The sequence below is a fragment of the Antedon bifida genome, chromosome 11 (assembly GCF_963402885.1).
Source record: "Antedon bifida chromosome 11, ecAntBifi1.1, whole genome shotgun sequence".
In the NCBI taxonomy this organism is placed as follows: Eukaryota; Metazoa; Echinodermata; class Crinoidea; order Comatulida; family Antedonidae; genus Antedon; species Antedon bifida.
The window spans coordinates 11,849,213-12,841,765 of record NC_136236.1 but is presented as its reverse complement, the minus strand read 5'-3'; the positions used below and the strand labels follow the sequence as shown (position 1 = coordinate 12,841,765).

General features: G+C 34.6%; 93 protein-coding genes, 3 long non-coding RNA genes, 19 other non-coding genes and 1 pseudogene across 165 annotated transcripts; 87 read left to right on the top strand and 29 right to left on the bottom strand.

Annotated features, from left to right (window-relative positions):
* Window positions 1-22,162: 22,162 nt before the first annotated feature.
* Window positions 22,163-29,674, bottom strand: LOC144855900 (uncharacterized). Of its 2 annotated transcripts, none has more exons than XM_078713851.1 (13): window positions 29,541-29,674; window positions 28,960-29,174; window positions 28,302-28,712; window positions 27,348-28,023; window positions 27,050-27,193; window positions 26,735-26,885; window positions 26,455-26,631; window positions 25,922-26,219; window positions 25,474-25,664; window positions 24,687-24,821; window positions 23,540-23,656; window positions 23,277-23,396; window positions 22,163-22,775 (listed from the first exon to the last, which is right to left on the bottom strand). In XM_078713851.1, the coding sequence occupies exons 2-13, from the start codon at window positions 29,150-29,152 to the stop codon at window positions 22,638-22,640; spliced, it is 2,751 nt and encodes a 916-aa protein (XP_078569977.1). In that variant the 5' UTR covers window positions 29,153-29,174; window positions 29,541-29,674; the 3' UTR covers window positions 22,163-22,637. The 2 variants fall into 2 exon arrangements, with proteins under 2 accessions (XP_078569977.1, XP_078569978.1); XM_078713852.1 differs by having other exon boundaries at window positions 22,164-22,775; window positions 27,050-27,187.
* Window positions 29,675-31,467: 1,793 nt separating this feature from the next.
* On the top strand, window positions 31,468-36,441 carry LOC144855568 (uncharacterized). Its single transcript, XM_078713466.1, has 7 exons — window positions 31,468-31,791; window positions 32,049-32,291; window positions 32,453-34,122; window positions 34,216-34,295; window positions 34,380-35,355; window positions 35,470-35,570; window positions 35,660-36,441. Exons 1-7 carry the CDS (start codon window positions 31,626-31,628, stop codon window positions 35,751-35,753), a joined length of 3,330 nt encoding a protein of 1,109 aa, XP_078569592.1. The 5' UTR covers window positions 31,468-31,625; the 3' UTR covers window positions 35,754-36,441.
* On the bottom strand, window positions 36,175-41,392 carry LOC144855573 (dolichyl-diphosphooligosaccharide--protein glycosyltransferase subunit 1-like). Its single transcript, XM_078713471.1, has 11 exons — window positions 41,059-41,392; window positions 40,653-40,714; window positions 40,022-40,331; window positions 39,338-39,541; window positions 39,006-39,198; window positions 38,536-38,635; window positions 38,055-38,193; window positions 37,715-37,834; window positions 37,357-37,492; window positions 37,117-37,223; window positions 36,175-36,813 (listed from the first exon to the last, which is right to left on the bottom strand). The coding sequence occupies exons 1-11, from the start codon at window positions 41,305-41,307 to the stop codon at window positions 36,631-36,633; spliced, it is 1,803 nt and encodes a 600-aa protein (XP_078569597.1). The 5' UTR covers window positions 41,308-41,392; the 3' UTR covers window positions 36,175-36,630.
* A 190-nt stretch (window positions 41,393-41,582) lies between these two features.
* Window positions 41,583-51,376, top strand: LOC144855569 (importin-9-like). Its single transcript, XM_078713467.1, has 23 exons — window positions 41,583-41,846; window positions 42,225-42,286; window positions 42,422-42,508; window positions 42,604-42,805; window positions 42,926-43,101; window positions 43,208-43,327; window positions 43,418-43,577; window positions 43,668-43,819; window positions 44,082-44,180; window positions 44,300-44,406; window positions 44,521-44,660; window positions 45,032-45,110; window positions 45,369-45,597; window positions 46,689-46,767; window positions 46,856-47,004; window positions 47,363-47,491; window positions 47,717-47,992; window positions 48,173-48,339; window positions 48,525-48,655; window positions 49,133-49,260; window positions 49,556-49,664; window positions 49,756-49,844; window positions 50,056-51,376. Exons 1-23 carry the CDS (start codon window positions 41,714-41,716, stop codon window positions 50,173-50,175), a joined length of 3,123 nt encoding a protein of 1,040 aa, XP_078569593.1. The 5' UTR covers window positions 41,583-41,713; the 3' UTR covers window positions 50,176-51,376.
* Window positions 51,260-65,978, bottom strand: LOC144855566 (uncharacterized). The gene is made up of 7 exons (XM_078713464.1): window positions 65,810-65,978; window positions 62,095-62,246; window positions 59,611-59,822; window positions 58,358-58,563; window positions 57,679-57,963; window positions 55,283-57,361; window positions 51,260-54,817 (listed from the first exon to the last, which is right to left on the bottom strand). Exons 1-7 carry the CDS (start codon window positions 65,903-65,905, stop codon window positions 53,363-53,365), a joined length of 4,485 nt encoding a protein of 1,494 aa, XP_078569590.1. The 5' UTR covers window positions 65,906-65,978; the 3' UTR covers window positions 51,260-53,362.
* A 562-nt stretch (window positions 65,979-66,540) lies between these two features.
* LOC144855272 (pre-rRNA-processing protein TSR2 homolog) lies at window positions 66,541-68,861 on the top strand. Its single transcript, XM_078713077.1, has 6 exons — window positions 66,541-66,654; window positions 67,121-67,211; window positions 67,310-67,401; window positions 67,836-67,979; window positions 68,304-68,388; window positions 68,597-68,861. The coding sequence occupies exons 1-6, from the start codon at window positions 66,553-66,555 to the stop codon at window positions 68,668-68,670; spliced, it is 588 nt and encodes a 195-aa protein (XP_078569203.1). The 5' UTR covers window positions 66,541-66,552; the 3' UTR covers window positions 68,671-68,861.
* LOC144855271 (NEDD8-activating enzyme E1 catalytic subunit-like) lies at window positions 68,745-73,045 on the bottom strand. The gene is made up of 15 exons (XM_078713076.1): window positions 72,912-73,045; window positions 72,485-72,608; window positions 72,315-72,395; window positions 72,131-72,213; window positions 71,963-72,043; window positions 71,576-71,619; window positions 71,420-71,484; window positions 71,165-71,320; window positions 70,884-70,986; window positions 70,646-70,756; window positions 70,462-70,552; window positions 70,063-70,144; window positions 69,616-69,716; window positions 69,370-69,488; window positions 68,745-69,159 (listed from the first exon to the last, which is right to left on the bottom strand). The coding sequence occupies exons 1-15, from the start codon at window positions 72,926-72,928 to the stop codon at window positions 69,065-69,067; spliced, it is 1,353 nt and encodes a 450-aa protein (XP_078569202.1). The 5' UTR covers window positions 72,929-73,045; the 3' UTR covers window positions 68,745-69,064.
* Window positions 73,046-73,489: 444 nt separating this feature from the next.
* On the bottom strand, window positions 73,490-76,798 carry LOC144855205 (uncharacterized). The gene has a single exon (XM_078713016.1). It carries the CDS (start codon window positions 76,796-76,798, stop codon window positions 73,490-73,492), a length of 3,309 nt encoding a protein of 1,102 aa, XP_078569142.1.
* A 530-nt stretch (window positions 76,799-77,328) lies between these two features.
* Window positions 77,329-82,105, top strand: LOC144855897 (uncharacterized). Its single transcript, XM_078713849.1, has 12 exons — window positions 77,329-77,447; window positions 77,791-77,956; window positions 78,121-78,223; window positions 78,419-78,805; window positions 78,921-78,972; window positions 79,182-79,311; window positions 79,454-79,589; window positions 79,694-80,116; window positions 80,577-80,675; window positions 81,087-81,108; window positions 81,463-81,579; window positions 81,759-82,105. The coding sequence occupies exons 1-12, from the start codon at window positions 77,392-77,394 to the stop codon at window positions 81,826-81,828; spliced, it is 1,761 nt and encodes a 586-aa protein (XP_078569975.1). The 5' UTR covers window positions 77,329-77,391; the 3' UTR covers window positions 81,829-82,105.
* Window positions 82,106-83,140: 1,035 nt separating this feature from the next.
* Window positions 83,141-93,407, top strand: LOC144855582 (uncharacterized). The gene is made up of 13 exons (XM_078713480.1): window positions 83,141-83,322; window positions 84,439-84,496; window positions 84,794-84,928; window positions 88,103-88,239; window positions 88,537-88,657; window positions 89,230-89,477; window positions 89,792-89,860; window positions 89,997-90,092; window positions 90,186-90,264; window positions 90,951-91,073; window positions 91,505-91,618; window positions 92,138-92,263; window positions 92,767-93,407. The coding sequence occupies exons 1-13, from the start codon at window positions 83,227-83,229 to the stop codon at window positions 93,036-93,038; spliced, it is 1,674 nt and encodes a 557-aa protein (XP_078569606.1). The 5' UTR covers window positions 83,141-83,226; the 3' UTR covers window positions 93,039-93,407.
* On the top strand, window positions 84,941-85,013 carry Trnak-cuu (transfer RNA lysine (anticodon CUU)). Its single transcript has one exon. It is a non-coding gene; the product is annotated as a tRNA-Lys (tRNA).
* Trnak-cuu (transfer RNA lysine (anticodon CUU)) lies at window positions 85,091-85,163 on the top strand. Its single transcript has one exon. It is a non-coding gene; the product is annotated as a tRNA-Lys (tRNA).
* Trnak-cuu (transfer RNA lysine (anticodon CUU)) lies at window positions 85,242-85,314 on the top strand. Its single transcript has one exon. It is a non-coding gene; the product is annotated as a tRNA-Lys (tRNA).
* On the top strand, window positions 85,394-85,466 carry Trnak-cuu (transfer RNA lysine (anticodon CUU)). The gene has a single exon. It is a non-coding gene; the product is annotated as a tRNA-Lys (tRNA).
* Window positions 85,545-85,617, top strand: Trnak-cuu (transfer RNA lysine (anticodon CUU)). The gene has a single exon. It is a non-coding gene; the product is annotated as a tRNA-Lys (tRNA).
* Window positions 85,696-85,768, top strand: Trnak-cuu (transfer RNA lysine (anticodon CUU)). Its single transcript has one exon. It is a non-coding gene; the product is annotated as a tRNA-Lys (tRNA).
* Window positions 85,848-85,919, top strand: Trnak-cuu (transfer RNA lysine (anticodon CUU)). Its single transcript has one exon. It is a non-coding gene; the product is annotated as a tRNA-Lys (tRNA).
* On the top strand, window positions 85,998-86,070 carry Trnak-cuu (transfer RNA lysine (anticodon CUU)). Its single transcript has one exon. It is a non-coding gene; the product is annotated as a tRNA-Lys (tRNA).
* On the top strand, window positions 86,149-86,221 carry Trnak-cuu (transfer RNA lysine (anticodon CUU)). The gene has a single exon. It is a non-coding gene; the product is annotated as a tRNA-Lys (tRNA).
* Trnak-cuu (transfer RNA lysine (anticodon CUU)) lies at window positions 86,300-86,372 on the top strand. Its single transcript has one exon. It is a non-coding gene; the product is annotated as a tRNA-Lys (tRNA).
* Window positions 86,451-86,523, top strand: Trnak-cuu (transfer RNA lysine (anticodon CUU)). Its single transcript has one exon. It is a non-coding gene; the product is annotated as a tRNA-Lys (tRNA).
* Trnak-cuu (transfer RNA lysine (anticodon CUU)) lies at window positions 86,603-86,675 on the top strand. The gene has a single exon. It is a non-coding gene; the product is annotated as a tRNA-Lys (tRNA).
* Window positions 86,754-86,826, top strand: Trnak-cuu (transfer RNA lysine (anticodon CUU)). The gene has a single exon. It is a non-coding gene; the product is annotated as a tRNA-Lys (tRNA).
* Trnak-cuu (transfer RNA lysine (anticodon CUU)) lies at window positions 86,905-86,977 on the top strand. The gene has a single exon. It is a non-coding gene; the product is annotated as a tRNA-Lys (tRNA).
* Trnak-cuu (transfer RNA lysine (anticodon CUU)) lies at window positions 87,056-87,128 on the top strand. The gene has a single exon. It is a non-coding gene; the product is annotated as a tRNA-Lys (tRNA).
* Trnak-cuu (transfer RNA lysine (anticodon CUU)) lies at window positions 87,207-87,279 on the top strand. The gene has a single exon. It is a non-coding gene; the product is annotated as a tRNA-Lys (tRNA).
* Window positions 87,359-87,431, top strand: Trnak-cuu (transfer RNA lysine (anticodon CUU)). Its single transcript has one exon. It is a non-coding gene; the product is annotated as a tRNA-Lys (tRNA).
* On the top strand, window positions 87,509-87,581 carry Trnak-cuu (transfer RNA lysine (anticodon CUU)). The gene has a single exon. It is a non-coding gene; the product is annotated as a tRNA-Lys (tRNA).
* On the top strand, window positions 87,660-87,732 carry Trnak-cuu (transfer RNA lysine (anticodon CUU)). Its single transcript has one exon. It is a non-coding gene; the product is annotated as a tRNA-Lys (tRNA).
* A 3,476-nt stretch (window positions 93,408-96,883) lies between the features above and the next one.
* Window positions 96,884-107,971, top strand: LOC144855578 (uncharacterized). Its single transcript, XM_078713477.1, has 5 exons — window positions 96,884-97,077; window positions 105,403-105,442; window positions 106,036-106,194; window positions 107,242-107,369; window positions 107,808-107,971. The coding sequence occupies exons 1-5, from the start codon at window positions 96,946-96,948 to the stop codon at window positions 107,949-107,951; spliced, it is 603 nt and encodes a 200-aa protein (XP_078569603.1). The 5' UTR covers window positions 96,884-96,945; the 3' UTR covers window positions 107,952-107,971.
* A 512-nt stretch (window positions 107,972-108,483) lies between these two features.
* Window positions 108,484-182,625, top strand: LOC144855576 (interleukin cytokine receptor-related protein 1-like). The gene is made up of 9 exons (XM_078713475.1): window positions 108,484-108,533; window positions 108,698-108,858; window positions 113,394-113,495; window positions 140,667-140,721; window positions 142,923-143,042; window positions 146,996-147,241; window positions 147,697-147,861; window positions 148,215-150,052; window positions 182,304-182,625. Exons 6-8 carry the CDS (start codon window positions 147,043-147,045, stop codon window positions 149,033-149,035), a joined length of 1,185 nt encoding a protein of 394 aa, XP_078569601.1. The 5' UTR covers window positions 108,484-108,533; window positions 108,698-108,858; window positions 113,394-113,495; window positions 140,667-140,721; window positions 142,923-143,042; window positions 146,996-147,042; the 3' UTR covers window positions 149,036-150,052; window positions 182,304-182,625.
* Window positions 150,434-156,689, top strand: LOC144855715 (uncharacterized). Its single transcript, XM_078713631.1, has 8 exons — window positions 150,434-150,688; window positions 151,007-151,254; window positions 152,145-152,240; window positions 152,335-152,413; window positions 152,629-152,751; window positions 153,186-153,299; window positions 155,469-155,594; window positions 156,069-156,689. The coding sequence occupies exons 1-8, from the start codon at window positions 150,673-150,675 to the stop codon at window positions 156,371-156,373; spliced, it is 1,107 nt and encodes a 368-aa protein (XP_078569757.1). The 5' UTR covers window positions 150,434-150,672; the 3' UTR covers window positions 156,374-156,689.
* LOC144855572 (uncharacterized) lies at window positions 160,520-182,324 on the top strand. 2 transcript variants are annotated; one of them, XM_078713469.1, is made up of 13 exons: window positions 160,520-160,708; window positions 168,535-168,574; window positions 169,129-169,287; window positions 170,337-170,464; window positions 170,903-171,032; window positions 171,596-171,631; window positions 171,796-171,953; window positions 175,495-175,596; window positions 178,203-178,269; window positions 178,952-179,068; window positions 179,269-179,517; window positions 179,976-180,137; window positions 180,494-182,324. In XM_078713469.1, exons 1-13 carry the CDS (start codon window positions 160,577-160,579, stop codon window positions 181,312-181,314), a joined length of 2,301 nt encoding a protein of 766 aa, XP_078569595.1. In that variant the 5' UTR covers window positions 160,520-160,576; the 3' UTR covers window positions 181,315-182,324. The 2 variants fall into 2 exon arrangements, with proteins under 2 accessions (XP_078569595.1, XP_078569596.1); XM_078713470.1 differs by having other exon boundaries at window positions 160,521-160,708; window positions 175,495-175,600; window positions 178,210-178,269.
* LOC144855570 (IQ motif and ubiquitin-like domain-containing protein) lies at window positions 182,533-187,772 on the bottom strand. Its single transcript, XM_078713468.1, has 10 exons — window positions 187,633-187,772; window positions 186,792-187,268; window positions 186,348-186,650; window positions 185,645-185,976; window positions 185,217-185,427; window positions 184,896-185,071; window positions 184,173-184,520; window positions 183,743-183,991; window positions 183,217-183,402; window positions 182,533-183,085 (listed from the first exon to the last, which is right to left on the bottom strand). Exons 2-10 carry the CDS (start codon window positions 187,258-187,260, stop codon window positions 182,921-182,923), a joined length of 2,439 nt encoding a protein of 812 aa, XP_078569594.1. The 5' UTR covers window positions 187,261-187,268; window positions 187,633-187,772; the 3' UTR covers window positions 182,533-182,920.
* A 158-nt stretch (window positions 187,773-187,930) lies between these two features.
* Window positions 187,931-221,838, top strand: LOC144855565 (dynein axonemal heavy chain 12-like). 3 transcript variants are annotated; one of them, XM_078713461.1, is made up of 61 exons: window positions 187,931-188,055; window positions 188,368-188,675; window positions 189,003-189,029; window positions 189,648-189,837; window positions 190,142-190,217; window positions 190,396-190,750; window positions 191,257-191,602; window positions 191,874-191,965; window positions 192,251-192,429; window positions 192,784-193,045; window positions 193,489-193,695; window positions 194,199-194,320; window positions 194,473-194,728; window positions 195,178-195,363; window positions 196,313-196,513; window positions 196,823-197,139; window positions 197,551-197,833; window positions 198,180-198,586; window positions 198,678-198,966; window positions 199,110-199,256; window positions 199,730-199,975; window positions 200,269-200,498; window positions 200,671-200,854; window positions 201,167-201,391; window positions 201,768-201,950; window positions 202,380-202,499; window positions 202,923-203,114; window positions 203,335-203,483; window positions 203,869-204,007; window positions 204,316-204,482; window positions 204,710-204,902; window positions 205,333-205,613; window positions 205,922-206,182; window positions 206,498-206,690; window positions 207,020-207,181; window positions 207,584-207,778; window positions 208,020-208,153; window positions 208,383-208,803; window positions 209,115-209,336; window positions 209,731-209,944; window positions 210,462-210,630; window positions 211,031-211,178; window positions 211,537-211,682; window positions 212,005-212,219; window positions 212,331-212,523; window positions 212,864-213,229; window positions 213,486-213,626; window positions 214,075-214,095; window positions 214,821-214,979; window positions 215,118-215,262; window positions 215,385-215,609; window positions 216,006-216,185; window positions 216,504-216,782; window positions 217,111-217,344; window positions 217,600-217,788; window positions 218,017-218,120; window positions 218,373-218,484; window positions 218,835-219,065; window positions 219,513-219,604; window positions 220,424-220,491; window positions 220,713-221,838. In XM_078713461.1, exons 2-61 carry the CDS (start codon window positions 188,382-188,384, stop codon window positions 220,901-220,903), a joined length of 11,955 nt encoding a protein of 3,984 aa, XP_078569587.1. In that variant the 5' UTR covers window positions 187,931-188,055; window positions 188,368-188,381; the 3' UTR covers window positions 220,904-221,838. The 3 variants fall into 3 exon arrangements, with proteins under 3 accessions (XP_078569587.1, XP_078569589.1, XP_078569588.1); XM_078713463.1 differs by lacking the exon at window positions 189,003-189,029; XM_078713462.1 differs by lacking the exon at window positions 214,075-214,095.
* Window positions 221,839-228,229: 6,391 nt separating this feature from the next.
* On the top strand, window positions 228,230-230,759 carry LOC144855541 (uncharacterized). Its single transcript, XR_013614833.1, has 4 exons — window positions 228,230-229,461; window positions 229,662-229,719; window positions 229,869-230,393; window positions 230,576-230,759. It is a non-coding gene; the product is annotated as an uncharacterized LOC144855541 (long non-coding RNA).
* Window positions 230,760-232,877: 2,118 nt separating this feature from the next.
* On the bottom strand, window positions 232,878-240,128 carry LOC144855928 (uncharacterized). Its single transcript, XR_013614882.1, has 3 exons — window positions 240,106-240,128; window positions 239,594-239,741; window positions 232,878-234,058 (listed from the first exon to the last, which is right to left on the bottom strand). It is a non-coding gene; the product is annotated as an uncharacterized LOC144855928 (long non-coding RNA).
* A 655-nt stretch (window positions 240,129-240,783) lies between these two features.
* Window positions 240,784-244,063, bottom strand: LOC144855475 (V-type proton ATPase subunit S1-like). Of its 2 annotated transcripts, none has more exons than XM_078713351.1 (9): window positions 243,889-244,063; window positions 243,518-243,653; window positions 243,325-243,402; window positions 243,038-243,228; window positions 242,588-242,708; window positions 242,254-242,477; window positions 242,012-242,056; window positions 241,643-241,853; window positions 240,784-241,451 (listed from the first exon to the last, which is right to left on the bottom strand). In XM_078713351.1, the coding sequence occupies exons 1-9, from the start codon at window positions 243,981-243,983 to the stop codon at window positions 241,239-241,241; spliced, it is 1,314 nt and encodes a 437-aa protein (XP_078569477.1). In that variant the 5' UTR covers window positions 243,984-244,063; the 3' UTR covers window positions 240,784-241,238. The 2 variants fall into 2 exon arrangements, with proteins under 2 accessions (XP_078569477.1, XP_078569478.1); XM_078713352.1 differs by having other exon boundaries at window positions 243,518-243,647.
* Window positions 244,064-244,700: 637 nt separating this feature from the next.
* On the top strand, window positions 244,701-251,709 carry LOC144855574 (cilia- and flagella-associated protein 100-like). Of its 3 annotated transcripts, none has more exons than XM_078713472.1 (17): window positions 244,701-244,825; window positions 245,391-245,475; window positions 245,613-245,693; window positions 246,159-246,256; window positions 246,473-246,665; window positions 246,856-247,087; window positions 247,477-247,557; window positions 247,662-247,828; window positions 248,137-248,203; window positions 248,435-248,507; window positions 248,838-248,989; window positions 249,377-249,475; window positions 249,579-249,615; window positions 249,932-250,011; window positions 250,300-250,396; window positions 250,535-250,654; window positions 251,092-251,707. In XM_078713472.1, exons 2-17 carry the CDS (start codon window positions 245,406-245,408, stop codon window positions 251,203-251,205), a joined length of 1,761 nt encoding a protein of 586 aa, XP_078569598.1. In that variant the 5' UTR covers window positions 244,701-244,825; window positions 245,391-245,405; the 3' UTR covers window positions 251,206-251,707. The 3 variants fall into 3 exon arrangements, with proteins under 3 accessions (XP_078569598.1, XP_078569600.1, XP_078569599.1); XM_078713474.1 differs by having other exon boundaries at window positions 244,751-244,767; window positions 251,092-251,709; XM_078713473.1 differs by having other exon boundaries at window positions 244,754-244,813; window positions 251,092-251,709.
* Window positions 251,710-252,310: 601 nt separating this feature from the next.
* LOC144855577 (uncharacterized) lies at window positions 252,311-254,034 on the top strand. Its single transcript, XM_078713476.1, has one exon. It carries the CDS (start codon window positions 252,826-252,828, stop codon window positions 253,903-253,905), a length of 1,080 nt encoding a protein of 359 aa, XP_078569602.1. The 5' UTR covers window positions 252,311-252,825; the 3' UTR covers window positions 253,906-254,034.
* Window positions 254,035-262,550: 8,516 nt separating this feature from the next.
* Window positions 262,551-265,209, top strand: LOC144855784 (CMP-N-acetylneuraminate-poly-alpha-2,8-sialyltransferase-like). Its single transcript, XM_078713709.1, has 5 exons — window positions 262,551-262,707; window positions 263,233-263,382; window positions 263,709-263,804; window positions 263,945-264,544; window positions 264,802-265,209. The coding sequence occupies exons 1-5, from the start codon at window positions 262,694-262,696 to the stop codon at window positions 265,079-265,081; spliced, it is 1,140 nt and encodes a 379-aa protein (XP_078569835.1). The 5' UTR covers window positions 262,551-262,693; the 3' UTR covers window positions 265,082-265,209.
* A 149-nt stretch (window positions 265,210-265,358) lies between these two features.
* On the top strand, window positions 265,359-268,841 carry LOC144855697 (CMP-N-acetylneuraminate-poly-alpha-2,8-sialyltransferase-like). 2 transcript variants are annotated; one of them, XM_078713615.1, is made up of 5 exons: window positions 265,359-265,457; window positions 265,733-265,942; window positions 266,098-266,181; window positions 266,638-267,258; window positions 268,043-268,841. In XM_078713615.1, the coding sequence occupies exons 1-5, from the start codon at window positions 265,369-265,371 to the stop codon at window positions 268,299-268,301; spliced, it is 1,263 nt and encodes a 420-aa protein (XP_078569741.1). In that variant the 5' UTR covers window positions 265,359-265,368; the 3' UTR covers window positions 268,302-268,841. The 2 variants fall into 2 exon arrangements, with proteins under 2 accessions (XP_078569741.1, XP_078569742.1); XM_078713616.1 differs by having other exon boundaries at window positions 265,441-265,474.
* A 393-nt stretch (window positions 268,842-269,234) lies between these two features.
* On the top strand, window positions 269,235-271,922 carry LOC144855508 (cytochrome P450 2U1-like). The gene is made up of 4 exons (XM_078713394.1): window positions 269,235-269,597; window positions 270,191-270,825; window positions 271,068-271,404; window positions 271,532-271,922. Exons 1-4 carry the CDS (start codon window positions 269,240-269,242, stop codon window positions 271,708-271,710), a joined length of 1,509 nt encoding a protein of 502 aa, XP_078569520.1. The 5' UTR covers window positions 269,235-269,239; the 3' UTR covers window positions 271,711-271,922.
* A 302-nt stretch (window positions 271,923-272,224) lies between these two features.
* LOC144855717 (uncharacterized) lies at window positions 272,225-273,471 on the top strand. The gene is made up of 4 exons (XM_078713632.1): window positions 272,225-272,356; window positions 272,644-272,844; window positions 273,004-273,096; window positions 273,200-273,471. The coding sequence occupies exons 1-4, from the start codon at window positions 272,331-272,333 to the stop codon at window positions 273,333-273,335; spliced, it is 456 nt and encodes a 151-aa protein (XP_078569758.1). The 5' UTR covers window positions 272,225-272,330; the 3' UTR covers window positions 273,336-273,471.
* Window positions 273,472-275,546: 2,075 nt separating this feature from the next.
* LOC144855665 (cytochrome P450 2J5-like) lies at window positions 275,547-279,036 on the top strand. Its single transcript, XM_078713578.1, has 4 exons — window positions 275,547-275,989; window positions 277,004-277,659; window positions 277,807-278,134; window positions 278,495-279,036. The coding sequence occupies exons 1-4, from the start codon at window positions 275,617-275,619 to the stop codon at window positions 278,671-278,673; spliced, it is 1,536 nt and encodes a 511-aa protein (XP_078569704.1). The 5' UTR covers window positions 275,547-275,616; the 3' UTR covers window positions 278,674-279,036.
* A 375-nt stretch (window positions 279,037-279,411) lies between these two features.
* LOC144856569 (cytochrome P450 2J5-like) lies at window positions 279,412-282,167 on the top strand. Of its 2 annotated transcripts, XM_078714589.1 has the most exons (5): window positions 279,413-279,849; window positions 280,142-280,297; window positions 280,616-280,863; window positions 281,055-281,382; window positions 281,668-282,167. In XM_078714589.1, exons 1-5 carry the CDS (start codon window positions 279,468-279,470, stop codon window positions 281,859-281,861), a joined length of 1,308 nt encoding a protein of 435 aa, XP_078570715.1. In that variant the 5' UTR covers window positions 279,413-279,467; the 3' UTR covers window positions 281,862-282,167. The 2 variants fall into 2 exon arrangements, with proteins under 2 accessions (XP_078570714.1, XP_078570715.1); XM_078714588.1 differs by having other exon boundaries at window positions 279,412-279,849; window positions 280,142-280,863.
* Window positions 282,168-283,747: 1,580 nt separating this feature from the next.
* Window positions 283,748-290,066, bottom strand: LOC144856568 (uncharacterized). The gene is made up of 13 exons (XM_078714587.1): window positions 290,027-290,066; window positions 289,519-289,774; window positions 288,689-289,120; window positions 287,874-288,561; window positions 287,621-287,758; window positions 287,372-287,513; window positions 287,103-287,285; window positions 286,634-286,934; window positions 286,142-286,329; window positions 285,694-285,831; window positions 285,293-285,460; window positions 284,857-284,976; window positions 283,748-284,514 (listed from the first exon to the last, which is right to left on the bottom strand). The coding sequence occupies exons 2-13, from the start codon at window positions 289,745-289,747 to the stop codon at window positions 284,368-284,370; spliced, it is 2,874 nt and encodes a 957-aa protein (XP_078570713.1). The 5' UTR covers window positions 289,748-289,774; window positions 290,027-290,066; the 3' UTR covers window positions 283,748-284,367.
* Window positions 290,067-290,718: 652 nt separating this feature from the next.
* Window positions 290,719-294,462, bottom strand: LOC144855749 (uncharacterized). Its single transcript, XM_078713669.1, has 4 exons — window positions 294,095-294,462; window positions 293,525-293,659; window positions 293,170-293,244; window positions 290,719-291,748 (listed from the first exon to the last, which is right to left on the bottom strand). The coding sequence occupies exons 1-4, from the start codon at window positions 294,186-294,188 to the stop codon at window positions 291,438-291,440; spliced, it is 615 nt and encodes a 204-aa protein (XP_078569795.1). The 5' UTR covers window positions 294,189-294,462; the 3' UTR covers window positions 290,719-291,437.
* Window positions 294,463-299,447: 4,985 nt separating this feature from the next.
* LOC144856232 (uncharacterized) lies at window positions 299,448-311,865 on the bottom strand. Of its 2 annotated transcripts, none has more exons than XM_078714181.1 (5): window positions 311,694-311,865; window positions 304,419-304,573; window positions 302,425-302,538; window positions 302,068-302,151; window positions 299,448-299,844 (listed from the first exon to the last, which is right to left on the bottom strand). In XM_078714181.1, exons 2-5 carry the CDS (start codon window positions 304,546-304,548, stop codon window positions 299,507-299,509), a joined length of 666 nt encoding a protein of 221 aa, XP_078570307.1. In that variant the 5' UTR covers window positions 304,549-304,573; window positions 311,694-311,865; the 3' UTR covers window positions 299,448-299,506. The 2 variants fall into 2 exon arrangements, with proteins under 2 accessions (XP_078570307.1, XP_078570308.1); XM_078714182.1 differs by lacking the exon at window positions 311,694-311,865 and adding an exon at window positions 309,036-309,077.
* Window positions 311,866-311,960: 95 nt separating this feature from the next.
* LOC144855165 (helicase ARIP4-like) lies at window positions 311,961-327,560 on the top strand. The gene is made up of 19 exons (XM_078712980.1): window positions 311,961-312,074; window positions 313,630-313,804; window positions 314,162-314,378; window positions 314,579-314,718; window positions 315,207-315,329; window positions 315,794-316,014; window positions 316,460-316,844; window positions 317,034-317,219; window positions 317,605-317,719; window positions 318,200-318,362; window positions 318,615-318,857; window positions 319,190-319,405; window positions 320,101-320,338; window positions 320,807-320,906; window positions 321,139-321,344; window positions 322,352-322,527; window positions 322,785-322,996; window positions 323,444-323,607; window positions 324,965-327,560. Exons 2-19 carry the CDS (start codon window positions 313,636-313,638, stop codon window positions 325,831-325,833), a joined length of 4,143 nt encoding a protein of 1,380 aa, XP_078569106.1. The 5' UTR covers window positions 311,961-312,074; window positions 313,630-313,635; the 3' UTR covers window positions 325,834-327,560.
* A 3,969-nt stretch (window positions 327,561-331,529) lies between these two features.
* LOC144855172 (scavenger receptor cysteine-rich domain superfamily protein-like) lies at window positions 331,530-345,462 on the top strand. 2 transcript variants are annotated; one of them, XM_078712989.1, is made up of 20 exons: window positions 331,534-331,742; window positions 334,946-335,266; window positions 335,863-336,168; window positions 336,397-336,720; window positions 337,385-337,684; window positions 337,836-338,156; window positions 338,332-338,409; window positions 338,574-338,893; window positions 339,306-339,444; window positions 339,747-340,001; window positions 340,336-340,656; window positions 340,939-341,259; window positions 341,570-341,890; window positions 342,064-342,360; window positions 342,543-342,845; window positions 343,018-343,194; window positions 343,467-343,652; window positions 344,319-344,456; window positions 344,710-344,818; window positions 345,228-345,462. In XM_078712989.1, the coding sequence occupies exons 1-20, from the start codon at window positions 331,640-331,642 to the stop codon at window positions 345,370-345,372; spliced, it is 4,785 nt and encodes a 1,594-aa protein (XP_078569115.1). In that variant the 5' UTR covers window positions 331,534-331,639; the 3' UTR covers window positions 345,373-345,462. The 2 variants fall into 2 exon arrangements, with proteins under 2 accessions (XP_078569116.1, XP_078569115.1); XM_078712990.1 differs by lacking the exons at window positions 344,710-344,818; window positions 345,228-345,462 and having other exon boundaries at window positions 331,530-331,742; window positions 343,467-343,646; window positions 344,319-344,404.
* Window positions 345,463-346,522: 1,060 nt separating this feature from the next.
* On the top strand, window positions 346,523-350,444 carry LOC144855747 (uncharacterized). The gene is made up of 7 exons (XM_078713667.1): window positions 346,523-346,639; window positions 346,864-346,993; window positions 347,245-347,426; window positions 348,316-348,509; window positions 348,872-349,121; window positions 349,640-349,797; window positions 350,054-350,444. The coding sequence occupies exons 1-7, from the start codon at window positions 346,573-346,575 to the stop codon at window positions 350,375-350,377; spliced, it is 1,305 nt and encodes a 434-aa protein (XP_078569793.1). The 5' UTR covers window positions 346,523-346,572; the 3' UTR covers window positions 350,378-350,444.
* Window positions 350,445-350,886: 442 nt separating this feature from the next.
* On the top strand, window positions 350,887-358,368 carry LOC144855744 (uncharacterized). Its single transcript, XM_078713664.1, has 11 exons — window positions 350,887-351,254; window positions 352,793-352,951; window positions 353,133-353,349; window positions 353,753-353,890; window positions 354,425-354,565; window positions 354,834-354,998; window positions 355,153-355,224; window positions 355,518-355,619; window positions 355,825-356,016; window positions 357,025-357,115; window positions 357,244-358,368. The coding sequence occupies exons 2-11, from the start codon at window positions 352,886-352,888 to the stop codon at window positions 357,974-357,976; spliced, it is 1,917 nt and encodes a 638-aa protein (XP_078569790.1). The 5' UTR covers window positions 350,887-351,254; window positions 352,793-352,885; the 3' UTR covers window positions 357,977-358,368.
* Window positions 358,369-360,237: 1,869 nt separating this feature from the next.
* LOC144855746 (proline-rich transmembrane protein 3-like) lies at window positions 360,238-366,869 on the top strand. 2 transcript variants are annotated; one of them, XM_078713666.1, is made up of 2 exons: window positions 360,238-360,361; window positions 361,531-366,869. In XM_078713666.1, the coding sequence occupies exon 2, from the start codon at window positions 361,641-361,643 to the stop codon at window positions 363,099-363,101; it is 1,461 nt and encodes a 486-aa protein (XP_078569792.1). In that variant the 5' UTR covers window positions 360,238-360,361; window positions 361,531-361,640; the 3' UTR covers window positions 363,102-366,869. The 2 variants fall into 2 exon arrangements, with proteins under 2 accessions (XP_078569792.1, XP_078569791.1); XM_078713665.1 differs by having other exon boundaries at window positions 360,238-360,365; window positions 361,537-366,869.
* Window positions 366,870-393,982: 27,113 nt separating this feature from the next.
* LOC144855751 (protein RD3-like) lies at window positions 393,983-401,163 on the bottom strand. Its single transcript, XM_078713671.1, has 2 exons — window positions 401,014-401,163; window positions 393,983-395,345 (listed from the first exon to the last, which is right to left on the bottom strand). The coding sequence occupies exon 2, from the start codon at window positions 395,318-395,320 to the stop codon at window positions 394,748-394,750; it is 573 nt and encodes a 190-aa protein (XP_078569797.1). The 5' UTR covers window positions 395,321-395,345; window positions 401,014-401,163; the 3' UTR covers window positions 393,983-394,747.
* Window positions 401,164-402,014: 851 nt separating this feature from the next.
* On the top strand, window positions 402,015-403,728 carry LOC144855677 (protein BRICK1-like). Its single transcript, XM_078713590.1, has 3 exons — window positions 402,015-402,165; window positions 402,527-402,609; window positions 402,724-403,728. The coding sequence occupies exons 1-3, from the start codon at window positions 402,039-402,041 to the stop codon at window positions 402,748-402,750; spliced, it is 237 nt and encodes a 78-aa protein (XP_078569716.1). The 5' UTR covers window positions 402,015-402,038; the 3' UTR covers window positions 402,751-403,728.
* Window positions 403,729-403,901: 173 nt separating this feature from the next.
* LOC144855204 (cilia- and flagella-associated protein 54-like) lies at window positions 403,902-439,544 on the top strand. The gene is made up of 59 exons (XM_078713015.1): window positions 403,902-404,108; window positions 404,708-404,813; window positions 405,332-405,475; window positions 405,924-406,095; window positions 406,442-406,500; window positions 406,828-406,971; window positions 407,374-407,487; window positions 407,933-408,034; window positions 408,608-408,712; window positions 409,361-409,562; window positions 410,080-410,294; window positions 410,448-410,598; window positions 411,015-411,097; window positions 411,259-411,393; window positions 411,782-411,971; window positions 412,382-412,794; window positions 413,017-413,184; window positions 413,325-413,495; window positions 413,750-413,842; window positions 414,234-414,416; window positions 414,578-414,720; window positions 415,005-415,152; window positions 415,617-415,772; window positions 416,115-416,315; window positions 416,580-416,769; window positions 417,032-417,124; window positions 417,321-417,447; window positions 417,818-417,932; window positions 418,407-418,547; window positions 418,887-419,089; window positions 419,591-419,808; window positions 420,311-420,504; window positions 420,799-421,020; window positions 421,410-421,633; window positions 421,947-422,197; window positions 422,698-422,853; window positions 423,588-423,764; window positions 424,014-424,101; window positions 424,475-424,654; window positions 424,837-425,104; window positions 425,423-425,509; window positions 425,912-426,034; window positions 426,304-426,357; window positions 426,450-426,601; window positions 426,871-427,019; window positions 427,381-427,484; window positions 427,704-427,767; window positions 427,897-428,083; window positions 428,778-428,986; window positions 429,328-429,500; window positions 429,834-430,019; window positions 430,504-430,661; window positions 430,862-430,986; window positions 431,689-431,797; window positions 432,643-432,757; window positions 435,044-435,302; window positions 435,851-436,725; window positions 437,078-437,152; window positions 437,340-439,544. The coding sequence occupies exons 1-59, from the start codon at window positions 403,912-403,914 to the stop codon at window positions 437,478-437,480; spliced, it is 9,987 nt and encodes a 3,328-aa protein (XP_078569141.1). The 5' UTR covers window positions 403,902-403,911; the 3' UTR covers window positions 437,481-439,544.
* A 399-nt stretch (window positions 439,545-439,943) lies between these two features.
* LOC144855670 (monocarboxylate transporter 12-like) lies at window positions 439,944-442,528 on the top strand. Its single transcript, XM_078713583.1, has 4 exons — window positions 439,944-440,055; window positions 440,827-440,970; window positions 441,269-442,093; window positions 442,197-442,528. The coding sequence occupies exons 2-4, from the start codon at window positions 440,877-440,879 to the stop codon at window positions 442,304-442,306; spliced, it is 1,029 nt and encodes a 342-aa protein (XP_078569709.1). The 5' UTR covers window positions 439,944-440,055; window positions 440,827-440,876; the 3' UTR covers window positions 442,307-442,528.
* Window positions 442,529-443,306: 778 nt separating this feature from the next.
* LOC144855612 (monocarboxylate transporter 12-like) lies at window positions 443,307-448,206 on the top strand (annotated as a pseudogene). The gene is made up of 4 exons (XR_013614844.1): window positions 443,307-443,617; window positions 446,495-446,638; window positions 446,951-447,776; window positions 447,880-448,206. The product of XR_013614844.1 is annotated as a monocarboxylate transporter 12-like (transcript).
* Window positions 448,102-455,268, top strand: LOC144855203 (monocarboxylate transporter 6-like). Its single transcript, XM_078713014.1, has 4 exons — window positions 448,102-448,134; window positions 448,777-448,921; window positions 453,123-453,266; window positions 454,806-455,268. The coding sequence occupies exons 1-4, from the start codon at window positions 448,102-448,104 to the stop codon at window positions 454,853-454,855; spliced, it is 372 nt and encodes a 123-aa protein (XP_078569140.1). The 3' UTR covers window positions 454,856-455,268.
* A 785-nt stretch (window positions 455,269-456,053) lies between these two features.
* Window positions 456,054-458,630, top strand: LOC144855201 (monocarboxylate transporter 12-B-like). The gene is made up of 4 exons (XM_078713013.1): window positions 456,054-456,260; window positions 456,964-457,107; window positions 457,436-458,254; window positions 458,452-458,630. Exons 1-4 carry the CDS (start codon window positions 456,056-456,058, stop codon window positions 458,628-458,630), a joined length of 1,347 nt encoding a protein of 448 aa, XP_078569139.1. The 5' UTR covers window positions 456,054-456,055.
* A 1,015-nt stretch (window positions 458,631-459,645) lies between these two features.
* LOC144855446 (monocarboxylate transporter 12-like) lies at window positions 459,646-462,642 on the top strand. Its single transcript, XM_078713307.1, has 4 exons — window positions 459,646-459,853; window positions 460,773-460,916; window positions 461,381-462,211; window positions 462,329-462,642. Exons 1-4 carry the CDS (start codon window positions 459,649-459,651, stop codon window positions 462,499-462,501), a joined length of 1,353 nt encoding a protein of 450 aa, XP_078569433.1. The 5' UTR covers window positions 459,646-459,648; the 3' UTR covers window positions 462,502-462,642.
* Window positions 462,643-463,458: 816 nt separating this feature from the next.
* Window positions 463,459-467,378, top strand: LOC144855259 (monocarboxylate transporter 2-like). The gene is made up of 4 exons (XM_078713063.1): window positions 463,459-463,717; window positions 464,548-464,691; window positions 465,504-466,337; window positions 466,920-467,378. The coding sequence occupies exons 1-4, from the start codon at window positions 463,501-463,503 to the stop codon at window positions 467,117-467,119; spliced, it is 1,395 nt and encodes a 464-aa protein (XP_078569189.1). The 5' UTR covers window positions 463,459-463,500; the 3' UTR covers window positions 467,120-467,378.
* A 3,944-nt stretch (window positions 467,379-471,322) lies between these two features.
* LOC144855260 (monocarboxylate transporter 12-like) lies at window positions 471,323-476,164 on the top strand. Its single transcript, XM_078713064.1, has 4 exons — window positions 471,323-471,624; window positions 473,167-473,310; window positions 474,406-475,230; window positions 475,799-476,164. The coding sequence occupies exons 1-4, from the start codon at window positions 471,408-471,410 to the stop codon at window positions 475,954-475,956; spliced, it is 1,344 nt and encodes a 447-aa protein (XP_078569190.1). The 5' UTR covers window positions 471,323-471,407; the 3' UTR covers window positions 475,957-476,164.
* A 2,830-nt stretch (window positions 476,165-478,994) lies between these two features.
* On the bottom strand, window positions 478,995-483,882 carry LOC144855748 (mannose-1-phosphate guanyltransferase beta-A-like). The gene is made up of 10 exons (XM_078713668.1): window positions 483,801-483,882; window positions 483,237-483,388; window positions 483,058-483,138; window positions 482,857-482,905; window positions 482,337-482,479; window positions 482,078-482,236; window positions 481,857-481,935; window positions 481,576-481,703; window positions 481,210-481,392; window positions 478,995-480,694 (listed from the first exon to the last, which is right to left on the bottom strand). Exons 2-10 carry the CDS (start codon window positions 483,363-483,365, stop codon window positions 480,563-480,565), a joined length of 1,083 nt encoding a protein of 360 aa, XP_078569794.1. The 5' UTR covers window positions 483,366-483,388; window positions 483,801-483,882; the 3' UTR covers window positions 478,995-480,562.
* A 1,555-nt stretch (window positions 483,883-485,437) lies between these two features.
* LOC144855743 (laminin subunit beta-1-like) lies at window positions 485,438-522,117 on the top strand. Its single transcript, XM_078713663.1, has 29 exons — window positions 485,438-485,633; window positions 486,440-486,535; window positions 488,887-489,434; window positions 490,037-490,318; window positions 500,950-501,076; window positions 503,523-503,711; window positions 505,756-505,935; window positions 506,252-506,583; window positions 507,106-507,261; window positions 508,401-508,531; window positions 508,936-509,059; window positions 509,402-509,588; window positions 509,938-510,081; window positions 510,610-510,838; window positions 510,959-511,122; window positions 511,479-511,703; window positions 512,041-512,261; window positions 513,812-513,917; window positions 514,128-514,316; window positions 514,593-514,776; window positions 515,271-515,455; window positions 515,796-516,031; window positions 516,619-517,030; window positions 517,430-517,550; window positions 517,872-518,013; window positions 518,137-518,313; window positions 518,882-519,038; window positions 519,208-519,384; window positions 519,534-522,117. The coding sequence occupies exons 2-28, from the start codon at window positions 486,502-486,504 to the stop codon at window positions 519,363-519,365; spliced, it is 5,340 nt and encodes a 1,779-aa protein (XP_078569789.1). The 5' UTR covers window positions 485,438-485,633; window positions 486,440-486,501; the 3' UTR covers window positions 519,366-519,384; window positions 519,534-522,117.
* Window positions 522,118-522,580: 463 nt separating this feature from the next.
* LOC144855750 (uncharacterized) lies at window positions 522,581-529,418 on the top strand. Its single transcript, XM_078713670.1, has 4 exons — window positions 522,581-522,662; window positions 523,118-523,268; window positions 526,588-526,736; window positions 527,021-529,418. The coding sequence occupies exons 1-4, from the start codon at window positions 522,611-522,613 to the stop codon at window positions 527,254-527,256; spliced, it is 588 nt and encodes a 195-aa protein (XP_078569796.1). The 5' UTR covers window positions 522,581-522,610; the 3' UTR covers window positions 527,257-529,418.
* A 2,192-nt stretch (window positions 529,419-531,610) lies between these two features.
* Window positions 531,611-539,381, bottom strand: LOC144855273 (kinetochore protein NDC80 homolog). Of its 2 annotated transcripts, none has more exons than XM_078713078.1 (17): window positions 539,286-539,381; window positions 538,754-538,863; window positions 538,509-538,647; window positions 538,256-538,367; window positions 537,985-538,154; window positions 537,490-537,592; window positions 537,173-537,259; window positions 536,676-536,769; window positions 536,203-536,297; window positions 535,616-535,760; window positions 535,043-535,248; window positions 534,414-534,575; window positions 534,039-534,128; window positions 533,800-533,892; window positions 533,123-533,253; window positions 532,490-532,592; window positions 531,611-532,245 (listed from the first exon to the last, which is right to left on the bottom strand). In XM_078713078.1, exons 2-17 carry the CDS (start codon window positions 538,851-538,853, stop codon window positions 532,189-532,191), a joined length of 1,887 nt encoding a protein of 628 aa, XP_078569204.1. In that variant the 5' UTR covers window positions 538,854-538,863; window positions 539,286-539,381; the 3' UTR covers window positions 531,611-532,188. The 2 variants fall into 2 exon arrangements, with proteins under 2 accessions (XP_078569204.1, XP_078569205.1); XM_078713079.1 differs by lacking the exon at window positions 539,286-539,381 and adding an exon at window positions 539,254-539,276 and having other exon boundaries at window positions 538,754-538,856.
* A 1,726-nt stretch (window positions 539,382-541,107) lies between these two features.
* LOC144855149 (histidine ammonia-lyase-like) lies at window positions 541,108-550,405 on the bottom strand. The gene is made up of 19 exons (XM_078712965.1): window positions 550,070-550,405; window positions 549,192-549,249; window positions 548,928-548,967; window positions 548,103-548,177; window positions 547,800-547,872; window positions 547,625-547,691; window positions 547,361-547,524; window positions 546,663-546,802; window positions 545,968-546,015; window positions 545,666-545,717; window positions 545,355-545,450; window positions 544,879-545,033; window positions 544,515-544,595; window positions 544,100-544,244; window positions 543,679-543,765; window positions 543,283-543,417; window positions 542,765-542,873; window positions 542,472-542,541; window positions 541,108-542,204 (listed from the first exon to the last, which is right to left on the bottom strand). The coding sequence occupies exons 1-19, from the start codon at window positions 550,320-550,322 to the stop codon at window positions 542,055-542,057; spliced, it is 1,998 nt and encodes a 665-aa protein (XP_078569091.1). The 5' UTR covers window positions 550,323-550,405; the 3' UTR covers window positions 541,108-542,054.
* A 159-nt stretch (window positions 550,406-550,564) lies between these two features.
* Window positions 550,565-597,206, top strand: LOC144855147 (urocanate hydratase-like). Of its 3 annotated transcripts, XR_013614754.1 has the most exons (19): window positions 550,565-550,742; window positions 551,156-551,286; window positions 551,570-551,663; window positions 552,024-552,083; window positions 552,379-552,507; window positions 552,714-552,775; window positions 553,179-553,245; window positions 553,462-553,643; window positions 553,759-553,809; window positions 554,197-554,259; window positions 554,360-554,539; window positions 555,031-555,128; window positions 555,410-555,485; window positions 555,872-555,993; window positions 556,775-556,845; window positions 557,291-557,489; window positions 558,056-558,237; window positions 558,625-558,844; window positions 597,195-597,206. XR_013614754.1 is itself a non-coding variant. In XM_078712963.1 (18 exons), the coding sequence occupies exons 1-18, from the start codon at window positions 550,614-550,616 to the stop codon at window positions 558,784-558,786; spliced, it is 2,058 nt and encodes a 685-aa protein (XP_078569089.1). In that variant the 5' UTR covers window positions 550,565-550,613; the 3' UTR covers window positions 558,787-559,938. The 3 variants fall into 3 exon arrangements, 2 of the variants coding, with proteins under 2 accessions (XP_078569089.1, XP_078569090.1); XM_078712963.1 differs by lacking the exon at window positions 597,195-597,206 and having other exon boundaries at window positions 558,625-559,938; XM_078712964.1 differs by lacking the exons at window positions 554,197-554,259; window positions 554,360-554,539; window positions 555,031-555,128; ... (5 more) ...; window positions 558,625-558,844; window positions 597,195-597,206 and adding exons at window positions 587,208-587,257; window positions 587,749-587,905; window positions 588,947-589,139; ... (3 more) ...; window positions 590,530-590,644; window positions 591,081-591,529 and having other exon boundaries at window positions 550,568-550,742; window positions 553,759-553,808.
* On the top strand, window positions 561,310-568,688 carry LOC144855150 (solute carrier family 23 member 2-like). Its single transcript, XM_078712966.1, has 12 exons — window positions 561,310-561,478; window positions 562,096-562,253; window positions 562,683-562,774; window positions 563,142-563,203; window positions 563,592-563,773; window positions 563,969-564,083; window positions 564,299-564,455; window positions 565,391-565,644; window positions 566,239-566,368; window positions 566,826-566,969; window positions 567,414-567,509; window positions 567,892-568,688. Exons 1-12 carry the CDS (start codon window positions 561,332-561,334, stop codon window positions 568,083-568,085), a joined length of 1,731 nt encoding a protein of 576 aa, XP_078569092.1. The 5' UTR covers window positions 561,310-561,331; the 3' UTR covers window positions 568,086-568,688.
* On the top strand, window positions 572,905-574,753 carry LOC144856126 (cornifelin-like). Its single transcript, XM_078714093.1, has 4 exons — window positions 572,905-573,215; window positions 573,796-573,862; window positions 574,010-574,149; window positions 574,622-574,753. Exons 1-4 carry the CDS (start codon window positions 573,072-573,074, stop codon window positions 574,751-574,753), a joined length of 483 nt encoding a protein of 160 aa, XP_078570219.1. The 5' UTR covers window positions 572,905-573,071.
* On the top strand, window positions 576,742-578,229 carry LOC144856394 (placenta-specific gene 8 protein-like). Its single transcript, XM_078714396.1, has 4 exons — window positions 576,742-576,875; window positions 577,130-577,208; window positions 577,586-577,731; window positions 578,080-578,229. The coding sequence occupies exons 1-4, from the start codon at window positions 576,753-576,755 to the stop codon at window positions 578,188-578,190; spliced, it is 459 nt and encodes a 152-aa protein (XP_078570522.1). The 5' UTR covers window positions 576,742-576,752; the 3' UTR covers window positions 578,191-578,229.
* On the top strand, window positions 579,398-580,436 carry LOC144856125 (cornifelin-like). Its single transcript, XM_078714092.1, has 4 exons — window positions 579,398-579,568; window positions 579,817-579,895; window positions 579,978-580,117; window positions 580,291-580,436. The coding sequence occupies exons 1-4, from the start codon at window positions 579,398-579,400 to the stop codon at window positions 580,387-580,389; spliced, it is 489 nt and encodes a 162-aa protein (XP_078570218.1). The 3' UTR covers window positions 580,390-580,436.
* LOC144855758 (uncharacterized) lies at window positions 580,739-586,970 on the top strand. 4 transcript variants are annotated; one of them, XM_078713677.1, is made up of 3 exons: window positions 580,739-580,845; window positions 583,580-583,809; window positions 584,153-586,970. In XM_078713677.1, exons 2-3 carry the CDS (start codon window positions 583,658-583,660, stop codon window positions 585,339-585,341), a joined length of 1,341 nt encoding a protein of 446 aa, XP_078569803.1. In that variant the 5' UTR covers window positions 580,739-580,845; window positions 583,580-583,657; the 3' UTR covers window positions 585,342-586,970. The 4 variants fall into 4 exon arrangements, with proteins under 4 accessions (XP_078569803.1, XP_078569805.1, XP_078569806.1 ...); XM_078713679.1 differs by lacking the exon at window positions 580,739-580,845 and adding an exon at window positions 581,800-581,949; XM_078713680.1 differs by lacking the exon at window positions 580,739-580,845 and adding an exon at window positions 582,854-582,924.
* Window positions 591,532-596,888, bottom strand: LOC144855153 (ADP-ribosyl-[dinitrogen reductase] glycohydrolase-like). Its single transcript, XM_078712970.1, has 8 exons — window positions 596,712-596,888; window positions 596,083-596,278; window positions 595,634-595,780; window positions 595,020-595,163; window positions 593,460-593,614; window positions 593,137-593,302; window positions 592,508-592,666; window positions 591,532-592,198 (listed from the first exon to the last, which is right to left on the bottom strand). The coding sequence occupies exons 2-8, from the start codon at window positions 596,233-596,235 to the stop codon at window positions 592,028-592,030; spliced, it is 1,095 nt and encodes a 364-aa protein (XP_078569096.1). The 5' UTR covers window positions 596,236-596,278; window positions 596,712-596,888; the 3' UTR covers window positions 591,532-592,027.
* Window positions 597,207-597,235: 29 nt separating the features above from the next.
* On the bottom strand, window positions 597,236-605,636 carry LOC144855298 (F-box DNA helicase 1-like). Of its 2 annotated transcripts, XM_078713114.1 has the most exons (18): window positions 605,527-605,636; window positions 605,183-605,364; window positions 604,003-604,104; window positions 603,589-603,692; window positions 603,354-603,432; window positions 602,782-602,874; window positions 602,144-602,390; window positions 601,937-602,015; window positions 601,693-601,776; window positions 601,167-601,303; window positions 600,669-600,771; window positions 600,443-600,564; window positions 600,226-600,301; window positions 599,928-600,116; window positions 599,350-599,454; window positions 598,994-599,124; window positions 598,446-598,580; window positions 597,236-598,208 (listed from the first exon to the last, which is right to left on the bottom strand). In XM_078713114.1, the coding sequence occupies exons 1-18, from the start codon at window positions 605,599-605,601 to the stop codon at window positions 598,110-598,112; spliced, it is 2,142 nt and encodes a 713-aa protein (XP_078569240.1). In that variant the 5' UTR covers window positions 605,602-605,636; the 3' UTR covers window positions 597,236-598,109. The 2 variants fall into 2 exon arrangements, with proteins under 2 accessions (XP_078569240.1, XP_078569241.1); XM_078713115.1 differs by lacking the exon at window positions 604,003-604,104.
* A 5,544-nt stretch (window positions 605,637-611,180) lies between these two features.
* On the bottom strand, window positions 611,181-616,756 carry LOC144855200 (uncharacterized). Its single transcript, XM_078713012.1, has 4 exons — window positions 616,700-616,756; window positions 615,462-616,253; window positions 611,638-611,837; window positions 611,181-611,336 (listed from the first exon to the last, which is right to left on the bottom strand). Exons 2-4 carry the CDS (start codon window positions 616,231-616,233, stop codon window positions 611,181-611,183), a joined length of 1,128 nt encoding a protein of 375 aa, XP_078569138.1. The 5' UTR covers window positions 616,234-616,253; window positions 616,700-616,756.
* A 67-nt stretch (window positions 616,757-616,823) lies between these two features.
* LOC144855199 (ankyrin repeat domain-containing protein 16-like) lies at window positions 616,824-621,224 on the top strand. The gene is made up of 7 exons (XM_078713011.1): window positions 616,824-617,170; window positions 617,364-617,486; window positions 617,794-617,891; window positions 618,546-618,688; window positions 618,829-618,993; window positions 619,375-619,453; window positions 619,825-621,224. Exons 1-7 carry the CDS (start codon window positions 616,824-616,826, stop codon window positions 619,974-619,976), a joined length of 1,107 nt encoding a protein of 368 aa, XP_078569137.1. The 3' UTR covers window positions 619,977-621,224.
* Window positions 620,808-621,860, top strand: LOC144855198 (beta-2 adrenergic receptor-like). Its single transcript, XM_078713010.1, has one exon. It carries the CDS (start codon window positions 620,808-620,810, stop codon window positions 621,858-621,860), a length of 1,053 nt encoding a protein of 350 aa, XP_078569136.1.
* Window positions 621,861-625,823: 3,963 nt separating this feature from the next.
* On the bottom strand, window positions 625,824-813,669 carry LOC144856120 (NACHT domain- and WD repeat-containing protein 1-like). Its single transcript, XM_078714088.1, has 18 exons — window positions 813,567-813,669; window positions 812,914-813,116; window positions 812,529-812,832; window positions 811,361-812,434; window positions 810,862-811,060; window positions 810,532-810,735; window positions 810,305-810,419; window positions 809,969-810,121; window positions 809,680-809,828; window positions 809,315-809,550; window positions 809,086-809,211; window positions 808,768-808,973; window positions 808,392-808,640; window positions 808,092-808,281; window positions 806,856-807,730; window positions 806,592-806,660; window positions 805,777-806,495; window positions 625,824-625,837 (listed from the first exon to the last, which is right to left on the bottom strand). Exons 1-17 carry the CDS (start codon window positions 813,667-813,669, stop codon window positions 806,088-806,090), a joined length of 4,863 nt encoding a protein of 1,620 aa, XP_078570214.1. The 3' UTR covers window positions 625,824-625,837; window positions 805,777-806,087.
* LOC144855151 (testin-like) lies at window positions 639,314-666,102 on the top strand. 2 transcript variants are annotated; one of them, XM_078712968.1, is made up of 8 exons: window positions 639,314-639,460; window positions 645,477-645,562; window positions 645,907-646,162; window positions 652,138-652,632; window positions 661,571-661,786; window positions 662,460-662,618; window positions 663,225-663,423; window positions 663,471-666,102. In XM_078712968.1, exons 1-7 carry the CDS (start codon window positions 639,431-639,433, stop codon window positions 663,414-663,416), a joined length of 1,434 nt encoding a protein of 477 aa, XP_078569094.1. In that variant the 5' UTR covers window positions 639,314-639,430; the 3' UTR covers window positions 663,417-663,423; window positions 663,471-666,102. The 2 variants fall into 2 exon arrangements, with proteins under 2 accessions (XP_078569094.1, XP_078569093.1); XM_078712967.1 differs by lacking the exon at window positions 639,314-639,460 and adding an exon at window positions 643,649-643,915.
* LOC144855142 (uncharacterized) lies at window positions 668,160-686,382 on the top strand. The gene is made up of 6 exons (XM_078712948.1): window positions 668,160-668,376; window positions 669,477-669,562; window positions 676,194-676,371; window positions 680,413-680,664; window positions 682,326-682,529; window positions 683,015-686,382. The coding sequence occupies exons 1-6, from the start codon at window positions 668,326-668,328 to the stop codon at window positions 684,539-684,541; spliced, it is 2,298 nt and encodes a 765-aa protein (XP_078569074.1). The 5' UTR covers window positions 668,160-668,325; the 3' UTR covers window positions 684,542-686,382.
* LOC144855399 (aminomethyltransferase, mitochondrial-like) lies at window positions 686,861-689,488 on the bottom strand. Its single transcript, XM_078713247.1, has 8 exons — window positions 689,272-689,488; window positions 688,834-689,050; window positions 688,575-688,735; window positions 688,377-688,458; window positions 688,121-688,266; window positions 687,842-688,028; window positions 687,632-687,748; window positions 686,861-687,507 (listed from the first exon to the last, which is right to left on the bottom strand). Exons 1-8 carry the CDS (start codon window positions 689,404-689,406, stop codon window positions 687,290-687,292), a joined length of 1,263 nt encoding a protein of 420 aa, XP_078569373.1. The 5' UTR covers window positions 689,407-689,488; the 3' UTR covers window positions 686,861-687,289.
* Window positions 689,717-699,739, top strand: LOC144855506 (protein DENND6A-like). Its single transcript, XM_078713393.1, has 16 exons — window positions 689,717-690,045; window positions 690,313-690,351; window positions 690,530-690,572; window positions 691,205-691,314; window positions 691,693-691,773; window positions 692,062-692,167; window positions 692,321-692,460; window positions 693,654-693,770; window positions 693,981-694,138; window positions 694,570-694,664; window positions 695,432-695,500; window positions 695,877-695,941; window positions 696,272-696,415; window positions 696,928-697,037; window positions 697,124-697,301; window positions 697,661-699,739. Exons 1-16 carry the CDS (start codon window positions 689,893-689,895, stop codon window positions 697,781-697,783), a joined length of 1,731 nt encoding a protein of 576 aa, XP_078569519.1. The 5' UTR covers window positions 689,717-689,892; the 3' UTR covers window positions 697,784-699,739.
* Window positions 699,858-709,788, top strand: LOC144855774 (protein NEDD1-like). 2 transcript variants are annotated; one of them, XR_013614864.1, is made up of 15 exons: window positions 699,858-699,954; window positions 700,921-701,097; window positions 701,318-701,410; window positions 701,766-701,882; window positions 703,423-703,563; window positions 703,911-704,140; window positions 704,484-704,682; window positions 704,996-705,215; window positions 705,401-705,499; window positions 705,792-705,937; window positions 706,027-706,354; window positions 706,671-706,887; window positions 707,957-708,023; window positions 708,503-708,777; window positions 708,826-709,788. XR_013614864.1 is itself a non-coding variant. In XM_078713700.1 (14 exons), the coding sequence occupies exons 2-14, from the start codon at window positions 700,966-700,968 to the stop codon at window positions 708,605-708,607; spliced, it is 2,094 nt and encodes a 697-aa protein (XP_078569826.1). In that variant the 5' UTR covers window positions 699,858-699,954; window positions 700,921-700,965; the 3' UTR covers window positions 708,608-709,788. The 2 variants fall into 2 exon arrangements, 1 of the variants encoding a protein (XP_078569826.1); XM_078713700.1 differs by having other exon boundaries at window positions 708,503-709,788.
* Window positions 710,163-724,797, top strand: LOC144855139 (glutamate receptor-interacting protein 2-like). The gene is made up of 18 exons (XM_078712945.1): window positions 710,163-710,315; window positions 715,153-715,239; window positions 715,496-715,567; window positions 715,677-715,886; window positions 716,149-716,311; window positions 716,562-716,707; window positions 717,516-717,663; window positions 718,188-718,369; window positions 718,537-718,695; window positions 719,016-719,205; window positions 719,449-719,588; window positions 719,769-719,846; window positions 720,147-720,216; window positions 720,538-720,683; window positions 721,030-721,168; window positions 721,464-721,638; window positions 722,240-722,995; window positions 723,392-724,797. Exons 1-18 carry the CDS (start codon window positions 710,276-710,278, stop codon window positions 723,587-723,589), a joined length of 3,099 nt encoding a protein of 1,032 aa, XP_078569071.1. The 5' UTR covers window positions 710,163-710,275; the 3' UTR covers window positions 723,590-724,797.
* Window positions 724,950-731,196, top strand: LOC144856504 (pre-mRNA-splicing factor 18-like). The gene is made up of 11 exons (XM_078714509.1): window positions 724,950-725,064; window positions 725,304-725,378; window positions 725,703-725,795; window positions 726,043-726,156; window positions 726,549-726,659; window positions 727,033-727,137; window positions 727,369-727,509; window positions 727,682-727,753; window positions 728,083-728,200; window positions 728,623-728,660; window positions 729,778-731,196. Exons 1-11 carry the CDS (start codon window positions 725,002-725,004, stop codon window positions 729,853-729,855), a joined length of 1,008 nt encoding a protein of 335 aa, XP_078570635.1. The 5' UTR covers window positions 724,950-725,001; the 3' UTR covers window positions 729,856-731,196.
* LOC144856395 (uncharacterized) lies at window positions 733,001-745,108 on the top strand. Its single transcript, XR_013614919.1, has 9 exons — window positions 733,001-733,336; window positions 733,657-733,742; window positions 733,840-733,900; window positions 734,047-734,275; window positions 734,361-734,509; window positions 734,894-735,389; window positions 742,891-743,967; window positions 744,091-744,193; window positions 744,357-745,108. It is a non-coding gene; the product is annotated as an uncharacterized LOC144856395 (long non-coding RNA).
* Window positions 736,706-741,436, bottom strand: LOC144856123 (uncharacterized). The gene has a single exon (XM_078714091.1). The coding sequence runs from the start codon at window positions 741,404-741,406 to the stop codon at window positions 736,706-736,708; it is 4,701 nt and encodes a 1,566-aa protein (XP_078570217.1). The 5' UTR covers window positions 741,407-741,436.
* LOC144855140 (RNA-binding protein 5-A-like) lies at window positions 750,491-768,628 on the top strand. 2 transcript variants are annotated; one of them, XM_078712946.1, is made up of 21 exons: window positions 750,698-750,833; window positions 752,579-753,431; window positions 753,816-753,947; window positions 758,507-758,576; window positions 759,399-759,472; window positions 760,193-760,276; window positions 760,401-760,461; window positions 761,884-761,925; window positions 762,053-762,277; window positions 762,702-762,754; window positions 762,908-763,025; window positions 763,458-763,513; window positions 764,078-764,176; window positions 764,342-764,485; window positions 764,919-765,113; window positions 765,659-765,799; window positions 766,364-766,423; window positions 766,605-766,868; window positions 767,247-767,356; window positions 767,722-767,851; window positions 768,249-768,628. In XM_078712946.1, exons 1-21 carry the CDS (start codon window positions 750,826-750,828, stop codon window positions 768,378-768,380), a joined length of 3,051 nt encoding a protein of 1,016 aa, XP_078569072.1. In that variant the 5' UTR covers window positions 750,698-750,825; the 3' UTR covers window positions 768,381-768,628. The 2 variants fall into 2 exon arrangements, with proteins under 2 accessions (XP_078569073.1, XP_078569072.1); XM_078712947.1 differs by lacking the exons at window positions 758,507-758,576; window positions 759,399-759,472; window positions 760,193-760,276; ... (13 more) ...; window positions 767,722-767,851; window positions 768,249-768,628 and adding an exon at window positions 755,141-757,025 and having other exon boundaries at window positions 750,491-750,833.
* LOC144855156 (large ribosomal subunit protein mL46-like) lies at window positions 768,618-770,613 on the bottom strand. Its single transcript, XM_078712972.1, has 6 exons — window positions 770,481-770,613; window positions 769,924-770,173; window positions 769,658-769,788; window positions 769,417-769,559; window positions 769,167-769,298; window positions 768,618-768,888 (listed from the first exon to the last, which is right to left on the bottom strand). The coding sequence occupies exons 1-6, from the start codon at window positions 770,581-770,583 to the stop codon at window positions 768,742-768,744; spliced, it is 906 nt and encodes a 301-aa protein (XP_078569098.1). The 5' UTR covers window positions 770,584-770,613; the 3' UTR covers window positions 768,618-768,741.
* LOC144855145 (CXXC-type zinc finger protein 1-like) lies at window positions 770,865-787,454 on the top strand. 4 transcript variants are annotated; one of them, XM_078712960.1, is made up of 16 exons: window positions 770,878-770,992; window positions 771,603-771,632; window positions 773,057-773,238; window positions 774,743-774,843; window positions 775,132-775,445; window positions 776,058-776,132; window positions 776,370-776,444; window positions 777,068-777,214; window positions 781,607-781,720; window positions 781,826-781,989; window positions 782,475-782,682; window positions 783,273-783,377; window positions 783,752-783,801; window positions 784,181-784,274; window positions 784,694-784,849; window positions 786,598-787,454. In XM_078712960.1, exons 1-16 carry the CDS (start codon window positions 770,963-770,965, stop codon window positions 786,955-786,957), a joined length of 2,205 nt encoding a protein of 734 aa, XP_078569086.1. In that variant the 5' UTR covers window positions 770,878-770,962; the 3' UTR covers window positions 786,958-787,454. The 4 variants fall into 4 exon arrangements, with proteins under 4 accessions (XP_078569087.1, XP_078569086.1, XP_078569084.1 ...); XM_078712958.1 differs by having other exon boundaries at window positions 775,132-775,460; XM_078712959.1 differs by having other exon boundaries at window positions 770,885-770,992; window positions 773,060-773,238; window positions 775,132-775,460.
* On the top strand, window positions 787,491-790,974 carry LOC144855154 (uncharacterized). The gene is made up of 6 exons (XM_078712971.1): window positions 787,491-788,084; window positions 788,363-788,988; window positions 789,490-789,564; window positions 789,731-789,805; window positions 790,030-790,176; window positions 790,321-790,974. The coding sequence occupies exons 1-6, from the start codon at window positions 788,036-788,038 to the stop codon at window positions 790,390-790,392; spliced, it is 1,044 nt and encodes a 347-aa protein (XP_078569097.1). The 5' UTR covers window positions 787,491-788,035; the 3' UTR covers window positions 790,393-790,974.
* Window positions 791,713-793,746, top strand: LOC144855152 (uncharacterized). The gene is made up of 3 exons (XM_078712969.1): window positions 791,713-791,752; window positions 792,032-792,115; window positions 792,230-793,746. Exons 2-3 carry the CDS (start codon window positions 792,067-792,069, stop codon window positions 793,582-793,584), a joined length of 1,404 nt encoding a protein of 467 aa, XP_078569095.1. The 5' UTR covers window positions 791,713-791,752; window positions 792,032-792,066; the 3' UTR covers window positions 793,585-793,746.
* LOC144856122 (uncharacterized) lies at window positions 793,890-799,216 on the top strand. The gene is made up of 5 exons (XM_078714090.1): window positions 793,890-793,967; window positions 794,215-796,477; window positions 797,212-797,227; window positions 797,529-797,612; window positions 797,771-799,216. The coding sequence occupies exons 2-5, from the start codon at window positions 794,234-794,236 to the stop codon at window positions 799,042-799,044; spliced, it is 3,618 nt and encodes a 1,205-aa protein (XP_078570216.1). The 5' UTR covers window positions 793,890-793,967; window positions 794,215-794,233; the 3' UTR covers window positions 799,045-799,216.
* LOC144856121 (uncharacterized) lies at window positions 799,399-805,559 on the top strand. Its single transcript, XM_078714089.1, has 5 exons — window positions 799,399-799,663; window positions 799,851-799,949; window positions 800,169-801,963; window positions 802,628-802,764; window positions 803,080-805,559. Exons 2-5 carry the CDS (start codon window positions 799,874-799,876, stop codon window positions 804,636-804,638), a joined length of 3,567 nt encoding a protein of 1,188 aa, XP_078570215.1. The 5' UTR covers window positions 799,399-799,663; window positions 799,851-799,873; the 3' UTR covers window positions 804,639-805,559.
* Window positions 813,670-816,008: 2,339 nt separating the features above from the next.
* Window positions 816,009-823,353, top strand: LOC144855146 (dynamin-1-like protein). The gene is made up of 16 exons (XM_078712962.1): window positions 816,009-816,218; window positions 816,848-816,905; window positions 817,038-817,124; window positions 817,421-817,542; window positions 817,725-817,811; window positions 818,036-818,198; window positions 818,378-818,458; window positions 818,781-818,848; window positions 819,022-819,126; window positions 819,214-819,419; window positions 819,716-819,836; window positions 820,484-820,720; window positions 820,937-821,260; window positions 821,476-821,536; window positions 821,654-821,865; window positions 822,255-823,353. Exons 1-16 carry the CDS (start codon window positions 816,117-816,119, stop codon window positions 822,309-822,311), a joined length of 2,091 nt encoding a protein of 696 aa, XP_078569088.1. The 5' UTR covers window positions 816,009-816,116; the 3' UTR covers window positions 822,312-823,353.
* Window positions 823,354-823,530: 177 nt separating this feature from the next.
* LOC144855554 (uncharacterized) lies at window positions 823,531-829,668 on the bottom strand. Its single transcript, XM_078713448.1, has 15 exons — window positions 829,564-829,668; window positions 828,605-829,223; window positions 828,340-828,486; window positions 828,179-828,241; window positions 827,189-827,298; window positions 826,947-827,054; window positions 826,634-826,858; window positions 826,448-826,534; window positions 826,025-826,140; window positions 825,743-825,821; window positions 825,484-825,573; window positions 825,166-825,273; window positions 824,745-824,903; window positions 824,548-824,609; window positions 823,531-824,444 (listed from the first exon to the last, which is right to left on the bottom strand). The coding sequence occupies exons 2-15, from the start codon at window positions 829,206-829,208 to the stop codon at window positions 824,384-824,386; spliced, it is 2,019 nt and encodes a 672-aa protein (XP_078569574.1). The 5' UTR covers window positions 829,209-829,223; window positions 829,564-829,668; the 3' UTR covers window positions 823,531-824,383.
* Window positions 829,669-830,191: 523 nt separating this feature from the next.
* LOC144855138 (dedicator of cytokinesis protein 3-like) lies at window positions 830,192-867,483 on the top strand. 4 transcript variants are annotated; one of them, XM_078712942.1, is made up of 48 exons: window positions 830,192-830,293; window positions 837,150-837,242; window positions 837,636-837,676; window positions 838,604-838,659; window positions 839,363-839,459; window positions 839,775-840,008; window positions 840,349-840,387; window positions 842,856-842,995; window positions 843,541-843,622; window positions 843,799-843,934; window positions 844,259-844,331; window positions 845,219-845,322; window positions 845,731-845,856; window positions 846,732-846,838; window positions 848,205-848,367; window positions 849,119-849,228; window positions 849,541-849,561; window positions 850,456-850,630; window positions 850,939-851,036; window positions 851,201-851,284; window positions 851,616-851,716; window positions 851,847-851,975; window positions 852,210-852,318; window positions 852,456-852,636; window positions 852,784-852,911; window positions 853,010-853,138; window positions 853,491-853,687; window positions 853,882-853,951; window positions 854,064-854,141; window positions 854,329-854,497; window positions 854,762-854,907; window positions 855,647-855,735; window positions 856,289-856,451; window positions 856,571-856,819; window positions 856,969-857,058; window positions 857,401-857,505; window positions 857,802-857,937; window positions 858,095-858,351; window positions 858,707-858,877; window positions 859,084-859,167; window positions 859,334-859,450; window positions 859,667-859,722; window positions 860,457-860,520; window positions 863,559-863,615; window positions 864,007-864,091; window positions 864,306-864,533; window positions 864,643-864,716; window positions 865,783-867,483. In XM_078712942.1, the coding sequence occupies exons 1-48, from the start codon at window positions 830,257-830,259 to the stop codon at window positions 866,119-866,121; spliced, it is 5,817 nt and encodes a 1,938-aa protein (XP_078569068.1). In that variant the 5' UTR covers window positions 830,192-830,256; the 3' UTR covers window positions 866,122-867,483. The 4 variants fall into 4 exon arrangements, with proteins under 4 accessions (XP_078569068.1, XP_078569067.1, XP_078569069.1 ...); XM_078712941.1 differs by lacking the exon at window positions 846,732-846,838 and adding an exon at window positions 846,534-846,658; XM_078712943.1 differs by lacking the exons at window positions 846,732-846,838; window positions 849,541-849,561 and adding an exon at window positions 846,534-846,658.
* A 565-nt stretch (window positions 867,484-868,048) lies between these two features.
* Window positions 868,049-872,925, bottom strand: LOC144855143 (RNA-binding protein 15-like). Of its 9 annotated transcripts, none has more exons than XM_078712954.1 (3): window positions 869,634-872,925; window positions 869,017-869,570; window positions 868,049-868,929 (listed from the first exon to the last, which is right to left on the bottom strand). In XM_078712954.1, exon 1 carries the CDS (start codon window positions 872,805-872,807, stop codon window positions 870,573-870,575), a length of 2,235 nt encoding a protein of 744 aa, XP_078569080.1. In that variant the 5' UTR covers window positions 872,808-872,925; the 3' UTR covers window positions 868,049-868,929; window positions 869,017-869,570; window positions 869,634-870,572. The 9 variants fall into 9 exon arrangements, with proteins under 9 accessions (XP_078569080.1, XP_078569079.1, XP_078569081.1 ...); XM_078712953.1 differs by having other exon boundaries at window positions 869,017-869,591; window positions 869,656-872,925; XM_078712955.1 differs by lacking the exon at window positions 869,017-869,570 and adding an exon at window positions 869,571-869,591 and having other exon boundaries at window positions 869,656-872,925.
* A 247-nt stretch (window positions 872,926-873,172) lies between these two features.
* Window positions 873,173-880,512, top strand: LOC144856582 (MAP kinase-activated protein kinase 2-like). Of its 2 annotated transcripts, XM_078714606.1 has the most exons (10): window positions 873,181-873,271; window positions 873,877-873,896; window positions 874,719-874,913; window positions 875,092-875,231; window positions 876,814-876,878; window positions 877,424-877,630; window positions 878,647-878,722; window positions 878,848-879,058; window positions 879,222-879,302; window positions 879,520-880,512. In XM_078714606.1, exons 3-10 carry the CDS (start codon window positions 874,719-874,721, stop codon window positions 879,649-879,651), a joined length of 1,107 nt encoding a protein of 368 aa, XP_078570732.1. In that variant the 5' UTR covers window positions 873,181-873,271; window positions 873,877-873,896; the 3' UTR covers window positions 879,652-880,512. The 2 variants fall into 2 exon arrangements, with proteins under 2 accessions (XP_078570731.1, XP_078570732.1); XM_078714605.1 differs by lacking the exon at window positions 873,877-873,896 and having other exon boundaries at window positions 873,173-873,271.
* Window positions 880,513-880,765: 253 nt separating this feature from the next.
* Window positions 880,766-881,946, bottom strand: LOC144856583 (protein kish-B-like). Its single transcript, XM_078714607.1, has 3 exons — window positions 881,789-881,946; window positions 881,476-881,607; window positions 880,766-881,347 (listed from the first exon to the last, which is right to left on the bottom strand). Exons 1-3 carry the CDS (start codon window positions 881,796-881,798, stop codon window positions 881,265-881,267), a joined length of 225 nt encoding a protein of 74 aa, XP_078570733.1. The 5' UTR covers window positions 881,799-881,946; the 3' UTR covers window positions 880,766-881,264.
* A 292-nt stretch (window positions 881,947-882,238) lies between these two features.
* On the top strand, window positions 882,239-892,751 carry LOC144856588 (protein bicaudal D homolog 2-like). 3 transcript variants are annotated; one of them, XM_078714614.1, is made up of 5 exons: window positions 882,239-882,566; window positions 882,936-883,277; window positions 883,376-885,058; window positions 889,060-889,084; window positions 890,723-892,751. In XM_078714614.1, exons 1-4 carry the CDS (start codon window positions 882,351-882,353, stop codon window positions 889,066-889,068), a joined length of 2,250 nt encoding a protein of 749 aa, XP_078570740.1. In that variant the 5' UTR covers window positions 882,239-882,350; the 3' UTR covers window positions 889,069-889,084; window positions 890,723-892,751. The 3 variants fall into 3 exon arrangements, with proteins under 3 accessions (XP_078570740.1, XP_078570741.1, XP_078570739.1); XM_078714615.1 differs by lacking the exon at window positions 889,060-889,084; XM_078714613.1 differs by lacking the exons at window positions 889,060-889,084; window positions 890,723-892,751 and having other exon boundaries at window positions 883,376-885,413.
* Window positions 892,752-893,530: 779 nt separating this feature from the next.
* On the top strand, window positions 893,531-902,512 carry LOC144855265 (striatin-interacting protein 1 homolog). Of its 2 annotated transcripts, none has more exons than XM_078713068.1 (21): window positions 893,531-893,715; window positions 894,504-894,573; window positions 894,808-894,882; window positions 895,046-895,177; window positions 895,397-895,517; window positions 895,606-895,674; window positions 895,769-895,875; window positions 896,205-896,332; window positions 896,450-896,641; window positions 898,095-898,273; window positions 898,742-898,807; window positions 898,898-898,961; window positions 899,249-899,320; window positions 899,527-899,601; window positions 899,849-899,946; window positions 900,168-900,294; window positions 900,592-900,692; window positions 900,784-900,850; window positions 901,037-901,141; window positions 901,261-901,465; window positions 901,553-902,512. In XM_078713068.1, the coding sequence occupies exons 1-21, from the start codon at window positions 893,623-893,625 to the stop codon at window positions 901,816-901,818; spliced, it is 2,412 nt and encodes an 803-aa protein (XP_078569194.1). In that variant the 5' UTR covers window positions 893,531-893,622; the 3' UTR covers window positions 901,819-902,512. The 2 variants fall into 2 exon arrangements, with proteins under 2 accessions (XP_078569194.1, XP_078569195.1); XM_078713069.1 differs by having other exon boundaries at window positions 893,532-893,715; window positions 898,110-898,273.
* A 2,202-nt stretch (window positions 902,513-904,714) lies between these two features.
* On the top strand, window positions 904,715-909,241 carry LOC144856298 (DNA-binding protein P3A2-like). Of its 4 annotated transcripts, none has more exons than XM_078714252.1 (8): window positions 904,715-904,871; window positions 906,304-906,433; window positions 906,680-906,794; window positions 906,914-907,040; window positions 907,148-907,456; window positions 907,560-907,787; window positions 908,109-908,412; window positions 908,518-909,241. In XM_078714252.1, exons 2-8 carry the CDS (start codon window positions 906,322-906,324, stop codon window positions 908,763-908,765), a joined length of 1,443 nt encoding a protein of 480 aa, XP_078570378.1. In that variant the 5' UTR covers window positions 904,715-904,871; window positions 906,304-906,321; the 3' UTR covers window positions 908,766-909,241. The 4 variants fall into 4 exon arrangements, with proteins under 4 accessions (XP_078570378.1, XP_078570379.1, XP_078570380.1 ...); XM_078714253.1 differs by having other exon boundaries at window positions 904,729-904,807; XM_078714254.1 differs by having other exon boundaries at window positions 904,739-904,871; window positions 906,309-906,433.
* A 161-nt stretch (window positions 909,242-909,402) lies between these two features.
* Window positions 909,403-912,959, bottom strand: LOC144856297 (dnaJ homolog subfamily B member 9-like). Of its 2 annotated transcripts, XM_078714250.1 has the most exons (6): window positions 912,736-912,959; window positions 912,076-912,310; window positions 911,569-911,930; window positions 911,410-911,446; window positions 910,046-911,192; window positions 909,554-909,653 (listed from the first exon to the last, which is right to left on the bottom strand). In XM_078714250.1, the coding sequence occupies exons 2-6, from the start codon at window positions 912,308-912,310 to the stop codon at window positions 909,650-909,652; spliced, it is 1,785 nt and encodes a 594-aa protein (XP_078570376.1). In that variant the 5' UTR covers window positions 912,736-912,959; the 3' UTR covers window positions 909,554-909,649. The 2 variants fall into 2 exon arrangements, with proteins under 2 accessions (XP_078570377.1, XP_078570376.1); XM_078714251.1 differs by lacking the exon at window positions 910,046-911,192 and having other exon boundaries at window positions 909,403-909,653; window positions 912,736-912,943.
* A 5-nt stretch (window positions 912,960-912,964) lies between these two features.
* On the top strand, window positions 912,965-916,478 carry LOC144856300 (protein cereblon-like). Its single transcript, XM_078714256.1, has 10 exons — window positions 912,965-913,014; window positions 913,421-913,557; window positions 913,710-913,912; window positions 914,023-914,175; window positions 914,281-914,482; window positions 914,975-915,062; window positions 915,148-915,263; window positions 915,413-915,474; window positions 915,564-915,695; window positions 915,872-916,478. The coding sequence occupies exons 1-10, from the start codon at window positions 912,969-912,971 to the stop codon at window positions 916,044-916,046; spliced, it is 1,314 nt and encodes a 437-aa protein (XP_078570382.1). The 5' UTR covers window positions 912,965-912,968; the 3' UTR covers window positions 916,047-916,478.
* A 1,964-nt stretch (window positions 916,479-918,442) lies between these two features.
* On the top strand, window positions 918,443-920,443 carry LOC144855300 (tRNA methyltransferase 10 homolog C-like). Its single transcript, XM_078713117.1, has 2 exons — window positions 918,443-918,554; window positions 919,177-920,443. The coding sequence occupies exon 2, from the start codon at window positions 919,183-919,185 to the stop codon at window positions 920,356-920,358; it is 1,176 nt and encodes a 391-aa protein (XP_078569243.1). The 5' UTR covers window positions 918,443-918,554; window positions 919,177-919,182; the 3' UTR covers window positions 920,359-920,443.
* Window positions 920,444-924,214: 3,771 nt separating this feature from the next.
* LOC144855130 (gamma-secretase-activating protein-like) lies at window positions 924,215-931,909 on the top strand. 2 transcript variants are annotated; one of them, XM_078712930.1, is made up of 22 exons: window positions 924,215-924,345; window positions 924,727-924,878; window positions 925,059-925,158; window positions 925,975-926,127; window positions 926,304-926,353; window positions 926,446-926,628; window positions 926,768-926,811; window positions 926,930-926,970; window positions 927,050-927,367; window positions 927,493-927,678; window positions 927,883-928,043; window positions 928,178-928,345; window positions 928,457-928,531; window positions 928,635-928,805; window positions 929,037-929,222; window positions 929,371-929,555; window positions 930,235-930,329; window positions 930,416-930,597; window positions 930,678-930,771; window positions 931,357-931,431; window positions 931,514-931,594; window positions 931,680-931,909. In XM_078712930.1, the coding sequence occupies exons 1-22, from the start codon at window positions 924,258-924,260 to the stop codon at window positions 931,817-931,819; spliced, it is 2,928 nt and encodes a 975-aa protein (XP_078569056.1). In that variant the 5' UTR covers window positions 924,215-924,257; the 3' UTR covers window positions 931,820-931,909. The 2 variants fall into 2 exon arrangements, with proteins under 2 accessions (XP_078569056.1, XP_078569055.1); XM_078712929.1 differs by having other exon boundaries at window positions 925,059-925,200.
* Window positions 931,902-938,726, bottom strand: LOC144855132 (coiled-coil domain-containing protein 146-like). Of its 4 annotated transcripts, none has more exons than XM_078712931.1 (15): window positions 938,625-938,726; window positions 937,719-937,849; window positions 937,405-937,487; window positions 937,072-937,281; window positions 936,624-936,932; window positions 936,145-936,532; window positions 935,710-935,832; window positions 935,318-935,577; window positions 934,821-934,985; window positions 933,919-934,143; window positions 933,602-933,830; window positions 933,384-933,512; window positions 933,137-933,274; window positions 932,805-933,053; window positions 931,902-932,709 (listed from the first exon to the last, which is right to left on the bottom strand). In XM_078712931.1, exons 2-15 carry the CDS (start codon window positions 937,836-937,838, stop codon window positions 932,506-932,508), a joined length of 2,832 nt encoding a protein of 943 aa, XP_078569057.1. In that variant the 5' UTR covers window positions 937,839-937,849; window positions 938,625-938,726; the 3' UTR covers window positions 931,902-932,505. The 4 variants fall into 4 exon arrangements, with proteins under 4 accessions (XP_078569057.1, XP_078569059.1, XP_078569060.1 ...); XM_078712933.1 differs by having other exon boundaries at window positions 937,719-937,846; window positions 938,625-938,650; XM_078712934.1 differs by having other exon boundaries at window positions 937,719-937,846; window positions 938,621-938,647.
* A 259-nt stretch (window positions 938,727-938,985) lies between these two features.
* On the top strand, window positions 938,986-944,587 carry LOC144855916 (ruvB-like 1). Of its 2 annotated transcripts, none has more exons than XM_078713869.1 (9): window positions 938,986-939,203; window positions 941,764-941,983; window positions 942,077-942,160; window positions 942,451-942,608; window positions 942,709-942,858; window positions 942,967-943,229; window positions 943,337-943,439; window positions 943,608-943,699; window positions 944,234-944,587. In XM_078713869.1, exons 1-9 carry the CDS (start codon window positions 939,063-939,065, stop codon window positions 944,391-944,393), a joined length of 1,371 nt encoding a protein of 456 aa, XP_078569995.1. In that variant the 5' UTR covers window positions 938,986-939,062; the 3' UTR covers window positions 944,394-944,587. The 2 variants fall into 2 exon arrangements, with proteins under 2 accessions (XP_078569995.1, XP_078569996.1); XM_078713870.1 differs by lacking the exon at window positions 944,234-944,587 and adding an exon at window positions 943,835-944,143.
* A 76-nt stretch (window positions 944,588-944,663) lies between these two features.
* On the bottom strand, window positions 944,664-947,096 carry LOC144855917 (synaptotagmin-1-like). The gene is made up of 7 exons (XM_078713871.1): window positions 946,733-947,096; window positions 946,385-946,582; window positions 946,040-946,294; window positions 945,752-945,925; window positions 945,567-945,643; window positions 945,161-945,290; window positions 944,664-945,000 (listed from the first exon to the last, which is right to left on the bottom strand). The coding sequence occupies exons 1-7, from the start codon at window positions 946,925-946,927 to the stop codon at window positions 944,800-944,802; spliced, it is 1,230 nt and encodes a 409-aa protein (XP_078569997.1). The 5' UTR covers window positions 946,928-947,096; the 3' UTR covers window positions 944,664-944,799.
* A 1,591-nt stretch (window positions 947,097-948,687) lies between these two features.
* On the top strand, window positions 948,688-960,057 carry LOC144855197 (uncharacterized). The gene is made up of 34 exons (XM_078713009.1): window positions 948,688-948,783; window positions 948,935-948,966; window positions 949,145-949,202; window positions 949,381-949,443; window positions 949,536-949,578; window positions 949,721-949,827; window positions 949,920-950,006; window positions 950,185-950,243; window positions 950,351-950,491; window positions 950,586-950,654; window positions 950,896-951,139; window positions 951,266-951,403; window positions 951,635-951,804; window positions 951,979-952,072; window positions 952,197-952,250; window positions 952,422-952,523; window positions 952,677-952,805; window positions 952,918-953,052; window positions 953,142-953,270; window positions 953,358-953,492; window positions 953,574-953,762; window positions 953,868-953,966; window positions 954,053-954,172; window positions 954,282-954,368; window positions 954,489-954,653; window positions 954,843-955,004; window positions 955,712-955,849; window positions 955,932-956,021; window positions 956,140-956,271; window positions 956,778-956,963; window positions 957,090-957,273; window positions 957,509-957,563; window positions 957,675-957,894; window positions 959,000-960,057. The coding sequence occupies exons 1-34, from the start codon at window positions 948,688-948,690 to the stop codon at window positions 959,120-959,122; spliced, it is 4,035 nt and encodes a 1,344-aa protein (XP_078569135.1). The 3' UTR covers window positions 959,123-960,057.
* A 646-nt stretch (window positions 960,058-960,703) lies between these two features.
* LOC144856119 (uncharacterized) lies at window positions 960,704-967,381 on the bottom strand. The gene is made up of 13 exons (XM_078714087.1): window positions 967,198-967,381; window positions 966,450-966,529; window positions 966,121-966,243; window positions 965,873-966,024; window positions 965,639-965,762; window positions 965,268-965,504; window positions 964,904-965,179; window positions 964,622-964,816; window positions 963,682-963,861; window positions 962,589-962,777; window positions 962,270-962,441; window positions 961,427-961,662; window positions 960,704-961,202 (listed from the first exon to the last, which is right to left on the bottom strand). Exons 1-13 carry the CDS (start codon window positions 967,379-967,381, stop codon window positions 961,005-961,007), a joined length of 2,346 nt encoding a protein of 781 aa, XP_078570213.1. The 3' UTR covers window positions 960,704-961,004.
* A 1,773-nt stretch (window positions 967,382-969,154) lies between these two features.
* Window positions 969,155-986,110, top strand: LOC144855912 (ATP-binding cassette sub-family C member 8-like). The gene is made up of 31 exons (XM_078713868.1): window positions 969,155-969,245; window positions 969,745-970,382; window positions 970,574-970,801; window positions 971,436-971,612; window positions 971,763-971,918; window positions 972,000-972,155; window positions 972,477-972,611; window positions 972,702-972,864; window positions 973,018-973,058; window positions 974,162-974,419; window positions 974,960-975,127; window positions 976,210-976,288; window positions 976,508-976,613; window positions 976,772-976,870; window positions 977,019-977,184; window positions 977,295-977,432; window positions 977,596-977,845; window positions 977,998-978,209; window positions 978,300-978,466; window positions 978,757-978,826; window positions 978,930-979,087; window positions 979,282-979,374; window positions 980,462-980,564; window positions 981,604-981,705; window positions 982,165-982,276; window positions 982,360-982,490; window positions 982,962-983,149; window positions 983,978-984,081; window positions 984,447-984,580; window positions 985,597-985,659; window positions 985,817-986,110. Exons 2-31 carry the CDS (start codon window positions 969,771-969,773, stop codon window positions 985,949-985,951), a joined length of 4,704 nt encoding a protein of 1,567 aa, XP_078569994.1. The 5' UTR covers window positions 969,155-969,245; window positions 969,745-969,770; the 3' UTR covers window positions 985,952-986,110.
* The last annotated feature ends 6,443 nt before the right edge of the window (window positions 986,111-992,553 follow it).

Here is a 992,553-nt window from a genome sequence, read left to right as displayed (position 1 = left end):
ATTGACTGGTAAAAGTTGTCCATTTGTTGAGAACCCAAATGATTTCATATTATAAATAAAGAACCAATTTTAAAAAGTTTCCTTGCTTATTATAGAATTGAACATTCATTGATCATTCAGACAAAATGATATAAGTAGGCCTACATAATTATTGTAAGGCCGGTTTGTTTTATTGTATGTACCTCAATTTACCTCTATGTAATATCACATTACATTTATTACTACAGGTAGTAGAGTAATTCCAGAAACTGAAAAGAGCGTAAATTAAAATATAAATTAAAATAATCCATAAAATATCCCAAAATAACGACAAAAAAGGAAGTAAAGCAGAGCACTTTGAAGCTCGCCGAAACAAGTATTCAAATTCAAAAAGAAGGAAGGAGATGTTGCGTAACCACTAAAAAATCGATTGATGTTGCCTCTTTAATTATTATTCCAAAGACGAGCAGATGAAAAGATCTGTTGCCATAGAAGATTAAACTACAATATAAAGGAAAATAATAATACATTCTAATAACTCGTTCATCCATAAACACTTGCTAATCTTTTATTGAAATCTCCATTCTCCATTTATGTGTTTTAAATGCTATATATAGTAAGTCTGTAAGAATTGAATATATTTTCTTTCATCATCAAAATCATTTAAATCAATGTATCAATGCATACAAAGAAGACAATAACATTGAACAATTTGCAATCCAAAATATTATTTTAATTATTTAAAGAAAAAAATTACAGACAATCATCGACATTATTCACGTATAAATGCATACACTTATTTTCATTTCTTCAAATGAACTTATTTGATTGATTATTTTAAAATGTAAACATCAATTAAGTTTAAAATTAATTAATATGAAGATAAAATAATCATAAATTAAAAGTTCAGAAGCTTGTTTTGTCTTCACAATGAGGCATTCATTCTATTTAAAATGATTAATTGAACGTTTATTTACAGATTATTTTTTCGACGTAGTTAAAAGTAACTAATTTAACGTATATTTATGTCTAAATGATGAAAGCGATGTTTAACTATAATTTAATATCGTTATTGTCGTTATATTACTTTAGTAGTTAATACAAATTAATAATAATAATCCGTTTGTCTGTAGCCTAATGATATTATGATCACTCTAAATCAAACGCTACAGGCAACCGCTTGTACATAATTCTATTCGTATTAAGTAAGTTTTAAGGATCACTTTAAAATCACTGGTTACGATGCTTTATTATTATGTTAAATTCAATCTATTACAAATTAATTAATTAATTTTTCACTCCCGTGCTTTCTGTGTATAGGCCTAGTCAAGTAAAATTAAATTCTGAATGTATATTTTATTTATACAAGTCTACTAAATGATGTTGATGAAAATGATAAAAACATTAAATTATTCACAATTTGAGTTTATATTTGTCCATGTTTTGCCATTTACATGGCGATTTAAATCCATGTACGTTTCGACGCCTGTCCGATTAAAATCGCGCGCTTCCGTCATCACCAAGTCCATCTCGTCAGGTACCAGCACAGCTCTCGAACCACCAACCACTACAGCAAACCTACGTACGTCTGACTCTCCGAGCCACATAACAACTTACTGGAAGTCTAAGTTAATTTGTACCGATAAACATAAGCATCAATCGTTACTGAAACTTTGTTTGACGAATTTTGCCTTCCATAATACTGAATCAATACTTTATTTGACGAATTTTGCCTTCCATAATACTGAATCAATACTTATTGACGAATTGTGCCTTCCATAATACTGAATCAAAACTATTTTAACCATCTCAAGTTTGTAAAAAAAAACAAATTAATTGAGTAAAATAATCTTTTAAAAATGTTTCAAAGAATATACTGTTAGAATTAAGTATAAATTAAATAAAATATTTTCCGTTTTTCAGTGATATTGTACAAAAAATGAATCTTGCATCTTGAAGTGAAATCCAAGAAACATCATTTCTTTTATTTGTCTCCCGATACAAAATGAAAAAAAAACCAATACATATTTTGTTATTTATAAGTTACAAATAACATCGAAATCGAGTCAAAAACAAAATAATGTTTTGCTAAGATAAGAAAATGATTCCGTTTCAGACGTTTTTTATTTTACCTCTCAATTACTGTTTTTACCGAATGTTAATTTTGTAATGATAAAATAAGATCTTTTGTTTGTTTTGCATTTGTGTGTTTATTTTCTATTATTGAAAGAGTTAATTGTAATGTCAGCAGTTCGATCGACCGGCCGACAAGGGACACAAGGCTGGAATTGAAGCGATATCACATTAATATTACACCGGTAATGATGATCGTAATGGTATAGTATTTTCTGCAGCAGCACATGCATATTCAAGATTACCGCGTCACGTCTGGAAATAGCTCATTTAAATATCAATGCATCACTGCACACAATAACAACAAACATGGAATAATATTGGCTCTGCACGTCGTCGACAACAGAAACAGAAACGTTTGCTAGCGTAAAATCTCAGGACGTGAAACAATGATGTTTTAAAGGTAAGCAATAGTTTTAAACAATATAGATTTAGATGTTATTAATAAAAGCCCGGTAGTTGGCTAGGCCTAGCATCGAGCAAACTAGCCTCAACTCCTCCCAATAGGAAGCACGTGGTTGATATATTGGGGTAACATAGGTATAGTCAAACAAATTGGTCTTAATACGGATTTATTTGGAGATTAAACATTGTTTAATTAGACATCTTCTTTAGCAATCTGTCTTTATTTAAGAAGTTTTTTGAGTAGATTTAATTTGTGGATTTAAATTAAATCGATAATAGTTTATTTACTCAAAATCAAATAGCCTTGTATATAAATGTCATCAATCAATCAATTTTTAAAGTTTCATATTTCCATAATGCAAAATGGTTTTTAATTGATACAGTTCGTACCTTCGTTTAGTACAAGCAACGTTTTTAGTACAGCTTAATTGGTGGTAGTAGTACTGCAGGTTTCATCCGTAATTCGTACACGTAGTGATCATAAGATGAATTTGTACAGGGGCTTCATTGGTATAGGTACTCATTGGGTACACTCAACTTTATTGGTACATGAGCTTTAGTACAGGCACCTTCATTGGGTACAAGCAACTTTATTAGTACAGGAGCTTTGGTACAGGTACCTTTGTTGGGTACAAGCAACTTTATTAGTACAGGAGCTTTGGTACAGGCACCTTCATTGGGTAAACGCAACTTTATTAGTACAGGAGCTTTGGTACAGGTACCTTCATTGGGTACAAGCAACTTTATTAGTACAGGATCTTAATTGAGTACAGGCAACTTTATTAGTACAGGAGCTTTGGTACAGGTACCTTCATTGTGTACAAGCAACTTTGTTAGTACAGGAGCTTTATTGAGTACAAGCAACTTTATTAGTACAGGAGCTTTATTGAGTACAGGCAACTTTGTTAGTACAGGAGCTTTGGTACAGGTACCTTCATTGGGTACAACCAACTTTATTAGTACAGGAGCTTTGGTACAAGCAACTAATTACGATATTATCATTAACGTTTGGTCTCATTGTGGCTAGTTTTGCCTTTGAATTACATACAGGACCTTATTAATAATTCGCACACGCATCCTTTTCTACAGGTTTATAGGGTACAGGCAACTTTATTAGTACGGTACAGGTGCTTACTTTAGTTGGGCAACCTAACTATTATTAATATCATTATTGTTTTGTGACATTGTGGCTATGTCTTAGAATGTAAATAGGGCCCTATTAATAATTCGTTCACGCATTTATACAGGTTTACAGGTTTATATGGTACAGATAACTAGCTTACTTGTTGAAAGGGCAACTTAAATATTATTATTAATCATTTTTATTTTGTGACATTGTGGCCCTAGCTGTGTCTTAGAATGTTAAATAGGGCACTATTATTAATTCGTACACGTATACGTGACTTTATAGCAACTTTATTAATACAGACATTATTCAGCTTAATTTGTAGGTCAGGAAACTGATTGACATCTTCTTTAGCAATCTGTCTTTATTTAAGAAGTTTTTTGAGTAGATTTAATTTGTGGATTTAAATTAAATCGATAATAGTTTACTTACTCAAAATCAAATAGCCTTGTATATAAATTTCATCAATCAATCAATTTTTAAAGTTTCATATTTCCATAATGCAAAATGGTTTTTAATTGGTACAGTTAACTTATTGGTACAGGTACAGGTAAATTCGTGCAGGCAACTTAATTACATTGTAGGGTAGAGGGAACTGAATTGGTACGGGTCACCTAAGCCACTTTATTTGTACTGCACAGGCAATTAACTATTATTATTATTATAATTATTGTTGGTCACATTGAGGCTAGCATTGTGAATTTCATGTCAACAGGGCCACATTATTAATTCGTACACGTAGTGTTACGGGTATTAGTACAGCTTAATTGGTAAACGTTGTCTTTATTAGTACAGGAGCTAACTTGGTACAATCAACTTTATTAGTACAAGCTTTATTAGTACAGCTTATTTGATATAGGAGCTTAATTGGTACGAGCAATTTTATTAGTAGAGGAGCTTTGGTACAGGTACCTTCATTGGGTACAAGCAACTTTATTAGTACAGGATCTTAATTGAGTTCAGGCAACTGTATTAGTACAGGAGCTTTATTGGTACAGGTACCTTCATTGGGTACACGCAACTTTATTAGTACAGGAGCTTTGGTACAGGTACCTTCATTGGGTACACGCAACTAATTACGATATTATCATTAACGTTTGGTCTCAGGTACCTTCGTTGAGTACAAGCAACGTTTTTAGTACAGCTTAATTGGTGGTAGTAGTACTGCAGGTTTCATCCGTAATTCTTACACGTAGTGATCATACAGATGAATTTGTACAGGGGCTTCATTGGTATAGGTACTCATTGGGTACACTCAACTTATTGGTACATGAGCTTTGGTACAGGCACCTTCATTGGGTACAAGCAACTTTATTGGTACAGGAGCTTTGGTACAGGTACCTTCATTGGGTACACTCAACTTTATTAGTACAGAATCTTAATGAGTTCAGGCAACTTTATTAGTACAGGAGCTTTGGTACAGGTACCTTCATTAGGTACACGCAACTTTATTAGTAGGCTACATGATCTTAATTGAAGTACAGGCAACTTTATTAGTACAGGAGCTTTGGTACAGGTACCTTCATTGGGTACAAGCAACTTTATTAGTACAGGAGCTTTGGTACAAGCACCTTCATTGGGTACACGCAACTTTATTAGTACAGGATCTTAATTGAGTTCAGGCAACTTTGTTAGTACAGGAGCTTTATTGGTACAGGTACATTCATTGGGTACACGCAACTTTATTAGTACAGAATCTTAATTGAGTTCAGGCAACTTTATTAGTACAGGAGCTTTGGTACAGGTACCTTCATTAGGTACACGCAACTTTATTAGTACATGATCTTAATTGAAGTACAGGCAACTTTATTAGTACAGGAGCTTTGGTACAGGTACCTTCATTGGGTACAAGCAACTTTATTAGTACAGGAGCTTTGGTACAAGCACCTTCATTGGGTACACGCAACTTTATTAGTACAGGATCTTAATTGAGTTCAGGCAACTTTATTAGTACAGGAGCTTTTGTACAGGTACCTTCATTAGGTACACGCAACTTTATTAGTACAGGAGCTTTGGTACATGTACCTTCATTGGGTACACGCAACTTTATTAGTAAATGATCTTAATTGAAGTACAGGCAACTTTATTGGTACAGGAGCTTTGGGACAGGCACCTTCATTGGGTACACGCAACTTTATTAGTACAGGATCTTAATTGAGTTCAGGCAACTTTGTTAGTACAGGATCTTAATTAAGTTCAGGCAACTTTATTAGTACAGGAGCTTTATTGGTACAGGTACCTTCATTGGGTACACGCAACTGATTACGATATTATCATTAACGTTTAGTCTCAGGTACCTTCGTTTAGTACAAGCAACGTTTTTAGTACAGCTTAATTGGTGGTATTAGTACTGCAGGTTTCATCCGTAATTCGTACACGTAGTGATCATACAGATGAATTTGTACAGGGGCTTCATTGGTATAGGTACTCATTGGGTACACTCAACTTTATTGGTACATGAGCTTTGGTACAGGCACCTTCATTGGGTACAAGCAACTTTATTAGTACAGGAGCTTTGGTACAGGTACCTTTGTTGGGTACAAGCAACTTTATTAGTACAGGAGCTTTGGTACAGGCACCTTCATTGGGTAAACGCAACTTTATTAGTACAGGAGCTTTGGTACAGGTACCTTCATTGGGTACAAGCAACTTTATTAGTACAGGATCTTAATTGAGTTCAGGCAACTTTATTAGTACAGGAGCTTTGGTACAGGTACCTTCATTGGGTACAAGCAACTTTATTAGTACAGGCGCTTTATTGGTACAGGATCTTAATTGAGTACAGGCAACTTTATTAGTACAGGATCTTAATTGAGTACAGGCATCTTTGTTAGTACAGGAGCTTTGGTACAGGTACCTTCATTGGGTACAACCAACTTTATTAGTACAGGAGCTTTGGTACAGGTACCTTCGTTGAGTACAAGCAATTTATTAGTACAGGAGCTTTGGTACAAGCAACTAATTACGATATTATCATTAACGTTTAGTCTCATTGTGGCTAGTTTTGCCTTTGAATTACATACAGGACCCTATTAATAATTCGCACACGCATCCTTTTCTACAGGTTTATAGGGTACAGGCAACTTTATTAGTACGGTACAGGTGCTTACTTTAGTTGGGCAACTTAACTATTATTAATATCATTATTGTTTTGTGACAGTGTGGCTCTAGCTGTGTCTTAGAATGTAAATAAGATCCTATTAATAATTCGTTCACGCATTTATACAGGTTTATATGGTACAGGCAACTTTATTAGCTTACTTAGTTGTAAGGGCAACTTAAATATTATTATTAATCATTTTTATTTTGTGACATTGTGTCCCTAGCTGTGTCTTAGAATATTAAATAGGGCACTATTATTAATTCGTACACGTATACGTGACTTTATAGCAACTTTATTAATACAGACATTATTCAGCTTAATTTTAGGTCAGGAAACTGATTTATTATCTCTGTTTGGTCTCGACATTGTGCTCCCATTGTGCCTATTTTTAATTCGTTCACGTATTATAACTTTGTATAGGGTACAGGCAACTTTACTGGTAGGCTACAGGGGCTTAATTGGTACCTTCATTGGGTACAAGCACTAGTAATTACAAAAACTTATTATTATCATTATTGTTTGGTCATTGTGGCTTGCTTTTCCTATGATTGCATGTAAATTTATTTATTCGCACTTTATTTTGTAGGACTTTATTAACTACTGACAAATTGTTAAAGAAGATAGGCCACGATATATTTTAAATACACATTTTCAAATATATTTAGATTTCAAACGTAGAATATTAAACTAGTAACTAATTTAACAGGCTACATATAATAATGTTTCTCCTCCCCCATTACTCTGGCCCTACTCCGTCCCATTTGAAATTGAAAATTAAATACAAATTAATGTCCAAATGGTAGTCTAAATCGTTGTCTTTGCCTGATTAATCAAAACTTTTGAAAATATGTCAGTCTAAACCGCCGTTTTCCTGTGTTTTACCATTTATATGTCGTTCCAAACCGTTTGTATTCCGTGTTTTACCATTTTCTCATTTTAAAAACATGTCAGTCCAAACCGCCTATTTTCCGTGTTTTACCATTTACATGTCGGTCCAAACCGCAAATTTTCCATGTTTTACCAAAAAGAGATGGTAAAACATGAAAATTTGCGGTTTGGACCGACATTTTTAAAAATTTCTGATTTTTGACCGAAGGTTTAACACTTCGAAAAATTTTTTTTTTTCTTTCAGGTTGATTTTTGGCTTAACGTGCTATGCTACCGGCTATGGATCTAGAGATCGCGGGATCGATTCCCGCTATGGGCAAAAAAAAAAATAAAAAATAAAAAAAAAATAAAAAATTTGAATAAAATTATTTTATCATCTTCTTCTCATCTCTCCTCCGCTTCTCCTCCGCTTCTCCTCCACCACTATCCGTTTCCCTGTCCGTTTCCGATGTGTATCCGATGCCTGTCCGTATCCGATTCCCTGTCCGTATCCGTTTCCCTGTCCGTTTTCGATGCCTGTCCGTATCCGATGCCTGTCCGATTGCCTATCCGTATCCGTTGCCTGTCCGATTGCCTGTCCGTATCCGATGCCTGTCCGTATCGATTGCCTGTCCGTATCCGATTGCCTGTCCGTATCGATTGCCTGTCCGAATCAATTCCAACCATCTCCAAGTGCATCTTCAGGTCCACCTCCAGTCCAGCTCTCAAACCACCGACCACGTCAGCCATACGTCTGTCCCTCTGAGCTACCTAGGAACTTACTGAAAGTGTAAGGTAATTTGTACGCCATAAACTTATATAAGCATCAATCGAAACACGAAGGTTCTTATTTTTTTTTTTTTTAAGTTAAATATGTTCACTTGTGTAGCGCAGCGGTTAGTGCTAATGTATAGTGATCAGAGGTTCACGAGTTCGAGTCCCAGTGATACCACACTATTTACTTTTATTGTTGTAAATTGAATTCAATTTATATAAAAAAAATGTACTTTGTCGGGTTTGAACCCTCGCCAAAGCACACATGTTCAGATCCAATTACATTAGTACTCACCAACGAGCTACTTGAGGATTTGATGACCAACCTAAGATTCTAAAATACTTTATATTTTATACATTTAAATTAATACAAAGGTTCTTAATTTTTTTTTTTATAGTTTATATGTTAACTTGTGTGGCGCAACGGGTAGTGCCATAGTCTAACGACTAAAGGGTTGCTGGTTCGAACGCCAGTATTTTTATATTTTTAATTGAATTCAATTCAATATAATAAAAATGTACTTGGTTGGATTCGAACCCCTTCTAAACGGGTAAAGGTTTAGATCCAAGTGCAGTGGTCTTAACCACCTGAGCCACTTGGGATTTCGATGAATCGCCGCAAATTCTAAGATACTTTATACATTGTAATTGACACAATTTATATATAAATTTAAATGCACCTAGTAGGATTCGAACCCCTTCTAAACGGACAAAGGTTTAGGTCCAAGTGCAGTGGTCTTAACCACCTGAGCCACTTGGGATTTCGATGGATCGCCGCAAATTCTAAGATACTTTATACATTGTAATTGACACAATTTATATATAAATTTAAATGCACCTAGTAGGATTCGAACCCCTTCTAAACGGACAAAGGTTTAGGTCCAACTGCAGTGGTCTTAACCACCTGAGCCACTTGGGATTTCGATGGATCGCCGCAAATTCTAAGATACTTTATACATTGTAATTAACACAATTTATATATAAATTTAAATGTACCTGGTTGGATTCGAACCCCTTCTAAACGGGCAAAGGTTTAGATCCAAGTGCAGTGGTCTTAACCACCTGAGCCACTTGGGATTTCGATGGATCGCCGCAAATTCTAAGATACTCTATACATTGTAATTGACACAATTTATATATAAATTTAAATGTACCTAGTAGGATTCGAACCACTTCTAAACGGACAAAGGTTTAGGTCCAAGTGCAGTGGTCTTAACCACCTGAGCCATTTGGGATTTCGATGGATCGCCGCAAATTCTAAGATACTTTATACATTGTAATTGACACAATTTTTATATAAATTTAAATGTACCTTGTTGGATTCGAAACCCTTCTAAACGGACAAAGGTTTAGATCCAAGTGCAGTGGTCTTAACTACCTGAGCCACTTGGAATTTCGATGGATCGCCGCAAATTCCAAGATACTTTATACATTGTAATTGACACAATTGATATATACATTTAAATGTACCTGGTTGAATTCGAACCCCTTCTAAACGGGCAAAGGTTTAGATCCAAGTGCAGTGGTCTTAACCACCTGAGCCACTTGAGATTTCGATTAATCGCCGCAAATTCTAAGATACTTTATACATTGGAATTCACACAATTTTTATATAAATTTAAATGTACCTGGTTGGATTCGAACCCATTCTAAACGGACAAAGTTTTAGATCCAAGTGCAGTGGTCTTAACCACCTGAGCCACTAGGGATTTCGATGGATCGGTGCAAATTCTAAGATACTTTATACCTTGTAATTGACTCAATTTATATATAATTAAACAACTGTATCTGTTTGGATTCGAACCCCTTCTAAACTGGAAAAGGTTTAGATCCAAGTGCAGTGGTCTTAACCACCTGAGCCACTTGGGATTTCGATGGATCCCGCAAATTCTAAGATACTCTATACCTTGTAATTGACTCAATTTATATACATATAAGCGCACGTCCAACGTCAGGTAGCAAGCGGCCAGTTTGAGGTAGCACACATCCAACATCAGGTAGCAAGCGGCCAATTTGAGGTAGCCCACATCCAACATCAGGTAGCAAGCGGCCAGTTTGAGGTAGCCCACATCCAACATCAGGTAGCAAGCGGCCAATTTGAGGTAGCCCACATCCAACATCAGGTAGCAAGCGGCCAGTTTGAGGTAGCCCACATCCAACATCAGGTAGCAAGCGGCCAATTTGAGGTAGCCCACATCCAACATCAGGTAGCAAGCGGCCAATTTGAGGTAGCCCACATCCAACATCAGGTAGCAAGCGGCCAGTTTGAGGTAGCCCACATCCAACATCAGGTAGCAAGCGGCCAATTTGAGGTAGCCCACATCCAACATCAGGTAGCAAGCGGCCAATTTGAGGTAGCCCACATCCAACATCAGGTAGCAAGCGGCCAGTTTGAGGTAGCCCACATCCAACATCAGGTAGCAAGCGGCCAGTTTGAGGTAGCCCACATCCAACATCAGGTAGCAAGCGGCCAGTTTGAGGTAGCCCACATCCAACATCAGGTAGCAAGCGGCCAATTTGAGGTAGCCCACATCCAACATCAGGTAGCAAGCGGCCAATTTGAGGTAGCCCACATCCAACATCAGGTAGCAAGCGGCCAGTTTGAGGTAGCCCACATCCAACATCAGGTAGCAAGCGGCCAGTTTGAGGTAGCCCACATCCAACATCAGGTAGCAAGCGGCCAGTTTGAGGTAGCCCACATCCAACATCAGGTAGCAAGCGGCCAGTTTGACGTAGCACACGTCCAACATCAGATATCAAGCGGCAAATTTGAGGTAGCACACGTCCAACATCAGGTAGCAAGCGGCCAGTTTGACGTAGCACACGTCCAACATCAGGTAGCAAGCGGCCAATTTGAGGTAGCCCACATCCAACATCAGGTAGCAAGCCAATTAGAGGTAGCCCACATCCAACATCGGTAGCAAGCAGCCAATTTGAGGTAGCCCACATCCAACATCAGGTAGCAAGCGGCCAATTTGACGTAGCACACGTCCAACATCGGTAGCAAGCGGCCAATTTGAGGTAGCACACGTCCAACATCAGGTAGCAAGCAGCCAATTTGAGGTAGCCCACATCCAAGATACTTTATACATTGTAATTGACACAATTTATATATAAATTTAAATGTTCCTAGTTGGATTCGAACACATTCTAAACGGACAAAGGTTTAGGTCCAAGTGCAGTGGTCTTAACCACCTGAGCCACTTGGGATTTCGATGGATCGCCGCAAATTCTAAGATACTTTATACATTGTAATTGACACAATGTATATATAAATTTAAATGTACTTAGTAGGATTTGAACCCCTTCTAAACGGACAAAGGTTTAGGTCCAAGTGCAGTGGTCTTAACCACCTAAGCCACTTGGGATTTCAATGGATGGCCGCAAATTTTAAGATACTTTATACATTGTAATTGACTCAATTTATATATAAATTTGAACACCTGTACCTGGTTGGATTCGAACCCCTTCTAAACGAGCAAAGGTTTCACGGGCATTAGCCAAATATTGTGAATTTAGTGACACCAAAATAGAAATTAAATACCATTTAAAAATGGGAAAACCTCATGCCCAGCATTTGGAAGCACAGTGTGTGAAAAGAATAACCACTTTTCCAGTGCGTGTCGACAAACGAAACAAATAAAAAAAGAGTTGACATGAATGATACAGATGGTCTACCAACAATTGGCATCACTTTGCATGTAGATGGAAGAAATATCAACCTAATGAGACTGCTAGACACGGAAGCATCAGTAAATTTAATAGATGAAACCACATACAAGGCAATGAAATACCAACCGAAGCTCCAGAAAAGCTCAGCTAAAATCCATCCATATGGTACAAAGGCGACTATTCCTATACTGGGAGAATTCACAGGACACACTAAAAGCAACAAGAAGATAGGAGTTGCTAAATTCTATGTTGTCAAAGGCGATACAGGATGACTACTCAGTTACAAAACGGCAAGAGAACTTTACCTAATTAAAACATAATAATCAATGACCAACACACTCCAAATAAAGGAAGAAAATACAAGGATCGTTGATGAATACCCAGAAGTGTTTGGTGGCATTGGCAAACTAAAGAACTACCAAGTTAAGCTACACATTGATGAAAAGTATCCAACCACAGAAACAAGCACACAGACTGATTCAATTTAAGAAAGAAAGTTGAAAAGAAATTAAAGATGCTAGAAGAACAAGATATAATGAGAAAGTACCAGAAGAACCAACACCATGGGTGTCACAACTCGTAATTATCCCAAAGGTGAGTGCGGTTATGTATCGACATGAGACAGGTTAACGAAGCCATTCAGAGGGAAAGACATGTGACCCCAACAATTGATGACATCATGAATTGAACGGTGCAAAGATATTCTCGAAGCTTGATTTAAAATCAGGATACCACCAATTGGAACTACATCCAGACAGCAGGCAAATCACAACATTTGCAACACATGCTGTTCTAAGAAAAAAATAAAAGACTAAAATGTTCAGCTGCGGAGATCTTCCAAAATGTGATTGAACATGTCCTACAATGCATACCACGAGGACGAAACATGAGTGATGATATAATAGTGTTTGGTGCAACATGATGAAAGCCTACGAGATGTACTCAAAATATTTTTTAAAAAGGCTTGAAACTCAATACTGATAAATTCATCTTCAATAAAACCAACCTATCCTTCTATGGTCACAGATAGTTGCATATGGGAGTAGGGCACCATACTGTATGACACGGAAAGCCGATATTCTCAAACTGAACGAGAAGCTACGACCAAAGAAGAAATCCAAAGAGAAACAGAAACTGATCCAACACTACAGTGGGTCAGTAAACGAATACAAGATGGGAAATGGTTTCAAGATACCAACGAGAACATCACTGCATCAACAAAGAAAGCTTATTATCAAGTTCGTGAAGAACTAACTCTAAGCCCAGAAAATAAAATCATACTTTGTGGAACAAGAATAGTAATACCAGAATCGCTACAAAAGAAATCAATTTCTATAGCACAAGAAGGACACCAAAGCGTAGTGAAAACCAAGAGCTTAGTGAGAGAGAAGATATGGTTTCCAAGAATAGATAAACAAGTGGAAGAGATGATTAAAGAGTGTACAGGATGCACAAAAAGTTGCCGTTAAAGAAGTCCAAATTACAAAGTGATGGACCGTGGTCAGTTCTGAGCATAGACTTTTGTGGTCATTTCCCAAATGGATACTACATCATGGTCGTAACAGATGATTATACCAGATATCCAGTGATTGAAATATTAACATCTTTCAAAGCAGTAATTCCCAAACTAGCTACTATCATATCAATGTTCGGTATATGTCATAAGGAGTGATAATGGCACACCATTCAATGGGGAAGAATTCAAACAGTTCTCACAATACATGGTTTAAACACCGGAAGATAACACCTGAATGGCCAAGAGCCAATTGGAAGTGGAGCGTTTCATGCGTACATTAAAAAAGGCCATAGCAACAGCCAGAGAAGACGGACTACCATGGGAGCAAGGACTGTGCATATTTCTGATGAACTACAGAGCGACAAAGCACACCAGTACAAGACAACAGCCAGCAGAAATACTATTTGGTAGACAATTATAAAATAAAAATAAATATAATACAGTAATAACAAATAAACACAAAGTTACCAAGCAAAATACTTGTAGATCCACAAGAACACCAACAAGAAGAATCAATAAGCGATAAAGATGACAAATTAAAAGAAAAGATGAAAATGTATTCAGACAAAAACCTACAGATGGAAGATGTTGTACTAGTCTACAACTCCATATGAGAACCAACCTTACACAATATTAAAACCAAAGGATTCAGCAAGAAGAGGAGATGGTAAAGAAAGCCAGAAATTCACCACAATTCAAACAACCAACAGTGAAGAAGATAATTAAGATATGTTAGATGGTGACATCAATAACCCACCCACTCATGTAGAGTTGAATAAACAGGTTATATACGGACGTGAGTCTTGTACTTGGCAGGTTACTTGTTTATTTATGCTATATATTTTGTGTTAGTATCCAGTCATGTCGACAAATAAAAGGGTCGAAAGTTAGCCATTTTACTCTTTTTTTAATAAACATATATATATATACACTTAAAAATACTAGTTTTTGGCCGTCCAATATGGACGAGGACCATCTTTTACAGTACAATGCAGTATATACGCAAATGTGATTGATTAATAATGGTTTATATGTCATTATTATTGTTATTTTGAGTTTCTTGACGTTTAGATCAATATGCTTTGATTGTCCTCATAACCAAAATTAAAATCAATTTCGCCATGCAAACCTTCAAATAATGTATTTCATATAGTCATATGGTAAAGTTGTCATCTTTTGTAAAAGCATCCAAAGTATATTAATATCAGCTCTGATCGGAGAACAGCGACTTAGTTGAAAGTCTTTGTCTTTAAGATGAAAAACAATGTATGCTTTCTGGTGGCGTAAGAAAGTAAATATGATTGCAGCTTCATCCTCCTTGTTTGTACCTCCTTGTAGGTCTACACCCCTGAAAAGAAATGACACAAAACGAACAATTAAAAATCCACAAAATAGCATCATGTACTTCACAATATTTCATATAAAAAATCAGAATTAGAAGCCACTTAGTCTTAGTCAGACATACAGCGGCCTAATAATGGGTCCTGTCGCACCTGGGCCAAATAATCCCGCATTTAGCTATTGCCTATATGTAGCCGCTTGAAGAAGAAACATAACCTAGCCTAGTGTTATCGGAGGGGAGGGAGGTGGAGACATTTTAGTGCAAAATGTATGTCCATATGACTGTCCGTTAACAAGTTATGAATTTACTTGGCCTCTGAAAGTAATATGGTCACCGCACTGTGTTATTTGGTTACGCTAACCCACTTATGTGAATGTTCTGAAAACATCAGCAGTGTGTTCGGACAGAAGTTAAATTATGGTCACCAATTATGGTGTTTAAATGTTTACGCTTTTGTGCTGAATAATAAATAAAATTACTGACACCACCGAGCATTGTAATTGAAATTAATTATGGAAAAGACACGATTATATGTGGCGTGCACGAATGTAATAATGAAAAGAACCAAAGCTACTTTTTGAAAAAATTAGGAAACTTGGGGTAGATTCCTACTTTCTATCTTCGATTAGAGCTTTCCTTTGCCATCGCCAACAACGAGTAAAGATACAGTAGGTAACGCCTTTTCTTTATGGAAAGGTGTAAATGGTGGTATCCCCCAATTTAATTTTATTTCTTATTTATAAATCAAAGACTTGGATAACAAAAGAAACGAAAGCAATAAAAACAAAGGAAAGATTTTAACATATGAACAAAAGTATAAAACAATGGCAAAGAAAGTTCTTTGTTTTCGTAGGGCATTGGTTGTTTCAATTTATTACCTTTTAAAGTCGAAATTTAAGCACATTAAATACAGGTTAAATAAAACATTTTAACATAGTTGGAATTTAAACACTTTTATTACAAGTTAAATTAAACAATTTAATACACATTACACATTAAATAAACATTTAAAAAAACATTTTAAAATAGTTAAAATTTACACACATTACAGTATTATCTGAACAATAGTCAAATCTACTCTTGTTGATGTCGTTGCTTAATTTTAATTTGCCTGCGTGCGGAATCGATCGACTTAAGACATTCCTTCCATCGGAGATTGATTTCTCCAACAGGAACAGGAGCTAAATTAAATACTTCAGTTTTTTAAGTTCATTCTGGTTGCGTCGAATCGACCAGCGCTGTTTCATCCTGACGTGTTGCAATTTCATCTTTCTTCCTTGGTGAAGTAGTACTCTGTCAATAGTCGTGCCATCTTCAGTCGGTCATCGGTAAAGCTGAGTGGTCGTTGCTGTGGAATTTGATTGGGGTCGTTGTTCAATGGTGGTTGTTTTGTGCTGCTTGTGGCTGCTGTTGTCTGATGGTAGTTTGTTGGTGCAGTGTTGCCATAATGTCCGATACCTGTTGGTGCAGTGTTGCCATAATGTCCGATACCTGTTGGTGAAGTGTTGCTATAATGTGCGATACCTGTTGGTGCAGTGTTGCCATAATGTCCGATACCTGTTGGTGCAGTGTTGCCATAATGTGCGATACCTGTTGGTGAAGTGTTGCCATAATGTGCGATACCTGTTGGTGCAGTGTTGCCATAATGTCTGATACCTGTTGGTGCAGTGTTGCCATAATGTCCGATACCTGTTGGTGCAGTGTTGCCATAATGTGCGATACCTGTTGGTGCAGTGTTGCCATAATGTGCGATACCTGTTGGTGAAGTGTTGCCATAATGTGCGATACCTGTTGGTGAAGTGTTGCCATAATGTCCGATACCTGTTGGTGCAGTGTTGCCATAATGTCCGATACCTGTTGGTGAAGTGTTGCCATAATGTCCGATACCTGTTGGTGCAGTGTTGCCATAATGTGCGATACCTGTTGGTGCAGTGTTGCCATAATGTGCGATACCTGTTGGTGAAGTGTTGCCATAATGTCCGATACCTGTTGGTGAAGTGTTGCCATAATGTCCGATACCTGTTGGTGCAGTGTTGCCATAATGTCCGATACCTGTTGGTGAAGTGTTGCCATAATGTCCGATACCTGTTGGTGCAGTGTTGCCATAATGTCCGATACCTGTTGGTGCAGTGTTGCCATAATGTCCGATACCTGTTGGTGCAGTGTTGCCATAATGTCCGATACCTGTTGGTGAAGTGTTGCCATAATGTCCGATACCTGTTGGTGAAGTGTTGCCATAATGTCCGATACCTGTTGGTGCAGTGTTGCCATAATGTCCGATACCTGTTGGTGCAGTGTTGCCATAATGTCCGATACCTGTTGGTGCAGTGTTGCCATAATGTCCGATACCTGTTGGTGAAGTGTTGCCATAATGTCCGATACCTGTTGGTGCAGTGTTGCCATAATGTCCGATACCTGTTGGTGCAGTGTTGCCATAATGTCCGATACCTGTTGGTGAAGTGTTGCCATAATGTCCGATACCTGTTGGTGCAGTGTTGCCATAATGTCCGATACCTGTTGGTGCAGTGTTGCCATAATGTCCGATACCTGTTGGTGCAGTGTTGCCATAATGTGCGATACCTGTTGGTGAAGTGTTGCCATAATGTGCGATACCTGTTGGTGAAGTGTTGCCATAATGTCCGATACCTGTTGGTGCAGTGTTGCCATAATGTCCGATACCTGTTGGTGCAGTGTTGCCATAATGTCCGATACCTGTTGGTGAAGTGTTGCCATAATGTCCGATACCTGTTGGTGCAGTGTTGCCATAATGTCCGATACCTGTTGGTGCAGTGTTGCCATAATGTCCGATACCTGTTGGTGAAGTGTTGCTATAATGTCCGATGCCTGTTGGTGAAGTGTTGCCATAATGTCCGATACCTGTTGGTGCAGTGTTGCCATAATGTCCGATACCTGTTGGTGCAGTGTTGCCATAATGTCCGATACCTGTTGGTGAAGTGTTGCCATAATGTCCGATACCTGTTGGTGCAGTGTTGCCATAATGTCCGATACCTGTTGGTGAAGTGTTGCCATAATGTCCGATACCTGTTGGTGCAGTGTTGCCATAATGTCCGATACCTGTTGGTGCAGTGTTGCCATATTGTCCGATACCTGTTGGTGCAGTGTTGCCATAATGTCCGATACCTGTTGGTGCAGTGTTGCCATAATGTCCGATACCTGTTGGTGAAGTGTTGCCATAATGTCCGATACCTGTTGGTGCAGTGTTGCCATAATGTCCGATACCTGTTGGTGCAGTGTTGCCATAATGTGCGATACCTGTTGCTGAAGTGTTGCCATAATGTCCGATAAACGCCCTTAACAGTTCCTCGTAACCAAATACCAAAATCTGGGTCAATAGCTTGTATAGCTTTTCCTCGTTTAAACATTTTGTAACAGTAATATAATTTGATGATCAGCAGCAAGCAACTAAGATTTGAATGGTGGTAACACTGGGTATTGCTAAGGTTTTTGCGGAAGAAACCTCTAAGCGCTGTACATTTCTAATATGAAAAAAGGGAATTCCAACCATGGCAAAAAAAAAACCCAAACTGAAGTAAGGGGATACGCATTCGTTGCTAACCAGGGATCGGTCTAATTGAACCCCGGTCAGCACCAGTTGTGTCTCGGTCATCCCGGACTCAGGCGCGTCTTGCCCTACTAAATTAGATCTAAAACAATCTAGGTGGCATGGTAAAGGAGAAAAAAGGGGATTAATATGCTTTATTAAACAACACTTTAGACCCAGTCCTAACCTAATTCTAAATAGTCACAGGTTTTTCTAACAATGTTTTCAAGATTACATATATTTAATTGTTGTACATGCTGAAATAATCTGTTTTGAAAAAAAAAACCCACAGTCATGTCCGGGGATACAGGAGGACTGACACGTGGTCGCTGCTTGCTGGAGATGGTAACTTCCATACCATTGAAATTGAAGTCCCTTATAGTTGTCCTCTTATTTTAAACGAAATTCAGTATTATAGTAGCGTAAGCGGAGTTATTCGTGGCAATAACAACAATGACAATGGTGTCAACTCTCGTTAACCCTAAGATACTTCACTACTAGCCTAGGCCTAACTAATATTAATAACATTTGCATAATTTTTCAGTTAAAGGCTACTTTCTTCTAGGCTAGGCTTAGTTTAGGCTAGCTATCAAAGCCTATCTAGGATAGGCAATCTCTCTCCAAATTTAATTTAGGCTAGCCTTCTAGTAGAAGGAAGGCCTAGGCTAGCCCTACCCTGGTCCTCCGCTAGCTAGCCTGGCTGCCTTATTTAAATAAATAAATTGGGGGCCTAGTAGGGGCCTACCCTAGCTAGGCCCTAGGTCTACCCTATCTATCTAGACTAGGCTAGGCCTAGCTAGCCTATCAAGGGCCAGGCCTAGGCTAGGCTATAGCCTACCAGGATCAGGTTTATCAATTATTATCAATAAACTAGGCTATACAACAATTCTTACTTGGACCACTCTCTAATTCTAACCACCGTTCGTTCATAATTAATAAACACATTGTTGATATGATTACACTGAATTTTAAATAATTAACAACGAGAATTCCTAGGCCAGGCTGCAGAGTTTACAGTATATAAGATTGGTATGGAAGGCAAATGTCGTCAAACAAGGTATTGAATCAGTATGGAAGGCAACTTTCGTCAAATAAAGTAGTGATTCAGCATTATGGAAGGCAAATTTCGTCAAACAAGGTACTGATTCAATATTATGGAAGGCAAATTTCGTCAAACAAGGTACTGATTCAATATTATGGAAGGCAAAATTCGTCAAACAAGAGGTACTGATTCAATATTATGGAAGGCAAATTTCGTTAAACAAGGTATTGATTGAGTATTATGAAAGGCAAATTTCGTCAAACAAGGTACTGATTCAATATTATGGAAGGCAAAATTCGTCAAACAAAAGGTACTGATTCAATATTATGGAAGGCAAAATTCGTCAAACAAGGTACAGATTCAATATTATGGAAGGCAAAATTCGTCAAACAAAAGGTACTGATTCAATATTATGGAAGGCAAATTTCGTCAAACAAGGTACTGATTCAATATTATCGAAGGCAAAATTCGTCAAACAAAAGGGACTGATTCAATATTATGGAAGGCAAATTTCGTCAAACAAGGTACTGATTCAATATTATGGAAGGCAAAATTCGTCAAACAAGGTACTGATTCAATATTATGGAAGGCAAAATTCGTCAAACAAAAGGTACTGATTCAATATTATGGAAGGCAAATTTCGTCAAACAAGATATTAATTCAATATTATGGAAGGCAAAATTCGTCAATAAGAAGGTATTGATTCAATATTATGGAAGGCAAATTTCGTCAAACAAGGTATTGATTGAGTATTATGAAAGGCAAATTTAATTCGTCAAACAAAAGGTTCTGATTCAATATTATGGAAGGCAAAATTCGTCAAACAAGGTACAGATTCAATATTATGGAAGGCAAAATTCGTCAAACAGAAGGTACTGATTCAATATTATGGAAGGCAAATTTCGTCAAACAAGGTACTGATTCAATATTATGGAAGGCAAAATTCGTCAAACAAGAGGTACCGATTCAATATTATGGAAGGCAAATTTCGTCAAACAAGGTATTGATTCAATATTATGGAAGGCAAAATTCGTCAAACAAGGTATTGATTCAGTATTATGAAAGGCAAAATTCGTCAATAAGAAGGTATTGATTCAATATTATGGAAGGCAAATTTCGTCAAACAAGGTATTGATTGAGTATTATGAAAGGCAAATTTCGTCAAACAAGGTACTGATTCAATATTATGGAAGGCAAAATTCGTCAAACAAGAAGTACTGAATCAATATTATGGAAGGCAAATTTCGTCAAACAAGGTACTGATTCAATGTTATGGAAGGCAAAATTCGTCAAACAAGGTACTGATTCAATATTATGGAAGGCAAAATTCGTCAAACAAAAGGTACTGATTTAATATTATGGAAGGCAAATTTCGTCAAACAAGGTACTGATGCAATATTATGGAAGGCAAAATTCGTCAAATAAAAGGTACTGATTCAATATTATGGAAGGCAAATTTCGTCAAACAAGGTACTGATTCAATATTATGGAAGGCAAAATTCGTCAAACAAAAGGTACTGATTCAATATTATGGAAGGCAAATTTCGTCAAACAAGGTACTGATTCAATATTATGGAAGGCAAAATTCGTCAAACAAGGTATTATTCAGTATTATGGAAGGCAAATTTCGTCAATAAGAAGGTATTGATTCAATATTATGGAAGGCAAATTTCGTCAAACAAGGTACTGATTCAATATTATGGAAGGCAAATTTCGTCAAACAAAAGGTACTGATTCAATATTATGGAAGGCAAAATTCGTCAAAGTATTGATTCAGTTTTATGGAAGGCAAATTTCGTCAAACAAGGTATTGCTTCAATATTATGGAAGGCAACATTCGTCAAAAAAAAATTTATTATGAATATTATGGAGGGCAAGTTTCGTCAAAACAAGATATTGATTCATTATTATGGAAGGCAAATTCCGTCAAATAAAGTATTGATTCAGTATTATGGAGGCAACATTCGTCAAAAAATAATTGATTATGAACATTATGGAAGACAAATTTCGTCAAAACAAGGTATTGATGCAGTATTATGGAAGGCAAATTCCGTCAAATAAAGTATTGATTCAGTATTATGGAAGGCAAATTTCTTCAAACAAGGTATTGATTCAATATTATGGAAGGCAAAATTCGTCAAACAAGGTATTGATTCAGTATTATGGAAGGCAAAAATCGTCAAACAAGGTATTGATTCAATATTATGGATGGCAACATTCGTCAAAAAATAATTGATTATGTACATTATGGAAGACAAATTTCGTCAAAACAAGGTATTGATTCAGTATTATGGAAGGCAACATCCTTAAAAAAATGTATTGATTCAGTATTACGGGAGGCAACATTCGTTAAACAAGGTATTGACTTATGAATATTATGGAAGGCAACATTCGTCAAAAAATAATTGATTTATAAATATTATGGAAAGCAAATTTCGTCAAAACAAAATATATTTCCTTTTAAAATATGCAGTAACTACACTAGAATATTGTTGAGGTTTCTGTGATTTTATTAAAATGCATCTTAGCATCAAAATTTAAGAGGAGCGAATTCAGCACCTCCATTTAAACAAATTCCAATGGGAAAAAAACATGAGGCTATTTAAAATAACAAAATTTCAAGACACTTTTATAATATAAGGTTATGTTATTGTATCATAACTAAAATACTGTACAACTATTAAAGTTTCCAATTAATAATAAAGTAAAGTACACATTGTATCAAATATTTTGTTGTAAATAATCAGATTTCACATTATTCTTTATATAAACAATTCAACAAACACACATATTATGCCCATGTTTTAATAAAGTAACATTGGTTCAACTGCAGACTAAGAGGTGTAGGGTATAAAGTGTTTGTTCACATAGAATACACAACTTTGAACAACTTTCAACTATGTGGCAGACAAAATGAGTTATTATTATTGTTATTTATTCAGCAAAAGATACATTTTACTAAAATATAATACAAATTATACAAACACGACGCAAGAAGAAAATATAAAATCATACTAGCTGCCAGGAAAGCACAAAAGCAGCCTAAGCCACTGTCATCAATTAGGTGTGTACCTCCAAAGTAACATTAGTAATGTAATGTACTTGTAGTAATAGGTTTAATGGACAGGTTGCCGCAGGTTAGACTTTAATGTGTGTGCCATGAGTTTGAGGTAATTATTTCCAGAGGTCAACAAACTTCTAAGGATTGTTTCTGTTTCATCAAGTGAGTAGTGTCTGCAATTACCTTGCAAGATCTGAAACAAAACAAATATATATTATAGTTATATTATTATTATTATATATAGTTATATTCTATGGAAGGCAATCAGCCAAAAATACAATTACAAACATACAATGTATTTGCGGAAATTTACAACAAGGTTTATGGAATGAAGTAGAAGAGAAGAAGACACTAGATCAGGATTGAACTCGGGACCTTAGGATTGGAAGGCCAGCGTGTTAACCACCAAGCTACAGCTTCACTACACATATATCAATGATACATCTGGCAAGTTATTCTATTATGATTAGAGAGTATACTCAACACAATGACAGCTCCAAACGTGAGCCGCCATAGAGAGAGACTACCAAATATGGTTGCATCCCATCAGATATGCCAGGACTTTTGATGTTATGCACACTACTCAGCCACATACTACCATTTTGAGGAGTCCCTACCCTGTCACCTAGTTGACCCTCTAGTTGTAATATAATACCTCTATCTTGATAGGATTAGGAGAGTACAGTATATTTACCTCTTCCATTCTTTGAACGATGTGTTCCAGCCTCAAAACTTGGTAAAACATTTCTCGGCAATGATCACGTCTAGAATAGTAGCTAATTACAACAAACCCATATTCAAGAATCCTTTTGGCCTGTTGACAGAGATTATAAATTTATATTAAATATAGAATAATAAAACAAACATTTATACTTATTTACCATATCACCAAATTAAGCAATCAAAATAATAACAATGTGTACAATATACTGTAAAGTAAAGGATATAAAATTTTACCTCAAAAAAGAACTGTAAAACATCTTGAGTGAGAGCAAGAATATCTTGAAGTCTACTTGTATCATACGATGAGGGCGCTGTTTGGTTTTGTATGCCAAGTCTTTTGTATTTTACAAACTACAAAAATCAAAATGTATTTAATGATTAAAATACGAACACTGTTTGGTGACAGCATTCGACACAAAGGGACCCTTAGGGGAGTAGAAAGTTGTGGCATGTGTCGTCCAGACTAAGACTTGGTATCGATTTGCAGACCTTAAACATCCGATAAGAATGACGTAGGTTATCATATGGTATTTGGCTATATGGGCGGGATTGAAATAACAACTGTTGAAATATATTGTGACATTATAGGCTTAGAGTGTTTTTGTTAGTTAGGCCTACATATCTAGTCTAAGCCTAGGCCTAGTACTCGTATGATCTGCCAAATAAACACCAATAAATAGGTACATACCACCGGCACGACACAGGGCAGGGTGGGTGGGAATGAATCAAATTATCTCTGCATAATGATCCATTCAATGTTTGATTTGCGGAGAAGCTAGCCCATCATATCACAACGAGTTTTCATGTTCTTGGGAAAAATCCCATCAAATGGTAACCAGACTACTAGGCATATAAAATCATTTTTAGCCTTCAGAACTTTCATCATCAGTTTGTTTCGCGAAGAACGAGTTGGAGAAAGTTCGAGTACCCTATTAGTACACATCTCTCTACGTCGTCTACAATAAACGTAACATAGCGCATGCGCATCATCTTAGTTGTTGAGTCTTTGAAATTTCCAAAAATGCATATTAATATATTTTCGAGTGAGTAGCCAATCGCATCGAGCTAAAACTAGTCAACCGGATAATCGTATGCACCATGAATTTCTGTTGTCAAACTATGTGAACTTGTACGTGTTTTCCCAGACAGAGTATCCAAGCTCAAGTAGTATACATATTAAACGCCATTTGTGCAAAAACATTTATCTTTCTATTAATATTAAGTCTGGGCTGTGCGTAATTCAGCCCAGTAGGCTGCAAGTCGCAGGTTTTTCCCCCATTTACATTACATTTCCTTATATTAAGCCATTACTTTCTCCTAAAATTAGATACTGTCACAAAAAGCTAAAATACACAATACAATATACAAGCACTGCACATACCATTTTGACAACAACAGAATTTGCTGTTTTTCTCAATTGTCTCCTTTTCTGGCCTCCAAATGACATATGATGGTGTAATGCCTTGTCAAACAAACTCATCTTGGCAACCACTTTAACTGATTCCAATTTGATAAACTATAAAGGAAATGTCTTTAATTAGTTATTTTTATTTGGATACTTTAAAGATGTATTGTCCCTTGAAACACACAATAATGAAGGTCAAAATATTCTAAATTTAAATTGGCCATATCAAAGTAATATTACAGTTCTTCACTTTAAGTCGAAAATTCGAGCCAAAAACAACAAGTTTACGTAATTAACAGGTAAATTAGTTTGATTACATTTCGTCTGGAAAATCGTCGCGAGCGAAAGTAAACAAAGATTTTAAACCACAAGTACGCATTATGCATATGCTAATTAGGATTGTTTACAACTCGTCACGGTTGAGAAGGTATTTTCACACAGATCGTGAGGAAGTTTTATGATTATGCATACAGAGTAGCCAAACAAGCGCGTTTCATTATGGGATATGTTTTGATCGAAAACTTTGACTGGAAGTCAAAGTAATTTTTTTAACAAAAAAACGTCTGTATTTCAGTTAAATGATTTTTTTTCCGAAAAATTTTTGGTGATAGTTAATGACTCACCTTTTTTCGAAATCTGTTATTTTTTATTTTTTTGGAATTAGTCAAAGGGACAATACATCTTTAACATCCGTCATTTTTTTAAATGAAAGTTTGGAGACAAGTCTCACAGAGAGGCCATAAAAATTGGTGTAAAATATTACCTCAAATTTCTTTTTAAAATTACCAATTGAATGGCATTTGCAGAAATCAACAATATATAGACACTGCCAACAAAACATATGGCGGCATCGACACGTCACCATGTTACAACCTCCATTCTTTTGCATCGGCTGGTGACATGCAGGACATCGCTTCACTTGCACCTTGGTAATTAAGGGCACATCAAGAACACCTAGAAAAATAACAAGTTTGACATTTTAATTGGTTCTTTGTACAGCACATACAGTATCACATATGTATCACATATGGCATGCCCGTCTTATTTTAAGGTTAGAATAGGCTTATGGCTTGATACACGCATCAGTTGTGATACATATATGATTCTGTATCACAGAAATTGCCTATGATACTATCCAATTTACAGATACAGTTCCAAGAAACTACTGAAACTGTTACAAGCATTATGCAAAAATAAGACAAAATTCTTACGTTTTAGATTCATTTTTTCTCGATATTCTTTAAACTGCTGACAAGTAGCCGGCCAATGGACTTCCTCTTTGCACTCCAGACACGACTCAAGACCGCAAGCACAGGTCAAGAAGCCATGACCAGTGGCATAACCGTGGATCCTTGCCACACGACCACATTGTGGTCTAGGACACCAGTACCACTCTGGGTTGCTTTCAACGTATCGGTTCAAAGCATGTACTTTGTGTCTTAAGAACTGATCACCAGAAATCAGAGACATCAACGACAGGTCATCCACTTGTGACTTGCAATTATGACCCTTAAAGCAAGAAGGACAATTAAAACATTAATATTTAACTTAAAACTAACAAATATTTTGTTTTTTTCCAATAAACTGGAAAATTTGATGTAAATATAAGCAAATAAAAAGTTCAATATTGTGATTATATTGTAGTATTCATATTTGTGAACTTTTAATTGTGTTCACACTAACTCTTGAACTTTGACATTCGGCTGTAGTGTGAACAGGGTGTAAAGATTATTGAAATACTCACTGGACAAAGGATTAAAGGGTCTCCTCTCTGTATTCTACTCTCAATGTGTAGACGCCAACATTCACCACAAAACCAATGTTGACAAGAGTTGAGGGCCAATGATGGTATGATAGAGGGCGATAGGTATTCGTCACAGATCCCACAAGTATCTGAGTGTGTTGCAGTAGTACCTACAAGCTGAAACAAACAAAATAAATAACTTAGGATTATAACAGTTTTTTTAAACTGACTTGGTTATTTTCACATATTTGTACATAATAGGTATGGGGTAGATACTTACTTGAGTGTTAGCAGCTGTTGTGTTCAAGTCCTGCATACATCTAAGGGCAAGATGAGGAGGCATGACCTCAACATTCAGGTTTAGGACAGACCTCAGATTTGTGAATGGCATTTCTGGCTTCAATTCAAATGACAATGAATCAAAGTCATACCTGAAAAGGAAATAGTGACATATTATAACAGTGACATAAAGTGACATAACAGTGAAATATTATTATAGTGACATTACTATAAGTGGCACATTAAACAACATTATGAACTACATCATAAAAAAAACTCTTAAAAATCAAAATTTAGCATTAACAATCAAACTTACAATTTAGGTGGGTTAATTGCAATAAGCCGTTTAATCGTGTCAATGACCTCTGACACGGTGTACACTCTGCTGTTGTCAAGACTTGGCTGAAACGCATCCAGGTAGATGGTGGTATTTGATTGTTTTAACCCAAATAAGCTTAACCTAAAATAAAGTATAAACATGTTAAAAAATATCAGACGTAGGACAAAGGTTCACTTTTACGGTTCAATATAAACAGAATATGTTCCTTCAAAGCTACAGTAGATCTGTGAAATAATTGAGGATTTTGAGATGAATGCTTGCTTTTTATACTCACCTCATTTTAATATAATTCAAATTATTGCAAGAGTCTTCCGTAGTAAATATGACACAGCACTCGTAACCCCAGAATTTCATCTTCCTCACCACGTTAAGCTGGTCACTGTCTGTTAATTGTTTGTGTACACTTTCTGTTACATTAATAATAAACTTTCTTGGTAGACAACTACCATCCACATACACCTGGCCAAACCGCTCCAGCAGGTTTTCTGAAGCGCAAGAATCTCTGCAAATATTTATGCAAATATTTGGAATATTCTGGCAATTGTTGTCTTCTACATCATCATCTTCTTCGCTTATTTTCTTAGATTTTTTGGCAACTGTTATTTTCTTCTTTGGTAGTTCTCTTTGTTTCTTCTGAATTATAACTTTGTTGTCTTTTCCAAAGTATAACCAAGATTGTTTAGCTGCCTGATTCGGACATATTCTGTTCTCGTTTAACTTGTTCTCCAAATTTCTGTCTTCAAGTTCTTTCTTTGCTTGCTGTTTTGCTGGTAAGCTAATTCCACTTTGAGATGTAATGAAGTCCCCTAAATTTGTAGAATGCAGTCTAAATTCATTTTCCCATTTCACTTTCTCCTCACTATCGTCGTTCTCTTCCCAGAATTCCTCTTCCATGTCTAGAAAATCATCCATCAGATAGTCTAGTCTGTTTCGTTTTGTTTTAATTTTTGCTGCAATAAAACAAAACAATATATAAGTTTATTTAACCTGTTTTCTGTAAATAATTAAGACATTAAAAAAACCCTATTTACATTTCTGCATAGAAATAAATTATAAAATTAGTAATACTGTATTATCATATTATTAAAATAGCATTTTCATGTCTATTGCGAGTTGTATACCAAGCCCTTTGTGAGAAAATTCTGGTACTACAGAAGAGGTCACCCATATAAAAAAAATAAACAAAACATATTATGTAAAATTAACATATACAATAAATTTGACTTACATTTACTGATTTTTGAAGGATTAAAATGAGGAAAAGAATCCAGAGATCGTGGGTAAGCAACCTCATATCGTATTTCTGGCATTGTAGGAATATCATCTTCTGGCATGCTTTCTTCATCTGTAAATCTCTTCTTCTTTCTTGACTTTCGTTTCTGTGATGGGGCATCTTTGATGAGATCCTCTGCAAGTGAGAATGTCTTGCGCGGTTTACGGGTGCGCTTTTCTTCCTTGCTCGAGTGCACAGCGATACAGTCCGCCCGTTTTGATGAATCCCCTACAATCTGACGCTCCACGAGTCGAACTTGAAAAGAATATTCAAGGTTCATTGGATTGGTCACAATGTTTTCTTTAAGAAATCCAGGAATGGTCCATCTTTTGCGCTTGTTAAGGGAATATTCAACTCCATTGTTATCTGAAATATAAAGATAAAGAATCATAATCAATTAATCCCTGAAATAAACTTATCAATTTCAGTTCTATCAAGAACTATTTGAGAATGTGTACATGTTGTCAGTGTATATTCAAACATGAAAACAGTATTACAAAAGACATAAAGCTCAGTCTACACTATCACACTTTCTTTTGCCCAACTAGTCTGACAGTGTAGACAATCTGAGCTTAAGCCTGTGTTCACACAATAAAGTAAAAGTATTGTATACCAAGTTGACTGCACAAGTCCCCATCATCAAACTGCTCAGCAAACGTATCAGAAATCAATCCTTCGTTTTGTGGTTCAACATACTTTTCAGTTTTACGTATGCTGTAATGAGCCGACACATTTCGTCTTCCGCCTCGCGGACGTTTCAGTGTAGCGCCTGTCTTTCGTCCAAATCGTATGCCTTGGCCTCCCATTATTTTCACCTTTTAAAACAATCTGGAAAAAAATATTGAAAATTATAGTTAAAACTATGTAGTGTTATTTAGGCCTAGGCCTATTATAAAAATATAAATTAATATATGAATTAAAATAAAATACCGATTTATAAAACCATATGAACTGTACTAGGCCTATATGAATATATATCGCCTTAGAGTTTCAAACAGGGACTCGAGATAAAGAGAGTTGACAGCCTGTCTCTCATACTGAGCTCCCGGGGCCTGACTGAGCAGTGCGGTGCCTTGCCTGACTACACTCTAGCCTAGTACTTAGTAGCCTATATAATAGCCCACCCAGTTCCCCTCTCTCATCAGCAGGCTAGGCCTAGCTAGGCTAACTTTGTCCTTCAATTAAACTAGTTACCTGAGCGTTTAGGAAAAAACAGTGATGTTGCTTAGTTGTTGGTGCTCTGGTGCACAGGGCAATGTATTCATACAATGAATATTTCATTTTAACAGCTAGTTTTATATTGTTTTTGTTGATGTTGGGGCTGTGTGGTGCAATCACTAGCAATTCGTTCATTCTCTATAAATAAATGGCCACTTCCATTTCTATCGAAGGGGTGTAGTTCCGCTTCAGCAATTCCAAAACGGAAGCGCATTAAATTACATAATTCGTCGGAACGGAAATGATTCTTATGACGTCATATTCGGTGTTTAAATGCGTTTTGCGTTTTAAAAATCGTAGAAATATCTATCTATCTATGTAAGTTTTTATACGGCGTCCTACAAACAATAAAGCGCCTAACATTTAACAATACAAGCATTCTTAATAAAAAAAGAAAAGTTTTAAGTTCACGTTTAAACAAATCAATAATGATGTACTGTATACTTGGATCTTAAGAACAACCTCATAGACAATAATTTAAGTATGTATTGGGATAATTTTAATTGTGGATCTCAAGAAAAATTTAGTGACTTTATTTCTATTTGATACCACTGTGCTTCACTGCCGCCAAATTGGGTCCAATTGAACACAGTGTATTAATATACGAAAATATTTTAAAATTTGTGACTTTATTTCTATGTTATATCACTCTGTGCGTCACTGGTGCCAAATTGGGTCCACGTGAGCACAGTGTATTAACATACGAAAATATATTAAAATTTAGTTACTTTTTTTCTATGTTATATCATTGTGCTCCACTGGCGCCAAATTGGGTCCACTTGAGCACAGTGTATTAACATACGAAAAGATATTAAAATTTAGTTACTTAATTATTTCTATGTTATATCACTGTGCTCCACTGGCGCCCAAATTGGGTCCTCTACCCACGAATGAGAAACAGTATAACAGTGCCTTTATTTCTATTTTATATCACTGTGCTCCGCTCGTGCCAAATTGGGTATTAGTTGAGCACAGTGTAGTAGATACGAATGAGATATTAAAATTTAGTGAACTTATTTCTATATTATATCATTATAAACGTATTAACATACGAAAATATATTAAAATTAGTGACTTATTTCTATTCTATATCGCTGTGCTCCACCGGTGACACATTTGGACCAGTTATTGTAGTACTATTTCTATTTCGGAAGTTAATAAATGCATAAATGGCGCTCCGTAGAGAAGTAGAGAATGCTCCATCGTCAGAATGACGCTCTGAATATACCTCGCCTAGGCTAGGCCATTAACTTGTTTGATAATAATAATAACAATAATATTTCAAAATTGTTTAAACACAAAAAATAGCTACGAAAATTATATCAAAATTAGTGACTTATTTCTATTCTATATCGCTGTGCTCCACCGGTGCCAAATTTGGTCCACTGGACCAGTTACCCTAGTACTATTTTTATTTCGGAAGTTAATAAACGCATAAATGGCGCTCCGTAGAGTAGAGAATGCTCCATCGTCAGAATGACGCTCTGAACATACCTCGCCTAGGCTAGGCCATTAACTTGTTTGATAATAATAATAATAATAATAATAATAATAATAATAATAATAATAATAATAATAATAATAATAATAATAATAATAATAATAATAATAATAATAATAATAATAATAATAATAATAATAATAATAATAATAATAATAATAATAATAATAATAATAATAATAATAATAATAATAAAAATGGTTTAAACACAAAAAATAGCTATAAAGGTTTTACATTATAAATTATAGTAAAGAAAAAAGTATTGATGATACTTATGATACAAATACTATTAATGTCTATTATTGAAATATATATTATCATAATATATTTGTTGTTGATGAAAGAGGCTCATGTTTAAGTGGAGTATAGAAACGAGTAAGTCACAACAAACACAAGGTGAAAGTTCAAAAGTTAGTGTTTATGTTTTTCGTGCTAGGCCTAGCTAACCTTTTAAATAATTCTCAAGTTTACAGAAATCTGAGAAGTAAATCATGCGAAACAAGTAAACACCGCATTTAATATATTATTTTGATAATGTAGGCGTAAGTACAACATTTATAATGTCTGAGGTTTTTAGCAGAGGCTTGCTGAAAATAGCAGTAGCTCAGATCTGTCAAGGCTTGGGATGGCACGCCGTTCAAACCACTCCGTGTGAGGTGTTGACGGACGTAGTCGAGAGGTACATTAGGCAGCTAGCCGAGTACACGCATCGTTGTTCAGAACAGTGTAAGTATGGAACCTACCAACCTTTTGGATAATATAATGTTTTGATCTAACTTTTAACTTTCTTATGGAATTATTCATTAATAAATAATAAATATTTTAATTGTTGATATTAATTAATTAATAGGCCTACTAGCTAGCTAGAGTGAGGAGCCTACTAGTATTACTAATAACAGTAACAACAGTGTTGAAACCTGTAGGCCTAAAATAGGTAATTAATTTTCAAACTTTTTATAACTTTATGAACTTTTCTTTTCCAGATGGAAAGACTGATCCAACATTGGAAGATCTTGGTCTTGCTCTTCACGATATGGGATTCTCAATCAGTGAACTAAACACGTACATCAAAGAAGTTGAACCAATCCCATTTGCTAAAACAGTGCCATGTTTCCCTGTACCTAGGTCCAGCAGTTTTCAGCACCCTTTGCCTGGTTCCAAGCATTGTAGAGAGAGGTTACATTATATACCCGATTACCTTCCACCTTTAGTGTCTATCAAGGGTGGTAAGTGTTCAGAATTGTTAAAGTTTAACCATTTTATTCACAGATGCCTTTTTTAAGACAAGAATAATAGACAAATGTAACGCACTACCACAACATTTTATCGACTTTAAACCAAATTATAGTTACTTATTAATATAAAACAAATGTTGTTTTTTTTTCAGAAACCGATACATCTGATTTAGCAGATGTGTCCGATGTTAGTCATTCGACATCAGCCAATGGTGTTCTTCATGATGGAACAGATTCAAATCTTAAATCTCCTAAGGGTACAGGGCCAAACTTTGATACGCCGTTCACACCACCGAGACCAGAGAAACGATCGTTACAAAGCCCTTATGACGGACATGATAGTAAGCGGATGAGACTAGTGGAGGAAGGCACCCCTCAAGAGCTTAAAACAGTGACTATGGAAGCAAACGGTATCCTTACGCCAAAACGGGAAGGGAAACTGCCAGATGCATGTACCCCTCCGCCAAAGTTTACAGACAAACCCAAACAAAAATCATCTACGAGTCCGTTAGCAGAGCCAAGCAAACAGAAAGCAACTTTGGATATTACAAAATTAGGCAGTAAAGAACCGTACTTAAAGAAACCAGTAAAAGAAATTGAGTCAAAGAAAACACCGGTCAAATCTGACACAAAGAAACAAAACAAAGACAATGTTGCTGACATTAAAAAATTAAGTGAAAATATTGATACTTCTAAAAACATCAAAATATCGAAAACTAATAATGTAAAAAAATCACCAAAACAATTACAAGTCTCATCTCCTACAGTTACCAAACAAAAAACATCCCAGAAATCGCCAAAACCATCTTTCAATTTATTTTCAAGTGAGTCTTCTTTTAAGTATCCTACTAAACAGAAGTCTTTAGACAAACCTGACGTAGTTAGATCAAAGAGTCCGGCGGCAAAACCAGCATCACCTAAAGTGCAGGTAACAAAGAAATCAGACTTGAAGGCTCCACCCACAAAGACAACATCAAAGAAATCCGATATTTATGATTTTGATGATGATGAATTTGCTAGTTCTCCAAAGGACAAAACTGATTCTAAATTACAGTCACCGCCGCCAGCAGCAGAATCAAAATTCAGTGCAATGCAAGAAGCATTCAGGTCTGCTGTTGCAAAAGGACGACAAGAAATGGAATCGGTAAAAGCAAAACAATCAAGTACGCAGTCATCAAGCGACAGTGATGAAGTCCCAAGTTTAAAGTTAGACACATCTCCAGTAAACAATCCAACAGATGCTGCGATATCTGCTGTTATAAAGAAAAAGCAAAAGAATAAGTCACTAGAAAAAAACAAAGAGGCTTATTTACCTCCAAAGTTTGCGTTCAAACAAGCTTTACGAGAACAGGAAGCTGCTCTAAAAAATAAAACAACAAAATCTAGTAGCAGCATCAAGAAAAAAAAGATTAAAAAAGACAATGCTAAGGATATGCTACACTCTGTTAAGAACACAGTTATTAAGAAACAAAAGAAAATACATAAAGATAAAGAAAAGAAACTTAAAATTGCAAGTAATATTCTAGTTGATGCTCAAGAATTGAAAAAGAAACCCGATTTGACCTTTAAGGTCAAGATGTTAGGCGGTGAAACAAAGATTGTGAAAGATGGCAAAGAAGAAAGTAAATTGGCACCAATTCCTAAATTGAATATCAAACGCAAGAATTCAACTTCCTTACAAGTTGTTCAGGTTAAACCAGAAGAAAAGAAAAAAGAAGAAAAGAAAAAAGAAGAAAAGAAAAAAGATAAGAAATCAAAAGACAAGTTTAAGAAGAAGAAACTAAAGATAAGAACACAACAAGATCAAAGTGATACAAAGAAGGTATGTTGCTTTATGTTAGTGTACATCTGTATGATGCCTATTATTTATATAAACAACACCACCTCTAACCTATACTGTACTTTTAAATTCAAGGGCAAAACAGATGAACCACTTGTGCCTAAAATAACATTGACCTTTGGATCAAGTTCGACAGGAGAGGGCAGCAAACGATTGTAAGTAAATAATAATGTTAAAGAGAATGCTGGGAGTTGATCATATAGATCTCTGTACTAAACATTGATATTCCTTATTTACAGTGTAATAAAACCAATCAAGCCTCCTTCACCAGACGTGAGGTCGCCATCACCTGCTAAGAGGTCACTATCACCTGCTGAGAGGTCACCATCACCTATCCCACAACCTCCATCACCAGGTCCTCCTGTTCTCACACCAATTGTTACATCATCCCCCGTCAAGACTACCAAGAAAAAGAAACCTGTAAAACCTGCTTCCCCACTTCCAACTCCAAGACCAATTACTCCGACAACAACACCCTCACCGACTTCAAAATCACCCCCGATTGAAATAAAATTGGATAGTAAAATATTTTCGCCATATAACTTTGATTCCGATTCTTCTAACCAAAGCTTAGAGACCCCCAGAACACCGACAACCAGTCCCACTCCTTTGTTTCCAAAACCAGATATATCGCCCTCAGCTTCTCCAACGTACAAATATTCACCACCGTATAAAGCCCCAGTGTCTCCGACCTATAACCCAGATTCACCGATAGAAGTAAAACAATTTGACTTACAACCAGTCAAAACAAAAGAACCAAAGGCTACAAAGAAGTCCTTTAATCAAAATAAAAAAACAGAGAAGATTAAGAAGTCTGGATCACCAGCGAGTAGCAGTGCATCAAAGAGCACACCGGAACGCAAGGCTCCTAGCACAAAAGCAAAATCTTCACCGAAAACAATATCTCCAACTCCTGCTCGTGAAAAACCTGAGCCATTGCAAACCTCTGCCGGTTCACCCTCCGTGTGGACGGAAACAATTAGCACACCAAAAGCGAACAAAACAAAGACAACTAAATTAGCCACACCATCAACAAAAGGCAAAGCTAAAGCTGTCAAAGGAAACAATAAGACGTCTGGAGTTACAAAGACTAAGAAAACGGAAGAGACTAAAGCACAAAAGTTTGAAGAGGTTAAAAGTCAGAAGTTCGAAGAAGTTAAAGCTAAAAAGGCAGAAGAGAGATCAGTAGTTACTGAAACAATTGGAACAGTAGTTGTACGTTTTCTGTTAATATAATTACTTAATGAATGCATTCAAATTTTACACGTCATTTGTACAAAACATACATATTCATTATAATGACCTTTTTGCAAAATTTCACTTTTGTAGGCCGAAACCGAAGAGAAAATATGGATATGTCCGACTTGTCAATTTCCCGATGACGGAAGTCCTATGATTGGCTGCGATAACTGCGATGATTGGTATCATTGGTAGGTGGAAACAACAATTGCTTGTGTACTTGCAATTACCCAATCTCTACCGAGGAATATCAATTAATTTGTTGTGGTTTTTTTTGTAGGCCATGTGTGAAAATTGTCAAGGAGCCGCCCGAAGACCAAGATTGGTATTGTCCAAAATGCAGAAAGAAGAAGAAAAAAAAGAAAAAATTCTGATAACCTCATAAATTAAGAAATGAAATAAAGTATTAATTAATTGATCAATTTTGTTATACAGTAATTTTAAAATGAAGGATATTGGTGGAGTTGTATATACCGTACTTTTAAGTGATAATTATGAAGTTACATTTTCAACCATTTCTGTGTATAGATGCTAAGAAATAGTAATTTGGATAGTACAATAGCATAGCACGTTTAACTTCCTATTACATTTTTTTTTCAATGCTGTGCGACAAACCTGTTCACAATTACAACAAAATGTTTAGTTTTTTAATCTCAATTTTCTATAATTTTCAACATATTTATACCGAGGATCACGCAAGAACAACATGTATTTCAAAACCATTATTGTATGTACAAAACAACTGCGAAAGACGGTACTATGTATATAAAATAAATGACAAAATAACGTACAAAATATTTGTAAACAAGTTGTGTTTATTGTGAAAACACCAGAATAGAGGACATTGATTGCATCGTAACGGGCCAAAGCAACTGAAATCAGCAATTTACTTAGATCAGCAACTTGATACTAAGTTAAGTACTAACTAAGTACTGTACCTACAGTTGCATCCACAATATTTGTCGATTTGGGACAAACAATTTCGTCCATACATAAATATTTAAATTCATTAAAGAAAAATGTTCAAAAAAATTAAAGACTAAATCAATTCTAAGAGAAAAAATGCTAAAAAAAAATGTTTGGATTGAATATTTTTTGGGTAATTAAAAACATGGAGTGTTCTTTTGTCAGGAAGCCAAAATTAATGCTTGGGTTAGAGGCAATTATTAAATTTAAATACATAAAGACTACATCAAATGGTGAAAATTCATGAAGAGTTTGAAAACATGTTTTGTTTCAAATATGAGTATTTTATAGAGTACTAAGAACACCTTGAATTCTGTTATCAACATCTTCACGTTTAGCTTTGTTCACCTTGTCTTGGTCTAGGTACTGTTGTTTGCTGTATTTACCAGACACCAACTTCTCAGCGTTGGTTACGCTCTGCTGAGCAAGCTCCTTAGCTTGGGCGCTTAGCTTTTGTAGCTCAGAGATCTGAAAATAGTTTGATCATTATTTACGATTAAAATGATTAAACAATACTGTTATGCTAAACAATGTTGTCTTTCAAGTATACTGTCTAATATCCCTTTCACTTCACCTAGCAAAATTCTGGAGTTTTAACATACCGGGGCACATGCCATACAAAACACCAGTGTTGACGCCCCAGAATGTGTGTAAACTACAGAGCTTACACACACCAGGGCACACACCATACAAAACACTGGCATTGACGCCCCGGAATGTGTGTAAACGGTCGACTTTTGCTAGGCAGTGTGAGAATTGTAAAATACAAACCTTTTCTGCAACTTCACTCTGTTGTTTGACCGATGTCTGAATTGCGGCCACTGTCTGGGTCACTTCTTTCAACTGTGAGTTGATTTTCTTGACTGCAGATTGGAAAGCTATAAAGAAACAAACTAGAATGTGAATAATCTGTTGACCACCAATTCATTTACTCATGTGTAGCATTGTAAAATGGAAACGGATACCAAATCAATGATGCTTGGGCTAAGTCCATACTTTAGAACAACATACCAGAGAGAGACTTGCTAGACTTGTAGTCTGCAATTGCTTTCTCGTAACGCTTAAATAGGTCATTTCTTGTGTCTTGTGCTTTAAGTACTTGCTCAACTAAACTTGCTACTTTCATACGTGTTTCATTAGCTTCATCCTACAATAACAATAAGAAGAGATAAATAATAATAAGTAGAAGTGTAGCACCAACCATTTTAACTCAAAATGAACAAAGAAAAAAACCACATGAGCAGGATTGCAAAAGCAATAACTCGTACTATTATATTGCTGACATACTATCATATACTGTATTATACATTAGCGCTTCTATTGTTGACGTACTATTATATATTATACGTTAGCGCCTTCAATGACTTACCTTGGTAATGGAAAAGTCCAATCTGACAAGGATGATAACAGTTAGAAATAGCAGATAGAATGCACCAACCACCAGCAGTGGTTCCTGTAGTAGAAGCATTCTTTGCTGACTGTAGTGAAGCTAGGGAAATAAAAGATATGATTAGCTTCAACTAAATGGGAATTAATGTGAGTGAGTGAGAATGTTTCACGAGTTGAGAAATTGACAGTTCTATTTTTAACGAGGTAGAGCTGAGTCGTCATTAGATAGGGCTAATTCCAAATGAAACATCATGCATAATTGACCAATCAAATTAACAATCAAGAGTACATAGTTTCAGGTTTGTTATGTTATGTCTTACTTCAAAGTCTTGGATGTGTTGTTCAACAAGGTTGGATTTGCGGGCGATGATTACTGGTCGTCCAATCGTGTCCAAGTACGTGAAATGTACGTCATTCTTGTCCTGGGAAACGGAATATGGCGTTTCCAACTTCATATTCCTATACGACAATGAAAAATAAAAAAGGGAAAAAATTAACTTCAAATTCAACAAACATTTATTTCATCAATGCCATTCAAATAATACAGAGCATAAAATTAAGACCAACCTAGAAGTAAACTTGTCTCAGTTGGCCCTTTAACATGGTTACAAAAAACTTAATAATATTAATAAACATTAAGTCTTATTCCAAATTCAACATTTATTTCTATCAATCATAAGAATTAATAAAAAAGAAAAAACAGCATGAAAAATCATTCCATTCAACAGAATTGTAAAATTCAATCAGTTCTTAAGCATGGTTGGTTAAGTACATGGTTGTTAAATTAAAGTAATAACTTACTTGCTGCCCTCTGGCAGTATAATCTTGACAGTGAGTTCATCAACAACCATAGCATCAAACACATGATCCAAGAAACGCATCTTGAGAATGTAGTCATCACCTAACACACAAGAAAAATTGTTCAAATTGTCATTTATTGTAGATGTGTTGTAGATGTGTTGACCCAATGACACACACAGACAAAGAAGGCTTATTAAGTTGACAACAATATTAAATATGGTAGTGATATGACATCATGTCCATATATGGGCACATCATATTTTTTTGTCACATAAAGTTTGATAGTGTAGACAGAGTGTAGACAGAACATAAGGAACTTTTGTTTTCACAACAGATCACTTCTATGCAGTTATAGATTTTAAAAAGCCATTCAGTACGCGCTCAGAGTTTTTTAACTAGTGTTGCAAAAGCTGCGTATTACCAAGTTGTGAAAAACAAAAGCCCCTATCCATGAAAGAAAATCACTTTACCTGAGCTGTACAGGTATTCATAGCTAGGCAGGTTGTAACCCATGTAATAATGTGTCTTCCATCCACCAAAGAGAGGGAACCTAGGTCTCAGCTCCAGCTCAATGTACTCATCATGCTCAACAAGATGGCTAGTGGAGATGTTACCGATCTCATCACGATAGTAGACATCTGTGGCAGAGGCTGGAAGAATGGTCTGTGTAAAAGAGAATAAGATTACTGCAGTAAAAACTTCTGAAGAAACCCTATATTGTTAGTAAATACTGCAGTAATGTATTGCTGTAATACTTCTGTAAATTCAATGTTTGCATCCTTTATTCAAAATCATTACATACCTTGTAAGATTTAACCGATGCTCCTTCTTGCGATCGCTGATAATCATAGCGAGAGAATGACCCTTTCAACTTCGCGCCAACGTGTCGGATGTCAAAGGTCTCCTCGACAGCAATGTTTCCCCAATGTGAGACTTCGACAAGACGTGTCATGCTAGTTATTGTAAGGAAAGCGTTGTTGTTCTCATAATGTATACGGACTTCGCCCTGAAATTAGAATGAAATTTCCATACACGTTACTATACTACTATTGCAAAAACTAGGTACAGTATAACATAAAATGGGGGTTCGTTTTTCCACAAAACACTTCTCCCACAAAAGGGTAAAAAACGTCATGGGATAGGCAACAGTAGTTAGGCATATTTATCATCACTTTTGCTGTTAGGTTCTAGTTGAAACTTCACTTTAGAAAAAATGGGGGTTCGTTGGAATGCTCGAACCTCTAGCTACGAGCTGGACAACTTGCAATTGGAATTTTATGAAGCAATCTGCTCATTAGACCTTTTTCAGTGATTGAAACTAATAAAATGAATGGTGTTAGAAGATACAAATAATGATGGCAACAGTGCTTATAGTTTTTTTTTTTCAACAATATTTTACGAGGGTGGTCCATCCAGCTTAAGGTGATCATTAGGGACCCTTGCAAAAGTTCAATATGACAAAATATAAACATGCAACAATACTCACTATTGTAAATGGTGCAATGTCCTCATAAGGTCCATATGTAATGATCTCCTCACTAGCAGCAGCTGGACTAAGCTTAGTAAAGAACTCAATGGTACTGGATGCTAGCTTTACTTCAGTGGTTTGTGACTTGGTTTTGTACGGTGAATAAAAATAACCATTGCCTAAGAATTCTACATATTGCTTTTCTTTCTGCTTGATCTGTGTTGGGAACGGGCGAAGCGTGTTGGTGTAGACGGTCTCTATCACAAGTTGCTTTTCTCCTCCAGCAGGTAAATTGCTATCTAGGGTTACTCGGTACAATACTTTTCCACTAGAGAAAAATTAAAGAAATTCATTAGTTGTTATTTTGACAAACTTCATCATGGCCCTGGGGGACTATTAACAATTTACTAATACTTAATTTGCCTATTCGATTAGAAAATTTAATGTCAAGTTAACAGTAAATGTAATGTTTTTATTTGTGTTAAAAAGCTGGAAAATAAATGAATTAAAATAAGTAAATACTAAACAAAAATTATGTAGTGTACCATTGACATTGGAATAAAAACAATTACATTTTTTTGTTGTTGAGAACAAAGGTTACTTATTGAACACGTCGAATATAGATGTGTATGGTGTAAAAAATACTTACGATTGTCCTTTTATAGTGGTTTTTGCAACAGCTAAATTGATGGTTTCATCATCAGCTTTTGACTGAAAGAAATGTAATAAGCAAAAAATGAATAGTGTTTTATTGTTGGGCAATTGTGGGCGGGGACGCCACCTGTTGCAGGGTCCTACCTACTACTGCATTGTACCCAATACAGTACAATTAGGCCTATCAAAGAATAATATCTAGGCTGTATATTTAGTATTCATGTAGCCTATATAATTAATAATAGCCTCTGTCTGTACGGGACCGTCTGTACTATATAATATTATATATAGCTAGCTAGGCCTAGGCCTAGCTCTTCTAGTTACATAGCTTTAATATTCTAAACTTGAAGATGTTATATTTATGCCAAAATAATAAAATGATAATATTTAATAATACTTACAGATGCGGAAACTGAGGCCAGATTTTCGCTCAGTTCTGCATCAATTGCAAGAACATACAATTTAGTTGGAGTTGAGCCGGAGTTCGCTACGGTTACTTCGGTAGTAATTTTTACCAGCTGGGACTCCAAATCAATCTTTCTAGAAACTAATTTATTTTCTAAATTTGCACTTATACCATCTTGATTCGCAGCAATACCAGTAAATAAAATACTAAATAATAATAGGGCACAGTAAGAAAAGTTTTCCATAATGAGATGCAGCTGATTTTAAAGGATAAATAACCACCTCTCTATCCACGAATCGCTCTTCTACCTACCCTAGATTAGAAGGACCGGTAAACATCAGCCACGTCGCGATCACCTTGTGAGTTTCTCTTCCGGGTCATCGATAAAATCAAAACAAAAGACCGCCATGTTTCGCTAAGTCAACTTAGCAGAAATGTTAAAACTTTAAATTTCATCAATGTTCGGTGGTTACGTCAGTTTAAACGTCGGTATATTGCTATAACATAAATATTGTAAACAAGGGGAATTGTTTGCGCAGAATAAAACACCTTGAGTAAAAGGAAATCATTGAATAACCGTGGTGAGACGAAGTTTTAAATATTTCGCGCCATATTCGACGACTGAGTTCATTCGATCACCAGAATCCATCATGGCATCAAATGTTGATGTAACACGCTCTATTCGCGACCACATTGTAGAAAGTTTGCATGCTATATTATCTCCAGAACAGATTGTACGCATACAAGGTGAAGAACAGATAAAACTGCTGGAAGTAACTGAGGGTTAGTAGTGATTTTGTTTATTTGTTGACCCTGCCAACCAACTCGACACAGGACTCGTCCCATCGTAAACAAGTAGAGACGGGGCATGAGTGAGGTTGGTGGGGGTATCAACAAGGTGTACCTTACTGAACAGCAGGGCCTAGCAAACTCAGAGGAGAGTGGCCGATTTTTAGTTTTATGTCTCATTGAACCAGCAAATATGATTCACTGTATCAACATCATGTTTTCAGCAGCCAGCTGTTGATGAACCAACAGCTTACAGTCCCATCTGAAGGATGTGGAATAAAGTTACTATGAGGCCCTATCCTATATATAGTCTATGACTTGCCAACACGTAACCCATTTTAAATATTTTTCTGCTGATGATTTTCTTTTCAGAATTTGGAGTACACCTTGCGGAATTAACCGTCGATCCGAAGGGGGCGCTTGCCATCAGACAGGTACTCATTTGCATTCAACAATTGTTTTTACTTTTTACAAACAATTTCATTTGTTTTCAGTGCTTTCTACTACTAATTCATTTAGCCAATTTACCAACAGAAAATAAAAAACAAATCTGTATTTGCGTTTTTCAGTTAGCATCTGTAATATTGAAGCAATATGTGGAAAGTCATTGGTCGCAGCATGCCGACAAGTTTAGACCGCCAGAACCGACAGAACCTGTAAGTATTAACTTGTTTTAAAAAAGACATCAAATAAAATAACATAAAAGATTGATTATGAACATTTTACTAACAAATTTCTGTTTTTTTTTTAGGCAAAAACTGAAATACGACGAATGCTTCTCCCAGGACTTCAGGAGTCAATAAGCAAAGTGCGCTCAAGCATAGCATATGCCATTTCTGCAATCGCTCATTGGGATTGGCCAGAAGCATGGCCGCACCTCTTTGAACAGCTGATGCATTTGATTACAAGCGGTGATGCGAATGCGGTACACGGTGCCATGCGCGTTCTGACGGGTGAGATTATTGGAAATATATATGAAGTCAAAGTTAACATTTACAGTATTAATATGCCTATTGTAAATTATGAATATATTGTAGTGAATACATAAATATCCTTTATTTTATTTATCTTAGAATTTTCCCGCGAGGTTACCGATATGCAGATGCCGAACGTAGCACCAGTTATCCTGCCCGAAATGTACCGAATATTCACCAATGCAGAACTATACAGCATCAGAACTAGAGGGCGGGCTGTTGAGATATTTAACACTTGCGCATTACTTATATTCAGCGTGAACGAAGTTGTAAAGGTATATAAAGCTCTGTCTATATATGGACATGATGTTGTCATATCAATACCATATTTAATACTATAATAAGATTAGTAAGAATAATGTATAATGTATTTTATTTCAGGGTTTAGCAGCAAAGCTTGTATATCCATTGCTACCTGGTTTTGTAGAAGCGTTTATTCAAGCTCTCAACACCCCAGATGGTCCAATATCCGATAGCGGACTTAAAATGGAGGTTATTAAGGTAAGCTATATTTGGGTAAAAGCGCACCTTATTTGGTCATACATATTTGTACAGATATATGTATTAACTCTGTTTATGTTTTTTTCATAGGCTTTAACAACACTAATTAAAAACTACCCAAAACAAATGAACCAATTCATGCCGCAAATTTTACCGCCAATTTGGAAGACGCTGACAGAGAGTGCTGAAGTATACATTACAACTGTTGTCAACGGAACGGAAGAGGCTGACAATCCAATCGACTCTGATGGTAGGTTCTATTATTTTGGTTATAATATTTCTACCAAAGATTAAGACCCCTTTCGGAATAAATTATTCTATATTTTAATTGTTCTTTCAGGTGAAGTATTAGGATTTGAAAACCTTGTATTTAGCGTATTTGATTTTATCAATGGGATGATAGAGACGCCAAAGTTTCGAAGCACTATCAAGAAAAGTGTCGATCAGCTGTTTTATTACATCGTATTATATATGCAAATTACAGAGGAACAGGTAAAATTTGCATAAAACCTCTGTCCTTTAAATTGGATACAGTGTGTGTATGTAACTAATAGACTTTCTTAAGCTCTGTCTACACTATTAAACTTTATGTGAATGAGAATGTGATGTGCCTACCATATATGGACATGATGATGTCATATCACTACCATATTTAAGCATATCACTACCATAATTGGGCACAGCAAACTTTTTTTGTCAAACTAGTTTGATAGTGTAGACCTAGCTTAAATGATATATTGGGTTTTTTTTTCAGGCAACAACCTGGACAAATAACCCAAATCAATTTGTTGAAGACGAGGATGATGAAACATTCTCGTACAGCGTTCGAATATCTGCCCAAGACCTCTTACTGGTAAGATAACTAGCATTCATTAATTAGCATAATTATGTAGTTATAAGTTATATGCAAGAAAATTACAAAGTTAATATTACAAGTGTAGATATACAGTATATTCATTTTATTTTTTGCAGCAACTTGCAGCAGAGTTCCAGAGTGACAGCAGTCTTGGGCTAGTTTCAGCGGTAACTAGGCATTTTCAAGAAGCACAGGTTGCTAAGGACAACGGAAACTGTTACTGGTAAACGAAATATATAAATATAGGATGATCGAAAATCGTTTTGTTTATATATGTATATAACTTCCCAAACACTGTAATAACACAATAATATTATTTGCTTGTTTGTTATTTCAGGTGGAAAATTCATGAGTCGTGCCTGTTGGCTCTTGGTAGTGTAAAAAGTTTAATCTGCGACAAGGTTGCGAGTGGTAAACTGCAGTTTGATATGGAGTCATTTCTTACAACAGTGGTACTAGCAGACCTCAATTATCCTGGTAACTATTCACGTACATTTCCAAGCTGTGATGTTTAAACACGAATCAATATTAACATTGTGTAATGCTTTGTCTACACTATCAAACTTTTCTTTATCTTTTTTTTTGTTTATTTATTTGACTAGCCTATTAAAATACAATATTAGACAATGTAAAACTTGATCTACACTATCAGACTAGTTTGACCAAAAAGTGTGATGTACCCAAACATGGTAGTGATATGACATCATCATGTCCATATTTGGGCGCATCACATTTTTGTGTCACGTACAGTTTGATAGTGTAGACAGAGCCTAAAACATTGTGTGATATCACAAATAACAAAATGTATGATCCTCATAGCAATAATTTCAAACTTTCTTTCTTGACAGTTTCACCGTTTTTATTAGGACGAGCGTTGTGGGCTGCCAGTAGGTTTACATTAGCTATGACACCAAAGTTAGTACAAAAGTAAGCAAAATCTCATGCATTTTTTTGTTTTGAATGTTAATAATTATATTACTTGTTTACTTGTTTCCGGAGCTCAGCTGTGCTGGGTCCTGAGTCGAGGCTAGGCTATGCCTATAAGCTCCTCTTGAAAATAACATCAAAGGGTGGTTGGACCAAGCCTGTTTGAGACCTGACTTGAATTGATTAGTTGATCTTGAAGATACTACATCCTCCGGTTCTTCTGAAAAGTATTTTCATAATTTTTTAATGACTCTTCAGTTTTTTAGAAGCAACAACGTTAGGACTTGGTGCGTCACAACCTGCTTCCGTTCGTGTGTCAGCTGTGCGAGCCATCCACGGTTACTGCGATCATCTAAAAACGTCCAATAATAGTCAGGTTTTAGTGCCATTTTTACCGACAATAATGGGCGAGTTGATTGAATTAGCCAAACAGAGTTCATCCGATGTTCTGTCTCTCGTCATGGAAACAATAAGTATTGCATTAACAGTAAGTATACAGTGTTGATAAAACTGGCAACTTACCTGGATAAAATGATTATTGCCATAGTAGTGTGAGACATCCCTAGGAGAAAAGCAACACAAGATTAATGATAAACCTGCTTTAATTAAATAGAAAATAACTGAAAGTAACTTGATTCCAATCCATTTAAACAGATACAAACAACTCTTGCAAAGTGCTAAGGCCAACTCAGACAGCATCGTACAACGAGGCCCGACTAAACGTCTTGACTCGATGGTGAATTCCAGTCGTCTTGAGATAGCAATAGGCGTAGATTTTAGGTCGTCGCAAGAACTTTAAATATGTTTAATTTTCTCTCGACGAGACGTCTTGTACAGCGTTGTCTGAGTTGGCCTTTAGACGCTTAGTCATCATTTATGGTTCAGGGACGATTCGGCCCTGAGACGATTCGGCCCGGGACTATTCGGCCCACTTTTGGTGGGACGATTCGGCCCACTTTTGGGCCGAAACATCCCACTTTGTGGGCCGAAACGTCTCACTTTAGACCAAATTCATATTCATTTTTTTTTTATATTATCAAGTTTTTAAACAATCCGTATTTTATTGATATTGACAAAGTTGATATAATATATATAATAAATTACTAAAAAAACGTAATTTTATATTCAATTTATTACTTCGAAAACCTTGTTTATTTCGTGCATTCGCCAAGCGGCCAACAGAGGGCGTAACTTGTTTACATCGTTCGCGTGACTAAAAAATGATTATTTTCGACAATGTTTTCAAAATGTTTGCTTTATTGCATCTTTATCCCTAGTAGTGCTACCCCATAGTCTCTCTGAAAATAAAGTTTGGGGAAAAAAGCTTATTTTATGCTTATAAATGCTTATCAAAGCCGATAAATGTAAGTGTGCCGAATCGTCTCAGGGCCGAATCGTCCCGGGCCGAATAGTCCCGGGCCGAATCGTCCCAGGGCCGAATCGTCCCGGGCCGAATCGTCTCAGGGCCGAATCGTCCCGTTACCATCATTTATATACTGTGTATGTACAATGTATAATGATGATAAACTGAATTGAAAACAACAAATGCAGTTGTAAACATGTTATGTTGTTTTACAGATTGATAAACCGTTTACAGCCACTTGTGAGAAGCAGATAGCACCATTAGCAATTGCTTTGTTCCTCAAATTTAGTCAAGGTAAAATATGTTAAATATAAATCTACAAAACACTAAGGAAAAGAAAGAATTTGAGATCATATTAAAAAAAATTGTTTTTTCTTAATAGACCCAATTATGGCTTCATATGTTGAAGACATCTTCAAAGAGCTAGCCTCAAATCCAGACTGTAAAGATGCACTTGAGAAACGATTAATTCCAACAATTGTTAGTATTCTAAACAGCGACCCAGAGAAGCTACCAATGGGTATACAGTCGGTGAGTATTTGAAATGTTGCTCACAAATTTTATTCATCTCATACTTATTTGAAAACTGAGGAAATTTGGATTAGGCCCTCCACGGACCCACGGCAACCAGCAATGAAGAGCCTACCAAGGAGACAATCCCCTCTTGTGTATCAAGTGTACATGTTCAGTGTACATGGCTTTACATCCCATCTGAAGAACAAGTCACTGAGAGTAAAGCACCTTGCCTAAAGATACAATCAATGTTGCTGAGACAGACTTGAACCCATGCCTCTCACATGCTAGCCTAGTCGTTTACCATTGCACCATATCAATCTCACAGCATATATTACAATGATTACTATGGATTTTAATGCATTTTTTGTTTCAGCCAGCACTTGATATTTTATGTACTGTTGTAAGAAGCACGGGTGCACCGCTGTCCAGTGATCATGTGACTATAGCCTTCCCCGCAGTCGCTCAGTGTACACTAAGATCAGACGACAATGCTGTCATGCAGGTTAGAAAACAACTTGTAGGATGGGGGTTGGTTTGGTGGTGGGGGTTGAGAGTTGAAGATGACAATGCTGCCATGCGGGCTATGTAAACAATTTGAGCTTTTAAGATGGGGGAAGGGGTGTTTCAAACTAGCAGTGGAAGTGATGGTCAATATCCTACATGCTTGCTCATTGGTTGTTGAAATAAAAGAATTTGTTTTTAAAATAAAAGAATTTGTTTCTTACAGAGTGGCGGTGAATGCTTACGAGCGTATGTATCCGTAGGACTTGATCAGATAAAAACGTGGCACGATGGCGCTGGCAATAATGGAATCTCGTACATTACAAAATCAATTTCAAAGTTACTGAACCCGCAGACTTCAGAGTTTACAGCTGCGTTCATTGGCCGACTTGTTGCTATTTTAATCTCAAAGGTTGGGATCGGACTTGGTGATGATCTGTCGGCCATTTTGAAAGCGGTCCTAAGCAAGATGCAACAAGCTGAAACATTAAGCGTAGTACAAGTGAGTTTGTTTTCCACACACAGAGACCAAAATAAGTTTGACAACAAACTTTGTCACCAGTTAAAATAAACATGCTCAAATTTGTTCACATACTGTACAATGTTTTGCATAGATTAATATTACATATTACTTAAGTAAGAGTATAAACATAATAGCATGACATATTTATTTTTTGATTAGTCTTTAGTTATGGTGTTCGCTCACCTTATGCATTCTCAACTTGACGCAGTCTTAGACTTTCTCTACCAAGTACCAGGACCGACTGGTAACACAGCTCTTGAGTTCGTACTTACTGAGTGGGCTGCCCGTCAACACAATTTCTATGGTGCTTATGAGTGTAAAGTTAGGTAAGTTGAAACCTGTGAATGAAATATGCGACTATATAAAGCTCTGTCTCACTATCAAACTTTATGTGACAAAAAAATGTGATGTGCCCATATATGGACATGATGATGTCATATCCCTACCATATTTGAGCATATCACTACCATATTTGGGTATATCAAGATATTACTTGATTTTTTCCCCCCAGTATTACAGCCCTTAGTGAGCTTTTGAAGCATTTCATTAACACCAACGACAGCCGACTGGATGGCATCGTAGTGAAAGGAGATGAAATATTTAAGCATGAAGGAATCCGAACACGCTCTAAGGCAGCAATTTGTAAGAACAAATTATACAAGAACATTAGTAAATATCGTATATAAAAATACAACAATGTAGAGTAGTCAAAGTGTGTCTATTCCATGAACACTTGTGAAATATACTGTATTATATAACACCTAAATAAATTCCTGTCAATTGATTGGATGATTGTGGGTCACATGGCGTGAAATAAACTGTATTATATAACACCTAAATAAATTCCTGTCAATTGATTGGATGATTGTGGGTCACATGGCGTGAAATAAACTGTATAATTGTTGCAAATCTTTCTTCTGCTGTGTTTATAACAAATCTTGTACCCCTTCCACATTCTCCAACAAAACTCCAGAATTTATACACACAAGGGCACACACCATACAAAACACTGATGTTGAAGCCCCAGAATGTGTGTAAGCTCTGGATATTTTCTAGGCGATGTATAAGAGGTATTAGAAAGACAGATTAATTTTATAGTAATTTTATTTCAATTCACAGCTCCGGTAGAATGGACTTTAATTCCAATTCAGGTGAAAATTTACAAAATATTAGTGAATGAATTGTCAAACGTGATGGAGGCAAATATATCAAGGCAGGCATCAGCCGGCGGAGAAGACATAGAAGAGGTAATGTCATCAGCAAACTGAGGTCATGTCAGTAGCTGAGGCCGTGTCATTAGTGGAGGTCATGTCATTAGTGGAGGTCATGTCATTAGCTGAGTTGTGTCTTTAGCAAACTGAGGTCATGTCATTAGCAAACTGAGGTCATGTCATTAGCAAACTGAGGTCATGTCATTAGCAAACTAAGGTCATGTCATTAGCTTGGGCTGTGTCATCAGTAAACCGAGGTCATGTCAGTAGCTGAGGTCATGTATATTTTAAAATGAGTAATAACACAACTTGATTTTTTTTGTGTTCACAGGAGGACGGTTGGGATGAAGATGAAGACGATGATGATGACGATGATAACATCAATGATAATGATTTAGCAAATCAGTTGGCAGGTTTTGTACCTACGTCATCATTCTTAGGTAATAATATTCAGATATTGCTCTGTTATGATGTAGTACTGGTGCAGTAAGTATGGTAATTTAGTCATGTTTTTCTATTCTATTGTTTTAGGTTATGATTTTGGTGATGCGGATGTTGATGACGACGATGAGGATGATCCAGATGCGTTGCAGGATCCGGTCTTTCAAATTGACATTCAGGTAGTTAATTTACTACTGCTGTCAAGGTTACGACCTTCTCTTAAATTATCATGATTCTCTGTTATTGTTATCATGAAAGTGATTAGTCAAAGTGAAACTAAATGAAGTGTAACTTGTGCAAAAACAATAATGTTATGTTAAAAACGTGTAACCATGTTTTTTTTTATTCGGTGCAGAAAAGGTTATTTAAGACAATTTTATTTTTTTCCAGGCTCATCTTACGGAATTTCTACAGCAGCTATCCCATCATCCTTCACATGTGCTGTTTGCCTCGCACCTCAACAATATTGAGAAACACATTCTGTCGACAATTGGCATCTCTGTACAATAACGGGGAAATAATAAAATGAAATAAAATAGCCTATGGCATTACCGTAATATGAAACTGAAGCCTTGTCTTCACTATCAAACTTTATGCGACAACAAAAATGTGATGTGCACATATAGACATGTGATATCACTACCATATTTTGTTTGTCAAACTAATAATGTGATAGAGTAGACCGAGCTTTAATACATGTTATTTGTATGTCATTAGTAGTTAATGTGGAACATGCATTAGTTTGTAATGTTCATTAAAGAACGCATTATAGAATAAATGCAGTAGTGATACCGACTAATGACGTATTGTGGAGGCGTGGCGCTTGCGCAGGTTATACACAAGTATTGAGTTCTGTTGTGCATTGTTTGCCGAGCAATGTCGGTAAAGAAGAAGTTGGTGATTAAATGGGTTTGAGTATTAAAGTTGTGTTTTGATTTAAAATGACTTATTTCAGGAATAACATTCAAATGTTGAATTAACTTCACTGACCTGTATGTTGAAGCAACCTGTAATCAAAAAAAAGTATTTAAAAATTATACAAAAATAAATTGTTTAAAAATATATATGTTTGTTTGATGTTTCATTTATTATTTTATTTGTATATTCTTTCAAAAGAAGTGATGCATAATTGTGTTTATTTAATATTGTACATTTTTTTTTATAGTAGAGTACAATTAATTTTATACTTTTGGCAAAAATGATACTGCTAATTCATGGTCGTTAAAATAATATTAATATTATATCTAGAACATAATAAATATAAACAAGTTAAACATAATTATTGAATAACTATTCCAAAGAAAATATTTGATTTTTTTTGTCTTCCAAGACTTTAATAATGTGTTTGTGGTGAAATTGTTAATTTGGTGTAAAACAGAGAGTTTCTACTAGTCATAATGTCAATTAATGTGAAAAAACTTAGGCTTAAAATGATGGTAGTGTTAGGACTTAACAGTATAACATGTGATGCATTTAACCCTTTGACACGCACACCGGTGTGCACATAATTTGGAGTTTCATTATTCACGAAAAAGGGTATTACATTGCAGGAGTATTCAAATGGTTTAAGATATTAGTAAAATAGAAAAGTTATATTGTTGGCATTATTTTGATGGTTTAACAGTGATGTCATTTGATGGTGATGTCATTTAGCGATGATGTCATTCAAAGTGTTCTCATGCTTTTTCAATAAATATTTCCATGACAAATGTTTGACAAAGTCTTGATTAAATGTATTTACGAAGGTTTCACAAAAACAAATAAACGATTCTTTTTATTCCTACGGGGTGGGTCCAGAAGAGTGTCTACAGTAGGACCTACATGTTACGTAGGCGACCAAGAAGCGTGCAAAGTATCCAGTTTGAACGACCCTCCCCCAACCCATAGATGATATGTATTATATTACAAAACAAAATGATGGCAACGGTCATTTTATGATGTGTACGTAAAACGTACGCCCTACTGTAAATTGAAATAAGGCGTGTAGGCCTAAGTACGAAAGAGCCAGCCAGCCATACTATTAACATTTAGTTTAACAAATTCTAACTTTAACAAAAAATAAAAATATAAAAAAACACAAATATAATATATACCTATAGGCTATAGAATTACAAGATAGATACAATTATAAAGAAAAACACTATAAAATTAACTATTAATGATTATTAAGATTTTACAAATTACATATTTGAATACTATATATAATATAACTAACATTCACATGTATGCTATGTACAGAACACTACCAAATTGCTCTTTAACTGAAGTTACGTTAATAACAATCAAGTTTATTTAAAGAACAGTGACAAAGATGTTATTTTTTTAGTCAATCAAAAATCATTAACAAAACTAACTTATGAAGAAGGAGAGATTTCAATTTACAATGACCTAGGACGCATATTGTGCTAGAGAACGGTTTCACGTGGACTCTGCATGCAAACAATGAATTGACGTGATATGCAAACTGTGCAACCTGAACACTAAGCAAGGCCGTAACGGGAGGTTAAAAACAGACGAGGCAAAGATGCTTTAAATATAAAATATGATGATCTCTGCTGGGGAATTGAGGTGGGTAGTGAAAATGTCAGCTTCTGCCTCGTGCTAGCTACGGCCCTGCAAAGAGATTATAATGGAAAAATTAAGTAAAATTCATCCCTTAAGCATGAAAAGTTTAAATTTGGTTGACAAATAAAAACACATGTTTACCTATAATAAAATGTAAATGTTATTTAACATTACTATGTACATCTTGATAACTTGGCATGACATAGTCAGCATGCTCACTTATGACCGAGGCTGGTGAAAATACCAGATATATACTGTATTATATGTACAACACAAAATGATGACTATTCAAATTCAATTTTATGAATGTCCATTTTGGTTGATACATGTTCCGGCATTCTGAGGATGGTGATGCGGAGACTATCATATACTCGATTATAGCCTCCAGATCACCATTGCCCTTCAACACAGTCAATATTTGTTTGTTATAACACCACATGAGTTGGATTTATCAAAACATGCTTAGCAAAAGAATTATCTTAACTTTGATTTAAGTCAACACAAACAATATTTTTGAAATAAAAGATAATAATAATAAGAAAAAAATCTTATGGATTAAAAAGTTAGCTCTGGTCTATAAACATTCACAATGTTGGGACGACTTGAATGGATATAACCATAGTGATGGCTATAAAACACTGAGGAAGCCAAAGCAGTGTAATTACAAAAAGAACTGTATTATTTATCAACATTTGTGATAGTATTTAAATCTAGGATTTTACCTACGGTATTAGGACTATAAAGCCCTCGTAATAAAATTACAAAAGTTAACTAAAGCTCTGTCTACACTATCAAACTTTATGTGCCCATATATAGACATGATGATGTCATATCACTACCATATTTGGGTATATCACTACCATATTTGGGCACATTACACATTTTTTTGTGAAACTAGTTTGATAGTGTAGACAGAGTTTTTGCATTCTCTATTTCAACGTTATGTACAAGTTTCTCTCTAGTCTTCATCAAATAGCACCCTGGTCCAAACTTTCCACTGGCCTTATAACAACAAGTTGTTTAACACTGAAAATGCGGACATTGTCATATATATTTAAAAAATCTTACTACAGATTTACAAATTTTGTTATAAAAAATCGATTGAAGGAAGATGAGTTATTCGTGGCAAATGTTACAATGTTTTGCGTTCTCTAGTATAACGCTTTATATCTTTAAAAAGTGGTTTATCTTCTGCAATTTGTTCGTCTTGTTTCTTTGTTTCACAAGTAATTGTTTCAACCGCTTTTAACTCCATTTTCGCTTCCTGTACCAAACTTACTAACGAATTACTCTTCAAGTTTCCGCCAGAACTCTGCCGCGTACATATTCGTCTAGGCTGTTGCGGTTTACCGACACCAAACGTAGCGGTGGGTTCATTTGTGTTTTTAATCACAGATTCTAGTCTAATTGGAATCAATTCTTCCAAACAGTCATTAACAATGTTTGGTTGTTTTATTGGAGATTTAACTTTGTCACTTAAACGTCTTCCACTCGTACGGTGGACACGCTCACCGCTAGCGTATCGCACACGCTCACCGCTAGCGTATCGCACACGCTCACCGCTAGCGTATCGCACACGCTCAACACTACCTTGATTAGTTTGACAAGAATCACCAATTTCTAAAACATCGTTTGATAAATTTGTATGCATTGATTTAACGGACTCACTAACCAATTGCGTACTTGTTATTGAATCAACAGCTTGTACAACATTCTGAGTACGTACATTCTTCTGCCTAAGTCTAGTCTTATGCACTTCCATTCCCGAACCACTTTTGGCATTAGTTCGTTTACTAGGTGATTTGTCTGTATTTTTATTGCTTACAGACGCATTTTTGTCTGGTTCAGGAGACGATTCCTGTTTTTGATTTAAACTTCGAGTTTCGTAAACTGTTCTCTTAGAAGAGAGAGTACAAGTTCTCTTTTTCTTAACATCATTTTCCTCCGAGTTACTTTTAGTTAATAAATTACACGTTTTATTACTGGAAACAACACGCTTCGTTTCAAGATCTTCAGAGCTATCGTCATCTTTTTTTAGCTCATTTACTTGTCTCTTTCCTTTCCGTCGAACTTTCTTTATGTCATTTTTCAAGCCATTCATTTCAGTTGATTTATTAGGGGACATGTCCACACTTGTTTGTAATTCTGTACAGTTTACAGTTTTTGGAATTTCATTGTCAAGTTTATCTGAGCTAAACTCACTTTCCTGAGAAGTTATTTCAAAATCATTATTTTCTACACAACCAGTTGTATGGCATTCCAAGACGCAGTGTTTTGGGAGCGGTTTCATAGTTACTTTATCTCTGAAAAAACCTGATACTTCGTCTAGCTCAACAGTTGGTTCTTCAGAACATTGCTTTTTCTTCATTGACTTCTTCATTGATAATTCTAAAACTCTTGAGTGTGTTCTTCTCATTGCGGCACTTGCTTTAAGCATACCGGTACAAACTGGTTTATTATCGCTTAAGTTTGTTCCTTCACTTTGTACCTCATCCTGGTTTTTCTTAATTGAGATTTGGTTGATGTCAGTACCAACGTTTTTCTCGCATGGTTTAATTTCTTTCATTTCGTCTTTGTCTTCCATCCCCTGAAAAAATTAATACAATTATTATGTTTACTGTCATATTGCCAAGGATATTCACATAATCCTGGTTCTAAAGATCTGTCTACACTATCAAACTAGTTTGACAAAAAAAAGTTTGATGTGCCCAAATATAGTAGTGATATGACATCATCATGTCCATATATGGGCACATCACATTAAGTTTGATAGTGTAGACAGAGCTTAATCTTTGGGACATGATTTGAACTCAGACTCTGGTATTGGTAGTCAAGCATCTTAGCTGCAAAACTGCTGTTAAAGGTTAAAGGTCAACTTGGTAATATAGTATAGTATTTGAAATGGAAAAGGAAACTTTAAACATGTTATCTACATTAAACTATCTACATTACTATACATTTCAATTAGTGTATATAATTCATTAAAATTAGACAATTAAACACAGGTATGGTTATTGTTAATACAAAAGATAGAAATAAGTACGAAGCTTACCGTATTGCCAAGTACTTTATCATTAACAGTGCTAACCAAATAATGATTGAACTCTTGGACGTTTGACTCCTTAGAGGTATCAGACCGAAGTTTGATGACTGTTTCTACGTTGTTATTCTTAACTGGAGTTCTTCGTGCTTTTGTCTTTACAGTCTTGTCAGGCGAATTTCTTGCTCCTCCTTTTGGAGAAATTGTTACTAACGGGCAATTCTTGATTACGCAATCCTTAAATGCCTCTTGACCCGACCCGTTCTTTAACTTGTTTTTTGGTGAATTATTTCTCGATTCTGGATTCTTTTTCTCATTAATTGAAGAGTATTTTGAATTCCTACCCAGAGAAACAACATCTTTCACTGGAAATAAGTCTGATGGTACAACAATTTTAGTTTCATTTACTGAATGAGTATCATTTGACTCTTTTAGGAAAGTCTGATTCTTGTCTGCATTGAATAACGAAGGAGCCTTTACTTGTTTGGCTGATTCTACCGTTGGAGAACGACTATTAACATTGTTAACCGACAAAATGAGATCTTGAGACGTCTTCTTGGCTGATAAACTTTCAGAATTATTACCCTCTGTCAACTTATTAACGTCTAATTTATGATTCATTTGAGATTTGTTTGTTTTCTTCTTTACTTTCTTCTTTGGCGATACATTTAGAGTTTCTCCACTATCCTTTTTCTCACCCTTAATCAAAGTAATTTCTCCATTTTCTAGCACTGGGTTGTTGTGGACACTATTCATTTCTGGGATTTTATATGGATCAGGCTTAGAAGGCAGACAAGAATTAGTATCTGGTGGGGGTGTCTCCAATTGAGTCAAACAACATCTATTTATTGGCGTCTCTTGCAAGTTTAATGACATCATCTCAGCCGTTGAATTACTTGTTTTAACATCTGACATTGGTTCCTCGTCTGTCTCACTATCATCCAGTTCATCTTCATCTCCTTTTAATTTACCTTTCTCGTCGGATGTCTTTCTGTTTGGTTTTCTTCTCCTACGTCCAATTCCGAAGTCATCTCTTTGACGTCTGCGTTTCTTTCCACCTTTCTGATTCTTTTTGACAGTGTCACAAGCGGAGGGATCATCAGCACTGCCATTGTCCAGAGTTGTAGTAGATTTAGCTAAATCTTTCCCATTTAATTCATTATTTATCTCTTTTACATCTTTATCATCTAACTTGACATTGTTTTCAATGTTGTCTTTCAACTTATCAGCCTTACGCTTTCTTCCAGGTTTTTTCCGTGGTTTTGGCGATTCCTTACATCCATCATTCTTGTCTGCCTCCTTTTTGCTTCCTTTATTTTCATCACTATCCCTTTTAAATCGTCTTTTAATATTGCCATCTACTAATCCATCTTTCAGTGACTTTCTTCCTCGTTTCTTTTTAACTTTGTTCTCCACATTATTTAACAAGTCATTTGTTTCTATTTCGTTCGTTTTTAAATCGTTAGAAGCTGTGTTTACTGCGTCTAAATCCTGAGAGTTAGCAGGCTCTAAATTCGCCGGTTCATCAGCGACAATTTCATCATCGTTACACACCACTTCCTCAGCCTCGTTGCGCTTTCCTTTTGCGTAACAAGCCCAATCATCTTCCAACATATCAAGAAACCATTTTGGTTTTTTATACGTAACAATTTCATTTAAAATACCATTTCCTTTGTTTGTTTTAACTTGTTTAGATGTTCGTTGCAATTTGTTGCACACTTGTTCTAAGCTGTCCCAACCATTCCATGGGTTGAACGCCTTGGGTAGAAGCCCAAGAATAACTTTAGTAAGGATGAGGTCAAGCCTAGATGATAAAAGTGGCACGATAGGTTGTTTATAATTCTCCTTTGCTGCTTCAAATACCTCCTTCAGTTTTAGACAGTTTTGCTTTGACGGACATGACACAAAATTAGCCATTCTGCATAGGCACTCTAACCCAGTATTTTCACACAATGCATCAGCCAACCTTTCGCCAATAACAGCATTGTTCTGATTGGCTAATTGACACTCAATTTCGTCCAATCGGTGAAAAGGAACTTGAATGTTATCAACAAGTAAGTTAACAAATAAGGGTAATGCTTCTTGGCCAATCTGTTGAAAAAAAATATGAAAACAGAAATATCTCATAAAATTGTTATTATTTGAAAATTTGTATCAAATGGTAACATTGCACAAAAAGGCTACCAGGAACGGATCGAGTATTTTGAAAATGAGGGATTGATAATAATATTAAATAGTATATCAAAAAGTAATCTCATTTTAGCTGTGAATGAGGAGAGGGAAGTAAAAGTAATTGCATAAATTTGACATGGATGATCACAATAGAATACATACAACATACACATGTACACACATACATGACATGTATAACCACAATATTTGCTATGAACAAGCAAACCAATAATTACCTGCTTGACAATTGTATCTGCAAAATGAATGACACTCTTGGTGTCATCATTATACATGGCCAGATTGACAGCAGCTCCGTAGAGTTCATCAAAAGATCCATGTTTGTAGTGGACATCAATCCACATGTGCAAGAGATCTTTCATTTGCTCCTCTTTCAAACCAGAGTGCTCTTGGTTCCATTCCTTAAGGAGCAGAGTGTCAACCAGCTTGATGACTGGTGCTGGGTAGTACGTTAGCATGTTCTTAAGTGATTCTAACACTCTCTCACTGTCTTGAATCCAAACCTAAAAGTAACAATTCAACAAATTTGATTTAAAATGTAATAAATTACAGAAAATACTAATTTATATTTGTTTTATAATATTGATACAACAACACACTCTTTTAACTTGTGTTTTATAAAAAGTTAACCAACAACTTTATTTCATTGTTACGTATTGTATAGTTTTATTTGCATTACAATTGTTAATTTTTGTTGTATATATGGTTTTATTTTAACTGTTTGTTTACTGTGCTGTAATATGGAGTGAGTGCAGAATCTGTTAAATTCTTACTCCTAATTAAATTTGTGGTTTTTTACTTTGCTTTATTCAAATGAAAACTCCAAAAATAATAGACAATCATAGGAAATATAAGATAAACTTTAGTACAAAAGTTTTAAAAACATAAAACTCTAACCTGCATGGAAAATTCAGGAGGCATTCCCTGATTAAACAACACTACAAGACAGGTCTCCAAGAACACAGTGTCTTTGCCTATTTCTTGATGTTCGGCACACGCCTGACACAACCGGATGGCCTTGTTCGGATCTTTTTCAAGTAGAATCTCAACTCTAGAGGACAGCAGATCAATTCCTTCATAGCTTATGTAGTTCTGTGTCCTCTCTAAAACCAAAAAAATTTAAATATTAATAATAATATTTTTTTCAGTGACAATGTACCTCAATTTCAATGGAGATACAAATTAATATATAATTGAATGTACCTCAATCTCAATGGAGATACAAATTAATATATAAATTATAATTTTTAAAATACTACTCTTATACAGTAATATTTTAAATCCTAATGTTATTTTAATGTATACTTATAAATCATTAATTTTGAATACTTACTCAATGATTCTGTGAAATCGCGATTTTGTTTTTAACTTGCAAAATGAGACTAAAAAGCTATATACCTTTTTGATTGAATTCACACTGAACTGGGTCTTATTACAAATGATTATTATTATATCCTATTCACAATTAGAGTACTTTTTACAATTTCTTCTTTAATTATTTCCTCTTTTTTTATCTACATATTATATAGAATATCAGTATTAAGTCATTAATTTATTTATTACACTTTACACATAAATAAAAAAATAACAATTTTTACAACAATTTTACTACAATATTTGTTAATTATTTTAAAAAATATTTATAACAATGGAAATTGAATTTTCTTAAATTAGCATCTATTAGTAATACACAATAATTAGTTTAATTTGTCATATTTGAAGGAAGCAAAATAACAAAGTGACTCAATTGTCTGTAGATGTGATTTGCAAAATGAGTCACATTATCACACCCATGGGATATGACACTGATCAATTTATGAACAAGATTTGAAAAAAAGAAAAAAAAATTACAAAAAGTTGATGCAAAGAGACGAAGCTGTTTTTTTAAATGGCAACATAGAATAAACTCAGCATATTGATTTCATTTATAAACTGTATGTCAATAACGATTTAGTAGTCAAACTTAAATTTCTGTTGGACTTGAAAATGGGCTACACATTCCTGTACAATCAAATTAATTTTTTTTTAAATGCCTAAATAAGAACTAGAAATTACAAATTTAGAACTTAAATATTACAGAAGGGAAACTCTTTAATACTAATATACTGAAGAGGATTGTGTCAATTGAGAATAATCTTGATAAAGCTTACCTGATCCTTGTGAGCCAGATGTGCCTTCCATAATGCCCACTAGGAATGGGTGAGACCAAGGAGCAACACACAGCCCAGCCAGCCTAAAGAACCTATCACCACTTAAGCAGCCTAGTTCTTCTTGCGCAGCTTGCAAGGCGTCGCTCAGGTTCAGACGAAATGACTCGGGCACTGACGAGAAATCGTCACTTATGATATACTGGGCACAGGAGCTGTTTAAAAATTACACAATTTAAATAAATATAGCCAACATATATAATTGTAACACCTAATTATAAGATATATTCTCTTATATAAAAGAGCTTGTTGGCTACTTCAGATAATAATGAAATGATCTAAAAATTAGATCAGAAAAAACCCCCAATAATTTACCTAATAAACTATAATTTAGGGAAAAGGACAACCAGAAGGGGTTTTTTTTTATCATCATTTATTTAGCGAAACTATTATTTTTTTGGGATTTAACTTTATTAAAACATTAGAAATAGTATGCCAATTGTTTTAATTATTTTATTTTCATGTTTTTGGAGACAATCTATACATTTAATACTTTTTATTTTATTTTATTTCAACAATATTTTATGAGGGTGGTCCATCCAGCATCAGCTAATCATTAGGGACCCTCAAACAATACAAACAGTAAATACAAAATAAACTATAAAAACACAAAATCAACAAAGATAAAAAGACAAAAGACAAAAATAAATATATAATAAATATACAGTAGGCCTACAATGAAAGAAGGATTTAAAAGAAAGAATACAAATTTTAAATACATTTTTTTTCAAGAAAAAATCGCATTTACAATCCTACAATAAAAAGAAAAGATGGCATGGCAACTAAATCTGAGATTTGCTTAATTTTCTAAAATTGGAAATATTTAATGATTCCTAAATGTCAACCGTTTATGAATTCAAATCAAATATAAAAAAAAGGATGTTGCCTGCCAAGTGGAAGTGGATGTCTTCTAAATGATAATATTTTTTCTGTCGTTAATGTGATAACACTTTAGATGAGTGAGTGGGCATTATACACATTCTGTTTATATTAAAGTAGTAATTTTATTAGTGCAAAAAGCATCATTAGGCTGTTACAGTAGGTACTACTGTATGTAGTGTAGCAGATTACCCTCACTGGCCTCATAAACTGAGCTCAATAGTGACTGCTGAACGCCGCCGACAGGAAGTGTTCAACTTTAGTTTGTATATGATTTATCTATCAACATTTGCAAGATCATAACATTATTAAATGCAGTTATTCTGCATCAGTGTAAAGTGTTTTATTATTTTAATGTCGCAGTAAATAGTATCTATTTTAGGGTGCCTTTTTATTTAACTCATTGAAATCTCAAAACCAATTAGACTAGATTTTACTAGGCTAGTACAGTACACTGGACAATTTTTGTCAACTAGTGTATGGTATAGATAAATGCTGAAATGTCATATTCAACAAAAACGTTTTTTTTTAAAATTATTTCCTCAAGGGACAATATCTTTAAAGAAATGATTGATACTTTTTAATTCAATCAATTATAATAAAAACACATTGTATAGTTACAAGGTGATCAATCAATCAAAAATAAAATCTAATATTATTATTAAATTCATGTACAGTTGAATAAACATTGACAATAAATAACATAAACATTGGTAACATTATCTGTCTACATGCTACTGTACGTCATTATTAACCTGTTAAACTCACTTCCATATTTTTAGCAGGAAACCTAACTTCACTGGGTATTGCTGAACTAATGTGCGCACAGTGCAAAACCCGCAAAATTTTAAGAACTAAGTGAACAAAGTAAGCGCATACCCCATAAAGTAAACGCAAAGTAAAATCAACTAACAATATTTACATAGAAAGAATAGGAGGGCATCCAAATTAAAATTAATTTATAAATCAATAAATTACAATACAATATGATTTTTGTCTTTAAACGATTTACCAAGTAAATTTTAAGATTTTATAACACATAAAAAAACACAAGTACTGTAATTCATCATGTGAAGGAAAGCGATACCGAAATTTATTGTCCGAATATGTTTGGTAAAAATGGGTCCTTTTGGACCGCAAGAGGAGTCTGATTTTGGTTTTCTCGGTACTGCATAATTCTAATAATGTAACATGCCATAAGCCTACATACAGATGCCACATGTTACATACAGATGTGATACTGTATTACAGAACTTGCCTATGATACTGAAGAGATAATGCCAAATGTGGAGGTACAATACAGGGAATCAGATGTAAAGTTTTCAGAAGAGTCTGGTATTGGGAGAGTTGAAGACTAAAGGTACCATAAAAAATTCTATAATACAGAGATAGAGAGTTTAAACATATGCCAAACCGTAACATACCGATATCACATGTGACACTGTATTACAGAATTGCCTGATGATACTGGGAGGTAATTGCATATGTAGAGATACAGTACAGAGAATCTGGTATTGGAGTTGAAGACTGTGTAAAGGTACTACCAACCTGCAGAGATGATTAATGACCCGTTTGAGTTCAACAAGACACCTGTCACATCTACAAAGTCCATGAACTCGTGTCACCAACTCATACACTACTTTGCAATAAAGACGAAATAATGTATCACGTTGACATTTTCGCATCAACTCATTAAAACTCTGCAATATTAAACAATTGTACAATAATCAGCGATGTTAGAGCTAACATTTAAAGGGTGGGGTAAGAAAAGTTAAGGGTGGGTGGTGGTGGTAATAATACACTATAAACATGCTGGGTGCTAAGTATGGTGTATATGGAGGCCTACTGTAAGTCCTTACTTAATAATAATAATAATAATAATAATAATAATAAAAACTTTATTTAATCACGGTAACACTTGTTCACGGGGCATTCCACAGTATTTGGTCCGTGGGTTTAAAAATTTCAATTACTGATTTTGATGTAACTCCATTTCTCGAAGTAGACATGTTGAAGTTTATTAAATAACATTTTTTTTATTTTTCTGATATTGATTTTTTAAGTTATTGAATATTAAATATGAAAAAGTCATATTTGGCGTTACGGACGGGACATTTTTAATCCTATTTATTTCATAAACTATGCATCTTATTACTGTTTTTTCAACAGATATAGTTACTTTGTGTCTCAATAATACATAATCAAGTATTTAATTAAAATTTTGTTTTTTATTAATTTCATACATCCATTTCAAATTCATAAATGTCCCGTCCGCGACGTTTTGGGCGGTTTTTTTACATTTATTTTAAGAGTAATGATGCAAAAATCTTGATATTTCATTTTCTCCTCCTGAGGACTATATCTCATTATATTATGAACAAATTTTTGGAAAATTTTAGATTTTGATGAAAATATCATATTTCAAAAATATATTGTTACGGACGGGACATTTTTGTTACGGACGGAACGCATCATTTAAATCCTAATTATTTCACAAACCATGCATCTTTTGAACATTTTTTTGCCAGATATAGTTACTCTATGTCCCTATTATACATATTCAAGCATTTTATAACACATATTTTGCTTATTAAATTTCATATACCTTTCAAAATTCATAATTGTCCCATCCGCGACATTTTAATAGTAGTTTTGTGGTGTTTTTTTAACATTTCAGTTAAAAGTATTGATACCACAATTTAATATTTTGTTTTCTCCTTTTAAAACTATATATGCAATACATTATAAACAAATATTTTGAAACTTTTGGTGAAAATATCATATTCAAAAATATATTGATGACATTTTTCGTAGGCACGGGACAGACATTTTTGTTAAGGACGGGACATATCATTTAAATCCTTTTTATTTCATAATAAAACCATTCATCTTGTTAACATTTTTGCCCATAAATATACTGCAGTTACTTTTTTTTCAAAGTAATCTCCAATTATTCATAATAAAGTATTTTATTAAAATTGTTTATTAATTTCATACTTGCATTTCAAAATTCATAATTGTTACTTCTGAGACATTTCGATTGGGAGTTTTTCCTCACTTGTGTTTATTGAAGTAATGGCTTTAAAATTGTTATTTAATTCCTAATTTTAAATCTTAATTTTCAACTCCTAAGGATATTAAATTGCAAAAGATTTAAACAAGTTTTGAAAAATTTTTTTTATTAAAAAAACATTACTATCAAAATTTATTGAATGTTACGATGGGACATTTTTTTTATGGATGTGATGACAATATTGTAAGAATGAAAAAGTGTTTTTGTACTGTAGACTGAGAAGTACTATACAAAGGTGTTAACTGTTGTTTATTAATCACAAAACATTGTGGTCTGTATTTAAAATAACAATCCACAAAAGAACAATACTGTACCTAAATCCAAAACAACATGACCAGTATAAATGGGAGTATTGGGTGTGGTCATCGCTTTGTAGATTTCATTCTTTGGTGAATTTGCAACCAAAAACCTTTTATAAATCAGATACTAAATAATTAAGATTGACTTTTAATAGAAGTAGGCCTACAGTTATTAAATCCGTCCTGTCCGCAACGCATACAATTTTCATAATAAAATTTTTTTTGTACAGTCTTTTTTCTTTTTTTGACTTTCATAATAAACATTGGCCATATATGTATACATTTATTCTACTTAGAATCTTGTTTTCTTTTTTATTTCTAAGATATGTTTAGTTATATTCTCAAAAATGTCCTGTCCGTAACAAAAAAATACTGTGGAATGCTCCTCACCGCAATGGTGTTTTTCAACAAGGCCGTAAGACATTATACACAAGACAAATTTAACAATTAACAACAAGAGTTTATCTTAACTTACACTTAAATTACAATGAATTAGAATTTTACAATAGATTGTAAAAACCAAATTTACAAAAGAATAAACATCAAAATGAACAGAGCATAAGTCTATTTTTACTTAAATAATTAAACTTAATACTAAAGATATTAAATAAATTATTAATAAGAATTTAACTAAAAACTGAAAATGAAAATCTTTATTGGATAGAGTGTAAAAACTTCAGAAATCTGTTGTTACACAATTTTAAAGTTAGTAAATCTGAAAAATTGTAATGTTTTAGTACTGATCATTCATGTATGTAAACATTTCATTCAGTTATATTATAAATTCATATCTATAGTTGTGTATGATGCCACCAGAATATAATTATTTTTATACATGTTTAAATTACATATCATATAATCATATCACACAAAAAAAAAAACTCAAAACAAATTATTAATATTAATTTGCCTCAAATAACAATTAAAGCAATTTGCCTCAAATAACAATGAAGATAGAGATTTGACTGAAGTTTATGGATAATTGGATACATTTTGTCCAAAATGAATAATTATATGTTAAAAATCATAATAATGGTCAATTAAAAAAATAATAGTTTTTTGAAAATTTAAAAATTTTAATTTGATGGGTAAGGAATTGTTTATCAATTATGTAGTCTCACTTTCACAAATAAATGTACATATTGTATAATATTCATTCATTCATTCATCTTTTTATTTCAGAATATCATGGTGACATAATAATTAATGTATCCATAGCAAAAGAGAGAAAACAAAATCTTATATTTTATATTATTTTTTTTTTATAAATTAATTAACAAAATATTATTAAACTGTCAATAAATTTATTCAATGCCAGTGATTTATCATCATTATTATCATCACCAGTTTCACATATCAAAAGCAAGATATTGGTTTTATTTTAATCATATGCCTAGTCTATACAGTAGGGCTATAAATGCAGGTTATTCTCATTTTACTAGTAACAGCAAGCATACCACTACCTCCCTAGACCAGCCTTGCTTTTTGCAAAACATAAACAGATCTCGACCTCTCACGTACAGTACAGACCACACAGTCCGTAGTTGTATTTAATAATAATTTTATAATAAGCTAAAAATACTCTTAAAATTAATACTGAAATAAAGCATTGCATGCAATTAATCAAGCTAAAATACATTAAATTCAATTGCTAAATATTACAATAGTTAAATTATCAAAGTGTAAAGCTAGTAATAGAGAAAAATAATTGAGCATGAAAACTTCTCTAGGCCTACACGTCGGTCTAACCAAAACACGGATCGTTCACTTTGTAACTATCTCTGCCGATTAGACTGACATCATCGTGCAGTCCGAGAGAGAGAGAGAGAGGGAGGAGCATGCATGGCTAGCCTCCGATGTCAACACAAAAAATAAAGAAAAGTAAACCAACCTGAATAAAATCTTCACAATATAATTTGGTCTGTCTACACTTATCTTGTGTCTTATTAGGTTCTATACAAGCCTTAGAACTCACTGAAGGTTCCATTACATCGTTTAATTAGGCTAAATGTGCAAAATAATTTCCATCTTTCTCTCGTTGGACGTGTGGCCAGCTGTAATTGCCGTGCGCCATTATTATTCTTTTCCGAAACACCGCCCTCTAAACTATTGTTTGGTATTTTAATTTTAATAAACAATTTGTTGAAATGTTGGTGTTTACCAGGTCATGCATTTGTTACATATTCATTATTAATTTAAACACAAACATTACAATTCTGAAAATAATAAATAAAATACTATGATAATAGTAGGCCTATAAGGCTATAGGCTAGTATATATACAATATTTTTCCTATTATCGGTGTGAGTTATACGGGAACCATTGAACTATGGCTAAGATTTCAATAGAGGGGGTAGTTAAACAGTAACTTTTGAACTTTCACCATGTGTTTGTTGTGACTTACTCGTTTCTATACTCCACTTAAACATGAGCCTCTTTCAACAAAACATGTATTATGATAATATATATTTCAATAATAAACATTAATAGTATATGTATCATCAATACTTTTTTTTAATTATACATTTATAAATTTGAAACCTTTTTAGCTACTTTTTGTGTTTAAATAATGTTGAAATATTATTATTATTATTATTATCTAAGTTAATGGCCTAGCCTAGTATAAAAAACAAAATGGCAGCCTCCTCTGGAAAGCATGACACTAGTTTTACGGAGGAAAAAGATGTATTTTATCGTGGAATAGAAGCATTATTACAAGGATGGACTGTGTTACAGGTTAGTTGTTAATGTATTTTGCTGGTGCATTATTATTTACAACAATTATTAAATATTTAGGCCTAGCCTAGATTGGCGCTACTATAAGATGCGTGATGAGCGGATTGGGCCTGGTGGGTGAGGCTGATGTGGCTTGCCTAGGGTTCATACATCCAGGCCTAGAAAGTTAATCCCCACTCCCCTCCCCTACTTACTAAGCCTAGCATTAGGTTTCTATCAATTATATTGGATGACCATGTTATTAACAGTAATTTAATATTATTTTGTAAAATAATTAAAAATTTCAGTCAAAAAAGATTCAACAATTCATCATAATTTAATTTAATCAGCATGACATTATTAAACAGTGTTTTATTCTAGTTCTCTATCTTGTATGCAAAGATGCATGGTCGACCTAAATATTGAATAAGCTATTTATACAACGTATTATATATAATATACAGTGAACAATTTTGTCTTTTGTTAGCTTGCTGTTCAGCACGGTTTTGGTGGGCCATATGGACGAGAGAAGGCTGAATGGTTTGGTGGCGCTATATGGCAATGGTTTCAGGAAAATGGTATGCATTGTAATAAAATTAAATCCATATGTGATACCAGGTTATATTGTTTTTAACACTACAGTAATTTAAATTTCAGTCTGTTTTTTTTTTATCAGATGGGATTGAGCCAGATGAACTTGATGAGTTTTTATCTGAAATCCTAAATACAGAATTTGACACAATTGCTGAAGATGGCAGTTCATATCAAGTAAGAACATTATGGACGACGATGAAATGACCTAGTTTAATAATATGATGACATGGCCTAGTTTAACAATGATGACATGGCCTAGTTTAACAATGATGACATGACCTAGTTTAACAATGATGGATGACACTTTATCCCACATCATTTATTTTTACTATTGTATAACTTTACAGTGTTAGAGGCATCTTTGATTTGTATAGGAGGACATAATTGTCTGCAAGCAACTACAGTACAACCCCTCCTTTGGGACACCCCTATTAAGTGAAAACTTTCTTTAGAAACAAAGGGGAAATACTGTATGTTTTTCATCACTACGGCCATTGTATAAGATATAACAAAGAACATCGAAGATCAAAAGGACCAATATTCAATTCCAATCTCTTTGAATTGTTGTCTCGGTATATAACAAATTTATGTACATCTTTTTTTTTCAGATATGTAAAAAGATTTGTGATTTTTTTAACTTATACAAATCCGGAAATCACAGTTCAATTTTAAAAGAAATAAAAGAAGTACCAAAAGCAAGATTAGATGGGTGTACATCAGCGGCTGGACAGGAAGAAGATGATGAAGATCAGGTAACACTATTTCACTTTATATTTTATCTTTGTTTATTTATTTGACAAGCCTATTAAAATACATTATTAGACAATGTAACACTCTGTCTACGCTATCTAACTTTATGTGACAAAAAAATGTGATGTGCCCATATATAGACATCATATCACTACCATATTTGGGCACATCACACTTTTTTAGTCAACTAGTTTGATAGTGTAGACAGAGCTTAAGACATAAAAATGCAGGATATGGGAACCTTAAGCAAAATTGCTGTAACTCAAATGAGTCATTGATAAATGTAATTCAGTATTAAAACCATTATTGCTGTTTAAATTTATTAGGAAGGTGATGTAAGCCAACATAATTGTGAAGCAATGATGTCAAATGTATCATTAGTGAATGGAAATGATTCTGCTACCCAGTCAGGTACGTGTAACAATGTTCATTGTGTATGTTTTTAGAGTTTACCCTTTTGTACATGTTTTGTACGTTTTGGCTCTGGCTCTTCACCTGAACCTACTGTAATCCCAGTATTATCACTTTGTTTGAGCTGCAAAGCACCATGCACTTTCTTGTGTTAAAATTAAAATGGTTTTCCTTACTGGTGTTGATTTCTTTTGTTTTATTATTTCAGAATCGACTACTGAAAAAAATAGTCCGGATGAAGATGATGGTTGGACAGTAATAAAAAGAGGGAAGAAAAAATGATACCAACCAATAATTTAGGTTTTAATTTTAAACTACATTTGAAAAACATTCAAAAAATGACAATACAATATTCATTGCTTCTTGTTCTTTAATAAGTACAAAACAAATATATATTTTAATGCAGTGTATGTATTTTAACACAGATATTTTAATACTTAATAACAAAAAATAAACATTTTATTTGTGCCTAAGTTTTACTATTATTCTTCAGTAATGCGTATACACTGCAAAAAAAATACATGAAATAATATGAAGAAATATTAGAATATAAAGCACATTGTGTTCATTTTAGTTAATTTAATATAAAGAGTATTTTAACTGTAGATTGTTATTGGGTGTATTAAAACCCAAAAAGGACCTTAGCCGTTTGTATTCATGTTTTAATGATATATTTTCATGAGTTTACTTTAAATTTGATGACGAATATCAAAGATGTTGGTGAGGTTTGGTCGGATACCACAATCTCTTGTCCCTCGGTTAAGCCTAAATCTGCAACACAAATATACTAATATTAGCCTATGTGCTGGTGACCATAAACATATCATATTTTGAAGACTGGGGATGTTATGCAATTTGCTTTTTTTTTAATTTATAAAACACTTTCATGCAATTTTTTAATTACACAATCGTGTTGCAGATGGTCGCAAGACAATCATAAAGAAATGTACAAATTTGGAGACAATAATAATTAGTATTTACCTGTTAGTTTCTTGGCCAGGTTCTCCTTAGTGCGTTTTTTGATTGACTCTATAGTTGGCATGTATAGTGTTTTATTCTTTCCATCCATTGTTGTTGTTATATTTGGAGATTTCATTTGCCTAAAACACAAACAATATTAAACACTAATATCTTGTAATTAATCAAGTGGTGCAAATCTTGCTAAAGTCTAAGCCATCGGATTTTCTGAACAAATCTTTTTACATTGAAATGGTGCACATGACTCACATTTGTGGATTCTCACATAGATAGTCGTAAACCGTTTGTAACGTGTCGTCGGTTGAAACTTGAATTGTTTGTGGGATTTGGCTGCATGCCAAACAGTCTTCCTGTAAGATATCACACATTCGTAATATTTAATTTATGTATTGTTTGCATTGGATTCAACAAAAAAACTGATTATCTTTGATGATTCTCGTACTGTATCTATAATGTTTCCTTGAGTATCATAGGCAAATTATGTAATACGCGTCACATACACACTTGTATCATAGGCTATACGTATAATACTAGTGTCACATGTGATATATATGTGGCATTGTATTACAGCATTTGGCTAAGAGAGTGTACACATAATGCCATATATTTATTTAACGTTTTAAAGAGGGTAGGTCTAACAGCTGTAGCTCTTAGAGGAGGTACAGTCAAAAATATTTATAACCTCTGTATTCTTACTTTCTTTTCAGCTTCAAATGTGTATGTATATAATCCATCAGTGTCGTTAAATACCATGTAGTTATTCAAAGGGTTACAGCAACTGAAAAATAAATAAGAATTTTAATAGAAACACAATTGTTAAATGCTATTTCTTTATACAAGTGTAGCCAGCCTATATGGGTGTATGTGGTGTGTTACCTACCTACTGGCCACCTATATGGGTGTATGTGGTGTGTTACCTACCTACTGGCCACCTATATGGGTGTATGTGGTGTGTTACCTACCTACTGGCCACCTATATGAGTGTATGTGGTTTGAATGGTTACATACCTACTGGCCACCTATATGGGTGTATGTGGTGTGTTACATACCTACTGGCCACCTATATGGGTGTAGGTGGTTTGAATGGTTACATACCTACTGGCCACTTTGAATACTTCAGTCACACACTGGGCAGCAATTACAGCATTTGTTGACGCTACTGCTGGAATAATTCTTTTCACAACACCTACATATAATTTAGTGTATAATGTTCAATTATTTTTAACACCTGTTCATTCATATATAGTATAATATATTTTCAAATAGTGTAACATCCTACCTTGAGTAAGTCGATAAGTCACCCCTTGTATGTTGTACTCATCAGCTCGTTGCTGAGATTTCTCAAAAATCCATTGTATGTGGTCAGGATCATCGCCATCAATGGCAACACCTAATGAAAGAAATAAAAATCATTCATTTTAAAATTTAGCCATACTAAGAAAGCCTGAGCTGCCACTAATTGCATTGTGGGCCACCCCTCCTGTAACATTCTAGCATTCACTTAATGTTCTTCTTACCATCAAATGGTTTTTCTTGAGGCCATAACAAAACTTTAACATATTCAATGCAATGTGCTGGCAACCTGGGTGTATGTGCTATTGTACACATTGGGAAGTTGACCTAAAAAAAACCAAAGTGAATGGGTTGATAATTAATTTACTGTAATATTACACAAATGTATTTAATCAATATATACGTTTAAAGGGTTTAAAGTTTGAATCAGATGTTGTGCACTTAGTTTGTGTGCTAAGTTGATCATATAATATACCAATACATACACTTGATTATCTGCCATTACCTGTGGAGGATACAGATCCAGTGTGCACTCAATACAGGGCGTCATTCCCGGTAGAATTACACGCGCATTTCCTTTGAAGCCTTCTGTTCCGCCGTCTATCATCGGAATAAGTGATGCTTGATCTAACACACCGTCTTCATATCTTAACAGGCTTAACTACAATTTTAAACAAATTTATGTTCATATTGTAAAAGCACAAAAATAATTACTTAATTGAAATTTATTTTAGCTCTTCGATAGTTTGATTTAACTTACAAGCATTCCGTTGATCCATCTCCTAGCGATGATCGAATCCAAGCCGCAAACAACTATGTGAAATTCTAGCAATGTAAAAAAAAAATGTTTTCAACTACCGAAATTTTACATTTTTTTTTAAATTGAACAAATTAAAACCAAAAACTATATACATACGTCTATAGAATGATTCATCAAAATCTTGTATTTTGTTGAAATGTCTATTGTGTGTGTTAAGGTGATTTAATTTCAATTCATGTAATATGTCACATATTGCCTTCCATACTTATTCAATTTATGTTATATGTCACATATTGCCTTCCATACTTTATTCAATTAATGTTACTGAGTGTCTCAATTTCCTTTATGTCTATGAATTTGGTGCTACTTTTGTCTGGTTCAGTTGTGCTCCTACCCACTCCCCATCCTCTTAAAAATATACCACTTTGTAATACAGTATTATTACAATCAATTTGAAACATTATAATAATGGCATTTGATTATTTTATAAAGTAAATAAATAAACATTTCATTGCATATCTAAGAAAATAGACTGAAGGATACGGTTTGACTTCACATCCTGGGATTCTTTTGTTAATGAACTCTGCGGCCACTGTAGCTTTTGGTTGCCCAATGTCTTTAAGTCTGAATAAAACAAAAACATTATCATTGATAATAGGTAAAGATTGCATCAGCACCATTAATATGTTGACAGCGAGAATAACAACTTACCTAAATAAAAACTGTCTGTTAAGGTTTGAAAGGTCAATGGTATCCATATCGATGACCTCAATCTGTCTAAATCCAGATAATGCCTAAAAACAAACAAAAAACATGTATTTAACATCTGAACCCAGGCCCTATTTATTCATGTATACTCTGTCAATGTCGGTATTATTACTGGTTTAGTACAAACCAAGTCTTTCAGGATTTCGCAACCGAGTCCTCCAGCTCCGATTACTAGAACCTTGCACATGCTCAGTAGAAAGCCCAAAATCTGCAAATAGGAAATACAGTAATATTAATTTAAATGAGACTAAAATATGTTTTGTGTAATAATTTCTTGTAAACTTGTTTGTTGTTTACCTCCGGGCTTGCTTCAAAGTCACTGTGTGCAAATGGTCCGGTTCTTTCTAGAAGTTTCTTAACATGGTTCCATCTCCCTGGCCAGTTTTGCTTCTCAGCGTCGCCACCGTCATCAACCACCATACTGAAAAATGACCAAAAAATGAATTCTATTTCTGTGACTGATAAAAAACTAAAAGTGCTATAAATAAATGTGCTATGGGCATTGATTAGATATTATAGCCGATATAATATATAAAGAGAGATGTTTTCTGCACCTAGGCCCCACCCTTGCAACGCCTATGCAATATAGGCTTATTCTCGCTCGGGTGGTTTCGGGTCGTCTGTTACCTCGACTTGCAAAAGGCAAGTGACTCACAGGGCCTAGCTCAATAGTCTTACAAACAACACAAATGTGTACCGAACGGTTTTATTTTTTACCACTTACGGTTCATCATTACTCATATTATATTGTGTATGTGTCGAATTGATTAATTCAAAGGAGATAACGTTAAAATGTGTACAATTATTCCGCGACACTTTGTTGTTTTGTAAACTGATCACAATGTGATTTATGTTACGCTTCACTGAGTATTATAAATAAATAATAATAATAATTTATTGGAAACTTCACTTTTACAACAGTGGCACACTTTGATGATAAAGGTGCGTCCAAATAATAACATACAAGAATAAGTAAAATTATTAACTTAAAAATAAATCAAAATGAATGAATGAAACACAAAACATAACTCTTACAAAAACAAAAACAAATAAATACTTTAAATCAAAATAAATAAATAAAACAAACTTAAGAGGAATCAAAATAAATAAAAATGTTTAGATACACACAAAATAAATAATAAATTTAATTTCATGGTATGAATCAAAATAAAGAGTATAACGGTGTACGTAATACTCAACACTAAAGCATAATGAATAAAATAAAAAGACAAAGATTACTAAACAGAAATCAAAATGACACACAAAAGTTGAAAAGTAATTCAAAACACAACAGCATTGACATTACAAGTTTAAAAGAGCACAACGTTTCTTCCATAAAGATTTAGCCAATGATTTACAGAATTTGTCTATTAAAGACTTAATAAAATTATCAAATAAATCATGGTCATTGCCTAGAATAAGAAGGGTTTTGTTAAATAAATCTAAATTTTGAAAATAGTCAAAGAGATAAAGAAGATTACATTCCAAAAGTTCTTGTTGGAATTTATCAATTTGGTTTTTTCTCTCTTCTTCTAGAGTGGTACATGTTAGGAGAAAGTGCATAATGGTTTCTTCTTCATTTCTGTTGCACAATTTACAACAACCATTAGCATTAGGGTCATTTGACCATTTGGATGTTTTTCTTTCAAGGGGAAGGGTGTTTGATCGCAGCTTAAATTTTAAAGATGCTCCTTCAAAGTCAATTTTATCAAGTAGATACTGTTCAAGTTTTGGTTCATTTTTTATATACATATAATGTTCAATTGACGTTTTACATTTACCGTCTTCAACCCAATGCGAGAGAGCTAGATTTTTCATAATTATTTTTGTATTGGAAGCCCAGTTGGCATCAAAGTTATCATTACAATTTCGAATATCAGAAAAAATATCAATTGTACCACAATTATCAATGATATTTCGAACACACAATGGGATTTTAAATGATAGATCATTAAAGTTCTCTGTCAATTTAACTAGTGTTTTCAGTAATATACTAGGCCAACGTTCATCTTCCATCTTTAAAATTCTTTCCATATAATTAATTCTATTTACATTTTGAATATATGAGATTTTTGACCACCCAAGTTCCCCATAAAGAGTAGCACAAGGGGTATTCCGAGAGGCCTTAAGGATAAACCTTGCCATTTGTAATTGTAGTCTTTCAATTCTTTCACAATCACTTTTGCTACCAACCCAAATAGCACTACCATAATTTATTGATGGGAGTGCAATTGTTCGCCAGAGGATATCACCATAATATACTCTATTAAAATTGTTTAAATTACCAATTATGGCTTTTATATAGCCTATGAGTCGGTTACATTTTTGTATAATATATTCTACATGGCTATGGTCATTTGCACCTCTTGATATCATTACACCTAGATATTTATACGTTTCACACTCAGTTATCGACTGGTCTCCTAATTTCCATAACTTTTGTTTATCTATTTTCTTACCTACAACAAGTACATTTGATTTAGTTGGGTTAAATTGCATTTTCCAATCAATGGCAAATTTTGCAGTTAGCTGTAACATGTGAGTCATTTGTTGCTCATTTTCAGCTAATAGCACAATATCATCTGCCCAGAAAAGGGCTCCTTGCCATATGTTATTCATATGAACTCCTATATCATTTAATTTTAGAATTTTTGTGAGCTCATTGATAAATATACAAAACAGAATAGGAGATAGCACACATCCCTGTCTAACTCCTTGTTCAATTGAAAATTCATTAGTTACTGTATCCCCAAATTTTACTTTCCCTTTGACATTTGCATACATGTTATCAATAATTCTCCACAAACGCCCTCTTATTCCTATATTCCATATGGCTTTCAGAAGTCCATCTCTCCAAACGGAATCAAATGCCTTTCGGAAGTCCAGGAAAGCTAGATAGGTGTTTTTTCCCTCTTTTTTTCTTAAAGAAGTTATACTTTTGATTACAAAAATATGGTCCTCACACCTATGATCTTTCCTGAAACCACCCTGGACTTCCGTCAGTGCATTATCACTTTCCAAATAGTTTGATACATTCATAGCAATTACTCTATTAAATAATTTTGATACACAAGATGTAAGAGAGATTCCACGATAATTGTTCAAATCTCTCTTATCACCATGTTTAAAGATTGGAATAATTAAACTTAAATTCCAGTCTTCTGGTGGGTGTTCAAAAAGGATGATTCTACTAAATAAATCTAACAGAGATTTTACCATAATATGACCACCATTTTTTAAAAGTTCATTAGTAATGTTATCTTCACCTGGAGATTTACAATTTTTTGCAATACCTAATACATATTTTATACTTTCAATATCAATAGAAATATCACATAGAGGATCTGTAGCCTCATCATCATCTCTGAACAAGTTGTTTCTAATGTTTTGTATACAGTTCTCAGTCATGTATACATTATTATTGAATGTATTATTTTTAGAATTACTTAGTGATTCCCAATAGTTTCTTAATGTTTCGGCTTTTTCTTCAACGCTAGTAACAACTTTTTCAGACCCTGGAACCTTAAAACAATCAGTACTTTGTTTGTTAAACTTTGACCCTCTAATTGTTTGCCAGAATTCCTTACAATTTTTACCTCCTTTGTTTGCAATAACAATTGATTTATCTACCCTCATTTCTAAAATCTTTTGTTTTATCAAATTCTTAGCAAACAATCGCTTTTGTTGGTAATTCTGCCAAAGGAAGTCACATGTTGCAGCATCTTTGTCTTTTCTTTTAACATAATTTCTATGAATTTGTGTTGCTTTCTTTCTATTCTCAATTGCATTTGCAACTTCCTTATCAAACCATGGTTTATAGGCATAATAGGCATTATATTCACTAAAATCTTCACCAAACTTAATGTTCCATATATATTTCTTACTACACCTATTATCTTTGTTTTTCGAGTTATTTATATTTAATTTAAGTAGTAACATATTATGGTCACTACCCAAGCTAAGTTGTCCTAATTCGTCTATCTTCATTTCGGAAATAGTATTATCATTAAACATGTTTTTTGAGGACAAAATATAATCAATGGTACTTTGTTGTTTGCCTCTACACCATGTGATTTCGCCTTCACAGAAAATAGTTTTGTTGAGAATTGATAAGTTTGAATTACTACTAAACTCAATTAATCTATTACCATTTGTGTTGACTACTGGGTCGCCACCCATTACAGAACTACCTATTCTAGCATTAAAATCGCCTAAGATTAAAATATTAGGCTCTTCTTTTCCTTCATGCATGTTTTCAATTTGAATGACTTCTGATAGTAATTGATTATATAATTCTTCCGTTTTCTCAATATTACAACCTTCAACAGGGAAGTAGGCTACTGATATAAACAAAGCAGTACCATTATTGGTGTTAATTTGAATCCATAATCTTTCAAATTCATCAGAATTAGAATTAAATAAATTATCATTATAAATAACAACATTATTGGACACAAACATACCAATCCCCCCTCCTCCTTTTCCTTTTCTGTTTTTACCTATCCATCTATAACCTTTTACAGAAATACCAAGCTCATTTTTTAAACATGTTTCAACTACTCCGAGAATATCAATATTATTATCAGTAAGGAACTGAGATACCTCATACATTTTTGGACGCAGCCAATTCACATTATTAAAAGCGATATTAACTTGATTTATTTTGTTAGCATTATATTTCCATTTACCGCCTCTCCTATGGCGACGTTTAACAGTGTTTTTGGCGAGTGGTTTCATCAAGAATATGAATATTCATAGGAGATCAAAGCGGTGCTGATTAATTATGAACATGTTGAGGCAATATTATAATTTCATTATTTTCATGGTATTTGACAATAAATGTATACCTGTCGAGGTACAATATTCGAATTTTACCTTCACCATAGAGATTGTGATGATGATTCATTGCTGATTCACAAGTAAGAAATGTTACCAGAATATTTAAAATCCCTCTTAAAGTGCGACAATCAGACCGGAAGGATCATTAGGTTCTTTTGTTTGTTTTGACACCTATTGCGAACCTTTTCTTTATTATGATAAAACACATCAATAAAGTATTGTTAGTGTGAAAGCATGGCTTCTTTTAATTACAAACTAAACGCATTCAAGTTCATAGGATCCCAATCTTGTTATAAGCCAGACACACATTTCTGGTCGAAGCTGAAATAATCAGAGGGTCAGTAAGCGTATCACCCGAAAACAACATGAATGTTAATATTGGTCTGTTAGAATTATATGTTATTTGGCATTTGTTGTTATGGTAAGTAAAGTTGAAAGTAAAGATAAGTAAGAATGTACCATGTCCTTCCTGAAAAAGGAATAAAGTGAAATTGAAAATGTCTTGTAGATGTAAATATTTATAAGGTAGATTATATTCATAGATGTATAGTGAACCATATCTCTATGTTTAAGTGGAATCAGGAGGCAAATGAGTTAATACTCGTAGTTGAGTATAATATCAATTGTCAAGAAAAATGCTAAGATTAAACTATTTTATTAATTTGTTTTTGATTCAATTCCAGACAGATTTGATCAATTCTACAATAATATTGTATTCATTTGATATTTATCTAATGAACATTTTTTTTTTACATTCTTTACAGTGTGAACAGCAGTGGATACTACCCATCATGCCCGTGTATTAACCAAGATGGTAAAGTAGTTGATTTTGAAGAAGCAGCAGAAAGAGCAATGACACAGCATTCCTGTCCACACGGGAGCAACCTGGTTAATGATGAATGCCGCTGTGGAGTTCTTGTTTGCTCTAAGGTAGGATCTCGTGTGACTAGAGCTTAAGATGACTTTTATTTGAAGAATCATTCCCTACGTTTTGTATACTATTAGTTGTATTGGGCGATGTATTTCTTCGTGTTTGTCGTTTATAGGCTAATTATATAGACCTATACTAATGAAACTTTACTGTTTACGTTTAGTTGGAAGGCGAGAAGTGTGGTGAACGATACGGAACCTGTAAGCACGGACTTGAATGTGTCTCGATTGATGACGTCAAGTTATGTAGGCCTACACAAAAACGAGGTAAACATTAATTTTAACATTTAATTAATTCATAACCACTCCCAGCCCAATTATTGTAGGCCTCCAACACATTCAATCAATAGTGTTTTAACTTTAAATCCTCATAAAGTTAAAGTGATCCGATAATAAAGAAAATAATTTTGTATTGAAACATTAATACTTAAATTGCTTAAATTTGTTTTTTCTTTACTAAAGGCTGTGACGTCACAACGTCCTACAAATCAGACGTGTTTAACGGAGTCATCCCAGTTGATATTGATGGGAGTGACCGATGTATTTACAGATTTGTGTCCAGGCCTGACCAGAGAGTCATGGTCACTATAACATATAACCCTTTGGAAATACTTGAAGGTGACCACTGCACGCCACAACTTAAAGTTCGCAATATAAGACCTGATAGATATGTCTTAAGATCGATATGCCATGGCAACCAACTCGAAGAGTTCCCCAAGAAAATAGTTTCTGATAGTAACCGCATTCAAATTGTCTATCAAACCAAACATGCACACCTCAGAGGGAGTGTGGAAATGAAATATGAATTTGTCTACCACGAGAAAGTTGATTTCAACGTTCAACAAACAGGTATGTAGTCCATCTTTATTTCGCCTTTGAAGAATTTTACTTAGTATAATTCAAACAATTAATGATGAGTTTTAGCAGATTACGTGTTGATGTTAAACTTTAATTTACTTTTCAGAAAGCAGAAACGTTGCGTATTTAGAAATTCCAGGAATCGATGACAAGTTAGGGTGAGTCTAATTGAGTCTTTTTTTCACAATACAACAAGCCAATTCATTTTCGCACGAATATGCGGCGGTGCGTACAAATCCGCAACAACCAATCAGAGCTCAAGCATTCTCTAGTCTATATTCGCCTATTGTAAACAGACTGGTCTAGTTTTGCTTACTACACCGTATTTGTTCACATACTAAACTCCCAATGCTTATTATTCTGATAGAACTAGTGATTGTCCCTGTATTGGTCATGATGGTCAGTTGGCCGCATTCACGTGTGAACCAAAGCAATGTCCAGCAGGTTCAAGGTCCATTCTTGACCCGTGTAACTGTGGCTGCCACGTGTGCTCTAAGGTAAGATTTTTAAATTGCTGTTGAGTTGCTTTAAAATAGTTCGAACGTGCTATTATATAACTCGTAATTCTGGTATCCTTTAAGTGTATACTTACATACCAATAACATGTACCGCTAACAGAATATTTGCATAATTTTGTAGGTTGTAGGCGAATCCTGCGGTGGTCCATTAGGTATTTTCGGTACATGTTCTGACACATTGCTGTGCGTCGGTCCAAAGGGAGTCATTCACAATGGTGGATACGATTCCCCGAAAGGAGTTTGCAAGTTACCACGTGGTAAGTAATACAACGGTCTATTACAGATCATTTAATTCATCGTTATAGCCTTTTTTATGATGATGATCCACTTTTGACCAATCACAACTTCTCTTTCACCGTAGATTGTGGAGCAACAATTTCTAAAGGTGGTCTGTCACGTGGAATAATAATGGATAGCTTTGATGGTAGTGAAACATACTGTATCTATCGTTTTAATGCGCCTCCTGGTTACCGAGTCTTTCTAAGAATTCTTTCCATCGATATGTTTCCACGTATGGACCAGCAGAGACTATGTCAACCACGACTAAACGTACGCGACATAGATGACGATGGCAGTCGGCTATTCTTACGCTCTTACTGCAGCCAATCAGAATTGCACGTTGCTGAGACAATTATTTCAGTTTCAAGTCGCATTCAAGTTGTGTATCGTGGACCAAGTAGTAGAAGTGGCAAATTTGAAGTGAGATATGAATTTGTACCTGACGATAATTATGAGACGGAACAGACAAGAGATTTAAAAGGTCTTCCTTCGCCATCTTTTTCAGGTAACAAGGCCAACAGCCATGTCGCGTGCTCTCAGAAAAAAATGAACTTTCAAAAAGTAATGTACTTTAAAACTTTTCTGTACATCAAAACAGTTCAAAAAGTACAGAAAAGCGATAAAACGCATAGTGATACCGGACCGACAGAAAGACCGACAGACAGACCGACAGACCGACCGACATAGTGAACTATTGAGTCGCGTCCACGCGACTAAAAACGACAGATTAGCATGCATCCCTTTTGAATTGAATTGAGATGACATCCTATTAATACACTGGCGCGCGTTATTATGACCATTGAGATAACAATAGAACCAACCTAATACCAATTTGATACATCCTGTCTTAAAATGTCTTCTTGAAATAAGTACATCACCAGACACTTTGCAAGTGCTAAAGTTCAACCACCTTTCGATAATTGTTGTGTTTGTAATCCGTTTGATTTACCTTTGTGTTTGTTTAGAACCGTGTGAAACCATTCCGTGTTTTAAGTTATGCCAAGATGGTGAACTACTAAAGGATGAAAGGGATTGCACTATTTGTGAATGTAGAGCGGAACAAGGTAAACCACTTATCACAACAAGATACACTTGCAATTTTAATCAAATTTACAACAATAACAACAATGTCTTTCACAGTATACATCCCATATGAAGTTTCTTCTACCCGAACAAAGTTTCAAATGTAATTTTGTTCGTGTCTATTATAAATGTTTATATATGTTTTACCTTATATAAAAAACAAGACAATTTACACTATTTATGCCTATTTTTATGACATTTTGTCGTTATTCTGAAGTGTCGTCGTCGTCGTATATCCTGTAACCCAATGCGGTATCAATGGCTCTACCTGTGTTAAGCAAATAGTTGTTGTTATGAAAGACCCGACATCAAGTTAGTTACATTGTGCCTCAAAATATATAAATATTTATATAACAACTTGACTCATTCTTTATGTTTCATTTATTTCATAGATTATAAATTCTGGATGCCAAGGTATGTGTGTGCTTTGATACAATCTGATACACTAATACAATACATAGCAATATTGCAGTAGCCTATGTTCTCTCTCCACGTTTAAAGCTTGGTTCCCACTAGGGCGCAACGCAAGAACGTAGCGCAACGCAAAGTGATTTGACCAATCACAAGCGATGGATTATTCGAACAGTCGCGTGTGATTGGTCAACTCTCTTGCGTTGCGTCTACGTCATAGTGGAAACGAAGCTTTAGTAGACATTGAAGCCATTTTTTTTGGTGATTTTCATGATACTGATAATATGAAAAAGAGTGTGTGAGATGAAAAGAGACAAATATAAGAATTATTAATTTATAAGTTTTTGTTTTCTTTAGGTGTCGAATTGTAGAGAACGATATTCTTGAAAAGATTCAACAAAGTGAACATCATTTACGACCACCAACGTGCGACCAAGATGGTCATTTTGCGTCGGTACAATGCATTGACGAAAAGTAAGCTTTCTTTTATTTTCCCGTATACTGTTCAGGTTATGTGCTATAAAAACTTCAGATTATTTACAGTTATGTAACCTTCTTTGATATAATGCGGATTGCATTTATAAGCAATTACTATAGTTACCATAATATTTGAATACATTTAATAACATAACGTTGTTTATCCCTTATGTCAGGTGTTTTCGTGTCGACAAATATACTGGTGACGTCATCGATGAAATCTCAGCAATAGACCCACGGTATTAGGCTGCTGCACCAATTGGATGTTGTCGTCGCAGTTTACGAACGATTATAATATCCTTGATAATGGAATGACAGACGTTCGGACACACAGACAAACTGACTGACACAATTAGTGAAATTCGTCATCATGCATCCTTGTGGATTCTACTTTTGTCGATATTTCATTCCCGGATTCTAAACTCACCTCTTAAAATGTAAATTTATGTACATGTAATAAATAACAATTAGAGAATGAATAACTCATTTCCATAGTTCTTGATTTCAACATTAAAAATGATCTATAGGCTGAATTTTGGCGCCAAAATGACGTGTAATGTAGGCCTAATAATAATTAGAATACTATTTAATGAAAATACTTCTTCTCGAGTAAGGAAACAGCTCACAAACTTAGAATCAAATCTCGACCACCGAGCTGGCATTGTATGTATAAACGGTAAATTTTAGCTAAACTTGTATCTGGTAAAATTCACTCTAAAGTTATGTCTACACTATCAAACTATTTTGACAAAAACATGTGATGTGCCCATATATGGACACGATTATATTACTACCATATTTGGGAAAATCACACTTTTCTTGTCAAACTAGACAGATCTTTAAACGTGATTTTGCTTATAATATATTACGCAAACTTACAACTGCTTACATAATCGACAGATTCCATAATATGCAATATACATGCAAATAGCTGTTTGGATGACAGTTGTACATCAGTCTCTAAAGAGTTGGAATAATTAACATCTAAACCGGAAAAGACTTAATCTTGGTTCCCACTAGGGCACAACGCAATGGGGTACACGCAACGCGATTAAATCGACCAATCACAAGCGATAATTAGGATGATCCTTTGCATCGTGATTGGTCAAATTACTTGCGTTGCGCTTGCGTTGCGTCCTAGTGGGAACTGAGCTTTAGGAACCAATTAATACAGTAGTGTAGGGTTCGTGGCACAGATAGCAGGTAAGGTTGTATCAATATTTGTAGGGGATCAGTAACTTCCTCTCTTTATAAAAAAAATGTCTGACGTTATACATAATATTCTGGAAACATAATTTTGAGTCAGTAACCTCTATATTTTCATCATTGTTTACATTTTGATATCATTTTCTTATTTATAGACCTACTATGTGCCAATTGATCCTGAATAAAAGTGAATTAAGTTGAATCGAATCGAAATCTTTTGTTAATTTTCCAGTCATCTAATTTCTATAATCGCTTTTATTTACACACCATAATAGCGTAAAATTCAATAGCATTCATGGTACAGTCTCGTGTTAACGCAGTCTTGTACGGCATGCCTTTGGCTAAACATCAACGGACATTCCAAGCCTCATATCATTCTGATTCTATGTAAGTTTATTTGACAATGTACCTAAGGTATAGCACCTGAGTAGAGTCAAAATGACAACTGCAGCCCTGTATCTTCTTCTCACGCTTTGGTGTTTGCATTTGGACATAACTTGGTCGTCGACCTGCGTCACAGACTGCTCATGGAAGGTAAGAAACGTACACTTGATTACGTATTACTATTCTAGGCTTAATTAACATGTTATCGACGTGTTCTATTGTTATTAAAATAATACGATCGGAATTATTAACACATTAGCAAGTCCAGTGTTTATTATAGTAGTAGGTCGGTAGTATTCGTTAAAATAAAACGTGGTTACAAGAGATAACGGATGACAGAGCAACACAATGTTGGTTAGGGCTGGGCCTATGATATAAAAATACTGGTAGTAGTAGTAGTAATAACAACACTAAAGCTTAGTTCCCACTATAGCGTGGTTCTCATTAGCGACGCAACGTAACGCAATCTACGCAACGTAAGCAAATGCCCTTCTAATAATAGTGTTTGCCCCCTCCTGCGTGAAATCAAACCTACGATGTTTGCAGCACTATTGCGTCGTCGGTTCCCACTTGTGATTACGCAAAACAACACTTTGCGTCAATACGTCGCTGCGTTGCGTTCTAGTGGGAACCACGCTTAAAGGACGCAGCACAAGGACGTAAGCGCGCAACGCAAGAAATTTGTCCACACGACGCAATTGATTATCGAAGCTTGTCAATCGGTCAACTGGCTTGCATTGCGCTTATGTCGTCCTTGCGTGGGAACCAAGCTTTAATTTAATAACTGATTTATGTTCGTGTACAATTTAACAGCAAAACATTCTATACCAAGCACCCGCCCTTGCTTGATCAATTCCAATAAATTTACATCCGTTTCGAGAATTCTAGGTCTGTCGTATCAATGATCAGCTTACACCCAATATAAAATAGAAATAGTTATAAATACTGTTGTTATTGTGAGTGGTGACGTGATATCATTGGATGGTGATTGCTTCTTTGTATTTGTTCATGTCATTGAGTAACATTGCTTACTTTGCAATGTACTTACACTTGAAGTCATTTCAAATGTCGGCTTATTTATTCTGACTTCAAATAGTCTTGTTTGAAATGAAAGCTATGCCTCTTGAAAAAGAAAACGAAACCGCAATCACATTCCCTTTCTCAAATTTACAATTTGTAATCCGTCAATATTAAAGAATCGTACAAAGAAAGGTATTGCAAAACGCAATTTGACCTTTTAACAATTTGGTGAGTTTTTATCCACAGAATGAACACAATGAAAAGAAAACATGTATATATGAAAAAAACAAATCTGGTAAAAGAGGTAGGATAACTTTCTATTTCTGTGTTCAGTACGTCATCGTCTACTTGCAAGCGAATTGACCAATCACAAGCAACAGTTCGGATGATCGATCGCGTCGTGATTGGTCACATAACTTGCGTTGCGCTTACGTCATTGCGTAAAGTCCCAAAGTGAACCAATCCACACAATTTCTTGGATTTAGATGTGTAAACTTCATTTTCATACAAAATAAATAAAAAATATATAGGTCTAATAAACCAGGTTTTGTTTTTATCTTAATTCTTTCGGAATTATAATTGTTTTATTTTTTTCACATAGTGGTTTGTGCTAATATATTCGGTGGAGGGAATTACAAACCAATCGATACTGGAGTAAACCTTCAGCGTGTTACTCCGTATCTTACTACGCAAGAAGAAGTATGGCTAAACGTGTCTTTCCAATTCCCAATTGACGGTGAGTATATCAGCCCGGTTAGCTCAGTCGGTAGAGCATGAGACTCTTAATCTCAGGGTCGTGGGTTCGAGCCCCACATTGGGCGAATTTCTTTTATAAATTTAGTCTATAATTTCTTTCTATTCGACACAGGTTACGCCGAACATAGCAACCTTTAACAAAGCCCGGTTAGCTCAGTCGGTAGAGCATGAGACTCTTAATCTCAGGGTCGTGGGTTCGAGCCCCACATTGGGCGAACTTTCTTTTATAAATTTAGTCTATAATTTCTTTCTATTCGACACAAGTTACGCCGAACATAGCAACCTTTAACAAAGCCCGGTTAGCTCAGTCGGTAGTGCATGAGACTCTTAATCTCAGGGTCGTGGGTTCGAGCCCCACATTGGGCGCATTTTCTTTTATAAATTTAATCTATAATTTCTTTATATTTCACACAAGTTACGCCGAACATAAGGAGCCTTTAACATAGCCCGGTTAGCTCAGTCGGTAGAGCATGAGACTCTTAATCTCAGGGTCGTGGGTCCGAGCCCCACATTGGGCGCACTTTCTTTTATAAATTTAGTCTATAATTTCTTTCTATTCGACACAAGTTACGCCGAACATAGCAACCTTTAACAAAGCCCGGTTAGCTCAGTCGGTAGAGCATGAGACTCTTAATCTCAGGGTCGTGGGTTCGAGCCCCACATTGGGCGAACTTTCTTTTATAAATTTAGTCTATAATTTCTTTCTATTAGACACAAGTTACGCCCAACATAGCAACCTTTATCAAAGCCCGGTTAGCTCAGTCGGTAGAGCATGAGACTCTTAATCTCAGGGTCGTGGGTTCGAGCCCCACATTGGGCGCACTTTCTTTTATAAATTTAATCTATAATTTCTTTATATTTCACACCAGTTACGCCGAACATAAGGAACCTTTAACAAAGCCCGGTTAGCTCAGTCGGTAGAGCATGAGACTCTTAATCTCAGTGTCGTGGGTTCGAGTCCACATTGGGCGCACTTTCTTTTATAAATTTAGTCTATAATTTCTTTCTATTCGACACAAGTTACGCCGAACATAGCAACCTTTAACAAAGCCCGGTTAGCTCAGTCGGTAGAGCATGAGACTCTTAATCTCAGGGTCGTGGGTTCGAGCCCCACATTGGGCGAACTTTCTTTTATAAATTTAGTCTATAATTTCTTTCTATTCAACACAAGTTACGCCCAACATAGCAACCTTTAACAAAGCCCGGTTAGCTCAGTCGGTAGAGCATGAGACTCTTAATCTCAGGGTCGTGGGTTCGAGCCCCACAATGGACGAACTTTCTTTTATAAATTTAATCTATAATTTCTTTATATTCGACACAAGTTACGCCGAACATAGCACCCTTTCACAAAGCCCGGTTAGCTCAGTCGGTAGAGCATGAGACTCTTAATCTCAGGGTCGTGGGTTCGAGCCCCACATTGGGCGAACTTTCTTTTATAAATTTAGTCTATAATTTCTTTCTATTCGACACAAGTTACGCCAAACATAGCAACCTTTATCAAAGCCCGGTTAGCTCAGTCGGTAGAGCATGAGACTCTTAATCTCAGGGTCGTGGGTTCGAGCCCCACATTGGGCGAACTTTATTTTATAAATTTAGTCTATAATTTCTTTCTATTCGACACAAGTTACGCCGAACATAAGGAACCTTTAACAAAGCCCGGTTAGCTCAGTCGGTAGAGCATGAGACTCTTAATCTCAGGGTCGTGGGTTCGAGCCCCACATTGGGCGCACTTTCTTTTATAAATTTAGTCTATAATTTCTTTCTATTCGACACAAGTTACGCCGAACATAGCAACCTTTAACAAAGCCCGGTTAGCTCAGTCGGTAGAGCATGAGACTCTTAATCTCAGGGTCGTGGGTTCGAGCCCCACATTGGGCGAACTTTCTTTTATAAATTTAGTCTATAATTTCTTTCTATTCAACACAACTTACGCCCAACATAGCAACCTTTAACAAAGCCCGGTTAGCTCAGTCGGTAGAGCATGAGACTCTTAATCTCAGGGTCGTGGGTTCGAGCCCCACAATGGACGAACTTTCTTTTATAAATTTAATCTATAATTTCTTTATATTCGACACAAGTTACGCCGAACATAGCACCCTTTCACAAAGCCCGGTTAGCTCAGTCGGTAGAGCATGAGACTCTTAATCTCAGGGTCGTGGGTTCGAGCCCCACATTGGGCGAACTTTCTTTTATAAATTTAGTCTATAATTTCTTTCTATTCGACACAAGTTACGCCAAACATAGCAACCTTTATCAAAGCCCGGTTAGCTCAGTCGGTAGAGCATGAGACTCTTAATCTCAGGGTCGTGGGTTCGAGCCCCACATTGGGCGAACTTTATTTTATAAATTTAGTCTATAATTTCTTTCTATTCGACACAAGTTACGCCGAACATAAGGAACCTTTAACAAAGCCCGGTTAGCTCAGTCGGTAGAGCATGAGACTCTTAATCTCAGGGTCGTGGGTTCGAGCCCCACATTGGGCGCACTTTCTTTTATAAATTTAGTCTATAATTTCTTTCTATTCGACACAAGTTATGCCGAACATAGCGACTTTAACAAAGCCCGGTTAGCTCAGTCGGTAGAGCATGAGACTCTTAATCTCAGGGTCGTGGGTTCGAGCCCCACATTGGGCGAACTTTCTTTTATAAATTTAGTCTATAATTTCTTTCTATTTGACACAAGTTACGCCCAACATAGCACCCTTTCACAAAGCCCGGTTAGCTCAGTCGGTAGAGCATGAGACTCTTAATCTCAGGGTCGTGGGTTCGAGCCCCACATTGGGCAAACTTTCTTTTATAAATTTAGTCTATAATTTCTTTATATTCGACACAAGTTACGCCCAACATAGCAACCTTGAACAAAGCCCGGTTAGCTTAAGGTCGTGGGTTCGAGCCCACATTAGGCGCACTGTTTTTTTGTCTTATTTTAAAACAAAGCATATTTAGCACAAAGGAGTTTATATATAAATATCTATGTCAGTTTGAATTGTTGTATCTTTTAATGTTTGGTCTTTAAAGTACTGGTGTAGCTACTGTATGTTGTACCGTGCACTCCTGTGTGTACGTAGGACTCTATTAAGTTCTAACACTCATATCAGATTATCTATATCATAATAACGTGATAGTAAACTGCATTTTATTGTTATCTTTTAAAGTTGAAAAGTATGAGTATCGTGGCGTGTTAATCCAACTAACATCGAAAGATGCTGGCGTTGATTGTTTCTATCTCAACTTTACTCAACCTCTTAAATTCTGGGATGTGTCGGTTTCAAACGGGTTTACAGCAGTGGGGGTAAGTGTACATCTTTTAATGTATATTATACATTGTCATTCTTTTCACACAGCCTCACTCTAAGGGACACGTTAAAACGCACGGCGGGGGACACGTAACTATCCTTCGCTTGTGATTTGTCAAATGTGCGTTTCGCGTATATCCTGCGTTGTGCGTCTTGCGCCAGTGACTACCAAGATTAAAGCTTGGTGCGTGATTTGATGCTTAATGTGCTTGGTCAACTCGCTTGTGTTACAACTGGGGAACCTTTAAGTTTGAACTAGCGCACCATTTAATAATACGTTCTGTTATTGATAGATGTCTTTCCATTTTGGTTGTGTTGGACCTGTGCTTCCAGGAAAAAAATATGTAGTTGCAGTATTCATGTTATCACGTGATTTCATAAGCACTTTAGCTGAAAAAGACGTCATTATTCCAGGTAAGTCCGTACATCCGTTGGATCATTGTATGCATGGATTGTTGCGTTATTCTGTTTACCAGGTGTACTCATTAGCATTCATGTAAAAAAAAAACCACACACGCATACGCATTAGCTATATGTAAGAGTACATAGGTTCTGTTTCCACGGTTGAGCTCACTAATTAACGAGACTGTTAGACAATGTTTGATTGCTACCCGGGTTCAACGGCGCAACCAGCTATACGTCAGAGTATGGATGTTCATCAAAAAAGGTATGTGGTTCAATTCTTTCACTAACCATTGTATATTAAGTTCTTATTTCAGCAAAAACAAAATCGAAAATACGCGAAAAATCTCGAACTAGAGAAACCGTGAAAAATAAAACAGCGAACAAAAAAAACCCTCAAAATTGAAAAAACAACAATAATTTTTTTATTTATTACATCATTACATTGTTTCTGTTACGAATATTACGCTATTGCTGCCTAAAGTAAAAAACGTAATTAGAAACACAACTCACAATTCGTCATCGGGTACGTCTATACTCCTCACTAGGTTATATCACCAATATTTATTATTTATATCTCTCAGAAGATGTTGTAGCCTCCTTGTCACCAAGAACAACTAGGTCCAGCAGCAGTAGTTCGTTAGCCATAGACAAATGGAAGCCTAGCATTCAAGAACTCATTTTTTTCTTTACTAACGCAACAATACGTTTCAATCTTGGACTGTATACTTATTCATCATACTTTGTTATATTACGTGAGGTGAAAAAAGAGTGCCAAGATGGACGCGAGTTATGTCCTACAGGTTACGAGCTGTCTGTGGAATTCTCTGTCGTGAGTAACTTATACTCATACTGTACTTACTTTTACTTACTTACTTATATTATCAATCAATACAAAATGTAGTAACGTGTGCACACCCCTCCGTACCCCTCCACACCCCTCCACACCCCTCCACACCCCTCCACACCCTCCACCAACCAAACCGTTTGAGCCCTCCCCTCCCTCCCTTCAAACGTTGGAGCCATCTTCCACCGTCCAAAATGCACCATTACGCACCCACAAGTTTTGTCACATGATATTTATTCTAATGTTTCTGCTGTGAACTTGAAATTAATATTTTTTGTGTCCATTTTTGTTACTTACAGACCCAAAACAATTCTATCAATGTAAGTCGATACAGATCAGCAACAAATGAACATCCGTTAACTGAATGGGTTAGTATCATTAACATGCAAGCTAGACTGGTAGTAATCTAAAGATTTTTAACTTAATCAAAATGTATGGTGCTTAATAAGCCAGTATGTATTTAATGTTATTAATTGTATGATTTTATTTTTCATTTTTTAACAGAGCGTATTTTTACAGAGGGGAAGTGGTGCTTACCAAGATGTTGTTTTCGCTATTGTTGAATTTTATTTCGTAAAACCTGGATCATATAAGTTTATAGTAAGTAGTGTTCATGTCATTATTTCCATTCACCATTTTACTATTGACAGTGACGTATACCTTTCTTCACACCTTTCCTTTTATTGTGTATAGTTGACGCCATTTTCGCCTGAATGTCGCCCTCATACAAATGAATGCACTAAATCTATCACAGCAACCCAATACAACACAGGTAAGCCATAGTTACCGTTTATAATCTTACCTTGATTTACCTTGACCTTTAGACTATAAACCTGTTATACGGCTCAAACTTTAGGTTGTGGGTTTTCCAGTGTGTTTCAAGATGGGTTTTTAAAATTATTGATAGAGCTGGATGCATTTACTATATGATATGGCAAACTATTCCAATCATTTACTGCAGATATTGAAAAGAATTTCTGTCTGTGTTTCGATTTACTATGAACTTTTTAATTTTAAAATTGTGGCCTCTAGTTACAGTAGATGATGCTAATTCAAAAAAGACACCCGGATAACATTATCATACTTTTGTATCATTCTAAAAATCTGTAAGCAGCAAGACCTCTTTCTTCGAAATGCTAATGATGGCAGTTTCATAAATTTCATTCGGTCACTATAGTTGAGTTTTAATTTCAACAGCAAGTTTTGTGGCTCTTTGCTGAACTTTTTCTAAGAGAATAGAATCACCAACAAACTGAGGAAGACAAGCCGTACTAGAAGTAGTAGATAAGTAGATATTTCAACGCCAAGCCAAGTGACAGCGATGTAGAGCGGAGAACGAATTACAGTGTAGTTTCTACAGTTTTCAAGATGACACAAATTTGACCCGGATACGCGCACGTGATTATGTTTGTATGACATTTTATTATATCCGACTAATTTGTATCTATTAATATTTAGATGACCCCTGCTTCTATCAACCATGTGTGAATGCGAATTGTACCAAGATCAACAATTTGGATTACCAATGCCATTGCTATCATGCAGGGTTTGAATACAATAGCACTGTGAATGCGTGTATAGGTACGTATGTGTATAAATTATTATTATTATGTATAAAAATACGTAATTTTAATTATTATTACACTATTTCATGCTTAGTTATTTGACTAGGTAAGTTGTTTTCATGGACACTTAAACGTAGTCCCCAATAGATACGCAACGTAACGCAACCTACGCAACGTAAGAAAATGGTCCGGCCAATCATTGTGTTTTCCCCTACCTGCGTGAAATCAAACCTGCGATGTTTGCAGCACTATTGCGTCGCCGGTTCCCATTTGTGATTACACAACACATCACTTTTCGTCAATACGTCGCTGCGTTGCGTTCTAGTGAGAACCACTCTTTAATGGGTAGGAAACAATTTACTCTCGGGTAAAACTAAGCTTGCATTTCTATCTGTCAGATGATTCATGTTAACCTGAGTTCTTCTATATTATCTATGACTACTGTAGATAGATGTGAAAGTGTCCAGTGTCGTAATAGTCAATGTGAATTAAGCACCAAGTATGAACCCGTATGTAAATGTTGGCCTGGATATACTCGTGACACAACTAACCAATGTATCGGTAAGTCACAATTATTATTTATCCAAATATATCCTTTATGTACATTAATCATTTATGGCACAAAAACACTATAAAAAATGTAATATATGCTACACTTATTTGTAATAGTATACTACTGTAAGTGAACTAGATTGTATGATAAATACGTCAAAAGTTATATGGTATTTAAAAAATAAATATAGCAAAATAAATTGCCCAATTACAGTATTTTTATATATATTATTACAATACTGCAAGTATAAATTGTCCTGATACATCATAATTGTTGATGTGCACCCTCTATTTTACCTGTAGAATCTTTTGAGACATCAAAATGTATGATGTGCGCCCTCTAGTTTTAATCTTAAGTTTCTGATTGATTGACCGTATACACACGTTAACTTCTAATGGAGATTTAAACAATAAATATGGCAAAATAAAAAACCTATTATTAAATGTCATGTTCGCAAAAGAATACCTTAATTAAGGTGTCTTAAAACATTATATTCATTACATTATCGTTATTATTATCAAATTTAGATACATGTAACATTGGTTGGTGCACAAAAAAGACCGTTGCTGTTCTGGCTAGTCTCACTGCCTTATTGTTTATTTTGCCAATTCTATTCTACATTCGACGAAGAAAAAAACAGATTGAAGACAAAAGTGAGATATATTTTGTTACGTTTTATAATTTCGTAGTGACGGTAACGCCATTGAATTGATGCGTGTAAAGCTCTGTCTACACTATCAAACTTTATGTGACAACAAAATGTGATGGACATGACTACCATATTTAAGCATATCACTACCATATTTGGGCACATCACATTTTTTTTTACAACATATTCCTTCATACACCAGCGTACATCATTTTCTTTTGACGTCAGAGATAATATTGCCATCATCACTACATGATCATTATCAATACAGATAGGTACAATTTATCATCATTATTAAACTAGCACGTCACTGTTCATCTAGATATATATACAATCTTTAATGCAGGTCATGCTATTTAAATCAAACGTAGTATTATATGCAATAATCTTTAGAATATAACACCTAAATAAATTCCTGTCATTTGATTGGACGAGTGTGGGTCACATGGCGTGCAATAGTACTATTATATCCAATAATCTTTACCAATCATTTTAATTATTCCACAGAATTTTACAAATATTCGAATGATAAAGAAATTGAAGAAGAGAAAGACGATGTCGAGAATCTAGAGAGACTTAAAAGTCTTAAGGAATTCGCTGATAGTTGTGACAGAAAACAGTCACAAATGTCCAGTGTGCCGTCGTCAGGAGGTCACGTGACGGGGTCAAGCTCATCGAGTGGATATATGCTAGTGTCCATGTCATCAGATACCTCGAGTGCGTCGGTGTCTCACTGCCATCCATTGCGTGCCCTCTTTCAACACCACCACCAGTTATAGGCCTAACTATTTGCCTGTTACTGACACAGAACATTAAGCAAGAGGCCTGAGGATTTAATAATCATAATAATATCCTGGATTTATATAGCGCCTAATGTTGTGAAACCTCTAAGTGCTGAACATTATTACTCCAGTCATTTTTTTTGGATCAAACACAGATGGAAACATACTCCTATCAGCTAGTAATCAGCGCAAAGTTGTGTCTTGATCTAACCAGGTTCCCATTTATACACCTATTATTCAGAAGCTAAATTCTGTCTTCTTATATTGTGCCACCGTTTATAGTGTGTGATAACAGACGTTACATTTGTCTCAAAAGCAAGAGAGACTTTTATGTGTCCCACCTTATGATGTAAATAAGACAATATATAGGCTTATTAATATACTATTAAACTTTAGTAAAGTTATAATAAAAAGTTTAAGAGTATACTGTATTGAATTGTGCGTCCTACTGCTTCCGTGACGTCATGAAGTTCTATTATCTATACAATACTACACATACATAGCTAGCGCTGTTCCTCCTCCTATATTGGACGTGAACATGTCTTTTTCAATCGATTAATAGCGTTTGTCATTGGTCAACTCACTTGCGCGCGTTGCGTCCTAGTGGAAACCAAGCTTTACGAAGCGCAAGCGCATGTGTTTTTTGTATATCCCATACGTTTTCATTTTCTATAAAGAAAAGACCCTTTGTTGGGACACCTCAAATCCGTAACGCTTTTGCTTAAAAACGTCTCTCTATAACCATGGAGAAATAAATGTCTCCATGCTATAACTAATTGTTTTGGTTGGAGCGTAATATAGCATACAACAAAGCAAATTAGTTTCCGGATGAATGCTGTGATACCTTCAAATATTTAGATTTAATTTATTGATACAATTTAATAGACGCAATAAATAGTGTTGAAATTATAGTTTTGTTTATATCGCAAATGATACTGTGAGGAATAAGAATAACAATCGGTAATTATCTTATACGACTTCATCTTTTAAGTGTTTCTTGTACAGGAAATCCTGAAACAGTATTGAGTTTATTTGGACACTACAGTAGTGCTTATAGTGCTATGCACTCTGTATTTTAACACACTAAACAATGTTCCCGATTATCGGTACGGTACTAACACACTAAACATTTTCTTGCACAGCTCCATCATTATTATGGAATACTCTTCCACAATCAATCAAGAATGCCAACTCTATTGACATCTTCAAACAATTTCTGAAAATCTCTTTCGCATAGCATATGAAATGACGTCATTTCCACCTTGTTTCGAGCTTTGTGGTCGTAGCGCTTTAGAGAAAAATTTATTTTGGTTAAGCGCTATAATACAAAAGACAATTATTATTATTATTAGTAGTATTATTATGTAACAATGTACCCGATTCTCTGTATCTGATTCACTCGTCACACGCGAGTTTATTAGTAGTAGTATTATTAACCAATGTACCCGATTCTCTGTATCTGATTCACTCGTCACACGCGAGGAAATTTAGTAAAAAATGTTTGCAAATTAAAGAAATTATATACACGCCATTTTATTTGAAACGATTCAATATTTTTTATATAAATTATATAATTTTTCCCCATACAATATTTAAAGTTATTATTAGTGGACCTTTCGGTTGGTGGTTTTGTTATGATATCAATCTTGTGTTTTAAGCTACAGATTTATAACCGATTCTGACCTTTTATCCCCGAACTTTTGAAAGTACACAGGCAGAATATAATATTTTATCAACAAAGCATTTGCTGATATGAGAGTGGGGCTAAGTACAACGCTAACAATTTGTTAAGTACACATAATTTGTTTACAATAATTCAGGTTTAATCCAAACAAAGATACAGTTTCGATGCATTATGTGTTTTTCGGTTCGGTCAGTTTGGCAAGTTACTGGCAATGTAATCAACTTTCAACGTGTTGTACTTATTATACGTCGTGAGGTAATTTCCCGATTGATCGTAATCAAAACGGTACTGGGTTTGGTCTACTAGCGTTCCTGCTCCCAACCAGTACATCCATTCATAGAAGCCTTAATGAAGTAAGCCTACCTGGTGGTGGCCATAGAACGGTCCCGAGATAACGACTATACTTCGGCTTTAGTCGATAGAAGATTGAAAAAATGGTTAGAGATAGAGTATACGATGTTTGATTATGTGTAGATGTGTGATTTGTTCTTTTATTCAAATGATGTTCTGCATAAGAAACGGAGATAGTAGTTGGTAACCATGGTTAAATTGATTGCTAACTTGTTTCGTCAACCCAGTCCCTCATTGACAAACGTGAATATCTAAACCCAATCAATATACCACTTAAACGTAAGATATGTTCTTAAGATAAGTTGGGTTGACTCTCTGGCACATATAAGCGAGTCCATGGTTAAATTAAATATACCACTTATACTCCATGAGAATACATAAGACAGTTCTTAAGATAAGCCGGGTTGGCTCTCTGGCACAGGTGCTGCAGTTTCTTTATCATTTGATCCCACTGTGCACTCTTGATCATTATTCAAATTGAAATTTAAAAAAAATCAAAATTGCAACATCATCAACAAATCGTGTCATCAATAGACCAGTGATCGCATAGTGTTGGGAAGGAGGAGAGGGGAGATTTTAATGCTCCGTTAAAACTTAGTTCCTACAAGCGACGCAACGGAAGGACGTAACGCAACGTAAATGATTTGACCAATCACAAGCGATGGATTATTCGAATAGTGGTTTGTTATTGGTAAACTCGCTTGCGTTGCGCGTACGTCCTTGCGTTGCGTCCTAGTGAGAACCACGCTTTAGCTGTGGTTAAATAATAATTATGTATCTTAAGGTTGAACACAACGCGACCATAATCTCAGTGGGCATAAGAGAAACATAAACACCACCTACAATATAACCTTCTGTATAGCTAGTGCCGTATGATTAATTAGTACTTTTTATCGGTATTTTCTACGAAAATTCTACAGAAATGCATGCAATATGATTAATAAAGATTGTAAAGAGAGTTTCATTTGTATGCTTCAGTAGTATCAACGGAACCTTTTAGTAGTTGAATAGTTTTATCGGCTGCGAGGCATGCTTCAACGATTGTACATCAATATTGCTGAGGTGATAGGCCAATACGCCTTTATATTAATTGGGCTAGGTACGATCAGAAGGTATCATCGTTGGTAAAGAAAAAAACAGAAACCAACATTCAAGGTTACAATATAGACAATTGCGGAGTCTTTTTCAAAACGCATCCTGCGGAAAGGTCTTTTATTTACCTTTCTGTTTAAATTATCAATTCGTAGACTTACTGATTCCACTAGAGATTACTTTGTAGCATTTATGCTTTGGGTTGGGTCGACCTGCGTTGCGTTACGTCGCTGCGTTACGTCGCTGCGTTGCGTCCTAATGGCAACCGAGATAAGAGGATTGGTTCCCACTGGACGCACCGATTTGACCAATCACACAATTATAGATTACCCGAACTGTCGCTTGTTATTGACCAACTCACTTGCGTTGCGCGCCATGCGTCGTTGCGTTGCGTCCTAGTGGAAATCAAACTTTATATATTATTGTTTTTTGTGTGTCGATATCAATATTGACTGCGTTATGTACCAGCATAAACATTTGAGGCCGGCTAGACACTTCATTAATGTTGTCACACCCATGATAAGCATGTAATAGGCGTACTAAGAGAAAGGAAACACATAATTCACAATATTTCGATATATTCATAAGGATTGTACTTCTTTTGTCCATAAAAAGAGTACCGTACCTGGATTAAATCACCACGTGACTTCACAGTGTTCTGATTGGTGGGTTAAATGATATAAGGGTAATGATGTAGATACTGCGACGGCGGCGGTTTAAATGATCAGTACCTATTATTATCAGTAGCAGTACTACGTACGTCCTAGCGCCGCTATCATGTTTCTTAATAGTTTTGTAAAACTTGTGGTATTTTGTTTGTCTTTATTTTGGATAGGATGTGTTCATTCAACTTCCGTATCGCTTGGCTGTTCCAATAATTGCTCCTGGCCTTATACGACAAATGGTGAAGTAAGTAGCCTGTACACTTAACATTGTTCAGACTATTAGGCATAATTATGGAAGATCTCTTCATTTATAATTAGGCACTACTATTACTATAATAACAATTAAACACACTTCTTCTAAAAGGAAACACGTTTATCCGAAATGTAGGGTCCTATATCTACTTCTGAATGTTTAATTGAAAAGTGAGTGTGACTTCAAATCGGGATCGCAAACACGGGGGTGGACAAGTGCCAGAAGTTGAACAAATGATTTTTCCGACATACTGTTGTTCCCCCATTCAGGATCTTTTAGCGGATTATTATAAGAGCCGCATTGAACATGACATTAATAAATAATAAATAATATTGTCATATCAATTTGCAGTTTCTCGGTGCGGCTCTTCTCAATTCTGTCTTTAGGTAATGCATAGGCAAATAGAGGGAAATTACATATATTCATATTATAATCAATAAAACAAAATATATATTACTATTTATATTATATTAGTATTACTGTATTTAGTCGGCCTTTGTATTAAACATATACAGTGCTTATCTGAATTGTCGCTTGTGATTGGTCAAAAAAGTATTGCGTCAGCGCGTCTTACGCTAAGCTCCCGTTGTCCGCGACACCGTGCGCGTATGACCTTCAAATTCCACATCCGGTTTTCTCACTCGCATCATCCTCCTGCTGCTGAAAAAAGGGTGGTATTTTTGAAATATTTAAATAGTTTTTTTGTATGTTTATGTACATCTGAGATATGAATAAATAAATGATTTGGAAAAAATAATGATTTCACAAAAAGGACAATGCAAACAAGATTCCGTTGGAATTATCCATAAAGTATTACAAGGTAAAAGGTTAGGCTTGTATTAGCCCCATCATCATGCCGTGTTGTGGTACCACACGGCATGGGATGGGGGTGAGAGGGTCGAGATCTTGTTCAATTGAGTTTCTGTCATCTAGGCCTAGGCTTAACTTTATCCAACTATTTTTTTGTAAACGTGAAAGAGAGGAAATGTAGATTAGTTTTTAATAAATGATGATTAAGTTTAACAATTAAAACGATTGATTTATTATATTTAAATTTGATTTTATATTATTTTTTTATTAAATCATTATTAATATTAATAGTAGCCTATAGGCCTGTATAATTATAATGCTTTTTGTAATATATTCTTCTTTTATTTTATTAATTATAATTTGTTATTAGGTCTAGGCAAGGCCTATTTGTGTAAGTAGACAATCATGGGTATCTTGTGTGTTTTAGTTTTATTTGTATAACAATCTTTTAGTAGATCTACCACCAATATGCAATTTCACAATTTTCAGAGAATTAATTGACGTTTTATGTTATAGAATTTTTGTTTTTAAAAAGGCCTACATAGCCTATGGGCATGGGTAGTTTAAATGACTTTCTATGATAATAAAATGAAATTAAATATTTGAACTAATATTACTACAGTATTACTTTAGACAGACATATCCGGAACATTTGCAATTACACTTCAGAAAATAAATTGATTTATTACATAACCAAGAAATCTGAAGAGTCGTGTATAAACAAAAACATTAAAATATCTGAAGATGATGTTACTAAGTACTTATAGCTTGTTACTAAGTACTTATAGCTACCTTACTTAATACGTCCTGATTTCTTAAATGAACACATCCTGTGCTTTGTTACAGTGACGTGTGCAGCTAAAGGGGTGGTGGTAATATGTAAACATTTTCATTTCATTTGAAAAGTTGAATTGAGGAAATAATTAATAAATGAATTTGTCATCTCATTAGTTTAAAGGCTCTGTCTACACTATCAAACTAGTTTGACAAAAAAAGTGTGATGGCCCCAAATATGGTAGTGATATACCCAATTATTGTAGTGATATACCCAATTATGGTAGTGATATACCCAATTATGGCTGTGATATACCCAATTATGGCTGTGATATACCCAATTATGGTAGTGATATACCCAATTATGGTAGCATCATCATGTTGTCCGTATGGGCACATCATATTTTTTTGTCACACAAAGTTTGATAGTTTAGACAGAGCTTTAAACTGTTACTACATTTTTTGCAGCACCATGTTCCCTGTAATAATGGTTGAGATGGTCTTTTTTAAAACTAACTGGAATTCAGTAAAGATTTAGAGTTTAATAAGAGTAAGCTTGTCACTAGAATGTTACAAATTGTTACTGGCAACATTAATTTGTTTTCATACGGCATTCTTTACCATTCAAAGCGCTAATAGCCTATTATTGCAAAGCAGACAACAAAAAACTAACAATTTTTGTTGAACTTAATAACATATAATATACAGTATAATAACAAAGATATCAAATCTTTGTTCACAATATGGTTATTATTCGTTCCATTAGGGCAGGAAGCTATCAGATAGCTGAATAAACATGTTAAAAATAGATAGATTTAAGCATTTTTAATGACTATTATCTGTATTGATCTGCTGTCTTAACTTGTGTATTAACTAGCCTATGTGTGATATATCATTGTTTCTATTCTATTCTAAGAATCACATCAGCATCATGTTGTAAATTATCTCAACGTGACTCTATAAATATTCCATCGATGGCCACGGCATTTTCATTTCCTTTGGTTCTTATAATTAATTCTTCATTTAAACAGCGTGAGAGTGAGTACGATAGATCAAGTGTCCAATATCAAAGTAAAATCATTTATTACTCGTTGTTTGCGACTTAGGAGTCTCTATGGTAACAAGCGATGAGAGAAGGATTATGGGTAATTAACAACAAACAAACTTAATTCATTTTAGGAATTTACAACTTGAATTGCTTCACATGGCCTGTTATGATCTATGGGTATTTAGTTTGTCGGCTTGCTTAATCATCATTATCATTATCATCATCATCCTCATCACTATCATCATATCATCATCATTATTATCATGATGATGATGATGATGATCATCATCATGATTTGTAAATTCAATGGTTATTGTATATTTTTGGTTCTGCATTACTTGTGAAGTTAAGAACCTGTACCTAGTTTTTTTTTTCTACATCACCTCGTTACATTACATCATGTAACAGTTAGATAAATGAGTAGATTGTATCAAAGTAAGCAAGTGGGGTTAGAAAGGAAGTGGAAAACAGGAGATAAACTATGATAACAGTGGCTTTGTCTTGAGTTATGAATACTGTGTATAGTAGTGACTCCTGGCATTGAGTAGTCACCTAGCCTCTATCATACTATGAAGTCTTTTTGACATACATCTAATCTATCCAAAACTGAAGAATCTTGGGTATATTATTAATAATTACTACGGGAGATGGTATCGATGGTTTCTGCAAACCCACAATAATTGGGCCGATGAGTACATTAGTTCTGTATGATGTCACTTACCAATAATTTACTTTGGTCATATCTTACATAAATAAATATAGCCTATGTAGGTAAATAAAGTAAAATTTATAATATTAATATTTTTAGAACACCCTTTTCTAGATTTTTATTTTGTTGGAATATGCAAGATTTTGCAATGTGAACTCTCCTTAATCATGATTATGTTAAAACATTAAGTCTATAAATAGATGACATACTTAAAGTAATGTAATCAGAATTATTTGAAAATTATACAGCTGTTAAAAATATTCACATAATGTAATTCTGAATTCAATCACTTATTTTCTCGTTTCGTTTTAAGGTTTGTGTGGATTTAATTAATTTCTTTGTTATTTAATAAAAAAAAAGAAGTACCAGTATTTACTGAATGATGATAGATACTACGGTACGTACTTGTTAACATAATCATAGTTTCAGTGCAAAAAAATGTCTAAAAGTGTTACATAAAGCTTTACATTTTTAAAATTTGTTTTCATTATTGTCAAAAATATTTTAGAGTAAATACAGTAGGTTAGCAAGAAGACCTTGATAATTATTGAGAATATAAAACGCATTGTTGGAACACAACAGGTTATTAGGTTGCAAATATTTTGATCTTTAAACCTTTTATGTTGAATGCAACAAGCCTTTTAGCAGGATGTTTTAGGATCAAATCATCACAAAACATTTTGTACAACTTTTGTATGCTTAAGATATGATAACCAGATTTTGTCTTTTGAAGTTTATTGTGAACAAATTGTAAAGGTGTTTTGTGATTTAATAATGTAATCGTTGGTGTATTAAGTGTTACACAACAGGTTGTTGGCAGCAAGCTGTACTTAAAACTATTCAACGTTGTTCAAAAACAGGATGCAATGCTATATTATTAATAAAAGATCTAAATTTTCTAATTATGGCCATTTTAGGACCAATTTGTTTGCCATTTTTAAAGAGTTTTATGACTATAAATAATAAAAAAATGAGAAGAATGTGTAATTCGTTATTTTCCTTTGACAGTAGCAATAATGGTTTCACATTAGGTAGGGCACGGCATACATTTGACAGAATAAACCAGGATTTTTTAGGGTGCAGTTTGTTTACAGTTATGATTTGATGATGCGAATTAATTTAGCGTATGGGGATAAATGTACAATATATAATCATCATTCATTTTTTCCATGAATTTGATATTGTAAAATTTATAATTTCAGTAAAACTCCTTCATTGGGACGTCTTAATTCAGGGGACACCCCTGTTATGGGTACTCTGTACAATGGACGAGTGGAAATATGTACACTACGGCCAACCCAAATTAAGGGGGCACTATTTTGGTCCTGAATGTGCCTCCTTAATAGGGGTTCTCTACTGTTAAATTGTATTTTTCTTATGTTTTGTATATTAATTATTATTATTGTATACTACTTCAGTTTGTTTTTCACTATTTAAATACTGCATGAGGAATAACATGAGAGATGCACTTAAACTATTTGTGCGTAGGATGTGGCTGTAAAAATAATCATCAATTTATTGTGTTATAAAGTATAGGATTAGAATGTCTAGAAAGGTTAGAGCAAAATCATCATTTTTCAATGTGTTTACTAAAGCTCTTTAATTATAGAAGCTGTTTTGTCTTTATAATGATTTATTTCGTATAGTGCAGCTTTACCACTATCCTAGTTGCAGTTCAGATGTGGAGATATTCACATTCAATTTCATGTTAAAAATATATTCACCTAGTGAAAAACATCTTCTTATCCATTACTCTTTCTGAGGCTAGAATTAAGAACTGGTTTCAACAATTACAGCAGAACCCCTAAAAGGAACACCTTCAGGAAGTGTTCCCTTAATAGAGGTGGTGTCCCCTTAATAGAGGTGGTGTCCCCTTAATAGAGGTGGTGTCCCTTAATAGAGGTGGTGTTCCCTTAATAGAGGTGGTGTTCCCTTAAAGATGTATTGTTCACCCAAAATCATGAAAAATGAAGATTAATTAAATCAGATTTTGAATATTTTATTTTGTAGTTTTAATATAGGTAATCACTTCCATAGAAAAAAAAAATGAAAAAAAATAATGTTTTCACTTATAAAATGACAAAATAAATGGTTGAATTCAACCAAAAATCCATTGGCTGGCAGCCAATTTGACCATTTTTTGCTTTAAATCACATTTTTTTCAGGTAAATACATTTTCTTTAGATCCAATTTTTGGTCAAAGTGGATAACTATTATGTTACATTAAAATGAAATATTAAAAAAAAAATGTTTTAAGAATTATTTGTTCAGGGAGACAATACATCTTTAATAGAGGTGGTGTCCCCTTAATAGAGGTGGTGTTCCTTTAATAGAGGTGGTGTTCCCTTAATAGAGGTGATGTCCCCTTAATAGAGGTGGTGTTCCTTTAATAGAGGTGGTGTCCCCTAAATAGGGGTTGTATCTGTACCTCATTTTAGATCGTACTTATCTCTCAAGTTCAAGTATATTTTTTACATTAAGATTCAAACTGATCACCTTTCCATTTTTAACATAGACAAAAAATAGAAAAGACTTTATTAAACGTTGTCCATTCACACGATTGCCAGACTACAATTAATAATATCGTAGACTATGTCTCAATTATATCTACCTACAACTAAATATAGCACAAAACTTATCATTTTAGGCCTAAAATATCATCTGGCTTCACAAGATTGGTGCCTTAAGCACTCATTAGATTACAACATAGTATTATCATCATTTATGTGTAACATTAATATTGAACTTGTTTCTAAATTCAGAAAAATGCAAAATGATGAATTTCAACATTAATAATAGTTACGTTTTTTATTATTCAAACGCTGTATTTATTACAATATTTCTTGTAAAAGATTATTCTTGCAGACAAAGTTGCTAAGTCTGTAGCCAGGGAAGGGGAGTGATACAATGATTCCAACCCCTATCCAGAGGCATTGATAGTAAATAGGCCTGTAGCCAGGGAAGAGGGTGATACAATGATTTTGTACCCATTTTTTTATTTAAAAGAAAAAAAACCCTTCTATAAAAATCCTGGCTATAGGGTAGGTTTTAGTTGAATGATTATATTAAGTACTTGAAAAATTGAAGCTTGAAATGGCAGTTGACCTGAAAGTGACCTTAAACTTAACATAGCAGCAGTTTCAAAGAATGGCGCAAAGTACAGTAATTAGAGATTTGAAATTAGAAGTGAAAATGTGTTTGTTTTTATAAGCAATGAATTTTTATTGGGTTTTTTTCCCTTGAAATTTGATTAAGGACTGAACTTACCTGGACAGCAGATTGTTCAGTCATTGTAATATTCAGAGAAACAAAAGTAAATTTACAGTATGGTGAATATAAAAACAATAAAAAATTAGTTTATGAGAACGCGTAATTTTTCATTACCGTCTGAAGAAAACCACAGCCATCATAAAAACTCAACCATGTTGAACATTTTAACATGGTTTTTTGTCTATGTATGTACAGACATTTATGATCTTAAAATATAAATTTGTTACCAAGGGCATAATTAATAATACTGTAACGCGGGTATAAAAGGTTGTCTGACCAACACACCCCATAGTATAATTATAAATCTACACCTTTGATGTGCCACTTGCGTTGTATGTACATCATTGTGCTGTGCATAGGCCCTTGCAATGTGCGTACATCCTTGCGCTGCACTTACTTCCTTGCGCTGTACGTACAGTCTTATGTTGCGCGTATGTCCTTGTCCTTGTGCTGTGCTTACATCCCTGGGTTGCGCGTACATCATTGTATTTTGCGTATATTTTGTGCATGGGTGTAGTGTACTGTACATCCTTGGGTTGCGTCTAGGGGGAACTAAGCTTAACCACTGTTTTTATAGTCTTGTTTTACATCCATAATTAAAACAAAAATGAAACCAATTGTAATTGTTCTCAATTAAAAATTTGACAGAGTATGGGTTAAGAGGACTATGCTAAAGAGTAAGCTGCTGGGAAATAAAATTAATAATGTAATTCCTAGTAACTCAGGCAACTTCCTGTCAAAGAAAACTCTAATTGTTAATGAACATAAATCAATTTGTAACTACATCTTTATCCCTATTAAAGAAAAACCATGCACGCGATCTATTCTCATTCATTCCAATAGATAGATTATAATTATTCTTGTTTTAGCTTTGTTTATAAAGAAGAATTGATTATATTAGAAACGTTGTATAACAGTTTTGTTTTTAAAATTGAATTGATTTCGTATGAGGCCTGTATTGCAATTATTTGTACTATAAATTAGTTGAAATAGTTATGTAACGTCGTAAGGTGGTTTCCCGATTAATCGTACGATCAAAATTGTTATAGTTCTTCTAATTTCAATACCCCGTTTTACACGGGGTAAACTGCTGACATTTTAAATAATAGACAAATTTATAAAGATTACATTTGATTGTATTACAGATCTCTCCCCCTCCCCAATAAATGCTGCTTCCCATTACTATTATTTTTAATTAAAATATTTTGTATGTTTTTTATATCAAATTGACGGATTAAAACTTCTAGGAATTCATAACTACTGTATGATAATTTTGTTGAGCTACAGTATTTTATCAAAATTCTAGATTTTGATATAAATGTCAAATGTATTTTTAATTGTGTGGAAATTGTGTAGGTGTGCCGACATCGTTCACAAATTACACCACAAAAAATTGTCAAATACACATTGATGTTATTAGGCTTGACAGGCAGTTCACCAGACGGGCAGTTGAGTGAGTGGTTGACCAATCCAATTGGCCCAAATTTCTTGGACACCAGACGTAGTCACTGTATGCCTGTGTAGAAATCATGCCATATAAACTTGTTAGTTCTACTAGCCTGGTGCTACAGTATCCCTATTATGTTGGAAGTTTATTCCAAAACATGCCTATAGTTTTGCCCAGCACTTATCCAAGAAGAAGCCCTCTAACTGTTTATATTGGATGACGCTTTTTCTTGAAAGACATTTTTCTTTTTTATTCTAGACAAAATATGAAGAATGCACAGCAACAAAGTATAATGGTTGTAAGTTATAAATCTTGGTCTTTGTCATAGATAAATTAAAGTTTAAAGTATGCCATGTGTTTCTAAAAAAGGAAATAAGGTAAAGTAGAGGATGTCTGGAATCTGACCAATGACCTTAATAATGCTTGGACGCAAGGTAAGTGATTTGATCAACCACAAGAAATGGATTATTTGACATCTTCATTGGTCAAATCGCTTGTGTAATTGCACGTCCAACTGTCATTTGTCATGGTATTTTGAACAACACTACTCTGTTCCAATAGCAATGGCAGCCCCTGCATCTGCCTCAGACGTATTGGCCCATGTCTTTCCTCTGGTTGGTGGACACTGGCCGAGGAAAGCCTTTGATCAATGTTAGGATCGACCAAAGTGCTTTAACCAGTCCTGGCTTAGTTTCATCCATCATTCAGATGAATATAAAACTAATTGCGACAGACGTCAGTCATAAACAAAAACTAAATTGAAACGAGTAGTGTTAAATTATTTGTTGAATGTATCTTAGTACTCCTTTACAGGTTTCATTCATTTTATTGAATGTGTTGTGATATCAGGATACAGTATGTATTAATTTCTTTTTGTTTTGTTTTTATTAGTTAATTGTTATGGGAATATTCCATATGGAGATTGTACTGAATCTGAGAATGATTGCTACGCAAAAGCCTTATCGGATTCAAATATTGAACTTGAATGGATAAAGAACCTGACGAATAGAAAATACAATCTGAAGATTAAAATAAAGATTTTACGTGATGGTAAGGCAAGCAAGAGCACCTTCAGGACCCAGTAAATTACCCTTAATAGGAGTGTCCTCTGAATAGGGGTCCAGAAAATTGTCCCCTTAATAAGAGTGTCCTCTGAATAGGGGTCCAGAAAGTTGTCCCCTAATACTGTAAAAGTGTCCTCTGAATAGGGGTTGTCTGTAGTGCTTAAACATATATTCTTTCTTCTTTTTGTTTCACAGGCAAGTGTCCCCTTGATAAGTTGCATAAATAGGGAGGTGCGTTGCATAAATAGGGAGGGATGTTGCATAAATGGCGAGGTGCGTTGCATAAATAGGGAGGGACGTTGCATAAATAGGGAGGGACGTTGCATAAATAGGGAGGGACGTTGCATAAATAGGGAGGGATGTTGCATAAATGGCGAGGTGCGTTGCATAAATAGGGAGGGACCTTGCATAAATAGGGAGGGACCTTGCATAAATAGGGAGGGACCTTGCATAAATAGGGAGGGGCGTTGCATAAATAGGGAGGGATGTTGCATAAATAGGGAGGGGCGTTGCATAAATAGGGAGGGACGTTGCATAAATAGGGAGGTGCGTTGCATAAAATAGGGAGGTGCGTTGCATAAATAGGGAGCTGCGTTGCATAAAATAGGGAGATGCGTTGCATAAATAGGGAGCTGCGTTGCATATATAGGGAGGTGCGTTGCATTAATAGGGAGGGACCTTGCATAAATAGGGAGGGACCTTGCATAAATAGGGAGGTGCGTTGCATATATAGGGAAGGACGTTGCATAAATAGGGAGGGACGTTGCATAAATAGGGAGGTACGTTGCATAAATAGGGAGGTGCGTTGCATTAATAGGGAGGGACCTTGCATAAATAGGGAGGGACCTTGCATAAATAGGGAGGTGCGTTGCATAAATAGGGAGGGACGTTTCATAAATAGGGAGGGACGTTGCATAAATAGGGAGAGGCATCGCAAATGAGGGGTTCTACTGTTAATACATTACTTTATGAATATTCATGTTCCTTTTTATCCAACCTTTTTTAATTTTATGAAAATACTCTTTTTTTTCAGACTACCATTGGAAGTTAAAAGGAATAATTATATTCTTGTTTAACTATGATAATAATAGGGGGGAATGCCATCATTTAAGCTTCTCTGAAAAAGGCATTAGTCACCTATCATTCGAGGGAAACAGACAGGTAGGGCCAGCACCCATTTATCAAAACTGTAAATTTCATTCATACCTGCCAATTCTTTAATTTTTAGAGAGACATTGAAACGAATAATGAATACAGTGTCTACTCAAGCGTGACAGATGACGATGATGACAACAGCGACGATGACAACGACAATGATGACAACATCGACGAGGACAACAGCGACGATGACAACTACGACGATGACATCATCGACGACGATGCCACAGCGACGATGACAACGATGATGATGACAACAGTGAAGATGACAACGACGATGATGACGACGATGATGACAACAGTGACGATGACAATGACAATGATGACAGCAGTGACGATAAGTGACGATGATGATAACTTTTCTTTCACTTGCTTTCTCTTTGAAACTTTTTTTTTTGGACAATTATAAATTCAAAATATTGATATTGATTGATTCGGTAGATAGTATTTGAGTACGATTGTTTTTATGACTTAAAACCGAAGAGATCTTTATACATGGAAGCGTATGCCACCCCACTAAAACAAAATCTGAATACTAAACAGTGGAATGCAACCGTTAGAGTACCTGGTAAGTTAACAGTTTGATTAATGGTGGGCAGCTTTTAATTTTTGACGACTGGCGGCCTAAATACATCATCAGAGAATTGTTTTATTTTGTTTAGTTTCGTTTCGTAAAATTTATTTAACCAAGAAGAAAAAACAAGTATAATACATGTAACATAAATATTCAACATGTTAACATTTTCCCCCCTTTTTTGGTTAGGATCTAGTTTAGAAGTAAAAAACTTGTCTGAATAAAACCCCTCAAAAAGTTTGGATATATATTCAGTTTTATCGACATTGTTAATTCAAAGATCAAAATAAAATATAAACAATACGTATAATATGATGCTTTCACTTTTTTCACCTCAACACAGTTTTAGTGATTTCTAGGTCCAACAATTAAATGACCTAAACTAACTGGTTCTTAGCTCCCTAATGCCTACCAAGCTCAACTCATGTTAAGCAAAAACAATTAAGATTTGTGCCTATGGTATTATACATAACATGTACATAATGTTGGTGCAGCATGTAGCCAATAGAAAAATCCTTTATTTTACAACTGTTTTACTTACTTTACTTTTTTTACAGGCATCCCAGTAGCGGATCTGATAACATGTGAAAGAGGTATGTTAAATGAAAATCAATTTGGAGTACCAGATGGAAGTGGGTTGTTTACGTAATGTGTTACAACATATACCATTTGTGTACACTTTAACTGCTTAAAATTTCCCACAATTCAGGAATGAACATTTTGCATATGTTGGATTTACTTTTTGTACTTTTTCTAGATGATGATTACGTGTATTGGAAAGCCGAGTATGTTGATGTAACACCTCTGTATGCTGGATTCATTGTACAGTTTTCAGTTGCGCCGTCGTCTTGCAGATTTAATAAATATTTGTTATTTGTTTGTAAAGAATATGGTGATGAATGTTCAAGTCAAGAGTATGTAAGTATTAATAAACATAAAATGTTAATAATGTACTGATGAAACAGGTATAAGCCCTTCCTTAGGTATCAGTCTACCCCTTGGTATAAATAAATATAAATAACTTTATTGAACAGACGCTTTTAGAACAGCGGCACACATTTTATGACGGTGCGTTCATAAGTTTAAAGACAAAAAAAGAAAAGGAAATGAATTATACAATAGTGAAAAAGTACAACACTTAACTTTTGATGGAGTATAGGCCTATAAGTATATTTATTTATTATTATTACCAAAGTTATTAATTATTGTTTAAAGAAATTTTATTAGGCTATTATTGAGGATATTATTTAATTTATAATCTTTTATATTATTTATTATTATTTTATTATTTATGTTCTTGTTAATACTGTATTATTATTATGAACGTTAATCGTGGTTTGTAATTTATTTACAGTGGTACTATTTTTATTATTATTTATGTTTTCCTAATTATTTTTATACCTTAGTCTTATTTTTAGTATTTTATTAACATTTTTATCTTAGAACAATCATGATTTATGTTTTGAGAGTTATAATGAATATAAATTTTTAAGAAGAAACCTCCATGTAACAGTTAAGTGTTGTTTACAGTGATAAAATAATTAATAATATGAAAGGCCTAAAATAAACCTAAACTTAGCATTTGTAAAAATTAACAAATTAAAGTATTAAGTTGAACATAAGAAAATAAACATTTAAAATCAACGAATACAGTAAACACAAATAGTAATCTTTCTCTGCAACATTAAATACAATAATAGCGAAAATTAATAAACAAAATTATAAAGCAACGATGCAAATTAGCTCTTTTTTAACTTGTATCTTTTTTTCCAGGCAACTTTAAGAAAATTCTTACAGTACTTGTCAAATGCTGTCAAGACAGCTTTACTATAGGATCCAAGTTAATATCCCCTCTAAAACTATAGTAGTTTTTTCATTAACATCAGCATTTATAAAATGTTCCCATGTTGCAGACTCATCCAAATTTTCAAGGTCATTATTTAGCTTCACTAATTGGATCTCCCTTATAGCATTAAAAGCTTGGCAATTAAATAAAAAATGTTGTACATTTTCTATTTCACCACTCTGACATAAAGTGCAGTGGCCAGATATTTTTGGTATAAGCCCTTCCTTAGGTATCAGTCCACCCCTTGGTATAATTACTTCCTTAGGTATCAATCCACCCCTTGGTATAAGCCCTTCTTTAGGTATCAGTCCACCCCTTGGTATAAGCCCTTCCTTAGGTATCAATCCACCCCTTGGTATAAGCCCTTCTTTAGGTATCAGTCCACCCCTTGGTATAAGCCCTTCCTTATAGTATCAGTCCACCCCTTGGTATAAGCCCTTCTTTAGGTATCAGTCCACCCCTTGGTATAAGCCCTTCCTTAGGTATCAATCCACCCCTTGGTATAAGCCCTTCTTTAGGTATCAGTCCACCCCTTGGTATAAGCCCTTCCTTAAGTATCAGTCCACCCCTTGGTATAAGCCATTCCTTAGGTATCAATCCACCCCTTGGTATAAGCCCTTCTTTAGGTATCATTCCACCCCTTGGATAAGCCCAATTCCTTAAGTATCAGTCCACCCCTTGGTATAAGCTCTTCCTTAGGTATCAGTCCACCCCTTGGTATAAGCCCTTCCTTAGGTATCAGTCCACCCCTTGGTATAAGCCCTTCCTTAGGTATCAGTCCACCCCTTGGTATAAGCCCTTCCTAAGGTATCAGTCCACCCCTTGGTATAAGCCCTTCCTTAGGTATCAATCCACCCCTTGGTATAAGCCCTTCTTTAGGTATCATTCCACCCCTTGGATAAGCCCAATTCCTTAAGTATCAGTCCACCCCTTGGTATAAGCTCTTCCTTAGGTATCAGTCCACCCCTTGGTATAAGCCCTTCTTTAGGTATCAGTCCACCCCTTGGTATAAGCCCTTCCTTAGGTATCAGTCCACTCCTTGGTATAAGCCCCTTCTTTAGGTATCAGTCAACCCCTTGGTATAAGCCCTTCCTTAGGTAGCAGTCCACCCCTTGGTATAAGCCCTTCCTTTATAGGTATCAGTCCACTCCTTGGTATAAGCCCTTCTTAAGGTATCAGTCCACTCCTTGGTATAAGCCCTTCCTAAGGTATCAGTCCATTCCTTGGTATAAGCCCTTCCTTAGGTAGCAGTCCACCCCTTGGTATAAGCCCTTTCTTAGGTATCAGTCCACCCCTTGGATAAGCCCTTCCTTAAGTATCAGTCCACCCCTTGGTATAAGCCCTTCCTTAGGTATCAGTCCACCCCTTGGTATAAGCCCTTCTTAAGGTATCAGTCCACTCCTTGGTATAAGCCCTTCCTTAGGTATCAGTCCACCCCTTGGTATAAGCCCTTCCTTAGGTAGCAGTCCACCCCTTGGTATAAGCCCTTTCTTAGGTATCAGTCCACCCCTTGGTATAAACCCTTCCTTTATAGGTATCAGTCCACCCCTTGGTATAAGCCCTTCTTTAGGTATCCGTCCACTCCTTGGTATAAGCCCTTTCTTAGGTATCAGTCAACCCCTTGGTATAAACCCTTCCTTTATAGGTATCAGTCCACCCCTTGGTATAAGCCCTTCTTTAGGTATCAGTCCACCCCTTGGTATAAGCCCTTCTTTAGGTATCAATCCACCCCTTGGTATAAGCCCTTCCTTAGGTAGCAGTCCACCCCTTGGTATAAGCCCTTCCTTAGGTAGCAGTCCACCCCTTGGTATAAGCCCTTTCTTAGGTATCAGTCCACCCCTTGGTATAAGCCCTTCCTTAGGTATAAATCCACCACTTGGTATAAGCCCTTCTTTAGGTATCAGTCCACCCCTTGGTATAAGCCCTTCCTTAGGTATCAGTCCACCCCTTGGATAAGCCCTTCCTTAAGTATCAGTCCACCCCTTGGTATAAGCCCTTCCTTAGGTATCAGTCCACCCCTTGGTATAAGCCCTTCTTTAGGTATCAGTCCACCCCTTGGTATAAGCCCTTCCTAAGGTATCAGTCCACTCCTTAGTATAAGCCCTTCCTAAGGTATCAGTCCACCCCTTGGTATAAGCCCTTCCTTAGGTAGCAGTCCATCCCTTGGTATAAGCCCTTCCTTTATAGGTATCAGTCCACTCCTTGGTATAAGCCCTTCCTTAGGTATCAGTCCACCCCTTGGTATAAGCCCTTCCTTAGGTATCAATCCACCCCTTGGTATAAGCCCTTCCTTTATAGGTATCAGTCCACGCCTTGGTATAAGCCCTTCCTAAGGTATCAGTCCACCCCTTGGTATAAGCCCTTCCTAAGGTATCAGTCCACTCCTTGGTATAAGCCCTTCCTAAGGTATCAGTCCACCCCTTGGTATAAGCCCTTCCTTAGGTAGCAGTCCACCCCTTGGTATAAGCCCTTTCTTAGGTATCAGTCCACTCCTTGGTATAAGCCCTTCCTTTATAGGTATCAGTCCACTCCTTGGTATAAGCCCTTCCTGAGGTATCAGTCCACTCCTTGGTATAAGCTCTTTCTTAGGTATCAGTCAACCCCTTGGTATCAGCCCTTCCTCAGGTATCAGTCCACCCCTTGGTATAAGCCCTTCCTTAGGTATCAGTCCACTCCTTGGTATAAGTCCTTTCTTAGGTATCAGTCCACTCCTTGGTATAATTAGCCCTTTCTTAGGTATCAGTCCACTCCTTGGTATAATTAGCCCTTTCTTAGGTATCAGTCCACTCCTTGATATAAGCCCTTTCTTAGGTATCAGTCAACCCCTTGGTATAAGCCCTTCCTCAGGTATCAGTCCACCCCTTGGTATAAGTCCTTCCTTAGGTATCAGTCCACTCCTTGGTATAAGTCCTTTCTTAGGTATCAGTCCACTCCTTGGTATAATTAGCCCTTTCTTAGGTATCAGTCCACTCCTTGATATAAGCCCTTTCTTAGGTATCAGTCAACCCCCAGCTACTTTTGATAATTTGCTGAGTAAATTGAGGCACTTTTGTTCATCTGAGTTCCAAGATATGCAGCTGACTGCTCCAAATATGTTGTAGATCCTTTTGGAGCTGTTTTCTAGCTAGTATAGAGCACAATGTTTTATTCCAGATTTTTCCAAATACCTAATTTACTTAAATACAATTAGGCTTCTCCAATAAAGACTTGGATGGCTTTGTGCACACTTTATTAAACCCTGTTTTGGAAGAATATGGAGGTTACCCTGGTAGTCTTGACCTCTGTCTGGAACAGACGAATGAGCACTGGGTTGCGACGCAAAATTACTCATTATGAAATGTGCACAGTGCCATAACGGCTATGAATGAGCGCCCACTGGCTAAACCTAGAGGCCCCGAAGCTTATGGGGGCCCCTGAAAAGAAAAAAACAGGCATTAAAATATGGTGAAAATGGCTGGAAACGCACATGGTCTCCAGCATTGAAGGCCACTTTAGGTTTATAATTGCAAGGGGCCTCAGGCCTCTGTGTTACTGAATGCGCGTTGTCCATACCTGTGTCCAATTCAGTAGGTTGTGAGACATCACAGAATATTCTATTTATTTATAGAGAAGCAGTCTTGCAAAAGAAGTTGTTGTCAATAATAAAACGTTAACGGTAATCACAGCAAACTATACTCACAATAAGTACATTGGCACGTATCGGATAAAGGTCAGTAATCAATTTTCAATCAAATTTTTAAATATATTTTCATAAAAACTACTCATTTTAAGAATAAATACAGTCAACTCTCACAATACCATACACCTTTCTGGTATTCAGAATGTATTTTAATCGGGATCTTTTTAACATCAAGGAGAGCGTGGTTTTGGGAGAGTTTCATTGGGAGTATTACATTCCAAAAATGTTAAAAAATTATTAACACAATATTTATATATATTTATTACAATACCATAAACATAATCAACATTTTACCTCACATATTAATTGACTGTTTTTATAGTTTTCTCATTACTTCCTATAAAATATCTAATTTACAAAATGTTGTTGTGAGGATATCGTTTTTCCCACTTGAGCTCAATTTTATGTGAATCTGTTAATAAATATATCAATGTCTTTGTACATTGTAAAAAGCTAGGCCTCCTGGGACCTTGTGGGAGGTTCAGGTAGACCGAGATTGAGGCAACCTCACAGACGCTGTGTATCTCACCATACTGCACTAACAATTCCTTCTCTTTCCGTTGGATATTTTAATAATTAATTAATCTTATCTATATACATATTAGGAACAATAATACCATTAAATAAATAGTTTTAAAAATGTAAAAGCACAATGCTATATAGATGGAATTCATTTAGTATCAAGTAACATAATAACAATGTTTAGAACATGAATAACCGGACTTAATAATAATAATTTTATTGTTTCTCGACTTTTGCAGCAGAGGCACAATTCTTTACTGATGTGCAAACAAATAAAAGTACATACAAGTGGTTAAAAAAACTTGTTACATTACAATGAAAAATAAATGAATTATCAATAAAACATATATTCACAAAATATTAAAACAAACAAACAAAGTTATTTAAATGCGTTTAATGACTTACTTGAAAACACTGATTTATTTAACAATTTTTCTGAAATACAGATGCAACCCTGGTCTGCTTTAGGTGTTTGCAATGGTGCATGTCGCAGCACACCATTTCCCCTGGTTCAGGTCCTAGGTATACACACTTTTTTTAATGTAATGCCTGAACATACCATTATGTTGTGTGCATGACTTGGCTATACCGTATTATTAGATATTAGACTATTTTAAATCTTGGTTTAATCTCATTACGATGCTCATTAATAAATAGCCACTAATAGGCTGCCCATGACCTATGTAATAAATGTACCTACATACTGTAACAAACATTTCATTAATCATGTTGCATTAAACATATCCATAGTATATATTTAGACTATCCATAGTATATATATATCCATAGTAAGTGGTGTAGTATACCAGGCCACTGTCACAAGAAATGACACTAACAAAGTTGAAACATATGCTGGAGTGACAGACAATACTTGTGTGTACAATGGGCATACAAGCTCATTCCGTAATGAAAAGTAACAAAATAGTACAGCGCTTAGCCAACATGTTTGGAAACTTAAAGATGACAACATTAAATATAATATTAAATGGCGAGTATTAGCCAAATGTAAGTCTTATTCCAATATAAGTAAACGCTGCAACCTATGTCTGCAAGAGAAATATTTCATTATATATAAGCCTGATATTTGCTCTCTTAATCAAAGAAACAAATTATTTAGCACATGCAGACATAGAAGAAAATTCTTATTAAGATATAAAGATTAATAATTAAAGACACCTATAGATAAATAGAACAGTCGAATATACAACTATTGTTCTGTCGCTTGCATATACAGTATTAACTATAAACAGTCTCTTCCTGATCATTGTACTTCTAATTACTTTACTCAGAGCCTAACACCTGAAGATTGAGGAGGTATTTTATCTCTCTCATGAAACAGTCTGTAGTGTTAACTAGATTTGAACTCGTCACTTTGACGAGTTCGGGTTATCCACGCAAACGCAACATGCACATACTTAACTATATGAACCTCGACAATTAATATGCCATCCTATGACATGAAATAAATATGTTTACAGTGCTGAATTGTACCTATTATGTAGCATACACCATATTACAGTATTTTACAGAATAAACTGTATATGTTATATACAGTGTAGCATAGACAAAATTACGAGACCCATCTTTTAAATCCAATTTTTAACACGATGACGTCATCAAATTGACATATAAAGATAACAATTTTAGAAGATAATTATCTAAAAATTTACATTAAAACAAATTTGAAGAATTTTGGGCACGTAAAAGTGAGATGCGCTCTCGTTTAAACGCAATGAACTTTTACGCAAGAGATGAAAATATGACTTTTTGAATTCAACTGGCCATATGATGACGCCACAACATCTGATTGGCAAAATATTCACATCAATTCGTATCTACAATCCAATAGCTTTCAGAAAACGTTTTAATCATGATTATCACTTTTTATTCTGACGAGCTATAACAGATTGAAATTTACTGTAAAGATGAAAATAAGTGACCCACGTTATTTACGTTTTTAGACATGATGACGTCATAAAAATTAAAATATTTTTAATTCATGCGAAAGATAGTTGATTAACGTAGACAATATTAAAATTTCGGAGGAAATGGAATACGTATAACCTAGAAGCGCTTTGTTGAATTTGATGTGCAATAACGAAAGAGTAAAAATCCTATATTTTACATTCGTGTGGCCATACGATGACGTCATAACATCCGAGTGGTAAAGGTTCTGCATGAATTCATATCTACAACATATCTGCTTACATATTAAATTTAAAAAATTGGGGGTCGTGGATGATCCTGAGGAGCTATAATAGATTAAAAATAGGCTTAATTTTGACAATTTGTTGTCACTTTTGCAACTAAAACGCGCGCAAATGGTCTAAATCAACGTGTTCGTATGACGTCATTTTAATTTGAAATGATGTAAATCTTTTTTAAAATGACTAAGAAAGGCTGTAAAATCATAATTCAAGAAAAAAACACATGATTTTCATGCTCCGTGCGCACCTTACGCGTAATTTTTTTCGCGCGCGTGGGAATTTTTGACATGTTTAAAATGTCATGATCAGCGTAGAAAGTTGATTAGAAATTAATTTTGCGCATTTTTAAATTTTAAATGCGCGTGCGCGCGTAACTTCTTGTGAAACATGTCATTTTTAATCCATAGAAAGTTTGCCCTTGATATGACTTAAATTTTCACCAAGTGTCAATACAAAATGACTTTTGGTTTATAATCTATGACCAAACATTGAAATTCATAAAATCGCGCGTAACTTACGCTACGCGACTCTAACGTCTTATAACGAAGTTTCCTGCACATCTACAGCTACAGATCAATCTTATGACAAAGTTATACAATCTTATGTTGACAAGGGTGAGAGATATGCGTGCAACAAAATTCCGGGAAAGAAAGAAGAACAAAGATGATGAAAAACTAGATTTGAATTCGTCACTTTGACGAGTTCGGGTTATCCGCGCAAACGCAACATGCACATACTTTAAACTATGAACCTCGACAATTATTATGCCATCCTATGACATGAAATAAATATGTTTAAAGTGCTGAATTGTACCTAATATGTAGCAAACAGCATATTACAGTATTTACAGAATACACTGTATATGTTATATACAGTGTAGCATAGACGAAATTACGAGACCCATCTTTTAAATCCAATTATTAACACGATGACGTCATCAAATTGACATATAAAATAACAATTTTAGAAGATAATTATCTAATTAATTACATTGATACAAATTTGAAAAATGTTGGGCACGTAAAAGTGAGATCCGCTCTCGTTTAAACGCAATGAACTTTTACGCAAGAGATGTAAATGTGACTTTTTGAATTCAACTGGCCATATGATGACGTCACAACATCTAATTGGCAAAATATTCACATGAATTTGTATCTACAATCCAATAGCTTCCATAAAACGTTTTAATCATGATTATCACTTTTTATTCTGACGAGCTATAACAGATTGAAATTTACTGTAAAGATGAAAATAAGTGACCCACGTTATTTACGTTTTTAGACATGATGACGTTATAAAAATTAAAATATTTTTAATTCATGCGAAAGATAGTTGATTGACATAGACAATATTAAAATTTTGGGGGAAATTGAATACGTATAAGCGAGATGCGCTTTGTTGAATGTGATGAGCAATAACGAAAGAGTAAAAAATCCTATATTTTACATTCGTGTGGCCATACGATGACGTCATAACATCCGAGTGGTGAAGGTTCTGCATGAATTCATATCTACAACATATCTCCTTACATATTAAATTTAAAAAATTGGGGGTCGTGGATGATCCTGAGGAGCTATAATAGATTAAAAATAGGCATAATTTTGACAATATTTTGTCACTTTTGCAACCAAAACGCGCGCAAATGGTCTAAATCAACGTGTTGGTATGACGTCATTTTAATTTGAAATGATGTCAATCTTTTTTAAAATGAATAGAAAAAACTGTAAAATCATAATTCAAGAAAAAAACACATGATTTTCATGCTCCGTGCGCACCTTACGCGTAATTTTTTTCGCGCGCGTGGGAATTTTTGACATGCTCAAAATGTCATGATCAGCGTAGAAAGTTGATTAGAAATTAATTTTGCGCATTTTGAAATTTTAAATGCGCGTGCGCGCGTAACTTCTTGTGAAACATTCCATTTTTAATCCATAGAAAGTTCGTTCTTGATATGACTTAAATTTTCACCAAGTGTCAATACAAAATGACTTTTGGTTTATAATCTATGATCAATCATTGAAATTCATAAAATCGCGCGTAACTTACGCTGCGCGACTCTAACGTCATATAACGAAGTTTCTTGCACATCTACAGCTACAGGTCAATCTTTTGACAAAGTTATACAATCTTATGTTGACAAGGATGAGAGATATGCATGCAACAAAATTCCGGGAAAGAAAGAAGAACAAAGAAGATGAAACTAGACATGAAACTCGTCACTTTGACGAGTTAGTTATCCGCACGACAAACGCCACGTGCACGTCATACGTTGGAATTTTGCACACAGAAAAAGATTATGGCATTATGACCTGATCTGAAGAATATGATATGTTGTTAGTGCTGAATTCTGTCAATTTTGTGTCATATAGTATATACAGTATAAACAGTATAATCTGTATACATATTACATACAGTGTAGAATAGGTGAAATTACGGGACCCGCCATTTATTCCATTTTTTAACATGGCGACGGTATCAAAATGAAACACTAAAATAACAATTTCGGAAGGATATTATCTCAGCAACAACATATTAGCGTGTAGAAGAAATTTGGATACGTAAAATATAGATGCGCGCTCTTTTAAATGTGATGAACTATGACGCAAAATATGAAAATACGACTTTTTTTATTCAACTGGCCATATGATGACGTCACTACATCTGATTGGCAAAATGTTCACATGAATTCGTATCTACAATCCAATAGCTTCCAGAAAACGTTTTAATCGTGATTATCACATTTTATTCTTACGAGCTATAACAGATTAAAATTTACTGTAAAGATAAAATTAATGACCCACGTAATTTAAATTTTTAGGCATGATGACGTTATAAAAATCAAAATATTTTTAACTCATGCGAAAGATAGTTGATTGACCTAGATAATATTAAAATCTCGGAGAAAATGGAAGACGGATAAGCGTGATGCGCTCCATTGAATGTGATGAGCAATAACGAAAGAGACAAAAATCCTATTTTTTACATTTGTGTGGCCATACGATGACGTCACAACATCCGTAAGGAAAAAATTCTGCATGAATTCATATCTACAACATATCTGCTTACATATTAAGTTAAAAAACTCGGGGGTAACGGTTGATCCTGAGGAGCTATAATAGATTCAAAATAGGCATAATTTTGACAATATTTTGTCACTTTTGCAACTAAAACGCATGCAAATGGTCTAAATCAACGTGTACGTACGACGTCATTTTAATTTGAAATGATGTCAATCTTTTTAAAAATGACTAGGAAAGGCTGGAAAATCACAATTTAATAGAAAAAAACATGATTTTCATGTTGCGTGCGCACTGCACGCGTAAAATTGTTTGCGCGCGCGGGAAATTTTGACATGCGCAAAATGTCATGAACGGCGTAAAAAGTTGATTAGAAATTAATTTTGCGCATTTTAAAATTTTAAAATTTAAAAACACGCAATTTTTAGTTTACTAAAAGTTTGCCCTTGATATGACTTAAATTTTCATAAAGGGTAAAAAAAAAATTACTCTTGGTTTTTAAGCTATGATCAATCATTAAAAATCATAAAATCGCGCGTAAGTCACGTTGCGCAACTCTGACGTCATTCAAAATAGGAGGTGCACAACTTCACGTAAATGCCCACATGTTGTCAAAGTTATGAAATATTATGTTTACACATTTTAGAGATACGTGAGCCACAAAAAAACGGGAAAGAAATAAGAATAATACAGAAAAACTAGATTTGAACTCGTCACTTTGACGAGTTCGGGTTATCCGCGCAAACGCAACATGCACATACTTAACCATATGAACCTCGACAATTATTATGCCATCCTATGACATGAAATAAATATGTTTACAGTGCTAAATTGTACCTATTATGTAGCATACATCATATTACAGTATTTTACAGAATAAACTGTATATGTTATATACAGTGTAGCATAGACAAAATTATGAGACCCATCTTTTAAATCCAATTATTAACACGATGACGTCATCAAATTGACATATAAAGATAACAATTTTAGAAGATAATTATCTAAATAATTACATTAAATCAAATTTGAAGAATTTTGGGCACGTAAAAGTGAGATGCGCTCTATTTAATGTGATGAGCAATAACGAAAAAGTAAAAAATCCTATATTTTACATTCGTGTGGCCATACGATGACGTCATAACATCCGAGGGGTAAAGATTCTGCATGAATTCATATCTACAACATATCTGCTTACATATTAAATTAAAAAAATTGGGGGTCGTGGATGATCCTGAGGAGCTATAATAGATTAAAAATAGGCATAATTTTGACAATATTTTGTCACTTTTGCAACTAAAACGCGCGTAAATGGTCTAAATCAACGTGTTCGTATGACGTCATTTTAATTTGAAATGATGTCAATCTTTTTAAAAATGACTAAGAAAGGCTGTAAAATCATAATTCAAGAGAAAAACACATGATTTTTATGCTCCGTGCGCACCTTACGCATAATTTTTTTCGCGCGCGTGGGAATTTTTGACATGCTCAAAATGTCATGATCAGCGTAGAAAGTTGATTAGAAATTAATTTTGCGCATTTTGAAATTTTAAATGCGCGTGCGCGCGTAACTTCTTGTGAAACATGCCATTTTTAATCCATAGAAAGTTTGCCCTTAATGTGACTTAAATTTTCACCAAGTGTCAATACAAAATGACTTTTGGTTTATAATCTATGATCAATAATTAAAATTCATAAAACGTAACTTACGCTGCGCGACTCTAACGTCATATAACGAAATTTCTTGCACATCTACAGCTACAGGTCAATCTTATGACAAAGTTATGCAATCTTATGTTGACCATAATTAGAGATACGCTGCGAACAAAATTCCGGGAAAGAAAGAAGAATAACAAAGAAGATGATGATGAAGATGAAAAAAAAGATATTTACAATCACAAGGGTTATCCGCAACTAAGTTGCGGATAACCAACTAGACATGAAACTCGTCACTTTGACGAGTTAGTTATCCGCACCACGACAAACGCCACGTTCACATCATACGTTGGAATATTGCACACAGATAAAGATTATGGCATTATGACAAGAACTGAAGAATATGATATGCTGTTAGTGCTGAATTCTGTCAATTTTGTGTCATATAGCATATACATGCAAACAGTATAATCTGTATACATATTACATACAGTGTAGAATAGGTGAAATTACGGGACCCGCCATTTATTCCAATTTTTAACATGGCGACGGTATCAAAATGAAACACTTGGATAGCAATTTCAGAAGGAAATTATCTCAGGAACAACATATTAACGTGTAGAAGAAATTTGAATACATAAAATATAGATGCGCACCCTTTTAAATGTGATGAACTATTACGCAAAATATGAAAATTTGACCTTTTTAATTAAACTTGTCATATGATGACGTCACAACATCTGATTGACAAAATGTTCACATGAATTCGTATCTACAATCCAATAGCTTCCAGAAAACGTTTTAATCGTGATTATCACATTTTATTCTTACGAGCTATAACAGATTAAAATTTACTGTAAAGATAAAATTAAAGACACACGTAATTTAAATTTTTAGGCATGATGACGTTATAAAAATTAAAATATTTTTAACTCATGCGAAAGAAAATTGATTGACCTAAATAATATTGAAATCTCGGAGAAAATGGAAGACGGATAAGCGTGATGCGCTCCATTGAATGTGATGAGCAATAACGAAAGAGACAAAAATCCTATTTTTTACATTTGTGTGGCCATACGATGACGTCACAACATCCGTAAAGAAAAAATTCTACATGAATTCATATCTACAACATATCTGCTTATTACATATTAAGTTAAAAAACTCGGGGGTAACGGTTGATCCTGAGGAGCTATAATAGATTCAAAATAGGCATAATTTTGACAATATTTTGTAACTTTTGCAACTAAAACGCATGCAAATGGTCTAAATCAACGTGTACGTATGACGTCATTTTAATTTGAAATGATGTCAATCTTTTTAAAAATGACTAGGAAAGGCTGGAAAATCACAATTTAATAGAAAAAAACATGATTTTCATGCTGCGTGCGCACTGCACGCGTAAAATTGTTAGCGCGCGCGGTAAATTTTGACATGCGCAAAATGTCATGAATGGCGTAAAAAGTTGATTAGAAATTAATTTTGCGCATTTTAAAATTTTAAATGCGCGTGCGCGCGTAACTTCTTGTAAAACACGCCATTTTTAGTTAACTAAAAGTTTGCCCTTGATATGACTTAAATTTTCATAAAGGGTAAAAAAAAAATTACGCTTGGTTTTTAAGCTATGATCAATCATAAAAAATCATAAAATCGCGCGTAAGTCACGTTGCGCAACTCTGACGTCATTCAAAATAGGAGGTGCACAACTTCACGTAAATGCCCATGTGTTGACAAAGTTATGAAATGTTATGTTTACCCATTTTAGAGAAACGCTCCTCACAAAAAGGAAGGAAAGAAAGAAGAATAATACAGAACTAGATTTGAACTCGTCACTTTGACGAGTTCGGGTTATCCGCGCAAACGCAACATGCACATACTTAACTATATGAACCTCGACAATTATTATGCCATTCCATGACATGAAATAAATATGTTTACAGTGCTGAATTGTACCTATTATGTAGCACTAGCATACACCATATTACAGTATTTTACAGAATAAACTGTATATGTTATATACAGTGTAGCATAGACAAAATTACGAGGCCCATCTTTTAAATCCAATTATTAACACGATGACATCATCAAATTGACAAATAAAGATAACAATTTTAGAAGATAATTATCTAAATAATTACATTAAAACAAATTTGAAGAATTTTGGGCACGTAAAAGTGAGATGCGCTCTCGTTTAAACGCAATGAACTTTTATGCAAGAGATGAAAATATGACTTTTTGAATTCAACTGGCCATATGATGACGTCACAACATCTGATTGGCAAAATATTCACATCAATTTGTATCTACAATTCAATAGCTTCCAGAAAACATTTTAATCATGATTATCACTTTTTATTCTGACGAGCTATAACAGATTAAAATTTACTGTAAAAATGAAAATAAGTGAACCACGTTATTTACATTTTTAGACATGATGACGTCATAAAAATTAAAATATTTTTAACTCATGCGAAAAACAGTTGATTGACGTAGACAATATTAAAATCTCGGGGGAAATGGAATACGTATAAGCGAGATGCGCTCTGTTGAATGTAATGAGCAATAACGAAAGAGAAAAAAATCCTATATTTTACATTCGTGTGGCCATACGATGACGTCATAATATCCGAGAGGTAAAAATTCTGCATGAATTCATATCTACAGTATATCTTCTAACATAATAAGTTAAAGAAATTGGGGGTCACCTTCGATCCTGAAGAGCTATAATAGATTCAAAATTGGCATCATTTTGACAATATTTTATAACTTTTTCAACTAAAACGCACGCAAATTGTCTAAATCAACGTGTTCGTATGACGTCATTTTAACTTTAAATGATGTCAATCTTTTTTAAAATGACTAGAAAAGGCTGTAAAATCATGATTCAAGAGAAAAAAACATGATTTACATGCTCCGCGCGCACCTTACGCGTAAATCTTTTCGCGCGCGTGGGAATTTTTGACATGCTTAAAATGTCATGATCAGCGTAAAAAGTTGATTAGAAATTAATTTTGCGCAATTTGAAATTTTAAATGCGCGTGCGCGCGTAACTTCTTGTGAAACGTGCCATTTTTAATCCATAGAAAGTTTGCCCTTGATATGACTTAAATTTTCACCAAGTGTCAATAAAAAATGACTTTCGGTTTATAATCTATAACCAATCATTGAAATTCATAAAATCGCGCGTAACTTGCGCTGTGCGACTCTAAATTCATATAACGAAGTTTCTTGCACATCTACAGCTACAGGTCAATCTTTTGACAAAGTTATACTATCTTATGTTGACAAGGATGAGAGATATGCGACGCACAAAAATCCGGGAAAGAAATAAGAACTAGACATGAAACTCGTCACTTTGACGAGTTAGTTATCCGCACCACGACAAACGCCACGTGCACAGCATACGTTGGAATATTGCACCCAGAAAAAGATTATGGCATTATGACCTGATCTGAAGAATATGATATGTTGTTAGTGCTGAATTCTGTCAATGTTGTGTCATATAGTATATACAGTATAAACAGTATAATCTGTATACATATTACATACAGTGTAGAATAGGTGAAATTACGGGACCCGCCATTTATTTCATTTTTTAACATGGCGACACTAAAATACCAATTTCGGAAGGATATTATCTCAGCAACAACATATTAGCGTGTAGAAGAAATTTGGATACGTAAAATATAGATGCGCGCTCTTTTAAATGTGATGAACTATGACGCAAAATATTAAAATACGACTTTTTTTATTCAACTGGCCATATGATGACGTCACTACATCTGATTGACAAAATGTTCACATGAATTCATATCTACAATCCAATAGCTTCCAGAAAACGTTTTAATCGTGATTATCACATTTTATTCTTACGAGCTATAACAGATTAAAATTTACTGTAAAGATAAAATTAATGACCCATGTAATTTAAATTTTTAGACATGATGACGTTATAAAAATTAAAATATTTTTAACTCATGCGAAAGATAGTTGATTGACCTAGATAATATTAAAATCTCAGAGAAAAAGGATGACTGATAAGCGTGATGCGCTCCATTGAATGTGATGAGCAATAACGAAAGAGACAAAAATCCTATTTTTTACATTTGTGTGGCCATACGATGACGTCACAACATCCGTAAGGAAAAAATTCTGCATGAATTCATATCTACATCATATCTGCTTACATATTAAGTTAAAAAACTCGGGGGTAACGGTTGATCCTGAGGAGCTATAATAGATTCAAAATAGGCATAATTTTGACAATATTTTGTAACTTTTGCAACTAAAACGCATGCAAATGGTCTAAATCAACGTGTACGTATGACGTCATTTTAATTTGAAATGATGTCAATCTTTTTAAAAATGACTAGGAAAGGCTGGAAAATCACAATTTAATAGAAAAAAACATGATTTTCATGCTGCGTGCGCACTGCACGCGTAAAATTGTTCGCGCGCGCGGGAAATTTTGACATGCGCAAAATGTCATGAATGGCGTAAAAAGTTGATTAGAAATTAATTTTACGCATTTTGAAATTTTAAATGTGCGTGCGCGCGTAACTTCTTGTAAAACATGCCATTTTTAGTTAACTAAAAGATTGCCCTTGATATGACTTAAATTTTCACAAAGTGTCAAAACAAAATTATGCTTGGTTTTTAGTCTATGAGCAATCATAAAAAATCATAAAATCGCGCGTAAGTCACGTTGCGCAACTCTGACGTCATTCAAAAATAGGAGGTGCACAACTTCACGTAAATGCCCATATGTTGACAAAGTTATGAAATGTTATGTTTACCCATTTTAGAGATACGCTCTGCACAAAAAGTGAGGGAGAAAGACAGAAGAATAATACTAGACATGAAACTCGTCACTTTGACGAGTTAGTTATCCGCACCACGACAAACGCCATGTGCACGTAATACGTTGGAATATTGCACACAGATAAAGATTATGGCATTATGACAAGAACTGAAAAATATGATATGCTGTTAGTGCTGAATTCTGTCAATTTTGTGTCATATAGTATATACATGCAAACAGTATAATCTGTATACATATTACATACAGTGTAGAATAGGTGAAATTACGGGACCCGCCATTTATTCCAATTTTTAACATGGCGACGGTATCAAAATGAAACACTTAGATAGCAATTTCAGAAGAAAATTATCTCAGGAACAACATATTAACGTGTAGAAGAAATTTGAATACGTAAAATATAGATGCGCACCCTTTTAAATGTGATGAACTATTACGCAAAATATGAAAATACGTCTTTTTTTATTCAACTGGCCATATGATGACGTCACAACGTCCGATTGGCAAAATGTTTACATGAATTCGTATCTACAATCCAATAGCTTCCAGAAAACGTTTTGATCATGATTATCACGTTTTATTCTGACGAGCTATAACAGATTGAAATTTCCTGTAAAGATAAAATTAATGACCCACGTAATTAAAATTTTTAGGCATGATGACGTCATAAAAATGAAAATATTTTTAACTCATGCGGAAGATAGTTGATTGACCTAGATAATATAAAAATCGGGGTAAAAATGGAAAACAGATAATTGGAGATGCGCTCTATTAAATGTCATCCGCTATGATGAAAGATACAAAAATCCTATATTTTATATTCGCGTGGCAATACGGTGACGTCACAATGTCCGGTTAGCCATATTAATGCATGATCCAAAATCTACAACTCATCAACTTCCAGAATGTGTAATAAAAATAACTTTCACCGTTTAGTTTAGGAACTATGAATGTTTAAAAAAGGGCATAATTTTGACAAATTTTGACGATTTTTTGAACTTTTTCATCAAAAATGCACGTAAATTATCCAATTCGAAGTGCCCGTATGACGTAATTTTAAGTCGAAATTGTTCAAAAGTTGGTAAAATTACTAGAAAAGGATGGAAAAACATAAATCACGTGAAAAAAATTGTTTTCAACGCTACGTGCGCACCACGCGCGTAAAAAAATGCGCGCACCTGGGAATTTTTTACATGCTCAAAATGACATGAAACGCGTAGAAAGTTGATTAGAAATTAATTTTTCGCATTATAAAATTTTAAACCCGCGTGCGCGCGTAACTTCGTTTGAAACATGCCATTTTTTTTTCACAGTCAGTTAGCGCAAGATATAACTTAAACTTTTGTTAAGTTTCAATTTAAATTGTTATATGGTTTTTGATCTACGTTAAATACGCGAAATTCGTAAAAACGCGCGTAAGTCATGTTACGCAACTCTGACGTCATTTACAATAGCAGGTGCACAACTTCACGTGAACGCTCATATGTTGACAAAGTTATGAAATGTTATGTTAACACGTTTTAGAGATACGCTCTGCACAAAAATGACAGAAAGAAAGAAGAATACAGAAAAAAAAAAAAAAAGATGATGAAACAGGACAGTTACAAGGAGTTATCCGCTGAATGCGGATAACTAACTAGACATGAAACTCGTCACTTTGACGAGTTAGTTATCCGCACGACAAACGCCACATGCACGTCATACGTTGGAATATTGCACACAGAAAAAGATTATGGCATTATTACCTGAACTGAAGAATATGATGTGTTGTTAGTGCTGAATGCTGTATATTTTGTGTCATATAGTATACACAGTATAATCTGTATACATATCACATACAGTGTAGAATAGGTGAAATTACGGGACCCGCTATTTATTTCAATTTTTAACATGGCGACGGTATCAAAATGAAACACTAAGATAGCAAATTCGGAAGGAATTATATCAGCAACCACATATTAATGTGTAGAAGAAATTTAAATACGTAAAATATTGATGCGCGCTCTTTTAAATGTGATGAACTATTACGCAAAATATGAAAATACGACTTTTTTTATTCAGCTGGCCATATGATGACGTCACAACATCCGATTGGCAAAATGTTTACATGAATTCGTATCTACAATCCAATAGCTTCCAGAAAACGTTGTAATCATGATTATCACTTTTTATTCTGACGAGCTATAACAGATTAAAATTTACTGTAAAGATGAAAATATGTGACCAAGGTTATTTACATTTTTAGACATGATGACGTCATAAAAATTAAAATATTTTTAACTCATGCGAAAGATAGTTGATTGACCTAGACAGTATCAAAATCGGGGTGAAAATGGAAAACGGATAAGTAGAGATGCGCTCTATTAAATGTGATGAGCTATGAAGAAAGATACAAAAATCCTAAATTTTATATTCGCGTGGCCATACGATGACGTCACAATGTCCGGTTAACCATATTAATACATGATCCGATATCTACAACTCATCAACTTCAAGAATATGTCATCCACAAAAAGTTGACCGTCCAGTATAGAAATTACGACTGTTTAAAAAAAGGCATAATTTTGACAAATTTTGACGAATTTTTTAACTTTTTCATCAAAAACTCGCGAAAATTATCCAATTCTACGTGCCCGTATGACGTGATTTTAAGTCGAAATTGTTTACAAGTTTGTAAAATTACTAGAAAAAGGCTGGAAAAACATAAATCACGCGAAAAAAAAAGTTTTTTTGCGCTACGTGCGCACGCATGTGTAAAAAAATTGCGCGCGCCTGGGAATTTTTGACATGCTTAAAATGACATGAAACGCGTAGAAAGTTGATTAGTAATTGATTTTTCGCAATTTGAAATTTTAAACGCGCGTGCGCGCGTAATTCCGTGTGAAACATGTCATTTTGTGTCCACAGAAAGTTAGCGCATGATATAAATTAAACTTTTGCTAAGTTTCATTTGAAATTGTTATATGGTTTTCGATCTATGTTAAATACGCGAAAAACGTAAAAACGCGCGTAAGTCACGTTGCGCAACTCTGACGTCATTCACAATAAAAGGTGCACAACTTCACGTGAATGTCCATATGTTGACAAAGTTATGGAATGTTAACTGTACACGTTTTAGAGATACGCTCTGCACAAAAATGACGGAAAGAAAGAAGAATACAGAAAAAAAAAAGATGAAACAGGACAGTTCCAAGGAGTTATCCGCTGAATGCGGATAACTAATAAAATTGAAACAGGACGATTACAAGGAGTTATCCGCTACTAAGCGGATAACTAATAAAGATGAAACTAGACATGAAACTCGTCACTTTGACGAGTTAGTTATCCGCACGACAAACGCCACGTGCACGTCATACGTTAGAATTTTGCACCCAGAAAAAGATTATGGCATTATGACCTGATCTGAAGAATATGATATGTTGTTAGTGCTGAATTCTGTCAATTTTGTGTCATATAGTATATACAGTATAAACAGTATAATCTGTATACATATTACATACAGTGTAGAATAGGTGAAATTACGGGACCCGCCATTTATTCCATTTTTTAACATGGCGACGGTATCAAAATGAAACACTAAAATACCAATTTCGGAAGGATATTATCTCAGCAACAACATATTAACATGTAGAAGAAATTTGAATACGTAAAATATAGATGCGCGCTCTTTTAAATGTGATGAACTATGACGCAAAAGATGAAAATACAATTTTTTTTGTTCAACTGGCCATATGATGACGTCACAACGTCGGATTGGAAAAATTTTGATATGAATTCGTATTTACAATACAATAGCTTCCAGAAAACGTTTTAATCATGATTACCGCTTTTTATTCTGACGAGCTATAACAGATTGAAAGTTACTGTAAAGATGAAAATAAGTGACCCACGTTATTTACATTTTTAGACATGATGACGTCAAAAAAATTAAAATATTTTTAACCCATGCGAAAGGTAGTTGATTGACCTAAAAAATATCAAAATCTGGGTTAAAATGAAAAACGGATAAGCGAAGATGCGCTCTATTAAATGTGATGCTCTATGACAAAAGATACAAAAATCCTATATTTTATATTCGCATGGCCATACGATGACGTCACAATGTCCTGTTAGCAATATTGATGCATGATACGATATCTACAACTCATCATCTTCCAGAATACGTAATAAAAATAACTTTTACCGTTTAGTTTAGAAACTACGACTGTTTTAAAAAAGGTATAATTTTGACAAATTTTAAGGAATTTTTGAACTTTTTCATCAAAAACGTACGTAAATTATCCAATTCGACGTGCTGGTATGACGTTAATTTTAAGTCGAAATTGTTTAAAAGTTGGTAAAATTACTTGAAAAGGCTGGAAAAACATAAATCACACGGAAAAAATTGTTTTTAACGCTACGTGCGCACCGCGCGCATAAAAATATGCGCGCGTGTGGGAATTTTTGACATGCTCAAAATGACATAAAACGCGTAGAAAGTTGATTAGAAATTGATTTTTCGCATTTTGAAATTTTAAACGCGCGTGCGCGCGTAACTTCGTGTAAAACATGCCATTTTTTTCTCACAGTCAGTTAGCGCAAGATATAACTTAAACTTTTTCTAAGTTTCAAATTAAAATGTTATATGGTTTTCGATCTATGTTAAATACGCGAAATTCATAAAAACGCGCGTAAGTCACGTTGCGCAACTATGACGTCATTCACAATAGCGGGTGCACAACTTCACGTGAACGCCCACATGTTGACAAAGTTATAAAATGTTATGTTTACACGTTTTTGAGTTACGCGTGACACAAAAATGACAGAAAGAAAGAAGAATACAGAAAAAAAAACTAGACATGAAACTCGTCACTTTGACGAGTTAGTTATCCGCACGACAAACGCCACGTGCACGTCATACGTTAGAATTTTGCACCCAGAAAAAGAGTATGGCATTATGACCTGATCTGAAGAATATGATATGTTGTTAGTGCTGAATTCTGTCAATTTTGTGTCATATAGTATATACAGTATAAACAGTATAATCTGTATACATATTACATACAGTGTAGAATAGGTGAAATTACGGGACCCGCCATTTATTGCATTTTTTAACATGGCGACGGTATCAAAATGAAACACTAAAATACCAATTTCGGAAGGATATTATCTCAGCAACAACATATTAGCGTGTAGAAGAAATTTGGATACGTAAAATATAGATGCGCGCTCTTTTAAATGTGATGAACTATGACGCAAAATATGAAAATACGACTTTTTTTATTCAACTGGCCATATGATGACGTCACTACATCTGATTGACAAAATGTTCACATAAGTTCGTATCTACAATCCAATAGCTTCCAGAAAACGTTTTAATCGTGATTATCACATTTTATTCTTACGAGCCATAACAGATTAAAATTTACTGTAAAGATAAAATTAATGACCCACGTAATTTAAATTTTTAGGCATGATGACGTCATAAAAATCAAAATATTTTTAACTCATGCGAAAGATAGTTGATTGACCTAGATAATATTAAAATCTCGGAGAAAATGGAAGACGGATAAGCGTGATGCGCTCCATTGAATGTGATGAGCAATAACGAAAGAGACAAAAAACCTATTTTTTACATTTGTGTGGCCATACGATGACGTCACAACATCCGTAAGGAAAAAATTCTGCATGAATTCATATCTACAACATATCTGCTTACATATTAAGTTAAAAAACTAGGGGGTAACGGTTGATCCTGAGGAGCTATAATAGATTCAAAATAGGCATAATTTTGACAATATTTTGTAACTTTTGCAACTAAAACGCATGCAAATGGTCTAAATCAACGTGTACGTACGACGTCATTTTAATTTGAAATGATGTCAATCTTTTTAAAAATGACTAGGAAAGGCTGGAAAATCACAATTTAATAGGAAAAAACATGATTTTCATGTTGCGTGCGCACTGCACGCGTAAAATTGTTCGTGCGCGCAGGAAATTTTGACATGCGCAAAATGTCATGAACGGCGTAAAAAGTTGATTAGAAATTAATTTTGCGCATTTTAAAATTTTAAATGCGCGTGCGCGCGTAACTTCTTGTAAAACACGCCATTTTTAGTTAACTAAAAGTTTGCCCTTGATATGACTTAAATTTTCATAAAGGGTAAAAAAAAAATTACGCTTGGTTTTTAAGCTATGATCAATCATTAAAAATCATAAAATCGCGCGTAAGTCACGTTGCGCAACTCTGACGTCATTCAAAATAGGAGGTGCACAACTTCACGTAAATGCCCACATGTTGTCAAAGTTATGAAATATTATGTTTACACATTTTAGAGATACGTGAGCCACAAAAAAACGGGAAAGAAATAAGAATAATACAGAAAAAAAATAATGATCCACTACAATAACAAGGAGTTATCCGCTACTAAGCGGATAACTAACTAGACATGAAACTCGTCACTTTGACGAGTTAGTTATCCGCACGACAAACGCCACGTGCACGTCATACGTTGGAATTTTGCACACAGAAAAAGATTATGGCATTATGACCTGATCTGAAGAATATGATATGTTGTTAGTGCTGAATTCTGTCAATTTTGTGTCATATAGTATATACAGTATAAACAGTATAATCTGTATACATATTACATACAGTGTAGAATAGGTGAAATTACGGGACCCGCCATTTATTCCATTTTTTAACATGGCGACGGTATCAAAATGAAACACTAAAATAACAATTTCGGAAGGATATTATCTCAGCAACAACATATTAGCGTGTAGAAGAAATTTGGATACGTAAAATATAGATGCGCGCTCTTTTAAATGTGATGAACTATGACGCAAAATATGAAAATACGACTTTTTTTATTCAACTGGCCATATGATGACGTCACTACATCTGATTGGCAAAATGTTCACATGAATTCGTATCTACAATCCAATAGCTTCCAGAAAACGTTTTAATCGTGATTATCACATTTTATTCTTATGAGCTATAACAGATTAAAATTTACTGTAAAGATAAAATTAATGACCCACGTAATTTAAATTTTTAGGCATGATGACGTTATAAAAATCAAAATATTTTTAACTCATGCGAAAGATAGTTGATTGACCTAGATAATATTAAAATCTCGGAGAAAATGGAAGACGGATAAGCGTAATGCGCTCCATTGAATGTGATGAGCAATAACGAAAGAGACAAAAATCCTATTTTTTGCATTTGTGTGGCCATACGATGACGTCACAACATCCGTAAGGAAAAAATTCTGCATGAATTCATATCTACAACATATCTGCTTACATATTAAGTTAAAAAACTCGGGGGTAACGGTTGATCCTGAGGAGCTATAATAGATTCAAAATAGGCATAATTTTGACAATATTTTGTAACTTTTGCAACTAAAACGCATGCAAATGGTCTAAATCAACGTGTACGTATGACGTCATTTTAATTTGAAATGATGTCAATCTTTTTAAAAATGACTAGGAAAGGCTGGAAAATCACAATTTAATAGAAAAAAACATGATTTTCATGCTGCGTGCGCACTGCACGCGTAAAATTGTTCGCGCGCGTGGGAAATTTTGACATGCGCAAAATGTCATGAATGGCGTAAAAAGTTGATTAGAAATTAATTTTGCGCATTTTAAAATTTTAAATGCGCGTGCGCGCGTAACTTCTTGTAAAACACGCCATTTTTAGTTAACTAAAAGTTTGCCCTTGATATGACTTAAATTTTCATAAAGGGTAAAAAAAAAATTACGCTTGGTTTTTAAGCTATGATCAATCATTAAAAATCATAAAATCGCGCGTAAGTCACGTTGCGCAACTCTGACGTCACTCAAAATAGGAGGTGCACAACTTCACGTAAATGCCCACATGTTGTAAAAGTTATGAAATGTTATGTTTACACATTTTAGAGATACGTGAGCCACAAAAAAACGGGAAAGAAATAAGAACTAGACATGAAACTCGTCACTTTGACGAGTTAGTTATCCGCACGACAAACGCCACGTGCACGTCATACGTTAGAATTTTGCACACAGAAAAAAATTATGGCATATGACCTGATCTGAAGAATATGATATGTTGTTAGTGCTGAATTCTGTCAATTTTGTGTCATATAGTACAGTACAGTATAAACAGTATAATCTGTATACATATTACATACAGTGTGGAATAGGTGAAATTACGGGACCCGCCATTTATTCCATTTTTTAACATGGCGACGGTATCAAAATGAAACACTAAAATACCAATTTCGGAAGGATATTATCTCAGCAACAACATATTAGCGTGTAGAAGAAATTTGGATACGTAAAATATAGATGTGCGCTCTTTTAAATGTGATGAACTATGACGCAAAATATGAAAATACAACTTTTTTTATTCAACTGGCCATATGATGATGTCACTACATCTGATTGACAAAATGTTCACATGAATTCGTATCTACAATCCAATAGCTTCCAGAAAACGTTTTAATTGTGATTATCACATTTTATTCTTACGAGCTATAACAGAATAAAATTTACTGTAAAGATAAAATTAATGACCCACGTAATTTAAATTTTTAGGCATGATGACGTTATAAAAATTAAAATATTTTTAACTCATGCGAAAGATAGTTGATTGACCTAGATAATATTAAAATCTCGGAGAAAATGGAAGACGGATAAGCGTGATGTGCTCCATTGAATGTGATGAGCAATAACGAAAGAGACAAAAATCCTATTTTTTACATTTGTGTGGCCATACGATGACGTCACAACATCCGTAAGGAAAAAATTCTGCATGAATTCATATCTACAACATATCTGCTTACATATTAAGTTAAAAAACTCGGGGGTAACGGTTGATCCTGAGGAGCTATAATAGATTCAAAATAGGCATAATTTTGACAATATTTTGTAACTTTTGCAACTAAAACGCATGCAAATGGTCTAAATCAACGTGTACGTATGACGTCATTTTAATTTGAAATGATGTCAATCTTTTTAAAAATGACTAGGAAAGGCTGGAAAATCACAATTTAATAGAAAAAAACATGATTTTCATGCTGCGTGCGCACTGCACGCGTAAAATTGTTCGCGCGCGTGGGAAATTTTGACATGCGCAAAATGTCATGAATGGCGTAAAAAGTTGATTAGCAATTAATTTTGCGCATTTTAAAATTTTAAATGCGCGTGCGCGCGTAACTTCTTGTAAAACACGCCATTTTTAGTTAACTAAAAGTTTGCCCTTGATATGACTTAAATTTTCATAAAGGGTAAAAAAAAAATTACGCTTGGTTTTTAAGCTATGATCAATCATTAAAAATCATAAAATCGCGCGTAAGTCACGTTGCGCAACTCTGACGTCACTCAAAATAGGAGGTGCACAACTTCACATAAATGCCCACATGTTGTAAAAGTTATGAAATGTTATGTTTACACATTTTAGAGATACGTGAGCCACAAAAAAACGGGAAAGAAATAAGAATAATACAGAAAACTAGATTTGAACTCGTCACTTTGACGAGTTCGGGTTATCCGCGCAAACGCAACATGCACATACTTAACCATATGAACCTCGACAATTATTATGCCATCCTATGACATGAAATAAATATGTTTACAGTGCTGAATTGTACCTATTATGTAGCATACATCATATTACAGTATTTTACAGAATAAACTGTATATGTTATATACAGTGTAGCATAGACAAAATTATGAGACCCATCTTTTAAATCCAATTATTAACACGATGACGTCATCAAATTGACATATAAAGATAACAATTTTAGAAGATAATTATCTAAATAATTACATTAAATCAAATTTGAAGAATTTTGGGCACGTAAAAGTGAGATGCGCTCTATTTAATATGATGAGCAATAACGAAAGAGTAAAACATCCTATATTTTACATTCGTGTGGCCATACGATGACGTCATAACATCCGAGTGGTAAAGGTTCTGCATGAATTCATATCTACAACATATCTGCTTACATATTAAATTAAAAAAATTGGGGGTCGTGGATGATCCTGAGGAGCTATAATAGATTAAAAATAGGCTTAATTTTGACTAAATTTTGTCACTTTTGCAACTAAAACGCGCGCAAATGGTCTAAATCAACGTGTTCGTATGACGTCATTTTAATTTGAAATGATGTAAATCTTTTTTAAAATGACTAAGAAAGGCTGTAAAATCATAATTCAAGAAAAAAACACATGATTTTCATGCTCCGTGCGCACCTTACGCGTAAATTTTTTTCGCGCGCGTGGGAATTTTTGACATGTTTAAATTGTCATGATCAGCGTAGAAAGTTGATTAGAAATTAATTTTGCGCATTTTCAAATTTTAAATGCGCGTGCGCGCGTAACTTCTTGTGAAACATGTCATTTTTAATCCATAGAAAGTTTGCCCTTGATATGACTTAAATTTTCACTAAGTGTCAAAACAAAATGACTTTTGGTTTATAATCTATGATCAATCATTGAAATTCATAAAATCGCGCGTAACTTACGCTGCGCGACTCTAACGTCATTAAAAATATGGAGGTGCACAACTTCAGGTAAATGTCCATATAATGACAAAGTTATACAAAGATATATTCACAAGCAATAGGGGATATGCGACGCACAAAAATCCGGGAAAGAAAGAAGAATAACAAAGAAGAAGATGAAAAAAAAGATATTTACAATCACATGGGTTATCCGCAACTAAGTTGCGGATAACCAAAAAAAAATATTGATCCACTACAATAACAAGGAGTTATCCGCTACTAAGCGGATAACTAACTAGACATGAAACTCGTCACTTTGACGAGTTAGTTATCCGCACCACGACAAACGCCACGTTCACATCATACGTTGGAATATTGCACACAGATAAAGATTATGGCATTATGACAAGAACTGAAGAATATGATAGGCTGTTAGTGCTGAATTCTGTCAATTTTGTGTCATATAGCATATACATGCAAACAGTATAATCTGTATACATATTACATACAGTGTAGAATAGGTGAAATTACGGGACCCTCCCGTTTATTCCTATTTTTAACATGGCGACGGTATCAAAATGAAACACTAAGATAGCAATTTCGGAAGGATATTATCTCAGTAACAACATATTAACATGTAGAAGAAATTTGAATACGTAAAATATAGATGCGCGCTCTTTTAAATGTGATGAACTATGACGCAAAAGATGAAAATACAATTTTTTTTGTTCAACTGGCCATATGATGACGTCACAACGTCGGATTGGAAAAATTTTGATATGAATTCGTATTTACAATACAATAGCTTCCAGAAAACGTTTTAATTATGATTACTGCTTTTTATTCTGACGAGCTATAACAGATTGAAAGTTACTGTAAAGATGAAAATAAGTGACCCACATTATTTACATTTTTAGACATGATGACGTCAAAAAAATTAAAATATTTTTAACCCATGCGAAAGGTAGTTGATTGACCTAAAAAATATCAAAATCTGGGTTAAAATGAAAAACGGATAAGCGAAGATGCGCTCTATTAAATGTGATGCTCTATGACAAAAGATACAAAAATCCTATATTTTATATTCGCATGGCCATACGATGACGTCACAATGTCCTGTTAGCAATATTGATGCATGATACGATATCTACAACTCATCATCTTCCAGAATACGTAATAAAAATAACTTTTACCGTTTAGTTTAGAAAGTACGACTGTTTTAAAAAAGGTATAATTTTGACAAATTTTAAGGAATTTTTGAACTTTTTCATCAAAAACGTACGTAAATTATCCAATTCGACGTGCTGGTATGACGTTAATTTTAAGTCGAAATTGTTTAAAAGTTGGTAAAATTACTTGAAAAGGCTGGAAAAACATAAATCACGCGGAAAAAATTGTTTTTAACGCTATGTGCGCACCGCGCGCATAAAAATATGCGCGCGCGTGGGAATTTTTGACATGCTCAAAATGACATAAAACGCGTAGAAAGTTAATTAGAAATTGATTTTTCGCATTTTGAAATTTTAAACGCGCGTGCGCGCGTAACTTCGTGTAAAACATGCCATTTTTTTCTCACAGTCAGTTAGCGCAAGATATAACTTAAACTTTTTCTAAGTTTCAAATTAAAATGTTATATGGTTTTCGATCTATGTTAAATACGCGAAATTCATAAAAACGCGCGTAAGTCACGTTGCGCAACTATGACGTCATTCACAATAGCGGGTGCACAACTTCACGTGAACGCCCACATGTTGACAAAGTTATAAAATGTTATGTTTACACGTTTTTGAGTTACGCGTGACACAAAAATGACAGAAAGAAAGAAGAATACAGAAAAAAAAACTAGACATGAAACTCGTCACTACGGACGAGTTAGTTATCCGCACGACAAACGCCACGTGCACGTCATACGTTAGAATTTTGCACCCAGAAAAAGAGTATGGCATTATGACCTGATCTGAAAAATATGATATGTTGTTAGTGCTGAATTCTTTCAATTTTGTGTCATATAGTATATACAGTATAAACAGTATAATCTGTATACATATTACATACAGTGTAGAATAGGTGAAATTACGGGACCCGCCATTTATTCCATTTTTTAACATGGCGACGGTATCAAAATGAAACACTAAAATACCAATTTTGGAAGGATATTATCTCAGCAACAACATATTAGCGTGTAGAAGAAATTTGGATACGTAAAATATAGATGCGCGCTCTTTTAAATGTGATGAACTATGACGCAAAATATGAAAATACGACTTTTTTTATTCAACTGGCCATATGATGACGTCACTACATCTGATTGACAAAATGTTCACATAAGTTCGCATCTACAATCCAATAGCTTCCAGAAAACGTTTTAATCGTGATTATCACATTTTATTCTTACGAGCTATAACAGATTAAAATTTACTGTAAAGATAAAATTAATGACCCACGTAATTTAAATTTTTAGGCATGATGACGTTCTAAAAATTAAAATATGTTTAACTCATGCGAAAGATAGTTGATTGACCTAGATAATATTAAAATCTCGGAGAAAATGGAAGACGGATAAGCGTGATGCGCTCCATTGAATGTGATGAGCAATAACGAAAGAGACAAAAATCCTATTTTTTAAATTTGTGTGGCCATACGATGACGTCACAACATCCGTAAGGAAAAAATTCTGCATGAATTCATATCTACAACATATCTGCTTACATATTAAGTTAAAAAACTCGGGGGTAACGGTTGATCCTGAGGAGCTATAATAGATTCAAAATAGGCATAATTTTGACAATATTTTGTAACTTTTGCAACTAAAACGCATGCAAATGGTCTAAATCAACGTGTACGTATGACGTCATTTTAATTTGAAATGATGTCAATCTTTTTAAAAATGACTAGGAAAGGCTGGAAAATCACAATTTAATAGAAAAAAACATGATTTTCATGCTGCGTGCGCACTGCACGCGTAAAATTGTTCGCGCGCGCGGGAAATTTTGACATGCGCAAAATGTCATGAATGGCGTAAAAAGTTGATTAGAAATTAATTTTGCGCATTTTAAAATTTTAAATGCGCGTGCGCGCGTAACTTCTTGTAAAACACGCCATTTTTAGTTAACTAAAAGTTTGCCCTTGATATGACTTAAATTTTCATAAAGGGTAAAAAAAAAATTACGCTTGGTTTTTAAGCTATGATCAATCATTAAAAATCATAAAATCGCGCGTAAGTCACGTTGCGCAACTCTGACGTCATTCAAAATAGGAGGTGCACAACTTCACGTAAATGCCCACATGTTGTCAAAGTTATGAAATATTATGTTTACACATTTTAGAGATACGTGAGCCACAAAAAAACGGGAAAGAAATAAGAATAATACAGAAAAAAAATAATGATCCACTACAATAACAAGGAGTTATCCGCTACTAAGCGGATAACTAAAAAAAGATGATGAAACAGGACAGTTACAAGGAGTTATCCGCTAAATGCGGATAACTAATAATACAGAAAAAAAAAAATATTGATCCACTACAATAACAAGGAGTTATCCGCTACTAAGCGGATAACTAAAAAAAAAAAGATGATGAAACAGGACAGTTACAAGGAGTTATCCGCTACTAAGCGGATAACTAAAAAAAAGATATTTACAATCACATGGGTTATCCGCAACTAAGTTGCGGATAACCAAAAAAAAAAAAAAAAAAAAAAAGATCCTGACAATAACAAGGGGTTATCCGCCAAGTGCGGATAACCAAAAAGATATTTACAATCACATGGGTTATCCTGCAACTAAGTTGCGGATAACCAATAAATATGTTGAATTATTAACCTGAGTCTTGATTTTTCATTTATATCTGTATTGAGCACTCTTATTCATGATCTGGATCAAGTCTACCACGCAGATTATATCCATAGTATATATTTAGATTATCAATTTCATTTTCATCAATTTCATTCTGAAGATTTCAGTTTACATTACATCCGAATCACATTATTGCAGATGTTTTGTTCATGTTGTAATCATTTTTTTGAAGGAACTAAATAGTATACTCTCATTCAGCACTCTGTCACAGGGGCGCATCCAGGGCGCATCCAGATATTCACTTTTGACAGCTAAAATAAAAATATTGAACTGCCAGACTATTACCATATATCCTCCGGTATAATCCTGCTGTAGTCTAATTTCACAAACAGGCATATCCCCGGGTATATTCCCAGTATTGACTTTTAATCTGGATGTAGGCCTCCTAGCCAGTTCAGATGAGTTTTTACAAGAAATGCTTACCAATCATTTTTTCTCCCATCCCCCAAAGTCGGCCCAGTTTCGTGTTCTAAGGGGGTGGGATTATACAAGAAGATATAATAATATTAATAATGTTATTATGTTAACGCTCCACCGCTCGTTTGAAAATCCTGGATATGACCCTGTCTCAACCTGAGTGTTATGTAATGTTCATTACTCATTAATATGCATGAACCTTCATGATTATTCATAGATCATTTTCTTTGATAGTTACAAGGTAATCGTGATCGTAGCAGGGTTACACAAGTAAACGTACAAGTATATGGTAATGCTATTCCATTTCTGGATCATTATATCTTTATCTACAATTTGCATGAATTGTGTTTTTTTGTGTTTCATTAGATATCAGGTCACGACGAAAGTATTAATTATGGTTTTGGATGTGACGAACTAAGTTTTAATGTGACAGGCAGTGGCGTATCCAGTGGGGGGGCCGGGGGGGCCCGGGCCCCCCCCCTGATTTGGCGTCCGTCGGCACATCATCGCGTCCGTCGGCAAACAAAGGTGCCGGGGAAAAATAAAGTTAAGCAAATAAGAATAAACTATTATTCTGACAATAATTGTACTGTAAACATAATTCTTTTGAGTGTTTGTTTATTTACATATCATATTATTCCCTTCAGATCAACTATTTTTTATTTTCATTACATCTAACCAAGCACGTGAAAAATTAGGTTAAAATATCTTCTCATCTTGCACGTCGTACGGCCGTACGCGCTAGATTGTTTACTCTCAAAAAGTCTTTGAACGGTCCAGTGACCTTATCCTATTCAACCTTGTTTTTGCAGTTGACCTGGGATTTGTATGTTTTCCTACGCTAAGATTATATAGTTCCACATGCCATGTGCTTTTTTCTCTAAGATATATTTAAGTGCCAAAAACCCGTTTTTTTCTCGATATGAGGCCTTTATTATTCAAATTTTTTAAAGAAAAAGCACACATACCATAAAAAATATCCATGTATTTAATTTTTGGAACATAATATTCCGTGAGGCTCAACTAGAAAAACCACCATTGTGTGATATGATGTCATCGTTAGCCAATCAAAGCTAAGCTTTTCCGTGATTATCGGCATTGGTCACGGTTGAATGATTTTGGATTCTGGCTGATTTGATTGGTGGATGCGAATCACCCGCAGCGGAATGTTTTCTCTCGCGCGTGTACAGTACCATGAACTCACATGGTCTCTCGTTATACACAAAGTTAGAGAAATGAACAACTTTTTATATTTTATAAGCATTTAATAGTGTTTTATTGATATTTCCAATGGGTGATATATAAAATAAATTACTAAAAAACGTAATCATATGTAATTATTTAAACCAAAAATGGCGTAGTTAATAGAATTGTCGACTGAGGCCGGCCGCAAATGGTTTTACTTCTTTCGTGGCTTTTTCGGCGATGTTTTAGACCCTATATTTCGAAAACTACAAGTCAGATTTTCGTAATTCTTTTTTTATTGTAATATTAATACAACATACTAACAGATAATGTTTAATTTGGTTTTAATTTTGCATCGTTATCCCTATAAGACAACATATGACTATGCAATCCTAGAACATATATTGATCAGGTGTATATCGGGGTGTAGGCCCTATGTACAGGTAATGACACTAATTTTGTCGGCAAATTGGCAATTCCGGGCCCCCCCAACTTCAAAATCCTGGATACGCCACTGGTGACAGGTATTGTAAGAATGTGTTTTATATGATGGTGGTGGTGGTAAGACTAATCAATGGACTTTAATTGATGTATGTGTTGTGTACGGTGGTGGTAAGACTAATCAATGGACTTGAATTGATGTATGTGTTGTGTACGGTGGTGGTAAGACTAATCAATGGACTTGAATTGATGTATGTGTTGTGTACGGTGGTGGTAAGACTAATCAATGGATCAATCTACCAGTATGTCTGCTGTGTATATGAAACCTTTACCTTTATGTTTTTACTGTGTGTCTGCTCTTGCTTAATTGCACAGTCTATATCCCAATACTACTAAGTGCTTGTAGTCTTCTGTTTTGTGCTAAGTAAACAGACTTATTATTTGCCTGACAAAGCTTGTACAAAAGGAAAAAGATTTTGAGGATGATACATATTCAAGATAAAGCTTGGTTCCCACTAGAGACACGCAAGGAAGTAAATGCAATGTAAGTCACAAGCGATGCATTATTTGAACAGTGGCTTGTCATTGCTCAACTCGCTTGTGTTGCACGTGCGTCCTAGCGGTGCATCTCTAGTGGGAACCACGCTTTCATAATAATTAATACAAGCAAGTACTTGGCGTCCATGCACTGCAGATCTTTGGATATGCTGGACTGTAAATAATCTTTTGCACGTTGCACCTTCCATATTCATTCAAAGTTTGTTTTCACACTAACTAACTACTGTAACTACTGTACGTACATTAAACAGTATTGAGATGATTTCTTAAGAAATCCAATGAATTAATAAATGATTTTGCTGTTAGATTCACCATGTGCTTCAAACCCATGTGGAATTAGTGAAGTATGCAATGCAGTGAATTACACACAAATATATAATTGTACGTGTGATGATAATTATGAAGAAGTTGATGGAACCTGCCTTGGTAAGTTCATCAAGATATATTTACTATAAATAATTAAAATAAAATAATGCTAAGGACTCATTTTAGTGTAGGCTGGTATGTCGTTTATATGAATGTCGTGTATATTTTTTGTTAAAAGCAAACTTTAACTTTATTTCATATCTTGATAATATAAGGAATGAAAAAAAATATGTTGCCATTTTTTCAAAAGACATTTAAAGGACCAAATTCAAGATGGCCGCCAGCATTCAAATAACCCTATTAAAAATCAGAATATCACCAATAATACAAATTATGAATGTGGAACAAGTCCGTTTTGATGGTATTACTGTACCCATTATACAGTCTTAACTATGTAAAGCGATAATCTGTCGGCCATCTTAGATTTCAAAATGGCCGCCACTAAAAATTAAATTCTTTAAATAATTTTTTTTAAATATGTGTGCATAAATTGTTGTTGGTACACAATGTTCTAAAATTGTCACTTCTCACAGGATTGTCTAAATATAAGGCTGTCTAAAGTTGTCAATGTTCTCTATATAACAGATATATAATACCCACTATGACTCTTAAATTAACTAATCGTTCAAATTTGGAGTTGCAAAAGTATGGAACAACTTACCAATTTATATCAAATATTCATCAACAATTACGTCTAACTAGAGGGTGGGCTAGGAGTGTAAACGATGGTTCTCGGAACGATAATGACTCGGGTAAAAAGGTTTTAGAAGGACGTTCTCTTTGTACGTTTTCTGTGGGTTACCATTATTGAAAATGCTTGACATTCGAAAAACTAAACCTACTCTGTATCACAGTGTCTTAGATGATTAATAACATTTTAAAGTATAGTGTTTATTGTTTTGTAGGGCCCTTATAGGGCGGAGGCAGAGTTCATTTGAGGGAGATGCTTATTCGAGGGATTTTTTAGTTTTAATAATATCGTAACATTTATAATCAAATGCAATCTTCTAATATATATGAAAAGTGGTAAAAAATAATAACAAATTCTTGGTAAATTGTAGTTAACAGTGTGATGAATTCTATTACAAATAGTATAATTGTGTAGTTGCAAGGTGAACCTGTGAACTCATCGTGAACCCGGAAATTACTTTGACCGCGTACAATTGAAATTGAGTTGAAAATCTACCGATGAAATCAGAAATTTTGTTTTAAAACTCTTTATAATATATTCCTAAGATAGAAATATGGAACAATATCGTAATATTAAAAACTGTTATTAAATTTACATTTCGCGGTACATCTGAGATAGTTCAGGTAGGTATCCAAGGCAAAGATTTGTTCCAAAGTTTTTCCATTGTGCTCGCCTATGTCAGAATTAACCATAATTTATATATAGAGTCTAAATTACAGATCTCATTTCTTTTCATGAAACTGAAACTTGACAGGAGACAGGACCACAATATAAAACAAGTGCATTTATACCTTATTGTGAAATCCTGTATAAATAGGATGTTAAATAATAAATGCGTTATTGCTATGTAATTCAATGTCCTTCAGGGCCATAGTCACCAGTATGGCTGGTAAGTTTTCAACCTGTCAACTTTTGGCAGAAGCTTGAAGGAAATAAAGATACAGCTCATTCACAAGGTTATTCATAGGCAGCATTAACTCCTACTTCTCATCTTCTACAATCTCAACCGATTTCATTAGATATATACCCCTACAGATAGACCACCATTATACACTGGTTTGATGAGTGCACATGGTTGTGGTATAAAAACTGATGTACTAGGGAAAGACAAAAATGCCTGGTGATGACTCTTGCCTGAGATGAGTGGAGGTGGACAGAGATGACATCAAGAAGCCGGCCCGGTAAACTACATGACTTTTGGACTGTAGCATTGTGAAAATAGTGTTGAGGCCAGTGCTTTTGTTGAAACTGAACTTGTATTACCTATACAACCAGTGACACAAATATCTTAGATGGAAAACATCTTAGAGATGATATCCCGATTAATGAAGAATGCTGCAATTCGCACAAAGGTGTTTGTTGGCCATGGCATGATGAAATTGGACAGAAAATGTTTGAGGCATTAGTAAAAGTCTTGTAGAAGGCAAACTGTCTATATGGGATACCAAGAAAAAGATGAATATTGGCAAAAAATATATATGACGGTGAATACAGGTGACAAACTTATCAAAGTAAAAGAGGACTCCTATAGAGATTATTTGGCGGTGAAATGAGGTATTGCAGTACTTTTGCCAATTTGTTTCTGAACAAGCTTGTTGGGATCGCAGATCAGTCTGTGGAAGTTTGATGGATACAGTAGTAGAAAACGAAGGAAGGACAGAAGCACACTAATTCTGCTTTCTCTCTACAACTTGCTTCTACAAATGCAGACAGAGAAAGAGATTCTAAGTGAAGTATCATTTTGTTTGAAAGAGGCTGATCATAAAGATATTAACTTGAATACAGAGAGTCGACGAAATCTAAATGATGTGGTTAAACTATATTCCTATATATGTCCGAGACACAAGAAAACGATATCTGCACACATGAAAAGTACACATGCTTTTATCAAATATTTCTTCGCTCATGGCCACCTGAACTACGACTGGTTACTTCCGCTGTATCAATTTCAACAGATTACTGAAACAAATTACAGATATTGGAGTTTATGAGAGGACATGTATGTGTGGGACTTGCTGGGTTTACATCAATTGATCAGGGTCATTGAGCGTGGTATCATTGGAATAACACAAATTAATGATTTCATCAGAGCTGGCAAATCTAGTTGATGAGTTTGAAAGCCAACATTTAAAGAGAGATGATATCCCGATTAATGAAGAATGCTGCAATTTGCACAAAGGTGTTTGTTGGCCATGGCATGATGAAATTGGACAGAAAATGTTTGAGGGATTAGTAAAAGTCTTGTAGAAGGCAAACTGTCTATATGGGATCCTAAGAAAAAGATGAATATTGGCAAAAAATATATATGACGGTGAATACAGGTGACAAACTTATTAAAGTGGACTCCTATAGAGATTATTTGGCGGTGAAATGATGTATTTCAGTACTTTTGCCAATTTGTTTCTGAACAAGCTTGTTGGGATCGCAGATCAGTCTGTGGAAGTTTGATGGATACAGTAGTAGAAAACGAAGGAAGGTCAATTTACTGTATCGCATTCAAGATTAGAAATATTTCATTGAAGGACTTTGGCAGAGTTAGTTGTCATTTAACTGAAGAAGTTTATGAGATGTTTTAATATGAAGAAGTGTACTGTTCAGACCTCCTGATGGTCAACATTTTGTGTTAATCACCATGTTGTTGTCATAAGCATATCATTTTGTGTATTTCAATCTAATTTTATTTAACTTACACATGTTTTAATAAGAAATTTAACCCATTTTTTAAAAAATGGCAGCCATTTTGAAATTCAAAATGGCCGCCATTTTGTGTTAATCACCAATGTTGTTGTCATAGGCCTGTCATTTTATGTGATTTCAATCAACGTCATAACTTGCACATGTTTTAATAAGAAATTTAATCCATTTAAAAAAAATGGCGGCCATTTTGAAATTCAAAATGTCAGAATACTAATGAATATAGGTTTATAATAATTCTTATATAGCAGAGAACCCATATGAACTTAAAATATTATTCATAAAGGGTGTTACTTTGTCCAATATGGTACATTTATTGGGTATTTTACGTATTGGCGGCCATCTTGGATTTGACACCCTTAAGCTTTTTTAAAAAAATGGCAACATATTTTTTTCATTACTTTACATCCTAAAGATACTAAATCAGCTGGAATTTTGCTTTTAACAAAAAAATGACACGAAATTACATAGTGGCCTACATTATTTTGGGTCATATCTCATCTCAAACGTTCTAATAACTATTGAAGTGTGGAAGAAAAAATTAAATCTTTTACTAAAAAAATATTAATTTTATTATTAAAGATTCCAAATAAGTTGTGTTTTCATTTACTCTAATTTTATTTTCAAGATACTGTCACTCCGATATTTCATGGATGTAAAGAACGTGTCACTGAGATGATACCTGCTAATAAACAACAAACTGTGGTGAGCTGGATAGCACCAACTGCCACTGACAATGTTGGCATAGAAAACATTACTACAACTCACTATCCTGGCAGTAACTTCAGTGTAGGCATCAGTCTAGTAACTTATACTGCAGTGGATGTCAATGGAAATGAAGCGGAGTGTTCATTTTTTGTTGATGTTACTCAAGGTTAGTATTTTCAAGCCACAACGTAACCACATCCACCAATTGAGCTATCTAACATTGCTGTATCAAATTCAAAGCTTTGCAATACGATGACATATAGTAATTGGTTGTATTTTGTTTAAAAATAAACTTGCAGTGTGTTGATATATTGTATATTATATAACACCTAAATAAATTTGAGTGGAGGATTGAGGTTCACATGGTGTACAATAATACGCACTATTGAATGGTCGTTCAATAGTACTTTTTTTTTCGTAATTTAGTAATTGGTTGTATTTTGTGTAAAAATAAACCAGTGTTGATATATTGCTCTTATGTTTATTAATATCATTAATAAGTTTAATTGCCTTCCACAAAGGCCGTGCTTATTGAAATCGTCCATCCTATTTTCTTTATACTTTTATTCTGGATGTGTCTAGAATCCACCTGTCATTTATTTTATTATTCTTGTACTGTAGAAGTTGAACCTAAACATGAATACACGATAGCAATCCGAGGTGGAGTGTCTTTTGGTATTGTGCTTCTTATCCTCATTGGTTGCCTGTATCGACGAATAAACCAATCAACATCATCTAAAAAATATGCATACAAATCCTGGCCAAGGATTTCTTCTTCAAATACAGGTAACACACTTTCATTACAACACACACATTATTTAGCCTAATTAATAATAGATCGTTCTTGTGTAGCGCGTGTAAAGCTTGGTTCCCACTAGCGACGCAAAGTAAGAAAATTCCCTTCCAATAATTATGTTTGCCCCCACCTTTGTGAAATCAAACCTGCTGGTTGCACGTCAATGTTAGTTACCATAGACTTACCCGTGTATGTATAATTTCAATATAATTCTACTGGGAAGGTTTTAAACTAAATTTGAGTATCTTTGATAGTGCAAATACTTGTAGTTTAATGTAAGGGTAGCATGTAAAAGCAGATTAAATGGAGATAAAAAAATAAACCAAATTATTTTATATTTAAGTTGCAGAGGAAAGTGTAGATATGCAACGAGTTAAACTGCTTATCCTCTATTTTGAAGATGCGCCCCAGCACAAAAACGTTGTGCTGTCATTTGCAACGTTTCTGCAAGCGCACTGCGGAGTCGACGTGACCATTCACAATTGGAAAACGCCAAACATCATTTCCTTAATGTCTTGGATTTCGAAGGAGATGAAAGATGCGAAAAAGATTCTATTTATTTCGTCGTACGGCGCCTCCACTGCATGGGACGATCACGTGCATGAAGGAGATACTTTTTCGGTACAGCATTCAGCGTACAGCGATATATTCATTCACGCGTTACAGATACTTTCTGGCGATAAAGAAATGCACGCAAAGTGTTTGCTTTCTCTCTTTGAATATACAAATAAAAAATGTATTCCTGATCCATTAAAGCATCTGGTTGTTTTCCACCTTAACAACGACCTCACCAATTTGTTTTTCCGCCTTCATGACACGGCCAGGGATGAGAACGGTTGGTTCCATGATTTTAATCCCATTGACCAACTGGAAACAGCAGAGGGACAAACATTTTTGAATGACATTGAAAAAATGAAACAACTAATTGAAACCGATAAAAATTGGTTTTGGAAAAATAATGCTAACAACGTGGCAGTTGTTAGCAGTGGTTGTCAACTTGATATCGTCGAACAGACGGAAGAAGAATACCAACAACAACAGTTCAGTCAACTTTCTCATTTGTACATGCCATTGGACAAACTAGAAAAGGAGAGTATGAGGACGGACTCATCCGGTTTTAACTCCATGAGTACGACTAGTTTTTGTAATTCCATGGGTGTTTGAGAAGCACACACTCTTAAAAGGAATCTATTCCCTCAGAATTCAGCGTAATTAAATCCTCCTCCGATAGTGATGGAAAAGGGGCTAACTCTCTACCAAATGATTAACCCATTTTCAATAGTACCTTCTAAAATGCGGACTAGAAATATGTATCTGTATTTTCTGATGTGTAGCGTTGAGCGGTATGGTTTTGATAATCATTCCTTGATGTAAAGTGATCCGCGAAAACCACAAAGACGAGGGTACCAATCTACCTGATCTATACCAAGGCAATCTGACAACAGGACACAGAGCTCGCCTTGCCAAGATAGGAACTCGTAACAGTCCTTTGATCTTATGTCTGGCTGTGACAAATAACCACTACAGCTGTATCTCTGCGGCGCACAATGTCTGTTAAGGGGTGCGTAACTGATTGTGTTGCAGCCATAGATCTCCAGAGCTCAGCATCCTGTTGTTAGATTGCCTTGTCTTATGACTGTACAAACAATATTAATATTAATTGTTTGATGCAGAGTCTATTTTCATATCGGAAATCATAATCCAAAAGGGTAGTTTGCAATTTATATGTAAAAAAAACACACACTGGTAACATTTTAAAACTATGTTTATTATAACACCATTTTAGCTTTTGTAACTAACTAATGTACACTATAAATAAACACTTATACTTTACTGCTTTTAAAGTAATATAAACTTATTTACTGATTAAATTGGACATTTACTCCCAAAACCAAGTATTATTACTATTTAAAAATCAGCGTTTCCAGCCAGCGATTTTTTTTTCGTACATAAGTTGGGGACTTCTTATGTGAAAGATAGCCGAATTACTTCCTAAATATAACTAAATAATCTCTCGCTATAAAGAAAAAAGAAGTTGCTCATGGGATTCGAACCATAGTCTAATCCACTCCGGCTTGACAGAAAGCGTTTGTGAATTGTAGTTAGCTCAATTCTTTATTTTGTGACGTTTCATGAGAGGTCCCCAACTTATGTATGAAAAGAAATATCGCATCCAGCCAGGTAGTGCCTGCCTGTATATAGCCATATTGGCTTTGAAAAAGATATTTATCTGACAGACAGGTACTAGTGGCGGATCCAAGGTTTTAAAATAGTAGTAACAACTTCTATCCTTTGTATTATAATTGTAGAAAATTTAGGGGTGGTGGGCGGGTTCCTGTAAATTCGCTGTAAATAATGAAAGTTGGGATCACAACAATGTTAATATTAAAATTGAGTAACAACTTCTATCCTTTGTATTGTAATTGTAGAAAATTTAGGGGCGGTGGGCGGGTTCCTGTAAATAATGAAAGTTGGGATCACAACAATGTTAATATTAAAATAGAGTAACAACTTCTATCCTTTGTATTGTAATTGTAGAAAATTTAGGGGCGGTGGGCGGGTTCCTGTAAATCTGCTGTAAATAATGAAAGTTGGGATCACAACAATGTTAATATTAAATTACCAGGTGTACTCATTAGCATTCATGTAAAAAAAAAACCACACACGCATACGCATTAGCTATATGTAAGTTTACATAGGTTCTGTTTCCACGGTTGAGCTCACTAATTAACGAGCCTGTTAGACAATGTTTGATTGCTACCCGGGTTCAACGGCGCAACCAGCTAAACGTCAGAGTATGGATGTTCATCAAAAAAGGTATGTGGTTCAATTCTTTCACTAACCATTGTATATTAAGTTCTTATTTCAGCGAAAACAAAATCGAAAATACGCGAAAAATCTCGAACTAGCGAAACCGTGAAAAATAAAACAGCGAACAAAAAAAACCCTCAAAATTAAAAAACAACAATAATTTTTTTATTTATTACATCATTACATTGTTTCTGTTACGAATATTACGCTATTGCTGCCTAAAGTAAAAAACGTAATTAGAAACACAACTCACAATTCGTCATCGGGTACATCTATACTCCTCACTAGGTTATATCACCAATATTTATTATTTATATCTCTCAGAAGATGTTGTAGCCTCCTTGTCACCAAGAACAACTAGGTCCAGCAGCAGTAGTTCGTTAGCCATAGACAAATGGAAGCCTAGCATTCAAGAACTCACTTTTTTCTTCACTAACGCAACAATACGTTTCAATCTTGGACAGTATACTTATTCATCATACTTTGTTATATTACGTGAGGTGAAAAAAGAGTGCCAAGATGGACGCGAGTTATGTCCTACGGGTCACGACGTGTCTGTGGAATTCTCTGTCGTGAGTAACTTTTACTCATACTTACTTTCTTACTTACTTAATTATATTATCAATCAATACAAAATGTAGTAACGTGTGCACACCCCTCCGCACCCCTCCGTACCCCTCCGTACCCCTCCACACCCCTCCGTACCCCTCCACACCCTCCACCAACCAAACCGTTTGACCCCCCCCCCCTCCCCTAAAATGCACCATTACATACCCACAAGATTTGTTACACGATGTTTTATTGATTGTTTATATGTTTCTGTGAACTTGAAATTATTATTTTTGTGTCGATTTTGTTACCGATCCAAAACAATTCTATCAATGTAAGTCGATACAGATCAGCATATAAAGGTCAGTCAGACAACATGCCGTCAACTGAAGGGGTTAGTATCATTAACATTCAAAGAGAGTTCCCACTAGCTACGCATAACGCAACACAGCGACGTAAAAGCTTGGTTCCCACTAGCGACGCAACTTACGCAACGTAAGAAAATGCCTTTCCAATAATTGTGTTTGCCCCGCCTGTGCGTGAAATCAAACCTGCAATTTTTGCAGCACTGTTGCGTCGTCGGTTCTCACTTGTGATTACGCAATACAACGGTTTTGCGCCGATATGTCGCTGCGTTGCGTTCTAGTGGGAACCACGCTTCTTGACGCAAAGTGTTTTAACACAAGTGGGAACCGACGACGAAACAGTGCTGCAAAGTTCACAGATTGATTTCACGCAGGCGGGGGCAAACACAATTATCGGAAGGACATTTTCTTACGTTGCGAAGGTTGCGTTACGTTGCGTCGCTAGTGGGAACCAAGCTTTAATAAAATATGTGGTACTGGATACTATCATAAGTCAGTATTTATTTAATGTTATTATTTGTATGATTTTTATTTTTCATTTTCAACAGAGTGTATTTTTACAGAGGGGAAGTGGTGCTTACCAAGATGTTGTTTTCGCTATTGTTGAATTTTTTTCCGTAAAACCTGGATTATATAAGTTTGTAGTAAGTAGTCTTCATGTCATTATTTCCCTTCACCATGTTACTATTGACAGTGACGTATCCCTTTCTTCACACCTTTACCTTTTATTGTGTATAGTTGACGCCATTTTCGCCTGAATGTCGCCCTTATACAAATGAATGCACTAAATCTATCACAGCAACCAAATACAACACAGGTAAGCCATAGTTACCGTTTAATCTTAGTTTTTAAGATAGGCCTACAGTAGATATTTCAACGCCAAGCCAAGTGACAGCGATGTAGAGCGGAGAACGAATTACAGTGTAGTTTCTACAGTTTTCAAGATGACACAAATTTGACCCGGATACGCGCGCGTGAATATGTTTGTATGACATTATTATATCCGACTAATTTGTATCTATTAATATTTAGATGACCCCTGCTTCTATCAACCATGTGTGAATGCGAATTGTACCAAGATCAACAATTTGGATTACCAATGCCATTGCTATCATGCAGGGTTTGAATACAATAGCACTGTGAATGCGTGTATAGGTACGTATGTGTATAAATTATTATTATTATTATGTATAAAAATACGTATTTTTAATTATTATTACACTATTTCATGCTTAGTTATTTGACTAGGTAAGTTGTTTTCATGGACACTTAAACGTAGTCTCCAATGGATACGCAACGTAACGCAACCTACGCAACGTAAGAAAATGGCCTTCCAATCATTGTGTTTTCCCCCACCTGCGTGAAATCAAACCTGCGATGTTTTGCAGCACTGTTGCGTCGCCGGTTCCCATTTGTGATTACGCAACACATCACTTTTCGTCAATACGTCGCTGCGTTGCGTTCTAGTGAGAACCACTCTTTAATGGGTAGGAAACAATTTACTCTCGGGTAAAACTAAGCTTGCATTTCTATCTGTCAGATGATTCATGTTAACCTGAGTTCTTCTATATTATCTATGACTACTGTAGATAGATGTGAAAGTGTCCAGTGTCGTAATAGTCAATGTGAATTAAGCACCAAGTATGAACCCGTATGTAAATGTTGGCCTGGATATACTCGTGACACAACTAACCAATGTATCGGTAAGTCACAATTATTATTTATCCAAATATATCCTTTATGTACATTAATCATTTATGGCACAAAAACACTATAAAAAATGTAATATATGCTACTCTTATTTGTAATAGTATACTACTGTAAGTGAACTAGATTGTATGATAAATACGTCAAAAGTTATATGGTATTTAAAAAATAAATATAGCAAAATAAATTGCCCAATTACAGTATTTTTATATATATTATTACAATACTGCAAGTATAAATTGTCCTGATACATCATAATCAGAGCCATATATATAAAGAGTTACGACATTGAAAATTAGAAGCCATGTTTGTGTCAAAGAATTCGCACGCTGAGGGCGCGCGCATCTATTTTGTATAGCGTTTTCCTGTAGTTCATGCATTATTTTTAGATTTTTTTGTCTATGAAATAACGCTTATATTCCGTTTTTATTTTAGTAATTAATTTTATTAATGGTATTAATTTGGTAACATATATATATTGTGTCTATAATAACAAAAGAATAAATGCTAGGTCCTACATGCAAGTCGGGATACATCAAAGCATGAACCAATACAAAAAACACACAAATTCACCCCTCTTTTTATACAGTACATGTCTCTCTGTGTGTTTTTGACACAAACTTTCAGAGACTCGTTCATCATTTCATTTGTAATAAATTGCCTTTATTATTTTAATATTGTTCATACCCTATTCAATATATTAACAAATATATCCACGACACTTCATTATTTTATTTAGTCATCAAAGCATGCATTATGGATTGAAAATATTACATAATTGTTATTAATAGGACGTAGTTATGGGATGTTTCGTTCCAAAATCAATCAATCGAACTTTATAATGTACTAGCGCACGCGCGCGCAATATTCTTTGTCGCAAGTACTTCTGTACGCTGTGCACATCGATATTTCACCGTAAAATGTGCAATTACATTTTTTTAAATATAAGAAAAAGTTTAAAGTATTTTCTTGCTCCTATACTTTACATGCATTAACGGAGACAAGTTTGACACAAATTGATCTGCATATCACGTGACTATAATCCAATGTCGTAACTCTTTATATATATGGCTCTGATCATAATTGTTGATGTGCGCCCTCTATTTTACCTGTAGAATCTTTTGAGACATCAAAATCAGAGCCATATATATAAAGAGTTACGACATTGAAAATTAGAAGCCATTTTTGTGTCAAAGAATTCGCACGCTGACGGCGCGCGCGTCTATTTTGTATAGTGTTTTCCTGTAGTTCATGCATTATTTTTAGATTTTTTTGTCTATGAAATAACGCTTATATTCCGTTTTTATTTTAGTAATTAATTTTATTAATGGTATTAATTTGGTAACATATATATATTGTGTCTATAATAACAAAAGAATAAATGCTAGGGCCTACATGCAAGTCAGGATACATCAAAGCATGAACCAATACAAAAAACACACAAATTCACCCCTCTTTTTATACAGTATATGGCTCTCTGTGTGTTTTTGACACAAGCTTTCAGAGACTCGTTCATCATTTCATTTGTAATAATTTGCCTTTATTATTCTAATATTGTTCATACCCTATTCAATATATTAACAAATATATCCACGACACTCTATTATTTTATTTAGTCATCAGAGCATGCATTATGAATTGAAAATATTACATAATTGTTATTAATAGGACGTAGTTATGGGATGTTTCGTTCCAAAATCAATCAATCGAACTTTATAATGTACTAGCGCACGCGCGCGCAATATTCTTTGCCGCAAGTACTTCTGTACGCAGTGCACATCGATATTTCACTGTAAAATGTGCAATTACATTTTTTTAAATATAAGAAAAAGTTTAAAGTATTTTCTTGCTCCTATACTTTACATGCATTAACGGAGACAAGTTTGACACAAATTGATCTGCATATCACGTGACTATAATCCAATGTCGTAACTCTTTATATATATGGCTCTGATCAAAATGTATGATGTGCGCCCTCTAGTTTTAATCTTAAGTTTCTGATTGATTGACCGTATACACACGTTAACTTCTAATGGAGATTTAAACAATAAATATGGCAAAATAAAAAACCTATTATTAAATGTGATGTTCGCAAAAGAATACCTTAATTAAGGTGTCTTAAAACATTATATTCATTACATTATCGTTATTATTATCAAATTTAGATACATGTAACATTGGTTGGTGCACAAAAAAGACCGTTGCTGTTCTGGCTAGTCTCACTGCCTTATTGTTTATTTTGCCAATTCTATTCTACATTCGACGAAGAAAAAAACAGATTGAAGACAAAAGTGAGATATATTTTGTTACGTTTTATAATTTCGTAGTGACGGTAACGCCATTGAATCAAACTTTATGTGACAACAAAATGTGATGGACATGACTACCATATTTAAGCATATCACTACCATATTTGGGCACATCACATTTTTTTTTACAACATATTCCTTCATACACCAGCGTACATCATTTTCTTTTGACGTCAGAGATAATATTGCCATCATCACTACATGATCATTATCAATACAGATAGGTACAATTTATCATCATTATTAAACTAGCACGTCACTGTTCATCTAAATATATATACAATCTTTAATGCAGGTCATGCTATTTAAATCAAACGTAGTATTATATGCAATAATCTTTAGAATATAACACCTAAATAAATTCCTGTCATTTGATTGGACGAGTGTGGGTCACATGGCGTGCAATAGTACTATTATATCCAATAATCTTTACCAATCATTTTAATTATTCCACAGAATTTTACAAATATTCGAATGATAAAGAAATTGAAGAAGAGAAAGACGATGTCGAGAATCTAGAGAGACTTCAAAGTCTTAAGGAATTCGCTGATAGTTGTGACAGAAAACAGTCACAAATGTCCAGTGTGCCGTCGTCAGGAGGTCACGTGACGGGGTCAAGCTCATCGAGTGGATATATGCTAGTGTCCATGTCATCAGATACCTCGAGTGCGTCGGTGTCTCACTGCCATTGCGTGCCCTCTTTCAACACCACCACCAGTTATAGGCCTAACTATTTGCCTGTTACTGACACAGAACATTAAGCAAGAGGCCTGAGGATTTAATAATCATAATAATATCCTGGATTTATATAGCGCCTAATGTTGTGAAACCTCTAAGTGCTGAACATTATTACTCCAGTCATTTTTTTTGGATCAAACACAGATGGAAACATACTCCTATCAGCTAGTAATCAGCGCAAAGTTGTGTCTTGATCTAACCAGGTTCCCATTTATACACCTATTATTCAGAAGCTAAATTCTGTCTTCTTATATTGTGCCACCGTTTATAGTGTGTGATAACAGACGTTACATTTGTTTCAAAAGCAAGAGAGACCAGAGAGACCCACCTTATGATGTAAATAAGACAATATATAGGCTTATTAATATACTATTTCAAAAATAAACTTTAGTAAAGTTATAATAAAAAGTTTAAGAGTATACTGTAGGCTATTGAATTGTGTTTCCTACTGCTTCCGTGACGTCATGAAGTTTTCAAACTATTATCTATATACAATACTACTGCATAGCTAGCGCTGTTCCCTCCTATATTGGACATGAACGTGTCTTTTTCAATCGATTAATAGCGTTTGTCATTGGTCAACTCACTTGCGCGCATTGCGTCCTAGTGGAAACCAAGCTTTACAAAGCGCGAGCGCATGTGTTTTTTGTATATCCCATACGTTTTCATTTTCTATAAAGAAAAGACCCTTTGTTGGGACACCTCAAATCCGTAACGCTTTTGCTTAAAAACGTCTCTCTATAACCATGGAGAAATAAATGTCTCCATGCTATAACTAATTGTTTTGGTTGGAGCGTAATCAAAGAACTTATAACACAAGAATCTTCTGTTCGTCCGAAGCGCGTAACAATTTCGAAAGGCATTGTGGGATAGAATAGAGCTATGGGTGGCGCCATTGTGAGCCATGGAGTAGGGCGCCCGCATCAAATTAGAAAGTCAAAATCATAGAGGGGATCTGCTAATACTCTAGGGGGGTCGAGTAATTGACTGAGGAGTAGGGCGCCCGCATCAAATTAGAAAGTCAAAACCATAGAGGGGATCTGCTAATACTCTATGGGGGTAGAGTAATTGACTTCCTAGTTTGGAGGAGGCGCTTCTCCATGCTGTGAAATGGCGTCGCCCAGTTTGACCTTTTAACCCTGTACTTCCGATACTGTGTTTTGAATGCAAATTGAAGAACAGGAGATTCTTGTGTTATAAGTTCTTTGGCGTAATATAGCATACAACAAAGCAAATTAGTTTCCGGATGAATGCTGTGATACCTTCAAATATTTAGATTTAATTTATTGATACAATTTAATAGACGCAATAAATAGTGTTGAAATTATAGTTTTGTTTATATCGCAAATGATACTGTGAGGAATAAGAATAACAATCGGTAATTATACGACTTCATCTTTTAAGTGTTTCTTGTACAGGAAATCCTGAAACAGTATTGAGTTTATTTGGACACTACAGTAGTGCTTATAGTGCTATGCACTCTGTATTTTAACACACAAACAATGTTCCCGATTATCGGTACGGTATTACCACACTAAACATTCTCTTGCACAGCTCCATCATTATTATGGAATACTCTTTCACAATCAATCAAGAATGCCAACTCTATTGTCATCTTCAAACAATTGCTGAAAATCCATCTCTTTCGCATAGCATATGAAATGACGTCATTTCCACCTTGTTTCGAGCCTTGTGGTCGTAACGCTTTAGAGAAAATTTATTTTGGTTAAGCGCTATAATACAAAATACAATTATTAGTAGTAGTATTATTAAACAATGTACCCGATTCTCTGTATCTGATTCACTCGTCACACGCGAGAAAATTTAGTAAAAAATGTTTGCAAATTAAAGAAATTATATACACGCCATTTTATTTGAAACGATTCAATATTTTTTATATAAATTATATCATTTTTCCCCATACAATATTTAAAGTTATTATTAGTGGACCTTTCGGTTAGTGGTTTTGTTATGATATCAATCTTGTGTTTTAAGCTACAGATTTATAACCGATTCTGACCTTTTATCCCCGAACTTTTGAATATAATATTTTATCAACAAAGCATTTGCTGATATGAGAGTGGGGCTAAGTACAACGCTAACAATTTATTAAGTACACATAATTTGTTTACAATAATTCAGGTTTAATCCAAACAAAGATACAGTTTCGATGCATTATGTGTTTTTCGGTTCGGTCAGTTTGGCAAGTTACTGGCAATGTAATCAACTTTCAACGTGTTGTACTTATTATACGTCGTGAGGTAATTTCCCGATTGATCGTAATCAAAACGGTACTGGGTTTGGTCTACTAGCGTTCCTGCTCCCAACCAGTACATCCATTCATAGAAGCCTTAATGAAGTAAGCCTACCTGGTGGTGGCCATAGAACGGTCCCGAGATAACGACTATACTTCGGCTTTAGTCGATAGAAGATTGAAAAAATGGTTAGAGATAGAGTATACGATGTTTGATTATGTGTAGATGTGTGATTTGTTCTTTTATTCAAATGATGTTCTGCATAAGAAACGGAGATAGTAGTTGGTAACCATGGTTAAATTGATTGCTAACTTGTTTCGTCAACCCAGTCCCTCATTGACAAACGTGAATATCTAAACCCAATCAATATACCACTTAAACGTAAGATATGTTCTTAAGATAAGTTGGGTTGACTCTCTGGCACATATAAGCGAGTCCATGGTTAAATTAAATATACCACTTATACTCCATGAGAATACATAAGACAGTTCTTAAGATAAGCCGGGTTGGCTCTCTGGCACAGGTGCTGCAGTTTCTTTATCATTTGATCCCACTGTGCACTCTTGATCATTATTCAAATTGAAATTAAAAAAAAATCAAAATTGCAACATCATCAACAAATCGTGTCATCAATAGACCAGTGATCGCATAGTGTTGGGAAGGAGGAGAGGGGAGATTTTAATGCTCCGTTAAAACTTAGTTCCTACAAGCGACGCAACGGAAGGACGTAACGCAACGTAAATGATTTGACCAATCACAAGCGATGGATTATTCGAATAGTGGTTTGTTATTGGTAAACTCGCTTGCGTTGCGCGTACGTCCTTGCGTTGCGTCCTAGTGAGAACCACGCTTTAGCTGTGGTTAAATAATAATTATGTATCTTAAGGTTGAACACAACGCGACCATAATCTCAGTGGGCATAAGAGAAACATAAACACCGCCTACAATATAACCTTCTGTATAGCTAGTGCCGTATGATTAATTAGTATTTTTTATCGGTATTTTCTACGAAAATTCTACAGAAATGCATGCAATATGATTAATAAAGATTGTAAAGAGAGTTTCATTTGTATGCTTCAGTAGTATCAACGGAACCTTTTAGTAGTTGAATAGTTTTATCGGCTGCGAGGCATGCTTCAACGATTGTACATCAATATTGCTGAGGTGATAGGCCAATACGCCTTTATATTAATTGGGCTAGGTACGATCAGAAGGTATCATCGTTGGTAAAGAAAAAAACAGAAACCAACATTCAAGGTTACAATATAGACAATTGCGGAGTCTTTTTCAAAACGCATCCTGCGGAAAGGTCTTTTATTTACCTTTCTGTTTAAATTATCAATTCGTAGACTTACTGATTCCACTAGAGATTACTTTGTAGCATTTATGCTTTGGGTTGGGTCGACCTGCGTTGCGTTACGTCGCTGCGTTACGTCGCTGCGTTGCGTCCTAATGGCAACCGAGATAAGAGGATTGGTTCCCACTGGACGCACCGATTTGACCAATCACACAATTATAGATTACCCGAACTGTCGCTTGTTATTGACCAACTCACTTGCGTTGCGCGCCATGCGTCGTTGCGTTGCGTCCTAGTGGAAATCAAACTTTATATATTATTGTTTTTTGTGTGTCGATATCAATATTGACTGCGTTATGTACCAGCATAAACATTTGAGGCCGGCTAGACACTTCATTAATGTTGTCACACCCATGATAAGCATGTAATAGGCGTACTAAGAGAAAGGAAACACATAATTCACAATATTTCGATATATTCATAAGGATTGTACTTCTTTTGTCCATAAAAAGAGTACCGTACCTGGATTAAATCACCACGTGACTTCACAGTGTTCTGATTGGTGGGTTAAATGATATAAGGGTAATGATGTAGATACTGCGACGGCGGCGGTTTAAATGATCAGTACCTATTATTATCAGTAGCAGTACTACGTACGTCCTAGCGCCGCTATCATGTTTCTTAATAGTTTTGTAAAACTTGTGGTATTTTGTTTGTCTTTATTTTGGATAGGATGTGTTCATTCAACTTCCGTATCGCTTGGCTGTTCCAATAATTGCTCCTGGCCTTATACGACAAATGGTGAAGTAAGTAGCCTATACACTTAACATTGTTCAGACTATTAGGCATAATTATGGAAGATCTCTTCATTTATAATTAGGCACTACTATTACTATAATAACAATTAAACACACTTCTCCTAAAAGGAAACACGTTTATCCGAAATGTAGGGTCCTATATCTACTTCTGAATGTTTAATAGAAAAGTGAGGGTGACTTCAAATCGGGATCGCAAACACGGGGGTGGACAAGTGCCAGAAGTTGAACAAATGTTTTTTCCGACATACTGTTGTTCCCCCATTCAGGATCTTTTTGCGGATTATTATAAGAGCCGCATTGAACATGACATTAATAAATAATAAATAATATTGTCATATCAATTTGCAGTTTCTCGGTGCGGCTCTTCTCAATTCTGTCTTTAGGTAATGCATAGGCAAATAGAGGGAAATTACATATATTCATATTATAATCAATAAAACAAAATATATATTACTATTTATATTATATTAGTATTACTGTATTTAGTCGGCCTTTGTATTAAACATATACAGTGCTTATCTGAATTGTCGCTTGTGATTGGTCAAAAAAGTATTGCGTCAGCGCGTCTTACGCTAAGCTCCTCCCGTTGTCCGCGACACCGTGCGCGTGTATGACCTTCAAATTCCACATCCGGTTTTCTCACTCGCATCCTCCTGCTGCTGAAAAAAGGGTGGTATTTTTGAAATATTTAAATAGTTTTTTTGTATGTTTATGTACATCTGAGATATGAATAAATAAATGATTTGGAAAAAATAATGATTTCACAAAAAGGACAATGCAAACAAGATTCCGTTGGAATTATCCATAAAGTATTACAAGGTAAAAGGTTAGGCTTGTATTAGCCCCATCATCATGCCGTGTTGTGGTACCACACGGCATGGGATGGGGGTGAGAGGGTCGAGATCTTGTTCAATTGAGTTTCTGTCATCTAGGCCTAGGCTTAACTTTATCCAACTATTTTTTTGTAAACGTGAAAGAGAGGAAATGTAGATTAGTTTTCAATAAATGATGATTAAGTTTAACAATTAAAACGATTGATTTATTATATTTAAATTTGATTTTATATTATTTTTTTATTAAATCATTATTAATATTAATAGTAGCCTATAGGCCTGTATAATTATAATGCTTTTTGTAATATATTCTTCTTTTATTTTATTAATTATAATTTGTTATTAGGTCTAGGCAAGGCCTATTTGTGTAAGTAGACAATCATGGGTATCTTGTGTGTTTTAGTTTTATTTGTATAACAATCTTTTAGTAGATCTACCACCAATATGCAATTTCACAATTTTCAGAGAATTAATTGACGTTTTATGTTATAGAATTTTTGTGTTTAAAAAGGCCTACATAGCCTATGGGCATGGGTAGTTTAAATGACTTTCTATGATAATAAAATGAAATTAAATATTTGAACTAATATTACTACAGTATTACTTTAGACAGACATATCCGGAACATTTGCAATTACACTTCAGAAAATAAATTGATTTATTACATAACCAAGAAATCTGAAGAGTCGTGTATAAACAAAAACATTAAAATATCTGAAGATGATGTTACTAAGTACTTAGCTTGTTACTAAGTACTTATAGCTACCTTACTTAATACGTCCTGATTTCTTAAATGAACACATCCTGTGCTTTGTTTACAGTGATGTGCGCAGCTAAAGGGGTGGTGGTAATATGTAAACATTTTCATTTCATTTGAAAAGTTGAATTGAGGAAATAATTAATGAATTTGTCATCTCATTAGTTTAAAGGCTCTGTCTACACTATCAAACTAGTTTGACAAAAAAAGTGTGATGGCCCCAAATATGGTAGTGATATACCAAATTATGGTAGTGATATACCAAATTATGGTAGTGATATACCCAATTATGGCTGTGATATACCCAATTATGGTAGTGATATACCCAATTATGGTAGCATCATCATGTTGTCCGTATGGGCACATCATATTTTTTTGTCACACAAAGTTTGATAGTTTAGACAGAGCTTTAAACTGTTACTACATTTTTTGCAGCACCATGTTCCCTGTAATAATGGTTGAGATGGTCTTTTTTAAAACTAACTGGAATTCAGTAAAGATTTAGAGTTTAATAAGAGTAAGCTTGTCACTAGAATGTTACAAATTGTTACTGGCAACATTAATTTGTTTTCATACGGCATTCTTTACCATTCAAAGCGCTAATAGCCTATTATTGCAAAGCAGACAACAAAAAACTAACAATTTTTGTTGAACTTAATAACATATAATATACAGTATAATAACAAAGATATCAAATCTTTGTTCACAATATGGTTATTATTCGTTCCATTAGGGCAGGAAGCTATCAGATAGCTGAATAAACATGTTAAAAATAGATAGATTTAAGCATTTTTAATGACTATTATCTGTATTGATCTGCTGTCTTAACTTGTGTATTAACTAGCCTATGTGTGATATATCATTGTTTCTATTCTATTCTAAGAATCACATCAGCATCATGTTGTAAATTATCTCAACGTGACTCTATAAATATTCCATCGATGGCCACGGCATTTTCATTTCCTTTGGTTCTTATAATTAATTCTTCATTTAAACAGCGTGAGAGTGAGTACGATAGATCAAGTGTCCAATATCAAAGTAAAATCATTTATTACTCGTTGTTTGCGACTTAGAAGTCTCTATGGTAACAAGCGATGAGAGAAGGATTATGGGTAATTAACAACAAACAAACTTAATTCATTTTAGGAATTTACAACTTGAATTGCTTCACATGGCCTGTTATGATCTATGGGTATTTAGTTTGTCGGCTTGCTTAATCATCATTATCATTATCATCATCATCCTCATCACTATCATCATATCATCATCATTATTATCATGATGATGATGATGATGATCATCATCATGATTTGTAAATTCAATGGTTATTGTATATTTTTGGTTCTGCATTACTTGTGAAGTTAAGAACCTGTACCTAGTTTTTTTTTTCTACATCACCTCGTTACATTACATCATGTAACAGTTAGATAAATGAGTAGATTGTATCAAAGTAAGCAAGTGGGGTTAGAAAGGAAGTGGAAAACAGGAGATAAACTATGATAACAGTGGCTTTGTCTTGAGTTATGAATACTGTGTATAGTAGTGACTCCTGGCATTGAGTAGTCACCTAGCCTCTATCATACTATGAAGTCTTTTTGACATACATCTAATCTATCCAAAACTGAAGAATCTTGGGTATATTATTAATAATTACTACGGGAGATGGTATCGATGGTTTCTGCAAACCCACAATAATTGGGCCGATGAGTACATTAGTTCTGTATGATGTCACTTACCAATAATTTACTTTGGTCATATCTTACATAAATAAATATAGCCTATGTAGGTAAATAAAGTAAAATTTATAATATTAATATTTTTCTAGATTTTTATTTTGTTGGAATATGCAAGATTTTGCAATGTGAACTCTCCTTAATCATGATTATGTTAAAACATTAAGTCTATAAATAGATGACATACTTAAAGTAATGTAATCAGAATTATTTGAAAATTATACAGCTGTTAAAAATATTCACATAATGTACTTCTGAATTCAATCACTTATTTTCTCGTTTCGTTTTAAGGTTTGTGTGGATTTAATTAATTTCTTTGTTATTTAATAAAAAAAAAGAAGTACCAGTATTTACTGAATGATGATAGATACTACGGTACGTACTTGTTAACATAATCATAGTTTCAGTGCAAAAAAATGTCTAAAAGTGTTACATAAAGCTTTACATTTTTAAAATTTGTTTTCATTATTGTCAAAAATATTTTAGAGTAAATACTAGGTTAGCAAGAAGACCTTGATAATTATTGAGAATATAAAACGCATTGTTGGAACACAACAGGTTATTAGGTTGCAAATATTTTGATCTTTAAACCTTTTATGTTGAATGCAACAAGCCTTTTAGCAGGATGTTTTAGGATCAAATCATCACAAAACATTTTGTACAACTTTTGTATGCTTAAGATATGATAACCAGATTTTGTCTTTTGAAGTTTATTGTGAACAAATTGTAAAGGTGTTTTGTGATTTAATAATGTAATCGTTGGTGTATTAAGTGTTACACAACAGGTTGTTGGCAGCAAGCTGTACTTTAAACTATTCAACGTTGTTCAAAAACAGGATGCAATGCTATATTATTAATAAAAGATCTAAATTTTCTAATTATGGCCATTTTAGGACCAATTTGTTTGCCATTTTTAAAGAGTTTTATGACTATATAAATAATAAAAAAATGAGAAGAATGTGTAATTCGTTATTTTCCTTTGACAGTAACAATAATGGTTTCACATTAGGTAGGGCACGGCATACATTTGACAGAATAAACCGGGATTTTTTAGGGTGCGTGCAGTTTGTTTACAGTTATGATTTGATGATGCGAATTAATTTAGCGTATGGGGATAAATGTACAATATATAATCATCATTCATTTTTTCCATGAATTTGATATTGTACAATTTATAATTTCAGTAAAACTCCTTCATTGGGACGTCTTAACTCAGGGGACACCCCTGTTATGGGTACTCTGTACAATGGACGAGGGAAAATATGTACATTACGGCCAACCCAAATTAAGGGGCACTATTTTGGTCCTGAATGTGCCTCCTCAATAGGGGTTCTACTGTTAAATTGTATTTTTCTTATGTTTTGTATGATATTAATTATTATTATTGTATACTACTTCAGTTTGTTTTTCACTATTTAAATACTGCATGAGGAATAACATGAGAGATGCACTTAAACTATTTGTGCGTAGGATGTGGCTGTAAAAATAATCATCAATTTATTGTGTTATAAAGTATAGGATTAGAATGTCTAGAAAGGTTAGAGCAAAATCATCATTTTTCAATGTGTTTACTAAAGCTCTTTAATTATAGAAGCTGTTTTGTCTTTATAATGATTTATTTCGTATAGTGCAGCTTTACCATGCTAGTTGCTTCAGATGTGGAGATATTCACATTAAATTTCATGTTAAAAATACATTTACCTAGTGAAAAATATCTTATCCATATTTACTCTTTCTGAGGCTAGAATTAAGAACTGGAGTTCCAACAATTACGGCAGAACCCCTAAAAGGAACACCTTCAGGACAAAAGAAGTGTTCCTTTAATAGAGGTGGTGTTCCTTTAATAGAGGTGGTGTCCCCTTAATAGAGGTGGTGTCCCCTTAATAGAGGTGGTGTCCCCTTAATAGAAGTGGTGTTCCTTTAATAGAGGTGGTGTCCCCTTAATAGGAGTTGGCTGTATCTGTGCCTCATTTTAGATCGTACGTACTTTTTTACATTAAGATTCAAACTGATCACCTTTCCATTTTAAACATAGACAAAAAATAGAAAAGACTTTATTAAATGTTGTCCATTCACACGATTGCCAGACTACAATTAATAATATCGTAGACTATGTCTCAATTATATCTACCTACAACTAAATATAGCACAAAACTTATCATTTTAGGCCTAAAATATCATCTGGCTTCACAAGATTGGTGCCTTAAGCACTCATTAGATTACAACATAGTATTATCATCATTTATGTGTAACATTAATATTGAACTTGTTTCTAAATTCAGAAAAATGCAAAATGATGAATTTCAACATTAATAATAGTTACGTTTTTTATTATTCAAACGCTGTATTTATTACAATATTTCTTTTAAAAGATTGTTCTTGCAGACAAAGTTGCTAAGTCTGTAGCCAGGGAAGGGGAGTGATACAATGATTCCAACCCCTATCCAGAGGCATTGATAGTAAATAGGCATGTAGCCAGGGAAGAGGGTGATACAATGATTTTTTACCCATTTTTTTATTTAAAAGAAAAAAAACCCTTCTATAAAAATCCTGGCTATAGGGTAGGTTTTAGTTGAATGATTATATTAAGTACTTGAAAAATTGAAGCTTGAAATGGCAGTTGACCTGAAAGTGACCTTAAACTTAACATAGCAGCAGTTTCAAAGAATGGCGCAAAGTACAGTAATTAGAGATTTGAAATTAGAAGTGAAAATGTGTTTTTATAAGCAATGAATTTTTATTGGGTTTTTTTCCCTTGAAATTTGATTAAGGACTGAACTTACCTGGACAGCAGATTGTTCAGTCATTGTAATATTCAGAGAAACAAAAGTAAATTTACAGTATGGTGAATATAAAAACAATAAAAAATTAGTTTATGAGAACGCGTAATTTTTCATTACCGTCTGAAGAAAACCACAGCCATCATAAAAACTCAACCATGTTGAACATTTTAACATGGTTTTTTGTCTATGTATGTACAGACATTTATGATCTTAAAATATAAATTTGTTACCAAGGGCATAATTAATAATACTGTAACGCGGGTATAAAAGGTTGTCTGACCAACACACCCCATAGTATAATTATAAATCTACACCTTTGATGTGCCACTTGCGTTGTATGTACAGTACATCATTGTGCTGTGCATAGGCCCTTGCAATGTGCGTACATCCTTGCGCTGCACTTACTTCCTTGCGCTGTACGTACAGTCTTATGTTGCGCGTATGTCCTTGTCCTTGTGCTGTGCTTACATCCCTGGGTTGCGCGTACATCATTGTGTTTTGCGTATATTTTGTGCATGGGTGTAGTGTACTGTACATCCTTGGGTTGCGTCTAGGGGGAACTAAGCTTAACCACTGTTTTTATAGTCTTGTTTTACATCCATAATTAAAACAAAAATGAAACCAATTGTAATTGTTCTCAATTAAAAATTTGACAGAGTATGGGTTAAGAGGACTATGCTAAAGAGTAAGCTGCTGGGAAATTAATGATGTAATTCCTAGTAACTCAGACAACTTCCTGTCAAAGAAAACTCTAATTGTTAATGAACATAAATCAATTTGTAACTACATCTTTATCCCTTTTAAAGAAAATCCATGCACGCGATCTATTCTCATTCATTCCAATAGATAGATTATAATTATTCTTGTTTTAGCTTTGTTTATAAAGAAGAATTGATTATATTAGAAACGTTGTATAACAGTTTTGTTTTTAAAATTGAATTGATTTCGTATGAGGCCTGTATTGCAATTATTTGTACTATAAATTAGCTGAAATAGTTATGTAACGTCGTAAGGTGGTTTCCCGATTAATCGTACGATCAAAATTGTTATAGTTCTTCTAATTTCAATACCCCGTTTTACACGGGGTAAACTGCTGACATTTTAAATAATAGACAAATTTATAAATATTACATTTTATTGTATTACAGATCCCTCCCCCTCCCCAATAAATGCTGCTTCCCATTACTATTATTTTTAATTAAAATATTTTGTATGTTTTTTATATCAAATTGACGGATTAAAACTTCTAGGAATTCATAACTACTGTATGATAATTTTGTTGAGCTACAGTATTTTATCAAAATTCTAGATTTTGATATAAATGTCAAATGTATTTTTAATTGTGTGGAAATTGTGTAGGTGTGCCGACATCGTTCACAAATTACACCACAAAAAATTGTCAAATACAAATTGATGTTATTAGGCTTGACAGGCAGTTCACCAGACGGGCAGTTGAGTGAGTGGTTGACCAATCCAATTGGCCCAAATTTCTTGGACACCAGACGTAGTCACTGTATGCCTGTGTAGAGATCATGCCATATAAACTTGTTAGTTCTACTAGCCTGGTGCTACAGTATCCCTATTATGTTGGAAGTTTATTCCAAAACATGCCTATAGTTTTGCCCAGCACTTATCCAAGAAGAAGCCCTTTAACTGTTTATATTGGATGACGCTTTTTCTTGAAAGACATTTTTCTTTTTTATTCTAGACAAAATATGAAGAATGCACAGCAACAAAGTATAATGAATGTAAGTTATAAATCCTGGACTTTGTCAAATTAAAGTTTAAAGTATGCCATGTGTTTCTAAAAAGGGAAATAAGGTAAAGTAGTGGATGTCTGGAATCTGACCAATGACCTTAATAATGCTTGGATTTGACCAATCACAAGAAATGGATTATTTGACATCTTCATTGGTCAAATCGCTTGTGTAATTGCACGTCCAACTGTCATTTGTCATGGTATTTTGAACAACACTACTCTGTTCCAATAGCAATGGCAGCCCCTGCATCTGCCTCAGACGTATTGGCCCATGTCTTTCCTCTGGTAGGTGGACACTGGCCGAGGGAAGCCTTTGATCAATGTTAGGATCGACCAAAGTGCTTTAACCCGTCCTGGCTTAGTTTCATCCATCATTCAGATTCAGACGTCAGTCATAAACAAAAACTAAATTGAAACGAGTAGTGTTAAATTATTTGTTGAATGTATCTTAGTACTCCTTTACAGGTTTCATTCATTTTATTGAATGTGTTGTGATATCAGGATACAGTATGTATTAATTTCTTTTTGTTTTGTTTTTATTAGTTAATTGTTATGGGAATATTCCATATGGAGATTGTACTGAATCTGAGAATGATTGCTACGCAAAAGCCTTATCGGATTCAAATATTGAACTTGAATGGATAAAGAACCTGACGAATAGAAAATACAATCTGAAGATTAAAATAAAGATTTTACGTGATGGTAAGGCAAGCAAGAGCACCTTCAGGACCCAGTAAATTATCCCCTTAATAGGAGTGTCCTCTGAATAGGGGTCCAGAAAATTGTCCCCTTAATAAGAGTGTCCTCTGAATAGGGGTCCAGAAAGTTGTCCCCTAATACTGTAAAAGTGTCCTCTGAATAGGGGTTGTCTGTAGTGCTTAAACATATATTCTTTCTTCTTTTTGTTTCACAGGCAAGTGTCCCCTTGATAAGTTGCATAAATAGGGAGGTGCGTTGCATAAATAGGGAGGGATGTTGCATAAATGGCGAGGTGCGTTGCATAAATAGGGAGGGACGTTGCATAAATAGGGAGGGACGTTGCATAAATAGGGAAGGACGTTGCATAAATAGGGAGGGATGTTGCATAAATGGCGAGGTGCGTTGCATAAATAGGGAGGGACGTTGCATAAATAGGGAGGGACCTTGCATAAATAGGGAGGGACCTTGCATAAATAGGGAGGGGCGTTGCATAAATAGGGAGGGATGTTGCATAAATAGGGAGGGGCGTTGCATAAATAGGGAGGGACGTTGCATAAATAGGGAGGTGCGTTGCATAAAATAGGGAGGTGCGTTGCATAAATAGGGAGCTGCGTTGCATAAAATAGGGAGATGCGTTGCATAAATAGGGAGCTGCGTTGCATATATAGGGAGGTGCGTTGCATTAATAGGGAGGGACCTTGCATAAATAGGGAGGGACCTTGCATAAATAGGGAGGTGCGTTGCATATATAGGGAAGGACGTTGCATAAATAGGGAGGGACGTTGCATAAATAGGGAGGTACGTTGCATAAATAGGGAGGTGCGTTGCATTAATAGGGAGGGACCTTGCATAAATAGGGAGGGACCTTGCATAAATAGGGAGGTGCGTTGCATAAATAGGGAGGGACGTTTCATAAATAGGGAGGGACGTTGCATAAATAGGGAGAGGCATCGCAAATGAGGGGTTCTACTGTTAATACATTACTTTATGAATATTCATGTTCCTTTTTATCCAACCTTTTTTAATTTTATGAAAATACTCTTTTTTTTCAGACTACCATTGGAAGTTAAAAGGAATAATTATATTATTGTTTAACTATGATAATAATAGGGGGGAATGCCATCATTTAAGCTTCTCTGAAAAAGGCATTAGTCACCTATCATTCGAGGGAAACAGACAGGTAGGGCCAGCACCCATTTATCAAAACTGTAAATTTCATTCATACCTGCCAATTCTTTAATTTTTAGAGAGACATTGAAACGAATAATGAATACAGTGTCTACTCAAGCGTGACAGATGACGATGATGACAACAGCGACGATGACAACGACAATGATGACAACATCGACGAGGACAACAGCGACGATGACAACTACGACGATGACATCATCGACGACGATGCCACAGCGACGATGACAACGATGATGATGACAACAGTGAAGATGACAACGACGATGATGACGACGATGATGACAACAGTGACGATGACAATGACAATGATGACAGCAGTGACGATAAGTGACGATGATGATAACTTTTCTTTCACTTGCTTTCTCTTTGAAACTTTTTTTTTTGGACAATTATAAATTCAAAATATTGATATTGATTGATTCGGTAGATAGTATTTGAGTACGATTGTTTTTATGACTTAAAACCGAAGAGATCTTTATACATGGAAGCGTATGCCACCCCACTAAAACAACAAAATCTGAATACTAAACAGTGGAATGCAACCGTTAGAGTACCTGGTAAGTTAACAGTTTGATTAATGGTGGGCAGCTTTTAATTTTTGACGACTGGCGGCCTAAATACATCATCAGAGAATTGTTTTATTTTGTTTAGTTTCGTTTCGTAAAATTTATTTAACCAAGAAGAAAAAACAAGTATAATACATGTAACATAAATATTCAACATGTTAACATTTTCCCCCCTTTTTTGGTTAGGATCTAGTTTAGAAGTAAAAAACTTGTCTGAATAAAACCCCTCAAAAAGTTTGGATATATATTCAGTTTTATCGACATTGTTAATTCAAAGATCAAAATAAAATATAAACAATACGTATAATATGATGCTTTCACTTTTTTCACCTCAACACAGTTTTAGTGATTTCTAGGTCCAACAATTAAATGACCTAAACTAACTGGTTCTTAGCTCCCTAATGCCTACCAAGCTCAACTCATGTTAAGCAAAAACAATTAAGATTTGTGCCTATGGTATTATACATAACATGTACATAATGTTGGTGCAGCATGTAGCCAATAGAAAAATCCTTTATTTTACAACTGTTTTACTTACTTTACTTTTTTTACAGGCTTCCCAGTAGCGGATCTGAAAACATGTGAAAGAGGTATGTTAAATGAAAATCAATTTGGAGTACCAGATGGAAGTGGGTTGTTTACGTAATGTGTTACAACATATACCATTTGTGTACACTTTAACTGCTTAAAATTTCCCACAATTCAGGAATGAACATTTTGCATATGTTGGATTTACTTTTTGTACTTTTTCTAGATGATGATTACGTGTATTGGAAAGCCGAGTATGTTGATGTAACACCTCTGTATGCTGGATTCATTGTACAGTTTTCAGTTGCGCCATCGTCTTGCAGATTTAATAAGTATTTGTTATTTGTTTGTAAAGATGGTGATGAATGTTCAAGTCAAGAGTATGTAAGTATTAATAAACATAAAATGTTAATAATGTACTGATGAAACAGGTATAAGCCCTTCCTTAGGTATCAGTCTACCCCTTGGTATAAATAAATATAAATAACTTTATTGAACAGACGCTTTTAGAACAGCGGCACACATTTTATGACGGTGCTTTCATAAGTTTAAAGACAAAAAAAGAAAAGGAAATGAATTATACAATAGTGAAAAAGTACAACACTTAACTTTTGATGGAGTATAGGCCTATAAGTATATTTATTTATTATTATTACCAAAGTTATTAATTATTGTTTAAAGAAATTTTATTAGGCTATTATTGAGGATATTATTTAATTTATAATCTTTTATATTATTTATTATTATTTTATTATTTATGTTCTTGTTAATACTGTATTATTATTATGAACGTTAATCGTGGTTTGTAATTTATTTACAGTGGTACTATTTTTATTATTATTTATGTTTTCCTAATTATTTTTATACCTTAGTCTTATTTTTAGTATTTTATTAACATTTTTATCTTAGAACAATCATGATTTATGTTTTGAGAGTTATAATGAATATAAATTTTTAAGAAGAAACCTCCATGTAACAGTTAAGTGTTGTTTACAGTGATAAAATAATTAATAATATGAAAGGCCTAAAATAAACCAAACTTAGCATTTGTAAAAATTAACAAATTAAAGTATTAAGTTGAACATAAGAAAATAAACATTTAAAATCAACGAATACAGTAAACACAAATAGTAATTTTAAAAAGATTTACAGAGATGTACACCAGTCTTTCTCTGCAACATTAAATACAATAATAGCGAAAATTAATAAACAAAATTATAAAGCAACGATGCAAATTAGCTCTTTTTTAACTCGTATCTTTTTTTCCAGGCAACTTTAAGAAAATTCTTACAGTACTTGTCAAATGCTGTCAAGACAGCTTTACTAGGATCCAAGTTAATATCCCCCCTAAAACTATAGTAGTTTTTTCATTAACATCAGCATTTATAAAATGTTCCCATGTTGCAGACTCATCCAAATTGTCAAGGTCATTATTTAGCTTCACTAATTGGATCTCCCTTATACCATTAAAAGCTTTGCAATTAAATAAAAAATGTTGTACATTTTCTATTTCACCACTCTGACATAAAGTGCAGTGGCCAGATATTTTTGGTATAAGCCCTTCCTTAGGTATCAGTCCACCCCTTGGTATAATTACTTCCTTAGGTATCAATCCACCCCTTGGTATAAGCCCTTCTTTAGGTATCAGTCCACCCCTTGGTATGAGCCCTTCCTTAGGTATCAATCCACCCCTTGGTATAAGCCCTTCTTTAGGTATCAGTCCACCCCTTGGTATAAGCCCTTCCTTATAGTATCAGTCCACCCCTTGGTATAAGCCCTTCCTTAGGTATCAGTCCACCCCTTGGTATAAGCCCTTCCTAAGGTATCAGTCCACCCCTTGGTATATAAGCCCTTCCTTAGGTATCAATCCACCCCTTGGTATAAGCCCTTCTTTAGGTATCAGTCCACCCCTTGGATAAGCCCTTCCTTAAGTATCAGTCCACCCCTTGGTATAAGCTCTTCCTTAGGTATCAGTCCACCCCTTGGTATAAGCCCTTCTTTAGGTATCAGTCCACTCCTTGGTATAAGCCCTTCCTTAGGTATCAGTCCACCCCTTGGTATAAGCCCTTCCTTAGGTATAAATCCACCCCTTGGTATAAGCCCTTCTTTAGGTATCAGTCAACCCCTTGGTATAAGCCCTTCCTTAGGTAGCAGTCCACCCCTTGGTATAAGCCCTTCCTTAGGTATCAGTCCATTCCTTGGTATAAGCCCTTCCTTAGGTAGCAGTCCACCCTTGGTATAAGCCCTTTCTTAGGTATCAGTCCACCCCTTGGATAAGCCCTTCCTTATAGTATCAGTCCACCCCTTGGTATAAGCCCTTCCTTAGGTATCAGTCCACCCCTTGGTATAAGCCCTTCCTAAGGTATCAGTCCACCCCTTGGTATAAGCCCTTCCTTAGGTATCAGTCCACCCCTTGGTATAAGCCCTTCCTTAGGTAGCAGTCCACCCCTTGGTATAAGCCCTTTCTTAGGTATCAGTCCACCCCTTGGTATAAACCCTTCCTTTATAGGTATCAGTCCACCCCTTGGTATAAGCCCTTCTTTAGGTATCAGTCCACTCCTTGGTATAAGCCCTTTCTTTATAGGTATCAGTCCACCCCTTGGTATAAGCCCTTCCTTAGGTATCAGTCCACCCCTTGGTATAAGCCCTTCCTTAGGTATAAATCCACCACTTGGTATAAGCCCTTCTTTAGGTATCAGTCAACCCCTTGGTATAAGCCCTTCCTTAGGTATCAGTCCACCCCTTGGATAAGCCCTTCCTTAGGTATCAGTCAACCCCTTGGTATAAGCCCTTCCTTAGGTATCAGTCCACCCCTTGGATAAGCCCTTCCTTAGGTAGCAGTCCACCCCTTGGTATAAGCCCTTCCTAAGGTATCAGTCCACTCCTTGGTATAAGCCCTTCCTAAGGTATCAGTCCACCCCTTGGTATAAGCCCTTCCTTAGGTAGCAGTCCACCCCTTGGTATAAGCCCTTTCTTAGGTATCAGTCCACTCCTTGGTATAAGCCCTTCCTTTATAGGTATCAGTCCACTCCTTGGTATAAGCCCTTCCTGAGGTATCAGTCCACTCCTTGGTATAAGCCCTTTCTTAGGTATCAGTCAACCCCTTGGTATAAGCCCTTCCTCAGGTATCAGTTCACCCCTTGGTATAAGCCCTTCCTTAGGTATCAGTCCACTCCTTGGTATAAGTCCTTTCTTAGGTATCAGTCCACTCCTTGGTATAATTAGCCCTTTCTTAGGTATCAGTCCACTCCTTGGTATAATTAGCCCTTTCTTAGGTATCAGTCCACTCCTTGATATAAGCCCTTTCTTAGGTATCAGTCAACCCCCAGCTACTTTTGATAATTTGCTGAGTAAATTGAGGCACTTTTGTTCATCTGAGTTCCAAGATATGCAGCTGACTGCTCCAAATATGTTGTAGATCCTTTTGGAGCTGTTTTCTAGCTAGTATAGAGCACAATGTTTTATTCCAGATTTTTCCAAATACCTGATTTACTTAAATACAATTAGGCTTCTCCAATAAAGACTTGGATGGCTTTGTGCACACTTTATTAAACCCTGTTTTGGAAGAATATGGAGGTTAACCCGGTAGTCTTGACCTCTGTCTGGAACAGACGAATGAGCACTGGGTTGCGACGCAAAATTACTCATTATGAAATGTGCACAGTGCCATAACGGCTATGAATGAGCGCCCACTGGCTAAACCCAGAGGCCCCGAAGCTTATGGGGGCCCCTGAAAAGAAAAAAAACAGGCATTAAAATATGGTGAAAATGGCTGGAAACGCACATGGTCTCCAGCATTGAAGGCCACTTTAGGTTTATAATTGCAAGGGGCCTCAGGCCTCTGTGTTACTGAATGCGCGTTGTCCATACCTGTGTCCAATTCAGTAGGTTGTGAGACATCACAGAATATTCTATTTATTTATAGAGAAGCAGTCTTGCAAAAGAAGTTGTTGTCAATAATAAAACGTTAACGGTAATCACAGCAAACTATACTCACAATAAGTACATTGGCACGTATCTGATAAAGGTCAGTAATCAATTTTCAATCAAATTTTTAAATATATTTTCATAAAAACTACTCATTTTAAGAATAAATACAGTCAACTCTCACAATACCATACACCTTTCTGGTATTCAGAATGTATTTTAATCGGGATCTTTTTAACATCAAGGAGAGCGTGGTTTTGGGAGAGTTTCATTGGGAGTATTACATTCCAAAAGTGTTAAAAAATATTTATATTTATTACAATACCATAAACATAATCAACATTTTACCTCACATATTAATTGACTGTTTTTATAGTTTTCTCATTACTTCCTATAAAATATCTAATTTACAAAAATGTTGTTGTGAGGATATCTTTTTTCCCACTTGAGCTCAATTTTATGTGAATCTGTTAATAAATATATCAATGTCTTTGTACATTGTAAAAAGCTAGGCCTCCTGGGACCTTGTGGGAGGTTCAGGTAGACCGAGATTGAGGCAACCTCACAGACGCTGTGTATCTCACCATACTGCACTAACAATTCCTTCTCTTTCTGTTAGATATTTTAATAATTAATTAATCTTATCTATATACATATTAGGAACAATAATACCATTAAATAAATAGTTTTAAAAATGTAAAAGCACAATGCTATATAGATGGAATTCATTTAGTATCAAGTAACATAATAACAATGTTTAGAACATGAATAACCGGACTTAATAATAATAATTTTATTGTTTCTCGACTTTTGCAGCAGAGGCACAATTCTTTACTGATGTGCAAACAAATAAAAGTACATACAAGTGGTTAAAAAAACTTGTTACATTACAATGAAAAATAAATGAATTATCAATAAAACATATATTCACAAAATATTAAAACAAACAAACAAAGTTATTCAAATGCGTTTAATGACTTACTTGAAAACACTAATTTATTTAACAATTTTTCTGAAATACAGATGCAACCCTGGTCTGCTTTAGGTGTTTGCAATGGTGCGTGTCGCAGCACACCATTTCCCCTGGTTCAGGTCCTAGGTATACACACTTTTTTTAATGTAATTCCTGAACATACCATTATGTTGTGTGCATGACTTGGCTATATCGTATTATTAGATATTAGACTATTTTAAATCTTGGTTTAATCTCATTACGATGCTCATTAATAAATAGCCACTAATAGGCTGCCCATGACCTATGTAATAAATGTACCTACATACTGTAACAAACATTTCATTAATCATGTTGCATTAAACATATCCATAGTATATATATATCCATAGTATATATCCATAGTAAGTGGTGTAGTATACCAGGCCACTGTCACAAGAAATGACACTAACAAAGTTGAAACATATGTTGGAGTGACAGACAATACTTGTGTGTACAATGGGCATACAAGCTCATTCCGTAATGAAAAGTAACAAAATAGTACAGCGCTTAGCCAACATGTTTGGAAACTTAAAGATGACAACATTAAATATAATATTAAATGGCAAGTATTAGCCAAAAGTAAGTCTTATTCCAATATAAGTAAACGCTGCAACCTATGTCTGCAAGAGAAATATTTCATTATATATAAGCCTGATATTTGCTCTCGTAATCAAAGAAACGAATTATTTAGCACATGCAGACACAGAAGAAAATTCTTATTAAGATATAAAGATTAATAATTAAAGACACCTATAGATAAATAGAACAGTCAAATATACAACTATTGTTCTGTCGCTTGCATATATTAACTATAAACAGTCTCTTCCTGATCATTGTACTTCTAATTACTTTACTCAGAGCCTAACAAGTGAAGATTGAGGAGGTATTTTATCTCTCTCATGAAACAGTCTGTAGTGTTAATAAATATGTTGAATTATTAACCTGAGTCTTGATTTTTCATTTATATCTGTATTGAGCACTCTTATTCATGATCTGGATCAAGTCTACCACGCAGATTATATCCATAGTATATATTTAGATTATCAATTTCATTTTCATCAATTTCATTCTGAAGATTTCAGTTTACATTACATCCGAATCACATTATTGCAGATGTTTTGTTCATGTTGTAATCATTTTTTGAAGGAACTAAATAGTATACTCTCATTCAGCACTCTGTCACAGGGGCGCATCCAGAACTGCCAGACTATTACCATATATCCTCCGGTATAATCCTGCTGTAGTCTAATTTCACAAACAGGCATATCCCCGGGTATATTCCCAGTATTGACTTTTAATCTGGATATAGGCCTCCTAGCCAGTTCAGATGAGTTTTTACAAGAAATGCTTACCAATCATTTTTTCTCCCATCCCCCAAAGTCGGCCCAGTTTCGTGTTCTAAGGGGGTGGGATTATACAAGAAGATATAATAATATTAATAATGTTATTATGTTAACGCTCCACCGCTCGTTTGAAAATCCTGGATATGACCCTGTCTCAACCTGAGTGTTATGTAATGTTCATTACTCATTAATATGCATGAACCTTCATGATTATTCATAGATCATTTTCTTTGATAGTTACAAGGTAATCGTGAACGTAGCAGGGTTACAGAAGTAAACGTACAAGTATATGGTAATGCTATTCCATTTCTGGATCATTATATCTTTATCTACAATTTGCATGAATTGTGTTTTTTTGTGTTTCATTAGATATCAGGTCACGACGAAAGTATTAATTATGGTTTTGGATGTGACGAACTAAGTTTTAATGTGACAGGTATTGTAAGAATGTGTTTTATATGATGGTGGTGGTGGTAAGACTAATCAATGGACTTGAATTGATGTATGTGTTGTGTACGGTGGTGGTAAGACTAATCAATGGATCAATCTACCAGTATGTCTGCTGTGTATATGAAACCTTTACCTTTATGTTTTTACTGTGTGTCTGCTCTTGCTTAATTGCACAGTCTATATCCCAATACTACTAAGTGCTTGTAGTCTTCTGTTTTGTGCTAAGTAAACAGACTTATTATTTGCCTGACAAAGCTTGTACAAAAGGAAAAAGATTCTGAGGATGATGATACATATTCAAGATAAAGCTTGGTTCCCACTAGAGACACGCAAGGAAGTAAATGCAATGTAAGTCACAAGCGATGCATTATTTGAACAGTGGCTTGTCATTGCTCAACTCGCTTGCGTTGCACGTGCGTCCTTGCGGTGCATCTCTAGTGGGAACTATGCTTTCATATTAATTAATACAAGCAAGTACTTGGCGTCCATGCACTGCAGATCTTTGGATATGCTGGACTGTAAATAATCTTTTGCACGTTGCACCTTTCATATTCATTCAAAGTTTGTTTTCACACTAACTAACTACTGTAACTACTGTACGTACATTAAACAGTATTGAGATGATTTCTTAAGAAATCCAATGAATTAATAAATGATTTTGCTGTTAGATTCACCATGTGCTTCAAACCCATGTGGAAGTGGAGTATGCAATGCAGTGAATTACACACAAATATATAATTGTACGTGTGATGATAATTATGAAGAAGTTGATGGAACCTGCCTTGGTAAGTTCATCAAGATATATTTACTATAAATAATTAAAATAATGCTAACGACTCATTTTGGGTCATATCTCATCTCAAACGTTCTAATAACTATTCAAAGGTGGAAGAAAAAATTAAATCTTTTACTAAAAAAATGTTAATTTTATTATTAAAGATTCCAAATAAGTTGTGTTTTCATTTACTCTAATTTTATTTTCAAGATACTGTCACCCCGATATTTCATGGATGTACAGAACGTGTCAATGAGGTGATACCTGCTAATAAACAACAAACTGTGCAGGTGAGCTGGATAGCACCAACTGCCACTGACAATGTTGGCATAGAAAACATTACTACAACTCACTATCCTGGCAGTAACTTCAGTGTAGGCATCAGTCTAGTAACTTATACTGCAGTGGATGTCAATGGAAATGAAGCGGAGTGTTCATTTTTTGTTGATGTTACTCAAGGTTAGTATTTTCAAGCCACAACGTAACCACATCCACCAATTGAGCTATCTAACATTGCTGTATCAAATTCAAAGCTTTGCAATACGATGTCATATAGTAATTGGTTGTATTTTGTTTAAAAATAAACTTGCAGTGTGTTGATATATTGTATATTATATAACACCTAAATAAATTTGAGTGGAGGATTGTGGTTCACATGCATGGTGTACAATAATACGCACTATTGAATGGTCGTTCAATAGTACTTTTTTTTCGTAATTTAGTAATTGGTTGTATTTTGTGTAAAAATAAACCAGTGTTGATATATTGCTCTTATGTTTATTAATATCATTAATAAGTTTAATTGCCTTCCACAAAGGCCGTGCTTATTGAAATCGTCCATCCTATTTTCTTTATACTTTTATTCTGGATGTGTCTAGAATCCACCTGTCATTTGTTTTATTATTCTTGTACTGTAGAAGTTGAACCTAAACATGAATACACGATAGCAATTTTAGGTGGAGTGTCTTTTGGTATTGTGCTTCTCATCCTCATTGGTTGCCTGTATCGACGAATAAACCAATCAACATCATCTACAAAATATGCATACAAATCCTGGCCAAGGATTGCTACATATACAGGTAATATGTTACTTTCATTACAACACACACATTATGTAGCCTAATTAATAATAGATTGTTCTTGTGTAGCGCATGTAAAGCTTGGTTCCCACTAGCGACGCAAAGTAAGAAAATTCCCTTCCAATAATTATGTTTGCCCCCACCTTTGTGAAATCAAACCTGCTGGTTGCACGTCAATGTTAGTTACCATAGACTTACCTGTGTATGTATAATTTCAATATAATTCTACTGGGAAGGTTTTAAACTAAATTTGAGTATCTTTGATAGTGCAAATACTTGTAGTTTAATGTAAGGGTAGCATGTAAAAGCAGATTAAATGGAGATAAAAAAATAAACCAAATTATTTTATATTTAAGTTGCAGAGGAAAGTGTAGATATGCAACGAGTTAAACTGCTTATCCTCTATTTTGAAGATGCGCCCCAGCACAAAAACGTTGTGCTGTCATTTGCAACGTTTCTGCAAGCGCACTGCGGAGTCGACGTGACCATTCACAATTGGAAAACGCCAAACATCATTTCCTTAATGTCTTGGATTTCGAAGGAGATGAAAGATGCGAAAAAGATTCTATTTATTTCGTCGTACGGCGCCTCCACTGCATGGGACGATCACGTGCACGAAGGAGATACTTTTTCGGTACAGCATTCAGCGTACAGCGACATATTCATTCACGCGTTACAGATACTTTCTGGCGATAAAGAAATGCACGCAAAGTGTTTGCTTTCTCTCTTTGAATATACAAATAAAAAATGTATTCCTGATCCATTAAAGCATCTGGTTATTTTCCACCTTAACAACGACCTCACCAATTTGTTTTTCCGCATTCACGACACGGCCAGGGATGAGAACGGTTGGTTCCATGATTTTAATCCCATTGACCAACTGGAAACAGCAGAGGGACAAACATTTTTGAATGACATTGAAAAAATGAAACAACTAATTGAAACCGATAAAAATTGGTTTTGGAAAAATAATGCTAACAACGTGGCAGTTGTTAGCAGTGGTTGTCAACTTGATATCGTCGAACAGACGGAAGAAGAATACCAACAACAACAGTTCAGTCAACTTTCTAATTTGTACATGCCATTGGACAAACTAGAAAAGGAGAGTATGAGGACGGACTCATCTGGTTTTAACTCCATGAGTACGACTAGTTTTTGTAATTCCATGGGTGTTTGAGAAGCACACACTCTTAAAAGGAATCTATTCCCTCAGAATTCAGCGTAATTAAATCCTCCTCCGATAGTGATGGTAAAGGGGCTAACTCTCTACCAATGATTAACCCATTTTCAATAGTACCTTCTAAAATGCGGACTAGAAATATGTATCTGTATTTTCTGATGTGTAGCGTTGAGCGTTATGGTTTTGATAATCATTCCTTGATGTAAAGTGATCCGCGAAAACCACAAAGACGAGGGTACCAATCTACCTGATCTATACCAAGGCAATCTGACAACAGGACACAGAGCTCGCCTTGCCAAGATAGGAACTCGTAACAGTCCCTTGATCTTATGTCTGGCTGCAACAAATACCACTACAGCTGTATCTCTGCGGCGCACAATGTCTGTTAAGAGGTGCGTAACTGATTGTGTTGCAGCCATAGATCTCCAGAGCTCAGCATCCTGTTGTTAGATTGCCTTGTCTTATGACTGTACAAACAATATTAATATTAATTGTTTGATGCAGAGTCTATTTTCATATCGGAAATCATAATCCAAAAGGGTAGTTTGCAATTTATATGTAAAAAAAACACACACTGGTAACATTTTAAAACTATGTTTATTATAACACCATTTTAGCTTTTGTAACTAACTAATGTACACTATAAATAAACACTTATATTTTACTGCTTTTAAAGTAATATAAACTTATTTACTGATTAAATTGGACATTTACTCCCAAAACCAAGTATTATTACTATTTAAAAATCAGCGTTTCCAGCCAGCGATTTTTTTTTTCGTACATAAGTTGGGGACCCCTTATGTGAAAGATAGCCGAATTACTTCCTAAATATAACTAAATAATCTCTCGCTATAAAGAAAAAAGAAGTTGCTCATGGGATTCGAACCATAGTCTAATCCACTCCGGCTTGACAGAAAGCGTTTGTGAATTGTAGTTAGCTCAATTCTTTATTTTGTGGCGTTTCAAGAAATATCGCATCCAGCCAGGTAGCTGCCTGCCTGTATATAGCCATATTGGCTTTGAAAAAGATATTTATTTGACAGCCAGGTACTAGTGGCGGATCCAGGGTTTTAAAATAGTAGTAACATTTTCTATCCTTTGTATTGTAATTGTAGAAAATTTAGGGGCGGTGGGCGGGTTCCTGTAAATTTGCTGTAAATAATGAAAGTTGGGATCACAACAATGTTAATATTAAAATAGAGTAACAATTTCTATCCTTTGTATTGTAATTGTAGAAAATTTAGGGGCGGTGGGCGGTTCCTGTAAATAATGAAAGTTGGGATCACAACAATGTTAATATTAAAATAGAGTAACAATTTCTATCCTTTGTATTGTAATTGTAGAAAATTTAGGGGCGGTGGGCGGGTTCCTGTAAATTCGCTGTAAATAATGAAAGTTGGGATCACAACAATGTTAATATTAAAATAGAGCACATATTTATGCTTAATGTAGTAAGTGGTACTTAATGCTGCAGGTTATCAAGAGTAAGAAACCCACCGGTGATGATTTTAAGTAATGTACTTAATTGAAGTAACGTAAGAAAACATACTAATCACCAAATAAGGTATTTATTACAAGAAATGAAGTATTGTTTACACTGTAATCATGCTTGCGAGATGGTTAACGGTTTTGATTGAATTGTCTGTCTGTGATTGGTCGATTTCTTTTTCATATGTATGTGTTCGGACATGCCCGGAAGTCTTGAGAAATAGTTTTTAGCGAGGGTGTGCTTCGTCTTGATCTTGTGGCAGAAAACATGTCCATACCCCTAAACAAAATATTTAATGTAAAAGTTGCTATAAAATAAACTTGTTAAAAATTGAAATCTGTAGTAATTTTTTCAAACACAACAAAAACAATTTTAATGCCATACAACTATAAAATATATTTGAAACTCACGGTCTCCAAGTCTTCAATCTTAAAATGTGCCTTTGCTTCATCTTTGGTCAGTAAAATACAATTCCACGGTGACCAGTGCTCATGTTGGTCCCACCTGACCAAAGCGAGGTCAAACAGGTCATTCCAAGCGCTGAGGGTGCTCTGACTATTCCAAATATTCTCCACCAAGTATCGCAAATCGGTTTCCTGTGAAATAAAGTCAGTGAAATGTTGGTAATATTTTTATTTTCTTCTTCTTTTCAAATCACACACGAGTCAGTTTACGTCAGTCAACTTAACGGCTATGAGCTGTCACTGGCTAAACCCCAGAACTTTTGGGGTCCCTAAGCAGTGCCCATAAGAGGAAAAAAGGCATTAAAATATGTTAAAAAGGCTGAAAACGCCTGGCCTCTTTGGATGGCCACTTAGGGTTTCTAAACCAGGGGCTTCTGCTTCACACCACTGAAATGAGTCCCAAATAACTTGTCTGAAATATTGTTAAAAATAACAGCAAACTTGCAAGTTAATTATTACTATGTATTCTAACCTGTAAGAGGAATGGTATTCTTGAGCCATCACCAATGGCCTCCTCTGCTTTGCGTAAGGACTTGAGCATAAAGTGATAGTTACTGAAATCTTGTCGTAGTCTCCCGTCGTTGTCGATCTTTTTACAGCGCCGACATTGGCCAACGATCTTGGAGTTGGAAGATAGAAGAAACTCTGTGGAAGGAAGATAGCTGTTGCAGCTTGTACAGAAGTAGATGTTCTTGCGCAATGTTGATGGATCTTGAGGAACCTAAAAAAGACAAATGAATTACCCCCTAAATTTAGCATAAAATAATAATTACACATAGTAGTCACTTCCAATGGCCTCAATTAAAGGCCCTTTCACACATGCTCCTGGTCCAGGTTTGCATGTACAGCATTAGCTGGGACTGGAGCAGGTGTGAACAGCCCTTTAACCCTTGTTGGCTTACCTTAAGAAGTCTTGCTGCTTCAGGATTGAAAGTTGGTGTTTTAATATACTGTAAGAACAGTGTTGAAATACGTTTTCTAAGTCCATCTAAATTGCCTTCTTTCACTCCCCTCATCAGTAAGTCGGCTTCTCGATCTATCAATTCTATAATTTCTTGCGTCAGTTTACAATCGTGTTCCTTTACAGTATGTTTAAGTGTTAGCAGAACATCAAGGCGCTCATCCTGTGTTAGATACCTCATGGTGAGACTGTTGTAGATGTCGCGTAATTCCTTGGCGCGAATTGTGTATGCCGTGTCCATTTCTGTATACTTCCCATCGTAAGCTTTCCATCGTTTCGGCCCTGCAGCCTATTAAATAAACGCAAATTTTAGATAATATATTGTATTATTATTTATTTATACCAGGTTACCTCTTCAGTCAAAGACTGATCTCCCAGAGGGCCCGGTTATGTTCAGTGGCTGTGATGTACTAGGTTCTTGGACATGAGCTGTGTACACTGGACCTACGGTTTATAGTCCTTATTTGAGAAGACTCGTTCTTCCACCAGAGTGAGTGAGCCTCAAACCCTTTGCCGATATGGCTATGTAATTACGGTTTCACTGTCTTAACCACTCGGCCACTCACTCAAAATAATATATATCACCAATGAATCTACTATTACAATAATGTAACTGGCTATTGACAAATGAAGTGTAAGTCGTAAGCAATTTGTCGTTACATACTGTATCTAAAAACTTTTGGATTTCCTGCTGTTTGTTATCGGCACTAGCATCCAGTTTATGTCGTCCTATGGATGCGAGCAACTGCGTCTCTTGGTCAAGTAGATGACAGAGGGCGGCCTTGCGTTTAGCACCTTCCATGGATGTATCGATAGCTGCTAATTCTTCTTTTCTCCATTCTTGAAAATGAAATAAGATTTTAAATTATTTTGCAATGTAGTTAACTGGGAGCTAAATCATACTTTTTGAAAGTCAAGGATTTGATCCCAATCTTGCGAGCAAACGTCGGTGCCATTACCACCATGCCACAAAACACATACTTACTTTCTAATGCATGGTAGAGAAGATCAAAGTCCTCTTTAGATTTTGGGTTCATCCTCCGTTCAAACTCCTTTCGAATTCTATCCTCTTTTTCTTTTATTTTTCTAATTTCTTCCATTCGTTCCCAATCAAGACGTTTAGCAAGGTCAATCTTCAAGCTGGCCACAACTCGCTTAGCCTGCCATCGTCTGAAGTACGACTGCAGTATAATCACCTAAATAGCACAGAACAAAGTTTGGTTTACAAATATACCTAGGGCAAGTTACTCCTTTCTCAACTGATCTGTTCTTTATCAATTTAAGATTCAACCTATAGTTAATGTTTTTGATTAATAAAATATCTACTAATAAACACTAACTTATAGATTATTTTTATTTTTTAAAATTTATTTTGAGAGATACATTAAAAGTATTTATAAATTAGATACTGACTTTCATCAGAATTATTTCATGATATTCATCGGCAGTCTGATACTTTCCAGGAACCAGTAACTTGTCCGTCATATTTGATATGTAACAACCGATTCCTGTCATCTGTGTTGAAGTGTCAATGTGTGTCTGTTGTCGTTGGTTCTTCTCACGAACTGTTTGCGTGTCGCGACAAAATTTCTCAATTCCATTATCGGGTTTGACCTTAGGTCGTGTTTGCGCAGCAGCATGGTGGTATTCTATGCCGTTCAAACGATGTCGATAACCTCCTATGAACGGTTTACGATGCACTGAGCGCTCAATTTCAACAACTACATCTTCAAATTCTCCATTATCTGTGTAAGAAAAGTAATATAATAATTCTAATTTTTATCATTATTGATTTAGCTATTGCTTATTTTTAACATTTGTATCTCCGTTTGTAAAGGTGTAGTTTCAATAAATTATTATAATTAGTAAGTGTATTAAACTACAAGTTTTTATTGGCCCTCACAAATGAATATGCTTGGCACTTATGCTTTACTTTATTTTGATTTAGCTTTTGCTTATTTTAAACATTTGTATCTTTGTTTGTGATGTGAGAGTGTGCCACACTGCCATTGTTGTAAAGGTGTAGTTTCAATAAATTATTATATGTAATGTATTTAACTACAAGCATTGGCATTATGACTGGTGTTGGCTAAGTTTGTTGAATGCTTTGGCTTACCTCGGAGTACCTTCACTGTTATCACATCTGGCATAATGTACTCTGGTTTGGGTTTAAGTTGTTTTAACGGATTATTGACAGGGTCAGAGGACGAGATCTCCATTTGAACAGCGCCGTTGGGCCCAACACCAAGGTCAGCTAAGGTCACATTATTATCAACACCATTCCCATCGTACATAAACACTATTGTATCACTTGTCATTCTCAGCTCCGTAGCAAAATGAACTTTAAGATCAAACATAGTCTGGTTGAGGGCGCAAGCCATTGTGTGGACTTGACCACTTGGCATCAACACAAATTTCACTGAAAGAAATAATGTTTTAAGTTTTAAATACAATTAGTTTATCGCATAACATTTTCTTACTGAAACATTTACTGCATCAAAAGTTGATTTCTTCTCTTTTCTTTCAATTGCATATTGACCAATTGAACACTTGTACTCACCAGTAGCAGTTGCATTGATGACTGGAGGTTGCGGCGATGCAGCGTGAGGGTCAGTTTCATGTTCCTCATTTGTAACTTCTGTACTCATCCCCGTCGTTTCAATCGCCACCTTTTCAGAATTAATCTGTTGACTTGTTTCATCTTTTTCTGGTACATTTTCTTCTAATGCTCCATTTTCTGCATTCTCTCCACTTGTTTCTTTGTCATTTTTTTCTTCTTCATCCCTCGTGGCATCTTTCTGATTGGCATTATTAATGTCTGTTTTTTCTTCTGCTGTGTTAGGTTTTTCGTCATCTTTTTCTGATTTATCGTCAACTTTTTCATCAGAAATATTGTCGTTTTTAGTTTCTTCCTCTTCTGGTTTGGGAATCTCTACTGCTGGTTCTTCTTTACTATCATCATTTTCTTCTGGGGAATTTTCGTTGTTTTTTTCATCAATCTCATTTACCATAGCCTCCTGATCCGACATTTCACAACCTTTTTTATACAAAATAAAAGTAAAAAAATAAAAACACAGTACAGTAGTCAATATCAATCAACACCAATATTTGCTAATAAAAATACAGTTACAGCAGACCAACTTATCATTATGCCTGTTTAGTGGTTATTCGCAAGCGTAGCCCTAACTTTGGCTGGGCCTTAAAGGTGGTGGTTCACTGCTGGTGCTGGGCGTATAATATAGGCTACACAACTTGATCATGATGCCATATGCTAGCCTAAACTCCTACCTGCTGGCCTAGCTAGAGTAGTAGGTAGGAGGCTAGCTCGTCTACCGCTTTATTTTATGTGCTATTTTAAGAAGTTAATATTCATGTTTTCATGTTTTGAGACATTAACTTACCAAAAAGATACTAAGGATATCCGATCTAACTTATATTTAGTCAGAAGAAAGCATTCGGGTGTTAAATTTGTGAAAATAGTAGGCCCTATGCACAACTTAAAATCGAGCCCTTCTTTCTCCTTTCACGATCAAAAACTCAGTGTGTGATGTTTTGTGACGTAAGTTGCTAAGCAGCGCCACTTGTGTCAATATCAGCCAATTGAAAGTTTGGATTTAATATGTAAGGTCAAATTCTATCCCATCATTCTTGTATGTTTCCGTTTTAGATTGCCATAACAACAATAACGACGAAAAGAAGCACAGAAAGTCTGTGACTTCGACAGTTAATTGTTTATGCTTTGAAGAAAAATTATCAAAGCAAATGGCAACAAAATTAATATATATATATAAATAGCATAATAATTTTTTTCTTAGAAAATTAAGGTGAGTTTTCAAAGAGTGATCTGTATTTCTCGCTATAACAAGCTAGGCTAGACCTAGGCCTAGAGAGAGAGGCTAGGCAATAATGTGATGTACGGTACGGCGGCTGATGGACTGTCTTTCACATGCACTTGTGTGTGGTGGCAGAGGCTATGATAATAGGCCTAGGCCTAGGCTAGAACTAGCTAGGCCAGTATGGCGTACCTTATCAGTCTTAGGCCTAGGCTAGGCCTTATTATTATTATAATTTTCTGTATACAATACAGTATTTGTTTTATAGTTAAGTAACATTTTAAATAACATTTATTTTTCCAGGCTAGAATAAAAAGATGTCTTCAAAAGCTAGAACTTCTTCAAGACCATCTGCAACTGCTTCTTCGCGAAATGGCGTTCCATCAGGGAAGATTCCACGACTTCCCCCAATCAACACACCAGCCAGCATGCTGTCAAGTAGCACAAAAGACTACAGCAAGAGCAAGTTAATGACGTATCGTCGCTCAAGAGAAATGCAAAGTCTCCTCACTAATATTCTTTATACAAATGCAGCGAAAGCTTATGAAGAAATTGAGGAAATTAACAAAAAAGCTCCAAAGTTGCCAGAGCATCCTTCGTACCCAATCTCGGTAAGTGTGAAGGATGGCTAGGCCTAGTCTGAAAACATCCGGGGATTAATATTGGAAATGATTCTCTATTAAAATTGAATGGCCTGTCACTTTCCTCAAAGTTTTGTTAATTTTTGGTTCGTATTCCAAAATGTATTAATTATTGCATTTGTTTTAGCATTTAATTTTTTTATTAATTTTTATTATTATTATTTTTTGAATTAAATGTTGACACTTTAAAAAACAATTGATATTTCAAAACAATTGATAAATGAAATATTCCAAACAAAAGAATGTTGTGAAATTGTAATTGTTTATTATCAATGTACCCATGTACTTTACACACAGATGATGGGTAAGGATAGGATGTCTCGGGTAAGTAATTGAATATAAAAGATTTGATGTGTGTAGTGCACTGTCTTTGTTTGTTGTATCCACAGATTCCATTGCCTTTTTGTATTCACAGATTTGATGTGTTTCTTTAAAGTATCCCAGCACTGTCATAACCTCTTTTTTTGTAGTAGTTCTGTGTAGAATACCTTAGCACTTTTCATTGCCTTTTGATGTGTGTAACACTTGTAACTACCTTACCAGGAAAAATAAAAACACTGTGTTTATTTCACCTATCCACCTTACTGTACACCTCAGTTTGTAACACCTTGTGCCACCTATTTTTTATTTTATCCTGTGAGACTTGCAGCTTAATATACTGCTTCTTTCTACATTAATAATGATCTTCATTGAGTACTATGTTCTTGTTTGCTGTGTTTAATATCATGGTAACATTTGTTGTTATATTCGTTTAATTATCAAAAATATACAGTTGTCTACTCAGTTTGATGATTATTTGGTCAATCACATAATATCTGTAGTATTACTGCAGCACAATCCATTGATATCTCTTTTTAATTTATCATTTTAAGTTTCTTGTATTTAAATTAAGTAAATGTTTTCCTATAAAAATGTAACTATTTTTTATCCATTTGTCTACAGCAAAATTACCTTTTTCTGAAAGAATGTGTTGAAAGCAGCCCGATTGTGCCGATGGAAACTCACTGGTTTGAGTCAATCTTAAGTCTGATACCAGAAGGTTTAAGAACCGGTAAAGACATACAAGACTATATACAAGAACTATTTGAAGAAGTTAAGAATGATTATGAAAATAGTATGAAGAAGGCAATGGGTAAGTAACTGGTTTATGTCAATCTTATAATCTTTAAGTTAACTTTAAGAAAGTTGGAGAGACATGCCCTTTGTCGATAGTTGTCTTTGACAGCTCTTGCCTTTCCTCAGTGTTCCCTTTTTATGTTTCACTATAAGGAATAAATAAATAAAATAAAGGCTATGCTTAAAAAGAAAGCAATAGGTGAGTGAATGTTTTGACACATCTTGTAATGGTGTTAATAATTTGTTTATAATACTGCATCACAGTACTATGATATTTAAATGGTAATAATAATAATATTTTATTTATATAATACCTGTAGTGCAACACGTACTTATAAAGCCAGACATCAAAGGACTTGAAGGAGTAACTACAGGGCCACCACCCAAAGAACCAGTGTAAGTAAAGTCAACTATTTTATTCTAGTACTGCCCATATATGGACATGATGATATCACTACCATATTTAGGCATATCACTACATATTTGGGCATATCGCTACCATATTTGGGCACATCAAAGGGTATATGTTTCCTGGATATAATATAACTATTGTGTATCAAACTTTATTTTTCAGTGACTTGGATTACTCAAGTCCATGGCATGATGATTTTGTTGAGGCGGTTGAACAGATCCAATCAAACCTACACATCACTCATCCATCTATGCAGCATGTGCTTCAGCTTGGTCAAGCTTCACTGGGCAAGCTTCTCTTGGTGGATCTATCAGGGGTTCGCGCTCAAGGTCCCATTGAGATTGAGCATCTAAAGAACGATGTCATTCTAGAATGTGAGAAGATGGAAGAGAAGTTGATGCATAGCTGGTGGCCTGATGTCCTCAATATATTTGTAAATAAAAAGGATTTTGTTGACATCAAACCAGACCAGTTGGAGTCATTTTATGCTAGTGTATCAACTCTAATATCAAATCAGGTTGGTGCACTGTAAACACATTACTTTAAAGCCTTGTCTACACTATCAACCTTTATGTGACATGTGATGTGCCCATATATGGACATGATGATGTCATATCACTAACATATTTGGGTATATCACCACCATATTTGGGCACATAACACTTTTTTTGTCCAACTAGTTTGATAGTGTAGACAGAGCTTTAGATTGTAAGAAAAACATTATAGTATTTACACTTTGTAAGCCAAATTCAACTAAAAATAAAATATGAATACAAAAATGAAATGGTTAGTTTCATTGTTTGGTCATGTTTAAGGACACACCTATTCAGGGGAAACCCTTATTAATGGGACACTTTGCTGTGAAATGAATGAGGGGCAATGTAATTAACACTATAGTCAACCTCCTTTTAAAAGGGCACTTTGTTGTTGGGTCATGAAGGGGTTCTACTGTATACTATAATACTAATAATTTATTTTCTAAAATAATGACATTCTATTTTCTTCTGTGTGTTTTTTTTTTAGCTAAAAGACCTGATAGTTCGCTCCATCGAGGCCTGGGTGAAGCTATTTGATCCATCCAACACCTTTCAGCTTCCAGTATTCAAAATAGAACTTACGTTTGACAGTGACAAGATGGAGTTTTACCCCTACTACTCTGATTTGGAAGAATGTCTTTTATTTGTCGTCGAGCAGCTGACAAAGACGATGCTGAATGTTCCGACGGTTCAGTCTTGGTTATCAGGAACCAATGAACTGTCAAACATTGACATTGCTGTAGCAGATCATGTGATCACCAGGGCTAGGAAGACATTGAAAGAAGCATGCTTGGCCAATTTTGAAGGCCCAACAGAGAAGTTAGAATTTTACAGTAAGTCTGTCAATAGTATTAATAGTAGTATTAGTAATAAGGCCATGAATTGAATGTTTTGATTTAATTGTCAAGTTGTAAGGTAAGACTAGAAGAAGAAAGGATAAATGAAAAATGGATTAATGAAAAATGAATGAAACAAAATTAATGTTTTGGTACAATCTTAAGTCAATCAAGTTGTCTATTAAGAACATTAGTATTGTCTTTACCTATTTCATATCTTTCATTTTAGTATTGTCTTTACCAATTTCATACCTTTCATTTTCAACAGTGTCCAAATTCAACTTTTTGTGCAATGGAGAGGCACTTGACAGAGTGCAGACTTTCCTTTCTGAGGAACACACATTTGAAGAGTTCTGTGAGGTAAGTTTATTTATTTTTGTTGCCATGTTTTGATTGGTGTGCACTGAAGCACACCCAGTGGATGTTGACTGAATTGAAATTCAACATGGAAGTTGTGTTACTAATACTACAGCTCTGTTTACACTATCAAACAAGTTTAACAAAAAATGTGAGATGTGCCTGAATATGGTAGTGATACGCCCAAATATAGTAGTTATATGATGTTGTCATGTCCATATATGGGCATATCACATAAAAGTTTGATAGTGTAGACAGAGCTCATCAAAGTATTTGTTTGTTTTGAAGATCATTGAAGAGTTCCAACAGATAGCTCGTAAGATTATGAACCTAGACAGCATAATAAACTTTGTAATGGTCAGACTGGACTGTGAAGATATCAAGAAAGGTCTTGCTGACAAAGCTCGTGGTTACGCTTCAATGCTTCTGGATCAAGTCGCTTGCAATCACAGGGATGAGAACGAGAGGTAGGCATACAAACAATATATGTTCATGAGGTAATTTCCCGAATGATTTTAATCAAAATGGTACTGCATTTGGTCTACTAGCGTTCCTGCTCCCAACTCGTCATTCATAGAAGCCTTGATGAAGTAAGCCTACCTGGTGGTGGCCATAGAACGGTCCCGAGATAACGACTATACTTTGGCAATAATTGATAGAAGATTGAAATGTTTGTTAGAGATAGAGTATACGATGTTTGATTATTTTGTGTAAATAGTAGTCTTCCTATGAAGAACAGGCTATAGCAATCTTCTGCCTACATAACAATGAATCTTTCAATAGTAACATCTCTTATTATCAATTTGTGTATTTTTTGTCAGTATCTGCCGTGAGTTTGAGACGATCAGAGACCGAGCCCTCAAAATTCCTGAAGACTCTGAAGAAATGATGAGCATGATTGCATACATTAAAAGAGCTCGGGTTGAAGGTATCAAAGCTCTTAACACTCGTATCATGGAATCCGTACAACGCATGAACTACTTACTTGATGTTTACTTCTTCACGGCAGATCATATGGCACTGAATGCTACCGTCTTGCTCTGGCCTCGGGAAATACAACCGATATTCGACCAGAATGATGAGGTAAAATATTCGCATCAGTGGAAACATCAATTTAATTTATATCATATAAAAATATACATAAAAGATTTTGTTCTAAGAAACAAATACTATATCACAAAAAAATGCAAACAAATTATCATACATCAAGTGCTAATAGCAGATGTTGCAGAACCTATTTATATAAATACTATATGTTCTGCTTCCATTTCTTCTTATTTATTCTTTATACTGGGTAACCTCTTCAGTAAAAAAACTGTTCTCCCAGAGGGCCCAGTACACAAATCACAGTCACACTAAAATTACAAAACAATTTAAAACGATACAAATATAAAAAAAACTATAAAACAAAGAATAAAATACCACCCCACCCACCGTCATACTATAAATGATTTACATCATTTAAAGTTTCTTTGTTATACGCATTTATTTTATCATTTAATTGTAAATTTTCTTTCTCTTCTAAGCTTGTTGACGACTCAAAGAAAAAAGGAGAAAGCACCGTACTTGAGCACCGCGAGAAGTGTATGTTGGAACTGGAAAAGATACGCAAAAGGGTTGCAGAGTTCTCAGAGTATGGCGAAATGGACATGATGGTTCAATATGTTAATGATATACGTGCCGTGCAGAAGAGAATAGCAGAGGCTCAGGAAACTATTAAATGGGTTAATAAGGTAATGATGACGACGACGCATTGGAAAACCATCTGGTTTAGAGTTATCAAACACTTCATTGTACAATTCCAGTTGATTTGATATACCATGTGTATGGAGGCATGTAATTGTAAAGGATTTTTATATTAAGAAACAAGCACTCTCTCATAAATAATATTTTTAAAAAAACCATTTTAACATTGTTTGTAAATCTATCATTTTGCGTATTCAATTTTCAAAAACAACCTAAACAAATATTTTTAAATATTGTTTAATCGTAGATGATGGTCTATTTTGTAAAGCTCTGTCTACACTATCAAACTAGTTTGACAAAACAAGTGTGATATGGCCAAATATGGTAGTGATCATGTCTATATAATTTATAGGCACATTTTTTTTTTACATAAAGTTTGATAGTGTAGACAGTGCTTTACATAACAAGAGCTAAACTAAAGCCTCAGTTTTTTCTTTAAAAAAATGAATGAATGTGACTCATTGAAAATGTTTGTGTTTTGTTTTCGTAGGAAGAAGCCTTGTTCAAATGGGACCTGACAACATACCCTGAAATTGAAGAGGTCACAGCTGCTATTGAACCTTTCCAAAAACTCTTCTCATTAGTTGTTAAGTGGCAGAGAGCAGACAAGAAGTATGTAGTTACTTAATATTACATTGTAGCGTAATCCATAATAGTTTGAAATGTTTTTGTCTTTTATTGTGGTCGAAGGTCGATGTTTGTCTCTTATTGGGGTCGAAGGTCAATGTATTATATACCGTAAATTTATTGTTTTTATTTTTTAGATGGATGGATGGTAATTTTCTTGAACTGAATTCAGAATCTATCCAAGAAGAAGCAGACGAATTTGGAAGAGACATCTACAAAATAACTAAAGTATTTGTGAATCAGAAAAAACGAGATGACGCAGAAAAAGGAAAGACAGCTCCAAAGAAAAAGAAGCAAATAGGTGAACAGAAAGAAGAACCAGAAGAGGAAGAGTCCGGCATGGCAGCTATCAAGGTCTGCAAAATTGTTCAGGATCAGATCACAGATTTTAAGGTAAGAAATTAAAATCTTTGTTTTACTGTTTATTTTGCTGTTATTGTTTTACATCTTATGTAAATTTGACCACAGTCAAATGTGTAAAGCTCTGTCTGCGCTATCAAAGTTTATGTGAAAATAAAAATGTGATGTGCCCATATGGACATGATGACATCATATTACTACCATATTTGGGCACACTTTTTTGTCAAACTAGACAGAGCTTTAGTTTGCAACCATAGGGTATCATTATGAATAACATTTTACATTCAATAAAAAACTATCCTAGTGTCTAATAACACACAACATGTGATGTTTGAATAAAATACCTTCTTTAAACTATTTCTTGTCCAATTATTGACACCCTTCGACAACAAAAATGCCATATAAATATTCTCACGCACGTGAGGTTTCGTGTGCAACTAATATCTACTTTATCTTATATTTTATTATATTTGTTTTCCCAGGAAAATATCCCTACAATTGCAATTCTGTGTAACCCTGGCATCAGACAGAGGCATTGGGACAAAATGGGCGTCATAGCCGGCATGGACCTGACGCCAGACTCTGGAACTACTCTACGTAAAGTTTTGAAGAAGAATCTAGGAGCCTACATGGAGGAGTTTGACACAATCAGTGCTGGTGCTACTAAGGTAAATGAAATTAGTAACAATTGTCAAACATTTCTTCTTCAATCCATCCATTTGTCCGTCTTTCATTGACTTGCTGTTGAGCACCTTTAAAGCTCAGGTACAGGCATGAATTTTAAATATAATATCTGGTTAATTGTACATAAATCAAATATTTGTAACAGAAATCAAGACGAAAAACATGAATTTCCCTTAATATGGTCAAATACAAAATTTGGCAAAATTCTTCCATAAAAACCAGGAAGACTTTTTTTCAGTAGTTAGGTAGTTAACCTAATGTAATAACATGTCTAGTGACTCCCTAGAAGGTGAAAAAAGATGGTGGATATACGGTGGATAATTTTTGCTATAGCATGAAAATAAAAATCTGAAGTTGAATAAAAATACCATAAATGTAATATTCAAGTTATATTACCTATATTTAGTCATCTGATAAAATTTTTTACCACACCGTTTATTTTTCATAGCTTTTTAAAATGCCTCTCTATTTACAAAATTTGTGTAAAAAAGAATAGGGATTTTACTGTGTAATTTGAACTATCCCCCCACTGATAAGAAAGTGCTTATTTTCAACAAGCTTGTGTAACACAAATAAAATCCCAAAAATTATGAAACATAGGGGAAACTATAGATCGATAATTATTGGAAGGTATGATCAATAGAAATTTTTTGCCCGCACCTGGCCTTTAAGTCACCACTCAAAACTCACATTTTCTGATATTTTTGGCAGCCCCATGAGCAATGACTGTTGGAATGCTATATAAATTGAATGATTGATTGATTGCTAACCATTTTGATTTTCTACTGACCAAGTTTACATACATACATAGTTGTTTCATCATGTTTGTAATATACAAACTTATGATTATTTTTATAAATTTGTTGTCCTTGCATCAATTTGTACGACTGTTAGTAATTTTATTTTAATTTTATTTTGCAATTTATTTCATAGGAATATTCTTTAGAGAAAGCAATGCAAAAGATGAATGAAGAATGGGAATTGATTGCGTTTAACCTGACAACGTACAGAGACACTGGTGTAAACATCCTGGCCTCTGTGGATGACATACAAACAATGCTGGATGATCAGATTGTGAAGACGCAGACCATGAGAGGATCTCCGTTCATCAAACCATTTGAAAAAGAAATTAAGGTCAGTATTAATAAATTTACTATAATATATTTTGATTTTGTATTTATTTTGTTTTGTTTTATATATTTAAGCGAATTCATTATTCATTCACTATCCTTCTAAAGTTGGCAATCCCGTTCACAATACAAACACATACACACAATGCTGTACATAAACAAAGTCTTATTACAAGTCTTTGGGAATGAAGTTGTAATTTGTCATTAGGAAAAATTCTGACTTGACCATTTAGCCAATTTTCTATACATACCTACTGATAATTAAGTGTCATTACACATGTTTGGTAAATTAAATTATATTTTAAAAATGCAGGAATGGGAAGAGAGATTACTTAGAGTACAAGAAACTATTGATGAATGGTTAAAAGTACAAGCTCAGTGGCTGTATTTAGAGCCTATCTTCAGTTCTGAAGACATCATGCAGCAAATGCCTGAAGAGGGCAGGCTTTTCCAGACGGTTGACCGCAACTGGAAGGACATAATGAAGCACACAAGTAAAGACCCCAAGGTGTTAAATGCCACGTCTTTAGGAGGAATGCTGGAGAAACTACAGGATAGTAATGGATTGCTGGACAGAATCCTGAAAGGTCTCAATGCTTACCTGGAGAAGAAGAGGTTGTTCTTCCCAAGGTAAATAGTTTTTTTAATTTAATTTTCTATTTTACTTGTACTGTTACCGGTTCTGTGAACTGGTGTGGCCGTAGAGTTGCTTTGCAATTGAACATTTTACCAGTTCCCTCCCTAAGTATTGGTTATGTGCCAACACATCTGTGTTTCTGATTTTATTTATTGAAGACAATTGCCAATAGGGAATTTAGTACTGGCTAGGAAAGGAGTACATGTACACACACAAGATGCTCTACACAAACGAGAGAGTGGAGTTTTTTTTTTTCATGAGAATATAATCCTTGCATCTGACAAGGATTTGAACCCAGAAACCGGATTGCTGGCTGAGCATCCCAGCTAAAAGATAACTAGAATAGAAACTAAAAAATCCGGAATTTTAATTATCTATCTAAACTATCCATCTTCATTGTCCAGATTCTTTTTCTTGTCGAACGACGAAATGCTGGAGATTTTATCAGAGACCAAAGATCCAACCAGAGTGCAACCACATCTTAAGAAATGTTTTGAGGGCATTGCCAAGTTAGAGTTTTCACCTTCCCTGGACATTCTAGCGATGTTCAGTAGTGAAGGTGAGAGGGTGAAGCTCAGTCAGGTTATCTCTACGTCAGAAGCAAGAGGTGCCGTGGAGAAATGGTTACTTCAAGTTCAAGATACCATGATGGCCAGTGTCAGAGATGTCATTGAATTGTCTCATGAGGTAGGCTAGTGGCTTCAAAGGGTAAAGTAAAGATTGGTTTCCATACTCGTTAAATCAATTCGTTATTAATACATCAAAACAAATTTGATAAATTGACTGAACTGAATATGTTTTTTTGAATTCAATTCAATTTAGTTTTTGTTTTCTATGGACAAGAAATATGATGCAATGTATAAGCAAAGAGTACAGATCTTAAGCTCTGTCTACCAAACTTTATGTGACATGGGGATGTCTACCATATTTGGACACATCATACTTTTTTGTCAAACTAGTTTAATAGTGTAGACAGAGCTTAAGACTAATATGCATCCTATTATTGATATATTGAATTCCTCATTTTGTTTAGGCATATGCTATAGAAGCCAGAGAAGACTGGGTGCAGGAATGGCCAGGCCAAGTTGTGCTTTGTATCTCACAGATTTACTGGACGATAGAAGTGCACGAGGCCATCCGTGGTGGTCCGCAAGGCCTACGTGAATACTACAACAAATTACAGAGTCAGCTGTCCGACATTGTAAAGCTTGTCCGAGGTAAACTCTCTAAACAAACCAGGACAACACTAGGAGCACTGGTCACTATAGATGTCCACGCCAGGGATGTTGTGGAAGAGATGGCCGAAAAAGGAGTAGCTTCGGAAAATGATTTTAACTGGTTGTCTCAGTTAAGATATTACTGGCAGAATGCTAACGTTGACGTCAGCATCATTAACGCAACAGTTAAATACGCTTACGAATATTTGGGCAACTCTGGAAGGTGAGTTACAGTTTTTTATTTAAAACATTTGTGAAAGTTTTGATGATGACGACTTTTGATAATAATTCTTGCTTTTTTATTTTGTCCACAGATTGGTTATTACCCCACTGACAGATAGGTGCTACAGAACCCTTGTGGGAGCGTACCATTTGAACTTAGGGGGTGCACCAGAGGGCCCAGCAGGTACTGGTAAAACAGAGACCACTAAGGATTTGGCAAAGGCATTAGCTGTACAGTGTGTGGTGTTTAACTGTTCTGACGGTCTGGATTACCTGGCTATGAGCAAGTTCTTCAAAGGATTGGCCAGCTCAGGTGCCTGGGCTTGTTTTGATGAATTCAACCGTATTGAGCTTGAGGTCTTGTCTGTGGTAGCTCAACAGGTAAGGTTTTGGAGACCATTTTAAGATTAAGAATTACACTGTGCCCATATATGGACATGATGATGTCATATCACTACCATATTTGGGCATATCACATTTGTCAGTGTAGACAGAGCTTGAAATGTGCACTTTTTTTGTTATAGATTCTATGCATTCAAAGAGCTGTAATGGAAAACCTAGAGACATTCATGTTTGAAGGAACTGAGCTAGTACTAAGGCCATCATGTTTTGTAGCTATCACAATGAATCCTGGCTATGCAGGTAGATCTGAACTACCTGATAATCTTAAGGTAAGCCATGCTTAAAATAAGGGGGCTAGGGGGTGCACTGGGTGCAAATACATCCTTCCCCTAAGTCATACATTCTACCTAGCCTATTGTCAAGTAAAAAGTTGTTTGTGATGTGGTATCTGTTTAAAATTTTAATGTCTACCTCCCCATCCCCTACCTAGCCTATACCATTGCAGAACATCATATCTCATTCTAAATATTTAAGCTTATTGACATTGATATCAAGTCAAAGCTAAATCACTCTTGACCTAAAAAAACAATTTTGCTAAAAGGAAGACAGAGAAAACATATCCTCCTAGGTGGAAGTAATAACAATAAATATTTTTATTTTGATGTCATTAATGGGTTGTCTATGGTTATCCTATTTAATGCTCAGAGTCTATATAATTTTAATAATCAACAAACACTCAAAGCGCTATGATCTTTACGTCATATAAATGTCGCATTATCTATCTATTTCTAATTTCTTGTAGGTGTTGTTCAGGACTGTAGCCATGATGGTACCAAACTACGCAATGATTGGTGAGATCATGCTGTATTCGTATGGCTTCATTGATGCCCGTAACTTGTCAGTAAAGATCGTCACAACGTATAGTCTGTGTTCTCAGCAGTTGTCCTCACAGTTCCATTATGATTACGGTATGAGAGCTGTGAAGGCTGTACTTGCTGCAGCCGGCAACCTGAAGTTGAAGTTCCCTGATGAAAATGAGGACATTTTGGTAAGATGGTTTGAAAACAATATGCTTTTTGACCTTGACCTTATGTCAAATTAAAAATATAAACTGTCATAATAGAACCTATTGTTTATGACGTAACTTAAATATTGCATTGGAACTCTTCCAAAACCAGACTTTTCTTGAGTTCCATTTCATTTTTACCTTTAAAAACACGTTCCGAATTCCAGACTTTCTTGAAGACATATATGGCTAACCTAAAAGTATCCAGTATTGAGAGAGTTAACTGTATTGTATTTCTAAAAATACAACTTTTTTTTCATGTTTTTTCTCCTCAGTTACTGAGATCAATTCTAGATGTAAATTTACCCAAGTTCTTATCCCACGACATTCCGCTGTTTGAAGGAATCATCTCAGATTTGTTTCCCGGCGTCGTTCTCCCGCAAGCGGATTACAATATCTTCTTAACAAATGTTCGTGAAGTTTGCCAGAAAAATAACTTGCAACCGACAGAAAACTTCTTGGAGAAGATTATTCAAACATATGAGATGATGATTGTTAGACATGGGTAAGTAAGACCGATATTACAAAGGAGGACTTAAGCTTTTTAAAGCTTAAAAGCTTTGTCTACACTATCAAACTTTATGTGACAAAAAATGTGATGAGCCATGATGATGTCATATCACTACCATATTTTACGACGCTTGTTTCACACTTGTAATATATTTTTTTCTCTTTAGTTTTATGTTGGTTGGTGGGCCATTCGCTGGTAAGACAAAGGTGCTACATACACTCGCAGAAACTCTAACTCAACTCCATGAACGTGGATTGAACTCTGAAGAAAAGGTCATCTACAGAACGGTCAACCCAAAGTCTGTGACCATGGGTCAGTTGTTTGGACAGTTTGACCCTGTATCCCATGAGGTAAAATGATTATTTTTATAGAAATGAAATTTTGGAAGGTTGTACGAGTATTTAATTCATCCTTTTAAAGCTCTGTCTACACTATCAAACTTTATGTGACACAAAAATGTGACAGAGCTTAAAAGTAAGAGTTTGTATTAAAGGCATGGGAATTATTAAAAAGACATTTGTTGAGAATGGTCTCAACTGTGTGTGATTTACAGTAGGTAGGGTCTATGATACAGTCATCACATGGTTCACATGTGATTCTGTATTACAGAGTTTTCCTATGATGCAAATGAAGTTTTATATTTTCTTTTTCTATTTCTTTAGTGGACAGATGGTAACGTAGCAAACACGTTCCGTGAGTTTGCGTCAACAGACACTCCCGATCGTAAGTGGGTGATATTTGACGGTCCAATTGACACGCTCTGGATCGAGAGCATGAACACGGTGCTTGATGACAACAAGAAGCTCTGCTTGATGAGTGGAGAGATCATCCAGATGTCAAACACAATGAGTTTAATCTTTGAAGCTATGGATCTTTCTCAAGCCTCTGTGAGTAAACAAAGTCTTAATGCTTTTATTCATTGACAACTTTATTGTAACAAGAAGTATATGACAAAAGATAACAGGAATCACAAGCCTAGCCCCTGCTCAGATTATAATACTACATACAGTGCAGTTCTTTAACTTTGATTTGATTTATTTTGATACCATATACTACATAAATATAAATTAAGAACAAACAAAAAATGCAATCATTAGCATGGTACCAGGGAGTATTTACATCTTGAGGGATCCCCTCAGGATGACCCCTCAAGTTAACCCCCTCAAAGATTTCAATAATTGTTGTATTGTAAATAGATTTTTAAGAAGATGTACCATTGATTTAAAACCAATACATATATTATGAATGTGTTACTCTCTACAGCCTGCCACTGTTAGCCGTTGTGGTATGATCTACCTTGAGCCTAGTAACCTAGGCTGGAAGCCTGTATTTGAGTCCTGGCTACATGACTTACCAGAGACACTGCAGAAGGAGGTTCCTCTCATGAGAGCTTTGTTCAACTGGCTTCTGGAGCCTTGTCTGGAATTTGTTAGGAAAAACTGCAAGGTATTGTGGTCTTAATTTTTACATTGATGACCATTTAGTAAGTTCTGACTGTAATAAACAAATATAAATCTTTTGTTTTACATCATCCATTGTTCAAAAACTAGATCGATTGGTCAACTTTACCCTAAAAGCCAATTTACACAGATGAACGTTAACTGTAAGCGGAAAACCCTGTATCTTGTCCCACATAGAGTCTGTATCTATCCCATCCAATCCACGTTGTGTGTAACTAATCATAAGGAATAACATAGATTCTATATTTTTAATAATGTTACCGCTCGTCTGTGTAAATTGGCCTTTAGCCTTCAAACTTGTCTGGAATGCATGCCTTGTCTTTATCAAACCATATTGACAGCTTTTTTTTTATTGATTACAGGAGTACGTGCCTAGCATGGTTAACATCGCAGTTTTTGTTTTATTTCATTACAGGAGTACGTGCCTAGCATGGTTAACAATCTTGCCCAGTCCTTGATGCATTGGATTCGTATTTTTCTCAAAGATAACATGAAGGAAGGTGCCGACAACAAAAACCTTAAAATCTGGATTGTTGTAAGTACATTCTACAAGAATAAAATAAATAAAATAAGCTTTAGTTGCAGCTAGGTGGGTATCATGCTTGCATTACAATCCTTTGATTTATAATCACAACGTCAAGCTGATTAACATGCTTGCTTTCCAATCTCAATGTCCAGGGTTTAATTCTGTGTCATGGTTGTACCTCACGGTTCCACTCCCTAAGCCTCAAGCGACATTACTGTGATTTATAAGTACAATAAATTATAGTTTATCAATTCTTTAATTGCCGAGTTCCTTGGATTTTAAATACCAATGTATTTATTTATTTTTATTTTATTCCATCAAAACCAACAGCGATAAATACCGCCACTAACAGGTAAAATAAACCTGTATCCTTGTCCATTCACAGCACAAACAGTATATAAAATTAATTTACATTTTTTTTTATTATTTTAGTGTACATTCTTGTTCTCATTGGTCTGGTCAGTCGGTGCAACATCTGATGTGCTTGGCCGTGAAAAGTTTGACGGATTCCTTCGGGAGTTGATGTCGGGCAAGGCAGAGGAACATCCCTTTCCGTCTGAGCTTGGTGCAAAGATTGAAGTTCCTATCCCACCAGATGGCCTTGTGTATGACTATATGTTTGAGGTAAGGGTATGCATTGTTGATGCCTTGGGAATCAATGTACAGTAATTGAAATCAGTCAGTGGCGTAGCTTAACAGTAGCAGTAACCTTAACAAATACCCCATGATATTTCAAGCAATGTATGAATTTGTTTATATATAAATCTAAAACAGCCAGACAAATTTGCAGAACTTTCGGGCAATACTAAGACTGTTATAAGATATTAATCTTTTATTTGTTCAGTATAAAGCAAGAGGTAGGTGGGTTCATTGGAATGAAACCATCAAGAACATGTCCATCCCAGAAGGCAAGAAGGTGCAAGAGATCATTGTACCAACAATGGATACTGCAAGATATACATACCTACTTGATTTGGCCATCAAATATCAGAGGTTAGTCAGCCATGGTTTAACCATGTGACAGCATTCTTTAAGCTCTGTCTGATGTCATCATGTTCATATATGGGCATATCAAATTTCCTTTTGTCGCATTTGTATACAGCGCTTAAACCAAGTGTGTTGGAATTTGGAACTACTTCCCAAATATGGTGGTGATATGCACCATGCATCCCTTTTTTTTCACATAATGTTTGATAGTGTAGACAGAGCTTGAAGCTCTGTCTACACTATCAAACTAGTTTGGTAAAAGAAGTGTGATATACCCAAATATTTTGTCACATAAAGTTTGATAGTGTAGACAGAGCTTAAGAGGAATTTCAAGATCTCCACCGAGTGTGTTTACATACAATATTAACATTTACATTATGTTCTATTACAGAGCCATTATCTTCATTGGTCCCACTGGTACAGGTAAAAGTGCCTACGTCAAGGATAAACTCATGAATAACCTTTCAAAAGAAGATTACCTCCCACTTTTTATCAATTTCTCTGCTCAGACATCTGCAGGACAGACACAGGTAAAGTCTTAGTGATTTTCTAAACAATTATAATACTATTTACACTTAAGTGTAAATACTCCATAAGGTTAGGTCAGCCCAGGGCTGGATGCAGATCTTGACCACCTCTTGACTAGTTCAATGAACTGTGACTAATAGCTTGAGAAAATGAACTAAACGGATCTTCAGGGCTGTCGTTTGGAACGCAAATGTAAACATGCTGGATCAAGCCCAAACGATTAATTTGAGCTGCCCAGGACCCAATCGTAAGTGTAAACAGGCTCTAAGTGATAAAGTAATGCGTTCATCATCTATGTGTTTTCTTTCAGGATATCATTATGTCAAAACTTGATAAGAGGCGTAAAGGCATGTACGGCCCACCTATGGGAAAGAAGTCTGTCATATTTGTTGACGACTTGAACATGCCCGCGAGAGAGAAGTATGGTGCGCAACCACCAGTTGAATTGCTTCGCCAATATTTTGACCATGGGAACTGGTAAGTATTTAATTAGTCCAGTAATATTAATTATTTGTTCGTTTTTAGTTTAACTTGTCGAAGATATGATGCTCTCGGATTTTATTTAAGACGACAATACTGCACTCCAATAACTGGCATAGATATGGATTACATTTACTATTTGTAATCCCAATCTTAGATATCACTATATTATTAATTTTTAATTATTTAATCTTTTTTTACAAACATTTTAATTTTATTTACAGGTATGATAAGAAAGACACCTCAAAGATTACTTTGGTTGATCTGCAATTTGTCTCGGCAATGGGACCGCCAGGAGGAGGGCGCAATCCAATCACGCCGCAATTCCTCCGTCATTTCAACATCGTTTCAATCACGCCTTTCAATGATGAAACCATGTCACGTATCTTCTCATCCGTTGTCAGTTATTATCTCAGAGTAAGAGGACAATTATTTTTCACATCTTTATTCATTCACAATTACAATGTTCAATAGTACCAACAGAAGTGGGTGCTAGTCAGTTTGGATACCATTTACATGTACATTACACACACACCAGACAACAGTCATGAACAAAAACAAATTGAAATAAAATAGTTACATAATAAAGAAATAAAAAAAAATCAATATGGGTCACCCATGACCGGTCAGCACCTGCTTTTTTGTAAACATTTTTTGATTTACTTTTGAAAATGAGCGACATCATAACTACAAACTCCTCATTTGCAGGTGGTCATGTTTCTAGAATGGCTGCTTTGAATGATTAATTGACATGTTCTAATTTAGTTTTGTTTCTGAAAAAGTTTCACAATGATAAAATAAAGCAAATAAAATATCAATAATGTTTTGTTTTGTTTTTTAATTTTAGGCAAATGAATTCTCACCTGAAATTTTTGCGTGTGGTTCATTGATTGTCCAAGGTACGATGGAAGTTTACAAACAAGCGATGCAAAACTTGCTACCCACACCTGCCAAGTCACATTACACGTTCAATTTGCGAGATTTTGCCCGTGTTATCAACGGAGCATTGTTGGTTAAGAAGTCGTCGATAGAAAACAAAAGAACTTTCACTCGTCTCTGGGTGCATGAAGTGTTTAGGGTGTTCTATGACAGGTTGATAGAAGATTCAGACAGACTCTGGCTCTTTAAGTAAGTATGCTTGTAACATAAGTTTATACAGTGGGTCACTTACTACTGCTGTGTATCGCTCACAACTACCTTGTTTTTGAGATGAAGAAGATGATTATCTCTTAAGCCTTGTCTACACTATCAAACTTTTTGTGAGAAAAAAAATATTGGACATGATAATGTCATATCACTACCATATTTGGGCACATCAAACTAGTTTGATAGTGTAGACAGAGCTTTATAAAGTTGAATCTTCCCTAAGATCAATACATACACTGTCTTTGTTTTTATCCAATATTATAAATTCTATGTATGCATTAATATTTCAGTATTTGCAAAAGCCTTGTTAAGGACGTCTTCAAGGATAACTTTGACACGGTATTTGAGCATCTATCAAAGCCAAACTGTCCGGTAGTTGAGGACGACATGCGAAGCTTAATGTTTGGAGATTACTTGGTAGCAGATGCTGAACCAGAAGATAGGATCTACCAGGAAGTGAAGTCTGTAGAAGAGTTCAACAACGTTGTGGAGTCTTGCTTGGTGGAGTACAACCAGATGCATAAGACTCCAATGAACCTGGTTATATTCAGGTATTTGTTTGTTTACATATTTTAGGCAAATTGCCAAGCGAATTCTTTCACTATCCTTCATGAAGGTGGCAATCCAGTTCACAAAACATATACACAACATGCTCTACATAAACAAAGTCTTTGGGGGTGGAATTTTAATTTGTCATTAGACAAAAACCTTTGGATTGAGAGCCAAGCATCATAACCACCAAGCCACAACTCCACTGTAGGGAACTATAACTTGGTTGTCAAAGTACTTGCGTACCAACCCCAGGTTCTCAAGGACTGGTAAAATGTATTTCTATGTCAATAACTCATTTACTTATTGTTTTGTAGATATGTTTTAGAACATCTTTCCCGCATTTGTCGGGTGTTGAAGCAACCAGGTGGCAATGCTCTTCTTGTTGGAGTGGGAGGCAGTGGACGACAGTCTCTGACGAGGTTGGCTACATTCATGTCTGGTTTTAACTTGTTCCAGCCTGAGATCTCAAAGAGTTACGGCAAGAATGAGTGGAGAGAAGACTTAAAAGTAAGTTACAATCTGCTCTAATATTAATAAAACTTACAGTCCAAAATCTAGCTCTAACTTTATTAGAATTATTTGTGGCGCAGTATGTTGGACGTTGGTTTACTGACCGTGAGATCGCATTGCTTGTATCCTTAGGCAAGATACTTTCCTTACGTTTGCCTATTTCCACCCAGGTGTATAAATGGGTACCCGGTTGGATCAAGACACAACTTTGCACTGATTACTAGCTGTATTATAGGAGTATGTTTCCATACCGGAGTAATAATGTAAAGCGCTTAGAAGCATTGTGCAATAAGCGCTATATAAGAACAATATTATTATTTGTTTAGGCTTTGTTGAAAAACGCTGGCGCATTAGGGAAGAAAACTGTGTTCCTGATCACCGACACTCAAATCAAAGAGGAATCTTTCCTAGAGGACATCGACAACCTTCTGAATACTGGTGAAGTTCCAAACCTTTATGCGGTAGATGAGAAGCAAGAATTAATGGAGGTAATGTTTCATTCAAAAACACTTATCATTAAACTCTTTCTACACTATCAAACTTTATGTGACAACAAAATGTGATGTGCCCATATATGGACATGATGATGTTTACTACCATATTTGGGCACATCACACTTTTTTTGTCAAACTAGTTTGGTAGTGTAGACAGAGCCATATATTAGTATATTTGATTGTGTTTTTGAAGATATCGATGTTTCTGTGAGTCTTTGCTTTCTCATGATTTGTTATTTGTAATAATTATTGTTTTATTCTCTGCACCCTCTGATGGAACTGATTGAAACATGTCAGTTAAGTCTTTCATACAACAGTCTTTGATTCTCAAATTTCTTTTTTCCTTGAACAACATTTAAAATCTGTAATATTGCAATTTTCTTTATCTTTACACAGACAGTAAGACCAGTAGCTCAAGCGGGTGACAAAAATGCAGATTTCAGTCCGCTAGCTCTTTTCAATTTCTTTGTCAACCGGTGCCGTGAGAACCTTCATATCATCATTGCATTCTCTCCAATTGGTGATGCTTTCCGTAACAGACTTCGGCAGTTCCCATCGCTCATCAATTGCTGTACAATTGATTGGTTCCAAGTAAGTAACTTAAATTAAATTGATTTGTTCCAAGTAAGTAACTTCAATTAAATTGATTGGTTCCAAGTAAGTAACTTAAATTAAATATATTTGTTCCAAGTAAGTAACTTAAATTAAAACTGGTCCTTTATATACAATAGATAGATATTAATTGAAATTAGGAGAAGTGTATTTTAATTTGTGTCCTTTTCAATTTCAGTGCATTTTTTTGATCGCCCCTCTCAATTGTTTCTTTTTCTAGGCGTGGCCTGCGGATGCGTTAGAAAGAGTTGCCATGAAGTTTCTTGAAAATGTTGAAATGGAAGACCAAGAAAGAACAGAAGTTGTTTATATTTGCCAGCATTTTCACACAAGTGCAAGAAATCTATCTGAAAAGTAAGCCAAACATTAAATGATATCACTTCAAAGTATTTATTATCTTTTATTTGTGTCAGCTTTCTCCCTCTTCCAAGGTATTACTGACTGTCACTTGTTCCAGACTGCTACACCATCTCTCTACTTCTTCCTGTCTTGCGCATCATGTTCTTTCAAACCAACTTTCCTTCTTTACCATACCATGTCACCTATTAGTATAATTATATCATTTTTTTCTTAAATTCTACAGGTTTTTGAACGAACTGAACAGACACAACTATGTGACACCAACCTCATACCTTGAACTCATATCCGCCTTTAAGACTCTTGTCACTAAGAAACGAGAAGAAATCATGAAAGCAAAACGACGCTACGTCACCGGTCTCGACAAACTAGCTTTTGCCGAAACCCAGGTCGGCTCGATGCAGACTGAGCTCAAGGAACTCCAGCCGCAGCTGGTCGTAGCTGCTGCAGAGAATGAGAAAATGATGAAAGTGATAGAGAAGGAGTCGGTAGAAGTGAGCGCAACTAGAGAGGTTGTAGAGAAAGAGGAAGCTGCAGCCAATGAGCAAGCTGCAGAAGCTCAAGCGTTGAAGGATGAATGTGAGAGTGATTTGGCAGAAGCTATACCAGCATTGGAGGCTGCGTTGGCTGCTCTTAATACTCTTAAGGTATCACAGTACAAACATATTATGATTTGATTTGTGACTTTTATCAAAAAAAACACCAACGTGCGTAACGTTTTCTAAATTGAATTACTATTTCTTATATTATACAAAAAAAATTTATTATTTTTATTTATTTAATTATTTATTTATTTATTTCACCTCACCCCAAAATTTGACAATGTTAAATTCCTAACCTATATGCACAAAATTAATGTATGGTAATTTGATTGTAATTAATGTGTTTTTGTCTCCTAAAGAAACTGTATTTTTCTTTGGTGATAAACTACAATTATTTTGTGTTCTTTTATTTACAGCCATCGGATATTGCTGTAGTGAAAACAATGAAAAGCCCGCCGTCTGGTGTGAGGCTTGTGATGGCTGCAATCTGTATCATGAAAGACATCAAACCAGAGAAGATCAATGATCCAGCAGGCACTGGTGGCAAGATCCTTGACTACTGGGGGCCATCAAAGAAGCTTCTGGGAGATATGAACTTCCTGAATATGCTGAAGACATATGATAAAGACAACATCCAGGTGAGTTGTTTGTCTGATTTTAATCTATAAACTAAGTAACCAACTAAGTTTTTACTTACTTCAGTTTTATTTTAATACTACAAACTGTACATAGTCATAAATGATCTCGTTTGTAATATGTCATCGCTTATGCGTTCAGTATAGAATTCATTCATATATTTCTTTATTTCGGATAGTACATCCATATACAAATCATACAAAAAAACAAAAAGAGAAACAATTTCTCCAGAAAAGTAACAATATAAGCAACTTCTACAAAACCAACCTATAATATCCTAAAATACCAATTTGCACCAATGATGAATAATACAATATAATAAATTATAACTGGAGAATGATAATATAAGTTTATTGGCAGTGCACTTTTCCAATTCTGTGTCTCTCTATATTTCAGCCTCATATTATGAAAAAGATCAGGTTGGAATACACATCGAATCCAGAGTTTGACCCAATGAAAGTAGCGAAGGCGTCGTCCGCAGCTGAAGGTTTGTGCAAGTGGGCTTTAGCTATGGAGGTTTACGACAGAGTGGCAAAGGTTGTTGCCCCCAAGAAAGAGAAGCTGAAAGGAGCAGAGGAAGAACTGACACAAACGATGGCTATTCTAAATGGTAAGTAGGAGCTTAGGGTCCTGCCAATCCCAGGATCCAATACTGACCAATACTAGTGTTATTAGAAGCTTTAGCTTCGGGTCCTGCCAATCCCAGGATTCAATACTGACCAATACCAGTGTTATTAGGAGCTTTAGCTTGGGGTCCTGCCAATCCCAGGGCTCAATACTGACCAATACTAGTGTTATACAGGGATGTAGCCACCAGTATAGTTAGTAAGGTTTTTTAAACCTGACCACTTTTTAACAGAGGACTTTGACAACCCAGTCGCTTGGACAGAGATTGTCCATTTCCTTGCAAATACCGCACCACTTTATTTCTTGTGGCTACATCACTGTTTCTACTCCCTAAGCCTCAAATGACATTTGGTTTAAAAGCACAATATAGTTTATCATCCTGTAATTGACAAGCTACCGTTATGTATGAAATAAATAATTTTAAAATATATATATCTCTATTAGCATTGCTGTTTTTCAACAGAATGGGAAAATTTAAAATGTAACTTTTGATTTTTTAGGTAAAAGAGCGGAGTTGAAAGATGTTGTCGACCGATTGGAAACACTAAAAGCAAACTTTAAAGAAATGACAGAAAAAAAAGAGAAGTTGGAGCAACAGGTTGACCTTTGTGCCAAGAAACTTGAAAGAGCTGAGAAGCTGATTGGAGGATTAGGAGGTGAAAAAGACCGGTAAGGAATGATATGTTAAAAATCAGAACTTGTGTGTTTGTGAAAAAGTTTGAGAGCTTTAAGATGCCTTAATTCAACTGCCTTGTTGCATCTGCGAGGGAGTGGCTGAGTGGTTAAGTCAGTGGAACCGTAATTACGTAGCCACTCACTTGCTCCATGCTTCTGCTGGTAGAACAAGTATTCTTGGATAAGGACTATAAACCGTAGGTCCGGTGTACACATATTTCTGATGTGCACTTTAAAGAACCTAGTACATCTTTCGAGATGCGTAGGGGGTTACCTCAGTGTACAAGTACATCACAGCCACTCATAACTGGGCCCTCTGTCATTCAGTATAAATAATAAATAATAAATAATAAATAAATCTTTATTAAGTATGCACTTAATTTAATTCATTCAGATGGACGGTAGCAGCTGCCACCCTTCAACATACGTATGATAACATCATGGGTGATGTGCTGATATCATCTGGTGTCATTGCTTACTTAGGAGCCTTTACATCAGCATTTAGGTTGCAGTGTACAAGTGATTGGACTAAGATTTGTAAGGTAAGCAATCGTGGCATAAATTAAGTGTTGAACTTAGCTTTTTTGTTGAACCAAAATAACATACCTCAAATATGTTTATTTAGTGACATTGTATTGACAACCTAATAGTAAACCATTTTCTACACTTCAATTACTGTGTTGAATTTCATTTTTTGTTGAACCAAAATAAGATACCTCAAATATCTTTAATATTTTACTTACAACCTTATAGTGAAGCATTTTGTATAGTACAATTGCTGTGTTGAATTTCACTTTTATATTTCAAATACATTTTTATTAGCATTGTCTTCAAACACTAATACTGCAGTTTCTACAGTACATTTACAATGCAAAACATTCTTTTCTTATGTCTTTTTAGGAAAAGAATATTCCTTGCTCAGATCAGTTCTCACTAAGTCATACACTTGGAGACCCAGTGAAGATAAGAGCTTGGAACATTGCTGGTCTGCCCACTGACAGCTTCTCCATTGATAACGGTGTCATAGTGGATAATGCTAGGAGATGGTAAGATAATCAGTTTATATTTCTTGTTTATACTGGGTGATGTCTTCAGAACAAGACTGCAAGATGCCCATGCAAGGCCCATGGTCAGCACACTATATTGCTTACCGTTAGCCTTATTGCTCTCTCTGTTAAGATTTATATATTGTAGTTGAAAACAAATATGGGAAACCATTTTTAATATAATTGAATTGGTAACTTAAGAAGCCTAACCTAATTTGCGTGCTAGTCTTTATTATTAAATCTTATTGTATTTGTTATCTAGGATACAAGAAACTTTACATTGCACTTCTCGCAATTAAATACAAGTTTTATTTCTTTGTAGGCCCTTAATGATTGACCCCCAAGGTCAGGCCAACAAGTGGGTCAAGAATTCCGAACGTGACAACAAACTATCGGTCATCAAATTGACAGACGGCGACTACATGAGGACTTTAGAAAACTGCATTCAGTTTGGGACACCACTGCTGCTGGAGAATGTTGCTGAGGAGCTAGACCCATCACTTGAACCACTTCTGTTGAAACAGACATTTAAACAAGGTCAGTTAAGGTCAACAAGGTCAATGAGGTCATTTAATGTCAAATAATTATCAAAGACATAACAGTTGATTAAAATTGACTTTACAAAAAATCTATTGTTATTTCTTTCAGGCGGTGTTGACTGTTTAAGACTCGGTGAAAGTGTCATTGAATATTCCCGTGATTTCCGATTCTACATCACAACTAAGTTGCGTAATCCACATTATCTACCGGAGTTAGCGACTAAGGTTTCGTTACTAAACTTTATGATAACACAAGATGGTCTGGAAGATCAACTGCTGGGTATCGTTGTGGCTAAGGAGAGGTGAGTAATGATTTTGCACACTATTAAATAAGAAAAACAACAAACATAAGCTCTCTCTACACTATCAAACTAGTTTGACAAAAAAATGATGTGCTCAAATATTTTTGTCACATAAAGTTTGATAGTGTAGACAGAGCTTTAGAAATAGTTGTTTATAACCTGTAACTAATATTCAGAGCCTTTGCTTTACTTACACTTGCATTGTGCTTACGTCCATGAGTTGGTGATGTGATGCGTCCTAGTTGGAATCAAGTTACCTGTCATATCACTACCATATTTGGGCATATCACTACCATATTTAAGCATATCACTACCATATTTGGAAATATATTTATTTCAGACCTGAGCTTGAGGAGGAGCGTCAAGCATTGATTGTACAGAGTGCCAGTAACAAAAGACAATTGAAAGAAATTGAAGACAAAATCCTAGAAACACTCTCATCTTCCGAGGGGAACATCCTCGAGGACGAAAGCGCAATCAAGATTCTAGATTCCTCCAAAATCCTGTCTGATGAAATCTCAAAAAAGCAGAAGATAGCAGAAGAAACGGAGAAGAAACTGAACGAGTCACGTGCTGGATATCGACCAATTGCGAAGCACTCAAGCATTCTGTTTTTCTCGATTGCTGATTTGCCAAACATTGATCCTATGTATCAGTATTCTCTGACGTGGTTTGTCAATCTCTACATCAACTCTATTCATGACAGGTACAGTGTCTCTCTTAATTCTCTCTAAACATGCTTATCTTTGTGATGCTTACCTTAAGTGCAAGTAATTCTCGAGTGGAAGTCAAACCAGTTCAGTAGCCTGGCGTTCAATTCTCAATGTACTTAGCATAATGTACAAATTACGTCAGAGTAGGGTAGAACATCTGACCAATTACTCAAAGCTACTCCACAGTAGTTACAAACAATATGTAATCTAATAAGTTAAATTAATTTTATGTTTATAATTTTTTTACAGCAACAAGTCCAAGATACTTGAAAAGCGTTTGCGATATCTATCGGATCATTTCACGTACAATCTCTACGTGAATGTTTGTCGGTCATTGTTTGAAAAGGACAAGTTACTATTTTCATTCCTACTCTGTGCAAATATATTAATGTAAGTCAGCTTTTAACTACATATCAATACACTTTGTTTTTTGTTACAATTCTATAGTTTGCCATCATACAAATAGTAATTTTATAGATATCATTTCAAATTAGAAAGTTTTTAAGTTGATAGCAAGAGTATATGCTTGATGTCTGTCTATTACTAATTTGTACAATCATTACAAGTAGTAATTTAACTTGTGCTATAAATAGCATAGAGTGTTTATCATTGTACCATTGCCATCCTAGTTGCTTTAAGTAAAAGGTAGCCTAGTGCATGCTTAAGTTTTCATTTTGCCATCCTTATTAGATTTAGAATAATAGCCTAGTGCATGGTTGCATGTTGTTACAGTAGGATATTGCATGTTGTTTAATAGTGCGATATTGCATGTTGTTTAATAGTGCGATATTGCATGTTGTTTAATAGTGCGATATTGCATGTTTCTTTTATTTTCAAGTTCTGAACCAGCAGAAAGTTTGTAAGTATTTGTAATATTGTGGTGTGAATGTACTTGATTGCAATCTTAGTTTATCTTAATTATGGTTTTGGTGGTTGGTACTTAAATGTTTATTAATTAGCGTATTCGATTTGGAAACCTTTGTGCTCAACAGATATATAATCTACATTTTTTAATCAAATAATGTTAACTAGCTTTTCGTTGAGTACTAACTCAATGTTAACACAATACTCAACTCAACAGAAAAGCTATAGTGAGTCCCAATCTAATGCGCCAATTATCAATAATATTTACTGTTGTTTTACAGCAATATTTTGTATTTAATATTTAGCAAAAAATAGTATATGATTAATTGGAAAAGAATCACAATACTTAATGATTATATTAGACTTATTACACTTACAATAATAAAAACTAACAATTTTTACACACATTTTCTTTGAAGGTTTTAACACTTAACATTTATTAATTTTCTATCTAATACCTCTATTTCTACGTATTCCTATTATGTTATTGTTGAATTTTTTTTATGTATATTTACTATGTACTGGTTTGTTCTGTATATATATTTGAGATTTTCTATATAAACAAACTATATTTTTGTATGTATTTGTTCTACGTAATTATTAACTTGGCTCTCTTGGCTATTTTATTTACACTTTATTCTTTATGGCCATTTTTAAGCTTTTGTATATGAAATATATTATTATTATTATTATTTTATTATTTTTTGTTTTAAATTGTAGAGATAAGAAGGAAATGGTTTTAGAAGAATTTATGTTCTTTCTGACTGGTGGTGTTGGACTTGAGAACAAACTTGAGAACCCAGACTCATCATGGTTGGCAGACAAGAGTTGGGATGAGCTGTGTCGTATGTGTGACCTACCAGGATACAAAGGACTAAGGTTTCACTTCTTGCTTTTAATACTTTCGGCAGATACTGAGAATGTTTGTTTTTCTAAAATACACTCACTTTGTGAGAAGCCTCATTGATTTATACAGTCAGTGTCTGTAACAATCTGCGTAATTTTATTCTATTTCAGAGATCATTTTCATGATAACATAGAAGACTGGCGTAAGTTGTATGACAGTAAAGAACCACACAGAGAGACTATTCCAGGACCCTTTGCTGAATCTCTTACAGACTTTCAGAAGTGTATTATTTTACGTTGTTTACGACCAGATAAGGTAAGTTATGATTCATTCAATTTAATATCATTTTCATATTTTTTTTGCAAACACGTCCCAGACTTTCAATCAAATACTTACCAAATAAGGTAATATTTGACCTTTTATTTTTGTGTTGTCAGGTAGCGCCAATGGTGACCGACTTTGTGATAGCTAAGCTCGGCCAGAAGTTTGTACAGCCTCCACCATTTGACTTGGCTAAGAGCTACATGGACTCCCAAGCTAGTGCTCCACTGATCTTTGTCCTGTCTCCAGGAGCAGATCCCATGGCAGCGCTCTTGAAGTTTGCTGGTGATAAAGGCTACAGCGGGGATAAGTTCAATGCTATATCACTTGGACAAGGACAGGTAAGAATAACCTTTCAAATGAAACTTAGTTTTGAGAAAGTTGCATGTATATCAAAGTGACAAAGTATGACACATTACAACTCCACTCCCAAAGACTTTTGTGTTTATATAGAGCATCTTGTGTACATGTGTGTCTTGTTAACAGGATTGTCACCTTTAAGAAGGATAGTGAATGAATTCACTTATGGTTATCCTGGGCAATATGCCTAAAAAAGAAAAATAGATTACATAACCAGAGATGAAACTCTATGTAATCTCAGCACAAAAAGGGATTTAGAAAGGGATCACAGAATATCTCAATCAGATATGTCCTGTACACTCTCTATTTGTTGTACTATCTCTATGATGTATTTTTTATATATCTAAACAAACAATGTTGTTATTTCTACTTCCTAGGGACCTGTTGCAGCGAAGCTGATAGAAGCAGCCGTCAAAGATGGAACATGGGTAGTGTTGCAGAACTGTCATCTTGCCGTGTCATGGATGCCAGCAATGGAGAAGCTCTGTGAAGAGTTCAGTCCCGATAATGTACACCCTGACTTTAGATTATGGCTTACCAGTTACCCATCAAACAAGGTAAGATAAAAGGGTCAGTCTTGCTTTTAAACAATAATGTTTATCGCAAATAGCGTGAGAGATGCATGATGGGAAGGAATTGGGAGAAATAGCGCCACCACCAGTATATAAAGTTTTTATTATAACGGTGGCGCTATTGCTCCCATACCCTTCCCATCATGCATTGTGCAATGACGTTCCTCGCGAAATCATTATTGAATAATGAAAGGAGTATCCTATGTTATTTGAATATAATCAGTGCATCTATTGCCTGAATATTATTGATAGCGATTAATTAATTGTTTGTGTTAATCAAAAAGTTTGTTTTCTTTTTCTCAGTTCCCAGTGACCGTGCTGCAAAACGGCGTGAAGATGACAAATGAACCACCGACAGGCCTGCGAATGAACATGATGCAGTCTTACCTCAACGATCCAATCAGTGATCCACAATTCTTTTCAGGTTGCCCTGGCAAAGAATTGGTGTTTGAGAAGCTCTTGTTTGGCTTGTGTTTCTTCCATGCCTTGGTTCAGGAACGAAGAAAGTTTGGACCACTGGGGTGGAATATACCTTATGGATTTAATGAGTCTGATTTGCGTATTAGTGTTCGACAAGTGCAGGTGAGAGAACCTAACAGCTGTTCTTTTGTCTGTCTGTTACTTATTTCTTTTGCTTGGTTGTGTATGCAAATTTAACAAGATTAATTCTAAAGCTCTGACTACAATATCAAATTTTATGTGACAAAAAAATGTGATGTGCCCTGATATAGACATGATGATGTCATAGCACTGCCATATTGGGCATATCACTACCATAGTTGGGCACATCACACTTTTTTTGTCAAACTAGATTGATAGTGTAGACAGAGCTTTAGCAGTAGAAGGGAATTTATAGAGATATTATTTTTTTATTCTGTATTTACAAAGAAAATATTCTTGTTCTGTTTAGATGTTTGTAAATGAATATAAAGAAGTACCTTTCGATGCAATCGCGTATTTAACCGGAGAGTGCAACTACGGAGGACGTGTCACTGATGACTGGGATCGTCGTTGCTTACTCACCATCCTATCTGATTTTTACACCCCTGAAATAGTGGACGATGCCAAGTATAAGTTCTCACCCAGTGGGTTGTATTACGCCCCTCCAAAAGGATCACATGAAGAATATATGGAGTTTATTAAGGTAAGAAGAAGATATTAAATTATTTATTGTTGCTTGCATCTTCCAGTTATTTTTGTTGTGTCTTTTGTTATATAAATTGATCTATTATTGGTGTTTAACACTGTTGGAATAGAGAATATAAGAAATATATTAATAGAAAATGTGGATTTCTTAATTATTATTTATGTTCTCATTGATTGTCAATGTTGTCAATTCTATGTCTATCTAACTTAATATTTCTTTAGTCTATAAACATGGTTTATTTTGTCTTGTTAGTCTTTGCCTCTGTCACAAAAGCCTGAGGTGTTTGGTATGCATGACAATGTTGATATTTCCAAGTCTCTGCAAGAAACCAGGATGCTCTTTGATTCCTTGTTGCTGACTCAAGGTGGAGCTGGTGGAGGAGGAGGCAGTAAGACAACTGATGATGTGCTCTTTGAAATTGCTAAAGACATCCTATCAAAGGTACAACTTAAATCTACTTAAGTTTGAACTTAAGTACCGGTGACCGGTATTCACAAATTACACTTAGGCTAAGGAAAACACCTAAAATTAAACACTTTTCTAATTATTTAAGTGAATACAATTTAAGTTCCACTTTTAAAATGAAATCAAATGAGTATAATATTAATATTTTCTTGCTTGTGACCTGATATTTGACAACTCTATCAACATCTATCATTTTTGTTTCAGCTTCCAGCAAACTTTGACTTAGAAGTAGCCCAGAAGAAGTACCCAGTGGTGTATGAAGAAAGTATGAATACTGTACTGGTGCAAGAGATGGAACGATTCAACAAGTAAGACTACTTGTCACCTTTACCCCCGGTATCCAAGAGTGTACACATACAGTGGCATAACCTTAGTTTTTAGCCTTTTCAACATATTTTAATGCCTGTTGTTTCCGTTGGGCTCTGCTTGGGGGCCACTGTAAGCTCCGGGGTCCTGGGTTTAGCCAGTGAGCGCTCATAATCGTACATAGTGCATACGTGTCCTTTTACTTACAACATGGGTAGATTCCTTTAATAAACTGTTTCTTTTCTACTTTGTAGGTTGATGTCAGTAATTCGTGTGAGTCTTCAGAACTTACAGAAAGCAATCAAGGGTTTAGTTGTGATGTCAGCTGACTTGGAGGCAGTAGCTAGTAATCTACTTATTGGCAAGGTAACTGTCATAGTTTAGTATTCAGTCTTAAGATCGATAATAAAAAGATACAGATTCGTTATCTTTTTTAAAATTTTGCATCCAGCAGCGAGTAACTTGCCAATTAGGGGTGGATAATCTATTTTATAGTTTATCTTGCTTATAAACTAAGTCTCATTTGAGGCTTAGAGAGTGGAGTTGAAAGAGTGTGAGTTAAAAACCTGAAACTAGGTCAGGATTGGACCTTGGGATTGGAAGGCAAGCACATTAACCACCAAGCTACAGCTCCACTACTTGTGATTATATAATATATTTGTTTTGCCTAGCTATTTGAAGTTTCTTTTCATGCTATCCATTACTTGTTTTTTCAGGTACCAGAAATGTGGGCCAAGAATTCATATCCAAGCTTGAAACCTCTTGGAAGTTACGTTAATGACTTCCTAGCCAGACTCAAGTTTTTACAGGATTGGTTTGATTCGGGCAAACCATGCGTCTTTTGGTTGTCAGGGTTCTACTTCACGCAGGCGTTTTTGACGGGCACGCGGCAGAACTACGCACGGAAATACACAATACCAATTGATAAAACAGCTTTTGAGTTTGAGGTAAGCTGTGTATATAATAAGAATATGACTACATATATTTTGTACAGTAGGTATATTCATTGTATATTCTGGTATTTTTATTCGCACGAATACACATAAAATATACCATCTCACAAGATTGGCCGTAGCTGTACCATCTCACAAGATTGGCCGTAGCTGTACCATCTCACAAGATTGGCCGTAGCTGTACCATCTCACAAGATTGGCCGTAGCTGTACCATCTCACAAGATTGGCCGTAGCTGTACCATCTCACAAGATTGGCCGTAGCTGTACCATCTCACAAGATTGGCCGTAGCTGTACCATAAGCAGTGAATTGCGGCACAACGTTTTAAAGATTACATTTAAAGGTGTTAAGACGAACTAAATTTACAGACATCTTAAAGACTCTGTACTCTTTTGTTCAAACTAAATAATGACGATTGATTGGTTAATTAATTGTTTACAGGTGTTGCCACGGGAGACAAGTGATGTATCGCCAGAAGATGGAGTGTACATAAACGGCCTTTTCTTAGATGGTGCTAGATGGGATAGAAAGAAGTAAGTCAGTAGATTCATAGGCATTCAAGTTGTCTTGCATGTTATTGCATGTTTACATCCAAAATAGAATGTGCTTTACTTCGTGCTTAAACAGCAGTTGCTTTAATCACCGCTTTTTAATACATTTCGTTGCTTTGCATTTAACCAATATCGATAAAATTGTCATGCCAATTTCACCATTTGGGCGGCAAATATATCTTTTAGTTTAGCTCTTCCTTAACACCAATTTTACTTGCAATCTTAGATAGGTTAATTTCCAGTTTTGTATTAGTTCTATCTTGAAGTTATTTTTCTAGTTTAGTTTTTCTTGCTTAAAACTAATTTATTTAACTTGGGACAGATGTACATCAAGTTACCTTAGATAGTTTGCGGTACACCACGTGTATTAGTTCTGAAAAGCTTTTCAGAACTAATACACGTGGTGTACCGCAAACTTTATATCAACATTCGATTTCGCCATGCAAACCTTCAAACAATATATTACCTTAGATAGGTCGTACATTTCTTCAGTTCTGTTTTATTTTTTTAGAATACATTTTTGTACAACTAGTTTATTTAACTCGGGTGAACATTAAAGTTAAGGTTTCTCTTATTAGTTTTGTGAAAACTTTTTGTACTAATTTGTTATGTATATTTTATTGGTGTTATTAAGTTGTTATTCTATTTCCACTCATTCCTATTGCTTGCTGCAACTAAAATATACTTGTCTTAATTAATTAATTCTTAAGCCGAATAATTATTATTATTAAGCTATCATAGATAGGTGTAATTTGATTTTTTTTTTTGAATTATGATCATGATTAACTTGTTTCTTTCCAGGGGTGTCTTAGCAGAACAATTACCAAAGGTTCTGTTTGATTCTATGCCTGTCATTTGGATTAAACCAGGTACTGTTGTTGTTTTTATTATTATCAATAGAATAATATGCTAAAATAAGCTAAACACTAAAGTATATTTGCTGTAATTTTCCATTCATCACAATCAATACATATTAAGCTATTAAATAAGTTCACACTCAAAGGATTTTAAAAATTATATATGTAAGTATAGTATAGTTTACTAAATAACATTTTGAATTGTCCATTAATAATATTACCTCAATTGTCAGGCATACAAGAGAATTTCAAGGCCAAGACAGACTACAAATGTCCTCTGTACAAGACAAGTGAGAGGCGTGGGACACTGTCAACAACAGGCTTATCAACCAACTTTGTATTAGGATTTGATTTACCAACTGCTATCGACAGTCGACATTGGGTTAAGAGAGGTACTGCCATGCTCTGTCAGCTCGACGACTGATAGATAAATTGGCAAATCATAATTTACCTTATAATATTACATTTAAGTGTTGTTTACATAGAATTCTATTTTATGCAATGATGTGGTTTCTCTTCCACTACAGTGATTCCATTCTATTATTCCGTCCAACAAATTGTATATGTTTATAGGTCTATACTATACTAATTCTTATATTTTTTTATACAATGTTTATATGTTGAATGATGAGAATCTTCCAACAAATAAAATATTTTCACCGTTCAACAAATACAGAACATTCCTTCATTGTTGTATAACATACCTACTGTTCTAGACTTTTATTCAATAAATCTATCTTAAATCATCATCCAAGGCTAGGTCAGGCCTAGCCTTCGGCAACTGCTCTATAGATGGCTGCTGTTCTACATGGCCTAGCCATCAACAATCTATTAAAAAATGAACTGCTGAATAAATTTAATAAATGATTACTTTATAACAGTAGGTGTGATTAAATGTTTGATCCATACAATTTGCCTATGTTTTTTGGTTAAAAGCCTGTTTATACTAAGATGACAACGTATGACCTGTAGGAAAACATCAAACAATGAAATCCTTGTATCGTATGAAATCATTCTGTACAAAAAGGTCTATAACTACCCTTATTAGAAATAATAACGGTGCCTTGGTGCGGCGGCCACCAAGTAGATCCTTATATAAGGCAAAGTATATACTGTACTGTTCTATTTTTGTGTTTATTTTTTATTCATAAATCTGTAATTAAATATATGTATATATTATTGTTGATGAAATAATTTTTCTTTTCGCATATATATTTAAAGCTTTTGCTAAAATAAACAATATTTAAATAAAATTTATATTTAATTTTTGTTTGTAAAAAATAAATAATTGAATGTATTATATATTGTAAATTTATTGAAAGAAATTGCTGTATATGTTTTACAATAAACTACATATTAGGCATAAAGTTATTGTTGCCCAAGCCTGTGTCTTTTCAATCTGTAATAATTTGTCATTCAGACAAAATCAACTGTAAAAAAATTCTCACTCCTGAGGATGATCAAAGCATATTGATCGAAACGTCGAGAAACTCAACAGTTCTTTTCAGAACTAATATATGTGGTGTACCGCAAACTGTATATCAACATTGATTTCGCCATGGAAACCTTCAAACAAGTTTGAATTAACAAAGTGACCAGCTGGAATTGTATGTACAACTATATTTTAAATATAAAGCACTTAATACAAAGTTAAATTATTGATTAGTATTTTGTTTAGTTTTCATTCATTAACAGTGCAATTAATTACTAATAAATAAAACAACAGTCCTTGATTTTATTATCAATATTATAGAGGGCGGCAGACCGATATTTGTCAGTATCAGAGAAGTCGTTAACCGAATTCAATACCAATAACTGAGGGCGGCAGACTGATAATTTTCAATATCAGAAGCAGCAATTTAATAACTGAGGGCGGCAGACTCACAAACGGTAACTTAAGCCCCGCCTTCTCTGCCCACAAACCTGTCACTGGTCACAAAATATAGCCAGAACTGCGCAATCTATTGAAAGCAGCCCCGCCCCATCTGCAAGATACGTCACTCGCACGGCCGTCACGCTGCGGTAAATTCTCAGCCAATCATATTCAATTCCACTAGTACGCATGCTCAAAAAGTTTCATTAAAATTAGCATATCCTTTTCTGCGTTTTTAGCCCCACCCTGTTCATAACCTTGCACTGCGCATGTTTCTAAAAGTTATCAGCCAATCATTATTATCATCCGGACCCACGTGACACCGCATCTCGCTTCCACGCCGCAGCGCGTCTCCTTGAAAATTTTCCTCTTCGGTCGTCTGCATCTTTTTTTGATCAGCTCTCTGCGTAAGATGATTTATAATCTTCTAAAATCTCACAATTTTGACAGATTTAAATTATCTAATACTAAATAGCATACTAATAAATGTATCTGTTACCATATTCTGGTAAGTATTTTAATTATTTTTTCGTATTTTTAGGAATAATTGATGAATTTCAGACTCTCTTAAGCCAAGACTTAGCCAAGCTCACCACCACACCACCACCAGTTACCTGCATGAGGAGGAGGAGGTGCAGCCCGCCACCACCCTGGACTTGATGGCAAGTATGCACATCGGTATGATGAGTGCCTTACAGGGTGGCTTAGTAAAAGCCAAATTCGCCTGTATAAGATGAAAAACTGCATAGAGGAGCCAATTTCTAATGAAAGAAGATATACTATCATATATTGGTAAGTTTATTTGTTTGATTTTTTCAGAAAATTACTAGACTTAGCCTAGGCTAGGCCTAACTTAACTACTACTACTAAACCTTTTGCTAAGCCACCATGGAGGAGCTGATAAAAGAACTTGATACAGGTTAGTCATACATTGGTAAGTTTAGTTGTTAGCAGTGATGATAAAGTGACATTTTATATTATGCTTTTATTTATTTATATTCCTTTCAGTGATGCATAAAAAAGTACTGAGTACTGTTTTATTTATTTATTGTTTATTTTATTTGCATATTATTTTACAATTTGAATTAACAAATGTATAGAATAACAAATATAAACAATTTGAATATATTGTTTTAAATTTCAATGCATCCAACAACATAAAGTAGCTTTTATGATTATTCCATTTTATTAAATTAAAGTGATCAAACAAAAGTCAAGGAGTTCCAAACCCTAGAAAATCTGAATCTGCAATTATCTTTAAGGATATAAAGAAAATGTTGGGAAGTTTGATTAACATTGTCAAGTTCAATTGAATTAATTCAAGACATTTCCCTGCACTTACCTGCAGTAAAAGTAATTTTTGTTTTTTTAACAAACAGTTTTATAATTTTACAGATATTGTTTTTAGCCAGCCAATGCCAGTAGGAGGAGGCACATCTTGCAGCACCAATCAGAACATAATGACAAAATACAGAATGATGACAGATTATACACCTGTAACCAAAGAAGTATTTATAATAACCAGACTAAAGAAAAGAACCCATTGGTAGGTTTAATGTCAGAATGAATACAGGCCATGCAATATATAGCCAACCTTTTGCTCAACTGATTGCAAAGAAATTTGATGTTGAGCAGAAAAAAAAATGTTTTCAAAACAGCTTGCGTTTTCTGAATGAGTGACATTTAAAAATGCCACCCTCAGTTTTAAATGTCTCTACAAATTAACAACCATAGACATGGCAACATATTCATGCTACTTTCAAACTGTTCCACTTATATTTTAATAATAAATATAATTAAATCATTTACTTTCACAGATAAGAGAATATTAAACCAATAAGAAGATCTGAAGACTGGACTACTAGAGGCCACTTGCTTTTGATCAGCTCTCACAAGGAACTCAAGGTATTTTTCATAACATTTGACATAATGTCTGAGACCTCATAGCTCTGTCTGCACTATCAAACTAGTTTGACAAAAAAGTATGATGTCCCATTTGTCACATTTTTTGTCTTAAAGTTTGATAGTGTAGACAGAGCTTTAGACAATTACTGATAATCAGTACAATTCTCATGTACTTTTTGGTGGTAAGGCAATGACAAAAATATTTAAAAGGAATTTGAATTCATGCCAGTCACATATCAGGTCTCCACAATGCCAGTCTTTAGCCCTATTCAAGAGGGTCACCCCTATTCAAGAGGGTCACCCCTATTTCAAAGACACACCTATTAAGTGTTCCTTTTTACATGAAACGAATAAGGGAAAAAATGTTTTATTTTCCAGAAATTGATGAAATATATACAATTTTTATAAATGTTTTCTTTCTTTTTTTCAGTTTCAACAAGATTGAAGACAGGCAGCTGTTTTTGATTGTTTTATTATTTTAATGTGTACTTTGCAAATCCTCATTAGCAATGAACAAATTAATTTGGAAAATTGTGCTTTTTTATCTTAAAAAACAATAAAAAATTAAAAAAAATCTTAAAATACAACTTCAAATTGACTTCAAATATCACCCATCCTGCCGGGGTGAACCCCGATGCCATGATTAATATTTGAATTTAATTATTGGTTCGTTATTTTCGTTTGACATGGTATCAAAGAATTCAAATCAAAATTGAACTAAATTAGATTAAGCAATGTCAATTGTAGACATCATTTGTTTTTGCTGATGAGGTTCTTTTCTCTTTCTTTGCAATGTTTATTTTGTGTAGCAAACCCTCATTAGCAATTAACACAATCAGTTGGTTTTCTATCTTAATATTTTAATCTCATAAAACTTCAAATTTAATCCCTCAGGGCGTGTTCCCAAAGGTAATCCATCTGATACCAATTTTCAATAATCAAATCTTTCGTTTGAATGGTATCAAAATAAACTACAGTTAACAAAAGTTAACACATTTTATTATTTAATTTTCTACACAAATTTTCGTGAATCTGATGACTTGTTTTTGCTGATGAGGTTCTTGTTTCTTCTCTTTGTATTAGTAAATCCTCACTAGCAACAAACAAATATAATGTTGAATTTAAAATACATCAAAAAACTTTTCTCTGCAATATTTTAAAACTGTTTGGAATACTTAAATTCAAATTAATTTAAAAGGGATCACCATCCATCCAGAGATTCCTGATACCATGTTTTTTAAAAATTTAAATTTACTTTGCATATTGGCTATTTTCATTTTACATGGTATACCACAAAATTAAACAATATTTGTTGTTTTTCTTTTATGGGAAAAGCAAAAATATGTTTTAAATTTCTTCACAAATCTAACTTCAAATTGGTATCCTAGTTTATTCCCATGGGATTTTCAGGATAATCCCTGATACCATGATTTCTTGCTTTTTACATTTCTATTTTCGTTTTCTGTGGTATCAGACAAAATATTTCAATGTTGAGATTTGTTTTTGCTGATGAGGTTCTTTTTCAATGGGTGCAATGTTTAGAGTTCATATTCTGTAAAACTCTCGTTAGCAAACAAAATTTAAATAATAATTGTGATATTCCATAATAATTATTTTTCTTTAATTTTCTTAAATTATAACTTTAAATTTAATTCATTCAGGATTCTGGGAAAATCGAGGGTAATCCCTGATACCATTATTATTTTCATTTATGTATTTTGGTTCCAAATGGTATCAAAATCAAATTACAATTTAAGGATGGTAACTTATACTGTATACATACTGTATAAGTATTTAAAACATTTCATTAAATTTACAAAACAAAATTTAATAAGCAAATTTGACATAATCTTGTCTACTTAAAATTAGTGATTTACATTTGCTAACAAGGTTTATTGGTTTAGATAAATATTTTAGGAAAACTATTGTAAAGGGAAAAGCCTCATTAACTGAACAAAATTAGTGTAATTTTTATTCAATTTTTTATTACTTTTATTGCTTTTCTTTCCTAATATAGATTGACTAAATTTAACCATTTATTTTTTGTATGCAAAATGGCATATTCAAATTCTGATTAGATTAATTCTAATTTGTCATGTTTTTGGGGATAATACATATTTAAAATTTCACTTTAATTTAACTAAATTCAATTCATCGGGTGATCTCCCAGGATGTAAACAAACTAAAGGTTCTTGAATTAACGATTATTGCGTTTGTCGATGTCTATGAAGTGCGCCACCAACCAGTTCTTGCATGGTGTACAATCAACTGTTATAAAGCAGAAATGTGAATGCCTGGTACAACCAATTGGTGGCGCACTCCCTACACATTGTCAACCAATAACCGCTAACTACGCAAGACATCCATTTAGTTTATAATGGGTTTAGGTTGATGAGGCTTTTTCTTGTTTTCTACAAATTGTAAAATACTTCAAATACCGTACTCACTTTGCGTAAAACCTCTAGATTTTGTTTAAAATAAGCACCTTGGTTGAAGCATCCTGATTCAAAAGGTCCAGCCCCACCAATTTTTGGTTAGGCTCTCAATTGTATAGTTTGTTTCTAAGCCTAGAATATCATCTTTTGTCGCGTTTGCCTGTCCATTTATCCCCTTCTTTGCCAACATTGCGTCTATTGTGACTGTAAATAAAAGCTGCGCTGTTGTTTGTGTAAACACTGCATGGTGAGTGAGTACGATAGCTTACATACATTTGGTTTTGCACATCTATTTTAATATGTAAAAGTGTTTGTTGATCTTTTGAAATATGAACGAATGGAACTGAAGCACACATACAGATGATGTTGAGCCGCAGAGGAAGATGATGGACGCCGTGATGTCAACATGTTGGAATGGTATGTTTGCAATATTTTGTCTTGGTTTTATTATTTATAAATAGCATAGAAATGATGTTGTTAAAGGGGTGTCATTGTGAACATAGGTCAGTGAGTTGTTAGGAGTGATAATTGTACTAAGCCTTGGCATTATCTGGTGGTAGGATGCCCACTTCCTTCCACGCCGCTGCCTTATCCTATTAAGGCTTTTTCAACTAGATACTCATTTACAGCTGAGTGGACTGGTAGTCGTTCATATCGGAGATTAAACCCAGGTCTTTCTGTATGATGGTCAACTCTGCTACTGCAACTTTTATAAAAACCATAAGGATTAAATTTGATTGTAATATTACAATCAAATTTAATCCTAGTAGTAGTTTCAACATCTCAAAACCCATTTCTGTCCAAAGTGTTTCTCTATTCCATTATGTGAGCCTCTTATTAATTACCTTTTATCAATTTCAATCTTTCAGGTACTACTCGCAGAATGAGGAGCGTTTCAATTGGAGAGACTTGCCGCATCGACCAGCAACCAATTTCAAAATCAACAAACATTTTATTTTCATTGCAATATTGTAATTGTTCGGTGAAGTGGAACACTTTAAAATTATTTAAATTTGGCAATTTATTTAAAAACTAAGTTGTTTGCTAAGTCTAAAATTGATCAATGCCGTCAAATCAAAAGCAACTCCAATTTATTTAAACAGTTTTGGAAAATATCTAAATTATTTTTTTATTCTAAATTGGAAACAAACACAAACATTTTTTGGAAAATATCCATATATTTACTATTTTATTTAAGTTACTTTATATTTGTGTTGATTATTTAACAAAATTTTAAATTATAAAATACCAACATCATCTAATCATGGTGTGGTAGCTCATTTAAGAATTATTTTTTTATTCTAAATTTTAAACAAATTTTAAACAACACAAACATTTTTTGGAAAATATCCATATATTTACTATTTTATTCAAAAGTTACTTTATATTTGTGTTGATTTTTTAAACAAAATTTTAAATTATAAAATACCAACATCATCTAATCATGGTGTGGTAACTCATTTAAACTTTCAAACTAATTTGTATTCTAAATTTGAAACAGATTTTAAACAACACAATTTATTTTGGACAACTTCATAATTATATACAAATTCCACTTCACTGTATTTGTATGTTGTAGTTTAATGAATGTATATTATATTTAGTTTCAGATATTTTTCAAACTCTAAACATTGTACAAAATGCATCTCTCTGCAACCCATCTGTGTGCTCCGCTGCACTGATGGGTGTCGGCCCGCTCGGCTGCACGGTGGATGCTTCTTCGGGTCGTGTCCGTTGCTCCTGCTAAAGTGGTGAGTTTGTTTTGAGATTTTCTATGGAGGTTTTTGAAACTTGTTTCATGTTCTATGTAATCTACATTTTGACCAAATGCTTGTGAGAGTCCTTTACAGTCCTTTGTGGTGTTGGCATTGTGGCGGTGGCACCATCATCAGTGTATGGGTTTGAAACTAGACAAATCGGGAGTTAACTAACTTTATACTGGTTTCAGTTTGTTTTATGGTTTTATTTCCAATTAAAATAATTTAATTAATAGCTCAAAAGACATTTGCGTGCATGTACAGTAAAAAATATTTTAAAAGTTTTGGTGGTTAGACAAACTCTGTGTGATACATTCCTCTTCGATCTGGCTAAGTAAGCAGGCAGGAAGTTATACGATACTATTCTCAAAGTGTGCTTGATATATTTATCCCAAAGATTTGGTACCAATTTAATTAAATACAATTACATAACTTAGCTATATTTCTGTCTTTAAATTTAAACCGCAATTCACAATTTCACACATTACACACAATACAAAAATATAACAATTTTATATTTGCAACAAAAAATTATTAATATAACTATTTTAGCTGCCTGTAAAGGGAAATTAAACCTTAGGTGACTGTAAGGGTAAATTTAAAACTTAGCTGCCTGTAAGGGGAATTTAAACCTTAGCTGCCTGTAAGAGGAATTTAAAACTTAGCTGCCTGTAAAGGGGAAATTAAACCTTAGGTGCCTGTAAGGGGAATTTAAACCTTAGCTGCCTGTAAGGGGAAATTTAAAACTTAGCCGCCTGTAAGGGGAATTTAAACCTTAGCTGCCTGTAAGGGGAAATTTAAACCTTAGGTGCCTGTAAGGGGAAATTTAAAACTTAGCTGCCTGTAAGGGGAAATTTAAAACTTAGCTGCCTGTATGGGGAAATTTAAACCTTGGCTGCCTGTAAGGGGAAATTTAAACCTTAGGTGCCTGTAAAGGGGAAATTTAAAACTTAGCTGCCTGTAACGGGAAATTTAAAACTTAGCTGCCTGTAAGGGGAAATTTAAAACTTAGGTGCCTGTATGGGGAAATTTAAAACTTAGCTGCCTTTAAAAGGCAATTTAAAACTTCGCCGTCTGTAAGGGGAAATTTAAAACTTAGCCGCTTGATGGGGAAATTTAAAACTTAGCCGCCTGTAAGGGGAAATTTAAACCATAGCTGCCTGTAAGGGGAAATTTAAAACTTAGCTGCCTGTAAGGGGAAACTTATCTTAGCTGCATGTAAGGGGAAATTTAAAACTTAGCTGCCTGTAAGGGGCAATTTAAAACTTAGGTGTCTGTAAGGGGCAATTTAAAACTTAGGTGTCTGTAAGGGGCAATTTAAAACTTAGCTGTCTGTAAGGGGCAATTTAAAACTTAGCCGTCTGTAAGTGTAAGGGGCAATTTAAAACTTAGCCGCCTGTAAGGGGAAATTTATCTTAGCTGCCTGTAAGGGGCAATTTAAAACTTAGCTGCCTGTAAGGGGCAATTTAAAACTTAGGTGTCTGTAACGGGAAATTTAAAACTTAGGTGCCTGTAAGGGGCAATTTAAAACTTTAATTTATGAAGTCAATTTGCTGACCATTTACTCTTGTTTTTTGTTGCAAATATAATAAAAACAATTTTATAAATACATGAATTAAACCCTGCATAAATGAATAATTTATTTTGGTTATTCCACACAAATTCAAGGAGAAGTTGTTAATGTAATTAAACATTAAATATAAACAATTAATTGAGTATATTGTAAAGCATCATTCATCATTCAAATGTATTTTCTACCAAAACAAAAAATAATAATAAATAAATTACTGTAGCTAGCACACTGTAAATGCACTCTTTACTGATTGATTGATACAGTATGCAATAGGTAGAGTAATAATATAACTTTAATTGGGTGATGTAAATTATTTACAGCCTTGACAATTTAATGTTTTTTTAATAAATAAATTTAGGTGTATTTTTTATGTTGCAAATTAAAACTTTGTCGTCAGTTCAATTAAAAACTTAGCTGCCCGTAAGGGGCTATTCAAACTTAGCTGCCCGTAAGGGGCTATTCAAACTTAGCTGCCCGTAAGGGGCTATTCAAACTTAGCTGCCCGTAAGGGGCTATTAAACCTTAGCTGCCTGTAGGGGCTATTGAAACTTAGCTGCCCGTAAGGGGCCATTAAAACTTAGCTGCCCGTAAGGGGCTATTAAAACTTAGCTGCCCGTAAGGGGCTATTAAAACTTAGCTGCCTGTAAGGGGCTATTCAAACTTAGCTGCCCGTAAGGGGCTATTCAAACTTAGCTGCCCGTAAGGGGCTATTCAAACTTAGCTGCCCGTAAGGGGCTTTTAAAACTTAGCTGCCCGTAAGGGGCTATTCAAACTTAGCTGCCCGTAAGGGGCTATTCAAACTTAGCTGCCCGTAAGGGGCTTTTAAAACTTAGCTGCCCGTAAGGGGCTTTTAAAACTTAGCTGCCCGTAAGGGGCTATTCAAACTTAGCTGCCCGTAAGGGGCTATTCAAACTTAGCTGCCCGTAAAGGGCTATTAAACCTTAGGTGCCCGTAAGGGGCTTTTAAAACTTAGCTCTTTGTAAGGGGCTATTCAAACTTAGTTGCCCGTAAGGGGCTATTCAAACTTAGCTGCCCGTAAGGGGCTTTTAAAACTTAGCTGCCAGTAAGAGGCTTTTAAAACTTAGCTGCCAGTAAGGGGCTATTCAAACTTAGCTGCCAGTAAGGGCTATTCAAACTTAGCTGCCTGTAAGGGGCTTTTAACACTTAGTCACCAGTGAGTGGTGAATTTAATTAATAATATAATTTAATTACATTGAATTTAAATTAATAGTTTGTTTTGGTAGAGTTTATACATACAGTAGCCTACACACAGTGAACACTAACACACACAAACATTAATAATAAAAATATAAACAAACTTACACTAAAATAAATAATGACTTCTCTTAATTTAAGATAGGAATAGTTGGTACCGTATCTGAAGGGTAATGAGTCGGGCAGTATAACAATTACACTGTGCTGTCCTGAAAACGAAGTCGTTGGGTTTGGTATTACCAGAGAGTCAACCTTATTAAATTATATAATCCAAATTATGTACTGCACAATTTGTTTTCTTGAGGTAATATAGGCATCAAAATTATTGTCTAATTTTCTGAAACCAATCAGGCTTTATTTTCCACAACAACAACCTGTTTGCATTTGTGTCGTGCGAAACTATGATAAGCTTCGTTCAACATAAATGCGTTCAGTTTGGTGTTTTGGGAATTAAGTCTTTAAGCCATTTACCTTTTTGAACTGTAAAATATTAATGTAGGCTTACAATGTAACCTTCTGGTTATGTTTAAAATAATAATAATTGATATCAAAATTCTGTTATTAGTCATACCTGTACAATTTTTAATAAAATCAAAACTTATTTTTCTTTTATAAATTCTGTTTGTAATTTTAATATAAAAAAATATTTTATCAAAAATTTTAGTATCAAATTTTAATATAGGTCTAAATTCCTATGCTAAAACAGCATATAATTCCACTCCTGAGAATGTCCGGTGTGCCCAGGGCGATTCCCTCATGTGTCAGCGTCCCTGCATTGGAGTATTGGGTTCTCACTTGTGTTTGGTCGTTCTGTAGTTTACATTGAACTTTAATCGATTGAAACTTGAATCTTTAACTTTCTGGATGTCTTGGAGCATTCTTGCCGATAGTGGTTGTGACAGCATGACTTGGGGGACATATTCACTGTGTAGTTGAGTGGGTTGATACTCATTGGTGCAGTGTGGGGCACACATGGGTTGTGGAGAGATGCATTTTTTTTTGTACAAATAAACTACAACGCCAAGTATGTTGGTCTCTCGTCTTTTATTAATTGTGGCTAACTGTTTAATCAAAGGACGCCCTCAACCGTTTGAAAGTTACACTCCAACCGCTAGAGGGTGTTATTTATTGTGAAGGGCGCCCTCATTTTAAACAAAAAAAAGGCGTAGGAGTTTCTTACAAAGCCCTCAATCCAAACAGCACCCTAACAAAAACCATTATAAAATACGCCCTCTATAGTTGGGAGTGCACCTCAAAGGGAAAAATGAGCGTAGCGGTGTTAACAGCGCCCTCACTATTTCTAAGGCTTTATAAACACCGCCCTCTATGAACAGGAGTGCATTTAATCAAACGGTAGAGGGCGTTTTTGGTAGAACAATTAATCAATCCACTTACCTCAATCTTGCATTTGTTAATGTTACTGGCTACCAGGTTAGTATATTTAAATAACTCACCTTACCAAAATTAATATAAGCCTACCGCTAAACAATATGCCTATACTGTACAACAGTAACTAAATTATAAGCAAGGTGATAATGGCTACATAATACAACAATTTGGAAAGTTGAAAAATACTACGCAAATATTAAACCACTAAAGTAAAAACTAGAATATTTCTACTACACCAAAGAATGGTTGTATTATAATATTATGCCTACCACACAAAGACGTACCGTTGCACCCTTACAAAAGCTTACCAAACTAATAAATGGCTGTATACTATACATATGCTGCCTACCTACAAACAATATTTCTATATATATATATGTTGTATAAAAGCAATAAGCCTACCACACCAATTTAATAACAGTTGAATTGTACGTAACTCTATAACAAATAGGCCTACTATAAATATTGCCTGAAAAATAATCATACATAAAAATTCCAAAGTAAAAAATAGATGCAATGCTGAAAATACTGTATATGCCTATCACTAAAGATAAATACTATATGCATGCATTGTATATTATAACTTAAATACAGAGAAAATAATTGACACAACACAAGGATTGACTTTATTTTGGTTGGGTCGCGACTCAAACGTTAGTGAATATGTGCTGCTAAATATGCATGTACGTACAGGTACAGTAAAACCCTATTAAGGGGACACCTTCAGATTCAAGAAATTTTACAACAAATTGTCGCCAGGTTTAAATTTAAAAAAAAACAAACAAACAAACAAAAAACACACCCCACAAAAGTACCAAATGAACAATAAGTTACTGGAGAAATTGAGAAGAAGATTTAGTTGACAATGTTTCACCATGAAAACTGTCAATTATTATCACAATTATTATGATATCCATTTTCGTATTAACAACGATAAATGAATATAATTTGTTGATGCTTTTAAACTAGAAAAGGTTGGCCGCATATATTTGGCCTTGTTTCGCGGAATGTGTCACCTTAATAAGGGTCTACTGTATAGCTTTACAGTGAAGACACAACAACAGACATTGACTTTATTGAGGATGGGCTTAAAGCACAATGGCAATTGGACAAAGTGGCTAGATCATCGTGGCTCAAATGTAGGTGCTGTTATCGTCAAAATATTCTCGCGAGTATTTATTTATATGTCAAACATACGGCTTAAAAAAAATACGCGGACCGAACATTCTGGTGGTTGAACGATTTTTCAAAAAACTGGAGGTTGCGTGTACACATCTGGCTTGTGTGCAAGAATGAAGGAGGACCGTCATGGTACAGGAAAGCTGTTTACTGATCCCCATCACTTATGACTACTGTAGGCTCTCAGTCACAGGTTTTTGCTGATTGTCTGCCAACAGCCATCATTCAATTCAATGGGTTTTTTTTCAGTAAGCTAAAAGATAAAAAAAAAAATCAAATTATAAATCAATTAAAAAATGTAAATATCAATAACTGCTTATCAATAAAATTTGTCGTGAACTTTTGACATGCTTTTGTTGTACAGTACAGTCGAATCCGCCTAATTTGAACTCTGCCTGTTAAACGCGAATGTCACATTTTTATGAAAGTCCCAATTCTGTCCTATACATTACTGTGTCATTTTTATTAGTTATCCGCTTGGTATACCAAGCGGATAACTCCTTGTTATTGTATGAGATCAATATTTTTGGTTATCCGCAACTTAGTTGCAGGATAACCCATGTGATTGTAAATATCTTTTTCTTCATCTTCTTTGTTATTCTTCTTTCTTTCCCGGATTTTTGTGTGTCGCATATCCCCTATTGCTTGTAAACGTAACTTTGTATAACTTTGTCAAATGATTGGCCTGCAGCTGTAGATGTGCAAGAAACTTCGTTATATGACGTTAGAGTCGCGCAGCGTAAGTTACGCGCGATTTTATGAATTTCAATGATTGATCATAGATTATAAACCAAAAGTCATTTTGTATTGACACTTGGTGAAAATTTAAGTCATATCATGGGAAAACTTTCTATGGATTAAAAATAGCATGTTTCACAAGAAGTTACGCGCGCACGCGCATTTAAAATTTCAAAGTGCGCAAAATTAATTTCTAATCAACTTTCTACGCTGATCATGACATTTTGAGCATGTCAAAAATTCCCACGCGCGCGAAAAAAATTACGCGTAAGGTGCGCACGGAGCATGAAAATCATGTGTTTTTTTCTTGAATTAAGATTTTACAGTCTTTCCTAGTTATTTTAAAAAAGATTGACATCATTTCAAATTAAAATGACGTCATACAAACACGTTGATTGAGACCATTTGCGCGCGTTTTAGTTGCAAAAGTGACAACATATTGTCAAAATTATGCCTATTTTTAATCTTCTATAGCTCCTCCGGATCATCCATGACCCCCAATTTTTTTAATTTAATATGTAAGCAGATATGTTGTAGATATGAATTCATGCAGAATCTTTACCCCTCGAATGTTATGACGTCATCGTATGGCCACACGAATGTAAAATATAGGATTTTTTACTCTTTCGTTATTGCTCATCACATTAAATAGAGCGCATCTCGCTTATACGTATTCCATTTCCACAGATATTTTAATACTCTCTAGGTCAATCAACTGTCTTTCGCATGAGTTAAAAATATTTTAATTTTTATGACGTCATCATGTTTAAAAATGTAAATAACGTGGGTCCCCTATTTTCATCTTTACAGTAAATTTCAATCTGTTATAGCTCGTCAGAATAAAAAGTGATAATCATGATTAAAACGTTTTCTGGAAGCTATTGGATTGTAGATACGAATTCATGTGAATATTTTGCCAATCAGATGTTGTGACGTCATCATATGGCCAGTTGAATTCAAAAAGTCATATTTTCATCTCTTGCGTAAAAGTTCATTGCGTTTAAACGAGAGCGCATCTTTCTTTTACGTTTTCAAAATTCTTCAAATTTGTATTAATGTAATTATTTAGATAATTATCTTCTAAAATTGTTTTCCTTATATGTCAATTTGATGACATCATCGTGTTAATAATTGGATTTAAAAGATGGGTCTCGTAATTTCGTCTATGCTACACTGTATATAACATACAGTGTATTCTGTAAATACTGTAATATGCTGTATGCTACAAAATAGGTACAATTCAGCACTGTAAACATACTTCATTCATGTCATAGGATGGTATAATAATTGACGAAGTTCATATAGTTTAAAGTATGTGCATGTTGCGTTTGCGCGGATAACCCGAACTCGTCGAAGTGACGAGTTCAAATCTAGTTTTTCTGTATTATTCTTCTTTCCTTCCTTCCTTTTTGTGAGTCGTGTTCCTCTAAAATGTGTAAACATAACATTTCATAACTTTGACAACATATGGGCATTTACGTGAAGTTGTGCACCTCCTATTTTTGAATGACGTCATAGTTGCGCAACGTGACTTACGCGCAATTTTATGAATTTCAATGATTGATCATAGATTAAAAACCAAAAGTCATTTAGTATTGACACTTTGACAAAATTTAAGTCATATCAGGGGCAAACTTTCTACGGATTAAAAATGGCATGTTTCACAAGAAGTTACGCGCGCACGCGCATTTAAAATTTCAAAATGCGCAAAATTAATTTCTAATCAACTTTTTACACGTTTCTTGTCATTTTGAGCATGTCAAAAATTCCCACGGGCGCGCAATTTTTTACGCGCGCGGTGCGCACGTAGCGTTAAAAACATATTTTTTTCTCTTGAATTATATTTTTCAAGCCTTTCCTAGTAATTTTGAAAACAATTTAGACCTTTTCCAGTTTAAATAACGCCATACGAACACGTTGAATTAGACAATTCGTGCGCGTTTTTTATGAAAAAGCTTAAAAAATCGTCAAAATTATGTCTTTTTTTAAACAGTCATAGTTTCTAAAGTAAACCGTTAACCGTTTATTTTTATTACAAAATCTAGAAGTTGATGAGTTGTAGATATCGGATCATGCATCAATAAGGCTAAAAAAACATTGTGACGTCATCGTATGGCCACACGAATGTAAAATATAGGATTTTTGTCTCTTTCGTTATTGCTCATCACATTCAATGGAGCGCATCACGCTTATCTGTATTCCTTTTTCTCCTAAATTTATATATTGTGTAGGTCAATCAACTTTCTTTAGCATGAGATAAAAATATTTTAATTTTTATGACGTCATCATGCCTAAAAATTTTAATTACGTGGGTCATTAATTTCATCTTTACAGTAAATTTTAATCTGTAATAGCTCGTAAGAATAAAATGTGATAATCACGATTAAAACGTTTTCTGGAAGCTATTGGATTGTAGATACGAATTCATGTAAACATTTTGCCAATCGGATGTTGTGACGTCATCATATGGCCAGTTGAATAAAAAAAGTCGTATTTTCATATTTTGCGTAATAGTTCATCACATTTAAAAGGGTGCGCATCTATATTTTACGTATTCAAATTTCTTCTACGCGTTAATATGTTGTTCCTGAGATAATTTCCTTCAGAAATTGCTATTTAAGTGTTTCATTTTGATACCGTCGCCATGTTAAAAATTGGAATAAATGGCGGGTCCCGTAATTTCACCTATTCTACACTGTATGTAATATGTATACAGATTATACTGTTTGCATGTATATACTATATGACACAAATTGAGAGAATTCAGCACTAACAGCATATCATATTCTTCAGTTCTTGTCATAATGCCATAATCTTTATCTGTGTGCAGTATTCCAACGTATGACGTGCACGTGGCGTTTGTCGTTGTGCGGATAACTAACTCGTCAAAGTGACGAGTTTCATGTCTAGTTTGTAAGTTAAATTGGTGGTGGAGGCACATGTTTAACACATTCTTAAATAGTTAAATACAGTAGTAGCGTGAATACAGAACACGCCATTGTCAATTTAGGGGTGTAACTAAACAAACTAAAACTGCGATAGAGGCATGTGTTTATAAGTTATTAAATAACACCACTGTAATTAATGGAGGGTCATTCCATGCCAAAGCAACCAATTTAGATTCATAATTATTGGTTAATAAGATATTTTGCAACCAAAAATAGAGGTGGGCGTGGCACATTTTTAAACAGCCTTAACTTTTGAATTAATGCAAATTTTTTTGTTTCATTAAATTAATCAAGGTACATGTGATTCATTTTTCAGCAAAATTAGAGATGGTGACCCTGGAGCAACTGGTTGATTTGACATGGAATGACCTTGACTGTACAGGTTTATTTTGATCTCTACAAAGAACGGATCTATCAAGGTCTCTCAACGCACACAAGGTTTTTTTTTTAACAACATAGAAGAAGAATTAATTACTTTAAACAGATACATTACAATGTGTAGTTAATGGTTTATTGGGAAAAGGATTCGCCAAGCAAGTATACATGTTGAATAAAATAAAATTCATCCAAGAAATTTTGCAATCTCTTTTAAACTTGTTAAAGTTCGCGACCAATCTACAGTAGCATGACACGACCATCTTCGGAATTTTCAATGGGAGACTGTGGGTGAGGCAGCAGCTATTAGGCCCTACATTTACGTAAGTAAGTATTCTTAATGTAGAGCAAACATCTGACCAATTACTGAAATATTTTGTAAATCAAAAACATTGCATATGGCATGGCACAAAAACAGTTTTATTTTGATATTATCATTTTTAAATTTGGCTTAAAAATATGAATTGGCTAAAGAAAATTTGCTAGCGTGAGGCAAGCGATGGATTTGTTTATAGTTACCCATATAGTCGGTAATATACCAAACTTGGTTTTTGTGTATATAAGTGTTGTTTTGGCCTAAATATTACAGTAAGGCCAGTAAGAGTAGAAACTTTTGCTTCATATTTATTATTATAGCTTTGGAAGTAGAATTTTATTTATGGAGGATATACTACTAAACTCAATTTAAACCTTTGTTTTTTATGTTCTTCATAATGCATTAAGGACAATTTGCATAGCTAATTTCACCCAGGTGAGCTTGTAGCTTAGAACAGTGTAGGCTACACAATTTGAATAAGGTGAGAGAAAGAAAGGACAATAGGAATTAGAAGGCTTCACTTGCAGTCCAGATATTAGTCAGTGGGGAAGGAGCTACAGCTTACAGTTAGTGTTAGGCTACAGGTAGTTTAGCCTATCAATGAAGAACCATTTTAGTTTGTGGAATACAGGCATGATTTAAGCATGGAGTCATTTAGCTCCATGATTTAAGACCTAGGCCTAGATAAGCAATTTGGTGTCCATACCTAGGCGTAGATATACAAAGGTGGTCAGACCTAGGCAGGCTTAGATATGCAGAGGTGGTCAGACCTTACCAAGGCTTTGATATGCAGAGGTTCCCAGACCTAGGCTTAGATATGCAAAGGTATATATATGATATACTGTTTTAGTTATTGCTATGACTATGTGATTAAGCTCAATAAATAAGTAATTACTGCTCTAGAAAAATATTCTGTTATTATGTTGTATATATTTGTATGTGTTTCAATTTATAGCCATTGTGTGGGCGTGGCAGTGCAGCTAAGCCGACGTTGGATGAAGCAACCAAAACACCACTGGCGGCTCTTTGGCATTATAGTGTAATATCTCTATATTGGGACCACATGCTTTATTAAATATTGAAATAGTAAGCCTGGGCTTGCCAGATGTGAAATAAAAGAGTCAAAGAAACTTTATTTTACGATTTTATTACCTTCTGAAAACATATATTATATTAATTATTATCTAGATTAGAAAATGAAATATAAAACCGTATTTATTTTTAATTTAAAATGTATTTTTTCTATCAATAATTATTATGTTTTGTAATTGTATTGTCTGTTTTTATGTGGATATTTGCCCTTCTTATAATATTTAACAAAAATAAAATTGATGGTACACAAGATATTAATAATAATTAATATTGTATGATTTTTATTAATCAAATAGGGCCTAGCTAGGCCTACACTTACATGAAGTAGCCTAGGCATGATGGCAACCAGGCACTGCCTCCCCATCCTCTATACGTGATCGTTCCATCCATCCATTCTCTGCTGATGATGTATGTGGTGCGATATTTTTTAGGCTAGAATTTTGCCACAATCCGCATCATATTTTGTGCTTAAAATTAAATTAAAAAGAAATTGGAATTTCGAAGATCAAACATATTATATCAATAGGGCTGCATCCGCGCAATGTGCTAAATAACATTAAGATAAATGTAGCCCTATAATAAGGAATTCGACGATCATGCCCGAGGGGCCATAATACATTCGGCAACGAAAGCAGACGACTACCCGGGGGCATTATCTGTTCTAGCCTAGGGCAAAAACCATATAAAAATTGCTTTCTACGTATAAAAACTTTATCAAACACAAATGAAGCTACATTAGAACCATTTTTTTACAACAATTTATAGTCATTTTTTGCAATACTGAATCATAATGAAGGATTTTAATGGATTTTAAATGAGCAATTAACTTACCATTTCATTTTGATTTTACCACCGTCAGAAAATGAAAAGTCACGTGACTGTCCAGATATTAAAAACAAAAGGGCTGTAAGAACAAAACTATAGGAATAGGCTTTACATTCTTGAATCATATCATTAGAACCGACCTAACCTTTCAATGTCTTTATTTTATGTCAATTTAATATACGAAGAACATTACTTATGATATATTTAATAAAGAACAATAACAGAGAACATTGGATAAGCACCATTACAATTAAAATAAATTCTCTATACTGTACTGTAATAATGAATAATAAATGTATGTATTATATATTATTGTTGAATAATGGTGTTTTATTTGTTTTAATTTGTCAATAAATCTAACCGGCACACAGGTTATAATCACATCAATAGTAGTGTACAGTTACAAGCCAAAGACTACATTGCTCGGAACGCGTTCAAACGCTACCTTACATGGATTACAGTATACATAGTTTTACGTACTGGACATGCAACATTTTTATTTATTACTTTGAGAACAATTTAAAAAACGTATCTGTTTTCCCCCTCTTTTCTACGGTCTATAAGTATCTGTATTTTTATTATATTCAGCAAATATAGAATGTTATTAATGACAAACAATGTTGAGAGTGTAAACATTCATTGTAAAAAGAAAAACAACAAATATCGCATAGTACTAATGTATCATTTATTTTATTACCATATCCACTACCACAATGTGTTTATTGATGATTTTTATTTCACTATTATAGATAAATTGTTGGTCTTTGATTTGATAGTGCAGTACTTGTATGTTCACACTAATCTAGTATCCTTGTATTTTAATATTGACATTTAAATGTAGGCCACTTCTTCCAAATTAAAGTGCATCTATTATAAGACATAAAATAGTAGTTGCTACCCCATCATAAGTTTTGTTTTATTAAACCTTCCCGCTTGTAACTAAATTGCACATTACTCTATCCTACTTATCTGTCTTCCTTTATTTACTATGTTTACAGTAAATAGATGTGAAAAGACAAGTCTGTATACAAAACAACAATGGCTAATCATTTTAACCGTATACACCCACAAAAAGTTATAATTGAAATGTAATATATTCATAATTTAAATTCAGTACTACTTAAATATTCTACACCATACTATTCGGATGATTGCGCAACCGTTATAGTTTTTCCCTTCGGATCGTCAAACTTATCCATGACTGAAAGACTCGCAAGCATTCCAAACCCAAATGCCAGGATTAGGATTACAATTAAGCCGGTTACTAATCCCATCCAAATCCCTTCAGAGAAGAAACCAATACAATCGTTCGGGTACGAGAATTGATTATTTTCGATTTTGAATGGTTGCATCTAAAAGAAAAACGTATTGAAAACGTGTTATTATTTATTCTATAAAATTATGAAGGTTACAAAGCAATAGCATGAATATTGTCCAATGTCGGTAATAGTATTAAATTATAATAAATATATATTAACATAATTATTACTTAAAACTTGATATTCAGCACTAAATATTAGATTTAGCATTGTTCACTACTAACCTGTAAGTCGTTGAATATAACTTTCTTTATTTTCAAGTCACCACTACCTGTGCTCTTTGCTTCTGATTGGACACAATGGTACGAGAACTGTTCTGGAGTTTCTACAAACGTCATGTCTATAGCTTGCTTTAGTTGAGTCCCATTTGTACCCATGCTAAACGTTGCTTTGTTCACGTTCCAGAATTTGTATTTATCTAGTTGAATTTCCATCCTGTATATAAAAATGTTTTAAATGATTTTCATAAACCTACAATATCACAAAGAATGCACAAAGTCTAGCAGCAATGTTTGTGCAATATTTATTTATTTATTATGTTTTTCAGTGGTGAAATTTAAGTGTTCTGAAATGTAATAATAGGTTCTACTTACTCAAACTTATAACTATTTGTACCATTGTTATTTGACATCACCAATCTAAAATTAAAATAAGATTTTATTATCATCTTGTGTACATTATGTGAAATATTATCCCTCACTCTGGACATTTGAGGCTAGTTCCTGCCATAGGTTCTATTTATATCTAAAAATTTAAGGATAAGGAATGTTTGCGGATAAAGTGCCTACTTTGTAATAGTAATATAGAGGGCGATATGTAATGTGTTGTTGCTTACAATACGCTCTCAGCAGTACAATTGGATCCAGTTGTGTCCCATGTTTCTTGAGGCAAGGAAACTTTGCCATCAGCAGTTTCTGCGATCACACTTTCACTGTAAAAAAACACCTTGCAAGCGGCCTCAGTGTAGTTGGCAAAGAAAAACTTGTCATCTTGGATGTCACTTTCTAAAATATGCCTACTGACTTTCACCGAATCTTTAGAATTAACAGTTAGCTTTTTCTGAAAAATAAGAAAACAATTTCAATTTAAAAATTGTTTATTTTTTTTTATAACTCTTGCTTTTTCCAGTTTGTTATTATTATTGTTATTATATTATATATGTCATGTACCTTTATAGGGGCTTGTTGAGCCGTAAGCAATGCTGTATATGGTGTTGACATCGAATTAAGTTCTGACATTACAACTTCTATCATTTTATCAGCTTCTCGTATTTCATTCTCACGACCATTGCTGAAAAACAAATGTTTACTGCAATATAAAGTTCAATTCAATTTCTTTATTGCTGCAAATGCCATCAAGGGCTAATATCCGCTTAAACATACTAAATCATACAAACATATACATATTTACATTTAAAATTGTTGTTATCATTACTATAGTTATTATTGTCATTACTACAATAATTATTATTTATTATAATTGTTATAGTTATAATTATTATTATTATAATAATTAATATTGTGATGAAAGTGATTTTGATTTTGCGCATTAAGTTTTATGATTTATTTTTGGTTTTTAAAAGTGGTACATTAATTGAAGTGGCAACTGCTAAAACCTACGTGTCTGGGGAGGTGGTCAGTTGAAAGATTATAACATTTGTTTTAGTTGCATCCAGTGACTTGCCCTTAAGTGATGAAGGGTCAGATAACTCAATCACTTGACCATTGACCTTTGAACTCAAGTATGATCCCAGTTCTGATGAATCAACCGATGGTAGGACTATTGAGGATACAGATGACTCCAAAGCAACCTATGAATGTCGCAGAAATATAGAATAGTTAACAGTAACTGAACTATCAAACGGATATCAATGAATATTTAGATCATGCTTATTTTCTAAATTTACCCTTAGATTAGCGAGTGCATTTCCAGTACTGTCGCTGTTGTACGCGTCACTGTATTTGGTAATATCATCGATACTCAACTGTAGGAGAAAAAAGTAGTAGCAGTTAGGCATAAATAAGTTAAATATTAATTTTTCCAATAATTACAGTACAGTCATAGTATTTATATTACGTTTGATTAATATATATTCTTACCTTGTCAATGACAAAAACACATATATTATGTGGTGCTGTTGAGGCAACAAGTCTATCCAAGTAATTCTTTTGAAGGAAGTCGGAGTTAACAAAGTGACCAGCTGGAATCGTAGGAGTTTTTTCCAACAACCTAGTCCTAGAAAAAATAAGTGAAAATGTGTTGGAATCATTATCAACTCAACAAACCTCAAAAAACCTCAAAAAACAGTTACACGGACCAAACCAAGTGGCGAAACGACCACAGCCACATCGGCTACTACACCACAAGCAACCAACCAGGTTAGAGCAGAGGGGAAAGAAGTAAACTTGGCCTGGCTGGAACTAGGCTAGCCATACCCTTATTTTTTAAGATTTATATTTTAAAATCTAACCTGGAATTCGACCATCCGATAACTGGAACATGTTTTCCAATAACTATTGTAGTTAACTGAAACAATAAAATGGTAAATATATTTCGTTTATCCATTTTCTAAAGCGATTTTATATCACCCCTCGAAATCAAAACAATTTTTTTCTCACCGATGATAATGATCACATGACAATGGCAACAAAGCGCCATCTAACGGCTGGAATATAAAGTACCGCTACTACCCCCTCTATTGTTGGTAGTTGCAGTGAGTCAAATGGTTCCCGTACGATAGCAGCAAAAAACACAACTACCCCCTCTATTGTTAATCACATTAATAGTTCAATGGTTCCCGTACTTCCCGATAGGAAAAATAATCTATTTTTCATCCAATATACTTTTATTATCCATAAAATACTTAATTTAAAACTAGTACCATAGCATCTCTTCATAATAGAGCACTACTTGCTTTTAAACAAATTAATTTAGTAAGGTATAGGTCATTAAATAACAAAAGTTGATTGTCAACAATTATTATGATAGCCGCAAAAAACACAACTACCCCCTCTATTGTTTATCACATTAATAGTTCAATGGTTCCCGTACTCCCCGATAGGAGAAATAATCTATTTTCCTATTAATACATCTTTATTAATCATAAAAAAATATTTCATTAAACTAATATCCTAGCACCTCATCATAGATAGACCACTACTTGCTTTAAACAAATTAATTTAGTAAGGTAAAATAACAAAATTTGATTTTCAACCATTCGATAGCAGCAAAAAACAGCACTACCCCCTCTATTGGTAGTTTAGTTCACTGGTTCCCGTACTCCTCATATCTGAACTGCTCTCTATAAATAATCGTTTCCAAAGCAACAAAATGCTCTGCTGCCGCTGCGGTAAACTTGTCTGTTAACAACTTTCCTTCTTTACTTTTTATTTACGGTAATAAATCCGGTAAGAGGCCTGCCAGTGGTCTGCTGGTGATATATACTTAATTACTATTTAATCTACCATGTCATTTTCAAATACATTAGGCTAGGACGGTTCGTTTGCCCGTTTTAGCTAGGCCCTAACCTCATTATCAGAAAGGGAGGCCGTACGGCTCGCTGCCTGGCCTGCCCGGCCTGCTGGCTGTGTTGGACCTGGTGGTAGGCCTAGGCTAAGTATGCTTAGAATTTTATTATTATTATTATTATTTAACACTTAGTGAAATAAAATAAACTTTTATTAATATTTATTATTTTAGTACTAGGCCTAGGCCTAGTTAGGGGCCTAGCCTCTAACTAGGCTAGGCCTAATAATAAATATTATTAATATTATTAGACCTTGACCTATCTATCTTGGGCCGCCTTTACTACTAGCCTAGTAGTAGGCCTAGTATGATGACAAATGAGACTATGGATGTAGGCCCTATGCTGTAGGCATAGCATAGCCATGGCATAGGCTATGTTATTTGTTTTATACATAAATAAATGTGCCTAGGAGGAGGGCCAGTTCATGATTTAATTTTTTTTTCTAGATAAAAAAGTGTAAAATGTCGGGAGTAGTATCAAGAGCAGAGACTGGATCTCCTCACTCAATAGTTTCAGGCGACAAAAAATCTCGTAAGTGGACCCTCAAAATCATTAAAAAAAATTCCTTTGATATTAAATCGGAAATATTATAATAAGTGATCTTATTCCGTGTGTAGAGTGTATGTACAATTTGTATTGCATTCATGATTATTGTTTGTTACTTTTAGGAGCTGAAAGTATGTCGCGCCAATCAGGTCGTGTAACATTTCCACAGTCTATACAATCTGAAACAAGCTCTGCACTCATTCGTAAGTATTAATAGCAGTATAGTAAAAGGTAAAGGTATTTATATTTGTCCTCAAGCTTAACTGGAAACTGAGAAAATTTGGATTAGGCCCTCCACGGACCCACGGCAGCCAGCAGTGCAGCGCCTACCAGATCAGCACACCGGGAGACGATCCCCTACTCTTTTCGAATAGTGTACCAAGTTCTTTAACGTGCACTGTTAAGTACACGGGACCAACAGCTTTACATCCCATCCGAAGGATGAGGCAATGAGAGTAAAGCATCTTGCCTAAGGATGCAATTAGTATGGTACAGATAACCTCGAACCCATGCCTATCACATGCTAGTCCGATATTACCATTACACCATCACTCTCCAGTATATACAGCACCCGCCGCGATTTCTAGACGGTATTTACATCACTGGGTTTTTTAATATAAATTCTTCAATTTTTAAAAATAATAATTTTATGTCAATGATGTTTACAGGTGCTGAAGATCTGCCGCCCAATCACAACCCTTTTGCAATGCCTCGTGAAAATGACATCTTCATGCTAAGAGACAAAGAAAGGCAACGGAAAAAAGCAGTGAGTGATTCTATGTTAAAATAATTAATACATTTGAAATATGATTTTTATGCATGGCTCACAATGCATTATTCTCTTAATGTGTTATAATGTGATAATTGATTGTTAATGAAACCGAAAAATTGTAGTACAGTATATATCAACATTTTCTCTAAACTATAATAGTGTACAAAATATCACATTATTAAAACAAACTCTTATACAATTTGAATATAGGAAAGGGTGCACCAGAGAGGGTTGAAAGTGCATGAGAAGACGACGTATGCCTCACGCATTAATGCTAAAACATCTTCAATGAGAAATCCTGTAGCTGAAGATGATGGACTAAGTGAGGATGAAAATGCAGAAGGTGACGATAAGGCTGTAGCAGTCAAAGATGACCCTACCTATACACTAGCTGTCACCCGAGGTAAGATGACCAGCTGTTAAGCTCTGTATTCACTATCAAACAACTAGTGTGATATACCCAAATATGGTAGTGATATGACATCATCATCTCCATATATGGGCACATCACATTATTTTGTCACATAAAAGAAAACAGAAAAAAAAATGAGTTAAAATGAAAATGTGTTGACTTTCTTTTTGATAACTTTTAGACCGCCATGTTGAGAAAGAGAGTTTGACGGACTACATTGCCAAGAAACGTGAGATGTTCCTGGTCCAGTACTCGTTGGGCGTTAAACGTGACGAGATGCGCAAATTAGAAGAGATAGCTCAAGCTGAAGAACGAAAGTTGGAATTAGCGGAACAATACCTGGAGGAGGATGCGGCCATGTTTGATGAATTCCTAAAGGAAAATGATAAAAACTCTGTTGAGGCTATCAAAGTGTGAGTATGTGGGTTTTAAAGATGTACTGCATTGTGTTTATTTATTTTGTCTTTAGGCATATGTGGCGAAAGATTACCAATAGTAAATTAATCACTGTCATATCAGATAGAGGGTAATCCCCCTGAAACAGGAGCTTTTTTGTGAACCAGCTCACCGGGGTAACCCCCTACTTGTCTTGAATGATGAACTGGGTTCTTTAAAGTACACACAGGTTATAATTGTGTACACTGGACCTACGGTTCCGTTTGTAGTCCTTATCCGAGAATTGCATGTAGTATTTTCAAACTTTGTGAATGTGAAAGGGCCATTATAAGACAGACTTGTCTGCCCTTGTTTATCCAAGACTGAATAATTTAACAAACATTTGTATCCCATGTTTTTTTTTCAGAGCTGAAGCAGAAACAAAAGCCAAACTAGAAAAGGTTAATGAAATCAAGAAAATTAATGCCCAAATCATGGCGATTAGAAGGTATGTAACCCACGCCCCCTCTCTGATTACTGAAGCATAACTACATGACTGAACTATACTAAAACATTTAAATGTTATATAATATGTTATCTTGGACATTCTAGTGAGATTTCAAAGAATGAAGATCTTCTGAAGGAGTACCAGTTGTATAAAAAATTCCTTGATTCGCTCACGCCAGAAGAATGGATAAATGAAAGGAAGACGCAAAGAAAAGAGAAGAAAAAGAAGAAACATGTGGATAGAGGTCAAACATCAGTTGTCAAAAGAAAAGGTAGATGTTATTTCAGGTTTTAGATTTAATTTACATTGAATACATTACATTCGCCCCTGCTTTTTGACATCTGAAATGGAATTATGAAATACTTTTTGACTTATCAATTCTGACAGACTATTAATTATTATTATTATTATATTATTAATTATATGTTTGCGCTTCTAGTTGATCTGCCACTGCATTAAATTTAATATCTCAAAAACACAAAACTATAAATCAGTCACTATACATCAACTGTTATACATAAATGTTTTTAAAATAATTGAATTTAATATTCTTCTCTTTTTAATTTCGTTTATATCTAGTTGAGACGGGTAGTATCAGGTCAAGTGCTTCAAGAAACTCTATCAAGAAAGGATCCGCAGGAAAAAGGTTACATTTAATTGTCAACATTTTATGTACATATAGTTTTGCTTATTTTATCAAACTATATCTGAGCCTATAAACTTTGATATCCAAGCCATGCTATGGCATTAACTTTAACAGGCAGACAACTCACAGAAATAATGACTTATATCAGCCTTTTTGTTGTAGTTTCAAAATGTTTTGTTTATATCAATATCAATTTTGTTACCCAATTAATAATAATCCTTTCTTGTTAAGGTCTGTTGGAAAGTCTTCCATTATAAATGAAACAGAAAGTGTGAACAGTGATTCTGACTATAGCTCAGATGAGGTAAGACGCCTTTAGGTTGTTATGTGCTAGCATCTTTCAATTAGTAATACTGGTTTTGGTTTTCTTTTGTCAGTCCGTAACCTTTATATCCATTCTCCATTACAAGCACATAATCTTCATCTTTATAGTGTATCATTGTTTCATTCATTTTAGTAAATATCTTGAAACAGAAATAACTATTCACTACCATTTCCTATTATAATTTTAAAATTTACAAGAGAGTAAAAATTATAATTATAAATAAAGATACCTTCTATTAGACTTGTGTCATATAATTGTTTTTTTAAACACCAATACTCGATAACTAATCGATATCAAATCTTTTTTTAGGAACCTGAGTTGTACTTCTCGGATCCTCAGCAGTTGCTGGATATATTTCAGGAGCTTGAGGAGCAAAACTTGTCTTTGATACAGAATAGCCAGGAGACTGAGGAGTCATTAGAGGAGATACGACAAACGATACAAAGCACACACACTAAGATGTATGTTTCTTACTGTTTTAGTGTTTTACATATCTGTGTATCAGGGCCGTAGCTAGTATAAGGCGGACAAGGAGCTTGCCTCATTTGAAATTTCCAATTTTCACTACCCACCTCAATTCCCCAGCAGAGATCATCATATTTTGTATTAATAATTATATTTAAAGCATCTTTGCCTCGTCTGTTTTTAACCTCCTGCTATGGCCTTGTGTATTTAACATCAAAATGCAAATTACTGAAAAAAATTACAATACTTTGGGTACTACTCAATGGAGATATAAATAAGCAAAAAGTTAAATCAAAATGATCAAAACAGCCAGAAAGAAAGTTTTCGGGCAACACTAATCCTTCCTCAGTGAAAGTACTTGATAAATATGTTTTGTTTGATAGGGATCGGGAAACTGAGATTCTGAAAGGACAAATAAACATCCTGAGATCCACGATTGAAAGGGAAGAAGAAAAAGCAAAAGAGTTGGAACATAAATCAAAGTAGGTCTCTTTGTTGTTATTGTATCATTCGAATTCTTTCATTAATTGTAGGACATTGTGATATGCTTGTTCTCCCTACTAACTAGTTTATATCTTTCTATAGGATGTTTTCGTTTGGAGAATTCAAGTCTGAAGATCAGGTTCGTATTTTGTACTATTATTCATGTTTTTTTCCAGGGTTCTCTTTGTTAATTTGCAAACTTAAAACAGAAGTTGAATCCGCTCCCATGCCATGTCACCAGGATGTCTTGGGGTGCCTCGGGCTAAATAACTCACAATTTGTTAGTAGACAGTGTTATCTTAAAATATATTATTACAATATGAACGGGTATCTCATGCTCGAGTAATTTTCCCCAAATTTCATACCAAGGCGCCATGGGACTATATTTGATCATTATGTGTATAGAAAATATTATTCCGTCAACATATGTTATAGTATGATTGTATATTTTACAGGAGGAGATGTTAGAATTGTTAAACAAGAAAGTTGAAGAAGTTTACAGGAATACAATAGGAGATAATGAAGCCAATATCAGGTGAGAAGGACGGCTGAAGGGAGACCTCTAACGGCCAAAACAGACTGTGTCGTACAGCGAGGCCCGACGAAACGACTTGATTCGTCGGTGCTGTCTGAGTTGACCTTTAGATGACTCAGAGCAAAATGATTGATAACGCCAGCCAGCAACAATTTAATTTTCAAGATATGAGCGATTTTTGAAGTCATCAATTTCTGTGTTTATTTTCAAGCAGACCTTGTATGTATGGTTTGTTATTTTTATTTATTATTAAAAACTTTTCAAACATTTTTTGTTTTGTTTTTGCAGCACTTTGCAGATGCTAACCAACATTGAAAATCGCTTGGAAGAACTTTTTGAAAGTATTGAGATGATGCCGCAAGAAAAAGTAGAGGCAGCTGAAAAGGTACCTCACATTCGATATATTTTTTCCCCTAATAGAAACCGTTTAACAGTTTAAACCTTTTTTCTTTTGGTACTTCAGATTATTTGATACTATTTTAACTTTTTTTATTTCTATGATTTTGGTTTTTTTCCTCAAAAGGCCAAAGAAAAAGAGAGACGTTTAAGATTGAGAGAGGAAAAGTTAGAAGCTCAGAGACTGCACCAAGAAGAGCGAGTCAGACGGGCATTGGAGAGAGCACAGGCTGACCCTAAGAAATCTGTAAGTTGTTATTGTACAGTGGTTGACATCCTATTCACCCAATGGTGCCATTGGATCTCAGCATCTGATTCTCTGTATTGTATCCCCAGGCTAAGTTTTAATACAGCCTTGCTTACCTGTTGGATCTAAGGATCTGTGGCCGTATTCACCAATCACACTTAAGTGAGATATTTCCCTTAAATATTAAGTATTTCACTTAACTCAATAAATATTTAAATATTTCCCTAAAATTGTATTCACTTAAACTGTAAGGGTAAGTGTTTCTCTTTGCCTAGTGTGAATGGTGAATACGGCCACTGATTCTATGTACTGTATCTTCATATATGGCATTATCTGTATATTGCATAGTATATGTCTTAATGCAGTAATGCTTACAACTTAGTTGTTGTCTGATACGGGATGTGCGATGATAATGATTTAAACTTATTTTTTGATAGACTGGTAGAAAGCTTGTATTCCGTTCTGAACCACCGCAAACGAAACGTAAAGTTGACCGATCAAAAGAAAAACAAAACAAAGAAGAGGAGGAGTTACAGTATTATTTCACTTAAGTTTCATAAGATTAAATTTTAACCATTTTTATTTGGGATATTTACTATCATAATTCCATCCAGAAAAAAATTAAATTCATTAAAACGTAATAGAATATCACTGTAGTAAATAAGATACTGGTATTTGTGACACAGCATTGTGGAGATGGGTTTACAAATTGAGTTGGCAAACACCTTTGCCCACAACTGAACAAGACCTCAAACGACGCCAAATAATCATAGCACATAGCTGGACTACCACCCCTATCAAAAACACTTCTAGAAAGTAGTCATGTCAACAGCCAACATAGATTCAGTTTTATTTTCCATGTGTAAAAAATACAGTTGAGGAGATCTGTGTTATGCAGATCTTTAGGGTAGACATAATACCGTACGAGAATCAGCTGTAAGTTTACTATAACAGATTGGTTGTTTGCCATCCTATGATCGCCGAGTTTTGATTGCTGAGTTGGAAGAGTATTGAAATAAAAACAAAATAATATGCGTTTTTACCCAGCTTCTTAAAAGTAATTTATTGATTTACATAACATGCATTTTACACGCGAACGTACAATCAATAACAGATCGCGCGATTGGAAACGTAACGTACTAACTTCAACGCTACGTACATAACGTAAACGCTACGTACATGACGTAAACGCTACGTACATAACGTAAGCTCTACGTACATAACGTAAGCGCTACGTAGATAAGTTAAATTCGGTAGGACGAATGTACAGTTGATTACAGCTTATCTTCGTAAGGCTCTGCACAACTTTCTGTGGTAGTTTTTATTTTGACCCAATATACATAAGATCATGTAATACTCGAAGTCTGTAGTGCGTACTTATAATAATACGAACTTATAATAAATGTTAAGTACGTGTTAGTCAAAGACTGGTGTGAGATATCTACAAATAACATAAATTATTAGCAAATAATATATGATGTTAAGTATGTGTTAGTCGTCGAAGAGTGATCATAGATCTCTGTAAATAACATCAACATAATACATAATGCTAAGTATGTGTTGGTCGAAGACTGATCTGAGATCTCTGTAAATAACATCAACATAATACATAATGTTAAGTATGTGTTGGTCGAAGACTGATCTGAGATCTCTGTAAATAACATCAACATAATACATAATGTTAAGTATGTGTTGGTCGAAGACTGATCTGAGATCTCTGTAAATAACATCAACATAATTAGTAAATAATAAATGAGTTGTTATACCAACATTGCTTTTGCAAGAACGTTTGATAATGGAGGTTTTCTCTATCACATCACACTTTGCGATTACACAGTTTACTGATAATGTAATAAATGACCAGATTATATATCGACACTATTGTTTGTCGGAAGCATGCTATCACTGCGATATCGGTAACGATAGTAATGTGCTAACAGATTGATTGTACCTCCTGTGCTTCTGTGAGCGCTTACCTGGGATGTGTCAATGTTTAGATGCACGGTAAACACACAACATGTTTGAACTACAAATCAGGACTGATACTATCTACCAAATAAAGGCCACAAATTCCAAAGTTTGTCATTTTATCACCGGACCTTTAACAGTCTGTAGCGTGCATGCATGTACGGCTTTACTCTCGGTCCAATTCCTGATTAAAACCGTCGAAAATGGTGGACCTTTTGCGAACAATTTCCAGCTTAGAACGAGAGCAGTTTACGCTGCAGAGATTAAATTCTTCTGGAGACGATTCTGACAGCACTAGTTCATCATCAAGAAGTATTGCAAGTTTTTCTAATGATGCTTTCAATAAAGATGATGATTTATTTATAGATTATTTGTTTTCTAACGAGTTAGCAGATTCTCTTCACAAGCAGAGTGTATCATCGAATATTGATACCACGTCATCGACGGCAGAATGTTTACCGTTGAATCAGATCTCAATCTACCAGCAGCCTGCAGGTCTGCCAACGTTCGAAGAGACGTATGGCAAAGAAAGACTGAAATATACGGCTCAGCAACATCAGCAGAAAGTAGCAGATAACCCGGTTGTACCTGTTGCAGACGATGTACATGAAGAAATTCAACAAACGGACATCAAAATCCAAAATACGTTTTCTCTAAGTGCACCACCAGTTGAAACTTTTCTGCAACAATCGCAAGAGAACAATATCACTCCCAGTAATACAATAACCAAACAACTTGAATTATTAATAAATAATAACAATGGAACTAGTCATAACTATACTTCTAGAGTGTTGCCACCGTCTGGAGTTCGAATAACTCACGTACCAATAGCATCTCAGATGCTAACTGCTCCTCATGCAACTTCTCACCAGCAACATAAGCTATACTATCCTGCACTTTTACAAGATCAATCAAAAAAAGTTCGCAAGAAAACACCAGATGAGCTGAAAATTCATAAATGTCCGTACCAAAATTGTGACAAAACTTACTCGAAGAGTTCGCACTTAAAAGCACATCTTCGACGTCACACTGGTGAGAAGCCGTTTGTGTGTACTTGGGAGGGATGTAAATGGCGGTTTTCAAGATCTGACGAATTAGCACGACACAAACGATCTCATTCTGGGATTAAACCGTACTGTTGTAGTGTTTGTGATAAACGTTTTTCTAGATCAGATCATTTGTCTAAACATATGAAGGTACACCTTCAGCAGCAGCAACGATGCAACCAGTACCACGTACCAAACAACAGGTTTAACCAGCCTACCACTACCATATTGTTTTAGACTATTCCTTACGTTGTTTACGGCAACATAAACAGAAAAACAATACTTCAATCTTGCTAGATTGGAAATTCCTTAATTTCATTGCATCAGCGAATTCTCAATTTAGAAACAAACTTTTCTGATGCCAGTTATGTCAGTAGCAGATAACCCGGTTGTACCTGTTGCAGACGATGTACATGAAGAACATTTTAATTTCTATTGACATTTATTACTCCTTTTCTTTTTTAAAGGAATTACCAATTCATTCTGCTTTTTTCCTAACGTTTAGTTTCGACATATTTTGTTAAATAAACATTAATTATATTATTTTATTGAATGTTCAAATACTCTATTTCGGGTTATAATGTCAATGATCATTAACATTTATTTATGTATAAAGTGAAAAAGAAAAAAGAATATTAAAGTGGACGACACGACTGTCAAGTATTGTAGTAACATGAAAATTCATTTTAAATAGGCTACTTGCCTTAATTTGTGTACCGATATTATAGTCCAGGAGTATTAGACTTTGAGGTAGAAATAAATATGCTAAAGCTGAATTTTTCAGGATAGGTCCCTAATGTTGTCTGAAACAACATACTAAAAGTCCCCGGGTTTCCCCGTTGTGCTTCAACCCGATTGGGCCATTTTTCAAAATGGCGGCCATCTTAAAATTATTTACCATATGTTGACAACCAGTAGGTGTAAGTAAACAATCTTGGTGTCAAAATACTCAGAAGACCAATATTTATATTCACTGTAATGGAGAATTTTTTAAAAAAATGACCGGAAATGCCTGTTTTGACCTTTGACCATAAATTTGGATTATCTCAATATCTCATCAACGACTGGCCGTAGAGAGTTCAAAATTGTCCCAAATTATTCAGAATGCCCAACTTTCTATTCACTTTAATGAAAGAAAAATACCAAATTCCCTTAGAAACCTTCTATTTTGACCTTTGAACTATTGACCTAGACATATTTTAATTTTATAGACATCTTGGTGATCGATAGGAGTACACAAGCGAAATTGGTGTCAAAATACTCAGAAGACCCACATTTATATTCACTGTAATGGAAAAGTTTAACAAAAAATGGTCGGAAATGCCTGTTTTGACCTTTGACCATAAATTTGGATTATCTTAATATCTCATCAACGACTGGCCCTAGAGACTTCAAAGTTGTCCCAAATTATTCAGAATGCCCAACTTTCTATTCACTTTAATGAAAGAAAAATACCAAATTCCTTTAGAAACCTTCTATTTTGACCTTTGAACCCTTGATCTGGTCATATTTTATACCAAAATTGTATAGAAATCTTGGTGATCGATAGGAATACATAAGGGAATTTGGTGTCAAAATACTCCAAAACACCCATGTTTTCTTATAGAAATAATGTACTAAATGCGATTGAAAGTGTTTTGACCTTTGACCTTAATCATTACATTTTAATGAGAATTAGTCTATTTCGTGCCTAGCGTCTGTATAAACCGACAATAGCCCGTGCTCTCCAGAGGGAGGGCTTAGATGCAAAAAGTTAAATTTAAGTTGACATAAATTTTAGGCTCTAGTCATACCTCCGATTCTTATCTGATATGATGCAATTTAATTTTAAAAGAATTATTGCATTTATCTTTAAGATGTGAACATTTTTCTCTGTTTTTTTTTCTAATCAAAATTCTCTAAAAATCGAAAATACTTCAGGACTATATGATGGTTAATAAAATAAGGGCATCTGTTGAAGACCATAACAACTTTACAGTGACAATTTCTTTATAATCCATCTTGATAGATTTGTAAGAGTTTCATATTGTATTTTATTATTTAGGTGATTTGTCAAATGACACATTGTGACCCTTTGATACCTGAAATTATGGCCTTATATCTATATTGATGAATATTATTATTCGTCCATCGGACATTTTTTCTGGGCTGTTTCGGATAAATTTGACATCTCATGGCATGATGAATGGTATGATATGTCCATCATGCTATTTGGGACTTAAATTATTAAATTATAATGTAGTGATTAAAGTCAAAGGTAAAAAAACATGGGTGTTTTGGAATATTTTGACAACAAATTCGCTTATGTATTCCTATCGATCACCAAGATTTCTATATAATTATGATATAAAATACTGTATTGGCCAAATCAATAGTTTAAATGGCAAAATAGGTGGTTTCTAAAGGCTTTTAGTATTTTTCTTTAACTACAGTGTTTAGAGAGTTGGGCACACTGCTTAATTTAGGACAATTTTGAAGTCTCTACGGCCAGCAGTTGATGCGGTATTGAGATAACCCAAATTTAGGGTCAAAGTTATAAATTTTGAAACAAATTTCGTATCCTATCGATCACCAAGATGTCTTGAAAAATAAATATACCTACGTCAATAGTTCAAAGGTCAAAATCGAAGGTTTCTAAAGGTTTTTGGTATTTTTCTTTCATAAAAGTAAATAGAAAGTTGGGCATTCCGAATAATTTGAAGTCTCTACGGCCAGTCGTTGATGAGATATTGAGATAATCCAAATTTAGGATCAAAGTTCAAAACATGCATTTCCGGTCATTTTTTTAAAAACTTTTCCATTATAGTGAATATAAATGTGGGTCTTCGGAGTATTTTGACACCAATTTCGCTTATGTACTCCTATCGATCACCAAGATGTCTATAAAATTAAAATATGCTTAGGTCAATAGTTCAAAGGTCAGAATAGAAGATTTCTAAAGGAATTTAGTATTTTTCTTTCATTAGAGTGAATAGAAAGTTGGGCATTCCGAATAATTTGGGACAATTTTGAACTCTCTACGGCCAGTCGTTGATGAGATATTGAGATAATCCAAATTTATGGTCAAAGGTCAAAACAGGCATTTCCGGTCATTTTTTAAAAAAATTCTCCATTACAGTGAATATAAATATTGGTCTTCTGAGTATTTTGACACCAAAATTGTTTACTTACACCTACTGGTTGTCAAAATATGGTAAATAATGTTAAGATGGCCGCCATTTTGAAAAATGGCCCAATCAGGTTGAAGCACAACGGGGAAACCCGGGGACTTTTAGTATGTTGTTCCAGACAACATTGGGGACCTATCTTGAAAAATTCAGCTAAGCGGAGGTCCAAGTGCCAAAATGATGCTTCGTTAACATGTCCCATTGCCATGTTTCTACACACTCAGCACACCAACTTTTTTTGTTAGCTAATACCCTGAGACAAAATAATCACGAGGTGTGCCGTTGCAAATTTACTGCGGTCACCTTGAAATCCAAGATGGCGTCCAAAATGGCCGCCATTTTATAGTGATGCACTTTATTGTCCATAACTTAATAAATATTTGATGTATTTTGTTGAAAATAAGGTTGATTAATAGCTATTTACATTATCTATTCAATAAAATAATTTTATTTTAACTTTACTGTAATGAAATAACCTTTTTTAAGCAAAAATATAGAATTTTAGCAAAAAAATCAGAAAAATGTGTGATATACCATATTTATTATGTTAATTAAGGCAAGAAGCCATAATTATTTTTTTTTTCAGATATGCACCAAAACTGACCCACTATATACTAGAAATAATGTGTAAACTACATGTGTTTGTGAAAGGGCAAACATAAGTTATTAACGATTAAGTTTGGTAGTAGGGATTTAATAATGTTTAGTAAAATTAAGTTGAGGGCGCTATTTAAGTAAGTGACGGGTACTCTATTTTCGGTTGTAACTCATTAAATACTTAACCGATTATGATGAAAATAGATTTATTTTATAGATAATTAAACCTTCTTCCTTATTAATTATTTAATAGTCATGTTAGATAATAAATACATGAAAAATGTATTATTTGTGTAAATCTAATTAAAACTATATCTTTTTATGAATTATGTTAATTAACTATTACATGTTTATAAAAACAATGTATGTCTTGTCATTCATTAACAAATATAAACATCTAAATAATTTAAATTGCTTAAAATCAACTCAAATCACATTTGCAATTAGTTATATTCAATCAAATATGACCTATGCAATTGGAATCATTGCCTACTTATTGCTGACGGAAATGCAGGATTTTGATTGGCTAAAAGTTGATTGCCAACAATGCTAGAGACTGGATCTGCAATGATGTAAGAATACTCCCCAAAAGTACTTGTAAGTCTTTTTTTTCAATATTACGAACAAAAAATTAGTAATATATGCTCTCAATACCAACTTTTAACAATGTTTCTTTGTTGCTAATATTATTTGTTCATTAGTTCTTTTTTTATTAGGCTTTACAATGGCCTAGGCCCTACATCGGACATACAAGTATATACTAACTGATATGTTCAAGGACTAGACAAGCCTAGACACGCCTAGACAAGCATAGCAACCGATTAGGCGCGCTGTTCAAATATTGCTATAGTTAGGGTTGATGTGTAAATACATCATCTTTTCCATCCAAAATAATGTGTTTGGTAGTTTTGAGGTCCGCATTGAAAACTTTAGGTTCAAATTAATGTTGAATGTACTATTACATATCATTATGGGATAGCGTTACGGTAGACTAATCAGGAGGCCTAGCTAACAGTAATAGGCAAAGTATACAGTTCATTCCCAATAAATGCATGCTACAGTATATGAATTATAGAATTATCCGTTGAGATAAATGTTTTTTGTTTTTTTGTTTTAGCATTTCCAAATATGATACTGATTAATATTGAAAATACCATAATGAAATAAAATTATTAAATGAGGTCGAAAATGATAAAAAAACGCTAAACATGCGTATTAGTATAAGCAACATTATAGGCATAATACGTATCTAGAATTAGTGTGATTGCAACAGATGAAATGTGTGTTTTGAGAATTTGTCTTTACAATAGGTACAATTAATATTTAACAATCAATTAGCATAATAATATGAAATTTGCACATTTTACATTTTTTCGTTTTGCCTAGCAACCATGTAAATTTACATATAGGCCTACTGTAGTATGTAGGCCCTACTAGTAGGTAGAAAACATGTAACATTATTGCTTCATACATGAAATTCCTTATGAGACTGAATCATTTCAAAAAACTAATCGGCCTCTTGAAAACAATGTTTTAACTTGAATGATTGTATAATATTATGGAATGTACAGTTGGTGCCGGTGTTATAAAAGCAATTTACACTGCACTGGAATATGTACCTGTTCTGAACTATGCATTAACATGTCCAAACTAGTCACTGAAAACAATGATGATATTGAAACTGACGAAGATTTAGACTTATTGGAAGATAGTGATATGGATTGAGATGGTATGATCTGTAACCATTCATTTGTATATATGAATGTGAAGCAATGATGTTCCAGATATAAATGTACTAAACACCTGTGTATATGAATGTGAATCAACGATGTTCCAGGTATAAATGTACTAAACACTTGTGTATATGAATGTGAATCAATGATGTTCCATATATAAATGTACTAAACACCTGTGTATATGAATGTGAAGCAATGATGTTCCAGATATAAATGTACTAAACACCTGTGTATATGAATGTGAATCAACGATGTTCCAGGTATAAATGTACTAAACACTTGTGTATATGAATGTGAATCAATGATGTTCCATATATAAATGTACTAAACACCTGTGTATATGAATGCGAATCAATGATGTTCCAGGTATAAATGTACTAAACATTTGTGTATATGAGTGTGAATCAACGATGTTCCAGGTATAAATGTACTAAACACTTGTGTATATGAATGTGAATCAATGATGTTCCAGGTATAAATGTACTAAACACTTGTGTATATGAATGTGAATCAACGATGTTCCAGATATAAATGTACTAAACACTTGTGTATATGAATGTGAATCAACGATGTTCCAGGTATAAATGTACTAAACAATTGTGTATATGAATGTGAATCAACGATGTTCCAGGTATAAATGTACTAAACACTTGTGTATATGAATGTGAATCAACAATGTTCCAGGTATAAATGTACTAAACAATTGTGTATATGAATGTGAATCAACGATGTTCCAGGTATAAATGTATTGACCATCTGTGTATATGAATGTGAAGCAATGATGTTCCAGATATAAATGTACTAAACACCTGTGTATATGAATGTGAATCAACGATGTTCCAGGTATAAATGTACTAAACACTTGTGTATATGAATGTGAATCAATGATGTTCCATATATAAATGTACTAAACACCTGTGTATATGAATGTGAAGCAATGATGTTCCAGATATAAATGTACTAAACACCTGTGTATATGAATGTGAATCAATGATGTTCCAGATATGATATAAATGTACTAAACACTTGTGTATCATGTGAATCAATGATGTTCCAGATATAAATGTACTAAACACTTGTGTAATGCGAATCAATGATGTTCCAGGTATAAATGTATTGATCATTTGTGTATCAATGATGTTCCAGATATAAATGTAAAAAAAAATCAAATCCTGCAGGTTAAACTATTTCTTTTTAGCTCATAAAAAGATATAGTTTTAATTAGATTTACACAAATAATACATTTTTCATATGTATTTATTATCTAACATGACTATTAAATAATTAATAAGGAAGAAGGTTTAATTATCTATAAAATAAATCTATTTTCATCATAATCGGTTAAAGATGTATTGTCCCTTGAAACACAAAAAAATGAAGGTCAAAATATTCTAAATTTAAATTGGCAATATCAAAGTAATATTAAAGTTATTCACTTTAAGTCGAAAATTCGAGCCAAAAGCAACAAGTTTACGTAATTAACAGGTAAATTAGTTTGTTTACATTTCGTCTGGAAAATCGTCGCGAGCGAAAGTAAACAAAGATTTCAAACCACGAGTACGCATTATGCATATGCTAATTAGGATTGTTTACAACTCGTCACGGTTGAGAAGGTATTTTCACACAGATCATGAGGAAGTTTTATGATTATGCATACAGAGTAGCCAAACAAGCGCGTTTCATTATGGGGTATGTTTTGATCAAAAACTTTGACTTTAAAAAACGTCTGTATTTCAGTTAAATGATTTTTTTTTCGACAAATTTTTGGTGATAGTTAATAACTATTATGATACTTCAAAATGACCCACCTTTTTTCGAAATCTGTTATTTTTTATTTTTTTGGAATTAGTCAAAGGGACAATACATCTTTAAGTATTTAATGAGTTACAACCGAAAATAGAGTACCTGTCACTTACTTAAATAGTGCCCTCAACTTCAAAATTTTACTAAACATTATTAAATCCCTGCTACAAGTACCCAAACTTAATCGTTAATAACTTATGTTTGCCTTTTCACAAACACATGTAGTTTACACATTATTTCTAGTATATAGTGGGTCAGTTTTTGTGCATATCTGAAAAAAAAATAATTATGGCTTCTTGCCTTAATTAACATAATAAATATGGTATATCACACATTTTTCTGATTTTTTTTGCTAAAATTCTATATTTTTGCTTAAAAAAGGTTATTTCATTACAGTAAAGTTAAAATAAAATTATTTTATTGAATAGATAATGTAAATAGCTATTAATCAACCTTATTTTCAACAAAATACATCAAATATTTATTAAGTTATGGACAATAAAGTGCATCACTATAAAATGGCGGCCATTTTGGACGCCATCTTGGATTTCAAGGTGACCGCAGTAAATTTGCAACGGCACACCTCGTGATTATTTTGTCTCAGGGTATTAGCTAACAAAAAAAGTTGGTGTGCTGAGTGTGTAGAAACATGGCAATGGGACCTCTCTATACAAGCTATTGGACCTCCGCTTCGTAACGCAACGTAAATAATTTAACCAATCACGACCCAATGACGTGGCGTAAGGCAACGTAAATAATTTTGACCAATCACGACCCAATGACGTGGCGTAACGCAACGCAAGTAATTTGACCAATCACGACCCAATGACGTGGCGTAACTCAACGCAAGTAATTTTTCGCGTGTGATTGGTCCAAATCACCTGCGTTGCGTCTTAGTGGGAAACTAGCTTTAATTGTGATGAAATACTGAATGCAGTTTATAAATAGTGTCCTAGATTAGAACCACAGAGTGTTGGTTGAGAAACAATACAAATAGTAGATTGTGATTGGACTCCGTACATATCTCTATTACTATTAACCTAGTTAGCCGATAACATTGTTGTCAAGCGGTAAAGTAAACATCAAATATATGATGCGCACACCTTATTAGTTGGGGTGCGCAGTAACAAAAAGTTGCTTGACCCTGTTTTTAGGAAAGGACCCATGCTTTTCATGACGTATTGTTTGTTTGTGGCCTTACCCTAGCCTGTTGATGCGCGCATCTTCCCCAGCCTGTTGATGCGCGCACCTTCCCCATCCCTGATCCCCCGCCGGCCTCCCATCACCTCCCATGCTATTCGAGATAATAAAATATACGAAAGAAGGAAACTGTACTGTGTATATGATCAAAATAATAATAAAGATTTGTAATGCGCACACTTCTCCACCAAAAGTGTCGCATGTGAACGCCTGTAGTTTATACAGAAAACTATCTTCAGATTAAATGCGCAGAATTGTTTAGAACTTTTTGCCACTAGGCGTATCGGATGCGGATAAATAGACGCTTTTGATTCGCGTAAAAGTTTTGTTGAAGACAGTCACAAAAGCTATTGTGATTCTGTCTAAACGATCTATGCTGAAATGTTTGTATGGGATTGACTGAAATAGCTGAACGATGTGTTCCACCTGTGTGTCCAATATGCGTAATACTTCTAACCGAAAACAACAACCATCTTCTTGAGAAAAAAGCAAAAAAGAAAAGAAAAACAAAATAACTCAACGATGCTTAATCAAAGGTAGGGTAAACATCTTAAAAATAGTTTAATTCGAATGCTATAATTAGGCCTACTAGACTAGACTAGAAATACGGAGAAAGAAGGTGTTCTATTGACTTAGCATAAACTTAGCTTAGCGATATACGCAACCCATATTAAGATCATACCTTCGGGGACCCAATGGAGGTTACCTTTTAATTGGGTGTCCCCTGACTAGGCCTAGGGGTTGGCCTTAAAATAAATTTTGTCTCACGTTCGTTTCACACGAAAGTGTTTCCTCAATAAAGCTTGATTCCCACTAGAGATGCAATGCAAGGAAGGACGTAGACGCAACGCAAGCGAGTTGACCAATGACAAGTGACAATTCGAATTATCCATCGCTTGTGATTGGTCAAATCGCTTACGTTACGCTTACGTCCTTGCATTGCGTCCAAGTGGGAAGCAAGCGTAAGGCGGGGATTCTACTATGTAGTAATTTCTTAGGAGACAGTAATAATAACAAAAACAGATGTATTAATGTATCAATGTGCCTCCTTCCCTTCGTAGGTTTACTATACCGTTGATGTTAGTATTATGTTTTTCGTTTGTGGCGCTAATGGCGCTATCATATTGGACTGATCGCTACGGCAACATGACCATGTACAGGACAAAGTTTTCTGCTGTCAAGCAAGACCGACCAACAGAAAAAATAACCGAGTAAGTGAATTTAAATTATGTTTATAATAATAAGAATACCTCTAGAGATTTATCTGTCTGAAAGGAATATTATTAATATTAATTATTAAGGATAAAACCTTAAAATTATCCATAGTTTGCCATGTTATTGATGTCTACATTATCAAAATTATTTTTGACAAAAAAACGTGATGTGCCCATATATGGATATGATGATGTAATATCACTACCATTGGGCTTATTACACTGTTTTGTCAAACTTAGTGCAGAGCTTTACAACAAGTAGCGGCCAAGTTTATTCTTTTAAATGTATTGCAATCACTCGTACAATTCTGTGTTGTTGACAGACTTGGAGAACACGCTGTCATTGTCGAAGCAATTAAACAACTACTTGATGACGACTTTAATACAACTATCAATTTAAGAAACGTTTTGAAGTTGAGGTGAGTCTAAATTCATCCCTTCTTTATCCACTGGTTTCTCTTTTAAGGTCATATTATCCAAGCTTCACCAGCCACTAGATATTAATTATCAACCTATAATGTCCGACGACACAATATATTGAGTTTTTATTTGTTTACAGATTTATGGCAACGAAGGCAGGGTTTTCGTCAAATGTGCTGATACCAGATAATCAAATGGAAAATCCCAAAACAAGGAGTAAAGTAAATCGGCTTACGGAGATTCATAGCAACAAGAGGTACAACATGACAAGGTTTGGCGGCAAAAAGAAGCCCAGTCGACAACTTAGTGTTAAGTCTCGACTTAGAAAAGGCGGCAAAACAATCCCTCCTCATCGCACATGCGCAGTAGTTGGTAACAGCGGCATTCTGCTGAACAGTGGATGTGGCGCTGAAATTGACGCACATGATTTTGTGATGAGATCAAACTTAGCTTCAATAACAGAATTTATAAAAGATGTTGGAAATAAAACAAACGTGATGAGTATTAATTACCATGAGACAAAAGAACTTCTGCATTGTATTCGGAGTGGAATTAAGTCATGTCAGCCATTTTACCAAGTAGCCAGATTTCAACAGTTCCCACATGCCGTACTCTGGTTCTCGAAACTTGCATATATATCAATTAGAGACCATTTGACATTTGTTAATTATCTGAAACAAAACAATCTAGGCATCTTAGTTGCTTACCCATTCAAGCGAATGATGACGCAGGTTAAAAGGTGAGAATTATCAATAAAAAGAAGTCTCAAAACATTTGACCAATTACAAGCGACGCTTTATACGAACTTGTGATTGGACTATTTACTTGCGTTGCTATAAAAATGTACGCACGTTTACGCCTACTACGCTCACGCATCATCTATGGAGTGTACGATAAATTAATCATTAAAACTGGTTACCATTGGTTTTTATTTTCAAAATATTGATTTTAAATTATTGATAATATGTTTTTAATTTACGGATATTGTTATTTTAGATTCTGGAAGATGAAAGGCAGTCCGTCGTCCGGGTTATACCTATACACTGTAGCGTTACCTAAATGTGATAGGATCTCTCTGTACGGATTCTATCCGTTTGATACAGCGCCTGACGGCAGACCACTCGTGTACCATTACGATGGCACGTATCCGGACAGATTCAACAACAGTCATAACATGCCACGGGAATATAAACGTCTGCTAGAAATGAGCAAAGATGGCGGCTACTTCAGGATGGTGACAGAGAAATGTGTTCTTCAAAAATCAGTGATACTATAAATAAATATCTTTTGGTTCGATTAATGTTAAAATTAAGAATTATTGTTCAAATGACAACTATTTCGTTTGAATAGTCTGATACTATATCTTTCTTATTCCGTTATTAAAAACGATTTTGTTCAATATTACTATGTGTGTCCAGTTGTATGCATATTCTCTCTAAACAATTAATAGCCTGACATGACGTGTATAAAGAGATGAACTGCGTTTTAAAGTAGTAAAAGTATGGTGTGTGCGCATGCTCGTATCAATCCCAATACATGTTGTGTCGTATACACCTAGTCTGCATGTCCACCTGTGTTTTTGACAATGCATTCTGGGAAATTCAGTTGGTGTGTGAACTTAGCGTCATGGATAAACACTTATGTAAACAGAGGTTGGTAGCATATTTATGTAGGAAACATTTGATTATAGTTATACTAGCTTTAACAATTTCAGAAACAAGATAAAATCTGTATAAAATGGTTCGTTACAAATTCTTAAAACACAAACTAAGAGGTCTAGGCCTAATCATTCATCAATGCTGTTCTGTTTGATAGATACGGTAGGCCTTCATGAGTCGTGGTTCGACTCCTCGATCTATTTGATTGGCGTCACTGATGTAGGCCTAAGTTTTGATGTTTCTTCAAATTCATTTTCTGTTTTCCCCAGGAACGCTGAGAATATCTCTAAGGCAACGTTTAGTAGAAAGACAGTTTTCCATTTGTTGTTATCGTTTGTGGTCGGCTTATCAATTGCTTTGTATACTGGCATGTGGAATTCGTACAGCAAATTTGAAATGATAGATTTCAAAGGAGGCCGGATGCCAAGATTATCGACTAAAATGTTTTCGACGAAGACTTCAACGACGGCAACATCTGAGTAAGTTATTGATCTAGAAAATAGTCTTATATTCATAAACAAAATGTCCGTCGTTTTGGACACATTGGATACTATAGATAAGCCTTGCTAACAATAACTTCATTGTACTCTTTGTCGTAAGTTTAACTTTTATTTCTAAACATTCAATTTGACAGATTTGCAAGAGAGCAAACTGTAAGAGAATTTCTTGAAGATGAATTTAATAAAACAATAGTTTTGGAAAAAGTGTTTCAATTAAGGTACGTACAATTGAATTAACTGAACATTTCTTTTGATAATGACAATTGTCAATCACTGGAGGAAGAGGTACAGCAAGGACAACGTAAACAACAAACAACGTAAACAACAAACAACGTAAACAACAAACAACGTAAACAACAAACAACGTAAACAACAAACAACGTAAACAACAAACAACAATATTTACAGTACAATCATTAGGAGTATTTAAAATGTTGCTTGCGTTGTGTACATGTTTGTATGTTGTATCCCATGAGTGTTCCCTTGAATATAGGGATTTTTATTTATTTATTTAATAACATCTTTATACAGGATTACGCAATCAGATAAAAGAAAACCTGTTTTACATTGTGGTCCTGTCTTGAATACAAAAAAAATCAGGAAAAAAAAGAAAAAAAGTTTTAGTTTTAGTCTACAGTATTTGTTATAATGCACTTGGGTATTTTTTATTTTAGGAGCAGGGCAGCGAAGCACGGGCTTTCACCGTGTATACAGATACCCAAATACCAACGAGATACTAAACCGGGTAAAAAGGTCACCTACTTTACCAGGTCAGCATCAAAACAGGTCAACGGAAGTAATACATCAAGTATAAAGAAGTTGAAAAGCAAAACGATTTCAAAGAAAACGTATAGCAGCCAGTATCATAGCAACAGACTTAAGAAAACTGGAGAGTTGATTCCTCCTCAGCGCACATGCGCAGTCATAGGTAATGGCGGGATTCTTCTGAACAGTGGATGTGGCGCTGAAATTGACGCACATGATTTTGTGATGAGATCAAACTTGGCTCCAATAAAAGAATTTGTGAATGATGTTGGCAACAAAACGAACGTAATGACTAACAACGGCTTTGGATCAAGACGTCTACTATACTGCGCTAAAAGTGACGATAAGTCGTGTGAAAGACAGTTTCGAGTTGGCAGGTTTCGTGAGTTTCCAAACGCTGTTATTTGGTTTTCTAAATTGACCAGCGTGCCCACTCTCAATCATCGCACTTACGTCAACTTTTTTCGAAAAAATAACTTGGATAATTTAGTTGCTTACCCGTTCAAGAATTTAAAGGGATTGCTTAGACGGTAAGAGTTAGAATACTTAGACGGTAAGAATTAGAATACTTAGACGGTAAGAGTTAGAATACTTAGACGGTAAGAGTTAGAATACTTAGACGGTAAGAATTAGAATACTTAGACGGTAAGAATTAGAATACTTAGACGGTAAGAATTAGAATACTTAGACGGTAAGAATTAGAATACTTAGACGGTAAGAATTAGAATACTTAGACGGTAAGAGTTAGAATACTTAGACGGTAAGAGTTAGAATACTTAGACGGTAAGAATTAGAATACTTAGACGGTAAGAATTAGAATACTTAGACGGTAAGAGTTAGAATACTTAGACAGTAAGAGTTAGAATACTTAGACGGTAAGAGTTAGAATACTTAGTACAGGTACTTTACCATTATTTAGTACAATGAAACTGGTTACCGTTAGGCATGTGCTTATTAGGCCTATAATTAGCAACTGGAAAGTACGTGTATTCAATGGGAGTCAAAATCCAAAATAGAGACATTTGTTCAAAGCGAGACGTTTATTTTGTTATTATTAGGCCTAAAAACTTGCTTGTAAGTTGTGTGCAAGTTTGTTTATGTGATGACGTCAACAATATTCAATCTATCCTCCTGAATTTCAATAATTAGCTATAACACACCATGCACATTGATTTTCATGGAAATGAGATATATTGGTGACGTCACAAGAGCTTATTTAAATCTTGAGTCATCTGCATCTTCAATTCAATATGGGCCAAAATATAGCATGCCCTCCATCGCTTTCTCATCTAAATGGTGTTATTTTTATTGTAGATTTTGGAACATGACAGATTACCCTTCATCAGGCCTGTTTTTGTACACCGCAGCCGTGCCATTTTGCGATATGATATCATTGTACGGATTTTACCCATTCAGCACTGCACCTGATGGAAGAACAATTTTATATCACTATGAAGGGAAAACAGAAGTTGAATTTAATAATAGTCACAACATGCCGAGTGAATATAGGAAGCTGATGGACATGAGTAAACAAGGCTACTTTAGAATGGTCACAGATAAATGTGCTATTTGATGAGAATTATCTTGGTTCCTACGCAAGGACGTACGCGCAACGCAAGGACGTACGCGCAACGCAAGGACGAAGCGCAATGCAAGTAATGTTACGCGATGTTGTATAATCCGAACGGTTGCTTGCGATTGGTCAATTCACTTGTTTTGTGCCTCTGAATTTCAAAGGAGCGTTTCCATAAAAATATGAATTATTCATTATTGTTCTCTACATTATTGAATATTCATGAGGCCCGACGTAAGCATTTTCCTTTCTAATCATGCAACTTGATTAGAAAGCCATGCTTAATATTATCTACTAAATTGTCATGAAATTGGTAAAAAATCATACAATAAAAGACAAATAAATAGTGCCTGCAACATTCTGGAATAACCCACTTGCACAATAAATATTGTAAACTTCATATTTTTTTTAATGATCATTTTCTATTTCGAAGTAATCCGCTGTTTGTCGGTGTGCATACTTAAACGAAGGTTGTTTCATTTATGATATTATCCATATTATGAGTCAGGAATCGTTCTGATTGGTCAGTAAAGGTTTAATCACTAATACGGGAGGTATTATCTAAGGTTAGTTTAAAAAAAACGGAATGTGAGGCCTAGGAAACAGTATTTAAACGTGCATTAACTACTATTGTTTTCAAAATCTTAATTTGCCGTTAATCCCATTTTAAAGTCTTTTGTAAGCTCCTTCATTTACCCTTTACATCTGTTCTATTTCACAGTCTATTATTTGGTATTGTTCCAGACTCCATCATGTCTATCATAAATAATAATGTAGTTCTCGGTTTAAAGAAATCATTATTTGTATAATTTGATATGCATGAATGCGCTTCTACTTTCTTTATTATATAGAGCATATCACTTTTACAATTCATAGCATTGCATCGTCGTCGACGACCTTACAACGTCAGATTCTCGGTCACATTTAATTATAATATCATGGAATTACTAGCGTCGTCTCTAGAAACTTTATGCGATTTGAGATGCATTCTACTTCTCTCTGTTGCCGTTATATCTATCATTCATTTCAGTAAAGGAAAGAGACTAAATTTACCCCCAGGACCACCCTCGATACCTCTATTAGGGTCTCTTCCTTGGTTCGACCGTAAAACCCCGTTGAAATCGCTGGTGACGTGGGCTCGCGAGTACGGACCAATCTTTACGTGCTATATAGGTAGAAAAAGGTTTATGTTGTTAAACGACGCAGACTTAGTTCGTACTTTACTTATTAAGTACGCTGATGTGTTCTCAGGAAGAGCTGACAATCCTGTGGCGCGACAACGATGGGGAGTGAAAGGTTCGTATATGAATGATTGTAGATATAGTCTAGCTTAGAAATTCATACTTAGCTTAGAAATTCATACTTAGCTTAGAAATTCATACTTAGCTTAGAAATTCATACTTAGCTTAGAAATTCATACTTAGCTTAGAAATGCAGTATTTATAAAAGGTTAGGTGATTTTCATTGAGAATGTTGAGGACTGCTGTATAGAAGATCTTATAATTTAAAACATTTCAATGTACTGCTTGAATTTAGAGAATTCGCTTGCATTGAAATTTAAATAAATAACAGTATAATTATGCACAGATAAGAATAATAACAACGAATCGAAATTTAACACTTGGGGGCTGGTGACCCGTATATACTGAATAAAATCTTTGTTGTATTAAAATGTTAAAATATAATTTGCTATAAAAAATTATTTTCATTAGCTTAAATGATTATTCAGCCTTTTCAAGATTATAAATGTCGCAAGAAAGGATATCCTTTGTAAGATCTCTGTTAATATTGACAGAATGCTGCAATAAAAATGAAACCTACTACATGTTTATTAACTTAATGCAAAATGTCCTTTATCATCACAAAATGTTAACTTTTGATATCTATAGGGGGCGTTGTTTTTGAAAATGGTGAAGAGTGGAAGACCCATCGGAAACTAATAGTGACCGGCCTTCGTCATTTTGGAATGGGCAAAAGAAGTCTGGAGGAACAAATCCGTACCGAAGCTGAACAACTCTGCAAAGAAATTGGGCAAAAAAGTGGTAAATTTGACCCACTTACGTGTATCAACAATGCGGTGTCTAACATCATTTGTTCTGTCTGTTTTGGAAAGCGTTATGAATATACAGATTCAAAATTCCAAGAACTATTAGCAAACTTGAACGCCATTTTTAATCGTTCGCATTTTGGAAAACTTGAGTTCGTTCTGCCCGTCATCTTGAAACTATTTAGAAAACATCAACAATGTGTGAATAATGTCATTCAGTTTTTTGATTCTCATATGAAGGAACACAAAGATACTTTTGATAAGAATAACATTCGGGACCTACTTGATATGATACTTCTACAAATTGAAGAGGAATCGATGATAAACGCCGAAAGTTCAAAGTTGATTTCTACAAAAGCAATTGATTCTCTTTGGCGCTCAACGTTGATGCTATTTTTGGCGGGAACTGATACTACCACTAATACAATCATGTGGTTCTTGCAGTATATGATATGCTATCCAGAGGTTCAACAAAGAGTAAGTATTCTGGTTGCAGTACCGCGCCGTTTCCATGACGCGCACGTTCATTCTAAACCGTCTTAGGTAGGCTTACACTCAGTATAACTTGCTGTTGACATCTTTCTAAACCATCTTAGGTAGGCTTACACTCAGTATAACTTGCTGTTGATATTAGTGATAAATATTTTATTTTTAGAGCAAATTTTTAGTTGATTATGAAACTTTATTACAACAATAACTAATTGTAATTAATATTACAGATTACGACTGAGATTGACAACGCTACCAACGATGGAGAGCGCTCTCTGACGGTTGGTGACAAACTGAAAGTTCCATATTTTGAAGCGACAATCTGCGAAGTGCAACGATTGTCGAATGTTGCACCAGGAGTTGTAATGCATCGCACTACATCCGATTTCGTCACTCCGAACGGCGGCTACACAATACCTGCTAATACAGATTTCAATGTCAACCTGAGAGTAATTCATACAGATCCAAAATATTGGAAAGACCCACTTCAATTTAAGCCAGAACGATTTCTAGACGCAGATCAAAAGACATTGATAAAACGGGACGCATTTATGCCTTTTGGAATCGGTAAGGAAACTGCTAATTAATAGTTTCTTTAATAGTCTTTTTAAAGTATTGTTTGTCTTGGTGTATTAATCTATAATCTCCAAGTTGAATAATGTCGTTTTAATAATTTTATTTTCTTTTTTAAAAGGTCGGAGAGCTTGTCTTGGAGAACGTTTAGCCAAAATGGAAATATATATATTTACTTCAAGTCTTCTTCAACGCTTCAAAGTGGTACTTCCAGACGGTGCTTCACGGCCTGATTTTGAACCGATTTTCGGAATCACCCTGAGCCCTCAGCCGTTCGAAATGGTGGCTAAACGTCGTTGAAATAAAGCCAGTATGGTCTTTATTGATTTTACGCGAATTATATGTATCTTGTGAAGGGCCATGCATGGTTATATACGTTTCTTAGGTATATTTTGTTATCTATTTATGTTATTAGCACCAAAACTGTTTTAAATGTCTTGAATACTCGTTTTAATATCTTTTATATTTTATGATGACCTTGTTTGTTCTTTTTATTGTAAGTTTTATTTAAATAAAATGAAGTAATTGTTTAAAGTTTGTATTGTATTGTTTGTTTCCAAGGGACCCCTTTGGAAACAAGCCTCTGGGCTTAAAGGGCCAACCCCTGCTTTCCATGCTTATTTTCTTGTTTAGTCTTGTATTTTTATATTTAATGTTTCTCTTTTTATTTCATTTACATTATACTGTTTTATAAATTTGTACTGTATTTGGAAAGCAATAAATATTACTTACTTACTTACTCCAAATCATTGGAGGCGCGCGCATCGCTAATGTCCATTTGCGCATGATCGTGTTCAAATACAATATGTTAGATTATGAAGGCTAAAGTGGGCATGCGCATGATAGTCTGTTTTGAATACTATTGGGCATGTGGGAAATTAAAAAAGCTTAATTGAACCTGACGAAGGCGGTTAAACGCCATGGATAGACATGTCCGTAAACAGAGGTTGGTAACATATAAGACACTTTATTATTAGTGACCATGCTTTACCATTTGAACTAGTTATAGACATAAGTAAAGACGATTACAATACAGAAATCAAAAGGCTTATATTCTACTCAACATAATGTCGATATTTCTAGTGATAAAATTCTTTCTTGTATAGCCTAACGACAAATTGACCTTTGACACGTGCGTTCAAACGTTGATATTGTACGTTCCATCACTTGTATGATGAATTTTCAAAGGATAACAAAAAATGTAGTTACATATAAAATGTTTTTGATAAATAGAAATGCTGAACATATTGCCAAGTCAGATTGTCGTATACACGCAATCCATTTGTTGTTAATGTGTTTGCTTGGATACTCTATCGCTTCGTACGTTGGTTTGTTAAACTCGTCAAACAGTAATTATGAAAGCACAACGTTCAAAGAACGCCGACGACAGATGACAAGATTGGAGGTAACGTCATCAACGAAAGGAAAGCCCAGGTAAGTTATCAAATTTATGCTAGAAATTTATCTTTTTCTCAAATACACATTTCTAACTAGGTGCAAAAAGGAGATTACATCTAGCGCACTCACCAATTAGTATATGTTTAGATAATTTGAAGTTAAATAATAATAATTGATAATGTGTACACTTTACAGACTTTCAAGAGAACCGAATTTAAAAAATCTAACAACACTACTTAAAGCCGAGTTTAAGAAAAGCATCAATTTAGAAAAAGTGTTAGAACTAAGGTAAATATAATGTATCTAAATCGAACATTCCTTTTTTAAAAATTAAAAATGTTATTGCGATTAGTACTTTTTTAGCTGTAATTACTTTCTTATTCAATTTCAGAAACAGAGCAAAGAAAGAAGGATTTTCTTCCAGTATACTCATACCGGATAATCAAATAGACAAACCAATCAAATATGTCACTACATATTTAAAGGCAATACAGCAACAAGAAAGAAGCGGACAAGAAAGAGGCTGACAAGAAAGAGGCCTTCAAGGCACTATAACGAAACAAAGAGTTTGAAAAGTAACGCAAAAACAATTGCACTTCAACACACATGCGCAGTCATAGGTAATGGTGGGATTCTGCTGAACAGTGGATGTGGCGCCGAAATTGACGCACATGATTTTGTGATGAGATCAAACTTGGCTCCAATAAAAGAATTTGTGAATGATGTCGGCAACAAAACGAACGTAATGACTAACAACGGCTTTGGATCAAGACGTCTACTATACTGCGCTAAAAGTGACGATAAGTCGTGTGATCCAAAATTTCGAATTGAAAGGTTTCGCGAGTTTCCAAACGCTGTTATTTGGTTTACAAAATCGCGTTTGCGCAGAGCCGATTACAAGACATTGGTAGACTTATTTCGAAAGCATCACTTGAATAATTTAATCGCGTACCCGTCCAGGGGTTTACAGCCCTTGCTGAAACGGTAAGAATATAACGTAACGTGTAGCCATAGTTACCAAACCAATTTATTGGAAGGATATGGCGACAATGAGATGGTCATGATATGTTCTGTTCTGTTTGGTTATTGATTATCTCCCCATAATAATAGCGCCTCTGTGTCCGCATTCTGCACCTTAACTTTTTCCTTTTCCAAAGGTTTTCTCCAGTTATTTGTTGCATTACACGGTGTATTTGCATATTCATTTCTGCTTTTTTTTTGTTGTAGATTTTGGAACGCTGAAGACAGTCCTTCATCGGGCCTGTATCTGTACACAGTAGCATTACCGTTTTGCGATATGATATCATTGTATGGATTTTATCCGTTCGACAGTGCACCTGATGGAAGAACAATTACATTTCACTACGATGGAAGATCTATTGACAAATTTAATAACTCTCACAACATGCCGAGTGAATATAAGAAACTTGTAGAGCTAAATAAACAGGGCTACGTCCGAATGGTTACAGACAACTGTGCTATCTGATTGATTGTTGTCCGTCTACAGCTTAGTTCATACGTAACGCAATGACGTACGCGCAACGCAAGGACGTACGCACAACGCAATGACGTACACACAACGCAAAGGGTACGCGCAACGCAAGGACGAAGCGCAACGCAAGTAATTTTACCAATGACGACGCAATGTACCATCCGAACGGTTGCTTGCGATTGGTCAATTCGCTTGCGTTGTGCCTACGCCGTTGCGTTGCGTGCAAGACGTGTGAACCGAAGCCTTTGACGCAATGACAATGTGCAGATACCAGAGCCATATATATAAAGAGTTACGACATTGAAGATTAGAAGCCATTTTTGTGTCAAAGAATTCTATTTTGTATAGCGTTTTCCTGTAGTTCATGCATTATTTTTAGATTTTGTTGTCTATGAAATAATGCTTAGATTCCGTTTTTATTTTAGTAATTAATTCTATCAATGGTATTGATTTGGTAACATATATATATATTTTATAATACCAAAAACAAAATAAATGCTAGGGCCTACATGCAAGTTAGAATACATCAAAGCATGAACCAATACAAAAAAAGACACAAATTCACCCCTCTTTTTATATACAGTATATCATCATTTCATTTGTAATAATTTGCCTTTATTATTTTAATATTGTTCATACCCTTTTCAGCATATGAATTGAAAATGTTATTATTGTTATTAATAGGACGTAGTTATAGGATGTTTTGTTCCAAAATCAATCAATCGAACTTTATAATGTGCTAGCGCATGCGCGCGCAATATTCTTTGCCGCACAAGTACTTACTTACTGTACGCTGTGCACATCGATATTTCACCGTAAAATGTGCAATTACATTTGTTTAAATATAAGAAAAAGTTTAAAGTATTTTGTTGCTCCTATACTTTACATGCATTAATTGATCTGCATATCACGTGACTTTAATCCAATGTCGTAACTCTTTATTATAATTATATGGCTCTGGCAGATACTATTTCCAAACCGTATATTGTAGTGTACATACATTTTGTTATGTGATTATGGTATTAATTAGTTCTCTACTATTGTACTGTAGGCGTACGTATTTGGTAAATAAATGAATTGTCTTCCAAGGTTGATAGTATTGTCGTCATTAAGATCTTTACGTAATTCCGGTCAATGGTCCAATCAAGCTAACAATACATCGTATTGTTAATCTGAAGAACTCGGTTAAAAACCTTAGTCCATGTTCGGATTGATTGATTGATTGATTGAGCCAACAATACACCGTATATCATTAGGCCTACAGGTGTGAAACACTCACCTAAAGTCTCGAGTTCTTTATACGTCATTCCACCATCATGGAAGAACAATATTTTTTTTCTGAGATTCCAAACTTGTACCACCTGAATCCAACCTTAATCGTTGTTTGTTTACTCGCATTCTTATCCATCATTTATTTAACAAAGCGGAAACGTAAATTGAATCTACCTCCTGGACCACCTGCTGTACCGATACTGGGTTCGATTCCATGGATAGACCGTAAAAATCCTGTGAAATCGCTAGCCAGTTGGACCAAAGACTACGGACCGATAGTGACGTATTACATGGGTTCTAGGCGATCTGTTTTGGTAAATGACGCTAAACTAGCACGAGAATTACTGATAAAACATGCCGACGTGTTTTCACAACGAGCGGATATTCTAGCGGCTCGGATGAATTGGGGAGTTGAAGGTGAGAAAACAACACTTAACCAACAATACGTAACTTAGTAAGCTAGGTAGTGACGTAATTATTTAGATCACAATTAGACTCTGTATTCTTAAAAACTGAAGCAAGACGTGGAAGAAAACAATAGATTTAATATTAAAACAATAGTCCTAAAACGAATTAATAATGATGGTGATAATAGGTAGATATAGATATGATCACATTTTGAGCAATATTTACATTATATTACATACAATGTTGCAGCGATCTTACACAGTGTTTGTGTTCGACTGTTGTTTCGATGTGTCTCTTTTGGTTTACACAGTAGTTTCAAAGTATTTTGATAACAATAATAATAATAAATTCAATATTTAAATTACTGCATGTTTCTTGCTTTCAAACTTGAAGGCCACAAACGGATTCTGAATCCGCATTCTTCTGAGATAGTGTATTAAATGATATTCGCAAAATGGATAACTTTCCTGAAACAAGAAACTTATAATATAGGCGCGCCTATTTGGAGGTTACCTAAAACATTGCAAAGTAATATTTTATCATTAACAGAGAATCCATTTCTAGTGTCAAGTTAAATATTATTTAATGAATTCGATGTTCATACTTTATTAAAGCAGTAGTAAAGCTTGGTTCCTACTAACGCAATGACGTAATCGCGACGCAAGCAATTTAACCAATCACAAGCAATGTATTCTCCGAATTTTCGGTTGTCATTGGTCAACTAGCTTGCGTTGCTTGCGCCCTTGCGTTGCTTGCGCCCTTGCGTTGCTTACGCCCTTGCGTTGCTTGCGCCCTTAACTTGCGTTGCTTGCGCCCTTGCGTTGCTTGCGCCCTTGCGTTGCTTGCGCCCTACTTGCGTTGCTTGCGCCCTTGCGTTGCTTGCGCCCTTGCGTTGCTTGCGCCCTTGCGTTGCTTCCTAGTGGGAACCAAGCTTAACGTCTGCTTAATGAAATCTTTTTAGACATTTTAGTAACCATAATGTCAACAAAATAAAAACACTTTATTGATTATTATTATTTTTAGGAAGCCTTGCTCTTGAAAACGGGATCGCTTGGAAAACTCATAGAAGATGGATCGTGACCGGTCTCCGACATTTTGGATTGGGTAAACGAAGTATTGAAGAACAGATTAGTACAGAAGCTGACAAACTGTGCCATGAAATTGATCAAGAATTCGGACAATTCTTCCCCAAAAAATACATCGAAAATGCGGTTTCCAATATAATTTGTTCAATTAGTTTTGGTAAACGCTATGAATATGACGATTCTAAATTCCAAGGACTTCTTGAAGATGTTAACGCATTTTTTAGCTATTCACATTTTGGTAGAATTGAGGAACTTTTGCCCCTAATCATGAAACTATTCGTAAAACGAAGACAACATGTTGCCAATATTATCGAGTTTTTTAATTCTCATATGAAAGAACATAACAAAAACTTCGATAAAAATAACATCCGGGATCTGATTGATATGTTGCTGTTGCAAAATGAGCAAGAATCGACCGAAGAAGAGCAGGCTTTTAGTAGGTTGGGGAAAACGTCTGCTGCGAACAAAACGGACGATGTGGATTCTCTTTGGCGCGCAATTCTGATGATATTTTTGGCGGGAACAGATACTTCAACTAGTACGATTCTATGGTTTCTTCAATACATGGTTTGCTATCCAGTGATACAACGACGGGTTAGTTAATAAAATACAAAATTAAAACATAATTTTAATTATAAATATATTAGTAGGCCTATATTGGCCTAATTCAAACAAAGCTCTTTCTTCTTTAAGATACAATAAAACCGCCTAATAATAATGATTCAAATCTTTATCTTGTAGATCCAACAAGAAATCGATACAGCTACTGGAAAGGAACGATCACTAACATCTGGAGACAAACTAAAAGCTCCATATTTTGAAGCAGCGATCTGTGAAGTCCAACGTTTATCGAATGTTGCACCTGCGCTCTTGGCTCACTGCACAAGTGCCGATTTCGTCGTCAATGGTTACGATATACCAGCGAATACTAACTTCAATCTGAATTTAACGTCTATTCACACTGATCCAAAATATTGGGAAACCCCACTGGAATTTAAACCTGAAAGATTCCTTGATGAAGATGAAACGATGTTTGTAAAGCAAGAGGCATTCATGCCTTTTGGTCTAGGTACGGTATCATTTTGGATTTTTTAAATTTTTTAACCTCATTCGTGATCGTCATTGGTAGCCTACAATTGAGCTAGACTTAAGTGTACAGTAATGTAATTTACTGAACTAAAGCTCTATCTACACTATCAAACTTTATGTGACAAACAATGTGATGTGCCCATATATAGACACGATGATGTCATATCACTACCATATTTGGTAATATCACCACCATATTTGGGCACATCACACTTTTTTTGTCAAACTAGTTTGATAGTGTAGACAGAGCTACAGTATACAGACATAGTATACAGTAATACAATTTACTGAACTTAGATTAATTGATTTAATTGAATTGATTATATTATTGTTGTCACAGGTCGACGGGCTTGTCTTGGTGAAAATCTGGCTAAAATGGAACTCTACATATTCCTTTCAAGACTTCTTCAGCGATATGATTTTAAACTGCCAGAAGGAGTCCCACAACCTAGCTTTGAACCGATTACAGGTATCACCCAATGTCCTCAATACTATGAGATCATAGCAACACCACGATAAACATAGCCACATAGAGACTGGTTGCTCACAACGCGTGTGCACGCGGACGCATCAGTATTTGGACGCATCACATTTCAAGTTTGCCGTGCATTTTTGTGTGTAACCTACGTTTTCAGTAATCATGTAAATTATTATATTTTCTTGTAGGTTAGACTTTTTATAAACTTCGCCTATTGTATTCAAATTAGACCTTTAAACTTTTAATGTCATGACCTTTTAAATTTTGTTTATAATGATGGTATTGTTGTATTGTTTAATTATATATTACGATTTTTTGCATTGTTTTACCATTGTACCATTGATAGAAATTAATAAATTTTGAATTAATATTTTATACATTAAAATATATTATTGAATAGAGGACTACTCGTTACTAACCATTCAATAAAGTGTACAAAATAACATTCGCTTATACAAGCTGTTTTGTACATATTTTTTAAATTTGCTTATTATGTATTTAGGCCTATAACATCAAAGTTGCTTTTGTTTGTATATGTAAGTTTGCTTTGCTTGCATGACAACATCCACAATTCCAAAGTCATCACCCTATTGGTGACGTCACAAAAGGTTATTAAAATCATCCCAAAATGGGTCGAAATCAAAGCTCTTTTAAAGCTTCGGCTTAATATCACCTCTCTGATAGTTGAAATATTGAATAATACGCCCTCTTTCGCTCTCTTAATTTTGCCATGTATGGCGCACCATACCACCCGGGAGAAAAGTTTTTCAGACGACGTCGTATCGCCACATGAAAAGTTTCATAGGTTTTCATGATTTTATTTTCTATCTAGATAATGGCGGAGACATTATACTTGTTTCAAGGTTATCTTCAGAATATTAACAGCTTCACACTTTGCCTTATAATTCTACTATTAACGGCTGTATTTATCATATATACCCAAAGCCAAAGCGAAGGCCTACTACTAAAGTTACCGCCTGGTCCACCGAGGCTGCCTGTGGTCGGTTCAATCCCGTGGATCGACCGTTCGAATCCTATCGATACTTTCAAGAAGTGGGCTAAACAATACGGTCCGATTGTCACTTTCTACATAGGCTCTAAAAGGAATGTCATTGTTAATGATGCCAAGCTTGCTAAGGATGTACTAATTAAACAAGGGGATGTTTTTTCGGATAGGCCTGACCTAGTAGGCGTAAGAGAGAAGTTTGGTGTAAAAGGTAAGAAAGAAGACAATATGAACAGTAGTACTATTTACACTACAGTCACGTGATGTAGATCTGTAGGAGTAGGTGGTATGAAAAGCTATTGTCGCCTTTTAATAATAGTACTATCTAGGCTGCTGCTAGAAAGTTGAAAATGATTAAAGTTAATGCTTAGTTTTTTATTGTAAAAGTGTGATTGTGTGTTAATTTCTTTAATTTAATTTAGTCTAGCTAGTAGTAGTACTGAGGCTGCAGTCTTTTTGTTTGTTCCATCATGAGCAGTAGTCATTGTTCTTGCATTTGATAGGTGGTGTTATACTTGAAAATGGAGAGGATTGGAAAAGGCATCGAAGATGGTTAGTCACAAGTCTACGATTTTTTGGAATGGGTAAAAGAAGTATTGAGGAACAGATAAGTGTAGAAGCTCATCAACTATGTCATTCAATTCAACAGGAAGACGGAGGTAAATTCTGCCCTCTAACATGTGTTTTAAACGCTGTATCTAATATTATATGTTCTATGAGTTTTGGTAAACGATACGAGTATGACGACCCTAAGTTCCAAAGCCTACTTGATGACGTAAGCGCTTACTTTAAGTACACGCACTTTGCTCGCATAGAAGAAGCAATACCATTTCTAATGCGGTTTCATTCTAAGCGTTACAAATATGTAAACAACATAATAGCATTTTTAAAATCACACGTTAAAGAACACATTGATACGTTTGATGAAAATAACATCCGGGACATTATTGACATGTTACTGCTACAATTCAAACAAGATGCTAGTGCTGAAAACGATGCTGCGAAAACAGAATCTCCTAACACGGAAAGCGGCAGTTATGACGCGAAAAAAGACGCCTCTGCAGCGGGGAAATCTGCCAATTTGGGAGGCAAAACCGATTCAGACGATATAAATGACGTATGGCGTGCCATTTTGGGACTATTTTTAGCTGGGACAGAAACTACAACAAGTACCATTATGTGGTTCTTACTTTACATGATCTGTTACCCTGATGTCCAACAACGAGTAAGTATTTTGTTTTTAAATGACTACTACTACTTCTTCTAAAGGTCTTGTATAGTGTGCATGTTATGTTTTTTTTAAGATGCATTTATTTAGCGATACAAGATCAATAAAGAAAAGAAAATTATATCCAGTAAATTTTTATGGTTAATAGTAGGTACTCAAAAATTTAAAAATGTCATTTCTTTTGTTAGATCAAGGATGAGATAGAGAGCGCAACTGGTGGAGAGCGCCCCCTAACCTTGCAAGACAAACCAAAAGTACCATATTTTGAAGCCACAATTTGTGAGGTGCAACGCCTATCCAACATTGCTGCCGTTCTTATCCCACATTACACTACTGCTGATACGGTTATAAATGGCTATGATATACCAGCCAATACTACTTTTAATATCAATCTATCTTTGATCCACATGGACCCAAAATATTGGGAAAACCCTGCTGAGTTTAAACCAGATCGGTTTCTGGATTCTGACGGAAAGACCTTCATCAAACATGACATGCTTATGCCGTTTGGTGTCGGTAAGTCTTATTTCCTCTAATCTTTTGTTTATTAAATGCTTTAGTTTAACAAATTTATCCTTAATGTTATACTGTACTATAGTATAGTTATGTTTTGTAAGTGGCCCATTGGTGTGTGTGTGTCCTACAGTATATGACCCTTGACCTAAGCAAAAGTTTAAATTTCCATGTTCGTATACATTGTTGATTAAAGTATTGTATTGTTAAACATGCACAATTCAGTTATGTGCTGTGACAGTGTTTTAAAAAAAATCAAATATAACTGTTTTCATAATTTTGTTGTAGGTAGACGCTCATGTTTGGGAGAAAGTTTAGGTAAAATGGAGATCTACATATTTGCGTCGAGACTTCTTCAGAGTTTCACCTTTGAACTTCCTGAATGCAGTCCTCGTCCCAGCTTTGAACCTGTTGTAGGTATAACCTACACTCCTCAATACTTTGAAGTTGTGGCTAGGCCTCAAAGTATTCAATCCAAATAACCTACACTCCTCAATACTTTGAAGTTGTGGCTAGGCCTCAAAGTATTCAATCAAAATAAAAACGGGTAATGTAATGCAATCTAATAACAGGACACTGAGCTCGCCTTGCCAAGATAGGAACTTGTAACAGTCCTTTGATCTTATGTCTGCCTGCAAGAAATACCAACAGTACTGTACAATGTACATTCTCCCACGGCATACAGTGTCTGTTAACGGGTTTGGAACTGATCGTGTCGCAGCCACCGATAAACCCTTTGATATCCGGAGCTCAGCATCCTGTTGTTAGATTGCCTTGGTTAAAGATGTATTGTCCCTTGAAACACAAAAAAATGAAGGTCAAAATATTCTAAATTTAAATTGGCCATATCAAAGTAATATTAAAGTTATTCACTTTAAGTTGAAAATTCGAGCCAAAAGCAACAAGATTACGTAATTAACAGGTAAATTAGTTTGATTACATTTCGTCTGGAAAATCGTCACGAGCGAAAGTAAACAAAGATTTCAAACCACGAGTACGCATTATGCATATGCTAATTATGATTGTTTACAACTCGTCACGGTTGAGAAGGTATTTTCACACAGATTGTGAGGAAGTTTTATGATTATGCATACAGAGTAGCCAAACAAGCGCGTTTCATTATGGGATATGTTTTGATTGAAAACTTTGACTGGAAGTCAAAGTTATTTTTTTAACAAAAAAACGTCTGTATTTCAGTTAAATGATTTTTTTTTCGACAAATTTTTGGTGAAAGTTAATAACTATTATGATACTTCAAAATGACCCACCTTTTTTCGAAATCTGTTATTTTTTATTTTTTTGGAATTAGTCAAAGGGACAATACATCTTTAAGGCAACTGTTGGCAAAGGTACACTCTATGCAAATGAATAGAATCATGACTTTACCATTATGTTTTATATGAACTCCCTAATATTATGTAAATATGCTATGCTATTATAGTGTATATGTATTGTTATATTGCGGCCAGAAACTTGGTAGTGACCCTTGTGGATTATCACATTCCCATATATACAGCAGACCAAAGCATATCTTATTTATTTGTTGACAGAAAGGGTATGATTTATTTAGATACAGTAATTTTTAACTGTTTGGCAATATTATTCTAAACAAATTATTATATGAATAGAATTTAAAAATATTTTAACAAAAATAAAATTTCAAAAAAAAGTAGTTACAAAAACACATTATTCCAAGGCTCTTTTTCTTAGTTATGTGTGTGTGTTGTTATACTGTATTTTCTTTCATTATATTATTCATTTGTTTTATGTTGTTCCACTACGTAGTGTGTGCTACTGATACTGCTCTATAAGAAGTAAGGTGAATTATTAAGTAAATAATAGTTCTAGCTGGTTTGTTTCTTTTTTTCTTTCTGTACATAAAGTGCATTATAATGTCTTTGCATGTTTATACAACGTTTTGGTTTCTGTTTTATTTCCTGTGCACAAAGAAGTGAATACCCGTATTCAATTATATTGCTAATATTAAAGATGTATTGTCCCCCTGAAAAATAATTTTTAACATTTTTTTGTTGAATATGCCATTTTAATGTCGCATAATAGTTATTGACTTCGACCAAAAATTGGATAAAAAAAAAATTTATTTACCTGAAAAAATGGAATTTAAAGCAAAAAATGGTCAAATTGGCTGCCAGCCAATGGATTTTTGGTTGAATTTAACCATTTGTTATGTTATTTTATAAGTGAAAACATTATTTTTTCCGTTTTTTTTTCTACGGAAGTGATTAACTTTATTAAAACTACAAAATAACCTATTCAAAGTCTGATTTAATTAATCTTCATTTTTCATGTTTTTGGGGGACAATACATCTTTAATCAAATAAATATATACTGTAGTAGAACATTTATACTGTGTGTCTTTATTGGTTTCCATTTATTTTCCAAATAATAATGAAATAATATTTTTTCTATTCGGGAATCATTTTGCCAGTGTGTAATAGAATACCATCCCTCCATCTAATCCATCCATCTCTCCCCATCCATCTAATCCATCCATCCCTCCCCATCCATCTAATCCATCCATCTAATCCATCCATCCCTCTCATCCATCTAATCCATCCATCTAATCCATCCATCCCTCCCCATCCATCTAATCCATCCATCTAATCCATCCATCCCTCTCATCCATCTAATCCCATGGAGAGTGAATTGTCTTCTACTGCCGCTTATATCCAATTCATTATAAAGTGTGTTGACATGACAAGATACACTTTTGTCTTGGTTCTCATCTCAGAAACACCTGTGACTTTTTTTAAATAATCTATTTTGTAAATAATATTACGAGACTTGGTTTATTTTCCATTGTTTAGTTTTTATCTACTGGTATCAGTCATTTTCTTTGCATGTCCTTCATTGGATGACATTCCTTGCCAAAGTTGTTTGAATTTTGTCTTTGTTCCCATCTCATAAATACCTCTTAATATTTTAATAATATTACTATACTGTTTTTTGTTTTCCATTGTTTAGTTTTTATCCAGCGCTATTTTGTAATTTGTCCTTTCGTTTACAGCTTATAGTTTCATATAACAATCTGCGACATTTCTTGCCGTTTTTCAACATTTTCTTGAATTTTGTTTTGGTTTCCATCTCAGAAGTACCTCTCTGTTTTGTGATAATCTAGAAATAATTAAATAAAAATGTATTTACTTATTTTTACTAAATAATGCATGGCTGCAGCCTGCATGAGGCAAGTGCCTCGTCTGAAATTTTCACTACCCACCCAAATTCCCCAGCAGAGGTCTTCATATTTTATATTAATAATTATATTTTAAAGCATCTTTACCTTATCTGTTTTTAACCTCTCACTACAGGCCTTTTTATGTCATGCACCCCCTTCCCTCCCCCTGTTGATCTTTATTGCCTAAAACCAAACCTGGTCGACAAGCTTTATTAGGTTTGACCCAATTTGAATTATGCCATCCTAATAACTTAACCAAATATTTAATCAAACAAACAAACCTCATTCGTCATCTCGAGAATAAAGATAAGTTGCGCAACATTGTTAGATACCGCCCTCAATAGTTTGTTGGTTGGAATAAAAGCTAGAAAAACGAATGTCCACTCCAACAAATGATATGTCTGAAAACAGGATAAGTAAAATGTAACAAAACTAGATACTGATTGCCTTTCCTTTCTTAATAAAATAAACGTACTAAGATCACTCTATAATGGTTATACTTTAGAACAGTATGAACAAATCTTAAACAAATTACAACTACTCTGAGAATCTTGTTACGTTTATAGTGCCATGTTTGCAACAACAAAAATTCCCTTAAGTATGACTGCAAATGTGTTTACAGATAAAAAAAGTTGTGAATATATTCATATTAAACTTGTGTGATGCATTGTGTACAATACTTTTTCCGTTTCTTCTTCAAATCAAATTAAGACATACCTCTGTATAGAACTCTGCCATTTCTTGTGCTATGGTCACCACCTCTTTGTGAATCTTGTCATGTTCCTCATTGCTGCACCAACTGCATGTCCTCATCTCACCAGATGTTGAAGTACTTTTGATGGCAATTGTGGGTTTGTCAGAATTCTGTCGGATTTCTTTTGTGTGCTTTAGAAAAAAAATAATTATTTCATAAAAGAAATTACAAAATTTGCCATAACTAATCTTATTCCTAATGCTTTGTTGCCACTAGAGACACAACGCAAGGATGTAATGCAACGCAAGTGGTTTGACCAATCACAAGCGATGGGTTATTCAAACTGTTGCTTGTCATTGGTCAACACGCTTGCATTGTATCTACATCCTTGTTGTGTTGGAACCACACTTCAAATAATAATTACCATTTTAGTAAGTAAACGAATGACGCCTCTCTCAATTTTAGTGAATATTGATTTAGTTGACAACTTCCTGAAATCTGTAGCTTTGTTGAGGATCTCGTCCTTAGTAACACCAATGGCTACTGGGTACAGTTCAACGACCTGCAAAATATAAACGCCAACATTTTTAATCACTTATACTCACAACTACATGAATTATTCCTTTGGCTTTTGAACAGTTTATAAGTTGCAATGTAACAAGTTGTTGCCAACTGCAATCATTTAAGGCAAGTGTACTGGACACCACGGTCAGGATATCGGCTCTGGATAAGACGTAAAACATTAGCTCCACAAACACAGGTATCTTTGGGAAGGTGTAGGGGTTGTATCTACCAGTTGAATCACTTTGTTACAGAAATCAAAGCGTCCTATATCATAATTAAATGAAACTAAATAGCTGAATAAGACTCACTTCATGAGTTTTAGCTGCTTGGTTGCAGGATGGTGAATAGTAGTGAGGCCTCAAACAAACCCAGCAGAAGCTCTGTCCACAAACACAGACCATATTAGGACATCCTCCGTTCTTCTCCATAGCTCGTTTACAGTGCGGACATCGTTTAACTTGTACAGAGGAGATTCTGTGTTCTCGCTTGTCTAACTCTGAAAAAATATGTAAAATATTTATGTATTGAGAACATCAGTATTTAGTTTGCGTTTATTCTGAAAATATTATAATTGTAGGTTGTTATTTTCTGGTGTCTGTTGGTGAGACTGGCAGAGGTTACAAACAATATGCTAGTTTTCAATTGTTTTGTCACTCATTCAGTATAACATACTGATACACTAGAATTAATTAACTATAAATAATACTGTATATCCTCGGGTATAATCCCACTCTGGGTCTAATCCCACCCCACCTCTAGTCTGATTAATTAACTAGAAATAATACTAGTTTTAAACTGACCCATTTTTTTAATTGTCCTAACATACTCGTGAGCTTGTTTGCATAGTGCTGGCCAATGTACGTCGCCTTTACATTCTAAACACCAAGATTTTCCGCACTCGCAAGGAATGAATCCTTGTTCAGTGTCTCTGCTCTGCTGCACTCGCCCTACATAACCACAATTTGGTTCTGGACACCAAATCCATGTTGGATCACTTTCCACCATTCTGGTTTCCTTGTGAGTAGTGTGGTTTTGGAATTGTTCAGTCGTTGTAAATGACATTAATGTTGGTGTGTCAACGATAATGTCACATTTGTATTCCTACAATTTGAAAGAAAAACTAATTAATAGATGATTCTAATTGTGGTCTTGTAGATTAGTGCTTATTTTTCAATCCTAGAATCATGGGTTCAAATCAGGTCATGTATGAAAACAATGTTCTCACTGTCAACATGTGTAATAAAATAGTCATTTCATTTTATGACTTACTGGACAGAGAATGGCACAATCACCTCGTCCAATTCTTGCTCGAATGTGGCATCTCCAGCATTCTTCGCAAAACCAATGCTGACACGAGTTCAAAGCACTTGCGGACACTCCACCATTAGAGGGAAGTAGATCAACATAGCAGATTCCACATGTGTCTGGTTGTTGCACAAGTTCTGTCGTAATCTAAAGAAGAAAAAACTCTTTGTAGGTTCTCAATATCAAAACACAAGTTATGCATGAGCCTAGTCTGATTTAGATTGTAAACTTACCTCTGGTGGTACTGTTGCAGCATGTCTCTGATACAGGTCATTTGGGGTTATGACCTCTGACACTTGTTGTAGATGGGTTTGAAGCGATTTGAAGGAAAGATGTGACAGAGGATTATTCAACGATTTGACGTCCGTGTAAATCCTGCAAAATCAACGTCAATTTTATTATAGTTTATAGTTATAATTATAGTTCAGAAGAACATTGTGTAAAAGTGACAACATAGGAAATGTAGTATGAAAGGTACCTACATGTTTTCTGGCAACTGCTTCATAATGTCCTTGACTACGGCAATGATGTCTGCAACAGAGAAGCTTCTGTTGTCTCTCTGCAGCAGGGCACTCGTCAGTGAATCATCGGCGACGGTGTTCAACCCAAACAAGCGAACTCTGTTAATTAACAAACATTTTGTTGTTAAACATACTTTATACTGTTGTTATATATTTGTGTCATGTAGACCTTGTCTACTGTTGATTTAGAATTTAAACAAATAAACTGACCAACCTAAATTCTTCGACTTCTTCAATAGATGACTCTTCGTTCTCGGCCCATGAATAATTAGTGAAACCCTCTGTATCTTTCTGATCGTTAGAAAAAATGACAGCGATTCTTTTCCCCATTTTCTTGATTTCCTTGGAAGATTTCTCCATTCTTCGTTCTTTAAGGATCTCAATAAGATGTGATGTCACGTCAATGATAAACTTTCGTGGTGTGCTAGCGCCCTCTATGTAGTCATTTCCAAATGTTTGTGTCAAGTTTTCAGATATAGTGTAAGGCTTCTGGATGAGTATTGCTCTTGAAGGTGGGATTGTTGGAACGCTGCTGTCTACCGGTTCATCAGGTGCAGGTGCCTCAGTATTTGTGGTAGTAGTAGGTGTATCTGGTGGACTTATGAAATATTTTCTGTCTTTTCTTGTATTTTTCCTTTCCTCACATTTCAAATCTTTTTTTAATTTACCTGATTTTTGTGATTTTGTTGGTTTTTTAAGAATATTAATAAAGTCTCCTAAAGATGGCGCTTGTGATTCTGAATCTCGCACATAGATCATGCTTTCTTCATCACCTAGGTAACCATCATCAGTGTCAAAGTGATCGCAATAGTCAGATTCGTCTGTTGCTGCCATTTTTTCTGAGTTGAAAAACGTGTTTTGAGTTTTCTTACAAGTGTCTTTAGCTTCTACTTTTCCTATATCTAAAAAGAAACGAAATGAGAAAATATGTATAAATATCAGCACTGGTTTGAATAACCTAAAATATAGTGAAACAGCAAACGAAATGATAAATTTCACTCAAAATAAATGAATAAATATTTAAATTACCTCTGCAATGTCGGTTGTAATCTCTAGTTTTAAAGTTTGGAAACTGATCTCTTGATCGTTCGTAAGATATTTCGTACTTGAGACGAGGAAGTGGTTTTGGCGTTTCAACCTCCTCCACTTGGTTAATCGTACGTTTCTTGCGATTTCCACTATTTCTTTTAGCGTTTGATACTTTTGCGTTCTCCTCCGCTTCTAGTAGGTTACGTGCGAGGGCGTACCTCTTGCGTGGTGTCTTTGAGTGAATTTCTCCTTTACTTTTATGGATCCCGATGCAGTCTGTTCGGTATTCACCAAAATAGCCCATGCTGTTTTCAACTAAAACTACCTCAAATTGATTGGTCTCATGTGAACTATCAAATTTAATATTTTCCTTTAATAGGTTTGGTAACTGCCAGCGCTTGTGTTTATTAAGAGAGTAGGGAATTGTGTGATCTGAAAAGGAAGAACAAACGTTAAAAGTAATTTGTTTTAAAGCTCTGTCTACACTATCAAACTTCCCAAATATGGTAGTGATATTCCCAAATATGCTAGTGATATTCCCAAATATGGTAGTGATATTCCCAAATATGCTAGTGATATGACATCATGTATAGATATGGGCATATCACATAAAGTTTGATAGTGTAGACAGAGTTTATAAAACAGAAAAAATGTCTGAGACTGCACAGTAAATACAATAGAAGTTTTCAAATACAGAAGTATTGTTGTTGAATTGGTGGACGAATTGTGTTTCCAAGAGTTGTAGTGTTGTGTGAAAGATCCCTGCAATTAGTGTGCTATGTAATGTGATTTTATTCTGATGTAAGTAAACAAGTTTGACTGTAAATTACCTAGGCCAGAACGACGGTTTCCAACTTCTAATCCTCCATCGTCAAACTGTTCTTCAAATTCTGTCAATATCTCTTCTTTTTCTAAGTTCTCATTTACATTGTTGCTATATTCTACTTGTTTTTGTATCAGACCAACCTCTGAATCATGGAAATTGTAGAAGAATACTCCGCGATGTCGTCTCAACGTTGCTCCAGTTGTACGGCCAAATTTTTGACGTTTTTGTCCCATGATGATAATAGTTTTTTTTTTACTTTTCTATGGAAATATAAAATATTTAGTTTTTGGTTTAATACCTACAATTGCTATCTATCTGTATAAACCGAAATTGCTGTAGTTTTCTTTCTTAATCTTATAGTTTCTAAAGCTAAAGTTGCTTTCTAGGCCTAGAGCTCGTATAGACAATATATTCCTAAAATAAACCCCTGTGCCTGGCCTGCCTACTAGCCTTATTTAAGTGGTTTCAACCACAACATTTTATAAAATTTATAGCTCAATACAAGTACTTACTTTTCTCGGTGGGTTCTTCTCTGTGTTTGGTATGTGTGTGTGTAAAATGATTTGGCTGTTGCTGAAGTTATTGCGATCATTTTTATATGGTATGTATTTCTCAACCGTTGTGCAATTCTCTGTTGATTGTATCTACCGTGATGTAAATAAACATTACATCATCGCGGAAGTTATGCATGGATGGGCACAGTTCAAAACAAACCGATAGAGGGCGGTATAATGGTTAGTGATTAATAAAACGGCAGCGTTTTATTTGTTAATATTTAATAATCTTATAGGCCTATGTAATATTTGTTCATCCGTTTCATTTATATAATTATAGTGATTATTTTAAGGACATGTAGATGGTGGCGCTTTTGTCTATTAAAGTGATGATTTATTTATTTTACGTAACTTCGAATGTGTTACTTAATTCAGATAATATGCAGAAAACAGTTAGAATTACGATACAACGAAATGTTTCTTATAGATAAAATATAAATAAATATATAATATGTAGTGTGATGTCAACAGTTTAAATTAAATTAAAATTATTTTAATAGTACGGCAGAACATTATAATTTATATTATAATATAAAGTTTTGTAGTAGGCCTACTCTTAAAATAATCATTCCTATTATAGAGCCTAATTTGCTAAAATATTTCTTCACATACCATGAGATAGAACACACAAACACAATCAATAATAGGCTATTTTCGTTTTATTATTTCCTTGCGTATATTACAACGATTAATGTATTCTGTCCGATTATGTATCTCTCTTTCTCTCCCGATATATATGAAAATAGTTTTGTTTTAGTTTTGTTTTTTCTATATATAAGAAAAATATATAAATCCAAAGGCAAATTACTGAAAAAATTACAATGCTGTGGGTATCAGTGGCTGGATCTCAATCTCTCTCTCATCAGGAGATACAAAAAAAAAGCGAAAAGCTAAATCAAAACGATAAAGTAAAACAGCCAGAAAAATTAGCAGAGCTTTCGGGCAACACTAGCCCTTCATCAGTGCAAGTGAAGGAATTTGGATAACGTCAAAAAGAAATATATATATACATAAACCCGATAAATCCACTATGAACTAGCACGTACGCACTACCCCACACAGAAACTGTACGTCACATTTAATTTTAATATTTGAATGCTTTAATGTAAAATTATATAATCCAGAAATTTTTATTGCTTTAGTTTGCGATCAATTTAACAATGGCACCACGTTCTTTGTTACTACATTTTACCATAGTCTTAAAGCTGGTTCCCACTAGCGACGCAACGCAAGGACACAACGTAAGTAATTTGACCAATTACAAGCGATGGGTTATTCGAACAGTTGCTTGTCATTGTTCAACTCGCTTGCGTTGCGCGTACGTCCTTACGTTGCGTCTCTAGTGGCAACCACGCATTGTGGCAATACACTATTTCGCCGTTTCTCCTCCTCCTCCTTCGTGTTGTTCTTTCTCTTTCAATACGTCATCATAACTTGGTAAAATAAACGTGTCTGTTTGCGTCGTCGATGACATCATAAATAATGGGTACGGGTGTTGTGATAACGTACCATCCGGGCTATTTACTGCCTCCGTGTAGTTCGGAGGATTGTCGCCGCCACCGACGGGTTGGCTGTTGCCGTCGTCGTCGTCCCTACGACGACCGTCTTCGACCGAACGTCTAGTACTTCTAGGACGTTGTCGCTTACGTATCAAACTGTTGCGGGAAATTCTATGCTTTCCTAAAATTATAATATTTAAAAATTATTAATTAGAAATTAGTAAAATAATGTCTTCTAACTCATCAAATAAAAATCTGGGACGGGATTCGATTCAAATAATTTGACAAGAAATAGTGGTAAACGGAACTGGGCGGTGTCCCGATACCCCCACCTTAGGCCTACTACCTTTAGGTGTCTATTCCACGTACAATGATATATCAAGGAGACTAGTGAAATATTACAACTACCTTATTTTGCAATGTACATATATTATTATAGCATTGATGAGATTAATAGGATAAATACAATGACTTTGTAAAATGCAGATGTTTATTATGATGGACTGAGTGAGTGAATAATTGTTATATAAAGCAATAATCTGATGATTCATCAAGTTAAGGAAACAAAGACGCTTAAAACCATACAGAAATAATAGAAACATTTACATCGCCGCCGCAAAGTTAACGACAGGTGAAATAAAACGAGCGTCGCGTATAAAACTTGTTAAAGCGTAGTTCCCACTAGCCTAGCAACCTATGCGCGCACATGCCCTTACAATAAATGTGCATGCCCCTCCCGTTTTCCGCTCCACTGCGCAACGCAGTGTCATAAGCGCAGCGCAAGTAATTTGACCAATTGTGACTTGATCAATCGCTTGTGATTGGACAATATAGTAGGCCTACAGTGCCCTTTTTGTCGTGTTAATAACAAATTCACCTAAACTTATTGGCTTTCTTTTAAAGCAAATTGTTTATATCTTTAAGGACTTGAAAATAATGTACCAATTTGACATTATTTTGACAAGTTCATATTATAATAATAAGTAATATAAGTTGAAAACCTGCAGGCATATTATCATTATAAATAAGCAATGCATTTGCACGTTTCCGCTTTGGTACTTAAACATTCATTGAAAGGTCGTAAGCTGCATGTTATCTTTTAAAATAAAGACTCTTCATTTTGTTTTGTATCATCAATACTAATTAAGACGATCACATTCTAGTTGTGACTTCGAATTAGTTAAATAGCCCTATTGTTAAAAAAGACAAACTCGTCGATACGTGCGACCATTGTTAATCGTACAACTTATTTTTAAATGCATCACAGTGACTACGTACAAAGTTGACGCCCGCGTACCATAATATTTCATCAATATTTAAACGCGCGTTTTAAATTGTTGTGTCTCTCTTTGACGACAGTTGCGCGCATGCTATTTTGAAATATTCTCATTAAAATACAGTTTTCTTAAAAAAGTGACAACCAACTTTGTCTTCAGGCGTTGTTCATATTTGCCTTTTCAGATTACATTATTTATAATCCAACCTTCTGCCAAATGCAATGCAAATATAAAAAAAACCGCCAGGGTCACTTTAAAGCCCATAGGCTACGATATAACATGTTGTTCAATGCGCGAAAGCTTAGTAAGCAAAATGGCAACTTACGATTATACACTCTTAATATAATCCATATGAGCACTGGAATCAGGATGATCAGACCAATTATAGACTCGCTCAAAACTATATCGAATAAAACATAACGTATTTTTAAAAACTGTATTATTCTCTACGTTCTAATTCCCCCTTTCACACTGCATGGCAAAACTCCCGAGTGTTTACACACACCGGGAGACACACCATATAAAACGCAAAGTGACGCCGCGCGCGGTGTGTTTAAACTCCGCGGCTTTGCTAGGAAGATGAAGTGTAAATAAACTGCATGTAGTAGGCAATAACAAACACACATAGCAATATAGAGAATAATACTCACGTAGTAAGACTATAAATGACGATAACTTACATGATTTGTCGTGTTTATCACAAGATTTTCCGTAGTAACCCGGATCACATTCGCACCTTGAGAATGCCGCTAATGGGTCACAATGACCGTTAACACATCGATATGTCACGTTACGTGCTCCATCAAAACATGTTTCTAGAACATGAAAGATATTTATAAATGTTGAGGCTGGTCAATAATAGCCAACATCACGCCCCCCTCGTTTACGTGAAACAAATTCAGCTTACCTAACAACCTTGGTGGTGGAGACATAATATAATATTTCTTAAAACAACTGATTTTATTGGGGCTGTTGACACTCTAATGCCGATCCGATGACCGGTGAGTCTAATCGTCGAATCACCTTCTCGTCGAACAGAGTCTTCGTGTCGACTGGGCCTCTCGTTTATAACTAGACCCATCATCGAACATAGTCCTTGTCGTCGTTTAACGGAACTTTCTCGTGTTTTCGTCAACTGTACCCCTTGTCAAACATTGTTTATCATGACATGACCCCTGCATATGACCCCCTTCTTGTAAAGTCTTAGTTATTATGATGACTAAAGAATACATGTTGTCGTTAATACTTACTTGACTTGGAAGAATAAGTTGCGTCAACGGTTGCAAAAAGTACAATAGCAGTAAACACTCCAATGTATAACAACAGTTGCTTATAACTATCCATTTTCTTGGTAAATACAGAAATATTGAAACACCAGTACTGTTTTATTAGTCCTAAGCCAAGAAGACCTAGTATACCCCTAGTATCTGTCTTAACAAAATGTTGGAAGTTCAACAACAATAGCTAGCTTGCCCTGTGTAGTGATATTGCATTAGAATTGTCTGTTTTGTACACTATCTATCTACTATAATAGTACGTATACAAAATAAGAGTTAGTACCACCAGTTCCTTATTGTTAAAACTATAATTCTTCCTGTTTGTAAAAAATGTAAATTACGTCAGCAGACGACAAGGAAGTTCGTCAAACGACTGGTTTTGCACAGTCACTCGACTCGACACCAAAATAGAATTGTTGATACTAAAAGTAGATGGATTGAGTAGTCTATTGTTGTAAGTTGTACTTGTAAAACTACCTTTTCATGATGACTATTCGTCCATTACAACTGGCTTTGTGTTGTTTGTTTGTTTCCTAACAATATTTAGTTCCAGTGCAGTATGTGGGTTTGAAGGACTCTGTAAACAAAACACTGCCATTTTAACGCATTTTATTTTGTCATTCGTTTATTTGTTTTGTATTCCTTGTGGAATATACGTTTTATATGAACCACTTCGGCTTGGTTGCCATTTGGACGCAACGCAAGGGCGTAAGTGATTTGACCAATCATAAGCGATGGATAGTCCGAACTGTCGCTTGTGATTGGTCAACACGCTTGCGTTGCGTCTACGTCATTACGTTGCGTCTACATCATTGCGTTGCGTCTAAGTCATTACGTTTCGTCCTCGTCCTAGTGAGAACCAAGCTAGCAGAAGGTAATTTCCCGAATGATCTTAACATCCAAACGGTTCTGGGTATGATCAACTTGTTTAAACATTAAGATTAAAATCATGTTCTCCGGGAAGGGTCATCGTCTTGTTGATGTTTGGATGACTTTAATTGCTTAAGCTTGGTTCCACTTGGTTCGCAAGGACGTAACGCAGCGTAAGTGATTTGACCAATCACAGGCAATGGATTGTTCGGACAGTGGCTGGTCATTGGTCAACTCGCCTGCGTTGGGTCTACGTCTTCGCGTTGCGTCTCTAGTGAGAACCAAGCTTTAAAGCGATGTTTGTGTGCTTCTAATTGTGTTTGAAGTATAATTTACAAAACACGATAACAGTATTAGTTATACATAATGTCATTAAACATAAAGCACCAAATTCTCGGTAAAAATTATCCAATTACGGTATTCATGAACTGTTTACATTAGCAATTTAAATGACGAGCAGCATCAGCGTTGAATTCTGCTTACAATATCCATCAACCTCGCATCTAATTAAAATGTTTATGTACGACTAATTGTCGTATCATGTTCGTTTAGTTAAGAGAAGTTAGGTGCATTACCGTCTAAGCATGTACTTAGATAATAGACGCCTACAGCGATACAATGCCGCATCTTATCAACGGATCAATAGTACAACCCGAAGATGTTATCCGTTTAAATAGCTTGACAGTACAGCTGCATCATGAAAATATTACATTAAATGGGAATATTAACCTATCAACTTATAACGATTCGTCTAGGCTGTCATGTTTATTTAACTCTGGTTCTTTTTGTATTAGTCACATTGCTCTTGTTTCCATACCATAGTTTTTAAACCGATTCACTGTATCCAGTATCATAGTCAAATGCCGTGATACAGTCCCACATGTGTTTCACATGTGACACCTGTATCGTAAACAATAAACCTTGACCTTCCATGATACAGGCATCACTTGGGATGTACATGGGACGCTTTATTTCTAAATTGCCTATTGAAAGTACTAGATAAATATTTTTCCATAAACCTTGGTTCTCACTACGATGCAACGCAAGGACGTAAGCCGCAACGCAAACGAATTGACCAATCACAAACAACAGTTGGAATAAGCCTAGCTTTTGATTGGTCAATTCGCTTGCATTGCGGCTTACGTCCTTATGCGTGGTTCCCACTAGAGACGCAACGCAAGGACGTACGCGCAACGCAAGCGAGTTAGCGACAAGCCACTGTTCGAATATCCCATCGCTTGTGTTTGATCAAATCAATTGCGTTGCGTTACGTCATTGCGTTGAGTGCTAGTGGGAATAAAGCTTTAACCTATTGGTGATGCAGATGATGGGTGTTATAGGTGACATTGTTAAAGAACATGATGAGGAGGCCGGAATAAACTCTTTATTCTGCATCCGAACAGTGTTAGTATTAGCAAATATTAGAACTCTACAACAGGAAATTTGAATGAAGTTTGAATACTAAAAGCAATGTTGATAATAAACTCGAGTGTCTTAGTTCTGTGAACATGAATGCTTTAAAGTAGCAATGATGTATTATGTACACAACATTCAATGTATTATGTACACAACATTCAATGTATTATGTACACAACATTCAATGTATTATCAAATATCACACCGTAACTCATTAGTAGATACGTAACGCTTTAATGATTCAGGTGAGTCATCTGTTGCCATGGAAATTACTTGATTTTTAATAAATGATATTCTGAATTGGTTTTTGTTCGAAAACTATGGTTTGCGTCAACGGCCAAAAATATGGAATTCCTTATGAAAAATATAATTATATGTTTTGTCGGGGCTGACGAATCTATTCGTAGTATCTTCACACCTTCTTTGTGACCCCGCGTATTCAGGGGACTGCACTCCTATTAACATTTTCCTCAGAAATGAACAAGGGGAAATGTAATGTTGTGATATACAAAAATAAAATATTTGTTTTTACGTATTTAGTGCAATATGTATTTTATGGACGGGTTTATGTCTGAGTTTTAGCCAATTATAATAAATAAAACACTAGAATGATAAAGAAAATTATAAATTTAATTTGAGTACACATAACGAAAACAATATGTACAGTATTTCTGTGTGATAGGAATACGACACAGAGCACACGTCATAAGTATGGTAACTTTAGATAATATATGTATAAGAGACATACATTGATATTACTATAGAGTGAGTTAATGTAAGGAAAGTGTAGAGTTCCCGTATTGAACTTCAAACTTACAGAATAAAAAAAACCAGAAAAACGAACAAAATAAAAAAGGGGAGGCATGAGTTTATTTCGGACAGCGCATAAGATGGGGCGCTTGTTCGCGCGTGTTAAGCGTGGTTCCCACTAGCGACGCAACGTAAGAAAATTCCCTTCCAATAATTGTTTTCCCCCGCCTGCGTGAATTAAAAACTACGATGTTTGCAGCACTGATGCGTCGTCGATTCCCACTTGTACTTACGCAATACAGCACTGCGTTGCGTTGCGTTGTTAGTGGGAACGCTTTAATACAGTTATATACTGTATAACGTTATGACTGTGTGTGCGCAAAACGCCCTTTTGAATAACTTATAACTGAACATTTCGATCGTTTAATTAGAAAAGGAAAAAGAAGTTAGAGTGTTATATTCGTAAAAATGTAAATACAAAACCTTGAACATGAATATATATGAGTAGTTTGATACTTCCAATTCATATTCAGGTTATCAAACATACTCAGGCCATCCGATATTATTTAGGCCATCCGATATTATTTACCAACTACACTAAATCCATCCTGCAGAGACGTGCGTTTTATTTTATTATATTTAATTTAATTTTGTTGATGAAAAATCCACTTATATTAAATACTCGTACATAAAAGATGATATCCCACAATTCATTATGATCATGAAAATCAGATAAGATTGTAATTTCACTCTTCTCTGACTAAAATAGAGTAGGAGGCCCAGAATGTAAAACTAAAATAGGGTAGGAGGCCTAGAATGTAAAACTAAAATAGAGTAGGAAGCCTAGAATGTAAAACTACAATAGAGTAGGAGGCCTAGAATGTAAAACTAAAATAGAGTAGGAGGCCTAGAATGTAAAACTAAAATAGAATAGGAGGCCTAGAATGTAAAACTACAATAGAGTAGGAGGCCTAGAATGTAAAACTAAAATAGAGTAGGAGGCCTAGAATGTAAAACTAAAATAGAATAGGAGGCCTAGAATGTAAAACTACAATAGAGTAGGATGCCTAGAATGTAAAACTAAAATAGAGTAGGAGGCCTAGAATGTAAAACTACAGACACATATTAACCACCAAGTTTTCGAGCTCTCCTCGACAACATTCAATAATTGCCCCATTTTCACGTACGTCAGTATATTAATAATGTTATTACTGTATGTTACGATTTTCCAAATAAATGCAAATCAAATCAACTTAAATTGAAATGCTTGCTCATAAATGATGTACCACCGTAGTTGTATTCATTACAGTAAATTAAAACAGTTTATAAATTTAAAAAATATATATTATTGGACATGGATCAATAAAATAAAGCCAGCTAAAGCCTGAGCTATAAAACATCGTTGCACGCGAATGTATATTTAATAAATGCCTTTTATTATGTATTTATATCATGGTTATAAATAGGCAGATTCGTTTTAAAATACATACTATTTCCATATATGGACTGATATTTTGAATTACTTTATAGTACTCTTTTAAATATAGAAAACCTGAATAGAATGAAAATAAATATTTGGATTTGATTAATCACATGCATCGTATGCAAATATACAAGGTGCACAACAGTTTTTTACATTTTGTTTTATAAATATACATAAAATGAGCATAAAAATGTACTAATTCGATTGAATGGCCTTCTACTAAACCCCGTCCACGATTCAAGGGGTATAGGAACGCGCCAAGAACGCAAGAGGCACGAGGACGCGTAAATATACCCCGTCCACGCACCAAGAACGCAAGAGGCACGAGGACGCGTAAATATACCCCGTCCACGCACCAAGAACGCAAGAGGCACAAAGACGCATAAATATACCCCGTCCACGCATCAAGAACGCAAGAGGCACGAGGACGCGTAAATATACCCCGTCCACTCACCAAGAACGCAAGAGGCATTTGGGGGACGCGTAAATATACCCCGTCCATGCATCAAGAACGCAAGAGGCATTAGAGGGACGCGTACATATACCCCGTCCACGCAACAAGAACGCAAGAGGCATAGGAGGACGCGTAAATATACCCCGTCCACACATCAAGAACGCAAGAGGTATAGGAGGACGCGTAAATATACCCCGTCCACGCATCAAGAACACAAGAGGCATAGGAGGACGCGTAAATATACCCCGTCCACACATCAAAAACGCAGAGGTATAGGGACGTGTAACAAACATGGTTTGCGTCCGGTCATGACGAATTCTCAGGACACAACAGGACAGGGTCTAGTAAAAAAAACACCATTCGATTCCAAGGTGCAAATATGAAGACAATTGGGATAACATGAGGTCATAGGTTAAACTTCTTCCGCCATGTCAATATCTTCTAATTCAAACGAAAATGCCGAATTTTTAGAGCCTAATGATATCCTTGATGTATTAACCTTTGACCTTTCGTTATTACTATTTTCTTGAATTTTAATATTTCTAAATACTTTCATGACCTCTTCGTAGGCCGGAGGATGGTCAGTATTCCCACAATGCTCTAGTTGTAACGACCGGAGTGAGTGTAATGGATTGGTGACGTCATGGTAGCATGGTGGTAGATCAGTGAGTCCAGCAGGTACTGACTCGTCGTCTGTGTGGAAAGACCTGCTAACGCTGTCCATGTTCCGCTGTCGTTGGCTGCTGTCGTCTGTAGGTTTGAAATGGAAAACATTATTTGTTAAAGCTTCTTGTCGAAGGGAAGTGGATCCATGGGGCGGGAAGGCGGCGCTATTTTTAATATTAATAGTCTGTCAAAAATATGTAGGACGCGATACGATATAATTTATTGTCATTTAAACAACACGGTACAATGGAAATTTGGTTGGTTAGTTAATTTGGTTAGTTGATATGTCAAAATCGGAGCGCGCTCGTCCCAATAGGGTTAGTCTCAGAAGATGTGTTCTAGTCTATACCGGTCAGTATTTTAAAGAAAACTCTTTATTTTATCTCAAATATGAAAAAAAAAAAATCCTACAAAGATTATAGACTAAAAAACTGCATTAAATGAAAATCGCATTTAATCGTTAGCATACATGTTGAATAAAATTACATGTGTTTTACAAACATAATCCTGAGGCTGTGACACATTGACATACACGAGTATCATTTATCTCATTCTGCCAACTTAAGAAGACGGTAACATGCAAAAACTATCAACAATTTAAAACTGACATACAACATAAACGTTATATGAATAATAGGGTAACGATTAGAGAAGAAGAAGGAGATACGTCGCTGAATTTGAAATTGACATCACGTCTAAAAGTAGACGGCGCTGAATGCCTATAGAGACGGCTGCTGTCGCGATTAAAAATGTCAGATTAAAGACACAACAGTAGCAGACGTATTGTGGACACAATTACTTAAAAAGCATCGAGATGACAAAAACTAAATTGCGACGACGGCGAGGATGTGCTTAAATACACATTATGTCACATTCGTGTCGTATATTCAAACATTAAAATAACATTAAAATGTTACATTTACATTACTTGATATTGGACTACTTAAATATTATATGTAACATTCCTAATATTGTAAAGTGATACCATGTTGTAGATATTGGATGATCAAAGAGGCATAGTTACGGAAGCCCGTTCAGGCCACTAGTTAATTCTATATTTAACTAGTGGCCCGAACGGGCTTCCGTACTTAGTAAATATTATATCCAAGTGAAGTAACATGATTGAATGTTATAGTATAATACCATATAATCTTATTTTGAAACGGAAGTGTACGTTTGTAGTCTTCCGTGCATTTAAGATTGTGACGTCACCCATAATATTAGCACGGTACAAAAAAAAAAGCACATATCTAAGATATAAGATAATTATATAATTAAATTATTAAAGATTACACACACCACGCCTTAGTTACGCCTACACACACCACGCCTTGGTTACGCTTACACACACCACGCCTTGGTTACGCTTACACACACCACGCCTTGGTTACGCTTACACACACCACGCCTTAGTTACGCTTACGGGGCATAGTTAAAGACATCATAATTTAGTTGTTAAAACTATTTGGGACATTATTATTTCATTAATGTACAGTATGATGCATTGAATATGTTATATTCTTCTAGGAATGTATTCTACCCAGCAGACAATGTAGTATATTTATTCCAAACGGCGCCCCGTGTAAATCTTGTGTACGTTCGTCGCGACATGAATTGACGACGACGACGTATGGGTAAAATGAAATATATCATACCATTAAAATCAGTAGTAGGCTAAATTTATAGGCAGCAACGTAAAGAACTTTAGATTTAATGTGAAAATTGAAATGCACGCTTAGGAACAGAGTCCTAGTTTTTAACCGGATAAATGCTATGATTGAATTTGTGAGAAAGCATGACGCTAAAGAAATATGCAAAACGAACGTTGGCATTTCGAAGTAAAATGGATAAATCAGATGCCATCATATAAAATTGACATAAAATTCACTACATGATATTAATAAAAGGTCAATGTATAGTGATGTAAATTTGTAGAGACAAAATAAACCTGAAATATTAAGCCTGAAAACCAAAGTAGAAATCGTCACAGCGCATTTAGTACGCTTGGTTGTTACTAGGAGGCAACGCAAGTACGTACGCGCGCCGCAATTATTTGACCAATCACGACATGGATCATCCGAAGTATCGGTTGTGATTGGTCAACTCAGTTGCGTTATTTTTAAAAGGAAAAAAAATCTTTTTATTTCCGATCTTCACTTTAAAAATAAACCATTACATAATAAATTAAGGTACAACTTATTACATTAATAAAGGTATGAGTGAAGCATAGGCCTTTAACAAACATTAATTGCTGACGTCACTACATTTGATTTCAACCATATGGATACATAATAACATGTAACTTACAATTTTTACATCCATAAATGCAGAGTACAGTCCAACAAATCGGTGGCATTACGCAAATCAAAACAACTATCACGGTTGTGACAACTAGAGGGTTAAAAGAAAGTAATTATTGAAGAAAAAATGCATTTTATTTACATATTCAATAAGTCCCGTTCCAAATTTGGTCATACGAGCAAATCCGCTAGAATTGGGTCCTGGTATACCTCGCCACCAAACTTTATGTTCAAGTGTATTATTTATATATTTTGAAATATTTTAAAATAGGCCAAAATTAAATGATACAAATTCTATGATATTTTATTTACGCAAATATATAATAGTATTAGGCAAATGAAGGGGCGGCTGCGAGCATGTTACCTTGATCCTCGCAGCTGTGTCCATAGTAACCAGCTTGGCAATGACAAGTCTTGTTAGGTCCACATAAACCACCATGTTCACAGCTATACACACTACCATCACTAAAATTACACACTGAAATATAAACAAAAATAAATCAGTTTTTCTAAGAAATATGTAGAGTAGAACCTTAAGCTAATTGGTTCCCACTTTTGGACGCGACGCGCGCAACGACGTAGGAGCAACGCCATCGAATTGACCAATCATAAGCGATAGTTAGGGTGCTCCTCGTTGTGATTGGTCAAATTATTGTTGGTGCGTTTGCGTCCTTGCGTTGCGAACAATTGGAAACCAAGGAGACAGAGACCCTACAAAGTGTTCCCGCCGTTTAAGCCCGGCGCACACTAGAGGTTTCGGCTGAGCCAACTGGCACGAGTAACACTTAGCTCACTAAAAAATTTGCCGCAAACTATGATCGCGTTCTATCGGACGCACACTAAACGCCTTCAGTACGCGATTTTCTGATTGGATAATTACTTACTACGCTATACAGCACGCGCTGAAATATCATAATAAATCAGAACATAATATGTCATGCGCAGTTTAATTTTTTAGTGAGCAGGAAGCTCACGTTCGGCGCACACTTGAGGAAAATGGCACGCGTGCCAAAAAATATTAAACACGATAGATATTTTCCTCAGCGGCACGCGTGGCCGATTCCTCACGAAATCCCCGGCGCACACTGTGAGGCAAGTGTTACTCGTGCCAGTTGGCTCAGTCGGAAGCTCTAGTGTGCGCCGGGCTTTAGGGGTGTCTCTGTAATACTGTGAACATTTGAATTTGCATTTAACAATAATGGAATGTTCCAACTTATGATGACACAAAAGTGTTATAGAAATTATATATATATTTTAATGGAAACAAATGTTAAAAGGTAGATTTAACTACATTTTATTGATTTACCTTTTAAAAGATTAGTGTAAATGTAAGCGAAAATACTTACATTGTAGAATATATGTGTTTTTATTACAAATACTAACGAAAAAGAAAGATTTTTACAAATTCAAATATCATTCTTTCTGCGTATGATTGATGATACAAAACAAAAGCAACTGAGTTATTTACACATTTTATTTTCATAAAAAATTCAATTTATTCATTTCTAGATTTCAATTTCAGTAATGCAGTTCTGATTTTAGAATTCCTTTTTTAGAGACAATTTAATTTGTAATGTAAATAGACAGATATTTCACCCACGCTGTAAAGTGTCGTTGGAAAACATCGTCATGTTTTGATAAGACGACTTTTTTTATTATTCTTAATAAATCATATACAATGTGAAAATAGGGAACTCAAAACTGAACACAAAGCAGGTATTGAAGGGACATTTTTCTGGAACGAACGAGGGGAGCACTTACGACCATCCGCTATTCATAGGAGGACGCCCACTTTAAGAAACACTTTTTTTTATCCCAGAGTACCCCTTTAAAAGTATATTTTTGTTCTAATTAATATTTAAGTTTGAAATAATCAACCACTTTACATTGCGATTACCATTCCATACAGGAACGGTAGAACGAGGACAGGTGTCAATGCACATACACACTTAAGCTTGGTTCCCACTAGAGACGAAACGCAAGGACGTAACACAACGTAATGCTTGGTTCCCACTAGAAACGCAACACAAGGACGTAACGCAACGTAAGTGAGTAGACCAATCACACGCGATGGATTATTCAAACTGTCGCTTATCATTGGTCAACACGCCTGCGTTACGTCTACGTACTTGCGTTGCGTCCTAGTGGGAACCAAGCTCAAGTGATTTGACCAATCACAACCGATAAATTATTCGAACATTGGTCCACTGGCTTGCGTTGCGCGTAGGTCCTTGCTTTGCGTCTCTAGTAGGAACCACGCAGGCTTAAGTGATAACTTTTTTGAGGCAGCATTCATCATGAAGAATATCTTTTTGAGATTTTCGTATTTGTAATATAAATATAATGAAGGCAACTCACTTGTAGTAAATCCTGACGAGTTTTGTTGCAAAGCTTCAACAATGGTCAGTTTAAAGCAGAGTATAGTGACCCCTCTTAGCAAACAGCATACATCTCCTAGGCAAACGGGTCGTTTAAACGATTTCAACATCTTTCAAATCTTCGCAGCAAGCAATCTATAGAACAGGAATTACATTGAAGTAGTACATTGAGTTTGTAAGATACATCAGTTTAGTTATTCATCAACTATCGACGACGACCAAAATAAGTTGATATAACGATCGAGGTAGATGATGTAGAAATTGAAAGCTGTAGTGTCATCTTTCATAAGATACTAAAGGGCAGATTATAAAACAATAACTAAGCAACTTGGCGGCAATTAATCAATCAATTAAGAACGGAGATATTGAAGTGATGATGATGACATCTGAAGATGGATGACAAGATAAATACAGTTTGCGATGACACGATTCAGATATAGAAAACATTCGGCAACCAATAAAGTATCCCTTTTATTTTCTTCTTTCTTTCTTTCTTTCTTTTATTTACCCACAAATATAAAGTATAAACATTGTAACATAAATAAAACAAAATATATCAAGGGAAGGGGTAAGAGGAGGTGTCAAGGGGCTGCCCGTAGTGACAAAACATAATGTTGTCTCGAGGGAAAGTGTCCCAAAAGATGGGTTCTATGTGTCCATTTTTGTTGAATGTTGTCTGGGATGTGTGTACCGTACATTTATATGCATTATTAAATGGTTACCAAACTGACAAGCACTCGCTTCTTTTTGTATACTATTAAATATTGTAAATGTAATTGGTAATTGTGAAAAATAAATGTGTAAATACAAAAATAATACATGTCTAATGTCCTCTGAATATGGGGTGTGTGTCCCAAAGGAGGGGTTCTACGTGTCCTCTGATTAGGGGTGTCCCGCCCGCCCAAAGGCTGGGTTCTATCATATATAAATTACATTTTGTAGCTAGAACACAATGCGAGATTTACTACAAAGACTTTATAATTTAGTGATTCAAAAATATTATCAAGGTGACTGAAAAAAGTAATAAAAATACTGTAAATATCACTGATAGTAGTAGCTATTGATTGCTTTGTGTGAGCTATGTGACGTCATATGTGTATATTAAAGACAGATTTCATATTAGGTCTCTCTCTATACTTCGAATTTTATGACAATAAATAATCTGTATGCATAGCTATAAAAAGGATTTTTAGAAACTAAAAGATTAACATTTACAGATAAATACTTAACACTGCAGCATATCGAAATATTCTCTGCCTATTATAACTATTGCAAGGTGTATATATGTTTCTGAGGGAATCGTCTCGTAATTGGTCAAATGACTTAATTGCGTTGCGCTTACTTCCTTGCGTTGCGCATACGTCCTTGGGTTGCGCTTACGTCCATGCGTTGCGTTGCGTCATTGTGGAAAACCAATCTTTGATTGGCGTAATAACTTCTTACAAACATCTAAGCTCATGAAGGGTTTGGATGAAGGAGGTGGCGGTAGAGGAAAAGTGGGGTAGGCCTACGTACTACTTTAGATGAAGGAGGTGGCGTTAAAGGAAGAGTGGGGTAGGCCTACGTACGTACTACTTTAGATGAAGGAGGTGGTGTTAGAGGAAAAGTGGGGTAGGCCTACGTACTACTTTAGATGAAGGAGGTGGCGTTAAAGGAAGAGTGGGGTAGGCCTACGTACTACTTTAGAAGAAGGAGGTGGTGTTAGAGGAAGAGTGGGGTAGGCCTACGTACTACTTTGGATGAAGGAGGTGGTGTTAGAGGAAGAGTGTGGTAGGCCTACGTACTACTTTGAATGAAGGAGGTGGTGTTAGAGGAAGAGTGGGATAGGCCTACGTACTACTTTAGATGAAGGAGGTGGTGTTAGAGGAAGAGTGGGGTAGGCCTACGTACTACTTTGGATGAAGGAGGTGGTGTTAGAGGAAGAGTGGGGTAGGCCTACGTACTACTTTGGATGAAGGAGGTGGTGTTAGAGGAAGAGTGTGGTAGGCATACGTACTACTTTGGATGAAGGAGGTGGTGTTAGAGGAAGAGTGGGGTAGGCCTACGTACTACTTTGGATGAAGGAGGTGGCGTTAGAGGAAGAGTGGGGTAGGCCTACGTACTACTTTGGATGAAGGAGGTGGTGTTAGAGGAAGAGTGGGGTAGGCCTACGTACTACTTTGGATGAAGGAGGTGGTGTTAGAGGAAGAGTGGGGTAGGCATACGTACTACTTTGGATGAAGGAGGTGGTGTTAGAGGAAGAGTGTGGTAGGCATACGTACTACTTTGGATGAAGGAGGTGGTGTTAGAGGAAGAGTGGGGTAGGCCTACGTACTACTTTGGATGAAGGAGGTGGTGTTAAAGGAAGAGTGGGATAGGCCTACGTACTACTTTGAATGAAGGAGGTGGTGTTAGAGGAAGAGTGGGGTAGGCCTACGTACTACTTTGGATGAAGGAGGTGGTGTTAGAGGAAGAGTGGGTAGGCCTACGTACTACTTTGAATGAAGGAGGTGGTGTTAGAGGAAGAGTGGGGTAGGCCTACGTACTACTTTGGATGAAGGAGGTGGTGTTAGAGGAAGAGTGGATAGGCCTACGTACTACTTTGGATGAAGGAGGTGGTGTTAGAGGAAGAGTGGGGTAGGCATACGTACTACTTTGAATGAAGGAGGTGGTGTTAGAGGAAGAGTGGGATAGGCCTACGTACTACTTTGGATGAAGGAGGTGGTGTTAGAGGAAGAGTGGGGTAGGCCTACGTACTACTTTGGATGAAGGAGGTGGTGTTAGAGGAAGAGTGGGTAGGCCTACGTACTACTTTGGATGAAGGAGGTGGTGTTAGAGGAAGAGTGGGGTAGGCCTACGTACTACTTTAGAAGAAGGAGGTGGCGTTAGAGGAAGAGTGGGGTAGGCCTACGTACTACTTTGAATGAAGGAGGTGGTGTTAGAGGAAGAGTGGGGTAGGCCTACGTACTACTTTAGATGAAGGAGGTGGTGTTAGAGGAAGAGTGGGGTAGGCCTACGTACTACTTTGGATGAAGGAGGTGGTGTTAGAGGAAGAGTGTGGTAGGCATACGTACTACTTTGGATGAAGGAGGTGGTGTTAGAGGAAGAGTGGGGTAGGCCTACGTACTACTTTGGATGAAGGAGGTGGTGTTAGAGGAAGAGTGTGGTAGGCATACGTACTACTTTGGATGAAGGAGGTGGTGTTAGAGGAAGAGTGGGTAGGCCTACGTACTACTTTGGATGAAGGAGGTGGTGGTAGAGGAAGAGTGGGGTAGGCCTATACGTACTACCTGCCTTAATACTGCAGCAGCTACTTCTCCACTCTCTTTTTGTTCGTTTCATTTAGTTCACATAAATTATGAAATGCAACAGATTTTTGTTTATCTTAATTGCAGATTCTTAAATCTAATCAGGTTCAATCCACTATATTAATGTAAGTTTATTTGTAACAAGTAACCTGAGAGAATATCTCTCAACAGCTTTTATATTAAATGTCAAAATACCTACTTGAAGTAATATCTGTGAAGGAAATGAAAGCCGGCAGAATTACTACACTCAACCAGGATTGAGTTTTATTAATTGCCAGATGATTTTACATTTCAAATAAACATCGCATTCAACTTTTAAAAACTCAACAATATTGATTTTTTGTTAACATTCGCTGTTCGCTTAATTCTACAAAACACGGTCTCTTAATAAATCAAGAGATATAAGAAATCATTTCAATTCTTCAGATACAATTTGGTCAACTAATTTGCAGCACATATTTTGGGTATTTAATTCATTGATTACGTCACGTGCGCACGCGTACAAAGGCATTTTAAACGTCGTGCGTGTAAAATTCGTCATAATTTGTCGATGCTAAATGAATGCATATCTAGCTGTATGTATGATATTATAGACTGTATTAAAATAAATTCCTGAGTTTTAGATTATCGAGAGATTTTATGGACAAGGACGTCATTAATTCTGAATTCAGTTTAAATAGCAATGTATGCCGATGTGCCGCGCGGCGAATACACACATGCCGATGTGCTGCGCGGCGAATACGCACATGCCGATGTGCCGCGCGGCGAATACGCACATGTCGATGTGCCGCGCGACGAACTACGCACCATTCTGGATTATAAATTGTAAAAGGTCAAAAAAGATGCTGACCACAAGAGAAAGGATGTCCATTGAATCAAGCGTACGTTTGACCACGTCCGAGAAGAAAGGAGGACAAGGGAAGGGAAATGTTAACAAGAAGAAATGATGAAGGAGGAAGAAGAATGATGATGAAGAAAAGGAAGAAGTAACTATGAGAGAGAAAGAAAAATACACGATGAAAGAAAGAAAAGGACACGATGATGATGAGGAATAAGACATTGACAGACAGAGAAACATAATTATGAGGTTCTCTGCACACGGTGATTAAATTCCTTGAACTTCATCTACTCTCCATCTAATCTTGTTTCCCTCTTTTTTTGTGTCTGTCTCACAATGTTTTATAAATTAACATGATGTACGTTATGTTGCAAACACAATTGCTTTCCTGCTAACTGGCAAATAACGGAAAATGTCAAATGTATCCCCCGAGGAGATTAGTATACTCAGTACAACAATGAACTCCACTCACCTCTCACGGAAAATCTGTTAATATTGCAATCTGCACTTGTCGTCGCGGCCATCATTATTATTATTGAATGTTGTTAGAGAATCTGTGCTGTTTTGCTGCTGCCTAATGATGATGCCCATTACATAACAATACCACCTTGGAGTGTTCTATTCATTTAAAGGGGTGTTTAATTATCTTGTCTTGATTGCATATCATTTAAAGAGACATTGTTATAATAATAATAATATCCTGGATTTATATACTGCCTAATGTTGTGAAACCTCTAAGCGCTAAACATTATTACCCCAGTCATTTTTTGGGATCAAGCACGTATGGAAACATACTCCCATAATGCAGCTAGTAATCAGCGCAAAGTTGTGTCTTGATATGATCTAACCGGGTTCCCATTTATACACCTGGGTGAATAGAGACAAACGTAAGTAAAGTATCTTGCCTATACAGCATTAAAAAAACGTGCCGGAAAATGTATTTAAGAGATTTAAAGCTCTGTCTACACTATCAAACTTTATGCCACAACAAATGTGATGTGCCCATATATGGACATGATGATGTCATATCACTACCACATTTGAGCATATTACTACCATGTTTGGCCACATCACACTAGTTTGATAGTGTAAACAGAGCTTAAGTTGTTAATGTTTCAACAGTTCATGTTACAACAATATGTAAAAAATTAACTATGTATTGACGGTCTTAAATCTCTAGTCGACATAAAAGTCTCTTTTAATTCTAAATTACTCGCATTTAATCAACTTCCGAGGAGTATTAGTCGATCAAATTTGCCTTAATGATTAATTAATTCTAAGAGAATTTTTGAACGTATCCAGTATTAATTATGTGCCCGGTCGATGAAACTATTTTAAAGGTGAAACAGACAAATAGTGGATGGATAACAGTAATAATATTGAAAGCATGTACAGAAACAAGAGATGAAATTGACGGAATAATGGAATTGAGGGGGGTTAATGGATAGATGGGTAGTTATGAATAATATGGAATACACAGAACCAAAATAAAGGTATGGAATGCATGATTGAATGGAAAAGAACGGATGAACGGATGGAATAGAAAAGATAGAAAGCGACAAACAAGTTAACGAATGAAATATGCATGAAATAGAAGACATTTGTGTACATTTCTGGTGAGCTATAAAATCTGTTGTCTGCTTGTTTCTAAACAAAGCGTCTGATTAATGATATAATAGCGCGCTTGTTGATGGAGAAACTTGCACAATCTAATTACCTTGTCGACCGTTGTCTACTGAAATCGTGTAATTTAACCATCAACATTCTTGTAATGTATGGAAACATGTAGCATTAACATCATAATTTACAAGTATGTTGATGTTAAATCCATGTAAATGTATGCTGATTACGGGAAGCACGCATATATTAATGCGCGTACAATTCGTGATGCGTTTACTAATTACAATTGATGTCTTTCCTTCACAATCATAGCAATGACAAAAGACTGATTCATACAAGCCTATTACCATCCTTTCAGGAAAATAAAATACATTGAAATATTGTAAAGAGACAATCGCTCTTCATTAAGACAGATCAAGGAAAAACATAGCAAACTCATTCTGTTCTCTCTTAATTAGAAGAAGTTCGTTCAATTACGAATGGACGTCCACTATTGTTCTTAATTGAGCTATTCTTTTGTAATCAGTCTTACCTTAAAAGAGCTATACCTCTATACATGAACCTTATCTTAAAAGAGCTATACCTCTATACATGAACCTTACCTTAAAAGAGCTATACCTCTATACATGAACCTTAACTTAAAAGAGCTATACCTCTATACGTGAACCTTCCCTTAAAGAGCTATATCTCTATACATGAACCTTCCCATAAAAGAGCTAAACCTCTATACATGAACCTTCCCATAAAAGAGCTAAACCTCTATACATGAACCTTCCCTTAAAAGAGCTAAACCTCTATACATGAACCTTCCCATAAAAGAGCTAAACCTCTATACGTGAACCTTCCCTTAAAAGAGCTATACCTCTATACATGAACCTTACCTTAAAAGAGCTAAACCTCTATACATGAACCTTCCCTTAAAAGAGCTATACCTCTATACATGAACCTTCCCTTAAAAGAGCTAAACCTCTATACATGAACCTTCCCATAAAAGAGCTAAACCTCTATACATGAACCTTCCCATAAAAGAGCTATACCTCTATACATGAACCTTCCCATAAAAGAGCTAAACCTCTATACGTGAACCTTCCGATCCCTTAAAAGAGCTATACCTCTATACATGAACCTTACCTTAAAAGAGCTAAACCTCTATAAATGAACCTTCCTTACGAAATGAAATGTACAATTTTGTACCAGTGCGAACGTAACAGACCATATAATAGAGATATTTTGATATCAAAACAAACGAACAAAAACAATGACAATATAATAACTAAGCATATTAATTATTAACCAAACAATGAAGAACATATTTGATTTTATATTTTTATTGTGTTATTGTTTTGTACAAGGATGCGACAAAAGGTTTTTTAAAGAAAAGATACCAAATCGCTTATTAGTGCTATTATGATTATAATCTTATAAACACATAAAACATGAGCTGATCCTGTATGATTTATTAAGAAAATAAAAAGAGCGATATTTATAGTGCCTTGATATCAATACTTACAGACTCTGTCTTAAGATAATATTTCCGTCTTTCAAACTATTCGCATCCTTTCTTTATATGTACACCCGGGTATCTTTCCAAATTAAATTATTGATTATATCATTCAAAGTCATCCAAATAAGAAATTATGTCCAACATTGCCAAATAGATAGAACACAACGCAAGTAGAGTAGGCGAGATTGTGAATTCAACTTATTTTGATCAATCGAGAGCCTAATAAAGTATTTTATAGATGGCGCTCTTTAATATTATTTTTTCATCAGATCATGCGCAGAAGAAACATCTCATTCATAATTTTTGTGGACAAAAGCCAAACACTTGTCCGAAGTAAAACCCTATAAATCTCTCATTTTTTGTATACAATTTTAAAATAAAGGATAGGTAAGAATCTTCATTTTTTCGTAACCAAGTTTTCATAGGTAAAATGTTATGTTAATTTAGATATGATCGTATTTAACGATTGGAAAAAGCTAGGCCATTCTCTATAATCGGCTTACCAGAACTGGGGCCACCACTCTAGTTTCTGCCCCCGTAAAAGGCTGGCACGTACTGTATGCTGATGCATTTTATGTAGGCCTAGCCTAGTTAAATGTTCTCTTTAACAACTACTGTAGGCCTAGTCAAAGCTATTTATATGCTACTAGCTATATGCTACTAGTAGGCCATCTATTTAGATTTATTAATATAAAAACAACATTAAAATTAAAAATATAGTAGGCCTATAGGCCTAGGCCTACATATGATTTACTAACCAATTAAATTAACATAAATAGTATTCACAGTATTAACAATACAGCGCTTTTTAGGGGCCTAATTTAATTTACAAAAACATTTATTTTGTATTTATTTTATTTAACCTTATTTATAATAGAGGGTGACCTTAATTTTTATCATCACAATACCGTTACCATGACGTCATGGGAAATAAATTATGTATATTTTATATTATGCCATGATATATTTCTTTTATTCATCTTTTTTTTAATTTAAAAATTAAATACTAAGATTGATGATCAAAATTAAATTTATTTTTTTTAAATTTATATTTTCAATACATAAATATCCATTTCTATAATGCAAGTGCAATATAAAGGTGTATGCCTATAGGGTAGGACTAGGTATGTTGTTTGTAATGATGAACATTTTAATGAAATACCACACTTAATTTTTGAAACGTTAGATGACAACCTTTTTCTGTATTTTCATTCACCTACTGTAATAAGTATCTTTCACATTACTTGCAACCATTCTACATAACTTAAATTATTTTGATTTAAAACATTTGTTTTGATAAGAAAGATTTACAATCATAGCTGAACACGAATTAATTTTCTGCAGAAAAGATGAAAATGATCGGTCATAACAGCAAATTATTATTTTGCAATTTTCATTTACAATTCTCTAAATCTGTTTCACATTTGTTGTATCTGTTTTTCTTAATAACCAAGTCACAATTACAATAATATATAACCCTTGATTCTCATTCCGTTAGCGCTCTTTTATTAATGGAAATATTTTTGACACCGCTAGCATTATTATTAATATTTATTTTTAGTTTGAATATTGAACAATTTTTTCCAAGACTTATTAAGATATATAAATAAGACTGACTTACATAATGAGATAATACAATTGTAGAAAATATATTAATTATCAAATACAGTGCCTTCATAATTTATGTACAAATGTTATGCATGATAAATGTTGTCTGGTGATTAGCAGCATTTAAAGTGTACAGTAATTAATATAAATAAACTAATATAATAATAACTGTTTTGATTTAAGTGTGTTACTTTGTATTTCACTGGTATCACATTGTTGTCATTTTTAAATAATATTTCTTTATTGGATCGATTTAGTAATGTGCAGTTAATGATATAGTAATGTGTATAGTTACTGTATTCAGGGATAATAATAATAACATTTATTTTTACAGTGAATAATGTCAACAGACGGCAGTGTATCTGACGAAGAATTTTTACCGGGAGGATTACAAAGCGATGCTTCTGATGATGACGAAGAGGAGGAGAATGAGGAAGATGAGCTGGAGGAAAAAGAAGTGAACAATGAAAAAGAAGATGAACCAGATCTTATAGATCCACCTCCACAAGGTTTATACTTATTTTTCATTCATTAGTTAAGTTATTATAATTTTAATTAAATTAAATCATTTTGTAAACATTAACATAATAATAATTTTTTTTGTCAGCCAGTCATGGTCAGTACATTAATGGACAATGCCCTACTCTTTCTGAATAGTCTAATGTATGCACTCATAAGGGAAAACACTTCTGCAGTTACTGCAGTAACTACAGTACTTACTGTTTATGCAATTACTTTTGCTTGACTCTCATTATTATACAAACTAAATAATACCTTACTGCAGTAAAAATATGTAGTTACTGCAGTAACTGTATTAGAATATTTGTTGACACAATTGCTAACCTATTCTCTTCATTTTTTTGCAGCTGGTAATTCCGAGTCCAAGGCAGATTATCTGACTTCACTTGTTAGCATTCCAGATGATGCACAAGAAAACAATGAAATTAAACCCAAAGTAAAAAGAAAACGAAAAAAGAAGACCGATCCATCAAGTAGTGACAAAACAAAAAAAGACAAAAATGGTGAACCTAAGAAAAAAAAGAAAAGGGCCAATAAACCAGCATCTCAGAGAAGAAACATCAGGTACTGTGTTGTGGCTGTTCAAAAAGTCTAGTTTTGCTTAATTAGACAATACTGCTTTGTTGTGGCTGGTTAATAAGTCTAGTTTTGCTTAATTAAACCAGACGTTCAGATAACATTTTGTTCTATCAGTGCTTAGTTTGTTTGACTTATATACCATATTGTCTTTATATGTTACAATCGTAACATTGTTTGTTTATCAGGAAGTTGCTAAAAGCAGATGCCTTAGATGAGGAGACTGTAGCAGCGCAGAAAGAAGAAGCTGAAAGAAAACAACGACTGGAAGAACAAAAAGCAAGAGGCTTCCTTAGTCTACCACTGCCACCTGCTGCTGCTGTCACAGGTACTGTTATATTTTGTTTTAAATATATTTAGGCAAATTGCCAAGGATAACCATAAGCGAATTCATTCACTATCCTTCTTAATGGTGGCAATCCTGTTCGCAAGACATAAATACATAAACAAAGTCGTATTACAGGTCTTAGGGAGTGGAGTTGTAAATTGTCATGAAAGTTCTTCCAGCCACCATATGAGATATCCTGTCTCAATCCAGAGGTGCTTTGTCTCCTCATACACATCCCAAGCAAGGAGTTCTGCTGCTGTATATATTAATCATATTTTAAGACTCTGTCATAATTATACATCTTTTACTTGTATTTCCCTGAAACAGCTCCTATTATTGTTACCCTTTAAATGTTATGACTGTTTCAAATAAATGTGAATGAAATATGAAAACATGCCCTTACAAGCTTGGTAAGAGAGGCAGTGAAATGGTACAGTATTTTAAATATATTCCTTCAGATATCAATATATGTATTGCTCTTGTTGTAGAAAGCACAGCGCCTGCTGTGATCAGCTCAAGCAAAACGCAACCAGAAGAGTTGATTATTTTAGACGACAGTAGCGAAGATGAAAATAAAGAAAAGCCAACAAGTTTGAAAAAACCAGTTCCAGGTATGGCACGGCAATGAACACATTTATCCTGTTTTATTTTATTCTCTGTCAAGAATGTGTACCTACCTGTTATTTCACACATGAGTATAAATACAACACACTATTCATTCATTCATATCCTTTATTTTCGATAGTACATCCATATACAAATCATACAAAACAAAATGAAAAAACAATTCACCAACAAATTAACAATAGCAACTTCCACAAAAACCTGCAATATCCTAAAAAATAAATTTGCACACGAACGTTGATGTAGGTTGGATTGTGGAAGTACACTATGAATAAACTTAAATAGACTTGCATATACTAAATTTTAGCAGCAAAATCCAGCCTCTATTAGATGCATAGAAAGGGTGTCATCTGTTACAATACTAAATATAACCTTTCATCATTCACCTCATGCCATGATTTGTACCATTACACTCATAAACATTCATTATTTGTACTATTTACTCTTACAGAAGTAATAGAGATATTAAGTTCAGATGATGATGAAGGTGTTACCGTATTAAGTGATGATAATGCGGAGGATACGAAAACACTGGTGGCTGGTATCCACACCAATGATCAGTTCAACGTACGTGATGCGCAAGGTAGAATTCTCGTCAATGTTGGTCATCCCCCGAGTGAACCTGATATATTTGTACCCACACAAATAGCAAAGATCATGAAAACACATCAGGTATGGATAAGATAATAAGATGGTACTTAAATAGACTTGAGTTTATGTAGTATATTGTAATGGAGCTAGCTGTAGCTTGGTTGTTGACATGCCTTCCAATCCAGTATGGAAGATAATAAGACGGTACTTAAAAACTTGAGTTTACCTTATAATAGTAAGAAACAATAATTATAGTAAAATTGGATTATTTCTATTAAAGATGTATATTGCAGTGGAGCTGTACAATGGTGGTTATCATGCTTGCCTTGCAATTCCAAGGTCTAGGGTTCGATCCTAACCAAGTGTCATGCATGTTACTCCTTATTAATTATAAGCATGATATAGTTTATCCATCCTGTAATTGACAAGTTAACTGCTGTTGAATGTGTATGGATTTTAATATTGTACGGGTAAATACTAAATGTTACATTTGTTATAAATTAAATCTGAATTATTTATTTTTTAGATTGGTGGTATACGATTTTTGTACGACAATTTAGTGGAATCAATTGAACGTCATCGAACAAGTACCGGGTTTGGCTGTATACTGGCTCACAGCATGGGGCTTGGCAAAACCCTTCAGTGCATCTCTTTTATCTCAGTATTTCTAACACACACATGTGCTAAGAGTGTGCTGTGTATCGTGCCTATTAACACGTTACAGAACTGGGTCGCAGAGTTTGATCTGTGGCTACCAAAAAAGGACAATAATGTGGCTAGTTCGTCGTCAAAAGATGACAACACATCTGACGAAGATCAGTCCGCAAAAAACCATATTGTTTATCGTCAATTTCCAATTTATGTTTTAAATGACACTCACAAAACAACACAGTCCAGAGGCAAGCTTATTGGTAAGCAATATTTATTTAGCATCAGAAAAATATTTGTTATCGCGATGTAAAGCTCTGTCTACAGTACACTATCAAACTTTGTGATGTGCCCATATATTGACATGATGATGTCATATCAGTACCATATTAGGGCATATCACTACCATGCATACAGAGTTTAACACCAAATAAATGATTTTATTTTTATAGAGAAGTGGCATGAAACGGGAGGAGTGTTGCTGATGGGTTATGAGATGTACAGGTTATTATCATTCAGACGGGGAGATCCCAACGGCATAGAGAGAAGAAAGAAACAAAAAAAGAAGACTACAACAAAGAAAGGACCGATGGTTATTGATCTGGAGGAAGAGGACAAAATAACAAACATTTTGTCAAGTTAGTCTTCATCTTTTTAACTTTTTGATAAAATTTTTGTATTTTATATATTTATTATATTTTTTTTGTGTCTTTTTTTTTGTGCTTGTGATTTGAAATTTTTACTCTACATTTCTATAGGATTTTACTCTACAGTTCATTTTAATAATTTTATAATGTAATGCGCGGCTTATATTAAGTTATTTGTCTGGGTATTCCACATCAACTGTTCCCCAAAGTCATTTAAAGTGTTTCTTAAAAACACGAGAACTAGGAGCCTGGCGAATTACCAAGAGGATATCATTCTATAGTTTAGTTTTCAAAGACAGAAAACTCACTGTCAACAACAACCTTTTTAGGTCTAGAAAGGCGTAGATTGTCTATGGTAAATATGTTTATGTTGCAGAGGTGTATATGGCTTTAAGTAACCCAGGACCAGATCTTGTTATTTGTGATGAAGGACATAGGATTAAGAATAGTCATGCAAGTACATCACAAACACTAAAGAACATACGCACACGGTAAGACATGCTCTAAGTTCATTTACGTTTGCTTTGTCAATGCATAATCATTGCTCCACAATTATCTTTAATCAGGTTATATTGATGTTCTCATTTTACCACTAATGAGTTTGATATATAATATTATATAACACCTAACTAAATTCCTGTCATTTGATTGGACATTTGTGGGTCACATGCAATGCTGTGCAATAATACGCACTATTGAACAGTTGTTCAATAGTAATTTTGTAAATAATAATGTTTATATTCTTGGAATGTTACAAATAATATAATTCACTTCATGCCATTATTTATACCATTCCACTATATATATAACAAAGTAAGGTAGGCTACTATGATTCTTTTACGAGTTTGTTTCATATTATCATACTTCTCTTTTGATTTTATAATGAAGTTGGCAAAATTGTTCTTTTATGTTTTATCCTAAATAAAGATTGTATGAATGATAATAATCACTTCTGCCCTTTGTTGTTGTAGGAGGCGTGTTGTGTTGACTGGCTACCCACTACAGAATAACCTGCTAGAGTATTGGTGTATGGTAGACTTTGTACGGCCTAACTTCCTTGGAACCAAACATGAATTTTCTAATTTATTTGAAAGGCCAATTCTGAATGGCCAATGTTCTGACAGTACTCCTAAGGTAGGTTGTGTAATCAGTACCAAACCCTCCTAATACCAGAAAACCAAAACTGTCTTTGGATGTCCAAAAGGTCCTAAATGCTTTTTTACGATTAAAAACAGCATTTTTGGAAAACTAGACATATTAGGCCAGCTCAAATGTGTCCCCTGTAGAGAGTCACCTGTAGAGGAGGACCAAGCATATAAGTATTCATAATCTATACTTTATTATTATACAGTAGAAACAAACGTAACATGGTTTTTTATTCTCCAGGATGTTAAGTTAATGCGTTATAGAGCGCACGTCCTGCACAGTCTTCTAGAGGGTTTTGTCCAACGACGTGGCTTCCAAGTCCTTACATCAACGTTGCCTTCTAAAGAGGAACATGTGATATTTGTGCGGCTGACTCCATTCCAGCAAGGCCTCTATCATAAGTTTATGCAGTATTTCACAGAGATGGGTGCTGGTGGGTGGTGCACATCCAACCCTATTAAAGCCTTCTCTGTCCTTTGTAAGGTAGGTTGATTTAAGATTTTAGAATTTTATGAAATGTTGTTGTTATATCATAGTGTAACCAATACTGTTCATACATAAATAAAATTGCACAAAGTACAGTAGTATACACAGACACTAAAACAATAAAAAAAGAAAAACCAGAAAATAAATATCTGATTGGTTAAAATTATATAAACCGATTATTTTGGTATGGCTGCGGAAAAACAGCCTTAGTTAAAAAGGTGTGTGGATTTACAAACAAATGATTGCCTACATCTGCTTTCCAACTTTCAAAAACTACTTTTAAATTGCAAGTTGTTCTCACTGATTAATCTTCATCTTTCTCGTTCTAGATATGGAACCATCCTGACATCCTCCACGATGTCCTCCTTCAAAAGACGGACTCAATGGCTGACCTCGACATCCCAGATATCAACACAAAAGCAAGGAAGAGCGCCAAGAAGAATTCTGTAGCTGGTAAGGATGTAGCATCCTGCAGTAAAATGGACAGCAACACAGATGACGTCTCATATGTGGATAAAGTTAATCACATTATATCATTTGAATGGGTAAGCTGCATTTATCTTGTTAATATGGGATTCGACGTGAGGTGGTTTCCCAAATGATCGTACGATCAAAACGGTACTGGGTATAATCAACTAGTGTTCGTGTTCCCAACTAATCATCCATTCATAGAAGTACTGATGAAGAAGTCAATCTGTGGCTACAATAGAATGGACCCGAGACCTGACTGTCTTCGATTTTTAAATAACAAAGTTTTGAAAAGTTTTTTAGGAGTTACTTTTGTAAGGACCCCAAGAAGAAGTATTTCATTGTGTGTATGCAGGGTCATTTGGACACTTCAATACCGTTTGACATTTGACACAATATGTCACAAATCAAAAGCTTCATGACTTTCTTCTTAAAATTATCAGAGCCATAACGAGAGGTTTTAAACAGACAAGGCAAAGATGTCTTAAAAGTATACGTGCTGTGCCAGGAATAGTGTGGGGTGGGAGGTGGTTGTGGCGAGCGCATAGTATACGTGCTGTGCCAGGAATAGTGTGGGGTGGGAGGTGGCTGTGGCGAGCGCATAGTATACGTGCTGTGCCAGGAATAGTGTGGGGTGGGAGGTGGCTGTGGCGAGCGCATAGTATACATGCTGTGCCAGGGATAGTGTGGGAGGTGGTTGTGGCGAGCGCATAGTCTGCCACATGCTTTCTACTGCTCTGATGGTCAAATTTGTTCTTTTTTGTTTGTTAAGGCGAGAGACATAATGAAAAACTACCAACCATTAAAGTTGTCTTACGGCAGTAAAATGATCCTGTTGATGAAGATTGTAGAGGATTCAATCAAGCTGGGAGACAAGTTACTTGTGTTTAGTCAAAGTCTTGGTACACTATCATTAATTGAGAAGTTCCTAGGTCAACACACTATACCAAGACCACCAAACGCAGCAGATGACATGCCTACCAAATGGCAAAGAAACCATTCCTATTTTCGTAAGTTTACTATTAAATATTGTCAACTGCTGTTAAACTAAATTAAACTTTAGTAAAACCGCTCCTTTGGGACATATTAAGAACAATTTACACAGACGAGTGGTAACCGCTCGTCTGTGTAAATTGGCCTTCAAGGGGACACTTTCCTGTGAAACTAACAAGAGGCAATATATGTGTTAACACTACAGCCTACCCTTAATCAGGAGACAGCCCTATTAAGGAGACACTTAAAATGGGTGCTTCTACTGTTTTATAGTGAAAATGTATAATAAAGCGATAATGACAAGTGAAAGCTAGCTGTCTACACTATCAAACGTTATGTGACAAAAAAAATGCGATGTGCCCATATATGGAAATATATTTGGGCGCATCACACTTTTGTCAAACTAGTTTGATAGTGTAGACAGAGCTTAAAACAGGAGATAGGTACAATATATACAAAGTATTCATCATTTAATTATTTTGCAGGTCTTGATGGTAGTACACCTCCTTCTGAACGAGAGAGATTGATTGGTCAATTTAACAAACCCAATAACAATCAACAATGGTTATTTCTACTATCAACAAGGTAATTCATTTTAATTGTTTAATTTGTGTTGTTAACCTTTCACTCTTATTCACTAAAGCTCTGTCTACACTATCAAACTTTATGTGACAAAAAATGTGATGATGTCATATCACTACTATATTTGGACATATCACTACCATATTTGGGCACATCACACTTTTTTTATCAAACTAGTTTGGTAGTGTAGACAAAGCTTAAGGCATACTTATTTATTTTTGTTATTAATTTACAGAGCTGGTTCACTTGGAATTAATTTGATTGGTGCAAATAGAGTTGTCGTTTTCGATGCGTCTTGGAATCCCTGTCATGACGCCCAAGCTGTGTGCCGGGTGTATCGCTACGGACAAACCAAAAAATGCCACGTGTATCGATTCGTTACCGACAAAACATTAGAAAAGAAGATTTATGATCGACAAATTTCTAAGCAAGGAATCTCCGGTTAGAATTCATTTTTTTATTTTAATGGTTCCCAAATAAATATGTTGTATATCAACAGAATGAACAAATTAATTTTACATAGATTCTATGTCATTGAAAATTGCGAAAATAATCCTATAGCATCACTTTTTAAAATGGGAGTTTATTTCATTCTGTTTCACTGTTATCATATCAATGTTACTGCAAGCAAAGGTTTTTTCTTTTATAATAAACAATGACATTTTAAACCTGTAATTACCCTTTACTGGTTTTAAGTTCAGGGAAATTTGGACATTTTAAACCAGGAATTACCCTTTACTGGTTTGAAATTTAAAGGAAATTTGGATTATACAATCTAAGCATTTTTTTTTAAAATGACTTCCTTGCCATTAAAATATATACATCCATTTGCATTTAATGAACAATGCATTGTTATCATTCACAATAGGATATTGTTTATAAACACAACGTCCAGTGTTTAATTGTGTTTACCTTTCTTAATGCTGGGTCAGACCACATCCTGGCTTTCATTGTGTGTGGACATGCCACCACAAAACTAGGCAAGAAATGTCTTAGCTTACAGCAAAGCAAAGTTACAATCAGGCCTTTAGCTGGCCAAGTCTCAAGTTTTTTTTGGACATTCCATAACTAAGTTCTTAGATTTCAAAGCATAAATGATACAATTAACATTCTGTGTATAAACTTGATGAAGTTTTATAAGCAAAGACAAAAGCAAACTCAGCTAATATAAGTTACTGGTATTGGTTGGCTAAGTGTCTGCTTTAACTTTCAAACTTAAAACCCTAACGTTTTAACATATATTTCTTACTACCTTGGAAAATCATTTAATTTGTTAATTTACATCATAATGGCTTGCATTGCTTTTTTCAGAGTTTGTTTTAAATTAATTTCTTTATTAATAAATCCTAAATGAATAAAACATATTTCTTACCACTTGTCAGGAAAGGTGAAAACAAAATGATACTCTTTTTAATTAGTTAATTTTGGTTTAATTTCTTCAATTATAGATCGTGTTGTCGATGAATTAAATCCAAAATTATGTCTGACCAAGAAAGAAGTTGAGAGTCTGATGGACTACGACGAAAGCGACGAACCATTTGAAGATTTTAGTCATTTGAAACATCAGTATAGTGATAACATTCTGAAAGATATCTGTGAAGAACACAGCAATATATTATCTAAGGTAATTAAAGAATATCAGCTGGCTTGTGTGCACTTACAAGAAACCAGTGCATCTTTCAGTGTACTGGTCAATATCAGCGTTTGACATTTGTGCAACAAGAGAGTGGTCTGTCCTAATTGGAGGAAAAGGGACTAGACACCAAATAGACACCAAAGCTCGTCTGTGTAAATTGGCCTTAAGAGTCAAACAAATTGATGAGAAAAATAATTTACTGTATTCTGTAAATAATATACTGTATTCTGTAATTTTATTGATAGGCTCCTCATTGTACAGATTCATTGCATGAGGATATCAGCAATAATAGTCTAACTAAAGCAGAGAAACGACAAGCAAAGAAAAGTTATGAGGAAGAAAAGATGTTGAACATATCATACTCTAGGCCGTCATATGCTGCATTTTACCCTAAAGGAGCACCGCATCCACTCCCTAAAAACATGGCAGGACCATGGAATAACTCTGTATTTAACAAGTATGTTTATTTTTGCTTGCATTTTAAAAAATTAATTATTTGATTCCATTATCTTAAAACATAAAGTGAATGTACACACATATGTATTAGTTTGTTTTATATTATTATGTATTTTATACTTTTGCTTATTTCTTTTTTTCCCAACTTGTTGTACCTTTAAAACATTTTTTTCATGTTTTTTTCTTTGTAATAATACTTGTTTTTTTCTAAAGGGTCTTATGACTACAGATGATTACTTGTCTCTGTAAGATCTCTGTAATGTAAATATTTATATTGCTGAATAAATGTGAATTGAATAAAAAAAAAATGTTATTGAATTGGCTATATTTAAATCATGGTTCTTCATAGAATTAAATCATGGTAGCTTTATTAGAATATAGTATGTCAGGAATAGTTTGTTATAAACTCCAATTTACGCCCAATAATATTGAATATTCATTCTTTCAGATACCCATCACATACATTAGCAAGGCCTGTCGCCAATGTACGTCCAATGCAATCTACTCCTATACCAATGGTACCTCTACATAAACAAATGACATCGTCTCAAGATAAGATGGAGAGTTTAAAGCAGGCTGGAGTGTCTGTACAAAGAATAGTCTGCACCACAGGTAAGTACAACCACCATCTACAATTTAAGTACAACCACCATCTACAATTTAAGTACAACCACCCTCTACAATTTAAGTACAACCACCCTCTACAATTTAAATGTTTTAGAATTGTATTTAACAGGGTTACATTTCCCTCATACTTTTTTTAAAAACTAACGTTGCGTTACGTTGTTGTGTTGCGTCTCTAGTGGGAACCACGCATTAAACCCGACACCTAACCCTCTCGGCATCTCCTCCGCACACTATCAACTGGAAATTGTATCACTAACATCATTTTTCCGCCTGTAGTTTACCCAAAGAAACCTAGTAGTCAATGTATACACTATCCGTTTTTGCAAAAAATGATCGGAAAAACTTGACAGAAAGTCAGCTAACTAGTTTGCTATGCTTTTCTATGTTAAGCATTATAGTTTTCATTGTTTTTATTTCCGCACAAAACGTGTCAAATTACGTTTTACAATAATGTACCCACGCAAGTCCTTGTATTTAATTACTATTACATAGATTGATTTTGACCTTTGAACTAGTTATCATATTTCTTTGAATGTCATTGTTAGAATGTTAGGATGTGATTACAGCCGAACCCATGGGTCAACTAATGACACCCTTTCTATATGATATATTTTCTTTGAAACCAAAAGTATATTCAACGATTCTCTGAACATAATATTTTTAATACTATATTTGGGTCTCAAATTTAATTTAAAATCTGATCTACTAGAGATAAATATTGTTCAAATAATGAATGAATATTCAAGAATATTTTTTGAATTGAAAAATTGAGTTTGACCAGCTGAGTTGAATAGAACAGTAATGATTTCAAAGAATGAATAAGATTCAATTATTATCACATTTGGCTTAAGTTCAATTGTAATCTTTGCACTTTTATAGAAACCTAAAAGTACAATAACACTAAGAAAACATTGTGACTGTGCATGTTTCTATTTGTATTTCTCTTTAGAATTGTGTTTCAGTTTGCTTGTAAACAAGTAATGCATTAGTCATACAGAATGCAGATTCTTGGAAATAAACATGCTTTTAATGAACATACATTAATGTAACATAGTTACATACATTAATGTAACATACATGCTTAAATGTAACATTCTGTATGCTTTAACATAGCAGACATGCTTAAATGTTACATACTTTAACATAGCAGACATGCATTAATGTAACATACTGTACATGCTTTAACATAGCAGACATGCATTAATGTAACATACCATTAATGTAACATACATGCTTTAATTTCAACTAAACAATTTTAAAAATTAAAAAAGAATATTAAAAAGGTTAGATTATATTCAATTTGATATATGTTTGTATTATTTTTATAATTGATGTCTTTCAGACATTGTCTTGCCAAGCACCACCACATTAACAACATCGCAACCACAGGTTATCAGAGCTGGAGAGAATGTGACGTTTATAAAGACACAGAAAGGGATGTACTTGCGCACAAATGATGGCAGAATTCTTGCAATCAGAGATAATACTGAAGTGCCGCAGTCTGCAACAGCCTCTGGCACTCAGTTGGTGGACTTGTCAGATCAGGCCACAGGCCAGAACCAGGTCACAGGTCAGAACCAGGTCACAGGTCAACGGTGGAAACCTATAATGACAGCAGCACCAATTGGGTCAACATTGGGTAATAGTAACCCAGTAGTTACACAGAGTACACCAAAATCCTCGACCTGTTTACTGCCAAGTGCTCAGGTCGTTCCACTCACTGCTAATTGTTCAAATAATTCTGCCAACCGTTTTAACATCGACAAACAGACATCTGGTGTGGTTCCACCTCAGACATCTGGTGTGGTTCCACAGACCTCAGGAGTATCTGCCAACTACTGGGCTGAAAGCAATCAGACCTCTGCATCATCATCGTCGACGTCAGGTCAAAGTTCATGGTGGCAGCCATACTCTGGCGGTGTTTCCATGCCAACATCTGTATTTTCACAACCAAATCATTCTTTTTCAAATTCAACAAACATTTTAGGTAACGCAATGCATATACATAGACAACCTAACAGCAGTGCTAGTTCTAGTTTATCGTGCCTTTCCCAAGGAGACAACACGTTTGTGTCTCCATCTCAAATTGACACGTCTGTAGGCCTAGCTGGATTGTTATCAACAACAGAAAGCACAAACGAACCAAAGGACACCAACTCAGACCTGCAAGACCTATCATCGTTCACTCACAAAAACTTTTTTCAAAATTAGCTGTCATTCTCAATTTTGATCGAAATTAAATACTGCCAATCTTTTAGTTATTGCAGAATGGAGCTATGAAATTAATTACGGTATAGCTACAGTATTATTATTCACCAAATATTAGATAATAAGACGTCTTATTCTTACCAAATATGATAGTGATATACCCAAATATGGTAGTGATATGACATCATAATGTCCATATATGGGCACATCACATTAAGTTTGATAGTGTAGACAGAGCTTAAGATTATATATTAGATTTGTTATAATATAGGTAATTCAATTGAGTTGTTTCTTTTTGGTAATAATGTGGAATTTATATTTTGTTAAAAAATGATGCATTAAAAGGAAGCAAGGTAATTTTAAAGAAACTTCTGCCATATATAGAGATACAGTACAGGTATTAGCAGGCTATGTTGATCTATGACGTCACTGATTCACGATGTTTTATGGGAAATCCCCAAAGTTTTCTGATAGTGTTGCGTTTCATCAGCTCATGGACAAATGAATTATACGAATTAATTTGTCCATGATCTGATCTATATCTTTCATATCAATAATTTATGATTTCTCTATTCACATTTGAACGATTGTGCATACATATGTTTTGGCTGTTCTCTCTCTCTCTAGCATTCTTTTTTTAAGTATTGACTGTTGACTGCAAGTTATTATAAATTAGTATTCATAAATTAATCATGGTAAATTCAAAACTTGAAATTGATAGAGTAGAGACTGAAGAAACAATAATATCTCTAGCAACATTAATGTTTAAGACTATTGTAAATAATGATGTTTTTTTTGCACACACTTCTCTTCGCATAGCTGTTCAATGTTTATAATTTGCGTTTTTTAAAACTTGTACAATTTGAAATATTCACTATTTTATTTCCCTGATGTTGGACGTTTTTATTTTACAGTTATCTATCCAGATGTCGCATTTTATACTAAAAATCTGTAATGTTCATAGATATATGATAATGTAATTATTTAATATTGTATGTAATTTAATTATTATTGAATGATTTTATACTGGCATCTTCCTAGCAAACGCTTTAACAAAATTATTAACTTTGTTTAAGTATGCCTACTATAAATGATGTTTTAGTAGACCATAAATGATTTTGCTAAATTCAGTTTTCAGAATTCTCTTCTTAATATTAGATAACGAAGTCGATTCAATATGATAAGAATTAATTGGTTTGGTAAATAAAGCCCCCGTTACTTCTATCTTTACTGAAGCAAAAAGAATGGTATATGCCAGGCCAGGTATTTACATGCTGAACCAGGTTGTCATTTTGTTAGGTGGCGGTATTAAGGCCACATGTGCATTTAAATACATCGTTCAGAGCATCACTAAGATTACAGTCAACATTAAACACGAATACTAGATAATACCTGTCATTAAGGTGAAATATAACAATTATATTGCACGTAAACATGCACTATTCATGGCAGACACGTGTAGTTGTACTGAGCCTGGGAGAATTTCGTCCAAAACGACCACGATACATGTATAAGATTATAGATGGTTACCTTGTAATAGTAGGCCTACCGTAAGTAACTCAATGGATACAATTAAACAGATACTATAAATGGTAGTAATAATATATCATTTATTCGTTCAGTAATTAGCATTGGTAATTCAAAGAGTAAAAAAAGTAATATGGTATTGTCGTTTTATTAGTACAGTAGTAGACAAAACTTGACATTGTATTAAAGTGTATAAAGGCCTATATATTTTGTATCCGCAACGAATGTAGGTAAATGGATCATGTGACCTGTAAATACGGGTTGACGAGTCATGTGACCTGTGGATTAAGGTTGTTTCACACGAGTCATGTGACCTGTGGATTAGCGTTGTTTCACACGAGTCATGTGATGTATGGATGAGGGTTGTTTCACACGAGTTATGCACATGATATTGATGTAATAATTCTTCACCGTTGATTATCTCAATGTATTCTCTATTTAAAAGAGACCTCCATATCAATTGCACAGCCCCTGGTGGTGATGACGTACGTGTAACGCGAAGACGAACAACGTGCAGCGCAAGGACGGACGTGTAACGCGAGGACATGCGTGCAACGCAAATGCGTACGTGTAACGCGAGGACGTACGTGTAATGCTTGGTTCCTACTAGCGACGCAACACAAGGACGTAACGCAACGTAAGTGAATTGACCAATCACAAGCGATGGATTATTATTAACTGTCGCTTGTTATTGGTTAACACGCTTGCGTTGCGTTTACGTCCTTGCGTTGAGTTCTAGTGAGAGCCAAGCCTAACGCAAGGGCACACGTGTAACCCAAGGGCATTCGTGTAACGCGAGAGCGTACGTGTAACGCAAATTGTTTAATTCATTAATTTAATTAATTAATCAATCATCCGAACTGTCGCTTAAGTTGAAGGACGTGAACGCAACAATTGATTTGACCAATTACTAGCGATGGATTATTCGAACAGTCGCTTGTTATTGGTCAACTTGCTTGCGTTGCGTTTCGTTGCGTCCTAGTAGATTTGTAATTAAAACAAATCTTCCCAGAATTCGTACCTCTTTGATAACCGGCCTTACGCAATGAGTACACATAGGTACCAGTAACAAGGATAAAAGTACGTCGAACCCGGCTATTATTTACCTAATCCTACAGCGTACAGTCGTCATGAGATCACTTTTGTAAATATTCTATCGGAACTTGTTTCATTTTACAATCTGATTCCTAAGTTATTAACACTTTGATAACTAAGGAAGCAAAGCACTTTTAAGCGCGCGTTCAAACCCTGATACAATTAATATTTATGTACGCGCGTCCAAAAGTGATAGAAATTATATTAATCCATTGTATAGGATATTATTATTAGTCTTGTGCTCACAGAAGACCTTGATGTTCGGAAATAAATTTCACAATTGGAAGTGCGGCAGTGAAACGACAATTTGATGACAATGATTGTCGTCGGAAATTGAACTTTCTAAGCATCCCGATAACCATCTTTTCTACCTGAGAGTTTACACCTCCGCTGTTACGCAATATTAAAGCGTGGTTCCCACTAGAGACGCAACGCAAGTAATTTAACCATTACATTTTCATTTATTCCACATTTATTTAGTCATCAATTACAGTACATCATAATTACAGTACAACTGACAACAGGGATCCTGCATAAAAAAGCTGTAGCTTCGTTTTTTTGTAGGACCCTTTTACATAAGAACAAGTATATAGAACTTAAATAAAACGTGTTGTTAATGAGCATATAGTGATAAAAAGTATTTTTTGACCTGTTTTTTTATACATTTATTTTGTTTCTTTAAAATAACTGGTTTATTACCACCATTACAAGTGAATTCTTTCCACAATTTTGGTCCAGATATGTGTATAAACTGTTGACTGCAAGTTAGTCTTGTGAAGGGAATTTCGAATTCAGTTTCTGTTCTGAGGTTATGAGTAGGCCTAATACTGTCACAGTAATTAAAAATATTTAAAATGTGATGTGGTAATTCATTGAATTTTACGTTTGCCATAAATCCTATGACGTTTACTTTGTAAATATCATAAACGTTTAATATTTTTAATTTCTTAAACAGTGGCTCTGAGGCTTGTTTGGATTTAGAGAAGGTAATGCATTTTACAGCTCTCTTTTGGAGTTTTAGTATTACCTCTAACGTGCTCTTGTATGTATTTCCCCATATTAAGTTACCATACTGAAGGCGAGGTAATACTAAGGTGTTATAAAGACTAATACGGACTTTATGAGGAAAGAATTCTCTTACTTTTAAAAGTATACCAGTTGCCCTAGACATTTTTTTCCTAATAATATGTGATGTTTCCAGTTAAGATTTTCGTTTAAAATTACACCTAGAAATGTCACATTTTCTTTTCTATGTAATAACACATTATTCATTTTTATTTTAAACTGGTTTTTGTCAAAGTACTTTTGGTTAGTTCTAAAAACAACTTAATTAGTTTTGCTGACATTCAGTAACAGCTTATTTTCTTTAAGCCATACGTTTATTTTTTCTAGTTCAATATTCATAGTATGGTTTAACATTGTAGGGTCATCTCCCCTTGTTATACAAGTTGTGTCGTCAGCAAAACTAATTATATCTATTTTACTACTTGCTCGACTTATATCATTGATGTAAATCAAAAACAAAAGTGGTCCTAAAACAGAGCCCTGTGGCACCCCTATATTGGTGTCTTTTAAACATGATGATCTACCATTGGCATAAACATATTGTTTGCGGCCACTTAAATAGTTTCTAAACCACATTAAAACGATGCCTCTTATACCATAATGCGCCAATTTGCTCAACAGAATACTGTGATCGATAATGTCAAACGCTTTTGACAAATCCATAAAGGTAGTAAGTGCATATTCCTTTTTTTCAAATGCATTTAATATTCTATGGACCAAGTCGATCATAGCATGAGAAGTTGAGTGTTTGTTTCTAAATCCATATTGATTGTTGCTTAACACTTTAAATTTTGTAAGATAATTGTATAATTGATTATGGATAATCTTTTCAAAAACTTTCGAAAAAATGGGCAACAGCGATATGGGACGATAGTTTGAGGCCAAATGGCGGTCCCCTTTTTTATGTATAGGAACTACTTTGGAAATTTTCAACTTCCCTGGTATCAGTCCAGTTTGGAGTGATAAATTAAAAATATATGTCAGCGGCTTTGAAATATTGTATTTTACTTCCTTTACAACTTTTGCTGAAATGTCATCAAATCCGGGGGCTTTGTTTGAATCGAGAGATTCAATAACTTTTAGTACCTCCTCCTCATCAACATAGCAAAAAAACATTGAGTTGCGTTGTTTGTTTGTGAGGTATTCAGAATATTTTGTCGTAGTAGACTCAATATTGTCTCGAACCTCACAACCTACATTAATAAAATAATCATTAATGTGATTTACAACATTTTCGCAACCATGTATAGTTTCATTGTTATGTGTAAAAGAAGATGGAACTTTAGTTTTTCCTTTATTCGGATCAATTACATCATTTATAACATTCCATGTTTTTTTAATATTACCATTTGTTCGATTGAAAAGATTTTCATAATGCATCTTTTTGGCGAATTTGCACGTGCGTGCAAAAGCTTTTTTAAATTCTTTATACGCATTTTTGTTTTTTACAGTAGGGTGTTTTATGAACCTTTTATACAGTACAATCACAATTGACAGTTCAAATAATCCTATGTTTCTGATTGGTCAAAATGCTTGCGTTGCGTGTACGTCCTTGCGTTGCGTCTAGTGGAAACAAGGTTTAAACTAAACAACTTTAGCAAAAGTTTAATTCTCACCACTCGTACGCGCAAGGCATTCGACTAATCACAAGCCAGCAAAGCTCGGATGAGCCATCACTTTGTGATATTATTAGTCAAATCATTTGCCTTGCACGTTATAAGTTAAAATGCCATGTTGTTAAATTCATACACTTTTATTTTAGAATAATTACCAATGTAAACAATTAATATTTTTTTATATAACGCTTTGTATAGTTTAGGAGATAATGTGGACGCTGTCGTCGGTCCAGCAACAAGTGACTACTCTCAATGTTATGCCATGTTACGGAAGCCGTGGATTAGGCCTTGGTGCTGCTATACGAGATTGTGACCCTCTCCACTTTCCGTCTTGACAAGATAACTTCCGTAATTATACATGACGACATCAAATGGAAAAATTCAACCAATGAACTGGGAGTTAACGAGGACCGGGAGTTTATCTAACATCGCCAAGTTTCGCCAATATCATCTCGTTTTTTCTGGGCCATTTGGACATAAGTGTTGGTGAGAGGAACGCTCTAATAATGGCAGTAGGCGTTGGACGTCCCTTGCTGATTGTGTGTGTTGTCTTAGTAGTGAACGTTACAGGCTGGTTCATTGAACCAACAACAAGTCTACCATCACCAAGTAAGTTGAACTTAAGTATCATGCTGGTAGTCACGTATGTCAAGTGTGTTTATGGTAGCCGCTATTGGATACATTTAAACTTCAGTTCATTGTATTCGTTATTCTTGCGCTTGTTCAATTCAATCCTTGTTTCCGATCTCTACTTTAGAAGAAAAAAGTTCCCTGTGGTAAATCTAAATTGTTTAATATTCTATTAGTTGGCAATTCAAATTATAATTGCTCTCATGTTTGTATACAGACATTTATTTATAAAATTATAAATTCGCGTCCAAGTCTGATAACTTGGCTTCCAGTAAATCATGCATTTTGGCAGTAAATAATGATCTAATTGTATTTGGATAACAATAAGTTTATGTGTGGCACTCGCGTTGTGCGCTAGTAGAGAAAGTGGGCGCGACGCAAGGACGCACACCCAACGCGCAAATAATTTAACCAATCATAAGCGTTCGTCCAAACTGTTGTTTGTGATTGGTCAAACACTTTGCGTGTATGTTTATGCACGTGAAACCCAAGCATAACTAACCCATAGAAAGAGACGAATAGTAAGACAGTACAATATTCGAAAGTTGTTGCGAGAAACTGACAAAAACCCAATTGTTAGTTCATACCACTACATTTTAAAAGTCATATCTAGATACTGTAATCTGCATTGACTCTCGACATGCTGACTACTTCCTCGTATTGTTTTAAGGTGTCAATTTCCGCTCAACAAGTATAACAAAATATTTAAATTTGTAATACGATTTAAACAAAATTATCTTTGAAATTGTTTAATATATAGAAGCTTTTTCAAGGCCTCAGGCAATTCGTCCCGTGGGGATTTATTCCCATCACGGCACACCCCTGCTTCCGCGGAATATCACAAAAACCCTGTTGATTTATCGTGTTTTTTTATATTATAATATGCTTCTATTTTTTTTAAATAAATTATTATTGTATGTAAAGATCTTGCTACTTACTTCCTCGTATTGTTTTAAGGTGTCGGTTTCCGCTCAACAAATACAACAAAATATTAAATTCGTAATATGATATAAACAAAATTATCTTTGAAATTGTTTAATATAGCAGCTTTTTTAAGGACACGAGCAATGCGTCCCGTGGGGATTTTTCCCATATTCGACACACCCCTGCTTCCGCGGAATATCACAAAAACCCTGTTGATTTATTTTTTTTTTATATTATATTTTGCTTCTGTTTTAAGACTAATTAAATAAAAGAAATATTAATTATTGTATTTGGTATTCAAGCTACTAATGAATACATTTTATTTTGTAAAAAGCTATTGCGGTATGATTTTCTACATCTTAATTTCGTTCTAAAATGAGCATTTTACTATTAGACAAAACGGATGTTACAATAGAATAGAAGTCTTTTAAGTTCAAGTACCGTACTGCTGACGTGAGATGTTTCATTTAATACCTTATATTCCACATGTCCTATATTAATATTTTAGGATATCCTTAGTGGTATTTCACTTATAGGAGAATGTTTAATTAATATTGTAAGCCAAGGTAAATGTTTCCATTAGCCTACGTAGGCGCAATGTAAGTGAGTTGACCAATCACAGGCGACAATTTTGATGACGTATCGCGTCGTGATTGGTCAACATACTTACGGCGCGCTTACGTCCTTGCGTTGCATCCAAATGGTAGAACAACGTTTGAGTATGAATGCAACATGTGTTCACATCTAGCTCGTCGGCGATTTGTATCATAAAAATAAAGGATTTGATGTTTCTCACGTATAACTACCAAAGGGATGTGTTATAGATTACATGCTGTCCCTAATGATAGCCTTTAGTCAATGAATTGTCCTTTAGATTATTAAATCGGAAACCGATTTATCGAAAGTAGTTGCAACATTGTAGCAATGGTGTTCCACTTTACGATAGCTAAAAATAGAACATTAGAAATAAGTTATGAAGCTTATTTATTGTTTATAGATAAACATCATAATATAATTTTTATGATGAACATACGTTAATGTAATTCATAAATTTCGAGGGAAAAAAATGATCGAAACTGAATTGTGGTTCAGTCAAAATAAATTTCAAATAAAATAAGCAAAAACCTGAATCAAAATCGTGAAGTAAAACAGCCAGAAAGAAATTTGAAAGCTTTCGGAAAACACTATGCCTTGGTCAGGATGTATGTATAAAACTATATGCGATAGAAAGTGATCTCTATGTGTGGAAGTTTATTTAAATAAATAGCACACTGTTAATGCAAGTATTTCCTTCCCCATGCTAACATAAACACACCTATTGTTACTTAACGTTGTTAAGTACACAATGTTGTGCCAGGAACACTAGCTCTATTTTGGGGATATGTGATTGTGACATCCCTTGGTTTACAACGTTTCCTCAATTGCTAAAGGTTTTCAGTTTATTGATATTAAGTAGAGGATATAATAGGATCTCAATTACATGCTAGCGTGACTTTGTTCCGGCCACTTGAGGTCAAAATCACAATGCAATGCAATTACATGCTGATATCTTCAGTGACGAGTTTACGCGCGCATAAATACATTGTACTATTATTATCAATATTTGAGCTCATCATGTCGACGCGCGCGTAAATAAAATGTACCATTATTATCCATGTTTGAACGCGTCATATCGATGCGCGTGTAAATATAATGTACTATTGTTATCAATGTTTGGGCTCATAATATCAGCGCGCGCGTAAATAACATGTATCATTATTATCCATGTTTGAACGCGTCATATCGACGCGCGCGTAAATAACATGTAACATTACTATCCATGTTTGAACGCGTCAAATCGTATTTAATCCTATAATTACTGATACCTGCGTAAAACGATTGGAAATCAAATTCAATGTTAAATATTGATATAGCATTGTGTTATTTAGATTTTACGAACACAACCTTAGAGAAAATGAAACGAAAAATAATGGCACTATTGCCTTGTAATGCCAAAACAACCCCTCGCATGCACAAGATACTTTCAAAATCATAATTCGACCTTACAGTAATTAATTCACAAATCCATTTCGAAATATTGAGTTTCATCATAATAACATTCATACCTTGTAATACCAGTATATTGTATTATAACTCCTTCCTGATTTTTTTTGCAAAATACAAAATTGTTATTATTAAAGAATTGTCATTCAAATTTTTTTTTTGTATTACTGGTTTTTAAACAAAACACTAATAGCCTACTTTATTTGTTTACATAGCTTTTAATGTTCGTCTGGCGGATGGAAAAAATAAGCTAGAAGGACGTGTAGAATTGTTTAACGACGGCGAGTGGGGAACCGTTTGCGACGATTCATTCGACTCCAACGAAGCGGCAGTTATTTGCCGCCAACTTGGCAATTACGCTACACGTTCCAGTAACTCTGCCAAGTGTTGCGGGGCGTACGGGCCTGGAATTGGTGAAGTGTTCCTTGATAATGTACAGTGTACTGGTTTTGAGAACAAGTTGGATGAATGTCGTCATAACGGATTTAAAAACCATAATTGTAACCATAATGAGGATGCAGGAGTTGTGTGTACAGGTACGTGACAGTTTTCAAACCAATTAGAAATACCGCAAACTCTCAATATTTGCCTATTCCTATCATATTTAAGCTTGGGTGTTCCCTCTAGGACGAAACGCACGCGCGTGGACGTAAGCGCGCCTCAAGCAATTTTACCAATCACAAGCGATGCACTGTAGCTTCCGTCGCGTCGTGATTGTTCAAATTACTTGTTGCGTTGCGCTTACGCCCTTGCATTGTCGCGCGTCCTAGAGTGGGAACCAAGCTTTAAAATGGCTGTAATTTCTGTTTTGGCAACCTTAATTTCACATATCTCAATTGCTATTGGCGTCAAGCTTGGCTCCCACTAGAGACGCAACGTAAGTGATTTGACCAATCACAAGCGATGAAATATTCAAACTGTCGCTTGTCATTGGTCCACCCGCTTGCGTTGCGTCTCCGTTCTTTCATTGGGTGGGAACCAAACCAAACTTTAGACGCTGCACTGTAGCTTCTGTGGGTCCATAGAGGGCCTAATCCGAATTCCCTCAATTGAGGATGAGTATCATACAATTGCCTTATTTGTTGTATTACTACTGTGCTTGTATAACATATATTTAATTGTTGTATGACAGATGTTCGAGTTGTGGGCTCTACGTTTGCTTCAGCGTCAGAGGGCTACATAGAGATCGTTAATAACCGTACGTGGGGTAAGATCTGCGCAGATGGCTGGGACATGAACGACGCGTCTGTTATCTGTAGGCAGCTCTTCAACACAAGTGCCGTTCGAGCCTTTGAGTTAGATCTTGACGATATTGGTGGAGAGGTTATTACTACTAACATGGCGTGCTCTGGTGATGAGGCTATGTTTACTGATTGCCCACATGGCCCGTGGCAATCAACGTGCCCGTCTAATAAGATCGCAGCTGTAGAGTGCGTAGGTAATGACATTTTAAACATGTTTTTTAGGTTAAACATTATAGAATAATTAAAAATATGTGAAGAAATGGTGAAGTCAAATTAACTGGATTTTACGTAATCGTTAGTCCAGATTGATTCGCCTTTTAGCTTGTTGAAATAATATTTGTTATTTAATAGACTCATATCAGTAATCCTCATAAACAACAATTGTACAAATTCCAACAACAATAGGTTATATGTATTTTTAGGTGCTACTAAAATCCGACTGGTGAACGGTAACAACCATTTAGAAGGCCGAGTTGAGCTGTTTTATAACGGACAGTGGGGCACAATCTGTGACGACGGATGGGACTTTTTCGATGCAGTTGTTGCATGTCGCCATCTTGGTAACTATGCAGTCAAACAAAGTAATTCAGCAAAATGCTGCGCCGTTTACGGGACAGGAACAGGAGTAATTCATCTGGACAACCTCAGTTGCACGGGAGTGGAAAACAGAATCGAAGATTGTGTTCACAGTGGTTGGGGAACTCATAACTGTGGTCATCATGAGGATTCTGGCGTAGAATGCACAGGTATAGTAAGCTTGTATGATATAATATTTAATACACATATAATTGTATCTAGCTGACTTGCAATTGTCGGTTAGATATTATCAAGTGATAGCTTGCAGCCTTGACGTAATTCTGGCATAGAATGCACAGGTATAGTTAGCTTGTATTATAGAATATATTATACACATAGAATTGTATCTAGTTGACTTGCAATAGCCGGTTAGATATTATCAAGAAGTCTTGAAATTGAAGTAGCCTCTAGCGCGAGGAATAATGTTGGTTTTTCGTTTATAATAGCCATCTCTGTGATGCTGCTGCTCTATATCATTTGAGCCATAAGGCGATACAATAAAACGTGATTGATAGTGATTGGTTAAATGACTTGAGCGTACGGCGTTGCGTCTCTTCTTTTTTTTCTCTCTTTTGTGGCGCAAACACCACTTTTATTCACATTCATATTATCTCATATTACATAAAATCGTATTATTTAACTTGTAAATGTCGTTACAGTTCATAAGTAACATTTTTACATATATGAATTCTGTATTACTCCTTTTTTCATTAATTTTCTTATATTTTGCTATACAATTGACAGGATCATCATTATCATTAGTGTGAATCATGCTTTAGAGACTGCTGTAGTGTATATTATTGTTATTCTGATCATCTACCATTTACCTTGTAGACATCCGAATCTCTCAAGGGAACCTTACGTCTGGCTGGGACGGAGTGATCGAAACTTTACACGAAGGCCAGTGGGGAAATATCTGCTATGAAGATTTTGATAACAATGCTGCCAAGGTGTTCTGCTATCAGCTGCACATGACGGAGCCTGCTCAATACGGAAGTGTTCCTCAGGAATCTGCCGTCTTTATGAAAGGATTGAAGTGTTCAGGAAATGAAACCATTCTAGCGAATTGCACCGTTGCATCATGGGGTAATTTTACATGTAATAGTGGACAGGTTGCGACAATACAATGTAGAGGTATATATGCATTTTTTTTAAAACTTAACATAAGCCATAATTGAGCCATATTTGAGCCAGCCATTGTGCTACATTCATCATACAGTCATCTTATGAAAACATTCCGTGTCTATAAGATACACCATATCAATTTCTCTATATTGTTTTACAGAATCTGGAAACATTCGCCTAAAAGACGGAGTTAACGAAGGCGAAGGACGTTTGGAAATCTTCTACTCTGGAACATGGGGCACCGTGTGTGATGACGACTTTGGCACAGAAGAAGCTAATGTCGTCTGCCGGCAACTGGGATACCGCGGAGCCAATCAGGACACACCAGTAAGGAAGTTTGGCCAAGGAACAGGCGCGATACATTTAGACAACCTTCTCTGTACTGGAGCAGAATCTCGTCTAGATGAGTGTCGACACCCTGATTGGGGAGATCACAACTGTGGTCACCACGAAGACGCGGGAGTTGTGTGCGATACTTCAGGTCAGTTGAGGTCAATCAGTTTGCCTCTCTACAAACCAGCCATTGTTTAGTGCATTGATATTTTGTATGTTCAAATTATTCTCATTATATTATGTGCATATATGATAACCGAGGTAACTAATCAATCCGGTTCAATTGTCGCCACTCACAAAAACAAGATTATGTATTTTCTTAGATGGTATAGAAGTAAACGCAACCGTGCTGACTACTGGTGGTGGGTTTATTCCGACACCGTCCACCGACATTAGTGAACGTAAGTATTAAGTATTTAAGTAAGTAAATGATATTCTACCACCAGGGAAGAGTGTAATTAATATCTCCTGATTACACCGAGCTAGCCTAGCTAAGCATAACAAAATGACACAGTACAGGTGTGAAATACCCTTAATATTGTGGATAAACTTGATCTATTTATAGATTGTAGAGATCCTCTAGGAATGGAAAATAGAAATATTGATGATATTCGAATAAGTGCGTCGTCGTTTGCCTCTCCGTTATACGCGCCCTCAAAGGCACGACTGAATTTAGACGTACCTGGCGGTAGTGGCGTTGCCTGGAAACCAGTGTTCTCAACCAGTATGCAGTGGATCAAGGTGGACCTCAGAGTGCCTCACATAGTGTCTGGCATACAAACACAGGGCAGGAATCGTTCTGGAGAATACGTTCGACAATTCCGGTTGCAGTATAGCCAAGATGGAAATACTTGGGCTGATGTGCGCAAATCTAGTTCCAGTATGGTGAGTGCTTTTATTTTTATATAACTTTGAATTTGTTTGAAATGTTTTGTGTTGAATAAGTATTTGTATTTGTCTGGAGGTATTTGTATTTGTCTGGTGGTATTTGTATTTGTCTGGTGGTATTTCAAATAATCTCTGCTTATTGTGAGGAGGAACTTTCGATTTGCAACGACCTAACTACGTCATATTGATTCGTTGTGCGCGTGCGAAGAAGTTTTTCCTTGCTGTGTACCTCGACAAAGTTTTTTGATTGTTTTTATGTCCAGCCGACGACACATCAGTTGACATGAACGAACTTGCTCCTATGTCGTCGACGACTGAGTCGGTCGTCGCAAATCTCCCTACAATTTGTAATCAATCAAACCAAAGACCATAACTTCATTTATTCTGCAGCGTTTTATTTATTTTGTAGGTATTTGTAGGAAATACAGACGATAATTCTGTTGTAACGAACTACTTTAATAAACCGGTAATGGGAAGATTTATTCGGATGAATTCGATGACGTGGAGGGGGCAAATTAGTCTCCGATTTGAACTTCTAGGCTGTGGAGGTATGTATAGACCATATAGGTAGGCTGTGGAGGTATGTATAGACCATATAGGTAGGCTGTGGAGGTATGTATAGACCATATAGGTAGGCTGTGGAGGTATGTATAGACCATATAGGTAGGCTGTGGAGGTATGTATAGACCATATAGGTAGGCTGTGGAGGTATGTATAGACCATATAGGTAGGCGTAGAATAGTGCGTGCTTAAGTATCAACGCGCTGCTTCAAACTGATACAGGGAATATGACATACAGACGAACTTAAAATGTCATACAATAATTACTACTTGTTTTTATCATCATCAGAATGTTCCAATAGGCACGATGGATCAGACTACCGAGGCTCGGTAAATACAACCATTACCGGTAAGACGTGTCAGAGATGGACGTCACAGTACCCTCACCAGCACGAGAGGACGCCTGAACGCTATCCTAACGGGGGCCTGGGAGATCACAATTTCTGCCGTAACCCAGATCAGTACACCAATGCGTGGTGCTACACCACAGACCCTGATGCTAGGTATGAAATATGTGATATTGGAGCTCCCGGTGAATATTGTGGTACGTGTTTTATTTTTAATTTTCAATATTATTTGATTTATTTAAAATACGAAACAGAGATATAAAAGGCAAGGAAAGACCATGCTAAAAATCAATCCTAATTGGTCACCACTTTACGCCGTTTTCCCACTTGGACGCGCGCAACACAACGATGTATGCGCAACGCGGAATCACACGCGGATGATTGGTTTATCCCACCAATCAAAAAACTTGTACAAATTCTTGCTTTCCTCGTACGATCTTTTAGTTTCACTAGAAAGTGTCCGATTACTTAAATAAGGAACCCAGTATGGAACTAGCAATTTAGATCAGGTTATGTTTGATTGTTTTACAGGAAACGAAGAATTACTTGTGCGTCTAGCTAACGGAAATAACGCACTTGAGGGTCGAGTTGAAATATTCCACGACGGTGAATGGGGCACCATTTGCGACGATAGCTTTGGTATCACGGATGCTAAAGTAATCTGTACAATGCTAGGCTACCAAGGAACGGATTCTAGCCAGTGTTGCAAGAGCTTTGGCCCCGGTAGTGGCAATATCATACTGGATGACCTGGCGTGTTTAGGCACAGAAGATTCCATAGAGCTATGTCGTCACAACGGATGGGGAAAGCACAACTGCCGCCACGAAGAAGATGTCGGCGTCATATGCAAACGTAAACATTTTGTTTATTTGTTTATTAAATTACTTTTTACCAATCTGATTTCTCCTAAATCCCTAAAACACCTCTAATTTCCACTCTTGTTGTTTACATCGATTTTTTCATTTTCGAAGGTGGCCCAGTACAAACACTGTCTTAACGATTGATAATACAGTATTTATACTGCGTATTGCGTAATGCGCCATAAGTTGTTTGTTTTGGCGAACTGAAAAGCTTTGCATTTCATTCACTCTTTCCATTTTAAATGTGTATGTACTTTTTTTCTTTTTACAATAGGACCAATTCGTATCGTGGGCGGAGCAACTGAACTAATCGGGCGCGTGGAAGTGTTCCATAACAACGAATGGGGAACGATCTGTAACCGTGGATACGACATAAACGACGCGCGCGTAATCTGCAGTATGATGGGTGGTTACAACGTCAAACGAATCACTTTACGAAGCGACGAAATCCCGCCAAAATCTGACGGACCGATACTGGTGTCGAATTTAGGTTGTAACGGGACGGAAGGAACGCTGGATGACTGCAAGCACGATCAATGGGGAGGATTTACCTCCTGTTCACACGACCAAGATATCATGATTGAATGTGAACGAGGTACAATGTTGATACTTACTAACATTAATGTAGGCTTATGATAAAAACACTGAATATTAAAATAAATACCGTACGTTATAATATATATATTGTACAATTAAAACTTAAAACTTAACGCAACGACGTAGGCTCGACGCAAGTGAGTTGACCAATCGCAAGCGACGGTTTGGATGTTCATCGCGTCGTGATTGGTCAAATTACTTGCGATGCGTTGCGTCAAAAAGTGGGGACCAAACTTGACTAAATAGGATCGTTTTTCAGTTTTCAATTAGTTTCAGTTGAAAATGCGTTGATATTGTTTCATATTTAGGTCTTCCCGTTCGACTGGTTGATGGACCTAATCCTCTAGAAGGCCGTGTTGAAGTGTATCATAGTGGCGAATGGGGAACGGTGTGTGACGACGGTTGGGACTACAACGACGCAGTGGTCGTCTGTCGCCAACTTGGCGGCTATTTACCGAAAACGCTGAAAGCGTCGCGGTGTTGCGGTGCATATGGGAGCGGCATAGGTCCGATTATGTTGGATGGTGTGCAGTGCACTGGCTCGGAAGATAATCTACATGATTGCACTCATCTTGGATGGACAACCCATAATTGTAATCACAATGAAGATGCAGGTGTCATGTGTACAGGTGTGTATTGCAAAATATAGGCGTGTACGGGGCGCCGTTCGGGACTAATTTTATCAACATAACGGCGCCCTGTAGACGTAGGCTCCTTGAAAAAAAGGCCACGTGCAGTTATCGTTTCCAACGCAAAACAGCCAAATCTATTCCCAAGTATGTGTACACGTTTCTTATTTCAGACATTCGTCTTCGTTCCGATAATGCAAACACGGACAGTATGAGTGGAATCGTAGACGTTTTACAGAATGGTAATTGGACTGGAGTGTGTTTGAAAGGCTTCAACATGACAGCAGCCAATATCGTATGCAGTCAACTGTTCAACACGACAGCGACAAGCTACTCCGGCGTGCCACGAGCGAACTATCCTACCAACATACGCAATATAGAATGCACGGGCGCTGAGTCCACTCTGACCAACTGCGCGTACACGAACGGTACATGTGACTCGGATACCATAGTACAAGTCGAGTGTGCCGGTAAGAAACCATTATTTTTATGACGTACGTGGATATTCACCCGATGTGGATATTCATCCAAGCAAAGAACGGTTTGTGATTGGTCAAATCACAAATGCACACTTCTCCAGCAATGCGCGCATGGCACTATATTATTTTTATTTAAAGCAATCTTATATGTAACGGGTTTTCTTTAACTCCAGAGGTGAGGTTGGTGAACAACGGCGAAGACGAAATAGGAGGGCGAGTAGAGGTGCTTGTCGGGGGTAGATGGGGTGGAATATGCGGCAATGGCTGGGACATTGATGCAGCAAAGGTCGCTTGTCGTGAAGTCGGCTTTTGCGCGGCAAGGTCAGCTGTTAAAGGCGAATTTCCTAGCCTGACAGAATTGGTGTGGAATACAGTGAAATGTTCGGGATCAGAGACGCACCTACGGGAGTGTAATAAACGGCTAGGCCCGTCACCCTGCTCCAGACAAGCGGACGAAGCTGGAGTTTATTGCAGAAGTAAGTGTAACGGTTTAAATTATTATCTCGATCGTCTAAAGTTTGACCAAATATTATAATCTTAGTCACATAAAGTTTGATAGTGTAGACAGAGCATTGGTAACTTGGTACAGTCAATGTCAATGTCGTATCCTTTAAATCAACATTCAAACAAAGTATTTTGTTTGTACAGGAGCGTGTATGTATCCTGGTGATATTTGTAATGGTGACGTATTACCAAATGAAGACGAGTACGAATTGGGAGATACGCTAAAGATCACGTGTAATGATGGCTTTGAGCTGATTGGTGCTGATACACTGACGTGTACAGACGATTGCCAATGGGACAATCCTCTACCAACATGCAAAAGTAAGCTTTTCAAATTTCAGGAATTTCGAAAGTGATTGATATGTTTGTTTGTTTGTTTTATTTCGAATCCATCTCATACATCATAAATAAAAACAGTCAAATGATAAAACATGAGAGAAAAACAAAGGAAAAACATTTGATGATGAATTCAGGACAACCCAATTAATCCTTAAAAAAAAGAATTAGTTTCAATTGGGGTCCAAATAAAATGGTGAAATCACTTAAACCTCGAAACTTTGACAAGAGTAAATATTTGTAAACTTTTCTTTTAGCAATTATTTGTTACAAACCTCCTGAGATATCGTTCGCAAAGGTGCGTTCAGTGGACACGTCACATCCGTTCAGCTCCGTTGTGTTTTACGACTGCCAAGACGGCTATGAAGATAACTCCAAGACGAGAGGCTATATGATCTGCAGTGCAGGCGGCGTCTGGAAGGGACAACCGCCTTCTTGTCAACGTGAGATTAACTCTTCTTTATTCATATTATTCTTCAGAAATAAACCAGCTTAAGATCCATTCTGTTTTAATTCTCTATTAAAATAGAAATCATATATTTTCCCCCGTACTTATGAAAGTAAATCAATTTCCTCAACATAAAGTATACACATTTTATTTATGAAAAAAAGCGTCAATACTAGTATCCAAGCACCTCTTTATGGATAGACCATTGATTGCTGTTAAACAAATTAATGTAATACGATAAACTGTAGGTCAATATTAAAAAGAAAATAGATCGTCAAAAATTATGATCGGAGTAAAAAACACAACTACCCCCTCTATTGTTAATCACATTAATAGTTCAATGGTTCCCGTACTCCCCGATAGGAAAAATAATCTATTTTCCTTCCAATACACCTTATTATCTATGTATTACTTAGTTAAACTAGTATTTATTGCAACTCATCATAGATAGGTCACTACTTGCTTTTAAACTAATTAATTTAGTAAGGTATAGGTAAATAAATAACAAAAGTTGATTTTCAACAATTTGTGATAGCAGCAAAAAACACTACTACCCCCTCTATTGGTGATCGCCGTGATAGTTCAATGGTTCCCGTACTCATCGATATAATACACCTTTACTATTCATCGCATTTTCTCATTCTTATTATTATTATTGTAGAAATTAAAATTAAACCTGCTCCTACTAAAAAAGTACCACCAGTGACGAAGAAAACTGAAAAGGTCACTGAAAAGGTCACAGAAAAGCCTGATGAAAAGAAACCACCAAATGTCGATACTTATCGAGGTGACAACAACGGTAAGTAATAATATAATACGTCGTTCTATAGGCCCATCAACATAAATTTGAAATATTCAAATTATGGTTCGTTTCCACTCAGCAGACTCGCAACACAAGTGAGTTGACCAATCACAAGCGACCAGTTCGAATGATCCATTGTGTGTTGTGATTGGTCAATTTACTTACTGCATTGCGAGTCCAAGTAGGAACTTTATCAAGAAATAGTTTAGTAATAGTATAGTTTGACATTTTGTATTGTTTATCATTGCAGATTCAGATAACTCAGCGGTGGTTGTAGGACTAGTAATAATAGTTATTGTTCTGATCTTGTTCATCATTATTGTTGCCGCCATCTTAATAATTAGGAAGAAAAATGAACGGTATGAAAGCAAATATATTGTGGAATTAATTGGAGGGAGGTGAATTCTGGTGATGATTTAAAAATGATGATTACCATGACAGAGATGATATTTCTGTGACGCGAGTGTTTACGTTTTATGGTTGTTGGCGCGTGTGTTGGTATGCGTTTAATGGTTGTTGGTGCGTGTGTTGGTGTGCGTTTAAAGGTTGTTGGCGCGTGTGTTGGTGTGCGTTTTTATAGTTGTTGGCGTGTGTGATGGTGTGCGTTTAATAGCTTTTGGAGCGTGTGTTGGTATGCGTTTAATACTTGTTGACGCGTGTTTTGGTGTGCGTCAATTAGCTGTTGGCGCGTGTGTTGATGTACGTTTAATAGCTGTTGGCACGTGTATTGGAGTTTAATAGTTATTTCACTTACTATTTTATTCACAGTAACCGGTTACCTCGTTCGTATATCAACAAAGATCACGGCGTCAATTTACCGGACGTGAACCACGACAAAGACGATACACCGTTCTGTAATTATGAATTCCAAAACAATGATGAAAGTGATAGTGCTGTGCTCGGCGGCTTGTAAAGTGCGCCGCCGGCAGCTGATGATGCACATCAGACATTAAACCTTCGCTTGTACATTTTTTATAATAAAAAAAGAACATATTTGTGTTTATACATTGTTGTTGTACTAAGGAATGTAATTCATGTTAAAGCGTGTATACTATTTAAGCCTATTCGAACTTTTGAAATAGATATTGTTATAGTATCGTTGGTAACGCTTTTAAATGTTGACGAAATCTATGTACGTTACCGTACTACATTAAAAAACTAGTACAACTGTCGGGTACTACTTGTGATGTCATGAAATGTAGCGTAGACTTCAGGGAAATTAGCGTAGACGTCATGGAAATAAGCGTACACGTCATCTCTTTTTGTTGTAACCGATTTATACAGACTATGGAAGATGTAATGGATTTGATGGTTCTATTAAGCACGCGGCCGGTTAAATAATGTTTTATAAATTGAAACAACTGTTTTAACTTTACTCTTCATATTATTACAACACAGGTAGATTATCATGTTATTTAATGTACGTGTTTGGTATTTTGCCAAATTACAGTGAAGTATGTTATTAATTGCGTTAATTGCGAGTTGCTTTTTATCCCTGCTGTTACATCCATCTATTTGAAACATTCTAAAAAGGGTAAAATGAATGTTTTACGTCATTTCACTCAATTATATCTAAGAACAACGAATATGTTTTTGAAATAAACAATTCCATTCCATCCATAATTGTCGTTTTTTTAATCGATTGTTGAAACATGCGAAATTTACGAAAATAGCAAGAAATCATTCAGATGAGCTTCGTTTTTATTGCTTCCATCACAATTGGGCGGTACGCAATTACGTAAGCGCAGCGTACGTGAGTTGACCAATCACAATCCACGGATGATTATCACTGCTTTGTGATTGGTCAAATTACTTGAGTTGCGTGGGAACCAAGTTTTAGTTGTATGTGTTGTCCGAGTAGCATATACATTATTACATTACACTACATATTTATTTTTTTTTCAATATCTGTCAGTATATATCTTTTCGACCTGAAACAGACTTTCCGAACAAGTTGTTACGTCACAGAAACTAACCAACAAGCGCACAGTTAATAAGATTCGAAACTAAAGTATACAAAGAAAATGTTTATCTTTCGTCGAATTTTTTAAAATCAATTGTGTGGTGGTGTTGGGTTTGTGAGTGGTGCTTATAGACTGCGACATCGTGTATTATGCATGGAACCACTAGAGTTGTTATTCTCTGTATTACACTGTCTGTATCTGTCAAAAGAATTAAAGGTATGTCGCCAAATGTTATTAAATTAATTTAATAATAATTATAGGATGAAATATATTGTTTTAACTGTGACTAGTTTGTAATAGGGCTTTAGGTATGTGCGAAATTAAGATGACTTGCCACGCACGTACTAACCAATTACCTTAGTATTACCATAATAGGCAATTTTTTTGTTATTTACGTCTTTCAATATTTTATTTTTATTTAATAATGTTTATTTTGCAAGGTATTTATGAGCCTTATAATGTGACTGTTGTGACACATGACCTGTCCACCACGATGGCATGGGACGGACCAAAAGTGACCAACGCTACACTCACGTACACCGTCCAAAGTAGGAATAGCGAGAAATTTGGGTAAATATCGGGTTTTATACTCTTCACGACGTGATTATAATCATCCGAAGTGTGGCTTGTCGAGTCATTGGTCAACTCACTTGCGCTGCTGCGCGTTTGTCATTGTATTACGCGTTTGTCAGTGTGTTGCGCGTTGTCATTGCGATGTGCGTTTGTCCTTGCGCTGCGCGTTGTCGTTGCGTCGCGCGTTGTCCTTGCGTTGCGTCCTATAATTAACAAGCTTAAATGTTACAACTGTTATTTTAATTCAGGCCATGGAAAATAGAAAAGATGTGTCAGAACATATCAACAACAATTTGTAAAATACAGATGGAGGACGCTGAGTACATTGCGATGCAAGCTCCGATCTTCGCACGAGTGAGGACGTACTACAGCCAAAATAGAATATTCAGTGAATGGGTTGAAGCTGCCGAACACAATCCAGTAAAACATGGTAAGTTTGTGTGCTTAGCACACAATCTACACTTAGGTACTTCGGTAGGCCTAAAGCTTTTTAGATTAGATTTTTCATTTGGTCTTGTCATATATTGGTAAGCTGTCTTATATCCGCCTACATTGTCAAAGGAGCACACATTTTTTGGAGTCACATGTTTAAATAATGTTTAAAAAAACGAAGAGGCAACATTTAAAATGTTGTGCCCGCTAAACGTAACATATTATCGGATTGTCCTTGGCCTTGTTCTGTTTTTATCGTTATTAAAAAGAAGTCTTCAACATAACCTGTAAATGATACTAATATGTAATGATGATTTGTACTTTTTATTTATGGATAATTGCGTTTGAATAGTTCCTTTCGACTTCCGCAGTGAAACCAATAAGTGCCGCGGAGACATCATTCTAAAATCGTGCATTCCGATGTAATTAAAAGCAATAATAAGATGATTCTAAACAAATACAGAGAAACAGGTGCGAAAGATAAAGGAAAAAAAAGTTGCTACTTAAAACTTATGTGTACTTTTAAGCAACAAAGAAGATGGAGCTTATTTTTTTGTAAACAAAAACCGAAAGTATGATGTCAAATTGTCAGTGACATGAAAAAAAACACAACTTGAATGTTGTGCGCATAAAAGGCGTAGTAATTATCAGAATTGTGTACGCGCGCGTACACTTTTTGATTCGCTGGCGGTGTGATTGAAACTACTTGATTGCTTTCACATTTATTTTATTTATTAATTTATTTAATCACACTCTTGATTACTACAATAGCAGCAGCCAATTCTGGCTTATGAGTGAACCAGTTAAAAACACTAATAAAAAGATATAACCAGTATTTACAATATTGAAACACAATATCATTTATATTTGTGTTAAATGCACTGCAGGTATCATTGGAGCTCCGGATATCAACAACATTAGTTTGATCAACAACGATACATTGGTGTTTACCTTGTTGTTTCCAACAACACCTTATTTGGTTGGTGACACTGACGTCCCAATGCGCGTCGACAATGAAGAATTGAACTTGGTATCTCTTCTAGAAGCAAACATAATCATTATGGGCCCAGAAGGATTACAGGTAGGCCTAAAGCTCTGTCTACACTATCAAACTAGTTTGACAAAGTGGGATATGCCCAAATATGGTAGTGATATGAAATCATCATGTCCATATATGGGCATATCACATTTTAGTATCACATAGTTTGATAGTGTAGACAGAGCTTTAGTATAGGTATAGAGCATTATTATTATATTATTAATTGATTATTAAACTGATTATTTAATCTATCCCCAGCCGATTTTTAAAATAGTGTCTAGTTCATAGGCCTACTTTTGAATTTAAATTGGCGGCCGTTCACGTTAGGATATTATCAACCGATGAATCAACATTATTTATGACATTATTTTTACCAACATTTTCGTCTTGTTTTTGATCAATAGATTGATGAATTGTATACGCCAGAGCCGACAAATACATACTACGTGAATGACATTTCTCTAGAACCAGAAGCAGTGTACATGGCACATGTCACTTCTGTATTTTCGGGAACAACAAGTCCTGCACCGCCCTCCACGAGGAAGTTTCAATTAAGAGATGACGGAACGATTAGTCTGATTAATGACGTCACCAATATTTATACACAATCTCATGTTGCAGATGATGAACATGATGCTACTCAGCAGGTCAAAGGTGAATTAATGTGCAACATTAATGTTATTTAATGTCATGTTATGTAATGTGACCGATCGCCCTCTCTTGTTCTCATCCCTCTATGTAAGCGGCATTGCAGCTGCTTTTCAATTTTAACTTTAACATTAATTGATGACGTACATTTTTATCATAATCAACGGTTAGTTTTTAAAACATTTATTATGGTAAAATACAAATTGTTATTACGTAATTTTATTACCACCTGCGTCACATCCAGGTCCTTGATGCAATCAACTATCTTTGCTTCAATACCAAACCATGGCCTACTGCAGGATATGTTAATGGTGTGTGTTGCACTGTTTCAGTCGGCTGAGTGTCACCATGGAGCCTGTATAGGTTATTGGATACGATACAGGCATCACATGTGATACAATATGTATCTACAGAGAATCGACAAGTCTTTCGTGTGACTTCAGTTACAAACAAACATTTGAAATATATACAGCATAAACCGTAATAAAACACTGTATAATATAAATGTAACTTTGTGTTTATAGACTATTTGAGAGTTGCTGACGTCACTGCGTCGTCGTCTTGGTCGTTGGCGCACACTCTGTTCACATGTGCTGTCGTCGTCATCCTGTTCGCCTCAGTCGCTGTAGTTAAGTTCCTTCGTGTGTTTGAGCATAGACGTCGATTTCATCTACCACACTGGGTAAGCATGCTCTTAACCACTAGCAACCTTTTTTGTTTTTACGACGCTCGCCGCGACTACGCAGCATGTCAAGTCGAAAAGACTTTCTGTGAACTTAGAAACATAATGCACATGCGCAGAATAAAGTTCAAACATGAATATGTTTGTTCTTTGGGATTTTGTTTTTCTTTATAACCACCAAAATATTATATGCTGTGACAACATTCCTTAAGTATTGTCTTTACTGCAGTAAGTAACTGTTGTCTCTTGTTTGTAGTTTTCTTCGGTTATGGCTGAATATAAGTCATCGGCTCCTCCTCCTCCGCAACAAACGGAATCGTGTGAAACATTTGATGACCTGAATCCAATTAGACTAAGTACAGGCTATCGACAAGTTGGAAGAAACACCACTCAAGAACACACGACGTCACGTGACTCTAGTAAAGAACTGACGTCACAAGAACCAGAAGTACACGAAGAAGAAGACGAGTTTAATGTCGTCGTCGCGTATGAACGCCGCCGCTCCAAAAATGACGTCATAATCCCGGCGACCGACGACTATGTCCAAACCAACTACTTGCCTAATTTTATAGTACATTAGTTTTCCGATGAAGAAAAATCTGAAAGAAAAAAATTATTTATTAAAATATCTTGATATCTAAGCTAATTCGGACAAAAGTTAAATAATTTCTGAATAAACTGTTATAAATTAAGTCTGTACTGTTATAATGATCATTTAAGTCTGTTACTATGACGTATAGTTTGTACATATTGCAACGTAGAATAACACCATATTTTTTTATCTTATTAACATAACATATTTAAATAGAGTAAGTATAGGCATTTGTATGAATATTGTCATTTTTTACGCCGTGATGACGTCACGGTCAATGCGTTTCAAATCCTCATCGCACTACTGTAGTAAGTTTGTTGTGACGTTTCCAATGCGTAACACCTCTCGTCATATACCCCGCGCTATAAGCAGTCATCGATTGGTTGCAGTCTAGCATACGTCATTTATACCTGTAATAAAAGTGGTCTATTAAGCGCGCGCGTGTACCACTCGCGTGTATCTGACGTCACACGGGGTTTCCCATCGAACCGTAAAGATATTCCAATACACAGTACCCTTTGAATGCCTCATAATTTGCCTATGGCTCTTGAGTGTTAGCCTAAAGCATGGAGTAAATAGAGTAGGATTTAGCATTGTTGTGAAGGTAGGGCTCTATACAATGATTTCAATAGGACATACATCACGCTTGATTAATTCTATTATTATACGCGCAATACGCTCTGACATCATCGCTAGAAAATGCTGCCAACCCTCGCCCATTTTATACATATACAATAATGCTATCTCTTGATTATAGAACAACCCAGTACATAATGTAACGATATTATCGACCTTCTTATCAATATTACGGATATTAATTTTAAGTAAATTATTATTTGGATATTATATATTTTGATATACGAAGGTAAGTTTAATAATAGATGCTATCTTAATTATGACCGTGTCATTTTTAGATTAGACTTACGTTTTATGGGCTACTGACTGACGTTAATAACGGAATCCATTGTGAGTATATACATACGCTTATTATCATTTTATTTCTATTTTACATAAATGTACTTAATATTCGATTATTGAATATTTATAATATTTGTATCCAACAGTACCCGTTCGCGCAGGTTACCATAGCAAATATTCTTTATTTAACCACGGAGGCCCAGATCAGTGTGAATGCACTTTAACGATAATGGCTGGATATAATTATTATTTTTCATAAATGGTTGATACATATACAGTAACACACATTGAATACAAAAGCATGTGAAGACTAGAGTACTATAACAATGGCGGTATCTAGAATAGATGACTTACGAGAAAAATGAGTTGTAAGGCTGCAAATAAACACATTTTAACAAACATTTAAATGTGTTTATTTCGGAAATACTCTGCATAAGAGATCTACAAACTGTAGGCCTACACTATTTGTCAATGGAGGTATAAAATAGACCGTCTCCATCTATCATCGTATAACCTAAGAGACATTTACACACCAACACCAAACAATGTTTAAAAAAAACAATGTCATGATTGACAATTTAAATTGTTAGAGAACCCAGTCTCCTTATGGACACTCCTATTAATGGTGTCTCCTGTCTCTATTATATAGATTCCCTCAAATTACGACTTCCAGAATTTAACAACCAAACCACATTATACTCCTCACCCTGAAAATTTGTCGTTAGAGGGGAGTACGGTGGGGATGTACTGTAGGCCTACTATAGTATAACAGTATGTTTGCTACACTAGATAGGCCTACCACGAGGGCGCTTATTAGACAATAAAAAAGATTACATCTAACTAAGCCATTGAGGTTCTTCGTTTGTATATTGTCTGCTGTCATCCGGTTTATCATCGCCTACGTGATTGCCAATGCAGTCTGTTCATTGCAGTCTTTTTATCCCAATTTGTTGTTGTATGTTTCGGTTCTTTTCAATTGAATCGAGTCACAAAGCCTTGTTTGCAGGTGGTTAGTTCAATTCTGTGATTAAGACATCAACATTGTTCAAATGTATCCAAGTAAAACGTTTGATAACAATTCATTAAAAGAAAGCAGGCATCGTGTGGTTTGTCTGTTATCCACTTGACGTGTCCAACCTTTTACAATTTACAGTTTTATTAACGTATTGAACTAGTACTTTATAGGCTTATGAGATATCGTCATCTAGGCTTTCCGTGATTTTAAATGATAGTAGGTCTATTTCAAATGTACAAGCCCATGTAAAAGGTTGTTTCCCACTTGCGGGCAACGCAATGACGTAAGCATAACGCACGTTAGTTGACCAATCACAAGCTTGTATTTACGTCCGTACATTGCGCCTAAGTTGGAACCAAACGTAACGGATGTAAACCCAATGTTACTGTACTACAATCAAGAAGATCAGTGGCCACATTGATCGATTTCATTATGATCTCTCTCCATTTATTTATTTATTCTCCTTCTAGTTTTAGTGATCATAACTCCTGTACCTGTTTCAATGCTGAACCCGTCAACTAGCTTACGATAACAAGACTATTTCCATGATGTGACGTAGCAATATGAAGATGATACTCCGACAATTTATAATAATCTCACTGATGGTAATACAAACAATATACTCTCAGGTAAGTTAAGAGGAATCCCCGGATGAAGATACCATTTATTTGACGTCATACCAGATTAAACTGGATTAATTTAGGGTTAATCTCTGACATAATACTGGTTTTCAAATGTGTATTTCGTACATATTTTTTGCCTTGTACCGTTACTAGTTTTTTTAACTTAGGCCTCTGTTGTTTTTTTCAGAGTGCTGAGCCTGTCTGTACTACCAGGAAATCAGAACTGTCTGGAACCGATGATGATGATTTTAGTGAAGTAAGATGTAGAGATAATGAGGTTATGACGTCATGTTTATCATTCGGTGAAAATGACGTAGATGAAGGTAGACGAGATGGAGAGATGATTGAGGTAGATAGTGATGGCGCTGTAGTATGTAGAGCTTACAATGGACAACATGGGGCAGGTATGTCTGAGCTAAGTTACTATTTCTAACCTCCTAAAGAAGTTGGATACATTATAAACAACATTCAAATTTGCTTATAATTACATCATCAGTAATTGGACAATTGAACATGTTACTTCCTCTTTTCTATAGACAATACCAAGATTGTCTATAGACAATACTAAGATTGTCTATAGAAACAATTTGTTTATTTCTCTTTGATTCCATTTGTATTAAGACTACAATGTATAACAAATTTTGTTTCGATTAAATAAAGATCAGGAACCGTACGTATTGTAGATGGATATGTACATTAAATAAAGATCAGGAACCGTACGTATTGTAGATGGATATGTACATTAAATAAAGATCAGGAACCGTACGTATTGTAGATGAATCATTACATATTTGTTTGTTATTGCAGGTGTTATAGCGTACGCCAGGTGCTGTACGTGGACGGGGATGCAGTGTTCCTATCCATCTACGCCCTCAAGTATCGCCGATTTAGATACACATGGGGTAAACAGTGTCACGTGCCCAAATGATGATGACGTAGCTGTCGGTAAGAGTAACACATTACGTAGATTATTATATGGCCCTAATATGTGTCCGACACGATGACGTAATGCATCAAGATAGCCTTCCCTACTCAATCGTAATTCACTATGTCGGACAAATATCCATAGTTTACAACTTTCTTTGTGTAGAGCATTTTTAAATGTATAAAAAACAGGTCAAAAAATACTTTTTATCACTATATGCTGATTAACAACATCTTTGTTTATGGGAAATGACTGTTCTATTCTATTTACTTATATTGTTCTTATGTAAAAGGGTCCTACAAAAAAACGAAGCTACAGCTTTTTTATGCAGAATCTTTTTGATCAGTTGTATATCAATTATGATGTAATTGATGACTAAGTAAATGTGAATAAATAAATAAATCTTGTATATGTCTTGTGAACAAGATTGCCACCTTTAGGAAGAATAGTGAATGAATTCGCTTATGGGTATCCTTGTCAATTTGCCTAAATATAGAAAACCAAAACAAAAAACAATTGTCTTTATTTGTACGTATTGTTTGCGTACTTTTTAGGTTGTATGGCGCATTCTCATTTTTCATGTGTTCGAGGTGCAAGTCCAGGAGTATCCGGCATAACGCCCTCATCAATAAGTAGTAATGTAGAGGAGGAATTAAATAACAACATGTGTAATGCTTACAGTTGTCGATCAATAAGTAAGTACTTCTAAAATAAATAAGTAAATACTAAAACATTCGACGGACCAGAGTATCAACCAAAACCAGATGTTTCTTTGATAAATCTTTCTGTTTTGTGTGTAAAGCGCTTAGAAACACTTGTATAGGCGCTCTATAAAACAGTATAATATATACTATCATTGTAATCTTATGAAAACGTTTTTGACCAGAATAATGAGCAGCGGATTAACATGACACCCTCCATGGTCTTTATTCATATCTTTATGTTGTGATCTTTACACTTTAGCCCCAAATGCAGCATGTTGTCGAGCACCAGGTCTTGAATGTCACGTGAGGACTTCATCCAGGAGTGTATTAGCCTCAGTAAATTGTAATGTGGGCTGGAAGATGACCGGTTGTAATGTCCACACCAGTAACGAGACATTAAGTGACCCGAAAGGTGCAATCATTGGTAAGTAATGAATGGAGGTATGGGTGCAGGTAGATTAATGATGAATGGGTTTATAAATAAATGGAAGAGTGAATGTATGATGGATAAGTAGTAACGAGTAAAAGAAGAATGTGTTTGACTGAACGTTTTGTATTTGATTGTTTTTCATCCACAGACAGCAACGTATGCAGTGCATATGGTACTGGAGGCGAAGGTATATGGGCCGTAGCTGTTTGCTGCCGAACAGGTTCGGACACTCTTATTTATTCTCAATGTGTTTAGCTCAGGCTAAATGGCAATTTACACCGACGAGCAGTAATTGTAAGCGGAAACTGCGTAGCTTGTTCCACGTAGAATATGTATCTATCCTTAGCGGAAACCGCCCGTCCGCTCCGAGTTGTGTGTAAATGGTCAATAGGAATAACATAGATTCTATATTTTTTTTATTACCGCTCGTCTGTGTAAACTGGCCTTAATGCTACAAGCCTCGTTAAAACTCGCCTCATAGTAACAAAATGTATCATTTGTATCGTTATTTAGTAACAGTTGATACAACCACTGAGATCCCAATCCAACCTACAAATGGCTCGCATGCAACAAATAATTTACCAAGGACAACTCCAACAAACGCTCCGCCAACAAGTGAGTATTTTAGTAGTATTTTTATTTATTATAGTCTCACACTAAGACAATACAAAAGCCAAAGGGCTTATGACAGACTAACAAAACATAATTGCAGAGAAAGTAAGTATTATTTACTGTCGTCAAAACATATATTGGTTATAATTACTTCATATGCTTTGTCTATGATAGCTAAACCAAATTGCATTTTTATTGTTGAATACAGGGGCTACATGTGAGTCATTGGACACGCCTCAAGACGCGGTTGTCATTGGCAACAACATGGCCGTCTATCAGACAGGTGATAGTGTTATGTTTGACTGTCAGGATGGCTTTGATAGAGCTTCAGGAGACCGCCAACGAGAGTGTGGCGCTAACGGTCAATGGTCTGGTAAACAACTACAATGTACAAAGTCCGGTAATTATTTTCACCATGTCTTGTAATGAATTTAGTGAGCGAATTTATTTATTTTTTGTTAATCCTGATACTATATCAGTTTGATTATTTTAGTAGTACAGTCTTTGATGCTTTAAAATGAACGCGCGGCGTACGCAATTGCCGCCTTGTACGCAATACCTTATTGACATTATGAACATTCTTGCGTGACGATATAGAGGGCGCTCCTTTTCCTGATCCATGTCGGCAATCACTACGCATTTGAGGTGCATTCAAAGTAAAAACACGCCGTACGCTGTGTTAGTTGCTAAAAAAGACCTTATTCACATTGTGAACATTTTTGTGTGACGATATAGAGGGCGCTCTTTCCCCATTCTATTCAGAGCCATATATAGAGAGAGTTACGGCATTGCGTTCACGGATTTTAGAAAGTCACGTGGTGTGCACACCGGCCATGTTTGTGTCCAACTATGCCTATGTAGCGTATGGAGTCGAGTCATTTGCTTAAAAAATGTATAACATTCACAAGGCTTTAAATATCGAATTTAATATCAAAACAATCAATTTGTTTAAAGGTTTTTGTTAAGATAATAACGAAATCATAAAGTTACTGCGAACATGATTTTTAAACAACAAAATGTAAAAACAATGCATTACTATAGAGAATCGCTGTACAAACTAAACGCGCACGCGTAGAGCGTGCATGGAGCGCACAACCAGAGCCGTTCCGAAATTGCTATTTTTGTTGTTTTTAATCATGTTCGCAGTAACTTTATAATTTTTTTATTATTTTAACAAAAACCTTTAATCAAATTGATTGTTTTGATATTAAATTCGATAATTAAAGCCTTTTGAACGTTATACATTTTCAAAACAAAAGACTCAACTCCATACGCTACATAGGAATAGTTGGACACAAACATGGCTTCTAATCCATTCGAAGTCGTAACTCTCTCTATATATGGCTCTGATTCTATTTTATTGCGGAATACTAATTGTATAGTACTGTATTTGTTTGTTTGTTTCTAGGCATATACATTCCTCAGTATGCGTTGTTTGTTGCCGGTGGGGCATTATTAATCGTAGTTTTATTATTCATGTGTTTATATTGTTATAAAAGGTAAGTGCCAAGTAACAATACTTAAAAAATAAACCGTTTTAGTTGAACTTATAACTTTATTGGATAATATTAAGTGACTGCATTTAAAAAGCAGGAAAGTGAAACTTGATATTATTTTTTTAAACTAGAAAACAACAAAAAGAAAAAGAAATTCAAGAGGATATCTACATGTCATCCACAATATCAGTGTGCAGCCATCAAAGCTCTGTGTTTAGATCTCCAATATACGAGGAACTACCACAATTTGCGTTAGTCAAAAGTAAAACATTACCGTCTTCGTCACGACGACCGCCTAAGCTGCCGCACCGCTGTCCCTCTTGTATTTCTGAACAGAAATCTTCTATGCTATTACAGATCCCTATGTCACGTAGTTTAACGAGACCTCGCAGCCTACCCCCCGAGACTAACAAGGGTATATACATGAAATACCCAAATCGAAAAAGACCACATTTATATGATGTTCCTCCTATCGAGACAGAGGTGGATTCGAATTATGAACTGCCAAAATCGGACCCACCTCCACCCCCGCCACCTGGATCTAAACGACCCACGTCGTTAAAATACGCGGTCAGTCAAGGCGGTGACCAAACAAATGGTCGATTGGGTTTGCCAAATGGTGCTGCACCAAGCGGTCAACGAAGTAGGTCAGTTGACCATCCAACGCCATTACCTCGCACTCATCATCGGCCAACTAAGTCATTGAGGTCAGTAGATCGGCCATCAACATCAGCTACTGGAAACGGGACAGTTATGGCTGGAATAATAAACCCAACCTTTCTACCCTCACCTACAGAAGGTGGTGTTGAGCTTGTGAACGGATATATTACCGCTGGAATTAATATTCAGGTATCGGAACTGTAACACTGCTTAGAAAACCCTATAGGTCAAGGAAAGTGACCCCTGCATGGTGAATGGTTGGTAACATTGTACGAAAGACGAGGCAATTGGGAACATTTTAAAAATAAGACATAAATAAATGGGTTTTATTTTTATCCGAAATCGACAAAAAACAAACTGAAACCAGCAAAATGGTGAGGATTTATTGAACAATATTTTGTTTACATTTGATCTTTTGTAAACTTGCAATATGAGGTTGTATGGAACAGACCTTTCATTCACTATTACGGATTGTTTATATTAAAAACAGTAATTTGTACTGTACCTGCAGCTTCGAGATCGTCAAATATATATTATTAAAAACATTATTATGTAGTAGAATACATTATTTTTACAAATTAAATGTTTTATTATCATTTTTGTATGTATTGTGTATATTTTTGTATAATATCATCTTGTTGTCATCTTTGTTGGGTAATATCCGTAATATTGTATTTTATTTCGGCAAGTAAAATCAGAAAGAATAACACATTTGATTGAAACACGGAGCGAGCGAAGGTGCCGAGATCAATTCCGTTAAAATTCTCTTTGATTATTACTTTTCAATAACCGACCTTTTCCCCCTGTGACTGACCTGAGGAAATTCTGAAAAAAAGATCTGCTATGTCCTCCCAGAAATTAGACTTATGAAGTATGAAAGAAAATATATGTGTCCAGGACCAACCTCTGCCTATCCTAAATTAACTTAGCCCTCCAAATATCTATAAAAAAAAAACTGAAGGAAAAAACTAAAAAAAAATCGTAGAGATTCGACCCCCAGCTAGAGCTGAGAGTAATCCAATTGCCGTTAAGACACAATGTACACAACTAACAGGGACAATAATAGTATGTTTTTATAAATGCTTCATATTACGTCATTCTAATCGTTAGGTCATAAATATGCATATTCATGAATGTAATTTTGAGGAAATGAAACTAGTTTTAACCTTGCTATGAACCAGAGGGCCGGATAGCTCAGTCGGTAGAGCGTCGTGGAACACGATCGGTGGAAAATAGTTAAAGCTATGCGAGCTTCTGGAGCTGTGTTTGGGTTTCACATATTTAAACGTCCTCCTTTCCACCACACATCATGAGGCAATAACATCAAAGCATCTGATGCTGTGGTACCCGCAAGGCTATGAGAGGGCCTTACCGTGCCAGAGGCAAGGGAGCACATTTTTCATTGGCTTGGCGCCTCCTTTCGATCTCGTAAATTTTATGTTTGGCGCCCTCAATTTTAAGAACACCCGATTTATGTCAGAAATAGAAACAATTACATAGAAATTGTATTTATTTTATTTATTTTTTATTTTAACCATATTTAATGAGGGTGATCCATCCAGCATTTGCTGATCATTTGGGACCCTCTCTCTATTCGTTGAAACACAATTACTGTAATAAGTAATTTTTTAAAAGTTTTTTTTTAAGTGTTATGTCTTAGTGGGTCTTTCTTCCTGGTGGACAGACATGACTTAATTAAATTATAATTACTGTATTGTTTGTGGTAATGAATTAAGTAAACAAACAGTTTCGGATCTGAATCGGTTTGATTGACATCTATCCGATATGAAGTGACGTAGCGTCCGGTTCCGATGAGCAGTTTGCTGACACGCAGGCTTACTCCCTGCTCCAGGTATCTCTGTTGTAGAGGAAGTTACACTATTCACACAATAATCCATTTAAAGCCAAAATGTCAAAAATAATACGGGTATGATAGATATCGTCTGCGGTATTTATATCCATTGAGATTATTACTAAACTATGATCATACAACTACATTTGATCCTATTTTACCAAAATAAGACCTGATAAGGTGTTATCCTCAATCTCGTAATATTTCAGGATCCTGGCAGCCGTTTTCGTTTAAAAAAATTAATAAAAATAAACAAAATTATTTAAAACAATATACATTTTAAAACATGATCTGTTATAATTGTTCGGGAAAAAAGAAAAAAAATATGTACTATTATGTATACTGTATTCAGAATCCTAACTTACGTCATAACAATTGTTATTCAACAAGTATAATAATCTACTGATCTGCTGAAGTTACTAATAATATTCCCTGTACGTAAATTAGTGCACCTTGATTATTTCCTATATTTAAATTAACGACGTCATTGGTCTGTCGCCCCCATGTGGTTTAATAAGTAATCGATACGAACAAACTAATCATGACTCAGTAAGTCGAAGCACGCACATTGTTATTAAATTTGAAACCCACACAACATTGGCTCTACTACCACGACACTAAGCAGACGATTGGAAATATTCTTGTCAGATGACTTATCATACAAACAAACCAGCGTAAACGGTACTAAGTACACATGTACAGTGACTTAATCTTAAGTAGCATCTGAAATCTTAATCGTAAGTATTTTATAAACTTTGATAAAGTTTGTTTTTATATTTTAATTTTTCTAGCCCTCATCATTTTGCGTAATTTGATTCAAAAGGACGTGGTATGCCCAGTGCAATGGGTTTACCTGCTACCAGTTGATTTGTTAGATTCGCTCCGACGAACCCGACCTTGGCCTAGACTACCTATTGTAGTTTTACACTATATAAACAATGAAATATTATTTTAATTGTAATAGATGGATTTCCATTGGCATTGGGTCGTACTATATGCAATGAGAGATGATGATGAATCAAATTTACACATTTGTGATATTTACCAAATAAATAAATATAGGCTACTTGTATTGTAGTTGAAAAAATATATTTCGAATTATTTAATTTATTTATATAAAATTAATTATTTAAACAGTACTATATTAGAATATTTTTGCACAATTAAATTATTAAAGTAACAATGATGAATTAATAAGGTACAAATTCATTTTAAAGATGTATAAATAGTAATTGTAAATTAAATTGTAATTAATTTATTAAGAATGATTTATTTGAGTTTTATCGTTAAAGATGTTACAGAGATAAGCATCCATCATAGGTTAACAAACTTAACTCCTGATATCGTATATTAATTTGAAGATGTATACTGTATTTACGTTAATGGCACAATGCTACTTAACTTAAAGCATTAGCTATTGGGCTGTGGTCATTAAGAATATTGATGTATGGCACGCCATTTCTCTAGGGACGCAAAACAATTGAGACTAGCCGATACAATTGACAGGTGGCGACATTTACGTCTTAATCAAACAGAGTTTAACACGTATTGAAAATTGATTATAAAGCCTAATAATTTTGCAATTTAATTTTCTATTAAAAGTACATTTTGGTAGCCATAGAGCATGAAGGTATAAAAATTAGAAAAAAAAGTATACTATGCATATAGTACTGTATGTGTACAAATGTTGCACCATGCCTCAATAACCATATTGTTAATGGTTTGTTTTTATGCACAGCCTTGCAGAACTGATAGTTTGAGCCAAGTTTTCATAAAGCTTTTATTATTATTATTGTTTACAACCATGAAAGAGCATGTACTAGCTTTTATTAATGTCATACTGTACAGTACCAACCCTAACTCTTAGTACAGTCCTATTTACCGGTATAAATGTTTTATCTTACAGGGTAAGGAATAGGATATTTACATGAAGATTCTCTCATAACTGTCAGAAAGGAAATACTTTAAAAGATCCAGTTTTCAGGTCGGATTTGGAATAATTATTTAACTAACATCATGTTGTTTAGTTTACTAAAGTGCACAGTGTTTTTATTTTGTCTTGTTTTATGCACTGGATTCACCTTTGACCGGCAAATTGTGCGTATACGGAGGCAAAGTGTTGTTGCCACTGCAACACCTGAACCAGAGCCCAAAGGTGAAAATGAACCCATAGTTGAAACCGAAGTAGAGACCGAACCAGAGACTGAAACCGAGGTTGAACCAGAGACTGAACCTGAGGGTGAACCGGAAGGTGAGCCAGAACCGGAAGGTGAACCAGGAGATGATCAGAATGAAGCATTTGCTGAGCCTACCCCTAATTGGACAATTGCTTATGATGTGTGGGGCTGGAGTTGGCCGTTTCACTGTTATTTTTGTGGTGTCTTTTTTGCCGTCATTGGTGCATATTCATTCTTTTGTATTATCAAACTCAGCACAGCAAAACTCGCTAGTAAATCATATTTTGTGGCATTAAACGTAATCGTTTTGATCATGGCCGTTGATCGAGCTGCGTTTCTTCTTGTGGACCCATACGGATCGAAAAATATGTTGCCATTACCCGCGATTTATGTGATGCTTGGGCTAGGGTTTCCGTGTTTGACTTCGTCGTTTAGTATCTTATTCATGGCGCTGTTGAGTGCCACAAAAATGCAGCCGTTGTCGCGTAAAATTCAACGTCCGCAAGTTCTTGGATTGATTATAACATTTCATTACATTTTATCAATTACGTCAGACGTGTTAGCAGGCAAGTTTCTTGCTCCAGAGATTGTCCTTTATCTTTGTCAATCGGCGTTCATCTTCTGGGGAAGCTTTCTTTTCTTTAGTTATTTGTTGATTTTTCGACGACTGCACAGATCCGCCGTACGCGTATCCAAGGAGATAAACCATCTTAGTCTTATTTCACACGCTCAGTCGAATTCTACGACTGAACCAAAGAAACCCAAAGTGCGTTGGGGTAGCGCCGTTAAAGTAACGCTTATCACCGCGTTGCTCGGGCTCTGCTTATGCGGTCTTCAGCTATACGGTATGTTGGTGGTTTACGCACCAAATGCCCGTGCGGAACCGCAACCATGGCCATGGTGGACTTACCAGACAATCTTTAGATTATGCGAAATTGGAATGTTAATCACAATGTGCTTCGTTGCTACGCAACCACTTCGGCAATATGACCCGCTCGACAAAACAAATCCGAGATTTTCTTCTCGTTTCACCAGTTTCCGATCTCGTTTTTATTTAAACCGACAAAACAAACCACGTCAGAATGAACGCGTGATAAACACATTTGAAAAAAAGAAAAGCGTTATTGACTATGAAGTGAATGTGTTTGAAACGTCTCTAAAAAAGCCAAACTCTAATACGAGTGAAAGTGATCCCTTAACGATTATTGACGTTGGGAAAGAAAATGTGAACTTTATTTGTCAAAAAGACACACAACAACGCACACAAAAACAAAACAATTGTACAGTGAGTGGTAATTGATTGCAATATAACAGTAACACTTGGAGGACAATACAGTAAGGACACTGAACAGAATGGATTTAAAATGAGAGAAAAAAAGTTGAAAGCAGTTGGCCTGTCATGACTTTTTAATATAAAAATGGCAGTTGACTGTGAATAGTGATAGTAGTTGACCTACTTTGTTATTTGGCTTTTACATCACAACTTATACAGTGTGAGGCTTGCATATTGGAGAAAACTGTAACTGACAGTACTGCAGTAACTGCAGTAGATTCATTGTGAAGGACTAATTGCTATTGCATGTACTTTGATTTTTGACCATCATTATCACAACCATCATCGTATAGGAAGAATATTAGACAAAACTGTACTACAGTACTGCAGTAGATACATTGTGTACTGCAGTAGATACATTGTGTACTGCAGTAGATACATTGTGTACTGCAGTAGATTCATTGTAAAGGACTAATTGCTATTGTACTGTATGTAATTTAAATATGATTTTCGACCATCATTACCACAGTTAGCGTATAGGAAGAATGCAGTTTTTGTATTGTTTCCTTTCTGCTCATTTTCCTGTTAATGGTTGTTGATTGTTTAGTTTGTAAACTTATCAATTTATTCCTTAGTCATGTACCATGCCCTTGAAGAACGTGTCAGTCACTTCAGGCGAACTTAATCTACTTTATTACAAATGTAAAATATAAAGTTGTTTGAAATAAATAAATGTTGTATAATCCATGTCTATAATAAAAAAGCTTAGTCACCCTAGGTACCTTTCTGAACAAAAATGCTTTCATAAATCTAAATGAAATAGATTGAAATGCGCATTAAATTTTGAAGTGAAAAGCTTGATAAAATTTATTATATTGCTTTTAATAATTTTCAAAAACAGTTTGTTTGTTTGAATGAAAGTTTACAGTATATGTACTGGTATTAAATATAACGTTTTTTTAAACAAATTTACAGCACAAATTCAATATACCTTTTGTTCTCATTTTTGGTGCTAAAATATTTTTTTTTATGCGAGGAATTTAGGAATAAATGTAGGCCATGATGAAACATGTCTGCGTCTATAGTAATGTTTATGGTCTTATCTGATAATTGTTGCACAATTACCTTATCCCCAGCAGGTTACCTTGTCCAATTCCATATACCGCTGTGTTCTGTGGTATCATGTCAAATCTAGCTCGTAATTAGCAGGCTGTGACAAGCAGCTTGGCTACTCAAATCTATTTTTAATGTAATTTCAAAGAAATGTTTTTGGTATATATACTGAATTGCATTTAGACAATTTAGTAATTCTTCGAAATTTATTTGTGTATTTATATCCTATTTTGTGATCCATTGTTTTCTATGTCTACACACTAACCAATTAGTGGATAGTTTGCCCATAAATTGTAAACATGTTTTGTTTTAATACTGAAATTTCACTGCATTTATTATAGATATATACATATTCTTGGTCAATGTAATTTTTTTAATCGTTTTTTATTTCTGATTTCCTACAACACATGTTGTTGTTATTCCACCGGGAAAACTCCCCTTCCTTTCTTTTGTTGCATCAATGAACATGTTTAAATGTGGTTGAGGACTTGATCCTTCCATATGTGCTATTGTTTCCTGACTGGCTTGTACAGTATATTCACTTTCACAATCTTTAATTATTATGTTAAATAATTTCATCTGGCTTTCCTAACCTAATAATTTGTATCAAAGGAATGCATTATCAAGGCTAAAGGCCAATTTACACAGACAAGCGGAAAACCATGTAGCTTGTCCCCGGGTTGTGTGTTTATGGTCATAAGGAATAACATAGATTCTATGTTTTTATTATCGTCCGCTCGTCTGGGTAACTTTTCCTTAATGCTATCCTAGTACAAGTACTATATATAGACTAAACAACTCTTTAATACCGGACAGACATCCTTGGGCTGGCCTATAGAAATTCTGGTATTCTGATCTGAATTTTGGACTTTGAAAAAGAAATGTCTGGTTTTTGTAGAATTTCAGGTTGTCAGAAAGTCTTTGAAATAGTTGACAATGTGCTGTATTTATTTATTTGGAATGATGCCAAACCTTTCAAACGTTTTATATTTTTCCTACCATTTTTTAACAATTGCTTGTAATGCTCCAAATCATATTACCGGTATATTTTTTAGTACAGTACAGTATTTTTTGAAAGAAGAAAAAGCAATTATTTCCTCTACGAAATTTATTCTGTCTTCCCTGTTCCGATTTTAATTTTGAATTAATATTTCCTTATAAATGATATCAATAATATACTGTTTGAGATGAATTTGTTTTCATTAAAACCTCAAGTAAGCCTTGAAAATGTTTATTTCTTTGTGTTGTTTACAGTTTATTGATAAGTTTTAATTCCTTCATAGTGTGTGAATTGTCTCATGGAATACTTAGTAACAAGTATACCTACTTCAAAAACTCCTTATAGTAAGTTCATACAAAGAAACTCTTGTTGTTAACATAGATGTATTGTCTTTAAAATCTATAGAGGATATAAAACACTTCTTGTTCCTTTATTTGTCATGGAAAAATCAATAAAATCACATTTTTTATTTCATAAAACTTAAACTTAAGGTTTATGTACTGTACAAAAAAATAATTTTGGAAATGTTTTATATTATTGACTATTACAGTAGGCCAAAACATATTTAAACAAGAAATATTTCTTACCGAAAACGCTGCTCGCTTATATATAGATATATTGTCCCTCTGAAAAATATTTTTTATTTCAAATTTGTTTTTGAATGTGTCATTTTATTGTCACATAATAGTTATTATTTAAAATAAAAGGCACAACAACAATTCTAAACCGCTCACTGATATACACACTGTAAGTCATGTTCACTAATTAATTTGAAATGAAAAAGAGAAAAAAGCCGTCCCATTGCCAAAACATATACAGGGTACAGTATTGTAGGCCTCAATTAATTTATTAAAAAAGCTCTTTTTTTTTCATATTCTTATCAATTCTCATCAATTTTGATGCAACAACAGCATCAAATTGTATTTTTCATAATTTTGATCATAAATAAATTTCAATGTCGTACATACAGTAGGCCGCGATTTGCAAGGCCTGTGTAACCTATGACAGTGTAGTAGTAAGGGTATAACTTACAGTAGTAAATAACCTATGGCAGTGTATTACTATTAGTAAGGGTATAACTTACAGTAGTAAATAACCTATAGACCTATCATTAAATATGTTTAACGACGACGTATGGCATCAATTGTAGGACAAATTAATATTCTGTATTTATATTCTACCCGTAATATTTCCAAAATGTGTGGAAAATACTGAATACTTATTAGTACACAACTTTATATTTGATCATTTTCATGATGTGTAAATGTTAAGTAAATATTAAACTCATTAATATTTCACATTTTTACATTTTTTAGTGTATAAGCTTTAGGTCTCTTGAAGTGAAATATAACGAATATTGCACTTCTGTGTTTAAACCAAGGAAAATCCTAATAATAGTTTTTAGACTACTTTGAGAATATATTATCATTCAAACTTGTTTAATAATTAAGATATTGTGTACAGTACATCAAATTGTGCTTAGATAAAATTCAGCAGCATTTTAAGTGTGTGCTTAGCTTCCAATGGGCCAATCGCTGTTGGTCTACTTTAAATGTAATATCTGATGCTGTGTTTAATTGATATATTTGCATCTATATTGCCATTTTCTATTTAAGTTTGTAAAATATAAATGTATTTAAAATGTAAAGTTGGCTTGTCAATAGTTTTTAAAATAAATATTTATGGCTTTGTGTTGTAATACATTTTTGGATTACTTGTGAATGTAGTAATAAATCATGTTTGCAATAAAAAATGTAAAATGTCTGTCTCAATTATTTCAAAATGATTTAGTGTATTGTAGATCCTTGCTTTGGGGCAATACAGTACGTTGTCATTTATTGTCTGAAAAAATCGGAAATTAATGCACGATTATCAACATTACAAATGTACTGTAGTGAGTTTTCAATTTTGGACGGTGGACGAAGGAGACTTTAAAGATGAAGAGGAGATTAGTCTGTGTACAGTATAAGCTGTTCTGTTCATTATCGGGACTTTATTGGTAAATTTAAAATTAATCTATCATCCCAAAATGAAAGGTCGCTATTTATTAAGTATTCATAAATAGAACATTAATCCTTTCTGGGTTAAGTCAAAACTGCACTTAAATAAACTAATCATTTAAAAAAAACAATACTGTGTAGGCCTGACTACTACTTTGTTGAATGTTAATTTAATGAAATTGGTAAAAAGTACACTTAAACATCAATTAATAATTTGGCAGATGAGAGAGCGCCTTAAAGTGGCTGCACTGACAAGGCGTGACCCTAAAGCTTGGTTCCCACTAGGATGCAACGCAAGGACTTAAACGCAATGTAAGCATGTTTACCAATGAGAAACAACAGTTTGAATAATCCATCGCTTCTGATTGGTCAACTCACTTACGTAGCGTTACGTCCTTGTGTTGCGAACCAAGCTTTATGAGAGAAGCATGTACAGTAGTTGACAAGAGTCCACAGCAGCGCCATGAGCAATGACCATTGGAATGGCACTATACAACACTCAGCATGTACAGTAGTTGACAAGAGTCCACAGCAGCGCCATGAGCAATGACCATTGGAATGGCACTATACAACACTCAGCATGTACAGTAGTTGACAAGAGTCCACAGCAGCGCCATGAGCAATGACCATTGGAATGGCACTATACAACACTCAGCATGTACAGTAGTTGACAAGAGTCCACAGCAGCGCCATGAGCAATGACCATTGGAATGGCACTATACAACACTCAGCATGTACAGTAGTTGACAAGAGTCCACAGCAGCGCCATGAGCAATGACCATTGGAATGGCACTATACAACACTCAGCATGTACAGTAGTTGACAAGAGTCCACAGCAGCGCCATGAGCAATGACCATTGGAATGGCACTATACAACACTCAGCATGTACAGTAGTTGACAAGAGTCCACAGCAGCGCCATGAGCAATGACCATTGGAATGGCACTATACAACACTCAGCATGTACAGTAGTTGACAAGAGTCCACAGCAGCGCCATGAGCAATGACCATTGGAATGGCACTATACAACACTCAGCATGTACAGTAGTTGACAAGAGTCCACAGCAGCGCCATGAGCAATGACCATTGGAATGGCACTATACAACACTCAGCATGTACAGTAGTTGACAAGAGTCCACAGCAGCGCCATGAGCAATGACCATTGGAATGGCACTATACAACACTCAGCATGTACAGTAGTTGACAAGAGTCCACAGCAGCGCCATGAGCAATGACCATTGGAATGGCACTATACAACACTCAGCATGTACAGTAGTTGACAAGAGTCCACAGCAGCGCCATGAGCAATGACCATTGGAATGGCACTATACAACACTCAGCATGTACAGTAGTTGACAAGAGTCCACAGCAGCGCCATGAGCAATGACCATTAGAATGGCACTATACAACACTCAGCATGTACAGTAGTTGACAAGAGTCCACAGCAGCGCCATGAGCAATGACCATTGGAATGGCACTATACAACACTCAGCATGTACAGTAGTTGACAAGAGTCCACAGCAGCGCCATGAGCAATGACCATTGGAATGGCACTATACAACACTCAGCATGTACAGTAGTTGACAAGAGTCCACAGCAGCGCCATGAGCAATGACCATTGGAATGGCACTATACAACACTCAGCATGTACAGTAGTTGACAAGAGTCCACAGCAGCGCCATGAGCAATGACCATTGGAATGGCACTATACAACACCCAGCATGTACAGTAGTTGACAAGAGTCCACAGCAGCGCCATGAGCAATGACCATTGGAATGGCACTATACAACACTGAGAGAAGCATGTACAGTAGTTGACAAGAGTCCACAGCAGCGCCATGAGCAATGACCATTGGAATGACACTATACAACACTGAGAGAAGCATGTACAGTAGTTGACAAGAGTCCACAGCAGCGCCATGAGCAATGACCATTGGAATGGCACTATACAACACTGAGAGAAGCATGTACAGTAGTTGACAAGAGTCCACAGCAGCGCCATGAGCAATGGTCGTTGGAATGGCGCTATACAACACTCAGTTACTTTTAGTTGTTTTATGTTTAATATTGTATTAATACTGTCAATTGAAGTGTGATTTAGAAGTGCTATCTATGTCAATATACCCCTTTAATTTGTACTGTCTTGTCTGTTGTTTGATTGCTTTGTTGCTGCGGATATTAGAAGCATATTTACAGATGTTAAATCTGTGGTTATATTAATATTGTGTATTATACTTAGTCCAGATTTTTCACACCCTAGTGATTGAGTAGGTGGAACAGACTGAAAGCATTTAAACAAAAAGCAAAGTAAATTTGATCTATTTAGCAGCGTTGTTCATTTATCATATAGAAAGCCTTAATTATCTAGGCTTAAAACTAGGCGCCTACCAACGCACGTAAATTTGATTATTTTGTTAATCATTTACTGTTCTTTACTTATACTCTGCTCTGGGTTTTTGTCAGAAAGATTTAAGATAGGAGACCTAAAGAATAATAGGGGTGAACATTGTACCCATTATATCTAGGTCTGACTCAGAAAATATAGCCCAGACAAAATAAAAATAGCTGTGTAAAAATGTCTGCATCTCTACCTTGTACTATTTAATTTACATCCTATACTATACGGTACCTGGAATATCGAAATAGAATGGAATGTTTCAAAACAGAAATTATTAAAAAGAGATTATTTGAAGTGAAAATATTTTGCTTTCAATTGACTATCAAAGTCTGAGTAGAAATGTACATATGTTTTCCAAATACTATATTATACTATCAAGTCACTATTGTTGTGTAGTGTATGGTACGGTGAATCACTATCACCACAAACAAAGCACCCTAATCACGTCAATGGACAATCTATCAATTAAGTGTACTTGGATTATGTCAATTATTCCACAGATTTTCTGAATTTAAAAAAAAAATGGAAATTGTTTAATTTTTTAGGGTCACTTTAATCAATCAGTAATAGTTGGTCATGTTTCAAGATACAACCGGATATAACAGTCTGTTGTGATGTTATTTACTGCAAAATTAAACAGTCAATTTCTGTATTTTAGTTTCATATTTTTAGTTGCGTGGACGTGACTCTATAGTTCACTATGTTGGTCGGTCGGTCTGGTATCACTATGCGTTTTAGCACGCGACTTATGGCTGTTGGCCTTGTTTTACCTTGGTTCATATCAGATATATGTCAGCAATCTGTATTGTTTTGTGATAGATTGACATTAATATGTGCAGGATTGGATGCATTCATTGATGTAATGTTTAGTTTCTATCCAACGTTAGTTTCATATAAACAATAATTTTGTTTACTATGATGTTTTGTTTATGTTTCCCACTAGTTTAATATCAGAATCATTATACTATCAATACTGCAGTAACCTAATTCTAGTTACTGCAGTAACTTATAGTTATTAGGTCGAAAATTACAATTCTGAACATGATTGTTGTCAGCTTAGCGGAAGTTGTGATCTTCATTGCTAGTTGTATAACTGGTATAGGTCAAAACACAATTGCGCTGATTACGGCTGCAAGATTATAGGAGTATGTTTCAATTGGTGTTTGATCCAAAACATGTCTGGGGTAATAATGTGAAGTGCTTAGAGGCTTTGTGCATTAAGCTCTACAGTATAGAGATCCATGTATTATTATTATTATTAATCATAAAATGCATTGTAACTATGAAGTAACTTATTTTAACTCCTGATGATGTAACGATGAAGAAAGATTCCTAAAGCTCTGTCTACACTATCAAACTTTATGTGACAAAAAAACTGTAAATAAATGTTGTTTATATACTGCAGGTATGATACAATAACTGCCATAGAATATTTAAGATAGTCCCTTACTGTATGTCACACACACCATGTTACTTGCATGCAATAGCGGTATATCAATGTTGTTTATTAATATCATATTGATTTTGTGGTAGCAGACCGCATGATTGTGTTTTTGCTTGTTAACTGCATTTTGGATTATAATCCGGTAGTATTCAAACGTCGCATAACGGCAACCTTGTTTTGATCAGCTACAAATGACGATTAGCGTAACCATGGCTTATTTCATGACAAAGTCACAACCAAGGTTGAATTCAAATAATAACAAATTTTTAGATAAATTTTGAAATTCAAATAATTAAAATATTGAAATATTCTACATGTTTTGTAGTAATCCAATTTCTTTTGTGATATTGAACTAAAAATATTGATAAAAAGACGTTCATTATTGTGTTTATTTATAAAGCTTCCGATATTTCCCATTTAAAATAATAAAATGCCAATAATTAAATTTTTTATTAGAACTAATTAGGATTGAATGACACCTCTGTCACCACCCTGTCTACCATTCACTATTCTTGTCTAGAGCACCTCCCCTTACGTCAAGCCATGCCATACCCACCATACTTAAACCGTGAGCCAGTGGCGTCAAAATTTGGTTTATATTTAGTAACAATTAGGTACCTGCCAAGTATGCTTTTGTTAACTTTATTTACTTTGACCTTTTCAAAATAAACTTACACCTATAATTAGCCGCACTTTTATACTTCCTAACCAATTAGTAGATGTCTACTATATAGGGCTAGGTACACAATACACACCTAAGTCACTGAAATTATTGATAATAATAACATTTAGATAATACATTTACAGTATACCATGTTATTCATTTATATAGTAAATCAAGGCGTCGTCAGAACTATCCAGGCAATACCAGGAAGTTTACATAATAAGGGAGTGGTGGGCGTTACCAAAAGATACTGCAACAAAAACATCAGGGGAAGATGTCCACCCTCCCTCCGACCCTCCACTCTCCGACACCTCTCTCTCCACAGTATTCACCACTAGTTTAATAGTGAAATTGCGGCAAAAAATTAACTCAAATTGTGAAAATATGACATGGTTAGTTGACATTCTTCTTGAAAAAAGAGCTATAGCGATATTTAGGTAAAGGTTAGTGTAGCTATCAAAACAAACTCTGAAACAAAAAAACAATAGTAATTTGTATAATAGTTCCTGATTAATATGAATCGTTGTATGTGTCATTGATATAGTTTCATGATTCTAAAAACTATAGTGTATCAACCTTTTTTGAACTTATCTCAGCTCATCCTCTTTCCTGTAGACATTATATTTTTTGAAAACTTTGTAGACATTTCAGAGAAGTAGTCTATATCCACCCTTCATCAATCATAGTTACTTTCATGGCTAAAGCTCTGACTCATCTCTCAATTTATTCCTCTTTCTGAATCATTTTTAGAAAAAAGAGCAAAAAAAGTGTAATTAATCATTGAATGTTAAAGATACTCTGATGAAACATAGTTTTCCCATGAGTCTTTGTAAGATTTATTATTTTGCGATCTTGACAATCGTGATCGTGACTCACGCATTCATTTATTAATGAGAAGAATCTTTACATCGATATTTCTAAATCTATTATTAATAATACTCACAAAATATCTATGTAATGTGAATACACCTATTTTGTTAAAGCATTGATTCCATTCCAAGTCAGGATTTAAAGATACAGTATTGTCCCCAAAAACAAATCCTTTTAAAGAATATCAATGTATTACACACATATGTAATGTTTTTAATGTTTTTAAATGACATTAATAATATATATTGTACATATTGTATGTACACCTGCCTGATGCTTTGTTATGACGTTAAATTGTTACGTATATATTTTGCACGGCATATCAATAACAAATATCCATTTTAATCTAATAGGAAGATTAATTTAATAATACTTTAAATATGTTTTTTTTGTAGTTTTAATAAAGTTAATCCCTTCAGTAGATAAAAAGTTGGAAAAAACAATGTTTTCACTTATAAAATGACAAAATGACAAAATAAATGGTTGTTAAATTCAACCAAAAACAATTTGACTATTTTTGCTTTAAATTGCAATTTTTTTCAGATAAATACATTTCTTTTCCATCCAATTTTTGGTCAAAATGTATAACTATTATGTGACATTAAAATGGCATATTCAACAAAAAATGTTGACAACATTTTTTTTTCATGGACAATATATCTTTAACACGACACGTTTTTAAATGTGACTTAAACATCATATGACTGGCAGATCTAATAATCTTTCTTTTGTATGTTTATAATTCTATAAATATTCACCAAATATAAGATAAGATCGATGTTAACTAGTTTGTTATTAAAACATTCATTCCCCCAAGTCTTGAACGTGACTCACGCACTAGGTCATGTGATCTTATGAATCACCTTTTATTGTTCGTTATTGTTTGCTCATTTTCATTGATACTTCAATTAATTTAGCGCAAATATGTAGAGGTTATTCAACTCTTTTTATGAAATTTGTATCATCTTCATTTCCTTGGTTTCATTCAAGTTCACTTTGTTCAGATCTGTATCTAACAAGAATTTGCAAGATCTTTATACCACCTCTTTTCCACCCTTTTACAAGAATCAAAAACAATATCCTTTATATTATAAGTTTATCAATGTATAACCTGTAGGTACATACAAGCATGTAATGGCACTTTGTTTTTAATGTTTTTTAAATGTTTTTTAATGACATTGATACATAGATATGTACACCTGCCTGATGCTTTGCTATGACGTTAACTTGTTACGTACATATATTTTGTACGGCATATCAATAACAAATCCCCTTTTGATCTATTACAAAAATGCATGTTATATTGCTGTTGTTTGAATGTTTTGCTAAGACCACAGAGGAAAGCCATTCACTTCCTCCATGCTATCATGTTATGGCTTAGTGGTTATGATGCTTGCCCACCAATCCAAGGGTCCTGGGTTCAAATCAATTTGGCAAGTTGCCTATTAAATATATAAAAAACAAAACATTGATATGTATCAGGTGCATACATTTTATACACCTGAAGTTCTTTGTATTACATAATGCATGTTACTGTTGCAATGTTAAGTTCTTTGTATTACATAATGCATGTTACTGTTGCAATGTCTTGTTTGCACTGAATACTGTAAATATACTCAATAGCTGCTATTTCCTTTTTGACGAACGTTATTAATTTGGAGAAGCGAGGAAACAATTCATTACTTTTAAATCTCCAATCAATTTTGCCGAATTATTTTATTAGAAACATTCATTAAAAAATATATTCAATCCAAATAAGGAAGCAATTAATAAAAAAGGGGATGTAACAAGAAATAGTTGATTTAGGGATAATATTTCATTAATAATGTACTGCATACCATCATAATTCAAATATTTAAAACATATGCAAAATATCATCATAAAAGTGTAATTAAAAGAGAACTGAATAATTTACAAATTATGAATTAAAAAAAAATTGGGTGTAACCATCGATGTACAGTATATTTGATGAGTAATGTACTCCACCCTTTTATAAACCCTTTAATCAACATAATACAGTAATTACAAAATGAATCAGTGGCTATATGATATTATTATTAATATCTGTGGCAGCACAATCTGTGTGTAGTACGTGGGGCGTCTGCTGTTGTACTACAAAAGTAAGACTGTATATTTAACAATGGCAATCAAGGCTGACTCACACTGTGGCTGGCCTTGGAAAACGTAGGAACCACCCTTTGCTGTATTCAACAAGATATACTGTACAATTATCAATCAATCTTCCACACAGTATTTGTGTTTCCTAACAATTAATTGTCTTTTTAGTTTGTTAACTATTGTGTCCATGCATGGCTGAGTTTTTATCTGATCAATATAGAATTGTTTGAGATTTCCTGTATAAAATACACAATGGATTTTTATTTTAATATTTTTAACATCATTATAATAATAATTTAAATTTCTGTAAGATAGGATGCAATATTTCCCAAGGTGTGTTTATGTTGAATTAATGCAAAATAACAATTTTTTAAAAGTTTTATTTATTCATTCTTTATATTCTGATTATACTTCTTTTTTTTCTTAAGTACAATTTCATAAGTAACTAAAAATAGAACAGTATAGGAGTACAAACAAATAATATAGAATTTAAAATCAATAAAATTATACAATGTTACAAGGTTAGTAGTAGTATGGTAGTTACAGGTTTCTACGGCTGTTTTACTCCTCAAACAAAATTGAAATAAACTAGAATTTAATTCGTCACTTTGACGAATTATAGGTGATCATTTTTATCATTTTACTGAAATTAATTTTTTTTAAACATGCACGTACGTTAACATACGATCGGAAAATGTTGATGTATGCCATCCTATTATATGCTTATAGTGCTGAGTTGTGCCTATACGCCATATACAATATGTACAGTACTGTATATCTATATACAGTGTAGCATAGGTGAAATTACGGGACACACATGTTCTAATTTTTTGGCATGATGACGTTATCAAACTAAACTTTAAGATGACAATTTCGAAAGATAATTAATTGAGCAAAAAAATATAAGATTTGGAATAAAATTTGGCACGTAGAAGCGCTGTGCGCGCTCTTTGAATTGTGTATAACTTTGACGAAAAATATGAAAAAACTACTTTTTCACTTCAACTGGCCATATGTTAACGTCACAACATCCGATAGGCTTAATTTTTATATGAATTAATATCTACATTTCATCAGCTTTTATAATAAATTATAATTATCAAGGTAACCTTCAATTCTGAAGAGCTGTAAGATATTCAAATTTACTGCGAAGGTGAAATTACACGGCCTACGTTATTCAAGTTTTTACGCGTGATGACGTCATTAAAATGAAGATAGTGTCAACTTGTGATAAAGATAATTAATTAAGCAAGCACATACTGAAAGTTGTGCGAAATTCGAGCACACATAACCAAGATGCGCTCTGTTGAATGTGATAATCTACACAAAAAGATAACAAATCCTAATTTTTAAATTCAAGTGGCCATTTGATGACGTCAAAACATTTTGTACGTAAAATGTGTACATGAATTCATATCTACAACTCAATGGCTTCCAGAATAAGTTAAAAAAATCGGGGGTCATCTTGCATTCTGAAGAATTATTTTCATTTTAAAAAAGACCTATTTTTCACCATTTTCAGAACTTTTGTAAAATTAATGTGCGCATTTTGTCATTTTTAACGTGCTCGTATAGCGTTATTTTAAGTCGGAACTGACTCAAATTTGGTGAATGTACTAAGGATGGTGAGTAGAATGAGATTTGTAAAAAAAATTCATATTTTTTACGCTTTTTAAGTATCGCGCGCGCAAAAACGCATTTTTGCGCAGTAATTTTTTGAAACATGCAAATGGCCTAATTCATGCTCTAAATTGATCAAAACTTAATTTTGAGCGTTTTAAATTTTTAACGCGCGATATCACGTGCATGACCTTGAAACGCGCAACTTTTTATTTGCTAATATTTTTACCCTTGATCTGAAGTTTACGTGTAGTGAATTTCATTAATATGTGATAATGAATTATGGAGATATGATTGATAATGTGATTTCGCAAAATGGCGTATAAATGTCGTCACGGATGAGTGATCACGCTGGAAAGCTTATTAGGATTAAGTTATATTATTTGAAAGATATTCTGAAATTTTTGTAATCATTGACATTAAACTTTTTGAGATAATTGTTACACAAAATAGTGTACAGAAACAATAAAAAGAAAAAAAAAAAAAATAATAACTAGAATTTAATTCGTCACTTTGACGAATTATAGGTGATCATTTTTATCATTTTACTGAAATTAATTTTTTTTTAAACATGCACGTACGTTAACATACGATCCTATTATATGCTTATAGTGCTGAGTTGTGCCTATATGCCATATACAATATGTACAGTATATACTGTATATCTATATACAGTGTAGCATAGGTGAAATTACGGGACACATGTTCTAATTTTTTGGCATGATGACGTTATCAAACTAAACTTTAAGATGACAATTTCGAAAGATAATTAATTGAGCAAAAAACTATAAGATTTGGAAAAAAATTTGGCACGTAGAAGCGCTGTGCGCGCTCTTTGAATTGTGTATAACTTTGACGAAAAATATGAAAAAACTACTTTTTCACTTCAACTGGCCATATGTTAACGTCACAACATCCGATAGGCTTAATTTTTATATGAATTAATATCTACATTTCATCAGCTTTCATAATAAATTATAATCATCAAGGTAACCTTCAATTCTGAAGAGCTGTAAGATATTCAAATTTACTGCGAAGGTGAAATTACACGAACTACGTTATTCAAGTTTTTACGCGTGATGACGTCATTAAAATGAAGATAGTGTCAACTCATGATAAAGATAATTAATTAAGCAAGCACATACTGAAAGTTGTGCGAAATTCGAGCACACATAACCAAGATGCGCTCTGTTGAATGTGATAATCTACACAAAAAGATAACAAATCCTAATTTTTAAATTCAAGTGGCCATTTGATGACGTCAAAACATTTTGTACGTAAAATGTGTACATGAATTCATATCTACAACTCAATGGCTTCCAGAATAAGTTAAAAAAATCGGGGGTCATCTTGCATTCTGAAGAATTATTTTCATTTTAAAAAAGACCTATTTTTTACCATTTTCAGAACTTTTGTAAAATAAATGTGCGCATTTTGTCATTTTTAACGTGCTCGTATAGCGTTATTTTAAGTCGGAACTGACTCAAATTTGGTGAATGTACTAAGGATGGTGAGTAGAATGAGATTTGTAAAAAAAATTCATATTTTTTACGCTTTTTAAGTATCGCGCGCGCAAAAACGCATTTTTGCGCAGTAATTTTTGGAAACACGCAAATGGCCTAATTCATGCTCTAAATTGATCAAAACTTAATTTTGAGCGTTTTAAATTTTTAACGCGCGATATCACGCGCATGAACCTACGTGTGCGTGCGTTTTTATTTGCTAATATTTTTACCCTTGATCTGAAGTTTACGTGTAGTGAATTTCATTAATATGTGATAATGAATTATGGAGATATGATTGATAATGTGATTTCGCAAAATGGCGTATAAATGTCGTCACGGATGAGTGATCACGCTGGAAAGCTTATTAGGATTAAGTTGTATTGTTTGAAAGATATTCTGAAATTTTTGTAATCATTGACATTAAACTTTTTGAGATAATTGTTACACAAAATAGTGTACAGAAACAATAAAAAGACTAGACATGAAACTCGTCACTTTGACGAGTTAGTTATCCGCACGACAAACGCCACATGCACGCCATACGTTGGAATATTGCACACGGAAAAAGATTATGGCATTATGACCTGAACTGAAGACTATGATATGTTGTTATTGCTGAATTCTATTATTTTGATTCATATATAGTATACACAGTGTAATCTGTATACATATCACATACAGTGTAGAATAGGAGAAATTACGGGACCCGTTATTTATTGCAATTTTTAACATGTTGATGGTTTTAAAATGAAACGCGAAGGTAGCAATTTTGGAAGGAAATTATCTCAGCAACAACATGTTAACGTGTAGAAGAAATTTGAATAGGTGAAATATTAATGCGCGCTCTTTTAAATGTAATGAACTATGACGCAAAATATGAAAATACGACTTTTGTTATTTAACTGGCCATATGATGACGTCACCACATCCGATTGGCAAAATTTTCACATGATTTTGTATCTACAATCCAATAGCTTCAAGAAAACGTTTTAATCGTGATTATCACATTTTATTCTTACGAGCTATAACAGATTGAAATTTACTGTAAAGATGAAATTAATGCCACACGTAATTTAAATTTTTAGGCATGATGACGTCATAAAAATTAAAATATTTTCAACTCATGCTAAAGATAGTTGATTGACCTACACAATATCAAAATCGGGGTGAAAATGGAAAACGGATAAGTGGAGATGCCCTCTATTAAATGTGAGGAGTTATGACGAAAGATACAAAAATCCTAAATTTCATATTCGCGTGGCCATACGATGACGTCACAATGTCCGGTTAGCCATATTAATGCATGATCTGATATCTACAACTCATCAGCTTCCAGAATTTGTAATAAAAATAATTTTTACCGTTTAGTTTAGAAACTACGATTGTTTAAAAAAAGGCTTAATTTTGACGAATTTTTGAAGTTTTTCATAAAAAAAGCGCGCAAATTATCATATTCTACGTGCTCGTATGACGTAATTTGAAGTCGAAATTGTTTAAAAGTTGGTAAAATTACTAGAAAAGGCTGGAAAAACATAAATCACTCGAAAAAATGACGTTTTTAACGCTACGTGTGCACCACGCGCGTAAAAATTTGCGCACGTGTGGGAATTTTTGACATGCTCAAAATGACATGAAACGCGTATAAAGTTGATTAGAAATTGATTTTTCGCATTGCAAAATTTTAAACGCGCGTGCGCGCGTAACTTCGTGTAAAACATGCCATTTTTAGGGCACAAAAAGTTAGCGCACGATATAAATTAGACTTTTGCTAAGTTTCAATTTAAATTGTTATATGGTTTTCGATCTATGTTAAATACGCGAAATTCATAAAAACGCGCGTAAGTCATGTTGCGCAACTCTGACGTCATTCAATTATAGGAAAGCACAACTTCACGTGATTGCCCATATGTTGACAAAGTTATAAAATGTTAACTTTACACGTTTTAGAGATACGCTCTGCACAAAAATGACAGAAAGAAAGAAGAATAATACAGAAAACTAGATTTGAACTCGTCACTTTGACGAGTTCGGGTTATCCGCGCAAACGCAACATGCACATACGTTTAAAATATATGAACGCCGAAAATTATTATGCCATCCTATGACATGAATTAAATATGTTTACAGTGCTGAATTGTACCTATTTTGTAGCATACAGCATATTACAGTATTTACAGAATACACTGTATATGTTATATACAGTGGTAGCATAGACGAAATTACGAGACCCATCTTTTAAAGCCAATTATTAACACGATGACGTCATCAAATTGACTTATAAAGATAACTATTTTAGAAGATAATTATCTAAATAATTACATTAATACAAATTTGAAGAATTTTGGGCACGTGAAAGTGAGATGCGCTCTCGCTTAAACGCAATGAACTTTTACGCAAGAGATGAAAATACGACTTTTTTTATTCAACTGGCTATATGATGACGTCACAACATCTGATTTGAAAAAATGTTCACATGAATTCGTATCTACAATCCAATAGCTTCCAGAAAACCTTTTAATTATGATTATCACTTTTTATTCTGACGAGCTATAGCAGATTGAAATTTACTGTAAAGATGAAAATAGGTGACCCACGTTATTTACATTTTTAGACATGATGACGTCATAAAAATTAAAATATTTTTAACTCATGCGAAATATAGTTAATTGACCTAGACAGTATTAAAATATCGGGTGAAATGGAATACGTATAAGCGAGATGCGCTCTATGTAATGTGATGAGCAATAACGAAACAGTAAAAAATCCTATATTTTACATTCGTGTGGCCATACGATGACGTCATAACATCCGAGAGGTAAAAATTCTGCATGAATTCATATCTACAATTTATCTTCTTGCATAATAAGTTAAAAAAATTGGGGGTCACCTTTGATCCTGAAGAGCTATAATAGATTCAAAATAGGCATATATTTGACAATATTTTGTAACTTTTTCAACTTAAACGCGCGCAAATGTTATAAATCAACGTGTTCGTATGACATCATTTTAATTTGAAATGATGTCAATCTTTTTTTAAATGACTAGGAAAGGCTGGAAAATCACAATTCAAGAGAAAAAAACATGTTTTTCATGCTCCGTGCGCACCTTACGCGTAAAATTTTTCGCGCGCGTGGGAATTTTTGACATGCTCAAAATGTCATGATCAGCGCAGAAAGTTGATTAGAAATTAATTTTGCGCATTTTGAAACTTTAAATGCGCGTGCGCGCGTAACTTCTTGTAAAACATGCCATTTTTAATCCATAGAAAGTTTGCCCTTGATATGACCTAAATTTTCACCAAGTGTCAATACAAAATGACTTTTATTTTTTATCCTATGATCAATCATTGAAATTCATAAAATCGCGCGTAAGTCACTTTGCGCAACTCTGACGTCATTCAAAATATGGAGGTGCACAACTTCAGGTAAATGTCCATATAATGACAAAGTTATACAAAAGATATATTTACAAGAAATAGGGGATATGCTGCTCACAAAAATCCGGGAAAGAAAGAAGAATAAAGATGAAAATGATTTTTACAATCACAAGGGTTATCCGCAACTTCTAAGTTGCGGATAACCAAAAAAAAAAAAAAAAAAAAAGATGATGAAACAGGACAGTTACAAGGAGTTATCCGCCATAGTGCGGATAACTAAAAAACTAGAATTTAATTCGTCACTTTGACGAATTATAGGTGATCATTTTTATCATTTTACTGAAATTAATTTAACATACGATCGGAAAATGTTGATGTATGCCATCCCATTATATGCTTATAGTGCTGAGTTGTGCCTATATGCCATATACAATATGTACAGTATATACTGTATATCTATATACAGTGTAGCATAGGTGAAATTACGGGACACACATGTTCTAATTTTTTGGCATGATGACGTTATCAAACTAAACTTTAAGATGACAATTTCGAAAGATAATTAATTGAGCAAAAAAATATAAGATTTGGAAAAAAATTTGGCACGTAGAAGCGTTGTGCGCGCTCTTTGAATTGTGTATAACTTTGACGAAAAATATGAAAAAACTACTTTTTCACTTCAACTGGCCATATGTTAACGTCACAACATCCGATAGGCTTAATTTGTATATGAATTAATATCTACATTTCATCAGCTTTCATAATAAATTATAATCATCAAGGTAACCTTCAATTCTGAAGAGCTGTAAGATATTCAAATTTACTGCGAAGGTGAAATTACACGGCCTACGTTATTCAAGTTTTTACGCGTGATGACGTCATTAAAATGAAGATAGTGTCAACTCATGATAAAGATAATTAATTAAGCAAGCACATACTGAAAGTTGTGCGAAATTCGAGCACACATAACCAAGATGCGCTCTGTTGAATGTGATAATCTACACAAAAAGATAACAAATCCTAATTTTTAAATTCAAGTGGCCATTTGATGACGTCAAAACATTTTGTACGTAAAGTGTGTACATGAATTCATATCTACAACTCAATGGCTTCCAGAATAAGTTAAAAAAATCGGGGGTCATCTTGCATTCTGAAGAATTATTTTCATTTTAAAAAAGACCTATTTTTCACCATTTTCAGAACTTTTGTAAAATTAATATGCGCATTTTGTCATTTTTAACGTGCTCGTATAGCGTTATTTTAAGTCGGAACTGACTCAAATTTGGTGAATGTACTAAGGATGGTGAGTAGAATGAGATTTGTAAAAAAAATTCATATTTTTTACGCTTTTTAAGTATCGCGCGCGCAAAAACGCATTTTTGCGCAGTAATTTATTGAAACACGCAAATGGCCTAATTCATGCTCTAAATTGATCAAAACTTAATTTTGAGCGTTTTAAATTTTTAACGCGCGATATCACGCGCATGAACCTACGTGCGCGTGCGTTTTTATTTGCTAATATTTTTACCCTTGATCTGAAGTTTACGTGTAGTGAATTTCATTAATATGTGATAATGAATTATGGAGATATGATTGATAATGTGATTTCGCAAAATGGCGTATAAATGTCGTCACGGATGAGTGATCACGCTGGAAAGCTTATTAGGATTAAGTTATATTATTTGAAAGATATTCTGAAATTTTTGTAATCATTGACATTAAACTTTTTGAGATAATTGTTACACAAAATAGTGTACAGAAACAATAAAAAGACTAGACATGTAACTCGTCACTTTGACGAGTTTGGTTATCCGCCGCGCAAGTGGTGCAACATTAACATTAAGGGGATAGGTTGAGGACAAAAGGAAGTGTTCACGTATGACCTGAACTGAAGAATATGATATGTTGTTATTGCTGAATTTTATTATTTAGATTCATATATAGTATACACAGTATAATCTGTATCCATATCACATACAGTGTAGAATAGGTGAAATTACGGGACCCGCTATTTATTGCAATTTTTAACATGTTGACGGTTTTAAAATGAAACGCGAAGGTAGCAATTTCGGAAGAAAATTATCTCAGCAACAACATATTAACGTGTAGAAGAAATTTGAATACGTGAAATATTGATGCGCGCTCTTTTAAATGTAATGAATTATGACGCAAAAGATAAAAATACGACCTTTTTTATTTAACTGGCCATATGATGACGTCACAACATCGATTGGCAAAATTTTTACATGATTTCGTATCTACAATCAAATAGCTTCCAGAAAACGTTTTAATCGTGATTATCACATTTTATTCTTACGAGCTATAACAGATTAAAATTTACTGTAAAGATGAAATTAATGCCACACGTAATTTAAATTTTTAGGAATGATGACGTCATAGAAATTAAAATATTTTTAACTCATGCAAAAGATAGTTGATTGACCTAGACAATATCAAAATCGGGGTGAAAATGGAAAACGAATAAGTGGAGATGCGCTCTATTCAATGTGATGAGCTATGACGAAAGATACAAAAATCCTAAATTTTATATTCGTGTGGCCATACGATGACGTCACAATGTCCGGTTAGCCATATTATTACCTGATCCGATATCTACAACTCATCAACTTCCAGAATATGTCATCCACAAAAAGTTGACCGTGTAGTTTAGAAATTACGACTGTTTAAAAAAAGGCATATTTTTAACGGATTTTTGAACTTTTTCATCAAAAACGCGCGCAAATTGTCCAATTTGACGTGCTTGTATGACGTAACTTTAAGTCGAAATTGTTTAAAATTTGGTAAAATTACTAGAAAAGGTTGGAAAAACATAAATCACGCGAAAAAAATATGTTTTCAATGCTACGTGCACACCGCACACGTAAAAATTTGCGCACGCGTGGGAATTTTTTACATGCTTAAAACGACATGAAACGCGTAGAAAGTTGATTAGAAATGAATTTTGCGCATTTTGAAATTTTAAATGCGCGTGCGCGCGTAACTTTGTGTAAAACACGTAATTTTTTTTCAACAGAAAGTTAGCGCATGATATAAATTAAACTTTTGGAAAGTTTCAATTTGAAATGTTATTTGGTTTTCGACCTATGTTAAATACGAGGAAATCGTTAAATCACGCGTAAGTCACGTTGCGCAATTGTAAACGTCATGAAAAGCTTCGCAGCACATCTTCATGTGCATGACGATATGTTGAGAAAGTTACAAAATGTTATGTTTGCAAGTTTTAGAGAAAAGCGTTCCACAAAAATCATACAGAAAGAAAGAAGCCAAACTAGACATGAAACTCGTCACTTTGACGAGTTAGTTATCCGCACGACAAACGCCACATGCACGCCATACGTTGGAATATTGCACACGGAAAAAGATTATGGCATTATGACCTGAACTGAAGACTATGATATGTTGTTATTGCTGAATTCTATTATTTTGATTCATATATAGTATACACAGTGTAATCTGTATACATATCACATACAGTGTAGAATAGGGGAAATTACGGGACCCGCTATTTATTGCAATTTTTAACATGTTGATGGTTTTAAAATGAAACGCGAAGGTAGCAATTTTGGAAGGAAATTATCTCAGCAACAACATATTAACGTGTAGAAGAAATTTGAATACATGAAATATTAATGCGCGCTCTTTTAAATGTAATGAACTATGACGCAAAAGATGAAAATACGACTTTTTTTATTTAACTGGCCATATGATGACATCACCACATCCGATTGGCAAAATTTTCACATGATTTTGTATCTACAATCCAATAGCTTCAAGAAAACGTTTTAATCGTGATTATCACATTTTATTCTTACGAGCTATAACAGATTGAAATTTACTGTAAAGATGAAATTAATGCCACACGTAATTTAAATTTTTAGGCATGATGACGTCATAAAAATTAAAATATTTTCAACTCATGCTAAAGATAGTTGATTGACCTAGACAATATCAAAATCGGGGTGAAAATGGAAAACGGATAAGTGGAGATGCCCTCTATTAAATGTGAGGAGTTATGACGAAAGATACAAAAATCCTAAATTTCATATTCGCGTGGCCATACGATGACGTCACAATGTCCGGTTAGCCATATTAATGCATGATCTGATATCTACAACTCATCAACTTCCAGAATTTGTAATAAAAATAATTTTTACCGTTTAGTTTAGAAACTACGATTGTTTAAAAAAAGGTTTAATTTTGACGAATTTTTGAAGTTTTTCATCAAAAAAGCGCGCAAATTATCATATTCTACGTGCTCGTATGACGTAATTTGAAGTCGAAATTTTTTAAAAGTTGGTAAAATTACTAGAAAAGGCTGGAAAAACATAAATCACTCGAAAAAATGATGTTTTTAACGCTACGTGTGCACCACGCGCGTAAAAATTTGCGCACGTGTGGGAATTTTTGACATGCTCAAAATGACATGAAACGCGTATAAAGTTGATTAGAAATTGATTTTTCGTATTGCAAAATTTTAAACGCGCGTGCGCGCGTAACTTCGTGTAAAACATGCCATTTTTAGGGCACAAAAAGTTAGCGCACGATATAAATTAGACTTTTGCTAAGTTTCAATTTAAATTGTTATATGGTTTTCGATCTATGTTAAATACGCGAAATTCATAAAAACGCGCGTAAGTCATGTTGCGCAACTCTGACGTCATTCAATTATAGGAAAGCACAACTTCACGTGATTGCCCATATGTTGACAAAGTTATAAAATGTTAACTTTACACGTTTTAGAGATACGCTCTGCACAAAAATGACAGAAAGAAAGAAAAATAATACAGAAAAAAAAAAAAAAAAAAAAAAAGATGATGAAACAGGACAGTTACAAGGAGTTATCCGCCATAGTGCGGATAACTAATAAAAAGTTGATGATTTCGTACAATCACAAGAGGTTATCCTGCAACTTCGTTGCGGATAACCAAAAAAAAAAAAGAAAAATAATAATAAAGATTTTATACAATAACAATAGGTGATCATTTTATTCTAAATGATCACCTAAAAATAATAAAAAAAAAAATAATAATAAAGATTTTATACAATAACAATAGGTGATCATTTTATTCTAAATGATCCAAAATGATCACCTAATAAAGATTTTATACAATAACAATAGGTGATCATTTTATTCTAAATGATCACCTAATAAATGAATATCACTACTCCACAAACAGTAAATCAATACGGTGTTGTGTGTTTTTTAGAAGTCAATATTTTGAGATATTTTATTCATACATTATACATATAAGAGAAACCTAAATGTATGTTCTTAGCATTCTAAAATAAATATTTATTACATGATTTATGATGAAAAGTACATGTTACTTTACTCACTTCCTACTTTGTTGTCAAAACATCCTTAAAGTACATCTGTCATCATGAGTGATGTGGCAATACCAAACATTTTACTCCTTGAGATGGATATTAAACTATGTAAAAATGGTTCATGTTACTACAGCAGGGCCGTAGCCACCAGTACGGTTGGTTGGTAAGGTTTCAACCTGACCACTTTTACATGAAACTTTTACACAGAGGCCTTTGCCATCCCAGAGATTGTTCCCTTTTCTTTTGAAAACCGCACCACTTTATTTCTTGTGGCTATATCACTGTTATGTAACGCTGAATAGTTTATGTAAAGTTCAATCAGTGGGTGGTGGGCGTCGACGACGTAAATTACATTCCTTGGGGTATATAAAGCATGGTGGTATACACTGAATAGCACCCTGGGAATGATAAGTAAGAGCTTTAGTATAACCTTTGTTCATAGGTGTGTTACTTACTGGTATTTAGGCTGATATATGTCCATTTGTTACATGTTGTACTATGATTTATCACCTTTTCAGAACTAATAAAAGTTAGATTTTTTCATGTTGTCATATTTTCTTCATAGATAGAAAAAGTACTGTACCAACTATGCCAATTGAAATCTTAAAGATGTATTGTTTCCCCTGAAAAAATAATTATTTGATTTAATTAAGTGAAAACATTATTTGTTTCCATTTTTTTTTCTATGGAATTGATTAACTTTATTAAAATTACAAAATAACCTATTCAAAGTCTGATTTTAACTTCTATATGAATTTTATTTAATCATTGTAAATTTATAGGCCTTTAATATATATTATGTCATTTGAATATTTTATATTTTATGTGTTGTACTGTATGTATGTTTTATCGAGGGCCCTGAATGATCAGTTCTATTTGGAACTCGATAGGCTACCCTCAGTAAAGATGGTAATAAATAAATAAAATAAATACATTTAATTAATTTTCATTTTTCATGTTTTTGGTGGACAATAAATCTTTAATTGTTTGAATTTAACAACCTAGATAACTCAGATAAATTCAGCCATTAATCAACATTAATATTTCATGCATTTATTTGTCTACTATCTATCACATATAATTGCCAATTTATGTATAATATTTACACCTTGAAGAACTACTATATTAGACTGCTTTTCTCAGAATTCACAAGACAATAATTGAGTAATTCACAATCTATGTGTTATTAGTCATACAGCTTGCCATACAATTTGTTTTACTCCATGTCAGGTGTGTCTCTCTCCGCCTAAGTGAGAACTTACTCCAGAAATAATAACAATAAAAATAAATTGTATTTGACTTTTAATGTGTCATTCTAGGAATAAAGAAGATATATATTATTTACATAGATTAATTTATGCATAAAAATTATAATATAAATAAGAATATGGTTTAGTAGATGACCTTTTGGCTATAAATTTTACAAAATGAAACTGAAATTTTAGAACTTAAACATTTAGTTTAATTTATGCATGAAACACATACAAAAAGTACAGTATTAGAATATAGATTTAGTAGCTCTATTGTTATATTAACAGCTGTTGGTACATATGAATATTCATGAAGTGTTCACATGCATTGGTTTTGGTTTTATCATGCAAATGTGCAAATATTGATAATGTTCGGATCAGGACTTTAATAGTGTATACTCTTAGTGGCGTAATGGCTATGAGCGCTCACTGGCTAAACCCAGGGGCCCATAAGCTCTAGGGCAGTGCAAAGAGGAAAAAACAGGCATTAAAATATGCGGTGGCCATCCAGTGTTGAGGGCCACTTAGGGTTCCTCAGGCCTCTGCGTTACGCCCCTGGTGTTAGTATTTTTTCAGAGTCGTGAAATCAATTTATAGCTATATTGTTTTTAGCGGCATAAAACAATTGTCTGATTAGAAGGTCTTGCAGCCTTGGGTACCCTTGCCATTTGGATTTATTTTGTCTTTATATTTTAGCTTAATAAAAAGTGTTTGAATACAATATTACCAATTTCCGATTAACTAGATGACTTAAAATAGAACTTCCCTTTTCAAGGTATAAAACATGATATGGAACAATAATGCTCTGCTGCCACCTATCTTTCTACTTTTCATGTAGTTAGACTAGTAACTGTAGTAGTAGACATAGTGACGGTTACAGAATGAAATAACATCCAGTTGATTTACTTACTGTATCAATGTCTTTAAATTTAATATCTTTAAATTTAACATGTTTACATTTTAATATCTTAACACATTAAAACAACATGTCCAAATGACATGACAATGAGTACATGTCATAATTCTCAATGACCAATTTAAGAACTCTTGTATGACTAGTAAATTGTGTATCTTAAACATCAACACGTCTATAATAATAAAAGTGTTTGTAAGTGACTGACTGACTGGCAGAGATGATACACACTTTATTTAATACACTTGAATTAGTGAATTCAATTATTTGTATTAATAATTTTTTTAGACTGATTAAATTGAATACACTAAAACAAGAAGTCTCTACTTAAAGCTGTGTGCCATAGTTGTTAGGATCGGGTGCTAATATTTGTTTGGTTTTTCATCGTTTTCTATGTACTGCTATACTATATTTCGATGTCTGTTATAGTTCTTCTGCATCTGCCATATTTTTTCAGGATTTGCCATTAAAACTGATCACAAAATTATTTATAAAATATCAAAACCACAAGAGCCATTATAGAATAATTGAAACGTTCCTCCGTGTGACTAGTGACTAGTGACATAGTTTCTACAGAATAAGATGTACTTATAGGATTTTGTTAAGTTTGAATCTAGTGCGGGATGTCTTCTACAAGACAACAATATACTTAATAAGTGATGCTTCTTAAGCTTTAGTTCTCAAGTCTAAACAACAATAATAAGTCCTTCATGATTCATCAACAATCGCACATTCTATAGGTCTATAAATAGAACGGTAGGGGGCAGTATTAATGTTTCTCTCAGTGGTGGTTGTATTATTAGCTGTTATAGTAATATTTTAATATCACTGTTGGTTTTCTTAATGCATTCTTAATGTATTGCCATGACAACTATGTTCGATATTATAGATGATATAAATTGAAGCATTTAGATTGAACAATCAAATTGTTTTTATAGTATATGGATTTTCTTTTATTGGAAGGAAAAGAAAATATGAACAAACAAGCCATGATCCATGATGTGAGATGCCCAAATGTGGTAGTGATTTGCCCAAATATGGTAGTGATGTGCCCAAGTATGGTAGTGATATGCCCAAATGTGGTAGTGATATGCCCAAATATGGTAGTAATAGGCCCAAATATGGTAGTAATATGCCCAAATATGGTAGTGTATGCTTAAAATAAATATAGTATTGATATGCACAAATATGGCAGTGATATGCCCAAATATGGTAGTGATATGACATCATCATGTCCATATATGGACACATCACATTTGTTGTCTCATAAAGTTTGATAGTGTAGACAGAGCTTTAGTATGATTGTTTATACATAATGATGATGTAAAGAGATTAACATTAATAGTTGTCTATTGATGCTATCTAGACCCATGTGATGCGGTGTGTTATGCTTAGTAATCAGATGCCAACTTGTCGCCTAACCCTGCAGTGATGTCATTAATATCTCTAAAAATAAACTTTGTTTTTGAGCATGTAGATGTGTAACCAACTTTTGTTGTCAATTAGTTTTGGAGGCAAATATGATTGTTTGTAATTAACAGTCTCTAAAAATAAACTTGTTTTTGTTTTTATGCAGTAAATCTTCCCAACATTTGTTTTCAATTTGTAGGCATACCATGATATTGATAGTGTGGAAATTAAATAGTCTGATAGAATTCAATTTGTATCGACAGATTTGACGATGTTATTATTGTCTATATCATCTATTAATCCCATCCATCCCTTTGTCCATCCGTCCATTTCCCTGTTCTTCCCCCTCCCCACCCTCTGTCCATCCCTCTGTCCATCCATCCATTTCCATGTTCATCCCCCTCCCCACCACCCTCTGTCCATCCCTCTGTCCGTCCATCCATTTCCATGTTCATCCCTCCCTCCCCCCACCCTCTCTCTGTCCATCCATTTCCATGTTCATCCCCCTCCCCCCACCCTCTGTCCATCCCTCTGTCTGTCCGTCCATCCATTTCCATGTTCATCCCCTCCCCCACCCTCTGTCCATCCCTCTGTCTGTCCATCCATTTCCATGTTCATCCAAACTCCCCCACTCTCTGTCCATCCCTCTGTCCGTCCATCCATTTCCCTGTTCATCCCAACTCTACTGTATCCCCAACTTCCATCCATGTATAAGTCATTCTCAGTAATGTACAATAGCATGATAGTAATCCAAGGTTTATTATAAGAAACATTCTGCAATTATAAGGCTAATAGACTATAAATCATTTACATAGTAAAAGCATAATTACTGTCATTGCAAACAGAAGTTGTTGAGAGAAATAATTTGAGGATAAATTGAGTGTCGTCGGCCTTGCTAACGTCCAGTGACACTGCACTTAGTGATACAAATAATGTAATAACATTCATGAAGGAAATATTATGTTAATCTGTTATTCTATATAAGGAACTATGAGATAGGCCTACACCGGATATTTATGAAATTTGTTTTTACGAGGAAAATTAAACAAAAATAGGAATTTAGTAATTTGGTTTGAAGGTGTGTCAATTTGCACAACATTATGAATTATTAGAGCACGACAAACATGTGCACATGCTTATAATAGTTAACTCATTTCTGAGGACAATTCCCCTGAGGTGAAGAAGTCCCTGAAACTTGCCTGTTGGGGAACCTAAACAAATTATGTATTGTTCAAGTATATAATATAATTCTACAGTTATAAGTAAATAGCCAAGCTATGCTGACGGTTCCTAACATACTCTAGTTTATGACTATGAGCCTACAACTACATATACAATTGGAGCTTAAGTTTGTGCTTAAGGACCAAAATGTAATCAGTTTAAGAAAACTCACAAGATTTTAGTCTTAAAAACATGTGGCATTTAAAACCATATTCAAGCAATACATAAATAATATAAATTAATTTTGAGATATCCTTCCTTGTTTTTGTGTTCAAAAATATTTATTACCCTGTCAGAAAGTCTTGTTTAAACGCACCTAGCAAACAAGTTAAACGTTAGGGTAATTAGTTTTTAAAATGAATCCAGCATGATATTTGTGTGACGTCAGAGACGTCCATGAACATAATGACGGATCATATCATCTATGGGCGTTTTACAAAACCGTGAACAAAACAAGCAACAATTTAATACCTCAAAAAGAATTATTATTATTATATTGCAATCTGATAAAACTTGTCCACAAGTTAAATAGTTACATCATCTGTAACCCAATAAGGTTTGTATAAGCTGCACCATCAACCAGTTAGTAAGAATATCATTTAACATTTGAGTTATAATACCCTTGAATTAGGGCGCCGTTCAACGGTAACGATCAACGTAATTTATCTTTACGACCTAATGCGATTGAAACTAGCATCCCACTTTGCCCTTGCGTCATCCAGACTTCGGATAACTCGCCTAGCAAATGAGCTAAACTTTATGGTAATTACGTTTTTAAAATGGTTTTAAAGGTTTTCAATTTACAGATTAAATAGATTTGATCTAGTGGCTGTTACCTGTTAGCAATGCAAGTGCAATTTGAGGTTAAAAGATGTATATGTTATCATCTTCAATTATCTCCATTTACATTTAGTAGTTTGCTAATCATAGCCTAATATATTCGCATACAAACACGCGTTCATTTTTAGAAGAACAACTTAAGGCTAAATATTTTATAGGTTTTAATTATGTTTTTAAAGGTTATTTTAAATATAAGCCTTATTAATAGATTTACATTAGTGGTATTTACTAACGTCGTTTAGCATGTTGGCACACAAATGCGAGTTCATGTTTCGGAGATAAATTACAAGTTAAACGAATGCCAAGCATAAATGGTTAGAAACCGATACAGCAGCCTACAGACGTAAATTGGATTTATTTAATTGAATTGAATATTCAATTTGAAGCAATGATAGGTTCAATACCCTACAGTGTAAGCCTACCTTTTTCTTACTTCTCAATATAGACATACATATAAAGCATTTCATATTCACAAACCAAAAGAGAGCATTTATTACGTTAGCGATATCGCCATCAAAAATCATAATTGTAATTAATAATTTATTTAATTGAATATTCAATTTGATTGAAGCAATGGAAGGATCAATATCCTACAGTGTAAGCCTACCTTTCTCTTACTTGTAAAGTTCTGTCAAACTTTATGTGACAACAAAATGTGATGTGCCCATATATAGACATGATGACCTCTTATCACTACCATATTTAGGCATATCACTACCATATTTTGGCAAATCACACCTTTTTTGTGAAAATAGCTTGATAGTGTAGACAGAGCTTTAATGTAGACATACATATAAAGTATTTAACATTCATTTATTACGCTAGCGATATCACCATCAAAATCATAATTGTAATTAATAGTAAAAGGAATTTCACAAAACTGAAATACCTATTAAATCATTGTTAGTAATTTTGAAACATCAGCAAACATGTTTGCGATGGAATTTTAAAGAATTATGTGGTAATAGATGAAACCTTTTATGATTAATTTGCAGAAAACAAGAAGTATTTCTGTAGAAGTCAGGTTGCCGATGAATTGGTGTTGCATTACCACGCTTTGATCAAACACATTTTGTTAACGAGTTATTGAAACGAAATGTGAGCGTGTAGATTACAAGTTTGATTTGATTTTTAATGGTATGTTGGTTTCATGTTCGCAAGTTGAAAGTGAGAACGACTAAAATGAAAGTTTGATGTTACAATTGTAATGTATGTTGAACAAATGTGATGTGGTATATTGTAATGTGATATACAGTAGGTGATTGTACATTGTAATTATTTTAACTCACATAGGCCCTTTCCTCCAAAACTCACTCAATTAGCACCGACTCTTTCCAATTTACTTTTAGGTAGTTTTCTGGATGATCCAATTTTATTTTAATTATATTGTCACTATCAGTATCAGATAAGATTTTTAAATAACAAATCATAAACAATTATTTTTTGTGAATACTAGTGACTGCAGTATTGTTAGTCTGTTTACTTTATTTACTTTTAACATAATATATGACTAGAATGTATTAGTTCACTTTATCTTCTTTTAACATATAGTTTGACATCTTGTATGACATCTTGTATTATAATGGCATTGTTAAAGTTTTTCTATTGTGAGCAGTAGAGTTAATATTATTTTAGTCAGACTTCTTCATCAGTACTTTTTAAAAAATTGATGACTAGTTGGGTGCAGGAACGCTAGTAGTCCAAACGATTATGATTTTCAGCAATTCAGCAAGCATTGCAATACAAAGCATGTAGACTGGATAAAATTATTAAAATTTACAAACAAACATTTAAAACTAATGCAAAGAAATTGTAGAGCTATAATTATTGAACACTGCCAACATTGGTATTTAATTCAATAATACATTTACTGATCATTTCAAGCAAAAAAAAAGGAGAGGAACATTTGGTAATTAATTGAAATAGATTGCTTTCAAAATAATATAATAATTAATACTATAGTGTGCCCTGCATAGATATCATACAATAGTGCCATTAATGCACAGTTAGCACCATTTGCCATCATGCAATAGTGCACTAATAGTAATATAGCACTCATTTTAAAGTGTACTATTTTTTATCTCAGTAAGAACTAAATAATGTTGGAAGCATAGAATGTACCATGTGTCAAAATTAGTCAACTGCAGTTACTGCAGTAACTATACTTTGTTTATGCGATTATATAGCAAGCTTTGTTTATTGCCTGAAATCATATGTTACTGCAGTAAACAATGTAGTTACTGCAGTAACTGCAGTGTAATAATGTTGACATCCTTAATGATTTTAAGTCTGTACTCAAAGCCTATGTAAGATGGCCTTCTCATTTAAACATCAATATTCGCTTAACTCAATTTACCAGACTAATTGTGGCAAACATCAATTGTTTATTTTACCGTAATTAAAGTGTCACTTCTGACATGAAGTCTTCTAAAGTCAATTGAAATATAAAATTAATATGTGTCCTTAATTTACCTATCTGTAGATAAGGCACAAGTACATTTTGTAATTTACAGTTTTTCAATTTTCACCATCGATGCCATTATAGAGAATGTTGCGTAATTGAAATGCGACAGTCCGCCGATGTCTATACTGGTAAATCATCAAGGTTGTTACAAAAACTAATCACTGTTGTTGAGTTCGTTATAAAACACTGGTGTCTATTTTTAGATTCGTTTGTATGATCTGTCGAATCGTTCACAGGTGAAACTCTAACGTTCGATCTCAACGACACCAAACTTGACGACCTTCGAACTAACCACTCGGAAAAACTCTCCTCTTTGTTGCGTTCTTGAATAATTTGTTTAATCACAGAAATGAGTACCGGAGCAACATCCTCCAACGCCGTTTTCCTCGTTAATAACATTCTAAATCTCATTATGATTTGTCTCGTTTCTGTCGGCTTAACAGATAAACATAACTCTTCTATTTGTAGTCTTTCTAGCACCGGTATTTGATAATGTTGTACCTTTCGGTTGGCTAACCAAGAGTAATCTGCTTGATATGTGCATTTTGATGCTTTTTCCACGGCTTCCTTTTCCTCCTTTTCGACTTCTTCTACATCTACAATTTGTTGTTCTAATTCTGTGAGCAGACATTCTTGTACGATTTCAACGTCGCTCTTGGATGGAAGCTTCTTCTCAGCTTTGAATAAATTCATAATAGACAAACGTATCTTCTTTCCTCTGTTGAGATATAAATATATTATAATAATGATTACTTACATCGTAAAAAAATAAACCGCTTGGCGATATACTGCATGTTGTAATTCATGTTGTAAACGAACCTTCTCTTTTAATCCATGTTTTAATTATGTTGTTGATTGATATTAATTTTTTTATTAAATCAATTCAGTCTTTGACTATGATTTTATATTAAAGAATAAGTAATAATATTTCTTTTTTAAGATTTCCGCATAAAGAAACTGTAAACCGCCCGGCGATATACTGCAAACTAATTAATACATGTTGCAACATCTTTATCTATGTTTTTATTATGTTGTTGATGAATATATATTTTTTTTAAATCAATTCAGTCTTTGACTATGATTTTGTATTAAAAAATAAGTAATAATTCTTTTTTTTTTTTACAGATTTTCGCATAAAGTTAGATTTAAATTATTAATAGTGTTTTTTAATGGTAGTGAAACAATTTAATAAGTACTAAAATGGAGTAAAAAAAAGAAGTTATTCAGTTAGTTTTTAGGCCGCATGCCTGTTATTTGTACTTGCCCAATAAATAGTATTACGATATCATATAATTTACATTTTAAAAGGACAATTTTAAAAAGGGAAGTTCTCTATAGAATGGAAGTATCCATAGCTTAATTTCAGTAAATAAAAATAGATGGAAATGTTATCAAAAAACCCTCAAAAATGAGGTAATCAATAAATAATTCCATAAAATTCATCTTCAGGCATTTGAAGCGAGATTAATACCATACAGTAGGTGTCAGTGATTACAATGCCATCTCGGTTAATGTATTCATTTCAACATTGCTCTGTTTTTTGAAAACTAATTTAGTAAAAAAAACCTTTGTTCCTGCACGGCTGATGAGGTTTGTTAAATGCACAGGCACTATATTACCTGTCAACGTTAATTAAGTACTTTATCACTGTCATACTGTGCTTTAAAAGTTAAGCTTTTATTTTACATTTTTATGGAATATACCACAATAAAATTAGCCCCATCTCTATTTTTTCTTGTACCCAGATTTGTCAGCTCCCAATATAAAAAGAACACACAGTATTTAAAGACATGAGCATTATAAATTATTACAATTACGAACACAAGACAGGGAAGAGACAACTCCCCCCTCCCCTCCCAACAAGTGAACTAAATTGCTCTCAATGGGAGACCCTTAAATGTACACCAAAGAGATAAATCTAAAACATGTAAAAATGTCTATTTTTATTAATGATATGAATGATTATAAAATAACCTAAAAGAACATATTGATACACACAAACTATCATATAATAAATAAATAATAACAACTTATAATTTTGATTTTTAGAGTAGTACCTACTATTTTGTGTATGATCATCCAAAATTGTGCAGCAAACAATATTCTGCGCAACACTTGCTGGTTACAAAATCCTAATTTCTCCCAAGCATAATAATGACAAAACTACACACGGATACTATGCAACTCTTGATAGATAGCTTTGTAGGCTAGTTTTCCTAGTACTTCACTCAATGTAACTCTTGATAGTTATAAACCGTCCAATAGTCATGAAAAAACTACAACGAAAGTCTAAACTCAATAGGCTATATTTCACTGGTGTAAACTATTATAGTGAAATGCTGTAGGGATATAACTCTCAATACTTCTGCCTGACGAATCCTATGTTTTACTGGCGTAAACAGTAAAGGCTGTTAGGGATAAAACTCTCTTAATATCCTGAAAGCTGTGGATCCCGTAATGCTGTTAAACCTACCCACAATGAGCATAGGAAGAAATTAAGCAAAGCAGAGGCTTACGTTTGCAAAATGACGTAATAAAGACTTTTGAATTTATTTATTTGACTTAGACAAACAGGTGGCACATAAATCATGCAGATCATTAAGAAACAGTACATCAAAAATAGCTTACCTTACGAAATAAAATCTGTTGTCATTTAAAGACGCTTAAACAAAGACGCTTAAACAAAAAATGTGAGTGAGAACGTTGCGTATGTAAGCAAATCACTAGCACAACTAAAAGTGTGCAATTGAACACAAGTATTTTAAATTGTGATGCAGTGATTGACTCGTTCACTCACTCTGTGTAAACTCATTTTAGATGTATTTGAACGATAAGACGGTCTTAATTATCGCATTCAAACTGCCAAATCACAACGCTCCGTACACGACAGCTTCATTGCTGTTCTGAAATGCTATTACTGAAATTTCATTATTTGGTAATTTCTCATTATCGCTATTAACGGAGCATCATGGATTTTTTTTAAAGTATGGAATTCTAACTGGACATGAAAGAAGGAGGTCAGTCAAGGACGATGTCTCGCTCACAGAACTGGTTCGCCGCATCGTAATTACGTTTTCAAGTTTATCTACAAACTCATCATAATTTTATTTTGAATTCCACTGCGGTTCAACTTATTCTCCAAAAACCAATTTCAAATAGAAATTAAATTGAATCTCAGAAAATGTATTATCAGTGTTTTAGATATTATTCAACTTCAAGCGAAATATTTTTTTCCATAAGAGAGAAACATTAATGTGCAACATTGAGTAGACTATACAGCTGCAAGTGTCATCACTCACAAGCAGCTGTGAAAGTCACATTCATCCCAACGATAAAGATACTTTAAATTTAAAAACCTGACTGACATGTTGTTTAAAAAAACAAATTCCATCGTGACAAGCCCCTTCTGAATAAAATCTAATCACCCTCGTCAAGAAATGCTGTAGGCGTACATTACAAGCATTTAAAAGCACCTCTAGAACCTCTATAATGACTAACTTTGATATTAATGATGACAATTAAAATACTTTCTTACTAATCCTGCAGCAATATCAACTTTAGCAAGCTCACATTTTATCAAGATCCTCCAGCTATCGTTACCATGACACTAAGTGTCAGAATGAACATTAAAAATATCAATGTCTATTGGCTAATGTGACAGCAGTCAAACAAAATAATGAGAAATGCTAAAATTCACATAATTCAACTTTTCCTCATGAAGTGTCAAATAAATATCTTCTACATTTGTTCCTCAAAACAAGTAAAAAGTCAGATGTTTTTGATTGAATGTAAACATCACAGGTTGTAGTGGAGCGGTAGATTGGTGGTTAACATGCTTGCATTCCAATCCCAAGTTCCAGGGTTCAATGCTAACTAAGGGTCACGACTCTTTCTACTCCACTCCCTAAAGATCTGTCTACACTGACAAACATTTGCCCAAATATGGATGTTTTTGATTTAATTTAATTGTAGTAAAGCTGAAGCTTGGTGATTACGTGCTTGCCTTCCAATTCCAAGGTCCAGGGTTCAATGCTAACTAAGGGTCACAACTCTTTCTACTCCACTCACAAAGCCTCACAGGTTTAAACAAAGAAGGCAAGTTCACCTGTAAGTTTAAAACATTTCCTAAAGCGACTTCAAATGATGAAACTGAAAAGTGATTAAGTTCGCTGTCACCCGAGTTAAGCATGCGTGGCACTGTTCATTTAAAATCTGGAATTAATTGAATTTTACCAAAGACTATAAAAAAATCAAAATCAAGTTCTTCATCCTAGCGTAGGCACATTACCCTGGGGATTTGTATAATATATCAGAACGTTTGTAATGTATCAAAGTATTTAGTTAGATTTATACATTAAGAATCATCTAATATTATTTCAAAATTCTTAAACACATAAATATTTTCTTAGTGTTACAAATCATAAATAGCGTTTTTGATTTACGTATTTCATTGCAATAGATTAAATTTCTTGCCTTAAGTATGGACTTAAAAGCAGTGTACGTAAGAATGTACAATTTTTTATTTTTAGAAAGACCTGCAGCAGAAGTTTTCTAATTTGTTAGTTTATACACAAGAGAGTTATTTATGGCCGAGGCATCAGTTCGTTCATTACAATCTGGATGTCACAAGTCAGCAGCGGACATATTCTTAATATATTGACACCGTGGGGATAAACTTTAATGAAAGTGTAAAAAGAAGAAATGTTGTATATATTTTAAAAAGTTGCAGTTGTCCAAAATCCATTTATGCTGTCTATTTACAAGCATCTGTGTAAAAAAGTCTGAGAAAATGTTGTGAAAAATACAAAAAATATGTATAAAGTATAGAGCATTATGACATAATATACGGGTACTATTTTGTTCCCATACCATCTTCATGGTAGACCATAAATTCCACAAAAAATATTTATTTATTAATGTAGAATATTATTGAAAAATTATATTATGTTGTATTGTACAGTATTCTCACTCAATTTTGTAGCTTTGTTTTAAAATATTAATTCACAAAGAAACTGCAAGTGTAAACCGTAAAGTGGTGAAAATTAATTTATAAACGTTGAAGATGAGGAGCTTTGTTTATAATTAATGTCTCTAGTTATTGTCATTTGATTTAAAATTCTTATCAGGAGGTAATTTAATTAAAAAGGCCAGCATTAGATGGAAATTGGATGACTGACACGATGGTGACATTAAGATTATCAGAACAGCATGAAAATTATTGAAGAAAAAAATCGACATTGTTGACGATGCTGACGGCAGATGGAATATAGCAACATAAAAGAGAAATATTTATTTTTGTACAATATTTCCAGCTTTGTCTGTACTGACAAAGGTTGCTAGGTGACTGATACATTTGTTGGTTAATTTTGCCTCTAATATCGTATATCAAATTACAATATATTCTATATCTTTTGTTGTACGTTATCTACAGTACAGTGTTTACTTTAATAGCCTACAGGTATTCATCTAAATAAATATTGGAAATTGAATGGTAAAACTAGTTGATGAATGCATTGGTTGTATGCTTTAATATCCAGGGAATAAAACACATTATTTACTTTAGCTAGGCTAGGGTTGGTATTGCAATCTTTTTGGCAATATAGTTTATTAAGAAAGTTCTTAAGACTGAGGCTTTATGTATCAAAACAGTTCTTTTTTATCGTATGAAATGGACTTTGTCATCTAAGATTTTAAAAAAGAATACATAAAATATTTGCTTTAAAACATAAGCATGTTCGATACATTTGAACAAAAGCCTTTTATTTATTTATTATTTTTATTTTATTTTTTTCACCACCACTTACAGGTTTGAAACATAAAACAATACAACATCGAGAACAGGTAACAAAATACAAATAAATAAATATATAGATCAGCATGCCATTTACAATTTAAAAATTAGCAATATTGTGATGATATAATATTAATAATATTGATATAGTAATAAACACTATATTAATTAAACTGGTTAAATGCAGGCTTATTATCTGTAATGTAGCATACAGTAGTTATTCCTTATTTCCAATCAAAACTGATGATAATAAATTCATAGAAATATTATAGTAAGTCATTGTTAATAATAATAAAATATATTTTTGAGCAGTAATATATATTAATAATGCATTTATTTAAAAGAAATATTTTCTGTCTAAAATACAAATAAAATTCAGTTGAGGTTATTAAAATGATATTATATAGGCCTACTACTGTAGTATAGCTAACCTCTCAGCCCGCATAACATTAAGAATACCAACACATGCAGATTACAAGGTACAGGGGCAGTCAACCTGCATGACCCCGTGTCGTGACAGAAGTCAGCTGTCATTCGATCGAAAGCCTAGGCCTAGCCTTTGGCCTACGAGTTTAACAAACTAAATACCACTTACTACTTCATTGTTTTACGTTGAATTTGAAGTTATCAACATACGCCAACCAACAGTTTAACATGTTAGCTAGATTTCAATAATAAAGTCGTAAAAACAGCAAAAACCTTGGAATAATCTGGACTGTGTGATTACCGTGATTTCCACCGAAAACAACAACAAACAGCCTGCATATGGAACGCCACGCCTGCCTTCAGTAAATAGAGCGCGCTGTACATGGTAAATACACATGGCACTGAGAGCCGAGAGTCTAAGATTATTTTGTGTACTTGAATGTTTTCATGTAAATAGAAAACTGTTGTTAATCGGTTTTATTTAAGCGACAGACCAATTAAGGATATGTTTGTGGTGGAATAAAATCGTCCTACACAATATAACAACAATTTAAACACGTAACAAACACACTTGGAATTTAATTAAGTCACACAATTAATAACTTTATTAAATAAACATGTCAACATTACATGCAGCAGCACGTATCAGCCTTTTACCTATTAATTAACACTTTGTACTTTGTCCATTTGTAAGTAATGTTGGATATAAGAGATGCAATACTTTTGTAGTCTTCTTTGCGTGATGTAGGGTACTACAATTAAAAGGAAGAAATAAAGTCTGGCTACTTACAGAATCTAACTGTGGATTTAAGCAATATGATTTTTAAATATAATGATGATTTTTCTTAGTAATAAATAATTTATCTTTTGTTATTGTAGGCGCTTCTAATTATTAGTATTATATTAATTTAATAGCCAACTCATTAAATGTGTAATTATTGATTGCTTTAACTTTAATTTTCGTTTGCAAAATCGCTTTGAGTTTATTTTCTACAAAATCCATTTATATACAATTATTGTTATCACGAAATGCCAAAAGAAAAACGCCTACCTGTGTGTCTATATTTACAGGTTGTTTATAAAAACGCAATCATTTTATGTCTAAAAAAAGTTTTGGTCTAATCGAAACTATAGAGGGCAGTATACACAGTAATGCCTTTTAAATTTATTTACTTCCGGATAAAAAGGTACAAAATGGCACCTTCTAGGCCACAGCAAAGTGCTGTTCAAAAGCAGATTCATGAAGATTGGGCAAATCGAGAGTATATTGAAATCATTACAACAAGTATCAAGAAAATTGCCGACTTCCTGAACTCATTTGGTAGTTATTTTATAGTTTTATTGCATCGTTCGGCTGAGTGAGCCCAGCCCACTCCCAACGACGGGTTGTGACGTGTGTGTATAGCTAGGCGGCGCGGATACGGCCGTTTACTACCGTCTAGGCTACTGCTAAGTGGGCCTACCTTCTATGCCTAGCGACCCTGAAGTATTAGATGTGCGACTATGATGACGAAATAATAATCATAATGTCTAGATAGTAGTAGGCCTACATATCTTACATACAATATTAATAAATCATCTCATATTTTAACTTATTTTTTTGTACTTTAAAATATAAATTGTTTATTAATTATTATTTATAGCCATTTTCATTTAACTATAAATAATTTTTTCATTTACAGATATATCATGCCGATCTCGACTGACATTGTTAAATGAAAAATTGACATCTTTGGAGAGGAGAGTAGAATATATAGAAGCAAGGGTATGCAGTTTTCATCAAATTGTCTATTTTATCTATCTATATACTACTACTGTCTCTTCAAAAAGTATTATGGTTTTTATTTGTGCTTTTAATTTCTTGTATTATTTTTTTCAGGTTACAAGAGGGGATACAATGATTTGATTCTATGAACAATATACTGTATGTAAAACATCGGAATTCATTTGGCACCGATCGTCCGCAGATGAAATATAACATTTCACCGTCTCCGTGTAACAAATTGCTAGCATAACAAAAGATAATTTGACCAAGGAATCTTGGATAATGTATATATTAAACTATAAATCTACTGTTTGTTAATAATTGTAAATTTCCTTAAATATATTCATTTTTATATTAATTTATAACATTTAACTTTTTGTAATCTCATACATATATTAATTTATGTGTCAGAATATGGTAATTTTACAAATAATTTGTTGTAAAAATGTTGTAGTTAATAGTTTGTTTTATGGCTATTTTTACAATTACTTTACCTTTCAAAATGTTATCAAAACAATCGTTTGTCCGAACCAGTAGCTTTAAAATGCTTTTGGAGACTAAAAGTTTGTTGTATCTCCAGTGAGATAGATTAAAAATACATAGAGGGCTGAGTACAAAAATAGTTTGTAGACAGCCCTCTATATATTTTTAATCTATCTCACTGGAGATACAACAAACTTTTAGTCTCCAAATGCATTTGATGTAGATATAAGCCAGTACTATAATGATTGTGTAAACACTTTTATTTAGATATAGCATTACATTTAACCTATGTTTTGAGCCATAACATTTTTATTGAGATGATGAAAAAAACAGCAATTTTTCAATACATGTATAAATTATATTTAGCAAAATATAATAAATTGGATACTGATTCAATTCCACCCTTTGAATTATGTACTTTTTGTGTAAAAACGTGGAGCTTACAGTATTATATATTACAGTTATTATTGTATTAACTGTTATTTATTATTTTCCTGTAAGTAATCCATCAAAGGTAACTTAAATTTACTACTAAATGCGTTACAATGTTTTGATTAATTTATTAGTACAATACATTAAAATATTATCGCATCCTAAATAATCATTTTTTATAAGACTTTTAATGTATAAATTATGTTTAAAAATGTAATAAAAGTATAAATAATACACAAAAGGCGTTATACACTGTGCTCATTGAACCATTAAGTATGAACTTAACACATAGCAACACAAAGCAAGTAGTGCGCAGCCGCAGTTCAATTATAAACTACTGCCTGACGATTTTATTTTTGTGGCAATGCGATTGAAAGGTTTCATAAAATGTCTGCAACCTTACAGCATAAAGCTGTACTTACCCAAAAAGTAGCAACATCTAACTTCTATGATAGTAAATCTAACCCTGTGATAAATGCATTCAACGAAGAATCTAAACTTTTTCGACAATTAATAAGAAAAACATCGTCTGTGGGAAAGACCAAACATGGACGGAAGGCCGAGGCTCAATCAACGTCGCGCGGGTGAGATTGATTTTCCCCCTGTACTGTGGTTTTATGCGAGTACGATAAGCCTAGGCCTAGCTGAAATCTCGCAAAAAATAAATCTTTTTTCGACCTCCTAATTTAATAACAAAATATGTAAATAATCTCTAAAACTAGGCCCCTAGGCTAGCTAGGCCTACTACGATGGGTCTAGAATCTCGAGATTCAAATAAATTAGAATTTTTTAATAATTTATAGGCCTATATAGCCTAGGCCTATTTATAATAGGCCTAATAATTAATACTGTCTGTAGGCTATGTAGGCCTAGCCTACTACTACCTAGGAAAACTAGGCCTAACTAATGCTAATAATAAACATGCTGCCTCTAGGCTACCTATATCTTGTATTTTTGTATTCATGACTTTTTATATTTATATTAATTGTTTGAGAGCTTGTCAACGAAACAAATTTCCTTTTGGACCAATCAATTTCTATATTCTGTATATATGGTGGTAGAAGGTTGACTTTTGTATAGATACTCATAGGACTTTTTTACTGTTGCGATGAAAAGAAGTGGCACTGGCCATTGATATAAATGTTTATCGAAATGTTTAAACTTTTTTCTTTGTACATAAAAGGTCTGATTCACTTTTCAAACTGTGGAACTCATTTGAAGGTCGGCTGCCAAAAGTTTTATACCAGCAAAAACTAATTGAAATGGGTGACTTTCTTGTTTCAATTAAAGTAAGTAGGCCTCTGATGATGTACTGTTACATAACTGAATACAGTCATCTCTCCAATAATACTGGACTCTATGAAAACTGGAAACTCTCCTAAAACCAAAAGGTCCAACATTCTTGTTTACTATAATAACATATTGGATTATCAGAATTTTTGTGAAACTAGACATTACTTAGCCCCAAGTGTGTCCAGTATTGGGAGAATAGAGTTGACTGTAGATTTATAATACGGTACATATTATTATATTAATGATATCACATTTTTAAAAAATCGGTGTTTATTCTAGATACATTACAATCTGTTTGCTGTATTTTATTCTTGTTGTATAGCATATCACAATACAGACTTGCAGTGGCGTAACAGCTATAAACGCGCACTGGCTAAACCCAGGGATCCAGAGCTGAAGGGGCCCCAGAGCATGAGCAGCCCAATGCAACTACCCAGCGTTGAAGTGCTAAGGGGCCTTTGCCCTGTGTGTTACGCCAAGTACTGCAAACATGTAATATTGTGTTTCTTTTCAGGAGTACAACCTGGCTGTTTGGCAGTGTTACGGTCGATATCTAGATGAGTTTGGAGATCAACATATTGAAGATATAGTTGATATCAAATCTGTCAAACACATCTTCTTTCCAGATGGTTTGGAAACCGATCATGCAAGTTTAACTGTAAGGATACCACTTGATTCCTTAACCCTTGACACAGGTTTGATGTAATGCATCAATGGGTAGTCGTAATCTTAGGTTTCGCAAAGGTCCCAAATAATACAACATGATAGTTTTACAGGATAGGGATCAAATGTCAAGGGTTAGTGACAATTATATTCCAAATATTATTACCAAACACCAAAATTAAATAGGGCGTAAACTACTGTGTGGATAAAGCACCCTTGATTTAATTTGTTGACCCTACTGGGATACGATATTATTATGAACATTTTCAAAGATAATCTGTTTGATATTTTTTTTTCTTAAATTGTTAATGTTTCTCATTTCATCATTATTGTATTCTTGAACTGTGACCTTGTGAATTCCCTGTGAAGGATGGAATAAAGTTTATCTGTATCTGTTGATGACTTAAGTAATACTAAATTGTTGTTTTTCTGGTTATGTTTAGTTTCGTGCTCTGTATGGCAAAAGCATATGCAACTACCAGTTAGTGTTACAATCTGATTCTCAGCTGCAAAACACAGAATCTGTGAGCAAATGTCTCAAACTTCTCGCCTTCCTTCGCCTCATTACTCAAATTGTTCTGAACAGAGAGACGCTTTGTTGGTTGGTGTACAATGGTAAGTTAATAATTAAGTACAAACTTAGTTAATTATTTTTAAAATCTTGAATACCATCCAATACACGTCATGATCAATTATGATATGACAAATCCATGCTTTCTAAACTTATCTATTGGCTGTTAGAAAAACCTGGAACTTTGACAGGATTTGAACCAAAGACCCTGGGATTTGTAAGCAAGCATATCAACCACCAAGACACAGTGCCACTACCAACCTGCTGGAATAACAAACAGATGAAATGAAATTGGCTGTCTCAATAACTGAATCATTTGTTGCATTGTTATGTTTTTGTTTTTCATCTGAACTAATTAAATAGGTTGTATTAATATTGACTGTCTTTCAGGTACTATCCATATTTACAGTGTTTCAAGACATATGATGACTTTAGGGCATTCCTCTAAGGTAAAGCATTAAGGAGCTATTTTTTAAGCTCAACACAACAGTATAAGATACGAACAATGCATAGATCCTAGGCCGTCACGAATCGAAAACTTATTCTTTAAGCTCAACACAGGAGTATGAGATATGCACAATGCGTAGATCCTAAGCCATCACAAATCTAGGACTTTCCTGTTCTTTAAGTTCAACACAGGAGTATGAAATACAAGTTATAATATTCAAAACTGTCAACAAATGATACTATTGCATGCCATGTGACTCACAATCATCCAATCAAACGACAGTAATTTATTTAGGTGTTATATATTATTATTATTTGTTATGTTGTAGGTGTTGGAGTACCTGTTGTGGACGTGTATGTGTATGGAGAACTCAGTGCCCTTGCTAGCAGTCAGATACCTGCCTTGGAGATCTACCCTTTACACTGCTGTGTGCCAGTGTTATTATGACTGCAAAGCTGGGCCTGAAGCGGAGGTAAACAATGAGATTAAAACATTATCCTTATTATTGTCAACGCCACAGTCATCATGATGATGTCTGAAATTCATTCTGTTACAATACAACATCCCATTCACAAATTGTGAATCTATGGAACTCTCTACCTAATTATGTTAGTCAACTTATTTAAAAACAACTTTGACAGACATATAACAAACACTAAGAGAAGAGGAAACCCTTACGAGTTTTAACTCACTGCCTCTTGAACATCACTAAAGGTAAACATCATCATCATCATTATCGTCGTCATCATCATTTGATTTAATTAATCTTGCATACAATTACAAGAACAATCACAAGCAACAACACTAGTTATTGCCATTATAGTCCCCTCAACATTATTAACTGTATTACTTTTGGTATGTTTGGTATTGACAGAGCTTTGCCAGACGTGCTCTATCAAAGGTGAATGACTTGAGTCAATTGGAAAAGATCAGCTCCGCAGCGTTTATTCCGCAAATTGAGGATATCTTTAGACAAGCTGCTGTCAAGGTAATCATTTTGTACAAAATAAACATATAAATGACTTGTTTCTGGTATTATACTTGTATTCCAGTTTACACAGTGATTCCATTTAGCCTACTTGTTTGTGCCTCCATGAATGTCCTTACTTATTGCATCCATTAACATATTATTAGGCCCTCTTGACTCTTAAGGCCAACTTAGACAGCGTTTTACAACTAGGTCCGACGAAACGTCTTGACTCATCGGTGCTGTCCGACTTGAATCCCAACAAGACGAGCCATCTTGAGATAGCTCAAGTGTAGTTTTTAGGTCATGGGAAACATTTAACATGTTTAACTTTCTCTCGTTGTACGAGGCTTTCTGAGTTGGCCTTTACTGTAGGTGTCCTCACTCACTGTATCCATTAACATTTTATTAGGTCCTCTTCATCATCTTCTCTTACCAACCTTGAGATGTTGTTGATTTCTTTCAGCTTGGTATAATGGTGTACAAACGAACAGTGTTTGATACTCGTAAAAGACCTAAAGGACTTCTACGGCCAAAGACCAGGAGTAACATAAAAGACGCTCAGTCGGTAAGTACGCCACAATGATGACATCAAATTATCCATGTTGATAATAACAAGCTTTTGGATTGGGGTGGTAAACGAACGATGCGCTGATTTAGCGGACTGTGACAAGTTGAACGAGTATCCATCCAACATTCCATAACCGTCAGTGTCGGTTTGCTTACCGTCTTCGTCTACCATCCCAAATCCAAAGCTCGCTAGAATATATATATATTCAGCATTAATATTACTCAGCTAATTAACAATGATCAATATTGAATTTATAATATTTACAGGTATTCACTTCCAAATATGGAATATTATTTCAGCTTTTGTGTTACATGGTTAAAATTAATATTGATTTATTATTAATATATTTGCTAAATTAACAACCTTACATGGAGGGTATCATATATTTATATTGGTTTGCTTATTAAACGATTTTAAAGCATACTCATTTTCATTTTATATATATATATATATATTTTATATTCAAGGGTTTATGTTTTCCAATCATTAATTTTATTTTAATACATGAGCTTTTTAACTGGTGAGTTTTATATTTAAAATTTTGTCTTCGCAACGATTGCTATTATTTAGCCAACGGAGGTGCGTGTGATGACGTTAGTAGCAAGCGATGGTAGATTAATTTGGCATAAAACGTCTAAACAAAGACTAGACGACCTTTACAAAAAACCAGGATCAGTGAGTAACGTTACACATGAGTGCATCGTACTTATCACCATTCTAACAATTTAAACTTTCTACTATTAACCTCTCTACAGAATTGTGTAAGCTAGAAAAATGTTAAATTGACTTCTTTATAGCTTGCAATCATCATGCACCTTTCTTTCAATTCTGTATGGGATACTAATATGGTGAACTAATATAACATTTGGTGAATAATTCTGTTAAACTCTCAGTAATTCTTCCATCCAGCTATTTAAAATTGTATGTACCTAACATTTAGTCTACTCATTCTATATTTTAATTCTTTGATGATTTGTGAATAAACTCACTATATAAACTTCTATTAAATGTTACTAAAATTAACTACATATTCACTTTTTTCAACAGGCAGCACCGTCTTCATTTTTGTGTTTTTAACTTTATACTTTGTTTGTAGATTGTATTCTTTATTCCACCTTCATTATTTTATTTCTATCTCTAGAACAGAACACCAACAGTAGTAGATTTATTAATGTTTATTTTTTTAAATGTGTGGTAATATCTTTGTATCAATAATAACATTTCTCAACCTTACTTTACTTCGTTTTTTTTGGAAACACAGCAAACCTAACTTTACTATGTTTGCTGTCAAAATACTAATAGTTTTCCACTATTTAATTTCAGCTTCCGTGGCCTAGAACACCAGTAGAGAAGCTTTTATCGGACATGTTTGAGGGCAGTGCAGCACAGTTCTTAGCGTTGTTGGACACGCTAAGTGATAGTACTCGTCGGACGTTGCTCACTAGCCCCCCTGCAGCCGACTCTGAAGATTATATTCTGGACACGTTCACAGAAATGTTCTTTGCTGGAATGGAAATAATCTCTGGTATGAATTAAAAAAAAAATATTTATTTTTATTATAATAAAGAGGTTGAAGAGGTAATTGATTAAGGCACAATTTGAATGAGATCATTTAGAGTTTGTTGTGTTCCGTGATTGGTCGGTCATATGTGTTGTGTTCCGTGATTGGTCAGTCATATGTGTTGTGTTCTGTTATTGGTCAGTCATATGTGTTGTGTTCCGTTATTGGTCGGTCATATGTGTTGTGTTTAGTCAACTTGTCAACCAAGTCATTCAGAGTTTGCTGTGTTCAGCTAGCGCTTGGTCAGGTCTGGTTTGTTTGCACAGCAAAAGGCAGGCTTCCTTAGTTGTTATGTTCTGAGAAAAAGTCCTGATATGGTTTGAACCCGACCCCTATGATAGGTAGATGGATAGCTACCAAGCTACAATGCTATTTTTATTAATGTAAACTTTTTTCTACCAGAGGTTGAGATGTTAAAAATCCAAGAACAGCTCCAAGCACAATGCCATTTTTATTAATGTAAACTTTTTTTCTACCACAGGTGGAGGGGGTAAGAATCCGAGAACAGCTCCCAGCACAATCAGTGACGTGACCCTTTCTGGCGTTGTCTTGGATAGAACTCTAATGGAGATGGCTTCTGCTGGTGAGGATGGGGTCACGTTGAGTGCTGTTGTCAAGTTTGTGAAGTGGGCCTATAATTATGAACAATGGGAGGTGTATGATTTGTTGATGGCCCTGTTGCTTGAAAAAATCAAGGTAAGAAACTTTGTTATCTGTTTTTTATACTTCATTTAAAATAATAGTGCAAATATTGTGGAGACCCCAGACCTTGAGATTGGAAGGCAAACACGTTAACCACCAAGCTACAGCTCCTAAACAATAATTATTTTTACCATTTTGCATTTACAGTCACTAGAGTCACCAGAATACGCTGCTGATTTAAAGGCATTGGAACTTATCCAATGCATGGAAGTTGTAAACGTGAATAGAAAAACTAAGAAGCAGGCTGAGGAATACAACGAGGCTATGGGGACGGGAACTCAGAACATATCAGCTCAAGGTAACGCTCTGTCTACACTATCAAATTAGTTTGACAAAAATTGTGATGTGCCCAAATATGGTAGTGATATGGCTAAATATTGAAATGATATGACATCATCATGTCGATATAAGAGCACATCACATTTTTTTCACATAAAGTTTGATAGTGTAGGCTGAGCTTTACTCTTATCATTTTCTTTTGAATGATCCAATACAAAGAAAGAATGAATTAAAAAAAGATTATATAAACTTGTGTTATTCAGGAGTGGTGACACAATGCTGTATTTTCCCATGACAATTTGTTGTTGTATAGCGCCATCATTTGTATAACGTAGTAACTCTATTTCTAACAGTTGTGATCCTTATGTTAAATTGTTTATATTTATATGTTGTGGTTATGCATAGTAAAGCATACTTTTGTTTATTTAATGATAGTGTCCCATCGTACAGTTTCTACAAGTGATGAGATGGTGCAGCTGGCTGAGGTTTTGCACTCCTGTATTCAAGATACAATGGCTGTAAGTCTGACTTAATTTTACACAACCATGTTCTCAAATCATTTATTTATTGCAGTATAAATACAAAGCAGAAGCTGAATGCATTGTATTTACATGATATGAAAAAAAACCCATAGATTTTTACTCTTTTTTATCTACCAACTTACATTGTTTTTTTATAGGAAAGCATTGACCGTGATATGATGGTTGATGCTACACTGTTTTTATGGTCAAAGTGCAAGGCAGTGTTTCAGAAATTCCAGACAGGAGCAACAGATAGTGGAAAGTACCTACAAAGGATGGACCAACCAGGCAAGGTGAGTAACTTATACATAACATTAGTATGGTACGCTTAGCTTTAAATACCCTTCTATTTGTGACGACTTAGAAACTAGTAGTAGGGAGTTTTTATTACATGATTCCAACAGTACAATGACCAGCAACAACACAGTATGCGCAAGTCCTAGATCATCGCCAATTGAAAGTTTACTATTGTCTTGCTCTTATAAAATGAAAGGTTAAGCTCTGTGTACACTATCAAACTAATTTGACCCAACAAAATGTCCATCATGTCCATATATGGGCACATCACATTTTTTTGTCACATAAATTTGAGGTTAAGTCCTAAATCATTGCATATTGAAATTTCACGATTGTTTCCCTATTCTACCATTTAAATTTTTTCATTTTTTTTTATTTCTTCAGTGGGTACACATCCTCAACATTATACATGAAGTGATGTACTGGTGCGGTTTGAACAACGTTGACCCTGGCGTGACGGCTGAGGTCGCTATTCGCTTAGCTTTGGTGCTTGAGAATAATGCGGCTCAAGATACTAAACAAGAAACCGATAGGAAACAGCCAGGCAAAGAGGGCGACAACACAGGCATTCCAAGTAAGCTTCTTTTGTTATTTATACATTGAAACAGTTAACATTTTTATATTTTGAATTTTCATTGAGTATAACATTGATAATGTTCTGGACAGATGGATGAGCACCGTTTGATCGACATAAAGTGACCCTTAGGTGATGTGAAAGTTGTTTCATGTGTAATATCTGGTCCAATGTACATTTTAAATTCCTAAAAAGCGCAACAGTCTAGTATGTACACTTCTTACTATGATCATTGCTGTCAAACCTTATGTGTCAAAAAATGCGATATGCCCATATATGGACATGATGATGTCACATCACTGTCATATTTGGGTGTATCACTACATATTGAGGCACATCACATTTTTTTGTCAAACTAGTTAGGTAGTGTAGACAGAGCTTTTTAATTAATTTCTTAATTGATATTACAGCTTCAGCTGCCAGCAAGTCTCCCACAAAGAGCATTGTGAGTGAAGGCCCTGATGTAGCAATACACGTCAGTACCTCGCTGTACACAGCAACTATCCTAGTACAAGGAGCAAGGGAACAGTTGCTGACGGCCAGAGGCATCTTGATAAGAGCTCTCCAAGGAATGTCACTCGCTAGAGAAGCTGTCGCGCTGACTGATGGCAAGTCTATTTCTGATATCAGTTGGATGAAGGACAACAAAACAACAGACGATGCCAATCCTGAAGGAGTCCATAACATCCTTCGAGATCTTCACTTGGAGCTGCTCTTCATGTATCATCGAGTTTGCATCAAGCTGGTTGCTATGGGACCAGATCCAGCAAGTCTTACACGGTCAAAGTTCAAGAGGTCAACCAATAAGAAGAGTCCTGTAGAGGTACAATATTTATTGTTTTATATAAACAAATCTAAAAAAAAACAATATAATAGATATACACAGTATAACTACAGCAATTGCTTTCTTTATATTTGTTATTATACATTTCATTTTTCATACTTTAATTATATGAAACTTAGATTGGAAGTTAAGTAGCAGCTAAATTATTGCTGTATTTAAGTATTTTAAAAGTTTTATGACACTTTTTTAATTTCATTGTAGGCCTGCAGTAGGCAAGATGATGTGGAATCAATAGAGGAGCTAGAAGCAAAATGTAAAAAGAACAACATCTATAAAGCATTGTTCTTAATGCAGAAGTCCCTACAGAGCTTCAAACAAGGTCACTCAGGTCAAGTTCACTCAGATGGAACACCCAAACAGTTCTTGGAGGTATAGAAGCACAAAATGATTTCTTATATGGTATCTGTTTGTATAAAAAAGAATGTTTTATCATTCTTTCTCCTCACAGTGTACAATAATTATTTAACATGTGTAAAGCCTAGGTCAATATCTGTTTTCCTCCGCTGTAGGATGCTATGGCATTAATTACCAAGGCCCAAGATGAAGAGTATAAACTGTACAAGCAAAACACGACACCTAAGAACACAAGTGACAATAGCATTCCACCACCGCCGGTTCTGCTGTGTAGGACAGACAGGACAATGGTATTCAAACCAGGTGTCTTTAACCCACAAGAAAAGGTAAGAAGTATTTTATCCATTTGATGATATTGAACATGTGGTGTTGATTTGTATTTGTTTTTTGATGTTGTTTTAAATTAGTAAAGTCGGTTTGCTGTACCCCATGTATTGATATTGATATAATAATTATTACCTACAGTATGACAAAAATTGTCATGATATTGAACAAATAAATTAAATTGAAAAAAAGAAAAGAAATCAGTCAGTCAGCAACAACAACAACAAATTCATGATGTATGTATGTTTTTTCGTAGGTTGGTTGGTACTCGTTATTTGGTTGTACATCAGCAGGCAGCAATGTCAAAGTGAGGCTGAGTGATTCTAATATACCAGGCACAGGCCAGCAAGTAAGTGATATCAACAATATTGTTTAAATCTTTATATGACAAATATAATAATATTTTGCTGTAAGTAATAATAATAATATCCTACATTTATAAAGTGCTAATGTTGTGCTGTATTGTAATTTTTATACAGACAACATGTATTCCCATAATGCAGCTAGTACAAAGTTGTGTCTTGATCTTACCAGGTGTAGTGAGGCACCGTCTAAAGCTTATTTCTTACTAGGACGCAACGCATAGACGCAAGTGAGTTTTCCAATCACGAATATCACAAGCGAGCAGTTTGGATAATACATTGCTTGTGATTGGTCAAAATACCTTCCTTGCCCTTGCAATACACCTATTTATGCAGAACCATCAAACATAACAGTCTATCATCCTTTTCATTTCCCAGGTACCAGCTTATGATTGTCATCTGAGCGTGTCTGGACTTGTAGCCAATGAGAAGTATGTCTTTGCTGTGGCTGCATACACCGTTGACGGCAAACTGATTGGTGGCAGTATTGGCCATACCAGTAAACCAATCATGGCATCGCATACAATGCCTATTCTAATGAGCTGGGCATTTCTCAGTCAGGTAATCAAGATTTTGTATTGCACTATACAGAGACTACTAAGCTGTTGAGTGTAACCAACATCTGTGCATGCTTACAAGCAACTTTGTGCTGTGATAGCTTGTGCAAATACCCCAATTTCACTGTAGATTGAATATTATCTGTATTGAAATATTATTTTAAGGTTGCATACCAAGTTGGTTGCTATGATACATCTCAACAAGCCACAAGTGTATTGTGGGATCATTTTGTTGCGGTTCCCAAACAACGTGAAACGGATGTTACTAGTGAACGTGCGCAGCAAGACTTTGAACTGACTCTCAGAAGGTACGGTCGTTATCAATTCTTTTTCCATTTGTTTCTTTCTCAAGTAGTGTATTTTCTTGAGTAGGGAGTTACCTCGGTGTGCTAGTTCACACACTGAGCCACTTTTGTGGACAGACGTAATGGCGTAGTTGGCTGCCGGTGACGCGGTGGGAGAAGAATGTTGTTGAAAAAGTGTAACATTTAAGTCCACTGCGCTCTTCACGGAATAGCGCTATATAACTGTTGCATTACATATATATTTAGTATTTTTGTTTATTATAATTCTCCTTTTAATTTTGTTACAGATTAAATACAAAGACTGCCAGTGAAGCCTCGCCTGTCTTACTGCGTATGTTTCTTACCAGTATCTTTATCTATGTTGACGTCAATACAAGATCTGGCGCCATCTACTGCAACAAGCTGTCTGATGAAGGACCTTACTACAAAGGACAGGTAACTATACAAAATCTGTTTGTTTTTTTAGGATAGTCTGACGCTCCTTTCACTCAAGCTTCTGTGAATTCTGTTCTGGCGAGCTCTCACTTGGTAATTGCTCAATAATGGTGACATTGTTCCTCTATATCATTTTCCATTTGCTTTTGGTTATTTTAGGATATTTCAAAGACATTTTCTTTGTGTGTGTAAAGCATGTGGAAACATTTGTCTTAGGCTCTGTCTACACTATCAAAAAAAGTGTGATGTGCCCAAATATGGTAGTGATATGCCCAAATATGATAGTGATATGACATCATCATGTCCATATATGGGCACATCACATATTTTTGTCACATCAACCATTATTATTATTATTATTATTGTAGTTGTCGTCGGATGGGAAGGATGAGATGGGTGATAGGATGAAATGAAATAATTATTGAAAACCACCCTAATTCATTTTTTTTCTTCAAATTTTGTAGCTTCTTCGTATGAGGGAATGTGAGCGTATGTTAGTGGCACTGGAGCTAGCTGGTTGGTTAAATGAATCGAACCTAGCACTGCAGGCGGTTGTACAATGCTATGGATTGTTAGCACCTATTATGCACTATAAGATACCCTCTGTACCAGTTATACAGGTAAGTTAAGCACTCACTACACTCACTATCAAAAAGTTTACGATTACCAATAGTAAATTAATCACTGTCCTATCAGATAAGTGGTAATCCCTCTGATACAGGAGCTATTTTGTGAACCAGCTCACCGGGATAACCCCCTACTCGTCTTGAATGATGAACTGGGTTCTTTAAAGGCAGCACACAGGTTATGTAACTGTGTACACTGAACCTACAGTTTATAATCCTTATCCGAGAAGACTTGTTCCTCAACCAGAAGTAGGAGCAAGTCGGCCCCAAACCCACGATGCTGATATTGTTGGCTCTTAGGTACGGTAAACTTATATATAATTCTTCTTTTTCTAGATTGTGACATTCTGCCATGCAGTGTTGCAAGAGATTCCCTCCAGTCTTCTGGTGCGTCGTCAACAGACCGTCTGCGACAATCTCCACCATATGGTTGCTACCATTACGTACCACATGGCTAAGGTGTTGCGTGTCTGGAAGCAGAGACCGTTGGCTAACATGATATCAGACAGTGGCAAGAAAATGCTTGCTGTTGAGAAGGTATACTTAAGCTCTGTTTACACTATTGTTATGTACCCAAATATGTTAGTGATATGACATCATCATGTCCATATATGTGCATATCACATTTTTTGTCACATAAAGTTTGATAGTGTAGGCATAGTTTGTTAAAATTCACAAAATTTATCCTAGTAAATAATTAAGATACGTTTTCAATTCCATAAATAGCATAGTGTCTCTTTTGTCTCCTTATATGATTACAATAATTATTTTTTGATTTTTTCCTAATATAATTGTGACTAGGAATCAGAAAAACCCAAGGCACAGGAAACCGTTGTTGAATTTGCTGAGACCGATGAGAATGCTGGTGGAGCTCAGTCACACCGCAAGAAAAAAGTAAAACGAGGAGGTCTGCTGACGTTCAACGTCGAAGGACCTCAGAATGAAGAACTTCGTGCTCTGGAAGCTCACATGTTGAAGCTCTCAAAACTAGGTAATTCTATCAAATCATCATCTTCTTCAGGATCAGGAGATCCCGCCTCCAAAGTTCTCCAATTACTTCTCTCTTGCTATTCTCAACAAGTTGTTTTTATATAAAGCTCTGTCTACACTATCAAACTTTATGTAACAAAAAAATGTGATATGCCCATATATGGACATGATGATGTCATATCACTACCATATTTGGGCATATCATTACCATATTTAGGCACATGACACTTTGTAATTTCTTGATTCATGACTTGCTTTTCCAGCTCACAGTACGAATGAGTTGACAGGTTCAGAAGACCCAAACATTCTACATGCGTTTATAGCAACTCTTCCAAGCAGACATGCATACAAAGAAGGTAAGCAATACACAAAAAATATGTAGGTACAAGGCAAGTAAGATAAGATAAGATAACTTATTTCATCCACAAAACAAGTGGAAATAATGGTGTCTATTCTATCCTAAAGTGGACATTTGTTTTTTCACCCTGCTTAAATGACTGTCTTTAGAAACAAAAATAAAAATATTTCTGCTTAATTTACGTATTTATTTAGTTGTTAAATTCCGGCGTCGTGCTCGGTATTTGGAATTCTTTGTTCAAGTCATGCAGAAGGCATTGAGTGAAGGTTTAGTTGACATAGCAACTGAATGGTGCGATGAAACCAAAACATGGCTCCTCAGGTAAATGTTTGAGAATGTCTTTGTGGTTTATGATGATGATGATGATATTTCGTACATATATTGTGTCATCGTCATTAAACATAGCATTCTTACTATTTTATGCCATTTATCCCAGGTGTGTGCCAGTGTAATTTAGTGCTGTTTTCAAGTCATCCCTTATCCCTAATTACAGATAAATAATACAAAATATTGTGTTTTGTAACATAACAATGTGTATAAAATGGGTACCGATTAGATCAAGACACAACTTTGCGCTGATTGCTGCTGCATTATTATGACCGGGATAATAATGTGCAGCGCAGCTTGCTTATATGCGCTATATAAGAATGAACTATTATTATTATTATTTTGTTTTGTTATATATGTTTAGACGTAATGAACATCTTTCATCAGCTAAGCTAATCCTCACCAAACAGCAGGGCGCCCTCACAGTAGCTGGCGATGACCCCAAGAAATTTGCTGCTGCCGCTATTGAATTCTCAAAGGTAAATATGGCATGTGTGTTCCATATTACTTGTATCCTTAAGCAAGATAGTGTATTCGTATTGCCTCGTTCTTCAGATGAGATGTAAAGCCGTTAGTCCCATGTTCAGGCTAAAGAACTTGATACACAACCCTATTGCTTGGTTCCCACTAGAGACTCAACACAAGGGCGTAACGCAACGTAAGTGAGTTTACCCATCACAAGCAATGGATTATTCACTTGTCATGTCATTGGTCAACACGCTTACATTGCGTTTCTGTCCTTGCATTGTGCCCTAGTGGGAACCAAGCTTAAGAGTAGATCATGATAGACGTGGTTGCCATGGCTCCATAGAGAGGGACCAATCATAATTTTCTTCAACTGAGTAATACAATTACATTTATATAAATCTTTTTTGTAAGGAAAGTTGCAAACACTTGCAATATCGTTTGATTAGATGCCCACATACATTAAAAAAATGTCTGTTGTGTTTAAGATTAACAAGTCCCACCTGAAGTCACCAGATGGAAAGAGTCCAAGAAAGAAGAGAAAGAAGTTCCAACTGCTGGTTCACGTGAGGTCAAACCAGAGGATGTCAGAAGCTGCTAAAGCATCCCAGGAAGAGAAAGAATTAAAGGTATGTATTTACTATCTTGATTTATAATATTATTATGTATCAATTCTTGGTGTATTCTTTTTATATTTTTGATATGTTTATTCTACAATTCTGTTGTTAATTATTTAAGGTGTTTTATTTAGGGACCACGGTGGAAATAAGATGTTTTTGTACTTTTTTGTGTTTTTATCCTTGATTGACCCACTTGATCAACAGAATGAAATAAATATTTAAAAAAATGTTTATAAACACAAAGTTATTTCACAGTACACTCCACCTACAAAGTTACAATTCTGTGTCTCCCTCCCTAACTAATCCACAGCCTTGATGTTAATATAAATGTTGATTATTTTTTTGTAGTCATTTGAAATTCTTGACAGAACTCTGCCAGAGTTCTACCGTACAATGAAGAGAAGACAGAGATTGAGGAATATCTGCTCCGATGAGTTACCATGGCGATGTCAACTCAACATCCTGCAAGGTCTGTGCTTCTTTGCGCAGTTTCTAAACAAAGTGGAGAAACGCAACAAACTGCTTGGACCCACGTCAGGTGACATCTACAGGTACGCCGCACTTTTATTGTCGATATATAGTTTGCAGTACACCACGTATATTTAGTTCTGAAAAGAACTGTTGAGTCTCTCGACGTTTCGATCAATATGCTTTGATCGTCCTCAGGAGTGAGAATGCAGAAAGTCCACGAAACTGGAAATATAAGTGGAATAGGGTGGGACTGGTGTGAAAGCTAAAAACAATAGCAAGTTCAACAATAAATAAATAGCAACTCTCCTTTGGGCTTGCCCAATATGTCTGGTTTTCTGGAAAGTCTGGTATTCAAAATGTGTCTTTAATTCTAAAAGTTTGGTAATGGGAGAGTTAACTGTTATTACTTTGCTTACTTCAGGCTTTGTGCTTATTTGTTGTATTTTGCTGTTACTGTTCTTGTAGCCATCTTCTTCTTTGACGGATACTTAGTATCAGTTGACTTCACTGCCGGTGTACTTTTGCATACTTTTCAATTCAATTTATGTTTTAGTTTTAATTATCCAAATTTGTTTTAATAGGTCCTCTTACATTGACAATGAATGGATCACATTTGAGACGTCAGGAACTCTAGTGGTAGGCTGGGATGGTGGTCCCTCTAGAGCCGTTACACGTCAGGACGATACAAGAGAGGGCGCTAATGATGCTATAATTAAGAAGCTACACCAAATCAACATAGGAAAGCAAGGGTTGAGAGTTCATCAGTCAGCTATTGAAGTGGCAGCTGCCGCTACTGTCGGTATGTTGTATTAGAATTATCTAATATATCTAATTAGTTAATTTTGTGCTTTTTACATTTTGATTGTTCAGCTCTTAGAGGCGCCCTGTATTTTGTGCTATATAAATTGAACAGTATTATTATTATTCAAAAAGTAGTATATAGTCAACTCTCCCAATACCAGACACTTTTTGGTTGCTTTAAATTATAAAAATCAATTTTGACCTCAAGAAGAGGCTAGTTTTGGGAAAGTTTTCAGTTTTCAGGAAGTTCGGTATTTGGAGAGTTGACTGTAATAATGTACAAATAAATTATGCTAAATAAACTTATTGTTGTGTCTGGATATCAAGTCAGATTTTTTGCCAAAACAACAAATAATTATATATATAAAATAAAAAAACCTTTAAATTTGAGAGTATTTGTGAAAAAAATGCTGTTTTCAACCTACAACCTCTAGAGCTATGAATGTCAGGCAAGGCATTCTGACATAGTTGACCTTTAACCTTGTTAACATTATTTTCAGGTGGAAAGTTGAAGAAGCTACCACCCCCTCCTGATGATAAACAGTCAGACAGTGTACCAACTTATCGGTCAACTGAAGTAGACAGGCCTGGTAGACAAGAGAGACATCATAATCATCAGGAATATAATGCTGTCTCACTGCAGGCTCTCACAAATGATTTAAACAAGGCTTTCAACAACCTCAAGAGGGCAGTTGTAAGTTTAATATTAAAAGGTCAAAGACAATTTCTTTCGTTTTTTCACAACGACATGGGCTGAATGGACCAGCACACCAGGTTAACCCCCTACTCTTTCGAAATATGTACTTTAAAGTGCACATGAGCCACATGTGTACATTAGACCTCCAGTTTTAAGACTTGTTCTTCCACCAGAACTATAGTCGAGTGTCTTGAACCTGTGCTGATTGTATAGTTTGCACCGTTTGCAGCCCCCCTGCCTTAACCGCTCGACCACTCAACTCAATTAAAAACCTTCTTTTTTTCCGTCCAGGTGTTAGCCCATAGAGGACAGCATTGGACTTTGTTACAGAATGCCGCCCGAGCCATGTGGAACTGTGCTCACACTGCCCTTCTGTATAGCTTCGCTGGTGGGTACTCCTCCGGGATCTTCTCTGTTGAAGCCATCAGATCTATCGTCTGTCAGCCATTCTTTGTGGCTGCTGACTGCATTCTGGACATGTTGAATGTACTGCAAAATGACAGCCGCTCAAAGGTACAGTTAGTTTGTTATGCTTTAAATGATAGGTGGTTGCGATGTTTTTAGAGACCTTTGTGGTACACTTGGACATGTTGAATGTACTGCAAAATGACAGCCGCTCCAAGGTACAGTACGTTTGTTATGGTTTAGGTGGTTGCAAGTTTTTTAGAGACCTTTGCAGTACACTTGGAAAGTGGATTTTTTTGTTTGAAAAGAAAAGTACAAAAAAACACAAAATATCTTACTTACTTATTATGTACTTAATAATGTGTCAAGCACTATGTAAATAGCACTTAATAAAAGGAAGAAATAAAATAAGATATTTACATTTTCATTTATTTCCATTATGTTACAACATTAATACTATTTCTTTTCTAATATTAATATCTTTTATTTCTCCTTAGTCCAAGAAAAGTATGAAAGATATGGTGAATAGTGACCTGATGGGGACAGTGACCGATGAACTTGGGGGCGCTAGCTTGAAATTTGAGAAGTACATGGACGATTGCAGTATGGTAGACAAGCACTGGATCCGACGTATCGTTCTGAGAGTGCTGGAAATGCTGTATTATGAGCAGCAATGGGAGCGACTTGCTGACTTGGCTATGAGATTTAATGTTCTCACAAAGTAAGTGAAAAAAGAGTCTCGAAAAACAGTATTCATAGTTATTAGTCCATTCAATAATGAACAGAAATTTGTTTTGAAAACTGGCATAACATAAATAAAACAGTTAAAATACACAGAAAAATTGCACCAAAACATTCTCTGATAAAAGTGGCTAAAAAATACAATAGAGTAAGATTAATCTATATAGGTGTGGAAATGGTGTAAATCATGTTGAAATATCACTCTTTATGTTTGGATGTATTTTCAGCAATACGGAAACAGAAGAGACATTAGAAAATTCTGATAATAAAACTCATTTATTTATATGTTACAGTGAACGATATTCAGAACAGGTTGGGCCGTTGATCTGTCAAGCCCAGCAGAAACTGAGGTCAAGGGTCAAGGCATATGGCGGACCAGAACCCCCTCAGAATGCTTTTAAGTTTCCTGATGAAATCACTGGTGAACCTATCACAGTCAAAAACTATATGAACGTACATCTGATAAGCAGTATGCAGGATAGGGAGTTGGAACCATTAGACATGGGTGGTAGAATAGACCCTGAGGGGCACAATGTCTATGGAGGTACGTATGTTATAAGCAGTATGCAGGATAGGGAGTTGGAACCATTAGACATGGGGGGTAGAATAGACCCTGAGGGGCACAATGTCTATGGAGGTACGTATGTTATAAGCAGTATGCAGGATAGAGAGTTGGAGCCATTAGACATGGGAGGTAGAATAGACCCTGAGGGGCACAATGTCTATGGAGGTACGTATGTTATAAGCAGTATGCAGGATAGGGAGTTGGAACCATTAGACATGGGGGGTAGAATAGACCCTGAGGGGCACAATGTCTATGGAGGTACGTATGTTATAAGCAATATGCAGGATAGGGAGTTGGAACCATTAGACATGGGGGGTAGAATAGACCCTGAGGGGCACAATGTCTATGGAGGTATGTATGCTTATTTATTATGGACCAATCCATAGCCATCCAGCCATCAAAGAGAAATGGTTGATTATTAGTCTTATTGTTGAAGTTTCTACCTTGTTAAAGAAGTCAACTTGTATTATATTTTGCAGGTGCCCGTGATGCTATGAAGCTGGTGTGTGTTCCTTTAGATGTCACTGACAGTCTTCAGAACTTCCGCCAAGCACTTGATACTTGTTACTACACATCAAGGGCGCTGCAACACTCTAGGAAGCTTCTTGTTCTGTACTTAGCTGGACAGCAGATATGTAAGTTTATTTAATGTTACAATAACTCAACAAGATTTGTTATTATTATTTTTGTTGTTATTTCTTTATACTGGATGACCTCTTCAGTCAAAGACTGTTCTCCTAGAGGGCCCAGTTATGATCAGTGGTTGTGTGTGACAGTGGCTGTGTGTGTGTGTGTGTACTAGTACACTGGGGTAACCCTCTACTCGTCTTGAAAGATGTACTAGGTTATTCTGGGTACTGTTAGAAAAAGAAATGTTCTGATTGATGTCCAGTGATCTGAATATGTGTTCTTGCCATTTGAATGGTTGATTTGATCACCTGTCATGCATTATTTTCTCAAATTATAACTTCTGAATGTACTATTGCATGCTCTGCTTTGTAAATACACTGGTGAATAATGTTCTATTCAAAACCCGGACTCCTTTCAGCTTTCGACTTATAGAAATATTCCCCATTTATCATTGTATATTAATTCATTCCTGATGACTTTTGGGAGCAGGAACGATAGTAGAACAAACCCAGTACTGTTTTGATTACAATCAATCGGAAATTACCTCATGACCATTTCTCATTGTTTACTAATTCATCTCATATGATTTTCCTTTTTCATTTAGGCTCTCCCTATTCACCATTTATCATTAATGGTTTTAAATTTGTATAACGCATAATACAAATAGTCTCTATGAACTGTGGACTCAGATGTTACTTTTCAACTACATGCTAATTCATCCCCGATAATTTTCCTTCAGGCTCTAGCACAAGTCGACAAAGTCATGTAGACTTCACTGAGACAGATGACAACACACAAGGAGATGTGCCCCCTGACCTTAAGAACTCAGAGTTCACAAGCATGAGTGAGATTCAAACCCCAGCTCTGCCTCGGTCACAGCTTGCTGTTGTCATGTCATCGTATACTAAAACAATAGGTAGGGTTCGTTTTTGTTACATGTGTCATTGAAAAAAGCGCTATCGACATTATCAAATTTTATGTGAAAATAAAATGTGATGTGGCCATAATATGGACATGATGATGTCATGTCACTACCATATTTGGGCATATCACCACCATATTTAGGTACATCATACTTTTTTTATCAAAGTTTGATAGTGTAGACAGAGCTTGAGGTAAACTAAAAAAACCAATTCAAGCCATATTCTTTTTCACTTCTTCACAGAAATGCTACTATCAAGAAAACACAAGGATTTGGCAGCTCAGGGAAGTCATGAACTAGGGAACCTTTACTATCATGCTGGCAATAGCAGGTGAGTCATGTGTGTTTTACTATCTAAAGCTCTGTCTACACTATCAAACTTTATGTGATGTGCCCATATATGGATACGATGATGTCATATTATTACCATATTTGGGTACATCACACTTTTTTTAAACTAGTTTGATAGTGTAGGCAGAGCTTTAAGGAGTTATGAATGCAGTTTTGCATGATTATCTACCACCAAGCTCACTCAAGACAAGTTGAAGATCACAGGAACGTATCCAAGAAATTGTATTTTGTGCGCATCCCCCACTCTTTTAACAACTAAAATAAAATTATGAACTACAGTTCGATAACTGTTACTTATTTATCATATTATTATATATATCATTTAGTTTATAATTTGATATATATCTTTTCAGAGCTGCGTACAAGTGGTGGTCAGAGGGGCTAGACCTGATTTTGCTGACCTCTGACACACTCAGCACGTGGCGTCAAGTCCTTGGCAAGAACAGTGAAGATGACATCAGCACTCAGCTGTTACAGAGATGCGGCATGTGGGGATGTCTTCTTGGTGCCATTCTGGCGTCTAAGATTGCTCAGTGAGTATTGGTGGTGGAGTTCTGTTCTTCCAAAAACATTGCGTATTGTTAAGCCAGATATTGTATATTGAATTTCATTTTATTTACGCGCCTTGAGCACTCTTTAAATGGTATATAAACCAATGCTAAAATGTCTTTCTAATTCTGGAGATACGTTTACTAATATTAATTTATTTCAATAGATATATTTTAACATCTGACTTGGGGCTACGCATGGAAAGCTGTTTTTTATCAGCCTACCTGTTCAAGGCCATCTTTCGTACCTCACTCCCGCATCCCACCGCTGATCGTGACTACGCCCTCTATGACATCGGTGAAGGCTGCGAGGTGCAGTACCTTGTTCCAGGTGTTGACCTTCTGTCTGACCGGTTCCGATGCGAGGCAAGAACTCTGGTGTCATCTTTGAGATGGGTCACTGAAGAATTGTTTCGGGGGAGACACAATCTACTGGTAGGTATATCTTTGGATAAATTATGTCACTTCTTTTTTGTTCCATATATTGTACAATAAGTTGGAGAGTCACATTCTTTATTTGCGATAGTTGTCTTTGACAGCTCTTGTCTCCTCAGTGCTCCCTTTTTATGTATCACTGAAAGAAATAAATAAATAAATAAAAGCATATAAGATGTGACTTTATCATCACTGCTAACAACTAAACTTACCAATATTTTTAAACCTTTATTTTACATTGGAAATCAGCTAGTTGTCTTTTGTCCGCTCTTATCTCTCCCCAGTTCTCCCTTTTTATTATTATTTTTGTTTTATAAGGTTCTGCCTCTCCTTACGTTGTACAACTATTTCACCACGTTCATCTGCCGTGATCTTCAACGTGCAATTGACGGCAGAATTCTAAAGGTAGCATTTGGCAATATATACTATTAACAAAAAAGATGTTTTGTTTTGTATTATTTAGTTTTACTGGGTAACCTCTTCAGTCGAAGACTGGTCTTCCAGACGGCTCTGTCATGTATCAGTGACTGTGATGTACTAGTACCCCTACTCGTCTCGAAAGATATACTAGGTTCTTTATAGTGCACATGAGTGTGTGTGTGTGAATGTGTACACCGGACCTACGGTTTATAGTCCTTATCCGAGAAGACTCATTCTTCCAGTAGAACCATGGAGCGAGTGAGGCTCAAACCCTTGCCGATGTTATGGCTACGTATTTACTGTTCCACTGTCTTAACCGCTCGGCCACTCACACGCAAGATATTTATGTGAACAACAAATAATCTTCATATTATAATTTATTTTCAGATGAGAATATTGACAGATCTTGGGCTGTTTACAGAAGCACTAACTGTCCTTGCTTGGATTCTAAATGGTGAACGCCTTCCTCAAACGGCTGATAGTAACTTTAGACTCGTTTCAACTACAATGGTAAATAAAACCACTTTTTATTCTTATTATTTAATTTATAAAATATTAGTATAGTCAACTCTCTGAAAACCCAAAACTCTCCCAAAACCAGACTTTTCTCGAGGTCCAAAAGGTTCACATTTCGAATACTAGATTTTCCAGAAAACCAGACATATTTGGCCAGCCCAAAGGTGTCTGGTATTGGGAGAGTTGACTCTAGTACAAGTATTACACACAACTAAAGAGGATAGTTGATTCAAATGGTGTAATATTCTATTTTTTGTTTTCAGACAACCTTGAAATTTAACACAGCAAAGCCAGTTACAGATGCCATCAACCTAAAGGTATAGTTTATTGTCAACTGTCAACAAGCCACAACTCCACTCATTATAAGGAAAGCATTGTTGACTGACTCATGTATATTTATGTTTTGTAGATACTGAATACTTTGGTGGAGAAACGTTTGTCGCCATCGTTGGCCACGTTATACGGTCCTCATCTTACATGCCACTTGTCACTAGCCCAATCACACCTCATGATTGTCCTTGCTGATACTATTCCTGTTCTACCATCAAGAGAAGAAGCTGTGTAAGTATATATTATTAAATATTATGGACAAAGGACTGTTATGAGTTCGTATATTGGCAAGGCGAGCTCAGTGTCCTGCTGTTAGATTGCCTTATATATATATGAAACAGTAATAAGATTATAGTACAGTTCTGTGGTGTTTGTCGAGGCCAGACATAAGATCAAAGAACTGTTGCACAAGTTCCTATCTTTGCATAATTGCCTTGGTTGACTCCTCCATTAGCAATGTTGAATTGATCCTCCCTGTCATTATTCATTTGTGTTTACAGTATACCTGATGTTGCGAAAGAAACAAGGAAAACAAGCAGCGCTGCAGGGAGCAGCATTTGTAAAGTGCAGACATCTGTGTTATCTCGTAAAGCTGAAAGAGACGCCAAGATTATAATAACACCAAGACTTACCATTGAGGATGCATTAGGTGAGAATACTTAGTTTGCTAGAATGAAACTTTGAATGAGTGTGAATGACCTGTGATCTATAGGTGTGTCAGATCTGTACACCATAAATTTTAGGTTCTTTTACCACCAGAACTACTGGTCGAGGAGTGTCTTGAACCTGTGCCGATTTTATGGCTATAGATTGCGTTGTCCCTGCCTTTAACCGCTCACACACCCACTAACTGGACCCTCTGGCAGAACATTTTCTGACTGAAGAGGCTACCCAGTATAAAGAAATAATATCTAGTTTACCCAAGGACAGCTGAATCAAATCATTACTCCTTTCATCCAATCCATGTGGCAAAATTTAAAACTTTTGCTTACGTTTTTTAATTTATCTAGCTACTTCTTCCGTGGATGAGGTGTCTGTCGAAAGTGTAAAGGTACGCAATGACAATGGAAGGTTTTCATTGGGAAAAAATTCACCAAGTTTAGAAAAAATCAAGGTTAGTCTTTTCTAGTGTCAATAAATTTAATTTTGTATTACAATTAAAATCCAATTCAATTTAATTAAGTAACGGCTATGAGTGCTCACTGGCTAAACCCAGGGGCCCCAGAGCATGAGCAGCCCCAATGTTAGAGGGCCTCCAAAGAGTGTAAACCAGGGGCCTATACCTCCTGCGTTACACATTTTGTTTAAACGTTGTGTTTCTATGTCTTCACAGGGAGTACTGTTGAGTACTGCTGAGCGGTTTCTCCACATCTTGGTAGACTGCATGGAAGAAAAAGGTTTACAAAATAGATTATTATTATCCATATTAGGATCAAATTATTATTATCAGTTTTTGTTATAAATTGTTGTTACTAGACATTCATCAATAAGCAATGACTCACAATGAAAATTAATATTATCTTTAGGTACGGAATCTCTACATGCATCTGAGTTAGAGTTAGTGATTCTTGGTAAGCTAGAGTTGGGGTTTATTTACTGCCAACATCAACTAGCATCCAAATCGGCTTCCATAGTTGCCTCTGCTATGCTGGCAATACAATCAAGCTCACTCTTCAAAGAAATACCTACAAAGAAGACAACCACATCTTTCAGGTAAATAATACAACTATCAAGCTGTAGCTTGGTGGTAAACATGCTTGCCTTCCAATCCCAACGTTCAGGGTTTAGTTGCAACAGGAGTACTCACAACTCTTTCTCCACTCCTTATGCCTCAAATGAGCATGATAAATTATAAAATAGTTATCCATTGTGTTGCTCACTTTTGGATGTGTATGAAATAAAAACAATTTTTTAAAATTGGATGATATAGTTTATGTAACATTTATTTTAAAAGTCAACATAACTCATTTTACCGAACTTTCTGTCACTCATTTTACAGAACTTTCTGTCGCTCATTTTACAGAACTTTCTGTCATTCATTTTACAGAACTTTCTGTCATTCATTTTACAGAACTTTCTGTCATTCATTTTACAGAACTTTCTGTCATTCATTTTACAGTACTTTCTGTCATTCATTTTACAGAACTTTCTGTCATTCATTTTACAGAACTTTCTGTCATTCATTTTACAGTACTTTCTGTCACTCATTTTACAGTACTTTCTGTCACTCATTTTACAGTACTTTCTGTCATTCATTTTACAGTACTTTCTGTCATTCATTTTACAGAACTTTCTGTCATTCATTTTACAGTACTTTCTGTCATTCATTTTACAGTACTTTCTGTCACTCATTTTACAGTACTTTCTGTCACTCATTTTACAGAACTTTCTGTCATTCATTTTACAGAACTTCATCAATGAAAGGTAGTCGACAGCATATACCGCCACTATCTTTGTACTCCCTTGATGATGACAATGAGGATATCCAGTCTAGTCACTTCCAGTACCAGAACTCTCAAAGTCGGGCACGCCTTGATGGCAGGCTGTGGTTAAATAGCAGGCTGATGCTTGTGAAGAACCTGATGACTGGCGTGAAGGGTATGGGGCGCATATCAGGTGAGCAGTTACTCTACATTTGGCTTAATGTTTAAAATTTTGGCACACATGCCATGTCATACCTATACTTGACTTGGAAAGTTATGATGAAATATCCAATCAAAACATCCACTAGTAGCGCTTTCATAAAGGAATAATAGCATAATTACTAACGTAAAAGGAAACAATACGAAGAGACTACTAATAACCAAAGTATTTGTCCAATAAGTATTCATTATAATTCTTTATCGTGAATAATTTAATGGAAGATGGAAGTCTTATAGTTATTTAAAATATGAAGTGTAACTGCTTGCTTGAGAGCCAATGGAGTATAAAAGTAAGAAATATGCTTTTTCTTTCAGATGTTGATTGTAACAAACTGGAGTTAAGTGAATGCAGAGATCATTGTATGCAAGGACTTACAGAAGCCGAGGCATGCGGAGACATTGAACTGCAAGCAGAGTTTCTGATGCAGGGCGCCCTCTTGGACCTGCAAGAAGGCCGATCACTGTCGGATGTCAAGGAAACATTGAAGGTAGTTTTTTTAATACAAGCCTTTAATAACAGTATACTAAAATAATAATTACCAAGTTAAATTTCAAATATATTGTCAAATACATAGTAATTTGTATTCCAAGGTTAAAAAACACGATAAAAATACATACAAAAACAATACAATATTAAGATGTGTAAAGTATTAGAAAAATTAGTTGGTTTTTGTCTGAACCATATGCTATAACTTCAACCTGATTGGCCGATTTGGTGCAGCCATATTTGTTGGTCCCCTATTGTTGTTGAGCTGTGACTGTGTTGTAGTTGACCCTCTATAACCTTTACACTGTCTTCTTAATAACATGTTCGTTTGCAGGAGGTGATAGACCTACTGAATGACCTGCACACACTCTCTCCAGAAGCCTCTCTTTTGTTGTGCCTTGCAAGAACGCATCTAACTGATTTGGAGGCTTTAGTCATCCCAGAAGATGAAAACATGTCATCAGCTGTGCAGACTACACTGCAGAGTTACTGTGCAGTGCAACATAAGCTACTACAGCAGGTTAGTAATACTTAGTGCGGTTATTAAAAAAAAACTGACCAAAGGCCAATTTACACAGGCGAAGTGGTAACGGAAAACGAAAAATAAAAATGTAGACTCTGTGTTATTTCCTATGAATTCGTATTTAATGTTATATCTTGGGGTGGGTCAAACTTTTCTCTTTCTCTCTTATATGACCCTCCCCTCACATGATAACTTCATTTTATTTTTTATCCTGTAATTGAAATTTACACGTGGATGAACGGTTGAGTGGAAACCAGCTCACGATGAATAAAGATTCTACGTGGGACAAGCACAAGGTTTTCTGCTTACCGTTACCGCTTGTCTGTGTAAATTGGACTTAACAGTTTAAACAGGCTTGTTTCCTTAATTGTTATTTATTGTTGGCAATATGGTATTTAATAATTAATCGAATGGTTATTAAAAAGAACCTTGTAGTACACCTCACAATAATATGTTTTCAATCGTTTTATTTTTGTTTCAGCTGAAGTATCTTGGAGAGTGTATTGAGATACACAATGTACAGCCATCATTATCAAGCCTAGCCTTCCCGTTCCAGAACATCCACCTACCACATATTCTGCTATTGGTGAAACTGAAAATGAGGATTGGTCATACCCTGGCAAGGGAGGCTAGCTTAAGGTAGGTGTTTGGACTAGTGTCATAAATATTGTTAATAGGAATGTACATTATGTTTCCTCAGATGCTCTTAAATACTTAATAAATGTACCTATACATATTTATAACAGAGAATTGGGACAAACCCACCACACAAGATAAAACAAAATTCCTCATGATTAACCTTAACATAAAATTCTTTTGTTTGTTGTTTCTCGTGATAGGAATGAATTGGAGTCAACTAATATGTGGCGCTTAAGTGGTGACGTGTTAGCAAGTGCTTTGTCACTCAGCAAACTGTGCGTTCGTACAAACCCAACCTTACAAGCAGAAATACTCCTTAACTTTGGTATGTTACTTTATTTATATTTATTTAATTTATTTTGTCAAACGCTGGCTCGAAAGGTGTCTTGCTTGTCATGGATAACAAATACAAGCACCAAAAAGACACTAGCATGAGAATAGTGTCATAAAAAATGGATAAAATACAAATGCAACAATTATATACTATACTGTATTGTATACTATATTGTTGTTATAGATTTTCTATTTTATTCAGCTTTTTATTGAATTTAAATTATCTGTTAAAGGCGTACATTGAGACCCATAGGATATAAATGCACTTTTGGGGGTTTAAAAGGCTTTCCCAGGTACCACCCTGGCACTTTGTCTGTTCCCAGGTACCACCCTGGCACTTTGTCTGTTCCCAGGTACCACCCTGGCACTTTGTCTGTTCCCAGGTACCACCCTGGTACTTTGTCTGTTCCCAGGTACCACCCTGGCACTTTGTCTGTGTGTCTTGTATTGTATACCAAGGCAATCTAACAACAGGACACTGAGCTTGTCTTGCCAAGATCACAACAGTCCTTTTATCTTATGTCTGCCTGCGACAAATACCAACAGTACTGTACAATGTACATATTCTCTGCGGTGCACGGTGTCTATTAAGGGGTTTGATCATGTCACTGCCACAGATAAACCCTTTGATCTTTGGAGTTCAGCATCCTGTGGTTAGATTGGTATAACATAGTTTGATTGTCTCTCATTCCAGGTAAAGTAGAACAGCAACTGTTCAAATGTGGATTGTGTTCATGTAGATCTGTTGTTGATACACTCATCCAAGCCATCTCAACCAGCTTTACTTCCAACCATGATCTTCAGTAAGTCAATTCACTAAAGGGCAACTCAGACAGCGATGTACTACGAGGCTCGTCGAAACGCCTTTGCCCGTCGGTGCTGTCTGAGTTGAATCCCGACTGGACGAGTTATCTTGAGATAGCGTAGGGTGTAGTTTTTAGGTCATCGCGAGAACTTTAAACATGTTTAATTTTCTCCCGAGTTGGTTTTTAGTGATCTTATTCCTCCACTACACTCTGAGTACTTTTATTCAATAATGTTTAATAAAGTAAAGGTCGCAAAAATAGAACAAAAACAATCAAAGCAAAATTTAAAGTGTGTCACCAATAATTACCTAATGACTAAGGTTATTTGAGTTTAATTAAAATAAAAAACAAAGTCAATTTTGAGTGAAACAAAAGAATAAATTTGAATGTGCTGGAAAAACAGGATGTTCTAGCTGTCTTGTTTTTAACCATGGAGGTCTCTGTGATTCAACCTAATAATTTAATGATTATTTTGCTTTATTGAATTAATAGAGAAATCACATTTGATTTCCTTTTGGAAACTAACTTTACTAGTGTTGCCATGCAAACCTTTAAACAATATTAAACCAATCAATAGGGAGCGTTCAATTTGCAATGTCCAATGACCGCCCTAGATCAGGTCAATCGATGTGTAGTCGGTGTTCGCCTGAAAACCATCAAACAGGTGAGGAGCGAGGAAACACCTCATAATATATCCGCATGCGCACAATGAATTAATGTGACGTTTGGTCGTTGCAAAAACGAAAGCTCCTTAATATCAAAATACGTGTCATTCATTTACACTATGAGTTGCATAGTAGTTTTTAACAAGACAAATAAAATAACTCACATCTTTTTTATAGATTAATAAAAGAAGCCTATCTTGAGATAGCAGAGGCTTATTTAAAAGGAAGTAACATACTGAACATGCCTGTCAAAGCTGACGATGGGCCTACTACAATGTCACAACAAGCTAAGGTAAAAATACAACTTATCCTCAACCCAATGCGGCCTACTACAATGTCACAACAAGCTAAGGTAAAAATACAACTTATCCTCAACCCAATGCGGCCTACTACAATGTCACAACAAGCTAAGGTAAAAATACAACTTATCCTCAAGCCAATGCGGCCTACTACAATGTCACAACAAGCTAAGGTAAAAATACAACTTATCCTCAACCCAATGCGGCCTACTACAATGTCACAACAAGCTAAGGTAAAAATACAACTTATCCTCAACCCAATGCGACCTACTACAATGTCACAACAAGCTAAGGTAAAAATACAACTTATCCTCAACCCAATGCGGCCTACTACAATGTCACAACAAGCTAAGGTAAAAATACAACTTATCCTCAACCCAATGCGACCTACTACAATGTCACAACAAGCTAAGGTAAAAATACAACTTATCCTCAACCCAATGCGGCCTACTACAATGTCACAACAAGCTAAGGTAAAAATACAACTTATCCTCAACCCAATGCGGCCTACTACAATGTCACAACAAGCTAAGGTAAAAATACAACTTATCCTCAACCCAATGCGACCTACTACAATGTCACAACAAGCTAAGGTAAAAATACAACTTATCCTCAACCCAATGCGGCCTACTACAATGTCACAACAAGCTAAGGTAAAAATACAACTTATCCTCAACCCAATGCGACCTACTACAATGTCACAACAAGCTAAGGTAAAAATACAACTTATCCTCAACCCAATGCGGCCTACTACAATGTCACAACAAGCTAAGGTAAAAATACAACTTATCCTCAACCCAATGCGGCCTACTACAATGTCACAACAAGCTAAGGTAAAAATACAACTTATCCTCAACCCAATGCGGCCTACTACAATGTCACAACAAGCTAAGGTAAAAATACAACTTATCCTCAACCCAATGCGACCTACTACAATGTCACAACAAGCTAAGGTAAAAATACAACTTATCCTCAACCCAATGCGGCCTACTACAATGTCACAACAAGCTAAGGTAAAAATACAACTTATCCTCAACCCAATGCGGCCTACTACAATGTCACAACAAGCTAAGGTAAAAATACAACTTATCCTCAACCCAATGCGGCCTACTACAATGTCACAACAAGCTAAGGTAAAAATACAACTTATCCTCAAGCCAATGCGGCCTACTACAATGTCACAACAAGCTAAGGTAAAAATACAACTTATCCTCAACCCAATGCGGCCTACTACAATGTCACAACAAGCTAAGGTAAAAATACAACTTATCCTCAACCCAATGCGACCTACTACAATGTCACAACAAGCTAAGGTAAAAATACAACTTATCCTCAACCCAATGCGGCCTACTACAATGTCACAACAAGCTAAGGTAAAAATACAACTTATCCTCAACCCAATGCGACCTACTACAATGTCACAACAAGCTAAGGTAAAAATACAACTTATCCTCAACCCAATGCGGCCTACTACAATGTCACAACAAGCTAAGGTAAAAATACAACTTATCCTCAACCCAATGCGGCCTACTACAATGTCACAACAAGCTAAGGTAAAAATACAACTTATCCTCAACCCAATGCGGCCTACTACAATGTCACAACAAGCTAAGGTAAAAATACAACTTATCCTCAACCCAATGCGACCTACTACAATGTCACAACAAGCTAAGGTAAAAATACAACTTATCCTCAACCCAATGCGGCCTACTACAATGTCACAACAAGCTAAGGTAAAAATACAACTTATCCTCAACCCAATGCGACCTACTACAATGTCACAACAAGCTAAGGTAAAAATACAACTTATCCTCAACCCAATGCGGCCTACTACAATGTCACAACAAGCTAAGGTAAAAATACAACTTATCCTCAACCCAATGCGACCTTGAATTTAAAGTAAAACTACACAAAACATAATGTTCTCATACTTTTTATGTTTCTTTTTCCATCATCTAAACAGAAAACACTAAATTGTGATAGAACATTAAGCTCTGTCTACACTATCAAACTTGTATATATGGACATGCTGATGTCATATCACTACCATATTTGAGCACATCGCATTTTTTTGTCACAAAGTTTGATAGTGTAGACAGAGCTTTAGGTTAAGCTTCCTTTTTCCAAACAATTAAATCCTGTTTTGTGTTTTAGTTCACAATGTTATCTCAACATTGTCCAGACCTAAATTAATAGCATGTGGAGAATTCATAATATTATCATAGTCAACCTTTTAAGATTATTTGAAAATGTAATTCCTTTGTAAATAAATTTCACAGCCATCTTCATCTGCTAAGAAATCAAATAAAAAGGTCAGCAAACAAGAAACAATTGAGAAGGAACGGGAACGAGAGAGAACGAAAGAATCGCACGCGGCATGGCAGGCTGTATGTGCCGCTACCTTGATAGCCCAAGCACAGCGTAGATTCACCCTTCTTATTGGTGACGCTACATTGACCACTATCCCTGCTAAGGATGCTGTGAGGAATGAAATACCAGGCTTCTTGAAAGAAGACCTCATGGTGGCAGCAGAACAAGGTATTATTTCACTTCATTAACTAAAGCTGTGTTCGCACTTTAAATGCAATTACATTTGTAACCTAAATTACTCTGGGGACTAAAGATTTACACAAATCTGAACAGGCTCTAATAAAATGGCAGTATGAGGTTAAAGAAAAAGGTCAAATGTGTTCAATTTACGGCAAAATATAACAGCCATATCAAAGTAACAGAAAAAAAACAGTGCAACAAGGCATCATTTAAATTACAGGAAATTAATTTGGTCTATCTAAAAATTGATACCACGCACAACCATTATAATTATGTGTAAAGTGTGAATGGGCTCTAATAAAACAGTGATGTTATAGAAAATAATTTAAAGGCAAACTTGTTCAATTGATAAATAAATATAATAGCGATGTTAAAATAACAGAAAAAAAACAGTACAACTAAAAGAAATCAATTCAATACAATACTAAACCCTGAGAAGAGATTAGGTGATTTAACTGAGCCTAGAATATTTTAAACTGTTCCATAAATCACACTATAAATAAATACAGTAAGTGAAAAAAAATCATCTATTTTAGGGCTTGATGATTTGCGTGTACACTCCCGGGACGGCAAGAATGTTTTAGACCCTGTGACTGAAGGGAGTGAAGACTACAAGTGGGATGCTAAAATGGAAGAACCTCAACTGACCTGGAGACATCTCATTAGCTATACGTCAATCCTACAGCGTATGTGCAGTATGTCGGCTGTGGGCATCAATGACTGCTTAGCAGACGACAAGAAAACAGCAGACGACAAGAAACTTACTGAAGATACAAAGCTACTAGATGTTGAGATATCAACAGCAGCAGATATTGGCACTAGCAGGAATGTAGTCAGACTACCATTATTAGCAGATACCGCTGCGCTACGACTTAAGCATATGCACTCATTTTTAAGCACTCACTTATCAGTATACGCGTCAGAATGCGGTGCTATCTATCCTCCACCTCAAATGCATCTTGCTCCAATTGAACCAGCGGTTCAACCAGATATCCCGATTAGAAACGTTAAAGAGAAATCACCAGCGGTCAAGGAACCGGTCAAGTATAACAATAAGATTCCGGCACTGAAGGCGGCTAAACAACTGTGCGTTCAATGGTATAGAAGTGCGTTGACCTCGTCGTCTAATGACACCATCCTTCTTCTTTACACATACACATCAAAGACGTCGTCTACTGTCACCAACGAAACTTGTGCAAAGCGTGTTTTACAGTACACACACGTTACATTTCTTCATAAGAAACTTGTTGGACTCAAACAAAATGCAGAGATGTCGTTATCAGACAAGCCGAAAGTTGCTGATAAACAAATTACGCCACCAAGTACGGGCAAACCGTCTACTCGCAAGTCCAAAAGAACAGCGCGCATCAGTCAGTTGTCTGCTAAAGTTCAACGAGATGAAAATTTAGAGGTAAGTAACCTGAGTTTTTGCTGTGGTATAATAAAAAGTTTATGGAAATGAAAACAATAATTTGCGTAGATTCTAAAGACAAAAAGAACAATCAAGACGAGATATGTAGGTAGGTATTGACTTTATCAATTTGTTTTTAATTTAACACTGTCTTATCAATATTATTGTTTGCACATTGAGAACAAAGCACTGGTAAAGTGAGGTTGGCGGTGTGTGTATGCGCTGCTAGAATAAGATGGTTGTAACCGCATCAGAATTGTCGAGACATTTTTTACTTTACTTTAACACTGGTGTACCACAAACTTTTCTTACAAATAATGATGATTATTAATAATGAAAAATGTCCTTACAGTCTCAATTGAAGCAGTGTATGGTATATATACAGAATCTGTTGACAAACGTTGAGGTTGAACCTTCTGCAATAGAAGTAAGTACTACTTAAGTACAATCAAAATGTGCCCATATATGGACATGTCATATCACTAACATATTTGGGCATGTCAATACCATATTTGGGCACATCACACTTTTTTTGTCAAACTAATTTGATATTGTAGACTGAGCTTTTTGTTGGTATTATTTTGAACATTACATTACATTAATGTTCTTTATAGATTCCATTTGATGTTTCATTGGACGTCATCAGAAGTCTTCAAATGATGTTTGATCCCTTATATGGTGGTGAACTGACAGACCCTCAGCTGATAGACTGGATACTGCCATTGGTGCAAACTACACAAGAGCTGCCACAGTAGTTTATGTCATCAGAAGTCTTCAAATGATGTTTGATCCCTTATATGGTTGTGAACTGACAGACCCTCAGCTGATAGACTGGATACTGCCATCGATGCAAACTATACAAGAGCTGCCACAGTAGTTTATGTCATCAGAAGTCTTCAAATGATGTTTGATCCCTTATATGGTTGTGAACTGACAGACCCTCAGCTGATAGACTGGATACTGCCATTGATGCAAACTACACAAGAGCTACCACAGTAGTTTATGTAATCAGAAGTCTTCAAATGATATTTGATCCCTTGGTGGTGAACTGACAGACCCTCAGCTGATAGACTGGATACTGCCATTGGTGCAAACTACACAAGTGCTGCCACAGTAGTTTATGTCATCAGAAGTCTTCAAATGATGTTTGATCCCTTATATGGTGGTGAACTGACAGACGCTCAGCTGATAGACTGGATACTGCCATTGATGCAAACTACACAAGAGCTGCCACAGTAGTTTATGTCATCAGAAGTCTTCAAATGATGTTTGATCCCTTATATGGTGGTGAACTGACAGACCCTCAACTGATAGACTGGATACTGCCATTGGTGCAAACTACACAAGAGCTGCCACAGTAGTTTATGTTGATGTCATCAGAAGTCTTCAATTGATGTTTGATCCCTTATATGGTGGTGAACTGACAGACCCTCAGCTGATAGACTGGATACTGCCATTGGTGCAAACTACACAAGTGCTGCCACAGTAGTTTATGTCATCAGAAGTCTTCAAATGATGTTTGATCCCTTATATGGTGGTGAACTGACAGACGCTCAGCTGATAGACTGGATACTGCCATTGATGCAAACTACACAAGAGCTGCCACAGTAGTTTATGTCATCAGAAGTCTTCAAATGATGTTTGATCCCTTATATGGTGGTGAACTGACAGACCCTCAACTGATAGACTGGATACTGCCATTGGTGCAAACTACACAAGAGCTGCCACAGTAGTTTATGTTGATGTCATCAGAAGTCTTCAATTGATGTTTGATCCCTTATATGGTGGTGAACTGACAGACCCTCAGCTGATAGACTGGATACTGCCATTGGTGCAAACTACACAAGAGCTACCACAGTAGTTTATGTAATCAGAAGTCTTCAAATGATGTTTGATCCCTTATATGGTGGTGAACTGACAGACCCTCAGCTAATAGACTGGATACTGCCATTGGTGCAAACTACACAAGAGCTGCCACAGTAGTTTATGTCATCAGAAGTCTTCAAATGATGTTTGATCCCTTATATGGTGGTGAACTGACAGACGCTCAGCTGATAGACTGGATACTGCCATTGGTGCAAACTACACAAGAGCTGCCACAGTAGTTTATGTCATCAGAAGTCTTCAAATGATGTTTGATCCCTTATATGGTGGTGAACTGACAGACGCTCAGCTGATAGACTGGATACTGCCATTGATGCAAACTACACAAGAGCTGTTGATTTATATCAATAATAAAATTCAAATGCAATAGTCCAGGCAGTATTTTCACACATTTTCTTTGTTATTAAAATGCACATATGTAAATATTTTAAATCGTATAATGAACTAGAAAATCTGGTTTTCTGTATTAATGATTAATTGACTGGTAGATGATTTACAGGGAGTAAAACAAACAGCTGGTAATAGCAAGATGTTTGCCATATTCGATATTTGTCGTTTTCACGACAACAACACTACATGGCATAGAAAAAGTATATTGTGGTTCTCCCACAATACGCAACGCAGTGACATAAGCGCAACTTAGGTAATTTGACCAATCATGACGCGATGGATCATCCGAATTGTCACTCCCTTGCGTTGCGTCCAAGCGGGAACGAATTTTAAATTCAATTTTAAACAATCACACAACACAATAAAACAAATGATTACAGTCGTTATAATGCCGTCTTTTGTTTGCACGTATTAGCGTTTAAAAATTTGTTGTTAATTTATAATTGATACAAATTATATGGTGAAATTTATTTTAGTGTTGCGGTCGTATGTTGATATTTATTATTGTGTATTGCTGTTAAATATATTGATTTATTCTTAGATTATTCATTTGTTATTAAATGCATAAATAAAAAGAATGTACAGGACGTATAAATTCAGATTATAAATAATATTAAACTGTTCTGCCGTGTCGTGGTTTTCGGTTAACATTATGTTCTGCGTGTTTTTAAAAGTCAGACATGACGCAATATTCCCTACATAATGTAATCGCCCAATACCGTAGCGAATAATTGGTTCTATTATAGAACAACACGCAACACCGATATTTTTCTACTGGTATAGGCAGCTAGCCAACTTGACGCGTTCGGTAAGTATCAAATGCGACGAAACGAAACTTTTTGAATCGGGAAAACATGAAGGAAAGAGAAGAAAGAAAAGCATCTGTGTTGAGAACAGTTGTGTTGGTGATCGGTGCACATATTGTTTTGATTTTAACTGATGGACTTACTTTATGTTTTGGTGTTTATCTGAATGACTTAGCAGACGAATTAAATGCAGGTTTAGGAGTGTTAGGAGCAGCATCCAGTCTACTCAATACAATTCTACATTTATTCGGTAAATAATTTGTACTTAATAATTTAATTTAGTAGTAGGCCTAACAACCATGTACGTTAGGAACTGGTAGAAGGTGTAACTAGCCTATGTCCTACATTATGTCTCAATATGTCTCCACGTATTTATATTATGAATCACTAATCAGTTACTTCAAGTAGTTGAAGCATCATGTTTAGGCCTACACTGCTGAGCTCTGTCTACACTATCAAACTGGTTTGATAAAAAAAATGTGCTCAAATATGGTCGTGATATGACATCATCATGTCCATATATGGCCACGTCACATCACATTTTGTTGTCACATAAAGTTTAATAGTGTAGACAGACCTGTGGATTCTTTAATTAGATATGTAGGCCTGTATTCTTTCTGAAGTCTTAATTTATATCAAACAAAACAGACAAACAACGGCGCAGTTTCAAGGAAAAAACAGATACAATATTTTTGTGGGTTTTGCATACCACATTAAGGGAGTGTAAATAGAAAATCATTACGATTAATGAATAACTCAACACATTGATTTCAAATGGATGTGCTGGACCGGATCCTCCGATTAGTAAACTAAATAACTGCTATGGGTGATTTGACTTTTAATTATGTATTAAATATTTTCTGTTTTTCAAGGTCCGATTGGCACGTTTATCGCCCTACAAATTCTTATTCGGAGACCCACAAAGTAGTCCGCTCAATAAGAGAGTGTGCCCGGAAAGGGGTTGTTACAGCTGCAGGGCAATGTCAAAATGTTTTAAAAGATTGATTTTCTGTTTTTCTAGGTCCGATTGGCACGTTAATCGCCCTCAAAATTGGATATAGACGAACTATAATGTTGGGTACATTACTAACATCAGTTGGTCTTATCTTGTCATCTCAAGTGCAATCTGTTTGGCAACTATTTATCAGTTTTTCGTTAATAACAGGTAATTATGTTAATTGTATTTTTTGTTTATCCAAGATGATGTCCTTGAATAATATAGGCCTTAACACGTATTTAAATTGTGAAAACCAACAACATTTTCGATTTAAAACAAAACAAATCTGATCTTTATGTGGAAAATTAAACCCTACTGGTGAAGAAATTGCATTGGCCTAGATTCCTTTCTTGAATATACTCCGCTAGGAAATCTGCCAAATATATTACATCCCCTTTTACGTACTGTCATTCAACATGTAGGCTATTTAAAGTCAGATGTGTTTTTATTTTTTGTTTGTCTGCAGGTTTTGGCGTTTCAATGGTATTTTCAAACACGGTTGCGTTTATAGGAATTACCTGTGACGAGAATATTTCAATTGCTAATGGTGTAGTATCGGCTGGTACGGCTGTTGGCTTGATCGCCTTTCCTTTCTTAATAAACGTACTAAGATCAATGTATGGCTGGAGAGGATCTCTACTACTCCTAGGGGCCTGTGTACTCCATGCAACTGTGATTAGTGTGGTTATTTTCAAAGATCCAAAAACAACGGAAAGAAAGACTATTTATTTAGAAGATGAGAAGTTTATTGAAGTACGCGCTGATGATGACGAAAAGAAGGAGATAATTGAAGAGGAAAAAGGAACAAAAGAATTATTGAAAGAGTATTTAAAGTTACCGCTAACGTATCCTCTTTTTGGATTCATGTTGATTATAGCGAATTTATTTTATGTATCGTTTATTGGTACTGCTTACCATCTTGTATCCCATGCCGTAGACATCGGTATATCGGAACACAACGCGGCACTTTTAATGACAATTTTCGGTATTGGTAACCTCGTAAGTCGGCTGTTTAACGGAGTTCCGATTAAATTCAACTTAATCACGTCTTCCAAACTGTTCTCTTTAACGTTATTAACGGCGAGTGTCTGTACGTTCTTGATACCGTTTTGCACACGCTACGCATCTTTAGCTGGAAACATTCTCATTATAGGATGGTCGGTTGGTGGATCTCTTCCGCTTATTTACCTTATTTCGAGAGAAATTGTTGGAGTTCGGAACTTTCACAAAGCGATGGGTGTGTTACTGTTCAGTACTGCGCCCTCTGGTGTGGTTGGTGGTTTCTTTACAGGTAAGTTTAATAATCTAATAAGGCCGGGCCTATAAATGTGTAAAAGATATCTGTACTGTCGTATAATAGGCCGACTTATAAATTAATGTTTGTTGTTTTTCAGGGTGGATCTATGACGTTTCTGGTTCGTACGACACCGCTTTCTTCGCTATGGGATCACTGTTCTTCGTTGCCTTTTTGTTTCAAGTGCTGCCAAGAATTTACTTAAAATAGGAGTGGAGTTGTGGCTTGGTGGTTATGATGCTTGGCTACCACTCCAAAGGTCCTGGGTTCAAGTCCCGTCACATGTCAGGATTTTTTCTAAGGACAAAATTAAAACTCCATTCCCAAAGACTTGTAATAAGACTTTGTTTATGTAGAGCATCTTGTCTATATGTTTGTCTTGTGAACCTCTGAGGGTCCCTAATGATCAGCAATTGCTGGATGGATCACCCTCTTTAAATATGGTTTAAAAAAAAAAAAAAAACTAAGATAAGAGATATATACACGGCCGCCGGTGCTGAAACGTCATTGAATGTCCTGGTTCAAATCCTGTTTTATTGACGTGCCACTATGCTGCTGTCAAGTCAAAAAGTCATTCTACGCGTATTTTCAGGACAATAGCCGCGCGCATGAAAGCGTATTTTCAGGACTCAATAGCCGCGCGCGTGTTAGCGTATTTTCAGGACTCAATAGCCGCGCGCTCAAATGATCGCACACTCAATATGATACTGGCTCGTCAACTTGTGATCCGTAGGCCTACTGTTTTCCGTTATTTGCAGAAAAAACATACATTAATTTGAAAATTCGGAAAAAATTTAATTTAGAAATAACATTAAAATTAGAATCACATACAGTAACACAGTCACATTAGTCAATTTATGTATATAATTTATTATGCATAAAATAGCGTTTTAGAATTTACGTATTATTTATTTGTTAAATTTAAATCGTAAAATTATAATTTTACGTGAGTGTTTATTATGTATTCCCGTTGAATATCATTTGTTTTTTAATTAATATTATCGGTACAAATCCAGGTTTCAGTGAATAATATGTGCGCAAAACGGATATGACGCAATATAATCGTGATTGCTAATAGGCTAATTTGTTCCGACTCCGTTATAGATTTGCAATATCAAGGTTTGATAAGATGTGACATCGATATGAATTGGTTAGTTGATTGAACGGTGGTCTCACTGATATCAAGTGGCTATTGTGATATACCTGTGCAATCATGGCGGCTAGGCCGCCGTGTCATTGACAAAATAATCGATCATAATTTACGTAAATAGTAGTTGATTTTGATTGCAATGGAACGTAGGCCTACTGTTGCCGAAAACATGAAGGAAAGAGAAGAAAGAAAAGCATCTGTGTTGAGAACCGTTGTGTTGGTGATCGGTGCGCATATTGTTTTGATTTTAACTGATGGACTTACTTTATGTTTTGGTGTTTATCTGAATGACTTAGCAGACGAATTAAATGCAGGTTTACGAGTGTTAGGAGCAGCATCCAGTCTACTCAATACAATTCTACATTTATTCGGTAAATAATTTGTACTTAATAATTTAATTTAATAAGTCGTATTATTCATATGTCAACAAATTATTTACAAGTGATTCTACTCGTAAAGCTTTCTGGCGTTTTGTTAGAGAACGTAGAAGATCACCAGCACCGTTATCTTTTAATATTAACGGTGTGAATGTTTCGTCACACCCTGTAATTGCTAGCTCATTTAATGATTTTTTTGTTTCTGTTTTTAACCCACCCATAATTCCCAGCTGTGAACCTCCAGTTTGTAATGTCCCAATCCCTGAACTTTCTCAACTTAACTTTAACGTCTCTAATGTTGAGAAGGTGATTAATGGACTTTCGTCTAATAAATCTCCAGGTCCTGATTCCGTGCATCCATACTTATTGAAATCTGCTTCCGAATTTATTGCTCCACCATTATTTAATTTGTTTAACTTGTCCCTGCGTATGGGGGAAATCCCCGCTAAGTGGAAAATGTCCCATATCACTCCTATATTTAAATCTGGTGATAAAAATGCAATTTGTAATTACAGACCAATATCCCTTACCCCTATATGTTCGAAACTGCTTGAAAAAATACTGTTTTCAAGTATATCTGATCACGTTGCTTATAATTGTCCAATTACAGAAGCCCAGCACGGTTTTTTTCCCTCCCGTTCCTGTGTTTCCCAACTTACCAACCTAACTCATTCCTGGGCATCTTCGCTGGATAAAGCTAAAGCCCCCAGAATTGATGTTATTTTTCTCGACTACGCCAAAGCGTTTGATAAACTGCCTCACCATATTATTTTAAATAAGCTGGCTAGTCACTTCAATATCAGAGGCAATGTATGGAAATGGATCAAGTCATTTCTATTGGGACGTTCCCAAAGAGTCTTGTATCAAGGATCCATTAGCTCATCATCCCCAGTTACCTCTGGCATACCACCGGGCAGCGTACTTGGACCCCTTATTTTTAACTTGTTTATAAATGACCTTCCCTCATCTATTATCTCTCCATGTGCATTGTTTGCCGATGATACGATAATTTATAGAAACATATTTGCAGTAGACGATGAAGTTGTTCTTCAGTGCGATCTGATCAGGCTTTCCTCTTGGTGTGATCTAAATGAAATGGAGCTTAACTTAAATAAAACCAAGGTTCTCCACATTACAAGATCAAGCAAAGAGTATAGACCTGTTTATCGTATAAATGACTTGCCTATTAAATCCGTATCTAGTCACTGTCATCTGGTGGTCACGATTAATAGTGAACTTACTTGGGATGACCATGTAAACTTAATTATTTCTCGTTCAAATCGAATGTTGGGTTTTATTACTACTATTGCAGGAGGATCATCCCCTTCAGCTATTTTCTCGCTCTATAAAGCTCTCATTGTCCCCATCCTTGAATATGGTGTCCCTGCGTGGTTGCCTCGAACCAAAAAACTCACGGAACGTATCGAGGCAGTCCAGCGAAGGGCTACTAGGCTTGTCCTTAAACAAAGAAGAGGTGAAATGGAATACGAGGAACGTCTCACTAAGCTAAATTGGCCTACACTATCTAATCGAAGAAATTATCTTCTGTTATCCTTTGTTTGTAAATCACTTATTGGAACGGTTGATTGTAGTAGTGTTCGTCAATCTATAGTTGTTAATGGCCGACACCTTGATACACTCAAGTTCATTGATCACTATGCTCGAACCAATTGTCTTCATCATTCCGCTATTAACATATTCCCTAGGTTATGGGAAGAGTTACCGGAAATGATAAAAATTCTTTAATTTTAGACAGTTTTCCAACATTTTTAAATTCACTTAAATCACATGTATTATATTGACTTTGTTGAATCGATTTTAAGTATTTTATCCTTTTGTTTTATATTGACAATGTTGATTCGTCTATTTGTAATATAAAGTTTTATAGATAGTTTATTTTATATCTTTGTTGTTACTTTGGGAGTACGGAACCTGAACTCTTGTTATAGTGATTAGGTTCACTTTTAGGTTCCTGCCTACTCCCTTAGTTTCTGTGTTTGTGTATGTTTGTAACTGGTTTTTGGCAATAAATAATAATAATAATAATAATAATAATAATAATAATAATAATAATAATAATAATAATAATAATAATAATAATAATAATAATAATAATAATAATAATAATGTAGTAGTAGGCCTAACAACCATGTACGTTAGGAACTGGTAGAAGGCGTAACTAGCCTATGTCCTACATTATGTCTCAATATGTCTCCATGTATTTATATTATGAATCACTAATCAGTTACTTCAAGTAGTTGAAGCATCATGTTTAGGCCTACACTGCTGAGCTCTGTCTACACTATCAAACTGGTTTGATAAAAAAAATGTGCTCAAATATGGTCGTGATATGACATCATCATGTCCATATATGGCCACGTCACATCACATTTTGTTGTCACATAAAGTTTAATAGTGTAGACAGACCTGTGGATTCTTTAATTAGATATGTAGGCCTGTATTCCTTCTGAAGTCTTAATTTATATCAAACAAAACAGACAAACAACGGCGCAGTTTCAAGGAAAAAACAGATACAATATTTTTGTGGGTTTTGCATACCACATTAAGGGAGTGTGAATAGAAAATCATTACGATTAATGAATAACTCAACACATTGATTTCAAATGGATGTGCTGGACCGGATCCTCCGATTAGTAAACTAAATAACTGCTATGGGTGATTTGACTCTTAATTATGTATTAAATATTTTCTGTTTTTCAAGGTCCGATTGGCACGTTTATCGCCCTACAAATTCTTATTCGGAGACCCACAAAGTAGTCCGCTCAATAAGAGAGTGTGCCCGGAAAGGGGTTGTTACAGCTGCAGGGCAATGTCAAAATGTTTTAAAAGATTGATTTTCTGTTTTTCTAGGTCCGATTGTCACGTTGATCGCCCTCAAAATTGGATATAGACGAACTATAATGTTGGGTACATTACTAACATCAGTTGGTCTTATCTTGTCATCTCAAGTGCAATCTGTTTGGCAACTATTTATCAGTTTTTCGTTAATAACAGGTAATTATGTTAATTGTATTTTTTGTTTATCCAAGATGATGTCCTTGAATAATATAGGCCCTAACACGTATTTAAATTGTGAAAACCAACAACATTTTCGATTTAAAACAAAACAAATCTGATCTTTAGGTGGAAAATTAAACCCTACTGGTGAAGAAATTGCATTGGCCTAGATTCCTTTCTTGAATATACTCCGCTAGGAAATCTGCCAAATATATTACATTCCCTTTTACGTAAAAAGTAACTATACAACTTCCGTCATTCAACATGTATTCAAAATCAGATGTGTTTTTATTTTTTGTTTGTCTGCAGGTTTTGGCGTTTCAATGGTATTTTCAAACACGGTTGCGTTTATAGGAATTACCTGTGACGAGAATATTTCAATTGCTAATGGTGTAGTATCGGCTGGTACGGCTGTTGGCTTGATCGCATTTCCTTTCTAAAATAAACGTACTAAGATCAATGTATGGCTGGAGAGGATCTCTACTACTCCTAGGGGCCTGTGTACTCCATGCAACTGTGATTAGTGTGGTTATTTTCAAAGATCCAAAAACAACGGAAAGAAAGACTATTTATTTAGAAGATGAGAAGTTTATTGAAGTACGCGCTGATGATGACGAAAAGAAGGAGATAATTGAAGAAGAAAAAGGAACAAAAGAATTATTGAAAGAGTATTTAAAGTTACCGCTAACGTATCCTCTTTTTGGATTCATGTTGATTATAGCGAATTTATTTTATGTATCGTTTATTGGTACTGCTTACCATCTTGTATCCCATGCCGTAGACATCGGTATATCGGAACATAACGCGGCACTTTTAATGACAATTTTCGGTATTGGTAACCTCGTAAGTCGGCTGTTTAACGGAGTTCCGATTAAATTCAACTTAATCACGTCATCCAAACTGTTCTCTTTAACGTTATTAACAGCAAGTGTCTGTACGTTCTTGATACCGTTTTGCACACGCTACGCATCTTTAGCTGGAAACATTCTCATTATAGGATGGTCGGTTGGTGGATCTCTTCCGCTTATTTACCTTATTTCGAGAGAAATTGTTGGAGTTCGGAACTTTCCCAAAGCGATGGGTGTGTTACTGTTCACTACTGCGCCTTCTGGTGTGGTTGGTGGTTTCTTTACAGGTAAGTTTAATAATCTAATAAGGCCGGGCCTATAAATGTGTAAAAGATATCTGTACTGTCATATAATAGGCCGACTTATAAATTAATGTTTGTTGTTTTTCAGGGTGGATCTATGACGTTTCTAGTTCGTACGACACCGCTTTCTTCGCTATGGGATCACTGTTCTTCGTTGCCTTTTTGTTTCAAGTGCTGCCAAGAATTTACTTAAAATATAAGATAAGAGATATATACACGGCCGCAGGTGCTGCAAAGTCTGCGACTGAAACTGTAATATGAGACGTCATTGAATGTCCTGGTTCAAATCCTGTTTTATTGACGTGCCACTATGCTGCTGTCAAGTCAAAAAGTCATTCTACGCGTATTTTCAGGAGGACAATAGCCGCGCGCATGTAAGCGTATTTTCAGGACTCAATAGCCGCGCGCTCAAATGATCGCACACTCAATATATAACGATTTGAAAATTCGGAAAAAATTTAATTTAGAAATAACAAATTAGAATCACATACAGTAACACAGTCACATTAGTCAATTTATGTATATAATTTATGATGCATAAAATAGCGTTTCAGAATTTACGTATTACTATTAATTTATTTGTTAAATTTAAATCGTCAAAATTATAATTTTACGTGAGTGTTTATTATGTATTCCCGTTGAATATCATTTGTTTCTAATTAATATTATCGGTACAAATCCAGGTTTCAGTGAATAATTTGTTCTGTGCGCAAAACGGATATGACGCAATATAATCGTGATTGCTAATAGGCTAATTTGTTCGACTATGTTATAGATTTGCAATATCAAGGTTTGATAAGCTGTGACATCGATATGAATTTGTTAGTTGATTGAACGGTGGTCTCACTGTGACTATTGTGATATGCCTGTGCAATCATGGCAGCTAGGCCGCCGTGTCATTGACAAAATAATCGATCATAATTTACGTAAATAGTAGTTGATTTTGAAGAAAGAAAAGCATCTGTATTGAGAATCGTTGTTTTAGTTATCGGTGCGCATATTGATTTTAACTGATGGACTTACTTTATGTTTTGGTGTTTATCTGAATGACTTAGCAGACGAATTACATGCAGGTTTAGGAGTGTTAGGAGCAGCATCCAGTCTACTTGCTACTAATATCAACTTATTCGGTAATTAAATTGTACTTTTTTACGTAAATAATTTAGCTAACGTTGTAACTTTTATTTAGGCCTAATTGTCGGAACTAAAAACAAATAATAATAATAATAATAATAATAATAATAAACAGTATTTATATAGCGCCTAATGGATCACTGACCCCTCTATGTGCTTTACATTAGACCTTAACTAATGGTAATAAACTATCCCCCGCCGGACACCATTCCGGTATTTCTTAGTCGAGGTTTCGGGGATGGAGACAATCAATAATGTGAAAAAAAAATGTAATTAAGCTTAACTATGCTTAACTAAGGTAAAACTATCCCCCGCCGGACACCATCCCGGTATTTCTGAGTCAAGGTTTCGGGGAAGGAATAAATGAATGAATGAATAAGTTAATTAATACCGGATGAGAACAGATGGGCTTTCAGTCGTGATTTAAAAATACTGACTGAAGGAGCAAGTCTCACAAAGAGTGGAAGTTTGTTCCATAATGAAGGTGCTATTGCTGCAAAAGACCTTCTACCATAAGCAGTGGATGGTAATGTTAGAAGAAATTGATCACCAGACCTTAAAGAGCGCGACGGGATGTATTCAGAAATGAGCTCGCGAATATAATCAGGGGCAAGCCCATGTAACGCTTTGTAAGTGATCAGCGAGATTTTAAACGTTATTCTCTTACACACTGGCAGCCAGTGAAGCTCTTTCAACACCGGTGTAATACTGTGCCGCTTTTTAGTCAAAGTGATCATCCTTGCAGCAGTGTTTTGAACTAGCTGGAGTTTTGCAATCTCATAGTCAGGTAAGCCACATAAAAGACAACAGTCAAGACGCGAGCTAACAAACGCGTGATGAGCTTTTTAGCAGATGCTCTATCAAGGTACTTGCGAACTTGACCGATTTTCCTGAGCGCAAAGTTAGCTGACTTGCAGATGTTATTAATGTGTCCCGACATACTTAGCTTGTTGTCGATTGTAATGCCAAGATTGCGTGCAGAAGGAACCGTTTGAACTCCGAGCCAACCTGAATTTGGTCAATTTGGTTATTGTTCCGCAAAAACCGGGAGGTGATGTGAAGTACCTCTGTTTTGCTGCTATTAAGTTTGAGTTTATTGACTACCATCCATTTCTTGACTTCTTGGAAGCAAGATTCAAGTTGTGAAATAGCACTATCTGTTTGCAAAGGATTAAACATCATATACAGTTGTGTGTCATCCGCGTACACCATCAGCTCAACTCCATCTTAAGAACTAACAATATCTTCTAATGGCGATGCATAAAGCGTGAAACACAGAGGGCCCAGTACAGACCCCTGTGGAACACCATCCAGTAGCGGAGACGGATTCGATGTTGACTCTTTAATAGCAACGGATTGAGTGCGGTTGAGCATGTATGATTGAAACCACTTGAGAACTGTGCCATCGACTCCATACCGATTTGATAGTCTCTGCAGTAATATTTTGTGATTTATGGTATCAAATGCTGCAGTTAGATCAAGTAACACTAGTACTGCTTCACTGTGTACATCAACAGCGCGAAGTAAATCAGAGAGGTTTCAGTAGAATGGTGTTTACGATAGGCTGATTGTCTCTTGCCGTGCAGGTCATTTGTTACAAAATGTTTAGTTAACTGAGCGGCAACACATCTCTCAAGTATTTTTGAAATGAAAGATAGATTGGAGATTGGACGGTAATTCTTCAATATTTCTGGGTCTAAAGAGAGTTTCTTAATAAGTGGTGTTAAACGTGCAGCCTTGAAGATATGAGGAACTGTTCCACATGATAGTGATCTGTTGACAATGTCACATATGGTGGGAATGAGTTCATCGAGACATTCCTTCAAAAGCTTTGATGGTATAGGATCTAGAGGACAAGTAGATGATTTGGAAGCCATTATTATCTTGCGTAGATCCTCGTGAGACACATTAGCAAAAGTATTGAAAGAGTGTACATCAAGTACACTACCGACACTGTAAGGGTCATTCTCGAGTTCAATTTTAACTTTATGAATCTTATCACGAAAGAATTCAGAAAATTGACAAGCCATATCCTCTGAAGACTCATGTAGAGGAAGAATCTGCTTATGATTTGCTGAAGTGAGATTGTCAATCAAGTTAAATAGCTTGCCCTGCTCACACTTTGATACTTGACATCTGTGGAAGTCGGTCTTTGACTTTTCAAGTAACTGTTTGTATGTGTTGCATTCACTGTGGTACAGTTGTTTATGTACCTCTAAACCAGATGAAGCCCATTTCCTTTCACAGCGGCGTTTGACTCTCTTTTGTTTACGCAGGTTCTCATTATACCAGGGAGCGTGAGGTCTCAGTATTATGGACCTGGTAACTATTGGGGCATGCAAGTCCAAAAGATGAGAAAGGACGTTGTTGTATTGAGCTACAAGTGTGTCAATTCCTGCAGCAGGGTTCGTAATCAACTCAGATTTCACAATGTCACTCTTAAAAGACTTAATATCAATTTGGCGCAATTTACGGAAACTAATTCGATGCCTAGTGGAATCCGGGCGTGATATACTCAAATGACACACAGTTGAATAATGATCAGAAGGCTGATCAGTATGGATGCTAATATCATTTATAAGTTCATCTGTATCTCTGCAGATTAACAAGTCAAGTGTGTGACCACTCTTGTGAGTGGGTCTGGTAACGTGCTGAGTGAAACCAGAAATGGATAGAAGGTTCTTCATAGTAATCGCATCACTGTTTTGCACGTCGTCCATGTGTAGATTAAAATCCCCTGCCAGTAGAACACGACCAGGAACATTATTGATCAACTCAAGAAGAGTCGAGAAGTCTGAAAAGAACATCTTAGTTGTTATCTTGTTGTTTCTTGAGTAAGGTGGTCTATAAATAATGTACAGCCTACAAGAGGACGACTTTGCAGTGATGGTGATATCTATATATTCAAATGATTTAAATATCGGTCCACTATTAGCAGTAGCTAAGAAGCCTTTTCGCAAGATCACACATACCCCTCCACCTGTTGAGTGATTTCTGGATCGGTGAAGAAGTTCAAAGTCAGGAAGAGTATTTTTAATATCAGCTATAGCACGGTTGGAACGATCATCATTTGTCAGCCATGATTCGGTTATAGCAAAGATATCTAATTTCTTAGTAATTGTGAAGTCACAGACAGAAGTCTTAGGTTTTATAGACCTGGCATTCCATGCAGCAAAGTTGACGGGTTGTATACGTGAATTGTTACGAGGTTGCAACTGTATCTTCACTAGATTGCTATTATCACAATGTTTGTTATCAACTACAGGTATCGACACCTGATTTGTTTACAAGTCTCCTTTGGGCTCTCATACCCCTTCGAGTACGCTTACCCCTGTACAATCCCAGTGAACAAACATGATGAAATAAGGCAAGGGGTAATCCTGGTTTGGCACAAATATTGAAGGCCAATAATGCTTGCCTAGAGTATGACATGTTTTCAATTCACAAATATCAGGTAGCCATATGCAAATTAGTTGTACTCCATTATTGCTGAAAAACACAGGCAGGTAAGATGCTATTATTCAGCCATGCACCAACATCAATGATGCTACTGCAGGAGCCTAGATAAGTAAGTAGAATTAAAATCACTTGAAATGACAAATTAAAATTATAAAACAGGAATAAGTTAAGTGACTGGAAACTAATAACTGGACAGGAAACAGTCAAACAGTATAAAATGTCAAAATTTGATACAATATTGATATATTTCTTGATATATTTCTTATATAGACAAACATGGCATATGTAGGTATAGCCATAGTGAATAGAATTTGACTTGTATAACCAAGTCTGATCTGTAGCATTAAATTATTAAGTAATTCAGTCAGGAAAAGTAGTAGCCTATAAAATGTATGCATTGATATACTTATGAATGTAAAGTATTTAATCGCCGAAAAATACAGTGTTAAGGGCCTACGGTGCGCACTGATGTACTGAATGACATTCATTCATTCTGTTTTTATTTAGGATATCTGATAATGTAATGTATAATACGGAAATAAGAGGATAAAGGATTAGACCTACCTGCAGGTCCGACTGGTCAGGTCAAACTGACTAGGGCCGCTTTGATTAACCTATACAAAGTCCACACCTCACATAAATGTGAACGACGACCAGTCTTCGGATACAAGTCAACAATTTATTAGATTAGTAATTATTTATGAGTGATTTTCGTTTCTATATGATCTGTTTTTCTAGGTCCGATTGGCACGTTAATCGTCCTCAAAATTGGATATAGACGAACTATAATGTTGGGTACATTACTAACATCATGTGGTCTTATCTTGTCATCTCGAGTGCAATCTGTTTGGCAACTATTTATAAGTCATTCGTTTATTACAGGTAAGAATAATTATTTAAATTTCAATTTACAGCTTAGTCCAACCAGTCCTTTAAAAAAGTAATGCTGGCGCCAATGAATTTAACGACCTTCACAACAAAAATATTTCTTTGTAAAAAAATTAATTTTAAATGGAATGCTACAAAAATAATCCTCCGCTTCATCACTGCATGGATACCTAATAATCAGACTACAACGTATCTTTGTTAAGTTACTATCAATACATTTTCATATATCACGCAATCTATTTTTCAACAATATACTAGTATAATAATAACATTGTAATTGAATAGTGAGGGATTAGTTACAGTGTTGAATTTGAATAAACCATTGGTATAAAGCCTAACTTTTTTCAATTTAATAAAAATCCAAAATGAACTTGCTGTTACAAACACAATTATTCAAAGAAACGCTCTACTACACATTAGGCTTGTTACACATTACCGGAATTCCCCCTCCTCTCGCAACGGACAGCAGTACAGATCTGGGGTCGTGTATGTAGCCTACTACGTCATTCACAAATTACCCACGCATAGCAGTGTTACTAGCGCCATCACAGATAACCTCTAATGTATCAAGCATCCATTCACACATGAACTTTGCGTCAAAATAAAAATTCATCGACAATCGAAATATAGCCGATATTCATTCCTTTTATTAGTCATATTGCCAAGGCTAATATTAATAATCGTGTGTCCTTATTTATTGCGTTTTGCCGGGGTTTTCCATAATTTAAGGCCAAATCATAATTGTGCGTATTTTTGTTTTGTATTTCCGATGCTTGTCGTACCTTATTTATCTTCATTTCCGTACGTCCGTAAATATTAGGCCGAATTTCGGTAGTAGTTTATGGACGTTCCGAAATTTGAACCGTGTTATACCGGTATCAGAGCAAAGTTTGCTTCTTTCTGCAAATTTCCTATCATTATTTATTTTGGAGTGTGGTTTAAACAACATGTTTGTACAGTCTATAATGGACATTGTGGTTTTAACATCTGACTTTATTTAGCATTTAGGCCTAATTCAAAATAATACAATTTAACGTTTTGCTCAATATATTTATAGCAGCAGCTTCATATTTTTGTATAACTTTTTAAAATTATTGATAATTAATTTGCATTAATTGATTACAGTTATTATAATGTATTACCGTACCAGAAGTACCTTCATCAGGGACTTTCCCGTGACGTTCGTTATGTTATCCTATTGTTAGTTCTGTATGTTTTATTACCGGCGGAATAATTTAGGCTACAATCCTCTGTTTGCTAGCGCACTAAGAGCGACATTTCCGGTGAATGAACTGGAACTTCGCCACAGGACAACTATCTACAGCCTTGGAATCTTTGGGCCACCCTTTAAAATAGTGCTGCGACCGCCCCTGGTCGACCAATCACAAACGATGAATGGCGTTGTGATTGGCCAATAGTTGCGCCGCGATCACGTTCATGCGTTGATTCCATTTACCGCATTTGAATAATTAATTGAATTCAAAGATTTCAGTTAAATCTAAAAATATGAGTTTTTATTTTATATATTTGCAGGTTTCGGTGTTTCAGTTGCATACAAACACAGTGGCGTATATAGGAATTAGCTGTGACGAGCACGTATCAATTGCTAATGGTGTTGTTACGACAGGAACGGCTGTTGGCTTGATCGCCTTTCCTTTCTTAATAAACGTACTAAGATCAATGTATGGCTGGAGAGGATCTCTACTACTCCTAGGGGCCTGTGTACTCAAAAAAAAAACCCAAAAAGGGAAGCCTGGCTAAAAGATAATGCCGCCACTTGTCTAAGTTTTAATAATTAGTAATGTGCAATATGAATTAATCAAAGATTTTACACATTTCGTACCTTTCCTACGAAAGAATAATAAATATATAAATATATGGCAAACTTATTGTACTGTATAAAAAAACAATTTGTTATTGAAAGTACTTTTAGAAATGATATATAATACTAAGATTGTTAGAGAAAGGTGAATGAATCACAAATAGAGACAAACAACTCAAATATCTACATATTTTTTATAATTAGTGTGTCAGAATAAATTGTACCATGTCAACCATATGACAATGCTGGGGTTAATAGGAGTTAATTATTGATTAAATAACTAATCTTGCTGAAGCATGTAAATACCCTCTGTTTGCGCTGGTTTTAATCACACCCCTCCTTCGACACTGTGTTTGCGCTCGTTTTAATCACACCCCTCCTTCGACACTGTGTTTGCGCTCGTTTTAATCACGTGACACCCCTCCTTCGACACTGTGTTTGCGCTGGTTTTAATCACACCTCTCCCTTCGAAACTGTTTGCGCTAGTTTTAATCACACCACTCCCCTCGACACTGTTTGCGCTGTGGTTTTAATCAGACCCCTCCCTCGACACTGTTTGTGCTGTGGTATGCTCGTATATACCGTCCCCTCCCTCGCGGCGCCGCCAATACCCCCTTCTTTCAAGTATTGGACAATTCGGAACGGCAAATCTTTTAACCATATACTAAATATTAGTCAATTTCCAACGTCACCCGGTCGCAGAGTGGTATTAAATAAAGTGTCGCCTATCTCGCAGCTTGTCATATCGATAATAAGTTTAGTGTCTGACTCAACCGTGTCATGACCATAATTTTTAATCTCTCCTTGCGCGACCATATTATTCTGATTTCATTTTGGCCAAATATCCAGAGCCTATAAATGGAGTATTCATGTTCGTATGTTGCCCTCTATGTCTACAGTGATGACATACATTTCGTGCATTTAGCCACACTGTAAAATTTAAGATTTCAACGGTGCCAACATGATGGACACAACAAAGGAAACAAAAACATCTTTGTTGAGAACCGTTGTGTTAGTTATCGGTGCGCATATTGTTTTGATTTTAACTGATGGACTTACTTTATGTTTTGGTGTTTATCTGAATGACTTAGCAGACGAATTAGATGCAGGTTTAGGAGTGTTAGGAGCAGCATCCAGTCTACTTACAACCGTATTACATTTATTCAGTAAGTTATACAGTGTACAGTATACGAATCAAAAATACTACAAACCCGTTATCCTTTTATCAATAACGGTATTTTGATATTATTCTGGTCAATTAGACGTAATGCTGAGCTGGCCTATGATGTACATTTATATTATAAGCAAGGTCTTATTGTTTGAGTCAAGAGTCGTTTGTCGGCAATATGACTGACCTTGTGTAAGTGAATATTATATTACGATAGAAAGAGTCCCAATGGTTACAATTGGGTCGTAAGAAAATTCCAAAATGATAAAAATCATGTAGGCATTGAAATTGTTTATTCATATTATGGGTTTTTTTGTGGAACCTGCAGGCCTTTCTCATTCTTGTTATATCCTATTGTTTGTTACGTTGTACACTTTTCTTTAACCAAACCAAGCGGACGGGTTATTATTATTAATATTTGTTATAGTATTGACCTCGATCGATAAAGGTCAGTTTTCTCGTCTGGTTTTAACTGTTTCCGTTTCTTTATGGGGAGTTGTGGATGACCGCCAAGTAGGCCTAATATGTTTTGAATTCCTCGATTTTAGCAAGCAAAAACGAAAAATAAATCTATACCTTATTTCGGAGACCCGTACCCACAAAGTATCCTGTTTAATATAAGAGTGTCCACGGAAGGAGATTATAGATGCAGTGTTTTTAATGTCAACTTATTTTAAAAGACTGATTTTCTGTTTTTCTAGGTCCGATTGGCACGTTGATCGTCCTCAAAATTGGATATAGACGAACTATAATGTTGGGTACATTACTAACATCATGTGGTCTTATCTTGTCATCTCGAGTGCAATCTGTTTGGCAACTATTTATCAGTCATTCGTTAATTACTGGTACATAATACTTTCACTAAGTGTTATTAGTAATGTTGTATTCATTGTTTCTGTTGTAATTAGGTAGACTAGAGTTAACTAGTTAATTTTTAAATTTTTTTTTTCTAGTTAACAATTAACTACTCAACGGTTATGTGGCTAGGCCTCTCCAAGAGACTTGTCTCCAAACTTTCATTAAATAAAAAGAAATAAAGTGACTCATGAACAACCAACATGGCTGTCCCTTGAATTCGGATATCAAAACTGTATAAACCCTGGACATTGGAACTAAAAGTCGGACATTTAAATCCACAACTTTTATTTTTAAAATGATTTTGTTTATCCGCAGGTATTGGTGTATCCATGGTATATGCAAACACGGTTGCGTTTATAGGAATATCCTGTCGTGAGCATGTATCAATTGCTAATGGTGTTATAACGGCAGGAACGGGATTGATCGCCTTTCCTTTCTTAATAAACGTACTAAGATCAATGTATGGCTGGAGAGGATCTCTACTACTCCTAGGGGCCTGTGTACTCCATGCAACTCTCATTAGTGTGGTTATTTTCAAAGATCCAAAAACAACGAAAACAACTATTTATTTAGAAGATGAGAAGTTTATTGAAGTACGCGCTGATGATGAAGATGACGAAAAGAAGGAGATAATTGAAGAGGAAAAAGGAACAAAAGAATTATTGAAAGAGTATTTAAAGTTACCACTAAAATATCCTCTTTTTGGATTTCTGTTGATTGTGTCGAATGTACTATTTATATCATTTGCGGGTGCTATATACCATCTTGTATCCCATGCCGTAGACATCGGTATATCGGAACAAAACGCGGCACTTTTAATGACAATTTTCGGTATTGGTAACCTCGTAAGTCGGCTGTTTAACGGAGTTCCGATAAAACTAAACTTAATAACATCAAACAAACTATTCTCTGTAACATTATTAACGGCGAGTGTGTGTACGATCTTGATACCGTTCTGTACACGTTACGTGTATTTAGCTGCAATTGTTTTGCTTTTTGGATGGTCTATTGGTTCGGTACCTCTTATTTACCTTATTTCGAGAGAAATTGTTGGAGTTCGGAACTTTCCTAAATCGATGGGTGTGCTGCTTTTTTCCACTGCACCCGCGGGTGTAGTTGGCGGATTCTTTACAGGTAAGCAATGGAAAGTGTTACCTCATAATATACCATAAACTGACTTAAGGGTCTTTTACACCTGTTCCTGTCCGGTAAATCGAACATCGATGTTTCTTTTCGCCGGAACAGGTGAGAAAGACACTTTAAACAGTATACCGTTTGAAATCATTCGCTAACTAGGCCTAACAGTTTTGTTTTATTATGTTTATTTTCAGGGTGGATCTATGACGTTTCTGGTTCGTACGACACCGCTTTCTTCGCTATGGCATCACTGTTCTTCGTTGCCTTTTTGTTCCAAGTGCTGCCAAGATTTTACTACTTAAAATATAAGATCGACAGAGATATTCACACGGCCGCCGGTTGTCCTAAATCCGTGACTGAATCTGTAATATGAGACGTCTTTTTGTTAAAATCCTGTACTTTTGCCACTACGCAGTTCGAGTCAAAAAGTTTCATTCTAAGAAACATAGCGTATGTACGGAATTCATTTGCCGCGTTGTCGCGTGGCGAGCAAAAAAAAAACCAAAAAGGGAAGCCTGGCTAAAAGATAATGCCGCCACTTTTGTCTAAGTTTTAATAATTAGTAATGTGCAATATGAATTAATCAAAGATTTTACACATTCCGTACCTTTCCTACGAAAGAATAATAAATATATAAATATATGGCAAACTTATTGTACTGTATAAAAAAACAATTTGTTATTGAAATTGAAATGATAAATAATACTAAGATTGTTAGAGAAAGGTGAATGAATCACAAATAGAGACAAACAACTCAAATATCTACATATTTTGTATAATTAGTGTGACAGAATAAATTGTACCATGTGAACCATATGACAATGTTGGGGTTAATAGGAGTTAATTATTGATTAAATAACTAATCTTGCTGAAGCATGTAAAAAACAATACCCTCTGTTTGTGCTCGTTTTAATCACACCCCTCCTTCAACACTGTGTTTGCGCTGGTTTTAATCACACCTCTCCCTTCGAAACTGTTTGCGCTGTGGTTTTAATCAGACCCCTCCCTCGACACTGTTTGTGCTGTGGTATGCTCGTATATACCGTCCCCTCCCTCGCGGCGCCGCCAACACCCCAGGCTTCTTTCAAGTATTGGGCAATTCGGAACGGCAAATCTTTTAACCATTATACTAATATTAGTCAAATTTCCAACGCCTATCTCGCAGCTTGTCATATCGATAATAAGTTTAGTGTCTGACTCAACCGTGTCATGACCATAATTTTTAATCTCTCCTTTGCGCGACCATATTATTCTGATTTCATTTTGGCCAAATATTCAGAGCCTATAAATGGAGTATTCATGTTCGTATGTCGCCCTCTATGTGTACAGTGATGACATACATTTCGTGCATTTAGCCACACTGTAAAATGTAAGATTTCAACGGTGCCAACATGATGGACACAACAAAGGAAACAAAAACATCTTTGTTGAGAACCGTTGTGTTAGTTATCGGTGCGCATATTGTTTTGATTTTAACTGATGGACTTACTTTATGTTTTGGTGTTTATCTGAATGACTTAGCAGACGAATTAAATGCAGGTTTAGGAGTGTTAGGAGCAGCATCCAGTCTACTTACAACCGTATTACATTTATTCAGTAAGTTATACAGTGTACAGTATACGAATCAGAAATACTACAAACCCGTTACCCTTTCATCAATAACGGTATTTTGATATTATTCTGGTCAATTAGACGTAATGCTGAGCTGGCCTATGATGTACATTTATATTATAAGCAAGGTCTTATTGTTTGAGTCAAGAGTCGTTTGTCGGTAATATGGTGGCCTGACTGACCTTGTGTAAATGAATATTACTAGAATATTATATTACGATAGAAAGAGTCCCAAATGGTTACAATTGGGTCGTAAGAAAATTCCAAAATGATAACAATCATGTAGGCATTGAAATTGTTTATTCATATTATGGGTTTTTTTGTGGAAACTGCAGGCCTTTCTCATTTTTGTTATATTTTGTAATGAATAATTTAGCGTATCATATTACGGTGTGAGGAGTACCATTGGTTGATATTGATTGGGTCGTAGAAAGCATGGTGAAACACAATATGTTAGACCATGGAGAAATTATTTCTCCATCGTTAGACCTATAGTAGTATTGATTACAAATGTAGGCTTTTGTTGTAAACACTTCTTGCATTTATTGACATTAGTTAGACTGCAGGCTTTAATTTCACTACAAACCATAATTTACGTAATATTTTACTAATAGGTCGACCTTGATCAACAAGCAGATAAAGGCTAAATTTGAACTCGTCTGTTTTAACCGTTTCCGATTCTCATAGGCTAATGTTGTTATGAAGTAGAGTTCGATTTAGTATATTGTTAATGTTATGTATATATTATTTTCTATTTTTTTCTAGGTCCAATTGCCACCCCCTGAGTATTTCGGAGACCCTCTTACTCCGCTCAATAAGAGAGTGTGCCCGGAAAGGGGCTGTGACAGCTGCAGTGAATTTTAATGTCAAAATGTTTTAAAATAACGATTTTCTGTTTTTCTAGGTCCGATTGGTACGTTAATCGTCCTAAAAATTGGATATAGACGAACTATAATGTTGGGTACATTACTAACATCATGTGGTCTTATCTTATCATCTCGAGTGCAATCTGTTTGGCAACTATTTATCAGTCATTCGTTTGTTACAGGTAATTATTTAAAAAAGTTTAATTATTACATTATTAGGCCTATTCTAGAATGTTTATCATATTCCTTTACAATGCTTGTGATATGCTGCATGGGTTCTTTATAAAGTGAATTCTCTGAAATTCGAATTTCAAAAAACAAAGCAAAAAACGAAAAACAAATTTTCAACAAACCTGATTTTTGAGAAATGCTACCTGTGGAAATGTGTATTGACCTATGACAGTGATTAGGCGTACGTTTTCCGTCGCTACGTTTACGCACACGTCTAAAGGGTCGTTCACACCGGTCCCGGGTACGGCACCGGCAAATAAAAATAAATCAAACGTCAATATTTCGTTTTCACACGACTACGCGCTCGATCCCAGCGAACTGAGCTTAAACTCTAACTATCAGCGAATTTTAACACTGGAGTTTTAAAACATTTAAAATCAAAATATTTAAAATGATTTGATTTTTATATTTACAGGTTTTGGTGTATCAATGCTATATGCGAACACAGTGTCGTATATAGGGATATCCTGCAGTGAAAATATATCAATTGCTAATTGCGTTGTTACGGCAGGAACGGCTGTTGGGTTGATCGCCTTTCCTTTCTTAATAAACGTACTAAGATCAATGTATGGCTGGAGAGGATCTCTACTACTCCTTGGGGCCTGTGTACTCCATGCAACTGTGATTAGCGTAGTTATTTTCAAAGATCCAAAAACACTCAAAACAACGAAAAGAAAGACTATTTATTTAGAAGATCAGAAGTTTATTGAAGTACGCGCTGATGATGACGAAAAGAAGGAGATAATTGAAGAGGAAAAAGGAACAAAAGAATTATTGAAAGAGTATTTAAAGTTACCACTAAAATATCCTCTTTTTGGATTTCTGTTGATTGTGTCGAATGTACTATTTATATCATTTGCAGGTGCTACCTACCATCTTGTATCCCATGCCGTAGACATTGGTATATCAGAACAAAACGCGGCACTTTTAATGACAATTTTCGGTATTGGTAACTTCGTAAGTCGGCTGTTTACCGGAGTTCCGATTAAATTCAACTTAATTACGTCATCCAAACTGTTCGCTATAATGTTATTAACGGCGAGTGTGTGTACGTTCCTGATACCATTCTGTACACGTTACGTGTATTTAGCTGCAATTGTTTTGCTCTTTGGATGGTCTATTGGTTCCGTACCACTTATTTTCCTTACATCGAGAGAAATCGTTGGAGTTCGGAACTTTCCCAAAGCGATGGGTGTGTTACTGTTCAGTACTGCGCCCTCGTGTGTGGTTGGCGGTTTCTTTACAGGTAAGTAGTTAGTATATACCGTACCATATGTTCTGTTTATATATTTATATATACTGTACATAATACTTATAGTCTACAGTATTAACAAACCTCAAATTAATGTTTGTTGTTTTTCAGGGTGGATCTATGACGTTTCTGGTTCGTACGACACCGCTTTCTTCGCTATGGGATCACTGTTCTTCGTTGCCTTTTTGTTTCAAGTGCTGCCAAGAATTTACTTAAAATATAAGATAAGAGATATATACACGGCCGCAGGTGCTGCAAAGTCTGCGATTGAATCTGCAATATGAATGATTAGCGTTTACTATGATGTAGACCCGCCTCCTGTAGATCAACTCTTTTCATTTGCTGTACATTTTTCGGATTATAATTTTTTATTATATATTATGCATTGTATTTTATAAATGTGGACATGGATAATAAAGTTTAATTTATTTTGATACCAAGCAACTCTGTTGTTGGGTAGATAACTAGATGAAAGCAAAGATTGTATAGCTAGCTCAGCTACGCAAGATAGATAGATAACTGTTGCCAGGTGCCATTCTACAACGTTACGCTCCCTGTAATCCCATGGACGCCATTCGAGCGGACATTAGCCACCATTTACCACAATCATTCGGGTATATTGTCCGCCTGCAGAATGGCGTCTAAGTTATTTAACTTAGCGGCGCTATACTCTCTTTGCTGAGAGGGTCTTCTTTCATACCTGCTCCTGCGCGCGCGGAAAATAAAATCGCGTCTGCTGAACGCGCGATACGACGCGCGAACCTGAAGTGGAGACGGATAGGTAGGTATACACTGTGGTGCTTATAAGTTGGTGCTGGGCCTATTGTCGCAGCGGTAGATCTATCTAGAAATCTATACAAAGTCACAGTTGTCGCGTATATTAAGGGCAGGGTGCGATGACTATGTTTGCTACTAGGCCTAGCCCATCAGATTGCTTGAATCTTGACGCACGCGTAGAAAATTCCAATATAGGTTGGTTCAAATTTATTATTCTTTAGCACGAATTAATCCGATCGATTATAGCGGCTCTTAATAATATTAATCTCGCATAATATACGCAACTCGTGTATTTTAATTTTAAAATATTTCATTTTGCAATATTTGCACTCCATACTTGTAACGGAAATATTCACGGTTGATTGGATAGCTGATCAGAGCGACCTTCAGCAATACCACTATCGATGCAATAATTTTTTGTTTAATGTACTCTACTCCTACTATTACAGTCGACGACACTATCGCGGAACCCATTTTCATATTTCACAACTCAAAGTTTATTGTTAATGGCGTCAAAGGATGATGAGACGACAACGGCGAGATCGACGTCACTGATAAGAACCATCTTATTGGTTGTTGGTACCCACTCTATATTTGTTCTTACTGATGGAACGACAATATCTTTCGGTATTTTCTTGACAGATTTTGTAGATGAGTTAAATGCCGGATTTGGGGTTATAGGAGCAGCTTCGAGTTTACTTACTTCGGCGCTTCATACTTTTAGTAAGTATATAATATCATTGTGTATGTAAGACTAAGACCCTCACCTTCCATGCTCTTACCATAGAGCTAAATAATGTATAGCTCTCTGTGCTTCAACTTAAGTATGCGTTCACAGCGTGTTGCGTAATTTAGCAAACCAGCTGACGCTATAATATAATATAATATTATTTCACAATATTTATGACAAGACTAAGATCGCTCACTAATTTCATCAAACACTCTGATACACAACCCCCCCCCCCCCCCCCGGGGGTATCCTCTACCGTCAACCCACTTCACCCAAAGACACAAAAAACGGTCTTAAACCATGATGCTTAATCCAACCTAACAACGAGTCTGTCGTCAAATTACTACCATCATCTTTCATGGCATCCTAAATGGATTTTGTTCTGAGATAACTAGGCCAAACAGAGATAGTTCACTGTAATATCTCTATGATTGAACATCATGGACCTATTTATATCAGGAAAACACAATAGGACGCGACGATGTGTTCCAACAATAGTTGTTATGTGAAATTTGTACCCCCATTATTGTTATAATATTGTACTGATATGTCACGAGGCCATGCTTGTCGAGTCGTTCAGACTGTTTGGCTTATTCTATAATATAATATAATTTCACATATTTAGCATGACAATGTCAAGACACGGAACAATGATTTTCATTTTTGTGTTGAAAATCCATGGTTGTTTACTTGAAACACGTCGTCACACCTGACCACCGTTTCACATTCCGGAAACTTAACGTTAATAAGTGTATATAGCAATAAGTGTATATAGCAATATCAGTAATTACTGACTACTATTATTCTATATTGTATCTTACAGGTCCCGTAGGCGCCTACGTCGCTTCTAAAATCGGCTTTAGAAAAACAATCGTGACAGGGACGTTGTTGATTGCCATAGGGTTCATGTTATCGTCGCAAGTACAGGAAACCTGGCAATTATTTATTAGTCATTCTTTAATTACAGGTAACTCGAACATCACACGCGAACGCCTTTACGCATGGTTCCTACTGGGACGCGCAACACAACGACGTACGCGCAGCAAAAGTAATTTGGCCAATCACAAGCGGTGGATCCGAACTGTTGCTTGTGATTGGCCAACTTACTTGCATTGCGCTGACGTCGTTGTGTCCAAATGTGTTTATCAACACATTATTACACATGTACCTTATGTTTAATGCAAGTGGGCCTTAGTTAGTTCAAGGTTACAGGTAGCTGAAGAAGTGGGTTTCCCTATTCATTGGCTTAATGGATTATATTTGTTTTATCTTCGTGTGGGGGTCAAAGTTGCGGGGTCTAAATCCAGGGTTTGTCATATTGTGGTAGGCCTTGTACAATGATGTTCTCTCCATCATATATCTGTTAAGCTCTGTCTACACTATCAAACTAGTTTGACAAAAAAAAATGTGATGTGCCAAAATATGGTACTGGTGGCAATGTGCCCAAATATGGTAGTGATATGACATTATCATGGCCATATATGGGCACATCACATTTTTTGTCACATAAAGTTTGATAGTGTAGACAGAGCTTTATCTGTTATATAATGGGCCCGTTCAGTAGAGCTAAGTCGGTAAGCTATCCACCAAAGTGTACGATTATTGGTACTCTTAACTCAATGGTAAATACTGACGTACTAAACTGAACGGTCGTCGTATGCTTGCCGTATTGTGGAATCAGAACACATTTTATTTAGTTGAGTTCGACAATGATTACATTGTTACAATGACCTCTGACCTGACCATTGCGCAATACATTGATTTTTATTTATTTTACAGGATGTGGAATCTCTCTTGTGTTTTCCAACACTATTTCGTTTGTGTGTGTAGTTTGCGATGACGATCACGTGTCGATCGCAAACGGCGTTACGACGGCTGGCACAGCGGTTGGCATGATATCTGTACCCGTCCTCATCAACGTCCTAAGAGGGATATTCGGCTGGCGAGGATCTCTACTAATTATGGGTGCTCTTGTCGTGAATGCAACTGTCATTAGCCTACTCGTTTTCAGGAACAACCCGAACATGCAACAGCAGCAATCGAAACGAAAACAGGAACATCTTGAAGCCAACGACCATGAATACGTCACCAAACGTGAAGAAAGTAAAGACGATTACGTCATGCAGCAGACTAAGCAGATAACTAAATTGATACGTTTACCAATTATGTATCCAATGTTGGCATTAATAATGGTGGTTGCTAACTTAGTGTGGCTAGCCTTTGCTGGAACAGTCTATCATCTTGTAGCAGCTGCAATACAAAGTGGAATCACGGAATCAAGTGCTGCGCTTCTAATGACCATATATGGTATTGGAAACATCATATCTAGAATGCTTCATGGAGTTCCTCTTAAATTAAAACTTATCAAAACCAAAAACATGTTCGCCATAGCACTGTTAGCAGCTGGTGTGTCAACATTTGTGCTACCTTTTTGTAAATCGTATTTAGTTATTGCGTCAGTGACGCTTGTCATTGGTGTGTCGACGGGTACGTGCATTCCTCTTATCTTTCTTTATACAAGAGAAATTGTAGGTGTTGAGAACTTTGCTAGAGCTGTTGGTTTAGTTCTGATGAGCACTGGCTTTGCAGGTCTTGTTGGCGGTTCTCTAGCAGGTACGTATATCGGTCAATGTTAAAGCTTGGTTCCCACTAGGACGCAACGCAATGACGTAAACTAAACGGAAGCGAGTTGACCAATGACAAGCGACAGTTTGAATAATCCATCGCTTGTGATTGGTCAACTCACTTCCTTACATTGCGTTGCGTCTCTAGTGGAAACCAAGCATAAGCTTGATTTCCACTTTGACGCAACGCAAGGTCGTAACCGGCCGCGCCGCGAGTAATTTGACCAATCACAAGTGATGGATCATCCAAACTGTCGCTTGTAATTGGTCAACACGCTTGCGTTTTGCTGACTGGGAACCATGGTTACGCTAGGACGGGACGCAAAAACGAACAAATTTGAGCAATCACATCCTAACTCCCTTGTAATGATGACCACAAATATTTGCTTCCCGTCCTGTGAACTGGACCTTATAAACACAGCGAAGACGGAACAGTGACCAATCACAAAGAACAGTTTTGCTTTATCAATCGCTTGAAATTGGTCAAATTACTTACGCGTGGCGGTGCGTACAAGCGCGTCTCTTTTGTGATATCACAATATCAAGTTATTCATATTCTCTTTTCTTTTAGGATTGGTGTACGACTTGACTGGGTCTTACAACATCGCTTTCTTCGTCATGGGCTCCTTCTTTTTCCTTGGATGCTTCTTTCTTACGGTACCGCAAATGTTCATCAATTTCAAACGTAACAATAGCGAATATAGAAATATAAAACTTAAAGCAGAAACAATAAGTCTACCTGATTCGGCAATTACTGGTACTGCATTGTGAAGACGAATATAAAAACCTAATACAGTTTTGTACTTATACGATACGATAGAGTACAAATAGCTCAGGATAGTAGTTAAGGGCAAATAGAGATTTAGATATTTCATCGTGACGTCAATGTATAATTTTAATAATGTTTGCAAATACAATATAGGCCTATACGTAAAGTTATAATCATAATGTTGTAAGCTTGAACCAGGTCATAATTAAAGCAATCCATAAAAGAGATTTTTATTAAATAAAATGAATGATAATGTATTCATACTTGTAAGTTGTCGTTTGTCTGTTGTGTCGACGTGGGCTACGTGGATGTGAGCTACGTGGACGTGGGGGGGGGGGGGGCTACTTGTACTTGGACACAGGCTACGTGGACGTGGGCTACTTGTACTTGGACACAGGCTACGTGGACGTGGGCTACTTGTACTTGGACACAGGCTACGTGGACGTGGGGCTACTTGTACTTGGACACAGGCTACGTGGACGTGGGCTACTTGTATTTAAGCTTGGTTTCCACTAGCGACGCAACACAAGGACGTAACGCAACGTATGTGATTTGACCAATCACAAGCGATGGATTATTGAAAAGTCGCTTTTCATTGGTCAACTCGCTTGCGTTGTGCGTACGTCCTTGCGTTGCGTCTCTAGTGGGAACCACGCTTTACTTGAACGTGGACGTAAGCTACTTGGACGTGGGCTACTTGTACTTACTTGCACTTGAACGTAGGCTACGTGGACGTAGGCTACATGGACGTGGGCTATTTGGACGTGGGCTAATTGTACTTACTTGCATTTGGACGTAAGCTACGTGGACGTAGGCTACGTGGACGTGGGCACACCCACCCCCTGTTCAACATTACTAAGATTGGAAAAGGGAAGCTTAAAGATGTATTGTCCCCCTGAATAAATAATTCTTAAAAAATGTTTGTTGAATATTCCATTTTAATGTAAAATAATAGTTATCCACTTTGACCAAAAATTGGATCGAAAAAAGTGTATTTACCTGAAAAAATGTAATTTAAAGCAAAAAATTGTCAAATTGACTGCCAGCCAATGGATTTGGTTGAATTTAAGTAAATTTTATAAGTGATTTTATAAGTGATTTTTTTTTCGGTTTGTTTTCTATTGAAGTGATTAGCTTTATTAAAACTACAAAATAACATATTCAAAGTATGATTTAATTAATCTTCATTTTTCATGTTTTTTGGGGACAATACCTCTTTAACTTAATGCTCTACCAACAATTAGTGTTTTCTGTTTGGAAAAAGAAACAAAAAGTATGACAACATTATGTTTTGTGTAGTTTTACTTTAAATTCAAGGCCGCATTGGGTTGAGGATAAGTTGTATTTTTACCTTAGCTTGTTGTGACATTGTAGTAGGCCGCATTGGGTTGAGGATAAGTTGTATTTTTACCTTAGCTTGTTGTGACATTGTAGTAGGCCGCATTGGGTTGAGGATAAGTTGTATTTTTACCTTAGCTTGTTGTGACATTGTAGTAGGCCGCATTGGGTTGAGGATAAGTTGTATTTTTACCTTAGCTTGTTGTGACATTGTAGTAGGCCGCATTGGGTTGAGGATAAGTTGTATTTTTACCTTAGCTTGTGACATTGTAGTAGGCCCATCGTCAGCTTTGACAGGCATGTTCAGTATGTTACTTCCTTTTAAATAAGCCTCTGCTATCTCAAGATATGCTTTCTTTTATCAACCTATACAAATGATGAGTTATTTAATGCGTCTTTTTAAAACTACTATAGGCCTATAAACTATAGTAACATGTACCGCAAAAATCCTAGAAAAAACAAGGGGAAGTATACTAAATGATAAACATCCATTACACCAAGATATTTCCAAATATTAACTTTTCCTCGGTCAATTTTTTATTTTATATTTATTTATTATTTATTTTTTTAAAATGTTTATTGTATTTTTCAGTAATAGGTACGCCCTCCTCAAGATGTGTTTTTTATCTTTATGGGCTTGTACCTTCTTCTTTCGAAATTTTGTTTAAATATATATTGTTCATTGAAATCAATTTTGTATATGAAAGGAGAAAATAAATGTTGCTTTGAATTGAATTGAATTGGTTAAGGTCAGGAAAGTCACGTGACTACGTAGCACACTATGTAGATATCTAAATTCATTCATACCTTTTTCCATCCGTGCTTTCAATGACAAAATATACTGTTAAATCACCTTGTAGTTTATTTTGTATAGTGTATCTTTATTACAACTCTTTGCTTGTTTATATTTATTTTACTTATATATATTTTGTATGTCATTGTATTTTAATGTGAGCGATTGTGCCTGTCATAAATTTCTGCAAGGACCATAAATCTGAATCTGTGTAAATGAATCACATGCAATGTTTCATTAAAAGGCATTTATTTTATTTATTTTATGTCTTTAGGCAATGTGGCCAAGGATTACCAATAGTGAATTAATCACTGTCCTATCACGTCATGTTAATTCATTGTGCGCATGTGCATATATATTGGGACGTGTGTCCTCCCTTTGAGGGAGAGGAGAGGAAGACCAAGATGCAAATGGTAAAAGACTATAACAGATGTGTTTGGCTCTATGGAGCAAGCAAGTAGGATAACAGAAGATAGGAGATGGTTTCAGAATACTGTTTGAAGCCACGTTTTGATCAGAGTTTGACGACGACGACGTGCTCCCCACACCCCCCCCCCCCCCCCAACTCAACACAGTTTGATGGTCATTGGACATCGCAAATTGAACGCTCCTTATTTATTGTTTTAATATTGTATAAAGGTTTGCATGGCAACACTAGTAAAGTTAGTTTTGTGGTACACCATGTGATTCCAAAGGAAATTAAATGTGACACTCTCTTAATTTCTCTCTGTACAATGACTTTTTAAAACCTTAACAACACGTATATTAGTCATTAGGTCAAAGGTTAATGGTTTTTAATAATTCAATAAAGCAAAATAATCATTAAATAAATTATTAGGTTGAATAATGGAGACCTCCATGGTTAAAAACACGAAAGCTAGAACATCCTGTTTTTCAAGCACATTCAAATTTATTCTTTTATTTTTCTGAAAACAAGTAAGTTTGTTGATATGGATGAAATATTTCTGAAATAAAAGAAATTGATCGATTTTAAACGTGGAAGGCGGTGGCAGTGAAATCAATAAGAACACTCGGATAGATGAGACTAAGTGTAGTGCAAGTTGGAACATGGATAATTATTCCATTTTTCTCCAATTATATCATTAATAATCATTGTATCGTAAAGGTGCAACCACGCAAAGTGAGTAGTGAATACAATTACGGTACCACCACTGCGTCTGTGATACCGTTACAATACCGTATAAACTCTTTAAAATAACGAACATTTTAACTATCTTTACTGAAGACTTTCTAAGCGTTTTACATTTTGTCTTGATTTGCGTTTTGTATTTTCATTTTGAATAAATTGAAATCAAGTTTAAATTGAAATAATTTAGTTTGCAGTCTTTTTCCAGAGATAACAGTTGATTTAGCTTTATAGTGGCAAGAATGACAACATTAGTGGATAAGTTATTAACAGACATGGGGAAATGACAAAAGGTTTCCTACTTTCTGGTGATTTTTCAGATAATCTATATTTTTTTTTGACAACTCTTGTAACATGACCACAGTGCTCATTTTGCCATTTCCCCCAAATAGTTAATGCGAAGTGAGATGATAAGAAGGGCATTTATAATATGTTTTTGTAAATGTCTGCAATTTGCCATGTTAAGAAACGTACAGTTAAGTTTTTGTAGATTCTTTCGAGAATGGATATGTGGATATTATTCGTTTTAAAGCTGTAAAATACATTTAGACTTGCTGGGCTCAGTCAGATGAGCGTATGCTCGCGTTGTGGGGGTGTGTAGTGATTGCATTCAATTCAATTCATAGTTGCTCGCCCTACATCGCACGCGAGGAAAGACACGCATGGACGCATTTTGAGCTTTTATTCTATTGTACGTTACTATCTAACGTTCTGCTTTATAAAATCCTTTATCCGCTCTCATAAATGTAGTATAGTGACCACTTAACACTTTGTAGTAGCCGGAATATGAATTAATAACGCGCTTTTTGTTTTATGACAATGTCGGCGCCCCATACATGATTGGTGGCGCTGTCTGAATCAATCAAGCGTGACCAATAGATAAACAATATCAAACACTGTCATTTTCACTTGTATTGTACTGCAGTACGAAGTAGACGTTTTTTTAGTTGTGGATCTCCAATATGGCCTGCAAAGGGTATATTAATGTTTTTTTTTACAGTACGCTAAAGTTATGAGTAAAAATACGATGTCTAAGACTTTGGAGAAACAACCATCCGTTATGCGGACCGTTTCAATTGTTAGCGCTGCGTATATTATTATGGTTTTGACTGACGGTTCAACTTTGTCTTTTGGGATTTTCCTCACCGATTTTGCAGACGCACTTGAAGTTGGTCTTGGTGTAGTCGGAGCAGCCTCCAGTTTGGCAACAGCTGTTGCTCACATTTTTAGTAAGTAGTAGGCCTAGCAATACTTAGTCTAGTATCTGTACTGTATTACATGCATTGGTCCTATTGTATGCATTTAATAAAGTCCAGGTCATATCATATCATATCAGTAGTCAATTCGCCTAGATAGTAGGCTACTGTTTGTGAGTTTAAGATTTATTTTTACCAAAAGTAACAAACAGAATAGAATAGAATTTTCATTAATATATTATTACAGCACTATCAAACCTAAGAAGGCTAGATAGGGCTAACTACTAGGCTATAGAGATATTATTTTATGGAAATCAGTGATTCAAAATTAGGAAATATTTTGTATTTTTAATTGTATTTTTTCGGGATGACTTTTATACAATATATGTATTATTGTATGTTATATATTTACGTTTATTATTAAGTTGTTGCTTGTATTTGTCATTTGTTAGAAAAGAAAAGAAATTTTGCTTTCTTAACGAAAGTAGTATAAGACATATACTGTAAGAATAATACACTAAGAGTATTGCTGATTATAGTGCTCGACTTCCAATACCAAGGTGCCTTGGTTCGATCCTGACATAGTACCAGGGTTGTAATTCTTCTATGCCACTCCTTAAGCCTCAAATTAAACTTTTAAAATTAAAAAAAAAAAGTATCAATCCATCCTGCAACGCTAAATGACTATAGACCTATTACTCTCTTGTATATTACCAATGGTTTATTCAAAGTCAACACTGTAACTAATCCCTCACTATTCAATCAAAATGTTATTATTATACTTGAAAATGGATTGATACTGATAGTAAAACGTAACAAAGACACCTTTTAGTCTGATTATTAGGTATCCATGCACTGATGAAGCGGAAGATTATTTTTGTAGCGTTCCATCCGTTTTTTATTTAAAATAAATTTTGTTACAAAGAAATATTTTAGTTGTGAAGGTAGTTAAATTCGTTGAATAGGTTGAATTTAGTTGAACAGTTTATTATTGATTATAGTAAACGTAACAAAAACCACAGTGAGCTGATAATTATGAATGATGAGGTTGAGATTATAAAACATCATAAATATTTAGGCACAATAAATGATGTTAAACTTAACTGGAAAGAACATTCAACATATGTTACCAACAACCAATGTACCCAAGATGGAAAACCAATAGAATGAGAAACTCGTTTCTCCCTACTGTAATGAGGCGATTCAATGAAACTTGGAAACGTTGATCATTTTATGCTATACCCTTAGACACACCAATCTTGCTTGTATTTTGTATTTTAAATTATGTATATTATCTGTATTTTAAATGATGTGTTTTATTTGTATCTTACCAAATTTTAACCTTTTTAACTCATTTTTATATTTTTATGTGAATTTATAACTTTGAACAAACAAAAATAATTTTAAACCATGTTCATTATTTTACTGTGTTTGACCACGAATAAATGAATACTGAATACTTTGAATAAGCATGTTGATTTATAGTTTTTTCATCCTGCAATTGGCGAGCTTCTAGCTGTTGCATGCATATGAAGTAAACTAATTAATTATTATTAATCTTCATTTTGTTCATAGGCCCTTTTGGTGCATTTATGGCAAGTAAAATTGGATATCGAAAAACTGTAATGAGTGGAACACTTTTGATTGGCTGCGGATTTTTGGCATCGTCACAAGTGAAAGAAGCTTGGCAACTGTTTATTACTCATTCTATAATCACTGGTAGGAAATTCTTAGATATCCCTTAAGATTGTTGATATTACCACAACAGACATTTGTCAACACAATTATTTTTTGATTTAGGCTAAGTAGGTTAACCATGTAAAACTTGTGCAATGAAATACATTTTCAACCAATTTCCATTTTTTTTCTATAATGTATTTTTGTTTTCATTTGTTATTTTTATGATAATGTAAATTCATTTCTAGTGTTTCTTTTTAATATTATTGATATTTTTTTTTAGTTAAAGTCAAGATTGTGAGGCTTTTGATAAATAGGCAAACTGCCTTAAAATACCGAATCATTTTTTATTCATTTTTAACTTGTATTAAGTTGTATGTTACAGGGGTTGCGGACACAAATGTGTTATGGCGCTCTGTTGCTGTCGCAACCCCTGGACCGCTTGTTATCGAATAAAGAAATGAAAAAATGAAAATGGAATGAAAATGAAAATGAATGTTATTGATATTTTTCTTTTTGTTAGATAAATCATGAATAATACCACCAAACTTACTGAGTTAATATGACTATAGCAAGGCATTTAATAAAAAGGCAAACTGCCTTAAAATGTGACATGTCTTTTTGTATTTTGAATGTTTTAAAGATGATCAAAGTAAATGTGTCCACCATTTAGATGCTCAGTATTAAGTTTTTATTCAAAGTTTGAGTTTCTTTATTAAGCATTCAAGGTCAATTAAATACTGTACATAAACATCAAAATAACACTTTAAATAGAAAATACAAATTGCTCAAAGGAACAACCCTTGATCACAAGGATAGCCAAGAAAAGTTTCCTTATTTCCACTTGGGGCCTGTGAACAAATTGCTCAAACAGTCATGAATTAATTACACATTTAAAATATACAGTAACTTATTTCTATATAAATATTTTGAGCAGAAAAGGTCAATTCAAGTGTAGATTTAGAAAAATATTAATTTGCATATTTGTGTGGAATTTTTCTTTTGTTTTATTCCGTTTATTATGCACAAGCACAGAATATAGTATAGAATCACAACAGTATTTGCAAGTTGGTTTTACACATATTAGTATGTAGTATATCATTTTGAGTTGTTCAAAATTGTACTTTTCTTCTTTAGGATTTGGAGTAGCTCTGGTGTACACCAATACGATTGCATTTGTTGGATTGACTTGTGATCGCCATATCTCAATAGCTAATGGTGTAACGCTATCTGGGACCGCTTTAGGCTGGATAATGTTACCTCTCTTAGTCAATACACTGAAGGCTGCGTATGGGTGGAGAGGCTCTCTGCAACTGTTAGGTGCTATTGTTTTCCATGCTACAGTCATAAGCCAAATTGTTTTTAAAATCGAGTCAAAAATAGTGGCACGTTCGGAAGAAAAAACAGAAAATGACAAATTTTTAGAAGATTGTGATAATGGTGATGCTAATGAGGATATAAATGAAGACAAGACATTAACTGAAATATTGAGAGAGTATTTGAGATTACCCATTACTTATCCTTTATTTTTAATATTAATAATTGTTAGTAATTTGATTGTCATAGCATTTTATGGGACGCTTTACCACCTTGTTTCATCCGCCATAAAAAAAGGAATCCCTGAAAAGAAAGCTACGCTTCTGATGATCATATATGGAATAGGAAGTATGATAGCACGATTACTTAATGGAATTCCTATTAAATTAAAATGGATAAAAACAAGAAACTTATTTGCCGTTGCTTTGATAATAGCGGGTGTATCTTCGTTCGTGTTACCCTTTTGTACGTCTTACTTGAGCGTTGTCTTAGTTATTTTATTCATTGGGTTGGCAAGTGGGACGTGTATGCCACTTACGTATCTTTCAGCGCGTGAGATTGTAGGAATCGACAACTTCCCAAAAGCTCTTGGAATGATGCTCTTCACGACGGCGTTTGCGGTTATCATTGGCGGCTTCTTTACAGGTATGTGGCACATTAGATGGGTAATTAGAATTCTTTGGTTCAATCCCACCGTGTGCTTAAAATACTTAAATAAGGAGGTCGTCTTGTGTATATTGCCAGCCCTTTTTTCACTATGAACCTGTCCTTGTGCTGCTCTCTGTGGTGGTGCTCTCAGCTCTCTGACTGTCATGGTGGTGCTCTCTGTGGCTGCCATGGTGGTGCTCTCTGTGACTGCCATGGGGGTGCTCTCTGTGACTGCCATGGTGCTGCTCTCTGTGACTGCCATGGTGCTGCTCCCTGTGATTGGCATGGTGGTGCTCTCTGTGACTGCCATGGTGCTGCTCTCTGTGACTGCCATGGTGCTGCTCCCTGTGATTGGCATGGTGCTGCTCTCTGTGACTGCCATGGTGCTGCTCCCTGTGATTGCCATGGTGCTGCTCCCTGTGATTGCCATGGTGCTGCTCCCTGTGATTGCCATGGTGGTGCTGTTAGATCTGCCACAGACAGTCTGCTAGGATGTATGCAATGTGCGTCGTTTTGAGATATTTAAATAACATTGTAATGATTCATTTGTTTTTGTGTCTTTCAGGCTGGATATATGATGTAACTGGTTCGTACAACGTTGCGTTCTTCATCATGTCTGCTTTGTTCTTCATCTCCTGTTTCTTCCTCGTTTTACCAAATATTTGGTTTAGATGCAAGAAAAATAAAATGAAAAATGATGACAATGTTGAAACAGTATTATGATGCTGGTAAAGTTAGTACAATGTGGTATGGGCGTGAATGCCTCTAGATGATCTACACCTGGATATGCTGCACAATTTGCAAAGCATTCTATATCTATTTTAGATATTTTATTCCAAAAACTGTTATTTTAAGTTATCTGTAGCTTTACTTAGCAAAAACTATGAAAAGCATTTTAAAATAATTAAGTTGTAATGAGTTAAAAACATTATTTTTAGCCAAATACAATGTTTACAGACAGTACTGTATATGTATATAAATGATTCTATATGACATTTTAATGGAATATTATGGAATATATATATTAATGGATAGATTTTAATGGCAGTATACCTCATATATTTTACATAATATTATGTATATGTACTTTTTATAAGGGTGCTGTATATTATTACTATGCAATAATTTTTTTAACAATATGTTTAAAAAGTACTGTATATTTATAGTATATAATGGTTCTATATGACATTTTAACAGAATATATAATAATATATACGAATTTATAAAGCGCCAATTCCAGCAACAAGTGATCAAAGGCGCTGTGGACTTAGATGCTGATGATGGTGTCATCGGCAGCCAACTACGGCACCATTACGTCTGATATGAAACAGTGGATAGATTTTAATACAATACCTCATATACCTCATATATTTTATATGATATTATTTATTTGTTACAAGGGTGCTGCGTATTTAAACAATTATTTTTCAATGTATAAGGTGAACATGACCTGGGATAATATCTTTTAACAAAAAATTGTTTTCTAATATATGTTGTCGTTAATCATAATGCTCATTGTTATTCTAACAAAATAGTAATATTTGTGAACATTTGTTGTTTCTTTTCCATGTTCACCCCTATCAGTGGGTTTGTGCATTAAGTTGTCAATATATGTTTGTTTATGGAAATAATTTGTCGATTCCCTCTGATAGTATAAGTATGAAAGGACTTTTGTATATTCTAGATCCAAAATATTTTACAGTTTTTACAGATATTAAATATTACAATAATAAATTGATCTGTTTTAATGAGAACAGATTTTGGTGCTCGAATCTTACGTCTATGTTTAAGTTTGTGTGCGTGTCGCGTATTTAAGCGTGGTTACCATTGAAACGCAACGCGAGTTGACGTGACCAATCACGGGTGACAGTTCGGATGATCCATCTTTGTGATTGGTCAAACCATTTACGTCGCGCTGACGTCATTGCGCGTTGCGTCTCTAAGGCTTGGTTAGTAACGAAACGAAAAAGTGATTTGATCAATCATAAAGCTTGGTTCCCACTAGAACGTAACGTAAGGACGTAAACGCAACGCAAGCGTTTTAACCAATGACAAGCGAAGTTATCGGCAGTTAGCAATCACAAGCGAATAAGCCATCGCTTGTAATTGGTCAATTCACTTGCGTTGCGTTACGTCCTTGCGTTGCGTCGCTAGTGGGAACCACGCTTAACCGATGGATTATTCGAACAGTGGCTTGTCATTGGTCAACTCGCTTGCGTTGCGCGTATGTCCTTGCGTTGTGTCGTTAGTGGGAACCACACTTAATTGGAACCAAGCATTTGAATTGAAACCTTTAACACTTAAATAAAACAAATGGAAAATGTTCATTCAAAAACGTTTTTTATCCGTTTGTTAATGTCATTGTTTAGCTTATAAGTTTGTTAACAGTGATAGCAATGACGTGATGAGAATGGGATTTCATAATGCCACTATTGGCTAATATATGCATGCGGAATTATTGCGTTATCTGATGGTGACCTAATTTTATCTATAAAATATAATAGTGACGATAACAATTTACGCGTTTCGAACTGTTATAGTCGATATCATTGTTAGATCAGATTAATTATTATCGAAGGTTTGTGTATTTTAGATCTCTTGATAAGGGGAGAAAAATAACAAAACGGTCGGCAATAAACGGAATAGAACACACGCACATAAACACAACTTGACAGACTGTGACAGACCTATACATTAGTTGTGATTGTATACGATTGAAAAGCCCGGCTCATTGTTATCTGATTTGCATAAATACCATGTGACGTAAAATTAGCATACAGGTACGGGAATTGAAGCGGACAGTGAGTCATAGCAGTTCGCTGGGTAGCAGTAGTTAGCAAGGATCGGTAAACAAGTGCGTCCGTGTGAGGTAAGTAGGCCTAGTTATGACTTGTTATTTGTCATTATTTATCAGTCATTTTGCACACATGGTTAGGCCCATCCATTATAGTTAGAATGGTATATACATGCATTGGTTAGGACCACTTACATTCGTTTCTGAGGGACGACTTATATATATACCTTGGGTTAATAGGCCTATACCTCAGAAATGTTTACGGATTGTCATTCAATTTCAAATGTAAGCTGAATGGGGGTGGGGGGGGGGGGGGGTGGGTGGTGGTTGAAATGTGTTTATCTTCTGTATTTCATACGTCTGTTACCGCCTTTGATCATCATCTTCTTGTGTACATTGCGTAATAGACTACATCGTCATTTTTTTCTCATTTGTGGTTGTGCGATTTTCGATCGATGTTTAGGTCCTAGTTTGCTTAAGTTTCCTCTATCTAACATTTTAACGTAAGAAAAATCTGTCAAAGCTAGTTAATTCTGATCTCTATTTTTATATCTAAAAATTGTAGGCTGTATAAATCACGTACAATTTGGGGAAAGGGGAAGGTGGTATGTAAAGTGTTTTCTTCTGTATATCATACGTCAGTGATCGCTTTTATCATCATCTTCTTGTTGTGTACATTGCGTAATAGACTTTTTTGGGGATTTTTTTCGATAGATGTTTACGTCCATGGTTTATTTATGTTTCCTATCCAACTTTTTGAGGAATGAGTATTCTTTTTTACACAAAATTCATAACATTATATATCGAAAGAAGAAAAAATAAAATGTGAAAACAGGATAACCAGAAGCAAGCAAAGCCACAGGTCAAAGGCCTTGCTTGTGGAAATCCTGTTTTTACATTTGACTGTACTTTTTTTCTTATTTTGTATTGTTACTTTTAATTAGTATAAAAAATACACCAAAATGAATGGTTGTCTAATATATTATGATTTATTCATTTAGTATTGATCAAATATCATCGTTTTTGATACACTTATGTTTGGTTTTCATATAAAACCAATTACTTAATATCTAAGTATTTTTCGAACATTGGCGTCTTTTCGTTTTCTCCACGCACCACGTGACTACGCAGCAATGATTAATAATTTTGTTCCCACGCAATGACGTAAGCGCAACGCAAGTAATTTGATCAATCACAATCGAGATTATTTGAACAGTTGATTTTCATTGGTCAATTCGCTTGCTTACATTGCGTCGTAATGGGAACCAAGCTTAACTGTCATTCTGTGCAATGTCATGGCCGTGCGTAGAAAAACTTTTTGACTCGACAGCTACCCAGTCACGTGGTGCGTCGTGAAAACGAAAGGGCGCTGTTACTTAAATAGTATCAGCCTCTGTATTACAGTTTTAGACAAACATATAAAGAATTAAGTATTGGGAAATATTCCCGGGCTCTAATAGGACCTAATTTATGTCGAATAATATATACATTTGTCCAAATTTTAATCTAAAATAAATGATTTACAAAATTGCCATAGCAACCCAACCCCGTGATTGATATTACTAAATAATCAATTATAAATATGCACACATATTGTAATTAAAATATAATACTAATAATAGATAGATGAGGCTCAACCATATTGTCATTTTGCTAATTTAAATTATTTGTCATAGTTGTCTGTCCATATTTAATGAAGTAAAATATACTATACTTGCATATTGGTGTTTGTATTATAAAATGGATACCATGGGTGTCTTATAGAAAATGTGGTATAAATATTCATTTTCCAAATTAAAAAATGTAATTAGCTATCAATTTATAGTAATGTTGGAAGAGGTTATACAAATCAAAATCGTAAAAAAAAAGAAACATGACAATCACAAGGAGTTATCCGGCAAGCTGTGGATACCTAATTAGCAAAATAAAGCATAAACAATATGTTTGTAATACAGTAGTACAAATAACACAAATTATCAATGTGGTCCTCATTTTTGGAACGTATTATCAATTCAGATACTGAATAATATTTTTATTCTCATTGCAGAAAATATAGCCTAAAACTATGCAACAAAAAATGCGATGTTCCCATATATGGACATAATGATGTCATATCACTACCATATTTGGACATACCCCTACCATATTTGGGCACATAACACTTTTTTGGTCAAACTAATTTGATAGTGTAGACAGAGTTTCTTTTACTGTGTAGTTTCCTTTTTAAGAGAAAGTAAATTTAGCCAATTTTCACTTTATTTTAATAACACAAAATTCAGTTAATATTATACAAAAATAAACTAGTGTAGAGCTTCTACGTATGTGGGCTTATTCCCGAGGATCAATATGTAATGGCCTGGCTGAAGATTAGAGGTGGGACTATACTCGATACAGAAGTATATGTTTATTCATTCATCCACTTTAAAAAAAAGTTTTATAGTGGATTTAGTTTAGTAGTTATTTGCTTGATTGCGGACTTAGTATTGGAAGCATAGACTTAGTGTAGTAGTGACTTTGTGATAGAATATTGCGTCCTTACATGATAATAGCTGGCTCAGTAACGGAAGCACCAATGGACTTGTGCGGCAAGATTCTTCCACCGTTGATGTAGAGTTCGTCTTTAACGATGACGTCTTCCCCTAATACTGATACGTTCTCCATTCTTACCTACATATAAAAAAAATAAAATCAATATTTATTGAACACTGTGTTTGGAGGTTATAGTACACAATAGACAATTGTAGATGGACAATGACCAGCTAGTACTCACCCATTGACCCACTGTACATTTTAAATGGACAATGACCAGCTCGTACTCACCCATTGACCCACTGTACATTTTAGATGGACAATGACCAGTTAGGCCGTACTCACCCATTGACCCACTGTACATTTTAGATGGACAATGACCAGCTAGTACTCACCCATTGACCCACTGTACATTTTAAATGGACAATGACCAGCTAGTACTCACCCATTGACCCACTGTACATTTTAGATGGACAATGACCAGTTAGGCCATACTCACCCATTGACCCACTGTACATTTTAGATGGACAATGACCAGCTAGTACTCACCCATTGACCCACTGTACATTTTAAATGGACAATGACCAGCTAGTACTCACCCATTGACCCACTGTACATTTTAGATGGACAATGACCAGTTAGGCCGTACTCACCCATTGACCCACTGTACACTTCCAGCCTATAATTGAAGACTCAATCCAAGAATGTGATTTAACTATTGTGCCTTTAAGTACTGTGCTTCTCTTAATGCAGGCCCCGTCCTCAATGGTAACACCTGGCCCTATTACAACATTTGGTCCTATACGACAGTTTTGACCTATCTTGGCTGTTGGATCCTAGAAAAACAAATTCATCAAGATTTATTAAATTATATTCTCTTATATTATGTTACCAGGAATTAGTGCCTGTTTAATGCTATCACACCCCAATGCTGTTTACTAATTGTAACATTATTTGTTTAGATATTTTTTGTTTCTATCATCGGTATGTTTGCTGGAATTAACAAAATGAAAACTTACGACTAGGACATTCCCAACGACCCCGTCTCCTTGGTAAAGTTCTTCTGGAGACATCTGTTTTTTGTGATTCAGGTACATACACATGCCAATAAGGAAGTCCTTCGGTTGCCCAACGTCCATCCAGTAACCTGAAATATAGATATATAATAGCTAGCGTACCCAATCAAAATCTGGTCAGTGTTTGGGATCAAAAGCTATCACTAGGTCGATAGTCACAGAGAATTTGTCCATCATTTACTGTAGTTGGTCATATACCCTTTACTTTGACCTTTGACACGTACCTTCTAATTCAAATGCATAAAGTTGAGAATCTGCGGCCATCGCTGGAAAAATTTCTTTTTCAATTGATGTGGGTTTTAACTGTATAAAAATAACAATACAAATCCATATGGTTAATGCATTAAAATATCATTTTATTATATTTTAAAAATTGGTTGAACCTGTGACTTTGGATTTGAAAGGCAAGCATTTTACCACAGTACCACTAACAATTATTATATACCTGTATTCTTTCCAAGATGGCTGGACTGAAAATGTACATTCCAGCGTTGATTTTGTTTGAGACAAAAACTTGAGGTTTTTCAACAAAACTTTCGATTTTACCGTCCGTTGAATCATAAACTACAACACCATATTTGGACGGCTCTTCCACCTTAGTTACCTACAAGAAAAAAGTGGGTTTTTTTTAACTCAAATACCACTCCGATTTTCTGTAATGTGCTCTTTGAAATTTGTTAACAGATTTGAAATTTAAAACGTACCACAATCGTTCCTTCTTTTCCATGCTTCTTATGGAATTCTAACATTTGTTGAAATGGGAATACACAACTAATATCACTATTTAAAACGAAGAATGGTTCGCCGTCCGATTCTAAGATCTGTCTTGCTAAGGCTAGAGGGCCAGCTGTGAACAAAACAAGTTATCCATTTAGTTTCAATGTTAATGCTCTTAGGCTCTGTTTACACCATCAAACAAAAAATATGATGTGCCCAAATATGGAAGGGATATGACATCATCATGTCCATAAATGGGCATATCACATTGTCACATAAACTTTGATAGTGTACACTTTATATTTGTTTGTTGTTATTATAGTGTATCAATGTTTTTAAGAGGCAAGCTAAAGATACCAAAAGTAGCATTAAATTACAAAGCAAAATAAGAGTAGATTTACAGCAACAAAAGTAAAATGTAGCAGAAATAAAAGTGTAAAAGTTGGTGTATAGACATGGTAGTGGTATTACCACATGATAAGGCGCCAATACACCAAATTACCACACCTGTTCCGAGTGGTTCCTTTTCGTGAGATGTTGTTATCTTTATATCAAGCTAGAAAATAAAATAATAAATGGTTTAGTGGCAAATCAAAAATAGTTTTACTTTTAAGGCAAAAATAAAACGGAATCATACGTCATTATTCCTGAGTATTTTATTACATTAAATAAGATGTCCCTTTGACACCAATAAACAGTAACACCTACTAATTCTTCCTGTTTTTTCAATTCTTGTTCCAGCATTTCCGCGCGATAACTAACGGCTAGTACGATTTCTTTTACACCAACCTGTAGAAAATAAACACAATTTGTTTGAGAAAACTTTATTCTATATTCCTATATTATTTACAATCTAATAAATGAGCAAATTAAAAATGACCACTCACTTTGGCTAGTGCTTCAATTTGATGGACCAACATTGGCTTGTTGCAAAATTCAACAAGTGGTTTTGGACAACTAAGGGTCAGTGGCCGTAATCGTGTCCCAAAACCGCCAACTAGAATTAAAGCTTTCATTGCGTCAGATCGAGTGTAACAATCTGTGAAAAAAAAGATATATTATTTGATATTGCACAGACAGGGTCGGTATTAGTAGGCCCCTATTTAAAGGGAACAAACACACAGGACACCCCTCTCACTCTTTTAATATATTGTTTTGCCTTTGTGTACCTATCGCTAACTCTACAGCCATAAATACCTTAATTTAAACAATTAATTAAACGGGCAAATGTTAGGCTACGATTCACACATACAGCCTAGCCCTACAATGACACTGAACATCCAGGGAGCAGAACGCGTCTGCTCCTGTGGCAAATTGTTTCGCTGCAGGCCTAGCGTACGTGTATCATCAAAACTTTTACTTTACGATTAAAAACTACCACAAATAATTACAAGCATATACAACTAGCTCGGGATATAAAGAATCGTCCAAAATATGTCAAAATACCTTACCAGCAGTTGCAGAAGCAGGTAATTCGCCACGTACACACTGTGTAATTACACAATTTCGGTGTGTCAACAAAAACTAAACACAATAGTTACCACATGATAACCATTGACCCGTGACCACCATCCATATTAAAACATCTTCCGCGTTCCATATTAATGAAAAAGAACATTTCCAGGTACCAAAACGGCTATCCAAATATACCTCTGCAGGCGGGGGTGAAACATCGCCCTCTGGGTACACGTTGTTATAATTATCTCCCTTATCTTACCAATGTCGAGAAAATCCGACATCTAGTACGCGCGCCTGCTGTCAATCTGTCAAAATATTGTACATATTGTTGACGTCATTGTAATGAATTCCAAATATTCTGTTTATAACCCGTAGAGTTTACCACACTGTAAAATAAGACAATTTTGATTGACTAATTTAAAAACAAAATTAAATTAGTTAAATTCAGGTAATAAAATAAATAACTTATGTGGTAGGGTTTTCCATCATTGATCTTAATTTCTTTTTTCCATTCTATTTCTTCCTCAATAGAAAACTTTAATATTTATTTATATATTGAAGCCTATGATAAATTTTCTCCATGGATATGCAGTATAAAAGATTGCAAATTCCCCTGACATTTTAAAAAACGGTAATAGCGCCATCTATAATTAATGTCGCGTACAGCAGAAACATTCCCCTGACATTTAAAAAAAGCAGAGCCATATATATAAAGAGTTACGACATTGAAAATTAGAAGCCATGTTTGTGTCAAAGAATTCGCACGCTGAGGGCGCGCGCGTCTATTTTGTATAGCGTTTTCCTGTAGTTCATGCATTATTTTTAGATTTTTTTGTCTATGAAATAACGCTTATATTCCGTTTTTATTTTAGTAATTGATTTTATTAATGGTATTAATTTGGTAACATATATATATTGTGTCTATAATAACAAAAGAATAAATGCTAGGGCCTACATGCAAGTCGGGATACATCAAAGCATGAACCAATACAAAAAACACACAAATTCACCCCTCTTTTTATACAGTATATGTCTCTCTGTGTGTTTTTGACACAAACTTTCAGAGACTCGTTCATCATTTCATTTGTAATAATTTGCCTTTATTATTGTATTATTGTTCATACCCTATTCAATATATTAACAAATATATTCACGACACTTTATTATTTTATTTAGTCATCAAAGTATGCATTATGGATTGAAAATATTACATAATTGTTATTAATAGGACGTAGTTATGGGATGTTTCGTTCCAAGATCAATCAATCGAACTTTATAATGTACTAGCGCACGCGCGCGCAATATTCTTTACCGCAAGTACTTCTGTACGCTGTGCACATCGATATTTTACCGTAAAATGTGCAATTACATTTTTTTAAATATAAGAAAAAGTTTAAAGTATTTTCTAGCTCCTATACTTTACATGCATTAACGGAGACAAGTTTGACACAAATTGATCTGCATATCACGTGACTATAATCCAATGTCGTAACTCTTTATATATATGGCTCTGAAAAAAAGAGCATCTAGCATCTAATGTTATTGCAGAATTCAAATTCCCTGACATTTAAAAAAACCGTAATAGCGCCCCCTATAATATTTCTTAAAACCCATTTCCGGTGTAGAAGAAAGAACATAATCGGCCCCTTGTTGTATACCACTGATTTCTGGTTGATTGCACCCGGGTGAAGTTGCATGGTCCGTTGCGCTGTGGTCGTCGGAAATTCGAGGCTAAGTTTTGCAGTTGTATCTGGGAAAAAAAGGATTTTATTTCTGTTGTTTCTGATACTTTGCAACTTGGAAAGTATAGTTTTCCGGAAATAAAGGTAACCAATGAATGAATAGTAATTAATTTAAGATCAAACTTTGTGACAGTTCAGTAGGCAGTAAGTTCGGTGTGCATGTCGTCTGCTCAGAAAAAGTTCTTGTAGTTCGGCTACTGTTCCCAGAAAGAGGTGCAGTGGACACAAATTAGCCTAGGTAGGCCTAGGTAAGCTCATTTTGTTAGAAACGTGAGATCAGATTGTTTAAATAGAAAATTAAGGATCACATATGTCATAAGTTGCTTCTCCTTCCAGAGCCCATAAAGTCCAGGTTAAGGTAAATAAACTTTTGAGCCAAAATTCATGCAATCAAAGACCAGATCTGTCACTTTTTCAAACATACTTATTTTTGTTTGTAAATTATTGTTTGTTATGTTATTGAATGTTAATTATTTAAGGTGGAAATAAGTTTGCTTGGAAATAAGTTGCTTTTGTACTTTTCTGTGTTTTTTTCATTCATTTTTTTTGTTATTGAATATTGAATGGTTCACTTTTCTTAAAAATAAATAATGCTTTTTATTAACTATATTGATTTGATCATGATTTCTAAAATTCATATTTGTGATGTCAAACTCCACTATGCAATGTTAGACTTAAAAATTTCTTTAATGTTGCAATGTTATTTTTATCCAATTTTGTTATTTTGGTGGCCTAATAAACAACTTGCTGTAAAATGAAACGGTCTGTGTGTCATATTTATTTTTAATATGTTCAAAGTAATAACAAAAATGTACCAAAAATTATTATAGGTTTACAAAATGTTAGTTGTAATTGGCAAATACATTTATAAATTATATTTTTCTTTGCAGACCCTGCTCATTACCTGGAATACATGTCTCTGGATTTCTAAGTTTTCAACTTTGGATTCAAAATGTTTTATATTTTAGGAATTGTACTTTTGCAAGGTAAGTAAAGTTTGTTTTTAAATTTGTATTCCATAAAATAAATATATGTGTTTATGAATATAGCATGTACAGTATAAATAGCTAATTTCTTTCTTTCTTGAAGAAAGAAATGCTATTTGAAATAGCATTATGAAATTTTAATTTTAAAATATATATGCTGTTGTTTGATTGTTTTAAAATGTGTGATTTTTAAATATTTTTTAGTTAAATACAAGTCTTTACAGTGTACATTTGTTTTAAATTTGATTATTTTAACTGAAAAAAGGCCAAAATTTAATTTTTTATCAAATTAGCTTAATTCACAGTTATTATTTCATACTTTCTAATTTTGCAATTTACACCAAATTTGATCCTCAAAATTAAATAAAAATGTTGTGTTAAATTTATTATCTTGATTCTCTTATTACTGTATAAACTGGCACACTTGATATGACCCCTGACCTCAGCTTGAAATAATATGAATTTGATGACTGGTAGCTCATCCTTCTGGAATGTCACAAACCTTTCTCAGCTTGTTGTCACTTCATGATTATAAAATAGGTCACTTACTAACTTGGTGCTAAGCATAGACCATTTAGGCCTAAAGCAGAAATCGTAATAACTACAGTACTAAAGGGAGGGGAAAGGCACCAGGGACCGGGTCAAGTATTGTAACTATACTTAAGATTGAGTTTAATTTTTTCGTTGAGTAACTTCACTTTGCTTGCCATAGTTAACAATGAAAAGATATCAAAAACGCTATAGGACAAAAATTAAAATTTGTGCTGAAAAAAAGAAGTAATACTGGGAATTATTTTACCGGTACTAAAAAACCTGAACTTGAAAATAGGTAATTCAGGAAAGATGCTGCTGTAATATATTCAAAATCAATGATGTATAAGTTTTTGTTTCCTTTTAACAAATTTAATAATTTCCTCAACGTACAGTATATTGTCAAACTGTACAAAATAGAATGTCTACAAACTTTTAGCAGCTGTTTTCTTTCTTTTATTACATTATCAATAATGTCTTTCCAAAGTATTTGGTATGTGGCGTTAAGTAGAATTAAAAATTCAACCTACTTACTGTAGTGTAGGTAGTCAACTAGCAGTATACTAGACTCTAAAATTTCAATACTAACTCACGTTTGCTGGATTTCTAGCAAACTTTAAGAATCTCGAGCTTACCGTGCCAACATTTCTTGCGTATTTAGAAGCTCATTTTACTAGATTTTTTATAGAATCTAGCAAATGTTTGCGAGTGAAATTGTTAACCTTGAATAACCCAGCAAAGCAGTACAGCTACGTAGTAGATTACTTTACATTAATGTTTGGTAGTTGTAAGATTGATGGCGATTCTAACAAGGGTTGACTTCACCACAAATTCATAGACACTGACTCACCATTCTCTACATCATCACATTTTGTTTACAAGGATGCAGCCAAGTTAGCTGATAAACAAAGAAATTGGGTGGTTTTTTTTTTAACAATTGAGCCAAGAAAAATACATTTTTTAATATTATAGATTTTTATGTTAATTGTTTATAAATAAAAACAACTTTTTAGAATTTCTGAAACTCATACATTTACTCAAAATTTACTGTATTTGAGCTTGTGGAATGTAATATGGAATCTGTACTGTTTTACACTAGATTTCCTTATTTTTTTAAATATAGATACTCTACTATTAACCCACAAATTTTCAGTATTAATTGATTAAACTTGACCCTTGACCTGAATACAACCCTTAGTATTGATCTGTTGTTATATAATTAATAATATAAAGTGAATTCTTTGCTGGTGATTGGGTTTGACCTCCCCTTGTGTCAGGTCAAGGGAAAATGTGCTGAACATATTAGCTGGATCAGATTGCATGGATTGCCTTTTATATATTTACAGTAACAATAGGTTTCACTGGGTTCAGAGAGAAAACTTAAATTTAGAACTGGAAAATTCAATTTTATTAAAATTGTAAATTCATGAAAATAAACAGTATAAACATGGAAACTATAGTACAAAATTGTCAGAGGGAAAACTTAATAATTACAGTTAAATCATTATTACTGATTATAAATTTAGAAAACTGGAAAATTCAATTTCAGTAGTTATTGTTTAGTAGTTACTCTAGAATTGTAAATTCATGAAAATAAACAAAAACAGAACTACAATTTACAAACATAGAAACTCAATTAGTACAACATTCCAGTATAAACTTTCAGCTAAAATGTAGAAAATTGTTTGATTATTTTAAAGTGTTATACATTGTACAGCATGATCTTAGTATCAACTTGTAGTCTTCATTTTGATACATCAACATACAGTAAATGTGGTGCAATATAAATAATGTTTTTGTCCTTTTTCTGTGTTTTATAGCTTTAGCCGTTCAAAGCCAAAATTGTGAAGGGGAAAGCTGTCACCCGGCAACAGGTGATCTTTTGATTGGCCGAGAAAATCAGCTGACGGCAACTTCAACGTGCGGTTCAGACGGGCCAGTACCGTATTGCATCGTTAGTCACTTACAAGATGATAAAAAGTGCTTTTATTGTGACTCCAGAGATCCGTGGAGGAAAATTGATAACGAAAATAGTCACATGGTTGAAAATATAGTGACGTCGTTTGATATTGATCGTAAAAACCGTTGGTGGCAGTCCGTTAACGGCGTTCACGATGTTTCGATCCGGTTGGATCTGGAGGCCATGTTTCATTTCACTCATTTTGTTATGACTTTCAAGACATTTAGGCCAGCTGCAATGATTGTGGAAAGATCGAGTGATTTTGGGAAAACTTGGAACACGTATCGTTATTTTGCGTATGATTGCGAGACGATGTTTCCAGGAGTTAAGAAAGCGCCACTTAGACGAATCACGGATGTCGTTTGTGAGCAGAGATACTCAAATGTTGAACCTTCAACTGACGGAGAGGTACACATTTTCTAATTGTTAACATTTTCTAACATAAAACATCTCCAGTAGATATTTCAATTATGGTGTAAAATGATCTATTAAAACCAAATTTTATTAAGTACTACTAATGTATGTTTTATCATTGGCTATCCGATTAAATAAGTATAGCATGAAAGGGCAATTAACTAATGAAGTTACATCAACTTAATAATTAAACCAAACAATGATCGATCTTACAAAATATTAGATTTAATTTAAGTACCAAAACAAACAAAAGAAACTTGATCTTACTACAAGTACTCTCGTATTCTTAGTCAATGGATGCAGTACAATAGATCAACTTAATTTTAGCATTAAAACTTAAGTACCTCTTATACTGATCAGTACAATAAATTTATTTTTTGATTGAGTTTATAAATCATTATTAATATTATTTTGTGAATACCATAAACCTATTCTTGACATTTTTCCTGTTTCTGCTGCCAAGAAATTGAGTGTAATTTATTTAAATGGTTTATAAACCAGTTATTTTTTCTATAGCAGCAACAGGCCCATAATATTTGATGATAAAAAAAAGACAACATAAAAACTCATATGAATGTATTTGTTTTTCTTTGTAGGTTATCTTCCGAGTCCTACCACCGCACATCCAGAGCCAAATCCGAGATCCTTACTCCGATGAAGTTCAAAACCTCATCAAGATCACCAATTTACGAGTCAATTTCACTCGTCTGCACACGCTCGGTGACGTCCTACTAGACACGAGAGAAGAAATCAAGGAGAAATATTATTATGCAGTGTACGATATGGTTGTACGTGGGAGCTGTCACTGTTACGGACATGCTGAGGAATGTATTCCGATAGATGGCGACGTTGAGGGTATACGGTTAGATCGAAATACGGTGAGTGTTCAATAAGAGATCGTGTCAAAATGATTCTACTGCAGTTACAACATTTTGCTGCAGTAAGTTTTTAGTTTCAATGTAGAAGTTTATGAGGTAGTCACTGCAATGATTACACAAACAAAACTTGCTTGCTAAAATAAACTGCATAAACAGGTAAAAGAGTACAAAATAGTTACTGCAGTAACTGAAGTAGAATCAGTTTTGACATGGTAACTAAATACTGTATAAATACTAACCACTTTGAGGCCACTTCTATTGAATTGTTTAAATATTGTATGTTATCAATATCTGCAATTTATTAGACATGTTTAGTAAAAAAAACTCTTTAAAATTGTTTGTTTATTCTATTAAAAAAAGTGTCAAAGAAGTTGATTAGTCTAGAATTGGTTACATACATAAATTATCTTTGCTTAGTATTTTCTAAACATTTCCCAAACTTACAAATAAACTGTGGTTTTCTTTCTCCTTCCCACTGGCTAATCACTTGTTATTGTGATTATTTAGTTGGCCTTGGTTTCACACTCTACTAGTTGTAGTCAGTGTGGGTGGTACAAGGTATCTTTTCCCAATCACGTTAACAATATTAATACAAGGCTCTTTGTACCAAATGCACCGCCGACTACACAGAATATGTACACAGTATAACTACAACCACAACTACGAAGTACAGTACTAAACTAATTCTTCCATGGTAATTGGTATACTGTAACTAATTAATACAGTACATAGTACAGTACAAGAACCACCCATACTAATGTTAACTGTATTATCACTTCATCATTTAGACTTGAGTATGATTTAGACCATTCTTAGTTCGTAGTTCATACATTAGTACAGGGTAGTAATTTACCATTGCACTGCTTAAAATAAAGGCCAATTTACACAGACAAGCGGTAACGGTAAGCAGAAAACCGCGTAGCTTGTCCCACATAGAATTTGTATCTATCCTGAGCAGTTGTGTGTAATAAGGAATATCATAGATCCTATATTGTTATTAATACCGTTACTGCTCGTCTGTGTAAATTGGTCTTAATGCAGTGTCTGTCTGTCCGTCCATCCATAGGTAGACAATCAATCTAGGCACCTTAGTTTTCTACCAAAGACCGGTTTAATCATGGAGCTATACAATTAGATAGCTCTCAATGGTTTAATAGACATTTTTTAAGTGAATACAGTTAGGGGTTGCTGTACCTGTAAGGCTTCGTTTATCATCACTGCCAACAATTGGTTTCGTATAACTCTGGGTTTAAGGGAAATATCCTGGCCAAGTTCAAAGAGCGATATACTTTGTCAGTGAATACAGTAGGGGTTGTTGTAGCGTTTTGTTTATTACAAGCTTCGTTTATCAGCAATTGGTTTTATTTAACTTTGGATATTATCTCTGTTCTTATTATGGTTGATTGCTCAGTGTAAATAGTTTTCTTGATAGTGTTAGAAAAGAAAATATAAGAGGTAAAAGCAAATGTCAAACAGGTTTATAATAAGTAATACAACATTTTCTGTTAAAAACAGTTTGTTTATAGACGCCTCGTACAACTAAAAATCATAGCATACTGTTTTAGTATAGTTGTTTGAATGAATGCATATTATTAAGCTCTGTCTACACTATCAAACTACAGTAGTTTGACAAAAAAAGTGAGATATGACCAAATATAATAGTGATATGACATTATCATGTCCATATATGGGCACATCACATTTGTTGTCACATAAAGTTTGATAGTGTTGACAGAGCTTTAGTTTGCTGTTCTTGTTATATTCATACCCTTCCATTTTGTGATATTCTTCCTTAATTGCTGTACTAATTTGCTGAAGCAGATGAATTCTAAAAAAGTCAGCCAAAGTTACAAGTATCTTTATGTAATTTTACACTTGAAAGAGCTTGCCTAAAATTAATGTCCCTGATTTCCTGCGCTCACGATATACACCAACAATGAGTGTTTACAGTGAACACAGGGTTATAATCCGTGGTATTGTTGTTAGGCATGTACCCATGCATAGGTAGTAGTTATTATGGGTGCCAATAGGAACTAGTCTAGTCTACGATAGGAAATTGATGTGATTCAAAACAATTTAGCAAAATTATAAAAAATTCTCACGGAGTACAAAGGTGATCTTTTGACCTTTTGGTAAAACAGCTCAATTCAAAATGTGCATTATACATTTTATTTAGAAAAGAGGCTCCTTGGCTCGTAGTCTGTCATGCATGTTTGATTCTTTTAAAATTTTAATTAAATTTTTAGTTAGATAGATTGTTAAAAGTTACCAATACCTGGCTCTCAAATATCAATTTAACTTTGATTCTTTTAAGTTAGAAATTTGTGTGCACACAGTAGTATTAACATGGGGAAAAGTCCCCTGGTTTAGTCCCTTGGTTTAGCAGTCCTAAGTGGCTGTCCAACGCTGGGTAGTTGCGTTGAGGCTGCTGATTCTCTGAGGCCATTTAAGCTCTGGTACTGGGTTTAGCTCCCGGTTTAGCTAGGCAGTCAGTGCTGTAACGCCACAGACATACAGTATGCATATCAACTACTATTCTCTCTATTGCAGTTAAATACTATAGTAATTCAGTCGGCTTAACTTGTTGTAATGTTCAAACGTGTGTGGTACTGTATAATCTTACATCCGATATTATGCAGTACAGTACCTGTATTTTAGGTATATTGGAGACTGTACCTTGGTATAATTAGAGTTTGAGCTTAAAGTTTAAAGTAGGAAGAACATTCTTTACCTCACAAGTAGTTCTTGCATTAAGCCTTGCTACATTTTATGTTGTTTTATTAACTTATATTGCTATAGTTTTAAAACAATAAACATGAACAAACAATGCGTGGGAACAAATAGATAAATGTTTATATTAATGGCGACCTAACTGTATTCAGACAAATGCAGCTTAGAATTCAAATAACGTGGTTGAAAAGAGTCTTAAATTTAATTTGTAATGTAATTATTGGTTTATTTGTAGGACATATTTCCTTTTATAGTGGTGAAGTATGTTTATGTCTAGAATTAAAACGATACCTCAAACGAGCAAAATTAAATTACTTAACTTAAGTATAAATAATAAACAAGAAAATGTCTGAGGTACCGGATGTGTGTGCTAGGTTGGTAGAGGGTGACTTTATTCACCTCTAGTACGTAGGCAAAGGGACAAATAATTAGATCGTACAAGGTATGCTTCTGCTTGACAGAAGGGGTAATGTTTTCTTCACCTCTGTTACTTATTAGTAGTTATTCTGTTAAGTTGCTAGGCAATTACTGTGCCTCATCTTGATTGTCAATCATTTATCCATCTTTTCTTCATAGACAGACCTAAGGGTTAGACAGAGGGGGCGTAGAGACAGTTACAGTATCCAACCTTTGACCCTTTTCAAAAGATTTTTACCCCTTAACTTTATTAAATACTTTTTAATTGTATTTTTTTCCTATTAAATTACATCTTTCTATTCTTAAAAGTTTATTAAATATATTTCAATATAACATTTTGAGGAGGATGATTTTGAGGAAGTTGATGAGTTTGACCGCAGCAATGCAATGTACATTATAAGTTGTCTTAACCTTTATGGCATGTAAGATTGGCATTTGAAATGCTAGCCTTGCTGTACACTCCTCTAGGCTCAACAGGGAGGCACAATTGACCTAATTATTAATATTGCAACGACACAGTGATGATAACGGCCGCTTAGATTTAGCTGGCGATGTTATTTTATATAGCTCTTTCAAAGGTTTGCCCCCTTAAAAAATCTGTATCAACTTCCAATAATTTTCCATTGAAATTGACTGTCTTGTGGTTGTGAAGCGCTATTCAAAAGAAATAAAGTTAATACATTTTTAGGTGATCATTTAGAATAAAATGATCACCTATTGTTATTGTATAAAATCTTTATTATTATTAGGTGATCATTTAGAATGCTAAATGATCACCTATTGTTATTGTATGAAATCTTTATTATTATTTTTTTTTTTTTTCTTTTTATTGTTTCTGTACACTATTTTGTGTAACAATTATCTCAAAAAGTTTAATGTCAATGATTACCAAAATTTCAGAATATCTTTCAAATAATATAACTTAATCCTAATAAGCTTTCCAGCATGATCACTCATCCGTGACGACATTTATACGCCATTTTGCGAAATCACATTATCAATCATATCTCCATAATTCATTATCACATATTAATGAAATTCACTACACGTAAACTTCAGGTCAAGGGTAAAAATATTAGCAAATAAAAACGCACGCGCACGTAGGTTCATGCGCGTGATATCGCGCGTTAAAAATTTAAAACGCTCAAAATTAAGTTTTGATCAATTTAGAGCATGAATTAGGCCATTTGCGTGTTTCAAAAAATTACTGCGCAAAAATGCGTTTTTGCGCGCGCGATACTTAAAAAGCGTAAAAAATATGAATTTTTTTTACAAATCTCATTCTACTCACCATCCTTAGTACATTCACCAAATTTGAGTCAGTTCCGACTTAAAATAACGCTATACGAGCACGTTAAAAATGACAAAATGCGCACATTAATTTTACAAAAGTTCTGAAAATGGTGAAAAATAGGTCTTTTTTAAAATGAAAATAATTCTTCAGAATGCAAGATGACCCCCGATTTTTTTAACTTATTCTGGAAGCCATTGAGTTGTAGATATGAATTCATGTACACATTTTACGTACAAAATGTTTTGACGTCATCAAATGGCAACTTGAATTTAAAAATTAGGATTTGTTATCTTTTTGTGTAGATTATCACATTCAACAGAGCGCATCTTGGTTATGTGTGCTCGAATTTCGCACAACTTTCAGTATGTGCTTGCTTAATTAATTATCTTTATCATGAGTTGACACTATCTTCATTTTAATGACGTCATCACGCGTAAAAACTTGAATAACGTAGGCCGTGTAATTTCACCTTCGCAGTAAATTTGAATATCGTACAGCTCTTCAGAATTGAAGGTTACCTTGATGATTATAATTTATTATGAAAGCTGATGAAATGTAGATATTAATTCATATAAAAATTAAGCCTATCGGATGTTGTAACGTTAACATATGGCCAGTTGAAGTGAAAAAGTAGTTTTTTCATATTTTTCGTCAAAGTTACACACAATTCAAAGAGCGCGCACAGCGCTTCTACGTGCCAATTTTTTTTCCAAATCTTATATTTTTTTGCTCAATTAATTATCTTTCGAAATTGTCATCTTCGAGCTTATTTTGATAATTCCATCATACCAAAAAATTATAACATGATGTGTTTCCCGTAATTTCACCTATGCTACACTGTATATAGATACATTATATACTGTACATATTGTATATGGCATATAATAGGCACAACTCAGCACTAAAGCGTATAATAGGATGGCATACATCAACATTTTCTGATCGTATGTTAACGTACGTGCAAAAAAATTATTTCGGTAAAATGATAAAAATGATCACCTATAATTCGTCAAAGTGACGAATTAAATTCTAGTTTTTTTTATTAGGTGATCATTTAGAATGCTAAATGATCACCTATTGTTATTGTATGAAATCTTTATTTTTTTTCTTTTTATTGTTTCTGTACACTATTTTGTGTAACAATTATCTCAAAAAGTTTAATGTCAATGATTACCAAAATTTCAGAATATCTTTCAAATAATATAACTTAATCCTAATAAGCTTTCCAGCATGATCACTCATCCGTGACGACATTTATACGCCATTTTGCGAAATCACATTATCAATCATATCTCCATAATTCATTATCACATATTAATGAAATTCACTACACGTAAACTTCAGGTCAAGGGTAAAAATATTAGCAAATAAAAACGCACGCGCACGTAGGTTCATGCGCGTGATATCGCGCGTTAAAAATTTAAAACGCTCAAAATTAAGTTTTGATCAATTTAGAGCATGAATTAGGCCATTTGCGTGTTTCAAAAAATTACTGCGCAAAAATGCGTTTTTGCGCGCGCGATACTTAAAAAGCGTAAAAAATATGAATTTTTTTTACAAATCTCATTCTACTCACCATCCTTAGTACATTCACCAAATTTGAGTCAGTTCCGACTTAAAATAACGCTATACGAGCACGTTAAAAATGACAAAATGCGCATATTAATTTTACAAAAGTTCTGAAAATGGTGAAAAATAGGTCTTTTTTAAAATGAAAATAATTCTTCAGAATGCAAGATGACCCCCGATTTTTTTAACTTATTCTGGAAGCCATTGAGTTGTAGATATGAATTCATGTACACACTTTACGTACAAAATGTTTTGACGTCATCAAATGGCCACTTGAATTTAAAAATTAGGATTTGTTATCTTTTTGTGTAGATTATCACATTCAACAGAGCGCATCTTGGTTATGTGTGCTCGAATTTCGCACAACTTTCAGTATGTGCTTGCTTAATTAATTATCTTTATCATGAGTTGACACTATCTTCATTTTAATGACGTCATCACGCGTAAAAACTTGAATAACGTAGGCCGTGTAATTTCACCTTCGCAGTAAATTTGAATATCTTACAGCTCTTCAGAATTGAAGGTTACCTTGATGATTATAATTTATTATGAAAGCTGATGAAATGTAGATATTAATTCATATAAAAATTAAGCCTATCGGATGTTGTGACGTTAACATATGGCCAGTTGAATTGAAAAAGTAGTTTTTTCAAATTTTTCGTCAAAGTTATACACAATTCAAAGAGCGCGCACAGCGCTTCTACGTGCCAAATTTTTTTCAAAATCTTATATTTTTTTGCTCAATTAATTATCTTTCGAAATTGTCATCTTAAAGTTTAGTTTGATAACGTCATCATGCCAAAAAATTAGAACATGTGTGTCCCGTAATTTCACCTATGCTACACTGTATATAGTGTACATATTGTATATGGCATATAGGCACAACTCAGCACTATAAGCATATAATAGGATGGCATACATCAACATTTTCCGATCGTATGTTAACGTACGTGCATGTTTAAAAAAATTAATTTCAGTAAAATGATAAAAATGATCACCTATAATTCGTCAAAGTGACGAATTAAATTCTAGTTTTTTTTATTTTTTTTCTTTTTTTTCTTTTTATTGTTTCTGTACACTATTTTGTGTAACAATTATCTAAAAAAGTTTAATGTCAATGATTACAAAAATTTCAGAATATCTTTCAAATAATATAACTTAATCCTAATAAGCTTTCCAGCGTGATCACTCATCCGTGACGACATTTATACGCCATTTTGCGAAATCACATTATCAATCATATCTCCAAAATTCATTATCACATATTAATGGAATTCACTACACGTAAACTTCAGATCAAGGGTAAAAATATTAGCAAATAAAAAGTTGCGCGTTTCAAGGTCATGCATGTGAAATCGCGCGCTAAAAATTTAAAACGCGCAAAATTAGGTTTTGATCAATTTAGAGCATGAATTAGGCCATTTGCGTGTTTCCAAAAATTACTGCGCAAAAAAAAATTTTGCGCGCGCGATACTTAAAAAGCGTAAAAAATATGAATTTTTTTTACAAATCTCATTCTACTCGCCATCCTTAGTACATTCACCAAATTTGAGTCAGTTCCGACTTAAAATAACACTATACGAGCACGTTAAAAATGACAAAATGCGCACATTAATTTTACAAAAGTTCTGAAAATGGTGAAAAATAGGTCTTTTTTAAAATGAAAATAATTCTTCAGAATGCAAGATGACCCCCGACTTTTTTAACTTATTCTGGAAGCCATTGAGTTGTAGATATGAATTCATGTACACATTTTACGTACAAAATGTTTTGACGTCATCAAATGGCCACTTGAATTTAAAAATTAGGATTTGTTATCTTTTTGTGTAGATTATCACATTCAACAGAGCGCATCTTGGTTATGTGTGCTCGAATTTCGCACAACTTTCAGTATGTGCTTGCTTAATTAATTATCTTTATCATGAGTTGACACTATCTTCATTTTAATGACGTCATCACGCGTAAAAACTTGAATAACGTAGGCCGTGTAATTTCACCTTCGCAGTAAATTTGAATATCTTACAGCTCTTCAGAATTAAAGGTTACCTTGATGATTATAATTTATTATGAAAGCTGATGAAATGTAGATATTAATTCATATAAAAATTAAGCCTATCGGATGTTGTGACGTTAACATATGGCCAGTTGAAGTGAAAAAGTAGTTTTTTCATATTTTTCGTCAAAGTTATACACAATTCAAAGAGCGCGCACAGCGCTTCTACGTGCCAAATTTTTTTCCAAATCTTATATTTTTTTGCTCAATTAATTATCTTTCGAAATTGTCATCTTAAAGTTTAGTTTGATAACGTCATCATGCCAAAAAATTAGAACATGTGTGTCCCGTAATTTCACCTATGCTACACTGTATATAGATATACAGTATATACTGTACATATTGTATATGGCATATAGGCACAACTCAGCACTATAAGCATATAATAGGATGGCATACATCAACATTTTCCGATCGTATGTTAACGTACGTGCATGTTTAAAAAAAATTAATTTCAGTAAAATGATAAAAATGATCACCTATAATTCGTCAAAGTGACGAATTAAATTCTAGTTTTTAATTGTTTCAGTCCAGAAAAATTATACGGAAAATTTACTTTTAAATTATTAATTTGAATCCGAAATTTCAAATCAAATTATTTCAAGAAATAAAATTTATAAGTACAGTATTATAAAGCAGTTGAGTACATTATCCTCAGAACATAAACATTGTGTACGTGTTTTTTTTTTTTTAAAGAAATAGATTTCTCTTTTAATGATTCATATTTCATTTAAAAAAATACAGTATTAAGTACATGAGAAATAATTCTATAATTTTTATGAACACATTTTTGGGTCTGTTGGAGTGGTTGTCAAACGGCATCTGGTGGCTCACCAGGATAGCTGGAAGAAAATGACTTAAGCATTAGAATTTAATTAGCATTTAACCCGACTGGCTCTCTGTAGTCATACAGTATGTGATTTGATTTGGTTTGGTTTCAACATAAGATTACAAGACAATATGAATACAAAATATTTACAAGAAAATTTCATTTCATTTATTTCGTCTTTTATAAATAAAGAAAAAAAAATCACAAGGTACAGAGCACTTTAGGACAGGATTGTCAAAAAGTGAAACAAAACACTATTGGGTGATTCTCCGACCCCCCTAAAGTATAAAAATGAAATAATCTTAAATACAGAAAAAGTAACACAAATATATAAATACATTAAATGAGAAAACAAGGATAGCCCATACAGTACCACCATGTAGTAACCAATAACAGCTCCAATGGTCTCAGGCCATAGACCAGTGCATCCTATTTTTTTCAATGCTGTATAATCTAATCTCTAATCTACAATATAAACTTTAATAAATTTAAGTTAAAAATTATTTATATCAACCATAAATTTGTGCTTTCAAAATATGATTATCCAATCGTTTGACCGGTTTATTAACCATTATTTTTAGAATGCTTTTGAATTTGGGTTTTCAGTTTGTTTTCATTGGTTGTTATCTCTTCTTATCTTATTTAAATAATATCGTCGTTAGATAAATAACATCGGTAAAACCGAAGAGCCTTTCGTGCACTTTCAGATGTATCAGAATGGGTGTAACACTGTACTTTAAACAGTATATGAGTAAAACTAAATACTGTACTCTTACATTGCATTAGGTTAAACATATATTATGTTACTTGGTTTATCCTATGTTCTATTTGCACTCGTGCTCCTGGCCAATTTCAATGTACTTAAAAATTAACTTGCTAAGGTGTGAGGAGAAGGGGGTGTAGAATATTCAAACAATCCTCCCTTTTGTTCCCTTTGCAACTAGAGGCAGAAGTGATGATAGCTAGTCTTGTGAAGTTATTTGCCTGTTTGGTGAAAAACAAGGCATCTCCTAGCTAAAATCGTGATATTATTTTGTAATGATAATACCAAATTATTGTTCTAAAATAATTCTTTTTGTAAGATATTAATATAATAACATTTTAATATTAGGAACCAAAGTACATTCGTCTATTACCAACAGGAATTTTGCGTGGCTTTAAATCGTTGGCTAATTATATAGAAATTTGATCTCTTAATACAGCGTAATTAGATTAATATCTCAGTGGACTCATTACCCAGCCTGGAATGATGAAGACTATCAATGGATAAACTCTATTAAGTTATTAATATTTTGAACAACTCCCTGATTTACCTGGTATCTATACTCAGGCTCTCAAATTTGTTGCCACCCATTCGGAATAATGAAAAGAAAAACAAAATGATACATTTTACACTGTACTGTATATATATGAATATTATATATTGATGGATTCCAGAATGTGGAGAGGCACTATAGTATATGTCAGCGGATAATTCTTAATCCTCTCTCTTTCATCATTTGTTGATGGTTGTTTACAGAATCCAATGTATTTCTGTTGTTTGTATTATATTAACAGTTTGTCTAAAATAAATTTTAATTGAATTAAACATAGCACCCACTCTCTCTTTGTTACTGTAAGCCACAAAATGTTCCTATTTCTTTTATTTTTTTTCATTATTTATTCCAGTCTTCACCAGTATGAATTTGAATAATAAATTTGGCAAAGAGAATAATCAGTATTTTTTCTTGTGATTTCAGGCACATGTATACGGCAACTGCGATTGTAACCACAACACTGAAGGGTTGAACTGTGAAAGGTGTAAGCCATTCCACCATGATCAGCCATGGAGACCAGCACAGGGAGTTCAGACAAACAAATGCAAATGTACGTTATCATTTTTTTCCTTTTTACCATATTTAATGAGGGTGATCCATCCAGCAATTGCTGATCATTAGAGACCCTCAGAGGTTCACAAGACAAACTTATACACAAGATGCTCTACATAAACAAAGTCTTATTACAAGTCTTTGGGAGTGGAGTTGTAATTTTGTCCTTAGTTAGAAATAACCTCTTTACTGTATAATTAGCATGAAAATAACACCAACATTTCAAATACTGTACACCCATTGGTAACCCATATTAAGGAAACCCATTTTTCAAGTGTCCCCTTGATAAGAGTGTTCCCTGAATAGGGGTTACCCCTCATTTGTTTCACAGCGAAGTAGTGGAGCTATAGCTTGGTGGTTAACATGCTTGCCTTCCAATCCCAAGGTCCAGGGTTCAATCCTGACCTGTGCCAGGGTTGTAACTCACAATTCTTTCATCTCCACTCCCATAGCCTCAAATGAGACTTAAATTTTAAAATAGTTTATCCATCCTGTAATTGGCGAGAATACTTGCTGTTGGATGCGTATGAAATTTTAATTTTTGTATCTTCTTAATAGGCGTGCCCCAAAGGAGTTATTGTACTGTAGTTTACAGTGTAATATAGTTTGACATAATCAAAACTCAACCATCAACTGAACATGCAGCCTTGATTAAATGCTGTACTGTTTGTTTGTACATCTATTCTAAACCTATGCGACAATATTTGTATTGATTTTAATCTCATCTTATTTTGCTTGTTTGTTGTACTATGCCAGTTTCTAAAGGTCACTAAAAGTTCACCTTTTTAGGATTATGTATGAATGGTGTAACTAGATATGGGAGTGTAGGCTAGTCATAGCATCAAGGCACTGGTGCATTTGTTCCACCAATCTGTCCTCAATTGCTATCCAACTAGCCCTCACAATTTGCCTGTTGTTTCCCTCAGAAATGTTTCATATGTTGATATATAAAGTTGCGTTACACCACGTATATTAGTTCTGAAAAGAACTCAAATTCGTCTCAACGTTTCGATCAATATGCTTTGATCGTCCTCAGGAGTGACAATGTTTCATATGTTTTGTGTCTGTTGTTGTTGCCATCACTAGTTTTGTATATTGTTTATCGTTAATATTAAAATGTTTTTGTCTTTTTCTCAATTTTCTGCTACTAAATAACTTGTATACTTATAAAGTTGTCACACTGTAATGTGTATGTACTTTAAACATGGAATCCTTTTGTATAATGTTTGTGATCTTGTTGATCTCAACTTTATTTTCTAAAATCTTGTAGAAAATCAAAACAATTTAAATCTTTTACTAGCAAATTCTTGCAAATTTCCAGTTGCTATGGTGAATTTAGAGCAATGTCTTGTGTAGTTAATCAGTAAAAACTAAAGTTTTTTTCCAGAATCTTCAGGAAATTCCTCTGTAGTTTATTGCTACTTATCAGGTGATAAATTTTCCTACAGTAAACCCATTGGCCCAATAACCTAGGCATGCATTACATGATGACATATAAACCCACTCAATTTGTTCTTAACAAAACACTGAAGGTCAGATTGCGAATTGTATGAAATGCAAAAGATGACAAATAATGTAATTATTCTTTACAATACAGTAGAACCCCTGTAAAGGGATACCTTTGAAACCCACGAAAGTAATAGGGGTGTTCCCAGAGTCTACCAACTACCATTTCTGGTGGTGCATAGCTTGTTCTTTTGTGGGAAAGTGTCCCCTAGAAATGTCCCCTGAATAGAGATGTCCCAAACTATATATAATGGCTATGAATGAAACCAATGATTAGGTACAGTGTGTATTTTGACTATGAAGAAAGTTTGATCAAGATTTGAAATAAATAAATGAGATCAACAAATTTTTAAAGTATTTTCAGTTTTTGGACAGCCAACATGTACTGTACAGTGATAAACTTTATTTTAACTTTATAACGAGGCTGATGTATACAGCACGTTCAATAAACATTGATTATTTTTACACAAGTTAGTTTGTGATAATATGGATGGACTAGTACTGTAGATATAAACCAAACTTTTGTAATGTACAGTATTCAGAACTGTAAATTAAACCAGTTGATACTACTTTACTAGTTCACACCAACAGACTCTGAGTGACCTTGGTGACCTGGCCTATAAAAACATTCAACATTCAACAAATGTTATGAGATAGCATAAAGAACAAAAGTATCATGTTTCAGTGCCGTACTTTCTTGATACAGTTATTTTCAATAATGTTTAGTAATGTTCAATAATGTTTAGTAATGTTCTATAATGTTTAGTAATGTTCAATAATGTTTAGTAATGTTCAATAATGTTTAGTAATGTTCAATAATGTTTAGTAATGTTTAACTTTTCAGGATGAAACATGAGTACAGCTATGAATGTAATATAAAAAGTTGTTTTAATTATTCTTTTTAATAATCTTACCCCCTTCTCTTTGCCTTCTTGCAGTGTGTAATTGTAATCAACATGCAACAAAATGCCATTTTGATGCAGCGGTCTTTGAACAAACTGGAGGTGTCAGTGGGGGTGTGTGCGATGACTGTATGCACAACACGATGGGTAGGAACTGTGAACAATGTGAAGCCTTCTATTACATGGATCCTACAAGAGACATCAGGGATTCACAAATTTGCGTTCGTAAGTATCGTTTGTAAATTTAGCAAGATCGTTTATTTATTTCTACAGAATTAAGTCAGTTTTTAAATTTAATTAAGAATAAATAAAAAGGGGGTTGTGATACACAATTTATCGTTATGATCATCATCATCATCTTAAAACGCTAATCGTTGTTAAATGCGCATCTCACTTGTGTTTCCCACTCTGAATGTCTTTGATCAAGCATGTGAAAAGTTCTGTTTCCTTATTATTATCCTTGAATATGATATATGTAATTAAAATTATTTTTACTAAAGTGAATAAGAATGTTTCGAAATTGTGGTTGTTATATTTATGCATATATAAAGTGGCCATGTCAAAGGACAGGGCATGAACACACTGTTTATATACACTGTAGAATACCAGAGAAAATACAATTTTTTCTCACAATTCTTGTATTCAACTATGCAACTTATAAATTCTTCTTTAGACTTTCGGAACAAAGATCATAACATTAAAATATATTTGCACACCATCTGTCTACAGTCTGTAGTTGATTAGGCTGCTGCTGTTACAGCCTACTGACAACCATGTTAGAAAACAACCCACATACAACCTACTGGCAACCATGTTAGAAAACAACCCACTTACAACCATTCAGATAGTCATCAATTCTCTCGATACCGGAAAATTCTGAAAACTGAAAAGATCTGCCAGACTTTTTTAAAGTACAAATGGTCCAAAATTATGTTTTTACTACCACTAAAATCACATTATCAGAATATCAAGATTTCTGGAAGATATATTAGGCCAACCCAAGAGTGCCTGGAATTGGGAGAGTCGATTGTACATTATTACAAATAGGTTAACCACATTTTCAAAACATGATTTTTACTGTTCATATTGGTATTTCAAGGTTGACATACAATATTTGTTTATGAATTTTAATATTTTTTTAGTACTCAAATTTTTAGTTTAAATATAGTATGTGTGTATGATTACTACATTATTTATATGCAACAAAAATCATCTTAAAATATATAGATCCATTACTGATTGTATATTATTTACTGTACATACATTTACTTGAAATTATTGCTTTATCCACGTTTCAATGCTAAATCAAAGAAAAAAATATAGTTTTTAACCATTTAACTTTAGATTGTCAAAAGAAGGAATATGTTAAGCAGGTTTGCTACTGCTGTGGACCCAAAGGCTATGTGCTGCCAAACTCCAGATTAAAGGATATTTATAAATGAAACCAGAAACCAAAAATAACATTAAATTTGTCATGAAATAAACTATCTTTATACTCATGGGAATTACACCAAGAGCCGGCAACAACAAAAACCATCCAACCTTTACCAAAAGTCACATACACCGCCCTCGATCTAATGAACTATGACCTTGATCGGGGCTTGTAGACATACATATCAGCTGGAATTTATTTTTAATTTGTGGTTTTGATCCCCCACTGTTCTACTAGTGACTTGTATCAGACAGTAGTTAAAGTTGCCTCTCATTTTAAAGTTTTATTGATTGTGAATTGAAAGTTAATGAATGGAAAACTTTAATGCATGTAGAACAATACAAATTTTATAACAAAACTATACTTATTTTGGTTGATTTATAGGGCTTCAATAATATACAATGATTCTGTATAGATTTCCTCAACATAACCATTTATAAATTAATTCATTTGCAGTCTATCAGTTTACAGTTTACTGCAGGTGAATTAATACACTGTATGTTACAAATAAATTCAATTTTAAATGACTATGGTGCCTCTGTATGCAAATATAAATTTACTATAGTATTCTGCCAAAACTTTTAGTTAGTTTAGTAATAGTAGTAAAGTTTAATAATGTACTGATAGACCTTTTATATAATACTACAGGGTTTAGTAATATAGTCAACTCTCCCAATATCGGATACCTCTGGGCTGGCTTAATATGTCTGGTTTTCTGGAAATTCTGGTATTCGGAATGTGTTTCTAATAGCAAAAATGAATTTATGACTTTTTGGACCTCACGAAAATGTTTATTTTGGACTATAATATTAAATCTTTGTTTCCGTTTTCTTCTAGCTTGTGATTGTGATCCGAGTGGTTCCGAGATGGGAGGAGAATGTGAGAGCCGGACTGACGCCATGATGAACTTAGAGGCCGGTAGATGCTTGTGTAAACGCTATGTGAACGGTAAGCGTTGCGATACATGCATGAACGGTTTCTGGAACTTAGAAGAGAATAATCCTGATGGCTGTGAAGGTAAGACATGTTTTTACTGCAGTAATTACAATTGCTGCAGTAGTTGCTTCTTTATTGAGGAACAACAAATATATTGTAACTAAATAAATGTTTATGAATGAATGAACAAATTAATTTTGCTGCCCTTTTTTCCTAATAAAAAAAACATTTAATTGTATTGATGAAATATATTTCTATATAAATTAAATTATACATATGTTATGTATGTTATGAAAGGCAATTTAGCATTTTTACTGCCATGTTTTAATATTTTTGTTTTATGAATAAATACCAATGAATTAAAGAAATATTTCTGATAATTGTCTTTCACATTTAGCATGTACGTGTAACACACTTGGAACAGTTGATAACCGAGGCTGCGACAAAAGGAGCGGTGGATGCACCTGCAAACGATATGTCACCGGCCGCAACTGTGATGAATGTCACGACTCATATTATGGTTTGAGTGATGACACAGAAGGCTGCCGGCCATGTGGTTGTAACCCTGGCGGATCGTACTCCAACCAGTGTGATAAACAAACTGGACAGTGTCCGTGTCGACCCAACATCTTTGGCCGCCGCTGTGACGATGTCGAGCCTGGTTACTTTATCACACATGTGGATTACTTGGTTTATGAGGCTGAGTATTCACGACTTTCCGGTTATATTGTAAGTGACATTTTAGTTTGAAATGAATAACCAAGTGCAACCTCTCTTGAGTGCAACCTAGCTTAGGTGCAACCTCACCTGAGTCCAACCTCACTCGAGTGAAACCCCACTCGGGTGCAACCTCACTTGAGTGCAACCTCACTTGATTGCAACCTAGCTTGAGTGCAACCTAGCTTAGGTGCAACCTCGCTTGAGTGCAACCTCGCTTGAGTGCAACCTCACTTGGGTGCAACCTCAGGCAAGTGTTACCTCACTTGAGTGCAACCTCTCTTGAGTGCAACCTCACTTGGGTGCAACCTCACCCGAGTGTAACCTCACCCGAGTCCAACCTCACTCGAGTGAAACCCCACTCGGGTGCAACCTCACTTGAGTGCAACCTAGCTTGAGTGCAACCTAGCTTAGGTGCAACCTCGCTTGAGTGCAACCTCGCTTGAGTGCAACCTAGCTTAGGTGCAACCTCGCTTGAGTGCAACCTCGCTTGAGTGCAACCTCACTTTGTGTTTTATTTTCTATTTGTTTCAGGGCGAGATTGAAGACCGTGTTCAACCGATTGGTACTACACTAACGTGGACAGGAACTGGTTTTGTACGAGTCAGTGAGGGCAGTATTCTTGAATTTGTCGTGGATAACGTCCCATACTCTGGAAATTATGAACTGGTTATTAGATATGAACCACTTGTAAGTATAGATAGACTTTCGGTAAATTTAGGAAGGAGTAACCAAATAACATTACTACATGTAGGATTGTGAGAAGTGTATCAAATAAATCTCTTTATTCATCAATACAACACACATAAATAGAAAGAGTAAAAAATTGAGTGAAGATGCATTGTTAAGGAATACCATTGCAAGAGTGTACTGTATGTGTATGATATCTTCTGCCAATACTTTTATGATTTTAGTAATTAGACCTTGCTTGACCTCACTTGAGGCAGAAATGTGAATCTGTGCTTTACAGTTTTTTTGTTCTTCTTGCCATGTTTTGATAATTATATTACAGTATATAGTTAGAAATAACATAAAAATGTTTTTCTTCATTTTAACTATTCCAGAACTATAGTAAGTATATGTGCACATTGTAAACATGCATTTGAACATTAAGTATGTATGCGGGAAAACATGTATGCGGGATGACATGCATGTAGATTCTGAACATTATTACACAACAGTTTCTTTTATTTTATTTTTTTTAATTCATAATCGACCTGGAAAGTGTATCATTCAGTATGCATGTCAATGTAATTCATTGGGATTCACTTTTACAAGTTTAAAATATTTTGTATCTATTTTTTCTCCTGTTCTACCTGTACGGATAATCACGTTTTGGTTCTTTTAATTATTTTTATTTTGTCTACACTTCACGATTTATGGTTTTTTTTTTTGCATCAAATCTTTTTCAAACTCTGTAAAGTGTTTTTGGTGACAGCATTAAACTAATTGATTTGATTAAATAATCATCATAACAAAATACAATTAAACTGAATGATAGGGAAAATGTTTTTAACTGCCAGATTCAGGGGACACCTATAATTAGGGAGGCACTTTGTTGAGTCCTGAGGTTGTCCTCTTAATAGGAGTTCCATTCTATAATATAAGAATATGTATGGAAATAATATATCTATAATTTTCTGAATGTAATTTAAGTATAATAAGACGTAGCCGCATCGCAAGTAATATAACCATATGATTGGTCAACTCAATTGCAAGCACCTACGTTGTTGCGCTGCGTTTAAGTCCAAATCACGCATCCTGTGAGATGCGTACTAACCCATCACAGTAGTTGGGCTAACTTTTGTTATCACTTTATCTTGATATAGCTGACGGCTAGTTGGTGGGAGGATGTGAGAATCACGTTAGAGAGACCAAGACCAGTTGATACCAGTAGTATCTGTGGAAACACAATCCCATCTGATGATGAACTCGTAGTAGCATTGTCTGTGAACGACAGGTATGGAAGGCAAACACTGCAGCAAATTTATTTTTAAGAATGTATATATTTTTTATTTGTTTATTTAACTTTGTTTTATAAGGGTAGCTCTAATAGCTGCACTACAGCAGTACATCTGACTTGAATACACCCTCTAGTAGTATAGTCTATTTATGCCTAGCTGGATAAAGCTCAAAAAGTAGAAAGATTTTTAACACCCCTCTCCATAAATGGTATAGTCTATGAACTACGCCATCACATGTGAGTATCCCCAAAAACCACCATCTTTCCAAGTTATATATCACTCTTGGGGGAGATTAAGGTACTGTCGGTTTATCTTGGTAAGTATTACCAACAACACTGTTGATTTGTGTATCTTTTTTTAAATCAGAATTTTTTCATTTTTTTGTTTTAATTGCACACAGGCATCGTAGTACACTTCCAGATTTGTTTTGTTTGGAAAAAGGTGAACGCTACATAATAAGACTTGAATTCCGCAGCCTTATCGTGGGACAATCACGACCAGACGCTGTCATTCGTATTGACTCCGTAAGTCTTTTAATACACAATTTTCATTCAAATGATATTTCATATTTGTTACGTATGTTTATATTATATACTAGGGAGAAACAAAAATAGAAGAGTTGCCATATCATCACTTCTAGGAGTGACCTCTGAGTGACCTTTCAATCCTTTGCGATAGAAAGAAATCTAGAGATAGTACATTATATATCAGGCCTGTATAAACCAGTATGGTTGGTAAGGTTTCAACCTGACCACTTTTTGGCAGAAGCCTTTGACAACCCAAGGCCTTCACAAGGGATTGTTCTCTTGTTTTTCAACAACCGCACCACTGTATATTTATATTCTTTGACTGTTTTATTTACCCAGATTGCTCTGCTGCCACAGCCAGGCAACTTAGCGCCGTTCTCCGAGCAGAGCGGTGGCTTACGTCTTGACAACTGGAACTACTACAGCTGTATGGATCCATTCTACAGGGTTGATAAACAAGAACTACAAGAAACTTGTCGGGAATTACTCTTCATAATGTCAGCGATGACGTACAACGGAGGCATTGGTAATTTATTTTATATTTGTTTCGGTATTAAAAAACACTTAAAAAACTGAATAATTCCTTAATTAAGACTTCAATCTTACAACATTGAGAAAATTTAAATAGCAAATAACATTAAGGAAAAAATATATTACTGTATAAATTTATTGCAAAACCTATTTACAAAGATATATGAATACAATAGAACTTTGGGACCCAACAAAGTGCCCCTTGGCAAGTTTGAGTTGCAGGGAAAATATTTTGTTTCTTCTCAAAACACAGTTAATATTGCTAACAAAAAGTTGATAACAAATTAATTTCAATTTAAAAAAAAATTCTTTTTCATTTAAAAATCTGTTTTTATTTTTCACAGATTGTGGTTGCGATTCTACCGGTTCTACCAGTAACATCTGCGAGAGTTATGGAGGGCAGTGCAACTGTAAACCAAACGTAATGGGTAGAACCTGCAACCAGTGTGCACCTGGCACCTTTGGATTTGGCCCTAATGGATGTACAGGTAAGGCACACTGTCAGGAAAAATCAAGCAATCAATTTAGACTCTTGTGACTGTATATAATTCATGAATCACACTTAAGCATGGTTCCCACTATTCCCACTTATGTATTAGGCCTATCATTTCTCTTTTCTTTACGGCATTGTAATAAGTCAGCAACACAATTTCCCAAGTTGGGATGAATAAAGTTTCCTTGTATCCTTGTATCCACTAGCGACGCTACGTAACGCAACCCACACAACGTAAGAAATGTCCCTTTTAATAATTTAATTTGCCCCCGTCTGCGTGAAATCAAACTTGCTTGTTGTGCATCAACGTTAGTTGCCGTAGACATTGACCTGGTTTACCCCGCATACTTTTGAGTATGCGCTGTACTATGTTTTCCTGCGTTCTTTTGCTTTTGCGTGAAATCAAACTGAATTGATTTCCCATAGCGATGTTTGCAGCACTGTTGCGTCATCGGTTCCCACTCTTTGCGTTCTAGTGGGAACCACGTTTTAAGTAAATAAACATTTTGGTTCTTTTTTCAAGCTTGTGAGTGTAATGCGTTTGGGTCTCAAGCAGCTTTTTGTGATTCAACCGGAAAATGTCCCTGTATGCCAAATGTTTGCGGACGTAATTGTGACACATGCTGTTCCGGGCACTACAGTTTCCCTAACTGTCCAGCATGTGAATGTAATGGCCATGCAACAGAATGTGAAGCAATAGGGGGTGCTTGTATAGATTGTCAAGATAATACTGCTGGTTTTAATTGTGAGAGGTAAGGAAAAAAATGTCATCGTCATTATTTTCTTAATCTAATATTTTGGGTAATCAAGTTTTTTAATAATATCTGGAGTTGTGATTGTATGAAAGAAATAATGTGTTTATATTTTCGCAGGTGTCTTGATGGTTACTATGGTAATCCAAGAATTGGCTTCGGACAGCAGTGTCAACCGTGCTTGTGTCCAGGAGGTGTACAAAATGGCATCCAACATGCAGATACATGTTACCTTGACAACCAGTCCCAGACTGTCATCTGCAACTGTTATCCAGGTTTTGATGGTAACTACAACATTCTGGATAATAGAGACTAGACAATCAATAAAATTAAAATCTTCCTAATCTAAAGCTCTGTCTACACTATCAAACTAGTTTGACAAAAAAAGTGTGATGTGCCCAAATATGGTAGCGATATACCCAAATATGGTAGTGATATTACATCATCATGTCCATATATGGGCACATCACATTTTTTTGTCACATAAAGTTTGATATTGTAGACAGAGCTTTACTAACAAGCACTGTGAGCAAGTAATGTTCAAATGAGTGCAAAATAGGATACATATTTTTATTTAGTGACGTTAAGAGTTCTCTTTGGGGTGAACTAATCAACTACTACTATTCCCCTTTTTTTGTAGGTATTCGATGCGACAAATGTGCCAACAATTACTTTGGTGACCCGACTGTTTTAGGAGGCGGATGTAGCCTGTGCGATTGTAACGGTAATACCGATCTTGCTCTGCCCGGTAACTGCATGCCTGAATCTGGCCAATGTACTAATTGTCTGTACAATACTGCTGGCCCACATTGTGAGATCTGTGCATCTGATTACTATGGTGATGCCCTTCAGAGGACATGTAGAGGTAAGGCAGGCACTATACATTTTCTTCAAATTTACCATTATTTTAATTGATAAATTTTAGTAGCAAAATGAAAGACAAGACCATAATAATTGTTAACATCTGGTAGGCATTTGAGGTCTTTTATTCCTTTCTCAGGCTTTTTAACTTATTAAAGTCATTGCTCATCAGAGAAATTTTGTAGCTCTATGGTATTATTTTCATTTTCTGCGATACTTATCCTTAATCAATTTTTTAGCAGTTCAAGCTCAAATATATATGAACTATTTGCTCTGAAATAAATTTAATTAGATGAATGACTTTGTGTAATCTTTAATTCATTGTTGTCATCTTGTTTCAGAGTGCAGTTGTAATGTTCTAGGAATAGACAGAACTACTTGTGATGCTAACAACAATTGTGGAGTGTGTGACCGCGTCACAGGCGATTGCCCGTGCTTGCCCAACGTGATTGGACGTCAGTGTGACCAATGTATGGACAACTACTGGCGGTTAGCGAGTGGCATGGGCTGCGAAGCTTGCAACTGTTGCTCCCAGGGATCTGTTTCTTTACAATGTAACCAGGTATGTTAAGCTCTGTCTACACTATCAGTTTGTGTGTGATGTGCCAAAATATGGTAGTGATTTGCCCAAATATGGTAGTGATATGACATCATCATGTCCATATATGGGCACATAACATTTTTTTTTGTCACATACAGTTTGATATTGTAGAGAGAGCTTTAAACATTTTTTTACTAATGAGATTTATACAATTTCCATTTTTGTTGGATTCTTGTTATCCAACATCATTGTGTATGTCCTATCATCTTCCCCCACTATACTCAATTGTACTCATGAAAGGTTGTCGATTAATAATAAAAATAAAAATAATATTTATTTGCCAAGTTAAAAAAAGCACAGAATTAATCCGGAGTAATCTATATATAAATTTACGTAAGGGCAAAATTCGGTAAATCGTGCGTTAATTCTAGAATGTTTACTTTATGGTATATAAAGTTGTTTAGAATCTCGGTACTTATTTAAACCACCAGATGTAACCCTGTTTACTAATTAAATTGAGTTAGATAATTAGTTATTGACAATTAAAACGAATTTAGGTTGAACGATTTGCCCCAAATAGGGGTGTTTTCCGACCGTAGTATACACTGTCTAATGGATGTCCTCTTAAAAAGTACCTGCACACAATAATACGAGGATGCTTCGCATTTTCCTATCTCCTCCTACGATAATTGTTTTTAATAGCTGAAAACCGGTTGAACATCTCGAGTACAGTATCATAATGTTGAAGACAGGCCGATTTTCTTAAAAAAATACTATTTTGATAGATTTAATATACGTTTATACAAATGTATTGATTTGCGATAAATGGAACATTCCAATCTCTCAGACTCGCAGTTTGTAGGTAAATTTATGAGCCCTCCATGGTTTAACACAAGTAGGTAAATTTATGGGCCCTTTGAGAATAAACTTAAAACTGAGATATAGCATTGCAATACTTTGACAATATTGTAAATACTGTACATAATAACCATTTTTGGTCGCCATTTGAATCGAAATTTTCTTACTGTGAATGTGGTTACTGTTTATTGTATTAATTAGTAATTATAAAAAACATAAACGTCGTAGTGGTGTATCGTTACATGTACTTTACTATTTCAATCGACTATAACAGGGACAGTTTTAGTTTTTTTGGACTCATTTTAAGACAAGTTTCTCCTTAGGAAGTAGGCCTAATTCCCAGTGTGCTAATTTTAGTTGACTACATTAATCATCGTGTCTATTTATTCATTTCTAAAAACGACAATGTATTTATAGTCCTGCGGTACGTACATTTGAAATCGCCAGTTTTTTTTACGCTGAAATTACTGTGTATTCGAGAACCATCTGTGGACACGACCTATATGGTACGCGAGCGAAGCGAGCGTACCATCTAGTAATAATAATGCGACATTTATATAGAGCTATTTCGTAAAGACCAGAGCGCTTTGAGTGTTTGTTGATTATTAAAATTATCTAGACTCTGAGCAGGAAAGAGGCTAACTAATGACAACAAAAAAGTGCCAAACACAATTACTGCTCTTACTCCATAATTTTTTATTTTTGTTTTGTAGTTCAGCGGTGAGTGTTCATGCCAGCCAGGTTTTGGAGGACGAGACTGTTGTAGCTGTCAAGATCTTTACTATGGCGACCCAATAGATGCAAATATTGGATGCACACGTCAGTATTCAAATACACTTAACTACTGTACTGTATATCCTCTGGTCTAAACCCACCCCCTAATTTATGTCTGATTTCACAACCAGGCATATCCCCGGGTATTGTCCCAGTATTGACTTTTGGTCTGGATGTAGGCCTCTCTCTAGCCAGTTCAGATGAGTTTTAAAAAAAAAAAAATTAAATACCAGAATTCAATTTATTTTTTTTTAGCCTGTGAATGCAATGTTGAAGGGTCAGATGTACTACAGTGTGAAAACAATGGACACTGTGTGTGCAGAGACCGCGTGACTGGACCTAAGTGTGACCGCTGCGCCATCGGCACTAAGGGAAACTTTCCATATTGTGACCCTTGCGGAGAATGTTACGACAACTGGTACTTGATCATTCAAGATTTGAAACGTAAGTAGATACTTAAATATTTGATCATTAAATCCTAGAAGTAAGTAGTTACTTAAGTATTTGATCATTCAAGATGTGTCTTGTTAAGTAAGTTGATGTCCAAACTTGAAAGAAGAAAAGAAACTGAGAAGTGGATACTTAAATATTTGATATTTCAAGATCTTAGAAATGAGTATTTGACTACACTTGTGTAATAATCTTAATTAATTAATTTGATGTCTAAACTTATTCCATACTAGAAATTAAGTTAATCTTAACAACATTTTTGTTTTGTAGTTGCCACCGATGAGCTCATTGCGCAAGCTTCCAATAGGTCATCGAACTTTACCAGCGGGGCTTTTGGCAAAAACTTTACAATAATCGAGGAGAACATCCAGGAGATACGAGACATTCTAGATGGATTCAAGAACAGTCCATCCGACAGACTCCAAGAATATGAAGATGCTCTTCGTCAAATTCAGTAAGTAAACATCATAATGTTTTTAAATTGTTTCCAAGTCTTATCTTTTGTGTGTTTGAAGGTGTGTGGGCCTATTTTAATGATTTTAACTGTATGTAAATATCTTACAATGCAAATTATTGCTGACTGCAGTTTATATACACATGAAATAATGATGTGTTGAAATCAATAAATAAAAACAAATAAAATTATTTTTTTGATTTATAGACAAATGTTAAAATAGCATCTCTAAAGTGAGGTTGTTCAATGTTACTGCAGCAACTGCAGTAGAATATCTCATTTAAACACTCCTAAAAAGGGGACACTATCGTACAACCCCAATCCAGGGGACACACCTATTAAAGGGACACAAATATTAAGGGGACACACCTATTAAAGAGACACACCCATTAAGGGGACACTTCCACTGTACCTGTATTATTATCATGTATGATTTTAAAAAATGGATAATTATTGTAATTGTCACATAACTGTATTCAACTATTTTATTATAGACAAGAACTTGATAGTAATGCTGATGAGTTAAACAAGATCTCAAGTAAACTAGTGTACGTTGAACTAGACATAGAAGATTCCAACAATCGCATTGACCAATTAAATGCCTCCGCACTTGACCTGGGTCGTGACATCAAGAAACTTGAAGAGGATCTAAGGAACCTTACAAGGATTGATATTGAAGGTAAGTTACGCAATGTTTGTTTTCGAAAAAATTCTATTTAATTAATTAATTAGACCAGTCTGAAAAAATAACATAAATTGGAAATAAGTTGTTTTCAACTTAACGGATCATCCTGGTTTGTTTTGCATTGTGAAAATACAAAAAAAGAACCCCTTCGATTTTATTAAAATAGACTTATACTTGTTATCTCTTTTATACAGAGCAGGAAAAACACCACAATTGTAGTAGTTTGATTTCATTGATATAATATTGGCATTTTAAATGCAGTAATATTGGCGTCATTAATGTCTGTATGAGACTTTAGAAAAATGTAGTATAAAGTAATGTTTTACAATTACAGAGGCACTTAAGATAATATATGAGAGTCGTGACAGGGGAGACGCAGCCCAAGCTAAGGCAGACGGCACGGCAGACACGTTAGCAGAATCAGCTGGTGTACGTCAAGAGGTTGAGGACAAAATAGCAGAATTAAAAACACAGTTTAGTAACGATTTGGATAATTACCGGGCACGTGTTGATGCTGTCGGCAATGATATCGGTGATCTTGAAGATCGTATAAATGCTTTGAATGTTCAGGTAGAGTGGTGTTTAATTTATGTCTTGGTATCACGCTTCGTCCTCACTAAGTGACCGGAAAATGACCATTGCTCTTATGGCCACCTCATTCTCAAAAAACTAAAAAAATGTTGTGTACACTTAAAAGTAGCATTAATCTAAATGCCAACTTTATGCCTGGTGTCTACGTAGATGGTTACCTGAACCAGTCAGTACCAATATCAAATAATAATTGTTATTTTTATTATTCTGGTGAAATAAATTAATAATAAATCTGCAACAAAACCTTTCACAATGATGTAGCCACGAGAAATAAAGTTGTCTAGTTTTAGTAAGAAAAGGGAACAATCTCTGTTCAAGCCACAGGGTTGTCAAAGGCCTCTGAAAAGGTGGTCAGGTTGAAACCTTACCAACTGTACTGGTGGCTATGGCCCTGTTTCCAGAGATTGTTTTAATTTTGAATCTCAATAAGTTAGTTAGATTTTATCAGATCATTTTGTTTATACAAAATCTCTCCAAATTTTTACCTGTACCATAATTTCAGAACTGTTATACACAGTTATATTATTGTATTCAATGTATAACTAGCTATTTTGCATAATCACCAGGTGTGTGGCAGTCCAGGTGACAGTTGTGGTCAATGTGGAGGCGCTGCTTGTGGTACTTGTGGCGGTCTTGGATGTAATGGTGCTCGCAACATCGCAAACAAAGCCAAAGAAAGAGCACAAACGGCACAAGAGAAGTTCACAGAGAAAGAAAAAGAAGCAAATGCAAAACTACAAGCAGTAGAGGCAGTTGAAGGAGAGAGCGAAGTAGCTTTAGAAGAAGCACAAAAGGCGTATGATGCTGCTCTAACAGCTAAACAAGATCTAGGGTCAGTCGGGCAGAACCTTTCCCGATTGGTCGATGACATCATTAATGCTCTGAATGTTGTTGATGAAGCAACACCAGAACAAGTAAAGGTCACTGCTGAGCAGACCTTAGCCATTCAGATATCTCGTACACCAGAGGAGATTAAAGGTACATAGATAGTAGGTGTACTGTTTGAAAAAGCACCTATATCTTAGACATGGTAATGTGTATACTGTAGGCAAGATAATATTGGTTTTTTTTCAGTGTTAAAAAGTTCATTTTCTTTGCCGGTTGAACTTCAGTCCCACTCATTGTTTCTTGATCTACTAAAATAGGACCTTTATTGAGAGGATACCTTCAGGTCCCAGCAAAGTTCCCCTGTTCCCTAAATAGGGGTGTGTTCCCTAAATAGGGGTGTTTTCCCTAAATAGGGGTGTGTTCCCTTAATAGGGGTGTGTTCCCTAAATAGGGGTCCCAAGGGAGGGGTTCTACTGTATATATATATAGTTGCCAAAGTGGTTCAGTGTTTGTAAACTTTTAAATGATTTTTTGTGTTTTTTATTTCAGCGTTGGCAGAAGAGATTCAAGAACTGGTGGATAGTCTGGATAATATTGAGCAGATCTTGAACGACACGCGTGATGACCTCAGAAGGGTCACTGAGCTCGAAAAGAAAGCTGATGAGGCAAAGTAGGTTCCATTTTATTTTCATTTTCTATTTATGTTTTACTTTAACATTTCAATACGAACACCTAGGGTGTAAGTTCACTTCTAAACATAAAAACAAATGGTTGGTTATCTAAGGTATTCTGCATAGCTGCTATGGTTATGGAAACCTGCAAGTGGTTTTTTTGTTGTTTTTTTTTTTGTGGTGATTTTGTTAGTGTTATATATAGTGTACTTCTATATTATTTATCTCTATCTCTCTATGTTCATAATTTTGTTGAATTTTGGAAGTTTATCTGATAATACACAGGTATTAAAAATTCATACAAAACTTCTCTTTTAAAGACAATTTGCAGAGAGTGTGAAGAACTCAGCAGAATATGTAAACACCGCCCTCGAAAATGCAAAAGATGACCAAAAGGAGGCTGCCGCTGCTATTGACACGGCAACTGAAGACATAAAGGAAGTTGGATTGACCATAACATCCGTAAGTGACCTAAGGATAACTTGTATTAATGTAACAGTGTTTAATTTGTACCCACAGGAGACTGCACCATAGCATGGTGCCTTATCTATCACACTTTGATAATCCTATGTCTGTTGTGTTTAGATCTCCTCAGTAGTTGATGCTGCGTTGATCAAGGCTAATGGATCTCTTGTAATGGTTCTGATGATGAAAGAGTCACTAAAGGATTTGAGTTTACGTTTTACTGACAACCTGATTAACATTCAAACGGCAAACGACTCGGCGGCTAACGCAGCTATTCTGGCCGAAGAAACTGCCCAGGTAAGCAGTGCAATTGATACCACACAATTAAGCGCATACTAACAACGCTAATCGGTGCCATTGTATCAGTGATTGGCTGCTAAATTCTTAGAATTTCATTTATATATATATGCAATATACAAACTATTCAGTATAATGTTAGCACATGATGTTCTAAGAACTTTCTTGTCAAACCTGGTAAATGTCATATTGTGATGTTTACCCATACTATTAAAAATTCTTGGGTACCAATCATCAATGACCTTATATGTGATTTTATTTATATCCGTCCAGTTCACTAATAATCATAAATATTGTGTTTTTCCCTCACTTTTTTCAAGTTTGTTTTAAGGCCAATTTACACAGACGAGTCATAATGGTAATAAAAAATATATAATCTATGTTATTCCTTATGACCATTTACACACAATGCGGAGTGGACGGTTTCCGCTCAGGAAAGATACAGATTCTACGTGGGACAAGCTACATGGTTTTCTGCTTACCTTTACCGCTCGTCTGTGTAAATTTGCCTTTATGTTTTAATATATCATACTAATTAGTGGAGCCTCTGTATGTATTATCTTCACAGGAAGCAGGGGCCCTTCAAGATAGGTTTGATACTGCTAAACAGGATATAAATACTAGAGCATCAAGAGCAGAAGAGTTCCGTATTCGTGCCGATGCCCTTCTATCAGGTGCCACTGTCTTAGAAACTGAGACGAAGAGAAAACTGAGCCGTCTTAGAGGTTAGTATTGCACTTTGACCTCACTTCACCTTTTCTTTATTTTTTTTATTTATGCATTCACACTTCTGGTTTAAAACAAGAAGCTTTAATATCGATACTTTATTTTATATTGAACAAAAGATATTTTAAACACAGGGGTAACTTTTAAAATGCACTATTTGTTTTGTAGCACTGGAAAGGGACTTTAATAACAATAAGATACTACTAGACGAGCAGGAGGTATCGCTTGGTGACCTAAAGGAGCGAGCAGAGAAGGCTCTTACAACAATACAACAACGTGCAAACTACTATGAAATATGCACCGGAAAAGATGACAATAAAAGATAAGATGCGGCCATAGTTGAACCTACATCCACTAACTATAGATTGTCATCTATCAATGTTAACATGTTATAATTATTCATGACAATGTTATACAAATTATTTTGGACAACAACTAAATTTCTATTATTAGTGAAAACATTTTGATATGAAGTTCATTGATTGTCTTGAAACCTACATCCACTAACTATAGATTGTCATCTATCAATGTTAACATGTTTTTTTAATTATTCATGACAATGTTATACAAATTATTTTGGACGACAACTAAATTTTTACTAATAGTGAAAACATTTTGATATGAAGTTCATTGATTGTCTTGAAACCTACATCCACTAACTATAGATTGTCATCTGTAATAATCAATGTTACCATTTTAATTATTCATGACAATGTTATACAAATTATTTTGGACGACAACTAAATTTATATTAATAGTGAAAACATTTTGATAAAGTTCATTGATTGTCTTGAAACCTAAATTAAATTTCATACTGGTTTACAAGCAATGAAATTCATATCAATAAATTTTCTATTGTTTTTCAAAATCAAGTAAAATTGTCTGAACTAATTTGCATATCATGCTTTGTTGAAAATTTAACTTTTATTGAATTCGTTGCCACTTTGTTTATGGTGCTATTATATGGTTTTTAACACGGCACAATGTTTTAGTTGCAAAGGTCAATCATAGGTCAATCATTGTAAATAATGATTCAGATTGTAACACGTGTTTATGTTTTTGTTAATTGCATTTCATTTCTTGTGACACTTTCTATCACCCTTGTTTAAGATTGTTAGGTATAGTGTTTAGTTGTTTATGTATTTTTCACTCAAATCACATTTCTTTGTATTTTTGTCTCCTAAAAAATATAAATGTATGTAAAAATATTTATCAGGAAGTGTAAAGAAACTTTCATTTACTTTTTGTAAAATACGCTTCTTATCTCAAGTTTATCAAACGTCAATTATGTCTTATGTGTGTAACCAAGCCTGTAGGCAGGGATTTTTACAGACGGTTCGTTTTTCCACAAAAAAGGAATGAGATATTTCCATCAAGTCCCCCTAGCTAAAAGGCTTGACCAGATATTATGATTAACTTTTTATATGGCGCCCTACCAAGAACAGAGCCCCTAACAATACTTTTATTTATTTAAAAACTACTTAAAAGAAAAGTCTTAAAATGGCATTTGACAAGAATAATCTGTCTGCTGCTGAGTCCCATTTAAGTTTTTTTAGACCCTGTATTTTTCCAAACCTTTTACACTAACCTGTTTTGTTCTGTATTCTGTATGTTAATTCAGTGGTATATGTGTCTGTATTCAAAACTTGTTAGTGTGTATATGCTTAGTGATTGTGTTCATTAAACTTATTTATATTTCATTCAAATTAGGTTTCAAATCTAGATAGAAGTTTGTAGTTAAATTTTATACTATTTTACCTCATATACTGTAAATGTTTATATTCATTTGTTAGAAAAAAGAAACAGTAACAATAAAAAAAATAGGATATATATTTTACATTTTCATAGTAAAAGATATTGTCTGCCTCTGTGGTACCGTTCCCCGGATTGGATTAACTTATATTAAGAATCTATGCGAGAGGTCAAATCATTTTTATATTGGTTGTTAATGATATATTAACTCAATCAAATATGTCTTCTTCACATAAAACCGACATGATTAAACCTTCTCATAAAGTTACACACGTCTCTTGTGTAAATATAATTAATATTAATTATAATGTTATTAATAACATTAATGCTAATTACTTTTTGCTTACTAACTGCTGAGATGCTTATTAATGTACTTAAAATAAAAATATGTATTTAAGATCAGAAGACTACAATTTATGCTGGCCTTAACAAAATATGGCTTAAGATAAACAATCATGAATTGAAATTATTGATTTTACAATAGAACTCCTCTTTAAGACACCTCTATTCAGGGGACAACACTCCTATTATGTTGGGTCCCACCCCTTTTCAGGGGATGACACTCCTATTATGTTTGGTCCTGAGTTTCTAGTGTAATTTGCTTATTACATATTTTTTATTTATATTATTGAATTAATGGCCTTTTTGGGATTAGATTTACCAAATAAGGCATTATTTTATATAATTTGGCTATTAATCTTAATTTTATGTAATTTAAATCACATTAACTGCTGGAGATCATGTAATACACATTATTATGATCTATCAATATTGTTCCATATTTCACTTTGACATCATCACATACCAAAATATTAAATGCTGCATTTATTAACCAATGGTAAACAAATAGCCAACATCGCTATCAGTATGTGTAGATATGTTTTAACTTTGTATAAGGTATCTTAAGGGCAAAGGTTATTTGTAAAACATTCAAATTAGTTGGCAAAATTTGAAGAAAAAAAGAAATATTTTGCTTAATGAGGTTGAGTTCACACTTGATCTACGCTTTGAATGTATCAACATTTAGTGTGTGCTTAGATTTACACAATGCGATGACCTACGTAGGTCTGTCATCTGTCATCGGTGGGTGCCTAGAAACCAAATTGTTGAGGTGGGGAGTGAAAGAAATACGTCCCAATATCCCCACATGCGCACAATGAATTATGGCGTAGTTTGGTTGTCGGTCGTCCCAAATCAAAAGCTCCCTATTGCTCATGTGTGAACCAATTATTTTGGCAAATTAGACAGGTCGTTTTTCCCCATAACTATAAACGGTTAAGTGTATGTGTCGGTTTTCTTATAATAAACACGTAGATAATAATACAAGTTATGGCTGTGATTTTTGTTTTTGTCTGAAGATTTATATGTACCTTTTAACTACAGTATAGTGTAGTTAAAAGGTACATTAAGGTATTAGGCATGCAACCATCTAGTGTTGGTTACTCTACCAAAAGAATATAAATAATCTGCATTTATTGACTATATTATTATTATTTTAATTAAAATTGAGAACAAATTATATTAAATTCCCCAGGTTCTACTAATGGCTTACAATAATTATACACTATCCCTACTAAGAACTTTTATTTTTTTAATTACATTTATTTAACCTTTTGATTGTCGTAGGTGGATGTAAGCCGGAGAGAAATTTTTATTGATTTTTTTTTCTAAATTTTCCAATATTTTGCTGAGATAGGATGAGTCCACTAACACTAAAATGTGTATGGTTAAGTTTGCAAACCAGACAATTGAAGAAAGAGAGAAACACTCCGAACGTTGAGGGCGATTGTTAGTTGTTTAGAAAACATGTCGAGTGATAATGATTTTATCAGTTTCTCTTCTTTTAGGAGGAATTTTTGCATTTGTTTCAGGTAAATTATAAGCTTATTATTATTCAAATGAAATACATTTATGAAGGTATTATTTAAGTAGAATTATATTAGAATTGGGTATCTTATTTAGTTAGAAAAGACGATGAAAGTTGAAGGCCATCAACCATCGGGCGTTGACGTTTCATCTGTGGGAATTTGATGGGCAAACCCCCGCGAAGTTGTTTACAAATTGGTACTTGAGCTAGGGCTACACCCCCAGATCTCGGCAGACGACATTTGCTAGGCGCGCGCCTGAACAAAATGATGTGGCGCGCGCGTGCAGTATGGATGGGTCCCGGATGATGGGTCCACCACCAATTAAATAAAGAGAAAAACGATGTTTTTTTAATTTAAAAAATATCAAAACACATTGAATTACATATTTGTATGCCCTATATATTTTTTAGGATTGATTTGATTTGATTTGGTTTAATTATTAATTTTTTTATCAACAGCAGGTGAAAATTGTGATGGATACTGGGAGTTCGGAGAGTATAAGGACCCGTACAGTTGCCCGCAATTCTTTGCAGGAGATGATCTTGATAAGATATACTGTTGCAAAGAAGGGTGTTGTGATGGCGATACACACCACATACCATCAATTAAGTAAGTTACGACTATGCATGTGATCTGTATATAGTGAATTAACATTAATAATTAACTCAGTCAAACACACTTATGGTTCAGGTTTGATTCCAAATTGCTACAGTTGGAACTTTGCCAAAGGTGACGTGATTGATATCATGTGGTGTACTACTACAATGTAGAAAACAATAATATAGAGTAAAGTTCATGTTATTAGTATAGTTTATGATTTAAACAAATATATAAATTGTTTACAATGACAATGTTGTGGGTATTTATTAGTGACTGGAAATTAAAAAAAAGCAAATAAGCAGATTTAATCAAAGCGATAAAAAAAAGCCAGAAAGGATTTCAAAACAATTGTAAAATAAAATACAATAAGGACCTTGTATAAACATTTTAGCTTGTCTTTACAGTTAACAAAAAACACAAACAAGAAAATTGGGTCATTAAGTTTAAACCTCTTGGTAAAATCATTTCTCATTTGTTGCGATAACCTGATTCCACAATACTTGATCTTCCAATAATTTGTTGTCATATATTGCACAAGAATATTTACATTATATTACTCTTATGTCAATATTTGCAAAGATAGTGAACCAATATTTCCTATGTACTTTGTATTTATAGCTTGTAATCATCAACATGTTTTGTCTTCTTATCATACGATAGTCAGTTAACATTCTTTCTGTTTTACAATCGTAATAATCTTTGTTATTTACAAATGTGAAGGGTGTGACTGTATACATTAACTTGTATTTGATTTTAGAATGTGCAAATTAAACATTAAATTTATAAGAGTTGTAATACTAATCTTATCACATACTGTTCTCTCAAAGAATATTTAACTAGATAGGACATAATAAAAGGACGGTTATTTAAAGGCAAACAATATATCTGTAATTTGATATCAAACAGTTTGCAATAGGCCTAAATTTAACGAGTCAGGGAGGAACTGTGGCTTGTGGTTGAAATGCTTGCTTCAACCACCTAAGCATTGTACACAATTGTATGACACACTATAGTATACAACCTCTGGGAGAGGTGCATCATTTATCCGATGTGCGTCATACCTTATGAATACCATGACGCACCTGTGCATCAAAAATATGATTTCCTTTAGGTGGCCATGACGCACCCATTTTGACGCACTGTGACCATGTTTATGATATGATGGGAAGTAAAGTGACAGATATTAACACACCATTGATTTGATGTATCATCTAGGTTTTTTATTATTAAAAAAAAAAAAATTATTTGTAAAAGAAGCTAAGCACCCATAACACACCTCTCCCAGGGGTCGTATTGAGGGTCATACAATTGACAAGTGTATTATCATACGAGACTTGGTTTTACAAAGCATTGGTTTCCCATCCTGTAACTTGAGTGTTATGAGCTTGCCTAATTGGGTGAGCTATAATATATTAATCACCCCATATGAGTCATTACTACTACTCTGCTTTGGTTTGTATGTTTACAAATCAAAGAACATTTACCACATGTTGAGATCATAAAAACAAGATCATAAAAAACAAGTCTGGCCAATATAAATACAAATTGCACTCCTCAATACATTCAGGGGTGCTGTAGGTGTGCTGTTTGTATTTTGGTGTGTAGAAGTTTTCCAAATTTAAGCGTGTTGTAAATCGCACACCTCAAGGGCAGTTTTTAGTAGTGTGTTAGGTGAGTGATCGCACTCGCTCACCTTAAAAGACAAGGCCTGAACAATCAGTAGTTGTTTATAAGGACATAAATTATAGAAAGAAAGAAAAATATTTCTTAGTATAGTGGCACTGTGTGTCTCTAATCCAAAGTTATTGGTTTAAACATGGTTTAAATCATGCTGTGTCCATGAAAGCGTACATATGGGGGAACTGGCAAACCTGGTAATAAGACTCACTGTAGTAGAATAATTGCAATTTTCTATCACCAACGGAACCAAACAGTATTATTAGTTTTAGTAGTGGCAATTGGACCGTGACTAATAGTGACTTAGTAAGACCTGTCAATAACATACAATATGTTGTTAATCACTCTTAGCTGTTACTTAGAGCATGGAGCTATAACATTAGCTAATTTTATAGCTCCATGCTTAGAGCATGGAGGTATTATACCTCCATGCGTAGAGTTACACCAATATAGGTGAACAAAATAGATTATGTTCACTAAACAAATATAATGTAACAACAGTACACTAGTAACAGAGAATAACAACAATACATGGTAATTAAAATCATTATTGTCTACTAGGTAGGTAAGATGATAAATAGAAATCAAATGTCATTTAATACTGTATTTAACCTAGGTACTTTCAAAGCTATTTTTAAATAGAGCCCCAGGACCTACTGTGTGCATGTCAAAGGTCATCAGCTGGACCTAGACCTACATCGATATTGATGTTGTTCTTTATTGATTTTCCACAAATAATACATTATTTATAGTGGCAATTAGACCATGACTAATATAATAGTGACTTAGTACGACCTGTCAATAACATACAATATGTTGTTAATCACTCTTAGCCATTACTTAGAGTTAGACCAAATAATACATTATTTATTGGTGGTCAAAATAAGTCTAGAAATAGACTTTAATATTACTAATAATATTAAAGGATGTAATTATGAAATGAATATTTAACACAAATTGTAAAGGTTGCCATAATTTAAGTCCACCTTGTTGTACAATAGTCATAACAATTTGTCATTATTCTTACCGTCTCTCAGGATGTTATCACTTATCACATTATAACCTAGTTTCCCTTAGCTTCTTTCAACTTTCCCGTGACGCACGTTTCCACGCCGGTGACACACCGCCGCCACATTTACTTACTAAACTGTTCTATAGTTGACCTATTCTACTCGCAGTCCGTTCAAATATTTTACTTAATATTGTACACTCCTGCTGGCATGATGGGAGGTGATTTAGATTTTGATCATTTTGATAATTTTGACGAAGCAAATACTTTAGATACTGAATTAGGAGATATAGGAGGAACAGGTCATAAGTAAGTTCTTTAAGTTTATTTTCCATTATTAATAGTACTTGTGCTTTTTCTGTATACACTGTAGGAATTGTAATATGTAATTTATAAGAAGTGATCTGCCCCCTGCCCCAGCTGGCTGTAATAATAGGATTTAATATTTTATTTATAATGTGCACTTTTTTTTATGAAAAAAATGTAATTACTAATAAAATTAATTAATAATAATATTAATAATCATATTTTGAGTACACATTGTGCTTTCCATTTATTAATATTTTGACAATACTGCTACTACAACTTCTAAATGAATATTTCGAAATTGTACTTTTGTAATACTTTTATTATTTATTTCAGTATAAGGGTGACAATAGGGGGCGTGTGTGCACTCTTTATATTTATTGTCGTCTGTGTCGTGATTTGTTGCTGCTTTTGTTCGTGTTGTTGCGTCAATAAGAGACGACGTACTAGGAGTAGTCGGGTACCACGGACAAGGGTAGCATATTGTAAGTAACAAGACAAAATATTCGCGACCCAACAAAGTGAGTAGGGGTTGACTGTAGTGTTAAAAAACCCCTTTGTATCACCTTAATCCATGTATCTCCTGAATAGGTGTGTTCTCTAAATAGGTGTGTCTCCTAGAAAAGGGTGTCCCCTGAATATAAACATATTGATACAAATAATCTCCTTGCGTCATGTTTGTTGAATTTGTTGATTTGTATTATAATTTGTAAAACGTATCTTTTGCCTGATCCTAATAATGTAATTTTTCTATTTATTTTTTTTGCAGCTCCGGCAAACCCAACGCCAACAATAATCAACCATACACCGCCTCCCCAAATCAACAACTACCACAACCACCATGTGTACCCACCAGCAGGGGGTCAGGCACCCCCTTCTTATGGACAGCAAGCCCAGCCAATGTACCCAGTACTACAGACCAGCAACCACCAAAATGCATCAGCTCCACCACCATACCCAAACCAAAACTACAACCCTCCTGTTAACCCCCATTATCATTTATAAATGTCCATATTTGGGTGTGATATGCCCATATATGATTGTTTTATACCTTTATATGGTCATCTGCTATTTGTTTTTATATAATGAGCTAAAAGATGTACTTTTTCTGTACTAAGAACTATTTTTATCATTATGAAGAAACTGTGCATTGCGATACTAGGGAAGAGTAAAATTATTTTCACTCTTCGCTGGTGATACTTAATTTTGTAAGCAATATCGAATATTTTTTGGCATACTATTATTTTATAGCATGTACAGTATGTAACTTTTAAAAGCTAAAGGAAGCAGTTACACATGCATTATGAGGTACTTACTCATGCATTTTAATTGTATTTGAGTGTTTGTACTGAAAGCACTGGTGGTTTAAGTACACACTTTGTGACTTTACATTTTATGTGACTGCTGCTAGGATATGAATCATGGGATACGTCGGTATGACGTGACGATGAAGTCATGAATTCAAACAGCTGGATATGACCACTGTTAGACTGTGACCTAATTTTTAACGACTTCTATTTTATGATAACAATGTTTTTAAACCGAAAGGTCGTGTATATGTTACATGTTTTTAATATTTATGTGGTATAGCTACTAGTACTTTTTGAATATCTTCTAATTTATTTTTAATATATTTTACTGATGACTGTGAAACTTTTCTTTAATGAAATGGGTGCTTAAAATTGTTTAACTTTATATTATGTATGAAGGACAAAGTAGTTAAAGCCGCACCTAAAGATTAAAATCATTGACAGAGACTAACTTCATTTTTGTATTAATACTTAGAAATACTTAATACTAGATAAATAAAGTATTAAAGTTCTTCATAGAATAGGTTTCTTAATTGCAAATCTTGCAATTATGAGCTATTTTCATTTCATAAAAATGTATTCACATAATATACCAAAGGAAAATAAATCAATTCTTTTTTTTTAAGATCTTTAATAATATTACAATTTTTTTTTTTATTTTAGTATATGTACAATATTTAAAAAACAGAAGTTGTCTTTCATAACCATACTCTTCAAAAAACTGAACTAAAGTTTAGGAGAGATCTGATTGTCCATTTCTGGGAGACAGACTACTAATATTAATAAATATTTATTACATTTTTTTATACAGTAGAAGACACCTAACATACTGTAGTGTTGAAACATATTGCTTCTCAGTCGTTTTTTGAGAAAGTGTCCTCTGAATAGCGGTATCCCTTGAATATAGATGTTCCCTGAATATGGATGTCACCTGAATAGGGTCTCCTCTGAATATGATATCTACTGAATAGGAGTGTCCCCTAAATAGGCTATCCACTGAATTGGGGTGTCCCCTTAATAGGGATGTCCCCTAAATAGGCTATTCACTGAATAGGGATGTCACCTGAATAGGGGTATCCCCTTAATTGGGGTGTCCCCTTAATAGGGATGTCCCCTAAATAGGCTATCCACTGAATAGGGATGTCACCTGAATAGGGGTATCCCCTTAATTGGGGTGTCCCCTTAATAGGGATGTCCCCTAAATAGGCTATCCACTGAATAGGGATGTCACCTGAATAGGGGTATCCCCTTAATTGGGGTGTCCCCTTAATAGGGATGTCCCCTAAATAGGCTATTCACTGAATAGGGATGTCACCTGAATAGGGGTATCCCCTTAATTGGGGTGTCCCCTTAATAGGGATGTCCCCTAAATAGGCTATCCACTGAATAGGGATGTCACCTGAATAGGGGTATCCCCTTAATTGGGGTGTCCCCTTAATATGGATGTCCATTGAATAGGGGTATTCCCTGAATAGGGTATCCACTTAATAGTGGTATCCCCTTTATATTGGTGTCCCCTAAGGGTAGGGACTCTACTGTAAATATGATAATATTTGGTTCTTATTTTTTTTTCTTTATATATTATATAATTATAAATGTGTATATTATTTTGATTATATTTAATTTAAATTAATTAATTCGTAATTGGTGCTTTATATTATTTAATTAAATGTTTTTTTAAATCAGTATTTTTAAATTAAATGTTACATATCATTGTTTATCAATATTCAGTATGCAACTAATGTATATTTCAATGTATATTTTTATTTCTGTTTATTAATGGTAAAATAATAATTTATTATGTTATATGGAACGGTCCTTGAATGTTAAGTTATGTGCTATAGAAAATAAACTGTAATACGACAAACGACAAGTGTCAATGTTATTATTTATTATATCGGTATCATTATTTTCAAAATATAAATTTATAAATCTATATACTAAGTGGGAAAAAATCCTATTTTAGTTTGATTTTCCGGTTTTGTATTATTTTTTGTTTTACAGATATGGAATATTTATTCACAAATAAAGTGATCAAATCAAATCAAAATAAACAACTTTTGCAGCCAATGATTGTCCCCACCCAACCGTAATTTAGTTCACTTTTGGGATGCCCTGTCTCATGTTCTGGCTGTTATTTATTATTTTTGTGTGTTTTATTGTTTTGTTTATTATTTTGAGACGAATAAATGAAATGAAATTTTACAGATATAATTTTTTAATAAAAAATGCACAATAAATAGTAAGAAAATAAGAAAGAAACTTATTGAAAGTTAAAAAATAATGTCAGCTGCATTGCAATGTACAATATTCTATTATTATGTGCAATGTATTGTAAATGAATATTTTAGCAGATGAAAAAATAAAAGTGAAATAAAAGTGTGTTGGACCTAAAAAAAAAAAAGGAATACCAAAATGTAAACAAAAAACACAGTTTAAAACAAATATAAAGATATAATGTATGCATCGTTTTATTTGAATGATAGATTTGTTTTTTATTACAAATTAATTATCAGACTATATTATTTTGGGTTCAGTATATTTTTTAAGAAAGAAAATATATCAAAAAGGATGTATTTCATGTTTTTTTTACCAATTACTACTACAAGTGACCTTGGCCAGTGTAACCATAACAGCACCAAACATCTGCTATGCAAATGAGCTTATGGGAGGCATTGATTGGAGAATTGGATATGCATATTAATGAGAAGTTAGTCCAGTGTGAAGGTATTGTGGTCAGTTTATGCTGTGATTGCAGAGAAAGCAGTGTTAATTAATACTCTTGTTAACCCAATGGAAGGACACAAGGAATAGAGTTGTACTACAACCCATGTGCATGCCGCTGCTGACATACAAGGAAATGCAATAATACAAGTGTTATAGGTTTAGCCATGTGTGGCTTGTTATATCATGTTTACTATTATACTTCTGCCATGGAGCTAACTACATGCTTCTATTATTGCCCATGTAAGTGGATATTTATATTATGTGTTTACTATTGTACTAATTAGCCATGTGGATTTATATGCATTAACTATTGTACCAACTACCATGTGAATATATAGGCAAGTGGTGACAACTCAGCCTACATATGGATTTATAAGAATGACAATTGTACTCAGCCTACATGTGGATTTATAAGAATGACAATTGTACTCAGCCTACATGTGGATTTATAAGAATGACAATTGTACTCAGCCTACATGTGGATTCATAAGAATGACAATTGTACTCAGCCTACATGTGGATTTATAAGAATGACAATTGTACTCAGCCTACATGTGGATTTATAAGAATGACAATTGTACTCGGCCTACATGTGGATTTATAAGAATGACAATTGTACTCAGCCTACATGTGGATTTATAAGAATGACAATTGTACTCAGCCTACATGTGGATTTATAAGAATGACAATTGTACTCAGCCTACATGTGGATTTATAAGAATGACAATTGTACTCAGCCTACATGTGGATTTATAAGAATGACAATTGTACTCAGCCTACATGTGGATTTATAAGAATGACAATTGTAGTTGTACTCAGCCTACATGTGGATTTATAAGCATTGCATTTGCATACAAGTGTGTTGACTATTATACAGAACTACCATGTGGATTTATAAGCATGTCAAAATTTTACGCATTTGGATTTATAATAGCAGTCACCAGTTCTACGATGTTGTAAGGTAAGAATATCTTTTTATATTTAAGTTCGCTATCAGCGCTCACGAGCTAATGCGGGCCCCTAAGCATGTCCAATCAGGTACACAACATCTGCAAAGCTAGGCTTCACACTATTCGTAAAATTGGAAGCATTCGGAAGTACCTGGATTCAAGATCAACTGAGATTCTTGTTCACGCCTTTGTTACATCAAGGCTAGACTGTTGTAACTCATTACTTTATAGCTTACCAGCAAAGGATATCTCTAAAATTCAGTGAGTCCAGAACACAGCTGCCCGATTGGTCGTTCAAAGCCCCATAAGGCAACATATCACACCTGTGCTGAGACAGCTTCAAGGAATTACCTTCAAGATCCTGCTATTTGTTTTCAAAGCTCTTCATAATTCTTTATCTAAGTTCATTTCTGAACTTATTCAACCTTATGTTCCTACAGTAAGCGGTCTCTGAGATCTAGATCCGAGTCTCTTCTTGCCCATATATTTCATCCTTCCACTAAGTTTTATGGAAATCGTTCATTTTCTTCGGCATCCGTTTCTCTATGGAATGCGTTGCCTATTGAAATCCGTCAGGCTACTTCCACCAGTGTCTTCAAATCTCTCCTCAAAACCCACCTTTTTAATTTGTAATTTTTCTAAATTTTCTGTCTTTGTAAAGCGCATTGAGGCTTTCAGCATAATGCGCTATATCAAGTACCAGTTATTATTATTATTTTTGTTCATTATTATTATGTAACAACAACAACAATGTTATGTAATAATAACATTTTGCAAATTTAACAGAAAGAAAATGTTCCAAAGTTAATAGGGGAAAAAAAATGCTATTTGCTTTGCTAAATTAGTTTTCTATATTTTTCCATCCAATAAATAAACATAACGTAACAAGTTTAGAGGTCATAGGTCGTTTCACAAATCATAGGTTCTGTAGTTACATGATGACATTGTTCCTACTCCAACTCGGCAAGATCCTGTTCTGCTTTTCTGTGCAATCCGTCAATCCGTTCCTGAAAATATAAAAAATAATATATTTAGTAATACAGTATTTAATAATACACAAATTAGTAAACAAAAATTACAATCATTAAAACTTTTTTTAAATGTTTAAACTGTACATAATATTTAATGTTAAAACATGTAGGGAAGAACAACCATGGTTTTACAAATGGGAATAAATTTGATTTTAGAACTGCATCTTCAGATCGATAGAAGAGTGAACCAAACCCCATGTGACTCTTTAGGATAGCATACCTGTATTTCTGTTTTATGTTGTAGGATGACATTCACAGCGTCTAGTAGGAAACTGTTGTACTGATTCTTCTCCTCATTCATTTTCAATAACTCTTGATGAGCCCTTAGATAGAAGAAAATGATAAGCTCTGTCTACACTATCAAACTTTATGTGACAAAAAAAAATGAGATGGACATGATGATGTCATATCACTGCACCATATTTGAAAATATCACTACCATATTTGGGTACATCACACTTTTTTTGTCAAACTAGTTTGATAGTGTAGACAGTGCTTTAGTTATGTTGAAGGTTTGGCCTTATCACGCTGACCAACTAGCGTATGTGTTTAGCCTTTCCTTTTATACTTTTTGATTAGGCCAGGGGAAATACCATTACATTGCCAGCACCTCTTAAAATTAATGCTTGGTTCACACTAGAGACGCAACGCAACAACGTAACTCAAGGGATTTGACCAATCACAAGAAGCTATGGATATATTTGACTGTCACTTGTCATTGGTCAACTCATTTGTGTCTACGTCCTTGCATTGCATCATAGTGAGAACCAAGCGTTGGATTTTGTAAACTAGGAATGCATATACATAGAAACATCATTAAGCTTAATGATTAACTTTTGTAGAAAACTCTTACTTTCGTTTCATCTCGGCCAATTCTCTAGCTTGGATTTCGACGTCTGTTTCCGAAAGTTGTTTTAATTCAAGAAACTCCAACTCTAGAATATGAACCTGTTCGATACTCGATTTGTATTCTTTGTTCAAACGCTGGAAATACAAAACATTAGGATACAATATCTGAGTAAGATGTTTCTTTAAAAGTGTTGATATTGTTGTTCGGTATTTCAGTCAATTCGAGGGGTTTGCGTTCTCGTTCCAACTTGTTCCAAATGTTCTGTTTTTATAGTTTTATTTTATTTGATTTCAGTATAAATATTCCATACTGTACAACAAAAAATAATACAAAACGGAAAATCAAACTAAAATAGGATTTTTTCCCATTTAGTGTACAGATTTGAATATCATAACAAATAGTTTGTATTGTAGTACACCTAACCAAATAATTTTCACTATTCACAACTCTTAATCTAAAACCATAGACACACTTGCATACATGCATAAAGAGGGAATTCTCCTCATGGCAAACATGTTACTACTAGCACTACAGATTATAGTATATATGTAAATGTTGGGGAATAGCCTGCATGTGTGGACGATACAACAGCTGCCACCAAACAATGCTCATTCATCTGTCCTATACTATTCTCTTATTGTAACCAGCGATGCTGATATCTATATATTTGATGTATGTACCTCTTTATGGCTTAAGAACTCCCTTTCAGCTCTTTCTAATTGGGTTTCCTGAAGTCCAATTTCATCTTGTTTATTTTCAACCATCTCCGAGATCTTGGATAAAATAAATAGTATCAACTTATTTAAACATACAATTGTTATACTTTAGTATATTTTTGTTGATGTTTGCTATGTTGTAGGTTAATAGGTCAAATAATGTATTACACAATGTCAAAGGTTAATTTGGTTACAATACTGACCTGTTCCAACGTTTCTTTTTCCATGGCAAGTTTATTGGTAATATCATGGAGAGTCTCTTTTACTTGTTTTTTTAACTGTAACAAAGCGGGCTACGAAAAAAAAGATACAAATACATACAGTATGATGAATTTGATATACAGTTGTCTGTATCTACCCTACAAATCCTGGGCAGTTCAAAGATTAAAATTATTTATTAAGACTTTTCCGGAAAGATCAAACACATAGTCGAGAGAATCTAAACTAAAATACATTTGGAAACAACAAAATGTGATATGTCCAAATAGGGTAGCGATATGACATCATCATGTCCATATATGAGCACATCACATTTTTAGACATAAAGTTAGATAGTGTAGACAGATTTTAATACAAACCTTGATCATGTTAGCAAAGTTCATCATGCTATTGTGGTCTGGATGTTGTGAGACAAAGTTCAGTCTTAGTTCATAATCAATGCCGTGAGCATTCTCTGCGGTTGAGGGAATCAGCTTCAACTTACGAGCCATGTTGTTGTACGTTTGAGCTTGTTGGTCGATCTAAAAAACAAAAATTATAAGCAAAGTCTGTCATAGCATCTAGGTTATTAGAATGAATGTATACTTTATAGAAAAAAAATTGTCTGTTAAATGTTTATGGTTCCAATTTAAACTGTTTTTAAAAATGTTGATTCTCACTAAAATTAAATTTAAGTCTGTCATAGCATCTAGGTTATTAGAATAAATTTATAGCTTTACTTTATTAAAACCTACTATCATTGTATTAATTAGTTAAAATCCTCTGTAAAGTTTTAAACTTTCATTGTTCCAATTTAAACTGTTTTAAAAATGTTATTGATTCTCAGTAAAAATTGTGAAATGATGGCCCTCTGTACTCCTGGGCAAAACGATGCAATTTATGATTCCTATTGTGCATGGCTTATATATTGCTGAAATACAGTTTATAATTATATTATAGCCATTTTTAAAAATATATAACTATTTGATGTTTGTTGACAGATTCGAACCTGTTCTCTCTTCTTTGCTATCGCTTTCTCTTCTTGCCATATTTCTCGATCAAGTGATTCTTTTTCTTTCTCCAAAACCTGCAGTGTTTGCGCCAGTTCTCTTTGTTGCATTTTAATCCTCTCAACGTCCGTAGCACTCAGCTCCTGCGTGTCAAAGATGTGTTGCAGCTGTTGGTTCTCAGCTTGTGTTTGTTCATATGCAAGAGCTGCAAAAATAATGCCCACATATGGTAGTGTATATCACATTTTTTTGTCACATAAACAAACTTTGATAGTGTAGACAGAGCTTAAGCACTGATGAAGTATAATAATAGGAAGTACCATGTATTGTACGCATAACATGAATATCGATGTCATCAATCCTGTGTAATATAATACACAATAGTATGTCGTTTTCTGTGTACTTCCATTAAAAGTTTGTACATTTCTAGGTCTAGTATTTAAAACATTAATGGAGCTTAGCATAGGATCTACACTGTGTAAATTGGCCTTTAAGGAGATAGGTGGGAGGGTGAATTTAAGTACTTAAGTAGTAAGTATTTATTGTCTAATTAAACAGTGAGCTCGCCTTACCTTCTTGTTGGTATCTGCAGTCAACCTCTGTCAGTTTTTGTTCTTGTGCTCGTTTGTGATTGTCAAGTTCTATCAGGTAGTTCTTGAACCGGTTGTTGTCGATCTGCATCACCTGATAGCGTTCTTGCAACAAAGTCAATTGGCACTGAAAAAAGCAAATTGTTTCATGATTATTAAAACTATTATGTTTACTGTAACTATAATTATAATGTTATTTTTGTTATAACATTTAGGTAATCCTGCCTCATTGATTTACTTTTGTTCTGTTTGTTTTTTCTATATGGCGAAATAAATGATATGATATTATTAACAAATTTGAAGCATTTTTAAAGCTAAAAAGAGATACAACTAAGAACCTACGAACATGTTAAATTTATGTTAATTCATTGTGCGCATACCGAGAAGTTACGACCTAACTCATCACTCTATTCCACAACACAGTGGTTTCGACTGTAGGTCAACGCAATGACCTATGACATGTAGGTCATACACTAGGTAGCCACAAACCAAAAGCTCCACTATTAATTTAAAAAAAAAACAGATACTGAATTGATTGGGAAAATGAGTATTGAAGATAATTGTATTACTGGTTCATTTTCTAAGACTTCTAACTCTGCTCTTAGTCTTTGTTTCTCTGCCTCCAGTTGCTGCATGTCACCCGCCACACATACTGCTTTACGCCCTGTAACGAATAATCACAATAACAAATTTAATATTGTAGCGAAATAATCACAAACCTTAAAACACACATTGCTGTGTCACCTATGTGAGGTCTCCAGTGTTTTATTTATCTTTTTAATAATGGGTGAACTTTTCAGTACAAAACTGTTCTCCCTCCCAGATGGCCGCACACCAGAAGACAATTCTTTACTATTTTTGAATAACCTCTTCCAAGTTCTTTATTGTGGACATGTGCTAAGTACGCAACCAACGGCTTAAAGGCCCATCCAAAGCATGAGGCAATGAATTATAATAGCACAGGGTCTTTCACATGCTAGCACAAAATCCTTTAGGATTATGCCATATAAGTTTTCATGTATTGTACGATTCAACAACTTACTAAATTCTTGCGCAAGAGCTTTCTCCTCTTCCTCATATTCATCTGAGCCAGCTAAAAATGCATCATACGTACATTCTACAAACTCATACAGAATCTGACAAATAAAAACAAAAATGATATTGACAATGATATCTCTACATTATCATTTATGTACTGCTGCTTAGCATTCTGTCTTGGTATTTAACTGCTTAGCATTCTGTCTTGGTATTTAACTGCCAAGCATTCTGTCTTGGTATTTAACTGCTTATCATTCTGTCTTGGTATTTAACTGCTTAGCATTCTGTCTTGGTACTTATTTAACTGCTAAGCATTCTGTCTTGGTATTTAACTGCTTAGCATTCTGTCTTGGTACTTATTTAACTGCTAAGCATTCTGTCTTGGTACTTATTTAACTGCTAAGCATTCTGTCTTGGTACTTATCAAACTGCTAAGCATTCTGCCTTGGTACTCCTCAAACTGCTAAGCATTTACTTACATACAGTAACTGATATACTTACCTGAGCTTCAGTTTTACCGTCAAACTCGTCTGCAATATCATCTTCACACTGATACAGCATTACTTCTGGCTTCATATTCATTCCACACTACAACAAAAAATTAAGAATGTTTTGCATGAGATACTTTGCTGATTGACCATAAAATTAAAATGGTGCTGGGTTCGATCAACTAGCACTCATCTTCAAATACTGTAGATCAAGATATTTCATCTTTTTGTTGCTGTTTTATTCCTTATTTGGGCATCTTTATGCAGTATGTAAGGATTGATTGTAACTTTTTTTTGTATTTCAACATAGACATAATATTTAATTTTTACCTTTACTAATTCCATGAGCCAATGCAGGGCTGCCAGTAGATGAGGCCAGGTATGAGGGCTACCAATGGTATAAAGGGAGCTCTTACTAATAGTAAATGGGTAGCTAGACACAAGATATAAACAAATTAAAGACATCAGGTTATGTCAGTTTGCATTAATAATAATAATATACATTTATAAAGTGCTATTTACTGATGTATCAAGAACAAGAATTATTGAAAAAGGCGAGATGTGAATTCCTAAGAGATTTACATTGACAGATATGGAGTGGAAGCTGGTTCCAAATGTGGCACTTGTGCAAAAAAAGCCATTGGGATAAGATTTAAGGTGTGTTTTTGTAGATAAAACAAGAGGGTCAATTTAAGAGTGAAGACCTTTTCGTGCATTAGTGATTTGTACGTTTTGTTTCATTTAATTTCAATTCTTATTTATATTATTATTGATGATTTCAAAGCAATTTATTGTTAATACAGAACCTATCATCTCTCTGCTCACCCAATTGTTTTCAATATTTTTGGTAACTCTTCCTCATGCTTTGTAGGAATCACAAATTTTGGTTCCAAAAATGCATAAATAAACTCAAATATTCTGAGAAAGTCCTTAGTTGTTGGCGTCACTAGTGACTTGGTGGTTACCGGTGTGGGATAGCGATTGTCTACCAGAAACTGAAACAAAAGAACAAATTTGTATTAGTTTTTTTGAGGTATTAGAATGAAATGATAAGCTACCAAAATAACCAGAGAAGGAAAACCAGAAAGAATTCTACCTCAACGATATCTTTGATTTCACGGTGCATGAATGACTTGTCACTGATAGGGCGTGGGTCCTTCACCACCTCATGTCCATAGGTTTGACGTCCATAGTTACTTGACCGCCTACTGTATTAAAAATAAGAAAAACTATCATTGAAAAATATTGATGCATTTTTTACTGTTCTCTCACACTGGGCACATTTCTACCTTCTTTTCTCACCACCTTTAAGTATTTAATCCTGAACAATTTGTTTTTATGAGACAAACCTTTTGCTAAGGCCACCCATGTTGGCTTTAGGAATCATTGATTTCTTTGACGTGCCCAGTGAACTTCGACTGGTTGATGCTTTTGAACTTGCTCCTGTCGACAAACGTCCGACAGCTAAAGAGCGGCCTCTTGAACCAGCTAAAAATAGCAAGAAAGATGATGTAATTAACACCATTTTGATTTTTAAGCCAACCTAAATGCTGTCTTCTAAATAAAATGTCAAACACAAAAATTAAAGTCATACCGTGTGCATTTTCTTGTTTAATACGTAGAGGCGCTAGCGATGCACGGCTTCCACTAGATGCACGGCTACCACTAGATGATCTATTGCTGTTACGATTCATCTTCTAAGTTCTACAAACCAAAAAATTTTATGCTTTTGATATAGGCCCTATCTATTATTAGTTTCTGAAAGATTCAAAGTTCAAAATAGTAATTTTTGTACAAATTAATCTGTGTAATTTAATAGTAGACTAGAGCAATCTCCTATTATATAATAAGTCATATGTAGGCCCTAAGCATAGTAGAGTGTAGTTTGTTAGCCTCACTATACGACTCCACTGCACAGGTTAGAGAGGGACGAATCGTCCAAGAACACTAGCACCGACAACCGTTTCGCCGTACGCGTCGCACAGCATGCAGTAGCTGTACTGTGAGTGTGAATTCCCGCCAGTTTTGATCGGCCTAGGAAATGCCTACTCGGTAATCTAGCTAGTCCTGCCTAATTACGCTTAATGTATACACCTGTTAGGTATATCTGAACAAATATTACGTACACGAAAGTAAGTACAATTAACCAGGCCTACTAATAACTCTACTGACAAAAAAACGATCAACAACAACGTCAAACAACAACATTCAAAAATTGTACATTGTTTGTGAGCATGCGTATTGCTTTTCAAGAGACGCCCTCTATAGTTTAGTCGTCACCAAAACTTTTTCTTTTCGTTCTTTTTAAGCAACGAACTTAGTCGTCTTGTGTGTATTAATAAGCATTTAAAGCCCCCTTCCCTACGTTTTTTGGATCTAATTTAAGATCACAAACTATATTTAATGTAAAAATAATACTATATGGTCCTATTGCGATAACTTTTTTCGTCTTTAAACGGTTAAAAATGTGAAAAATAAGTCGATTCTAATAATTATAGCGGCCCGCAATAAATCCCAAAATGCATTGCGCGCGGATTGATATTTTTGTTTTTCACCTGTAATTCGCCCACTTTTCGATCGATCGTGAGGCCAAAACAAATGGAAGACTCCTAACTTTTCAGCGAAAATACCGGGTTTTCCCCAATTTGTATCAACGGAGTCTGGCAAAAATAGAAAGACAATTAATGCAGCAACTATACAACGTCAGGCTAGGTATATAGCTAGCGTACGATGTTCGTACGTTACCGATGTTTACCAGCTAGGCCTACAAAACTAAGCCTAGCTAGGCTAGGCCTAAGACCGTCCACGAGAGGTCGATCGCCGCGAGCTACTTAGGTAGTGCATTGTTTCTCACTTTTTATCATAATTTACCATAAAACGTACATTTAAGACAAGGAATGACATGGTTTAATGTTTTTAAAGTGATATATATGTATTATTTTCCAAAAAACGTCCAAAATTGCAGGGAAGGGGTCTTTAAATGTACCAAGGCTCCAAAAAACCATGTTTTTTTAATTATGGTTGCTCACATGTTTGTCTTTTATTTTTGATGAAGCATGTCAACTATCTATCCGCTTTGATCTTGTGAAATGAATACTGTAACACTAGTAAAAGGCTAGGCCTAGATATTAGACTGGTAGGTCTACTGAAGTATGAGTGTACCACTAGAGTAGGGCGGTGTGGCTAGTAGGTCTAGCTAAGGGAAATAAAAAGAAGATATGGTAAGTCAATGAACATCAAAACTTTTATTTTTCTACAAAGGTTTTTTTGCAATATCTCATTTAAAAAAAAGAACAATTTAATATTCTATATTACATTTTTTTTTAGGACAGTGGCACTAACTAGGCACATATTAATTATTTTACGCTTATTTTAAGGCAAATATCATTTGATTTATATCATTAAGTATTACAGAATGCCAGAACCTATGGTGCTAATATACTGTATTAAAAATAGGTAGTATCCCACTGTATCACATAGACCTACACGTTGAAGGAGTACATTAGTTTTTGTTTGATAGCTATATTAATATTGGAATGCAGGAACTGATAATAATATATACTACCTATTGCACGCCATGTGACCCACAATTGTCCAATCAAATGAATTGTTATATAATATATACTATTACTACTTAACATTGATTGCAGTGTATAGTAAGTACTGTGTAGTTAATCCTGCACTCATGATTGATTATTTTAATAATTTTACATTTGGTTGTACTGTACCTTGGAATGCAGGTTATGCTACATAGGCCTGCTACAAAACATCTATAGTATTTAACATAATACAAATCTCTGTAAATTTAAGATAAGCTTATATTACAGTTAAATCTGAGTAAACCAACAGTAACATAGTTAAGTGAGCGACCACTACCCACCATCCCCCGCCCAAAGGGCATTTCCCCCCCCCCCCCCAAAGGGTATGCCCCACCCCACACGTGCACACACATCTGCCATTATATATATCGTTTTACTAACAGCGCCTCGACCCTGTCACGGGTCACTGACCAAATGCCACAATTCATTCGGTCTGGATAGGTTGTGAAACGCTGCCATCCATATCCCTGTCATTTCATATTTAATTCAAACTCTCTAAACCTGTTTAAAGACTAATTAAAGTAATGGTCATTGTAAATCTACACATGATCCAAAGTAAATTTGAATGACCAAATAAGGCATGCATTTATCCTCTTTCTTGATCTGTGCATTAATTTTAAAAGCGGTGCCCATTCAGTAATTATATTATAATATTGTTGTGGCAAGCTAAACAAAAGTGCATAATCTATTGTAGGCATGAGCCCCAATAAACTAGTGCTCTTAATCTAACATCACTAACTTATAAGATTACTAAAATGCATACAAAGATAATACAAATTCACAAAAGAAAACAAAAAATTTAATATAGTACAGAATTATTTTATAAAACTTTTTTCACCACATTCAATTTAATTTGATTTAGTAAACATAATTGACAGTTTAAACCTGAGTAAACCAACAATAACATTAAGTTAAGTTCACCAACCACTATTAAAGAGGATCTTAAATTACCTACATACAAAATAAAACTTGACATCTCTTGAATTTCTTAATTAAAATGCTGTTTAACAGACAAGAATATCATTCGAGATTTGTATACAAATACCTAAATATAGAAAATATAATACAAGGCAAAATATTTAAGAATTGAAAAAAGAAAGTATATTTCAAATTGCTAAAACACTTTTTTTAGCAATATCAATGAATTATTAAGCAAGGGCCTAAAAATTGTACAATTAAGTGCAATGTCCTTTGTCCTATCTTTTGCATTGAAATGCCTCCCATCCCCACCTATCTGGATCCACCTATGACCAAATATGGCTGTAGGGTTGGTCAGATAACACCATATAAGGTCGCTTAGACCTTGTGTTGAGCAGTTAGCGGTTGTTTCACACGTTTGCGTTTTCTCAATGATGCAAGTGAACTTGTTGACGGAGATTGCGCTCTTGTTTCCTTCAATTGCTCATTTTTATATCTTTTCATATATGGCTCGGTAGCCTCCCATACCTAGAATTAAAATGAATAATAAAGTAATAATATACATGCCAGACTCTAGTATAAAGAACAATGGCAGACTTCTTTAATCTACTGTATATGTAGATATTATACAGTATATAGTGTTTTTATACATTGAATGGGAGAAACTTAATTGAAAGACTGACTGCCCTATTTAAATTGGCAATCAACGTCATTGGGTGGGGGCGCTTAGCCATCATAAAGAACGATCAAATGGTAACAATCTGTAAATATAACAATTTCAAAGAATTGAATTACCTTTCCTTCCTTAATCAACTGATGAGCAACTTCAATATCAGGTGCAAAATAACGATCTTTATCCCAAGGTCTACAAAGTTAAAAAAACTTTAATTGGAATTGGTTCAGTAAGCAAAGCCTTTAGGGCATAACATTTTAAAGAACTGTGCATTACTAACATAATCTTACTATAATTCACCAAATCTCTGTCAGATAAAATATGATGTGCTTCAACGATCCAGGATTTGATTTAGAAATTCAGAGATTAGATTATTCAGACCACTACCACCATTCAATGAAACCTGTGAACTTACTTGACGTAAGAGCGGACTAACTTGTGAAGAGCTTCTAACGGTTCTGTTGTCTTTAATGGACGAAGGAATTCAATACCTTGGCAGGCAGCCAACAACTCAATTGCAATGACTGAAGAAGGGAATATATAAAAGAACTTGTTAACTTCATGCTTTGTTTCTAAGTGTATGGTGAATAGAGGCTTTGCAATTTGACTAGAAAACATAAATAACAGTGGTCTTGTGGCTTGGTACTTGTTGTCTCCTGGGTTTAAGTCTGGAGGTCTTTATAGTTGGTTGTTGCTGTATATTGTATGACGTTGTGAGATGCTTTCCTGAATAATCGTAAGATCAACGGTACTGTGTATGACCAACTAGCGTTCTTGTCACCAACTATAGCCACCTATTCATAGAAAGTACTAATGTAGGAGCCTATCTGTACGGCAACTATAGAATGGACCAGAGACATGACTTACCATGACATTTAGTTTGTTATGTTATGACCATGTCATTTTTCTAGACAATGAGATTTGAAAACTTACCTTGCTCCACATGTTCTACAACTTGCAACGCCTTACGAGCAGCAAACCCTCCCATGGAAACATGATCCTCAGTCCCAGCGCTTGTTGACAGGGAATCAACGGATGATGGATGCGTCAACACTTTATTTTCAGATACTACAATATAATAAATATTTTATAAATGGTTTAATAACATCCATGTGGTCTACAAACTTAAGGTCCTTTACTAGCAAGATGTGGTCAAGACAAGAACCTAAGGAACAAACAAAAAGTGTTGAAGAAGTTGTAACGGGACGTCTTAACAAAGCTTTGGCATGTGGACCTCCGAAGATGTAGAAATATTGTAGTATGCAAAATATTATTATTGTTATTTTGTGAAAAGTGCAAATTATGAAAGTAATATAAAGAAAGATATACCAAGTGATGCAGCTGTACAGTGAGCCATCATAAAGCCAGAATTAAGACCACCATCTTTGACAAGGAATGCTGGGAGTTCACTATAAGCTGAAAACAATATTTTAAAAATGTAATTATTATACAGAGTTCACTACGATATACTCCCGGATATACTAATAGATTCACCATCGCCTAAGTTAAAGCTATGTTGCAAACTTTATGAATTTTCAACCACTTGTACTGAATGACAACGCAGTAATCCGTGTTGTAATAATAAATAATTTTGACACACTCTCTTAGACACAACGACGTAGGCACAATTGTAAGTGTGTTAATCAATCGCAAGCGACAGTTTAGATGTTTTTGCCTTGAATTTCGTCCAAGTGGGAACATTAGGAATTCTAATCTTGAGCAGTGTACTTAGCTGTTTTTAAGCACTCACCAGAATTGACCAATCTTTCAATTCTTCTCTCGCTCATACTAGCAAGCTCGTGAACTGCAATGGCAAGATAATCTAAAACCTTTGCAGGATATTCACCGTGAAAATTACCACCTGATACGATCTCCCCACGCTCAGCAAAAATGATCTAGCATTTGGTGAAGGAATGTATTATCATTTTCAACCCTCTTTACATGCATACATACACATACCATTTCAAGGCGCAAAGTACTGCATACATGTTTAGAAATGTTATTTTATTTACACTTAAAAATATTATATTACTGCTAGACAGGAACAGACTTGGTTCTTATTCACTTAGTTTCTTCCTTCATCTGCATTTTTTTTTACTGTTTGTTTGCCATGTGAAGCTTTATTTTAAATAGTTTAATATTTGTTCATGAATAATGAAGGATACAGGATTATCTGTAGCACTGTTCATCTCTGTTGTAATGACGCCTCTTACAAAATCAATCGTGTCATGTACAATACCATGCACCTACAGAAAAATGAAATGAAAGTAAACCATGGATAAAGTTAAAGTCTTTAGGATAAGTCTATAAGTTTAGGATAGGATTTAAGGATAGCCTTTAATCTCTCTCTGCGTCATCAAGTAAAAAGAAAGAATAAATATAAATAGATCATAGTAATACTTTAAAAGGAGTATTTTGGAAGAATTCCAAAGGATTCTGTAATATTTATCCAAATTAAAGTTGTTGTTAACTCTTTCACATTGGTTGCTCAAATTTGAGGGGAAGAAAATATTTCAAAATTATATTTACTTGTGGACAACATCTTAGGGTATATGCATCTTGAACACGATCACAAAAGCGATGACTTTCTGCAATGCCTGATGGGAACAAATCTGAATGAAGCAAGGAACGCAGTCGCTGGGCAACCATGCCTTGACCTTTGTGTGGTCTCACCCTGTGAACATCTACAAGACAACGATACATTTAAATTAAAATTTATATTTTGTAAATGCAAACAGTAGACCTTAACATAAAGCATTTAAAAGTAGAAAATGACCCTGGTAAAACTTTGAGCATGAGGTTGATAATGATTACATAAGATTTATAAAAACGAAAGGAGAGATTATCATGATTTGTACAGGACAGTACTTTAATTTATTTAATTATCCAGAAATATTTTTGGGGAAAGTAAAGTTGTTTATAAGAAGTATCATTTTCTGTTTTTTAAATGTTTTGGTTGGTATTATTTTATCTCTATCCTACATAATAAATATTAAATAATTTACCACTATCAAAAGCAGCAGTCGTCCCTTTGAGGACTTCAAGTGAAAGAGCAGCCACAATGTCTGCCTGTCTAGCGACAGATGTTGCTCTTTCAAGGGCTACAGTAGGAAGAAAACGTTTAACAACAAGTTAATCAAAGTGTTCTGTCTTTACATAAACCAAATTGTAAAATTTTCTATATCATTTGATTCAAAGACTTTATCAGTACTAAGTTACTAAGAGGCGCATTTGATTCAAAATTGCACAGGCGCTTTTAACAAATGTATATTATTTTCCAAATTGTTATTGCATGAAGAGAATGATTTTTGTTTACCTTCACAACCAATAGATGTGATTAACTGTGTACCGTTGATTAATGCAATACCCTACAAAAGATAATAATATCTATAAGAGAGAGCATGTACTGTATGTTCATTATAACAAGTATTGCACGCATACACATTAAAATGACCAGAATTGCTGGGAACTAAGATTTTAAACTATGTGAATCAACTATCTTGGGGTGGGTATCTTTCCTCTTAAATTAATACAGAACTTATTATGCTTATAAGTTAAATTTATTTAAACATCGTAAAGTAGTTTGTCGCTTATCAGATAAGTGACAAACCGACGTACCTCTTTTGCTCCTAATGTCACTGGTTTTAGACCATGTGCTTCTAACACCTAAAAAGCAAACAATCGTTTTAAAAATTGATGAACCACAAGTGCTGTATTAAAGGAACAATAAGCATTGATAATAGAAGTAATAGTCATAGTATCTTTATTTGTCCATTAATTTGTCCAGGAATTAACAGAAATTTGTTTTGAAAACAGTATTATTATTTACATAAAAGAAAGGTGCGAATAACAGGGTGTTTTAGTACGAGATCATTAGACCATGGTCAGTTTAATAAAAGGTTAAAAAGATTATAAATCCTTTACCCTCCACTTCCGTTGGCATGCTAATCAGAATCTGTTTTTTTTATCCTTTTGTAAAACTGACCAATCAAATGGTTAGTTTTTGTGTTGCATTTATACTTAAGTAGTTATTAGGTGGTTAGGAGGTTATTCAATTTAATCTATCGTACATATTTACTTGAGTCTTAACCTTCATACAACAATCAGTAGTAATCAAAGTTGGCCAAACTCTGTAAGCATTTATAACCAGTTTAATTATAACTTAAAGAAAATATGGGAAGAATTTTGACCTTCTTACTATAAAGTCTAGAGAGGATATCCAGGGAGATATCCTGGTAACAGGGAGTTACAACTCCCTGCTTGGAATATGTGATGACAGTAATAGGAAATCGTACTTTATTTGAAATACTCACACTTTTGGCATCTGCCCAACCACTTTTTGGACTCCACATTTTGCCCTCACCTAACATGCCAAGGGCAAGGTGAGCAAGTGGTGCCAAGTCACCGCTGGCCCCTACGGTTCCTTTCTCTGGTACCCATGGCAAGCAGTTTGCTAAAAAAAGTTTAATCACAATAAAAATACAAAATCAAAAGTTTGATAAATGGGCAATTCTGAGTCATAATTTCAATTTTTCTTTTCAATTTCAATTTTTTTCTTTCTTTTTTGTCGTATTTATATGGTGTTGGATTTTTTGTAATATCACAAACTTGTGTAAAAACAATCAATGTTGATTGAATGAGTTGTACTGTACATCAGTCTCGTGAATAAATAAAGTTTATATATAGATGAGGGCGTATCAATTTGATCTCTGGTGCGCGTGCGTACAATTGAGGACTAGTGCTGTTCCGCCGTACCATGCCGAGAATGTTAAAGAGTCGCTATCCAATCGAGTTTGAACAATACCATGAAAGCCCCAGTGGTCTAATGGTTAGGACAACTGCATATCAAGCAAAGGTTGGGACGACTTTCATTCTCACAGATTTCCTCATCATTATCGTTTCAAATTAATTAAATAAAAATTTTCAGTATATCACCGGGCGGTTTAGAATTAATGTTCTTGCCTGATGTGTTTATATATATATAAAATTAAAATATGAAAAAAAAACTTACCATTAAAAGCTTGTATAATCTGTTGCAATACCGGTAACGAAATACCACTGTGACCTTTCGCAAGAACATTAATTCTTAACGCCATCAACTTACGCACATGTTTGGGTGGAAGTGGTTGGCCGACGCCAGCGGCATGTGATCGTATCAAATTCACCTGCAATTCACTGTCCAAATAAATAGTAATTTTAAATTGTTTTTATCATTCCAAACAAAGTATTAGTACATTTCATTTGTCTATTATAAAAAATTGGAAGAGCGACCTACATTAAGTCTTCTCGTGGAATGACAACTCTTGCGAATTTACCAAAACCTGTTGTAACGCCATAAGCAACTACAAGAACAATTAAAAAAAGTTAATTTAATATTATAACCAGTCTCTGTCAACATTATTTTAAAAGGAAAATTTAAAAATTGACTTGTTTTGATTAAAGCAAATTACCTTTGTTTTCCTTTACAATGGTGTTGAGAAGCTCTCGTGCATTTTCAACTGCTATTTCTGATTTTTTGGTTAACTTACAATAAAAAGAAACTTTGTGAAAGATGAAGTAAAAAAAAAAAAAATACAAATTTCTATCTGGAACTCTCAAATTACTCAGTAGGCACAAAGAAAGAATACTTAAAATTAATTTAATTAACAGTTATGAATGTGAAACTTAAGAATACACTAAGTGATAATCATATTCTCATCTCCTCCTCTTATATAGATTGACAAATTTACGTAACATTTCAGCCAAAAACATACCTTAATTTTAAGTTCCCCCTTTCCAAGTCGAATGAGATCGGCTGGCATCAAAGAGTTGCCATCCAACCCAATGTACTATAAATAAAAATACCTTTATTGATACTGTATTGTTTGAATGTTTGCATTATTGATACTATTAAGGAACATTTTATTTGATAAATAGCTAAGGTTTGTACTCACGAACATGAAGAAAAACAAAAAATTATAATATTTTTTGTTAAATAAAGATTTAGGCCTACTACGAACAGTGTTCACACTTGTTGTATGTGTATGTTATTGATTTTCTCAATAATCAATATGATTCCAATGGCATGAGATAGTACACTGCTGAATGCCAGAGGCCTATGGTTTTAATCAATACCCTGTGGTATTAAACTAAATATCAATATTAAATAGATTAATTGTCATTTAAGGCAGATTCAGTATAACAAAACAAACTTATTTTTATCTAGATTCTAAATTAAAACTAAAAAAACTAAAACACAAAAAATAAATATGTTTTACAAATTAGCAAATTGTTTTGATTTTTAAAGGGAGGTAACCACCCTGATTGTTGTATCATATGATAATGTTATTTAATCCAGTGTGCTTATCATTTCTTATTAAATTAACAAAAGACCATTGTCCAGACATTGACCCAAGGCAAAACTTTGGTTAACAACTAAAAAACTGTTTTGACTTTTTGGATGGAACCTTCAAACAGTTTTATTAATTAACTCCTGATTCAAACTCCATATTAATATTTATTTTAGCCATTTTTTGCATCACCTTGAAAATATATTTTATTATATAAAAAAAAGTAAAAGTATATAAAACACTACATACTTCTTTTGCTTCAGGACAATCGGTTGTTGGATATGAAACTCTGGAGAAAAAAAGAAAATAAATATTATGGTATTCTTGTTTGGTTCTATATATATGATAAGAAATGATAAAATTAATCACATTTGTTTGTTTGTGTGAAAATGTATAAGGTTGTAGGTGTCTTATATAGTTTAGTAACAACAAACTTAAACAAACAATATTAACAAATAATATTAAAGTTGTCATGATTTTGAAAATATTAATTTTTGGTATTAAACGTCTTACCCATTCATTCCATTTTGGTTCATAATAACATCTTTTTTCTTAAGGTCACTCTCGAGCACTAATGTAATAAAAAATGTGGTGGATTATCAACATTAAATTGTGTGGCAGGTGGGGGATCAAGGTGCATTAAGATAAACCCCATATGCAACTAGAACCTTGGCACAATAAAATACACAACAGTCATACCTCTAAGGGTATGTTCAGACGCACGGCGTTAGGTTTGTTATCTAACACAATTAGGCGTACGGTAATCAATGGCGTTAAAAGTCAAGGTGTTCAGACACAACGATCAGCATTCCAATGCCTTGCGTAAAACGCTTTGATTCTTAGGTCTAAGCAGATAAAACTATGTATACATTCATGACAAACGCATTACAGTTTACATTGTAAAGTTGTTTTTTTGCTATTTTTATTTATATGTTGCATTCAAAATATACTGATTTAACAATTTATAGTAAAAAAATTGGTAAAACTTTGACAACAAAGGCATGGATTATCAACTTTGAATTCTGTTGCAGGCGGAGGATCAACGTGCATTACAAAGATCAACGCCATATGGAACTAAGACCTTGGTCCTTACTTAATATGGATTTGTCACAAAATAAATACAGGAAATATATACAGGTTTCATACCTCTAAATCTAGACATAGTGTAGTGATATTATTTGGGAAAATGTAAAAATTGTCAATATAAATTATAAATGTTTATTTTGAACCCAAATTTAAAATAAACTATGATATATGTAAAAAAAATAAAGATAAATCAAAATGTTAAATCATGGAAGTATAAAAATAGTTTTTAACATCCATGGTTAAATTAAACATGATTTAATTTATGAAATATGTGAAAATATGAAAATAACAAGTTGGCTATTTACCAGCATAAACAAAGTCATTTTCATCTAGAACATCTTCGATCGAGTCGTACGGGTAGAGAAGACTTCCTCCTTGTGTTTTCCTGATTTCAACAACGCGATCTCCTCCTCCATCAGCCGCCGCGTACGCGCACTGTTCGCTGTATCGTCGCATAGATTCTTCACACAACCATTCCACCGTACTACCTTTATTTCTGTTGTTGTTTCGGCAAGGAATTAACAGCCATTCATCACGAATTCTCACATTAATTTTCATATTTCTTGGCAATATTTTCTCGCGTGCTTTTATCTACAACCACAAACACCTCTTCTGTTTTCATCCGGTGATAACCAGTTTTAGAGGCCTATTGGTTTGTGTTTTGTTTTTGTTTTACGCATTTTAATGACGTACATTGAACACGTGCTTGAAGGTGTGTCTATAATGTGAATTTGATTGGTCAATCGCTTGTTCGCTTGTTCATTGAAGCCCAAAAGTTTGGTCTTCTGCCAAAATCAAAACAATACCGCCGTGCGACACGACGTGTGCAAATTAAAACAGTTAGCAAAAATGTCGGCGACTTTGACGGGTATTTGTAAGGGTTTACCTGTTTCACCGCTCCCTGTATATCGTGGAAGAGATCCCTTAATAGGCCACGCACCTACCAGGGCACATGGACTTAATGCGACCGAACAAAAGGTAGGGGATTCAAGACCTCACTAGCTAGGCCTTGCTAGCTGCTCTAGTCTGTCTTTCGTTGACATGTGTTGGCTGCCATGTGGGATTGGAAGGCTAGCGGCTAGGCCTGCTGGCTAGCTTTAGCCGTGAGGAAAGAAGGATGAAACGTGCGTATGGTCGGTTTACCCACTGTCGGTGATCAACAACTTAATTCATTTGCACAAATATTTACAAACATTAAACTTGGTAAATTTTTTGTAAACAGAAATGTTTGTCATATAATAAATGGATTCAATACATTACAAATACAAGGCCTACTCCACAGGTTTAGAAAACAATAAACAAATTCACCTCAATTATTATTATTATTAATATTTTTTTGTTATTTGTTTAGTATTCTATGAAGTCTTTTTTTTTTCTTTAAACATTGGCAGACAGCCCTTGAGAATGCTCTGCGGTATTTTCCATCTTCACTACATGAGGACTTGGCACCAGAATTCGCTCAGGAATTCGTAGCTCATGGTCATATTTATATGTACCGCTTTATACCAGATATTAAAATGAGGTAAGTGTATTACAAATTATATCGTTGATGACAGTTTTCTATTTAATTAGTCAAAAAGGACCTTCCTTGTACTGTGACTGGTTCTAAACCAAAACAGAAAGGAGGTGGGGGTGAAGTTAAATAATAAAGTTGATTGAAAATTCTTTGCATGCTATATTAAACTGTTCATTCTATTCTTCAATAAATGAAATTTAAACAACATTCTTTTCATCATTTATATATTGTTTATTTATACCATCTTGACAGTAAAACTGAATTGCAATAAATTGTTTGTCATTTACAGAGCTTATCCAATTGGTGACTACCCCTGCAAGACCAAGAAAGCTGCTGCTATTATGCTGATGATAATGAACAACTTGGACCATACAGTGGCACAGGTAGGTACTTGACAAAATATGTCGATGATCAGAGAAAAATGTTACACTAAATATTGTTGTTACAAACAGTGATAATAAAAAAATGTTTTACTTTTAAAATTGGATGACAATTTATATTGCAAGTTAGTAATTTATTCAGCCAAAATAAAGAATGTACTGATTGATGTTAGACCAAAGATTATTGTAATCAAATTCTACTTACAAAGCAGCATCTTTTAATCATCAATACCTGTACAGCATTAGTCAATTAATTTAATTCTTTATTTTGCGCAAACGTCAATAGGATGGAGTTGACAGTTACGAAAAATCGACGTTTCTCCATTTTTGTTTCTAAAATTAAGTATTTTTCTAATATTCCAGTTTCCAGAAGAATTAGTTACATATGGCGGCAATGGTCAGGTGTTCTCCAACTGGGCTCAGGTAATCTAAACCACTAACAAATTGATTATGAATAGTAAAGTTAAGTTTGCTGTACGTACACCATGTATTGTAAGGATAAGAATGTTTTGATAATTTTTTTAAGGTAAAGTCAAGTCGAATAAAAAATTGTGATGAAATATTCAATGGAATCACATGATGTATATACGGCAAACCTGACTTTACTAGTGTTTTATTTGTCCATGCAAACGTTTAAATAATGTTATATGAGAGGATGACAGTTAGGAGAATGCTGATAATATGTTTGTATGAACCTTTACAGTTTTCTCTTGTGTAGTTTTGGATTGTGATGAACTATTTATCAGAGATGACAGAGGAACAAACACTTGTCATGAACTCTGGCCATCCACAGGGCTTGTTTCCAAGCCATGCTGAGGCACCACGTTTGGTCATCACAAATGGAATGGTGAGATTTATGTAAAAGTAGACAATCATACTATAGGGAGCGTTGATTTGCAACAAGCGACAACCATAGTACATTATGTTTATTGACATCATGTGGAGACATTGACATCATGTGGAGACATTGTGATGTGTTTCCCCGCTCTTCCCTTTTGTCAGATAAAATAAAAACACTTTTGGATATTATGTCTTATTTTCATTTTGTTCAAGGTGATTCCAAATTATTCAAGTAGAGAAATGTACAACAGATTGTTTGCTCTTGGAGTGACAATGTAAGTATTGTCATCATCATCAATTCATCATCATGAATTCATCATCATCATCATGAATTCATCATCAAGAATTCATCATCATTGTCATCATCATAAATTCATCATCATCATCATGAATTCATCATCATCATGAATTCATCATCATCATGAATTCATCATCATGAATTCATCATCATTGTCATCATCATCATCGTCATCATCATGAATTCATCATCATCATCAATTATCATCATCATCATCAATTATCATCATCAGCATTATCATCGTTATCATCATCATCATTAGTGTCATGAATGAATGACCATTACTGTAATAAAATACTTGCCAGAATGCAGAGGGCGTGCTATTTGAGATTGTTGTGGCCTATAATGAATTTACAGATAACTATCAATCTCTATGCTAGGTATGGACAGATGACAGCTGGAAGCTACTGTTACATAGGCCCACAAGGAATTGTACATGGAACTACAGTAAGTCATTGAGTCAATAATGGGTTTTTCTGACAACCTACTGTACACTGTCGTTTGTGTAAATTTCCATCACATTTATGTATGATATTCATGTTCGAGACGGATACATATGTTATGTAAATTATACCAGATAAGAATAATATTTATGATTTATTGATCCTCATAATTATGCATAATTAAATGTTATTGTTATAAACAACCTGTTGCCATTTTTAGATAACTGTTCTAAATGCGGGTCGGCGTTGTTTCAAGTCAGGTGACTTAAGTGGGCGTGTGCTGCTAACATCTGGTCTTGGTGGTATGAGTGGGGCTCAAGCTAAAGCTGCTGTTATAAGTGGCTGTATTGGGGTCATTGCTGAGGTCAATAAAGAGGCACTTGTTAAAAGACATAAACAAGGGTAAATTATCAACATTGTTTCTTCATTCTTTTTCATTTTTTATTTATCAAAAACACACATTTTCAATCAAGACTTTAAAGTTGACACATAAATTGTTTTAAAATATTTTTCACAGATGGGTGATGGAGGTTATAGATGATCTTGATCAATTGGTGACAAGAATCAGGTGAGAAAAATAAATCGAATAACAGAACTGTTTAACATCAATAGTTGGCAAAAATACTGGCACACGTTGTAGCTATAGTTCAAAGTTCAAAATTTACAAAGTGCAAAATTTATTAACATTCACCTTAACATCAAGGTATGGTTAAGCAACAACATTTACAAAAAAAGAACAAAGATATAAAAGAAAAAGCAATAATAAAAGCATTCACATTATAACATTGTATACAATTTAATACCACAGTTGGTTGTCTTTAGATAAAAACTGTATTTAGCGTGAAGACTGTGTTGGTGTATATATCAAATAATTAGTCAAACTTTTTGATTTATGTGTTGTGATAGCAAGTTTAACTAATTATTTTAAATACTGTACTTGTGTTGTCTTTTATAGGAAAGCACGAAATGAGAAAGAACCACTCAGCATTGGTTACCATGGAAACATTGTTGATATTTGGTGAGTAAACTTTTAATGCAACTTGTTAACTTTCTCTCAGAATAAATGTATTAATTTAATTGATTAATATTTTTTAATTATATTTTTTTGTATTTTGTAGGGAACGATGTGTAAAAGAGTATGAAAAGACTGGCGACGTCTTGATTGACCTCGGGTCAGATCAGACTTCATGTCATAATCCATTCAATGGTGGTTACTATCCAGTACAGCTGACCTTTGACCAAGCTAATGATGTAATGGCCAATGACCCTAAAAGATTCAAGTCTCTTGTTGAAGAAAGGTTAGTTATCTTGCAATGTTAAGCTCTGTCTACACTATCAAACTTTATGTGACAAAAAAATGTGCTGTGGGCATGATGATGTCATATCACTACCCTATTTGGGAATATCACTATCATACATAGGCACATCACACTTTTTTTTGTCAAAATAGTTTGATAGTGTAGACAGAACTTTACGCAACATTCATTGACTTATGATTGAAAAAGGCAGAAAAAGAGAAATCAAATTTATGTGACTAAAGGAGATGGTCTCTTGAAAAAGGTTATAGAACTAAGTTAGAAGATAAATGTCCTTGTGGTAGAAAAAGTGTCAACAAAATTCTTTTTCTATTTCAACATGAAAAGAAGAGCTTTAGACAGAAACAAGAGAAAAAAGATAAAAAAGAGACAGAGAACAACAAGAAGTTCAATGATGTTTATTGGAATAAATTGATTTATCTTTGTTGTTGTTTACGCCAGTTGTACTAATTGCATCTTACATTGTTACTTAGTTTAAGAAGACAAGTGACAGCTATCAATGAGTTAGCAGCTCATGGTTTGTATTTCTGGGACTATGGTAATGCATTCCTTCTAGAAGCAAGAAGAGCAGGTAATGATATAGTCCATGTTTATTATAAAAGTACTATACCCGCCATGTGATCCACAATCGTCCAATCAAATGACAGGAATTTATTTAGGTGTTATTTAATTATTTATTATTAGTACAGTATACAGCTGTATATACTTTCTTGTTGGGAGCGTCCATTCTTGCTAGTGGGTAACCTTTGAACTCTTCCATGTTTGTATTTATGTGTTTGGAGGAATGGGTCAGGATCTGAACAAAACACTGATAAACTTACTCAAACTGATTATTGTGAATTGAATATTTAGGAGCTGATGTGTCCAAGGATGATAGCCCAACAGGGACAGTATTCCGCTATGCCTCCTATGTACAAGACATCATGGGGTAAGCATTTGAAATTAAAAATAGGTATATTAAGCTCTGTCTACACTTTCAAACTAGTTTGACAAAAAAAAGTGTGATGTGCCCAAATATGGTAGTGATATGCTTAAATATAGTAGTGATATGACATATCAATGGGCATATCACATTTTTTTTGTCACATAATGTTTGATAATTTAGACAGAGCTTTTTTATAGAGAAATATATATAGGTCTATATGAATATAGATTTTTTTTAATTGATATTATAATAAATTGAATTAGCATTCTGATTTAGGTTTAAAGGGCAAATTATGCTGAAGGAATATAGTTCTTAATTTACACAGATCTTATATGTAATTGTATTATTTTAAGATTAATTAATTTATTATGTTATTAATTTTGCTCTAGTGATATATTCTCGTTGGGATTTGGACCGTTCCGTTGGGTCTGTACATCTGGTGACCCCAATGACCTCTTAACAACAGATCAAATTGCGGCAGAAGTCTTAGGTGAACTAATCAACAAAGGAGGTAATAATTTAAATCATTTTTTTATTATGAATAAATTAACTGGTACAAGGTAATAAATGAGACTTGTGTGTACTAAATTACTGCCAGAAATTATGTTGGTGTCTTCAAGTGTTAGGCTGTGCCTGCTTCTCCAATGATTCTGTCTACAATGCTTCAAGTGTTGGGCTAGTCTGTGCCTGCTTCTCCAATGATTCTGTCTACAATGCTTCAAGTGTTGGGCTAGGCTGTGCCTGCTTCTCCAATCATTCTGTCTACAATGCTTCAAGTGTTGGGCGAGGCTGTGCCTGCTTCTCCAATCATTCTGTCTACAATGCTTCAAGTGTTGGGCGAGGCTGTGCCTGCTTCTCCAATCATTCTGTCTACAATGCTGCAATAACCTTTTTATTCAAGTGTGATGTCATAATACAGAATAAACCCTCCTTTGGGACTCAAGAAATTGGGAAGTGCCCCTTAATAGCGGTTTACTGTAGTTACAGTGGCGTAACACAGAGGACCCTAAGTGGCCCTCCCACGCTGGAGGCCTTGGACGTTTTTAGCCTTTTTCAACATATCTTAATGCCTGTTTTTTGCCTGCTTTGCCCATGAGTTTAGCCAGCTACTCCACTGTGTATTTACTTGTTGCATACCAACTTTAGTGTTGACCAAACCAAAGTTAAGTACAGTGACAGTACAAATAGAACAAATCATAAAATATTATGTTATTATTGGATTTGGCATAGGCCTATGTGTTAAGGGGTAAATTATACAACATCTCGTATAACTTTATCTTTTGTATCTTTAGTGCCAGAAAAAACAAAGCAACAATATGAGGACAATGTGCGCTGGATAACGGAAGCCGGAAAACATAAATTAGTAAGTTTTTAAACGCTAAATTTACTGTTCATTTATTGGTATGTATACACTATTGACATAATTTCATAAAACATCCATGTACAACTCTTCATACTAAATCGTTTTCAATCTTCTATCAACTAAAATTTGTGATAAGTCATGTCTGGGGTCCATTCTATAGTTGCCGTACAGACAGGCTGCTACATTAGTACTTCTATGAATGGATGGCTAGTTGGTGACATGAACGCTAGTTGATCATACCCAGTACTGTTTTGTTTTTACGATCATTCAGGAAACCACCTCACAAAGCTTCTTTAATATTTAATCTAAAGTATAATTGTTTTCTAAAGAGTTGTCTTATACAAAATATATCAATAACATTTTATGAATATAAGATGTTTTTTTTGATGTAGGGTTGTTTATTTTTATCTCTAATTGGTTTTAAAATGATAAATTATTTGTGCAGGTGGTTGGCTCCCAAGCACGTATTTTGTATTCTGATCAGGAAGGTCGTGTTGCCATAGCAACAGCTTTCAACCATGCTGTAAGCATTGGCCGATTGAAAGCACCGGTTGTACTGAGTCGTGATCACCACGATGTGAGTGGAACGGACAGTCCATTTAGGGAGACCTCTAACATATATGATGGATCTGCTTATTGTGCTGGTAGGTTTAAAGCTCTGTCTACACTATAAAGCTTGGTTCCCACTAGAACGTAACGCAAGGACGTAAACGCAACGCAAGCGTTTTAACCAATGACAAGCGAAGTTATAGACAGTTAGCAATCACAAGCGAATAAGCCATCGCTTGTGATTGGTCAATTCACTTGCGTTGCGTTACGTCCTTGCGTTGCGTCGCTAGTGGGAACCACGCTTTAAACTTTATGTGACCATTATTATATGGACATGATGATGTCATATCAATACCATATTTGGCCACATCACACTTTTTGTCAAAGTAGTTTGATAGTGTAGACAGAGCATCATGATTTTTGTTGGTATCCAAAACATGTTGCAGGAGAAAGATGAATCAAAATGTTTAGAGCTCCCACGATTATAGGGAAACTTGGAAGCTATATGTTCATATCTCATAAGTAGAAATCTGAATTATGCATTTTAAATGTTTGAAAAGGAGAAATCTGAATTATGCATTTTAAATGTTTGAAAAGGAGAAATCTGAATTATGCATTTTAAATGTTTGGTACTCTTCTGGTATTCTTCTTTTTTGTTTAGATATGGCAGTTCAGAACTGTATAGGTGATTCGTTCCGAGGGGCGACATGGGTAGCATTGCACAATGGTGGTGGTGTGGGTTGGGGTGAAGTAATAAATGGAGGCTTTGGTCTTTTGCTGGATGGTAGTGAGCAAGCTACAAACAGAGCTAAGATGATGCTGGCTTGGGATGTTTCTAATGGGGTATGTTAAAACCTGCTGTGTAATAGAACCATTAAATAGAACCATTAAATAGAACCATTATAATGCAATAGAATTAATACTTAATGTCACATGATACAAAATATAAACCATTGATGAATAAAATGATGAATTCATTTACTTCACCGATTGATGTTGAAAAAAAGCCCAATGATTCACTTCTATTTTATGAATTTTAAATTTTTATGACTACTATTTTTATGAATTTTATTTTTGTGAATTTTATTTCTGTGAATTTTATTTTTGTGTATTTTATTTTTAGGAATTTTATTTTTGTGAATTTTAATTTTGTGAATTTTATATCTGAGGATTTTATATTTGTAGATTTTTTTGTTGTAAAATGTATTTTTGTAAATCTTTTTAAATTAGGTTGCAAGAAGAAGCTGGACAGGAAATCAGAACGCTATGGACACAATTCGCCGAGCAATGAAGACAAACGATAAATTGATAGTAACAATGCCTCACTATGTTGACAACCAAGATTTATTAGAAAATGCTTTCAAAATATCGCAAGATAATCTTGCAAACTAATTATTATGAGTGAGTTCAAGGATTTTATTACAATAATCATAAATTTGTCTAAATCATGGTTATTTAAATACTGAAATAATCTTGAAAAACTACAAAATTTATTGTTTTTTAGATTTGATCGAACTGCTTTTAATTCACTTATGTCTAAGACAGATGCATGAGTTTTGATATAACAGTGTGTGTTTTGATAATTTGGCCATTAACATAAGATGTAAATGGTCTATAATAGACAAATTCTGCCCCTATTTAGTTACAATTTTTTGAAATGTGTTTAAGAAGAAGTGCTTTTACCCTCTCCAACTTCTTTTTTTGTTTATTCGCTTTTTGTGCCAAAATTAAAAGAAGCATAAATTAATATCATCAACTTGTAAAATAAGGGTAATAAAAAGGATTTTCTCTTATGAAGTTTAACTCCTTTTACAAAGAAGTATCATAAACAAGAATGTTTTGATCGTCAAGAAACTCAACAGTTCTTTTCAGAACATCATACGCAGTGGTGTACCGCAAACTTTATATAAACATATTGATTTTGCAAAAATTCAAACAAAAATGTACTAATAAAAAAGATCCAGCCACTATAAATATAATCTGTTTTCTACACATACAAAGCCAAGCCTTTATACTGTAGAATCGCTTTCAACTGTTTTTAAAGTGTGGACCACCCTCTGATCCAAACCCACGGTACTTCACAACAGAGGACAGAATAAACCAGAGAGATGTATAGGAGATAAATAAACAGAGGTTGAAGTGGACCACTGATTTCTAATTTAGTGACCACCCTCTGTTCATAGGTGTTAATCCAACTACTATACACAAATGCACTATTAGCTGTATAGCTGATAAATAAACAGAGGTTGAAGTGGACCACTGATTTGTAATTTAGTGACCACCCTCTGTTCATAGGTGTTAATCCAACAACTATACACAAATGCACTATTAGCTGTATAGCTGATAAATAAACAGAGGTTGAAGTGGACCACTGATTTCTAATTTAGTGACCACCCTCTGTTTATAGGTGTTAATCCAACAACTATACACAAATGCACTATTAGCTGTATAGCTGATAAATAAACAGAGGTTGAAGTGGACCACATGGGGAAAGAAAATGCTATAATTCTTGATTTTATCCTGATACTAAATCTTTGAATTCTATGTTCAAGTGTTTTGATGTCACTTATACCAAGGCAATCATAGCCTTGGTATTAAGCATTTATACTTAATATGCTGTAAGTAAGCCAATTAATTGCTTTGCGAATAATGTCTTATTATATTCAATTTAATCCGGCTTACTTTTACGATCTCTAAAAATCGATATTTATGATTTGACTCCAGCATTGACCACCAATGAAAAAGTTTGTTGTTGAAAAGGTAGGCTGAAGTTACACTAAGTTTGTAGTTGAGGCGTAAGTTACACCTAAGTTTGTAGTTGAGGCGTAAGTTACACTAAGTTTGTAGTTGAGGCGTAAGTTACACTAAGTTTGTAGTTGAGACGTAAGTTACACCTAAGTTTGTAGTTGAGGCGTAAGTTACACCTAAGTTTGTAGTTGAGGCGTAAGTTACACCTAAGTTTGTAGTTGAGGCGTAAGTTACACTAAGTTTGTAGTTGAGACGTAAGTTACACCTAAGTTTGTAGTTGAGGCGTAAGTTACACCTAAGTTTGTAGTTGAGGCGTAAGTTACACCTAAGTTTGTAGTTGAGGCGTAAGTTACACCTGAGTTTGTAGTTGAGGCGTAAGTTACACTAAGTTTGTAGTTGAGGCGTAAGTTACACTAAGTTTGTAGTTGAGGCGTAAGTTACACCTAACGGTCAGTTTAATTATCTAGGTGTACAACCATTAAAATTGCTTGGTTTGTATAGGAACATTTTAGACAATGGCGACACAAGTAGAATTGGACATTTTGGATACTGACGATAAGGGCACTGAGAGTGCAACGTCAACCAGTGACGTCATGTACAAGTTGAACGACACACTGTCATGGCCGACCACCTTAATTCTCGCCTTTCAGGTACTTTAACTTTATCGTTTGTCCCTGTACCTAGATCCATGGAGACAAACAATTTTAATTTATTGGTTCATGGTTTGTCTGTGACGGACCACTGACGAACGGGCACGTCAGTTAGCGCGTTCATTTCGCCATTGACGCTCAAAGATGGGAATTTACGCGCGCGTACAAAAGTCGTTCCTTTTTATCAATGTTTTGACGCGTGTATACAAAATGATGCTGTAATAATGTTTGTCGCAATGGTTGACAATCAATTAAATTTGCCCTTATATGAAATTAGATAATAAAAGTTTTTTTTTAATTTAATCACCCGAATCTTTGAATTCGGGTCACGTAGAGGACTACTAATACCCGCAAAAAAGGTGCTTTCAGCTGCCAAAGGGCGTTTATAGCAACGATCATAGGAAATGTATACTGGGTATAACTACCAAATTAAAAGTGTGCTTTTATACATTTACTGTACTTACTGGTTGTCAGTGTGTGGGAGTACAGTCAAAGTGAAACATTCATCTTCGGATTGTATCTATCGGAAACACGTTGAAATGGGTTCCTTACAGATGGAGGATATAGAGAGTAGTACTGCCAGTAGTACCACTAATAATACATCCCTATCAATAAAACCTATTGATATTATTTACGGATTAAATGACCGTCCGGCATGGCCCACAACTATTGGACTTGCTTTTCAGGTAATATTGTAATGTCCATTTTTAAAATAATTGTGTATACCGTTTTAAATGAGTAACTTTTTGTATTGTATAGGACGTATCAAGAGGTTCCAAATTTTATCATTTTATGATTTATTTTGAAAAATTACTTATTTTTATTTTCTGTTCTGTGGACTATTGCGTCACTAAAAGGACGTACGCGCAACGCAAGCGAGGTTACCAATCACAAGCGCGGCGGTGATCCATCGCATCGTGATTGGTCAAATTACTTGCGCTTACGTCCTTCCGTTACGTGCATGCTACAATTAGTGTGGAAAATAAACTTGATTCAAGAAAATCTGAATGGCCAATAATGATTGGTTCCCACTAGAGACGCACACATCGACGTAACGCAACGTAAACCTTGGTTCCCACTAGAGACGCAACACATCGACGTAACGCAACGTAAACCTTGGTTCCCACTAGAGACGCAACACATCGACGTAACGCAAGACAAGCCATGTATTATTCGAACTGTCGCTTGCCATTGGTCAACTCGCTTGCGTTGTGAGTCTACGTACTTGCATTGTACCTACGTGCTTGCGTTGCGTCCTAGTTGAAAAAGCTTAAAACACACAATTGTGTCTTTTATATTATAGCACTTCTTGATGTTATTTAGTGGATGTATGGTGATCCCGTTTATTTTCGCACCTTCGTTGTGCATTGAAGACAATCTGTTAGCTCAATGCTACTTAATCAGCACTGTGTTATTCGTGTCTGGCTTGTCGACCATTATTCAAACTGGACTTGGTGTAAGGTAAATTGAACTATGAACCAACACGGGACTTTCATGAATGTTACCTGATATTGATTATGCACGCGCGCGAAAAAATTGTTACTGTATTTATTATCAACATTTGTGAGTGCTCGTACAAAAGTTCATCTATTTACGGATCCTTTATACAGGGACATAAGTTGAAATAGGCTATAATTTTATATTAATAAATATATTCTAATTAAAATTGTGTCCAGAGATTATCTAATATAATACCATAATAAAAACATTGTATATTAATTTATATATTGTTCATTGTGTTAACTAAGGCGTGGTTTCCACTAGAGACGCAACACAAGGACGTAACGGAACGCAAGTGATTTGACCAATCGTTGCTTCTACGTCTTTGCGTTGGTCTCTAGTGGAAACCAATTTTTGTATTCTAATTCTTGTTTTTAATGTGTTTTATAGATTACCAATTGCACAAGGCGGTGCTTTTTCCTATATCGTACCGGCTCTGGCTATCTGTAATATGCACGGAGAATGTCCAGTACCGGAATATCGTGAGTATCGATCCAGCTCGGAACGTTAACTCGTCCAAATACAGTCCTGATAACGATATCGTCCATCCAGCTCGGAACAATAACTCGTCTACCTTTCTCATTCGAAAGTTCTCTATTACGGAAGCCCGTTCCGGCCACTTATAGTTTTATTTTAAGAGCTGTTTTTTCATATCATATGGCGGCCGCAATTATTATCTTTATATATTTTGTATAATTGACACGTTATAGACTAGGGTTTGGGTAGGACTCAATGGCGGCCGCCAAATTACGGCCCTTAAATTGATTGACTATTGACCCTTATGGGCTTCCGTACAGTTGTGATTGAATAGGCCTTTAAATGTTATTAGTTTATCGATATCTTTTTCAGGGAATGAGACAGCTGATAGTGACGATTTAGATCAACCCGAATGGAAAAAGAGATTATTGGAGGTAATTGTCCTAATCTTTTATTATACAAGATCAGTAATAATATAATACTGCGGGTTTACGGAAGCCGTGACCTAGCTCAATAAAGGTTAATAAGCACTAATTCAAGATTAATATAGAATTAACATAACGATTCTCGGTACTGTATCTATTTTCGAAGTATCATAGGAATATTTGGTAATACAACATCACATGTGTTTCACATGTATCTATAAACTAACCCTTAATCTAACCTTTATGTACAGGCACCACATGTGATATAAATGTATTTTATTAACTATTTTATTAACTAAATTATATTAACAAATATTCCTTTGATACTTCGGAAATAGATAGTATGTGGAGATAATTATAATTAAATTTTATCGGGTTTTTTATTTTCATAATGCAGGTTCAGGGGGCCATTATAGTGACGTCATTCATTCAGGTGTTCGCAGGTGGGTTCGGCCTCATCGGTCTCCTTCAGCGTTACTTCACTCCAATCGTAATCACACCGACAATTGGACTCATTGGACTCTCACTGTTTAAGAATGCTTCTGAGTCGGCTGGACAGCACTGGGGAGTCTCTACAATGTACGTCGCACACTATTTAAACAAGTCGCTTATTCGCGCGAATCGAAAGTATTCACTAATGCGCATGCGTATTAATATTTTCATCTAATTTTTGTGACGTGAAAAATGCGAATGCGTATTAATATTTTCATCTAATTTTTGTGACGTAGAAAAATGCGCAACCAATCAGAACTTTATTTATTATATATATTTCAGAACCATATTCTGTATAATTCTATTTTCTCAATATCTACGGAATCTGACTGTTCCTATCAACTGCCTTCCTGGTGTGGCTAATTCCTCAAGAGTTTCGCTCTTCAGACTTTTTCCTGTAAGTAGTAAAACTGTTTCTGGTTATGTTAAGCTTCTTTCCCACTAGGAAGTAACGCGAACTGACCAATGAAAAGCGATTGATTATTCCAACTGTCGCTTGTGATTGGTCAATTCGCTTGCGTTGCGTCCTAGTGAGAACCAAGCTTTATGTCGATATACGGTACCGATGAGAGGGATTTCAAATCAAACTGTATTTCTCTTTTTTCCCACCAGGTTATTTTTGGAATTGCTTTTGGTTGGTTTGTGTCGTTTATTCTCACGGCCGCCGGTGCTCTACCTGAAACACCCGATGGATATGGGTACGCAGCTAGGACTGACGTCAGACTAAGTATTCTTTCTGAATCTCCTTGGTTTCGTGTACCCTACCCATGTAAGTTAAATTATTTCATTTGCACTCTCTCAAACTACCTCTCTCACTCTAAACCTCTTTTTCACACCCTAAATACCCTAAACATTTTTGACATTAATAAATTGCAAACTGCCCTCTTCGTGTATAGGTACTCAAATAACAAACTTCCAACCACTTTCAACGGTTTCTTCACTAAAAATAACTACACACATATAACACTAGGAACGCAAACAACTACATTTCCAAAAACTATACTACATACCGGACCCCTACTCTGGAACTCTCTTAATCCGTCAATAACTAATAGCAAAACAAATAATACTCTAAAAATAAACTACAAATCTTATCTAATATCAAAATATAAAGTAAATTAATTATTTTGATCATATTAATAACTTATTATTAAATTTAATTAAGCAAATCATATAAATACCGTTTGTCCTTCCTGTCGTCCTTGTCGTGTTTGTATCGTCGTACATGTCCGTCCCTGTCTGTCAGTAGCTAACCTTCACCTTATGCTTATTATTATTATTTTTAACTTTTTTATTCTTTCTGGTGGATCCAGGCTTAAAGCCCCTTGGGGTTTAAATGGTATTCTCCAGGCATAATGCAACTATTATTTACTTAATTTCCAACCATTTGTATCTATTATATTTTTGTATATGTTTGCATTATGTGAATAAATTTGAACTTGAACTTGTGTATGGCAAACAAATGCTATTAAAGCTTGGTTCCCACTAGGACGCAACGCAAGCAAGTTGACCAATCACAAGCGACAGTTCAGATGATCCATCACTTGTGATTGGTCAAATCACTTACGTTGCGATTACGTCCTTGCTTTGCGTCTCTAGTGGGAACCAAGCATAAGCCACACAATAAATCCATATTTTCAATCTTTTCTGTCGATAATGTTTGCAAAAATAATCTAATGATAAAAAAGACGTCATTATTTTCAGTTCAATGGGGAATCCCAACTGTAACCTTACCGGGTGTCATTGGAATGACTATTGCAACTTTTACTTCGGTTGTTGAATCAGTTGGTGACTACTACGCATGCGCACGTCTTTCCGGCGCGCCACCCATACCAGCTCATGCAATGAATCGTGGGATAGCAATAGAAGGGATAGGTTGTTTGATTGATGGTTTTATTGGCAGTGGTGCTGGAACTACGTCATACAGCCAAAATATCGGAGCAATCGGAATTACAAAGGTTCGTTTACTTTTTTAAAGCTCTGTCAAACTTTATGTGACAAAAAAGTGCCACCGGGTACCGTCGACCCCCGGACATATTACCCTCGACGACCGGGTAGTACCCTCAACCACCGGGCATATTACCTTCGACCACCGGGCATATTACCCTTGACCACCGGGCATATTACTTTCGACCACCGGGCATATTACCCTCGACCACCGGGTACCTTCGACCACCGGGCATATTACCTTCGATCACCGTGCAGTACCGTCGACCACCGGGCAGTACCGTCGACCACCGGGCATAAACCCTCGACCACCAGGCAGTACCGTCGACCACCGGGCAGTACCGTCGACCACCGGGCATAAACCCTCGACCACCAGGCAGTACCGTCGACCACCGGGCATAAACCCTCGACCACCAGGCAGTACCGTCGGCCACCGGGCATAAACCCTCGACCACCAGGCAGTACCGTCGACCACCGGGCAGTACCGTCGACCACCGGGCATAAACCCTCGACCACCGGGCAGTACCGTCGACCACCGGCCATAAACCCTCGACGCAACAGGACCCAAGAACATTTAAGTCTTATATTTGAATCTTTTCTTTTAGGTTGCAAGTCGTTCAGTTACCCAAGTAGCCGCCGTTATTATGTTGATTCTTGCGGTTTTCGGTAAATTTGGTGCAGTCTTCATCTGTATCCCAACCCCTGTCATTGGTGCAGCAATCACGGTTCTATTCGGTAAGTTGGACCACGCCCATATCTTACCACGCCCCTCCTTTTTTCAGCGTCAGTATCTTGGAACTGTATGTCCTAATAACTTGTGTTGTAGTGTGTGTCCAATGGTTCAGTTATCGAATGCCAATTTTGATAATGAAAGTAATTTTACTTTTAATATTTGTCTCATTTTATCCCTGTATGATTGTAATAATGTTGATTGTTAATTGTACATGTCATTTTTTTTCTCTATTTAAATCGTTCGAATTTGTGCTTTTGTCTGCGATTGCATTAATAATACACACATTAAATTATAGTGTAAAGCTCTGTCCACACTATCAAACTTTATTTGAAAAAAAAATGTGATGTGCCATATCACCACCATATTTGGGCACATCATACTTTTTTGTCAAAATACAGTAGTTTAATAGTGTAGACAGAGCTTATTAGTTGTTTATATTTTTTTTTTTCGTCCTTCTAGGCATGATAGTTGGTGCTGGTCTGTCCAATCTCCAGTTCATCGATTTAAACTCCTCTCGAAATAACTTTATCATCGGATTTTCTTTCTTCATTGGACTTGCTCTCCCACAGTGGCTTTCAGATAATGCCGGCATCATTGATACAGGTAGGGCTAGGCCTAGTGTACCCAGTGGCACAGATACGTTATATAAGGAGGGAGAGGAGGTGGCCGAATGTGGGGAATCACCTACCTCTTGCAGCCTAAAGCTTGTTTCCCACTAGGACGCAACGCAAGGACGTAGACGCACCGAGTTGACAAATCAAACGCGACTGTTCGGATAATTCGTCACTTTAAATTGATCAAATCACTTTGCGTTGCGTTTAATGGGCTGAATACGACAACCTTTCATCTCCGATCCCCTAAAGATTGGCTCCCACCTAGGACACAACGACGTGTATACGCACCGCAAGTAATTCGACCAATCACGACGCGATGGATGATTGAATCATTATGCGTTGTGACATGATTGGTCAAATCGCGCGTACGCCTTACACTGCGTCCTAGTGGTAACCAAGGACACATTGATGGACACAATTTATTTTTGTATAGGTGTTACCGAGTTGGATCAAGCTATTCAAATATTACTTTCTACAAATATGTTTGTTGGTGGATTCACTGCTCTTGTCTTAGATAACACTGTTCCAGGTGGGTATATAGACAACATCTCTATAGACAGACAACGTCTCTATAGACAGACAACGTCCCTATAGACAGACAACGTCTCTATAGACAGACAACGTCTATTATACTATTATGCTTACACAATTATATATGCACAAAAGGGAAGAAGACTTCAGCATACTAAAGCTCTGTCTACACTATCAAACTTTATTGGACACAAAAATGTGATGTGCCCATATATAGACATGATGATGTCACATCACTACCATATTGGGGCATATCACTACCATATTTGGTCACATAACGAAATATAAACAAGTTATTCCTAGTACTGCAACAATATGCCTATACATCACCCTTTCCGAATGTTAATGTTTATATTTCACATAAGTATGTTTTTTTTCAGGCACAGCAGAGGAACGAGGCATATACAAATGGCAGACTGTTAAACGAAATATTACGTCATCAGATGACGAAACAGATTCACCAAATATGGACACGAGTTACGATCTGCCGTTTGGAATGGCGTATATCCGACGATCAAAAGTCTGTAGTTACCTACCGTTTAGTCCCACATTTGGTGATTACAAAAAGTTGTAAGGGATGTTGTGTGGTTTATTTGTCAATGGAGAAATAAGTTAAGTTATTTCTTCTCCTTGTCTAAGCTATATATAGGTACTTTACAATATTGAATTGTAGACGATTGTAAAAAGCAATTTCATAACAAATATTGATAAAATAAAAAATACCAAATGCGTAATTCGTTATTCGGAGAGGGAATTGGATCGTAGAAAACGATCGAATCAAGACATGATTGGCAACTATTTTGGCAGATATGGCGTTTCATACGTATACTACTTGAGCTCGTAAACTAGTTTTCAGACAAAAGTCGAAAAACCGAACTAACATAAAAGACAATAACCACAGACGTGGTGCAATTCTATTTAATTACCACTGCATTTTATAACATCGTAATAAATCTGTGTTTAAATAAAAGTGTGTTTGCATCAATATAATGTTAAAGTATGTCACGTGACTAGACACGGTAAATAGGAATAAACATGTTTTGACGTAATGTAATATAACTTAAAACCAACAAGACGTTACTCAGCTTGCTATTGGCACTGCGATGTGCGAACTTTTTTTCTGCGCTACGAATTTTAGTAACTGATTTGAAAAGGTAAGCCATCTTTCAGTTAATTTATAGTTTTAATGTTTTATTCGAACTTTGTAACATTTTCGCCGTAATCGTAACAAAACTGGAATTATTACGTCGACAGGAAACCAGCCTTTACCAATCAAGAAAAAACATTCTACCTTAGATTGAATATACCCATAATGTACACATTTTCAATTTAATTCATGTTATCATTTAGGAGGTGTTTGTTTTGTGAAAATGGACAACAAAGTTGGACCTCTACCTGATGAGACGTGTGTTGGTGATAGTAGCTACGTGCAACCGCCGCCCATTCAACAGCCGCCGCTCTTTCACCAACCGCCGCCCATTCAACAGCTGCCGCCCATTCAACAGCAGCCAATAGTTGTCACCAGCCAACCTGTAGCGTCAACGCATATAGTAACACATGTGGTAACTAGTTCTTTACTTTTCACCTTGAAATTTACTAAACATACCAAACTGATGCAAGCAGCTCCTTTAGGTGCGCGCGCATATACCTTTGAAAAAATACTACGATGAATAAAAAAATTATTTTACTTATAAAAAGACAAAAGAAACGGTTAATTTTAACTGATAGACAATTTAAATATTTTTTGCCTTACATTTTTTTCGGGTAAATATTTTTGTTTTTTTGATTTTTGATCAAAATGAATAACTATTATGTGACATTAAAATGGCATATCCAACAACAAAAATTGAAAAAACAAACTTATATATTCTTTAAGAAATTGATATCCACGTCTGCTTTTGCGACCTTCTTGTTAAGTTTTTCAAACTGTCTAAGGTCCTGCTTGGTTACTGTACTAGTCGACGCAAAAAAACAGGCAAAACTTATATATCTTTAAACTGTGTATTATGAACCTTTAATTTATTTCTGTATCAGATTTTTTTTATAAGAGAGTGCTCAATATGTTTGCCCTTTTTATTACACCTTATTTAAGTGTGTACATTCGACTTGTCGGATATTTAATGATGCTATAATTTAATAAAACCGCTCATTAAATGTACTATAGTAAATTTACATTTTATCCCTGTGACGTATTTCACTTGGTCCGGTTTGGTGAATTCTTTTGAAGTCATTGTTTGACGAAGATGTTTCATTTACTAGTGGAGTTGGTTTATACTTAATTTAGCATAGGGCCTACCTGTCGACGTTTTCTGTGATGCAGAACGGACGGACGAAACGTGCATTTCAAATTCAGTATCAAAACAACTAGATGATTTTATCTAAATGAACCCTTCTTCATTTTGTAAATAAATAGGGATATTAATATACTGTTATATACATTGCTAAAGCTCTGTCTACACTATCAAACTGTATGTGACAAACACATGTGATGTGCCCATATATGCAAATGATGTTGTCATCACTACCTTTTTGTACCTTTTCTAAGTTTTTTTGTCTTGTGTGGGTTCGTCCCACTTTTATTATAGTTCTCTGTTATAAATATAATAATATATATATGCACATTTATATATTTCTCTTATTTATAAGGTACATTGCTAAAAAATACATATCTTTTAAACAGTATATACATAGGCTAAGATTATTTTGATGTTAAAAAGAAACAACATTTACATTCATTTACATTTTTAAAAATACCTTTTCTAAGTTTAAGTATATTTTCCATGAAAAAAAACACTGCTGCCAATCTATAGATTTTAGGCTTTTCTTTTTGTTATTTTATGTGATTTTATATTTAGGCCTATATCTATATTTTCATCCTGTAATTAGTGTATAAACTGTGAAAGAAAAAAAAATTAAAATAATTTTGAGCTTTACTGTATTTACAACTGATAAAACCACTTTGATGATGCCGACCTTACTGAGAACTTTATCTAGAATAGAATGATATGGTTTGATGAGGTGTTAGCGATGTTATGAGATCTAATTACTTACATTCAATTGTTGTAATAAAACGTACTGTTTTATGACCTTTTTAGAGCGCAACAAACGCTGCAATGGGTGCCTGGTCGTCAGGTTTGTTCGATTGTCTCAAAGATCCGGTTAGTTGTAAGTTATGATATTTATAATTCAATATTTGAACTTTTACAATTTTTTGTAGGCCTATGTGTATTTACAACAAACATATAATATTAGCCGGAGATAATATAATGGTGCATAGAAAATAACAATTGGCTTTGGCTATAAGATCTTTGAGTTTCAATAAATTAGTTTGATGATGTTACGTCATATGTGTTTTGCGCCCTCTATTCTGATACGTATACCTTTAAGAGACACTAAACAAGGAATATTTATTAAGGTTTTGGTGCGCTGTGCTGCCCGTGTTTGTATCGCTGTTATATGGCTGATAAGCTGGGAGAATTCTTTTGTTTGCCGTGCTTTCTGCCTTCTAGCTACCTAACAACGTTAAGAACTATGGTGAGAACCAAGTACAACATTCCGGTAAGTATAACACGGTCGACCGGACCGACGGCCAAACCGACACGTTTATCACCGAAAAACAAACTCGTACCGTATACCCCGTTTGAGGACCAACACATTTGACACCGACATATACCGACAAACTATCCCAGCGATAATTGGCGCGCGTTTAAGCTTGGTTGCCATCCCGACACAATTACGCAATGACGTTAGAGCGCAACAGTAAGTTGACCAATCAAAAGCGACTTAGTAGGAACCAGGCGTTAGAACAAACTTCGACTTGGTCGATGACTGACGATGGCACTGCGCATGCACAACACTTATTGTGAAATAAAAACGAACGAACGAACGAACACTCGTTTTTAATAATACAAATTATATATTTGTCTCTATACCTCTCCAGGGAAGTGTTATTACTGACTGTTGCACCGTTTGCTGGTGTGCATGTTGCGTTTTGACGCAATTGAGTCGCCACCATGATTTCGCTACCAAGAATAAAATAGTTATGCAGATGCAGTAACGCATTAGTAGACGCAGTAACGAGATGCAGTAACGCATTAGTAGACGCAGTAACGAGATGCAGTAACGCATTAGTAGACGCAGTAACTCATTATAGACACAGCAACGCATCTAATGCAAAGTTGAGTCTCGATAGTTATCGATTGATAATTTTCCTGTTAATTATTTAAATAAGAATAAAAATATTAATTTTAAAAACTGTTTAAAATAACAAATTGTAATGGATTTTTGATTGATTAACTTTGTTTAGTCTAGTAAGCTATCATTAAATACAAACATAATATTAAGCCAACGCAAAAATGCAATGTTGCACCAAGGAAGAATGAATACTTAACTTCACCTTTCCCTGGTTGCATTGTCCTTTTGGTTGCAAAAGAAAAATTCTTAATTTTATACAACAATTGACGTAAATTTAAAGTTGTTTTTGTGTTTGTTTGTCTGTCTGTGTCTGTTTATTTGTTTAATTGTCTGTTTGTCTGTTTTGCGTTGCGTCTACGTCCTTGCGTTGCGTCTACGTCCGTGCGTTGCGTCTACGTCCTTGCGTTGCGTCCTAGTAGTAGGAACGAAGTCATAACGAGTTCTACTATTTCGTGTGTTTTCATTCGGGTGTCGTGGACCCGGTGTGTCATGTGACCATTGTATACTAATATGCTGTAAATAACTCAATATCCTAAATTCGTTTCAAATTCAGTCCGACATTTTGGCGATTACAAAAATGTGTAAGGGATGTGTCAGGCCCGTAGAAAACAAAATTGACAATTGTAAAAAACAATTTTATACAATTAGGATACTAAGAAATTTGGGGCGAGGATCGTAGAAAACTATCGAATAAATAGTTTATTGTCCAAAAAAATGCAGAATTGTACTATCGGTATTAAATATCTATAATGATTGATCAAAATGAAATGCAAGTGGATTTAATATCTCAATAAATATGTCATAAAACAAAGGTGTTTACATCAATATGCAGTGAATAATTATATCACGTGATCATTGGTAAATATGAATAAACTTGTTTGGTCGACGGTAATATAACATAAATGCCAACGAAGAAGCGCTTACTCTTGAATGTGTGACTGTGGTGTACGAATGTCTTTTTACGCTATCCATTTAAGTATCTGATTTGAAAAGGTAAGCTTTCTTCCAATGAATTTTATAGCTATAATCTAATGGGGTTTGTTTCAAAATGTAACGTTTATTTTATTAATTGGTAACGTTTTAAATTCCGTTTTTCTGCGCACGAATACTCTTAAATTAATATTCAACGATTGTCTGTCACACATACAACGCCAAATGACGTGGCGCGCGTAATGGGGCGCGTAATATTGCATTAAGAACGCCATTGCCTATTAGTTCACACAGACGTGTGTACGTGGACATATCGCATAGAACACATTTTTTAACAGCGCAATACGTCACTATTGTTAATTATTTTTATAAATGTACATATTTTGAATTTAAATAACTGTTATTATCAATTTTAGGGTTTGTTGTTTTTGTGAAAATGGACCAAGAATTTGTACCTATAGGACCTGTTGACACTACTACAGTGGTGGTAGCTGGCTATGTACAACAACAGCCTGGTGGTGGTGGTTACGTGCAACAACCAATCACCCAGCCCCCTGTAGCGGATACGCATATTCATGTGGTATATATATACTTGTTACATTTACCTTCATATCTACCCTCACTCAAGCACTTATCTACATAAAAAAAGAGCTCCTTTAAATATGCACAGTACTATAATTTAAAAAAATAATTGAATATGCTCTTTTAAATATCACATAATAGCTATTCACTTTGAATCGTAACTTAAAGAAACGAGGAAAAAAATAGTCAACCGAAAGCCCATTGTCTGGGAAACGTTCTAGTAAAATTTAATTGTTTTCCCCCCTTTTTAAAGTCAATTTCCCCTTTAGTTTTAGAGCAAAGTTAAATAGCTTTATTAAAACTACAAAATGGCCTTCAAAGTTTGGTTTTATTAATCTTCATTTTTCGTGTTTTGTGAGACACAATACATCTTTGCAAATGATGGTGCAAATATATTCGTTTACTCTATACCGATAAGAGGAGGAATTGTGGCCCAAATATTTGCACTTGTTATTACTCCTTTCCTATGAAGTGCTTGATAATAGGCCTACTAAAATAATAAAATCGTTATATAATGAGAACTTGACTATTTTACTTCAAGTTCGTTGTAATAAAATTTACTGTTTTGTGATATTCAGTCAACAGACTCCAGAATGGGTGTATGGTCATCAGGTCTATGTGGTTGTTTGACCTCTCCTATTGGTTGTAAGTATACGATAACTGATAACTGATTATAACTATATAAAAGACAATGTAATGATGATAATGTGACGTCATCGTGTCATGTTTTGAACCATTTTTATGTAGTTGAAGCATAAAGTTTTATGGATGGCAATTTTGTATTGTTATTAGGTCTTTGTGCGTGCTGCTGTCCGGTTTGCTACAGCTGTTTCATATCCGATAAGCTTGGAGAATCCATATGTTTGCCGTGTTGTGTGCCCGGTTACCTAACGACTTTGAGATCTGTGATGAGAACTAGGCATAACATTCCGGTGAGTATAACCAGCAGACCGACCGACAGCCAAACTAACACATTGATGATCATGAACCGTTTGTGGACCAACACATTGACCGACGTATACAGAAAATCTTGCATATATACCAATGACGAATTTGTTATGTTTATTTGTATTGTTTTATCATGTTTTTAAATTGACGAAACTTAATGAAATGAAATGACACATGACTCGCATGAAATAAAGACGGCACTACGTCGCTATGCAAACGTTCGTCTTTAATATAGTATCAAATAATATTAATAATGTTCATGAGTTGAATGGTGAGAATATTCGTTAAATAGTACGTACTATTGCACGCCATGTGACTCACAATCGTCTAATCAAATGACAGGAATTTATTTATGTGTTATAAAGCGCGTTAATTAAGACACATGATACGTAATTAACCAATCAAATTGTAATAATACAGTCAGGTGTAATATGGTATATTTGTTTACCTTGCCAGGGAAGTGTGATGGGTGACTGTTGCATCACTTGCTGGTGCCAATGCTGCGCTGTGACGCAAATGAGTCGCCACCATGATTTCGCAGCTAATCGCCTAGTCTCAACCAATGCAACAGTTATTACTGGTAGTTAGTTGAGATACGATCATTTGCCTGTTATTTTAATAATAACCATAATGATGATTATTTTAGATCAATAACTAAAATAAAAAATGTTTAATGAATTCATGGTTATTTGTTTAAGCTTGGTTCTCACTAGCGACGCAACGTAACGCAACCTACGCAACGTAATAAAATGCCCTTCCAATAAATGTGTTTTCCCCCGCCTGCGTGAAATAAAACCTGCGATGTTTGCAGCACTGTTGCGTCGGATCGTCGGTTCCCATTTGTGATTACGCAATACAGCACTGTGCGTCAATACGTCGTTGCGTTGCGTTACGTTGCGTCGCTAGTGGGAACCACGCTTTGGTAGGCTACCAGTAACATAAGCTCTCATTGAATGTAATAGAGGTAGATTGCAAGATCGTTGTCCATTCGGTTTCATAGAAAAATGCTAGACAATTATCCGTGTTAAAAAAGAACAGGCCTGATTATACATAATATACTATATTATATTGGCAAGCAAGCCTTACGATCGGCAAACTTCATTGTGTTCGTCGTTCATCAATTCTTTTTATTTCAGATCTTGTATCCATTCCATATTTAAATAATACAAACAGACATCTTTTAATATTGTTAACGTTCTGTATACACAGAAACAAGAACGTAAACATAAACATTTATTCTGCATTATAAATTTAGGATTGATTTAAAAGGAACGATTTTCAAAAATAAAAAAGTATACCTTCTAGGAATGACTTAAATAGGACATGTTAGGAATGATTAAATATTTTGATTATTTTATAATTTGTGGTAAGTCATGTCTGGGGTCCATTCTATAGTTGCCGTACAGATAGGCTGCTACATCAGTACTTCTATGAATGGATGGCTAGTTGGTGACAAGAACGCTAGTTGGTCATACCCAGTACCGTTTTTAAATACCATCATTTGGGAAACCACCTTACGAAACAAATTCATAACGAGTTCTACTGTTTCGTGTCTTTTCATTCGGGTGTCGTGGGCCCGGTGTGTCATGTGACCATGTGGACGTCCTGTGTACTAATACCGGTATACTGTAGATAACTCAATATCCTAAAATCGATTCAAAGTGGTTAATAACATTAATGAATGACGGTTTAAAACGAAAAGGCTACCGTAATCTTAATGCGATAATAACAATTTGAACAAAGTCTTCCTTTCAATTGAATCTTGTTAACAATCGTGATAAACGTGAGTGAGTTTTCAGTGTCCTGTTTGTAAAGTGAGATAATGACCAAACAGATAGAGAGGTGCGTCGTCTCTTGAACTTGGAACCGGGCGGCGTCGGGATGAGAAAATCGATTTTTAGTTAGTTGTGATTTGAAAAGTGTTCCGGGTTTTAAGGTAAGCTTCTTTCAAACGAATTATTAGGAAGTTTGTTTTTAATTCTAATTTTATAAGTAGTTCCATCTAAATTTATAACTATTTCTAGAAAATAAAAAACAGTGTCTGTGTTCCAACGGCGGACGTGAATAGGTTTGTCGTTATTCTGCGTTTCAACCTAACAGTTGCTTTTATTTTAGTTAGGCCTATAAAGATACAGTATAAAATGTTCCTGGACATAGTCATGTTTCAGTAGCATATTACGTCACAATTTAAAGTTTAAATGCATTTTGTATCCATATAATGATCTATTTACTCTCATTATCTTGGTTTTTGTTATTAGTATAAAATGTTCCTAGACATAGGCTTAGTAGTAATGTTTCAGTTGCATATTACGTCACAATATCTGAGAAACTTAAAATGGACGATGATGACGTATCCACTTACTCTCATTATGATTCTCTGTTTCTAGGGTTTTGTTATTTTGTGAAAATGTACTCTCATAAAGTCGGACCATACCCTGAGGAGGAGCTTGAAGACACCAGTGGTGATATCTACCCTAATGAAACACTCGACAGTGCTCCTCCCATGCAACAGCCTAGTGTTCCTATGCAACAGCCACACGTTCCTATGCAACAGACACACGTTCCTATGCAACAGCAACACGTTCCTATGCAACAGCCAAGTGTTTTTTCCGTACAACATCCGGGTGTTCCCATACAACAGCCAAGTGTTGTAGTACAACAACCAATCCTCACCCAGCCTACTGTTGCTGCACCGGGGATAATTGTTCAGGTGGGTATAATACTTTTTGGTGATGGACTGTTTGAGCCTACGTAATACCTTTCGATTGGTGGTGGCTTGTTTGAGCCTACGTAATACCTTTTTATGAGTGGTGGTGGCTTGTTTAAGCTTGCGTAGGCCTACATCATTTTTTTTTATTCGTGGTGGCTTGTTTGAGCCTGCATACTTCTTGTTAGATTTAATGACGCTATACAATGAAACGTTTTTCAAAATAGATAGGCCCTAACAAAAAATTTCCATTTTAGTCTTCACCGCAGTACGTCAATTCAGCGGATGGAAATTGGTCTTCTGGTTTATTCGATTGCTTAAAAGATCCTGTTAGTTGTAAGTAATTATCATGTGAACCAATTTTGGTTCACGCGTACGTAAGCGCAACGCAGGTAAAGCTTGGTTCCCACAAGCGACGCAAAGAAAATGCCCTTCTAATAATTGTGTTTTCCCCCGCCTGCGTGAAATCATACCTGTGATGTTTGCAGCATTGTTGCGGCGTCGGTTCCCACTTGTGATTACGCAATACAGCACTTTGCGTCGATACATCGCTGCGTTGTGTTAAATAAACGAACGCTTGTCATTGGTCAACTCCTTGCGTTGCGTCATATAGTGGAAACCAAGCAAGTAAACAAGATATAGATCAATAATAATAATTTCTTTTTTTAATTTAATTACACTGCAATAATATAACAATTTTATTTTTTTTTTAGGTTTTGGTGCGTTCTGTTGCTGCCCATTATACAGCTGTTATTTATCAGATAAACTTGGCGAATTCTTTGGTTTGCCGTGCTGTCTGCCTGGGCCTTACTTTTTAACAACCTTGAGAACTAAATTGAGGACTAAGCATAACATTTCGGTACGTATAATGGACCGACGACCAAACCGACACATTAATGACAGTTTAAACTGTTTACCAACATTGACGTATAGATTAAAGCTTGTTCAAACTTAGAGGACGTATTTTGACCAATCAATATGGATCAACAGAACTGTTGCTTGTGATTGGTCAACTCACTTGCGTTGCGCATAATAGTATGTTTCGATGACTTGCGCGCACGCGTACGCGTACGTTAACGATGTATAGTGACTTCTGATCCACAAATAGCCTAAATACTGTTCAATTCAATTCAAATGTACATTTATTTCTTTCATTTTCAAATTAAAATGTATATGTATTAAAGTGTATATGTTTTTACGTCTGTAGGGAAGTGTGTTGTCAGACTGTCTCACCACTTGCTGTTTTCCAAACTGCACTATGGCGCAAATGAGTCGTCATCAGGATGCCGCCTCAACCAATCAAATAGTTCGAGTGTAACGCGTCAACCAATTGCATTGCGTCAACAAATGTTACATTGCGTCAATAAAGGTTGCATTGCGTCACCCAATGCAATATCAATCATAGGAGCTAATGGATTTTCTCCATGATATGATTATTATAGTTTAATCATTTTAGGTCAAATGTATATTGAAAACAAACTTGATTATTTAAAATATTAAGGCATATAAAGTAATTGAACTTTAAAAATGTACTATTCATGATGAATTTGAAATGAACTACTTGTTGCTGTTAAAGAAGAAAAGCCTGTTTAAAAACCCAGGATTTCTCATCATGCTCTGCAGTATACCATTGTTTCAATCGATTTAATTGAACTTATAATCAGTTTTAGTTCTTTACCATTTTGTGATAGTACCCCCTCTATAGACACCAATCGTTTAAAACCAAAGCAGAACTTTTCGTGAAATAAAAGAAATGTATTAATCGATCGCCTGGCTGATAAATAAACATTTAAATTTGTTGTCGTTTTAAAATTAAATGTGTATGTGTTCTGGTATACATTTATTAGGGTTTAGACAGTTATAAACTGTATCTTATTGTATATGAAGTTAATCACGTGTCCAATATTTAATATCGGAATGAACCTTTTGTTTGTACAGTGATATTTATTGCTATCACAGGACTTGGCCAAACAATAATAAATTAGGGGTGTACTTACTCGTGAACTTAGGACTTAGTGTGTCAGGTCTTTCTGCCACCGTTGATATTAGTAAGTGATTTTACGTTTAATTGTATTCATTAAAGTTCACTTTTAATGAGTCCACTAGTTCGATTATTCGATTTATAATCCGTTGCGAAAGCATACGGTGGTAATTATTAATTTCGGCAATATAGGCCCTGATCTGGAGGTTATATCTACCATGGGGTATCGAGTGACACCTCTTAGCCATTAGCCAATGAGGCGCAATATGGTGCAATGCAGTGCAATGCAATCACTCAATGACGAGCGGCGTAAAAAGGTTTACTAGACACGCAAGGACTACGCGTACACGCACAACAGATCACCCGAACCGTTGATTGAGGTCAAATTACTTGCGTAGCGCGTATGACTTTCGTCCTATTGTCAAATCAATCAATCGAATGAAATATTTAATCTCCATGATTCGTGAAATATATATATATATATTTTTAATTTTCTTTTCTTCACATGTTAATGTTTTTAGCTAGGGTTTGTTGATTTCTGAAAATGGATCAGCAAAAAGACGGACATCACGGGGGGTATTACAGCAATGATGGTTTTCAACAGCAGCCTCCCGGCTACGTACAGCAGCAGCCAGGCAGTGGATACGTACAGCAGCCGGCTTACCAACAGCCAGTCGTCACCCAGCCTCCTGTTGCACAGACCCATGTGCATGTGGTAACTTGGTTTTTGGTTGAGGGAACAACTTCCAACCCTCCCCCCCCCCCCCCCACCCCCGTTTCTATCTTATAATTTTAATGGTGTGCTTGTTAGAAGTATTTTAAGTTGTCAGGCCTAATGATTCCCAGGACACGACGATGACGGGCACGCAACAACCCATTTGCTTTGTCTAACTTTTGCGTCATAACCAAAAAGCAGTGTAACATGTCTTATTTGTTATTTTAATATTTACTACTATCATTTAGTCTTCGACACAGTACGTGAAACTTGGAGGGAACGACTGGTCGTCTGGTTTGTTTGATTGCTTCAAAGATCCCGTTAGTTGTAAGTAACATACCAGTAAAATTAACTTGTTCCATTTAAAGCCAACCTAAAAGCAAAACACTAAAAGAAATTTATTTTGTAGGTCTTGGTGCGTGCTGTTGTCCGCTTTGTTACAACTGCTATATATCAGATAAGCTAGGAGAATCCTTGTGTTTGCCGTGTTGTGTGCCCGGTTACCTAACGACTTTGAGATCTGTGATGAGAACGAAAAATAATATTCCGGTAAGAGCTTACGGACCGACCGTCAAACTAACACATTGACCAACAATAAATATAGTGACTGATTCTTCAAAGTAAACCAATTGGACATTTTGACCATTCGGCGATGACCGGCCCAATAAATTCGTACTATGTTTTAAATAATATTATTCTGTTTTTTTTTCTTCTTTTTTCAGGGAAGTGTGATGTCCGATTGCTGCACCACTTGCTGGTGTCAATGCTGCGCTGTGACGCAAATGAGTCGCCATCATGATTTCGTCAACACGGTTCAGTAAGCGCGTCAAATAATTGGAATGCGTCAACCTATGTAACAAATAAAAGATACATTGGTATACGGTCTAAGCATGGAGGATCTAAGTATAAAAAACGTGAATAAAAGAAGTAGATTATGATTAATTATTCTCAAAATAACACAAAATAAAAACCTGTCTGAATAATTATTTGAATGTTAATTTTTAAAAACATTGTGTGTCCTTATTGTATATATATTTCAATCGACCATAAAATGACTTTATTTGGGGTAAAAAATATTTACTTCCTTCTTTTTCGACACTATCTTTGCATGCTGCTGCTGATATTACCATTTTTTGTGATAGCGCCCTCATTAGACAACAAGACATTTTTAAAAAACCAAGCGGGAATTAAGTACGACGGCAGACGACGAGAAGAACGTCAAATAAACAACATTTAAAACTGGATTTGTTGGTATTTTATAGTAAATGTATACTTGGGTATGTATTCCATTTCATGGTTTAATAATTATTACGTAAAAATTATGCTAAAATGTATTTTAATTAATCAAATATTACGAGTCAAGGTCGTCGTGTAGGGCTAGGCATCCTATTCTCCTACTTTACCACCCAACCCGTGTCACCGTGAGTTAAGGCTCTCTCCACCGTTGCGTTGCTCTGCGCGGTGCTGCTCGGTACGAGTACTCGGTAGCCTAGCTTTAAAGATTGTTTTATATGAATTATGATCATGATATACAGAGAAAGAGAGATATACTAAATAACGTCTAATTTAATGAGGAGGAATTATTATAACCTACCTTTTAAAAAAATATTTGATTGATTGTTTTTAAATTTACCTTAAAAATACATAGATAGGCCTAGGCCTATTGTATTTGTTTGTATTGTCAAATATAGGATACCTGATTTGTACCTGTATATTTTGTATTATGTAGAGGGGAAAATAGGATTCTAAATATGTCTATGAAGTTATAATACGAAGCATATATGATTCATTTCATGTTATTTCTATAACTACTACTACTAGCCTAGTACTAGAGGCTTACTTTTTAAGGCTTTGATTGTGAAATAATTATGTTTATGAAATTTTGTGCTATCGATTGTATTATTCTATAATTATTAATAAGCCTATTAAAAACAAATCAGTAAAATACTGTAGTATTCCGTATACGATCTGTAAATAATTATTAATTTATAAAGGTTCGTTTTTTTTTTATATTGAAAACTAATATTTAATACTGAGGTGTAATTAAAGTATTATAATAATAAAATAATTGATGGAAAAAATAAATATTAGATAAGATAAACATATGATAACAATACACGTACACCAAATCAAACAGAGTATGGTAAATAACGCATTTGAATTTAATATCGAACGATAACTACGCTTCAGCGACTTAACCTTTGAACCCGGTATGATAAGCAGGAAATCATAAAAGGGAGGCTGGTAAAAATCACATTTAACAATTATTAAATGGCCGCTAGTATTGCTTGATATTTAATATTACGTTTTGTATGTCGATTGATTGCTAATACTGTTGTTGATATATAAGTACAGTGTATCCATTTGCTTGTTCAACCAGGGTAAGTATAAACGCCGTACATAACAGATTCGTAACATTATAATGTTAATGTACTGTCATGTGATAATGTGAAGGTGAGATCTTGTTTAGATCTGCTAATGTTTCAATCCAATATCGTCATGTTAATAAGTACGGTCGGTTACAATCATTAGAACAATATATTATCGTAGCGTAGGTAGGTTTACATTAATTAAGTACGTCCATGTTTTATTCCGATGATGTGCATTGTATTGAGGTTGTATACCCACACCCGTCGTTCAGTCTAAGTATTGTTTCTTTTGTCTGTAGTAATTGTTGCTGCGTGTTTTTATGTCATCTAGTTATGCAATTGCCTTAATATTAATTTACCAGGAGATCAGTGCGATTGTTATATTTTAATACACGAATTGAAAAATAGGAATATCTTAGTTAAAACGAACGAATAAAATAGAAAACTTACGAAAACATTATTAGATCATTTAAACACACGCAGTTCAAATTGCTAAAAAATCAAGCAAAATAGTCTGATTCAACTTAAGGTACTTACTGATGACGTATGATGTATTTATTAATGCTATTGCACTGCGTTATAATTATTTTCGTAATAAATCGCGCACTCTGAATGTCAAATAATAATTATGTGCTAGGTAAAACTACCCTCTAATGACAATGGTTGTTTCATGTTGCCCAATCTTTACTCTATGGCAACTTAAAATACCGGACTTCACCATTTTAAATAAAGGTAACAGTTTGTTAACTTACAACATCATTGTCTTGTTTATAACTCCATGGTTAAATTAGTTTATAATAATAATAATATATATAAATTCAGTAACGTTCGAATCCCCAATATGAGTATGAGATGAATTGATATTATTTATGATAAATGCATTATCATTTTGTTTTTTCCGCAAAGCTATTTATAGCATGACTCGGCAAGGACCATTTTCATATGGGTAGTGCCTTGTGAAATCCTTTAAAATGATCAAGTGGTTAGGTACATTTAATAGTACTGTAGTAAGAAAACAGTACTTCTTAGAATTATTACGTAACACATGTTCAATAATATTTCGCAAACCCTGTGTATTACAGTATAACCTAAATAAAAACAGTTAGGCCTAGGCCTGCTTAACATTCCTATTGTGTTCGCGCGCTACGATCGGATAGATTAGGGATCGCCTCACAAGTTTGCACCAGGTAGCTCTCCCACGCCCGGTGATAGAATTCATTATTGCGGGCTAGCAGATTTTATATTTTTCATTCATTGAAGGACATCAGATAAGCGTATCTTTTGACCGTTTTTAGAATATGTGAGTGATAAATATATGATATTAATTATGCTTAGGTCTGATGTGTTTATGATTAGGCCCCTAGTTAGGTCTCATTTTGCTGGACGGAAGTGTAAGCCAACCAGCATGAGATTACCTACCACCAGCTAGCTAGGGAACTAGATAGGACATGTCGATTATGTCTAGAACTAGCTAATCAATTAACTTGTTAAAACCAGTTGAATCCATACTGCTAGGCTAGCCAAATTTATAATAATATACAGTATTTTTAGATTCTTGTTATATAATTCAGTGTAAACAACAAATAAATGATGCTGTATGTAGGCCTGGTTAACTTTATATTATATAATATTTATTTTCCAGTTGAAACCTTGTGTTGTGGTTTCAATCAATCTTGTGGACAACATACAAGGCTGTAGTGAAGTCGTCCATGTAGGGTGAATGGGCCTAAGTCAAACCAAGTATCAGCAGGCTGAAGATATGGCATCTGGCGGTGATGGGTTTAGACCTGCTAAAAGACGGACTAGAGCGTCTTCATGCAGAACAACTCGTGTCTCAATGGGTCTGATTGAAAGAAAGCCTATTTCTGTCAGGTTGGTTAATAAATTCATATGATTTTTTTGTATGATTTAATTGGGTTTTTTTCACACATACTGATGAAAGAAATGCCTCTGGTGGTACAGTACAGTACAGTTTCGTTCCTTCCACTGATGCCAGTCGCATTCAAGAGGCAGTCTTCTCTAGCATCCAAATATATGCTTTGTGTTTCATGTCATATGTCATAAAACATTTATTATTACATATTATTAAAAAATTAAATTAAAAAAGTATTTGTCGTGTTAATATAATAGTACTTAGTTAGGACAGACACCCAAGTCAATTCAGGTCATGTTTATTTGTAAATGTTTACTGATGTTTGTCTGTTCCTCTTTTTAGACCCAGAAGGAAGTCAGAATCTGAAACAGAATCAGAAGTGACGTTTAAGAAAGATAACAATTACAGTACATTCTGTTCTGATGTGATACGACACAGTAAAAGAACGATCCGAAGTATGACAAGATCTGACGACCATCTGTCAGGAATCGAGGAGGAACGAAGCATGCTAAAGAAAATTACAACACTGACAGAAGAACTGCATAAAAATGAAGAAGAAATTAGTGTTCTTTATGATTGCTTAAAGAAAAAGGAAGAGGATTTACAAGTGACAAAGTTAGAAATGGCAGAAACAATCCAGGCTCAGACTGAAGAAATTAATCATCTTCAAAAACAGGCGGGTAAACTGGACGATGCTCAAATCCCACAATGCTTTATTTCTGACGGTCAAGAACTAGAAGCACTAACGCAAACCAAGAGTTTATCTCGCGGTAAAGGAAGCTTCGCAAGTTGCGTACCATTCACCTACCGGGGCACCCAGGTTTGCGTTAAATCGTTTTTTGCTGGAAAGGGGGGAATAACATACGAAGAAGCGGAAAAGAACATGCTTCACGAAGCGTCTATCTTACTAACATTGAAAGATAACGCTGGACTTCCAAAACTCATTCTAGTAGTTATGGAGTCCGCAAACAAATTGATAAATTCTACTAGTCTCGTACTTAGTTATCATGGAATGGACGGACAATCCACCACTCTACAACGAATTCTTGATAACCCTAGAGTGTATGAGTTGTCTGATGACATGTGGTTGAAGATGGCAGTCAAGCTGTGCAATGTGTTGCAAGCCATTCACGACAGTGGAATCATTCACGCCGATTTGAAATCAGAAAATGTCATTATAGACAACAACTATCAACCAGTAATAATTGATTTTGGTAGGTCGTGTTTGGACTCGTGCGCTCGATATGAACCAACGATTTTAGACCCTGAAAAATATGATTGGATTGCGCCCGAGGTATGTTTCCGTGTCGAGCCGCACTCATTTGAAAGCGATATTTTTTCGCTTGGTACTCTGCTTTTAGACATAAACAATCAAGCTCGAGTTAATTCCGATAAACTTTCCTCTGCGGCTCACCTTTGTCACCACCGTGCCAAATTTCGTCCCAAGATTGCGAAAGTCCGAAATCAAATAACGAAAAGTAACCAGCGATTAATGTGTCAAGTGCGCAAGTGTCGTTTTTCAACAATTTAACATTTTCTAACTTTTTGCGCAAGAAGAACATTTTATTGATCTGATTGTGTATACTTAGATGTTTTGTTTTTTACTTAAATGTGCATAAAATGCATTCATTCATTCCAGCTTACTGATCAAATCATAGTTTGTCCTTTACTGGTGGTCACCTGCAAGTCTTAAGAAAGTTTTAAATTTGAAAAGTAATTAATTTTATCATATTGTACTAGAGTATTAAACCTGAGTACATTGTTTTAAATTACATAGTCAGGTTAGTTCCCGAGTTTTATAAGAGTTACTGCCTGTTAATCGTAATAATAGTCGTAATGCAACCCACCTACAAAGAGTGCCACATCTGTAATATGTAATACTCCTTTTAAGTACAAATTGTTTGTATTCAACAATACCACTCGACAATTAGTCAATTGAATAAATTATTTCATTCCATCAAAAGTAGAACCTGCAGAACCCAATACGTATATAAATTAGTTGTACTGTAGTGTTAAAACCAGTGTGTTCTCTCATCGTTTCATGGGAATGTGTTAGTCGCCTTAATAGCCCGGGTATCCCAAAGTACGAATTCTGATCTTCGTATTTCATAATGTTATTTTTATTCAAAGTACTTTGGTATTGTGGATTATATTACAGGTAACCTTCGCCTTAAGCCATTTTTTAGTTGTGTTTAGGACATTAAACCCATAGTAGTTATTTTATACAAATAACATTAATTTGGAAGCGTTTTTTTTCCAAAATTGTACAATTTACAATCTTCTTTCTGCCCTAATTTTAAGGCCATTGACCTGTAATGGTTATTCAATATACAAAATGATGTTAGGGTGTCACTCTACGTGTTTGCAATGTTGGAAAACAGTAATTTTCGACAGTAATCTGGTGGTACACTTGTTCCTATTGCAATTAAAATCTTGTACTTGTGGTTTGGTTTTTTCATCATGGGCTGTTCCTGAATTGGAAACAAGAAGCACATGATGAGCGGCCGTAAACAATAATTAACCACAGTATATATGTGTATCTATCATTATTGGTGCTTTAACGTGAACGATAGATTATTAATGAATATTCAGTGAACGATAGATTATTAATGAATATTCATTGGACAATAGATTATTAATGAATATTCATTGAACGATAGATTATTAACGATAGATTATTAATGAATATTCAGTGAATGATAGATTATTATTGAATATTCAGTGAACAATAGATTATTAATGAATATTCATTAATTGATAGATTTATAATGGATATTCTGTTATGATAGATTATTAATGAATATTCATTGAATGATAGATTGTTAATGAATATTCATAGATGCAAATAAGTTGTAACTATATATATAAAAGGCTGTTTTATGTAGAGTATTGTTCTCCAGCACCTTGATCATCGTATATTACAGATTATGCTTTAAAGCATGTGTTAATATTTGAGAAGTAAACTGAGCAGCAGTAGCAATCTGTACAACGTTTCCATTTTACATTTATTCCACATACAGATATCTATATTAAACAAATCTCTCGGTATAATAATAAGGTGCTTGGTGTATTGGTAAGAATATGCTTATGATGAATAAATATTTGCTTACAAATGAGTGTTTGTGATGAAATAAATATTAACATTGTTATTTTATATTGTGTCTACAAGTACTGTATGTAGTACTACTATTTTTAGGGTGTTTTCTTTATTACTCCATGGTATAATAAAACACTCGACGCAAGAGGGCGTAATATTTCAACCGCCATGCATCGTGTGTATTCATGTGAAACCGATACGCATCAACAACCACGACACGGGGTCAAACAACAAGAAGGCCCCCCCCCCCCCCCCCTTCTCTTTCGCGCGCGAAACACTTGTTGGGAAACCCCAAAAGAATCATGTCTTCAAAGCAAAGAAAAAGAGTTGTTACTGTCCAAGATGATTCGGTGTGTTATTATTTTAATGTTGATAGTTTTAGAGTAATATTTATAATGCTTGGCCAAAAACAACTTAGCTAGGCCTAGGCCTCTTTTAGTTAGTTAGTTAGGCTAGGCCTAGAGATTAGATAGAGTAAGAGTAGCCTACTACTATTCTATTCAGCAGGGGAACCGGGGCCATCAGGCTGGATGGGCCCTAGCTAGATTAGATAGCTAGGCCTAGCTAGAGAGAGAAGCTATGTATGTGATTTCATAAATAGGCAGGCCCCGGCAGAGGCTCTCTCAAGCTAAACTAAGACTTATATAGTATAGTAGAGTATAGGATAGTAGAACTAGTACTATAGTAGTAGCTAGGTTAGGCCTATTGTTAATCATTGTATAACAGGTGTGTAGAATCCTATCTATAGGAAACTCCGTGATATCCTAAATCTAGGTCAGGGTCACATACCAAATATCAATTTTTAAATAATTTTTTTTAAATAATTTTTTTCAAATATCAGGAAGAAGATATGGAAGAGGTAAGCCAGACACAGACTTTGACCCAAGCACAAAAAGCAACCGCTAACTTGTCCAAGGATGTCATAAACAAAATGGTCAGTGAAGTGGTACAGTATATGCTGATTATGGAACAGAAGAAGATTCCAATTAAAAGAACAGGTATAAAAAGACAGACAGACTAGCACCACCTAATGGCCCTCCTAGCAACTTCTACAATTTGCTGGTCCCGCGATCAGAACTCCAACACCTAAAATACAGCGCCACCTTCCCTTGCTGCACATTTCAATATTATAAGGAAATTCCACCCATCTATTCGTGATTGGGACTTTAAAGCCCCCTTCCCTACGTTTTTTAGATCTAATTTAAGATCACAAACTATATTTAATGTAAAAATAATACTATATGGTCCTATTGCGATAACTTTTTTCGTCTTTAAACGGTTAAAAATGTGAAAAATAAGTCGATTCTAATAATTATAGCGGCCCGCTATAAATCCCAAAATGCTTTGCGCGCGGATTGATATTTTGTTTTTCACCTGTAATTCGCCCACTTTTCGATCGATCGTGCCGGCCAAAACAAATGGAAGACTCCTAACTTTTCAGCGAAAATACCGGGTTTTCCCCAATTTGTATCAACGGAGTCTGGCAAAAATAGAAAGACAATTAATGCAGCAACTATACAACGTCAGGCTAGGTATATAGCTAGCGTATGATGTTCGTACGTTACCGATGTTTACCAGCTAGGCCTACAAAACTAAGCCAGGCTAGGCCTAAGACCGTCCACGAGAGGTCGATCGCCGCGAGCTACTTAGGTAGTGTATTGTTTCTCACTTTTTATCATAATTTACCATAAAACGTACATTTAAGACAAGGAATGACATGGTTTAATGTTTTTAAAGTGATATATATGTATTATTTTCCAAAAAACGTCCAAAATTGCAGGGAAGGGGTCTTTAACTTGTCCATTGAGCATTGCATTAACTAACGTTTCAAATTAAAAATGTACTTTTCTGTTGAGGACAGGTTTTTCCGAATTGAATATGCCATTTGTATTTAGAAATTCGCATTGTAATTTCATGAGCTGAAAATAGAACATTTCATCATTTAGTAGTTATTGAATGTCATGTGACTCACAATCCTCCAATCAAATGACAAGAATTTAATCAGGTGTGTTATAATATTTCTTATTGCAATTTAACAGATATTAACAAGCATGTGTTAAAGGATAACAGTAAAGCATACACAGAAATATTTCGACAAGCGAAAGAACGACTGAAGAATGTGTTTGGTCTTGAGGTTACAGAGTTGGAGTTGACGGCCACAAAAACTAAAAGCAAAGTCTACATATTGCTGAATACTCTTGATGCAGACACACATTCAGATTTTGTTGACATGTAAGTTTGTAGTTTTTAAATAGAACAACTCTGAACTGATTCGACTTGTTTGTGTATGCATATATATTGCATATCTGGCTTGTGTGCACTTTAAAGAACACAGTTCATCTTTTGAAAGAGTAGGGGGTTACCTCAGTGTACTGTTCTCTCTTTGCCTCGTTCGTGAAATGACAAATGAGCACCATTTGGTGGCAGCTGTATGACATCAAGGAACACTTGAGCCTTGTCTACACTATCAAACAAAAAAATGTGCCCATATATGGACATGATGATGTCATATCTCTACCATATTTGGGCATACCTCTCATCACACTTTTTTGTCAAGCAAGTTTGATAGTGTAGACAGAGCTTTAGGGAAGATGAAAGTTGTTGTTGTTGTATGTAGTGTCCACACAAGTTATCCCCCCCCCCCACCCCCCATATGTTTTAAACTATTAGGTAGGTAGCTAACTGTAACTAGTTGTATATGATTTATATTTGCAGGTCTTCTGAGGAACCTCGAATGACTCTACTCTTAATTGTTCTAAGTATTATCTTCATGAATCAGGGAGAAGTGATCACAGATGGTAAGAGACGATCACAATCATATCAAATAACTGTCCACGTTCACAATAGATGATCATAATATGTGTTTAGGTTCTGTCTAACTCTTTCATCTTCCCTTAGTCTCCCTTCATACAGCTACCACCAAACAATGCTCATTTTTGTCTTTCGTGGCAATGGTATTCTTTAACAATGCTCGTCCCCTGTTGATCCTGTCATGGTCTTCTTGTCTATACAGGCTTTTATCCATTATCTTAATGTAACTAGTTTTTAGTGGGCTTCCTATCACAAGCCCCTTGGGTTTCCTTTAGGTTCCTTTCATCTTCTTTAAATTTGTTCTACTCCTTTTTGTTATGTGTATTGTTTTTTATGAGACGAATAGAGATTGATTATCTCGAAAAATAATTGTTTTTGTTGATTTTCAGCATTATTATGGCACATTCTACAGAAGTTGGATATTAATTGTGATGAAGGGTAAGTTTTATTTCAATCACTTGCGTTGAGTAAAAAAAAAGAAAAATTCCACACTTAGGTTTTGATTTGGTTTTTTTTTTTCATAGAAAAGACCATGAAGTGTTTGGCGATGTGAAAAGGATCCTTACTGTTGACTTTACAAAACAAATGTAAGATCATTCATTTATTGTCACATTAGTGCATGTTATAACACACCTGACAGTATTCTGGCCATTTGATTGGTTAATTTCCTATCACATGCTGTTCATTATTCGTTCTATTTTATATTTATTGTCACATTATTGCATTTTATAACACACCTGACAGTATTCTGGCCATTTGATTGGTTAATTTCCTATCACATGATGTTCATTATTCGTTCTATTTTTTTAAGGTACTTGGAATATACAAAGATACCAAATTCAGAGACCCCTATCCATGAGTTCAGGTGGGGTCTACGAGCACATAAGGAAATCTCTAAACGCAAAATACTAGACTTTGTCTGCAAAGTATGTATATATGATAAGTGATTGTTTATTCTCTATAATCATTGATATCCAAGTTCGTTTTATTGTTATTATTATTGCTTTCTTGGAATTGTATTTATGCTCACTCCATGTTCTGGTGGAAGAACGAGTCTTCTCGGATAAGGACTATAAACCGTAGGTCCAGTGTACACATCTAGCTCATGTGCACTTTAAAGAACCTAGTACATCTTTCGAGATGAGTACGGGGTTACCCTGGTGGTGTACTAGTACATAACATCCACTGATCATAACTGGGCCCTATGGGAGACCAGTCTTTGACTGAAGAGGTTGCCCAGTTAGTATAAATAAAATATTTCAATTCAATCTGTATAATAATAAATGAATAAGAAATGAAATAAACATTATCTAGATTTTTTTAGGTGTTTTTTCATAATTTGTTGCATTCTGATGATTTCAGGTTTATGATAACATGAGACCAGAGAACTGGAACACACAATACAGAGAGGTGATCAGGTCAGAGGGTGGAAGAGAGGATCAGGAAACAGCCGGAACTAGTAATGCATGAAGCAAAGCATGATGGAATATTGAGTTAGTAGTCAAGGTCAAAGTTTAACTGTAGTTAGGTGAAGTGTAGCCTCTATAGTACAGCAGGAAAAAGGAGACTATATAATTTATAAACTACTTTGTTATATACTAGTGTGTATTCTTTAAATGGTGCTAACAAACTTTAGAAATTACTATGTATAAAGAATAAGTGCTTTAAATGGTGTTAACAAACATTAGTAATTTACTATGTATAAAGAATAAGTGCTTTCAAAATAGTTAAATTTGTTTATTAAGTGTTAAAATGTATAATTAATAGTTATAGTTTACAGTTTAAATAATAAAAAGAACAAATGTAGACAATATTGTACTGAATTTACTTTATTGGAAGAAAATTACAAATTACTTAATAAAACCTTGTTGTATATATCATGTATATACTGTATAAGAAACATATCTAATCTGTAATAATATAAATTAAAGCACCATAAAACTATTGAAATCTGAGTGGTTACAAGCATGCAGTACTTTTAGTTTTTGATCTCAATATGAGCTTTAACCCGTTTCTTGCCATGTTTCATTTCATTTACAAATTATGAATACAATTTTTGTTTTCAGCCTAGTTAAAAAAATATGTCATGTTCCAACTCATTTTTATTTCCGATGTTGAACTCAACATGCTTTAAAAAGTATATCACCATTCCAACTCATTTATTTCTGTTTCTTTATGTTGGACACATTAATGTCATCAGCATGCTTTAGTTGCATTCAACTCATTTATTTCTAATGTTTCTTTATATTGGACACATTAATGTCATTAGCATGTTTTAGTTGCATTCCAACTCATTCTTATTATATTTCTCAAGTTACTTTAATAGGTACTCTACACACTTTGACAAAGTTTAATATCTGAGTATCCAACCATTCTTTGTGTTTGAGTTCATCTCGCCACGAGGCTGGTAGACCTGATGCCCCCAGCTTGCAACCTAACAGGGCTCCTGCTACTGCTCCGTTTGTATCCGCATCTCCGGCCTACAAAACATTAAATGTTTAAACCTATAGAGTACTGTTTAGGGTTACATTTCAGTCAATAGGGACTTTACAAAACAGGAAGGGAAGCCACAGGATGGTGGAGTTTTAACAAAGAGGGCGGATCTTAGCGTGAAATTCTGTCTTAAATTTTTAAAGACGATAAAGTTGCCATTTTCCCAATAGATGCCAGCTCGTGGCCTGAAAGGTCCCCAGGCATTGCTCCATTTATATTGGCATCTCTGGCCTACCAAATAGGTTTGTTAGGCAACCCCACCATGATCTTGATTTGTACCATCAGACCTGATTTACCTCCATTGTAATACATTCAATAGCATCCCTGAAGTTATCTTGTCTCAAGCCCCAGAATCCAGCCCCAAGACATTTATATGTGTAGCCGATTGAAGACGACCTAGCCAACTCTAGGTCCTTGAGAGAGTTGGCAAACATGTGTTTTCTCAGTTCATTAATCTACAAAATAATCAGAATGGTATTCTTAGTTTGTTGGTCAGTACTCTCTATTTTAATGCAAGGATATATTTTTTGGGGATAAAGGTCCTGTATTCAATTCTGAACATAGGGTAATGAGCTGTTAGGAGCTCAGTGTACTAAGCCTCGGCATTATGTGGTAGGGTGGCCAGTTCCTTTCCAAGCTGCCCCCTCCCTAGCACTTTCAACCAGGTACTCATTTACAGCTGAGTAGGGATTTGAACCTTGGTCAACTACCCAACTCCTATTTGGATAATCATCCGTAAAAGAGATTAGTGGAGGATTCGCCCAACCAACCCGTCGGTCACCACCACACCTTTCCCATGTGACTACAACACAAAACATCATTGTCATAACATGTTAATACTTATTTTAAGTATTATTTAAATGTTGAGCACCTTGTCTTTTTTTGTTTCATTGCATTTATTATGACATTCAATAAATATACCTACAGCATCTTGGTCATCTTTGCCATTTTCAAGTTTTGGTAATTGTGCTTTTGCATATTCATACGCATCATCGCACAATTTGCTGACATCATAATTTCCATCTTTGAAGTGTTTTCCCTGAAGCATCATCGCTATGGCAGTTGTCACGGCAACACATGATGCTTGGCACCTGTAAAAGTCGAATATTTTTAAAAAAAATTAAATTATTTATGAAAGCAATAGAAAAGAAACAAATATCCACCCTGGTTTTTTTTAATATTTTATTTACAATGAAAGGGACAGGGACATTAGAAAGAAAACCTAGTAAAGCTAATTTGCATAATTACCGTGGGTCAGCGTGTGTAACTCTACAAATTTCCAGAGTGTTTTGGATGACCCCATCTATGTTGCCATAGTTACAGATTCCAAGTATTGATGTTCTCATCACGCCTCCATTTGGTGCTATGTTTCTATTTTTCAATTCCCAGATTGATTTTGCAGCCTGCAGAAATAAAAAAAATATTTAGAAAAAAAGAAATGAAATTATACCATAAAAAAAGAAAAGAGAATCATTTTTAATTCATCAATTACAAAACACTGCCCTCTTGTGTTCTGTAATAGTTTCACTTTCCAGAAATAACTACACAGGTGAAGTTTATGCAAATTCGGTTGAAATCAATCAACCATGATGATGACTTGTGATTGGCTGAGTGGTGAGCAACAAGACCATGCTGTGCTGTTGTGAGCACATCTAGGCCTAGCTTTACAGGCAACTATGGAGGGTTAAATGATTGATGATCATAGGAGTTTAATTTCAAATGGAAGTCTTGTAAATAATGTGATATACTGTACAGTCTGTTTTGGATATTTACTTAAACTAGTAATGTGTGATATACTGTGGCAATCTTAATTTTACCTGGACTATCTAGGCCAGGAACTAGCTATCTAAGCCAGGGACCAGCTAAACCGGGGACCAGCTAGGCCGGGGACCAGCTAGGCCGGTGACCAGCTAGGCAAGGGACCAGCTAGGCCGAAGACTAGGCCTATAACTGGTAGAATGGCCATTCAAGAATGAAAGTACATCGGAAGCCTTTGCAATGTGTGGATTTTTTTACACTTAGTCAACTGGTAGGATAACGCTTTACAATGTGATTGATTCAGGAGGCCTACTGTGTCATCTTAATACATTAACTGGATAATACTTTAACTGGATAATACATTAACTGGATAATATTTTAACTGGATAATACTGGTGGGATATTATACAGTACATCAAGACTTGCAGAGGAGTAGTATAAGGTAAGAGCTAATGTTTTTTTTTCTAATAATATGAGGAGGTATTTTACATATTAGGTAAACTAAAAGCATATACGGTAATGTCGATCTGTAATCCAATATTTCAGCAGTTCAATTTTGTTGGTCGGTTTTCAATTGAACTAATTGTCTACCTCTAGTTTTTAGTCGCGTGCAACACAACTCTACATCTCACTGTGTCGGTCGGTCGGTAAACACTAACTTGAGCACGCGACTGCAGCCATATGGCCTTGTTCTTTATATAATATATTTAGCTTTCCCTAAATTTCAAATTCTCTAACTGTTTTATGAACCATGTTAATAAATAATATGCCTGATGATATTAATGACTAATTAGCTGTAGCTTGGTGGTTAATGTGCTTGCCTTCCATTCCCAAGGTCCAGGGTTCAATCCTGACCTAGTGCCAGGGTTGTAACTCACGACTCTTTTCAACTCCACTTCCTAAGCCCGAGACTTAGTTTATAAGCACAATAAATTATTAAATAGTTTATACATCCTGTAATTGGCGAGTTGCTCGCTGTTGGATGTGATGAAATAAAAAATAATATAGAGCGTTTTTTCCTTCCCATCTCAAAACAAATTTGTTTCTAACCTTGTGAGGATTAGTTAGGAAACTTTCATGAAACATAACCATGTTGGTGGTTCTACCAACTCCCATTCCTGACGTGTCTCCCAACTCCTTGAAGCCGTCTGTCGCCCAGTCGTCTAACCTTTTGGCAAAATCTAAAGCCACAGCCTACATGATAGGATAACATATTCATATCGTTTAATTTTCATATTCATTTTTGTTGTGAATACTGTCTGTGATATGTATCAAAGCCATAGACAAGATCTGACAAGGGAGGGAGGGGGGGAAGGTGGTGTTTGGGGCGTGTGGGGTCCAGGGGCCAGCTTACCGTACCATGAATTGATAACTCGCGCTGCTAGTGCTATAGATATAGACAGGGCTAAAGCTCAAATAATAGAAAGATGTTAGTTGAGGCATACCGTAGTCTATGCACTCGAACTGTCAAATTACTAATTCAATCAGTAATTATTTAAAACTGGAGATGGTGTTTTTGATAGATATGAGGGTAGTGGGGGATAGTGGAGGGTTCACTGTAAAAGAGGTTCACCCAAACTCCCTGTCTATGGGCCTGTGAATAGTAATATATCTACTCTATGAGTATACTTTATATATTTTATTATCAATGTCTCTATTGTTACCTTTCCTTTATTGAATGTTAATGACTGCATTATTAGAATCATTTGGTCGCTGTCATCCGTCCAATCAGCTACTGGGAACACGTGTTGATGCATGAATTGTTTCGGTATCAACGTCTTAGACGTGTATTCCAACGGCCTTGTATAATTCTGTTGAAATTCAAAATTTACTTTCAACAAAATCAGTAATTTTTTAGTTTCAAAAAATAAATTTTAGTTATAAATTAGGAGTATTTTTTAGTTCATACATTGTAACAAATGTGCTTGATTACTTTCTTTGGAGGAATTAAAAATGTTGTTTTAAAAAGAAGGAATTTTACAAAATGTTTACTACTTTAAACATGTCATTTTGTTCATCTACAAATTTAAACCTCAGTTCAGTCATTATTAGTAAGTTCACCCCCTTTTACAAATGCTGATTACTGCAGTTACTGCAATATTTTTAGCTTTACTTGTTCTGCTTGTTCCTTTGTCATGAATTCTGTGAGTAGTCCAATAGCATCTCCGATACAGTTTCCGTAGATTGCGCCTAAGATGTGGTCCTTGAGGTGTTCCTTATTTTCAAAATCTGTCTTGTAAGACAAACTCGATTGCTGCTGTCCCATATTGAGAGAGTATGTCCCGCTATTTCCAGCCAGTTTTGTAGTGCTAAAAAAAATAGCAACATTAAGATTTAACAAAACCCACTTTTAAATATTTAATAATTGTAAACAAATGTATTTTTCTACCATTTTCTATATTTAGTATTTATTTAATAGCTGTCGCAAGAAGACGTAACTAAAGACAGAACTATATAGTGCCCTCTAAATGGGGCGGGGTAAAAACAATTACTCCAAATGATGTTCTATGGCGTTTATTCAAAGCGGGGTGTTTATTATGAATAAATACGGTAAGCCTACTCTGACAGTGATAATACGCACACTCCACTGTGACTCCAACTGGGTGGGTGGGTGATAGGGAGTAGGATAATACGTACTAGTGCAATACTATTACTAAACAGGACTAAATTATACAGTGTACTATTTACTGTACACTTCCTGTGCAGCAGCAGCAGGCTAGAAAAATCTAAGTAAAAACTTACCAATATTTAATCGTAGGCCTACTGTAATAATCGTTTTTGTACAATTGTAGTTTACTTAAAATGAAATCTTGAGCAAGCTAACATCAGATGTTTATAAATAACGTTACTTACAGAAAAGTAACGGTTAAAAATAGAAATTACATTTTGCTGTCAAATCATTATTATGGTGTAGTCTTTTATGTCCAGACAACCTTATATTTGTACTTTAAAGATCAAGCCTAAGTGTTTATTACAACCGTTAGAGGGCTCACTTCAGCAACTTACAATCCTTTACTATTATATGGAAAAGAGTAACACTAACAACATAAAATAAGTGTACATATATTGTGACTCTACAGTAACAGTTTATTAATTAAAAGATGCATTCTCAGTATATAATCATACAGTACTCTGATGTTGTGATAGAATATTAATTGATAAATATTTTAACTTGAATCAAAATGCACAACACAAATAAACCAATATCATTTTTCATTAAAACATTTTTATTTAAAAACAATCCATCTCTACCATTTAACAAAAAATAATTTGTTCTTAATAATCTTTTGTTTTAGTTTATCAATCTACAATAAATACAAGCTAGCTATCTACACTATAAAAGTTTATGTGGAATGTGATGTGCCCATATATGGACATGATGATGTCATATCACTAGCATATTTGGGCACATCACACCTTTTTGGTCAAACTAGTTTGATAGAGTAGACATAGCTTAGGACTGCATAAAATTAATAGGCTATGATTTATTTACTACGAATTAATTTTGTTATGGTAACTAATGATAAACATTTTAATCATTTTATCTCAAAATGAAAGTAATTAAAATAGCACTATTTTATGCATAGATAACAGAATATGATTATAGATTATAGCACCATGATTTGTAAAACTTTTTGGACACAAAAAATCTTTAGGAGGAGTACTGTATTTAACTTGGAATTACATTTTTTTAAATTTAATCAAACAAAGGCTATAAAATTAGATTACATTTTTTAATACTAAAATATTTTAATAAAAGATTGTTTTCTTAACTTCTGTTGAACCATTTAAAATCTTTCCAAAAGATTTATGAGGACCTTTGCACGCTGTCTCTTAACCAAGCAAAGTTGCTCTCAGTAAAACTACATAGTCTTTTGTGAATACATCTAGGTGTATTTTACTTCTTCAACGCCTAGCTAGATTTCCTGCTGACTTGTTGTCTTGCTTTCTTTAAGCTCTCTGTCTACACTATCAAACTTTATGTCTAGTTTGATATTGTAGACAGAGCATAACTGGTTATTTTATGACACTTCTCTATTTTCATAAAATCTAATGATGAACATTGCTTCAGCTGCACATTTAGAGGGCGCTATATAGTTCTGTCTTTAATTACGCTTCCATGTTCTAGCGACTGCACATCTAGGTAGGTGTAACTAATGAAGCAAATGGTTTGTTCGTTGCGGCCGCACATATAGGGCACAAGAAGCCACCCGGTCGAAACGCCTGATCAGAATATTCCTATTAAATACAAACAAATTTGTATGATTATTTTAACGATAAATAAAATTGTTCATAATTCAGATAACTTAATACCAGTCATTTTCTCTTCAATTTGGATTTATTTTATTATTTATTTGATCAAATTAAACACAGAGAAATACACAGTAACGAAAGCCCAAACTGTGTTAGTTGGCCAACCCAATACAAATTATTTATTAAAACAATGAATTGTGAATTCAATCATTTAAAACGTACCAAGTTGACTTTCAACCTCTCAAATATTAACACTGTAGATGATTCTATTTTAAAGTTACACTCTAGACATTTGACAACAGCATCCCCATCTTTGCTAATCACTGCCTTTGTAGAAACTGGGTAGGTAAACGTCTCCTGAAATAGAAAAGAAAAACATTTATATTTTACCATAGTATTTAAATTGATTGGTTTCTTGTATCTAATGTACTATTATTAATTATCCAATGTTCTGTTATTAATTATCCAATGTTCTGTTATTAATTATCCAATGTTCTGTTATTGATTATCCAATGTTCTGTTAATGTTATTGATTATCCAATGTTCTGTTATTGATTATCCAATGTTCTGTTATTGATTATCTAATGTTCTGTTAATGTTATTGATTATCCCATACTATTATTAATTATCCAATGTTCTGTTATTGATTATCTAATGTTCTGTTAATGTTATTGATTATCCCATACTGTTATTGCTACAACTTTATTTAAAAGAGTCTCAATTTCTTCCCTACTCAAGTATTCTAGAAACTACACTGTAGATTTAATTACGTTTAATTTAGCCAGCATTTTGAGTATAGGACTTGTCAGCTTAAGTCTCTTCTTAGCTCTTGTTAAAGCGACATAAAGTAAGTTCAACTCATCATCTGGTATATTCTGCTGTATCATTCGAATCTGAACACCTGCAAGAAATATTAATAATAAATCCACAATTTTAAGTTAAATCCACAAGTATTTATTTTAAGTCCTGCATGATAGTTAGCAGTGTAGAATTTAATGTTATATACAGTAGTTGTTTGGTATTTACCTTAAACCTTTACTTACTAGTGTTTTTAGCCTTTTATTTGTGTAAGTAAGCACATGTAATATTGTGATAGTATACTAAGTACTGAATTAAGACAACTTACCATCAAATCCAATCTGCATGGTAACTTGGGCTACAAAATCACAGGTTAATTTAACTGAATCAAACTCCAGTCCCTTTGACTTGTGGGCTGTTGAAAATATCACTTCTGATAATAAGAGAATAAAATTAAGATCATTATTAACACAACTCAATTTCTTCTGATCAGGGGCTAGGGTATTAAAGCGGGTGCAGGATATTTTGTGGCCGTGTGACCTTGTGTTTGTGGCCTTGTGTCTGTGCACTTGTGGCCGTGTGACCTTGTGTTTGTGGCCTTGTGTCTGTGCACTTGTGGCCGGGTGACCTTGTGTCTGTGCACTTGTGGCCTTGTGTCTGTGCACTTGTGGCCTTGTGTCTGTGCACTTGTGACCGTGTGACCTTGTGTCTGTGCACTTGTGGCCGTGTGACCTTGCACAGACACAAGGCTGCAAGTGCACATACCAAAATTGAATCAAATCCATTGTAGTGGATCATATTTGCATTGTTGGTTGTAAAAACTCTTCATTGGTTTTACATGTTATGTTACAAATAAACAACTATAGATATGAAATAAAGGATTTAAAACAATTGTTATTATCTGACCTGCTAGGGAAAGGTCATCTTGTACTCTTGATTTGATTCGTTTAATATGTTCTGGTATTTTGGCATGATGCGTTTTAACAATTGCTATTCTGTTCAGTAACTCCAGATCATCAACACTATCAGCATATCTTTCCAGTTGATGTAAGTTGCAAAATTTACTAATAAATTTGTCATTTATTTCATTTCCAGCTGAAAATAGAAAACAAACAAGATGATTTTATACCATATAAAATTATAAATTCTGGGTAATTCTACTTTTTGACATTTTTCTAAATAAAATTAGTATACTGTATCTTACGTTTGGTCCTGTCTGATTTTGGAAGAAGTAGTTTATGAATATCCAAAATTTGCTCAAAACGGTAATTTTTAACACCCTAAAAATAAAAAATGTTAAAAATTAATATTTAATGTTAACTTAATTGATGGAATACAATAACAATAAAATACCTGTAAATGTATTTTAATAGTACTGTCCGTGAAAATATAAATCGATTTGAAAGAACATGTTAACTTACACCAACCAAAGCAATTCTGACATTCTGATTTTGTTCAGTTAGCTTAGAAAGCTCGTTAAATAGACAAAGATTAGTTCGACAAATGACCGCAATCTGTCCAACCACTTGACCAAGTACTGACCCTATAAGGTATACAAAACCTTTAATTAGCCATAAGTGTAAGCGACAGGAAGAAGCCACTACATACATAACACAATTACTTCTGATTAAAGATAAACTTCCTTACCCGATGCTTCTATTCCGATCACATTCTTTTTCTTTTTGTTGTTTGAATTTTGTAGAAGAAGACAGTCTGCTACATAAGCAATTTCAGGTCCAAACCTGAAAGACTAATACAGTATACAATAATAATATAACACTCAAGTTACAAGCTAAACATGGAAAAACAAGGCCATACATGGTTGCGTGGTCAAATTTGAGTTAGTGTATACCGACCAACCGACCAACATAGTGAGCTGTAGAGTTGCGTTACACGCAACTAAAAAGATGAATGGCTAAGCCGCACGAATCGAACATTCCTGAGTTATGATTGGTTGCACATTTTTCTACGTCAAAAAAGTAGATGAAATTATTAACACGTATGCGCAATATTCAACACTTTTGTCACATTTGACAGATTTGTCTAGTGGAAACCCGGCTTTATTAAGGGAGTTCTGTAAGTTAGTGGTATTTTTGTATATTTTGTAAATTTCTCTTGACACACATGAATGCATAATGTTAATACCTGTGTTAAATGAAACACTTTGGTTGCAGAAATGTTCTGCAACGCATTTGTTGCTCCTCTAAAACTGTAGATCTGTTGGTGAGGATCGCCAACGAGAATCTTGGAGCAATCTTGGGAAAGTAGGATGTCCTGTTGGGCTAAAAATAAATAATAAATGGATTATAGCATTATTTGCTTTTATGACAGACACTGACTGTAATATTAATATTTGTCTTTTGTATAGCACCTAATCAAAATAAATTTCTCAAAAGTGCTACGACCACAACTAGGTAGAAATTACACCATCTCTTATTATTATGCTATGCGAAAGAGATGGGTTTTCATTTGTCTTTCTTCCTTATCCTCCCTAGTATTTTCAACCAGGTACTCATTTACAGCTGAGTAGACTGGGTAACCCAGGTCTCTCTGTATGACAGTCAAGTGTCTTACAGCTGAGTAGACTGGGTAACCCAGGTCTCTCTGTATGACAGTCTTAACCACTCGGCTACCCGTATGCCGATTATTTATGGTTTAAATTGTACAGTACCTGGTGTTAGGTCTTGTGCCTCATCAATCAAGATACAGTCATAGTAAAGTTTAGTCTTGGATAGTTGGTAAAGTTTCAGGTACACTGTGAAAATGAATCATTGTATTGGTTGAATTCTGATTTGCAAGTTTATTAAAGTTAAATATTCTTCACCTTTTATTGCATGAATCAACATAGCCTAAAGTTACTGTTTTTCATGTTTAATTCTTATAAAATAGTTATGATATAAAGTATTGTTACACACCGTCATGTGTGATTCTAGCCTCCTTGTCTCTTGGGTTGCACATTCGTCTCCAAAGGTCTTTTGCCTCTCCGTACAGCGTCTAAAGAAACAGAGATTCCGAAATAAAAGATCGAATCACAAATTGAAAAATCAAGGATTTACAGTACATAGGGTGCACCAATTTGTAAAGACAACGCCAACTTTCTCGACAAAAATCATCCTAATTACCTTCCTTCTCTCTGGATTGATTTGCCGTCTCGTACCTCTGTTACCACCTTCCTCTTTTTCAAAATGCGGCACGTGAGCCAACAATATTTTGTTGTCAACGGAGGCTACAAAGGCTTTGATTGTCTTAATAATTATCTGAGCACGTACATACAACGGGTGATTGACATGATTGTAACTCTTATATTCAGGTTGTAATACAGACACCACATTGTTTATGTTCCAGCTTGGAGATAACTTGTTACGATACCTTAAAACAGAAACAAAAATGACTTGTATTTTTAAAATTAGGATTTTAGGAAATTATAGATTTGTGACAAAAAGCTTTTCATTAACATTATGTGTTCAGAGACATCTTTTTAAATAGAAATTGTGATTAATCATTTTCACAGTAACTTATTTGCATAATTTATACATCTTAAGCTCTGTCTAGCCTATCAAACTTTATGTGACAAAAAAATGTGATGTGCCCAAATATGTAATAATATGGACATGATGATGTCATATCACTATCATATTTAAACATATCACTACTATATTTGGGCACATCACACTTTTTTTGTCAAACTAGTTTGATAGTGTAGACAGAGCTTAAGTTGTTTGCCCAGAATAAAGGCACAACTCCATATTAACTAACATACCTGCTACCAACATCCTTATAAGCTAGTGAATGAGTTGTTTTACATTCAACATTGGAAGAAGGAAAGAGGGTCACTGCATACTCTTTAATTGCTCTGTAGAAAAACAAAAAATGATTTTAAAATTATATCATGGCAACAAGCCTTATCTCTCCATTGAGAATAGGGCCTACAGTAGTATTTCTGTCCTCCATGCTTCTGTCATGGGCTGCAGTCACTGCCTCTGTACCCTGCGTATTCTTTTCCCTTTCCACAGTTCGTCTCTGCTTTTTCTTCTTTTGCAAATGAATTGCTGTACAAACATTTATTCAATTCAACTTTTTTTATCGAAATTGCCCCAGATCAACTCAAGGTATTCAATCCTTGTGGCCGTGCACTTATGGCCGTGTACTTGTGGCCATGCACTTATGGCCGTGCACTTATGGCCGTGTACTTGTGACCGTGTAACTGTGCACTTATGGCCGTGTACTTGTGGCCATGTACTTGTGACCGTGTAACTGTGCACTTGTGGCTTTTAAATCATGAGATATGTAGATAATAGGTTAAACTGTTAACCAATGATCATCATCACTAACCTGTTAAAGGCAACATATAGAAATCTCATTGATGGATTGCGCAATGTGTAATTGACTAGTGTTGATGTCTTGCCTGTCCCTACAATGATAAAAAAAGAAGTAGTGGAGACTTAGTATACAGAGTGGGTTCTTTAGGTCTGTCTGCTTGTTGCTCAAATTCTGTGAAATTGGAGGAATTGGAACTACCAATTCCTGGTCATCACCAAACATTAATTGTTAAAATGCTTATTTTTACCTGCAAAGGCGATAATTTTGACAATTTCTTTTGGTCTGAGTTTGTAACCGACTATTGCAACCTGTTCCTGGGTCATAACATGTTTACTAGCTGGCATCTCACTGCTAAAATAAAACAAAGAAACCACAGGATTTTAGTAGAATGGTTGTTGTACAAAAAGTATAAAAGCATACGGCGCAGAGTACAAGTTTAGCATTGCTTGTGTTCTTAGGCAAGACACATTTGCCTCTCTCCACTCAGGTTCATGGGCGCTTATTACTAGATGCATAATTATGGGAGCTGTCCATACGTGTTTGAGCCAATGTCCGTGGTAATAATGTAATTAGCACTTAGAAACTTTTAGCAATAGCATTAAGCACTAACACTAAGATTGACATTATAATTTGTTGGGCCGTCTATTAAGCTTTAGCATACCTGTTGTCTGATAACACTTTAATAACCATTCTACTGCTGGAGTAAGATAAAGAACTACCCATCTCATAATGATACAAAGCATAGTATAATCTGTAGTGAAGACTGAAAAAGATAACAATTTATGAATGATTGATAACTTGTTTTATCACAATTGCTATTTAACATTGTAGATCATTATATTATAGTTCTGATATGCAATTGGTTGACTATAGAACAATTGGGAGACTTTATAAAAGCATGGCCAAACCATAGAGCTGTTATTTATTATTAAAGCTCTGTCTACATTATCAAACTTTATGATTACAAAAAACGTGATGTGCCCATATGGATATGATGATGTCATATATATATATGTATATGATGTCTTTTGCTGTTAACTTGTTTTTTTGTCTGCACCAGAAGGAGAGTACTGACATAGTGACTTTGTCACTTTTCTACAATCCGCCAGACTGGTGCTAGTTTTCTACAATCCGCCACACTGGTGCTAGTTTTCTACAATCCGCCACACTGGTGCTAGTTTTCTACAATCCGCCAGACTGGTGCTAGTTTTCTACAATCTGCCAGACTGGTGTTAGTTTTCTACAATCCGCCAGACTGGTGCTAGTTTTCTACAATCCGCCACACTGGTGCTAGTTTTCTACAATCCGCCAGACTGGTGCTAGTTTTCTACAATCCGCCAGACTGGTGCTAGTTTTCTACAATCCGCCAGACTGGTGCTAGTTTTCTACAATCCGCCAGACTGGTGCTAGTTTTCTACAATCTGCCAGACTGGTGCTAGTTTTCTACAATCCGCCAGACTGGTGCTAGTTTTCTACAATCCGCCAGACTGGTGTTAGTTTTCTACAATCCGCCAGACTGGTGCTAGTTTTCTACAATCCGCCAGACTGGTGCTAGTTTTCTACAATCTGCCAGACTGGTGCTAGTTTTCTTGTGTTTGTATTTTTGATTGTATTATAATATGTATTATATGTCTTCTGGAAAATAAATGAATTGAATTGAAATATCACTATCATACAGTATTTGGGCATATCACTACCATATTTGGGCATATCACTACCATATTTGGGCATATCACTACCATACATTTTGTTGTCACATAAAGTTTGATAGTGTAGACAGAGCTTTATATTATAGTGCTATTCAAAAAGCTGTAATTGATTGTATGCACACACAAACTTACCCACAATTAATTTGATGCTTTTTCTGTAGCATTAGAAGGATGGTTGCTATGCAGTAAAAACTCTCGATGAGGGCGATGTGTTTATACCCAGAATTCAAGCTGTATTTAATTGCTTGCGATATATCATGTGTGCTTCGCGACAAGATTACCAATGTTGCTAGTAGCGACCATATATTTGGTACCTTTAAATAAAACCAGAATTTTTATCAATTTATCCTCTTTAAGTTTAGTGCTGTTTTGTTTAACTAATTATTTTTTAATAAAAACAATTTTACTCTAATGTAATTTCCAGATGAAAATCAATGTAATTCCAATTCTGATCATGTGACCCTTCTTTTACTTACCCCTTGTACAATGAGATCAGGTGATCTTTCTGCAAGCAGGTCACATGACAATTCAAACATAGGATGGTGTTTCATAAAGCTAACAGATGATGAGTTAATAGATTTAAACGTCGCCATATATCTGAGGAAAAAATGGATTAAATTACACAAACCAAGAGTGGTGTTGGTAGTCTATGAGTGATAGCTTACCTGGATGAACCGACATAGGCCTTTTCCCCTTCAAGGGGAGAACATAACCGAAAAGTAACATTTTATTCATGAACTCCCCTCCAAGACAGTGGTATCGCCCATGCGCCACGCCCTCAGGTGGGCGGCAACGCCCATGCATACCTCACCATTCCACGAGACGCTTGTCAAGTGGGGAGGAGGGAGGGTTGTTCATCCAGGTAAGCTATCACTCATAGACTACCAACACCACTCTTGGTTTGTGTAGTCTATTACGTGACTAGCTTACCTGGATGAACCGACATAGGCCAGAATAGCACCGGACTAGGCATCTAGTCGGTGGTGGGCTGACAAGAAGAGGTAATTTGATCAACATACCTGTTTACTGTGGCTTCAGCACAGCGTGTGCTACTGGTGCCATGTTTTGAGCGAGGTCTTGGAGGTAGAAAGCTGTGAACGTTGTATGCGATCGCCACCATGCTGCTTGTAGTACGTCTGCTAGAGGAACACCCGAGAACAGGGCCCATGACGCAGCCATACCCCGTACCTGATGCATGTGTGCAGGTGGAGGTGTTTGAGACGCCGAGTAGCCTGCCTGGATCGCGGCGATGATCCACCTAGCTATGGTGGCTTTTGATGCCGGACCTAATGGCGGGACTGTGACGCAGAAGAGGTGAGAGAGCTTTTCTCGTACGTCCTTGGTCCGATGGACGTAAAACTTTAAGGCCCGCACCGGGCACCAGAGTTTGTCCTCGCGGACAGAAGAAGAGGCAGCTATGGTGGGGATGAAGATCGCGGGCGGCGAGTGATGCAACGTCTGCGATTTTGCCAGAAACCCCCTGCGAAAAGTTAGCCGCACGCCACCGCGTTCGAACCTAATATGGCCGGGCTCTAGCGATAGAGCATGCAACTCACCCCGGCGTCGACAGGATGACGCTGCAACTAGGAACGCCGTTTTGAGGGTGAGGTTATAAAGAGAGGCATTATGTAATGGTTCGAAGGGGGCGCGGGTGAGTGCAGAGAGTACGACGTTGATGTCCCAGCGCGGGAGGAGAACCGACGAAGGAGGACGCTCATGATGCATGCCTCGCAAGAGGTGCGTGATGACAGAAGAGTTAGAGATCGTCGAACCGTCGGGAAGCGCCGGCAATATGGCCGCGATGGCCGACCGGTAACCTGCAATCGTGCGGGGTTGCAACCCTGAATTGAACAGGTAAAAAAGAAAGTCACAGATAAGACCCAGAGACGCAGTCCTGGGGTCCGTGTTCTTCTCGGCGCACCACCGGAAGAAGTGCTTCAGACGGCTATTGTACACTGTTAGCGTCGATTCTCGTCGGGACTTGGCCGCCAGGGCGGCCGGGCCATCTGGTATGCCAGACTCTCTGAGGCGATCCCTGACAATGGCCAGGCAGTCAGGCGCAGGGATCGGATGTTTGTTAGTGAGAGATGTGCTCTGCCCTGCGATAGAAGGTCCGCACGGACCGGTAGTTGCAGGGGGTGGTCGTACAGTAAGCTGTAGAGGAGTGGGAACCATGACTGGCGCGTCCAGTATGGAGCCACTAGGAGCACCCGGCAGTGATGGCGATGAACATGCGACAACACGAGCGGGAGGAGAGAGATCGGTGGGAACGCATACGCCCAGAGACCGTCCCACGAGATGGACAGGGCGTCCATCTGCCACGCTTGGGCTTCTTGGAACCGGCTGCAATAGGTCGGAAGCTGAGTGTTCCGCGCTGTCGCAAAAAGGTCTACGAGCGGCCGCCCGAAGTGGTGGAAGATGAGGATGGCTATACGTGGCGAGAGTTGCCATTCCGTCGGGCAAAGCAGAGGCCTTGATATCGCGTCCGCTACTGTGTTTAGCCGCCCCGCTATATGGGCTGCTGTTAATGTTATTTTGTGCGCGATGCACCAATGAATTAATGTCCACGTATGGCAGCAGAGTGTTGGCGAGCGCGTGCCGCCCTCTCTGTTTATGTAGGCCACGACGGTGGTACTGTCGGACCGAATGAGCACATGACGGCCCTGCACTGACGCTTTGAGAGCTTTTAGCGTGCGCTGCACCGCCCACAGCTCCAGAATGTTGATGTGGTGACGGGCCTCGCTGTGAGACCAGAGGCCGGAAGCGTGCTGCGTCTCCGAGTGTCCTCCCCATCCGGTTTCGGAGGCATCGGTAGTAATTCGTATGTCTGGCGTGGACCTGACGAACGACCGGCCGGCAGTGAGAGTTTTTGTGTTTAGCCACCAACGAATGTGTGTCGCCACGAATGGGGACACCGGCACCACTTTGTCGATAGAGTCTGACGCGGGTCGATAAAACGCTAGCAGATGAATCTGCAACGGTCTCATTCTGAGACGGCAGAATGGGAGTAGGTCGACGAAGCTGGCGAGGAAGCCCAGAGTCCTGAGCCAGTCGAATACCGTTGGAGCCGAACTCGCGAGCAGACCGGCCAGAGCTGCCTGCGCCGAGACCACTCGCGCTGCGGTCGGGTGAGCCACGCATGTGTTCAGATTGATCCGGGCTCCAAGGTATTGCGGGTACTGAGTCGGGAGCAGGCACGACTTGTCCCGATTGATTAAGAAACCTACTCGTTCCGTGGCGTCGAGGACGAAATCTATGTTGCGCAGCAACTGATCTCGTGACTGGGCCACAACCAACCAATCGTCTAAGTACATGTGTATACGGATACCGTGTCGATGCAGGAACGCTGCCAGCGCCCGAACGACACGCGTAAAGACCCGTGGGGCTGTCGACAGCCCGAACGGGAGTGCTACGAATTGGTAAATTTGGTTGCTTATGCGGAAGCGCAGCCACCGCTGATCGGCCTCGAAGATGGGTACATGGAAGTACGCATCCTTGAGATCTATTGAGGCTGCCCAGTCTCCTCGTCGCAGGCCAAGCAGAATCGTGGAGAGCGTCTCCATTCTGAATTTGGCTGGTCGGATGTAGCGCTTGTTGAGACTCTTGAGATTTAGTATCGGTCGCCATCCGCCGGAGGATTTGCGAGCCAGGAACATCGTAGACTCGTGTCCTGGTGGGGCGTGTCGAGCGTCGACCGGAACGACCGCGCCCTTGCGTAAAAGGTCGGAAACGCCGTCCAGGAGGGCGCCGCGCATCTCTGGATCGCTCGGGATCCGAGTGTGGCTTATCGTCCCCGGCACCGGGGTCGCTGTAAATTCGATACGGTAGCCCTCCTGTACGGTCGCGCAGACCCAACTGTCCGCTTGTAGGAGTGAGTCCCACGCCCCTCCGAACTCGCGGAGGCGACCCCCCACTCGTCCACTCCCCCCGCTGGGAGTGGACCGTCCACTCCCCCCGCTGGGAGTGGACCGTCCACTCCCCCCGCTGGGAGTGGACCGTCCCCTTGCATCAACGACGCCGCGCGTATCGTCGTCGATCGCGACGACGGCCCCTCGATGCCCCACCGCGGGTGGGGTTAGCGCGAAAGGGCTGTGAAGAAGACGCACCTGTGGCCTGCGCAGCAGGTTGAGGTGGTACCTGTTGATGCGTGGGACGCGCCGGAGCCGGCTGGAGAGGTGGCGGAGGTGGCCCCCGCAGGGGGCCCCTTTGAGATCGTGATTGAGAAGCAACACGCTTCTGAGGGAAGCGCGCGCGCGTCTCCCTACGAACCTCTCGTTCGCGCGCCCATTTATCCTCCCGCTGGGAGAACGTGCCAAAGAATAGGTCCGTAGACCGAAACGACTCAACGGTAGTAAAGCGTTTATGATGGCCGGGCGCGATATCCGTCGCTTGCAGCAAATTAACTCGGCGTGCGGCATTGGCTGTTAATGCGACTGACGCTTGCTGGTCGGCTGCAAGCCCCGTGATCTGCTGCAGTAGCGTGATCACGCCCGGATCAAGTTCTTTTGGCCGCTCCGGGTCTGCCAAGAATGAGAGCAGGTACCCCGCCATCGAGAGCACGCGGAGTGTTTCACGCGCTGCCTTATCACAAGCAGTGAGGGCCTCCTCGGTTTTAGCAGCCGTGGGGTCAAGGAAAACAGTTCTAGTCGATTCCAGACCCTGGTCCTCCCGCGCTCTCCCCTTCGCGGCATCCGGGATAGGTGGGGAGCGAAGAACTTCTTCAAAGTGCGCCGGCGGGACCGGGAATACCGTAGCGAACTCGGCCGGCGCGGGCCGTCGCGGCGGTTCCCGGGCCACGCTCTCCAATCGTTCTAGCAGTTCAGGCTCGAGTGGAACGATTGGGCTCGTTCGCGCGTGACGCACCGGAGCGCGTACCCCGAACGTCGTGAAGCGCTTGTACTCCGGTAGCGGCGTAGCCTCCTTGTACGCGTAATCTACCCCGAGGTAAGATAGCACAGCCGGTACTACACGGTTTACCAACGTTTGGAGCCCGGGTGCCCCCGCACTGTCGTCGCAATCAGAGAAAGACACAAGTGTCTCGTCGTCCTCCATGTCAACGTCCTCAGGTTCCGGCGTGGGAAGAAGGACAGTCGGAGGTGGCTGCATGTATGGCACCGGCGGAGGGCCATCCTTGGGCAGCGCCCGTACGGCCGCCGCGACCGCCTGTAGAAAGGCGGGAGACAAGTCGAATTGTTGCTCCGCAGGAGCTTGACTTGACGTATTTTGACCAACATACGGCGGTGTAACAGTCGGAATTGGCGGCGGAATTACCGGAATCGGCGGTGGAATTACCGGAATCGGCGGCGGAATTACCGGGATCGGGGGCAACGGCGGAGTCTCCGCGGAAGACTCAGGCCTAGGCGAGGTCTTCTCAGCGCGTGTTGGAAGAGCGGCGAATCGCGCCGGAGGCCACCTGACACACACTTCACACGGATCGGCTTGGCTGCAATCCCTACAGGATAAACATTTCGTATGTTTATCCCACTTTATCGTGGCACGAGGCCCCCCGCACGCAACACAAGCCATCTTGGGCATGGTGACTAGCACACGTATAGCCCACAACAATCGGCCAAGGAAACCCGGCACCGGGTCTTGGCTGGCGATGTTCAGTTAGCACACTAAAACCAGACCGGAATCCTACGGATAACGGCCGAAACTATGATACTTAGCTTCGTTGGCAGATAAGTTTAACGTGAGTAGCGTTGCAGTAGCTGCTCACACAACAAAACAGATCTTTCGTGTATAATCCACTCCAACGGCAAAGCTAGGCTCAGTATCGCACAATACTATAAGCAATCCAAACACAATAGGTTCTATTGTTCTCCTCTGTTGTCGGAACGTGTTAACGTTTCGACGTCTCGAAAAGAAATGGTGAGGTATGCATGGGCGTTGCCGCCCACCTGAGGGCGTGGCGCATGGGCGATACCACTGTCTTGGAGGGGAGTTCATGAATAAAATGTTACTTTTCGGTTATGTTCTCCCCTTGAAGGGGAAAAGGCCTATGTCGGTTCATCCAGGTAAGCTAGTCACGTCGACTTATTTGTATTCTCCAAACTATACATGAGATTAGCAGTATTAGACAGCATGAAAATATTCAAATAAATATGTTTCTAAAAATAAATGTTTGAAGTCAGAATGATGTCTTCAATTCAACTTGCCTTATAAGTGATAGGAGGCAAGATTTAGCATCACTAAATGAGTGAGTTGAGTAGATTTTATCAACTTCTAAAACACCAGACTCTTCTGACATCTTGTAACGTTGATATAATTTCTTCCACGGCAGAAACTGAAAAGACAAATCAGGAGTACGATGACAGAAAGCGAGACACACACAGTTTGCGAATTTGTTTTTTCTTTTGTAAGGATGAAATATTTCCAAAAAGAAATTGAAGTTGATAAGATAGACAGAGCTTTCAATTGCCTTAAGCTCTGTCTACACTATCAAACTAGTTTGACAAAAAGAAGTGTGATGTGCCTAAATATGGTAGTGATATGACATCATCATGTCCATATATGGGCACATCACATGTTTTTGTCGTTTGATAGTGTACACAGAGCTTTAAATTGCCTTGTGTCCAATCATTTACCTTATTGCTTAAAATGATCCGTCTCCATCTTTTGCACACTGTGGAGATATTACAACATGCATTGATTGACAAGTATGAGAAGATGCGTTCTAGGATCTCATCAGGAAGGTACGTGAGGTATCCAAAAGTACCGTCCTCTTCTTCCACGCCATCACAATCATTGCCTTCTTCATCTACGCCAACACCACAGCTACTATCACCTAAAAAGAGTAAATTAAGCTTTCAGTATTTATTTTACTGTGCATTGTAGCATATTTAAAAGTAGATTATAATCACAGTAGTCTATTACGTGACTGGTTTACCTGGAAAAACCGACATAGGTCTTTTCCCCTTCGAGGGGAGAATATATTGTGTATTTGGGACTATTTAGGTCTATCGTTTAATTGGTAGAACGTTGTTTTCTAAAGTAGGCCTACTAAATAGTTGTCAGACATTGACTGTTGACATTAGTACTGCTTTTTACTTAAATCAATTTAAAATCTACTTTCAACTTGAACCAGTAAACCAAAATCTTGTTGGCTATGTTGTGCAACATATGAACTTAAAGAGAAACTAGAATTTAATTCGTCACTTTGACGAATTATAGGTGATCATTTTTATCATTTTACTGAAATTAATTTTTTTTTTAAACATGCACGTACGTTAACATACGATCGGAAAATGTTGATGTATGCCATCCTATTATATGCTTATAGTGCTGAGTTGTGCCTATATGCCATATACAATATGTACAGTATATACTGTATATCTATATACAGTGTAGCATAGGTGAAATTACGGGACACACATGTTCTAATTTTTGGCATGATGACGTTATCAAACTAAACTTTAAGATGACAATTTCGAAAGATAATTAATTGAGCAAAAAAATATAAGATTTGGAAAAAAATTTGGCACGTAGAAGCGCTGTGCGCGCTCTTTGAATTGTGTATAACTTTGCCGAAAAATATGAAAAAACTACTTTTTCACTTCAACTGGCCATATGTTAACGTCACAACATCCGATAGGCTTAATTTTTATATGAATTAATATCTACATTTCATCAGCTTTCATAATAAATTATAGTCATCAAGGTAACCTTCAATTCTGAAGAGCTAAGATATTCAAATTTACTGCGAAGGTGAAATTACACGGCCTACGTTATTCAAGTTTTTACGCGTGATGACGTCATTAAAATGAAGATAGTGTCAACTCATGATAAAGATAATTAATTAAGCAAGCACATACTGAAAGTTGTGCGAAATTCGAGCACACATAACCAAGATGCGCTCTGTTGAATGTGATAATCTACACAAAAAGATAACAAATCCTAATTTTTAAATTCAAGTGGCCATTTGATGACGTCAAAACATTTTGTACGTAAAATGTGTACATGAATTCATATCTACAACTCAATGGCTTCCAGAATAAGTTAAAAAAATCGGGGGTCATCTTGCATTCTGAAGAATTATTTTCATTTTAAAAAAGACCTATTTTTCACCATTTTCAGAACTTTTGTAAAATTAATGTGCGCATTTTGTCATTTTTAACGTGCTCGTATAGCGTTATTTTAAGTCGGAACTGACTCAAATTTGGTGAATGTACTAAGGATGGTGAGTAGAATGAGATTTGTAAAAAAAATTCATATTTTTTACGCTTTTTAAGTATCGCGCGCGCAAAAACGCATTTTTGCGCAGTAATTTTTTTAAACACGCAAATGGCCTAATTCATGCTCTAAATTGATCAAAACTTAATTTTGAGCGTTTTAAATTTTTAACGCGCGATATCACGCGCATGAACCTACGTGCGCGTGCGTTTTTATTTGCTAATATTTTTACCCTTGATCTGAAGTTTACGTGTAGTGAATTTCATTAATATGTGATAATGAATTATGGAGATATGATTGATAATGTGATTTCGCAAAATGGCGTATAAATGTCGTCACGGATGAGTGATCACGCTGGAAAGCTTATTAGGATTAAGTTATATTATTTGAAAGATATTCTGAAATTTTTGTAATCATTGACATTAAACTTTTTGAGATAATTGTTACACAAAATAGTGTACAGAAACAATAAAAAGAACTAGACATGTAACTCGTCACTTTGACGAGTTTGGTTTTCCGCCGCGCAAGTGGTGCAACATGAACGTGTAACGACGTACCTTTTAACATTAAGGGATGGGTTGAGGACAAAAGGAAGTGTTCACGTTGGCATTATGACCTGAACTGAAGAATATGATATGTTGTTATTGCTAAATTCTATTATTTCGATTCATATATAGTATACACAGTATAATCTGTATCCATATCACACAGTGTAGAATAGGTGAAATTACGGGACCCGCTATTTATTGCAAATTTTAAGATGTTGACGGTTTTAAAATGAAATGCAAAGGTAGCAATTTCGGAAGGAAATTATCTCAGCAACAACATATTAACGTCTAGAAGAAATTTGAATACGTGAAATATTGATGCGCGCTCTTTTAAATGTAATGAATTATGACGCAAAAGATGAAAATACGACTTTTTTCATTTAACTGGCCATATGATGACGTCACAACATCCGATTGGCAAAATGTTCACATGATTTCGTATCTACAATCCAATAGCTTCCATAAAACGTTTTAATCGTGATTATCAAATTTTATTCTTACGAGCTATAACAGATTAAAATTTACTGTAAAGATGAAATTAATGCCACACGTAATTTAAATTTTTAGGAATGATGACGTCATAAAAATTAAAATATTTCTAATTCATGCGAAAGACAGTTGATTGACATAGACAATATCAAAATTTGGGTGAAAATGGAAAACGGATAAGTGGAGATGCGCTCTATTAAATGTGATGAGCTATGACGAAAGATACAAAAATCCTAAATTTTATATTAGCGTGGCCATACGATGACGTCACAATATCCGGTTAGCCATATTAATACATGATCCGATATCTACAACTCATTAACTTCCAGAAAATGTCATCCACAAAAAGTTGACCGTCTAGTTTAGAAATTACGATTGTTTAAAAAAATGCATATTTTAAACGAATTTTTTAACCTTTTCATAAAAAACGCGCGCAAATTGTTCAATTCGACGTGCTCGTATGACGTATCTTTAAGTCGAAATTGTTTAAAATTTGGTAAAATTACTAGAAAAGGTTGGAAAAACATAAATCACGCGAAAAAAATACGTTTTCAATGCTACGTGCGCACCGCACACGTAAAAATGTGCGCACGCGTGGGAATTTTTGACATGCTTAAAACGACATGAAACGCGTAGAAAATTGATTATAAATTAATTTTGCGCATTTTGAAATTTTAAATGCGCGTGCGCGCGTAACTTTGTGTAAAACACGCAATTTTTTTTCCACAGAAAGTTAGCGCATGATATAAATTAAACTTTTGCAAAGTTTCAAGTTGAAATGTTATTTGGTTGTCGAGCTATGTTAAATACGAGAAAATCGTTAAATCGCGCGTACGTCACGTTGCGCAATTGTAAGCATCATGAAAAGCTTCGCTTGACGACGTTACATAAATGTCAAAATGTCAACATAGTTAAAAAAATGTTATGTTTGCAAGTTTTAGAGAAAAGCGTTACACAAAAATCATACAGAAAGAAAGAAGATGAAAAAAAAGATGATGATGATGATTTCGTACAATCACAAGAGGTTTTCCTGCAACTTCGTTGCGGAAAACCAAAAAAAAAAAGAAAAAAAATAATAAAGATTTTATACAATAACAATAGGTGATCATTTTATTCTAAATGATCACCTAAAAAATATAAAAATATGGTACAGTATTTGTGGAAAAAAGTTGTTAAATCAGTACAAATTTTTTAAATTTTACCTAATAGACCAAATGTATTAGGTTGGTCACTGTTCATTTCCATGTTGTCAAGGAGGTCAGAGTTCAAACTGTCAAGAAATGAATCGTCTTCAAATGCTTGCATGTTGACGTCCATCCACGCTGAATTGGCGCCACATTGCCTCTCTACTTCCTGACTTGCTCGGACCATGACATCATCTTCCAAAGAGTCTATTTCATAATCTATTTCCTTCGAACTGGCGCCACATTGCTTCTCCAATTCCTGACTTGCTCGTATCATCACCTCATCTTCCAACGAGTCCGTATCAAACTCCGTTCCTTCTGTTGCCTCTCCATACTGATTATTCAAATTCCTTTGAACACATGATTTTAAAACTTGTTCATTCTCCTCTAATTGGACAGTAGTACTGGTTGAGGGTTGGTTGTTGTCTATCAAGCTTCCATTGTTTTTAATTCCACGGTTACGTTGTACATATACACTAGAATTTGGTGATAGGTCATTGCACAATGAAGAAGTTGACGGACTACTCATTTTTAATTTTGCCATCAACGGGACATCATCCATAAATTTTCTTTTAGGACTAAAATTGGAATTACCCTTTTGAAGTGATTGGTCATTTTTGGAATCTTCATTAGTTCTTTTTTGTCGTGGGTATAGCCCTCTGTTGACATCTTTGTTGGTCTTTTTTACTAGCTGCGGGTTCCTTAAAGGTTGAGCGCCCTCAGGTGTTTCGGAATGTTCAGCACATTGTTGATGGTTCATCTGGATTTTTTTCTTCTTCTGATCTGCCATTAGTGAATTGACAGTGCAAACTTCAAACCAAAAAAAAATATGTTATGCTGCCTGATAATGTAATGATAGGTATTTAACATTAATACTGTGTTTTACATTTTACATTATTTACAATACATTTGTCGTGAAATAAAGTAATAATAATAATACACTATTGAGGACAAACAAATTGGCAGACATCTGCTACTGGCCCCGTGCTTATCCCAGCCTAGAAGTTAGGCCTAGATACAGGCTACAATAGCACAGCATACCACATCCCTCCCTGGGGAAAACCCAGTTTCAATCTGCCCTGACACAGTGACTGCTGGCAAGATTGGTTCAGCTTTGGTTGGCCTAGCCTAGATAGAGCTTATTATAGCCTAGCAAGTAACACTAGTAAACAAATGGAAACGGCAAATATAATCATCTACTAAAATCATTAATATTTAACCTAGGATATGTAGATTCACATTTAGGAAATACCTACCCTACTGAAAAGAAGTAAAACCACAACAACACTGTGTTTATATTTTGGTTTCGGCGCGTGGTGTTTACCACCTTTATGACGCGTAAGTCATGGTTGAGTGATTTTGAATAATGATGTAAACAATATGGCAGCACTCACAAACAAAAATGTTAGTGTTGATCGTTTGATTGCTTTGCTTTTTGGTAATCACACTTTTGATGAATTTCAGTCAATATTGGATAAAAATGAAGACGCGAAATCGTTGATTAATATCTCTAGTACAAAATCTGGTGATCGCATTGTTCATGCGGCGGCTAGGCATGGTAAAATTGATGTTTTGAAACTACTAAACCAGCATGGTGCCGATTTTGAGGCAGGGAATTTGGATGGGAAGCGACCTCTCCACGAGGCCGCAGCCTCTGGCAGCTTGGCTAGTGTCAAATTTCTGCTTTCCCTGAATGTAACTATAGATTCCTTAAAGCGCGCTGATTGGTAAGGAAGTGTGTAGATTAGAGCTCTAGGTAGCTAGACTAGGCCAACTTTTTGATGACTATTATGATAATGATGAATAATAAGATAGATTGTGCTATGACATTCATGAACATTTTTTTAATTAAAAAAATAATATTTAAACATATATTTAGAATTACACCAAAATCAATTGAATGATTTTTGTTTTCAACAGGACACCACTTATGTTAGCTTGTACTAAGAAGAGCATTGAAGTGATCCAAGTACTGGTGGACGCAGGAGCTAATCTGCATCTGAAAAACAAAGATGGCTGGACGTGCTTTCACGTTGCTGCAAGGTAATCGTCAAGAGAAAACCACACAAACAAATCATGACAATCTCAACATTATGACCAATTGTAGTCCCAGCATGGGATTATGCTCGACCATATGGTAGACCTGTATTTTTATTATTCATCTTCATCATCTTCTTAAGCTCTGTCTACACTATCAAACTGGTTTGACGAAAAAAAGTGTGATATATGTCACATTTGCAGCTGGGTTTCCTAATGTTCCTTAAATGTTGTGTTCCACACGTTTCTAATTATTATTACATTAGATTTTTTTTAATGATAATTCTTATTATTGTTTAATATGTTTATGCAGGGAAGGTGATGCTGATATTTTATGTTTCTTACTTGATTGTGATGATTCATTGTATCAAACAGTGAGTAACAATGGTAGGACACCCTTACACTCAGCAGGTACACATCAAATACATTTCAACATTATTAACTAATTTAAATAAATGAAAAATTTATTATATTCTGTATAGATTATGATATCAATAATGTTCTGATATCAATATGTTTCTGATATCAATAAGGTATGATATCAATTTAATTTCTGATATCAATATTGTGTTTCTGATATCCGTATGGTATGATATCAATAAGGAATGATATCAATTTACTTTCTGATATCAACATGTTTCTGATATCAGTAACGTATGATATCAATAAGGAATGATATCAATTTAACTTTCTGATATCAATATGTTTCTGATATCAATATTAGGTATGTTTTCAATAAGGTATGATATCAATAAGGTATCATATCAATTCACTTTCTGATATCAATAAAGTATGATATCAATATGAGATATGATATCAATAAGGTATCAATGTATCATATCAATTCACTTTCTGATATCAATAAAGTATGATATCAATAAAGTATGATATCAATAAGAGATATGATATTAATAAGGTATCATGTCAATTTACATGACATGGTATCAATTTACTTCCTGATATCAATAGGGTATGATATCAAAGAGACATGATATCAATTTACTTTCCAATATCAAAGGTATGATACTAATTCATGTTTTATACCACTTGTATTTTGTATATTAGCTCTACATTGTAGACGTGATGCCTGTCAAATTCTGCTAAATCATTGTTCTGTAGACGTCCAAGACAGCTGCGGGTCGACACCATTGATGGATGCTGCGAGGGCGGGCTTTCCTGAAATAGTTGACGACCTCATTAATATTCATGTAATTTTTGGTTTTTTTTGTTTTTGTTTTTTAGTGTTTTAAAATTAAATGTTGTTATTGTTCACTGTTGACTTCTTCATGTTACATTTTCTAGCATTTATTAATCATTTAATCTAAATACTATTTATTATTTTTTACAGCAGGCAGATGCTAGAAAGTGTGATATCTTAGGCCGCCAAGCAATTCATTTAGCAAGCCTAGCAGGGAGTGTCAACGTCATTCAGTATTTAATAACTAAGCAAGGAATTGATGTGAACACTCCAAGTCAACCAAATGCACTCAGACCTTTACACTTTGCAGCAAAGGTATACAGTTTAAAATCCTATTAAGTTTCTTTATGTTATGAAGCATATACTCAATTCTACCATGGAAGCCATGGTGGTGAAGGGAGTGGTGCCCTTTTGAGACTAGTGTAGATACAAGCAGTGATTGTAAATAAGCCTAAAGTTCTGTCTACACTATCATAAAAAAAAATGCGATGTGCCATATATATATATACCATTTCTTGGCATATCACTACCATATTTGGGTACATCATACCTTTTGTCAATATTTTAATAGTGTAGACAGAGCTCATGACAACTTTGATCCTTTTATAGAAAAAAAAAACCGCACCATAAACAAAGATTGCTAAATGCAAGCCCACCTGTAGTATATTTAAAAGTAATATTTGGATTATGTTTTAGGAAGGGAAAGCAGACGCCATGATGTATCTGATTCAAGAAGGAGCAGATGTCAATACACAAGACGCAAACTGTAGGACAGGTAATCATTTGTAATTCATCAAATCAAAATAATATTTATTTGTTCTTCCCTTTCAGGGACACAATTAAAATAAAGTTCAAAACAGCCCAACAGTTAAAATGAAATTAAAAAATTATACAGACAAGCATAAAGCCCATCCTACCCATGAGAGAGCATCATTACAAAAAATAGTGGAAATGTTGCTATGTTTAAAACAGAAGATTGACTGTTGACTGCTACATACATGCTATGAACTATTGAACTGAATTTAAAGTGCTGAGAATAAATAAAGAATTATATTGGAAAAGTCTACAAGTCTGAAAGTAAATAGTAATCACCCTTCTCTTTAAATGTTTGTATAACATATTCTTTTCCTTTTTCTTTTTTTGTAGCCTTACACATGGCAGCCGGCTCACAAGATGTAGAGAGTATTCGCCTTTTGCTTAAAAATGGCGCCCTCCAATTGTTTGACAAGAACGGCATTAAACCTGATATGTTAGCTAGGACTAAACCAGCCAAGATGATGTTTGATCAAATAACGTGAAGTAAATGCACATGTTTTGCACACTGCACATGTTTTGCACACTGCACTATCAATGCATTTTGTTTTATGAATCCAAATCAGGACCAAGAAGGCTTACGTTTGTCTCTTTGATATGTAATGCTAATATCAGGTGGTCCACCTGTCCCATTCAGGTGAAGATTACTGCGGTTTTATCTAATCCGTGATTGCTAAGTTATAATGTGTCACCTTTTAAAAAAGAAAACTATTTACATTTATCAAAATGTGTCTAGAAAATGACATTATAGGTCAAACCATACAGCAATTGCTACTCAAGGTCACCGTCGCAGAGATTTTTAACTAAAAAAAAAACCTTAGAAAAGGTTAAGATTAGAAATTTCAAATTGACATTGATTTTGCAATAAAAAAAAAAAAAAAATATATTTTCATCTAACAATTTGTAATAATAATTACCAAATGCGATTTATAATTAATTGTTTACTTCCGCGGTTGAATGTTGCTCTTTCAAAATTGCAAACATCACTCCAATCAACAATAAATTGTGCAATTTATTACGTCAGTCGTAAATCATTTAACCCTCTTCAGGTGTTTTCATCATTTAAATTGCTATTGGCAACAAAATAATTACTTCAAATTTTTGATTATTTTTCAATAGATTACTAAACAAACTTATATTTACCAAAAGACCAATTATGTTTTTAGAATATTTTAATGGGGAAAAAGAAAGCATATATAAAGTTGCAAGCCTGCAAGCTATCATCTTACTTGAAAATCCATCTTCATTTGTTTGTGTAGTCTACAGTATATTAACTTTGAAACTGTATATCTAAAATTTATTGAGTTTTTACCAACATGAGGCCATCCTATATTAGACCATCTTATACAAGACCATCTTATACAAGACCTCCGTACATTAGTACTGAAAACTCGATTACTGCAAATGCAAGTTTTCCCAATGGAACATATGCAAATTACACAAGTTATGGTGGCAATGGCTGGCAAGACTACTATACTGGGTATACTTACAAGAGCAGCATGGAGTTGATTCGTGGCGATGTATACTACCATGTCGCTTGGGTGTCTGTCTGTCTGTTGATCCTTCTTGGTAACACTTTAGTTATCTATGTGTCGGTCAAGACTAGGATGTACCAGCAGATGACGCAACGCATCCAGTTAAGTCTAAGTGTCGTCGATTTCATGTCCGGTATTTTAGGAATCATCTGTGCTCTTCACGACGATCTGCAAGAAATATTTGTGATATATTTATGGTGGCCGTTCTATATCTCTCAGTACCATCTATTTGCTGTTGCTGTGGAGCGATACATTGCTATATTCTATCCATTCCGACATATTAACATTGTGACGTCCAAATCAACAAACATCGCTATCGTAATCTGTTGGATGACTGGTGTCGTAATCGGTGTCATACTCCAACAAACATTCTACAGTAGAGACAAAATGATGTACATTGTGTCGCACAGTATTTGCGAATTTTTTCCCATCATCCTGATCTGCGGTCTGCATTTTAGAGTTCACAAGGAAGCGAGAAAACAGGAAATGCGTATACACGCAGCAGAGGTACGTGTACACGTGATAGAGGTGCGTCCGCACAAGGAGGAAGGCACACAGCAGCAAAGAAAGGTTGGCTGCGTGCAAAAGAAGGCCGACTTAAAAGCAACCAAAACCACACTCATCATTCTCGCCGCTTTCTTGATTTGTACCGTTCCCTATTTTGTGATTTCAATCAAAAACGCAATTTATTATCGCCAATATGCATTTTCAATTGCAAATGTTATGATCTCTGTGTTCTTTTTGCAACTCAATTGCGGAATGAATCCGATAATCTACTCTTTTAGAAGTAAGGCTTTTAAGACTGGTTTGCGATCCATCTTTAGGTCTATGTAGTCAAAAGTTACTCAAAGACGGTCAGCGACAACGCAATCACAATGTGAAAATGAAGTCACCATGTACAACAAGTAGATGACTGAATGTACAAAACGATGAAATTAGTTGAGATCGGATTACATACAAGAGAGAGCAAGAAGGAGGTGTGGTTGGGGTTGTGTCTTTTTTGGAGGAACAGATTCTGTTTATGATTATTTATGGTATTAATTTGTATCGTGTTAAATGTTTTGACGTCGCACCTTTCATAGCATTGAGTGACACTAACATGTTGGTGTATGTCAATATAATTTATATTATATAAAAGCGTTGTCATATTTCACTTCAAGTTCGTTGACATTTGATTGACAGCTCATCAAATAACTGTATTGAATTTAAAAATGCTTTAATGAACTTTAATAATGGATGAAGTGGTCGAGTTTAACTGATAGGTCTTGTATTGTTTTCCACTTCAAAAATGACAGAATTCTTATTAAATTTGTCAACTAACTGCACGAAGGACGATGACAAAGAAAACTGATGTATCTGAAAATCCTTAGCGGGCGTACACCAACATCATGTCTGCCAAGGAGGGCCGTACTAACTAACAGACAATCTTAATGAATGTTATTGACTGGCAACAAAGCAACAACATTCTCTCTGAATCGACGACAACAAGAAGCCAAGAACAAGCTTTCTGAATAACTGTTACCAGTCTACATCAACATCATTGCTCCATCAAGTAGCTTACAATATTTCTGTTCAGAGTTTACTGTTAATTTATAAATATAGTTAAACATTAGCTAACATTACATTATCAGATTTCCATTGTAATGTAGTAATGTTATATATACAACATTTAACATTTCATCTTGTACAGCGCTCATGAGAAACGAAGAGGAAGTAGAAATGTTCAGTCATTAGACGTGGTGGTGTGAAATCAATAGGCTCTGGTGATAAATGATTTCTAAAAGGGACGTTGGACTTATTAAGTTACGCTTAACCATTTGCCTTTGTACAGTTGGTGTCAGACTTATCAAGTGATGTTGGACTTAAGTCACACTTAACCATTTGCCTTTGTACAGCTGGTGTCAGACTTATCAAGGGGTTTTGGACTTAAGTCACACTTAACCATTTACATTTGTACAGCTGGTGTCAGACTTATCAAGGGACTTTGGACTTAAGTCACACTTAACCATTTACATTTGTACAGTTGGTGTCAGACTTATCAAGGGACTTTGGACTTAAGTCACACCTTGTGACCTTGATACAGTTGGTGTCCGACTTAAGTCACACTTAACCATTTACCTTTGTACAGTTGGTGTCAGACTTCACATCACTATGAACAAGACAGATGTTCAAAACATAACTGATTACGATAATAACTATAACTACGTAGAGCTATGTATATGGATAGCTTTATCTTCATGGATAATATTTGGGAATATGTTGGTTGTCTTTGTTTATGTCAAGAAGAGAATGTACACGGACTTATCGAAACGTGTTCAGCTAAGTTTAAGCATCGTTGATTTAAGTTCAGGAGTGACTGGTCTGTTACGTGGTTTCTTTGTACTCATATTTGGTAGAAATTCAATTTTAGTATCATCAATGCTGTATTTAATTTACCTCATGGTTAGTATATCTCAACTGCAGTTAATTTTATTAACGATCGAACGATATATCGTTGTTGTGTACCCGTTCCGATATCAGGCACTGATCACATCTCGCGCCATCAATATCGGACTTGTCTGTTCCGTTTTTATGTCTCTAGCTTTCGTGATGTTTGTTTTTATATTTGTATATTTCGTCGGGTTTTCTACGGCTATGTTTGTAATGAATTCAATACAAGTTTTAGGGTTTCTGCTACTTTGTGTTTTAAATTACATTATTTTTGTAAACGCCAGAAATCAAAAGATGAAAATTGATGCCATTGAAAATCAAGTGAGAAAGTCAAAGCGCGTAAGAGACTTCAAAGCGACTAAATCAATTCTAATCATATCGTGTGCGCATGCTCTATCCACATATCCTTTGATGTTGTACTCACTATATCAAGGTATATTGGGTGCCCTTTATGGTGTTCACAATATTATGGGTCGTAGTAACGTATTTATGATCCTCTTCACTATTATGTATTCAAATTGTGGAATGAACCCAATTGTTTATTCGTTTAGAAATCAAGAATTTATTCAATATTTGCGTAGTTTGACGAGAAAATGGTAAAAAATGTCTCCTCCATTGATTTTCTACATCTTTTAGCCTTGTCTAAACTTTATGTGAAAAAAAATGTGATGTGACCAATGAACATGAAGGTGTAAATTCAGTACCATATTTGGGCAAGTCACTACCATATTTGGGTACATCAAACTAGTTTGATAATGTAGACACGAGCTTTAGTAAAAATGTGTTTTGGACAAATGCTGTAAACAGTAGTAGTAGTAGTAGAGCACATATAAAGTACAGGATCAAACAAACTGGCCACCGCTTAGTAAGAGGTTGGCTGTAATGTTAAAACATCCGCATTGTCCGTTCCACTTAATTGGGGGTGGGGATTGGTCCCCTGAATAGGATGTCGCATGTTATCCCAAAGGTATTGTTCTTCGTCAGGTAATTAGTTGGTTACAGCATGGAGGTATAATAACTCTATGGTTGAGGCGTTATGCAACATTGTGAAGTGGCAATTATATATTAAATTGTGATTTAATTTGAATTTGATTGGAAACTTGACCTGTTGTTATCTTAAGTTTGTGATGGACGGAACAAGACCAATCAGATTTGGGTTCATCCATTAACAAGTGAATTCATATTATATAAAATGTCAATCATAATGTTTGTTTCAGTGACTAGATTTTTTTTCTTGTAACATGGACTTTTTTTTGGTTCGCATGTTTAATGAAATAATCTAATTGGATTTTGTAATACACTACTTTACTTAATATTTCTGTAATTATTGCTAAATGCATCTATGTTCTGCCGAAAATGCTAATGTTTGCATTTTGTACTTTTTGTACAACTGTCCTATGGTCTGGATATAGACCATAGGAATCACATAATAAAGTATTTACATAGATGACCACCAAAACTTGTCTTAGTTTTGAAAGTTTCGTTCACGTTGGTGTATTTCCGATTGTTATTTAACGGACGAGAAGTTGATGAATTAAACTGGGATACCAACACAGTTAAGTTCCGTTCACATTGGTCTATCTCCGATTGTTATTTAATGGACGAGAAGTTGATGAATAAAACTGGGTTACCAACACAGTTAAGTTGCGTTCACATTGGTCTATCTCCGATTGTTATTTAATGGACGAGAAGTTGATGAATTAAACTGGGTTACCAACACAGTTAAGTTCCGTTCACATTGGTCTATCTCCGATTGTTATTTAATGGACGAGAAGTTTATGAATTAAACTGGGATACCAACACAGTTAAGTTCTGTTCACATTGGTTTATTTCAGATTGTTATTTAACGACGAGAAGATGATGAATGAAACTAGCACAGGATGTCCTTCTGTCCCGAGTACAGCAATTTGGGTCGTCATCTCATTTTGGGTAATCATCGGAAATGCATGTGTCGTTATCGTTTCCGTTAAGAAGAAGTTGTACACCAAAATGACCAAACGAATTCAGTTAATCCTAGCCACAACTGACTTAAGTTCAGGTGTGTTTTGCTGCTTATGGTCTGTGACGTGTGATGTAATAGTCGATTTCGAAAATATTTTAAGAAAAATATTAGTGTGTTTGATGTTAACATCACAATTTCAGTTAGGCTTGTTGACGACAGAGCGTTATGTAGCGGTTGTCCATCCTTTTCGACACCACCAACTTATGTCCAGTCGCGTCGTGGACGTTGGTCTTGCGTGGACGGTCATCGTAGCGTTGGTCATTGTAGTATTGGACATTTACCTGTCGCCTGTCATCGGCCGCTCACAGTATATGCTGATTTCATCAACCTTACAAATTGCTCTTGTCGTGCTACACATTCTTTTCAATTTAATTATATACTTAAAAGCGAGAAATCAACAACTGAAAATTGCATTCGTTGAGAGTCACGTGATAAAATCAAAACGCTTAAAAGACTACAAAGCAACAAAAACAACTTTAATAATGTTTGGTGCGTTTGCAATATCATCCTTACCGCTTTTGATATTGTCATTGTATATTAATGTTACTGACAATATGCAAAGTGAAGCATTAACTGACGCGCAAGAGATATTCCTTATTTGGTCATATTCCAACGCCGGTATGAACCCAATTGTTTATTCCTTTAGAAACAAAGAATTTATTCAGTTTTTGTTGTCTAAAACTAGATGAAACGAAACCAATTTATTTATTTTAGTTTGAACATAAACGAAATAACCGAACGGACGCTAAATATATATAAAGCAACTAGAGGTACTATGTTCTATCATGGAGAAATAATTTCTCCATGGTTCTATAGAACATAAACCCAGTCAGCTGTAACGATAAGTTAATTCAAAAACTTTTAATATTTCAAGAGGGCGATATAAACATCGCGTTCCTCTATCTGTGACATAGTTCATAATCGTCGACTTTCCAAAAAAAAAACACATTTGCGTTTTAAAACACGCATGTCAAATTGACGAACAGGATTTAATTTCGTTCAGTATTTTCAAGAGCAAACAAAACAATATCGATGGGTACCGTAATATTGCGTGTCATCTCTGGTAAACACACTTGATTTATATGATGGCATACGTGATTTAGTTATAGTCATATAAACGTACATTTTGAAAATGCTGCGACTGCTTAATGTTCTTTTAAAGCTTAATTCTTCACAAAGAACAAGAAATACTAAAGTAAACGTCTTTTGCACACAAAACGGTTTCTACAAACTACTATGGAGGAAGTAAAAAACCAATCTACAAGTGATGTGTTATGTACACCTAAAACATACTTGGCATTTTATACTATTGTCTCGATTGTCATCATCCTAGGGAATGTGCTCGTTGTGTATGTTTGTACGCGAAAGAAGCTGTTTGAACACCCTACCTGGCGAATACAACTAAGCCTAAGCTTCGTCGATATTATAACAGGTGTAATTGGTCTAAATTGGTCAATCGTTGCAATGTTTTGTTCTTTTAATTCGTTAACAATTACAATAGTTGGATGTGTTGTCTGGTTAATGACTTTTGTGTCTATACATCATTTGCTGCTACTTGCGTCCGAACGTTACATCGCCGTTACGTATCCGTTACACCACGCGCAGTGCATGCCGAACGCGCGCGTTGATAAACTGTTAGTTGTTGCTTGGGTAACGGCGTTATTTATTTGTACATGTTTTACCATCGTATTTTATGTTGTTCACCAATATTTTATTTTATACATTTTACAATTTGTGTACAGCATTGCCATGGTAACTGTAATGTGCGTGTTGCACTACAAGGTGTTCAAAGCGGCAAAAACACAGCAAACGAAAATAGCAGTAAATGTTCCAATAATAAACAGAAAAGTTATTAAACCTAAAAATGAAACACGAGCAACAAAAACCAGTGTCATAATCTGCTCCGTATTTATCATATGTTTGCTGCCAACAATCATATTCAACGCATTATCTATTATATTGACGGTGCTTAATAGGCCTATGCAAAATGAAACCAGTAACTCTTTTGGTTATGTTTTAAATTTCTGCTTATACGCTAATTCGGCTATTAACCCGTTTATTTATTGTATCAGGAATCGAGAGTTTCGCCGACAGTTGAAAGATATCTGTAGAATGTGAAACAAGCTAACTATTGGTGACATGTGAGAACAACATTTATTCAGATTGTATGCCTACTGTACAGTAACTAATTCGAGATTGCGAATAAATGAATATTTCTTATAGGCATATCGGGGGCGCGCGGTGGTGTGCGTGGTTGAGCAGAAGGTGGAAGGTTACCGTTTACATTATAAGAAGAAGTTGTACACAAAAATGACCAAACGAATTCAGTTAAGCCTAGCCACAACTGACTTAAGTTCAGGTGTGTTTGGCTGCTTATGGTCGGTGACGTGTGAAGTAGTCGATTTCGAAAACATTTTAAGAAAAAATATTAGTCTAAAAAAAACCCCCAAAAAACTAGATAAACCCCCCCCCCCCCCCCAATTTAATTTATTTTGGACATAAACGAACGAACGCTTAATATTGGAAAAAACAACAACTAGGCCTAGAGATACTATGTTCTATAGAACATAAACCCAGTCAGCTGTAACGATAAGTTCGTTACACAACTTTCAGTATTTCAAGAGGGCGCTATAAACATCGCGTTCCTCTACCTGTGACATAGTTCATAATCGTCGACTTGCCAAAAAAAAAACACATTTGCGTTTTAAAACACACATGTCAAATTGACGAACAGGATTTAATTTCGTTCAGTATTTTCAAGAGCAAAACAAAACAATATCGATGGCTACCGTAATATTGCGTGTCATCTCTGGTAAACACACTTGATGTGTTTGACTGGTAATTATGAGTTATAGTCATACAAACGGACATTGTGAAACTGCTGCCTGTGATTACTTTTAAAGCGTCATTCTAGACTAACATTCAAACTGTATTATTGTTTATTGATTACAAAACTGTTTCTGCAAACTACTTATGGAGAAAGTAAACGAATCAACAAGTGATGTGTTTTGGGCACCTAAAACATACCTGGCTTTTTATATTGGTTTGTCGATTGTCATCATCCTAGGGAATGTGCTCGTTGTGTATGTTTGTATGCGAAAGAAGCTGTTTGAACACCCTACCTGGAGAATACAACTAAGCCTAAGCTTCGTCGATATTTTAACGGGTATATTTGGCCTAAATTGGTCAATCGTTGCAATATTTTGTTCTTTTAACTCGTTACCAATGACATTAACTGGATGTGTCGTCTGGTTAATGAGTTTTGTGTCTCTACATCATTTGCTGCTACTTGCGTCCGAACGTTATATCGCCGTTACGTATCCGTTACACCACGCGCAGTACATACCGAACGCGCGCGTCGATAAACTGTTAGTTGTTGCTTGGGTGACGGCGTTATTTATGGGTACGTGTTTAATCATCATATTTTATGTTGTTCGCAAATATTATATTATTTTATACACTTTACAATTTGTGTACAGCATTGCCATGGTAACTGTAATGTGCGTGTTGCACTACAAGGTGTTCAAAGCGGCAAAAACACAGCAAACGAAAATAACAGTTAATGTTCCAATAATAAACAGAAAAGTTATTAGACCTAAAAATGAAACACGAGCAACAAAAACCAGTGTTATAATATGCGCTGTGTTTATAGTATGTTTGCTGCCAACAATCTTATTCGACGGATTCTTTATTATATTCACGGCTTTTAATAGGCCTATACAAAATGAAACCTTGCAAACATTTGGTTATGTTTTAAATTTCTGCTTATACGCTAATTCGGCTATTAACCCGTTTATTTATTGTATCAGGAATCGAGAGTTTCGCCGACAGTTGAAAGATATCTGTAGAATGTGAAACAAGCTAACTATTGGTGACATGTGAGAACAACATTTATTTAGATTGTATGCCTACTGTACAGTAACTAATTCGAAATTGCGAATAAATGAATATTATTTATAGACATATTTGAGATTTATATCGGATGGCGCGCGCGGTGGTGTGCGTGGTTGAGCAGAAGGTATCTGATTGGCTGATTTGTGGCAGCCATTATAAGAGATGACGTTTCTCGAGTTGACGCGTTTTAGCTAATTTGATTGTTGATTTACTTTCTGGTTTTGTGTGTTTGATGTGCTCAATCGTTGTTATATTCTTTGAAAGGACCAGATTAGCGATTTCCATTCGTGAAGGCGGTACATGTTTCCTGACGTTGTTATCTCTACAGCATTTGTTAATCATTGCGTTTGAACGTTACATCGCCGTTACATATCCGTTACACCACGCGCAGTACATGCCGAACGCGCGCGTCGACAAAATCATGCTGGTTGTTGGTTGTGGATTCGGACTGGCCGTCAAAACATTCTCTGTGTATGTCTGCTACCACTTAGACGCAAACCTGTCGTACTTAATCCAAACCAGTTACGATGCTTTGGTCATAGTGGTGCTAAGCTTACTACACTATACTGTTTACAAAACTGCTAAGGCACAGCAACGGAAAATAACCCCGCTAACCAAAACGCATGATGCTAATAAAAAGGATGATGCGCAGGCTACGAAAACGACAGTCATCATTTGGTATGTTTTGTACCATTAATCATTTACCAGTTTTACCTGTGCACGTCAACAACCATTGAAGCGAGATACACTCGTCAGGCTACCATGTTGGAATCGTTTATTATGCCCCCTCCAAACTAGGAAGTCAATTACTTTACCCCCATAGAGTATTAGCAGATCCCCTCTATGGTTTTGACTTTCTAATTTGATGCGGGCGCCCTACTCCTCAGTCAATTACTCGACCTCCCCTAGAGTATTAGCAGATCCCCTCTATGATTTTGACTTTCTAATTTGATGCGGGCGCCCTACTCCATGGCTCACAATGGCGCCACCCATAGCTCTATTCTATCCCGCAATGCCTTTCGAAGTTGTTACGCGCTTCGGACGAACAGGAGATTCTGGTGTTATAAGTTCTTTGGTTTAATCAACACTTGAAGAAGATGTTTAAACCAAACTTTTTAAGAAAAAAATTCGATGATTCGGTATCGTCCCCAGTAACTGGCGGAACCTTAATTCTGCATTCGCGCAGCTGTACGCGCGCAGGACTTGGTGATTTCGTAGCGTACGGAACGCGCAAATACTAAGAGCGAACAAATGTAAATGTATTATGTTAACGGTGAAGACACGAATTGATAATATTGCATCATAACTTATATTTTGAAAACGTATATAGAAGAACTGTTGGATATTTTTAATTACGGTATCATCTTGACGTTCGCGTTCAAATTGTGTTCGCGTTATGCATGCGCGCGCGCGTCAGATTTGTGTCTTGTAAAATAGTTGATTTAGCGGTGTAGAGGTGTCGCTGTCACTCTAGTTATATAATAACTCTATGGAAATAGCTCATATTAAACAGAGACAGTTTAATGAAGTAGTTAATTTAAATAATGATATTGATTGATATTGATTGATATTGACTGATGTACAGTATTAAAGATTGCTAATTACCATTGCTTTTGATTGGCAGAACGTGTCATGTTATTACAACTTCTGATTTTTTTCTTGATTTTTAATTTTTACATCTTATACTTAAATTACAATCAATAAATTGTCAATCTAGACCGTCCATATTGGTATTTACTAATTGTGATTGGCAGACTGATATAGTAAGAGTATAAGTTAGTTGGTAACACAATATACCACTTAAGCATTCATACTTAAGTAGAAAATGAAGAAATGAATCGAACTATGTTGGTGTGCCTGTTGATGTTGTTTGAGAGTTAAGAACAGCTCAACATTCAACTTGCTACAATGGTTTCCTAAGAACAGTTCAACATTCAACTTGTTGCTACAATGGTTTCCAACGAAACATCTACAAGCATTTTAACCAAACCATTGTTTATCACTTATTGGACAATTGCTTCATTTATAGTCGTTTTCGGTAATAGTATGGTGATTGTTATTACTCTAAAACATAAAATGTATACAAGAGGGAGTTGGCGAATTCACTTTAGCCTTAGTATTGTTGACTTGTTGACTGGTTTAATTGCCTTTAACATCACGGTAATTGCTAATTGTTGCAGAAATATCAACGTACCCGTGTTGTCATTTGTTGAAGGCAGCGTGTGGTGGTTGTCTTTGATTTCCGAACAACATCTACTTATTCTTGGTGTTGAACGGTACGTAGCAGTATCATACCCGTTACGTCATGCGAGCTTACTACCGATTGAACGAATCGATAAACTGATACTTTTCGCCTGGATATCAGGAGCGTGTATCGGTGCAATTGCGGCTACCAGTTACTACTACATACATCAGAGCATGTTTTATATGTGTCATGGTTTTTATAACTTGTTAGTGGTGATCATTTTAAGTACGCTGCATTTTACGGTGTATAAGATCGCTAGAACGCAGCAAAATAAAATATTTTCAAACAATGTTATAACCACCGAAAGGACAAACCGCCGAAAAGAAATTCGGGCAACGAAAACTACCATTACCATAGTTTTAATGTTTTTGTTGGGATATTTACCATTGATTATATACCATATTTACGTATCCATGTTTTCGTCTGAGTCAATGCCAAACTATTCGTTACATCTGTCCTTCTTAGAGTCGGTTCTTATTTCTCTAGAATATTCCAATTCCATGTCGAATCCATTCGTTTATTCCGTTTGTAATCGCGAATTTAACAGTCATTTGCAACAATTATTTAAACACTAATCAGAATGTTAAGCTTGACTCCTCCCCACTAGGACGCAACACTATGACGTGTGTTCAACAGTTGACCAATCACAACAATCAGTCTTCAGTGTGCCAGTCATGATTGGTTAACATTGTTCACGTGTTGTTTACGTAATCAAAACGTTCAATACAAGATCAAGGTTGGGTTTGACATTTTCTGTTTCAAGCAGTTTATCTAAAGTGCGAACAGTTTTGTTAGTAGGAGATTAGGGGAAATACGTTACGTTGGCGTTGCTGATTTGGCGCGCGCGCACAGGCACTCGAGCTATCTAATTCAACACGCGCGTGTGACATTTGAGTTGTGTTTTCTGATTTTAGTCATTTGTTGGTTTAAAATGTACAACATAACGTCTGTGGACATCGTGACAGATCACCCTTTGCTTTCTACATGTTGGTTTTTGTTATCGGTCATCGTAATTGTTGGAAACCTTCTTGTTATATACGTTTCTACGAAATCAAGATTATAGGAACGGTATATGGCGTATCCAACTAAGTCTGAGCGTTGTCGACTTAATAACGGGCATTTTGGGTATTCAATGGTTGGTAGGGTTTAACATTAAAAGTACCTCTATATTTGTAAGGTTGGTTGTGACTGGAAGCACCGGTACCATGATTTACGTATCTCAACAACATTTAATGGTTCTGGCTTTTGAGCGCTACGTAGCCGTGACGTATGCATTACGTCATGCGCATCTCCTACCGAACGAACGCATTGATAAACTTATATTGTTTGCGTGGTTATCAGGAATGTGTATTGGAATGTTCATAACAAGCGTGTATTATTATATAGATGTACACATATATTACGTTTTTAAATCAGTTTATAACGTTACAATATCACTGATTTTGTTCCTACTACATTATACTGTCTATACGGCCGCAAAAAAGCAACAACTCAAGATTTCGTCATTAGCATGTTCTGTCGACGATCGGTCGAACAAGAAGAAAGAGATCCGAGCGACTAAAACAAGCATTATCATTTTCACAATGTTTTTTGTGTGTTATCTGCCAATTACCATCTACCATTTAATAATAAGTATAGTAATATGGGGTGACGCACGTCGCCAGAACCCTTCCATCTTGGAACTGATTCTTAGTATGTTCTTGTTCGCTAATTCAGCAATGAATGCGTTCGTTTATTCTTTTAGAAACCGAGAATTTAAAAGAAAGTTGAAATTGGTTTTTAAAAAATAGATAATAATAAACGTTAGAGTCGTTGTCCATCTCTGAATCGATTTTTCGGTACGTGATTACGGAGGTCTACACAAGAAAAGCGGTTAAATACGTAGTCCATACGGTAATGTCACGGTAATACGTAGTCCATACGGTAATGTCACGGTAATACGTAGTCCATACGGTAATGTCACTGTAATACGTAGTCCATACGGTAATGTCACGGTAATACGTAGTCCATACGGTAATGTCACGGTAATACGTAGTCCATACGGTAATGTCACGGTAATACGTAGTCCATATAGTTATGTCACGGTAATACGTAGTCCATACGGTAATGTCACTGTAATACGTAGTCCATACGGTAATGTCACGGTAATACGTAGTCCATACGGTAATGTCACGGTAATACGTAGTCCATACGGTAATGTCACGGTAATACGTAGTCCATACGGTAATGTCACGGTAATACGTAGTCCATATAGTTATGTCACGGTAATACGTAGTCCATACGGTAATGTCACTGTAATACGTAGTCCATACGGTAATGTCACGGTAATACGTAGTCCATACGGTAATGTCACGGTAATACGTAGTCCATACGGTAATGTCACGGTAATACGTAGTCCATACGGTAATGTCACTGTAATACGTAGTCCATACGGTAATGTCACGGTAATACGTAGTCCATACGGTAATGTCACGGTAATACGTAGTCCATACGGTAATGTCACGGTAATACGTAGATCATACGGTAATGTCACGGTAACAGCATCCAGCCATCACCTGGAATCGATGGACAAATTACGTCTAACGACTCAACAACAATTGACAAACCAACTCTAGGAATTTGACCAATCACAAGCGAATGTTAATTCACACTGTTACTTTATGAATTAGTATTAGTTTATTAAATTTGAGCGTCATGTTTGAGATGATTGACGGCAATACTTGAGTTCCATCTAATAAATTACAACTTCAACAAAATATGATTGACGTGTAGGCCTACTTCATATTTCCCTACTTGAAGGGACAATTTTAGTAATTACTGCAGTAGTCTACAGATTGGCAGAGATCGATTTGTTTTCAGCAGCAGAATATTGAACGGTGATAAGATCATCAACCATCTCATAACAATCTGAGGGAGCTGCTATTGCAGCAGAAAACATTTGCGCGCTATTCAACAGTGCGCACCATCACACAACCGGTTGATGTATCTTCAGTATTCATTTGTCTGTTCGTTCGTTGGCAGTTTAACACTCTCCTCTCATTTGTTGTTTTAAAATGTATAACATAACGTCTGTGGACCTGGTGACAGATCACACGTTGTTTGCTACATGTTGGTTTTTGTTATCGTTCATCGTAATTGTTGGCAACCTTCTTGTCATATACGTTTCTACGAAATCAAGATTATATAGGAACGGTATATGGCGTATCCAACTAAGTCTGAGCGTTGTCGACTTAATAACTGGCATTGTGGGTATTCAATATTTGCTAGGGTTTAATATTAAAAGTACCTCTATATTTGTAAGGTTGGTTATGACCGGAAGTGCCTATACCATGATTTACGTATCTCAGCAACATTTAATGATTCTGGCTTTAGAGCGCTATGTAGCCGTGACGTATGCATTACGTCATGCGCATCTCCTACCGAACGAACGCATAGATAAACTCATTCTGTTTGCGTGGTTATCGGGAATGTGTATTGGAATGTTTATAACGAGCGTGTATTATTATATAGATGTACACATATTTTATGTGTGTAACTCAATTTACAGCGTTACAATATTATTTATTTTGTTTGTACTACATTATAATGTCTATACGGCCGCAAGAAAACAACAACTCAAGATTTCGTCATTAGCATGTTCTGTCGACGATCGGTCGAACAAGAAAAAAGAGATCCGAGCGACTAAAACAAGCATCATCATTTTCACAATGTTTTTTGTGTGTTATCTACCTATTACCATCTACCATTTAAGTATAGTAATAATGGGTGACGCACGCCACCGGAACCCTTCCATCTTGGAACTGATTTTTGACATTTTCATGTTCGCTAATTCAGCAATGAATGCGTTCGTTTATTCTATTAGAAACCGAGAATTTAAAAGACAGTTGAAAGTGGTTTTAAAAAAATAAATAATAGCAACTGCGTGTATCCACCCTCGTGTTCTCCCCACCCCCTCCTCGAAATGCCCTACAATTTGAAAGCATTTTGATTTGCGATGACCTGGGATGATGTCGCCGTCCATCTCTGAATAAATTTCGATTCGCAATGATCGGAGACCTACACAATAACCCGGTTAAAATACGTAGCTCTATACCGTAATGTCTGTGATAACATAATCCATGTCTTCACCTGGAATCGACGACCAAATAAGGTCCTACGACTCGACAAAAGTTGTCGACCCAAACACAACGTTGTGAATATTATATATAAGTCCTAGGACGTCGCGAAATCGAAGCTCCCTAACGTTTGTTGGTAACGACACACGCAACAACACAAGACGTACAAGCAACAACACAAGACGCACACGCAACAACACAAGACGCACACGCAACAACACAAGACGCACACGCAACAACACAAGACGCACACGCAACAACAAAAGACGCACACGCAACAACAAAAGACGCACACGCAACAACACAAGACGCACGCGCAACAACACAAGACGCACACGCAACAACACAAGACGCACACGAAACAACACAAGACGCACACGAAACAACACAAGACGCACACGCAAAAACACAAGACGCACACGCAACAACACAAGACGCACACGCAACAACACAAGACGCACACGCAACAACACAAGACGCACACGCAACAACACAAGACGCACACGCAACAACACAAGACGCACACGTAACAACACAAGACGCACACGCAAAAACACAATACGCACACGCAACAACACAATACGCACACGCAACAACACAAGACGCACACGAAACAACACAAGACGCACACGCAACAACACAAGACGCACACGCAACAACACAAGACGTACATGCGCGCAGCTGCGCTAGTAATTTGACCAATCACAAGTTTATTAACCTTTTGAGATGATTGACGGCAATACTTGAATTTGATCCAAAAAGTGACAACTTCAACAAAATATGATTGACGTGTACTTCATATTTCCCTACTTGAATAGTGGATTGCAATTCTAATATTATTGGAACAAACATTACAAGTTTAGTAATTTCTGCTACAGATTGACGACAGAAATCGATTGTCTTTCGTCAGTACAATATTGAACGTTGAGGCGATAAGATAGTTGGCAACAAAACAGAATAATTGTGATGAGGAAAACTCCGAATGGTACCATCAACTATTTCATAGGAAAAAAACCTGAGGGACCTGTTGCGGAAATCAGAAATCACAGCACAGAAGACGACCAATATAGGCCGCGCCTGCGTTATTTAGATGTTACGTTGACGCGCGCGTAACCGTTGAGGCGGCGTCGTAAGGGTAACAAAGGCGAAAATGAGTGACGTACAAAATAAAACTACTTTTGTTATCATTTACACATTTCATCCGTCGCTTGTTGTACTCTGGATGGCCATGTCAATTTTAATAATTTGTGGTAATTTACTGGTGATGTGGGTCTGTATCAAACGAAGGATGTATGAAAATGGAGTGTGGAGAATACAACTAAGTCTCAGCGTTGTCGATTTCATCAGCGGTATACTCAGCATCCAGTGGTATTTAACGTTGAATTCGTTTCACGGCAATTCGGTTTTAAACGTAATTGCTAGTGGCAGCTCGTGGTGGATGGTTTTCGTATCTGAACAGCATTTAATGATTCTCGCAATCGAACGTTACGTCACGGTGAAGTATCCGTTACGTCATGCGCAGTACCTCCCAAATAAGCGTATTGATAAATTGATAGTTTTTGCCTGGGGTTCCGGAACATGCGTCGCTGCATGGGCTTCATATTTCTTTTTCTTTGTCGAAAGAAAAATGTTTTATTTAAGTCAAACTATCTACATTTGTTTCATCTTGTTTGTTTTGTGTGCCTTACATTTTAGCGTCTACAAAGTTGCCAAAAACCAGGAACGGCGAATTTTCTCAATTCGTGTTATTGGTGAACGAGCAAACAAGAACCACATGCGAGCTACAAAAACAAGCATCATCATATTTTCAATGTTTTTCGTATGTTTTGCTCCTATAACCGTGTATTATATCCACTCAACAATTTCGTACTATCGTGAGCAAAACGTTTCGATTATCTTTGCCACTGTGGACTTGATTCTTGTCGGTTTGTTGTACGCCAATTCTTTCATGAATCCTCTTGTTTATTCTATGCGAAATCGAGAGTTCAAACGAGAATTCAAACGTATTTTGAAAATATAAAAACAAAGAAACAAACTCAATAGATATTTAACTGTCAGATTACGATTTAGCGATATAGCGCCATCAACGGTTGATACGCGAGAAACTTTTTTCCTAATACCAAAGATATACTATCTTTACATTACTGTTATGTACAATATTAATATTCATTAATGTAAATTATTAAAATATTTTTGTTAGAAATGTAAGAATGTTGTAACATATTTGGCCTATTATAATGTAAAACTGACGTCACTGAATGCGTCATAATGGGGAAGTACTGTACATTCATGTGTTTATTAAAGAACCTCATATTACCATGTGTTGTTTTACTCTCGATTAATAAAGCTCTGTCTACACTATCACACTTTATAAAAAGTGTCATGTATATACATGTTTTGCTGTCACATAAAGTTCAATAGGTGTAGACAGAGCTTTAGAGTAATTCATATAATATTAAACAATGTCTTACTGTAATGAACGGAACATATTAATAAGATTTATGTTTTATTTTCACAAAGCACTTTTGATAAATCACAAACATGTTGTCACAAATAAATGTAAAGAACCACAGTCACCGCTGAGGTCTTGTTTATTAGCTTATTCGCTTGTGATTGCTAACTGTCTATAACTTCGCTTGTCATTGGTTAAAACGCTTGCGTTGCGTTTACGTCCTTGCGTTACGTTCTAGTGGGAACCAAGCTTTATTAGAAGTTACTTAAATTATACTGAATACTGTATTATACAGTAGAACCCCTATTTGGGGACCCAACAAAGTGTCCCTTTGGGTGCTAGCAAAGAACTTATAACACAAGAATCTCCTGTTCTTCAATTTGCATTCAAAACACAGTATCGGAAGTACAGGGTTAAAAGGTCAAACTGGGCGACGCCATTTCACAGCATGGAGCAGCGCCCCCTCCAAACTAGGAAGTCAATTACTCGACCCCCCTAGAGTATTAGCAGATCCCCTCTATGATTTTGACTTTCTAATTTGATGCGGGCGCCCTACTCCTCAGTCAATTACTCTACCCCCCCTAGAGTATTAGCAGAACCCCTCTATGATTTTGACTTTCTAATTTGATGCGGGCGCCCTACTCCATGGCTCACAATGGCGCCACCCATAGCTCTATTCTATCCCACAATGCCTTTCGAAATTGTTACGCGCTTCGGACGAACAGGAGATTCTTGTGTTATAAGTTCTTTGGTGCTAGCATCTATTTTCATTCATGACAATAAGGGTGTCCCCTGAATAGGGTTGGCCCAAAGGAGGGGACGCAATTCAATGACGTAAGCACAAAGCGAGTCGAGTTAGTCCATCCATTACGTCATCCCTCTTGCGCGGCGCGCGTACGTCTTTACGCACCCAAGTGTGAACCAAGTTTGATTAATATTTTTAAAAGATTGTTATAAATCTTGATGTTAAATTCCCGTTTGCACATTGTTAATACATCATAAGCAATTTATATCCATAAAGTGTTACGTTATTCAGCCAATCGGAGAGCTTGGTTTATCAAGTTACTCTACGCTTCCGTGAGCTCACTATCCGGAAGAATTGAACTGAATGCAAATTATAAAGCAGAGATAGTCTGCTCGCTTACTAAGTACAAGCTTAACGCATTAGCATCAGCTGTTGGAGAGGTGTGTGTGGTTGGCATCATTCATTCTATCTTGTCCTGATATATCTCACCAAACGCCTTATTATTTCACATCCAGACTAGAATGGCTCGTGCCATCTCAGAAGACAGAAAGGTAAGCTTAACGGTGCTAGACCATGCTTAGCATGATGCTTAACATTCAACTGGAAAATGCTAGATTTTGTAAGCATGAACTTCCGGTTTCATTAAGATTTTATATTTCATAAACTGGTAATTAATATAGTTTCATATTTGGTTGTATATGAACGTATCATAGAGTACTAGAGGCGACCACCAGTATATGTTTCGAGAACATCAACAAATAGTATGTTTTCATTAAATAATCTTTCTTAATGTTAACATTCAAGCAATATACATTATACGATGTATGTATATTCATCTTGTATGTCTTATTACGTAGGCTATTTTACACGAATACGTCACACTTTCTAGGCTCATATTCCGTTTTCCGTGTCAACCACCTTATAGGTTGTTTTATAGGTACATTTACACCTTCCTGGTTTTTACTAAGAACATGCGGATATTGGGAAGTTATTGCGATTGGACCGGACATATCAAAGTTATAGAAAACCACACCAAACCCACGTACATCTGTAATTTGAATTATTATCTATCGATAAAATACCTTATTTCGTTAAACTATAAAGCTGTTTTGAAGTGTTTCATTTATGGGCCATCCCATAGACCTTCCTCTTGGTTACCACTTGTGCGCAACGCGACGAACGGAGGCGCGCACGTTGAGCTAGTTGGAACCGCGTTAATTTTTACTCGGATGAAATTTTTATAATTTTGTTTAAATGTTTGCGAAAAATATGACAGCGTGGATCGTGTATTTCCGCAATGGCGGCGTTAATTGATCAATGCTAGTAATTGATTAAGTACCCGTATCCTGTCTTTACCAAATTCGGAAGCAAATCGAGTTAACATCCCTGGCTGTTGAAACAGATAGCCTATAAAGTGATAGGATTTAAAATTCGAAGCCCTGCTCCCCGATGAGGCAGGAACGAATGAGCGTTTAAAAGTTGCACAATTTGGAATGTCGATGGCACCCCGAAAAGTTATAGGCCCCCAAATTGAATAAGTGTACAACCGTACTATTAATACTAGCAATTACAACTATCTATCCATTCAATTACCTCAATAATGCACAACATTCAATCTAAACCCTTTAATTTTTATCAAATTAAGTATTCTTTGGAGAAACTGGTTAACTGGATCTCTAACTGGATCTTCTATCAGGATCGAGAGACTGGTTAACTGGATCTTCTATCAGGATCGAGAGACTCGGTTAACTGGATCTTCTGTCAGGATCGAGAGACTCGGTTAACTGGATTTCTATCAGGGTCGATAGACGGGTTAACTGGATCTCTATCAGGATCGATAGACTTGTCAACTGGATCTCTATCAGGATTGATAGACTAGTTAACTGGATCTCTAGAAACAAACTGGCCGTGGTTCACATCAGAAAAGCTCTACTACTGTCGCATAATGTTCACTCTCGAGATGATCGTCATCTTGCTTATAACAAAATTATTATTCTTACTATTCAGTTTATAGAAACGACTCAGCATGAATAATGATATTCACACCGTGTGAAAACGACCTTCAAAATGAGGCACTGTAATCGTAATCGATGTGTAATAACCATCATTCGGTTGTGGTGTTGAAATCAAGAAAATCAATATCATCTTACTCCCGTGGGAATTGTTTTATATTAATTGATAATCGGCGTGCTTTGATCGATCGGTGTATTGCTTAATGCAACGTGACGTCATCATCTAGCGTGTGTGAAATACAACCTGCAGATCCCCTTTGTGGAGCCCGAGGTTCCCATACGCGCAATACGGTAACGCGGTACGCGTATTATTGTTGACACATTTTTGTTCGCGTAATGGGTCGATGTACGTATGCTTATGCAATGTCCTCTAATGTGTACCGCCAGACAACCAACCCCTCCCCTCTCCCTCCCAACAACCCCCAATCAGTGTTTAGTCCGATGTTCATGTTTCTGTGCGCCGTAGAAGAATATAACATTAATTTTTAATTTAGTTGTTGTTTTACAACCATTTTTTGCACATTCATTGGAACTTTGGTCATAAAAACTAAAACTGAGAAACCATAAAATGTGTTTGTGTCATTCGGGAAGGAAGCTCCCCATACGGTGGGAGGTAAGTACTTCCGGTTACTGTTTGTGTTCATCATTACCGGAAACAAATTTATCTGTCTGGAACCGACGAATTAGTTTTGGTCGCAGAAATTATCTTTCACAATGTCTAGACCACTAACCAATCGCCACAGGTGGTGACTTAGTTGTTATGGTTACCACAATAGTTTAGTTTAATTTGTTTTGTCTAGAATTGATGGCCAAAAAAAGAAGAATGTGATACAATAATTATGGCCATTGTTGAAATATATGTCCAGAATAAACAGTATATATGAGCCGTAAAAAAAAAGAATAATTTAACTTTACCGGATCGGACGAGCCGCTGATTCGATCCCGTTGTTGTACTGTAATTGATTATTAGGCCTACTGTAATGTACTCAAAGGATTGGCAATAGGATATTATGGATTAACTGAACTTATTTTTTGATTCATTATGTTGTTAGTTCTTTTTTTCCTCGTTTTCATTGTTGTTTACTGTTTTTGTAAATCACAGGTTTTCCCTCTGGGATTGTTGTGATGTTGTTTTATATAAAATAAAATAATTTAATTTGTTAGAAAACCTTAGCTTAATTGTACGAGAATTAGTCATCCACGAACAGGCCCTATTCCCCTCGCCATGCTCTGTGAGTATTTATAATCCGTGTACAATGTGGTATTGTTTGAATCGATATTTCCAAACTCAATGAGGCACATAACGAACAATCATTAATTGAGAACATTGTATAAGATGAAATGATAAGGCAAGGGCGTTCAAACGACACTGTACAAGGCTAGCTGAGTGTTAATTATACCAAAGTCCGACGTCGTTCCCGTTTACCTGTGCTGGTATACCCATTTACACTCAAGGCCTATTACGTTGTTTGCTGGGATTGGTTTAGGGCGTTTAGTGGGCAGACAGGTATAGTGGTGTACTAACAAAATAAATATGGCAGATGAGACGGATATTGCTAAGGAAAAGCGACAGGTAATCGTTTACAAACGTTCTTAAAATGTGTCTATTATTTATTAATTTGTTGCGTCGTAATTTTTGTAAAGGGGTTACAGTAGTTGATAGATTAGCTCACGAACAGTGGGCGTACTAACCCGTTCATAAGCCTGGAAGTACAAGTCGTAGAATAATTGGCGAATAAATGGGTAGGCCTATTATAGTAAAAGTATTAAGGTGTTCACACTAAGTTTGGGACTCGCCTTTACAATGTTTTGGTCAAATAAATGAAATGAAAATTGCGAACTAGCTCTGTGTTTTCCGTGTTGACGAAGTATATTATTTATTATTATAAAATGTTAATTTAGGATTTGGTAATGTTAAATATATAAATAATTGGTGTCTTTAATGTGATAAATGATCTATTTACATTGTTAAAAACGATTCAAATTCTGATATACAAACATTTAAGTACAGATCGTAAGTTAAAAGTGTACTGCAACATTCTCTGACGTACATCAAAAGTGCAATGCTGCCCTCTATAGTTTGTTTTGGTAATTTAAGAATTTAAGTGTTTATGTGTTGGCACTACTTTACTATATACAGTAAAAGTAATATTCTTGTTTATGGAGTTTGTATACCGCTTTAATAAAATTAGAGCTTAAGAGTGTAAACTAAGTTTATGGTCTACAAAATTCACAGTTACAATAGGTTAAATTTTAATCTGTTATATTATTTTATCATCAATGTTTATAGATATCTTTATACAGTACTGTTTAATATTTGGTATATTTTTGTTAATTAATGCACAGTTATAGGTAGCAGCAGGCCTTTTATACTGAGTTTCGTATTTACGAAAGTTCACTTTATTATAATCGATTGTTAATGATCTCAAACAACACAAATAATTTTAATATATTAAAATAATTATTTGTGATTTTAATTTAATAATACCTAGCGCCCTCTATATCAAATATTAGTAACAACATTTTTTGAAGAAGTTTGTGTGGTGGTAAACACACGTTACGCCCACTGCACTCGAATTGAGGTCTGATTTTTTTCGCTGTCAGTCACAGTCTGCCAGAAATTAAGGCTAAAGTTATCAAACTTGGATTCATAATAGTAAAGATAAGAGTTTTTCTTGCCAAAACCATTTTAGAGTTTAGTAGGAATTTGAGGACTGGTAAAAAAACTGTGTGGGTAGGACCCCTCTGGAGCTACCTACCACCTACCTACCTTGTTGTTACCTTTTTATCACACACGAGTGGTTAGTGTGTTGCCTGTGGTGTTTTGGTGGTCGATTGGCCTTCAATTGTGCTTGGAATATATTTTATAGTTGGGGATTTTATAGTGTAAAAAACATGGCTAAAGTCACCATAAAAACTGATAAAGATGTTTATCAAGGAACCGAAGAGGAGGCTTATGAGTCTATTCGTGCTATAGACACAGCACGAAGAGATGTAAGTAAACAAAACGTAAAAAAAAACAACACAATTTAGCTGTCAGGTTATAAATGATGTCTAGGTAGGTGAGTTAAAATGCACAGACAGGCAGAGATGAAGAGTACCTGTTTGTTGTGTATTTCCCTGTACTGTAGGGTTAGCCCTAGGCTAAGTTACTGTTGTATTGTGTATGACCCAGGGCCACGTACCTAGCTAGACATCAACTTTTAATACTAATAGATGGTTTAATGACGCATTATTAATAACGGCACATTTTCACACTTCACTAAATAACTGTCTGCCGTATTTGAATGGAATCATTTAATCTATATATTAATACTGTACTACTATTATTAGAAATTATTTTTGTCAAATTGTAAATAAATATTTTTTTACAATTATGTTCTGTTGATTGTTCAGCTATATAAATTGAACATTATAATTATTATCTATCATTGTTAATTTTGAATTGATATTTTGTAATTTGTATATAGGTTTAAAAAATATTAATAGTTGGTTTTATATTTTAATTGTTGCAAAGGTTTACTATAGCTGACCTGTCATTGAAATAAAAGTAAAATGTCATTTTTAGGTGTTGTACAAATTTACACACAGACAACAGTTGTTGTGTTCATGTAGTCCACTTCAAACTGTGATCCTTTGACCCTTAGTTTGGGGTCAACTTTCGTTTGTTTGCCATCCCAATAACACTTAGTAATACTTAGAAATTTGAAGCACGAAACAAACTTTAAATACACTTGTTGATGGTGTACTACATAGATTAAAATATCGATAAACTTTGAATTTTGGAGCATGAATTATTAGATAATGATGCTAAATGCTAACCACCTCCCTCCCTTGTAAATTGTACCACCTCTTAGAGAAGTACTGAATTTTATTTAAACGACGGAAGGGAAAGTGTTTTACACAGTTTTAAGATGCGTGTCGTTTGATCTTTATAGTGTATCAACATTACCATTCACTGTAGCCTACTATAGTTATTAGTAAATTGATGTACAATATTATCTTATTTTTTCTCTGTTAAATTAAAAAGCACTCAGGTGAATGTGATTAATTATTGATAATTCATCAATACTTGATATTACATATTGTGACTTGGTTATCATGGTGTCATACCTTTTAAGCACAAATTTTAAGTACAGAACTAAAGTATAATGGCCTTGCACTGTGTCAACTTACTTTGTTTTTAACAATAAGAATACAATCCTAGTAATTATTTGTTATCCTTGTAACTAAGCTTCATGTAGCTATACAGTATTATTTTTTCTTAATTTGTAACATTTTGAAATGTTTTGATTCTTGTATTGTATTGTAAACCTCTGTCTACACTATCAAACTAGTTTGACAAAAAAAGTATGATGTACCCAAATATGGTAGTGATATGGTATGACATCATCATGTCCATATATGGGAACATCACATTTTTTTGTTACATAAAGTTTGATAGTGTAGATAGAGTTGAATACCACCATGTACTACTATATTCAGAATAAACTAACTACAGACTTATTTTCCTTTGAACAGTCTATAAATAGAGTAATTTTGCTTTGTTGTTCAGGTTGTGCTAGGCCATGAGATAGGAGCTGGTGCGGCTTGTGTCAAGTGTGGTGATGCTTGTCCTGGATTTGACCTTCACTTTTGGAGGTAAATATCTTGCACATTCTGGTCAAATATTAAAAAAATCTTTCTTTTATTTTTGGATGTTGGTTAACCGAGTGGTTAGGACACTTGGCTGTCACACAGAGAGACCCAGGTTCAAACTCCCAGTCTAATCAGGTGTAAATGAGTACCTGGTTTAAAATACTAGGGAGGATAAGGCGACGTGGAAAGGAACTGACCACCCTACCACATAATGCCAAGGCTAGTCAAATGAGCTCCTATCAGCTCATTCCCCTATGTTCAGAAATGAATACAGGACTTGCCTTTACCATCTTATTACTAGTTTATTTTCCAGTAATTGTCTCATTCTATGTTTTCTATCTTTTCAGGAAAATATGTAAAAATTGTAAATGCGGACCAGCTGACCACAAGATTAGTGACCCCACGAACCATGAAACAATACGAAAGATCGGAAGATTATTTGACGATGACCGAGCTGCTCGATACAACCGCAAGAAAGTTACAATTGCTACGCAACCATCGGTGACGGATCCAAGCGCTACAACACTAGAAAATGGTGGAGGTGAAGGAGAAAAAACAAATACAACATTTGATTGGATACCTCAGGGTGCTACTGAAACAATTGTAAGTATACAATCTTGCTTAGCTCACAATCTTGTCATCGTTGAATAAGATACTTCAGGTTCAGGGGGCTAATGAAACAATTTTTGACAAATAATCTCACTCACAAAATCATCAGCATGCCCAAATTCTAAGTTGGAATGAGTGAATGAGCGTCGTTTGGTGGCAGCTGTAAGACACAAGGGACACTATGGGGAGAAGAAAGTTGTGGTATGTGTCGTCTACACCTGTGCGCAATGCAGCCCAGTAGGCTGCAAGTCGCAGGTCCTCCCATATATATATTTAAAAATGTTAAATAGAATTAATGGAAAATAAGGACTGATTTTCAATATGACATAAAATACATGCATAAAACAACATACAAAATAAGATTACCTGACATTAAAATATTTTAATTAATTGTTTTGTCTTACAATGACTTATCAACTTAATACTACAAAATCAATTATGTACATGTTTACACAGTGTTATTGAATGAGTTTGAATGTGATGACTATGTCTTATTTCTAAACAAACCATTGATTACTTGGACCTAAAAATAAAACATTCACTTTTACATTTTAACAACAGATCTACATTTTCGTCAATATTATGCTTACATTAGTACCATTTTACTTTCAATAATTCTTGTACAAAACCAATTGATTTCCAATAATAATACTCACTTTCTAAATGGATTTATAATTAAAAATTAATATCGGATATATTGCTGACGCTGTGTAAAATTAGAAATGAAACGTCGCTAAGAAAAAATTGGAGACTTTAAGTCAATGAGATTGGAATCAAGTGTCGGTTCTTTTGATCTACTGTTCAATGATGATGTCCTCACTTTTATGCAAATTATATTTTCACTGGAGAATCTAGACGACGATTACGTTATCGCAATCCTCACTCGGTTCTCAGATTTTGAAATCAAGTTATTATTTTCAGTTTTACATTTCAATTACCTTTGTGGTAATAAACTTAAAGGGTAAGTGTTTGATTTTCTTTCAAATTTAGACAATTAAGCTGGTAACTGTAGGCTAGGTATACATATGTATTTTAAATAATTAATAAATTAAATGGCTTTTATTGCTGTTACAAAGTGGTTTATGTATAGGCTTCATTATATTTATAGTATAGTATTAAAATCGTAAATTATTCATAAATTACTATTCTTTAGTTACTAGTATACATTATTTTTTAGTATAGTTTAATTGTTTATATATGTTACTGGCTTAGAATTCAAAATTAATTTTATCAAACAATAAACCTATAATAACTTGTGTTTTGTACACACACATCTTTATTCAATTATCGTTCTTAAGCTCTGTCTACACTATCAAACTAGTTTGACAAAAAAAGTGTGATGTGCCCAAATAGGATAGTGATATGCTCAAATATGGTAGTGATATGCTCAAATATGGTAGTGATATGCTCAAATATGGTAGTGATATGACATCATCGTGTCCATTATATTGGCACATCACATTTTTTGTCACATAAAGTTTGACAGAGCTTTACAGTAGTACTGTACAACACTGTCAATCGTATAGGCTGGTATACTACAATGTATTGAGATACATCTATAAAAAAAAATGGTGACCACTCTGTATTCCATACAGTAGCTTATTCTTTTTATTGTTTATTATATTTCATGGAAGTAAGGAATTGATAACATGAATGGCACTCATCGTACAAAACCAGCAATCTGTCAATCACGTTAAACTGGTTATTGTAATTGAACCAACAATTTGGTTTACTACTTTCAAATTTTGATTGTGTTGTTCATTCATTGAGTAAGTACCCTATTTGTAATCAATTTGTCAAAACGCTTTAATATTTTATGCTTTACCACAGATAAAAAGACGTATTATTGTAACGTATCGCAATATAATTTTTACATAATTGTTGTCAAATACAAATATATAAACTGAAAGATATGCAAATTATGATAAATAAGTTAACAAACGTTTCATAACTAAACAACTTTTTTATTAAACATGCAATATATTTTGTAATAGATAACATAACAAAAAATATGCAGAAAATAATGTAAATATATATGAGATTAATTGTTGTTTATGTAACATTGAATGAATAAAGGTGGTAGTTAACCACAAAAGATAAAAAAAAAAAAAATAATTGTTATTAAAATGTTTAATATTTTATGCTTTATATAAAAATTGTATTGTATTGTAACGTATCACAATATAATTTACGTAATTGTTTAATTTTTGTTTGTTTGCAGATATGAAAGTGATAAGAACGCTAGAGGAAAATTAATGAATCATGGAAGAATTTAAACAGCAATACTTATAGCTTATTGTACAATACATCAGTCTTTCTCTATTGTTGAAATTTGACCGTATTGCACAGCATCTTGTCCTTAATTAATATTATCTTGAATCAAACCAGATGTATTGAAGAGTTTAACAACAACAAGCTTTGAGATTCATTAAGGCTAATCAAGATCTAGCCTCTTTCATTTACACAGCAGATGTTTTCATTATCAATACAATATCATTGATTACATTAATGTTATCAGAAGTGAATGTTGCCATTAGTTGAAGCCCTATACACTAAAAAACATTGTTGACTCACCGTAATAATTAACATACAGAAAAAAACAATATGTTAGTAATACATTGATTGATACTTCTGAAGACGTTTGTAGAATAACAACCGAAACATTAATCATCAAATTTATTAATATTATTTCCTTTTTAGAATCACATGGTGTATTGATACTTTTGAAGACGTTTGTAGAATAAAAACCAAAATGTTAAGACATTCTCAACTTTATTGTTTCCTTGGTGTATAGCCACCATACTTTGCTCGTCTGCATGCTTAACAAAATTGATTGTAAGCATGCTTAATTCATTAATGTTTAAATTAAACACAATTTTATTCAAGATTCAAGACATTTTTAAAATGGAAATTTTTTCTTGGCATAATTAAGACAATAAAACAACCAAGAAAAATACATCAAATTGCAAAAGGCAATGTTAAAATACTATTTATTAGCATCTTTATAGCAAAATATAAATAAAATTATTAGATTCAATATTTACAGTAACAGTAGCCAGACAAAAATGATGTAGAACATAAAAGAAATAAAAGGAAAAATAATAGAGTATTTATTACTATCTGTACTCAGGTTGTGTAATGTAATCTGCATTGTAGTTAGAGCGCTGAGTCAGCAATCTGATTATGTAATGCGTCGGCGGCGTTGTGAGTGTTTCTCCATTGTTGGCTTCTTTACTATAATTTCCTTATTTACAATATTTCATTGTAATACTGTAACCACTACAATCATTTTGTAAAAGATTAACACGAGCGTTTATTTTAGATTTTACTATTAGAAAAGAAATAAATTGTTTAAATATTTGGTTTGGTCTGTATGCTATTTATATTCATACTTCTGAGCTGTTAATGATTAATTTTTGTCAATAAAATTATGAATAGCTTTCATCGCAGTCAAGCGTGTTTGATTACTAATTAAGAATATTGCAAATCTTGTTCAAGTCCAATTTAATTGGATTAATTACAATGTTTACAGGTTTTATTAAATTATATTTCAAGAATAATATCGTATACCAAGCATTTGCTTCATTTTTGTATTTTTTTATTGATAAATTCAATTTTAAAAAGCCAAAAATAACCCCCAAAAAAAACAAATTAATACTTTAGAAGTTCACAATAATTCATTTTAAAATGAATTTATTTATTTGGGTCATTCAACAGAAAATGATTTACTTTAATAAATTTCTCACAGCCAGTAAACGCAAGGAACAAAAAAACCTAATACCATGAACAAAATACACTAAACTATTAATATTGTGAAACGTAAGGAAATTGGTGTAAAAAATACCCAACTCGTGTTTCCTAGAAGCGGTCTCTAAATAGAGGCTATCCGCCTCACAGTTCATTGACACGCATCAAGTGATTACCGCTAGCTCCTTATGAGACTTTAATCCAATACTCAAAGCGCCCTCACAGATGTCATTAACCTCTTGCTGACCTCCGAGCAAAGGTAAAGATATAAACAAGCCTGGTAATTATGCTAAATATTGCTGGGAAATATTTCATAAAGTGCCTGGAGGTGAAAACATATTTCCATCTTTAAGTACTGGCTTAAAATTTTTGAAGAATGTTTAATCATTGTGTGCATATAAATAAGGACCATTGTAATGTAAATGTCTTTTGTGTTTTAATTTAAGACCAGAGTTGCGGCTATGACTAAATTCTAACTTAAGATTTTGTGAGGAAAATATTTTTAAAAACATTTTTTGAAGGAGTATATTAAATTTTAAAAACAATTTTTTTTTATTTGAAAAATGTTTGAATAGTTTCTAAATATCAATAGTTATTTAGGATATTGAAATAATATCAATATTTATATTTTACTCTCTAAAAGAGAAGATTTTTTATTGAATAAGATGATAAATTATAAAATGTTATTTAGAAATATCAGATTGTTTTATGTACTGCTGCAGGAAATAAGATGTAAATCTATGTCAGTACAACATTAAATCACATTCAACATTAAATGACAGACAACATTACTTAAACATTCAGCATTCTAAGTTCAGGAGGTTGAACTTAGCTGAGGAAGTTATCGTCGCCACAAGGCTTAAGAATTTAAAGATGTACACTATATGAACATTTACTCTGACAACAAACTTGCTTGCTTGGACAATACAAAATCTGACGAATTGTGAATCATTGTAAACATACCGATATAAAAAGTCATCTAAATATGAAATGCTGGTTGAATATTTTGCTAATTGTCTATTTTATTTACATTATAAGTACTGTTTATCTTTGATGCTTTGTTTGTTGACAACTAGACATTTGAAAAAGTAAAGAAAAAAATGACACATAAAGTAAACGTTCTGTTGAAAATTTCTTAAGCTCTGTCTACACTATCATTGTATCAAACTTTTTTTGACAAAAAAATGTGATGTGCCCATATATATGGATATGATGATGTCATATCACCACCACAATAATTTGGGCACATCACACCTTTTTTGTCAAACTAGTTTAATAGTGTAGGCAGAACTTAAGATGGCTTGGACAATAAAACATTTCTAAAGAATTGTGAATCATTGTATACATACCAACGTAAAAAGTCATCTAAATATGAAATGCAGGTTGAATATTTTGCTAATTATCTATTTTATTTACATTATACTACTGTTTATCTTTGATGATTTGTTTGTTGACAACTAGATGTAAATGTGACACACACAGTAAACATACTGTTGAACATTTCTTAAGCTCTGTCTACACTATCAAACTTTATGTGACAAAAAAATGTGATGTGCCCATATATGGACATGATGATGTCATATCACTACCATATTTGGGTATATCACTACCATATTTGAGCACATCACTGTCAATCAAAAGTCAATATGTACATGGTATATGAGTGAAACAAATTTGTGAACTTAATACTGATAAACATACCTTGATTGAAACGCTGAAGGAATGTCTTAAGGGTTTAGATAACGCAAGCAATTGATGCGAGCAAAGCGGTAGAAAGATGAGATAAAGTGTGATGAAGGATATCATATTGGTATGAATGACTCTATACAGTCCTCCTTACAGTAGGCCTACAGCCTCATTGCTATGTCTTGTCAATATTTAAGTGGTGTCTGGAGGGAAAGGTAGCTTGTTCATTAATTGTTTGGACTGAAAATAAGTTTGTCCATTAGACTTCTAAGACCTGGATTAGTTTGATTCATTGTAATGGAATTTTCAAAAAGTTTGCGGCAATAATTGTATCTGGGAATTAACCGATATTTGGACTGTTAGTGTGTAATTTAATCAATAAATGTGCGTTTAATCAATAACTGTGCGGTTTGGCTTTGGTATTTATTAAATTTATTTGGGACTTTTTAATTGTTGTTACTGCACAGTTGATATTTTCTTTTTTTAAATGTTTTAACTGTTGTCTTTAATACAATCTATACTTCATGTTTTTACAGGTATCCAGGTACATGGAAATGATTCCCAAAGAAGCGCAACCAATCTCCGGAACCCATGGCGCTCACATCCGTAACAAACAGCTCCATGAGCAGCTACCTTCCCACGACCAAGCCCCAGAATTCTGCGACAACCTCTCACAAATCGAGGCCGATAAACTCAAAAACTTTGTCCAAGAGTACAAAGACAACGCCTTAGGTGTCGGTCAAATTCAAGAGGTACGTCCAAACGAGGCACCGATTTTGGTACAACAGGTTACGGACCAGATGACCGACCTGATGATAGAACCGCCGGCAGAAGAACAAGGGTTGTCTGCGGAACATCCAGGAGCACCGGACAAAGTAGAGGGGTCAATCCAGGTCAATCCTCAAGCACCAAAGCTGCATATAACTGATAATGGCACCAGTGGTGTGTCCACACCAGTGCCATCAAGTCTTCCAGTTAACGATCAAAATGAGTCTGATGCCATTGAGCTTGGATCGCCGGCGCCAAAGTGGGTACGTACAAACAAACTTGTGTTTATTTCTAATCTATACCTCCTTTTAACAATTAACATTGTCAAATATACCGGTATAAGTCTTCACTTAGGCCTACTGTGTAGGATATAAAATTACAGTATCGTTGTCAGTTTATTAGAAGGGAATATACCTGCATAGTCGTGCCATAATGCAGTAGATAATTTTGTCGTCAAACACTACACTAGCTAGAAATAGAGGAATATTAACATTAAGATTTGGCATTTTCAGATTTCTTTAAATTCTCAAATGCATTTTGTTTCATACTTAAAAGGTTAGCACTTGCTCCATAGAAAACTACATGGAAGTGCATACTTTACAATGACCTTTGACATTTAAGCATCTAGTATAACAATCATGAGGCAAACATGTTCATCTCATATGTACATGGTTACGTGATTATTGTGCGGTTTGACATTGTTACAAAGCGAACCTAGCAAATTTACACAATGAGCATATTTTGTCACAAATTTTACCCAGCGTTATTAGCCACCCTTTCAAAGTGTATCTACTTATTACACCCGAATAATACTGCATTTAGTTTTAAAGTACTGGTGATAACTTAGCAGTTCTAGCGTTTATTTCAGCGGTAGTTGTATTGGAATTTACAACACACAGATATAACAAGTAAATTGTTTATTGCCCAATATTATCCTGCGTTTACGCGGGTTTATCAAACAGATTTAACGTTCAAAATCAGTGTTTTTCAGTCGCTCGCTCGCGGGAGTTTTAACTGATTATGTAGATTTAGTGCAATGATTAGGAAACTCGACATTGTACCAGATTTAGATTTCAGTATAATAATCGTTAAATTATGCTTTTAATTCCACTGGATGGTTTTTGCAATAAAAGATAATACTTTGTTTTACTCCCTTGTGATTGGATAAAAATGTAGGTTAAATCGAGGTGATTAAGGGGTTCATTAAATGACTACTTCTGGGATCAACAACTTTCAAATTAAATTCCAATACTGAAAATGTTAAAATTTGATATAAAACAACAGATGGTTTACAAATTGAATACGATGAATCCAGAAAGAGGTTTTCAGGAGGAAATCAGCGTAAACTGATGTTGATTGAATAACTGAAAAAACACACAAGAATATCATAAACTAAAGTGATTAGGTAACACAGAAAGAAATACCAAATGTCCTTGTTCCTTAAGATTGATGTAAGTGCAACGCAAGCGAGTTGACCAATGACAGTTCGGATAATGATCGGTCAAATTATTTGTGTTGCATACTAGAGTGGGAACCAATACAAGCTTTCAATTGCGCAAGTAACAATTCTGTTGTGTGGTCTGTTGCAAAATTTCCTGCATTGTTTTCATATTTGAACACAAATATTTAGTGAAATATGTAACTTGATCCTTAAAACAACAAACTTGTAAGAACTAAGAAGGTGCTTAAATACATTGTTTGATTATCTTCCAAGGAAATGTAACTATAAATATTTTGTGGCTGTGACTAAATATACATCCTGGTACTGTAACCTATTTTTACCTAACAAATTTAAAACATATTCTAAAAATATGCATGTACAGTATGTGCTAGTTACTTTAAGTATGCACTATACCAATATGTACAGACTTACTTTAAGTACTGTAGGCCTAGAATATTTAAATTAAGGAGCTTTTAAGACCTTGCTAAACTAATAGCAAACGTACCACATAATGTGTACATTACTTGTACTTAGTTTGTTACTTAACAACCAACTAGCACGTACTCTCCTGCATATGAAAAGTATGCACAAAAAACATGTAAATATTGAAGTATGGTATTTATATTCTATTAAATAAATTAAATTCTAAGTCAGGAACTAAGACCTCACTAAACTAATCGAAAAATGTGCAACATAATTAATGTGTGCGTTTTACTTAATGTTACTCTACAAACAGTATGTTGAGAATTAAGCTAATTAGATATGATATCTGTAATTAATTATGAAGACGGTGATAAGCCAATAACACTTCCACAAGATGTTAGTGATGTCATTACAAGTAAAGAGAGCATCACGACAAGATTAGTCAAGCTTGAATGGTTTAATGTCCGCTGGTGTAATTGCTAATATGATTTATTTGGATTCATAACATTGGATGTTTCTTGTTAAACTGACAACAAAAGATTGATTCTTTACCAAAATGCAATTACAGACGATGACAAAGTTCACCTTGTTCAGAATTGTTAGACAAATTGAAGATTAAATTAATTAATGTAACATGTACCAAATGATCCTAGTCGCATACAATATATTGGAGATATTAAACTATACCTTATAGACTACAGTATCTGTACCAAATGATCTAACATAACACAACATGATTTCTCTCATCTCATAAAATAAACAAAAACACAAACAAACAAGGAGTAAAACATATTTTAAAGATGAAAGGGACCTATAGGAAAGCCAAGGGGCTTGTAAAAGGAGGCCCACTACAAACTAGTTACATTAATTAAGATACCATAAAAAGAATAAATAGACAAATAGACCAGACTAATAGACAAACCATACAATATTTTGGGGATATTAAACTATACCTAATACTATAGACTATTTGTATATAATTCTTTACGTTAAACCATTCATGATGTGTGTGACGTTTTGACTTGTTTTCAACAAATCTTAATCTGGCAATGACTAGATGTTAGTGATTGCAAGGAGTACTGTACCTTTGCTAGTTGTAGAGCAGCGCCCCCTATTAATAACCTTAGTCTGCGATTTGCCGCACATGTATGTGTTTATGAATGGTTTAACGTAAAGAATTATAAACAGATAGTTAATATAACAACCAGATGAAAACATTTTTCAAAGATACCTAATACCAGAGATAAACATTTATTACGCAAAGCCAAAATGTTTTTTGTTTTTGCCAACAGACAGGAAACTATGAAGAGACGGGTTATGTAAGTGACTTAATGTTAGAATTAAGCCAGCATATTGGAATTAATATTTATTAATGTTATGTATGTCGGGTATTAATGTTATGTATGTCGGATTGGGATTTGATAAAAGCATTTTGATGGTTTTTAGCATTTTGATGTTCAATTTGTGATTCAAATTTTCGACTGCGTTCACATTTCTACTAAATGTGTTCACATTTCTACTGTGTTCACATTTCTACTGTGTTCACATTTCTACTGTGTTCACAATTCTACTGTGTTCACATTTCTACTGTGTTCACATTTCTACTGTGTTCACATTTCTACTGTGTTCACATTTCTAATGTGTTCACATTTCTAATGTGTTCACAATTCTAATGTGTTCACATTTCTAATGTGTTCACATTTCTAATGTGTTCACATTTCTACTGTGTTCACATTTCTAATGTGTTCACAATCCTTCTGTGTTCACATTTCTACTGTGTTCACAATCCTTCTGTGTTCACATTTCTAATGTGTTCACATTTCTAATGTGTTCACATTTCTACTGTGTTCACATTTCTACTGTGTTCACAATCCTTCTGTGTTCACATTTCTACTGTGTTCACAATTCTTCTGTGTTCACATTTCTAATGTGTTCACAATTCTTCTGTGTTCATATTTCTACTGTGTTCAAAATTATTCTGTGTTCACATTTCTACTGTGTTCACAATTCTTCTGTATTCACAATTCTATTGCGTTCAATTGATGATTTTGTGCATTGTGTTCAAGTTATTCTTAATGTTCTTGTTCTTAAATGGACGTCTTCTTAGCTGGTTTCTAAATATAGGATTCTTTACTACTATGTTTCTCTACTACTACTACTCTACCACATCATTTTTTTTCTGCTTTTTTCTTTTTCCAAATCAGAAGCTGTTCTTAGACTTTTTTACTTAATGATAGTTATTTCTCAAATGATCTCTTATTAAGCTCTGCCTACACTATCAAACTTTATGTGAGTGTAGACAGAGCTTAATATATTTCTGTATTCTTTTTACTCTTTTGTAAGTTTGTTTATTTACTTAGTACTGTTTGTACCTTAGCATTTCTTTGAAGTTTTCTCAATGCATTTCATCGAATCTTTTGTATGTGGTTTTTATTATTATAGAATTTTTGTAATGTTTGCATTTTGTGATTTAAATAACACTTGTGTCTTGTTTATTTACTGACTTAATTTTTGCATAATAAACAGTTTCTTTACTCAATATTGCATTCATACAGATTTGGGTCCGCAGTTTGTTTTAGCTTATTTACTCAATACATACATTTGGGCTCATAGATTTGGCATTGGTTTATTTTTCATTAGTTTGTTTTATCACAGTAGTGTGAGAGTTTTAGTAGTTCACCTGGTAGAATAACATTCTAAAGTATATTTACTTAAAGTGATAAGAATATAGTCTTGGTTTAGCATAGTTGTTAAGGGTCCCTCTTGGGTTGTTAAATAAAGTTGCATTTTGAAAGGTATTCAGATTACAGTATATAAGCAAACATATGTGATTGCAAATACACTGGAATGGGTAGTTAATATGGTCAGAGAAATTAGTAGTTTGCTGGCTAGTTTGTCTAGATGTTCTTTTTAAGTTTGGTTCCCACTAAGATGCTACACAAGGACGTAGACGCAACATATCAACGCAAAGTGCTGTTAAGCTCTGTCTACACTAACAAACTTTATGTGACAAAATAATGTGATGTGCCCATATATGGACACAATAATGTCATCTCGCTACCATGTTTGGGCACATCACACTTTTTCTGTCAAACTAGTTTGATAGTGTACACAAAGTTTATAACATAACCGTACATGTCACAAGTGGGAACTAGCAATTTAAGCAAGGTGTCATAGACATATATTCAACACCATTTTCTATGTTGCATACGTCGCCAAAATGATCCAACTTCTCGTAAAAAGAAGATTTGAAATTGTAGAATGAGTGTTTTCTTGCATCATGTTGTTGCCTTGCTGCAGGATTTTTTTTCTAGTGGGAACCAAGCTTTAATATCAGTGTTATGATATCATAACTTTAAAACTTGTTTTCCACTATTTTATGATATTTGTTCAGCCTTTGTGAAGCTAGTCATTGCTGTACACTCTATCTCTCTTGCTACTGATAAGTTTTTGAAATAATTTAGTAGAAAAATGATATTTCACCTTTCAAGAAATGAAATTTTATTCAACATTGTTACTTGATTCCGGTCGATCATCTCCATAAATGTCATGTTAATGTTTCACTGAATATTTTGCACAATACAAGTCTGAGTGTCTGCTACTGTAGGTAATTATACCGTGTGTTTATACATAATCCAAGAATTTTAAAGAGAGCATTTAAAAAATGTCTCATTCCTACATAATGTTGAGTGTCTAATGTCTGCACACTTTGCATCTGGCACATTTCTTTTTTTTTTCTATTTCATTTGCATCCAACAGCGAGTAACTAATTGTAGGATGGATAAACTATTTTTATAATTATTCATAATTTATCATGCTTATAAACTAAGTCTTGAACCCTGGACCTTTGGATTGGAAGGCAATTAAGCATGTTAACCACCAAGCTACAGCTCCACTGATGATAGTTGTAGTTGATACTTGTTGTTTAACAATGACTTGGACAAGTTTGCACTATACAGGCCTCCACATGGCACTATTAATGTCCTATAGCTGTAATACAGTGTCACATATACCACATGTGCCAGGAGTATTATATTTTTTTCTACGATACAGCCATCACATGTGTTATTTTGTATCACAGAAATTACCTGTGATACTGTACTATAGATAGGCCTACTGTGTAACTGAAATTCAGCTATATAGTTTCTAAGTCAATGTATATATTCCTTTTCTTTGATTTATAGCATGTCTTGTCAACATTCACAGTCCAATTATTGTGTTTGCTGATCATATTAACACTGTGGCACCAACAATGACACCACGTCTCACACCCTACATAAATTATTTAGAAATAACAAAATTGGAAAAACACTGAAAAAAAGTCTAAATACAAATCTGAATACAGCAATATAAAACTTTTCCATCAGGTGAAGAAAAAAATCTTTTGTTTGATCATGATTACTAATCATGATTAGTAATCATGATTACTAATCATGATTACATGTGACTGTTCGATACATGCATACTAATTTTAATAGAGCAATTTGAATTCAACAATTGCTAATTTCCGATTGTAAAGTCATATAGATATTGATTGAGAATTAATGGTGCGTAAATGGTACAACCCAAGGCAAGAAATACTGATTTGCTAGCCCATAATTATTGCCTTTAATTACGCTATTCTTTTGAGGATAGAACACTATTTTGTTTGGTCTCCACTTCAGTGCGCAACATCTTCCCGCTGGGACTACTAGGCGGTGCAGTACTAAGTAGCTACCTAATTATAATCATTATTAATATTGGATTTGAATATTGTAATATTTTCTCCTATGAATTTTGCAATTATGTCAGTAACTACCACAACTGAATATGATTCCAATATTCAGAATTGTGTCAAAATAAAATATATATCCTTTTCTATTAGTTTGAGTTGGCCTAGTTTTAAGCCCCTTATTATATTTTTCCTCTGAAGATCAGAGTATAATTTAACTTGTCAAATCGATACTGTAAATCATTTATAACTGGAAATGATTAATTTAGTTTACTTGTAGTTAGAGGACGTCCCTTACTAACTCCTCTCTCAGGGGTTGTTATAGAGTTCAAACGATTGACAGTGAAATCCAGTGTCCTATTAAAAGTTTTAAAATCTAGGGTCCTTCCTAGATGATGTTTTTAAGGTTTAAAATGAGTCCTAAAATAGGTTTATAAATAATAATAATATTTTAATTAGTCCAGAGTTTATACTTGCATTGATGAAGGGCTGGTGTTTATTGTTTTGATTTAGCTTTTTGCTTATTTTATTTTGTATCTCCATTGAGATCCAGCCAGTGATATCCACAGCATGGTCATTTTTTCAGTAATGTGGCTTTTGATTTAAATACAATTATATTTACAATAAAGTAGTTACTTTATTATAATCAAAGAAAGAAATGGGATCATTATGTTGAAAGTCATGTACTATCAAAATAATTTTTTTTCAGACTCGTTTTTGACATTTAGTAAAATCATGATGTAGTAGACATCTCTTCCTACCACTTACTTATACGTAATATTATCTACTGTAGTAATCCTAACAGCATGTCTGCTCTGAGGTAACTGTCATTTAATACAGCATCACCACCATTAACTGTCGTTGTTTCCACGGTGACCTACACATTACTAATCAAGCCCCACCAATATAGATTATTGCTGACAACTAGATCATTGATTTTCAGTTGTGTTTTTTAAACTAAATTCTTGTCAAGGTTGAATTATTAATAGAGGATTATAGGTTTGTAATTGTGTTTTATTTAGATGATGGTAGCCTTTAATTTGGTCATATTTCATAGACCTACTCTCAATTATTTAAATTGAGCCTAAGTAATCCTAATAGTTTATCATGTGTGTATCTTGTATGCTGACTGTAGCTTTTACAAACGCTGGCCAGTTATTTAGATTTTTGGTCTAATCGTATCATATTTTAATCTAGCTTTTAAAAACCCTGACCAATTATTTAAATTGGGTGTAAATAGTATCATGTTTTTATCTAGTTTTTAAAAACCAATTGTATGATATGAATTATGGATAAGTTAAGTCTGAAATGGAAACCAATTTTTGTTTTGTATCTTGCTAACTAAGATTGTGAAATGTTAGAGACTTAATGCAGCACTGACTTAGACACAGCTTAAATGATTAGTTCACATGCTAACATGTTAATGGAAGTCGTAAAAGACGCAACGAATAACAAAAAAAACTATTTGCATTAAAGAATTTTCTTGACACCTTTTTGAAATATTTTCATTTCTAGATATGAATTAAATGCAATTACAGCTGCCATTTGCATTCCATAATGATCAGATATTTACAAAATCTTAAACAGGAAAAGTTAATAATATTCTAATATGAAGTTTAATTTTATTTTCAGTTTTGTATTGTTGATTGTTTTCTTCATTGGAATATTTTATCGGTGTCGTTATCAGCATTGTCATTATCAGTAACATTTTCATTTATATTAACATTGTCATCATCATCATCATTGTCATTATCAGTAACATCATCATCAAAATCAGATCATAGTCGTCATGATATTTACCATCATAATCATCACTTGGACTATATTCTTATTTTTAGTTCGTCATATTTTACTACCAGATGAAAGATAATACTAAGTTCATGTTTTGCTAGTCTATTGTCCACCAATGGGCGTGGTCATATAACATACCTGATGTTATAATACAATAAAAACATTATAATTAAAGATGATGAATTGATTAAGATGACGCATTGTGAACAAACACATAAAGATGGTGAATACAATAAGCAACAGTGAATTATAATGAACTCTGTTGTCTGTCCAAGAGTACACAAAAAGTGACTAACGATGTTGATGACAGTAAGGGGTCTTCTTTAACTGGTAGTTAGGGTCCATCTCAGAAACTTGTTGATAGCGTGAAATGTAAGAACTTAATATGGTTGTTGCTAAGTTAATGTAAACAGTCTTCAGCATCTTGTAATTGCTGGTTTTTATGTTTTAAGTAATACTTAATAGAAAGGAACGATTAGTTTGGGTTTATAACATTCATTTGAAGTGATGTACGGTAAAAAAAAAATAATCCTATTTCATGTCATCTAGCACAGCAATTTTTTTTTACTATTTCCTAGTTTTTAAAAATGGTTGCATTTAGTTGTGTTTTTTTGTTTGCGTTAAATTATTATTAACATCATCATGCCTAGCTTACTTGGATAAACCGACAATAGCCCGTGCTCTCCAGAGAGAAGGCTTAGATACGAAAAGTTAAAGTTCCTAGGATACTCTTGGACCATAGTGGACTAGATTTATGATAGTCCGCAACCATGCCCTCATGTGGGAACGTTTATTATTTAGTAATGATCTTATATTTTATTGTGATTTGTTTTAGGCATGTTCCAAGTGTGGTGAAGGTATGAAGGGTGGTGACGTGGCAGTGTTCGCTGAGAGGGCAGGAACTAACAAGTGTTGGCATCCAGCTTGCTTCAGATGCCATACATGTGATGAACTCCTAGTGGATCTGATCTATTTCTGGAAGGATGATAACGTGTTTTGTGGTCGCCATTATGCTGATCAGATCAGGCCTAGATGTGCTGCTTGTGATGAGGTTGGTAAAATCAAAAGATTTGTTAAGCAAACATATCCACCAACATGCTCAATGCGTTTGTGGAAAACCAAAGGAAACTAATCCACAAACCTAAAGAAAACTACCAAAACAATAATAAGATTTGGGTTGTGTAGAGCATCTTGTTTATATGGGGTTTGTTTTAATGAACTGAATTGCTATCCAATCCTTGGCAATATATACAGTACATAAATTGAGAATACCTATTATAATGTTATTTAGATGTACAACATTTTCCAACTAAAATAACAATATTACAATATGTTTGAAAGCACCCTGTTGTCACTATCCTAAATGCTACTTCAGATTGAAACAAATATCTAATGTTAAGCTCTGTCTACACTATCAAACTTGTTTGACAAAAAAAGTATGTTGTGCCCAAATATGGTAGTGATATTACATCATCATGTCCATATATGGGCACATCACATTTTTATTGTCACATAAAGTTTGATAGTGTAGACAGAGCTTTAAGCTGGAGAGATTTTTCAAAACCATTAAAGCATGTGCCAAGCTTCCTGTTTTGTACTAGAAGCTATTATTGCCAACTTTGACATGATTACGGCGTAATTAAAGTTAAAAGCTTGTCAATCAACAATATTAAAGTTGATAAAAAAAAACCAATCAATTTTATAATTTTAAAATTTCTTTTCAGTTAATTTTTGCAAAAGAGTACACGCAAGCTGAGGACCAAAACTGGCATTTGAAGCACTTTTGTTGCTGGGAGTGTGACACACCCCTTGGGGGTAAACGCTACGTTGCTAGGGACGCTCATCCATACTGTCTTGATTGTTACCAAAATACTTTTGCTAAGGTTTGTGTTAAAAAAAAGTAGTTCTCCTAGTTATACGTATACCAAATGAAATCACAGTAGAACTCAGGCGCGTAAATTAGGCGGGGGGCTAAATAGGCTTTAGACTACCGCCACACACACACACTATAAAATTTAACAGCCAAGTCTTTTTAAAATAAAAAAAAACAACTGATCATTTTTATGATATATGAAATATTTAGCACCCTCTAATCTATAATGCTGGATCCACCCCTGGAACGCCTCTGTTAAGTAGTATTTTTTGTTGCTGTTAAAGTTAACATGAATCCTAAATCCTTTGAGAAAAGGAGTACACCAGTATTAAGAGACACTCTCTTGTGGAATGAACGAAGACCAATAGATAGAAATAAGGTAGGTAGGTAGGTAGGAATCAGAGAGGTTGCCAGTATCTTATACGACTAAGTATAGTGCCAGTCTCAAGTATAGTCCCTAAAATTAGGCTAGATTCAGACTAGAAAACTCTTAGTAAATGCCATTGTCAATACAAGTATAATCCCACACACTTTTTATTCCCATACTCAGACAGCCTCTGAGCCTGGGACTGTATGATTGTTTTATTTTTTTTTAAATGTCTTTTTCTTTTTGTAGACCTGTAGCTCTTGTAGCAAGAAGATCCAAGCCGATGGTCAACGCTTAAGCCACGGAGACAGCCATTGGCACGCCACCAACGAGTGCTTTAAATGTAGTGGTTGTCAGCAATCACTAATTGGAAAACAGTTCTTACCTAAGTCTGGTTATATATTTTGTTCAGTCACTTGTAAGAAGAAGGTGCTTCCATAGGGTTTAAGTACACATTTAAGTATAGACTTAAGTACAGACTTAAGAAAAACTTAGGTATAGACCTAAGTACAAACATAAGTAGAAACTTAAGTATATACTTAAGTACAAACTTAAGAACAGAGTTGTAGTCTATTTTTATTTCAGGATGGACGGGGTGAATCAGGAAGTGTAGTGACTCTGAATTAAGGGTATGAAAAAAGGAGAAAGCAATTTAAACTAAAGATTTATTCACAAACAAATGATTGCAAATGATTAAGCCAATGTACTTAATATACCAAGTATTGTTTACACATTTTGTATTCAGATCCTGTAGAAGTATATACACACCACAACCGTCACAATTCTGATTTTTATTACAATAATGAAAGTAACTGTAGAATACTGCATATATTTAGATATACAAATGTGAAATGGAGAAAACATATGTCTTACAAGAAATTGTGTTGGATTTTAACATTTTAATGGTGGGTAAATGTTGTCACAGACTAATAATATTAAGCCAAAGACCACGTCCTGATCAATGTACGTTAAAATCTTAAGTCCTGTTTTATAAATTTCTATTGTCAAAATCTTTTCTTTACCCTCTTTATCATGCTTGATGCCGTTATCTGCATTTGAAAGAGTTTTGTGTAGTTGTTCTTAGTGTTTGCGAGCTTTTTGCTTCGGGACAGTAGAAGGAAGAAGGCAACCGGGATTTTATATAAAATATTAATCTGTGCATAAAAATAATAATAAAGATTTTGTAGAGGTCACTTTGAACGCTTAGTATATACCATTACATTCAAGTTCATTATTAGGACGGTATTTTGTCAATTTTAAGTTCATACTTAGTCCTCAGTCCCAAAAAGAAAGCTCGCAAATGTTACATTGTTACAGTTGTTTTTAAACTTGTACAAAGTTTTATAAAATTTGGTGCTGATCTAGAATGAAGTAATTCTGCCTTTTGTGTACATTTTATAAGTGAGCTCTTTTAATAGTTACAATGTATGTTTTGTTTTAGTCATTTCAGGCCTACTTTACTTTCTGATGACGTGCCTTGAAATAGAATCAACGTGTTTTGTAAATGTTTGAGTAACCTAAGATCTCAAGATTTCATTTGTTTACTTCTGTTCTTTTTCTGATTTATTAATTTATATCTTTTGATTTGATTTAGTATTTTCAGTTTGTTTCACATTCAATTAAGGCGAACTCAGACATCTGAGTTGGCCTTTAAGTATATCCTCATTGTTTATGGACCACATAGATATTTTATTTCTGTTCTATTCTATGTAGGTTTTTATGTGGCGCCCTACAAAGAACAGAGCACCTAACAATGCAAGTATTATTAATTTAAAAGAAAAGTTTTAAGTTGATGTTTAAATAGAGGTTTTGAATTCGAAAGGCATGTTTATACTAGAACTTTAACAAACAATGATAAATAGATATTTATAAATTTTTTCCGAGAGAAAACAACCAAGGTATTCATATATATTAGAACTAGGATAATCATTTACACTATCTTTGATGAAAAAATTATTTTCACAAATCCAATATTTTCAATGTATGTCATTAGTCTATACCGTGCCTACTTACCTATCTGGTTTGTGTATTTATCGTCCTAGTGTAAACAGGCCTTAAAAATGATACTTGTAAAATAAAAGGGTTTTATAAAAATATATAATTAGTGTTGTATGTATAATACACTCAGCCTCACTGAATATAATGAGTTAATCTGTGAGAAATGTATCTATGATATTACTAAAAATGGTTATAGCGCCCTCTCTTTTTAAAAGTATTGCTGAATGCGGTACACAGTGCCCGGTTGGAATTAATACACCAAGGAAAAGTAGAACATCACGTTCTCCGAGATAAAACGTTAGTTTTATCTTTTAAATTGCAGTAATAGTTGTAATGATATTCAGAAGCGACTGATGTATATACTGTATAACAAATGTGATGTTTATATTAAAAATAAATAGTTTAGTTGGGCTAAGTAGATGACACTACATTTCATGCCACCCTGATAAAGTAGGCCTATTTAATGTTTTATTTGTTTATTGTTTTTTGTAAAGCTTCTATTAATAGTTTATGTATTTATATATGAATTTATATTTCACCTTGTAAACATGATTTCATTCTTCCTTAGTTCTTACTGCAGCTTTAGGCCTATATTATGCATTTTTGTGACGCTATCCTTTGCTATGTAGCAACCCTATTTCACAAATTGAAATCCCCATAGCATAATATACAACTGTTTTGTTTATACCATGGAGCAGTCCATGGTATAATAGTATATTAACATTCCATTTTTTTTCTTCAGATTACAAGAAATCATCTTTGAAAATGTTATGTGACATAAAAGTTCGAGTTCTGAACACACAAAATGACATTTGTTGCGAATGTTACATCGTCATAGCATACATTGTCACATTTATCAGGCAGTTTTTACATCACGACGCACTTATCACGTCGTCGCATTGCCCCGCGCGAGTGTTATATCGCTCACGTACATATATGTGATCACATTGCTGTAATGTAGAGACGTGCGAATTTTACATTTTTTAAAAATTAATGAATGTTATTGAATGTGCACATTTGTCTTGTTAATGTGCTCATAACATTGTTTAACCAAAGTTTTTAAAATATATTATATCATGTCGTGTTACGTAATCAGTAGATGATAGACAAATAAAGTAATTCTTCTAAATCTTCTTTTGTTTGTTTTCTTACATTTTGTGGCCTCTCCCCGATTTATAGTCGCTGCATCCGCCACGGCCGCGCGTGTCCCCTCCTGGACGCCTGCTCGCATCCCCTCCCCGCGCGCCTCCCCTCCTTCGTATTTCAATAACTTTGTAAAGAAGTAGGCTACCATTCAAAAGTTTTAAAATTGCTTTTTTTCTTAGTGTATGTGTATTATGCATTTCTAGACGCACGTATAGATTATCATCATATTTTTTAGACGGAAATAATATATGTATATTGTAATGTAACCAAATTTATAATGACCCCCAGAAGGCAGTGTGCCCAACAAACTTATACGTTTCAAATTCCGAATTAATCCCAAATGTCTAGTAACCAGAGAAACGAGACCATGCTTAAAATATTCAGGTGTATACTCAACCGGCATTGGGTTTCATTTTGTTTGAAGTAAACAATTTATTTCGCAGTTAGTCACGAAAAACAAAAACAAACACAAACATTTTAACAATTGCCATGCTGATTATTACACCAAACAAACGCAGTGTCGCTTCCATTGGTACTACTTTCCTTCCGCTTTGTATTCTTTTACAACTCTGACATTGAGAATTATTTGCTCGAGTAAATAAACTGAATACAGATTTTAGATTGTTTGTTGTGTAATCAAATTCAAAGTAAAGATCTGTTTAGATTAAAACCATGGAATTATGATTAAACCTTGATAGGTGTGGTTCTTATTCTTGTTTAAAACGCTACTGGTGGTAAGCCGCTACTTGACGTTTGCGTGTTTTGGTATGATCGGAAATCCAACCACGTGATCAATACAATGTCTACGTAAAATTGTGACTGCGACACGCAATAAACAACGCCGTCCTCACATTTACATTTTACAAAAGATTATCTTTGTTTCTTAATGATGTTACGACATGATTTGTTGAAATATGAAACAAGTATTATTGACTCATCAGCTCCACCATGGTTGGGACTGAGCTGAGAAATTGAAAAATAGGGCTGCTAGGTCCCTGGAAATTGCACGTATACATTGTTATATGAAACGAAATTATAAATCTATAGGACCAGCCACTATGGTTGGGTGGAGCTAATAATTTTGAAAAATAAAGTTTATATGTGCCAGGAAAAGTGGACTTCGAAATATGGAAAGAATTTAAGTCTCCAGGACCATCCCCTGCCTATCCTAAGTTAACTTGACTCTCTAAATATCTCTAAAAATTTTAGAAAATTATTTCCTATTTATTTAAAAAAAAAAAAAAAATCCGTAAACTAGAGATTCGAACCCCAGCTAGTAGCACTGAGAGAATTCAAGCGATAGTTACTAGCACTACCCATTCTGCCACAACGTACACGAGTAATGAAGGGTGACAATAGTATATTCTTATACGCGCTTCATATTACGTCATTCTAATCGTTACGTCATGAACTTGCATATTCATGACGTCATTTTGAGGAAATGAATCTAGTTTTAACCGTGCTATGAACCAGAGGGCCGGATAGCTCAGTCGGTAGAGCGTCGTGGAACACGATTATCGTGGGTTCAAACCCCATGCCGGTCGGTGGAAAAGAGTTAAAGCTATGCGAGCTTCTGTGTTTGGGGTTCACAGATTTAAACGTCCCCCTTTCCACCACACATCATGAGGCAATAACATCAAAGCATCTGATGCTGTGGTACCCCCAAGGCTGTGAGAGGGCCTTACCGTGCTAGAGGCAAGGGAGCACAACATAATTTTTTTTTGGCTTATGGCCTCCTTTCGATCTCGTAAATTTTATGTTTGGCGCCCTCAATTTTAAGAACACCTGAGTTATGTCAGAAAATTAGGAACAAATAAATAGAAATGTGTGTAAAGATGCCGATGCCTAGCCTGGCTAGTGTATTCTCTCTTTTTGTTTAAATACATATGTCTTAATGTAAAAATAAACTAATTTCAAAAAAGTTTTTTTAAAAAGTGTTTTATTTCTTACACTAATTTCTGAAATTTCAGAACTCGGATTGGTGGTTTAGCACGCATACTTAAGTAATAAGGCTCATTTTCAAAATTCATCCGCGCCGATCGTTTGCAAAGTGAATCATGGTGAATAACAGACGAAGCGAGCGAAGGTGCCGAGATTAATTCTGTTGTTAAATTTCTCTTTGGATTATTGCTATAAATAATGGGCTGAAAGTAAAATTTGATATATTTATTTCTTGTAAACATATTGTGTTACTTTGATATTAAAAATGTCTTTCCGTGGTACGCCAAACAGCAAGAGAAAGGACCGGAAAGATGGGGTAAGTCATCTTTGTTTTTGTTGGTAGCAGGTGGCTAATCGCCTGCTTCTCGTCTGTCTGTTGTGGGGGCTAGGATGCCCTAACTAGACGTAGCCTAGCTAGCCGGGTGCAGCCTAGGATTAGATAGATGTTTTAATTAGAATGTGTGTTGTTATTTATAAATATAAATGTAATCAGACCGATTTAGATTGGCCGGGTTGGAATGGGTCGTCATACGGTTTCTGTTTTGCTCTAATAAATATAATGAGTGTAAAATGTTTGTAGTTGGAAAATGTAAAAATTCGGCCATCTAATTAAACATTTCTCAATATATTTTAATTCTGACCAGCTTTGTTGTAATTTATTCATTGTTATGCAAATGAGTTCATTAGATACTGGAGGTTTAAAGAAGAACAAGGTCCCAGTGTATTATTCCTTTGTTACATTTTAGTACAGACTAACTCATTTTCCTTGAGTTTTTACAATGGTTTTGTACGACATCATTTATATCGGTAATCTATTTTGAAACTTAAAATATAAAACTAGAATTTCTTAGATCCTATTCTATGCCTGATAAATAATAATTTTAGCTTATGCTCATTATGCAAATTAACAATAAAATGTCAGAAACATAGGTAAATGCATACAAATAAAAACTATTTGTAAATAAATTAATTTGGATCCCAAGCGAATAATATTATTTTATATTCTTTCTTTTGAAAGGTCTGTAAAAATAATAATAAATAAATAAATAAATTATAAAAGAAATAGGCATAATTTAAACCATAATGCGATTATTACTTGAACTCTATTTTACTGTACTGTAAATATGAATATGAGAGACCAGACTGAATTTTTTTCCATAAGCAGAACCTCAAGAAAAACAAACTACTGTATAGTGTAAATGAATTAATTGTTAACTTGAATTCTATTTTACTAAAACTATTAAACAAACTTTTTACCCATGATTATGTTATCAAATTCAAATTATTTCGGAAATTCTTTGCTCGTTTTACAAATATATAAAAATATGTAACAATACAAAAGGAAAATAATTACAAAATAGGAAGAAAACGCTGTAAAAATGAGTAAAAATTAAAAAAAATTATTTTTGTTTCCAGAACAATTCTTTCCAAGACCAAGATAAAGGATCTTTATGCAATAAATGTGGAGACAAATGCCCAGGCTTTGCCCTTCATTACTGGAGGTAAGAATTCAACAGATTTTACCACTTTTTAGATAATTTGCGAATATGCCTTTTGATTTTATGATGATTACAATGTTGAACTTAGCATGTCAATGTCTTACACATTGTTAACATTATTGAAAACATTTGTGAACCCTGTGAGATCGGTAATAAAACTTAGCCTGTGTCAGTTTAACAGCTTTAGACATTGGACTACTGTGTTAATGTTATTGGGCCAGGTTGGGTACCATAGTATAAATGTACAGTATTTCATTGTACATTTTAAAAATCTTTTAATAAATGTACAGCTGACAGTAGAGAGTAAAAGTACCTACTGTACTGTACTTTTAACAATACAGTATGAGAAACTATAGTAGTTACTGAATTATGTGTATAGCTATAAAATATTAGTTGTTTGTTTGAATTACTCCTATCCTAGTAGAATTAAATGTCCTTGAATTGAGAACCTACCTGTTATAGTATTAGTTAGTACAGTTAGTAGATACTTTACATGTTTGCGTTTAAAAATATTGTGTCGTCACCTTGTGCTTTGTTGCTGTATTACACCAGGGAGGAATTAGTATTTTATATTGAACAAAATGAATACAAAAACTAAAATGCATTGCTTTCTATACTTAACCTAAAGTAAACCAATGATTCTTGATTTGTACAATCCGTATCCTGGTCCTTTATTGTTTATTTGTTTGACGACATGACACATTTCGTAAATTGTTGTTCAACCCAATTTTGAAAATGAAAACTTTGCTTTGTTATCCAGTATCATTGTAATCACCAAGTTCACAATTAAGCATATCATCATTAGCTGTATATTATCCTTGACTTAAGTCTGAACTTTGTTAAAAATTACACAACCACGTTTTGCTTCCCATTATGGTGAGCACATTTCGTGGATTGTTTTGTATGGATGTTACATCTATGGTTTCATGTGAACAAAAGAATAATAAGAATAGATGTCAGTCATCATAATATTCATCAGATATTGTTTACTTTTGTACTGATTCATTGCAAACACAGACTTTGTTTGTAATATGTATTGCTATCCATAATATACACAACACAATACATTATGATTGGAAATTAACAAAATAATACAGAAACTAAATAATTACTGTTATTATTTAAATGAGGATAACCCTTTAAGCTGGGAAGCTTGTTTCAGAAAGGGTCTTGGTTATAAATCAAAGAGAAATTGGTGTAATAATAATAATATCCTGGATTTATAAAGTGCCTAATGTTGTGAAAAAAGCGCTGAACATTTTATTAGAAATACCCCAGTCATTTTTTGTAGTATAACTGTACAGTATTCTAACATGTATCGAATTCAAAGAAAAATGTCTCCGCCAAAGTGTACAATACTGGTACCACTGGTCCGACTAAAACATTATGGGTGAATGGATGTTAGTACAGTCTCAGTTTAAGTTAGGTACTTAAACCAACCCCAGCCAGACAAAGAACGAGCAGTTGAACATAATCCATCACATTGATTACTGTACCATAGGTTGATTAGCGGTATCTTTGATAAAGATTGTAACTAATTAATTAGTCACTAGAATTGATTACCAATACTACAGTACAAGCTATTGTTACTGTAGAAAATAAATAGTATTTAGCATTAGTATTTATTCGAACCCCAATTGAAACTAATTCTTTTTTTGTTAGGATTACTGTAATTGGGTTGTCCTGAATTCTATCATGTTTTTCATTTGACTGTTTTTATGTATGATGTATGCGATGGATTCAAAATAAAAACATATAAAAAATAAGCCTTAATATCGTGAGAATGGTTTTAGATTCTAGGATCAAAAAGTGATCCATCCCTGTACTGTAAGTGCCTTGCTTTTCTATTGTATATTAGTACACATACTGTACTGTACAGTGTGTGGACAGTGTGTTCAAATTTAACATATTTTTATTGCACTGTGTACAATGTTAGCAAATTATATTTTCATGCCATACCACCAATACCAAATATACTGTATAGTTTGTAGGTTGTTGAAATGTTATTCTCTACACATCAATAGATTTAATTTAGGCTTGATCAATGTTAGGAAACTGTTGAATAAGAAATTAATTATTTAACAGATCAATAAATGCTTCAAGGGAATGCTAACATTAGCATCCATGTTGGAAATTTACAAAGATTTAAAAGAATTTTAGTTTTGCGTACAATGCACTCCCAGACAATTTGTTTTTTAGTGTAAACACTACTGGCTGTCATGTACCTTTTTTAATGCCAGTAAACGCCAACTTGCAGTGAAAGTGGAGGTTGCTTTTTTTTGTCAACATTGTACAGTTTAGTTTTAGTACAGTACTGTGCACAGTACATTACAGTAGTTATCAATATCTGCATAGATGTCCAATATCAGCCGTATCGGCTAAACTGTAGTGTCTAATGTATGGATGTCCACTCAGGTGGTCAACCTTGATCACCTTTTCAAAGGTGTTAATGGTGTAAAGCAATATGTAAACATGAATGTGTTTTGATAGCAAACATTAATCATGTTGGCCTATCAACTGTAATAACACATACAACAAGGCACTGTGATCACTTCCTTTCAACTTTGTGATTTATTGCCAAGTGGCTAGACAGGCTACCACTTGTAACCTTCAGTTGTAACTAATCACTATCTGACTGGTAAACTTGAGCATGTCTTACCTAGAGTTTTTTTTTTAAATAATTGTTTTTAAATGTCAGTAAATTCAAATTCTTTATTCATCCCACGTGGGGTAATTTCATGTAGTTTGTTTAAATTCCAATCTGAAAAACAAACTGTAAAAGTGACCCTATTCTCTGGTTTTGTAAATGGAATTTGAACATAATGTAAATTATAGTAATAAATATACAGTAGTATAGTATGGCTATTCAGACTGATAAACCTTGGATTTATATCATATGAACAGTTAGCCTTGTTGCATCATACTCAAGTTCAGACTTTGTTCAAACAAACTAAAAGCAAGCATCTATCTATTGTGCTTAATGTTGACAGTTGACAGAATGTTAATAGACATTGTTAGGTAGCATTCAAGGTCAACATAATACTATAGACAATTTTGAACTTGAAGCCAAGTTTTATCCACTTGGTAATGGTATACTGTAGTTTAGTAGCATGTAAGTTAACAAATTAATGTGAAAATGGCATTACCTTAAAAACAGAGAGTCAAGGTAATTCAAATCATAAATTTAATCTAATTTTTAGAAAAATTTATATTAATAATTTGTTGATTTTATCCAGATTTTGTCTGCAATTAAACCGATTAATATTTCATTCTACATTGAATGCAGTTCAGTGCAGTTTTCAATAGCCATACAAGCTCACTTAGTAAACGTCGTTGATATACAGTTAGCTAAGTAACTGTAAAACCGGTATACAGTAATTGTATCATATTAGTACCTGCTTACTTACTTAGTAAACCTTATTGGTATACAGTTATCTAAAGTATAGCTACTGTAAAACCGGTATAATTGTATCATATTAGTATACCTGCTTACTTACTTAGTAAACCTCATTGGTATACAGTTAACTAAGTACAGCTACTGTAAAACCGGTATAATTGTATAAACATATCAGTGTACCTGTTACAGTACCATAGATTTTAATCTCCTGATTCTAACAATATGTTAGTAAGTTGTGTATTCTATCGGTGTCAAATCTATCTGCCCTTTTTACACCTGCGCCATTGTCACTGTCAAATACCAGTGGTATTATAACGTACTTAGTCAGATACCATTACCAATACCATTGATTATCTATTTTAGTCCGATATCATCACCCATTGTTAAGCACTAAGTCAGTGATATTGCATAATAAAAGATAAAGAATCTGTGGTGTGGAACTTAACTGCATTTATTACAGAAATATTTTCAACCTACAGTGAGTGACAAAACAAGTTAGACGTCACATGATTGGAATTTAGTTTGGTTGACAGTTTTTGTAGGATTTGGTTCAAGTATAAAGCAATGTTCCCACAATCTGTCAGTTATATAGAAATTCCTTTCCTTTTCTTTGGTGAATTGGTTAAATAAACTACGCAAACTATGTTACAATAGTAAAGTTATACAGTTATAAATTTGTCTTCTTTAAAATGTAGGCCTAATAAAAGTATACAGTTAGATACCGACAATTGTGGTTATCCATGGCAATTTGCCTAAAATGAGTTATATTAAGTATGATTTACACTACAGCGAAATTAAATAGGCCTTCCCATAATTTTATTTAAAAATATTATAAAATTAAAACAATATGCTTGCTATTGTAAAGTGCTCGCAATTTAAGCCACGTCAAAGGTCATTGACCTTCAATCATATTCCGCAACATGACACAACACCTGTAGGCCTTAAGTAAAACAGTATACAGTAACTTTTATTGCTTTATGTTGCTATGGTAACTACCCAGTAGTTGGCCACATTCCAAAGTGTATTATAACATAGTTTCAAGGAACTACTTTTTTGTAAAGGTGATAAATTATAGAGAGCTACAGGATACATTATCCACCTGTTAAATAATAGAATTCTTATCACAATGTAAAATTATCAAACAAATGAACAAATTAATATTGTTTACTAAATGTACTAGCACTTGCTTAAATCTATAATACAATATTTATTAAATAATTTTAGCATCTTCTTATAATATAAGTTTTATTTCTGTACATTTTTAAAGGTATCAACAAACTGTAAATGATCAGTTAGCTTTTCTCATAGAATATACATCTTCTTGATTCGAAACAATCCAATCATTATCATTATAATCAGCCATTGTTCTTGCACTGCTGGACGGACGAAAGCATTCAAGTTGCCTCCAGAGGTCTCTCTCAATCTCTTGCTAGTTGACGTATCACAATATTACTGGATTTTGTCTCTCCATCATTTCCCTTGTCTCTCTCAATCTCTTGCTAGTTGACGTATCAAAATATTACTGGATTTTGTCTCTCCATCATTTCCCTTGTCCTCAGTTTCTTTATGTTTTCATTGTGTCCAAACTGTCAGTAAATTGTATAGATTAGTACACAAACAAATACTGTAATTTGAACATTGTTTCGCAAAGTACTTTAGGCCTATTTTTTTACTATTCTTTTCACGTCGTAACGTCTCCACATTACGCAAAGAACATCCCACATGAGGCTGTGGTTTGCGGACTAGTCCATTATGGTCCAGGAGTGTTCTAGGAACTTTAACGTTTCTTATTTAGTAAGCCCTCCCTCTGGAGAGCATGGGCTATTGTCGTATATATCCATTTTTATCCAGGCAAGCGGCACTAATAGACTACTAACACCACTATTGGTTTGTGTCATTTGTAAAAACAAGTCAAGTATATAATCTACAGCAACTTAGTATTTTACCTTATAATTGTATCATTATTGTATATCTCTACTCGGCTTATAATTTATTGTTCCCAATTCATTAGTTCAAATTGAGCTCGGACAAAGTTGATTTCTTTTAATTCTCACGGTAGAAATCGTCTTTTTTCTTTTTGGGTGTAAACAAACCTCATTCCATTGTTTTATTTGGTTTTGTGTATTTTCTTATTTTCCTTGATTTGTGCTCAACTCAAGCAGTGGTTGAAGTTAAGAACAAAGAGATTGGTGTTAAGCTTCAATCAAGTGTAGTTTAAGTGCTGTGTTCTGATGTAATAATAGGATAAACATAACTTAGAATTAGCAGTCTGAAGAGAAGCCGCTACTTAAGACCAAAGTGCGCGAAATGCTATAAAACTAAGTAAAGTATCAAGTATGTGTATTTACATGCAGTAATTCTACAGTAGTTTATCATGGAAATCTATTATTAGATTGGATCACATCTAAGACATTAACTGTACGTTTGTATTGCGCTTAATGCAGCTACTGGCTGGTAGTTTATGTTGCGTCCAAGGAAGAGTAAAAACTTAAAGTTTTCATTCTTCCTTGGTTTTAATACTGTTGTTATTCAATGGATACACAAAGGCAGTCTGTGTAAACTTGTATTTGTTGTGTTTTATGGAGCTACATCTACTGTAGAAATTAGTACTGTATGAACTTCGTTGTTTTATTTTTTATTGTCATTAACGGGTTGTCTTCGGTTAGCCTATTTTCTGTTCAGAGTCTAGATAATTTTAATAATCAACTAACACTCAAAGCGCTCTGATCTTTACGAAATAGTGCTATATAAAGTTGCATTATATAGTAGTTTTCCGTATGCCCTGGTATTAATAACTGATTCAATGGATTATACAAGGGCAGTAACTGTTAACTTTATGGATCACTTTTACTGTATAGTATGAACCTAAACACTACTGTAGTTTTCACTATTCCCTGGTTTTAATAACTGATTTAATGGATTATACATAGGCAGTTACTTTAAGCTCGTTTACTGTATATTTAAAGTATGAACCTACAGTATACACTAGTTTCACTATTCCCTGGTTTTAATATCTCAAAATAAAATGATACATGCTTTGTGGTTGGTTGACTATACCTCTGCTTTTTAAATATAAATTTAGCTCCATCACTGAAAATAAACTATCATACTGCACAGTGAGGAGAATATTTTGTGAAGCACTCAATATTAACTATTGTAGTACTACACTAACTACAGTGTACTGTACTGTTGTACACAAAACAATTGATTTCATATATTTTATTTGTGTCTTTCCAGGAAAATATGCCTTCATTGTAAATGTCCACGAGAAGATCATCGGGTGATGGCGAATGACCAAGAGAGAACGGTCAGTCGGATGATTCAGGATTTCCAACGAGGTTCAGCATCTGACGATGACAGTGGCTGCGTCCTGGAGGAGTACACCTGGCTGCCACCTGGACTCAAAGCTGAGCAGGTAAGCATACACTCAAGTTCATTCTTAAGTTACTGTTGGTAAATCTTGTAAATTAAAAAGCAATAAAATAAACTCTATAAATCTATCTCTACCAAAACAAATAGGTCATTAAACAGTTTTTTTCTCGTCAGCCATTAGGGCACTCAATGACCAGTAATGTGTGATCAAAGTATGAATGGTCAATGTTGTATATTTAATTATTTATTAACACTGGAACTAATCAATTTTCCATTTCATGTATATTGGAAAGAATAAAGTATTGTATTGTATAAGAACATCACTAAGGATTTTAGGGAGGGAGGCGGATGATGGAACATGGTGCTCACATTCTGTTTGTATTCGCAAGCAGACATACTGAAAGTGCACATGAGCTAGTGTACACTGGACCTACAGTTTATAGTACTTATTTGAGAAGACTCGTGCTACCACCAGAACCATGGAAAGAGTGAGCCTCAAAGAGTCAAACACTTGCCAATGTTATGGCTGGATTACGGTTCCACTGTCTTAACCACTTGGCCACTCACAATGCAATACCAGATCATAAGCCTTCCTTCATTACAACCCCCTTCCCTTTATGTTCCATTCTGTCAAGTCAGTGACTACTACAGTACCTTATATAGTTTTGAGGTTGTTCATCAGTGTTTTATTCATAGATTATTCAATCATATACAATCCTATTAGAATGTTTACACTTCCTCCCGCCAAACTGTCTCGCTTTCTAATAAAGTAATTATTATAGGATTCAAAGCGTTCCTTAACTCGTTATTACATATCATCTTTAATCAGGTTTTTAAAGCCAATATTGTGATAGATGAGATTGGCATTTTGTTCTTAAAACGTGAATAAAATGAATAATTGATTTACTTTGACATAGTTTTATGCTCAGTCATGTCGCTAAAGAAGTCTTGGTGTGGGTACTGTATTTAAACAAATTAAGAATGGGTTGGAAAAAAATGAAACTGAAACTACTTCAGGAACCTTTCTGAGTTGGGTGCCAGTACAGTATGTGGAAATATACAGTAGCTTAAATAAGCTTCAAAGGTGGTGGAGTCCTCATCTACCCAGAAGAATTACAATACATCCTTGCAGCTTGGGCACCCACTAAATTTAGCAAATTGTTGTAAATGCAAAGATACCTGGACATCAAATTAAACTTGGCCCTTCACCATTTTTAGACCCTTGGCCCTTCACCACTTTTAGACCCTCGGCCCTTCACCATTTTTAGACCCTCGGCTCTTCACCAGTTTTAGACCCTCGGCCCTTCACCATTTTTAGACCCTCAGCCCTCCTTATTTCAAAATCCTTGATCCATAACTGCTTGTGATAATATTGAGTATAAATTGTTTTTACTAATAATAATTTAACAAAACACAGAAGGGTGAGCAACCAACGGATATTGTTTTTGATATAGCAAGCCAAGAGTCACACTTGAACTAATTTAGTTGGAGTCTCCTCACAGTATGGGATGTAATTAAGAACATTGTTTTCATAGAGAGTACAAAGGATGTACCCATGAGGTGAACATCTTAAAGGCACAGTCACAGTTAAACATCTTAAAGGCACAGTCACAGTTAAACATCTTAAAGGCACAGTCACAAACTTTGCCTCAATCTGTTTATTCACCAACTTTTTTATCATTTAAAAAACTATGTTGCTATCTGGCCTGGACAAAAATAAATACTATAATGTTCAATTTAGTACAGGTCTGCAGGCTACAGTATGACTGGTCAGTAAAATCTGACCAATAGTCCAGCTAAATATAATCCCTGGTACTACTGTACATCAGGCCCACAAGGAACGCTCAAATGTTTTCAAACGTTTCATGTTTTGTTTAATGCCTACTACAGTATAATATTTTAATTAGTCTTTTTGATTTTTAATATTGTTACAGTACTGTACAGCTGTAGGTAAAGTCTGAAATGTTATTAAGTTGAGATAAAAACAACCGCAACGTAAGAATTTAAACAAACTTGAGCAAACAACTAGAGTAACGCTAACAGAATTACCTTTTATTCGATCCAAATCGTTAAATATTTGTTTTCAATAACAGAGTACCGGTACTTCAAATGAACAAATTGGGGATCTATATCTGTCACGATTTCCAACCCAAATATTGATTTATTTTCTAAGCAAGTGAGTTTGTGTGGTGCTTTATAACCAGCCATGTTTAGGATGATAAAATGATATGTTATCAGCCGCGGATTTTGGTTGTTGTAAGCAAACTTCATTTCAAATCATTTTGATCTGTAGAGCTCAAAGTTTGAAAGAAGGTACAAAATGATAACATTTTGTATATACAGCAAATCAATAATTCTATCTCTACATTCATCATTTACTAAGTTACATAGTAATGGGTCTTGCTTTTATTTTGGAAAAAGACGCTTACTTTTAAACTTTACAATTTGGAATTGGTGAAGTTACAATCTTAAGTAGTTGAGTATGTTGAATTTTGGGTCAGAATTAAGTCTTTTTCTCATTTTATGTTGCTTTAATGTTTAAAGTGAATCACTTCTTTAATGAAAATTATGCAAATTAAGCATTCTGTCTCGAATGCAAACATACTCTTGTCCTAATTTGTTTTGAACTTCTTTTGAATGCTTGGCTGCACATGACCACTCAAGCGTACTAACTTAAAACACTGGTTTACCTGTAGGCCTACTGACTTTTAAAAAAAAATTATGTACAGTAGTAGGTATACAGTAAGTGACTTAAACACTTAAACAGCGAGTGAGTAGGATAGTGGAACCGCAATACCTTGCCATATCGGCAAGGGTTTGAGGCTCACTCGCTCCATGGTTCTGGTGGTAGAACGAGTCTTCTCAGATGATAGATAAGGCCTGTAGGTCCAGTGTACACATCTACCTCATGTGCACTTTAAACAACCTACTGTAGTACATCTTTCAAGACAAGTAGGGGGTTACCCCGGTGTACTAGAGTATATACACTGTCACACACAGACACTTATTATATCTCATCAAGAGGATCCCTTGATTGTCAGCATGTTTACGGTCACCCTCTATAAATAAGGAGAAATAAAAAAATAAATAAAAATATATATAATACAATATAAGTGACTTGAAACACTTATGCACCGTGACTTAAATGTACACCGATTCAAAATGATTTTACCAATGTACAGTTCACTTTATGTTTTATTCACTTTATGTTTTATTCACATTGCCTTTGTGAACTCAAGACCATCCAACTGATTTTCATCAATTTAAGTTTCATTGCTTTATGCTATCAAATACCGTCGACCATTTAAGTTCATCTCGGCAATTATTTATCATTGCTCACGGAAGAAAGCATCCACTAATCACCATGACTCACAGCCTACAAGGATTTCAAGTCATCACTTAAATCCAAATGCCACATAACTAACACTAATATTGTTACTTATTACTTAACAACGATTCTTAAGAATTTGCTTAATTACAAAATGTTGAATACTTGATTTTTAATGTTGGTTTTTTTTTGTTTAATTGCTAATTTTATTCTGTGTTATAATTCCAAATACTGTGGAGGAAATACTCACTCCATCATAATTATACTAATTTTTCAAATCAAAATGATATTGGAATTTTGTGGCCCTTTGGCTATGTACTTAAGTCTAATTAACACCGGCTTATCTGATTCAACAGGGTCTAACATGGTTCAAGTTCATAGAGTACATTCCATAAATATTGCAGAGTGTATCCATCAAAATATCTAGGCTAATAATCTGTTATGTTTGACAACAATTTGAAAAAAACATTCATCATTATCAAAAATAATAATAAATGTTTAATTCTTGACTATAACAAATATTTAAGCAGGTTCTTAAATGTGCTGTACCTACATGTAAATAAACAAATACAGGAATATGATGAATGGCAAAATTGTTGATTGTAAATAAAAAGAAATTCTTCAGTTTTGAGTTCAAATTACAGTCTAATAATAATATTTAATAAAAATTAGTAGAGAGTTCCACAATGTTGATCATAATGTGATGTCTTAGGCTGTCGATAACCTCTGACCTTATATTTATCTTTTCTTCCACAGGTTCATCAGTACATGTGTTCGCTACCAGAAGAGAAGCGGCCGTATGTCAACAGCCCTGGTGAGAAATACCGCATCCGTTCACTTCTACAACAGCTACCCCCACACGATAATGAGATGCGTTATTGCAACGGTTTGAGTGAAGAGGAAAAGAAGGAGTTGCGTCTGTTTAGTGCGCAACGCAAACGAGAGGCTCTCGGTAGAGGAACAGCACGCCCTCTACCACTTACTTTAGCAGGTTGTGTCTGCTACCAGGTAAATTATATTTGACTATTTAAAAATATTTATTGTATACAGTATGTATTAATATTAATAAATTAATAAAGCAATTGTTTCACTATTAAAAAACAAGACACACTTGATCACAACCTAACAATTTCTGAATATAAACACCAACTTTTGACAACAAAAAAGTTTCCATTATCAATACTTTTTAAATTTATTTCTTTCCATTCAGAAATGTAAAATATTGCTAAATGTGAGCAGTATAATTATGTATATTTCCTAGGATGCATTAAATGTGAATAATATTATATAAAAGTCATAATAATTTTATTCATAGAATCTACGCCTGTGAGCCACAAACTAGATTGCATAATGGATTTCATGAACGTTATTACTCTCTATAGGCCTACATGATAAAATCCCCAAAGTGGCTTTGACCTCAACGACCTCATTATCATTATTTCTCATGAATATTCATGATTTGTAATATCATTTTATTGCTCAAAAAAAGAACAAAATTAGTAATCTTGATGTAAATTGGCGCCATTTTCATTCTTTTTAATATTTGTTTTTATACATTTCGGAAATATGCCAAATGTTTTATAACTTTTTATGTAGTTTATATCAGCCTCTGATCCGTAATCTGTGTAAAAGCAGATGCTGATATAAACTACTTAAACAATTTGTTTTTATATAATTTGTATGTTTATTTATTTGTCTGTTTCCCTCAAGTTGCCTCATGTTATTTATATCAGTAATCTATCTATCTCATTATAGGTTTTATATCGCCCTCAACTAAATCCCTACTTATCTTTGATAATCTTTCAATGCATGCTTAAAATACATTAGTAACTAATTTGTGTCCAAATATGTAATTTTACAAATAAAAAACTGTTATAAATTCTAGAATTCATTCAATCATTGCTTAATAAACTTATTTTTTATGCCGTACACTAAATTGACCGATATAAATAAAATACAATCTCATAAAGTCATTGCTTAATAAACTTATTTTTTATGCCGTACACGCAGTCACAATTTTGTTAATCTTTTTTTTCCCAGCACTATACTAAATTGACCGATATAATAAAATACAATGTCATGAAGTAGTTTTGACACCTGTATGTTAATTTTAACAGAACAGTTCGGGTCTTATTCTCAAGATACTTTCTTGAACGATATCGTCTTACAACCATGCTCTATAATTTCAGTATCAAATTCAAATTTCATATTCGTTTATAGTAAGCTATAAGTAATGTAGTGAAAATAATGGTATTAGATATCATATGATGATATGATCAATCAAGAAAATAGAATAATACTATAAGGATGATGATGTCATGATTATGATGATGTTGATTATGATAATGTTGATTATGATTATGATTCTTACAATAATTAGTAATATTTTACCAATAATGTAATGTATGCCATTTTCCTATTAGCTTTCAATAAATAAAAACAAAATATATTAATTAATTAGTAATATTCATATATAATACCAATAATATGCCTTTTTATTAATAACTGTCATTGTCATTAAAAATTTCAACATTAATTTTATATAATTCTACCAAAACAATGTTTAATGGTTTTCTCATTTCGTCATGTTAATAATCCAACCATAAATAAAAACGAAAACACAACCAAAAAATATTTTAAAATAAATGATTATCTTTATGTTTTCACAGTGTGGTGGCGGTATTCATGGCGGCGAGATCGCAGTGTTCGCGTCCCGTGCTGGGCACAATGCATGTTGGCATCCGGCCTGCTTCATATGCTGTGTGTGTACTGAACTGCTAGTGGATCTGATCTATTTCTACCGAGATGGTAAGCTGTATTGTGGTAGGCATCACTCAGAATCACTGAAGCCAAGGTGCTGTGCTTGTGATGAAGTAAGTATGCACTTGTATATTTGTATTGTAACCTTCTGGGGCAAGATGGATGGGGTCATCTGGATGGGGTCATCTAGACTGGATGGGGTCATCTAAAGGTGTAAAGTTTATTTATGAACTTCCTTGAAGCGTAATTGTTTATTTAGTTTATCTGAAAGATTGGTAGAACAATAATATTGTATACTATCAAAGATCCTGGTAATTATGGTAATTTGATACATCATTACCTCCAACTATATGTAAGGATGGGTGCAGTAAGAAAAATTAAAAACGAAAAATGAACAAACTTAAAAACCACTTCTATCTCTTATAATAAAGATTACATTGCCTGTGAAGAATACATGTAACCATTTAATATCTTTATTTTTATCAATAGACTATACTCCTATGCCATATACAGTAGTATATTGCTTTGTCTAAGCAGAATAATAATATGCAAATATTTGATACAAAAATTTTTAAATTTTTAAAATTTTTATCAATAGATCATTTTTGCCGAGGAATGTACTGAAGCAGAGGGGAGAAGCTGGCACATGAAACACTTCTGTTGCTTTGAGTGTGACAAGAAACTTGGCGGAGAACGATACATCATGCGCGAAGGACGGCCGTATTGCTGCGATTGTTTTGAATCAATGTTCTCTGAATATTGTGACACGTGTGGAGAACCTGTTGGTGTTGACCAGGGTCAAATGTCACACGAAGGTCAACATTGGCATGCGACGGAGAAATGTTTTAAATGTTACACGTGTGGCGTGACGTTGCTTGGACGTCCGTTTCTGCCAAAACATGGATTAATTTATTGTAGCAGTTCTTGTAGTCGTGGAGAGATTTTAAAAAAGAGTGGGACTCAGTCAGATCACGAGAGTAAAACTCAAGATTTGCAAACAAGTCGTAGTCGCAAACCAATTAATGTTAATGATGTGATTTTAGATCAGATTATTCCGGCAACTGACGATGAAATGACAAAAAGAACTATTCAAAACTCTAGTAGACTTTCCAGAACGTCTTTACCAGATCTCAGAAAATCTTCCAAAGAGGACGAGCGACGGAGAAGTAGTTTTGGTCCCGCAGATAGAAGGAGAGAGGATGATAACAGACATTTGTCGGCGTCTGATCGAAGACGCAGTGGTTCGTCGCAAAGTCTGGGAGGCAAACCTTCATCAAAACCTGACCCATGGTCCGCAAGATTTAGTCAACCAAAGAATTATGAACTAAGAAGGAACAATAATGAAATGAGGACTGCGACAAATACTGTAGGTGGCGCCAGACCACCACCAAAGGAATGGAAAAGAGACGATAGACCACCAGGATATCCTAGCTCACAAGAACAGAGGATCACCTCACCACATGATCAGAACGGTGGTTGGCATCCAACAGGCCATCCTGGAGATATGCCGTTGCCACCATCATCGACTGATGGTGGTCGAAAGATGGACAGAAGGAGACAAGAAGATGTGTATATGAGGAATGGTAGAAGACCAGATGAGAGGTTGTACGATAAGAAAAGATCAGAGGACAGACAGACGGGACCTCCAAGACAAGATCATAGAATGGATGGCAGACGGAAAGACACATGGGTAGAAGATTCTCGACCAGAAGACTTGCGGTTAGAAGAGAACTGGCCGATAGAAAGGAGTAATGGAAGTACAAGAAACGGAAGACAATCAGAGAACGGAAAGTATCGAGGATCGTGGAAAGGAAAAACACCGCCCCCACGACATCGTGCTCCGTTCGAGAGAGAACAGCCACAATACCGTTCTGAACGTACATCTCGTAAACTTAAAAAGACGTATTCGGATAACACGTTTGAAAAACAACTCAAAGATTACATAAAAGGTGACTACATGAGTTCATCGTCCTCCGAGGACGAAGAGGATTACTTTGCTAATCGTAGTCGTCAGCCACGCATCACGTATGTGGAATCATCGTCTAGACACAGGTCAAAGTCTCTCCAATCGAGGTCGTTGCCGAGTCGTAAAGCTTCTCGTAAGAAGAAGTGCATTATATCATGAAGTGGTTTATTAATATTTTATGAAGCAATTATATATTGAATTAGAAATACTTAAAAGATAATAATCAACTTACAAGTCAGTTTGCAACGCATTGATTTATTTATACATGCAGTGCATAGTGTAATCATTAAATGTACTTAACAATTACAATGTGATATGCGCAAATTCATACGTGACAAATTAATTTTAAACTTATTTGGACACCTTCAGAGGAGATATTAGGTCACAATATTTGTTCATCAAAGTAGCCTCTGCTATGCAATATCTATTTATGAATATCCACTGTAAGTTCCAACTAATTAGCCTTTAAAGTTGTTTTAAATCTGTAGGTGCTTGCTTTTATGAGTAAACAAATGTTTGTACCGTTATTGACCACCGTTGACCTCGATTTTGTAACCTCTGACCTTGCATGGAGACAAGATTTTAAAAATATTATTTGTATTAAAAAATGTCCAAAAACTGTACAGTATATCCATTCCACTTATAATTCCATAACGTTATTAAATATAATAGTTTACAATTTACTATTTAAAACTGATCAAGTGATAATGACTGTAGCATTAAGAAAATCCACATTTAACATTTCAAAATGTAATCGTCCAATCATGTTTAGTTAAATAATTTAAATAATATTGTATACTTCTCCTCGTATAATGGACCAATACTTCATTCCAATTATTGTACATTCATCTTGAGTTTGACATTTATTACATTAAGAAAAGGAAATTAACATTAATGTATACTCAATTATTTATTTATTGCATTAAGAATTTAACATTTATTCAAAATTTTATTTATTATTAATTTCATTCAGAAAGTAATTTTTTGTAGAAAACAAAAACAAATACAAACGTACCTTTAAAGCTCCACAATTTGGGTGAGCTCATTTACAGTCCCAGAGTGGGCTTGTTTGATTTAATACCATGCTTATATATATTGTATATATTGTAATTTAAAGAGTGTAATATAATGAATTATTCTTTTATATATAGCTATTTATTTTGGCTTGATGTGTTTATTTCTCTTGCAAAGTACAATAATGATTTTGCTTAAAATTAAATGTTAAATATATGATTTTATTTTTTGTTTTAAATAGCTATTTGTAAATATAATATTTGTTGGTTTATTATAATTACTAAAAATTATGTGCAGTTTTTGGCTCCCAGTTAAAAAAAACTAGGTTAATTTGACAAAAACAAAGACCGTATTCAAATGGTAGAAATTTATCACAAATACTATTTGTATTTAAATGAACTGCGGCCATTTTAAAGGTTCTTTTTTTGCGTTTGTGTACAGTTTCAATTTTCTTGGCTGAAGCAACACCAAAGAAACACAATTATTCATTTTTATACGAAAATATTGAATTTAGAACTCAACTTCACCTGCCTTCCTAACATGACCTCACTGGGGTCACTGTGTGATATTAGACAAAAATGTGAAAATAATTAGCATTGAGAATATTGGCACTTCCATCTTTCTTCATTTCATTTATTATTCTTTTTTTTAATTAAAATGTTGTTACAGTATAATCAGGAGTTGTTGATTAACCTCCCTGGTATAATTAAGCTTGAACTTAAATTTGGTTTTTAGCTTAAGAATCTTTGACCAATAACTTCAGTAGAAACTTGTGGTTTTTTGTAAAAGGCCTAATCTTAATGTCAAATACTATTACTATTACTGTTTTATTGCTAAGAACTATTTGCTCTTTTATATCAGAATCATTACATTTTACCTTTTTTAAGAGTTTATTTGAAGTGACAGCTAAATATGAATAAAAGGAGTGATTATTTAAAATGTGATTTACTTTCATTTTTAAGCCAACTCACACATTTGGAAAGCAAGTGATACAGGAACAAACTTTCATATGAGAAGCCATGAGTTAAAAAAGAAGTATCAAGTTTAAATGGTGTGCTGCTCGGCTCTGCCATAGCTGTTCGGACTCGATTCGGCGTCTGTCCTAGTTGTTCGGGCTCTGCCGTAGTTGTTCATCTTTCCTAGTTGTTCGGGCTCTGCCATAGCTGTTCGGGATCGGTTCGGGCTCTGCCATATTTGTTTGGGCTCTGTCCTAGCTCTGCCATATTTGTTCGGCCTCTGCCATAGTTGTTCAGCCTCTGCCATATTTGTTCGGGCTCTGTCGTTAATAGTAGTCTGCCGAATTGGTTCGAGGTTTGCTATAGTTGTTAAAAGACTGTCAGCTGCAGAGACTTTCATATCGGTTTGCGGTCTGTCGTTAGGTTCGCCAATTCAATTCTCTATAGTTGTTCAGGGTCTTCCTGTTTAGGTTAATACAAATCACAGAAAACACTACAAAGATATATTATGTTTCATTTATTTCATATAAATATTTATAAACCGTAGAACATTTTATACAAACCATTGACATTATATACTGTATTGTTATGTTGTCACTTTACTTGGAAATTACAGAATTTATATCATATCATATCTAAACTTTGGTTTGTTTTCTTTAGTAGCCACTGTCAGACAGCTTTAATAAACTTAAATATAAATGTATAACAAATGTGTATTTCAGTATAAATAAGATAACTTGATTGGAATTCAATGGAAGTAAGAATATATTTGCTTTTAATTTCAATAAATTTCAAACAAAACTAAGTAAATGTCGGGTCAATAATAATAATGTTTACATGTTAAATTAAACATACAAAATAATATGCAAATTTATTGACAAAGCTGTGGAACTGTATATAGTTTATTATAGAATCACTTTTCAAACCTAATACTTTGTTATTTTCCAGTATAGTATTTAGCAGCTACAAACGGCATCTTACTAATCTTAGCGTTTTGTTGTTTCTTACGAACTTGTAACTTTACTTCTGTTCCGACTTTTGCATATTTTGTATCTATGTAACCCATGGCAACGTTGCACTTCAGTGTTGGCGATGGACACCCACTCGTTAACTGACCAATTTGCACACCGCCCTCATTCAAAATCGGTGTTCCAGCTATAAAAGTAAATGAAAACAATTTATTACAATATGATCGTTTAATCTTATTTTTATCAGTTTAGTTTTTTATTCATATTTTGTCTTTTCATTCCATTTTATACTTTTTCTTTTTTCTAATTACCTCTAGCAGGAGCTCCGGTGGACATCACACCAACTCTCTTACGACTTGGTTTTTCTTTCAACTGCTTAAGTACGATCTCGGCACCTGGGAAGTTTGCTTCTTGCCTTCGTCTTTTAGCTGCATAATGAAAAAAAAAGGAAATAGTTATTAGAGCTTGAAATATTGAAAGCATTCAAACACAATGTTATCGTAGACAAAGATGGCATTTACCTATTGTCCAAGCTAATGTGGCTTCTATCGGCGTTGTTGTCATATCAATATCGTTACCATAGAGACAAAGACCTGCCTCCAGCCTTAGGCTATCCCTCGCTCCCAAACCTGCTAACTTAACGTCGCCCTCTGTAGACGACAAGAGGCACTCGGCCAGATGTACAGCTTTTTCATCTGGAACGGATATCTACATGATATAACCCACATTTAATAAAAGTTTACTAAAAATGTACAAAAATATTATTAAAATATGTTTCAAAAATAAAATTGTTCACTTGCTTCAACTCCGTCTTCACCTGTATAACCACACCTAGTGACTCGGCATTCTGGGATACCAAAAACATCCATTACCGCAGTCTTCATGAATGTCAAAGTTGAAAGATCAAACTTTACACCAGCCTGTAAAACCTTTGCCATACTAGGTCCTTCATAAAACAGAACACTTTAAGTAAATGTATTTTTATTTATGTGAATGTTTATTTTATTTTTAAATACACATATAATAATAATTCGAAAGTTTGATTGTTGTATTTACCTTGTAATGCCAATAATGATCTATTTGGAATAGTTTGAAATTCTACATCGCCTCCAGATGATTTGAAATTATTTAATTTTTCCTGCAAGAAATATAAATTCATGGTTACTTCATTTATCACAAGTTTTTATGGTAACTAGGACGCCATTAGCCACCTACGAATAGACTATGCTGAGGTGAATGATAGCTGAAACAAACCTCAATGTGAGCTTTGTCTTTGTCTGCACATCCAGCATTAAGTACAACATACAATGTTCCGTCTGCTAGTTTGCTTACAATCAGATCATCTATAATGCCTCCATTATCATTCATTAACAAACTTAGTGTACCACTGTCGTCGGCCAGACCAGCTACATCACCTGAAACGAAAAAATGGTTGTTAGTAACCTTGTCATTCTATCAACATCTTTTAGTCATCGTAAACATTCTCAACCCAATGTTTTCTGCAATACGTTACCAACTATTAAACTCTCTATAAACTTTATTCCGTCTTTTCCTACAACTCTGCTTTGCAGCATATGTGATACATCAAACAGCGTTGCATGGTTACGACATTGATGATGTTCAGCTATCAGCCCATCTTTGTACTGTACTGGCATAGACCATCCCGCAAAGTCAACCATTTTGGCACCGTGTTCCATGTGAAAGTCGTGTAGTGCTGTTTTTTTTAGTACCTGGAAGAATAAAAAAAAAAGTTTTATCTACTTCAAGTTGTCTTGAACAGTTCATGATATCCAGATCTGTTGGCATGTCACAAAAAGCAGGTTTGTATAGAGAAACCTGGAATAGGATAATAACACGGGCCTAGGGGTGTCAGGAGAGGTTTAGTGCTTGTCAAAAAATGAAATAAACAAATCCTAGCATTGGGTTGGCTTAGTTAGGTATGTAGACTTACTTGGCTGCTCATACAACGCTGCTGCTGTTGGGCTATTGTACATCCCTCATTGATATTTAGACAGTTTACAGCTAGATTTGTACTCCCCCGGTATATAGAAATCGCTTTGTTTCGAACACGACATATTAACGCCATTATAAAATGAATTTAGATGACAATTCCTAGGCCTAGCTCCAGCAAAGACACAAAAACTGTTGTGTGACTTTATACAGGTCAACCCGGGTCAACCTGTCATTACGTATTCGATTGGTTCAATTTTGAAAATTATAAATATGTTGTGTTCGATTGGTACATGAGTTGTATATTTTGCATTACACATTTTTCGCATTTTTTGATCTATCCTAAGCTTATTATTAAATAAGTAGGTTGCCTTTGCGATATTTTACTATTATTTTAAAAAAACAACCGCTATTTTGTTTGTAAACACAAATTACATATTGTACCAGTTAAAAAGTGCAAATCTCACATGTTTCTACATGAAACGTCTTTCCGCGTTCCATAGCTCAGAAAAGTAGAACATTTTAAAGCTCCAAAACGGTTACCTGCGGAAAGAGAAGAGATTGTGATTTCTGTTGTCAAAACCCATTTTTTGATGATGTAAAAATATATTTAACGTCAACTATGGCTACAATGGACAGAGATCGTGTGATCTCGACGAATTCAAGTGAAATGACATTTAAATCGTCTGCTGTTTTACCATGGGATAAGTTTTCAAATTGGCTTTATTGTGTATGTGTTGTCACATTCGATTTGGAGCTCGGCCAGGCTCTTGAGGTAAGCTGTCGATTGTAATCATTCCACCCGGCAACGTCAGTTTCCCCCGCTGTTGAAATGTGATGGCATGCTTAGAATTTGACTAGGCCTAGCCAGGCAATCGTTTTAAAATACCGTTTATGTGAACTATGTTTTTGTTGATTTATCCGTCTCCAGCCAGTCTATGATGGAAGCATACCAAACATTTAATTAATTATTATTAGTAATTAATATTATAAATGTATAGGCCTATTAAAACATATATTTTTCTTTTGTTTGTATTTTTAGTTTGTTTATCCCAGTCATGTCAAGCTAACAGAGAAAGAAGTAAGAACTTTATTTAGTTTTGTGAACTAATACCACTAGGCTAGTAGGCATATAGATCAATATAACCGTAAAGGCAATCATGCAACAATCATATTTCAATAGCGTTTTGATTTCTTGAAATGAACAATTTCTAGGTATTAACTTAGATTTGCCTTAATTTAAACTTTCTTATTTTCAGCGAATGAACATTTGTTATCTGTCGTTTCCAGATTCAAATTCAGGTAAAATAAACGGACATGTGGATGTAAAAATGAGTTTAATAAATTAAAATATTGATTCACTATTATAATTAGTCAAAAGCATACCATATAAGGTAATTTGTTATTATTTATTGTACTGTATATCTATTCTTAAAAGTTTATATACAAACATATCAAGTTACTAACATCTACTTTGATGTCTGCTATTAATAGAACGTAATGAAAATGTTACTGAAGTTGAATACATTAGTTTGCAATGACCTATTAATGTTGTTGTCCATGCTGTCTAGGATGTTTGTAATTTTGACTCCACTTAGAACAACTGTATGCCAGTATAACCTTTAAAAAATGCTTCTATTATAGAAGATTTGATATTACGTAAACCATACTGTACTACAGTAGGTATACATTTTAAGTGCTACATATTATATCTAAACTAATTTTGAACAATTATTACAGTGAAAGCAAATGTATTCTCAGAAATTAATTTCAGTTTTATTTTGTTTTTTTGCTTTATTTTATTTTTATCACATTATTTTATTTTCCCAACCAACAGTGAACTTAAGGTTCACCGCTTAGAGGAGGGGAACTTAAATGTGTTTATGCTTTTTTTTTATTATATACATTTATCAAACATTTCAATATGTTTATAGGTTGTATGGGAGATACAAGGTTTCTTTTTAGAATCAGAAGATGTATGAGTCGGCCGTTGTCTACTCATAGTAGAGCTAAGTATGATACCAAAGGACCGTTCCATTTACAGGTAATGTAATAGTTTTTTTATTTATTTATTTTTACTGGGTAACTTATGATCAGTGGCTGTGTGTCAACTAGTACACTAGGTTAACCCCCTACTTGTCTCAAAAGATGTAAGTTTTTAAAGTGCACATGAGCCAGATGTGTACACCGGACATACGGTTTATAGTCCTTATCCTTAGACTCATTCTACCACCAGAACCATACAGCGAGTAAGGCTCGAACCCTTGCCGATGTTATGGCTACGTAATTACGGTTCCACTCGATCACTCACACGCACAGAAGTTTTAACTTTGTCACATTGTCTTCATTGTAAATTATTGCCTTTTACATCATTATCATCAATAAACCAGTATAACACTAATTTATTTATTTATTTTCCTAGAGTGATTGTGCCCATCTCTATGGCTATGTTTACTTTAGACAAGTTAAAGACAACACATCAAGAAGAGGCTATTTTCAAAAGGTTAGTAAGAATTCTTATTAAAAACTTTTTTTATTTAATGAATTCCTTAAAATTAAAAACTAAATCAAATGTAGCATAAATGTTTATATATTAATGTGACCACCATGTCTTTCATACGGCCTCGTGGAAGAACACATTTTTGTCTGAACGAGACATGTTTTAAAATAAAGATTTTATTATTATTATTCTGGGCACAAAAGGATAAACAATTGGTTTTCAATTGAGTTTTTAACCCAGTTAAACAAGGAATAAATTTATATCCTTCATTATGTTTCTGTTTTTTTTCAGTCGGTAGTAGTTTTAAGTAAGCTTCCCTATATGATGTTATTTTCACACTTGGTCAACACAATCTCACCAGAATACTTTGAACATGGAGAGCCTTCATTAGAAGCAGGTACGTTTTAAATATATATTTGATCCATTTGGAATGTTAGTTTAACTATTGGTTTTTTTCCAGTACATTATTTATTTACTAATTATTTACACAACTATTTATTATTGATGAAATCATATGTTAATATACCATCTTTTATGTTTTTACCACCAGCATGTCACGATATAGACCAGTGGCCAACCCCTATCCCAGGAGAAACTCTTCACCTTCCAATTATAGGCAATGTCTTACATATACGAATGCCTTCTGTACAAGATAAACTTACAGCATCTAGTCTTAAGAAGCCAACTGAGGTACGTAATCAACATTTGTATTTTGTCAACTCAACACTAGACTAACGCAGCTGTTGAGTCCAATAGTTATTCTACACACACTCAGAAACACATTAACACATGTGCAGAATGACTGTTAGACTCAATAGCTGCATAATAATGTGACGCGTCTTGATAACGAATGTCACTAGTGAAGATGCACATAGTTATAAAGTGCGCTTGTCAGTGAGTGAATTACCTTAACATTTTATCTGATCTCTTTGTCAATGGTCAATACGCAATATTTCTATTTTTCACTTTTTTCAGATAAATAGAAAATTCTAAAATCTGTTTTTGAATTCATTTTAATTCATTTAACAGTATTGCTCAAAATAAAGTTTAAATAAGCCTGTTATTAAAAATGAATTCAAACCCACACCATTTATTCCTAATATCTTCTTTAAAAAAGTTTAAAATATGTTTATTATATGCCTGCTGCATGCATCAATTAACTCATATGCACAATGGCTAATCTGTTATTGTCATGAGAGATACATGGCTATAGAATCAGCCTTCGTTAATCACTCACAGCAAGCGGCAGCAGCGTAATTATGTTGCCAAATGTCAGCCAGCCCACTCAGACATTGATGATATCACGGAAAATGGAAATAATTTGTTATTGTAGTTTCAGTGTATTATGTATAAGATATTGTACTATGTCTTTTAATTTTGTCAAAAATAATTGTCTTGGAAATATTTTATTAGTGTCAGTGTATTATTTATAAAGATAATTGTACTATTCGTTAAATTTTGTCAGAAATAATTGTCTAAGATGAAATTGATCAATATAGGTTCATACTAGTGGATGTAGCTTGACTCTATCCATATCATTCTTCCAGGCTATTGTACAATTGGTTTTATTGCTTAAATACATAATATATATATTCTGAAACGAAGGTTCCGGGTTCGACTCTTGGTTTGAGCGACTTGTTCTCATTCTCATTATTGTTGTTCATAAAGTAAACTAAACTTGCCCCAAGTCTGTATCATTGTCTACCAGTCGGCGTTGCCGTTTCAATTTTTGTCTAAAAGTACAAGCTCATGTATTATATGTATGAAATGCCATGTGTGCCAAAATATTTATCGTTTACGAATTTCGGCCTAGAACCTAGACTAAAAGAAAACATTTTCCAAAGTTATTAATTGATAATTTTGTTTTTCTTTTTTTCTCATAGTTTTCTGGTTCACCTTTGACCATCTTACCGTCAATCAATGAGGTGGATTTGTTTCGTTATCTTCAGCCTGTCTTGCCGCATATACAATTATTATGGGAGCTTATACTACTAGGAGAGGTAAATCATAGTTAATCCCTCTTAATCCTACTAATCCTACTTCAACTAATTTGCTAATAATGTCATTGTATTGATTTGATGTGACAAGAACAAACACTACATATTAGAAGAATATGTTGTTTAGAATGTTTACTTGAATTTATTATTATTTTACCTCCTTGATAGTTGTCACTTTTATAAGTAAGTAATTTTGTGTGATATTTTCCACAGCCCCTGGTAGTGATGGCGCCCTCACCAACGGAATGCTCAAACACGGTGCAAGCGTTAGTCAGTATGATTCACCCTCTGCGATTTATGCAAGACTACCGACCGTACTTCACCATACATGACAGCGAGTTTAAAGAGTACACCACAAGAACACAAGCTCCGTAAGTTGACATTTGACCTTTCTTTCAAGTTCAGTAAAAACTCTATTAAGAGAAAACCATCGCTACCCAACAAAATATTCCCTTAATAATAGTGTCCCCTGAATAGGGGTTGTTGGCTGTAGTGTGAAAGCACATTTCCCCTTGTGTGTTTCATTAGAAAGTGTTCCCTTAATAATAGTGTCCCCTGAATACGGGTTGTTGGCTGTAGTGTGAAAGCACATTTCCCCTTGTGTGTTTCATTAGAAAGTGTTCCTTTAATAATAGTGTCCCCTGAATAGGGGTTGTTGGCTGTAGTGTGAAAGCACATTTCCCCTTGTGTGTTTCATTAGAAAGTGTTCCGTGTCTCCAGAATAAAAAAAATTGGGAATTCTACTGTATCATACCTTACAAGAACTGCTGTAAAATGTGTTATTTTTGTATTTCATCATCAGACCATGTGTTGTGCTTGGTGTGACTAACCCATTCTTTGCCAAAACCCTTCAGCATTGGCCGCATGTAATAAGGATAGGAGACACTGCAGGCTCAGGTAATAATACACACAATGGTTCATGCACCTTTTACAGATAGTTCATGAAGTTAAATTAAAATATTTTGTCTAATTTTTTAGCTTTTATTAATTCCAAATTTTGATCAAAATATCTCGCTTTATAGAGCCAATTTCATGTTAGTATCATCATGAAATTTAATATTAATAGTGAATAAAAATATCTTCATCTCCGTTCAGGAAATTTAATTTCATGGGTCGTTAACCTTTATATCCTATTTGCACTCTAATATCTCATATATGCTTGCTTTAATAATGTTATGTCATTCAACTATAGTATATTGATGGGAAAAACTAATTCCTAATAAACTCACTAGTAAATGGAAAATTAAAGTTTTAAAACTTGATGAATTATTGATACCTTTCTGGTCGCTGACTGTCTTCTGGCAAAACATTTGTACTCTTGCTTAAGGTGTATTCACACATGGGTCAACTGAACTCGGTACTAACGTTAAGTAATTACATACATGACTTATATTGTAGAGAGTTAAACCCTGTCTTCACTATCAAACTTTATGTGACCAAAAAAATATGGTGTGCCCAAATTTGGACATGATGATGTCATATCACAACCATATCTAAGCATATCACTACCATGTTTGGGCACATCACACTTTTTTTTGTCAAACTAGTTAGATAGTGTAGACACAGCTTTAAGATTCTGACTTAATAACCTTTTCCTGATTTTAGTTTGAGAATCAAGGTATTGTTAGTATGTGTGAATGAATGAAACATTTACTTAATTTTAGACAAAAGTAATCCTAAAGTATTAAAACCTAAGAAGACCAGTAGTATGAAGACATTAGAGTCTAAACCAGGTATGTCAGCGTTATTTGTATTTGACTATTCACAGGTGGCCCTATTTAACATACAGAACCAGGTGGCCTTATTTGGTAAACGAATCACAGTCTGGCACAACCATTGTTGTCAAAGTCATACAGTACTAATATGGTTCACTAATGCGTGGTTTTCACTAGAGACGCAACACAACGACATAACGCAGCGTAAGGGATTTGACCAATCACAAGTGATGAATTATTCGAACTGTCGATTGTCATTGGTCAACACACTTGCGTTGCGTCTACGTCCCCGCGTGGTGTCCTAGTGGGAACAAAGCTTAACATATAACTCAAAATTAAATTTGTTTTTAGCATAGTTTTTCTTGTATCTTAATTTATATTGTCTTTTACTTAGGTGTGTACACACAGTATAAACCATACCTTCAAAAGGACAAAACTATTACCAAGAAGTTAGCTAAGGTAGGTTAATTTCGATATTATTATTATTATTATTATTTATTCAGGCAAAATATACATTTTACAAAACATAACACAAATGAACAAATTAAACAAACACGACGCAAGGAGAATATAAAATCATAGTCACTAGCTGCCAGGAAAGCAGCCTAAAGCAAAAGCAGCCTAAGCCACTGTCACCAATTAAGTTTGTACCTCTATTGGATTTCTCATCTCATTTCTCATCAACTTATTGAAACTTTTCTTTTCTTACTAATCAAACTCTTTAGCTAGCACACAACAAATGTATTACAACATTACATTGTTTTAAAAGGTATATTGGTTCTTTTTCAGGGTATACAAACCAAGAGGCCGTCTGAAGTACAGGATGCGATTCTAAGACGCCACCTACTAGAGCTTACGCAGAGCTTCATGATACCACTTGAGCGTTACTTAGCAAGTCTGATGCCCCTACAGCGAAATGTATCACCATGGAAGGTAAGATATCAGACAAAAGCTGTATCTATAACCTAGTAACCTTAATTACGTAGCCATAACATCGGCAAGGGTTCAAGGCTCACTCTCTCCATGGTTCTGGTGCTAGAACAAGTCATCAGCATCATCTAGCTCATGTTCACTTTAAAGAACCTAGTACGTCTTTCGAGACGAGTAGGGGGTTACCCCGGTGTACTAGTAGTACACACACACAGTCACTGTCACTCACAGCCACTGATCATAACTGGGCCCTCTGGGAGACCAGTCTTTGACTGAAGAGGTTACTCACTATAAATAAATAACAAATTCAACAACAAAAAAAATATTTTGTTTTATATGTAGTTTCAAGTAGGAGTGTATGTTGTAACGTGTTATTCCCAGAAGATTTACGATCCATGCGGCTAAACTATTACAGAGGGCGCTGTAAATTCTATCCCACTCCTGGAGCACCAATGATGTACCACTTCAGTTTAATTTTTAAATATTAATAATTATTCTGTGTTTTTTTTTTTCAGGGTCCTCCTCGTTTAAAAGAATTTGAGATTGAAGCGTTTTTAAAAACACTAGAGCATTCTGGGCCGCAACTGACTTCTGGATTAAAGGGGGACTGGGAAGGATTGTATAAGTAAGTTTGATTCTTTTCTGGATTTAATTGAAAAGTTGATTTGGTGTAAATTATTTAAACACTTTATTTTCTTCAATCTTTTTTAGGAAATTTTTCATATCGGGTAATTTTGAAGGCTGGTTACATCATCGTCAGAAAGAAGTGAATCAAAAGTTGTCGCTGATCCATCTTGAAGCGGTGTGCTCAGCGAACCTCGTTGATTGGATAAAAGACAAACGCGAAGTTGAGATTGTTGATCTTATACTCAAGTTAAGGGAACGAGTGGTAAGTTTGTTAATAGTTTTACAGAATGTGCTGATGATGTCATATCACTACCATATTTAAGCATATCACTACCATTATTTGGGCACATCACACTTTGTTTGTCAAACTAGTTTTATAGTGTAGACAGGACTTTATACAGAATGTGCTGTGCTCTCAGAATCAAATGTAAGCGTTTGTAACACTTCTGTTAGTTACAAACGTGGGTGTATCCCCATACAATGGTTTTGGTGCTTGCACTGTTTTCATCTTTTACTTGTTTTGAAACGCTGCTTTGAGGCACCTTTTTGCGCTTTATAAATTCGGTAACCAGTAACTTTCTTTCTTTTTCTCCACTGTAATATAATTTTTTTATTTTGTAGGACAATGTATTGCATCATGATATTCATGTAAAGCCAGAATTACTGAACCAATTAAAAAGGCAAATTGACAACATTATACATTCACTGCCAGAGGACCTTCAGACTGTACTTAAAAACCACTGACAGAATGAGCTTAAGTAGCAGACAGTATTAAGTAACGTACAGTAGGCTGAAGCCTGGATGAGCTAAGATGCTGGTATGGTGTAGAGAGGCCTACTAACATTGCCATTCCTACGTTTTATGTACAAATGGATAGAATAGAGAATACTGCCGAAGACAGAATTTCTATTGGACTTCAACTCTTGCCTATTTTAAGTATCTAATAGTGTCAGCAGGATTATAGTGCTTAAGTTTGTACAGTAAAAGCATTGCTGGTGTGTGTAGTGTATACTTTGAGATCATTTTACATAAGTGTTGTATTTTGTGTAAAAATACATGAATAACACAACGTTACTGGTGATAGTAATTTGCCAACAATTTTATAAACATTTTTAATACAATACCTAGCATGTTTGTAGGTTGTGTGGTACTATTGCATATGGTACTATTACATATGGTACTAATACATATGGTACTATTGAATTCAATTATTGTGACATGAGCTGTCCTTTTTTCAGCCAATCAACAGTGTCAGTTTCAGAATGTTTATATTTGGATTAATGTCATTTCTTAATATTCATTATAAACATGAGTTTATTTGTGTGTGTGTACAGTGTGCTGCTTATATTGCGCAATATGTTTTAACTTACCTGCCGTCTCCTGACCTCTCCTCACCTATTGATGACATCACATCATGTACAGTATAATGTGTAAATTAAATAGTTACAGTATTGTTTTAAAAGGGTAGAGGGAAAATATAGAATTATAAAAGCTATCTTTAGGACAATAATATATATTTGCCTATTGTAGTGGGAACCAAGCTTAAGTATATAGATATTTTCTTCACTTTTTAATCGATCACATACTGTGTTATCAATTTTGTATATTATGCCAAAGTGTATAAGAAAAAGTATTTTTTAAAACATAATGGTGAGGTTTATTTTTATTCTACAAATCTGTTATTTATTTGATATGATATTAAGTAGTTTCTCGATATTGGCACAAATATATTTAGTAATCTTAAAAAATGTATTACTGTATTACATTAATGTTAAGTTAAGTAACTAGTTTCTGTTCTTTGAGTCACATTAATTTGTAGTTAATATATGTTAAATGTACTGGTACAACTCAACATTTTAGAGATCATTAAAATGATGTAGAAGTCTCTGAAGAAACATACAATGTGGCTGACTATGTTCTGATGTGCTGCACTGTACGTCTTACTGTACACCTGAATTGGAAGCGTACATATTTGTTTCAATTTAGGTTTAGATGTTTATTTTTCAGAGAATTTAGTAATTCACAGTGTAGATGCATGCTGTGTGTTCATTTTATTATCTTTCAATTATACACCATATTTATTATTATAAAATGTAAATACAATACTATATTTTATGACCCAATTATTCTTAGTAACTATTAAAAATGTATAAAAATACTGTATACTAACGTACATGTATTTCTTGTGTGTCTAAAATTGCTTTATCTGTGTTCTGCATAGATATGTTTTCTTGTGTCATGACATGATGATGTCATATCACTACCATATATGGGCACATCAGACTTTTTTTATCAAACTAGTTTGATAGAGCTTTATAAGAAATTATCTGTGTTCTGCATAAATACATTATTATTTTATATACCCCTTCACAATACTAAATTTGTTTGGTGTACCTTAATTTGATATCAGAAGTTTGGCATTTGAATACATTGAACTGTGAGTCTGTGGTTCGGGATCAATGCTGAATTGGGTTAAATTTGTTCTGATACATTGATACCATCATACCCCAACAACCACGAATCGTATTTATTTTTTCACAACGGGAAATAGTCTATGCAACTGTATTACTTGCATACCATAGAGATATTATAATATCTCTATGCAAATACACACAACTGTATTTCGCTTTTTAACTCATATTGTAAATAATGTACTTTGTTTCTGTTTTTTAATAAAATAAAGTGAGCTTCGTCTGAGAATTATATGTTTCAATATTTTTGTATTTGAAAATTGATTGAAAAAAAAACGTCACACATTGTGCGCTGTTTTCAAAACGACGTTCATGAATTTGTTTAGCGGTTTGCCTTCTATTGTGAAATGAAAATGGCGGGTTGAACAACAACTGACCAAAACATTATCAGAAATTGATAGAAAATAATCATTTAACAGCGTATTGTAGTTCATTAATTGACAGGTAATGTACTATTAATGTTGACCATGTATTTTAGACCAAGATATTTATAAATTGTTTAGTTTTTGGCAGACGATGATAGTCTTAGGTCCTAGGCCTAGCTACCTTCTAGATTTCTTAAAAATCTTGACAGGAGGTAGGCTAGTGTAGGCGGGCCAGTACCGCACTATGCCTAGTAGTAAGTAGGAATGGCCTAGAATTCTCACATATCGTAGTGTACGTCAATTGCTGGGAAAATAGGAATGTTGTTTTGATTTCTGTAGTGCTGTTCATGCTAGGCTAACAATAGCACAGTGCAGAAAAAGTTTTATTCTTAAAAATAAAATAAATTTTTAAAAATTGATTAGGCCGCTGGAAATACATTACATGGTTCTCGTCAGCGCCCGCTCGCGATTTTAGGCCCCGCACCTAAAAAGTTCATCTTTCATCTTTGTGTATTTGTTAAGAAAAAACAGGGGTAAATATGGGAAAAGTACAAATTTTGTTATATTTTCATGAAATCCTCCCGTCGATCGTGAACGCTCAAACCATTGTGTATGTGATCGCACGATTTCGCAACATAAAGTGTGTATAAATCGTCGCGGACCGTGTGAGCGCATGTTTGTCATATCCACACGCAATATCCATACCTTGCATCAGAACGAGGTCTACCACGGTTTTTTTGGCTGCCGTACATTTCGCGATCGATCGTCATGCCTAGCTACCTCTCTGCCTACGGCATTATTGCATTCAAGGTTTATTTCACTTAATTAAAATACTGTGACAAAAATCCCTCACCAATTTTTTGAAGTGCTGACGAGAACCATGTAATGTATTTCCAGCGGCCTTAGTTATGCCGCTAGCTATAGGGGTTATAATAATTCGTACTTTTTTTTTTATCATCGATTTTTTCCCGTTTTTTGCCGTTACTGTTTATTTTAATACTTTCATTTGATTCTAGGCCTATAACTCTTTTCTTTACTATTTTAGAATAATTTATATTGATGCATCGACCAAAAACAGCTTAAAATTCACATGGCTGAAGATTTCAAGCTAGCTACTGCTGGAGATGACATCAAGATATGGGACTTGAAGAGCTTCTCGGTTACTGACCAGTATAACCCTCACAGCAGTGGTATCTCCGACATTTGCTGGAGTCATAATAATATCCTTATATTGAAATACCATGGCCCGAGTATAATCCCACCCCTAATTTCTTTTAGTCTTCAGATACAATGCTTCATCTTAATGTAATCGCGCCATCAAATCTGGCGTATTTTAGGCATGGCAGGCCCTATTACTTGCGAATCTTGTAAGATTGTGTTCTTGATAATATAATTGACAATTTGGTTGCATATTGTAATGTATCCTTAACCCTATCTTACATCAGCTCATTGCCAGTGCTTCAACATGTACTGATAAAGTGGTTTTAAGTTTTGTTAAAACCAAAGCGAGTCCTGTCATCCAAGTAGCAGAAAATGTAAGTTCTCTCATTCATGATTTCTAGGATATTTATATTTTGCGGGCATACGGTGGTTTTGTCCGTTAACCGCTTTAAAAACAACACAGTACTGGAAATAAAGTAGAGGGGTTGCACTATATTTGTTCCTTTGCTTACCTGGATGACAACATTTAATTTACTTATCACCCAACGAGTAGCTTACACTATAGGTACTGAGGTGTGAAATTGCCAGTCTGAAACCTGGTGTAGATTAGGATAAAAAAATGGCTCAAGTGGTAATAAAACTTTGTTTAATGAGGGTGACAGTATGAGGCCTTCACTTGTAAATGTGTCATATTTGGTGTCAATCCATTAATTGTTTGTTTATTTTCAGTCCAAACCAACGTGTGTAACATTAAACAGTAACTCACGATATCTAGCCAGTGCTGGCAAGAACCAACTTGTTCAAGTATGGGACACAAAGTCATGCAAATTGAAGAAAACATACAGGGTAAGATTAATGTATTCAAACATACAGGGTAAGATTAATGTATTCAAACATACAGGGTAAGATTCATGTATTCAAACATACAGGGTAAGATTAATGTATTCAAACATACAGGGTAAGATTCATGTATTAAAACATACAGGGTAAGATTAGTGTATTAAAACATACAGGGTAAGATTAGTGTATTAAAACATACAGGGTAAGATTAGTGTATTAAAACATACAGGGTAAGATTAGTGTATTCAAACATACAGGGTAAGATTAGTGTATTAAAACATACAGGGTAAGATTAGTGTATTAAAACATACAGGGTAAGATTAGTGTATTAAAACATACAGGGTAAGATTAGTGTATTAAAACATACAGGGTAAGATTAGTGTATTAAAACATACAGGGTAAGATTAGTGTATTAAAACATACAGGGTAAGATTAGTGTATTAAAACATACAGGGTAAGATTAGTGTATTAAAACATACAGGGTAAGATTAGTGTATTAAAACATACAGGGTAAGATTAGTGTATTAAAACATACAGGGTAAGATTAGTGTATTCAAACATACAGGGTAAGATTAGTGTATTCAAACATACAGGGTAAGATTAGTGTATTCAAACATACAGGGTAAGATTAGTGTATTAAAACATACAGGGTAAGATTAGTGTATTAAAACATACAGGGTAAGATTAGTGTATTAAAACATACAGGGTAAGATTAGTGTATTAAAACATACAGGGTAAGATTAGTGTATTAAAACATACAGGGTAAGATTAGTGTATTAAAACATACAGGGTAAGATTAGTGTATTAAAACATACAGGGTAAGATTAGTGTATTAAAACATACAGGGTAAGATTAGTGTATTAAAACATACAGGGTAAGATTAGTGTATTAAAACATACAGGGTAAGATTAGTGTATTAAAACATACAGGGTAAGTTTCATGTATTCAAACATACAGGGAAAGATTAGTGTATTATAACATACAGGGTAAGTTTCATGTATTAAAACATACAGGGTAAGGTTGATGTATTAAAACATACAGGGTAAGATTAATGTATTCAAATAATCACTTTTACATTTCTTGTAGCCGTCTTCTTCTGAAGACACGTGGCGTCATTGACGGATACTTAGTATCAGTTGACTTCACTGCTGGTGTACACAAGATATACGTTTATACCATGCTATATACTTTTATTTTAATTATTGATTTATATAATATTGAGAATAATTGCTAAATCACTCTCTATATTTATTATTATCATTATTGTAAATAATCACTGTATATATCTTGTATTTAATATTTTTTTTTTTGTATTTTATTATGGTTATCATTATTATGACAAAAAAAAATTACTATGAATGAATGAATAAAGTTCACAAGAATCTAAAAAAAACTAAATCTCTTGCTAAAGTAATTTAATGGATCAAAAATAAAGCATTATTTCTTTTGAAGAGCTCCAGAAGTTAAACAAAACATTTACAGTTATTATTTAACAATCAGTTATTAATATTGTTTTTTGTTGATAGTAACGTTGTTTTCTTTCAAGGGTCATCAAGACACCGTCAACTGTGTTCGTTTCAACTGGAATGACACTTATCTTGCCTCAGGATCAGCCAATGGTGAGATATACCTGCATAATGTTGTGTCAGGTGTGGCCATTAAGCCTCTCGTTTCACCAGGTACACAGGTAGGTTTTACTGTTTTCTTTGAAGAAATCAGAATTAAATAACCAAAAGCTGCCTAAAACTATGTCTACACTATCAAAAAATGTATGGACATTATGATGTCATATCACTACCATATTTGGGCATATCACTACCATATTTGGGCACATCACACTTTTGTTGTCAAACTAGTTTGATAGTGTAGACAGAACTTAACACAACAAGTATAATTATATTATCTATACAGCAAGGGTTTTGTTGATTGTTATGTGTTGCTATGTTTTTACGAAACTCCTGTACTATTTACTAATGAATGAATATTCAATTCACAATATTTTATTGTTTCATAGTTTAATGTTCTTTTCTTTAGTCTATACAACAAGTTGGCTATTCGTACTTCAAGAAATCGTTATTGGCATCGGTATCAGATGATGGTGCTTTGAACCTGTGGGATACCAATGCCAGCAAGTGTGTGGCTACTTTTACCGATTCCCACCGAGCACCTGCTACCGCCCTCAGTTTCTCACCTGTGAATGACATGCTGCTAGCAAGCGCCGGCCTTGATAAGAGAATTGTATGTTACAGTGTACAAGCCAAAAGGTGAGCATGATTCTTAAGCTCTGTCTACACTATCAAACCAGTTTGACAAGAAAATGTTCTTAAACCTCGCCTTATAATTCTTTATTCTAAGTGATGAGAGACTGTACTAAAGCTCTATCAAACTTTATGTGACAAAAAATGTGGCCATAGATAAACACATAAACATGATGACATCATGACATCATATCACTACCATATTTGGGCACATCACACTTTTTTTGTCAAACAACTAGTTTGATAGTGTAGACAGATCTTAAGAGAAATATTCAGATTTCTTTTGCACACTTGGTTATTTGCATGAAAACACAGGTGGTAGCACTATTTTGTTGTTTAATTTCTGTAGTACTATCAAGACATTCACAGCAGATGCACCACTCACGTCCATGGCGTTTGCCACAGATGGAGCGACTCTAGCAGCAGGCACGACACGTGGGAAAGTACTTGTGTATGACCTACGCATGGGGGCGCTACCAATAAAGGTTCTCAGTGCGCACAAGACCTCCGTACAAACCGTAGCCTTTTCAAAAGCTACAAACATTAAGGTACTCCAGCACTTACATTTATATAGTGGCATTCTGTTTATTTGTGTTTGGGATTTCTATACATGAGTTGATTCACACCCATCTTCCCACAGTTGTGTTCTACTTTAGCAAATGATCTAAAGGATGAGTTAATATTCTTCTTTATTTGTGTTTGGGGTTTCTATAGATGAGTTGATAGGCTCATTCTTGTTTTTCCACGATGTGAACTAATTTAGCGTATGATCCAAATGATGAATTTATACTCAATTGAAATCCTTGTTTTCTCTTCGATCTAACCTAATCTAATTTTGTACAATTTGTTTTTCATACAAAGAGTGATAGTTCTGATGTGAAAGCACCCTCAACTGCTTCAACAAGAAGCAAGCTGATAGCCGGTGAGCCTCAAGTGACAAGTGTGTTAAAAAACGGCATGAAACCTGGTAAACAAATAAACAAAGAAGCCTCGCTTAATGGATCAGCGACACGACAAGCGCCACCAGACACCACAAATAAGGACCAAAGTACAGATGCTTTATTCTCACCAGTTAGAGAAGGTAAGGACAGACAGACAAAGCAACTGTAATTTTGTCGAATACTGACAATTGATTGTTTTAAGACAAGGATAAAGATATCCATATTAATCTTTCCATTTTTGTTGCAATAGACAAATATTATTATAAGGTGATTGATAAGTAGTAGTACATTATTATTATTATTATTACATATTTTTTTAATTTAGCTACAGCAATGCCAAGCAAGGATACATTATCTAATGGGTTCTCAACCAGGCCAGAAGTACTGGGAAAGGCTTCTACACCGAGAACAGATAGCTTAGGAGGTAAGTGTACAACAACTATCCACTGAATGAATATAACCAATTAGTTTTGTTCAATAGACAAGCGGTGGAAATGCTTTTCTTCTTTTTTTAGTGTCTTAAGATATTTTATTGATCATTTTTGTGTGTAAAGCGCTTAGAAACATTGTATTAGGCGCTATATAACACTACCATTATTATTATTTAATTTGTTCACATTACGTTCTACCTATAATTGATAACTTGAGTTGCGGGCAGAAGTATTTTTTATTACTACTGAAATAAATAAATGAAATTCAACTTTTTATTTTTCTAGGTGTGTTTTCCCCACTTGGTGACACTGTCCCATATACAAGAGGCAATCCGGTTGGTTCTGTCAGCCTTAGTCCCACCTCATATCAGGTGAAACAACCAATCACAAATGATGTTACATTAAGTGGAGGTGTTTCAGGACCTTCTACTGTAAGTAGCTATTAGTAATTGTTAAAGTTGTTAGATGATGATTTGAATCTAATAAGAGTCAGTTACAATTGAAATCTTTCCCTTTACAGCCTACAGGGTTAAGTCCTAGAAGCAGAAATACAGGGTTGTCACCAAGGAGTGCCAGGAAAAGCCCAGGCCGGTCTTCTGTAGGCTCATTAGATCTAGACACTACACAGTTCAGGGTGAATCCTCCCAGTACTGCTGAGAACTCACATATGGAGAAGACGTCTGATAGGCCTAGCATGACAGCTGCTTCAAGTAGGGTGGAGCCGGAGGAGTCTTCTACCAGGCCTGGTATTATAAGTGGCTCTAATAAGATAGAAAACACAAGGCTGGAAGATTCAAGTCCTAGGCCTCCTGGAATTTCAAATAAAGTTAATAGCGTTGATTCTAAAAGTAAGTTTGAGGACCAGTTTGTGTTACCAAGCAATCACATTCTTAAGCTCTGTCTACACTATCAAACTAGTTTGAAAAAAATGTGATGTGCTCAAATATGTTATTGATATGCCCAAATATGGTATTGATATGCCCAATTATGGTAGTGATATGCCCAAATATGGTAGTGATATGACATCATCATCATCACATTTTTTTGTCACATACATTTTAATAGTGTAGACAGAGCCTTTAGTCAAACTTCGTATTTTACATCTGACCGTCATTTTTAACATACTTCTCTTCTCGATTTAAAATTAATAACTTGTTCTTGCAGATGGTATTTCAACAAGGTTACCTTCCGATCCGCAAGTTCCGCCCGCCATAAATTCTACTTACACCCCTTCCTCAGCTCATTCTGGTGGACCCACTGGTGATGTAGTACCTGAAGGATCTATAGCAGCCCTTTCTACAAACCAACCTCCAGCTGGCTTGAACACGTTTCAAGTGGACTTCATTAAAAACATGATTGATGATTCATTAGAAGAATTTAGGTGAATTTTATAGGTTTTTTTGCAAATACAGTCAACTCTTCCATTATCTCTGAAAACCGGAGACTGTCCCAAAACCAGACACTCCCAATACCGAACTCTTCCAAAACCAGACACTCCCAATACCGAACCCTTCCAATACCGGACTCTCCCAATACTGGACTCTCTGAAAACCGGACCCAATACCAGACTTTTCTTGAGTTCCAAAATGTCCCAAATTAATTTTTACCATTAGACACACTTTCTGAATACCAGACTTTCCAGAAAACCAGACATATTAGGCCAGCCTAAAGATGTCCGGTATTGGGAGAGTTGACTGTGTTGACAAAAATATAACAAACTAGAGGGTACTCCGAGAGTACAAACCTCCGTCTACTGTAAAATTCCCTACATAAAATGCCCCCTGAATATATTTTTTTTACATTTTTTTTTATTAGTTCTAAGTGTAAATATGTTAACTGCACACTACAAAGTTGTGGATGACAGTGTGGTGTAATGGTTATGTATCCAGCCTCTCACAGTTGAGATCGCTGGTTCAAGTCCCACTGAGGTTTTTTTTTTTTTTATTATTTTTTTTTTATTTCTTTTTTTTTTAGTTTTTTGTGGACCTTGATCTTTGACCCTGACCCTTCAAAATTTAACTACAATTATATGATGTGTCATTGATCATTGTGGCTAAGTTTGGTGAGAATCGGATAAAAACTGTGGTCTCTAGGCAGTAAAATAGTTTTTTGTTAGTTGTGACCTTGACCTATGACTTTTTCCCGTCCGAGCTTTTGGGGCATAGATCATTGTTGCCAAATTTGGTGAGAATCGGATAAAAACTGTGGCCTCCAGGCTGTTCACAGACACACACACAAACACACACACACACAAACACACACACAAACATACAGGGGTGAAAACATAACCTCCTTGGCGGAGGTAATAATATAATTTATCTTTATGCAGCTATGTAAATATCAAAAGGTGGGAATCATTTTAGCAAAAAAAAAACCAGTTTTTCTAATGTGTCTGTTGTTATAATTGCATTGTTTTCTTGTTCTTAGTTTACATGTCATTTTCTTTGTAGGGATTCAATTCATCGAGACGTCCGTAACCTGCAATTGGAAATGCTCCGACAGTTTCAAATTCACAAAGTATGTTTACATTATTTTTTATTGCTAATTCTAAAGTAACAATTAGTGTAATATGTAACAATCTAATTATAAATATTGTTTTCTTACCGTTAATATTAACATTTATTTGATGAATTTAAAAAGTGAGTGAGTAGCCGAGCAGTTAAGACAGTGGAACCGTAATTATGTAGCCATAACATCGGCAAGGCTCACTTGCTCCATGGTTCTGGTGGTAGAACAAGTCTTCTCAGATAAGGACTATAAACCATATGTCCAGTGTACACATCTAGCTCATGTACAAGAACCTAGTACATATTTTGAGATGAATAGGGGGTTACCCCGGTGTACTAGTACATCACATCCACTGATTATAGCTGGGTCCTCTGGGAGACCAGTCTTTGACTGAAGAGGTCATCCAGTATAGATACATATTAACAAACAAAGCCAAATAAAAGGTATTTTTATTTGAATTAACATCATTTGGTTATTTTGTCTTTCAGATGGAAATGAAGGAGATGCTTGAACACTATTCAGTAAATGAGGGATTATTAAGTGAAATTGAGAGACTGAGAGAGGAAAATAAGAGGTTAAAAAACACTTATTAAATAAACTGCTTTCCATTCTGCCATAGCGCGCATGGGGCTTAGTCATTTACTTGGGTAAGTTAGCGACCAAAGCCCACCAAAGTTAGCGATAATTGGTCCATGAAGCCAACAATAGAGGGTGCTATAACTTGTTTTAAAATTTAGTTTGTCTTTCCTCCAGACTTGTTCTGGTTTGTGTTCCGGTCTCTAAATTTTTAAAATAGAGCTCACTGAAATAGAAATACATAATGTACACCAGAATAACTTGTGTCTTAAGCTCTGTCTACACTATCAAACTAGATGTGGCCAAATATGGTAGTGATATTCCCAAATATGGTAGTGATATGACATTATCATTACCATATATGAGCACATCCCATTTTTTTTGTCACATAAAGTTTGATAGTGTAGACAAGGTATTAGAATTAGAATATTTATGGAAACACTATGTATTAATTATTTATACTCTTGCTTACAAATTGAGGCTATAGTAGCATTGCGTCCATGATAACATTATGCGTTTATTCTTCTCTACCCACCTCTTAAGGATTGTGTCGTATTTACTACATTTGTCTCAAGTAATTGTTTACTAGATTCAGCTCCAGTATAGTTATGACATGCCATATGTGCCAAAATGAAAGACTACGTATTTAAACCATTAAGCTTGACTTGGTGTGATTTGAATGAAGATTAGTGTATTTATTTGAGTAAACAAACAAGACCAAATTTCTTCCATCCTTATTTTTAAAATAATAAAAGTCAACTCTCCCAATACCGGACACTCTTGGGCTGACTAACTAATACTGGTTTTCCAGAAATCTTGGTATCCTGTCTGGTTTTGAGAGAGTTGACTTTGAATTGTATTCTGTATTGTTTTTGCATAAAATGAATAATTTGTATATATTGTAAATATAAAAAAAGAACTTTTTGTGCAAATGAAAATAGGGTATTAATGTTGATTTGTTTGTTTATGAGGTCATTGTTAGGTCAGCATGTGCATTGGTTGGTGGGGGATGTCCAGGAGTTGTTTACAGGGCCGGGGACTTTGCAGAGAGTGTACATGACATGCCCTGATAGCTGTTCATTTGGGAGATTAAGATTGAATTATCATTCTAGCTATGCAAATATTTAAGTCTGTCTTGTTCTTTATGCAAGATCAGTACTTTTTCATGATTCAAAAATAAAAATGAAAGTAACAGAAATCGTACGTTGTGTATGTGTTTGAATTTTGTTGTATTGTGTCCGACTTTTGTACTAAAAGTAACAAACTACTGTAATGTTGATAAGCGTGTTCCACAAACAATGTTGTGTCAATGTGCTTAGTGAAGTTAATAGTTTTTTAATTACTGTGTATATTATACTTTAAAATATGTATTTAAGCACAGGAAAAACCATGAAATAATATACATAAACCAACATTTAAAAGTTGTTTTTATGTTTTATAACTTTCAGTAATTGAAGGCCAACATTCCACCAATCACTTGCTTGTATTTACAGGTCAAAGGTTATTCTAAAGTCACACGCCATGAAGTTTGTTTTTACAAGGTCGGTTTGTGATTGATATGCGGTAGGCCTACAAAGGAATTACGACTTTTAATTGTTAAAAGCAATCGCTGTATTATGATCGTTTGTAAGGGGCGTTAACTGGACGTGTAGTACTTCTTGTTACCAGTGTCTTTACAGTTTATAATGCCGGGTTGGCTGCCTTCGTGTCTAAAACCTTCGCCAGGTAAGCCATCATTCTTACGCCTAGCCTGCTAACCATTACAAATTACCGTGTGGTCCATGCCAGCCCGCCCTGCAGGCAGACCTATTATCATGGTCTTGGATGTGGCGCTGGCTACTCTTGTGGGCCTAGGCCTTACTCTGTAAAATGTACACCTGCCAGACTACCTGTCAGACTACATTTCAAGGAACAAGAATAAATGATGATCTTATTCTAAAAAAAAGTATAAAATAAAAGTAAAATCATAAATGGTACAGTAATTATAAATATATAATTAAGTTCAATTCAATGATTATTGATTGTATTTAATAATTAAAGATGTATTGTCCCTTTGACTAATTCCAAAAAAAAAAAAAAAAGGATTTAAAAAAAAAGTGGGTCATTTTGAAGCATCATAATAGTTATTAACTTTCACCAAAAATTAGTCGAAAAAAAAATCATTTAACTGAAATACAGACGTTTTTTTTGTTCAAAAAATAACTTTGACTTCCAGTCAAAGTTTTCAATCAAAACATATCCCATAATGCAACGTGCTTGTGTGGCTACTCTGTATGCATAATCATAAACTTCCTCGCGATCTGTGTGAAAACACCTCCTCAACCATGACGAGTTGTAAACAATCCTAATTAGCATGCATACTCGTGGTTTGAAATCTTCGTTTACTTTCGCTCGCGACGATTTTCCAGACAAAATGTAATCAAATTAATTTACCGGTTAAGTACGTAAACTTGTTGTTTTTGGCTCGAATTTTCGACTTAAAGTGAATAACTTTAATATTACTTTGATATGGCTAATTTAAATTTAGAATATTTTGACCTTCATTTTTTGTGTTTCAAGAGACAATACATCTTTAAACATTTATTTAAATAAAAAATATATATAATTTTCCGAACTCAAATATAGTTACTGTTAAAATTACCTAACGTACCATATGTGTACAGTGTTACTCTACAGTACATTAAATTAAGAAAGTGGATATCTTTAAATTAAGTACATTCTTTGAACCTTAAGTACAACAAACGTGCCTTTGATTGCCAATTAGCCAATGCTAATTTCTTATTAGTATTTGGAGTTCTTGTGCAAAGCTACCTAATCATGTAAAATGATATAGTTTTTATTTACATTACATAAATTCAATTTAAGCCTTGTTTTTTTTATCAGATAAAATGTATGTCTTGTGATTCATGCCACACTGTGTATGGTTTATTTTAAACTGTAATTTTTTTAATTAAAAACTTTTATTTTTTTTTCAAAAATAGTGCGAGACGACTGAGTAGTAACTGTGTTTACTTTGACCCCATTTTGACCCCATTCTTGAAAGAGTTAATTCTGGATGACATTAACAGGCACAAGTTTGTAAATAACATAAGATAGTGACACTGTCAGTCAATCTACTGACATATTATTAATTGAAAATGCATTAGTCTTTAAATGTTTTGAGCAAGATAAACTAATAGACAATTTGGTAATTATAATTAAATGACAGGTTATGAAACCTTACGGTATGAAACTTATTCTGCTGCATCAACACTACTGTAGTACTGTCTGAAATTGATTGCAATTAATCAACAGAATTCAGTGCAGATCCGAGATTTTGTAAACATTGTAAATTTAGGTGCTGACATAATCTAAGTTCCTATCCTTTTGCACTGCAATTTTTTTCGACATTTGTTAGGTGGGCCTGGGTCGACTACATGTCTCCACCCCCCCCCCCCCCACCTCTAGATCCTGTATTTAGGCCCCAGTTTACTGTATAAAATAATTAGTGATTGTTTCACCTAACTATAGTCTAATATTGCTCTCTTTATTTTGTTTGTTGTTCCACATTGTTCAGTTTTTGTGTTTCCCTTCATTTATCGTGGCTCTTCATTGAATTGGATAACGTACCCACTCAAGTGTTTAGGATTTATATAGGTTTTGACAATCAGATTGTTATCAGTGAGTGTTCCTGCCAGTGGTTCAATAACTCATTATATTTTGCCTGTTAATAGTTTCCTGTAATCTACATATCTCTACATCAGGATCTATTGGCACGGTTATTAAACTCTGTCTACTTATTCTTTACATAGAACATGTTTTTTATTACCGGTAGATGCGGTAGTTCTCAGATTTTCCCAAGCTTTAGTTCATCTTTTTGTTCTGGTTTCGCCAGTTCATTGTGAATATTTCATTTATGTGAATTTGGTGATTTTATTTTCATATTATTGCATCGCATATTATCAATTTTTGAGAGAATGTTTAAATTTTGGAAAAGTAAAAAGAAGAAAGTTAGATTTGGTAAAAATGAATACTGGGGTAAGTTAATACTGTCTCTATTTTCTCTGTTGATTAACAACTTTGTAAAGTTTAATTTAATTTCCAGATAAAACAAAATGCCAGCTATTATTTAAAGGTGATTTGTGCTCAATTTACTCAAGATTACTGCATTAATCACTTGTTCATACATAGGCCTAGAGTATTTAGTAATGAAGGTTACTGCAGTAAATTTAGTAGTTGAATGAATTGAAAGCAATGAGAATAGAAATTCAATTAAAGCTCTTGTGAATAGATAAAGGCAGAGTGATGAACAATTCATTGATAGTTTGATTCTGTCACTTTGTGATGCTTCAGCTCTTTCTTTTGTATTCTTTTTCTATTCAATAAATTTGACTGTGTGAAACTAGTTTTGACAAAAGCGTAAGTGTATACAGAAGTTTTCACTGAACTCCGTATCTGAGAGAGAAGTACAGGATTGGTTCTTTATGAATTTTCCTGTTTTCTTTATGTTATAACATAGGACTAATTTTGACTAAAAGATAACTGTATATTAGGCATTATTAACTGAATTCTGTATTTTTATAATTACCAATTAGTTCAGGATTGGTTCTTTATGAATTGTTCTTATTTTTCTTGATGTTTTATAACATTTTTTAGGATACCCTATTAGTACAGTATGCATGTGCTTACCAAGTTAGTAAGTTCTCACGGTGTAATGATACTGTACACACAAAATATTATCCCAAATCTGTACTCTGTAAATTATGATTCAATGTACAACAATGCAATAAATCTCTTATAAAGAATTCGTCTCTCATTAATTTTGCATAAGCAGGTGTTTGATAGACTGCTGATACTAAAGCGTTATTATAGTTAGTACTGTACATTAGTGCAGAAGAGTTCTAGAGTAAAGGATTAAAGGAAGAGGAAATGATGAGCCGTGGTATTCGTGGGTACTGGGGTTTTATCTTTGGTAATCTTGCAGTTATGTTCAGTAGTAATTTGTATTTTGATACTTACTGTACAGTTTAAGTACTAACTTAAGTTCAAATACCATTTTGAGTAAGACTTACTTTTGGTATATCAACTATTTAAATTTCAGTAAATTTGTTCAACACCAAAAGTCACAGTAATTAATTTATTAACTTACTTACTGTACAGTTAAAGTACTAACTTAAGTTTGTTACTTAGTCAATTAGAAATGATCCCACTGTAGGGCAGTATGACCTCCATCATAGAATTAGCTGTTTTTGTGTTTACTAAACAAAACTCTAGATACTCTCTATTGTTGCCTGACAAATAACATTTTTACGCATGAATTAATTGAGTATTAACAGTGATGTTCCCTAGAGAAAACTCTGCTTAACAAAACCATAGCCGTCAGAGAGGTTGTTAGGAAAGATGAACAGAGTTAAAATCCTACAGCTAGGTTTGTAAAATAACTTGTTTATTATAACAGTAACTGTGTTATAATGAGCTCCTATGTAACAGCTCATTACCCTATGTTCAGAATTGAATACGGGACCTTTACCTTTAAAATGTGTTATTATAGGTAATGATTAACTATCTAGGTATTGTAGATCTAAAAGTGTACTGTCAGTATTGTAATAGTATTTTTACTCATTTTATGATGTTATTAATAATCACGTAAAGTACAGTATATTTATATAGGTTTGTGAAAATAACTTCTATTTATTATAATGCTAATTTGTTGTACTGTATTACTATTAGTATACTGTAGCTAATAATTGACTATCCATGTACTGTATAGCTACAAGTAATAAATAATAATAAATGAAAACTTGTGTAGCGGCGTTGTCCCATGTGGAGCTCATGACGATTCATGCATTAGCAACGTGCGAGTACATCAGCGAATACAAGTGTATTGGTGTTGTAATGTTATTGAGATGTAATGTAACACAGTTATTTTTAACCATTTTATTATTTGAATGAGATCGTTCACAGTATAGATCTATTTGTATTGTGATTTAAATATGCATTGCTTATTTCGTTATCAAACTTTTGCGTTCCATATGTTCTAGACACTGACATGATGGATGTTGAAATTTAAGTCCACTTCTTATCTCAAGCTATAGTTTAAGCACTTGCTTATTGCTTCACGATGTGTGCTGCATAATGGGCCTCTCATTTCCTGTTATTGATATCAAAACAGTACAGCATGTCAATTAAAAAAGATGAAACATTAAAAAAATCAGATTTTGATTGTGAGCACATGTGGATATCATTAGGGTCCAATGAAAGTGAAAACTGCCAAAAAAAACCTTCACCCATGTCGCAGTATGTTTGCCAAATTTAAAGTTACAAAGGTCCTGTTTCTGCTGCAAGGAACTAACCGTGTGAATAAATTAACCCAAATTTCTTGGGATCAGAAAATGGCATGAAAATAACGGTTAAAAACACCCAATCGATTCGGTGTTAGAATGCCATTTAACCGGTTATGGCTGTGCAACTTTTAATAATGGTTATTTGACCTCAAGTGTTTGATTTACTTGAAAATTGGTCTATTGTTTTCAGACTTAACTTGGACTTTAACAAACTCATCAATTTGTTGTTTTTTTTAAAGAAAAAGATGAAAGAAACGATGGAAACAAGAGGAATGTTGAGAGTGATTCAAGTGAAGGAGGGAAGAGTAGAAGGAGTAGTATTGCAGGTCAGTTTAACTTATTCATTCATTCATCAGTGGATGTACGTACGGTATACTGACCAGCATTCAGTGACTTACGTACGGTATACTGACCAGCATTCAGTGCCCGAATGGCAGCTGGATGAAAGCTGTTACAAAACCTATTTGTACGAGAGATGATGGACTGGTAGTTCAACAGTTGTTGAATGATAAGAATTACAATGTTTTAAAAGAGTTTGTTAAATGATAAATTGTACAAATTGTGTTAACATTTTTTTTTCAGAAGAAAGAAAGGTGTCAACCCAGGTGAGGTTGGAAAAGAGATCTGGTATCGGATTTGGACTCACTATATCGGGTACAATAAATTCTCTATTTTTTACAAATAAATATTTATTGACTGACTCCAACAGCAAACAGAAAATTCTGATTTTAACAACCAATATTGAATTTATTTTAAAAAATAGGTGGTGTTGATAAGGATGGATCCCCACGTGTGTCCAAGATGCGTGCTGGCGGTATCGCCCAACGCAGTGATCTATTACAAGTGGGCGACTTAATCAAAGCCGTCAATGCCATCAAGACAACAGGATTGCGTCATGATGAGGTCATTAACCTTTTGAAAAACGCCGGCGATGTTGTAAACCTGCTGATTGAGTATGAGGTGCCAATGATGCGTAAGTTTGAAAGTCAGTATTCTCAGACATCAAATATGAATACATCCTCACTTCTGACTGCCAGCGTCCAGTGGCGTAACAGCTATGAGCGCTCACTTGCTAAACCCAGAGGCCCCGGAGCTTACAGGGCCCCTGAGCAGTGCCCATAGGAAAAAACAAGCTAAAAACGAGGGCCACTTAGGGTTCCTAAACCAGGGGCCTCCGGCCTCTGCATTACGCCACTGCCAACAATGATTAAACTTGTTTACCTTGATTTTCTCAGCTGAAGAAAATGGAATACAGGTGCTCACCAAACTGATTGAGGTTTGTCTACCAAAAGAAGGTATGGGTTACGGGTTTACAATCAGAGGGGGTGTTCACAGCGACGCCTCTAAGACACGCCCAATAACTGTCACTCAAATACGTACTGGTGGACCAGCTGACAGGTAAGGAAATGAATGCATTTTGTGTGTATGTGACTTTCCCAATCAGCTAACTCGAATCAGTTGTCATTGAAAATGCTCCTAATTCATAATTTTACTTTGCAATTTTTTTGTACCGTTAAATTGTTTTTTTATGTAACTATACAACTTTTAAAAACAGTACACAAGTACTGAAAGTGTATGTACAGAATAAATAAGCTTTTTTTAATACCCATCTTCAAGATAAAATTTAAACTGCTTTTTGTTTGTTTAGGGAAGGTACAATGAAGATAGGTGATCATATTGTAAGTGTGGGAGGAATAACACTCAATAAACACAGTCATCAGGAAGCATTGACAGTTATTAGCCAGGCTACACAAGAGGCTGTGTTTGTCCTTGAATATGACGTGTCAGTTATGGGTAAGATAACATTGTCATAATCAACATATCATTAATCAACATCACTATCATATCATCAGGGCCGTAGCCACCAGTACGGTTGCTAAGGTTTCAACCTGCTGACCACTTTTTCTTTGAGGCCTTTGACAACCCAGTGGCTGTTGTTCCTTTGTACCTTTTTTATTTACTTAAGTTTAACCGTGATCAGCTTTCATTTAATTGTCGACTTCGCTCCCACCCGACTTTTTTTTCCATGATCTAATTGGAAAGCTGGTGACAATGTTTTTCTGTCACCTCTCCGCGGATCTTGAATGCGCTTCCTGTCGATTTAAGAGGAGCGAATTAGGCACCTCTATTTAAACTTCAACTTAAAACTTTTTTAAAAAATTAATAATACAACTATTGTTAAGCACTCTGTTCTTTGTAGGGCGCCACATAAAAACTTTTATAGAATAGAATAGTGATTGTTCCATTTTTTGCGAAAACCGCACCACTTTATTTCTTGTGGCTACATCATAATCATTGTAAATCATATATTTGTGATATATTTATCACAATGGTTGATTTCACAATCAACTTTTAATATAGATCATTTTTTTTTAAATATTTGTACAATTTTTCAATGCATACATAGATGGAAACTTAAGGTAAATTCTCTAAATATTTGCATGAAAAAGTGTTGCTTCTATAAAATATTAGTGGGAAAAGTATTTTCCCACTTTTTTATAATTTATTATTTTTTGTAGTTTTGTATTAAATTATTTTATTCTCATCTGATACCAAGCCTTCTTAGTAAATCTGTATTTAATTATCCCCTCTTTTTTATCAGATGCAGTAACCAATGCCAACGGTCCGTTGCTTATCGAGGTCGCTAAAACACCAGGTGCTCATCTAGGTGTCAGTTTAAATTCAACGATGAGGGCGGGCAAGCCTTGCGTCGTGATTGACAGTATCAAACCTGCCAGTATTGCTGATAGGTACAGCGCTTACAATCTTATTACTTTTAAGTTATTTGCTCAGCTTTTGTTCACAATATTACAGTCAACTCTCCCAATACCGGACACGTTTATGCTAGCCAAATATGTCTGGTTTTCAGAATGTGTTTTAATGGTAAAAATTAGATTGGGGACTTTTTGGACCTCAAGAAAAGTCTGGTTTCAGGTTTTCAGAGAGTATGGGATAGTTGACTAGTACTACTACTAGACTAGTATTATGTTTCATTTCATTTATTTCTTCAATTAAAAACATAATACAATACAAAAAACATAACAAAACCCGTGTGGTGACAGGATTAAACAAAAGCAAACTTGCTTGCTGTATACATTTTCTCCACCGTCACAAGTGATGAGGCAATTCAATCAATACTTGTGGTGGGTAGGGCCTGGGTAAATAACTAAGTGTGAACAGGGCCTTAGACACATACTAAGTTAATTAATTAAAAGCAAACAGTAACTCTCTTTACTATCAAAGGAAATGTAATAGTACTCATGCTTTCATTTAGATGTGGAGCCCTGCATATTGGTGATGAAATAAGAGCTATAGATGGCAGCACCACAGATAGTATGACTGTTGCCGAGGCGATGCAGCTGCTTCAATCCGCTTTGGAGCAGATTAAACTGGAAATCCTGCCAGTCAGTCAGTTTACACCCAGGCTCACCTACCCACATACTAAAGTTCAAAGTGGTAAGCAATATATATACTACCAGTCAGTCAGTTTACACCCAGACTTACGTACCCACTACCCACATACTAAAATTCAAAGTGGTAAGCAATATATATGCTACCAGTCAGTCAGTCAGTTTACACCCAGGCTTACCTACCCACATACATATATATATATTTTTCTTTAGTATCTCAGACAATAGCCAGATCCTCAAGCCGGCCATCAACTCCAGTAAGCTATAGCACGATATCAAACTACAACACCTTGCCATCTCATGCCAGCTTAGCAGCGCAGAGAGCCAGCACCCTACCTGGATCGAGACGTGGCAAGAAGCACACCTCAAACTGTAAGTCACTCTTTCACAAATCAACCATTCTCTGTTCTCTACTTTGACAAAAAAAGTGTGATGTGCCCAAATATGGTAGTGATATGGCCAGATATGGTAGTGATATGACATCATGTCCATATATGGGCACATCACCTTTTTTTGTCACATAAAGTTTGTTGTTTGTTCTTTATTTAGATTCCTGAATGTCAATTAATTGAGTTTGCTTTATGATATTCAATTTTTGTACCATTCTACTATTCATTCTTCACAAGGTAAATGTAAGGTTCTTCTTCCTATTTGCTTGGTTAGTGTAAATAAAATAAACATTTTTCTTTTAGTATCCCTGTCTTCATCGGTCAATGGACTTGTATCTGGGACACAGGTATGTCATACTGAAACGCTGGAAGTGACATTGAATTCGCCAAACGGAGACTATGGTTTGATGCTAGAGGGCGGTGTTTTTGCTAGTGACGTCTTAGGTACGCCAGCTATCGTTGCCTTTCTAGAACCTGGTAGTGTAGCTGAACGGTACGAATCAAAATTATTCAATTCATGTTAGTTTTTGTATCTGTTTTGATTTAATGAAATGAAAATTACCTCTGCCAGAATGGTGAGAGGTTAGTGGTTGATCGCGTGTGTTTTTTTCTATAGTTGTTAGTTAGTTAGCAGAGGTTTGCCCTCTCTGAGTGCCCTTCTAGTTGAAATGTAAAGAAGTTTGGTTAGAACAAACATTATTTAAAATGTTTTTGAAAATGATATATTGTGATTTAGGTCAGGTGTACTCAACATTGGTGACAGGATCCTAGCAATCAATGGTGTCTACACAGAAGATGTCACCCTTGACGATGCAAACCTGATGTTGAGGGAATCCGGCCTACGGTGCATGTTACAAGTTGAGTTTGATATTGCAGGTAAATTTAAGATTAACTATTAGATGTATTGGCTGTATATGTATGTATATTGCAGAGACCTAAGTTAGAGCAGGGAGTATTTAAGTAAGACTTTAGTTTATAATGGTTCACCTAGATACTTTGTTTATATTAAAGCAATTAAATTCAATGCTTGTTGAAGTTTCTATTTTTCTTTTTCAGAGTCAGTTGTGCCCAGCAGTGGTACCTTTCATATCAAACTACCAAAGACAAGCAGTGGCCTTGGAATTACTGTTAGTGGTAAGGATTAATATTGATATTTGCTGTAGTTTATTTAATTTAATCTACCACATACTCACCTGTGGTGTAACGCAGAGGCCCGAAGCCCCTGGTTTAGGAACCCCAAGTGGACCTCCAACACTGCAGGCCTCGGGTGATTTTAGCCCTTTTCGACATATTTTCATGCCTGTATTTTCCTGCTGCTCTGGGGCCCCATAAGCTCTGGGCCATTGGGTTTAGCCAGTGAGCGCTTATAGTAGTTGCGCCACTGGTATTAACCCTTGTTGAACAATATCATAATGTATTTTTATTTCTTTATAGCACCAAAGAACAGAAAGAGAGGTGATCCATTATTAATATCACACATCAAGAAAGGCAGTGTGGCCCATAGGTATGATGCAATATTAAACCTCACATTCCTTTTTGTATTTCATTTCTTTTTTTATTGTTTTCTTCTTTAAAGTTCTGTCTACACTATCAAACTAGTTTGACAAAAAAAGTGTGATGTTCTCAGATATGGTAGTGATATGACATCATTATGTCCATATATATGGCCACATCACCCATTTTTGTCACATAAAGTTTGATAGTGTAGACAGAACTTAAATGAAGGTCACAAATAAAGATTAATTGATGTTTCAAAAGTATTAAATCATTGGCTTTATTACTTAATATTCATCAAAATATTTCCGATTCTATTTGTTGTTGTCAGGATCGGTGGAATTGAGGCAGGAGACAAGCTTCTAGCCATTGACGGAATTCTGCTAGATCAGTGCTCCGTAGAGGACGCTGCACAGATCTTAAAAGAAGCTGATGAGATTGTGAGACTGAGGCTTAAAAAGGATGAAGCTTTCTCAGGTACTATGACAACGCGTTTTCCTACTCTGATAGGATTGCAGAATTAATTTTATGCTTTAAATACTTTACTAAAAATGTTTGAATAAAGTCTTTATATACCACTCATTGATATGCCTCAAAGAAAAACACTAAAATTAAGATCTGTCTACACTATCAAACTAGTTTGACAAAAAAGTGTGATGTGCCCAAATATGGTAGTGATATACCCAAATATGGTAATGATATGGCATCATGTCTATATATGGGCACATCACATTTTTTTCACATATAGTTTGATAGTGTAGACTGAGCTTTAAATTTTTACAATCACAGTCACACAGTCAATAAAATATAATTTGTTTTTCAGATGAAGCTGATGGAGCTGTAACATATTCAGTTGAATTGGTTCGTCATGGTGGCCCACTGGGTGTTACCATCTCTGGCACTGAGGAGCCCTTCGACCCAATCATCATATCAGGCCTAACAGAAGGTGGCCTAGCTGGAAGGTAAACCTTTGATTATTCACTGTATCAATATCAGAGAGAAGTGAGATTACTCAACCCTACCCTTATCAATACGCTCTATGATGTGCTCAAATATGGTAATGATCTGCCCAAATATGGTAGTGATCTGCCCAAATATGTTAGTGATATGACATCATTATGTCCATATATATATTGGCCCATCACATGTTTGTGTCATATAAAGTTTGATAGTGTAGACAGAGCTTTATACAGCAATCAATAAAGCAATCAATTAGCATAAAATCATTGGTTTCATGGTGTTTTTTTTCTTTGATAGGACCGGTGCAATTCATGTCGGTGATCGTATTCTTGCAATCAATGGCGTCTCATTACGCGGACAAACACTGAACAACGCCATTCACTTGTTAAAAACTGCTGGTGACAGAGTACATTTAAAAATCAGCAAACAAAACAAAAATAACAACGATGGTTTGATGCTCAACGGATCTCTGGTATATATGATATAATGTCAGATTATAGAAACAGTGCTCATATTCGGAACATGATCTCATAATTGTGTCAAACATAGCTCATCGGCGAAAGTCCCATGCTTTTTTTTAGTTGTATGAAAAAATGTCTGTTGCGGGATTCGAACCTGCGACCTCTCGCTGTAAGAGATCATGAGATCATGTTCCGAATATAAGCACTGTTTCTATAATTTGACAGTATTATTTACATAGTGCAATGCAACACAATTGATTTATAATATATAAACTTATACACTTGTATACATGCGACTGATTTAATTTATAATTGATGATCCAGCTTAATATTTGTACAAAGTTAGGTAGCGTTTGCACACATGGCGTGTCATACTTAAAGCTGGAATCACTCTAGGTATAAACAAAAGCAAAAGGCTGGCGGGGGCATTTGTTAAAAAATACCAAAAATCTAAAAATAAACATCAAAAACTAGAGACTTGGTCCGAGGATGATGATATTGACTGTTAACAATATTTCGTAATAATTTATACCTATTACATGTATTAGATGTTATGTTATATTGTTGTTTTTAATTATTTTTTTTATTTGATGAGGTTATTTTTATTAATAGATTGATGACGATAAATTTACTTATGCAAACAATGGGGAGCATTCAAACCAAGATGTCACAGAAGGTGTAAGCGCTTTAGAAACTTGGAATGTATCGTCCATCGATACAGGTTACCATAGCAACAGAAAAGCCCGCAACTACCAGGGGATGATGTCCCCAGCTACAAGGCGTTCCCGCCGCGGAAAAGGTTCATCGAGAAACCGTAAAGGTCAACGCCGAACACGATCAGCATCTAGAAACCGTTCCAATCAATATCACGAAAATTACCGATCGCCAATAAGTGATGATGACTGGGATGATTCAAGAGTCCATCGTAGATATGGTGACGAAAGGTTGCATTCCGATCGAGACGATAGCTCTTTTGATCGGTGCCTTCCCAAAAACAACTTCCAGCATTCAAAACAAACATCAGATCTTGTAAATGAGATCACAGCGTCTTTGAATATGGTCAGTAGTAATTTGGACTTTAGCGGACATTATAGAAACGGAAAAGAGAGCAGCTTTGGTACGTCTCGTAGCAGCACGCTGCCAAATTCAAGTCGCAGCACGTCGTTTAGCTTACAAGAACCACTCATGCACAAAACAATATCAGCTGAACTCCACAAAGTAATCTTGTATAAGGATACAGACGTAGAGGATTTTGGCTTTAGTGTGTCTGACGGTGTTTACGAGAATGGTGTTTTTGTAAACATGATTCGGCCTGGAGGACCAGCGTCACGTAATGGAAACATCAAAACCTTTGATAGAATTCTACAGGTAAACAATGTATGACAGTTATAATAAAGCTTAAAAAGTATATATTTTTATAATAAAGCTTAAAAAGTATATATTTTATTTTTTTTATATTGAAATCAATCACCTTTTATGTAAATATGCCTACTTTTTAACTACTTTTAACACTGTAACAATCTTAGTAATATACAATAGAAAGAGAAATATTCATACAAATAATTAATTGTTACAATGTACCTTTATTTTTATATATAATATTATGTACAAATAAAACAGAGAATTATAATAAAGTGGGACGACCCCACACAAGACAAAAAAAAAGATAAAGCTTAAAAAGTTTGTCTGAAATAAAAGTTGAATGGATTCAAGTATTTTCTACAACTCCTACATGTTTATTTGATAAATCGTTTTGTTTTATAGATAAATGGGACTCGAACCCGTGACTTTGATTGTTGTATGGTTGTGCCGCTGATTGCAGACTCGGGGAACTCGCTAGAGTTGTTGCTTAGTCGTACTCAGAGTGAGACGCCAGTTAATGGCACAGAGAAGGAGTACAAAGACTCTTCTTTAAGTACCGGGGCAGAGATTAGTAATGTTAGTTCTCTGCAGACACTTTGAGGTCATGACTAATACCCTTTTCACATCTGCATAAATGTTTACAACTTGTAACCAGTTTTGATCTTCAGATTTAATACACTTTTTCATACATGCATACGCGAACCCTGAGAAACCTCGGAAGAAAGCGTAGTTGCACGCTATTTGATTACTATGATTGGTCAGTTTAATACCAGGGCAATACACGCGCGCGCAGTAAGAACTCGGAACATCTCGAAACAAAAACAAGTGTGTTATTCTCCCGAGATTTCACAGAGGTCACCTGTGAAATCTTGTTATTGTATTCACACTATGTAAACCTGGTTACAAGTTGTTACATTTTGCAGATGTGAAAAGGATATATGTTGTCAATATCATCAGCTTTATAGTAATTATTTGCTGACCAAGGTTCTATTCGCTCCAAAGTCTTGGACTTGGAATATATTATGATATAATGAAATTGTTTAGACTTGTTTGGTTTCACAAGATCTTTATCGTTACCTTGGTGTCTGGAATTTTCCTACAAGATTTTTGTCGTTACCTTGGTGTTTTCCTACACGATCTTAGATATCTGTCAGGACGCTACAATTACAAGAGCTTTCACAATGACCATTCCTGGTTACCAAGTAACTTTCTGTTTTCATGATTACCATTATGTTGTCTAAAATTTGTGTAATGTAACAATCTTGCCATGTCCCAAAGCAGTATTAATAGTAACCTGAATATTACTGAAACTTTAATAATTACTGCAGTAATGAATTGCCATGGCATGATTTTGTATGAGGTGCTAAGTGGGACAAATTTATTCTTTGTTGAATGGTTATTATAATTAATAATAGATAAAGTAATGCTGCATTAATAGAACTCCAAGCAGACTTAATTTGGATTTTGTTATAGTGTATATATATTATTTATTATTTTTATACTTCCAATCTGTGTCTAAAACACATTTATAATTATAATATATGTATATATATATTTATTCTATACAGCTGGTGAACAGTTTAGTCTAATGGGGTTTTGTTGAAACTGATTAGCTAAATTATATTTATCAAAAAAGAAAAAAAAAATATTAGATTTATATATAGATGTGTGTGCATGAATATATCACGTAAATATGAATAGAATTTTGAATATAAATAAGAATCAAATTCATCTTTCTATAGTAATTTGTATTTTGTTAATTGTACAGTATTCTGAATGTTAAATATAATAAATGGACAAATAACCAATTATTCATTAAATTGATTTTTTTATACAAAAAAAAGTCCAAGGAAGTTTCGATATTTGTGCGTTAAACTATGTAACGCGTCTTCCCTCTTGTGAACGAGTTTACTGATCGTGTTCACACATTATGACGGGATTACATCAATGAAACGCAGAACTTAAAAAAACAATAATAAGTCGAGTCGCGATCGTTGGTCCTCGTATCAAAAATGGATCTTCTAAAAGCTGAGATTGCAAGAAAAAGAAAGCAATTAGAAAATACAAATGTACTTGTAAGTAATCTAGTATAATTGTACTGTATATTTTTGATAGCTTAGTAGTAAAATAGTATCATTTGGTCTCTGAATCGTCACTAGAATGTAGGCCTAGCCACTATCAATCTTCGATTCGTACAAGACGTGCCCCAAGCTTGTATGGACTCGGTGGTGACTGAAAACATATTGGTGATAGATAGGCCTAGCATAGAGTAGGTAAATAATGTACAGTATTTGTCTTTTTGGTCAATATGAAGGATAAAGAAAAGAAGTTTTTCAAACGAGGAGATCTGATGGCAAAACAAGAAGAAGAATATTGGAAAAAGAATAAGGTTTGTGAGTTTAAATAATTACAATTTACAGTGTTCATTTTATAAGCCTAATAAATTTATTTAAATTGTAAATGAATGTACTGTACCGTTCTGCAGGCCTGAAATAAAAGCAATGGCGCTGCTGTACTTTCGCACCTAACTTGAAATTGCTGAATGTGAATGTTTTTAAATTGCGTTAAGCTCGAGAGTTTGATTGACTTTCAATACATGGAATCAGTATGATAAAATAAAATCAATTGGCCCAACATAGTGCACTACCAACACCATAATAAAACATAACAATCTCTATTAATAATCTGTATTTTCTTTTCATTTATCATTCAGAAGCAAGAACATGTAACAGAAGTTGAAGATAAGCCATCAACCAGCAAAGCAGAGGATGAAGACCCAAATGTTATCAATCTGTCTAGAAATGAGGTTGGAATTAATGTTATCAATACTCGCTAGGCCTAGGCCAACTGTACATAAATAATAAAATAATTTAAATATGTCAGTGGGCTTACATTAACTCTGAAAATGATACTGCAAAGACTATATATAATAAACACAACATTTTACAAAGGCTTATTGAAGATCTACAACAAGTAATAAAGTGATGTTTAAACCATAGTGCTAATGTACATGTCTTGTAGCATTGTTGTCGGAATATTTGTCTTTTCTTTAGGTTGTTCGTAGGCTTCGAGAGCGTGATGAACCGACACGTTTATTTGGAGAAACAGATGCAGACTCGTATCACAGATTACGGAGAATTGAAATCTTACAACCAGAAATAAATAAAGTATAGTCTATTTTTCTATGTAGCTACTAAGTATTTAACAGTTTATTCTAGATCCACCAATCAAATTATCTTGTGCATTTGCAATTAATCTTTTGATCAAATCTGAATTAACTTGTGTTCATTAACTCTCTGTTCATTAACTACACAGGAAATACTGGTATGGTTTACCCTAAATAGGTGTCAGATGAAAGGGATTCTGCTATAATTTTTTTTCTTTTCAATTTCAATTTTTTCTATCTTTTTTGTCGTATTTATATGGTGTTGGTTTATTTTTTTTTAATATGACGAACTTGTGTAAAAACAATCAATATTGATTGAACAAGTTGTACTGCACATCAGTCTTGTGAATAAATAAAGTTTATATATATATATATGTGTTCATTATTATATAGGGGTTCCGTAATGATTTCAAAGAAGCCATGGATCAACTTGATCAACAATATTTAGATGAACTAGTACAAGCTCAGGGTGATAATGTACAAAATAAAGCAGGAGACATTAAGGTAAGGTATACAACTAATACAGTCAACTTGCCCAATACCGGACTCTCTGATATCCAAAAACTCTCCCAAAACCAATTTTGGGAAAAACAGACATTCTAGGCCAGCCTAAAGGTGTCTGGTATTGGGAGATTTGACTGTACAATCAATTGTTCAATTTTTATAGCGCCATTCCAACAATCATTGCGCATGACGCTGTAAGAGCAATCAGATGAAGTGACTTGAATTTGTCCAAAGATGACAAGTTTCTGTGTAAAAGCAGATTGGATGTATTCATGTTGTTTGGTATTAAATAGCAATTGTACTCTTGCAGCAATAAGACAATCTACTAATATAAAAATCCTGAACATAATTGATGAATGTTGTTATTATTTAGGTTGAGGATGATGGTACGACATTAGAAGATATTATGAAATTAGCAGAAGGCATGGGGAAGGATGATAAAGATCTTGATCATGAAGTCATTCTGAAATATGTAAAGGTACTTGATGCATTGGCTAAGTTATAAAGAAAGTCCTAAGTACATAAATGTTATTGATTCACACAAATAATACATAATGCTTTAAGCTCTGTCTACACTATCAATTTATGTTGAAAAAACATGTGTTGTGCCCATATATGGACACAACGATGTCATATCACTACCATATTTTGTCAAACTAGTTTGATAGTGTAGACAAAGCTTTACTTTTTTATCCAACTCTTTTTCTAGTTCTTATTGAAGGTTTGGGCAGAAGTTTTGAATGAGCGGCCGTCGCAAGAAAAACGAAGTACTAAAGGAAAGCTACTGAGTGCCACTCATTCGCAAACCAAAACTTATCTTAAGCCACTTTTAAGGAAACTTAAGAAAAGGGTAAAGTATTACATTATTTGATATCTGCACAGTACATAACAATAGTAGTCTTAACATTATGTTTAAAAAAGGAGTGAAAACATGGATGAAAGGATGGATAGAAGGATGAAATATGGATGAAGTATTCTAACTGCAGCACATACTTAGTAATACACTTTGTTTAATATTACAGAATGTTGCAACAGATATCTTGGAACATTTAAAGTTGATTGTTGGATTTTTATTGGACAGAAACTATGTGAAGGTATGTATTAACATTAATGTATGACACCTGATTAAATTTATTTATTTTTTATTACACCTTATTTATAGAGGGTGGCCCTAAACAGCATATGCTGACAATCAAGGGGCCCTGTTGATGAGTTATGATACAGTAAGTGTATGTGTGTGACAGTGGCTGTGTGTGTGTACTAGTACACCGGGGTAACCCCCTACTCGTCTCAAAAGATGTACTAGGTTCTAAATATAGACATTATGTATGTATGGATTAACATTAATGTGTATGATACCTCTAATTAAATATAGACACAAAGTGATGCATTATTTATACATTTTTGTAATTTTTCTTTGTAGGCAAATGATGCTTATCTCCAAATGGCAATAGGCAATGCACCTTGGCCAATAGGAGTCACCATGGTGGGTATTCATGCTCGTACTGGAAGAGAAAAGATCTATGCACAACACGTTGCACGTATCCTTTTAATGATGCTTTTATAATAAATAATAAATTAATTTGAGTAAATTCTGCAGTGCTTCTGAAATGTTTGTTAATTTTGGTGTATCTAGTTTTGGTGAATTTATGCGTAAGTCTATTTTATAGTTTTTTGTTACGTACTGATTTATCTAATAATATGATTGTGCAAACTGTGTGATAAACTGCATTTTAATTCCAAATTGTATGCCAGCTGGTCTGGCATTTTACATTAATCTTTTACTATTTTATATTTTTGATATTTCATGTTATTTTTATATGCATTGAATTTGCGAAATAAAAGTTTATATATTATACTAGGAGCTTGTACTACTCTACTCCCTAAGCCGTAAATGAGACTTTAGAGGCGTGAAATAGTTTTCCAATCTGTAAAAAAAAATATTCCTTAACTTTTTTTAAAGATGTGCTAAATGATGAAACACAAAGAAAATACATCCAGGTACTTTGATTTTGTAAAATAATTTGTAAGAAAGTCAGTCTATGAGCAGCGGCATAACGGGTATGAGCAGCGACATAATAGCTATGAGCAGAGGCGTAACAGCTGTGAGCAGAGGCGTAATGGCTATGAGTACTCACTGGCTAAACCCTGGGGCCCTGGAGCTTATGAGGGCCTGAGCAGTGGCGCAACGGCTATGAGCAGTGGCGTAACGGAATGAGCGCTCACAGATATGGGGCCCTCTGAGCAGTGCCCAGAGGAAAATACAGGCATTAAAATATGTTGCCCGATACAATGTCCAAGGCCTCCAGCGTTGGAGGGCCACTAATCCAGAGGCCTCTGTATTGCACCACTGTCTATGGGTTCTAGGACACCTACCCCCTATACAGTTACTCCCCGGATGTTTACCCCCTTAGGACAACTACCCCCGGACAACTACTCCCCGGACAACTACCCCCTTAGGATAACTACCCCCCGGACAACTACCCCCTTAGGACAACTACCCCCGTAGGATAACTATCCCCCGGTCAACTACACCCTCCCTTAGGACTATATTTATGTTCAATCTTTTACTTTTGTTTACAATAATGAATATTAATTCGTCAAAGTATCGAATTAAAATATAGTTATTAATTCCTATTATACACTGTTGCAGAGTCAGGTTGTTGAATGGTCTGGGTGGTAGTTGTCCGTCCGTTCGGTAATTGTTCCTAGGGGGTAATTGTCCGGGGGTAGTTGTCCAGGGGTTAGTTGTCCTACGGAGGTAGTTGTCCTAAAAGATTATTTGCCCTCGGAGTATTGTCAAGGTTAAGGAGGTAGTTGTCCTACGGGGAGTATTGTGTCAGAGGTAGTTGTCCGTGGGGTAATTACCCGGGGGGGGGGGGGGGGTAATTGTCAGGGGGTAATTGTTCCTATGGGTAATTGTCCGGGGGGTAGTTGTCCTAAAGGGGTAGTTGTCCTAAGGGGGTAGTTGTCCAGGTGGTGGTTGTCCGGGGGGTAGTTTTCCGGGGGTTAAATGTCCAGGGGGTGAATATCCGGATACGCTGTCTCTGAGGTAATAATTGTCAATCAATAATATACAGACAACATTATGACATTACATTGAAATTTTTATTTTCAGGGATTGAAAAGGTTGATGACTCTTTGCCAGAGACAATATCCAACGGACCCGTCGCGGTGTGTTGAATATAATGCATGAGATGTCTCACAGACAAACACTTTTGACATTATAGACTTGTCGCACTGCGTTGCATGAGATGTCTTACAAATAAAAACTTTTTAACTTATGGGCTCATCACGCTGTGTTGAACGTAACAAATAAGATGTCTCACAAACACAAACTTTTGAAGTCATAGAATCATCGCACTGTGTTAAATATGATGCATGAGACGTCAAACTTTGGACTTGCTTATGAATTATGTTGAGTTGAATGTAATGTAACAGATGCTTGTTATATTTATTTTTATTTATGGCCGTATTTTAAAAGATGAAAGTTACATTCAGCAGCTTGAGGGTAAACAGAACACACTGCAGTCTCTTTAAAGATGTATTGTCCCTTGAAACATAAAAAATGAAGTCACAATATTCTAAATTTAAATTGGCCATATCAAAGTAATATTATAATATTATATTTACTTAAAGTTGAAAATTCGAGCCAAAATGGTAAATTAATTTGATTACATTTCTTCTGGAAAATCGTCGCAAGCGAAAGTAAACAAAGATTTCAAACCATGAGTATGCATGATGCTAATTAGGATTGTTTACAACTCGTCACGGTTGAGAAGGTGTTCTCACACAGATCGCGAGGAAGTTTTATGATTATGCATACAGAGTAGCCAAACAAACAAGTGCGTTGCATTATGAGATATGTTTTGAACACAAAAAAAACGTCTGTATTTCAGTTAAATTATTTTTCAAAATGACCCACTTTTTTTCGAAATCTTTTTTTTAAATTTTTTTGGAATTAGTCAAAGGGACAATACATCTTGTTACAAAATGTAATAAACATATTGTTTAGTTTTGATGGGTAAGTTTTGCCTTTTTAACCCATTTCTACAATGAATCCAGGCGGTTTTTAAATGTGTTGGTGGTTTTAGAAATGACGACTTCGGTTGGCAAACTATTCCAATATAATAATAATAATAATAATTTATTTCGGAACTTCACTTTTGTAACAGTGGCACACTTCACATTTTGAAGGTGTGTCCAACAAAAAATATATAAGAAGAAAGCACAAAATAGACAGAAAAACATAGGTAATCTTACTTAAATATGTAGTTACTTGTTGCAATGTTAATAATAGTTTTTCAAAGATAAGTTTATAATTTATCTTTGGCTATCAAAAGGAATGTATTTCCTGACGCCCCTCTCCAGACACATGTTTTGCTTTTTTACGTTATAAAAATTACATTTTACGTTCAACTTTATTTTAGTACATAATGATACATTGGCACTATCTTGTCTTATATTAAGTAATGTACAAAATATCATGATCTATGTGAACATAATTATGAAATATATTCATTCAATTTTTCTTACATGTGTTTTAAAAGTCTTTCTTTTGTAGTCTTAAATTTCAGATTTTTTTCAAATAAAATATTAAGTTTTAATTGGTTGGAAAATTATTTCCGATTTTAAACCAATTTGTTTCCATTAATATTTGTATTATTTTTAAAAGACACCTTGCATCAAGGTCTGGTCATTTCCGATCACCGTAAAATTTACGGTAATTAAGACAATTGCGTGACATTCACGTAACCACGACACCTGAATACCGTAACAATGGTATGAATGTCTTTGAAAGAAAATAAGGCTACAATATTGTGGACATTTTGGAGTTTTTCTATGGGACATTTTGTGTATTTCCAAGAATAATTGTGTCTATATTTTACATAGTATGTCACGACCGTGTCAATTAAATTCAACAGGATTCAATATGGCTGCCCCTTTCTTGCTAAAACAATACCAACAAAAATGTGAGCATACAGATGTATGTTAATCATTTGAATATATTAAACAATGGTCCAATGGAATTGCGTATTGGTCTTGAATTCAATCAAGCGTGACACAATTATCGTTTTCAGCGAGCAGTTGGCAATTTGACGCGGTAAGTTCGACATTCCTGTTTAAACGTCGCGATGAGGAAGATAGCGTTTTGCAACGAGAAGGCCGGAGAAGAAGAGCTGAATGGGTTTCGCAGTGAGGTAAAGTAGAAGTTTTTTTTTATTTAGCGTAGGCCTACAGTATTAGTTATATATATATATATACCCAGTTACAGATTGCATTTGTCCAGTTTGTGTAAAAGATTGAAATATATGTTATTAACGGCCCCGCATTTCTGCCGAGTTTTTCACTCCCATCCAAAAATACGTTTTAAAAACTCAGTTTAAGTTTGGCATTCCACTATATGAGTAGTTTTCATGAACAACGATACCATACCAGTTCTATTACGTCAAGACATTCCCACGTGACACGACCAATGAATATATTCACCTTTTTTTGCAGGTGCCTGGGTGAGATAAATTCTTAAAATAATGATATCAAATTAAAAAATATCAATATTTAAAAATTTCAAAATTTGACATCCTACTGCAAACTCTTGCTGATCAGTATTTTAATTTGGATAATTTCTTCGGATTTTTTTGATATCAAGATTTTTACTTTGGATTATTTTTGATATCAAGATTTTTTCCTTGGATTTATAATCTGGTGGTCATCAAACACAGTAAGAACTAACATGGAACCAAAAAAATAATATCAATATATTAATTTTCTGGTTCAAATCGTACTAATAACAGGATTATTTGTACAGCTCCATACTTAGTTAAGTTTGTAGTTAAGAACAATAGATAAGATGTACTTAAGTTTGTTGGAGCTGTACTTTTTCCTCAGCACATTTGTTTTCAGGTCATTGGAATATGGTACCGGGTGGTTATGGTATTGGTGATGGTACTGGTACTGGTGGTTGTACTTAGCCTACCAACCATATGTGTTTGCAGTACCTTGATGTAAAGTAGTGGAGTATAATTAATGTAACTGCATTATATATGCAGTTTTGTAAAAATGTCTTAGCTAATTTTCCAACCCCATCCCCTGCTCAAAACGGTCTTAGTTTAATACCCCCTTACCCCCTCCTCCCATAAAATAAATACAATTATTTGTTGTGATTTTTTTTTAAACGTGAGATAACTTAAATATGTTGTGTATGTAAATTTTGTTGGTGAATTTTAAATATACATTACAGTATTGCGGTACGGTACTAGTAATGTTGGTTAATATTCAATGCACTTTTTTATTTTTTTTTAATGGTTTCCTTTCCCTTTGAGTTTCACTTTTAACTTTTCTTTAACATTTAATTATAAAATATATCATATTTGTCATCAAATTCATCTTTTTCATTTCATTAATTTTTGTTTCAGATTCAATTGGAAGACTACCGGTAGCAACGTGCATTCACTCATTTCCTTTTCATTCATTCATATTTTTTTTAATTCGTTCTTTTATTTTAACTCCAACTCAAAGGGATACGGAAACCATCAATTAAATAAATGACCGTTTTGAGAATAAATTTGACCTGTGACCTACAAAATTTCTATATACATTTTTAAAATTAAATTTTGATAGATTGGTGACCTATGAACTGTGTATATACTGTACCACTGACCTATGGTAACTGCAAGGTACGGATAATTTTTACTTAATGTTAATGTTTAAAATATTTCACTGATATTGCATTATCCTAACTCTACAACCATGGTATTATAATAAGTTTAATCTCACTCTAGTATTCAATCAATAATAAAGTTATTTCTCAAATAAAATCAAAGTACAGATAATATTTTCTAAAATAATAGATAATAAATGAGAAAAGGTGTACCCCCACTGGAAGCTTAAGCTTTAAAATGTGGGGTCCAGGCAACATATTTAAGTAAGGTAAGAAACATGTAAAAAACAATATGATAATAAAAAAAATTAAATGTGATTTTAAACCAATCTCTAGGCCTAATCTGTAGATGAACCAGTGGAAGTTGGCTGCCACACAGACTAAGTAATTCCTTCTCCAACTGAGATGATAACGAAGGCTGGGTAAGTTAGAATATCTGCCTGCTCGATCACTACACTAAGGACTTACAGCAGTAGGCTATTTTCTTGAAATGATAAATTTATTTTTAAACTAATTTAGGTGCTGTTGGGTGCTGCATCATTGAGGGCGAGACAGTGTATGTAGCGTCAAGGAACACGAGGTATATGTCTTTTGTGTTTTTATTACGGCTTTTCTACAAAGAATACCTTCCATTTTCTGGAATCCATTAAATCCACAGTACTAACAGTAACAACAAATGGGTAATAAGTATCTTGTGATACTGGTTTCTTTTATTTTACATCCAAGAGACTGGCTTCAAGATGGAGACCAACAGTAGCTGCCACGGAGGACGACTACAGGAAGATGATGTCACCGCTGAGGACCACTACCGGAGGACGATGTCACCGCTGGACCACTACTGGAAGACGATGTCACCGCTGAGGACCACTACTGGAGGATGTCACCGCTGGACAACTACTGGAGGATGATGTCACCGCTGGACAACTACTGGAAGGAGACAATGGACACATTGAAGGTACGAGTATTGAAACACAAAGTTTTTAACCTTTGTAGTTGAAGATTCTTGTAAATTATTATTGATAAATTTATCTTCTACTCAGGACCACTACTGGAGGACGATGTCACCGCTGGACCACTACTGAAGGATGTCACCGCTGAGGACCACTACTGGAGGATGTCACCGCTGGACAACTACTGGAGGATGTCACCGCTGGACCACTACTGGAAGGAGACAATGGACACATTGAAGGTACGGGTATTGAAACACAAAGTTTTTAACCTTTGTAGTTGAAGGTTCTTGTAAATTATTATTGATAAATTTATCTTCTACTCAGGACCACTACTGGAGGACGATGTCACCGCTGGACCACTACTGGAAGACGATGTCACCGCTGGACAACTACTGAAGGATGTTACCGCTGAGGACCACTACTGGAGGACGATGTCACCGCTGGACCACTACTGGAAGACGATGTCACCGCTGAGGACCACTACTGGAGGATATCACCGCTGGACCACTACTGGAAGGAGACAATGGACACATTGAAGGTACGAGTATTGAAACACAAAGTGTTTAACCTTTGTAGTTGAAGATTCTTGTAAATTATTATTGATAAATTTATCTTCTACTCAGGACCACTACTGGAGGACGATGTCACCGCTGAGGACCACTACTGGAGGACGATGTCACCGCTGGACCACTACTGAAGGATGTCACCACTGAGGACCACTACTGGAGGACGATGTCACCGCTGGACAACTACTGAAGGATGTCACCGCTGAGGACCACTACTGGAGGATGATGTCACCGCTGAGGACCACTACTGGAGGATGTCACCGCTGGACCATTCCTAGAGGACGATGTCACCCCTCAGGACCAATACTGGAAGACGATGTCACCGCTGGACAACACTGAAGGATGTCACCGCTGAGGACCACTAAGGAGACAATGGACACATTGAAGGCACGAGTATTGAAACGCAAAGTTAACCTTACTAGTTGAATATTTTTGTAAATTATTATTGCTAAATTTATCTTCTATTTAGGACCACTACTGGAGGACGATGTCACACAGCCGCAATTACGGCTCTTTCGGACATGTAATTGCTGGTAACCAACGATGAACAACGGTAAATAGCCACAACTGTACACATATAAATGTAAAAAGTAAAATTTAATAATAATCTTTGACAACCAATTCTTTCTTTTATAATTCAAACCCCCCAAAAAAAAAAACCCACAAAAAAAACCCAACCAATTCTCAAACAATGATACAGTATTCCTATTCCCCACACACTTTATGCAATTCCCCAAATTTCCCAATCCTTCCAAACAAAATATCAACAATCTTCTTATTTTTAAATAAATCCCCGAAACCCCCCCTTTCAAATACAATAATATCACAAGATGAATAATTAAACAATAATAAATGTCCACAATATCGTTCCTTCTTGCCTTCTCTCCTACGCTGACACAAAAACAAATTAGAAAGATAAAAGTTAAAACGATTCTGCAAATAAACAACTCCCACGCCTCTGCTCCCGTTCTGCTTGTATTATCAATTATAATTCTTCCTATTTTCTGACATATAAATAAATCAAATATAAAGTTAAAATGTTTCTTGATGTCGTTCTGCACTGCAATCCGCTCCCCGACCAATTATTTCTTTCTCCTTTTCCACGTAAAATAATATCAGTATCAATCCAGTTACTCTTCAATATTTCCAAACAATTCTTTACATGCAACAACTTCTGCTGTTTCCAACAGTTATTTCTTCCGTCAATTTACATTCACAATTTCAATTAATCCTCAGTAATCTCAACAATTAACAGTTCTACATTTAAGTACAGCCTTATAGTAATTATCTCCAACTCACAATTTATTAACTTCATGTATATCACTTTATTTCCTTTCTGCTTCAGCTCTATATCACCATAATTATCTCCAACTCACAATTTATTAACTTCATGTATATCTCTTTATTTCCTTTCTGCTTCAGCTCTATTTCACCATAATTCAATTACTTCTTCTCCTGCACGTCTTAGTTTCTCATATCAATATTCACCTATCCCTTTCTGGCTTAACATAACATAGCCCTCCTTCTCTGTCTCCTCTCAATTTCCATCTACCTCAAAATTCCCTCAATTATCCACATATCACCACCCTATCCTTCTCCACCAATCAGCAACTCACACACTAACTTAACTCTTATACCTCTCCTCCAATCAGCAAACACCACACAATCCTTCTCTGCAACACAAAAACTCTGCTCCACTGGCTTCACACAATAGCTTCCTAAAACAAAAGAAAGGTTCAAACAGTGAAAACAAAGGAAAAGTAAGAATGACTTGCAAAATATATACACAACTTTATGTCACTTGTGACATTTACTCCCCTCTAAAAGAATAATGTATCAACATTTTCTCCATACCGTGACGGGTCCTATTTACACTCGACTTAAATAATCAGCTCCTACATTTTCACTGCCTTTAATCGCCTCTATTCGGAACTTGTACGGTTGTAGAGCCAGGGCCCATCTCATAATTCGCCCATTGGACAATTTCGCTCTGTGCATAAACACAAGCGGCTGGTGATCAGTTTCCAACGTGAAGTTTCGTCCATATAAATAAGACTCAAATTTCCGTACACTCCATACAATGGCTAAGCATTCTTTTTCCATCACTGAATATGCTTTTTCTCGAGGAAGCAGTTTCTTGCTAGCGTACGCCACGGGAAACTTCACGTCACCATACTGCTGCATTAGAACCGCTCCCACTCCATATTCGGACGCATCTGTTCTCAAAATAAAATCTTTGTTTAAATTAGGAAGGCATAAAATTGGAGTACTGTTTAATTTTTCCTTAAGTTTAACAAACGCACTTTCCTGGGCCTTCTCCCAACATATTCGGTTAGGTTCCCGATTCTTCGTTTTGTCGGTTAATGGACAAGCAATCACAGAGTAATTAGGAATGAACTTTCTATAGTAGTTGGTCATCCCAAGGAATGACCGGAGTTGTTTCTTTGTTTCTGGTTGTTTGGCTGACAAGATGCTTTGTATCTTCTCCACTCGAGGTTGAACATTTCCTTTCCCTACCACATGGCCAAGAAACTCGATTGTTTCATAACCAATGAAACATTTGCTTGGTCGAGCAGTTAGATTGGCCCTGCGGAGACGTCCAAACAATTCAGACAAACATTTCATATGTTGATCCCAAGAAGCTGTGTGAATTAGAATGTCATCAATATAATTAAGTGTATTATCCATTCCTTTGAGTAATTTTCTCATGATACGACTGAAAGTAGCCGGTGCATTGACTAAGCCGAACGGCATGACATTAAATTGAAACAAACCATCTGGTGTTAGAAAGGCTGTTAAAGGTTTTGACGCTTCATCCATGGGAACTTGCCAATACCCTTTACTTAAATCTATCTTAGTAAAATAATGATCATGGGCCAACTTTGTGAACAGTTCCTCTTGGTCCGGAATCGGTTCGGCGTCAAAAACTGTAACCTGATTAAGTTTTCGAAAGTCCACGCAGAATCGATTTGACCCATCCGGTTTCTTTACCAATACTATTGGAGAGGCAAACGGTGCCCCTGAAGGCTCCACTACACCCAGATTTAACATCATATTTACCTCATCCTTAATGGTACCTCGCAACGCATGTGGAAGTGGATAGGGCTTGGAACGGATTGTATCATCAGTTTCCAGCTTGATTTCATGCTGCCCAAGTGTAGTCTTACCCGGTAAATCCGTCAGTACATCTTTGTAGTTTCCGATAAGTCGGTGCACCTCATGCTTTAGTGTATCATCCAGGCTTTCGTTGATGTGGATGTCGGCTGTTGTTTCTTTTGCTAGTAGAGGGTGGAGCTGTAAAAGATTCTCATTAGATAGATGATAATTTTGGTTATTTGTAAATGTTTCATTAGGTTCGCATTCAATAACAGCGGTGCTAGCTAATTCAAGGATACCAGAAGGCTCGGATACCCTTAAGGCAGCACTAATGTCTGCGGTTCGCTCGTAATACTTTTTCAAGAGATTGGCGTGAAATATTTTGAATTTCCCGTTAAGGTCAATTTGGTAGTCTAGATACCCAAATTTCTTTACAACCTTAAAAGGACCTTTCCATTGAAGCAATAGTTTGTTTTTGTCTGTGGGTAATAAAAGTAGTACCTTATCCCCAACCTCAAATTCCCGGGACTTACTCTTTTTGTCATAATATTGTTTGTACCTGACCTTAGATTTTTGTAGATTCTTCTGAGCCATCTGACAGGTTTCATGTAGTCGTTCCCGTAAATCCATAACGTACTGGTAGGTGGTTTTTGTTTCTGGTGTTTCGATTTCTTCGGTCCACAATTCCCTTAGGATGGACATGGGTCCTCGTACGGTACGGCCATATAACAGTTCAAAAGGAGAAAACCCTAAACTTTCTTGTGAAGATTCCCTAACCGCAAAAAGTAGTGGGTCAATGTAACGATCCCAATCAGTAGGCCTTTCTGCACACATACGTTTCAGCATTTGTTTGAGTGTTCCATTGAACCGTTCGACCAAACCATTACAAGCTGGGTGATATGGAGATGTCATTACCTGACGTATAGACAACAACTTACTAACTTGCCTCATGACTTCAGATGTAAATTGTGATCCCCTATCGGTAAGCATTTCTTTCGGGATACCAAGTCTAGAGAAAACACCAACCAAGGCCTCAGCAACCCGTTCAGCTTCAATATTTGGTAGAGGCACTGCCTCTGGATAACGAGTAGCAAAATCTATTATTGTGAGTATATAACGATTACGACCTTTAGACATGGGGAAAATGGGACCAACTATATCAACGGCAATCCGTTCAAACGGCACCTCGATCAAAGGCATGCTTCCTAGAGGCACTTTCGTAACTCTACCTTTTTGTACAGTTCTCTGACAAATGTCACAGGATCGACAATATCGAGTAATATCTGCAGTTACCCCAGGCCACCAAAATGTTGTCAACACTTTATCTGTCGTCTTTTTTACCCCTTGGTGTCCTCCTAATAAGGTTTCATGGGCTTGGCGCATTACCTGGCGTCGATAGTCAGCTGGCACTACTAGTTGGGTAAACTTATCCCCGTGTTCAATATTAGGAGAGGAAAATTGCCTATATAATAGGTCTTTATGATAAATAAACCTAGCCTCGGCTTGTTTGTTACTCACAGTTGTAGTTTGTTTCTCTGCAAGATCCTTGAATTTTGCAAGGCTGATATCTTGTTGCTGGGCGGTTTTCATAATTCCCGCTGTGATGATTTGCTTGTGTATTTCTGTAGTTTTAAGTGTTCTGAATGGTTTATCCATAGTGTTAGCTTGAGACCGGGTAACAACAGAACATCCTTGAAGATTTCGCTCTGTCCATGTGGGATCTGGATTTCCTGGTGCTCGTACTCCTGCAATATTACCTAATATCAAGTCATAAATAGGGTTATTCATACATAGTGCATACGTCTTTCCTGAAAAAAATGGAGTATTAACATGTATTAATGCAACCGGTAAGTTGCGGACCGTGCCATCAATCAGCACACAGGTTTTCTCCTTACCAGTAAATTGTTCGGCTGATACAAGATCTTTCTTCACAACCACCCCACTACAGCCACTGTCACGAAGAACAGAGACGCAGCGTGACCCAACACAACCTGTATAAACGGGCATTTTACTAATTGAATTATTTAGAGCCGCTGTCATAATTGGAAGACAGTGCCCACATTGAAGAGTGACCTTATCACCATCATTATTGATACAACATTGATTTAAAGACTCTGACATTTTCGTAACCATACTGGCACCCACATCGGGAATTTCTTCTTTGGCTTTACATTCGTGTTGTTTTGTACATTTCTGGCAATCAGACTCTTTTTGTGGTGAAGTAGACAACCCAGCGCAACTGTTGGCGTCCTGTCTACAATTTCTGGCAATATGTCCTGTTTTTAAGCATCGGTAACATTTTGGAGGAGAGTTTGGCTTATGCATAGTTGAGGCTCTGCAATTTCTAGCTAAGTGACCTACACGATGACATATAAAACAAGTTGGACTACGGAAACTAGAAGGGCTTTGTGATGAGGATGTACTGGGAACATTATTAGAGGAGAGTTGAGGAGAATTTGGCTCTTTTTGTTTAAACTCTATTGGTTTACCAAATAATCCCCCACGAGCTTCCAAATATTGCTCCGCAATTTCAGCCATCGCTTGTATCGTTTTCGGTTGACGTTCCCTTAGGAACAGAGCTAGGTCCTTCCCACACCCATCGGTAAACTGCTCTCGCAGCAATAAATCTTTTAACCCCTGAAAGGTTTTTTCCCCCTCTGCTAGGTCAATCCACCTATCAAGATAATTGCTTATCCTCGCAGCAAATTGCGGGCCGCTTTCTCCGTATTCGGGCTTAGCTGTTCGTAACTTATGTCGAAATCCATCGGCGGTTAACTGAAACCGTTTTAGAAGAGCCAATTTCAACAGTTTGTAATCGTTAGCTTCAGCTGACGACAACCTGGAATAAACCTCGAGAGCCTTCCCAGTTAGTAGGGCACTTAAGTTAACCGGCCACTCAATTTCTTTCCACTCCTGACTAGTCGCATACCGTTCAAACCTTTTCAGATAGGCATCTAGGTCATCTGTTCGATCATGGAAAGGGGGTAATTTAGGTTTACTGGCCTTAACCCGTGACTCAGGATTGGGTAATACTCTACCACCCGGCCGTGCCCGATTCTTTTCTTGTTCTAATTGGATTTCTAACCTTCGCATTTCTATAAGATAGGCCTGATTCTCAGCTTCTTTCGCCCTTTCGTTTTCTCTCTCTTTTTCTTCACTCGCTCTTTTTCTCTCTGCTTCGTCCCTCTCTAGTACCTCTCTTCTCTCTCTCTCTTCCTTCTCTAGTGCCTCTCTTCTCTCTCTCTCTTCCTTCTCTAGTGCCTCTCTTCTCTCTCTCTCTTCCCTGTCTCTGTTTCGCTCCATTTCTTCTCTCTCCCTGTTTCTCTCTTCTCTCTCTAGTGCTCTCTCTTCTCTCTCTCGTGCTCTCTCTTCTCTCTCTCTGGCAGCTTCCTCTCTCTTTTCCACAAACTCTCTTAATTCCACTCCATCTAACCCCAACGCTTTTCCTGCGTCAACAATTTTAGTGAGATCCATTTCTTAAGAAAAAAAAAAAAATATATATATATATAAGTATCCAATATAAGTATACAGTATGCCAATAATATGGCAAATAGACAATCCAAGAATCACGTACAATTGTTTCATCTACCAATGTTCACGCTAGGTTACAAAGTCTCCCGGACGAGCCCCCATAAATGTCACACAGCCGCAATTACGGCTCTTTCGGACATGTAATTGCTGGTAACCAACGATGAACAACGGTAAATAGCCACAACTGTACACATATAAATGTAAAAAGTAAAATTTAATAATAATCTTTGACAACCAATTCTTTCTTTTATAATTCAAACCCCCCAAAAAAAAAAACCCACAAAAAAAACCCAACCAATTCTCAAACAATGATACAGTATTCCTATTCCCCACACACTTTATGCAATTCCCCAAATTTCCCAATCCTTCCAAACAAAATATCAACAATCTTCTTATTTTTAAATAAATCCCCGAAACCCCCCCTTTCAAATACAATAATATCACAAGATGAATAATTAAACAATAATAAATGTCCACAATATCGTTCCTTCTTGCCTTCTCTCCTACGCTGACACAAAAACAAATTAGAAAGATAAAAGTTAAAACGATTCTGCAAATAAACAACTCCCACGCCTCTGCTCCCGTTCTGCTTGTATTATCAATTATAATTCTTCCTATTTTCTGACATATAAATAAATCAAATATAAAGTTAAAATGTTTCTTGATGTCGTTCTGCACTGCAATCCGCTCCCCGACCAATTATTTCTTTCTCCTTTTCCACGTAAAATAATATCAGTATCAATCCAGTTACTCTTCAATATTTCCAAACAATTCTTTACATGCAACAACTTCTGCTGTTTCCAACAGTTATTTCTTCCGTCAATTTACATTCACAATTTCAATTAATCCTCAGTAATCTCAACAATTAACAGTTCTACATTTAAGTACAGCCTTATAGTAATTATCTCCAACTCACAATTTATTAACTTCATGTATATCACTTTATTTCCTTTCTGCTTCAGCTCTATATCACCATAATTATCTCCAACTCACAATTTATTAACTTCATGTATATCTCTTTATTTCCTTTCTGCTTCAGCTCTATTTCACCATAATTCAATTACTTCTTCTCCTGCACGTCTTAGTTTCTCATATCAATATTCACCTATCCCTTTCTGGCTTAACATAACATAGCCCTCCTTCTCTGTCTCCTCTCAATTTCCATCTACCTCAAAATTCCCTCAATTATCCACATATCACCACCCTATCCTTCTCCACCAATCAGCAACTCACACACTAACTTAACTCTTATACCTCTCCTCCAATCAGCAAACACCACACAATCCTTCTCTGCAACACAAAAACTCTGCTCCACTGGCTTCACACAATAGCTTCCTAAAACAAAAGAAAGGTTCAAACAGTGAAAACAAAGGAAAAGTAAGAATGACTTGCAAAATATATACACAACTTTATGTCACTTGTGACAGACGATGTCACCGCTGAGGACCACTACTGGAAGACAATGTCACCGCTGAGGACCACTACTGGAGGATGTCACCGCTGGACCACTTCTTAGAAGAAGACAATGGACACATTGAAGGCACGAGTATTGAAACGCAAAGTTAACCATACTATAATTGAAGATTCTTGTAAACTATTATTGATAAATTTATCTTCTACTCAGGACCACTACTGGAGGACCACCGCTGAGGACCACTCCTGGAAGATGATGTCAGCACCGAAGACCACTACTGGAGGACGATGTCAGCACCGAGGACCACTCCTGAAGGATATGCACACTTTTTTAGTGCATACCCTGCTCTCATTAAAAATATATTTTTACTTTTGTAGACAGATGAGCGTTGATGATGAATACCACACTGAAATCACACCATTATGCGTGTAAAGTTTTAAGCTGTTCTTATAAATTTCTTTTTGTGTTGTTGTATTAATGTGAAAATGAACTTCAAAAGAAAGTTTGTTTAAAAACATTTTACTTTCTTCCTGAGATGTTGGAACAATCAAGCTACCAGAACTGCAGCCAGCTAAATCTAGATGACCAAATAAGGAGCTACACACTCGCAGAGGATTCACCGCAGTTAGGCTACCAGAACTGCCGCCAGCCAGTTACATCAAGATGACCAAATAAGGAGCTACACACTCAGAGGATTCACCGCATTTAGGCTACCAAAACTGCCGCCAGCCAGTTACATCAAGATGACCAAATAAGGAGCTACACACTTACAGAGGATTCAACGCATTTAAGCTACCAAAACTGCTGTCAGCTAGTTATATCGAGATGACCAAATAAGGAGCTACACACTCACCACATTTAGGCTACCCTGTCAGCTTTGATGATTGATATTGGCTACCACACTAAACCAATGAGTCCATGAGCTACGAGAACTACATCTCTACGTTGACCAATGATGTTGACTCCCACTGATGCCGATTTAATGTGAACTACATCTATACGTTGACCAATGATGTCTCCCACTGATGCCGATTTAATGTGTATGAACTGCTCCTTGAGGATGATATACATTGGAACATAAATACAAAAGGTATTAGTTGTATTAGGAGCTGTTTAGTTACAAATTGGTACAAAATAAGAAATATTTAGATTGCACCCACCCAGGTTGGTGAACAAATCGTGTAATAATTTAGCCTGTATTTTGTTTTTTCAGAAGTATGAATGCGCATGATGAAACCAAGAGATGAGCTAGCAGAATAAATAAAGAAGTAAAAGAACTAATGCTAAACCGAGGCGTGCATGGCACGATCCTATTTGTAAGTAAAAAGTATGAGACGCAGTTTGAATATGATTTAGTGGTGTATGTAGTGCTTTTGTCCATGTTAGATAGAAAGTTTGAACTTTAAACAACTAAATGATACCGGCCAGTTTAAACAAACGTCATTAAAAATAATTCTATGCTGTACTTTATTCTTTCAGTTACCAGTTGTGTATATTCTTATGCAGAATTACTACCATCAAGCAATGCTTAGTCTACCCAATGCATGAGAAATGGTATAACTAAAACAAGTCTACAGTCAGAGATGGCCACTAGAACGAGTGTGACCATAACATATGACCACTCATGGACAGTAGGCCTGCAAGGTGACCACTGGAAGGTGACCAAACAGCTACCAGTGCAAAAGCGACTTCAGGGTTAGATGAGTTCACGTACCAGACGTCAGTCAGCTCATTATGCAACTACTGTATGACATTTATATTGAATACAAAAAATTTAAATGAGATTGCAATTAATTTTTTTTTAATTTCATTTTTTTTTTATAAATAATAATAAATACATTTTTTCAACTTTGTACATTTTGTCTTTTTTTGTTGGCGTGTAATGGTATCTACCTCTCTTTATTAGGCATCCCTGGTTCCTTATTAGATGTCCCTTAGTAGTTAAGGTATGTAAGTAGGCCATAGGTATGGGGCATGGGTAGTAGGTTAGAAGGAGAGATGATATATCTTATTTTTATGCACAAACTAACATTTTACTTTGCACTGCACTTCATGTGTCTATAACACGCTACAATAACCTTTAACCCTTCTTCATAATCGTGTTGTATGTCAACAGTGGTGCCACAAATTTTGTAATAAACCACTAGAGATTGCAATGAATATTGGCATGCGGCATGCATGATAAACCACTAGAGATTGCAATGAATATTGGCATGCGGCGTGCATGCATTTTGGACGTACACTATATCAAAGATCTTATATATAATATAAGATCTTTGACTATATAAAGAATTGGATGTAGGGGGCGCCAATTTCCTATTCTGTGGCATGGCCTGTTAATTTTATGCCATCCAAATTCTACAGATTTCAATTTTTTGTATTGCGTTTACGTTGCTTGTCATAGATTTTTTTTTTGTCTTTATTAGTTAAGGTATGTAAGTAGTAGATAAGTTAGGAGAGGTTACCATTACATGTCATTTTTTTAACTATATTGCAAATATTGATTTATTTTAATTTGAAATAAAAATGTTGTTTAATAATTTTAATCATTAATTTTTGAAAAGTTTTTAAGTACATATAAAGATAATATTTTTTAAATGAAATTGCTGTACAAAAATGTTTCTTATATTTTGTTTATATATTTAGACTTTTTCGTCAGAAATTATTTAATCTGTAAAATCATATGGAAAATTAATTTTAAAAGTAAATTTTCGATAGAAATATTATTTATTATTTTCCATAGAAATATAAATTATTTATTAAATCAATTGATTAATGCTAGGGCTGACTTTCTATGAATAAATGGTTTATATAAATATATATATTACAGGCTTAGATCAAATTCTAAACCGCCCGGTGATATACTGACAATTTATTAATTTGAAACGATAAAGATGAGGAAATCTGTGAGAATGAGAAAAAGTCAACTGAGATATGTTATTTTAACCAATGGTTATTTATAATTTATATTAAATGAATCAAATTTGTGCCTTAGCCCTTTTTTCTATTTTAATGAAATAAAATGAATCCAAATAAAAATTTACTTGATTGTGTTTTATTTTCTACAGTTTGTATTGTATTTTCGAAGTTTTCATTTCTGTAAACAAAGTTGACATGGTGAATATATTTATGCTTACATAGCGCCCTCAAATTTGAGTGTTTACCAACCGACAGTGATGCATGTGTGCTACTGAAGACACGCTTGTATTATATTATTTAAAAATTGTATTTATTTATTTGGATCTACACGTTATAACAGATAATATAATGTGTGGTATCTCAAAGCAATACATATGAAAAATACATACACAATTCCCCCTTTGAAATCTTGTATTTGTATACATAATAGCATAGAGATATTATAGTTCACTATAATATCTCTATGATAATAGTGATTAAACAACAGAAATATTGATTAATAATAACTGGACTTCTGTTTTGATGTTTGTAAAGTCTTATATTATTAAATTAAACCACGGATTGAAGAAGTAAAACTAAGTTTTCATGCAGATTAAACTTTATAGCCTTTTATTAGTAGAGCCTCGTTATCGCGAAACTAGTTGAATATTCATGTTTCCTCCTCTAGTTAGGGAATATCTTGATTTTTCTGTGAAAAAATTATTAACAAAGGTTTTTTTGCAGATTCATACTCTATCACATACCAATATACACCAAAAAATTCCTCCAGACATCAGGGGATGGGGAAAGTGGTTAAATTTGACCTTTGACCTTACAAGGTATATGACACTGTATCTCGGTAACCATTGGTCCGGGAGACTTAGTTTTTGCACCAAAATGTTCCTTATATACATATTTATATTCACTATAATGAAGTATTTTTTCAAAAATTCATTAGAAATGGTGGAAAATGACCTTTGACCTCTTTAAGCATATAAGAGGTGTATCTCAGTGATCCTTGGTCCTAGAGACTTAGTTTTGGCACCAAAATGTTCCTTATATACATATTTATATTTTCTATAATGAAGTATTTTTTCAAAAATTCATTAGAAATGGTGGAAAATGACCTTTGACCTTTTAAGGCATATAACACTGTATCTAGGCGATCCTTGGTCCTAGAGATTTACTGGGCATCAAAATGTTTCTTATATGTATATTTATATTTCTTGTAATACAAATCATAACTTTCATCAGAGAATCATTAAAAGAATGTCAAAATTTCAAATCTGTGTAATAAAAAATAGAAAGCAAAAGAAGGTGGCAAAGTCCAAAAGGCAAGTCTGAGTGGGATATATTAACTAGGGTTGGAAACAAAACGCGATTACACACACAAAACCAACACACACCCATACTCACCCATAATGTATCCCTATCCCAAAAAGTTAATTAATCTCACATGGATGGGATCCTATGGGATCGGATCTTTTCTGTTCCCTATGGGTCATACCGGCTCTGTAATGGAAATGGGTAAAACATTTGGTCCCATATAGTCTGACCCATAACAGGAAAAACTTAACTTAACCCATATGGATTTGCCCGAATGAACCCTCTAAGGACCCTTTTGGGATCTCTATGTGGTACGCTACATAAGGCCCTGTATTACTATTAGTATATACACTTATCCCAAAAAGTTAATGTCTTCTGACCACATATTTTGTTCTTGTATAATCATGTATCGCTATCCCAAAAATGGCGTCTCCTCCTAATCTCACATGGATGGGATCCTATGGGATCAGATCTTTTCTGTTCTCTATGGGTCATACCGGCTCTGTAATGGAAATGGGTATAACATTTGGTCCCATATAGTCTGACCCATAACAGGAAAAACTTAACTTAACCCATATGGATTTGCCCAAATGAACCTTTTGGGATCTACATAAGGCCCTGTATTACTATTAGTAATTAATATGGGGTAAATAGTTCATAGATTGGACCATACATAATGAACCCTATGTGGGGCTACAAGAGGCCCTATATTTGAAATACTGTATGTGGGATGAAAATGTGGGTTCATATAGATATGTCCATGGAATAAATGTGTCTCTGCACCCTCGATCCTTAAGGAACATTTATGGATTTACCCAAATTAACCCAATGACCGGTCCTCCATGGACCCCTTCTGGGTTCACTATGTGACCAGGGCTACATAAAGCCCCATATTGGAAATATAATGGGTGACACTGTTGGTTCATGGAATAAAGCTGCCTGTGCACTCTCGATTCTTAAGGAATCCATATGGATTTGCCTAAAATGAACCAACAGCAGGTCATCTATTTAGACACTTCCATGGTTCTCTACTGTATGCTTATCCATACATCACGATTCCGAAAATCTCTGCCATTGCAACCATCTTCTGTATTAGATCTTAAGCTATTCCCAGAAGTTCTTGGGGATTGTACATGTACCCACTTGCAGATGGACATCAATGCCATCGTTCTGCTATGGTTGCGATTAGGAAGATTGGTCTAATTCATAGATTTCTGGATAGGGAAACAACTACACGACTTATGCCTTTATATAATCACGTCTGGAATACTGTAACTGTATTAATGTCGCACTGCCCAAGACCCTGCTTAGGAAGTTCAAGAGGTTACAAAATAGTGCTGCCCGTCTAAGCGTAGAGACCACATAACACCTATCTTGCATGAACTGCACTGGCTTCCTGTGAAGGAGTGTGTCAATTTCAAGATATTGCAGCTCACATATAAATCTCTTCTCCACAATCCTCTTGTCGCAGTCTTCGTTCCAATTCTCAGAATCGTCTTGTTCATGCTAAAGTGAAGACCATCTCATATGGTCACTGTGCATTATCTTATGCAGCTCCTATGCTTTGGAATTCTCTTCCAAACTGCATTAAAGATGCACAGTCGGCATAAGCATTTAATCCCCTTTTTCTCCCTTTCCATGCCACCTAAATTGTTTTAGATCTAGTTTAAGTAGGGCAGGAGGCGCCCGAGTCCAGGATAACCGAGACACAACTGGTGCTGACCGAGGTTCAATTAGACCGACCCCTGGTTAGCGATGAGGGTCAAATCCGATCCGGTTTGGGTTTTTTTTGGCATGGTTGGAATCGTATTAGTTTGTGTACAGCGCTTAGTGGTTTCACAACATTAGGAGCTATATAAATCCAGGATATTTTTATTATGATTATGTTCAGTTCTACATTTGGCCCCTGTATCGGATCAATGCATTTGGCTACATAAGGCTCTGTATTAGAAATATATCGGGTAAAACTGTGGGTTCCAGCCTATCTGTGCAACCACGATCCTCAAGGAACCCATATGGATTTGCCAAAATGAACCAGGGGTAACCTCTGGATTCTCTACATGGCCATACATGTCCTTTATTGGAGATACATGGATACCTGGATGAAACAACTGTTTGTCATATGTTTGTAATATGGATTCGACTATATGGGAAAAAATCGGTTTACCCAAATGAACCTTTTGGGTACTCTATGGCCTATAAATTGGCCTTGAATCGGAAATATAGATCGAATTGTGGGTCCCTTGCATTGGACCATGTGGGAAAAAGTACTCAATAAATCTGTATTATTGTACTGTATTATGTTGTCCAATTTCTGACTATTTTGCTTCACTATTGCCTATCAATTTTTTTCTGAAAGACATTGTACTGTATAGGATTAGTATAGTACACTCAGTTACGACAACTATTTATCAATTTATATTATTATAATAATAGAATAAATAAACTTGTCAAATGTCTTCAAGCAAGATCTCCTAGTTTTAATTCTCTCCGACCTGCCGTTACTTAGATATGGCTAAAAGAGGTCAAAGGTCAATAACCACACTTCCGATCATTTTCAAGCAAGATCTTCTGTTAAACTAAATATAAATATATAGCTTGGGAACAATTTGCTCCTAGGTTTAATTCTCTCCGACCTGCCGTTACTTAGATATGGCGAAAAGAGGTCAAAGGTCAAAATTGCTGGAAATGGGGTTTCCGGTCAATTTTACAAAAAATGTTCTATTAGAACCAATATTAACATATACATTGTGAACAATTTGACACCAAAATTAACTCAATACAATATAGCATATTGTATTAAAATAGTTGCCATTTTGTTTACACTATAAACAGTACAGAGTACATGATAAACATGATATTTCTCAGTTTTAGTCTCAATAACTTAAATCTACACCCATGTCCGCAATCAACTATCAAATGATTCAATTTTTTTTACACATGATCATTATATTGGAGAGATATTTTTAGAGAAGTTTCGTTACAATTGAGTGCTACCTTAAATTTTTTTTTTTGTGTAAAATATATAATTTTTTAGTTTTTTTGGAAAAAATGCTTATAAATTAGTATTAATTGACCAAAATTCATACTATAACCCAATATATACCTGCATAACTATATATCAAAATAAAGATAATTTAATAAGCTATAATTTGATACTAAATAAAATGAGGTACATTTAAAATTCACAACGTTATTAAAACAATAACAGGCGTATCTCTAATTTGACACCAAATGACCTTTGACCTCAAAATTACCCCCTTTCCCCAGCTCAAAATTCATGGAGGAATTTTTTGGGATGACTTGGGATGCATTAGAACATGAATCCACTGAAAAACCTTTGTTAATAATTATTTCACAGATTGGCATTTTTTTTAAATCTTGTTATCGGTATTGCCAGAATTAGAAAAACTGTATTTTAATTTATTTCTTATTTTGTTCAGGAATGTTACGCTATATGCTTTGATTCACAATTGGGAAATATGAATTGATTGCTTATAAATTATTTTAACCATTTTTTATCAAAAATCTGTAAACTGATGTTCACATTTTTTATTCTCAAATTATCCTGCCAATTAATATATGATGAAAACGCTATCCGCCATTTTGTAAATGTTTTTCTTCGTCTTTCAATAATGTAATGGCGTTTTTAAGTTAACAACTGCGAAAATAAAACTAATTTTAACAGTTTTCTGTGCTTAATAACTAACAAAGGCAAGGGATAATGGATAGGTAATCTTTGTTTGTAATTTTTTAAATAATTACGTTGTAAGACCTAGGCTTAACTGTAAATTTTGCCTATTTTTAGTAACGTTAGCTAGCCTATAAGGCTAGCCCACCCAGCAGGCCTCTAGCTTTTTTACAGATAAAAGACAAGGAAGGTCATATCGATCGTCGTATATACGACGACGTACAGACAATAACACTAACAGTGTTTAGAGCATGGCAAGGTAGTTATAAATATAGCCCATGATGGAGGTATAATATAGCCTAGGCCTAGTAGGCATACATATATAGCATTATAGGCTGAGGGTTGACAGGCAGCTGGGGTGGTATTAATTAAGGCCTAGAGCCTATATAAATGAGGCATGGCATCACAAAATCGGCGTAGTGTCGGAAATAATATTTTTTTCGATTTTTATATATTCGTAATCTAGCCTATATTTAATAAGCTTTAAAATGAGCCGTTGTTTATTAAAATTGGTTTATTATATGAAGAGTTATTAATGAAAACATACAATCATTTTCTACTAGCTCAGGAAATCTTCATTTTGAGAAAATCAACAATGAAGTAGCGACGCCGATTAGCTTGGCCTAGCCTAGCCTGCCGATCAACGCGACAAGACTCTCAGTCAAAACTCGCTAATTTCTTCTCAATTACGTCAAACTAGTCAAAAATATATTACTGTGTGGTACATAATATTATTTTTTGTTATTTAAAAAAAATATATGGATAAAAATAACGATTAACTTCCTATATATTCACAAAATGTTGAAACGTTCATTCGAGAAACTACGATGGAAGCCATGCTGCTTATCGTAAACAAAAGACAATCAGAGAGCGTAATTTATCTCTATAGCCAATCACAGTCAAGGATTCATAAATTCTTCTTAGAAATGTCAGCAACCTAACACCTTAATAAAACCAATTTCCATTGGCTAGACTAAAAAAAATCCCTTATGTTGTTAAAAATTATGTTAGCTGATATATTTTCAAACAGATAGGTACCAAACATGACGTGTTTCGGGTTAGCGGTTTGTTTACAAAAGCGCTGTAAAGAAAGTTGATTTTTGAGTGAACAAAAATACAATTTCCTAATGATTTTCAATGGAAACGACTTAAAATATTGCAAAATACACATGTGATATTTTTTTATGAACAAGAGTTTGATATGTTAAAGATAAGTGTTTTATAGTATCGTTTTGTATTGAAATTTTAAAATGGGTAGGTTAGGCAGTTTTTCACATTCTGAAGTTCAAGACTAAATATCTCAAAAGTTTGGGTTGCGACTCTGTGCCGCTTTTGTGATGCCAGGCCTCAAATACATTAATGTTCTATGCCTGATGTGTTTATAAGCCTAGATATATATCTTTAGAGATCCCGCTTTGTGAACAAAATACTGAAAGATGCGTGCGTACAATTGAGGGACTAGTAGTGCTGTTCCGCCGTACCACACCGAGAGTGTTAAAAAGAGTCGCTATCCAATTGAGTTTGAACAATACCATGAAAGCCCCAGTGGTCTAATGGTTAGGACATCTGCATATCAAGCAAAAGGTTCCGGGTTCGAGTCTCAGTTAGGGCGAGTTTCTTTCATTCTCACAGATTTCCTCATCTTTATCGTTTCAAAATAATTAATTAAATTTCAGTATATCACCGGGCGGTTTAGAATTAATGCTCTATGCCTGATGTGTTTATAATAAATAAGAATAAGTTATAAAATTAATGAATTAAAAATTGTTTTTCTTTTATAATATAGGAATAATTTTAACCAAATGGCTTTTCAACAGCAGCAGCAACAACAGTGGAATAATAGTAACTTTTTTCAGACTGGTAATCAAGCAAGAGGAATAGGACATCCTGCGGTATTTCAACATACTGGAATGCAGCAACTTGGGGGCGCTTTACAACATGGTAGCCCACTTCAACGTGGCGGCATTATTCAACATGGTGGCGCTCTTCAACATAGTGGCGCTCTTCAACATGGTGGCGCTCTTCAACATGGTGCTGCTAACCTTCAACTTGCTGGAGGTATAAATCAATTCAGTGGAGGAGGTGCTCAATATGGTGGTATGATGTCACCAAATGCTAGTGTAATCCGGCCACAGGTTGCAGGAATGTCTCCGCAACAGGAATGGGCAAATCGTTCCCCTAACTTTCCGGTTGAAACTCAAAACAGCCCAAATTTATTCATTAACAATCAAAATTTTAGATGGAATAATAATCCAGGTTTTCCACAGCAAAGCAATAACAGCATTGTGAGGAATCAAAATGAGGGACTCTTTAACCCACCGCAGAATAATAATACACCTTCTCGAATTGTAGGCGATTATAATAAAAATGACAGAAATACTGATCTAAACAGAAGTTCATCAAGTAATAGAGATGATAGTTCAAGAAATTATGACAGCGATAGTCAACGTCGACGAGATCGTAGAAGACGAGAAGGTAGAAGTCCATCTAGACGAGACGACCATTATGACAGTCCGCGGCGTGATTTTCAAAGTTCAAGAGATAAAAATTCCAGAAGAGATGATAGAGACAGAAGCCCTAGGCGAGAGCGAGACAGACGAAGAGATTCTCCTGATCGACAAGAAAGAAAACGAAGAGAAGTAAGCAAAATTGTTTCTGTGGTACAATGTCCATTCAAAACCAGTCCTACAGGATAGCCCACTAAATCTCTGTCTACACTATCAAACATAAAAAAATGTATAAAACAAGACCATATACACGGCTGCAGTCGCATGCTCAATTTTGAGTTAGTGTTTACCATCCAACCGACCGACATATTGAGCTGCACGCGACTAAAAATGTATGGACATGCTGATGTCATATCACTACCATATTTAGGCACATCACACTTTTTTTTATCAAACTAGTTTGATAGTGTAGACAGAGCTTTATACCAGTGACTAATTCCTACAACAATAATAACAATGGTACAGATTTGTGATTTTTGTTTATATTATTTGATATTTTACAACTTTCTTTTGTAGGATCGGAGACGAGATGAGAGTTATGAGAGCGATCGACGAGACTCGCGGCACGTTTCTCAAAGTACAACCAACACTAAGCCAACTAACACCATTATGTTGAAGTCACTTCATCCAACTGTCGATGAAAGAGATGTAAGTACACACTGTAGACATAAGAATTCTTATGCCTTCTTCTAGTAACTATACAGGGAAGTGGTATAGGAATGGGTGTAAAAAGTGTTGGTGGGAGAAAAGTATTGTATTTTTTCAGATACTTGTTGGTTTCTTGGGGTTGGTGCTATACTGGCATTGGACAACCATCCTTCTCCTCTCCAAACACCATTACCTCCATGAACATATAAAAGGGATGTGGTTGGTAGTGGTAATATCATTTTGAATGAGCCTGTCCCCACCAAATTCTGTCCAATTCTCCTCTCCTCCAAGCACCATAACATCCATGAACATATAAAAGGGGTGTGGTTGGTAGTGGTAATATCATTTTGAATGAGCCTGTCCCCACCAAATTCTGTCCAATTCTCCTCTCCTCCAAGCACCATAACATCCATGAACATATAAAAGGGGTGTGGTTGGTAGTGGTAATATCATTTTGAATGAGCCTGTCCCCACCAAATTCTATCCAATTCTCATCCAAGCACCATAACATCCATGAACATATAAAAGGGGTGTGGTTGGTAGTGGTAATATCATTTTGAATGAGGTTGTCCCCACCAAATTCTATCCAATCCTCCTCTCCTCCAAACACAATTACATCCATGAACATATAAAAGGGGTGTGGTTGGTACTTTGGTAATATCACTTTGAATGAGGCTGTCCCCACCCAATTCTATCCCATCCTCCTCCCCACACAATTACATCCATGAACATATAAAAGGGGTGTGGTTTGTACATTGGTAGTGGTAATATTATTTTGAATGTCACTTTGATTGAGGCTGTCCCCACCCAATTCTATCCCATCCTCCTCCCCTCCAAGCACAATTACATCCATACATTTTTAAAAGGGGTGTGGTTTGTACATTGGTAGTGGTAATATTAATATTTTAAATGTCACTTTGATTGAGGCTGTCCCCACCCAATTCTACCCCATCCTCCTTCCAAGCACAATTACATCCATACATTTATAACAGGGGTGTGGTTTGTACTTTGGTAGTGGGCAAGATTATTTTTAGGGAAAACCAAATTGATTGTACCTACTGCGCATCAAGTGATCATGATTGGGAACACAAATGTATTCATTTATTACATTTGTTCAAACCCAAAGGTCAATAGCCAAAGGTCAATGACATTTTGTTTGAAACTTTTGTCCAGGATGTTTTTCTTGTTCTAAGGTTGAAGTTTCCAGCTTAAAGACCAACAAGATACCAAGAATGACTTACATAAGTTATTCCGAAGTGACCATGTCATCGAGAGATCCTGTCTGTACTGGGTGTGGAGGCCCCCTTCCAAATTCTAAAGTAGATAAACACGCCCTATGCCCCCTGTGTCGTACGTGTGGACAGGCTTCACCGTGTGAGGTGTGCAAACACTGGCCCTTAGATATGTTTGAGGAAGTTCAAGCTTATGTTAAGTCTTTTGTTTTGGCTAAGCTTCAAGGAGGCACAATTCCAACTCCAGCACAACAACAACAACCACAAATTAAAAATGATTTGGTTAAACTTGTCACAGATCAGGTCGCAGGTCAAGTTACACGTCTAACAGAGGAGGCAATTGCTAACATATGTATCACCCCTGTATCCAATCCAAGTTCTATGGCTCCACCGTCTCTTCTTAATCCCATGGTTCCCCCTCTAGCCTCATCAAGTGTACCCCTTCCGGTACAAGCAGGATTGATTTGTGGTAATTCCCAAACATCAACTTCAGTTAATCTGCAAGATCTTGTAAACCACGTAATGCCTACTGTGCTTGACTTCTTGGACATCCCTTTTTCTACTACTGCTGGCCCAATTCCCCAGCCTGTCATACCTATTCATCCCAGCTTAATTCAACGTTTAGACAAAGTCGCTAAAGGTAATTCTCTCAAAAGTAATCCTCGCAAACTGACCAGTGCATTCCCAGTTCCAGACGACCAATTTAGTACAGTAATCCAAGCTGCGCCCATTCCTGCAGCAGCTAAGAGGAGAATGCGTAAAGACCAGGGTATACCCGAAGGATCCAACCAGATCTTTGCCGACAAATTACGCGCGTCACTCGATACGAGTTTGTCTAATGTAGAGAGGGCAGCCAGAGAAGGTATGCGTGCAGTGAACGTGGCAGGATTTTTGCTGTCTTTTCTCTCAAGTCCTACAGCTCCTCCGGCGGTTATTCCTGAAGCATTCTCTCTCTTGCGAGAAAGCATTAGACTTATTTCTGATCAACTGGCCACAGTTGTATTAAGGTCTGGCTTGTCACGTAGAAATAACGTAGTGCGCGCTACCGGGATATCTCCTAGAGATTACGATTTCTTCACACGTTCAGCCACTTACAGCGCTAAAGACCTATTTTTCGGCCAATTTGAGGAAAGAGAAAGGGCTTTGTCATCGGATAAGAATTTCCGAGTAAATAAACCTCCTTGTAGTGCAGATTTAATCAAACAGATCCAAATTAAAAATGAAAGTCGTGCTCAATTACACAAATCAAGTACACGCAAACGAGAACATCGTAACGGTGACAAAACCCAAACAGGCTTATGCCGTACCAGAACAAATGCAGGTATTACACAACTGAAAGCGGCTATACCACAAACTAAGCAGAGTAACATTCAAAAACAAAACAAACCACAGAAAGAAGGACAGCAGAGAGTGCCACCAAAAGATGACAAATCTGGAATCCCACAAGAAAACTTAAGGAAAACACCAGGCAAACTGGAAATCCCTGAATTACAGGGAATCCCCAGAAGAAGACGGAGACGTGGATCAAGAAGAAGACGTGCTGAAAACATTGATTCGCGTTGCTCACCTCGTAGGGATGTAATCCCAGATCTTATGGCGGTTCCTGTGGCCCCACCCTTTCTACCTGAACCAAGTTTGCCCCCATTGCCTTCTCTTGAAGAGGAGTGGAGACTTTTTGAGCGAGAATTGTCTGGACACAGACGGCCACGTTCTCCTTTTGATGAATTTTTACACAAAAGATCTCGAAGGTCGCCACGTTTTGATGATGACTTGGTGTACATCGGGCCAACTCCCTCTTCTTATGAAGATGATTGGGAAAGGCGTGGCCGTTATTAAATGTTGGCACAGAGCCAATAAATTGGGGGAGGGGGGAAATGGGTGTGGGGGAATATTTACACACAGTTTATGTTACTTCTGTTTCTTTATGGCTTTGAACTTTTAAAAAATTTTCCTGATTTTTTATAGAAGGCTTTTTACTTTAGAAATTTAGCATTGTTTAGCACAAGTTTGATCTTAAGTTGTTTATAGAAGACTTGCCTGTATTTACTTTTTAGAAATTTAGCGTCGTTTAGCATTGCAACTTTTGTTGAGTAGCATGTTATTGTTAAGTAGCATCTTAGATTTTGCCATTTTTGGTATTGATTGTTTTCAAAGTGTTTTGTTATGGTTACACCTGAACGTACTATGCTATGGAGTCAGGAATCAGCTGTTTCTCTTTTGATATTAATGTGGTGTCTTTTTAATAACACCACGCTTTAGACTTACTAGTTGTTTATGTCTTGGGTCAGTGTATGGTTCCTCTTGTAGTACAAGTCCTGCTCACGTTGACACAGGTTCGTGGAACCACTCTGCTTTAGAGGAAGGGGGCGTCTGTTTTGGACATTCTCTTAAAACATGGTAGCAGTAATAATGAACTTCATTTTAAGTTCTTATTGGAAGTCCTCCTCAAGACTTCCAGAGACTTAAGTCCTATCAATTAATGGTAAGTATCTGTCATGTTAATTGTTACCCAATGATGACCAAGGTGCAGAATTAAGTAAGGCATAACACATGGCCTTAAACTGTGCTATACCACCAGACTCGTTGACTAACCTGGAGGACTTCACCGGGACCAATTTGATCCAGCTCGGTGTACACGCACTGGGGTGACCCTCTGAGCCCATTTACTCTATCACTGAATTCGATGGTGTGTTGACTTCGTTTAACTGCGTGTTGAGGTGATAGTGTAAAAGGGTACTATTATATTCAATTTGTTGGTTGGGTTTGATTTCACCTCTGGGTGGTTGGTGGTGTGGGGGTCACTAGTCCACATCGCATCCCAGACATTTTAAGTGAATTCATGAGAAGTTGCTGAAACTCGTTGGAATATGAAATTTACTTGATTGAACCCTGTGAAGATTACGTTTGATGAATTATCTATTGCAGCCACAATTAATTCAACTCACAAAATGCTACGATTCCTTTTCTGTAAACTTTAATAAGTAACTCTTGTGCAACTGTTAGTTGGGCAGAATTGGATGATGTACATACAAACTATAGGGCGCTTATTTTGATATTGCATCAACTTTAAATGAATTTGGGAAATAACTCGCAGCCTACTGGACTGAATTGCGCACAGGTGTGGATGATACGACAACCTCCATCTTTCCTTCGTGGGTCCTTCGTGTCGTAGAGCTGACACCTACAGTAACAACGCTCATTTTTCTGCACAATAGAAAACACTGTAGATGGTTTGATTTAATTTCTGAAGTTTTTCTACTGTTATATGATGTATGTTGTTTCCATTATTTTGCACAAGTAAAATAACTTATGTATGTTTTTTTTTAGATTCAAAAAGTGGTGCAGAAATTGGACCGAACTGTTCTTGACGTTAGATTAGTTAGAAACAAAGAAACTGGTATGTAACACAAGATATAATTCTGACATGATATAAATATGATAAGTTTTTTTATTGTGCACCAGTCTAAACAATTAGCTATAACAATGTGTGCATTCATGTTAAAATAATGTTGTACTGATAATGAGGAGGAATGTGCAACTGGATTTGAGTTTGGTAATAAATGAATTAAGTATGTGACTTAGCTGTAAGCGTAATAAGTGGTAGTAGACAAAGTTGAAATGCAATTAAACGCATACAATCATCTCTTATCCAATTGCACTTCTCACTTAATGTAGTACTGTTATACAAGGTAGGTACTTGGCTAATGTTTTAATAACTCAGGGATGTCACCACACTGGTCCGTGCCAGACGCTGGTCCGCGCCAGGTGCTGGTCGGCGCCAGACGTGCTCATCCAGCACTCAAAAATTTTCGACCAGGATTTACAGGCTACCGACCACCACTATTAGTTATTGCGATATTTATATAGACCTAATAATAACAGCGACCGACCTGCACTCCAAAGAGCTGGTGACATCTCTGAACTAGTTTTATGTTGCCAAATTAACGTTCATATTTTTCTTAATCATTCCAAGTGACTTTACTTTAATATTAAATTAATAGTAAAGTTTGAAACTGTTTTAAGACCGTAAGAATTGTTAATTGATAATGACAAAGGTTTCTACTATTTTGTTGTAATGATGTTTGGTAATATGTAGTGTTAGACTGGTGCACAAAGGCTGTATGTATTCTCTTATGTGAATCTCCGTCCGTACGTCCACTGGTGTTACACTCAATTTGAAAACTAACGCACCATATTATGAATACTCATCACTTTCTAGGTGCGTCACGGGGATTTGCGTTTGTGGAGTTTTACCAAGTCGCTGATTCTGAAAGATGGATGGAAGACAATCAGGTTTCCTAGTGCATTTTACATCGAATATTACGCATTTGTCGCTATTCCAAATGTGTCCCTTATTAGGCAATTGTGGAGTATATAACGCCATGGTTGATAAATTTCTGGAATATTTGTTGAATATGTTGAGAATTTTGTGTTGAGTTAAACGTTTAAAGTATGATTCTTAAAGATGCTTTGCAATTTATATGGATAATGTGTTTGAGAAATGTACAATTAAAGAGAAATGGCCATGACACAATGAAAGGATTAATACTATATTTGAATGAAAAAAAAAAGATGGAGAAATGAAAGAATGAAACATATTACCAGAATATTGTTTAATTGATTACACAGATAATAAAAGAATAAGCTTACACGTTAAAATCTATCTTAAATTCAGAAACTATTTTTATTAATTTTTGTATGTACGATTGTAATCTTGTAGTGTATTGAAAAAAAATTGTGTGATAAGAGGTAGAAGGGTTAGACAAGAAGATGCTATAGGTGGGGGTCACTAGAGGGGCATTTTAATTTAGTTGGTGATGCATTTATAAGGAAATACATTAAAGTGGGTTAAAGTTGCAGATAACACGCAAAAGGATGCCGTTTCTTGCCCTAAAAAGTACCTCCTCCTCAGTGGAACAATGTTGTTCCAATTTCTTGTACTCTCGAGGTCTAGGGGATATGATAAATGTAAGCATGTACTAACTTTACTTTGACTGTGCTTATATCTTATAGGGTCGTGTTACTGTAGGTGGTTACATTGCTCATATGGCTTACGGAGCCAGTAAGGAACGAGAGGATGATTGGTACTGCTCACAGGTAAATTCATCTCAATCAGTTTATATCATTATTATCTGTTGTACTGTTAAAAGTTGGGAGAATTTGGCTGAGATTTCTTAATTTCTGAGATTTCTTAATTTCTGAAAATTATTTCTATTTACAGTGTGGAACGCAGAACTTTAAAAGAAGGGAGCATTGTTTTCACTGTAGCATTTCAAAGATTGGTGAGAATAGTTCTTATATTCAACATAATAGTACCCTCCTCCTCATCATCATCATAATAATTGTCTTTACTAGAGGGTGAGCTCGCTTCGCTCGCTCCCACTCTAGGAAGTGTAGACGATGGTTCTCGGAATGATAATGACTCAGGACGTAAACAGTTTTAGAAGGACATTCTGGCCTGGACAATTTCGGTCGGTTACCATTATTTAAATGCTTTTGATATTCGTAAAACTAAATGTACTCACTAACCTAAGTGTCTTAGATGATTAATAGCGTATAGTGTTTATTGAGATATGAAAAGTGGTAAAAAAGAATAACAAATGCTTGGTAAATTGTAGATAACAGTCCGAAGAAATCTACTAAAAATAGTATAATTGGTTTATAAATATAATATTGTGGATGGGCGTTTATTAGATGTATTTGGGGTGGGGTTGAGTAGCGAGATAATTATTTTAATTGATGTTTTATTGGGGAGGTGTTCCGGGCGTTTATTCAAATAAATACCATCCTAATTGGTATAATTAATACACCGCGACACAGTGGCCTAAGAAGAAAGACGTTTTAGACGGCTTGCAACATGGGCAGAAGTATCCCAGGGTCCTGACGGGACACAAATAGCGCACAGTATACATAAAGTCTTGGCAGATTACTCAACAACTCGGCTATCGGGGTTTATGTACTACTATTATATACCTTCACACGCGCGGTCCGAAAATAAACAAAAAAAAACAAAATGGCTATCGCCACCAAGCACCAACGGCCAACTTAGTTGAAACAGGTAGTTGTTTTACAACTCCCTGGTTGAAACCAACACCTTACCGTGAACCCGGAAATGACTTCTACCGCGCGTAGAGTTAAAATTTACCGATTGAAATCAGAAAATTTCTTATAAAACCCTTTATAATATCTTCCTAAGATAGAAATATGGAACAATAGCGTCGATGTGAAAACTAATGTTATCAAATCTACGTTTCGCGGTACATCTGAGATAGATAAGGTAGGTATCCAAGGCAGAGATTTGTACCAAAGTTTTTGCATTGTGCTCGCCTATGTCAGAATTAACCATAATTTATATATAGATAATATGGTCACGAAATGCATTTATGATTTTGCTCTTCCATCATCCAATCTACATGGTAGATGGATGAAGTTATTGTATTAACCATGTGACTGTGGCGTCGTTTTATTTATATTTATTTATATATTTTTTTCTTTATATTTATAATAATGTAGACACTTGTAATTTGTTCTTGAGCTATGGAGAATTTGGTATTCTGTATTCTTTTTTCCGAAATAAAAGATGAAATGAAATGAATAATCATCTTCACAATTAGAGTTGAGTGGTTAAGTCAGGGGGCGCCGTAAACTGTAGCCATACAAACGGCACAGGCTTCAAGTCTGATTATTGATTGATTGTATTTCAGAATCTGAACAATGCAGTGAAGTGAGTGCTGGACCCACTAAGGGTAAGTGTCAACTTATTCATATTTATTAATACACAGTACACGTTGAAGAACTTGGTATGATGATCTTAAAATACAAAATATAGTGTAAGTAAGTCAAGATTGTAATCTAGTTTAATATATATTACAGTATTAATATTAAATGGTCTGGGGCAATCAAGTACAGAGGAACAAGTGTGTACAGCGATAAACTACATATCAGCCGTGAACCTGACAAACGTGTTGATTGCTAAAGACGCATTAGGTATCTCACGTGGATACTGCTACATTGAACTTGTATCATTAGAACATAGTCAGCATCTGTTTAACACACTTCAAGCTATGGATCCTCACTTTGCTGTTGATGAACATCCAGGTATGCAGTGGATTAGTACCTACTTAAGACTATTCCATCCCGGTATGGAGTTGATTAGTACCTACTTAAGACTATTCCACCAGGTATGGAGTTGATTAGTACCTACTTAAGACTATTCCATCCAAGTATGGTGTTGATTAGTACCTACTTAAGACTATTCCACCAGGTATGGTGTTGATTAGTACGTACTTAAGACTATTCCATCTAGGTATGGAGTTGATTAGTACCTACTTAAGACTATTCCATCCAGGTATGGTGTTGATTAGTACGTACTTAAGACTGTTCCATCCAGGTATGGAGTTGATTAGTACGTACTTAAGACTATTCCATCCAGGTATGGAGTTGATTAGTACCTACTTAGATGTCTTTGTTTTACTATTTGTAATTTTTAAACTACATTAAATAAATGTCTTCTTTATTTTAGTTTCCATATGTTACGGGAAAGAAGACTACCTCACCAGAGTCCAAGGGGGAACGGTAAGTTTTATATATTTTTGTTTTTCAAGGTTTTTTTGTTTTCTCCTTAATTTTGTATTCTCTCTGATGCAAAAAACAGCATTCAATGTAAAGTGGTAAATGACTGAAATTTAATCTTGTAAAGAATGTTTACTGAAAACACTTACTTTCTAGGCCTCATCTAGCAGCCAGTCCAGCTCATCTAACCAGTCACCAGACAAGTTTCAAGAGCCTTCAAGCCCACCACGTAGATCACGTCGAGGGCCTAGGAAAACATCAATGACCGCTGCAGGTACAATAGTTAGATTCTGTGTTTAGTTTTGTCCTTCATAGTTATAATCATTTAGTTATAAAAACATATTTGACTACGGATTTCATATGCATCTTGATTTGAAACACCTGGTTGGTTTGAAGTTAAATTTCTCAAAACTGTTTATACTAACAAATATTACTGTTAATTTATTAGTATGTAAACACTATTTACATAATTTCATAAAACATCCATGTACAACTCTTCATAACAAATTGTTTTCCATCTTCTATCAACTAAAAGTCGTGGTCTCGGGCCCATTCTATAGTCACCGTATAGATAGGCTGCTACATCAGTACTTCTATGAATGGATGACTAGTTGGTGACAAGAACGCTAGTTGATCATACCCAGTATCGTTTATTTTACGATCATTTGGGAAACCACCTCACGACGATAAATATGTTGAATTTCAGAAAAAGCTGCAGTAGCCCAGGAACAGATTCAGGCAGCAAGACGAGTACAGCTACAGGTATGGATGTGCCCATATATGGACATGATGATGTCATATCACTACCATATTTGGGCATATCACTACAATATTGGGGAATATCACTACCATATCTGGACATATCACTACCATATTGGGGAATATCACTACCATATTTGGGCATATCACTACCATATTGGGGAATATCACTACCATATTGGGGAATATCACTACCATATTTGGCCATATCACTACCATATTGGGGAATATCACTACCATATTGGGGAATATCACTACCATATTTGGGCATATCACTACCATATTGGGGAATATAACTACCATTTGTCAAACTAGTGTGATAGTGTAGACAGAGCTTTACATGCTTTACTTATAATTGATCAAATTTAACCTGTTCCTACCCAAAAACAAATAGCTGTTCAGAATTTATTCTCTTGACTTTCTCAATTCCACTCCCTAAGCCTTATATGTAATTGCAGTTACTTATCTATTTTATTCAGTAATCATAAATTAGTCTTCAAATAAAAAGTCAATTAGTTGTCAAGAATTTTCAATACAAGATTTAGATTTTGTAATTCTTAATTTCAGCAACAAAATGTATCGCAACAACTTGTGTCTCAGATGCAAGAGGGCAGCAGACAATCTACGGACAAAGATGATAGCGAAAAGAAAGAGAGCAAAAGCAAGGTGAGTGCAATAAAAGACTACAATGAATGTAACAACAGCACTTTCAAAGTTCGATCTTGTTACTGTATTTACTTGTATTTCAAATTCGCGAAAGTTTTATGTCGCGAAAATGGCCGATTAGCAAAAGTTTCATGTTTTACAGTTCTCAATTATTTATTTTTGTAGAAAACTGAGGAGACTGCTACTACTACGACAGCAGCAGCAGCAACAAGCTCAGAACAACCAGATATGTCAACGTATACATACGATGAAACATCTGGGTTTTATTATGACTCAAGTAGTGGACTTTATTATGATCCTAATTCACAGGTAATTCTTACTTCTTTCTTTTAACCTTACAATGTTTATGATTAATTACAGTAGAACCTCCAAGGGACACCTTTAAGGCATTACAAAGTGTCCTCTTCATTGTGGTAAAACATTTTGTTCCTTGTTCATTGCACAGGAAAGTGTTCTCTTGAATAGGTCCAACTAGAGATTCTAGCAAAGATTTTACCTTTCACCAAAACAACTACTTTGATTATATGCGTATTATGTGCCAAGGATGTCTGAAAGAAAGTTGAATTTTAAAAAGTGTTATGCACCCAAAATAATTCCATTTTGTTAAGACATAAGAAAACTTTATTATCTGCAACAATTCAAAGTAATTACAAGCGCTTGCAATTAAACATAAATAAAAATAAAGAGTTATTAAAATTTAAAAACAACATTCTTTAATCTTTGACTGTAATTTGTGTTTCAGTATTTTTATAATGCAACAACACAACAGTACATGTACTGGGATGCAGAACAACAGAAATACATTCCAGCACCGACGACGTCAACAGAGACATCCACGGAGCAAGAGGGCGCAACAACAACGCAAACAGAAGAAGAACAAACAAAGGAGAAAGAAAAGGAAAAGAAGAAAACAGATAAAACTTCTCAAGCTAGAAAGGTGATTTTTAATCAACCTAGTCACTATGTTAACAAATGTGGATGTTGTTTGTTTATTTTCTCTTGACCACTCTATTAGTCACCACGAATAGACTTTCTTCATCAGTGCTTCTCTCTATTAGTCACCACGAATAGACTTTCTTCATCAGTGCTTCTCTCTATTAGTCACCACGAATAGACTTTCTTCATCAGTGCTTCTCTCTATTAGTCACCATGGATAGACTTTCTTCATCAACGCTTCTATGAATGGATGACTTTTGGGAGCAGGAACGCTAGTAGACCAAACCCAATACCGGTTTGATTTTAATCATTCGGGAAATTACCTCATAACTTGAATATTTGTTAGATAAATCATGTATGATTCAACCAAACTTTCTGGGCGTTGTTTTCTGATCTGATGATGAGCATAGTTTCTCGAAAACCTGTCAAGACATTTTAGGGCAAATTGCCTTTTTATCAAATGCCTCACAATCGTTATTTAACTTGAATATTCAAAATAGTTAGTTATTGTTATACTAACACTTTATTTGTTGTTTTCTTTTATAGATAGCAAAAGACATGGAGAGATGGGCCAAGAGTATGAACAATGCTAAACTGGCGCCGTCTGCCACCAAGAAGGCAATCAGTTTCAGCATAGACAACAGTGCAGGAGCTGCTGATGCAGGCTTTGCTATGCTTCAGAAAAAGGTATTCTACCACCAAGTGTAGTAGTACTTGATGTGCCTTGATATGAGTGAGTGGCCGAGTGGTTAAGACAGTGGAACCGTAATGTCCATGATATTCTTCTACCACCAAGTGTTGTACTTGATGTGCATTGATATGAGTGAGTGGCCGAGCGGTTAAGACAATGGAACCTTAATTAATGTAGCCATAACATTGGCAAGGGTTCAAGGCTCACTCGCTCCATGCTTCTGTTGTCTTCTAGGATAAGAACTATAAACGTAGGTCCAGTGTACACATCTAGCTCATGTGCACTTTAAAGAACCTAGTACATCTTTCAAGATGAGTAGGGGGTACCACGGTGTACTAGTACAGAAACTGATCATAACTGGGCCCTATGAGATACCAGTCTTTGACTGAAGAGGTTACCCAGTATAAAGAAATAAATAAATCATACATCCCTTGTTAAAGCAACATGTGGCCTTTGTATTCAGCCTTTTACAAAACCGTAAAATAAAATATTGTTTTTAAGATATTTTAGATTAGGCTTGACTGACTATTATATCATCAATTTTTTTCTTCTAAATTCAGGGAAATCCACTGGAGACGCAAGCGGCTGTAGCAGAAGCCATGAGTAAAGCTCCCTCTAGTGTGAGTATTGTATGAACATTTATTTACCAATTTTATATTTTTTAAATAATTAATAAAAAAAAAGGGATATAAGGCCTTCTGACCCTATTGATAGGGCTTCTGATATAAGGCCTTCTGACCCTTCTGAGTCAATTTATCCCCCAAAACCTGTCATTAATTCTGGGGTGTTTTTTTTTTTCAGAATGTACTTGTAGCATACGGTGGTGGTAGTGACAGTGAGGAAGAAGAAGAAACACAGGCACCTAGGGAGTCAATTGACATGGAGAAGTTAGTGCACTCCTTAACTGACTGGAATAAATTAATATGTCTTTTATGTAAAAGACAGTTTCAGTCAAAGGAAGTGCTCATTAAACATCAGAATATGTCCGATCTTCACAAACAAAATTTGGAAAATAAAAGAAAATCTTTGATGACATCTAGAGAACGAGAAGCATTTGCTCCTGAGGTAGTTGTTATGTTTGTTTTCTTTCTCTCTGTCTATCTTAACATTTGTTTTTGTTTTTTAACATTTGATTGTTATAAGATTGTCATGCTTCTGTTTGCCTTTTTATGTGCTTTTTAAACGTTTTTATGAATCTTTGTATACCACAACCAAATGAATTTCCCCGGAGTTTGGGATAATAAAGTTTTATTGAATTGAAAGTTATAATTTACACAAGTGAGTGAGGCTGGAACTCTTGCCGATGTTATGGCTACGTATTACGGTTCCACTGTCTTAACTGCTCGCCACTCAATAAAATTCATTGCTATTATTTTTGACACATTACCACATAACTTTAAGTATTGATAAGAAATTTTCTCATTATAATTTAATTGTTTTTAGATGAAGTATCGCGATCGGGCCAAAGAAAGAAGAGATAAATTCGGTTCAGCGCCACCACCAGATCCGCCAAGAAGGTCAAAGGGTAAAGGACCATCGTCTAGACCCCCCATGTAAGTTTTTACTAGCCAAGTAAACATTTTTCTTTATTCACTTTTATTCATTCGTCATATATCACAAATACATATTATAGATGTTTGTTAATATTTCTCTTAGGAGTCTTCCATTTGTTTTGGCCTCACGATCGATAGTGGGTGAATTACAGAAGAAAAACGAAAATATCAATCCATGCAATGCACGCGCCCTGCTTATTTATTAGAATATTATTATTTTTCAAATTTTTAACAGAAAAAAGTTATCTAAATAGGACCTTTTAGTATTTATATTTACATTAAATGTAGTTTGTGACCTTAAATTAGATCTAAAAAATATAGGGAATGGGACTTTAATATTTCTCTTTCTTTCGTTGACGTTGTAGAGCATATGAAGAGCCCACAGCTGGTGGAATAAAATCTGATAACATTGGCAACAGACTTCTACAGAAAATGGGATGGAATGAAGGGAGTGGATTAGGAAAGCAAAAACAAGGGATTACAAATCCCATTGAGGTAAAGAAATAACTACATTGTCTTGTTTCATTTTGTTGGGCGTAGTTAAATGTTTTATATATTTATTGAAATTAATTATTTAAAATTCAATACATACCTATATTATTTAAGTATCTTATTAATTGATATTATTGTAATAGTTTATGAAAGTTGAACTTGTTTTTTTAATTGAGCATACAGATAGTGCTATTCAGTTTCATAAATGATATAATAAAATATATTACTATATCATACCTAATTGGGACTGGACCGTTTTAGAGGTGTTTCATCCTTTACTAATGTACATACATCTTAGTGAGAAGTTGAATAAGTAAAATAAATAATTGGCAACGGAAGCTTTTTGCCTAGCTACTCGCTGTTTATTTGCCGAAATCAAAGAAATCCATTATTTTTGTAGGTTTCTCGGCGGGCGGCTGGAGCAGGTCTTGGGTCAAGAGGAAGTAGATACCAACAAGAGGTCACAGGATCCGACGATTATAGAACATCTGTGCACAAGATGACACGACAGCGATATCAAGAAATTGAATGAGGAATTTAATAATTTAAGAAAAGGGAGAAATGTACTTTGTTTATCAGATAAAATGAGAAAAATGACTAATTTTGTAATTTATTGCTACTGAAATGAGTGGTACGTTATACCACCCTGTTTTTCTAATGAACTGTACTGCCCTCTATAGTTCTGTTTGATGTAACCGTTTAATTTTCTAGAAATTGTTATTAGTTGTTTAATGTACAATACTTATTATGAAAACACAATTAAAAATCATTTTTGATAAATGCCTTTATTTCTTTTATTATGCAAAGTTCAAGTTTGTTCAATGTTTTCTAACCCATTCCATGACAGTATTTTATGTCAAAGTTCAATATGTTGTCATTAAATGTTCACAAGATTACCGAATGAATCTAAGGATGGATTCTAGATATGCAGGTACAAGATATTCCTTCATTTCTTCTTTGTTGACCCATGCGTGTTGACCGACCGCTCCTTCAAGGACAGAAAATTGACCTTTTAATACTTTAGCTCTGAAGATAAATACCTGTAAATGTAAAAGTATAAAATTATGGTTTATAGTTAATTTTTAATTATTAAATATAGGTACTGTACTTTTATAAGACCATTTAAAATAGAGTTTTTTAATTTTAACAATTTTATATTGTCAATCAATTTTCAATCCACTGTATAAACTTGTGTGTATAATTACTGCTGATATAATATATAAACTTTATTTATTCATGAGACTATATGTATACAGCACAACAACAATTTTACACAAGTTCGTGATATTACAAAATAGTGATAACAATACCCAAGTACCTTTGCACCTATTGCACCAGTTTCACTTTTAACCTTATTTGGGAATTTGTACTTGTAAAAACCAATTGGCGCATTGCCAAAAAACGTTACATTAGCACCAGATCCAACTTGCATGGTTGCCCGTTCCGCAGTCTACATTCGTTAAAAGAAATGAAACACTAAGTTTTTAGTGAATTTTATCTAAACTGCAGTAGCATTTGTATGAGAGATAATGATGCATCTGGCCTAGAAACGTGATAAGAGACACTACCTGACATAAAGACTCTCCTGGTAAGTGTTCCGTTTGGGGCAACATCCACACCGATTGATTTCCTATCTCCTTCTTTACAAACAGTATTAAATTCTCATCAAGTTTGCGATGTGATGATGTCATGTCTCCTGTTTTATCTGCTTCTAATAAACCAATTAAATAATATAGTTTAGTGTTTTCAAAAAACACATTTGGTAGAAATGAAATTATGAATGACAAGGTAATTTGCATATTTTGACACCTGTATGTTTATTGGCTGTTTTAAATCTGTTGTACTCTTCTGTCGCTAAATCCTCAATATCTTGTGCCGTTAGTAAGTTTGATGAGTCATCATCGTCTAGTTCACCTTGTTGTTTCTGCTTCATCTGTTCTCTAGAAAATAAACAATAATTGCTATCAATGACGTAATTTGATCAATCATGGTGCGATGGATCATCTGAACTGCCGCTTGTTCAACTCATACCTATGTCGTTACATTGCATCCAATGAGAAGCAAGCTTTACAAACCTGTCCTTATTTAGTTGGATTTCGTGATCAGATAACACACTAGCCTCATATTCCAACTCGTCCACCATTTTCATGTAATCTTGTTCAATCTTACTCATATCTGTTGTAATAATTGGCGGACGTTCAAGGCAAACTGCTCCCATTAGCTTCCATGTAAGTCGTGCAACCGTTTCTTCTCCCTCATCTGCATTGACATGTTGGCTATATTTTCGGTACACAGTTGGTTGGGATGATAAATGACAACGTTGACCTGTATAAAAATAAATTAAAGAGGCTTCTTTTGTCAAGATAACATAATTTCATCATAGGCTTACTTCAAATCAGAATGATTTGAGGGGAAAATAAAAGTTTAAACTTTGTGTGCAACACAACAGACTAAAGGGGGCGTACCAAACAAGGACGAAATGACCAGCTAACAATGAGATCAGCAGTCGGTTCGACTTGTTTAACGAAAGAGGATGTTTATTGTTGAACCTCGACTTCATTTAGCTTATTATAAACGCATAAATTGTCTATGAATGTAATCTATGCTTACATTAATATTGGAATTCACTTACATATCTTTATCTGTGACTTAAATGATTCTGAAATTGATTTTGGTGGATATATTTGTGTATTTAATCTACAAAACAGTTTCGCATGCTTTACGAGTGTCGCCATTTTTGTTTTTATATTTTCGATCTCATTCTGGTTCCCGAGTTGTCGTGAGTCAGTCTTGCATGCGATTCACAACATTGAGCTAACCTACGGGAACTAGGCGATTCTTACAAACAATTTCTGGTACGTATGATATAAAACAATTTAGAATATATTTATATTATATAATTCAATGTTTAATATATATAAAGATAATTTTATTTATTATTTTGTTTAAAATAAGTAATTAATGTAGCGTTGAATAGTTATTTTTATGAAAAGAAATTAGAAATGTTACAGTTCATTAAAAATGCAAATTAAGGTCAAAGTTGCTGAAATGGCGTCTTGTTTTTCGCGTTAGTTGTTGCTATTTTATGTCAATTTTACCTGAATTTAGTTAAAAATGAGTGATAGTGATTCAGCAAATAAATCTGTAAGTGATTGATTATGTTTTGGTGGTAATGAAATAATATTTTATTTGTTTAATATTGAGATATGAACAGCGTCAATTGTCTTGTTTTTCTAGGCCCGCTTCGTCGGAAATTTATGAGTCTGCGCGATAAAGTAACGCTAATTCCAACTGGACTGACCTGGATTTTTGTCGTGTCACAATTTAGTAGTCCACACTTTAGGGGCCTAGGACTTTGTTTACAATTATCGAACTAAATGCCTGGCTTTGTTTATTGATCGATTATAATTGTTTTACTATACTATAATAATTCAAATAAATTAAATGATTATTTTATGTATATATTATGAACTTTTTAAAAGTTGTTTTGACTTTTGTTTAATTAATTGTATATTGTTTATTATTATCTTCTCTGTTCTCTGTGTATTCAGTTGTATTGTAAACATGTCTTGGCAAATAAAAAAGTTTTCATTAATTAATAAATAATGACAAAATATTTTATATTAATATATTATGATAAATAGGAATTGATTGAGCCTACCTAGCTAGAGAAATCGCTCAGAAAGTGTTTAGGCCTACTGCTGCTAATGGTAAAAATATTTTAAAATTTTATTTAAAATGTTGAATTTTTCAGTCTCTTGACTATATGTCATCAGATAGTGATGTAAGTAAAAATTAAACCATTTTCTGTTGCAAGCTTACTTACTATTTTTGGCAACCTACATCATACCATTACTGTCCTTCATTCTAGCTAGTTCAAAGCCTATTCATTTTTTAAAGTTTATTTTAAAGCAGACAGTTTTAATTTAAACACATAAATATCATTACACTACTGTTGAGTATGTATCAGCACTTTTTTAATACCAACTTCATGTTTTTGTGCTCATGGGCAGACAGAAGTTCACATCACATTCTGAATGTCCTTTGTTTCTTACTAGCATACTGCACATGTGCAAATCATAAACTGATAACGCACTGCACATGTGCAAATCATAAAACTGACAAACTCTACTGCACATGTGCAAATCATAAACTGACAACGTACTGCACATGTGCAAACCCATAAGTTGACAGCAGCATCAGAGCATTGCACTTCCTATTCTGCATTTACTGATATGTTTTCCGTCTGTGTAGGGTGATACGTCCTCTTAATCATAGCATTCAACAGCAATTAATTGTAGACATGCAAGCTACTGTACAGTCATTCATTTATGTTATAATTCATGTGACATCCATGGAAAAACAGATCTTCAACAAATGTTTGACTATTAAAGTATTAGTATTACTGTACTAATCTATTTAATTGTTTAACAATGCAATAGACAAAAACAATTGAAAGTTTAGTATATTAGTTATACATTCCATTCTGGAGCTCTTCCTAGTCTAAAAACTTTACACTTAATTCCAATAAGACTTGAACTAATACTATGAAATAAAACAGAAATCAAAAGGAAATACAAAAACAAACAAGTTCCTGTCTTTAATCAATTGTGTCCTAGTACGTGTAAGGATCTATAGATTGTATCCTAGTGAATTAACTACAGTAGGGAAGAAGGCTGCAGATATAACGTTGACTACTTGCACTCTAACACTATCATTGTATTTGAACTGCAATTAATTTATATTTCATTACTACATCTCAAACAACAAACTTTTTTTCATTTATTTAAGTATTCAAAATCAAATAAAAATTCTTTTGAGTATAAATTCCATTTACATTCATAAAGTTGAGGTGAAAACATTTATGTTTCTCAGAATGTTCATTAAGATTGTTATACTGTTTAAACTTTTATTTTATAGCCATTTTTATTAAACACATACTGTATTTAGACATAGAGAAATATGAAATGATCAGTTCTTGATAATGATAATGTTGGAGAAAGTGGAGATAGAAAAAAAATACACATTATTATCTTTTACAATTGCAAGAATATGTTATTTGAATCAAATTGATAATAAATACATTACTTAGCGGCAGATTATAAAAGATAATCAAAGACATCCAAGCAAAAAGTTCATCAAAGCAAGCGCTGTACTTTAGCAGTCTTCCAGACAGGAAAATAATAATTTGTTGTATTTTATTTTCAGCAGCAGGAGGAAGTTGCTAAGGCCTTCAACAAGTTGCCAGAAAGAGCTGCAAAGGTAACTGGCTTGATGACATTTATGGAGAAGGGGCCAAAAGACAAGGGTCCAGCAGTCAAAGATAACAGCAGTAGTACACCAGAGTTGTATTGTGTTTGTCAGAGTACAGATGCCTCACGATTTATGATGTAAGTATCAAAACAATCCAATTGAGTCTTTAGTTAGAAAGTTATTAATGAATATCAGAACAACATTAATTGCATTTACAATGCCGTAGCGAAACATTAAAAACAGACGAGGTAAAGATGCTTTAAATATACTGTAATATAAAACAATGATCTCTACTGGTGAGGTCAATGCCTCGTCTGCCTCATGCTGGCTACAGCCTTGATGTAAATTGAATTTAGATAAATAATCATATAATTTAATTCACATAGAAATGCATTATTTTTCTTTCAACTTTTTTTTGCATGGTATAATTTTATAAGAATTAGCCATCAGTTTCTTTGTTTTCAAGTTAAATTCTTAGAATCTAAGCAGGTTTCATTCAAGCATGACAATAATCATGCTACTGTAGTAACATGCCAGCCACACACACACAAATCCCAACAGATTTCATTCTGGCTTCCTGCATTAACCATTTGCATTGTCTCAGACAGTTATGTTAATTTTACATTCAAAACGTTTCCAGTGATTCACTGACTGGGAAAGAAATAAATCTACCTCAAGGTGTCTGGACACGTCTTGCAAAAATCATCTCGTAAACAACCATGATGTGTGTCTAACTTGTATTACAAACTTGTAGCAATTGATGTATTTTTTATCACTGTATTCCGTGTCAAAATTCTATATTTACTCTTGACACAGAATACATGATTATCAAGCATGTGTTTCTGTTCTATGTCATTTTGTAGAAACTACTTTATATTTTATTTTGGAAAGCTACTTTATTTCGTGGCAGATGTCTATATATTTACTCTTGTCACATAACACAGTTATACTGTACTACTGTCTCTGATGATAACCACATAAAACTCTTTGATGAAAGTTGGAAGCCTTTTGCCACTTTTCTCCCTGACTGAATACATGATTATCGAGCTAGTGTTTCTGTCTGTTTTAAGTCATTTTGTTTAAATCATGATAACGTCCAAGTATTTCTGTTTCTTTGTTGATAAACTTTACAACGTAATGAACATAATCTGTCAATTAGAGTATCCTATCTAGCACGTACAATTGGTGTTGACAGTCTGTACTCTAGCAACTTCCTTACAGGTCACAGTCAGGCCATTGATAATTGCATTTGATTTTGCGTAAATTCATTCACTATAAAAAAACACATTATATGTCTGTGTTTATCATTATGATTTGGTTTTGTGAGTACAGTACAGTAACATACTTTTTGTCTAATTGACTACTTTTTAATTTAAGTTACTCAAAAGTGTTCACTAAAAATGGTGATGCCTATATTTAATGAGTTAATCCTAAATATGCAGGGAAAATTACCCTTAACATGATTTCATGTCACAAAGTTATCATAAGCGGTGTAATTCGATTTAGAAATAAATAGTATTTCCATTACCAATAAAGTTCACTTGATATATGGCTAACTTTTAATTTCAATGCTCTAAAATATATCTTGTTTTTTAAAACATTTTAATAAATGTTTGTAAAAGTTTGATAATTAATTTTCAGATGCTGTGACTACTGTAATGAGTGGTACCATGGTGATTGCGTTAATTTAAAAGAATCGTCGTCTAAAAATATCAGAAAATATGCCTGTCCGCCGTGTCGCAGTAAGTACTCAATGTTGTGAGGAGTTATCTTATTGTTGATCTAATTTAAAAGTGAAGAAGGAAGGGGTAATTAAGGAAATGTTAAGGGAATGGGGGAAGTTCCTTCTCAAGTGCTACAGTTCTAAGTAAGAACATACTTAATTAAGTTAACATTACTGTTAACATTAAGTTTACACTTGATATTAACCTACAGTAGTTTGTTACAATTTTGTTTCTTTTTTATTGGATGTAGAAAGAATTTTTATTCATGTAATATTTATTCATATTTTCTGGTTTGTTTTTAAACAGCAAAAGATCCTTTCAATAATGTAATATACCGCAAAATTGAAAAAAAAATGAAAGCGAAGAAAAAATCAAGAACGAGAGACCGAGACAGAAACAAGGTGAAAGATAAACACAAGAAAAAACACAAGGACAAAAAGAAAAAGAAGCACTCTAAAGACAAGGATAGAAAGAAGAAAACATCAAAGAAAATGAAACCTGTAGATGATAAAGTGGATACTAGTTTTTGTGATAAACTGTTAAAAGCGTATGAAGAGAAGAAATCTGGTACAGAAGGTTCTAGTGATGAATACGCCAATAATGTTAAGTTACCACTTGTGGTAAGCTCATTACCTGTAATTACAACTTTTTTTTATTCATTTATGATTAACGTACTGATCCATGTATAAGCCCACCCTGGGGTATTAGTCTACTAATTTCTTTGTAGTGTACTCATGTTTGGTCCTCCTGTATACACACATCTCCTAAGCATTATCCATTAACGTACTGATCCATGTATAAGCCCACCCTGGGGTATAAGTCTACTAATTTCTTTGTAATGTACTCACGTTTGGTCCTTCTGTATACACACATCTCCTAAGCATTATCCATTTATTATTATATGTCTACAGTAGCCTTAAGCTCTGTCTACACTATCAAACTTTATGTGACAGCAAAATGTGATGTGCCCATATATGGACATGATGATGTCATATCACTACCATATTTGGGCACATCGCACTTTTTTTGTCAAACTAGTTTGATAATGTAGACAGAGCTTTATACTTGAGTCAGTACAGTATATAAGTAAAAACAGAATAATACAAATAGATGATACACTTATTACTTAGTCTAATTAGTTTATACAGTCAAAACTCATAATTTAGTCTTAATACTAATAAACTGTGTGGTTTTAGAACATAAACTTAAAATTTGTTTTATCTTTTTTTCAGCGATCAAATCGGAGATGTGGAGACTGTGATGCTTGCTATCGTCAAGACGATTGCGGGGAATGTGACTACTGCATGGTTAGTAGATTGTTTCAGTGTAGTAGAATACACGGCAAATTAACCCTATAGATGATTTCATGTCTCAAGGTGTTAGGATGTCCACTTGATTTGTGTTGGCACAGTTTAGCAATACCCTATCACAGACAACATGGTGGCTACCCTTTTAATTGACTATTATTATTATTATTATACTCTAAAATATTTCTTGCTAATTTAATTTTTTTAATTATTATTGTGGGATGTTTTTTTTTTCAGGATATGAAGAAATTTGGCGGACCAAACAGGATTAGGCAGAAGTGCAGGTTAAAGCAATGTATTCGATTGTCTTTGGTAAGTTCTGTACTTAATTAAGCAATTTCTTGTCTTCTTACTTAACTTTCATTAGTAACTTGCTTAAGCTTGGTTCCCACTAGAGAGGCAACACAAGCGACTTGACCAACAATTTGAATAGGACATCGTTTGTGTTGCGCTTACGTCCTTACATTGCGCTTACGTCCTTACATTGCGCTTACGTCCTTACATTGCGCTTACGTCCTTACATTGCGCTTACGTCCTTACATTGCGCTTACGTCCTTACATTGCGCTTACGTCCTTACATTGCGCTTACGTCCTTACGTTGCGCTTACGTCCTTACGTTGCGCTTACGTCCTTACGTTGCGCTTACGTCCTTACGTTGCGCTTACGTCCTTACGTTGCGCTTACGTCCTTACGTTGCGCTTACGTTGCGCTTACGTCCTTACGTTGCGCTTACGTCCTTACGTTGCGCTTACGTCCTTACGTTGCGCTTACGTCCTTACGTTGCGCTTACGTCCTTACGTTGCGCTTACGTCCTTACGTTGCGCTTACGTCCTTACGTTGCGCTTACGTCCTTACGTTGCGCTTACGTCCTTACGTTGCACTTACGTCTCTAGTGGGAACCAAGCATTAATTGTGTATTGTTTTTATTTATTTAGCTATCACGGCGGAGCATGTACTACCCAAATTCAGGAGAAGAGGATGAAATGGTGTATATAGGGCCGCCATCACGTAAACGCAAACACAGTGAAACATCGTCAGAACAAGGGGATGCTCATAGAGACCACACGTACATGATACCAAGGGTAAGAACCAATTTCTTTTCACAATATTTTTTCAATATTATGACATATTATTTCCATTTAAAATGTTTGTGTATTTCATGTAATGTTTAATGTGTGAATGTTGTTAGTTTAAAGTGCAGGCTTGCACACTGTAACATTGTATGTTAAAAAATGTAAACTAATTAAGGCCAAATGTAATATGTAATATTTGTGTTGTGGAAACATTTATCATGTTTGAATATACTTAAGTGTTAAATTATGTTGTTAATGTTAGGAAAACTATGCCTTCCCCTAAGTATATTTGTCCAGTTCCCAGCATGAAGATCTACGCCTGTTCACCTGTGCGCTTTTGTCCTCTACAGACAAGATTCTGGTGGCTGATGGACCACATGGATTACTGCCGTAAACTGCCTAACTGGGTGGATCTCTCGTGACACAACAACTACAAGTTCCTTCCTCAACTACTGTAAGACACACCAAGGCTATGAGATGTTGATTCCTAGAATATCTGAGTGAGTACTACTTGGAGAGAAGAGAGAAGTGATGGCTATTTGGACCTGGTTGTTACAGAGGATGCTAGTAAGAATTCTGAAATCTGTGCTTGTTTAGCATTAACAAGAATACATCAGCATGAGTAGATTGTCTTGAACAGCGTCATTAATGTGCAAAATAGTGCACTGGTGCTATATTGGACAGTGGAGAGCTTTCTCAGGATCTTCTGAACATTTGAAAGTTTGTAAGGATTAGTGGACCAGCTTGTTCTAATGGCAGTGATATTGGTCTCCAGGAAAGTTACAATTTGTGAACATTGGAAACATTGTTGTCTATGGTGCCAGACACATGGTGTATCACTATACCAGCCTGAGATACATGGTGCATCACAACACCAGCCTGAACTATGGTACATACCAGCCTGAACTATGGTACATCACTACTCCAGCCTGAACTATGGCACAACACTACTCCAGCCTGGACTAGGATACATCACTATACCAGCCTGGCCTATGGTACATCACTATACCAGCCTGAACTATGATACATCACTACTCCAGCCTGGCCTACGATACATCACTATACCAGCCTGGCCTATGGTACATCACTACTCCAGCCTGGCCTAGGATACATCACTACTCCAGCCTGGCCTAGGATACATCACTACTCCAGCCTGGCCTAGGATACATCACTACTCCAGCCTGAACTATGGTACATCACTACTCCAGCCTGGACTAGGATACATCACTATACCAGCCTGGCCTATGGTACATCACTATACCAGCCTGAACTATGGTACATCACTATACCAGCCTGGCCTATGGTACATCACTATACCAGCCTAAACTATGGTACATCACTACTCCAGCCTGGCCTATGGTACATCACTATACCAGCCTGAACTATGGTAATCACTATACCAGCCTGAACTATGGTAATTACTATACCAGCCTGAACTATGGTACATCACTATACCAGCCTGAACTATGGTACATCACTATACCAGCCTGAACTATGGTACATCACTATACCAGCCTGAACTATGGTACATCACTATACCAGCCCGAACTATGGTAATCACTATACCAGCCTGAACTATGGTACATCGCTATACCAGCCTGAACTATGGTAATCACTATACCAGCCTGAACTATGGTACATCAACTATGACACATAACTACACATGCAGATCTACACAATCTTCTCCCAATTTATAATAATAATCATTGATATGAATCCTGATTATTTGTATTCAGTCATAGAACAAAAAAGTACTACTATTAATAATAATGAAGATATCTGTTGACAGATTCTATACATTGTTTAATTAGGACTGGCTTATGTCATTCAACCTGGATTCATTTTCATGGTCAATTTTAAATAATAATTGGCTGCTAAGCAATCATTACGATTGGATAAAGGTTATTCTTATAAATCAATGATTATTCTTTTTGTGTATATTAGTTAAAATCTGCTTAACGTTTGCAGAAAAATTGTTAAATGGTTTGACAGAAGCCAGTCTGTAACAATGGTTTGACAGAAGCCAGTCTGTAACAATGGTTTGACAAAAGCCAGTCTGTGACAATGGTTTGACAGAAGCCAGTCTGTGACATTGGTTTGACAGAAGCCAGTCTGTAACACTGGTTTGACAGAAGCCAGTCTGTAATAATGGTTTGACAGAATCCAGTCTGTAATTGAGTTTGACAGAAGCCAGTCTGTAATTGAGTTTGACAGAAGCCAGTCTGTAATTGAGTTTTGACAAGGATCCTGTCTGACATAGTTTTATGGAGTATTTCAATCTTTGAACAGCATTTTGTAAATTATCTGTATATAAAATGTTTATTGGTTTGTATTAGAAAAAACAACTTGTAAATAGTTAATACCGTGCTACCATGATGTTGGTACAACAAAACAATTAAAAGGTTATTTTCACAACTTAAGCTCTGTCTACACTATCAAACTTTATGTGATGTGCTCATATGGACATGATGATGTTATATCACTACCACATTTGTGCAGATCACACTTTTTGTCAAACTAGTTTGATAGTGTGGACAGAGCTTAACACCTTATTCATTTTGTTTATCATTTGTGCCAAAGATAATTATTTTTATGGTTTTGTTATACTTTTTGTCATCAAATATTGTATGCATGTCTTACACATAATTTGTAATATTTTGGATGTCTTTGGCAGATTGTTATTTATATTTCATTGGACCATTTTTTAAATTTAAAAGGAAACAAATTAAATAATTTTCAGTTTCCATAGCTTATTGATAAAATACAGTAATAAATGTCACATTGAAACACATGTGATTAATTTCTAACTGGGTGCGTGTTTTAATGCACAAATTCATGTACGATACAGTACTCTGTTTCCAGTCAATATTTGTATGCTACATTATTTAATCAGGTTTATACAGTATTTAAAATTAAACAAGTTTTTTTTCTTCCATTTTTTAATTAAGTTAAACTGAAAGGGCATTGTTGTAAAGTTATGTCAGACAGCAATTTAAAGCCTGTGTTTTTGTATATTATTTGAAAATATATTTCTACGCAGTTTGTAGTCTTTGCCAAACAGATGAACAAGTGGAGCATGTGTTTTTGTATAATTTGAAAATTCATGTTTAGCCAACTCTTAATTTTTTCAATTTAAAACCAGAGGATATCCAAAAATCTTAATCTGTTGTGTTTCTACTTGTTTTTTTAATGTGTATATTGTTGTATAAATGAAGAAGGCATGTTGAATACAGGATTTTAAATTGGTTGTGAATATTGTGTATATTATGTGATATGCTGTTTAACATGCACAGAGGTTTCACAACAATCAGAAAGGTCCACAAAAACTACACAATTACAATAGAATATACAGTATATTAATAGTTGTAGACTCTGTAAATAAATCTTGAATTTATTTTAACAATCAACTTAAACATAGTCAAATTGACTATGACTTAAAATATGGTATTTTTGTACATTATAAAACCCATCTTATACATAATATGATAATATTACTGTATAATAAAAACATATTTTCAGTGTTTTTTTAACGTCACTTATGACATATTTTTGATGAATGATGTCAAAGGTCATAGTTATTTTAATCCTTTTCGTCTTGTATTTCTAAAGTTTTTCATTTTCAGTGAAAAGATCAAAATTCTCAATTTCACTTGGTTCCCACAACAAAAGGTAATTTGACCAATCACGATGCGATAGATCATCCAAAGTGATTGGTCAACTCACTTGCGTTATGCCTATGTCGCTGAATTGTGTCCAATGGGAACCAAGCTTTTGAAATGATTCAATTAAAATATCTTGTATTTGCCGACAAAATTGCTGTAAACTTGTACAAAACAGTTGTTCTTTATATTTGTAAATATTTAAATAAACAAACATAGATTTAATTTATAGTTTTGGTTTTTCATTCTTTGTTAGAATTTGTTGTTGATTTATATTAGTGTTCTTAATACCATCTCTTGTATTTAAGTTTGTGCAATAAATCTACTCTTAAAAACAGTGTGTTTAATTTATTGGTGATGTTTTATTGTGCAAGTTGGTTAGTTCAGGTACATTAGGCTAGTGTTCAAACTAGTATCAAGATTAAATCTTGGTTCCCACTAGGACGCAACTTGACCAATCACAAGCGATGGATTATCCGAACTGTTGCTTGTCATTGGTCAATTCGTCCTTGCGTTGCGTCCCAGTGATAACCAAACTTTAATGTTGCTACTGCCTTCTACACATGAATTGTGAAGAGGTCAAATAATGGCCTAACCGTAACAGACTTGTCTACAAATTCAAGTAGTGTGTGATCACATATAATTGAAAAAAGACTAATTTTCCACACAATTCTTGTTCATACGTGCGTCTTGTTAATCTACTTATTTTTCATATGAATTATTATTTTCATTTGACCTTTAGGATGTTGACCCCAGTTTGTTGGATCATTTTGATTATGTAATGAGACCAGCTAAAGATAAGCGCTTATCTAAGAAACACAAGAAATCTAAGCATGTGAAAGGCAAAGACAAAAAGGTTTGTAAATGCATAGAATATTTACTAATAATAATAATAAAATATGTTTTAGTTTTACTAAAGTATGTTTTACTGTTTAAATTGAGTTTATGTATTTTTAACCAGACAAAGGAAAAGAAGAGAAAACTGAGTCAGAAAGATGACCGAGATGAACGGCTAAAAAGACAGAAAGAGATCCCCAAACAATGTAATGGACCTGGCTGTACAAAGGTTGCAAGAACCAACAGCAAGTACTGCAGTGATGAGTGCGGACTTAAACTTGCAACTAAGTAAGCATTTATCCAGTGGAGTAACGCAGAGGCTTGAGGCCCCTGGTTTAGGAACCCTAAGTGGCCCTCCAACGCTGGAGGCCTTGGCCGTTTTTAGCTTTTTCGACATATTTTAATGCCTATTTTTTTCCTCTTGGCACTGTAGCTCAGGGGCCCCTGGGTTTAGCCAGTGAGCGCTCATAGCTGTTACGCCACTGTGTTTATCTAGTATTAGTACACCTTATTACTTGCATGCAAGTTGTATATCTGTCTACCCTGTATCAATTACTTTAACTCTGTTCATAAACACTCTTGTGAAATCATACTAGTGACGGATCCTAGATTTTGAAATAGGTGTGACCTACGGCTTAAAATTGTTGTAAAAAGTGCTTTTGCATTGCAATTTACCATGCCACATGTCCTTCCCCTCCTTGAACAAGTCAACCCCCATCCCTCTTACTTAAATCTGCCTATGAATACAATTATGTTTCTTTCTATCAATACAGTCGTATCTTTGAGTTTCTGCCACAACGCATCAAACAGTGGCAGGAGAGTCCTTGCATAGCAGAAGAGAAAAACAAAAAAGAACTTGAAGTTGTTCGGACAAACATGGAGAATGCAAAGAAAAACATAGCGGACCTTGATAAACAGATCGACCAATTGAAGAGGATTGTTGAGAAGGCTAAACGTTGTACCATTGATCAAGATCAAGAGGTGAGATACATGCTCCAATTTGGCAGTCTATTGCTTCCTATTTCTGGTCTTTTCTCTCTGAGATGGTTAATTTAATTTAATTCATTGTTTTTATTTGATTTCCCTTTTCTTCCTAAAAAACAAGTTGAAACGTCGCACATGTACGTATTCATGAATGGTTTAACGTAAAGAATTACATACATATGATTTCCATTTTAATTCTAATTATTTTGTACATTATTTTATTTTATTTATCTTTATAAATTCTATTTTAATTTTACTTTAATTGTTACATGTTTATTTCTTCATCATATTGTATATTTGTGATTGTCCCTAATGATCAGCTTTGGCTGGATGGACTCCTGTAAAATATTGTTGAAATAAATAAAATAAAAAATAAACAAAGGGTAGCTTACTTCTGTCCCAGTTTCCTGTCTGTAATTTGGTAATGCCAGTAAATTATCAGAAAGATATAGAAGCTATATATCTTTGTGGTACCAACCGCGATAAGGTCAAAGTATGTCAGAGGTTGTTTCTACAATTCTCATATCTTGTCCCTTTGTTCTTCTTTGCTCATCTTTCTTGTAACCATCCTCTTTTTTTATTATTAGAACACAGAAGATGAAGAGGCTGAACTAAGTATATACTGCGTGTCTTGTGGTTTGCCAGTGAACCTAACCAGGGCTATTAGACACTTTCAGAGATGCTTCAGTAAGGTATGTCTAACCGACCAATATATTTATTTATTCAACTTTTGTTCAAGTTTTACAAGGGTAGCTCTAACAGCTATACTACAACAGTACAGCTGACTTGAAAGGCCCTCTTAAAAACAATACAATAATATACAGACGACATTCATACATAAAGATACAGGAGGATTAATAAAGTTAAAATTCTCAAACAGATTTAAACAATTTAAAATTCATACACAAATTCATATGTACAATTCTAATATTATCTAACATTGTTTATATTTGATGCTGTTTATCAGAAAATGTTCTATATTCGCTAAAATTAATACATTGTAAATCAAACTTGCTTAATTTTGGCTAAAGCTTTTTAAATTCGATCATTTTAATTTTAATTTCAGTTGGAGAGTCAAACATCTTATGGGTCAGCTTACCCTACAAGAATTGCAGGGTAAATATTATATCAACATTTTTTTTACTATGGTATAATATATATATATAAGTTTTTTGATAACTTGCTGTTTGTATAATCAATTTATATAAAATAATGCATTTATAATTAAAATCTGAGCATATTAAAATGTTATGATTTTACAATGATTATAAGTTATACAGTATTTACATAATATATTTCTTTTTATTTAATTAAATGAATTATTATTTCTTATATAACCTGTCTACACTATCAAACTTCTGACAACAAAATGTGATATGCCCATATATGGACACAATGATGTCATTTGGGCACATCACACTTGTTTTAATAGTGTGGACAGAGCTTTATATAACCTGTCTATGATATCCTTTCATGTGTGTTTGCCTTTTTACAGAGAATCCATGTTTTGTGACTATTTCAATCCGCAGCAGAGTACATACTGTAAACGATTGAAAGTACTTTGTCCTGAGCACACTAAAGACCCAAAGGTAAGTCTCTCATTACCAAGTCAGCGTTCACTGGGTCCTTTCCTTCTACCAACACTTTATTATTAATAATTCTTTATACTGGGTGACCTCTTCAGTCAAAGACTGTCCTCCCAGAGGGCCCAGTTATGATCAGTGTGTGTGTGTGTGTGTACTAATACACAGGGGTACCACCAGAACCATGCGTCAGCCTTGAACCCTTGCTGATGTCATGGCTATATAATTACTGTTCCACTGTCTTAACTGTTCGGCCACTCACTTGCTTTAAAAGACTACTGGTAGAAAACATCCAACTCGCCAGTTGGTCTAGTTTAATTAGTGGTAGTCTTTGGGGCCTAAGTGTCCCCTTATCCTTGTCTCAAAGGAAGGAGAATCCTAAATGAGTTGTTCTATTTCATGATTGACATATTTCTGACCTACAGGTGAGTGACAACGAGGTTTGCGGATGTCCACTCACCAAGGGTAACATTCTAAAGGAAACTGACCAGTTCTGTCTGATGGCTAAAAAGAAATGCAACAAACACTTTCATTGGGAGAAACTGCGTAGAGCTGAGATTGATTTACAAAGAGTTCATTGGGTAAGTGGCTAAGATTCATTTAAACTGCGTAGAGCTGAGATTGATTTACAAAGAGTTCATTGGGTAAGTGGCTAAGATTCATTTAAACTGCGTAGAGCTGAGATTGATTTACAAAGAGTTCATTGGGTAAGTGGCTAAGATTCATTTAAACTGCGTAGAGCTGAGATTGATTTACAAAGAGTTCATTGGGTAAGTGGCTAAGATTCATTTAAACTGCGTAGAGCTGAGATTGATTTACAAAGAGTTCATTGGGTAAGTGGCTAAGATTCATTTAAACTGCGTAGAGCTGAGATTGATTTACAAAGAGTTCATTGGGTAAGTGGCTAAGATTCATTTAAACTGCGTAGAGCTGAGATTGATTTACAAAGAGTTCATTGGGTAAGTGGCTAAGATTCATTTAAACTGCGTAGAGCTGAGATTGATTTACAAAGAGTTCATTGGGTAAGTGGCTAAGATTCATTTAAACTGCGTAGAGCTGAGATTGATTTACAAAGAGTTCATTGGGTAAGTGGCTAAGATTCATTTAAACTGCGTAGAGCTGAGATTGATTTACAAAGAGTTCATTGGGTAAGTGGCTAAGATTCATTTAAACTGCGTAGAGCTGAGATTGATTTACAAAGAGTTCATTGGGTAAGTGGCTAAGATTCATTTAAACTGCGTAGAGCTGAGATTGATTTACAAAGAGTTCATTGGGTAAGTGGCTAAGATTCATTTAAACTGCGTAGAGCTGAGATTGATTTACAAAGAGTTCATTGGGTAAGTGGCTAAGATTCATTTAAACTGCGTAGAGCTGAGATTGATTTACAAAGAGTTCATTGGGTAAGTGGCTAAGATTCATTTAAACTGCGTAGAGCTGAGATTGATTTACAAAGAGTTCATTGGGTAAGTGGCTAAGATTCATTTAAACTGCGTAGAGCTGAGATTGATTTACAAAGAGTTCATTGGGTAAGTGGCTAAGATTCATTTAAACTGCGTAGAGCTGAGATTGATTTACAAAGAGTTCATTGGGTAAGTGGCTAAGATTCATTTAAACTGCGTAGAGCTGAGATTGATTTACAAAGAGTTCATTGGGTAAGTGGCTAAGATTCATTTAAACTGCGTAGAGCTGAGATTGATTTACAAAGAGTTCATTGGGTAAGTGGCTAAGATTCATTTAAACTGCGTAGAGCTGAGATTGATTTACAAAGAGTTCATTGGGTAAGTGGCTAAGATTCATTTAAACTGCGTAGAGCTGAGATTGATTTACAAAGAGTTCATTGGGTAAGTGGCTAAGATTCATTTAAACTGCGTAGAGCTGAGATTGATTTACAAAGAGTTCATTGGGTAAGTGGCTAAGATTCATTTAAACTGCGTAGAGCTGAGATTGATTTACAAAGAGTTCATTGGGTAAGTGGCTAAGATTCATTTAAGTACGTTCTTAGTTTACTACTTTCAATTCAATAAGTATTTTCTTAGTTTACAACTGAGATTGATAGTGATTCTTTATTACTACTAGAGCTAAGATAATTTAAGTACGTTCTTAGTTTACTACTTTCAATTCAATACATACTTTCTTAGTTTACAACTGAGATTGATAGTGATTCTTTATTACTACTAGAGCTAAGATTAATTTAAGTATGTTCTTAGTTTAATAATTCCAGCCCCTTGAGCACATTTGGTGGCTAAGTGTGCTCTAGAAGTCTGTATCATTATTATTAATTCAATCAGTATTTTCTTAGAACTGAGATTGATTTTTGTTTTAATTTTAGTGGCTAAAGTTGGATGACTTATTTGAACAAGAGCGTAACATTCGTACAGCGATGTCTGAGAGGGCGGGTGTTCTAGGCCTCATGTTACATCAGACCATAGATCATGACATGCTGGCCCAGGTGCACATGCAATCTGGATTCAACACAGGAGTGAACACCCAGATGAATATGGGAATACCGCAGCCAACTGAAGAAGCAACGGGTAAAGAAAAGCCAGCAGAAGAGATTCAAGAAAAGGAGGCATCAAATGTTTCAGGGGGTGGAAGTGGACTAGATGTATCTGCAGAGGTGGGAGAAAGTGTTTCAGGGGGTGTAGGTGGAGTACCTGCAATGCCAATCGGAGTCGCACAAACTGTTTAATATTTGTAACTTATTTTGACTGAGTTTGTTGATGCAAACATTTCTTTTGGGTTAATATACCCTAAGTTGTTTGCTGTTAACTGTGTTTGAAAGTCTTATAATTTGGTCATGACTTCTTCTTTAGGTCATGACTTCTTCTTTAGGTCATGACTTCTTCTTTAGGTCACGACTTCTTCTTTAGGTCACTGATCTTCAATTTTATGTAATGTCAATAGTTTCTTTTAATTTTAATGAATTTTATAGAAAGGAGAACTGTAATTGTTCTCCAAGTATGTTCTTATTGTCAACTAAGTATACAACTAAGTATCAAATAATCTTTGTACAAATCTAGATCATTTCTGAAGCTTTTTTATAAGTAAATAAAAAATTGTTTTAAAAATATGTTACAATAAAATAAATAATTACAGTAGCGTAATAAATGTTAAAAGTAAGATAGACATATGTTGATTGAAATAGAATATTGTGTCCAGAAATGATCTACTCAAGTCAGTAGCATGTCAAGGGGTGGGTGGGGGTGTGGGGGCTGCATGTAGGATAGACGCTGATAACGATACAGTTTATTTAGTTCAGGTTATATGGCTACGCTTTTATTTAACTGCGTTGTGGGTTGAATTAAGCCGTTTGATTGGATAACGGTAGCTTTGTATCGCCCACTTAAACAGTTTGAAATATCATTGTTCTTGTATTGAATTTCTTAATACTGTAGTACACTATGTAGTTCTAATAAAAACAAAGCATGAGATTTGTTACTGAGTTTTCCTAGTTTTTACTTACTAAGCTTTTTTTTTTAACAGAGATTATGTTTGCCGCCCTCTCTAATCATTTTTTTCTAGGACAATAAAAGTAGGCCTAGGCCTCCTACGTACGGCAACAGATTTGACTTGTGTAAACCAATAACAGTCGAAAATGTAAAATTCACGTTTTTATAATTGCTTTATTGTAATTATTGTATTATAAAAATAATGTTTAAATCCTGAGAACGCACTGAATGCGGTCTTCTTTTTTTAGCTTGTCATTACTTTGTTTTTTTGTTCTTGTGTAGTTTCAATATTGATTACACTTGAAATTATTCATAGGAATGGCAGAATATGAAAACGACTTTACAATGATTCCAGAAGTTAAAATAGGTGAGTTTTGAATAAATACTGTAACTTGTAAGTAAATATTTATTAAATATTGTTAGTTAAGTCGAAGATGCTCTCCAGGTGGAATGCCATCCTGAGTTGAGTAGGAATAATTAGTCTTGTTTATTTTATTTCATTTATATGTAATTTTTACTTTCTATGGACCAGAGATTCCAAAATAAAAGATTGAATGAATGAATAATTATAAAACTTGAAATCTGTTAATAATTTTAATTTTGATTCTTTTTAAAATTATATATTTGTTGTTATTTCTATTTTAGAAAACTTTGGTAAAGAAGACGAGATAAATTATAGAGAAAGACAAAAAAATGAGCATTTGCAATCGGAAGAAAAAAGAGAAATCATTTTAAATGAAAATCCAATAACATTTAAATGTGAACATTGTGGAGAAAAGTTTGAGTTGCATGAATTAAAAACACATTTAAATATACACACTGAAGTTAAACAAATTCAATGTGAACAATGTGGCCAGATATTTGAGAATGAGGACGACTTAGATGAGCATGTTATTAAAACACATTCATGTAATCAATGTGATTATTGTCAACTAATGTTTGATGATGAAAAACATTTGGAATTACATTTTGCAACTCATTTAAAAAAGAATGAAATATCTGACGATAAACATTATGAATGTGAACATTGTGAGAAAAAGTTCAGACAAAGTGGATCATTGAAACGACACTTACGAACACATACAGGGGGAGGACATTGTATGAAGAAATTTAAATATAGAAAGAAGAAAACATCAAAGAAAATGAAACCTGCAGATGATAAAGTGGATACTAGTTTTTGTGATAAACTTTTAAAAGCGTATGAAGAGAAGAAATCTGGTACAGAAGGTTCTAGTGATGAATACGCCAATAATGTTAAGTTACCACTTGTGGTAAGCTCATTACCTGCAATTTTGTTATTCATTGATTTGTGATTACCATACTGATTCATGTATAAGCCCACCCTGGGGTATTAGTCTGCTAATTTCTTTGTACTGATGTTTGGTCCATCTGTATACACGCATCTCCTAAGCATTATCCATTTACAGTATTATTATATGTCTAGGTTTATACTTGGAGTCAGTACAGTATATAAGTATTACAAACACTCTAGAATAATACACTTAACATAGACTCTTTTGTTTATGCAGTCAAAACTCATACTGTGATTATAATACAGTCACACACTTTGGTACTGGTTCAGGTAACCGTCTTCATAGAGTAGCCATTGACATAAAGTTGACATTTAGATTAATGCTACTTTTAAGTGTACAGAGAGTGACATACCACAGACATTGCAATAAATTAAACAAAGTGGTCAGTAATATGCTTTAGCTAATAAACTGTGTGGTTTTAGAACATTAACTTAAAGTTTGTTTGTATTTTTTTTTCAGCGATCAAGTCGGAGATGTGGAGACTGTGATGCTTGCTATCGTCAAGACGATTGCGGGGAATGTGACTACTGCATGGTTAGTAGATTGTTTCAGTATAATAGAATGTGCAGCAAATTAATCCTATAGATGATTCCATGTCTCAAGGTGTCCACTTTGTTTGCACGGTTAAGCAAAGTCCTAACATGACCAAATATTTTTTGCTAATTTCATTTTTTTAAATTATAATGAATGTTTTTTTCAGGATATGAAGAAATTTGGCGGACCAAACAGGATTAGGCAGAAGTGCAGGTTAAAGCAATGTATTCGATTGTCTTTGGTAAGTTCTGTACTTAATTAAGCAATTTCTTGTGCTCTTACTTAACTTTCATTAGTAACTTGCTTAAGCTTGGTTCCCACTAGGCAACACAAAGACGTAAACCAACACAAGCGAGTTTGAATAATCCATTGCTTGTAGTTGGTCAAATTACTTACATTGCGTTTACGTCTTTGCGCTGTGTCTCTAGTGGGAACCAAGCATTTATTTTTATTGTTTTATTTTAGCTATCACGGCGGAGCATGTACTGCCCAAATTCAGAAGAAGCGGATGAAACGGTGTATATAGGGCCGCCATCGCGTAAGCGTAAAAACAGTGAAACATCGTCAGAACAAGGGGATGCTCACAACGACCACACGTACACGATACCAAGGGTAAGAACCAATTTTTGTAACCATATATTTTATAATATAATGACATGATCTTTCCATTTAAAAGGTTTGTGTATTTCATGTAATGTTTAAAGATCTACTTCAACCTCTAAATCTAATTCACCTGTGTGCTTTTGTCCTCTACAGACAAGATTCTTGCAGCTGATGGACCACATGGATTACTGCAGTAAACTGCCTAACTGGGTGGATCTCTCGTGACACAACTACCAGTTCCTTCTTCAACTACAGTGACAACAATAAAGTTCCTTATTCGACTATAACAAACCAAGGCTCTGAGACATCTAGGCTGGTATCACTATACCAGCCTGGCCTAGTATGATACATCACTATACCAGCCTGGACTGAGGTGCCTCACTATACCAGCCTGAACTATAATACATCAACTAACTATGACACATCAACTAACTATGACACATAACTACACATGCAGATCTACACAATCTTCTCCCAATTTATTATAATATTCATTGATATGAATCCTTTTGTATTCGGTCATAGAATAAAAAAGTACTACTATTAATAATAATGTAGATATCTGTTGACAGATTCTATACATTGTTTAATTAAGACTTTCTTATGTCATTAGTAGTGTAATCAATGTTAAAGTAACATAGCAAGGCTTGTAGGATAGATATGATGATGCAGTTTATTTTGTTCAGGTAATATGCCTACAATATTTTTATTTTTACTGCGTTGTTGTGGGTTGAATTATGCTTTTGATTTGAATAACGGTAGCTTTGTATCGCCAACTTAAACAGTTAGTTTGAAATATCATTGTTCTTGTATGGGATTTCTTAATACTGTAGTATACTATGTAGTTCTAATAAAAACAAAGCATGAAATTTGGTACTGAGTTTATCTTTTTTCACGCTGCTGCTCTAGCCCGCTACGTCACAAGAGATGACGTAATCCGATATAAAGCAAGCAGCAGTTTTAGTATTGAGAGACTGACATAAATGCGAAAATGGAAACTCCACTATAATTTATAGGTCCCAGATGGGAAAAGAGTCTAATGGTTGAATGACAAATCCCAAAGCATTTCTGGTATTTAGTCTCATGATATTATATAATACTGTAAATCAAAACAGTCCATGAAAGTTTTTGTTTGTACCATGGACTCTATAATTATAGTTCCATGTTTATACTAAAGTGACAGAAATTGAGTCTGTATTTCATATCAAAGTTATTCTCTTCTGTAACAAAAACATAATATTTATTCACATATAAAAAGAGAAAAGAAACGTTTAATTAATACTCAAAAACCATTGTCTGACAGACAAATTAAGTATTTTTTCTTTTAAATTACATTTTTTCAGGTAAAATAACTATTATGTGACAATAAAATGACCACATTCAAAAACAAATTTGAAATAAAAAATATTTTTCAGAGGAACAATATATCTTTAAAACTGTTACGTCAATAAGCAAGCAGCGTTTTTTGTAAGAAATATTTCTTGTTTAATAGGGAGATTACAAAAAAAACATCTTTGCCGCCCTCTATAATCTTTTTTTTTCTTCAGCCACCTCGGTCCTCTAGGCTAGCCTAAGTAGGCCTACGGTAAATAAGATATTTGTTACTTTGACTTGTATAAAACAATAACAATCGTAAATATAAAATTCGGGCTTTTATAATTGCTTTATTATAATTATTTTATTATAAAAAATGTTTAAATCCTGAGAACGCACTGAATGCGGCCTTCTTTTTTTAGCTTGTCCATGGCCTGATTGACAGAACAGGCGGATCCTTCGTTTGGTCTAGACTTAGACATTTTGAGGTCGGTTCGTCCTTGGATATTGTTATAACAATACTATACTTTGTTTTTTTTTTCTTTTGTAGTTTACAATATTGATTGATTGAAATTATTCTTAGGAATGGCAGAATATGAAAATGACTTTATAATGATTCCAGAAGTTAAAATAGGTGAGTTTTTAATAATATAAATACTTTCAAGAATTAATTATTAAATATTATAAAACTTAAAATCTGTAAATAATCTTTTTAAAATTTATATTTTTGTTATAATTTCTATTTTAGAAAACTTTGGAGAAATATTGGACAACAGTTCATCGACAGAAGACGAGATAAATTATAGTGAAAGACAAGAAAATGAGCATTTGCAAACGGAAGAAAATAGAGAAATGATTGTAAACAATGGAAATCAAATCAAATATAAATGTGAACACTGTGGAGAAAAGTTTGAGTTGCATGCATTAAAAACACATTTAGAAAAACACGCAGAAGTTGAACAAATTCAGTGTGAACAATGTGGCCAGATATTTGAGAATGAGGATGACTTAGATGAGCATGTTATTAAAACACATTCATGTAATCAATGTGAATATTGTCAACTAATGTTTGATGATGTAAAACATTTGGAATTACATTTTGCAACTCATTTTAAAAAGAGCGAAATATCTGACGATAAACATTATGAATGCGAACATTGTCAGAAAATATTCAGTCAATTTGGAGCTTTTAAAAAACATTTGAGAATACACACGATGGAGTCGTCTTACGAATGTGAACATTGTGGAAAGAAGTTCAAGACGATTAGTTCTAAAAATATTCATGTTCGGATACATACGGGAGAAAAACCGTACAAATGTGAGCATTGTGGGAAGGCATTCAGAGAAAATGGTGGACTGACGAAACATGTTAGGATTCACACAGGTGAAAAGCCGTACGAATGCGAGCAATGTGGAAAGCGATTCCGTGAACGCGGTCATTTAAAGTCACATGTGAAAATACACACAGGCGATAGACCGCATGAATGTGATGCTTGTGGAAGAAGATTTATTCACAATTGTGAGTTAGTAAAACATTCATCAACGCACTCAGGAGAAACGCCTTTCAAATGTGAACTTTGCGAGAAAAAGTTCAGGCAAAGTGGATCATTGAAACGGCACTTACGAACACATACAGGGGAAGCACCGTATGAATGTGAACATTGTGGGAAGAAATTCAAAGATAGCAGTTCAAGAAAAGGCCACATGCGCATTCACACTGGGGAAAAACCGTACAAGTGTGAGCATTGTGGGAAGCTATTTAGACAAGGGACTACTTTTAAAACACATTTGAGAATTCACGCTGGGATAAAGCCATATAAATGTGAATATTGCGAGAAAAAGTTTATCCAAAGTGGATCATTAAAATTACACTTAAGAACACACACAGGAGAACGGCCATTTGAATGCGAAGAATGTGGAAAGAAATTTAAAAGGAGGGGAACTTGGAAAGTGCATTTAAGAATTCACTCAAATAATCGACCGTCGTATGAATGTGAACATTGTGGGAAAAAACTCAGTGAAATTTCTAGTTTAAAAAGACATTTAAAAATGCATAAGGAAGCTGATTTAGTGCATCAAATGGAGCTTAATAATTGGCAATGATGTCAACTACTAAAACATAGCTTGCAAATGAATAAATTTAATATTTATAATTTTTAACATTTTAGCAAAAAATGTTATGAAGTTCTGTATGGCTTACCACTCATCAAATTAAATACTTTGTATAAGTATTGTATGTACAATAAACTTGTCTTCTATATTTAATGTATAGTATTTGTCATATGTTATGTCTAAAAGAAATGTACATTTAATAAGAGGAGAGAGAACTTGGGAAATCTTGAATAAAAAAATACATCAACAATGTGTGATTTCCACTTTTCGGTCTGCTGCCCTCTATATTACAAGTTCTCTTTTTAATTATGAATTTGGAATCGATGGTGGATGCTTTGTTTTTGTTTTCCTAAGAAATATTAAAATTAGTTAAGGTAAGTTGAATAATTATTTGATGAATGTACTAGTATGCGTTAGCTCTACTATTAGACTCTGAACAGAGTATTATCTAGGCCTAGATTCACACTGCTTTGTTTTGTCCAGCTAGCCTAGTGTGAACCAACAAGCCTGTTTTAGGTTGGTTTCACACATACTAGCCAGTCTATTGTCTTATGATGACCATAGACTATCTTTGCATTATTTTAATTATATTGTATTGTTTTTTTCACAAACTTTTGATAGAGGGATACAACATTTTACAATGATGGAAAAGACGAAATGCAGAAACGACGAATCAGACGAAGTAACACGATATAAATGTGAACATTGTGATGAGAAATTTGAGTTGGATTCTTTAAAATTACATTTGGAAATGCATACAGAATTTGAGAAGTTTCAATGTGAACAATGTGGGGAGATATTTAATGACATAAATGATTTAACGATGCATGTTAAGTCGCACAAACATAAATGTGAACATTGTGGTAAGAAATTTGATGTTGCGATCAAATTGAAGGAACATCTCAAAGTGCATTCAAATAGACAACATGAATGTGAACATTGTCAGAAGAAATTTAGCCAAAGTAACGGCTTAAAGATTCACCTAAGAACGCATACAGGAGAAAGGCCATATGAATGTGAACATTGCGGCAAAAGATTTAGGCAGACCGGAGCTTTAAAAAGACATTTAAGAATACACACAGGGGAGACACCATATGAATGTGAACACTGTGGGAAGAAATTCAGCGATCGTAACAGTTTTAAAACGCATTTACGAATACACACGGGAGAAAGACCGTATGAATGCAAATATTGTGAGAAAGCATTTAGGGACCGTGGCAACTGGGCAACTCATCTACGAATACATACCGGAGAAAAACCATACGAATGTGAACATTGTGAGAAAAAATTTACACATAGTAGCGCTTTGAAACGACATTTGAGAATACATACCGGACAAACGCCTTACGTGTGTGAACATTGCGGGAAAACATTCAATCGAATTGGCCCTTTGAAAGAGCATTTGATAATACATGCCAAAGAAATGATTTACAAATGTGAACATTGTGAGCTGGATTTCAAAGAAGCTGATGATTTAAAAGAACATTTAATGTCACATTCAAATGTTAATGACATTATTACTTTGCAAGATGATTTAGCAGGACACGCAGACAAACAGACACAGTATGAATGTGAACATTGTGGACATAATTTTAATGATATTGAAACATTATTGAAACATTTAATAATTCACAAAAAAGAACAGAAATTAAGCGAAAATCATAATTTAATAACTCATTTGATAACACAACAAGAGGAAGAGCAAAACGAATGCGAATTCTGCGGAAAAATTTGTAAAAATTACGAAATAATGAAAAAACATTTGCAACTGCATACTGGAGAGACTCCTTATGAATGTAAATATTGTGATGACAAATTTATCAGCAGTGGGTCTTTAAAATTACATTTGAAAACGCACACTGGAGAACGACCATTCAAATGTGAACATTGTGAAAAGACGTTTAAAAGAAAGAGTAACTGGAAGGTACATATACGAATTCATTCTGGAAATCGACCGTATGAATGTGAACATTGCGGGAAAAGATTTAATGAAAATTCTAGTTTAAAAAGACATTTGAGAATACACACTGGTGAGACGCCATATGTATGTGAACATTGCGGAAAGAAATGCATCAATTCTGAAAATTTAAAAACACATTTAACGGCACACACAGGAGAAATGCTGTATGAATGCGAACATTGTGGTAAGAAATTTAACCACAATGGTACGTTAAAAACGCATTTGAGAATACACACGGGAGAAAGACCGTATCAATGTGAACATTGCGGCAAGAAATTTAGACAAAGTGGTAATTTAAAAACCCATTTGATTATACACTCAGGGGAGATGCCTTTTGAATGTGAATATTGTGGAAAGAAATTCAATGATAAATATACTCTAAAAAAACACATAATGATACACACTGGAGAAAAACCGTACAATTGTGCATATTGCGGAAATGAATTTCGGGATCGGGGCAACTGGAGGACTCATCTACGAATCCACACCGGAGAGAAGCCGTACGAATGTGAATACTGCAAAAAGAAATTCACACATAGTAGCGCATTGAAGCGGCATGTGAGAATACACACGGGAGAAACGCCGTACATTTGCGAGTATTGCGGTAAACAATTCAACCATAACAACTCTATAAAAACACATTTAAGAATACACACGGGAGAGAAACCCTATGAATGTAAGGTTTGCGAAAAGCGGTTTAAAGATTTAAAGGTTCTTAAAGTTCATTTGAGAATTCATACCGGTGAAATGCCGTATGAATGTAATTATTGTGGAAAGAAATTTAACCAAAATGGTTCTTTGAAGATACACATCAGGACACACACAGGGGACACACCTTTTCAATGTGACATTTGTGGCACGAAGTTCAACCAAAGTGGCTCTTTAAAAGCACATTTGAAGGCACACACTCTCTCATTCAACCCAGTACAGCAGCAGTAAATGGAGATCCCATTCTTTGTTATTGACTACTTATTTTAATAAAATAAGCATCTTCAAAAAGATGTGATTGAAGAAAAAAAATCACTGCATAGTAATTATTTAATGTCTTCTTTATCGCAATACAACTTGTCTAATGTAAATTAAAAGTATAGTTTCTTTACATGGTAATCTTCTACTGGACTTACTATATAATAAATGTTATAATAATTATTGTGAAATCTATAAAAGTGGAATAATTACTGTAAAGATGACATTGTAAGACATATTGTGTGATGAATAAAATTAGAATTTAAAAAAATTAAATTTTACATATTTTTGGGTTTTTTTTTACATGTTTCTCAAAGTAACTTATGTTCTTATATAAACATTTACTACATGGAATTAATGATTTATACATCTATTCATGACTTATTAATATAAAAATTCTGTAATATAACAAAAAAAAATTTTAATTTATGTACTGTATTATTGCTCCTTTGGTGTGCCATATTTTTTTAAAAATCATTGATGCGTAACAACAACAAAGCTGAGCTGAGCTGCTGACGGACACCGGACACGACCGACGACGGGGTGGTCGCGGGCTCGACAGTTTGGAAAACTAGGCCTGGAGCTCCGCTATTGGCCTAGCCTTTAACATATTTATATATGTTTGTTTTTTTTATTTATTTGATGGTATCTGATACTGCTATCTGCCTATCTGCTGTCACCTCACAAAATAGCCGGGGCTGGTGGTGGGTAAGTATGTTTATTTAGACTTTTTAATCTGACACCACACAGTCGGCCTAGGCTAGCCTAGTTAGGCTAGGAGGAGGCTTACAAACTAGATTTAAGAGGAATACCCAGTTGTAGGTTAGGCCTAGCTTACTAAACCAGCCTAGGCCTAGCTAATTATTAATTAAATGTGCCATTTTTCGGGTCAATATTGTTATGTACATGTGTACTCATCAATAAAATTGTGTACAATTTAATTAAACCGAGCACTATAAATTACTATTTGTTATTGTTATATTATAAAATTGTGTTTTTATATTTTTAGGTCTTACGTCGACAATGGCCAATCAAAAGACAGCAGTAGCACAAATGCAGGTTGAACAACAACCAGATGTAAAGGTTGAAATTGGTTAGTTGTAAATTATCAAGTGTACTTTTACAAATTAAAAAGTGTGGAGTACTTTCCTTAAAAAATAAAATTACTAACTTTGTGTGGACAAAGCTAGCCATGTTTTACTGTATAACAAATACTGTGTTTTACATGAATTTAACGTATTATATTTGCAGTTGAATGTTCTGACGAAGAAATAATGAAGGATGAAGGAAAATGGATTTATGTGCCACCTGAGTACGAAGCTGAATGTAGCGAAGATAACATGTTAGAAGAAAGGTCAAATCAAGAAATATTTCAGAAATATAAATGTGAACACTGCGGAGAAAAGTTTGACTTAAGCGATTTCAACAAACATTTAGAAACGCATTCAAACATTAAAGACTTTCAATGTGAACAATGTGGATGTACATTTGATGGTCAAGATGAATTGGTCATTCACATTAAGGCACATTTAAGAAAAGAGGTTTTTAAATGTGAACATTGTGAGGCATCATTTGAGGACCAAACTGGTATACAGATGCACATGAAGACACACACAGATAGTGGCTTTGAAGAAGAATATTGTAAAAATATCAACAAAAATGTTTCCGTCAAAGAAAAACAATTTGAGTGTAAGCATTGTGGGAAAATATTCAAACAAAGTAGAATTTTAAAAACACATTTAAGAATTCACACCGGAGAAAAGCCTTATAGTTGTGAACATTGTGGGAAGAAGTTTAATGACACAGGCAGTTTGAAAAAACATGTGAATTTGCACTTAGGAGAGACGTACGAATGCGAAGTTTGCGGGAAGCCTTTTAATTATCGTGGAAATCTTAAAACTCATATGAAAATACACACAGGAGAAACGCAATTTGAATGCGAAATTTGTAAAAAGAAATTTACTCATCGTGGACATTTGAAAACGCATCTGAGAACTCACACTGGAGAGAAACCGTACGAATGTGAACATTGCGGAAAAACATTTAATGATGGTGGCAATTTAAAACAACACATGCATTTACATTCAGGAGAGAAACATGAATGTGAAGTCTGTGGCAAAACATTTAGTTATAGTAGATCTCTTAAAATTCATATGAAAATCCATACAGGAGAAACACAATTTGTATGCGAGATTTGCGGAAAGAAATTTAATCATCGTGGACACTTGCGAATCCATGCGAGAATTCACAGCGGAGAAACTCCGTATGAATGTGAACATTGTGGAAGGAAATTTGCCGGCTGTGGTAATTATCGAAATCACATGAAAAACCATTTGGGAGATCAACCATTTAAATGTGAACATTGCGGAAAAAAGTTTAGCTATAATAGCACTTATCAACGTCATATGAAAATACACGCATCGGGCGAAACATTACATGAGTGTGAACATTGTGGGAAAACGTTTAGTCATATTGGTCATTTAAAGCGACATTTATTAAAAACTCATGCAGAAGAAAAAGAATAACAATTTAATAGACACATTCAATATTTGACTTTTTGAACATTGTACTAACTGTCCGTAAAATAATGATAAAAAGGAGAAAAAAATGATATTAGCTAGATTATAAAGTTTTTATGACTTCTCTGTCTCTCTTTATGTATGTTTGCAAACATTAAATGAAGATGTATATATAATATATTTGTGTCCCTGCTTTTTATTTTTGCCTGTTTTGTGTTATTATTGGTACCTCTGTACTGTGTATTTTTGCTCTTTTGTTGTGCCATATGAAGGAAATCAATGATGCGTAACGAGAAAGCTTTTTCCTTCGACGAGATTTTGAGCTGCTCGCGGGGGAAAGGTAGGCCTAAGTAAGCCTAATTCAATAATTGTAGTTTCTCTCTGATTATATGCTATATTCGGTAATAATAAACAAATATCCACTACTATCAGATATGTGTTTTTATGTGTTAATTATAAAGTAAACTGAATTTAGGCATGTTATGGTTTTTGGGGGTTTGATGGTTTGACAGCATGATAGGCTAGAGGCTAGGTACAATACTTTTGGTGCAATAGACGTTTGAAGGTCGGTGTTTTTTAAGGTTTTAATTCTACCCAAGTCGATTCGACCCTGAACAGTTTGGCTGTAAGTCCATTTGACCGATTTCATTATTTTCCAAACTGTATTAATAAATTAGACACATACTGCATTAATATTGATATTATATTAAATAAATTTATTCTAATATTAAAAAAGTAAAACATTTAAAAATACCGGTATTACAAAATTATTTATTAATATTTATATTAGTTTGTGCTTAATTTTTTTTCAGATATTGTGAATGAAAGGTCTAAAATGGCAGATATAAATGAAAATAGAACAGCAATGCAATTCAATTCAGAAGTCATCTCTGATGTAAAGGTTGAAATAGGTAATGATTTTTATTAATACATTTCAATTTTGGCGTTTTCAATTGAGAATGTTTTACTTTTCCATTGAGTATTTATCTTTTAGTTTTTTGAACTTTAAGTTTGTACTCAATGAACAAGTTCTCCTAATTAATGTTTACCATTCAAATAAAAAAGTCTAGTCTTTAATTAGGATAAAGTTACCGAATCAAATAAGGCAATTGAAACTATTTTATTTGCAGTTGAGTATTGTGAAGAAGAAAATACAGATGAAGACAAATGGGTTTATTTACCAACTGAAGATGAAGGTAGCGAAGGTAACGTGTTAGAAGCAAGAACCAATCAAGATTCAGAAATACTTAAGAAATTTAAATGTGAACATTGTCAAGAAAAGTTTGATTTAAGCGACCTTAACAAACATTTAGAAGAAGCACATTCAAACATTAAAGACTTTCAATGTGAACAATGTGGACGTACATTTGACGGTCAAGATGAACTGGTCATTCACATTGCTAAACATGAAATAGATAAGATATTCGAATGTGAACATTGTAGAAAATTATTTCACGACGGTAGCACATTAAAAAGACATTTACTGGTACATACAGGTGAAAGCCCATTTACATGCAAATATTGTTACAAGACGTTCAATCAAAAAGGGAATTTAAAAGCGCATGTGATGCTCCACACGGGAGAGGAGCCGTTTAATTGCGACTATTGTGACAAGAAGTTTAAACAAAGGGGACATTTAACGGTGCATTTAAGGTTACACACGGGAGAGAAACCTTATGGTTGTGAGTCTTGTGGCAAACGGTTTAATGATAGTAGTAATTTCAAAAAACATTTGAAGAAACATGAACCATTATCTAAACAAGATGGTGGAAACGCATTAAATACGTTGCATCAGGATTTTAGAATAAATGGAGTAGAGAAGGAATTGAAATGCTTGAAATGTAGTAAAGTGTTTACTAATAAGAAGGATTTTGAAATACATATCAAGACACACATTGAAGACATTAATGATCAACTAAAACCTAGAATAAACACATTTGAATGTGAACATTGTGGAAAGACTTTTGCACAGAATAGCTCTTTGAAATCACATGTGATGATACATACGGGAAATGCTCCATTTGAATGTGAATATTGTGGGAAAAAATTTATACGGAAAAATCATTTAGAAACGCATTTGAGAATACATACAGGAGAAAAACCGTTCAGCTGTGAACATTGTGGAAAAATGTTTAGTGATCGCAGCAATATGGAAAAACATGTTAAATTGCACGTTGGTAAAGCATACCCTTGTGAACTATGTGGGAAAATCTTCTACTACAGTGGGAACTTAAAAGCTCACATGAGAATTCACACGGGGGAGACACAATTTAAATGTGATGTGTGCGGAAAACGGTTCAACCATCGGGGACATTTGCGAACGCACATTAGGATACACACGGGAGAAACGCCTTACGAATGTGAACATTGTGGGAAGAAATTTTCAGATAGTGGTAACTACAGAAACCATTTAAAAACACACTCGGGGGATAATCCATTTGAATGCGCACATTGCGAGAAAAAATTCAACTATAGCAGCAGTTTAAAACAACATTTGAGAATACACACAGGAGAACTGCCGTTTAATTGTGAACTGTGCGGAAAGAAGTTCAACCACCGTGGCCATTTAAACCGACATGTTCTTACACATTCAGAAGAAAAACCGTTTGAATGTGAACATTGCGAAAAGAAGTTTTATCACGTTAGTGCATTAAAAAGACATTCAATTAAACATGCGGGCAATGAATTGTACGAATGTGAATATTGTGACGAAAAGTTCACAAAAAAGTGTGATCATTCTTTGCATTTAAGAGTACATGAAGAAGAAACAACATTCAAATGTCAATTTTGTGAACTGCAGTTTATAGACAGTTTAACATTAAAAAGACATTTAAAAAAACATAATCTTGAAGACACAATATATTTGAAACTTAATGTTCAGAATCCCGAATTTCAAAGTTCAGAAATTACTGATGAGACAACTTTTTAATCGTGTACAAGAATCTAATGTATTATGTTCCAGTCATGTGCATGTATTTAATGTTAATATTTCTATGTATTCTGAATTTAGTACATTATACATTATATCAATATATTGAGTACAGTATATACTATAATATAATAAAATGTTGAAATATTATGTAAATAATTTGTTTGTTTAAATAAATTGACTGTGTACAACACAAGTTTCATTTTATAATGTAACTGTTTTGTTTTGCTCTTTTGGCGTTCCATAATCACCATAACTTGACGGGTGTGTTGTTCAGAATCAAAACAAAGAGATCGCGAGCCTAGGATTTTGACAGATGATATATAAGTTTCTTTGTTTTATAATTAAATAGTGCATTAAGTATAGTTTAATTATGCATTATTGATTTGATAATCGGATCATCGATCAAAGCACTTTGTTTCTGTGAGAATAGGCCTATCTAACCTAGGCCTAGTCCAGCTAGCCAACAAGTCAGCCTCTCTCTGAGACTCTGCTGTCATCTGACTTCTGCGGGTGGTGGGAAGCCCTTTTTGAAAACTCTACGCCCGGTAGGCCCCGGTAAGTTCGTATGATATGAAATGATATTATTAAAATGCTCTAGTGGTAAATTAAATATATAACATTAAACATATTTGATATCATAAAATCCTAATCCTACAGGGCGATACCAAACGTAGATCATGACCCTTCTGCTGTGAGAGTGTGGGCCGTGTTTGGGACTGGGAGACAGAAGATTTACGATAGGCAGGCTAAATTTATACATACAATGTTTTCTATACCAGTATTTGGAATTATGAGTAGAATCGAAATTAAATTAGGAATTCAAATGGGTTATTTAATTTAAATTATATTATTTTAATTCATTTCTACAAAGTTATTCCTGTTTTTATAGTACAGTAATTATTCTAATTTTAAGATAATTGATTATTTTTCAATTCCAGAAAACATCACTTTTAAACAACTTTATGATTTGAAAACACATAAACATGCATAAATGAAAAACTAGAACCCGATTGAATGAAGGAAGAAACCGTTATTTATTTCAACAGTATTTTACGAGGGTGGTCCATCCAGACGAAGCTGATCGTTAGGGACCCTCACAAATTGATTAGGAGGAGAGTGTTGGTTTCATTTAGAAGTAACAAACTCACCTGATGATGGAGGCAGTGAAATGGATGGATCTCAAGAAGATAGCTTTACAGGAACACCTTCGGAATTAAATTCAACAACAAAATATAAGTGTGAATACTGTGGCGAAAAATTCCTGTTAAATGACTTAGAAATACATATGGAAATCCACTCAACTACAGACCAAGTTCAGTGTGAACGATGTGGGTCTATATTTGATGAACAAAAAGATTTAATGGTGCACCTTACAAAACAACATGCAGTTAATGTTTTTGAATGTGAACATTGTGAGAAAAGTTTCAATGAAAGGAAAGCTTTGAAAAGACATTTAAAAACACATACATCGAAAAGATCATTTGAATGTGAACATTGTGGGAAACAATTTTTAAAAAGTTGCAATTATAAATCACATTTAAGAATACATACGGGAGAGAAACCATTTGAATGTGAACATTGCGGTAAACGGTTTAATAAAAGTGGGACTTTGAAACGACATTTAAGATTACACACCGGAGAAAGACCGTATGAATGCGAACATTGTGGAAAGAAATGTAACCAGATGGGGCATTTGAAAATACATCTGAGAACACATACAGGAGAGACACCATTTAAATGTGAAGAATGCGGGAAAGCATTTTATCATAGTAGCGGATTAAAAAGACATTTGAGAATACACACAGGAGAAAAACCATTCAAATGCGAACAATGTGGTAAAGCATTTAACCTCAATAGTCATTTGAAATCCCATTTGAGAATACACACAGGAGAAATGCCTTATGAATGTGAACTGTGCGGACAGAGGTTTAACCACAGAAATATATTGAAAACACACATAATGAAACACACTGGGGAGAAGCCGTTTGAATGCGAACAGTGTGATAAAAAGTTTGTCAACAGTAGTTCCTTAAAAAGACATTTAACAATACATTCGGGAGAGACGCCGTATGAATGCGAACATTGCGGACAGAAGTTTAAAGATGCCAGTTACTTAAAAAAACATTTAAGAATTTATAAACAAGAAATGGCATTTGAATGTAAACATTGTGAGCTTACATTTATTCACCACTGTGCTTTGAAAAGACATTTAAGAAAACATGCCAAAGAAAAACCATATAAATGTGACCTATGTGGAAAAGCTTTCAATCTTAACAGTAATTTAAAATCGCATTTGAGAATCCACACAGGCGAGAAACCGTTTGAATGCGAGCTTTGTGGCAAGAAATTTAGACAAAGCAGTAATCTGAAAGCGCATTTGTTGATACACACTGGAGAAAAACGACATGAATGCGAACATTGCGGAAAGAAATTTAATCAAATGGGTGATTTAAAAAAACATTCAAGAATACATTCTGACGAGAAGCCGTTTGAGTGTGAACATTGTGGGAAAAAATTCACTTATTGTAGTGCTTTAAAGAGACATTGGCGTCTACACACTGGAGAGATGCCGTATGTGTGTAAACACTGTGGAATTAGATTTAGGCACAGTAGTTATTTAAAAAAACATTTATTAATTCATCCAGAAGATTCTCAATTTAAAGAATAAGATTTTGTACCACGCTTAAATTTGATTTATCTATCCAGCATCTTGTCTTCCGATGGATATCAGCGATGGACCTCGGTGATGGACTTCAGCGATGGACCTCCTTTCCTTCAATCCTGCATATGTACATCATGTCTGTATTTCTTCAACAATGAAGCTTGTATTCTTTTGCAGCAAATCCACAAATGTCCGCACTTGTCTTCGGAAGGACATCAGCGATGGACCTCCATTCCTTCAATCCTGCATTCATGTCTGTATTTCTTCAACAATGAAGCCTGTATCTTTTTGCAGCAAATCCACAAATATCAGCGCTTTTCTTGTCTAATTGACCTTTGCCCTGGATTGGTCACCAGCTTGAACACTACTCTTCCCTCGCACCTTTACAATATCCAGCAAACTGTAGCCTCTCTATGTTATCTGAATTATCTATTCTAATATCGTGTCTTAAGTCTTAATATTGAACTAAGTGTAAATGTGAAAAAACTGAATAGAAAATATAATAAATCATGAATACAATGTTTAAAGTTCTTGTCTGTTGGTATTGTTCTCAATATTAATCATCAATATTTTTACCATACAGTAGCTCTGTGTATTATTATTTTTTCTGTTGATTGTTCAGCGCTTAGAGGTGCCCTACATTTTCCGCTAAAGTTGTTTTAAAAGAACTTTTTGTGTTTTATTTATCATTAAATACTTCATATTGTTTTCTTAATGTTATCAAGGTGAGAATCTATATAAATTATTTATTTGTATTGTTTTTAAAGATTTAGAATGTCGTAATGGTTGTTGAGAAGTCTCTCAACCTTGTTTTATTTCCTTTGAAGTAACATGTGTACTGCAAACCATATTACTACATATTAATTGTATACTGTAATCTTAATTATGTTATAATATTTCTATTCAATGACTATCCTTTTTAAATTTTATTTATAGGCTGCATGAAACATGAAATTGGATGAGCTTAAATTATTGATACTTTTAAACCAGTCAGACGTCGCATAAAATATCTTTGTGGGTTCATTTGTCAAAAGGTAAAATAAGACAGACAAGAATAATTGCAAATTTCCTTTTTTGTATTCTGACAGTACTGTAGAATTTAATACAAAAATAACATATTTATTTTCTCTGCTATTGAATTCACTTCACAATCTCTTAAATACTTTATTTATTATATTAAAATTATATAAATATTAACTGATTGTTAAAATACATTAAACTACTACTACACTAATTTACAATTTGAATAAAAAGTATTGCATTTAAAATATTACAAATGATGTGATGTGATCGTACTGTGCCAACTAATGGCACCATATGGTACTAACAATGGGATTTGGCACTGTACTGTATCTCGCATTTCTATCAAACCAGTTTTGTTCTTATTCTTATTTAGTAAGTTTAGTAGAGAATGACGACTTAGACAAGACACTACTATACATGTTTTATTGCTGTTCACAGCACACAGCAAACTTGTGAATTGCGTTTCTTTTTCTTTGGTGGTTTTGATAACTCTTCCTGAGCTTCTGTTTCGGTAAAAGATTCTTTACTTGTACTTTTTTCTAATTCAGTCTCCTTTTCAATTATTGCATTTGTTTTAGCTTCTTCCTCAGATTTGTTAGAGGTATCGATTGGTGGCAGATCATCTGACCGCTGCGAGTCAAGAAAACCATCTGCACTGGACAAACCAGGGGTCACTTCAAGAACTTCTGTCGGTTTCTCGTGGATCGCTAGGACGATTGGTTGTCCATATCTTGTACCACCAATGACCTCATTATCCTGAATTACCATGGTAACCAGGTCAGAGTAGATGTAGTGAGACATGTAGAAGGCACCATCGCTCATCTGCCAAACGCGTATCAACTACAATTGAAAAAAGTAATTTTTTCTTTGTACTTTATGGATGTTTTGGAATTATATTTTTTGAGGCACTACATTTAATTATTGAGAAATTCTTACCTTGTCTGATGAACCAGTTACTAAGTAGCGTCCATCTTCGGTAAACGCCATGGAAACCATTTTAAATGTCTAAATAGATGTGAAAATTAGAAAGATAGATAAACTATAAAACAACAATTGATTCATATACTGTAAGTACGGTAGCAAAGACCGATAATATTAAGAACACTATTAAGTCAAACCACAGGATGTTGTATCACCATTATTAGTATATTCCTTAACACTGTTTCTTCTTAGTATATTATATTAGTCTTAAATACTTACACCGTCTATAATTTTTATTAATGTTGCAGCTCTCCAATCCCAAACTGGCACACATGTATCAAGAGACCCAACAGCAAGGACATCTTCACTCGGACTTAGTGCTAAGCTTGTGACAGATGACTTACACTGTGACAATGTCTTAGTGTCGTCATCTCCTAACACTAACACAACACCAGTGTTTAAACCACAGATCACTTGGTTGTCACTTGTAAGTAGAACACATTCGATTGTTTCATTTTCGCTTTGTAGTGGCGTCCATGTTTTTACAACCGAATGAGTTTCCATATCCCATAATGATATTTTATTTTTAAGTGCTACTGCGGCAAATTTATCGTCCTTTCGGATAGCAATATGGCGGATACAATCTTCAAACTCGTGTCGTGAAATAGCATCTGTCGTGTTTATGTTCCATATCAGAAATACACCCTCTACGTCACCCGACAACGCTGTGATGTTATTGGAGCATGTCATAATGGTGTTAACATTGCATGTATGCTTGTACTGACTCTGTACAGGTTTTCTAGCCTCACAACACCAGACTACTATTTCAGGTGGGTTTGCGGAATAATGCAAGACAAACTTCTTGTCTCTTGTGACGGCGATAACACCAGACTGATCCCGAAAAAAGAGATTGAAATGAGAGATGTACTTTTCTTCCGTACTCCACAATTTGATGTACTGCGAAACGATTGAGGTAGATATGACAATGTCGCCTGTCAAAGCAAAGTTGGAGACTTCAACTTGTTGGCCTTCAAGACTTTCAAAAAGTTGGCCAGTTGCCAAATCCCACACATTCATAATGCTGTCTCGCGCTCCTGACACTATGTACTTATCTGAATACGTAACAGCAACGCAATCAATTATGCCTTCATGCCCTAGCAACAAAAACAAATTTTAAATCAGATACAAAAATAGCATGGATCGTAAAATTAGAACGCAATCAACATTGTAGTTTATTTAACACGTCCTAAAGCCAACTCAGATAGTGTCGTACGACGAGGAGGAAATTAAACATGTTTAAAGTTCTCGCGACGACATAAAAACTACGCCTGACGCTATCTCAAGACGACTCATCTTGTTGGGATTTAACTCAGACAGCACCGACGAGTCCAGACGTTTCGTTGGGCCTTGTCGTACACCGCTGTCTGAGTTGACCTTAAGATTCTTCTTCTGAAGGATTGTGGTGATATTAAATAAATGTACTATAGCACTTTATTTACCAATACAATATGTTACCTGTAAGCGTATGTTGTAAGCTGCCGTCCTCAACACTATAGACGAGAACATTCATGTCTGCTGCCACCACCATCCACCTGGAGTTGTTGCTAGCACACACAGAGTACACCATAGCATTATCTGGTGTTTGCATCACATGCTTTAGGCTCACCTCAATCTCACTTTCTTCAATTTTTGAAGTTGAGAAAATCTGTAGAAATTACGAAAAAACGATTAGTAATGATTACAGTTCTTTAATTTCAATCGTTTTCTCAACTGCATTCAATCTTTTTTCCTCAATTAATTTCATCAAATACTTACTTTCAATCCTCCAACTTTGTCCCCAGCAAGAATATGTCCGTCATCAGTCATGACGACCTTTGACACTTCGCCATCAAACTCCTTCTTGTCTGCTAGCAGGTTGCCTGTAGCAACTGACCAAACTTTGACACTTTTATCATCAGATCCACTAACCAGTATCGTGTCATCCTTGCTTATGAATATTGATGAGACTGGTGAACTATGACCTGTTAAACGATGTATTTCAACACCTGAACTCAATTCATAAACCTATAGCAATAAATATTAAAACTGATAATATAACACAACTTGCAACAATGTTTTGATTTATTGAAAAACAAAACTTTAATTCCTAATTGTTGTCTCTCAATTTTTAATATTTCAGATTCATCCTTACATTGATGATCTCATTGGATGCGGAGATAATCTTGCTAGAGTCATGTGATATACAAAGTACTGAATGATTGGTGTATGATGAATGATCTTCTTTGATCACCCGGAGCTCTTCGCCAGAATCGACATCCCAGACTCTGAGAGAGTTATCAGCAGATCCTGAGACAAGATAGGCAGAATCAGAAGACATGGCGACACAGTGAACTGGTCCTATAAGAGCAAAAGTTTATTTTAACATTGCATATTCTCAAACTTAGTTTTAATTGTAAGTATACAGTACAATATTCAAATTTGAGAGTATAATGTTAATGGAGATATTGACCTGAATGACCTGTGAAGGTCAATATTGGTTCACCGTCCATTAGATCCCAGAGCCTAGCAGTACCGTCCTCACTTGCACTCACCGCCAAAGTGCCTTCCTCATTTGCCACAATATCTAGTATATTTCCTAAAAGGAAAACAAAGTGCATGAGATAATTGACAATTGTAGAGAGATCTCTGTATCTAATCATTCTGTTTTTGTCTATCTTATATAAATGTGTTGCTTTTACCTGCATGTCCAACCAGAGTTGCTCTGTGTGGGCCTCCGGGAGAAGGGTAGCAACTACGCGTAGCATACACCACCTGCTTATGATAGTTCTGACACCATCTAGTAGCGCCCTCTAACAAGGACTTTATAATGCATGTATGCGTGTCAGCAAAATGCAACATTCGCCCGAGTACGTCGGTTGCTAGACAATTTGATTGTTTTAGAATTATTGCGTATTCTAACGTTGGCTTCACTAATCTAATTAAAAAAAAAAAATTTTCAAAAAATTTAACATTACAATAAAATGATTCTTTCTATTCTTTTCTGTTAGGTTTGTTTGTTAATGTTAGCACCGCTTCTAACGACAGACTTTATTCCAAATCTCACCTGAGCAGATCCTGAACAAGCCGCAGCTCTACTATAAGTTGTTCACTTGTAGTTGGGTAAGCAATAATCATATCCATTTCTTCTATGACATGTTGTGGTGTGTAAGCTTCTACCCAGGAATACAGGAAGTCAAAGTTTCCAAGAATGTGCTAAAAAAGGAGAGATTATGCAGCTATTAATTTACTTATATTGTGTTCCGTTTTACCATTGCAATTGTTAGTCGTATACTCAAAATTAAGTATGTACACTTGTAACAAATTCCTTTTAAGTTTTAAAATTAAGTACGTACCTTTATCATTTGCTCCTCGTTTTCAGCATGGAGCATATGATACGGAAGTTCATTTAACTTTCGATAATTGAACACATTCTTAAACATGATTGGTTGATGCGAGACGTTCCTGTAGGCTTCTAAAGTTTCTTTACGTTGGTTCAGAATTAGAGTCTGTTGAAAAGAAAGACAACTTTATTAGTGAAAAACCACTTTTATTTTATTTTTATTTCACCTTATATAGAGGGTGACCCTGAACAACGTATGCAACATATCAAGGGGCCCTCTTGTCTGTGTGTGACAGTGGCATTAACAAATATTCAAGGCTGTATGTTTCAGAGTAAATGATTATTTTACCTTCTTTTGATTTCCACTCCAGGTACCCAAGAAGAAATCTACAAACAGCTGATGCCGAGCGCATCTCTCCTTGTCATCTAGCAAGTACTTGTCTCTTGATGCTTCAATAAATTGCCTGCCGCATACAAAAAGTAATTATTTTAATTGATTTATTTATTATAAAGTGATCATAATTTTGTATGGCAGAATTGAATGCCTAAAGTTATAAGACAATGTAAAGCACTAACCTATGATAGAGGACCATAACAGTCCTTCCATCTGCCTCACGGTTTACCATATACTCTCGTATCTCATTATGAAGGCGCGCCCACAGTAGAGGGGGTAGTCTGACTACGTCAGGGTTTGGCGGCGACCAGTACTGGTATATTTCATCTAGGACTTCATCATCAATTGATAAGATATCTTCCAATTCACCCTCAGTCACTCCATTTCTATTAATAAATAATAAAGTAAATAGATTTAAAATTTACCCTTATATTATGCTAAAAACATAACGTCATAGAATTAATTTAGGGCGCATTTACACTACCAAAAAATTAGCATACTATTATTATTACCTTGATGCACTTATGTAGCCCATTGCATGTGAAACCACAGTCTTTCCAAATTGTCTTTCCAGACGGTCAAACAGTTGCCAAATAGCTTCCCGTACCGTGTACGCCAGATCGCTGTCTTCCACAGCAGTGTATGACTTCCAACGCCGTGCTTCTTCAAAAACCAACTTTAAGAAGATAGGCTGTGGACATTGCTGGAATGCTGTAGTAATACAGTAGTTATATTCAGGTTAGTTATTGATATACTACACACTAGTTTCAGTTTATTTCACACAACATATTACACTATATATACATATATACTTAAATAATAATAATTTGATTGTGTGTGGAGATTACAATAAGCCATAAACAAGAATAATAGTTTTTGGTGTACAACTAAATTTTGTTTTATGGTTTCCATTGCAAACACTAGTAAAGTAATATAAAGTTGAGAATGAATTGACTTTCATGTAATTTAACACTAAACTAATAATACCAATAAATTTAAACAATCACAAACCTTTTCTTATAACGATAGACTGTTCTTGAGTAACTGTTCTGGTAATACTAGCCATCCAGGAGTTTAGGATCTCCTCTCCAGTATCATCTGGCAATGGTTTCACTGCCATAAAGCACTCCTCATCTACAATCCACTCTTTCAGCTCATCCAAAATATTTGACGCATCTGGCAATGTGGACAGAATTATCTTGACGTTAGGCGGACATTTTTTCGGCAGCCATTTTACCTCGTAAGCATCAAATGCGGGCTGAAGCTGATCAAGCGAATCTAATAGAATGATTAATGGTTTGTCTTTAGCAACATCTGAAACGTGTTGAAGTAAAACCGGAAAGTATTTCACAAGATCCGCAAATCTCTTCAAGTTGACGCTAGATGGAATAGTTAGGTTATACACTTCACATATCTGGTTAAATATTGAAAGCATAACTTGAAAAATATTAGAGGTATGTGAGGACGTTCCAAGAAATCGTAAGACTGTTTGGCAATCTCTTTTATTCTGCTGTTCCATCGCAGCTTTTGCCATCACTGAAGTCTTTCCAACACCTGATGGTCCGTGTATCACCAGTGGCTTCGTTTTCGCTGGATTAGACAGATAAGTATCAATCTCTTGTAACAGTTCCTTCCGCCCGCAAAAGTTCTTACATTTCTGTAGGCAGAATTTACTGTGATGAAGAACTTCCATGAAGAGTACGTCTTGGCAGAGATCCAAGAGGTTGGATTCTCCGAGTCCTTTCTTCACCAAATCTTTAACATCTTTTACAAACGTCGTACAAAGTTTGATCAGGTATTGATAGTGTTCGACGTTTGTGACGTCTACTCCCTCACTTGTCCACTCTATGAAGTACTTATGAATGTTATTCTTACTCAGCTTAGAAGGAAGAAACTCTTCTTTGAATTCTCTCAGAAGATCTCGTGCTTCTTTGTCAATTTCCGAAGAATTGAGAAAATCTGTGTAGCTATGAACTTTAGGGTTTTCGAGGTTGTCTTCCAGATGGTTCAGCGTTCTTACGAATGCAACACAGTGATTATCTGGGTCGTCAGTGTTTAGGGCAAACTTGACCTCCTGTTCAGTAACTAAGCAAAAAAAGAAATTTGTTTTTTAATCTGTATCCATTCTAGGCCTACTGATTATAAAAAATAGTGTTGTTTTTTAAATTATAAGTATTACCTGACATAGAATAATGTTTCATTCTGTCTTGTCCGATTTCATTAGCTGCTATGGCGCCCTTAACTGCTTTTCTCAACGCTATGCTTATATTGTTAGTGTTTCTAATCCAGTCGTCTTTTCTGTCCTGCGTGACAGTTTGAAGTACAAACACTGGCGGGTCACAATTGTCATCTTTTTGGTACCAACGCTCAAGAAGACTATGGTCATTCTCATCATCTTTAGCAAACTTCAAAATGGTTTCAAACTCTACGGCATCAATGGCGGCTGGGTTCGGTCTCCAGCCATACCGCTGACCAAGCAAAAACTAAAAAAAACAGACAGTTAATAAATCAAAATTTATAACATACTGTTGATTCGTTGCGGTAAATCAAATCAGAATACTTACCAGCACATTTGGTCCCACTGATAGGTTCTGACAGTTCTCAATCTCACGTAGACAGATATTCAGCGTCATGTGATCGTCGTTAACTTCATCCCTCACACCCCATCGCATGTCAACGACCTGGAAGTCTAGGCCTTTTTCTTGACACCATTTCTTCAACGTTGGATATGCCTTCTGAAGTAGAATATTCCTCTCTGCCACAGTATCTATTAATGGTAACATTTATTTATAGTAATATTTATTATCATGTGATAGAAACTTCTGAACTTTTGCTCAGGTTTGATTGCAATCATATCATTACTGGGAGTTAGGACATTGGGGCAGATCCACCAAGCTAGTCCATATGATAGCAATATGCAGTTTAAACATTAAACACAAACAAAGAGCACAAGGTCCGCAGATCCTAACAACGTCCTCTTTCTGAGCATTGCCATCCCAATTATAATGCACTAAGTCCAGACACCACAGATAACAGATAGTGAGAATGTTCACTTCTTCAAGCAAAGACAACCCACCTCTACCCCTGACTCACTCACCCCCAATTGATGACAACCCACATCTACCCTGACTGACTCACCCCCAAATGATGACAACCCACCTCTACCCCTGACTCACTCACCCTAATTGATGACAACCCACCTCTACCCCTGACTCACCCCCAAATGTTGAACTAACAAAGATTCTGACAATCTTAGAAGGTACTTTTGGCAAAGAGTTGAGCTTGCCTAGCAACACAGCCCTCTTGATGTCATTCACCATCTTTCTACTGTCTGTACATTTGTCTGAACTGTTAAAAAAGAACAAAATCATAAATTATCACTTGAGCTGATACGTTGATCTGGAAAGGAAATTGTCATTGTGGATTATCAGTTGGACATTATTGGTCAGTGTAGAAGGTCATTTTGGTGGGTTTGTGGTGTCACAACACAATGATTGTCATTATCACACAACTGAACATCAGTATACTTCCTATAGTGTCACTCACTTGATTCAAGAATATTAAATAACAACAATGGTATATAAAAGCTAACATGCGTGTATGCAGTTGACACATTATAATGTTTATTTATATTCTAGTTTATTTTAAAAAAAACCAGTAGGCCTAGAGAAGTACAAAACTGAATGGTATCAATTATAGATTGACCTAAATACAGCTGGATTATTATACTACAACACTCCTGACTTCCTCAATGTATTAGTAGAATATTAATTGAGGATGTGATGTCAGGAAATGGAAAAGTAATATTACCTTCAGTTTCACTTATTGTACAATAACAATTATATGTAAAATATTTAAAATATATCGTCATATCCCATGTTATCCTGTAGGTTTGTGTGTAACAATGCAGTTTATTAATTACAATATTATTTGTGTTATTGAATCAATGTGTGTGTGATAATCACTAAGCAACCTTCACAAAAGAAACAAATGAAGCGTATATGTTCTGTGCTAATTATTTGAAAATAAAAATGGGTACAAATGAATGCAGCTGAATTGAACTGAATCTTAAATGTATTGCTGACTGATTACAATTGTGTAGAAAAAAACTGAATAAATATTAATGGCAACAATCTTTTTTATGCTGATACATTTACAATAATAATTTATCCATATCTAAATTATGTGCAAAACAAAATTAGCACGAGAATATTGTATTTAACCCTCCTGTTATTGGCGAATTCTGTTTGCTGTTGGTTTTGGTTTTGAAATGAAATAAAAAATATTAAAAAATTTAAAAAAATCTTTTAAAGAAATGAAAAAAGGAATCACCAATAAAACACTTTATCACAAAAAAATAAAACTTAAAGGAAAACCTTTTAAAGAAATTAACAAAGACATACTCAATGAGAATAAAGAAACATTGTATTGTGAGTCCATTCATTCATTTTACTTCACAATACATCACACTTAAGTTATTACAGATTAATTCAATCTTTTCTGAAATATTTTGTATATGAATATTGTTTTGTCTTATTTCAGGAGGCAGCGTTGTGGAACAACTGACCTCATCAAAGCATGGCATAACAGGAAGCTTAGTTAGCACTGTATCTACAAAATATTGAATCACAGGCGCCGGCCTAAACATATAAACTTTTAAAGTTCTGATACTAAAGTAAAACTACATAAATAAGTAAAACAAAGAATACATACCACGACATTGCAATGATTAAGTGGGTTGATACTTAATTTAATTAAGTCTCTCTATGACAGTATATTTTATAAGTTTGGTTAAAAAAAGCCTCTTCGTTTGTAATAACTAATTGTAGAATGGCATAACAATTTATGTATCATTAGGATGTACAGAATGTCAAGGTCATGCTTGTAAGAATAATAATTGTTGCTTTTTAAACAAATAACAACCAAACATCCCCCACTCAATTTTTAATTACTTCCTTGTGTACTTTTTTACTCATACTTACATGCTTTTTTAAATAGAGTCTTCTGAGCCATTATATCAATAAAATTAATTTAAATAATTCAATTAAATTGTAATGTATGTATGTAACTGTTAATTTAAGTGCTTTATTAATTGTCTTAATAAAAAAATAGAAAACCATATCATTTTGGTCTGTCGAAAATTATGTAATAACTTACATGTGCATTACACAACATTTAACTGCAAAAACCAGGGAGTTGTTAATTTCAAATCCCTATACCTCCTTGGTTGGTACATGGACCTATAATTTATAGGTCCTTGGTTGGTACACTAAAAATTTAATTTGTTGACTCACTGTGCGACTGTTGTGACCTTGGACTCCGCGATTGGTTACGGAATAGGACCAATCTAGGTACCTACGTCGGTGCCTTTGTTGTTCCCCAAACGGGACGGTTTTTGACAGGACCACCGTCGTTCAACCTCATCAGTTTAAATGTGCAATCTTATTGCATTATACTCATGCATATTCAGATAAATACAAGCTATATTTTAAACGAGACTGCTAATTTGGGCTATTATGCTGTCTCCTGGAAACACAAAACATTTGCACTTCATCAATCAAAACAAAAGCACATGACAATGCTGTCACGCTCCATTGATTAGACAACAACTTAGCAGTTAGCGTCTGGACCAATCATTTATCTCCCCACTCAACGACTGTACTCTTGAGTTGAAAGGTCACAAACGAAACCAAAAAAAGGGCTTTCCCATCCCCGGTGAAATTTGTTGTCTTTATTTACTTCTATTTGCTCTGCGTTGGAAATTAAAATGGAAGCGTTAATTCCTGTGATAAATAAGCTTCAAGATGTGTTCAACACAGTTGGTTCAGATACAATTCAATTACCACAAATTGTTGTTATTGGAACCCAGGTAAACAACTTTTGTTTTACGGGCATTGAACTTTTTTAACCGGGGAAATTCTCATCGAACCGCCTGTGTATTTTATTGAAAGGAAGTGATCTTCCTATCATTTCAACATCATTTATGGGGGCGGATGACTTGGGCAGGGCAGTAATTCATAACTAAACACCAAATACATGTTTAAGACTAGTTTATAGAATTGTATTTAAACTAAACTTTTAATTAAACATTTATTTATTTAAAACATTTTAGGCCTCTGTTATATTTTTTTAATTTGAAAAATGAGATTATGGAAAGAAGGTATCTCTAATTACTATCTATTAATTAGTGATAAATTCAAAACAATATTAAATCGTATATCTTACATAAAAGGTTGTAACATTTCATATTATTATGTCTTTTTTATGATATAAAATCCTTACTTTTTCCTACAACAAACTGTATATTTATATAGGCCTATATATATATATTTATTTTGTGTTTTTATAGTTTATATTGTATTTACTGTTTGTATTGTTTGAGGGTCCCTAATGATCAGCTGATGCTGGATGGACCACCCTCATAAAATATAGTTGAAATAAAAAAAAATTAAAATAAATATGCTATTGATTTATTCTTTGATTTGTTTCCATTTTCAGAGTAGTGGCAAAAGTTCTGTATTAGAAAGTCTGGTTGGACGTGATTTTCTTCCAAGAGGTAAAGACGCAAAACCCAATAATAGATGTGGTTGAACTGTGACAATATTAAATATAAAATGCAGAATTATTAGATGAAAATAATTATTATTTGACTCTTTGTAGCAAACTGATGAATTTATTTTTTATTTAGGAAATGGAATTGTTACAAGAAGACCAACAATCTTACAATTGGTTCACATAGATCCAGAAGATAGAAAATCAGTATTAGAAGGAGATGGTAGGGATGTGTTATCATTGTTACCACCAATAACATTTTCACACTAACATCATCAAAAAATCATTCTACCATCATTGTATACAGTTAAATAATTAATTATGTAGAGCAGCTTGTGTATATGTTTCTCTTGTGAACAGGATTGCCACCTTTAAGAAGGAAATTCGCTTATTGTTATCCTTGGCAATTTGTCTAAATATATAAAAACAAAACAAGTCGTAACAAAATTTACATCATTTATTTTTAAATGTTTATATCAGAAATTGCAATTTAAATGATTGTTTTTACTTTATTTTTAGAAGAGTTAGAAGCGGAAGAATGGGGTAAATTCTTGCACACAAAAAACAAAATTTACACAGATTTTGAAGAAATAAAAAATGAATTAGAAGCGGAAACCGAGAGAATGACGGGGACAAATAAGGTAAAAGTCTTTAAAAATGTATACTTTTTGAAACCCTACTATATTTTGTGTCTTCTCCTGGTTCATATGAAGGGTGTAGCGCACAGTTGTCAGTTGAATTATTACAACAAAAATAAAATTGTACTTTCATTATTTGGTTTATTATAACAGTTTTAAAAAGAATGAATTATATTACCTTGCAGGGCATTTCACCTGAGCCTATCAACCTTAAGATCTACTCCACCAGGGTACTCAACCTGACACTGGTGGATTTACCTGGACTTACTAAGGTAAGAAGAACTTGCTTTTAAAAACACATGCTTAAGTAGAAAACTGAAGCTTGTTTCAAATCAGTTCTTTTGATTTGAGGATTGGACTTCATCATCTAAGATTTAAGACAAAATATATGCAACAATATTTGCTCAGAGTAACAGACTTAAAGCAAAATTATAGACTTAGAATAAATTTAAATATATTCTATTTTTAAAAGTAAGTTTGATATATTTGTTTCTAGGTACCTGTAGGTGATCAACCAGAAGACATTGAGCAACAAGTGCGTTCAATTATACTTAAGTACATCAGTAATCCCAACTCAATAATCTTAGCGGTTACAGCCGCTAACACGGACCTTGCTACGTCAGAAGCGCTCAAACTAGCTAAAGAGGTCGACCCTGATGGTATGATATTTAGTTGTTTTCATCCATAATAATATCCTATTTTATATGATTGATTTATACAATAGTTGTATAATTCTTTATTGACTCTCACCATACGTTACAGTGTTGTCATATAACATATATAAAACAAATAAAAAATACAATGTAGGTCACAGTTGTTTTTCAATATTTTTTGTAAGGTCGTCGGACATTGGCAGTGATAACTAAACTGGATTTGATGGATGCTGGCACAGACGCAGTTGATGTTTTATGTGGACGAGGTTAGTTTGTACTTTCAGTAAACTAAAACTTATTTATTATTTATTTTATACTGGGTAACCTTTTCCGATGGTACAGCTATGATCAGTGGCTGTGTATGTTACTAGGGTAATTGTAATTAATGTCCTACCAGGACAGTCCTCCCTATATTTATTGATGGAAAAGAGTTTATTTTTGGAATTTGTTATTTATTTATACTGGGTAACCGCTTCAGTCAAAGATTGGTCTACCAGAGGGACGGTTCCACTGTCTTGACCGCTCAGCCACTCACTTGATTATCATCAGTTTGTATTAATTGAATGTTTTGCTTTGTTTACATTTCAGTGATTCCTGTTAAGCTGGGTATAATTGGTATTGTTAATAGAAGTCAGATGGACATAAATAACAAAAAGGTAGGCTGATATTGTTTTAATGTTTATACAAATGGCAAAAGGGAGTTTTATATGGTTAAGTTATCAGATAATCTATATCGTTTTGATAACTCTGTAACATGAGCACAGTGCTGATTATGTTATTTTTCCGCTAACTGTAATCTGGTTTTAATTATTTCATTATTTTTCTACAGAGCATAGACGAAGCAAGTAGAGATGAATCAGCATTTTTACAGAGAAAGTACCCAGCTTTAGCCAATAGAAATGGAACAATGTTTCTTGCAAAAACTTTAAATAGAGTAAGTTACAAAAACATTTAGATTAAAATAAAAACATAAATGAAAAATAAAACACCACTACTCAACTTCTTGTTTGAAATTCAACAGCTGTTAATGCATCACATTAGAGACTGCCTACCTGACCTCAAGACAAGGGTCAATGTGTTAGCCTCCCAGTTCCAGCAGTTGCTGCAGTCGTTTGGGGAACCTGTCGAGGATGAAGCCCAGACTCTGTTACAGATCACAACAAAGTTTGCCTCGGAATATTGTGCAACCATTGAAGGAACCTCAAAGAATATTGAAATTTCAGAACTGTAAGTAGGCCTACCATTCTATTATCTTAGTATGTAAGTAACAGACAACTGTGAGGTTAGTATAGTAGGTAGGCCTACAAATCTACTATCTTCAGGAAAGTCCTGTCTACACTATTAAACTAGTTTGAAAACAAAAATGTGATGTGCCCAAATATGGTAGTGATATGCCCAAATATGGCAGTGATATGCCCAAATATGGCAGTGATATGCCCAAATATTGTAGTGATATGACGTCATCATGTCCATATGGGTTCGTCACATAAAATTATGATTGTAATTTGCAATTTATTTTCCAGATGTGGCGGTGCTCGTATATGTTATATTTTTCATGAAACGTTTGGTCGTACGTTGAGTGGTATTGATCCTCTGGGTGGTCTTAAGACTATTGATATTTTAACAGCCATTAGGAATGCTACGGTAAGTTGGCTTTTGTTTCATAAGTTTAGTTTTGAAGGTATACATATCAATGCAATGTCTGTAAGTCATATATTATGTCATTCTTTGCTGGTGCGTTGTGTAACACAAACTGTATAATATCATACATTAATAGTAAATGTAGTTTCTTTATTAGTTCAATGCCTTGCAATTTAAATATTCATGTTATTCTTTTGTTTTTGTGTTGTGGCTCACAAACAAGTATACAATAATAATGATGTGAAAGATTAAAGCACACAAAATGATTAGTAGCTTTTTGTTTTCTTTATCGAGGCCAAGACCCGCTTAAAGCACACAAAATGATTAGTAGCTTTTTGTTTTCTTTATCAGGGGCCAAGACCCGCTTAAAGCACACAAATTTATTAGTACCTTTTTTGTTTTCTTTATCAGGGGCCAAGACCCGCTTAAAGCACACAAATTTATTAGTACCTTTTTTGTTTTCTTTATCAGGGGCCAAGACCCGCTTAAAGCACACACATTTATTAGTACCTTTTTTGTTTTCTTTATCAGGGGCCAAGACCCGCTTAAAGCACACAAATTTATTAGTACCTTTTTGTTTTCTTTGTCAGGGGCAAAGACCCGCTTAAAGCACACAAATTAATTAGTACCTTTTTTGTTTTCTTTCTCAGGGGCCAAGACCCGCTTTATTTGTACCAGAGGTCTCATTTGAATTACTAGTAAAAAGACAGATCCGACGTTTAGAAGAGCCTAGCTTACGGTGCGTCGAGCTTGTACACGAAGAGATGCAGCGAATTATTCAACATTGCGGTACGCAAGAGATGTTACGATTTCCCAAGCTTCATGATCGCATCGTAGAAGTTGTCACAAGACTGCTGAGACAAAGGTTGCCTACTACAAACACTATGGTAAAGTTTTAAATAAGTTTATCATTATATAATCAATAAAGAGTGACATACAGTAATACAATATAAATTCTCGAAAAATACTCGGGAGTCATTTGCGTGACCAAGGCTACTGAAAATAGTTGAAATGTAACCAGTGAGTACTTGGTTTATCGAAAGTTAAATTTTTTATACAACTGTATAAATTACCTAATAAAATGTTCAACTGTTAAATTTCAGGTTGAAAATATTGTGGGTATTGAACTGGCGTACATAAACACAAAACACCCTGACTTCGTCGACGCTGCTGTAATCAACGCCCTCGCTCATCAAAGCAATGACGTTAAAAAACATCGTGTTGATGTGGTGTCATCGAGTGAACAGCTTGAGAAAGATAGGCAGCTTGCAAGGGCAGCGGCAGCACAGCTTTCAATTTCAGATGGTCAGAAAGAAAGTGACCGAGCTTGGGGTTCATTTTGGAAGGCTGGACCTCGGTCAGGTACCCCTACAGACAGCCCTCACAAGGAGGCTAAACAACCTACTCTTAATCTTCTATCAGATGAGGTATGTTGTGTTTGTATTATATCTGTTGGTAATTATAGTATATCGTATTGTTGCATGTATAAAGAATGATAGCGCCCTCCAATATGGCGGATTATGTTGTAGAGCACATGTAATGTTATCATGAATAAAAGATAATATCAAGGTTAATCAATGTCTTGTGAAGCAATACATAAAACAAAACTACTTGCATCTAACTTTAATGTCGTTTTTTTTAGCCAACTTTACCTTCTGCAAGAAAACTATCAAATAAAGAACAGAAGGATGTTGATGTAATAAGTATGTATCTATTTTTTTTCTTCTTATAGATTATATTTTCAACCTACAAAATTATTTTGAGGATTCTTCTCATTGAGTATAAAAAATAAATGGTTTCTTTAATTTGTTTGATTGCAGAGAAGCTGATCAACAGCTATTTTCTAATTGTTCGTAAAAACATCCAAGACAGTGTACCAAAGGCAATCATGCATTTCTTGGTGAACTATGTACGAGACCAATTACAAAGTGAACTGGTTGGTAAATTATATAAACAAGAACAAATAAGTACGCTACTAAAAGAGTCTGAGCTGATGGTTCAACGGAGAAAAGAAGCAGCAAAGATGTTAGGGGTAAGAGTTTGCAATTTATGATTATCGGAAGTTTTTTATTTTAGGTACAAAATGTATAGGCCTATGATAATGTGATGTTTGATGATGAAAATAAATGATTATTAGTCTCCTATATTATTTCTATTATCCACGTGTCAAAAAGAGGAAATCAAAATTGGGTAAAATCTTATGGGATTGTTTAAGCTGACATTTTAGGTTGCGTATTTTAGTTGTGTATTTGCTAGTTGTTGTCAATTTAATTTAAGTCCAAATCAACACAGGGTTATTCTTTCGCTGGTGCACATACAAAATATGATTATAATACAATGCACAATGAAATAGTTTGATAGTGGAAGCCGTGGATCAGAGTCTATTTTTTACTTTTAAATTGTTTTTGTTTTTATTTACAGGCATTGCAAAAGGCAAGTCAGATCATAGCGGAGGTACGAGAGACGCACATGTGGTAGAGGGCGCAAGTGCACACGTGTTGAGTACCGCATGAAGCATTGATGACAACGTGAGTTGAATTTCACACACTCAAGGAGCAATATACAGTAATACATTACAGTAAGGAGATAAAGTTTCTGCAGTAACTGCAGTATTCATTCTACTGTGGAAACTTTATGTATTGACACTGAGGTAACAGTGTATGGATTGTAATGAACTATTCGGGGAATGTCTATAGCATAGTAGTATAGTAAAAAAACTATTTTCAAATTTTGAAAGTTGTTTGCATGCATCCATGTAGGGTGTATTAAAAGATTTACAAAATATCTTTGGAGTATGTTAAGAAGTCTTGACCCCTGACATTGCATACTGAGATAATATTTGACCTAAAATGTATGGTAAGAAGTCAATACCCACCTTATTAATCTGTGAGTTGTAATTGTTCAGATTGTATAACATTTATAAATTAAGATCTATTACATTTGGCCTGCTTTAAATGTTCAATATACTTGTATGTGCATTTTATACTAAAATGCTTAGTGTAGTTAATAACAATATAGAATTATATCAAAAAATGAAATATCATTTTAAAATCAAATTATCATGCAAATACGATTGATAACCGAAGCGCATTGGAATGTTTGTCACATTTATTCTGATTAACAAAAAAAATAATTTTCAATTTATTTTGATTGTTAATTTGAGACTGGTCATTATTTGCTGTTGTCATGACAACATGGTGTGTTAATCCTGTGTGTCGTTCACACAATATTGTGCTGTAAATATTGTTGCTTTTTTGTGGAGTGTACATTTATTTAGGTGCTTCAATATTGTTTTTTTATGTTTTATATTTTTTTGAATCAGTTTCTTGCAGATGTCATGAAAAATCTTTACTTACTACATATCTTTTTGTTAAACCTTTTCATCCAAGAATATCCAACACTCTCCTGTTGATTTCTAAAGGCGGTCCTTAATATTTAATATTCATTGGGGTATCTGTAAACTATGTATTAAGGAAAGGACATTTGGTAACTATTAAAATTAATCCTATCTCAGATTTAACTCTTTTGTAATCTTTCTTCTGTGTGATTTCTTCTCCTTCTTCTTCCATATAGTTACGAGCAAACTTCATAGTTGAAGGCTCCACTGGCTATAATAGCAGTTGCAATTCATTTTTTGCATACAGTGTGGTGCATATAAAGTTAAATAATAGTTTTAAAATTCCCAATCAAACTGGCACAATAATATTTAATAGATTTTAATGTATATTACAAAACACAGTAAATGTAGAAAGAACTGATAGTTTATTCACACACAAAAAGACAAGTTTGGTTACAGATTGTATAGTTCACACACAGCATTCAGTAATCTTTGGTTCTAAATATTAAATATACAAAGTTAAAATATTAGCACAACAAACCTAGTATACACACACAGAGGGTGAAAGAGTTGACTTTGCTCTCACACAGGTAATTCATATTCTTGCTACAATCTTGTAGCTTATTGAAAGACTAATATTATTATAAAATAGAAAACAGTATGTTTTCTGGAATGTCTTTTTGGAAGACTTGGGGACACAGCATAGCGATTATCAAATCAACATGATCATGTACGCACACAACATGATCATGTACGCACATAACATGATCATGTATGCATACAACATGATCATGTACGCACACAACATGATCATGTAAGCACACAACATGATCATGTACGCACACAACATGATCATGTACGCACACAACATGATCATGTATGCACACAACATGATCATGTACGCACACAACATGATCATGTACGCACACAACATGATCATGTACGCACACAACATGATCATGTACGCACACAACATGATCATGTACGCACACAACATGATCATGTACGCACACAACATGATCATGTAAGCACACAATATAATCATGTACGCACACAATATAATCATGTACGCACACAACATGATCATGTACGCACACAACATGATCATGTACGCACACAACATGATCATGTATGCACACAACATGATCATGTACGCACACAACATGATCATGTACGCACACAATAAATTATATAGTAACAATTCTTTCTGTATTCATGTTGTATTTCCAATACGTGTATCTCGACAAAGCGCTGAACAGCCATTTAAAATATGTCTACAAAGAAAAAAAAATGGATATGTAATTATATATTGGTAAAATAGCTTCACCTAATCTTTCAGAAAATATTATAAATATTTCATTTCATTAGTAGGCTTACCTGTACGAGATTTTATGAGAATCTTCAATTTGAAGAATGGTCAATACTTTCTTCAAATCAGACTGGAAAGAAAAAAAAATATCGTTTTTCATTCATTCACCAGCCTACAAACCATAGAGATATTATAATATTTTTATGAACAAACACACTATTTTAAAGCAGCGCCATTGTTTAGCAACGTATCAAGTAAAACTTACTTTTCTGACGTCACATCCTGCTTCAAGAAGAGTTGTTACAAACTGAGTTGCTAAAATGAAACCTGTTCTCTCTTCATCCACTGCGTAAAATTTATCTATCACTTGCGTCTGGTTCTTGTTGATGAACTCATTAACCACACTCACGGCAATTATGCTGTCCTGTCAGGACAAAAATAATGCAACAAAACGTTAATTATTAAGCTCTGTCTACACTATCAAACTTTATGTGACAACAAAATGTGATGTGCCCATATATGGACATGATGATGTCATATCACTACCATATTTGGGGATATCACTACCATATTTGGGTACACTTTTTTAAGCTTTATCATAAATATAATGTATTCAAACCAACAGATTATTAACAATGTTTTTTTTAAACCAAGTTTCTTTCAACAGTATTTAGGCCTACACACACCTTGCTATCAGGTTTGTTACGTTGTGGGTCTCGGCACAGAATAAAGACATCTCGATCTTCTTGAATTTCTTTCAGCTTTTCGTGAACTGACTTAGAAACTGAAAAATCCTGTCGAGAAATTTGATATGAATATTAAAAGTAAACAACAATATTCAATTCAACTTTATTTAATCACAGAAGCAGATCAACAAATGGTTGTTCTTTGGGCTGTGCAACAATTTCAACAATGTTTTAACATGTACCGTATGTAAATATAAAGTTTTAATGAAGTTTATGATTATTACATATATTATAGAGTAACCCAAAACAATTCTGTACCATGAGGTTGAGCAGTTTGAGAGATGTGTTCACAACGAGAGCTTTCAGCAAAGCAACAATTCCTTCATCTCCGATCGGGTTACTGTTCAACTGAAAAAAGAAAGAATGACATTTGTTTTCCTTCACTTTTTCAGATAAAATAAAATATAATTTTTGTTTTGTTTTCAATACATTCAGTAAGTTATGTGCATGTATAGAATGACTTTTTGACTCGACAGCTGAAGTCATAAAAAACAATATGTTAAAATTACTCGCTTACCATTAACACCTCCAGCTTAGTGTTTTTCTTCAAACCAAGTGCAAGTTTTTGAGTAGCTTGGGGGTTCACATGATTATGGCTAATGAAAAATGAAATAATTAGTCAATGTTTTTGAGTAGCTTGGGGTTCACATGATTATGACTAATGGAAAATAAAATAATTAGTCAATGTTTTGAAAGTATGAAACATATAAACTGAAACTAACATAGTGAAATATCAACCTGAATGTTATACATGGCATGTGATATTATTGTGACTGAATGTTTGTATTGTGGTACGTACCTTAAGTTGAGAATACGGAGGCCATGGTTGACCTTTAATGACCTCATAAAGGCTATACAGCCCTGCAAACCAACTGCATTTTTAGACAAATCTAAAACTTCAAGACTTGTGTTCACCTGACACAATAAAAAAAATGTTAACTTTATTTTCTTCACCTCGTGAAGACATTCATCAATTTTTCACAACAAGTTGATACTGTATAGTGTACTGTTGGCTATTGCTACCAGGTGTACTGTACCTTTAGTGCACTGGCTATTGCTACTAGTGTACTGTACCTTGAGTGCATTGGCTATTGCTACTAGTGTACTGTACCTTGAGTGCATTGGCTATTGCAACTAGTCTACTGTACCTTGAGTGCATTGGCTATTGCTACTAGTGTACTGTACCTTTAGTGCATTGGCTATTGCTACTAGTGTACTGTACCTTCAGTGCATTGGCTATTGCTACTGCTCCCTTTCCACGTAAGCTGTTCCATCTTAAGTCTAGGTAAACTAAGCCATCGTTTGCTGCCTAAATGTAATATGATACCAGGAATTATTTAAAATAACATGTTAAATATGAGAATTATTTTATTTATTTTACTTTGAGACACACAGAATTGATACTAACCATAGCAAGTCCTAGACTCACACCACCAGACTCTCCAAATTCATTGTAACTTAAGTCCAGATCCGTTAGTGTACCATTGGTTCTTAAACCATTGGACAGAATCGAAGCATCAATATCTGTTAAGTGATTACCACTTAAGCACAGCTTCTTAAGTGTGTAGTTACTCTCTAACATGAACGACATTGCCGCTGCACCTTTTCGACCAATCACATTGTCCGATAAGTCCTATTAATAGACAAAAATATTATTTGTTGTGATTTATACATTAGCAGTCTGGTACGTTACTTTGAAGGTCTCAACAAATAATACAAACCAATTTGTGTATGTAGTTGTTGTTTCGCATCATAACTGCAATAGCTAAAGCGCCCTCTTCAGTTAGATGGTTGTCATTCAAGTCTAAATCTTCTATACATGAGTTACTCTGAGTGCAAAAAAACCAAAATAATTTTACTCAGAAATGGAAACTAAAAGGAGTGAATTTTGCAAATTATTATCTTATATGTATGTATAACTATTTATATAACTTACTATTTTATGTGTATTTATATAACTTACCCCAAGAGCTTGCGCAAGAGGCTTAACCTCTCTTGCGGACATGTAATGATGACGTAACTGCAATTTAGGTTGATGAAAGTTACGCAGAACAAACGATATGGGATCAACTCCTGCATTGTATAAACATTTTACAATTTGTTATCGTAAATATAAATGTTTCCTAATTTAACACAATGAAGTGCTTAAAATAAATAAGTAATATCTACACCAGTGCTGTGTGCTGTATACAATATGCAGTAAATAAAATGTACATTGAAATATTATTAACTAGCAATCCCATGCTTTGCACCATCAATTGCTACCTATCCCAGTCTGGCAGTGTTACAGTGTTTATTATCCACATTACATTATTCTCAAGGAATGGAATATGTGTAACATGTGAAGAAAAAATAAACAACTAATAAGATAACTATGCTATAACATTTATAAAGTTAGAAGCAAAGCAGTAAATTAATAATTTAATATAGAGTGCACTTGATTCAGTGGCGTAACGCGGAGGCCTAAGGCCCCTGGTTTAGGAACCCCAAGTGGCCCTCCAACGCTGGAGGCCTGGGGCGTTTTTAGCATTTTCGACATATTTAATGCCTATTTTTCCTCTGGGCATTGCTCAGGGGCCCTGGGTTTAGCCAGTGAGCGCTCATAGCCGTTACGCCACTGACTTGATTAAAGTGTAACTAATATAAAAACAGTGATACAACAAATGGATGTACCAACTAACTTACATAATCCAACGTTAGGTAAACTGTGGTAGAAATAAAGGCAGTAAACATGAATGAATGAATGAAAACTTTGTGTACTAATGTAGCAGAATTGGTTATCATTTTATTTTGTTTGAAGGTTTGCATGGCTAAATCAAATGTTGATATAAATTTGCAGTACACCACGTATATTAGAAACTCAACAGTTCTTTTCAGAACTAATATACGTGGTGTATCGCAAACTTTATATCAACATTTGATTTTGCATTTCAAAGTTACAAGATAATATTACCTTCAGCCTGACACTGCTCTAAATAGATGGTACGTCCTGTAGAGTCGTATTCCTTTTGTTGACCTGAATTTCAAAAGTTTTTAATACATATTTTAAATAACAAAAGGTATTACAACTTGTTTTTAAGGTTATTAATGCACATAACAGGAAGCTATATTTACCTGCAGGGAATTCTTCGTCAAGATCTGTGTCATATTCTCCGTCATCGGGTGGAATTTCCATCAACTTCTGAATCGGGTCTTTAAGTGTGTGTTCCTCGTCTTCGCTAACATCATCATTTAATTGTGAACAAGGCAGTAATGATGTATCTATAAATATACACTAAATCATTATATCTGTAAACATGTAGCATTCTAGAGCAAAAAGTTCATTTTGTTTGGGATTAATAAAAACAAAATAAAACATGTATAAATATGTTGTTGTTACCTGTAATCACTGACTGTGAATCATCATCTTCAACAAGACTTGTTTTTTCAATTGCTTCTAGAAGCTCTGTTTCTGACCAAGCTGTGAATGGTGCGGTCACCTCAATCAGAGGAGCTGGTGGTGGCAATGGCTCCGTAACCTCAATCACAGGGGTTGTTGGTGGTGGCAATGGCTCCGTCACCTTAATCAGAGGAGCTGTTCCAGGTCGTATCCGTCCTGACGTGTCCTTTCTTAATTTACTTGCTTTTGAGACACTGCTGTGAGGTCTTGCAACTTTACTCAAGGAATTGTCCATAACATGTCTCAACTTTGTACTTTTTGGTATTTGGCCCGAATTTAGTGTTTTTATGTTTGTTGATTTTTGTCTAAATGTTGATTCCGCTGGTATTCTTTCAGATGTTCTGTTTAAACGTGGTGACTTCTTTGGTTGTGGTAACATATTATTGTTTTCAACTTTGCTAAGATCTAATGCAAGTGAGTTGTCATTTTCCAGTTGATTTCCTTCTCTCTTTCGACTCATTTTCTTTTTACTCTTTTCATTGGTTGTTGTGCATTCTGATTGGCTATGTGATTCCCCACAGCACCGTCTCTGTGATGAGCTCATTTCAACAATTTCTTTCTGCAGAATATTAAGAAAAATCATCCAAAAATCTTCAAGCAAAATAAAACATTAAATTATCAAAACAAAAATTATATATTTCTGATTCTGAATGTGGCTCAGTGCTTAAAAAAATGTTTAATTTGATTGATTAATTTATAGGCCTAGGCTACTAGACCTGCTTGGCATGCTACTTTAACAGGCATTTAGCCTGTAGGAAAAGGCTTGCTAAATATGAGACAATTTTATTTACGCCTAAAATGTAGCCTTGCTTTAATTTGTAAAATGTAACTTTAAATTGTAATTCTAAATGACAATCGAACAAAGTAATAATTAAAAAACCCCAGTGTACATAATTTACCCGTTAACTTGAAACCAATGAGGAGACAGCTGGCGTTTACTTTTGACCAATAACTGCATTTTTACCCAAAAAATTGTTTACATTCACCGTCGCAACAGGAATTAAGGTTGCCAGGTCATTTTAACAATTCGACCTAATCGTTGATTTAAAAAATACATAGCGCCCTCTGTAAATATTTCAAAAAGTCATATCTTTGACTACAAGATAAAGATTATTAAGAACATTATTTGCAGTGTACTCCAAATATATCTTTCTGCTGTTCTGCATCAATTAAAAGAAGAACGTTTTTTTTTCAATTTCTATACAAGTTTAGTAAAAAATACGTTTTACTATTTAGATTCTTAAATTTTTAAAAATCACACAAAACAAGAGTTTAGTTTAGGAATCATAACGTGAGCGGTGAGGATATGACATGGTTTCTCGAAATTTATAAATTAATTAATTTGATTTGATAATGATTATGTTGTAGATAGTTAAATATTGTAAATTAAGCACGAAGGAATATAGAAAATATTATTTTTCATGGGAGGGAGAAAAAGGAGAGAGGCGGAAGTTTCATGTTGATATTATAGGGGCCGCTATTTTATAAGATAAAAACCGTGTTGTTTCTTTACTTCCGTATCATCATCGTCTGCGTCGCGACATGAATCAAAACTATACAATCATGGAATATTAAACTTTGTCCGGAGAAAAATGTGGGTTAGAACGACCGAGAAGAAATATGGAATTGGTAAGATTAATATTATGTTTATATTTTCTCGTAATATTGTGACATTTGGTGCATTTTGTAGTGCATATCCTCGGACCATTTATTTACCTCGGTTGGGTGTTTAGCGGCTGACACTTCTCGAGGGGGATGTGTTAACTTCCTCCTGCTGCCCTTCTCGTCTGCCTTTTGAGCTTATCTTAGCTAAGGCTACACAATAACGCCCAGGCACTAGCAACCTATTTTATATTAATATTGTATTTATAACTTGCATTAAAACATTCAACTCAATAACCATTTATATTACTCATATGCACTTGTTCAATATTTGTCACTAAAATAATGTTGTTATTAAATATTGTATTATTAATATTAAATTAGATACTGTAGATAAAATAATACTAAAAATCATTAAGTACTGTACAAACACCTGTAAGTAAGTAAAGTAGTGCCAAAAAAGAAAACTTACTGTAGGCTTAATATTATAAACTGTGTGTGTTCATGATTTTTACTAACTTTCAGAAATGACTTTAAAAATAGTTCCTTATTCTGCAAGGAGGCGTGTTACCATCCATGACATAAAAAAAACATTTTTCATTTCACTTGCGAACCAAATACTGTGATGATCAGTGTATTTTAAAAGGGTTTGTTTTAACATTGCATAAAGAATTGACCAACGTCTTAATAATATTATCTACTATCTCTATACCATGTAATTCAATATTTATAAAACAAAGCCAAGAAATTGTTGTGTTACATCTTTAAATTGTTATTTTCATTGCAAACAATAACCGGAAATATATAGTATATTGTTTTACCTGTATATGTACTAAATAATTGCATTGTTATTATCTTCCTGATAGTAAACATGATAGGTACAAAAATCATACTTGTCTTTTCCTATGAATGTTATCTAATCAAAATCTATTTATGTAAATGTATTATCTTTGAAGGGTTAACTGTTGAACACTTAGAGGTAACGTTTTAGGTACATTTCCCCAATTTAATCTGTCTGCGGACCTTATTTAAATATTGTTGTAGTTTTCCTAAGATTAATAAATGTAAAATGTCCTAATGTGATATGGAACTAAATTATTAATTATTTCTTATAATTTAAAGCTTATTAAAAGTATTATTACAAATTGTTTTTGCCTTAAAAAAAATATTTTGTTTACAATTTAAATGCTTGTTTTACCAATTAAAATAATTAAAAGAAGCTTATTGGAATAAATGACAAAATGTTATTTTTTATTTTTAAAAATAGAATTTTCCTTAGACTTTATAGAGAATGATAATTAGTGTAGTTACTTTCAAGATCTACACACATTTTATTTATAGTAAAAACTATTTTGGTTTGTCATCCTTGAAAAAAAAGTTAAAATGCATTTAATAAGCAAATATCTGACCTAATTATTGATAAGAATCTGCCATATCACGATCAACATAGTTTCACTGTAGACTGTCTTAGTTCCGTACTACAATGTTGCATTAAATGTTCTAGTTATTGTTAGTGTGTGGTACAACATGACCCCCATGACCTGTATCCCTAGATATATCCCTAGACTACACTCCTCAATGTTGGCATCATGTCGCACATTATGGGTCTGGCCGATTGACCTTTTATGTCCAAAATGTTTAGGTACTTTCCCTATTCTTATGTTGTATGTTTCATGTTTCACCTTGCAATAAGTATCAGAGTAGAAAGAGTTTATTTGAGCTGTGGGATCATCACCTCCCTAAGGAGACAGTGCAGTGTGGCAATTTAGTTAAGATTGCCTAATGCATTTCAGGACTCTAATGTTACCTACTCTATTACTACACCCCCTGCAAATGTTTTGCCAAATTTTATAACTTAGGACATTACTCCAAATTGCTAATATTTTGAATAGTATAGTGTTTGTTTCTCTGTGGTTGTGTTTGTTTCTCTGTGGTTGTGTTTGTTTCTCTGTGTTGTGTTTGTTTCTCTGTGGTTGTGTTTGTTTCTCTGTGGTTGTGTTTGTTTCTCTGTGGTTGTGTTTGTTTCTCTGTGTTGTGTTTGTTTCTCTGTGGTTGTGTTTGTTTCTCTGTTGTTTTCATTGTGAGACATCGGTTTGAGCCTTTGGCTTATTGTTTGTAAATTGAATTTAACTCAGAACTACTGTATAAAGTACTGTATTACTGTACCTGAACAACACATCAAAATAGAAAGAAAATAACTGCAGTTTTCAGTAGTGTTCTTAAGTATCATTTTTGCTATTTAAGTGTGAACTTAATAAGGTGGAGCTGAGCCAAGTTTGTTTATGACTCATTCAGTCTAGATGTTCCTTAAATATAATGTATGCTCCAGTCAAGGGTAGGGTTTCCTTTATCCTTGTCAATTACAGACTAAACTTTGTTTACTTTTATCCAATGCTATTGAATACAGGGATTAAAATATAGGATTAAGAATTTAATCAGATTATGTAGTCTTGTAATATAATTAAACATGTTCTTCATGATTTAAATCTGGGGTTATAATACGGATTTTAGTTTTACTGTACTACTTCCAAACAAAGAACCTGTCTAGGAAATTTATTTTAAATATAGGGAATGGGAAAACATAGACGTTGTAGTATGTTTGAATGTGGGATTTTTTATTACTGTACAACAATTATTGTATTAAAGTAAATTAAATTGAGCAAGGACACTAACGTTTTTGTTTCATTTAAAATGATTGAGGTTTTTGGAATCTTCCGGTATCCAAGGTGGCGGCCATTACGAGCAGGATCAATGGATCTTTGGAGATCATTCTACGTTTCGTCATACAGAAATATCCTGGTGGCATCAAGGTCTTTATTAGTAAAAAATTAATAATCAGAAAACCATAGTAAATTGTACTATTGAATGATAGTGCGTACTATTGCTCGCCATATGACCCACAATCGTCCAATCAAATGACAGGAATTTATTTAGGTGTAAAATTAATAAAATATAAAATAATTGATCTGTGAATGTGATACTTGAATTTGAAACTGGGATACTATGATTATTGCTTGTAAACACAACTTGGAGATTGGCAGACTTTTACTTTCTAATGTACTGTACATGATTATACTCTTACTATGTTCAGTATGCCTACTGTATCTCACAAACAAAGACCAATGCTAATTTGCATCAACTTATTCAATAACAAAACATTAATTTGTGAAATTTATAAAAATCAAAATAACATCCACATTGACAATTTTTAAAATTTCATCTGAGTAAACCAGTTTTGTTGTAAAGGTAATTGTTTATAAATATAAATGTTAGGATAGGCCTGTTCACAGGTTTGTACGACACACATTTCTTCTCCCCTCCACTAGGAGTCCCTTTGTGTCCTACAGCTGCCACCAAACAGTGCTCATTCGCCTATCCACGACAGGGGCTGAGAGGGACCAGATCACCCTCCACTCTTCCGAGAAAAAAAATGGGTTCTTTTAAGTACACACGGGCCAGATGACCTCCAGTCATTATCCGAGAAGACAAACAATGGTTGAGGAGTAACTTGTGAACCTGTTCCGATTGTATTCAATGGTTTGCATTCGAATCAACTTGTAATGTGAATACAAGTAGCTTGTGAATTTAATCAAATCAAGATAATTACAGTATACAAATTTAATTAAAAAAGCATTGAAGCTTAGATATTAAACTGCTTAATGATTTGGAATCCAATGATAATCTGAACAAGATAGTGTGCCATGCAAAGACAAACACATTTATTTAGTGATCCAATAAGGAAGTTGTACTAAATCAACATGTTTGTCATGTTTGTGTTTGTACTTTTTTTGGCCAATTTTATGTATTTATACACATTGTATTCAGTTTAATGTAAATTTACTAATTGTATTGAAAGCAGTTGTTTGTTAAAATTATAGCTAATTTGTGGATTTATTGTGCAAACAAAACAATGTAAACTAAAAATTATAATTTTAAAACAATCAAAACATGTTCCTAGTTTTCTGTTTGGTGGTTATTTGTTGATAGATAGTACACATGTGTTCAATTGATTGTTATATTCTGTACAATATATGAATCACCACAAGTTGATGATGATGTCATGGTTGGTTTTTACTCAGATACAGCCTTGGTTTAATTTGGATGAAAGATACCCTTTAATGGAGATCTCTGTTATAAAAAACACATGTCCAGTGATAATAATTATTATATACAAAATCTATGAATTGACAATGCATTTGGTTTAAAAGTATGTATAGAACACACAGTTTGTACTGTTTAAAATTGAGCTACATATTGTTATTTGGTTTAGAAGTGAAACTAATGATATATTTCGCCTTGACATTTTCTACTGGTAGAATAAGTTTTGTGTCTAAGAAGTGCTGCTAAGTTCGTTATTTATTGATTCTATCAGATTTTATTAACATAATTTTTATTTCAGTTGCAGTAACATCTGGTTTATTTAATTGATTTATTGATTTATTCTGTGTTTTTATTATGTTTTATTTTATGACCCAGTACTCCAATTAATTGTTGTGTGTTAACTCTTGCTAAATTAATAATTACTATACTTGTTATTAAACTATGGTATAGATTGATTAAAATATTTGTTATTTTACTTGACGGCCATTTTATTTGACATCCTGTAGTTACACTAGATAGTAAATATTGTCTTTAGATGTAAAACTGAAATATAGCTTTAAAAAATAATGGGTTACTATCAAAGTGTTTTATAGTACAACAACACTTGTTTCACTTCATGTTGTGTTGAGTGGTGATGAATGACGTGTGTAACACGATGTAGTAGATCAGTTTATGGTTTGTTACCCAATTTGTGTGATTCATAATAATTAGCTAGATTTTATCAATTCACTTAAATAAAGTTATAGTTATATATAAATATAGTTTCATCATTCATACTCTACTGTACTGAAGTGAGAATAAATATTTTTATTTTAGCTTTCAGTGTCATTATCACTGTTGCGTTTCTTTCCTAAAAATGGGAACCCCATAAAATTGGAGTCTCTATTGAGTGATAGCAGTATATTGTAATATAGCCATTACACTCTGGCAATCTCTTCTTTACAGTTTACCAAACCACACTAAATTGTTGATTTTAATATGAACTTTATTAAAATGTAGACATTGGTAACTCACCATTATTGTTTCCATTTAATCTTTAGATACTTAATATCTTTAAGGAAGTTATTAATGAAACAATAAGAAGGATATGTTGTTGCTAATGGTGGTTTTAAGTAGGGACTTAAAAACGAAACAAAAACAATATGTATCATTGTGCACATGACTGACAACGTCAGAAACTCTAAATGTTATTTTTACATCGTGTGTATTTTGTCATTTTTATAGTCTTTTCCTGGATAAATCAAAAAGCCTTAGATAGCTAATTATAAATGTGTAAACAATTCTTTTTATCAAACCAATGGTACGAATTACTAATTAACTAGCTAATTATAAATTGCAATTAATTCTACTGGCTCAAATTAACTACTGTAAATGTACAATAATCTGTACATAAATTATGTGTTTAATTGGCACTATTCAGCACAAGCTTGGTGGCCTAGGTTCGAGTCTTGAGTCTTACCCCAAAAAAAGGGTGTTTTCACTATCTCAAATTTATTTGGTAAATTTAAACAAACAAATAATATGTTTGATATTCACAATTGTTGCTTATAATAAACGTTCATGATTCCATGATATGCTGCTTAATGCTCGACATATGTTGCACTGGTCACTGTCATCTGTACTCATTTGAGTCAGATTAGGAAGTGATCTTAGTGTCAACAACCTAACATACTACTACCATACCAAGATGATGTAACTCTCTAGACGTCATCTAACAGTATAACTACCTAATCTACTATACCAACAAGATGTTCTAACTCTCTAGACGTCATCTTACAGTATAACTATCTAGCCTATAATTTATTAGCTTAGAGGTTTTGATGGGAGCATCAATAGTAATGTTCTAACTCTCTAGACGTCATCTTACAGTATAACTATCTAGCCTACTATACCAACAAGATGATGTAACTCTCTAGACGTCATCTTACAGTATAACTATCTAGCCTACTGTACGATACCAACAATATGATGTAACTCTCTAGACGTCATCTTACAGTATAACTATCTAGCCTATAATTTATTAGCTTAGAGGTTTTGATTGGAGCATCAATAGTAATGTTAGTACAGTAATGTTCGTAGGAAGTGAATTCCATTATGTTAGGGCCTTAAATCATTATGTCAAACGCATTTTGTGTTTTTCAATTTTTCTTTTAGATTGTCTACAAATAGACAAATAGATGTAAATAAACTAATTTAAACATAAACCACACATTTCCCTGCAATGATGCATACTGTCATGCCCCACATACCACTAACCCGCCTCAGTGGTTAAAGAAAGGTCAATTATTAATTGCTATTAATTAGTGTAATTGACTGGATAATGTTTCACTGCTTCCGACACATGTTGTACACAAATTGTTAAATATACCAAGAAAGATTACCCTCACTGAATACTGTACAACAACAAGTATTTAAATGCATATGCATCCTTAACAATGTAGGCCTACTGTTACCATGTTGTACACAAATTGTTAAATATACCAGGGACGAAAGTTTAGCTATATGCACAATAATTGCATTTTTAACATGTACTGTACCATATTATTTATGAAATAATTTTTCTAAAAATAACATTTATAGTTATTTAACATTTAACATTAATAATGTTTTTCTCCTAACGCTATACGAGACTGATATTATTTTTAAAAGGAAATAGAAGAAATGTTTATTTACAGTGAAAATGTAGTACGAAAGTAGTTGTGATTTCACTGGCAAGAACAATGATATTGACAAGCAACCACATTTATCAGTACATTTTATTTATTTTTGTTTATTTTTTTAGCTATATGCAACTTCGATGGGGAAAATGTGGAACATGGATTAAAATTAGAAATCGGACAAGCAGTACATATTATAGAAGAAACTGAAGATAAAAGTAAGTTGTTTATTTTATGAAAACAAATGAATGAAAGTAAATAAATGTAGGTAAACAACAAAATATGGTTAGTTGTAGTTTTGGTGAAATCTGCTGTCCTCATTACCCCCACTCAAAATGTATTTGATTATTTAAAGAGAACAATAAATGTTAGTTATACTGGTCTAATGTTGCAAAACCATCGATTGTACTAGCATCCTTCAAAATAGATGTCAAGCTGTTGGTCACCTATATTATTCATTTTAAACATGTCAAACTCACCATTGAATTCCAATGCAAAATAATGTTATTGTATAACATAACTTATAAAAGTGATTCAAGAGTACAGCTGTAACAATGTATCTATTAGTTTATATACTCAATAGTCAATTTAATGATTTTATTCTTTTTCAGGTTGGCTACGAGGATGCGCAATAAAAAGGAAAGATCAATTGGTAAGAAATGTCAAAATATCCTGGCAATGTTTCACTCCCTGCTATCACAAGTAGAATACTATCCAACTATTAAGACTGTACCAATTGACCAGTAGTATGCTTGACCAGTAGTATGCTTGACCAGTAGTATGATTGACCATACAGTAGTATGAATTGACCATAAAGTAGTATGAATTGACCATACAGTAATATGAATTGGCCAAACAGTAATATGAATTGACCATACAGTAGTATGAATTGACCATAGTATGATTGACCATAGTATGATTGACTATAGTATGAATTTACCATAGTATGATTGACCATACAATAGTATGAATTGACCATACAGTAGTATGAATTGACCATACAGTAATATGAATTAACCATAGAGTAATATGAATTGACCGCAGTATCATTGACCAATATCTGTAGACACCGATGTTGAGTTGTGGTCTCTTATAGTGGATGTCTCTAGGCCTAGGCCTACTCTAGGCCTACATACGGAACATATAAGATACTTGTTTAATGTGTCATTCAACATTGTGTTGTGCTTATGAGCTTCCTTATGTTTTATAATAGAAATAATGGCATTTGTGTGTATAGGTTATAAACAATGGTCAGGCTGTATGAGGAAGTGCTTTCAATATGTGTTAAAATGTTGGCTGTATATCAAGTAACAGGATATGTACAAGTGGAAAGTTCTTCACAAATTAATGCTTTTCCTTCTTCAAATTCTACCACATATTTTAAAATAGAACTTACTTCCCTTCTAATTAAATTTAAACAACTAAAAAAATGCTTTTATGTAGTTTTAAATTTGGAACTGAATTCCATATACATCATTGTAGAATGTGCAAATAAACATACATGTATAGGAATGATAATAAACAAGTTGATTGATATTAGTTGTTGAATTAAACTGATTATTATTATTCTGTTTTGCAGGGAATATTTCCATCAAATACCATACACATAAAAAAGTGTATTGTGGAAAATGATGGGTAAGTAACTGTAGCCTACCATACTCATATTTTGAAAAAAAAATCTAGTATTTAATGTGTCCATATTGGTCAATATGTTGTCATGTCTGTTCTATCTAAAGCTCTGTCTACACTATCAAACTTTATGTGACAAAAACATGTGATGTACCCATATATGGACATGATGATGTCATATCACTACCATATTTGGGCAAACATAACTACCATATTTGGGCAGATCACACTTTTGTCAAACTAGTTTGATAGTGTAGACAAAGCTTTAAGGTTCTTTAATCCATGCAAATCATTCCCAACCCATTGTATTATGTACAGTTTATTGCAGTTTACACGCATTTCAAAATGTGTTAAAATGGTTAGGTTTCCCTTTGTAGGCCTAAAAGCATGACATACAGAGATAAAGTTTGTGTTTGAAAAACTGAAACTCAGAATTAAAACTTTTGATAGATTTTATCATGCAACATTTCCTCAAACTGTTGATCTGATACAAGTGTGATAACTTCCTGATAAATCAAGTTAACAAAGTTTAAATTTCTTGTTGTCATGAAGTCCAGGTCAGTCTGGGTCAATCTATATTTGTTTCACAAAGTTGAAAACCTAAAATCAGGTAAATTGGAAATCAAAGCTTACCTCTCTAGCTAAGAATGAAAGCTAAGAACATACTTAATCAAACGTGTGTGTATGTTTTATTTGATTAATTTTTTAGGAGATATGAAACAGTATTACCAGCTGAAGATCCCATTGGGCGAGAAGTTACTTCTGTATTGCGAGAATGGGACATGATATTGAAGAATGCATATGTGGTACGTGGCATTTTTATAGTCTATAAAATATGTGACTAACTTACCTGGATAAACTGACATAGGCCTTTTCCCCTTTGAGGGGAGAACATATTGAAAAGTAAAAATATTCTTTGCATTCCCCTCCAAGTCTGTGGTATCGTCCATGACCGTGCCTTCAGGTGGGCAGCAACGCCCATACATACAGTACCTCACCATTTCTTTTCGAAATGTATGAGAGAGAACTATCCATTGTTATAGTATAAGTATAATACGAGAACAGTTTTTAATTAATTTAAAAATTTTATTCAGACTAATTCACTTTTTCTCATTGAACAGGTCGGAAACACGAGAGATTTCTCCATTCTCCAACTCCTTATGGAGAAGCTAATGGAATTAAGGTTAGAACTGATTTCTGGATTGTTAACGCAGGAGCAGACGAGGGAGCTTAAGAAGGAGATCACTGGACGTATTGACCAGGGTAACAACCAGCTGGAACTGGATTTAGTTCCACGCATTGGTGGTGAGATGGTTGCCGGCGACGCTTGTAATATTTATCAACTATATAAAATTGTGAGTATTGTGTATTCTTTGTTTATTGTTTGTTCAAGATTATTTTCCAATTTTTAAATGACATTTTATAGATTAATGTATTATACAGATTGTACATTCATGTATTTTATTGGTTGCAAATTAATGTATTTATAGGTTGCAAATTAATGTATTTTATTGGTAAAAAATTAATGTATTTTATTGGATGAAAATTAATGTATTTTATAGGTTGCAAATTAATATATTATATTGGTTGCAAATTAATGTATTTTATTGGTTGAAAATTAATGTATTTTATAGGTTGCGCAATTGTATTTGAATTGAAACTAAAATGTTTTATTTTTATGTTGTATTTTGATAGCATCTAAGAAGCTCAGAAGATACCAAATACATGTCAAGTGTAAGTTATTTGTTTATATGCTACTGCAGTACATTCATAGATTGCTGCAGTAATTCAGATTTACTGCATTACAAAACGATTGATCTAAACCACATAATATTGTAACTCAAACCACATAATACTGTACTATTCAATTGTGGAATTTCCTATACTTTTAATGTACACAGTAGGAATTATTTATACCCTATTTCCTTGTTGTGTTTCCTCATATTCTGACAATGGTGATCTGTAATCTGTGACACAAATCAAACAATTTAAGCCCAGCTATTCAACCTTTATACTATTACTGCTATTATAGTAGCATTGTGAAGCTAGTCACTAAATGGCTCTGGATCTGATAATATTTAATACTAAATATTCAACACTTTTATGTCACAAAAAAACAACAATGACCCACTTTGCAAAATAAAAAGTTTAGGTTTAATTTAATATTTGATCAAAACATCCATTTACCATAGATGATGATGATTAAATATAATATTAGTGTTCATATTTTATAACATTAAAACAGTTTTTGCCCCTTATTTATTAATTATTTAACAATCACAACTATCAAGTGTATCCACTTTCTTCACAAGGTCAGAAGAATTAATAATAATAGGATAACAACATTCTGTTGTATGTTTTTAGTAGTAATAGGGAGGTTTCGCAACCTTACGAATACGATAACGAAAACGGATACGTCATACATTTGTAAAACTTTTGAGCTGATCCCCATTTCATATTCGTAAAGCGTATTCGTGTTGACGAATATCACCAGTCATATTCGTAACTACAAAACGAGTATAGTTTTTGATCTATTTTGCACATTTTGCATTTGAATTAGGAATGATTCATGATTATAATATAATTATAGATTTATTGAAAGTAATTTACTAAAGTAATTTACTAAAATGCCAGGTCAATTTTGATAAATAGCAGTTTTTAAAGTCCTCACTCGCTTTGATGTTACGCTAGGCCTAGGCAGCCAAGCACCAAGCAACACGTACCTGCGCTTCGCTCAAATTTACCGCAGTCATATTTTGGACGCGCCTCAATATTTCGTTGCCATGCGAAACAGATTTTTTTATGGCTTACGAAAACGAATATGTGTGCGTGACGTATCCGTTTTCGTTATCGTATTCGTAAGATTGCGAAACCTCTCTATTATCAACAGCTTTTTATTTCTTTACTTTACACTGTAGTCCTCAAACAATAAATCAAAAAAAGTAAGTAATGGACACACCATGCCATTAAAAAAAAGCAGTATTATAAATATAAGCAGAAAGATAGATAAATTTTAATAATTTAGTGGATTATTTTTATTTAGCGGTGATTTTATGCCTTTATCAATCAAACATTGTATTCATTTAGTTTAAATTATTAAAATTAACACCGACAAAATGCTGTCTTAGTGATAGATAATAATAACTGAAATTCAAGAATCATATATTTTTCATTCTTTCATCTTTTAATCATTTTCCTGAAATTCCTAAGTTGAAGAGTTGTCTGAATACTGACATTGGTCCAGATTTGAGCATTATTATACGTTTTAAACAAATACTATGAAACTTGTATCTTGCTACATTCACATGTTTTAAGGAAAATTAAAATGTCAGATTTGTTTTTATGTTCAATTTTATATCAATACTTTCACATTAAACTGATTTTTTAATATGAACCATATTTTTTAAATGACAAAAATATAAATAAACCATTTATTTTGTCATTAAATTTTTAAATGTTTTTTTTATGAATCTTAATTTTATATATTTTTTATCAGATTTTATTCTTAGTATTTTTGTTTTTTTTATTGCTTATTAAAACAAATGTTTGTAGTTGCAATTTAATTTATAGTGTAAATTTATTTCAAATATTTCATTTATAAAATCCTGATTTTAAATCTTTTCTGACAATAAAAGTTTATTGTAGTTTAGTATTTCAAGGCGGCAATGCTTTTTAAATTATAACAATGCGATATTGTAGATTGATTTTAATATGTCGAGATATTTATGTAAAGCATGACTGGGATATGTGGGTTTTCAGAAGCTCAACAAATGTGGTTTCCAGTGTGTAGTACATTTTATGAAAATTACTCGAAATGCATTCCTATTATAAAACTGACTTCTACTAACAAGAGGCAAGCCATGGTTCAACTTTTCGGACTTTTTTTCTGTTGTCTTGGCCAATTTATTCGGTTTATTAGGCTTTTTCCTGGTTTATTTTCATCAACTTTTCATTTTTACACTTGTGCTAAACAGTGCATAGAGCCTATTTGTATTTTGCGCTATATAAATTTAAAACCATTAACCATTTGAACGATGATGATGATCAAATAGATCGAAACGTTGAATCATGGCTTGCATTGCTATTTATAAAGCATCATAATAGTTGTTTGATAAATCAGATTAGCTAACACAGTAAACCACTGTATTTGTTTAATAAAATGATAATAAACGGTTACCAACTATTATTTCTTCCATTTATAGGGTACAGCTCTTGAAGGAATGCAAACAATATTATCACATCACATATATTTCAACATGAAGAACTTTGGTTGTGCTTTGGCAGGTGAAGAAGCAGACGTCTACTTCACGTTGTACAATGCCTCAAATCAAACATATTTTAGGTAAAATAAAAATATTATTTGCTCTGTATGAATTGCTAGATTAACTGTTTGCATCTTTTTTATTTATTTATTCTTTATACTGAGTAACCTCTTCAGTAAAAAAACTGTTTTCCCAGAGGGTCCAGTACACAATCACAGTCAAATTACAAAACAATTTAAAACAAACCAACGATACATCATAAGAATAATATTAATAAATTTTGGTAAACAAACCACTACGATTTTTCCTCACTAGGTGAAGAAATTTAACTATACAATTACGTTCTATTAACCCCTAGCTATCAGCTCAAGCTCGGTGGTCTAGAGGTATGAACACCAGGCTAGTGATCTGGAGGTCGTGGGTTCGAGTCCCACCCGAGAGTTACTTTCATATTTTTTTTGCAGATATTCTCAATGTACTTAGTATGAAGTACAAATTACGTCAGAGTAAGGCAAAACATCTGACCAATAACTCAACACCCTGACGCAAAGCTACTCCACAGTAGTTACAAACAATAACAATTCTGTTCTATTATCTGTTAAATATTTCTGTTTATTTTTTACAGTGAACGGTATTTGGCAAAAATTAATAAACAAGGTGTCAGCAATAATGTGGAAATGATCGGAAAACAATCAACAATTTTTTGCGTAAGTCGTCAATCTGTAATATTATATTACTTGGGCGTGGTTGCGGACTAGTACATTGTGGTCCAGGAGTGTCCTAGGAACTCGTATCTGAGTCTCTGTAGAGCACAGGCTATTGTCGGTTTATCCAGGTAAACAGCACTCATAGACTACTAACACCACTATTGTTGTTGTTGTAGGATTTAGGCAATCAAGATCTGTTGAAGGATATATATTTAGCTTGTCACATTGTACGCATCGGACGAATGAACCCTAACCCGTCAACAACGTTAGGAAGAGGACCAAAAGATTACAGAAGGCCTTTTGGAGTAGGAGGTTTGTGGTTTTTTATGTATTCATTCATTGTCTTTATGTTATACAAAAAACAAAAATAGAAACAATTTCACCAGGAAATTAACAAGATAATAACTTCCACAAAACCAACCTAATTTGTTTATATAACAATTATATTATAGATAGTTTTAATTTTTTAAATAGTGTGTTACAAGCGTTAGTTTCTTCATTGTCTTTGTGCGTTTATTGTGAGACAATAGTTTCAGTGTCTGGCCGTTTGTTGACATTGGAATTAATAAAGTATACCTGAATATATAACAATGATAAATTATCTTTATAGCATCTTCATTTGTGTTTTTTCCGCAGTGTTAAGTTTAAGTGACTTACTCACAGCTGATAATTCCAGCTCAAATGAAAAAGAAAAACCGATTAAAATAACGTAAGTATTGAAACTTTTCATTGGCACTCAATGACATCCCTAAGTACCCAATGACATTCCCAGGTACTCGGACATCCCCAGGTACCCAATGACATTCCCAGGTACTCGGACATCCCCAAGTACCCAATGACATTCCCAGGTACCCAATAACATTCCCAGGTACTCAAACATCCCCAAGTACCCGATGGCATTCCCAGGTACCCAATGACATTCCCAGGTACCCAATGACATTCCCAGGTACCCAATGACATTCCCAGGTACTCGGACATCCCCAAGTACCCAATGACATTCCCAGGTACCCAATGACATTCCCAGGTACTCGAACATCCCCAAGTACCCAATGACATTCCCAGGTACCCAATGACATTCCCAGGTACCCAATGACATTCCCAGGTACCCAATGACATTCCCAGCTACCCAATGACATTCCCAGCTACCCAATGACATTCCCAGGTACCCAATGACATTCCCAGCTACCCAATGACATTCCCAGGTACCCAATGACATTCCCAGGTACTCGAACATCCCCATGTACTCGAACATCCCCAGGTACTCGAACATCCCCAGGTACCCAATGACATTCCCAGGTACCCAATGACATTCCCAGGTACCCAATGACATTCCCAGGTACTAGAACATCCCCAAGTACCCAATGGCATTTCAAACTACTCATCTTTTTGGGCTGTGAAAAGTCTGCCTTTTATGCCATATCTTTAGTACAATCTGTCTAATATTATGCTTTATTAATAATTACCATCGAGCTTGTATTAATTTAATTTAAACGGCCAATAAGCCGGAAAATAAGTCGGCTAACCAGGTATCAAAACTTTAACTGAGGTCAGCGTTAGTCAACTACATCACATGGGATTTCTATTTTGTTTTCACAGTCTTGTAAATACAAATACTGACAATGATTTCTCTACGCTTCATGAAACGCTGATTACACCTGGAAAAAGCAGCAAGAGTTTACCAACAAGTACCACCAACTTAGGTAAGCACACTCACTCAGCACATGCTTACTTCTCACTCATTAACTACCAATGTTGTGATAGCATACAAAAAGATCCATCGATTTTCTTCTTCTTTTGTTAGCGACACGTAACAACAATGTACAGTCAACTCTCCCAATACCGGACTCTGTGATACCAGAAACTCTCCCAATACCGGACTCTGTGATACCAGAAACTCTCCCAATACCGGACTTGTTTTGAATATTTTTACCATTAAACACACATTCCGAATACCAGATTTTCCAGAAAACCAGACATATCTGGCCGGCCCAAAGGTGTCCGGTATTGGGAGAGTTGACTGTATATTTGAATGGAAACCATGGCATTAGGGTATTATACTATATTGAACTCTCCCTCACTCCTGTTTATACTCTTTTTTTCTTTCTTAGGCGTTATCATTGAAATGAGAATGCTTCACGGCGAACTAGAACAACTTAAGATTGAGAAGCCATTGCTGTTTAAACAGAACGTGTCAATCACCAGAAAACTTGGATTTGCAGATGTCATTATGCCAGGTTTTTACGTCATTTTTGTCGAAATTCAGATTACGCCCTCTACAGTTGTGCATTGCCCCTTGCCGTATACAATCGTCCACTTGATTCGGTCAATAGTATCAAGTTTGATCACCTTTATTTAGTAGTGCTTTGATGCAAATCTACTACTAATTTTACTGTATTTGAACACAATTGTGTGTTCTGTTATGTGCGTAATTAATTTGAATAGCATTGATATCTGTAGTATAAATCATTATAATGATATCTGTACAGTAGTTGTCACTCTAGTAGACTCAGCAGGACTCTCACCATTAAACTCTGCCGACACTATCAAACTTTATTTAACAAAAAAATGTGATGTGCCCATATATGGACATGATGATGTCATATCACTATCATATTTAAGCATATCACTACCATATTTGTGCACATCACACTTTGTTGTCAAAGTTTGATAGTGTAGACAGAGCTTTAGTTAGCATTGCTATCACAAACACTGATATTGCATAGGAACATTAATATAGCCTTTATTTTTTACTTTTATTTAAATGTTATAACATTCTAAATAGTTGCTTGGGTTTGTAAGGACAGCAATTGTTTCCAGTTGATGATTCTAAATTGTTTATATTTCAAAATGGCCTCAAAACATGTTTTCTTTGATTGTATGTTTTTGGTTCAGCAATTTTTTATAACCTCAGGCGATGTACGAAACGATCTTTACGTTGTGCTTGATCGAGCAATATTTGACCGTGGCGGAAAGACTGCGGGAAAAAACGTAGAAGTCACTGTATGCGTTATTGACCGAAGTAACATGCGTAAAATGGTACGTTCCAAAACTGACTGATTACAGTCATATCATTGGTCATAATTTCATCATAAATGTTGTCATTTTACAGGAGATGTTCGCAACGATGTTTATATTCATCTTAATACCGCGGATTTCGAAAAAGACCGCAACAAAGTTGAAATAATCGTGCATGTACTGACTGACAACAAGATTGTGGTTCGTTGCATTTTTACTCTTTAACGTCTGTCGGCGAAGCTACTCACACCGTTTTGTTGCATTTTTACTCTTTATTTTAATGTCTGTCAGCGAAGCTACTCACACCGTTTTGTTGAAATACGCTTTTAGAATTTGATTTTATTTTTGCATCTTTATGTTATAGTTTTTGTAGCTGTTTAAATTTGTTTTTTTTTTCTATGCAGGTAATTTTTTTTAATGGATTCTCCTAACTAACTATTGCATGGGATGGCTGTTGTTTAATATGTATATTGCATGGCATTGTTTTAATTTAATATTATTAGTTCACTCAAATATTGTTGATTTCTGTATACTAAATCTTTGTTTTACTTTTGACAATTTAAATGATGATTTTTAACTTTTTTATTTATTTATTGTCAGGTTATTATATTGTGTTTTTCTTATTATTTAGAATGTTAACATATTCTTTTAAATATATTTACTAAATGTATCTATTTAAATTAAGTAAAACTCCTCTGTTACAGGATCACCATCAGGATTCAACAAAAGGTCCCCTTAATATAGACGACTGTATAGTTTTAAAATATTTATTTCCCCTCGTTGTTTACATAGTGTTCCCTTATTAGAAGTGTCCGCTTAATAAGGGGTGTCTGCTTAATCGTTGTATCCACTTAATAGTGGTGTCCGCTTGATAGGGGTGTCAGCTTAAAAGTGGTGTCCGCTTGATGGAGGTGTCCGCTTAATAAGGGGTGTCTACTTAATAAGAGGTGTCCGCTTAATAAGAGGTGTCCGCTTAATAAGGGGTGTCCGCTTAATCGGTGTATCCGCTTAATAGTGGTGTCCGCTTGATAGGGGTGTCCCCTTAATAATTGGTGTCCGCTTAATAATTGGTGTCCACTTAATAAGGGGTGTCCGCTTAATAAGGGGTGTCCACTTAATAAGGGGTGTCTGCTTAAAAGGAGTGTCCGCTTAAAATGGGTGTCCCCTGAATAGTGTTCCAAAGGAGGAGTTCTACTGTGTTTTAAATTATTATATTATATGTAGTTAAAATGAGCGCGTATGTTCTATATGTGTAAACTATTGTGCTATGTTAAACTGTCTTCTCTTTTGTATTTTACTTTTTTCATATTTTAATTTTAACAAATAAAATAAAATAATGCTTTTATGTTCTGCGTACTATGATTTTCTTTAACTATATTAATCCTTTGTTAATTTGATTTATTGACATTTTCTGATTTGATCTTTTTTTATTATTAACACAAACTAAACAAATGCTTTTAATTATATTTATACAATTTTAACATAAAATAGTGATATATTTCTTATGTCATCATTCTTCATATTCTTATTTTTCACATTAATAATTAAAATATTTAATGTTTTACAGCCGTGCATTTGTCTTGGTGACGGAGAGAAGCCAGTAGAGGAGTATAAATCGGTGGTTTATCGCCATACCAACCAGCCACGCTGGAACGAGATCATCAAACTAATGATTCCAATTGACAAGTTCAATGACACACATATCCGCTTTGAATTTAGGCACTGTTCAGGTAAACACTTACTTTTTCATGTCTATAGGCACAAGTGGTCAAGGAGTACCATATAGTAAATTAATCACTTTCCTATCAGATAGATGGTAATCCCCCTGATGCAGGGCTATTTTGTGAACCAGTTCACCGGGCTAATCCACTACTTGTCTCGAATGATGAACTGGGTTCTTTAAAGTGCACACAGGTTATAACTGTGTACACTTGACCTACGGTTTATAGTCCTTATCCAAGAAGACTTTAAATATGAACAGTGTTGTCATGCAGTTGCCAAGAGAGTCATTCAGTGTATGCAATGGCTATTGATGAGGTGGCTAGTATTTACTGCCAAATGATTGAGATAACAAGTGTTGATATGCAGGGTTAGCTTTCAAGGCATGTAAGATAGGGCCTAAGAATAGCAAGTGTTGAGGGGTACTATATATGCAGGGTTAGCTTTCAGGGCATGTAAGATTGGGCCTAAGAATAGCAATTGTTGAGGGGTACCGTATATGCAGGGTTCACTACTTTCTATAACTTATTTAAGCAGTATTGATGACGTTGATTTGACTGTTATGTTTACTGGAGGGTTCCCTATAAGTTTAAGCCAAGCACACAGTAGTTTATTTGTGTTTTTATAGTGTTTGTCTTCATAAGTCTGTAATTGCAACAGATTTACATAATAATTACTGACGTTCTCTAACACTGGGGAACCTGCTAACATAATGTTTCTTTCTTATGAATTTTATAATAAGTACATTTTATTTTCCTGTAGGTAATAGAGCTAATAACATGAGAAAGTTATTTGGAATGTCGTTTGTAAAGTTGATGAAAGGCGACGGGACAACATTGCATGACGGACCACATGAACTCTATGTTTACACGGTAATTCACTTGCTTTCAATGTTACAGAACATTTTAGTTGGGTTACTTTGGTTACTGGTTTAGTTGGGTTTAGATTTTTTCTTTTAAATAAAGTAACATTAATAAAGTAACATTAATAAAGTAACATTATGATATTAGTGCCATGTGTAATACATATCCTTCATCACAATGGTTTAATTTAAAATTCAACTTGAATTTATTCAAACATAATTTAACGGTCTTAATGGAATATTTTCATTAGATCTATTTTAGAAATATTTCTGTATTTATCATTCATGTGTAATGTTGCGGTGATATGTTTAATTATTTTAGCTTCCAGACAAGCTAAGAAATGTGAGTTGTTACATATTTAATTCCAACACGTTTGTCATAATAAACTAAACCAGTCAATGATGATGGCATTTAAGTTCTTGTGCAATAAATATTTCATTTCTGAGATGAAATACAATTTGCTTCTTAGAATTAATGTTGTAATAACTTTTACTTCTGTTCATTGTGAAAGGAAAACTAACCCACCTAAAACTAAAACTGAATTGCCGTCATTTTTTGCTCATGATTTCTTAACTGTTTAAATTCCAAAACCTAAACATACTTGTAATAGTTTTTAAATAGTGTAATAAATATCTATTGTTTGTATTGATAGTTAGTAGTGACATTTCATGAGGGCTTTGTTTAATGAGATCGCTATTTTAGTCTTGCCATTAGTAATCTGTATGAACACCCTGTGTACTTGGTTCATTTAAAACTGTATCAACCAATTTGCTTTTAAAATAAAGGTTTATAAGCCTGCTTGCCTCTCATTGGTATTGATGCCCTTTCATAGCTTGGTAAACAAAAGCTAAATCATTTTCCCATAATAGATATGATTGTAAATTTTGTATAAAATCTTGTTATTTTTCATTTAGAGTATGTTTTAACAAAATTTACCCAATGTGTTTCATGCTACCTTAAAGTCAAAATCAAATTAAATTAATTGGGTGTTGTTATACTTTTCATTTGAGAATACTTGAAAAAGGAGTAATTCTTGGTTGGGATTTGAACCCACGACCTCCAGATCACAAGCCTGGTTAATGTGTAATAAATTGTAACATGATTTGCATAGCTGCAGTGAATATATAATTCTAGTGACCACAGTTAGTTGACCACAGTAGTTGACCACAGTAGGTGACCATCATACACTAGATAAATTTCAAATAATATCTAATGTTTTGTATTCTTTATTTTTAGTGTACGGATCACAACCGATTTGAGAATCCATCAGCGTACCTTGTTCTGCCATTCAGTACAACTGATACCGCAAATAAATCCATAAATGCTCAGAATAACAGTAACTATCCCAGAAGTCCTAGAGAATTCTTTCACATACAGACAACTATCTGTTCAACTAAACTCACACAAAATGGTAATTATTCTGTTGAATATAGATATATAGAACTCACGAGAACAAATAAGATTGAAAGAGCCTTTAGATTGGATATGTACATATTATATATTATTAAACGTAGAGCATTTTGTGTAATGGAACAGGGAACAACAGGTTTACTCAAGCGCCATTGATCTGGAATCGTCTTCCATTTTACATTTCTATGTTCTTAATGCAATTTAAGTCTGTTCTTAAAACTCACTTGTTCAATATAGAATAAGTCAGTGCTTTACACTTACCATCTTTCATTTTATATAATAGTACATTTTTTTAAACATTATTTACAGTAAATTTGTTAGATCTTTTACGCTGGAAAAAAAATCCAAACACTGTTATAGACACGTTACGAAGGCTGTCAAAGGTCGGAGGTCAAGATATTGTCAGGGTAAGTATATAAATGTCTAGTATGTCACACACTTATTATTACATTGTGAGGGGTTTTCCTGAATGATCGTACAATCAAAGTGGTAAGAATACTATGAAAATAAGTATAAAAATGTGTGATTTGCTTAGTTACACATTTAGATTAATACCCGTTTTTAATACTAGATTTTGCAAGATGTTCTTGACACACTGTTTTCTATTTTGGATGATAATCCTGAGAAGTATGCTGACCTGGTCTTCAAAGGACTCGTAAGTATTCAAATACCATTTTAAAAATAAAAACATTTGTGATTACAGTAATTGGTATACTGTATGAATATATTATTGAGATCGAGGTTCGAATCCAATTCTCGCCGCATTGCTTGTATCCTTAGGCAAGATAATTTATGTTTGCCTCGCTCTACCAAGGTGTATAAATGGGTACCCGGTTAGATCAAGACACACCTTTGCGCTGATTACTAGCTGCATTATGGGAGTATTTTGTTTCTATACGTGTTTGATCCAAAAAAAATGACTGGGGTAATAATGTTCAGCGCTATATAAATCCAGGATATTATTATTATTGTTTTTCTTTTCATAGATTTACATCATTGGTGTTCTGCGTGATAGTAGGTTCAAGTCGTTTACCACGGTTCTTGATACTTATATTGAAAGACATTTTTCTGGTGCTTTGGCTCACAAGTAAGTTCCAACAAGTTACCTTCTTAAGCTCTGTCTACACTATCAAACTAATGCTGATATGACATCATCATGTCCATATATGGGCACATCACATTTTTTGTATAATACTGACCTTTTTCACTTTTTCCAGGTATTTACTTTCTTATCTCCAACGCGTCACTGAGAACCTTCGAATCGATCATGACTACGCATCCAGTGCTTTCAGCTCGTTTCATTTTCTTTTCAAATTCTGCATTCGTTCAAGGATTCTATATGAACAGTATGTATATCATATCATGATAATAACTAATGCAAAGTTAATTGGTCAGATGTTTTGTTGTATATTTTAAAAATACACAAATTTGTAATTCTCGGGTGGAACGTGAACCCACAGTAGTGTGGGGTAACTAGTCAGAGTATGTTTAAATATCTGACCAATTATTGTATATTAAGTTCTTGTACAATTGTAACATGAGAACCACTTTTTAAATTATTATGCTTTTTTTAATTTTAGAACAACTGGAGGGAAAGGAGACGGCCGTTTTGTATCAGATGTGCGATCTCTGTTTAGCTCAATTAAGGATTTTATGAAGCGTGACGAAGACTACGTCAGAAAAGCCCAGGTTGGTTGCAAACGTGCTCAACTGTTTTCTGTTATTATAAATATTGTTCTTGGTAACCTAGAGATATTCAGAAAAAAGACATAAAAAATGCAAAATAAATTTTATTTGGTGACATTTTTTAACAATTATACTTTCAGAGTACATTACTTGAGAACTGTTACATTGTGTTTATTGAGCTTCAAAAGTTGCTTAGCGCCCTCGATGTCAGTACTTTGATGATGGAGACTATTGAGTCAGTGCCTCAGTCCAGTGGCTTGACAGGCGTCAAACTTAAATGCCTAAGTCAGGCTATCAAAGGAAAACTCTTTACAGATAGTAGTGAGTATATAAATGGTTTTTTAAACAACAAATAATAAGGGTATATAAATGCTCACATAGAGGTCAAAGGTGAGAGTTCACAATGTACCTAAACTGGGTAATCATTTTATCAAATGCACACTTTTAATGTGTTTGTTTGTATTGCAGGTTCCAGATCGTATATCTTACCTCTCAGTCTTGGAATCTTAAGTTCACTCATCAAAGGAGAGCAGGAACTTAGAATCTGTCTCTCTATTGTTGGTGACATCTTAGCTTCTTACAAAGACCTAACACTGGTAGGTTTACCTTTTGTCCTCATAATTTGTAAATATAATTTAGATATTCAAATCAAGAAATATGTCTGTGATAATATTAAATCTATTCTTTTCTTCAGACGGAATATGAGAGTAACGAAATCCAGCTGATAGTGAACGCATTGATAGGAATATTACTGAATACATTGTTACACATTCAGAAAGACCAAACAGTGGGACCAAATGCCCCTGGATCACCCAGCATTGTGGTAAGATTAACGGCCTGTTTAGACATCATTGTGTTGTGAGAAGATTAGGGGCCTGTTCAGACACAATCGTGGTGTGAGAAGATTAAGGGCCTGTTCAGACATATTGTTGTGTGAGAAGATTAAGGGCCTGTTCAGACATATTGTTGTGTGAGAAGATTAAGGGCCTGTTCAGACATATTGTGTGAGAAGATTAAGGGCCTGTTCAGACATATTGTGTGAGAAGATTAAGGGCCTGTTCAGACATATTGTTGTGTGAGAAGATTAAGGGCATGTTCAAACATAATGTAACTAGAAACCTATCCAGGTGATTTTTTGTTTACTTACTATTATATTTATTGTATTTTTTATTTAGAGTCTGTGTACTTCATGTTTTATTTGCTTGTTGAAGTTGATGAAGGAGGGACATTACGAATTTCTTATATCCTCAATGGCACACGATCTAGAAAAGCTTTGCGGCTTCTTACTTCGACTGTTTTGTGTGTTTGAGCATCTTGTTACCATGGATATTTTCTCAAAGGATTGGATGGTTATGAAAATGGCATTGAACATGTAAGCTGTTGTCTGTTTTTTCTTTTAATTTCTTTTAAATTCGATTCGATTAAATTTACAATTCGTTTTGGATTTTAATTATGAATGGTTGCCTTGTAATGTGTTTATATCAGTTGTAAAGTGAAAGTTGATTTTAATCAATACTGTAAGTCAAAAGTACTTAAATAACCTAAATAATGGTTTTTATTTTCCAGCGTAATCTTATCTTCAACACAGTATTTTTGTCAGCCTCTACACACCTACCTTATAGATGCCGTCCAAAATGTAAGATTAATACAACTAAAAAAAACAATTAAACACTTTTACTGTCAATTAATTTATAATCTTACGTATAAAATTCCAATCCTATATTAAAAGACCTGTATTTTAATTCTAGGAACCTCATTCCAAAGATTCACAATCTATTTATGAGACTCCGCACGACGAAGGGGTTCGAAGCAGAATTATATCACATGTAAGTTCTCAATTTTATTAAGATGCATTTCAGTCAATAATATTCAATATTTATATAATCTGAAATCTCTTGCATTGAAAATTACACATTGAGTAAGTTACAATACTATTGTATACTTAATACATTGAGTAAGTTACATTACAATACTATTGTATACTTAATACATTCATATTTTGTCTGACTATAGTGCATTGAAGTGTGGAATCGGTTTTTCAAGTTTGCTTCATGTTTCCTTACGCAACCATGCCTTCAGTTAGAAACGTTTACTGTCGAAAAACGGAGCAAAATTCAGGATAAATATGGCGATTTACGAGAACCAATGGCATTCCATGCGGTATCAATGTGGGACAAGTTAGGTATGTTTATCAACATGTTTCTTTCATATATTGATGCAAGATTATTAAAGAAGGTGAAAGTAAAATGTAAATGAAGTTATAATTGAAAAATTAAAGTCAACTGAGGAAAGAAAAATGGTGGATGTTTTTTTATTCTTTCGCATAGCGTACCAAATTCTTTAATGTGCATTTTATAACATAGATTGTGTAACTCTTTTATTTGTTTTAGTATTACTAAATGTAATCAATTACAACAATGATAATTTAATAATAATAATATTAAAGGTTCAACGAAAGCCGAGTTTAAATCAAAGACCAGTCTGTTCCTGGGTGTAACCTTAGTTCCTGGTTCTGAACTACGTAAAGCTGTACTACCAATCATATCAGACATCATGGATTGTGAATTCCAATCGAAGGGTAACTTTAGTCAGGTAAATATCAATCAATAAATATCAATATTTATCAATATCTCATGTATATTAATTTACAGGCATCAACTCTAAATAAAAAGTGTAACTAATGCTTAATTGCATTTGTATTTATTTATACATTAGAAATAGCAAATGTGTTTCATTTTTATTCTTAAGCTCTGTCTACACTATTAAAACTATATGGTTTATCCAAATATGGTGGTGATATGCCTAAATATAGTAGTGATATGACATCATCATGTCCATATATGGGCACATCACATTTTGTTGTCACATAAAGTTTGATAGTGTACACAGAGCTGAAGAATCATAATTGTATCCGCCAGTCTTTTTTTAATTAATGACTATTTAATGTACTTCTATTTGATGACACAATGAGTCACATTAGTGGTTAATAACCCATTATTCAGTTGGGATATAATACAGACCTGCCTTCCTTTCAATCCAGACCTCTCCCAGGAATTGTTTATTTGTATCTAGTTCATCACAATGATTCGCTACATTAGCCTACGATGATGATATACAATTGCTTCCTGTCAGATATTAGGCAGGATGGGAATCTGACAGGGAAACCAATCACAACTGGGAAAGTGAAAGGGAAACCAAATTGGGAAGGCAAAAGGAAGTCAATTGGAATTGGGAAGTTAAGAGGAAGTAAATGAAAGAATATAATTGTATTCAATTTGTCATGTTTTATTGGTTTTTTATATGAAAGTGAATTTAACCTTTGGCCTTTCAGTTGGAAGACGATTTGTCAGATAAGTTGGATCAGTTTGTTGTTCAGGAGCGGAAGGGAGATAACAACTACAGGGATCTCTTTGAATCTGTGTAAGTATAGTATTCTCTAATGAATGATTCTTGTTGTGTTTGTTTGTGTTGGATTGATTATTGTTTTGGTTTGTTGATTTGGCGCAAATGGGCAAAGAACCGCTGGAAAATAAATAAACAAAATGCAAGCTGAATGTACTGAGTTGCTTATCAATACTATGTTATACATTTCCATTAAATTTAAGATTAATTAAACAAGGAATATTGGATAAATTGTATGAATAAGAACATTTATTTATTTCACATTAAACAACATAATAGAAATATGTAATGTGTTACTAAATACTAACCAGTGAACTATGTTGTGTTCTTTTATTTCCTCTTCTCATTATCAGTCGATATATGTGCTATTTTAATCTCTATTAGTCATTCTTTATTCATAAAATTCAACAAACAAATGCAACATACATCGCAGGTCTTGGCTGGAAATTACTCTATAAAAATCAACAAGAGTATGTCACAAATAGCAGTACAATTTGATAAGCTGTCCCGTGTCAGTTTAGTATAATTGTAAATCAGAATTAATGTTTGATTAATCAATTTTGATTGCCAGTTTGATGCAACAGAGCAAAGGCAAGGACTGGGAAGAGAAAGGTGTACATCTGATTGGAAAAATAGCTCAGCTCCTGGAGCGACTCATTGATTATCGAAACGTTGTGTCAATAAATAATGAAGATAAACGATTTATGAAGATTAGCTGTATCTACAACCTGATGGTAAGAAGCTAGTGTAATTTATTTAACTTGTAAAAAGTGATTTTTTTTTTTTCAAATTTGTTTTAATGCGACGCTTATGCATAATACCTCAATTGTCCCAATGTATTGTGTTTGTGTAGAATTTCCTGTACCAGGATCGTAGTAAACGAGACACGTGGGCCAGGCACATCTACCGGCTTCATGAACTACACCTCAGAAAAGATGAACACACAGAAGCCGCGTTCACATTGCTGGAACTCGCAAAGACTTACAATTGGTCTGATAATCTGATCCCAGAAGATTCTTACGGAAGATTCCCTCAGCAAAAGGAGAGAGAACGAAAAGAAATTCTGTACAATAAGATTCTTGTTCACCTTGATAAAGGACAGGTAAATAAATAAACTCATTCGTTTCTTTTTTGTTTTATCTTTCATTTCTTTGTACATACTTGTTGTTTTTTAAGCGCATAGAGATGAATTACAGTACTGTATTATGTGCATTATCATTGCCTAATTGTCTGACTATTGTGGTTATTTAGGTTTGGGAATGTGGTATCCCGTTGTGTAAAGAACTCGCTGACTTATATGAGAATAAACTTTACAATTACAAGAAACTAAGCACTATCCTGGTAGGTATAATAATAAGTTTGTCTTTTATCATTTAAACTAAGCACTATCCTGGTATGTATAATAATAAGTTGTCTTTTATCATTTAACTTTAAGAATATCACATGTGTTTGTTTGTTTTATTAAATTTTCCACATACATCAAATGATACAGTTGTACATTCTAATAAAACATAGATTAATTATAAATTAGATTAAGAGAAACATGAGTATGGATGGAGGAAGAACTTTAAGGCTGACCCCCATTACATTGATAACAATAGAATTCTGTAAATATCTAATCAGTCACAATTCTCCATTTCTTACAATAATGGTATACATTCTTGATATGTTCTTACCTTAAAGAAAACACAAGCAGACTTCTTCACTAAAATCCTCGATGTTAAGCGGTTGCCGCCAATTTATTTTCTGGTTGAGTTTTTTGGTAAAAGCTTTCCAGCCATCAAAAGGGTAAGGTTTCTTTTTATCTCTATTCAAATGTGTCAAATGGCCGAGCAGTTAAGGCAGGGGCGCTGTTTACCGTACCTACAGTCCCAACAAAATTGGCATGAGGGGGATTACCACTATCTGATAGGACAGTGATTAATTTACTCTTGGTAATCCTTGGCCACATGTGCCTCTAAAGACATAAAATAAAAAATAAATAAAATGTGTTTATTAATTACACCAGTTAGGGTTGTCAATAAAGCAGTATATACAGTAGTAATACATTGTGTAAAGGTAACTTACAATATATATCATTTCAGAACAAGTGCTTCATATTCCGTGGAAATCCTTGCGACAAGGTTGCCAATATTTTGCAGAGCTTACAGGCGGATTTTCCAAATGCCCAGCCGTTGTCTTTCAAAGCAGATGATTCCATCAAGAATGGCCAAGCACAATGTATCCTTTCATTGCATCTTAGTCTGTCAGCTAGTATAACCTTAGCCAAATAGAAATAAATAATAAAGAAATAAATTTCAATCACAATTTATTAGTAATTCTTACGACTTGAAATAACGTGTGTTGTAGTTTCCTTAATTTTCATATTTTATTAAAGATATTTCTGTGCGACAAGTGAATGTTACAGCATCTGAGAACAGTAGGTTCAAAGGTCACAATGTTCCGCATGAAATAACATTGTTCTATCAGGGGAACGAGGTCAACGAATTCTTTTATGATCGACCTTTTCAGAAAGGTGTAGAAGATAAGAGTATGCCAATGAAAAGTATGTGGTTAGACCGTATCACACTCAAGACCACGTTCAGGCTCCCTGGCGTCTTAAAATGGGCAGAGGTTACACAAATTATCACAGGGGTAAGTAACACATTTTCATACTGAACATCATAGGCAGAATTGTTGTGTAGATTATTACTACAGAATATATAGTTTATTTCATTGCTTGACATTTGTACTTTTTTTGTTAAAATTTTCTGTTGATTATTCAGTGCTTAGAGGTGCCCTGCATTTTGCGCTATATTAAATTGAACATTATTATTATTTTCATACAGTATGTTTATACAAAAGTAAAGGAAAAAAGGCTGTGGTCACAAACATTGCAGTAAACATGGTATTCCGTCCTTCAATCTACAGGGTTTTGAAAATAAAATAGAATTCCAGGCTCATAGAAATAAATAATAAAATAATCATAAAAAATGTTTCATCCCTCCAGGAAAAAATAAGTCCTCTTAAGATTGCCGTGGAAACTATGAAGAAAACAAGTGCTGAACTTGAGTTGTTGAACTACAATGCAAAGACATACGGTGTTGTGGAACCTCTTACAATGAAGCTGTCTGGGGTAGTACAGGCTCAAGTGTCTGGAGGGATCACGGTTTACAGAGACGTGAGTAATTTGTAGTCGCATGCAAAGCGACTCCATAGCTTACTATGTCCGTCGGTTGGTTGGTAAACACTACCTTAAATTTGCACTCGCGACTGGGCCAGCCATGTATATGGCCTTGTTACAGAATGTACTGCTAATGTGCTTGCCTTAAATACAATACAATGAATGAATATTATTATTACAATTTATTTTATGATTTTATTTAGATTTTTCTAACAGAGAGCTATGCAGAAGATAATCCAGATGATGATGATATTATACAAGAGTTGAAAAACTTGATTGAAGATCAGGTAAGCTCAAAAAACTATATACTATGTAGCCTAGCCTTGATATGCTACTACTGTATGTTGGCCACAACAACCTAGCATTATGTAGCCTAGCCTTGATAGCATCCAATAGTGATACAATATTATTACATACATTATCAAATAATATCAATAATGTTTTTTATTTCAGTTCAGAATACTGAGCGAGTGTATTATCGTTCATAGTCGTTTGATAGACGATACGTTGCGCCCTCTACATGACGAATTCAAAAGGCAATTACTTGAGCTTAAACGCTCAATTCAACATGTAAGAATTATTTTTTTAAATTTTCAATTTTAATGTCCTGATACAGAGATGATACTCCATTCACACTGGACACACACAAGATGTACTGCATACACAAACTCTTTAAAAAGTCTTTGAGAGTGGAGAATTGTTTTGCGATGAGAAAAAATCCTGACAGGATTCAGAGATCAGTATTATATATGAATAAAATAATGATTTAATAATTTTTCCTCATAGGATACTTCATCACCAGGTCCACTACCAGAGAGGAAAGAATCATTGAACAGACTAGGGTGAGTATTTGTACTTTATCTTCTAAAAGGATAAATATTATTGAGCATACAGCTGAATACAACCAAAACAAAATACAAACTGAATCTTACTAATAACATTAAAGATGTATTGTCCCTTTGACTAATTCCAAAAAAAAAAAAAAAAAAAGATTTCGAAAAAAATTGGGTCATTTTGAAGTATCATAAATAGTTATTAACTTTCACCAAAAATAAGTCGGAAAAAAAATCATTTAACTGAAATACAGACGTTTTTTTGTTCCAAAAATAACTTTGACTTCCAGACAAAGTTTTCGATCAAAACGTATCACATAATGCAACACTTTTGGCTACTCTGTATGCATAATCATAAAACTTCCTCGCGATCTGTGTGAAAACACCTTCTCAACCGTGATGAGTTGTAAACAATCCTAATTAGCATCATGCATAATGCATATTCGTGGTTTGAAATCTTTGTTTACTTTCGCTCGCGACGATTTTCCAGACGAAATGTAATCAAATTAATTTACCTGTTAATTACGTAAACTTGTTGTTTTTGGCTCGAATTTTCAACTTAAAGTGAATAACTTTAATATTACTTTGATATGGCAAATTTAAATTTAGAATATTTTGACCTTCATTTTTTGTGTTTCAAGGGACAATACATCTTTAATTGATAATGTTACTAAACCTGATAACATTATTACACAGTACAACATTACTACACATGATAACATTAATTTATCTGTTAAATTTAGTATAAAAAATGAAGATCGTAGTAATAAATCAAAAAGTGTGTTCCATACTCCTGAAACTCAAGCGGTAAGTCTTTACTTAAGTTGTTGTTTTGTTGTCCTTTAATAACAATTGAATGTTTACCCATCCTGCTTCAATGTGTTTAATATCTATTGCATGATAACTGCTATTCTTTGGTGTATGTAATGAATTTGTAACCGACAACACTTCTCTTTTTATAGTCTCTAAGTGCTTTTACAATCGTTGCTATGGATATTGTCATGGTTGCTATGTTTTATTTTAACAGTTTCTAATCTTCTGCTTTAGAAAACATTGACAAATTTAAGATAACAATTAAACACTAAAAAAACACAGTCTTTTAGTTAAAGGCTCATTTATTGTGGACGAGAATTTAATTTTTTCAATGAAACTGTTGGTACCAATTATGTTGTAAAAAATCAAATTATTGTCCAGTGATGTAGTTTCAATAATTTTATTGAGAATAAATTAAACTACTTGTATATCAGGAAATATTTGACGGGCTGTCCATGACTCTGACGAGGAAGAATAGATCTACGGTACTTGTTATACATATTCTCTTTACAATTTGCATTTGTTTTTTAATTATGCAGTACAGTGTGCAGTACTGTGTGCAGTACAGTGTGCAGTACAGTGTGCAGTACAGTGTGCAGTACAGTGTGCAGTACAGTGTGCAGTACAGTGTGCAGTACAGTGTGCAGTACAATGTGCAGTGCAGTACAGTGTGCAGTACAGTGTGCAGTACAGTGTGCAGTACAGTGTGCAGTACAGTGTGCAGTACAGTGTGCAGTACAGTGTGCAGTACTGTGTGCAGTACAGTGTGCAGTACAGTGTGCAGTACAGTGTGCAGTACAGTGTGCAGTACAGTGTGCAGTCTTTCATTACTTAAAAACCTGGCAATTTAGATGATATTAGTTATTTTGAATAATATGTCAGCCATGAAGTTTGTTTTTGTTTCATCTTTTCATTCTGCCATATCAATTTTATAAAACGTTTGCTTTAGAGGCTTAGAATAGCTTAAAATCAAATTAATTTTTTTTTCATCTCAATTCCGTTTCTTTGAATACTCTTTAAAACAAAGTGATGATGTCATATCACTACTTTATTTGGGCATATCACTACCATATTTGAGCACATCACACTTTTTTTAAAAACTAGTTTGATAGTGTAGACAGAGCTTTAAACAACAAAGTGGCTAGGATAGAAAATTTCTTCAAATAATGCCATATTTAGAAACATCCATTTTTCTTTATTTTCAAAGTTCAAATCTTTTTCTTCATTATGCTGAGAAAAAAAACTGTATTAGATTAGCTTGCAAAAAGAGAAACTCAACAGTTCTTTTTAGAACCATATATATGTGGTGTACTGCAAACTTTATGTCAACAAAATCTTGTAAATAGTTGCTACTGTCTGCTGATGCTCTTCTGTGTCTCAGTGTTGTTGTGACATATTGATCCTGGTATTCATTGCGCAATAAAGCAAAGTTGTTGTTATTTGGTACGTTGCTTTTTATAGCTATTGGTAATAAAATCTACAACAATTATTGTCTCTGGATCTAGGAATCGTTCGTACAAAGAGACTGAACTCAAGTTTGTTTTTTGTCTTTCAGTATTCAAACCGTCGCAAATCTACCTTCTATATATGAAATTATTCTTTATTATAACTCCCAATTAATGCTTACTACCAGTTCAATGTCACTTTTTTATTTTACACTATAAAATTATTATTAAAGAAATTTTTTTTTGTGTTTTTTTTCTTAGCTTGTCTCACCTTGCTTTTCACACCTATCAGAAACAATGCTCTCCTATAGCTAGTTTCAATCCCTCCCACTGTGTGTCCATTTAGTCACTGCGCAATAAAGCAAAGTTTTTGTTATTTGGTACGTTGCTTGTTTTAGGTTTTGGCAATAAAATCTACAACAATTATTGTCTCTGATCTAGGAATCATTCGTACAAAGAGACTGAACACAAGTTTTTTTTTGTCTTTCAGTTTTCAAACCGTCGCAAATCTACCTTCTATCTATAAAATTAGTCTTTATTATAACTCCCAATTAATGCTTACTACCAGTTCAATGTCACTTTTTTATTTTACACTATAAAATTATTATTAAAGAAATTTTTTTTTGTGTTTTTTTTCTTAGCTTGTCTCACCTTGCTTGTTCAATGTCACTTTTTTATTTTACACTATAAAATTATTAATAAAGAAAGACAAATTTATAAGACACATCAAAACATCATGTAGTAAAGTAAAGATTATTAATATTTTAAACTCAAAATTAGATTAAATCATTTTTTAACAGATCTAATCCAGTGGTGGTGCCAGGATTTGACCGATGGTGGGCCGAAGGGTCATGCACGTGAACGTAGCATCCATTGGCTGGGGCCATCAAGGGGGTCCAGGGATGGAGCCAGCCACATCACAGAGGGCTTGGGTCAGGGGTGCAAAGATACTAATATATGACCTAAATAAATCTACAGGACCTTAGCCCCGCCTTAGCTCTCCCCTGTCTCAACTTGTCCCCCTGCTGGCACCACCACTGATCTAATCAACTAATTGTAAGCAATTCCCCAATAAATTACAATATTATTTTATAATCAAAATTATATTTTTTAAATGCATGAAAAACAAATGTGCATTGTTTAGTGGAATGTAATTTGTTTTTTAACTAAAGGTAAAATAAACTGCTTTTGTTCTAAATATAATTGCATGCTGGGAGTATACTATTAATAGCCCTTAATGCCCCATGTATCCGTATGTCTATTGTATGTTATTATTCTGCCATTATGTTTCTTTCTTTGCCCCTCCTCAACTGGTATCACTTCTAAATACCGGCGTCACATTTAGTACTTACTGTACTACGTTCTTAGTAGATAAAGCAATGCTAGATATCACCCTCAAATCATAATGTTTGTTGATCTACTTATGTGATAGTTGCACTAAAATTGGTACTTTGCTTCTAAGTACAACTACTTTGGTTGTTAGGCATCTAACAGTGCTTTTTAACTATTCTGTATTTTCTTCCCATTCACTTCATTTTGTCGTCTGCCACCATTTTTGTCGTCTGCTATCATTCTATGACCATTCAGCTACGCAACATGGCTCGTAGAACCAGTACACCTGTCATTCCGATGAGAGAACCAAATGTAAGTGGTTGCCGTCATCTAACAATCTCTACTCTCACTCACTTTATAAGAATCATGAAATATATGAATTGTATTTTGAATCAATACTAAATCTGTTAAGTATTGTTATATGTAAAGTATTAATAAAGTATTTAAAACTATTATATGTTGTATTGTGTATAGATATCTAGGACTGCACTGTGTTATTCAATCAGATATTTTCTATTGATTTGTATTAGTTTAACATAACTCATGAGTTGTTACATAAACACTATTTATTGTATTCTCTCTCTTGTTTATGTTGATTATCTCCACCTTTGAACTACTATTCAGTGCCGATTTTATAAAAGTATCTGACAGTTAATTGTTGCTTTAGTTATTGATTATTATTATTGATATTGTTGTTCTGTAGACAAGACTTATACCAAAGTCATACAAGAGAGGACCAGTCAGCCCTCGCAAGAACAGTGACCCAGGCTTAATGATAGGCCAAGATGGTATGATGACATTATTATTTTCAAATTTATTTGCTTTATAATGTTGATATGATGCCCTCTTGATTGTCAGCATATGCAGTTTAGGGTCACCCTCTTTAAATAACATTTACTAAAAATAACAAAATAAAATACTAAAAGCCTTTGTAATAAACTGATAAATAAATCTAAACATTCTTCACAATGTTGACCTTTTAATTGTGGGTTTTGTTTTTAGCTCTGAGTGGAATAGGAACCTCGGATAGCTCTAGTACTAGTTCAAGCAGTATCCCGCATACTAGGGATTCTGGCAGTTCAAGCAGCTTGGACATCAATAACAGTACGTTCTACCGGTCAAGCATCATCTCCAACGTGTCCAACAGATCTAGCTCAGACGGTGACACTTTTCCTAGCATTCCGCCGCCCTTGCCCAAAAGGGGTGGGTCAAGGCCAAATTCTGGTACAGGTTAGTGTGTTTCATTCTGTATACATCCATTGCACTCCATTCCCTTTTTCAATTCAAATCTCTTCTGAAAACTCATATAGAACTAAAAAGATTGTTTTTATTATTGCAGGAAGTACTTCATCAGGGTCTCGTTCTGACTCACCTATTCCTGAAACGGATCCGCCGGCCGTCCCACCTCGCAAGGTGAGTTCTTGCGTACCATAGACCTGCATGGCACACTCACTCAGGAGCTCATTCAAGCTTGACGCATCCTGCTTACTAATATTCTACTTAATGTTGTCATATAGTATGTTTGTACAAACTTTGTGGAGTGTTGGTTCACTTAATGTACTTCATTATCTGTCATTTATCTTATGCTGCCACCTATGTATCCTACCTTGTTTGTGGAGAAAATAAAAAGGAACGGTCCTCTTAATTCTTTAATTAGTGCTTTCACAAGATAATATGTATTTTGACATTGTCCGAAATGTATGCATGATCATTAAGTGCTTTAACTGCTACATTATTGCTATTTATCGTGCTTTGTACTCTATCTGACATAGCAGCATGTTTATATATATATGTATTGATAAATAGGTCTAATGTTTACCACACACACCCCTGTACACATACCGTACAGTAGGAATATTTTGGCCTCACTAAAGGTGGGGTGGGTGGGGGGGTTTGGGGGGGGGGGGGGCGGAATGTAGTTTATTTTTATAATGTAGTGAATTGTTTGCTTTTATGCTATTTTGTATGTTGCTTGTTTATTAAATCATGTATAGGCTACTAATTGCACAGATTGTTTAATATTGGATGCATGCTGTCAGAACACAATGGTAACAACACTAGTGGTAATGTACACATTCCAGATAACATTATTTAATGTTGTATATTGAATCACATCATGCTTTACATTGCTTGGAGCAGTATGTATTCTAACACTTAATGTTGGTTGGTCAGTATATACTGGTTAGGGACTACAACACATTTAACATTGTTAAGCAGTGACTGTATACAGGTTAGGGACTACAACACATTTAACATTGTGAATGAAGGTTCTTATACACTTATCATCACTAGAGACTATTATGGGATGTTCTTTTGCTATAAATGCTTTATTCTTTGCTTTTGTGTCATACTCATTATAGATTTGTTGATTACTTATTAAGTTATATTTTACTCTACTCATAAATGTTTCTTTTGAATTAACTTTAATAATTGTAGTTTATAATGACAACCATTGTATGGAATGTTTTGTTTAATGTAGGTGAATGAAGCACCACCCCCTCTACCACGAAAAATTAGCTCATCAAATTTGTCGAGGAGGTCAGGTGAAATGCCTGTCATTACTAGAGAAACATTACCAACGACGCACGAAAACCCTGTTCCGTCACGGCCTGTTGATTCTGGAATTTACAGCGGGAGCGAGACCTCGTTGAAGGATATTGGTGAAATTCAGATAACTGTTCCATCGAATGAAGAATTGAACGGACTTCTTTCTGTACAAATTCCAGTTGGGGGAACGGCTGAACCGGAAGTCCCACCAAAGAGAACTCCTCCCCCTGTTCCAAGCAGGCCAAAAAGAACCTCTGATCATAGTCAATGATCATTGCTGGTTTTCAAGTTCACAAATTAGATATAATAACTGGGTATCTATATGACAATATTAATAATAATAATAATAATACAGTAATAATGAAATCTTTATTTTAAATCGGAGGCTCGTTCACAACTAAATGTGTTCTTCCACGAGGCCATATTAACACTTAATGCAACTCTATATTTTAAATGTTCTCGCTGGATAGCTAACTATCCCATGAAGAAGTGCAATGGCTGTGTGTGTAAATATATGTAGAAACATGGCTTGTAAACTTGTATAAAACATAGCCTAATTAAATCAGTTTTATAGTAACAATAATAATAACATTGAATTCTTATTTTAATAACAAAAATCAATAATTCACTACTAAATGTTATTATAAATCTTTATAATATTTAAATGAAAAATCATTATCAAATCATGACAAAATTTGGCAGTAAAATAAATGTTCAATACATTTTTTTTTTGTTAACAAAAAATGAATGCAAATGTAATGGGCCTAGGTAAAGTACAGATTCTTGTCCAAAGTAGACTATGTAGGAAACGGGCAACTGAGGTTCGTTGACCTTACATCACCTTAAATATTGAAAAGTGACCTTTGGTATAAATGTACCATAATTGTATATATACAATATATTAATTTAATAACCAGATTATGAATTTTAATATATTATATAGATTAATATCATTTATAATCTAAAATCGTTGATATTACCTAATAAAAGTTGTAATAAATCTACAAGGTTTATTTTGTGTTAAACTAAATAGAAATATGTAAAGTGTTATAGATACATTTTGTAAGTATATTTTATGGCTTTTTGATGTAGTATTTTTTCAGGGATGTTGTACCAGATTCTACAGAGTAATGGCGCAATGTATTTTGTATACAACACCATAGCAAATGATCTCCAGTTTATTTGAACTAACAGTTTCGTTTTTCATTATAGCTCACGCCAGATTTGCGTTCAAAATCCACAGATTTTGTGTTCGATTAATGTATATACCTTTTGTTTCAATTAATTTTATTATAATAGATTTGCCATTCATATATTTTTTTACAGAGAAAACCTCACAATGTGTGATTAAGTGTGTTTAGGAGATTATACATTAATTGATGTTTTTTTATTCATGCTAAAAATGTTTTCTTATGTATATATTTTCTGGCATTTAAAAAACATAATTAATTTCTCTTGTTTAAAGTCATAATTTTTTACTTAACCATATTAAATAATTCATACTTAATTTAAATTAATTGTTCAAAGTATTACTTAGTTTTAGAGTTGTTGATTTAAATGCTTAATATTTCTTACTGCACGAATACATTGTTTTATATTGTATATTTAATTTTACATTAAAAATGTGGGTAAAACAAAAGTTTTGAATTTAATCATTATATTGTATCTAAACTTATTTTACAGCACGTATGCAGTCGCTAAACCAAGTTGAACGAAATTACTCCATGCGTATTTAAATAATTCCTCTGCGCAATGCCAGTTGTTCATTTTACACTAACTTTATCTTGTTTAAAACGTTTGATTTTGTCGGCGTCGCAACATTTCTTTAATTGACAGGCAAACTCGTTATTCATGCGACTTTAAACTCTGCATGTATGCAGTCGCTAAATCAATTTACTATATACTATTAAGTAATTCGTTGCATAATTCCAGTTGTGCATTTCATAATAACTTTATCTTTTTCAAAACGTTTGATTTTGTCGGCGTCGCAACATTTCTTCAGTCGCCAAGACACACTCGTTATTCCATGTGTAATTCACTGCGTATTGTCAGTTGTGCATTTCATACTAGCCTTGTCGATTTTGTGCACGTCACATTTCTTGAATTGCTACGGGTCGCAACATTCCTTAAATTGCAGAGGCAGACTTTTTTTTCAAACCTCTCGCACATTCGCAGGAAATAAAAACACGTACTGTAAATTGATAATCTGCATGAAGTTTTTATTGTTAAAAACCTATGTTGCATCAACAATATCTATATAAAATGGCGGTTTGAGACATTAAATTGATTAGCTAAGAAGACTACCTATTGGAACCTGGATGAGCAACAGTTTTTACGGTACATATAATACATTATTCCATTAAAAAAAGTAGAACTAATGAGTTGTGACACAGCTGAGCTATTGGGTAAAATGTTAACCCGTTTTAGGACATTAATTAATGCATATTTACATCATGCACGTAACATATTAGTCTAATAAAGACACTGTAGAATTATTAATGCCATTGCCTAGTTTAAAAACCATTTAATGTTCTAGGTTAGAACAACTTGGACTGCACAATGAGCTTTAATGCACTAACTTATAGAGAAGACTTCGTACAAATGATGGCACAATGAGCTTTCTATATGCACTAACTTATAGAGAAGACTCTGTACAAATGATGGCACAATGAGCTTTCTATATGCACTAACTTATGGAGAAGACTCTGTACAAATGATGGCACAATTACTAACATGATCATACAGGTTTACAATATTAGCTATATGTTTCAAAATGTTTATACAAAACTATCTATAGTACTTAGAACAGTTCAGGGATTAATATTGTTTCTTGCAGCATAGTCTTCTGCAAACTGATTTCATAGTCAATTCAATTTTATTTAACGTCAATCAACTTTAAATAATCTTGTCCATTTCATGTTCCAAAATTTTTGTTTAACTTGCAATTGTTTACAAAGTATTGTTAATTCAGCTAATAATAGCCATATATTTAAATGTTCTTGTTATTCTGTTGTTAATCCGTTTTGTTGTTCAATATCCACAGTTTTTATCCAATTATTCTTGATCAATGTAATTCCTGCTGAAATTCAAGCACAAACAGAACAAGTTAGTGGGGAAGAAAGAGTAACGAATGTACAAGTAGAAACCAGGATTGACGTCAACCTACCAGTATTGTCATCAGAGCACATGACGTTCTACAATTTGTAAACACTCGGTTACTTGCAGTTTACAATCAAGGTGATACAAATGATGGACACAACCGTCACACACAATTTTTTGGTTTTATAAAAATATTTGGCATTAATTATCGTAAAATAAGGCACATTTCTTGCAGATTCTTGGGTTTCTCAATTTATACATCAGTTGATCAATTATAAAATACATATTGCACACAAACTATAAAAATAAAACAATACAGGCTATTTTTGTCAGTAGCACCAAGGTGTTCCAAATTACACATGTTTTCTCCAATGAGATCAAACTGTTGATGTTGAACACGCTGTACAAATATTTGGTAATATACATATAATAAATACTTGAGATGCACCACATGTAAAAAAAAGCTGCCAAATGAATATTTTGATATTCTCGCAAAACATACAAACGTTGCGAATTCCATAACATACAAATTTATTGCACTCATTTTGAATATTGCTGGTGAACAGGATAAAAATATAGCAAATTTAAGAGAGGTTTCAAATTCTCCTCGAGATGTCTCACCTTTTAAGTATCGTACTAAGACTGAGGCACTGTTATGTACACTTGACGCTGCCTCCAATTCACATTTTAAGTATCGTACTAAGACATACTGTTTATGTACACTGGACGCTGCCTCTAATTCATATTTTAAGTATCATACTAAGACTGAGGCGCTGTTATGTACACTTGACGCTGCCTCCAATTCACATAAAGAGTTCATATATCACATTTATCATATAGCCATCACATGGGTTGTAGTTGAAGCACTAATTCAAAGTGACGCAACAAATCACATGGTCCAAATCTTGCTGTATCAAAACACTGATCATACAAATTCAGACACGTTGCACAAAATTCTTGCTTTTGTGTACAAAGACGTTCAAAATTTGATGCACACAGAATTGTCAACAGGTTCTCATTTTTTCCTAATATCAGTCCATTTATAAAACATGTGGTTGCGCAGTGTTCAACATATCATATCAGTTAAATCAAATAATCACATTTAAAACATAAATTTACATTTCACAAATATCATATCATGGGTTTGTAGTATAAAAAAGGCGACATTTCCAATCAACAAAAGATGAAAACGAAACACGTTCCAAAATGTCTTTTTTACAACAGGAGATAATTCTTGAAGACTCAAATACCTACTGGAGCACATTGCTAAATAAGTTAAAATCAGTAAAAACAATCCAAAGGAGATGAAGTAATAAATAATACTGATATTGGACTACAACAGACCTCTTAAAAACCAATATATCAAAAACATATCAAAATTAAAACCAAATAAATTGGTAATTGTTTTCATGTTTATAATCAATGTTTAGCTGCTGCTGTCCCAATTACATTATTTGGACACAAATGTCATAATTACAAAAATAAAGTGTTTTCAATACATATTGTTGAACTGTATACGACAAAATGAAAATAAACACAAAATAAAATTAGATTTAAAAAAACAATATTTTTCACGTGAATGTAATAAATCTCAAATAAAATGACATTAATGTTTTGAATGTATTAAGCAACACCACGCACAATGATGATGACCAAATGATCTTCTTTAGACGGTTCACTGCCCAAATTTGGAGCAATACGCAGAAGATGGTTCTGCGAGTATTGGCAGGGTGGGAATGCGTGTAAAATACCAGCACTTTCTTTGTCTTTGTGACCTGCTACAGGCAAACTAATCACACCAGCTGCTTCTTTCTGTTGCAAGTAAGTCACCAAATTTCTAAGCGTTCGCGATTGTGTTGCATTTGGTAATTTTGGAGCATCGTCGGCTGGCAGAGCCAACAACAAACAGTGACCGTCGGCTCCTGCGGACGTAATCCTCTTGGTCACCTCTTCCAGTTTAGGTTGGTCAAGACGCAAACGTTGTGTAATCTTTAAAATTTGTTCATCCTCATTTTTACCAGAACCAAGTAATGACTCCACAATTGAGATGTCTCCATCTAACAGATACATGCGAGTACAAAAAGCACTATTTTTCAACACAATAAAGCCATGCCAGGCAGCACCAAAATATTTGGACAGATCAAACACACTGTCAACAGCGGCAATTCTTTCTCGCATTCTACTAGATTTATCAGATTTACTTTCGCGTTCACGTTTTCTTCCACGAAATGCACCATTATCATCGTCATTACTCCTTGAACCGTGACGCCTTTGGCGTTCAGGGGAATGGTCACTTCCCGTCGAATCAAACTGATCGTCTATACGCTTTTCTGGTGTACTTTCATTCAGATCAGCGGATCGATTACGTACTCTTTTATAACTTTTTCTGTCTGGTGAACGTTCACGAGATTGATCACTAGATGGCGACATTGGCCGTTTGCGATTATCTCTTGGATCATAAGAATCTCTTTCTTGTCTATTCCAATTATTTCCATAGCGGTTTTCTTGCCAGTTACTACCCCGACGATACCCACCCTCCTCAGCGACATCATTTCTACCACCATAGCTTTGACGTCTACCACCATCAAAATCTTTATTGTAGCGAAAACCTGGCTCATAATCATCTCTCTGGTTATGCCGCGGCGAAGCAGCTCGATCACTGAACTGAGGGAACTTTCCACGTTGATCGTGTGAAGATTCGGCAAAATCCAAGCGTAAACGATGATCAGGTCCGCCAAGCGGAAAACCACGCATATTTGAAGCGGCTGCTTGTGCAGCATCCAAAGAATCGTACAAAATGAAGGCAAAATTTTCTCCCTTAAGATAATCAATTTTTCTTATGGCTCCAAAACGATCAAATTCACGTTCAAGTACACCTAGAGACGTCCAAGGGCCTAGGCCTCCCACCCAGAGTCGTGTAGTTGGCTGGGCCTTACCGTAGCCAATTTTGGCCTGGTTCCTACCAATGTACTTGCCTTGCATTGCAATTTTGGCTTTATGAGCTTGGTCTAGATTACAAAATCTAACAAATGCATATGAATTTCCCTGGCCACGCGCTGGCCTTTTTACATCAATATCTTCAACCATTCCAAATCTTGAAAAAACATGCTTTAATTCACTTTCAGGGATATCACCCTCTAAATTACCAACAAATAAAGTACGGGTTGCTTTTGGGTCATCTTCCGGTAGGAGTAGAGGCTCTCTATCACGAAAGCTATCAGCACTCCCACCAGAAAATCGTCTTTCATAAGATTGAAAATCATGGTCTCTTGGACCTTGGTCTCTGGGGTAACTACCACCAACTCTACTTCTGCCCGGAGACGATCTACCATACCCCATTTCTGGGGAAACGCTTCTACGTCTGTAAACAGGGTCAACATAAAGAGGTTTTCCAAAAAGTGTTAGCCTCCCTGACTTAGCTAGCTTTGCTTCTTTAGCATGTTCTGCAAAAGCATAATTTACAAATGCAATTCTCTCATCTCCTCCATGAGTTACTTTGACTTTGACATCACCAAATTTCTTAAATTCATGAAACAATGCATCCCTAATTGCACCATCAGAAACATGACTTGGGAACTTTGTAACTTTCAAACTTTTATAGTAATTATCCTTATTATCATACTTATACCCCGAACCACGGTTTCCAAAATTGTTTCTATCTCTAGTTTCAAAATCGTCTCTGCTACGCCTCTTGTCCCCATCGTAGAAGTCCCGCCTGTAACTGCCACCACGACCTCCTCCAGGACCAGGTTTTCCACCACCTCTAGATTCATATCGATCGTCTCTCCCCATGCGCTGATGCATTTCAGGACTATCCTTAATTCTTCTTGAAGTGTCTCTTGGTTGCTGATACTTCATTTAAATTATTCTTTTAGTCTTTTTCGGGTCAAAATAAAAATATTATTTGTACGAATCGACACGCCTGGGACTCTTCAGATCGACGCCATACTAAAACATAGGCCTTGACTGTTTACATCAATTATAGATGAATATATTAGTACGCACTCCAAAAGCGTTTAAAATATTTGACAAATACCTATCTTTACCTATATATTACGGCTTGAATAAACATTTAAAATACAAATTTTAACATTTAAAGTTAGTTTACATACAATAAAATGTAAATTAGTCTAATTGAAAGTGGGACCTATTTTAATGTAAAATTAATAATGAAAGTAAAAATGTGTATAGAACGCCCCCTATAGTCGTATCGGAAGAGAAAACATGAAATTGTTTCTTCGCAAATCCATTTGCCAAGAAGTGCTGTTTTGTATGTTAAAGATAGACGAAAAAGAACGTTAATATCAGCAAGCCAGATATTGGTAAATATTTAATTTCTATATTTTATTTTAAATTAAAGGTACATAATACTTTGACGTGTAAATGTTGAGGTCATACGGTCTTGGTTTCTGAGAATTTAGTGCAAAAATGTCTCCTTCCGGGATGTACAGTGGGTTAGTCGTTTTTAATTTTAGCCTGCATTGCGACGATGATAGATAGAGAGGACCACCGGTATTCAACGCCCCACGGATGGTACACCAACCCTTAAGTTTACTACTAATAAAGGCCTACTGAATTAAAGGGGTTAGGCCAGGGCCAGTGTGGTCAAAGGATATGTGCAGGTTCGCCACCGTTTTAGCGGAATTATTTATTTATGTTTATCGGATCATCCTGTTTATCTGGGCCTAGTTTATGAAAATGAAATTACAGAGTGAGAGAGTAACAATGGAATATTCCCAAACATGATGACATGATTGATGGCAAGAGATTTTATATAAATATGATGGTGAATCATTTCTGAATATAATACAATGACACATTACTATTTTGTTAACTGTATATAGTATGAATGAACACTTGGTATGTAATTAAATACTGTTATATCAACTGATTGCATTTGAATTGTTTTTGTCTTGATAATCATTAGGTCTGTAGGAACTTGGCAAGGTTTGTGAGATAATGTACTGTTCTCGTGGGTCAGAAAACTAACACTTTTTCATTGTCCTGTGGCTATGCTTTACTAATAGTACTGTATATAAACATGTTATACTTTGCATAATGTGTGTATGACTTGACCATAAAACTTAAATTATATCTTTTTTAAATAAAATGAACGGAAACAAGAATGAATGCAAGAAACAAGCTCATTGGCCAACAGTTTCGCTGGTCGAGAAGGAGCTTATTTCCTCATCATGATCCCCCTTGTTGCCATCAATAGTGCTTTTGGTGAAAGTATAGCCTCTTAAAATTAATTTCATGTTGTAATATATTGTAGATGTTTCGAATTAAATTACTGTATTTTCAAATTGAAATTTGACGCATTAAATTTTAGTTTCTTATGCTTGAATTTGTAACTATTTTTGGTCTGATTTTATTGCAGTGAAAAAGGGGTGTGTGATGAAATATTTTAATGCTTTTTGCTGTTATTTATATTCAGTATCATCAATAAAATGTTACCATCATCTTGGTTTGTCATCTTCTGTTTGTAGCCCAGTTTTGCGTTATTTCTTCCAACCGTTGTCATTCACTTATTTGGTTCTACTCTGCAGTTTTCTTTAATTTCATATTCATTCTATTCATAATATTTATATTTTTCCATCAGCAAATTTTTCAAATTAAACTATAGTAATATATGTTTCTACTTATTGTTGACTAATACTAGTACAATACATTATTATCAATAACTTTGTTTAAAACCAGTTTATTCAAAGAGAAGTCGATACTGTTAATATTATTATTATTAATGACATGTCTATTTGATTGCTTTAGATGAGCAAGCTCAAGATGGGGGACAATCAGTCATCATTGCAGTCTGGAACAGGTGAAGGGCGCAAGGTGTTATCCCCTAAAAAGATACCAATTACTAATGACTATATACTAACAAAGAAAGTACTAGGGCTTGGTATCAATGGCAAAGTACTTGAGTGTGAACACAAAACAACAGGCGAGAAGTATGCATTAAAGGTACGATTTTTACAAACATTTTTTACTGTATATTTACTCTGTATGAAATGATCAAATTTTCCCTGTGACTGATATTTTGTAATTTTATTAAACATACTACCAAATAAGTTTGTTATCTATCATATAATTGTGTACTATAGTATTTAGTTACTTAACAAAGTGTTTAATTTTTCAATAGGTGTTGCGAGGAAGTGCAAAGGCTGAACGAGAAGTAGAATTACACTGGAGAGCATCGGCTTGTAAACAGATAGTTAATATTAAAGATGTATATGAGAATATTTACAATGGAACAAGATGTCTCTTGGTTGTAATGGAATGGTGAGTGACATCATTCATTCTCTGTTTATAATGAAACCTTTAATGTTAAATGCTACTTAAAATAATGTACTTGTCAGTACTCAATTTCAATAGGTAACCTATAACATAATATATAATATTAATAATGTTATTTATATTCTTGAATGTGTTTCTTTTAACTCTTTTGTATTTTTAAATACTTTTTCTTAATTTTTTTATTTTCAAATCTTTTATACATACAAAACAAAAATGCAATTAAAACTAGATTTAATTTTGAGTTTAAATTATTGACTTGTCAATGCTAAATAATGTTATGTTAATAGATATTCAAAGGTAACCTATAACATAATATAGGTAATGTTATTTATATCATTTAATATGTTTCTTTTAACTCTCTTGTATTTTTAAATACTTGAGTAAATCATTGAATTTGCTCCATCCTAGTAATGAACACAATGATTGATTTATTTCATTATTGGCTTCAGTTTAAGTGCAGCAGTAGTTGATGTTGAATCCATTTGCAGTAAACAAACCACTGATTGATTTATGCTTACAAACTTGACAAGGAAACCAACAATCCTTTCTTTCTCAGAATTAATGATCATTTATAATGAAAAAAATTGTTAATTAATTATTTTATTTTTAATAATTTGGTTTATATTTTACTTCCTTTATTGTCCAAAGTACAGTACAAGAATTTACTGTATGTTAAAATAAATGTACAGTTTTGACGAATGTTATGGTTTCCTGTTTTTGAAATATCACACCATACTAGATTCTGTATGATCACACCATACTAGATTCTGTATGATCACACCTTCATATCCATTAAACTTGTTTAAGTATAATAAGCGGTGATGTTTATACAGCCAAACTGTCGCCATAAGTATGTGTACAATAGCTGTTGTCTTATAAGTAGTGTGTGTTCACAAATTCTGTTCATAATTAGTAGTAATTGATTATACATTTATTACAAGATGTTCACAAACCCCAAGTACTGTATATTACTTTTTTATATTTTACTATTAAAATAAACAAATGTTTAGATTATTCAATATACTGTATAATTAAATTACTGTATCCTGTTTGATTGAGGTCAGGTACTGAATATTCATCTCAATTATTTCATAACTCAGAGTAATAAATGCACACAATCTAAAATAATTTAATTAAAATTGTGATACTGACTTAACTGTATCATATTCATAAAAAAAGTTTTGTAAAAATAAAGTAAGTATATTTGTTCAAAATATTTTGATGTTTGTCCTTGATAATGAGGTCACTCCAGTTTGGAATGCATTCAATCTTGTACAGTTCCTAAATTGGATTCATAAATCTATTTATAGATATGACATCATTATCTGATTGTGCAACAGTCAATGATAACAACATAGGTACATGATAATAATATTATTATTATTTGACTCAAAAGACAACATTATTTATTTAATTCATTTTTTATTTATGTTTTTTAATTTTATTTAAAGTATTAAATGTCAAAGCTTGCATGACTAGATAAATCAGCGAAATAAGAATTGTAAGTATTTTGTGGATGATATGAATAGATCATGTACATAACTACTTTATTTTGTTTTATTTTTAGTATGGAAGGTGGTGAATTATTTAGTAGAATACAAGAAAGGGCAGACACAGCTTTCACAGAAAGAGGTTAGTCAACATTATTTGTTTGTGTCAACTGTTTAATTATTTTTAATTCAACCGTAGAAAGTGAACGTACTGCTCTATTATAAATTATGGTTGATATTTGGTTGAAATAATTAGCATTGGTAATGAGCAAAGACCTTAACCAAATGTAAACAAATCAGTTAGATTATTAAAACATTGCAGACTGTGTAAAGCATTTATACAAGCTGAACTCAAATGATGAACTTGAAAAAAATAGGTAATGAATTAAATTAACACTATTACTGGTATACCATAGCATAAAACAAACTCAAAAGTCACGCCACATTCAATATTTGAACTACAGCAATCTTCTGTATATAAACTTCCATGAAAAATGATATTCAGAAAGCAGTATAATGTACTGTTCCGTTAAACAAATTAGAATTTAAAATTTCTCCTTCTAAGATTATCTAAATGTAGATAAAGGAAATCATAACGCTTAGACAGATATATTTAGTTACTGTACTGAATTCAAAGAATAAATAATATTTAATCAATCTTAAAAGTGTATTGATTGTATCTTTTAGAAGCAGCACAAATAATATCTGACATTGCCAAGGCCGTTCACTACTTGCATAACATGAACATTGCGCACCGAGATCTAAAACCAGAGAACTTGCTATTCAAAGATAAAGGATCTAACTCAGTTTTAAAGTTGACAGATTTTGGTTTTGCCAAAGAAACGACGTCAGCAACAAGTTTGCAAACTCCATGTTACACTCCTTACTATGTAGGTAAGTACTTTGATTATTTGATAACGCCATGTTACACTCTTTACTATGTAGGTAAGTACTTTGATTATTTGATAACGCCATGTTACACTCTTTACTATGTAGGTAAGTACTTTGATTATTTGATAACGCCATGTTACACTCTTTACTATGTAGGTAAGTACTTTGATTATTGGATAACTCCATGTTACACTCCTTACTATGTAGGTAAGTACTTTGATTATTTGATAACGCCATGTTACACTCCTTACTATGTAGGTAAGTACTTTGATTATTTGATAACTCCATGTTACACTCCTTACTATGTAGGTAAGTACTTTGATTATTTGATAACTCCATGTTACACTCCTTACTATGTAGGTAAGTACTTTGATTATTTGATAACGCCATGTTACACTCCTTACTATGTAGGTAAGTACTTTGATTATTTGATAACTCCATGTTACACTCCTTACTATGTAGGTAAGTACTTTGATTATTTGATAACTCCATGTTACACTCCTTACTATGTAGGTAAGTACTTTGATTATTTGATAACGCCATGTTACACTACTTACTATGTAGGTAAGTACTTTGATTATTTGATAACGCCATGTTACACTACTTACTATGTAGGTAAGTACTTTGATTATTTGATGATAACACAGAACTGAACTTAAATCACTGATAATCATAATTACTATTAATAAATCTGTAAATATTGATGGTTAAAATTGTGTCTAGTTAGGGATGTCAAACTAACTTTTGAGAGGTATGGGTTCGAGACTGTGCCATGCTGCTTGTATCTCAAGGCAAGATACTTTACTCTCATTGTCTTGTCGTTCGGATAAAGCAGTCCTGTGTACATACATTGTGTGTGTAATCGATAATGGACTAGTGCATTATTAAAAAGGGTAGTGCTGTGTGCTAATCATGGTGTTGAACTGTGTGCATTGTAGGAGAACAGTCTTACTTGTTGAATATGTATGATACGTTATGACTCACTTAAATACTAACGTCAAATGTATTTTCTATTGCAGCTCCTGAAGTCCTTGGACCAGAACGTTATGACAAATCATGTGACATGTGGTCGTTAGGCGTTATTATGTACATTTTGTAAGTTGCATTGTATATCCATTGATACATGTTCAGTTACAGTATACTATTATTTTTTTTAGAATCCTGAATTTAGTTAAATCTATTAATAATTTGTAATCATTTTTATACATTTTTTTTTTCAGATTATGTGGTTTTCCGCCATTCTACAGCAACCATGGCATGGCAATTTCACCTGGAATGAAGAAGAGGATCCGTAATGGCCAGTACGAATTTCCCAATCCTGAATGGAGCCAAGTATCTGAAGAAGCAAAAGATTTAATTCGAAAGTTGTTGAAGACCGACCCATCACAGAGGTTAACAATCACAGAATTTGTCAACCATCCATGGGTGCAGGTGAATATGCAAATTAAATATGCAAATCGGGGGGGGGGGGGTGAAGTAGCTAATGAGAATAGATTGCCTGGTATTGTGTACTTTTAATACATTTGTATAAAAATAATAGACGAGACAAAAACATCAAAATATTTGCACCTAAAATCTATTTTGTAAATTTCAGAGGATAGATGAGGTCCCGCAGACTCCGCTACATTCTGCTAAGGTATTGAAGGAAGACAGTGAACAATGGGCAGACATCCAGGTGAGGACGCCATGCACATTTAATAAGCAACAATATTTATTGGGGTCTGATGTCCCGAGTATTATGGTGTTATCGTTTCAGGGGCCTTTTGTGGCAAAATTGATTTTACAACACACCCAACCAGTTGAACTATTTATATAAAAAATTTGAGTTTTGTTTTGTAATATATAATACATTTGTTTGTTTTATATATATATTACATTTGTTTGTTTTGCAGGATGAGATGACCAATGCCCTCGCTACGATGCGTGTCGACTACGACCAAGTCAAGATTAAAACAATCTCAGAATCAACAAACCCGCTATTAATGAAACGAAGAAAGAAGGAAGCAAAACAAAATAAGAAGTAGTTTACTAAAATGCAATGTGTTTTTCTTTCTCTACCTCTACACTGTGCTACTACAACTCACCATGTTTAAAGCAAGGCTGTGTTGTAGGCATTCTGTTTAGTTTTTGTCCTCTTTAACCAAATAAACAAATACGAGTTTGTACAGCTTTCTAGTCTGACCATATTCAACCTTCTACTTATTCTTGATTATAACCATGTTTTTATGTTATAAATACATACAATGATAGCCTCCTTGTTACTGTAGTTATATTACATTTGCTTAGTTCAACAACTGCTGCATTGTGCAAGAACTGCTCCACGGAGTCTAAAGAGTTTTAATAATCTTCTATCCTTTCAATGTACAGTGTCCTTTATCTTCTTGTGTATAAAATAAATGTTATTGAACGTCTCGCACATTAAATCATGGTTTGATTCCCTTAGCACTCATTATTTGTGGGGTAAGATGAACTTGGATCATATTGATCAAATCACATTTTATTGGGAAACTAATCATTCAACAATTTTACTTGCCAAAGTTTTAAATAATTTGTTAAAAAATCATTTTAAAGTTTGTCTTGATGTGTTTTATTATTTTATTCCTCATTGTTGAACAATTTGTACATGATTTTTTGATTCAAAATACTGTGAATGATATTGAATATTGTGTAAAACAAATGTTAAGAGTCTGGCAATTTGGTGGTTTATGAAATAGCCTCATTATTATACAAACTGTCCTTAAACTCGGCACAAATACAATAAATATTATGTAAAAAAACAAATATTGAGATACAATTGTATTATAATTATAATTCATTATTTCCATATGGATGCAATGCATGCTGGGATTACAATCTGAAGCTACCATAATTGTACTTTTTATTATCGGAAAATAAAATATCAAAGTATTTAGCAATCTATCAGTATTGACTCAGGCAATAGTATCCCATCATGCATTTCTGTTCGTAGGAAATAAATGTTGTTGTTTTCAATTGCATGTTGTATATTAAAAGCTTCATTAATTTTGTAGTTAATAAAATACTTTTTAAAAAGAAAGAAAATAAAAAATATAAATGAAATAGCACGGGGTTTAGATCCCCAAGATATGTAGAATAAAAGATATATGTACAGACAAAATACATCGTCATGGTTATTTATTATATGTACAAAAACAACTAAAATCACATGCTGCCTATACAAACAAGTATATAGAAAAAAATATGCTGGCTACCATTTCAGATATTTTACATTGTAATCACAAGATAAATAGAACTTTAAATTTACTATCATTTATAGCTAGAGTGAATCTTTCATTACAAAAATGTTAGTAAATTTAGTCAAAGGAGTGAGTGGCCTACAAAAATACTCAAATAAATATGCTGAACATTTGCACGTTCTTGACGCAAACATTTAGAAACTTATATTTTTTTTCCGCAGAGATTAAAGATGCATCAGTAGCTTCCAGGTTTATAATGGCATTTGACCGGCGGCATCATTGTTTGCGGCGTCCATTTTAACCTTTCATTTCAGCTCCTGACGTCATTCTGGATTCTAAGTTCTCGCTCTCTTTTATTTTGTTTCACAAATGTCTGCATTTGTAGCATTGTATATTATTGTAATTGTTTTGGTGAAAAATTATCACTTTAAAAGTAAAACATACACCGCCATAAATGTACATGTTATTGCAACTGCAAAATGTAACCTTGTTCCAATTATTGAAGCTGAAAAAAGAGAGAATATTTAAAATTAATCCTTCAATTCAACTATAGGATTTTAAATATAGATAAATCTGTTGCATCATGTTTTTAAAAATAAACAAAATAAAATTGCATATTCTCAATTACTTTACCTTTATAAAAAATACCTAGAAAACCCTTCTTTTCCGACAGAAACCATTTCTTCAACCTCGGTACTCGTCTCATGTAAGCGCACGTGCAAATAATAAGTAAGGCAAAAATGATCAGCCCATCGAATGAGTATACTTTAAAAAAAGAGAAATATGTTAAAACATGGTAAAATCATTCTTGAAAACATTATTATACATTCAGACATTTGTACACTCTCTGCCGCAGCATTCCATCATTGCATTATTTCTGGTGTATTAAAAAAAAAGGTTTGCTTTACTTTATTATATAAAACTAATAAATATGTTTAATACATACCATTTGTCATAATGAATTAACGATATTTCTCATTTCTGATTCAAACAAAAGTCGTTATTTATATTATTATTTCTTAGGCCTAGACTAAAATTATGTAGGCCTACGTAATGTAATGTTTACGTGGAGGCAGAGACCAAAAAACAGCAACGGAAGTAAGTTTGGGGTCAAGGTTAACAAAACACAAATCTATCGCACGCCCTCTATGTATTTAGAAGATACTACTTTTCTGTAAGGTATTTAATACAAAAAGATGTTTTAAAACAATTTATTTTTAAATCAATATTTTTAACAATAATAACAATTGTTTTCACAATAAAGGAACAATTATATATGTGAATAATCACTTTTGATTGTTTTAGAAATGATGTTACTTTAGTCAATTATTTCAATTTAGCACCCAACAATTATAATGGTATCGTCTTCAATATCCTAAGAAAAAAGTAATGGCGATGAACTGGGATAGTTGATGAGCGACACTCCTCTCTCTATTTTTGAGATAAAATCTTTATTTTTTAAACGGTGATATTTATTGTAGGCAGTTAATTTATTAAAACATATCATAATGTCTGATTCAGATGAATTCGGTGAAACAATTGAGGAGTTAAGTGTAATTGTAGCTAGATTGAGATGTGAACTCGAGCAAGCCCAGCGAGAAAAAATTCAAGCGGCCGAATACGGCTTGGTTGTGTTGGAAGAGAAACAAACTGTCAAGGCCCAGCTCGAAGATGTTGAAAAGCTATATGAAGCCACAAAACAAGAACTTATTCATGCGAAAGAGGTATGTTACTTTTTTAATTAATTTTAATTATATATAGTGTACGTGAATTTTCATTTTATTATTAAATAACTAGGATTATTAGGAATAACTAATTTGGTACTTTATTTTAAATGCATTTTCAAATGTGTTTATTTATGTAGCCAGTCTGCATAGTAGTAGGTTAGCCTAGTATTTGGTAACTGTGTGCTTATTTTTAGAGAATAATTTAAATTTATAAACAGCCATAGTACTACTGCTATCAAAGAAAGCCTTTTAGAACTTACTGTAAGCTAATACCAAATAAAATAAATGTATTTGTAATGTACTAACTAAATTAATAGATAGATAAATAATGATCAAATATTAATGTATGATTCCCTTTTTGTTTAGGCCTTGGAACATCATCAACTATCCCAAAAGAAACATACAATCATTGAAGTTAATAGAGAAGAGAGCTTACTTCAAGAATCTGCGACTCGTGAGGCAGACTTACTGACGCGTATCTCGGACCTTGAGTTAGAAGTAAGACAAAGCAAGCAACAAGTAGAGCGGTATAAGAGTGAAAATGAGCATTTTCATAGCAAGAGTTCTGATTCAACGTCTTCGTTGGAGAAAGTGGAGAGCCAGCGTAAAGCTGCTCGAGATGAGGTTAGAGAGTTGAAGTTCAGAGAGACCAGGTTACTGCAAGACTACAGTGAGCTTGAAGAGGAAAACATTGCTATGCAAAAGCAGGTGTGTATTTAAACAAAATTAAGTCATTATTTGGTGCTGTTAAAATGAATGTTAATAAAAATAAGTTTCTGATGTTTTTTTATTTCAATATTTTTCAGGTTTCTTCATTAAAATCATCGCAAGTTGAGTATGAAGCATTGAAACACGAAAACAGGCGATTGATAGAGGATGCAGAATTCCTAAATTCTCAAATTGAAGATTTAGTCCGACTAAAAGAAATTGCCGAGAAGCAAGTGGAAGAAACTTTAAAGGTGCTAGAAAGTGAACGAGAACAGAAACATGCTTTGAAAAAAGAATTAGATCAAGCAATGCTGTCAGAGTTAGAAGCTTTAAACGAAGACTTAGAAAACAGGACCAACCTTGGCTCTGATGATGATGAACCTGCCCATCCTATCTTACAACGAATGGAATATGAATACGCCTCGTCGCAAGGAAACGACAACTCACAGAAACCGCCAAATCTAGCTAATGATCTTTTCAGTGAGCTTCACAGCTCTGAAATACAGAAACTTGAAATGCAAGTAAAGAGACTTCTAACTGAAAAATCAGAATTAAGCAAAACGCTAGACATGTCGGAAATTAGCAACGGAGAAGACGAGAAGGTTGACGACGAGGATGAGTTGGCAAAAGATGACAATATTACAAAGGTTCATCAGCTTATACAACTTGTACACAGGTATGAACGGCGATACAATGACTTGAAAAAGTCATTAGAATCGGAGGAAGAAAGAAATAAAAGTGTTACTGAACTTCAAGAAGAAGTTAAAACATTGACAATAAAAGACAGAAAGCAACAAGAAAACTATAAATTATTACAAATAAAATGTAAAGAAATGACTGAATCGATGTCAGAAACGCAAGGACATTTGGACTGTACGCAAGATGAACTGGTTAGTGTGAGTGAAGATATCTCACAGTTGTATCATCATGTTTGTATGATAAATGGGGAAACTCCACACAGAATCATGTTGGATCACTTCAAAGCGACCAGACAAAGTCGACGTGACAGTTTTAGAGCCGACATTGCAAGCCGCCTGAAGGAATCAAAAGCTTCTGATAGTAACAAAGAAAGAAAAAATTCTGACATTAATTTAAAAGAAGTAGATGATGCCGTCAGTAATGGAAAATCCACTGAATCTTCACAAAAGTCATCTACCAAACCGATCAATGGTTCTACAGAAAAAGTGCATGGCGATCCCATGACATGTTTGAACTTAATATCCACTGTTAAAGATCAAATTAAATATTTAAAACGTTCTGTTGAACATACTGTTGAAGTATCTCGCAAGAGGATAGAGGCGGGCGGTTCCACCGAAAATGAAGACTTGCAAGAACAAGTTGTGAAACTGAAATCGTTGTTGACTACCAAGCGAGAACAAGTTGCAACGTTGAGAACCGTTCTCAAAGCAAATAAAACCACTGCTGAAGTTGCATTGGCTAACCTTAAGAGTAAATATGAAAGTGAAAAGCAGATAATCGCAGAAACTATGATGAAATTGAGAGGTGAGTTAAAGGCTTTGAAAGAAGATGCTGCGACGTTTACGACGCTACGGGCCATGTTTGCTAGTCGGTGTGATGAGTACGTAACTCAACTGGATGACTATCAGAGACAGTTACTGTCAGCGGAAGAAGAAAAGAAAACATTAAACTCGTTACTGAGGATGGCAATCCAGCAAAAACTAGCATTGACGCAACGTCTAGAAGATCTAGAGTTCCGGTATGAAAGCCAGAGTGTCCGCAAGCAACCATCGTCAGTTACACGTAAACAACGGTCTTCCAAAGTGAGTTCTCCTAAATCTTCTCACCCACCTCCTCCAAAATCACCACCAACAACACCACCTAACAATCCTTCAAAACATTATGCTTCCAAACCTCCTCCATCAAAACATGCCCCAGTCACGTGGCTTTAGTAATGTCAAATTGTGTTTTTGTGTTTCCATTACCTTTCATCCACAATAAACACAAATTGCTCCTTAATTGCCTTTAAAAATCAAAACTGCCTTTGCTCATTTTTTTAGTCATCTCTTTCACTGGTCATTTTGCTTTGCATAGTTTTAAATGCTTGCCTTATTTGGCATTGTAAATGCTTGCCTTATTTGGCATTTTTACTATTTTTTTCAATGGGGTAGATTGAACAACCATATTCATTTTTTTTTGATAGCGATATGAGCTTTCAAGTTCAGTACTTCCATTCAAATGTTTTAAAACGATTAAATCATTTAATTGTCTGGTAATGATTATGATAATTCTGTAACACTGTATAAATAATCTGTTCATGATGTATTATTATGATGAACATTTAATTTCAGTTAATACTATTATTTCCCTCTTCCCCCAACGATATTTTGGTCAAATGTATAAAGTTCTAACGACGTAAGTAGACACACCCAAATAATATACAGCTTTGTCACCTTCCTGTGACTACACCCTTTTTAAACTTTGTCCCGCCCCTCCCTTTTCAAACTGCACTGCTTTTGTTTCTTATACTTCAAAACAGATGTTATGTGTGACTGTTCTTGAAAGCTCTGAGCTGGATTATTTCTTTAGTGTGTTCAGCATATTCTTAAGCACTGTCACTTAACATTATGCAAGAATTGAAGACATATTTAATGATTCTTTACTCAAATTCAACACTGTAGTTTATGTAAAGTTCATTGAATTCAACTTAAGAATATGCTTACATACTCACATTATCTTATTAAGATATCATCACCATGAACTTGGTTTCTTTATTGTCTGAATGCATGCAACTATAATAATTGTTGTATTTTCTAGATAAGTTCTTTTGCTTGGTTTTAATCTATTTTTACTTATTGGTTTATAAGAATATCATTCAACAAATATTTTAAACTTTGAAATGTCAATGTTGCTAGATTGTTGGTAGGTATATCCACCTCGTTATACTGCAGTCTTTTTCTTTTAACATATCATCAACTAATCACATAATTAACATGTTGGTTAGGTAGTATTATTTGTGATATGTTTTTAACCATTTTTATTGCATTTTGAAATTTTATCATTCTTGCTTTCTTCATTACAACTCATCATCATCACTTTACTTATAACATTAACAATGATACACAATTAACAATGTATGAATTTATTTATGCCAAATTTGAAATGTATTTCTCAAAATTCGCTTTTTTAAAGAAAGAAGAAACCTTTCTAATTAGGGAATAATGTTATTCCCCATTTTATATTTGTGATACTGCCATAAATTGCACTGCCATGTTTGAATGAGTTTTTAAATTACTGTTTGAAGCAGCATTACATTTAGATATAAAATTGATAACATTACACAAATAGCAGCATGTCTGCTGAAAGATAGCAATTATGCATATTGATTTGTTAATAAATTTAGTTGGCACAAAGGATGTAGATTCCTCAGGGAAGCCTGTAATAGCCAACCCCTTGTAAATGCTTTCTATAGAAAGGTGATAGAATAGAATTCAATCCAATTACATTTTATAGGTAACATTTTATAGAATAAAATTATTTTTATACTAGTTTTTAATTAATAATATAGATAGTCCACGATCAATGCAATAATTTTAATTACAATTTTGCATACTTTTTAAAACAATGAAATAAATAAAAAAAAATACTTTGGAAGGGTTTTATCATGGAAGTATGAAAACCTACAGTACAGTTTTATAGTATGAATTTAAATATCAGTTGAATTTTCTTAGAATAATTAAAAGCCGGCAAGTGTATTGTCAGTCTGTCCCTTGTTGCAGTGACAGTAATGATCACTTCCTGTCTAGCAGCAGGCATTCCTCAATCATCATGGAGATCATGTTGTTCACATCTATTGTTTTTAGCCAAAAGCCTTTAGACCTATTACATCTAAAATGAATACCAGTGACTGAGTAATTACACGGCTATTGTTATTCAAAGTTAAGCCCAAAGAATAACATTTTGCTTTGGAATAATAACAAATATAGCCATATTGAATTTTGATTCTAAATTTGTACCATACTAAACAGTTAAAAATCAATAACTTGGTCCAGGATTTTACATACAAGAATAATCTACTTAATATTATTTATGTGTGTAAACTATAACTATAGTTATAAAAAATATTGAATAATATATAAAATTGATTTTTGAATAATTGAACAAATAATAACAAACTTAAACCAAAACTGTATATCAAATAAAAAATTTAATTTACTTTTCAAATCATGATTAGCGAACATCTTTCACAAATAATCAGTTTTCCGTAATTCATATTTTTTATTATTTTCATACTGTCAATAATAAAATCCCATAGCAACCTGCATTAGAAACAGTTATCCCTAGCAACTGACAGGTGATCCATACCCATGGGTTATGATGAGATCAGGAACTTGTATTAGAAACTGTCATTATTAGCAAAGACTGACAGGTGTTGAAATATAACCCAATCATAGGCTGCTCTTGTATGTAATGTGTAACCATTTATAATGGAAATAAATTATAATAGAAATTTGTATAGATTAAATAATTATTAATAGTATTTAAACGTAATAACCAGAACCTTATTAGGCCATTCTTACTTAATCAGTCAGTTCTTTCTTGGGTCATGCTTAAATCGGTCTGCTTAGCCACATAATAATGTCCTATTCACTTTCATCAATCATTGCTGTAGCTCTGCAACTAATGTATGTAAATACTCACCCTTTCGTTATTATGAGAAAAAGAATATTTTAAAGATCTTAATGTCTAATAGTCAAAATTTACTTTAATAAGCAAAACCAAATTGTTTTGGTAAAGCATTTTTTTTCATTAACAATATATAGTAGTAGTACTACTACTACTATGTTTTATTTTTTGTTAAGATTCAGACGATAAGGAATTTGTATCGACCTGTTAATTAAACATTCACTGTAATGTACAGTAGACAGAAACTAAAGAAATTGTTCAACATTAACATATTTCCTTACCTATAGTAAAGTATGATGCATAGTTAGTACATTTCTGATATTTTTAAAAATGCGTCTTTTAGTGCTTGTCTGCATAATTACTAGTTGACAGAGATTTTTTTTTTCTTATTATTATCAGGACTACTAATGTACTTGATACTAGGTATGTATGCTTTATGTGTGTTGTGACAGTAGTGTTGTGATTCGGCCTCCTCATCTATGTTTTCATTCTGGCTACATCCTCCTATTGTTGTTGTTATTATTTTATCCTGGAATAGTTTATTTTGTTGTTTGTTTATTTGTGCACACATCACCATTACAATATATCGTATGATGAAGCAGATTAATAGGGAAGGCTATTATATTTGTATTGCACCACTTTTGTCTGTGTTCAACACTTTTAATTAATTTATTTTCAAATTTATCATGTCAGCTGCATAAACAAAATGTTTATCATTATTGTTTAGTGTATTTTGTAAGCAGTTTCAACTGGTATCGCTCTTGCAAGATACAATTATACAGTTCACTGTCATTAGTAATATTACCTCCATGAGTATGTACTGTACTAGGTTGTTCAGTTTTACAGTAGATTTGGTTTTCAAACTCTATGCAGGTGGCTAGGTGTTGTCTGTTAAACTGAGATATAAATCTTTCTTTGAATCTGTTGAGTCATCTACAGTCAAGCGTTTCCACCAATCAGAATTACGTATTCGCATCTGTCTCGTTCCTTGTAATATAAATAATTATGTTAAACTCCTATCATAATATAGTCATCCGAAACAGGTCAAAGGTTAACAAGAAAGAGTTTTTCCACCTTTCACACATCTATCTCTGTTTTAAATTGTTTTATTTAATGACGATATCATTATTTTTTAAAGAAACCATGAGCCGTGACTTATTTAGGTACGTATATATGATATATTAACGCACGGTATTGGTATTTCCCAGAATATTAAGTGCATTAACAAATTACCAATTATTTCTAAGTCTACAACATTCTTAATCCTTCTACAGGTATCAATGTCTTTGGTGTGAAAATGGATTAAAAGTCTTGAATAATTTATGCTAAATTTAGTTGAATTCACTGCACATGAGCACTAGCACTGTAAAAGGAAGTTAGGGGTCATTGTTCACTAATATAATATTTTGAATATTGTATAATTAATGTCATTTCTTTTAATCAATAATATTGAATTAAGCTTATCAATTTAGCTAAAACCAGACTGAAATTGATATTAAAATTTCACTTGCAATAGCTGCCATGTTGCCAGGTAATTGATAAGTCATCTGTTTATTAACCTTTCTTTAAGGTTTAAACGTATGAACTGGATTTACATTCACATCTAATTTTTACAAAAATCAAAAGACTATCTTGGTTTAGGGAAAATGTCAGAATTCTTCAATTTCTGTATATACAGTAATACACTTTATTAGAAAATATATAGTGATAGCCGTACTTCCTGAAAGAACAATTACAGTACCAGTTTAAATCCTTCAAAGTAAATTAGGTATAAATACCTTCTTAAATCACTACAAATCTACATAATAGTTTAATACTAGTTGTACACATTGCGGGATAACACTAATAAGCCACACAATAGTACAACAACCTTCACTTGGGAATAGGTGTATCATTTTAACCTCACATCAATTGTATATGTCTGTATCATCATAGAGATACTTAAATAATATCTCTGTTATGATGAAACAGGTTGATAGTGATGTGATCATAGACCTACTGTATACAATTCAATGTGTATTATACTGATGTTTATCATATAAATCATACATTAACATCACAAATTCACAGAATAATGCACTTGTTTCTTGTTTGACACATGTTTCATGTTAAACACACAATTCTAAGTTCATTTGTAATGATTCTATTAATGTAAGATTACTAATCAGCTTTATGATGACATCATCTTTATAACATTACATCACCCTGATAGCGTATCACAGGTGGAGGTGGTCTAATGTAGTTGTTATTTATAATAAGCACATTTAGAGATTGTCTGCTGCTTATCACAATAGTTGAAGGTGGTCTAACAAAACATAGCTGTTATTAATAATAGAGATGTAGAGATTGTCTGTTACCCACTGTGTTTGGTGCTTGTATCCTTGTATTTCATTTGTGTATTGTTTGTTGTCATTTATCCTATTGCATTTACGATGATTCACTTCATTCAAAGCGATGAAAAAGTTTACATGTTTATAGATTGTGGTTTTGATGAGTCAATTTAAGAATTAAACTCATATTTCAGAATTATGGTTTGTACTTTAGTATGGTAATCCACTATGATTACTAGTACTGTTTATTTGTGCTATTGTAATATTTCATTCATTCATTTTCATATCTTGTACAGGCTTATATTTTGCATGATCTTTTACCTATTATTTATTTCATCATAAAACACATTAATTCCAAATATTATTTAATGTTAGCATGTAATTATTGAATGCTTATTAACATTTTCATGCAACTCATAATTTAATTTATTTATGTTTGCTTTCCTTTTCTTTAACATTGCTTGTTTATAGTGTTAATGAGATGGATACTGCTACCGTCGTCGTTACTGGTGCCACTTGCCCCGTCGTCGGTCGTGCCACTTCCCCTGTCGTCGGTCGTGCCACTTGCCCCGTCATCGGTCGTGCCACGTGCCCACTTTCTCCTACTCGCCAGTTTTCCCAGCAAAATTTGAGGTCTGAAATATTAAACTAGCACAAGATGTTCACCAAGCGGACATATCAGGGTTTAACAATGTATTTCTGTTTCATTTTAATACAAAAAATGATGTACAGTAATTTAACTGTTTTAACAGTCTAGAATCTAGTACAAAATAATTACAAAAAGTTGTAAATATTTTGTATAATATTCTTAATTAACATAGAATTTAAATTCATTTGATAATAATTTAAATACACAAATGTAAAAGTGTACATTTTCAGACAGAAATGCTTGACACTTTTGACGACAGCACAGTTGAATGTGCAGTATGCATGTCCACACACACACATTCACTGTGTATAATTACTACAAACAATTTATTTCATAGATCAAAAGTTGAATTCATAAAATTCAATCTTTGTAAATGAAACTGTAAAATAAATAAAATGCACCACTTAGACAAAAGGTGACACTAGATATTCTAGCTAATTTATTTGAAATTATGAATACGAAGATATATAGAGTCTGGATTGTAAAGTCTATTTGTCTGTCGTAGACAATCTTACATATTATTATAAAGGTACAAAATATAAATTGTAATTATTATCCCTTTGCAATGCAAATAATAACAGAATATTCTGCTGGTCTTAAATGACCACAACTTTTAAATCTTGTATTTTAACATTTTAATGAAAACCTGCAATATTATATTTTACTATAGTTTGTTGGTAGCTATGAAACTATACATTTTATTTTAACATTTTTAAAAAATTGTTAGAAATCAGTTTACAAAAATAATATTGTCTTCAAAATAATAAAATATTGTAATATAAATTTATATTGAAATGTGTAGCTTTGTAATGTATCTAAAAGATATGAAAATCAGAATTTATTGGTGTGCAGTATATATAACTGTATTATTTATTTGCAAGCTCATGAAGCTTGTTCCTACTATATTTTTATTATTGCTGTGGATTTAACAATCTCAATTAAACAAGTTTAAGTGATTTTGGAGGATGAGGTCATCGTCTGCTACTATTTAAAGGATCAGGATACAGAAAATAAAGGAAACACATCCTGTAATGGATACAACATGGAATGTTCTGTGTTAGTACATTATGATATTCTGATGCCAATTGTGTATGTGGACACTAAATTCAATTTTTACTAAAGGAAGCAAAAATGAATATATATGTATCTTAATACCTCACTCATTATCTCAGCCACAGGTACATAATGTACCATAGTGTAATCTAAAACAGACACTTGAATCTTATTTTATAGAATTTATTGTAAGATGTGTATTATTGTGGGATGTATTTTTCATTAATATTCAGTTTTCTAGTACAAGCCTGGTTATATTCATTTTACATGTGTCACACTTTCTGTTTGTAGTACTCTGGAAGCATTGGTAGTACTTGGTTGTGTATGTACCTTCTGGAAAACAAATGTGTCATTTTTATGACAAATAATCGGACAAAATTCTTAAAAATCATAGTAATAAAGTTGGTCCAACCGTCATAAACTAATTCTATAGTATCAATTTATCTTTGTTGATGATGTAATAGCTAACCTACTAATGTCCTACTACTACACTGTATGAATATATTGATATTTGCATTGTTTTTGCCCGGTGGGTTTTTATAAGACTGCTTCATAAAAAAAGTGTGATTTACTTTTTGTCTTGCTGTAATGTTTACAATAAGTTGATGTTGGTTACCTATTTTTATTATCACACATATTGTTTTTCTTTTTGCTAAAATGGAATTGCAATATATAACTATAATTTATTAAAATTTACTAATTTTATCTCAAACCTCTATCCAATGTTCTATTTTTAGGAAACATTTTAATGAATTTATAGGCTTATGTGCAGTCTCAAAATAAAGTCAAACCAGTGGAGATATTGCTTGTTGTGTTGTTTTATGTTGTTGTTTACATTTTAAAAAGATAATACTTACTACAGTACAGTGATTCAGAGCCATATATAGAGAGAGTTACGACTTTGCGTTTATGGATTTTAGAAAGTCATGTGGTGTGCACGCCGGCCATGTTTGTGTCCAACTATGCCCATGTAGCGTATGGAGTCGAGTCATTTGCTTAAAAAATGTATAACATTCACAAGGCTTTAAATATCGAATTTAATATCAAAACAATCAATTTGTTTAAAGGTTTTTGTTAAGATAATAACGAAATCATAAAGTTACTGCGAACATGATTTTAAACAACAAAATGTAAAAACAATGCATTACTATAGAGAATCGCTGTACAAACTAAACACGCACGAGTAGAGCGTGCATGGAGTGCACAACCAGAGCCGTTCCGAAATTGCTATTTTTGTTGTTTTAAATCATGTTCGCAGTAACTTTATAATTTTTTTATTATTTTAACAAATTGATTGTTTTGATATTAAATTCGATAATTAAAGCCTTTTGAACGTTATACATTTTCAAAACAAAAGACTCAACTCCATACGCTACATAGGAATTGTTGGACACAAACACGGCTTCTAATCCATTCAATGCCGTAACTCTCTATATATGATTGACTATGATATGGCTCTGCAGTGATTTACTGATTTACCCACTCAACGGCGGATGTTTGGTATTGGTGGAGTAAACAATGGGAAGTGCCCAACAAACTATCACACACTTCTCTTGCAAAAAAATATTTTTTCCGTGTGTCAAACAGAAAAGACGAACGCGGGGAGCCGGAGGAGGATCGCGCCAAAGAAGGTAGGCCTAGGAATTTGTTTCTAATAATAATAAAAGAGATGGATCCTCCTTCAACCAATTTAGCAGCAAAACGAGCTGGTGGTTTGCCGAAATTAAGGGAACTTTTAAGACGACAGAGGAGAGATTCTGACGTAATTATACATGTTTTATAGTAAAAAATTAATTAGGCCTAGGCTAGCTAGAGGCTAGGTCTATTTTTATACCGAGAGGCCTAGCTATGCTAGGATAATATATTATAGGTACATCTCATCACCTTCTACCTGCCTATCCTACTAACTCTAGGCGTAGAAAGAAGAGGCTCTTGACGGAATAGATAGAGATGTTGACGGAACATATTATCAATTAATTATAATAAATATTTAGGCCTATATTGTGTGTGTGATATAAAATGTTATATCATTGTTTTTGTATCAAATAAATACATAGGCCTATATATTATTAACATACTGTAAATTTAATTGTAATACTGCGTGTCCTGTATCTGTACGAATGTGAGCATATTCTATCAACTTTAAAATTAAAACCTATATTAATAAACTATTTTATATGTGAAAAAAAGGATGATATTATCTATCATTGTATTAAAGTGTTCATGAATATAACTAGTATTATTTATATATTACTATTCTGTTTTTTTTTTATATCTTTTTGTTTTATTGTTCTATTGATTTTATTGATCAAATTTTGATTTGTTTAGTCTGTAAATCAACAATGTAAATATTCATTACTCTAAAAGGGTCTTACGTGACAAGATTTTTTTATCTTCTAGTAATGATCCTATTATGGTTTCTTTATATCAAATCTATCTTATATCTTTTTACTATTTGTTAGTTATACTGAGCCATTGATGAAATAAATGTTGTTGAAATGTAATTAATATTAGCAAAATCAATTTTCTCTCAATGTTCTTTTATATTAGTCTCAAAATGACAGTCCTGATCTTGATTTTGAATATGAGGATGCTGATAAATATGCAACTGAAATATCAGGTAAGAGGGTCCATAATATATAACACATGCTAACTCAGTCAGGTACTACATTTTGTAATGTTATAACATATGATTTAGTTTGTTTTAATGTAGAAGTTTATGAATGAGGCAGTCACTACAATAAACAACATGCTTACCCTGCTAAACAATTGTGTAAACATGAAAACAAAATGTAACTAAAATAATCGAAGATTTAGATTTTGAGACGATTCAAACGATTATTTACTTTTATAGAGTTGTATAGTTACACAGAGGAAGTTGAATTTTCATTAGCACAGAAAAGCTTTGAAGAGGATTACCATTCACGGGGTAGGCTGTGCCCAAATAGGGTAGTGATATGCCCACATATGGTAGTGATATGACATCATCATGTCCATATATGGGCACATCACATTATTTTGTCACATACAGTTTGATTGTGTAGACAAGTAAAATTAAAATCTTTATTATACCATTCTCCTACTTTTCACAGAGGATAAAAAATGGACAGAGATTGATTTTGAAGCGAGGCGGATGCATGTGGTGCACCTTCTAAACAATGTGGACGTAGCCAAACGTGACCAGCGAATGAAAGCAGCTAGAGCTATTCTGTACCTTGCACAAGGTTGGTATTAATGTAACAAGTTATTAGTAATAACTGAGTTAAATTTATCAAATCATAATACAGTAGCTGTGGGATGAACACTTAAAAGTGGCCCCTCAATGTAATGATTCATAACAATATACAGTTATAACTTCTAGTTTAATTTATTCAAAATCAAATGACTGAATAATTATATTGTGCAAGAAACTATAGGAAAAACTTTATATTTATATTTTATAGGAAATTTTGGTGAAGTGAGCTGTGAAGAAGAACAAATGGAATGGACAAGAAAGAACTGCTTCCTCATTTATGAATGTGGCGCCCTCAATGTCTTTGTTGAACTTCTATGTTTAGAAGCAGGGTAAGGTCACTTTTAATTCTCTGGTGTTTTTTTCTATTTTGAATAAAATATAGATTTAAAGATTTATAAAAACAATTTGTTTTTGCAGAAATTTGGTAGCGGCAACCACAGCTTTAAGAAAGCCAGCAGTATCAATTGTTGATAGTTCAGATCTGAGGTAAGATTTTGTTTATCATCATTATTCTGGTGTAACCTGTTGTACCACCAATCAAGTATATGTTATTTAAAGCGTTTATTATTGGTTTTTTCAGAGTAATATTGAGTCTACTTTATATCATGGTGGAAACATTACGGAGAGAGGACAGCAGAGATAGTGAAGAAGACATGAAACTGCGCACAAACATACAATGTGAAATAGGTAAGCACAACACAGGCTGTGTTTATACAACACCCTTCTTACTTTACATGCCTACTATGTATATGCATGTCAATCCCCTAAACTGAGCCGTTGATACATGAATGTTAACTGCCATGTTATGAACAGGAAGGTCCTCAAGTAGCCTTTTCAAGTAGCCTTTCCAGGTGGTTTAGTAATTACACGCAATCCATTTCTGTTTATACAACACGCCAACGTAGAACCATGTTAATTTAATGTGTTGTATAAACGGGCCCTAAGTAACATGCTTCTAAGTGTCAAACATTCAGTTTAAAGAGTTGTAGTTAAAATGTTTGTTGATTTGATTGCAGGTCAACCAATCAGAGAGGATGATTCCCTTGCCATTATCTTGTTCAACATGGTCACTAAATTCTGTAGTGGCCACGCTCCTCACTTTCCAATTAAAAAAGTCCTTCTTTTACTTTGGAAAGTTATTTTGGTAAGTCAATCTAAAATAGATTAATTACATTGTGAAACATTCAAGAGATGTTTTTTGGGGTAAATATGATTAAAATACGTTTTTAATCGTTGTACTATTCTTGTTTTTTTGGTAAAGTTTTCGCTCGGTGGTTTGCATGATCATCAAATATTAAAAGACAAAACGAGAGAATTACTTGGACTTCCGACGTTGATCGAGGACAGCGTTCAAATTACTAAGAACTTGAGGGCAGTATCACCACCAGCATCAGCAGTAGACATGTTGGATTTGCAGGGTCGTAAAGGTAATCGACCACCACCACTTAAAAGGGTACGATTTATTTATCTCACTTAGTATCTCAAGGTTAATCTGTATTTGCGTAGCTTATTCATTTTGCTAGCCCCAACTAATACTACATAAACGACATGCTTATGCCATGTGTATGATATTTTCATAGTTCATTTTATTCGCCCAATAAGATATTCATTTTGACATATATATTTATTAAATGCTTGGGAATACTGTATATTAAATAATTCCCTGTGATTTCATCTTTCTTTATTATTTTATAGCAATTTTAACTAGATTGTTAGTTTGCATGAGACATTTATCATAAGATCTGTATAGAATGTTTGATGGCATGTATTTTTAGTATATTTTAGTTAATACATTATATTTTAATAGTTTTTGTAAAAATAATAACTTGTTCTTTGTTTACAGTCATTAGATAGATATTCATAATTGAATTGAAACTTTTTCCATGTCCACATATCCAAACATGTTATTCCTTTAACTAGCCAGATGTTGGCTTATAAATCTTAGTTGTAGATATTATGAAAGTTGTATATTGACATTGTATAATACTATGATAATATTCTTATTGTATCTATAGAATATTGTTATTGGTAAATTGTGTCTGTTACTAAAAATAATTAATATTGAGATTATTATTAAAAGTATAGATAAACAGACATACTTTTTGCTTTAAATAATTCAATTTTATCCTCATTTTATTTTTCATTATTAAATTTTACTTTTCACTTAATACTTTTTCATTGACTTATATTTTCATTTGTTTTTATTCCCTTTCTAAACCCATCGTCGTCACTTCACCAAAATTGATGTTACCATGACGCTGGTCTTGCGGACACGTGTGACCTGACCTTTAACCCTGGCACATCGTACGTGAAGTAGAGTAGTTTAGATCCTTTTACAATTACTTTTGTGCATGACTTAACAATTACATTATTTTATTATAAAATATCCTAATTAGGCATGGAATACTATTATTAGTGTTTATTAGATTTATTAGGCTAGTAGCATGATTTTAATTTGGTATTATACTTTTGCACAAAATCAACACTTTTAATTATATTTCACTTTCACTTAATTGATTTAACAAACAAATGTTTTTATTATACGTTATTGAGATGGGTGTTAGTTAGTCTTTACTTTAATATGAAGCTGGTTATTACATTACATAAGTTTGCTTTGCTGAAATATAACATTTATTTTAGTTCACTGTTTTTACAATAAACTCTGAATGCTTGCTTGATAATTTCAAAAGGTAATCACAACCATTTGCATGCTTTATCACATAAATTGGAAAAAGCAAATCATCTGACTGTTTCAAAGCGTCTTGCTTATAATTGTTTACTTTATAGTAGAAAAAAGCCAATCATCATTAAGTTATCATCTGGCGTGTGTTGTGATTGTAGTGTAGCATCGTCGTCGTTTGATGTCATTACAAATTATATTAAATTTACATTAATGATTGTTTAAGGTGTTGGTAAAACAGGATGGTATTGATGAGTCTTTACCGTCGGAAGATGGAGAAAGAAAAGAGGATGAACTAAAGGACGAGGTGCACAATATGAGTGATGATGAGGATGAGAATGGCTTGCCTCCTCTTCCAGATACTCCGAGGGAACCTCGTTCTTTACCATGGACTCCAAAAGTCAGGTTAGTTTTAAAATATTTGACCGTAGACGCTATGTTTGACTGTAGATGCTATGTTTGAAGATAGATGTTGTGTTTGACCGTAGATGCTATGTTTGACCATAGGTGTTGTGTTTGACTGTAGATGCTATGTTTGACCATAGATGCTATGTTTGACTGTAGATGCTATGTTTGACTGTAGCTGCTATGTTTGACAATAGATGTTGTGTTAGGCTGTAGATGCTATGTTTGACCATAGATGTTGTGTTTGACCGTAGATGCTATGTTTGACCATAGATGTTGTGTTTGACTGTAGATGCTATGTTTGACCATAGATGTTGTGTTTGACCGTAGATGCTATGTTTGACCATAGATGTTGTGTTTGACCGTAGATGCTATGTTTGACCATAGATGCTATGTTTGACCATAGATGCTATGTTTCAAATTATGCTAACATTTGTATTTATAAGATTATTATTTCTACTTATTTAGACAACGAGATGTTGAAATGTTTCTTGATCACACAAGAAACAAGTTTGTTGGCTTTCAAGTTGAAAGGTAAGACTACATTCTTAATGCATCAACATTATTTCATAATGGAATTTATAATTGAATGCGGGAGGTAATCAAATATATCTTCCTTTTCAGTGATTCAACAACATTGGCTGGTCTACCAAATCCAATTCATGAAGGTTATAATGTCTTGGAAAAGGTAAACATCTTGTTTCCATTGATTACTTTTATATTTTCTGTTACTACATAGAATTGATTGAAAACTCTAAACACTATAAATGAAAGAATCATTATTAACTATACTATATAGAATTAATAAACTATACACTATAAATGAAAGAATCATTATTAACTATACTATATAGAATTAATAAACTATACACTATAAATGAAAGAATCATTATTAACTATACTATATAGAATTAATAAACTATACACTATAAATGAAAGAATCATTATTAACTGTATGTAAAAATTGGTTTGTAGCATCTATATGTATCGTTAGCCGAGCTTCAGGTGAGGAGAGAAGAAGAAATTAACAAGCATCCATTATCTAAGGTAAATGTCTTTTTTCTAGTATGATGTGTTACGTTACAATTTTTTTTGTGTTATTTTAATATTTATTTTTGCTACAAATTATTTTTAATTCATTACATTAATGATTTTGGTTAGCGTCAAAATAATAGCTAGACTTTAGTATGATTTGTAATTGTTTTGGTGTTATTTTAATATTTATTTTTGCTATAAAATTATTTTAATTGTAGGGAGATGAGGATATACCAAACACAGCTGCAGAAATTCTGTATCAAGCAATGTTGTCTAGTCTCCCACAGTACATGGTAAGGGGGCACTTTCTTAAAGCTAACTCAGACAGCGTCTTGACTAGTCGGTGCTATCTGAGTTGAATACCGACGAGACGAGTCGTCTTGAGATAGCGTCAGCCGTAGTTTTTAGGTCGTCGTAAGAACATTAATCGTCTGTGTTGACCGTTACACATACAGAATATCAATTTATTTGCTTCTTTGTGTTAAAAAAATGTATAATTCATCACAAATATATTCAGTAGTATATTTTATTTGTTGATAGATTGCATTGTTGAAGATTTTACTAGCAGCAGCACCTACATCAAAAGCTAAAACAGATTCTATTAACATTCTGGCTGATGTACTCCCAGAAGAAATGCCGTAAGTACAAGGTTTAACAGCTATTATAGTACACTACTGTCTATTATCAGTCAATTGAACAGCTACAGTCAATTGTATTTCAAAATGTTATTTATGATCAAAAGATTGTGTATTATAGTCTGAGGCATCAACTACAGTACAATACTAATACCAGTCAATTGTAATTCAAAATGTATTTATTAAAAGATTGTTCACATTTACATTTTAAATTTGATTTTCAGAATGACAGTATTACAATCAATGAAACTTGGTGTTGACGTCAACAGACATAAGGAGATCATTGTCAAAGCAATATCTGGACTTCTATTATTGCTTCTTAAACATTTTAAACTCAATCATGTTTATCAGGTAAATATTAAAACATGTATTACATCGAAAAGAGTAATAATTACCTATCATCAATGTAGAATAGGTGTAAACATTATAAAGGCAACATTATTAGTTTAATAAATCTTGTAAGTCAAAATTAAGTAGAAGGCCTTTTACAGACAATCAGGTCACATTTGTTAAACTAGTCTCTGTAGATATGTGTAAACATTGTAAAAGGTCTTAAAAATAAAATTTAATTTTGCAGAATATCAGGCTACTTTTGTCCAACTACTTTGTGATATATTGTTCAACTACTCTGATATATTGTTCTTTCAGTTTGAGTTCATGAGTCAACACTTAGTATTTGCTAACTGCATCCCACTGGTTCTTAAGTTCTTCAATCAAAATATACTTGCTTACATTGGAGCTAAAAATAGGTTAGTATTTACCTTTGATACCTTGGTGATTTGTTATTGTTTGTATCAAAACTTGTTCATCTTTAATGTTAATATGATGTTTATGTTGTAGTATACCAGCAATAGATTTCCCATCATGTGTAATTGGTGACCAAGCTGAACTGACTGCAGACAGCCTAGTAAGTAATACAGGTAGAATAGAATATTAACATTTTGGAAAGTTGGGTGTTTGAATCAGGGACAAATGAGCTTTTAGCTCTAAATCTAAATACACAGTATCTTAGCTCTAAATCTTGATTCATCAATGTAAATTACACACTCTTCAAAACAAAAATATACTAAATTGTTTTAATTTTGTTTTCTAGGAAGCTGGTGACAATATTCCATATTGTTGGAGGAATTTATTTTCCTGTATTAATTTACTGAGAATTCTTAATAAACTCACTAAATGGAAACATTCTAGAACAATGGTAAGTTCAAACTTAGCTGCAGCTGCTTGGTTTTTGGCGTCAACAGCCTAAGTTATCTAGTTTTTTTTGCCTACTGTAATTATAGTAGTCGGTAACAACAACACCATATTATTTTATAGATGCTTGTTGTGTTTAAGTCAGCACCAATTCTTAAACGTGCATTGAAAGTGAAACAGGCAATGATGCAGTTGTACGTGCTTAAATTGCTCAAAGTTCAGACTAAGTACTTGGGACGACAATGGCGTAAGAGTAACATGCGGACGATGTCTGCCATATACCAAAAGGTTCGCCATCGTCTCAATGATGACTGGGCTTATGGAAATGGTGAGCACAACTTTTATTTATTTTGAATTATTTATGTGGCTGCGGACACAAAAATGATTACTTATATTTGTTGTTATATTTGTATAGATATGGATGCTCGGCCGTGGGATTTCCAGGCTGAAGAGTGCGCCCTCAGGACATGTGTTGATCGCTTTAACTCGCGTCGGTACGATACCGATTCTGGTAAAGATCCTGACTTACAACCGGTTGATAACAATATACAAAGTGTTCTTGGACAAGAAATGGATTTAAGTGAAGAGTTTAAGAGATTTTATGAGATTTGGTTAGATAGAGAAGTGTTCACATCGCAGATAAATTGGGATCTTCTACTCAAAGATAAAATTTATGTTTAAGATTTTGCTTTAGTTTGAACGTCATGGACCTATAGGTTTGTTATTTGTAAACAGCGTTCTCATAGAAGTGTTGCCTCCTGTGTGATGAATGAGCTTAATTTATTTATAAAAGATGAAATTGTCAGACAAACATAGATTACTTTGTACAGTTAATTGAATAAGTTATATTTTTAATGTATATATTATAATTTATTGTGTGACTGTTTTCTGTTCTTTACATCATAACTAATGTGTACAGACAATAGTATTGTAGCAAATCAGTCTCATGCTTAGTGTTTCAATCTATACACTCTCTGTGTGTTGGTCCGGCTTAACCCCTGCTGCCAGGGAGTGTATACAGTCTCGATTGATGATATAAAGTAAACAAATTCATTACGCTGTCAACTCTTCATTAAGAATAGATGGGAAGAGGAAAAGGCAAACAAATACTTTTATGGACAATAAACACCCTCTAATAAACACCCTCTAATTCCCAGTAGTGATTCTCACTCAGTTCTCTGTAATTCATGGGAATCATGTATGTGTAATGTATCAATCTTACTCTTTGCTTTAAATATACAAATATCTAATAGTTTTTGTTTTATTTGCCTTGTTGATTTTTTTATTATAAGTATAATTATTATTAAAATATTATTAGACATAAAGTTAATTAATAAAGACCTCTGTACAGTACAGCAGTGAAATGAATCGTAAATTTGTTAATTATATAGTAGTCTGAAAAACAAAACAAACTTTAAAAAAGATGGTTTATTTATATGGATACACTTTCGTGCAATTTGTTAGTGAATGCTGTTGGGTTGTTCTAAGTCTTGATTGCCTTTGTTGGTTGTTCCAAAGTTGATGATGAAAACAATATACCTTTGTGCCCCTAAACTTTGCATGACCTTCGTTCCCATGGCAATGTAAACAATATAACACGTTTTGATCTGCCGCGCCTGGCTGCTCACGTCATGCACAGCACGATGACGTGAAACAACTTTTTGTTTTTTACTTTAAAAATTTGAATTTTTCTAAAACAATGGTAAGTAATGCAAGTTCGGATTTAGGCCTAACTAATGTATATATCATACAGCAAGAATTCGTGGGCCTGGGCCTAGCTCACTCAAGAATCTGACTGAGGAGAGGAAGGCACAATTGGCTGCTGGCCTGCCTGGGGAGAGCTGTATTTTAATTAGTTCTCTCCCCCGTCCACAGCGTGGCGGCTCATGTGGGAGGTCCCATATAATGATATAGATATAGGCCTAGCCTAGGGGTAAAAACAGAAACTTTTTAAATATGAATCTTGTTTAAATATTTTGCTATATGCCTACACACTATACATTCTGTTCTTATTGCCTTTTTTGCTTTATGAATATGTATGGTCATTGACATTAATATTATTTATATTTACTAATATTTAATTCAATTTTATTTCAATTCAATTGTGTTTAACTTTATAGAAATCAAGATAATATTATAACCCTGTTGCTGCCCTAAAAGAACAGTCCGTCATATCTGGATTACTACTAATAATAACTCGGTTTCCCGGATATTGTAAAAATAAATATGGTAAGTTTATTAAAGTTTAAATTTAGCCATTATTTAATAATAATTGCCAAGACTCACAAAGTGCTAACATTCTGTCTACATACAGACATATTGAAGTTCTTTTAATGCTGACATTTTTCTTGTTTTATTTTATAGGTTGGTAAGAAAGGATATAGTAAAAGTGCAAAAGCTCGACCAAGAGGAAGAAGCAGAAGTCGAAGTCCAAGTAAAAAGGGAAAGAAAAAATCCAAATCTGCCTCACCAAGACCTGCAGCTAAACCCATAGATTTAATGAGTCCTGCTGCAATGACCAATGCATATTACATAGCACATGGTCCGGTTGAATTTCTAGCATTTCGTGGTTTTGCTTGGCCAGATGCACCAAAGAAAAAAAAAGGAAAAGGAAAGAAAAAAAAAAAAAAGTAAAGCATTTAAAGAACAACAAATGATGTGCTAAACTGCTATGGTATTTTTTTTATTGCCAGAATTATCAGCATGCAGGAATGCTCTTTTTAAAAAGGAATTTCCAACAATTAAGTCGAGATGTGAAGGAGCAGGAGGTCGTAGGCTGCGGTGCTAATCTTCAGTCTTCAATCTTTATATTATAGAACCTATTCTGTGACATTAAGACCAGCTAGGTCACTGACATTGCCCCCTTGTTGTTGCAAATGTCAGTATAATTGAACTTTTAGCAAAACTCTTTCTCTTTCTTTGAACTTGCTTAGATAAAACCACTGATCTATTGAAAAATACTATGCATAAAACCAAACCGTACAGTTTTTTCACTGATTTATTTTTCTGTTCGCATCCATGGCTTTTAAAGGGTATAAGAAATTTCAATGTTTTGCAATTACTGAGTATTATACAGTACCAATATTTCTTTTCATTTTGTGTGTTGCTAACGATAACAATATTTTTAGGTTTTCCTAAATATTTTTGCTATGCTTTCTTATTTCGATTTGCTGTGCAATTTTAAATAAATTTAAATTTTAAATAAATTTGGAAAACTACTAAGACTGAATTGTGTGTCATTTCTTAAATTCACAAGCATTAGAGAATTCAAACTAAGACATACGAACAAAAATAATTTTTTTTTAAATAACATTGATGAAACATTATTACTGTATTATCATTAATATTTATTTTTTTGTGGATCATGTTTTTATTCCCGCTTACATCGAATGCAACAATACTGTACAGTATTATTAATTAATTTCAATTATATATTCAATTAAAATGAGTAATATATTACAAAAACTCCCCTCCCCTTTTTATTTACTTTTGCATTATTTTTATTTTGTTACGCCTTTGCTAAATGTACGCCCTCTTTAGTTTGTTCGCCCATGTTTTTTGGGAAGCGTGCCAAGCCCATTCCGCGCTTTTTGTGCATCGACGAACCAGGCTTGCTGTTGCTCAGAACCGTTGTGTTTTCGACTATTTCGCGCAGCCCTTTACGAAAAGGATAAGGGTTTTATATCATTGAATTTCTTCGCAGATACATTTATTACACATCTACATATTTTGTTGTAAGTTAATTTAATCATGAGTTTGCACTTTCGTAAAATTTTATCTTTTATCGGTTACATAATCTTGTAAAAATAACAATATTTTTAGGAGAATTAATATTTTTTTTATTTGCGCAGACTCAGTGAAGTTTTGGTATTTTTGTATCTATGTACTGTATATTTTATTCAACTTTGCTGTAATACTGGTGATCCAAATAAAATATTTCCGATTCTATATGAATGTTAGATAATTCATTGTGAATAAGGTTGATAGATTGAAATATATTAAAATGTGGAAATCGTTGTATTTTTCAGTTAATCCAACGCAATTTATTAAAACATGTCGTCGATTTCCACCGCGCAGTCGCATTCGTCCGACATTTTGGAAGAAAAAAAAACACAATATAAAAAATTATTCCATCTTCATTTTTATCCGTTTTTCCTCTCCAGTTGATTTTTAAAATTGAAGTAATGTCTTCCTTAAAGTATAGAGCACATTTATTGAGTACATTTTATGATAAAAAATCCTTTAAACTGCGAGAAAACACATTTTTAAGAAGGCTTTCGCCATTGCCGCACGTTAAGCTCAACCCAAGCGACTTCGATAGCTAGCGGAGTCTGCGTGATGGAAGCATTTTTTGCGCAGTCGCATGTAGAACAAAAGCAGAACTTCTGCGCTAACTATTGCTTGTTTTAGTACTCTTATGCCCATATCCGATAGTATAACTGTTGTGGAAACATGTTAACCTATTCACGTAATAATATGCCCGTGTATACAGTGAAAACAAATGTTTGTTTTTGTTACAACATTTTGTCAAACACAAAGTGCCTACACGTTTCCACAACAAAGCCTAGGCCTAGATATAGGCTAGGCCTATCTAATGTACTAAAGTTGTAGCGACAATCCCAAATCAACAACAAGCCTCATGTCCCCTTTTTGGTGGCTTCTACACCACACAGGCTGTAGCTAGCAGAGTCTGATTGGACCCATATATTTCAACCTTAAATTTTTAGAAAAATAAAAAGGGATCTGATACATGGATGGGATATGTAGTAAAACAAAGTAAATATGCGTTATTCTATACATATGTTAAGTAGAATACCCCAATACTAATCAATTACATAATTATTAATATATACACTGATATATATATATTAATTATAATAAATGTAAATATAGACCAAGTCTGGACTAGCCTTTATTTGAAATCTAAACATTGTATTTAATTTTATTCTAAATATTATTTCTTTCTGACCTTATTGATTGATTAAATAATATTAATAAGTACTTCCTTTTTTAGAGTATGACATGATAGGATTGACTATAATTAAACTAACGTGATGTAATATACAGTATAATAATCAAATATATTTTTTTGAATTACTGGACAATGAAATGTTTGTATGGTTTAAGCATTCTTTTACCGTTTATTGATTTTGTTTAATGTTCTAGTTTAGATAAATTTACAAGATGATGTTAAACGATGATATGAGTGAGCCATCATCGCCTGAAACAGCTTTTGATGATCCCGAGTTGATGGCTGGTATGACGGATGAAGTGACATCACAGTTGGCACATGCAGGTATACAGTCATGTGATTAACTTTCATTCTAGGAATTAGCTAAACATTCACTTTGCATGTGATGAGTATTTATACATTTGAGGCTGACTTGCGTGTAGCATACCATGGAGCTTCAAACTACGATTTTGCTCTGATGCGTTTTATTTGAAATCTGTCTGAATAATAAAATAATCTAAATAATTAAAAATAACATTATAATTATTGGAATAAAATAAAAATAAAATATTTACTTTAATTGATTTACAGGTCCTATAGGTGTAGCAGCCGCTGCTGCCATAGCAACAGGGAAGAAAAGGAAGCGCCCTCACTCTTTTGAAACAAACCCTTCAGTTAGACGTAGACAGCAAACTAGACTACTGAGGTAATTACACTTTTTGATAAATTAAACTGAATATATAGTTTGAATACAGTATATAATTAATTTTACAGACGAAACTTGTAGCATAACAATATTATTAAATTATGTTTTTTTTTCTTTAGAAAACTGCGAGCTACGATAGATGAATACACAACAAGAGTGGGACAACAGGCTGTAATAATCTGTTGCGTTCCTGGAAAAGGAGAAAAGACTTTCAAAGTGTCTGGTTCGTGTCCGTTGGAAGGTGTTGTAAGTGGAATTAATATTTTAAAAGTCGTTTAACATAATATTGACAACCATTTCATGATCACTATTTTTTTAAAAGTTGAATTACCTTCAAGTTGTTTATTTATCAGATTCGAAATTGTCGAACAGTGATTATGCAAGATTTGGAAGGTGCTTTAGCTCAACAGGCTCCAGCTCCACCTCCAGAAAATACAAACTTACATGAACTACCACCGCTAGTCATTGATGGTATCCCCACCCCTGTGGACAAAATGACACAAGCCCAGCTTAGGGGATTTATACCACTGATGCTTAAGTATTCGACTGGAAGAGGGAAACCTGGTTGGGGAAAGGAGACATGTAAACCTGTTTGGTGGCCGTCGGATTTACCTTGGGCTAATGTAAGAAGTGATGTCCGATGCGAGGAAGAAAAACAAAAGGTACTAACTTTTACTATGTTAAAACTCAAACAAATTTAAAATCTCAATTTGAATTGAAAGAGATAATTTTCATGATTATAACTGTCTTTATTTTTGGATACAGGTGACTTGGACTCATGCACTGCGTACAATAGTCAAAAACTGTTACAAACATCATGGCCGCGAAGATTTGTTGCCAGATTTTCAAGAAACTGATCAACAGCATCACCACCACCACCACCAACTCATACCATCACATACTGTTGTACAAACTATTAATAACGCTGATGGAACACTTTCACTTATACAAGTTGATACAGGGAACACAGTAGCTACTCTTACGGACGTCTCGGTTAGTTTTAATTTACTTATACTGTATAAAGAAAATAATTCTAACCAGTTTATTTTGTACTACTGTATTTGTTAATGTAGCATACATTATTTTTGTTTTGGGCTGATAATATTGCCATTCATATATTTTGACTAATTTCTCTCTGTGTATTTTTGTTTTAATGTATTGGGGCTTTTAGCATAATGACCTCTATCAAGCCTGATTTATTATTATTATTAAATGCTTGATAAATTTGATCATTTGGAATCAGTAACTTTAATGTTAAATGTAAATGCATAGTACAATTTGTTGTTTATTTAAAAGTAAACTTTTGTTTTACAGCAAGTGCAACAGATCCAGCATGTGCAGCAACTAAGTCAAGTGCAACAACTTGGACACTTACAACATGTACAACAAGTATTAATACAACAAGCTCCACTTCAAACCCATACAAGCATGGGAGTAAGTCAACAAGCTGAGGCTACGCAAGCAGTTCAAACTCTTGCTGAAGTAGCTGCTGCTACACAGAATGGGACACCTGTATCGGTACAGATGAACAGTGACGGTGGTCACACAGTAGCAACTCTCACTGAAGCTACACTGTCAGATGGAGGCCAGCTTATGCTTTCTGCTGGCCCAGCACAAAGTGAGTTCATCATTCACAATATTTGACACCATAACTAGTACAAACACTTCAAAGTATTTGACGGATAACTGATTTGACATTAATGGCAATTATGTTTTTGTGTAGGTATTGTGATCCCTGCATCAATATACCCAGTGTCAACCATCAACGAACAAATGCAGATACACCAACAACACCAACAAACTATACAAACAATAGCAGCAAGTGAAGTTAATACACTGACAGTACAAGCAGAACAAACAGCTCATCATCATCAACAACAACAACAAAGCAATTCTAATGTGCCTGTTGCTTCACAAGCTGTGGAAGTTGTAACATTACAAGATACACCGGTGATAGAACAACAACAATAAAACATTTACTAGTAACTGTTACATAGTATAGTACTGTATATAGTATTAATCCTATACTAATTTTAAGAATGTTTACTGTAATATTGTTGTAATTTACACATTGTTAAATCAACTGCTTCTTGTTGTTGCATGATTGTGGATTCAGTTTATTTTGATACTTTTCACAAAGTGTCTGCATTTTATATTGTGATTGTTAATCAGGGAAAGAAGGCAGTAATCTGTAATTTTTAAATAAATTAACTCTAGCACATCAATTATTAAAAGCCATGTTCATGTACATACATTTGTCAAAATGATTGTCAATATATAAAGTTTCCAATTATGCAGTTAAATATTTTGATACAATGTGTAAATGATGGATTTGTATAGTTTGATGGAAAACATTCAAGTTTACAATACTGTACATGTTTTACGTGGATGGTTTTTAAATTGTGTACACATTGAGAAAAAAAATACAAGGAAATAAATTGATTTAAATTTAATTTAAAGTTATAAAGTAGAGAATAATTTTTAATAATTATTGCTTTTAATAAATGTTCTTTGATATATAACATAAAATAAATATAATAATGCATTCTATATAAAAATGTTTCTATTATTTTATTTCCCACATTGTGAAAATAAACTAAAATATTACACCATTTGTATTTAAATAATACCTTTTTAAAATAATAATAATTCTTTGGAATTGTGATATTGTTTATAATATTTACTTGTAAATTTATCTCATTACTTTATTTATTGCAGATTTTTTCATTAAAGCTAAGGCACAATGTGTAATGATTTACTATGTACACTTGGTGTATGTTAGAACTTGGTTTCCATTACGCTCTGTTACGGTACGACAGCTTCTACTACTTGAACCAGCAAAACTATTTGAAAATTCACCTGTGAAAACAAAAATAACAAAGTATGAAGCTTTTATAACTTTATTGCTATAAATAAACTAACAAATAACTAAATGCAATTCAACATATAAAACAAAGGTGCATTGAAAAAGGAATAGTGGTAAAGTTATAGGCCGCCATGCATATCGGTAGAAATCAGTGAATATTTAACAGCCACTTCAGTTACTGATTAACCCATTCACTACAGAAAATGGATTGTGGAACAGGGATACAAATTGGACGGTTTATTTTACAATAAATTGTCTGATAAGGGTATAAAATGGACAGATTGATTGAAATAAATGACGGAATAGGGATACAAAATGGATGGATTGAAATAAATTAAAGTGTAGAACACAGAAGTATGTACAGTATACTTAATCAAATTAATACCTGTCGGGGGTTGTTTCAGGTTTAGAAAAAACATTGTTGGCTGAATGTTTGTATCTATTTTCAATAATAGGAGAGTTGCAAAATAAAATATGGCCATTGCTATCTTTGTAACCAGTTGGTTCAACACAGTTCCTTGATCCTTCAAAATATAGTTTATCAGAATTCATAATTTGTTTGTTAGGCTTTTTCTTTATTCCTTCATGTTGTGTCTGCCTGTCCTTGTGAGCATTGTGTCTAGTATGTACTGTTTTTATAGTGGATTGATTTCTATCTTTCTCAAATGTATTAGTATTCTCATGTTCTTGTTCACTAGCTGCTTGAGGAACCTTTGAGTAAGTCTTTAGAGGTTTCTTTTTCAAAGGAACTTTCAATTTGTGTTTCGACCGGTTATGATTCATTGTTTTGACATCTTTCTTCTTTTCATTTTCAAGCTGTCCTTTTGCGCCCTTCCTTCTGTTTTTGTGTTTCTCTAAAATACTATTAACTGTTGAACTATGCAATGCCTCGTGTCTTTTTTGATTTAAACTGCTTTTTAGATTTTGGCTTTGTGATGCATTTTTTGTATTATTTTTACCCGTTTTCTGTTCTTTATTTGTGTCCATTGTTTTGTCCTCATTTTCTTTTAAAGGTCTGTTGTTAGTTTTTGGCACGTTGCTTTCAGGGTTGTTGTTAGTTTTTGGCACGTTGCTTTCAGGGTTGTTGTTAGTTGTTTTAGAAGTGATTGTAGTGTGCTTCTTGCCATCTTTATCTACAGTAGTTGAACTAGTAACGTTAGATTCGCCCTTCATTTTAGCTAATTTTTCTTTGAATGCCGCCCTCATTCGGTCGAACTCTGCCTTGAATTCATCTTTTGAAAGTATCCCTTTTTTAGGCTTTGTTGTTTTTTCAGGTTGTGGTGGTGGTGGATTGGACTGCTTTGGTGGTTTAGGAGGAGGTGCTTTAGTGGGAGGTGGCTTAGGGGGAGGCGGCTTAGGAGCTTCCTTTTTTACCGGTGGCGGCTTTGGCGTTTCCTTCTTCTTTACCGGTGGCTGCTTTGCGTCTTTCTGTTTTGTTTTATCTTTTTTATTGTTTTTTTTCATCATTTTTGATACCATGACTAAAATTCTTGATTTGGCTTGGTGTGAGTCGTGAGTGTGAAGATGTTTAGCTGAGGATTTTAATGTGGGCAAAATAAGGGAGGGAATACGGTGATGACAATAGGGAAAGTGGGGGTGCAAAAGTGTTAGTATATCAAATAATGACAACTGAAAACAAATAAAACATTTTGCTAACAACACAAAAACTAAAATATTGTTTTATAATACAATTATTTGTTTGTTAATTCAAATATATGTTATATTTATTAAAGTTAACGTAAATCTTACCAAACATGTGGGCTTGACCGCTCATAAATGAGTTTGCCTGAAATGAAATATAAAGTGTTTTTATTAAGTACACCTTGTAACATGATTACTTTACTTTATGCAGCCCTGAAAAAAGTATTTTTCCAAAATACTTGCTTGCAAATTAATTTTACTAATTACCTTTTTTTTACCAGCTGAACCAAAAGAACCAAAGCCGTCAAAATTGCCTCCAGCTCCTCCCATATCCTTAAACATATTATTCAACATGTCTTTCATTGTATTGTCAGAATCAAAGTCATCCCAAAGACCGTCAAAAATTGAATTAAATTTATGACCACTTTTCTTATTTTGCTTTGCATTTTTTCTTTTGCCAAATCGGACGGTATCATCAAAGTTTTTGAAGAACTCATTGTAATTGAACTTTGACTCTTGACCTCCAGAGTGACCTCCATATCCGCCTCCTTTAGTATGACTTTCATACCGACTTGCTCCAAGCTGGTCATACTGTTTGCGTTTTTCTGGATCATAAAGAACTTCATATGCTAAAAGAAAAATGATATGATATGTATAAATAAATATATGTTTATAAATTAATGAAATATATAATTTTAATTATTTACATTATTTTATTTACTGTATTAACATAATGACAATATTGTGGGAATTTTTATAATTAATTTGACAAACCTTTTGCTATTTCAACAAACTTCTTTTCTGCATCAGGATCTTTATTTTTGTCTGGATGATATTTGATGGCTAGTTTTCTGAAAGCCTTTTTAATTTCTTGTTGAGATGCTTTTTTATCAACTTCAAGTATTTTATAATAATCTTTAGCTTTTTTAGCTATTACTCCAAAGAAACATATAATTGTGATAATAAATACAATGTATTTCATTTTCTGCATCTTTGATGTTAGCACCATCTGAAAAAAAAACAACTGAAAAGGTTAATTTAGAAGTAGTAGAAGTTTTTATGTCAACTCAACAAATGCACAAAATGGTAATGATTTAATAATAAATAACATTACGGTTACAGTTCAAGAAACATTTATTGACCATATTTTAGCATAACATTTACAATGGTTCACAGTCTGGGTGAAATTGATTACTGCAAATAAATAGTAGTTGTCTATTCGTTGCAGTGTAGTAGGGCTACCACCTACCAATTGCTGATGCTGGTTGTTGGTGATAGTTAAAAGTACTGGTACGTTTGGGCAATGTGTAGATAGTAGGCCTACTCAGTAGGCCTACTGTTCATCTTTCTCTCTCTTTCCCTGCGATTTGTTTGTAATGTAGCCTCTATTAATATTAGTTTTCTTCCATAAATAACTAATTGTAATGTGCCTACCTGATATAATGTACACGTGGTCAGTTACCAATTAATATCAAATAATCTGGATCAATATTCTTTTCCAAACAGCTGCATACTTCGTACAGTACTATACTAAACAATGCCGCAGATTTGTTTTTATAATGAGAGTGGTAATTCCCCTTTTTTTCTATTAACAACACTGCGCGTAACCTGATTGGTTGGGAGAATTTTAGTTCCGCCCCTTGACATTTGACCTGAGCAAAGTAAACATGGACGAAGTGCATGACGAAGATTTTGATTCTTCCTCTGACAGTGGTAAAGTTAACTTTTATTAATATTAAATGCAACTTGCAAATACTGTTCTTTACAAAGACAAGCTATTAATATAAATTGATGGTTAATTTTGATGAAAGTCTTGCCTCTTCCATATACAGTCTGCTGGTTAAGCCTAGAATCTAGGCCTCAGTCAGTCTAGACTAGGCCTAAATTATTAATCAATTACCAGGCTAGCTAACTTGCTAGCAGCTCGTTGGGTATGTAGCCCAGCTAGCCCTGCCTATCTACTGGGAATTCCCCGGATGGTGGTGAAACGATTTTGACTGGAGCAGCAGCAGCAAGATGGATATCGTTAAGACATTATGTTATGTAACTTATACTAGCTTGTTTGTGTGTATAGTATTAATTAAGTAATAATCAGTGTATATATTGAATAATTGTTTAGAACCTGAAGCTCAAGAAAATATTGAAATGAATATAAATGATTGGAGGATAAACATTAGGGGAGTTGAAGATCATGAAAAAGTGAAAAAAAGACCAGCTAAATTCAATTTTGACCCATCACTTCCTACTGCTCATTCTGTAAGTACATACTTTATATTTAAGTCTTCTCTGAGGCTATTTTACATTACTTTAAAACTATTCTGATAGAGTAATACAAAGAGGTGTGATTATCACCATTTATGCATTCTGAATATGAAGGTAATTAATGAATATTTTCTTTTTTTATATAGTATTTGGGAAATGATTTAGAAGAATACAGTGGTCGTACAATCCATGATGATGAAAGTTACGTGACACTTCCTTTGATGCCTCTCAATAATGTTGTACTCATCCCTGGTCAGACCATTCCATTACAACTCCTTGATCCAAGAAAGATCTCAATGATGAGACATGTGCTTCAGAAGGACCGTACATTTGGCGTTGTCAGTGTTGGGTAAGTTGTCATTTGTAAATTATTATCATACAAAAGAATGATCATTATTTTATTTCATATTGACTTGTGCAATCATTGGTTTTTACAACGCTACTCTCTTGCGTTTTTAGACAAGATTTTGAGCAAGGTGTCGCATCAGTTGGAACAACGGCTGAGATTTATAGTGTAAAAGAAAATGATGAAAATGGTTTAGAAAATATGAAGATCAAAGCAATGGGAAGACAGCGATTTAAAATTATGGATATTAGTAGACAAACAGATGGGTAAATATCTTGCTGTTTATAATGAAATAAAGACCTCTAAAAAAACTTGATAAATTTATTCTTTAATCGTTTACAAGTTAACAATAATTTTATTCATGTTTTTAGGAACATGGTTGCTAAGGTACAGATTCTTCCAGACAAAGAAATTCTAGATCCTTTACATGGTGCGAGGATGAATTCATATTACAAACAGAGGGCGCTTTTACCTCATAAACAAACTATTTTCGATTCAAGAAGGAGAAAAAATAAGTTGTTGGAGTCACAGTTTACATGGTGGCCACCTTGGGTATACCAGATGTACGATTCTGTAAGTTTATTGTCTGCTTGATAATGATTGTTGTCTGGTTGATAATGATTGTTGTCAGGTTGATAATGATTGTTGTCAGGTTGATACTGATTGTTGTCAGGTTGATAATGATTGTTGTCAGGTTGATAATGATTGTTGTCAAGTTGATACTGATTGTTGTCTGGTTGATACTGATTGTTGTCAGGTTGATACTGATTGTTGTCTGGTTGATACTGATTGTTGTCAGGTTGATACTGATTGTTGTCTTGTTGATACTGATTGTTGTCAGGTTGATACTGATTGTTGTCAAGTTGATACTGATTGTTGTCAGGTTGATGCTGATTGTTGTCAGGTTGATACTGATTGTTGTCAGGTTGATACTGATTGTTGTCAGGTTGATACTGATTGTTGTCAGGTTGATAATGATTGTTGTCAGGTTGATACTGATTGTTGTCGGGTCGTAAACATTCAATTTACATTCTGCTGATAGTGCATTATTTATACATTTATTAGGAATATCTAATGGCATTGATAAAAGAAGAGTTACGGAGCTGGTACGAGGGATCTATTACATTTAGTACAATCCCAGAACGTCCATCAGGTAACAAATAATTTTGCTAACATTATTTTAAACTTCATTGTTTCATATGGATATTTAGATGATTGAGTGTTTCTTTTTTTTGTAGATTTTTCATTTTGGGTTGCCAGCAATATTCCAATTAATGACAGTCAGAGGTTGTTGTTACTGAAAGTGAACTCACCAATACAAAGAATGAGATGTGAGCTTGACTTACTAAAGAAGGTAGGTTTTGGTCTAGCTGAACAAGTAGTAGTGGTGGTGGTGTCAACTGTAGTCTAACATGTGTACTGTATCTTATTTCAGTGTACATTACTATGTTGTAAGAGATGCGGTGTCAACTGTAGTCTAACATGTGTACTATCTTATTTCAGTGTACATTACTATGTTGTAAGAGATGCGGTCACCAGATTGCAAACAAGACTGATGTTTTTTGGTAAGTTTTAACATTTTCAGATGATTACAAACAGAAAGTAAAATATAAATAATTTTTTTTTTTAATAAGTATTATGTTTCATTTTCTAGTATGTCTCTTGATGGTCCCATGGCAGCTTATGTTAACCCTGGAGGATATATTCATGAAACACTGACTCTTTATCGAGCTCAAAATCTCAACTTAATTGGTCGGCCCTCAAAAGAAAACAGCTGGTTTCCAGGGTGTGTATACATGTTAAACCTTACCTAATTATCAAGTCACATTTGATTAATGAATAGATATTGTTAATATAATCCAATAAAGCACAGATATGTAGGACTTATCTATAATTTAACAACAGAATCTACTGCAGGAGTGTACATCATCAATGCAGTTTGTGTTTATTATTTCTTAATAGATATGCATGGACAATAATTCAGTGTCGACACTGTTCAAGTCATATGGGGTGGAAATTCAGCGCAACAAAGCGTAAGCTGAAGCCTGAAAAGTTTTGGGGTCTGACCAGGTCCGCTTTGATGCCAAGTATGAGCAAAGAAGGAGGAGAGACGACTTCATGGCAGCCTATCTTATGAATGTGACATTTTGACATGTATACTAAGTGCATACTCTGTGTATACCAGCCAACATAAAAAGACAATCTCACATGTTTGCCCCCCCTATAGTAGACAAGATAATATATAGAAACATGTTGAGGGACACACAAGCTACGGCTAAGTCTCAACATCAAGTATAAAGTATGTTTTACGCATTAGTTTCAGTAATTTTTAATATTTCTAAATAATTCGCTTAATTTCCGATTTATCAGCCAGGATGCGTGATAATATTGAAAATTAAAATTAGGTTTTGCTAAAGTATTATAGTCAAGTAGCCTATATACAGAACACTATGGTAGGCCAGACCCATTTATTCAACAGTTCATAGAAATCTAGCAAGTACAGTTTTGCCCATTCATAAACTATACTCATATTATTTTATCTGTATTTATGTAATATAATAAATGTTGATATGTCGGTGGATGTTGTGAATGTTTTAAATGAATCACCTTTAATTCATCAGTTTTCATAATCCGTTTTTTAAAAACTGAATTACAAGTTAATCTTAGAAAAAAATCATTTTGGGTTAGGGACGTCGGTGACCTCTAATGACGTAATGTTGGATCTAAATGCAAATCTGTTTAGTAACCCCTACCACCCCCAATATTTTGCCTTTTTATATAACAAGGCCAACAGCCATTAAGTCGCGTGCTACAATGCATAGTGATATCGGACCGACAGACAGACAGAGACAGACCAGGGATGGCGCCAGGATCTTCCCGACGCGGGGGCTACATTCCCCGATGAGGGGGCTATGCGAGCGAAGCGAGCATCACTAGGCTGGGGGCCAGGGGGCCGCCAAGGGCCCCCGGTGGGGGTCCAGGGGGCGAAGCCCCCGGAAGCAACGCGTTCTAGCGTCATTTGAGGTCTTTTTAATCAGATTTAGGGTAGCCATTTTTTCCATTTTTTATAATGCATAAATAAAATACTGCGTGCAAAAAAACGATGCGCGATGACTGTTTCAATCCATATTTTTCAATTTAAAAAATAAAAGTTCAAAGAAAATTTAGAAAAATAGAGTTGGAGGTCCCGGAAATTGGACTTATTATACTTCAAAACATGAAACAAAATATATAAGTGCCTATCATGGTTGTGACTGAGCTAAGAAATGTTTGAAAAATAGAGATGTTAGGTCCCGGAAAATGTACTTCTTGTTCTTCGAAATATGACCAGCTTTATTGTTGGGGCTGAGCTAAGAAAATGTTTAAAACTAGAGCTGCAGGTCTTCAAAAAAATTGCATTTTATACTTTGGAAACATCAAGCCTAGAGGTTTAAAAAACGCAAGCGTAGACCTTTTAGAAGTAGAAGTTTATTCCTCCCAGGTGTATGCGTGCGTACCATCTGGACTTCCGAGTGGTGAGAAATTCATGACATACAGGATATTGAAAATGTAATAACTTAGCTATAATAAGATGTTGGCTAAGCGAAAAGGGCATGTTTTTTTGTTTAGTAATGGATGAAAAATGTATTTTAGGTGCCCCACGGTACAGAAGGTTACTTGTAAATTAAAAAATTGGTGAACATACGAACAATTAACATAATTCGTTTTTGCTGTAGTGTAGCGTACGTCGACGCAGTACACGACGTAACCGTCGGTAAACTTCGCCTGGAAAATAACTACAGTACACATTTTGGTCCCTGGATGGAACATGATATCACGCGTCTCGACCCAACGTTAACGATTCGTACAAAGGGATACCGCCAGACAAGTGCGTACCTAGCTATTGTTTAGTAGTAAGTTAGATCGCTGGCAATAATGAATGCATATAAAGTGCATAATATCACTCTGACGTACTCTCACGGTCAATGAAACGTTGCGGTTTTCTAGGCGCTGAAGCTAGCTACGAAGTGAACGCGAACGCTTTTTACTGTATATTATATTCCCCGACAAAAAGTACCCGTGTTCCCTTCGGTAACCGTCGGTAAACTTCGCCTGGAAAATAACTACAGTACACATTTTGGTCCCTGGATGAAACATGATATCACGCGTCTCGACCCAATGTTGAACGATTCGTACAAAGGGATACCGCCAGACAAGTGCGTACCTAGCTAATGTTTAGTAGTAAGTTAGATCGCTGGCAATAATGAATGCATAAAAGTGCATATTAGCCCTCTGACGTACTCTCACGGTCAATGGAACGTCGTGGTTTTCTAGGCGCTGAAGCTATATGAAGTGAACGAGAACGTTTTTTACTGTATATTATATTCCCTGACAAAAAGTACCCGTGTTCCCCGACGGGGGGGCTAGGCTCCCCGACGAGGGGACGTAGCCCCCCGGCTGGCGCCACCACTGAGACAGACAGACAGACCAACCGACATAGTGAACTATAGAGTCGCGTCCACGCGACTAAAAATCATGAAAAATATTATAGAGGGCAGTATACATTAAAAAAAAAAAACATGTGCAGCATGGTGGTGTTGTAAATTACAGTATTTTAAATGAAACTTTTTTTTAATTTTCAAGTGGATCCATACAATAAAAAGAAGTAAGTTGTTTTACTGTATGAAAGTTAGTGTGGATGTATATCTAGGTACAATATAGTTAGGCCTACAAATACAATAAGGCGAGGCTAGGCCTACTAGTAGTAACCAGGCATGCCTAACCTACTTACTAGTAGTGTAGAGTAAGCAGGAGAATTGGTTGAGAATAAGTAAGGCCATCCTCCTAAGTAGGCCTAGCCTAGGCCTAAAATACATAGCGTTCATACTAATCTACGCCCGGTAGGCTTGTATGATTTAAAATGATATCAAGTACATATTAAGTCTTATACATATATTTCTTTCCAGAAACAAATTTAAATCGGTTAAAATATTGTTAATTTGCAACGCATTCAACGCCAGAAACATCACTTATCACAGAGGGCGGTCTTCAGTTTCTGAATAAACCTAATCAATATTTTGACATTTTTTCACACAATATAAAAATTGTATATAATTTTAGCATTACTTGATAACATTTTATATCATAAAATCCTACCGGGCTTAGTGTACCCTTAGTTTTATTAAGAATTTGCCTTTTTCATGAATAAACTGTGCATAATGAAAGTTGGCATTGCCATTGATTGGTTACCATTTTTATTCAATAATTATTTTGCGTTAAATTCACAGATAGAAATGTTTCACCTTTTGAAATTGTTACGAAGCTTACCACCAGTATGTAAAAACAGCGTTCCTGTATCAGTGAAGAATAAAAGAAGTACGTCATTGATATCAGTGAGCCAATTTAAAAACAAACTTATCTATCAATCAAGATATTACTGTTTTCTTACAAATGAATCTAGTAAATTGGAAAAAGAAACGTCTTATGACAGAGGACTTGAAGAGGCAAGACAGTTAATAGAAGAAATGAGGCTTTCTGGCAGGCAAGTGCCACAACAAATCAATGATGCAGATTTAGAACATTTTGCTTCTATCAAATCTAAAAAGCAAAGGAAAAAGTTTATGACTTTCATGTATCGTAGAGAGTGTTTGCGGCTGAAGGATAAGGAAAAACGTCTTGAAAAACAGGAACAAAGAAAAATAGAATCTGAAGAAAGTAAGGAGTATGAAACACTAATAGAAAACCGGTTGTTCCTCAAAATGAATCCTAAACGTATTTTGGAGTCTGATAATTGGAAACTGTCTCAAGGAATGAAATTTGGTCAGAATGTTGTGTTTGATTTTTGCTATGACCAGTATATGCAACGAAGAGATGCTATCAGCCTAAGTATGCAAATGAGTTATGTAATACATGAAAATAAGAAAGCTAAGGAGTCTTTTCACATACATTTTGTTAACCACCTAGAGAGTTCACTATCGCATAAAGAATTGGTGCGTACAACAACAAAGGACGTTTACAATAAGATGATGGTGACAATGAGTTCACAATCTTTACTGGAAACATTTCCAAAAGAGGACATTATTTATCTGTCACCAGATTCACCAAACATAATGCGTACATTTGATGCCACAAAGACGTACGTTATTGGTGCTTTGGTTGACGGAACTCAAATACAAAAAGGATTGACGTTAGGTATTGCAAAAAGATTAAATGTTTCTCATGTACGATTACCAATTGATTACTACTTAAAGTGGGGAAGTGGAGGGAACAAGAATCTAACTTTAGATCAAGTAATCAAGATATTATCAGCAATGAAAGAAACAAATGATTGGAAAGAAGCTATGAAACATGTCCCTATTAGAAAACACGAAGGAATGAAAACATGTGGCCAACCAACATTCAGCGGGCAGGAACCGGCAGCCAAAGACAAATTTATTTTTAGTCGGGCACTGAGACCAAAATATAAGTAGATAGCCAAATTAAGTACATACTAAAATCTTGAATGTTCCATCATAGAGTTTGTGTGAATAAATAAAGCTCATTAATAATCTTCTATTTTTACTTTATGTTTGGTTTTTACTAGAAATGAGTTCATTATATTTATAATTAGACATTGATTGTTCAGTTGGCAACCCTGTCAGTAATTAGTACTAATTTAATACAAGCCTATTCACCAGTGTCTTTGTTTCTAACAAAAAGTGTGAAACATTTCAGTCATTCATTTCTCAAAGCCAACTGTCAATCAAGTCCTATTGTTTAATCTGACCAAAATAAAGTCTAGAAATACTGTACTTGGCAATATAGAGAGAGAAACGGAGGGCGTGCTATATATTATTGCCCATATTGAAGATACAAAGAACTCGAGATTTTTTTTTCTGAAAATCAATATCCATGTTCTGTAAGTATATGTACTTACTAAACGCCCAATAATTCTGGTAATTGTAGAGAATTTGCGCATAATATAATATTTACTACTCTTAAACTCAGTACAGAACGGGAACGCACCAACAGAGGAGGGTGGGGGTACCAACGCGACAGAAGAAAAAGAAGTGGTCCTTATTCCATTTTACAGATAATTTGTATTTTAATATCCCTAAATATTGAACTAAAAAGTCGAGCCTAATTGGACAAAACACGTGACATGATTACATGAGGTGCATGCATTACAATGATGTGTTACGTAATTACTTTGTGGGCAATTATTGAGAAAGCTCATCACTGCTGCCAACATAATTGTTATTTAAATTTGGTAAGGTTTCTCGCTCTGTAGTTGATTAGACCCAAGATACAAAGAAGCCTACAAAGAGAAAACATTGTCATTCTTTGAAACCAGTGCTTGATGTCATTCAACGAAGAAAACAACCTGACGCAGTACTATTCATGATTTTCAACAGAGTTGTTACAGAAAAAAGATCGTCTGCTGCGCCCTAGCCGTAAGTATCTTGATTTATTTCGTTTCAACCCATTGGTAATGTATAGAGCTATTTATAGCTCCATTGGTAAGGTATTTTTTTTACTGAAGTAAATCTAAGCGTTAGGGTTGGTATGAAAACATTTTGTTCGTTGATATCATCAGTATAGTTTTGATTGAAAAATCTTAAATTTGAATTCGTTGTATATTATTTTTATAATCTATACATTTCTTTCATTTTCAATCAAACAACACACGTACTTCCCGTTGCTAACAATGTAAGCCTAGTACTTTCAGCCAATTGAAAGACTAGATATAGTGAACGAATATCTCTGCTATAATTCGGATTGATTTGTTCATTCTCAGACTTAAGATAACGGTTAATGAAACTGTTTTTTCGAAAGTGAAAAACTTTAAATAGTTTAGAATAAAATTTAATTTATAAAACGAAAAAAATAACTTAATGTTTGATTTAATGTTCTTTTTCATTTAGATTATTTCATAAATAGTACACATTATATCGATGCCAGATTAATTATATTGCCGCTATTGAATCTGCCATTATTTACTTTAAAAGCATTAAATAAAAACAGATGCAGGCAGATTAAAAGTCATACAGGGCCCTTTTGTGTTTTAGGCACATGTGTTCATCAGTGGGTTTATTATTAACATAACAAAACAGGTGATTAAATATAGTAGTTTGTTTTGTAAAGAGTAAGCTGGCACAGATTAACTTCGGGCCCGTTGACGATGTCATTTGGTTATGCTCTACAAGCAAGATATATGGACACCAACCCACCCACAGATTAACTTCGGGCCCGTTGACGATGTCATTTGGTTATGCTCTTCAAGCAAGATATATGGACACCAACCCACCCACAGATTAACTTCGGGCCCGTTGACGATGTCATTTGGTTATGCTCTACAAGCAAAATATATGGACACCAACCCACCCACAGATTAACTTCGGGCCCGTTGACGATGTCATTTGGTTATGCTCTACAAGCAAAATATATGGACACCAACCCACCCACAGATTTACTTAAAGCCTGTTGACGATGTCATTTGGTTATGCTTTACAAGCAAGATATAATATGGAAACCAACCCACCCACAGATTAACTTCGGGCCCGTTTGACGATGTCATTTGGTTATGCTTTACAAGCAAGATATATGGACACCAACCCACCCACAGATTAACTTCGGGCCCGTTTGACGATGTCATTTGGTTATGCTTTACAAGCAAGATATAATATGGAAACCAACCCACCCACAGATTAACTTCGGGCCCGTTTGACGATGTCATTTGGTTATGCTTTACAAGCAAGATATAATATGGAAACCAACCCACCCACAGATGAAAAAGAACCTTAAAATATCAATACTAAATGAAACTTTCTGACTACCGCTGTCAATAGTTGAAAATAGAGTGATGATGAAGACGATGATGATTGCATAAGAAAATCAGTCAATAATTGTTGTGGAACTTCTTAAATTAGTAAAATGGATATTGAGAACAAACAATGCAGCGTCGCAAAATTCACATTAACAAATTAATACAATTTAAAATATAAAATATCATTTAAAAGTTCAAATTTGCATTCAAATATGTAAATATCGTATCGTTAAAAAAGCCAAATAAGGTGTGTGATTTATGAACGTTCAATAATGTTGGTCGGCGGCGCAGGATGACGTCATTTTAGTTTGGTGTATTCAATAGAGCTAATTGAAGTCCTTGTAAAACTAATTAGCACTCATTGTACTACTGCAATAAACCAAGACCCAATATGTCCTATTAGTCAACTAATTACTAATGTTCTTAATTTATCTCGAAATTAAAATTGAGAAATACTGAATGCTGATAATGGTTTGGGTCTAATAAGAGTAGTTGGTCACTTACTCCTCGTGTTGTGCTAATAAAGAATAATCTACCAACAACATTCTAAAAGATATAATGCAGATGCTCAGTAATATGTAAATGTGTATAATTTGCATATAAGGTAGTTGGCAAATTAGTTGCATGGAAGTCGCTTAAAGCGGAGGCAGGAGTCCTTCAATGGACATAATTGGCCATTATGACGACAAAGACTTGAATGGGAGAGCACGGCGAATAAAACACAAAGCAATTGGACAAAAAGATTAGGAAACTTAACTACATTTAATATTATAGAGGATAATTATATTTAAGAGGAAAGATATAAGTAATTATGACAAAGAAATCGTAATGGACGAAATACGAGAACACATAACGAGGTAATTTTGTACCATTCAGATATAATGATTACAGTCTTCACATTAATTTAAACGTGATATTATGACTTGTGTTATCAAAAGTTATTAAAAGAAATTAAATATGGCGGATGGTAGGCCTTCGTTTTGCGGCATATTGGACGTGGAGTGTGTTGCTATTTGGCACTGGCACAATTTGCTGTACTTTATACGCCAGCAAATAATGCTAGCCCCAAATAGGAACACATTTGTATTCATCATGGCAGAATTAGAAAACATGTCAACCAACAACCTTCTGGACGAGTCGATGTTCGAAGTAGTGGTCTATATTTGGCAATAGATAGAATTCACGCTGTGCTATTTTGATCAGTGATTCTACTACTGCTAAACATGGATCATTCATACAAAGTCAACTGCTACTCCCTCACTAATTTCTGTGCGTAAGTCACCTGCTGAAATGCGCATTCAAACGCGAGCACTCAAATGGGCTATTGTTAGTTTTGTGTGCGTGATATTGTTGTAAAAAAATGTTAATTAATAAAATAATGATATTTACTATGAAAAATAAAGTACATTCAATCTTAGTGTTCCTAGTGGAACGATAGTAGAATCTGTGTTTAGGATTTAAAGGTCCTAAGTATCGTTCCACTTGAATGACTCTTTCACGTGACAATAATAGTTATTTGAGTTCTTTTCGAGTTGATAGCTGTTTTTTGTTGTGGCACAAATCATGCTAAAATTCACTTGCTGTTTTGATGTAGAAAGGGATATTCTAAATTATGTTAAAAAGCAAAGACGTGAACATCATGCTAATCATTGTAAGTTAGTCAAGCCTTCACCTTGTTACATATTCAGGCAGCTAGCTAGACTAAAAAATTGGACCTCGAATGCTAGGGACTTGGCTTACTTTACCCGGCCGCCGCCTATTCTATCTAGGCCTACTACTTGCTGCCTAAGATTCAAGAGGGCGCTAAATAAATTTTGCCTGTGATCATAAATTCATATACCTTTTTATAAATGATATGCCCATAATATAAATTAAAATATTTGTTGATAAGTACTTTTTTAAAAAGAAGTTCAGTGTTACTTTACTTGACTACTTGGTCCAAGACTTGGAGGAATGACCCGCTATAATACCGATAATTTATATTTATAATATTTACTTTATAAAATTATACTGTTTTGTAAAATGTATTCAGCTTTCACCGAAAATAAGATATGTGTTAAAGTTGTTGGTCAAGAAAGGGAAATGGAAGTGATATACGTTTGGGATGATGTCTCACATCTGAGCTCTGTCAACTGTCTGGTTACTCATGTCGGCATTTATACGCCCTCCAATCAAACTCATTCTGTTAGTATTTTATGTTTATAAATTACATACACAACAACAATTTAAAACAATTCATATATTTTGAAGTTTACTTTTTTTTTTTTTAAAGGAGCCTTTAGTTGGGCTACTCTTTTTGTTTTATTGTGAAGCAAATAAATGAAATGTTTGAAAGATTATTTATTTATTATTTAATTTTGACAGACATTGTTTGTGCATGATAAACAGTTGAACATAGTGAGTTGCAGTGTAAATAAAGGTCACAGTGTGTTGGCATATGTAGCAATGGTGAAGTCTACAAACAGTAAGCGATCACCTCCTGTTGCAAAATCATCATTCAAAAGTGGTATAACATTATTTATATTAAATGCCATATTTAAAGACCCCTTCCCTGCAATTTTGGACGTTTTTTTGAAAATAATACATATATATCACTTTAAAAACATTAAACCATGTCATTCCTTGTCTTAAATGTACGTTTTATGGTAAATTATGATAAAAAGTGAGAAACAATGCACTACCTAAGTAGCTCGCGGCGATCGACCTCTCGTGGACGGTCTTAGGCCTAGCCTAGCTAGGCTTAGTTTTGTAGGCCTAGCTGGTAAACATCGGTAACGTACGAACATCGTACACTAGCTATATACCTAGCCTGACGTTGTATAGTTGCTGCATTAATTGTCTTTCTATTTTTGCCAGACTCCGTTGATACAAATTGGGGAAAACCCGGTATTTTCGCTGAAAAGTTAGGAGTCTTCCATTTGTTTTGGCCTCACGATCGATCGAAAAGTGGGCGAATTACAGGTGAAAAATAAAAATATCAATCCGCGCGCAATGCATTTTGGGATTTATAGCGGGCCGCTATAATTATTAGAATCGACTTATTTTTCACATTTTTAACCGTTTAAAGACGAAAAAAGTTATCGCAATAGGACCATATAGTATTATTTTTACATTAAATATAGTTTGTGATCTTAAATTAGATCTAAAAAACGTAGGGAAGGGGGCTTTAAGTATTTTATGCAGCAATTCCAACTATACTTTCCCCACCACACTAATTAGCTATTTCTAAACTTCAAGTTACAGGAAGTATTTTTTACTATATTTTTATGTACTTTTTCAGAGCGGTACTGTGCATACCTTGCAGAAATAAAACCTCAGAATCGAATTTTTGACCTAAATATTTCGAGGCGAAATCAACTACAGGTTCAGTTTTTATGGAGCAATTCACCTTTCATGAAAGAGTCTAAACTTATACTGTTCCTACACCAAGAATGTAAGAAAGAAATCAATTAATTAAAATTAAAGGCATTTTCTACAATGCACATATAATGTATATTCCATGGTTAAGACTGACACACCTATTACATGCTGATGCCAAAGTAGAAAATGTAGGACTTAGTTTAGAATGACATCATTTTTAAATAAAATGTATTTGTTTTTTTCAAATAGCAATTGCTTTATATAACATTCCACTTGGAAGAGTGGACCAGATGGGTGTGGTAAGCCTATTAAGTATTATTTAATTTAGATGATTAGTATCACGTTTTTGTCATTGTAGCAATTAGTAATTAAACTTTATTATTGTCTTCAGGTAATAAGTAGCCAGCCTACAATTTGTGAGATAGTGAAACATTTTTACTGGTCGCAATGGGACCTTTCTTGTCAAAGATTGTTCTTCGTTTGTCGTAAATATTCCAAATCTGCAGAAGTTCAACCGTACCTAGTTCTCAAATGTTACGAATATCATGATAAGAACAATAACTTCACCAAGATGGTAAGAATGTTGTTTACACATATTCGCTTAATTTTATTTGCCTGGTTTATTTCTATTATTATCAATAAAAAAACACACATGAGCAGTCGGTCATCTATTGTATCTTGATCAATGATTTTTATTATTGTTATTGTTTTAGTTTGAAATTAAATTGGACTTGCCAATTCCTGCGGAATGTTCACAGTAAGTAAATAAGAGACGACTTCTTTTTTCCGACCATAGAGGGCGATCCTGTTAAACCATTGTATGTTGACGAGTTTGATAAACTAGTGTAGTTTCAAAATATTTTGTTCAATTTCAGACAAGAATATACATTTAGTGGGCCAAGCAGAACAGTATCAGGTACAGTAAGAATTAAATGATCTTTGTAAACATTTGTACATTTTGCCTTTTGAGTGTCATTAATATGTTTTAATAACAGATAAGCAGTTTAATATGGAAGTTATACATCAATCTGGAGGTTCCCTTTGTGTGTGTTACCAACATCCTATTGAGAAGGCAAGATCAGAATCATCTGTAGATGAGCAACATATCATGTCAAGTACAGAAGATGATACGGATAATGATGATTGGAAAACACAAGGTTTAATGAGGTCCAATGAGAAGACTGTTGGTAGGCAACTAGTTGACATGAAGTATACCATATTGGTTGTGCATCATGGGCTAACTATCAACGCCACTATTCCTGACATTGCTCGTTCAATTGCAGAAAACGCTCAACTTTACTTTTCATCTTTAGGTGATTATTTTATATTGTTTTATTTTATACATTTTATTTGTTTTATATTGTTATATATTTTATTGATGAGAATAGGTATTAAATGATGTTTTTAGTTGTATATTACTAAGTTTCTTTGTTTACAGATGGGTACATTCTTGTTTATTCTCCTGGACAGCTGTCTCATTTAGTCAATGTTAGTCCAGAAATCAACCCATGTCTTCATATTGCATTACATGGTAATAAAGTTTCAAACCATCCAATCGCGGATGGACTAACAGACTCTCACAATCTAACACACTTTGTTAGAGAAAGAACTGCTAGTTTAAATGGTAAGTATAACGTCATCATTTTGTGTTATGTATGCATAAACTCAATCATACAGCGCCCCATCAATAGTATTGTCTCAATTTTCTCATCTCACTAAGTTTTTTTTAATTTGCTTTTTGTTTTTTGTTATAAAATAATACAAATTTATTGATTATTGGCATTCCTGATAAAAATCCTAAAATGTCTTTCAATTTGTAATTTTCAAGGTGATTGTATGTTCAATAACCAATCTGGTAAAGCATTCAAAGTAAGCATCAGTAAAGAGGGCTTGGTACAAACATTCAAAGAAAATACAAGACTGTCTCAACGTCTAGCTATTTTACATTACCTCAATCTACACATGAAGGATCCAGCTTTGACTAAAAGGGTAAGTTGACATAAGACTGTCTCAACGTCTAGCTATTTTACATTACCTCAATCTATACATGAAAGATCCAGCTTTGACTAATTTTGACTGATTAACAGAATAACATACAAAATGTTTTAATGATCATTTCTCAGGTTATGAAGCTGGTTTGTGACGACATCAGCAGCCAATACATACCACAACTATTTTCAGAGTATCTGATTGGCTCTACATTTAATGCTGTCCGACGTAGTATGAACAAGGACGCCCTCAAACATCTGCCTTTCACATCAACCGAGGCACTACGTGGTCAAATTGAGCATGTACGTATTTCCAATGTAGGCTCTATGCAGATAGTACAGGCTGTAAACTAACATGTATACAGTTTTATCAATTCAATTTTTCAATTCATAAATTATTGTTAATTTATTTAGAATAATGGAAAGAGAATCACAGTCAGATTTAGCTACACTAAAGCTCCTGCTGTCTTTGATGCATTCTTTTACAAGGTAAAATGTGAATGTTACATGGTAATTTTTATAGTAATTTGATGTTTAATGTTATTTAATATCTTCATTTTTGTCAGTTTAATGATAATTGATTAATGTTTAGGCGGACAGGAAGGAGCGTAGACAGAGTCAAGTTGGAGTAAATATTGGCGTTTGGGAAAGCATTCAACAGTTGGTACAGGCATTACATAAAGGACGTCAAAAGCAGCAACGTTTTAACACAAGTTCATTAAAAGCTGACTTGATGCACAATGATGCCACTACAACCACTGAGGTAAGCATTATTTTACATCATTTATATTCTGTGTATTAAAAGCTGACTTGATGCATGATGATGCCACTACAACCACTGAGGTAAGTATTATTTTACATCATTTATATTCTGTGTATTAAATGCTGACTTGATGCAAGATGATGCCACTACAACCACTGAGGTAAGCATTATTTTACATCATTTACATTCTACGTATTTCTCCAGTTGACTTCTGACCTGTATTTGATATAGCTTGAACGATCCAACTCTTTCACCGACACATCATCGAGGACGGGTGTATCATTTATGCGATCTGCTAAATTAAAGATGATGTCAGCTAAGAAGGTGCTGTCACCGACATTGAACACAACGTCTACCTCAGTATTCTATGCATCAGAATTACATGTAGACAAGGACTCCAATAGACTACAGCAACTGGTAAGATTATTACATTTTTATTTCTTTCAGAGAGATATAAAACATGAAAGTAAAGATCACTTTGGCAACTACATGTAATAATACAAAATCTCAAACTGACTATCATCACCTTGTACAGTTGTATTATTTGTTTATTTGTCCTTTGTAGATGATTGATAAATTGACTCGTCATTTTGATCTGCACTTATCTGACTATAGCAAAAAGGTCAGAATGAGGTCACTTTCTGCAGAGTACATTGAATGCCAAATGAAACAAGCAAAACAACTTCTGGAAATTGTTTCCAATTCTGTGGGTGTCAAAGGTCAGCAACTTGAACCAGCTAATATTACATTGTAAGTTTTTATACTTGTGAGCTTTTACTATTGCTACTTGGTTAAAGATGTATTGTCCCTTTGTCAAATTCCAAAAAAATAAAAAATAAAAGATTTCGAAAAAAAGTGGGTCATTTTGAAGTATCATAATAGTTATTAACTTTCACCAAAAATTAGTCGAAAAAAAAATCATTTAACTGAAATACAGACGTTTTTTAGTTAAAAAAATAACTTTGACTTCCAGTCAAAGTTTTCGATCAAAACATATCTCATAATGCAACGCGCTTATTTGGCTACTATGTATGCATACTCATAAAACTTCCTCGCGATCTGTGTGAAAACACCTTCTCAACCGTGAAGAGTTGTAAACAATCCTAATTGCATAATGTATACTCGTGGTTTGAAATCTTTGTTTACTTTCGCTCGCGACGATTTTCCAGACGAAATGTAATCAAATTAATTTAGCTTTTAATTACGTAAAATTGTTGTTTTTGACTCGAATTTTCGACTTAAAGTGAATAACTTTAATATTACTTTGATATGGCCAATTTAAATATAGAATATTTTGACCTTCATTTTTTTGTGTTTAAAGGGACAATACATCTTTAATTAATTATTCACTTTCTATGACTCTGTTCATGTGCAGCTAATGTTTTCATTCTGTAAATGGAGATATTAACAAAGAAATGTTATTTTTCAGTCAAGATCCGGTGAGTGAAAAGGATAAACATTTGTACAACTTACTAGAACGATGTTACTTAGCAACAGACAGCATTTGTTTTCCATTTCCTCCAGGTGGGTTGTAGTTCTAGTTCTAAACAAATTTATCGTTATTACTTTATCTGAATAATGTAATATGATTCTGTTTATGTTTTTTTCAGGATTTCAGACGTGCTTTACTTGTCTTGGCTATCGTTGCCTAAGTTACTCTTCATTTCTGCAATATGTAGAGCGAGGAGTTCTTCAACTAACCCCTGAATTTGTGAGAAAATTCTTTGCTGAACTTCCAGATGACGAAGAGCATTCCTTACAAAAGCATGAGATCTTGATTCAGTTACCACAGGTTAGATACAAAACAATACACAGTATAAAGACTTGTGTATGTTATAAAAGCACTAACATGTTACTATGTGTATTTTGCAGACGGAAGCATTGGAGGTTATAGAAGAGTGGAAGCATCCACTTGCTTTGAAGTATTTAGCCCAGCAGTATGTAGAGGACGCACTCAAAGATGATTGTAAGAACATACCCATTGTTATATTTGTAATTAAATACTACTCTGTATATATCGCACCGTGAATCAGCCTAGACTGTACATATTTTAACTGATACTACTCTGTATATATCACACCGTGAATCAGCCTAGACTGTACATATTTTAACTGATACTACTCTGTATACGTCACACCGTGAATCAGCCTCCTAGACTGTACATATTTTAACTGATACTACTCTGTATATATATCACACCGTGAATCAGCCTCCTAGACTGTACATATTTTAACTGATACTACTCTGTATATATCACACCGTGAATCAGCCTAGACTGTACATATTTTAACTGATACTACTCTGTATATATCACACCGTGAATCAGCCTCCTAGACTGTACATATTTTAACTGATACTACTCTGTATATATCACACCGTGAATCAGCCTCCTAGACTGTACATATTTTAACTGATACTACTCTGTATATATCACACCGTGAATCAGCCTCCTAGACTGTACATATTTTAACTGATAATACTCTGTATATATCACACCGTGAATCAGCCTAGACTGTACATATTTTAACTGATGTATTGTTTTAATTTTCAGGCTGTTTAGAGTATCCATTCTATCTAAATAGAGAGACTGCAATGGAGCAGGACCCTGATCGTGGTAGTACTTTATGTAAGAGGCTTTCCATATTACTAATGAAAGAACACTATTAATGTGATAGTCAAACTAATTCAATTATTAATGTGTATTACAGATGCAGGCTCTGATGAACATGAAAGCATAACAGGTGCCTTTCCACCTCTAGGAACTTTGATGAAACTGCTAAGAGAGAAAGGTAAGGTATTTGCAATGTTTTCCCATGTCGTGTAAGTATATCGTAATATAAAATATATGTCTTGTTTTTTATTTATTATTTTCAGATCCCAAGATGATGATAGTGAATCATGGATTCGATAACGAACCGAGCTGCTTCCAGATGGAACCAAGGAAAGTTGAAAAAGTAGCTTTACTCAATACAATGGAAAAGTATGGAAATAATCTATCTGATGTAACATTTTAAAATGGTAGCCGTAATTAGAATACAAATGATTGTGCAATGTTAACAAATAAAATATTAACAAATAAATTATGTGCAAATAGTTCGGGTTACTTTATTCTTACATTTTTGTACAATTCATTTATCCAACGTTTAACTACAAACTAAGTAAATTATATTATTGTTATGCACCTCTACATCAAGGAAGTTGTAATCCAAACGACGCACCTTCTAAAAAGGAAGATTAATGTGACCTTTAGCATACATTCAGATACTTAATAACTACTGTATTAACTCCTATTCATTTGGAAGCTGTTTTACTAACTGTAGATAGCAACATATTTGGAAGTAGATTGTTTATAACAAGTTGAATACAGTGAATAATTTATTGGAAGCTGTTCTACAATATTTGTCTTCACAGAAAGACTTGAAATATTGAGGTATTTGAGAGCAGGTTTTGGTATTTTTTAATGGACCAAAAATGTAAATCTTGGATTAGATTATATACTTTGATGGAACTGAAAACTCTATTTGGAAGCAGTTTGTCTTTATTCCTAAAAATAAGTTGATGCTTTAAGTATTAATTTAAATTCTTTATAAATATAAAGAGCAATTGAAAATCACTACATCATCTACCCATGCAATAAAAGCACACTACAATTCTATTCACAAATATATCATTTAAATATTTAATTAACCACCGTAATTATCTAAATTTCTATTGGTTTGATAATAGGTTTTCTTATATGTCTCATGTTAGCGCCAGACTCCTGTGGTTTGAAGGGGGCGCTAGCACCGTAAGGTCGTGGTACAGGTAGTTCCAGGTCATCGTCTGGGATATATGCATTTGGTCGTGGTTCAGCAGTTGTAGTTGCTCCTCCTGCAAGGACATACTGCTCTTCATCCTCTTGGATCTAATCAAATATATTAATGACATTAGTGAATGTATCCGTAATTAACTTATCCTAAATTTCTCAGGAATTAGTGAATGTATAATAATTTGACTTACAGCTTGTCTATTTTGTTTATCTTCAATCCTTCTGTTTTCATCATTAATCATTCGTTCCCATTCCTTAGCAGCTTCATTTGTTGGAGCTTCACCACGTTGCATTCGGATGTAAGCTTGTTCAAGACTTGTTTCTTTATCTCTTACTTCTTGTTGGAGTTTTAAAGACTCTGCTTGAGTCATTGACAGCTCTGATACCCGTGCCATCATCCTACGAGTGACACCTTTTATTTTAGCCTGAAAGTCATTCACCTGCAAAAAAGAACATTTCAGTATCAACCAGATCAACATGGATATGCGCACTATCATAGACATACCATTAATAATGTATTCACCTCTTTTGCAAGATTAAGTGTGTGTGTTTTTCCAGCGTCCATCTTTTGATTTACTCGTTCTGACAGCTTACAAACTTGATCAAAGATTAAATCTTTTTCAAGCAAGTGTTCTTCCTTCTCTGCTAAGCGAATTTCAAGCTATAAAATAAATTCAAGCTTTCTTATAATAACACAATTATTTTTACTATTATGTACACTATTATTATATGTCATCTTCAATATCGATAAAATCCAATTATATTATTACCTCTTCAATCTTCTTGTTGAGGTCCCCAGGTGGCATATCTTTTCCTTCCAAAAGTCTGACACGACTCTCGTCATAAGGATTCTCTAGGTTTTTCTCCAGTTCTGCCATACGGTCTTGACACTGTGACAACTATTAAAATTGTATATCCATTTAGTATGCTTAATGCATTAGACGTTTAAAAGGAAATATTTGTCATTAACTATGATAAGGTGATATACCTGTATTTGTAGTGTGACCAGCTCACCATCCAATGCCCTCTTGTTTGGCAGTGTCTTTCTAGCTAAGCTTATAGACCTGTTCTCTTCAGCAACCTGCATCTTTAGAAACCGTATCTCTTCCTCACGTGATTGTAATTCAACATCCCCTTTACGTATCATGTCGTCTTGGATATTAACTTTCTCATAAAAGATACAAACTTCCTCATTGCGCTCAATCAACTGGACACCTCTGAATAAATATGCAAATTTGAAATGAGTATTGACTATTTTATTAATTACTAAACTGGTAAATGTCAGCGTAGTTAGCGGTCACTTGCCTGTCATTTCTATGTTGGACAGCATTCTCATATCGCTTCCTTAACTTTACCATCTGTTCCTCTGCTTGGTTTATCATCAAGTTTAGTTTTGCAATATCCATTCTTTGCTGTTCACGCTTCTCTCGCATTTCCTCTTCAATACGTTGATGTTTCGCAAGATCATTACGCAATTGATCACGTATAACAACAGCATTAACATGCTTTAGTTTAGCCTTTTGGAATTGTCTGATAAAAAAAACCAACATGAATTACTGTGGCACACTTTCAATAAGATTGTTTAATAGTTGAGGAATACAAACAACATGAATGACTGCGGCACACTTTCAATAAGATTGTTTAATAGTTGAGGAATACAAACAACATGAATTACTGCGGCACACTTTCAACAAGATTGTTAAATAGTTGAGGAATACAAACAACATGAATTACTGCGGCACACTTTCAATAAGATTGTTTAATAGTTGAGGAATACAAACAACATGAATTACTGCGGCACACTTTCAATAAGATTGTTTAATAGTTGAGGAATACAAAAAACATGAATTACTGCGGCACACTTTCAACAAGATTGTTAAATAGTTGAGGAATACAAACAACATGAATTACTGCGGCACACTTTCAATAAGATTGTTTAATAGTTGAGGAATACAAACAACATGAATTACTGCGGCACACTTTCAATAAGATTGTTTAATAGTTGAGGAATACAAACAACATGAATTACTGTGGCACACTTTCAATAAGATTGTTTAATAGTTGAGGAATACAAACAACATGAATTACTGCGGCACACTTTTAATAAGATTGTTTAATAGTTGAGGAATACAAACAACATGAATTACTGCGGCACACTTTCAATAAGATTGTTTAATAGTTGAGGAATACAGAATGTTATAACATACCTTTCCTTAGCATTGCATGCAGTTCTTAATATTTCTATTTCGTTTTGTAGAATTTTAATCTTTTCTCTCATTTCAGCAGCTTTCTGTGTGCTTGCTTGGATCAGATTTACACACTTGTTTCGTTCATTTTTTATGACATCATACATCTTAGCAAAATCCTTCAATCTGTAAACACAAAGTATTTCTAAAAAGATCAAAACCTGTTATATACTGTATGTGTGTCACATGAACATAGTGTTGCAATAAATGAACATAGTGTTGCAATAAATGAACATAGTGTTGCAATAAATGAACATAGTGTTGCAATAAATGAACATAGTGTTGCAATAAATGAACATAGTGTTGCAATAAATGAACATAGTGTTGCAATAAATGAACATAGTGTTGCAATAAATGAACATAGTGTTGCAATAAATGAACATACTGTAGTGTTGCAATAAATGAACATAGTGTTGCAATAAATGAACATAGTGTTGCGGCAATAAATGATGACTTACCTGATGATCATCTCTTGATGTTTTTTTCTGTTATCAATGATCGCAAGATCTTTAGCTTTTAAATCATCTAATGCACGGTGATATCGTAGCTCAGCTCGCATAAAGTCTCTTGCCTTCTGCTCGCGCTCATCACCTTTTATTGCTGCCAGTCGTGTCAACTCAACAACCTCAATTCTCAAATCACTCTGTTCATATAGGAGGCGCTCTTCTTCCGCAATGCTTTGTTCAACTTTAACCTGCTCTACAGCAGTCAGCGAATTCTATAGAAAAGAGTTATGTTATGTTTAATAGTGTATAGAGTAGATCATTAGTAGAATTCTATAGAGAAGAGTATGTTACGATTGTTTAATATTGTATAGATCATTTTAATTAACATATTAATGTGACGTTACCTGTGCTGCAAGTTTTCTTTTAATTTCGTCCACTTCCTTTTGAAGGTCTTTTCTTTTCTCCATTAAACTCCCATCATCTTTTGGACCTGAGTCTGCTTGGCTTTTTACTTTGTCATAAATTGTCTATAAAACAAAAAAAGAATCTCATCTAGTTATGGTAATAACAGGATTAATATAACCTACAAGCAATGTTAAGATATACCCTCCCTCTCAATTTATTGACTACCAACTCACTTGAGTATGAGCTTGGGCCTCAATGTTAAGATATACCCTCCCTCTCAATTTATTGACTACCAACTCACTTGAGTATGAGCTTGGGCCTCAATGTTAAGATATACCTTCCCTCTCAATTTATTGACTAACTAACTTGAGTATGAGCTTGGGCCTCAATGTTAAGATATACCCTCCCTCTCAATTTATTGACTACCAACTCACTTGAGTATGAGCTTGGGCCTCAGTGGCCACTTTCAAATGCAGTTCCGTTTTCTTCAAATTTCTCAAGTCCCTTTCTTTTTCTCGCTGTTTTCTAGCATAAATATCGTGCTGATTTTTTTTCTCCATTTGAACGTGGCGCAGACTGAGGTCAAAGGTCGCTCGATCACCAAGACATACAGCTTCACGTTCTTTCTTATACTCAAAATCTTTCATTAAAGCGTCAAATTCTCTCCGTCTGTTCTCTAATATCTGCCTCTGCTGGTCCTTTTCTCGATCTAAATTAGATTTATCATTAGATAATTTTTGTTGTTCCTCAACTACTCTCAGAAGTTCAACAGTGAGGGCAGTGCTTTCCTCATCAACTTCACATTTGGTTTTATCAAGTTCACTGAAAACAAACACACACATGTTTATCAAACCTTTTTTCCCTTTGCAATTAAATGATATATATTAAGAAATATATTATAAATAAAGCTTACTTTTTGTGTTTACTCATTTTGTCAATTTCTTTGGCTAACTGTCCAGGTAGTGAATGCACTTGAACAAGTTCATCTTTCAATTTTTCTACTTGTTCAGTTGTATTCTCTAGCTCTTTTTTCTCAATCATCACTTGTCTGTTTTTTGTTTCTAATTCTTCTCGTAAATTCTTTGCTTCCAATTTCCTCTGTGCAATTTCTACTCGTAAATCTTCAATACTTTTTGTTAATTCTTTGGTTTGTTTTTCAATCTCATCTTTTTTTGGAAGACGATCATATTCACGTTCAAGCATTCTTTTTTCTTCTTTAAGACTGAAAAACAAAATAGTTAATGCATACAACATAGGGACAACATTGAATTAAGTGTTGATTATTTTATAGGAATTTAAGAGTAACACTAACTAAGTATTCTAATTTAAGAGTAACACTAAATTATTCTTAAGTATTTTACCTTTCTTTTTGAAATTCATATTGATATTTTCTTTCCTCTGATTGGTCAAATTCATTTCTATGTTTTAGAAGTTGCATTCTATGTTTGGTAACATCTGTGTTGGAACTATCAGGAAAATTGTCCGCCTTTTCAAGTTCAGCATTCTGTTTCTCTAAAATTGTTGATGATTCTTTAGCAGCCTGTAAAAACTTTGATTCAGAATCTCTTGTTCTGTAAAAAAAATTGAAAACAAATTACAATACATTCCATAATATCTATATAATATCTATTCAGGTCAGGTTTCAATCAAATTTTTAGTCTATATTGATTTCTATACATAAAATGTTTTCTTACGAAGCAAGTGTCTTGTGTAAGTGTGTGTACTTAGACTTTAGTTGAGCTACTTCAGTACCAGTCAACTTGCCTTCTTGAAAAAGCTGATCAAATTTAAAGAAAATAGTTGATTACATTAAAAAAAATAAGATACAGGTTATATTACACACATTGTATAAACAACTTTGACTAAAATAAAGCTAAACAACATCACAGACATGTCTCTGATAACATCACAGACATGTCTCTGATAACATTACATGTTTAAATTATTCATCAAAATAATAATTCTTTGAAATTAATAAATGACTTAAATTAAGATGGTAGTTGGTTACCTCATCTAGACATTGAAAGGCAGGACTGCCGGACACTTCAACTTGACCTTCTTCCTGTATAATGACCTTTGGGGCAACTGGGGCAATGGCATCTTTATTTCTTTCACCATCATCACTCATTCTTACATCTGCTAACGAAAAAAACAAACCAAATAAATACAGGTTTTATATGAAAAAGTGAGGCAAGTATTTTTATTTGCTCAATGTTATTATTGTTTCTATGGCTGCATATTTAAACACTAGGCCTACCTCTAGGCCTAGGCCCTAGCTAGAGTCTATTTTTATCATATGCCATGTGCTTGATGCTTTTTGTTGGTCATGCTAGGCTATTTTTAATGGGGTGTGCTAAATACATTAAAAAAAAAACAATAGAATCATTTCATTTCAAATACTGGAATGTGAGCAAGGAAGGTCAATTTCAATGTACTGAATTCACTGTCTAGTCTAGTGTCTGTATTATGTTGTATTGAATTCACTGTCTATAAAGTATATGTTGTGTGGGATGGGAAGGAGCCAATGTCTGGTTTTGATGTATCATACAATCAATATTATCTGCTAGTACATAATTAATTCCATTGTCCTTTCTACCTATTTTATTACTTGGTTTTAGCACCTAAAGGCCTAGCCTAGCTAGTAGGCCTTGGGTCCTGGCTGAGACTCACTCACCAAAGTGAGACGAGTCACAAGAGGGTGTGTTTTCACACATTGCATTTTAATAGTAGGCCTAGGCCCTAGGAGGCCTACATTATATGATTGCCGTGTTTGTTGTTGTTACAGTGGTGGCATATCGTACCTAATTTGACCGTTAATATTATGAATGGTTAATTGAACAAATACACACTATGTTAACTTACTTAAACAATCCAATGTAATAAAAAATAAATTAAACTGCCAAAAAATACTTACCTAAATGTTTTGTTCAATTAATACTTTTTGCACTGATTTCGTGCATATGCATCCAGTAACCAAGGAACGTAGTCAACAACATTCTTAAGGTGTTACTTCATTGGACAGTTGAATTTGTTAGTTGATATCTTTCTCCAATCACAATACGCGTAACTTAGCACTTAGCAGAAATAAATAATTTGCTAAAAGAATTTTAAATATTTTGATAATAATAATTCAAATTATAAATTGTAATGAATTCATAAAATAAATTCAAATTAAGAAGCAGTCTTTATTTTTAATTTTTAATGTTTTAGTATGTTAATATTAATTGTTTGGTTTGGTAAAAATGTGGTTAGGAAAGTTATGATTTGCCGAATAATAGAGAAGCAGTCATTTTACGCTCCATGTGTGAATTGTCCTGTTGTTGTCGATTTGTTTACCTAAAAACATATAAAAATGAAGATCGAAGAAGTAAAAAGTACTACAAAAACACAAAGAATTGCATCACATAGCCATGTGAAAGGGCTAGGTTTAGATGAAAGTGGTTCTGCTATACCTACAGCTGCAGGATTAGTTGGTCAAGAAATGGCGCGGGAGGTAAGCTCCTCGATCCTCGCGAGAGTCCTTTTTTGTTATAGCTAGCCAGGCCGGGAGGCCTAGCCCACCACCAGTCCCAGTTTAGGCTACCCTAGCCTAGGCTAGCTAAAGTCAGCCCCAATGTAATAATGTGGATAAGCCTGGCGGACAGGCATACAAATGAAACAAATGGTTATGGTATATGTATTTAAAGCCTCGCTCTAAGGCCTACCTCTACTATCTAGAATACTCTCGAATTCAAGAAACGTTTTTTAAGAAGAAGAAGAGGGATGCTACTATTAAGTATCTAAAGTAGAACTAGTATTACTAATAATAAAATACGACCTGCCAGCCTCTTACGCCACTTCATTAAATTGAGGTGGCGTTTAATGGGATGCTAGTCAAGTCGCCCCATCGCAAAGTCGCCCCATACAAAGTCGCCCCTTACACAGTCGCCCCATCGCAAAGTCGCCCCAAAACAAAGTCGCCCCGACACAGTCGCCCCATCGCAAAGTCGCCCCATCGCAAAGTCGCCCCAACGCAAAGTCGCCCCATCGCAAAGTCGCCCCATCACAAAGTCGCCCTATCGCAAAGTCGCCCCAAAACGTTAAAAAATAGTTTACAAGTGCGTAGGTAAAATGTCGCAATGATACACAAAATAACACGGAACGTGTATGCATAAAAGGGGAAGCCCCGCCCCGCCATGTAGTCTCAGGTTACACGATCGGCACGCACCCCCATAATCAGAGAGGAAACCCCGACTAATCACTCCGCGGTCGCACTAACGTGCTAGCTTACCAGACAGAGGGAATCCCCCGTAATTACTCCGCCGTTGTCGCACTACAACGCACCATCTGAAGATGGGGAAACCCCGCCGGAGTTTTACGATGATATCAGTCGCGTTCGAAATCGGTCGCGTTTAATTTTGGTCCCGATAAAATGATGTTATACAATCTAGATTATTTTTACTTTGGTCGATGAATATTTATTATTATTATTAGGCCTATATTAATAATTGATTTTTGTTTCTATTTTACAGGTCAGTATGATGAGAAAGATGTGTGCCTTAAAAAATGACAATTTGTAAACATAGTTTAAGATTATAGTATTATCCAGCATAATGTCATTTAACAGTACATAATTATTTAAATGTGAAATATTTTATAGGAAACGTAGGCTGCGTCTGTGTCTTTTATTTTATATGCAACAAATTACGTAAAACAATTTATTTATAAACATTCAGTTTACTATTATATACATAGTATTACAATGAACATTGATTCTAAGCCTGGAAAGACAATCCCATCATTATATCCATTATAAAATTGCATCATATCACCACTATATGTCGTAAATGATTACGTGCGTGTGTGTATTCGCCGTACGTCCGTGTACGTATTATTCCGTGCCTCTTCACTGTCTTGTTTAATTTAAAATTAAATATACACCCGATATGAGGATATTTATTAGGCATGATAATTAGAATGTTCTATAACCAAAAGGGTTGAAAAAAATTTCTTCAGTAAAATGATCATTGTGCTGTTGAATAAAAGGCGACTGGCCATCTGAAACATTCTCTGAAACCAATCGGAGCTGCGCCTTCTGGTATCTGTTTCCTCACAGCTGCTACGTCTTTCTGCTGACCGTCGGGGATTCCCCTTTTTAAAAAACACGCACACGATACTGTACGATGGTTTTTCCATGGTCAAAATGTAGCGTTTTAAATTTTACTAAAATACCTGCATGTAAAACAATCATGTCGGCGATGAAATTTTTTTTTTTTTCTTTATTTTGAAAAGTCATTATAAAATTAAGACACATAACTTGTCAATAAATGCAAAATGATCAATAAGTAGCCTATAACACTCATTGTCTTACAACACTGTTATTGTTTTAACTACTGTAAATCTATACGAAGGCCTACTACACATTTATACATTTATTATATTATCCTAAAAATGAGCTGGTATCCACGCGTAGGTTGAAGAAAGATTCGTAATTGTGGCTCTGGTAACTAATTTTAAAATCATATTAAATTAACATTTTTGAAACTATAAATCAGGGATAATCTTTTTAGAACTTTCAAACAAGGGACTAGGCCTATTTCTTTAATGATTTTTAAAAAGCACATCACTCCATTAAAACCTGTAAAATAAAAATTAAAACACAAATTATGTATATAATAGGATAAACATTATAATGTATACGACCAAAGTAACAACGCAATCGATAGCAAACGCAACCGACTACAGCGTACTACTAGCGGCGGCGCTTCATAATCATACCGAAAGCCGTGGGCGACTTTGCGATGGGGCGACTTTGCGATGGGGCGACTTTGCGTTGGGGCGACTTTGCGTTGGGGCGACTTTGCAATGGGGCGACTGTGCCGGGGCGACTTTGTTTTGGGGCGACTTTGCGATGGGGCGACTTTGTATTGGGCGACTTTGTATGAGGCGACTTTGCGATGGGGCGACTTGACTGGATCCCGTTTAATGGTGAGTAGATAGGCCTAGTAATAGTTAAGTTAGGCCTATTTCTTAATTGCGTCTACACTAAATATCATATAATGTTGGTTATTTAGGCTGCTGGGGTAGTGGTTGAATTAATTCGATCTAAGAAGATGGCTGGCCGTGCAGTTTTGTTAGCAGGTCCGCCTGGAACAGGAAAGACTGCCCTTGCTCTGGCTGTTGCTCAAGACCTTGGGAGCAAAGTGCCATTTTGTCCAATGGTTGGCAGCGAAGTATTCTCAACGGAAATTAAGAAGACTGAGGTACTCATGGAAAATTTCAGGAGAGCAATTGGTAAGACAACTAAACTGAAGCTAATGTTCCCGATGGTATATTAACTAATGACCAGTGATATTGTGTATTTACTATGGCTTTATTTTTATACAGGTTTAAGAATCAAAGAAATGAAAGAAGTTTATGAAGGGGAAGTTACAGAGTTGAAGCCATGTGAAACTGAAAATCCCATGGGAGGTAAAAACTTCAAATACATCATACAAAGTCACAAAATACAAAGTTCCTTAATAATTTAAATTTTGTTGGGTTAAAGGTTGGTCTATATATAGATACCATAACTAGTTAATTTGTTTAATAAAGTACTGTATTTAAACATTTAGAAAAACAAAAATTGTCTTCAGTGGATGTTATTTAATATTAAAAATTGAAATGTATTAATGTTTTAAAATGAAGGGTCTGCTCCAATCATTAGTGATTGGGGTATAATTTACATTCATCGCATATTTAGTTAGTTTGAATATTGACAGGATATGGTAAAACTGTTAGTCATGTTGTGATTGGTCTAAAGACAGCTAAGGGAACAAAACAACTTAAGCTGGATCCATCAATATATGAGAGTTTACAAAAAGAGAAAGTTGAAGTTGGTGATGTCATCTACATTGAAGCCAATAGTGGAGCTGTCAAAGTAAGATCGATCTTTATGATTTAAACAAAAACAATTATAATTTATAAAGAAAAACATTCTACCTTTAGAATTATGATAAATTGCATTTCAACTTTTTCAGAGACAAGGAAGATCAGACACATTTGCAACAGAATTTGATCTTGAAGCAGAAGAGTATGTGCCATTACCAAAAGGTGATGTACACAAGAAGAAGGAGGTGATCCAAGATGTTACATTACATGACTTAGATGTTGCTAATGCTAGACCACAGGTAAAGCACACAATTGAGCCATACATACAGGTATACCATATGTAATACTAATTGACTGACATTTTATTTAACAATTTAAAATTGTCAACATCATATTTTTTAATATAGGGTGGACAAGACATTATGTCTATGATGGGACAGCTAATGAAACCCAAGAAGACTGAGATTACAGATAAATTACGTAAAGAAATCAACAAAGTAGTCAACAAATACATTGATCAAGGTGTTGCTGAGCTTGTGCCAGGTGTCTTGTTTATTGATGAGGTTCACCTGCTTGATATAGAATGTTTCACCTACCTGCATAAGGCTCTTGAATCAGCTCTATCACCAATTGTTATCTTTGCTACTAATAGAGGTAGAACACCTATCAGGTAACTACTGCACACTACCCAACAGAACTAATCTCTACACATTAAATCATCTTTGTATAAATTACATATAAAAATAATCTGAAATACATTTGTTTTTCTACTTTAAGAGGAACTGAGGACATTGTAGCACCACATGGCATGCCCCTTGACCTCTTAGATCGTGTACTTATTATTAGAACACTTCCATATTCACAAGTTGATATGGTCCAGGTAAGTACCACATTTAATCTTTTGTGTGCTTAGTGTTAAATAGAACAATGTATAGAAATACTGTACATGAAATATTTTAACTATATTATTATACGCTTGTATACAGGCTAATGTTATTAGTAGAGTTGTATACAAGGTGATGTTATTTTAAAATATCTCGTTTTGCAGATTTTGAAGATAAGAGCAGAGATTGAAGGGATTCGGATCGGAGATGAACCCCTGCAGATGTTGGGAGAGATAGGATCCAAGACCACACTCAGGTTTCTATTTACTAAACTTGATTCATTTCAAGCAAATATGAATGAATAGGGTATTCAATTATGGACCACTGTCACTGTACAGGTCCCGACGCCAGCCAGTCTATTTAGTTTCTAGTATTATGTTCTTTTTATCAGATATGCTGTACAGCTCCCGACGCCAGCCAGTCTATTTAGTTGCTAGTATTATGTTCTTTTTATCAGATATGCTGTACAGCTCCCGACGCCAGCCAGTCTATTTAGTTGCTAGTATTATATTCTTTTTATCAGATATGCTGTACAGCTCCCGACGCCAGCCAGTCTATTTAGTTGCTAGTATTATGTTCTTTTTATCAGATATGCTGTACAGCTCCCGACGCCAGCCAGTCTATTTAGTTGCTAGTATTATGTTCTTTTTATCAGATATGCTGTACAGCTCCCGACGCCAGCCAGTCTATTTAGTTGCTAGTATTATGTTCTTTTTATCAAATATGCTGTACAGCTCCTGACGCCAGCCAGTCTATTTAGTTGCTAGTATTATATTCTTTTTTTTATTAGATATGCTGTACAGCTCCTGACGCCAGCCAGTCTATTGGCCAAGGTCAACGGCAAAGATGTCATAGGAAAAGAAGAGATTGAAGAAATCAATGAATTGTTTTACGATGCTAAATCATCAGCTAAGATATTGGCTGCCCAAGAAGATAAATACATGAAATGAGGACAAATTCTTTTAAGCCAAGTATTTACACAAGGTATTCTATTCAAACGTAATTTACTCACGTCAACAAACTTGTGTAATTACTATAAATACAAATCATTTGTTTTTTTTGCGGATAAAACCAGTGTTCTTTTTGTAAATTTGGATTTCTTTTGTATATAAAACAATGGTAAACACAAACTAGCTTCTTTGTAATTTGTAAAACTTGTTGAAAGTTGAATAAGTTGTTTTTCTGTTGAACTATAAAATAATTGAGAACACTTTCTCTTTATTAAAATACAAATTATTAACATGATTACAATGTTCTAGATTTAATATATACAAGTTCTTGTAGCCATTCCATGGACCTTGTTGATTTCTATCTTGGATATGTGAATTCACTAGTGTTGATTTGCATGGCAGATTTCTAGATTGCCATTCCATCAACAATACGAATTCTTGCAGAAGAACCAGCTTTCCTACTAGAGACTGTTACCACCTTATTTCCTGTGTGTTTTTGAAAGATCAATTTAGGATATCGATTGATTGAATGTGCATACATAGCTTCGCGGAACTCTTGCACTGTTGCTGTTTGTGACCACTTCGTCCTCACTTTGTTGGAGTTTTTCTGCACAGAATTAAAACCAATGTTTAAGATTAGATTTAATAGGTATTTTTTATATTGTACAATTTACAAACATTAAATGATATGGCTGTAAAACGCCAGATTGTGCATTTATAAATTGTGTTTCTAATGATTAAACTTGTTTGGATTGAATTGTACTTACCAGGTCAGCCAGGCGGAATCTACCTGCATAGCCAACGCTGGTGTCAAGGTTCAAAAGGTCAATAAATATTTGACCCATAGCATCCGTTTCCCCTACAAATGCCTTGTCTAGCACATGTAGTACAATATATCTACAAAAAGAAAATTGTAATCAGCTTGAAATAAACACACTTTAACTGTGGGTTAGCCAGCTGTTGTAAATTACTTACCTACTACCAAGTTCTTTAAATAAACACACTTTAACTGTGGGTTAGCCAGCTGTGGTTGTTACTTACCTACTACCAAGTTCTTCAAATAAACACACTTTAACTGTGGGTTAGCCAGCTGTGGTTGTTACTTACCTACTATCAAGTTCTTCAAATAAACACACTTTAACTGTGGGTTAGCCAGCTGTGGTTGTTACTTACCTACTACCAAGTTCTTCCTCTGCTACTGGAAAATCAAATGTCTCATTCCATACAGGATCCAAAGTGTTTTTGACAACCTATAAAACAGGAATCCATTAAAGCATCTTAAATTGTAATATATTTATTATTTTGGCTCCCCAATAAATAGTATGTATGTGTAGTGAATAAAAGCACAATTACGGTACCTTTGTCTGTTCAACTTTTGCTACTCCAGGTATGATGACCTTTACGTAAGGGCATGGTAATTTATCTGGATCACGACAGACTAGCTGACTTGCTCCTATTATGCTAACGTGAAGTGTATCTGGCAGTTGAAACTGCAAACCTATCTCAAGTTCTCCTTTAATGTCCAAATCAGTCTGTAAATTAACAATTAAACTGTAAAGTGAATGTGCAGTCTATTTGATAACAGAATTTATATTGTATGTTTGATTTGTATAAATTTATGTTTTGGACTACGCCCAATACTGTACCTCTGCTTGTAGTGTGTACCACTCGGTAGATACTTTAGACAAGTCTGTGTCGGCCAATGAAATGATCTTTTCTCCCATAAAATCGTCCTTCCCCATGGGGTCATGACTCATCACCTGCGCCCTCAACTGTGTATCACTTAAGTCTTCTGGTAACACTTTAAACGTTAAGATCTCGTTGTACGTTGGACTTAGACTTTTTGTCACAACTGAAGTTGACTTGGCACCATCTGAGTAACTATCGGGAATCACATCAAGCTAAATGGAATCATTTGTACAAATATTAGTTCTGGAAAAAACATTTAAAAACTAGAAATTATTACCACCAGCAGAAGTCACTATACAAACCTTTATGTAAGGATCTGAGGCTTTTCCTCTTAAGTCTTTTGCACTTAAGTCTCTTGCTGAAACCACTTTAACCAAAAGAAGTTGACGTCTTACATCGTATTTCAAAGATAATTTGACATCACCTTTTGCATCACCCAATGTCTTCATAACACTTGGATCCATTCGCTTGTACAACTGCTTCAGGATGTAAATACTCTCCTAAATAGAAACATCATTTGAAATTAAACTTTTTACAATACAAGTATGTTTTTATGAATAATGATATTAAATGGGATAGGCCTATTTAATTTTATATTAAGTTTGTTTTAATCCATGTAATGAATACTATTGTAATTAATGATGTGGTACCTCATAACCATCGTAATCTGTATCCTCTTCAACATCCCAAAATGGATGGTCATGTCTACGTTTATTTTGCTTTGGTTTTGATGTCATTACTCGAGCAAGTCGTGCAACTCTATCATCTGCTGAATCTATAGGATCTCTTCCTATTGACGTTGGACCAGTTGTAGGTGCCGTTGGTTGACTTGCATTTCCGCCCATTATTATCGCTTTTTGCGATATAAATAACTAGTTGAAATATGCTTATGTATAACTAAGTATTTCAATAAACATCCAGATCTTAAATTTAAAAATAAATCCGAATAATTCCATCAAGTTTACAGCAAAATAAAAACTGAATTTGGAACCTTCACGTTGTTTACATCCCGATGACGTAGTTTACTGTCGGCAAGCCAACACATTATAGAGGGCGGTTTTTGTCATTAATACAAAGATCTTATAGATTAATATAATTTTTTTATGAGGGCGCTACATGTGAAAAGTGCGAGCTCGACTCGACTCACCTATGACCCGGCCGTACGTACGACGTAGACATACTCCCGAAAAATAATACATTTATTTTCAATGTTAAATTAAAATAATGGAAGCTTTTCGTAGACTACGAAAAAAGACGAAAGATACCGTAGACAGCGTAAGTTTTTTATTAATTTGAAATCGTTTGTTCTATAAAGAAGGTATTAAAACCTACTAGGCCTAGCTAGGCTAGGCCCAGGCCTACTCTAGTCTAGGCCTAGCTAGACTTGGAGTAGGGAGGAGGCCCTCTCTGCTGGCTCTGCTGCTGGTGGTCTGCCAGGGATATCCTGGCTGTATATCTGTGAGAGTCCTACTAGCTAGGCCTAAGAATAAGATTATCTATACTAAAACACTGCTAAAGTTTTGTTATGCTCGCTTTACAGTCCAGACAAGAATCCCAATCTAACCAATCAACATCGGTACATGATGTCTCTGTAAGTAAATTATTAATATTATTATTAAGTAATTCATAATGTTTGTCCATTCATTCATTACAATCATTTTAATGTTTAGTAGTACAGTAGTAGTAGTATAATAATAAATATATTGAAAGAGTATGTGGTATATTCTAAATTTGATTATCATGTTCAAAATGTATTTCATATGTGGTCATCATATACATCTAGGCCCTACATCATACATGTCTAATTTGGCATCATCACACAGGGTTTTATCTGTCCACAATGTATGATATCGATGAAGTCAGCAGAAGAGTTGGAGACACACTGGCAGAGAGATCATGATTCTACAACAAACCAAGATTCAACTAAGGTATAGAAGGCGCTACTACATACAGCTTTTACTAATTGTAATGGTTCTACTTTACTAACCACTACTTTTATATATTCAAACAAATTTTATTGAAAATAGATTGAGTTGTAAATGTACTAGTGTTTGTTTAAATTGTGTTTTTGGGAAACTAACTGTTTTATTGATTACAGTATAATATCATTTATTGACCATTTGATTAAACTTTACATCATTGGGATTTCATTAGAAACTAAGATTTAGTTAGGATTCTATGAATGAATTCATTTTAATTCTACATATTTTTTTCCCTATAATTTCAGGCAGCTGAGGTGTGTTTTAATTTACTTTTTTTACTTTGTTTTTTTTGTATATTTCTCTCTTTTACTTCAGACAACATTATTGTTTTGAGTATTGCATAATTTCAACACATATCTTTTAGTGTTTATAGATAAATTGAGTTTACTTGCATTAAGTAGATTAAAGGTGTATGCATCATTTAAACAATTTACTACCAAACTGAAAGCATATTGAGAAACTTTAAAAGTAGTTATTGTTGGCAATGGGCTTCTTTTATTTACTATATATTGAGCATGGTTATTCATTTTTTATTTTAGCATGTTTTTTTATAGCTGTAAATCTCTAAATCTGTGTGTTTATCAAGCATTGTTTTCTTATAGGGGTTTATATGTCCACAATGTATGACTGCATTAACATCTGCAGAGGATTTACAGTCTCACTGGGAGAAGGTCCATGGTGTACCTCCTGCAACAGATCATGCTAGAAATGTAGCAGAGGTATGTGATGATTTAGTTATCAAAGAGTATAAGGAATTTGGACAACAGTTTATTTATAGATATATTTATAACAATTATTATTTTTTTACAATTAAGAAGGACAATGACATTAGTACAATCTGTCTTATTATTCTAATACAAATTATCTTTTTTTCTTCCTGCTTGTGCCGTCCAGCAGAATCGGTAAGACAAATTTAGATATTTTTCTAAACCTTAATTTAAAAATACACTGTAAATAAATCATATTATATTCAACATTGCTGTAAAACACTGTGGTTGGTTATCAATTGTCAGCCTACTATAACACAATGTCTAAAATCAATGTTGAAAGAGGAGTCAATTATATTTAAACTTTTTTCAGTGGTGGTGATGTTCTAGCTCTACGACAGGAAGTAGATGATCTTAAAGTTACATTAAAGGTATTGTTGTTGGTGAAGACATACAGCATCCATTATCCTCATTTATATTAAGGTCATACCATTTTAATATAACTACTTGGGATCAACAGCATTGTTATCATTTATATTAAGGTCATACCATTTTAATATAAATACTCAACAGCATTGTTATCATTTCAAATCATATTATTATTATTAGGAAGAAAAATGGTATACTGATGAACTTAAGAAAGAAGTAGATAGACTAACACAGCAAAGGGTGGTAAGTTTTATTCAGGGAATTATGTCATGAAAAAGTATTATAACATGAAAAATAAATAACAATAATGAAGTGTTTTTGTTTTCTATTTACAGAGTGAGGGCAGTGAATCTCAAAATGGTGTTAATTCAGAATTATGTAAGTATTTTATATTCTTTCAATATTTCCTTAAAATACTATACAATTCCTCATTCTAAATAACATATTGTACTTTATTTTATAAATTGTGTTATATTAAATGAATCCATTATACTATTATATGGATATATTTATTTTGTAGTGTCATCAGAGGTAGTTTTATTGAGGAAGCAATTGTTAGAGTCTATGGAGAATGCTAGTTCATTAAAACAACAGAAAGACAATATTGAACAAAAAACAGCCGTCTTGGTTAGTTAAACTTAATTACACCATTACTTAACTAAAGCAGTTGTACTTATATTTGCATTGATAATCTGATTTTATGATTATCCTTATGATAGGCTGGAGAAACAGCTAGTCTGAAAGCGCAAGTAGATGAAGAGAGAGGTCGTAGAATTGGTCTCGAGGAAAGGCTTAGAGAATCACAGGTAAGTTGTTTATTATCTTTATCATAGGCTGGTAATTACCTCAAATAAGAAGCTTGTCATTTTTATACACCATACGTTACATATGTCATGTCACATGAAAGTACTAAATGTTGGTTTAGTATAAGAATTTGAGTTAAACAAAATAAACACATTAATAATTACTGCTTTATGATAACAGATTGAAGTTACCGACACCCGTGCTCAGCTACGCGCAGTAGAGTCACAACTACTTCAAAGGTATATCTTGTTCTGTATTCTTAATTTAAACCTGATGATTATTACCAGAGATGATGATGTAATGTACAGCTTTGATAATAATTATTTTATATTATACTGTTACTTAGACCTGGTGCTGATGATGTAGTCGTCTTGAAAAAAGAATTAGTGTCTGTTCAGATGCTGATGGACAATTTAACACAAGAAAGTGAATCTGAGAAAACTGCGCTTCGTAAAGAGTTAGATCAACTTCAAGCAGAGCATGCAATGTATGTATCATTTAATTAGTCTAAATATCAATTAACATCATATATAATTATATTTAAACAAGTTTGTTATAGTTTCTAAATCTAATTTTTTCAGACTTAATGAAGAACTTAACAAAACAAAATCTTTATTGATGAATGCTCCGAAGGCTGAAGAGCTAGAACTGTAAGTTATTTTAACAAACTATTGGTTTATATAATCCTCTGATTCAATAAACATATTTGAAAGAATGTATTACTTATTTGAATAGGTTGAAAAATAGTTTGAGTGTAACAAGTACTGGAAGTCAACTAACATATTTAAAAGAATGTATTACTTATTTGAATAGGTTGAAAAATAGTTTGAGTGTAACAAGTACGGGAAGTCAACTAACATATTTAAAAGAATGTATTACTTATTTGAATAGGTTGAAAAATAGTTTGAGTGTAACAAGTACTGGAAGTCAACAAATTCAAGAACAAATGCAAGTTAACAACCAGAGAAATATTGAATTACAAGAACAGGTATCAAAGATGGAGATAGTTGTGAAGGAGAAAGAAGCGGCATTAGAACGACAGCAGAAAGATACTGCGTTTACTCAACAGCAACAACAACAACAATTACAAGATGTTATGATTAATGTCAAAGAACTTGAAGATGACATCCAACAAGTAATTATTATAATTATTGGTTTCATACATAATGTATTAACTAATATAGTGTTTGTTCATATATAAGTGGATTACCATAATTAAGTTATGTCAGTTTATATTTTGTAAACAACTTGATATTTACAGATGCAGAGAGTAATAAAAGAAAAGGAAGTCGCAGTTGAAAAGTTGGAGCAGAAGTTAGCAGAGAGTGACCAACAAGCCAATGAGAGTGTTTTAGAAAAGGACCAAGAAATTAGGAATTTACAATTGCAAGTAACCAAAGTATGTATCTTGTTACTAACTGTATTCACCATAAAGTGATAAAAACAAGTAGAAAATGGTGCTTGAAAGAAAACATTCTTTAGAATCACAGAATGAAGACTGCCCTCTATATTTTAATTGTACAATTTATTGTCTTTACAATGGTACTGTTGTGCACTTGTGTATACTGTAAATCATTTATGTTATGTTAAGAATTTGAGCTGCATTGATTCAGTAGTGAATTACATTTAGGCACAGAATCAGATAAAAGAGAAAGAATCAAGTAACGACGACCTTTCACAACAATTAGTAGAAACTCAGCAGCAATATCAGATGGAATCCAACAATAATAATGAACTCAAGACAGAGTTAAGAGAAAAACAAATTAATATTGAAGAACATTTACGTCTCATTCATGCCAAGTAAGTTTTAAAACTATTTTTTAAGCTAGATTGAAAATCTTTTAAAATTGTTAACATTCAATAATTGAAACTCAGTAAATGTGTACACTGTTTCAAACTATATTTCTTGATCCTGATAAAATGTCTATGTCTAAATATACAATATTGTTTGTAATGTGATGTGTTATTGTTAAGAACAATGCAGTTATTAGAAGTAGAGGGAACTTTACAAGTTCAGAAACAGAATACTGAGAAAATGGAGAAAGAAAGAAGAGAATTACTACTTCAGGTAGAAATTGTGTTTTTTTTAATTGAATGTTGGTTGGTTGGTTAGATTTGTACATTAATTTGTAAAAAGAAAAGGCCATATCATTTTGTATTGGAAAGTAATTTAAACAAATGCTTGATTTTAGATTGAACAAGGCGAGGGAGCTAGCACAGCAATAAATCAACTAAAGGAAGACAATGTAAGATTAATTCACTTTTACTGGCAGCCCAAATTATAAAAACGTGATTCAAAAACGTAAAACTGATTTCATTTTAATTACAGACAATGTAAGATTAATTCACTTTTACAGGCAGCCCAAATTATAAAAACGTGATTCAAAAACGTAAAACTGATTTCATTTTAATTACAGAGTAGTTTGCGTGACCAAGTTACAATGTTAAATGAATCTAAAGACACATTGGCTGAAGAACAGAGAAGTAAAGAAGAGGAATTGCACAAGCATATACAGGAGGTAATGTACACACAATTGTACTGTTATACTGCTTGAGGTTTAAACTGGTTATACTAGCATATACAGGAAGTAATTTACATACAACTGGTTATACAAGCATAATATGCAGGATGTTAGTTGTACTGTTACTTTTAAAATGTTGCTTTATTACAGAATAAATCATTGATTGAAGAATTGAATGACAAGATTGAAAAATCAAAAAGCAACCTAGATGATCTAAACACTAAGCTTAATTCTTCTCAAGAAAAAACATCTTCTCTTCAAGCAGAACTAAATACAAAGGTAAGGAAATAATAGAAAGGATAAGAAGGATTCTTTAATACAAACATGTCGTGAACTCAATGATTTACAAAGTCATTACCTAAAATAAATTTGATTATGAACTTTATTTTAGAATGAATTGATCTTAGCAACTGAAGCTTCTATGGCAACACAGCGTGCAGATCTTGAATCTCATATTAAGACGTCCCAGCATGCATTGCAAGATAGACAAAAGGATGTAGTTAAACTCCAGGAGCAGGTGGATAAGGTGCATTTTATTTATTTATATTGAATCATCAGTTGCTCAGTGAAATAATAAGTTATCAGTTGTACTACAAAATGTGTTTATTTTTATAGATGACTGTAGAACTAAATGAAAAGAAAGATGAATTGATTGCTGCTGTTACAAAGTGTAAGGAAACTCAAGAAAAACTAACATCATCTGATCATAAGATCCAACTTTTACAAGCAGATGTACAAGAAAAGGTAAAATATTCAATTGTTATAGTGACAAAAATGTCATGGATGCAGAATAAGTTAAAAAGAAGATAAAAACAACCTATTTAATTTCAGGCTGATTTATTGGTGTCGACTGAGACTGCTAAATCGTCTCTTAAAGGAGAAATGGAAAACCAGCTAAAAACAACACAAGTAGCACTTGCAACAAAGTCTAAGGATTATGACGACCTTGCTAACAACTTTCAAGAGGTACTCATTTTTTAAATACATTGGTTGATTAAAGTAAACATCTCCGCTATGCAGTTCATTCTCACTTGTGCTTTTCATTAGGTAACGTTAGCCTTAGGAGCTACTAAGTCAGAACTTGGCACTGTTCAAAACAATCTGTCAGATGTTAGTTTAAAACTTGAATCTGAGAAAGAAGCTAGAAGCAAAGTTGAGGAGCAACAAAGGTTAACAGAGGAATCTCTGCAAAGTAAGGTTGATGAAAATGATGCCCTTCACAAAGAAATTAAAAAGGTATTTACAACAAAAAATGATCTACCACCAATTGGTAAAACAAGGTTATTACTGTGTAATGGGTTTTTAATGAAGATTATTATTAAAATGCTTTTGTATTTTTAGTTAAATGAGCAAAGTACAGCAAACATGGAAAGAATGCAGATTGAACTTGATGGCATTAAAACAACTTTCACAGAAACACGATCTGAAATGCAGCAACAGGTAACTATTAACTAAATTAAATAACTAGCACATTAACATTTATTAAACAATTCAAAAGTGTTCATTTCAACAATTTTTTCAAAAAGGCAGATAAATTAAAACAGCAAAATGATGAACTACAAACAAGCTTGAGGAAAGAAAAGGAATCATTAGAAATGAAAGAAAAAGAATTAGAAGAAAGTAATCACACTCATGAAGAACATAAGGTAGACAATTCTAATATTTTCCTCTCGATGATTTAAGATTAACAGAAAAATGGTACATGTAGTGTTATATATATTGTGTGGAAATGTCAATTTTATTTTTTTGTTGTAGGTTTCATTGATGAATTCTGCGACTGAAAAGCTAAATGCTTCTCAAAAGGACCTATCCATTGTACAACAGCAGTTGCTGGAGACAAAGGTATGTTTTAACAATGTTAATGTTATATGTTGCACAGCAGTTGCTGGAGACATGTTTTAACAACCAGTTGAATATTTTATTGTTCAGTCTTTAAAATTGTAAATAATCTTTCTTTTATAGACAATCTTAGCTGAAAAGACACAAAGTGAACTTGAACTTCAAGAGCTTATTGTCAAAGAAGGAAATGAAAAAGTAAAGTTGCAACAATCTTTAGAAACTGAGATAAATCAGGTAGCTGTGTTGAAAGAACAATTTACACAACAAGACCAAAGTCTTGCGCAAAAGGTAACAAACCATTTCAAATAATTTACACAAGACCAAAGTCTTGCGCAAAAGGTAACAAACCATTTCAAATAATTTACACTTTAATAATAATGTTTATATCAATGAAGGATGAATGAGGAATTTAGTTGAGACATTTTGCATTTATTGGTAGGTGAATTTAGTTGACAGACATTTTGCATTTATTGGTAGGTGAATCAAGCGGAACAACTTCAACAGCAACTTTTCAGTAAAGAAGAAATACAAAAAGACTTGCAAAGAAAGATAGAGGTACTTCAGAAAGAAGTGTCAAAGCCTTGTGATATGTGTCAAAATTATGAAGCTCAAACAGTGAAATTACAGAGTGTTATCAAGGTAGATATTTAAGCCATGCGATATGTGTCAAAATTATGAAGCTCAAACAGTGAAATTACAGAGTGTTATCAAGGTAGATATTTAAGCCATGTGATATGTGTCAAAATTATGAAGCTCAAACAGTGAAATTACAGAGTGTTATCAAGGTAGATATTTAAGCCATGTGATATGTGTCAAAATTATGAAGCTCAAACAGTGAAATTACAGAGTGTTATCAAGGTAGATATTTAAGCCATGCGATATGTGTCAACATTTTTTTTTTTAACCATATTTAATGAGGGTGATCCATCCAGCTATTGCTGATCATTAGGGACCCTCAGAGGTTCACAAGACAAACATATACACAAGATGCTCGACATAAACAAAGTCTTATTACAAGTCTTTGGGAGTGGAGTAATTTGGTCCTTAGAAAAAATCCTGACATGTGACGGGACTTGAACCCAGGACCCTTAGAGTGGTAGCCAAGCATCATAACCACCAAGCCACAACTCCACTGCAAAATTATGAAGCTCAAACAGTGAAATTACAGAGTGTTATCAAGGTAGATATTTAAGCCATGTGATATGTGTCAAAATTATGAAGCTCAAACAGTGAAATTACAGAGTGTTATCTAGGTAGATATTTAAGCCATGTGATATGTGTCCAAATTAGGATGCTCAAATATTTCTATTATTTTCAATGGTTGCAAATGGTTATTTATTATTTAGGAAGGAAATGAGAAGAGTTCTGCCCTTCAAGGTGATATTGAAAACCTACATGCAACACTGCTAACAACAGAACAAGAACTAGAGAAGGTACAGGGAAGTGAAGCGTCACTAAGAAGCAGTGTGGAAGGACTTCAAGAGGTGAGCAGGCCTAACTCTGACGCACACAGATTTGTGTTTTGCATGTTAAATACAGATAATGTCAATTCATTATTCTTTTCAGGTGAAGAACATTTTAGATGGTAAGATAGGAGATCTTGAAGAGGAACTAAAAGAGGCTGAAAATAAAAGAATGCAAGTTGAAGAAGACAAAGTAAGTTGTAGCACCACTGTCAGGTGAACGACCACTGACTGATTTATACCATACATTTACTATTCAAACATATAATACTAGCATATGATTTGAATAATTACTATTTTGTTTGATTTAGTTATCTTTTGAGAAGCAGCTGATTGAGGAAAGGTCAATAACAACTGACCTTAAGAATATTAAAGCCAGCGTAGAACAAGAACTTAGTCAAACTAAGACGTTAGCTGAAGAAGACAGACGGCAACAAATCAGTGTATGTTTTTTGTAAATTGTAATGCTATATACTCACAGTTCAATAATATTCATGTTTTATCTCTCTAGCTTGATGGTTTTCAATCTATTATTCAATTACAATAATATTGTTGATTACTCACATTCAATGCTATTCATGTTTTATCTCTAGCTTGATGGTTTTCAATCTATTATTCAATTACAATAATATTCATGTTTTATCTCTAGCTTGATGGTTTTCAATCTATTATTCAATTACAATAATATTCATGTTTTATCTCTAGCTTGATGGTTTTCAATCTGTCATTCAATTACAATAATATTGTTGATTACTCACATTCAATGCTATTCATGTTTTATCTCTGTAGCCTGATGGTTTTTAATCTATTATTCAATTACAATAATATTGTTATACACTGTTATATTACATGAACCATGACATACCCCCTCTATAATCGGGTTTAATTGTGAAAGTATATGTTATAAAAGTTTTAATAATTAATGTATTATTTGATGATAATTTGATAGGAAATTACAAGTCTTCAAGAGGCAAAACAGTTACTAATAAAGCAAAAGCTAGAGCTACAATCTTCTATACAAAATTTGGAAACAAATCTTGAAAAATGTGAAGGTGATCACACAGAAACGAAAGAAGTTAGCAAGAAAGTACAGGCTATGCTAAGAGATGAGTCTGCTGCACTTCAAACAAAACTTGTAAGATTAAGATTTTATATGCAAGAGATAGCTTAGTTCAGTTAAACAAATTATAAACTAATTATAAATAAAATAATCTGTTGGATAATCCTTTCGAATGTCTTTAATTTCCATTTTTGTATCAAGGCTGCTGAATCCAAATTGAGAACAGAGTTGCAGTGTGAAAAGGAAGAAATAGAACAACGTTTAGAGCTTCAGATTACAGCTCTAAATGAGAACCTAGGAACATTACGACGAGATCTAATGCAAGCAGAAATCAGCATCAAAGAACATGAAAAGAATAATGATGATTTACGTGGTGAAATGGCAGGTAAAAAAAGAGTGATGTATTTGTCATATTCTTAGATTTATAATGAGATAACACAATGATATTAATGCAGTGATTCTTTATTTCTTTATAATCATTCTTATACTGTATGTAATGGCAGGTAAGAAAAGAGTTGCAAGTGACGTATTTGTCGTAATCTTAGATTTGTAATGAGATAACACAATGATATTAACGCAGTGATTCTTTATTTCTTTAAAATCATTCTTATACTCTACAGTTCAAGAAGCTACGATACAAAATAATCAAGATGAAAGGCGAGCTTTATTAGAAAGGTAATCATTGTCTATTTCACATATTTTCTTTTTTTTTTCATGAATGTTGTTTTCAGTTTTGTTTATATTACAGATACTAGATTTAATAATATAATTTTGTGTAACATGTAGATGTCTGAAAAGTGAATCTGATGTTGAACGTCTTCAGGCGAAACAGCTGGAGATGCGACGGAAACTGGATGATGCAACTGCAGCCATGCATGAACTGGGTAGAGAAAATCAGAACTTACAAATTATAAGTACTCAAAAAATGGGAAGAAAATGGACTAGTGATGAGGAAGCAACAAACTGTATGAATTGTAACAAAGGATTCTCAGTTACAGTTAGAAAAGTAAGTCTGATGTACATGTGTGTATATGCATTGTAACAAAGGATTCTCAGTTACAGTTAGAAAAGTAAGTCTAATGTACATGTGTATATATGCATTGTAACAAAGGATTCTCAGTTACAGTTAGAAAAGTAAGTCTGATGTACATGTGTATATATGCATTGTAACAAATGATTCTCAGTTACAGTTAGAAAAGTAAGTCTGATGTACATGTGTGTATATGCATTGTAACAAAGGATTCTCAGTTACAGTTAGAAAAGTAAGTCTAATGTACATGTGTATATATGCATTGTAACAAAGGATTCTCAGTTACAGTTAGAAAAGTAAGTCTAATGTACATGTGTATATATGCATTGTAACAAAGGATTCTCAGTTACAGTTAGAAAAGTAAGTCTGATGTACATGTGTTTATGCATTGTAACAAAGGATTCTCAGTTACAGTTAGAAAAGTAAGTCTGATGTACATGTGTATATGCATTGTAACAAAGGATTCTCAGTTACAGTTAGAAAAGTAAGTCTGATGTACATGTGTATATGCATTGTAACAAAGGATTCTCAGTTACAGTTTGAAAAGTAAGTCTAATGTACATGTGTATATATGCATTGTAACAAAGGATTCTCAGTTACAGTTAGAAAAGTAAGTCTGATGTACATGTGTGTATATGCATTGTAACAAAGGATTCTCAGTTACAGTTAGAAAAGTAAGTCTAATGTACATGTGTATATATGCATTGTAACAAAGGATTCTCAGTTACAGTTAGAAAAGTAAGTCTGATGTACATGTGTGTATATGCATTGTAACAAAGGATTCTCAGTTACAGTTAGAAAAGTAAGTCTGATGTACATGTGTGTATATGCATTGTAACAAAGGATGTGTATGACGATCTCCATGATTGACCATACAGTACCAAGTAGTCAATCATTTTCTCTTCATTCAACGAATACAAAATAATTTTGTTATCTCTCCTTAAATAGTATTTAGTTCATTGCGGCCACTTTGAATGGGTAGCAAATTGCCTATAACAACCATTAAAATGATTAGATGTGTTTATGACACATACCATGTATTATAATGTCTAATAGTATCTGCATTGTTTATGTCTTCCAGCATCATTGTCGCAATTGTGGAGGTATCTTCTGTAACGAGTGTTCCAACAAGACCACAGTTTTAGCGTCTTCTAAGAAACCTGTTCGTGTTTGTGAAACTTGCTTTGATGAAACAAAGAAATGATTTCATTCTAGTCTTTCTTTTTTTGTTCAGTACTACTAATTGATATATTTTTCGATAGACATGAATTTATTTGATCGGTAATCATTACATATCCTTTGTTGATTATCTTCTTTTGTTATGACATAATATCTATTAAGTGAACTCAAATTATTTACACTATATATTATTTGATATTCTGTATTGTATATAAAATGATAATAGACCTATGTTAGATATATACAGCATGAAGATGTTTTAAAACTGTTTTATTATTAAATAGAATTTACTATAGATGGAATCTAGATCAGTACTTATTTACGGTAGATATGTGTTTAGTATAAAATTGTTACTAAGATTATTGTTTGTGTAATACACTCAAACTACTGCATGTGGCACTGCTTCTCAGTCAACAAATATATCAAATTATTTTAAATTCATTTAATATTATTAGTGTTTTGCTTGATTGTGTATCTTGTAATGGGCTTCCAGCAAAATGTATACCAACTTAATATCTTGTCTACTACCCTTAGTTGCTAAACAATATTCAATTACATACAGTATTACAAATTAATGTTTATTCACATGACCCACCTGTAAACTTGAAAAAATGTATTCTAGAATCCTTAGTTAACGTTGAAATAAACGGTACTGTATTTTAATTGTATATGTGAAAACACCAATTTTTATTATTCAATAATTTTGAAAACGAGTAAGATATAATAAGAACTGGTTATTTGAGTACTCAAGGTTCAGATTCAGTAAATATATTATAAAGAGAAGAGTGACATTACAATATATGTTGTTATACTCAACGTGATCAGGCTACGTTCATAACGTGATCAGGCTACGTTCATAACGTGATCAGGCTACGTTCATAACAGATATATGTTGATGGGTTTGAAAGCGTTACAAATGTAGTATTTAATCAGCTGAATAAAAGGTACTATATGATTATAGTTTATATCTTATATGTGAAATGACGTTGAAATACATGTAGACTACTGTAGTCGTAAGATTTGCATAATAAGCTAATGTTCGCTGTAATTATAGCAACTATTATAATATTATAATATTCCAATCAATGACTCACACCTGCTGCTGAGTGCAATTGAGTTGTAAAGTCCAATGTATGCAACAAGCAAGTAAACACGCACGTACACTATATATCAGACATTAGCCTACTTAATATTAGCTGATAGTAAATAATTTAATATTATCCTTACATATTTGTTACAGTGATACTAATCTTACATTGTAGCTTACAATAATGTGCACGCCTGCTGAGCGCCCTTATCCATTTACACTTCACATCGTAAGCCTACTTCATTATGCTATTATTTACACTAGTATATGAATAATATCCAGATGAACCTTAAACTAATGCTATTTCTTATTTTGCGTTTGTTTACCCGTCCATGCAGTACGAAGTATATAGGCCTACAATTAAAACAAGGCCAACAGCCATTAAGTCGCGTGCTACAATGCATAGTGATACCAGACAGACCGACAGACAGACCGACAGACAGACCGACCGACCGACATAGTGAACTATAGAGTCGCGTCCACGCGACTAAAAACGTAACTGTTGAATATCTAGGCCCACTATACTTCTGTAAACAAATCGCAGGAGTGCGTGATATCGAGCCAAGACGTTTTAAAATACTCATGATCAAGCACACACGTCGACATACTGTAAGTGTTCCTAAGAAATATAGATTTTTAAATTGATTTCTCAATAATCATGCTAATATGCCTAGTTTTTACCTTATATATTATGTAAAAAACAGTAAACTGTAGCCTCATTTAGCTCTACAGTGTATCACGGACAACAACGTATTATTGTTCGCCTTGGAGACCAATAATAAACAGGTGGTTCGTTAACAATTGTAGCTAGTACCTTCAATCAAAGTATTTCACATGTTTTGCTTTTTGTTGACGACTTCGATAGCCGTCGACCGTGTGACTTTCTATTAAATGTTTTCTCTAAAACTGAGACAGACTTCTCCTCAATACGAGTTGATCCTTGTTTAGTTTGTTCCACTTCTAATGCCAGCTTTGAAAAAGACTGTGTAATGATATTAGCTACAAATTTAGCCACGGCCTGCATTTGGTAAAAAAAAACACAATTTATATTAAAGATTTATTCCATCAATTAAACATTAAATTGATTGCCATAGACCTACACTTGTTTCAATAGCGTATATGGATCATGTTATGTTTTTACGATATATTAATAACGGGCTTATAGTGTAAATTATGATATGTTCATATTTTTATTAATGAAAATGAAAAAATATATGAAAATGAAATTGAAATAATAATTACCGTTTGAAACTCTACGTTACTGAGCTCTTTTAAATGGCCATTGGTGTTATCGCTTTGCAGATCCCACTTAACTGTCCCTTTATTTTTTGTGGGTTGTTCCATCTTTGTGGTCACGATTAAGGGACCAGCACCAACAACATCAAACGTTTCTATCGGCGTATTGCTATCTCGTGAGTATTCACTTTCAAGTGAAGAAAGCCAATCAAACCATTCTACAATATTCAACTTGTTATCATCTGTGAATTATTTTGTATACAACATTATTATCAAGTTTGAACTTTACCTAATTTTAATAAAGTTGTCTAAGTCCTTTAGTCATAAATTATCTAATTGATAAAGAAATTGTATAAAATAATTTGTTTGAAACCCCGATGATTTTTTTTCGAAAACAATTGTATAAACCTTATCATAATTTATATTTTACAGCAGGATGCAGTCGAATGATGTCATTTTCAATTGCAGCCGCATCATCAGCAAAATTGTTGATACTTTGGATTTTGTTCCATCAAGGTAATAAAAATCAAGTTGAAATCAATATTATTGCATGGTAAAGGTCAACAAGAAGAACGTACTTATGTGGAAATAATGTTGTTAAAAGGTAGGCAAACACAGATATTTTAGTGACGTAGTTAATTAATAATTATAGGCCTCTACGAAATATGGATTGGTGCTGTCTCCTGTCAATTAATTTGTCTTTTATACTCAATTTGTTTCACGATTGTGTTTTTATATCGCAACATTTAGACCTACGGAACAATAAATTCAAACTTATAATGAATAATTGTTTTAGAGTAGATCAAATTCCCTGTTGAACAACATATTTATGCAATAAAAACAAATTACCTGTTCGAGGCAGTAGTTCATGCAAGTCTACGTTAAACAACTGTTCGTCTATTGAAATTTCCAATGAATTTTCCCCCTCATCCAAAAAATGAAAGCAATCGATGAGAGGTATATGGATAGGTTGAGTGGGGGCTTCACCTTCAAAGTACCATGGACCAGGTTGTATAAACACCTGCAGTAAATGAATGTACTTCAACATTACTTCATTGTGTGTGCTATAGTTATCGGTTTCTAATCTAATCGCAATCACGCACATTGTATAAAGCAAATAAATCAATACAAAAAATGGAGACGGGGATGTGTAAAACATCTAGCTTACCTTTCTCAGTAGACCTGGCCACTGAGATAGATATATTTCCGTTTGATGAAGAACAATTGCAAGTTGTGTCCACAATACTTTGGTAGCCTTACGTTCCCCTTCTTCTTCGTCAACAGTTATTCTTCCTGTAAAAACTATTATGTGTTCATCAGAGTCTTGCTGCTTCTGAGATGACAGGTGAATTAGAACCTGTAAAACACAAGCACTACTCATAAACCAAAGTTAATCTACTGTCATGTTTATTATCAATTCATGCTTGGATTAATCAAAGTAGATTGTTGAGTTGTGTCCACGAGATGGATTAGTATGCTGTAGAGATAGCAATCTCACAACAATTATGATCGATAACTCGATTGCCGTAGGCTAAAAACCACGCTACAATATATTTAATTTGTGTTACTCAAATCTGAATTCATTATTACTTTTAGACTATAGGTTGTGATGATTCAAATTGAGGAGAGTCTTTCAGAGTAGGTCTATAGTTTCATAAGGATTTAAATTATGAATTAAATTCAAATGAAAAGTTTTAAAATTAAATTATAATAGCAGTATCAACACACTCATTTGGAATATCAAGTCATTTTAAAATGGACGTTCGCCCCCATTATGTTTTTAGGCGCGTGCAACGCGACGCTACAGCTCACTATGTCGGTTGGTCGGTCGGTCGGTCTGTTGGTTGGTCGGTAAACACTAACTTGAGCACGCGACTGCAGCCATGTATATGGCCTTGTTAAAGAGTAAACTATAGTTGGTTACATACCGTTAATATGGCCTATCCTCGGCACAGCACTTGACGATATTTAAGTTATTTAGATCATGGAATATGTTGAAAGAGCAGAATAATTAATCTCCTCACAGGAAGATTGCAAGAGAGTTACTTAGACCATGATTGAAATTGTATTGGCATGCAAACCAAATGCATGGCAACCAATAGAATATCATTTACAGAAACAAGTATCGAATTTTAAACTGATACTGGTACTTGGTTACTGATTGAATGGTTGCGTCATCATTACAGTACCAGTAAAATTAATTGTTTAAAAGTTTCTTAGTAACATTCACATGATGGTTAGTTAATTTGTAACCATTTTACCTGATCAATTTTAGCAAGTAACCCATGTTTCCAGTGGTGCTTGTAGCGTCCTCTATAGCACATCTGACAACAAACACACATTAAACGATCATCAAAGCCATCAGGAATTCCAAAGGGAAAAACGTAACGTATGCCAATTTCTAAATCCCCATCAAACAGTGCCGAAGTCCAGTTAAGCCTCTATAAAATACAAAACACAATGCAAACAAAAAGTATAGATTTATTTATTTATCAAAGTAAAGATTGAATATATCCTACTGCTTATATATAGAAAGTTCTCCATCCGGGTGATTAGCACCGTTTAGTGGAAAGAGCGGGAAATTGAGGAAGTTGAATATACCTACTGGTTCAATATCTGGAAAGTTTTCCAACGAGGCGATTAGCACCGTTTAGTGGAAAGAGCGGGAAATTGAGGAAGTTGAATATACCTACTGGTTCAATATCTGTAAAGTTTTCCATCCAGGCGATTAGCACCGTTTAGTGGAAAGAGCGGGAAATTGAGGAAGTTGAATATACCTCATTGGTTCAATATCTAGAAAGTTTTCCATCCAGGTGATTAGCACCGTTTAGTGGAAAGAGCGGGAAATTGAGGAAGTTGAATATACCTACTGGTTCAATATCTGGAAAGTTTTCCATCCAGGCGATTAGCACCGTTTAGTGGAAAGAGCGGGAAATTGAGGAAGTTGAATATACCTACTGGTTCAATATCGAAAGTTTTCCATCCAGGAAAATTGAGGAAGTTGAATATACCTACTGGTTCAATATCTGGAAAGTTTTCCATCCAGGCGATTAGCACCGTTTAGTGGAAAGAGCGGGAAATTGAGGAAGTTGAATATACCTACTGGTTCAATATCTGGAAAGTTCTCCCTCCAGGTGATATAATAGCACCGTTTAGTGGAAAGAGCGGGAAATTGAGGAAGTTGAATATAGGTCTACCTACCGGTTCAATATCTGGAAAGTTTTCCATCCAGGTGATATAATAGCACCGTTTAGTGGAAAGAGCGGGAAATTGAGGAAGTTGAAGACATTGAATATCCTCATCATCGTTATAAGTACCTTCTTTTGGAACCAGAATTCCAAGTGAGATTAAATATTCAATTATCAGCAATATTTGTTCCTCAGTTAGGTCGAATTTCTGAAACATAACGAAAAAACTTTGACCACACAAAGAACTTATAATTTGACATTAAACATTAAAAATGATTGTGAGAAAATAACGTACCTGTAAAATTAAAGGAAATAAACATTCTCTTATTACTCCCTGAGTAGGAATTTCTTCTATAGCTTTCACGAGTATGAGAGGATCCGGTCGTTTGTCATTGCTTGATTTTGGCCAAAATCGTTTACTTTCAAATTTGAATGCCTTTGTACAATCTTCTAAATGGATGGAGTGTAGTACCTCTTGAAAAGAAGCCTGATTTATACATATAATCGATGGTAAACATGAAGGTGTGTTACCCGGAAAATCAACATGTTTGGCCAAGTAAGACACGACTCCCTGTAATCAAATGATAATTACATTTATTGCCACAATCCTAATGTCGACATTTATTTAAGAACTGCCAATAGCCTGCATTTAATCTTACCATTTCTCTTAGGATTTCCAACGTTGTGGATACGTCCTTGCAACTGTGTATGTCACACGTATGTGCAAGATCTTTAAACTTATCCAACGTCAATAGAATAACTCCAAATGTAGTTAAAGAATGAAGTTCGTTGTACAATTTACTCATAGTTGATTCATTCATCTTGTTTTTAAAATTAAGCCAACGTCCATTACTTAATGCTGTTGTTGTGATTACCCTCCGTAGTTCGTCAAACCCCTAATATGAGAAATACCCAAGTGTTCAATTCTCAAACATACAACATAAAACTAAAAGATGTTCTCAATTTTACGACGAATACATTGGTTTATATTACGATACTTTTAAATAATCATTCATTTAATAATGTTTACCTTTCCTGTAGTAATACTTGTACACACCGTATTAGTTTGAATGTTTGAGACAGCTTTTAGTAAATCTGACATATTCTGGCGCCAACTTGATAATTTTATCGAATTACTTGTATCATTTAATTGTCTGTTAAAAGAAATAACAACTTGTTATATAGCTCGTGTACATTATTGTTTCTTACTGAAGAAAACAATTTCTATTAAACACTAAATAATATTGACCTAATGAAATCTTACTGAAGATGTTCAAGTTCTTCCTTTATTTTCTCTTCTTGTTTCACTTTACATTTCTGTAAAACTTGTTGCAACGAACTTAACCATTCTTGCCTTTTATCAAGCACCATGTCATCCGAATGAGTGCCTACAATCGTCACGGGAACACCAGGAGCCTAAACAAGGCAATAATCATTTTTTAATAATGAACTAACATTTTACTTTCGTTTATGTCCATTGATAAATGCTTTAATAATATTCCGTGTATTTACTTTAGTTTGAACAACATTTAAACTGTCGATGATGCCGCTCAGTGAATCCTCTTCCGCCATGTTCGAAATAATGACGTAAACACACGTGTTTGACATTGCCAATTCTTGACATTTCCGAGATATCTGGAGAAAATAAAAGTAATTTCTTAAAAACCTATTTACTAATTTGTTTTAATCAACACTCATAAGAGCTATACATTTCTAATTTTACGTAATTTACTGTAGGCCATGGTTTAGCCAAGTTGACACAATCTCTACGTGTTACTGCGCCTAGAATAAAATCAGGGTTAAGCAAATGTTGTATATACATGATGTAAGAAAGGTACTACCTTACTATTACTGGAATAATTCCACAATTCAAAGCAAAGTATTTGCTCTTCCTCAGAAAATGTGTTGTTAAAATCAGAATCTGTAATAATCATAATATATTAAACTGAGTTAAAACTCAAAAGAGTATAGAAAGTCTAAATCTAAAGATCGGTTATTGTTGATTATACTGTATACATAATATGCGTCAGTGTTATAATACATTAGTTATGTTTGCCTCTTTTTATTTTGTGAAACACCTGCTTCTAGCTTGTAACCATCATAGTTCATGAATTTAATTAGTTTATCTAAGTAGGAGTAATATAATACTATCATAGCTGATGCAACAACTAGGCCCACATTATATATAATTTCAGGCTCAGATGTTTTATTCGTTTATCGTTATTATTATGTGATGGTAATGTTAAGAATTGTCTTTTCGTCAGGGTGATTGATCGAAGAAAAATAGACCTATGTGATAAATTCTTCAGTTAATAATTCAAAATGACCTCTGTTATGCTTTGATCCATTATTATGTCATTATAAACACAGGTTGAAATATAGATATAAATTAATATCAATTTTAGTATACGATAATTTCGACAATTACTCGTTTTACTAGATGAGTTACAGTATTGTTTTTGACTTTCGGTTCCTTGTTTCATGTTTTTCCTGTTATTTATAATGCTTGTGTGTTCATTCAATGAGACGAATAAATAATTTAAATAAAGTTAAATCGGATCTAGAAGCATTCAAATAATTGTTACTTACCGTTAGTTTGAAATGGAAACCAGAGTTCCGTACTGGCAAGAACGTCATTTTTTGTCGTCGTCACCGTTGATTGTACATTCTCACCGTTGTCTGTAATACATCGAATTGCACTCGACTTTCCGCTTCCATCTTTTCCAACAAATATTACTTTCATTTTGTATCCAATATGATCTTTAAAATACATTTTTTCTTGTTCGTGTTGTTATGATCGCAAAATTCATTTAAATGGCTGTCAAAGTATACTTTGTAATGTAAAAGCGTTTTCTAATTTGATAGTTGAACGAAATGATGTTGCACCTGCAATGCATACAACTTGAATACTATTATTTCCTGTATCAAGATGATGACGCGCAGAGTTTGATTGAGAAGGATAATTATCGCTACTGTCTATTCTGATTTAACTCTGTTTTAATTATCATCCAGATTCATTATTTGTACTCTATTTGCATTGGTTAAAGATAAATACTATTTAATGTATTTATGTTTGTAGATAATTGCATCACTATATTATTAATCAGAGCGCAGGCGCATGATTTAATTAAACAGAAATCCCTCTCTAATTAAATATTAGTGTATTATTGCATCTCACAAACATACGTGAGATGTCCCATGTTACTAACAATATCCGACGAGCACAGTCTTTGAACAACTCCAAGAGACATATACACCTCTATCCGAGTACTTTATAAGTTCTCATACCTTAATATCTTCTGGCCATGTGCTATATTCCAAAGTCCTGTCGAATCTCATTTTAAATAAAAGTTTACTTTGCGACAACAACAACTAAGGAAGGGGATGAGTTAGGCCTCGACAAGCGTGTGTCCTAAGTTGTCATTTAAAGTGCATTGTGTTTGCTAATTGTTGTCTATATCACGGTCTATTTAACATATTACAGTAATTAATGGTTAAGAGAATGGAAGCTTAACATGTCAGTCGCACGCAAAATGTGGGAGAGTCTACATCTGCCCGTCGTCGATCAATTGTTGCTAGGTAACGTAAAACAAATTGGGAAACGTCTTGTCACACTCGCCACCAGTGCAATGCAATAATAGGTGGCGCTAATCCACTTTAATAACACTTCATAATAGAATTTTGAAAACTGTGCTATAAAAAAACCAGTTAAACGTTGTAGTACTTGGTAGTAAAACTGATGATAGGCGTACGTTTCATCATGTAATGACTCCGGGAAAATGAAAAAAACAAATAAAAATAAATACAAGAACCCGAAAACCCCCAGGCAAAACAAAGTTGGTGGGTATGAGATGGATACTTAAATTGATTTATTTGTGTCTAACTTTGTAGGCCAAATTCTAAAGAGAAAAGTACTCGAAGCCAGTCTACATAATTATAATTAAAATTTTTTGTTTAATTTAATTTTGTAGAAATACACGAATAGACTAGCTGATATTAAAAATTGTATCAAAATGCTTGGTAAATTGTGTTTAATGTTTTAATGAATTCTATTACATAGTGTTGTAGCCTAATATTGTGTAAGCATTATATCATATGAGGAAGGCGTTTATTCAAAGCGGGGCATTAGTATTCGATGAGAACAGCATTAGGCATGCAACGAGTAAATTATCGTACTACAGGCTACTTTCTGAACGGAAAACTATATAATACTGAGAACGTGCTTAGGTCATTGTAACATTGTTTGCTTTGTAAACTAAGATTTGAAGGGCATCCCTAGTATTTCTGTCAAGTCATCTCTCTAATCTCTGTTGTTTGTGATTTGAAGATCAGCTCTAATTGGTCACGCAGTATATGACGTCACACAAAAGGTGGGAGGAATTATGAATACGCATGAGCATAAACTTTCGATTCGCATGATTGCACACTTTGGTTCCTATCTCAATTAAAGGAAGCCTTTTTATACTTGAGCTGATCCCTAATCCACGAACTGTAGACATGCAGAAAGAAAACAAACACTCTCTCTCATTTGGCCAGCCTATCTTTGTTGATCAGATTAGCGTCTTTTTGGCCGAAAAATAAGCCACAACATTACCATCTAGCCGAGGAATGGCAATTTTCTCTGCTGTTATTTACAGGTAGGGGCCTTGGCCTAGTTTAGTAATAATTTAGTAGGCCCTGTTGTGTGGGTACTTCTTAATAAATGTAATGCTTAGGCTAGCTAGCTAGGCTAAGTAGGCAGCAAATATTAGCCTTAGGAGGATGGGGATTGATAGGATGTTGGGTAGGTGGTGGTGAGATAGATGGTTGGTTAAGTCACAGCCAGGTAAAATAAAAGTCTTTTCTTTGCCGTGTTGGTCAATAAGTAATTCTTAATGCCACTTCCAAGTTACTTATACTATTAAAAAAAAAGATAATTGTGCAAAGCAAGGTTTTCTGTTTTACTACATGGCAAACATATGAACAAAATTACCTCTACACAACTAGTTTAGATTATGGATTAAACGTTCATTGAAGTTTAGCAATGTTTTCCTGTTATGAAGGACATATTTTATCCCATGCTTAACAAACAATATTTTGATGCTGATAAGATCTGTCGAGAGTATTATTATAATTAGCATGTTTCTTCTTTGTCAGACTGTTCTAGGTTGCAGGAATCCAACATGTATGCTATTGAAAAGTTTAACTGGTTTTGTGGAGAAGATGCTAATGTTTCATTTGATAACTTCACTTGGGACAAAAGCAACACAGTAGACAATGCTTGTTTTATTGGGTTGATTTCATCGGGTATCAGTGTTTTGTTTGTTATACTAGCTTCGTCCATTTTACTTGTCTTGGCAAATTTCACTGCACTAAAAAATCTGAATCATAAATACCTAATTGCATTCCCTGGACATGTGCCTCGTTGGTTGCTGAATGTGTTGCTGCTAGTTCTTCAGTTGTCAAGAGTTAGTGAGGGTATCATTACAGATGTTATTGTACGTGAGAAACAAGAAACAGAACCATATCTGTATGTTCCAGCTTTTGCATGTTTTATCAGCATGGTAATGTATTTTATATACTACCATCATGTGGAATATTGGAACAAGCCATTCATGATATCACTTCTGCTCCTATATTGGTTATGTATGCTGGCATGCGATGTGTTAACATTGGAAAATGCTATTGATGACGACTGGAAAGAATTTAACGTTTTGCGTTATGATTTGGTTATAGCAAGTATTGTGATTACATCATTGTACATTTTGATGGAGATATATGTCATTTTACACAAGGTACAGTATTTTTCAATAAATTAATTAAATGTTGCTATTTTTAACTTGTTTTTTCTATTATGTATTTATATTTGTTTTGTCTGTTCATGCGTTGTCCTTGATGGCACAGTAGTGAATAAAATTAAATTTTGAAACTAATTTTGAATGCCCTTGTGAAACAATAAATATCTTTTCTGATTTTCTTTATTTAGATTTGCTGTTCTGATGATGAGCTACCAAGTGATCTGAAGAAACCCAACATGCACTTTATGCAGGGATTTTGTACATTAATGTCGTCTGCTACTTATTGGTGGCTAAATGGCTTATTTCGTAAAGGTTACAAAGAACCGATTGAACTTGAAGATCTTGGTGTCCTCTCCAAATCACATAAAGCACGTCAGAATCGTATGCTTTTTGAAGAAGCTTTGGAAAAAGAACGAGTTAGTGTCTTTCTAATTTTCTCAATTTTATTACTATATATTGTTGTCCTGGAACCTTCTTGCTTTGATTGCAAGAATTGATTGATTACATTTCACACAAGATATATTTACATGGTATTGAACTTCAAACTTTATTGAAAACAGTGTATAATCTTACTGCAGGTTCATTCATAGTTTAACAAAGACCTTTTTGATTGATATTTAATATGTATTGTTAGGGTTAAGAAGCAGTACGATTTGACCACAACCCTTTTGATTGACAATTCATTATTGATATTGTAATTAATGGTGGTTCAACGAGTAACTAGATCAAAGGTCAGATTGGAAATCATTTTAGAATAGTTAATAATTATTACGGTATTTGTTGATTTGTAGATTTGTAAACATTTTCAGATTTAGAGAAAAGTGATAAATTGGTTGTTTTATATTTGTCTAGAACCCCATTGTATTCACTCTTGTGCCTGGTTTTATGATATGAATATTTATTGTGTTTTCGAATACATAATTGTGAATTTGTTATTGATTTATTTGTAAAAATCCAAAGATTTCTGTGTATGTTTCTATATGTGGAACAATTAAGTATATAGTTATGATGATGGAACGATTGCAAAGTATAATTGTATCAATTTTTCAGGAGAGAGCACTGGCGAAAGGTGTGGAAATTAACCTGTATCGTGTGTTCATCAAGGTCTTTGGGTTGAGATTAGGGATGGCTGGTGGACTTAAATTATGTGGAGATTCTTTAAGTTTTGTAGGTCCAATTGCCCTTAAGTACCTACTCTTGTATGTTACTGGCTTAGAAGCAAAACCAGTAAGTATGACAAGATTACACAAAGCAGTAAAATAATTATAATATTCATTTATAAATTTCTATAATTGCTTGTTACAACTGTTGAGACACCCCTTATGTTTCTACACTGTATGTAACTGTAAAATAATTTAATTTTATTCTTTTTTGTAGCAAAGGGAGGATTATGTGACTGTTGATGTTTTTCTTCAAAATGGTTATGTTCTACTAGTTATCATTTTCTTTGCATCTGTCTTGAAGTCCTTGTGTTTACAATCACATTATCAAATTGTTATCATTGAAAGTATTCATTTAAGGGCAGCTATTCAGGTAAGTCAGTTGACTATCAAATGATATCTAAATGAACTAAGTTGAAACTTAATTGACTAATCACTTGCTTTTTGTTGACAGGCAAGTGTATATGACAAAGCTTTGAATTTATCAACATGGACAATGACTGGAGGCTCAATGACAATGGGACAAATAACAAATTTGATGTCTGTTGATGCTATGAATTTGCTCAACTCATTCCAGTGGATCCATTATATATGGTCTATTCCCTATCAGGTAAGTCTTTAATAACTTGATGTTATTAACTCATTACAGTGGATCCATTATATATGGTTCAATAACTGTGTTTACCTGGATTCATTATAATTATAACTAACTATTACCACTATATTTATAATGGTATCTTATACTCTTCATGTTTTCATCTCGTAAGTGAGGTTATATGTAACATTGCAGGCATTTTAATGTAATGTATAATTGTGCATATTTCACTAAACAATAACAATGTTTATTTTGCAGCTTTGTATATCACTTTATATCTTATACAAGACATTGGGTTACTCTGCATTAGTTGGTTTTTGTGTGTTTATTTTACAGCTTGGTATATCACTTTATATCTTATACAAGACATTGGGTTACTCTGCATTAGTTGGTTTTTGTGTGTTCTTTGTTACAATGCCATTACAGACTGTGATTGCTGGTATACTGGCTGGTTTCCAGAAAATAATAATGGTAAGCTAATTTGCATATGTTTTATATTTACTATGTTTGTCAAGTAAAAATGCTTGTAATATTGTCTGTCTTTTAAATGTTGTATTTTAGGCAAATTCTGATGAACGTTTGAAGAGGATCAACGAAATGTTACAAGGAATCAAATTAATAAAGTTATATGGATGGGAAGACCTGTTTTTACGCAACATTAAAGAAGCACGAGCCAACGAAGTTCATGTCAGGATGAAGGGCTCCCTCTGGAGTTCTGCTTTAAGTATGAATATTGTTTACTGTAATGAAATAGATATAATACATCATGTGGAGAAATCATCAATGATTATATTGTTTTTGTTTCAATTGAAGTTTATTAACACCAACAAATTCATTCAGTTGTAAAAATGTTAAAACTATTATTTTCATATTTCAGCTACAACAACCATTGCATCACCCCTTCTTGTAACACTTGTGGTTAGTTTGTTTTCTTTTAATATATACTGTAATTTAGGTTCAAAGAATAAACTAATTGTTTATTTGTAAATGATTATGTGTTTAAGAGGGACTGTGGCCTTGTTATCTATGTACATTAAATAATTATGTGTTTAAGAGGGGCTGTAGCCTTGTTATCTATGTACAGTAAATGATTCTGTGTTTAAGAGGGGCTGTAGCCTTGTTATCTATGTACAGTAAATAATTATGTGTTTAAGAGGGGCTGTGGCCTTGTTATCTATGTACAGTAAATGATTCTGTGTTTAAGAGGGGCTGTGGCCTTGATATCTATGTACAGTAAATAATTTTGTGTTTAAGAGGGGCTGTAGCCTTGTTATCTATGTACAGTAAATGATTCTGTGTTTAAGAGGGGCTGTAGCCTTGTTATCTATGTACAGTAAATGATTCTGTGTTTAAGATGGGCTGTAGCCTTGTTATCTATGTACAGTAAATGATTCTGTGTTTAAGAGGGGCTGTGGCCTTGTTATCTATGTACAGTAAATAATTATGTGTTTAAGAGGGGCTGTAGCCTTGTTATCTATGTACAGTAAATGATTCTGTGTTTAAGAGGGGCTGTGGCCTTGATATCTATGTACAGTAAATAATTTTGTGTTTAAGAGGGGCTGTGGCCTTGTTATCTATGTACAGTAAATGATTCTGTGTTTAAGAGGGGCTGTGGCCTTGTTATCTATGTACAGTAAATAATTATGTGTTTAAGAGGGACTGTGGCCTTGTTATCTATGTACAGTAAATGATTCTGTGTTTAAGAGGGGCTGTGGCCTTGTTATCTATGTACAGTAAATAATTATGTGTTTAAGAGGGGCTGTAGCCTTGTTATCTATGTACAGTAAATGATTCTGTGTTTAAGAGGGGCTGTGGCCTTGTTATCTATGTACAGTAAATGATTCTGTGTTTAAGTAGCCTTGTTATCTATGTACAGTAAATGATTCTGTGTTTAAGAGGGGCTGTGGCCTTGTTATCTATGTACAGTAAATAATTATGTGTTTAAGATGGGCTGTAGCCTTGTTATCTATGTACAGTAAATGTTTTATTTACTCAGTTTGTGAACCATTTTATTCTTATAGGCTTATGGGTTGTATGAAGTTTTTGAGGGTACACCATTAACCCCTGATGTGGCGTTTTCATCTCTTTCACTCTTCAACCAAATTACCATCCCATTATTTGTTATGCCAATGACATTTACATTTCTTGTAAATGCACATGTAAGCACTAAACGGTTACAAAACTTTTTACAATCGCCCGAATGTGAAGAACGGGATGATGGAAGACAAAAGATTGAAGTCGTTTTAGATCGAGATAAGTCTACAATTGAAGATGATGATGTAAGTACTATCAATTCACCATTATGAATATTTTTTTCATCTACGTCATTATTAGATTTGGATTACAAATTATGAAATAATTTCACTAATTATTAGATTATTAATTATTAAAGATATATTGTCCCCCTAAAAAAATATTTTTTTAAATTTTTTTGTTGAATATGTTATTTTAATGTCACATAATAGTTATTCACTCTCACAAAAAATTGGGTCTGAAAAAAATTTATTTACCTGAGAAAAATGTAATTTAAAGCAAAAAATGGTCAAATTGTCTGGAAGACAATGAGTTTTTGGGTAATTTAACTGTTTATTTTGTCTTTTTATAGGTGAAATAATTTTTTTCCCCCATTTTTTTCTTATGGAAGTGAACAACTTCATTAAAACTGCAAAATGGCCTATTCAAAGTCCGATTTTAAAAATCTTTATTTTTCATGATTTTGGGGGACAATACATCTTTAAGTATTTTAGATACAAATATAGATGAATGTGTGTTTTGATATTAAAATATTTTGTAATGTTAAAATATGGTGCTTTATACAGGATTTGAATACTTGCCGTTTGCCACCAAACAAACTGAAAAGTAAACGTAGAATCAACAGTGATCGTACATTATTGGTAAATGCAGCAGATGGTAATCAATATGGAACATTCTCCACAAGCAATCCAATACCAACTTCTATTGATATTTCTGATGATCTCATTCTAAAGGTCAGAAAGTTGTGCAACATATTATTATACTACTGTAGCTACTATGTTTATGTGGAAATCATTTTAAGATTTTCCCAAGTAGAATATAGATACACTGTTGACCCAACATTTTGAGTCAAGTAACTGAGCAATAAAATTGACACAGGTTCAAGGTAATTCTCGACTCTGGTGGTAAAACAAGTCTTCTCAGATCCAAGGTACACATCTAGCTTGTATGCATTATAAAGAACCCATTGTATTTTTTGAAAGAGTAGGGGTTAGCCAGCTGTACTGGTCCAGCCTTTGTCGCTAGGTTTCATCAATTTGTGGATGATTATTATAATACAAATAATGTGCATATCCTTTCCATAGACGTTTTATTATCAATTGGTCTGGTATTATGTATTAAGTAAGCAATACATTTTATTATCAATTGGTCTGGTAGTATATGTATTAAGTAAGCAATACATTTTATTATCAATTGGTCTGGTAGTATATGTATTAAGTAAGCAATACATTTTATTATCAATTGGTCTGGTAGTATATGTATTAAGTAAGCAATACATTTTATTATCAATTGGTCTGGTAGTATATGTATTTAAGTAAGCAATACAAAAAATATCTCAATGAAACAATTGTATCTTATAAAAAAAAAAATGTATAATGTGATTTGAAATCAATAGTGTGATATTATCTTGTTTTTTATAATGTGATTTGAAATCAATAGTGTGATATTATCTTGTTATTTATAATGTGATTTGAAATCAATAGTGTGATATTATGTGATAGGAAATCAATAGTGTGATATTATTTTGTTATTTATAATGTGATTTCAAATCAATAGTGTGATATTATCTTGTTATTTATGATGTGATTTGAAATCAATAGTGTGATATTATGTGATATGAAATCAATAGTGTGATATTATCTTGTTATTTATGATGTGATTTGAAATCAATAGTGTGATATTATGTGATATGAAATCAATAGTGTGATATTATTTTGTTATTTATAATGTGATTTGAAATCAATAGTGTGATATTATCTTGTTATTTATAATGTGATTTGAAATCAATAGTGTGATATTATCTTGTTATTTTAAGATTGAAAATGGTAATTTTACATGGGATGTAGACTCTCCACTCCCAACATTGGCCAACATAAATATGGAAATTCCAGCAGGTAAGGTTTTAGTGCGATTTAAGGGTTTTTCACACCTGTTCCGGCACGGTTCAAATCAAAGCGAAAGTCAATGAAAACTAAAAACAATGACATTCGATTTTATTTGCCGGCGCCTAGCCGGAACAGGTGTGAAAGACCCTTTAGACCTGTTAAAACATGCCATTAAAACTCAATATATTATTGCATTGAATGTTAATTTTGATTAATATTTAATAATAGGTAAATTGACAATGATTGTTGGTTCTGTTGGAAGTGGAAAATCATCTGTGCTGGCTGCAATGCTTGGTGAAATGAGCACTATTAGTGGAAATGTACAGTGGAATAGGTAAGCTATGTTATACTGTAAAGTGGAATAGTACAGTGGAATAGGTAAGCTATGTTGTACTGGAAATTGGAATAGTATGTAACATTTCAATTAATGAAAACATGGTTTTCTATTCATCTTTTATGATTACCCACTTTCTGTTAATTTTGTTATTCCAGACACAAAAGTACTGTTTCATTTGCATCTCAAAAAGCATGGCTTATTAATGCGTCACTTAAAGAGAACATCTTGTTTGGTTACTGTGGTGAATCTGACAGGTAAATTCTTATGTAATGTAAGACAACATTATAATTCTGTTCAAATAATTAGTAAATGTAAAAAGTAACCAATTGACAAATTAAGAATTGACAATTGAGAAAATGATTGTAAAGCAAAGTATTATTATTACAATTGTTTATAACTTAGGTACGAATCGGTGATCTCATCTTGTGCACTTAAGCCAGACATTGATATTTTACCTGCTGGTGATCAGACAGAGATAGGAGAGAAAGGAATCAATCTTAGTGGTGGACAAAAACAAAGAATAAGTGTTGCCAGGGCTATGTATAGCTACAATGATGTGGTCATATTGGTATGTAAAAAATGGATAGAAAACTGTATTTGAATCATTACTGTAATTTGTACACATATTTATTGGTTTTTAGTTATAATGTAAGCGTTTTGGCTGTACATTTTTCGCAGGATGATCCATTATCTGCTCTTGATGTTCATGTTGGACGTCAGGTTTTTGAAGAAGGCATAGTTGGATTACTTTTAAACAATGATCGTACTGCTATCCTTGTAACTCACCAGGTTCAGTATGTAGAAAAAGCAGATTGGGTAAGTCTTACATTTATGTAGTACTTGTTTTGTTTTTTATGGTAAAAGTTAAGTGTTAATTTGTGGACCGAGTAGTTAAGTGCTGGAATACTACAATAGAGTATCAAGTGAAAACAAACAAATCAAATGAAAATGATATTAAATGTTGTATTTGAAACGTTAGATTATTGTTATGAAAGAGGGCCAAATTCAGCATCAAGGGACATTGACTGATATTAAACAAAAAGATCCTGAACTGTATATGGAATGGCAAACTTTAATTCAAGAATCCCAGCAAAAAGAAAAGGAACAACCAGATTCAGACGTAGAAGAACAAGTGGTTGTAGAGAGACGTAAGCTAAAGAAGCAGGTGTCTGTAATATCTGTTGGTTCGCAAGATGAAGATGAAATGTTTATAAAGAAATCTGGTGGTGGTAAGAATTTTATTTATAAAACCAATTGAAAAACACAAGAATTTTTGGCAAATTATGCAGTGTTTAAACAACACATTTAATATTTGATGTGAGATTGTTGTAGAGGACGAAGGATCTGATTGGTAAAAGTAAAATGTATTTCTTTAATACAGACAAAGATGATGAAACTGGGAAACTAATTGAGAAAGAAGAGCGTGTAAAGGGATCAGTTGGCTTTAAGATGTATGGTGACTATATCAACCAACTTCGTATACCAATATTTGTAATGGTTCTATGTCTTATACTCCTCTACAATGGATGCAGTGTTGCTAATAACTTTTGGCTGTCTGCATGGTCTAATGCTGGAATTGGTCTACAGAAGAATGTAAGTGTTAACAAATTGATATTATGCTTATTTCTTTTTTTTTAATTTGACATTATATTCTTTAATTTGATTGTATATTTTTTGCTGCAGGAATCTAGTGCTGTTTTACGGAAGTACTTAGGTGGCTATGCTGGCTTATCTGTTACTAGCATTATACTATCTACTGTATCATCATTGACAATGATTCTGTCAGCTTTGTATGCATCTAAGAGAATGCATAACACCATGTTGAAACGAGTTATGTTTTCTCCCCTCAGGTAGTAGCTTGTTTTGCTCTTCTAATATAAATATAATATGTATTTCAACTTCATTATTCCTGCTCTTTGTTTGTATTGTTCACAATCATAACATCTAAATTCCAACAATTCCAACAGCAATGCAGTTACTGTTTAAATGACTTGTTATTTTGAGATGATAGCAAATGTTCATCTGGTTTGTAATTAATAATGTGTATAAAAACAAATTACGAAATGAGACTTCTTCCAATTGTACCATTGGTTTGATATATAGAACTATATTATACGCATACTTATTATTTTATCAACAGATTCTTTGACACTACTCCAATTGGTCGAATTCTTAATCGGTTCTCTTCTGACATTCAAACTCTCGATGGTGTAAGTGTGTATAACATTTTGAAATGATATAAATTATGAAGAATAGACCAGTGAAACATTGTTATGGTTGTTGCTATAATGTATTTTTACTATTTTCTTGTAGCAATTGGGTTCATCTTTGAATTCATTCTTGGTGTTTTCGATGAATTGTGTATCAGCTATTATTGTAAACACTATTGTGTCATATTTCTTCATATTCATCTGCATTCCTATGACAATTCTGTATGTTGTTATGATGAAGTTCTTTATTACAACATCAAGGTGAGTGTGCAACTTTGTTGTTTTATGATAACTGTATAATACAAACACAGATATATATCCAAATCTCTTGCACTAAATGAATTAAACAATAAGAAGACCAAGATCGATCATGGATCATGACGGTTACAAAGACACAACACAAGTTGCAAGATGAGAGGCGTAAATGATAATACTATTTATGCATTTATTTTTAGAGAGTTACAACGACTAGATAGCATCAGTAAATCTCCTGTTTTTGCCCACTTTTCCGAATCTCTTGGAGGCTTACCGACAATACGTGCTTACTGGTAAGTGGAACATATAATCCATTTTTCCTGGTAACAAGGATGGTCCAAGGACTATTTTAAGGTAGTTGTGCAAGAGTCCAGGGCTGTAGACACCAAGTATTTGCACCACAGGCACCCCATGGTGGGGACTGGGGCGAAGCGAATTTGTTTAAAATGACACTTAACATGTTGATTATAATAGTCGTATGTTAATTGCATTTGTGTCTGTTCTGTATTGAATTTGATCCAACTCGGCCCTAAACCGTCTCAGCCAAAGTCAACTCGGACCCAAGTCAAGTCGGCCCCACGTCAACTCGGCCCCAAGTCAACTCGGCCCCAAGTCAACTCGGCCTCAATTCAACTCGGCCTCGAGTCATCTCGGCCTCACGTCAACTCGGCCAAAAACTAATCGGTTAACTCTGCTCCAATAAAGTATGGAACGCAAACAGCGAAGCGAAATGATAATAGAATAAAATAATTTTAAATATATTATTTTTTATAGACATTTTTATTTTACTGTTTATCTAATAATATCTATCTACTAAGAATATTTTGATTCATTCTGGGAACATCCTTCTAATGTATCAAAATATATAGCCTAGGCTAGGTCTAACTAAACAAACACATACTGAAACTATAAATCACAACTATTAATAGATAAATACTACTTATCAATTAAACGAAAAACGACAGAGTGTGTTATAATTTATATTGAATTTTTTATTTTGTCTAGGCCTATGTGTAGGCCTAATCTTAGGCCTACTAATCCTGCCATTTTAACTATTAGCACTTTTTGCGTTCCATACTTTAATGTGGCCGAGTTGACCGATTAGTATTTGGCCGAGTTGACTTGAGGCCGAGTTGGTTTGAGGCCGAGATGACGTGGGGCCGAGTTGACTTGAGGCCGACTTGACTTGGGGCCGAGTTGACTTTGGGCCGACTTGACGTGAGGCCGACTTGACCGAGACGGTTTAGGGCCGAGTTGACCTGCACCCTCTGTATTTGTAACCTTGCTGTTATTGGCGAATTCTCTTTTTTGCTGTTGGGTTTTGAAATAAAATAATATAAATTCAGTCAAAGTCAGCATCGTGAAACTTTTTCTGTTTAGCTTGCAGAATTCCTTTAGAGACACAATTTTGACAAAAATTGATAAAAACAATGTTGCATATGTATACATCCAAACTGCTAACAGATGGCTTGGTGTTCGCTTGGTGAGTAAAAAAACAATTATTTTGTTGGATATTATAAAAATAATGAATGTTTATGAGTGTAATGGTACAAATAATGGCATGAGGTGAATGATGAAAGGTTATCTTTTTTTGGTCAAGATAAAGGTAAAGGTATTTATATTTGTCCTCAAGCTTAACTGGAAACTGAGGAAATTCGGATTAGGCCCTCCACGGACCCACGGCAGCCAGCAGTGCAGCGCCTACCAGATCAGCACACCGGGAGACGATCCCCTACTCTTTTCGAATCGTGTACCAAGTTCTTTAACGTGCACTGTTAAGTACACGGGACCAACGGCTTTACATCCCATCCGAAGGATGAGGCAATGAGAGTAAAGCATCTTGCCTAAGGATGCAATTAGTATGGTACAGATAACCTCGAACCCATGCCTATCACATGCTAGTCCGATATTACCATTACAACATCACTCTCCAGTATATACAGCACCCGCCGCGATTTCTAGACGGTCTCCCATCCAGAACGCAACCGGGCCCAACGTTGCTTAACTTCGGTGATCTGACGAGAACCGGTGTTTCAACGCAGTATGGTCGTATTAGTACATAATAATATCTCTCAAAAAATGTACTTCTGTCACAATCCAGTCATCACACTGAATCTTTGCAATGTACTTCTGTCACAATCCAGTCATCACACTGAATCTTTGCAATGTACTTCTGTCACAATCCAGTCATCACACTGAATCTTTGCAATGTACTTCTGTCACAATCCAGTCATCACACTGAATCTTTGCAATGTACTTCTGTCACAATCCAGTCATCACACTGAATCTTTGCAATGTACTTCTGTCACAATCCAGTCATCACACTGAATCTTCGCAGCGCAAGTTCAGGCGGCGTTGTTGTATTTCAAAAGCAATAGTAAAAAAAAAAAAATTTTCCAAATGCGGAAAAAAAATACTATTGACCGTTCAATAGTGCATATGTGCACGCCATGTGACCCACAATCATCCAATCAAATGACAGTGTTTATGTGAATTAATATTATTTGATTTGTAAATGTTAGGATTTTATTGGTTCATTGGTTGTATTGCTTGCTGGTATAACGTCAATGTCTACAGGTAATGACCCCGGACTTGTAGGACTCTCAATAACTTATGCACTTTCTGTAAGTATCTATATGATATATAATAAAAATCCAAATTACTATGCCATGGGTATCATACACTGTACAGTAAATGTTAAGAAAAGAATATACTGTACACTATACAGTAAAACAGCCAGAAAGAAACTACTGTACACTATACAGTAAAACAGCCAGAAAGAATATACTGTACACTATACAGTAAAACAGCCAGAAAGAATATACTGTACAGTATACAGTAAAACAGCCAGAAAGAATATACTGTACAGTATACAGTAAAACAGCCAGAAAGAATATACTGTACACTATACAGTAAAACAGCCAGAAAGAATATACTGTACACTATACAGTAAAACAGCCAGAAAGAATGATGAATTTCAAGTAAAGTTCTATAAACAGTCAACAATAGTCAACTAAAAAATGTATTTATAATTTACAAAGCAATAAATACTCTGCTTAATTGGTTGGTCTTTTTTTTGCTAGATGGCTGGTCAGCTGAATTGGTTAGTTAGAATGGCTGCAACTGTTGAGATGAGTATGAATTCTGTTGAAAGGGTTCATTATTATAGTAAACTTCAAATGGAGAAATATGATGGTAAGCTTACATAGTTAATACAATGAAGTTATTGATAACATTTTGTTTATTGGTACATTTAATATTCAACATTGTTGTTGTAGGCATAAGAGATCCACCATTAAATTGGCCCAATAAGGGTGAGATAGTGCTAGACGATATATCTGTACGTTATGCTGCAGATCTGGACCCTGTATTACATGATGTTACAGTAACTTTACAAGCAGGAGACAAGGTAATTTTGTGTATTAAACATATATGCATACAGAAACAGCTTAGTTCCCACTAGCAAGGTATGCAACCTAAACAATGCAAGAACACGCCCTTCCAATAATTTAGTCCCCCTCTGCGTGAAATCAAACCTGTTTATTTGTGCGTCAACGTCAGTTGCCGTAGACTGTGATCAGGTTCACCCTGCGTATGCGCTGTACTATGTTTTCCAGTGTTCCTGCCTTGCGTTGTTGCGTGAAACTGATTTTATTTCCCTTAGCGATGTTTTCAGCACTGTTGCGTCATCTGTTTACACTTGTAATTATGCAATACAGCATTTTGCGTTGATATTGGGGATTTTGTTATGGTTCAAATTCAATTGAATTTAGTACCATCGGCAAGTAGAACAACACTAGTTTTATGTATGTGCCATCATCTTTCAGTATAATCACAAAGTGGAATCTCTTTATGTTATGATTATATTTATTGTTGTTAGGTTGGTATTTGTGGACGAACAGGTAGTGGAAAGTCATCACTGACACTGGCCCTTTTCAGGGTCATTGACACGTTCAGAGGTCGTGTTATTGTAGATGGTGTAGATATTGCTAGCCTCCCATTAACAGCACTGAGACGGAAAATTGCCATCATTCCACAAGACCCAGTTCTTTTTACTGGTACTATTAGGTAAATGATCAAAATAGAGATATATAAATCAAAAAGCAAATGACTAACAAATTACAGTATGTGGGTATCAGTGGCTGGATCTCAATGGAGATATAAAAAAAAATAAGCACTGAAAAAATGACAATGCTGTGGGTATCAGTGGCTGGATCTCAATGGAGATACAAAATAAAATAAGCACTTAAAAAATGACAATGCTGTGGGTATCAGTGGCTGGATCTCAATGGAGATACAAAATAAAATAAGCACTTAAAAAATGACAATGCTGTGGGTATCAGTGGCTGGATCTCAATGGAGATACAAAAAAAAAATAAGCACTGAAAAAATGACAATGCTGTGGGTATCAGTGGCTGGATCTCAATGGAGATACAAAATAAAATAAGCACTGGAAAAATGACAATGCTGTGGGTATCAGTGGCTGGATCTCAATGGAGATACAAAATAAAATAAGCACTGTAAAAATGACAATGCTGTGGGTATCAGTGGCTGAATCTCAATGGAGATACAAAATAAAATAAGCACTGAAAAAATGACAATGCTGTGGGTATCAGTGGCTGGATCTCAATGGAGATACAAAATAAAATAAGCACTGGAAAAATGAAAATGCTGTGGGTATCAGTGGCTAGATCTCAATGGAGATACAAAATAAAATAAGCACTGAAAAAATGACAATGCTGTGGGTATCAGTGGCTGGATCTCAAAGGAGATACAAAATAAAATAAGCAAACAATAAAGTAAAACAGCCAGAACAATTTGCAGTGCTTTCTATATATGCATACATCTATATAATACAGATATTATAATTAATATTTAGAATTAATTTCGATGCAGGTACAATCTTGACCCACAAGGGGACAAATCTGATAATGAATTATGGGAAGCATTGGAAATTGCACAATTAAAGCCAATAGTGTCTACACAACAAGATGGCCTAGGTAAGTATTTCCAATACAAAATAGCTTATCTAATGTTAAGTATATGTTTTACTTGTATATTTTTTGGTAATTAAAAAATAAAAAACATATAAAAGTAATAGAAGGTTCCGGGTTCGAATCTTGGTTGGAATGACTTTTTCTCATTCTCACAGATTTCCTCATCTTACTCGTTTCAAATTATTTAATTAAATTTCAGTATATCACCGGGCGGTTTAGAATTCATGTTCTGTGCCTGATGTGTTTATATATAAATAATATATGTTTAGAATTTATGTTCTGTGCCTGATGTGTTTATATATAAATAATATATGTTTAGAATTCATGTTCTGTGCCTGATATAAATAATATATGTTTTATTTGTGTAGAATCATTGGTAACTGAGGGGGGTGAGAATTACAGTGTTGGTCAACGACAATTGTTTTGTCTTGCAAGAGCATTTTTAAAGAAAACGAACATACTGGTTATGGACGAGGCAACTGCATCTATCGATATGCAAACTGTGAGTGCAATTAATATACACAGGATAATGCCAACGTAAAGATAGCTAACTTATGTATCATTTGTTTACTGGTATTGGTCACATACAGAAAATGTATTAGCTCACATTGATTTTTCTTATCTCGCAAACAAATTAACTGGGTAGATTGCACTATTTACACACTATATTAAAACAAATTAACTGGGTAGATTGCACTATTTACACGCTATATTTAAACAAATTAACTGGGTAGATTGCACTATTTACACACTATATTAAAACAAATTAACTGGGTAGATTGCACTATTTACACACTATATTAAAACAAATTAACTGGATAGATTGCACTATTTACACACTATATTAAAACAAATTAACTGGGTAGATTGCACTATTTACACACTATATTAAAACAAATTAACTGGGTATATTGCACTATTTACACACTATATTAAAACAAATTAACTGGGTAGATTGCACTATTTACACACTATATTAAAACAAATTAACTGGGTAGATTGCACTATTTACACACTATATTAAAACAAATTAACTGGGTAGATTGCACTATTTACACACTATATTAAAACAAATTAACTGGGTAGATTGCACTATTTACACACTATATTTAAACAAATTAACTGGGTAGATTGCACTATTTACACACTATATTAAAACAAATTAACTGGGTAGATTGCACTATTTACACACTATATTAAAACAAATTAACTGGGTAGATTGCACTATTTACACACTATATTAAAACAAATTAACTGGGTAGATTGCACTATTTACACACTATATTAAAACAAATTAACTGGGTAGATTGCACTATTTACACACTATATTTAAACAAATTAACTGGGTAGATTGCACTATTTACACACTATATTTAAACAAATTAACTGGGTAGATTGCACTATTTACACACTATATTTAAACAAATTAACTGGGTAGATTGCACTATTTACACACTATTTTAAAACAAATTAACTGGGTAGATTGCACTATTTACACACTATATTTTTCTGTTACAGGATGCAATCCTTCAGGAGGTTGTAGCTACAGCATTCAAAGACAGAACAGTTCTTACAATTGCTGTGAGTTTTTATTGATATAAGTTTATACAGTAAACATTCTAATCCATAATTATACATTATAAAAAATTAGCATTGGAATACCAAGTACTGTATTTTATTATTATTATTAAATAAACTAAATTATGTTGACTAACAGAATCTATGAATTGCTTCCTAGCATCGTATCGCTACAATCTTAAACTCGGATAAGATTCTTGTACTTGATGCTGGTCGCATGATTGAATTTGATACACCAGATGCTTTATTGGAACGTGATAGTGTTTTTGCTTCTCTGGTTCGCAATGATAAATGAGGTCTACATCAGTTACAGCTACACTCAGATAAGATTCTTGTACTTGATGCTGGTCGCATAATTGAATTTGATACACCAGATGCTTTATTGGAACGTGATAGCGTTTTTGCTTCTCTGGTTCGCAATGATAAATACAGTTACATAGTCAATATTGACATTGAGCGTATATTTGAATATTTTACAGCTCTTTAGAATTAAAGTTGACCTTGATGTTTATAACTTATTGTGAAAGCTGCTGAAATGTAGATATGAATTCATATAAAAATTGTGCAGCCTATCGGATGTTGTGATGTTGTCATATGACCAGCTGCATTTAAAAAGTAGTTTTTTCTCATTTCTTTTGTTATACAAATTTAAAAGAGGGTGCACTTTTTTTCCAAATCTGATATCTTTTTGCTCAAATATTAAAGAAATATCAAAGATCAACTATAAATCGTCAGAGTGACGAAATAAATTCTAGTTTGGTATTAATCTTTTATAGGAATTGACTTTTGACCGTAGTTTACACATTAGGGCTAGAGTGTAGTTGGGAGCTACAGTAGTAATGTATAGGCAGGTATTAGTTATAGTAATTTAATTAATTTTCTTTGATTTGTGATGTTTATTTCCTAAATTCATAACTAAAATGTCTAAGCTTGATTACATATTTTGTTATTGTAGAATAGACATTATTACAACATATAATATGGTATAATAATGTAAATTATATACATTTAAGATTAAACATTTAACAATCATTATTAGGCCAGCTGTAATACATTATCTCTATTTTGTAATGTCTATTCTATAAATGTATAAGAAAACGTTAAACATAATTAGGCCGGCTATATTGAATTATATATTGAAATATATAAGAATATTATCAATTAAACATTAACAGAGTGGTGCTACCCCCAGCGAATTAACAATCCGCATGGATTAAAAAAATACAATTTCTAGAACGTTGCCATTTTATCATGAATTTTATGTGCAAGAAGAGTACGATTTCCGACCAATTACCTAAAATCCCAGACCCCAGCCGAACCCAGACTCGCGTAGAAAAAGACAAAATAATCCAAAAAACCCATTGACTGGCAGCCAATTTGACTATTTTTTGCTTTATATAACAGTTTTCCAGGTAAATACATGGTAAAAGTGGATAACTATTCTGGTACATTAAAATGGCATATTCAACAACAAACATTTTAAGAATTATTTTTTCAGGGGGACAATACATTTTTAATTGCATATTAAATTAAACAAATTTGATGATATCATCATAGTAAAAAATTATGATTCATTGCGGTATGAAATAATCTATCTGCACCAAAGTGGTTACTGCATAGTAATAAAACGGAAGATTCTTTCCTCAACATTTATTCAGGTGTGTATATGGCTTGTGGTCTGTGATCGCGTCTATAAAAATCAATTATCTTTATTTAAATCAATGCATATAACCTATAAGTGGCGAATTAAATCTAGTTTCATTTGTTATGGTACATAAATTAAATACTGTGTGCAAAACACATTGCACAATGTCCAATGCGATGCAAATCCATTTTGTTCAATTTTAAAAATGAAGTGGCCCTTAAAGTTCAATATGCTTATATGTTGGATGATAGTGGACAAAATCAGCTCTCGTTTATTTATGTTATTTGACACCTTTTGGACTTTTATTGGGATCTGGATTTACTAGTAATGAACAAGGAACTCAAATAAAGGAAAGTAACACTTTTTTTTATTACAGAAAATTACTAGATTCAAGTTATTAAGACCTTCTACACCTAGGCCCACGGATAGACAAAGCTTGTACCATAATGGCTGCTATACAAGGGTAAGGGTTAGGGTTAGGAAGGATCTAAATCTCCCTACTCCAATCCAGGAGTTCTTCTACGCATGTGTAGATATCTACTACGTCATCATATATATATCGTATTTTACTTGCGGTCCGGCCATGTAGTATTTACTCGCACATCGCTATTTTATACCGTATTACTTAAATATATATCGCTTTCCCAGACCATCCTCCTCAGCTATATAGGCTAATACACATGAAATTATGAAATTACATGACATTTATTATTTGTCATCCTTCAGGGCAGGTATTTAGTCCGGTCAATCTAGTGATATTTAGAGGTAAACCCACCACAAATTGCAATAGTAACGAAACATAAATTTTTTCATTCCAAATGTAGTTTATAATGACATATTAAAAGTCACCGAAAATTGAAGCATTGGAACACATTATTTTTTACGTAATCTCAACAACTATATAGTGATTTTATTCCATAAATATTTTGGGGTAGGGGGTAACATTTATGCCCATAACTTGTGGTTTTATAATCCAATCTCAATAATCTTGATATCAATGTGTAGAATATATATTTCTTTCTAATATGCAATTTAAAAAAACAAAATACAACATTTATTTATATAACTAGAGGTCAAAAGGTTATTGACCTTTTACAAAAACTCATTTTTTTCCTTAAAAAAATGATTAACTGTAATATTGTGCCATAATTGTATATGCATTTAATCAAAATTGTGTTTTATCTGTACCTATCGATATATAAAATAGGAAACATGATGTTAACTAGAAGAATTTTAAAAGTAATGATGTACTATTCTTAATTGAAATTGATTCTTGATCAAATGTAATGTAAACAATTTTGGGGTAGGGGGTAGCGTTTATGCCTATAATCCATTGTTTTATAATCATATCTAAATAGCTTTAGTACCAATGTGTAGAGTATATATATCCTACTAATAATATACATTAAAAAAACAATTAATACAACAGTTATACGTAACTAGAGGTCAAAAGGTCATTGACCTTTTACAAAAACTCAAATTTTCTTAAAATAGCGTAAAACTAAATTATGTTTATATATTATATTATATTTTGGAAGTATTTGGTGCAAATAATGTTTTTCCTGTACCTATTGTATCGTCATGAAATAGGAAAAATGATGCTAGCTAGAAGAAAATTGAAATTCATTAGCGGTATGTACTATTGTTGATTAATTAATGAGTCTTGATAATTTGGAATCAACTCATGATTTACTATAGATAGATTTTTAATAATTTTAGTATCAACGAATGTACGTAATGACAAGTATTTGATCTTCGCAGGGTTGCGTCTTCTCTCCTCTCCTGTATATTATATACACGGATGACTGTCGGAGCAAACAGGACAATAGTCATCTTTTCAAATTTGCTGACGACACTGTCTTGCTGTCTCTCCTTCAAAATTCACAGGACGGTCATAAGGTTCCGCATTAGATGGTTTTATCCAATTTTGTGGAAACTCCTACTTGGAACTCAATGTGACCAAAACCAAGGAGATAATTGTAGATTTTAGGAAGGAGAAAGGACGCAGCCCTCTGGTATCCCCCACAAATGACGAACCAGCGATATTGTCCATTCCTTTAAATACCTAGGTACTATATTTGAGGACAATCTCAGCTGGGAATTAAATACAGAGGCAATAGTAAAGAAAGGACACCAGAGACTTTATCTGTTAAGGAAGCTGAACCATTTTAATGTCGATAAAGTAATTCTCATGGTTTTTTATAATTCCTTTATTGAGAACGTTTTAACTTTTTTCCTTTATATGCTGGTTTTTTAGTCTTAGGGTCAAAGAGAGAAACTCACTACAAAGAATTGTTAACTTAAGTTCTAAATTAATAGGTTGTCAACTTCGTAGCTTATCTTCCTTCTGTGACATGCAAACTCTAGAAAAAAGTTAGCTATTCTAAAAAATGTCTTGTTCGAGCTCATGCCTCATGGGCGTCGCTTTCAATGCCCGGCATGTAGAACAAACTGGAAAAGAAATTCGTTTTTGCCAGTTACCATCCGACTCTTAAATTCTTGAACTTTGACTCTTGTTATATTGTACTGTATATTGTGATATTTTTGTATATTTTGTAAGATCATTTTAATCCAGACCTTTTTATTTGAATTGCTCCGTGTGGGATGATATTGTTTAATCCTTCAAATAGAAAAGGACTCACAACTTATATGTCATCAGTATCACTTTCTTGCTCGGGTATTAGTACAGTGCCATTGCATTCACCACATGTAGTTCTAGTTACCCCTGAATGCTTCAAGGAGATACTCAGGTTCTGGCTTTAAGTTTGTGTGTAGAGGAAACATGTTTCCATCATCTGATCTTCCATCCCCAATCCTCGGTACACATATCAACCCCACTCCATTGCTAAAAGATAACTTGAACTTGAACATGATGTTAAGTACCTTGGTTGTGGTACGATTATGAAGTTGGCGATATGCGAGGTTGTACTTCACATCCACGTCAAATAGTGATAATGGGAAATTAAGTGTTCCGAGAGCCGTTTTAATTTAAAAGTTAGCCAGAGCCTTTTTCGATAGGCTATAAATAGAAAGTTACCGAACATTTCGAGCGACGCGAGTTCTGACTTCCGTATTTTATAGGCTGTCTAAATTTCCTTTTTAACTCGTTTATATTAAATTATATTGCTGTTTAATTGATTTCTGTGTATTAGGAACATTTATATTAAACAAAAACCACAACAGTGCCAATTTTTGTTGATTATGGATTCATTTATTCGAATTCTAAGATAAACATCTAAGCCAAGTGTAAGCGTAAACAAAGCGAGTCATACGACGAAAACAAGAAAGTGAAAACTAACTAGTTTGTTAAAATAGTTAACATTAATTTGGAACTTTTAAATGAAATTCTGAAAACGGTATAATATAGTCTTATATGTATTTTCTAAGATTTCCAAAAATAAGCTTGGTGTTATTTTTCAAACAAATTCTATAAGGAGTTGAATATAGGTCTGTTTTAAGCGAAAGCACGGTGCGCGTAGGCCTAGGGAGACGCGGCAGGGCTGGAATAATCGTTTTCTTAGGCGAAGAGAATGAGGGAAGATGCGCTTCATCATTGGCCCCTCGATTGTTATTTTTGTTAAGTGGCTGATTCATAATCTTAAAATATGAGGACAAAGGGCTTATAAATTTTGAAATAAAGTGTTGAACTTTCATTTTTCTTAAAATTATTAAGCATTGGGTGAAGTGGGTGGGGGGACTGTCTGCAAGCTAGGCAATAAATGAAATACACACCATTTAACATAAAACTTTTAATATTATCACAAATTACACAACAAGTTTTGTATATTAAATTAACATCTTTTGTACTAGGCCTTTTTCTATTTATATTTATAATGATTATTTATTGCCGATTTGGAAATCACATTTAAACTTTATAACAATTACCGCACAACAACCAACCTCCGCTTGAACCTTTAAATAAGTAAATTAGGAAAATAACAAGATTTTAAAAATTAAATGTCCTTTGGCAATAAAAATCTGTAGATATCCATAATTACTGTATGTGTTGTTTCACATATGCCGGTAAATTAATGAGGAATTGTTGTTGATTAATGCTATTTCTATTGTATTGAAGTATGCAAACAGCTTAAGAACATCCCTCTGTGATCTGTAAAAAAAACAACATTAAATTAATAATAATCAATATTTAGTTTTATTTGTAATCATTTATTTTTATTTCCTTAGGCCTAGGCCTATAAATACGCGCGCCCGACAATGAACACGCGCCAACAATACACGCACTACTCCACTATAATAACAGGCTAAAGCCTAGCTCTCCTAACTGTAAACTAGGCCTAGACTATATTGATTTTTGAATAAAATAAAAGAGGCTTTGTAAAGTTTTATGATTAAAAACAGCTTTCCTATATATTATATAATGTTCTTATTATTTTAAAAAGCAACATTTTTAATCTTATGGTGTAAAAAAATGATTTTAGCTACAACCATGTGTTCCATTTTCAGCAGTAAAATAACCAAAAAGGCACATGTTTAAGCAGCCATTAAAAAAAAATAAAAAATAACACCAACGAGATTTTTTTATTAACTACTATTGAAAAATTAAATATCCAGAAAATATAAAACCCACCTTCTCAAAAAGTTAGGTTGTTTTATTACAGCCTCAACAAATTAGACGAAATTTTAACATTCGAATACCCTAAAATTGTTTAAAAAACATCGGTGTCATTCACCCTTGTTTGACACAGATATAATGGCTTTGTCGATAAAAAAACAATATCACGTGGTTCGTAGATGCTGTGTCAAAGGTTTTCATGAATTATTCATTAGTAAATAAAACCAAAAGTTCCAATTGGCCAATTTGCAAAAACTTAATATTTATTTTTAAAAACAAAGTTGCTTCCGGGTAATTATTCACGCTGTCTCGTGTGCAAAAACGATTCGCTGCCGATAGAGGGCTCACTACTTTTTTTCCCTGGTGAATTGAATGTGACTTGTAGATGGGATGGAGTCAAAGGCATTCCACGTTGTCCAGGTAGTCCATTGTACAGACACACTAAACCATTTTCTCTAGCAACCACAATGTCATCCTTTGTAGCTTGTTTGCATCTGAAGACTAACAGCATAATGTCAGAAATAAGTGCAATGACAAGCTTTTTTTAGAGCCACTTGTTTTCCAATTCCGAAAACTCTGGATGTTTTGTCACCAGTATCGCATGAGCAAACAGAAGGTTATCACAGATGTCTCTCAAATGTACTGTTTGAACCAGTTTGATAGTCCAGCATCTCAGCTC

What these genes read in the sequence shown, in the direction of transcription:
- LOC144856300 (XM_078714256.1), top strand. Translation starts at nt 912,969, where the DNA reads ATGGACGAAGTGCATGACGAAGATTTTGATTCTTCCTCTGACAGTG. An exon ending in CACTTCCTACTGCTCATTCT is followed by an intron (nt 913,558 to 913,709) that starts GTAAGTACATAC and finishes TTTTTTATATAG; the next exon opens with TATTTGGGAAATGATTTAGA. An exon ending in TTTGGCGTTGTCAGTGTTGG is followed by an intron (nt 913,913 to 914,022) that starts GTAAGTTGTCAT and finishes TTGCGTTTTTAG; the next exon opens with ACAAGATTTTGAGCAAGGTG.
- LOC144855138 (XM_078712941.1), top strand. Translation starts at nt 830,257, where the DNA reads ATGTGGGTTAGAACGACCGAGAAGAAATATGGAATTG. An exon ending in ATCAATGTGGGACAAGTTAG is followed by an intron (nt 854,498 to 854,761) that starts GTATGTTTATCA and finishes ATAATATTAAAG; the next exon opens with GTTCAACGAAAGCCGAGTTT. An exon ending in AAAACTTGATTGAAGATCAG is followed by an intron (nt 859,168 to 859,333) that starts GTAAGCTCAAAA and finishes TTTTTATTTCAG; the next exon opens with TTCAGAATACTGAGCGAGTG.
- LOC144855146 (XM_078712962.1), top strand. Translation starts at nt 816,117, where the DNA reads ATGGAAGCGTTAATTCCTGTGATAAATAAGCTTCAAGATGTGTTCAAC. An exon ending in TTGTTGTTATTGGAACCCAG is followed by an intron (nt 816,219 to 816,847) that starts GTAAACAACTTT and finishes TTCCATTTTCAG; the next exon opens with AGTAGTGGCAAAAGTTCTGT. An exon ending in TAAAGAGGTCGACCCTGATG is followed by an intron (nt 818,199 to 818,377) that starts GTATGATATTTA and finishes ATTTTTTGTAAG; the next exon opens with GTCGTCGGACATTGGCAGTG.
- LOC144856504 (XM_078714509.1), top strand. Translation starts at nt 725,002, where the DNA reads ATGGATCTTCTAAAAGCTGAGATTGCAAGAAAAAGAAAGCAATTAGAA. An exon ending in TCATTCTGAAATATGTAAAG is followed by an intron (nt 727,138 to 727,368) that starts GTACTTGATGCA and finishes CTCTTTTTCTAG; the next exon opens with TTCTTATTGAAGGTTTGGGC. An exon ending in CACAAAGAAAATACATCCAG is followed by an intron (nt 728,661 to 729,777) that starts GTACTTTGATTT and finishes TTTTATTTTCAG; the next exon opens with GGATTGAAAAGGTTGATGAC.
- LOC144855203 (XM_078713014.1), top strand. Translation starts at nt 448,102, where the DNA reads ATGCTGCTGTCAAGTCAAAAAGTCATTCTACGC. An exon ending in GTCAAAAAGTCATTCTACGC is followed by an intron (nt 448,135 to 448,776) that starts GTATTTTCAGGA and finishes TCGTTGTTTTAG; the next exon opens with TTATCGGTGCGCATATTGAT. An exon ending in TACTAATATCAACTTATTCG is followed by an intron (nt 448,922 to 453,122) that starts GTAATTAAATTG and finishes CTGTTTTTCTAG; the next exon opens with GTCCGATTGGCACGTTAATC.
- LOC144855205 (XM_078713016.1), bottom strand. Translation starts at nt 76,798, where the DNA reads ATGTATGAGGTATCTCAGTTCCTTACTGATAATAATATTGATATTCTC.
- LOC144855758 (XM_078713677.1), top strand. Translation starts at nt 583,658, where the DNA reads ATGGGCCTAAGTCAAACCAAGTATCAGCAGGCTGAAGATATGGCATCT. An exon ending in AGAAAGCCTATTTCTGTCAG is followed by an intron (nt 583,810 to 584,152) that starts GTTGGTTAATAA and finishes TCCTCTTTTTAG; the next exon opens with ACCCAGAAGGAAGTCAGAAT.
- LOC144855748 (XM_078713668.1), bottom strand. Translation starts at nt 483,365, where the DNA reads ATGAAAGCTTTAATTCTAGTTGGCGGTTTTGGGACACGATTACGGCCA. An exon ending in AAAGGAACCACTCGGAACAG is followed by an intron (nt 482,480 to 482,856) that starts GTGTGGTAATTT and finishes TTTTGTTCACAG; the next exon opens with CTGGCCCTCTAGCCTTAGCA. An exon ending in TCGTTGGGAATGTCCTAGTC is followed by an intron (nt 481,393 to 481,575) that starts GTAAGTTTTCAT and finishes TTGTTTTTCTAG; the next exon opens with GATCCAACAGCCAAGATAGG.
- LOC144855665 (XM_078713578.1), top strand. Translation starts at nt 275,617, where the DNA reads ATGGAAGAACAATATTTTTTTTCTGAGATTCCAAACTTGTACCACCTG. An exon ending in ATCCAGTGATACAACGACGG is followed by an intron (nt 277,660 to 277,806) that starts GTTAGTTAATAA and finishes TTTATCTTGTAG; the next exon opens with ATCCAACAAGAAATCGATAC. An exon ending in ATTCATGCCTTTTGGTCTAG is followed by an intron (nt 278,135 to 278,494) that starts GTACGGTATCAT and finishes TTGTTGTCACAG; the next exon opens with GTCGACGGGCTTGTCTTGGT.
- LOC144855145 (XM_078712958.1), top strand. Translation starts at nt 770,963, where the DNA reads ATGAGTGATAGTGATTCAGCAAATAAATCT. An exon ending in GGACTTAAACTTGCAACTAA is followed by an intron (nt 781,990 to 782,474) that starts GTAAGCATTTAT and finishes CTATCAATACAG; the next exon opens with TCGTATCTTTGAGTTTCTGC. An exon ending in ATTTACAAAGAGTTCATTGG is followed by an intron (nt 784,850 to 786,597) that starts GTAAGTGGCTAA and finishes TTTTAATTTTAG; the next exon opens with TGGCTAAAGTTGGATGACTT.
- LOC144855670 (XM_078713583.1), top strand. Translation starts at nt 440,877, where the DNA reads ATGTTGGGTACATTACTAACATCAGTTGGTCTTATCTTGTCATCTCAA. An exon ending in CAGTTTTTCGTTAATAACAG is followed by an intron (nt 440,971 to 441,268) that starts GTAATTATGTTA and finishes GTTTGTCTGCAG; the next exon opens with GTTTTGGCGTTTCAATGGTA. An exon ending in GGTTGGTGGTTTCTTTACAG is followed by an intron (nt 442,094 to 442,196) that starts GTAAGTTTAATA and finishes GTTGTTTTTCAG; the next exon opens with GGTGGATCTATGACGTTTCT.
- LOC144856568 (XM_078714587.1), bottom strand. Translation starts at nt 289,747, where the DNA reads ATGGGACAAAAACGTCAAAAATTTGGCCGTACAACTGGAGCAACGTTG. An exon ending in CTGCAACAGTACCACCAGAG is followed by an intron (nt 287,286 to 287,371) that starts GTAAGTTTACAA and finishes TTTCTTCTTTAG; the next exon opens with ATTACGACAGAACTTGTGCA. An exon ending in TAGGACAATTAAAAAAATGG is followed by an intron (nt 286,330 to 286,633) that starts GTCAGTTTAAAA and finishes ATATTTTTTCAG; the next exon opens with AGTTAGACAAGCGAGAACAC.
- LOC144855900 (XM_078713851.1), bottom strand. Translation starts at nt 29,152, where the DNA reads ATGGGAGGCCAAGGCATACGATTTGGACGAAAGACAGGCGCTACACTG. An exon ending in CAACAGCTGCTAACACTCAA is followed by an intron (nt 26,632 to 26,734) that starts GTAAGTATCTAC and finishes TGTTTGTTTCAG; the next exon opens with CTTGTAGGTACTACTGCAAC. An exon ending in TCGTTCAAAGAATGGAAGAG is followed by an intron (nt 22,776 to 23,276) that starts GTAAATATACTG and finishes GTTTTGTTTCAG; the next exon opens with ATCTTGCAAGGTAATTGCAG.
- LOC144856297 (XM_078714250.1), bottom strand. Translation starts at nt 912,310, where the DNA reads ATGGTGCTAACATCAAAGATGCAGAAAATGAAATACATTGTATTTATT. An exon ending in GTTTGTTGAAATAGCAAAAG is followed by an intron (nt 911,931 to 912,075) that starts GTTTGTCAAATT and finishes TTTTTCTTTTAG; the next exon opens with CATATGAAGTTCTTTATGAT. An exon ending in CGGTCAAGCCCACATGTTTG is followed by an intron (nt 911,193 to 911,409) that starts GTAAGATTTACG and finishes TAAAATCCTCAG; the next exon opens with CTAAACATCTTCACACTCAC.
- LOC144856582 (XM_078714605.1), top strand. Translation starts at nt 874,719, where the DNA reads ATGAGCAAGCTCAAGATGGGGGACAATCAGTCATCATTGCAGTCTGGA. An exon ending in CACAGCTTTCACAGAAAGAG is followed by an intron (nt 876,879 to 877,423) that starts GTTAGTCAACAT and finishes TGTATCTTTTAG; the next exon opens with AAGCAGCACAAATAATATCT. An exon ending in AACAATGGGCAGACATCCAG is followed by an intron (nt 879,303 to 879,519) that starts GTGAGGACGCCA and finishes TTTGTTTTGCAG; the next exon opens with GATGAGATGACCAATGCCCT.
- LOC144855746 (XM_078713666.1), top strand. Translation starts at nt 361,641, where the DNA reads ATGTTGTTTAGTTTACTAAAGTGCACAGTGTTTTTATTTTGTCTTGTT.
- LOC144856583 (XM_078714607.1), bottom strand. An exon ending in TCTAGGTATTTTTTATAAAG is followed by an intron (nt 881,348 to 881,475) that starts GTAAAGTAATTG and finishes CTCTTTTTTCAG; the next exon opens with CTTCAATAATTGGAACAAGG.
- LOC144855749 (XM_078713669.1), bottom strand. Translation starts at nt 294,188, where the DNA reads ATGGATAGTTATAAGCAACTGTTGTTATACATTGGAGTGTTTACTGCT. An exon ending in AACTTATTCTTCCAAGTCAA is followed by an intron (nt 293,660 to 294,094) that starts GTAAGTATTAAC and finishes TTCATGTTCTAG; the next exon opens with AAACATGTTTTGATGGAGCA. An exon ending in TGATAAACACGACAAATCAT is followed by an intron (nt 293,245 to 293,524) that starts GTAAGTTATCGT and finishes TATTCGATATAG; the next exon opens with TTTTGAGCGAGTCTATAATT.
- LOC144855570 (XM_078713468.1), bottom strand. Translation starts at nt 187,260, where the DNA reads ATGTCGGATCAGGAGGCTATGGTAAATGAGATTGATGAAAAAAACAAC. An exon ending in TCCAAAAGTTTTTAGATACA is followed by an intron (nt 184,521 to 184,895) that starts GTATGTAACGAC and finishes TTTATTTAATAG; the next exon opens with GCTGCAGGGCCGAAACGATG. An exon ending in AAGCAGCAAGACTTCTTAAG is followed by an intron (nt 183,992 to 184,172) that starts GTAAGCCAACAA and finishes TGTCTTTTTTAG; the next exon opens with GTTCCTCAAGATCCATCAAC.
- LOC144855774 (XM_078713700.1), top strand. Translation starts at nt 700,966, where the DNA reads ATGGCTGAAGATTTCAAGCTAGCTACTGCTGGAGATGACATCAAGATA. An exon ending in TCGTTTCACCAGGTACACAG is followed by an intron (nt 703,564 to 703,910) that starts GTAGGTTTTACT and finishes TCTTTTCTTTAG; the next exon opens with TCTATACAACAAGTTGGCTA. An exon ending in CAAAAGCTACAAACATTAAG is followed by an intron (nt 704,683 to 704,995) that starts GTACTCCAGCAC and finishes TTTCATACAAAG; the next exon opens with AGTGATAGTTCTGATGTGAA.
- LOC144856232 (XM_078714181.1), bottom strand. Translation starts at nt 304,548, where the DNA reads ATGTTGAAATCGTTTAAACGACCCGTTTGCCTAGGAGATGTATGCTGT. An exon ending in CTCGTCAGGATTTACTACAA is followed by an intron (nt 302,539 to 304,418) that starts GTGAGTTGCCTT and finishes TTTATATTTCAG; the next exon opens with TGTGTAATTTTAGTGATGGT. An exon ending in CATTTATGGATGTAAAAATT is followed by an intron (nt 299,845 to 302,067) that starts GTAAGTTACATG and finishes TCAAACCTACAG; the next exon opens with ACGACAGCAGCCAACGACAG.
- LOC144855715 (XM_078713631.1), top strand. An exon ending in TGTCTGTGGAATTCTCTGTC is followed by an intron (nt 151,255 to 152,144) that starts GTGAGTAACTTT and finishes CATTTTCAACAG; the next exon opens with AGTGTATTTTTACAGAGGGG. An exon ending in AGCAACCAAATACAACACAG is followed by an intron (nt 152,414 to 152,628) that starts GTAAGCCATAGT and finishes ATTAATATTTAG; the next exon opens with ATGACCCCTGCTTCTATCAA.
- LOC144855201 (XM_078713013.1), top strand. Translation starts at nt 456,056, where the DNA reads ATGATGGACACAACAAAGGAAACAAAAACATCTTTGTTGAGAACCGTT. An exon ending in CAGTCATTCGTTAATTACTG is followed by an intron (nt 457,108 to 457,435) that starts GTACATAATACT and finishes GTTTATCCGCAG; the next exon opens with GTATTGGTGTATCCATGGTA. An exon ending in AGTTGGCGGATTCTTTACAG is followed by an intron (nt 458,255 to 458,451) that starts GTAAGCAATGGA and finishes GTTTATTTTCAG; the next exon opens with GGTGGATCTATGACGTTTCT.
- LOC144855156 (XM_078712972.1), bottom strand. Translation starts at nt 770,583, where the DNA reads ATGGCGACACTCGTAAAGCATGCGAAACTGTTTTGTAGATTAAATACA. An exon ending in AACAGCCAATAAACATACAG is followed by an intron (nt 769,560 to 769,657) that starts GTGTCAAAATAT and finishes TTGGTTTATTAG; the next exon opens with AAGCAGATAAAACAGGAGAC. An exon ending in CTGGTGCAATAGGTGCAAAG is followed by an intron (nt 768,889 to 769,166) that starts GTACTTGGGTAT and finishes TTACATTTACAG; the next exon opens with GTATTTATCTTCAGAGCTAA.
- LOC144855697 (XM_078713615.1), top strand. Translation starts at nt 265,369, where the DNA reads ATGTCCACCTGTGTTTTTGACAATGCATTCTGGGAAATTCAGTTGGTG. An exon ending in AAACACTTATGTAAACAGAG is followed by an intron (nt 265,458 to 265,732) that starts GTTGGTAGCATA and finishes TGTTTTCCCCAG; the next exon opens with GAACGCTGAGAATATCTCTA. An exon ending in GAAAAAGTGTTTCAATTAAG is followed by an intron (nt 266,182 to 266,637) that starts GTACGTACAATT and finishes TTTTTATTTTAG; the next exon opens with GAGCAGGGCAGCGAAGCACG.
- LOC144855506 (XM_078713393.1), top strand. Translation starts at nt 689,893, where the DNA reads ATGGCTACAATGGACAGAGATCGTGTGATCTCGACGAATTCAAGTGAA. An exon ending in ACCACAAGAACACAAGCTCC is followed by an intron (nt 694,139 to 694,569) that starts GTAAGTTGACAT and finishes TTTCATCATCAG; the next exon opens with ACCATGTGTTGTGCTTGGTG. An exon ending in GACTGGGAAGGATTGTATAA is followed by an intron (nt 697,038 to 697,123) that starts GTAAGTTTGATT and finishes AATCTTTTTTAG; the next exon opens with GAAATTTTTCATATCGGGTA.
- LOC144855577 (XM_078713476.1), top strand. Translation starts at nt 252,826, where the DNA reads ATGGTGGACCTTTTGCGAACAATTTCCAGCTTAGAACGAGAGCAGTTT.
- LOC144855751 (XM_078713671.1), bottom strand. Translation starts at nt 395,320, where the DNA reads ATGAATTTATTCAAAGCTGAGAAGAAGCTTCCATCCAAGAGCGACGTT.
- LOC144855300 (XM_078713117.1), top strand. Translation starts at nt 919,183, where the DNA reads ATGTTTCACCTTTTGAAATTGTTACGAAGCTTACCACCAGTATGTAAA.
- LOC144855271 (XM_078713076.1), bottom strand. An exon ending in GCGAAATCCTGAAAGACTTG is followed by an intron (nt 72,214 to 72,314) that starts GTTTGTACTAAA and finishes GTTTGTTTTTAG; the next exon opens with GCATTATCTGGATTTAGACA. An exon ending in CTATGTGAGAATCCACAAAT is followed by an intron (nt 69,489 to 69,615) that starts GTGAGTCATGTG and finishes TTTGTGTTTTAG; the next exon opens with GCAAATGAAATCTCCAAATA.
- LOC144855197 (XM_078713009.1), top strand. Translation starts at nt 948,688, where the DNA reads ATGACTGCATTAACATCTGCAGAGGATTTACAGTCTCACTGGGAGAAG. An exon ending in TCCAGGAGCAGGTGGATAAG is followed by an intron (nt 953,053 to 953,141) that starts GTGCATTTTATT and finishes TTATTTTTATAG; the next exon opens with ATGACTGTAGAACTAAATGA. An exon ending in AATTACAGAGTGTTATCAAG is followed by an intron (nt 955,005 to 955,711) that starts GTAGATATTTAA and finishes TTTATTATTTAG; the next exon opens with GAAGGAAATGAGAAGAGTTC.
- LOC144855743 (XM_078713663.1), top strand. Translation starts at nt 486,502, where the DNA reads ATGTTTTATATTTTAGGAATTGTACTTTTGCAAG. An exon ending in CTGTCATTCGTATTGACTCC is followed by an intron (nt 509,060 to 509,401) that starts GTAAGTCTTTTA and finishes TTATTTACCCAG; the next exon opens with ATTGCTCTGCTGCCACAGCC. An exon ending in TGCAAATATTGGATGCACAC is followed by an intron (nt 513,918 to 514,127) that starts GTCAGTATTCAA and finishes ATTTTTTTTTAG; the next exon opens with CCTGTGAATGCAATGTTGAA.
- LOC144855259 (XM_078713063.1), top strand. Translation starts at nt 463,501, where the DNA reads ATGGCGTCAAAGGATGATGAGACGACAACGGCGAGATCGACGTCACTG. An exon ending in TAGTCATTCTTTAATTACAG is followed by an intron (nt 464,692 to 465,503) that starts GTAACTCGAACA and finishes TTTATTTTACAG; the next exon opens with GATGTGGAATCTCTCTTGTG. An exon ending in TGTTGGCGGTTCTCTAGCAG is followed by an intron (nt 466,338 to 466,919) that starts GTACGTATATCG and finishes CTTTTCTTTTAG; the next exon opens with GATTGGTGTACGACTTGACT.
- LOC144855140 (XM_078712946.1), top strand. An exon ending in AAGAAAGAAAACGAAGAGAA is followed by an intron (nt 753,432 to 753,815) that starts GTAAGCAAAATT and finishes TTTCTTTTGTAG; the next exon opens with GATCGGAGACGAGATGAGAG. An exon ending in TTGCTATGCTTCAGAAAAAG is followed by an intron (nt 765,800 to 766,363) that starts GTATTCTACCAC and finishes TTCTAAATTCAG; the next exon opens with GGAAATCCACTGGAGACGCA.
- LOC144855568 (XM_078713466.1), top strand. Translation starts at nt 31,626, where the DNA reads ATGTCTGAGGTTTTTAGCAGAGGCTTGCTGAAAATAGCAGTAGCTCAG. An exon ending in GGAGAGGGCAGCAAACGATT is followed by an intron (nt 34,296 to 34,379) that starts GTAAGTAAATAA and finishes CCTTATTTACAG; the next exon opens with TGTAATAAAACCAATCAAGC. An exon ending in AAACAATTGGAACAGTAGTT is followed by an intron (nt 35,356 to 35,469) that starts GTACGTTTTCTG and finishes TCACTTTTGTAG; the next exon opens with GCCGAAACCGAAGAGAAAAT.
- LOC144855582 (XM_078713480.1), top strand. Translation starts at nt 83,227, where the DNA reads ATGACAACTGCAGCCCTGTATCTTCTTCTCACGCTTTGGTGTTTGCAT. An exon ending in TCACAGACTGCTCATGGAAG is followed by an intron (nt 83,323 to 84,438) that starts GTAAGAAACGTA and finishes TTTTATCCACAG; the next exon opens with AATGAACACAATGAAAAGAA. An exon ending in CACTGTGAATGCGTGTATAG is followed by an intron (nt 91,074 to 91,504) that starts GTACGTATGTGT and finishes TGACTACTGTAG; the next exon opens with ATAGATGTGAAAGTGTCCAG.
- LOC144855578 (XM_078713477.1), top strand. Translation starts at nt 96,946, where the DNA reads ATGTTTCTTAATAGTTTTGTAAAACTTGTGGTATTTTGTTTGTCTTTA. An exon ending in CTTATACGACAAATGGTGAA is followed by an intron (nt 97,078 to 105,402) that starts GTAAGTAGCCTG and finishes TTTTTATTCTAG; the next exon opens with ACAAAATATGAAGAATGCAC. An exon ending in CATTCGAGGGAAACAGACAG is followed by an intron (nt 107,370 to 107,807) that starts GTAGGGCCAGCA and finishes TTGATTCGGTAG; the next exon opens with ATAGTATTTGAGTACGATTG.
- LOC144856121 (XM_078714089.1), top strand. Translation starts at nt 799,874, where the DNA reads ATGGCAGATATAAATGAAAATAGAACAGCAATGCAATTCAATTCAGAA. An exon ending in TGATGTAAAGGTTGAAATAG is followed by an intron (nt 799,950 to 800,168) that starts GTAATGATTTTT and finishes TTTTATTTGCAG; the next exon opens with TTGAGTATTGTGAAGAAGAA. An exon ending in ACCAGTATTTGGAATTATGA is followed by an intron (nt 802,765 to 803,079) that starts GTAGAATCGAAA and finishes CAAATTGATTAG; the next exon opens with GAGGAGAGTGTTGGTTTCAT.
- LOC144855475 (XM_078713351.1), bottom strand. Translation starts at nt 243,983, where the DNA reads ATGGATAAACGAAATATATTTACCATTTTATTGTTTCAGTTAACTACA. An exon ending in ATCGGATGGTCGAATTCCAG is followed by an intron (nt 243,654 to 243,888) that starts GTTAGATTTTAA and finishes TATTTTTTCTAG; the next exon opens with GACTAGGTTGTTGGAAAAAA. An exon ending in TTATATTCAACGACTTACAG is followed by an intron (nt 241,452 to 241,642) that starts GTTAGTAGTGAA and finishes TTTTTCTTTTAG; the next exon opens with ATGCAACCATTCAAAATCGA.
- LOC144855573 (XM_078713471.1), bottom strand. Translation starts at nt 41,307, where the DNA reads ATGGAAAACTTTTCTTACTGTGCCCTATTATTATTTAGTATTTTATTT. An exon ending in AACACATCCAAGACTTTGAA is followed by an intron (nt 37,835 to 38,054) that starts GTAAGACATAAC and finishes TTATTTCCCTAG; the next exon opens with CTTCACTACAGTCAGCAAAG. An exon ending in GTCTAGCAAGTCTCTCTCTG is followed by an intron (nt 37,224 to 37,356) that starts GTATGTTGTTCT and finishes GTTTCTTTATAG; the next exon opens with CTTTCCAATCTGCAGTCAAG.
- LOC144856125 (XM_078714092.1), top strand. Translation starts at nt 579,398, where the DNA reads ATGGATCAGCAAAAAGACGGACATCACGGGGGGTATTACAGCAATGAT. An exon ending in CTTCAAAGATCCCGTTAGTT is followed by an intron (nt 579,896 to 579,977) that starts GTAAGTAACATA and finishes TTTATTTTGTAG; the next exon opens with GTCTTGGTGCGTGCTGTTGT. An exon ending in GAACGAAAAATAATATTCCG is followed by an intron (nt 580,118 to 580,290) that starts GTAAGAGCTTAC and finishes TTCTTTTTTCAG; the next exon opens with GGAAGTGTGATGTCCGATTG.
- LOC144856569 (XM_078714588.1), top strand. Translation starts at nt 279,468, where the DNA reads ATGGCGGAGACATTATACTTGTTTCAAGGTTATCTTCAGAATATTAAC. An exon ending in ACCCTGATGTCCAACAACGA is followed by an intron (nt 280,864 to 281,054) that starts GTAAGTATTTTG and finishes TTCTTTTGTTAG; the next exon opens with ATCAAGGATGAGATAGAGAG. An exon ending in GCTTATGCCGTTTGGTGTCG is followed by an intron (nt 281,383 to 281,667) that starts GTAAGTCTTATT and finishes ATTTTGTTGTAG; the next exon opens with GTAGACGCTCATGTTTGGGA.
- LOC144855200 (XM_078713012.1), bottom strand. Translation starts at nt 616,233, where the DNA reads ATGGCAGATCAGAAGAAGAAAAAAATCCAGATGAACCATCAACAATGT. An exon ending in TAATACATTTGGTCTATTAG is followed by an intron (nt 611,838 to 615,461) that starts GTAAAATTTAAA and finishes TACTCTTTTTAG; the next exon opens with GTGATAGTAGCTGTGGTGTT. An exon ending in GGATCATTTTAAGCAATAAG is followed by an intron (nt 611,337 to 611,637) that starts GTAAATGATTGG and finishes TTGTCTTTTCAG; the next exon opens with TTTCTGCCGTGGAAGAAATT.
- LOC144855151 (XM_078712967.1), top strand. Translation starts at nt 643,817, where the DNA reads ATGGCTAAAGTCACCATAAAAACTGATAAAGATGTTTATCAAGGAACC. An exon ending in GATCGCCGGCGCCAAAGTGG is followed by an intron (nt 652,633 to 661,570) that starts GTACGTACAAAC and finishes GATTTGTTTTAG; the next exon opens with GCATGTTCCAAGTGTGGTGA. An exon ending in ACCAAAATACTTTTGCTAAG is followed by an intron (nt 662,619 to 663,224) that starts GTTTGTGTTAAA and finishes TTCTTTTTGTAG; the next exon opens with ACCTGTAGCTCTTGTAGCAA.
- LOC144856394 (XM_078714396.1), top strand. Translation starts at nt 576,753, where the DNA reads ATGCAACAGCCAAGTGTTTTTTCCGTACAACATCCGGGTGTTCCCATA. An exon ending in CTTAAAAGATCCTGTTAGTT is followed by an intron (nt 577,209 to 577,585) that starts GTAAGTAATTAT and finishes TTTTTTTTTTAG; the next exon opens with GTTTTGGTGCGTTCTGTTGC. An exon ending in GGACTAAGCATAACATTTCG is followed by an intron (nt 577,732 to 578,079) that starts GTACGTATAATG and finishes TTACGTCTGTAG; the next exon opens with GGAAGTGTGTTGTCAGACTG.
- LOC144855150 (XM_078712966.1), top strand. Translation starts at nt 561,332, where the DNA reads ATGGGTTCCTTACAGATGGAGGATATAGAGAGTAGTACTGCCAGTAGT. An exon ending in CTATTGGACTTGCTTTTCAG is followed by an intron (nt 561,479 to 562,095) that starts GTAATATTGTAA and finishes TTTATATTATAG; the next exon opens with CACTTCTTGATGTTATTTAG. An exon ending in GTTTCGTGTACCCTACCCAT is followed by an intron (nt 564,456 to 565,390) that starts GTAAGTTAAATT and finishes CATTATTTTCAG; the next exon opens with TTCAATGGGGAATCCCAACT.
- LOC144856123 (XM_078714091.1), bottom strand. Translation starts at nt 741,406, where the DNA reads ATGGATCTCACTAAAATTGTTGACGCAGGAAAAGCGTTGGGGTTAGAT.
- LOC144855147 (XM_078712963.1), top strand. Translation starts at nt 550,614, where the DNA reads ATGTCGGCGACTTTGACGGGTATTTGTAAGGGTTTACCTGTTTCACCG. An exon ending in TGTTCTCCAACTGGGCTCAG is followed by an intron (nt 552,084 to 552,378) that starts GTAATCTAAACC and finishes TCTCTTGTGTAG; the next exon opens with TTTTGGATTGTGATGAACTA. An exon ending in TGGTCATCACAAATGGAATG is followed by an intron (nt 552,508 to 552,713) that starts GTGAGATTTATG and finishes ATTTTGTTCAAG; the next exon opens with GTGATTCCAAATTATTCAAG.
- LOC144856588 (XM_078714613.1), top strand. Translation starts at nt 882,351, where the DNA reads ATGTCTGATTCAGATGAATTCGGTGAAACAATTGAGGAGTTAAGTGTA. An exon ending in AACTTATTCATGCGAAAGAG is followed by an intron (nt 882,567 to 882,935) that starts GTATGTTACTTT and finishes CTTTTTGTTTAG; the next exon opens with GCCTTGGAACATCATCAACT. An exon ending in ACATTGCTATGCAAAAGCAG is followed by an intron (nt 883,278 to 883,375) that starts GTGTGTATTTAA and finishes AATATTTTTCAG; the next exon opens with GTTTCTTCATTAAAATCATC.
- LOC144855132 (XM_078712931.1), bottom strand. Translation starts at nt 937,838, where the DNA reads ATGAGTGATGATGGTGAAAGAAATAAAGATGCCATTGCCCCAGTTGCC. An exon ending in TTACACAAGACACTTGCTTC is followed by an intron (nt 937,282 to 937,404) that starts GTAAGAAAACAT and finishes TTTTTTTTACAG; the next exon opens with AACAAGAGATTCTGAATCAA. An exon ending in CATCAAGAGATGATCATCAG is followed by an intron (nt 934,986 to 935,317) that starts GTAAGTCATCAT and finishes TTGTGTTTACAG; the next exon opens with ATTGAAGGATTTTGCTAAGA.
- LOC144855152 (XM_078712969.1), top strand. Translation starts at nt 792,067, where the DNA reads ATGGCAGAATATGAAAATGACTTTATAATGATTCCAGAAGTTAAAATA. An exon ending in GATTCCAGAAGTTAAAATAG is followed by an intron (nt 792,116 to 792,229) that starts GTGAGTTTTTAA and finishes TTTCTATTTTAG; the next exon opens with AAAACTTTGGAGAAATATTG.
- LOC144855139 (XM_078712945.1), top strand. Translation starts at nt 710,276, where the DNA reads ATGCCGGGTTGGCTGCCTTCGTGTCTAAAACCTTCGCCAG. An exon ending in ATTTGGACTCACTATATCGG is followed by an intron (nt 715,568 to 715,676) that starts GTACAATAAATT and finishes TTTAAAAAATAG; the next exon opens with GTGGTGTTGATAAGGATGGA. An exon ending in GAAGGTGGCCTAGCTGGAAG is followed by an intron (nt 721,169 to 721,463) that starts GTAAACCTTTGA and finishes TTTCTTTGATAG; the next exon opens with GACCGGTGCAATTCATGTCG.
- LOC144855912 (XM_078713868.1), top strand. Translation starts at nt 969,771, where the DNA reads ATGTATGCTATTGAAAAGTTTAACTGGTTTTGTGGAGAAGATGCTAAT. An exon ending in CTGGCTTAGAAGCAAAACCA is followed by an intron (nt 971,613 to 971,762) that starts GTAAGTATGACA and finishes TCTTTTTTGTAG; the next exon opens with CAAAGGGAGGATTATGTGAC. An exon ending in ATTTAAGGGCAGCTATTCAG is followed by an intron (nt 971,919 to 971,999) that starts GTAAGTCAGTTG and finishes TTTTGTTGACAG; the next exon opens with GCAAGTGTATATGACAAAGC.
- LOC144855154 (XM_078712971.1), top strand. Translation starts at nt 788,036, where the DNA reads ATGGCAGAATATGAAAACGACTTTACAATGATTCCAGAAGTTAAAATA. An exon ending in ATGTTAAGTTACCACTTGTG is followed by an intron (nt 788,989 to 789,489) that starts GTAAGCTCATTA and finishes TTTTTTTTTCAG; the next exon opens with CGATCAAGTCGGAGATGTGG. An exon ending in GGGAATGTGACTACTGCATG is followed by an intron (nt 789,565 to 789,730) that starts GTTAGTAGATTG and finishes TGTTTTTTTCAG; the next exon opens with GATATGAAGAAATTTGGCGG.
- LOC144855566 (XM_078713464.1), bottom strand. Translation starts at nt 65,905, where the DNA reads ATGGAACCTTCAGTGAGTTCTAAGGCTTGTATAGAACCTAATAAGACA. An exon ending in ATTGTGAAGATTTTATTCAG is followed by an intron (nt 62,247 to 65,809) that starts GTTGGTTTACTT and finishes TTAATATTGCAG; the next exon opens with AGTTTTAATGAGTTGATGCG. An exon ending in ATCTGGCTCACAAGGATCAG is followed by an intron (nt 58,564 to 59,610) that starts GTAAGCTTTATC and finishes TTTTGGTTTTAG; the next exon opens with AGAGGACACAGAACTACATA.
- LOC144855149 (XM_078712965.1), bottom strand. Translation starts at nt 550,322, where the DNA reads ATGAAAATTAATGTGAGAATTCGTGATGAATGGCTGTTAATTCCTTGC. An exon ending in TGACATTAGGAGCAAAAGAG is followed by an intron (nt 545,718 to 545,967) that starts GTACGTCGGTTT and finishes TATCTTTTGTAG; the next exon opens with GGTATTGCATTAATCAACGG. An exon ending in GACTGCTGCTTTTGATAGTG is followed by an intron (nt 545,034 to 545,354) that starts GTAAATTATTTA and finishes GTTGTCTTGTAG; the next exon opens with ATGTTCACAGGGTGAGACCA.
- LOC144855172 (XM_078712989.1), top strand. Translation starts at nt 331,640, where the DNA reads ATGGCAGTAGGCGTTGGACGTCCCTTGCTGATTGTGTGTGTTGTCTTA. An exon ending in GTCCACCGACATTAGTGAAC is followed by an intron (nt 338,410 to 338,573) that starts GTAAGTATTAAG and finishes ATCTATTTATAG; the next exon opens with ATTGTAGAGATCCTCTAGGA. An exon ending in TGCAGGTGTCATGTGTACAG is followed by an intron (nt 341,891 to 342,063) that starts GTGTGTATTGCA and finishes TTCTTATTTCAG; the next exon opens with ACATTCGTCTTCGTTCCGAT.
- LOC144855677 (XM_078713590.1), top strand. Translation starts at nt 402,039, where the DNA reads ATGGCACCTTCTAGGCCACAGCAAAGTGCTGTTCAAAAGCAGATTCAT. An exon ending in CGACTTCCTGAACTCATTTG is followed by an intron (nt 402,166 to 402,526) that starts GTAGTTATTTTA and finishes TTTCATTTACAG; the next exon opens with ATATATCATGCCGATCTCGA. An exon ending in TAGAATATATAGAAGCAAGG is followed by an intron (nt 402,610 to 402,723) that starts GTATGCAGTTTT and finishes TATTTTTTTCAG; the next exon opens with GTTACAAGAGGGGATACAAT.
- LOC144855198 (XM_078713010.1), top strand. Translation starts at nt 620,808, where the DNA reads ATGAGGCCATCCTATATTAGACCATCTTATACAAGACCATCTTATACA.
- LOC144855744 (XM_078713664.1), top strand. Translation starts at nt 352,886, where the DNA reads ATGAAGATGATACTCCGACAATTTATAATAATCTCACTGATGGTAATA. An exon ending in TACAAACAATATACTCTCAG is followed by an intron (nt 352,952 to 353,132) that starts GTAAGTTAAGAG and finishes TGTTTTTTTCAG; the next exon opens with AGTGCTGAGCCTGTCTGTAC. An exon ending in TGTTTATATTGTTATAAAAG is followed by an intron (nt 357,116 to 357,243) that starts GTAAGTGCCAAG and finishes TTTTTAAACTAG; the next exon opens with AAAACAACAAAAAGAAAAAG.
- LOC144855199 (XM_078713011.1), top strand. Translation starts at nt 616,824, where the DNA reads ATGGCAGCACTCACAAACAAAAATGTTAGTGTTGATCGTTTGATTGCT. An exon ending in ACGACCTCATTAATATTCAT is followed by an intron (nt 618,689 to 618,828) that starts GTAATTTTTGGT and finishes TATTTTTTACAG; the next exon opens with CAGGCAGATGCTAGAAAGTG. An exon ending in CTTTACACTTTGCAGCAAAG is followed by an intron (nt 618,994 to 619,374) that starts GTATACAGTTTA and finishes ATTATGTTTTAG; the next exon opens with GAAGGGAAAGCAGACGCCAT.
- LOC144855916 (XM_078713869.1), top strand. Translation starts at nt 939,063, where the DNA reads ATGAAGATCGAAGAAGTAAAAAGTACTACAAAAACACAAAGAATTGCA. An exon ending in AACTGAAAATCCCATGGGAG is followed by an intron (nt 942,161 to 942,450) that starts GTAAAAACTTCA and finishes GAATATTGACAG; the next exon opens with GATATGGTAAAACTGTTAGT. An exon ending in GGATCCAAGACCACACTCAG is followed by an intron (nt 943,700 to 944,233) that starts GTTTCTATTTAC and finishes TTTTTTTATTAG; the next exon opens with ATATGCTGTACAGCTCCTGA.
- LOC144855265 (XM_078713068.1), top strand. Translation starts at nt 893,623, where the DNA reads ATGGATCCTCCTTCAACCAATTTAGCAGCAAAACGAGCTGGTGGTTTG. An exon ending in GTTGATAGTTCAGATCTGAG is followed by an intron (nt 895,675 to 895,768) that starts GTAAGATTTTGT and finishes TGGTTTTTTCAG; the next exon opens with AGTAATATTGAGTCTACTTT. An exon ending in TACATTGGAGCTAAAAATAG is followed by an intron (nt 900,693 to 900,783) that starts GTTAGTATTTAC and finishes TTTATGTTGTAG; the next exon opens with TATACCAGCAATAGATTTCC.
- LOC144855204 (XM_078713015.1), top strand. Translation starts at nt 403,912, where the DNA reads ATGTCTGCAACCTTACAGCATAAAGCTGTACTTACCCAAAAAGTAGCA. An exon ending in GGCAGCTGCCGCTACTGTCG is followed by an intron (nt 419,809 to 420,310) that starts GTATGTTGTATT and finishes CATTATTTTCAG; the next exon opens with GTGGAAAGTTGAAGAAGCTA. An exon ending in ATCGTATACTAAAACAATAG is followed by an intron (nt 423,765 to 424,013) that starts GTAGGGTTCGTT and finishes ACTTCTTCACAG; the next exon opens with AAATGCTACTATCAAGAAAA.
- LOC144855565 (XM_078713461.1), top strand. Translation starts at nt 188,382, where the DNA reads ATGTCTTCAAAAGCTAGAACTTCTTCAAGACCATCTGCAACTGCTTCT. An exon ending in TTGGCCATCAAATATCAGAG is followed by an intron (nt 203,484 to 203,868) that starts GTTAGTCAGCCA and finishes GTTCTATTACAG; the next exon opens with AGCCATTATCTTCATTGGTC. An exon ending in GTACAATTGATTGGTTCCAA is followed by an intron (nt 207,779 to 208,019) that starts GTAAGTAACTTA and finishes TTCTTTTTCTAG; the next exon opens with GCGTGGCCTGCGGATGCGTT.
- LOC144856298 (XM_078714252.1), top strand. Translation starts at nt 906,322, where the DNA reads ATGATGTTAAACGATGATATGAGTGAGCCATCATCGCCTGAAACAGCT. An exon ending in GCGAGGAAGAAAAACAAAAG is followed by an intron (nt 907,457 to 907,559) that starts GTACTAACTTTT and finishes TTTTGGATACAG; the next exon opens with GTGACTTGGACTCATGCACT. An exon ending in TTCTGCTGGCCCAGCACAAA is followed by an intron (nt 908,413 to 908,517) that starts GTGAGTTCATCA and finishes GTTTTTGTGTAG; the next exon opens with GTATTGTGATCCCTGCATCA.
- LOC144855272 (XM_078713077.1), top strand. Translation starts at nt 66,553, where the DNA reads ATGGCAGCCTCCTCTGGAAAGCATGACACTAGTTTTACGGAGGAAAAA. An exon ending in AAGGATGGACTGTGTTACAG is followed by an intron (nt 66,655 to 67,120) that starts GTTAGTTGTTAA and finishes GTCTTTTGTTAG; the next exon opens with CTTGCTGTTCAGCACGGTTT. An exon ending in AAGATGGCAGTTCATATCAA is followed by an intron (nt 67,402 to 67,835) that starts GTAAGAACATTA and finishes TTTTTTTTTCAG; the next exon opens with ATATGTAAAAAGATTTGTGA.
- LOC144856126 (XM_078714093.1), top strand. Translation starts at nt 573,072, where the DNA reads ATGGACCAAGAATTTGTACCTATAGGACCTGTTGACACTACTACAGTG. An exon ending in CGGATACGCATATTCATGTG is followed by an intron (nt 573,216 to 573,795) that starts GTATATATATAC and finishes TGTGATATTCAG; the next exon opens with TCAACAGACTCCAGAATGGG. An exon ending in GAACTAGGCATAACATTCCG is followed by an intron (nt 574,150 to 574,621) that starts GTGAGTATAACC and finishes TTACCTTGCCAG; the next exon opens with GGAAGTGTGATGGGTGACTG.
- LOC144855153 (XM_078712970.1), bottom strand. Translation starts at nt 596,235, where the DNA reads ATGGGACAGCAGCAATCGAGTTTGTCTTACAAGACAGATTTTGAAAAT. An exon ending in TCCTAACTAATCCTCACAAG is followed by an intron (nt 593,615 to 595,019) that starts GTTAGAAACAAA and finishes TTATTTCTGCAG; the next exon opens with GCTGCAAAATCAATCTGGGA. An exon ending in GCAAAGATGACCAAGATGCT is followed by an intron (nt 592,667 to 593,136) that starts GTAGGTATATTT and finishes ATTATTTTGTAG; the next exon opens with ATTAATGAACTGAGAAAACA.
- LOC144855142 (XM_078712948.1), top strand. Translation starts at nt 668,326, where the DNA reads ATGTCTTTCCGTGGTACGCCAAACAGCAAGAGAAAGGACCGGAAAGAT. An exon ending in CTGGACTCAAAGCTGAGCAG is followed by an intron (nt 676,372 to 680,412) that starts GTAAGCATACAC and finishes TTTCTTCCACAG; the next exon opens with GTTCATCAGTACATGTGTTC. An exon ending in CAGGTTGTGTCTGCTACCAG is followed by an intron (nt 680,665 to 682,325) that starts GTAAATTATATT and finishes ATGTTTTCACAG; the next exon opens with TGTGGTGGCGGTATTCATGG.
- LOC144855750 (XM_078713670.1), top strand. Translation starts at nt 522,611, where the DNA reads ATGATTTTATCAGTTTCTCTTCTTTTAGGAGGAATTTTTGCATTTGTT. An exon ending in AATTTTTGCATTTGTTTCAG is followed by an intron (nt 522,663 to 523,117) that starts GTAAATTATAAG and finishes TTTTATCAACAG; the next exon opens with CAGGTGAAAATTGTGATGGA. An exon ending in CACCACATACCATCAATTAA is followed by an intron (nt 523,269 to 526,587) that starts GTAAGTTACGAC and finishes TATTTATTTCAG; the next exon opens with TATAAGGGTGACAATAGGGG.
- LOC144856119 (XM_078714087.1), bottom strand. Translation starts at nt 967,381, where the DNA reads ATGTATTTTAAAGATCATATTGGATACAAAATGAAAGTAATATTTGTT. An exon ending in CAAGTATTACTACAGGAAAG is followed by an intron (nt 965,505 to 965,638) that starts GTAAACATTATT and finishes TTCTCATATTAG; the next exon opens with GGGTTTGACGAACTACGGAG. An exon ending in GTAACGTAGAGTTTCAAACG is followed by an intron (nt 961,203 to 961,426) that starts GTAATTATTATT and finishes TACCAAATGCAG; the next exon opens with GCCGTGGCTAAATTTGTAGC.
- LOC144856122 (XM_078714090.1), top strand. Translation starts at nt 794,234, where the DNA reads ATGATGGAAAAGACGAAATGCAGAAACGACGAATCAGACGAAGTAACA. An exon ending in AGATGTAAAGGTTGAAATTG is followed by an intron (nt 797,613 to 797,770) that starts GTTAGTTGTAAA and finishes TTATATTTGCAG; the next exon opens with TTGAATGTTCTGACGAAGAA.
- LOC144855298 (XM_078713114.1), bottom strand. Translation starts at nt 605,601, where the DNA reads ATGAAACACCATCCTATGTTTGAATTGTCATGTGACCTGCTTGCAGAA. An exon ending in GATCGGAATAGAAGCATCGG is followed by an intron (nt 600,565 to 600,668) that starts GTAAGGAAGTTT and finishes TATACCTTATAG; the next exon opens with GGTCAGTACTTGGTCAAGTG. An exon ending in AAAATCAGACAGGACCAAAC is followed by an intron (nt 600,117 to 600,225) that starts GTAAGATACAGT and finishes TTCTATTTTCAG; the next exon opens with CTGGAAATGAAATAAATGAC.
- LOC144855165 (XM_078712980.1), top strand. Translation starts at nt 313,636, where the DNA reads ATGTCAACAGACGGCAGTGTATCTGACGAAGAATTTTTACCGGGAGGA. An exon ending in TTTGAAAAAACCAGTTCCAG is followed by an intron (nt 315,330 to 315,793) that starts GTATGGCACGGC and finishes TTACTCTTACAG; the next exon opens with AAGTAATAGAGATATTAAGT. An exon ending in TTCTAAGCAAGGAATCTCCG is followed by an intron (nt 321,345 to 322,351) that starts GTTAGAATTCAT and finishes CTTCAATTATAG; the next exon opens with ATCGTGTTGTCGATGAATTA.
- LOC144855399 (XM_078713247.1), bottom strand. Translation starts at nt 689,406, where the DNA reads ATGGCGTTAATATGTCGTGTTCGAAACAAAGCGATTTCTATATACCGG. An exon ending in AGCGTTGTATGAGCAGCCAA is followed by an intron (nt 689,051 to 689,271) that starts GTAAGTCTACAT and finishes TTATTCTTCCAG; the next exon opens with GTACTAAAAAAAACAGCACT. An exon ending in ATCATTATTGGCATTACAAG is followed by an intron (nt 688,267 to 688,376) that starts GTAAATACAACA and finishes TGTTTTATGAAG; the next exon opens with GACCTAGTATGGCAAAGGTT.
- LOC144855717 (XM_078713632.1), top strand. Translation starts at nt 272,331, where the DNA reads ATGGATAGACATGTCCGTAAACAGAG. An exon ending in TCAACGAAAGGAAAGCCCAG is followed by an intron (nt 272,845 to 273,003) that starts GTAAGTTATCAA and finishes TACACTTTACAG; the next exon opens with ACTTTCAAGAGAACCGAATT. An exon ending in GAAAAAGTGTTAGAACTAAG is followed by an intron (nt 273,097 to 273,199) that starts GTAAATATAATG and finishes ATTCAATTTCAG; the next exon opens with AAACAGAGCAAAGAAAGAAG.
- LOC144855784 (XM_078713709.1), top strand. An exon ending in CCAACAGAAAAAATAACCGA is followed by an intron (nt 263,383 to 263,708) that starts GTAAGTGAATTT and finishes TGTTGTTGACAG; the next exon opens with ACTTGGAGAACACGCTGTCA. An exon ending in ATGATGACGCAGGTTAAAAG is followed by an intron (nt 264,545 to 264,801) that starts GTGAGAATTATC and finishes TTGTTATTTTAG; the next exon opens with ATTCTGGAAGATGAAAGGCA.
- LOC144855273 (XM_078713078.1), bottom strand. Translation starts at nt 538,853, where the DNA reads ATGAATCGTAACAGCAATAGATCATCTAGTGGTAGCCGTGCATCTAGT. An exon ending in AAAAAGAAACGTTGGAACAG is followed by an intron (nt 533,893 to 534,038) that starts GTCAGTATTGTA and finishes ATTTTATCCAAG; the next exon opens with ATCTCGGAGATGGTTGAAAA. An exon ending in TTGGCCGAGATGAAACGAAA is followed by an intron (nt 532,593 to 533,122) that starts GTAAGAGTTTTC and finishes CTTCTATCTAAG; the next exon opens with GGCTCATCAAGAGTTATTGA.
- LOC144856120 (XM_078714088.1), bottom strand. Translation starts at nt 813,669, where the DNA reads ATGGTGAATGACATCAAGAGGGCTGTGTTGCTAGGCAAGCTCAACTCT. An exon ending in ACGAGGAGCAAATGATAAAG is followed by an intron (nt 809,829 to 809,968) that starts GTACGTACTTAA and finishes CTCCTTTTTTAG; the next exon opens with CACATTCTTGGAAACTTTGA. An exon ending in TAACTGGTTCATCAGACAAG is followed by an intron (nt 806,496 to 806,591) that starts GTAAGAATTTCT and finishes TTTCAATTGTAG; the next exon opens with TTGATACGCGTTTGGCAGAT.
- LOC144855130 (XM_078712929.1), top strand. Translation starts at nt 924,258, where the DNA reads ATGCTAAAATTCACTTGCTGTTTTGATGTAGAAAGGGATATTCTAAAT. An exon ending in ACTGTTCCTACACCAAGAAT is followed by an intron (nt 926,128 to 926,303) that starts GTAAGAAAGAAA and finishes TTTTTCAAATAG; the next exon opens with CAATTGCTTTATATAACATT. An exon ending in ACAATAACTTCACCAAGATG is followed by an intron (nt 926,629 to 926,767) that starts GTAAGAATGTTG and finishes TTATTGTTTTAG; the next exon opens with TTTGAAATTAAATTGGACTT.
- LOC144855508 (XM_078713394.1), top strand. Translation starts at nt 269,240, where the DNA reads ATGGAATTACTAGCGTCGTCTCTAGAAACTTTATGCGATTTGAGATGC. An exon ending in ATCCAGAGGTTCAACAAAGA is followed by an intron (nt 270,826 to 271,067) that starts GTAAGTATTCTG and finishes TTAATATTACAG; the next exon opens with ATTACGACTGAGATTGACAA. An exon ending in ATTTATGCCTTTTGGAATCG is followed by an intron (nt 271,405 to 271,531) that starts GTAAGGAAACTG and finishes CTTTTTTAAAAG; the next exon opens with GTCGGAGAGCTTGTCTTGGA.
- LOC144855446 (XM_078713307.1), top strand. Translation starts at nt 459,649, where the DNA reads ATGATGGACACAACAAAGGAAACAAAAACATCTTTGTTGAGAACCGTT. An exon ending in CAGTCATTCGTTTGTTACAG is followed by an intron (nt 460,917 to 461,380) that starts GTAATTATTTAA and finishes TTATATTTACAG; the next exon opens with GTTTTGGTGTATCAATGCTA. An exon ending in GGTTGGCGGTTTCTTTACAG is followed by an intron (nt 462,212 to 462,328) that starts GTAAGTAGTTAG and finishes GTTGTTTTTCAG; the next exon opens with GGTGGATCTATGACGTTTCT.
- LOC144855576 (XM_078713475.1), top strand. Translation starts at nt 147,043, where the DNA reads ATGATACCTGCTAATAAACAACAAACTGTGGTGAGCTGGATAGCACCA. An exon ending in TTTTGTTGATGTTACTCAAG is followed by an intron (nt 147,242 to 147,696) that starts GTTAGTATTTTC and finishes CTTGTACTGTAG; the next exon opens with AAGTTGAACCTAAACATGAA. An exon ending in GATTTCTTCTTCAAATACAG is followed by an intron (nt 147,862 to 148,214) that starts GTAACACACTTT and finishes TTTATATTTAAG; the next exon opens with TTGCAGAGGAAAGTGTAGAT.
- LOC144855569 (XM_078713467.1), top strand. Translation starts at nt 41,714, where the DNA reads ATGGCATCAAATGTTGATGTAACACGCTCTATTCGCGACCACATTGTA. An exon ending in ACACCAAAGTTAGTACAAAA is followed by an intron (nt 45,111 to 45,368) that starts GTAAGCAAAATC and finishes ATGACTCTTCAG; the next exon opens with TTTTTTAGAAGCAACAACGT. An exon ending in ACCTACGTCATCATTCTTAG is followed by an intron (nt 49,665 to 49,755) that starts GTAATAATATTC and finishes CTATTGTTTTAG; the next exon opens with GTTATGATTTTGGTGATGCG.
- LOC144855574 (XM_078713474.1), top strand. Translation starts at nt 245,406, where the DNA reads ATGTCGGGAGTAGTATCAAGAGCAGAGACTGGATCTCCTCACTCAATA. An exon ending in TACACTAGCTGTCACCCGAG is followed by an intron (nt 246,666 to 246,855) that starts GTAAGATGACCA and finishes GATAACTTTTAG; the next exon opens with ACCGCCATGTTGAGAAAGAG. An exon ending in AAGTAGAGGCAGCTGAAAAG is followed by an intron (nt 250,397 to 250,534) that starts GTACCTCACATT and finishes TTTCCTCAAAAG; the next exon opens with GCCAAAGAAAAAGAGAGACG.
- LOC144855143 (XM_078712950.1), bottom strand. Translation starts at nt 872,807, where the DNA reads ATGAAGTATCAGCAACCAAGAGACACTTCAAGAAGAATTAAGGATAGT.
- LOC144855747 (XM_078713667.1), top strand. Translation starts at nt 346,573, where the DNA reads ATGCATGGAACCACTAGAGTTGTTATTCTCTGTATTACACTGTCTGTA. An exon ending in AGGAATAGCGAGAAATTTGG is followed by an intron (nt 346,994 to 347,244) that starts GTAAATATCGGG and finishes ATTTTAATTCAG; the next exon opens with GCCATGGAAAATAGAAAAGA. An exon ending in GATTTCATCTACCACACTGG is followed by an intron (nt 349,798 to 350,053) that starts GTAAGCATGCTC and finishes TCTTGTTTGTAG; the next exon opens with TTTTCTTCGGTTATGGCTGA.
- LOC144855572 (XM_078713469.1), top strand. Translation starts at nt 160,577, where the DNA reads ATGTTTCTTAATAGTTTTGTAAAACTTGTGGTATTTTGTTTGTCTTTA. An exon ending in TGCAACCGTTAGAGTACCTG is followed by an intron (nt 171,033 to 171,595) that starts GTAAGTTAACAG and finishes CTTTTTTTACAG; the next exon opens with GCTTCCCAGTAGCGGATCTG. An exon ending in AAGGATTGCTACATATACAG is followed by an intron (nt 180,138 to 180,493) that starts GTAATATGTTAC and finishes TTTATATTTAAG; the next exon opens with TTGCAGAGGAAAGTGTAGAT.
- LOC144855554 (XM_078713448.1), bottom strand. Translation starts at nt 829,208, where the DNA reads ATGAGCTCATCACAGAGACGGTGCTGTGGGGAATCACATAGCCAATCA. An exon ending in AGAGCAGTGTCAGGCTGAAG is followed by an intron (nt 827,299 to 828,178) that starts GTAATATTATCT and finishes TATACAATGCAG; the next exon opens with GAGTTGATCCCATATCGTTT. An exon ending in ACAACTACATACACAAATTG is followed by an intron (nt 826,859 to 826,946) that starts GTTTGTATTATT and finishes GTCTATTAATAG; the next exon opens with GACTTATCGGACAATGTGAT.
- LOC144855897 (XM_078713849.1), top strand. Translation starts at nt 77,392, where the DNA reads ATGAATGTTAATATTGGTCTGTTAGAATTATATGTTATTTGGCATTTG. An exon ending in GAGTTCTTGTTTGCTCTAAG is followed by an intron (nt 77,957 to 78,120) that starts GTAGGATCTCGT and finishes GTTTACGTTTAG; the next exon opens with TTGGAAGGCGAGAAGTGTGG. An exon ending in TGAATGTAGAGCGGAACAAG is followed by an intron (nt 80,676 to 81,086) that starts GTAAACCACTTA and finishes TTTATTTCATAG; the next exon opens with ATTATAAATTCTGGATGCCA.
- LOC144855917 (XM_078713871.1), bottom strand. Translation starts at nt 946,927, where the DNA reads ATGGGCGGAAATGCAAGTCAACCAACGGCACCTACAACTGGTCCAACG. An exon ending in GGTACACACTACAAGCAGAG is followed by an intron (nt 945,926 to 946,039) that starts GTACAGTATTGG and finishes GTTAATTTACAG; the next exon opens with ACTGATTTGGACATTAAAGG. An exon ending in CAAAAGTTGAACAGACAAAG is followed by an intron (nt 945,644 to 945,751) that starts GTACCGTAATTG and finishes CCTGTTTTATAG; the next exon opens with GTTGTCAAAAACACTTTGGA.
- LOC144855260 (XM_078713064.1), top strand. Translation starts at nt 471,408, where the DNA reads ATGAGTAAAAATACGATGTCTAAGACTTTGGAGAAACAACCATCCGTT. An exon ending in TACTCATTCTATAATCACTG is followed by an intron (nt 473,311 to 474,405) that starts GTAGGAAATTCT and finishes TTTCTTCTTTAG; the next exon opens with GATTTGGAGTAGCTCTGGTG. An exon ending in CATTGGCGGCTTCTTTACAG is followed by an intron (nt 475,231 to 475,798) that starts GTATGTGGCACA and finishes TGTGTCTTTCAG; the next exon opens with GCTGGATATATGATGTAACT.